The sequence below is a fragment of the Saccopteryx bilineata genome, chromosome 3 (genome assembly GCF_036850765.1).
Source record: "Saccopteryx bilineata isolate mSacBil1 chromosome 3, mSacBil1_pri_phased_curated, whole genome shotgun sequence".
Lineage (NCBI taxonomy): Eukaryota > Metazoa > Chordata > Mammalia > Chiroptera > Emballonuridae > Saccopteryx > Saccopteryx bilineata.
Genome location: NC_089492.1, coordinates 33,138,664 through 34,273,938, shown reverse-complemented (window position 1 = coordinate 34,273,938; position 1,135,275 = coordinate 33,138,664). Strand labels below are relative to the sequence as shown.

Sequence of the window (1,135,275 nt, the reverse complement as noted above, 5' to 3'; positions counted from 1 at the left end):
GCAAGTCTTATTCTGCTAGTTTTTAGGTTCTTTTAATATGAGCCTTTAGTAATTATTTATGGAATAAAGAGCAAGCAAAGAAACAAGACGTAGAAGAAAGAAGATGAACTGTGGACTCAGACACCGGGGTTTGAGTTCTGGATCAACTGCTTGCCTTTTCTGTGACTCAGCCATGTTCCTTACTTTTTACGAGCCTTGAATTTTATGAGTTTTTTTTTATTATGTATATAATTGTGTAACCACTACCATAATAAAGATCTGAAATTAAAAAAAAAATTTCCATCGATCTGAGAGATAGAGAGGAAGGGTAAAAGAGAGCAAAGCATCATGGTTGTTCTATTTAGTTGAGTGCTCATTGATTGCTTCTCATACCCAGGGATGGGACCTGTGTTCTCGGTGCACCAGGAAGATGTTTTATCCACTAAGCCATGTGGCTAGGGCCAACACCTGAGCATTTTAATCACCCCCAAATTTTCCTCAGATCCTTTAGTCAATTCCTTCCCTCCACACCTGGCCCATGGAAACCAACGATCAGTTTTCCATTGTTATAATTTTGCTGTTTCTAGAATTTCACACATGTGGAACTATACAGTATTATGGTCTGTATTGTCCACTTTTTTCATTGTGCATAATGCTTTTGAAATTCATCCGTGTTGTTGCTAAAATTAAGAATTCAATCTTTTTTATTGCTAACTAGTCTTCTGTTTTATGGGTATTCTATAATATATGTGTCTATTCACCAGTTGTGGACACTTAGGTTGGTTCCAGATTTTGGCTATTACGAACGAAGCTATTGTGAGCATCTGTGTATGAGTCTTTGGGCAGACGTATGTTTATATTTCTCTTGGGTAAATACCTGAAAGTGAAAGTGCTGGACATATGGCAAGTATATGTTTAACTTTATAAAAACCTTCAATCTGTTTTCCAAAAAAGGCTGTACCATTGTACATTCTCACCAGCAATACAAGAGAGTTTCTTCACATTGCCAACATTTGGTATTATAGTATGTGTCTTTAAAAATTGTATCCATTCAAATGAGTTTGTAGTGGTCATTTATTGTAGTTTTAGTTTTCTTTTTTTTCTGATAACAGTTTTTATGTCTTTAGTGGCCATTCATTTACCTTCTTTAGTGTAGAATCTGTTGAAATATATATTTTGCCCATTAAGAAATTGAGTTTTTTGTTTTCGTAATACCGAGTGGTAAGAGTTCTTTATATATTCTGGATATGGATGGTTATTGGGTATGGGATTTAAAAATATTTTCTCTCATTCTGTGGCTTATTGTTTAATTTTTTAATAATGTCTTTTGAAGAATCAAAGTTATTAATTTAATGAAGTCTAACTTATTAATTTTTTCTTTGGAGTTCATCCTTCTTCTGTCCTATTTTAAAAATGTTTCCCCAACCCAAGTCACTAAGATTTTTTTCCTGTGTTTTTTTCTAAAAGTTTTATAGATTTAGCTCTTACCTTTAGGTTTATGATCCATTCAGAGTTAATTTTCATATATGGTGTAACATAAGCGTCAAGATTCATTTTCTTACACATGGATAATCAACTGTTCTGGCACCATCTGTCGAAAAGAGTAGTCTTTCCTCCACTGAATTGCCTTGCTTCAGTGCCAAAACCAATTGGCCATATTTGTAAGACTGTTTCTGAACTTGTTAGTGTGTTCCATTGATCTATATGCCTATGTTTATATCAATATCACTCTCTCTTGATAGCTGTAGCTTTATATCAAGTCTTGAAATTGAAGTATAATTTGTAATTGTTGTTATTCCTTTTCAAAATTGCTTTGCATATTCTACAGCCTTTCCATTTCCATGTACATCCTAGAACCAGCTTGTCAATTTCTACAAAAAGCCCCTTAGGATTTTTATTGGAATCGTGTTGAACCTATATATCAATTTAGAGAGAACTGACATCTTAACAATACTGAGTCTTCTGATCCATGAACATGGCATATCTATTCTTCTTTAGTTTCTATCAGTAATGTTTTATAACTTTCAGTGTACATGTCCTGCGCATATTTTGTAGAATTTACATTAGAGAATTTAATATTTTAATGTTTATTGTAAATAATATTTTTATCATTTCAACTTATGATTATATTTAAAATACAAGTGATTTTTCCATATCAACTTTGTATTTTGCGATCTTGCTAAATTACTTGTTAACTGGTAGCTATTTTCTAGATTCCTTAGAAATTTTATATCAACAATACGTCTTCTTTGAATAAAGACAGCTTTCCTTTTTCGTTTCCAATCTGTATACCATTTCTGTTTCTTGCCTTATTGCACTGACTAGCACCTCCAATACAAGGTTGGTTTAATAGCAATGGTGAAAAACCATCCTTGACTTGTTTCCAATCTTAGGCATGCAGTCTTTCACCATTAAATGTGATTGGCTGTGGTTCTTTTATAGATGCTCATTATTAGTTGAGAAAATTTCTATCCCTACTTTTTTTTAAATCATGAATTGTTGTCAAATATTTTCAAAGGATTTTAGTTCACTTGTTGATATGATCCTGTGGCCTTAAAAATACTTTTTATCTGTTAATATGGTGAATTACATTTTTTTTTTGCATGTTTAAACCAGTTTTTTCATTCTTGGAATAAACTGTACTTGATTATGGATTTGATATTGCTGGATTTGCTTTGTTAAGTATTTTGGCATCTGTGTTCATGAGAGATACTAGTCTGTACTTTATGCAGGTTGTCTTTGGTTTGATATCAGCTCTGTCTCCTCACTCATGAAGCCCATTGGGCTCTATCTGAAATGGCCTTCCTGGCACCATGGCCTGCAGGCTGTCTCAAGGCAATAAGTTGGGACAATTGAGGTGCTCACTATATTAGTTTTCTTTCTCACAGGGATCCCTGTCCTTCATTGCCGGATGAAGGCTGTTGTTTCATATATTTCTGTCTGCTTTTAGAGTTGTTTCAAATGAGAGGGTAAATCCAATCTGTTACTCCATCTTGGCCAAAAGTGAAGTACTCTGATGACTTTTAAGATTTTCTTTTTATAACTGGTTTCAGCAATTCAATTTTTATGTGTGATTTTCTTTATATTTCTCTACTTTGGATTTGTGAGATTTTGGGATCTGTGGACTTACAGTTTTCAGCAAATTTATAACATTTTTTTAGTTATATTTCTTTAGATGTTTTTTCTATTTCTACTTCCATATTGGTTCTCTAGGGCTGCCATAACAAATACTAGAGACTTGATTGGCTTAAACAATAGAAATTTATTTTCTCACAGTTCTAGATTCTAAAAGTCTGAGATCAAAGTCTCAGCAGTGTTGGCCTATAAATAGCCGTCTCTTTTTTCCCTGTGTCTTCATGTGATTTGCCCTCTGTGTGTGTCTGGGTCCAAATTTCCTTTTCTTCTGTACGGACCCCAGTTATATTAGATTATGGCCCACTCTAATCACCCCATTTTAATTTATTACCTCTTTAAAGACTTTATCTCCAAATAACAGTCACATTCTAAGGTAGGGAGATTAGGACTTGAACATATGAATTTTCAAGAATATAATTCAGTTCATAACACGCTCTCTTTCCTCTCTACTTTAATTACATGTTCCGTATTTCCCCATATATAAGACGCTTGTATGTTTAAGACACACCTTAATTTTGGGGTCCAGAATTTGAAAAAAAAATGTACTACATACAGTTTTTAAACTCAAGTTTTATTCATCATGAAATTCATACAACTCCTTATCACTGTCAAAATTCCCATACACTAGCTTGTCCTCATCTATGTCTGATGACAAATCACTATCTTCAACAATGAGCGCAAAAACAAGCACAAAAAAGTGGGAAATGCAAGTAAAACAATCTATAACCACTGTATAAGACGCACCCAATTTTTAGACCCCAAGTTTTTTTTAAAAAGGTGCATCTTATACATGGGGAAATATAGTACATTATGTCACTTTATATTGCTATATATATTATGAACACTCTGTTCTTACATACTTTTCTCAGTTTATATCTTCTTTTTCTCTCATTATCATTATCATGTTCACATTTCATTCTAACTTCGTAAAAATATGGATTACATTTATAATAGTTTACGTATCTATAATTATATAGGCGAATTCAATTCTACTACCTGTGTCATTTCTGTCTGTTTCATTTGATTGTTTTTTTTCTCTCCTGGTGATTAATTGTATTTTCCTCTTTCTTTCCAAGCCTGGTAATTTTGTATTAAATGCTAGACACTATGAATTTTTACATTTGTTAGATGCTGGATGTTGTAAACTATTCTTTAAATATTGTTGAGACTTGTTTTGGGATGCATTTGTTACCTGGGAACAGGTTGCTCCTTTCAGTGTTTGGTTTTTTGTTGTTGTTTTTTGTTTTTTGTATTTTTCTGAAGCTGGAAACAGGGCGGGACAGTCAGACAGACTCCCGCATGCGCCCGACCGGGATCCACCTGGCACGCCCACCAGGGGCGACGCTCTGCCCACCAGGGGGCGATGCTCTGCCGACCAGAGCCACTCTAGCGCCTGGGGCAGAGGCCAAGGAGCCATCCCCAGCGCCCGGGCCATCTTTGCTCCAATGGAGCCTTGGCTGTGGGAGGGGAAGAGAGAGACAGAGAGGAAGGAGGGGGGGTGGAGAAGCAAATGGGCGCTTCTCCTATGTGCCCTGGCCGGGAATCAAACCCGGGTTCACCGCACACCAAGCCGACGCTCTACCGCTGAGCCAACTGGCCAGGGCTCAGTGTTTGGTTTTAAGCTGTGTTAGGAAAGAGTGTTCAGAACGGTCTTTAATCTAGGGCTTACTTGGCTCCACTGTGAAACAAAACCCTCTGATTACTACCCAGTGTTCCATGTATCAGGAGGCTTTCTACTCAGGCCAGTGTACACGAACTATTCTAGTCACCTTAGGAACTCTTTGAATTATTCCACCTGCCTTTTCCCAGTGACTCTTTCCCCATCATCAGTGATTTCCTTACATACACGTGAAGATCAGTACAACACATCCAAAGATGCAAGGGAATCCCTCTGCAGAACTCTGAAGTATTGTCTTTTCTCTACCTCTCTCTGCGTGTGTGTCTTCTCTGGTATTATCCCTGAGAATTACAGCCATTTTTGCCTCCCTGTGCTCTGAATACACTCTTCAACTCAGCGAGACCACTAGGCTGTGTTCGGAGATCCCTTCTCTACAAACTGTTTCTGGATCCTGAGCAGGACCACTCATGGACTCGTCTCATCTGTTCTCCTATCAGTGATCACTGGCCTGCATTTACTACTGTTCAAAGTCTTAAAAACATTGTTTTGTCAATTCTGTCAGTTGTTTAAGGCAGAACAATAAATTGGGCTGAAAGCAGAAATCCTCATATTTTTAAAATTTGTATCAAGCTTGGTAATGTGCTGGGTAATAGCAACTAGCTTCTTTTTTCTGTTTTCTTTTCTTTTTTTTTTTTCTTTCAGGGACAGAGAGAGAGTCAGAGAGAAGGATAGACAGGGACAGACAGGAATGGAGAGAGATGAGAAGCATCAATTGTGCATCAGTTTTTTGTTACAACACCTTAGTTGTTCATTGATTGCTTTCTCATATGTGCCTTGATCGCGGGCTTTCAGCGGACCAAGTAACCCCTTGCTCGAGCCAGCAACCCTGGGTCCAAGCTGGTGAGCTTTTTGCTTAAGCCAGATGAGCCCGTGCTCAAGCTAGCGACCTTGGGGTCTCGAACCAGGGTCCTCTGCATCCCAGTCCGATTCTCTATCCACTGCGCCACTGCCTGGTCAGGCTCCTTTTTTTTTTTTTTTAACATTTCTATTTTATTTTATTAAATTTATTGGGGTAACATTGATTACTAACATATAAATTTCCATTGTACTTTATAATACAATATCTGTATACTCTATTATATGCTTACCACCCAAAGTCTAGTTGCCTTCTGTCACCTAGCAATTAGCTTCTTTAATCCTGCACATTTTTAAACAGTACAGGAACAACCGAGCCATGTGAAATGGAACAGGAAATGTGTCTGGATGGAGAACTTCATTCAGATGCATCTACTGAGCACCTACTGATGTCAGTTGCTGTTTTAAAGCAACACTTTTGCCAACAACAGCGACTTCAGAGCTGTCAGCATCCTTCCTCCTGAGATACTGCTTAGAGCCCCTTTTCTGAGCAGTTGGGATTTGATGATGAAGGAGAACACTTCTCCATGAGATTTACCAGGAATGACACTTTGTCAGTGTAACTTTCTTCTATCAGCTACCTCAATAAAATGTCTCTTCTACATATCTAATTATACCTGACCCCAGATATAAAAAAGTCCTAACCAGTTTCTGTGGCAGTTGTGGTCCATGCTGCCATAATTTGGTGCTTGTGTTTCAAGCCCCTGCGTTCTTCTCCCGTCCAGAGTGCCTAGTGTGTCTGCGTGATCCCAGCGTACAGTGGGCGACGCTGCTAAGCTCTCTTGCTTACTGTGGGGATTATTTTAGTACCTATTTCACAGGACTGTTGGGAGGAGTCAGTGACTTTGTATGTGGAAGGAACTATGGACTATGCCTGGCAGGCAGTGAGCCCTTGATTTGTGTTTGCTACAGTTACTGTGATTGTTGTTATTGGTGCATTGTTTTTTGTTATTTAATTATTTTCATATTACCCAGTGAGAGCAGGCTGCACTGTAGAAGGTCTTTATTTTCACTAGACTGTGAGCTCCTTGAGGGCAGTATTTATTTAATTTATCATGGTCTGGCTAGTGTCCCAGTCCATGAGAGCACCATGGCGAAACAGTTAAGGGCAGGACTCAGCAAACTTTTTTTCTGTAAAGGACCCAATAGTAAACATTTTAAGCTTTATGAGACATACAGCCTCTCCCCCTGTAAGCACCAAAACAGCTATAGAAAAATTGTATTTACAAAAAACAGGAGGTGGAACAAATTGTGCCATGGGCCATAGTGTGACAACCTGGGGTTCAAGGTGCTGCTCTGGAGCCAGATTTCCTGGATTCAAATCCCAGCTGTGTCACTAACCTTGTGACTTTGAGTTCTTCATTTCTATAATTCAAGTGCTTCATCTTTGAATTGGGGGTGAAATGAAATAAAGTACATAAAGCAATTAGAACTTTGCCTAGTATGTAGATAACAGTGTGAACATATTACTGAAATGCCTGACAGGTTGTAGGCGCTCAACAAACGTTGCCTAAATGGTCAACAAACCCTCTCTTTCCACTTAAACCTTTCTCATCCTTCAAGATGAAACTCAAGTCCTCTTCCTCTGGGAATCCCAGCTCAGGCCATGACTTCCTTTGCCTCATTATGACAGTATGACAATTCACTTGGCATCACACTCTAGGTGGCTTTCGGTTCTCCAGAGCACGTTCACCGTCTAACTTGTCACCACCTTATTTTCCATGTTTATCTTGTTTGTTGATTGTCTGTCTCAGAAGAATGTATGGTTCTTCATTATTTCTCCAGCACACAAGACAGTGCCTGACACACAGCAGGTCCTCGATATATTGCTTATTGAATGAATGAATGAATGAATCCTTTGTATTGTTATACCATGCTGTTTTTATCATTTAACACTTCTTCATTATGTTCTATCTTCCAAACCAAAGCTAAGTTTCCTGTAGATTCCTCCCTGATCATCAATTAAGGATTATAATGAAGATTAAATTAAATTACATGTGAAAGTGTCCAACCCAGAGTTTGGTGTATATAGTTGCTCAATAGATTCCATTTATTTCTTTGCCAATTCATACTTCTCTTTGTTCACTTAATAAATGTTCACTTGCTAGGCACCATGGAAGGAACTGAGAGCAAGGCTCTCAAACAGATATGACATCTAAGACACCAGCTGAGGTGTATCATCAGTGGAGCTACATAAAACTGCCATATTTTAAACTCTCAAGTTCTGCAGAAAAGTGGTGGTATTTTTGCCACAGCCCACATCAAAGTCCAGATGGAGTGAGGGAAGGATGAAAATGGGGCCCCATAACCCCCAGGAACTCTTAAGATTTCATCTCCTAAGTAGTATGTTCCATCTGTTTCTGCAACTTCCTTAGCAACATAACAAGTAAATCCTTAAATAGTAACTGCCAGCAATCCTTCAGTGTTTTTGTACATCTTATTAGATGTGATGACCAAGAAGCCCTTTATAAACTTTGCCACTATTTGAGTTGTCCGTTGGGTTGTTCTTCTAGGCCTGTAGGCCCTTCCAATCTGTCTTTAAGGGAAGGTCTATACTTGGTCATAATGAGTTAACACTAAAAAATCTTGCTATGCACACCCATTGTTTCTGCTAGCCCAATATGTTGTGCCCCCTCTTGAGTAGCAGCACCCTGATTTTCCCTGGGCCCCCTGTCAGTCTCAGACTATATGCTTAAGGGGAAAATAGTGCTTGGATAATTATTTATTTAGGGAATCATTCTGAAGAAACATGTCTCTTTAAGAAAGAAGTAAAAATAATGTTTGTTCTTGTAACTTTGATCTTGAACGGTTGTTATAAAATGCAGAGAAAATGCTGTGTTACATGTGGTTTGATCTGAAGTCTGCTGGTTGGACCTGGGGAGAAGATGAGTGTGTTCAGACATCAAACAGATTTCTTGTCTCAGATGCTATTTTTTCAAGTCAAATCCTTTTGTTTTTCTTTTATTATTATTTTGAATATGACTCAAGTTTCAGTCACCACCAGAAAGCTCAGTGCTGTTATTCAAACCCCCCAGTAGCTAAAAACACAACCTTAGAAAATGGAAAATGTGTGTTCTGACATTGCCAACCATTGTGGAGAGACGTCAGCAAGCTGAAACAGGAGCCTTGTCTCGCACGGCTTGGTTCTTAGGCTCTGTCATCCAGGTTGCCAGTTTATGTGAAGGCCAGATATGATAACCATGTGTATTTTCAGCTTTTTCAGTCCTGATTTCAAAAATGTCTCTTTGTCCCAAACCATAATTTGGTTGACTAGCGGTTTTATTTTGGGATTGATATCTAAAATCACTGTAAGACTAGAGTGCTTGGTTTCATCACCTGAATTCCTCAACACCCAAACTCTTGACCCTCCTACCCCTCCTCGCCTCCTCTTCCCTAGGTCCCATTGTTCTTTCTGCTTCCCAACTGTGAGTCCTTGATTTTTCAGCCTTTCCTTTGTCAAGCTGCTGACCTTCTTCTATCTGATGACCATGGTAGTGTTATGCTTTTTCTTAATCCTCTTGGGTTCCTTTTAAAACATTATCTCAGTGTATTTTTAACCACACAATGATACACACAGCCCTGGAGGTGCCAGAAGTCCCTGTTCCCTTCTCCACAGCCACTGGCTGTTCAGGAGCATGAAACCTCAGCTCAAATTGAGACCATTTTAAGGCGTCCCTTTCCCATTTTCTTATTAGTGCCGCCCTTGACCTGGGACAGGCAGACAACTGTGACCGTTACTCTCCGGTGGCAAAAGAAAGACAAGCTTCCTTCCAAGTCTCAGGGGTTATGGATGCCTTCTTGAGGAAGTGAGGAGGGCGACATCAGAACTCAGGAAAGTGAGGTTAAGCTCAACTTTAGGCCCGTTAGTCTTTTGTTTTCCATCTCTTGTCTATTGTTTTAACGTAAATTTTTTCATCCTTAAAGAAATAATAAATAATCTAGACTTTGATTTAGAATGCAGATAATAAGTTCCTTAATGCACTACTCATATGCAAGGCACTGCATTTTTATCCTCACAGAATTTACACTGAACACTTTGTGCTCTGTGACTCTCATATGTAATAAACAACCATTTGGAATGCATTTACTGAGCACCTGCTATTTGCCAAACACTGAGCTAGATTCTGAGGCTGCCACAGGGAGTAAGAAAAGATGAATCTCCACAGACAGACATTGAAACATGGAGGAGAACTCAGTGTGACTGGCAGATGGCCTGTTGTTCCCCAATTTCCCTTCTTCCTTCTTAATAATAGAGCATTCTCAGCACCTTTGGGTGCCTGGGGCATATAGTAATAGAGAGGCTGGAATTCTGAGAGATGCTGAAGAAAGAGTAAGGACAGTGACAGGTGGTGGGGCTGGGGGTAGTTTAAACAGCAGAGAAGGAAACTTTGCAGCCATAACATGTGACCCAGACTTCAGATCTACAGGTCGTGCCCTTCAGTCCCGTTCCATAAATGTTGATACAAATTTATTTTGCAATCCTAAATTTTATGCTTATGACTATGTGGCAAGCTTGTTTGGTCAAGTGGTCATGAGAATGACTCACAGAGTTTGTTCCAGAATCAAATGCCGTCCAGCTGGGTCATCAAGGCCTGAGGCTATGGCAGACTTATTATCAGCTTTGAAATAAATAAACTGGAGCTGCAAAGGAATGCAAATTCTAGGAGACCTCCTAAAACCGCTACCTTCCAATGTTCCCTGTACTGAAAAAAATTTTGTTTCCAATACTTAAAGGCTTCCTGTAAAATAGGTTGTAATAGTTATTTTAGGGTCTGCATATTCTGATATCAGATCCAGGGGCTTTCTGTTCAATCCGAATCTCTTCTGGCTTTAATATCTTCCTTTAGATCAGTGGTGGTCAACCTGGTCCCTACCACCCACTAGTGGGCGTTCCAGCTTTCATGGTGGGCGGTAGTGGAGCAACCAAAGTATAAATAAAAAGATAGATTTAACTATAGTAAGTTGTTTTATAAAGATTTATTCTGCCAAACTTAGCGAAAATCCGACATAAAGTACTTGGTAAGTAATTATTATTATATGCTTTAACTTGCTGTAACTCTGCTTTATAAATTTTATAAAGTAAAGTTGATTAGTCAAAGCCCTTTCTTTGTAAGGAAATTGTTTTATCTTTGTAAGGAAATTGTTTTATTCATCTCTTAAAACTATTCTTGGCCCTGGCCGGTTGGCTCAGTGGTAGAGCGTCAGCCTGGCGTGCAGGAGTCCCAGGTTCGATTCCCGGCCAGAGCACACAGGAGAAGCGCCCATCTGCTTCTCCACCCCTCCCCTTTTCCTTCCTCTCTGTCTCTCTCTTCCCCTCCCGCAGCCAAGGCTCCACTGGAGCAAAGTTTCCCCAGGTGCTGAGGATGGCTCTGTGGCCTCTGCCTCAGGCGCTAGAATGGCTCTGATTATGGCAGAGCTACACCCCAAGATGGGCAGAGAATCACCCCCTGGTGGGCATGCCGGGTGGATCCCAGCCGGGCACATGTGGGAGTCTGTCTGACTGCCTCCCCATTTCCAACTTCGGAAAAATACAAAAAAACAAAACAAAACAAAAAACTATTCTTAGGACACATACAAAGCTGCACGCACAATATGCTCAGCAGTACGTACAAAGCCATAGGGATTTTGCAAATAATTTCGGACATTTAGCTACTTACAGGTTCATAGTTCCCTGTGGTACTTTAACTTTTATTAGTCATACTATGGAAAGCTTCCATTCCTTTCAATGATTGGGAAATGAGGTTTCTGGTGAATTGTTCCTTTAGGTTAAGTAAAAGTTAGCAAAGCAGCATCAATAACGATCAATGTTCAGATAAACCTACAGCAAAGTGTACTTAAGCCTACAGCCACCCAAGACACTCTTGAATCTTTCTTTGATGATTCAGGAGGTCTTCTCAGTTTAGTACTTGGCAGTTTGTTACTCAGGGCATTGCTAGACTACTGACTATCCATACTGGAAAGAGTATCTCAATTGATATTCCCAGTTGAGCTTCCTAGAATTTAGCATCCTGGGTAAACGGAAGTTTATTTTAAAACACATCAGTTGCCTGACCTGTGGATAAAGCATCAACCTGGAAACGCTGAGGCTGCCAGTTCAAAACCCTGGGCTTCCTGGTCAAGGCACATATGGGAGTTGATGCTTCCTGCTCCTCCCCCCTTTTCTCTCTCTTCTTCTTTCTTCTCTCTCTCTCTCTCTCCCCCCTCTCTATAATGAATAAATAAAATCTTAAAAAAATAAAATAAAATAAAATAAAAACACATCAGTAAATGTGTTGATGTATAAATGGCTACATTTTGAACGGGTTAAATGCTAACTGGTAAGAGATAATTTGGCCCTAAAATAGATGAACTGATACAGATAATCAGATCTAGTTCCTTTATGCTTTTTCCAGAATAGGAAGCAACAAGAAAAGGCAGCAAGCAAATGCAGCCAGTTAGCCATCCAACCTCTAATCCACCTTCTTCATTCTAAGGAAATTTTAACTACAGAGGTCATGAACTCAGCTAATAAGCAACCTGGCTACTTACTTTTTTTTTCTGGCTTCAGAAGATGTTTAATGTGAACACGATTCTGACAATATGGCTGGGATCTTCAGGTGGTACCTCCCTGCATGGCCTACATTCTCATATTCTTTCTCCTTTGTTGCATGTCTGTTCTGATTGGCTGGGCTCAGGCAATATCCCCAGGAGAAAACTGGAGTTCCCTTACTAGAAGAAAAGAGAGTGGATGCTGGGTGGCTGGAAACAGAGCTGTTCCTTATAGCCTATCACCTGCACTGTCTCTCTACTTCTTTCTGACCCAAACCAGCTGTGGATTTGGTATTATATTTCCTTTTAAGTTTTTGATAGAACTTACTGATGAAGCACCTGGGCCAGGAGGCTTTTTTTGTAAAAAGGTTTTAATGACAAATTCAATTTCTCTAGTGGATGTAGGGCTATTTAAGTTATCTATTTCTTCCTGAGTGAGTCTCTGTTCTTTGAGGAATTTGTTCATTTCCTCTGAGTTATTGAATTTACTGACAAAGTTGTTCATATTATTCCAATATTATCCTTTTAATATTTGTGGAACCTGTAGCAATGTCCCCGCTCCCATTTCTGATATTGGTAATTTGTGTCTTTCTGCTTTTTTTTTCTGATCAGTTTAGCTAGATATTTATCAGTTTTGTTGATCTTCTTAAAGCTTTTGGTTTCATTAATTTTTTTTAAATTATTTTCCTGGGTTTATTTTTCTTTAATTGATTTCTACTCTTATCTTATTATTTTCCTCTCTTTACTTTCAGTTTCACTTTGTCTTCTTTTCCTACTTCCTTGGAAGTAGGAAAAGAAATGGAAGCCAATGCCATTAATTTTGAGGCCCTTTTTCTCCCCTGATATAAGTATTTGATACTATAAGATTTCTCCCATGTGTTTGTTTGTTTTTTAGCAAAATCCCACAAATTTTGCTTTTATTTTCATGAAATTCAACATACCTTCTATTTTGCTTTTTGACTTCTTTACTCTTGCGTTAGTCGGAGTGTGTTATCTATTTTCCCCATCTTTGAGATTTCAGAGAGCTTTCTGTTACCGATTTCTGATTTAATGTCTTCATGTTCAGAAACATACTTTGTATAACTTGAATCATTTTATATTTAGTTAGTCTTATTCTATTGCTGAGAATATGATCTATTCTGAAAAATGTTCTGTATGAGCCTGAAAAGAACATGTATTCTGCTGTTGTTAGGTGTTCTATAAATGTCAGGTCAAGTTTGTTAATAATGTTGTGCACATCTTCTGTATCAGCATTGCTTTTCTGGCTACTTGTTCTTTCATTTATTGAGAAAGCAGTATTGAAAGCTCTGACTGAAATTGTGGGTTTGTCTATTAGTCCTTGCAGTTCAACCAGCTCTGTGTATTTTAAGTCTTTGTTGTTGGATACATAAATATTTAGGATGCTTATGTCTGCTGGATGAACTGACACTTTATCAATAAGAAATTACTTCAGTCTGACCTGTGGTGGTGCAATAGATAAAGCATTGAACTGGAATGCTGAGGTCGGTGGTTCGAAACCCTGGGCTTGCCTGGTAAAGTACGTATGGGAGTTGATGCTTCCTGCTCCTCCTCTCCTTCTCTCTCTCTCCCTCTCCTTTCTCTAAAATGAATAAATAAAGTCTTAAAAAAAACCCAGAACCCTGGTAATATTCTTTGCTCTGATATATATCTTGTTTGCTATTAATATAACTACTCAAATTTTATTTTGATTAGTATTAGAATGATATAGCTTTCCCATCCTTTTACTTTTTACCTATTTGTGTCTTTATATTTCAGATGTATTTATTAAAGGTAACAAATAGTTGGGTCTTGCTTTGTAATACAATTTGATAGTCTCTGCATTTTAATTAGAATATTTAGACCTTGGTCGGTTGGCTCAGTGGTAGAGTGTTGGCTTGGCATGTGGATGTCCCGGGTTTAATTCCTAGTCAGGGCACACAGGTGAAGTAACCATCTGCTTCTCCACACTTACCCCAACCTCCTTCTCTCTCTCTCTCTCTCTCTCTCTCTCTCTCTCTTCCTCTCCTGCAGCGATGGCTCATTGAGCACACCAGCTTCACATGCTGAGGATGGCTCCATGGACTCTTGGCCTCAGGCGCTAAAAATAGCTCTGTTGCAAGCATAGCCCCAGATGGGCAGAGCATCAGCCCCAGATGAGGTTGCCGGCTGAATCTCAGTAAGGGCACATGTGGGAGTCTGTCTCTTTATCTCCCCTTCTCTCACTTGGAAAAGAAGGGGGAAAAAGAAAGGAAAAAAGAAAGAATATTTAGACCACTTACATGTAATGAGTATTGTTGTACTTTGTTTAAATCTACCATCTTTCGGCCTAGCGTGCAGAGGACCCGGGTTCAATTCCCGATTCCCGGCCAGGGCACACAGGAGAAGCGCCCATTTGCTTCTCCACCCCTCTGCCGCACTTTCCTCTCTGTCTCTCTCTTCCCCTCCCGCAGCCAAGGCTCCATTGGAGCAAAGATGGCCCGGGCGCTGGGGATGGCTCTGTGGCCTCTGCCTCAGGCGCTAGAGTGGCTCTGGTCGCAACATGGCGACACCCAGGATGGGCAGAGCATCACCCCATGGTGGGCGTGCCGGGTGGATCCCGGTCGGGCGCATGCGGGAGTCTGTCTAACTGTCTCTCCCTGTTTCCAGCTTCAGAAAAACGGGAAAAAAAAATCTAGCATCTTATTGTTTTCTAGTTTATCTATATATTTTCTTTCCCTTTTTCTCTTTTTCTGCCTTTGTTTTGATTAACTGAATATTTTTAATGATTTAATTTTTGTCCTTCATTGGCTTATTAACTATAATTCTTTGACTTTCTTTTAATGCTTTTTAAATTTTTTACTAACTTTAATTTATTGCATTAACATGGATTCAAGTGTCCCACTCAATATTAACTCCCTCAACCCCACACCCTTGTTCCCCATTATACCCCCTTTACCTCCCTCCCCCTAACTCCCTCCCCCCTTCCATTTGGGATTTGCTGTCCTGTTATCTGTATCTCTGTGTTATGTATATGTAATTTCACTAATCCCTTCACCTTCTCTCATTCTGTCGCCTCATCCCCCTTTCCTCTGACAGCTGTCCCTCTGCTCCCTGTGACCCCACCTCTGCCTCTATTTCGTTCCTCAGTTCACTTTGTTCTTTAGATTCCACATATGAGTGAGATCATATGATATTTGTTTTTCTCTGCCTGGCTTATTTCACTTAGCATAATAATCTCCAGGTCTATCCATGCTGTTGCAAAAGGTAAAAGTTCCTTCCTTTTCACAGCTGCATAGTATTCCACTGTATATATATGTGCCACAGCTTTTTAATCCACTCATCCACTGACGGATCTTTGGGCTGTTTCCAGATCTTGGCTATTGTAAACAATGCTGCAATAAACGTGGGGATGCATATCTTCTTTTGGGTCAGTGATTTGGTATTCTTAAGATAACTCTTTGACTTTTAGTTAGTGATTGTTTTAAGGTTTATATGATACATTTTAATTTATCACAGTTTACTTTCCACTGATAATATACCATTTCACTTATATAGGGCACAAACCTGATAATAACATATTTCCATTTTCCTCTCAGACCTTTGTGCATCTAGCACAAACTGGGCAAGTGATTTTTTTATTATTATTATTAAGTGAGAGGCAGGGAAGCAGAGAGACTCCCACATGTGCCCCAACAGGGATCCATCCAGCAAGCTCCCTACTGGTGGATGCTCTGCCTATCTGGGGCCACTGCTCAGTTGCTTGGCACCTGAGCTATTTTGGTGCTTGAAGCAAGGCCATGGAGCCATCCTCAGTCCCAGGGCCAACTTGGTCAAACCATTTGAGCCATGGCTGTAGAAGAGAAAGAGAGAGCTAGAGAGAGAGAGAGAGACAGAGAAGGGGGGGTGGAGAAGTAGATGGTTGCTTCTCCTGTGTACCGTAACTGAGATTTGAACCCCAGACTTCCACATGCTAGGCCAACACTCTACTGCTGAACCAACTTGTCAGGGCCAGGCAAGTAATTCTTCATTTTAATTTATTATTCTAATAATATTATTTTAAATATAGTAATAGCTAGCATATATTGAGTACTTTGTGCAGGCCAGGCACTAGGGTAAGCACTTACCATGTATTAGCCGATTCTCATTTAGGAACTTGTTTCATTCAAGTAATCTCCGAGTGGCATTTCCTCTCTTACAAAACCACTTGACACCAACAAGATGGCTGAACACTGGCTCTGTGCCCAGCACGGCTCATACTGCCTGCAATAGCGTGCATTAATTCATTTAACCTTAGTAATAACCCTTCTAGGAAGTTGGAGGCAATTTAGGCAGCTCACTCAAAATGGGGATTTGTCCCTTGCAGTCTAACTCTAGGATCCACCTTTTATTTATTTTTTGGTGAGAGAAAGAGTGAGAGAGGGACATACAGACTGGGACAGACAAAAAGGAAGGGAGAGAGATGAGAAGCATCAAGTTGTTGTGGCACTTTAATTGTTCATTGACTACTTTCTCTTATGCGCCTTAATGGTGGGGGGGGACTCCAGCTGAGCCAGTGACCCCTTGCTCAAGCAAGCGACATTGAGCTCAAGCCAGCGACCTTTGGGCTTAAGCTGGTGACCTCAGAGTTTCAAACTCGGGTCCTCAATGTCCGAGGTCGATGCTCTATCCACTGCTCCACTATATGGTTAGGCTAGAATCCACTTTTAAACTGGTACATTATTAATAGAGACTACATTGACATTAAATTAATAATTACAATACTTTGAGAAGGACTCACTATGGGCCAGAATATCAGATAAATAAAGATAACTAGGAAGAGGTATCTCTGCTCCTGGAATGAAACCTTTTTCCTTTGGAGACCCACATACTAGTCCTCCGCTTGGAGGCTTGCTTGCTCTGACCGCTCAGAGAGGCCATGCATTCAGATCGCTTTAGACATCTGTTTCTTCAGAGAAAAGTGTTAGATTCTCTTTAAAAAATAAAATGTGTGTTTGTAACAACATAATTTTATTGCACTTAATTTTAACCCTTTGATAAGTTATTCAGTGAAAATCATTGTCCGTGAGCCATAACATTAAAATAAAAGAACACGAAAAACCATTTTACCATATGAGTTCTGCTTTAACTTTTAGTTTCTTACAGGAGATTTATGCTTTGAAATCGTATTTCTCTTTTGACAGTTCTAGAGGAAATATGCTGGATGAGTGTGTATTTAGTTAACAGAATGATTTTTCCTTGAATAAAAGGAAACTAAATCAACACATACTAAATTACTTGTGCTCTGCACCATATATTTGCGATTTATTTTTCAGAATTTTACTCTATGGTGGGTATTTTTATTCCCATTTTACAGATGAGGAAACTGAGGTTCAGATTTCCAGTTAACCCATGGGAGAGGTGGGTTGTCAAACCATGTCTCACGTTAGCACACACCATGCTTTTGCTAGCTCTGTATATCATCAGATAATGAATACATTATTATTTCTCTCTACAATTCTTATGTGTTAACAGTAAAGCCTGGAGTAAAATTTAAAAACCTTTAAAAAGATAATCTTGGGGTTTCTTATTTTAAGTGGAAGTATATTTTTGGAAAACTCAAGAAAGGAAATGTAATCCGAAGTTGTTGCTTGTCTGAGTAAAATTGAGAAATATTATAGTTATTTTGGATTGGAACACAAACTGTCGTAAACCGTACTTAGTTTAAAGGTGGGTAGCTAATACACAGTCTGTACCATTTTATGCACAAATTGTGCTGTGGTGATTTGGTCAGCAGATGGCGACATTGTATCATAAGGGACAGCCAATTTACTCACAGAAGTAAATGGTGATTTTATTCTCATACCAAATGTTGTTTCTTAAAATAAAATAGTGGGTTACAATTTTATCCCCTAAATCTTGTCTCCTCACATGAACAAATCAGCACATATTTTAGGCAGCTTCCTTGAGTACTTAGACATGGGGTTGCTCTACCAGGAAACGTCACTGAGGGATGGTATCAGCATGGTCTTGCATTATAGACACTGGGCTCTGAGGGCGCCTTGGCTCCTGAAAACAGGTGCTAGTCACAGGGTTTACAGTTATCTAATGGAAGGGTAGGTTCTGCAAGTGACCATGGGTACTACACCAACTTCTCATTTCTTTAGAGATCCCCACACTAATAATTTCAACTATTAAGATCCCGTTCAAAAAATGAAGCAAAGTGGGGTGGAAGGTGGAAGGCATTCACACCAATTTTGCTCTTATTTTAGACATAATTCTAATCTGGGTATTTAATTTACTTGTATATAGCATATTAGAAAAATAGCTATTTGGAAGAAGGAAAAATTATTAAAGGCAGGTACAAAGATGGATTCAAGTTCAAAAAGCAGAGTAGTAAGACTGGGAACAGAAAGATGGAAAGAACAGAAAACGTCAAGGCCTGAGACTACAAAAAGCCCCATGGACGTCACCGCCACTGGCCTCATCCTCATTAAAAAGAAGGCCTCCGAGTCATCCATCTGAGTGCAAGTTGGGTTTGCAATGCTTGAGTTCACACGGCAACTACGTGTGTAATGTGACAGAGATGAGATCTGTATCAAAATGGTTTGCTATACTCTCGTTTCTCTTCAGATCACATAAATCTTTCACCTTTTACTAAAAAAAAAAAAAAAAAAAAAAAATGGTTTGCTGCCCAAGAGTTTCAGTGAGAGGCACTGTGAGTTCTGTGCTCAGGAGGCAGACAACCCTGGGCTTTAATCCTAGCTGAGATGTGTTTTAGGAGGCTCAGCAGGTGACTCAAACTGCCTAAGCCTCAGTTTACTCGTGTATAAAATGGGGAATAACAGGGTTTAGGTGACCATGCAGAGTCCTTAGCTCAAGCCAGACATGTGTCAATCTTTGTCATCAATTTTTATTCCAGGTTAACCGACGTGTAAATGTGTGGTCATGATCGTCACCATTGTTGGGATCCCTAGGACCACAGCTACACCTTGGGTTTCTCCCTTTTTGGGACAAGTGTCAGGCTGGCCCCCACATCTGGGTCCAGACACTGTTCTCTGTGCTTGCTGCAAAGCGTGGCAGGTGCCCCCCTCATCTCTATAGTTGGGGATCTGTGGTCATATAACTGCATGGGCCCCTGCATCCCTAGTTACTCTGCTCCCACCTTTTGCCTGGACACTGCCAAGCTGTCCCACCACGAGGTCCTCACTGAGACCCCACACCACAGCTGGCCCACACCTCAGCTACCACAGAGGCTCAGCACAGCCAGTGTTGCAAGATCGAGCCTGGCCTCGCGGACATCACTGACCTCAGGATGGGTCCTTCCAATCCTGGGTGTCCCTGAAAGCCTGTCCCTTTCTCTGTGTGAAATCCTCATTCCCTGTACCACCCCTCTCTGTTTTACCCAGGAAAAGTCTTTTTATTTATTTATTTATATTTTTTATTTTTTGGAAAGTCTTTTTAGCACCTGGTGGCTTTGATGACAGCTCAGGCTTTCACATTGGTCTGCAAAGTAGAACCCTGGGAGTGTCTCGTTCCTAGACATACTTTGTATTCATTTTTTTTTTTTTTTGTATTTTTCCGAAGCTGGAAACAGGGAGGCAGTCAGACAGACTCCCGCATGCGCCCAACCAGGATCCACCCAGCATGCCCACCAGGGGCGTTGCTCTGCCTATCTGAGGCATTGCTCTGTTGCAACCAGAGCCATTCTAGCGCCTGAGGCAGAGGCCATGGAGCCGTCCTCAGTGCCCGGGCCCACTTTGCTCCAATGGAGCCTTGGCTGTGGGAGGGGAAGAGAGAGATAGAGAGGAAGGAGAGGGGGAGGGGTGGAGAAGCAGATGGGTGCTTCTTCTGTGTGCCCTGGCCAGGAATCAAACCCGGGATTCCTGCATGCCAGGCTGACACTCTACCACTGAGCCAACCGGCCAGGGCTGTATTCATTTCTTGTGGCTGCTATGACAAACTTGGTGGCCTAAAGTAACAGAAATTTCTTTTGTCATTGTCCTGGAGGTCAGAAAGCCAAAGTCAATGTGTGAGCAATGCTCTGGTCCCTCTGAAGGGTCTGGTGGAGAATCCTTCCTCACCTCTTCCAGCTCCTGAGCTCCAGGCTTCCTTGGCTTGAGTGTGCACCTCTCCATCGTCTGCCTCCGCCTCTGCCCCCACCTCTACCCCATCTCCACATGGCCTTCTCCTCTTCTGTGTCTTCATTTTATCCTCTTCTGTCTCTTGTAAGGAAAGTTGTCATTGGAGTTAGGGCAGGGGTCGGGAACCTTTTTGGCTGAGAGAGCCATGAACACCACATATTTTAAAATGTAATTCTGTGAGATCCATACAACAACCTGTGTACATCACGCATTATCCAATAAAATTTGTTGTTGTCCCGGAGGACAGCTGTGATTGGCTCCAGCCACCCACAGCCATGAACATGAGAGGTAGAAAATGAATGGATTGTAATGCATGAGAATGTTTTATATTTTTAACGTTATTATTTTTTTTATTAAAGATTTGTCTGCAAGCCAGATGCAGCCATCAAAAGAGCCACACGTGGCTCACGAGCCATAGGTTCCCAATGCCTGAGTTAGGGCCTACCGCAGAAATCCAGGATGATCTCATCTTGAGATCCTTAATTACATCTGCAAAGACCCTTTTTCCAAATCAGGTCACATTTACAGGTAGCAAGGCATGGACATGTCTTCTGGGGGCCACAGCTCAACCCGCTACGCCCTTCATACTTTGATGACCACTGAAGGTGGAGGGAGAACAAGGGAGGATTGTTCTAAGTTTCTGGTTTTGAACGATTTTCCCAGGCTCTTATACTAACCCATTCACACCCTTGCTCTACCCTACCTCCCTTTGTCTTGTAAATCCTAGGGCTCTCCACCAATCCAGGCCATTTTCAGCCGGTTTGCACTGGTTTGTCAGAAGCAATACCTAATTTTTGTCGAGTTTGGTGAACTGGTTGTTAAAATGGCACTTGTAATCAGGGTTCTCTCTAAGGTGGGTGCCTGGGCAGCTGCCCGATGTGGAAATCACAGATTGACATCCCTTACTCTTTTTTAATGTTCACTGAGCAACAGCGAGTTCTAAGTGTCCATAGTAATGTTCATTCCATCCATACGTAAAGGAATGGGATCCTACTCCTACGGTGAAAAGATGGTTAAGCATAAATCACACAGCCGATGATGCTCGGATAAAAGCAAAGAAAATTGCAAGTGAGGACACCAATCAAAAAGCAATATAAAAATATCTTAAATGACAGTTTTATTGGTTTTCTTATTTTTGGTCAGGTATTATTTAATATTTTTAATTAATATTTTAAAAATCTTTCTTATAACAATCTAGTTTTGCGTACCTCTTTTATTGTTCTTATTTAAGTATTAAATGCATGAAATAATAAGCTACCTTTTGGTATATCATTTTTTTTATACTTAAAACAGTCATTAGGGCAGAGAACTGGGGGTTAAATTATTTGAATCCCACCACTGGTAAGAACTAACTGGAAAGATCTTGAGCATCTTAAGATCTGCTGGCCTCGTGCCACACAGTTTTCTCAAAACAGGACCCTGTGAGTTCTGCTGGAAGAGCTCCCGGCCCATCTCAATGCTCTTACTTAACCCTGCGAGCCCGGGCTGAGGCCTTGGTGCACTTGCTGGCGTGTTGGTGTCCCACTGCGAGCAGCAGCCTCTGCACGCTCTGTGTATTAATGGCCCACCAGGTTCAGTCTTAGCGGAAGTCCCTTAGCACCTAAAGTGCATCGATCACACACACACACACAGACACACACACACTCCAACTCAATGCCTCACAGTGAGAGGGGCACCGTCCACCCCCACTGGTGTCCTGAGAAGATTATACCAGAACTGGACTTTGGGAAATTGGCTTCTATTTTCCTATGGATTTTTAGTATTTTAGTGATATTCTACATTTCCTCTCTCATTACTTTCTCATAATTTAAATGCTTCTGCACATCTCTATGTTGTGACTTGCAGATATTAAAATCAACATGCAAAAGTCGTGCAGGGGGAGGGACAGTTCTTCCTCTGGCAGGGCCATCCTGCACGTTGCAGGACGTCTCTCAGCCCCGCTCCCTAGAAAGCCCACAGTGCCTCCTCATCAATGACAACCGAGAGCCCCTCTAAAGCATAGAATGAGACAGGTGCACAGGAGCATGGCCTGGGAGCTAATGCCCTTCCCTCAGAGGGGGGCAGAGTGAGCCAGCCTGTGGGAGCTGTCTGCCAAGGCTCGTAGATGTTCCTCTGAGTTTTTTCTAAACTCCATTTCTAAGAGTACTCTCTACCATTAAAATAACTAAAGATCTTGATTTTCTCTTTTTTCTTCTTTTTCCAAGTGAGAGGAGGGAAGGTAGAGAAACAGACTCCTGTATGCGTCCTGACTGGGATCCACCTGGCAACACTATCTGGTGCCAATGCTCTGCCCATCTGGGGCCATGCTCACAACTGAGCTATTTTAGTGCCTGAGGCAGAGGCGCCACAGAGCCATCCTCAGTGCCCTGGCCAATGCACTCAAATCCATGGTTGTGGGAGTGGAAGAGAGAGAGAGAGATAAATGGAGAAGTATATGGTGGCTTCCCCTGTGTGTCCTGACCAGGAATCGAACCTGGGATATCCACATGCCAGGGTGATGCTCTACCACTGAGCCAATCTAGGATGCTCTGGTGTCAAATTTTTTTTTGACAGAGATAGAGAGAGGGACAGACAGACAGACAGGAAGGAAGAGAGATGAAAAGCATCAACTCTTCGTTGTGGCATCTTAGTTGTTTGTTGATTGCTTGTTCATTGATTACTTTCTAATATGTGCCTTGACTGGGGGATTACAGCAGAGTGAGTGACCCCTTGCTCAAGCCAGGGACCTTGGGCTCAAGCCAGCGACCTTGAGATTCAAGCCAGTGACCATGGGGTCATGTCAATGATCCCCGACTCAAGCCAGCTACCCTTCGCTCAAGCTGGCGACCCCTCGCTCAAGCCGGTGAGCCCATGCTCAAGCTGGCAACCTTAGGGTTTCAAACCTGGGTCCTCCCTGTCCCAGCCCAAAGCTCTATCCACTGTGCCACCGCCTGGTCAGGCCGTCTGATGTAGATCTTGATGCCTGTTAGTTGTTTACACTGATACACTGATGTGTGCTAAGTAGAGTTCAGGTTTCAATTTTACTAAAATTAAATAATTTAAAGAACTTCTTTTATATTTATATGTGAAAATTTATCTACTTGCAAATGATTGCATCTGCCAAGCCCACATACAAAGCCACCCTTCAGGTCTTTCAAACCACTGGTAGCTTCTGGGAGAGTCCAATAAGAATCAACAGATCTTTTGCCCAGAGTGGAAGCTGCTGGCTCCTCTTTCCAGCTCCATAAAGGAAAGGTATCCAGTGGGGACCTTTAGTGATGTCCCAGGTTTGCTTATTGTGCTTTCCAATGTGCAAGTAACTTCACATCTGCATCGCTAATGACTATATTTTCTTGGAATTTGGAAGAGCCCTTAGAATTTTTACTTTTTGGAGAAGGATCGTCAGGCCACCAGCAACCAGATGCTCCCAAACTCGCCACTAGGAGTTTGCTTTCCCCTGGCCCTGCTTGGCCAGCAGGTGACTCCAGGAAGTTGGACCGGGAGGAGGAGACAGCGTTCTTTCCCGCCGGTAAATATTGACTTGTGGTTTTGTTTCATGGCAGCTGAGCCCTTTCTCAGCTGAGCCTCTTCTCGTCCTGGCCCTGCCACGCTCTGGACTCCTATTCCATTCTGTACACTGTCCCCACCATTCTATCATCACATTTCCCATAATATGCTGGAAGTAAGCATAAGTAACTCTGTGTTGTTCACTCAGGCCCTCCTGGATTGTCTTTCCCCTGCTTCTCAGTTTGGTAAAAGCTTCCTCCTGCGTCCAGGCCTCAAAGGAGCTTTGCTGGCTCAGCCTGGGGCATGCTCTCTCCCACGCAGCAGCTCCTCAGCACCTCCTGGCCCGGGCAGTCTTGCTCTGGGAGTCCTGTTAGCAGGCTCCTGGGCTCCTCTGGTGTTCTCTGAATCTGGGCAAATATTCCTCTAAAACCCTTTGTCTGTGTGACAATAGTCCCTATGCTATTGGCAAGGCTATGACCTTCTGAAAGGCAGGACCGTGTTTTTGTTAAATGGCTTGTTTTCCAGCCCTGATTCTTAGCAGGTTAACTAACATAGATAACACTGGGGAACAATTTTTTTTTTCCATTTTCTGTTGCATGAGGTTTTAGAACTGTTTCTATATATTTCTGCATCACTGATTCCAAATTTGAAATCTGTTTTTTTTTGGTGCATGCTCTAGTTTTTATGAAATTTTAATTTCTTGTTACAGTTAATGGCATGCTTTGGCTTTTAAATGGGAGTTAAAGGGCAACGACTCTTGGATTGAACATAACCACAAGGCAATTAATGTTTTACAAACACCACTTTTACATAATTGTAGTTGTTTTTAAATGTAAAAATTATCATCTGATAAAAACACCCTCTTATTTTGTTTTAAGATTGAATCATGGCTTCTTCGAGTAGGCATAAATGTAAGAATAGTTCTGACATCTTCTGTTATATATGTGGCTGTTACACACTTCAACGTCAAAGGCACAATATTTCATCATTTGTGACACGTGCATATATTGCCTATTTTCAATTTCCCCTTGGCGATCAAGACAAGAATTGGGCTCCTCATATTGTGCGTCATAATTGTGAGGAAATGCTTCGTGACTGGACAAAAGAAAAATGTAAAGGAATGCCTTTTGGTATTCCCATGATTTGGTGTGAACCTAAGGACCACAACAGTGACTGTTATTTCTGTCTGACCCATACAAAGGGCATCGTCAAGAAAAAACGGCATATAATTGCATATCCTAATATTCCTTCAGCAATATGACATATCTCACACTCAGACACTCCCAGTTCCAGTTTTCAATGGTTTTATTTCTTCTAAGGATGAAGAAAGTGAACATGGTGATCAAATGTATTTTGATAAGATGCATGAGGAAATGGTTGTAGAATCTGAAGGGTCTTCTTCTGATGCCAAGCAGTCATTAACCCCTCAGTAGGTTAGCCAGCCTGAATTGAATGACTTAGTAAGAATGACATAAAAATTTCCCTCAACTTTCTGAAGTATGAGGAGCATAACTGGATCATTTGTGTGGATCTTAAAATGGTCAATTTCCTGCTAGGACAACAGAGAGGTTTCACGAAGTATCCTTGCTTTCTGTGTTTGTGGAACAGCTGAGTTTGGGAGAAACACTAGACACAGAAGGAGTGGCCGAAACATGAAGCTCTGGAAGTAGGGATGCAAAATATTGTGAACGAACCTGTAGTTAATTGAGACAGGATCATTTTCCCCCCACTTCACATCAAACTTGGCTTAATGAAGCAGTTTGTTCAGGCTTTGAATAGAGAAAGTGAATGCTTTCAACATACTATTTCTGCTTTTTCTGCCTTGTCTTTCAAGAAGATAAAAGCAGGTGTATTCGATGGACCTCAACTTCAAACCCTCATATGTGATGAAGAATTTGCCAGGAAGATAAATAAGGAGGAGAAAGCAGCATGGCAGTTTTTTGTGGCAGTTACAAAGAACTTCCTTGGCAACAAAAAAGCAGAAAACTATGAACTTCTGGTTCAAAGGATGCTGTTGGCTTTCCATGACATTGGATGTAACATAAGCATTAAGATTCACTTCCTGAACAGTCACCTTGATAAGTTTCCTGAAAATCTTGGAGCTGTTAGTGATGAGCAGAACTACTGCTGGAGCATCAAACAAGATTGTCCTCAACAAGTACACAAACACAAGAGCTACAAACGCAAATTTTTGCCTGAATAGAATTTAAATAAGTTTTGCTCAAATTTTATGATCAAAATAAGTGTTTTAATATGTTCTATTTCAAAATTGCAGACAAATTCTGATGTAATTATATCCTTTAGTGTATTAGTGTATTTACTGCATTATATAAATTATTATATTTTCACAAAGATGATGCCCAAGAAGACATTCTACTTCATTATGTTAAACTAAATGTTAAAAATTTTACAATAAGATGAAAACCTAAAATCTTGAATTGCAAAAAAACTGTAGCTTACAGAGAAAAACTAATATCGGATTTGATATCAGCACACTTGAATTAGGTAAGAACAAGTGTTTTTGTGGATGCAACAAAAAATTTGTTCCCCAGTGTAATATGTGTTCAGCTAAATTGATGGAATTCATTAGAATTTCAAAGCTGAAGGAAAGATCATCTACTTCAGATCAACTACTCCAGAAATTATCATATGTCCTGAGAGGCAATATGGCTTGACTAAGCTCACCAGCAAGTTGTAGAAACAAGATTAAACCAAGTTCAGTGAAAAAAAAAATGGTTTCAGAACACTTACATTTTACTTAGCTCTCTGCACAGCATCAAAAAAAAAGCAAGACCACTTTTTTTTCCATAGGAAACTTACACCACAACCCATTAAAATCTAAAATTATATTATAGCTGACCCTCAACAAAAATTTACTGAATGAATAAATGAATAGGTTAATAAATGAAAGAGTGGCCTATCTCTATTCTCTAAACGCTTTGATGTAAAATATACAGACATACAAAAAATGCAAAAACTATAAGCATACAACACAGAATTCTCACAAAGTGAACACTCATTTAACTACCACTAATGTCAAGAAATAGAATTATACTAGTACCCAAAAACCCGCTCATGCTTTCCCTCAATTAATGCTTATTCCCATTCTCTAAAAGTAACCACTTTCCTGACTTAATCATAAATTTGCTTTGCTTGTTTTGGATCTTTATGTACATCAGGGGTCCCCAAACTATGGCCCGCGGGCCACATGCGGCCCCCTGAGGCCATTTATCTGGCCCCCGCCGCACTTCTGGAAGGGCACCTCTTTCATTGGTGGTCAGTGAGAGGAGCATAGTTCCCATTGAAATATTGGTCAGTTTGTTGATTTAAATTTACTTGTTCTTTATTTTAAATATTGTATTTGTTCCCGTTTTGTTTTTTTACTTTAAAATAAGATATGTGCAGTGTGCATAGGAATTTGTTCATAGTTTTTTTATAGTCCGGCCCTCCAACGGTCTGAGGGACAGTGAACTGGCCCCCTGTGTAAAAAGTTTGGGGACCCCTGATGTACATAGAGAACACAGTATAATTGCTTTGTGTCTGGCTTCTTGAGACTTGTTTGGAGGTTCTAGCAGGGGAGCGCAGCTACTCGTATACCCTTGACCGAAGAATGGTCCTCTCTTCTAGCGGGGAAGGTCGTCCTCCTCCACCGAGTGCGCAGCTTCGGGAGGAACGCACATGGAGCAGTGAGGGAGGAAGGGGACACCCGCCTAGCCAGCCAGATCAGCCGAATCAACCCTGGCGATCAATGGGGTGACAGATGTCACAGCCAGATCGCCCTCACATCCATGTCTGGCTTCTTTTGCTTAACATTATGTTTGGAAAACTCAAGTATGTTATGGTATATTAGCTGTGGTTTGTCCATTTTCATTGCTGTATAGAATTGTATTGTATGATTAAACTGGTTTATCTATTCTTCTACTGCTAACTATCTGGATTCTTCCTGTTGGGGCTATTGTGATAACACTACCTATGAACATTCTGGTTCACACTGAACACACATTTTCCTCTACAATATTCATGGGATAGATCTGGTATCTCATAAGGTATGTATATGTTTAATGTTAGTGGATAATGTTTATGCTCATCAAAACTGTGTGAGCATTCCCCTTGGTTCACAGTTTCTCTTAACATTTGGTATTATCAGTCTTTTTAATTTCAATCACTTAAATGGGTGTGTTGTGGTAATCATTGTACTTTAATTGTATTTGCCTTACAAATGAATGAGCTGACCATTTAAATTTTTCCCTTTCTTCTTCTTCTTCTTCTTCTTCTTCTTCTTTCTCTTCCTCTTCCTCCTCCTCCTCCCCCTCCCCTTCTCCTCTTCAAAGTTCTTGTTAAACTTCTTTATTTTTTTATTAGGTTGGGTTTTTTTTTATTGATTTAGAACAACTATATATATATTCTGGATACTCTTTGTTGTTTATATGTGTTTTATCCTCTGCAATTTGGTGGCCTGCCCTTTGTATTCTCTTATGCAATTTTCTTGTTTTCCTTTTAGTGAGAGGAGGGGAGGCAGAGACAGACTCCCACATGTGCCCCGACCGGGATCCACCCGGCAAGCTCACTAGGGGATGATGCTCTGCCCCTCTGGGACATTGCTCTGCTGCAACTGGAGCCATTTTTTAGTGCCTGAGGTGGAGGCCATGGAGCCATCCTCAGTGCCCAAGGCCAAATTGCTGTAATTGAGCCATGGCTGTGGAAGGAGAGGAGAAGAGAGAGAGAGAAAGAGTGAGAGAGAAATGAGAGGGGGAGAGGTGGAGAAGCAAATGGGCATTTCTCCTGTGGGCCCTGACCTGGAAGCAAACCTAGGATATCCACATGCCGGCCTGATGCTCTACCACTGAGCCAACTTGCCAGGGCCCTCTTATGCTGTCTTTAAAACAAATAATGGAAAATTTAAATATTTACAAAAATAGAGGAAACCCATGTACTCATTGCTCAGTTTCAAATCAAACCAATTTCTTTTTTATGTATGCTTTAACACATTTCTTTATCCTCTCCTGCATCTGCACCTCTGCACTGGCAGAACATTTTGTAGCAAATTCCAGATATCATATTCTTTCATATGTGTTTTAGTGTGCACCAAAGAGAGGTAAGGACTTTTAAAAAAAAATATAACAACAATATCATTATCCAACCTAAAAGTATTAACAAAAATTTCATAGTTTCATAAATATCAGTTTGTTTCTAAATTTATTTAATCACTGTTTTTCCCCCATACATGATTATTTTGTTCGAGAGTAAACATAGTGTTTCCATTTCCCCTCTGTATGCACATTATTTCTTTTTCTTTCCTTATTGCACTGGCAACTATTCCAGTACAAAGTTAAATAGAAGTGGGGAATGCGAGTGACCTTGAGTATTCCATTTTATCTTCACTATTGGATTTTTTAAAAGTGGTTGCTTTAGACTTTATAATATATATATATATTTATTTTAAAAATTTAGGACTTTATTTATTCATTTTAGAGAGGAAAGAGAAAGAGAGAGAGAGAGAGGGAGGGAGGGAGAGAAAAGGAGGGAGGAGCAGGAAGCATCAACTCCCATATGTACCTTGACCCCAGAATTCCAGGTCGATGCTTTATCCACTGCACCATCACAGGTCAGGCACAATATACATATTTTTTTAAAAGGTTTTATCATAAAGTTTAATTATGGTTCAGAAAAAAATTGAGTGAATAACTTTCACTGAAAAAAAAAATATTGACTGTGCAGATAGCAGTTATTAGAAAAAGAGGGGAGGTAAGCTAACTTACCCTATTTTCTATTCTGAAAATTACAAAAAGTCCCATTTCCAGTCTATTATAGAGATGCCTGTGCCCAAAATGGCTGAGAATAAGTACTACAAGAAATGCAAAGCTGTAAAGCTAGGCCATGCCATAGGCTCTAAGAGAAGGTCTCGGAAATACCCAAAGTGGTGACAGGAAACATTTGGCTGGAATTTGGAGTTCTTTTCAGTCATCTTTGTCTTTTGCTCCATGTTTAAGGATGCACATGAATTCATTGTAATTGCAATTTCCCTTTTTGTAAATAAGTGCTTCTCTGTACAGCTCATCTCCTTCCTCTTTGTAAACTGATCTCCTACTGTTGTCAACAGCTCTCTCAGGTAATCTTCCTGAAAGGTGCCTGTTGCTTCTTCATGAAAACAGGCAAAAGCATTTATGATGATATCTTCTGGATTTGTGCCATTTAACTTTTCACCAAACATCGTGAAGAATCTGTGAAATTTATGAGACCTGGCACTTCATTCATCATGGCATCTAGATACTCGTTGGTTGGATTTTTCCCCTAGGAGGCAAGCATATTGTGTAACTTTTCCTTGTCATTGAAACCATCTCTGTTCTGATCAATCATGTTGAAGACCTCTTTAAAATCCTAAATCTGTGACTAGTCAAACATAGCAAACACACTGGATGTTGCATGCTGAGGGACTTTCTTGATGATTTTGGTCTTTGCCTTTTTGCTTGACATGGTGGTGGTTAGATCCCTGCACAGCCACAGGAATCCAACTTCTTCAGTGACCCTTCTTGCTGCTCTTGCTGCCACTATCTCCACCTTCCTACAACCAGAGCCACTAAAATCCTACAATGCACATCTTGAACTTTACTTTCTGTGCTTCAGTTTGGATAGCTTCTATTATTATGTCTTCAAGTTCAGTATTTTTTTTTTTGGTAATATCTAATCTGCTATTAATCCCATTTAATAAAATTTTCATTTTAGACATTCTATGTTTTAAATCTCCTGAATTTTATTTTGTAAAATTCTTTCATTTCAAAATTTTATAAAATTTTGTATATCTTTCATTTCTCTCATTATATGCCTTTACTTTCTTTATCATTGAGCATATATAAATATTTGTTTTAATATCCTTTTCTACTAAATTCATCAACTCTGTCATTTCTTGGTCTGTTTCTATTCATTGATTTTTCTCCTGATTATGGGTTATGTTTTCCTGCTTCTTTATAAGTCTACTAATTTTTATGAAATGGTAGACATTGTGAATCATGTTGTTGATAGTTTTTTTTGTAAACCTTTAAAGAGTGTTGAACTTTGTTATGGTGGTAACTTTAATTAGATTGGATCTGTTTGATCCTTTAGTGTATTATTTTTGAGGTCTCTTAGAGTAGGTTTAGAATAGTCTTTGCTGTGGTGGTTTGAAATTCTTGGTAAAGGACATGTGTTTTGTAAGAGAAGTCTGATGAAGTGTGTACATGAGAAGAGGAAAAATGTGGAAGAAAAAAAGCTTTATATTTTAGTGCATTTGATAACACTTTATTTCTGCATTTTGTATAAGGGTCTTTTTGCAATGATTATGTTAGCAATCCTAGGTAAGTTTGTATTTATTAACCTAGTTAGTAAGTATACAAATGTTTATTATTCCTTAAATGGTTCATATTTTTTTCATACTCTCCTGATGCATGATACTTTTCACACACACACAAAATAAAAAGAGAGAAAGGGAAACAAAGAGAGTTAAGAATACTCTTAGAGACTGAGACTCTCTTTTCTATAAAGTTAATGAGGCTGGTCTTTTAAATGGAAAATTGATTTGATTTTTGGATGCAGCTAAAAGTAATTTATTAATGAGACTGATTGATGACTTTGCTGGAAAATGCCACTGCATTTCACACATAAAATCATTAGTGTGACTGATTTTTATCATATTGTTTATAAGTAGTATTAAAGAAACTAAGTAAATGATTCAATAATACTTCTGAACACATAAACATTATGAGATTGTTTAGACTCTTGTGAGTTGTTTCTTTTGCTCAGATTAGTGATTTTGAAGAGTATTGTCCTGATATGATTGTTAAGAAATTGAGCAAACTGGCCCTGGCCTGTTGGTGCAGTGGTAGAATGTCGGCCCGGCTTGCGGATGTCCTAGGTTCAATTCCCGGTCAAGGCTCACAGGGAAAGCAATCATCTGCTTCTCCACCCTTTCCCCTCACTCATATCTCTATCTCTCTCTTCCCCTCCTGCAGCCAGGGCTCCCCTGGAGTGAGTTAGCCTGGGTGCTGAAGATGGTACCATGGCCTCACCTCAGGCACTGGGATGGCTCCAGTTGCAATGCAGCAGCAGCCCAGATGGACAGAGCATCCATTCCTTGTAGGCTTGCCAGGTGGATTCTGGTTGGGGTGTATGTGGGAGTCTGCCTCTCTGCCTCCCTGCTTCTCGCTTAGAAAAAAAAAAATTAGGCAAAGCACTTTAAAGTCATTTCTCCTTACAATCTTTGAACACTGCAAGAATAATAAAGATTTATTTCAAAATTTATAAAAATAAATTTTCTGAGCTGACCTGTGGTGATGCAGCAGATAAAGTGTCAACCTGGGATGCTGATGTCAGTGGTTCAAAACCCCAGGCTTGCCTGGTTAAGGCACATACCAGAAGCAATTACTACAAGTTGATGCTTCCTGCTCCTCCCTGCTTTCTTTCTCTATCCCCTCTTTAAAATAAATAAATAAATAAATAAATAAATAAAATGTTTTAAAAATATTTTTCATAAAAATTAATTTTCATAATTTTAACTATTTCATATTGTTCCTCCAAGCAATTTAGAGAAAATTAATTCACTATTCAAAGCAGCATAAATGCATTTTTTACTGATGAAAAAGATATTTACTATTTTGTCATAATTTACATGGAAAACATGAATGTATGATGTACAGGGTTTCCTAAATCTATACCATACTCCACTCATAGATCTGAGGTAAGGTTTGAAGATAAAGTTCTCTATCTCTAACTAATCAATATTTTTTTCTTTGCTCTTCTTAACATTCGGTAGGATTCAGGGCTTTATTTTCTTTTCTGTGACAATTTAATCATTCTTGCTTGTTAATTTAGATTAAAATGGACAAGCCAGTTCCCATCCTGTCTGAATTCAAATGTAATTTCCAGCACATTTAACCTTCAAATCATGCTCTGGGTAATGACCTCAGCAATGATAGCACAGTGGGCAGAATTGCCTGTTAATGGCATTCATGGACAATGCTTCCCATGATGCTGGTTTCTTATTTTCTCTGCAGAAGACAGGAGTCATTAAGGTTATAAAAGAAGGCACCACAGCCCAAGAGACATGCCATTTGTCTCAGGTACTTTCCCACTTTGCCAAGTCAGCAGTGGGTCTGGTTCACTTCCCTGCTCACCAGAAAGAGAAGGTATGCAACTCCAGCACCGTGACCATCTAATTCCCAAACCTAAATCCAGACATGTCCTGGAGCCAGCTCCTGCCCGCTAGCTGTACTGATTCTGCACACCTCTTCCCAATTCCGTTGTTTGTGACCTCACGCCGACAGCTTGAAATCGACCATCGTGGGTTTCTTTACACTAAGGGAATTAGCAAATATATACAAAGCTTTTTTCAGAGAGCATGTTGCTAAATATTTACCAGCACACCACTGGCGAAAGCCCGGAGAACTGAGACCAGAGAACTGTTAGGAGATGAGGGTGGCTGGCCTCCAGAAGGCTGGGCTGGCTTCCCTTTAGTTATGACTTAGCTGGTCACATGGTAGGAAAAAACTCAACACAGGGGTCGAATTGGCAGGACAGGTGTAGAGAGCACAAACCAGCAGGTTGGCTGACCCTTACAGACTAAGGATGAACTGGATTTGTGAAATATTCCTTTCATTTTCCACCCAACTGTTTTGATAGAAGGGAAGCGCTTTGCAGGCCTGGCTTGTGAGAACTGAAGAGATCCCAGCAGGCATCCCACAGGGAAAACAGGTCGTTTTTCTAAATGAAACCATAGGCTTCCTTTTAATATCAGTAACTATTTTTGGTTCTTCTGTTTCTAAACATCAATAATAATATAAATCAAATAAAAAACTAAATTTTACTTTAAAAAGTAAGGCCCTGGCCGGTTGGCTCAGTGGTAGAGCGTCGGCCTGGCGTGCAGAAGTCCTGGGTTTGATTCCCGGCTAGGGCACACAGGAGAAGCGCCCATCTGCTTCTCCACCCCTCCCCCTCTCCTTCCTCTCTGTTTCTCTCTTCCCCTCCCGCAGCCGAGGTTCCATTGGAGCAAAGATGGCCCCGGTGCTGGGGATGGCTCCTTGGCCTCTGCCCCAGGCGCTAGAGTGGCTCTGGTCGCAACAGAGCAACGCCCCGGAGGGGCAGAGCATCGCCCTCGGTGGGCAGAGCGTCGCCCCCTGGTGGGCGTGCCGGGTGGATCCCGGTCGGGCGCATGCGGGAGTCTGTCTGACTGTCTCTCCCCGTTTCCAGCTTCAAAAAAATACAAAAAAAAAAAAAAAAGTAAAATAAAACCTTAATCAGAATATAGAAAAAGAAAGGTCACATTTTTTTTTTATGTCTTTATTGTGTTGTGGAGCTCTGTCCTTAATTTTCCATTTGACTTTTATGTGTTTATATATCCTAGTGGAATGTGTAAATGGAAACCATTATGCATGATTCAAGCACTGTCATCCTTGGTGAATTTGGATAGATGGAACATCTGTTGCTTAAAGGTAAATGGTGCAAAATCCAGGCTAAATATGTGTTGGATAATCTGTCCTTGCCATCATTGTCTCCACTGATCTGAAGTCTGTGTGCTGCTTCCATTCCAGCTGACACTATCCAACTGAGCAGAGAGGGTGATGGATTGAGTCGATTTAGCAAAATGACACAGATAAAGTAATACCAGAAATGTGTTGTTTTAAATATCTTTGTCATTAAAAAAAATAAAATAATTTTTCTTTTTAAGACTAATAACTGGGTTCTCAGCTACTTAAATTATCATATTTTTAAAATCTACAATTTATATTTCTGGTCACATCAATTTTATTCCCATTTAAAATTGTGAATACTAAAAAGAAAGTCAAATAAAAAATCTCACTTCAGAAATGTCTGGAGATTCTTTTTTATTTCTTGGTGAATATATTGTATATCAGGGGTAGTTAACCTTTTATACCTACCACCCACTTTTGTATCTCTGTTAGTAGTAAAATTTTCTAACCACCCACCGCTTCCACAGTAATGGTGATTTATAAAGTAGGGAAGTAACTTTACTTTATAAAATGTATAAAGCAGAGTTACAGCAAGTTAAAGCATATAATAATAATTACTTACCAAGTACTTTATATCGGATTTTCACTGTTTGGCAGAATAAATATAAAACAACTTACTATAGTTAAATCTATCTTTTTATTTATACTTTGGTTGCTCTGCTACCACCCATCATGAAAGCTGGAATGCCCACTAGTGGGCAGTAGGGACCAGGTTGACTATCGCTGCTGTATATGGAGAAAAGTCTGGGCTGACAGCTATAAGAAGTGTGAAAAATAGGGAGCATTTAATGACACTTGTTCTAGATGTTTTTTTACCCTTCATTAGACAACTGCCATCTTTGCAGACTACAGCTAATATTGCTCTCTGGAGAAGAAAGTTTTTAATCCTAGAGTTTATTAAATACTGAACACCTTGTTGAGAAAAGGTCAAGAATGAAAATGTCAACTCTAAAATGTCAAGATAATTCTGGAGTTCTCACTGCAAAATTAATTTGCTCTTCTCATAAGGCATTTTGATGGAAGCAAAACCACCATGAACGGCCTGGAAAAAGGCAGTGACCTAGGTGCCACGCTGAGGAAGTGTGTCTTCATCAAACTACAAGGTTCCTCCAGTTCCTGGCTGGACACAGACAAGACTTTGTTGATGATGAAACAAGAAGAAATGGGTAGAATCTATGGTTGAGAAGCGTCAAGAGGAGAGCAATACTCTTGGAAAGGCTCTGAGCTCAAGAGGGCCGTGGCTAGTCACGACTGTTTCATCATAAACCAAGATAATGCAATCCAATGTAATGCCAGCCCCACCCACTGGGAAGAAGGGGTCCTTGGGCCTCTGGGGGCTTGGAATCCGGGGAGGGTCACACAATGATAGGACTTTAGATCCCAAAGTCCATAGTCTGCCTTAATAGACTAAATCTCAAAGCTTTTGCTAAATTGATACTGATCACTGACTCACTCCAGAAAATATAGCCATATCATTGGTTTCAGATCTATTTTTTTTATAAAACTGCTGAAAATAGCACTCAAGTCAATGGATAAATCTTTTTTAATTTTTAATATTTATTTGAAAGAGAGAGAAAGGGGAAGAGAGAGAGGCAGAAACACCAATCTGTTCCTGTATGTGCCCTGATCGGGGATCAAACCAGCACCCTTTGCATACCAGGATGATGCTCTAACCAAGCAAGCTCCCTGGCCAGGGATGGATAAATCTACATCAAATTTTTAAGATCATTTGATGCAAGTATTTCAAAACCAACCTGGGGAGGGTAAATGCCAACATTACCAAGATTGAGACTATATTGAGTTCACGGCCTTGCCCAGCTAGCTGTATGATCCTGGACATGTCATTCAAATCTCTGACTTGGATCTCATGTGAAATAGAGACAGCTAAACCTATTCTATATATTTTTTGTATGTCAAATTAAATGAAATAATCAATTCTAAATACTTAGATATCCGGCCTGAGACATATTTTGATTCTTTCCCACTCTTATTCCATGCCCCCATCTCCCTGACTAGATATACATGTTGTCCTAAAGAGGATTTAAAAAGGGATGCTTTATACACATTGTTTACTTCCTTCCCTTCCTAACACTAGATTCTTTGTTTACCTCTCTATCTTGGATTTCCTTTTTGGGGAGAATAAGAAATGTTATTAAAGTGATGTCCAATTGGTTAAACCTTCCTTGCAACCAAAGACATTCCAACTGCTACATCTGTATCCTTTTAATCCATGAAGAATTTCGATTGGGATCAAGTCCAAGCAACTACCAGGGGTGGTTCCAGGTGTTTTCCTTAGAGAATGAATCAGAGGCACTCCATGAACTAATGCAATGATTCTCCACTGTGGCTGGACATCATCATCCCCAGGAAACTGCTACAAAAACTGATATGCATAAGAATCTGCAGCCTTTAAAAATTTCACACCATTTGACTTGGAAACTCCATCTCTAGGCATCACTCTAGTCTAAGAAAACAGAGATGTGGACAAAGATGTATGTCCAAAGCATCTCATGTATTTGTTTAAAGCATCAACCCAGGACAATGAAAGGAATGGAGAATGGTTAAATTAAACATGATTTATCCACAAACAATTGCAGATTCATTAAAAATTACACCTATGCTTGGTGGTAGAAATCAGGATGCCATTACCCTTAGGGTAGGTACAGCTTAAAGGGGGGCACATGGAGGGCATAAGGGAGACTAACATGGCACTGGTAGTACTTAATTTCTTCACCTGGGTGCTGGTTATCCAAGTGTGCTCACTTCGTAAAAATTCTTCAAACTGTATTCTTTTGCTATATGCACTTTAAATTATGGTAAAATACATATAACATAAAATGGACCATCTTAACCATTTTTAAGTGAGCTCTAGTTCAGTAATATTAAGTACATTTCCATTATTATGTAACCAACCTCCAGAACTCTTTTCATCGTGCATAACTGAAACCCTGTACTCATTAAACAGCAACTCCGCCTTTATCCTTCCCCTTGGCCCCTAGCAACCACCATTCTAGTTTCTCTCTCTATGGATGTGACTGCTATAGATACCTCACATAAGCAGAATTATTAACAGTATTTGTCATTTTTTGGCAGGCTTATTTCAATTAGTATTGTGTTTTTAAGTTTCATCCATGTGTAGCTTATGTCAGAATTTCTTTTTTTTTTTTCTTTTAAGACTAAATAATATTCCACTGTATGGATATACCACATTTTGTTTATCTGTTTCTTCATCAGGGGACACTTGGGTTACTTCTACATTTTGGCTGTTGGAAATAATGCTGCTATGAACATAGGTGTGTAAATGTCATTTTGAGACCCTGCTTTAAATTCTTTTACTTACTTCTTATTCCCAAAGTGGAATTACTGGAGATATGTGTAGTTTTTATACACATGTTATACTTCAATTAAAATTTTAACTTAAAAATTACTGATGTAGGCCCTGGCCTATTGGCTCAGCAATAGAGCGTTGGCAGGAGTGTGCATGTCCCAGGTTCGATTTCTGGTCAGGGCACACAGAAGTAGTGACCATCTGCTTCTCCACCCCTTCCCCTCTTCCTTCTCTCTCTATCTCTCTCTTCTTTTCCCACAGCCATAGCTTGGTTGGAGCAAGTTGGCCCTGGGTGCTGAGGATGGCTCCATGGCCTTACCTCAGGTGCTGAAGTGGCTCAGTTGCTGAGCAATGAAGCAACAGCCCAGATAGGTAGAGCATTGCACCATAAGGGGCTTGCTGGGTAGATCCCGGTTGGAGCACATGCAGGAGTCTGTCTCTCTGCCTCCCCGCTTCTTGCTTAAGAAAAAATATATAGAGATATACTGATGGGGTTTTTTTGTTGTTGTTTTTTTCTGAAGCTGGAAACGGGGAGAGACAGTCAGACAGACTCCCGCATACGCCCGACCGGGATCCACCTGGCACGCCCACCAGGGGCGATGCTCTGCCCCTTTGGGGCGTCGCTCTGCCGTGACCAGAGCCACTCTAGTGCCTGGGGCAGAGGTCAAGGAGCTATCCCCAGCGCCCGGGCCACTTTGCTTCAATGGAGCCTTGGCTGCAGGAGGGGAAAAGAGAGACAGAGAGGAAGGGGGGGGTGGAGAAGCAAATGGGCGCTTCTCCTATGTGCCCTGGCAGGGAATCGAACCCGGGTCCCCCGCACGCCAGGCCGATGCTCTACCGCTGAGCCAACCGGGCAGGGCCTATACTGATGGTTTTAGCAGTAGGGGTTCTAGTTAAATGCTTTGGCATCAGAATTTGTTAACTTTCCTTGGAGTATTCTAACATGCAGCCAAGGTCGAGAACCCCTGACCTAAGAGATGCACGTAGTGCACGCTTACAAGCAGCCTGCTGAGAGGGTGCAGAAGTAGACATAGGGGGCTAGTGCATCCATTCCTCACACCAGCCTTTACTGTCCCTTTACTCTTTGAACTTAGGATTATTCTTATCACATTGTGACCTGAACCAAGATGGTATGTCAGTCAATGTTGTGCTTCCCATCAATTACAGGTAGAAGAGACAGCACACCTGGGCCCTTGTTTCTGCCCTGCCTGATGAGTGGTCAAGGCTGGTCTTTCTACCCATGGAACATACAAGTGGGTGCCTTCATGATGGGACTAAAGGAATAGCTAGGAGGGCCTCTCACCACACACACACACACACACACACACACACACACACACACACCCCATTTCTCCTAGCAGTCAAGGCTGGTCTTTCTACCCATGGAACATACAAGTGGGTGCCTTCATGATGGGACTCAAGGAATAGCTAGGAGGGCCTCTCACCACACACACACACACACACACACACACACACACACACACATTTCTCCCAGCAGTGAAGAGCTGGCAACTTCCTTTCTCTGTGGCCAGGGCTGGCCTTAGACAACTTCCTCCAGCTTTCCTGTCATAGGACAGATCTCATGTGTCACTTGATCTGGCTGCCAGTAAGGAAGTTGGGAGCAGCACATATATTCACACATTCACACAAAGGCAACATGCTCAGGTATTCATTCCCCAAAGTCTTCACTTCCTTTTTTGTATGATTAAAGTCTTGCCAATAAGCATGTAACTGTTTCAAAAATCAACTGGTCTTGGAAAGTTATATGTGAACTCTTAGCCATTTAAACCATATTGCAAATTAGTTCAAATAGATGCTCTTCAATAATAAAGCTGTGATGTCAGGACCTGGTGACATTTGGGGCTGGCTAAGTCTTTTATGTGTGGAGCTGTTCTGTGCTTCGTAGGATGTTTAGCAACATCTCTGACCTCTACTCATAGGAGATGCCAGTAGCATTCCAATCCCTAGTTGGAATCACTAAAAATATCTCCAGACAGTGACAAATGTTCCCTTGGTTGCAACCCCCACCCGCATCTAAGAACCACTGTACTGAAAGAGTGAGAATTTTGATGAGAGAGGGAGAAAAAAAATTTGCAACATAGGAAGATTTAGAGGAGACCAAGCCTGGGTAAGATTGTTGGGGGTCCAGGGTGCTGATGATACCCTCTGATTTATGATCCAGTTGTGTCTCGGCCCCAGAAAACCCCTCACCTCTCTGGGGCGAGGGACAGTTGCACCAGGGGAAACAGGAGGGCACCGAAGACAAAGGCCATCTTGTGCCTTTGTATGAAATAGTGCCTTGTGCCTACATGGAACCTGTGTGTCCTCTGTCACCCTAATGATCTCCTCTTCACTCCCTCACTGCCTCCACAGTGTGGAATGTTGTAAAGTGCCTGACCTGTGGTGGCAGTGGATAGAGCCTCCACCTGGGAAGGCTGAGGTTGCAGGTTCAAAGCCCCGGCTTGCCTGGTCAAGGCACATCTGGAAGTTGATGCCTCCTGTTCCTTCCCTCTTCTCTCTCTCTCTCTCTAAAAATGAATAAATAAAATCTAAAGAAGAAAAATGTTGTAAAGTTAGGATCTACTACAGGAACCATTCAGCTCCACTTCCTCCCCCTGAAAAATATTTCCAGCTTTTCATGGTGAGGAAGCTACCTACCTCTTGTGAATGCCATACACAGGGTTCGTTCATCGACACACCATCGTGTCATTCATTCATCACACGTGAGACCCTAATACACATTCCTCAAATTCCGTAGTTGCCATCTGCCCCAATTCTAAAAGACCCTGCATTGCTAAAATGGGGGCATTTTAAAGTATACGCACGAACAGAAGGCTGTGTGTGAAGCGCTGCTGGCGGAGGGCGGGCCCCTGCCTTCCGACCGAACGGGCGCCTCTGCAAGCCATTCTCCCAGGTACTTTTCCCCCCTCGGGGCGAGAATCTCAAACGCTGCTCTCCAAGACCATCTCGAACTGACAGGGTGTGTTTTATGCCTTTTTTTCTTTCGTTTTGTTATCCCCACCTGAGGCTTCTGCGTTATTCGGTCTATAGGACCCTGAGCCCTCGGTGTGGGGAGGACGCAGCGCACACTGTCCCGCAGGCGGGAGCCGCGCACCTGCGGTGCCGACCCGCCCACGCGCCCCCAGCCCAGCCCTGACCCGAGCCCCGAGGCCCGAGGCCCGAGGCCCGAGACCGAGCCCCGAGCCCCGAGGCCCGAGGCCCGAGACCGAGCCCCGAGCCCCGAGCCCCGAGACCGAGCCCCGAGACCGAGCCCCGAGACCGAGCCCCGAGACCCATGCCCGAGGCCCGAGGCCCGAGGCCCGAGACCGAGCCCCGAGCCCCGAGCCCCGAGACCGAGCCCCGAGCCCCGTGCCCGAGGCCCGAGGCCCGAGGCCCGAGACCGAGCCCCGAGCCCCGAGCCCCGAGACCGAGCCCCGAGACCCGAGCCCCGAGACCGAGCCCCGAGACCGAGCCCCGAGACCCATGCCCGAGGCCCGAGGCCCGAGGCCCGAGACCGAGCCCCGAGCCCCGAGCCCCGAGACCGAGCCCCGAGCCCCGTGCCCGAGGCCCGAGGCCCGAGGCCCGAGGCCCGAGACCGAGGCCCGAGGCCCGAGCCCCGAGGCCCGAGGCCCGAGCCCCGAGACCGAGCCCCGAGCCCCGAGGCCCGAGACCGAGACCCGAGCCCCGAGCCCCGAGCCCCGAGCCCCGAGGCCCGAGCCCCGAGGCCCGAGGCCCGAGACCGAGACCCGAGCCCCGAGCCCCGAGACCCGAGACCGAGCCCCGAGGCCCGAGCCCCGAGGCCCGAGGCCCGAGGCCATTTTGCAATGAAAGACGCTGAGTAAACAAAGCCTGCGCCCCGGGGGACTGGCTGACTGAAAGGAGGATGTGTGCAGGCTTTCCGTGCGCCTCGGCCCACAGCTTTACCCGCTGTACAAACCGATTTAGAACACTAAAGCCCAACTGTTTGTTCAGGGCCTTTATTGACTCAGTTCCCGCCTCTGAGGCAGGTGGCCTCGGCCTTCACTCGGTCATTGTTCTGGCTCGGACCTCCTCGGTGACACTGTGGCCTCCCTGTTGAGAATTTCCTTTATTTTGTTTCTGGTCCTTGAAAAATCAGGCAATCAGCTCACACTCGCAGGTGTAGAGTTGCAGTTTTTAAGAGGCATAATTCACTCCAGTCAGAATTTTCAGCTGTCTGATTGGGTTTGTTGTGCAATAAGGACTTTTCTGCTTTCCTCTTGGAAAGAAAAGGGCTGATTTCCCCTGTGAGGTGACTGCAAGGAGTGTTGTCACTGTTTTGGTATATTAACTCTTTTTGGATCTGGGGCCTCACTTGTCAATGGCTTCCAAAGTGCCCTAATGTGTAATTAAGATGGACCAGAAGCTTCTGCAAACTCCCCAGAGCACCAGGCTTCACTTATGAGAACTGTTGATGTGACCCAAAGTGGTAACCTGGAAGAAAGAAACGGGGTTATTTTATTCATTGTTCATTGGGGGGAAAAATCGTATCATTTATTGAGCATATTCTTTGTTCAAAGTACTTGTGCTTAGTGGTGTTTTGATTAGGCATTGGCTCCTTTGATCTTCACCATAAAATTTTGTGCTGGGTATGAGTGCCCTATTTTATCAGACAAGGAAGCAGCCTGCCCACGGTCCCGAGGCAGAGCAGGAAGTTGAGCCCAAGTCTGTTTGACTCCAAAGCCTGCATTAGTTCCCCTCCAGCACCTGACCGCTTCTTCACTCCAGGATAAGAGAAAGGAAAAACCCACTAGACGCCGGTAGGGGGCAGCACTCACATGCAGTGGTCTGGGGAGTGAGGCCTGGGTGGCACCAGTGTGTTTGCTCCGCTACCGCCTGTGCGAGTCCACTTGGCCACTTCTCTGAGTTGCGCAGAGCGGGCGTCCTCGTTTCTGCGTGGGGGCTGCCCTTGGACAATGTGCTCCAGCTTTCTCGTCAGAGGTCAGAACTCATGTGTCACTTGATCTGGCTGCCAGTAAAGGAAGTTGGGAGCAGCATATATACTGACACATTCACACACAAGCAACATGCACAAACACGTTCGCCTGTGTCACTCATAACGCACACACGCCCAGGTACTCAGACACACCCACACACACTCAGACATTCACATGTATGCATGTTTGCATGCACACACATATCTGTGTATATGCATGCACACCCATGCATTCACACACAGGTTTAAGCACACACATCCTCCCACACATAGTATACATTCATATTCACAAAAAACACATCCACCCTCAATACATTCACTCACACATTTATTCACACTTTCACTTACACACACTCACAAATGCACATATACAGACAAACCTACATCATTCCCATACACACAAAGGTACTCACACAGTAACAACTTCTCCACTTACATAAATTCATACCCACACACTCACATGCATTCACACATACTCACACAAACATTGTTTGGATGCACTCACACACTCTGCATACACAGGTGTCCACATTCTCATGCCCTGTATACCCCTCACTTCCTGCATAGAAGCTGAGTACACAGTGTGGTGCAAGGTCAGGAGGCTGATGACCAATATAATAAACTGCCAGGGGGCTTGTGTAATAAGGGGTTTTGTAACTCAAAAACCACATGAAATGACTGCAGAGCTTAAAGCAAGGACACTGGCTTTGTTCTCAGGAAATTCGGTCTCCGTTCTAACTTTAATTGCCCCAGTCTTTATGAGTCAGGTTTTTGGCCCCAGGTCCTTTGCTCACACACTGTGACCTTGGGCAAGTAGCTTCACTTCTCTTTGCCTCCATTTCCTCATCTGAAAAGTGGGGATAATAATAGGACTTGCCTTGTAGAGTTATGAGTGCTAAACAGGTTAATACATGTGCAGCTCATGGACCAGGGCAGAGCACGTATGTGTTGCACAGCAGTGGGCTAACAATGGCTTGGGTTTGCTCTCTATTATTAACTAGTGAGAATGGTATTAAAGGCAGAAATCAATTGCAGAATCTGATATGGAATTGAGGTCCATGGAGAGATTTACCAAGTTTTAGGGACTTTATGCTTTAGTGGTTGCAATTTATTTTTATTTTTTTAATTTAGAAATTAAATATAATAGCAGCATGACATTGATCAATAAGAATACATAGGTTTCAAATAAACATGTCTGTAGCATTTAAACTGTTGAGTGCATTGTGTACCCATCAGCCAAACTCAAATCATTATCTGTCACTGTTTATTTGTTTCTCCTACCCCCTACCCCGACCCCCTAACCATTTCACTTTTATCTATGTCCCTAAGTCTCAGTTTTAAATCTCATCTACATATGAAATCATATAGTTCTTAGCTTTTTCTGATTTACTTATTTCACTCAGTATAATGTTCTCAAGGTACATATATGTTGTCGTAAATAGCACTATGCCATCATTTCTTATGGCTGAGTAGTATTCCATTTTATACACACACACACACACACACACACACACACACACACACACCATATCGTCTTTTCAATCCTGCAATTTATAAGCCCTTACACTTGAAAAATCTTCAGGGCAGGCCTTTTCCCTTTCCGTTTCAGAGTGTCTTGATGCCCTTACACTAATGAGTGATAAACTTAGCTGGGTCAATGGGCAGCATCTTAGACTGCTGGAAAGGTCAAATTTGCAGCTTACTGTCCCTCTTCCCATTTAGTTAAATTAATCGTCACCTTGAGAAAATTTTACTTGGAGAAGGAGCCATACAATACATAAGAATTTTGTTTTTGGGAGCTGATTACTTATAAGCAGGTAAAGTGTAAGAATTAGCATATTTAATCTGTGATTCTAAGACATGTCCTCTTAAAAATTAGGGAAGAAAAAAAATTATGGAAGAAAGTGAAATTACTCTAATTAAGAGTATTTAGACCAAAGACACACTATTTTGTTCTATCTCTTTCCTTTGGTCAGATCTAGGCTCATTTTTCAAAACTTTCAAGCCTTCATTGTCCCAGTCACGCCCCTTTCTCCATTAGCTCCTCGAGCCCCCTGGCAGTTCATTGCTTTGGCAGTGACTCTGGGTGGCACCCTCTCCTCCCTACTCTTCTCTGTGAAGTCCACATCTAGTCATGGGATTCAACCAGTTCGCACCAGTTTGGCAGAACCAATACCTAATTTTTGGTTGAGTTCGGCGAATCAGTTATAATGGCACTTGCTTGCAGGGTTCTCTCTAAGGTGGGAGCCTGGGCAGCTGCCCAATGTGGAAATCACAAGTTTACATTCCTTACTCTTTTTTTAACTTTCATCTGCGCAACAGTGTGTTCTAAGCACCCGTAGTAATGTTCATTCCGTCCATAAGTGAAAAAAAATTGCAAGTGAGGATGCCAATCAAGAAGCAATATGGAAATATCTTAAATAAGAGTTTTATTGTTTTTTGTCAGGTATTATTTATTATTTTTTATTAATATCTTAAAACTCTTCTAACAATCTAGTTTTATGTACCTCTTTTATTGTTCTTATTTAAATACTAAATGCTTGAAATAATAAACTACCTTTCGGTGTATTTTTTTTTATACTTAAAATGGTCATTAGGGCAGAGAACCAGTTGTTAAATTATGTGAATCCTACCTCTGTCCATATCTAGCTCTGCCTTTCGTTCCGAAAGTCCCCACAGGGAACTAGAAGCTATTCCTGTCCTTCCCATCCCACCTCCCACCTCTGAATTAGACCAATGCTTTATCAGAAGGACACTGTTTGCCTTAAAATTCCAACTATTTTATCCGAGTGCTCATCTCATCAAAGGAATGACCAGAAAGAGGCTATTTTACAGTCTCTGAGATCACAAGTTCCTCTCTCTCCTCCCACCACAAATATGAATAGATTTCCCAATCAGTTTTCCTTTGTAATTTGTATTGTGTTGAAGTTTGCACCCAGGTTTACAAAATAATTCCTATCTATGCCTAGAGAGTAATTGGAATGAAATCTACTCAACACTAATAATAGTTAAGTGGGGAAGTGGCATCAGGGGGGATTATATTTAATATATTGATTTTTGCTTTGTACTGATCAGTATCGATTGATTCAAAAATGAACACGCATCATTTTGTAAGAAATAAAATTATTTTTAAGAGAAATTTAAAAAAATACACAGCAATATGCCCATACTTTTAAAAGATGCTTTGAAATGCACTGCTTTTTTCCTGCATTCATTTCCAAATCCCTCTCTCAGCTGACCAGCTAAGCAGCCTGTCTCCCTGAGCTCTGTTCAAGGAAGGTGTTTTGTTTTGTTTTTTTGTTGTTGTTGTTGTTGTTTGTATTTTTCTGAAGCTGGAAACGGGGAGAGACAGTCAGACAGACTCCCGCATGCGCCAGACCGGGATCCACCCGGCATGCCCACCAGGGGGCGATGCTATGCCCACCAGGGGGCGATGCTCTGCCCCTCCGGACGCTGCTCTGCCGCGACCAGAGCCACTCTAGCGCCTGGGGCAGAGGCCAAGGAGCCATCCCCAGCGCCAGGGCCATCTTTGCTCCAATGGAGCCTTGGCTGCGGGAGGGGAAGAGAGAGACAGAGAGGAAGGAGGGGGGTGAGTGGAGAAGCAAATGGGCGCTTCTCCTATGTGCCCTGGCCGGGAATCGAACCCGGGTACCCTGCACGCCAGGCCGACGCTCTAACGCTGAGCCAACCGGCCAGGGCCTCAAGGAAGGTTTTGAGGTGAAAAAAAAGTTGTTCTGGATAAGAAGCTAACACTTTCCTTCATTTGGCAGAGTTATCTCAACTTATAAAGCTTTAGTAAATTACACCTTATGGTGTACTTTTTCAGGCCTTTTTTTTTCTTTTGGTCAAATTTCTCTAAAGAAAACCAGAATGGCCAGTTGGGGAAAGAGTGTTCAGGGGTTACCATGTTCCGGCTCTCCCAGCATTGTGGAAGAGAGAGGGGCCCTTCTGTAAATAAATGCTAGTTTCCCTTTGGTGAGCTTCCTCAGCCACACTTTGGATACACATCCTTGGGCTTTATTTCAACCCTTAGCTGAAGTCTAGCTTCTATTCAGACTTATGTGTGTGAAAGTCATCTAATGTTGCATGTTATTGTTGATCATTTATTTCCTTTGCTGTATAGTATTTTATTGTGTGAACATACTACAATTTATCCATTCTAAAGCGGATGGTCGTTACAAAGTTTACAGTTTTGAGCTATTATGATTGGTGTGACTATGAACATTCTAGTACATGTCATTGGTAAACTTATATTTGTATCTCTGTGGGTTTGTGTGTAGGAGTGAAATAGGATATGCAAATATTCAGCTTTACCACAGTTGTTCAAAGTGGTTGTGCAATTTACATTCCAACCAGCCATGGTTGGAAATTTCAATCATTATTTTCTTTTAAAGATTTGTGATGGATGATAAAATATTCTTGGAAAGAAATAGTTGCCCGAACCAACAAATGATAAATATGAGCCATCTAAGAAATCAAAAGCACCATTCATTTGCACAATAAATTTTAGACTAAAACATCCCTGTGAAATAGATGGAGATATGTCTTGTACCATTTCCTCCCGAAGTTGAGGAAATACGACAGAAGCAACGGAAATGCCTTTTCTAAGAGCCCTACTAAGTCCCACATCTCCCACTCTAGCCCCACTGCCCAGTTTGATTTTAGATCCAACTGTCTTCTCGTAAATTTGTTACAGGAATGTCACGCTCATGCTAGCATTTCTACTGTTACATTACATGCTTCAAATAACAAAGTCTAATGCCATGAACTGTCATAGCATTTCTGGGTGATCACTTAGCAAAAAGGGGCATATTCATAAACTCTCAGGCCAGACTTCGAAGGTATTCTGACAGTTTTAAACGAAAAGAAGCCTGTCTAGGCTTCCTCCTACTTGCCCATTGGACTCACCTGGGCAGCTTTTCAAAATGCAAAGTTCCATCCCCACTATAGAGCAAGTGAACTCAGTCTCTCAGAATATGGACTGGGGAATTTGTATTTTATGAAATTCTCAAGTGACTCTGACTTGAATGGAGACCCATTGGAATCACTGTTGCCCACAAATAGTTTTTAAAAATGATAGCTATCTAATGTAAATAGAGTAGCAAAATCCTGAAAGTAAAAAGAAAAATTAGTAAAAACCCAGACCTTTTTTCATCCTTCAAATATTATCTCAAAGGACAATGTTTTGCCAAATAAATCACAGATGAGACAATTCAGTTGAAGATGGTTCTGATTCCAAGGTAATAATAATTATAAGTAAATAATTACTTGAAACTTAATAGTTTCTTGAATGGTGTCACAAATATTCTTTCACTCAATCACTCACAAATTCTTTAAGGTAAAAAGAATAATCCTCAGTTTACAGAATAGAATGCTGAGGTTTGGAGGTTAAGTGACTCTTCTAATGACATACATGCATGAAGTGGTAAAGCTAAGATACAAACCGAAGTTTCCTGCCTGACCTGTGGTGGCGCAGTGGACAAGCCAAAGTTTCCTGGTTCCCATTTTTTACATTTTATTTATTTATTTATTTATTTATTTATGCATTTTAGAGAGGGGAGAAAGAGAAAGAGAGCAGGGGAGAGAGAGAGAGAGAGAGAGAGAGAGAGAGAGAGAGAAGGGGGAAGGAGCAGGAAGCATCAACTCCCATATGTGCCTTGACCAGGCAAGCCCAGGGCTTTGAGTTGGCGATTTCAGTGTTTCAGGTCGACGCTTTATCCACTGTGCCACCACAGGTTAGGTTAAATTTTATTTATTGAGTTTAGAGAGAGAAAGACATAGGAAAATATTGGTCTGTTTCTGTATGTGCTGTGACTGGGGATAGAACTGACAACCTTTGCGCATAGGGATGATGCTCTAACCAACCAAGCCAACCAGCCAGGGTCTGATTCTAAATTTGAGTATTTCTGCTTAACTACCCCCAATGTTCCAGCAGTCAGAAAAGTACCTGAAGGCCAACAGGAGTAAATTGTCTCAACAACTCGGAATGAGTTTGTGCGTCTGACTGGACTTTCTTCCGTTCTCCTTCCGTTTCTCTCTTCCTTCAATATGCTTTATCATTATTATTATTGATTTTTTTTTTAAGAGAGAGAGAGGGCTGGGGTTGTGGTAGAAGCGGGAAGCATCAACTTACAGTAGCTGCTTTCTCATATGTGCCTTGACCAGGCAAGCCCCAGGTTTCCAACCGGTGACCTCAGCCTTCCAGGTTGATGCTTTATCTACTGTGCCACCGCAGGTCAGACTTTCAACATGCTTTTTAATTTAAAAAATTGGAACCAGTGAACTTCAGTTTGTATCTTAGCTCTACCACTTCATGCATGTATGTCTTTAGAAGAGTCACTTAACCTCCAAACCTCAGCATCCTCTTCTGTAAAAAAAAAACATGCTTTTAATGCCTTACATGTAACAGGTAATCTGCCTAATGATAGGAAACCAGAGACTGGAAAAGAAGTCTCTAGTCCTGACCAGATGGTTCAGCTGGTTAGAGCAGTGGTCAGCAAACTCATTAGTCAACAGAGCCAAATATCAACAGCACAACGATTGAAATTTCTTTTGAGAGCCAAATTTTTTAAACTTAAACTATATAGGTAGGTACAATGTTATTAACTTAATTAGGGTACTCCTAAGCTGGCCTTTGCTAAAAACGTCCTCAGTCTGATTGAGGTACGTTCGCTGAGGTCGACCCCTTCCAACTCTCCCACCACACTCGTCTTGTATACTTGTTTCGTCTATCTCCTTTTATTCATCCTCTCTATTTGTCCAAACCATCTCAACATGCCTTTCTCAGTCCTCGACACTACATCTTCTTTCACTCCACAATGCTCCCTAAAATTAACTTAATAAACTTTACTTAAAGTTTTAAGTCTTAAACTATAGGTACATTGAATAAAACTTGATATCATACTTAATAACGATATTATTTATTGATAAAATTAAATTTTAAGGTATCCATAAAATTAAATCATGACAATGACTGACAAACACTAATGTGAACAATGGCCTTGCATCTCCTTGGAAAGCTTGGGTAAGTCAGGTTTGGATGTTGTTGTTTTTAATTTTAGGCATGATTCCAGGTTCTCATCAATAAGACTACTTCTACATTTACTCTTGATAAGGTTCATGCTTGAAAATGATTGTTCGCATGAATATGTAGACCCGAATAAGGAAGGAACAGCAAACGCTAGTGTTTTCGGCTGATTATATGAGTCAGGAATACTATTCCAGGTGCTAAAAATCAACATATCTTTCTTCTCAGGTCTTTCAAAGCAGACCAATTGTGCTGCGAACTAAGTTCACATTTGTTTGTCTCCAATATTTCTATATCAGCACAAAGACGTTCAAATTTCGAGCTCCACAATTGTTTTTTAAATCCAGCAATTGCATTTCAAAGTTGTCAATGTCAATATTAAAGGGAGAAAAACTTAATTCTGTTATAGTAGCATTAAGAGGTTTTTTAACAAAGGCTAACATCGCTTTGCTGTTTCTGAATTCCTGAAACCTATTGAGAAAAGATGCCCTCACATTTAAAAGTGTTGTTTTGAGCCTGACCAGGTGGTGGTGCTGTGGATAGAGCATTGGACTGGGATGTTGAAGGACCCAGGTTCGAGACCCCGAGGTCACCAGCTTGAGCGCGGGCTCATCTGGCTTGAGCAAAAACTCACCAGCTTGGACCCAGGGTCGCTGGCTCCGGCAAGGGGTTACTCGGTCTGCTGAAGGCCCGCAGTCAAGGCACATATGAGAAAGCAATCAATGAACAACTAAGAAGTCGCAACACGCAACGAAAAACTAATGATTGATGCTTCTCATCTGTCTCCATTCCTGTTTGTCTGTCCCTGTCTATCCCTCTGACTCTCTGTAAAAATAAAAATAAAATAAAATTATAAAAAAAAAGTGTTGTTTTGAAATAGCAAATGTCAATATCAGAATTATTTTCTTGGTAATGTTTCAACAGGCTTGGAAAGTGAATCAAAGTTTCTCTTTCAAAATCTTGAGCAAGCCTGACCTGTGGTGGCGCAGTGGATAAAGCGTCGATTTGGAAATGCTGAGGTTGCTGGTTCGAAATCCTGGGCTTGCCTGGTCAAGGCACATATGGGAGTTGATGCTTCCAGTTCCTCCCCCCCCTTCTCTCTCTCTGTCTCTCCTCTCTCTTTCTCTCTCTCTCTCTCTCTGTCTCTCCCTCTCCTCTCTAAAATGAATAAATTTTAAAATAATCTTGAGCAAAACGAGATAATTTGTTTTCAAATGAAGTAACTTCTAACATGGAAAAAATTGTGTTTCCTTTCCCCTGTAGTTTACGATTAAGCTGATTTAGATGAGATGGAACATCTACCATGAAAGAAAATATTTGGATCAACTGATTGTTCGTTAGTTCTAGATAGTGAACACCCTTCTCAAAGAGAAATGCTTTAATTTCTGTTAATAAGGAAGCAAAAACGTTTCAAAATGTTTCCTCTTGATAACCAACATACCTTGTTTTGCAGATTTGCGTACTCACTCTCCATTTCAACTAAAAATTCTTTAAATTGGCTATGATTAAGAGCTTTAGCTATAATGGAGTTGATAATCTTAATCACCAATTCCATAACTTTGTAATGGAATTGTCTGCACACAAAGCACTTCTTGATGAATGATGCAATGGTAAGTAAGTATTTCATGATTAATTTTTTCTTTCAAAATAGCAACAAACCCATTTCTTACGCCGGTCAGACTTTTCGCCGCATCTGTTGAAATTGAGACAATTTTATCGAGTGTAATATAATGTTTTTCAATGCACTCAATTACAGCATTTGCTATATCCTCTCCACGTGTTTGACCTTTGAGTGGCAATAATCCTAAAAGTTTTTCTTTAGGACCTGTAGATGAAATAAATCATACAAAAAGTAAAACTTGCACTGTGTCATTTATGTCACAAGACTCATCAACTGCTATTGATAAAGCTGAAACCAATTTAAGATCTTCGACTTGCTGGTTGGTTATATTCGTAGACATTTTGAGTGTTCAATCTTTCACTGTTTTAGCAGACAATGGTAACTTTAATTTTTTTTAGAATATCTGCTTTGTTCTCGCCTGACCAGGTGGTGGCGCAGTGGATAGAGCGTCAGACTGGGATGCAGAGGACCCAGGTTCGAGACCCTGAGGTCGCCAGCTTGAGCGTGGGCTCATCTGGTTTGAGCAAAAGCTCACCAGCTTGGACTCAAGGTCACTAGCTCGAGCAAGGGGTTACTCGGTCTACTGAGGGCCCGCGGTCAAGGCACATATGAGAAAGCAATCAATGAACAACTAAGGTCTCGCAACAAAAAACTGATGATTGATGCTTCTCATCTCTCTCCATTCCTATTTGTCTGTCCCTGTCTGTCCCTCTCTCTGACTCTCTCTCTGTCCCTTAAAAAAAATAAAAATAAAAAAATAAAATATCTGCTTTGTTCTTAAAATCCTGAAATAGCTCTTCGGATGCATTTATAAAACAACTTTTTATGTATTCGCCATCTGTATATGGTTTTCCTCTCTTAGCAATCTCTTGACTAACCACAAAACTTGTAATATTAACATTGTTGGAAGATTGCATCCAGTAATTAAATACAGAACTTGATTTTTCTTGACTTTTCCGAAGTTCCTCAACTGCTTTCGTCCTTGCATCACCGACAGGTTATTTAGCACCAAATGACACGTGTTTAGTTGTAGAGTGTCTCTCCAAATTTGATTTATTGTTATGCACCAATTTTTCCTGACAAATAAGACAGATCAGAGGGCCATTTAAGTTTTGAATAAACGCGAAAGTCTTGGTCCAATCATCTTTAAATTCACGGTTTTCATCTTTCGTTTTTCTTTGCTTCTTTGTATTATTATTTTATAATAATAAAGCCACCAACACAAAATAATTACAATTCTTAAATTAATGACAAAAATACCTGTAGGATTTGCAGCTGGTTGGAAAAATACAGGTAACTTTATGCTTCCAGTAGGTACTTTTGTCACCTGGCGTGTGATTTGCAGACGTGACTAGCACTAACCACTGCACATAAGACTGCTGACTGACTCACTCAACTCGTGCATGAATCGCACCCGCCTCCCCCGCGCTGCGTATCCCTGGCCGCCTGAGCCTTCTCCCATCACCCAACCCCCCCCCCCACACCCACGCACGTACCTGCGGGCCGCACGTGGAATTTTGTGGAAGAGCCATACTCAAGGGGCCAAAGAGCCACATGTGGGTCCCGAGCCGTGGTTTGCCGACCACTGGGTTAGAGCAATGTCCTGAAGTGCAGAGCATTGTCCCGAAGTGCAGAGGGTCAGCTAGGTCAAAATGTGAAGAGGTAATTACACCATGACCACCCACCCCATTGGGCATGTGGATTCATACTCTCTTTACGCAGATAAAAAGTCCAAACTCTTAAAGGTAAGGAGAACTTGCTTTGATGTACTCTCACTTCAAAGGGAGATTGTTTTATTTTGAAACAATCCCAATGCCTCCAGTATCCTCCTAGCACTCCTTTCAAAATGTGTCTTCAGATCTCTCATCTATATTCCATAACACGTGTTTACTCTTTCCTAAATTGAGAAGCATGCCATCTTTTTAAGGTTCATTTATCTATTCTTTAAAGAATACCAATGTTCAAAAGTGGCGTGGAGGCCTGAAATAAGTATAGGGAGGGGCTCAGGGACCCCACTCCTGGGCTGGTGCATAGAAAAAACCACTTCCGACACCCCAGGAAACAGCTTTGTTTATACTCAGCAACTGGGCTACACAGAGTGAGGGTAGGTGGTATGTGTGCTCATGTGTGTGTGGCAGAGGTTGGTAGCAGACAGAACATACTAGTTCATTAGTGACAATAAAATACCCACTTTGTTTTCAACCATCTAAGAATTATTCAACAATAATAAAGAACGGTCAGGTGGCCACTGAGTACTAGCAGCTTCTTTAAGCACAAAGCCCACAGTGGTGAAGGAGACAGATGTGTTCCCATGCCCCCACCCCCTCTCCAAGTAAACGAGTGAAGATCAATTACGTAAACGCTTCTGGGAGAGTAAATGGGAGTACTGCTCTTAAACCTGATGCTTTATTTACATCATTGCCTAATTGGACATTTCTGAAGCACTGCATACTTCAGAACTGATGGCCCATTTATTAGACACTGTTCTCCCTTGGTTCCTGTGCCTCTGTTCTTCCAAATTATCATTTTTCTGACTGCTTGAGCTCCTTCTTGTCTTAGTTGCATCTCCTCTGGATATCTATGGCATCTTCTTCCCTGCTCTCTACTCCAGGGTCTACAACTTTTTTTTTTTTTCTTTTTTTTTTTTTTTAAAGATTTTATTTATTCATTATAGAGAGGGGAGAGAGAGAGAGAGAAAGGGGGAGGAGCTGGAAGCATCAACTCCCACATGTGCCTTGACCAGGCAAGCCCAGGGTTTCGAACCAGCGACCTCAGCGTTTCCAGGTCGACGCCCCATCCACTGCGCCACCACAGGTCAGGCCAGGGTCTACAACTTTTAATCTGGTCCCATCTTTTACTTCCCCAATGGAGTTTATGTTCTGTTTTTTTTCCTTTCCAACTCTAAATTACAATAGTGACAATTGTGTAGGTTTTATACATATTTTAGGAAAAATCCCATCCTTTATCTGAGTCAACAAACACTCACTGGGAGCCTTCTGTGTGACAGGCATGGTGCCTGGTACCAACCCCAGCAATATGTACCAACCCCAGCAATATGTACCAACCCCAGCAATATGTACTGAGGCAGGTGCAAGATAACACAGCCAGATATGACAGGCTCAGTCTGCTTAGCCTTGGTCTGGTTCTTTCTATCTGTTGCAAGGTGGTTCCCTAGGAGATAAAATTAGTGTGCAGGAAGTTTATAAAGAATACTTAAAAAAAATTTTTTTTATTATTGATTTTAGAGAGAGAAAGAGAGAGAGAGAGATCAATTTGTTGTTCCACTTATTCATGCATTCATTTGTTGTTTTCTATATGTGCCCTGACCAGGGATCGAACTCACAACCTTGGCTTATTGGGATGCTATGCTAGCCAACTGAGTTACCTGGCAGGGATATAAAGACTGCTTTTGGGACCAGGACCCATAGAAGGGAAGAGGAGGATGCAGGATTAGGCACAGTGAGAATTCAAGTGGCATGCAGTCTCAAAGGAAGCTTTAGAGTTCTGAACATGGGATGACTTTCCAGAAGTGTCTGCTTATGAAGTAAGGCTGACAGTGGAAGGTTGTCTACTGGCTGCACACAAGCAGCACAGTGGGGAGCCCTTCAGTCATGAACAGGGATCTGGGTGGTGCATCTCAGCATCCACCGCATCATCCCACATTGCTAAGATCTGCTGGAGGTGACTGACTTGTCTTGTTGCTTTGAGCCTTAGCATAAAGGGCAAAAAACTCACAGAGAAAGAGGACTGGGTTTTGAGGCCAGAACCACGGCCTTTAGGATGGCAGAGCAGGAAGAGGCTGGAATGGGTCTGATTAAATTCCATCAGATAAATAAGCAAAGGCCAAGGTCAAGTCAAGGTGGGTAACCCTACATCCTGCCTCAGGTCTTCCTCAGATGCTGTCCCTTCTGCCTGAAATGTTCTTCACTCAATTGTCAAGCCTCTGTTTATATGTGACAACCTCTATCTTGTCTTCTTGAGTCCAATCTAAAATACTGAACTTTGCCTGACCTGTGGTGGCGCAGTGGATAAAGCATCCACCTGGAATGCTGAGGTCTCCAGTTCTAAACCCTGGGCTTGCCTGGTCAAGGCACATATGGGAGTTGATGCTTCCTGCTCCTCCCTCTTCTTTCTCTCTCTAAAATGAATAAATAAAAATCTTTAAAAAAGAAAATAAAGATGTTAAAATAAATAAATAAACAAAATAAATAAAATCCTAAACTTTGCCTTTTTCATATCTGTCTCTCTATGGCTTGTCAGGGGACTCTTTATTAACATTCCCCTCCCCATTTTTCCATAAGCTTCATGAAGGCAGATTTTTTTTTTACTCTGGTATCCCCCATGTCTAATGGCATGCTGAACACATAGTAGGTGACCAAGAAACATTCTTAAATGATTAAAATTACAATAGAAGCTATATCTGGATTCTTTGGTTGTAAGCAACAGAAACTAACACTGACATGATTAAGCAGAAAAGGGAGTGGGGAGTTATAGAAAGAATGTGGGGGAGCCCCAGGGTCACAGAGAACAAGGGGGAAAACAGGCAATGCCCAGCATCTCTGGAGGGGGTCCCAAGGCAGGCGCTGCTGGACAAAGCAACCGCTTGCATTCTCTGCAGTTCATCTCCAGAGTCAATTTCCATAGGGAGAGGCGGCGTCTCAGGGGTCTAGCCTGGGTCACATGCTGTCCCCTTGACTGGAAGAGAACAGGGATGGTAACAATCCCGCCAGAGTATATCCAAAAGGAAATTGGGTGTGGATGAAGAAAAAGAACTCACTGGTGTCATTCTGCGTGTTGCAGCTGCACCTGCTGCCACCATAAGGGGCGTTGCAGGGGAAGTCCAGTGAGCGTTCTTAAACACAGACCTCGTCACGACCTGTATCTGCTCCAATGGCTTGTAGGGCGATGCTTAAATTTCGAAGTGTGACTATTTGGGCTTTCCATATCTGCTCCCACCTGCCTCTCTGGCACCATCTCAGGCCACTCTTCCCCATGCCTCTGAGGGAGACACATCAGGTTGCTAATCTCACTGTTCTACAGATGTACAACCTGTTGCCTTATCTATCCTCCAGGCTTTGATTTTGCAAATCCTCTCACTTGAATGACCCTCACTCTCACCTGGGTTTGGTAAAACCTCTCTTCTACAAAGCTGTTAGTCCGCCTCCTCCATACACAGCTGGAAACAATAGCTCTTTCTGTCTGCTTTATTTAAACTGTTATAGTAGCACTCAGCAAACTGGCAGTTACTTGCATGCAAATCTGATTTTCCTAATTGAATCTAAGCTACTCTAAGGCCAGGTTTGCAGCTTCAGATCCCCCACGCCACCAGGGCACCAAAAATACTGTTCTGCTTTCAGTGAGTAATGGATAATAAGTTCTTTTTTTTTTTTTTTTTTTTTTTTTTTTTTTTTAATAAGTTCTTTTAAAACTATCTTTCTCCCTCATTGTTACCAGATCTTTCCAGGAAGAACAAACTAGAGAGAAATTGCTTTTTCCTGAGAATTCACTTTAATGTAAGGCTCTCTAAGAAGAGGCTCTGATATAACCAGAAGAGTATGGAGCATCAAGGAATCTTAGAAATAAATGTTCCCAGTACAAAGCTAATATTCCACGAGGAAAGGAAGTGTCTGGTGCCAGAATCCTGGGTGGTTTCCAGGATGCTCTCCCCCTGGAAAGAAAAGTTTTAAAAAAGAGAAGCTTTTAATACACTTCTTTAAAACACAAATTCAAATAGGCCTGACCTGTGGTGGCGCAGTGGGATAAAGCGTCGACCTGGAACACTGAGGTCGCCGGTTCGAAACCTTGGGCTTGCCTGGTCAAGGCACATATGGGAGTTGATGCTTCCTGCTCCTCCCCCTTCTCTCTCTCTCTGTCTCTCTCTCTCACTCCTCTCTCTCTCTAAAAAAACAAAAATTAATAAATAAAATATTTTAAAAAACCACAAATTCAAATATAATCAATACATAGATTCAATTCCTCAAAAGGAGCTCACAGCCTTCATTTTATACTGCTGCTGTTTCTTAGCCGGCTGTCATTCTTTGCTTTGACAACTGCGATTGCAATATTCTTCATGCTCTTCTAAGAAACTGATGTTGTCTAGGGAATAACTAAGAGTTTATTGGCCCCAAAGAGGGACTGGGCTCTTAAAGAACAATCAGGTGCTTTGCTTTGAGTTGTTGGTGCTGATCTCAACAATTTCCACCGAAAGAAAAGGAAGCGGCAGTCCCCGCAGCCAGCCCTGCTTTGCCCCAAACAGCCATCGCTGAGTAATAAATCCCAGTTTGTAGAAACCTGGTTGATTACTTAGCGCTCACCACGTGCCAGGCACCTTGAGCTGAGCCCGATATTTGCGTGTCTCATTTAATCCTCCCAGGGCCTAGGAGATAAGAAGGACTTTTATGACTTGCATTTGCAAATGAGATTTAGCGCAGTTGAGGAACTGGCCCAGGTCGCCTGATGGCTCAGCTGTGAGCAAGGCTGGAACCCAGGCCTGAATAACGGAAGCCGAAAGCCAGTGCCCTGACGCTGCTCCCTGCCCACCTGGCTGCACGTTAGGGTCGTGGGAAAGTGCAGAATAAATCAGACAAGCAAAGAACAACAACAATAACAACAAAACAAAATACAATCCGTAGTATGTTACACGGTTATAGGGCTCTAGAGAATAAGAAAGCAGAGAAGAGGGACAGAGCACTGTGTGGAAAATGGGTAGGTCGTAATTTTAAATACTGTCAGGAAAATAGGGAAATGATCAGTGAGATAAGGTATCGGCAAAGATCTGGGGGGAAAGAAATGAGGGCTCCTGGGGATATTCTGGACCAGAGATGTCCAGACCTGTCACAGAGCAATCGGCCAACGTGGCCAGACTGACTGCGGTGGGGGCGGAAAGTGTAGCAGAGGATGAGGCCAGACAGTCACGTGGGACCCTGTAAACCACTGTAGGAATTTCTCCCCTTACAGTAGGGAACTACTGGGCAAATTGCTCCTATTCAACATTTTACAAATGTTTAAGACGTCTTATATTTGAAAGTAGAATTGGTTTAAACTGCATTAAAATATATGTCAAAGTTGGTACGCCCAAGTAAGCATGTGGGACCAGAATCTAGACAACTAGGGAAGACTTAGAGAAAGGAGCTAGGGTCCAGCTGGGACTCCAGGAGGCCACCCAACTGCCACAGACTCTCCCCCCTTTAAAACAGGAAAGGGCTACTCAGAAAATCCAAGCTCCCCCACTTACAAAAATAATGGTACTTGGGTTTGTAAGCATTTTCTTTCCACTTCTCCCCTTTATGAGAAATCAGCAGTTTTTTGTATCTATTGCTTAGATTCTGCTTTGCAACCTGCATAGTTTCTTTGCTTTGTATTCTGTTCTCTTGACCATTGTATAGATGGTACCTGTTTAACCAGCCACAGTACCTTGCTGATCTCGGCTTGGTCTCCTTGTCCTCACCCCACCTCCAGTCAGACCACTGTTTCAGGTTTTGAAACAGTGCATCCCACTGCATCCTCCTTTCACACCTCCATATTACCCATGACCTGTCTTGGTCCCTGTGTTAGACAGTTGGATTGGTGGCCCCCGATAACCACATCTCAAAACAGTCACAGCATGTGAAGCCTCTCCTACATTGACCCTGGGCTGGGCCATGAGACTTGCTTAGGCCAATAGGACAATAGCAAATATGAAGTAGAGAGAGGCTCCATTAGTGCTGACACATTCTGGAAGGTATCTGCCATACTATAAACTTACTAGGACCGGACTACCAATCAAGAGAGACCCTGATGGAGGAGGTGCCACTGTGGCTACCAGTCCAAGCCACGCTCCCAGGAAAATGCAGCTGTGGGACTTCAGCTGTAGTAGATGAAACAGAAAAGCTACTCATAGCTGAGCTTGTTCAGACTCATGAAAAAATAATAAATACTGCATTTGCTTTAAGCCACTGTTTTGTGGTGTTTTGCTACACAGCAATAGTTAACAAAGACGATCCCCATCTCATCTGGTCCAAAACCTGTTAGTCCTAGGTCATTCCCACTTCTACCGCAGCCTCAGTTTCTGTATGTCTAACATAGGGGTCCCCAAACTATGACCCGCGGGCTGCATGCAGCCCCCCGAGGCCATTTATCTGGTCCCTGCTGCACTTCCAGAAGGGTCACCTCTTTCATTGGTGGTCAGTGAGAGGAGCACAGGATGCGGATACATCCTGGAGTACTATATGTGGCAGTGCCGCAAAGCGCGGCATTGCTCACGTACAGTACTACTTCCTGTGAGGGGGGACGTACGCGTCATGGCTCCGGAAGCACGTCATATCACTTGTTAAGGCTGGCAGTGACAAATATGGAACCGGACATTGACCATCTCATTAGCCAAAAGCAGGCCCATAGTTCCCATTGAAATACTGGTCAGTTTGTTGATTTAAATTTACTTGTTTTTTATTTTAAATATTGTATTTGTTCCCATTTTGTTTTTTTACTTTAAAATAAGATATGTGCAGTGTGCATAGGAATTTGTTCATAGTTTTGTTGTTTTTTTTTAGTCTGGCCTTCCAATTGTTTGAGGGATAGTGAACTGGCCCCTTGCGTAAAAAGTTTGGGGACCCCTGGTCTAACACTTTCACTAAGACCTACTGACTCAGTCGCACCCGAACCTGGGTGCTATGGGCATCTGGTTTAGAACAATTTTGCAGGTGGGCTGAGCAGTAGACAGATTGGAGAAAACTGGTACCATCTATACAATGGTCAAGGGTATATACAGTTACTCATTATTACTCTATTGCATTATGGCTTCTGTGCCACTCTCCTCATTCATTCCCAGGCCTCAACACAAGCTGTCATTCTACTGAGTCATTTTTTAAAAACGAATCTGCATCTCAGCCTGGGAGCACAGACCTCAAGGTTTCCTTTCACAAATGCACTCCTTGAAGTGTTGCCTTTTGTCTTGCTTTCATCCTCTTTATATCTTTCAGGGTGAGAGATTATTGGCAGCTTTATTTTTTATTATTTTTTAAAGGTTCGCTGTTTTAAAACAATACTTAAAACTTTTTTAAATGTAGTTCGGAAATACTTGAGAAAAACTAATATTTTACTTTTCAGTAAGAGAGTGGCAGCCTCATTTTTAAAGGGCTACTTATAAACTCAGGCTAATAGATCTATTTAGTGGTGCACTACAGGGCTCCAGAGTTTTGGAGGAGTGGCCTCTGTTTGAAAGCTGGTCACACTGTGCCCTGAATGATGGATCACTGAGATAGCCACTATCTGATGGGAGAGGCTCTAAGTTCTAGGCTATGAGCAACACAGGTGCAGGTGTGATTGGTCAAACCCACCCCTATGTTCTCAGCCTTAGGCACAGTGCCTGGCACAAAGGTGTGCTTAATAAACAAACGTGAGTGAATGGATTATTGTGAGGAATTTAGATAATGTTCAATTTCCTATAGGAAACCATACATTTTTAAAAGTTTTTTAAAAACAATGTAATAATGAAGCTCCTGCTCCACATGTGGTAATGAGCTCAGTACTCTGCTTCCATTGCTCTGTCAAGTCCTGGTGCAATATGTGAACAAATGAACGCTCCAGAGAGCGGGCCAGCCCGTGAGGAATGGCTTCTGTGCCTGGTTGTTATGCATGTCATTTAAAATTTGAAAGTAAAAGTGAAATTTTGAAAGCAAAAAAGATTTATTAAAACACAATTTTCTGATTTAAAGTAATAGGTTTGCTGTAGATGTTTCAGAAAATACAGATCAATAAAAGTGAACAAAATAAAAACTACCTCTAAAAACAATAAAAACAAATTATTGTCTATCCTAATTACATATAACAAAAGTGAGGCAATGCTTTCCAGTCTGGTTTATTTTCTCACCAATATATCATGCATAACTTTTCATTTGGTTAAATAGGCTCCCATGTATCATTTTTATGGTTGAATTGTATTACTCCACTCTATTTAGTGTGGGTACTAAGCTTTTTGGCTAATTCTCTAATTTGGAAGTTTACAACATTTTTTTGCTATTATAAATAATGCTATAATAAACATACTTGTAAAGAAATCTTTGCATATGTACATAATTATTTCTTAAGGCCAAATTCCAAGAAATGGCTTCCCTCAGTTAAGTGGTGTGCGTTTAAGTCTTTGATACATATTGTAAAATTTCCCTCCAGAAAAATATTGTACCTATTTCTATTCTCCTACACATTCTTCATCACTTTATCATTATTATTGTTTTTATCATTGTGTGTTTGACACATGAAAATAATAGCTCATATTTGAAAATTCTCTGATTATATATTTTCTTTTTAGTACTATTGTGTTTTCTTAATTTTATTTTACATTTAACTTTTCTGCTTTTAATACATCTTTCCTTATAATTTTTGGGGAGTTCAGTTTCTCATACTTTTCCAATTACTCAAAATGGATGCTGAGAGTACTGATATTTAACCTTTCCCTTTCCCTTTCCCTTTTTCTTTTACTTATTTTTATTTTTTATTAAGTGAGAGGTGGGGAGGCAGGCAGACAGGCTCCCACATGCTCCCCAACTGGGATCTACCTGGCAACTCCCTACAGGGCAATGCTCTACCCATCTGAGGCTGCTGCCCCGTTGCTTGGCCACCGAAGCTATTTTAGTGCCTGAAGTGAGGCCATAGAGCCACCCTCAGTGCCCGAGGCAACTTGCTCAAACCATTCAAGCCAGGGCTGCAGGATGGGAAGAGTGAGAGAGAGAGAGAGAAGGGGGAGCAGTAGAGAAAGTAGATGGTCACGTTTCCTGTGTGCCCTGACCAGGAATCAAACCCAAGACATCCACATGCCAGGCCAACGCTCTACCACTCCCAGCCAGGGCTACTCTTTTTCTAATATGTGTGTTTAAAGCTATCTTTTGTTCTTTAAGCATGGTGTTAATTGTATCTCAGAAAAACTTTAGCATGTATTCCTTTTTTACCATTCAAAATATTTCCTAATTTCCATTGAGATTTCTTCTTTAAGCCACAGTTATTCAGATATATATTTAATATTTCCAGACATATAGAGGATTTCTAATTAACTTTTAAAAAATGATTTCTAGCCTAATTCTACTTTAGTCAAAGAACAAATTTGTTACAACTTCCATCCTATAACATTGTTTCTGTTTCATGTGTGCTTAAAAAGAGCACCTATCTGCAGTTGTTGGGTGTAATGTTCTATATATGTCAGTTAGATTAAATGTATTAGTCATCTTATTCAAGTGTTTTTCCTCCTTCTTCTATCAGATACCTAGAAAAATGTGTTAATATCTTTCTGCCATAATGATTGTGACTCCTTCTGTTTTGGTGTTTCTCATAATGTGGCTACTGCCCAGTGATAGGCTGCAAAGTGCTACCTGTCCAATAATGCATATGTAGAAAATTGAAATAAGCACTTAGTGACATTTTTTGTGTGTGCCAGAGACAGAGAGACAGAGAGAGGAACAGATAGGGACAGATAGACAGGAAGGGAGAGATGAGAAGCATTATCATTGCAGTACCTTAGTTGTTCGTTGATTGCTTTCTCATATGTGCCTTGACCAGCAGAGCAAGAGACCCCTTGCTCAAGCCAGTGACTTTAGGCTCAAACCAGCGACCATGGGGTCATGTCTATGATCCCACGCTCAAGCCAGTGATCCTGCGCTCAAGCTGGATGAGCCCGTGTTCAAGCCAGCGACCTCAGGGTTTGAACCTGGGTCCTTTGTGTCCCAGTGTGACACTCTATCCACTGTGCCACTTCTGGTCAGACAGCACTTAGTAACTTATAGCAATTTGATACTCTACAGCATCCATGCATGTGACTTGCATTTTATGTTTTTTAGATTTTTTTTTTTTTTTTTTTACAGAGCCAGAGAGAGGGATAGACAGGAACAGAGAGATGAGAAGCATCAATCATCAGTTTGATTTGAAAATCAGTTTTTCATTGCGCATTGCGACACCTTAGTTGTTCATTGATTGCTTTCTCATATGTGCCTTGACCGCGGGCCTTCAGCAGACCGAGAGTAACCCCTTGCTTGAGCCAGAGGCTAGTGAGCTTTTTGCTCAAACCAGATGAGCCCGCGCTCAAGCTGGCAACCTCGGAGTCTCGAACCTGGGTTCTTCCGCATCCCAGTCCGACGCTCTATCCACTGCGCCACCGCCTGGTCAGGCTAGATATTTTTTTAATTCATTTTTAGAGAGGAGAGAGAGAGAGAGGAAGAGAGAGAGACAGAGAGAGAGAGAGAGAGAGAGAGGAGAGAGAGACAGAAAGAGAGAAGAGGGGAGGAGCTGGAAGCATCAACTCCCATATGTGCCTTGACCAGGCAAGCCCAGGGTTTCAAACCGGTGACCTCAACATTTCCAGGTCGATGCTTTATCCACTGCGCCACCACAGGTCAGGCCCATTTTATGTTTTTTAAATGTATTATTCTGTTAACCCTTTTTATTGTGGCAAAAAGTCACCAAAACCAGGCAAAGAACATGAAAAAACAGTAAAGGGGTTTAAAGGGATCTGGAGGAGAATTGACAGGGTCTGCTACAATATGTATGTCTAATTTTTTTTTTTGTATGTCTATTTTTGGTGTGTATACATTTGTCAGTAAAATTTTTTATCAAGTGTGCTCATTATTTCTTCTGGAAATCTGCCAAGCCTACTCAGAGTAGCTTCTATTACTCTCCCCAGGGTATACCCTAGGTTATGTTGATCAATCCAATTTCCTACTCCTTAGTTTGGGTGTTATTTACAAGGTATTATAAACCCTACACTACTGTACTCATCTGTAACTCTATAGTTTAGTACAACCCTGAACCTAGAAGTGTTCCCACAATCTTTGAAATATTCAGTACTTGACAAAAGATAGTCAAGTACTGACATTGGTAATAATAGGGGACCATCCAGAGGTGGAGGCCAATAGCTGAAGTAACAGAGGAAATAATGGAACCCTGAGAGACAGACACTTGGTCATCAAGCTGACAGGTGAGGTGATGTTATGAGGCAAGAGAGATGGAAGCAGGGGTTACACAAGTTCTGCAATACACATCACACACAGAAACAGAAACATACAACAAACAAATCCACAAGACCCCAACGAAAGCAACCCAGAGGGTGATAGGGCTGCTTTGGGCCTATGCTGTAATCACCTTGAAATTTAGACATGTTTGGGGGACCCACAAGAAGACTCTCATTAAAAGACTAAGGAGTAAGGAGTCTTGTTGGAAAGCATTCATCTGAAGAGATAAGAAAGTGCGGCTCCTCCAGTTCAGAAAGGAATTTTATATACAGCACATCTGTCATAAAGTTGGTTCTTCAGCTACGGATCCAACCTAAGTTCAAAGAGAAGAAGACTGTGGATAAAATGAAATGACCTCTTCTCACAAAAAGTGAAATGTGACAGGCCCTGGCCGGTTGGCTCAGTGGTAGAGCATCGGCCTGGCATGCAGGAGTCCCGGGTTTGATTCCTGGCCAGGGCACACAGGAGAAGCGCCCATCTGCTTCTCCACCCCTCCCCTTCTCCTTCCTCTCTGTCTCTCTCTTCCCCTCCCACAGCCAAGGCTCCACTGGAGCAAAGTTTGCCCAGGCGCTGAGGATGGCTCTATGACCTCTGCCTCAGGTGCTAGAATGGCTCTGATTGCAGCAGAGCGACGCCCCAAGATGGGCAGAGCTCTGCCCCCTGGTGGGCATGCTGGGTGGATCCCGGTCGGGCGCATGAGGGAGTCTGTCTGATTGCCTCCCGGTTTCCAGGTTCGGAAAAATACAAAAAAAAAAAAAAAAAAAAGTGAAATGTGACAATGGGAGCACCTGGCAGCTCTTCACAGGGACCCTTTTAATTTTTATTATTATTTTTTTAGCAAGAAAGAGGCAGGGACAGGCAGACAGGAAGGGAGAGAGATGAGAAACATCAACTCATTGTTGTGGCACCTTAGTGGTTCATTGATTGCTTTCTCATATGTGCCTTGACCAGGAGGCTCCAGCTGAGCCAGTAACCCCTTGCCCAAGCCAGCAACCTTGGGCTTTAAACCAGTAACCTTTGGGTTCAAGCCAGAAACTATGGGGTCATGTCTATGATCCCACGCTCAAGCCAATGACCTTGCACTCAAGCTGGATGAGCCTGTAACTCAAGTGGAAGCTTCAGGGTTTTGAACCTGGGTCCTCAGCATCCCAGGTCAATGCTCTATTCACTGCACCACTGCCTGGTTAGGCTGCACAGGGACACCTATAATGAGCAAAGGTAAAGAACATATCAGAGCAGATAGGCCTGAACGCACCTATCTGCAGTAGGCACGGCCTCAAATCAGAACAAGGTTCTGGTGTGTTGTGACTTCCGTGGCATCAGTAAGAAGTAGGTGTCAGGGTCTCCACGAATAGAAGAAGAGGTGGCAGCAGCAATGGGAGACTTCATGAGGCTTTGGGAATATTAGAGACTGGGGTACATAAATTTCTTCTACAGGAAGCCGGGGCTGGAGCAAGAAGGAAGGAAGAAGGTATGTGTTGTATAGCCTGTGTCTATGAACAAAAGTGAGACACCTCCTAGAAACAGCTGGGAATGGTAGAGAAGACTAAAAGGAGAGCAGGCAGGAGGGTCCTGTGTTGGTTTAGGTGGTCCAAGAAGTAGATATTACATCAGGATTAGATGTGCAAGAGGAAAATTAAGAGCAATGCCTGTGAAGGAAAGAAGAAGGAATCAGAGAAGAAAGGGATGTCTGACCTTTGTGAAGGAGAAGTAAGTAGGAAGCATCTCAGACTTCAGCCCAGTTCACAGACAGTTTCAGACAGGCAGATGGGGAGTCCTTGAGCCAACATCCTCTAGTGGAGGAATCCCATATCCTGCCGTGCTCAGCAACTGCATCATGCGCAGGCATTGGCTGGGAGCAGTGCATGGGAAATATGGAGGTGATACACACATGACCAGATCTAGAGCAGCAGCCATCAGAGCATCAGACAGTCACTCTCCCATGCCAAGAGATCCAAGCACTCATCTTGGTGGCCACCATGTCTCTTACTAGCAATGAGGCCGGAACAGAAAATATACAGCTCACAAAAATTAGGAGTCAGGGAACGTGCAGATACTCCAGTACTTTCAGCCTTTTGTATAGTGCATTTTCACCAATGAAATAAAAGTTGATTTTGCATTCATTTATATATAATCAAACAACTTTCTTTGACTTGTCGTTTGTTTAATAAAAATATTTCTGATATTCTTGTTTAATAAAAAAGTCAAATGCTTCTTTTTTATCACTTTATATTCATTTTGAAATATCCCCTAATTTTTGTGAGCAGTATATCATTTGCTATACTCTGTGAGGCCATCTTTTTAACCCCAGGTCTGTGTTATCTATATAAAGAAACCTAGGTTGCAAATGGTTAGAAATTTAAAACTCTTTGGAATTTAAAGAGTTGTATGCTTAGTTGTCTGAGCTACTTTATCCAGAACTGTGTCTTATTCCCTCATAAAGCCTGTTAACTAAGGAGTATCTATAGAAGATAAATTTTGAAAACATGATAGAGTTGCTGGAATTACCAGCAACTTGTGCAGAGATGGTCAGTAGGTCAGAATGAGATTCTCTAGACTCATAATATCGAGGGGTAATCAACTGCTCACATTTCTCTAAATGTACATAGAGTTGACGAGGGTGATAAAGAGAGGACATGTGAAGGAGCCCAAGCAAAAGAGGGGAAACAACCAGCACCCCTACTCCAGCTGCTCAGCTGTCTAAGAATTAGAAAAATGGCTTTGCAATGCCTGAGATTCCAGAATATTGCTGAGGGGAAGCGCTTTAAGGAACTGAAAACCTAAGCCCATGTGCATTCACAATGATGCCATTTGTCAGAACTGCCAGTTCAAGAATAATTTGTTCAACTGGTGTTTCAGCCCCATCAGGTTGAGCTTGTTTATCAACTCACACCTTGGAGTTACCCCTGGAAAGTGCAAGAGGTAAATGCAGGACAGGGAAAAGGAAGTGCCTAAGTGGTGGCAACTCACTGAACTTGTTAGACAGCCAAGAATATAAATAGCTCGCTTGTCTTCTAAATTTTTGTAAGAATTTATTCGGGCCAAACTGATGACATTGCCAGGAAGCAAGATCTGAAATGCTCCCTAAATAGCATCGTTATTAAAAAGTTGAGATAATTTGGTGCCTGACAGATCACTAGCTATGATTGGGGGTGAACTTCTTTGGTCTTTTGAGGGTGACAGCAGAGATATTGTCCTGTTCGTCTCACAACGGTACCTACTGGGGCCTCTGTGAAAGCCGGACTGCTGGACAACATGCACAACGGGTCTAATTTAAATATTGAAAATATCTGAGGAAATTCTAAAGCAGCTGTTTACTTCTGTGGTTGTGCTAGCTTCAGATCGTCAGACTTCTGTTGGTGTTGCAAGGCTCTCTGACCCAGAAGACAGCTTCAAGGGCACCGCCCAGCATCTTCATCTGCTAGCTCTTGAGGAGTCTGGAGCCCACCTCGCTCACCAGGTCCCTCTCATACAAGGTGTTGAACCAGAAGCGGGGTCATCTAGAAGTACAGAGGTGGTTGAAACTTTTTTCAAACACATGACCCCAATCTACAGAAGTGAAGCAGCTCTGATGGAAGAGATGATGGACAGAGGACTGAGAATTGAGTGTGGACAGCAGGTGGCCTGTGCCCATCCTCTTTCTCTGTCCCTACTGAAGTCCCTGAGACCCCTCTTCAGGGACTGATTGAGTACTGCTGTGGCAAAGGAAATCAATGTATGCAGAGTTGATGATTAGTGACATCTATTCGGCCCTAGGATTGCATGTGTGACACCTGACTACAGGATGCCACACCACATGTGATCAGAGTTATCTATGAATGTAGATGGACTTTTCTCAAAGGTAACAGGCTGACCTGGACAGAACATAGCTTTGGATTCAGGAGACCTGGGTTCTAGTTCTAACTTTAACACTTACTAGCTTTCATTTTGGCAAATAACTTCTCCCCAAGTCTAGGTTTTTCTGGCCTTTAAAATGGGGAAATAACATCTCCCTCAAAGAACTGCAGGGAAGATGAAGTGACATACTCATGTGGTGTTGGCCAAGACAGGACAGTTCCGCTCACACAAACATAACTGAGAGCTCGTGTCTGGTTTTCTGACACCTTTTCAAACTTGATTCCCAACATTCCCTCAGGGCTTCTGTTTTGGCCACTCACTTTGTACAAACCATTGCAGCCCCATATCAGCATTCCTTGGGAAATGTCCTGATATTCACCTCTTGACTCAAGCTACCATGACCAAAGGTGAAAGGTGTCTGGGCATTCCTCAGATTGGCCTAACAGGATTCTGGCTGCTATAGAAGGGGCTAGTAGGTGGGCCTCAAGCCCTAAGACCCGCTTGGTTTGTGACCTCGCTTAGAGTCAATCTTCTTATTGGGATTTGTGTAGTGGGTCTTACCTAAGTTGAAAGAACATACAATGACTTTACCCTCCATGCCATAAAACCTCCTGCCAGTCAGAGATTCAGGCAATCCACTTTCTCCCCCTCCCCCTCAGAAAAGCACCTGTTCTGACCACAAACTACTGGTTAAATCTTCAAGTCTGCAGAAGATGGCATGCACAGAGAAGACCAAAAATTAGCCAGGACCCAATGGTAAGAAGACAGATTGGGTTCACCCCCAATCAGTCCTGGCTACAGGGAACATGCAGAGAAGACACCGAGGAGAATGCCCTCCAGCCATGGACATGGAAAGCAGTAACGGATGTAAGGAGGAAAGAACAGTGGCCTGAGAATCAGGAAGCCTGGGCTCCTGTCTCGGCTCAGCCAGAATTCATACTTCTTGATACCCTCATTCAAAAAAAAAAGGGTTGTATGAAGAGATCCTGTGGACCCCATAGATTCATAGGAAAGAACCCATGACCATAGGGCTTAAGTTACATGTGTTATTTATTCTTTAGTGGTTCACCTACATGGGCAGGTGGAAAAGCAGAAGGAAAGCCAAGCCTTCCAATCTGGTTTATTTGAGAGAAGAAGCCCTCAGTTCTTAGAAATTGAGTGGAAGCAATGCCTTGGCCTTATCACAATTTATGCTCAACGATACACTACTGATATCTACAACACATGTTCTTGTCATTCCTAATCTCGGCAGAGAGACTGCCTTCTGTTCATTGTGAAGAAGTTAGCAGAAGTGAAAGGGCGTGAGTAGCGAGTAATAGGGAAAGCAGGTTTGTCAAGCCCCATCACCGTAGACGCCCAGTAATTTAATCTGGGGAATATCAGATAAGCAAACAAATCTGTTAATGGTAGGAAATAGAGTCCAGCTCTGCCAACGAAGAAGAGAGATTGGGCCAGATATTAAATAGCCCGTTCCTCTCCAGAGACCATCACTTCTCTCTTCTTGCTGATAGAGAGGATGAGATGACGTTTACATTTTACCTTGAACATGAAACAGTATTGTAGCTGCATGTTTCAAATGTTGAGGAGCCTGACAGGAAACAAGAATAACAAAATTTGGCAGAAAGAAGGTGGGAAAACAAGAAGCAAGAATCCCAGTGATTCTGAAGGAGAGAATCAAAGGAGACAGAACAGATGTTGCCATCTGGTCTTAGTTCCGAGGTCTTCTGGGTCAGTGGGGACACTGACTGGGACTATCTCCACCTTCGTCCTTGAGTCTGCATCATGTCCCCATAACTGAGGGGAGGAATTTCATGACAACCCAAACTCATTACCACCATTTGATCAAGTAATTTATGTAAAAGTTCTTTATACTGTGTGTGCCAAGTATGCGTCTTATAATAGGTTTCTTGTGTTTCAACCTGTCTTGCAAATATTTTTTGGCAATTAGGGAACCACTGAATAATAATAATAATAATAATAATAATAATAAATAATGGCACTTAAGTGTAACAAACTCTCCCAAGCACGTTAGACACATTTTCTCAGTAAATCCACACAACAGCCCCTTGAGATAGTACAACTATTATTACTATAGCCTGACCTGTGGTGGCGCAGTGGATAAAGCATCGACCTGGAAATGCTGAGGTCGCCAGTTCGAAACCCTGGGCTTGCCTGGTCAAGGCACATATGGGAGTTGATGCTTCCTGCTCCTCCCCCCCTTCCTCTCTCTCTTTCTCTCTCACTCTAACTCTCTCTCCTCTCTGAAAAAAAATGAATAAATAAATAAATTAAATTAAAAAAATTAAAAAAATTATTATTACTATATTTTTTAAAAAATTATTGATTTAAGCAAGGGGGAGAGATAGAAACATTGATCTGTTCCTGTGTGTGCCCTGACCAGGGATCAAACCAGCAACCCCTGCACTTCAGGATGATGCTCTAACCAACCGAGCTAGCTATCCAGCCAGGGTTGGCATTACTATTTTATAGGTAAGAAAACTGAAGATCAAAGAATTGACAAAATTTACTCGTGCTTGCATGGCTATTACATTGTGAAGTTGGCACTCCAACCCGGAATTGTTTACCCCCAAATCCATTTCTTAGTTAATATGCTATACAAATACAGCCAACAGCAAGCAGGAGGCGTTTAATGGAGTCTCACTGATGCTCAGATCTCCCAAGAACTTCTCCTTGATAATTTCATCTAAATACAGCAGCCCACAAGAAGTCACTATATTATCATCCTTTTAAAAATTATTGTTATTATTATAGAAGAGGACAGTGAGGCTTGAGAAGTTCAGTAACTTGCCCAAGAAATTCAAGAGGTAGGTTTGGGAAGCAACCATGGGCAGTCTGCCTGTCAAACTCATGCCATTAACCGCTGAATGAAACGTGAGTTAAACCCGTCTGACTCACTGACCCAGAGCTATACGTACTACGTGTTGTCAATAATCTGAATTTCCAGGGTAAATCCTAGCTGTTCGTCAAGTTCAAGTTTATATTTTAATTGCCCAGGGCCCTTCCCACAGGAGTAACGTTTGGACCTGGTTGATCGTTAGCAGTTTGGCCTTTTGGGTAGCTTCGCCTTCCCTACTCATGCCTGGGCTTGAAATCTTTATTACTCAGCTTAGTATTTCCCAGGCAAAGACAGTCCTCCCTGTGTGAACTGAAGGATGATGAGTTTACCCCCTTCTGCTCCACGGAACTTTGTCTAAACTCTCCTGAAATGGACATGTGACCAACTCCACACTTATTTTGTTCCTATTTACCATCCTGCCAGGATGTGAGCCCTGCCACTATGGGCCAAGCTCTCAGAGCAATGTTGGCTATTCTGAGCCAAGCTTCTGTGTCATAAGAGCTTTAAGGTTTTCTAACAGCAGATCTGCATTTGATTGAAAATTCTAATTTGTTCCAGGGTTCCTCCCCCTAGTCCCAGCATTCCCTCATCCCTTCCAGACCTCCTACACTTTGAAAAGGCCCACTAAAGCGTTTCTAATGTCCACCTCCATTTCTTGCAGTTTGGGACACAAGTTTCCTGGAATCTTATCAGTATGAAGAATCTCAAGCCATTTCTGATATAATCTGCCCACTTCCCAAATCCTCATCAATCCCTTGCAATGGGAACACTGTTTAAGAAAGGATCACTTCCTACAAATGAATACAGGGGACTCCAAAGCTTTCATAATTTCTTTGTCCTTATCTCTTGCATAACACATTATCCTTTGCCACTTACAGGAGAAATTCTTTTTGTATCCTTAATCTGTGGTTTATTGTTAATAGTTTTTGTACCTTGAATGTTTCAAAATGGCTACTTGCATCTTTCTATAACTATGTTTTGTCTTTTGACCCAGAACTTGGCTAAGTTTTAACTTGCTCATCTGTCAAGAAGTTGGACTAGATCAGGGCCAGTAACCTTTTTATGTAAAGGGCCAGATAGCAGGTATTTTAGGCTTGCAAGCCATACGTTCTCCATGGCAACTACACAACTCTTTTGAATTGTAATTCAAAAAGCAGTAGGTTCCAATAAAACTTTCCTTATGGACACTAAAATTTTAATTTCATATAACTTGGGCTTTCATGAAATACTATTTTTTTTACAAAATATAAAATTGTAAAAATCCATTCCTAGCTTGCAGGGTGTATAAAGCCAGGCAGTGGGCCAGATTTGGCCCCTGGTCTAGATGATTCTAAATTTCTTTCTTATTCTAAGCATCATAATATTTCAGAACTAAGGGGGTTCTTAGAAGTCATTAGTTCTGGGCACCCTGTGTGCCACTGAAAGAGAAAGCCCATAAAGGCAACCCCTACTCACCCATTTGGGGTGAGTGGCAGTTCAGGACCATAGTGTGGCTTGTTGGCTACCAGTCTGAGTCACCGATCCCTGAGCCCCACCTCCAGCTCGTAAACACATAGACTGAGTTCTATTTATTAGCAGAACGAGATCATTTTAAAGAGTTACAGGTTGGGGATCTTTCTTTACTCTTGTCTGGAATAGCATTTTATATATTTGTATTTAAATAAAAACGTGATCATAAACACTTTATTTGAATGAACTACTCACTTCTATAAAACACTAAAGAATTTGTGTGATGTATATGTTTTTTGTTGTTTTTATGATTAGGGCAAATTAGACAATAGCTTATATCAACTCAGAGCAATGTATAGATCCCCAAAATTTGTGACACTTGAGCTACAAAAAATGAATAGATTAAATTTATCTAACAAAGTTTTTTAGGGGAATTAGATTAATGTACTAAATAGCAGAATAATCATATATATATACACACACACACACAATTTTGTTTCCTTCTCTCGCAGACTGATAAAATTAGCACAAATAAAACTAGTCTAGATGAGCTAGATATGAAACATGCCCTCTCTACTCTCCAAGGAGCCCTACAAAGTATGAATGACCAAAGACTTGTTTTTGTAACAAGACTAAACCAGTCACAGTGCAGCCAACTTAAAATATAAGGCATTATTTTAAAACCTATCAGTTCCTGTCCAAATAGATTGAATAGGCAATAAGATAGATCATTGCAAAAGCCTGCGTTTTTCCCTTTTATCTGCTAAAAATGGGTGAGGTGTTTTGGAAAGAGGTGTGTGTATGTGTGTGCGTGTGCATGTTGGGGTGAGAACTGGGTATCTGCTTTAAAAAAAATCAGCGCTCTCTCTTTCCTTTTTGGTGACTAGGAAGGTGGGAAACAGAAGTTGAGATAAAAAGAAATTTTATTTTTTAAAAAAGCAGCCCATTAAAACAAGTTTTCGGAACGTAGTGGAGGGGAGAAGAGGTGGCTCAGAAAGAGAAGACTGTTCCAATAATCACCATCTGGAACTTGGTTTATACTTTCTGAATCTTCCCACTATTTCTGCAGTTTCTTAACTTCCAGAAGATTCTCTGACATAGCAGCCAACTTTGACAAGTGTTGTCTAGTGATCCAGGGAGAGACATTATTGCAGAGAGAGATGAGAGAAACCTCAAGTAGCTTTTCACATGGTCCATATCTTAGCATAGTTACCTTGTGAATTGCAGGCTCACCCACCTTTCTGAACCCCTTGCTTGAGCCTGTCTGCACTCACACCTGGGAAGAAACTGGGAGTCCTAGCAGAAGCAGCCCCAAATGATCCATACTCCAGTCTCTGCCTTCCAGACATGAAGCTGACATAACTAGTCTGACCTTAGTGATTCAAGGATTCAGCAAGATGAACTAATGCTCCTAGCCAAGAGGTTGGGGTCCACCCTGACATGGGAACCTGATCTTGCCGGTGCTAAACCATCTCTCCCTGTTCCCCATAACTTTGGGGAACTCAAGGCTTCATGTTACAAAAGAAAAGGATCCCAACTTTATACTTTGCAGAACAGAAAATAAATGGCTTAGCTTTTCCTTTAAGGTAAAGAAGCCCTTGGCCTTGGCTTATCATTTCTAATGTGATCATCAACCTTCCTTGTTCCCTTAACACACACAACCCCCAGTCAGCACCAGGAAGGGAGAGTCTGGGCGTCTCGCGTCCGCTCAGAGAAGTCCTGGACTTTCTCACGTTCTGCTCACCTGGCTCCATTCTTGGCCCTAATTTCTTAGTGTTGTCTTCCTTTTCTTATCCATTTCTAAATCTTTATTCATGTTTGTTTATTTATTTACTATTCATTCTTGCCACCAATGCTGGGTGACATCAGGTGCAGGGACTGTGCTAATGCTGGCAGAGAATAAGATTAAGGAGGTCCCTGTGCACTTGAGACTTCAAGTTGAGCAATGAACCAGACAGCCAAGAGATAATTAATTACCTAAGTACTCACTTCCTTGTGATGTGGTGAGTGCTGTGAAGGGTATTGCCTCACCAAATATTTACAGAGAACCTACTAGTGTCAGGCTGAGGGCACAATGGTCACCATAAAGAGACCCCTTCCAACCTATTTTTGTGGAAACAGACCATTAATCAAGCTATCACTCTCATGAATGCTACAGTTACAGTCTGAGTATGTAACAGGTGAGTCCTGGGAGACAAGAGTGGCTTCTGGGAGGAAGTGGCATTGAAGCAGAAACCTGCAGGGTGACTAACGTTGGCTTCTCTGCATGTACCCAGCCAAGCGTGTGACCCCTGGGAAACCCCCGTGACGTGATTTCTGCAGCTGCCTCCTGCCTGTCTCTGGACTTGCTGGGGCACCCCTCAGACTAATCCAAACCTCGGCCTACTACACCAGGGGTTCAGCCCATGTGCCTAGTGCCCAGTCCCTGACAGTGAGTCCCTGACACGTGGAACACCCAACTGCTTCGGCCTTGCTTCCCACCTGCCACAGGCCCTGCACGTGGTAGTCACTCACTCTCATTACTATTTAGTACAAAGTAAGTCACTTCTGTTTCTTTGATAACTAACTTTGGTCCTGTGTGGGTAAGGGTCTCCCCTCACATTATTCTTGAATTCCTCTGTTCTCTGGGGAGAATGTGTTGCTAAACATGCTTCTATCTGCCTTAGCTAATTACTATCCACACTAGGTTATTAGCAAATTTATATTTTCACCTCTGGGAGGGGTGTCTCATTTCTTTCATGAACTTAAACCCATGGCAGCCCATCCTTCCTGCCCTCTGTTTGTACAGACTGGGAGATTAAGCTGGAGGAACCCGAACGGCTTGGTGGATTTCTAACCACAGGGAGCTCAGGAGTGAGCGGCGCACAGAAGCGCGGCTGTTGACCAGGCCCAAGCCTGAGTCACACTGCTCATCCCCTCGTCACCACTTTTTATTTTTCAGTTCTCACTTGCCTGAAGCATTGTCCGGGCTTGTGAGCTAAGAAATGTTCTGAGCCCAGGAACATAAAGTACCTTTTCCAGGTCTTCTCCCAGGGGTCTCTGAACAAGCCAGTGAGTGACCTCACTGGAAAGATGAATCACAGGACAGATGTGAGCTAACCTTCCAAGGGGCTGAGGGGTGTCTTCATTAAGGTAATTTGAAGGTACTTAACAAAGATGAAGTTCAGGGTCAGTGCACCATTCGGTCCCTAATAAAACTTTTGGAGCTCTCAGGAGAGTTGTTGAAGAAAGGCAAGGTGCTGGAGAGAACAGCCCAGGGGGCAGGGAGGGGGCGGGAGGGCAGTGACCTGTGCTCGTCAGGAGGGTATAACCCCACCTTCTCGTCCATTTCACAGCTATTTTAGGACAGTATTTCTGCAATGGGAACAGGCTGCAGGATCTGGCTGTGCTCGACTGGTCACCCAGTTCTCCTCTTAGGCTTTATTGAAGGACTGTAATGTGTGTCCCTAGACAGAGGTGGGCGTCCCCTTTGATGGGAACAGCCACTTCCTCCAACAGCCTTCTCAGGGCCCAGTTCTAGAACTGACTCCTCTTCAGGCATGTGATCAGCGATGACTCAAGGGGCTTGCAGAAACTACTTTCATTGCTCAGTTTTGAGTTTTAGGAAGAGGAATTGTTTTAAATTGTCTAAATAATATAGCCATGTTTTAGAAATAAAATAGAGAACATTAGAAGAAAACACAGATAATCCTATTAACCGGGCACATTACTACTGTTACCACTTTGGTGTATTTTCTTCCCTCTTTTTAAATGCATTTTTTTGCAGTGTCTAATAATGTGCATTAAAATTAATGTCTTATGTTGCTTTATGTTTCTATCTAGTCTTTATAATTGATTTCACTGGCTAGATACTATTCATTGAAAAAATAAGTCATATTTATCTTGTTTCTTATGACTTGACATTCTCTTCCATCCAGTTTTCCCACTAGTGGAATGGAACTGGGAAGAAGGATTCTGTACAAGATCCAGGGTTCAGTCCTAGAGGACAGCCTGAGTCATACAGCAGAGAAGCTTTCTGCCCAAGGCTGGCCTGGATGCCTCCTGGGGAATCTTGACTGAGTAACTTCACATCGGTCAGGCAGTGCTTCAATAATAGGTAAAACTCTGTCCTGGACCCTGGGTTTGCAAAGTCACCTGTCTCATTTCTCATCTTCACAAACATTTGCTTCCTGCTCTCTCCACTTCACTGAACACATGGTAGGTGGAAGGTAGTCACTCCTTAGCTCCTGAGTTCAAATCACCATTCATTGATTTTTTTTTTTTTTTTTTTTTTTTTTTTTTTTTTTTTTTTAGAGAGAGGGGAGAAAGAGAGAGAGAGAGAGAAAGGGGAGGAGCAGGAAGCATCAACTCCCATATGTGCCTTGACCAGGCAAGCCCAGGGTTTCGACCGGCAACCTCAGTGTTCCAGGTCGACGCTTTATCCCACTGCGCCACCACAGGTCAGGCCTCAAATCACCATTCAAAAGACATTCCCAGACTGACTTGGACCTCTGTCTCTTAATCCCTCCCTATCCCAAGTTCTAGAGCGAGGGAATCGGCCCATCTAGGGCTGATGTGTCCTTCCCCTCTTCCATAAAGTATGGACAGAGCGGTCAAGTCACCTAGGACCCTACTCTATTGCTATTATGGGTGATGTGTCCCTGTCCTTATCCAAGGCAATTGTGTCCTGTGTCCTACTCCTTTCTGCTTCTCAAAGACATGATTTCTGTGACTATCCCCTCCATCTAATTTCCCCCATCACTCGTGTCATTTTGCTCATCAGCAAACAAACATGTTCTAGTATCTTTCAACTTAAAACAGATAACAACCTCCCTTAGCCCTAGTCTTTCTCCATTTAGTTCCCAGTGCCCCTACCCTCATTAACTGATAACATTATCAAAGGAATTAGCTCTATTGCTATCTTCATTTCCTCACCTTCCATTGTCTTCTAAGTCCCTTAATTTGGATTTGAATTCTTTCAGTTCCACTAAAATTGCTCTGGTTAAAGTCGCCAAGACCTCCATCACGACATATCTCTCTCCTCCTCCAAGTCAGCTTTTCAGAAATTTACCCTTCAGTTGACCACTCCTGCCTCGGACTGAGAATAGCAGACTCCCCCCGCGGGACCAAAGAACTCACTCCTCCAGTTTTCAGACACATTGGATGGCTGACGGCTCAAGGCTCAGTCTGTCTCAGAGAATTGCTCTCAGATGTGCAAACCTTGACCAGACTTGTGCCTGAGTAGCCCATACCCAAGGACTGGTTGAGGTGAGGGTGTAAAATCCAGTCCCTGCTGCCTCAATCTAGAGCAACCCTAAGAGACCATCCCAGCTCCAGGGCTCCCAGATGGACTGAATAGGCTGAGGCTTCCATTGCAACAGCATTATATTTGAATTTCCTCTGTTCAATTCTGCTTTCTTGATTTCCTTAAGGAACTTTGCCCAAGATGCCCCAAATCTCCATCTCAGAATTTGTTTCCGGGACACCTGACCTAGAATAACAAAGTCTCTTGGTTTTCCTCTTACCTCGTGTTCTGCCATATGGGTTTCTTACAAGTTTATTCCTGTATTTCTTCATACTTAATTCCCCATCCCTCAGCAACTTTAAAATACCTCTTTTTCTCTCTTCTCCTCATTTTTTCTGCTCTCTCTTTAGCTTTCTTCTTTTCTCTGTTTGTATCATCTGGTTGTTACAATGGTGCCAATTAGAGATCTGATCCAAGTGGTCATACACGAACAGTGTTCCTTATAAAGAATGCCCTGGCTGAATAGCTTGTTTGATTAGCGCATCGTCCCAAGCATAGGGGCTGTCAGTTTGATTCTCTGGTCAGGGCACAAACAGGAACAGCTTGATGTTCCCCTCTCTCTCCCTCTCTAAAGGAAAGAAAGAAAGAAAGAAAGAAAGGAAGAAAGAAAGAAAGAAAGAAAAGAAAGAAAGAAAGAGAGAGAGAGAGAGAGAGAAGGAAGGAAGAAGGAAGGAAGGAAGGAAGGAAGGAAGGAAGGAAGGAAGGAAGGAAGGAAGGAAGGAAGGAAGGAAGGAAGGAAGGAAAGGAGAAAGACTAAAATCTTTTTTTAAAAAAGAAGAGACATAATCATGATACCCAATGGCTATATTCAAGTATTCTGAAATCTAAGAGAGAGATAAATTGCAAGGTGATTTTATCCACTGGCTAATTGAAATGAACGCAGCATTATTTACTGTTCCATAATTGATTAAGCAACTAATATTTGCCCATGAGCACAAAGCTGAAGGCTTGGCACATGAACCAAGCCAGTGATGGTGAAATTTATGTGCTTATCTGTTATTTTGTTGTGAGTACATTTCATTCTTTCTCTTAATTAAGCTGTAAAAGAAAAAAAAGAAAAGAATCAAAAGTTTGGATATGCAAGAGCTAGCTAACTTTCCAGTGGAGAAGTAGAACACTTTTTCACAAAGAGCTTCATAAGCTGAGACAGCGAGAGGAGTGGTTCCCTACGGCATTATGGTCAATGAGATCATCGAGAAAATCAGAAAATATCTGTCACATGATGTAGTGTTCACATCCTTTAGCACAGTGAAAGTACACACCACCAATGTCGACCTCTTAGTTTTGACAAATGTACCACGGTTATATATACAACATTAACATTAGCAGAAGCTGAGTTAGGAACATAGGAAACTCTCTTGCTAGCTCTGCAACTTTTCTCTAAATCTGCAATTAAAAGTTTAAATAATACACAATGTAATATGTAACACCAATCTGATTAGTGAACTGTTGTGACGCTGAAATTGGGTGTTTGGTGACTCCAGCCATTCAGAGTACCACCTTGAATATTGAAACCAGGGAGAAGGTCTTTGACAGCGGGACGCTCTCACGAAGCCTAGGAAGGGCGGAGTCACCACCGGGCCACTCACGGCAGTGAGCGATGTTCAGTATCACCGCTATGCACGAGGGTACTGAAGACTGGAAGCTGTGGAAATACAGCGTGCAGCCAGCAGTGCTAGAAGAAAAATCCAACACTGCACAGCTGGTTGGGGACATTTGGTGTAGAGGCAACCAGACCACATTCTTCATGGAGCGTGACTGAAATATAATGCATTTCAATGAAGGGCATTCATGATGTCCTTGGATGAAAAAGGAATGTTGATGTCATTTTTGGTTTAGACAACAAATACTTCTTAGAAGTTCCAACTCATCTTTGCTTTCCCACCCTCCTCTTTCCCCTGGTGGAAATGTGGAGAAGGAAGAGGTTGGGCTTTGGGACTAACATCCTATGACATCTCACCGTGGGCAAATTCCTTCATCTTTTTTAGTTTTATTTTCTTCATCTTTAAAATGAGAATAATTTAAGCATCCTGCAAAAATTGCAGTAAAGACTATTTATTAGAATCTTTAAAAAACATTTAGCAAATGCTTGTCACTCAGTGGGTACAAAGGGTTCGGGAGGTAGGCACATCTGACTGAGATTTAGACTCCTGCTGCGCGGATCACCTCTCCATTCTGTCTCTGAGCACAAGATGGACTGATATGGGTCAGGTCAACACATTTCTTAAGACCCAGTGATTCCTGTGAAGTTTATGAAATGAAGAGCAGAGGTTAGAAGCTCTGGCCTCTTTGTGGTCTTGTCTTGACTTTTGTCATCTTTCTCTGCATTTATTCTTCCTGAAGTTTCATGGAGCTGGCAGAGTAGGAGGCTCTGGGCTGCAATGGCCCTTGGCTCCAGGATGTGGGTGGTGCTTAGGCCAGCTCTGTGTTCAGCCTTAAGGAGAAGCACTCTTTCTGTAGATAGACTTTTCTTTGGGTTAATCATTTCTGAACTAATCTTTCACCGTAAGAATAATAAGATTCAAAGGGCTATAATCATGGGACAAGGAAGTCATTAGCCTGGCTTTTAACCAAGGCCAATTGGCTCGCCCATTCTGTGGAAGAGAGTCCCCTCTGCTCCATGTGGTCCGGCCTTACTCATCAGGGCCAAAGGCTTCAGGTGGTCACTGGGGACCATCATCTGAGACAGGATCTCATCAGCAAAGCTCCCTCAGAACCTTCAGTGGAGGGTTCTCTCACACTTAACATGATCCCTCGAATCCCTCAAAGCCACAAGCATTAACCTGACTCCCAAGAGGGGCGACCTTTTGCCTGCTCTTGCTTTTAGGACCAGCCCATTTCCCTGGTCCAGGTGGACCCCTGGTTTATTAGTGCTCCCATGCCATCCTCTACACCTTGCCACAAAGGACCTAATCCCAGTCTCTTGTTTTATGTCTATGTCAAATGATCTGGCAAGAGATGTATATACCCTATACCTTGGAAAGATATCTAATCTAAATGGCTCAATAGACAAGGATTGGTATTCATAGAAGAAAATGTCAGATACCATGAACTCACGCATGCAGAGATCTTATGGATGCAGACATAAATGAGCATGCAGTAGCCAAGCATATTCCCCGGCTGGCCTTGAACAAGTTGACAATTTAGGAAACAAAGCTGCTCAAGTTTGGCCTATTTCTCTCGAAAGAACCATCTCTTCCCACCTTTCACTTTGCTCTCCATTTCCTGAGTGCCCACTCTAATGTCCCCCCCTTTCTGACCTCCTTCTGGAATTTAGAACAGAGATCAGTCACATCCCAACATACCTAAAACGAATTCTCAATTGCCAGGTTCTCGTTTCTGATCACAGAAGTACAACATCTTTTCAGGTCTAAACATCTGATAATATTATAAGTCATAAGTTTTTGTTCACAGCCAGTATTCTGGTTTGAACTACTTATAAAAAAGAGGACAACATCCTGAAAAACAACCATGAAATTATAAGTCTTATCTCCTCTGGAAATGCTGACATTCAGCTCATCCCCTTTTTTCTGGAGGTGAGGACAGGTTTTCCATTGTTTCCCTCCCCCTGTCAGGTCTATCCTAGTCAGTTCCCACAGGCATCTTTTCTTAGGTTAGTGGCTTCCTTGCCCCAGCTCCTTTCATTGGCTCCTTTGCTATTAGGTTCACCTCCATAGTATGACCCTTACCTCCCCTCCTCTCTGAGCACAGCCGTTGAAACCTTTGCTCCCCGGAGATTCTCTTGTCAACACCCTCTCCCGTTGATCAGTAGATGCCATCATGACAAGACTGGAATCGGTGGCTAAACAGGCTTGTTTTTCACTCTCTCTTAGGGGCAAGTGTAAATACTGATGCTGGAAGATGGAAACTCTGCTTCAGCCAAGCAGTGGACAACTGTAAGCACATGTTGGAAGGGTGAACCCAGAGAAAGGTTTTAGAACATCAAGCCCCACGTCTATAAAATGAATCTGTGGGAGAGCCTACCTAGAAACGTGAAGAAAGCTGGACCTGCACACTCATTTTCACTATTTGGACAGAGAACCCCACACATGTACTATTGCTTGAAACAGATGAATGGGTTATTACTGCAGATTTAATAGATCCTAAGTGTTTATTTGTTTGAATTAAATGTGGACCAAGAAATGAGGACCAGGCCTTTCCAGCCCACTTACTGTATTTTTTGCTCCATAAGATGCATCTCCCCCCAAAAAAAGTGGAGGGGAAATGCCTGTGCGTCTTATGGAGCAAAAAATACTCTATTTTATTAAATGTTTTAAGACACCATTTGGTTCAGAATATTTTTTTTTCTTAATTTTTCCTTAAAACCCTAGGTGTGTCTTATGGTCAGGTGTGTCTTATAGAGCAAAAAATATGGTAATTACCACATACAGACTGCTGCTAGTGGCAAAAAAGAAAATGTCGCATATCGTGAAAATTCACACGTGGATATCTTGTGGACACAGACATAAATGAGCATCAGGCTGGCCTGGAGAAAGGCTTAGACACGTACAGAGACCCGCTGGGGTAACACAGCATCGAGTGGGACTCTCTGAATCCCTTCCCATTTTCATCTTATTCCCCAATCTTCAGATCCGCGGATGGCAGAATAAATGCAAGGGTCAGATGTCTCTCCTTTCACTCCTCCAGGAAGTCCCGAGACTGAACCAGCAAGGGTCTGAGAAGCGAAATGTGAAGACCAGTGATTTAGAGGTAATTTTAATATCATCACTGTATGCAGTGGTTCAGAGGTTGTTTTGTCCTTTGGCTACAATTGTGGGTACATACATGGATCCTTTTAAGATGGTCTCTAACTAAGCACCTTTACCTCAAAAGAAAGCCAACCTCATTGTGAGAAAATAGAATTTCCTTTTTGCAATCAACTTTATGATGCAGTTTTCCGGAACATGATGTGGTGAGAAGCAGGGACTCCTTGTAATGGTATTTGGTTAAGGCATCATTGAACTAGAACTAGAAGAAATATTTACACTTGACTGGTTGGTAAGAGCTAAAGAATAAGAAATCAATGTATTTATCTTTCAACAAACTTCTATAAAGTAGCTATCTTGTGCGAGGCACCTCTAGGTACTGGAGACTCAGTTGAGAACTAGACAGAGTCCATGGCCCTCTGACCTAACATTTTAAGGGCCAGGCAGATAGAAAACACATTCACAGGTAAATAGACTGTTTATTTTTAGATAGTATTATAAGCTATAAAAAAATAATCAAATCTATGTCATAGAGAATGACTGGAGAGTCATCAAATAGCCTAAACTTATTCACTATTTATTTGTCCAGAAAATTAATCAAGTTAATTTTCATATCTCAAGCTTGAACAGTAAAATTTCACGTCAGAATGTTCAGAAGAGCTGAAAGATTAAATTATATCCCTTATACTCAGTTTTAAAAAAGAAAAGAGAGAAACTAGGAGGAAAAGAGGAAAAAAAGAAGGAAAGAAAGGATAAAACTATGTTCTAGAAAAATTTCTTGCAAAGTGGAGAAAATCCAGTTAAACAAAACATGTCACTCCCAAAGAATCTCAGCTAATTAAGGATCCATTGAACCATTAAAACTGTATCTTACTACTTTGACTATCTAGATTGAAAATCTAGAAAACAGCGCTAATATTATTTGTTTTTCCTAATTTTAAAAATTACCTTTTCTCTCTCTCTCTCTCTTTTTAAAAATTTTTCCATTGGTTGAATGTGGAACTCGTTGTTCCACTTAGTTGTTCCATTTAGTTGTGTACTCATTGATTGCTTCTCGTATGTACCCATGACTTCAGTGTGTCAAGACATTACTTTATGCTCTGAGTCACCTGGCCAGGGCCACCTCTCCCTTGTGTAGAGAAAAATCTTGATATGGTTTTCATAAATATTGTTTTGATTTCTAGTATATCTCATTTCATGATCTAGTTCCTTTTGGATTTACAAATGGCATCCTATTTACCCATGGTCTTTATATAAATAGAAAAAAGTCTTCAAAAGTGACATGTCTGAAAAAAAAAAAGTGACATGTTTGTAAAAGTTACAATATATTTTCAATAAAAAAGATCCAGTCGAATTCAAATTGATTCACATTATTACTCACTTTGAAAAGAGTTTAAAGCACATGCTGGACCATACTACTTGCTTTCATGTTTCTTGCTTAACTAATATAAAACAGAATCATCATTTTTAAACTGAGTCCCATTAAACTGAGTGTGGCATGGGCCTACATGATTTAGATGCAATTCCCTTCCCATCTATCCATACAGCTTTTCAAGTCAAGTCATGATTCTGAGCTTGGAGCAGAACTGAGATCTTCCAAAGCAAATTTGGAAACAAACTTTGGGATCTGTGGGGAATACCAAGTGCTTAGTCAAAGTATAGGCAATTTTGGAATGTTCCTGAGTGTGGTGGTGCCAATCTAGGCAGATACAAAATCAGAACAGTGTAACCAATCAGATCTGAACTGAAAGATGTGGTTCTAGTGGAGATGCCTGAGCCATGGTTGAGAATTGGTTTATCTTTCCTTCACCATTGGACACTCACGATATAATTGTTAACTTTTGAGTGCATACTTGGTGTCATTCATTATAGTAATTTGTTCATGCAATGACCCTGCTAAGTGTGCACCATTCCGATACTCATCTTGCCGATGTGAGTACTGAGTCTGAGTGGACTAATTTGGACAATCTCACATACTAATAACTGAAGGGATTAAGATTCCCACTGAGGCCAGTAGCTCTAGAAGCTGCATTCATAAACACTATATTATGAAGAACTCTTCTCTGGTCTCATTGCATGTGGCATTTCTTATAAGATTTTTTAAAAGAAAAAAAAAAAAAGAATGAGGTTGTTAAAACAACCCTCCCTCCACACCAGGTTTGAAGGTTTGAAGACCACCCACTTAGAGTAATCAGAACACCTCTACCTCACGCCTTTATACTTTACATAGAGGAGTAAATGGTAATCTCCACAGAGAGCTACACCTTTGTCTTGGGGAAAGGGTGTAGAGCCTTCTCACCAAGTCCAGACAGCTGGGATAATAATAACAAGGGGGAGACAATAGCAATAATTAATAACAACCCCCATCAATTATTGAGTGCTTGCTATGTGCTAGATATATTACATGGATTATCCCAATTGATTCTTCCCTGAATATTTTGAGGTCAGTGCTGTCGTTTTTCTGGTAATTTTTTAAAATTTTTATTTTATTTTAATTTATTTGGTTTACTTAGATTCTAGTGTCCCCTCGAATACCTCCCCCTCCCCTGTGTTCCCCACTACATTCCCCATGCCCTCCTCCCTACAACGCCCTCCCCTGGTTTTGCTTTTCTGTTCTCATCCCATCCTATCATCCCCTTTCCCTTTGTCCACTTTCCCTCTGGAAACTTTGATCTCATCTATTCTGTTCCTCAGTTCATATTGTTCATCGGATTCCTCAGATGAGTGAGATCATATGGTAGTTTTCTTTCTGCCTGGCTTATATCACTTAACATAATAGTTTCCAGGTCCATCCATGTTGTCACAAAAAAGTAAGATTTCCTTCTTTTTTATGGCCCCATAGTATTCCATTGTGTATATGTACCACAGGTTTTTAATTCACTAGTCCACTGACAGACACTTGGGCTGCATTTTAAGAGGAAGAAACTAAAACTTAAGCTATGTGACTTGCCCAAGGCCATGCAGGACTCCTGAATGACAAACATTTGAACCTTCATCTATTCAGTTGCATAGCCTGAGTCCTTAACTGCTAAACTCTAAGCAGCCCAAGGTCGAACCAAACTGAATTTCATGAGGAGTTGGGGTCAGGTCAACTGCCTGAGTCAGAAATGGAAAGATATGAGATTGCTAAGAAGAAAGTGGAGTGCAGCAGTTTAGAATGTATTCATTGATCCATTGATTGATTCATTCTACTATCCAGCAACTATTTCTTGCGTGCTCACTATTTGTTAAACTAAGCCAGTTCCACTCCTGGGCTCTTTAATGCGTTCAGCAAACATTTACTGAGGGCTTCATCCTGGGCAGATAAAGATAAGTCAGTCCCTATCCCAAGAAGCTCCAGCCTAGCAGAAAAGTTGTGTTGACAAATCTCTAACTAAAGAATCACTAACCCAAACAAACAAAGCAAACCCCACCAACCCGGAGGCTTCCTTTCTGAATAGCTGCCTTCCCACTACAGAGCCAGGTGGGAGAGCCAGGTGGGAGAGCCAGCGCACCTCTGCCGGGTGTGCAGAAAACTGGTTCCAGAGCTCCTGCTGTTGGTGTTTGCTGGAGAGACAGCATATGCAGGTCTGTGGGAGACAGCCCTTTTCGTTCACTTATCAGTTTGGGGCATCCAAAGGTGAACCAGATCTGGGTTAGAGGAAGGCGTGCAGATGAAAACAGCTGTGCACAGGGAATCGACAAAAATAGGGAGGGGAGTGGAAAGATGATGGGTGTGTGTGGATAGGCTTTGGGGTGAGACCAAACCCCTGACAGGGCAGCCTTCTAAAGGACTCTCTGAGGGCGCTAGCTGAAGGCAGGGAATGGTTGGGAGACTTTGAGGACATTGCTATTTAACACACACTTTTAAATTGCCTGCCTTATATTTGATTGCAATCTAACCCTTTCCCCCTCAAACCTACAGCAGAAGTCTGATGATACGCTGGTGCTACATGGGGAAGAGAACAGAGATGCTGTGAGGATGGGGAGGCAGCAAGGAGCCTGGATGCAGACCAGTGGCAGGACCTGCAGCCCCCAGGTAGGCTTGGAAGCCTGGAGAAGGAAACTCATAGACAGACGGGGTGCAGTGAGGGTCAGGAACCTGGCCAGAGCTGGCAGGGCCGACTCAGCCCCAAAGCAGAGGCTCTTGGAAAGTCTACTGGGTGAGAGCAGCCCTACGGGCTGACACCTGGGGGCAGGGGATGCAAGATGAGTTGTGAAATAAGGACCTTAATTACTACCATACTGTAAGAGCTGAGAGAAGGATTTCAAGGGTGCTCTAGAGCGGTGGTCCCCAACCCCTGGGCCGCAGACCAGTACCGATCCGTGGGCCATTTGGTACTGGTCTGCATAGAAAGAATAAATAACTTACATTATTTCCATTTTATTTATATTTAAGTCTGAACGATGTTTTATTTTTTTAAAAATGACCAGATTCCCTCTGTTACATCTGTCTAAGACTCATTCTTGACGCTTGTCTGGTCACGTGATACATTTATCCATCCCACCCTAAAGGCTGGTCCGTGAAAATATTTTCTGACATTAAACCGGTCCGTGGCCCAAAAAAAGGTTGGGGACCACTGCTCTAGAGCACAAAGTATATAAGGGGAGGGGAGTTTGGCATGGGAAGGGACGTCAACAGTCAAGGGTCCTAGATGAGATCATGCCTATGGGCCTTGAAGGATGCATAAGAGCAGCCCAAAACAAAGGTGGCAAAATGCAAGAGAACAAAACTCCTGAACAAGGAACAGCCAGATCTGTGGGAGGAGCCAGAAGGGGCTCAGCGCTGCTGATTCCAGACAGGGGTGGGTGGGTGAGAGGTGGGGGGAGCAGGCAGAGGAGGCCCTGCTAGGAGGATTGGGTGCATCCTGCCTGGGGGTTTGCTTATCCATCTACAGGCCCGTGCTTCCTGAAGTGGGCCATGATGGCATTTTCATAGGGCCTGCTGAAATGAGAAAAATATGGATATCTGTCTAATAGTAAGAACATTTTTTTTCCTGAAGTTATATTCTTTCTTACTGTTTAGTTACAATGAACTTTCTGTTATGAAATTCAAATCTTAATGCAGCGAACCAGCACCACTAGTAATTCCAGGTCCTGAGTGGGAAGGGCGCAGAATTAAGAAAATAGACTTAGAGAAAAAGGATGGGCTCCGGAGGCCTCTGCAATGCTGCTGGCAAGATAAGAGGGTGCTCAACACCCACTTCCTTCTTTATTTATAGGGCAAAGTAAGGCCACTAGCAAATCAAAGAGATCTCTGATCACATTTCCAAGGCAACCCAAGAATTCTACCAAGTGCAGAAAAACCCCACCATACATAACATCTTAACTTCACAAAACAAAGGATAAAAAGAAACTGCCTCCAGTCGTTCTGAGGGACATGGGGGGTAGGACAAGTATAAACAGTCCAGCACCATAGCAAAATACACTGGATCTTAGCCAAGAGGCCGAGAAGGGTACCATAGCAAAATAGCCGTTAGCAACTTCACAGAACAAGTGAGGTGAGAGGTTAGTCCACCGGTCAGCTTACTGCCAGTTCCCCACACCTCTGTCCCCCAAAAATCTAAACTGCTGTGCCTGACCAGGCGGTGTCGCAGTGGATAGAGCGTTGAACTGGGATGCCGAGGACCCAGGTTCAAGACCCCGAGGTGCCAGCTTGAACGTGGGCTCATCTGGTTTGAGCAAAAGCTCACTAACTTGGACCCAAGGTCGCTGGCTTGAGCAAGGGGTTACTCAGTCTGCTGAAGACCCACGGTCAAGGCACATATGAGAAAGCAATCAATGAACAACTATGTGTCACAATGCACAATGAAAAACTAATGATTGATGCTTCTCATCTCTCTCCATTCCTGTCCGTCTGTCCCTGTCTATCCCTCTCTCTGACTCTCTCTCTCTGTCTCTGTTTAAAAAAAAAAAATCTAAACTGCAAAAACCCTGTTGGCTTTCAGGCCCCAACACTTGAACATAGACGAAAGCTTTCCAAAAAATAAGAAGGTATTTTAAATAATTTAATTTGTCCCTGGCTGGTTGGCTCAGTGGCTAGAGTGTCAGCCCAGCATGTAGACGTCCAGGGTTTGATCTCCAGTCAGGGCACACAAGATAAGTGACCATCTGCTTCTCTTCCCCTCCTCCTCCCCCTTCTCTCTCTCTTCTCCTCCCACAGCCAGTGGCTTGATTGGTTTGAACATTGGCCCTGGGTGCTGAGGATAGCTCAGTTGATCTGAGCATTGGCCCCAGATGGGGGTTGCCAGGTGGATCCCACTCTGGGCACATGCGGAAGTCTATCTTTCAATCTCTCATCCTCTCACTTAAAAAAACAAATATTAAATTTATACATCACAGGCTTTATCAGACATGTAGTCTGAACGTGTTTTTTAAAAAGCCTAAGTGGGATTATCTTTCCTCCCAAATTCAGACTCTGCATGTTAACCTGGTATCGTCTAGGTTGATGTGCTAGTTAACCTGGCTTTATTGCAAAAATTAGAGGGGGGAATTATAAATGAATAAATAAGCACATGGGTGGGGATGAGGAAGGACCCCTCTTCTGGAGCCCTGGTATTACTTGGCAGGCACTGTGCTGGGCACTGGAAATAGACGTTCTCGTTTAACTTGCATAGGTGTGGAGGGCAGCCCCGAGGAGCAGAGAGACTTCACGGCTTCTCTTCTGTCGCATGGTCAGTAAAGCAGGAGAGATGGGATTTGAACCCAAATCTGGTTCTAGAGCCCCTGGAAAGGCCAGCGTGTATTTCTGATTTCCCCTCTGCCCTTTGCCCAGGTCCCGTTAGGCAAGTCCTGAATCCTGAGGGAAACTGTGCTTTGGGCTCTCGTGCCTGGATTTGAGAGGTGACCCGGCAGGAATCCTCTCCCCATCAGAGTATTCTACTGCACTTGAGGAAAGAGGAGGAGAGGGAGAGCGAGAAGAAAGTCAACAAAAGCCAATACTTTTACCCCCTGATAGCTCTGAGGAAAGAAGGCAATGCTTAGCCAGTCAGGACACTTTGTCACCAGGCCAGAAGACAGGGCAGAGGTGACCAGTCCGGGAAGGTGACCTGCTAACAGAGGTTATTCCAAGAATTGGGAGGGACCCCAGGCAGCAATGGGGAGGCTCTGCCACATCTCAGCCTTGTAATCCTGCTGCTGTCACTCACGTGGCAAAGAGTGGGGGAGGGGAGGAGCTTTCAGAAGGGTTGAAATAAAGCATGTGGCCAGCATTTAGGAAAATATTGAAAACCTGAAGTTCAATATGAGAGAATCTATTGCTTTATTCATTCACTCATTTCTTTAATAAATAGTTTTTAAGTTTTTAAATAATATTCTTGTTTTAAGTTATATTGATTTGAGAGAGATTCGAGAGGAAGGGAGACAGGGACGAGAGAGATAAGCATCAACTCGTAGTTGCTTCTCTTTAGTTGTTCATTGATTGCTTCTCCTCTTTAATAAATATTTTTTGAGTGTCTATTTTGCGATTGGTGCTGAGGCCACTAGTGGCAAATAAAACAGACACAAGCTTTGCCTTCATAAAGTTTATAACCTGGGGAAGGGGGCATAGGTAATAGACAAACCCAAATAATAAAACTATGATCTAAAATCATTGCTCTGTGGGATGGTTGGATTTCTGGGAGTTGTCCATGGAAATCACAATCTTTGAGAGGCTGTGGGGTGGGGGGTGAGGTACCCTGCAAGGCTTGCTGGAAAAGACAGCTTCCACGGAACCAACTTGCACTTCCTGAGCAATACAGGTGACAGTCTGTGCTAAGAGATACCGCCCTGGAGGAAACAGAAAGTGGCATGAGAAGGCAGTATTGGGACCTGAAGGAGGCAGCTTAGGATAGATGGAGTTGGCTAAAGGCAAGTTCTCTTCTCTTCTCATGCTGCTGTTGGCAGATGTGGGGGGAGGAGGAATGTTCACGAATATTAAGGTGGTAGCTGGCTGGATGTTCAAGAATATTTACTCCTGCCTGACCTGTGGTGGCACAGTGGATAAAGCATCAGCATAAAATGCTGAAGTTGCTGGTTTGAAACCAGGGGCTTGCAAGGTCAAGGCACATATGAGAATCAACTACAAGTTGATGCTTCCTGCTCCCTTCCCCCCACCTTTCTCTCTTTTTTTTCCCCTCTCTCTCTCTAAAATCAGTAAATAAAATATTTTTTAAAAACTTAAAAATTAAAAAAGGAAGCCTGACCAGGCGGTGGCGCAGTGGATAGAGCGTCGGCCTGGGATGCAGAGGACCCAGGTTCGAGGCCCCGAGGTTGCCAGCTTGAGCGCAGGCTCATCTGGTTTGAGCAAAAAGCCCACTGCTTGAGCCCAAGGTCGCTGGCTCCAGCAAGGGGTTACTTGGTCTGCTGAAGGCCCACGGTCAAGGCACATATGAGAAAGCAATCAATGAACAACGAAGGTGTTGCAACGTGCAATGAAAAACTAATGATTGATGCTTCTCATCTCTCTCCGTTCCTGTCTGTCTGTCCCTGTCTATCCCTCTCTCTGACTCACTCTGTAAAAAATAAATAAATAAAATTTAAAAAAAAATTAAAAAAGGAAAACGAAAGGATATTCACTCCTCCTCCACCTCCATGGTAAAAGCGTATTTCCCCGTGCCTTGACTTTGGGCTCAGCGGTGTGCCTTTGGTTGATGGGTTGCTAACAGCTGTAATGCAAGCCCAGACAGTTGGGATTGCCCGCCTGCCCCTCGGCCACGGTCATGAAAAGAGCTGTCCCGTGAACAGCTGCAACCCTTCTACCTGAGCCCAAAGGGAGCACAAAGACCAAACACAACTGCAAGAGAAGCTCAGGCCAGCTGAGGCTGGGCTCAGTGCTTTCTCCACTGACCCACCGTAGACACAGAGTCGTGGGCATGAGGAAAAAAGCCTGCTGTTGTAAACCATGAGTTTTGGGGTGATTTGTTACATAACATCATGTAACAATTGTTCACTGATACAACCAGTAAAAGTGCTGAGAGGTGGTTGGGAGAATTAGCCCCTTCTGTTCAAGCCACCTGAAAACAATCTAAGTGAAAATAATCAGTATACTATGCAGATGTGGCATCAAATAACACCCCTTAGGGATTGTTCCCATAGAAATTCTGGAGCCACCCCTGTTGAGAATACCTTCTGCCTCTGAAGACAGGTATTACTGCCCGGTATGGCCATCCTCCATGGCACAGGTGACTCTCCTCATGCTAGTCTTGGCCTCCTGGTGGCTCTGACCTTGAGGGTTAAGGGCAGAAGCTCTCATTTCCACTGTGCCATGATGTGTTTGAATCCCTGTGCGAGTGTAAACCAGGGCAAGGCAAGTCCTTACCCAGTGTCACCTGAAGTCTCTCAACTGACAGCTCTGTGGAAAGAGAAGGGTGGAGCACGTGGGCCATGGATCCAGCAGCCCCAGGGTGGCATTTGGCATGGAGGGAGAGGAAAGAGGAGTCCTGTGGAGGCTTTTAGTCCAAAGGGGCTGTCACCTCCTGCAAGAGTGGACAAAGTACTGGAATTTCTCAGGGCTTCTCTACCTCTACTACTATAAAGATGGGACACAGTGGTCGGCAGACTCTCTCCCTGGAGCCTTAGGGATCTGCAGAAGCGTAGTGGGGACAGTCACAGGGTAGGGAGGCTGATGGGGGTCCAAGTCCACCTCCAACCAACAGAGCCCAAGGTTTATAACAACAGTTCAGCTGAAAAGAATCTATGATTCTTTCCATATGATTTAAGAATTCTGTTAAGTAAGTGGCAAGAAAAGTTTTTACAAGGACTTTAAAGAGAGAGTGAGTGGGTTTTCTCTCATGTAACAGAAGTCTGAAGTTTAGGCTCAGGATGGTTGTTCCACAATATCAGCTATGATCCTGGCTTCCTCTCTTACTGCTCTACCATTCTTAGCGCGGCTATTGGCTTCCACCCTCACAGGTGCTAAATATTTACTGAGCACCTATCTATATGTGCAACAATACCCACATACATAAAAACTCAGAGACCTGCAGGAATTTCTCCAGGCACTTTGTCCATGGAGCCTTCCACAGGCAGAGTTAGTAATTCCCACATCTGGTGCCCATTTTACTTCATTTATAAATGTCAGGTGTTGTGCTTACCACATTCTATCATATGTCATCTTTCTATGTCTTGCACAGATCGGGGCTCTTGACAGTGGGCACCGTGTATTACTTTTCTTCTGTCCTGGTGTCTAATCTAGTACTTAGCCTCCAGCAGGAGCATGGTACTCATGGAGGGGGTGGGTAGATGGATGAGTCACAGTATCATTCTGTTCTCACTACCCATAGTCCATCTCTAACCAGTGAGAATTAGATTGTTTGGTCACGTTTGTTTCCCCAGGTGGATGAGAGAGGAGAAATAGGACACAGCTGATGACCTACATACAGACCTGGAACGCCAGGTGAAGGCTGAGCTGGGGGTGGGTTAGGGAATCCTCGACATATGTGTGCGAGTTACATTTAGAGGGTAGAATAAGATCACAGAGTAGGCCAATGCAGGAAAGAATGACGGAGGGGACTCTAGGGAACACCCGTATATAAGAAGTGGGCAGGAAAAGAGGAGGTAGCCAAGGAGACTGAGGAGTGAAGAGATGGGAAGGGAACGGAGTTGGGAGAGAGCTACAGAAGGAAGCCACGGTAGCAATGTCCAAAGCTCAGTGGTCAGCAGGTGTGTATGCTCAGCCCAGTCCCTCTTTTGGCCAGCCTCTAGGCCAGCAGTTCTCAACCTGTGGGTCGCAATCCCGCTGCTCTAGGATGAGTTGTAGGGCAGCCGCTGAATTTGAGCCCTAATCCTTGTTCTCAATACCCTCTGAAAGAAGTGCATTTCCAAAAAGTTCAGAGGAACCTATTCCCCGTCCCCTGCCCCATCAAACCATCACAACTATACCTCCTCCACCATGAGGTAGTTTCATCTGTAGCAACAGCCACTTACAACTAAAATAGGTATTTAAGGAAAGGAAGCAGTGCTTGCTGCAGAGGTTGTGTGGCTGCAGGTCAGAGCCTCGGTTTGCCTATGGGTAATAATGCCAAAGTCAAGCCATGTGTCAGGGGAGCCGATCATCATCGGAGTCAGATCTCCAGGCTGAGGTACAAGTATAGCAGTGTTTCCCGAAGCACATGCCAAGATCCCCTAGTTATAGGGAGATGATGAGAAAAACAACAAAAGAATCTGTGGTTAAATAAAAACCAGGAGATCCAGAATCAGCAGAGACTGGAAGACAGAAGAATCAAGAATAAGAGAAGATCCAGAGTTCAGCACCAGAGCGGGAGCAGCGTGACGCCCAGTGGTGTGAGAACTGGATAGAGACACAGAGGCGAAGTGCTAAGAGGACACTGAGGCCTGACCAGGTGGTGGCGCAGTGGATAGAGCGTCGGACTGGGATGCGGAAGACCCAGGTTCAAGACCCCAAGGTTGCCAGCTTGAGCGAGGGCTCATCTGGTTTGAGCAAAAGCTCACCAGCTTGAACTCAAGGTCGCTGGCTCGAGCAAGGGGTTACTCGGTCTGCTGAAGGCCCACGGTCAAGGCGCATATGAGAAGGCAATCAATGAACAACTAAGGTGTCGCAATGAGCAACGAAAAACTGATGATTGATGCTTCTCATCTCTCCATTCCTGTCTGTCTGTCTGTCCCTGTCTATCCCTCTCTCTCTGTCTCTGTAAAAAAAAAAAAAGAGGACACTGAGGAAGGGGCGCTGACTCAACAGCGACACCAAGGACATGTGCCCAGCATGCGGTGGCCATTGCTGTAGATTTAGACTTAGATAAGATTGAAAGAGGATTTAAGCTGGTCTTAGAAGGAAGGCAGATAGGGAGGTGGGTAGGTGGGTCATTTGGGGCAGAGGAAATGTCTGAACTACGGACTGGAGGGTAGGGTTAGCTCTGCCAGCCGTGGTTGGCGAGGGGTGGGGGCAGTGCACTTTACTTTGTGCACTCTCAGCATCTCCCCAGGGAAGGAAGAGCTACATTCAGCTTCGTGCTGTTTCAGGGCACAGTCCTGGGATGAAACAGGACCCACTGCCCTCATCAATGCCAGCTTTTGACTGAGAGTGGGCCGAGCCTGGGCCAGGCAGCCCAAATTCCCGCCTGGACAAAGCAGACGCCCAAACCCTCCTGGCCTGGGCACCTGCGTGGGGCCTGCTCGGCAGAGCTCAGCGTCTCCATTACTCTGAGCTGCAGGCTCCCAGGCAGGGCCCCGCTGCTTTGTGTGTGCTCCTTTGAGCCAGGAGGACAGTGGTGCTGGTATCTCCCCTCCTGGCCAAGACACGCGCTTTGTTCTGCAGGACAGGCCACTGTTGTGCACGCTCTGTCACCCATCCGGAGGTCTTCCTCTCAGTCCACACTCCAGGCCAACTGAGTGGGACATGCTGGGTCCTTGGTTTGGGTCTGGAGAGCTCCTGGGTGGGAGGGAGTGCAGAAAAAGAAGTACAGGCCGAGAGTGTCAATGGAGAGTGCCAACACCCAGCACTGAGCCTTCTGAAAAGATGTCAGACTCAAAATGTAACATAAAACAAAATAATAAGTCAGGGAGACTTCCTGAGCCGCAGTCTTGGCTCTATCATCTACCTGCTGGTCAGATCAGGACGTGTGCCTGAACCCTGTCTCTTCTCCTGTTAAACAGAGATGATCACATCTAGTCTAAGTGCAGTTGTAAGGCTTCATTGAAATGAGTATAAAGCATTTAGCATAATGCCGGGTACCTCGTTGACTGCTTTAAAAAATGTTAGCCCTTCAGTGTGAAAACCACTGCCCTACCTGTCAAGGTTATCCCCTTTTATATCAAACCAGTGGGCACATACCTTTATAGCCTTTGCTACAGTAATCCTCTTCCCAGGAATTCACCTTAAGAAATTATACAATGTGCCCTGGCCAGAGAGCTCAGTTGGTTAGAGCATCTTCCCAATCAATACACAGAGGTTGTAGGTTTGATCCCTGGTCAGGGCACTTACAGGAATATATCAATGTTTTTGTCTATCTGTCTTTCTCATTCTCCCCCTTCCTCTCTCTCTCAAATCAATAAGTTAAAAAAATAATAATAATAAAAGAAATTATACAACCAAGAGAAACAAGAGATATAAGCATAAGGATGTTCTTTGCAAAGTGAGTAACAAAAGAAAGAAAAAGACTGGAATAATCTTTTGTGGTGTTAAAAGTGATAAAGTACATTTATTATTTTTTTTTTAATTAAAAATTTTTTTATTATTTATTTTAATTTTAGAGAGGTGGGGGAAGAGAGAGAGAGAGAGAGAGAAAGGCAGGGGGAAGAGCAGGAAGCATCAACTCCCATATGTGCCTTGACCAGGTAAGCCCAGGGTTTTGAACCGGCGACCTCAGCATTCCAGGTCGACACTTCATCCACTGCACCACCACAGGTCAGGCTGAAGTGTATTTATTATTAAACATCCATTTTAATGACTCTTCTGCACCATTGAAAATTGTTACACCCTAGTTGGATGGCTTGGTTGGTTAGACTCAGCATTGTCCCAGTGCACAAAGGTTCCAGGTTCAATCCCTGATCAGGGCACATATAAGAACAGATTGATGTTTCTCTCTCTCTTTTTCTCTCTGTCTCCTTTCCACCCTCTCTAAAATCTGTAAATATTTTTTAATTGTTACAATGACTTGTCAGAAGAATTTTTAAAAAGGGCAAAATTGGAGAATTTTACACCTGATTTCAAGACTTATGATTAGGCTACAGAATCAAAACAGTATGGTATTAGCATAAAGATAGACATGAGTGAATGGAAATTGAGAGCCTCCAAATAAACTGTTACAGTTATGATCAATTGATTTTTGACAAAGGGTTCAAGGCAATATAATGGGGAAAGGATAGTCTTTTAAAAAAATGATGGTAGGACAATGGATATCTATGTTAAAACAAAAACAACTTAGGCCTGACCTGTGGTGGTGCAGTGACTAAAGCATTGACCTGGAATGTTGAGGTCGCCAGTTTGAAACCCTGGGCTTCTGTGGTCAAGGCACATATGGGAATTGATGCTTCCTGCTCCTCCCCTCCTTCTTTTCCTCTCTCTTTCTCTCCCTCCCCCACTAAAATGAATTTTAAAAAGTATTTTTACATAGGCCTATACATAAGAACTAAAACTAAAAAAATTTAGGATACAGTGAGGAGAAAATCTTTGTGACTTTCAATAATGCAGATTTTTAGGTACGATACCAAGAGCATGATGTGAAAAGAAAAAACATTGATAGTTAGACTTCATTAAATGAAAAACTTTTCTTCTTAAAAATAAAAATATTGGCCTGACCTGTGGTGGCGCAGTGGGATAAAGCGTCGACCTGGAACACTGAGGTCGCCGGTTCGAAACCTTGGGCTTGCCTGGTCAAGGCACATATGGGAGTTGATGCTTCCTGCTCCTCCCCCTTCTCTCTCTCTCTGTCTCTCTCTCTCACTCCTCTCTCTCTAAAAAAATCAATAAATAAAATAAAAAAATAAATAAAAATAAAAATATTAAGACACCTGACCAGGCGGTGGCGCAGTGGATAGCGCGTGGGACTGAGATGCCGAGGACCAGGTTCGAGACCCCGAGGTCACCAGCTTGAGCACAGGCTCATCTGATTTTTTTTTAATTTCTTAATTTTTTAATTTTAATTTTAATTTTTTTTTACAGAGACAGAGAGTCAGAGAGAGGGATAGATAGGGACAGACAGACAGGAACAGAGAGAGATGAGAAGCATCAATCATCAGTTTTTCGTTGTGACACCTTAGTTGTTCATTGATTGCTTTCTCATATGTGCCTTGACCGTGGGGCTACAGCAGACCGAGTAACCCCTTGCTCGAGCCAGTGACCTTGGGTCCAAGTTTGTGAGCTTTGCTCAAACTAGATGAGCCCTCGCTCAAGCTGGCAACCTCAAGGTCTTGAACCTGGGTCCTCTGCATCCCAGTCCGATGCTCTATCCACTGTGCCACCACCTGGTCAGGCCAGGCTCATCTGATTTGAGCAAGGGTCACCTGCTTGGACCCAAGGTCGCTGGCTTGAGCAAGGGGTTACTCAGTCTGCTGTAGTCCCATAGTCAAGGCACATATGAGAAAGCAGTCAATGAACAACTAAGGTATCGCAACAAAAAACTGATGATTGATGCTTCTCATCTCTCTCTGTTCCTGTCTGTCTGTCTCTATCTATCTTTGTCTCTGACTCTCTCTCTGTCTCTGTAAAAAAATAAAATAAAATAAAATAATTAAGACAATGAAAAGTCATGGACTGGGAGAAAATATTTTCAAAATATGAATCTAACAAAGGACATAAATCCAGAATTTACAAAAATCTCTTACAACTCAGTAACAAGTCAAACAAACTGATTTAAAAACAGGCGAAAAGATTTGAATAGTCATTTCACCAAAGAAGATATATAAAAGACTAATAATATACATGAAAATCACATTCCACATCATTAGTTATTAGGAAAATGTCTATTAAAACCAATAAAATACCACATCCCTCCCACTTTAAACACTATAATAAAAAAGAAAGACAATAACAAGTGTTGGACCAGATGTGGAGATATTGGAATCTACATACATTGCTGTATGTAGGAAAGGAATGTAGAATGATGCAGCCACTTTGGAACAGTTTGGTAGTTTTCTTTAAAAAGTAAAATACCAAGTTACTATATGACTAAGCAATTTCACTCTTAGTTATCTGCAAGAAAAGTGAAAACATGTCTATACAAAGACTTTTGTTCATAGCAGCAGTATTCAAAACAGCCAAAAATTGGAAGCAATACAAAAGTCCATCACCTGGTGAGTGGATAAACAAAATATGGTATATCTTCTATACAATAGGATATCATTCAGCAATACAAAGATGCAAGACACTAATATACCCTACAATGTGGATAGGCCTCGAAAACAAGTTAGTAATTGAAATAAACCAGATACGACTTTACATTAAAATTCTAGGAAATACAAATCCAGAACAGAGAGCAGCTCTGTGGTTTTCTGGGGCAGGGATGAAACCGGAAACTACCAATGGACACAAGGGAATTTCATGAGCGAAGGAGAGGTTCGAAAACTGGATGTTAGCTATGGTTGCACAACTCTATAAATTTACTAAAAACTCTAGAATCATACACTAAAATGGATAGACTTTATGGCATGTAAATTATACAACAACAGAATACTTTAAAAATTGTTATGAAGATTCTGTAAGCAACATGAACAAATGATATGACATGTTAAGTTAAAACAAACAAACAAAAAGCTAATCCAAAAGACATAAGTATTTAAAATACGAAGTACGCAAATAATTACAACCAAGGATGAGTCAAAATAAAGATGAAGAAACTACAGAGTAACAGAAGTTATATTAGTAAAATGGGGAATTCCTTTCTGTCTTTTAACAAAATATGCTTAAATCATTTTTTTTGTTGTTGTTGTTCTATAAAAAAGATAAAAAGCAGAGACAGACTGCCTCATGTTTGGTCGTTGAGCTTTGCAGGGGGTGGAGGAGAAGATAATAATACCTCCTAGTTTCCAGCTCTTTCCCTCTGCATTGCTAGAGAGCTTCACCGATATTAATTAGCTCATTAATACTCAATAATCCATGAAATAAGCAGAGAATAATGTTACCTTCCTCAGCATGCTTCTTCCAGTTCATTGAAAGACATAATGTTTTTGAATTTATAATAAGGGCTTGACGTGAAGTCTATTAATATCATATTTTTATATATTCCAAATCCCCACATAGAACACACCAGAATAAATGGATTACATTTTAACCACCTTCTCAGAATTAGGTTATTTCTCCCCCATGGCTATTGTCCTCTTATCCCAGGGGTCTGGAACCTTTTTGGCTGAGAGAGCCATGAACACCACATATTTTAAAATGTAATTCTGTGAGAGCCATACCGACTTGTGTACGTTACGCATTATCCAATAAAAATTTGGTGTTGTCCCAGAGGACAGCTGTGATTGGCTCTAGCCACCTGCAACCATGAACATGAGCGGTAGTAAATGAATGGATTGTAATACATGAGAATGTTTTATATTTTTAATGTTATTATTATTTTTATTAAAGATTTGTCTGCGAGCCAGATGCAGCCATCAAAAGAGCCACATCTGGCTCATGAGCCATAGGTTCCCGACCCCTGTCTTATCCATTCTGAGCTAAAGCTGAGGTGTCATATTACCTTAGCTCCCAAACAAAATACACAGGCCTGCTAAATACTTCTGGTGGGCCAAAATGTGCTATCTTTAAGTGATCTGGACAGTAGAAATGAATTTCCAGGTACCAGATTACCCAGCTGACCTATATAACATCTCTCTCACCTGGTTTTGGTTAGGACTGACTTTTCTCTTCATCACAAACAAGCGAGATCCCATGTTACAGAACAAATATTTCTTACATAACAAATCCTGAAGAACATCCTTGTTACACAAAAATTCTACCGTATGTGACCTTCCTTGAGCTTTTTAGAATTGATATCCTTTATAACCTTTTCCCTTTTTCCCCTTTACTTCTCTTTCAATACCTCCCCCCACCACATAGTAAGGCATTCTGTCTCCTGTGCTCTAATGGGTACAGACCTATGTGTTTGTTCTTATCAGCCTGTATCATAAAGTATATTTGCCCATGTGCTTGTCTCCCTCTATTAGATCGTGAATTCATTGAAAGAAAAGTTACGGCATAGTCACCCTTGAATCTCAGCACATGGTGATGTTGGTAGGGGAATAATGACTCAGTTAATCTGCGAGGGCTGCTGTGACAAATACCACAGACTGTGTGGCTTAAGCAACAGAAATTTATTTTCTCACAGTTCTGGAGGTAAAAATCCAAGATCAAGGTGTCATCAGGGTTGGTTTCTTCTGAGGCCTTTCTCTTTGGCTTGTAGATGGCCCACTTTTCCTTCTGTCTTCACATGGTTTCCCTCTGTGCCTCAATCTCCTCTTTCTATAAAGACGTCAGTCATATTGGGCCTGGGCTCACCTATACAACTTCATTTTACCTTAATTACCTCTTTAAAGGCTCTATCTTCAAATACAGTCTAGATCTGAAATACTGGGGGTTAGGACTTCAACATATGAATTTGGGGGGAGGACACAATTCAGCCTATAACAATGGTGATGAAGAAGATGATAACATCTACCTTTTACTGAGTGCTTTCTACATTTGGGCACTTGAGTTTCTACCGAATATCTTTTTTAATCTTAAATAACCCTATAGGCCCTGGCCGGTTGGCTCAGTGGTAGAGAGTCGGCCTGGCTTTCAGGAGTCCTGGGTTCAATTCCCGGCCAGGGCACACAGGAGAAGCGCCCATCTGCTCCTCCATCCCTCCCCCTCTCCTTCCTCTCTGTCTCTCTCTTCCCTTCCCGCAGCCGAGGCTCCATTGGAGCAAAGATGGCTCGGGCGCTGAGGATGGCTCTGTGGCCTCTGCCTCAGGCGCTGGAATGGCTCTGGATGCAGCAGAGCGACACCCCAGATGGGCAGAGCATCGCCCCCTGGTGGGCATGCCAAGTGGATCCCGGTCGGGCGCATGCGGGAGTCTATCTGACTGCCTCTCCGTTTCTAGCTTTGGAAAAATGCAAAAATAAAAATAAAAAATAACCCTATAATTATGATCAATATATTGTCATTTCTGGTTTATAGATAAAGGAACCAAGATTTAGAGCTAATGTGTAGTGGAGATGAGATTCAATCCCAAGTTATTTTGCCTTCTTGAATTATACTCTTAATCATCATGTTTCACTACCTGGCACATAATAATAGGTGTATAGTGCATGTTTGAAGTAAAAGTGACCAAGTAAATAAATGAAGTAATGAATAACATAGACATGTGACATTTAGATTAAGTTGTACCATGGATTATATCATAATTCCAAAATTTAACAAAAATTACACTTGTAAAAATGTAATAGCTGATTGGCCTAAAAAATAACTTAATTCTTGTCTTCTATTGCCAGATTTTTGAAGTCATTCTATCAAATTTAAAGTCTAGCACTTCTTTTGTTTAAAACATAAAAGTTGAAATTATACAATCAAAGAATTTCAGAGCTGGAGAAGTTTCAGAAATCATCCAGTTCAAACTCCGTCTTTTACAAACAAAGGCTCAGTGAGGTTTGCTGACTTGCCATTACTTAGTTAGACTGATAACCCATTATTAATTATGTCTTATTGTTCTTATTACTTATTATCACTGAGCTCGTAAGTATAGAGTAATCAAATAAGTTTCTCCTTTTCCCAAAAACCATTTCCGAGGAGTTGAGGTGTCAGAAGGGGTTAAGTCAGCAATCCTTCAAAGCCACCTTCCAACTTCCTTTTTCTTACGTGCCAGCTGCTGGGCCCTACCATACAGTCTTGAAAAACTGCAGATCCTTAGAGACAGAAAGGAAATCAGAGCCTATTTAGTCCAACTTCCGTAGATGAGGAAGTAAAGTTGTAGGGAATGAAGTGATGAACCCAGGATGAGTCAAGCCAATTAATGAGAGTGTTAGAACTGATTGCCCCCATCCATTGGTGAATTGGGCAGTTTTAGTCACACCTAGCATTCTTCGTGGCTGGGTAGTATTTCCCAAACTGTGGTCTGGACACCACTGAAGGTTACACAAAATGTTTTTAGCTATTTTTTTTTAGCCAATTCTTTTTTCCTTTAATATTTACATATTTATTTAAATTGATATTAGAGAAAAACTTATAGCCCATAAAAGCTATAAGTTCACAGCTAAAACTGATTTGGAAAGGACAAATTTTACTCAGAAATACTCTACTTGGGTAAAACCAACTACCACAAAAAAGTGACTTGTTTAAATGGAAAAAAAAATCAGTAAATAATATTATAGACCTTATGATACTATGGCAAAAATCATGACGCAGTACACAAGTTGTTGAAGTGTGGGACATGCTGAACTAGAATAATTCTCTCCTTTTAATAGATGCATTAGGATTGGCGTGCTGGATAAAGATGAAATCAGCTCATGAGTAGGACAAAAATGTTTTTATTTATAGTTCAGGCATCTGGCCTTACCCTATCTTACAAGCAAGTATTAGGACAAGTTATGGGATCTCATCTACTGTATGTTCAACTGGTCATGGGATTTTAGTGGTTCAGGGTTGCCAACAAGCAGGACCCCCCACCCCACCCCTTTTAGATAAATATTATAAATACATCATGAGAACAGAAGTTGTTTTGAACTATTTTTGATACCCTCACATGTTTGACACTGAGATGATAAACTAGAAAAGATCCTGCCGCAAATGTTCCAATGGTAATTAGTCACTTATCAGATCCTGGTCTTTTATCTGGAAATTGGCAGATTGGACAGCAACCAGTCTATACTTGTCCTATACAGCTGCTGTTCTGACATGTTTACTGTGAACAAATACACTCTGTTTTTATAGGGTGAATAACATCCTGAAAGGGCAACTTGGGTTTCTCATTGCCCAATCTCAGCTGCTCCCATGTATCCTTAGCCTTTAAGTAACTCCTTTCTTTAAAATGTCTCATTAAGTCCTCCAAGTTTGCAGAGCTGAGTAATGAGTTGAGGTAAGGCTTTTTGTAGAGCTTTCCTGTGGTAATTTTTGCTGTTCGCAAAGTTCCTACCTTAAAGATTTGTATCTGAAACATTTGTAATCAACAAGCAGAGGCTTAACCCTACCCTCACCATCCTCTTGCCCTTAAAGGAGGATCAAGCATTAATCCTCAGATTAGTCACGTATGGGCCCAAAACTCTGGGCCCAGAATCCTCTTCTTAGCCCAGTCCCTGGAGCCCCATGGGTAATCCATTAAACCTCCCACTCCTGCAGAGAGACTTTGGTAATATTTTCTTGGAGATGTGTTGTCAAAGAAAGGAGCATCCCAAAGCAAATTGGAAAGATGAAAGTCCAACCCTGGGGTTGGATCTCACAGACATGTGAATGGTACATGAGCCTGCAACAAATTACAGGGCAATCCCTAGGTTGGCTTTCAAAATGCCCCAGGAAACATTATGTCCAAAGGCTCTTCTAGAATTTCCCCTCTCCCTTGTGTTAAATATAGTTTAGGACACTTAGGTAGTGATAGAAATATATTCTCCCTTTTATTTCCTGAACTGCCCTTTAGTCAGAGGCCATGAGACCACTGTAGGTAAGAACTTACAAGTGTTTAAACTCAATACATGTTGACAGTTAGAGTCTTACAAGGTCAGCACACAAGCCTCGGAGGGAAATTGCGTGCCTTGTTCATAGCTGGCACTCAACACAGTCGCCGGGGCTGAGCCCTCACCCAGCCCAGCGCTCTCATTCTACCTGATTCTCTGTATTCTTCCTCTAGGTTCATTCTACAAGTTCTGGCCCAAAGTGGAAGCAGCAGTTTTTGTCTGGTTTCTGATCTTAGCTGTCTTTCCTCTCACTACAGTTCCCATCTGACCTCTCTTTTCCCTACCCAGCTTTCTTGTTCAACTCCCTTCATTTCGTATTGTCATCTTCTTCCCACTCCATGGCCTGGGGTTCTCCTTCTACCTCTCATTCAAACGAGAACCAGAGCCTTTCAATTGAAACACTTCGGTCTTAGCTCAAGAATTCTACACAACCTATTTGAAGACTCAGTTGCTTCAAGTCAACATCCACCATAGAAGGGATATTTCCATGTTCTCATAGCGTTTCTTCAAGAGCAGACTGCAGCTTCAGAAATCTGGGTTTGAGATACAATCCTTGGAGATCCTCTTTTTAAAGTTCTTTTTTTTCTTAAGATTTTATTTATTGATTTCTAGAGAGAGCAGAGAGAAAGGGGGGAGGAAGGAAACAACTCATAGTTGTTTCTCATACGTATCTTGACCAGGTAAGCCCGGTGCCTCTAACCGACAACCTCAGCATTCCAGGTCGACGCTTTATCCACTGAGCCACCACAGGTCAGGAGAGATTCTCTTTTAAAACTAGAAGAACATGGTAGGAAATATATCTTGAAAGGGATGTTTAATGTATAAGAATGCATCTTATATTTTTTTATCATCACAGTTAGATGCTTTTTGTCAGATATCTTTAACATTTTCTGAACAGTTCACATCTCCTGCTGAGTGGGCAGCAGACCCAGTAAACCTGTCTAATTGCATCTCATGAGGACATGAATCTCAAAAATGGTCCTTTCATCCCTAGTGTGTGACAGCCTGGTTCAACAGCTAAGCCAGTCCAATTCTTTTCTGGAGTTTTAGGAAAAGATGCCCAAAGAAAAATGAGTTCTGGTGGCTGGACCTGAGAGATCATGCAGATTTGGGGATGGCATGGTCATTGTGGCCCAGGTGTAGACAAAACAGCAGAGATATCCATCTGGCAAAGAAGAAGACAGAAGAGGCAACAATCAGAGACAGACTTCGCTGTGAGGAGGAGAGTTGGGAATGTGAGAAGAGCATATCCCAAAGCTGCTGTGATTCCTGCCTTTTCAGAGGCTGTATTCCTTGGCTCTTCCAGGGACCTCTTTCATAAGTGTCCTTTCAGAAAACCCCATTATCTCTAGAACAGCTTGAGTGAGTCTCATTCTGACTAAGGCAAAACTGTGGTAGAAGCTCTGAGAGAGCTGGACCTTATGAATGCTAACCTGGGTGACCACCAGAGTTCTCCTTAAGGGCAGCTTGGTTAGTGACCCCCTCCTCAGTGTTGGCTTGGACATTATTCCAGGGGATGTACCCAAGCATGTTCAGTCCTTGTACCAAGACTCTGGCCTCTGTCATTTTGCTTTAAAAGAGCTACACATCCTTATAGACAATGCTAAATCACTCTAACACAGACTCTCAGACTCTCAGTGTAGGAAAGAAACAAGGCATTACATCTAACCACTCAGCTCATGATTGCATTACTTCTAGATATTGCTGGCCAATGATTTCCCAATCCTGACTTACTTTCAGTAACAAAAAATTATAATAAAATCATAGCTACCACTTACTAAGCACTTACTATATGGTGCTAGGCATTATGTTAGCTGCCTTGCATACATTATCTTTCTTAATTTCTCTTAAAACAGAAAATCACTGTTTTAGAGGAGAAAAAGAAGAGAACCAGTACTCACTGAGCACCTACTATATGTCTTTCTCTTTACAGATACTGTCTTATATTCTAAACTTACTGGAATTTTTTTAAATGAAGAAAGCAGGGCTCAAAGAGGTCACATTGTTTCCCACGATCACAGTCATGCATCTAGTTAATGGTTGTGTCAGTTAGACTTTTTGCTCACCTTAGAAAAACATTCTTATTAACTTAAAAAAAATAGAGCTTATTGGGAAGACATAAGTAGTTCACAGAATTGAGAGAATGTTGAAGATAAGAAAAAGGATAGCAATAATTCTGTTCTTCAAGGTTAAGATACATTGTAAGAAACTTAGGTTGGAGATGTACTCTTTGATGATTCTCTTTAAAGATTGGAATCAAATGGTGAAAAAATATAGCATGAAGGGCATGTTTAATATATAAGAACATTTCTTGTACTTTGGCCTCCTCACAGGTAAGAAGCTTTTTCCTATTTTTTTTTGTTTGTTTGTTTTTTGTTTTTTGACTGAGACAGAGAGAGTCACAGAGAGGGACAGATAGAGACAGACAGACAGGAAGGGAGAGAGATGAGAAGCATCAATTCTTTGTTGCGGTATCTTAGTTGTTCATTGATTGCTTATTCATTGATTGCTTTCTCATATGTGCCTTGACCGAGGGGCTACAGCAGAATGAGTGACCCCTTGCTCAAGCTGGTGACCTTGGGCTTCAATCCAGCAACCTTTGGGCTCAAGCCAGCGACCATTGGGGTCATGTCTATGATCCCACACTCAAGCCAGTGACCCTGCGTTCAAGCTGGTGAGCCTCTGATCAAGCCGGATGAGCCCGTGCTGAAGCTGGCGACCTTGGGGTTTTGAACCTGGGTCTTTTGCATCCCAATTCGATACTCTCTCCACTCTCCACTGTGCCACCACCTAGTCAGGCTCTCTAATGTTTTTTGACATTACTCCTACTGTAGGAAGTTCAAGATCCAGGAACAAAAGCCAATATTCAAGTAGGTCAGGACTCTGCTCAGGGACAAATCAACCAACTCCAGCCATTTTCCTACCCTCATGTTATTCAGCTCAGGATAGAGTGTCCTGAGAAAAAGAATCTGACTGGAACAACTGGGTCACATACTCAACTCTTGGCCAGGAGTGGACCAGTACAACTTGACTGACTGTCCCACCAAGATGGCTCTCAATGGGAAAGTGATATTTCCCTTAGCGGAAAGCAGTCTGTGGCTTTCAGAATAAAAGGGAATGGACTCTGGAAAGCAAAAACAAAAAATGTTTCTCACATGGGAACTGGCATCCAAAATCCTTTCCATTGTTTTCCTGTTTGAGTGAAACAAACTTGTCTTTATATACAGTAAAAATTTGTTTCCCTCTGTCCTAGCTGGGTAGTTAAGTTAACTAGACCATCATCCCAGTACATCAAGGTTACAGGTTTGATCCCTGGTCAGGGTATATACAAGAATCAACCCAAGAATGCATGGATAAGTGGAACAACTTTCTCTCTTTCTCTCTCTCTCTTCCTTCCTCTCTCCCTGGAAAAAAAAAATTCTAACCTGACCAGTGGTGGTACAGCGGATAGAGTGCCAACCTGGAATGCTAAGGTCCGAGGTTCAAAACCCCAAGCAAAGGGTCACTGGCTCGATTTGAGCCCCCTGGTCAAGGCATGTATGAAAAGCAATCAATGAACAACTAAGGTGCCACAACTATGAGTTGATGCTTCTCATTTCTCTCCCTTCCTGTCTTTCTCTTTCTCTCTCTAAAAAAAAAAAAAAAAATCAATAAATGAAAATGTTTTTAAAATCTGTTTCCTTTCAACTTCCTCTTACTGGTCCTAGTTTTCCAACTAGAAGACTATTTTTTTTTGAATAGGTATAGAAATATTTCTGGCTCCTTAAACTCTTCCTCACGTGACATGGTTTGAGTTTCTCCCCACTTTGGTTATTCTCCTTAAAACCTGCTTCTGATTATTTATTTTCCCACTTAAAGCATGATGACCACAGGAACCCAAGGTAATACTTCTGATATGCTTTTTTCAAAGCACAGGAGAGCAGAATATCTCAGAATCACAAAACCTTAAAGACCAAATGGTCATTCATTTCCACCTCCGTCTGATGCAGGCTCTTAGTGCCCGATAGGTCTAATTCTACTTCTTAGCTTTGCCATTTGTTAGCTGTGCGACCTCAGCAAAATTGTGTCTTCTCTGTGAGCAGGCTTTCTTTCCTGTTACCTGCAGTCATAACTCACATTTAAAGCCACAGTAATTCTTTTTGTTGTTCTTAAGTTATTTATTTATTTATATTTTTCCTTAAGTGAGAAGAGGGAAGGCAGAAGGACAGACTCTCTTAGGCGCCCTGACCAGGATCCACCTGGCAAGCCTCCTATGGGTTGATGTTCTGTCCATCTGGGGCTGTTGCTCCTTGGTTTAGCAACCAAGCTATTTTAGTGCCTGAGGCAAGCCATAGAGCCATCCTTAGTGCCCAGGGCCAACTTGCTCTAACCAAGCCATGACTGTGGGAGGGGAAGAGAGAGATAGAGAGAGGGAAAAGGAGGAGGGGTGGAGAAGCAAATGGTCGCTTCTCTTGTGTGCCCTAACTGGAAATCGAACCTGGGACATCCACATGCTAGCCTAACGCTCTACCACTGAGCTAACCTGCCAGGGTTATATTTTTAATTATAAGATTACAATGTTTTGATTATGCATAATGGACACAGTAATTATTAAATGAGATAATGCATGTAAAGTGTTTGGCATAGTGTCTAGCCTGTACATAAAAGGTCCTCTGTATATTTACTACTATTATCATTTATTATTATTACTCTACCCCAAGTAAGTGGCCGTTCAGCCTTTCCATGGCTGCTAAATATGGGTCATTGCCAGAGAAGCCATGTCTGTCCTTCAGAGTTTGCACAAAGGCACACAAGACACAGATTGGTTAAAGAACACAAGGTTCAGGATTTACAATCACTAACAAAAAAACATATAGTCAGTTGGGAAATAAAAATGACCTTGTAGGGATATGTGTAATGCTACAAGGAAGGAAACTGCTTTCAGGGGCTTCTTTTTGGGTAGGTAAAGTGCAAACTAATTTTTTTTTTTTTTTGTATTTTTTCCGAAGCTGAAAATGGGGAGAGACAGTCAGACAGACTCCCGCATGCGCCTGACCAGGATCCACCTGGCACGCCCACCAGGGGGTGACGCTCTGCCCACCAGGAGGCGATGCTCTGCCCCTCCGGGGCGTCGCTCTGTCGCGACCAGAGCCACTCTAGCGCCTGGAGCAGAGGCCAAGGAGCCATCCCCAGCACCCGGGCCATCTTTGCTCTAATGGAGCCTCGCTGCGGGAGGGGAAGAGAGAGACAGAGAGGAAGGAGAGGGGGAGGGGTGGAGAAGCAGATGGGCGCTTCTCTTGTGTGCCCTGGCCAGGAATCAAACCAGGGACCCCTACACTTCAGGCCGACGCTCTACCACTGAGCCAACCGGCCAGAGCTGCAAACTAATTTTGCGAGGGTTTTTTTTCAGTATTCTCAAAAAGCAGTCATTATGTCAGAACAGGTAAAGGTCAACATTTAATTATGAAGAGATAAAAATCAACACACAAATATTTCTTATTTATAAGACACCTAGTAATCAAAGCAGCTTCTCACACCTTTCATATCTCTGCTCACAGGACTTACAAATTTGAGTTTACTGTCCCACAGTTATTGGGCACATAAAACAAAGCAGGCCTGGAGTAAACATGAGTATATACCCTAGATAATGGCCACTGTCCTTTGCCACACTCAGACACTGCTAGTGAGGGTTTCTCAGCACAGCAAGGAAGTGGCAGAGGTGAAGGTTGTGGTCTCTGCAAAACGCTGGTGTCAGAGACCCTGGCAGCTTTTAAAGTGTGTGCACCACTGAGAGGCCATCCAGAGTAGTGATTTTCTACCTTTTTTATCCCATGGCTCACATAAATAAATCACTAAAATTCTGCAGGACAACAAAAAATATACCATATTTTTTGCCAATGGGACCAAAATATAGGTGTAATTTTGATTCATGCACACTAAATGGCTATTGTTGAGTTGGCTGTTGTCATTTTTTTTGTTTGACAATCTAAAGAAAAAGAGGTCAGTGCCCTGACTAAATAGTCAGGTACTGCATGTTTTAAAAGTCTTGCAGCATACCACTTGAAAATTGCTGATCTGGCAGATAATTGAGAGTGCAGGTGTAGGAGTCAGAAACAATGATTAGACTCTGTGAAGTCTAATTTGTCCATAAAAGACCAACTCTAAGAGTTCACCAGGGTCTTGTGAACCCCAGGAACTATGCCTGTCTCAGAACAGAAGTTCCAAACTGAATGAATGAATGAACTGCCTGGGTTTGGAGCCTAGCTCTGTCACTTAACAACAGTATGATCCAGTGGTGGGATTCAAATAATTTAACAACCGGTTCTCTGCCCTAATGAACATTTTAAGTAAAAAAAAAAAAAAAAAAAAAAAAATTCCGAAAGGTAGTTTATTGTTTCTTGCATTTAATATTTAAATAAGAACAGTACACAAAACTAGATTATATTATAAGAAAGAGTTTTAAAATATTAATGAAAAAATAATAAATAATACCCGACAAAAAAACAATAAAACTGTTAAGATATTTCCATATTGCTTCTTGATTGGTGTCCTCACTTGCAATTTTCTTTGCTTTTATCCAATCATCATCAGCTGTGTGATTTATCCATAACCATGTTTTCACTGTAGGAGTAGGATCCCATTCCTTTACCTATAGACAGAATAAACACTACTACGGGCACTTAGAATACGCTGTTGCACAGATGAACATTTAAAAAGAGTAAGGAATGTAAATTTGTGATTTCTGTATTGGGCAGCTACTCAGGGACCCACCTTAGATAGAACCTGGATTACAATGCCATTTTAACAATTGGTTTACCAAACTCAACCAAAACTTACATATTGGTTCTGTCAAACCAGTGCAAACCAGCTGAATCCCACTACCAGTATTTTAGGTAAGTTCTGGAACTTCTCTGTGTCTCAATCCCCTTGTTGTTAAAATGGAGATCATGATCGATTATTCTTGTCTTGAGATTGTTGTGGGGATTCAATGAGAAAATGTTGACCTTTGGCACAGGACATAGCTCATAGTAAGGGTTCAGTAACTGTAAATTGTTATTCTGACTTTTCATTATTACTGATTTTTTATCAGTTCTAGTAAGTAACCAGTCAAAATAATCTTCATTATTACTGATTTTTTTTTATCAGTTCTAGCAAGTAACCAGTCAAAATAATATTGCACAAATGCCTAAAGAGTTAAATTGCCACGTTAGCAGCTGTTTTACCACCAGCAATAGTCCACAATGAGACAGCTAAGTTTTTGTTTGCTTGTTTGCTTCTGCCAATTGAATTTTAAGATCCTCTCCTTCACTATAATTAACTCTTTGAACTGGTAAGTTGCTTTCAGTGTAATCACCAGCTGCCAGTTCTCCCCTGCCTCTCCTACTTCACCACCGACAGCTCGCTGACTTGTACCCTGGGACTGTCTCCTGGGGCCTCAGAGTTTTGAGAACACACAGAAGAACGGGAAGCACCTATCATTTATTTGGAAGTGACTTACGTAATTTCTGCAATGAAGAGAGACACTGCGAAAGAGATTTTATTTTTTAGAAAACTAACTTGTACATTTTTGAAAAATTAACTACTTGAAATATTTCAAAGAGTTTTGAGTTTGTTTTAACAAAATGTTCCTTATAACTTTGTAATTTTCAGGTCCCAATCTCCCTGGCTTGATTCTCTCCCTACTCATCAATGATAAATATGACACACAGAAATTGAAAGGCTCTTACCAAAAACCCCTTTGAACGAAAAGGAAATCATGTCATGTATGCAGGTCTATGTAGACTTTCCATTATATTGTACATTATATATAATATTATCTTCATTTCCTTCTATTATTTTAAATGTAAATTGCTTTCTATTGAGGGGAAAATTACCCCAGAAATTTGCTTTTCTGGGTGTCTCCTGCAGTTATGCTCAGAAAAATAGCAAACATCTCTAGACTGTCTCAAGCCAGACCGCATCCTTCAAGGAGCCTATCTTTTGCTCTCAATAATAATAATAGTATGACCTCTTTAAAAAGAAAAAGAAACAGAAGTCGGGGAGGGGGAAGCGACTCTTCACTTCTATTATCTTTGGCATTTTGTACCGGTCTGGGGTTTCTCAGGTCTTGAGACACGGAGCACATGTTCATTTTAGACATTAAAAGGAAAAACATTTCTGAATACCTTTTCAGTTTCTTCCTTGAGCTGTCTAGAGGGAACTATTTATTTTTCTTCTTTACCTTGCAAATAGCTAATGGCTTCCAGCCAGGGCTCAACCCAACCCTTTTGTGCCCTGCAGTCATCGCTGCGTCTTTAAAAGAAAACCGATTCTCTGGAATGCTGTGCGTGCAGATGCCTGTCGGACTCAGCAGGCCCCACCTGCCGAGCAGGTAAACCAGATCCTTCGTGCGGGCCTCTGCAGCCACATTCCAGCCAGGCAAGCTCCTACTCTCTAATTGTTACCTGTCAAACAGGTCAACCAGGCACTTGGGTCTGGTCCAAACACGCGCATGTTCCCACGAAACCCTAAACCTGCCAACCTTTGACCTTTCCATAGTTCCTGAGGTCTCTTGATTATTTTAACCAAGGTTGATTTAAATCCGAATGATGACTTTTTAATGGGCACAGGGGTTCTTTTTCTCTCTTATCACGGACAGTAAAGCTGATCGTGCGCTGTTTGGGGTTTCTGAGCTAGCACACCACGGTGAGTCAAGATAACCGGAAGGCCTAAATTGGGGTAGCCAGAGCTGCTGCAGTGAAATCCACCGGCATAAATCACTCATGGAAATCACGGGCTGTCTGCCCTGACCAACTGGAGAATGAATTCCCTGGGGGGGATAAAACAGAGGTGACTCACAGGTGAAAATCCCCCCCTCTCCTTGCAGGCATGAGCTGGCAGTGGAGACTGTAGTCTATGGAACTCAGCCCCAAACCTGTTATAGGTAAGACCTTGAGCAAGTCACATAAACCGTTTGGGCCTCCGCTTCCCTGCTTTGGTAAAGAGCAGAAAGGAGGCTCCTCCCTGCAGCCCGAGTCCCTGGTGAACACGCAGCACGGCAGCCTCCTATGCCTGCCTGAGAACCAGCAGATGAAATACTACTTCCACCATGCCTCTCCTGGCCCCACTCTCCTACCTCACTGAGGATGAGAAATGGAGGCTTGTGGGGTGGGTCCTGGCCACAATGGAAGATGACTGCCCCATTGACCTATCGCCATGGTTGTGAAGCGTTCCCACCAGCCCCTTGGCCTGGCTCGGAAGCTGAACAGGCCTCCTGAGCCACGATTAAGAACTTCAATACCAAACACATCTCCCTGAATATCAGAGAGGGACCGGGCCGCCCTGTGCCTCTATGCCGAAACCCTCAACATTCAGATCAGTGAAGTGGAGCCCAAACGCTATGCAGAGGGGGAGGCCCTCTGTGCGGTGAAGCAGGATCGCGCTCGGATGGGATCGCAGGGGAGCTGAGGTGGCGCCAGGAGCTGGGGGAGGACAGGCACACAGTGCTGGGCTCAGCCAGGAACACGGGGCAGAGCCAGCGCCCCGTCGGGAGGAGGAGGGCCTGGCTGCCAAGGCCAGTGGTGGTGGCCTGAGCAAGGTCGGTGAAACCACAGAGCACTGACGTCGAGGGCGGCTCTGCGCCTTCGGACTCGGCCTCCGGAGCCTGCACGAGCTCCTCTCCCTGCCTGGCCGCCCGCCCCGTCCTCACCTCTTGAGGATTCACAATAAACTTTACCCAGTGGGGAAAAAACAGAGAAAGAGAGAGCGAGAAGAAAGGGGGTGGCACTGGTCGTAAGGGTCTCTGTCAGCATCCCTCCATATTCTTTCCTGTCACTAAGCCTTTCCAAGCGGGGGTCCTGTCGCTGGAGTGCTGCTGCTCCTTCACCCTAGTGATCTGGGGCTGCTGGGAGCACCCTGGGTCAGCCGCGGGCCTGCTGTGATTCTGTTACCAGGTCTAGGGACTTCCTGAAGTCCAGAAAGCCCTGGGCTTCCCCTGTTGGGACCCCTGGTTAGGATACAGGATATCCATGTTGGCCTTCGTTTTCCCTCCATACTTCCTGTAGTGAGTTCTTACTTCTTAACTGGGAGTGGTGAATATTTAAATTGTTCTGGTAGCGCGGACTGTCCTTTTTATTCCACTGATAATGAATTCAGAATCAAAACTCTAGGCTCGCTGGATCTGAGTATTTCACTTTACAGGCAGAGGACCTGAGGCCCAGAGACGGGGCCTGCGGTGCCAGATGCCCCTCAATGCAGCGGGTTCCTCAGTTAAGGGACTGCGGGAGTTGGTGAACATCGTGGGCTAGCAAAATCATTGCCGGACAAGTGTCACCAGACGGTGCTTCAAGACTGTTCAAATGACAGAATTACAAAAATTCAGGCAGAGAACAGGAGCTCCCCAGCAGGTTTCCGCGGGTGGGCGGGGCTGTCGGGCCAGTTTGTTCCGGGCGGGGGGAGGGGGGGCGGCGTCTCCGTTGGCCGGACAGGTTCTTCACCGCGTGCAGTGCAGGAACTGGCACTTCCTGCTTGTTCATCCAGCTCAGACTTGTCCACCAGTGCCAAACAGGCCAGGCTGGCTCCCCAGAAACACTTTCCCCTGGTCTGGGATGGTGGAGTTGGGCAGTCTGCAGGCCTGCTGGCAACCTTCTCACCGGCGGCTCACTTTAGGGGGAGCAAAGTCTGGAGTGCATGGGTTTAAGGAGCGGAGCCACCCAGAAGTCAGCCTGGCTGTCGTCTGGGCTGCCACGATCCCCCATAAAGGGACAATAGGTACTGACAGGGCCTTTGGCAGTTAAACTGGATGAATGAGCACCTTTTCCTCTCTGAAGATCGCTGGGGACATGTAGACCACTGGGTGGTTGCTTTAAAATAAGTATTAAACGGTATTTACACAACATTCCTGATTAGCATTATTTTCCCATTACCAAACACAAAACTTCCCAAAATACTACATTGTTAACTATCAGTTTCTATCCACCCCCTAAGGTTCTACTTTTCATGTTTTCCCCCTGGTTACATCAGCCTTCTGAGCCTGACTTCCTTATCTGCACAATGGTAACAATTGCCCTAGTTCCCTGATAGTCTCACTGTGTGGAATAAAAGATAAATTTCTCTGCCTGGTATGGGACCTTGCACATAATATGCATTTCATGTCAGCTATTTTTGTTGCTGTTGTTGGTATAAAACTTATTAGTGACCCAGGTGTCCCTGTTTCAGAATGGTATTCCTGATGGTCTGAAAGTAACTTGAGAATAACCTGGCGTTCTCTACTTGTTCTCGACACTGTGAAGGGGACCGCAGTCTCCTCACACACCACAGTAGTTCTCTGTGCACGCACCGTCTTAGCTTCTAGGCTCCTCCCCTGCCCCTCCCACTTCTCACTGCCATCACTTGCCGTTTGTTGGTAAAGGATCAGGGCTTTTAAACAAACTTTAGTGTCAAAGACTCCAAAGCATGATTAGAAAAAGCACTCTGAGGGAGAGGATGGTTTTGGCTTATGGCTTGGGCCCTTCCCTACCATGGCTCTCCTCTTCTCCTCCGTTGGCTCAGCTCAAATGACTGCATGGCAGCAGCTATGTTGGGTGAAGTTCCCTCTCCCACCCTTTTTGTTAGGCTACTGCACTGATTACAAAGCAGGCTTTTAGAGAAAGGGGAAGAGTCTACTCACCAGGTAATCACCTCACAAATCCTCAAGTGCTGACAGCTCTTTTTTTAAACTCCTGACTTTTCTAAAACAAGAATGGCCCTGGGCTACCCCAAGCACATTCCAAGGGATAGCGCTACTGCCCCCGGCCCCAGGCAAAACGCAACTTGGCCTCTGGGGTGGATGAGGATGGATAGGTCCAGGGAAGTCTGAAGGACATTTGACTCAGCGGTTGATAAGTAAATCAGACAAGGTCCTGCAAGGAACTGGTTGTTGAATCCATGCTGAAGGAACCCACTACATCCAATGAAATGCAAAATCCCATCAATTCTGTTCACATCCATTGATTGCTCCCTGCTTTGTCTCCCATTTAGAGCACCAAGATTTTGCATTTGAATTAATAAAACAGCTTCCTAACCAGTCCTTCTAAGAATGGTTTATGTGGTTTTTGATGGCCTCACTCCTGGACACAACCCCCTCTGCCCCAGGGCACACTGCACTTGCTGTTCCCTCTGCAAGAGCACCCTTCTGGCCTAACCCCTATTCAGCCTTCAGTTCTGCTTAGACAAAACCGTCCACAGGACAGTCTATACCAAAACTGGATTGAAACCCCCTCCTAGACTCTAAGGCTTCCAGGCATCCCCAAACTACGGCCCGTGGGCCACTTGCAGCCACCTGAGGCCATTTATCCAGCCCCCTGCCGCACTTCCGGAAGGGCACCTCTTTCATTGGTGGTCAGTGAGAGAAGCACTGTATGTGGCGGCCTTCCAATGGTCTGAGGGACAGTAAACTGGCCTCCTGTGTAAAAAGTTTGGGGACCCCTGCAGCAGCATGATGGCAGGAACAGCTTCCATCTTAGTCAAGACTAGGCCTAATGCAGTGCCTGACCCATCAGAGCTATTCAACATGTTTTCTCATTTAATCTGGCCTGACCTGTGGTGGCGCAGTGGATAAAGCATCAACTTGGAAATGCTGAGGTTGCTGGTTCAAAACCCTGGGCTTGCCTGGTCAAGGCACATATGGGAGTTGATGCTTCCTGCTCCTCCCCCTTCTCTTTCTCTCTCTCTCTCTCCCCTCTCTATAATGAATAAATAAATAAAAATTGAAAAAAAAATCTGTATAAGCATCCTCCGAGCGCAGTTGGGACCAAGCCCACATGACAGGTGAAGAAACTAAAGTTTAGAGGCATGAAATAACTTGCCCAAGGTCACACAATTAGGATAGGGGCAAAGTCTATGTTTAATCCAGGCTTACAGGATTGAAGCCTGTGCTTTCAACTGCTACAAGATGTTTCCAAAAGAATACTTAATTCACTCCTCAAGTTCAAACTCAAGCAAACGTGTTACCTTTCAGAAAAAGGTATGCTGGTCCCTTGGGAGCAGTTTCTGTTTGAGTCACACTAGCTTGGCCATTTTTATGCCTATAAGTATTTAAAAGACATTTTTAAGGCTGCTTTCTGAGAAACTTTTTATAATGATTTAAAAAGAAGTTTGGAAGCAGGTGCACAGTTTGCTTTTAGTTTAGATGTTAGCCGTCGGAAAGCTTTACGAGAGAATGAAGTCTGGAGAGATGGTTCTCTGAGTGCAGAAATGTATGGAGTGGCCAGAGTGGCCTTAGAGAAGAGGCTACCCTGAAACTAGGAGATGGAGCCCAAGGAAGGGTGACAAATGGGAGAGCTCTGGATGGTGTATAGGGACCATGAGAATGCTAATCTCCTACCCTCCCATGGACCACTGGCACTCCTGATCTCAGAGCATAGTGACTACATTTGTTTTTTTGTTTTTTTTTTTACAGAGACAGAGATAGACAGGGACAGACAGACAGAAACGGAGAGAGATGAGAAGCATCAATCATTCGTTTTTTGTTGTGCATTGCGACTTCTTAGTTGTTCATTGATTGCTTTCTCATATGTGCCTTGACCGCGGGCCTTCAGCAGACCGAGTAACCCCTTGCTGGAGCCAGCGACTTTGGGCCCAAGCTGGTGAGCTTTTTTGCTCAAGCCAGATGAGCCCGCGCTCAAGCTGGCGACCTCGGGGTCTCGAACCCGGGTCCTTCTGCATCCCAGTCCGATGCTCTATCCACTGCGCCACCACCTGGTCAGGCTAGTGACTACATTTGATGCAGAAGAAACAAGACTATCCTAGGACCGGCAGTGGTTGCACATAGAAGAGTATGCTGGAATATGAGGTGTTTTAACCAGCTGGGAAAGGACACAGGAAAGAGTATGAGCCAAGGGCTTTCAAAAGTCTCACCCAGCTATTCCTGTCCTGAGAAAACTTCAGGATTAAATGTCGAGTTAGTGCTGAGAAGGACATGAGGACATCGGCTGATCTGGCCTCCTGCCCTTGAAGAGAAAGAGTCAACGAGATTTAACCAAGGTTAGTGTAAGACCAGTGGCCGCCGCCGTGGCCATGCAGGTGCAGGTTCTCACTGGATTCTGGCAGACAGTAAAGGAACTGTGTAGCCAGAAAATGATGGGCCATTCTGTTTATTAAAGTCTCCTAATAGCGGAAGAGCAAACAGGCAGGGAAGACCGCTTCCCTTTCTCTCAGGGCTTCCAAGCCCCGACTCATTCTCCAGACTCTCCCGGACTCATAGGCCCCTACAAAACAGCACTCCCCCTTTCTCTGCCCTCTCCAGCCAAAACCGCTAGGGGAAAAACCCCTTTTCCAGCAAAAGCTAGCAAACAACAGCTCCTCTCAAGCAGGAAGGCAATCCCCAATTTGCAATCTGCTGCCCTGAGGGCAAACACCCGCAGCCTTTCATAGATTATACACACCATGGTGCTGCCCCAATACAAGCAATACAAGCTAGCAAACTTAAAAAGCATTTATTTACCCAACAGTTAGAAATAAGAATAAACAGAAGCAGACAATTAAGACCCTAAGAAGAGAAAAGGGACTTCACATCCAGTGGCTTTTGTTCCTTGCCATCCCACCTTCTCTTTGCCCCAATGGCCCTTGCCTGCCAGACCTCTGGTTTCTGCTAAAGAGAGGACGAATTTAAGATCTGAGAAAATGATTAAGATCACTGATTAGAAACTTACAGAATGTAGTGGGTGGGATTTACTTTTTAAAATGACACGAGAAAGGCCTCATCAGTGGTGGTGCAGTGGAAAGAGCATGGACCTGAGACGCAGAGGTCCCTGGTTTGAAACTCCAAGGTCGCCTGCTTGAGCACAGTCTTGTGGGCTTGAACAAAGGGCTCGCAAGCTTGAGCCCAAAGGTCACTGGCTTGAAGCCCAAGGTTGCTGGCTTGAGCAAGCGGTTGTTTACTTTACTTGAGCCCCGCACTCCCCCGTCAAGGCATGTATGATAAATGAACAATGCACAACTAAAATGAAGCAACTACCAGTTGATGCTTCTCATTCACTCTCTCTCTCTCCCTCTCTCTCTCTAAAAAAAAGAAAAGAAATCTGACCTGTTGGGCAGATAAAATATAATATATTATGCTCACTTTGTTAAAGATGGCGCTGCCCACATGGAAGCCCATCACCCAGGTGATATTAATGTGTATTGGGGGTGGGCTGTGGGCAGGCAAGATGCTTGTAGCCTGGGGCTTGGTTTTAGGACTAAGCCTTTCCCACCCTTTTTTTTTTTTTTTAATTTATTTATTTTTTAGAGAGGAGAGGGAGAGGCAGAGAGAGAGACAGAGAGAGAGAGGAGAGACAGAGAGAGAGAGGGGGGAGGAGCTGGAAGCATCAACTCCCATATGTGCCTTGACCAGGCAAGCCCAGGGTTTTGAACCGGCGACCTCAGCATTTCCAGGTCGATGCTTTATCCACTGCACCACCACAGGTCAGGCCTTTCCCACCCTTTTTGATGTGGGGTGGTGCAATCCCATCATGCCTCAGATAAGTGACTTTGTATTAGAGACTTCCCTATTTTGTATATTGGATTAAAGGTTTTGGTTTCTACACTATAAAAGTGGGGCAGACCTGGAATTTGCTCTCGGTTCCTGAGATTAGCATTAGAGAGCAGAGAGCAGAGAAAGGCCACGTGGAGGAGGCCAGGAGAAGCAGCCAAGATGGCTGAGTGCTGAAGGAGTAGCCAGTTTGTGCAGAGTTTGTGTAGAGAGAAGGAGATGGAGAACAGAGGTGAATAAGGCTGGTGAGCTAGAAACCTTTGATTCTAGGAAACTTGGATAAGTCAGTAGCTTTGTGAGCACTGAATGAGTGGGTTTTGGAGCCCAGTATGTGTATTTCTTGCCCACCTGGTACAAGCTAGGATTAAAGCTGATGGCCCACCAGTTTTTGGCTCCATTGTTTCATTACTGTCTGTCCGAATCTAATGTGAACCTGCATGGGCCAGGCGACTGTGATGGTGGCCGTGGCTACTGGCTTTAAAATGATATAAGAGAGGAACACTTTTCTTAAACTAGCCATCGTAAGTCCTTTCTGAGACAAATTAAAGACAAAATAATGAAAAGAAATAAAATTAAATATGGAAATATAGAACTAAAATCCACCCGAGTCATCAGTAGCACGCAGTGGGTCAGCTAAAGAAAACAATCATGTCAGAAAAGAAAACATTGTTCAGAAATAGCAATGATAAACTGCAGAGAGCAGCATCTGCTTCAGGAGGTGTAAGACTGTGCAGGCCAATCCCCAGTGGGAAGTATTTCTCCTGTTTAGGGAAGCAATACGTTTAAACTTGAATGTCAGAAAACTACGTGAATCAATTAGCGGCTGACTGAAGCCATTGAAATGCATCCAACTTCCTATCTATAAAAGGTAATAATGTTTCATAATAATGTATGATGATAATCTGCAATGGTATGTGATCACTAGGAGGCTGAAAAATTAGTGTCAAAGGAGAGAGGGGTTTTTTTTTTGTTGTTGTTGGTTTTACATATCTACATACACGTATTCACACACACACATAAAAGGACTTGTGCTACTCAATTACTTCAGCAAGAAGTTTCTCCATGGAAAAAGTAATGGGACTAATGATTGCACTGCGTCCAAAGCAAATCAACCCTGACTCTGACGGGAGCTTTGCAGAGAAAAGAATGACACCAAGGAATAACTGGCCAAAACTGTCTACAGAAAAATGCCAGCCTAACTTCTCTGGAGAAGAGGGGAGGAAAAAGTTACTCTGCTCAGGTTTTCTTAAAATATTTATAAACTATATTAAGAAAGTACTATTCTTATGCTAGCAAAGTTTCAAAGGGACTTTGCAAATTCATACAAAAAGAAACATTCTACCAGTCTATTATGTCCTTGAACATGCTCAGAGTTTCTGAAATAAAAAGGAAATAGAAGACACTACCACTTCTTTCCAATTTTAATCTAATTGGGCAGACTAAACAAATGCATCTTAAGTGGGTCAGCAATGTGTTGGTGAAGGAGGTTAGTGTGGTTTAGTTGCCTGGAACACAAGGAGTCAAGAGCAGAATGCTATTAGACTGGCCAGAAAATAGTTTGAATCTTGGGTGCTCAGCCTCATGGCTCCCAGCTGAGGTGTTTGAGAGTGAGGTTAATGATTGCCCGGTGGGTTTCTTAAGCGCCTTGGATGTGCTTGGGTGCTTGTTAGGCCAGAGGCTCTCAACCTTGGCTGCCCGTTAGAGACAGGTGGGGAGATGTAAACAGTCCCAGTGCTGGGCCCGGCTCCGGAGATTCTGTGTAAGCAGCCCCTGGTGAGGCCCAGGCATCAGTATTTTTCCAGAGCTCCCAAGCCTATGCTAATGTGCATCCCGGATGAGAACCATTGCTTTGTGTTTGCTTTTCTTTCCTTTTTTTCCTAATTGCAAATATTGCGTTTTCTTTCACCAAACATTAATTTTGTTATTAACAGAGAGCACCAACAATAAGCATAATTTATTTATTCATTTGATTGTGCAATCAAAACGTCTGGCAGGCCACTTTGTGTGTTTATTGTAGGCATCACATAATTCTAGGGCAGTGATTTTCAACCTTTTTCATCTCATGGTACACATAAACTAATTACTAAAATTCTGTAACACGCCAAACAATATATTTCTTGCCAGTCAGACAAAAAAATGGGTATAACTTTGACTCATTCACACTGGATGGCTATTGTTGCGTTGGCTGTTGTAATTTTTTTTATTTGACAATCTAAGGGAAAAGAGGTTAGCGCCCCTGACTAAATGGTAAAGCATTGCATGTTTTAAAATTTTTTGTGACATGCCACTTAAAAATCATTGTTAGGGGATGTATCCACAGTGCAGTGCAGCCTATGCACCTGGGACCTGTTTAATTAATCGGCGCACACCCTGCCCAATTGTACAAAGCAGTCTGTTCGAGTGTCCCCTGTGTGCCAACCACTGGGCTAAGTGCCTTGGCTACGTTGGTGAACACAATGACATGATCACTGCCCTGGTGGGATGTCCAGCCACCAGGAAAGCTGACACCCTTGTGACTTCCAGGCAGTGTGGTGGAAGGGGTGCTCTAGGAGTTCAGATCAGAGCCCCTTGCCCATTCTAGGGGTCAGGGACAAGCTTGCTGAAGCAATTGAAATTTGAACCAAAACCAAAAGATAAGTAGTTCTCTTGTGAAAGAAAAATAGTGTGGTCCACCCAGTGGGAACAGCCCCGAGAGGACAGAGACTTTACCGCGCCCAGAACAAAGGTGCTAAGAGAAACTCAGAGGGCATTAGTGTAACGGGTAGGGGGGAGATGTGAGGACCTCAGAGAATGCAAGGCCTGGTTACAAAGGGTCTGTGGGCCATGTTAAGAAGGCTGGACTTTATCACCTTGGCAATGGGGAAAGAAAAAATCCAACCTGAGACTTAGAAAGAACGTCTGGCGACAAGCAGAGCTGGGGCAGCAGGGAGCCAGGAGGGTGCTTGGAAAACGGGTTGTGGGCTGTTGAGCAGAGCAGGGTGGTAGATGGTGACAAGTTGGATGAAGGAAGAAGAGACATGGACACATGTGAAGGGGTCTGGGAGAGTGCCTGAGGGAGAGAGTGGATGCTACACAGAGGTGGTTCCACTCAGCGAGGTAAGACGTGAAGACGAGCAGAAGGTGGGGGGGCCGGGCGGGTGGAGGGGCCGATGATGACTTTCTTTGAACATGTTGGTTTGGGGGGGTCTTACAGGTTGAGTTTCTAGGAAGTAGTCTCTGAAACACAGTTTAGTGAGCAGAATATTACTTAAAGTGTGCTCTTAAAAGTAACACTTGAAGAAAGGAAGGGGAAGGATTCAGAAGTGGGCAGAGGGGGAGGGGGAGCTGTTTACAGGCCTAATACTGACCTTGGCTATGGCTGATAGGACTTCTGAAAGATGGCCACACCAACTTGTATTCCATCCTACATGTTTTCTTCAGTGTGACGTTCATGTTCTTTCATGGAGAGGCGGGCTCTATACTCCCTACTCTTGAACTTGGGTGCACTTTTGTAACTGCTTGGTCAGAGTGATGCTGCATGACCTGGGATGGGTCTAGGTCATAAAAGGCAATGTGGTTTCTGTTTGGTTTTCTCTCTTGGCATACACATGTCGGGAGCCCTCAGTCAACAAGTAAGAAGTCTGGCTGCCTGACTAGGCAGTGGCGCACTGGATACAGCACCGGACTGGGATACAGAGGACCCAGGTTCAAAACCTCGAGGTCACTGGCTTGAGTGTGGGCTCATCCAGCTTGAGCATGGGGCACTGGCTTGAGTGTAGGATCATAGACATGACCCCGTGGTTGCTGGCTTGAGCCCAAGGTTGCTGGCTTGAGCAATGGGTCTCTTGCTCTGTTGGAGCCCTCCAGTCAAGGCACATATGAGAAAGCAATCAATGAACAACTAAGGTGCCTCAACAAAGAATTGATGCTTTTCATATCTCTCCCTTCCTTCCTGTCTGTCCATATCTGTCCCTCTCTCTCTGTTTTTCTTGCTAAAAAAAAAAAAAAAAAAAAAAAAAGAAGTCTAGCAATCCTGAAGCTTCCAGGCTGCCGAGAGCACACGGAAAGACCATGTTCCAACCCCAGCAATGTGAGTGTTCCCAGTCCAGGTGCCAGACACGGGAGCAAGTGAACAAGCTTTTAAATGCATCCAGCCCCAAACTCCCAAGAAATCCCCGCAGACACTGGAGCAGAGATGAACTGTCCCCCTGCCCCTTCTTCCACCTGGAGCCCAGCCCAGACTGCAGATCCGTGAGCAAAATAATGTTATTGTTGTTTTAAGCCATTGCATTTTGGGGTAGTTTGTTAGGCAGTATCAGGTAATTAGCACATCAGCCCATCCCCTGGGGAGCTCTAGAGCTAGAAGGGCCTTTCAGACTGTTCCAAGCCGGCCTGCAGTGGCCAAGCCTCTATATTCCCACGCCGGTCAGTGATTGGACATGAACAGCCCGGAGAAGTGACATGACCTTGGAGGAGGGGTTCTCTCCAGCAGAGGCAGTGCTGGTGACAGGCCGAAGGCTAGACGTGGACAGAGCTCCCTGCAGCTGGGGCAGAAAGGCCTTCCTGGAGGGAGGTCTGGTGGCACACTGCTGTGACTGCTGCCGCCAGGGAAACATCAAGCCAAAAACAGTCTGGAGCTTGGAAGGGCGTAGTATGGGGATTAGCCTGCAGCGTAGAATGTTTCATCCTGTGGTCTGAGAACAGAGAATGACCCGCCCTGAACCATGTGAATGCAGCCCACTTCCCTAACCTGACGAATCAGTACCCACGCTCCCTCGGGTCATCCACCTGCCCACTAAGACCGAGAAGATTCTGGATGCAGATGGTATAGAAGCCAGGGGGCGTAGATACACCATAGAGAATGAGTTGAGAACATGGAACATCTCTGTTTTGGAAGAAGAGGCTGCAGAGCAGAGGGGGTAGGAGTGGGAACACAAGTGCTTTCCAATGGGAGTGCACACTAGTAGCGAATGTAGATTGAGTCCAAGTAGGGTGAGAACGCTGGAGTGCCCACTGGATTGGCAACAAGGAGGTTATTGTTGGCTCTAGTGAGGAAGTCAAAGTGACTGTTAATTACATGGCACAGCCCTGATGATATTTATCATGGCTTCTTGGCTGGGATTCCTGGGGCAGAGGGAGAGACTAGAATGAAGAGGGAGGACAGGTTGGAGGTTGTTTTGGGATGGGCCCTCTGCTCAGAGCAGAAATAAAGGGACTGACCAAGCAAAGGCAACACAAAGTAAGATAGGAGAAACTACATGAGTGAGAAGCTAAAAGGAAAAGAAGCAGCCTATTGTGCTTTATACAACCCAAGCAAGGCAACCGATGGAGGCTCTCACTTAAATAATCACTCACTTTAATAGTTGACAGAACAAATGTGTTTGGAATTAAAAGGTGTGGCTTTGGTTCCCAGCACCACAAAGTTGCATCTCCTTGGAAAGCCATTTAACTTTTCTAAGCATCTATTTCCTTATCTGGAAAATGGAGATAATACTGCCTGACTTGCAACTTTGCTGCAAGGACTGTAGCTCATTTATTCACCCAGTGAGCATTTACTACTCATTGCCATATGCCAAACATGATGCTAAATACAGGCGATGATACCACAACAGCACAGACTTGGCCCACAGGGAGAGCTTGTCCTTTAGTGAGAGACAGACCCATTAAATAGATTATGACAATAATGACATTGCTACTATTGTGGTAAGTGCTAAAAAGGAGCAGAAAGACAAAGTGTGGTAGATGCCAAATGGTACCTGGAACATAGTAGGGGCTAAAGAAATGGTATTTATAGCCATGTCCAACACTGGGTTTTTTTTTTTATATTTTTATTTATTTATTCATTTTAGAGAAGAGAGACAGAGAGAGAGAAGGGAGGAGGAGCAGGAAGCATCAACTCCCATATGTGCCTTGACCAGGCAAACACAGGGTTTTGAACTGGCGACCTCAGCGTTCCAGGTCAACGCTTGATCCACTGCGCCACCACAGGTCAGGCCCAACATTGGTTTTAATAAGATATTTAACAGGACCATGTTCAGCAAAATTGTGAAAAGAGATATTCTATACTCAGTATCCAAAGAACCCCTCCCCCTGCTGTTTTCTGCTCCTGAGGAACTGTGGTAGTGTGTGTTTTTCTTATCAAAATTAACACTCAGGTTCTGGCTGCTTGGCTCAATGGTAGAACATCAGCCTGGTGTGTGGAAGTACCGGGTTCAATTCTGGTCAGTGCACACAGGAGAAGTGACCATCTGCTTCTCCACCTCTCCCCCTCCTCCTTCTCTCTCTCTCTCTCTTCTCCCTTCCAACAGCCATGGCTTGAATGGCTCAAGCAATTTGGCCCCAGGCACTGAGGATGGCTCCATGGCCTCACCTCAGGTGCTGAAATAGCTCAGTTGCCTAACAATGGAGCAGCAGCCCCAGATGGGCAGAACATCACCCTGTAGTGGGCTTGCCAGATGGATCCCAGTCAGGGTACATGTGGGAGTCTGTTTCTCTGCCTTCCCGCCTCTCACTTAATAAAAAAAAAAAAATTAACACTCAATCAGCACCATGAAACACTTCCAAGAACAGTGAACAGATTCGTGGGGATAGAGGCCAGGGATTCTGGGCCATCAAAATCCCTCGTGGAAAAAAAAAATCCCTCATGGAAATGGCTTCCTCTGTCACTCACAACATATACTTCACCCTAGAAATTCTTACACATAAAACAAACTTTTAAAAAAATTTTCTCCTCATGAAGTTTATTTATTAGAAATAGCACATGTGGGCCCTGGCCAGTTGGCTCAGTGAATAGAGCATCAGTTCAGCGTGCAGAAATCCTGGGTTTGATCCCTGGTCAGGGCACACAGGAGAAGCGACCATCTGCTTCTCTTCCCCTCCCTCTCCTCCTTCTCTCTTCCCCTATCACAGCAAGTGGCTCAGTTGGTTCCAGTGTTGGCCCTGGGTGCTGAGAATAGCTTGAATAGGCCCCAGATGGGAGTCACCAGGTGGATCAGTCAAGGTGCATGTGAGAGTCTGTCTCTCTATCTCCCCTCCTCTTGAAGAAAGAAAGAAAGAAAGAAAGAAAGAAAGAAAGAAAGAGCAGAGAAAGAAAGAAAGAAAGAAAGAAAGAAAGAAAGAAAGAAAAGAAAGAAAGAAAGAAAGAAAGAGAAAGAAAGAAAGAAAGAGAAGAAATAGCACCTGTGGACACAGAGGACAGTGCGGTGAGTGCCGGGAGGGGGGGGGGAGGAAGGTGGAGGGGATAAATGGTGATGGACAAGCTCTTGACTTGGGGTGGTGGTGGTGAATGCACAACACAGTGTACAGAACTGGGCACCCAAAACCTGTATAATTATGTTAACTAAAGTCACCCAAATAAATTCCATTTAAAGAAAGAAATAGCACAAAGGTGTTTTCTTGCGATGGTATCTGCATAGTATATTGGCACCTCTTTTTAACAAAAAAAAAATTTGGAGCAACATTGACACAAAGCTGACTCATTTGGCAGCAAAGTTTGCCAATGTGAGTTGGGAGTGAGTAGGAGAGGGCTTTTACAACTTATCAGTTAAACAAATCACGGATAGCAACCCCCGCTGGGATGCCGTGTTCATCCCAAGCATGGGATTTGATACTCCCCACAACTCTGTGACATAGTGACTCCAGCGAGGGGCTCCTGCCTCTCGCCCACTGTCACCCACTCAGCACACCAATCCCACCTTCAGCAGTTGGAAGCAGGGGCAGTGTGAACAGGCTCAAAGGGGAGCTGAAGACAGCAGGACAGCTCAATGAGCCTGGGTCTGGGAAAACGCGGATTGGGCCTGGGCCCAGAAAGAAACTAGGGCAGGTTAGTACAGCTACCGCAGCTTTGCCAGAAGTGCACTGTGCCGGTGAGAGGGGGCGGACTTTGAGGACGGCGTGTGTGTGTGTGTGTGTGTGTGTGTGTGTGTGTGTGTGTGTGAGAGAGAGAGAGAGAGAGAGAGAGAGAAAGTACACGTGCATATGAACACGCTGAGTGTTGTGTGAGCTGGTGTATCAATTCATAGGAGAACAAGTGTGTAAGAAAGCGTCTGTGTGTCTGAACGTGTGTGTAACTATGGGTGTGAAACGTGGGTAGTGGTCTGAGAGTGCGTGTGATGTGATGTTTGTGTGTGCATGCACGTTTGTATGTGAGAGAGACTGTGCACATATGAAGAGTCCACCTGGTGATGCTCAGAGATAAAGGTGCTGTAGCTGCCCTGGGTTACTCGGAAGCACAGCGCTCCTGATGGGCTAGGACACTACAATCGCTTCTCGTTTGGGGTTAGGGGGATCTGAAGGAACACAGTCCCAGGGCTACCTAGCCACAAATCCCCCGGAGTGAAATTCCTATACACCAGCAGGTATCATTTAGAGCCTTTCTCAATTAGCAATCATAACACCTGAAGCTTTGAACAGTTGTATGTTTATCTTTCTCTTCAAGTTCACTCTTCTGGCTCTCTAACCAGCCAAGTTCAAACAACCTTCTGTCTGGCAGCCATGAAGACAGCCCCTCAGCCCCCACCAAAGGCAGACAGAGGACGGAGCCAGTTTCCAGCATCTCTGTGTGTGTTCTGTTGCCTTTTTATTTAATTGTGCTTTATAAATGTGCCTACTTCATCAAAGATTTGTGGCGACTTACAACATGAAAAACACACAACCAATGGAAGTGCTTCAAAAAACACAAAAACCCAGATTCAAACCCTAGCCACAGGCAGAGAGAGATGCTGCAGTGAGTGTGTGCCTGTGTTCTCTTAGGGTAAGAGATTTTAATTATTGTGCTCTTTGTTTAAATTCTCCACACCCCGCTTTCCCTATAAATAAGAAATGGAAATAACGATAGCAACCACCTCCCAGGATCCAGAGCAGTAAGATGATATATACACAGAGCTTGGCACTCAGGAAGCAATTGGTTCAGTTGTGGTCTTGTCATTTTCACTGCCACTGTGGGATTTCAGATACACCCGCAGTGCATCTCTTTTTGGTTGTGTGCGCAGACCTAGGTGGGATTTTTCCTGATCTTTGCCCAATGTGAAGAGAGGCAGAGCAAACGAATTCTTGGACGCCACGGCCTGCTCTGTGCGTGGCAGCGAGACTGTCCAGGCTGCACAAGAGACCGCGGGAATTGGGATTTTTTTAAACTTTCTTTTTTCGTTTTGGTTTTGGTTGTAAGGTGTGCTGGACACTTGCATGAACTGGTTTGGTTTGCGGGCTCTGTGATCACCAGGCGTGGAGCTGAGCCGAGCCACGGTGAAACCCTGTGCTCAGCTGCAAGTCAGGCCGCAGTGAGACTATTCCAGGGGACCAGTGCTGGAAGACCCATGGGTCTTCTTCAAGGTCGGCTTCCGCCCTACTGATCTCTGAGAGACCGCCGTGCTTTGCAGTGACCCTTTTCAGAGAATGTTGGCAGTCTGTTTCATGGGCAGAGCCTACTGCACAAACACCTCCTAGGCACACAGTCACCACATCCATTCTTTGCTCATGTCTTCAGTGGGTGAATGAGAGAGGATCTGTGGTCTGCTCTAATATAACTGAATGCCCAGGAGAGGTTCCCACTGAGCCCACCCACCTCTCAGCTTCCCCTTGGCATTGCCTCAGTTTCCCAGCTTCCTGAGGCAAGCACCATCTGGACAGGATGTGTGTGGGAGTTACTTCAAGTGCCAGCAATCTAATCCTGCCCAGCCTACGTTTTCCAAGTGCATGTCTCCCCTTCTCTCCCTCCAGCCAGCAAGATGAGTTCAAGGGCTGTGTGGTTCAGTATTTATCTCTGCATCCCCAGCCCCATCTCTTACTCCAGGCCGACTTGGGTGCCGGGCACTTAGTAGGTGCTCCATAAATATTGGTTGAATCAGCACGTGAGTATAAAAGCAAGTAAGCAAAGGAATGAGGTATTTCACAAAGGAAAATGTTAAGGTAGAAATAAACCCTAAAAGCTGTTGGGTTGAGCACCCATACCTAACGTCAGGGAGAGAGGGGCCGCGGCTGCCCTGCAAGGTGGTGAGCCTCAGCAGTGGGACTAGAGTCCAGGTGTCCCGCTTTGGCTGTGACCTTGTGCTGCTCCTCATTCCCGCTCTCAGTCTGCCTCTTTTATTCTTCCCGGAGACAGACTCCAGGGGTCTGTCTGGGTATCTGTAAGCCTCATCTCTCACTGAAGTCACTAGTTTATTAACTAGAGTACAACTTAGCCTGGCTTCACAATGAAACCAAATCAATTCATACTGCTTGAGTGCCACTATGTCGACAGTCAGGTGAGAGTGAGGGAAGGCAGTAAGAATTGGAGAGAGAAGTGTGCAGCTCATCTGCCTAATTCATGGTCATTCTGGCACCCCAGTTCACGTTTATAACACTGTCCTGAGAAGGTGGCAGGCATGCCTGTGGGCTTCCAGCTAGGAGAGATAAGGAAGGGGGAGTCTCTACTGGCTCAGGAGAAAACACCTTTTTCCCTTTGGCAGGAGGGAAAGGAGAATGTTAAGTAAATAATGAGTCCAAAACTACAGCCTGTTCATGTATGAGAAGTCCAAGAATGATTAAACCTGACTGGGGCTCCAGGATACACAGAAATTTAACAGTGCAAATCCCCAGTGCACTTTCTGTCTGTCTGACACAAACACACCCACACACAGACACATGCACACATGTGTGTGCGCGCACACACACAATGTGCACATCTGCTACCTTGTAACTGGCCTATAAGAAAGGCAGTTTGGTCTGATGCAAAGGTAACACGGGGTACAGTCTAAAGACTTGACCATTATCCTATTCATTCACTGTGACCCGGGGTACATCAGTTAAGTGCTCTAGGCTTCTTTCTACTTGTACATTAAAAAAGTGTGATACTAATACTATTAGTTATCTACTTCACAGAAATGCTGTCATTACAATCATGCTTCATGGATACAGATAATCTTTAGAAGTGAAACTACTGTATTCTTCACATAGTCCCAGTAGTCTTCAAAAGCTGACTATAGACTTCAATACTCCACAGAATATTACAAGGAAATAGAATACCTGAACAACACCATAAACCTAATAGACCTAATGGACATTTATCTATAAAACACTCCATCTAGCCTGACCTGTGGTGGCGCAGTGGATAAAGCGTCAACCTGGAAACACAGAGGTTGCCGGTTCAAAACCCGGGGCTTGCCTGGTCAAGGCACATATGGGAGTTGATGCTTGCTGCTCCTCCCCCTTCTCTCTCTCTCTCTCTCTCTCTCTCTCTCTCCTCTCTGTAATGAATAAATAAAATCTTTTAAAAAAATAAAAAAAAAAGACTAATGATTGATGCTTCTCATCTCTCTGCGTTCCTGTCTGTCCCTATAAAAAAAAACAAAACAAAAAACAACACTCCATCTAACAAGAAGAGAAACATTATCTTCAACGCATGTAGAACATTTTTCAAGATAAACTACATGCTAGGCCACTACTATGGACTGAGTTGTGCTCCCTTTTATATGTTGAATCCCTAATCCACAGTGTGACTGTATTTACAGTAAAAATAATGAAGGTTAAATGAGATCATAAGGGGTGGCCCTACCTGAGAGGATGTGTCCTTATAAAAGAAGCGCCTGGGCTTGCTTTATCCCTCCCTCTGTCACATGAGAAAAAGTGAGACGGCAGCCTTCTGAAAGCCAGGACCGGGGCTTTCACCAAAACTGAATGGGCCAGGACCAGGGCTCTCACCAAAACTGAATGGGCCAGGACCAGGGCTCTCACCAAAACTGAATGGGCCAGGACCAGGGCTCTCACCAAAACTGAATGGGCCAGGACCAGGGCTCTCACCAAAACTGAATGGGCCAGGACCAGGGCTCTCACCAAAACTGAATGGGCCAGCGCCTTGATCTTGTACTTCCCAAACTCCGGATCTGGGAGAAAATAAATTTCTGTTGTTTCAGCCACCCAGTCTGTGATATTTTGTTATGACAACCAAAACCAAACAAATAAAAAAAAAAAAAACTAATATAGACCTAAAACAAACTTCAACAAATTTAAAAGGATACAAATAATACAAAGTATGTCCTCTGACAACAATGGAATAAAATTAGAAATTGATAGCAGGAAAAATTTTGGAAACTCAGAAATACTTGGAAATAAACAACACAGTTCTAGATAACCAATGGCTTAAAGAAGAAGTAAAAAAGGAAATAAAAATCTACTTTGAGGTGAATTAAAATGAATGCACAATATATCGAAATGTATGAAATTCAGCTAAAGCAATGCTTATAGGGAAATTTATAGCTATGGATGCTTACACTTAGAAGGGTAACAATCTGACCTTCCATCTTAAGACACTGGAAAAAGAACAAACCAAACCTAAAGCAAGCTGGAGGAAGGACATAGTAAAGATCAGAGTGAATGAAATAGAGACTAGAAACACCATAGAGAAAATCAATGAAGTAAAAAGCTAGTTCTTTGAGCCCTGGCCAGATGGCTCGGTTGGTTGGAGCCTCATCCTCAAGCTCAGAGGTTGCTGGTTGGGTCCCTGGTGAGGACACATGCGAGAACAGATTGATGTTCCTGTCTCTGTCTGTCTGTCTCTCCCCCTCTCCCTTCCTCTCTTGCTAAAAATCAATACATAAATTTTTTTAAAAAGCAGCTAGTTCTTTGAAAAGATCAAGAAAAGTAAACAAACGTTTAGCTAGGTTAATCAAAGGCCACCCATAAACAGACTTCACTGTGGATAGAGCCCTCAGACCACTACTCATCCTTTGCAACAGCCAAAGAGGCTAAAGGTTTAAGAGCTGATGGTGTGGCCAAAGCAGAAGCAAGACTAGAAAGAAAGTGTCCTGACCCCTGCCTAGGACTTTGGAGACTCAAACCCCTCATCTAGCTTCTAGCACCAATCAAATACTTGCATGTCAACTCAAATTTGAAAGACAATAGGAAAAGCCAGTGGAGAGAATTTTGCCATGATATAAACTGATAAATCCTTGGCTATATCAAATCATTGCCTCCTACTTCGTCTTCTGTATGGATCAAAAAGTATCCTATTTTGCCCTGGCCGGATAGCTCAGTTGGTTAGAGCATTGGCCTGAAGTGTAGAGCTTGCCGGTTCAATCCCTGGTCAGGGCACATATAGGAATAGACCGATGTTCCTGTTCCACTCTCTCTCCCTTCCTCTCTGGCTCAAATCAATTAAAAAAAAAGTGTCCTCTTTTGTCTCATTTGAAGTAGGAATTACTTCCTCAAGCATTGGACCTATTTTTTCTGGTTGCTCAAGAACAACCCAAGGCTATAATACATGTGGCAGGAGAGAATTTAAGTCATGCTTCTATAAACAGCTGTTCTCTTTCAGGGTCATGGTGAAACTTTTAGGATTATAATCCTGGACAAAAATAAGTTAGGCAGTGGCAGCGCCAGGGTATGCACTGTATTAAAGCATATGACATAGTGTGGGGAACCCGAATCGCCAGACCACTCACTGTGCCTCTCATAGTACTACAGACGCACTGAGTGTGTGGCTGCGCTGGGCTGGCCCCACTGGGAACACTTGCTGCTCTTCTGGTATTACTTCTAAGGACACAATCAAAATCTAAGAACAGTGGGAGACCTTAAGTTCTTCTTTCTCCTGAGCAAGCAGGGTATGAAAGCTCCTCTTATCTCATGTGGGGGCATGACCGCTCTCAAACATCTTGATTTTTCCCTTTTAAAAGTAATGTTTTCTTATAGGGTTCCAGCAACACACATGCCTTCACAATGTTAGTTGAGCTTTTTTGTCCTTTTAAAAAAAAATTTTTTTTAAAGATTTTATTTATTCATTATAGAGAGGGGGGGGGAGAGAGAGAGAGAGAGAGAGAGAGAAGGGGGAGGAGCAAGAAGCATCAACTCCCATATGTGCCTTGACCAGGGAAGCCCAGGGTTTTGAACTGGCAACCTCAGCGTTTCCAGGTTGACGCTTTATCCACTGCGCCACCACAGGTCAGGCCTATTTTTTAATTTTTAAAAAATTTTTTTTAAAGATTTTATTTATTCATTATAGAGAGGGAGGGGAGAGAGAGAGAGAGAGAGAGTTTTTTGTCCTTGATATGAATTTTATTCAGCTAATGTGACAGCAGAACCTGAAGGCATGAAGGAATTTTTCAATTCTGATTCGACAAGCTTGGTCAGAGGAAGAAGTCTTGGAGTCATAATAATAACCAAAGGTAACATTTGTTGAGTTCTTGGCTATAGCCAAGTAGTATTCAAAGCACTTTATACAAATTAACTCATTTAATTTGCTCAGCAGTTCTATGATGCAGGTGATAATATTGACTACATTTTACAGATAAGAAAACTGAGACAGAGAACTTAAGTAATTGACCCAATGTCACAAGAAGCTCAGGTCCATTAAATTTGTGTTCTTAAGCATACATGCCACATAACCAGCCCCTTGAGGGACTCAGCTTTAAGATTAGACTCTACCGGTCCTGCTCTCTCTCTCTCTTCTTTTTTTCCTTTCTCTATCTGTCTCTCCATCTATCTTATCTATCTATATATCTATCTACCTACCTACCTACCTACCTACCTATCTATTTATCTATTCAGCATTTTTCAAATTCCTATTTACGTTCTCTAACTGTACTGTAATACTCTTTAGGAATGTGAGTATTTTCCTTTTTTCCAAGTGAGAGGAGGGAAGATAGAGATACAGACTCCTACCTGCTCCAACAGGGATCCATCCAGGAGCCCATCTGGGACCAATGCTCTACCCATCTGGAGCCATGCTCTCAACCAAGCTATTTTTAGCACCTGAGGCGGAGGCTCCATAGAGTTATCCTCAGTGCCCAGGCTGATGCACTTGAATGAATTGAGCCATGGTTGCAGGAGGAGAAGAGAGAGAGAAGGGGGAGGGATGGAGAAGCAGATGGTCACTTCTTCTGTGAATTGAACTCGGGACATCTAGACTCCACTCTACCACTGGGCCAACCAGCCAGGAAAATTTGAATAATTTGAACAAATTAAGAATCATTATATTAGAAAGTCAGAACTTGGAGGGACCTTTGAAATTGTATAAACTAAGACTTTATTTAGAATTGAGGAAACAGGTCGATAGTATTCATAGCATTAATGAGAGAATTCGTTACATAAGGCAAAATCACTTAGCTCTAGTCTCAGTAGTCAAAGTCTACCAAATAACAAATCTGTTTTATAGATCCTTCTAAATTAATTAATTCTAGATCTTTCTGAGAAAAAAGAGAGCATTGACCAAGCATTTGAGACCCTGACTGCTCATCCAAATCACCTGAAGTCATTTTAAAAAATACTTAATGCCTAGCTCCATTGAATCAGTATTTTTGGCATAACTTGGACAACTGTGTGTTTTTCAATCACCCTTAGGAGAATCCCATGCATAGTAAAGGTTAAAAGCCATTTGTTTAGCTAATATTTGATATATCCCTGCTGCTTGGCCAAACCAACACTTTATTTAATTAAAGACTCAACTGGTGATGGTGGAACAACTTGTCATTCCATAGGTGGACCTTCCAAACCAGGTTTAGACATATTAGAAAAGCAAAATCAGTGTGGCTGTTGGTGTCTCGAATTCTTTTTGTGAATTAAGAACCACCTTCATAGCATGCAACCACTTCCAGGTATTCCTTAAGCCTGACATTGAGTTTAAGAAGATGAGTGGGCTGGAGTTGGCTTGTGTTGGTTTAATTTAGAAAGGCAAAGGCACCAGTAGACCAACCTGAGGTCTGCACATATCTCTACCTTGATTTTACCTCCCCCCAGCAGCAAAGGCCTGCAGGTCCTAGGCCAACCAGCCATCTTCAGAACTAAAATCAGGCTACAACCTAAAGATATTTAGTTCTTTGAAAAAAGAGGTAAAGTTTTGGCCAAATGAATGGCAGGCAGTCTCCCAACAGATATAATCAGCCCACTAACCCAGAGGGCAAATGCTAATGCTTCAGAGCAGAGGAATGAAGTGGGGAGGAAATAGAATGCCATCTCCCATTCCTGCCCCCCACACCCTATTGCACTAAATAAACAAACAGCCATTTGAATCACTTTGCTTCTCCTATTTTATGCTTCAGAATGATAAAAACCATTCCTATAGTGTTTTCAGGGCTCGAGTTATAAACTGCATTTTGTCAGTTGGAATAAGGCAATTTAAATGAGTCAAATTTTTTAAAAAGCCTGAGATCAAACAGAAGTGTAGGAAAGTGGGGGGTGTGGTTAAATGGTCCATTTAAGATGTTTGCCTTGGGTCTGATGAGAGGGAAAGTGGGCCGTGCACAGCCGCTGCGAAGGGCTCTTGCAGCTTTCCGCAGCACCGGACCGTCAGGAGCAGCACAGCGCTGAGCACCAGTCCCTGAAAGACTCATGGAAGCATGTCGAAATCCTGTGAATCCTCTAAGGCAGAGTTAGCCTGAAGATGTGAGTTAATGAAAGCTCTTTGATGAGCAGGCACGAACAATGACTAAAGCATCAGGGCCAAAGAAAATGGAAAAAATAGCTGACATTGTTTCTTCTGTTTTTAAATGAAGAGCCAGGTGTGTACGAAGAATGTTAAATGTCTCCGCGAGTTGTTCTTGTGAGCAGCTTGGTCCTGTTGAGAGAGGATGTCAATAAAATGATCCCAGCAACACACTACTGATCTTGCCTTTGGCTTCTAAAACCTGTGAATTTCTATGAATCGTCCTCTTTTTTTTTTTTTTTTTTTTTTTTAACATTACATAGCATGCAGGAAGGTTGAGCTGCAACACAACCATTCTCCGCCACCCCCCTCCCCCACCCTCCTTGTCCTTCCTTTTAAGTTTTGGCCCATGAACTAATGACAAAGGAAGCACCAGGAGGGAGGGCTTTCCACTCCAAGGTCCTTTGGTGCCCAGCATGGGCTGGAGTCAGGGAAGGAGGAGGGCTCAACCCCCATCTCAGACAGGGCGTCTGGAACGGGAGCCTCGGCTCTTCTCTACGGTGCAAAGCCCTCGTGATGAGCCTGATCATAAGGAGAGATAGGAATAGCGCTAGCCAAGGTTGCTTAACCTCTCTTTATTTTTGATTTGCATATTCACTGACAAAGATCCTCATTGTTAGGAAGCAGTCCGAAGCCTTTTTATATGCATTTAAGCAAAGTGAATTTGCTTTCTATAATCCCTAGGAAGAGAGAGAAGAATCACTATTTATTAAATTCTTACTGTGTGCCAGGTCCCTTACAAACATCCGTATTTTAAATCCTCTAACTACATAGTGTGGTCAACATTATTAGTTCCTTTTTATATAATGAAGGAAACTAAGGCTGAGAGAAGGGAGGTGACCTTCCCAAGTTCACACAGTAAACCGTGGGGGCCTCCAGGATCCTCTCGTGTTCCGTGCACGAGGCAGTCGCCTTCGCTGGCAGTTTTTTCTCATGGCTCATCATTATCTTCCTCCAGTTTTCTTGCCTCCTGGCCTGAAGGGTGGTTTTTACCAAGCACAGCACCTCCGCCCCCCACCCCCGCCAGTTGCCTTTTCCTAGTAACAGGGCGATTACCCCTGACTGCGTTTTTTACTAAGGGCTTTGAGAATATCTGGACAATTGCAACCTGAAAACATTTTATGACCAGAAGGATAAACAAAGACTATCTTTTGATATTTCAATATTGTGTTTCCATAGCCATTCTTAAGTTCCTCTGGATATATGATGACATTTCTGTTTCATCCTGAATTGTAAGGGTTAAAAGCTTGGGCTCTGGAGTAAAAAAGAGAATTTATAATGCACTGTATAGCCTTGTGTAAGTGACTTCAGTTTGTAAAATGATGATAATCAGGGGCAGTTGTGAGCAGTGCACAGACTAACGCAAGGTGAGAGCTTAGTGTGGTGGCTGTTACACAGAAGCCTCGGGAGATGATTCTCCTCATCCTTACTGCACTCCTCCTCTTCGTTATTATGTCCCCTGGAAACGGGGACAGAACATGTGTGTAGGATTCTACACGGTGGGGCAGAGGGAGGTTTTCAGTTGTTTCTATGAAAAATAGTACAATAATTAATAAAAACGAATAGAAGACTAAACTCTGTGTTTCATGCACGTACAACTGAAAGCCTCCCTTGGCCCCACCCTGTAGGTCTGCCCAGACAGCACAGCCTGCCTGCCAGGCCTCAGCCATCAGCAGGTCCCCAGCGGCTGGTGGGGAGCTGAGCGGGCGACTGTGGTGACACATCTGGGGGAAGTCCTCTTGTCTTTGCTCTGAATTTCTCTGGTCACATGACTAAGAATTGGGGGTGGAAGTTGGAAGACTGTGGGGAACAGAGCAGAGAGGGTTGCCAAGATCGGAGCTTGTCTGAAACACAACTATATGAACACAAAGTTAATAACATGGGCTTTGAATTTTAATCAAATATGCTCGAGTTTGCCTCTCTTGGTTATGAGCTGTTCATCTTCTCTGAGTCTCAGTCTCTCTGTTCAAATGTTTACTGAGTTGCTACCATATGCCAGGCACCTGTTGGTCACTTTTCATATATATTTTGTATTATATAAGAAGGCTTACCATCACAAGCACTCTGTAAGCTATGATTATTTTAATCTATTTAAGCCATTGCTTCATATCTACTGGTTTAGTAAATAGCTTTTGAGCTGTCTACTGTGCAGGGAATAGAGATATGATTGTGAGCAAGGCAAGCCTGCTCCTTGCTTTCATGTGGTTTGTATCTGGTGGTGGTGGTGGTGGGGGGGGTTGAGGTGGGGGCAGGTTATCAGGCCTAGCTAGCACACAGTGTGTCTTCAGTAAATATCCCTTCCTCCTCCTTTTCCCTAATTCACCCCATTGTGCTCCAACACAGTTCAACTAGTCAGACGGAATCTCATAAATTTCACTTTTTTTTTTTTTTTTTTTTTTTTTTACTGAAAATGGTTGAAGAGAAGCAACTGCATAGGGTGCAGAGTAACACAGGAGGGAGAAGGCCTGCCTTGATTTAAAGCAGTGCTAATGGCAACAACATCCCAGTGGGAACTTGGGTCAGACCATTTTTCTTGACTTCCTAGGAAGCCAATTCCATCCCTTGCTCTGTTAAACCTGGTTCTAAAACCAAGGCATCGAAACAGACTGTTGAATGCTCACTGAGGTAGAAAACCAGGGCCCAACAGCACTGTCCCACATGGGGGGCCAAAAGGTGGGAGCAGGGAATGTCAGGGTAAGAGCAGAGGAAGGCGGGCTGGCAGGTTGCTACCTGGACAGATGGACTAATGCCACCAGCCTCTGCCCGGGGCAGGGGGATGCCACCAGCTTCTCCCTTTTCCTGAAGCCCGTCCAACTAAGAGGCAAGAACCCAAGAGAAAAAAAAAATAGTATCATTTTGAACCCAGGCAAAGCACTGTCAAGGCTGATGCCTGGAAATGGAGCCCAAATGTACAGCTCCTTCAGCAAAAATTGGGCAGCGCAAAGAATTCAACTCTACTAACCGCTAAAGGCCTCCAAACGATTGGATTACTCTATCTTGTCAATAGCTCCTCTCAAGGACAGTTATCTATCATTATCAAGGTGCTGCCTTGCCCCTTTAGTTAGGATGATAATGTCCAATGTAAATAAAGCCTTCTTTGCTTATTTCCATTGTATACAATGAAAAGCCTTTTCCCCCCCTTTCCCCCTCTCCCCCTAGGGTTCTTTGGACTGAATTGACTCTGGTTCTTGAAGTGTGGAAAAAGTAAACAAGGTTTTGTTTGGATTCTACCCTTCAGTTTCTCTGAACTAAAAGTGCCAGAACGTTAGCCCAATGAAAATAATTGTCTTGGGGTATGATAATACATAGTTTCAGAAAATGTTTTGTTGCTGTTGTTGTTTTTTTTTTAATCCAGAGGGCTTTATTATAAAAGAGATGGGGGAGAGGGTATGTTTGGCCTGTTTCCAATTGCTTTGTATTTCCACAGAAACGTAAACAATCTAAGAATTCATGTTAAAATTTAGCTAAATGGGTATCCAGGCTATTAAAAACAAGATACCAATTGGTAGATTAAATATTTCACAGAATTACATCAACTTCTGACACAAAAACTTAAAGTAATCATTATAATATTTCTGAAAGAAATATGAGATATAACAAATATCAGGGACTTAAAAACACACATGCATAAAGAAATAAAAAACATCTAAATAAGCAGCCTTGGTCTTTGTGGCCCTTAGTAATCTGCATGGAGGAGTGTACTTAGTGAGAGCTGACTTATCAGTAAGGCCTCCAGTTGATAGTAGGCTATTAGAAATTAAGTTTTAGGGGAGTCAAAAACTATATGTGGATTTTTGACTACATGGGGATCAGTGCCCCTAACTTGGCATTGTTCAAGGGTCAACTGTGTTTACAAATTTGGATACCAGTTTTTGTATTAAGATCACTACTCCCAAGAGACTTACAGTATTAGGTATTCCAATATTGGTATATTGCACTGTGGTTGCTACATAGAACCTATTACCACCATGGATTAAGACTTGAAGCAAGTCTGACATTACATTCTTTTTTTTTTTTTTTTTAAGATTTTATTTATTCATTGTAGAGAGGGGAGAGAGAGAGAGAGAGAGAGAGAGAGAGAGAGAGAGAAGGGGGGAGGAGCAGAAAGCATCAACTCCCATATGTGCCTTGACCAGGCAAGCCCAGGGTTTTGAACCGGCAACCTCAGCGTTTCCAAGTTGACGCTTTATCCACTGCGCCACCACAGGTCAGGCGACATTACATTCTTCTTCACAAGGACACTGTCAGAACCACCCTTCATGAAATTTACCAGCGTAGGCTCACACTGCACAGAACATAAAACCAAATTGTTTCTTGTCACAGTTCCCATGTCTAAGAATTTTTTGGTTCCATCTAAATTTTCATTAACATTATTCATTAATAGAGCTAATTAGCGGGTATTGTTCATACGTGTGTTCTCATCAATAGAACACACCGATGATGATTCTAGAGTGAGTGACTTAACTGATTTGAAAATTTGGGAAGCTAAACTGGACATGTTGTTTGGCTTCTTGCCATCTTTCACTGTCTTGAACAACTCCCATTTGTAGGAAGCATGAGTTTTCTTTTTTAAAAAATAACATATGTTAAAGACATTCTGTCTCATTCTCTTTTTAAATTTTGATTTTTTTTTTCAATTTTTTACTTTATTGACTTGAGAGATAGGGAGGGAGAGAGAAACATCAATTTGTTGTTCCACTTTATTTATGCATTTATTGGTTGAATCTTATATGTGCCTGACTGGGGATCGAATCCCTAACCTTGGTGTATTGAGAGAACACTCTAACCAACTGAGCTACCCAGTCAAGGCTAGAAGTATGAGTTTTCCTTTGCTCTTCCATTGCGCCAGCTTGCAGGCCTAGAACATTAGTGGGGAATGGAGCTCTAGAGTTCAGGCTGCCGGTCCAGTTTGGTTCTCCCATTACATCATGAGCTCAAGTGTGCCTCTCTTAGTTGGAAAGATGACATTATGGCCTCCATATTTAATTTTTATTTTGTGTCTCATCATGTTTAGAACCAAAGTGGGAACACAGAGTGCAATTTATCAGAGGCCACTTTGGAGACTTTAACTGTTCCTCTAATTTTTCCAGTTTTGTCTTGCGCATACTGAGTTCCAGTGTTTCTGGAACTTCTCTAACTGTTGGTTAGAGAAGATATATTGTGTGACATTCAATAGATACTTTTATAAACCCACCATCTAGAAATGGTTTAAATGTCCTAATATCAAATTCATAACTGCATTTTGCAGCAACTTCATTGACTTGATTCACATGTGTAAACAAAATCTTGAGATGTTTATATTCTTTTTCAGTTTTTTATAATAATTATTAATTTATGTTCTTTAGATATAGTCATTCTTTACATAATAAACATGGCAATATGTATTCTTTACTTTAATAGAAGTGGATAGAGCATTGGCCTGGCATGTGGACAACTGGGTTCGATCCCCAGTCAGGGCACACATGAGAAGCAACCACCTGCTTCTCTTTCCCTCCCTCTTCCCCTTCTCTCCCTCTTCCTTTCCCATAGCCAGTGGCTCAATTGGTTCTAGCGCTGGCAGTAGGCACTGAGGATAGGTCAGTTGGTCTGAGCATGGGCCCCAGATGGTGTTGCCAGGTGGATCCCCATCAGGACACATGAGGGAGTCTATCTCCCCTCATCCCACTTAAAAAGAGAGAGAGAGAGAGAGAGTAGACTCTTAAGATTTTCTTAAAATAGGTGGTCCTCAGTCTAAATGTTTTTTTCCTCCATTTATGATAAATGCCTAAAAGAAGAACAATGTTAGAAAAACAGAAGAGTTATTAAAATGGCAGCTGACACAAGGCCAAAAGATTGCAGGGTGTGGCAGAAACTGAGCAGACAGGAAGTATCTATCTTCACTGAGGGCCCTATTGCCATGTTAGCCTGAGGTTACCAGTCATCTGATCTTATTTAAAAATAAGCTGCAATCAGATTTTTATGTACAATTTCACTTAAAAATTTTTTTTCACTTAAAAAATAATCACTGAGCATATCAACAAAATACATTCTTTGGCAGAATCCTTCCTAAGGACTGCCAGTTCACTTGTTATTAGAGACAACAGCAGAGCTTGGAAGGTGGTTGGGCGTAGATGGCTACCTATATCATGAATTCTGTTGGGGGAGGGTTAGGGCTCCACTTAGGGACAGACTGTCTTCCTTTCAAAGGGCTGAGAAGCCTGAAGCAGGGAACAGAGGGGGTGGGGACAGTGGACTGATCCTGGCTAAGGATCTATTTTGCGTTTCGCCTGGGGCAACCCAGACAGCTTGTGACTCACTGGAGCTTTCTCCCAGATTCCAAGCAGGCGAATTCCACTCTCAGACTTTTTCTTTCTTTCCCTTTGACATTTTTCCTCCTCCTAACCTACCCATTTGTAATGCCTTTTTTTTTTTTTTTTTAAACCACAGACATTTAGCTTTGGGTTCTGTAGATTGATGGATATTTGGTAAATTTCTATCTACTGGGAGACATAACTGAACAGATAAAACAGAGACCCAATTAATTAAAGTAGAAAGGCAAAATGTCGGCAATAAACTAGAGCCACCAGGAAAAACAAAAGAGGATTTCATTTATTGTGGAGAAAATAGAATCATTAGAGTCCAAAATGAAAACTGCTTTTTTACAAGAGACATACTGAACACTTGAAGCTCTCCTGTATAACCGATTTGACATTCTGAGAGAAGACATACATGTTACACCATATCCTCACACATCAGTATTACTTTCACAAGCCTTTTGTCTTACGATGCATTAAAAAACACATTTTTGTTTGCTTTTGGGTACATTTTTATCTTCATTGATTATTTGGATGCCCACTTTTTGGAAATGCTTATTCAAATATATTGATCCATTTTCCTTTGGATTGTCTCTTTCATAGGCATTTGTACAATTTCTGTCTCTGTCTCTCTTTCTCTCTGCCTCCTTCTTTCTTTCCTTCTCTCTCAGTCTTTCCTTTCTTGTTTATTTTTGTTTTAAAAATATACTCTGGATATAAACCCTTTACCATTTATACATGTTGAAAAATGTTTTCTCCAGTGTGTAGATTTCTTTTTACTTTTTTTCCCCCAAGATTTTATTTGTTGATTTTAGAGAGGAGGGAGAGACAGAGAAAGGAGTGAGGAGCAGGAAGCATCAAGTCATCAACTCGTAGTAGTTGCTTCTCATATGTGTCTTGATAGGGCAAGCCCAGGGCCTCAAACCAGAGACCTTGGCATTCTGAGTTGATGCTCTAGCTGCTGCGCCACCACTGGACAGGCTCTTTTTATTCTTTTAACCATGTAGAAGTTTTAATGTAGACCAATTTATGGATAGTGCTTTTTTGTTCTGTTTAAGAAAAGTTTGTCTATTTCAAGGTCATGAAGGTATTTTTCTATATTATCTTCTGGAAGGTTTATTGCTTTACTTTTAACATTTATTATTACAATCTACCTGGAATTAACTTGTTTTGTGTGAGGTAGGGGTCAAGTTTTTTCCTTTCTTCCTTCCTTAATGATAGCTTATTGGTCCAGAGTCATTTATTAAAAAGATTGTCCTGTCCCTACAACATTGCATATAGCTTTGTCATAAATAAACATGTGTGGGCATATTTTGTCCATCAGTTTTTTTTTAAATATCTTTATTCATTTTAGAGAGGGGAGAGAAAGAGAGAGGGAGAGAAAGAGAGAGAGAGAAGAGGGGAGGAGCAGGAAGCATCAACTTCCATATGTTCCTTGACCAGGCAGATCTGGGTCACGAACTGGTAACCTGAGTGTTCCAGATCTATGCTCCATCCACTGTGCCACCACAGGTCAGGCCCATCAGTTTTCCAAGTTTTTGCTTTTAAGTGTTGAAAAATACCCATATATAATTGGTAGCCTCCATGATGGCTCAGTGATTGCTTCCTGATATTTGTACACTGGTAAAGTTCCCTCCCACATTACACCAAGGTTGGTTTGCATGACCAATAGAATACAGCAGAGGGATGGTATGTCACTTTCAAAATTAGGTTATAAAAGATGCTGAGATGCCTGGCCAGTGGTGGCACAGTGAATAGAACATCGATCTGGGATGCTGAGGACCCAGGTTCGAAATCCTGAGGTCGCTGGTTTGAGCACAGGATCATCCACATGATCCCAGGGTCATTGGCTTGAGCCCAGAGGTCATTGGCTTGAAGCCCAAGGTCACTGGCTTGAGCACGAAGGTTGCTGGCTTGAAGCCCAAGGTCTCTGGCTTGAGCCCAAGGTCACTGGCTTGAGCAAGGGGTCACTGGCTCAGCTTGAGCTCTCACCAAGGCATGTATGAGAAGCAATTAATGAACAACTAAAGTGACCCAACTATGAGTTGAGGCTTCTCATTTCTCTCCCTTCCTGCCCTTCTCTCTCTTTATCTCTCTCACGGGGGGAGGGGAAGGAGATGCTGAGGCTTCTGTTTTGCATTCTCTCTCTCCCTCTCCTCTTCTTCTTCTCTTTGTCACTAAGTTCTAGGGGATGCCAGGTATCATTTCTTGAGGCTATTCAGACAAGCCTATGGAGAGACTTATGTGGCAAGTAATTGAGCCCTCCATCCAACAGTGTGTGGAACAACCACATGCATGAACTGGAAAGAGATCCTTTAGCCACAGATGACCACGCCCCAGCTGATGCCTTGACCATAACCTCATGAAAGACCCTGAGCCAGAACCATCCAGCAGAGCTACTCCTAGATTCCTGACTTTCAGAAATCATGTGAGATAATAAATATTTGTTGTTTTAAGCTGCTAAATTTTGGGATCATTTGTTATACAGCAATAAATAACTAATATATCATTGTTTTATTTTAAAATGCTTATGTATTCAAAAATACAAACAGAACTAAAATTCTTACTTTTTATAAGTCACTTCTATTGAGATGTCAAAAGCACTTTTAAAATATAGGATTTCCTAACAATCATTGCTTTACATGTCATAAAATTGCAGGCAGCTCTAACTTTGAGCATACTATCATCTTAGAAAATATGTGGCAGCAACAGAGAGATGAGAAAAAAGATTAAATCTGAGATTCCAGGATTATTTCTGTGAGTCCTTCCTTCTGGACAATTTATGATTCTGGTGGAAGTCTAGAATCCTAGTGTTCTTCCAAATCCTAAGAATAAAAAGCAATCTCCTTTCTTCTTTCTTCATTCCTACCATCAGTCCTAAGGTATTTAAGTTAAGCGGCTTTAAATACTAGCCAGAAAATGCATTGAATATCTAAGATACAATGTCCAGAGCAGCTTACCGGGTACACAGAATTGAGGAAGGGTAGTGTTAAGAAGTAGCACTGAGAAAAGCAAGTTAATATTCTTTCACTCTTTGCCCATAGAGCTGGGATTACAGTACATGATTCTTCCTGGACCGGCCTCATTATCCCCAATTTTGTGTACTCATTCCATGTCTGTCTCTGGGCCTAAGCACAAACCTCCCCTGATAAATCTTTTGTTTCTGGGAACAAGGCATTGGGGCATCTGTTTTCTTATTCAGTTTTCAGTTTCTGCTCTTTAGCTTTCTTAGTTTGGGCATCACCTGATCTTTTGGAAAAGGAATTCTTTATTGCAAACCTGGACCTCAGGAATTTCATCCTGAGCTTAGTCCTCAGTAACTTCTAAGAAAGAGTTGTATAATTTTGCTTAAATATCATATTTTCATTTGATTTCCCCACCACACACACACACACACACACACACACACACACACGCACATGCATGCACACACTCTCCCAAAGCTCTCACCTATTTGAGGGCTAATGAAGGATGGAGACCCCGTGTTCCTCATTCTGCTTCTTAAAGCATTTATAAAGGCCTCCATACCTACCTCCACCTACCTACTCCCTTCCCTTCAGCCTAAAGGCTACACAAATATAGAAGTTAAGTTCTGGATTTTGATGCTTTTTTTTTTATTTTTTTATTTATTCATTTTTAGAGAGGGGAGAGAGGAGAGAGAGAGAGAGGGAGAGAGAGAGAGAGAAGGGAGGAGGAGCTGGAAGCATCAACTCCCATATGTGCCTTGACCAGGCAAGCCCAGGGTTTTGAACCAGCAACCTCAGTGTTTCCAGGTTGACGCCTTATCCACTGAGCCACCACAGGTCAGGCTGGATTTTGATGCTTTTAAAGAAACCTTTGAATATAAAAAATTAAACACAGGAAGTAGAGAAAACAGTTACAATGAATCCTCATACACTATTTGCACAAATTTGATAATTATGAAAGATTTTGCTATATTTGCTTCATCTATACCTTTTCCCCCTTTTGTTGAATTATTTTAAAGCAAATTTTAGATGTCATATCATTGCACCTCCACCTATTTCCAGGTACATTTGTTAAAACTGTGAACATTTTCATATATAACTACCATGCTGTTATCACATCCAACAAAATCAAGAGTAGATTTTTGGTACCACTTAATATCCAGCCCATAATCAATTTTCCTCAATTGTCTCAAAAATTTCTTTTCACAGTTAGTTGTCTAAATCAAGATCTTAAACAAGTCCACAAATTATATTTGGTTGGTTGTCTTTTTTTTGTTTTTAAGATTTTATTTGTTGATTTTTAGAGAGAAGATAGAAAGGTGGGGGGAGGAATGGGAAGCATCAACTTGTAATAGTTGCCTCTCATATGTGCCTTGACGAGGCAAGCCCAGGGTTTTCAACTGGTGACCTCAGCATTCCAGGTCAATGCTTTATCCACCGCACCACCACAGATCAGTCAGTTGTTTGTCTTTTAACTCTATTTCAGTGTAGATTTCTTCTCTCCCTCATAGCACTTTTATTTTTTCATGTGATTGACTTTCTGCAGTAAATAAATCTGTTTCCTAGACGCATCTCAACAATCTAGATTTGTTTGTTCGGCTGCTTGGAGTGTCACTCAGTTTGTTTCCCTGTCTTCTTTATTTCTGGAGTCTTGATTAGATTCAGCTTTATTTTGTAGGCAATAACACCTCACAGGTGATGCCATAGACTTTGTTTTGCCTCAGAAGGGCCACAGCATCTGGTTGTTCTACTTTTTTGGGGGGTGGGGGCATTTATTTATTTATGTATTTATTTTGTATTTTTCTGAAGTGAGAAGCAGGGAAGCAGAGAGACAGACTGCCACATGCGCCCGACTGGGATCCACCCGGCAAGCCCACTAGGGGATGATACTCTGCCCATCTGGGGTGTTGTTCCATTGCAACTGGAGCCATTCTAGCACCTGAGGCAGAAGCGATGGAGCCATCCTCAGTGCCTGGGCCAACTTTGCTCCAATGGAGCCTTGGCTGTGGGAGGGGAAGAGAGAGATAAAGAGAAAGGAGAGGGGGAAGGGTGGAGAAGCAGATGGGTGCTTCTCCTGTGTGCCCTAATCAAGAATCGAACCTGGGACATCCACACGGAGGGCCGATTCTCTACCACTGAGCCAACTGGCCAGGGCCAATGGCTGTTCTACTTTTAGTGATGCTACAACTGATCAATGGGTTTAGGTAGTGAACACCTGATAGTAATTCTAAAGCTTCCTGTTAACTGTTCATCATATTAGTTTCATCCGTTGATGATCCCCAGTGAGTTCTGAAGAGGAATCTCTATTATAGCAACAATTTACCAGCAATAATTTATTATATTTCTTTGCCTGAACCCCCGGGAGATATGCTTCCATTCATAGCTGTATTTCCAACACCAAGACAAGTGCTTCTGAAACCTTGAAGTGCATATAAATCTTGTTAATATTTAGAGTTAATCCAGGAGGACTGAGATTTTGTATTTTTTTTCTTTTAAGTGAGAGAAGGGGAGCTAGTGAGACAGACTCCAGCATGTACACCAACCGGAATCCACCCAGCAACCCTCATCTAGGACCAATACTCGAATCAACCAAGATATTTTTAGTGCCTAAAGCTGACACTTGGAGGAACTGAGCTATTCTCAGTGCCTGGGGCTAACATTCAAACCAATCAAGCCACTGGCTATGGAAGGGGAAGAGGGAGAGAAGGGGGAAGGAGGGAGAGAAAAGCAGATGGTCATTTCTCATGTGTGCCCTGACTGGGGATTGAACCCGAGATGTCCATATATGGGGCCAATGCTCTATCCACTGAACCAAACAGCCAGGGTGAGAATTTTTATTTCTAATATGCTCCCAGGTTATTTCATTATTACTGTGTTTGGCTATACTTCATGTAGCAAGGCCCCAGTGTATCTTTAACATCTAACATTCCACAGGAACCAGAAGGACCTATAGGCTACTAAGAAATTCTTCAAGAAAGTTTCTAATGACTTATGCCACTTGGCCCTAAGAATCAAGGAGGAAGATATCTGAATTGGGCAACACTATAGGGTTCTCTTCCCTGAAAATTTTCCCTCTTCTAAACTGGAAAACGACTACTTGGGGACCAGTCATAGCCTCAGAAGCCCTCCTTCATATGGCTTCTGCCTCCATTGCCCAAGCCCATGACAATCCCCTTCGAGATTGGCTAGAATGCTGCACCCTCATCCTCCCCTCATGCACATTTCTGCTTGAAGCTCTGCAACTGGAGATGGAAGAAGTATAGTGAAAAATGTACTAGATTCTTGTTGTTTCTAAAACCTATTATCCTGATAAGGGCATAAACCAATATCTGCCACAGAGACCTGCCTAGTATCTTTGGAGTACTGTAGGAAAGGTCAGTGCTTTCTGCCAGAACCAATAGGAATTATTGAGACCACATGGTGCAGGGGAGGCAGAGCACTATACCAAGACCAGGGTAGAAAATACAATAAAATAATCTCCATCAGTGAATGCCACAGATAATTATCGTAGATAGTTTGTGTCTGAATCTCAATGTCCCAACTGGCTTTTACTTATTCATATCTCTTGGCTTGATAAGCCAGATTCATGGCCCAGTTTTAATATCTGCTTTTGGCCCACTTAACCTTAAGGTACCTCCAAGTACCTTTTCTGGCATTTTTGATCCACCTCCCAATCTTCATACATAGTTTATGGCTCTGCTTATATTTGTGATTTGGAAGGTCTCCTACCTTGAACAAGGACAGTTCACTCCAGTTGGTAGCCCTGCATACCCTACATCAGGCCACATGCAACTCAGGTCTCATTATGCAGAAGACCAGTGGGAATGATTTCAGGCCACTGGAGTTAGATTGAAAAACATATCAATTAGTAGATTAGGTTACCTTATATGTACTGAGAAATTGCTGAAGGTTTTCAAACAGGGTAAGGACAGTTACATGATGTTATGTTATTTGAATATGTTTTTCCAGGTTGAGACACTTTTAAGAGTATACTGAGGCATTAACAATGAGCCTGCTTCATTAAAAGTCTCAGAGAGAACATTCTGTTCTGCTATAGCCTCAGCCATGGTCTCTGGGTTCTCATTCTGGCATTTTCCCTTGGGTAACTATTTATAGTTCCTTTAGATCATCAAAGCAACAATAAACTCCCCAAATAGGGAGAGATGCTCTGATGATCAATGGGGTACATGAAAAGCATTTTTATGAGAATAAAAATGAAGAGGCTGGTATTAATATAATGTCCCATAATCACCTCATTCTCTCCATTTACTCAATGTGGTTTTTTTCTTCAAGTCCTTGCCCAAAGTTTTTTTCTTCTGCAGAGCCATTCCTGACTAAATCTACAACATTTTGATGGAAAAACTTCTTCACATTCAAGGCTAGGAGATGACACTGTACAGACTTTGAAATAAGACAAATCAAGATTTGAATCTCAGATCTGCTATTTATATTATCTCCCAAAAGAGGTTGAATTTATCACCTGTTGATTTTTTTATCCAAATATCAGTCTCCCACTACTTTTTTTTTAGATTTTCTTTTTTTAAAAATTTATTTATTTTTTTTATTTTTATTTATTCATTTTAGAGAGGAGGGAGGGAGGGAGGGAGGGAGGGAGGGAGGGAGGGAGAGAGAGAGAGAGAGAGAGAGAGAGAAAGGGGGGAGGAGCAGAAAGCATCAACTCCCATATGTGCCTTGACCAGACAAGTGCAGGGTTTTGAACCGGCAACCTCAGTGTTCCCAGGTTGATGCTTTATCCACTGTGCCATCAGAGGTCAGGCTTTTTTAGATTTTATTTATTCATTTTAGAGAGAAACAGAGAGAGAGAGAGAGAGAGAGAGAGAGAGAGAGAGAGAGAGAGAGAAGGGAAGGAGGAGTAGAAAGCATCAACTCCCATATGTGCCTTGACCAGGCAAGCCCAGGGTTTCAAACCAGCAACCTCAGCATTCCAGGTTGATGCTTTTATCCATTGAGCCACCACAGGTCAGGCTACCACTACTTTCTTGTTATAATAACCCTGATTTATTCACATATCAAGTGGAGATTCCTTAATTTTATAAAAAGTGGATCCCACTCCTGACCCATACTGGTCATGTGACACAGTTCTGGCCAATATGATATTAAGAAGTCTGATGGGGGCTCCTGGGAAAGTTTTTCATTTCTGAGGTGAGTTCTTTGTCTACCTTATTTTTACTTTTAAACTTGGTTGTGTAAGGACATGATACTTTTTATTGTGAGAGACAGACAAGTGCAAAGACAATGACCTAGAATGGAGCTTCTAACTTCCTACCCCTGTTCCAGTCCCCACACTTCCTAGAGAAATTAACCAGTCTTGGGTAAAGTCCCTACTGGCTAGCTGCTCTTTGGCTTGCTGCTGAAGGCATTCTTTTGGTCTTTATTAAAAATTTTGTTTATTAATTTATAGAGAGAGGAAGGGAGAAAGAGAGTGAGAGATAAGAACATTGATCTGTTTTTGTATGTGCCTGATCGAGGATTAAACCAGTAACCTCTGCACAATAGGGCGACACTCCAACCAACCAAGCTATCTAGCCAGGGCTGAAAGCATTCTTAACTGCTATAACTACCTGTTTCATATAGTATTATTAAAACTTAAATGAGGGACCCAGTTGGACACATGGAATCTGGAGGTGCTCCTTTAATTATTATAGAATTTATTTACTCAACATTGTTGATGAAAGTGCTCAATTTGATGATGTCGCGAAGTTCCTCAACTTATAGAATGGGAAGGATGCTCACGATTCAGAGAATTTGTTGTTTATTTAAAAAGTATTTACCAAATGCTGAGTACAGTGTTAAGTGCTAGGGATACTTAGTCAATAATAGGCATCATCTCCACCTTTCTAGAGCTAAGAGAAGGGGATGGTCAATGATTAAACACCACATAAAAAAAATGTAAAATTACAAGTGTGATAAATATTTTTAAGAAGAAGAGAATGGTACTATGTAAATAAATAATGGAGAAATGTATCTTACCAATATACTCATCCCTGACCTGGGAGAGCCCAAGAGGCTTCCCCAAAGATGATTGAGCAGATTGATCTGAGGGCATATTAGGAACTAGTTAGAGAAGGATGAAAAAGAGCAAGAGTTTTCCCTGGCCCGATAACTCAGTCGGTTAGAGCACGGTACTGATACACAGAGGCTGCTGGTTCAATCCCCGGTCAGGGCACATACAGAAACGGATGTTTCTGTGTGTCTCTCTCCCTTCTTCTCTCTCTAAAATCAATAAATAAAAATAAAAAACAACAACAAGAGTTTTAGGAAGACAGAAGAATAAATGCAAAGACTCTAGACAGGAGGGAACATAATAATGTTTGTAATTTGTACTTTTAATTTATGAATTAATTTTATTTTGATTAAAATTATGTGTGTGTATATATAAACTGCATCTGTGTATAAAACTATATACATAAATTATTTTATTTATTTTTTTGAGAGGCAACAAGCATTCAGTGAGATAAATAAGAATAGCTTGAGGAATCATTAATTCAGGCAAAAGCCCAAATAATGTTTCTGTTAGAAGACAAAGGCAATGGATATTTATGATAAGGGGAAGGGGAACAGTGACATCAATAGAAGAACGGCGTTTTTATTGGAGCATATAACAAAGCATAGTAATGTTAATTCTCAGCAATGCTTTTAATTTTTAGTCCAGTAGCCATGTGTTTGGTAGTCATAGTATCTGATTTCTTGTTATCTTTGCAAACAGTTTTTTGGAAAACAAGATTGTTTAGGCTATTTTGCCCTGTTTCTAACATTCCAAGGTTTTCTTTAATTGAATGCATTGGGGTAGTATTGGTTACTAAAATTATATGTTTCGGGGGTACAATTCTATAATAGATCTGTATATCGTATTGAGTGTTCAGCAGCCCAAGTCAAGTTTACTCTCATCACCATTTATCCTTCGTTTATCCTTTTCCACCTCCCTTAACCCTCCTTTCCCTCTGGAAATCATCTTTTTCATCCAGCCCTCCTCCTCTCTGAGAGATGTCAGTCTGTTCCATGTATTTGTGTCTGTTTCTTTTCTTTCTTTCTTTTTAAATGTTTTATTTTATTTTTTTTTGTTTTTGTTTTTGTTTTTTTTAGAGAGAGAGAGAGAGAAAAAGAAAGGGGGGAGGAGAAGTGGGAAGCATCAACTCATAGTAGTTACTTCCTGTATGTGCCTTGACTGGGCAAGTCTAGGGTTTCGAACTAGAGACCTCAGCATTCCAGGTTGAAGCTCTATCCACTGCACCATCACAGGTCAGGCCATGTCTGTTTCTATTTCATCTGTAAGTTTATTTTGTTCACTAGATTCCACATATAAGTGAGATCGTATGATATTTGTTTTTCTCCGACAGGCTTATTTTACTTAGCATAATACTCTCCAGGTCCATCTATGCTGCTGCAAAAGGTGAGATTTTCTTTTTTTTGATGACCAAGTAGTATTCCATTGTGTATATGTACCACAGCTTTTCTACCTACTCATCCACTGATGGCACTTGGGCTGCTTCCAATCTTGGCTACTGTTAATAATGCTGTAATAAATAGAGGGGTGCAAATATTCTTCTGAATCAGTGTCTTAGCTTTTTTGGATATATTCCCAGAATTGGAATATATTGGGCCATAATGCAGTTCCATTTTTAATTTTTTTGAGGTAACTCCATACAGCTTTCCATAGTGGCTGTACCAAAATGCATTCACACCAACAGTGCCCAAGGTTTTCCTTTTCTTCACATCCTCACTAACACTTGTTGATTTATTGATGATAGCTTTTTTGACAAGTGTGAAGTGATATCTCATTGTGATTTTAATTTGTATTTCCCTGATGATTAGTGGCATTGAGCATCCTTTCGTATGTCTGTTGGCCATATATATGTCCTCTGTGGAGAAGTGTCTATTCAGGTCTTTTGCCCATTTTTTATTGGATTTTTTTGGGTGGGGAAGTGTTAAGTTTTATAAATTTTTTTAAATATAAATTTTGGGTATTAACCCCTTATTAGATATATCATTGGCAAATATGTTCTCTCATCCAGTAGGTTGTTTTTTCATTTTGTTGATGGTTTCCTTTGCTGTGTAAAAACATTTTAGTTTGACGTAGTTTTGTTTATTTTTTCTTTTGTTTCCCTTGCCTGAAGATATATATATATAAAAAATATTGCTATGAGAACTAGTATCTGAGATTTTACTGACTGTTCTGTTCTAAGATCTTTATGTTTTGTGACTTACATTTAAGTCTTTAAGTTTTTTATTCATTTTGAGTTTATTTTTGTGTATGGTATAAGCTGGTGGTCTAGTTTCTTTCTTTCTTTTATTTTTTACATGTATTTATTCAATTTTCTCAACATCATTTATTGTATGTTCTTGCCTCCTTTGTCAATTATTGACAAAAAAAGGTGTGAATTTACGTCTGGGCTCTCTGTTCTGTTCCATTGATCTACATCTCTGTTTTTTATGCCAGTACCATGCTGTTTTGATTACTATTGCCTTGTAGTATAGTTTGAAATCAAGGTAGTATGATTCCTCCAACTTGTTCTTTTTTCTCAAAATTGTTGTGGTATTTGGGGTCTTTTGTGGGTCCACTTAACTTTTTGGAATATTTGTTCTAGTTCTGTGAATCTATGCCATTGGTATCTTGATAGAAATTGTATTGAATCTATAGGTTGCTTTGCGCAATATAGACATTTTAATGATGTTAATTCTTCCTATTTATGAACATTGTATACATTTACACTTATTTGTATCTTCTTCAATTTCTTTCTATAGTTTATATATATAATTTTCTAAGTACAGGTCTTTTACATTCTTGGTTAAACTTATTCCTAGGTATTTTATTTTTATTTTTTATACAATTGTAAATGGGATTGTTTTCTCAGGTTTTCTTTCTGAAAATTAATTATTGGTGTATAGAAATGCAACTGATTTCTGAATATTTATTTTGTATTTCCTACTTTATTAAATTCATTTATCAGTTCTAGCAGTATTTTGGTAGAATCTTTAGAATTCTCTATATACAGTATCATATCATCTGCAAATAATGACAGTTTTACTTCTTCCTTTCCTATTTGAATGCTTTATATTTCTTCTTCTTGTCTGATTGCTATGACTAGGACTTGTAGTACTATGTAGAATAAGAGTGGAGAAAGTAGACATCCCTGTCTTGTTCCTGATCTTAAGGGGATATGCTTTTAGTTTTTGCCTATTGAGTATAATGTTGGCTGTGGGTTTGTCTTATGTGGCCTTTCTTGTGTTAGTTATATTCTCTTCACACTTTGCTGAGAGGTTTTTTATTTTTTTTTATTTTTATTTTTCTGAAGCTGGAAACGGGGAAAGACATTCAGACAGACTTCCGCATGCGCCCGACCGGGATCCACCCGGCATGCCCACGAGGGGGCAACGCTCTGCCCACCAGGGGGCGATGCTCTGCCCCTCCGGGGCGTCGCTCTGCCGCGACCAGAGCCACTCTAGCGCCTGGGGCAGAGGCCAAGGAGCCATCCCCAGCGCCCGGGCCATCTTTGCTCCAATGGAGCCTTGGCTGCGGGAGGAGAAGAGAGAGACAGAGAGGAAGGAGGGTGGGGGTGGAGAAGCAAATGGGTGCTTCTCCTATGTGCCCTGGCCGGGAATTGAACCCGGGTCCCCCGCACGCCAGGCCGACGCTCTACCACTGAGCCAAGCGGCCAGGGCCAAGAGGCAACACTTTTTTGTTTACTTACTGGACAATAAAAAAAAATTCTAGCATTTACTTTTTCAAATATCTAAACAGTATTATGATTGCTTAAGCCAGAACACATATCCAATTTTTTCTTTTTTGCCTGTCTCTACGTTACGTTTTGGAAAAGCTAGATATCCAATTTTCCCAGCCACCCCACCCCTACAGATAGTGTACCTCTGTGACTGAGATCTAGTCAATGAGTTGAAGGCTTATAATGTCAGTGCTGGCGTTGCTTTTCTAATAAACGGTATAGTTGAGACTAGCACCATTCTTTCCCACTTCATGCTGCCTTAAATCTAGATGTGGTGGCTAAAGTTGGAGGGATCATCTTGTGCCCACATGAAAAAGGCCAAGAGAATCTTAGAGATGCCACAACTCAAGCTGCTAACTTTCCAAACCATTTTTTTTTTTTAATCTTTTTTTTTTTTTTTTTTTTTTTTTTTTTACAGAGGCAGAGATAGACAGGGACAGACAGACAGGAATGGAGAGAGATGAGAAGCATCAATCATCAGTTTCTCGTTGCGTGTTGCGACTTCTTAGTTGTTCATTGATTGCTTTCTCACATGTGCCTTGACCGTGGGCCTTCAGCAGACCGAGTAACCCCCTGCTGGAGCCAGCGACCTTGGGTCCAAGCTGGTGAGCTCTTTGCTCAAGCCAGATGAGTCTGCGCTCAAGCTGGCGACCTCGGGGTCTCGAACCTGGGTCCTTCCGCATCCCAGTCCGACGCTCTATTCACTGCGCCACCACCTGGTCAGGCCAAACCATTTTTTTTTTAATTAGAAAAACAAAATTCTATTTTTCTAAACTACTGTTAATCTCTCTTGAGGTTACTAGAAGCCCAAAGCATTCCTAGCTCATGTTTATGTTGTTAATTCTTTTTTTTTTTTTTTTTATTCATTTTAGAGAGGAGAGGGAGAGAGAGAGAATGGGGGGAGGAGCTAGAAGCATCAACTCCCATATGTGCCTTGACCAGGCAAGCCCAGGGTTTCGAACCGGCGACCTCAGCATTTCCAGGTCGACGCTTTATCCACTCCACTGCGCCACCACAGGTCAGGCCTATGTTGTTAATTCTTGATCTCTAACTATTGACTTTTTGTTGATAATTTAACTCTTTCACAACCTTTTACTGCCTCCACATCCACACAATACCATCTTCCTCCTTCTACCTTCCCAACTGAGTTTTATCACCAATTTTAGTAAATTAACATTCAGTAATTCCATTATTATTATTATCATATGACTATTATTCACTATTGAGTCATGTATATACTAAAGTTAATATGCTTATATTGCCATTCTTGTACAATATTTCCCCTCTGGAGCTACTGAATACTACATATTTGTTGATTTTTCTGTATCTGTTGCTAATACTTTCCATACTCTCAAATGATTTCTCAATATAATTTTTCACAATGTTAAATAGTTGGATTCTACTGCCCAGTCCCCAACCAGAGATCTCTACTGAAAGGAAGTTTAGTTGTTCTCTAAGCCTGCCACGAAGCCATCATTCTGACTTCCCTTGAACTTTCTCATTTGTTGACTAACTTGTTTTCTGAGTCTTAAGACCATCCCTTTTTGGGTTATTTTGTTCTTCTATGTCTTAATGGAGTACATTTTCCAGTATCTTTCAGAGACAGGGTATAGGCAATTTTTGAAACTTTGCATTTCTAAAATTTAATTTTATTCTTTTTTTTTCCTTTGGTGACAGAGACAGAGAGAGGGGCAGATAGAGACAGACAGACAGGAAGGGAGAGAGATGAGAAGCATCAGTTCTTTGTTGCGGCACCTTAGTTGTTCATTGATCGCTTTTTCATATGTGTCTTGACTAGGGGGCTACAGCAGACCGAGTGACCTCTTGCTCAAGCCATCAGCCTTGAGCTCAAGCTGGTGAGCCTTGCTTAAACCAGATGAGCCCATGCCCAAGCTGGCGACCTCAAGTTTTTGATCCTGGGTCCTCCATGTCCCAGTCCGATGCTCTACCCACTGCGCCACTGCCTGGTCAGGCTGAAATTGAATTTTATTTTACTATATAGTACTTCATTGATACTCTGTCTAGGCACAGAATTCTGTATTGAAAGACATTGTTTTCTTACATCTTCTGCTTGCCGTGTTGTTGAGAAAGCTAATACATTCTAATTCTTGATCTTTTCGGTCTGAACTATTTCAATTTGCTCATTTGATTTTATTTTTACTCTCAGGAAAGGTCAGCCCATAAATTTAATGATAATTGCTTCAATTTATGTCATTTTATAATGACCTGTCTGTGCTGAGTACCGGGTGGGTCTACCAATTAGAAGACTTGTAATACTTTCTTTCTCTCTCTTTTTTAAATTTATGTGTTTAGAGAGACAGAGAGAGGAAGGGGAAGAGAGGAGAGGGAAGGGGAGAGAGAGAGAGAGAGAGAGAGAGAGAGAGAGAGGCATTCATTTGTTGTTCTACTTAGTTGTGCATTCATTGGTTCCTTCCCATATGTGCCCTGACTGGTGATTGAATCTACAACCTTGGTGTTTTGGGATGACACTCTAACCAACTGAGCTGATGGCCTATCTACTACACCACTGCCTGGTCACACTCTATTTCAGTTTTTGTATTTTAATGTCTCCAAGTTCTTTTTGATTCTCTCATGGTTGTTTTATTGCTTTTAAATAGTATGATGTTCTTATTTAATAGATGCAGTTTCTCCTCATATACTAATTATATAGCCTTTGTTCTATCTCTGCGTTATTTTCCTCAAAATCACTCTTTGTTACACTTTTGTTCTGGTCTTTGTATTTCACTTTGTATGCTTTCTCAAATGTTTGGTGATCTTTGACCTTGCATTTATATTTAAGAGTGTGGCATACAAAGCTTATTAGAAGCTGTTTGTGTGAGGGTGGGACTCGTCATCTACTGCACTGTATTGAAAGGAAATGTGGCAGAAAATAGGACCTCTCTCTCCCTCTTTTTCCTTTCCCCTTTTCTCTTTCTTTCTTTCCCTCTTTCCCCCTTTCTCCTTTTCTCACTCTCTCTCTCTCTTTGATTGGGGAACACTCACATATTGGTATGTATAGATCTTTTCTCTAGGAGTTTATAATTTGTTCAAAGAAAGATCCTCTGATCTCCCATTTTGGGGGAGACGCTGAGTGATGGTGGTGTAAGCTTGGCTCTTGGCTCACCAAACTGGGTGGAGAAAGGTGGGAGACGGTACTCAAAGGTTAGCATATGGCCTTTCACTTACTCTCCTTGCTGTAGGTCCACTACCTCACTTCTGATGGTCCCTTGATGTACCTCCGTCTGAATTCTCCCTGGCTCAACTTGTCTAGAATACAGTTTCCTGCCAGCATGGAGGAGAAATGGTATTATGAAATGAACTGCATTTCCCCTAAATTCATATGTTGAAGTCCTAACATCCAGAATCTCAGAAAGTTACTGTATTTGGAAATAGGATTTTAAAGAGGCAATTAATATAAAATGAGGTCCTATGGGTGGCCTCTAAATCCACAGGACTAGTGTCCTTATTAAAAGAGAAAATTAGGACACAGACACAGATGCCCATGCACACAGTAAAATTACCTTGTGAGAGCAGAGTAAGAAGATAAGCCACCTACAAGCCAGGGGAGAGGCTTCAAAAAAATAAACTCTGCCAAAACCTTGATTTTGGATTTCTACCCTCCAGAACTGTGAGAAAATAAATTTTGGTTGTTTGATCCACATAGTCTGTGGTGTTCCATTATGGCAGCCCTAGCAAACTCAAGCCAGATGGAAGCGTGATATGCTGGGTGAAGGAGGTAACCTAGGGGTCTAATAGCTTTGAATCAAGACTTTGGATCAATCCCTCCGGTTTCAGCCCTACTACTCACTCCCAGCTTTCCTCACAACTGGAAACTTAATTTTCTATAGCTTTATGAGGTTTTCCAGGCTAAATAATCTTGATCCTCTGAGTCTATTGATGTTCACAATCATCTTTCTCAACTGGGCTAAATAGGTTCTTACTCTTTTAGTCACTTTGTGCTATTCAAATATTGTTGTCATTTTCTTTCTTTTTTTTTTTTTTTTTTTGTATTTTTCTGAAGTTGGAAACAGGGAGGCAGTCAGACTCCCGCATGTGCCCGACCAGGATCCACCTGGCATGCCCACCAGGGGGCGATGCTCTGCTCATCTGGGGCGTTGCTCTACTGCAACCAGAGCCATTTTAGCGCCTGAGGCAGAGGCCATGGAGCCATCCTCAGCGCCCAGGCCAACTTTGCTCCAATGGAGCCTTGGCTGTGGGAGGGGAAGAGAGAGACAGAGAGGAAGGGGAGGGGGAGGGGTGGAGAAGCAGATGGGCACTTCTCCTGTGTGCCCTGGCTGGGAATCGAACCCGAAACTCCTGCACATCAGGCCGACGCTCTACCACTGAGCCAACCGGCCAGGACCAATGTTGTCCTTTGCAACCTTCTCATCCCCTCTCTTATTTTTCTGTCATGGGAAAGGATAAAGGGGGAAAAAAAAGAACTCATAGATACAGACAGCAGCATGGTGATCAGCAGAGGAGAATGGGGTTAGGGGGAAGAGGATATAGGAGACTAAATGGCAATGGTAGGAGACTAGACTCGGGGTGGTGGACACACAGTACAATATACAGATGCTGTATTATAGAATTATACACCTGAAACCTATATAATTTTATTAATCAATGTCACTCCAATAAATTCAATGAGAAAAATATGCACCTCCAAAAAAAAAAAAAAAAAGGGGGAAATAGAAATAAAGACGTGTATTCAATACACCATGTTTTTACAGGACCATGCTTTGTACTGAAGAGTTACCAATGGCCAGCCCAAACAACAAAAACGTGTTATCCTAAAGGAAGTATGCAAACATCAGCTAGCTGCTGGCTAAATTTCACAATGTTAGTTCAAGAGCATTAATGAAACCTGTAAGTGTTCATGCAAATACTCATATCCATGCCACCACGAAAACAGAAGTGGCTTCAAACTGCAAGGGAACTGCTATTTAATGCTTAGTTGGTGAGTTATAAATCTCTATTTGATTTCAAATGCAGGCATTCAGGTACATTTCATTCTTCCCAAAGTTTCTTCTTATGGACAATAACTGACCAAGAAACTTAAGTGTTTCTACAGTGCAAAACAACCCAGGAAATACCACTTATCATTGGCTCCACAGTAAATTCAGTGACAGACCCGTGTCATCGTGGCCCCGCGTATGGTAACACCTAGTGGGCGAACAGACGGCAGGCGGATTCATTTGACTAGATCTTTAAAACCCTTTAAAACTCAGTATTTCTGTCAGGTGCCACAGAAGTGACACTTTCTCCCCCAAGCCTCACTCTAGAGACTTGCCATTATGACAATTTAGCATCAATACTCTACGTTTTACTTTAGGAAAATGGGAGTAGCCATCATAATAGATGCTTAAGACTATCACTAAAATAAAAAGAGAATTAAACAATACTATTTTCCCCCTGGAAATTTAACTAAAACTTTAATTTCATAAATGAAATAATTTAGTGCAAAAACTACTCTAATCACTAGTTTTTTATGTGAAAATTTGCTTTGTTGCTGCCATCTAAATGACAAACTAAGCTGTGCTGAAATGACTAAGTCTATCATGAGTACTGAAGCAGGTTCCAGGTTGTTGTTTTTTACAGAGACAGAGAGAGAGTCAGAGAGAGGGAAAGATAAGGACAGACAGACAGGAACAGAGAGAGATGAGAAGCATCAATCATCAGTTTTTCATTGCGACCTTAGTTCATTGATTGCTTTCTCATATGCGCCTTGACTGTGGGGCTACAGCAGACTGAGTAAGCCCTTGCTCAAGCCAGCGACCTTGGGTCCAAGCTGGTGAGCCTTGCTCAAATCAGATGAGCCTATGTTCAAGCTGGTGAGCCTTGCTCAAACCAGATGAGTCTATGCTCAAGACCTCGGGGTCTCGAACCTGGGTCCTTCACATCCCAGTCTGAAGCTCTATCCACTGCACCACTGCCTGGTCAGGCTTTTTTTTTTAAATGTACTAACTGCTTCATTTAAGGATAATGGTCAACAATTATATGAACAATCATTAGATTAGAAATAAAATAATTGAGAGGTAAAATCTACTCTTACCTCATGGTTATTAAAAGTTGTTGGAAAACTCTGAATCCAGCAGAGTGGCTTTCAGTGGCTAAGGATGTTATATTTCCTCCTGTCAAGATAATGTGCCTGAATGTTTCAAACTTTCATCTGTATCAGAACCACCTAGAGAGCTTGTTAGAAATACAGACTCCTGCCCACTTTCTTGAGTTTCTCCTTCAGTAGGTCTGGGTTGATGAATATGCATTTCTAACAAGCTCCCAGATGATTTGATGTTGATGGTGCACTGCTGTACTTAAGTATTTATGGATAAAGATGTTTGAAGAGAGAAGTACTCTATCATAATGGGTGTGGCAGAAATATTCACATCATTTACTATTCTTTTACCAAAAGAATCAGAACATCTGGGCAACAAAGGTAATTTTATGTCTGACAATTTAAAATCGCCCATGAGAAACTTCTTCATTAACTAATCTAATCAATATAGCAATAGCCAGTCAGAGGGTACTAAATGATCTAATCAAAGTTGGGGCAATTTGATCAAAGCTTCTAGATAGCTTTGTAACGGCTTCATATTGAAGATGATAGATAGAGCCCTGGCTGGGTAGCTCAGTTGGGTAAAGCGTTGTCCGGATACACCAAGGTTGTGGGTTCAATCTCTGGTCAGGGCACATACAAGAAGCAACCAACGAACGCATAAAATGAGTGGAACAACAAAATTGATGTTTCTGTTTCTTCCTTTCCCTTTCTTTCTTTCTCTCTTTGAGATCAATAAATAAAATTTGAAAAAAAGGTGGCAGACTGATCCACACTTGTTTATCTTCATTTTCTCCTAAAAAGAATACTAAAGAAAGACAGAAGGATAAGTCCACGGGGACAAAGAGGATAGAGAAAGAGTCATCTACAAAAGATGTATTTCAACATAATTCTGAAAGAGGGGGCTGATGGAAGAGTGGAAACTGATTTAATGGAAGAGTGAAGCTACACTCTAATGTAGTGGTCAGTACAGTTCAATTATCCTATAAGACCCAGAGTCGCCTGGGTCTTGGAGATGCCATAGATCCTTGGTCAGCAAACTGCGGCTTGTGATCTACATGCGGGAGCTACCTCGATAAGGAATGTACATACCTATATAGTTTAAGTTAAAAAAAATTGGCTCTCAAAAGAAATTTGAATAGTGTACTGTTGATATTTGGCTCTGTTGACTAATGAGTTTGCCGACCACTGCCATAGATCATCAGAGGGAGATGCTGATGAGAGGCCCCCGATCCCAAAAGTGAAGGAGAGATGAGACGCAGGGGCCATTTGGAGTTATTAAGATCCTCGGGTCCCCTATCCCACTCCTTGCAGCCAGATGATTACAATTCCAGCAGGAGAAACAGGAGAGAGGCTTGTTCACCAGGCAGAAATAAGAGCAGGAGTAATGTACCTACAAGAAAAAAAAAAAAAGAACATTGTGAAAGACTGCATACTAAGTAGTGATTCATCCAGACCCCTTTCTCTCAACTGCTTCCAGAATATTGGCAGCCAGGTGAATGTTCCCTCAGGCAAGAGAATGCAAATATTTCTTCTGAGAAACTGAAGAGCTCTCCCCCCCCCCCCCCCCCCCCCCCGCCAAACCTCTCATTTCTGAAATTTGGGTGCTTTTCCTATGGAAGAACCAGCTTTCACCAGATCACTATACATCAAACCTACCTGTGAACAAGCAGCTCACATATGAACAGCTGCATATAGGTGTCCCTCTCACCCCCTATAAGTAGTCTCTGGTGGGTTTTATGACTTTTTTCTTAAGTATGAATAGTCAGAGGTTTGCAGGCATTTGAGGAAAGCCTCCAATATGATAGGATAAAACAAATAAATGAGAAAAAAAGGGAGAAGAAAACCCTATAGTAACTGTCTTCAAAAGACAGAAAAAATTATTGCAACTATCACATAATCATAGAATTCTATATTTAAAAATAACATAAAACATGAAAAGAGCTGTTAGAATAGCTGAGATAAAAACTTCAGTAAAAAAATAAAGAATTATTTCCCCAAATAGAATGAAAGGTGAAGAGATGTCCAAAGGAAAGGAGAAAAAAAATCATTCTAGAGGTTTCAATATTCAACTAGGAGTTTCACATACACACAAAAATGAGTGGACAATAACCAAGGATTTACTATGTCTGGGTACTATTCTAAGTGGCTGAAATATGTCAGTGAAAAAATTACTATTATTATTCCTATTATAATATATAAATAAATAAATATTATATTATAGATGAGGAAACTGAAGCACAGCAAGAATAAATGACCTGCCCAAGGTCATGTAGCACGGCATATTTGAACTTAGGTAAATCTTTGCCATTGAGTACCTAGCACATAATTATGAGATTTCAGAATATTAGAGGTAAAGGGATTATTCTAAAAGTTTCCAGGAAGAAAAATTACAGGTCACAAAAAGATGAAATAAGGGTGGCACTGAAATTCTCAACAGCAACATTGGATGTTAGAAGATAAGAGAGCAATTTTTATAAACTTATGAATGGAAAATTTCAACCTAAATTCTCATCTCCTTTGGGACAGGAGAACAGAAGACTAGGAGGGATGTTGTCAGGCAGGAAAATGGAATTGATTATTTGATAATTTGGAAAAAAATTTGATAACTATTTGATAAATATGTCATGGGAAACAAACAAACAAACAAACCTAGGGTGGGTGCATAACAAAGTAAATACATAAAATATTTTATAAGAAAACAACCAAAGTACACAAGTTGGCTCTGCTGACTGATCCGCAGTCACCAACTACTTACTACACCTACATGTGAAAGAGCGATGTTGGAAGAATGGCAGTGTGAAAGAGCTAAATCCTTATCTTAGGCAACAGATGTCAAAGTATAACATCTAAACGGATAAAGCAAGAGATAGCAGCATTAATTATTTAGAAATGGGGGGCAAATGACAAAAGAGACATCTAGAAGTGGAATGTGGTTGCCTCTATAAAGATTAAGAAGATAGAGGAGAGGTGGGTAATGTATATAATTACACCTTTCCCAATTCGGGTTGTTTCCAACCAGATGAAACAGAACCACACACAAACACACAAAAAATCAGTTTCATCCTGAATTGTTTCCGTAGCAACCATATTAAGCTGGAAGGACAAAGCACCTTTGTAGTCGCTCCTTCTATTGAATTACAATGTAAATGTTGATGTCTGCCTGGAAACGTCAAACGACAACAGGTTTACGGAACGGACTTAGTGGTTGTTTGCAGCTCTGGAATGCCAGGCTGCAGAGTTGAGATGGAAGAGGTGAGCCTGGGCCACTTGAGTGTCTATTCAACCAAATCTCACCCACTAAAACCACGCCACTACCTATCCGCCCAACTCATAAAAGGGTGCTCACCTCTTTGAAAGTCTGTATCTACTTGGTATCTTTTACACATCAGGGAACGAAAAGTGTTTGTTGTGGGTAAGAATGTTAAAAATGAAATTACACAACAAACCCGGCAGTCGTTGTGTTTTCCCCTCCTTTGAGCACAAAGTAAACTTCAGTCCCGTACTGACAGTGTCAAACAGGCCTCTTAATGTGGGTATTAAAATCCCTGTGACTGTGCTGCGCATTTGATTCCGGTTGGCCTGGGATACCTGAGTTCAGCTCTCCTTAGTCCTTCCGTTCGACCCACAATCCCTAGTGGTTACAGGTGTTGGGTGGTTTTTTTTTCCTGGTTCCTTCTCTCCCCCAAGTCCCCCATCCCTCCGCCCCAATCCCGGCCGGCCAACGAACGGGAAGAAGGAAAACAGCGTGAAGTCGACTGCAAGCACTGACCCTCAGCTCCCACGGGTTGCCACAGCGCTGCAAACGTGCCGCCGCTCCACGCAGGTAAACTTCGTTGTGAGTTACCTGCACTTGGAGAAGGGCCTTACCTGAGCGCGCCTCTGCCAATGGCAGCTCACCTGAGGGAGCCCCACAGCCAATCACCGCGCAGCTCGTCCCTCGGGCTTGTATCCTTTAGTGAAAGAATTCAGCTCCTTGCGAGAAAGTTACCTGTGGCCGACCAAGTCCGCCACTTTCTGCTCTGTGACTGCCCATTGCCACGACCCAGGAGGACTCCGCGCCGCCCGGCCGCCTCCGAGCTCGGGCCCCATGTGAGGGGCCCCTCCTTATCCCACCTTTCCGGCTAGGTGAGGGCGCGAGCGGGCGAGCGAGCGAGAGTGGTGAGGGGGGACGGAAAAGCAGAATTACCTGTAGCTCTTGTTCTGCCATCTCGGGCGCTCTCACACACCTTCACCTGCACAGACTTGAAAGTCCAGTTTCACCAGAGGCTGAGGCTCCAGGAAAAGGGGAGCGAGTTCATTGGATCAAACATGTCACAAGAGTCGGACAAGTAAGTGGATCACACGCGCCGGCTGCTGCTACTACCACTTTGGGCTGATGGCAACTGGTTTGTTATGTTTTTGCTTTTTTTTTTTTTTTTTTTTTTAAGTTGCTATTGTTGGTATTTTTTTTTTCTTACTTTTTTCTTTTTCTTTTTGGTGTATCCAGACTTTTTTTCAGATTATGTTTCTACCCTGGTTAAGGGAGAAACTCTACAATACGTGAATGTTTAATACCCCCGTTGGGCCTTGATAGGAAAAGTAGGTTTTCCTCATTCTTTCCTCCCTTGCGGAGGAGCTCGACTCCCGTCTCCCAGGACGACTACTTGGATGTGGACAGTGGTTTGGATAGATGAGGGCGGGAGGCCTGTTGTTCCCCTCTCTTTTCGTCTGTCCCACCGCGTCAGGCTTCTAGGGCCATTTGGAAATTCAGCTGAGTTCCTTCGATTTGCCCAAAGGGCCTGCTGGAAAAGCGGGTCTTGGCGGCTTTTGTGTGAGCGCAACAAAGAGCCTTTATACTGAAGCAGAAACGGCCATCTTCCCGCACTTGGGCAGCAGGGTGTGCGTGTGCGCGCCCCCGACGGGAGCCCCGGCGCGGAGGCGCCCAGGGGGTCGGGCAGTCGGGCGCCGCCCCCCACCCCCTGCCCGCTCCCTTTCCGTCCCCCCTGCTGCCCTCTGCATTGTTTGGCGACTTCACGAAGGTGCGCGAGGAAAGGCCCTTCGGAAAAAGAGGGAAACTGATTTGAGAAACCAAGTTTGCAATCTCGGCGGGACCTAAAGGGTCGCCTGTAACTTGTCGCGCCCCCCACGTCCGGACGCTTTGTGTGCACCCCCCCTGCCCCTGCGACCCTGCCGCGACCCTGCGGGCCCCGGTGCGCGAGGCTGCAGGCCGCCACCTCGGGCGTGGCTAGCGGGGCTGCGCGTGTCGCGCCAGGCCTTCTCCCCGCTTCTCCGATGGAGACTGGGGGCCCCGGCCGCGGGGCCGACTTCCCGCGCCTGGAAGGGCGAGCCGGGAATCGCGTCCTTTCCGTCGGGACGGGACTTCCAGACTCGCCGGCGGTCGGCGGCCTGCGCGGCCTGAGCCGCGGGTCGCCGGGTCCACTCGCGTCCAGACGGCCTCCCAGCAGGCCTGGCCCCTGCCTTCGGGCCGGCTTTGTGCTAGCAGGGGGAGGTGGGGCCGAGGGCGGGAGCAGGGGGGAGCCGGAGGTGGGTCCCGCGGCCTTTCTTGGGATTCGATGGCGACACTCCCTTCCCCCTCTTTTGAGGCGCGTCCTGAGCTGGGAACTGGCCGCGAGTCCTAGTGGAAGTGCGTAGTGGCCACCTTTTTGCTTTCCCCGGTAACTTTACCTTCGTGGTGTGGCTACCCCAAGGAGACCTTACTAAGGGTGCCTCCTTCAGGGAAAGGGCAGGGCGCGCCAACCCTTGAAGTGGCCCGGAACCATTCCCAAATTGAGGGATTCTGAAGGGGCAGAGGCAATGCCCTGAGGCCCTGCCCAGGAGCGGAGGGGAGGGGCCGACCTCAGAGTAAAGCCATTGGTGGCGTGGGCAAAAGCCTAACAACGCATTCTTTCATACTTTAAAAAAATCGACCAGATATTAATACCGCTTCATCTACCAACGAAAAGTTAACCGAGTACTACACACCGGAGGGGAAGAACTAAGGTTGCAAACAGGAAGGGGGTAGGAGTAGGGGTAGAGATAGGAAGGTGTGTGTGATTGTCTGGATACACCCCTTCCCCCCCCCCCCCCCCGCCATGCCCACCCCAAATTCTCTCTGTGGCTTTTAAGAAATCTCCTCTCGGATTTTGCAAACTTCAGTAGCCCAAAGCCGAAATGACAGCAGAGTTTTTTTGGTTTGTTTTGATCTGGGTGTCAAAAAATGGTTACTAATCTAGGGAATATCAAATAAAGACTTACTATAATTCCTTAATTAAATCATGCAGTTAGCATTTGGTTGCACCGCTTAGTTCTGTGATACAACAGGACTCGAACGAATTAAGATTGAAAGTGCGTGGGTTTTATTTTCACCTGTTATACTTAGCACAAGAAGGAAGAAGGACAGTTTATTTAGTATTGAATCAAGTTCTAAATACGATACTAGCAATCTGGTTTCGCTACAATGCATTACCTAAATTTTTTATGGGTAATAACTATCTAGAATTGCATATACACACATTTAATGAAAGCGTTTTATCTATTCATGGTTTCCAATACTTTTGTATCCTTGGAAAAGCAGTCGGAACAGTAGGCTGCGAAGAGCAGCCCCGTGGGTCCCCACTTGTCTCACTGCTCAGACTCTTGAGAAACGCTGGAAATTAATGAGTTTTGGGTGATTATTTTGCAAATTCTAGCCTAATTGTCTTAATATTCTAATAGAGGACTAGCAGGCAAGGGTCCAAGTTTTATGTACCTGAAGCTTATGCAATTGTGTATGTTAGATGGGGTGGAGGTGTGGGCTTCTAAGAAAAAAAAAAAAAATAACGTGAGCAGTTGGTGGGGCTTTCTGCCCCTCAAGCGAGGGGGTCCGGAAGTTTGAGCCTTGTCAGTTTCCTGGTAAACCGCCTGGGACTTTCTGAAACTAACCTGAAGGAATACACACAGGATATTTTTCCATAAAACTTTCAAAGTATAGGTCATCTTTTGGAGAGCATACGAAGGTTATTTCAGTTAGCAAGTCTAGACTGAAGTAGTAGCATCATGTTTTTTTGGCTTTTTTTTTTACACCGTTGTGGGCTTTTCAGATTGAAATGTTTGGCAGTGTTGACGCTATCGCTAATTAAAGCAAAGCATTTTTTTAGGGCAGTTTGTAGATATTTTAAAATTTTCTGTTCCCCCTTCTTAAGTGTTATAAAGATTTATGACCTTTGTCAAAAAGCAAGTGTATTTAAGCAAGGCAATGATTGATTTAGAATCTATTATTTAACTACCATATATATATATATATAATATATGTTTAGAGAGAGAGAGAGAGAAAGAGAGAGTGTGTGTGTGTGTGTTTTACCTGATATCCACAGGTATTTTTCATTACATAAATGTGTTTCCTCATTACCTATTTGCAACACATTCATATAGGCATTATAGGAGAATAAAAAGATGTGTAAGATGGGCTGTATTCCACTCTAGTGGAAGATGAGACATGAACAAGCATAATTAAAAAAATTTTTTAAGTTTTAAATTATAGTTGACATATTATATAAGTTTCAGGTGTACAACATTAGATATTTATGTAACTTACAGTGTGATTAACCCAGTAAGTCTAGTACCCACCTGGCACCATACATAGTTATTACAGTATTATTGACTATATTCCCTATGCTGTATTTTATATCCCCATGACTATTTTTGTGGCAATTTGTACATCTTAATCCTTTATGCTTTTTGCCCATTCCCCCAACACCTTCCCATCTGGCAACCATCAGACTCTGTATCTATGAGTCTGTTTGTTTTGTTTATTTATATTGGCTTTTTAGATTCCACATGTAAGTGAAATCATATTATATTTGTCTTTCTCTGACTTATTTCACTTACTTAGCATAATACCCTCTAGGTTCATCCATGTTGTTGCAAATGGCAGGATTTCATTCTTTCTTTATGACTGAGTAATATTCCATTGTAAATATGTACCACATCTTCTTTATCCATTCCTCTATCAATGGACACTTAAGTTGCTTCCATATCTTGGCTATTGTAAATAATGCTGCAGTAAACTTAGGGGTACATATGTCTTTTCAAATTAGTGGTTTGGATTTCTTTGGATAAATGACCAGAAATGAAATTGCTGGGTCATATTGTTCGTTAATTAATTAATTAATTTTCTTTTAAAATTTTATTTATTTATTTTTTACAGAGACAGAGAGTGAGTCAGAGAGAGGGATAGACAGGGACAGACAGGAACGAAGAGAGATGAGAAACATCAATCATTAGTTTTTCATTGCGTGTAGCAACACCTTAGCTGTTCATTGATTGCTCTCTCATATGTGCCTTGACCGTGGGCCTCCAGCAGACCGAGCAACCCCTTGCTGGAGCCAGCGACATTGGGTTCAAGCTGGTGGGCTCTTGCTCAAACCAGATGAGCCAACGCTCAAGCTGGTGACCTCGGGGTCTCAAACCTGGGTCCTCTGCATCCCAGTCCGACGCTCTATCCACTGTGCCATTAACACCTGGTCAGGCTGTTCATTAATTTATTGATGGTAGCCATTCTGACTGGTATGAGGTGATATCTCATTGTGGTTTTAATTTTCATTTTTCTGATGATTAGTGATGTTGACCTGAATAGACATAGTATTAATTAAGGCAATACATAGTAAGTTACTAAAAGAAAATACAATATTGTATTTATAAGGTTATGGTATATCAATTCCCCTTCTCCTTACCCACCCCACTTTATTTTTAGTCATTCTGTATGCTTTATCTTAAGGAGTGTGGCCATTATTCTAGAAAGGAAGCAGAGAATGCCCAAAGTTGTAGGTATCTGATGTGAATAACCTTTTAAGTAATGGGATGAAACATTTTAATTAAACTTTTACTCTTTAGTTTTATAAATGCATATGTTCCCATTTGGCTATAAAAAATAACTTTTAAGTTCTCAAATATTTATAATTAATCATATCTTTTTAAAGTTACTAAATATACATACTCATTTATTCAACAGATAGGTCTGAGTGGCACTATATCCCATGCATTGGTCCTGGCATTGAGATTCACTAGTGAATAGAACAAAAGTCCCCACCCTCATGCTGCTTACATTCTTATTGGCGGAAATCACCTAGGGGAAACATTCTAGTTGGAAAAATTAATCAAGAAGTAAATAATAATAAATTAGATAGTGATAAGTACTATGAAGGAAAGCAGAGCAGGTCAAGAATAATGGGGAGCAATTTTATATAAAGTGGTATGGGATGGCCTTCCTGATGAGAAGACCTTTGAGCAGCAACCTGAAGACGTGAGGGGTAAAGCACTGAAGATACCTGGGATAAGAGTATTTCTTACAGATTGATGGAAGAGCAAATGCAGAGGCTCTGGACTGGGAGAGTGCTTGGCATATTCTAGGATCAGAAAGGAACCCAGTATGGGTGAAGCAGAGATGTAGAGAGATAATGGTCCCAGTTAAGTAAACTAACAATCAATTCTGTACTTATTAGTATACTAGAAATACAGACAAAATTATACTTATAAATGTTCCTGGTCATCAAGAGGTAAGTAAATAATTAGCTAATATGTCGGTCTTGTCTTCCTTGGAGTATCACTAGTTTAATGATTAGGGTCTAGTGTTCTCTCCCCTACAATGGATTAAATTCTGCATGCTCCTTAATTTAAGGATGAATATATGAACACATTCTAGAAAAGCCCTGGAATCAGAACCGAAGAAGCGGGACCAAGTACAGATGGTGTTTGCTCTGCCAATCCCGATTCCCTAAAACTCTCGATTTAACCTGTCACTCTTCGAGGACTATCTCATTCCTTTACATTAGCCTCCTGCAAAATAAGGCTTGCTTTCCTTCGTTCCTCTTGACCTCATTCAATTTCTGCAAACTTCTATCTATCAGAAAACACAGACTTGTTCATTGTTTGAAAGTGAGACATTGTAAACAGCATGCTTTGGTTAGTTTCACATCATCAGTAAAGTAAACTAATATACAGGCAGTTAATCTACCTGAAAAATAAGAAAATGCTAGAGAACTCCATGAAAATCTGGATTGATTTTTTAAACTTGAAGATAATTATGTATGTGCTTAGTAGTGGAACCCCCTCCCCATAGGAATCATTTATGACTGCTTCCCAAATTCATCTGATTACAACAATATCACCCAAGACAGCTGGTAAAACTACAGATACTGAGGCGCCATGCCAGAACTGTGGGGTCAGGTTCTCCATGGAGGAGCCAGGGCATCTACATTTAAACAATATCCCGGGAAATGATTTCATGATTGGGTTAGTTAGCCAAATAATGCCATGAGTACTTAACATTACTTTACATAATAAATTTAATTTATATGCATCTTCTCAGGTGCATATCAGTGTGTAACATGTATCAGGTGCATATCAGTGTGTAAGTGAAATGAAACCTGTGGCTTTTATGTGTATTATGATGCTTCTGGATGAGTGGCTTCTGATATAATAACTTGGGTTTATGAATCTTAGGCCTTTTCTCAATGTCATTTGCCTTCATTGCTTGCTGAACTGTCCCTTCTGGAAGAATGGGGTCATTTTGACAGGTCAGTATTTCCAGAGCCGCTAAGACTTGTTTTGGGTGATGTCACCCATGTTGTCCTGCCAGGCATATAGCTAAGGGTCAAGCTCAGATTTTAGGCTTGTTCCCACTCACCAGAGAGCTGGGTTGGAGTTAAAAGGCCAGTAGGCCAGTGTTGTCTTTCTGTAGTTTTCCAGTAGAACCCAAAACTAGTGTTCATTTTTCTGGGGCAGTCATATCATTGAATTAAAATTCTGCTTTGTAGCACAAAGATAACAAGGGTCGATCTGATGTTGGTCCCTGTTGAAATGATTTAATGAGATGATGGTTGCAGTTTCATTTCTAGGGCTAATGGTAGCTTTAAGTATTACCCCAATAAGATGGTACTTGCCTTCTGTTGGCCTGTAATTAGGTCCTCTTTTAAACTGCCTGTGGAGATCAAGCCACTCGAGTGGGCCCTGTGCCATCTGATTTGAGGAGGATTAAAAGGAAGTGCTGGAGCAGCTGGGGCAGACATATCTAGCAATTTCTACTAGATTCTGAAAAGTCAAAAGGAGAACCTAAACAAGTAGCCAGCTAAACCAGACACACAAAGAACCAGTTAAACAATAACAATAGCTGATAACCCCAAGAAATACTTGCTTGAATCTTAGAGATGATTTAAACAAAAAATTTATTTTGATGTTGGGTAATTAAATCGTTTTTAAAAGTCTTAGATAATTCAAACAAATGCTTCAGTTCCTCTTTGTGACTCTCTTATAACTAGACATACATCTGGTTAAAAAATGAACAATTTGGTTAAATAGTATTTTCAATGTCTAAATTATTCCCTAGTCTAACCAAAATTTTTTTCTTCCCTCTCTTTCTTTCTTGCTTCCATTCCTTGGTCTGTCTCCTGATGCCACTTTCCTGATTTTTTCTGCTCTCATATTATGTACTTAGTGGGGATTGACACGTGCACATCTGTGCATCGAGATACGTGAGTCTGATTTTAGGTGTTATTGTAGTCAGTGAACATTGCTGCGTTCTCTTAGCGTTTACAGTATCACAACCCATCCTTATTACCTGAGCCAAGAATGAAGATGATGGCAGCAGATGATGTCGCACCATTCTAGTTCAAGTCAATGAAGTTTCACCTTGGGAAGCGTTTATTTTTAAGTTCTTTTTAATATAAGGAAAGCCTCATCCTAAATTAATTACAGTTCTCACTCATGATACTTGGCACTCACTTTGGGGTGTGGACACTCTCTTGCTTTTCAAAAGGTATTTAAGGATTCCTGTTCAATTATTCAAAAGTAGGTCTAAGCTGAAATAGAGTAGTGACTGGTTTGGCAGACTTGTCCAGGAAAAATTCCTTAGCGAGCAGCAACAGGCTGAATAGGAATTTTTGCTTTGGCTCAGGATGAGTGGGTTGCTTAGTAACAATAGCATGCACCTAAGAGTCCCTCAGACAGCCTCACAGGTCTTCAAATTTAGGTACCCCAAATTCAGATACTACTCTCCCCTCTATCTGTAGAGCAGCAATTTCCAACCCATGTACGGCAAAAGGTACATTAGTGTGCTGCAGGAATTCTTAAAACATGCAATACCTGACTATTAGTCAGGGGCACTGACCTTTTCCCTTTTTGATTATCAAATACAAAAACTGACAATAGCCAACACAACAATAGTCATCTGGTGTGAATGAATCAAAATTATACCTATTTTTTGAGGGGGGGGTCAGATAGACAAAATAAATTTTTTTTTGATGTGCTCCAGAATTTTAGTAATTAGTTTAGATGTGCGATGAGATGAAAAATGTTGAAAATTGCTGCTCTAGAGATAGCCCAGCTCTGTGATTCCGATAGATTGCTTGATTGATTCATCCGTCCATCCATCCTTCTATCCATCCTTCCATTCATCCTTCCATCGAACTTTCCATCCGTCCTTCCATTCATCCTTCCATCCATCCGTCCGTCCGTCCATCCATCACCAGGAGATTGCATTTTATGATGTACGTCTTTTAATGGTAAATGATAGGAAGGACTGCACTATAAATGGGTTAAATGGGATAGAAGCAAGAAAGTACCGCTTTGGGAATCTACCTGTTCTCTTCCCCTCCATTTTATTGGTAAGAGGGTTAAGAAGTGGTTTAGTTTACATGTTTTGGTGACTGACAGAATTAAAGTGATATTATCTCTAAAAGCAGTACATTTTGATTAGTCATATACAATACGAACCAAGTACACATTTTTAGAGTTGTATGAGAAATACTAGAAAAGCTGGTAAATTTCAGAGGATTTCATTGTACATTTTTACAATAAGTTGGGCTATGGTGATGCACGTTTGAGTGGGCTTCCAGGGGAAAGCAGTGGCTTGTTTTACTTTGTAATAAACTTTGTGGGGAACCCTTTTAAAGAGCGCTGGCTTCATTTCACTTCTAAGGGAATGCTTCCTTTACAAGTGTGAATGAGACACCTTCCAAAGCAGAAAAAGAAAGCAGATTCTCCTACTGCTTCTCTTTATTTTGGCTCCTGCCTGTCATCTGAATGCTAAACGAACACATATAGCTAACCCACCAGGGCCAGAGTCTTGTTTTTTAAGGCCCCTGAGTTTAGATTGGGAGTTTAGAAAAGGCGAAGGTTGAAGTGAAGAATGGAGAAGGGAGAGGAAGAGAGGCAGCAGGAAGAAACTGCTGTAGCTGCTGTTGAGTGGCCAGCATTTCCTCAGTAGGAGAGTGAATCACTGCTCATGCTGGGTTTGGGTGGGGTGACACGACTATTTGTCCTCCTGGGGAATTGATTTTAACTTGAAGCCTAGAACCCTAGATCTAGGACACAAGCCTTAGAAATCAGAGAGCATGTAAGTAAACAAGTGTAGGATTTGAAGCTAGAGGTCTGGCTTGAGAAAAGTACTTTAGACTCTTTCTTCTGTGTTGCATGTTGGAGTTGTAAGAATGAGTTAAAAATCTGAAGTTTTGATTAATTTGAAAATAAAAGATGCTGTCTTTTTTGTGAGGTGATTGAAAACAGGGAGGCATTGCCTTTTTCCTTCTTAAAATATGAACACAAGCATATGAAAACCCCGCTTAAGATTCTGATCACATTATGGTTAGTGTGGAGCCTCCTTCTCACACTCACCCCAAATCACTGTTTTTGTTTCTCAGTTCAGTGAGCCCCATAAAATAACTGCTTTCTGCACTTCTTGGATCTCCCTTTTCAAAGAAGCAAGAAACAAAGGTAGCTTTTTCCTGTATTGCCAATAAGATAATTAACATAAGATGAGAATATTCTTCATTGTTTTTCATCTGTAAAATGAAGTTGAACTACATGATCTCTGAGGAGAATCACCTGCTCCAACATTCTGTGGGCCTGATGTTCTCCCTCCAGAGGGGTGGGTGCAGCGTGAGTGGGGGCTCACACGAGTGTTGGATGTTAGCAAGGTAGGGGGTACAGGGGACAGTGGGACCTGTTTCTGCCCCTCTGCGCCCCCACCCCTTTACCAAAACAAAAGGTGGTCTAAGATGACAAGAAACAGACTTCTGGTAGGTGGGAAGGTCTCAGAGGGCCACGTAGGATTCAGAAGGGCAGCTAGGTGGTAAAATCAAGGGTTTACCTAAGGATCCCTGCATGGCCTCAGTGGGTTGGTAGATAAAAGGTAATGAAACCCTGACCTGTGGTGGCTCAGTGGGATAAAGCATCGACCTGGAACACTAAGGTTGCCGGTTCGAAACCCTGCACTTCTCTGGTCAAGGCACATGTGGGAGTTGATGCTTCCTGTTCCTCCCCCTTCTCTCTCTTTCTCTTTCTCACTCCTCTCTCTCTAAAAGTCAATAAATAAAATATTAAAAAAAAAGGTAATGAAAGTCAGATAAAAAAGCCTGGCAGGTACTCTGAGAACTCGAGAGAGAGAGAGAGAGAGAGAGAGAGAGAGAGAGCGCGCGCCCAGGAAGTGGCCCACTCCAGGCAGTCTCGCAGAATGAGAGGGAGGCAGTACCAGAACGGATGCAACACTGAATGAAATTTAAGTCAGAAACCTTAGGCGAATGGGACATCTTGACTTCTGCCGCCTTCATCCCCCTCCTCCTCCTGTTGCCCTCCCCTATTCCTCCTCCTTGCCCCACCCTCCTCCTGTCCGTTTCCCTTTCCCCTTTTCTTCTCCCTCTTCTCCTCCTCTTAATAAAACATAATTTAGGGACACCCACTATCAGACAATAGTGCCAAGTGCCAAGGCAGTAGTTTAGTAAGTTCAGAAAAGGTGTTAATATAAGGATAATTGCATCTGCAGTTTCACTTCAGTTATAAGGTAATATGTTAGTTCACATCAGAGCACACAACAGTCATTTATTTATAAGGTCAGGAATAAAATTCTCTGAATTTGATTTTCTCTGCAGTATCAGGAAAGAAAAGAAAAAGACTGGAGCCGCTGGGAGGGTCTCATGCTGGAGGACCTTCGATAGGTTATAAAACCCCGTAAGTTCATTTATGCTTCCTCCGCAAAGCACGATTTTTTATCTACTTCGGAGTCTTGGTTTCTACTTTGAGAAATACGTACATCTTACTTATTTTTGAAAAACATTAAAAAGGAAAAAGGCCTCAGTAGAAATATGATTAAATATCACAAGTAGACATTTCAGAAAAGCTATTTCATAAACATATGAAATAATATTTAGCTTTATTAATAATCCAAGACATACAGATTATAGAGCAGGGAAGTCCCAAATTTCCCTGCCCAATTGGCCAGAATTAACAAAACTGGGTTTGGAGAAAATACATTTCTAGAAGGATTATAAGTTATTATAAACTTTGTGGAAAGCAGTTTAGCAAAACCAGTTGAAATGGGCCAACTTGTCGACAACCTGAATTTCAGTTTTAGAGACATTTTAAGGAAATAGTCAAGGATATTAATTGTAGCATTAATTTTTTTAAAGGGAAAAATCAGTCAAACGATCAGTGCCCAGCTTATTATAAAGCATTATGGAAAAAGTGACAGAGGTTTACAATGTTTTGCATTAGAATGTTTATAGGCACAAGAAGTAAAGAATAAGAATAATAAAACCACGAAAGGTTGAAAGTAGTTTGCTCTATGTAGAGAAATTATCAGTGCTTTTGTCTGTTGTCTTCTATATTTCCTAGTTTGCTGAAGTGAACTTATACTGCTTTTGTGATTAAGGGAGAAAACTTTAAAGCTTATTTTTTAAAGTAGTCATTGGGTCCTGGATGCATGTAAGAATAACACACTCATACCCTAAATAAAATGCAGAAGCCCGCTTGCTTGTTTGCTTGCTTGCTTGCTTGCTTGCTTCAGGGGGGATTTATCGGATGCCCGCAGCGGTGCCTGCTGCCCTCTGATCCGGGCACCCTGCACTCCCCTGCTGCAGAGCCTTCTGCACTCTGCCTCACCCACCTATACATTAGTTGGGTTTGTATCTCAACAACCCCATCTTTTGGGATTTGCCCAATTATCCAGTCCAACTATTTTTCAAAGTAGCACAAAATAGGTATAGTAGTTTCCAACCTTTGTATAACTTGAAGCTGGGAAATGACTAAGGAGAGAAACTGTTTCTTCTACTGGGCAGGCTGCATGTGGCTGCCTAGTTTCCCTTGGAGAAGATTCTTTGTAGGCGAGGCTGCCTTGCATACCATCCCAGACACCACCTGAATCTTCTGGGAGAGACTCGGTGGTGGTCCAAGTTGCATTTAATCTTTTGGAAGCATAAGGAGAGCCTGAAATATGACTTACTATAAAAACAAAACGTAGTTGTAAGCAAAGTTGAGTTTTTATTATTTTTTTTAACAACAATTAATTTTTTTCCCATAACATAGACTTGCTTTTCCCCAGAGGGCCAAGCGTGTGAGTCACCTGCCTGCTTCTACAAGCTGGTACATAGACCATGCCAGACTCAGGCTGGAGTCAGTTAGTTAAGCTGTGTGAGATTGCATCACTGGATTTCCTGCAGGCTGTCTTTAATGGAGGCTTTGTCGCAAATGTGAAATCATTTGCTTATCAGCACATCCAAGGAGCATCCACAACAAGGAACTAAAAGTACATGATGTGACTTTGAGGGAGAAAATGGCCTCACAGGATCCTGAAAGTTGCCAAATTATGTCGGGGGAAAAAAAATTAAAAGGGAGGTTTCAAAAAAAAAAAAGAAATGAACTTCGTAAATGTGAGCAAACTAAAGCAATGTGTGGCTGTGGGAATCAACTGTTTGTGAATCGGGAACTCAGGTCTGCCTCTAGGTTGTGGACTCAAAAGTGAAATCTGCGATTGTCTGATTGCCTGTCGCTTTCTCCCCAACACTCAGCCGGCAACCCCTCCCCTGTACTTTACTTCTCATTGTGCAGGAATTCACCGGATCTCAAATACTGTATCTTACGTTTTCAAAAATCGTTATCTTCTTTGGATGTTGAAAGTATCAATAAAGGCACACATCCTTATAGGGCTGGCAAAGGGATGTGAAGAAAGGGGTTACATTTTGTCTTTTTATCCTGCATGTACCTTCAGTTAGTAAACAACCCGAAAGGTATGGTTTGCGTTCTATTCAGCCACACAAAACAACACATTTGCTTTTGGAGTTTGCTCTCAAGTTTTGGGACACAATTCATTGACCTCTTCTGGTATCCTGAAGCTGCAATTAACTGGGGTAGTTGTTCTAGCATTTCTCTTCTCTTTCCTCGTTTAAAAGATCCACGTGCTTTTTGTCTTCCCGATTCTTCCTAAACAATGAAATACCTATGTCAGGGGTCCCCAAATTTTTTACACAGGGGGCCAGTTCACTGTCCCTCAGACCGTTGGGGGGCCGGACTATAAAAAAAACTATGAACAAATCCCTATGCACACTGCACATATCTAATTTTGAAGTAAAAAAACAAAACGGGAACAAATACAATATTTAAAATAAAGAACAACAACAAATTTAAATCAACAAACTGACCAGTATTTCAATGGGAACTATGCTCCTCTCACTGACCACCAATGAAAGAGGTGCCCCTTCCGGAAGTGCAGCAGGGGCCGGATAAATGGCCTCAGGGGGCTGCATGCACAGGCCGTAGTTTGGGGACCTGTGACCTATGTGGTTGATACTGGGATAATATTTAATTAAGAGTTGCTAAGTTTTCTCCTGCAGCACACCACACTTGGCCAGGTGAACCAAACTGAATATGCTACTCAGAGCTTTCAGGACTAACCGTATTTTGTTGTTGTACCAAATATTTCTGGGATATGGAAGAAATTAAAAATGTTTTTAGTTTTTTATTGTATTGAGTGTTTGATGGATTATTTTATAAATCACTGTTTTGAAGTTTTAAGGAATTCATACTGCTCTCAGTGCTATGTGCAGGCTGAGTTTATTGTAACCGTTTTGTCATACAGTTTTACATTTGGATGTTTTTGTTTTTAAGCACCCGTTTCTTGGGAGGGTATTTTTTATACCTGATCATGACGATAATACATGAGGAAAAAATGGAAACTAGAGAAAAGTATGTAGAAGAAAAATCACTTATAATTCTATTACTCTAATATTTGTATATTTTTATGTAGTTTCTAATTGTGCATACATGTCAATGTGGTTATAAAAGAGTATACAAATTATGATTCCCGCATGTTTACATTATTCAGGCCTTTCTGCATTTCCACTTAATATTGTTAGCATTTTACTAGTTTCTTAAATATTATTCTACATAGCATAATGATAAAATCTGCCATCTCCTATATTTTATATTTGCTTTTTTTATTTATTATAAATCATGCTTATGCATAAGTCTTTGTATCTCTGATATTACTTCAGAATAGATTTCTGGAGGTACAAGAACAAAAGCAAATATCTTTAGGTTCTTGCATCAAAATTTGAAAATGACTTCCAGAAAGATTGTAAAAATTTGTTTTCTCCTAACAGTGTTTGAAAGTGTCTTTCGTCTACCATGTCACCAGGAAGGAGAGTTATAATTATTGTCAATTTGAAAAGTAAACGTCTGTATTTTTGTTTTATTTTTCAGTTTGATAATTAATGAGGTTAAACATTTTCTCTGATGTTTATTGGTCATTTACTTTTTTTTTTTTACTGAAGATCTCTCTCTTGCCACAGCTACTATATACATATGGTTGTATTATTGTGTCCTGGATGAAGGGACCTTGGGTCTGAGCTCAGCTATACTTCCCTCTGGCCTCTGCCCAGAGAAAAGGGCACCTTCCAACATTTGTACAAATGCACCATATGGGAGAGCAATGGCTTATTTTTATTTTTCACTCAAATATAAAAATTGGAATGCTGATATTTTTATGATTGATTTGTGAGAGCTCTTTACCCACCTACAATTATTATTCCTTTTGTCAAAATTCTGGCTATCATTTCCCCAACTTCTTATCATTTGATTTTATGATTAAAAAAATACTCTTACATGTGTAAATATTTTCCTTGTTTTCAAATGTGGAAAGTTTGAGATTGACCTTTAAGAACTTAACTCATTATACCTTTTCCTTTATTTTAGCCTTGTTTTAAGGTCATTTTAAAAGACCTCTTGAAAGGTAATTATTTCATACCTAATTGTAAAGACATTAGGAAATACAATTATCCTAAAGCTACCACTCAGAGGTGTTAACACTGCTAACGATGGTAACACTTTGACATCTATGTTTTTACTCTTTTCTATGCAATTATGTACAAATATACTATGTATGTAGAGATGAGATAGTAATTTATATACTGTTTAGTAACTTTTAAGTTATTATTAATTATAGTTTTTCATGGTGATACATATTTTTAATGGCCCTATAGTTTTACATTGAATAAAAATATTCAAATTAATTTAACCAGTCCCTCTTATTGTATATTTGGATTTTTTTCTCAGTTTTTTATTTTTAGAATTAATATTTGGCCTGACCAGGCAGTGGTGCAATGGATAGAGTGTCAGACTGGGATGTGGAGGACTCAGGTTTGAGACCCCAAGGTCACCAGCTTGAGCACGGGCTCATCTGGTTTGAGCAAGGCTCACCAGCTTGAGCCCAAGGTCGCTGGCTTGAGCAAGGGGTCACTCCGTCTGCTGTAGCCACCCCCCTCCCGTCATGGCACATATGAGAAATCAATGAACAACTAAGAAGCCGTAACGAAGAATTGATGTTTCTAATCTCTCTCCCTTCCTGTCTGTCTGTCCCTGTCTGTCCCTCTCTCTGACTCTGTCTGTCTCTGCCACACACACACACACAAAAGAATTAATATTTGAACGATTATTCTCATGACTCAATCTTCACACATTTTTTAGTTATTTGAGTTGATTTCATTGAATACATACTCCTGATCTAAATGTGTGTTCTTTTGAAAAACATTGGGTCCATATTTCCAAGTTGCCATCCAGACTCATTCTCACCAGCAATGTGTCTGTTGGGGAAGGATTCCATGTTCCTTCCCCAACAGTGTATATTATCCTATTTTTAGTCTGCCAATTTGATAGGGTAAAAACGCTAACTTAGGCCCTGGCTGGTTGGCTCAGTGGTAGAGCGTTGGCCTGGCGTGCAGGAGTCCCAGGTTCGATTCCCGGCCAGGGCACACAGGAGAAGCACCCATCTGCTTCTCCACCCCTCCCCTCTCTTTCCTTTCTGTCTCTCTCTTCCCCTCCCGCAGCCGAGGCTCCATTGGAGCAAAGTTTGCCCAGGTGCTGAGGATGGCTCTGTGGCCTCTGCCTCAGGTGCTAGAATGGCTCTGATTGGGGCAGAGTGACGCCCCAAGATGGGCAGAGCATCACCCCCTGGTGGGTGTGCTGAGTGGATCCCGGTCAGGCGCATGCGGGAGTCTGTCTGACTGCCTCCCCATTTCTGGCTTTGGAAAAATACAAACAAAACAAAACAAACAAACAAAACAAAACAAACAAAAAAACCCACTAACTTATTTTGACTTGCATTTCTTTCCATGAACTCAAATTATATATATTTATGTTTTGTTTTGTTTTTAATATACCGAGTATTTCAATATCTTAAAAGCTCTTCTGGGGATTTGGTAGAAAGTTCAGCATCAGTAAAAAGAGTTTATTAGCAGAAGTTCTAGCCATGGTCTTCCTCTCAGTAAAAGTCATTGGGTTTGGGAACTCTCCTTAATTTGTAGCCCCCACCTTTTGCCCGTGAAAGCAATGACCCAGGTGTGCACTCAAGTTCCCTAATCAAAGACCATAAGTTCAGGGAACTTATTCAAGGGATAGAAAACCCATATCTCAATGATATTGAGTTCAGGATGAATACCTTCAAACAACAACACATGAGCAGTCACCACACAAATATTCCACTTGATTTAGTGTGTGCTTCCAGGGAGAGGACTGGGCACCATGCCCAGCACCGAGACCACAAAGATGAAACAGACTACTACTTTAAGGTCTGAGAACCTTAAACAATATAATTAGAAAAAAACACACATAATTTAGGAAAAAATGCACATTTACTTTTCATTCTTGAGGTAATTAGTTGTGAGAAAATTGGAGGCAGGCAGGTCTAAAAGAAGACAAACTAGTGCAAGTCTTCACATTTCCTGCTTCATTTTGATTTGAAAAGACCGGCTGCTACTTTCTGTTCCTCAGGTTTGGTCGGGCTTTCCCCCATTCACTTCATTCATGCGTTCATTTTGGTCTGTTAGCAGTTAGGAAACACTTTGGCTGTTTATCTCGGTAGTAGGGCAATTTTAAATGGAGCCACTTTTTAAAGATAAATCTCTAGGACTGAAATTAAACTTCCTTCTCCCTCAAAGAGTAAGTTTTCTGAATAAGTTTTTTGTGTTTTGTGTGTGTGTGTGTGTGTGTGTTTGTGACAGAGAGAGAGAGATAGAGACAGAGAGAGGGGCAGATAGAGACAGACAGAAAGGGAGAGAGATGAGAAGCATCAATTCTTCCTTGCAGCATCTTAGTTCATTGATTGCTTTCTCATATGTGCCTTGACACGAGGGCTACAGCAGACTGAGTGACCCCTTGCTCAAGCCAGCGACCTTGGGTGCAAGCTGGTGAGCCTTGCTCAAACCAGATGAGCCCGCTCGCACTCAAGCTTGTGACCTTGGGGTTTGGAACCTGGGTCCTCTGCATCCCAATCCAGCACTCTATCTGCTGCACCACCACCTGGACGAGTTTTATTACACACAGAGGGGAAGGGGCTCAGTCTTTCTGGGCTGCTGCCTTCCTCATGGCTGCAAGGACATTGCTCAGTTCCTCTCTTTTCCTCTTGGCACTGATGTGTGTTCACACCCTTTTCTTAATGAATTTCAGGACCCTCTTGTTCTTAGGGACCTTGAGCAGCTCCATGGCACACAGCTCATAGGCGGCAGGCAAAGCCACACAGCTCTCTGATCACGTTCCCCAGGAACTTGGTGTATGCTTGGGGAGGTGCCTGCGGTGGCGGCTGTGCCTAACGTGCTCACATTCATGGTCACCTTGTGGTCCTTGTTGAGGTCCAGGACATGGGGTAGCACAGAGCCATGGCTGCTGCCCCTCAATGGCTGCCGCGGCAGAAGTGTAATTAAACTTATTACAAAGCTTTTCTGGAGCTGTGAGTTAAATAAAACACATTTGTGTTCTGTCATATGCATGTCGCTTATAGCGTTAATGCTAACATCTGTGGAAACCAACAATTTATGGAAGTAATTTGGTACTTTTCTAAACTGAGATACAACAGGAAAACATCTAGGACAATTAAGAATTTATTTTTAAAGTGTTGATGGCATTAGAGCCAGATGCATTAATCAGGAACTCATTATCTGGTCTATGAATGATCAAAACTGTTTTCTTCAGTTTTTCTTTTACAGTTAACCTTTGGGATATATGTATTTTTTTCTCCCTACAGATCTAACAGAGAGGGCATGAAAAAAAGTTCAGCTTAATTAGTTTGGCTACTGATTAAGGGGAAAAAAGAATTTAATTCCAGCAGAAGGTTGAACTCGTTATTTTAAATACATTCTTTAATTATCTAGGATTTCATGTGAGGCATGTACCATTTGGAAGTCTACCATTTGGAAAGTACAAATAATGGCCTTCCCCCATGAAACCTGTGAAGCACTATGCCAATGAAGAGTAGCCTCTAAGTGGTCATATTGCATATTTTTCTCTTTCTTTCAACCTAACTCTATATGTTTTTTTTCCCTAAATATTTTAATGGCTGCAGAGCATTACGTGCTATGGATTTACTATCACTGACTTACATCTAGGTTACATGTTGGTTGTTGCCATAGTTTTCACTGTCATAGAATCATACTTTCATAAAAAGCCTCAGACATAGAACCTTTCAAGATTTTTAGATCATTTCCTAGAATGAATTTCTACAAATGGAGTTTACTGGATTAAAATTATTAAATTTAATACAAATATTAAAAAAATATATTACACAATAATTATAAATTTAGGGAGAAAAAAAGATAAATGCCCCTTTTATAATTCTGTCCTACCACTGGCCCCACAATTCTGACACTGTTGGATAACCTTCTAGATGTGTTTCTAGGCATTATATCATATACAAATTTTTATATATTTGAGAATTTTAAATTTTTTTACTATTTTATGTAAAGGAGTGATTTTATACACATTGTTTAATGATTTGATTGGTTCATGTCAATAATACAGAATTGCCTTTCTCTCTGTGTGTGTGTGTGTTTGTGCAATATTCCATGATATGAATGGCTAAAGGATAAATTTGTAGAAGTAGAACTTTTGGGGCAAAGGCTATGTATATTGAACTCTTAGATCATTCTCTAAAATGCTCCTTTAATTTATATTGCAATAATGCTCGAGTATGTTCATTTCTGCCTACCTCAAGCAGTGGATCTCATCAATCTGGAAAAGTTTTGCTAACATAAAGAACGGTATCTTATTATTTTCTTAATTTATATTTGTTTAATTCTTTTTTTTTTTTTTTTTTTTCATTTTTTCATTTTTTCATTTTTCTGAAGCTGGAAACGGGGAGAGACAGTCAGACAGACTCCCGCATGCGCCCGACCGGGATCCACCCGGCACGCCCACCAGGGGCGATGCTCTGCCCACCAGGGGGCGATGCTCTGCCCATCCTGGGCGTCGCCATATTGCGACCAGAGCCACTCTAGCGCCTGAGGCAGAGGCCACAGAGCCATCCCCAGCGCCCGGGCCATCTCTGCTCCAATGGAGCCTTGGCTGCGGGAGGGGGAGAGACAGAGAGGAAAGCGCGGCGGAGGGGTGGAGAAGCAAATGGGCGCTTCTCCTGTGTGCCCTGGCCGGGAATTGAACCCCGGTCCTCCGCACGCTAGGCCGATGCTCTACCGCTGAGCCAACCGGCCAGGGCTGTTTAATTCTTTTAATTAATTTAAAAGCCATTTGTATTTTTACTCCTGTGAACTGTTTGTTAATGTTCTTTGCCTATTTTTCCATTTTGTTGTTGATCTTTTAATTTTTTAAAACAGCCTTATTGAGGTATAATTGATATACAAAGAATTGCACATATTCAATGTGTACAATTCAATTAGTTTGGATATATGCAAACACTTGTGATGTCATCCAACACCTCCAGAGTTTCCTTGTGTCCCTGCATGTGTGTCTTTGTGTGTGTGTTAAGAACACATAATATGAGATTTACTTTCTCAACAAATTTTGAAGTACATAATAGCTTATTGTTAACTAAAGGCACTATGTTGTACAGCAGATCTCTAGATTTTATTCATCTAGGATAACTGAAATTTAAAACCTATTGCATAACAACTCCCCATACCCCCTCTCTCCAGCTGCTGGTAACCATTATTATATTTTTTCCTCTCTGAGTTTGTCTGCTTTACTTTAGTTAGTTTGTATAAGTGGAATCTTGTAGTATTGGTCTTTCTGTGTCTGGCTTATTTCACTTAGCACAATATCTTCCAGGTTCATCCATGTTGTCAAAATAGCAGAATTTCCTTCTTTTTAAAGATTGTTTAATATTCTATTGTATGCATATATCACATTTTAAAATCTTTTCATCTGTCAGTTGATACTGGGGTTATTTCCATATCTCGGCTATTGTGAATAGTGCTGCAAAGAACCTGTCAGTGCAGATCTTTTTAAGATCCTGGTTGCAATTCTTCTGGATATGGACCCAGCAGTGTAATTGCTGGTTCATGGTCTTTTCTTGATGAAGTTTAAGAGCTATGCTTGTACTGAGAGATTAACCCATTTTCTACCAGTTTGTCATTTGTCTTGACTATGTTGTGTTTTGCTCTGTGGAGATTAAAATTTTTAAGTAGCCAGATTTATGTTTTCGTAAATGGCTTCTAGGTTTTATGGCTTGCTTAGGAACTGTTTCTCTGTTCTGAAGTTACAAACAAACAATCTCCCCTTCCCCCAACACTAACTTCTTCCAAATTTTATTCCATCATTTTATGACTTATGATTTCACTTTTCCATTGAAATCTTTGATCTACCTGGAATTTACTTGAAGACATGAGATAGGATTCTTGCTTTTCTTTACTCTTTATTCTGTTCTATTCATTTACCTATTTATGCTTCAAAAGCAACTGTCCATTTACCTATTTAGTTCACTTTATAAAATGTTTTAATATCTGAAAGTCCTTGCCATCTCATTACTCTTCTTTTAAAAAACGTTTCTGGTTATTTTTGCGTTTTTAAAATGTAAACTTTAGAATCAGCTTCTGAAAAAGAACATCTTTATTTAGGAGCAGGGAGGAAATTCTGATTTAAAGGTGGGGAGGAAGGGGGTGAATATGTCAAATTTATGGGTAACTTTGGTATAGCATATCTTAGTAATATTGTATTTTTCTATTTAAGAACAATATGTTTTGCTCCATTTATTTAAATTTTTTCTGATGTTCCTCAGTATCATTAAAACTTTTTATTTATATAGATCGTGAACTTTCAAAGTTTTTAAAAAAAGTTTGTTTACTCAAAAGTATGTTATTTTTTTGGTACTGTTTTAAATAGGATCTTTATATTTATATATATATATATATGTTTCAGCTGGTTGTTTTATATAGGAAAGCTATTGATTTTTAATGTTATTTTGTATCCAGCAACCTTACCTTATTGTCTTTTATTTGTAGTATTTCAATCAATTATCTTCGGTATCAGTCATGCTATCATGTTGTATGCAAATGATATTTATTCATCTCTTCCAATTTTATAGCTTTTTTTCATTCTCATCTCTAAATGTATCACCTTATCACTATAAGAACAATGTGAGCTAATGCTAATAGGTGTGAGAGTGGAAATGTCCTAAGGGTTTCAGCATTAAATGTGCTCTGGACTTTGAAGGCTCTTTATTATATATAACCTTCTATCTGACCACCAACTAGATTCCTCTATTCTAATATCTACCTATGAATCCATCTCTCTTTCCTCTCTTTTTTTTTTCTGAATTTTAAGTTATCCACTAAGTAATTATGTTATCTATAAATAATAATTTTTCTCCTTTCCAGTATTTAGATTTCTTAAATTTTTCTCTTTTATTACATTGCTCAAAATGTCAAGTACAATGAACAGTGGGATGACAGAGGAGGCTCTGTCAACAAAGTGGTTTTAATTTCTCACTGTTAAGCATGATGGTACTGTAGGGTCTTGGCTATCAAGAATAATTTTCATATTTTTTTTCCTTGTGATTCTCTTAATGTATGTTAGCCACAAATAAATTTCCTATTTTTTTTAGCAGTCTTGTATTCCTGGGATAAGTCTTATGTGTCATGATGTAAAACTTATTTTGAGGATTTTATATCTATATTCATCTTAGTCCCACTGCTTACTAGTGATGTGACCTTGGGTAAGTTATTTAGTCTCTCTGTGCCTTTGTGTCTTCTCTATAAACAGATGAACAGTAAGAGCTGTTGCCTCCCAACAATGGGGTGAGGTATGTAACCTTTACAATAATCCGTGGTACATGGTAATTTTCAATAAATGTTAGCTATCATTATTATTGTCATCATAGCTATACTTTTATTGTAAATAGTATTATTACTGGTCTCTTGTTTCCTGGGTCGTGTGTATGTCTGTAAGTGTACATGGGTGAATGCTATCTTTGTTATATTTTGATATCTATGTTATGCTAGGTGATTAGAATGAGTTGGGAAACTTTTCATGTTTTATTATGTTCTGAAATAATTCAAACAATGTTGAAATGATCTATTTCTCGATGGTTGCTAGGGCCTAGTGAAGGTCCTTGATTAACCTTTTAATTTCTTTCACCCTTCGTCTTTTCAGGGTTTCTAGTAGAGGCCAAGTTTTTTTTTTTTTTTTTTTTTTACAGAGACAGACAGAGGAATAGACAGGGACAGACAGACAGACAGGAAAGGAGAGTTGAGAAGCATCAATCATTAGTTTTTCATTGCGCATTGTGACACCTTAGTTGTTCATTGATTGTTTTCTCATATGTGCCTTGACCGTGGGCCTTCAGCAGACCGAGTAACCCCCTTGCTCGAGCCAGCGACCTTGGGTCCAAGCTGGTGAGCTTTTGCTCAAACCAGATGAGCCCTCACTCAAGCTGGTGACCTCAGGGACTTGAACCAGGGTCCTCGGCATCCCAGTCTAACGCTCTATCCACTGCGTCACCGCCTGGTCAGGCGAGGCCAAGTTTTAGCATTATATTTTCTAGGAAATCATCACTTTGAGATCTCCTTTGTATCAGTGGATCTGGCATCTCACCATTTCTTCATAAGATTTTATTTTTCCTACCACCACCTTCATTCCCTTAAGCTCCACCCTTACACACACACACACACACACACACACACACACACACACACACACACACACCTCACCCTGCTTTTATGGATATTTGACTTACAAAACTGGGGTCACAGTAGAGTAGACTTTTGCAGCGATTCCTGTGGATACAGCTGGGACCAATATTTAAAAATGAGATTTTGTCTTAGTTTATATAAAATATATATTTGAACCCTTCAAAAAGCAGTCACCAAGATGAGAATAAACAAGAAAGATTTTATTAAGGGAATTCCTGGGTGAGTGAGTGAAGGGAGGGTGCTGGGTGCTGGGTTGGGTGAGGCTGCCAGGCCCCGGGGCCAGTCTGACCCGAGTGCAGGAGGGAGGAAGGGGAGATGGGTGAACCCTCTTGCAGGCCCAGCAGGCCAAGGAAGATTCCTCAGAGCCTTGGGAGGCCTCTGCTTGTACATCCAGAGGCATGCTATCCGGGCCTTGGCATCGCGGCTGAGTTCGGTCATTGGCTGGGGCAGTCTGGGAGGCGTGGCCTCAGTGGCAGCTGGGCCCTTATCAGCTCTCTCCCTGCTGCTGGACAGGGCAGGGCACACTCCAGTGAGGGCCACAAAGTAACAGCTTTCTTACAACGGAGCTTCCTACCAGTGGAAAGAATAGCTTTGTAAGGTAGTGACTTTTCCAGACTAGAGACATGTAGGTAGAAGGATGTTGGGTGCAGGGTCGGGGCTGTGGGTTACCTTTGAGGAGAGTCTCACCCTTCGAGCACCATTTCTGTCCTCTTCTCCCTCATCCCCAATCCTTCCTTTATTCTCCCTCTTCTCTCCTTCCTCTACTCCCTACTCCTCCCCCCTCATCCTTCTCATCCTCCTTCCTTTCTTTCCCTTTCTTCTCTCCTTCTCTCTGTCTTTCCCTGTCTCTCTCTTTCTCTTTGTCTCTCTCTTTCTGCCTCTCCACACACACCCGTGCACACATTATGGTTGGGATGTGTTAATCATTTTTCCTACTTTATGAACTTTGTTTACAAGTAAAAATCTCTTTATTGAAATTAAACAACTCAGTACTCCCTCTCCCCTGAGACCACCATTCTTCTCTCTCCTCTCCCAGTGTCCCGACTCTTCATTAAGTTCATGAATCTCCTGGCTTACTTAGGTCAAGGTTTTAGTTCTGGTTACAATAGAGTTAGGAAAATACCGCTGAAAGGAGGTCAGGAAGCCTCGATCTCTTCTACCTTTTCTGCTTTTGCAGTCCTTTGGAGTCACTGTTGAACACAAGGCATTTTGTTTGTTCCTTACTAAATTTTCAGGTTTTATGAGAGCCAGTTAAGTGTTCTGGGTCACCTACCTATCCCCACCCCAGGCATGTCTATAGGCTAGAGCCATGATAGCGAACCTTTTTGTAATATAAAAACCGCCCACTTTTGCAGTGCTGGTCAACCTGGTCCCTCCCGCCCACCAGTGGGCGTTCCAGTTTCATGGTGGGCGGTGGTGGAGCAACTAAACAGCGCTGCTCTTGCCAGCTGACTGGCATTGAGACCACTTTTGTTTGCTAGAGATGGCTTAGTAATATTGAACTTCAAAATAATGTGAATGTTAACAGCTAATTTGGATATAGTGCTTATCGTGCCGCAGGTACTAGTTTAAGCATTTTACATGTATTAACTCAATTATTTCTCAAATCAAGCCTCTGACGGTTGATTAGAAAATGGGAGCAGAGAAAGTTTAATTAATTCGCCCAGTGTCCCAGAGTGAACAGGCAGCAGGGCTGGAGTTGGAGCTCCTGTGGTCTGCCCCTCCGTCTGGATTTGGTCATCATGCTGCCTTGCCCGCGGAAAGGGAACAGTAGGGTCCCGATCTCAGGAGAGTCCTGCGCCCACTTGCCTACTTTCTCTCACCATAAACTCAGTAGTTTATTAAAACTGGCAGTCATGGGCTGCTGCCCGTGGGCTGTAGACATATTGCATATGACCCACAGAGCATTTTAACATAAGTTTTTTTATTTTTATCACAGAAATGTATTAGTTAAAATATCAAAGATACTAAAAAGTATCATGGAAAATAGCAGTTTCCTGAGACTGGCTTTAATCCCTGGATTTTAACTGACTTCTCTCCTTGACTTTTTGGCCTCTTTCCATTATTACTTACCTCCATACATCTCAATAATTAACACTGCTATTTTCTTTCTTTCTTTCTTTCTTTCTTTCTTTCTTTCTTTCTCCTTCCTTTACTTCATTTTTTCTTCCTTCCTTCCTTCCTTCCTTCCTTCCTTCCTTCCTTCCTTCCTTCCTTCCTTTTCCCTTCCTTCCTTCTTTCCTTCCTTCCCTTTTCCCTTCCTTCCTTCCTTCCCTTTTTCCTTCCTTCCTTCCTTCCTTCCTTCCTTCCTTCCTTCCTTCCTTCCTTCCTTCCTTCCTTCCCTTCCCTTCCCTTCCCTTCCCTTCCCTTCCCTTCCCTTCCCTTCCCTTCCCTCCCCTTCCCTTTTCTTTTTTTTTTCTTAATGAGAGAAAGAGAGACAGGAAGGGAGAGAGATGAGAAGCATCAACTCATAGTTTCATCACTTTAGTTGTTCATTGATTGCTTCTCATATATACCTTGGTGGTGGGTGCTCAAGCCCAGGCAATGACTCCTTGCTCAAACCAGTGACCTTGGGGTTCAAGATGATGACCTCATGCTCAAGCTGGTGAGCCTGTGTTCAAGTTAGCTACCTGGGGATTTCAAATCTGAGACTTCAGTATCCCGGTCACAGCTCTATCCAATGCACTGCCACTGGTCAGGCTAAATACTGCCATTTCTTGATCTATCCATTCTAGGCATTATCTATTGACTTCCAAACAGGAAGATAAAGTTTTTCTTTTTTTGCAAACCAAATAATAAATAATGGCCTGACCAGGTGGTGGCACAGTGGATCATTAGCCTGGGATGCTGAGGACTCAGGTTTGAAACCCTGAGGTTACTGGCTTGAGCATGGGCTCATCTGGTTTGAGTGTGGGCTCACTAGATTGAATATGGGATCATAGACATGATCCCATGGTCACTGGCTTGAGCACAAAGGTCTGGCTTGAAGCCCAAGGTCACTGACTTGAGCCCAAGGTTGACAGCTTGATCAAGGGTCACTGGCTTGGCTGGTGATAAAGCAATCACTGAATAACTAGGGTCCTGCAGCTATGAGTTGATGCTTTTTATCTCTTTCCCTTCCTGTTTGTCTCTCTCCCTCCCTCTCACTCTCTCTCTCTCCCCCTCTTTGCAAAAAAAAAAAAATAGTGTTATTAGTTCTGGTGTCTCTGAAGTACACACACACAAAACCATATCAAGCAGGTTCAGGTCCAGGGGCCAAGCCAATCCTGGCCATAGGCTTGAACGGGACCAGCCCATGGGTTCAGCTCTTAGAGCCTGGCTAGGAGGCTGCCTACTTCAGTTTGATGATGAGATGAGAGATGAGGAGTCAAAGTCAGAGGTCTAGATCACTCAGTTTTGGAGCTCTGGCTAAGGCAGCCAGAGGTCAAGGTTCAGATGTAGAAGCCAAAGCCACTCATTTCTGTGGTCTAGCAGAGAAGGCCAGAGGCGGGGGTTTGAGTTAATGGAACTCTGGGCTCCAGAGGGCACAGGGCTGCTCAGTATGTTTGCTGCGTCAGGGCAGACAGGTGTTCCGCCCCTCAGTAGGGGCGGGCCACACCCCTGGAGTCCCAGTGGGCGTCCCACTATCAGTACCATTGCTGTCGAAGTAAGGAATGTCCTGAGCTGCTCTGGGAGCCAGGTGTTGGTGTTGGTATCTAGACTCAGTCTGAGGTCTAGGGCTGCCTGAGATTCGGGGATGCCTCCTTTGGGGCTCCCTGAGGCTGGCTCCTCCAGGGTTCTCCCAGCCCCTTCTGACCCATTCTCCCAGCCCCTTCTGACCCATTCCACTAGCCCCTTCTGGCTCCACCTCTCACTGGAACCCTCAGAACTGAGGCAACCAGAGCCAGGGGACCTTGAGGGCCCAGTATCCTTGGTGGGGGCAGTGAAGTGCGGGGCAGCCCTCTGGAGAGCCGAAAAAGTGTGGCCACTGCAGCAGAGATAGGGATACCTGTCACCAGAGCTGCTTCAGGCAGCCCGTGGGCCCTAGCCAGGGCCTGGTGGGAGGGACTGGTTGCCACCTCCACTGAGTTCTCAGGCCTGGGTGAGCCAAGTTTGGGTGGCCTGCTAGTCACCGCCTCTGCACAGTCTCAGTGGTCCAGGGTCCTGCCGCTAGTGCAGCCCTCAGCACAGTTCTGGTGAGGCTGGGAGAGATGGTGCTCAGGCTGCAGGGCCACCTCACACAGCCCTGGGGAGGCTGCCCGCAGGCCGTGCACACGGGACCCCCTACCTCCACCGCCCAGCTGAGGTGGTGCCTTTGAGCACCATATCCTGGCCTTGTCCAGGCGTTGTCCAGTGCTGCCTCCAAGTAGCTTCCGGAGAAAGCAAAATGCATAGGAACTAAGGGTTTTGAGTCCTTGCTTATCTTAAAATGTATTTTTTTTCTACCATCACACTTCATTGATGGTTTGGTTAGATACAGAATTCTAACTTGAATATAACCTTTCTTCAGAATTTCAAAGGCCCTGCTTCTGTTGCTTCTAGATTCCACACAGGCTGATCCTTTGTATGTGACTTTCCCCCTCCTCTCTGGAAGCTTTCAAAGTTATCTCCATCTCTCCTTGGTTTTCTGCAATTTTATAATAATATTGCTTAGTCATCCCTTCCTCCCCCCTCCCCCCTTTGTACTAAGTTCTACATGGGCTGTTTACTCAGGCCATCCTGTTCTGGGGAATTTTCTAACATTATTTCTGTAGTAATCACTTCCCATTAACTTATTTCTTCTCTCATTACAGAATTCATATTCTCATGTTGAACCACTTTGATTGATTCTCTAATTTTCCTGTTTTCCCTCCTATTGTCTGTCTTCTGGTCTTTTATTTCTTTTTTCTAGAACTATCCTCACCTCTTTATCAGCCAATCTTTTCATAGAATTTTTATCATTTTGATCATACTTTTTATAATTTACAATATTCTAGCTCTAGCACACACTCTCTCTCCCTCTCCAGCCTCCTCTTTTTTTTTTTTTAAAGGTTTTTTTTTTTTTTAAATATATTTTTTTATTTTTTTATTTATTCATTTTAGAGAGGAGAGGGAGAGAGAGAGAGAGAGAGAGAGGGAGAGAGAGAGAAGGGGGGAGGAGCTGGAAGCATCAACTCCCATATGTGCCTTGACCAGGCAAGCCCAGGGTTTTGAACCGGCGACCTCAGCATTTCCAGGTCGACGCTTTATCCACTGCGCCACCACAGGTCAGGCACCAGCCTCCTCTTTTTACTATGCAATGCAGTAACTTTCTTTTTGCAAATATTACTTTTTTTCTCTGTTCTCGGCATTGTCTCTGTTACCATGTTTGTGATTTCAGTGTAGTTTGTTTTGATCGTCATGAGCCTTGCCTCTCCATTGGGCTGTTCAGTAGCTCAATATATTCAATAGCCAAAGGTAACAGCTATTCCCTTAGTAGCTGACTGGGAGCTCTGTGTGGGGGGACAGGGAGGGCAGCCAGGGGTGGGCTGTGGATGCGCTCACAGCTCTGAATTGTTATCAAGCTGTGAGCCTTTTCTCTGGGGCCAATGACTGTCTCCTGAGAAAGACCCTCTGGTTATAAGTACCACGATGGCATTTTAGAAATTTGTGGGGAAGGGGACACTCATGGTTTTTATGTTGTCCTTTCCCACAATCCTTGTATTTTCTTTTTTTAAAATAATAATAATTTTCTTTTTCTTTGTTTTTTTTTTTTAATTTAATTTTTACTTATTGATTTTAGTGAGAGAGGGGGAGAGAGAGAGAGAAAGATAGGGAGGAACATCAATCTGTTTCCATATGTGCCCTGACCAGGGATTGAATGGCAACCCCTGCACTTCGGGAGGATGCTCTAACCACCGAGCTAACTGGCCAGGGCTCAGTCGTTCTATTTTCAGTCAAGGGCTCTACCTTCTTCTTCTACTATGCTTGATGTTCCCGAACCACTGGCCTTTGGGGTTCAATATTAGCAGAGGTTTAACCTTCCCTCCATGCTAGGATGTGGGAGAGGTAGAGGCCTGAGGATCTGGGCAGGAAAAGAGATCTGGAGGAGGGGATATTTATACTTGATGTACTTTTAACCCATCCTGTTTTCAGCCATTCCACACATTCCAAGATTTCTAATGCTTCCAATTCCTCAGACTTTAATATTCTGTATACTGTTTGACTTTCTTCTTAGATATACCCACTTTATCATGCTCCACTCTGCTGAGGAAGTTGCCACTCTTCAAATTTCTATCTCCCCTATTTAATTGATACATCTGATATAGACTCTTTCCTCTTTTCTCAATCCTTTGACCTCTTTATCAATTTAATGGGGTTTTTGATAATGTGGTAAGCCTGCCATCTGTAATCAGAAGTCTCATGGTTCTAGAACTTTGAATAGTGTTCTCTTTTTGTTGGTGTTCTACATCGGAAACATTTATATTATCTCCATGTTTGTTCTTCTTTTTGTGCCCCTGATTATTTATTATCTGATGACTCTAGTTTCTGTCTCCCTTCTGCATTCACTGTGACCATCTCAAGCCTTTCCTCCGTCATTCATTCTGTTCTCAGTTCCCTTGGAATTATTTGCTCTATGTGCTATTCTTTTGGTTTCCTCTTTTCTTAGCTCTGCATTTTCCCTTTTTTCCTAATCCTGTTTGCCATCAACTTTGCGCTTTTGTTTTATTGAATTCATATTCTTATTATCTTTTATAGTATAAAGCAATATCTGGGAATTATTTTTTCAGGGAGGAGTTAAGTCTGTTTTCTTATGCGTGCTCTGTTCTTTCATTATTTTTTCTGATTTTCTGTAGTATTTTTTTCCCTATTGCTATGCCATTTTTTTTTTTTTACTTGTCCGTGCTTGACATGTTATTTTCAAACCTTCTTTTGTTCTGATATAGTCAAAATGAATTATTTCTTTACTGTCTTTCTGACATCTGAGATGTGTTTGCATGGCTTTTCTAGGCCAGCTTAGAGCCGGGGCATTTGAAGACGTGACAGGGTAGAAAGGCTCAGTGTGGCCTTGTGAAGCCTGTGAGTGACTTAGCTAAATGTTGTGTGTTGAGTTCACTCCACAGATGCAGGAAGGCATCCTCTCCCTGTGTGTGGGGGGGAGTGCCTTTGGGTTTTAGGCCTGTCTCCTACTTGACTGTCAAGTCCTGGGGCCTCAGTTCCTGCTGGAGACAGTCGTGTTGGTTGGTCACACCTCTCATTTCCACCCTGACACCTGTTAGTCACTCGGGTGAAAGGAAAGGGTACCTGAGAGTGACGGTGCCACTGGAACAGTCTGCAGTGGGGTGTTGGCATGGACCTTCATCTGAAGCTGTCAGTTGTCTTCTTTCTGTGCCTTCCCCACTTTCCCCTCATTTGAAGGGTCTTTCTGCATTTATCTACACCTCTGTTCTCAGTCCTGCGAAGTTCTGCTTCACTGCTGAGGTTATTTAGTACTAGCTCCTTCTTCCGCTCAGCCTCACCCCTCTGGCTGGACCAGAGCCACCCAGGATGACAAAGAGAGCAAGGAAAGTGTCCAGACAGCCTCCCCAATAACCCTATGTTACAAAAGCTTACTGGGACAAAGGCCTATGCTGAGTGTCACTCCATTGGCCTTTTTTTTGTTGTTAAAGAAATCAGTCTGCTCACTGAATTTGATTGAATTCTGCAGGACACTTTTATTGGAACATATTGTAACCTATGTTGGGAAGTTGAATTTTTAAAAATGCTGGCTTTGCTCAGAGACAAAGCAGACCAGATGAGGTGTACCCAGAGAGTGAAATAATATAAAGTACAACACTGACATATGTCTTTTCTTTAGACTTCCAAGTATGTTTGAAGTGGTCTGATACAAGCATCACGAACATTGTAATTAAGCAGCTGCAATTCCTGGAAAGCTTTATGTCTCTTGTAACCGTCCCTGTCTTTTGAACACGTTTAGCGCAAGTTTGGCTAGCATCCGCTTGATGTGACTGAGGCTGGGAAATAGAACAGCACACTCTCATGCAGTGGTGGTACCGGGGAGAAGAGGCAAGGCAACTCCTCTTCACCAACAACTTGCTTATTCACCCTGACCCTGTCATAGGGCCAGCAGGAGAGTTGATGTATCTGCGGAGTCTTAGACATTCTAGATCTTCCAGGCTCCAAATGGTCCTTTGTATTCATAACACAGACTCATCCCCTGTGATTCTATGCTTCATCCACAGCAGGGGTAGTCAACCTTTTTATACCTACTGCCCACTTTTGTATCTCTGTTAGTAGTAAAATTTTCTAACCACCCACTGGTCCACAGTAATGGTGATTTATAAAGTAGGGAAGTTAGTTTTACTTTATAAAATTTATAAAGCAGAGTTACAGCAAGTTAAAGCATATAATATTAATTACTTACCGAGTACTTTATGTGGATTTTCACTAAGTTTGGCAGAATAATTCTTTATAAAACAACTTTTTTTTTCTCTCTTTTTTTTTTTTTTGTATTTTTTTTCTGAAGCTGGAAACGGGGAGAGACAGACAGACTCCCGCATGCCCCAACCGGGATCCACCCGGCATGCCCACCAGGGGTGATGCTCTGCCCACCAGGGGGCGATGCTCTGCCCCTCCGGGGCGTCGCTCTGCCGCGACCAGAGCCACTCTAGCGCCTGGGGCAGCGGCCAAGGAGCCATCCCCAGCGCCCGGGCCATCTTTGCTCCAATGGAGCCTCGGCTGCGGGAGGGGAAGAGAGAGACAGAGAGGAAGGGGGGGGTGGAGAAGCAAATGGGCGCTTCTCCTATGTGCCCTGGCCGGGAATCGAACCCGGGTTCCCCGCACGCCAAACCGACGCTCTACCGCTGAGCCAACCGGCCAGGGCATAAAACAACTTACTATAGTTAAATCTATCTTTTTATTTATACTTTGGTTGCTCTGCTACCGCCCACCATGAAAGCTGGAACGCCCACTAGTGGGTGGTAGGGACCAGGTTGACTACTACTGGTCCACAGTATAGCAGGCCCTTTCTGATCTCTCCTGCATGTGTTCCCCCAAGGTGGAGACATGACACACTTTTACCTGTGTGTGACTTTCCCATTATAAAACCATTAATATGGGCAAAGGGACCAACTGCTAGGGCACTCAGGAGTGGTCCTACCTGAAATCTCCTTTTCACTTGGTGGAGCTCCACCGGAGTTTTGGTCTCTCCTTTTGGGTTTGGTCTTAAAGCCTGACCATTCTGCAGGCTCGTGGTCCTTATCTTAGATTATTTCTGCCAGTGCCTTCCTGCTAGTCACTGATACAATATGTTGTCTTTCCATGTGCTAATCAATGTCCCTTCAGTACAGAACGAGTCACTCTTACCCAATAAGAACGATCTCTACATGGTTGAAGTCATTCTGCATTTCTTCTCCTCTTCTTTCTCATACTAGAAAGACCCCAAATTCATGTTATCTCTGCTAACGTTTGATGGTGGAATGATTTATCTCCAAGGGTTTTCTCAAGCTGTTATTCACTTGTCTTTTTTTTTTTTTTTCTATATTGGGGGATTTTACTGAGAATCTTCCATAATTTGCTGATTTAATTATGTTTCCTGTACTTTTTTGGGTAAAGCACTTTGGTACCAGAACCTCCTGTTTCTGTCCTTTGGCACCGTATGTTGGACTGTTTGACATGTGGAATGCACCCTTCACTGTGTAGTTGATAACTTTTTAAGATACACACATGCCACTTTTCATTTATTTTTTGTTAGGTCTTGTGGGAGAGAGAGTTTGCAATACAGCCACATTCTGATGTATTTAACCTGAAATCCCTATACATTTTTAATGTTTAAAATTACAAAGTTATCTGTTTTTTCATAGATTCTTCCATTGTTTTTATGCTTAACAAAGTCTTTCCAAATTCAAGAGGAGATTAAAGACTCATGTACATATTCTTCTAGTGTGTGTGTGTGTGTGTGTGTGTGTGTGTGTGATTGAATAATAAACTTAACTAAAACACTGTCTGGAATTTATTGTAATGGTTTCAAGTGAGAGTCTAATTTAAATAAATAAGCACACAAATGAAATAAAACTCCTTAACTGTTTGCCCCAGCATTTATTGGAAGAGAATTTCTTCTTTTTTTAATGCATTAGGTATATTATGAATTTTTTTCAATTATAGTTTATGTTCATTATTATTTTGCATTAGTTTCAGGTGTACACCATAGTGGTTGGACAATCATATACTTCACAAAGTGTTCCCCCTATTATTTTCAGTACCCAACTTGCACCATACATAGTCATTACAATATTATTGACTATATTCCCAATGCTGTACTTGACATCCCCATGATTATTCTGTAACTACCAATCCCTACTTCTCACCTAGTCCCCAACCCTTCCCCTCTCTGGCAACCATCAATCTGTTTGGAAGAGAAGTTCTTTAAGAGGAAGGAAGTTCCTTCCTTCTTCCCTCCATCCTCCTTTCCTCTTTAAAATATTTTTTTACATGCGTACAAACTTATACCCACACATAACTTACTGTATTTTTTGCTCCATAAGATGCATCTGACCATAAGACACACCTAAGGTTTTAAGGAGGAAAATAAGAAAAAAAATATTCTGAACCAAATAGTGTGTTAAAATATTTAATGAAATACTATGTATTTTTCACTCCATAAGACGCACAGGCATTTTCCCCTCCACTTTTTTTTTGGGGGGGATTATGTCTTATGGAGCCAAAAATACGGTATATAAATTCATAAATGTGACCATATTATACACAGTGTGTTTTTTGTGCCTTTCTCCCTTTCCTTTTTTTTCTTGCTTCTTCTCTCTACACTACTTTCCTTCATCTGCATCACATACACATACCCAAACCTAAGTATTATGTGGACAGATATATGTATATATATAAATACATGTGTATATTCATATATTGATACAAACATACAATTTTAAAATTAATTTAATTCAAGCCAGATCTAAGTCCAGAAGTATATGACTTTGAGTGTTTTTGATTATTATCTAGAGGAGGAAAAATAAGTAATTGGTTTTTATTTTCTTCATAGTATTCTCAGAAGCCCATCAAATTCTACTAAGGCAAACTAGAGTTAACTGGTTTTTATTATTTCCAGCATTATTTGTTTTAGGTTAAGTTTATTGTATAGTAAAGCCCATTTATTTGCCCTATTTTGCTTTATAGAGAGACATCTTGTTTAATCAACGTGTTTAATGTGGATTTTGTATAGGTTTTCCTACTACTTCCTTCTGTAACCTTTTTTGAGTCTCTAATCTATTGATTAAAGATGGAAATAGATTCTAATATTTTTACTATTGAATATTTCTGTTAGTTTTGGAGAATATAGACTAATTCACATGCTATATGAAATTATAAATTGACTAAGACATAATACCTACTTGCAGTAAAAATTAAGACTTTGAATAGTAAAAGTTAAGACTTGTACTGAAACAAAGAATAAGTATAAAATATTGAATGCCTTGAGATTTTTTTTAAAAAAGCATATATACTCTTAAGGGAGACCTCATGAAAAATGATTTTTTTTTTCATTAGGTAGAAGGTAGAAAATAATCCTTTTTTTCCTGGACCATTTCAGTAGCCTCTTTCTTAGTCTTCCAGTATCTTTCTTTTGAAAATCTATTCACTGCAGCCAGGGTGATCTTTTTAATTTTATTCATTTTAGAGAGGAGAGAGAGAGAGAGAGAAGAGAGAGAGACAGGGGAGAGGAGCTGGAAGCATCAACTCCCATATGTGCCTTGACCAGGCAAGCCCAGGGTTTCAAACCAGCGACCTCAGCATTTCCAGGTTGACGCTTTATCCACTGCGCCACCACAGGTCAGGCCAGGGTGATCTTTTTTTTTTTTTTTTTTACAGAGGCAGAGATAGACAGGGACAGACAGACAGGAACAGAGAGAGATGAGAAGCATCAATCATCAGTTTCTCGTTGCGCGTTGCGACTTCTTTAGTTGTTCATTGATTGCTTTCTCACATGTGCCTTGACCGTGGGCCTTCAGCAAACCGAGTAACCCCTTGCTGGAGCCAGCGACCTTGGGTCCAAGCTGGCGAGCTCTTTGCTCAAGCCAGATGAGCCCGCGCGCGACCTCGGAGTCTCGAACCTGGGTACTTCCGCATCCCAGTCCGACGCTCTATCCACTGCGCCACCGCCTGGTCAGGCCAGAGTGATCTTTTAAAATACATATTGATCAAGTTTTTCTGTTGCTAAGGACCCTGCATACCTACCTCATGCCTCTGCCTGTCTCATAAGTTTCATCAGACCATGTTCTCTTATCTTCTTCCAACATTATGGTCTGACTACACTGTCCTTCATTTAGTTCCTTGATTTGGAGAAGGTGCATCTGGCCTCAGGGAGCTCGCACATGCTGTTCATGCCATGTTCTCTTTCACTTCCTGTTTTCTTTCTTTCCCATCTGACTAAATATTCCTCCTCAAGTCTAAGTTTAAGTATCACTTCCCCAGTAATCCACTCCCTCAATCTAAAGTAGATCTGTATTAAGCTGGGTTCTCAGAGATAAAGACTCCAAAATGGGATTAAGCATGCAGAATTTTATTAGGAGAACTCATTTTTACTTGTTGTAATTGCTGATATGTAAGGTCTTATTTTTATCATGTTATATCATCATCTTTATTTTTGTTTATTTTTGTTTTATTGGTAATATTTCTTTTTTTATTATTTTTCTCTAGTGATTTTCTGGAATTGTGGTTGTCAAACTGGTCATTCTTAAATTCCTTTTAGGGACTTTCTTTTTAAAGACCCTAAAAATATTATATTTGTGTAGGATATATATTTATATTTTTACCAAATTAGAAAATAAAGATCAGTAATTAAAAATATTTATAATTCAATTAAAATAATAATTATATACCTATTGCATATTAACATCACATTCAAAAATGAAAAATAATTAAAAATATAAAACCAGGCCCTGGCCGGTTGGCTCAGCGGTAGAGCGTCGGCCTGGCGTGCGGGGGACCCCGGTTCGATTCCCGGCCAGGGCACATAGGAGAAGCGCCCATTTGCTTCTCCACCTCTCCCCCCTCCTTCCTCTCTATCTCTCTCTTCCCCTCCCGCAGCCGAGGCTCCATTGGAGCAAAGATGGCCCGGGCGCTGGGGATAGCTCCTTGGCCTCTGCCCCAGGCGCTAGAGTGGCTCTGGTCGCAGCAGAGCGACGCCCGGAGGGGCAGAGCATCGCCCCCTGGTGGGCAGAGCATCGCCCCTGGTGGGCGTGCCGGGTGGATCCCGGTCGGGCGCATGCGGGAGTCTGTCTGTCTTTCCCCGTTTCCAGCTTCAGAAAAATACAAAAAAAAAAAAAAGAAAAGAAAAGAAAAAAAAATAAAACCAAAAAAACTTAGAGAGAAGGGTGGTATTGCTTTACATTTTTGCAGCTCTTTTTAATGTCTGACTTAATAGATGACTGCTGGATGTTCACATGAGCTTCATTCAGCCTGTTGCAAAAGACAAACATTTTCAGTCTCTTCAGATAATTATAGTCTTGGATACTGCATGTAAATCCAACAAGTGATAGTTCCTTAAAAGTTAGTTTTAATGTGGAAACAAATCATACAGTGAACTTTCTGTACCCTGTTACATTCAATCCGTAGGTCTGTCTTAGACTTTGAATGAAACTTCTGCCTGTCCATTTGGAATATTGATTGACTGAGTCATTCAAGTCTTCCAAATGTTAACATGTTTTATGATACATTGGCAAAAAATTATATCCATTAATATCTCTGTTAATCTCATCAGAAAAGCTATATTAGGAAGTTGTCAATGCAAGTTTTAAAATATTCTAATTTTTTCTTGAAAACCTATTATTATTGGCAACAAACACAGTCAGTTGTTTTCCTTGTAGTGAAAAACTCACACTTGGTTTATACAGTATTTGAGAAAGTGTTGATCGACAATGCTGGTCTGAAAACAGCTTGTTGGTTTGTCTTCCTTTCATGCAATAATGGAATTCTGTGAAAAAAGCAGAGAGTTCAGTTTTAACTCAAACAATTGCACAAGAGCTTTTCCTTCAGGCAATCACTGTATTTCAGTCTGTACTGGATGTGCTTTAAAGGTACTGCGATTTAAACATAATTTCAGTCAATATCAGGAATTAATCATTATTACTCTTTTTTCATGCAAAGCAAAATCTTCAGTACATATTTTAAATAACTACTCTCTTACAAGCTTTAAGATATTTCATTCTAGTTTGGTGTTATCTTTAAGAATTGTTTCTTAGTGGTATAAATTTTATTTTCATTATCAGAAATTAGTTACAGTCAATTTAATATTTTACTGGTTTATTTGATACTCTGATTGCTGTATCACTTTTCTTTTTTACTCACGAATGTCTTTTCTCACTTTGAATTGAAGAATAATTCTTTTCAAAGAATAGTGGAATAGTTTTTGAATCCTTTCATGATCAAACATGTCTTTATTTTGCCATCACACTAGTTGATCTTTTGCTGTGTTCAGAATTCCATGTCCAAATGTCTTTTCTCATCCTACAGCGTTTAATGACGCAGATGAGAAGTTTACTGACTGACTTGTTTTGTTGAAAGTTACTTAGTTCTTTTTCAAGTTTTTTTTTTGAGGGGGAAGCATTTTCTATTTAATCTTTAACAGTAATTTTGCAGAATATGACCCAATGTATTTCTTTTTATTATTCTTTTCAGAATTTTGGAACCTTTTGTCTCAGGACAAGTTTCTCTTCAGCAGAGAACATTTTCTTCTATCATTTCTTTGATTATTATTTTTCTTTCATTTATTTTATGATTTTCTTCTGTAACTCTTGTTGAACATTATTCTTCTGAATCTATTCTTGCATGCTTTTTAACTTTTTCTCTTAATTTTTCTCTGAAAACTGGGAAAATTCCTTGTTTAGATCTCCCAGAGCATTACACTTTTTTTATCTTTTTAATTCAGACCTCAAACAAAACTATGTTTATTTCAGAAATTATGTATCTTCTATTGTGATTTCATTTTCATAGTAACATGAACTTGCTTTGTAGATACAGTCCGTATCTTCTTTTTAACATTATTTTCTTCATCAATAAGTGGTTTTGATATTCTCAGTTTCTCTTTCATTCTTGTCAGGTTTCATTAAGTATCTGGTGATTTTTAGTTCTTCTATTAAAAGTGAAAAGTTTGAGCTCCTTTCAGAGCTGGCAGGGTTTGTTAGCAGAGTGGAGCTCACTCAGAGTGAGCTGTTCTCTTAAGTGAAGGAGTGGCCACAGGAGCTGAGGGTTCCTGGAAGATTCCTTTGTGTATGTACAAGTCAGGTCCAAAGGGTTTGGACACAATGGAGGGTTTCCCTGTTGTTTTAAGCTGAATTTCTTTCTTGACTTCCATTTGACAGTTTAAAGTTACTCTAGGCATTTTACCAAGTTATTTCTCTCTCTAGTCCTAGGGCCCCCGAAGGCCGACTCATTCTGTATTTCAGAAGTGATGGCTCTAGCTAGTTCCTTTGGGTGTATTCTACCAAAGGAACAGTGTATGGCTGGCATGGTCAGAGACCCTGAAGGCTCTTGAGTTAAGAGTTTTCCAGGCTCAGTGGGAATCCTGGTGCTCACTTAGGCTTTAACCTCTCCTGGCTTTGGTTTCTCCTCCATTCCAATCTCTTCTGCACTTTATCATTTAGAATTGGAACAGTTTCTCTTTCCACATTGGCTATACACATTATTACTTCTCTCAATTTAGGGAAATCTTTCAGATCTGAGATGATTTTGAAATGGAAGTCTGTCCCGCAGCCTTTTAAGAGACTTTGTGTTTTCTCTTTTTCTGCTAGAGATTTGAACACAATAAGTTCCTCTAAAGGACAGATTCTCTTTTTAATTTTTAAAACTGATTAGCTTTAAAAATGATTCTTTCCTTTAAAAATTGTATTTTTGGTCAGTATCTAAATATAATGTTTCTAATATTTTATAGTTATTTAATTTACATTTTCATTATGTCAATTATAGAACATTTTCCCAAAGGACATCTGGAAAAGATGGCCTCTAGCTTTGTCAAGCTAAAGATGAGTAATGAGGAGTTGCTATCCTTCACCCCTCATGACTTATTTGTGTTGCCTGAGATATATCAGATACCTGCAGAATGTTTCAATACCTTGGAATTCTACAGATAATCTAAACATATTGTCTTTGTCTTCAAGGAGTTGATAGAATTCCCATTTGCACATTTCCCCTAGAGCTCTGAATTTGGAAATCCTCTCATTTACCTGTATGTAAGAAATTCCTTGTTACATTGGTCTTTTGTATCCAGTCTGTTTTTAGTTCCCTCTTTTCTTTTCAAGTAACTTTTTTCTGATTATGAAAATGGAGCACAGTTAAGAATTGGCAACAGAGAGGGATGCTTAAGAGCTCTGGTATGCAGTCCTGGTCTAAGCTGAGGGCTACGTGACCCTGGGCAAGTAGTTTAGCACTTGCCGCTCAATGGCCTCATCTGTGTAAAGGGCATGTTTGCCATACCTGACTTTAAGGCTATTATAACCATGTTGGGGGCTTAAAACATTACCTGGCACATGGTAGGTGCTCAATAAGAGTATTTGACTTTTATTGAAGACTATTTGAAAAGTAGAAAGAAGCCAATAAAAATTCACCCATAATAACTGTAAATATTTAAAATTTAGATTTATAACACACTCTCCCCCATTTTAGTTATTCCATAGATTGTGAACTTTATAAATTCTTTACATTTTAAAAATTATTTTCTTGTCCTCTTTTACTTTCCACTGTGGTATCTTTCTCTTTATGGTTGATTCTACTACTTGATAATGTGCCTTTTCTGCTGCTTCTTAATTATATTTCTCATCCTCTCTATCTCCTTTCTGGGTTACTTAATCAATTGGCTAAGATCATGCTTAGGGTACTAGCAAAGCTGGGGCAACAGTGAGAGAGAGAGAGAGGGAGGGAGGGAGGGAAAGAACATATGCCATAGATATGTTCAGTCAGTGGTTCAGCATATTTTGTTATTAGTATATCTAAAAATGGAACTATCTTAATTTCTATATGAGTAAGTTTTGGGTTACAGTTGATAATTTTTAAAAACGACTTTTATGTGGTGCAGGGTATTATAACGTTTCCACTGAATTAATTGAATGCTCTCTCAAATATAACAATCTTCAACATGAAGATTATCAGTATCATCTCATGTTTGTGGATTCACTTTATTTCCCTTGAATTATTAAATCCCATGGATTATTTCAGTGGCAAAAGGTTAGTCATCAAAGGCAATTGCTCAGTGTAGAAAGTTGCTAATAAATTTCAACCCTTGTTCTAACATGGAAAGTATCTGTTATTATCTCTTGTGATTTGCCTCTAGCAAGCACCAAAAGGGGGGCTATTACTAAAGATAGCCAGCAGGGAAATGACTGTCATCATTGGCATTTAAATTGTGACATTAACTGGCTAGGATGATTGGTTCCTTAGTTTCCGTTTGAAAGTCTTATTCCGTTAATGGAGAAAATGCCAAGATTCCAAAAGAAAGAATAATTGTCACTTCTTAAAACTTTGCTCTTAAATTTAATTTCTGAACACAGTGGTTTCTGCTGGGGAGCTGAAGTGATTATATGTCAGCAATCAGCTACAGTAGATGAGCCTCAAGCATTTGAAGTGGATGAAGACTAAACACCAAGTGCTGAACGTTCAGAGCATAAGATAAGCTATTCTATTGATCTGAGATATTAGTTGTGAAATAAATTAGACTTATTTTTCCTTGTTAAAAAAAAGATATTCTATTTAGAGAACAGAATTTGTACCATATCAAAATAAGGGCTGTGTGTGTGTGTGTGTGTATGTGTGTGTGTAAGAGAGAGAACAGGATGTGGGGGAGAAAGGGAGAAATTGAGGTAGAAGGCATATCATGAAATCCCTCTGAGAATTATATAAAAGCTTCACTTCTCAAAGAGAGGAAATTGGCTTGTCCTGGGTAGAAAAAAAAACATACCACTTTTACCCCTAACTCACGTCACTGTTGGGAATAAGGACAACAGGTGAGAAAAAGAGTTGTGAATATTAGACCTTTGTCGGCTGGATTTCGGTCTCCGCCTTGCTTTCCTCTGTTCTGCATGTAAATTGGATTGGTTTCCAAGTACTCACATTTAAGGAGAATAGAAAAATGAAATATCATTTGTTTAATTTGAAGGCAATAATTAGGACATGAAGGAAAGTTTAAATAGAATCAATGATTATTAAATTCATAATTATGTTTTCTAAAATTAAGGCAACTTGCTTTTGAATAGCACTTTATAGCTCACAACCAACTTTACAAGTATGCTATGAATTGATTTTATTGAAACATGAAAAATATAGCTCCCCCATTCCCTTCATAGTACTTGAAACCCCAATTTATGCTTCAGTTATTCCGTGAAAATCTGTTCACTCATTCAACAAATGCTAACCGAGTACCACACATGTGGCAGGCACAGTTCAAAGTGGGATGTGGCCATGAACGAAACAGAGAACCTCAGTTCTTGTGGAGAGTACATTCTCACGAGGGTAGACAAACAGTGAACTCCAAACATAATAAATAAGAAAGCTACACTGAATGTTAGAAGATAGTGACTGCTAGGAAAGAAAGAAAGATTAAATAGCTGGATAATGGGGATTGAAAGTTCTAGAGGTACTGTAAATTTTAGGGTGGGTGGAGGCAGGTCACTACATTAAATAGTGTGGTCAGGCTAAATCTCAATGTGGTAGGATTTGACTTGGAGGAAATAGGAGTCTGCCATGGTATTTGTGGGGACAACATTCCAAGAAGATGAAACAGCTGGAGACAAGACCCTAAGATAGCGATGTGGTAATATCAGTGTCACAGTATCAGAATGAGTAATGAGGAAAATATTGGGAGAGGAAGTTAGAGAAGTAAGGGCGATGAGATCCTCTAGGGCAGCGATTTTCAACCTTTTTTGAGCCGTGGCACATTTTTTACATTTACAAAATCCTGGGGCACACCACCTACCAAAATGACACAAAATGACACTCTAACACAGCACATATTATACATATAGTTAATAATATAGTTTCTAAATGTATTTATACTCACTTAGTGTGAAACCTGGGCCTGTTTCGATGAACACAAAAGGGATATCCTGGCAGGAATGGTAGAAAGACACACACGAAGCTCTTCCTCAACAGTTCTCAGTCTCTCTCTGTTTTTAGTTTTTATCGCAGTCAAGCTTGAGAAGCTCAGCTCACATAGATATGTGGTTGAAAACGGGAGCAATGTCAAAATAGCTTTGTTGGCCAGAATGGGGAACTCCTTGGCAACAGATAACCAAAAACTGTCCAAAGGAAGATCAGCAAACTTTAGCTTTAAAGTTAGATAACATTGTGATGCATTGTATATCACCCTCTGTGGGGGGCCTCTTTTAAAAAGAAAAAGGTCAAATATCTATATACACCATCAGGATAGACATAACCAGCTGAGGCTGAGGCTTCATCTAGTGGTGGCAACATTTACCTCCAGTCCTGACCAGGATTAGAAATCGGGACCATGGGGAGGAGTAGCAGCTTCAACTACTCGCCGGGGCCACACAATGACAAGTGCCCGGCAGCCCGAGTGGGGACCTTCCTGGGTGTGGATGAGAGGTGGCCTACTATTGGTTCATCGTTAGTGGGCGGGATGAATCCTAGAAGGTGATTGGTCAGTGAGTGTTCCCTGTGCCTCCACTCTTCCTGTCGCTGGTAGCTAGAGGGATTGTGAGGGGAATGTTTATGTTCGGATGGAGGCAGCTGGTGGCGGGCCGGATAAATAGCCTCCGCGGGCCGTAGTTTGGGGACCCATGTTTAATTTCCCCACCACACACCTGACCATGTCTCATGGCACACTGGTTGAAAAACACTGCTCTAGGGCCTGTTAGACCTTTGGAAGGACCTTGACTTATGTTTTAATGGAATTTCTCTAGAATCAGATGCTGCATTGTTGAAAATAGACTAGAGGGAAGGGGGGTAATGGTAAAAGCAGAAAAACTTATTAGGAGACTACTGCTTTGTAACATCTCAAGACTCAGCAGCAAAAACAGCAAATATATATTATGTCACAGTTTCTGATAGTCAGGAACCTCAGAGCAGGTTAGCTGATTGGTTCTGGCTCAGGGTCTCTCATAAGATTGTAGTGAAGTTCTTATCATATGGGGCTCTGACTGATTAAGGCTCTGGAGAGTCTATTGAGCTAACTCATGTGGTTGTTGGCAGTCCTCCATATTCAGACCTCAGGTGCTCATCAGCTGTTGGTCAGGGCTTCAGTTTCTCCCCATACTGTGTTAGTTTGCTTTCCCTGGAGAGAACTAGATATAGAGAAAAATTGAGGTTGACCAACGTGGAAGCTGCAGATTTTATTATCTAATTCTGGAGGTGCATACTGTCACTTTTGCCATATGCCAGTGGTCGGCAAACTCATTAGTCAAGAGCCAAATATCAACAGTTCAACGACTGAAATTTCTTTTGAGAGCCAAATTTTTTAAACTTAAACTATATAGGTAGGTACACTGTTATTAACTTAATTAGGGTACTCCTAAACTGGCCTTTGACAGCACGCGGTATTTTGTGGAAGAGCCACACTCAAGGGGCCAAAGAGCCTCATGTGGCTCACGAGCGTGATTTGCTGACCAGGGCCATATGTTATTGGTCATATAAAGTAATTCTGGAATGATATGGGAGGGAAAACTTTAGGAAGTAAGTATTATTGAGGGTCTCTAAGGACAGAACTGAAATATATTCAACTCCAAAACCATCTTCCCCTAGTTTAAGACCCCCCAAACAAATAAAGAAAACAAAAACTAAAAGCCAATGCCCTCCCGAGAGTTATGAAAGAAATGGATGATGAGAGAGAAATGAATGGAAAGTGATAATTTGTGTGAATCATTCACTCTCCTCATTTTTGTCTTGAAGTTCCAAGTGAAACGGGTTTATATCTGGGTTTGTTGACTATTGCTACACACACTATATTTTTAGGAGGTAAAGACGTTATGTATTAAGTTTCCTATGCTTCTCTCCAGCAAAGCATTCCCGCACTCCACTCTCCTTCGTGCTTAGGGAGCGGGGGACAGTAGGTTGTCGCTGACAGTGATCTGGGAGCCCTTCCTGGCTGGTTGGTTGTGATCTCAGTCACATGACTGCCCCACCTCTTTCACAGCTAATGCAGATGACTCATCTCTCAACTGTTCTCCCAACATCCACAAAACCCTAGTGGTGGATTAAAGAAAACAAATGAGAAAAATAAAAGTTATATGTGTTATCTATAACACAGCCCTAGCCCTGCTGTGAATGCTAAGGTGTTAATTTAGAAAATTTGTGGTTGCTCTTTACATTTCTGTATTTGAGGCTACCCAGAAAGCTACACAAAAGATATTTAAAAAGTTGTTCATAGCAGAGTTAGACCAGTGATGAAGTCAGCTACATAAATTGTTCCAATCTGTGGTAAAAGCGGCGGTATGAAAGTCCTTTTTTTTTTTTTAACAGGTCTACATTTTTGCTCACTGTTCTAGAGAGATTACTCTGTTGTTATAAAACCAAGCTTTATTCAATAGTTCTTTGTACCAGAGAGATTATAATCTGTGAAGAAAAAATACCAAAGCCATGCAGTTCGAGGGAAGAGCGTGCTTTTTTGCCCATCATAAAATATTAGACATGATGACTAAAGTCGTGCTTTCCCAGAATATTTCTTTCCATTGAGCATGTAAGGATTAATCAACCATTTCATCATAGGGGAAAGGCTGATGAATCTAGGTTTATGAGGGAACATTTGTACTGGGAACTGATGAAATCAGCAATCCGGGAAGCTTAGCAGGAGGGAGGGAGTAGGGACTTAAGAAGGAAGACTCAAGGAAACATCTCTCCAGTAAATCAGGACACTATTTAGTGTAGATCAAGAGTTGGCTCTTATCCTTCAGCCTGGCACTTCCTGCTAAGCTTTTGGAAATTAGCCAGTGTTGTAATTAACATTTCCCACCCCCAGCAATATGTGCTTTTTTAGTCAAGAAACAGAAAAAAAGTCCTCATCTTTTTCAACAGTGAGGTAATTGCAAATAACATGAAGCTCTTCATTGCTTCCTGTAGGACTGAGCGTTTTTGGAAAGTATACAGGAAGCCTGGGCCTTTACGGGTAGTGATTTGGGTTAAGAACCATCTATTTCACCATTTAAGTAAGGATGGTGGACCAGGCGTTCAGAGTGGCCCCATCTAAACACCCGCGGCAGGGAAGCTGGTGGCGCTGCCACAGCATGGGCCGGCCACCTCCGCCTTTGTGAGGCTCCCCAGCGGCCTTACTTCTTTCACTTGGTAGACTTGTAGGAGTCCACCAACAGTTCTGTCTCTAAATCCAACCTTCCCCTATACTATTAATAGTTTTTGCAACATGAAAATGCTATTATTTTACCGTTAGATCAAAGCATGTAAATTTCTCTAGCTGAGTTTCCAAAATAAATACAACCTTGCCACCTTTGTAAGAAAACTCTATTATTCTGCATTACCAAAATATTCTTCACCTTAAGAAATATTTCCCACATCTGCCCATTTCAGCGCTGACCAGCACATTGCCACTTATCCTTCAGATCTTTGTAGAAACTTCAGTTCCTCCTTGATCCTCTGATTAGGTTAGTCACCTCTGTCATATGCTCTCATAACACTGTCTCTTTCCGTTTTTCACATTCACCCCTCCTGTGATACTATCTCTGCCTCACTGGACCGCAAGCTCCAGGCGGTACCTGTCTCATTTGCCACTGGGTTTATAATGAGCGTGATGTCTGGTATCTATTGGGTTTTTAATGAATACTTGTGGAATATTGATAAATGATGACCTCATTTTCCCTTTAATTAATGATTATCATTAGTACTTTAAATTATAATCAATTTTATCAGAACTTGGTATACCCACAGACTTTACAGGAACATAAAACTGTGCAGTGATAATAATACCTGTTATTTGCACAGCACATGCAGTTTACAAAACCCTATTTTACCCATTATTTTATTTGATTCTCACAATCACATGTGAGGTAAGTAGGGGGGGCATTGCTATTCTTCCTTGAGACGCTTAGCGACTGAAGCTCAGTTTTCAGGTTTTCACACTGTAAGTAGCGAGCAAGGACTCGTTTTAAGGGTCTGTGCTACTCCTGTGTCACCGTACTGCCTACTGGTTAGTGACCCCTTCCACCAGGGTTTTTCTCATTTACTTCCGGAAACTTGATTATATCTTTTAATCCAATTCTTTTGCAATTGGCTTAATATCCTCTCGTTTATCCCAAAGAATTTCTACCACCACTGGCATAAATTGTTCAAGTCAGGGGCCAAGAGACCATTCAACCTAGAATTCCAACCTGCTAATTGTGAATTTCTTAGTCCCACAACCCCCAAATATATCTTAGCAATGCCAGTGTGTCAGTATTGTTTTCTGACCTTACACCAGTGCATGGCACCATGCCAGCATGTGTAAGACCCCCAACACACTGTTGTGGGTTCACACCAGTTCTCCATCACAAAGTGAGCTGAGAGACCATTTACCTTTGGAGGTCCTGTAGGAATGTCAACAAAAAGGGACCTCTTTTAGAACTGAATGACCATCAAAGGCCCTTGGTGGTTGCATTTCCATTGATTAGTATAGGTCAGGGGTCGGGAACCTTTTTGGCTGAGAGAGCCATGAACGCCACATATTTTAAAATATAATTCCGTGAGAGCCATAAAATGACCCATGTATGTTACACATTATCCAATAAAAATTTGGTGTTGTCCCGGAGGACAGCTGTGATTGGCTCCAGCCACCCGCAACCATGAACATGAGCAATAGGAAATGAATGGATTGTAATACATGAGAATGTTTTATATTTTTAAACGTTATTATTTTTTTTTATTAAAGATTTGTCTGCAAGCCAGATGCAGCCATCAAAAGAGCCACATCTGGCTCACGAGCCATAGGATCTCAAACCCTGGTATAGGTGTTGCCTTTACCAGCCCTGTCACTTTACCTGTGATAGTACTGTGGTGGGACGTAGATGTTACTGAAATACAATGTCTCAATTGTTTCATTTTGTTTCCATTTCAATGAACAAATGAAAGAGGGCCAGGAGTTGAGTGCCAATGCCTCTCTTGGCTCCTTTACTTGACAACTGGGGTCCTGACCAGGGAGCTGCTGAGGACTGTCATGGTCTGGGGATATTTGAGTCATTATCACATCCTCTTTAAGGAATTGCCTTGCTTCTCAGCTGCTGCTTTACCCAACTCTGACTTGATTAGGGTCCATAAATGATTATTGCTGCCCGTTTCTATGAATTCTCTCCTGAAATCTCTACTGAAAATTCTCTAGATACACTCCTCCCTCTCCATGATGATTATTGTGAACTGTAGCTTCTGTGTGATTTGGTAGGACCCTGTGGCAACACCATTTCATTACTTTGTTTCTTATTCTTATTATGCAGCATATCTGCAATTCTTGTCTGCAAAGTCGCTTATAATGCTTTTTTCAAATTAGGAGATTTGGATTAGCCTCTAATTTTCTTGCAATTTCAAATGTAGATTAAATTAGATAAGACAATTTTAATGATCACTAACATATTACTACATTTATGTATTGCACATATTTCTAAATCAGAGAGTTAAATGAAACCTGCTTCTTCACAGGGTTTCATTCTAGTTTTCATTAATAAAAAATAAATAAAATGATTTGTGTCCTAGAATGATTGGCTATGGAAAAGAAAACCAAGTGTGAAGGGGACCAACTTACACTACTTATACAATCTTTTAAAGACCATTATTACTTCTCGTAGACAGTGAAAAAATAAATCAAGGCTTTATCAATGCAATGTGACAGTCACTTCAGCTTTAATCTTCCTTCCTTTCCCCTCCATTCTTGGGGAAGTACAAATTACGCATATAATTTGTATATTATTAGTAGGAAAAGAAATATTTCTCTGATAATGAATTTCACATTTCTCTTGCTTTTACAGTAATAAACGACTGGTGGCCTTAGTGCCCATGCCCAGTGACCCTCCGTTCAATACCCGAAGAGCCTACACTAGTGAGGATGAAGCCTGGAAGTCATACTTGGAGAATCCCCTCACAGCGGCCACCAAGGCGATGATGAGCATTAATGGTGATGAGGATAGCGCTGCTGCCCTCGGCCTGCTGTATGACTACTACAAGGTACACCCTGCAGCCCCGCCCCCCTCCTCTCCCTGCAGCCCCGCCTCCCTCCTCTCCCTGCCCCTGGGCCTCCCCTCAGTGTGGGAAGAAGGGACAGAATCTCTATCCCAGGACAGGAAACGAATAGTACTTCCCTACTCCTATGGAATTCAGCTTCTTCTTATTCTCATTGCCCCTCTGATTTTCCACTGGGGAAACACAACTTCCCATCCACCAGAGCAAGCTTTCATTTGGGATAATTACTTCTGTGATATCTGTTCACATGCATACATATTATTTACATATAATTCCTACCTCGTGTCATATTGCAAATACTTTCACTTCATGATTTTTATTTTTAGTGACTAAAGAATATTGCATTGTGTAGTTGAAACCATAATTTAGTGATTGCTCAGTTGTTGGGCATTTAAACTGCTTTTAGATTTTCATTTTATAAAAAAAATATTCAGGGTTTTTAGACTTTGCAGTTTTATAAGGAATATTTCAGATAATGCTTTTGGAGTAGACTTTTGTAGCAATTCCAACACCTAATTTTGTTACAACCCTAACTGTCTCCATTTGTTTTGATGAGTACTAAATATTTTGAAAAACCCTTAAAATAAAATAAATGTAGCCCTCCCTGGCCATTTGGCTCAGTGGTACAGTATCAGCCCAGCGTGTAAATGTCCTGGGTTCGATTTCGGGTCAGGGCACACAGGAGAAGCGCCCATCTGCTTCTCCACCCTTCCCCCTCTCACCTCTCTCTCTCTCTTTCTCACACTCTCTCTCTTCTCCTCCCCTCCTGCAGCCATGGCTCAATTAGAGTGAGTTGTCCCAGGTGCTAAGGATGACTCCATGGCCTCCATGTCAGGTGCTAAAAAAATGGCTCTGGTTGCAACGGAGCAATGACCTCTGATGGGCAGAGTATCGCCCCCTAGTGGCCTTGCTAGGTGGATCCTGGTTGGAACTCAGCAGGAGTTTGTCTCTGTCTCCCCTCCTCTCACTGAATTAAAAAAAAAAAGTAACAATACTCTTATATTATAAAAATAGCTGTCCTAAAAAAAAATAGCTGTCCTATAGTACCTTCAAAGTTAGGAATATTTCAAGAAATCACACAGCAAACAATGGTCTGTCTCAATTATAAAGGACTATATATATATCTGGTATGACCTGCTCCCTTAGAACTGATGAAGTATAAAAAAATCAACAAATATTTACTGAGTAAGAAAATGTATTGCCTGCTTTCATCATCAACACCATTGGCTAATGCTAGGAATTTGCTCAAAGGTGAGACAGGTGGTATTTATTTTGCTGGTTGGGTACAGTGAACTTTTTGTTTTAGAATAAGAGCTGAGGCCCCACATCCTCCTCTCCATCAGCCATGGAAAATAATCTAAGAGGAACAATTTCCTTTGAGTAATTTTCGGTCTTGGCTTCCTATCTCCTTCCTGCTTACTACTTCCTGGATCCTCTCAGCTGTCTCCAGTCTTGCAAGTTGTGTCGTTCCCTGTTTCTCTCTCAAACCAGAGTTTTCATGCTTTCCAAAGATCTCCTACCACCACCAACTCTGGGATGGCCTGCAGGCCTGCTGTTCTGCCAAAGTTTCCTGCAATTACTCATTCCTCTTCCAGCTTCTTCCCGTTCTCCCATTGAAATACCCAGGAAGGCTCCCTCTGTGGGGAGACAAATGAAAGCCAAGCCCAAGTGGCCTTATCTAAGATGAAAAACAAGGTCTGAGTAACTCATAGGTCAGACCATCCAGGGTATGTTAAATGAAAATATTATTAAATCAAATAAATGCATCTTTTATTATCAGAAGGTGCTGGAGAAATATACGAAGGCTATTCTGTTGGTATTCTCACCAGTCTACGCTGATATTTCCCCCTACCAGGAAAGTGGAGTTGGCAGATTTTGACAGCCCTCTTGTGAAGGTGTAAAACTCCCAACATGGCTCCTGACAGCAAGAAGGGACTTTACCTCTGGGGAACATAGGCTCTAGATGAAAGGGCATGCTAGGGCCTAACTCCATCTCATGGAGGTAGGGCAGTTTTCTCCTGTGAACAGGCAGCACCTGAAAAAACAATGAGCCTGAAAAATAAAGATGGTTTCATGATAGGTTTGTCTTTCTCCTTTTCTTTGTCTTCAGTTGTTTTAGACGTTTAACTCTTTTTTGACTGAGGAGCTCATCTGAAAAATATAAGGATGAATTTTACATGTTTTGGAGTAAAAATTTCAAAATTTATTGAGGATGGTAAAAAAAAACAACCCATAGAACTTATCAGTTAGACCGCTTTGTGTACTAGGAAGGCCATTTCTTGAAGGTTCAGCTTTATTGGATGTGTGTGTTAATGCATAATGTTCAGAAATGGCCTCATTCTTAAACAGAATTCACAAGCAGTTTTCCTTTATGATAAAAAATAGTTAAAACTGGATAGATTTATCGATTTTTAAAATCTAGAAACACATCATTAAAGTGACCCTGATTTAATCACTTGGGTCATTACAAATTCTTTTTGGAACTTTAACTATATTAAAATAAAATGTTAGTTAATAGTTTAATAAGGCTTGGAGGAAATATATTAAGATATGTTTTGAAGAAATATATTGTTCTATTTTTAAAATATATTTTATTTCATCAATGTGAAGTGCTTATAATTTCATATATTTTATTGGATGATATTTGTTTTGAATTAATGAAAAAGACAAACATATGCCAAAACAAAAATCATTAGTAGTTTATGAAAGCAGTGTATTTTATTTCCCAGATAATAAAGTATTAGTAAATATGGCACCTGGCTTACCTCTCTTCTTGTACATTTTTAATGTTTAAAGGAGTTAAAATATTACCTTTTGTAAATATTTTGAGATGCAGAGTAGGGTCTTTACATAACATACAACTCAATTTGTAGCCACATCTATAACTATCTGGTGAATTACTATTTTCCAGGATTCATTTATTAATTTAGGATACAAAATATTTAAATAAAACCTTTTCTGAGACTTTGTAGTTTAGTATAGTTACATGGTTTCTTTTATTTCATACAAACATTACTATATTTTTACTTGAAACATTTTAAATATTAAAGAATTACTCTTGTTTTCAAAACTGTGTCTAAATGATCATTTTTAGGTCTTAGCCCTGTGGATGTTCAAAGCTTAGTATATATGCTGGAGTCAAAGTTATAACAAAGTTAAATCTACACTGAAGATAGACCTTCTTTTTGTAGTAAAATAAAATGTCAATGAAAAAAGAGTCTATTTTTTGAGGATAAACTTTGGGAAGTCATTGTAACAATTCTTGCCACGTTAATACCTCTTTGGAATGCTATCTGATTCTTGCTGTAATATACACACCACTTTTTCTTACTCCTCAGGTTGGAGTACGTTATCCATTAGGGGACATACAGTAAGGGGCTTTGTCAGAGAGGAATGTGTGTGACACACAACAGGCTCTCAAGAAATGCTGGTCTCTGTCCTTTGAAACTGGCAAAGGCATATAATAGTTTATCACTTTATACATTTCAAAGTCTTTTTTTTAAAAAACATACTTAATTCACCTCCCCTTCCTTTTGGTATAAAATTATGTGGTGGTCACAGCTGGAGCCTGGATCCTCTGCACAGAAACACTGGTGAGGGTCTTTGCAGGATGGTCAGACCTGGTGAACACAGTCTCTTTCCAGAGCTTGGGGGCGCAATAGCTGTAGGACTTAGAGGTGGTTTTGGCAAAGTTTCTCAGGTGGCAGTGCAGCCCCTGGTCGAAGTGTAACAGTCATCAGTACACGCCATCAGCAGCAGCTTCTTGGGCACAGGGGCTGAGAGAGGCCAGTGCTCCTAGGGCAGGGATGAAGCATACCAGCACAGCACTGTAGTGGACAGTCACCTTGCAAGAAACAGTGTGGGCTGGCTGATCTTGTTCCCCCAATAACCTCGCCGCACAGGGACAATGAATGGGTGAGCAAGCCCAGGGGTTTGAACCAGCAACCTCAGCATTCCAGGTCGATGCTTTATCCAGTGTGCCTCCACAGGTCAGGCTAATCCCAGTGTATTTTATATTTTATAGTTCAGGCAACTAAGTGGGATTTACTCAAGGTCACAGATCAATTCTGTGTATTTCCTAATGTCTGGTGCATTGAACTGTATTAGTCTGCTCATTACAGATTGCCTCAACTATGTGGTTTAAGGAAGTCTGGAAGTTTGAGATCTGGTGCTAGTAAGGTTGGTTTCTGGTGAGATCTCTCTTTCTTCCTTGCTTGCAGATAGCCTTCTTCTTGCTGTGTCCTGACACGGCCTTTCTCTCTGTGTACTCCTGATGTCTTTTCCTTTTCTTATAAGGACATCAGTCCTACTGGATTAGAGCCCTATCCTTATGACTGTATTTAACGTTAATTATCTCCTTAAAGGTCCCTGTTTCCAAATATAGTCACATTGGAGTTAGGGCTTCAACTTATGAACTTTAGGGGCACAAAATTCAGTTTATAATATTGTTCACCAGTAAAAAATTCCTTTTTTTGAACCTGTTTGATAATGGGTTCAAATTTTAAAAATATACACTTGAAACTATGATATCTGTTATAAAAATAACTAAATTGTTAGAGTCTTTCATAATTTAGGGTAGGGGTCGGGAACCTATGGCTCGCGAGCCAGATGTGGCTCTTTTGATGGCTGCCTCTGGCTCGCAGACAAATCTTTAATAAAAAAAAATGTTAAAAATATAAAACGTTCTCATGTATTACAATCTATTCATTTCCTACCACTCATATTCATGGTTGTAGGTGGCTGGAGCCAATCACAGCTATCTTTCAAAACAACACCAAATTTTTATTGGATAATGCGTAACGTACATGGGTCATTGTATTGCTCACACAGAATTACATTTTAAAATATGTGATGTTCATGGCTCTCTCAGCCAAAAAGGTTCCTGACCCCTGATTTAGGGGCTTAAATATTACAGTTTTCTATCCAGTTCAAGCTACTTGCCAATAGGAGCTCTAAAGTCAAATGTGACCTTTTGATGAATTTTGGGCATGACAGAGAAGCAGATTCCATTAGTTAGTTATTTTAAAAAGTACTACTTTATATTTGTAAAATATTTTACTTTATTTAAATTATTAAATTATTAAAATATTTTACTTTATTTTCCCCCAATGAAGCTGGTATTTCATAGTTATCTGATTCCAGCCCTATGAAAATATGTTTCTCTGGCCAAACATCTTCTATTTATTCTGTTGACCTGGGACTCCTAGAAACCAGTTTGTTGGTTTGGTTTTTTTGTTTGTTCCTATGGTCTTCAATTCATCCATCCATCCATCCATCCACCCACCCACCCATCCATTCATTGATGTATCCATCCCATATTTACCAATTAGTTGTGGCCTCTCAGCGATGGTAATAGACATTTTGGGGCTGGACTAGATATCCAAAGGCAATTGGTACCCAGGTCGATATCTCTGAGAGATTGTAGTCTAGGACCGACACTGTCCTATACACCCATACCACAGTGTGTGGCAGTACGTGCTGCATAGGGATGTGCTCCAGGGGCTCTGAGGAGAGGGCGACACCTTCCCAGAGAGTTTAGGTTTTCCGGAGGAAGCAATGCCTCCTCTGTGGGACTTGGAGGAGGGTCTGTCAGTGGACAGATGAAGAGAAAGCATTTTGGGCTAAGGGAGCAGGAGATGAGAAAACATGAGGTATAAAACCCCAGGATGCACTCAATGCAATCCAAGGAATCAGCCTTGTTGAACAGTGGTGGTGATGGTGATGGGGGGTCTGAAGGGGATGGACAGTAAAAACTGATCTGAAAGACAAGTAGATCCCTCTGGAAGAGCTAGTCTGGTGGACCAGGCTTTATTCTCTCAAAAAGGTGTCCAGGACTAGGTGCATATGGCCTTGCTTTTTGCTAGACGAATGAATGAATGAATGACCTAATAAATATTCATAAACTATTGAGGTTTTTTTAAAAAAAATATAGCCTTTCATTTAAGTTTATACAAAAATTCAGGAAAGCTAAAAGAAGAAAGTGAAATGCAATTTTTTTTAATCATACTATTCGGCATCTTTTCCTCCAATACTGAAGAATTTTGAACGTAGGCCTGGTAGATTAAAAAAATGTTTTGCACACATTATAGATGCAGCAGCAGGAAGTTGGGTTATGGGCAAACAATCCAGGGAGCAGTCCACTGCAGGAGTCCAGATAAAAGCAAGGAGACTTGAAGTAAACCTGGTGATGCCCTGGGGTTCCCTAGGCCAGCACTTGTGAAGTTCTCCCTAAGTCAGCCACCAAAATAAACACTAAATAGAGACAAAGCATTATGTTCAGGAAATCATTAAGTATTTGTTTGACTAAAAGCCAGCAACGGTGTGTGTATATAAATGTGTGTGTGAGAGAGAGGTGGTGGGGGAACCCCATAACTGGGAGCGACATGTGTACGATGATTCCTGAATTAACCAAGGTGGGGAGTACAGAAGAAAGCTTTGGGGAGAAAGATACTTGTAAGTTGAGTTTGATGTGTTTGTAGAATGTCCAGATAGGGATGGGGGTGTTTGATAAAAATGGTAATGTGGGTCCTGATTCAAGAGAGAGGCCTGAGTTCAGAGGTCCTGGATTCTCTGTGGAGGACAGTCTTTGGGAGGCTAAAGGTATATACATGGTTTAAAGTGGCCCAGATGAGAGCAGACACAAAGTTAATAACTGTTTCCTACACTGTAGACAGTCTGCTCGGAACTCTTGTGCTGGCTGGTTCACTCAGTGACTAGAGCATCGACCCAGCAGACGGGTGTTCCAGGTTTGATCCCTCGTCAGGGCACATATGAGAAGTGACCATCTGCTTCTCTCCCCTCCTTCTCCCACTCTCTCTCTCTTCCTCTCCCACAGCCAATGGCTCATTTGTTTTTATTTTTAAAATTATTTTTATTCATTTATTCATTTTAGAGGAGACAGAGAGAGAGAGAGAGAGAAGGGGAAGGGGGAGGAGCAAGAAGCATCAACTCCCATATGTGCCTTGACCGGGCAAGCCCAGGGATTTGAACCTGCGACCTCAGCATTCCAGGTTGACACCTGACCCACTGCGCCACCACAGGTCAGGCAGCCAATGGCTCATTTAGTCCTAGCCTTGGCCTCCGGCACTGAGGATAACTCAGTTGATGCGAGCATCGGCCCCAGACAGGGGTTGCCTAGTAAATCCCAGTCCGGGCGCATGTGGAAGTATGTCTCTCTATCTCCCCTCCTCTCACTTAAAAGAAAAAGAACTCTCATCAGTGCATTTTGTCAATAGCAACATTCACTTCCACAAGCCTTTGGGAGTTGCTAATATGTTTTAGAGTTTAAAGTCCCTATTTCTTCTACTCCTTGGGGCCTGCCTTTTCTAGGCTATTCTGATTGACTCATTCATTCTTTCAACAAGTATTTTGTGAGGGCCTGCTACATTCTCGGCACTTGGGACAAAACCATGCAGAACCTGAATGCTCATGGAGATTGTAGTCTAATCTCAGATACGGATATTTAGATTGGACTTGAAGTCCACAAATTAGCCTGGAGAAGGCATGGGCAGGGTGGGCAGGGGTGGGGGGGGGGTGCCCAGCAGAGTCTTGCAGACCTGGCTGTGAGAGGAGCGTTGCACGGCCAGAGATGCAGTGTGGCTGTGCACGCGGCGGGGACGGGGGCAGGTGCAGTGTGGCAGTGCACGCGGCGGGGACGGGGGCAGGTGCAGTGTGGCTGTGCACGCGGCGGGGACAGGGGCAGGTGCAGTGTGGCAGTGCACGCGGCGGGGACGGGGGCAGGTGCAGTGTGGCCGTGCACGCGGCGGGGACGGGGGCAGGTGCAGTGTGGCCGTGCACGCGGCGGGGACGGGGGCAGGTGCAGTGTGGCTGTGCACGCGGCAGGGATGGGGGCAGCCCAGGGTGAGGGGGAAACTTTCTGGATGCCACGTTCCTGAGAGTAATGGGTAGGAAGCATGGAAGAGTAATGTGCGAGTGTAATAGAACCAGCCTTGCCGTTTTAAGGTCACTCTGGGTCTTCTTAGTGGATCTGGAATGGCTTTGCAGGGACTAGATGAAGGGACCAGTGGAAAGGCAGCAGTCCAGGCAGAGATGTTGGAGGCTGAACCAGGAGGCAGGCATTCAGAAAGAAGTGTATGGGTTTGAGTCACATGAGACTTAATGTAATGTCTTTAAGGCTCATTCTTATTATAGCGTGTATCAGAATTTCACATTCAAGGCTGAATAATATTCCATTGTGTGTGTCTATCCTATTCTGTTTATCCAGTCATCTGTAGATGGACATTTTGGTTGTTTTCACCTTTTAGCTATTGAGAATAGTGCTGTTGTGAACATGGGTGTGCTGGGTATTGAGATGTTATGCGTATATGTCATCTTCAGTAGGTGAGAGGGGCAATGTTTTATCCATTTCATTTCTATCTAGCACTTGGCGATGCCCAGAACATTGTAGACCCTCCATATTGACATGTGAGTGAAGGACTTAAATTGGTTTATTTTATTTTATTTAACAAACACATAGAAAGTACCATAAAATCTAAATGGGTTTTAAAAATGAACTCATTTAAGTTTACTAAAAACCCTGAGGTATAAAACTACCATTAAGCCTGTTCTTAGAAAAGGAAAGTGAGGCAGAGTTAATTAGTGGTAGAGCTGGAGATTCGAACCCGGACAATCCAGTCTAGGTCTTGACTCTTCGCTACCCTGCTGTGCTGTGTCCCTAGCTCAGCGGGCCGGGCCTGCATATATATTCAGGTAAGTGGAAACCGTAAGAATTGCTAGGGGAATTCAGAAGAGAAATGCTTCTTCTACAGGCTCTTTTATGTCAACACAGTGAAGACTGCATTTCTGAAGCAGAGGAGTTTGGCTAGAAGGAAGATCTAAATATCTAGCGAGAGCAAAACAAAACGAAAAACCCCAAATTATCCAACCAACCAAATAAATCCAAACTTGCTGTTTACCAGTTTGAAAACCGTGGCAGAGCTGTGCAAACAGTCTGAGCCACAGCAGGGTGATCAGATGATGGTCAGTAACAGTGCTGGGGGAGGGGCCAGTCCTTCAGGCTGTGTGTTGGCATTGTGCCTGTGAAGTGTATTAACAGAAAAACTGTGGCAGTAAAATCTCTGAACTACGCAGAGAGCTGCAGGCCCTCATCACAGTCGAGGGCCAGTCCCTGCTGCTTAGCAGGATGCTTGTTGTAACTCCAAGGTGTTTTCTATCTTCTCTAGGGCACAGATGTCTGGGTCCAGCCTTCATTTATCGTGTTCCTTTCTCTCATCTCCTCCCAAGGTGGGGAGGGCTCGGGGGCTGCTCCGGCCAGGGCAGGCGCCCCTGTCAGCAGGTGTCAGCAGGTGCACAGCAGAGTCATGATTGTGGTGGCCGTCCATGTGGCGTCACCCTTTGTGTTTGGTCCGTGGACATTGCACCTACTTAACCTTTAACCATCTCCTGGCTATAGCAAATCTGCCACCTTCTTCTGGAGAACGTTCCATTTCAGGGTTTTTTTTTTGCTTATGCTGATGCCTAGCTCTGCACATGGTCACAGTGGCATCTGTGTAAGTCTCACTGATGGTTGCTGATGTTTCCAGGTTCCTCGAGACAAGAGGCTGCTGTCTGTAAGCAAAGCAAGTGACAGCCAAGAAGATCAGGACAAAAGGTATGGTGTTATGTAAAGGAATATACCTGGTTTCCAAAATAATTCCTGTTCTCTCTATGTATTTTTAAACAACAGTATTAAACTATAATTTTTATCCTTGAGAGGAGGTGGGGTTAAGAAGCATAGCCTCCTCAATCTGTCTTTTGGAGTTGGGACCAAAACAGGATCTTTCAGTAGGGAGAGAAAGTTGCATTTTTTGGGTATGCATCCAAAGGGTCACCAGAAGGCTCTTAATATACCTACACCAGCAGGCTGATAATCCTCATAGTTAATGGTGAGATAGGGCTTTTTTTTTGGGGGGGGGTATTTTTCTGAAGTTAGAAGAGGGGAGGCAGGCCCCCGCATGCGCCTGACCTGAATCCACCCGGCATGCCCACCAGGGGGCGACGCTTTGCCCATCTGGGGCGTTGCTCCATTACGGCCATCCTCAGCACTGGTGCCAACTTTGCTCCAATGGAGCGTTGGCTGCGGGAGGGGAAGAGAGAGATTAGAGAGGAAGGGTGGAGAAGCAGATGGGTGCTTCTCTTGTGTGCCCTGACCAGGAATGGAACCTCGGACTTCCACACGCAGGGCCAACGCTCCACCGCTGAGCCAACTGGCCAGGGCCAGAGAGGATAGGACATTTTGAGCTTGCTTTTGCTAAGGATAAGCAAGAAGCAGGGCTGTCTCAGCCAGAGAGGCAGCGCTAGGTAGCAGTGGACACTGTCAGGGTGCAGGGGAAGGAAAAATGTTAGGAGATCATTATGTAACACTCCCTTCCTGCAACCTTGAAATTAGAACCAATTGAAAAGCATGACACTGACAGATAGAAATTAAAAAGGAAAAAAAAAAAACAGTTTTATTTCAGATAAAGGCAATTAGGAATGTGATTTTGAATCCACAATTTGTAACAACATTTCAGTCTTGCCTTAGATAATGCATACCCATCTAGTCCCTGGCAGTACTTCAGGCCTCCCTGAAGGGACAGACCACTTGTGGTGTGTCAGGAGTGACTGGGTGGCCCTTCTATTTGGCCACGATGATCCGGACATACAGAAGAAACAGGAAGGGACTGAGCCACCGTGCTCAGCTACTTCTTCCAAACTCGACAGGTACATTCCTCCCCTGCAGAGGGATGGAGATGCCACACCTTTTTTCTATTGAAGTTTTTTTTTGCAATGGAACTATGAAGCCAGGAGAAATGAAATCTTCTGCTATCTCATGTGTCAGAAGCTTACCTGGCCTTGATAGGAACTGCTTGTGACATTATGATCTTATTATGTGACTGGCAGTGGTGGCCACTGATCCACCAGCAGCCCTAGGCTGTGCATCACCTCCTAGGTACACCCCAGCTGAAGATTAAGGCTAGCTGCATCTGATTTGCAGTTCCACAGGGATTTTCTGATGCGCCACATTGCCCTGGGCCCTGGCCCTAGTTGGTAGTAATGGTGACAGAGAGAAAGAGACTGACACTCTTTAGCTCCTGTAATTTTTCCTCCATCGAATCACTAGTTGTTAAACTAAGTCTGTGCTGTCTGCTAAATCCTGTGCCTACAGTCATACAGGGATTAGGGAGAAAATTAGTCCAAGATGTGTACTCTCTCTGCATCCTAACAGACAAAAGAAACCACGTTTTATTAAAGCATCTCTTAAAACACCATTAAGGAGTGACAGTCGCTCATTGTATTTTAATGGTTATTTTTTGTGATTTCAATGGAGTGCCTTTAAAAAAAGCTGGCAGGGAGGTATAGACAAAACCACCTTGTATAGACTAATTATGACTTAGTAGACTCTGGTTGAATGTAATTTGAAAGGATATCATTTGATCTGTGGTACATTTATTAATTAAGGTGCCATGTGCTAACATGATATCATTACAACTGCTTTTATACAGAAGTTGCTTCTTTGAAAAATAGAATTTCAATGACATAATCCAAAAATGTTTTTAAAAATATATTCAACGTACAATTCTTTGCATTGTATTTTTTTCTCATATTATAGTATTTGGTTCAATTTTGAATTATATTGCAGGTAAGTCAGTATCTCACAATAATTCTTACTTTGTTCTAATCATCCATATCTTTTGGATGTCTCTCTGCAGTTGCCCAGCGTCAGCTCTAAGGCCTGTACTGCTCTCTACAGGGGCCTAGTTACACATTACAGGACAGCACTGAGTCGATTATTTCCTCGTCATATAATAACAATTCAATTAGGTTTTTACAACTATATAGTTTGTTTTTAAGAACACCAAAAATCTTTCAACTTAGGTTTCTAGTTTAGAATTCAGGCATACATGAATTAGAGAATTAAGGAATTTGGACTAAAGTAGATGCTTAACTGTAAAGGAGTTAGTTAACTTGGAATACTGGCAAAGCCATTAAAGCTGTTAGTTCAAAGCCTAGAGGAGTGGAAACTGGGTAATTGCTTTGTTAGCTAATAAATGTAGACCAACACTTCTATACCCAACTTGCAGAACATTATTCACAAGTACTAATGGTTAACTTTTCACAAAAGGGTCTGGAGTAAAATGAGTTGCAGAAATTCTGGGTTACAGTTAGTTACAGGTGAAGGAACATCTGAGGGCCTTTACTATGTTCATGATGTTTGTGACCCACCAGGGTGGTCTTGTTATGGCAATGTGTTTTTCTTTCTTTCTTTTTTTTTTTTAATACTGATTTTATCATGGACTCTTTTTCTTTGAGGAACATCTATTAACATTCCATGCAAACGTTCTAAATAATGGGGTTTAGGAAATGCTGATATAAATGGGTGGTCTGGGTTTTGGCATCCTCCCGCTAACTGGATTCAGATTAAACGTCATTTCTAAATTTTCACTGTGTCCTGTACACAGATTCACTGATTGATTTGGCCGCGAAAGCAGGTTATTACTTAAAGCCAGAAATTCTGTAGACTTGCGATTTTATTCTTTAAAGGATTATTTTCTAGAATGAGTCCTGCAGATCCGTGACAGACTCAGAGGAGTGTAGGTGCTTTTCCGTGGGCTTTGTTCGTGTGAGAGCCGCGCTTTCCTCAAGCTTCACTTTGAAGTTTTATCTGAAAAATCAAAGCTGAATTACCAGGTCCTTCCTGAGAGTTAGGCAAGCTCAGAAGCTAATAGACTTCCTTCAGAGAAGCCAGGAGAGCTCAGTTTTTGGAAGAACCAATTTTATTAGAGTATTTCTCTTCATGAGAGATGCCAGTTAGCCCTAGAGAGAACACGCCAGTTGAGAGAAGGAGATGTTGGAGACAGGGCTCCAGGCAAGACATGTACTTTCTCTCTCTGTCAAGCTATCTCTCTCCATATTGAGTTATCTGTAGTAAGAGATGGCCCCAAATTTTATTGACCACAGGGTCTTTGCTAGTAAAATCATTTGCTGTCAACAATAATCTTAAATGAACAAAGCTCTCTTTGCTTCTCTGTCTCCCAGAATTCTTTAGTGTAAATGGAGATATTTCATCCTAGCCTGGCAAGAATTAATTTTCTAAATCCTCTCCTTTCTCTTTGTACCAGCCGGGAGGTCTGGGATCTGAGAGATCTTGTTTTACATAAGCCCAGTTATACCACTTCCTTAAGCCCCAAAAGTAATTCAGTGCGAAGGCTATCGGTGAGCTCAGGTTATTTCTTAATGTAGTGGAAATATTTTATTTTTTAAAATGAAAGTTTAATTTATTGTGTTGACATGGTTTCAAGTGTCCCACTCAATATAACACCCTCTACACATCACACCATGTCACAGTCTCTTTCCACCCTTGACTCACCCCCTTCGTCCCGTCCCCCTCCTACTTCTGCCCCTCCTCCCTGTGGCTGTCCGACCCCGTTGTCTGATTCTATGTGTTATGTGTGTGTGTGTGTGTGTGTGTGTGTGTGTATATATATATAATTTGACTAATCTCTTCACCTTCTTTAATGCCTTCCCCTCTTGTTCCCCCTTCCCTCTGTTATCCCTTCTTACTCTTCCCACAATTTCTAAATTTTAGCTTAGCCCACAATAAAGTGAAAACTATCTTTCCTACCCCCCTCTAATTACCATGCTGGTTCTCCTCCTGCCTTTTTTTAAAAAAGCTATTTATGTGTGAAATACAACATCAGCAATAGTTCAAATTCTATAGAAATGTTTACCTGAAACCTCTCTACTCTTATTGATCAATATCACCCCTTTAAATTTAATTTCCTAAAAACAAAATTTTTTTAAAAAAACAGCTTTTTAAAAATATTTCCCTTTGAAAGTTTCCAAACATAGAAAGAAGTAGAGGGAACAGTAGGGTGACCCTCCATGACCATCCCACGCTCCAGGTTCAGCAGTGACAACATTTTGTTATACCTGCTTCATCTCTACCTTTTCTTTTTCCTTCCTTTTCTTTTTTATTTAATTGCAATAGGATTTAAAATAAATCCCTGACATCATGTCATTTTACCTTTAACTACTTCTGGTTTATAGCTCTAAAAAAAAAAACACCCCAAAACTCCAGGACATTTTACTACATAATCTCGAAATCTTGAGCACACCTAACTAAATCAACACATTTCCTTAATATCACCAAACTCCCAGTCCCTATTCCATTGCCTCAAAAATCCCATTGGTTCATAAATGCCATTCTGGTTTGTTCAGATCCAGATCCAAACAAGATCTGCTCATCATATTTGACTGTATGTCTTTAAAATCTCTGTCAGTCTAGAACAAGCCTGCACCACCGTCCCTTTCCCATGCCTCTGACTTACTGGAAAAACCACGTCAGTCAGGTGTGCAGCGCTCTGGCTTGTCTGATTGCTTCTTCTGATGCTAAGTCTTTCTTCCTGCTCCTCTGTTTCTTGAGAGCTGGAAGTTAGATATAAAGCCTTGCTTAGATTCAAAGTCAATTTTATTTGATTTCTTTTTGTAATAGCACTTTCAGGATGGGACTGATTGCATGATACCATGAGGTACACATGTAGTTGTTCTACTTCTAGTGATGCAAAGATCCACTGCACCCCACTGTAAACTTCACCACCAGCCTCTCCTCTGATTATTACACATTCACGTCTACTTATTATTATTCTGCATCAGTTATTTATTTATTTTTTAGAGTTGCAAACGGGTGATTTTTCTAATTCTATCATATTGCGGGGTGGGTTTAAACACACAGAAACTGTCTTGGCACCGGTGAAGCCCAGAGTAATTTGAGTGGAGGAGAAAACCGAGTGCAGGTCCTAAAGACTGTCCCAGTGAACCTTTCCCTAAATCAAGACCACCTGGAGAATTCCAAACGGGAACAGTACGGCGCCAACGTCCCCGAGAGCCCTGCGGTCGTGCCCGTGTCAGGAATCACGGTGGTGAAAGCCGAAGATTTCACACCCGTCTTCATGGCCCCGCCCGTGCACTATCCCCGGGGAGATGGCGAGGAGCAGCGCGTGGTTATCTTTGAACAGACTCAGTACGGCGTGCCCGCCATGGCCAGCCACGGCACCTACCTCAAGGATGACCAGCGCAGCACCCCGGACAGCACTTACAGCGAGAGCTTCAAAGACGGAACCACTGAGGTGAGTCCCTGCTCTTTCTTCAGTAGCAAGAACTTAAATCCAGAACCCCCAGCTTACATTTTTTTCCCCTCTATTTACCTTTTAAGTGAGATAAATGAATTAAACTGTGAGTTTACAGTTACTTTTTAAAATGAGTTTGTATTGTTCATTGTAAGCAGGCTTTTAATAAACCGTTGGTCCAGGTGTGCGGAGGAATATTTTTTTTGACTCTTAGATACAGATTCCTTTGTTTTAGTTTTAACCTTAAAATCGCGTATTGAATACGCAAGAAAGAGTTTGTATTTTTGATAATCAAGCGCGTGTATGTGTACTTTGTACCTTAGAGAGACGACATATTCTTCCCATGTGCCATCGAGTTCACAGAAACAATGCTCTTTGCTTGCTTGTGTGTTTTAAAGTCACATAGTTTAAGGGCACAGTTTGAAATGGTTGGTCTTGTATACAGTTGTGTAACCAGCCTCAGACTCAGTAAAACAGCCCCTTCATCCTAGAAGTTTTCTTTGTTTCCCTTGCATGCGAAGCCCTCTCGTCTCCCCTGCTCTCGACAAGCATGAATCTGCCTTCTGTCACTATAGTTTTGCTTGTTCTAAAATTTTATACAGATGGATAATAGAGTATATAGTCTTCTATGTTGTCTTATTTCACTTAGCATAATCTTTTTGAGATTCACCTATGTTATTGCTTGTGTTAACAGTTTTTAAAAACTGCTAATTACCATGCTGGTATTTCATGATAAGTATACATCATAATTTATGATATTTATCATCAATCGCTGAGATAATTGTGGATCATCTCTTTAGTTTTTGACCCAGAATATACAATGTGTTTATTTTTTATTGGTTCAGATCAGCTTCTTCAATATTTAGATGCAATGCTCTGCATTTGAGATGATGGTCGTTTGTCTTCCCATTTTTTTTGGTCCACCTGGGCCAATAAAAGACAATGGCAAAGGGGGCAGATGTGTGGTTTCTTAACTTCCTAACGAGAGCGAGTGTGGTGGCAACATGCCGAACGTGTGAATCTTGCTGCCCACGTAGTTGCCATAGGGACAAAATGCCATTAACCTGTGGTTGAGATTGTACCCCTACATAATAATATTTAAAAATAATAAACATTTAAGTAGCGCTCTGTACTGGGAATCTTTCTAAGTGGTATATACCCATTTAATCTCACAAAAACCCTATGAGGTTGGTACTATTATTGTCATCTCTATTTGTCAGATGAGGAAACCAAGGCACGGAGAGTGTCAGTGTGCCCATGGTCATTCTGCGGTAGGTGGGAGAGAGAGGACTCCTCACAGGCTATCTCCTCCCGAACATATGGCCTTAACCTGGCCTTTATACTCCCAGAGAAAGTGTACGGAACCTTCTCATCTCAGCAGTTCCATTGCTTAAGAAAATGACTCAACCATGCATTTTATTTTTTAAATCTAAGTGCTTTATTTTTATCTTTGTAGTTATTTTTTATCCTTCACATGAAGAGAAGAGGAACGAAGGGACTAGCTCCCAGCAGTGTTGGTAGGAAGTCAGGGTGGACAGGTGCACTAGCAGCTCTCATTCCCCGCTCAAGCCTTTCCTGAGCGCCTGCTGTGTATGCCAGGAAATCCGAATGCGCGGAGTGAGACTTGATAAATTCCCTGTTCTAAAGAGGCCATCTTATTTCTTGGGTTCTGGTAGCTTTACAATCAAACTTTTAATATTTTTACAATGAAAAACATTGTTTTAAAGTTAGTATCCTTAGCTTCCTATGCTGTATTGCTTAAAATAATCAGCAGATTTTTTATTTATTTTTTTAAATTTAATTTATTTTTTAACTGAGCAAGGAATCTTGTAGGGTCTTTGGTAGTATTGATATTTGATTTTCCCTCAAGCCATCAGGGGTGTTTCCTTAGAAAAAGCAAATCACTCTACATGGGAATATGAAGTACATGCCTTTTCACTAAAGTTTTGCCACTAATGTTTTTCTTACATGGTGTAGAAATATTCCATTAGTCACAAAAGAGTCCGTGGACGTGGTCCAATGTCAACGGAACCATCATGCTATTTGGGGGATGTGTTATCAGTTCTGTTTGTGCTGTAGATAAGGAGGCTTGTGAAAGGAAGCTATTGTATTTGGGGTTTTATTTAGAGGTGCATTAAAAAGTAACCAGAAACTAAATATGAAGATTATTCCCACTGAATCTGGGATATTTGGAATATTTCAGCTGCTCTCCTAGTCTTGGAAATCAGTGTTTCCATTGCATATTTCAATCTGATGTTAATTAAATGGAATGCTCCATTATGATCTTTAGCCGTGGCATTGCCAACAAGTTATTATTAGGTAAGCTCAGTAACTTCACCAAGTAAATTTTACTAAGGAAAATTTGTCTAAAGTCTAGTACTTCTCTTTTGGAATGTTATTAAAATGTTTAGGGCACTTGTTGAATTAAAAGGTTTTATTTGCTATTAGAGATAGATTCATTTTTGTGTGTGTGGGGGTGCCTGTGAGTGTGGTGGTATCAGGAAAGGGGTAGTTTGGTCCAAATGATTAAGAAACATATAGATGAACTACATCAAATCACAGTAAGGTATGGTGATGTTGGCTGTCTGCCTGCCTTGGGCATCCTAAAAATTATATCAAAAGGTTTCCAAACAATTGTAAAAACTTGGTAACTGTAATCAGAATAGTCCAAGCATTTTGGTCTAATTCTTCGTAATGAATCATTTAGGGCCATGTGACCTATCAATGTGATCAGAGCTCAAAAAGGATTGTGGAATTTTTCAAGTGTGGACTTTACATTTAATTTTTTAATATTATAAAGATAATGTAACAGAATTAAGAAAAACATTTTAAACTTGAAAACAGTAATTCTGTGTCTAACACATAGCAACTATTTTTTCATGGTTCTTATTCACACTCACTCATAGTTATTGGAGTAAGATTCTTTATTTCAGTCAGCACATAAGACAGTCTCTCTGAGTTGCACCTTCTCACATCACCTGTGAGAATAGAATCACAGAGTTTATAAGTCCAATACATTTTAGTGGGCTCCTCAGGCTGCAAAGTTCTATGGCGTGGACAATAAATTTATTCAAGGCCATGTTTATTAATACTGTTTCACCATGTGTTGTTACAGGTTACTGCATATTTCTTCAAAGCAGACTTTGGAAATGTATCTTCTTTATCGCTAAAATACTTCCTAATGCCTTTTTCATCATGCTGCCCTTCTACTCCAAAATTTCCTAATTCTTAACTATACTAAGTATAAAACCTTTTCATAAATCAGCCCTGTCTAATAGAGCTTTCTGTGACAATGGAAATTTTCTTTTATGCTATCCCATATGGTAGTCACTAGCTGCATGTATCAATTTAGTATTTAAAATGTGGCTGGTTGACTGAGGAAGTAAATGGTTTAATTTTATTCAATTCTAATCAACTTGAGCACATTTGAGTAGTGGCTACTCTATTGGGCCGTGCAAACCCAGATTTTCAAGTCCTCCCTTCACAATCAGGGAAGATCTGTGTACTTGACCCCATGTCCGTACCACATCTGTACCCATCATGGGATTCGTCTTGAATCATGGCAGTTCTCTCTCACCTGGATTACCTTCCTTCAGTGTCTTCAGTTAATCCAGGTTCTCTTTGCTATTCAAGGGTCAGAGCAAACTTGACAATCTCCATGAAATCTTTCTGTCATTGGTGATCTTTTCTTACTGGCAATTTCCATTCTGTGCTTTTCCACCTCCATGAATGAATGAAAAATTCAACATAGACTTTCATATATAGTTATTTGCTATATTTTTGTTTCTTTTGTTGTTGTTTTTCATGTTAATTTACACATCTCCATCAATTTTTATCTCTTAGAGAACAGGACATTGTCTTTTAGTTTTTCTATATTTCTCCTGGCACCAAGAAGATGGTGAAGCCCCAGAAAATTCCCATTGAATGCTTTAATGATTGATTAATTATAAAAGAAACAAATCTGAATCCTTGGTTCTATGTCTTGATTATTGAACAAGTCAAAAGGCATTTGTGCAATGTTCCTGGGATGCATCTGGGAAAACTTTGAAGGGCAATCTTCTTTGATCCAAGGAATCTATAAGATTGAGTTAAAATAAAGATCATAAGTATATACATATAAATTATGATATAAGGGTACACTAAATTCTAGAGATGGTGATTAGGGATTGTGAACAAAGTTTGAAAAATGGCTGTGAGTATCCCTTTCCTGAGAAGGAAACCCTTAAACAACTGGTCAAAGAATGGAAGTTTATAGCAAAGAAATGAGAAATAGAAAAGTTATTTCTTAAAAAGAAACATTTGAAAAAAGGTCACAGTGGAGGACCAGGCATTGCGAGGTCAACAAAGTGCTTTTATATCAATATTCTATTTATTTTAGTATTGAGAGGGCATTTATGAATCTGTTTTTGAAAAATTTCTAAAATGTAGCAAATGGCATAGTACTTGCACTAAATATACAACAAATGAATGTTTCTGAACCCAAGCTTCTTTACATGTAATATTATGACTTAGAGTTTTCCCTAAAACTTCCTTTTACAATATTGTGATAATGAATATCTTAGAGAAAGGCACTGAATATGGTCAGGCTGGTACTGTGTGGTAGAATCTAATACACATATATAATGCTTATTATGTACTAAGCACTGTTCTTACTGTACTTTATTCATACATTTAATCCTTATAATCACTATAAGTAGGCATTTTACAGTTGGAGAAAATATGGCACTTGCCTTAGTTTACACAGATAGGCAAAAGAGCTAAAACTTCACCCTAGAGAGTCTTGCTCTAGAAACTATGCTTCAAACCACGCTACTATAATGCTTGCACTGTAATATGTGTCCTCTCTGTAAGTAGTATTCCCCTAACTCAGAATCTGTGACTTTTGGATAAGAATGAGAGATAATAGACAATGGAAGAGATGTTTTATATGTTTGAGGAAACAGTTCCCGACACCTGCGAACACTTTAAGTAAACCCGTGAATAATACAGAGTATAAATTGCATTTTGTTGAGTGTAGTTCTCATTGTGCAAGTGAAGTGTGAGTTCTGTGCACAAATGGTAACTATTTTCACTGTAGTTGAAAATAAAATACCAAAAAATATGTAATTTTCTTTTCTAAAGTGAGGATAAAACAGTTTGGATACATTTATCTTTATTTATTTATAATAATGACTCACTTCTTTGTTTTAATTTCTATAACTTTGAAATTTTGTAGAAGTTTCGGAGTGCTTCGGTTGGGGCTGAGGAATACATGTATGACCAGACATCAAGGTAGGTTACCAGGAGATGCCCCTGGAAACTGATGAATTGATGTACCCCCAAGTTATACTTTTAAACCTTTAAATGTACCCCCAAGTTATACTTTTAAACCTTTTTTCTTTGTATACTTTTATTGAACAATCTGATTTTCTTTGTGTTCAATTCTTTTCTGTATACAAGTGACTTCTAAATTACTATTCAAACCTTGACCAATTTTCTGAGGCCTCTATCCTGCCTTTGTCCTTGTTGACTAGACATCCTTTCTTGGGTGTTCCTCTGAACTCGTGTGCCTCCAAGCCAACGTGTGCATAATAGAGCTCATACTCTTTCTTTTTCTCTCCTCTCCTCCCTTATCTACTTCTTTTACATCTGGCCTTCTGCTTTTATTTCCTGTTGTGGCTAATGATGTCACCATCTTCCCCACCGCCACTCTAGAAATTTAGGGGGCTGCCCGCCTTCCTGCTGCACTTTCACAGCACCTGCCAAGTGCTGAATGTGGTGTTCTACCTGTCCTGTCCCTTCCAACATACTCTTGTTCATTTTCTCCTGACCTATTGCAATAGAACTGATCTCCCTCTCCACATTCTCTTTTCCCCTTCCATTCCACTTTGCACTGATCTACCAGCCAGGTCACATTCCAGTGCTTTCCATGTGCCAATGTGATGGGGATTAGGAATAAGACATAACCTCTCCTTACAAAAGGTCCGTCGACTTTTGGAGGAGACAAAATTGGTGATAGTCAGATTTGCAATACATTCACTAAATGATGAGTCTTGCTACAGAGATGCATAAACAGGAAACTGAGAGGACCTACACAGTATGTGGGGAAGTGTGTAGGTGGGAGGCAAAGCTTCATATAAAGTGGAATTAGAGCAGGGTCTTGAAGGATTACAAGCAGGAGTTTTCCAGGAAAAAAAGGAGAATTTAGAACATTTTAGGGTAAAGGACCAGATAGATATTCAGAGACCTTGATTATGATCATGCCTAAAGACAGGAGAGAATGGCAAGAAATGAATTTATCTCTTACATTTATGAAACACTAGTGATTTTACCATTTCGGGTAAGAGTTAGACACAAATTCCTTACAAAGGTGGTCAGGACACTCTGTGAGCCAGTTATTTCTTGCTTCTTTGCTTTTATATATATTGTCCTCTTCTAGTTTCCGTTTCTACTTAAATCCTCCTGGTCCTTCAGGGTCTTGCTCCAATCTCAGGCTCCCAGTCATCTTTTCCAGATGATCCTCGTCAGAATTTGGTGGAGTGGGGAGGGGAGAGGAAGGAATGCTAGAGTTCCACATCACCTGTTAGTATATAGAAACACATATGTAATTTAAATGCTATAAATCCAATTCACTGTATAATCAGCTGTCAGGTCAGTGAGAAGAACACTGAAGCAATGACCTACTAGTCCTTGACCTGATTTCTCTTTCTGTTGCTGCCATTGTTTGGTGGGGTGAGTGTTTCTCAGACTCTCAGCTGTGGAATCTGGAAGGTGGCTCTTCTCCTCTGTTATGAATAGGCTTGGGGGACACAAATCTCTTTAAATTATGTTCAAAACTGTTTATGTTCATATTTGCTTTTTTCTGGGAATAGGTTACACCAGCTTTCTTCATTTTTTTCCCCAGCAATCTGTGCCCTAGACAAGTTGCAAGCTACTGGTCTAAGTGATTCTTAATATCCTGTCCAGGGCTCAAATTTTATGATTCAATGACTATATTGAAATTGCTTTTTCCAGGCAAAATGACAGGGTAATTGATTCTGTCTTGAATGATTTATTTCCCACCTTGTTCTAAGGTACAATATTCTGGAATTTGTTTAGTTTATTATGTAAAAGGAATATAGTTTGTCCTTCAGATTTTTTTCACATTATAAAAGTTTAAAAACATTAAACATTGCAAAAGTAAACATAGAAAGCAAGAATCCCCCATAATCTTGTAAGTAGGCCATTTCTACGAGCTTAGAAACAGGTAGACTCAACGAGGAGCTTCTGTTTACCCGGAAAATACACAAAGTGTCTGTTATTAGTTCATCACTGTGTGCTATCTTGCTATGTAGCAGAGATAAATATTTCTGAATGGGCATGTTAAAAGATTATGATTTGCCCTGGCCAGTTGACTCAGTGGTAGAGCATTGGCCCAGCATGTGGAAGTCCCAGGTTCGATTCCCAGCCAGGGTACACTGAAGAAGCGCCCATCTGCTTCTCCACCCTTCCCCCTCTCCTTTCTCTCTGTCTCTCTCTTCCCCTCCCACAGCCAAGGCTCCATTGGAGCAAAGTTGGCCTGGCGCTGAGAATGGTTCATGGCCTCCACCTCATGCGCTAGAATGGCTCCAATTGCAGCGGAGCAACGCCCCAGATGGGCAGAGCATCACCTCCTGTTGGGCTTGTGGGGTGGATCCTGATTGGGGGCGTGCAGGAGTCTGTCTCTCTGCCTCCCCTCTTCTCACTTAGGAAAAAAAAAAGAGAAAAAGATTATGATTCATACCTGCTGCTTGTTTTAAACAACTAATTTTTTTTTTCAAAGTCGGGAACATGTTTTTGTTTTTTTTAAGTTAAAGAATATTTTAAAAAATATTTGAGAAATCTCTTAGAGCAAGAATTTGCAAACTTTTTTCTGTAGTGGATGATATAGTAAATATTTTCGATTTGGCATGTTATGCTGTCACAGCTATGCAATTCTGCTATGCGGTGAGAAAGCAGCCATAGACATTCAGTAAATGAATGAACATGGCTGTGTTCCAATAAAACTTTCTTGACAACAACAGAATGTGAGCTGGATTTGGCCCATGGACCACTGTTTGCACACCCCTGATTTAGAGCAGCAACACTGTCATGAGATCTTTTGCAGGCTTAACAAACAAAACACAAAAAATCAAAAATACTCTGTTCTGGAACTAGATTTTTAGTAATAAATGTCTTCAGTTTGGGGTTTTCACATTTTGAAGTTTTTAAAAGTGGAATATATTTGCAATATCTAGGTTAGACAAAAAAAGGTGAAATATTTATACATGAACTAAACAAAAGCATTCACACATTGGTTTGTTGCTAGTATCAAAGTGGCAAACTCTATAATTATTAAGCTTCAGGCCTTGCTTATTGCCCACTAAGACCTAGCAGACATTCTCCAGCACAGCCTTGCATAATTGTCTTGGTGCATCATGGACTTTCTTTCCTTCTAAACCATCTGGTTTATGAGCCACTATCAGGAATGTTGTATACACTGGAATAGCAGTGACCTTTGGTCTGGTCTCATCTCTTTTGCCATATGCTGTGTTTTGTCTCTGAAATAGAGTAAATATTGGTTAATATTCATACAGAATGATATCAATATGAAATTGATCAGGAAGGCGGTAATGTCCAAGTGAGTGAACCTGACCACTGTTTGTTTTCTGTTCACAGTGGCACGTTTCAGTACACCTTGGAAGCCACCAAATCTCTCCGTCAGAAGCAGGGGGAGGGCCCCATGACCTACCTCAACAAGGGACAGTTTTATGCCATAACGCTCAGTGAGACTGGAGACAACAAATGCTTCCGACACCCAATCAGCAAAGTCAGGGTATGGGCCGCATTTCTTCAGTGAATCACAGAGGGATCAGATGAATACAATTGCTACCTCACAGCCTTATGGGAAGGGCATGAAAACAATTCCAAAATAAATAATTCTAGAACAAATGTCAGAGAGTTGGGGCAAGAGAACTTATTGGCTTGCAGTTTATCATTTTAATCAGTAACCAATAAACCCCAGGGAAGGGACGTGGTTGGAACATGCTTTCTGACTGTATCCAAGGGATTTTTCTGGCTTCATTCATTGCCTGTGTGCTACCTAGCTGTTGTTGTTTTCAGTCAGTCGGTTTTTTTCAAGTAGATGGCAGAGAGACAGAACATATTCCTACATATTTGCTGCTGCTTTCTTCTGTAAAGGAGGAGACTATTTGCCTGTGTCCCTGGACCCCTTGCAACTTTGTCTAAAAGCCACCTGCAGCCACTTGCTTACTCAGGAGCCAAGGGATGAGGCATGATATGATCCTACTAGGAGTGACTTGGAGGCATTTTCACATTCATTAGCGTTAGTCCTACTTGTGGGAAATGAAAATGCCCTGGAAGCCTGCCAACTTCTGGCATTCTCACTACTGCCAAGAAGGGAGGGAACTGGTAATCCCCCTCTATTGAAAAGGAAAGTCATAGCAGAGCTCTGAAAAGAGGTTGAAGGACTTCCTTGCCGTGTTATAAAATGATCTATGGTGGTGTGTGCGTGGTGCCCACTGCGCCTTATTTCATGCACAGCTACTTCCTCCTATGCTCTTCAGCACACTAGGAGGAATGCTGTGGTGTGTGCCTACTGCACAGGACAGCCCCGGTTTGCCCCCACCCCAGATTCCCATCCAAGGTAACAAATGAGGTAGAAGAGAAAGAACAGTCTCCAGGCACCTGCTGGCTGGCTGGCTGGCCTGTCTCTAGCTTTCCGCAGAATCACTGCAGTGGTGGTCTCTGATCACCTGGGTTTTCTGGCTTTGTGTCAGTGGGAAAGACAAGGAAGGGTTGTTGCTCATTTCTCCATCCAGCAGGCCTTCCTTCAAGGCTGTCCCAGTACCAGATCAGAGTTCAGGAGGCAGAGCAGTTGAGAGTGAGGGGAAGGTGTGGAGCCAATGCCTCACCCGAGGCTGAGCACGTTGCCAGTAGAAAGGTCTTGGTTGTGCTGTGCGCCCGCCAAGGGAGTTGGTACGTTCTCACCCTGTGGACAAGGCTATCATGGAGGGTAACAACAACAACAAGAACTGCAGAATAACAACCGACATTTATTGAGTATATCTTCTATGTGCCCAGCACAATGTTAAATATATACAGTAATTAATCTGAAACTAACAACAACTCTGTGAAATAGGCACTCACTATTATTTTTAAATTGCAATGAAGAAACTTGGCCTTGTAGAAGTGAGTAATTAGCCAAGGTTACATAGCTAAAATGTGAGGAAACCAGGATACAGCTCAGACAGTTAGACTCCAGAACCTATTCTCTTAACCACTAAGGTGCACTGTGTTGAGTGGCGCAGAGGACTGATTTCATCTAAATGTGTAACTCACATACACCTTCTTAACATCATTATTATTACCCAGGAAGGATGAAGGTTAGTAGCCTAAGGCCATGACAATTGTTTGGAATATAGGTGCTTTTCTAAGAACTCTACTTTATTTTAATCATGAGAATAACTTGATATGGAAGTTTTATTTCCTTCTGTTCCATTTTGGCTAAAATTAAGAGCACTCTTTCTCTTAAGCTCTTGGCTCAAACTCCCCGGTAGAGTAGGATTGCAGCCCTCGGAGCGGACGCCCCTTACCCTGGGCTCGGCGAGAGCAGGCAGTCTTGAGGATAGAAGGAGGCATTTGGAAGCTGTGTCGCTGATTTCCGAGCACAGTGTTCCATTCTAAGTTGAAGCCCACAGACTTCGTAATAGCAGTTACAAACTTCCTTTTTCTGTATCACTGAATAAATAGATTTCCATACCAAGAATATGCCATTACTTATGCTAATTTATTCATTTGCTAGGAAAAAAAATGTCTTAGGTGTTTTTTGTATTTTAGAATGGACAGAAGTAAACAACAGCAAACTTTTACATGTAAATGGAGAAGTTTGAAGAAGTGGGAGGGAGAAAAAGGAAGAGCTGGCTGAGCTCATAGGGTCTACCAGCACAGTGGTGCCTTTCTTCTTACCTCCATGCCTTTGAAGAGCACACTGTTTGTGATTTCAAATAAACAGATAAATATTTCTAAACCAGTTTTTTTTTTTAAATAAACATCTGTTTTCTTGTGTAACAAGTGTTTGCACGTACATTGGGAATAAGCCAGAGTTTGAATTGACTGCACAGGCACAAGCATGTGTTTAGTATCTACCATTTGTCAGGCACGAGGGCCCCTGTGGCGAGTGACACACTGTTCCTGTCCTCGTTGAGTTTGAAGTCAATAGGGAGGCATTGCCATTGACTGAATAATTGTAAATAATTAAGTAAATAACTGCAAATGTGTAAAATGCTACAAAGGAGAAATTATAAAGGAATGTAAGTCAATGAAATATTCTTCTGGAAAAGTAGGAAAATGTCTAAGAAATATTTTGGATATGAAGTGAGAAGGGAAGAGCCACATCCCTGACAATGGAATTAAAGTGTTCTTTGGATCTGTTTGTTTGTTGTTGATACCTTCTTCATTGTCTAAATGACAGTGAATTAACACATAGTTAGCATAATGAAGCTGTTTATAATGTAGAACCAAAAGGATTTTTTTTATTCTTATTAGTTTCTTAAGCTCATTTTAAAGTATGTCACATTATATTGAAATAAATAACATTGTTGACCTTGTATCTTTTGGTTCATGAAATATCCATGGCTTACACTATCTTTATCAACATGAACTCATCTTTGAGTCCTCCCATGACTTTAGTATTTTTCTCATTAATCCAGTATTCCAGACTGAGGCACTTAATTAGGCCAGACATAGATATTTGCTCCTTTACAATTGATGTCAGATTCTGTGTTTACGGAAACAAAATTTCAAAAATGTGCTCTTTCTCAGTACAAGAAAAAAAAAAAAACGTTTGGTATTCCTACTCACCTCACAAAATATTCAGTTTGCTGGTAATTGGTTAATCTGGTTGTTGATGACTCACAGTAAAAATTATGTACGATTCTTGTTTTCTAAGTGCTGTTCTCATTTCTGATCATCACTTAAGTAAGCTCATTTTAAAACAAAACAAACCATATAACCGAGCTTGTCTGGGTTTTTGTAAAGCCAGAAAAGCAACACGACAGAAAGACAGCTCTGGTAGAACTCCCAGAATTGGAGACCGTGCCCAGCACTGAGCACTGAACAGCTCCTCTCCTCTCCTCTCCTCTCCGCAGAGCGTGGTGATGGTGGTCTTCAGTGAAGACAAAAACCGCGATGAGCAGCTGAAGTACTGGAAGTACTGGCACTCTCGGCAGCACACGGCCAAGCAGAGGGTCCTCGACATCGGTAAGCTGACCTGGACTTCCCAGAATGGTCTTTGCTAAACTGACAAGTTTGTCGAAATGCAAAGGAGGGCTCAGCACAGAAGTCATAGCTAGGACCCACTTAGCTCTTGTGTTGTGCCAGGCACTAGAGTAGTTCCTACGTTAGTACACCGAGTGCAAATCAGGCTGAGAAATCAAAATTGGGCTGAGTACAAAGCACTTTTTGTTCTATGAAAGTCAACTGTGTCCCATCAATAATAGTAACATATTTAGATTTTGCAAGGGTGATGTCAGTTTCTAAAAAATGTATTTCCATGCCTTTCTGTGTTTGAGCCTAACGGGCAGTCAAGCAGGCCAGAAGAACTCTGATCGCTCTGTGATATGAATGACCAGACTTGTTTGGCTCTAAGGTACTTGTGAAGGTCATGTGACTGGAGAGTGAGTTTTAGTTCTCTAATTCTCCATCCAGTGTTCCTTCATTTCAACACACGTCCAGTGCAAACAGTCCTATGAGCTTAGGGGAAGGAAACCTTTGAGAGTCCTTCTCTGACAGTAAAGTAGTGAATCTGCCAAGTACATTTCCTGGAGTCTGTAGACTCCTTAATATAACATCTGTTTTCTAGAGACCTGCAGTCCACTCAACAGGATGCAGGACCCACTCAGGAAAGCAGAGCCAGGCCAAGTGGTGCCATGGAGGGAATTTGTTGCAGAGGTTGGAAGAGACAAAGTATCATGAGATAATACAGAGATGAGCAACTGTGGGGATCTGCTACTATTACCTGTAGGGCTGGAAAATCAAAGGGAGGTGGTGGTGGCAGTATTGAGGGAGCCCCCAGAAAGAGCTGTGACCATGGTGGGGGCTGCTTCAGCAGGAGCTGTGACCATAGAGGGACCAATATTCCAAATGGAGGTGGAACCACAGAGGAACTGCTGCCAGAGACTCCTCTCAGTGCCAAGGGCAGGGAGAAGGAGTGCCCTGGCTTCTCCCTGCCTCCTAATCTCCCACAAGTGCTTCCCATTGGCCAAATTTACCCAGAAGCCACTGGGCACATGACCCTAACAAATGCAGTTTGCAGGAATCAACCTCTGAGACACAGAGCAAAGCAGGGGAAGTTGGGCATTGGATCTTAAAGTTTCTAGAAATTACTTCGAATCACAGACAGTAGTATATGTGTTTCTAAGTGATTTTTAATATTTTACCTGCTATTTACATAAGTAATAAGTAACTCCCTATTTATAGACATTATTACCCCATTTTCTAGACCAAGAGGCTGCAGTTCCAGAGAGTGCAAGTGAAGGTTTCCATTATGTTGAATATCAGAAAGTATTACGGAGCCATTAGAAGGATGTTTGCTTTGATTTCTGACACACTGCAATAATAGATTTTTCAGAACTTCTATTTACCCTTGCTAGAACCCCTTGACCAATGGCAGAGAGGTTAGTAACTAGGTTAGGATTAGAGATTCACTGTAGAACATATTGAAACTAATTACTGGTTTATCCTGCAAAATGTTTATACCACTCATTACCTCACTCCACACACTCCACACACTCCACACACTCCACATATGCTCAAGTGCATACACCCACAAACATATACTTTATATTAACTAGTCCAACATCATTATCTAAATAAACAAAGAAACTGAGCCTACAGAGTCTCACTGACCCACCATCCCAAGTGACTTGTCCCCATTAATTAGTGCAAGAGCCAAGAACAGGACGTACTCTGAACCTCCAGGACGGACTGATTAGGACAAGGGTTTGGAGATTCTTGCCTTAACCTGCTTTGTAGCCAATCTGCATAGAGCAGAGAAACTATTTTATTTTATTTGAAAAGTTAGTCTTATAATTATTACCCAAGAATAGAGGAGCAATTAAATAGAAATGTGAACTAGGTCCAAATAAGGCAAATAATAAAAGTATTCTACTGGCATACCTGTTGGATCAACTTTGATATATTTTTTTTTTCTTTTCCATTTTTCTGAAGCTGGAAACAGGGAGAGACAGTCAGACAGACTCCCGCATGCGCCCGACCGGGATCCACCCGGCACGCCCACCAGGGGGCGATGCTCTGCTCATCCTGGGCGTCGCCATGTTGCGACCAGAGCCACTCTAGCGCCTGAGGCAGAGGCCACAGAGCCATCCCCAGCGCCCGGGCCATCTTTGCTCCAATGGAGCCTTGGCTGCGGGAGGGGAAGAGAGAGACAGAGAGGAAAGCGCGGCGGAGGGGTGGAGAAGCAAATGGACGCTTCTCCTGTGTGCCCTGGCCGGGAATCGAACCCGGGTCCTCCGCACGCTAGGCCGACGCTCTACCGCTGAGCCAACCGGCCAGGGCCTCAACTTTGATATTATGAGGGTTACTTTCCGTAGACCAGCATGATTTCTCACCTCTGATAGGACTTGAAATCTTCTCCCTCTTCTTTACCACCTGCCGCCTGCCCTCAGCCTTTGCTCTCATGTAATCCTGTACACACGCACATGCGCATCTACATCTGTGACTTTTACCAAATAGCTTCGTAGCCATTGGGGCTCCTTGCTTGGAACCTGAGATCAAGGCATTAAGTCAGCCCTTCAGTTTCAAATGGAACATTGATTTCTTGACCACAATCTTTTCCCCTATCCTCAACCTAACATTTACTCAGACAGGATGAGAAAATATGCAAAAATATCATATAATTCATTATCTACTAACTTTAAAAAAAATTAAACAATGTGTCCCTCTGCCAGTGGGTGGAGAAACACCGTTTCTAAGATACAGGGGTTGATGCTGCAGTGGCGGACACACCTGGGCGCGTGCCAGCGGGGGGCGGGGACTCTGGAGTGCGGCGCTGAGAACTTGGTGAGGCTGTACCCGGGCTCCGCCGGGCCGGTCAGCAGTGCCCGCAGAGGGTGATGAGAGGCCAAAGAGCACGTGTGTTATACATTTGCCAGTTTGGGTTTAGTCCCTTCTAGTAACCCCAAGGAAGAATCCAAAATTATTTAATGTATTCCTTTTACTTAACCTCCATGAAACTGGAGGTTCAAGTCGGGTCTCCAAAGCCAGAGTTCCCGGATCTCCACCAGCCACTGTGGTCAGCAGAGCTGCCTGTGCGAGGGAGGCCCAGGGCCCAGAGAAGGACGTCTCTCCTCAGAGCAAGTGGAGCTTTGACTCCCAGGTACCCTGTGTCCTGAGCAAGGTTCCCAGAAGGTTGTTTCTGCATCACACCAAGCACATCCCTTCTTAGAGAGCTGCCTGCACCTTATATGTCTGGTTCCCTCACTTCCTATAGGCCTTTGCTTGTTGTCACCTTAGCGGAGAGACCTTCCCTCTCACCTTACCTAACTGTCACACCCTCATCACTACTGTTTTCCCTTACCTTTATTTTTCTGCAGAGTGCTTTCTGCCAGACATGTTACTTATGTATATATGTTTCTATTTATTATCGTTTCCCCATCCTACTGGAAGGTCAGCCCGAGGGCGGACACCTGTCTGTTTTATTCCCTGCTGTAGCCCTAGTGCTCAGCACAGGGCCTGAGACGTCGTGAGCATTTGATGAGTATTTCCTGAATGGTTGAGTGAGTGAATGAGTAAATGAATGAAGAAGCGTGTGGCTGGCTACACGGACGGAAGGCAGGCCTCTGAGGAGTGAACTGTTTCTCAACGACAGCTCCCAGGTGCTCATTTCCTTCTAGGTTCCCGACTCTTTCCATATATCATGCATAAACATTTTGTCCTTCATCCTCCAAACAACTCATTTTGTTGTGAGAACCGAGATGGCGAGGGGTTAAGAATTTTACCCAAGGTCACGCACTTGGCAGATGGTGTAGGTGAAATAGAAACGCGAGAATGCTGAACTGTGCATCCCTTATTATTTTATTATCCTACGTCCTTACTCCACTGTATATTGTCTTTGCCTTTCAACCCCTAGATAGTTCTTTGCCCCCACCAGCCACTGATTACATGTGGAGTGACTGAAGACGTTCATTTGTTGAGCTCGCCCTGGCATCCGCTTCTCCCCTCTGTATCTTCCTCTCCGGACATGGAGAACGTCTTGCAGTCTGGGTTCTGACATTTCCGAAAGCCATTTCAGATATGTGATTCTTGTATATATATTTGGCCATGCACTACTGTTTTTTGGGAGTGGGGGTTGGGAAGAAACCTTAGCAACTAGCTCTCACTTGATATGATAAACAAATCCTGGTCCCATTGGATTCTGCTGCTTTTCAAAGCATACAAGCAGAGTTCTCCAGGTCTTAACAAGTTCTTTCTTGTGACCTTGTTGAATAACAACAGTTATTCCAGGTCGTAAATAAGTTTGCATTCCTGCGCCAGTGATCCCTCTGGAATGGATAACTTCTTAGACTCTCCAGTCCTTTGCTTGGCTCTGAGTCTGAAAGCACCTCTCTCATGGGACCTGGAGTTAGTGTTGGTCCCATATTGGGGAGCGACAGCTTGCAGAAATTCCACATGCATTCGGCAGACATGCCAAACCCTTTGTTAAGGACTGGTGACTCAGAGACAATTAAGGCAGAGCCCCTGTCCTTGAACTGCTCCTGTAGGAAGATGAATGGCTAAGATGTTCTAGGGTGAGTGGCAGTCTGGAAGAGTGTTCCAGAGGAGATGTTTGTGAGATGTCTCTGAAAGGATAAGATTGCATGAGTTCAAAAAAGCCAAGAAAAAAAGCACATGCATATGTGCAGGAACCAAAATAGAAAAACCCAAATGAGGCCGGCAAGTTATTTGATAAGGTCTGAGACACAGCACTGATGGAAAAGGTGGAAACTCTTATACGTGCTAGTGATTCAACCAATACAGAGAGTGGGGTGAAGGAAGGGAGTCTGCGTAACTGGGGTTGAGACAATGAGAGAGAAGGCCTTGGTAGTTGAGGAAAGGCTTGCTTTTTAAAGGGGAGTCTTCGGGCAGCAGGGGTATGAAGCATGAATGCAGTTTGCTGGTCTCAAGCTCCAGAAGGAGGCTTTCCGGTCTCCAGAGGAGACTGAGTCCGCCAGGGTATCTAGGGGCTTCAGGTGTTAGAAAGCCTTTGGTTCTTGCCACCTGTGCCTGATGGCAAACCTCAGAGCTGCAGGTAGAATCTGGAGGAGACGCTATTTCACTTCTCTGCAAACACCCAAAGTGGGTTTTTACATCACCACAACAGATGTGGAATGTAATTAAGCTCTGAGTTTCTTGCCCTCTGTGCCTTTGATACTCTCTTGGCTCCACAAAAATCCTGTTTTGCAGTTTTGATGGTGAGATGTTGAAGTCTGTGTGTGTGTTTCTACTTTTTTTATGTTGAAGTGTAACATGCATACTTTGCTCTTAAGCGAACCCATGGTTTTCTATTGTTGAACGGAGTAGATTTTAGGGATCCAGGAATACGTATGAGAAAGATAATAAAAGTTGTATCCACATGTTGTCATTCATCCAAGAAGGTGTGTTCCATTTGAACATCAGTCCTCCCAGAACTCTGGTAAGAACAGGTGGAGGGGAACATGCAGTTATAATAGGCAAAGTAGAATATTTTGATGAATGGACATTCCTCTTTAATGAGTTGCAGTACTTGATTTCAGGAACTTTGCTAATCATTGAGGATTTTTAGCAGGACACTAACGAGATGATATCTGTATTTCAGAGGCAGTTCTGGACCAGCATGGAAGGGTGGGATGAATCAGGCAATAGGGAGACCAGTTATAGCAGAAGAAAGGCTAATGCCCAGAGGAGTAAATTATAAAGGGAAATACAAAGGCCACCCAGCAACAGAGATAAATTGTAGAAGTGATAGACCTTCCATGATGCCTAGTTATGGGAATAAAGGAAAAGAAAGGGATCACAGAGGAAAATCATGGTTTTGTAACTGGATGGGTACCCTGCCCTGAGGCAAGGGGGTCAGGAAGGGTGGTGTAGGCAGGCAGTGGAGGCCGGCCAGGTGCTGAGCTCAGCTGGGGCCACAGTGATTTCTGTCTACACGTAAAGCAGGCAGCATTTCCCTGGGACTCATTTGCATAGTGATGTGATCCAGCTTAGCACAGTGTGAGCCATTTAAATATATATATATATTTTAAGGGAGATAGTGCAGGAGACTCCTACATGCACTTCAACTGGGATACCCCCAGCAACCCCATCTTGGTCTGATGCTTGAGTACCTAGCTATTTTGAGTGCCTAAGGCTGATGTGCTCAGACCAACTGACCTATCCTCAGAGCCCAGGGTCACACTGGAACCATTCGAGCTACTGGCGGTAGGAGGGGAAGAAGGAGAGAAGAGGGAGAGGGAAGGGAAGAGAAACAGACAGTTGCTTCTCCTGTGTGCCCTGACCAGGAATCAAGCCTGGGATGTCCATATGCTGGGCTGACACACTCTATCCGCTGAGCCACTGGCCAGGGCTTAAAAAATATTTGAAATGAAGCAGGTCACAAATCAAGTCTATTCAGACAGTGGACAATTCCAAAACCACTTTCTGGGGAAGGCACATTTTTCTATTTGTTCCCTTCCTAGCAGGGAAGGAAAATTAGACGTTCAACAACTAATGTCAACTTTATTAGGAGAGCCAGACAGCCAGAAGCTATGACAGATAAACAGAGGTACATTTGCATAGACTTTCTCGCTCCTGAACACAATTAAGAATTACTTTACTCCTTTACAGAGCAGATGTTCTAAAAGAGGGAACATTTTAGGGGCTACATTATGGGTGGTCTGGATTGTAATGTAATCAGAATGCCACAAGTGCATACAAAGAAACATCATTACTTGACAGTCACATTCACTGTGGCCATTATTGATATAATTTTGTAGCTAATTGTGAAATCAACCATTTGCTCTTTATTCCATCTCTGTCTTTACTTTGGGTTCACAGTAATCTTTCCCTGTAGGGGATTATAATACATCAGAATGTATTAGTTACATTGTTAATATTAATCCTGTAGTTCTCCACAGTAATTAGCAGGCAATTATAGTACACCTTTGGCCATTAACATGTGATTATAAGATTTTCATTTATGCCCTCTGACAGATCTAATTCTTAAGTGTCAGTTTTTAAATTGTGCTCTGTTGATAGCAGTTTTATATTCAGGTAAAGCTTTCCATGAAAACTTAAATTCCAACTATATCAAAACATTTCTTCAAGTTTAGCTCTAGTTTTCTTGGAGGATTCAAAGAGAACCCTGTCAGAAGACTCAAACACGGAACGTCGCTGACCACTGTGAATGATTCAGTTTGGCTGATCTGTCTAGGGGTAAAAGTTCTCTTGGTCTGGAGTCCTACTTCACTTTTGAATACAAATTGTGATTAAATTAGTTTATATTCTTTCCACCTTTGGGTTTTCCCAAGACGACTGGCTTTGGCTGTCCCCTACCAGCATACGTCCTGCAGCGTATTTCCAAACCTGGGCTGGCTGCTTAGAGCTGTGCAGAAAGGTGGGCAGGTGGAGACTGGGGAAGGGGCTCGGGGAAGCAGCTGCCATGCTCCGGAAGGTCAGGCAGCCAAGTAATTCGCATGAATTCTTGGCCCAAACTGGCCTAGGAGATGAGGGGCCCCTGCAATTTACCTGTCTCTTCACCGGGGTCTCCCACCCTGCTCTCAGTTCTGTTCTCTGAGGGCACTCTTCCCCCAGGATTTGACAAACCTGCTTTCTCCCTGCAGTGGGGTAAGTAAGGGTCGTCTACCTTATTTTACAAATAACTCAAGAAATGGGATTTTTATTTTTGATGTTTTCCTAGAGGGTTTTCACACTTTCAAATAGAAATGAAAAGTAAATTTGAATCAAAACAAAACAAAACGCCTGACCAGGCGGTGGCGTAGTGGATAGAGCGTCAGACTGGGATGCAGAGGACCAGAGTTCAAGACCCCGAGGTCGCCAGCTTGAGTGCGGGCTCATCTGGTTTGAGCAAAAGCCCACCAGCTTGAACCCAAGGTCGCTGGCTCCAGCAAGGGGCTACTCAGTCTGCTGAAGACCCGCAGTCAAGGCGCATATGAGAAAGCAATCAATGAACAACTAGGGTGTTGCAACGTGCAATGAAAAACTAATGATCGATGCTTCTCATCTCTCTCTGTTCCTGTCTGTCCCTGTCTATCCCTCTCTCTGACTCACTCTCTATCTCTGTAAAAACAAAACAAAACAAAACAAAACCCCTTGAGAGCCCCCCTAGTTAAAAATAAACAACAGCAACAACAAAGCCCTCGGGGCTGGTGAGAGTCCAGGGAGCGGGAGGGCTCAGTCACACCAGAGACCGGAGCCCTGCTTCCTCCGCAGGAGGAAGGGGTGGGGCGTACAGCGGCCCTGTGCGGCCGGGTCCTGCTGTCTGTCCATGGCTCTGTCCGTGCGAGCTCACACAGCGTGTGGCACCCTCTGTTTCACAGACAAGTGCTTGTAGCCACAGTTCCTGAAAATTCCTTTTCCTCTTCAACTTTGGTTGAAAACATTTATGTGATAAAAGTATGGTAGGCTATTAAAGTTATATATTTAAAAAAATAAAATGCAAGTATTCTTTCAAGTTTACTCTTAGATCAGGCAAAATATATTAATTTTCAATAACGTTTAAGCTGTCCTTGGTTTTCAGGAATTACCTGCATGTTTCTGTGTGAGTCCTAGCAGCTCATTTTATTGGGGACAACAGCTTAGGGGAGAATCACTTCCTCCTCAGCACATGTGACTAGGACGATCTGGGAGTCCTAGAAGAAGGGTCCAGACAGCGCCCCAGTCCACAAACTGCCCACACGGCTGGGTCCTGATCTTTGCTGACTCCCTTTCAAGTTCTTGCTGGGTCTTCCTCTTCCCTTCCACTCTATCTTTCTTAAGAGAACAGCCCACTTCCTACACCACACTTTAAACTATTACTCATGTCTTAATCCAGGTAGCCTATTTTTTTTATAAAGATTTTATTTATTCATTATAGAGAGGGGAGAGAGAGAGAGAGAGAGAGAGAGAGAGAGAAGGGGGAGGAGCAGAAAGCATCAACTCCCATATGTGCCTTGACCAGGCAAGCCCAGGGTTTTTTTTTTTGAACCAGCAACCTCAGCATTTCCAGGTTGACGCTTTATCCACTGCAGCACCACACACAGGTCAGGCCCAGGTAGCCTATTTTTTATTACAGTTTCTGAAGGTCTATCTTTGCCCCTCACCAGATTGTCTAATTATTTCCAACCTCTCCTTTGTTCCTTCTCTGAGGCTCTCCTTGCCTAGAATAGCCATCCGTCTCCCTACTTTACCTGGTAGACAGTTTACCCCTTCATAACTCATTCCCCTGTCCCCACTTGGGTGAGTTCTTCCTGATCTTTCCAGGCAGAGGCGGCTGCTCCCTCCACAGGTTCTGGTTCATAGCTAGACAATAGCCCTTCGCCATGTTCTGTGTGGCTTATCAGTTTACTTTCTATCACACCAGCTGCTGAGCTTCCTGAATAGAGAGAGGATGTTTTTAACCTTTGTATTCTCAGCACCTGGATCAGAGCCTGGTGCAGAATAGATGCTCAACAAGAGGCGCCCGGTTGATGGGCATCACCGTGTGTAGTTTTGTGGATGGAGGTAACACCATGCTAAGCAGGCACGTGTCTAGCCAACTGGGAAAGCACGCTGGGATCATGCTTTCTCCTCTTCCATTCTGAAAGAATAAATTTTGGTCATAGTTTTCTAGATGCCAGGGTGCTAAATGTGTACTTGGTACATTAATTTCTTATATTTTAAAATATTATTTTATTATCCTATAGCCTTTTTGATGAAACTCGCTTAACAACTCTTAAGACCTAATTGCTAACATAGAAATATTATATACACATTAATAAACTAGGGGAAATTACTCCTTTTTATTATAACTAGAAATTATTATTGTTTCTCTGAAGCAAATCATAGGAAATTATTTATATTTAAAAGCAAATTATTAAAAAAAAAAGAAAAGAAAGTAGCTAGATTTGGGAATTAAATATCACAGTGAATGTGGTCCTTTGCCCTGTTTCTCCACTGCTCCTGGGAAGTGTTTTTATCTGGTTTTAGGACATTATTGTTTAATAAACGTTTCCAGTAAAGGGTTTCCTTTCAGGGGACGATTTTGAAGGGCTGGATAGTTCAACAAAAGGAATGTTACAGCGAGAATGGTGGAAGACCCCTGTGAGAATGTTTTAATGAAAGAGTGAAATGGTCCCATAAAGAGATACTGGTTTAGATTATGAGCTTTCAAAATTTACACACACACACACACACACACACACACACACCCTAAAGCAGGGGTCGGGAACCTATGGCTCACGAGTCAGATGTGGCTCTTTTGATGGCTGCATTTGGCTCGCAGACAAATCTTTAATAAAAAAAATAATAACATTAAAAATATAAAACATTCTCATGTATTATAATCCATTCATTTCCTACCACTCATGTTCATGGTTGTGGGTGGCTGGAGCCAATCACAGCTGTCCTCCGGGACAACAACAAATTTTTATTGGATAATGCTTAATGTACATGGGTCGTTGTATGGCTCTCACGGAATTACATTTTAAAATATGTGGTGTTCATGGCTCTCTCAGCCAAAAAGGTTCCTGACCCCTGCCCTAAAGCGACTTCATAGATCCACCGCATTTAGTACTGTAAAATTTTTTATTCTTGTCTTCACATTTACTGGGCACCACATTGCTTTCCCCCTGACAGTGGGACTTTCCTTCATCTTATCTATATAAGATCATATTTCTATCTCAAACGTAGAATCTGTGCTTTTATTTGATGTCATGTGTTTTGCTTGAGGCCTAGTTATTTTCTTTCTTCAGAGATGCATTTAATGAAACAACAGATAGCCTGATGGTCTCACATTTTTTAGTCTTAACTTTTGGTTAGCTTAAACATTACAAAAAGCCCCTGGAAGTACAGTCTGACAGTTTGGGGAAGACTCCTCTATTGCCTGAACAAAGCGCCAGCACCGGGGTTCTCGGCGTCCCCCGGGGTTCTCTGCCTCCCCCGGGGTTCTCGGCGTCCCCCGGGGTTCTCGGCGTCCCCGGCGTTCTCGGCGTCCCCCGGGGTTCTCGGCGTCCCCCGGGGTTCTCGGCGTCCCCGGCGTTCTCGGCGTCCCCCGGCCTTCACTGGGAGCCTCCCGCTGGTCGTGCCTTTCAGCAGAAACAAATTCACGTCTTCGCAGTACCCCCACGTGTTAAAATAGGCAAATCTGAAGTTTTTCTTTTTTGTTTACACAACCTCAAACTTGCCAAGAGAAAGTTTTTATCCAAAATTAAATTAAGCTCTTTGAGGTATAGAAGCCAAAATAAGATGAAGCTAATCTGAAAAAAAAAAGTTCTTTGAACAGGCTCCAGGAATGTGGAGTCGCCACTAGTATTTCTGCTCTTGAAAAGCCAAGTAGTGAAAGAACTGAGTGCAAAATGGACGGGCGTCTCATCACCGTCCAGCGACCCTGTGACGATGGGGCTGGCATGACCTCGCTTCCGCAGATCAGGGAGGAAAGCAGCTTAGAGGGGTTCTGTGGCTTCCCGGGGGTGGCTGCTGAGCACCGCCACAGTCCCCAGATCACAAAGGAAAATAGTGACAGCAGCAACAAGGACAAAGTTATCTTCTTGATGAAATATATCTAAGAGAAGTAGAATTTCAATTTTGAAATAATATCAACATCCTCTGATAATGGATGGAAAATAAACAGGAATAAGCACATGAGTAACTCAAATAGCAGTTATTGCAAAAGTCACTCATAGGACGAACTAGAATAGCCAATGCAGTGTCCTGGTCCCATCATGCACATAGCAGACTGACTCCTATGTCTGTTAACCAGCTCGAAATGTGTGATGGGGTGGCCGAGATAACTAGGGAGGTTGGAAATGGAGGTTCCTCTGAATGGAACTTGAGCAGCTGAAGGGATGGGGTCTGTGGTTCAAATTTAGTGAAAGGTAATCCATGCGGGCATTTACAGTTCTTGTCATGTGTCTGTATCCTCACCACCAGCAACCTAAAAGCCATTTCTTTTGTCTGAAGCTGTTCAGGCTGAAACTCAGAAGTGCAGTTATATGTGTTTTAAAGTTATTTCTGACACTAATGGCTCTTAGGCACTAGAGTTGGTCTTTGAGAGACTATTGAGTGTCTTATCACAGAATGGTAATTGTCATGACTCTTACTACTTAATAAAGTACCATCATTTGAGAAAGAATTCAATTTTCTTTTATAAATTAGTGTTGGTTAAACTGGGGAATATTACAGTTTCTGGAAATGTCATTTGGAGTGGAAGGACGTTGGAGACTGTTGTGCTAGAGGGAGAGAGACCTGTTAGTAGGCCTGGGGTGAGGACAGCTGATTAGCCACTTTGGGCAGTAACTTCTATTCCTGTGTGCCTATAACTGCTTGTTCCCACACCTACCCCTAAAATTTTAGTATATTAAATAATAAGGCACAGAATGGAAAACAAATAAAACATGACTAGGTCAAGCAGTGTACAAGAACAAATTATTTACCAAAGCACTAACTATGTCTGCATTCATTCAGTAAACAGGCTTGCCCTGGCTGGGTAGCTGAGTTGGTTAGAGCATTGGCCCAATACAATTGCAGGTTCAATCCCTGGTCAGGACACATTAGAGTCAACCAATGAATGCACAGATAAGCTGAACAACAAATCGATGTTTCCCTCTCTAAAATCACTAAATAAATAAATAAATAGAAAAACCTTTTAAAAATTATTAAAAAGAAAGGAGACAGTACCAGGGATGAGTTTTAAAGAAACAAAATAGTGAGAATGAAGTTAAATCTTAGTGAGTAACAGAGGAATGAAAAGAGGTTCATTTTAAGCCCATCCAAATTGATTGAATTCAGAGCTAGAAGCCATGGTACATATATAGGTGCATAAGCATCTGTGCTGATGTGTCTGTATATAGGATATGACCTCTGGTACTTAAGAATCAAGTTTACAGGTCAGGATCAGCATTCTTAAAATGAAACCAAATAGAATAAAAATACTAACATACATGGAACACAGCACTGGGTGACGATGTAAAATGCCTGCTTTACTCTAAAATTACGGGTAATGCTACTGAAAGCTGTAACACTGTCTCATACAATTTCTTCTCTAGAAACAGGAAAGTGAGTCAAACCCAAATAAAATACTAGTTTTAGCCTATAGGAAAAATTCCAAGAAAGGTTCCATCTTAAGTATCTGTGAGGATATCATAAGAAACCATGGAGAGTAAATAGTAATATTATTAATTCCTGCTTTAATATCAAAGAGTCCCTCTTCTTTTCCAGCCACATTCTATGAGTCACAAATGATGCCTTCATCATTTCAGACATCATTGTTCTGAATTAGGCGTGGAAAAGTGCTCATTTGTAAGGTGGTATATCACAGAAATCAAAGGGCTCTGGCTTCTTAAGTTGGCCCCTTAAAACTAAGTGACTGTTAGGGAGGGAAGGTGCTTAACACCTTCCCTGTTTCCTATTTCACAAAGTAGGAATAATTTAAAAAGCTACCGATCAGAATTGTCCAAGGCAATGTTTGTGAAGTATATACATTTAGCATATACTCAGCTCCTAAAAAACTGGTGCTGTTGCTCAGGGGCCAGGACCAGATGACGGAAATACATTTAATACAAACCTCTAAAACTCAGGTCAAGTGTCAACACACTTAAGGAAACCCACTTTACCTCTGACTTGGGAGAAAAGCATGATAAAAGAAATAACTCATTAGAGTTCTTGTGAGTAGTCATTCAGGTTTTAAGGAGTTGCTTTTTTTTTTTATTTTGAAAAACAGAAAAAAAGTCTCAGAACCTACTTGGACTAAGGTTTATTTATTCTAGCTATTTCAAGTCAGAGCGAATCCTTCTAAAAGGACCCTCAGCTATTTCCTGAGTTTGAGCTGATCCTATGTGACCTTCACAGACAGAGGGGAGCAGATGTTTGAGGTCAGGTGGGATGGGCGAAGTAAGGACCGGTGTTCCGGTCACCCCCAAGATACTAACAGGCTCTCTTATCTTAGATATCGTCTCTTTTATGTAGATGAGGAAATACAGGTTCAGAGAGGTTCTGTAACTTACTGAAGGTCAGAGGGCTTGCTGGGAGGAGAACAGAAATTAAATTTAGGTCTGTGTGTCCCCATCACCAGTGTCCTTTCTTCCTGTGCCTTGGGCACTGGCCTAGAAACGGAATCCTTGTATATCCTGTTCTCAAACATGTAAACTACCCTGAGTTCTTGGCTCGGACGAAGAAGCTTTGTAGGCTGCAGAACGTGCACACTGAATTGGCAATGGTGCCCTGAGCTGTTTGCAGCATTCCAGGTTCATTACTTCACTAGTCCAGACAGCATCCACGCCTTTCAGAAGAGAAGCAATTTTTATATTAATTATACCACTCCTTTTAATCTCCAACAATATATACAAAAATAATTAAAAGAGGCAGCTATAATTTACCAAGCATGTGAAACTTAATTAAGGGGAAAGAATTAAAAATTCCTTTGACAACATTCCAGAATCACACACATATACCACTGATCATATGCAAAAAATAAAAAATGAAAAAGATAACAAAATGATTTACCATCATGCTGCCCATAACAGTTAAAATAGAATCCAATCCCATCATTTCTGGGTAGAATGTAACTTGCCATAAAAATACACGAGAGCATTGCACATTCACCCACGCTCAGCAGCTGCCTGTGAAACACTGTATCCTCACCCCTACCTCCCTTGGTTTTTCCGAAGACCTAACTCTTTCAGTCTTGGTGGTGTCTGCAGGATATTGAGATGCTTTCTCTGCTTGTCTCCCGTGCGGCACCCAACTCAGTTTTCTTTGTCAAGGGATTTGTAATCACCCAAGAATATCTAGTCTCTGCCTCATCGAACTCTGCTCAGCACTTCCCTACCAGCTAGTTGCCAAGTAGGATGTGCTGTGATTATTCCCTACAAGATGTTAGTATCTGGTGACAACTTCATGTTTTATTTGCAAAATAAATATAGGCAGCGGTTAAAAGTTTGGCCTTTGGACCAAACAGACCTGGATTCAAATCACACATTGGCCTGTCACCAGTGACGTGATTTTCTACAAGCAGCAACTTCTTTGTGAGGAGGATGCTAATACTTACCTCACAGAATGGTTGTGACAATGCCCGGAACCAGAGGAATGAGTATTTTAGAATGGGATCGCAGTCTTGAGAGCAAGCAGACTTCTGTAGCAGGTGGTACGCAAGTCTCACCATATAGGTAAATGCCTGATCTTCCTATATATGATGTTTGTGTCTACCCAAGAGGGAAAATCTTTAAGGAGAAGGGCAAGCTGTCATACAGACTTCACTGATGGTTTGTGTAGGATCTCAATGACAGACATAGTGCTTTCTAAGACCATATGTGGAGTGAAGCAAATGAAACCAAAGGATTCAGTCATTTTAATTTGCTGTAGAACAGTGCTACCCAAAGTGTGGTCTGGATGATAGACTGGCAACATCATTCCCACCTGGGAACTTGTTAGAAAGGCAAAGTCTTTGCCACATCCCAAAAGTAGTGAATCTTTGGGGATGGGCCCAAACAACTGCATTTTACTAAAGCCCTACAGGTGATTCTGATGCACCCCAACGTTTGAGAAGCACTGTTATAGAACATAAGGTACAGGAATCAAGACTCATTCTGTCTCTTTGGGGGCATCCTATCAGGCTCTGAGAATGTCCGTGGCTGTGCATTCCCCACTCCACACTCTGGCATTCCAAGGACACACACAACCAGAGAGAGGACCCTGCAAAGTTTAGCTCTGTCACTGGCAACATGACTTAACAACGAAATCCACTTTATTTTTATTTAATTAGACTCCCATTTCTTCTTCTCATGGCTTTATTCTTCTTGATGCTTCATGCTAGTCACGCGCTCTAGGATTTTTCCTTTGTATGCAAATTACTAAGATGAATAAGAATGGCCTTTTAATTCAAATTTAATTAGTGTACATTTGTTTTTAGAGATCCATTTCAGCCAGTTATAATTTTGTTCCATCATGCTGGGTTTTAGAAACATCCTAGCTATCTTCCTATTTATATCCCCGCCCTCCCCAAGTAGATATTAATATTATATAGATATTTACAAACCAGAGTACAAATCATGTAGCTTCAATGTTGTCTCATCCTTTTTTTTTAGGGAAAACAAGTCCATTTAAAATGTAATGTGTTTACAATTTTGTGCTTTGTAATTCATTTAAAGTGGGGTGGTTATTTTTCAGCTAACGTGGCTATCATGCAAGAAAAAGTCACTCACTAAAATCACTTCACTACCGGTCATAGGAGGACATCCCCGATGGAGGGGATTGAGTGGTGACCCTCAAAAATGCGATGCTCGTGTTCTAACTTCCAGAACCTGGACACACGACCTTATTTGGGAAAGAAGGTCTTTACAGGTGTAGTTAAGGATCTTAAGCTGAGATTATCCAGACTAAGGTAGACTCTAAATTCCATGACAAGTCCTGAGAAGAGAAGGGAGAAATAGATGCAGAGACACAGGAGAGACGGCATGTGAACACAGGGGCAGCATTAGTGATGCATCTTCAAGCCAGGGGACACCACGGGCTGCCAGCAGACTCCTGAAGCCAGGGGAGAAGCGTGGAACAGTTACTTTTCAGAGCCTCCGGAAGGAACTAACCCTGCCAACACGTGATTCGGAACATCTGGCCTCCAGAATTGCAAGAGAATATATATAGTTCCGTTACTTTAAGCCTCCGAATGTGTGGTGATTTGTTATTGGCAACTCTGGGTAACTAAGCTAATTGTACCAGCTCATTACAATACCTTTTACTGGTTGCAGCTGTCAGCATTTACAAAATTTGGGTTTGAGAAACTTTTCTGAGGAACTAAGTTAAGGAAGGCTTAACATCATGTAGCTGAATTTCTATTTTTATATCACAGGTCATAAATCCTTAAGCAAATACTTATCAAAGGATGGTTTTCAGAACAGAAGATACATCCATTAGCGTTTTATTGACTGAACAAATACACATGTGGACAAAGCACCATCAGTATACTTAAGGTGTTCAGTCTTCGAGAAAACTTTGGCGGTCACCAAGTGGTAGTGAGCTACTTGACCATTTGTAGGTGAATGGTTTAGAGACTCACGACAGGATAGAGATGAACGGGCATTTCTTGTAATTGCGTAATTACAGGAGTGTGTGGCATCAGTCTCTTCATTATATTTTTTTGTTTAGAGGGCCTAGTAATCCATTCATTCATGCATTTACTCACTCATTCTACTAACTTACAGGGTTTATCGGTATGATGGTGAACTTTGAGAGAGCAGCAATATTTAAGATAAGTTTCTTGCCCTCAAATAGCATCTATAGTTAATGGGAAATGCTGGTGAGAAGTAAACAAATAAATAAACTATTGCTACATGCAATGAAGGAAATCAATGAGCTAATGTAACTACCCAGTGTGAAGTAGCTTTATCTGTCTTTTTGTGTTATGTGTTTGGCATGAAAGAGCAGATAAAACAGTCTGTTGTTTATTTAAATAAGAAGGCAAATAATGTGTTTGTTGTTCATTTATTTATCTACTTATTTACATTCTGTCTCCTTCTGAACAAAAGATCCAGGAGATCAGGGACCCAGTCTTATTTCATGCTGTTTCTTGAGCATAAAACATGTCTTGAGACAGTTGCTTGGCACAAAGCGAGCACACAGTAAATACTTGTTTAATATATTTTTGATTAAGTGAATATGACAGAAACTGATGAGACTGCAAGATTAGGAGGCCCAGAAAGCATTTTATTTGTATTTGTATTGCATTTGTTTTTAAAAAACCTTTTCTTTTCTGAACTAATATACTTTTTAAAAATTTTATTGAATTTATTTGGGTGATATTGGTTAATAAAATTAAATAGATTTCATGGGTGCAATTCTATATTACATCATCTATTTTATTCTATATTATATTATGTTTATTGCATTGTGTGTTTACCACCTCAAGTCAAATCTTTCATCACCATTTATCCCCATCTGTCCTTTTCTACCTTCCCCCACCCTCTTTCTCTCTGGTGAGCACCATACTGTTGTCTGTTTAGGAGTTTTCTTTATTTACTTAATCATTTCCTCTTTTGTACCTAGCCTCCCACCCTTTCCCCTGAATAGTTGTCAATCTATTCTTCATATCTATGAGTCTGTTTCTATTTTGTTCATTAGATTCTACATATTAGTGAGATTATATGGTATTTGTCTTTCTCTAACTGGCTTATTTCACTTAGCATAGTACTTTCATGGTCCATCTATGCTGTTGCAAAAGGTAAGATTTCCTTCTTTTTTATAGCAGAGTAGTATTCCATGTGTAAATGTACCAGCACTTTTTTATCCACTTATCTACTGATGGGTACTTAGTTGCTTCCAAATCTTGGCTATTGTAAATAACATTGCAATAAACATAGGGGTGCATATATTCCTTTGAACTACTGTTTGGGCTTCTTTTGATATATTCCCAGACATGGAATTTTTGGGTCAAAAGGCAGTTCCATTTTTAATTTTTTGATGTAACTCCATACTGCTTTCCACAGTGGCTGCACCCATCTAAATTCCCACCAACAGTAAAGAAAACATTCTTTTCTCCACATCCTCACCAGCACTTGTTTGTTAATTTCTTGATCTCATTGTGATTTTAATTTGTATTTCTCTGATGATTAGAAACATTGAGCATCTTTTCATTGTCTATTGGCCATCTGTATGCCCAACAAATATATTTATTAAGGTGAGTAAATTTTTAGGTGCAGAAGCTATGAAAAGAAGAATACCTTATAATGTAGCAACATATGAGATATAGGATAAGCGGAACATATGAGATATAGGATAAGCGGAACATATGAGATATAGGATAAGCGTTTAACCAAACTATTTTGGTTTGTCTTTATTTCTAGAGATGAGATTTGCTTTTTAAATTTATGATTGAGCTTTTTCTTAAAAATGCTTATTAAAAACTTGAAAACAAATTTGCATGACTATCTTTTAAAACGAATAGCTATGAAGAATTAGGGAACTTAATTTCTTTAAATTTAGTGGTTTACTTATCTCTAAACTTTTAGTAGATTGGCTGACTGCTGAATGCACAAATTTGTATTTTTTTTTTCTAGGATTTTTTTTTTAATTACTTTATTTATTTATTCATTTTAGAGGAGAGAGAGAGAGAGAGAGAGAGAGAGAGAGAGAAGGGGGGAGGAGCAGGAAGCTTCAACTCCCATATGTGCCTTGACCGGGCAAGCCCAGGGTTTTGAACCGGCGACCTCAGCATTCCAGGTCGATGCTTTATCCACTGCGCCACCACAGGTCAGGCTACAAATTTGTATTTAAAATCACCCCCAATACAGTCATATAGCCTTGCTTAGATTTGTAGAATATAGTTTTCCTTTTGCTTATCTCTTAGCTTTATTTATTTAGTTTAAAATCAATAAGAAAATTTGAATAACTTAAGAGAAAAATGATCCAAAGGCGGAACAGGAAGCTATTAGATAAATGAATAAATATAAAAACAAAAGAAAGCCCTGCCCAGTTGGCTCAGCAGTAGAGTGTTGGCCCAGCGTGTGGATGTCCCGTGTGGATGTTCCAGGTTCAATTCCTGGTCAGGGCACACAGGAGAAGCACCCATCTTCTTCTTCACCTCTCCCCCTCTTGCTTCTATCCCCCCATTTCTTCTCCTTTTCTCCTGCATCCAGGGCTCCATTAAGAGAGTTGGCCCTGGACGCTGAGGATGGCTCCATGATCTCCACTTCAGGGCTAAAAAAAAAAGTGGCTTCGGTTACAACAGAGTAATGGCCCCAGATGGGCAGAGCGTTGCACCCTAGTGGGCTTGCTGGATGGATCCTGGTTGGGGCGCATGCGGGAGTCTGTCTCTGCCTCCCCTCCTCTTACTAAAAGAAAAAATATTGTAAACAAAAGAATAAGAATATAAGGAAACACAAAGAGCCAGAAAATCAGAGTTTTACCTCCTTAGCAATCAAGGAATAGCAAATTAAAATACATTAGCTAAAGTATGATTGTCTAACCACTATGCTGTACACCTGAAACTAATGCAAACTAATATTAAATGTAAGCTGTAATTGAAAAAATTTTTAATTAAAAATATAATAATAAGTTAGCATGTTTTGCATACTGATTTGGGAAGAAACAGGAACTCATACACTGTTATTATGAATATAAGCTGTTTGGTTTCAACCTTTCTAGGAACAGTTTGACAACTTAAAAATATATTTGCTTATGATCTATAAATTTTACTTCTAAAATTATATTTTAATGAAAAGATGAAGTAAATGGAAATATTTAGCCATAACAATAATGAAGTGATATTTAAGGTAGGTAAGTATTGGACATCATTTAAGTGACCAGCAAGAGCAAAATAAAATTAATGAACTTTATTTTAATTGAATATAATATATTTGGCCATCAAAAGTATTTTACCCAAGTTTATTTATTGACAAGAAAAGATGCTGAAGATGTATTATGGGGGAAAAAGGCAAATTAAAAACATTATTACAATATTGTGTAAAAATATTTACACATTTTGAGAAAGGGAGAGAGACTGAGATAGAAAAAATGAGTTACATACAGATGTGTTTTTAATGATTGTGGCTCAGTAGAGTGTGGGTGCTTTTAAATATTTTTCATTTTTGTTCACGGCCTTTCTTGTGGTGAACATACAAGATTTTATAGTAAAGTGTGTTTGCTTTATTTAAAATGTAAAGATCCGGCCTGGCCAGTTGACTCAGTGGATAGAGCATTGACCCGGCGTGTGGACATCCTGGGTTCGATCCCCGGTCAGGGTACACATGAGAAGTGCTCATCTGCTTCTCTCCCCCTCCCTTCCCCCTTTCTCTCTCTCTCTTCCTCTCCGGCAGTGGCTCTGTTGGTTTGAGCTTTGGCCTGGGCACTGAGGATAGCTCCATTGATTCGAGCATTGGCCCCAGGCAGTGGTTGCTGGGGTGGATTCCAATCGGGGCAGAGTCTGTTTCCCCTCCTTTCCCCTTACTTAAAAAAAAAAAAAAAGTAAAGATACATAGTTTTGTTTCAAGATTGCCCCTTGGGAAACCAATAAAAACATGGACAAAGGGCATGAACAGACAGTTTATATAAGGAAACACTGGTTGGTTATCCTGACAGTGAAGAGATGCTTGCACTCATACCTGATAGAAGAAATGCAAATATAACATCATTAGGGCACCACTTTGTACCCATAAGATTGCCCCCAGAATTTGGTGAGAAAGAGGGGAAATAGAATTCTATTCTATTCTATTCTATTCTATTCTATTCTATTCTATTCTATTCTATTCTATTCTATTTCCGGACTTCATCAGAGTCTGGACAGAGGCGAGCTATTCTAGAGAGTGAGTCAGAGGGCAAATCTAAGTAGGTTTCCTTGTGATTAACCATCAATCAGGGCCCAGTAATGAGGAGTTTTATTAAAAAACAAAATCAAACTGGCTTTGTTCTGTTACGGATTATTTTTAGCTGGTTATTTTTATGGACTTTATTATTATTATTTGTATTATGGATAGAAAAAGCAAACAGGGTACTACTCTCAACCTAACTCACAAAACAGATTGAGTTGTACTAATAAGAGAAAGTAATTAACGTTTTGGTAAAGGATGACATAAACTTAGATTTTGTGACAAATGATTACATATGTGAATTTTAAGGAATCAGACTGCAAAATTTTAAAGCATTAACATAGAGAACTTGTTAGAAATTCAAGAAGCCACCAGCCCTGGAGTGGTATGACAACTTTATAGAACACAGGATGAGGAAACAACCATTTGACCAGAAACATAACAGATTTTGTAGACAAAGAACACTTGACACATCCTGGAAGTCAGTTGTAGTAACTAACTCCTATCCTAACTCAGAAGGGGAAATGTAAAGAGATTTCTATGAACAAACAGACCTCTCCAATATTATTATACCGTGATCCCTCATCTGTCACAGGGGTCAGGTTCCACCCCCCCCCCCAGGTGAAAATCTGCAAAGTAGCGACCTTATATTTATTTCATTATTTATATATATTTAAGGCTTTATAAGCCCTCCCAACACTCTTTTAAACTTTTCTCACACTGTTATTAACCTTTCCCACACTTATAAACACTCCCTGTGCTCTTAAAACACCTTCTACACTTCTTAAAGCTATGTAATTTTAACAACATATAAAATTCTATGTGAGTACTCACCAGTCAATGTACAACTTGAATGATGAAGATGATGATGATTTAATATTCTCTTAATATGTTTTAATTAATATTTTTATGTTTTTAATTTTTTAGGCTAGAAAATGCCTATTGTACTGCAAAAATAATTAAAATAATAACTATATAGAAATACTCATATACCACAAAATCCCACAATACAGTGAAAAATCTGTGATAAAATATTATATATATATACAATTTAAAAATTCGCAGTACAGTGAGACCACGGAAAGTGAACTGTGATGTGGCAAGGGACGACTGTAATTGCTCCTTCCTCTGACCCCACTGTGGTATGTGGGGTATAACTCACGGAGTAGTGCAGGGGTCCCCAAACTACGGCCCGTGGGCCACATGCGGCCCCCTGAGGCCATTTATTCGGCCCCCGCCGCACTTCCGGAAGGGGCACCTCTTTCATTGGTGCTCAGAGAGAGGAGCACATTGACCATCTCATTAGCCAAAAGCAGGCCCATAGTTCCCATTGAAATACTGGTCAGTTTGTTGATTTAAATTTACTTGTTCTTTATTTTAAATATTGTATTAGTTCCCGTTTTTTTTTTTTACTTTAAAATAAGATATGTGCAGTGTGCATAGGGATTTGTTTATAGTTTTTTTTTATAGTCCGGCCCTCCAACGGTCTGAGGGGCAGTGAACTGGCCCCCTGTGTAAAAAGTTTGAGGACCCCTGGAGTAGTGTATGGGGCCTAATGGTGAAGGATGTGGTAGGTCATGGGGAAAGATTGAGCCTTATAAAAAGTTTTATTTTAGAAAAGTAATTATGAAGGCTTAGAGAGAAAGAACATCTGTGATTAGGTGATCAATATGTGACTAACCCAGGCCTCAATGATAAGCAGATGGGTTTTATCATGATGCCAGCCAAGAAGGACATGACCAATGTTAATTTAGTGCCCAAGGAACAGAATGACAGTGAGACATCATGTCTAAGGAGACCAAGAGTAGGGGAGGAAACACAGGTGGTAAGCATAAGCTAGACTCCTCGGGAAGTAGTGAGCACTAAGACTAGGATGTCATGTTCAGCTGCAGACCAGCTGAGGCAATGACAGTGGACACAGTGAGGAACGAGATTTTTTATCACAGGTCTGTTTATGGTACCAGAGAGCTGGAAACCAGCCAAGGGCCCCATCTCCAAGGAGAGGGAATAGATTGTGGTTGGGTCCCCAGGGAAATTCTATGCAGCTGCAGTGAGAAATAGGTGTGTAGTTAGGTCTGAGAAGGTACAGAGCTAGGTTTGCCAGATATACAGGGCAACCAGTGAAATTTTTGATAAAGAACAAATACTTTTTCAGGATTAGTATCTCCCAAATACTTGCTAAATCTGACAACCCTACCCATAGCACAATTCAGCTTGTGAAAATGAAAGCTATGTATGCAGGCAAATCCGTACAACTAATAAGAACACATAGCAGACACATTACTAGCGATTGTATTTGTGGGGGTGGGAAACGGGGATAAAAAGCAATGAATATATACTACATAAATAAAATAATAGACAGATGGTGATCGTGAGATGAGTATGATTATCTTAACTTTCTGTGCTCAAGCCCCAAAAGAAGTAAAAGCAAACAAACAAATGGAAAGTTTCCCAGGGCTCTCCTGGAACCTCTTCACCCGAGTCCTGATGACACCGCCCGGCTGATAAACAGAGTGTTCTGTTCTACAGAGCAACCCCCGTGGAAAACTCTGGCACTTCTAGCAAACAGAAGGGGCAGGAAAGTGGGTAGGACAGGGAATGGCTAGGTGACAAGGGACTCAGGAAGAAAAGAATAATTTTATAAACCTAGTAAAAAAAAAAAAAGAAACTAACAAACGAGTCAGTTAGGAACACTGAGTCACCGAGATTTAGTCTTTTAATAGAGTAACGTGTTTACTTGTCACCGAGCAGCTTATTCTTAAAACCATTTTCTTTTTTAACGTTCCAGCGGATTACAAGGAGAGCTTTAATACAATTGGAAACATTGAAGAGATCGCATATAATGCTGTTTCCTTCACCTGGGACGTGAACGAGGAGGCCAAAGTGAGTGGAAAAGCAGCACTGATTCATTGTGTAGACCTATTCAGTAATGTGTCCTTTCTTGCAGGTGATTTTATCTTATTAAAGCCTTTATAGGTAGGAAAAGATTTGTTAACTTGAGCCAGAACAAAAGGAAATGAACCTATTATCTTTCTCTAAAAGTCACACACATTCAGTTCTGTGCAACTAAATTGCCTTTTTTTGGGGGGGGGGGGTAGAGGAGAAACCCACTTGGGCCTGTTCCTCTGTGGCCTCCCAAGCCTCCAGGCTCCGTTTTAGCCCTCGGTGCTGGCAAAGGCAAAGACCGGGCCAGAAACCTTTTATACCAGTGCCGACTTCCCCAAACCTCTCTCACTGCAGCCTCCTTCAGAGGGAGGACGGTGCTCGGAGCTAATGTTTTCATAGGTAGGTGACTGGGAATGTCTCCCGACCCCAGGACTCCTTCCCAGTGTAACCTGGTTGAGGGAGGGGGCAGGAAGCAGGGCTGCTCCAAACTTCACTCTCTTGGTAATGCCCACCTCTGTGACCGCGAGCCAGATTTTTTTCTTGTTGACAGCGTTTTTCCCCCTCTGTCTCTCTGGAGCCAGTACGGTTAAAAAGGGCAGCAGTAAAATCTCCAGCAAGCTGATAGATATCATGGGTGAAAAAGTGAGGCTCGCTGATACTCGAATTTGCTTTCTAGCCATGAGTCTCTGAGTTTATGAAAATTCCAGACTTTCCTGCTCTGCACTCCCTTCTTCTGTGATGCGTGGTTTCTGATTCTTGATCCTTATTTTGTACTAAAGACTCTCTTTAGTTCCAGATGAAACCCAAGTTTGTTTTGTGCTTCATCGAGGTGGGCGTTACCGAACTTTGTCTCCAAACTAATGAAAAGGTCAATGGAAACAACACCCTTCAATGCTTTATTGCCTACAAGCTGGGGGAAGGCTGGGTGAGAAGGGAGATTGGGTGCCCGTTTGTGGCCAGGACTTAGAGAAGAAGATGAATTGCTAGGTGTCTCATTTCATTCATGTAGAAAACAATGTAAATGAAATTGGCTTTAGGCCCCAGAAAGGTGACTTAAATGGGCAAGCAGCAACAGAGTGAGTGCCAGAGCAACCTGGAGAATGTTCTGGCTCAGCCCTCTGAGGGAAGGGAGGAGCCCGCAGCAGGTGGGAGGTCCCATACAGAACTATAGGGGAGTGTGTCTGAGGCTGCTGGGCTTGGAGTCACTAGCGGGTCATCAGGCCTCACTAGTCCCCTTACCCAAAACAGAATAAAACAAGGCAGACCCTTCCAAATAATTGCTATACCAAGTATGGTGCTGGGGGTGTGACGGGTGAAGATCCAGTGCTGGCCAGAGGAGACCAATAGCCATAGAGCGGGTGTGAGGAGTGAGAGGCAGACTGCCACCCAGTTAGCAGGATCCTGCAATTGGAAGTGCCTTGTAAACGTAAACAAGCTGTACATGTGAGCTGTAATGGTAGCCCTAGGTATCATTGTCACGCAATCTGTGAAAATGAGTGCCTGTGGCTGAATGCCTTAAGGGTTCTGTGTCAAGAGGAACCTCTAAAGAAAATGTCAAGGCCCTGGCAGGTGGCTCAGTTGGTAAAGGTTAGCTGTGTTGGTGAAGAGCCTTGTCCCGAAACAACAAGGTTGTGGGTTTGATTCCTAGGTAGGGCACACACAGGAAGCAACCAATGAATATAGGACTGAGTGGAACAACAAATTAATACTTCCCTCCCCCCTTCCTCTCTCTCTCTTCCTCTCTCTGTCTCTTAAAAAAAAAAAAGAAAATTCAAGTCCTGGCCAGATAGCTCATTTGGTTGGAGCATTGTTCAGGAGCATGGAGCACAGAGGTTGCCAGTTTGATTCCCGGGTCAGGGCACATACGGCAGCAGCTCGCTGTTCCTGTCTCTCTCTCCCTGCCTCCCCCCACCCCCTAAAGAAAGAAACAAAAAATAAAGGAGGAAGAAGAAAAGAAAATTAAAATTAAAAAAAAAGAAAATGCCCAAATTGGAAGAGATAACGTGAAAGATAGAGGCGCTGCAATGCCACAGCGAGGTAGTGAATTTGGGTTACGTTGACCTTTCTTTCAGCCTGGTTCAAGATAATTCCACTCCTTACCCAGAGGTAGAATTTCACTTTTCTTGTTTAAATGTGTTTGTGCATGTGTGTTGTGCCAAGGTGACAAATTTAAGCTCACCTATGCTTTGACAAATGGCAATGTTTGCTTCCTGTAGCAAAATTTGTGTGTTTCTTTAATATATATTTTTAGTTACTATTGCTTGATTGTTGCAATTGTATGAGTTAACTAATAAGTGATAAAAAGTAGTTACAAATAATTTTCCCCAAACTCCTGGAAGGGCTTTTAAAGAAAATCATAAAAGTTAAATTCATTGCATTTAGTGAGGCCAAGAAGATTTTTTTTCAACCCAACGAGCCTAAGGTATATCTTTAAAGTATTATTGATTTTATAATAAGCAAACTGCAAAGAAACAAAATCATGTGATTGAGAGGAACATTTTTAACAAAGCAAGAAACAAAAGGCGTTTCTTACAGTGGAATTGCTTGTGGTTTTCATATTTTGGATTCTCAGGAGCAGCTGAATTCGCTTTCAAGTTCCTTTTGGGAATATCCACACAGAAATTTTTTGTAGGCCTCAGGGCTGGGGCCCCATTCAATTTCATGTGAGGCTTGGATTTATGTGATGAGAGGACACAAATTTGTGACCTACAGCCTTCATATGGTCCACAGAATGTAAATGTCTATGTATCGTGTATTTATGCACTTTTATTTCAGATTTTTTATTTTTTCACCCACATTTAATAATCAAGAGATTATTATTATTTTAACCTAGATTTCTAGATTTTTTTTTTAGCTAGTTAAAGAATCTGGCAACCATGAGCCCAAGTGTTTGTAAGGCCACGAGTGGTCCTTGTGAGGTATTGACTATATTCTCTTTAATGCTTTCCTTACCCTTTGCCATTCTGGAACTTTCTCTGCCTGGCCCTGGTGGACACTTGAGTTTCCATGCCCCAGTCACACCCCCTCAGACAGCTGACTGTGCAGTTCCCATCTTCACTGGCCTTCAGTGTTGGGGAACGTACTGAAACAATGGAGGCTGGCATTGTGTCACTGAGAGACATGGGGCCAGGATCCCCGCCAGCATTCTCTGGTTCCTGTGGCCAGGGCTTTGGCTGCAGGCCAGACTCTGACTTGGGTTGGCACTGTTAAAGAGAGTAGCTGTGCTCTGGCCGGGTAGCTCAGCTGGTTAGAGCACCGTCCCGAAGCACAGAGGTTGCCGGTTTGATTCCCGGCCAGGGCACAGACAGAAACAGATTGATGTTCCTGTCTCTCTTTCTCTGTCCCTTCCTCTCTTACTAAAAATCAGTAAATAAACATTTAAAGAGAGAGAGAGAGAGAGGCTGTGACATACTCTTGATTGACCATAATGGTAGTAAATCTTGATCTTTGAAGATGTTTAAAAAAACACCAGAAATCACTTGGGTCCAGATGTAAATGCAGATCAACAAGTTGGCCAATACCACTTTAGGGTTAAAAATGAGATTTCTTTTCTACCAGACCAGCTTTGAAAAAGGCGGTATCAGAAGAGACCCCACAAATAAAACCTGAGCCTGGCAGCTGCATTTGAGAAACCGCATGCCTTCCCAAGATGACTGTGTTAATGAGCAGTTTTTATTTGGATATTTAAGTTTTGGCAAATTTATTACAGAAACAAGCAACAGTTCAGTATCTGGTCTTCTCACTACGTATGTATAATCAGGAACTAATGATAGGGTGCTAGCTCTTTTCAGAGCACATCCCTATTTTTTGTTGTTGCTGACCTACCTCTTCCTTCTACCCCTCGTTTAGCATGAACAGAAGAACAGAAAAATGTGAAATTCTAATCATTTAGTTTAGTTGTAGGAAAAAGCTTGACTTGGGAAGGCGCTGAAACTATTAATTAAAATGAGGTCTGGGAATTAACTCCTGATTTCTAGTATCAGTTGCAGCATGATTGTGGCAGAACTGTTACTGAGTTCCTCCACCCAGAACCGGTTTTGCTGGTTGTGCGCAGTGTCTTTCTGCACAATAACACGGGCAGCAGAAAAAGTCTCCGCAGGACATTCCCCCCCCTCCAGGTCGGTGCAGTCTGGATGCTCATTAATATGCACAGGTATTCCTAGGTCCCTGGGAATGACTCCAGTGACGTCTAGGTGGGTAAGATTGTGAGTCCTTGTCCATCCTGTCACAGCTTGGAAATTGATGGGGGCTGAGGCAGCTGGTGATACAGAAGAAACAGCTTTGAAATGGGGTTCAGTCACCCAGGCACTAGTCTTGGCACTGGAATAGCTGGCTTTGTGTCTTCCCCTTCTGAGCTTTACTTTCCTCAGCTGTAAGGGGAGCAGGGATTATTAAAATGAATTATTAAAGTCAACAGATTATTAAGGTCCCATCCATATGATTCTAACAGGAGGACTGCTGTGCTATATTTTTTCACATGACTCCCATTTACAAGGTTATTTCAATTTTTCTTTCTTCCTTTAGCCAAAGATTGGTGCCTACAAAGTAGATTTATTGGTTGCTAATCCCAAGATAAGGTATTCCCACATAAGACCCTACTGAGTTATTGAAGAGTATTGAGTTCAGATTCCTGGCACAGAGTGCTGTCTTTCTCTCACAAATGACATCACCCCCCAGAGCAGGAGCACAGCAAACCCTGACTAGAGGCTCCCCTTTCTCCCATATTTCTAAGGAGATCTTAAAACTCAGCCCTTTCCAGTTCACAGTGATTTCTATTATTATTATTATTATTATTATTATTGTTATTAACTGAGAGGCAGGGAGGCAGAGAGACAGGCCTGGATCTACCCAGCAAGCCCAGTAGGTGGTGATGCTCTGCCCATCTGTGGCACTGCTCTGTTGCTTGGCAACTGAGCTGTTTTGGTGCCTGAGGCAAGGCCATTGTGCCATCTTCAGCACCCGGGGCCAACTTGCTCGAATGGGCCATGGCTGTGGAAGAGGGAGAGGTGGAGATGGTCACTTTTCCTGGGTGCCCTGACTGGGAACCGAACCCAGGATTTCCACACATTGGGCTCTACTGCGGAGCCAACCAGCCAGGGCCCACAATGATTTCAAGATTAAACCAACCTCAGTGTGCTATGCAGGCCCCTCTTGTGTGACCACAGAAAATTACTTGCACATTATGATGGTCCTCAGTGCTTTGAGGAACAAGATTTTTTGTGTGTGCTTTTTCACGGGAACACTATACCAATTTCCCCATTTCTATGGTTCACTCATCTCATGGTTTACAAACTACCCAAGATGAAGGAGACTTCTTTCTATGAATCCTTTCTTAATCCTTGTGCAGCCAAGCCTTTTGAGATGGCTTTGAAGGCAGTGAAAATGTGCCTCCTCCCTTACTACCTAAACCATCCAGCAAGCAAAGAAATCTACTGCGAGCCCATTTCTGTCTCTAAGATTCTTTAAAATATCTAGTATAATTCAGTAATGTGAAATGTTTTCCCCCCTGGGTTATCTTTCCTGTCTTCTAGCCTAGCACCTCTACCTGCAGAGGTAGAGTCATTCCCCTCCAGGCGAGGCTTACTGCCCCTACTAACATCTGTGTTGAGTGGCTAGAGGGGCTTTGGGAATTGGCTAGTCCAGCCTTCCGCTTTACAAGATCAGTGGTGAATGTTCTTCCTGCATCCGGGGACTTGGGAGGAACTTTCAGATAGGAAGTTGTTGCAACTTTAGAAAGTGCCAAGGACACAGATGAGGCATATATTCCCCCCCCCCATTCCTGTTAACACATTTTTGTGGTGAGACTGGGGTGGGTAAGACTGAGACCTGGTTGGGGTGGGCTGGAGAGCACAGGGGCTAAGAGATTTTATCAATCATTTTTTGTGCATCTTACATTCTGATTCCACTAAGAATCAACTTTCTACATACCAGGCACTGAAGAATTCGGCAAGTGCAAAGGTGGGTTTTGAACCCACGTCTGTCTGAGTCCAGAGTCCATACTCTAAACCAGTGGTTCTCAACCTTTCTAATGCCGTGACCCTGCAATTCAGTTCCTCATGTTGCGGTGACCCCAAACCAAAAAATAATTTTGGTGGCTACTTCATAACTGTAATTTTGCTACAGTTATGATTCGGAATGTAAATACCTGATATGCATTATGTATTTTCTGATGGCTTTAGACGACCCCGCCTGGGTCTCAACTCACAGGTTGAGAACCGCTGCTCTAAACCATCCCAATAGAGGGAAATCTGCAAATTTATTTTTTTAGGCCAAAGCATGCTATGATTTTATTTCTCAAAGAAATCTATAGGGCACAACATATGTAGTTCCAGAAAGAAATAAAACATGAATAGCTCCATTTTCTTGAGCAAAGTGGTTCAATCGTCACCCTGGTTGTGCCACCCTCAGTCTTCCCCCGTCTCCACCAAGATGGCCTTGCCGGCCCAACTCTTCTAGCACGCCGGTCTCTCCCGAGCCATGTCTTTGATTGTCCTACTACATTACCTGTTGATATCGTACATGTTATTGACCAAAGTGGATTTGGGAGTGAGGACCATTAGGATTCCTTGCCATCTTCAACTGAGCCTGTTTGCAGATATGTAACATCTGAGCCCCAGCAGGAGGGATGGGAACGTGGAAGTGCCAAGATGAGTCAGCTGCTGAGCAGGGATAGAAAAGTGGAAGCTGGGAGTAAAAATAATTCTCTCTTCTGTATTTTTAAATTCCTTGAAAGGAAGAGAATAAAGCTGTTGTCATGAGGCAGCACTGCCCCATGGCTGCCCCGTACACAGGGCGTTTGATGCGGCTCCTGCTCCGCGTTGTGAGACATAACCGAGGCTATCGTGTAGGATTGCTTACTTTTTCCATATGAAGTCCAGATTTCTTTCTTTTCTCACTTATGGGTCAACCCTTTCTCTTTCCAGTGCTGTCTTTTCAAGGGACAACCAGTGTCCAGCAAGTCAGACGAGCTTTTTGCTCCGTCAGCTGCTAGTGAATAGAAAAAACAGCTTCTCGGTCCTCATTACTTCCGTTTTCGTTACTCAGAAGACAGGATGGGGCAAATGGCAGTGCTTTTTAATTATTTATTTATTTTTAGAGGGAAGGGAGGGAAGGGAAAAAGATGAGAAGCATCAACTTGTCGTTGCGTCACTTTAGTTGTCCACTGATTGCTTGTCATATGTGCCTTGACTGGGGGGCTCCAGCAGAGCCATAGACCCCTTTCTCATGCCAGTGACCTTGGGCTCAAGCCAGCTATTTTGAGATCATGCTGATGACCCCTCATTCAAGCCAGTGACATTGGGTTTTTTGGGATTTTTTTTTAGATTTTTATTTATTCGTTTTAGAGAGGGGAAAGAGAGGGAGAGAGAAGGGGGTGGGCAAGAACTATCAACTCCCATATATGCCTTGACCAGGCAAGCCCAGGATTTCGAACCAGCCACTTCAGTGTTCCAGGTCGACACTTTATCCATTGTGCCTCCACAGGTCAGGCCTCAGGGTTTTGATTATATCCTATGAAAGCTAGTAAATTGGAGAGAATATAGGTGTTCTAACTTCCTTTTACATTGCAAATTATTCAGTCTCTTTGGGTGGAAAATAAGGTTATCAAAAGGCTGACTTGATTGATAGTCAATACCAAATCATGGCAAATCCATTAAATGGTCCAAAATTTATTATTTCGCGCTCTCCTTCCCTTTCTTTCTCTTTCAATAGTACCTTTTGGCCTAAAATATGTAATCAGTTTTTATTGGGCTCCCACTGTGTGTCAAGCACAAGGCCTTAAAAAATTATAGTTCTGTAGCCTTGACAATCATGCCTTCCAAGGGGGTGTTTCCAAAGGGGCTGTGCTGTCTTTCCGCCAAACTCCAGTGCTGAAAACCAGGGAGAAGAGAGGATATGTAAATATTGATTTGCGGGGTGAAAAGAGAAGCCAAAGAGCTAGCCAAAGGAAACCGTACTCCTGATGCCCAACCCCCCCCCCCCCCGGGGGGTTCTACTTTTGCTTACAGGACAATCTAGGATGAAAAGGGGTTGGTAGATATTACCGATTTAAAAAGAGGCACGTCCCACTGTTTTTGCTGAAGTGGGGCCAGTTTTAAACAGGTCATTTTAGGAAGGTTAGAAAATGTTACTGGGCATCCTCCGTGGTCTCAAAAGTAAAGAAAAGGTTGGGGGAGGCTCCTGGGAGGGGTCTTAAAAGGTCGAGATACACACTGTGAAGCAGGACAAATGGCATTTTTATGTGTTTGCTGGGCGTGGTGTGGGTGATGGAAGCTTTAAAAGGGAAAGGTAAACATTTGCTGGAGTCTGTGGTATTGAACTTAAACAAAGCCGTGCCTTTGTTCCAGTTTTATAAGGTAATGGGTGGCGGGAGAAGCTATCGAGTCGGCCTTAATTCATATATGGAAGGAATAATCTTTGCAAGGCATCTTACTGAACATATCAATAGCTCGATCTTTTGTTAGAATGTAGAGTATCCATGGTTTCTGACCTGAGTCCTGCTTAGGGCTCTGGAGCTTACATGCATGAACTGTTGTGTGTGTGCAGAGAATTAGATTGCAGACTTGGATTTCAGAGACTGTTGGTGTGTGTGTGTATATTAGTGTGCACCATGGTTAATATTTGTTTAGTGATTACTAAATGAATAGAAAAACACCAGGCAGCCTGCCAGGTACTTTTTTATACGTTATGCAGTATTCATATTTTTAAGTGAATATAATTTTTCATGGAACTACTAAAGAATGTGAAGCTCAAAGAGGTTAGAAAGCTGGCCTCGGGTTGGCAGCTAATGCCTAATAGAGGTGGGGTTCCCACCGGGGCTGTCTGAAGCGTGTGCCCTTTCCACACTGCCTGTTGTATTGGGAGGATCTATTAGAAACTTCTCCTACGTTATCACTGGCGAAAGGGCAGTCATTCCTTTGGAGCTTTGTGCCTGCTGCATATTATGCTCTAGGCTGGGCAGTGGGAATTCATGGACAGATTGGCCAAGCAGAGCAGCTACTGTCAGAACATTTTGGCGAGGTGGGGAAATGACACATCACTCTAAATAACTGCAATATGACGTAGAAAGTGACAGTGACTCTAACGAATGTAGACTTAAAGTGCTGGGAGAGTTCTGGAGAGAGAAACTCTATTAAAAAAATTTCCTCAACTTTAAAAACAATTTTCAAATGAAGATTGAAAGGCTAGTACCATTAACACCACATACTCGTCTCTTAGGTTGACTCATTAATATTTTCCCAAATGATTTGTTTGATCCTCTCTCTCTCTCTCTCTCTCTCTCTCTCTCTCTCTCTCTCTCTCTCTCGCGCGCGCACACACACACACACACACACACACACACACACACACACACACTCATACTTCTAAATGCTTCAGCATGTAGAGAGGTCATCTCTCTGCGGGGCCAGGGAGGATGCGAGGGAGGATGGGGCACACAGGCATGTCTGAGTGTCAGGGGAACTGAGGCGTGTGGAAGTTGGGGAAGAGGAGCCTGCCCGGTGGAAGAACAGGCACTCAGAGGTGCAGAGAGTGGAAAACATGAGAGCCAGGGGATCAGGAGAGCAGAAGAAGAGTTAGAGCTGTTTGTAAAGAGGGGCTGATAGAGGTCACGAGGATGGATGAGATGCTATGGAGAGAGAGAGCTGGAAAGTGGGCAAAAGAGGGTCAAGAGTGGGACTTTAGACCCACTCCACGTAGGGAATGTGGAGGAAGAGGAACCAGAGAATAAAGAGGTCGCCAGGAAAGGAGAGTATAAAAGAACGCAGGAGGGAGAGAAAGAGGAGGAACGAAGCTACAGCCTGGCCTCCACGTGTAGCATCGGCCTCCACCTGGAATTTGTTAGACATGCAAAGACTTGGACCTCCCACCTTAAATCTACTGAATTGGAAACTCTGGGGATGGGGCCCTGAAATCCATATTTTAACAAGACCTTCTAGATGCATACTGAATTTGAGAACCCTTACTTATAAAGATGTTAGTGAGAAGGCTGACCTTGAAGAAAGCAATTTCAGAGGAATAGTGAAGACAAAAGTCAGATTCAAAATTGTGACACGGCCTGTGCGCTGGCACAGAGTTTGTATGTGCATGTGTGTGCAAAGGCTGTGTAAAAAGACATGAATTGCATTGTTGTTTATAAGATGAAATAGTATATGAAATATATAGATATATACAATATATATGAAAAAACTGGAAAAACCTAATGTTAAATTGTTACTCCATATTTCATGACTCTTTAAAAAAGAAAAAAGAAAGCTAGCTTCAAAATTTATATTCTAAGCAAGATGCAGAATTGTGCGTTCACTCTCCTACAAAAGAGAAAAGGAAAAAAAAAAGAAAAGAAAAGAAGAGAAAAAAAAGAGAAAAGGATTTGTATTTCATAGCCTACTTCTAGAAGAATACAGAAGAAACTGAAAGATACTCAGGAAACTGTAGGTGGATTGGGGAACAGTACAGGGCGGGGTGTGTTTTCAGTTTATCCTTTTGTGCCTTTTGAATTTTGCAACATATTCAGATATTACAAACTCGAAACAAGTTTTAGGTATTAAACAAGAACAGAAAAGGTTTTAAATAACGAATGATCAGAAAGTTGAGTGAGAGACTCTTGCAGTCCATGCTTAAATTATTCCCCTCTGGGAGCTCATTATGTGTGAGACAGCCCCACCCATCGTTACACAGTGTCCAAATTCTTTCTCTGGAGATGCTCTTTCCTACGATCTGTTCAGGTGACAGCAGAGTGGCCGAATCCCACAATCTGAGGAGCAATTAACATCCTGCCTGAGACATTTCTCCCTTGCCTGAGCTCTCCTCTTCTGAAAGTGTTGGGCAGAGATACATTTTATGTTTGCACCTTAAATATTTGTTTGCACAAATTAATGTGAATCATAACTAATCTGTGTTTGAATTCTTTTGGAGACAGCATCACAAAATGCCTCAGGAGAGAATCCAGGAGGGAAGCTATTGTAGTGGGCCCATAGCCAGGATGGCTTGAACTGGGGGACTAGGGGACACAGAATGCCAGCTTTGCAGGAGCAGTTGAGGAGGTAAGAGGCATGGGGCTTTGTTGACTGTACCATGGAGGTACAGAAGACCTTGGGGTCTGAGATTAGGACCAGCTGCATGACTAGGTATTTGAGAAGACATAGACTATGCATGATAGTAAATGCCCTTCAACTTTCATGGCACTTGACAGTTTAAAACATCATCTCATTTTAAAGTGTCACAGTCCCAAGGTGAGGATTGTTATAGCTACTTAAAAGATGAGGCAAATGAAGGCCTGAATGGCCAAGTAGCTAGTCCAAGGCCACAGTGCCAGGGTTTGCACCAGTACACACACATCTTTTCTGTTCCTCTTGTACGATGTTTTCGTGCTGTGCTTTCCTCTCATTTCCCCTCCAGCTTCAGAGCAAACTGCTTTTCCTTTTACAAAACTTCACTGGTGAGTTGACTTCGTTTAACCCCTGCCCTGAGGCTCTCAGCTCCCACAACTCCTCCTCTTTTCAGCCTCTTATGTTCGTTGCAGCCTCTCCTGTTGGGTGAACGCCTCCTCTACTGGGCCTGCTGCCTCCGCCCATGCCCCTGTCCATCCCTCCCTCCTCTCCCCCACTGCCCAGCTGAGATGCTTCCTCTCAGTCTTCACGTCCGGTCTCCCTCGTCCCAGAAATCTAGTTTCCATTTTCCCCTCCATGGGTCTGGCCTCGGAAAGTGGGCACAGACCCTTTTGACTTCTGAACTGGGTGGCCTCTTCTCAGCCCTCGCTCTCCTTGTCCTTTCTGGAACTTGGATATCAGATACTGTGGCCAGAGTTTTCTGCCTGCCCTGGGCCTCAGTGATACACACTTGACCTCGTCAAATGTTCGTTCTTTGACAGCAATGATACAAGCATCTTGGTTGGCCTCCTCCCTCACCAGCCTCCTCTTCAGGCTCCTTCACCTGCCCACACAGACCCGTGCTTCTGTTGGGCTGTTTCTCTCTTGCAGCGCAGGACTCCTGCAGGCAGGCTTCCTTGGCTGATTGTTGAGCTTTCTCCCTTTCATCACGTTCTTACAGCACGTATAGTCTGGGATATTCAACTCAGTGTCTAATTATATACATTATACAACAGTGAAAACTGTTATATTTCCCCCCCCCCTTTTTAAGGGCAGGGCCCTACCATAGACTTCTACATCTCCCAGAGCATCTCTTTATATACAGTATCTTCCATACCATGGACACACACACACACACACACACACACACACACACAGTTGGTGTTCAATTGATGTTTATTAATATACAGACAGGTAACATTTTTCAATATAAATCTGGTCTATATTATCTTGACAAGTTCAGCTAATCAGAGCAATCTTAACTCTTAAGAGGTTTTGCCTGTGAAAGCAAGAGCATAGATAAAGAGGGAAATGTGTATTTAGAAAAGTAATTTTATCTTAACTCATTGGACAAATATTTGTCGAGTATCTGCCATGGCCCTGGCACCGGGACTAGAGTGGGGTCAGGCAGACAAGGGCCGTCTTCTGCTGGGTTTACAGCTTCACAGAGCAGACAGATAATTAAGCACTAAACAGATAAACAACAGAACAAATGCAAATGTTACATACTATGAAGAAAATGGAAAGGAGCAGTGTGACAGAGAGCCACTGGTCGTGGCTGAGGCGGAAGGAGGAGCAGAAGACAGCTCTCGATGGGGCGGTCAGGGCAGAGCTGACACAGGACTGAACTCTGAGTGAGAAGGAGGAGCTGGCAGTGTGACGATCTGCGGGGACAGCCCTGGAGGTGGGGGGCAGAGCAAATAGCAAAGGCTCTCAACTGGGAACACGCTTCATATGTTCTGGAAATGGAAAAAAATGAGCACTAAAAACCATATAGAAAACTGTAGTAGAATATGTTTGTAAAGCAAACCTGTCTGTGTGTGTATGCAGATGTACCCAAAGGGTCTGTGGAGACAATAAGGAAATACACTATCAGGTTTTAAATTATTCCCTCAAAGTGCTATACATAGGGTGCTATGAAATCTAGGAGTTTCTTAGATCCTCAACAAAATAGTAAGCTCTGAAGGCACAGAATCTAATCCCTCCTGTCATTCTTGTTCCCCATCTCCTAGCGTAACGTCAGAGCCGTGATAAATATTTGAGAAATGAATTCATGAAGAGATGAGTGAATGCCCAAGACAGATTCCACATGTGAATATTGTCTACTTTTAGTCTATCTTTCTGCCCTATTTGGCATTGCATCTGCACCCAAATACAATCCTATAAAATGAAAGAAAAAGTTGAAATGTAAGAAAGCTATCTTTAAGGTCTTTGATAATTCTAAGAACCCAGAAGAAAACAGAGTAGGAAAATTGGAAAAAGCATACATGTATTTATATATTGTCTGTGTTTTAGAGTAAAAAATGCTAATTTTATGACCCCGTAATTTGGAGGCTAATGCACAAGCCATTTCTTGGAAGAGTCTCAACCTCAAAAAATAATCAGTTTTCATAGTCTTTAATCAAAAAGATTTGCTTGAAAATGCAAAATATAATTGTTTAAAGAGGAAAAATAAATACTTTCCATCAAATTATGGACATTATGATTTTTTAAATTTCAAATTGCTTTGTAAATCAAAGATGACCCTATTTGTTTTAATGACAAGTGCTCAGAAAAATCTTGGGAATTTATAATCAATCTAGTCTAGCAATTATTAAAGCCCATTATTGATCTTTGTTTATTTTAATAAAATCATAGTGCATAACTGAGAGGTATTGTAACCTGGGTAAAGTCACTTGCCTTTGGAACTACAAAATAGAAACTGTAATTCATACATAAAAACAATTTTATTTTATTTATTTATTTATTTTAATTTTTAAATTAATTTTACTAGGGTGACAATAAATCAGGGTACATATGTTCAAAGAAAACATGTCCAGGTTATCTTGTTGATCAATTATGTTGGAAATAATTTTACTTTAAAATGTCAATTGTCATAAAACTGCCTCTATTTCTGGAAAGGTCTTGATACATTTCAAAACAATCTATCTGACTCAATCTTTGAACCAATGAAAACATTAAATTCATATCTATTATCTGCCTAGTACACCTATTTTAATAAATATTTTTCTAAAAAAATAAGTTATATACTGTCAGAATTATAGGAAAACAACTGAAGTTTTAAAAATATTGTATGAACATATATGACATTCACAACTCGTGGGTAAAAGACCAATTTTTTATGGCATTTATATGCTCTTTACATAATCAGTGCTCCTACGGAAGTTAAAAAGAACTTTCTGTGCTTGACATTTGGATGAACGTTTGGTGGGAGAAAGCATACCTTTCCCTACATTTCTGTAATACACATTACCAACAGTGCTTTGTAGATAAACTTCTAAGAAATTTGATCTCACATTTGCTGGCTGTGCCTGGAGCTCTGGGACATGGTTGGGTTTGCAAGATGAAACAAATTCATCCTTATCAGTTCCCAAGCCAGGGTTTTAGTTAATGTGCTTCTGTGCCTTTCCAACCCCACCCCCTTCCCCAACAGCAGTTAAAGTTCAACCATTTGGGTTTTGAGTGCACCACAGCGAGACTATGATACCATCGGGTACTGCCACTGGGCTTGGCTATTGGGTCAGGCAGCCAGGCAAGAGGAAAGCAGTGCCAACGTTACTATCTATCCCTGTCTCTCAGGATAACTCTGGGAGGCCCACGCCACATAGCAAAGAAAGCCAATTCGTGTGTTGTTGACTTGTTATAAAATCAGGATGCCATGAATCAAACACCATGGGGCCTTCTACTAAGCACCTTTCTCTATTAAGAGGAGCTAATCTAAGTGTCTCCTGGTAAAGTCTAGCATTTTAGCTCATTTGACCTTTAAAGACCTTCTCTATTGGGTGGCTGATTGTTACACTCCTCCAAGGAGGATTTAGTCTATTTATTGTAATATATTGCCAGTAAGCGTCTGTTATTTCAGTGGATCTTTCCTACTGAAGTGGCCTTTGTAAATATAGGCCATTTCATCAGCCCAGCTGTCTTAGTTGAGAGTTGGAGCTGACGAGGCCGCAATTAATACTGTTTCCTGCCTGTTGAGTGTATGCCCGCTGTGAGTGATGTATGGATAAATCGGTGAGCCAAGCATGAATCTTAATAGCTTAGGAAATATTCATCAGAACATTTTTCTCCTCTGGTTTCTGCAGCGCAAGGCATGCTTTATGAGGGAGTTGAGGCCCCTGTCGATTACAGCACCAACTGGAAGGTTTGTGTATAAAATTCGTGGCCAAGTTCTACACAGAGGCAGTATGGTAGCCAATGAGATTTATCCAAGGCACGATTATGGCTAATTGACGAAATCGGGCGCGTTCAGGGTGGTATGGCCGTAGACAGATTATGGCTAATTGAAATACGTGGCCAAAAATTTGGACAACGGCATTGCTCACCAGAATAATCATTTGATTTGCTGACATAAAGTTATGTTTACATATTGTGGCCAAGATGACCCCATTATCAGCAGTAACAATAAAAGAAGTCAAGTGTTCCTAGGAAAGTATCCTTTTATTTTTTGAGCTAAAGATCAGCGTTTAATAAAACTATGCTAATCTTTAGCGCACCGTCATGATGTCTCTCTCTCTCCATCAGGCCTCAGGACTTATCTGATTGCCTGGGTCATTATTAGTGCATTTGTGCTAGTACTTTGCACAGTCTCAGGGACGTCGTAGGTCTTTAAAAATAGTTTTGTTCTCTGCCACGAATGATGTTCTCTGCCATTAGGGAATCTCCAAAAGCTGTAGACAGACATTTCCATCTACTTTCACCTGGATTATTCAGTAGGAGAATCGGGTGTAGCATGCAGACCCCGTCTCAGTAGTAGTCTTTTTTAGCTCAGGTCCCCTGAATCACTTGACCCTTGCATTTTTAACCACTGTTTTTCTCTAGCATTCCTAAATAATATACAAGCACTTGTGGAATCCCTGGTCTTATTCCAGTGTCTGTATGGGTTTTGTGTTTCACTCGTAACCTCCAAGTTCAGTGTTCTGTTCTGCGTTCTCATTGCCTCCGTACGCATCTCTCTTTGGTGTGCTGCGACCGCCCTGTGTTGGTCATTGCTGGATTACCCACCTGTCTTCCTTTTGGGCTGTTAGCTCCGTGAGGCAGGGTGCTGGATTTCTTCTCTATTCACAGTGTCTAATGTTGTGTTTGACCCACTGTGGGTGTGTGTTGTCGTTTGTAGGATGAATGGATAAGTGAACCAATAACAGGAATGAATGAATGAATGAACGAATGAATGAGTGAATGAATGAATGAATGAATGAAATGAATGTATCTGTGGTTAGGTCGTTGTTAGGCACTTGTTTTCAGACATTGGCTGTAAAAGTGGGAACCCTGGCACAAGGCACAAGGTTGTTGTAATTAGCATGTCATTAAGACCGTCACCTGCCCTTGACTGCTATTGAATTGTGGTGCCTTGCTAATGTGTTTTTTTATTAACTAAGGAACTCAGAAACAAAATGAAAAATGATCTTTATGTAGACATAGCACTAAAAATTAGATATCTGGTTGTATAAATTACCAAGTCTGTAGGCATTGAGCTTGAAATTAATTAGATCAGGCCTGGTAGTTAAATAAAAAATTTTGAATGGCTTTTAAAATGCAGCTCCTGGATAAAACATGATAAAACATGTGTCAGGTAATACAATCGATAAAATGACTTTCAGAATACATAAATGTATACGATACATAAATTTATAATTTTAAAACAATGAGTGATTTAAAGTTTTATGTTAAGTAAAAATCATACATACAGTATTAAATGAAAATATAATATAGTACACCTGGTTACCCAGAGGCAACTCTTAATATTTATATAGTTACACATACCTAGGTGCTGTGCTCATACCTCAATTCTATGTAAATCAACTTTAAATGGTTTATATTAACATCTACTCACTATGTAAAATGAGGCTAAATTTAGTCATTTATACTCCTCCTTCTATTGTTCCCAATATTTTATAATAAAATTATTATTTTTAGTTCTGTTGCTCAGTGCTATATGCTTTAATAATTTACTTGAGTTTCCTTTTTTTTGGATTCATGTAATTTCTGTTGTGTCTCTGAATGCCCCATGTTGTAAGCTGAGGATGTTGGTGTCTTAACTACATTTCTCTCCTTCTGTTTACTGTCTTACCTTCTCTAGCTCCACTTTTACTTCTTCACTTCTTCTATGACAGTATTTACATCCTGATTTAAAAGGAAAATTGAAAACTGGAGACAATAAGGGACATGCCTGAGGCCTCTTAGCTGGTTAATGTTAGAACTGATGCTAAAAGTTAGGGCTTTATCTTTCAATCTGGTGGGTTTTCTACAGATAAACTCATCAATTCACTCATCAAATATTTATTAACTGCCTGTTCTCTGCCATGCACTACATTGGGTACCAGTAATACAAAAGTAATAAGAAATGGTCTCAAATCTTATACTTAATAGTCAAGTAGGAAAGACACATATGTAAACAAACATAATACTATGTTTCAGTATGCTCAAGGATGGTGTTGTCTAGTTTAAGTTTGGGGGTTTATTTTTTATCTCACAGGTCAAAGATTAGAAAAATTAATGTAACCATTAGAAGTCACAGCTTTAACATGTTAAGGAAATAGTATTTTACCCAGCTAACCTAGGCAAGTTTGAAAAATAAGATTTTGCCAATATACTCTAAGGAAAGTGCTTTTAATGGTCTGTTCTAGATTAAAATGAAAGCAAAAAATTTTATATATTTGTAAATTATGTAATTTATCATGTTTTATATGCTCAACATGTTCTTATGTCAGTTTCCAAATAGTCTTCAGTTATCCTGATAGGTTAGTTTAGTATTTTGATTTTCAGTGTAAGGCTTATACATTTTTATGGTGACTTACAAATTCTTTTTCTTTCTCCCTCCCTTAGATTTTCATCACTGTGAATTGCCTGAGTACAGATTTCTCCTCCCAAAAAGGGGTGAAAGGACTTCCTTTGATGATTCAGATTGATACATACAGTTATAATAATCGTAGTAATAAACCCATTCATAGAGCTTATTGCCAGATCAAGGTCTTCTGTGACAAAGTGAGTAAAGATGACAGTTTGTCATAAAGGTATCTTTGTTATTAGATATTACTTTTAATGACATTTCCTTCTTGTCACTTTCTCTGTCTAGTGGTGTCAAAATAATCACCTTATCAATCACAATGGGAGTGATAATCTTTCATTCTCAATTCCTATTAAATCTGGGAAGTCATCAGTCAACTGTTATTTCTTTTTCAGTCAATCATTTTTTAAATGTTTATTTCTTAAAGTTGATTTTAGAGAGAGGAAAGGAGAGAGAGGGAGAGACAGGAATATCAATCTGCCCTGACTGGGGGTCAAACCTGCAACCTCTGCTTCAGGACGATGCTCTAGCCAACTGAGCTCTCCGGCCAGGGCTAGTCAATCATTTTTACCACTAACTTAATGTCTAATTGATACTGTACTGTGTTGAGTCTAATTCACTTAGATAACTGAAGTAACAGATAGATAGTTTTTACTGGGCAGAGGTCCTACTCCAGAATATATCAGTGTAACCCTTGTTATTCTGTGGGTTAAATGGGGTCTCATTTAGAGGTTTTGGGAATGGAAATGGCCCATAGAAAATAAGTGCATTAGTAAACATGCACTCAGGAGGAGGTACAATTTTTAAATCTCCCTGAATCCCACCATAATATACAAAGCAATTAGAATAACTAATATTAAAATCCCATGATTATGTGCTGATTGTGTACCCCGAATATGAGTGGGGTTTAGCATCAATATTTTAAGACTTGTGTGTTATCAGCATCTTTAGGGAAAGTAAAGGGGTCACTTAATTATCAAAGAATAGGACACCTACAGAATTTATTTAAGGTACTCACTGGAGAATGAAGTGGGCCACTTGAGGTCTACGATGCCATTAAAATGTCTGAAAGTTCTGCTTTTATAGTGATTGAGTATAGAGAGAAGTGGGCTTCTGTGAACAGGAGGCAGAGATAGTCATAAGAAGAGAGAAGAAAACACATGACTAGGACTGCACTGGGTTTATGGACATGCAGCATAGAAGCAAATATCTACAACCTAATGGCAGATATCTAAATAGTCTAATAGCCTTTCAGGTCATGATGGTTCCAGTTATTGCCAATCATCCAGCTATCGGAGCCGCAAAACACTCTCAGAGTCAGTTAGGTAGCCTCCATGGTACAGAGGACTGTTAAGTCAGTAGATGCAGCTGTGTAAATGAGAGAACGGTGGGTCAGCAAGCATAGTAATTTGCCCAGAGTCACACAGTGAAGAACCAGGGGAGCTGGATGCAAATACAGGTCTGATGCTAAACTGCTGTGAATTAATAAATACCTTTATACATAAAATATCAAAATGACAACTGACGATTCAAAACCTCAACAAATAGCCAAGGTAGACTTTTAAAACAAATCAAAAGAATCCATTTATATCTTTAATTCAGCACATTAAACGTTAAGAAAACATTTTAAATATGTCCAGCATGGACTTTTAAAAGTACAACTGGGAGAGTATTTAAATAATGTGAATTCTCTTACTTTATTCCATATATTACTTTAAGGGAGATTGTGGAGTCCTCCTCCATGAATCTCCATTTTGGAAGTGAGGAGTAAAATTAGAGGCAGAGAGAAAGGAGAGAAGGGTGGGACAAAAGCACTAGGCAATCCACTTACCTGCATTTCCATAGTTAGAATTAAAAGTGGGAAAAGGAGTGCTTAAAGAATACTTGTATCATTATTTTTTTCTGCGGTATTGAGGTAATAAACACAAAATCAAAGCAAAACTGTAGAATGAATAGGGAGTGTTGTACGATTGTTCATGAATGCCATAGGATAAGGACTATCAGAAACAGGATGAATAAAATGATTGATTATACCTTTGTTTGAAAATATTTATATTTAAAAACATATATCCTGTTAAAGGAAGAGAGTGAAAAAGAGGATTGTGTAGGTTTATTTAAAGCATTTACTTCCAAAAGTCAAAAAAGGGTGACTTTTGCTTAATTCCTTCACCTTTTTCACCCAGATTCCAAACCCCAATCTCCTCTGACAGCTGTCAATCTGTTTTCCATATCTATGATTCTGTTATAATTTGTTTGTTGTTTTATTTTGTTCATTAGGTTCCACATATAAGTGAAATCATATGATACTTGTCTTTCTCTGCCTGGGTTATTTCATTTAGCACAGTGGTAGTCGACCTGGTCTCTACCACCCACTAGTGGGCATTCCAGCCTTCATGGTGGGCAGTAGCAGAGCAAACAAAGTATAAATATAAATAAAAAGATAGATTTAACTTTAGTAAGTTGTTTTATAAAGATTTATTCTGCCAAACTTAGCAAAAATCTGACATAAAGACCTTGGTAAGTAATTATTATTATATGCTTTAACTTGCTGTAACTCTGCTTTATAAATTTTATAAAGTAAAGTTACTTCCCTACTTTATAAATCACCATTACTGTGGAAACGGTGGGTGGTTAGAAAATTTTACTACTAACAGAGATACAAAAGTGGGCGGTAGGTATAAAAAGGTTGATTACTCCTGATAGCATAATAATCTCCAGGTCCATCAATGCTGTCACAAAAGATAAGATTTCCTTCTTTTTGTTGGCTGAGTAGTATTCCATTGTCAGTGTACCACAGCTTTTTTTATCCATCCATCTACTGATGGGCAGTTGAACCTGTATAATTTTATTAACCAATGTCACCCCAATAAATTCAATACAATTTTTTAAAATGTTAATCTGTAGCAAGGGAAGAAATGTCTTAAAGAACAACTTATTTATGTGTGCATGTGTATGAAAACTAAACAGAATTATATCAGAATCTTATTCACAAACACTTTACCAATCAGAAAATAGGTGGCATTTACTATAGCTCTTATTTTTATTTTATTTTTTTATAGAGCCAGAGAGAGCGAGCCAGAGAGAGGGATAGACAGGGACAGACAGACAGGAACAGAGAGATGAGAAGCATCAACCATTAGTTTTTCGTTGCGCATTGCGACACCTTAGTTGTTCATTGATTGCTTTCTCATATGTGCCTTGACCGCAGGCCTTCAGCAGACGGAGTAGCCCCTTGCTCAAGCCAGCGACCTTGGGTCCAAGCTGGTGAGCTTTTGTTCAAACTAGATGAGGCCACGCTCAAGCTGGCGACCTTGGGGTCTCAAACCTGGGTCCTCTGCATCCCAGTCTGATGCTCTATCCATTGCCCCACCACCTGGTCAGGCATATAGCTCTTATTTTAAATATCAGTCTAATATGTATCAGTGCTAACTAGAAGAAAACGATTGGAGAATGTTGGGAAATGTTGGCATTGTTTCCAAGTTGCTAGTGAAGTAGAGCTCCTAGTGGGTAGTTTTTAGTTTACATATCCTGATACTGAGGGTCAAAAAATTTTGGAAGAAAGGGTAAAACCTCATGGGCTAGCCAGGTGTATTATCCTTAACCACTATTAATTTTTCTAATAAGCTAGATACAATATCTTTTGCTGTAATTTGTCATCATATTTACAACTCTAATTTTAAAAACCAGGCAAAACTCATTCCTAGAAGGTTAAAAAGAATTAAGAGAGATTTTATTTTAAAATTGTGAGTTTCCAAGTCACAGTCTAGAGTCTTAAATAAAATTCTATACTTATTTGAAGTTCTCTGCTTTGATTTCTAATTAATATACCTGTGAGATTGCAGATGACAATAAAGCCTTGTCTAACTTTTTTTCATATGATCCTTCTATTGAAATACATATATTTATGCATTAAAAATTAAGGATCTGTGTGTGTGTGTGTGTGTGTGTGTATATATATATATATACCTATAATTAATACCTATGTCTAAATATTTATATCTGTATTTAATTATTTTCATTATCTTTTATAAAAAACAAGAATTGAATAAATACAGCCAGTGAGACGATTAAAAAGCTACTACAAAGGTTGAAAGAAATGTGTCACATTCAATTCAAACTACAATAAGTAGAAGATTCACTATATAAAAAGATCTAAAATATGGTATCAATAACTTAAAGAATGGAGCAGAGAATAAAAATGAAGTCCTTATAGGATATATTTGAATTTAAATGCCTTTCAGCTTAAAATAGATGGTCTGAATAGCTATTATCAACAAATAAGTGCTGGCAAAGGTGTGAAGAAAAGGGAACCCCTGTGCACTGTTAGTGGGATTGTAAATTGAGATAACCACTACAGAAAACAGTATGGAGTCTCCTCAAAATATTAAAAGTAGAGATGCTGTACAATCCAGAAATTCCACTTCTGGGTATTTATACAAAGAAAACAAAAACACTAATTTGAAAAGATATGTGCATCCCTATGTTAATTGCATCATTACGAGCCATAGCCAAGATATGGAAGAAACCTAGATGTCCAACAGTAGAGGACATGATGAACAAGATGTGGTACGTATTGGGGGAGGTGCAAAAGTAAGTTTACAGTTGTTCGTATGGAAAATATGATAATTAAGAAATAATAATACAAGAATAAACTCTGTTTCATGTACTCACAATTGTAAACCTACTTTCTTCCCATCCTATATACAATGGACTATTACTTGGCTATAAAAAAAAATGAAATCTTAATATTTGTGACATTGTGGACAGACCTAAAGAATATTATGCTACATCTAATAAGTTAGAGAAAGACAAATACTGTATGATCTCATATGAGGAATCTAAAGAAAAATAAAACAGGCCCTGACTAGGTGGCTCTGTGGATAGAGCGTCGTTCCAGTGCACAAAGGTCACAGGTTCAATCCCCAGTGGGGGCACCTATGAGAAGCAATTAATGAGTGTACTACTAAATAGAACAACTAAGTGGAGCAGAGACATCTCTCCATTTCCCTCTCTCTCTCTCTCTCTTCTCAAACCAATGGATTCATAAATTAATAAATAAACAAACAAAATAAGTAAAACAAACTAGAAAGAGACGCATAGAGAGTGAGCTGATGGTTCCTAAGGGGTGGGGGGGAGGTAGGAGGGTGGAAATAAAGAAACACAAGAATTGTATTAATGCAAGCAGTAACTATATATTTTGCAAAACTTGGTAAATAAAGCCACATTCTTTATTTTTTTCTGATAGATTTTTTTCTCTCTTTTTTAGTTTTTGTTTGGAAAGAAAAATTTTTCCCCTCATTTTTAATTCTTGTTTGGAATAAACTTAGAGGCATTGACTGTTAAAGATTTGAAAATCTAAATATACTCTTTAAACCACCTTCTTGGTTCCTTGGCTAACTTTAAATAGATTAATGCACATTAAAAAAATAAATTAAAAAAAACCAATATAAGTGTCAAATAAAAGCCAATGATAGATAGCCATTACCTCCTGAGAGGTGGCAAAAGTGATCACAATGTAATCAGGAGATGTTTTAGGCATACTTTTTAAATTTAATACTCCATGGTGAACACTTAGGTGAGGGAAATGATTTTCAAATGATAAATTTGGTATGTGTACCAAATTATGCTGTACTGGAAAAACTAGACTTTACACTTTAATAAGAGTGGAAAAAGAATGTTTTCTAGAAGTTTTAGGTTCCAACTAATCAAAGGAAGGAAAGGAATTCTTGGAAGGACATTTTAATTTTTTTTTAATTTATTTACTTTTTTAGATTTTTTTTAATTTATTCATTTTTATTAGAGAGAGAGGGGAGAGAGAGAGAGAGAGAGGGAGAGATAGAGAGAGAACAGGGGGAGGAGCAGGAAGCATCAACTCCCATATGTGCCTTGACCAGGCAAGCTCAGGGTTTTGAATCGGCGACCTCAGCATTCCAGGTCGACGCTTTATCCACTGCGCCACCACAGGTCAGGCTTGGAAGGACATTTTAAGGAAGCTTTCTTCAAATCTAAACTGAATGTATCAAAGCTTCCTAGAGTCATTGTGGAGTCAAAGATTATTTCAGAGACGAGTTGTGGCTCTCCCGAGAGTGTTTGGACACTGTCAGAATTGTTTTGTCATGCTGGTAGCTGGTCATTCTGGGCAGAAAATTTTTTGTATAGACCAGGTGCCAGAGTAAGCTCTATGGAGATCTGCTCTGTTTTATGTTAATCCTTTATGTTAATGTCTTTAAATAATTAGTGGGTGACTTTATTTCCTAAAAATTTACATTGAACATGTATAAATCTTGAAACAGGTTAGTTCAAGACCTTTTCCTCATAGAAATAGTACAAAATAAATCACTAATTTAGAAATAAAATTGCTTAAACTTTGGAGTGTGTCTTGGGTGAGTGGAAATGTATACTGGTAAAGTTTCACATTTCAATTTATATTAACCATACAGAGCTCCAAATGCATAAAAAATGCTATATATGGACACTACAAAAAATGAATAATGGAGCCTTGTCTTACATTTCACACCCATTGAACATTGCATTTTTTATTTCGTTGAGCAAGCACCATCTCCAAGACTGTATGAACATATGAAAACAAAATGCAAAACCATACTATGTACAGATTGACTTTACATCCTGTCTAGTTTTCTTATGCCCTCCATCATTTCCATTACTGTAATGATTATAAAAAGAAGTTCAATCACAATGAACAAAGGAAAAGTTTTATAAAGGGAATTCACACTCAAATTGAGTGCCCTCTCCATGCCTAGGAATATGGTAACAGGCCAAGGCTTCATATTAGGACATTTATTATAATCACTAAAGTTATTTAATTGGCTTCACTGGGATAGGAAACTGGGTTGGTCTTTCTGTATGGATTCAAAATTGAAGTTGTGTAAAAGTCAAGATACCAAAAAAAGGGAGAAATCTGGGAAAAGTGGGATCACTCAGTCTTTAGAACTGAGCCCAACCTACCATATGTCTTATACCCTTGTATAAGACATGCCCTTTTCTGAAAAACTTGGGGTCTAAACACTGGATGCGTCTTTTACAGTGGTTCTGGCATTTCAAATGCCATAGATCAGTGGTCCCCAACCTTTTTTGGGCCATGGACTGGTTTAATGTCAGAAAATATTTTCATGGACCGGCCTTTAGGGTGGGACAGATAAATGTATCATGTGACTGAGACAAGCATCAAGAGTGAGTCTTAGACAGATGTAACAGAGGGAATCTGGTCATTTTTAAAAAATAAAATGTTGTTCAGACTTAAATATAAATAAAACAGAAATAATGTAAGTTATTTATTCTTTCTCTGCGGACCAGTACCAAATGGCCCACGGACCGGTACCGGTCCGCAGCCCGGGGGTTGGGGACCACTGCCATAGATGGAATTGAGGACGAGGCAGTATATAAAGACAGTGATTAGTCATCAGACACAGATGAGAACAAGCTAATGGATGGGAGTTTTGACAGTGATGAGGAGTTGTATGAATTTTATGATGAATAAAACTTGAGTTCAATAACTTTATGTAAAATATTTTTTTCCCAAATTTCGGGCCCCAAAATTAAGGCGTGTCTTATACACGAGAGCATCTTAGACATGGGGAAATATGGTAATTGGAGGGAGGGAAATGAGACTGCCCGCTCTCCTCTCCTCTTGTTTCGTCTCTTACTCTGTGATTTGTGAGCAGCAGTATTGTTGTGGGCTCTGATAGTGTGCCTGGCATTGTCTGCATTTGTTTTTCCCTGTCAGGGAGCAGAAAGAAAAATCCGAGATGAAGAGAGGAAGCAGAATAGGAAGAAGGGGAAAGGCCAGGCCTCCCAAACCCAGTGCAACAACTGTGAGTGCCACTGAGAAGGGATGGGCTCCACTGGGTCCACTAGGGAGCTGGTGGAAAGAAGCGGATTACGGGTAAAACTACAGACATGCAACGGATTGCTTGCTTTTCCCAAGCAGTGGGGACAGAGTAAATTGTCCCTGTGAAAAGCAAACAGAATCAATGATCATAGAGTGTTTACGCTAGGGGGGGACTCTGTCATATCATAGAGACCAGCACTTTCCTTCTACAGACCAAAAATCTAGGACACAGAGTGGGGATGAGGGACTGGGTGAAAAGGTGAAGGGATTAAACAAACAAAAACACCTCATAGACACAAACAATAGTATATAGTTTACCAAAGAGAAGGGGGTTGAGGGAGGTTGAAGAGGGTACAGGGATGATAAATGGTGATGGAAGGAGCCTTGACTTTGGTGGTGAACACACAATACATTGTACAGATGATGTGTTATATATTATAGAATTGTACACTGGAAACTGATATAATTTTATTAACCAAAGTCACCCCAATAAATTCAATAAAATTTTAAAATAAAATCTGGGACACAGAGAGGGGCAGGAGGGTGTAAGGGGACTGCGCTCTGCCTCAGGAGTGCTCCCTGAAGTCCCAGCTCTTTCTGTTGGTTTGACAGTGGGAAGGGGGGGGGGTCCTAAAGTGTATTCACAAGTATGGCATTTGGAAGGCTTCATAGGAGAAAATCATGCTAAGACTAGCATGACTAGTCTAGCTAAGACTAGAGCTTACATTTGAGAGTTCTTGGTTATGCATAACCCATTTGTTTTGGGGGTTTTGATTATGTCCAGCCTCTGATGGAAAGTTGGCAGCGATTCCTTTACAAAAGAAGAGTGACATCACCTACTTCAAAACGATGCCTGATCTGCACTCCCAGCCGGTCCTCTTCATACCCGATGTCCACTTTGCAAACCTGCAGAGGACAGGACAGGTATGAGCTACCTGCAAACATCTACCTGCCATCCATCCATGGGGCTGGTACAGTGGTGGGATTCAAATAATTTAACAACTGGTTCTCTGCCCTAATGACCATTTTAAGTATAAAAAAAGATATATCAAAAATGTAGTTTATTATTTCATGCATTTAATACTTAAATAAGAACAATAAAAGAGGTACACAAAACTAGATTATGTTATAAGAGTTTAAAAATATTAATGAAAAAATATTAAATAGTACCTGATAAAAAAACAATAAAACTGTTCTTGAAGATATTTTCCATATTGCTTCTTGATTGGCATCCTCACTTGCAATTTTTTTCACTTATGGACAAACTGAACATTACTATGGACATTTAGAATATGCTGTTGTGCAGATGAACCTTAAAAAAGAGTAAAGAATGTCAATTTGTGATTTCTACATTGGGCGGCTGCCCAGGCTCCTCCTACCTTAAAACCCTGATTACAAGTGCCTTTTTAACAAGCGGTTCGCCAAACTCAACAAAAAATTAGGTATTGGTTCTGCCGAATTGGTGCCAACTGGCTGAATCCTACACTGGATTGGTAGAGCCTTAAGACAGAATCCCTCAAACAGTTGTTGACCTTAAAAATAAAACTGACACTATTTAACAGTCAGTCATTCCCTCCTAAAAATGGATTTTTATACAAAGAAATGTCTCAATAGAGTAAACCAACTTGCTAAGAGGAAGAAGAGAATTAGCTGATGGTAGTGAAGTGTTGACAAAGTAATGGAAGAGGAAGAAAGGTAGAAGTCTGGTGATGACCTGTAAGAAGTGTTAGTGTCCTCCTGTGTTATTAACCTGATGCAATAGAGCTCCACCTAATGGTGGGAAATTGAACTGTGCCTGTAATTTCATCAAGTTACACAAGAAGAAAAATTCTGGAAACTCTATCAACAATTTTTTTTCCTCAGTAAATTAACACTTTCAATGAACTAGCTAAATAATTTTATATCAGAAGAAAAGTGACATTGTAGACAAACTTTTTAAAAAACAATTCCTGTCTTCTCAGTCTATCTATACATGAAACAAAAGAGCTAATATCAAAATAACATAAATGTCTAATAATTAACTCATTATGGTAGCTCAAGTTGATGAAATATTATGTGACCACTAAACTTATGGTAATGGAAACTATGAAGCAAAATGAGAACTAGTTACACTAATGTTTAGTGAAACCTGTTCTATACAGTGATTCCAAATGTAGACCTGAACTTAAAAGGAACAGGGCAATTACAACTCTTGAAGAGAGGGTTATGATATATGGATTGTTTCTTCTTCCTAAAATTCTTTAGAATTCTTTATTTTATGTGATAAATTGAATATGTGTGAAAAAAAGAGAAAATAATAATTACCTCCCTAGTATTTACCAGAATTGTTTTTCATTAAACCAACTTTGAGGAAAGTTCTGTTTTGAGAAACGGGGACACACTGATGCGCTCCCGTGTTTCCTCCACTCTAGGTCTTAGAGACTCGTTGACATTGACCTTAGTCTCGGAGGAGAAGTCATTATTGGTGTCACTTTCTCTTTTTGAAAATATTTGGTCCCTTAGTGTTGTTTTTGATATGCCTGAGACAAAGCAGCTATCCACTACATGGTAACAGAACACCCATAGCCTTTTCTTAGATCATATGCCACTAAGCAATAATTTAAAATTTCCACCTTGTCTTATTTGTTTGATAGGAACAAAGACACAAAAGGGAAAGGAGGAATGTTATGCTTTAGCGAGATATGAGGGAGGGCCGGCACCAAATTTTATTTTACTTTTTAATTCCCAAGAACAGTGTGGCAATTTACATATTTATAGTCTTTGCTGCTTGGGATTTTATGGAGCTAGATTTGGACACCTTCCAGAAGAGAAGATAATTGAGTTAAATTGTTGTTATTTATTGTCATGATGCTGGTTTCAGCTCCATGTCAAAGCTGACAACCTAACCTATTTTCTAGGCAACATTTCTCTGAAATAGAAAAAGCTATAAATAATTCTTAAGAGAAGAAGTGACCCATGGCTCCCAATGACAGTTCTCTGGCCTCACGGGCCACCTCTGTGTCCTGAGCCAGGCTCCTAACCTACGGCTGAAACCAAACGAAAGTGGGGCTTTTTACAGTTTGTTGGTTTCAGCAATTGCAAACAGTGTCCCCCATGCCGCAGGTGCAGTTAAGTCCTGCTCTTTGGGGTCCACCCTGCAGAGCCTTCAGGCTTTCCCTGTGCCCTTGGAGTCAGAGTTAAGGGGACATAGAGGGAGCCTGTCTGAGCTCTGGGCAACCTCATGGTGCCCTGCTACAGTGCATGAATATTCTGTGGCTGGTCACCTTGCTTGGCCAAGGAAAGGGTGCCTACTCTGGCTAGTTGGGACTTGAAGGGCAGGCAGCCTTTTCTTAGAAGAGCTTGAGATGGGTCCAGAAACAGCAGGGAAGACAGCAGTGCCACAGGGTTCGAAGTACACATGGGGCAGGAGTTGGCAGATGTTGACAAGAAAAACAAGAGCCAGCAGTGGCAGGTGAAAGGATGGGCCAGTTTTACAAGGGGGTTCGGGGGGGGAGTGATATTGTGCAGCTCAGTAAGCACTGCAGGCGTGAGCCTTGATAGAACCAGCTGCATCGCAGCTCTGCCCAGCTGCAGGGTGAGTAGCCCGAGTGACACTTAAAGACACATCAGCCATGGTACAGCAATTCTAGTCACCCAAGTACATACCCTGGAGAGTGAAGATTTTCACTGTCAGCCCACATGGACCCTGGTCCCCTGTGACCTCACTGACTTATAAACATGTAGACTGGAATATTTACCAGATGATTATCAGAAACTAATGTGAGAGAGTGAACCCACTGTGTAAGCACTATGGAGATCTCCAGTCTCCCTCTCCTTACATGAAGGTGCTGATATTCACTGCATCAAGTGAGAAGGGAGCTTGGGAGAAGTTGTGGGATGCAAGGCATCACCTTTCTGGATATAATGTATAATCTGCAGGTCTCAGCTGTGGGATGCAAGGCATCACCTCTCTGGATATAATGTATACTCTGCAGGTCTCAGCTGTGGGATGCAAGGCATCACCTCGCTGGATATAATGTATACTCTGCAGGTCTCAGCTGTGGGATGCAAGGCATCACCTCGCTGGATATAATGTATACTCTGCAGGTCTCAGCTGTGGGATGCAAGGCATCACCTCGCTGGATATAATGTATACTCTGCAGGTCTCAGCTGTGGGATGCAAGGCATCACCTCGCTGGATATGATGTATATCTGCAGGTCTCAGCTGTGGGGTGCAAGGCATCACCTCGCTGGATATAATGTATACTCTGCAGGTCTCAGCTGTGGGATGCAAGGCATCACCTCTCTGGATATAATGTATACTCTGCAGGTCTTAGCTGTGGGATGCAAGGCATCACCTCTCTGGATAATGTATACTCTGCAGGTCGCAGCCTCCTTAAAGTACCAGAGCCCAAGGAGGACACCGTTCCTCCCTCACACCCTCAGCAATGGTCTCCCAGCTGTGGTTTGTGAGCACTCTTCCTCTAAATCACAGAAGTTCTTGGTCAGAATTCAGTTTCCAAAGTTCCATTCCAGGTGGTTTGAATTAAACTCTCAAAAGGAGGTTCCAGATATTTGTATTTATAACAAGATCTCCAGATATTTTTTTATGCACTCTAAAGTTTGAGAAACACTCTAAACATTAAATTAGTGCAGTATGTCCTACAATGAATAAAGGAAACAGTGGGTCGTTATGAGAGAGGAGAAAGGCAATGCCAGGATGGGGATGAGCACAGTGTGGTGGAGGCCATGCGGGAGGGCCAGAAAACAGTCAGGAGATGGGAGACGGCTGCCGTCTTCGAGTCACCAGCTAACTTTGCAAAGAGCTTTCAGTCACCCTGCCATGTAGCTGCAGGGCGGGTGCATTATGCCACATTTAAAGAATCCAGCATAACACAGGGCAACATCAGGAAGTTTTTTACCAAAAATCCAGTTGTGTGGCCAGTGCTGTGGCCCAGGCTCCCTCACCTACGAGGGTCACTCCATATGGATCTAGATGGACAGTAGCATTTCCAGTACATTACAAGGACAGATTCTCCAGTGCCACACTGAAACTTGGGATGGGGGAGGAAACAACTTCATTCTTTTGCTTAAGAAGAAAAAACACATGCAATAAATACACCAATAGACATAAAAAAGATTTGTAAGAGGGATAAGTTCCTCATGGAAATCTGAGCTAATGAGTAGATGACTCATCTGAAGAGCTCCAGGTATCCAGCTCTGTTACATAACTAAGACCGGGCTTGGCAAGGTCCCAGGAACTGCCAAGAGCCCTTGAGAAAGTTTGAAGGGAGTGTGCCCATCCAGGGACAACTGTTGCTCTCCCCGGCAACTGGAGCAAGGACAGCGACGAAGTGTACTAGGATGAGGGGCAACTTTTGCAGTTAATATGTGAGTGTCCGATACTAACTTGAGTATTGTTCTTCACCCAAACAAAAATGCGTGCAGATACAGCTCCGGAAAGGTCTACGGCTAATTTTTATAAATAATTGAGTCAAGAGAACCTACATATAGAGCAAATCCCTTCTGGAGTTTCCCTGTTGCTTCATAAAATAATAAGGATGCTATGCTTCATAATAGCTTTAATTTTGATTCTACTTACTGCCATGCTGACACCCAAAGGAGTCTTTTTTTTTGAGGATCTTTCTCTGGCCAGAAATACCTTCAAGAACTAAATGACCCTTCCCAGCTTGAAGATAGTTGACTCCTACATCTCTGTGGTTAGGGATGCTGGGGAACTCAGGCCCCGCTGAGGAATACACAGGGGCCTGAGGTCTGTCACTGCCACTCTGCCATACTGCCACACTGCCACGGGACCCTCTTGCTCCTTTCCCATCACCCAACCACAGTATCCAGAGTCAGCTCACCTGCAGACCATAGGGGATTGCTTCCTCACAGGGCCCTGCCCTAGAGCCCTGCCAAACAACACTTTTTAGATCCTGCTAAAATACTTCCTTATTATCAAAAGCAAGATTTGGTTTAAGGAAATAGGTAATCTGATCAGACTAACTTGAGCTGGAAATAATCAGATTTCCAATTTTATTTCATTAAAGTATAAGAATTAACCCTGTGGAGAATACGAAGTTAAATTGTATTTCCTTAGACACACACATACACAGCATCATTAATCAAATTTGTCTTTTTTATGAGACAGTGGTGTGCCTTAGGAAAGTCTGTGCATCACATAACATATTTCCATCTCTGTCTCTGACCTACAATAAGCCTATTGTTTTATTCCACAGGTGTATTACAACACGGATGATGAACGAGAAGGGTAAGACACTCAGTTCTTTCCTTCAAACACCCAAAGTCAGTCCATGTCCGTAGAAATGACTCTTCACACAGTGGGTAACTGGGGGAGGGATGGGACCTTCCTTTCGTCAACAGACTCAGAGCTGAGAGGTGTGTGATTCTGAGTACTGAGAGAAAGGCTGGGGGAATACCATTTCCTTCCAAATCTCACTTTCCCCTTCTTCCTCCCATCTGTCTGAATAACTAGCTATTTTTCTAAATGACACATGTCTTCAGTTCCATCTTCTTACCAGTAATCCAGTTACTGAAATAAATTTTTTTGGCCCCAACACGAGGTCAAGCTGAGCTTGTGCCAAAGAGACAGCCTACCTGTTTTCAGTATTACCTGGGCCACCTGCACTACTTCCTGAAGCCCTCACTCTGGGAAGCGAGCCGGGGTGGGGGTGGGGCTAGTGGTGAGGCTGCTTTGAGTGGGAGCTGGGAAGGCTGGGAATCCTTAGGACTGTAGGTTAGGGTCACTGAAAGTGCCCAACGTGTTGCACGTCATGATTCTGCCTACAGCTTTCCACCAACTCATTTTATAGACTCCTAGAATTTTAGAGCCAACAGAGAAGCTTCAAGGCCATTTAGCTGACCCTCCCTTGTAGGCAATGTAACATCTTATCCCTCGCCCTTGAGAAGCCAGCTTCCACTTGAATATTCCTAGTGATGGAAACAGTCTGAGTATTCTCACTGTATGTGAGGAAGATCATTACTGTTGGGTGATTCCAGTCCTCAGGAAGTTAGTCTGTTGAATTGATGTCTAGCTACTTTTGACTTCTACTCATTGGCTCTAGTTCTTCATGTGACCCAAATGCTCTTTTTCTCTTAAAACAATTTACAACTATGTTCATTTTTCAGTATCTACATTACATTACTTATATGTACCCAAGATCTTGGCTTGCGTTATATATATATAACTAAAAACTTCTAGATCACTTTTTGTCAACTTGCGGTCAAACCAGGGCTTCCCTATTCTTATATAATTAATATACTTACTTCTCAGACGTTCCTAGGTGATATAAGTATAGCCGATTTGCTGAGCTCATCGCCAAAGCAGAAGGGGACAAACTACAGCCCGAGGACCAAATTAGGCACAACACTTGTTTTTCTGTTGTTCACAAACATTTTTAAATGGTTGAAGACACCCTGAATAATATTGTATAACATGTGAAACTTATGTGACATCCAAGTGTTTATGCATAAAATGTAATCGAAGCACAGCCACATGAATTCCTTTATGTCTTGTCTGTGGCTGCACCGGGGCGACCACAGCTGAGTTCCATGGTCGCAGCAGAGACCATATAGCCCAGGAATCCTGGACGCTTACTACCCTGCCTGTTACAGAAAAATCTGCCGCCTTCTGTCCTAAAGGACAGAATCCCAAAGGAGTCAGATACTTCCCCTGCTGGTTAGAAGCAGAACCTTGTATGGCATCTGATCTCTAACCTCTGAGTTCTACATGTTCTAAGTACTTAATGAGATTGTTCTTTTTTATCTGAGCACATGGATAATACATTTCCAGAGGCTGGGATGAACAGCAATGATTAGCACTATCAGTCCTAATCGGTTATTCACATATTTTACAAGGGACAGTGTGGTGCCATGGAAAGAACTTGACTCTGAGCTTAGGAAGCCCATGTTCTGTTGCCAGGCTGCGGCTCCTGGGCCGGCTCCCTGACCGCTGAGCGTTGGTTTCCTCACTTGCCCACTGAGGACTGTGTATAGACGATGATCTCTGAGATCCCATTGGCTCTAACATTCCATTACCCTCCTTCTTGAAAGCTTGTATTATGTGTGAGAAGTGCCCGAGGCTGAAATGCTGCTTCAGGTGCAGACCTCACTTAATGTACCTCAGCCTCAGTCCTTCCGTGCAAAGTGGCAACGTTTAGGTGACTTAAGAATTACCCTCTGGGCCCTGGCCGGTTGGCTCAGCGGTAGAGCATCGGCCTGGCGTGCGGGGGACCTGGGTTCGATTCCCGGCCAGGGCACATAGGAGAAGCACCCATTTGCTTCTCCACCCCCACCCCCCCTTCCTCTCTGTCTCTCTCTTCCCCTCCTGCAGCCAAGGCTCCATTGGAGCAAAGATGGCCCGGGCGCTGGAGATGGCTCCTTGGCCTCTGCCCCAGGCGCTAGAGTGGCTCTGGTCGAGGCAGAGCGACGCCCCGGAGGGGCAGAGCATCGCCCCCTGGTGGGCAGAACGTCGCCCCTGGTGGGCGTGCCGGGTGGATCCTGGTCTGGTGCATGCGGGAGTCTGTCTGACTGTCTCTCCCCGTTTCCAGCTTCAGAAAAAAAAATACAAAAAAAAAAAAAAAAAAAAAAATTACCCTCTGTTATAATCTTAAGGCCCAAGGCCCAAGTCTCTCTACTTTTATACATATTCTATTTAGAGGTCAGTTGAGCAATATGGATGGCCTTAGAGCCTCAGTGTTAATGTATAGTAGGCACTTGGCTCTTGTTATATGTAAAAGGAATAGCATTCGCTGCATACCATGGCTAGCCACTGTACTGAGTGCTTTATATGCATAATCACATTGAATTCTCCCAGAATTCCCATGGGAAAGATGCTATAATTATCTCTATTTTTACAATGATGAAATTGAAACTTCAGAAGATTAAAAAACTTGGTCTAAGTCACACAGCTGGCAAGTGATAGAGGCAGGATTTGAACCTGGGTCTAGCTGCGTTCCTCATTACCTGCTTTTAGCCATTGTTCTGCTCTATTACCTAATCCTTTTCATTCTTGATTTGTGGCTGCCAAAGAGGTATCAAAAGACAGGCCTTCATTGTGACAACTTCCTGGCCATGACAAAGGCACACCCTTGACTCATCCGTTGGAGTATAAGACCCAAACTGTGACAGCCCAGATGAGTGTGCCCAGCCCCGAGGAGTGCCACCTTCACTGGCATTTGCACATCCTCCATCAGGACTGTCTCTGACCAGTTCTTTCTCTCCCTGACAAAAAATCACATTAGTATTAAAGCATCTATAGTTGTTTATTTTTTAAAAAACTTCATTCATTTTAGAGAGGAGAGAGAGAGAGAGAGAGAGAGGGAGAGAGGAGGGGAGGAGCAGGAAGCATCAACTCCCATATGTGCCTTGACCAGGCAAGCTTAGGGTTTCGAACCAGCGACCTCAGAGTTCCAGGTCAACACTTTATCCACTGAGCCACCAGCACCACCACAGGCCAGGCAGTATTAAAGCATCTAAATGAGATTTTGAGAGCATCATTCACACAACCACTAGCTGCAGGAGATAGCCTGCTGTGGCACACCAGAGTCCTTCTCCCTGCAATGCCAAAGCTACGTGGTGGGCAGACAAACACTTGTTCACAGGTAGGAGAGCTTCTTACCTGACGTGCCTGCAAACCTGCATGCAGTTAGAGAGTCCCTGGAGAAAACTGACGGGAGGTGGGATGGGAGCATCATCAGCCAACGGCCTAGACTGAACAAAAAGAGGAAAACAGAAAGAGAAACGCCTGGCCGTTCTTGTCTAATGACAAAGTACTTGGGGTGACATCTGGTGCTGAATTTGGGGATCAGTGGACCTGTGAAAGTTTGTTTTGTAGGTATGGGAGACAACAGTTAGATACAGAGGGTTTTGGTCACCAGTTGTCAGCAGCAGGCTGCTTGCTGTGCTTTGGAATCGCCTGGGCAGTTAAACGGTACTCATGTACAGGCGCCACACCTCAGAATTTTATTTAATCGGTGTGAAGTACAGCTCAGGCATGGGGACTTTAAACAGTCCCTGTGTGAGTCTAATGCTTAGCGGTGTTCGAGAACCCTTGCTCTGGAGCTAGTCAGCCATTATTTGAATCTGGCCTTGATCTTACAAGCTCTGTGACTTAATAAAATAACCTTATGGACCCTCAATTTCCTCATCTAAAAGTAGCAAATAATAGCACTACCTGCAAGAGTTATTATAAGCATTAATATGTAAAATGTTCCGTCTGATACATGGAAGGTACTTTATTAAAAATCATAGCCATTTTTTATTAAGATTCCTTTTCAAGCCCCAAATAAATGATACTTGGGAACTGGAGGAGAGGAAGATGAAGGAGAATGAAAAGAACAAGCCAGACAGAAAGAATCTTCCGCAGAGTGTGAGCCCTTAACCAGGGACACAGAAATGGTTCCTATAAGGAAGAGAGAAGGGCTCTAAACTGCCTGAAAAAACAATGTAAATTGATATGCAAATGTCATACACTGTGAGAAATTCTATTTCCGTTATTTCTGGGGCCTTGCTCTCCATCTACATCTGACCTCTAGTTCCTGATCCTCTGTCCACAGGGTGCCCCTGTTCCAACCTGTGGTGTGGTCCCTTTAAGCAGAGCGGCTCTGTGGTGTCTGTACTGTGTCTGGGGCATGGGGATCCTTGGTGAGCTTGGGACTCTCTGTGTCTGGAGGACAGGTGATTCCCTCCAAAATCCTGCCATTGCCGCGGGATGTTGCTTGGAACACTCAGACTCTGGTCCTCTCCAAGAATTTTTCTTACCCCCTTGCTTCTTCCCAAAGGCACACCACCATCTATCTCCCCTGAGGCCACCTTGTATGACTTCCTCAAAGGCTGAGGCTGTAGGGAAACAAAAGCCAGAAGGAGGCAAAGTTGGGAAGGACAACCCTGTAGATTGGTTCCATCCCAGCTCAGAGTCAGCGCCACAAAGTGACTACACTCATCAGGCTCTGGGTGACTCCACCAGAAGTCCCTGCCTTTCCTCTTGCAACAGGGAAGGTCCTGTAGATGCTGCCAGACCAAACCACGCACTTGGTTTCCGTGTTGCTGAGCAAAACAGTCCTGGATGTTTGTGTTTTGGGGAAGCCAACACTTGGGCTAGAATTCAGTAACCCTTTGGGGAAGTTAGAGATTATTAACCCATCACCAGTGAGTTCATTGAATCAACCTGATGCTAAGCCTAAAAAGTCCTCACCCTGTGTTCATAGCACAAAACAAAATCCTTTTAGAATTCTGCACTTTCTCTCTTATTAAAGGAAGAATTTTCCAGAGAACCAAGAACCAAGCCCCCACCCCCCACCCCTCATTCAGGGATGCTAAATGAATCATGAAATGTGAGGTTGTAGGGTATGGTAAACCATGTTTCACCATTTATACATGAATATCATGACTATAAATAAACTCCTCCAGTTTTCCAAGGAGAAGATGAAAACAAAAAAGAAAGCTCTTGGACCAACTAAAATAGGTAAATATTTATGGATATAGCCAAAAATATCAATGATCTACTGATACTTGCTTTGTTAATTTAATTCCACATACATTTAAAGAATAACATCTTATGACTTAATAATGTTTGCCATTTTATGAAACACTTTTATTTATTTAGATTCTTCACAATTCATCTTTGACATCAGTGTCTTTCTCGTCACTCGAGTTACTTTTTGTTATCTCACACTGTTTATTAGGACAGCTCTTCATTACCATCAAAGCTGAGATACAGCACTTTTTAAATCCATATACTGTATATGAAACTGTCCTCTGAAATTTTATCCCAACCCACAAATACTGATTCTCATAACATTAGAAATAGTTACATAAGTGATGGCCATGAGGTTGCCTCCCGTTTTAAAATTGTGTTTTTAATTAAACTTTTCATTTTGAGGTAATTGTAGATTCACATGTAAAAAGCCCACCTCTTTTGGATTGGCATATGTTTATCACTTACTATTCAATATTGCATTAAAAAAACCACCCATTAATGCTCAAGTCTATTCCAGAAATGCAAGGAAAGTTTTTAAAAATTTAAGAAAATGGCCCTGTCAGGTTGGCTCACCGGTGGAGCATCAGCCCAGCATGTGGAAGTCCCAGGTTCGATTACTGGTCAAGGTACACAGGAGAAGCGCCCATCTGCTTCTCCACCATTGCCCCTCTCCTTTCTCTCTATCTCTCTCTTCCCCTCCTGCAGCCAAGGCTCCATTGGAGCAAAGTTGGCTCAGGTGCTGAAGACAGCTCCATGGCCTCCACCTCGGGCACTAGAATGGCTCTGGCTGAAACAGAGCAATGCCCCAGATGGGCAGAGCATCAGCCCCTGGTGGGCATGCCAGGTGGATCCCGGTCAGTCACATGCAGGAGTCTGACAGCTTCCCTGCTTCTAACTTTGAAAAAAATAAAAATAAAAAAATAAGAAAATGTAAATCACTTTTACCATCTCTTATAGTCAGATTTTTCTTATTTATTACATTAATACCAGTTATTCTTGTTTGCATTTTAGTTTGCCATTTTGCAAATTGGAAAATAGAAGCTGAAGACATTTTAATGGTGTTAATTCTTCCTATCCACGAGCACAGTATATGCTTCCACTTATTTGTGTTTTCTGCAGTTTTTTTCTTGAATGTCATAATTTTCTGAGTACAGGTTGTTTACCTCCTTAATTAACCTTATTCTAGGGGTTTTTTGTTGTTGTTGTTTTTTAGGCAATAAGAAATGGGATTGTTTTCTTAGTTTCCCTTTCTGATAGTTCATTACTATGTATAAAAATGCAGCTGATTTCTGAATTTTATTTTGTGTACTTTTATTTTACTGAATTCCTTAATCAGTTAAAGTAGTTTTTGCTACTTGACTGAATTCTGTTATTAGTTCTAACAGTTGTTTGTTGGAATCTTTAGGGTTCTCCATGAACAGTATCATGTCATCTGCAAATAACGAAAGTTTTCATTCTTCCTTTTCAATTTGGGTGCCTTTTATTTCTTCTTCTTGTCTGATTGCTGTGGCTAGGATTTCCAGTACTATGTTGAATAAGAGTGATGATAGCATATATCTCTGTCTTGTTCCTGTACTTAAGGGAAACGCTTTTAGTTTTCCCCCATTGAATATAATGTTAACTGTGGGTTTGTCATATATGACTTTTATTATGTTGAGGTATGGTTCCTTTGTTCCCACTTTGCTGAGAGTTTTTATCATAAATGAGTACTTGATTTTGTCAAATGCTTTTTCTATATCTATTGATATGATCATGATTTTTGTCTTTCATTTTGTTTATGTGGTGTATCACGTTAATTGATTTGTGAATATTGTACCAACTTTGCATCCTAAGAATATATCCAGTTTGATCATGGTATATACTCTTTATAATGTATTGCTGAATTAGGTTTGGTAAAATTTTGTTGAGTATTTTTGCATCTATGTTCATCAGAGGTACTAGCCTATAATTTTCTTTCTTTGTAGTGTTTATATCTCTGGTTTTGGAATTAGGGTAATAATGCTGGCCTTGTAAAATGAGCTTGGAAGTCTTTCCTCCTCTTGAATTTTCTGGACTAGTTTGAGAAGGATAGATGTTCTTCTTTGAATGTTTGTTAAAATTCAGCTGTGAAACCATCCAGTCCAGGACTTTTGTTTGCTGGGAGTTTTTTGATTACTTCTTTAATATCGTTAGTTGTATTCAGCCTATTCAGATTTTGTTTCTTCTTGATTCAGTTTTGGAAGATTGTGTGTTTCTAGGAAGATATCCATTTCTTCCAGATTGTCCAATTTGTTGGCATATAGTTGTTTTGTAATATTTTCTTACATTCTTTTGTATCTATTGTGTCAGTTACTTCTCTTTTATTTCTGGTTTTATTTATTTGGGTCCTCTCTCTTTTTGTCTTGATAAGTCATGTTAAAGGTTTGTCAATCTTGTTTATCTTTTTAAAGAACTAGCTCTTGATTTCATTGATTTAAAAAAAAATTTTTTAGACTATTTATTTCCACTCTCATCTTTATTATTTCCTTTCTTCTACTCACTTTAAGCTTTGTTGCTCTTCTTCTAGTTCAGGGGTCCCCAGAATTTTTATACAGGGGGCCAGTTTACTGTCCCTCAGACTGTTGGAGAGCCACCACATACAGTACTCCAGGAGCACAGGATGCATCCGCTCTCACTGACCACCAATGAAAGAGGTGCCCCTTCCGGAAGTGCGGCGGGGGCCAGATAAATGGCTTCAGGGGGCCGCATGTGGCCTGCAGGCCGTAGTTTGGGGACCCCTGTTTCCTCTAGGAATAAAGTTTGATCATTTATTTGAGACTTTTCTTGTTTCTTGAGGTAGACCTATAATGCTATGAATTTTCCTCTCAGGACTGCTTTTGCTGTGTTCCATAGATTTTGAGTTGTATTTTTATTTTCATTTGTCTCAAGTTATTTTGACTTCTTCCTTGATCTCATTGTTAACCCAGGCATTGTTTAGTAACATATTATTTAGCCTCTGTGAGTCTGTGTATCTTTCATATTTTTTTGTAATTGATTCCTAGTTTCATATCATGGCAGTCAGAGAAGATCTTGATATGATTTCAATCTTCTTAAATTTATTGAAACTTGTTTTGTGTCCTAACATGTGGTCTATCCTAGCAAATGTTCCATGTGCACTTGAAAAGAATGTATATTTCTTTGGGGTATAATGCTCTGAAAATATCAATTAAATCCATCCATCTAGTGTGTCATTTAAGGCTGATGTTGTCTTGTTGATTTTTTTGCCTGAAAGATCTATCCATTGATGTCAGTGGGGTGTTAAAATTCCCTACTATGACTGCATTACTGTCTATCTTTCCCTTTATGTCCACCACGATTTGCTTTATATATTTAGATGCTCCTATGTTGGGTGCATAAATGTTTACAAAGGTTATATTCTCTTATTGGAATGATCCCTTTATCAGTATGTAATCTCCTTCTTTGTCTTTTTTATAGACATTGTTTTAAAAATCGATTCTGTCTGTATAAGTATTGCTACCACAGCTTTTTTTAGTTTCCATTTGCATGAAATTTTTTTTTTCTTCCTTTGCTTTTAGTCTTTGTGTATCTTTCATTCTGAGGTGCGTCTCTTATAGACAGCATATATATGGGTCTTGCTTTCTTATCCATTTAGCAATTTAATGTCTTTTGTTTAGAGCATGTAATCCATTCATATTTAAAGAGATTATTCATAGGTATGTTTTTATTGCCACTTTATACTTTTTATAACTTTCTCTTTTTTTCTTTCTTCTTCTCAAAGAAGTTTTTTTAAAACATTTCTTGTAATATTGGCTTGGTGGTAATAAATTCCTTTAGCTTTCTCTTGCCCAGGAAGTTCTTTATTTCTCCTTCACCAGGATCTGGCGCCTGCCAAGATCTCCCTTTGAGTGTTCCACTTGTGGAGCTAATTGGATTATGCTTTAATATGATCTGAATCCCACCACCAGGTTGTGTGGGTTCTGGGTCCTCTTGGGATGAACTTTGGTGCAGTGTAATATCAGGCATTGCCTGTGAACAGTCCTGGGCTACCTTTTTATAGGTACAAAGCAATTCACAGTTTGTAGTTGTCTCTGCTGGCCCTGGGTATGCATTGATGGGGCTGAGTTGTGCACCAAGGCTGATTTCCACGAGCACCAAGCCTGGGGGCTAGTCAGCAAAAGGCCCAAAGCACCCCAGTAACTGCCTCTGCTTGCTGGCTGTCTGTTATATTCAGTAACTGAAAGAGCCTCTGACAGTATGTGACTTGTATGAGGCAGGTTCTTAGTGAGTCACCAGGTAGGAGTGAGTAGTTTTCACCAAGTTGATACAGATTCAAATTTGGTACCAGTGCTGGGACTGAGGCCATTTAGCAAAACCTCAGGGTACCTGCCCCCAGACAGGTGCCCTCAGACCTATGTGGTAGGTCTCAGTGAGTCATCAGGGGGAGGCCAGCAGAATTCATTAGGACTAACCAGACCAAGATTTGGCCGTGTGAAGGGAGAGCTCTGCACAGGAACAGTAGTGCCAGTTGGGCATGTGAGGGGACAATGGCTGCGGACCTAGAGCCACACAACCCAGTCTCTCCCCCCTTGAGAGTCTTCCAAGAGAATCTGCACTGAGGGCCCAAGGTGGCCACAGCCAGCTGACTTTTCAGGGTGAGCTCAACAGGTCGGGGCCACCAGGAGTTGGGAGAGTAGGGCTAGTGAGTCTCCCATGGGGGACACTGGGGAGTGGAAGGAGTAGCCCTGCCCCAGAGCACACCACTAAGTCTCTGACATCCCCTGAATTTGCCCTCCAGTTGGATGTGAGCTCAGCAGGACAGGGTGACTGGGCATCAGAAGGGTGGGGCTAGTTCATTCCTCTAGGCTGATGCCTTATGGAGGGGAGTACTCCACCTATAAAGATGGCATCTGTGGGCAGTGTGGGAGAGGGACTCTGCAAAGGGACCTGAGTGGCTGTCCCTTCAGCTTTCTCCCCAGAGCCATACAACCCACTTTGTCTTTACATGACTCTAGTCTGCCCCACCCACCCTCTGCTAGAGTCTCGGGCAGGAGTCCCCAAACTTTTTACACAGGGGGCCAGTTCACTGTCCCTCAGACCATTGGAGGGCCAGACTATAAAAAAAACTATGAACAAATCCCTATGCACACTGCACATATCTTATTTTAAAGTAAAAAAACAAAATGGGAACAAATACAATATTTAAAATAAAGAACAAGTAAATTTAAATCAACAAACTAACCAGTATTTCAATGGGAACTATGCTCCTCTCACTGACCACCAATGAAAGAGGTGCCCCTTCCGGAAGTGTGGTGGGGGCTGGATAAATGGCCTCGGGGGTCGCATGCGGCCCGTGGGCCGTAGTTTGGGGACCCCTGGTCTCGGGTAAGTGGCTCCGAATGATATTTTGTGCACTAGCCTTTTAAGAGGGTACCTGGGTTTCTAGCAGACTCCTGCCTCTCCCTGGAGGATAGAATCCCCACTGTTTTTCCCGGCCAGATGTTATGTGAGCTCCTCTTCCCAGTTCTAGTGCTCTTGGCTAGGGAGCCCGGCATGGAGTTGAGACCCCACTCTCCTTAGAGGGGCATTTTCAGCAGAGATATCGCTCTATCTGCTCAGCTGCAGCAGGTAGGTGTGGGTGCAGCCCTTTTCGCATCTCCTCCTTGCCTGCAGTCTCAATGTGGCTTCTTCTGTAAACCCTTTGTTATACGACTTCTGTTCAGCTAGCCTAGAGTTGGTTATTCAGGTTGATCTAAAAGTTAGTTATAATTCTAGTTTGGATCTGAGAGGAGGTGAGTGTAACTTCCAGCTGCTCTGCCACTAACTTGCAAAATGATTAAAATCATTTTGGGATGATGGGTTCTTCCCAAAAGAGTAATTTTTGTTGTAAATAAATTAATTGAGACCACTTTATTTAGGGAACACATGGTAATTAGCCTATGTAGGCCATAAACAGAGTTGTGAGAGGTAATCTATGTCTCCATGGTGCTTGCAGTGTCTTTCTGCACTTTATTTTGGCAACTCCTCACTAGGCACCAATGCTGGGTACAGTTCAGCCTACTAGGTAGGGTGCAGCATTGCCTTTCCCAGCTATGGCCAGAGACCCAGGTTTCAAACCTGAACATCTTCCCATTTTTTTTCTGGGGAAACTTAGCAGTCCTTTATTTCTACTACAAGCATTTGCTTCCCTTGAGATTGTACCTCAAGGTAATGGCTCCATGTGCTGCTAGACCTGGAGTCCTGACATCTCATCACACATGGGCTCGTGGGATGGAGACTGATATCAGAGAAAGCACCTTGTCCTTATTCTCTAGTCCTTTTGTAGTACAATCAAGTGTAATTGACAGGCATCAGGAGACCTGAAATTCATGCTTTTTTCATCTATCAGACGGAGCAATCATATCTGCCCCTCCCTTCTTGCCTTGTTTTGAAAATAAATGTAACAGTTGAATTCAGACTAGACAAATTTATTGACTCCCTACTGGGTTTATAGATTTGAAAGTGTGAAAAAGCATTTTTGCACTCCCAAGAGAAAAGTGGTTTATCCAAGATGTTATTTTAATGGCAAAGTTTGTCACAGCTCAGAACGGAGTGCTATCAAAAGTCAACAGACTTTTGGAAAAATACAAATAAATCTTGCTTGGCAAGGAAAGGAAAATCACTGGTTTAGAAACCCTCACACAGCATGTGAGAGTGGTATTTCACAGGCTGGTGGTATTCCAGGCTCTTTACCCACTATTACCCTACTGCCCACTGACAGCTGTGTAAATGATTCTTCATCTTCTCCTGAGGTCATGGTCATCCAGTTCCAAGACATGACAGAATAACACGACCTACTTGTATAATAAGGCAGTGAGGGGAACACGGAGGGAAGAGTGCCCTAAAAACTTTTTACTACCTTCACCTGGGACTTGGATTTGAGTTTTTCTTCTAGCTATTTTCATAGTTTACTTACTAGGAAATAAAATAAGGGAATGCTGACTCTTAATATCATTTCTTATACCCTGACTCATCATCTCAGATCTTGAGTACCTTTAACATGAAGTTGTCCTTCAAAGCTGGGTTCTCTGAACAGCCTTTTTCACTTATTAGCTGCATTACCCTGAGTGAGACAGTTAACACACTAAGCCTCAGTTTGATCGTCACTGAAATGGGGTAAGGTTGGTGCTTGCCTTGGCTGGCTCATGGAGTCCACAACACTCAGCATCAGTGGCTTCTCTTCAAAGATGGTTTATTTTTCCAGTTTGCAGTTCTCCTGAATAGTCTTCCCCTTCCTTAGAGTGCCTAGAAAGAATAGGAACTTTGGTAGGAAATGCACAACCCTCAGAACGAGCCCAGTTAGGAACAAGCAGGGCCACCACATCGTGGGCTCCCAGGAAGACAGACTGAAACCCTCTCCCGGGGAGGAAGAGCGGGCAGCCGAGGTCTGGCTCTCTAGGGAACTTCCACCACTGCAGTCTCATCTGCTCCAACCAGATGGAGCCGTAGAACAGCAGGAAGTCAGGCCAGCCTCACAACTGAGAACCAGCGAGGCAGGCCTGCACCTTTCCAGCTACCCTCTGTGCTCTAGGGGGCTGGCAAGGCAGTGCAGGACCCAGGTCCTAGCCAGTTTGGAGGGGGCTTGTGTAACTTGGAGACCGCGCAGACGCCAGGGCCAACTCCTGCTCTTCTGAGCAGGAAGGGGGTTTGGTGCAGGACAGAGTGAGAGAAACCCAGAGGTCTCACCTTTGCAGCTCCATCTTCAACAATGGGAAGTATGTCTTTGGTCCATGCCCTAAAGGTAGTGTTTTGTGTGTTCTGCCGTAAAAAGGATGACTTGGGACCTGCAAGGAGAAAGAAGGAGGTTGGGGAGTGGATCTGCGATGGAGAACTAGGGATGGCATAAACAAAGGGAAGAGATGGGGACTGATGCATGTCCGAGCCTTTGTTCTAGTGCCAGGTCTGCTTTGCTTAATGCTTTCTGCTCATCTTTTCTACAGCAGTGTCCTTGTTAAACGGATGTTCAGGCCCATGGAAGAGGAGTTTGGTCCAACACCTTCCAAGCAGATGAAAGAAGAAGGGATGAAGCGAGGTATCTCTCCTGTTGGGGCCCTGCACTGGCATTGCTGACATAACCCATCCTCCCATCATGAGTGCGAGGGGGCGTTTGATCAGAAGAATAACCAGCCCAGCCCTCACCCCTGTGGTTCAGGGCTGGCTAGGGGAGTTTTATTGACCCAGGAAGTTCACAGTCTTCTCCTTTGCTTTAAACCTTGTCTTTTAAAACACTGTAAACAAATGTCGATTCTTTCTGGGCACTGGTTCTTTCCTTCACTTTGGGAGAAATGCAGTGAACGTACTGACTCATCCAGCAGTGATATACAAGGTTAGCACGAAACCCTTGCCGTGTATGTGACAATAAAACCTAAGCACCAGCAATGAGAAATTGTTCAATAGATGCTCACGATTAATCTCAGACAAATAAAGGAACCTGTTTTTTGAGATGTCACAATTTACTCATTTTTTTCTCAGCCAAGAGTCTCATTCTACTTTGCCAAAAAAGTGAGAAACAAAGCATGAGCATGTCCATGTCTTTCTTGCTCAGTAGTTGATGCTGTTCATGACTCTGTCCTTCCTCAGAATAAGGAAAGTGTGGGGTAGCAGTTTCCCCCATATCTTGCTATAGCTAACACCAAAGGTTTCCAGAAACATTCAACTTATGCAGTTTAGAACTTTTACTGTTTTTTTTGTTATTTAGAAACTAAATTTAACAGGGTGACATTGATCAATAAGACTACCTAGGTTTCAGATAAACATTTCTATAGCATTTGAATTTTTGTTTGTGCTGTCTGCCCATCACTCAAAGTCAAGTCACTCTCCTTCACTGCATACTTGTTCCTCTTTACTCCCCTCTCCCATCCCCTCCCTCACAACCCCCTTCGCCCTGCTAACCACTTCACTTTTATCTATGTCCGTGAGTCTCGGTTTTATATCCCACTTATGTGTGAAATTATATAGTTCTTAGCTTTTTCTGATTTATTTATTTCACTCAGTATAATGTTCTCAGGGTCCATCCATGTTATTGTAAATGGCCCTATGCCATCATTTGTTATGGCTGAGTAGTATTCCATTGTATATATGTACCACATCTTCTCTATCCAATCCTCTATTGAAGGACACTTTGTTCCCATGTCTTTGTCACTGTGAATAATGCTGTGACAAACATGGGGATGCATGTGTCTTTAAGTACCAATGTTTTAGAGTTTTGGGCATATATACCAGTAGAGGGATTGCTGGGTCATATAGTAATTTTTATTCTTAATTTTTTGAGGAACCACCATATGCTTCCTTCCATAATGGTTGTACTAATTTGCTTTCCACCAGCAGTAAATGAGGGTTCCTTTTTCTCCACAGCCTCTCCAACACTTGTTATTACCTGTCTTGTTGTTAATAGCTAATCTAACATGTGTGAGGTGAGCAAATAGTTTTTATTTGCATTTCTCTAAGAGCTAGTGAAGATGAGCATTTTTTCATATACCCGCTGGCCATTTTTATGTCCTCTTGGGAGAAGTGTCTGTTCAGGGCCTCTCCCCATTTTTAAATTGGATCGTTTGCTTGTTTGTTGCTAAGCTTTGTGAGTTCTTTATATATTTTGGATATTCACCCCTTATTGGACCTGTTGTTTGCAAATGTCATCAGTACTGGACTTTTAATGAGTCATATCATATTACTCTGATAAATGTATTCACCATGCACACAGGCTTGAGTTTTTTGTTATTGAGAAATTTTAATTATATTCTCCTATTTGTTGAAATGAGATTGATATAATGATCAAGAGCGTGTCCTCTGCAGAGTTGTATGACCTTGGAAAAGTCGTCTGCTCCTTAAGAGTCCTCATCTGTAAACTGAGGGTGAAAAGAGTTCCCACTTCGAAGAGTCTCTGTGAGGACTAATGAGTGAATGTATATGGAACACTAAACTCAAGTGCCTGATACATAGTGAGCACTTGTGTTCACTAGTATAGCTATCAGCTTAATGATCAGGCCTTGCTCTGCTTAAGATATATCATGATAATTGTGAATAAGTGATTAATATTGCAGAAGGGAAAGATCACACATGGATAGTGTTAGTTACATTACAACATTTAAACCTTTAGAAGATTTTCTGACTTCACGGGCTCAATGTCAAATATATACTTGAGTGCATTTTGAGCTCCCTTCTTGCCTGCCTGCCTCTTGTATATCATGCTTTGGAATGAGGGCAGAGCGAGTTGGAAATCAAAGAATCACACAGGCAAAATTAATTGTAGCTGGCACCCATATTTAGTACATGCTGGCTAGTCCAAAGGTTGTGTTTCTTGATGATTTTGGGTTTGTGAAGTCAGGGCAGAAACTGCCAAGAGGAATCGTATTGGGCTACAAAAGCCATTATCTGGCCTTTGCAACATGTAAATCATAGGGACACGTGAGGGCGCTGCAACCAGCAGCATTGGAGGGGATGTTCCCCCAGGGGGAGCCGAGGAGCTCTCCTTCGGAAGAGGACCGTGTGTTCCTGAGCCCTTGCTGGGGCTCCCGTCTGCGCTGGACCTTGATAAGCAGCAGGAATCAGCGTCAGTGAAGGTCCTTTTGTTGGGTTGTTAAAAGTTCCCCAGGAGAGAAAATGAGCATAATTATCACTGATGCCATTATTTGAGACTTTCTAGCCTCTTCTCCAGGGTGGCTTTGTTTGAAGTCACTTGGGTCTATCTTTGCATAAGGTCTGGGGTGAGTGACGGCAAAGATGCACAGTGACAAAAGCCGCCTCCCTGGGCCTCCCTGGGTGCCCTGTGGGGGTGTGCTGTGAGTCCAGCCTGCCTGCGTGTGGCTGCCACAGCCAGCGGGAGAACTAGTGGCCCTGCCCTTCAAGGGGGGGTCCCCACAGTCTGTCAGCTTACGACCATGCCACCTTTAACCCTTTCTGAAGCCATATTATTTCAAAAACAATCTTAAAAGAAGATTGTAAATCCAGTAGAAGTGGAACTGGCTTTAATAGAACATGGTTTGGGGTTTCCTCAGGATCAGACTTCTGGAAAGTACATACATTCTTCTGCTGGGAGCAGAATGTTCATCTGTCGCTGGTGAGAGGTTTTACTGTTTTTCTGTCTGTTTGTTTTGTTTTATTTATTTATTTTTACTTTATTTTTTCTCCTCTAGTAGCAATTGAGGTTGTGTGGTCTGTTTCTCCTTGTACTGCTAACATTAAGTCCTCTTGTAATGCCATTAGGTCGCTAGATGATTTTATCTAAAGTGGAGGCTATAAAATATTCCTTCCCAAGGACTAAATTTGGAAATCTTTGGTGACACATCAGTCTATTTATTTAATTGGTATTTTGTTTTTAATACCGTGTAAAGAAAAGAGACTGCAGCACTTAGGGCATTTTGTTTTGTTTTGTTTTGTTTTTATCGTACACAAGCCGAGTATCTGCTGGCCGCAGAGAGGAGGCTCGGACACAAGCCGAGTGTCTGCTGGCCGCAGAGAGGATGCTCGGACACAAGCCGAGTGTCTGCTGGCCGCAGAGAGGAGGCTCGGACACAAGCCGAGTGTCTGCTGGCCGCAGAGAGGATGCTCGGACACAAGCCGAGTGTCTGCTGGCCGCAGAGAGGATGCTCGGACACAAGCCGAGTGTCTGCTGGCCGCAGAGAGGAGGCTCGGACACAAGCCGAGTGTCTGCGGGCCGCAGAGAGGATGCTCGGACACAAGCCGAGTGTCTGCTGGCCGCAGAGAGGATGCTCGGACACAAGCCGAGTGTCTGCGGGCCGCAGAGAGGATGCTCGGACACAAGCCGAGTGTCTGCTGGCCGCAGAGAGGATGCTCGGACACAAGCCGAGTGTCTGCTGGCCGCAGAGAGGATGCTCGGACACAAGCCGAGTGTCTGCTGGCCGCAGAGAGGAGGCTCGGACACAAGCCGAGTGTCTGCTGGCCGCAGAGAGGAGGCTCGGACACAAGCCGAGTGTCTGCTGGCCGCAGAGAGGAGGCTCGGACACAAGCCGAGTGTCTGCTGGCCGCAGAGAGGAAGCTCGGGCAGAACCCGTGCACCCACGTCGCTGTGGCCTTGATGAAGCAGCAGCTTTAGTGAAGTCCTTGGGGGTCCAAGGTGGGGGGGAGATGTGGGAGTTTGGGTTAGAGCTGGTTCCGTTTCCTGGCTCCAGCTTCGTTCCTTCGGGTGGCTGGGTGGCTGGCAGCTGCAGCTCAGCCCTATCTGACGGTTGTCAGGGCCCAGGCCCAGCAGGCCTGTTGGACCTGTGCGTGTTTCTGCACTAGCCAGGTGCAAGCGGCTTAGCCTGGGCCCTCTTCCTTCTCGCTGGAGGAAAAACCAGAAGCCATGTCACTGGGAGTGAGGAAGGACAGTCAGCTCGCTGGGAGGCAGGGTCGCATCTGAATGGAGGTTCCCAGTTCTTTTGGGGGGCTAAGCCCCGTGCCGTTGCTGGTAAGAACCTGTATGCAGTGGTGGAGTGTCGTCAGCTCAGTAATGATACCTGAGGCCCCATCATCTCACTTTCTGTGCTTTGTCAGATTCAGTGTTTGTGACAGAGAAGCAACCAGAAAGCTGCACCCATGTCACTGAGACACTAGAACCGCGACTGTTGCTCCATAACAGCCTGTAGTGTTTGAGGAATGGGTGTTTGCTGTGCGCCCAGCACTGCGCTAAGCATCCCACGTGGAGCTTATTGCATTTCACCCTCCCAGCAACCTTATGAGGTAGAGATGATCATTATCTCTGTTTTACAGAGAAAACCAAAGCTTGGAGAATTTAAGTGACCAGGGCCCCACAGTAGGGTGAACAGGTCAAAGCCAGACCCGTTGTATCAGCTTGCTTTTGAAATGCATGCCTCCTTCCCGGGCCTTTGCACATGTCGCTCTGTCTGCTGGAGGTGGTGCTCCCTGCCCTCCTCTCCTGCCCTCCTTCTCTCCTGCCCTCCCTTGCCTGTGTTGGTGCTCCTACACCCTTCATAACTTAGACCTCTTCGTCAAGGTCACCTCTGGGAGCGCCCTCCTTTCCCCTTGAAAAGCTCAGGCCATTGTAAGCACTTTCTCCTTTTTCCTTCATCGCTCTTGTGACTGTCCAGTTGTCTGCTTACTGGAGCAATGTCTGCCTTTCTAAGTGGACTGTGACCCTACGTGCAGGCTGAGTCTTCACTCACTGCTGCAGCCTCTGCTCCTAGCACGCAGCCTGGGGCTGAGGGGCCCGGGTGGGAGTTCAGTAATGTTTGTTGAATGATCAAATAGATAAATAAAAGACAGAGATCACAGAAAGAGATGTCCTAAAGAGATCGTGTAGCCACTTGAGAAATTCAAATGTGCACCGTATGTGAAAGCACCTTACGGCCTGGTAGGTGTCCTCACCCAGGTATCAGTCCGTGCCATCGCATTGCTCCTTAGCAGTCCCTAGCCACAGGCGTCTGTGGAAGTGCCTCATCACCCTTGCAGGGTGTCGTTGGGGTCAGTGGTCCGAGCACATTAGTAGATCATTTTAGTGTCCAGCACCTGTGCAACAGGAAGCAGTCCCCTGTGGCATGGGCAGGGGTCGCGGGCCCTGGGTCACCGCTCTCCCTGCCTTGTCTTGCAGTGCTGCTGTACGTGCGGAAGGAGACCGACGACGTGTTTGACGCTCTGATGTTGAAGTCTCCCACAGTGAAGGGCCTGATGGAAGCGGTAAGCAGGGACCCCTTTCCAGGAAACTGGCCTGTGTTCTCCTCAGCGGAATCCATTTATTAAAATACTACAGCCTTTGAGATGGTTTGGGAGTGAGCTTTACACAAAAGAAAGAGAGGAGATTTACTGAGACGCTGATTTCCACACGGTCTGGGCTTATTAGCATCTGAAGGAGAAGGAAACTTTGGAAGACTGCCCACTCGCTGGCAGTTTAAGGCTAATCAGGAAGATGCCGTAGCGGAGGGTGAAACTGAGTTTCTCTTTTTTTTAACTCTGAGTTTCCATTTGTCTCTCATAACCAAAGTAGATATGTTTAACTTCCAAATATGCACAGAACAAAAACAATTAGTATCTTACTAGCTGTAATAGTGTAACCCAAAATAATAATATGACCTCTTTTGGTTAAGAAAAAAAACATTACAGAATTTTGAAGTAAGATTTTAAGTTCCTTTCCTCTCATCCCCAGTTTAGCCTAGCGTTACCCTACTTGGCTCAGGAGAAGTCAATTTATATTTTAGCCACTTATTATTTATCTAAATATGACTTTAAAATGACTTTCCTTTGACTATGACTTCTAACTCCCTCTCACCTTTTTTTTTTTTTTTCCCTTGTACAATTGTGTTATAGAAGATTCGGGTATTTTATAGTGATCGAGACACCAGGACTGCCAAGGAACAGCCCAAAATCATTTGTTGGTCAGAAAAATAGCTACATTGGAAATGGCATTTTGGGTTAGGGAGCAAAATGTTAAAATGTATAAGTGCCTTGACATGGAATCATACAATGAGTGGTGGTTTGTGGCTGCTTTATTTCAGCCACATTTCAGCGTGGCGTTGAGGTTCATCCATGTTGTAGTATAAACAGCACTTCATTCTTTTTCATGGTTGAATCATATTCCGTGTATGAATAGACTACAGTTTGGTTTTCCAGTCATCCTTGATAGGCATTGGGTTTTTTTCCCACCGTCTGGCTATTGTGAATAGTACTGCTGTAAATATTCATGTACGAGGGTTTGAACACTTGTTTTCAGTTCTTTTGGGGTATATACCAAAGAGTGGGATTGCTAGCCAGACCAAAAAGGTCACATATTAAATGATTCAATTTATAGAAAATATCAAGAATAGGCAAATCCATCAAAATAGAGAGCAGATTAGTGGTTGCCAGGAGCTGAGTGAATGGGGTAATAAGGAGCAACTGCTTAGTGAGTTTCCTTTCGGGGTGATGCAATGTTCTGGAACTAGGGAGTCCTGATGGTTGCACGAAGTTATGAATGTACTAAGTGCCACTGAACTGTGCACTTTAAAATGGTAAATTAAAAAAAGGCAAATTGTACATATAATATGTTAAAAAAATTATTTACTGTTCATCTGAAATCTCTTCAAATGCAGGAGGATGTCACCAATGCAGAATTTCACACCAGCCCCTGTGGTTGGCATTGTTAGCAGGTCCTTAGGCATTTCTGAGCAGGGACGGCCCTCTCAGAAACACGGCCGGAGGCCTTGGTAATCTTTTCTATTCTACAGGACTCTGCAATGGAATGAAATGAACTGCTACTGAATCTGCTTTGCCCAAAGGAAAAAGTAAATAGAAACAAACACAACAAAAATATCATCTGTAACTCTCCAAATGAATCGGAATTTTAAAAATGACCCTAAAATTGCTAGAGGTAAACTCATGAGCTAGAGAAGCCTCTAAAATATTCAGATGTGTCTGGGGTCCCTTGGACAAATTACATAACCCCAACCCGGTTTTTAAGATCATATTGCTGAAAGTGACTTACCTAGGATAGTGGTAAAAATATGAAAGTTAACTGAGCAGTTGTATTAACAGCATATTCCCAGACTTCAACTCCATATCTGATTCTACTAAATTTGGAGATAGAATGGTGGTGGTGGATCAAGAATCTATATTTTTAACAAACTCCTCAGGTATTCTGAGATCAGTCAGCTATGAAAACCACTGATCTCAACCAATTCTGAACTGATTCAGTAAGCTATGATTTATTACCCCTTTTCCCCGATGTCTTCCCTTCCATTCCTCAACATCTGGCCAGTCCTACAAATGTTCTGTGGCCACGGTCTTGCTGGACCACACCCAGCCTGCCGCAAGTAACCTCTGCTGATGCTCCCCGCACAGCAGAGTTGGTCTTTTGATCCCTCTTAGGGGGGCTCATCACATCCCCCTTGCTCTGTGTAGCTGGGGTGAGGTGGGAGAAACTCATAGTGTCTGTTGACTTGTCAGCCATGGACAGATTCGGATGCCCAGGCTGGTTCTGGTCAGATTTATTAGGGCAATTCTGACTTCATTTCTCTTTTACTAAACCTGGAAAGAAAAAGTTTTATTCAAGCACCAGCACAAGCTGTCTCCTTGCTTCCTAAGTTGTGCAAATGGGAAAGCTCCTTTGGGACCCCTCAGGCAATGTGATCTGGCGGTGGACTCCTAAGAACACCGCCTTCAGCCCCTGCAGTTTGGAGGCAGCCATGAAGGACAGCAGGCTCCATTTAAGGCAAGACTTGGCACTCTGTGCACTGAGAAGGCAGACGATTGAAGAAAACTGGACCCTGCTCACTGTACTTGTACCCTAAGTTTATTTGGGGGCCCTGGTGGAATAAGAAAGGATTCTCTCTAAAGTCTGGGTTCCCTGAGGACAAGCACCTCACTAGCCTGTGACATTTTACCATCCTGATATAACACACAGGTAGAGAGACAATGTGGCCTAGTGGTCAGTGTACGGAATTAGGGCTCAAAAAACATGTGTTCACTTCCTGACTGTGCTTCTTACGAGGTGAGCAAGTTTCTTAAGCTTCTTCATCCTGAAAATGGGAAGGGGAATAGCCCCTGCCTCACAGTGTTGTTGCAGGGTTGAACTGAGACACTTACAGATGTAGGACTCTCCGCCTGAATCCTTGATGCCTGAGAAAGGTCAGCTTCTGTGGCTAAACCACTGTTTTGAGGAGAAATCAGAGCTAGAAAGGTCACAGAGGCAGCATTTCCTTTTCCCCTCAGATTTTGGATTGCTCAATCAGCAGACATTGTCCAAAGGATGGAAGGTTATTTTCGCTCATGACTGCCTTACGTCATTTGCCACTAATCCGGCCCTTCCGAGGCGGTGCGGAGCCATGGAAACAGCGTGGGTAACGGGGTCTGCCGCTCTGGGATTGGGTGGCGAGTTCCCCTCCTGAGCCCAGAAAAGGAAACAGCTCCCGGGAAGTGTTCTTCGTGCTCCACAGTCAAGGCCCTACGTTAAAACAAAGCCTCGCTCTTATTAATAATTTTAAAATGAAACCATCACATGTGGGGTTTTATATTTTTTAACAACTAAAAGCTACGTTTTAAAAAATCTTTAACTTTTAAGGAAATCTATTTAATCAAGGGATATTATACTTGACCTCAAACTATCGTGTTGAACCCATCACTGGTTAAGAATGACTTCCTGTAAAAACACAACCCCCCACCTCATTGTGGACCCCGCATGCACTGTGGGCCTAGGGTATTGCTTCTCTAAGTGGGAGATTGCCCTGGTGTCTCCTGGGATACGTCTCAGCAGTGCTACCCCAGGTCCTACTCCTGACCTTCAGAATCCTGTTCTCCCGGGGTAGGCCCAGGAATCAGCACTGGTGACAAGCTACCTGGTTGATCCTGAAGTACACAAAAGTTTGGGTGCCACTACCTGGTGTGTGCCCTGGCTGGGTCTGATTCTGCCCTAAGGCCCTATGTGCAGTCACTCAGAATGGGAATAATCGCCCTCATTATGCTCTTTTGGGGCCAAAGCTGCTGCAAAAGTTTTGAGCAGATAAGTCGTCCTATCAGCCGCTTCATGTGCCCTGCTCCTATAGGTTGGAGATTGGCCTGGGTCTAGGCTACGTCCTTCATCTTTCGTCAATGATATGGGAAGACCAAATATGTTCTCTGCTGAGGAAGGTACTTGTAGTCTTCCAGGGCTAGCAGATCTCACAACTCTAGCATAAAGTTGTGCCTGTGTAAAGTATGTGTGTGTGTCTTGCAGGGTTTTTGAAAAATAGGAACACCTGCTTCATATCAATATCCACACTATTCTTTTCCCTTTCTTGAACTAGTTATTGAGAGGTTGGCTGTGCCTTGACTTCCTCATCTGTAAAATGGAATCTTTGAGAGAACTGATGATCTTTAAAAAAGTTTTAAAGAGATGGAGAAGAAGAAAGAGAGAGAGAGAAAGAGAAATATCGATTTGTTGTTACAGTTATTTATACATTCATTGGTTGATTTTTGTCAGTGCCCTGACCAGGGGTCAAACCCACAACCTTGTCCTGTTGGGTTGATGCTCTAACCAACTGAACATCCAGCCAATGCCAGTACATTTTGGATTGCTTCCCAATGGAGAATCATCTCTTATTTCTCCTGCAAAACTCCAAATTCCCTGTTCTAAGTTTGGGATTATTTAGATGGAAAAGAAAATCTGTACTAGAAGATAAAAAGCCAAAAAAAAAAGCTTTGCATTTTTTTCTCTTTAAAAAAAAATCATTATTAGCAATTGGTGATGAAATGTTGATTTGCCATGGAGACAGAATAGAATTGGATTGCCTTCCTTCAGATGCAGACAGAGGTCTGAGTCAGAAAGGGCCACATCAGGCAGATTGGTTGTGCAGTTTGTAGATGGTGACAGTGTTCCTGCAGCCTACGCAGATTTCCTTTTGTCTTCATTTCAGGTCAGTTAATAAGATGGAGTCGTTTCGTTATCTAAAAATGGAGTTGTTTTGTACTCTGCAGACATTATATTCTCTTTAAGATAATATTACTGAGTTAGCCTTAATTAGAGAAGTCTCCTGTAAGACCAAGGTCAGAAGTCCCACCGTAAGCATACATTGTAGCAGCATGTAAAAGAAAAAAGATGGGAAACTTGATTGACTTGGGCTCCAATCATGACTCTGTACCTTCCTTGCAAAATGAGGGACGTGCTTACCTTGAAGAATAAAAGATTTTATTTATAATACACTTAACTTCTCATTGTCTTAGAACTCTTGACCACAACAAAGAAGAGTGGAATTATTGTTTATGCCAAACTCGGTCATTTTTCTATAGGACAGGCTACATAGTTCTTATTTACCAGGCTGCCATTTCACAAGCCAGAAAGTCATTTTCCATCAGAGCTAGACATTGGATAGAAAAAGAAAATAGTTCTGTCAGCCAGATGTTACTGAACACTCCCAAATTTGGTGTCATTTGGATTAACTAGAATGTTTTTCTTTTAACCAGCATGTTTGGTTTTATCAGTCAAGCCATCCATGTAATTGTAATGATTCACTTTGACTTCTTTATTCTTATAATTAAGTTCTAAATTTGATTATGCTTAAGGATTTGGTGATGATGATGGTGGCAGTGGAAGTGACATGAGTTTTTAAGTTTATTTTCTTTTTTAGGGGGTACATTTCTAAGTGTGTTTATCTAGTAATTCTACAAATGTGTTTTTGGTTTGCACTTTGAATTTATTTATTTATTTATTTATTTGAGAGAGAGAGAGAGAGACAGACAGACAGACAGACAAGAAGAAAGAGAGATGAGAAGCATCAACTCATAGTTGAAATATTTTAGTTGTTCATTGATTGCTTCTCATACGTGCCTTGACCCGGGGTAGGGCTCCAACTGAGCCAGTGACCTTGGGCCCAAGCCAGCAACCTTGGGCTTCAAGCCAGCGACTTTTGGGCTCAAGCCAGCAACCATGAGGTCATGTTTATGGTCCCACACTCAAGCTAGTGACCCCATGCTCAAGTTGGTGAGCCCACACTCAAGCTGGCGACCTTGGGGTTTTGAACTTGGGTCCTCAGCATCCCCAGTCAATGTTCTAGTCACTGTACCACCTTCTGGTTAGGCTGAAATTATTATTTCTTTTTCTTTCTTTCTTTCTTTCTTTCTTTCTTTCTTTCTTTCTTTCTTTCTTTCTCTTTCTTTTCCTCTCTCTCTCTCTCTCTCTCTCTCTCTTTCTTTCTGTCTGTCTTCCTGTGAGAGGAGGGGAAATAGAGACAAACTCCCACATGCACCCCAACTGGGATCTACCTGACAAACCCATCTGGGGCCATGCTTGAGTACCAAGCTATTTTTAGTGACTGAGACTGATACGCTCCAGAAGAGCTGTCCTTAGCTCCCAGGGCTGAGCTCAAACCAATTGAGCCACTGGCTGTGGGAGGGGAAGAGAAAGAGAAGGAAGAGAGGGAAAGAGGGCAAAGTAGATAGTTGCTTCTTTTCTGTGCCCTGATGGGGAATCAAACCTGGGACATCCATGTACCAGACCAATGCTCTATCCACTGAGCAACCAGCCAGGGCCAAAATTGTCTAATTGATCTTTTCAAACATTATTGGTTTGCTGTATAGACCACCAATTTTTTTAGTTCATTTGCTGAACTTTACCATTTTTTTAGTTACATTTTTAGATCAGAACTTTACATGTGTGCTGTACAGCAGTCTTCACGGGTATTTTTTTACGATCTCCATAAGCGCTCTTTTATGTTCTGCTGTGATGGGTGCCTCCAACATGAGTCTATTCACAGGCCTGCCTTGGATGTGCTGTTTTATAGACTGGGCTCCTTTCAGCTCAGGTGTGGCTATGGGCCATCCAATAGTGGTGGAGCAGCAGTGAGGGCAGGCAGGCTGCTTGTTTCTCAATTTTCTTTTGCTTTCTCAGCCCTTGGCCCACCTGTTCTGCTCCTTCTGGGCATATTATGGGGTGAGGAGTTCTTCCTGTGCTGTGAGAGGGATAAACGGGTACTGTTGGCTCTGTGCTAGACCTTGTGCCCACCAGGCCACCGTACCTCAGAGTCTTTGCATTTGTTGTTCCTTCTTTCAGGAGTGCTCTTCCCTACATCTACAAGCTCACTCTCTCCCTTCTGTCAGGCCTCTGCCTGTACGTCCATTTTTCAGATGGGCCTTCCCACATGACCTACACGGATAGAATTTTTGTTATTCCCTTATCCTGCTCTGTTTTACTTAGCAGCATCTGTCAACACCTGTCATAGTTAGCATTTGATAAGTGTTTGTTTCTCATTGCTCCCCCCAAATGTAAGTTCATGAACAGAGGGACTTTGCTCTCTTGATTTCTGTGTATTCTCAGGTCCTTGAGCATAAATGCACTGAACTGAGCATCTCGGTGCCACCATGCTGAGTGTTGTGGGTGGCACGATTTCACATGTACTGTTCATTCAATTCTCGCAATATCCCTGTGATTTTGGCATGGTAAATATAACCATTTACAGCTGTGGAGACTGAGGCCAAGAGAGGAGCTGCACAGAGTGGTGGAGCTCTTCCCAGGATCCAAAGTTATCCTTCCTTGGCCCTGAAGCTTTTCAGCCTTTCTTTTCTCTTCCTTCCTTCCTTCCTTCCTTCCTTCCTTCCTTCCTTCCTTCCTTCCTTCCTTCCTTCCTTCCTTCCCTCCCTCCCTCCCTCCCTCCCTCCCTCCCTCCCTCCCTTTCTCCCTCCTTCCTTCCTTCCTTCCTTCCTTCCTTCCTTCCTTCCTTCCTTCCTTCCTTCCTTCCTTCCTTCTTTCCTTCCTTTCGGTTTTATTTTTATTCATTTGGGGGGGGGGGTAGAGAGAGAGAGAGAGAGAAGGGGGAAGGAGCAGGAAGCATCAACTCCCATATGTGCCTTGACCTGGCACGGTTCCAACGGCAACCTCAGCATTTCAGGTCGAGGCTTGATCCACTGCGCCACCACGGGTCAGGCCCTCTTCAGCCTCCTCTCCAAGCCCCTGCTAGACTACCTGGTAGTCCCAGTCCAAACATCACTGCCCTTGCTGGGTAAGCCCCACCATCCACTGGGCTCAGACAAGGCAGGTGGATTGAGTTTGGGAGGGAAACGACAGGAAAGGCATTTAAGGTAGATCTCTCCAGAATCCATCTCTAAACTAGTATTACTTTACATTTATAAAAATGAATCATAATCATTTTGAAAATAAAATTAGTAAGAAATTGCACAAAGTAAAAAGTAAAAGAATCTCTTTATTTCTGTGCATTTTTCCAGGGTAGCCACTCGAATTGGTGGGTCCTTGAAATATTTTCTATATATTTACATATATATATTTTTTAAATACAAATTAGATCACACTATATATTGAATGTTTTACAACTTGTTTTCCCTTTGGTATGTCATTTTTTTCATATAGTCATCTCACATTTCTTTTAACAACCTAACAACTGCATGTTTATCAACTGAAAATATCAAGACGTGCCTCGCAGATGTTTGTGCACACAGTTTCTGTATTATGAACAGTGATTCTTTGAAGAGCTTTGCGTACTTGTGAGTGAGTGTATTTCTGTAGCCCAGACAACTCGTTGCGGAATATGTGGGTCAAAGGATATATGCATTTTTAATATCAACAACTTATGCCAAATTTCCCTCCAGGAAGGTGGAACGTGAGGGCTGCTGTTTCTCATACTCTGATACTGTATTATCAGTTTTTTAGTTTCTGTTAGTCTGATAAATTAAAAGTAGTATCTTGTTACTTTAATTTGAACTTGTAAATTATGTGTGAGGTGGTGCATTTTTTCATATGCCTATTGTCCTATTGTCTTTTTATGCAAATTACTTCATATTGTTTTTCTCCGTTCCCTCTTGAATTGTTAGGTGTTTTTGTTTCTGTTTTTGTTTTGATTTGCAGACGTTCTGTCTAACTTAAGGCAGTTAATTCCATGTCTGTGCTGCAAAAATGTTTCCTAGTGTGTTATTTGACCTCAGCTTTGTACAGTGGTTTTTGCTATACTGGTACTTTGAATTCTATGTTGTTTTTATCAACCTTTGATCTTTTTTCTTCAGGTTTCCTAACTTGCTCGGAAAGACCTTCCTTACTTGAAGATGCTATCTATACAAAACTTGATGCATGGATTTCTTCTTGTATGGTTTCATCTTTCACATGTAAATCTTTGACCTGATTTATTTTGATGTAGGAGAGGAGAAGGGATCCAGCTTAACTTGTTGACATGTTTCTATATGGCTACCTACGAATCCACAACATGATAAGGGGCCATCTTTTTCTGACCTGAAATAACACCTTCATCATAGATTAAGTTCCCATGTGAATCTATTGCTGAATGACTTAAAGTTTGTCCAAAGGGAGAGCCTTGCAAATGAGGCATTTGGAGAGACTGACGCATGAGCGAAGGTCACTGGCTCCCAGGACGGTCTCCCAGGGAATGAAGTTGGAACTTTCTCGCCTGCGTCTGCTTGGACTCCCCTTCTGTGCTCATCTGCCTTTCTGTTGTTGGTGTTACAGATATCTGAGAAATATGGGCTGCCTGTGGAGAAGATAGCAAAGCTCTACAAGAAAAGCAAAAAAGGGTAAGAAAGAGATTGAACTTAAATGAACTTTGCAATCAGATAAATCAACCAAGTGCCTTAAGGAAAAAAGATGGTGCCTCTCTTTGGTTAGTTCTGTTGTCCACCTCTGGTAAAATTGTGTGGCCTCCTTTCAAGTGAGCACCTTGCAAGTGCAGCGCATTTCCGGGACCTGCCATGAGAGAGGGAGGGAGGGTGGTCGCGCACTGTCGCAATGTCAGCTGAGCCGCCCTATCCCACTGACAGCATCAGTGGGTAGAAGAGAGGGGTCTAGCAGTGGGGAGAGAGGCGAAGTCACCATTCTGTAGGGCGTGGTTTATAGGGAATTCGTGCTGCTCTTGGGGTTGGCTTCAGGGCTGCCCAGTTGGAGCAAAAAGGATGAATTCTTCCAAGGTAATAGTTAACCAAATGATCTAAATGATCATTGGGCCTGCTTGTTCTCAGTGTTATGAGCAACAGCTCTCACTGATTGGGGGTTCGGAAGGTTCTGGGTGCCCTGCTGTGTGCTCTCCGTGCATTGCTCTGTTATTCCTCACCACTCTATGAGGTAGATTCTTATCCCCAATTTACTGATGAGGAAAGTGCGCCGGATGGAGATTAAACATCTTCCCCAAGGCCTCACATTCTGCAGGTGGAATACAAATTCTAGCCCGTCTGTGGCCCCACCCCTTAGCTCCTCAGCCTGCTCTCCACCACCTCCAGCCCCACCCTCAGCTCCTCAGCCTGCTCTCCACCACCTCCAGCCCCACCCTCAGCTCCTCAGCCTGCTCTCCACCACCTCCAGCCCCACCCTTAGCTCCTCAGCCCGCTCTCCACCACCTCCAGCCCCACCCTCAGCTCCTCAGCCCGCTCTCCACCACCTCCAGCCCCACCCTCAGCTCCTCAGCCTGCTCTCCACCACCTCCAGCCCCACCCTCAGCTCCTCAGCCCGCTCTCCACCACCTCCAGCCCCACCCTCAGCTCCTCAGCCTGCTCTCCACCACCTCCAGCCCCACCCTCAGCTCCTCAGCCCGCTCTCCACCACCTCCAGCCCCACCCTCAGCTCCTCAGCCCGCTCTCCACCACCTCCAGCCCCACCCTCAGCTCCTCAGCCCGCTCTCCACCACCTCCAGCCCCACCCTCAGCTCCTCAGCTCCTCAGCCTGCTCTCCACCACCTCCAGCCCCACCCTCAGCTCCTCAGCTCCTCAGCCTGCTCTCCACCACCTCCAGCCCCACCCTCAGCTCCTCAGCCTGCTCTCCACCACCTCCAGCCCCACCCTCAGCTCCTCAGCCCGCTCTCCACCACCTCCAGCCCCACCCTCAGCTCCTCAGCTCATCAGCCTGCTCTCCACCACCTCCAGCCCCACCCTCAGCTCCTCAGCCTGCTCTCCACCACCTCCAGCCCCACCCTCAGCTCCTCAGCTCCTCAGCCTGCTCTCCACCACCTCCAGCCCCACCCTCAGCTCCTCAGCCCGCTCTCCACCACCTCCAGCCCCACCCTCAGCTCCTCAGCCCGCTCTCCACCACCTCCAGCCCCACCCTCAGCTCCTCAGCTCCTCAGCCTGCTCTCCACCACCTCCAGCCCCACCCTCAGCTCCTCAGCTCCTCAGCCTGCTCTCCACCACCTCCAGCCCCACCCTCAGCTCCTCAGCCTGCTCTCCACCACCTCCAGCCCCACCCTCAGCTCCTCAGCCCGCTCTCCACCACCTCCAGCCCCACCCTCAGCTCCTCAGCCCGCTCTCCACCACCTCCAGCCCCACCCTCAGCTCCTCAGCCCGCTCTCCACCACCTCCAGCCCCACCCTCAGCTCCTCAGCCTGCTCTCCACCACCTCCAGCCCCACCCTCAGCTCCTCAGCCTGCTCTCCACCACCTCCAGCCCCACCCTCAGCTCCTCAGCCTGCTCTCCACCACCTCCAGCCCCACCCTCAGCTCCTCAGCTCCTCAGCCTGCTCTCCACCACCTCCAGCCCCACCCTCAGCTCCTCAGCCCGCTCTCCACCACCTCCAGCCCCACCCTCAGCTCCTCAGCCTGCTCTCCACCACCTCCAGCCCCACCCTCAGCTCCTCAGCCTGCTCTCCACCACCTCCAGCTCCACCCTCAGCTCCTCAGCCCGCTCTCCACCACCTCCAGCCCCACCCTCAGCTCCTCAGCCCGCTCTCCACCACCTCCAGCCCCACCCTCAGCTCCTCAGCCCGCTCTCCACCACCTCCAGCCCCACCCTCAGCTCCTCAGCCCGCTCTCCACCACCTCCAGCCCCACCCTCAGCTCCTCAGCCTGCTCTCCACCACCTCCAGCCCCACCCTCAGCTCCTCAGCCTGCTCTCCACCACCTCCAGCCCCACCCTCAGCTCCTCAGCCTGCTCTCCACCACCTCCAGCCCCACCCTCAGCTCCTCAGCCCGCTCTCCACCACCTCCAGCCCCACCCTCAGCTCCTCAGCCCGCTCTCCACCACCTCCAGCCCCACCCTCAGCTCCTCAGCTCCTCAGCCTGCTCTCCACCACCTCCAGCCCCACCCTCAGCTCCTCAGCTCCTCAGCCTGCTCTCCACCACCTCCAGCCCCACCCTCAGCTCCTCAGCCCGCTCTCCACCACCTCCAGCCCCACCCTCAGCTCCTCAGCCCGCTCTCCACCACCTCCAGCCCCACCCTCAGCTCCTCAGCTCATCAGCCTGCTCTCCACCACCTCCAGCCCCACCCTCAGCTCCTCAGCCTGCTCTCCACCACCTCCAGCCCCACCCTCAGCTCCTCAGCTCCTCAGCCTGCTCTCCACCACCTCCAGCCCCACCCTCAGCTCCTCAGCCCGCTCTCCACCACCTCCAGCCCCACCCTCAGCTCCTCAGCCCGCTCTCCACCACCTCCAGCCCCACCCTCAGCTCCTCAGCTCCTCAGCCTGCTCTCCACCACCTCCAGCCCCACCCTCAGCTCCTCAGCTCCTCAGCCTGCTCTCCACCACCTCCAGCCCCACCCTCAGCTCCTCAGCCCGCTCTCCACCACCTCCAGCCCCACCCTCAGCTCCTCAGCCCGCTCTCCACCACCTCCAGCCCCACCCTCAGCTCCTCAGCCCGCTCTCCACCACCTCCAGCCCCACCCTCCGCTCCTCAGCCCGCTCTCCACCACCTCCAGCCCCACCCTCAGCTCCTCAGCCTGCTCTCCACCACCTCCAGCCCCACCCTCAGCTCCTCAGCCTGCTCTCCACCACCTCCAGCCCCACCCTCAGCTCCTCAGCCCGCTCTCCACCACCTCCAGCCCCACCCTCAGCTCCTCAGCTCCTCAGCCTGCTCTCCACCACCTCCAGCCCCACCCTCAGCTCCTCAGCCCGCTCTCCACCACCTCCAGCCCCACCCTCAGCTCCTCAGCCCGCTCTCCACCACCTCCAGCCCCACCCTCAGCTCCTCAGCCTGCTCTCCACCACCTCCAGCTCCACCCTCAGCTCCTCAGCCCGCTCTCCACCACCTCCAGCCCCACCCTCAGCTCCTCAGCCCGCTCTCCACCACCTCCAGCCCCACCCTCAGCTCCTCAGCCCGCTCTCCACCACCTCCAGCCCCACCCTCAGCTCCTCAGCCCGCTCTCCACCACCTCCAGCCCCACCCTCAGCTCCTCAGCCCGCTCTCCACCACCTCCAGCCCCACCCTCAGCTCCTCAGCCCGCTCTCCACCACCTCCAGCCCCACCCTCAGCTCCTCAGCCCGCTCTCCACCACCTCCAGCCCCACCCTCAGCTCCTCAGCCTGCTCTCCACCACCTCCAGCCCCACCCTCAGCTCCTCAGCCCGCTCTCCACCACCTCCAGCCCCACCTCCAGCGGCTCCTCTGAGGCTGTCGGAGTAGAGGCTGCAGGAGCTGAGCCTGGTGCCAGGGGCTCTCCATTAGGTCAGCTTCTAGGGGTGTTTTCCTATAAAAAGCAGAAAATGGGTCTTTAAATTTTTTCCCTGAGCCTCTTTCATAAAGAAAATAGATATTCTGGGTAGCTCAGGCTTTCTCAGTGATGGGGTATCTTGGTTGATAAGGAGTTAAGCAAGAAACCCTCGAGTCCCTGTTGGAAAGCTCACTAAAATGCAGTTTGCAGTTCTTTCCAAGGTCAGTGCCATAGTAGGGGTTTGTTCCCTGGTTGTGAGATGAACAGTGTCCTGAGGTCTGGCTGCTGAGCAGAAAACCCCGGTGCCGGTGTCCATGCCGGTGATGATAACATTGCACTTTCTTTTTTTGACTTTTTTTTTTCAGACAGAGGGACAGATAGGGACAGACAGACAGGAAGGGAGAGAGATGAGAAGTATCAACTCCTTGCTGTGGCACCCCAGCTGCCCATTGATTGCTTTCTCATATGTGCCTTGACCAGGGGCCACAGCAGACCGAGTGACCCATTGCTCGAGCCAGCGACCCCAGGCCCAAGCCGGCAAGCCTTGCTCAAACCTGATGAGCCTGCACTCAAGCTGGTGACCTCGGGGTATTGAACCTGGGTCTTCCGCATCCCAGTCTGATGCTGTATTTACTGCGCCACTGCCTGGTCAGGCAACATTGCACTTTAATTGAACACTGCCTCAGGTCCTGGGCTCATGCTTTAATCCTAACAACAAGCCTTTAAAGCAGGGTTATTATTCTTATTTTTGCAGAAGAATAAACTGAAGCTCTGAAAGTCTAAACAACTTGCCTGATGACACATAGCTGTAAAATGATAGTTTTTTATTCTCAAAGTAAGATCTGTTTAACTTGGATGGATGGAATTGGCTCATGGACTGCTAAATCCTGAACAGATCCTGACAGCTGTTGACTTTCCTAAAAGTAAATCCATGGGTGATAGTTACTCAAGGAGTAGGTTACATGTAATAAAGAATGAGAGTTTCAGAGTGAGACAAAGCTACTTTCAAAACCCAACTCACCCATGAACTAGCTGAATGAACTTGGGGAATGGTTTCACCACATGAGCTCAGTTTTCTCGTTTGTGAAATGGCACTGATCACACCTACCTGCAAGTTTGCAGTGGGGGTGAAGTTCAAGGTCTCTAAAACATTGGAACAGATGATGTGTTCAATGGAGGGTAGCTACAGTTCTGGTTTATTTTACTATTCTTCCTAAGTATGGAATACTTTTTATTTCTTTTTCTTTTTTTCGTGACAGAGACAGACAGAGACAGGAAGGGAGAGAGAGAGGAGCATCAACTCATAGTTGCATCACCTTAGTGATTGCTTCTCATAAGTGCCTAGACCAGGAGGTTCAAAGCGAACCAGTGGTCTTGCTCAAGCCAGCGACCTTGGGGTCATGTCAGTGATCCCATGCTCAAGCCAGCGACCCTGTGCTCCAGCCCAATGAGCCCACACGTAAGCCGGTGACCTCGGGTTTCCAACCTGGATCCTCAGTGTTCCAGGTTGATGCTCTAGCCACTGCATCACCACTGGTCAGGCCGAAATACATTTTTAAAATGCATTTTCAAGAGACGATATGGTTTAATAAAAATAGTTAGGGTACCTAACTGTTTAGGTCCTGGCTCTGTCAATATGTCAACAACCAAGTCTATGAGTTCAGGCTCTGTTAACTCCTCTGGGCCTCAGTTTACCCACCTACATAGCAAGATGGTTGGGTTGGATAATCTCTGAAGTCCTGTTTAATAAGGAATCATGAATCATGAGGTTAGTTCTGAGAAATGTAGGCTCTTCTTTCCTCAAACTGGTTTTTGGGGAAAGACAATATAATGAGAGTCTTCTTTCACCGCCTTGTGTCCTTGCTCCTTGACCCGCCCGGGCCTCCCTTGCAAAGGAATCACAGAAGGAACCCCCGGCCTGGGATCTGCCCTTGCCCTGAGCACATTGTTCATGGTGTCTCTGTTTCTCACCCCCCACCCCTTTCCTGGCAGCATCTTAGTGAACATGGACGACAATATCATTGAGCACTACTCAAACGAGGACACCTTCATCCTCAACATGGAGAGCATGGTGGAAGGCTTCAAGATCACACTCATGGAAATCTGAGCCCCGGTCTCAGCTCGCCCTTGGCAGGAGCCCTTGCGCGCTCCTCCCCAGGAGAGGAGGAGGCCCGGCCCCAGAACCCGCAGGCCCACCTCCCCATCTCACGACTGCTGTTACAGGACTGCTGGGCGGGGGCCAGGCACACAGCCCCACCGCTTGTCGGGCTGCTGTGGAGCTGAGGCCCAGCCCCGCGGCCAGGGGCCTTGCATCTGTCAGACCTTTATTTATTGTCCACCCTTTTCTGGAGCCCAGGGCCAGGCCTGCCAGGACTCTGCAGGTCACTCTGGCTCCAGAGGATGCCATCCAGAGCCCACAAAGGGCACCGCCAATCCATTCATCTCGAAGGGCCTGAGAAGGTCTTGTCCCGTTGGTCTTACGACTCTGCTTCTTCCAAGTGGCTGGACAGAACGAACCACTTCTGGGAGTAGGAGCCAGAGGTGGAGAGAAAGGTGGACATCCCCTTACTGGCCAACCCTTCAGGCTGATCTGGGAAGGGCCATCTTGCTAGATACCTCCAGGGATCCCCAGCAAGTGGCCAGCAGGCCTTTGTACAGGAAGAATTCAGCTATCGTGTAATTAGTAAGTGACACGGAAGGCATGCCTGACTCTCATGTACATAGTGTTTATAATATTGCAATAATATATTTTACCTGTGGTATGTGGGCATGTTTACTGCCGCTGGCCTGGGGAGGCGCATACCTGGAGACTCTGCTTTCTATAAGGGGTTTCTGCCTCTGCTGTTCAGGAGACGTGCTGGGCTAGGGAAGTAGCCTTCGGGTGTGAGTGACTATGGTGGGTGCCACGAACGATGCTCCAATGGACACAGCCAGGAACTCGATCCTGTCCACAGAGGGAGCCCTGTCCTCTCTCCATGCGCATGGCCTGCCCAGGAGCCACCACCTTTATTTTATTGGGATGTGCCTGTCTCCCTCTGGACTGTCTTGTGGGGAAGGTCAGACTGTCCGAGGCCCCAGCTCCTCTAGCTTTGCTATTGACGCTGCCTGAGCTTTCTGGAGAGACTGCCGGGGGCTTGCCACCAGGGCCCTGTTGCTGGGGCCCATTGCAGAACTCCTTGGCCACAGGAAGATTCTGGCCACTGAGCAGTGACTCGCAATTTACAAGCACATCCTTCATCTCAGGCGGCCCCTTAAAAGCCTGACTGCAGTTCTGAGAGCGATGCCAACAGCTCAGGTCTGAGTGGGCAGGCCGGCATGACCTCTTGGGCCTCGGTGCCGGAGAGGAAGGGACCAGCTGCCTCTGCTCCTGGCTGCTGGATTGGGAGGGGTGGAGGGAGAGGAGGAGGGGGGAGGGAGGGAGGCAGGGAATGGGCCCCCAGAGCCCCGGCTCTTCTGAAACCAGCCTCCAGAGGAGAAGTCCATCTCCCGCTACAGGCCCTGAGAGAGGAAGAGGAGAAAACACACTGCCCTGAACAGTCACAGACTCATGAACCGTCTGGGCTGCTGTTCTCTTTGAGGGGACAGGTAGGTGGTCCAGGGGGTCTGCATTCACCTGGTGGGTGGAAGCACTAACTTTTTGGTAGCAGACACATCCCCACCCTCGGTCCTGGATCTGGGACAGGTTTTAGGTAGGGGCCCAGATTTGTTTGTAAAGCACTTTGATGTCTTACCTGGGGGCCCTCTCCAAGGGCCCCCTGCTGTCCCACACCGTCTTCCCTGGGCTCACGGCAGGTTGGAAGAGCTGCTTCTAGCCCAGCTGTCTCTCTTTGAGGCCACAGGATTTGAATGGAATGGAGGGCAGGTGCCATGCCTAGGAAGGCCTCTGGGTGGTGGTAGGGGGCACCTTTCCGTGTGTCTTCTGGACAGCTTGCCCCTCCCTGTGGTGCCAAAGGTTTGCATCCTATTCAGCTCTGCTCCTATCTGCCCCCTTCTCCTCCTCCACTCTGCGACGGCCAAGCCCTGGACTAGCAGCTGGGGGGACCTCCTGGGTACTGATGGGGCTCTGTTCTAAGATGGATACATTCAGTGTTGGAAATACCTGACGTACTATGCACTTCCCAGGCTCCGTGCCTTAGGCGTGGTTTCAAACATGATCGGCAGGCAGATTAATTGGACTGAGGCATAGGACTTCAGGTTAGGAAAAAGATGAAAAAAATTGGCAATCTGACATAGGTTACCTACCCTTCTCTCTAGACTCTGTAAAAAATGTCTGCTGGTCCTGCCCCAGGCAGAGGATAAAGCAGAAACGCTGTTGCATTTGTCCCAGGTCCCTGAGCAGTCATTGTGGTGACCACTGCCAGAACAAAGAACATGAGGTCAGTGCCACCAAAGTGCCATCAGAGTGCCACCTCCCATCTGATCTGTTCCCCATGTTTACTGTGTCCGCTCTGTATTCTTGCAGTGCCCATGGCTTAGCTATGATGTGTTCTTCACAATGGAAGTTAGCAGAGTTCTGATGAGGAAAATTTCCTGAGAAAAAACACTCCAGAGAGATAGGAAAATTTACCTCCTCTTCTTTTTTTTGTCCCTTAACTTAATCACACTCAAATAAATAAGCTTTCTTTAAAAAAATCCATGTAAAATGAGGGACATATGAAACAAGTGTTTTCGTGTTTTGTTTTGTTTAAATATATACCCAAATTGCTTAGACTTTACGGGTGTCCGGAAATTGGGACCAACAGAAAAATACAATAAAATGTCACCTTGGAACTGGATCCTAAAAGACAAAGGCATGTCCCATGCACGACATAAACTTAGGAAGCATGAAATGAATCAAACATTTATTTTCCTTCTTATTTAAAATCATGAAATGCAACAAAAACAGAGGGTTTGTGCCAAATTCTATGAACAGCCCTTTCTTAAAGACAAGCGAGGGAGATTGGTAGATGGACAACTTGCTCTTGTGTTAAAAAACAAAAAAGGCAAATGTAACTTAATAGTTTTGTAAATGATGGGAAAGGGGGAATCTATAAACTATAAATACAGTTATTTTATTTTTTGTACATTTTTAAGAAGAAAAAAATAAATATTCATAAAGTAAGAGTAAATAACAGTGTCTGGTACTTTTCGTGAGGTGAGCATTGGGGTACTTTGCCTGCCTGGAAAGAAACTTCTGTGTGAGCTGGGAGGATTCTAGCTCCCTTTGGACTCCTGTGGGTCCTGGCCGTCAGCAAAGCAGGCACTTCCTCTGGTCTCCTTGGGTCCCGCCCTGAGGTTAAGTGAGCAGAGGGCTGAAGAAAGCCAGAGGCCTTCAGTGTGAGCCCGCCAGGGTGGTTACTGCTGCCTAGTTCTCAGCGCAGCGTGTAGGTTCTGTGTCCACCTGACCTGCCTTACTCCCTGCTCACTCACCCCGCAGGAATCAGCACAGAGCTTTCCGGATCCTTAGTTCATCTGCACCAACCTCTGTAGAGAGCCCCAAACCACGTGGCCGAAACTTCAAATTCATCACGACAGTCTCTTGCCTGGAAACCCACAGGCTTGCTAGTACCTGCCAGCTGAAATGTGAATGCCTCAGTTCACTATCCTGGTGTTTACTGGTGTTTCCTCTGTGAACACCCACGCTGAGCCACCCATGCTCCTTCAGCTGTCATTCATGACGATCTGCGAGCCTCTCTGTGCCAAGCTAGTGGCAATTCTGCGTTCCTCCACATCTCACCTTCTCTAGCCATGTCCACAGCTTTCAAATCTGTGCTAAAAAGTTGCCTTTAGAAAGCCTTCTCTGACTTCCAGCCCATGGCATCCTCAGCAGTCTCTGTGTCTGGACCCGTGAGCAGGGAAGAGGTGGTTCAGCAAAGTGTGTACTGAGGTTTCTAGAGAGCTCATGGGACTAGAAATGGGCCCCAAGGCCTTTTTGCCATGGTCCATGTTTCACGGTCTAAGAAGGGGGTCTGAATCCATTTCGCACTGGCCAACGTCCCTCCTGCTGTGGATGCAGCTGGTCTCTGCATCTCCCGAGGCGGTCCCTCCCTGGCCCATGGCAGTCCTTGTCCTGCTGGTCGGTGATGTGCTCCCCATGTATGCTACCACCTTTCCCATCCCCCTCTGCTGGGACTGTGGTTGGATAGGCAAAGATGACCACTTATCAAGGCCACCAGTCCTACCTCTTACCTTCCACTCTACCAATTCAGTTCAGTTACTATGGACCAGGTGCTGTGCCCTCTGCTGGGGACAGAGGGGCAGAAGTACAAAGTGCTTACAGCCTGGCATCAACACACATGAATCGGGGTTTACCATGAGGGAGTTAGGGCGCAGTCACCCCCTCAGACAAAGGTACGAAACCCCTCTTACCCTAGCCTGCCACAGTATGATGAGAGATCACCAAATGTGAGCCTCACTCTGGGAAGGCTGCCAACTCCACTCTTTGAGCCCAATGTTTCTGAGGGTCAGTAGCAGTGGGGAAGGGGATGGTCACTTGTCATTGGTCCAGGTCCTCCAAGAAGCAGAAGCCAAGATGGGATTACAGATTCAGGTGACTTACTAGGGGGATTTATATGAAGGATAGAGAGGAAATGAGCAGGGAAAGACAGGAAGCTGGGGCCGGAGCCTCAGACCACCTCCGCCAGGCCAGTGGGGGGCCCTGAGCAGAGGTCACAGGTGGGATGAGTTCCCTCTGGAAGAATGGCCAAGTTCCAATAACTCCACATGTGCCGTCATTGACTGGGAGTAGTCTGGGAAGAACGCAGCCTCAGAGTGAACACAGGTGGCTCTGAAAGTTGCAGCTGGAACCTGTCAATCAGCTGTGCTTCCAGAAGCAGGTTTTTGTAACAGAAGATTTGAATGGGCATCCCTGTAGTCATCACAGCCAACTCCTGAAAAAGTCTCTAAGAGATGCACTGGGGCTCTACTTCACACGTGAACATTCCCTGAGTGGATTCTCTGATCTGCCCCCTTGGTGTGATACACCCTTTTCCTGTGGGGTCCTCCAGCCTCGCACTGCCCTGAGCTCTGCTAAATGGGTGCATGGGTGTTTTGGAAACACAGTGAGGGGCCTCTGATCATCCAGAAGCAGCAAAAGAGAGGAAGGGGATATTGAAAAGTCACTAAAGGCAAATGTCACCCACTTGTTCCTTGGGTAGCAAACAGCCCTTTCATGCAGCACTCAAGAAAGACCTTGATTTCTGCTCTGCCATTGGACATGAGTGTAAGCTACTTAATCATTCTGAAGCTGTACAGAACTTACCAGGTCAGCTGTCAGCTTGGTCTCCTTTTCCTTTGCTAATAATTCCCATCCCCTCTCCCACCCCCTACACACACACACACACACACACACACACACACACACAACTCCAAGACTGCAGTGCTTGGTACTGTGTTGGGACAGCATTGAACACTCAATGTGAGCCCAGTAAAGTAATTCATTGGCAGTATTGGAAAGGGGCATTGTAAGAGCATCTCTCTGTCTATATGCATGTGACATACTAATGGCACAGCTATGAGTATTTCATGGGGTTGGCAAGCTGTGCTGTCCAGAATTTTGAAGTAGCTTCACCATCCTTTCTAGAGAAATGCCATCCATTTCCTGGAATAGTATGGAGAAAAGAAGTCATGAAATAAACCTCCTTGAGGCCTTGGCTTCTCTCTGACCTGTTCTAGGAGTTAACTCCACACCCTGGAATGTTCTCAGTGTGACCGTTGTTTGCAACCCCAGGATGTTGGGGATCAGGCCTGGCACAGTAATACCCAGTGCAGCAAGTGCCCGGGACCTACCTGAGTCCTGACACATGGCCAACATTCAAGTATAGAGAAACTGGTCTGAAATGAATGCGCCATTGATTATACCCTTGGCCTGGACATCTTTTCACTCTGTGACAATCTTTGTATTTTAGGTGCATTTGACTGATGCTCTGCTGCTTTGGGAAATACAGGGCTCAGTATTCTTCTCTTGTTTTTTCAGCCACCTTAAAAAACAATTTCAGGAGAATTTCAGGAGAGTGCTGAGCCTCTCCTGACAGAGACAGGAGTGGCAGCGGGAAGCATCTCGATTTCTTCCAAAGAGCGTTCTTGTGCTCTCCTCCATCTTGACTAAGAGAATACTCTGTCTCCTCCTTAACCGATATGTACTCTCCATGCCTGAACGAGGCTGTACAGGGATCCAGTTGGGTTGGGCCTTGAAAATAGGAGCTTCAGGCTTGGAAATCTGTGGGAAATTGCCAGGTACGCCTCCAATAGGTGTGGGACTATAGATTCTTAATTAGGTTGGCTCCTAACCACCTTCTCAGCATCACTGCCATGAATCATGTGCTGTTATTCATGCTCAGTACTGGCGGGTATCAAGGCCATTGCTGGTCCATAAAGAGAAACTGTATAAAATGGGAAAAGACTCCACTCCAGGCCAACTCAACTCCTACATGAGGTCTAACTGGACCATGAGGCATCTACTATTGCTGCCACTCAGGGCCAATGACAGCAACAAAAAACACAGTTCATCTGACTGGCTTTGAGGGTGTGGGCTCTGCATTGTGTCATCTTTTCTACTGACTCTTCTCCAAATTAAGAGGGAAAAGAAGAATATTAATTTCCCCTGAAGTGGAGGTTGCCTTGGCTCCTCCTTCCAGCGCACCCGAGGTTAGAGCTAGAGTTTGCAGCTCCAGCTGTAGGAAGGAGAGGGGTAAGAAGGAAATGGAGACCATGAGGTAGGGAAGCAAGGAAACCCAGGATGCTTTCGGATGGGGCTCGAGGCTCAGCAGCCTCTCCTGGCCCCTCTTTCACAAACCTTGGCTCCTTGTGTCTTTCGAGGGCGGAGACCACGCCCAGGAGGGGCCTGAATTGGCACTTGGACCATCACACAGACAGCCTTGGCTGGAGCAGCAGTTCAGGCATGGAAACTTCATGTCCCAGATAATCATAACACACTCCACATGCTTGACCGCCACGACACAAAGTCAACCAATACAGGGTCCGCTCCATATGACAGGATTTGTGAGTATGTATATTATTAAATCCACTTGTGGCAAGTGCCACCTAAGTGGCACATAAACAAGTGGGACAGCACCCTCGGCTCCCCTTCCCCACCCTAAACAGTCAACCAGTCTGCACCATCCTTCAATTTATAAGCCACTTTATTCCAGTCCCTTGAACATTACAGTCTGGCTTGATTTCAAACAGAGCAGAGGTCACGTTCAGAGATCCTTCAATGCCACAATGACAATGAACAGCCCAGCACGGAGTGACATAAAACTTTAGGCATCCAGCCTTCTGGGTGCTTCAGAGTCCCTTGGCCAAAAATGAGTGCACTGGATTAGACATACAAAGGCCTTCCCGGGAAGGAGAAGAAGAAAAACAACCCTCGAGAAAATACAGACAGGGTCAATGGCAGGCCAGGGTGCGAGCTATTTCCGTTATGCGCCGGGGGCTTCAGCGTTCATTAGCCATGCGTTTGGCTCCTGTTTTCTTTCCTAAACAGCGGGAGACCCTCTTCCCTGCTCTTTACTCCAGCTCTAGGTTCTAGGAAATGAAGTGAGTCTGGCTCAACAAGATATCATGACCAAGGGCGGAGCCCAGGTGGGTTTTCCCAAACATGAACTCACCCTACCATCTAAGGAAAACTAAAAGGAGAAATGAGGTCTTCAATCAAGATGGGGGCGGGGAGTGAGGTGTGCCTCCTGAATATTATCGATAGAGGTGCTGGGTCCCCTTGCCCGCTCTGTCCTCCATGTCTTAGGTTAACTCCTTATTTTTCAAAACTAGATCTTACCACTGGGCCATGGGGAAATTTGGCAAGTCTCAGTATAAAACCATTATGAGAAATGGATGCTCAGAGGGGGATTAAAATTATTTTATCAAATTTAGGTCTCAAAATTTCATTCTGTAAAATTGGTTCATTTTGGTCAACCACGCAAATTTGGATTTTTGCTACCCGTTAAAATGGATTCAAGTCAAACACAAGAATCTGGAGGTGAGACTGGGCTCAGCATCATCTTCCAGATGGTTATGATGTCTGTCTTTCTGTCTGCAGGAAGTAGCATGGCAGCAGACAGACCCCCTGGGGACCTCTCTGCCTTTTGGGGGGGCAGGTTCTCTCCATCGACACCCTGGGTGTTCGGGTTTCCCCATACCTACCGCTCACTGAAATATGACTCCCCTATGACCAGCAACACTTATTCTTAGTTTTCAGTTCCAGTTAGTATGTATGAGGTCACCAGATCAAACAGCAACCCAAATTTTTGCAGTCACTTCTGGAAATAGAAATTTGCATTCAAAAAACACAGTGATGAAAAACACCTTTGGAGTCCCCCCGCCACCACCACCACCACCACCACCACTGGGCCTTGGAGTCACAGACATACTTGCCCACACCTTCTTCATGATGTCAGATGACTGTCCACCTCTGACTCTCCGTAGGGCCAGCCGGGGCATGGAAAGTCATCTTTCTAGATGTGGCTCCCTAACCATTCATATGGATTAAACTATTGGAAAATCCTAAGAATTTATACTCTTTATTTCCCCCAGTCTACAGAATACTGATCTGCTCAGAAAAGCACCACAGCCCCAATGTAACACTACAATGAGCCCCTGGGCTGGTGGGCGGACCACTGCCTCACATCCCTCAGAGTATTAACCTTCCGGTGCTCCAACTGACTTGTCTCACTTAGACCTGCCCTGCTTCTAAAATCCAAGCACTGCTTCTCTGAAAAAACCCCCAAAACACCTCAAAATGAAGTTTGGGGCCCTAGCCATGATTACTTTGTACTTTTCTGGAATATATAAAATATACCTGTTGAATGGTGCATTTGTGCAAAGACAGATATGACTTTAAAACAAGACATAGACATTCATTATAGTTGGCTTACTTCACAATAAGCTACCAGAAACAGTTTTCTGTAATAAGATTGGATTAGTGCTCACTAAACATGCATTTCATTTAAACAAGGCAAAACACTTAATTTGGTCTGCAATACCCAATATTTTATATATACAACATTTTTTTTTAATCACAAGAGGCAACAAGATGGGTCTGGTCTTGGGATATAAGTTACCATTTGTGATTAATTTCCAAGGACACTCATCTCAGCTCAACTAGTGTAAACCTGTGAAAAAATAGCTGAGCCATCTTTTTCTCTCCACTATTAATTTATCTTGAAATGTTCACAGCTTAGAAACTACAGCCTGCTGGGGAGGGGTGGGATCGGCCTGCCGGGGGCGTTCCCCAGGGCCCTTCAATAGCCCGGCCCCAGAAGGTCCTTCATTCTCAAGTTGGGAATCCCTCATCTGGTGCAGTCAGCCCCCTCGGGCATGTGTGACAACAGACCCGGGTCTTCGGTTTTAGAACACAGACATTAGAATCAAGAGAAAATAATAATAATAATAATAACGATTAAAAGTCGTCAGAACAACGAACACCACAAAGTCTGTGCACGACGGCACTGCCCATGCTCTCACAAGCGCACTGGGGCTCGGGTATCCCCACGAAGCGTTCACGACAAAAGAAGCTGAAGGCGTCACTGAGGAAGGTGCATCTGACCGCAGGGGGAACAGCATCACCGTCAATATTGTTTGGCAAAAAAAAAAAAAAAAAAAAAAATTAAAAAGGAAAATCAAAAGGGGACACAAGCAACTCTACATGGGCTGCAGGCTCAGAACTGCCCGGCGCTGCTGGGGTCGCACTGCAGGAGGCGCACTATGGACGGGTCGCTCTTCGCCCCTCGGATGAACTCTTCCAGGGAAAGTTTCCCTACAAACAAGAGGAAAGAGCACGGGTGAATGGCGCAGGTGGCAGCTGGTAAACTTATACCCTCCGCCCTGCATCTTGGAGACAGTGATGGGCCCCCTTGTCCCTGCGGTCCCACACCTGCTGCGAGACCCACACTCAGTCTGGTCTTCCAGATGGGAGACGCACGCACGAGGCACGCTCTTATTCACTACTGCAAAGCCAGCACCTTGCAGGGCAGGCTTCTTCCTGAGAGCTCACCGTGTGCCTGCCCTGGCCGGATACTGGGTGGCCCTGCCGTGACCCCTGTCCTCCTGGTTTTTTCCAGCTTCAGGCTCCCGGAGGGGCTCACTCAGTATTTGTGGAAGGAATGGCCCGCAAGCCTTTATGAGACCAAGTGGACTCTCTGGGTTCCGAGGCTGTTCCCACAATGTCGCTAGGAGCCCTGGGCTCTAGATGCAAGAGTCACCCCTCTGCAAATGGGCAGGCAGGCTGCACTGACCTCTGAGGGAGGGCCCCTTTTGGACTGCACGTGAGGACAGCTGCACCGCCATCCGAGGTGAGGAAAATGAAGGGGCACACGCACAAGGAAGAGGACTGTCCCTGTTCCCTTCCATCAATCAGGGCACTTTGCTCCACCCTGACAGGCTGGAGGAGGAAGACTCAGCCGCCTGGGATCAAACTCCTACCCTGTGTCCCTGGTAGAAGGTCCCTCTGTCAGCTTGTTGAAGGGAAGCAAAGCTTCTCCCCCATTCCTGGTGCTTCCAGAGGGGCCCCTCCTGCTCAGCTTTGCTCTGTTCTCTCTGCCCTCCCAGCACTGGTGTCAGGCCGCCTGCCCGCCGCTGCTCTGGGCCTGGGCCCCGCCCCCCCCTCCCCCGCTGCTCTGGGCCTGCCCCCCCCCCTCTGGGCCTGGGCCCCGCTCCCCCGGAGCTGCCCCGCCCCCGGAACTGCCCCACCCCACAGAGCTGCATCAGTCGCTGAAGCACAGTCCTCTGGCCTCTATTATTGCACTTTATTTCTCAACTAATTCCAATTCTAAGCAGGAGGGGTGCCATCTATTGCAGCCCTCACCTTCCACCCCAACAGAATATGTCTTCCCCATAGCCACCGCCCCCTCCCCCAGATCCTGGTTCTTGGTTAACCAAATTCACCTTACCTACATGGAGGAAAAAGATGAGACTTTATCTATTTCCCCTCTGAGCCTTGTGTCCTGGCCATGTTTTGTGAGCTATGCCAGGCTCCAGCAGTGGCAGAAACGGTGACAACTTCCTCAGGGTAGAAGGTTGGCGCGAGGGAGAAGAGATGGGAGTGGTCCGTTGACCACTTTAGGATCCCAAAGGGCAGCTCTGGGGCCACAAGTAGGAAATGATAGAACCAAGCCTGCATTCAAGGTACACGTCCAGCTCTCTGGTCATCTACCTGTTGCTTCAGAGGCGTCAACCAGCTAATCTGCCTGCAGGCCCAGACTTTTCTCATTAAGTCCGTGGCCAGGTGTTAGGTGCAAAGAGCTTCTACCAAGAAGAATCTAATGTCAGGCGACTACAGATGAGGTCTCTGTTCCCGGCAGGAGTCAGATTCGGCCTTGGGGTCCAGAAGCAAAGCTCTGAGCTGTAGTACCAAGTCTTCTGGTGCTCTGTGATCCCACAGTGAGCCCCCCCCCCCCCCAGTGGGGACCTTAACTTCCCATCTGCAGGCAACACACAGTGAGGATTTTATCCTGTCTGGGTCTCCTCCCCTCCTTGAGCCCTATTCTAAAGAGGTGGCTGGGCCCAGGTCAGGATACGCATCTACCTGTCCCTCTCGGAGCATGGGCAAAATGTTCAGTTTAACATTTTGAAATTCTTGATAGCAAGTTCACTATCAAAATTATCCCGTGGTTTTTTAGTTTCTGCTAAACAATGAAGCTATTTGCTGTGAATCCAGTGCCTTAGGGAAATGAGATGTCCTAGGATGCAAAGGCAGCTTCGTGGAGGAAACGAAGCAGATTGTCTGCACCCCGCAAAACCCAGGTTCCCAGAGGATGTGGGTCAGAGAGAGGCTCGCTTTACTGCACAGCCTTCTCTCAGTCTGTCCATTGGCTCAGCACAGACAAGAGTTGCAGAGGACGCCCTGCAGAACAGGTGAGCAGAACAGCAAGGGCTACAGTGGACTTGGGCTCACTAAGACCCGGGCTCTGGGCTCAGCACTGTAAACCCAGGTACCACCTCTAGATAGGGTTCAGATTTGGCAAAGAAAATACAAGATGCCCAGTTACTTTGAATTTCAAATAATGACAAGCAGGGTTTTTTAAAAAATATATAAATATGTTTCAAATATTGCTTAGGGCATACTTGTGGAAAAAATCAATCATTGTTTATCCAAAATTCAAAGTTGGTGGGGCCTCCTGTATTTTACACTGTGACCCAACATCTAAAATCTATTCTGGAGTTTGAAATCCAATCTTCCTTTTCACTTTGGTTTGCTTTGCATCTGCTTGTTGGGTTTCAATTGAGAGGGGCTCCCTCAGGGTGGAACCTGCTGGCCACCTCTCCCCTTCCACCCTCACCCACTCAACAACCGTGGGACACCACTTTGCTTCAGGAAACCCAACACAGAGCATGTGCTGGAGAGCTTACTAACCACCTGGCCAGCTGAATTGAATGCTATGGGGGTCTGGGTGGCATGATGCCAAGCCCCTCCACACTTTCTGATTAGCTGACCTGTGGGATCCAGCCTGCTGTGACCTGGGCCTGTCTCCACCCTGGTCCTCATTGTCCTACACCACCAAGGAGCAGGCAGGATGAGCCACTTTTACAAAGAAAGGGCCATGAGCCAGGTCCTTGTGGCCATTATCTTGTCCTCAAGTGGCATTTCCCTGTCTGGATGCCCCAGCCCCTCCAGCAGCCCCCGCTCTGAACAAAGCAAAGCAGCCTCAGCTTCCTACCATCTCTGTTGGTGTCCATCTGGCGGAAGATCTTTTCTGTCCTTTTCTCTGGGGTTGACTCATCTTCAGGCATTTTCATTACGGAGGAAACCATCTTATAGATTGCCTGGGAATAGAACAACACAGTGGGAAGATACAAACGTAGTCTGGACTGGCACACCATAGCCCCATCATTGAGCCTCCCAACACACGAGTGAAGAGAAGGGATTGTCCCCCCTCCACACAGGGAGCAGGCCTGTCCCTGCTGGTGTGCTATGAAAAATGGATGCACAGTCGCTGATGGAGAAGGCAGGCCTGCAGAGCTCACTCCAGCGCTGGGAACCTTCAGGAGTGCCAACTGGCAGGAAGACCCGCCGGACTCCTGTGTGTCCAATTTTAATGTGCATATGAATTTCCCTGGGAATCTGGTAAAAATGCAGAATCGTGTTGGTTGAGGGGGGGTGGAGCCTGAGATTCTGCATTTCTCACCAGCTCCTGGGTGATATCGAGGCCGCTGTTCTGAGGACCCCACTGCCAGGAGAAGGCTGCTGATGACATTACTCATGCCAGAGGGTCAGGTTGGTGTCTGTTGTGGTCTTTAGTTAGGTCCCTCAAAATGACAAACACCTGACAGTCTGCAAGTGTGAGCCCTGTCTTGTCCCAGGCAGACATCACCAGCTGTCCCATGCTCTTCCTCTTTATGTGGCAATCGTCTCACATTCCTTCTCAATAAGCTCCCAAATAGACCCCCAAAATGAAAACAATCTGCTATGCAAGCTTTGGATTAAATAATTACACAGTCTTAGGCTTGAGATAAACCGGGAACCTCTAAAATCTGATGAGCAAGAGAGAGTCTTACTGAAAGTTTTGTAAACAGTACTGAAACTATGTCTCCATGTTTTGTGACTTCCCCCCACCCAGGGTACTCGGTAGGGGCCTCCATTGTCAGATGCAGTTTTTATATGAGAAGAATAAAAAGTTGTTTTTATCCCCAGATCATGACTTTGCTAGTCAGAGTCACCTTGGGAAATTTAGCTTCAGAAAGGAGGTTTAGAAAAAGTACATTTGCTCTGGCTGGTGGCTCAGTGGATGTAGTGTTGGCCTGGCATATGGACGTCCTGGGTTTGATTCCCGGTCAGGACACACAGGAGAAGTGACCATCTGCTTCTCCTCCACTCTTCCCCTTCTCTCTCTCTTCCCCTCTCACAGCCAGTGGCTTGATTGGTTCAAGCGTGGCCCTGGGTGCTGAGGACAGCTTGGTGGGAGTGCATCAGCCTCAGGCATTAAAAATGTCTCAGTACTTGACCATCAGCCCCAGGTGGGATTGCCAGGTGGGTCCTGATGGGGGTGCATGTGGCAGTCTGCCTCACTATCTCCCCTCCTCTCACCTAAAAAAAATGAAAAGTAGATTTTTGCCAGAGGATGGGCACAAAGATCTGGAAAGTTCTGAAATTCTAGGTGCAGTGAAATAAGCGGGAAGGAGGAAAGAAAAGGAGGCAGCTGAGGTCAGGTAGCCTCCAGATGGGAAATGTGGAAGCAAAATTCATGATACAGGCTGAAGTAATCTGCTTTACAGTCTTTAGAATCAATCTGCCTCAAGTCCCTGAATGTTCTGGAGAAAGGGGGATAAATATTCTAGTCCAGGGGTAAAATAAGAATGAAAAAAGGACTTACCCAGTGTGTTGACCTGAGACTTCCTGAGTCTGTCTTGAACCCACCCAACACCCTCACTGCACTCCAGAGCAGCCTCCATAGTCATTTTATCTGGGGGGAAGGTCAAGCTCACAGCTGTGGCCTCCTCTGGGATTATGGGTGCCATTTGAATAAACTTGGCCACAGTCAGCTTTCCCAAGAAACGCTCACTGAAGCGGGCTCTGGAGGCAAGAAGCGAGCCCTGTCCTCTTTCTGGACCCCTACTTGCTGTCCCCTCCAGCCCAGGTCTACGCAGCGCCTATGCTGGGGTTAGAGTGCCACATGCCACACCACTGGGGACACCTGGTTCCTTGGGGGAAAGTAAAAAAGACTATAAATCTAGAGCTATTTTTACAAATGGGAAAAAAGATGCTGAGATTACACGGGCCAGGTATATATTTAGTAACAGGAGTAGAAAGCAGAAGTCTTTCCACACCAGCAATGTGTTGAGGTCCAACACTTTTCCCTTCCCTTTCTTTTCTCCTATGTGGAAGTTTTTCTCTAACTATTGAGTCAGTTTATAGGGACTCAATGGCACCAACTGATGAACATACACACACACATCTCACAGGAATTTCAAACTTATATAATCTAGATGTTTTGTGAATTCACAAGCCCAAGAATCTTAAGAAAATAACAAAAATAGTATCTAGATATCAGTATCGCACCAGATTGTGTAAGCTGTAGAGCCAGTTGCAGAGCTGATATGAGAGGAACACCAATGGGCAAACCGTAACTTCACATTTTGCCAAAAGTCCTAAAGATACTGTGTTACGCATCCCCAACTTCTGGGGTTGCATTGTTCCATCCCTGAGTCTGTTCTGGCTTCAGTAAGGTCATCTCACATGGTACTTCTAGGTGCCACTTGCTTTGTGCCTATAACTGGCCAAAGGAGGCCTCTCCCAAATCAGATGCTTTGCAAAGGTTGTTGAGAGCTTGACAACCTGTCCAACACACACCTTGGTTTCTTGGACCACAGTTTTGTTTATACTCTTTTGTCATCTGAGTGTTCCCCTGCCCTTCTCCCCTCTCCTTGAAATCCTATCCATGTACTATGGGCTGATTAAACTGTTACCCTCCTCCAGGAAGCCTTCCATGGTCTTCTTTCCTTTTACTGCTATGTGTCATCTTCCTTCCTCTCAAATGGCTCCATCTAAACCTCTCCTGGACTGTTTCATTCCACCTATCCTGAAGTGTAGTTAACCAGATCATGCTTCTTTTAGATGTGAGGGTGGCAGTTGGATCTTCATTTACTCCATCCCCCCATCCTCAGTCATTCATCCACTCACTCCATCATTCACCAAATGTTTATTGATCAACTATTATATATAACCTGGCCTTTTTTTGTTTTTCTTTTACAGAGACAAAGAGAGAGTCAGAGAGAGGGATAGATAGGGACAAACAGACAGGAATGGAAAGAGATGAGAAGCATCAATTATTAGATTTTGCTGCGACACCTTAGTTGTTCATTGGTTCCTTTCTCATATGTGCCTTGACCATGGGGCTATAGCTGACCGAGTAACCCCTTGCTTGAGCCAGCGAACCTTGGGCTCAAGCTGGTGAGCTTTTATGCTCAAACCAGATGAGCCCACGTTCAAGCTGGTGACCTCGGGGTCTTGAACCTGGGTCTCAGCATCCCAGTCCGATGCTCTATTCACTGCACCACTGCCTGGTCAGGCATAACTTGGCCTTCTTATCTACCCTGTCTTTGCTGTAATGTGTTTACTGTTAAATAAAGCAGACCAACATTATTAAAATAATTACAGAAATGAATGTAAGACCTCTGTTGAGAGCAGTGCTACAAGGGGCGGTGTGTGGTTTTATGAGATCATTTGTAGGGAAACTGGGCCTTGTGGGGAGTTTGGGCAGGCATCTTGGGGAGTGGTGGCCAAGCAGATGTGGAGAGAACACAGAGCTCAGTGAGGGGCGGGCGGAGGAGACATGCATATAGACACCTGAGGAGGAGGAGGAGGGGTAAGAAGGCCGAAAGTGCACACAGGGGCATGAGTTGGGGTTCCAGAGCAGGTAGAGACAGACCAATGGGGCCTCACAGACAACAGAGAGGCAGCTGTATTTCTCCAATGAATAACAAAAAGATGGAACTATTAATAAATTTGAATTTTATATGTACACCTAATTCCCAAATCCACCTCTATTCTCTTATTTGCAGGCAATGCTGTTGAGAGAATTAAAAAAAATGATTATTTATAATTTAACAATTATTTATTGGGTGCCTGTAAAGCCAGGAGCCACGGCCAGGGCCACTATCAAAGCCGCCCAGCCCATGCAGGTTCGCATTGGATTCGGACAGTCGGTAAAGAAACAACGGAGCCACATACTGGTGGGCCATAGTCTTTAATCCTAGCTTGCACCCGGCAGGCAAGTAAAAACACACACTGGGCTCCAAAACCCAATCACATTCAGTGCTCACAAAGCCACTGACTTATCCAAGTTTCCTAGAATCAAAGGTTTCTAGCTCACCAGTTTTATTCTCCTCAGTCCCCCATCTCCTTCCTTATCCCAGATACAAACTCTGCACAAACTGGCATCTCACTCAGCACTCCACCATCTTGGCTGCTTCTCCTGGCCTCCTCCACGTGGCCTCCTGCCGCTGCTGGCTCTACTCTCTCTGCTCTCTCATGCTAACCTCAGGAACCAAGAGCACAAACTCTGTTATGCCCCCATTTTATATTGTAGCTTCAATCCAATATACAAAACCTCTAATCCAATATACAAAATAGGGATGTCTCTAGTAGAGTCACTTCTCTGAGGCATGATTGGATTGTACTACCCTACATCAAAAAAGGGTGGGAAAGGCTTAATCCCAAAACCAAGCCCCAGGCTACAAGGATTCTCAACACACATTAATATCACCTGGGCAACGGCCTCTTCATGGGCAGCGTCATATTTAACAAAGTGAGCATAATATACTCTATCTGCCCAACAGTGCCTACTATGTGCTAGGTGATGGGGATTAAGTTATCAACAAGACTGATACACTCTTTCTTATTTTATATTGTGCCAATCCTCTGGCTCAGGGCTTAGGAGGCACCCTATTGAAGACCAAAAGCTCTCATTTCTTACGAGCACCATTTAGACAGGTATAGAGATTCTAGTAATGCCCTGATTGCTGTTATGAAAGTCCTCATAAAATTATCATTATGGGATTCTGATGGGAAGTCAATTGAGTAATGATTCAGAGATTATTTTCTCAAACTCTTGGTTGAACAAATGAAAGACCAAGGAAACAAATGAGTTTGTATTAGAAAATGAGGCTCTCACAGTCGACTGAGTCTCAAAGAATTTTAGTCTTTAGCTATTAGGTGAAAAGAGTGGGGTCCAGACAGAGAAATAAGGAGAGATTGATACAAGAAAAAACAAAAACACAAAGCCAGCTAGGATGCCTTTATATTATATATGAGTGTATTTCCAAATGGGACTTCCAGAAGGGAGCAAGAGGCTATTGTCCACGTGCATCGTGGGCCAAGGAGGAAGTGAGTGCTCCTCTGGAGGCTCACATTTACCAATGGCTCTCAGAGCACTCCAACTAGATGTTTTGTTCTGTTTTTAAAATGTGCATCAACTCACAGATAGAAATTACACAAAACCAGGCCAATGACGTGGGTGACTAGAGCACTGAGCAAAGAGCTGAGGTGAGGAGTCCCAGTGGTCCCAGGAGTGAGTAAGTGGAAGACAGCCCGGCGGAATCACACTTAGGGAATTGTCTGTCCCTTTGCTCTCTTCCCACGGCATCCACAACCCTGAGCTGATTGCATTAGAGCGTCAAAATCTAGGACTCCACGGGGCACAGGGAGGGAAAAGACACCACTCCAGACAGCAATCTGAAACAAATCATGTCTTTTATTAGCTCCAATTCCACCCCCACCCCAATTTAATGGGATTAAACCACCCAGAGGTCTGGCTACTTCCCTACTTTATTTTTAGCAACCTCAATAAGAGGCCCAGCAGGGACATCCTGTTTTTAATTAAACTTGAAGAACCTTATTCTGTCTCTGGGTAAATGCTGAGCTCTGGGACACCAGGAGCCCAGCTCCAAGAACCCAGTCTGGGCTCTGCCCTTTGCCAGCCCTGTGGCCACAGGTCTTGCCAGCTCCCTCATGGCTTATATAGTTTTCTTTTTCCCTCTTGGAATGTTGAAAAGGAAGGACTCACATCCTAACCCATAAAATTTATTGGGGAGCAGGCACCACTCCAAGAGTTAAAGCTCAAATCTCTCTCTGAAGGAAACCAGACCTGCTCTTCTCATAAGATGTAGGGTCTTCTAACAGGAAGGACATCCAAGACCCCATGACCACAAACCAGAGGCAAAAGGAGTCAGGCAGTTCAGGGTTGTTTTCAGATTACAGGTAAAGCTTAGCACACTGCCGAGAAAGCTGTTCCATTCCAGGAAAGGAAGATGGAGGAGGCCATGAGGATCCTTCTTCTTGTAAAAGCTTTTAAAATCGGGTAGATACCTACGTATCTGGAATAGTGTAAGTACTTTCTTATTTAGAGCTAGAAGAATATGCTAAATAAGTAACTTTCCTAATATTCTACCAAAGTGCATTAGGCACATTCACGCATGGAGGGAAGATAAGGAGAAAATACAGGCCCCACCCCTTTTCAACCAAAGCAGCTCCATGCCCTTGTAGAAAACAAAACAAAACAAAACACTTTGTTATTTTGTAAACAGTCCTATTATCCAGCCTGTAATCGAGTAAAGACAGTTTTGGCACCTGTCCACCGTCTACCTCCATATCCAAGTGGTCACCAGACCTATTAAATCTGCCTCCTAGGTATTTTCTTAAATCTATTATTCCCCCTGCCGCTGTCTTATTTCAAGTCAGTGATGGTACCCATCAGTTTTAGAAATGGGCCATTCACATTTGTTTAAGCTTATGTAAAGTGTTAGGCAAAAGCAGCTTTAAACAGCCCTTCCCAAAGAACCCTTTTACTGTCTTGAGCAGACATTCTGGAGTTGTTGTTATAGGCCTTCACATTTTGGGGGAGGGAGGGGCAATAATAAGTTTGTTTTTGAAACATTGACCTTGAGGGGCCAGCGCAACATCTTATGATGTCCATTAACAATTGTACATCGTAGAGGTGAAGATTTAGAAGTTATCTATTTCTTCATTAATATAAAACAGGGCCGATAAGGCTGTTGTGAGGATGAAATAAGATCACCCATGTGTCTAGGTTGACTAGCATCCTGCAAAAATTCATGTCCACCCAGAGCCTGCGGATGTGAAATTACTTGGAAACTGGGTCTTTGAAGATGTAACCAAGTTACAATGAGATCACACTAGATTAAGACAGTCCCCAGTCAATCCAATGGTGTTCTCAAACAAGAAAATGTGGACATGCACACAGAGAAAATGTCACACGATGATGAGGGCAGAGATCGCAGAATGTACCCACAGCAAAAAACTGCCAAGGGTTGCCAGACACCACCAGCAGTGAAAAAAGAGTCACTTAACAGATATCCCTCAGGGGTCTCCAGAAGGAACCAACCTTTCCCACACTTGATTTCGGATTTCGGGCCTCCAGAACTGTGACAGAATAGATTTCTGTTGTTCTAGGCCACCTAGTTTATATATAGTAATTTGTTATGACAACCTTAGGAAACTAATACAGGGTGGAAAGGACTTACAACTAAGCCTAACCCATGGTGAGAAGATGAGACTTCCAGAGGGAATGAAAAGAGAAAGTGTTTGGCGGAGCTCTGTTTGGGAATATCCATGTTTAGGGAGCAGGAAGAAGAACAGGAGTCCAAAGAGGAGAAGGGAGGGAACAGCCAGGGGTGTCGTTTGGGTCATAGAAATCACTCATGTCGCCAGATCGCAGACACAGTGCTAAGAGTTAAACTCTTAAACTACAATGTGGCTTGTTATGATAAGAGCAATCCCCAATGAAGAAAAGGGAAAACCAAACACTAACAAGCAAGAACTAAGGTTAGTTCTAAGAGAAAGCCACGAGTGTGAGCAATGGCTTTTCAGAGTTTCCTCCAGGAAGGGAATCTGAGTTGCATTCCAGAGTAACATCTATGGTCCACGTTCAGGATCGAGAATTAGGCAAGGGTTTGGAGTTGAATTCCCAAGGTCCATAACAAGATGGACTCCTTCAAAGCTCCCCCCACCTCCATTTTTGTTTCGAATCAGAAGAGCACAGTGTTTTATGCACCCAAAGATTACATTAAAAGTGACATACAGGGGGTCCTTGGGTTACAATATAATTCTGTTCCTACGACAGTGACGTAACCTGAATTTTGGTGTAAGTCACAACATACCGTAGCCTAACACAACATTTTTAACAGTCCAAAATGGCGTAGGTAAGTGAACTCCCTCACTCATATGCCGTGTTACTGCGTACTCTCCCGCCGTGCACAACCAAACAACCAACAAACCAAACTAGCCCGCCCACATAGTCAGTAAATACGATGCTAATGGTGTAAGCCGAAACACTCCTGTCTCAATTTTTTAAAAGTTTTTATGGGCATTCGTGTCGTAAACTCGAAACGTCGTATGTCAAGACTGTCATAACCCAAGGACCCCTTATACTTTCTATGATGTCAATTTAGAAAGATCATTTGGGGGGAAAATTCAAGTGCCACTCAGAAAGTGGTTCCAAAAAGGACGTACAGAAGTCCCTCTGGTCCTTACTTCGGTTCTCTGTGGCACAAATATTCACAAGTCTGGTTGCCTGCGATGGTCACAGTTGGTGCTCTTGTGACCAGGTAGGATTAATCTGTGAGTATGTGTGGTACTCCTGGAGGGCAAACCTTCGCGTGGCCACCACCGTGGCCTCCCTTCCCCTCATCCAGTTGCTGTGTATGCCTCATTCATTACATGAGTAAATAAAAAAAAAAAAATGTTTTCCCCATGCTGCTAAAAGAAACAAAAATGAAATCTTTCCTTCAGGGTTCATTCATACAAAAGGCGTGAAAAGGTAAACAAAAGGTGTTCTGAACTTCACTGTCTTCATCAAAACTGCCATTAATCTGATTACAACTGGGAGGGAGTCTGACTCCAAGGAAACAGTTATTTGAACACTGAGTTTTGTCAAAGCAATCATTATCATCTATGTAATAAATATGCTAATTAAAATTACTCCAATCTGCTCTTTCAAGTAAATTCCCTGAGAACTGCTATGGGCAGAGGTAGATTAAGGTCAGTTGAGGCCCCGGGAACAGAAGAAAATATTGGGCCCCTTGAACTTGTTGTCTTTAGGAAAAAGTGTAAATAAAGGTGGGGTTTTGCAGGGTCCTTCAGAAGTCGGGGCCCAGGGTGCATGCCCGGTACACCCGCCATTAAATCTACCTCTGGCTATGGGTCAGACTATATATATACTATGTCAGACAACATATTGCTTTCAGAAAGCCTCTGACTTGGACTTGTGAACAAATCCAAACAGGCCACCCCCAAACAGTCCCAATTCATGAAGTGCACCTGTGGGCTCAAGTCCACAGTTCAGATCTGGGAAGTTCCTGGTGCTAACCACATTCTTTCTCAGAAGGGTGAGCTTTCTTTTATGAGTCCTGTGAACATCAGGGCAGCCCGTAAGCTTTAACTTATTCCCAGACAGGCTGGGGTTTAGCAGCAAAGACAACAGGTACAGAAGGCCGGGAGCCCCTAAAGTCATCCATACAAGAACTTTCTCTGAGTTCTACCAATAGAGGATTTAGTCGGGCCATTTTGCCTTTTTTTTTGGTGAACATACACTCCACAAGAAAGTAAATTTAACTTAAAACTTAATGGGCCTGACCAGGCGGTGGCACAGTGGATAGAGCGTCATTCTGGGATGCAGAAGGCCCAGGTTCGAGACCCCGAGGTCACCAGCTTGAGCATGGACTCATCTGATTTGAGCAAAAGTTCACCAGCTTGGACCAAAGGTCGCTGGCTTGAGCAAGGGGTTACTCGATCTGCTGAAGGCCCGCAGTCAAGGCACATATGAGAAAGCAATCAATGAACAACTAAAGTATTGCAACAAAAAACTGATGATTAATGCTTCTCATCTCTCTCCATTTCTGTCTGTCTGTTTCTATCTATCCCTCTCTCTGACACTCTTTCTGTCTCTGTAAAAAATAACAACAACAACAAAAAAAACTTAATGGAAGATTCTCTCTATTGCCTTGATTTTTCAATGAGAAATAACTTCTTTTTATTTTGCAGAAAACATCCTGTCCCAGCTCTGGAAACTTCTAGAATAATAGCAGCCAACATTTATTGAGTGATACCTCATGACAAGCTGTTCTAAGTACTTGTAATAACTTTTCAACTCTTACAGTGACCCGTGAGGCAGGTGCTCTAATTAATTTCAGCTCACAAATCACAAAAACAATGTGCAGGAAGGTCAAGTAACTTGTCCACGGAAGAGAAAGAAAGGGAGACTGAAAAAGGAGGGACGTGAGGTGATATTGATCAAGACACCAAATGTCACTTCCAATTCTAAAGGTGATTATTCCTATTCAATGGCAGTTCTGTCATTAAAAAATTTCTTTCAAGGGTCTCCATTACTTTCTGAGAACAGAAGGAGGGAGTAGTTTAACTCTCCACTCTTCCTCCATTCTCTCCCTGGGAATGCTGCAGGCCCATTGATGGATCCCTAAGTTCCATGTTCCCTCACATCCAAGATCCCAGAGAGCATCCAAGCATCCCTGGCCCAACTGGCAATGCCTTTCATGTGCTCCTGGGCCCTTCCTCAGACACCCTGCTCTGTGATGGGTGTGGGTATGCAGACCTGCCCCTCCCTGGGCTGAAGGACAGGGACCTGTGTAGGGCAGAAAGGAGTCTCCTCCCTCCTGCAGCGGTGGGCTGACCCCGGCTCCCACCCAGAGGAGAGGATCTGCTGTAACGTGGGGAAAGGTCAGAGCTGTTATCTGGCTGAAGACTCCTGAGAGGTGGTTTTGATGCAATAATAAATATTGGGCCTAAATCATGTTCTTAAATTTGTCACCTAACAAACAAACAAACAAACACATGAATGTAAAATGTTTGTTTCAGACTCTAAAAATAAATGTGCATATGATTCTGCTTGTTCATCCAGATGCTCAAAGAGCACAAAATCATTTTTTAAAAAAGAAACATAACTGCATTTTGGCAGATGTGGACGACTGAATAATAGTCCTCTCAAAATGTGTACATCCTAATCCCTGGGACCTATGAATATACTTACACAGTAAAAGGGACTGCTTTGCTGATGTGATTAAGGATCTTGAGATGTGGAGATTATTTTGCATTATCATGGTTGTCTCAGTATAATACAAGGGTCTTTATGAGTGGAAGAAGTAGAATGATTTACCTCTAGGAATGGCAGCATGAGGACTCAGTCAGTACACTGTGGCTTTAAAGATGGATGAAAAGGTCCACAAGCCAAGGAATATTTCTGAAACCAGAAACAGCAAAGAGACGGGCCTTTTCCTAAACCCTCCAGAAGGAACACCCTGTAGACACCTTGATTTTAGCCCACTGAAATTGATTTCAGACCTCTGATCTTGAGAACTGAAAGATAATAACTTCCTGTTATTTTATTTTTCTGTGACAGAGAAAGAGAGAGAGAGGGATAGATAGGAACAGACAGAAAAGGAGATGAGAAGCATCAATCCTTCATTGCAGCTCCTTAGTTGTTCATTGATTGCTTTCTCATATGTGCCTTGACCGGGGAACTACAGCAGAGTGAGTGACCCCTTGCTCAAGCCAGCGACCTTGGGCTTCAAGCCAGCAACCATGATGAGGTCATGTCTATGATTCCACACTCAAGCCAGCGACCTTGAGCTTCAAGCCAGCGACCATGAGGTCATGTCTATGATTCCACACTCAAGCCAGTGGCCCCACACTCAAGCTGATGAGCCCACATTCAAGCTGGCAATCTTGAGGTTTTGAACCTGTGTCCTCTGCATCCCAGTCTGATGCTCTATCCACTGCACCACCGCCTGGTCAGGCTAACTTCCTGTTGTTTTAAGTGACTAAGTTTATGGTAATTTGTTACAGTGTCAAGTGGAAAGGACTATAGTGTGTTTCAGCATTACAGACTCCACATCAGCGTCCTCCCTACCAATGCTTGGAAGTACAAGGGATTCCAACTTATTGCCATGAACAACATTTTGTAGATGCCGAAGCTGAACTACAGGAAGCAACTACAAAAAAGAAAAACTAGCAAATGGGTGGAGTCCTACATTCCATCCCTTGTCAAGACTAATTACGAACTTGTTTGGACCCCAATCTTCACCTTAACCTGTTATTAGTGTTTGTAGATGAACATTATGAATTAGCATTTAATAAATCATTTGAATTTATGAGCCTTGGAGTGACAGAAGCTCAGCCAAGAATTTATATGTTGACACTTGTAATCAAGCTGTAGGTTTCAATCACTTTAATAAATCAATCCTTAATTTGTGAGTGATTCAGTTGGCCCACAGCTTGCCTCCATCTTATCACTTCTAATAGACAGTTAGGCAGCTGCGTAGCAGAACCTTAGGGGTAGTGACTCCTCCAAAGTAAATGTAGCATCTGCAAATGTAGGTTCTCCTAAATGGTGCAAACTAGCTAAAACCAGAAAAAGGGAAAGGAAGAGAGAGAGAGAATCCCCACAAAGACTCACAGCTTCCTGAGACAGCAACAAGGTCTGGAGTGTGGGCTTTTGAAGGGTGGGGGCGGGTTGGCAGGGTGGGAATAGAGTAAGAAGTTCTGAAGTTCTGAACTACCCTACAGCAAATTCCAATTCATCCAGAATCACTGAAAACCAAGGGTTAGTTAGCATAAGGTGAGACAGAATACTTGAATTGTCAGTTTGCAAAGTTGCAGAATAGAATAGAATAGCCCTTAATGGGAAAATGATTCTTTTTTTTTTTCTTTCTTTCTTCTTCTTTTTTTAAGTGAGAGGAGGGGAGATAGAGAGACAGACTTCTGCATGCACCCTGACTGGGATCTACCTGGTAACCCCTGTCTGGGGCTGATGCTCAAGTCAACTGAGCTATTCTCAGCACCTGAGAATGACACTTGGACCAATCAAGCCACTGGCTGCAAACCGGGAAGAGAGAGAAAGGGAGCGGAAGAGAAACAGATGGTTGCTTCTCCTATGTGCCCTGACTGGGAACCAAGCCCAGGATGTCTGCATGCCAGGTTGATGCTCTATCCACTAAGCCAACTAGCCAGGGCCAGGAAAATGATTCTAAATTTTTTTTAAAATTATTTTATTTATTCATTTTAGAGAGAGGAGAGAGAGAGAAAGGGGAAGGCGGGAAGCATCAATTCGTAGTTGTTTCTTGTATGTGCCCTGACCAGGCAAGCCCAGGGCTTCGAACTAGCAACCTCAGTGTTCCAGGCTGATGCTTTACCCACTGCACCACCCCAGGTCAGGCGTAAATTTAATTAAATCTTATTGGCGATTTGCAAGTCACCTCAGGATGATGCAATATTTTCTCTCTACCATCATGAATATTAATCATCAGGGTGGAGTACTGTAGAAAACATGTTAGAAAATTTAAGCTTTCCATTTGCAGGCTTCTTAAAAACTCTGAGTACATCAGTGTTTATTAAAGAATATGTGTTCTTCCAGTTATGGCCTGGAAACTTACTGTGGGCCTGTGAGTGGACTGAGCTACTACAGAAAAGAAAATGCCTTGATAGGCTGAACGCTCCTTCAATTTTATGATCACTCTTTACATTCCGTATTGAACATGGAGGAAGTCAGCAAGGGTTCAGCAAATGCTTACCAGCACCTCCTGCCCATTCTCTGCAATATTCCCAGTCTCCCCGGCAAGCTGGACAGCACAGGGCGAGTCTATCTCCCTCCCTGCACTGCTGGTTCCCAGCGCCATCTGCAGTGCAGGTGCTGCCCTCCACTGTGGAGCAAATGTGTGTGTGCGTTGAATTCTACCAGCCCACATGGTCTGGAGGGTCCTCCCGGCTCGGGGCGGGGGTGGGGGGCGGGGTCAACATCTTCATCAATCCTGGCCACCAAACCACTGACTAGGGACATGCAGAACTGTGCAAAAATGCTAAACAAAAGGTGACACGGTGTCTGTGTCTTTTTCTTAGGTTCCCAGTCAGGAAGCAGTTCTCTCTGTAAGGAGAGTGTCCTAGGCTCTCTCACTGCGATGAGGCAGAGGGGGCAGGGGCACATGGGGTGGGACACAGCTCTCCTGATCAAAAGGAAAGACAATATAAAGCTATTGAAATGACTCACCCTTTAAACTTCAATTTTTGTTTAATTAGCAAAGATTAAGAAAAATTAGAAGAGTGCAACAATTTGGGGCACTTTCCCTCACTTCAGGACAACATTTGGAAAAACAATTTGGCAGAAGGTATCAAGGGCTGTAGAAATAAATGCTCATTCCCTTTGGCCCAGTAATTGCACTTCTGGGAATTTATTCTAAGGGAATAATCCTAAATATAGAAAAGATTTCATGCACAAGAATTATTTGTTACTTTATTTTTAAGTTACAATATTATGTGTAATAATGAAAACTGGAAACAACCTAAATACCCAACAATAAGAGAAATTTAAGTCAATTATAGGCATGACTATTCTGTAGCCTTTAAAATATCTTGATTAAAAGGTTTTATAATAAGGGAAATTAAGTCAATTATAGTGCAAGTGAAAAGGGCAAGATACAAAATTTCATATGCATTATGACATTGACTTTTTAAAATGCATAGAAATAAGACTAGGAGTGTATACTAGAAAACTATTAGCAGTGATTCTCTTTGGGGGTAGAGTGAAATTAGAGAATTTTTCTCTTTTTCTTTTATATTTTTCTGTACTGCCCATACTTTTACAGTAGACATTATATTATTATCATACATTTATCCCTGGAAGAAGGGAGACATCGTTTATTTTTGTCTAAGATGCCTGTCTCTGAGTGGTTAATTGAACACAATTGATTCAGACAGCTACTGCTTGGGGTGCAGGAAAGCCCCTGGTGGCCCAGGCAGAAAGGAGGGGACCAGCTGCAGACCTTGAAGAGTTTCCTAACACAGACAGGTCAGGCGGATTCCTGCTTCTGCGTCCCTGCAGTGTGTGCGGCTGTCACTCTAACTGCCTGTGTGGGTTCAGTCCCACTGGCTCAGGAGCAGACCCCGGGCTGCGCTCACAAGGTTCATAACAAGTCAGTCCTGTGGCTCACTTGCAGGCTCTAGCACTAGATTCTGTGAGCAGGTCTCCTCGGCTTCTTGAAAGCAAGTGCCAGCCCTCCACCCTCACCCTCCTCCTCCTCAGCCGCTGAAGCCTTTGTCTCCTCGTGTAACATCTGCCTCCTTCCCTCCCAGACCTTTCTCCCGCCTCCACCACCTCGCCCCCATTATCCCAGGGGCTGCAGTTCTACCTCTGAATCCAGATGTCCTGGCATGAGTGCTGGCCCTGTGAGGTGCCCTCCAGGAAGCTTAATGCCCACTCTCTTGGACCTGCTGTCTGCTGCCAGATGCTTCCTTACTGGGCCCATTCACCTGCCAAGACGGTGAGCAACGGCCGGCCCTCCCCGGTGCCGCCGGCCCAGCTGGTCCTCTGCCTGCCTGCGGCTGAGGCTCCCCTGATCCCCTCCGTGCCTCGATCTCCTTAGGTTTGTCTCTGGGTCCCCCCCACTGCTGGTCAAGTTGTCACTGCATGACCATAGCTTCTTATATTCCTTTCTCACTTTTCCTTTGGGGTCCCACAAGGAAAATGCGGCCCGGACCAGGGTCCCATCTCCTGTTCTGTTCAGGAAATTTACTCTGGGTGAATGACTTGAAATAATAAAATGAATTGTTCCCTATTGAAATGATTAGAGGCCTCAATTCTCTGTATCTCAGGCGAGACAGAACCTAGACTAAATATCCCTCCCTTTACTCAAGAATCTAATAAAGTCGTAAATGAATGATGGCAATGATGATGAGCTTGGCTGATGGTTGGTACTGTTGTAGGCATTGAACATGGAGAGTCACATCCAATCTTAAAATAACCCCACAATATGGGTGGACACTGTTGGCAGTTTCATTTTATAGATGAGGACACCGAAGCTTACTTAGGTGAATGAGGTCCAAGTCACAAAGGTAGTGACAAGAAATGAACTCAGGTCACAGTTGACCATTAAATACCATTGCAGGAGATAACAACCTCAAAAGCAGGTCATTTCAGTGAGTGGATGGAGATGCCACAGTGAGCATGACCAGCAGAAGACTGCATGTGTGTGTCTATAGGGTGGGGTTACCACAAAACCCCACGTGACTTATTCCAGGCAAGAATGGGGGCCCAGAGTTGCTAGACCTCCTGAGTTTTCAAGAGATCTGCAATTTTTATGTGCAGTCTCCCTGTTTGGTAATGTGGGTTCAACATTCTCCAAAATACTGGGTGGGCCAAATCAGTGTCCAGGAGGGCCACCGGTTTGCAACCTTTGCACTAAACGATACTGTGTACCTTCCAGTTCTTACTTGGGACTCATGCTCTTCTCTTTGGCAAGGGCTAAGGCTACGTACCTGCACAATCTCTAGCATTTCTGCCTTGCTGATGTAACCGTTTCCATCAAGGTCATACATACTGAAGGCCCATTTCAGCTTCTGCTCCAGCTTGCCCCTCGATGTCACACTCAGGGCTATGATGAATTCTCTAAAATCTATGGTCCCATCTCCGTTGGCATCGAAGGTGCGGAAGACGTGCTCTGCGAATTTGGAAGCATCCCCGTAAGGGAAAAAGTTCCCGTAAATTTTCTTAAACTCTTCCATTGACAAATGTCCACTGGGGCAGTCTCTCAGGAAGCCTTTATACCATTCCTGGATCTCATGCTCGGTGAAGTCCGTGCTTTCCAGCAAGTCCTGCATGACCTCCGGGCGCAGCTTGCTGTTCTGTTTTCCCATCCTGGCAGCAGGAATTCAGCTGCAGAGAGAAAAAGCGTATACATAGTTTTAGACTTGTTCTCTAGAGGCACATTTAATAATCTGTGATTGTTCCTTTGGGAAAAAAGAAATAAACTCTATTTTAGTCTAATAACATTGTCTACGTTCTCCAACACTGTAGTTAGCCAAACAAATACCACTGAGCGGAAACTGCTATTTCTTTTCTACAGCGCCAACCTGAAGCGAGAGGTGCATAATGAAAGAGAAAGGAGAGACAGACAGAGTGGTTGGCTACTTAGTCCTGCCTTATCTATTTGCGAGAGGGTATGCCTGGCTTTAAGAAGACAGGTTCTAACACTCAGTTGAAGTATGAGAAGAGAGAATTAAAGGAGAGGAAGAGAGAAAGCAAAAGAAATCATCTAACATATTTCATTGCTAGAATATTTACAAGGAAAGGGTTGCTTGGGTACCTTCTAAATATTATAAACACAGACATGAGTAAGAAAATAGAAACAATGCCATTCAAGCTACCAAACTAGGTCAGTTATTTAAATTCACAAAGTCAAGTCACTGTCAACATAAGTTTTAGATGAAAAAGATGACACTTCTTCATAAGTTGTTTACATTTTATGATTGTTGCTTATAGAATGAACCACATTACCCTTTGTAAAATACAAATTACTTTATATTTTCTTATCCTAACAATAGCACACATTCATAGTAAGATGGCAAAACAACACAGCGATGCATAAAGAAAAAGGTCCACATCATTTCACATCTTTGTACTTAAGAGATCACCAGTCCTGGTGTTTAGGTATGTGTCCTTCCAGACTTTTTGAATGCATTTACATTTTAAAAAAACAAGAATATATATATCTTATATCTTTTACGTACATATTTTAAATGTACCATAATATGAAGAATAAGGCAACTTTTATTAGATGGGAAAATAGCAGTATTTGGGGAAAATAGAAGTATTTACCATGAATTATTGATGGGAAAACATCAGTAAATACTATGAATAGCTACTCAACATTCATTGAACAACATATAACAGACATGTTTCTGGCACTGTGGATGCAAAGTTGGAGGAGTCATGCTACCTGATAAACTGTACTACAAAGCCATTGTAATCAAAACAGCATGCTACTGGTATAAAAGAAAATATATACATAAATAAAACAGAATAGAGAGCCCAGCAATAAAACCATGCCTATATGGTCAACTAATATTTGACAAAAGAGGTAAGAATATAAAATGGAGTAAAGACAGTCTATTTAATAAACGGTGCTGGAAAAATTGAACAGATATATGAAAAAAGTAAAACTAGACCACCTTCTTAAACCATATACAAGAATAAACTCAAAATGGATTAAAGAAAAATAAAGACTCAAAGCTACAGAACTCATGGAATAAAAGATAGGCAGTAAAATCACAGGCATATCTCGTAACAATATATTTTCTGATATATCCTCAAGCAAGGGGAAAAAAAAGAAAAATAAACAATTAGGACTACATCAAACTAAAAAGGTTTGCATAGCAAAGGAAACCATCAATGAAACAAAAAGACAACCTATTGAATGGGAGAAGATATTTGCCACTGTGCAAAATAGTATGGAGGTTCCTCAAAAAATTAAAAATGGAAATGCCTTGTGACTCAGCAATTCCACTTCTGGGTCCATGTGAAAAACTCCAAAACTCTACTTCAAAAGAATATATTCCCCCATGTTCATTACAGTGCTATTTACAGGCCAAGGCATGGAAGCAACCCAAGTGCCCTTCAATAGCAAATGTATAAAAAATGGAGGTACATGTACACAATGGAATATTAGCAGTAAAAAAGAATGAAACCTTACCATTTGTGACAGCATGGAGGACCTAGAGAGCATTATGTTAAGTGAAATTGTCAGAGAAAGACAATTACCATAAGATTTCACTGATGTATGGAATCTAAAGAACAAAACAAATGAACAAAATAATTTAAACATTCACAAACATACAGAATAGATGGATGAGTGCCAGAGGGGCAGGGGTGGGGGACTGAGTGAAAAGGGTGAAAGGTTTAAGAAGTATAGATTGGTAGTTACAAAAATGTCGCAAGGATAAAAAGTACAACATTGGGAATGCAGTCAATAATATTGCGATAACTATGTATGGTGCCAGGTGGGTACTGAAAATATCAGAGAGGGAACACTTTGTAAAGTATATGACTGTCTAATCACTATGCTGTACACCTGAAAGCAATACAGAATAATCCTGAAAGTAAACTGTAACTGAAAAATAAAAATTAAACAAACAAACAAAAGCTATTTGGTAGTTAAGACTTGGTCTTGGGATCCCTTCTTCCTGCTCAGGTATATTGAGACATAATTATGTAAGTTTCAGGTACATAACATAATGACTCAATATATGTGTATATACTGTGAAATGATCATCACAATAGGTTTAGTTAATATCTATCACCACACATAGCTACAAATATTTTTTTCTTGTGATGAGAACTTTTAAGCTCTACTCTCTTATCAACTTTCAAATATATGATACAGTATTGTTAACTATAGTCACCATGCAGTACATCATATCCCCAGAACTTATTCATCTTATAACTGAAAATTGTACCTTTTGACCATCTTCATCCATTTCCCCAACCTCTTACCCTTAGGGTCTTTTATATCAAATTGCCTGTACACTTATCTGTTGTTCCCACTAAAAATAAATTCCTACAAGACAGTATTTGCAACTCACACTGCTCAAACTTCTTCCATAATCTCCACAATTCAAGGAAATGATAGCAGTCCTCATTGATTGTCAAGGTGACAGATTTTGTTTCTGGAGTTCTGCACAGGAGGGGAACCTGGCCCTATTCCCACTCCCAGGCCGGCTTCTCTGAGGGGCAGGGGATGAGAACCCCCTTTCTATTAGCAGGACCGACAGCTGCAGGAAGGAGCTTCCTTTCGGAGGTCCCTCTTAATGTGGAAGCAGGAAAACATCCTATTATGCCGGAGCCAAATTCAACTACGACGCCAGATACAGCACAAATAGAATTTATAAATTGAACTTTCCAATAGCTTTCACTCCCCTCCTTGTTCTTTTTTTTTTCTAAAGGAACAAAAGCAAAGTTAAAGGAGCTGGATTTATTAGAATTTTGAAACCGTCATTTACTCGCTAAGTTGGCAATTTGCCTGGGGCAAGAATTCAGAAACATGAGGTAATATAATACATGGGTTTCCAGAGCTCTGAAACATTAACTGGAATTTACAAGTAATTTTGAGTTTTCCTTTTGGGGAGTTCTTTGGAATACAGCTCTTTGGTGTGGTGCTCAATCAAATCGACATTATTATACTTTTTATTACACTTTGGTTCTGTGCAAAATCACTGTGTACTTGGCCTGGGGGGTGGGGCAGAATGCCATTTCAATATTTAAATCCACTCTTTTAAAGAACGATTTATTTTCCTAAATATATAAAACATTGTTTCTTCAAAACTAAACTTAAGCTCCTTTCCCAGTGTTTAAAAAGCACTTCACATTTATCAGTTGTTTTTGCATTTGAAACAAATGGCCTCAACATTTTGGCTAAGTCTCCTATGAGACTGATCTCTGTGCTGCTGGTTTTTGGTAAACAATAATGAAAACACATTTACAAACTCATTAGCACAGAAAGGCCATGACACAAACAAGGCACAAGAGCATGCAATAAGTTATCTGAGAAGCAGGTGTTTGCGATTTAGCCCAGAATTTGTTTCGGTAGATAACTACAAATACTTGACTACATAGGATGTCTGAACTTGGAAAACCATCTGGACTTGGTTAGACTGTATGACAAAAATCTCAGGGGACATGTGATAGTTTCATTCCTTGGAGGAGGAGAAGAAAGGCATGCCTGACAATCAATACCTTTTGCTTTTTGAAAGACAGAAATTTCTGCCTGAGTTGAAGATGGTGAAAAATAACACCAGAGAAATGCCACATTAATTAGCAGTCAAGAAAAAGTAGTCTAGAGACAAAAGTTGCACCTCAGGTAAAATCTTTTCATTACTCCATTCAGTCATTAAAACACTTATTATGTGCCAGCAGATCATAATGGGGAAAATCTCAGGTCATTGAATAAAAATGCTTAGCTCCAAAGCCTGGCTCTGTTGTTACCTAGCTCTTGGGTAATTCGCCTAACTTCTAGGTTTGCCTCAGTTTTCTCATCTTTAAAATGAGTTTGGCAGTATGAGTCCACATCTCATCGATCTGATGTGAGAATTAAATGAGACAGTCATATATGTGACACTCCGGCACATCTTATCCTTGACAGCCCCTCATATGTTATTCTAGCGAACCTTTCTAGCAACCCTGAGGGAGAGGCAGGAAGGCCTTCTCTATTTTATAAGCAAAGAAATGGAAACTCAGAGGGGTGAAGCTACTTTTACCAAGTCACACAGCTATCGAAGGATAGTAAGCTTGGGTTGTATTTGTCTGTCCTCTGGTTTCACCACTACGCCTGACTAGCTCCACGGACAAAGGACATGTAAAAATGAAGACAACAGTCCCATAAAAAGTCAGAAAGAAGTGATGAGAAGAAAGGAGACAGCTTCCTACTGGAACGCTACTCCACACATATGTGCTACATGTCCACTGGGAGTGAGACAGCTCTAGGCACTGGGGGTTCAGCAGGAAACCAACAGGCAAATAATCCCTGTTCCCACGGAGTTGACAGTCTCGTGCAGGAGTCACACCAGAGGCAGCTGTTAGACGGAGGTGTGCCATGGGGCAAAGTTAAGAAGGAAGGGGTTACCACGGTGGGATATTAGGGGCCGAAACTTTAAATAAGAAGCCAAGGAAGGCCCCACTAAGAAAGTAACATTCGAAAAAGACCAAAGTGAAGGTGGTAGCCATGGAGATATCTGGGAAAAGACTTCCAGGCAGGGAAAATTGCCAACGAGCAGGGTCTAGAGGAGGACATGCTTAGCATGCTCACAGGGGTGTCCGGGGTGGGAGCAGGGGAGAGGGAGGGTAAGATCGGAGGAGTAGTGATGACAGCCAGATGATGTGGGGCCCGGACGTGACCGGGAGGACTTTGGCTTTCACTCTGAGATGAAAGTTCTTGCACGACTTTAGCAGAGAGGTGACAGCAGTGATTTATACTCCGCCAGGATCACCGGCTGTGGTGCTGAGAGGGAGCTGAAGTAGGGTGGGGCAGAAGTGTGGAGACCAGTCAGGCGGCCACTGCAGTGATCCAGGCAGGAGATGAGGGTCGCTGGAGCTGGTGGTGGCGGCAGAGGAGCTGACAACCGGTCGGATCCTGCACAGAGCTTTCAGGAGTCAGCAGGACTGGATGACGATTTGGATGTAGGATGTGGAAAGATAGCGGCCCCGCATAACTCCAAGGCGTTGGCCTTAGCAACTGTCAGGATGAAGCGGAAATTGGCTGAAATGGGAAAAGGCAGGAGAAGCAGGGCTGGCGGGTGAGGCGGGGCCCTGGATATCAGCACCGAGTTGTGCACCGGTCGATTCTGAGATGCCCATTGTACATCCCATTGGCGAGGTCAAGCAGGTGGCTGGTTGGAGGACGTCCGGGGGACAATATGAATTGGGGTGGTCATCAGTTTACAGATAGTATTTATAGCCAGAGATTGGATGAGAGCACCAAGAAAGCGAAGGTGGATAAAGAAAAGGGGATAAGGACTGAGCCTCCGCACTCTGACACTCACACTCTGAGAGAGGAGAGGGAACCGGGGAAGGAGAATGAGGACTGGCCTGCGAGGGGAGCGCAGCACAGAGGCCGGCACTCAGGTGCCCCTTCACCCTGTGCCGGTCCTGCGCCCTCTGCCCGCTCAGGGGGCGCAGCGAAGTGCCCGGAGCAGTGGAGCGGTGAGCGCAGCTCTGGGCTTTCGCTCTGACGCTTGCTCTCCCGGTCCCAGCCTGTCCGACTCGGGACCGGGCACCGGCTTTGCCCCAGCTGCTCCCTGAAAACCCAGGGCTCATCTGGCAGTCCTTCCACTTTGGTTCCATCAGCGTGTGCTGCTGATTCTGTCTCCAAAATTGGGTCTCAAATGCATCTACTTCGGACCGTGTCCATGGTCACCGCCTCAGACCCAGCTACGGCCATCCCTTTCCTGGACACCCCCCACGCCCTCCTCAGCGGACTCTCGCTCTTCACCCTCGTCCTCTTCTGTCCTCCTCTCCCACCGCAGCCCACCCATCTTCCCCTCAGCCCCCAGGAGTGACCTCTGAAAAACACCAAACAGACCATGTCACTCTGCTTATAGCTCTATGCTGACTCCTTAGCATGCTTCAAATAAAACGCAGACGCCTTCCTTCAGCCCACAGGCTTGGTTTGAGCAGGCCCCGGCCATCTCTGACTTCTCTCCTGGTCCCCTGCACCCAGGAAGCCTGGCCTCCTGCGTAGTCCATCTTTTATCTACTAAAGGCCTTTGCTTCAGAACCTTGAAGAGTACTTTTAAACAGCAAATAACTTCACCTTTTAGTATCTATATATAACGTATATTATATGTAACATATCCTGTATATTAATTTTGCTGAATCTGTACTGCCTTTCCTTAAGCCCAATGCACATCTATTCTGTTAACTTCAGCGTTCCAATATTCAGTAGTTTACTCTGACAGGGGTAATGTGGACTTTTCCAGCTTATTCTGGGTCACATCCAGTCCCTCTAAAAATAAATCTGGGGTTAATATTGACCACAGATGAAACAGGAAAATATACAAGCGGAGAAGACATGAAACCACCAACAAAGAACCATGACCAGGGAATCTAAAATATGAAAGTAACTTTTTATTTAAAAAGAACAAAAAAAGGCATAGCTCCTAAAAATGATGCCCCAGGGAAAGGCGATGGTGACCAGTCTTCCAGAATGCACGTGCGCCTGTGCATTTGTCCCTGTGGAGAGAGAGCTCTGCAGTATTTCATTTCTGCAAATCCTCATAAGGTTCTAAAACTCCGAGAGTTAACTCCTCAGAGCCCAGAGTTAGATTTCCCGGGGAAAAGTCAGCATATCACCGTGATATGCTGGTTAGCCTTAGAGAGAAATTCTCAATGCAAACTGCACTGAGGTCTCCTGAAATGGAATTTGCAAGATGCCAGCAGCTAAAATCAAGCTCAGCCACAACAAAGAGCACAGAACCCACAGCGGTTTCAGAGAGAAATCAGGGCAGTCAGAAACGGTCGCCTGCTTGGGACATGTAACTTTGTCCTCTAATTTTCTTCACCAATGGAATGTCTATGAAAAAACATAACTAGAAAAAGGTTCCTAAACTGTAAGGAAGGAAATGATAAACGTTATGAATGAATGAGAGCAAGTAATCATTTATAGTGACTTGGCCAACAGGTAATTTAGCCATCTGAATTTTATAGGTGGTTAAAATCCAGCAACTTCATTTCTAGGTCAGTTGTTTTTGATTCTCACTGAAAAAAAAAAAAAAAAAGACAAAATAAAAGCCTGAAGAGCACATTGCTCCAGAAATTCCTCTTCAGTGAAACTTGCCACTTAGTGGGGGATTGAAAGGGGACCATATATATAAACTGACATCTTTATATATTATTAATTAGGAAATAACAAAATAAAATAAGAAAATTAGGAAATAAAATGCAGTGGTATATAAGGGGAAAAAGTAAAATATTAAAGAGGGACAAATGAAGTTGTATAACAATCCTTAACTTAGCTTAATCTTGACCAAAGCCTCTGGTCAGATCAGTTGGTGTAAGGAAACCAGACCTCAAGTGGCTCACAAAACGGCTTTGCTGGAATTGTAGCAAGTTTGTCACAAAGTCACTGAGTGTGGAGGCCTTCTTCCCTATGAGGATGGGCAGACCTGCATCTCCTGATTGAGGGGACACACCTGTGCCTCTGGGCCACATACCTGGCTCTCGTGCACCTGCCAAGAGGTGACAGAGTTTGAGATGAGAACTGGTACAAGATACATGATGAGCAGGAGGCTCAGGAGAAACAAGTCTGCCCCTCCCCCTGCCTCTGCAACGCTGAGAGAAGGCCCAGGAGATCCAGCTGCTCTCACCTGAACTGCCTGGGCCCAGCCAGCTGCAGAGCCTGCATTGCAGACTGCAGGGGGCCTGGTCTTGGGCTCTTTTCCAAGTCTCATTTTTCATAAAAATAGAGTACAACCACATAACTGCTAATAAAACATATACTTCTGTTAAGAATTTGAAAAGATCATTATCTAGCAATAATCCTTTGCTCCTGGCCTTGAAATGGTAATATTATAGTTGGATTTGTTGATTACCAAAGCAATACAACATCAATATTAAAAAATATATAATAAAGGAACGTGGGAATTAGAACATAAACACCCTTGCTCTGATCCAATAGCAGCCCACCGAAGATAACCGCTATTAATAGTTTTCTCTGTATATGTCCTCTCAGACATTTAAATATATATATATATATAAAATCTGTTCACTCTAATCATAAATGGGATCATATGTACTATTCTGCGATCTTCATTTCACTTAAAATATATTGTAGATATTCTTTCAAGTTATACATATAGATGCATCTCATCCTTTTATTATATATTATTCTTTAATTTTTAAAAATTGAATTTATTGGGGTGACACTGGTTAACATAGTTTTACATGTGTCTGGTGCCCAATTCTACAATACATCTCTGTACACCAAATTTTGTGTTCAATCCCCCCAAGTCAAGTCTCTGTCCATCATCACTTACCATTCCTATACCCTCCTCCACACACACACCCCGGCAGTCACCACGCTGTGGTTGGTCCCTGTCCATAAATTTTTTCTTTTTACTTTTTTGTTCTTTTTTGCTCAATCCTTCTACCCCCTTACCCAACCCATCTCCATGACAGTTGTCAGCCTCCTCTCCTTATGTACGAGTCTGCATTTATTTTGCTTGTTAGTTTATTTTGTTCATTAGATTCCACATATGAGTGAAATCATATGGTATTTCTCTTTCTCTGCCTGGCTTATGTCACTTAGCATAAAGCTCTCCAGGTCCATCCATGCTGTCACAAAGAGTAAGATTTCCTTATTTTTTTATGGCCGAATAGTACTCCATTGTGTAAATGTACCACAGCTTTTTTATCCATTCATCCACTGATGGGCACTTGGGCCGCTTCCAAATCTTGGCTATTGTAAATGAGGCTGCAATAAACATAGTGGTGTGTGTGTGTGTGTGTGTGTGTGTGTGTGTTTTTAATTAGTGTTTTGGGTTTTTTTGGATAAATTCCTAGAAGTGGAATTGCTGGGTCATAAGATAGTTTCATTTCTAACGTTTTGAGGACACTCTGCACTGTTTTCCACAGTGGCTACCACCTGTCTGCATCCCCACCAACAGAGCACAAGGGTTCCCTTTTCTCCACACCCTCACCCACACTTGTTATTTGTTGATTTATTGATGACAGCCATTCTAACTTACAAAATTTTCATTGATTCAACAGACAGTATTGCACACTGAGCTTGTGCCAAGCACTGCATTAGGTGGAGAGCTGGTAATGTGAAGCTTACAGCCCTTTGGTATTCCATTGCATGACATTTATTTAATTAATCTCTCTTGATGGACATTTAGGTTGACTCCAATCTTCTTTTATTCCCTTGGCATTTACTTTAGTTCCCAGATTCTCGGGGGAGTTTTTATTGCAAAGAGATTCCTGATATCGTCTCCAGCCGCTCCCTACAAGCCGTTTTCCTCTACAGCCTTTACATCATAACCGTGGGTTTTCAAGTTTGCATACCAGTGAAGATTACAATTGAATTGGAATGAAAATTGGATTTGGAATTCCACTCCATCCCCTCTGGCCTGCCTGTGTTATGGGTGCAATTTTGTCATTTGCTACTTCCCGCCCAGGAGGGCACATCCACCTTGCCCTTTAAAAAGTGCACTAGTGTCACCATGTAAATGCCCTTCTCTCTTCTCAGCCTGAATAGATATCTTACCCAAAGAACACCCTAAATCCTTAATTATTTGATCACCCGCTTTTGACTTTTCATGCTCACCCCTTTCCCTGCTGCCTCAGGTCTAACTCTCCACCACTCCTCTGACAGTGCCAGCAACTGGAGGCGAGTTTAGATTTCGTGCTTACAGTTCTCAAGCAAACACACAGGGCCGGACCAAATGCCCACCTTGCAGACCTGCAGAGACTACAAAGCTGCCCAAAGAGAGATATCCCTGGAGCGCCTCAAGTCAAGGGTTTCAGATGAAGTGCACATGTCCCCTCACTGTCAGGCCCCGGGCCCTCAGACCACTGCATCAGAGCTGCTATCTGCTTGTCAGGTCCTTGGGACAGATGGCAGCTGCAGGGAGGAACCGGGTGCAGAGCCCAGGGGCCCTCAACAGTCCCCCAGGGCTGCCACAGGCTAAGACCCTGCCTAAGTTGGCTGACTCCTATGGAAATCCAATCACAGCAAATGTCTGCTTAGCTAAAGCTACTAAATATTCTCTTATTTAAAAGGCAGAAATTGTTACTTTAGGTTTTGGGGTTTTTTTTTGTATTTTTCTGAAGCTGGAAACGGGGAGAGACAGTCAGACAGACTCCCTCATGCGCCCGACCGGGATCCACCCGGCACGCCCACCAGGGGCGATGCTCTGCCCCTCCGGGGCGTCGCTTTGCCACGACCAGAGCCACTCTAGCGCCTGGGGTTAGAGGCCAAGGAGCCATCCCCAGTGCCCGGGCCATCTTTGCTCTAATGGAGCCTTGGCTGCAGGAGGGGAAGAGAGAGACAGAGAGGAAGGGGGGGGGGTGGAGAAGCAAATGGGCACTTCTCCTATGTGCCCTGGCCGGGAATCGAACCCGGGTCCCCTGCACGCCAGGCCGACACTCTACCGCTGAGCCAACTGGCCAGGGCTGTTACTTTAGGTTTTGATAAAACCGTAAAGCAAAGCAGTGAGCTGTCACAGACTGAGAAGGGTAAAGAGATCCACTGTGGGGACCTAGGCCTCACTACTTAACTAGAGGTACATGAACAGCTCAAATTCCCATTTTCAGACACCATCTGGGGGTCATACATGCATTTAGTGAATTAATACAAGCCCCTCCATGGAGTCTAAGAATAGTTCATAATTTTTTAAAATTTTATTCGTCAAACATGTGTTTAGCATCTACTGTTTCCAGGCTTAGAATGAATATTTTTATAAAAATAGTATCCTATGCGGGCTAGGGAAAGAAAAGAAATCTGGGATTCTAGTTGCAGCTCAGAGCATTCCCACTAATGTTTTATATTCTTAATTTCACTGTAGAGATGGGAGCGGGATATTATATCCTGGTTTTATCCCAAGGATGGAGCACTTAGAAAAGCGGACAGTCAGACAGATTCCTATCACTGTGGTCACAGCAGAGCAGGATCAGCACCACCCTCCTGCACTCTCAAGCCAGCCGTGCCTTTGGCTCAGTCACTTTTGGTGTTTGAATGACCGCTTCTGTGGGAATGTACTGCGCCTTGATCACTCCCTATCCTGGCTAACACGGCTGAAATATTAATGTTTGTCCATCAACACGCGTACATGTAAGGATCCATTAATTGGTTAACAAGAAGAGACTATAAAGGAATTTCTTTTAACCTCTTGCACCTTCTATGTCCTCCAGGAAATTGTGTGGAAAGCGAATTGTACTTGGTAGCGGAGGAACTAAATTGAAGTTCTAATTATAGCACCGTGTTATGTGACCTTAGGAATGCCATTTGACCTCATACTTAGTCCCGTGCTCCTACAGTAGAATAGGCATAACAACACCTCTCTCATAGGGCTATTTGAAGGATTAAATGAGAAAAAGGAATCCCAATGAATGGGGAAAGTTCAATGTTGTTTCTGGCCTCTGGCAGGTGCTCAATAACATAACTATTCATCTGAATAAGATAAGGGGTCAGTTTAGTGGGCTGTTTATCAGATATGCCCTCTAGATCTGGGAGCACTTTACCTCTTGCTTTAATGGAGAATTCGAAAGAACAGAGCAAGAGAGTACAAAAAGAAGGAAAGGGAAGGAAAGAAGGAAGGAAGGAAGGGAGGGAGGGAGGGAGGGAGGGAGGGAGGGAGGGAAGGAGGAAGGAAGGAAAGAGGGAAGGGAAGGGAAGGGAAGAAGGAAGAAAGGAATGTAGAAAAAAGAAAGAAAGAAAGGAAGGAAGAAAGGAAGGAAGGAAGAAAGAAAGAAACAAGAAAGAAAGAAAGAAAGAAAGAAAGAAAGAAAGAAAGAAAGAAAGAAAGAAAGAAAGAAAGAAAGAGAGGAAAGCAAGCCAAAGAGCCACCGTCAGCTCCCAGCCTCCCTGCCCCCCTGGGATCTCTTGCCAGATGTGAACGCATATGTGTCTGCACCCAGAGAGGTCTCCTGCCAGACTCCTGGCTGAGTGTTTCCCCTGCATGGAAGTCATTATTCTGACCTGAAATTGAGCAAATCAGTTTCATTACAGAAGCAGCTGGTGGAAAGCAGGACAGTGTTTCTTCTCTAGTTTTCTCTCCTGAGGATGGGCTGGTGGACAGGGGACTACATGGGTGTTGGGCAGAATCGGAACAGGCTCACAAACGCCCCTTGGCCAGTCAGCCATCCAGCCTTGGGAAGGAGGAATTGTAACCCATTCCCAGGGTCTGGCAGGACAAGAATGGTATATTCAGAACAAACTGGATACCACCAACAGACAAAGGATATCAACAATTGACTGAATCAATTTTTCCTAGCCTGGGGAAGAAATGATTCTTAGTTGTTTGTTTTGTTTTTAAATCAGCTTTTCACGAAAAGGTCAGAGGTGTAAAAGGAATAAACTTTTTGAAAAAGAAAAACAAAACTCCATTTATCAGTAGGGAAAAAAACAACAACAAATACAACCATAGGAAAATCCTTGTCTCTCAAGTTTATTTCCAATTACTGCCACCATTCCTTAGTCAAGGCCTTAATTATCTCCTAGCAGAACCCAGAAATATTACTGGGTCTCCATGTTTAAGACTCCGTATCTGATCATATCATGTTATTGCTCAGAGATATTCCATGTTCCCTACGATAGCAGATTAAAAGCTAAACTTCATTGCCTGGTAGTCAAGGCCCTGCAAGGTCACTGCCCAACCTCATAGAAATCACTGGACTCTCACCTGAACTTGCACAAGCAATTTCACTGTTATCCTACTCCTCTCAATGGTCCAGTGAATGGCACTCATGCAAGAAACATAGAACCCTTTGTAAACAGTGAAGTGTTTCCCAACAGTCAGTATTATAATTCTGGCTTTCTCCTTCTCTACCTGCTGAAATCTCACTTGCTGTTCAGGTGGAGGCTGTTACTTCCTGCACTCAGCTGTCCCCTTTCCGGTAAGCATTCCTCTGCAGTTCTGTTGCTGCTTTTCTCTACAGCTCTGAGAAAGATGCTGCCACGTGGTACGTGTTCAACAAATAATGGCTCCCTTCTATTGAGCCTGTTTCCTATTGGCCACAGAGGGTGATACATTGCTTGTGTCAATTTTAACAATTCCATGAATCAGATGACAGCTAGAACAATTATATGCGTTAGTGTTAGTTGGCAACTGTTCGGTTGGTAGTAACCAGGGTTACTGTCTACGGCAGTGGTTCTCAACCTTTCTAATGCCGTGACCCCGCAATACAGTTCCTCATGTTGCGGTGACCCCAAACCAAAAAATAATTTTGATGGCTACTTCATAACTGTAATTTTGCTACAGTTATGATTCGGAATGTAAATACCTGATATGCATTATGTATTTTCCGATGGCTTTAGGCGACCCCGCCAGGATCGCAACCCATAGGTTGAGAACTGCTGGTCTACGGACTTCTGCCAATGAGTTTTCCTTCTACTAAGATACCTGGGGAATTGAGATTTTCTACTTCTTTTACTTATTTTATTGTTTTTTGGCCAAGAGTAAAACTTTATCAGAAATGGTATTAGAATTGGTTTTCTTCTTACATTGTTTTCCCTTGGAAATTTTTTGATGGTGGTATAGTCACAATTAGCTGGTTAAGGAAAAGAAAAACTCCCCCAGAGTATAGAAACAACCATGATTTGAGACTGATCTATTTCCACAGGAGAGGTGATAGAGCACATTGGTTAAGGTCATGGGTGTTGAAATCAGGGGTCCTGGGATCCAATCCTGGCTCCAAGACAGGATTGTCTTTTAGTTGTATGACCCCTAAAAATTTAAGCTTCTCCATGCATCAGTTTCCTCACCTGATAAAAGTGAGGTTTCTGTGCGGATCATGTGAGATAACGCAGCAGAGGCTGACAGAGTGAGCTCTCAGCAACATCTGTGGCATTGTCATCATCAACTGTCCCTCTGACTGTATGTCCTGTTTTCTTCAGTTCTTTTCTTCTGCTTCAGCTTCCCAGGTTTTCTTTCTCAAACTCTTTCCTTAGGGCCTTGCACGTGCTGTTCCCTCTGCCTCCCATGTCTCTGTGCACGCGTGTCCTCACGGCTCAGATCCTCCCCCCTGCACCCCCTATCCTCACGGCTCAGATCCTCCCCCCTGCACCCCCTATCCTCACGGCTCAGATCCTCCCCCCTGCACCCTGTATCCTCATGGCTCAGATCCTCCCCCCTGCACCCCCTATCCTCATGGCTCAGATCCTCCCCCCTGCACCCCCATATCCTCATGGCTCAGATCCTCCCCCCTGCACCCCCATATCCTCATGGCTCAGATCCTCCCCCCTGCACCCCCATATCCTCATGGCTCAGATCCTCCCCCCTGCACCCCCTATCCTCATGGCTCAGATCATCCCCCCTGCACCCCCTATCCTCATGGCTCAGATCCTCCCCACCCCACACCCCATATCCTCACAGCTCAGATCCTCCCCCCTGCACCCCCTATCCTTATGGCTCAGACCCTCCCCCCTGCACCCCCATATCCTCATGGCTCAGATCCTCCCCCCTGCACCCCCTATCCTCACGGCTCAGATCCTCCCCCCTGCACCCCCATATCCTCATGGCTCAGATCCTCCCCCCTGCACCCCCTATCCTCATGGCTCAGATCCTCCCCCTGTACCCCCTGTCCTCATGGCTCAGATCCTCCCCCCTGCACCCCCTATCCTCATGGCTCAGATCCTCCCCCTGTACCCCCTGTCCTCATGGCTCAGATCCTCCCCCCTGCACCCCCTATCCTCATGGCTCAGATCCTCCCCCCTGCACCCCCATATCCTCATGGCTCAGATCCTCCCCCCTGCACCCCCATATCCTCACAGCTCAGATCCTCCCCACCCCACCCCCTATCCTCACGGCTCAGATCTTCCCCATGCACCCCTTATCCTCACGGCTCAGATCCTCCCCCCTGTACCCCCTATCCTCACGGCTCAGATCCTCCCCCCTGCACCCCCTATCCTCACAGCTCAGATCCTCCCCACCCCACCCCCTATCCTCACGGCTCAGATCCTCCCCATGCACCCCCTATCCTCATGGCTCAGATCCTCCTCCTGCACCCCCTATCCTCACGGCTCAGATTATCCCCCCTCTACCCCCTATCCTCACGGCTCAGGTCCTCCCCCCTGTACCCCCTATCCTCACGGCTCAGATCCTCCCCCTGCACCCCTTATCCTCACGGCTCAGATCATCCCCCCTGTACCCCCTATCCTCACAGCTCAGATCCTCCCCACCCCACCCCATATCCTCATGCCTCAGATCCTCCCCACCCCACCCCCTATCCTCACGGCTCAGATCCTCCCCCTGCACCCCCATATCCTCACGGCTCAGATCCTCCCCCCTGCACCCCCATATCCTCATGGCTCAGATCCTCCCCCCTGCACCCCCTATCCTCATGGCTCAGATCCTCCTCCTGCACCCCCTATCCTCATGGCTCAGATCCTCCCCCCTGCACCCCCTATCCTCACAGCTCAGATCCTCCCCCCTGCACCCCCATATCCTCATGGCTCAGATCCTCCCCCCTGCACCCCCTATCCTCATGGCTCAGATTCTCCCCCTGTACCCCCTGTCCTCATGGCTCAGATCCTCCCCCCTGCACCCCCATATCCTCATGGCTCAGATCCTCCCCCCTGCACCCCCATATCCTCATGGCTCAGATCCTCCCCCTGCACCCCCTGTCCTCACAGCTCAGATCCTCCCCCCTGCACCCCCTATCCTCATGGCTCAGATCCTCCCCACCCCACCCCCTATCCTCACGGCTCAGATCCTCCCCCCTGTACCCCCTATCCTCATGGCTCAGATCCTCCCCACCCCACCCCCTATCCTCATGGCTCAGATCCTCCCCCCTGCACCCCCTGTCCTCACAGCTCAGATCCTCCCCCTATACCCCCTATCCTCATGGCTCAGATGCTCCCCCCTACACCCCCTGTCCTCACAGCTCAGATCCTCCCCCCTATACCCTCATATCCTCATAGCTCAGATCCTCCACACCCCACACCCTGTATCCTCAGGGCTCACTCCTCACCTCCTTCAAATCTACTCCAACGTTACCTTCTCCATGGCTCCCCTCTTTATCCCCAGTAAAAACTGTAGCTTCCAATCTTCCTTCTTTACTTTATTTAGTGTGTTAACACTTACAACTTCTAATATACTACCAACTTTGTTTATTGTCCATCTTCTTCCACTAAAATAGAGGTTCCTTGAGGTCACAGATTGTGGCCCTTTTTGCTCATTGTTCTAACCTCAGTGCCTAGAATAAGGCCTTACACATAACAGTTGCTTAATAAAAATCTGTTGATTGAATGAATGCATTATTTAGTTCAGTCCCAGTTCTCATTTAACCTGTTTTCCCTTTGCTCCTAATTTTATCATGCAGATTATAAAAGTTTTAAATAAAACAGAAGGCATTACATTTGGAATCATGTGCAGCTTTTCTTTAAACCCACCCATCCTTACCAATAACATTTACAGAACTCCAAGTAGACACCAGGCACCGTACCAGCCGCCCAATGTCACACATTGAAAGAAAGCACAGGCTCTTGCCTGAGTTTACAGGGCTTCCACATGTTATTTCAGCAGAACCTTAACATATGGTGGGCACAAAAAGGAGCAAGATTAATTACTCCTCTATTATAGAAATCGCGGCCCTGGCCGGTTGGCTCAGCGGTAGAGCGTCGGCCTAGCGTGCGGAGGACCCGGGTTCGATTCCTGGCCAGGGCACACAGGAGAAGCGCCCATTTGCTTCTCCACCCCTCCGCCGCACTTTCCTCTCTGTCTCTCTCTTCCCCTCCCGCAGCCAAGGCTCCATTGGAGCAAAGATGGCCCGGGCGCTGGGGATGGCTCTGTGGCCTCTGCCCCAGGCGCTAGAGTGGCTCTGGTCGCAACATGGCGACGCCCAGGATGGGCAGAGCATCCCCCCCTGGTGGGCAGAGCGTCGCCCCTGGTGGGCGTGCCGGGTGGATCCCGGTCGGGCGCATGCGGGAGTCTGTCTGACTGTCTCTCCCTGTTTCCAGCTTCAGAAAAATGAAAAAAAAAAAAAAAAAAAAGAAATCGCGGGTGAAGATTAAAGGGTTTTATGGCTGACAAGTTTTAAAGGGTTTTATGGAAGATTACATGGCTGACAAGTTTTAAAGGTGGAAGTAAAACACAGACCTTCACAGTCGGTCCACTCAGCATGACACCTTAGAGTAGAACACAGAGCAGAAGCTCAGAGAGGGTGTCGCCAAGTGTCTGAACAAGTGTGTCTGCGAGCTTGCGGAAAAGATTTCCTGTCTAGCTATTACACTGTGGTTACTATACTGCTTCTACTTCTTGTTAAGAGGAAAGAAAATGGCCCTGGCCAGTGGCACAGTGGAGAGAGTGCCGCCCCGAAGCTCTGAGGTTGCTGAGTCGAGCTCAGGGTCGCCAGCCCCCCAAGGGCACCGGCTGGATCCCAAGGGTGCTGGTTCAGCCCCTGAGGTTGCCTGTTCATCTGTTCATATCCTGGTCAGGGCAATCAATGGCAAAACTAAGTTAAATGAGTGATACTTCTCTCTCTCTTTCAAAAAAAAAAAAAAAAAAAGGAAAGAGACAGAAAAGAAAATGGAGTTTAATCTGAAGAGAGGGGAGGTAAAAATAGACCCACAGAATGTAGTAAGTCCAAATGAAGGACCCCACCATCTCTGAAAATGATGGGGCACAGCTCTGTGGACAGGTTTTATGTTCAGCTAGGCTAGCCACCTCTTCTTCTAGACCAGTGGGAGTCAACCTGGTCCCTACCGCCCACTGGTGGGTGTTCCAGCTTTCCTGGTGGGTGGTAGTGGAGCAACCAAAGTATAAATAAAAAGATAGATTTAACTATACTAAGTTGTTTTATAAAGACTTATTCTACCAAACTTAGTGAAAATCTGACATAAAGTACTTGGTAAGTAATTATTATTATATGCTTTAACTTGCTGTATCTCTGCTTTATAAATTTTATAAAGTAAAGTTACTTCCCTACTTTATAAATCACCATTACTGTGGAACCAGTGGGTGGTTAGAAAATTTTACTATTAACAGAGATACAAAAGTGGGCTGTAGGTATAAAAAGATTGACTACCCCTGGCCTAGACTGTGTGTGCCTGGGTGGGTTTACCCACCTGTCATCCTGCACATGTCCCAACCCCTTCCCAGCGGCAACCAGCTAACATTTTTCCTACTCCTCTCAAATTCTAACAGGAGTGGTTCATTTCTATTGAGCTACCTTATTTTCTCCAGTTCTTACATTACAACAAACACTGTAAAAAAATATATAAAAATACTGTAGAATCAGTGTAAAAATGTCAGTATTCCCCAAATATTCTAAAGTTGTTTGAAAATGCTTGTAGCATTTTCCTGGCATGTCACTACCTGGTTGGGGTTAGCTGGGCCAATATCAGGTAGAACCTGTGCCCTGGTGATGTGGCAAGGACACGCAGAGGGGACGTCCTATACTCCGTGTCCCTGCGCACACACACAGGAACCCGCTTTAGGGTACCCACACAGCTGAACCACAAAATGCACCCACTTCATTAGATAAAATGAAAATTAGATTCTGCCTTTTCCTGAATAATGTGACTGCTGGCCCTTGTTATTTAACCTTGTAATACCAAGGGCTCATTAGTACGCATACCTTACTACATACCTCACAGTGGTCCCCAACCCCCGGGCCATGGACCAGTACTGGTCCGGAGGCCATTTGGTACTGGTCTGCAGAGAAAGAACAAATAACTTACATTATTTCTGTTTTATTTATATTTAAGTCTGAACGATGTTTTATTTTTTAAAAATGACCAGATTTCCTCTGTTACATCCATCTAAGGCTCACTCTTGACGCTTGTCTCGGTCACATGATACATTTATCCGTCGCACCCTAAAGGCTGGTCTGTGAAAATATTTTCTGACATTAAACCAGTCCGTGGCCCCAAAAAAGGTTGGGGACCACTGCCTTAGCAGGTATGGGGCCAGCAAAGGCAGTCACGGGGTGGAGCTGCAAAGATGAACTAAGGAGAGAACATTTCAGGCTGTGCATTTGTGCTGTGACTCTAGTAAACACCTTCAGTCTCTGAAACAGGCATACAGTGTGTACTCGGAAGAATCAATCCAGTCATCCTACAAATGGCTGGAACTGACAGCAGAAATCTGTCTCACTGATGACAGTCCCAAAGATTCAAATATATGTACTCCTACGTTAAAACTTGAACTTTATGGCTGGAGTTGGAACAAAAATGATTTCAGTAAAAAAAAAATAAATAAATAATGAAAATCTAAAACGTATCCAAATAATTTCATTGAGAAAGAAAACAAAAAAGGAGTATTGTTTTAGATGTAACTATTCTATTTGAATGATGGTGAAGACAAATTTGCCAGTACTTTTGTTTCCCTTCATTAATGAATTATGATCTGCAACAATATGTGAAGTAATTCAGAACACTATTCCAGGCCCCTGAGTCAATCATGTGTTTTCTTAAGAGCAGCCTTTTCCATTATTAGAAAATTATGCAAAATTAGAATTTGATTATATTCACACAGAAAGTGATAACACAGGAACACAGAAGCATAGTAAAAGCACTTGAATCAAAACACTTTGATAATCAAAACTGAGTAGGATCCATAGAAGTCAAAATTAAAAATTTGAAATCTGAATTATAATACTGGCATGCATATATACTGATAGTTTAAATCATTTCTCCTGTTTAGATTATAAAGACTTCACCTGTACATTAAAAAAATATTTTAATTGCTTTAATTTATCCCTAGTAGATCAAATAATAATTGAAAAGTTAGAATAAACATTATACCTAGAGTGAAATTGTGAACGAGGCACTATAATACACAGGAGAAGCTTGGAGTAATATCTTTATTCAAGGAGATCCCACATCCTTTTGAACTATTTCACAAGAATTTCCTGAGGGTGGGTTTTGTGCCTAGGACTGTGCAAGATATCCCAATGGATTCATGGAATTATATATGAATTCTCCAGGGGAGAATTCCTGGTCAGCAGGTGATGCAGAAAGATTATTGTTTCACACGAAGGGCATGGCCCCTCTACTCAAGGAGCATAATCTAGGTAAGGAAATGACATTGCATGTGAAACAATAAAGGTAAGAGTTCTTTCCACTATGAGATTTGGTGAAGGAGTAGTTAGAATGAATGGGTTTTGCCTATAATCCAACCTATTTAAAAAGGTAAAGGTAGCTTTCTGGCCACAGGGGAACAAGGCAGTGCACACAGGGGAGTCCAAAGAGATAGGGATGCTTTTCTCTTGAACCTTCTCTACCCCTCATTCCTCAAACACCTCAAACAACACTGAGCTGTGAGTGGTGCTTTAATTCAGAGGCTGTTTTCATTAATCATAGACGCCAGAAGAAATAGGATGACAATAAACCAATCTCTTTGTGGATTTATAAGAATATCATATGAGATTCGAATTATAAAAACGCCCTGAGGATGAAGCTTGCAATAAAGCTATGGATATATCATCTCACAACCACGTTGTGGGGGAATCTGCTCCTCTCTGCTTGGGTGGGAACTGAAAATGAGCTAAAGATCCCCCTGCTACTTGGAGTAACAACAGTACGTGGAAAAGCATGCCTCAGACCAAGGTGCTGAATGGAAAATCGCAGAGGTGGCTGGGAGTGCATGTCCTCACTGAACCCCTGAGAGAAGGTGGAAAAACACTGAAATGTAAAAAGCACATTGACTTGGAAGAAGTATCCCATGTGGCTTTCAAAGAGAATACAATCTGTGGGTGTTGGAATCAGAGGCCAATCAAGGCTCAGTCCCTGGGCCATCACTCACTTCCTTCTCCCCTTTCTCTCTTCCACAGCTCACACCGCCCTTGGCATTCGGGATCCTCAGATTCTCCCCAAGGACTCCAGCCTAGCCCCCATGCCTCCATCCAACCTTCTCTCTCAAGTCTTCATTCCGCCCATGTTCACCTGTGGGAGGCAGGGGAGCCCAGTGACTGGGAGCTCATTCCTTGTGGATGGGCCTAGATTGGAAGCCCAGCTCAGCCTTGCCAGCTGAAGAGCCCTCAATAACACCTCTTCCCAAAGCAACAACAACTAAAAAAATGTAACTTCTTAAAACATTTTAGATATTTCTATTTCCAAAGAGAATCATGACTTTCCATTGGGTGGTTTTCATAGTCAAAGAACTAGTCCCACAGTAGTAGAGAGGTCTCCATTCTTAGCAAGGCAGATAGAGCTTGCAGAACTTTTTTTTTTTTAAGCTGCCCTCTATCAAAATTTTAAAATCTTATGATTGGAGGTTCAGGCTGGGTAGGGATCCTGTCTTCACTGTCAAGGGAAAGCCTAGTCAGGAAATAACCTGTGGGAATTTCTACTGGCCACGTGTTCCCACTGCAGTATCAGGACACGGCAGTGTACCCTGGCCTTGTATACCTCTTGGCACACGCAGAAGGTGACACTGTCTATGCAGCACCCTGGGGTAGGTGGATGAGGGTGCCGAGGGTCCTAGGAGGCCTGCCTGGTCCTGTCATCCGTGAGCCCAAGGATCGATACCATGCCATTCATAACTTACTCAGGGGCCCTACACCTGGACTGAGAAAGCCTGAATTAAACGACCGAAATAAAATTTAGTAATTGTAGAAAAGAGAAAATCTTACCACTTTGTGATGAATGCCCCACCACTGATTCAGAATAATTAACTGCTTTGCTTCTGATTATACCCACTTGACCATTTTAGCTGCGTGTCTCTCGAGGTGTGAAGTGCACATCAACCCGCACCCGTGATTCTCACTCACCACGCTGGAGCGAACAGTGGTTTCAATTATGCAGATAAGCTTCGAGGTGTAGTCGCCAGAATTTAGAGTAAGAAATCAGTCATTTAGAGCAAGTCATTTCATTTGGAGTAAGAAAATCAGTCAACCGAACCTGCCGTGGTCACCTTGTGAGCACAAAAACATTAGGATGAGGTGACACCGAGGGTGTGAGAAAGGACAGAGAGAAAAACCCTTGGTGACATTACGGAGCCACCAGCTGGGCTGCTCCCCGTACTTTTACTCATGTGAGGTGATGAGTCTCTCCCCGGGTAAGCTGGGGCAGGACGTCTGGGGACTCGCATCTGGAGGCAGAATGTTTTCTTTTCATCTCACAGTCTTACTGATGTCGTCTCAAATTTTCTCTCAACATAGGAAATCAGATATACCGAAACCAGGGGACACAGACAGCAGTCTAACCCTGTGGCCCGGCTAGCGTTAATTAGAATCTTTTCTCGACAGCACTCAGTGAAAACAGTTCTTTGGAGGGGAAAGATTTTTTTCTTGTGTTTGTCGTACACGTGCCCCCTTTCTGTTTTGCTACGAAAGAGGGGTTTAATCGTGTAAGAGTTTCTTTCCCGCAGAGGAATGCCACACCTGCCACCAGAGGCACAGCTGCAGACCAGTGGCAGTGGAAGTGGGGGAACGATGTAATTAGAAAGCGGTATCACAATGCAGTCAGTGAGTAGGTGCTGCGATGTGCATCTGATGTCTTCTCCTCCACCCCATCGTAACTCGGGCACATGCTGACTCTAAGCCAACAATGCTGGGTGTATTCCCGTGCAAGAAATTGATTTGGGGAAGGCAAAGAAACCGGAGAGAAAGGTTGCCAGAGGCCTTTGGGGAAAGGTTTTCCTTGCGAATGGAACACAGGAAAAGAAGCGGCCCCTTCCGCAGTTCGCTGCGATGGCCGAAGCTGCCGTGGTCATCTTGTGACCACAAAAACATTAGGATAAAGTGACACCGAGGGTGTGAGAAACGACAGATAGAAAAACCCTTGGTGACATTACTGAGCCACCAGCTGGGCTGCTCCCTGTACTTTCAGTTATGTGAGGTAATAAATCTCCCCCAGGGAAGCTGGAGCAGGAGGTCTGGGGACTCGCATCTGGAAGCATCTCAGTTGGGACACGCGGAGTCCACCTCCATTACCCTCCCTGCAGATCACTTCCTCCTTACGTCTATTTTCCCACATCCCTTTGCAGGCTGAGTATGGGGGGAATGATTACACACTAATAACTGTATGAGAAAAACTGATTTGAACGAACTGCCACCATCAGCTCAGACCCTCCTCATCCAATGACCTGAGACACATCCATTTCAGAAAATACCCCAAAGGCTTGGGTTTCAGCCCAGAGTGTAAAGGAGGTCTGGCCAACTTCCCTTTTTTGTATCCTATGGCTTAAAAAGAAATGAAGAAATGTCAAAACAGACTCACAAAAATTGTGATTTACTCTAAGTATTTATGTTTAGCAAATTTAAGCTTTTATAATACATGTAAAAATTTAATACACTACAATTATAATATTTGCAAGAGAACTACAGGATTTATAAAGAACACTAAGTCATAGTGCACCACACAAGCTGTGGTCCAGGGGCCTAATTAAAGGGTCATGATGAACATCCCATCCATCAGTTTCATTAGTGTAACTCTGTGAGTTGATGTATACACCTAAGAGGAAATAATAACAAATGTCTGATGTATGGTCCTTTGGGTATATGAGGACCAGGTCATAAAAACAAAAACCTTTCCTCACCTGCCTCCTCTCCAGCCCATGGTGGGCTCTGGTTGGTTGCTGTGATTTTTGGTTACTTACCACATTCCTAGAGAGCATTCCCTATGCACCAGTGCTTTACACACACTAACTCATCTAATCCTCATAACAATCCTCTGAGGAGGCCCTACCACCATCTTCACTTTACAGGTGAAGAAACGAAAGCATACAGAAGTTAAGTGAATGATTCAAGGTCACACAGCTAAGCAGTGGTAGAGCCAGGATTAAAATGCAGGGCCAGACTTCCAGAACTCACGTTTTTCACCAGCATGTTACATAGTCTCTGTGCTGATACAACCATAGAACCAAGTGAACCTGGAGGACAGGACCAGGTGAGGGCCTCTCAAGGCCAGAGAGTGTGTGAAATTTGTAGGTGCCACAGTCCAATCACCGTGTAACCGGTGTGTCTCTCCGACTCCACTCACCCGCAGCGAGTGCCTGCATGCTTTCTGCATGCGAGGTGTCCAGGGTCTGGTGCAGCCACACTCGCTCAGCTATGCGGTTGGGTTAGCCTCTGTGCGCTTTTATAATCCCTTTAGAAAAACTTTCTAAAGCCACGGCTTCGTTCTCTCACATTTATTTCTAACCAGGCGTGGACTGTTGATTAGAAAGAAGCCCTTAAAGTAATTACAATATTCTGAAATTAAGGTCACTTTTCTTTTTCTTTCAAAACAATTTTCCTATTATACTCACTTTAGTTGTTTCTACATTCAGCCTCATAAAGGGCTCTGCAGAAAGGACCGTCTTCGTGCCCAGGAGTGGTTCACAAAAGAAGCAAAACACAACGATTGAAACTGACCTGTCACAGAATTCCCATTCTACCCGCTGAACAGAATTACAAAGAGGACAGACAAGGGCAAATGTTCTGAGGCCTTGTGGAACGTTCTCTGGGACCAAGTCGGACAAAAAGAATATCACGGAGTAACTGTTAACTCACAGACTGTGCTGTCCAATGTGGCCTGGATCTAAATCCTGCTCCCTCACCCCGGTGTGTGGCAGGGAATGCATGCACACTCTCAGAGCCTCAGCACTGTCGCCTGCCAGACAGGGTGGGTAGTATGTGGCATAGATGGTTGTTACAAAGAAATGTACGTAAAACGCCTGCCTGTTCACATGCCGAGGAAGGAGGAGACTGGCTCTTCCCTCTGCCTCTACTCCGATCACTCCCCAAGAAGCTGCGATGTCACTGGGTGACTTTCTTGACTCACATGCCAAAAGCAAAGATTATACTTTGTTAAAGTCTGCTACATCCCCTCTGCTTCCTGCTTTTACCTGGCTCCAGAGATAGGCAGACATCTCGGCACTTTCTCCCTCATCCCTTCTGCTTACACATATATTAGTGACTCTGCCCTGCCTGGCCTAGCAGCTAAATGCTGGGAACACGGAGATTCGGGTTGAGAGGGTATAAAGGTGGCCTCACCTGGGCCAGGAGCCCAGGGATTGGAGGAACAGGATTTGGATATTTCGGGTCTTCTGTTACAATATCCACTAGCACTACCTCATGAAATAAAACGGTAGCCAGTAGACACCACAGAAGCCTCCCTCTTCTAAACAAAGGCTATATTCAGTCCTCCTCTGAGTGGCTTCAGTGCTAATGACAGGGACACTTCCACTCTCCAGTTTAAAATTCCCTTCCTGCCCGAGCAACCTGACAGCACTAGGTGGTGCTTTCTGTCAGGTCCTCAGAGCCCTGCCCACCCAGGAGGGGATGGGGCTCGTAAGCCACCCCAACCTCAGCTTCGCCAGGCTACTCTGCCACTGCTGCGGGCTGCCTCTCTGGGGAGCTGTTTGCAGTTGGCCCTGGGAATTATGAAGTGTAACAAGGGCTCCACTTGATGACATCCTTCCACACAGCAAGCTCTCTTTTTCATCAGGGAAGTCAGACATTTTTAGGGTGATAACATCTAGGTTTCTTTTTTTCATCAGAAATAGATCCAAATGCAGTAATGACCAGTGTCATCGCATGTTTTCATGCTCTATTGAAAGCCATACAGAGCCAAAACAGTGCAAATGTCCTCCAACAGTTTAATGGGTGTGGGGATGCTATTCAATCTTTTTTTTTTTTTTTTTTCATTTTTCCAAAGCTAGAAAGAGGGAGGCAGTCAGACAGACTCCCGCATGAGCCCGACCGGGATCCACCTGGCAGGCCCACCAGGGGGCGATGCTTTGCCCCTCTGGGGCATTGCTCTGTTGCTTCCAGAGCCATTCTAGCGCCTGGGGCAGAGGCCACAGAGCCATCCCCAGCGCCCCGGCCATCTTTGCTTCAATGGAGTCTCGCTGCGGGAGGGGGAGAGAGAGACAGAGAGGAAGGAAAGGGGGAGGGGTGGAGAAGCAAATGGGTGCCTCTCCTGTGTGCCCTGGCCGGGAATCGAACCTAGGACTCCTGCACGCCAGGCCGACGCTCTACCGCTGAGCCAACCGGCCAGGGCCTCAATCTTTAAAAAGAATGAAATTCTGACACATGGATGAACCTTGAAGACATTATGTTAAATGAAATAAGCCAGACATAAAAGGATAAATATAGCATGATTTTGCTTTCATCAGGTACCTAGAATAGGCAAATTCACAGACAGATAGTAGGACAGAGGTTACCAGGGCTGGGAAAAGGAGGTGAATGAGGGGTGTGTGCTTACTTGGTGTAGAGTTTCTGTTTGGGGTGATGAGTAATGACAATAGTTACGTAACATTCTGAATGTACTTAATGCTACTGAATTGAGCATGTAAAAATGGTTAATGGTGTATTTGTTGTTATGTATATTTTACCATAATTAAAAGAGAGAGAGAGAGAGAGAGAAAGGCCCACCCAGCAGTCCTGGGATAACTTCCCCATGAAAGGGGAGGGTTTCTGAATTCCACTGGGCTTCCCTGCTTCCACATATCACTGGGGCAGAGCTGTTCCGAGTGACTGAGAAAAGATCAAAGCCAAAGGAAACAAGGCTCTTCCCAAGACCAGCGAAGAGCACTTACTAAAGCAGTCCCACTGACAAAATAATGGACTGCATGATTGTTTCTGCTCATTCAGGGGAACAGCAGGCCCGGGGCTGGGAGGGGCAGGCAGCACTGTTGTTAAAGGCTGCTCAGCCCTGGGGCCAGATGGCAACCACACAAGCCTGTTGTGGTCTCCGGCACATGATTTATGATCATAGATAATATTTATTTCCAAATTCAAACTCTGAATACTTCAGACATTTTGGGGAAAAAAAATGATTTCCCCCAAACAATGACATTTTTTAGCTACTGTATAAGATTTAATTCCTTCCATTCAGCTCGTAAAATAGAAAAAACTTTGATCTTATTGTGCCATTATAAACAAATTTCCTCCTAAATGTTTGCTAGAATATGTTAATTTCCAGGGTCTTCTAAATAATCCTGGCTAAGAATACAATAAATGTTTTTTTTTAATGTATTTATAATTCTTTTATCCATGAATAAAAAAGTAACTGCAGACTGTAATTCAATGGAGTTTAATAGGAACAGCATGATTTACACCTAGTTCTTTATTCCTAATAAGGACTGTAAAAAATAACTAAAAATTCTGGGGATTGTAGTCATGGAGACACCACTACGTCTAAAGTGTAAAATATAATTTGTTGAAGAATGTCTGATAAGACAGAATGGAAACTAACAAAGACAAGCAAACAATCAAAATCTTTAAATTCTAGTTTTTCCTCTTTCAATATGGATTATTTCATAACAACTTAGTGCCTGGAAGCAACCACAATAAAAAGTGGTTTGCAAATGTGGCAAGCTTAAATAGAAGCTTCAGCCTAAATAAAACATGGGGAAAAGACCCACTTCTTTTTAACCAACTACAGTGTTTTGACTACATTCCAACTTAGATGGATCCCGAGGCAGGAAAAGGGAGCTACACAATAAATAATGAATAAAAAAGATGTGGCGCCTCCTCTGCGAGAGTAAGCAATCTCGTGATTAGAAGAGGTGAGCTACGAATGTGAACTTAGTGGGGAATTTTAAATAGTCTAGTCATAACGTTAAAAATTAAAAAGAAACAGGCAGGGCCCTGGCCGGTTGCTCAGTGGTAGAGTGTTGGAAGTCCCAGGTTCGATTCCCGGCCAGAGCACACAGGAGAAGCGCCCATCCGCTTCTCCACCCCTCCCCCTCTCCTTCCTCTCTGTCTCTCTCTTCCCCTCCTGCAGCCAAGGCTCCATTGGAGCAAAGTAGGCCCAGGCACTGAGGATGGCTCCATGGTCTCAACCTCTGGTGCTAGAATGGCTCCGTTGGAAAGGGAGCAACGCTCAGATGGGCAGAGAGCATCGCCCCCTGGTGGTCATGCTGGTTGGATCCCGGTTGGGCGCATGCAGAAGTCTGACTGCCTCCCTGCTTCTAACTTCGGAAAAATAAAAAAATAAAAAATAAATAAATAAAAAGAAACAGGCAGAATGAATAACCAAAATGCATCTAAAACATTGTCATTTCAACATATAATCAATTTTAAAATTATTACTAAAATATTTTAAATTTTACTTTCTGTCTTTCTTTTCTTTCTTTCTTTTTTTTTGTTCTCAATCTTTGACAGTCAAGGTGTCTTTTTTTTTACTTACAGCACACCTCAGTTTGGGCCAGCCACATTTCAGGTGTTCAATAGCCACATGTAGCCAATGCTACTGTATCGGACCAAGAAAACCATAGGGGGCATAGAAAATATTCAAATAGCTCAAAAGTAAGACTGTCCCTTATCAGGTTATAAAAGAGGCACAATAAAATATCTGGGGCATCTTCAAAGAGGTGGCTGCATCTGAATTGAGCCTTGAGAGTCTTTAAGTTAGGACATGGTATACTCAGACTCAGACAAGAGCTAATTGGAGGCTGAAGAGAAGATCAGATGGTTGGGACAGAGATAAAAGGACTTAGGAGTCCTGAGATGTTGAGCAAAGTCCAGGGTGAATTTAAGAGATATTTCAGTGGTAGAATCAGGAGACCTAGTGACTGGCTAGCGATAGAGACTGTAGGAGGCATCTTAGGTGGGTCCCCAGCAACCTTCCTCTTTGCTTCCCTATTAACAGAAACCTGATTTTGTTCAGTTGTTCTGTGTTCTCTGCAATGCCTCGGTGTTGGGAAGAAGAAAGGATTTCTACCTCAGGAAGGTGGATCTTAATTAACATCAACCAATTACAGTAGCTTTCTTTTGTCATTGACTGGCTTAGGTAGAAATGTGCAATTCAACTTTGGCCAATTAGATTTACTGGTTAGTGTACAAGGGTGTGTGTGTGGGGGGGTGGATTCTGAGAAGGGCTTCTTAGATATTAAGAAAAGGTAAAAAAAAAAAAAGAAAAAAAAAGAAAGAAAAAAATAGTCTCTGCCTTGGAGTGGTGTGGTGAGTATGTAATGTCTAGAATTATCACAGCCAATGTCATCCTGAGGTGAGTCAACTAACATCTGAGGATGGCAGTGGAAGTATGAACTCTTGGCATCATTAAACCGCAGAAATAACCAACCCTGGAAACATTTCACCTCTGGACTTTTTCTTTTGTGAGGGAATGCATGTGTGGATTATTTAAGATACCTGTGGTTATCTCTTATACGCAGGCTATCTCTTATTTCCATCTTAACAGGAAAAGGGAAGAATCTAGACAATGCTACAACCATTGGTAATAGCCACAACATCTTTCCTTTGTTCAGCATGTTAGAGAACATGTGAAGCTTTTTTTTTTTTTTTTTTTTTTTTCATTTTTCTGAAGCTGGAAACAGGGAGAGACAGTCAGACAGACTCCCGCATGCGCCCAACCAGGATCCACCCAGCACGCCCACCATGGGGCGATGCTCTGCCCATGAGGAGGCGATGCTCTGCCCATCCTGGGCGTCGCCATGTTGCGACCAGAGCCACTCTAGCGCCTGAGGCAGAGGCCACAGAGCCATCCCCAGCGCCCGGGCCATCTTTGCTCCAATGGAGCCTTGGCTGCGGGAGGGGAAGAGAGAGACAGAGAGGAAAGCGTGGCGGAGAAGTGGAGAAGCAAATGGGCGCTTCTCCTGTGTGCCCTGGCCGGGAATCGAACCCGGGTCCTCCATACGCTAGGCCGACGCTCTACCGCTGAGCCAACCGGCCAGGGCCATGTGAAGCTTTTACCCAATGTCCTCATGGACTCCTAGCAGCCCAGGTAGGTGTTCACACAGACACCATTGTCTGCTTTTGCCTGCAGTGTCCCTCTCTCCCATTCTCCTTTGTATTCCCAGCAACTAGTACAGTGCCTAGAGTAATGATTGCTATCATTTCTGAAGCATTTTCTATATGTAAGAAACTGCTCAATGTTTTATATACAAAATCTCACTTTATTTCCTCATTTACAATAGCTTAAAACAGCTCTATGATTTGGGTTTTATTATCACCATTTAACAAATGAGAAAACCGAAGCTCAAAGGGGTTAAGTAAGTTCAAGGTCAAAGTTAGTGACAACTTGAGCCAAATATGTCTGTAAAGGTTATGTTCTTTACCACCGTGGTAGAATGGCACAGAGCAAGTCCATATGTTTACTGAATGAATGTATGAATCAATTCAATAAATAAATGAATGCTCTAAGAGATGAAGTACCTTGCCTAAGGCCATCCAACTAAAGACAGACTCATGATTGGATACAGGTCTTCTAACCCCAAGACTACTGCCCTTCTTACCACATCCTATAATATGTTCAAATTTGCCACAGCAATCAGACAAGAAGAAGAAATAAAAGGCATCCAAATTGGAAAAGAAGTAAAACTATCATTATTTGCAGATGATATGATATTGTATATAGAAAATCCTAAAGTCTCAGTCAAAAAACTACTGGACCTGATAAATAAATTCAGCAAGGTGGCAGGATATAAAATTAATACTCAGAAATCAGAAGCATTTTTATACACCAACAATGAACTGTCAGGAAGAGAAATTAAGGAAACAATCCCCTTCACTATTTCAACCAAAAAAACAAAGTACCTAGGAGTAAATTTAACCAAGGAGACTAAAGACTTATACTCAGAAAATTATAAAACATTGATAAAAGAAATCAAGGAAGATACAAACAAGTAGAAGCATATACCGTGCTCATGGTTAAGAAGAATAAACATCATTAAAATGTCTATATTACCCAAAGCAGTTTATAAATTCAATGCAATACTAATTAAAATACCAATGACATACTTCAAAGATATAGATCACATATTCCAAAAATTTATATAGAACCAAAAAAGAGCACGAATAGCCTCAGCAATCTTGAAAAGAAAGAATAAAGTGGGAGGTATCACACTTCTGGATATCAAGTTATACTACAAGGCTATTGTACTCAAAACAGCCTGGTACTGGCATAAGAACAGGCATATAGATCAATGGAACAGAACAGAGAACCCAGAAATAAACCCACACCTTTATGGACAACTGATATTTGACAAAGGAGGTAAGAGCATACATTGGAGTAAAGACAGCCTCTTTAACAAATGGTGTTGGGAAAATTGGACATCTACCTACAAAAAAATGAAACTAGACCACCAACTTACACCGGTCACAAAAATAAACTCAAAATGGATAAAAGACTTAAATGTAAGCCGTGAAACCATAAGCATCTTAGAAGAAAACATAGACAGTAAGCTCTCTGACATCTCTTGCAGCAATATATTTGCTGATTTGTCTCCACGGGCAAGTGAAATAGAAGACAGGATAAACAAGTGAGACTATATCAAACTAAAAAGCTTTTGCACAGCTAAAGACAGTAAGAACAGAATAAAATGACAAGCCACACAATGGGAGAACATATTCAACAATACGTCTGATAAGGGGTTAATAACCAAAATTTATAAAGAACTTATAAAACTCAACACCAGGAAGATAAACAATCCAATCAAAAAATGGGCAAAAGAAATGAATAGATACTTCTTCTACAGATGGCCAATAGGCATATGAAAAAATGCTCAACATCACTAATCATTAGAGAAATGCAAATTAAAACCACAATGAGATATCACCTCACACCAGTCAGAATGGCGCTCATCAACAAAACAACACAGAATAAGTGCTGGCGAGGATGTGGAGAAAAGGGAACCCTCCTGCACTGCTGGTGGGAATGCAGACTGGTGCAGCCTCTGTGGAAAATAGTATGGAGATTCCTCAAAAAATTAAAAATCGAACTGCCTTTTGACCCAGCTATCCCACTGTTAGGAATATACCCCAAGAACACCATCGCACTGTTTCAAAAGGAGAAATGCACCCCCATGCTTATGGCAGCATTATTTACAATAGCAAAGATCTGGAAACAGCCCAAGTGTCCATCAGTGGACGAGTGGATTAAAAAGCGGTGGTACACATATACTATGGAATACTATGGGGCCACGAAAAAGAAGGAAATCTTACCATTTGCGACAACATGGATGGACCTGGAAACTATTATGTTAAGTGAAATAAGCCAGGCAGAGAAAGAAAAATATCATAAAACCTCACTCATTTGAGGAATCCAAGGAATAATGAGAACTGAGGAATGGAATTGAGACAGTGGAGGGATCAAAGGGACCAGAGGAAAAGAGGACAGTGGGAAAGGGGATGATAGGATGGGATAAACCTGAAGGGAAGTGGGGAGGGCGCTGTAGGGAGGGGGCAAGGGAGATGTTGAGAGGAATACGGGGGCGGGGGGATGCATTTAGGGCAACACTAGAATCTATGTAAACACAATAAATTAAAATCAATAAAAATTGTCCCGATTTGCTGAGGTCTAATTGACAATCCTTAGCTGACATTTATTTGGCACTTGGTTAGACACCACCTTGAACGGTTCCCGGCAATTTCTTTGTTTACGAGTCTTTTCTGTACAACCAGATTGTCCATTCCTTGAGGTGGCACAGCTTCTTTGTAGGTTGTACAATCAGAATAATGTATTTTTTCAGAGTTAAGAGCTTGATTTTTAAATACAGTATTTTCAAAATATGGCTCCCTCATGGTTAGGATGACCATTACTCCTGGTGTGCCTACAAATGGTCCTGGTCTACAGCTGTTGCCCTGGTTTTATTATCAGTGAAATAATATTAATACTCTTTAAAGTATTTCTGTTTGAATAATAATAGATATGGTCACCTCTTGATATGGTAAGCAAGGAAGAGGTCAGTTTGGCTGTTCAACTATGCCCTCTCAACCATGCCCAGCATGGCTGCTTTGGATAAAGATAGTTCCAACAGCCACCAGGGTTCATACCCAACACCGGGACATAGAGAGCTTTCATGCACAGGGCCTACCACACCTCACCATTTCTGGTCACCATTCAGCCCATATTCTCCTTGGTCTCAATCTTCTCTGTAGCACGGGTTTCCCTTCCAGCAGCCTCTTCCCAGCCTGTCTCACATCCTAAGGCTTACCTGTCTCACATCCTAAGGTTTTGAAAAGCCAGAGAAATACATTGTAATATTGCTGTAACTATTTAGTTGTTGCTCTTGGCTAAAATCATTTTAGACTAAAGATCAACACCCTTTGTAAACAGCAAAAGAGGACAAAGCAAACAAACCTTTGTGGCTAACCATTTACCTTTTGGCCTCTGCGTTATATGCAGATATGTGTATGTCTTGGGAACATGGGCCACAATGTAAACCAGAGTATTCTTTCACCAGCAAAAACATAAAGTGTTGGCAACACGAGATTCCCAACAAGGTGATACCAATGCGAGCTCAGCTTGAATTACTTTGGGTTCTGGAATTAAGACTGATGTGAAGAGCTCTCTCTCAAGAATAAGAAAGATAATGTCTAGACATATTTACATATGGAGGTGTCTTAGCATAGGAAACCTACCAGAGATTACATTTTTATTTACTCCCTTTTTAGATTAAGACAAATGGCAAAAATCCAATCAGAAGTATCCTGATTTATGAGTATAAATGTAAGGATAGTGGCTCTATTGTGTATAGGGGAACATATTTTAAAATCCTTTATTCTGAGGTTCTAACAGAGAAGTTGGTCCATTGTTTGGGAGAAGGACCTTGGGGAAAAGATTCCATGACAAGGCAGATGCTTAAGAGGCCTTGACTCAGCACAACTGGGTCTCCCTTATGTCCCGAGAAGTGGCTATATAGGTGAATCCTCTTGGTTGGGACATCCCCTTGGCCTATGTGATCAGCAGGACCAGCTAGGATTCCTTGCAGCAATGGACAAGCAATGACTGTCAAACTGTAGAAGGTCAGTGTGCAATGTCATCACTGGGTGACAGAAGCAAGTACAGGTAGACCAATGACACCTTAGCAATCTAGGCGAGGCATGTGGAAGTCAAGGGCCATTTTAAAACTGAATAAGCCCTGAAGATTGCTAAACAATTAAAGGGGAGGATCAGATTGAGGGAGATGTATGGGAGTTCTGACGATTTAACTAAAATATAGAAGGAAAGCAACGTTACTTCTATCCTAGTTTATGGAATAGTTCTTACTAGTTAAAGCGCATCTGATATAAGAATCTGGGTAAGTGAGATTATCATGGTAAGAATCTGGCTCAAACACACACTATAACATAGTGTGTTTTCTTTCATGATTATTAAATTTATTCTATTAGAGTCTACTATGCCATAGGTAAGCTATTGACTTGTTATTAATCCCAGGCAATTAATGATGTCACAGTACCCATGGCCATCTTTCCAATAAGGGTGTGGTTGATAACTTCCAGAGGATAACACCATCAAAGACATAATGGCTGCCTTCCCAGTCTCATATATCTCTGTCTTTTAAAAAGGTTTTATTGGCACTTGCCCTCACCTGAGACTGCCCTCACCTTTCTCTTCTGCTCTTCTTCCCCACAGGCGTGCATCTCCTAAACTCTAAGGGTCCTCACAAGACTTGCAACCAGGGGCACAGTGGGCAGCGGCAGCTTGTCCCAGGCTAACCCCCTGACTGTTTTCCCAAGGCCTCCGTTCCCCTGACTCACCAGTAAGTTGACAGCAGCCCCGCCCAGGCTCATTTCTTATAACACTTCTAGAGAGCTAAGCAGCCCCGCCTAGGCTCTCCTGGTGCTTCTTCTATCCTAAGCCCTTCCTTGTTTCACTGTCTCAGGCTTTAATGAATGTATTCTCTCAAAAAAAGAAAAGATTTTATTATTCCTTCATGAACATCTTTCCAATAAGCACAAACCATCCCACGCTGTAATCTTTTTTCCTCTCCTTGTTTCCTCCTGCGCTCCATGTCAATATTTACACATCACCACTCACTCCCACTGTTTACCTACAACGGCCTTCAGATCTCGTCCTCGACGTCTCATCAAATAACCTCACATTTTCCATTATTTAATATCGTCTCTCATAACATTTCCATTTTGACAGGAAATCAGCTTTCCAAAGTCAACTGATATTTCTCTTTTAAAAAGAAAATTCGTTGAACACTCACGGTGCCATGGTGAACCATGAGAAGGTTGGCCAAAGCCGTTAGTTAATTTCTCCCTGTTCACTCAATTTTCATTCTCTCTCTGGAAGCTAATACAGAGCGCGACCGGCCCCAGAGGGCTGTGGACCAGCGAGCCCCTGGGATTTCTCCCCCAGAGTCAGTGGAGACGGAACAAGGGAAGCGGCTGCCCTTCTCTCTTTTCTGGCTCCGGTGAAGTACCTTGGATTCCAGTGGTGCAAAGGATCACATTTTCCCACAAAACTACACTGCTCACAAAAATTAGGGGATATTTCAAAAGTGAATATGAAGTGATAAAATATCCCCTAATTTTTGTGAGCAGTATATTTTTCACTTGTCCTTCTTCATCAACCCTGCTTCCAGAGAGTCACCAGTTCTGATCAATTTTATCTCAGACAAACATACCGTTTTTCCCTCTCTCTAGCCCTTGCCCACACCCTGTCATCATGTGTCCATAGCAAAAATGCTCAGACAACAGGCCTTCAACAAATACTGACGGAGTGAAAGTGAACCTAACTCCTCGCTCACTCTGGTGTACCCGTGTTCTGAGCAGTCTCCTCTCCAGACAGCGCCACACACAGCTATGTGAACGGTTATTTTTTAAAACCTCACATCTCTCTGTGCCATATTCTTGCTGATAAACACCACTAACACCCCACTGTCTTCAATATCAAGTCTAATCTCTGTCTGACATTACAAACTGCCTCTCAATCTGGCCCTGTCTGTCTTTTCTAAAGCTCATGACCCTCTTTCCACTTACTCCTGTCCTGACCACAGTGAGGGGCAGGCTCTTCTTAAACAGCCATGAGCTCTTGTCTCTTTATAGGTGTCGCCCGCTGAGGCTTCAGCCCTTACTCCTCCTCCACACACTGCCCAGACTTTTACCAAATAATGCCTGGATCAACTGCTTACTCATCAGCAACAAATGATCATTCACTGAGCACGTTCTAGGCATCAAACCCTGCCTTCAGCGCTTCATATACCATTCCAGTAACTCTTCTCATCCCAATAATAACAATGAAACTTAGGTATTAATTTATTCACCTCACTCTTTACCCAGCAGAATGGCAGACCCAGATTTAACCCATACATCTGCCAGGGAAGACCAGGTGCTCTAACCTACCATGTAATCCACATCCTAGCCCACACCCACCACGTGTCTCTAGCATGTATCTTTACTGTAGTGCTCACTGCATTACAAGAAAGCTGCTGTTGACAGATAAAAATTCCTTGGAGGGATTATCGACAACTTAATAGTAAGGCTTGTTCTCATAAATCTGAGTATCTCTAGTACTCAGCATAGCACTGGCACACAGAATATGCTTTTTTTGGTAATTGAATTTTAACCATTTGAGTAGTGAGTTCTTTTCATGTTCACTGACCCCCAGGAGTGAGGTTTTTTTTTTTTTCAAAAAATGAAATTAGTTTCAGTTACTGTTTTATTACCTTAAAATCATGTTTGTTTGATAACCAGTTTATGGAAACAAGAAGAACATACATTTGCTTTTTTTTAATGTTACCTTACACATTTTTATTTTATTTATTTATTATTTATTTATTATTTTTATTCATTTTTATTTCTATAAAGATTTTTTTTCGTATTTTAAATATACAGTTTAATGATTTTTTTTTTTTACCTTACACATTTTTAAAATGTGTACTCTGGATGGTCAGGAGGCATGAGGACATACATGAACGTTCATACTACTCAAAGGGTTAATTTATACATTCAATAATTAGAAAACACTCGATCCAAATGAATCGGACATTTGGGCCACATGTAGATCTCAGAGCCCTTTTAACTAGAAGAACAAATCCAGGGACTCAACTGGATAATGAGGAAGCTGGATCTCCGATTCCATGTCCAACTTACTTCATCAATTACTATTTATAACTCACCTGTAGAAACCGGGCAATTGTGCTATTCGTGGCAACCATCTGCAATTCAGCCAGCCAAGCACACAAGCAGATGCCTCCCACATTTTCAATAACAGCATTGCTTAATCTGAAATGCTTTTGGAAGACAAAGAAGCATTCATAAAATGAAACAGTAGTGAATGTTGATAATGAGGAAGTTTTACAACAAAGTGTCTTGCTGATTTATACAGTGCTTCCATGCCAATGGCTGGAAGAGTTTTTTTTACAAAGATTCTCTCTCCTAAGCTTAGGCAACATGCCAGAAAGGCTGTCAGAGTCTTTAAGACAAGGAAACTGAGGGAGAGAGGAGGGGGAGAGGAGAAAAGGGGAGGGGAGACGGGGAGGGGAGGAAAGGGGAGGCAAGGGGAAGGGGAAGAGTGACTTCCCTTTAATTCCCTGGTACATGGGGAAAATTGCAAGAGTAAAATTAAAAAAAGACATGTTTTTGGTTTTGTTTTTGTTTTCTGGAAGGAACTCTAATCTGAATTCCGGGTAGGTCCTGAGGATGTCCTAAGGGACCTGCCTACTCTCAGGCCAGGAGATCAATGTTTCCTGTCCTCTTATTTCAATTCAGCCACAGAACAGAGTTCTGGAGAATAAAGAGCAGAGCTAGACATTAACCCCCAAATCAGATGAAAAAAATCTCATCAAAGTTTCAGGTTATCAGACCAATGTTTAAGAGCTCGAGTCACTATAAGAAGAATGGGAAAATGCTCAGCTGTCCCCAAATCTTGCTTGGGAGAAATATCTGATGCTCAGGATGTATCCTCAGTCAGGCACACTGGGCGAGGCGCTGGCCTGGTCCCTGATCAAACAGTGCCCGATTCTTACTCTCCTTAGTGATTCAAGAAAAAGCAACCAACCAGTCCTGCATTCTGACATGGTGTTTCGAAGGCCGACCCAGATCTTAAAGGGTTGGTCAAGATGGTGGTCAATAAACAAGCTGATCTCATCCCATTAGCCTAGTTCTGACATGACTCTCCAAGAGCTACTGACTGCTAGCGGACAGGTCAGGCCTGGTTAGAGAACATCTCATCCATTCCTCCCGGCGGAACACCTCATATGCCGACAATCTGTCCTGTCAAGAACACAGCACCTGGGCTTGGCTGGCCTGGCCAGCAACAGACTTTATTTTTACAATGCTTATCACTGCGCCTTTACCTCCAGCCCAGTGGGCTCTGGAGCAGCTGGAAACAGGAGCCAGCCGGGGCCTAGCTGAGCAGCCAGCTACTCTGAGCCTCCCACACTGGGCGCACAGGACTGGCCCAAGGCCGTCCGGCTAAATAGTCTGGGAAGGACAGATGACAATGTGAGGGGGAAGGGAACTCCGTTCACCCTAAAGCAAATGCAAATGGACAACTGGATTGGGGTAGCTGAGCTTCCAGGAGGGCGCCTGGCTGTCTTCATCAGATTCGGCAAATTCCTTGCTAATTCAGGTAAACGAACCAAGGCCAGTGTGCATTAGTGAAATTCCAAAACCACCCCACATAGGCTGTTGCTTTCAGGTTTATAGAGCAACTCGACTTTGTTTACCCTGAAGTTTCAAACTGAGGAGCTGTTGTGCCCTCCTGCTACTGAATCCGTATCTAATTTGGCATAAGCAGCCATCATTTAAATTCAACAGTTCATGATGTTAAGTTCTGCAAAGGTTTGCTCTCATGAATATGACAAACATCCCTTATCCTCTTGTTTACCATATTTATTGACCCAGCTTGGCCTTCCTTCAAAGTCATCATAGAGATAAACCCAGGGCCGCTTGAGGCCAAATGGTCATAAACTGCCAGTTAGCAGAGTGCAAGCGGACGAGGTTTTTCCTTTATGGAGGGAAGCCTTGTGTTCTGTCCCGTTCTCATGGGAGCTGTGAAAAGTTTGAACAGATGTTCCGATCCAGGGGAGGAAAGCTTTACTGCTGCTCTATTTGCTTCCTCCAGCAGGACCCATTTTCATTTCCTTATGGACCAGAGAGAATTCTAGCAGTCTAACTGCTACCTGGGGGAAGGGAAGTCTAGGATCCTGGTTCTCGAGAAGCAAGATGAATTAAGAAAGGAATGCAGTATGTATGCCATGGAACCACACTAATCTCTGGCTTTTGTTTTTATTTTATTTTTTTAACCTCTGGCTTTTAGTTCCCAAAATTAGGTCTGCAAATTTGCTGAAGTGGCTTAATCTCTGGGTGCCTTAATGAAGACGTTGATCAGCTTAGTCTGAGTCTATCTGTTGCATCTGTTTTGCTACAGGCAACCTCTGAGGTTAGCACGGAGGGGTGGGTATGTATACGAGAACCCGTCCATGATCATGTTGTCCTTTGACATTTATTTTCCTGAAGTATTTACCCTGGGATTGAATAGAGTTTGTTTGGGGCATTATAATAAAAACTGTCCACAAAATCTCTAGGATAAAAGTACATTAATCGAATCACCAACCAACAAGTATTTATTGACCACTCACCCTGTGCAAGGTGTTGAGAAGGTGAGATGCAGCCTTGCCCTTTAAGACCTATTTAGTTGGAGCAACATAAATATTTATAGATGTGGCCGAACCGGACTTTTATTTGTCTTCTACAGTCAAACACTCCTTCCTTTCAGGAACAATATTTCCCAAGCCGGGCACGTGGCTACCCTACACACTAGGTTTCCTGTCTTAAGTATGGTCATGTGACTAAGTTCTATCCAATGGGATATGAGTCCAAGTGAGATATGCAACCACTGGGACATATCCTTAAAAGGAAATCACTTGTTCACATTTCCTCCTTCCTCTCCCCAGGGCCCAGAATGTACACGTGGGAGTGTGAGCCAACTTCTACCATCATGAGAACGGCACAGTGGAGGATGGAGGAGCAACACTGTGGAAAGACTTGGGCCCCAGAAGACGTTAGGGGATCGCCCCCTTTCCCTTGATTGTCTATTAGCTGGGGAGAGGGAGAGCCAGAGAGAAAGAGAGAGATCTCTTTTACTTTACTTAAGCCACTGTTATTTAGTTTCTGTTAAAGCAGCTGAATTAATATGTGACTAATACATACACATTTTCCTATTAGACAAGGAGTTTCTGGAAGCTTCTTTATTACTTCCAACCCATCACCAAACCCACCCATATTGTGATCACCTCATATTTGTGGCTGATTATACAAAGATATAGTTAATAAAAATCCCTTCTACTCTTACAAAATGATTTAATACCATTATAAGTGTTATAAGAAGATAAAAGCATCGACTTATAAGGAAAGCAGCATAGTGAGACTTGGCTTGGCTTCTAAAGAGCTTTAAAGAAGGAAGGGGAACATAACATTGATCCATCAGTTTCTGAAAAGCGAAAATATTTCAAAATAAGGGGATTTTATCAAATGACTAAAAGATAAGATCAAGAGAATAAACTTTTTCCTATGATCAAGCACAACTATGTAAATTAACACTGATCTACATACACTGCTATGTGGATATGGTCTATTTTTAATTTAGAAAAAAAAGAAAAAGAAGGAAAATTGACGCCCAACAAGAGCACTGCAGAAATGTACCTAACATCCACACTTCTTGCCTGTGACTGTTAAGTACTGCTTTAGAATAATTTTGCTCTTACTGTGTCACCTTGGCAAATTGCTTGATGGCTGTAAGCCTCAGTTTTCTCATCTCTATAATGGCAATTTATCCAACAAACATTTATTGCTTGTATACTACATATCAGGCACTGTCCTAAGCATTCTACCCAAGGCAGACCGAAAAATGACAATCAGAATAAATAAGGGAATCATCTGGTATATAAAAGGTGAGAAGTACTTATGAATAAAATGAAAGCAAAGGGAGGCAGGAGTACTAATGGCAGCAATCAGTTTAAATTTAAGTTGTGCACAATAGGTCTTCATGAGCAATGATATGGCTCACATTAGGGCAGTGGCAATGGAAGTAGCCAGCTATGGGTGAATTCTGGATAAGTTTTGAAAGTAATCAGGATTATCTTTTTCTTTTTTAAAAGATTTTATTAATTTTAGAGAGAAGAGAGAGAGGGGAAAGATGGGGGGAGAGGAACGGGAAGCATCAACTTGCTTCTTGTATGTGCCTTGACCGGGCAAGCTCAGGGTCTTGAACCGGTGACCTCAGCATTCCTGGTCAACGCTTTATCCACTGCACCACCACAGGTCAGGCAGGACTGTCTGACAGGTTGTACATGACATGGAAGAGGAAGAAATGAGTTAAAGATAACTTCAAGGTCTTTGGCTTCAGCCAAACTGGAAGAATCAGTTTTCAACCACTCACAGGGGAAGGGATAGGTAGAGTAACTTGTCCAAAAGATCAGGAGTCCAATTTTTAGACATGATTTGTGAGATTGATAGTTTTCTATGTCAGTTTGACTGAGTCACAGGGTGCCCAGCTACTTGGACAAAGATTATTCTAAGAACTCTGGGTTTTTGGATGAAATTAACATCTGAATTGGTAGAGCAGGTAAAGCAGGTTGTCCAATCTGATGTACGTGGGCCTCATACAATCAGTTGAAGGCCTGAATACAACAAAAAGGCTGACTTTTCCCCAAATAAAAGAGAATTCTTTCTGCTTGACCATCTTCAAACTGGAGCACTGGCTTTTTTTTTCCTGCCTTTAGATTCAAACTGAAACATCAACTCTTCTTGGGTCTGGGGCCTCTCGGTCTTTAGACAAGAACTAGACCATCAGTTCTCCTGGTTCTCAGGCCTTTGGATTTTGACTGGAACAAAACATCAGCTTTCCTGGGTCTCCAGTTTGCTGATTCACCCTGTGGATCTTGGGACTTGTCTGTATCCGTAATCTTTATAAGAAATTTATACAAACATATGTACATACATGCATACATCCTATTGGTTCTGTCTGGCAAACCCTGGCTAACTTATGGTGCTTGAGATGCCTATTAGATACTCAGGTGGAGAGTCCAGCAGGCTCTTGGATGTGAGTCTGGAATTTGGGACTTAGTTTAGGGCTGGTAACATATATTTGGGAATCACTGGAAGAGATGGTATTTAAGCCAGAAGACTGGGTAAGATCATTGTGGGAATAAATATTGATAGTAAAGAGGAACTGTCACCAAGTCCTGGGTCCTTGAAATATCTAAAGATCAGGGACTTAAGCCACAGAGACTGAGCAGGAGCAGCCACAGAGATAGGAGGACATCAAGGAAGTGTGTTGTCCTGACACCAAGGGGAAATCACATCAAGGAAGAGGCAGTAATCTATTCCATCAAATGCTGCTGATCAGTTGCAGTTAGTTACTGCCATTGGTAAATGTCATTATATTCAGCAATGCAGTAGCCACTGGTAAACTTGACAAAAAAATGTAGCATTGGAGAGGTGAGGCCAAAGCTCACTGGAGAGGGTTTAGGAGTAAGGTGAGGAGGGCAGGTGGAGACAGTGAGTATGAACTCTCTTTGGAAGAGCTTCATTTAAGAGGGGTGCAAGAACAAAGAACAGCAGTCGGCATGGAAGGGGCGGGGTCAAAGAAAGAATTAAAATTTCTTTTTCTTCTTAAAGATTTTATTTATTGATTTTAGAGAGAAGAAAGAGGAAGATAGAAAGAAAGAAGGATGAAGGAGGGGGAAGCATCAACTCTTAGTCTGGTATGCACGGGCAAGCCGGGGTTTTGAAACGGTGACCTCAGCATAACAGGTCAGTGCTTTATCTGCTGTGCCACCACAGGTCAGGCAAAAGAAGGATTTCTTTTTAAATAGGAGAGCTAACAGCATGTTAATCACATCATCATCTGCCATTTATGGAGCGCCTCACTGCGGTGCTAAGTGCTTTGCATGTGACAACCCATTTAATCCTCCAAATGGTTTTGCAATGTAGATATTAATACCTCTGTTTTTCATGCAAGGAAGCAGATGTTAAGAGAAATTGAGAAGCTTTACAAAACCACTATCAGTAAGTGGCTGTGCCAGAACTGAAACTCAGGTAGTTATAAGTTGATAGCAGGGACTCTTAACTACCACAGTATGTTCCTTGCCTCTATAACAGAGCCAGCTACTCAGAGAACATGCCGCTCGCAGGGAGGGCAGACCCGCGAAGGCACTGGGGAATGTGAACTGTCAGGGTTCTCACCACAGCATGCAGGAAGCTCCTCACCGTGCAGAGCAGTGAGCAAAGGAATTTGTGTCCTTCTGTAGTATAATACGACATGCTACACATACTTCTGTACTTCTGTACACAGCATTCCATGAAAACAGCACTTACATCACATCCAGGGAGAAAAACAAACAGTAGTGTGCAAAATACTGTTTTCAGCTTTGGCAGGTTAGTGGAGAGAAGTCCTGCCCTTTCTTACCTATTACACTGGTGTGGATTCAAAAAGTTTCATCATTTGCCGTTCCTGCAGTTGCTACGTGAGACTGACGGAGGCACTGTTCTGAAAGTGGGCTGTGGTGGGAAGAGGCTCCCTGCTCTCCTTGGCAATGGGAGCTTCTTGTGTCTCTGGGTATTGTCAAACCCCAATGGGCACAAAAATCCAATATACCAAGATTAAATCAGGCAGCAATATTACAGATTCCTTTTTAAAAATACACTTTTTTTTCCCCCTAGTGAAAAGTAATTTGCTCCTGGAATCTTTGTTTATTCAGAATACATTTGATTATAAAGCTGAATGGAAATTCTCTGCAGTGAAGAAATAGGGATGTATATGTGAGGGAGGGGTGGGGAAGAGGAGAGAAGGTGTCTTCCAAACCCAGCATTACTATGTCAGATGATGACCCTGTCACCTCAGCAGGGGGTACAGTAAAGAGAGCAGGTGAGGAATTTAAGGAAACTCCCTTAGTTAATAACAGGGTGTGCTGGAAACAACCATTTCAGTGAGTGCCAGACTGAGGTCATTTTAAACAATAGCCCAAAGATAATTTGCTTAGTATACAGACCTCTACTACAATGTACTCGCTCTTCCCCTCTGCAATGGAGCATTAACCTCATTTACTGTTCAGTCCTTACAGAGCACGCACTAGTCATGAAAGTCCTTTCAATTCGCACACAAAGAATCCTACTGAAGGTCCCATGCACACATCTCCTTCACAGTGGTGAACACAGATAATGCTTTCAGAAAATGCTATTTAAGTGCCCTCCAACCCCCCATTCCAAACACACTTTTTTTCAGTTGTTCTTAACTTTTAGGGAAAGTTTCTTTTGGGACAAAATAACCCATGTTTGGTGCATTCACAAAGGCGTACTTTAAATATTTTCAGACATCCGTCCATCATCTCTGGGCTATGACTTAGGAAAACACTAGAAGCCTAGTCACCATGAAAAAAAATCAACAGTAAATTCCATTTTAAATTGGAAATAATTGGACTTCATTTATAATCTTAACATTTTTTAAATTATAGAAATAATACATATTTGTTGAAAATAAATTCAACCAATACAGAATAACATAAAGGATAACATGAAAAATATCTTATAATCCCATTCCTCAAAGAGTTTTAATTAACAATTTTCTGACTATCCTTCCAGATTTTTCTTTACATGTAATACATATATATTAGAGATCCCTAACATGAACTTCTTGAAGTTGTGTGTGAAAGTTTGTGTGCATGCCTGTGTATGCATTTTAAAGGAAAAGGGACCCTAACATTCATCAGTTTTCAAAAAAGTTTGAAAATATATACTACTTTATATGTAACAACATATAAAATAGAAAATATATTACTATATATACATTCTTATTTAGTTTACAAAAATATAATCATAATCTACATAGAATTCTAAAATTCACTTTTTTTCCATTTATGGACAATTTTTCCATTTTAGAAGTAATTATTGTCCCTAATTTTATTTTATCATCATTTGCTCTTTGTCCCTTGAATGCCAGAATCTGGAGCCTGGGGACAGAATGGCCTGGACTGGATTTAAAAGTTCTGTGCATTTGGCAAGTTATTCAATCTTTACAAGTCTAGTTTGTCATTGTAAAAGCAATGAGAATTATAATAAAATTATTGCAGGGAATAAATAATAAAATATATATTTAGGGACACATTCAACAATAGGCAGAAGGTGAATATTTAATAAACATTAGTGCTTTTGTAGGTAGAATGTACTTGGTCCAAAATTATATATATAACATCTGGAGAAGGTTTTAAAAATCAGGATTTAGAATTACAATAAAGTGGATTATTGAGAATAAAGCCAAAGCCACACTCTGGGATAAAATAGTATTATCTATTATTTAAGAGTAAGTCAGCAAGCAAATGGTAATTTGTATAGCTTTAAATGTCACAAAGAATCAGGTGTCTGCTCTTACCAGCATGGCTAAGGGAATGGCCATGGACCGACCTGGTCAGCATTACTCTCCGCGGCTGTGATATTGGAATGATCACAAACGATACTATCCCATTGCTGGGGCTGGCCTTCCCTTTCTGGGGCTTGTTACTCAGCTTTCAGACTTTGCATGTGCAATTGCTGCCAGTTCAATGTAAGTGCAGAATTCCATTTCTTTTGCATGATGCTGGTGGTCTGCCTCATTTATTAACACACAGAGATGGCTTTGGTTTTTAGCTAAACATGCAGCTCTGTCCACTTCCATACCCTCTGCTTTGCTGTGTCCATGCTTTACCTCTGGCATACTGGGCAGCCCAGAGCCAGGGCAGGCCCGGTGCAAGGCCCTGCCATGGCCACCACTCACTGGGTAACAACTAAATTCCAGGCATGTGCTAAGCCCTTTGCATGTTTTATTTTTCTAATCTCACAGCAATTCTGGAAGATATCATCTCTGTTTTGCAGATACAGAACTTGAGGTTTAATTCAAATAAGGAAGCTGTGCAACATTACACACTTAGTAAGGGACAGATTGGGTATTTGAGTCCTTGAAGCTTATGAATGCTGCTTCTACAGCTTTTGCTTCTGTGTAGTGAGCTATGTGTTACACTTGCAAGCCTTTGGTGGAAAAGCAGAAAACAGCAATTTAGTGCCCATTGGAAGTTTCCGTTGGACAGAGCAGGCCTTCTTCCCATAGGGGATCTTTCTGTAGCGTGGCACTTTCAAATTTAGAGTCCACATCTGCAGATCAGAGCAATAATTATAATTAACTCCTTCAACTTGGCCATAAAACCAGTGAGAAAACTGATCAGAAACAGTAAATGAAGTTATCTGTGGTCATCAGAATAATAGGACACAAAGACATTCACATCCATACCCCTGAAACATATAAGTTGAACATGTCACCTTATATGACAAATGAAACTTTGCATATAGAACTGAGAATCTTGAGACAGAATGTTCTCTTGAACTATCCAGGTGGGTCCAACGCTATCACAAGGGTGCTTATAAGAGCGAGGCAGAGCACTGGAGTCAGAGGGCAAGATGTGACAAAAGAAGAAGAGGTCGGGGTAATGCAGGGCCCTTTGGGGTAAGGAGATGCACCCCCCGCCCCAGCATCTCCAGAAGGAACTCTGCCCCATTGGCCCATGTTAAGGTCTGACCTTCAAAACTGTAGAGCATAAATGTGTTGTTTCAGGCACTAAATCTGTGGCAATATGTCATAGCAGCCATCGGGAACAAAAATAATGTCTATGTCCCAAGAATCTTATAACAGCATTATTCATATTAAACTTGAAGTCCTTAGCCAATTTATTTAAATTCCTAAGATTAATGTTTCTTGGTATTTCAAACAGTCCATTAGTGGTGTTCTCATTGACCTGGTTCTCCCAGAAAATGATTTCAATTTACCTGTGAACCTTTAAGTGAACATTGCACCGAGGAGTACTCTACTTCCAAAACTTAAGACAGAATGGTCATTTTCCTTTCTTTTGGGAACTAATGTAGCCATACTACCATCTACTTGACACACATTTCGCATGGGCCCAGGGTTTTACAAATCTGAAACAGGCATGATAGGAGGTGAATGCAAATTCTTTTTTTTTTTTTCTGAGACACTTGTGAACATTTCAAACACCCACTGAACACCCCCCAATAGCAACTTTCATCAGCTCCATTGTAGGAAAGTTCAAAACTCTTCCTAATTTTTATTCTAATAAATGATTTGGAGAAAAGCGTGCCTCTATTTACGTATATAAATTTAGAAGCACTGTAAAATCTCAAACAAAATTAGCCACCGGGGGAAACAAAATCAGATAACCTAATCAACCCGAACCGAGCCGCTTCCATTCACAGGACTCTGGTTAATGCCGGCAGCGAATTGAAGGGGAGCAGACAGGCGCTGATGGAAGACCCAGCAGCTCAGGACTAGAATTCAAACAGCAGGAGAAAAGATCCTTAGCGGATTGCCAAGGCTTTTGTTGTTCTTGTTACCGAGAATGAGGAAGGGTCTTACAGTTGGAAGGTTCCTAACTTTATCATTGTTACTTGAATAAACCAGAAACATTGGATCCCAGAAATGCATGTTTTGTGGCCATACATTTCAGAGAAAAAGCTTTGGGAAATCTGCTGTGTCCCCGTGTCCAGCTCTCCGATGGGATGCTGCAGTCACCCATCTTCCTAGGCAGATGCTAGACTGCTTTGGAATAGCCAAGGAGCATCAGCTGGTTCTCTTGTATTATTCATTTCTCCAATCAGGAGCTCCAAACAGTTGAACATGCCAGGTATTCGAGACTAAAACTACCTTGAAAAAAATCTCATCTGGAGCTGGCATTATAATCATGAGCCAATGGTATTGTAATTATATTTTTTTATACATTTTCCCTGTAACCTACAATCTCTTTAATAAACAGGCTGCTTCTTGCTTTCTGATAGTAACAATTTACATAGAAAAAAATGCTTTAAAATGTCAGATTTTTTTTATGCAAATGCAGTTTTGCTTTCCCGCAAAGAAGTAGGCTGGCAAATATATAGTTGCTATTTCTTTACCAGGAGAGAATAAAGTTAGAGTGCGTGATTTGTCTTTGTGGGCCAGCTGTCCCCTGGACAACAGGGACTCTTGACCCACTTGGCAAATGGCATGAACTTCCAAGTTTCTTTTTCTCCCCTAGAGTCAGTCACAGCCCAGATTTCCCTAAAGTCATGATTTCAAATAATTTTATTTTCAACACAGTGATTTGTTTAATCTAACGCTAAATGTGACTTAATCCTTATACTGGTTGAAGGCTCTTCATATGCTTTAAAAATAGATAAAATCTTTAGAGTATGTTATAATTCAGGGTTAAGAAAATATGGTCACCGAACATTTATGCATTATCAAGTGTAACTAATAAGGTTTAGGTTTAATCCCCCAAATCAAATGTACTTTATGATGCAGAGTTCAGACAAATGAGCTCTCTTACTTAGTCACTGCAGCTGTGGATCTGAGCTAATTTCCAATTCCTCCTCACCAGAATTGCTGCTTCTCTTTCTACTTTCCCCATCTATAAAATAAAAATATAAAGTGAACTGCAGCAGGGTGGGTACAGATGGATGGACCCCATAGGCAATACCAAGCCTGGGCTGCCATGCCAGGCAGTGCTTTGGTTAAGCTGTGTCTGAGTGTCCCGCTGCAGAGCCTCAGCAGGGACCAGGCTGGCATCACAGTTCCTCCAAAGCAGCAAGTTCAGGGTAGGGAGGTGGTGAGGTGGGCGAAAACTCTCACTAAAAGGCATCATTCCACGAATAAAATAACACTGAAGCATAGAGGAAAGGTGTTACTTATTTGAGAAACTGCTTAAAATCAACACGACTCACAATAAAAAAGTCAAAGAAAATTGTCCATTCTTTTTTTTTTTTGTATTTTTCTGAAGCTGGAAACGGGGAGAGACAGACAGACTCCCGCATGCGCCCGACCGGGATCCACCTGGCACGCCCACCAGGGGGCGACGCTCTGCCCACCAGGGGGGGGGGATGCTCTGCCCCTCCGAAGAGCCACTCCAGCGCCTGGGGCAGAGACCAAGGAGCCATCCCCAGCGCCTGGGCCATCTTTGCTCCAATGGAGCCTTGGCTGAGGGAGGGGAAGAGAGAGACAGAGAGGAAGGAGGGGGGGGGTGGAGAAGCAAATGGGCGCTTCTCCTATGTGCCCTGGCCGGGAATCGAACCCGGGTTCCCCACACGCCAGGCCGACGCTCTACCGCTGAGCCAACCGGCCAGGGCCGTCCATTCTTTTTCCATCTCCTCTCCCTCCTCCATTGAAACCTGCACAGTCTGTGATTATAAAACACACATGGGGGCAGCCTTTACTGCCGTATGCCTAGATTTTCAGAAAGGCTCAGACTAGATACTAACAGGTCTAGCAGAACGTCAAGAGATGGGTCTAATATTTTAAGGGAATCATTAAGATTATATATAATATTATTGGGGAGTTTAATTTGTGCAAACCACTTCCATGGCTGTTGTGAAGTAAGATGGGCAGGATTATTATGAGGCCACTTCGGATAGGTGCAAAAGAAAGACACTAAGTTAGGACCATAATAGACATTTCCAATTCTTAATCCTATACAAAATAAATACAGGAAACACTTTCTCCAAAAAGGGTGGGTCAGTTGGGTAGTTCACACCCAAGGCGCTATCTATGGCAGCAACTGGTGTTTGACATGAACTAGATTATTTCATTCATTCATTCATTGAATGAATAATCATTCTACAAACAGGTACTATTTGAATCCCAACTATGAGCCACTGAGAAAGAGAACAAGATAGGCATGGCCCTATCTTCATACAGTTTACAGCCTCATCCATGACTGTACCTCAGCAGTAGGGACCTAAGAATGAGGTCATGGCACTCATAGGGTTCTACACACCCCTGAGAAATAAGAAAGGGGCCTTGAGGCAAAAGCTTCAGAGCTTAAGATGACAAATGAGCTATAGGAGTTGGGGATTCTTTCCAAGAATGAAAGGGTTCCATGGACGAATTAGTTTGGAAAGCACGTATCACATATCCTCCTTTTAGACATTCACAAGAAAATTAAAAGCACTAAAAAGTCCTCCAACAGAGAAACACATTAAACTGCACTCATCCAGCAAACAAATATGTCTGCCATGGAACAACATTCCATAAAACCAGCCTTCTGTGGGTCCCACAAAGTCTTAGTTAGGGCAGAGTCAGAGGGCTCTGATTTAGAAAGTGTGTTTTCCTAGCAGCATGCACACTTGTCAGAATGCCTACTAATATACTGACGTCTGGGACCTCCTAGGCATAAGCCATTCTCAAAGGAGGCAGAGAAGAAAGCAGCCCTGCTTGTTCCAGGCAGTGAGCTCCGAAAGGCTGTTCCTGAAACCACTTCCTTCCGCCTTGAGCACCTCTCCTGGTTTCTGGGCCACGGATTTTCTTGGGACGTGGTTTTATAACCTCTGACTTTGGTAGTTCTCTGTGCTTTTTGATCCAAGTCTTGTCACAATCTCATTTGGCTTCCTGGTGCCTGTTCTCATTTCTTGGTCCAAAGTCACATAACCTGACCCTGGGTCCCATAGCTTTATCTTACAACTCTGAGGTCAAGGGACTCCCTTGTAAGGTTTTACCCACTCTTGCTTCCACATCAACATATGGCTGACCACCTTCTATCCAGTGTCTATTACCTTATGAGAATTAGTTACCGTGGAGGTAACTAAGGGTTCATTCCCATTTTAATCAAGAGAATTTACCAGTGACCCAGTGACCCTAGAAAGGCCAGAGTACACTGATGTATTATATCACAAGTTATCTTGTTTCAGGTCCCAACAAGAGAGGAGGCTGTTGCCATTTTTACCTGTTTTCCAAATTAGAAAACTGATCATATAAGTAGTAACTTGCCCGAGGTCACAACGCTTAAGTGATAGCGCCTGTCTGACCTCAGAGTAAAAGCTGCTCTGAACCAATAAGCCTCCCATGAGTCCCCCCCTCCCTTACCTCTTCACTTTCTGAAACCCCTGCCCAGGAGCCTGGCACTTCTACATGGTCACGATCCTGGGGCAGCTCCGGTTCCCACCACCCTCCCCTTCACCCATCTGGTTAACACATTATACTCTAGGTTTGTTCTTCTCTCCCTGTCCTTTCATCAGAGTGATGCATTTCTGATGCGTTTCTGCTGGGGTTATCTGGTAAACCACTCTGTGCTAATGTTTCCTTTCTGGTCACAAAATGCTTTAACCAGGGTAAATGAGTATGTCTCACTGACTCCATATGCAGAGGTTCTAATGGTAGGATGGTGAAGACCTGTCAGGGAGACTATTTGGAGCTTCAGCAACCCATAAACCCTGGACTATTTTGTCTGGGCCTGCATTTTCAACCCTTCCTGCATGTGAGTACCATGGAAGTATTATTATTATTATTAAACAAAAACCCATGGCCCTACTGTACCCCAAACTCAATGACTCAGAATGCCTGGGAAAGGGACCCCATGACTGGTATGCTATTAAAGTGCTGTAGGCAATTTTTACACGAGACTAGAGATGAATCTCATTTCCTACACATAAGGCTAGCTGTGCAAATGAAACCACCTTTTCTAAATTTTGGTCTTTGTACATTCCAAGGAGACTTGTAAATTGTGCCCAACGTGAGTACTCAGAGGAGGAAAGAGGTTTAATAGTCCTGGACCTGACTCTGATTACCACACACTCTTGGGCCAGAGGCAGCTTCTTTGGGGCTTGGTTTTCTCAGCCAGTAATGTGGGATTAATATAACTGACCTCAAAGGTGTGTAAAGGGAAATGACTAATCCAGATGGCCATGGGGTACTACTTAGCAAAGTTAAAATGTTTCCACAACAAGCAAGAGGATTGGAGTGGTTTGATTCTGAAATATTGTTATGAAAGCCCCAATAATTATCAATAATGAACAGAGTAGAATGTGATAAAGCAGACAGCATAGATTCACTAACTGCCAATAAATAGCTGCTATTCTTTCTTCCCATTAATATCTTTCCTCTGGATAGTAATTTGGGAAAATAAATCAAAAGAATAAAAAAACAGCATCTTGAAGATTCTTTGGCACACTCCCACAGAGCTAATGTCATCTTATTAACAAACTATTTCCTGGAAACAGGTGCGCCCTGACTTAAAAGAAAGGGGGGGGGACGCGCAATGAAAAAAATAACCAAAGTGTTCTTTCATTTTACAAGCCTCCTTGAGATAGACACTTCCCTTGTGCATAGTTCATTAACTTACTACCCTTGAGAAGAAAACAATCAATCCAAAATAGAGATTTAAGTCTGAAATGATCACATTAACCAGTGGGAAAATGTGATTTGATTTACAAAGTTCTTACAGTAACTCGATATTTGAAGTGAGGGTTGCCCCCATGAAGCTAAAAAGAACGCTAAGAGAAAGAGACATACTTAGGTTGCAAGGTACAATTTTCAGCCCCTGCTGTCACCCCCTCCTGTCACATGTGACAGAGACCATGGGCACCAAGTCAGGGAGGAGGACTCACAGCTATGGACATGAGGAGGTCTCTCCGTGGTGTGTCAGTTCTGCTAGCCAGTTCTCTCTTCTTCAAATCCCATGTGGACTGCACCTGGGTTAGCCTCCTTTGAATTAGAACCATTTCACACTCACTCCCAACATATCTATTATAAGCTGAGTGTGGCACTAAGCTTTCTAAAAAAGATGACAATAATAAGGCATGCCTTGTGCCCTCTACACTTGTCAATTTATGGTGACCAGATATCCAAATTTGACAGCCTGGATCTATTGGAAACTGTCCATAAATAGGACTAGGGGTAGGACAGCCAGATGAAATAGCGGAAGCCCAGTTAAATTAAATTTGAATTTCAGATAAACTATCAACAATGTTTTAGCATATGTCCCAAATACTTCCCAAGACACACACTAAAAAAAACAAAAACAAACAAACAACACCCCCCCCCAAAAAAAAACAACCATGTTTCTCTGAAATTCAAATTTAACTGCATATCTTGTTTTTCTGTTTGCAAAATTTGACAACCCACTTAAGGGGAACTGTAGGTTCTAGTGTGCGTTGTGAATTAGCCCCAGCCTTAGGTCATTCCTCACAAACAGGAAGCCTGGAGTGGTTTTTCAGTTGTTGGAATGACCTCGCTGATGACTTCCTATTTGCATTTGATCTCTTTATGACCAATGGCATATATCCACACCCGGAGTTTTTAGAGGTGCTAGGTGGTCATGTTGGCTCGAAGAGGCCTATCATAACTCTGTAACTTACTGACCCCTAAAAGCGGGATTTGCCTTTGAGGCTTAAAGCAGTGCCTGTACAGGAGAGTGCTCTGTGAAAGGTGAGGCACAGAACTCGCCTCCTCCTGTTATGTGCTTGCTGACTAGCCACGGGCTTGGCTGGAATCCCTGGTGCCGGGCAATCTGCCCATCGCAGGAGATCCGTGCAGAGTAAGAAGGTTAAGAGGTGCAGATGGCTCTCGAGGATTAGTTGATGTGAATTAAGAATCACCTTGGAAGTTTTATGATGAGGCAGGTCCCAGCCCCAGCACTGATATCCGAATTTGATTCGGCTTCCAAAGTTCTGAATTCATCTCAGGAGCCTGTACCTTTGAACCGCGCTGCTCTGCTCTGACTCCCGTGGATGGGGGTTGGCATGTAGGCCTCGCACCTCTTCTCTTCGGCTCTGGGGAAGATTCTAACCAAGGGCCTTAGGGGCCTTTTCGGGTGGATTCCCCTCTCCCCCAACCCAGCAGCTCAGATTTAGCTGGACTTTGAATAATAAGAGGACTGTAGCTTCTCTTCCTGTGTCACCTTTGTGAAGTCATTTCTCTCATGTCCCCAGCCCTGACTACAATATGGGCTGCCAAAAATGTGTCCCTTTTGCTAGTCACTTAATACTGCTAGCGTTCCAGACCTTGTTTTACGACTGGTATGACCTGGCATTTCACTGATGGTTGTCAGGTCAGCTCCCAATTCATACACCTGGGAATGCCTTGCTTTGTACTGTCCCACATCTGGCGTGCATGCTGAGGGGCCACACAAACTCACTCTCAAAGCAATCTCAGTTCGATGCTGAGAAGTTGGGGGTGTGATGGACGTGCCTTTGAGTCAGAGACTCCGCAGTGGCAGGTGACGAGCAAACCCACAGGGAATGGCATATACCCCAGACAGTCCTGTCTTACCGACAGATAAAAAAAAAAAAAAACCCTACTGAGATGTCTTTAGTGACATGCTAAACCCTGACATGAATGATCTCCAAAGGCGAGAGATAGATAATGCGTGGAGTCCGCGATGGGACTGCGAGTGGCTGGAACGGCCAGGGTAAACGGCCCGTGATGAAAAGCGGATCCCTGCCCTCAGCGGGCCCCTGAACTCTAGCAACTGGGCTCCTGAACTGCAGTTCCCGGAAAGGCAAAACCGATCGCTCCTTGAATGTTTCATTTTTTCACCCGTCTGACAAATACTTATTAAGCACCTGCCACATCTTGAAATTGGAGACTCATTTTAATTAACCAGAAATCAAAGTCTTACTTTCTTCTGATAATAGTGTTTTTTTTTTTGTATTTTTTATTAAGTTACCAAAAAATAGGAGGCAAGGCATTCAGACCTCCAGGGAAGACTTTTTTCAGGTGGTAACTGGAGTCAGAGGCATTTGGCAAGGAGGTTTTGCCGGCAGCCATGCGAGCTGAGCGGCAGGCTGTCACAGAGGGGCTGGTGCCTCTCCAATTTCCAGCAGGCTACAGGAGCCCGAGGAGGACTAGAAGGCTCCAGTCTAAGCTGTACGTGGTTTTGTACTGTACCTGTGAAGCAAGAGCTCAATATAAGCAATGACACTTAATACAGGTGCAAGCAGACCCTTTAATATAACTTGCAAAGAATACTGGTGCCGGTTTTAAGTTATGATTATATAAACCATGAAGGAGCCTTCAGTGACACCTATAGAATGGAGGCGCCATCATTTCTGTTAAAATATAACAGCTCTTATTAGATCTGCACTCACTGAACAAAGATGTTCCATGGCAAAGATCAAAGAACCCATAATCAGACTGTCACTTTGCACACAGTACAAATTAAAGATTGTATCTGAATGAACCAATACTCTGCAGCCCTCTAGAAACAACTTCCACCAATCCCCCCAAAAGCTATGCCTCTGTTTGTTTTTGAACTTTTGCTGATATTATTCCTTCTGTCTGAAACACCCTTCCCCAAAAGCTTCTGACTAACAAGGAAATTGGTGGTCTCATTTTCAGCAAGGAAGGACAACACACTTGTTTCCAAGGTCAACATCTAACTTGTTCATCCCCTTGTTCATTCATTCATTCAGTTACTCACTCAGCCTGAATTAGGCGCTCAGTACATGCCAGTCCCTGTGGAGTGCACCAAGAATGCAGACATTGAACAAGGTACTTCGTTTACCTTTGGAGAGCTTCAAGTTTAGTAGAGAGGACATACAGGAAATTACAGAACTCTGTGGATAGCATTATCATTGGAGTTTGTATTGTACAGGAGAAGTACTAGAGAAATTGTATTGTACTAGAGAAGTTAGGAAGGCTTCCTAGAGGAGGTGGTGCGTGAGGATGAGGCAGTACCTGTCGGAGGCAGATATTTTGTTTCTGATGATAGAATTGGCTCATGTGACCCATCTTCTTTCACTTTGCTCTCTTTGTATAAATGACCCACATTAATCATATTGCTATACAAGGTTGGGAGTGCCGTCTGGGCCATGCAGAAAAAAAGAGATGGCCTCACATGGGGAATAAGACAAGTGCCATGGCCTCATGCCAATCATGCAGTGACACATGGGGACCTTTCCAAATATTAATACAACTCCACTTGAAGAAGGAAGACTATTACCTCTAAAAATTCTACCTAAGTAGCAGAAAATATATGTGAAAAGGAATAATCTAAAAATTGGAAAAAGTTATCATCAGTAGACAAAAATTTCTAGAAAATGGCTAACAGATACAGTTGGATTGAGCCAATAAAAACCACCACATAAAACATATTTCAAAGAGAGCTGATGAAGAGGTGAGAGCCATTCTCGCCAACAGAACCTTGAAGAATTTACATCCGAAGTCACAAGGAGAAAGAGCAGTCAGGGTAATTAACAAGAGGGTCCTGCAGAATGCTTTCTTCCCAACTCTTTCCACCCACTCCAAGCTCTGCACAAAGGGTCAAACACCGGTGTAGCTCACCCCCCAAAATAGAGTCTTCCTGACTTTGGCAGTTAGGGCAGTCATAGGCTTGCTTGTCTGCTTCTTCCTTTCAAATGTGCCTCTCATGAGCCCAATGTCCAGCCCTGTCATTCACGAGGAGCATGCCAGAAAACATTCCCAAATACACAGCCAATGAAATCCCACCAACAACCTCCACTAGTCAAATCAACCCAGCCCCTCATTTACAAATATGACTGGGACAAAGTCACCAGTTATTTAAGAAAAACCGAGAACATAAAAAAGAAGGATCTAGAAGAACAGAACAACAGATGTCAAAGGAAATAGAATTGAACAGGACTTAGAATATAAGCATTTTTTAAAAGTACTATTATTGTTTTTAGGGAGATTTGAGAAAATATTGCATTCAAACAATAGCATGCTATTATGAAAAAGGGGCTATAAGAAAACAAGCAAAGTATTTTATAAAAATTAAAGAAAAAAATTAAAAGATCTTCAGTAGAAAGACTTAAAACATTGACATGAAAATAAATAAATTTGAGATCTGGAATACAAATTTGAAGAAACTCTCTGAATGTATATAAAAGGAAAAAGAGAAAATATGAGGGAAAGTTAAGAACATAGAAAAGAGATCCAAGAGATCTAATATTTCTTAGACCTAAAAGACATGCAATATTCCTTCACCTGTAACCGTTATTGGAAGAGAAACAAAGAAGATAGAAAAGAACATCTTAAAGAAATAATAGGACAGTTTCCTGAGTTGAATAAATCTTGAGTCTTTAGATTAAAATGCCTGAAGTCATAAAAAAAATAAAATAAAAACAAAAAAATAAAGATATGTCTGGTTACTCCCTTGTGAAATTTAGGCTCTTCAAGTACAAAGAGAAAATTTTAAAAGCTTACAGCAGTGGGAAAAAGCTACTTATAAGGGAATCAAAATCAAAATGGCAGCAGACTTCATATCTGTTTTTCAGATTGTTCAAAGACAATGGAATAAAGCCTGTAAAATCATGATAGAAAGTGATATTGAATCTATTTTTCAATTATGAGAACAAAATGATGATCTACCAAGACTTAGCCTTTCTTCTGCCATTTTGAAAAACAAGTAAAAAAATATACCCTAGAAAAACTGAAAATGAATCCAAGAAACAGGTAGATCTGGAAACAATAGAAATAATCTAGTTGTGAGGAAAGAAATCCTTGAGGAACAGCCTATATTTAGTCTGAATTAGAACATCTTCAACAAGCAAAGTGTTATCATAAGCAAACTGGATACTTAAGAATCAAAATTTGGATGTGAGGGTGATCTGGCTGCGACATCTGTCACCCCATTGATCGCCAGGGTTGATTCAACTGATCTGGCTGGCTAGGCAGGTGTCCCCTTCCACCCTCACCTCTCCATGTGCTCCCTCCCAAAGCTGTGTGCTCGGTCAAAGAGGACGACCTTCCCCAATAGAGGAGAGGACCATTCTTTGGTCAAGGGTATATGAGTAGCTGCGCTCCCCTGCTAGAACCTCCAAACAAGTCTCAAGAATTGAGAAGTAAACTGTGACATGCCAAATATGCACTGAAGTTTTAAGTTTCTACAAGTAAATTAGAGGAGAGAGAGATTATTAAAAACCCTAGAAAGTTAACTATATACATAAAGGGCAATCATGGCATAAATATGAAGCAAACTAAAATATAGTATATTTTAACACAACGGAATATAAAAAAAACACTGGTGTCTGAAGCAAGTAAAGGTAAATATCTATGATCAAGGTCAATAAACATGGTGAAGGCCTGACTAGTGGTGGCACAGTGGATAGAGCAATGACTTGGGATGTTGAGGACCCAGTTTGGGAATCCCTAGGTCATTGGATTGAGCACAAGCTCATCCAACTTGAGCACAGGCTCACTAGCTTGAATGCGGGGATGGGGTCGCTGGCTTGAGTGTGAGATCATAGATATGACTCCAGGATTGCTGGCCTGAGCCCAAACGTTGCTGGCTTGAAGCCAAAGGTTGCTGGCTTGAGCTCAAGGTCACTGGCTTGAGTCAAGACATGAATGACAAGCAATCATTGAACAAATAAAGTGCTGCAACTATGAGTTGATGCTTCTCATCTCTCTCCCTTCCTATCTCTCCCTCCTTCTCTCTCTCTCTCTGCAAAAATTATATAAAAATAAATAAGTAAATATGGCGAGTCCTCTAAACTCTCTGTGAGCACTAGGTCTCTGCAGAAAGCACCTGTGGCCTTGGCCAGTTAGCTCAGTGGGTTAAGAGCATTGTCCCAAAGGTATTTTTTGTTTTATTATCTATGTTTTTTTTCTGATCTTTAAGAGATAACTAACTTAACTTTACTAACTGAAAATATACACCATTAAGGAACATTTAGTTCTTTTTAAAAAATGTTGATCCCCAATTTCTTAATGTCTGATTTATTTTCAATTTTTAATTGGTAATTCAATTTTGTTAGAAACAGTAATTCTGCTTTAAAGAAATTTATTTGAAGTTCAAATTCTCAGTTTAATTTCAGAGTTCCTTTTCTTTTGTTGAAGTAAAGTAAAATAAAATGTAATGCTGCTTAATTTAAAAATATTAATAGTGGTTATTTTAGTCAGTAGAACATTAAGAATAATGTTTATTTTCTTCTTTATATTCTTTTGTATTTCCCAAATGTTCTATCATAAACATATATTGATTGTAATATTTAAGTTACTTAAAGTTAGTATTAATAGAAGACTAACATAAGATTATTTGACTACATTACTAGGACCAGAATTTCTCAGGTGCGATGGAATTTTTTTTTTTTTTTTTTTTTGAAAAGCTAGGTGATGAGCTGAGTGATTATATAAAAACTATATTGAATATGGTTTAAGCAGGTTTCAACCCATCATCTCTGTTGTATGTCTGAAATCTCTCTATCATGAAACTTTTCATAAACTCTGCCCACTCGTGTAAACCTAAAAACTTCCAGTTATCTTGGGACTTTTTAACAGGGGCTTTATTAATTAAAGAGCTTATACAAGAGAAAGAGGAAAGGTAGCTTTATTTTAAATTTCCTTGAAATGGCCCTGTTTTAAGAAAGTATAATGATGCTTACCAGAACCTGAGGTTGGGGGGAGAATGGGGAGTTAGTGTTAAATGGATACAGGAGTCCAGTTTGTAAAGGTGAAGAAGTTTTGTAGATGTATGTATGGTAGCTGTTGGGCAGATAAAATATATTATGCTCACTTTGTTAAAGATGGCGCTGCCCACATGGAAGCCTGTCGTCCAGGTGATATTAATGTGTGTTGGGGGTGGGCTGTGGGCAGGCAGGATCCTTGTAGCCTGGAGCTTGGTTTTAGCACTAAGCCTTTTCCACCCTTTTTGATGTGGGGTGGTGCAATCCCATCATGCCTCAGATAAGTGACTTTGTGTTAGAGACTTCCCTATTTTGTATATTGGATTAAAGGTTTTGATTTCTACACTATAAAATGGGGGCAGAACGGAAGCTTGCTCTCTTGGTTCCTGAGATTAACATTAGAGGAGAGAGCAGAGAGGAGAACAGAGAGAGGCCACATGGAGGAGACCAGGAGAAGCAGCCAAGATGGTGGAGTGTTGAGTGAGAAGCCAGTGTGTGCAGTTTGTGCAGGGAGAAGGAAGGAGATGGGAAACAGAGGTCAGTAAGTCTGGTGAGCTAGAAACCTTTGATTCTAGGAAACTCGGATAAGTCAGTAGCTTTGTGAGCACTGAATGAGTGGGTTTTGGAGCCCAGTGTGTGTTTTTACTTGCCCGCCGGGTGCGAGCTAGGATTAAAGATGATGGCCCATCAGTTTTTAGCTCCATTGTTTCTTTACCAACTGTCCGAATCCAATGCGAACCTGCATGGGCCAGGTGGCTGTGATGGTGGCCCTGGCTACTGGCCCTACTGGCTTCACAGAAGCCATGGCTGCACAACGATGTCAATGTACCTAATGCCACTAAATTGTATGCTTCAAAATGCTTAAAAGAGTTAATTTGATGTTATGCACATTTTACCACAATAAAAAAAGTCCCTGTTTCTTAAATCTAAACATGATTGAGCATGATTTCAGGAAGACGTTTTCCTTTTATTCAGTATCGCAAAATCAGTAGATTTTGTCAACCTATAAAATTATAGAGTTTTGTGCCTTTTACAAGACACTATGTGACTTTAGTAAAGTAACTCTCCTAGTGAGGGCGCTGATGGAACAGTTTCGGGCCCATCAGCCAGTTCACGGCACTAATCCCTCAGCCATTTTGAGGTCTAGTGGAGGAAGAGGTTTTTTTAGAAGAGCAATGAATTCGGCTTTTAAAGTTGGAATGTGCCAATATATTTGGAGGTGAGCATAGCAGATTTTAGTGCCAGGTGTTTTTACAAAGTGGAATTTGGACCAGAGGTTATATCTTTCTTAAATGGCTTCTATTTTGTGAAAACATCTTCTGGATATACCAGAAAAATAATCTCATGAAAACTATAAGTAACATTTTTTTAAGTCTCTATTCAAGCTATTAAGAAAACCGCCAAGAAAGTGAATGGTTTCCTTTAACAGCCCCTGCAGTTGGCCTTGTAGCAGATCTCAGAGCTCACCGGGGGTTCCATTCAGCCCTAAATGTCCGGGAGGCAACAAGAGCATCAAGATGGGTGATGGCTCCAGAAACAGAAATTCGTTTCCAAACATACACAGTTGTCATCAGTAGTGCTGAGTGATGTTCTAGAAGCGTAAAGCACACCTTTTACCCTCCATCAGAGACTGACATAACTGACTCTCTACTCAACTGGTTTACAGTTTTCACGTGATTGAAAATTTAAAAACAATATAGCACACATTCAATTCCTGTGAGGTGTTGGAGCCCAGGGACAGTACTAACCTGTATGCTGCTGTGTTGAAGTTATCACTGATGTTAATGTGTGACCTTAGACCTATACTAGAATGATTAACAAACTGTATTTTTGTTAGATACATAGGCATAGATTTTCTATTATTCTTTATACTGCACATATATATTAAGACACTGTTTGCACGTACAATTCACAATATTTTTCTTAAGAATGGGGTGCTGATTAAAACACCCTGATAGTTGTCAAACAAGTATAATGATCATCAGTTTTCAAAGACCACAGGTATAATGAAATATACTTACAATTAAAACTTCACTGAACATAATCTTTCACTGATGACTTAAACAAAAGGTTTGTTAGAATAATGGTACAAATATCCCAGTGGTTTCAGTATGAATATCAGTTACTATTATATAATCATTATAGGATAGTTCTATAGAAAATGTAATGAAGCTCTGGCTGGGTTGCTTATTGGTTAGAACATTGTCCCACTACGCCAAGGTTGAGGGTCTGTTCCCCAGTAAGGGCACATCCAAGAATCGACCAATGAATGCATAAATAAGTGGAACAAATTGATCTTTCTTTCTCTCTCTCTTCCTTCCTCTCTCCAAAAAAATTTAATAGATTAAAAATAGAATTTATAATTTACAAAAAATTAAAAGAAAAAAATGTTATAAAGGCTTGATTTTTTCTGGTTGGTTCGGGTTTTAGATGAATGACATTTTTACTGAATAACACATTATATTGTATGTTTAAAACTATGAAATTACGTCGTTCTGCCTGTAGATATCACTCAGCTACAATGAAAAGGGCCCATCACAAAGAATTTGGGGCATAAAAGAATTTACATTTTTTTAATTTAAAGTTAGAACTTTCTATGAGAAAACTGGAGGAAAAGAAAACACTTAACAAATATTTGGATTTTAAAAATAAGTTGTTTAAAGCAAAAGGAAACAGAGTAATTAAAGTATTATACCATTGTTTGATACATGCATTACTCACTTGCTCCCTACCTTTTACAAGCTTCCTGTTGTCCATCAGACAAGTCCAGTTTATCTTATATTGACCAATTCTAGATTCTCCATTGACCCACCTTGGGAATTGTAAGTTTTTGTTTTCCCATTCAATTTCTTCTTTAAAAAAAAAATTATTGCCCTGGCCAGTTTGCTCAGCAGTAGAGCGTTGGCCCGGCATGTGGAAGTTCCAGGTTTGATTCCTGGCCAGGACACACAGGAGAAGCACCCATCTGCTTCTCCACCCCTCCCCCTCTCCTTCCTCTCGGTCTCTTTCTTTCCCTCCCGCAGCCAAGGCTCCATTGGAGCAAAGTTGGCCCAGGCGCTGAGGACAGCTCCATGGCCTACACCTCAGGTGCTAGAATGAGGCTCTGGTTGCAATGGAATAGATGGTCTGGTGGGCATGCCGAGTGGATCTCAGTTGGGCACATGCGGGAGTCTGTCTCTCTGCCTCCCCACTTCTCACTTCAGAAAAATACAAAATATGTATAGATATATTTATTGATACAGAGAGAGGATGGTTGGGAAATGAGAAGTAGTTGCTTCACTTTAGTTGTTCATTGGTTGCTTGTCGCATGTGCCTTGACCCGGCAAGCCCAGAGTTTCAAACCAGCAACCTCAGCATTCCAGGTTAGTGCTCTGCTATTTCACTACAGGCCAGGCCCCATCCAGTTTCTTGAGCCCAGACAGGGTGCCTTATTTCTGTTGCCAGGATATACTTGTTTCTTACTCGTGGACAATTCTTTTACTTCTTTCTGTAAGTCATGTCAAATGTTCTACATCACTCACTTCTCTACAGTTGCCTCAGTGCCACATATCTTTCTGTAGTTAATCTATTTATAAATCACTTACCAGAGATTGAATCAGTAGGTCCTCTATGTCCAGTATAGCACTAGGCACCAGGAGAGATTGCAACCAACAGAGAAGACATAGCTGTGGACCCCAGCTGCATATGTTGTCCAGCCTCCCCAGCTAGACTGTAACCTTTTCCAGACTGGCTGGACTTACATTAGCCTTGTAGCATCCTACTTAGCTGGAACATCTTGGAGGAGGAGGGTCATGTGCTGGCCATTAAAAGGTTTGGATGATTGGAACACATCTGTCTGGTGTCCAGGGTAAGCCAATAAGAGACAACTGGAGGAACCTTACCAGTCCTTGGACGTGAAAGAAATCTTTTCATAGATGCTTAATTCCAGGGCTCACTATATGGAGTTAATAAACATTGAAAGAATATATGAATGAGCAAACAAACCAATTAACCTTCTAAGGGAAGGTGGAAAGGGGTGACATGAGGAGGGGGTGACATTTAAGTAAGTGAGAAGAAAGTCAGGGGTATTGAATTCTCTGCAGTAGAAGAGAGGCCTCTTTGAGTGAGGGCCCAAGGACAACATTTCAGAGTCTTCCAAGTGCCAAGTTTGACCAATATTTGGAACCACAAGCCAGTTGGACAGCTGCCATTTTGGCAGCTTTGTCAATAGGAAAAAGACTGCTGAAAGAGCTAAATCTTACCTGACCAAGAGGAATTCCCTAGATTTACTATAAATAATTAGAGAGAGACAGACAGAGAGAAAAGGGTTAGAAACATTGAAAATGGGACAAAAGAAAACATCAAGGAGACTGCAGAATCTAACAATAGAAAACGAGGCAGCAGTTAGACAGAGTATATGTGAGAAAGGAAAACAAAGGAACATAAGGAAGACTAAGCAATGACCAAGGGAAATGGCACAGTACTGCCATCCACACTGGACTGTCCTGCAGAGAGGGTTCCGGCCGGCAGGAGGCAACAAGGGAGATTTTACTAAAATCTACAGGCCAGTTTCAATGTAGCGCAATCTCCTGGAACCAGCAACAGCATCGGTATGTAAGACACCATTCCAAATTTATAAACAGACGTGTACCTATAGGTTGTTTATAATTTGATTGGTAGCTGAAATATATTTTCCTTTAGAAGTTATTTATGTCAAATCATAAAAACTTCTTTGATCTATATATACCTGAAGTTTATTCCTCTATACAAGTATTTCAGTCATCTCTAATTACCTCTAGTTATATGTTCTAGTTATTCTGGTTGCCTAAGAAATAACTCCAAAACTTATGGACTTAAAACAACAACAAACAATTTTTATTTTGTCATGAATTTGCAATTTAGGGCAGGCTGGGTAGAGATGGCTTATCTCTGGTCTATTCGGCATCAGGAGGGGTAAGGGGATCTAATGGCTGGGCCTCCTCTGAAGCAATGCCCACTCACATGCCTGGCAGTTGATGCTGGCTGTTGGCTAAGACTTTAACTAGAAGTGTTGGATTTAACACCAACATACGGCCTTTCTACATGGTCTGAGCTTTCTCACAATATGGCAGCTGATTTCCAAGAGCAAGTGTCATGTGTAAGAGAAACAAAAAATAGCTAAAAGAAAAAAGAAATTGTATTCTTTCTATGATCCAGCCTTGGAAGTCACCTAGCATTATTTCCACTATGTCTATCTGTTGGACCAATCACAGCTCATGAGGGTTGGGGGGAGGACAATAGACTCCATCTTTTGATGGAGAGAGTATCAAGATTCTAGAAGAGCATGTGGAAGTAGATATAATTGTATGGTCATTTTTGTAGCATACAATCTGTCACAACATATAACATTACTTCTAGGAAAAATACAATCTAGTCCATCTTAAAAGGCAATATAACAAATGAATTATATTATCAGGAGTCGAGGACCAAACACTTAGAGCCCCGTTATATACCATGTGACTCTGGGTAATTTGTTTAAGCTCTCTGTGCTTCAGTTTCCTCATTTACAAAAATAGATGTTGTGAGGGAAAAAAGTTATTTTGAAAAGAGCTTGTAAGACTACGTGTTAGTTGTTATCATAACACCGGGGGTATACCTCCTCCAGCTTGGGCAGTCGTACTTCATAGTTCCTTCGATCACACTGGCCAGCACAGCCGAAAGGGAAAGCCTGGCCTTGGCTGTTGATACACATAGGTCTCTGGGCAGGTTCCCGACACAGCTTGCCTGTAAGTTCCATGATGGTGGGGACTGTGTCTGTCTTGTTCACCAAAGTACTCCTGGTGTCTACTCCAAAGCCTGGCACACAGTAGGTGCTCAAAACTTGTTGAACATATGGAAGACTGACTGGCTTTTTTTTTAAGCAATAGGTGATAATACTTTATTTATTTTTATTGATTGATTTTAGAGAGAGGGAGGGAGGAAAGAGAGAAAGAGAGAGAGAGGGAAAAACATCAATTTGTTGTCCCACTTTTTTTATACATTTGTTGATTGATTCTTGTATGTGCTCTAATCAGGGATCGAACCTGCAACCTTGGCATATAAGGATGATGCTCTAACCAACTGATCTACCTAGCTGGGGCAAGACTTGAATGCTCAAATTGAAGTCCAGGCAAACGAAAGTCAGAAGTCAAGAGAGTATCTTGGGCTTTTTATGCCAGTGGCATAGGCCAGTGGTTTTTAACCTTTTTATACTTGAGAACCAGTGACTCTCTGGCTGGAAATGGATACATGCAATGGATAAAGTTTTATCTTACCATACTAGGCAGTACAACGCAGCACAAGCTGGTGTTTGATTTCCAAACCCCATATGTACGATGCATTTACTGCTACATAAGTTTGTCCGAATGCTTTTTATCTATTGCACATGGTTTGTAAATGCTTTGCATGGTGCAAAATGTTACTCAAAGGAGCCTACAAGTTCCAAAGATATCTAAGACAGCCTCAATAGTATTTTCATCAATAAAACAGGCTGATAAGTGGCAATTACCCTGAGCAGAAGTGAATTCTACTAAGGTAATTGGGTCTGTAATCTTCATACAACATCAGTGTGGTTAACTCATATACAGAGCAGCCCAAAATTTCTGGAGGACTGGCACCAGTCCACAGGCAAGCAATTAAAAACACTGGCATAGGCCACTCAAGGATCCCATGAGGGAAGAACCCAAAATGCCTATTCGAAGACTTTGAGTGCAGTACCAATTAAATGCTTGCAGATTGAGTGATGCTACCTCACGCTGCACCTGATCCATGGTAAGATGTGGAAGGCGTAGGATGGGATAACTTGTACGATGCTATTATTTTATCTCCCAAGATGTTGTAAATATGGTTGTCACAAAATTGGTCGTGCTTTTAGATGTATGAATCACACAAAAGTCTGTGGGAGTCAGCTGAGCAGACAGCCAAGTATTCTAACACTCTTGACATTTACCTCTAATGAATCTAAGGTTTAGATTCATTAAAGAAAATATAGAATCATCCTTTAAAAAACTCATCTTTCATAAAAGCAATATGCTGCTTCTGGTTTTCCTGCAGTCATTGGGACAGAATTCAGAAAATACGGACAACCCTTCCATTAGGGCAAGCAGCAGCTGGAATAGTTTTCAGATTAGAGATTTTTTTCTCGCAAGTCAAATATAGAAGTTTAATGTTAGCTGAGTATACTGTGTTTTACATTAGTGTAAACTAAATTTTAAAAGGATACTGTGTCTCTAATTAAAGGCATTTATAGATAGATGTCCAAATAACTAAAGTTCACTGCAGAGAGAAAAAAGAACACACTGTCTTTAGTTTGGAGAATGTGGCTCCACTGAATTTAAATATTTACCATATAATTTGTATATCAGAGTCTTAATGAGCACTAAGTTTTATGGCATCGCTTCTGGAAACCGTAAAAAAAATGCCATATTTTGGAATGCTAATTCTAGTTGGATTTCCACCACAGGATACCACTTAAATAACAGTTGATTTGATGAAAAATAATGGCACATTCTTTTCTGAACTTAAACTTTCAAACACCTGCCATCAAAGAAGCAAACAGTACAGCCTAGGGTCAGAGATTTTAGACTTTTTCCAAGTTTCCTCATCAAAGTCCCCAAAGCAGGTGTTCTTTCCTAGTCCAAAGAATAAGAAAGGTTTGAGAAAATCCTTTTACGTAATTTCCCAGAGAACACATGAAGAAAAATCTCTAAGCTTCCATTTCAAATGTTAGGGATTTGGATTGACTCTAAATAACAGCTTGTACAAAACGTCACAGCTCCAATTCTCTCACGCTGAGAAAGGATGGCTTTGGACACTCTGAACGCAGGCTAGAAAGACAATGCTATGAGAAGTCAGTCAACCAGCTGCAAAGTTACCTGGTTAGTTGAAGAGAAAAATTCGGCATTCTCTTCTGCAAATTCAGTGTGGCATGGAGAATGAGACGATTACTTACATGCATCCCACTAAACAATAATATTAATACCTCCTGTATTGTTCTTAAATATCCAATTAAGTCCAGAGTAAGATTCTGCATTCAAATTCCTTGAAAAGTGTCTCCATTCCCCACTTCAGTTTAAATGTGTTTTGTCCTGGGGACTTCTGGCAGATAAACCTGCAAGCTCTATCCTGACTTACTGGCATTAACATTTTTATTTATCAGTTCTCACATGTGTTTTACACTCAGCTTGGAAGTTACATAAGTTCTTTAATGCTGTATACAAAGTGCCTTCTAGAGTATTCCCTCAACTATGATCTCATATAACATCGTGCATTCTTCATCTAAGTACTACTTGCTTATTTTCTCTGAGTGGATAAAGGTCCCTTTGTAAATAGCTATCGACTTGCTTCTATGGTCCATGGTTTTAACTTGCATAACTTGCATTAATGCTATGAATTTTTTCTCTTAACCCCTATCTAACCAGGTGAGGGTTGCTCAGCCCAGGTCACAGAAGACTCCTTATGGATTTCAAGGAGGAAAATAAAAGAAAATGACAGGTTGGTAGCTATATGGATATCTCATCCCTTTCCATTAGAAAATTCTGGGGAATTCACACGATCCAAGAATAAAATCAGCTGTGGTGGAACTGAATTGGGAACGGTGGTGTGCATTCTGATTAATGTTGGCCCGTAACATTTTGGTATCACTGGTTCACATACCGTTAAACTCAAGGGTAGATAGAATTCAGGGGGAGCAGGAACTTGGATTGAAAAAAATCTGTGTCTTTAGTTTCACTAACCTCACACTGAAACTGAGTCTTTCTTTTTATTAAAATGTAGTCCACAAACCACAGTACCTGTGATTTTGTTGCCAAGAAAAATGGTTGATATCCTCATATCACATTATAGTCATTTTAGATATCTTGAAATATCTTTTACCTTCATCACTGTACCGAATTATGGTAGGTATATACCTGCTGCTAGTTTGTATTATTTAATAACGAATTATTAACAAAGCACTTACCACAATTTTTGAAAAATTAGTTAATGTATTTCAATAAAAGATGGTTTTCTTTGTAATCTTGCATACTTTATCTTATGCATTTAAAAAACAACATTCTGAGAAGAGTCTATAGGCTTTACCAGGCCGCCAAAGAGGTCTATGGCACCAAAAAGGTTAAAAATTCATGCAATTATACACAAAACATTTAATACTGCAACAGCCAGGTTTCTAGAGTAAATCATTCCTTGCTAATATCTTTTGAAGCTGAAACGAACTTGACCTTGAAACCAACACAGTCTCATTGTTGTAAATAGGTGATTCTGATGAGAGTCATTTCCCCCTCCGTTTGCCATAAGAAAAGACCTGTAGATTCTAAAACATCTCTGCTATCATGGCACAGGATGTTTTCTTCTAATGATAAACTTTATCATTGCCATTTTGCCATCAACACTAAATTGTTCTCTTCTGTTTTATACTGCTGAAATCCAGTTTATTTTATAAGGGCATTGAATACATTCATTTTATAACCTTAATTTAAAACATTACAGAAAAAGCATTAAGAAAGCTAGTTGGAAAATATAATGATAATATCTTATTTTGAGTAAAAAAAATAACATCCAAGTACTCCATCAAAGACAGTGCTTTTAAATAATAGTGTCACTGGTTCTATTCATGCTCATTTGAAATGTTGCAAATCAATTAACATACTTGTATGGGTATTAAGAATATGACCTCTGAGTTATAATTATAAAATAAATTAAATGACGAGATGAAGTCTCAGTAGATACACCTTGACTATAAGCATATTAGACTTTTTGGAAAATCCTCTATGGCGATTCTGACCAAAAATAGACAAATCTAATGCCAGCAGGTTAGATGAATATTCCATCATTGAAAACCATTGAGAAATGATTGATGTACTCACAATTATTCACTTATCTCTGAAGCTAAACACTGTTCAAAATGCTCATCTCCAGAGTAAAATAAATGAGATCAGAATTCAGAAATTAATAAAGAACATCAAAAATAAGCACAATATATTCTTGCTGCAAATTGAGGTATAATTCACTTCCTATAAAATATATTTTTTCATCCACATGGTTAAACCATTATTTTCCAATCATCTAACTAGTAGGTATATTACATGTGCTGCTCTTCAATTTGATTTTTTTTTTCCCCTGCCAAATTTGTAAGATTTAGAAAGCTGGTTATACATCTAGGTTTGATTAACTTGAATACCAGAGGTTTTCTATGAATTATAGGTGACAAAATGATCCAACTTATATATATAATGATAGAAAAGTCAAAATTCTAAACTTAGGAAGAAAATTAACTACAATAAGACAAATAAAACCAATTTGCATTTTATAGTGTTATAGAAATAAAGAAATGAAAGGCCTTATCAATCAGTCATCAAATTATTCAATCAGGATCTGGAGCAAATTTTTAGTGAAGATTTATATCTGTGTTTGAATTAAAACACTAGATCCCCCAATGATAATTTAGTTTTAGGGCTACTGTTTCCTTCTAAAGGAATGCTATCAATTTTTAAATCTAAAAATAGCTTATATGACTTGTTAGTGAAGACAATCTAATGTTATTCTCTTCACAGATGATTTTTCAGAGGAAGATACTGAAAATGTACACTTTTGCACTAACAAGCAAAAAGCAACCGCACGCACACATGTAAGACTGTAAGACGTTCCACCCCAGCTTCCTTGGCATAGTCCAGATTATTTTCCTAAACAGGAAGCTGTTGACAGCTCTGCCTGGTATTTTCAGGATGCCCTATTTACATGAAAACCCCAACTTTTGTTTTAAAGTATAATGTTCTTCCCGCGGTGCCTAGTGTTGCTAATAATGAAGGCTGCAAACATGATAGAAACCAAATCCAAACTATTCTAGGATGATTCAGAATAGGGGAGCAATTGTAAAAAAAAAAAAAAAAAAAAAAGCCAAGTTAGCAACCTATTGCAAGGCTATGCTGGAGTCTTTAAACCCAAAGCAATGCTAACAGGAGGATTCCTAGAATTCAATGGGGAATATTTGGCTCAAGCTGCAAAATCCGTATCTCCAAATAATGCCTTGCTAGCAAGTATTGAGCAAGAAAAGCGATTACATTTTAACTTACTTCACACGAACATTAATCTGAATTCAACCAAATCCCAGAGACTCTGCACAAAATTAGCAACTAGAAGCTGCTTCACATTCCCCCCCTGGTACAACAATAATTGCTCAGGAAGACAAACTTGTGGGAGGCAAGAGAGAGGGGAAAACCACAACGATCTATAAAATATCTAGCGATCTGTGTATAAAGGCAACTAATTACCTCACACGGAAGAAGTGCAAGATCTAACAGTCCATGCTCCGCAGCCCCTGGGCGGCAGCAGCGGCGGCAGTGGCGGCAGCGTCCGGAGCAGCAGCAGCAGCAGCAGCAGCAGCGGAGGCGGCGGCAGCATCCACCAGATTCTCACAGGCCTGTGACTGTGTGGACTCAGCCACAGTCCTGCCTCCAGCTGACGTCAAAGTCCCTGTCACATGGCCAGATGAAAGCCAAGAGAGCATTGGTTGTCGTAGCAACCAGAGAACAGCTCTGAAATTATTTCAATAGGTCATCTGTCACTGTGGTGTGTATGTATGTGTGAGTGTGTGTGTGTGTACACACTCACACACACACACACACTGTAACCATCACGGACAGCTCCCTCAATCTCTGAAGTGGTGACACAAGACAACTTTCCTCTTTAAAACTTTGGTGTCTGTTCTCTACCGTTATTTGCAAGAAAATGCATGCCACTCTGAAGTTCCCATTGGTCTCGCTCTCACCAGCATGAAGCATGTGTCTGTAGCAAACAGAAGGAAAGAAACTGGAAAATTCTGGGAGTCGTTTTCGGAGCTAATTAAATCTATTTGTAAGCAAATGGATAAAAACAGAAGCTCAAGGGGAGTTGGAAGAAAAGATATTTTAAAAACTATATAAGAATCCAATCAATGTACTGAGTCATGGCAGTGATGGAAAGAAAAACAAGAAACATAGGGGTGGTGGCCCAGAGTCAGATGAGGAAATCTAACAATCCTGACACCATACAGGATGGGGAAGTCAAGTGAGACAAATTCAGAATGCCTGCATCGTAAAATGTCTATGCAAGAGTGATGGCCAAGAGAGTTTCAAACCAGTGCTACTTTAAAACACCCCTGAGAATACATTTATAACTCTTTTGGACCTTTGCTCTGGGGTTACCATACAGGTGCCAAATGCTGTCTTCAACGCTCTCGTCCGTACCCCTCTGGGGCTCAGTGTGGTGTGAATGGGTAAGTGTCCCGCCAATGCCAAGTTCAGTGAAGCCTTGAGCAGCAGAATAAAATAACCGTGCCGTGCGCTTTCCAATTCAGCGTCAGCAGGACCGCCTAGCTTACTGCTACCATCACACGTGGGCTCATTTCCTGGTTCGTGCTCCCTCTGTGTCATAGCAAGCCAATTAAACTAAATGAAATAAAATCCACAGGAGGGTGCTCTGAAAAATACATTTAAAAAACGTATCCTCCTTCAAAGGGCAGAGGGGAGAAAAGGCAGGGAGAAGAGATGGCTTTTAAAGGTACTTAGAAGTACCTTTCCATGCTAGTGTTATTAGGATTTACGTTCTGGCTTCTCTCTTTTTTTAAAGAGTAGCTCTGGGGTGTTACAAAATATAAATGGAAACTAAGTCAGCTGGGCAAATTATATTTTTGTCACTTTAAAAGAATACAATTTCTTCAGCATCAGAAATGGCTTCTTGAACAATAAGACTAATGTCCAGACTGTTTGGTCATGGAATCTTCCTATTCATCTTCTTGCTTTACTTCTGTCCCAGCTCCCAGGGAGAAAAGCTATATTTTATTTGAAAAGTTATTTTCCCGATGTTACTAGCTGTAGCACTGCTAAAATAAAACCAAATTGTAATGTTCCCCCTTTCATTTCAGATTAATGATAGCAAGAAATTTACCTGCATAGAGACAACTGGCTCATTGAATCCAACATCTATCTAAATGGGTCAGGATGTATAACCAGGGGCAGATTTTAGTAACAGTTGCAATTCACAAATTTGCAATTTGTTCCAGTAGAGCTCTGGTTTTCTGTTCCAAAATGCACATTCTACTAATGAGGGGAATGGCAGGGGGAGATAGAATGCATCTCCTCCTAGCCTTTCAGGGCCCCATTCTCCGAGCACCTGCTTTGTTATCTCTCTGGCTCTGCATCTGTGGCTGTCTATTCCTCTTCCTGCAGACCCAGCATTTGAGAGTAAATCTGCAGTACCACTCTTTGCCAATAGGTGATGTCCTCTGAAACCAGAAGCTCTCAGTTCTAAAAATCCCTGAAATTCATGGCTTTAATTAGTTTGAAATTCAGCAAAAATGAGCACTTTTTATTGTATTTTCTATTATTTTTAAGACTAAGTATATCTTACTGTAAAACTCATTATAAGTTCAATACTCAATGGACTGACTTTCCATATGTAAAGTGGATGCATGTAATCTGTTTTTTCTATAGTAAGGCTCCAACCTATCCTCACTTATTTTCCTTTGCAGACTGCCTAGGATTAGAGACCCCTCCTACAGCCAAGGAAGCTGCCAGTCGCCTGCATGGTTGAAATCGTGATGATGATGTCTCTAGAGCTCAAATTTCTATCAATTTGGCTCATTAATCCAAACGTAGTTTGAAAATATCACAGGAAATACACACGAGGGCCTTTCCAATTACAGCCCACAACATTCAAGGAAAATGTGTCATTTCATTTTTTAAATGACAACTCACTTTTTTTTTACGTGACAGTGATTCACTGAATTTAAAAATACTCATTCAAAAATACTTCTGCACTAGAGTTTTAACTTGCTGCGTGAATGTCAAGGCTGCATTTTATTAGTCTGACCACCTTGCCAGAAATAACTTGCCACTAAACCAGTCTGACTTGGGTTCACACACCTGATGTGGTTAAGGTCGTGAGCAGATGACTATAATCAGCCTTTTATTTGATGTTCCTAGATAGAAATGTTTCTGTCTCCCCGCCCAAACATGAGTGGGAAGGTACTTGGTTCAAATCTCATCTGGGCAAGCTACTTGAGTCTTCTGAGCTACAGTGCCTACATCCTAAGGTTCTTGTGAGGATTATATAGTCAATGTATTCTAAAATTCTCACACCTTTCCACGGGGCAAGATGGCTCAACATGCACGTCATTTCTTGCTTATCTGATTGACTCTGATAAGTCTTAAAAGACCTTTAGGGAAAGGATGGGGTGTCCTATTCATCTCTACAACTCTACACTTAGTACATATCCAGGAGCATAATAAGTGCTCAATAAATGTTGAATGACTCAACTACTGGAAAATAAATGCTGAGCAATGGAAAGAAATGGTTCTTTTGTCTTCCCACGAACAGAGAATAGAATGCCTCAACACCCTCCCCTCACACCAAAGTGCAAAGGAAGAAAAAAAATGTTGTTTTTTTATTTTCCATCAATGAATGGGTCCAAATCAGTTTACCAAGTAAATGAAACTAATCTCTACTAAATCATAAATACTTGAGTGTAGTAAGTTATGTGTTGATATATTTTATGGCGATTGCTGTTGATGTTGGATGATCTTTCACATTAATGGGGCATTGTTCTAACTACTGTAGATATATTAAATCATTTACTGTAATAACCCTCCGAGGCAGGTACTAATCTTTTTACATTTCACAACTGAAGAAACGTAAGCATAGAAAGATTAAGTAATTTGCTCACCTTGTACCTACAAAGCCAAAATTTGTACCCAGTAAACATGACTTCATACATTTTTGGAAATAATTTACATTGGAAATATTTTTAGAAAGAATTAAATTATTTCTTATGTTTATTTTATACTTGGGGTTGTTTTTATTTTTAATTTCTTATGAAGAGGAAAAAGTCACCTTATTTTTTCTGCACCTGGGAACTGTAATGATCTTAATCTAGCTTAGGTCTAAGGAGTAATATGGCAAGAAAAACCTAATCAGGATGATTCGAATCAAGGGAAATGAGCAAAAGTAAATAGTGAAAATATTCTGAATAAAGCCATGCTCAAATGATTATTTCTTAACTGAAGCAAATATTTGGATTGCACAGGCTTGGGTAACTCTTGTTTCCCATTATGATATAGTTGCATGGTTCAAACCAACACTCTCACTGAGATCACAGTAATAGCTGGAGTTTTAAAAAGTGGCTGGCAAGCATTAAAGAGCAGCAAAGGCAGAAACATCTTTATGTGTCAAGATCTCAGATGAAACAAAAATATATTGATGTTAGCCCAATATTCTTCACATTATCTCTGCTGTCTCTTCAAATTATTGGATGATTCTTAAGTGGTGTGGGGCTTTTGGCATTTTCAGAGACTGGAGAGACAAAAATTGGAGTACAAATATGCAAAAGCATCCAGGATTTTTTTTAGGGATAAAAATTCTGATTTTTTTTAAAAAGGAATCACAGAGAAAAAGTGGCCTTAAAATTCTGAACAGTTTTCCCTTGGAGTATTTGCCAGTTCCTTACAGTGTCATACAAGAGAAAGAAGTAAAACATAAAGATACATCAAAGAGGATAAAAACATAAAAGGAAAGTTTAGCAGTCTTATAGTCCTCAGGAGACAAAAATCGGAGTATAGGGTTCTTCAAGGAGTTTGAGCTGGTAAACACCCAAGCTTCTCATTACTAAAAGGCAATGCCTTGAAAGTAATGGAAAAGAAGAAATAGATGCATCCTCAAAAACTAGTTTCCATCCTAGAGTTATTATGATACCTACATGGATTGAGGTAATTTGTCCTTATTCTAACTATACTCAAGAGAAAATTAACCCTCTCTAAAAGAATGTGATGACATCCTGAGCCCTTATAATTTTTTGTACACCACTTTCAATTCAACCCCAAATCATTAATCATTGCAGAAGATTAATCATGCCCAGTCTGACTGCGCAAAATCTAAGAGGAAAAAATAGTCAATAGGTGATTCATTTCCTATAAGTATCAGACAGGGAATAACTATAATCAATATGTTCAAGGGAAGAGATGGCAAGATGGACCGTTCCACGTGTAAAAAATAAAATCTATGAAAAGGAACACTAAAATTAAAGAACTGAAAAATACAACTGAAATTAAAAGCACAATAGATGGGTTGAAGAACAGAGAAGAAATAGCAAAAGAGAAAATCAGTGAAACGAAGGATAGACCAGCAGACAATACCTAGACTGAAGTGGAAGGAAAAAGGGAAAAATACAGAAAAGAATGTAAGACATTTGGGACATGATGAAAAAGCTAACATGCATTTGGGAAAGAAGGAGGGAATAAAGAGATAAGACAAAAGCCATATTTGCAGAGAACTGGCTAAGAAATTTTCAAAACTTACAAAAGATACAAAAAAACAAAGAAAAAATAAATAAGAAGCCCTACTGACCCCAAATAGGGGAACTACAAAGAAGATCACTCACAGACACATTATGACCAACCTGTTGAAAACTGAAGACAAAGACAAAATCTTAAAGTAGCAAGAGAAAAGGTCATATTAACTTTAAAAGAGCAATGAGACCTGACCTGTGGTGGTGCAGTGGATAAAGCGTTGAACCTGGAAATGCTGAGGTCGCCGGTTCGAAACCCTGCTTGCCTGGTCAAGGCACATATGGGAGTTGATGCTTCCAGCTCCTCCCCACCTTCTCTCTCTGTCTCTCTCTCCTCTCTCTCTCCCTCTCTGTCTCTCTCTCTCTCCCTTTCTCCTCTCAAAAATGAATAAAAAAATCTAAAATAAAAATAAAAATAAAAGAGCAATAACTTTTTAACAATAAAAAATTCAATTAGAAAATCAGCAAAATACTGGAAGAGATAATTCTTCTCAAAATATATACAAATGATAAACAGCACACAAAAAGATTTTCAAAAATCATCAGCTAAATATAAATTAAAATCATAATGAGATATTACTACATACTTATCAAAATGACTTAAATAAAAAATAGTGACAATTCCAAATGCTGGCAAGGATGCAGAGAAACAACCACTCATTACTAGAGGGAATGTAAAATGATACAGCCACTATGAAACAAAGTTTGACAATTTTTTAAAAACTTCTACAATTTTTTTTTTTCAAGTTGAGAGGAGGGGAGATAGAGAGGCAGACTGCATGCTTTCTGACCAGGATCCACCTGTCTGGGACCGATGCTCTGCCAATCTGGGGCCATGCTCGCAACTGAGATATTTTTAGCACCTGAGTCAGAGGCTCCATGGAGCCATCCTCAGAGCCCAGGACAGATGTGCTCAAACCAACTGAGCCATGGCTGCGGGAGGGGAAGAGAAAGAGAGAGAGAAAGGGGAAGGGGAAGGGTAAAGAAGCAGATGGGCGCTTCTCCTGTGTGTCCTGGCCGGGAATCAAAACCTGGAACTTCTACACACCAGGCCGATGTTCTACTGCTGAACCAACCGGCCAGGGAAATTTTTTTTTTTAAAGAAGAAACTGAATGGGAAAACAAAAACTTACAATTTCTAAGGTGGGTCAATGGAGGATCTAGAATTGGTCAATATAAGATAAGCTGGATTTTTCTGATGGATAACAGGAAGCTTGTAAAAGGTAGGGAGCAAGTGAGTAATGCATGTATCATTACATGTCAGGGCCTGCAAACTACAATTCTTTATTGCATTCAAGAAACACTTGAAAATAGGGGCACAGAAAGGTTAAAAGTAAAAAGATGGGAAGTCATGAACAAACTACCGATAGCTGGTATAATGATATTACTGTCAAGAAATAGATTTGATAGTAAGATAAGCAAAAACAAAACAAAAACAAAACAAACAAAAACTACTAGAGATACAGAAGACTTCTGAATTCAGTTTTCTAAATATGCATGTACCTAATAAAATATCATCATGACAAATAGAAAAAAATCACATCATAGTATTGATTTAATATATCTTTCTCAGCAACTTAAAGAACAAAAGAAAGTAGAGATACAGAATATTTTAATGACAAAGTTAACCAACCTGATTTAATCACCATATAAAGAATGATGATGTAAATAATTACAAAATACACATTGTTTTTTAAAATGTATTTAACAAGACAAACTATGTGGTGGGCCATAGGAATGTCTCAACACATTAGAAATAATTGAAGTCACAAGTACACTCTTTGTACAGTGTAGAACAAAGCTAGAAATCAGTATTTAAAGGACAAATAGAGCTTAACCAGGCGGTGGCGCAGTGAATAGAGCATTGGACTGGAATGCAGAGGACCCAGGTTAAAAATCCTGTGGTCGCCGGCTTGAGTGTAGAATCATAGACATGACCCCATGGTGGCTGGCTTGAGCCCAAGGTCGCTGATTTGAGCAAGGGGTCACTCACTCAGCTGTAGCCTCCCAGTCAAGGCACATATGAGAAAGCAATCAATGAACAACAAAGGTGCCGCAATGAAGAATTGCTGCTTCTCATCTTTCTCCCTTCCTGTCTGTCCATCTGTCTGTCTGTCTGTCTCTCTCTCTCTCTCTCTTTTTCTCTCTCTGTCACAAACACACATACATTAAGAAAAATAGAAAAATCCCTAAATGGAAACTAAGCAATGCACTTCTAAATAATGTATGGATTTAAAAGATTTACATTGCAATTTAGAAATATTTGAACTGAACAACAAAAAAACAATGTATCAAAATTTATATGCTCTAAAGCACTATTTAATGAGAATGCACATATATGTTAAAAAAATACAAACAGCAAGCAAACAGTGAGGTTCTACTTCTGGCATGGCGCTTTGAGGAGCCCCTGGACCTGGTCCCCAGTGAAACAAGCATAATTGATGAAAAATATTGTAAGATATGGCTTAAAGTCTCAGGAAATCATTCTTAAGAAATATAGCTAACAAAGAAACATTTACTCAAAAAGAAAATGCTAAAACTTGATAAGAACACTGATAGTATGTGGCACCTGAATCTTGATCCACTCCCTCCCCAACTCCCAGCTCAGTTCACAGACACTTTATTCCAGAAAGTTTTGACCGGTAACAGTGGGCTCCTTCTCCCTTCAGCCCTCAATCAAGGGTTACAGTATCTCACTGGGAAAGGCAAGCCATCAGCCTCTCTCCAGCTCTGCTGTTAAATTCCTCGCGAGAACAGCCCCCAGGAAAAAGAGAGAAAGTTATATTTTATGTAAGGCACAATTACTATACATCAAATCTATTTCTCTGTTAAAATTTCCACCATCAAAAAATCAGGACTGTTGTACAAGTGAGCTACCACCTATTATTAAGTAAGCGTTATAGAATTTCATGAAATTCCCAAGAACCCCTATCGTAGATAATACAATGCACTGAATTCAAAAGCATTGCAGAAGAAACAGTAGGGCAGCTCCTCAGATCTCTGAGTAATTAAATTAGTAGCCTTTAATATTGCCTAATATTCATTCAAAGGCTCTTTAAAGTCTTTCTGGGCACCAAGGAGTCACATGCACTGAAGATAAAGAAAAAAGGAGAAAAGGGACAACAAAGTCACTCAAGGAATTAAAATGGCCTCTCTTTTCACCCCACCAGCCTTTTCATAGATTGAATGAGAGGAATGAATCCTTTTCTTAAAGGGAAGTTCTCACATGAAACTAAGGATATTGTTTTGTAGGAAAATGGTCCGTGAATCACCCCTTTATATTTAATCTCCCATACAAAAGGAAAGCTACAAAATGTCACTTTTTTTATCAGCAACATCCAGTATAATTAGAGTAAATTCTGTAATAGAATCTTTGTCTTTGCCTTTTTGTAAAAGATTGTTTTAGAACCATAACTCTTTCTGCTGTGAGACTGCTACTGTTACATATGTATAAACCTAATTTTACCATATAAACCTAATTTTACCAATCATCAAGGATTCTACCCCTTCCTACTGCCAAGGGATAACAAAATAGGCCTGAAAAGCTTGAAGAGTCTGGATGCTTTCCCTGTGCCTGTATCAAAAGCACAACTCATACAAACAAGCACAGAAGATCAATCCCGAAGTTCATCTCCAGCATGAAGTCATACTCTTTGTTGAGTTTTTGTATGAAATGTTGACATCAAGGACTCTTGCTGTGTTATAATGTAAACAATATAAACTTCGGAGTTAGGTACACTATGATTTATATGTGGGCTTCCCAAATATGTTCATCTCTGTGACTTTGGGCCATTTATTTCACCTTTCTGAGCCTTGATTTTATTACCTGTGAAATGAACTGCTAATAACTACATTGCAGGGTGATTTAAAGAGAGATGTTCCATTTAGCAGTGCAAATGGTACAGTTAAAGAGAACTAAGCTCATAATTAGGAAAAATAATTCAGAAATTTGCTAACTAGGTTCCAGTTTACCCTAAATTTATGTTTTTTAAAAAATGAATTTATTTGAATATGATTTTCTATTTCATTGAATTCCTTAGCAAGCACATTATAATTATTCTTACTATCAGAGCTATAAATTTATATTTTCATTGCCTATCTTGCCATTTAATAGTAGTTAGAACCACAGCTTATGGTTATATTTAGCCTGTTAAATAATTTATTCTTTTGAAAAGAAGAGAATAGAACATTAGTTTACTAATATGTTGGTATTGGTTTCTCTTCTAAAAAATCCATCCCTGGCCAGTTGGCTCAGTGGTAGAGCATTGGCCTGGCATGCAGGAGTCCCGGGTTCGATTCCCAGCCAGGGCACACAGGAGAAGCGCCCATCTGCTTCTCCACCCCTCCCCCTCTCCCTCCTCTCTGTCTCTCTCTTTCCCTCCCATAGCCGGGGCTCCATTGGAGCAAGGTTGGCCTGGGCGCCGAGGATGGCTCTGCGGCCTCTGCCTCAGGCACTAGAATGGCTCTGGTCGCAACAGAGCGTCGCCCCAGATGGGCAGAGCATCGCCCCCTGGTGGGCGGGCTGGGTGGATCCCGGTCGGGTGCATGCGGGAGTCTGTCTGACTGCCTCCCCTTTTCCAGCTTCAGAAAAATACAAAAAAAAAAAAAATCCATCCCTAAAATAGTACACACACTATATATTCTAAGAACTACAAATGCCCAATAATTTTTAAGGCACACCCTTTGCCACAATAACTTTTCTACAGATTTATATAAAACATATGTTCTAACACTGTCAAAAATGTGCATCTTGCTTTAATAAAAATCAACTGTCTATAAATCTTACTGTAGCAAAAAAATTAATTAGGACATTTAAAGCACAATTACTTCCTGTGGTGAATTTAAAATGCAATTTAATTATGAAAATAATGATTTATTACAGCTTTTCAGAAAGACATTTGACTAAAGGAGACAGCCATACCCCTGACTGTTGTTCTAATAGACTACTGATTCCAGTTATTGTGTTCGGGTAATGTGATAGACAGAATAATGCTTTCCTTCCCACCACCCCCTCCCCCTGAAATGCTTCTGTTCTAATCTCAGGAAACTGTGAATGTGTTTATTTTATATGTCAAAGGTGAATTAAGGTCACCAATCCGTTGATCTTAAAGTAGGGAGTTTATTCTGGATTATCTGTTGAGCCCAATGTAATCACAAGAGTTCTTAAAAGTGGAAGAGTGTAGGCTTCACGCCAAGATAGTGGCATAGGTAAATGGTATTTGTATCCTCCCACAACCACATCAAAATTACAACAAAGCCTGACCTGTGGTGGCGCAGTGGATAAAGCATCGACCTGGAAATGCTGAGGTCGCCAGTTCGAAACCCTGGGCTTGCCTGGGCAAGGCACATATGGGAGTTGATGCTTCCAGCTCCCCCTCCTTCTCTCTCTGTCTCTCCTCTCTCTCTCTCTCTCTCTCTCTCTCTCTCTCTCTGTCTCTTCCTCTCCTCTCTAAAATGAATAAATAAATTTAAAAAAATTAAAAAAAAAGAATTAAAAAAAATTACAACAAAACTACAGAATAACTATCATTCAGAACTGCCTGAAATCTAACTGAATGGAAGTCCTACATCTAGGGATTTAAAGAAGAAGCCACAATGAGACTGGTAGGAAGGGTAAGGATGCAGAACAGGTTGGTCCCACACCCACGTGGTGGATAAAAATTAGGAATAGTATCTTGGCTGTGGATATCTCCCCTGAAGAACAAGGAATCCCACCCACCCCTCAGCCCAGGCCCACTACTCCTGGCTATAAAATTCAGCAGGGATTGTGGCTGAGTGAGACAAAGGTTTGCTAGAGTCCCAGACAGTTCCTTTTAATGGGCCTGTGCACAGACTTACTCATACTCACACACCCTGAGCTCCAGGACTGGAGCAGCAGTTTGAAGGAACCAGAGACATAGGAGGGACAAACTGAATGGTCCATCATCAGGATGAGAGTTGGGTGGAGGCAACTACTTGTCAAACAAAGTGCTAGCAGAAGCCACTGTTCCTTTCTTGAGACACCATGCCTGCAAAGAGCCAGCAGGCAAGCACCATATCTCAGCCTTTATCAACCTGGCTACCCATATACCCCTGCCCTGGTGATTTTCTGAAACCCCTACCCCACCTGAGATCTCATTCCACCCAAACTGTGGGCTCACACAAGCTGTTTTCAGTGGCTTTTCTATACAGATGGCCTGTCTTGGATCTTGCTCCAGACTTTCCTAAAATCTCTCAGACAAGCAGCATCTGGCCTCAGCATGCCCTGTACCACTCTCTAAGTGGCCCCAGGCCCAACACTAGCAGAAGTCAACCTGGATTAACAGCTTGGCCTCATCTTGGCACCTTTAAGCCCAGCACAAGTAGCAGCCATCTGCAGATTGCTTTGTAGCTCGTGTGAGGTTATCCCAGATAGAACACAGGTAGCAGTTTTACCTTGCTCTGTACCTCTCACTAGGCCCCAGAGGCAGTGCACCCAGTGGATAGCTTTAGACCACATCAAAGCACCACCTAACCACCTCCATAAATGACACAGTCAGGGGGTGTACTCAGTGGGCACCAGAGCCTCACTAAAGAAAGCCCTGCTCTGTGGTGTTGGCTCCTGCACAACTGATCCTCCACAGTGGTCAGTGGTTGCAGCCAATCCTTGCAGCTGATCAGCCTGGGAGTAAATCCCTCTTGTTGACATGACAACAACAATCAAGGATTGACTCCAACAAAAGAGTATACAAAGCCCATATGGAGGTGGAGGTTGGCACACTTGGAGTGCCCAGCTTGGGTTATCGGGGAGGCTGTATCATTGGACCCTAGAGAACACCTACTATATAAAACCAGTTTACCAAGAGCAGGAGACATAGCAACTCTACCTAATATATAGAAACAAACAGAGAGAGGCAGCCAAAATGAGGACACAAAGAAACATATTCCAAATGAAAGAACAAAACAAATCTCTAGAAAAAGAACCAAATGAAATGGAGACAAGCAATCTACTAGATGAGGCAGAATTCAAAAACACTTGTCATAAGGATGCTCAATGAACTTAGAACTTCAACAGCATAAAATGGACACGGAAACCATAAAAAAAACAAAAACAGAAATGAAGGATATACTAACTAAAATCAGAATAATTTACAGAGAATCAACAGTAGAATAGAAGACACTAAAAATCAAACTAACAATTTGGAATATAAGGAAGCAAAGTAAACAAACAAACAAAAAATCAGAACAGCAAAAAGAAAAAAGAACCTCCCAAAATGAGAATAGTGTAAGGAGCCTCTTGGGGGAACTTTATGCATACCAACATTTGCATCATGGAGTTGATAGAAGAAGAGAAAGAGCAAGAAATTGAAAACCTATTTGAAAAAAATGACAGAAAGCTTCCCTAACCTGGCAAAGGGAATAGTCATAGACATCCAGGAAGCACAGAGAGTCCCAAACAAGATGAACCCAAAGAGGCCCACACCAAGACACATCCCAATTAAAATCAAACGGTTAAAGACAAAGAGAATATTAAAAACGGCAAGAGAAAAGCAATTAGTTACCCACTGGGGAGCTCCCATAAAACTATCAGTTGATTTGTCAACAGAAATTTTGCAGGCCAGAAGGGAGTGGCAAGAAATATTCAAAGTGATGGAAAGGAAGGACCTACAACCAAGATTATTCTACTTAGCAAAGCTATCATATCAAATCAAAGTTCATATAAAGAGCTTCTCCAAAAGAAAAAGCTAAAGAAGTTCATCACCATCAAACCAGTATTACTTGAAATGTTAAAGGGTCTTCCTTAAGAAGAATAAAAGATTAAAAATAACAATAAAATGACAATAAATACAATCTATCTAAAATTGAATCTAAGAAACATAATAAGTCAATTAGCAGAACAATAACAGATTTATAGATAGGGAGAACATTTTGACAGTTGCCAGATGGGAGGGGTTTTGGGGGATGGATGAAAGGTGAAGGGATTAAGAAGTACAGACTGATTATTACAGAACAGTCATGGGGATGTGAAGTACAGCATAGAGAATATAGTCAATAATACTCTAATAACTATGTATGATGCCAGCTAGGTACAAGATTTATTGGGATGATCATTTAGTTATGTAATATCTAATCAATGGGGATACACCTGAAATTAACATAATATTTTATGTCAACTGTAATTGAAACAGAAAAATTATTTAAATCAATATTTTTTTAAAAGATGGCAGCATATAAAGGTTTTAGCTCAATGTTTCTGACTTTGAAAATGGAGAAAAGGGCCATGAGTCAAGGATGTAGGCAGCTTTGAGAAGCCAAAAAGGGCAAGGATGTTTATGTCCCCTTAAAATGTATATATTGGGAACCTAACCCCTAATTTGATGGTATTAGAAGGTGGGGCCTCTGAGAGGTCAGTGGGTGGAGCCTTCATGAATGGGATTAGTGCCCTTATAAAAGAGGCCCAAGAGAGCTTACTTGCCCCTTCTACCACGTGAGGATACAATGAGAAGTCTTCAGACTGGGAGAGGACACTCATTCCCCTGTGCTGGCACTCTGATCTTGGAATCCAGCCTCCAGAATTGTGAGAAATAAATTTCTGCTGTTTATAAGTCACATAGTTTGTGGTATTTTTATTATAGCAGCTTGAATGGACTAATATGGAAGTGGGTCCTTTCCTAGAGCCTACAGAAGGAAAAACAGCTCTGGCTATTCCTGGAGTATAGCTTAGTGACCCATTCAGATTTCTGACCTCCAGAACTCTTAGATGATGAGTGTGTTGTTTTAAGCCACTGAGATTGAGATAATTTGTTACAGCAGCTTTAGGGAACTAATACAGGCAACAAATGTGTGTTGTGTTTGTCTTCTTAGCAAAATTTTAAAGGAAATACAGATGAATCCAGCCTCAAGAAGCTAGCAGGGAAGAGTAGGGGAGAAAGCAAATATCCTACAGCAAAGTGTGACAGAGCCTCAGGGGAGAAGTAGCCCTCCCAGCTGGAAGCAAACCCACCACTGGTAAACCTGCTACAGTGCCTTCCCAGCAGGCTTCCCAGAAGGCAAAGCGTTGCCCTAATTGATCTTTGGAAGTTCTGTCAAGTCTTCTAATTCTGGAATTTCTCTCTACAAAAAGACTTCAATTGCAATAAAAATATTTTCAGGAATTGGCATGATTATGGCTCAGGTCAGAGAATATGCTAAACAGCAAGCAAGCAAGAAGCCAAGGGGCCACACTGCTCTCTTGCTATCATCTACAATTAAGATCTGAGCCAGCACCGTGGGAAAGGGTATGCTCTCAGACTGGTTGGAATGAGATGGTTCATATCCAGAAGTACGCTAGGGGTCTATCCAGTCAAACCTGCCTGGAGGCTATTTTAATTTCCTGTAATCTTATCTGTGGAAATTCACAACATCTTTTACATTGGGATCAACCAAAGAGCTAAAATGTAATTTCTCTCTGATGAGGCAGTGTGACCACTCCTCATACCAATAACTTCTCTTTTTGCCTAGCCAGATTGAGTGGGTTTTCCATCATTTAAAAGCAAAAATGAGGTCTAAAACAAACTCAATCAACACACCTTTGTGCTTCACTAAATTAGTGTCATTGATTCCTCAGAACTGAAAAAAGACCTTGGAGATTATCAACCATCCATTCACCCATTCATTCATTTAGTCACTAAAAAAATCTTCAACGAGTACTTTCTGTGTGTGCCGGGCTGTGTGCTAGGTTGGGAGGCACAACAGTGGAAAAGAAACACTTAGACCTTGGCCTTGTGGAGTTCACAGTTATTGAAGAATTATACCATTTAGTAAATAATGGATGACATAGAAGGAGCACTAGCTGGTGCCAGCCCAGGAGGACCTAACTCAGTCTGGGGTTTCATAGAAAAGTTCCCTGGAGACATGATCCTTAAGAGAAGAAGAAAGAGGAGTGAGCTGGCCGGGAAGGTAGGAGATGTGTTGAGCGGAGAGGAGTAGCAGCATGGCGTGTGAGAGGAACTGAAAAAGAGGCCAGAATGGCAGAACCCTAAGAAGTGGCACATGATGCAGAAAGCAACTGTGGGGCAGCTTTAGGAGGGTTTCGTAAACCAGTGTAGTGAGGTAACTGAGCCACTTGCTCAAGAACATACGGCTAGTAGGTGGCAGGTTGGACCTTAGCTCATCTGAGCTCTAATATAAAGGCCAATTAACATTTTTAAAATGATGTTCTTTTTTTATTCTAAAGGTAAAGCATGCTGATTATAGAGCGAACCTATCTTCTTTGGCACAAAGACCACTATGCAAATGGCCCCAGGTGTACAGTATGCACCTTGCATGGTGTGTAGCATCACGGGATCACCCTCAGCAAATCCATTTCCCCAGACATTAGACATCCTTAGAATGCTTTTAATTATAGGATTTGTCCAGATGGAGCCATAGAATAGAAAACTCTGAGGATTAGGGCTCATGGAAAATCTGTCCATTACACAAAGTACCCCACACCCTTCCTTCCCCACATGTCAGCTGCTTGCCCGTTTTAACCACATAAAATTGTACACTTGAAAACCATCTAGTGATTATACTCAGAAAAGTATCTCTGAAAAATTAGAGCTGTCCATCCCCTGGTTTCTTTCTGGCTTGGTTTTCAGGAAGTTTCTAACCACTTTAAAATCAGAAGATGGTGTTTTTATCACTCAACCACAGAAGCCATTTAGGATGTCCCTGCCTCTCTCCACACTGTTGGCAGATTAAAACCCTTGGTCAAACCTAACCTGAGCATGTCTGATAAGGACACATGTGCCAGAGGAGAAGCCCCTGTTTTTCCTGGGAAGGTTCTCTGCAAGGCTAACAGGACCAACATTTCCCTTCTAGTTAATCTGTGGCAAGCAGACAAGCCCTCGGACTCCTGGGAGCAGATAAAGTGCTGATCAAATTGGCAGATAGGCCTGACCTGTGGTGGCGCAGTGGATAAAGCGTCGACCTGGAAATGCTGAGGTCGCCGGTTCGAAACCCTGGGCTTGCCTGGTCAAGGCACATATGGGAGTTGATGCTTCCAGCTCCTCCCCCCTATCTCTCTCTCCTCTCTGTCTCTCTCTGTCTCTCTCTCTCTCCTCTCTAAAATGAATAAATAAATAAAGAATTAAAAAAATGAACAAATTGGCAGATAGTTTTTCAGAGTTCATGCCTTAGAATTTGTTGTTTCCAGATTGTCATTTTCCTGCCACCCACATGAAAAGAAAGTCTCTTTTGACTGTCCTTGCGGTTCCCAAGCCTAATAATAATCACGGTTTCAGCCTCTTTCCTTGAGTTTCTGACAGCATCAATAGTGCAGGTGCACAGAAATAAAATGTAGCTACACTGGTTTTTGCTTCTTTAGCCAATCTGCTACCGAGAGAGAGAGAGAGAGAGAGAGAGAGAGAGAGAGAGAGAGGGAGAGAGAGAGAGACTCTGAAGTGATAGAAAGATGCATTTTACTGTCCAGCTGCCAAGAGAGCATTGCCAACAATGAGGATTTCAGAATAATAAGCCTAAAGAGAGGAGGTTCAGAGCATCCCATTCACAGCGCAGGCAGCCTGAAAGGCGCATTGTTCTGGACAGGTCAGGTGGAAGACCCTTCCCATGAATGCAGCATTCTGAGGAACTGCTAAGCCTACCATTTTTTCAAACACCCCCTGACACCAGAAATTTCAAACATGATTTGGTTCTCAGGGAGCAATACTATAGCTTCACAGGTGTGAGATAATGAGGCATCTAAGCAGAGCAGCTTCTCCAAAAACAGCTGCAGAAAAGATAAAACTACAATTGGTCCATTTAAAATCTGTGTGGTGGACTCCCCTGTTTAACGTTGGCATTCTGAGAGTTGTGGCAGGGTTGCAGAATCCGGCTTTGCAGCTGCTAGAAAGGGGATGGGTTCTGCTATGAGGACTTTGCCCTGGGAGCCTGCTGAATTTAAAATTTAAGAATATATTCTTAAAATGTCAACATATGAAACATTATAAACAGGCCCCAAAATAAAATATGCACCCATTCTCTTATCCTGCCTAATAACTTTCCCTTATTTTTTTTCTCATGCCCTTTTCCAAATTTTTATTTGAAAGAAAAAAACATAGTTCCAATAATATTTGTATGATTCTTTTTTTGTGTGACAGAGACAGAGAGAGGGATGGATAGGGACAGACAGACAGAAAGGGAGAGAGATGAAAAGCATCAATTTTTTGTTGCGGCACCTTAGTTGTTCATTGATTGCTTTCTTATATGTGCCTTGACCGTGGGGGCTACAGCAGACCGAGTGACCCCTTGTTCAAGCCAGTGACCTTGGGCTCAAGCTGGTGAGCCTTACTCAAACCAGATGAGCCCACACTCAATCCAGTGACCTCGGAGTCTTGAACCTGGGTCCTCCATATCCCAGTCCGACGCTCTATCCACTGCACCACCGCCTGGTCAGGCTACTATAATTCTTTTTGGGTTTATTTTGCACTTGACACTGGGCTGACTGCTTTGTGTGAATTATATCATTTGGTCTTCACAGTACCCCATGAGGTAAATACCATTGCTGCAGACATGAGAAAGCTAGGGTTTTAGAAGAGGGACCATCAGTTGTCTGAGACGCCTGACTTAATTTGTAAAGTTAGATACTTCATGCGAGAGCTGCCATCCAATCAGAAGCCAAAGATTTTTAAAATAAAAGGTTTTCCTTTTCTTTCCCCACTAAGTGTGGGCTAATAAATACCTTCAATAAGCCTTTAAAGCCTCCATATTTGTCCTCTTCAGTTGTTACATAAATTTCAATGAACTGCTATGCCTGATCTCTTCAACCATGCTCTGATTGCTATAGGCTTCAGGAACTAGCAACATAAAAATATCTTCACACAGTTACCTTTTATTTTTCTTTAAGTTGCTTCCTTGGGGAAAAGGCTAATGGGAGTGATTGGTAAATCATAAGTAGGAACACTGTTGTGCCTGTTGATATTACTTCTCTTCAGACTTTTAAATGAATGGTAACTTTTTTTTATTGCCACTAGCAAGAATTGAATGTACTATTTTTCCATGGGCATGTCAGCACTGCATCAGATATATATGTGTATATACATATTTATAATAATAGCAACCATATGTATTATTTATTTATTGTTCTTAGTTTAATTGAGTGCCAAATAACAACCTGTCATCATTTGGATTTTTATTTCTTGACCTACTGGAGAGGTTGAATGTTTATTCATGTATTTGTCTACCACTTGTATTTACTTGCTGGTAAATTATATTTAGGACCTCTGCTCCTTTATTCATTAAGATCTAGATTTCAATCCTCCCCAGATACAGCTTTGCATGAGTCCCAAACTGGTATCTTTCTCTCCCCATTTCCCATTCTACACAGTGAGATGACGATGATATCAACTCTATATTAATCTCCATCTAAATCCTCTTCCCATCCCATGGATTTGCCAGGAAAGTTTGTGGTTGTGCCAAGCCATTTTTGACACTTGTTACTCATGCACATATGCATATATTCTTTACAGGGTGTTGGATCTTAAAGAAGAAATGACGTCATTGGCAGTTACAACTGTTCTAATGCTTCCTACGAGTCACGCCTGGTGAGATGAGAGACACAGCATCCTTTTCATCAAGTGATGAAGAGAGGAGAACCCACATCCCAACTGGAAACACACCACAGTGAGGGGAGAGGCTGAATGACTCGGATGACGTCCCATGAGAATTTCAGGAAAATGGGGCTGAGACCCTATCACCACATAAACCTGGATGAAACAGTGTCACAAGTCACCCCTCCTCTTAACTAACTGACATAGAATAATCTATTTTATAACTATAAGGATAAATATTTTGATTTTTTTATTATTATTATTAAGTGGGACTTAAGTATGAAGCTGAGTGGGTTGTCAGGAAGACAACAGTCACCTTCCACCCTCCACCTGCTGACCTCAGGAACTCGACACAGATCACTGTAATCTTGCTTTAATGAAAATAAAAGGTGTTTCTGAGATACTAAGAATTTAGGGATTACTTAGCTTTAACCTTTTAAACCACCAATGATGCCTATTTTGGTCACTCTGTATTCACAGCATTGAGCAGTACCTGGCACATTGTAAGTGCTCAAGATGGACTTGTTCAACGAATGAATGAATGAATGAATGAGTGAATAAATGAATTTATTTTTAGGGTAAAACTCCCCAAAAGGGAGAGAGATAGATGTATGATATGAATTTAGAGAACTAACTCAAGTATGGTTTCTTCAATTTGATCTAGAGTGTGAGAATGTGAAAAACAAAGGAAAACCAGTGATTATCAATTTAGAATATTTCTGAAAACTGATATCCAGTTTCTACAGTTTTTACCAAAGTAATATGTTCCCTGGTAAAGAAGAGATCTCTGCTAAAAAATGAGATGGGCTCTGAAGGCAGTCTGGCTACGTCATGACACATGAAAAGGCTAACACCAAATTAGCTTTTCTAAGTTAACTTTTCCAAGTTAAACCAAAGCTATAAATGTCAAGATATGCTAACCTTTGACCCTTGACCCTCAATTTCTCCAAAACAATACACTTGAAAATATGCAGCCAATATTTGAATTATCTGCCTTGGCACCAGCCTTCTAGGGCTTTTATAGCAGGAAATGGAAAACTGCCAGCATTTGGGAAAGCAACAGGGGAGCAAGACCAAATGAGGACAGTTTTATCATCAAGTACATAAGCAGCTCATGGTAAGTAAATCTGCACATGGAATTTCAAAGAATAGCTCTGCAGAGGAAGCGACTCTTCTGAATACCATGTGCGCAGGTACGTGCACACACACAAACGCAGGACTGGATTTATCTACTAGCATAGACAGCATGTTTGTGTTCCCTCAAAATTCATATGTTGAAATTCTAACCCCCAAAGTGTTGGGAATAGGAAGTGGGGCCTTTGGGAATAAATTGGTCATGAGGACAGAACCTTCATGAATGAGATTAGAACCCTCACAAAAGAAGCCCTAGAGACCTCCCTCACCCCTTCCACCATGTGAGGGCACAGAAAGAGTAGGGCCATCTATGAAGCAGGAAGAGGGCCCTCACCAGTCTCTGAATATGCCAGCGCTTGACCTTGGACTTGCCAAGCTCCAGACAATGAGAAGTAAACTCCTGTTGTTTATATACTCCCTGTAGGATATTATGTTGTGGCAGCCCACACAAATTAAGACACCTACATTTGCATTTGAAAACTCAGATCATTTCAAATTCAACCAGTTGCTTTCCCCCCCAGATAGCTTCTAGATACCTAACACATAAAAGAGGTAAATCTTGTTTGTAAGTATATGATTTCTCATTAAAAGATCTTTTTAAACTACTTGATGCATTGTTTATTGAGTCCTGATCAAATTGATTTTTCCTTGTTAACTAGTAAAAGTGATACACTGTAAATGAATATTTATTAAGCACTTAGCATATTCTAGCTACAGTGCCAAGTACTTTATCTACATTAACCAATGTATACTTACAATGACCCTTGAGGGACAGGTATTATCTTCATTTTATGGATTAGATTACAGAAAAATTAATAAGTTTCCCAGGGCCACACAGCCAGTCAGGAGTGAAAACAGACTTGGAGCGAAGTTGTCTCTGAAGATCATGGTTCCTGTGCTCCAGTCCTGTGTGACCCATGAAGGATGCAGGGCCTTCCAACAATGGCAGTTCAATAGCCACACATTTCTTGAGCCTTTCCTAAGAGCTAGCCCTCTGCCACGCCCTATGTGGGGGCCAGATATGAACAGGACCCCCACTGCAGTCCTCCAGGTGCTCACAAGCTACTGGAAGAAGATGACAGAAGCAAATGAATACTATAAAAGACATACTGAAACCTGTACTCTAAGAAGATTCAAGCAAAGCACTCCGGAAGTTTAAGACAGCGTCTCTATCTGCTCGAGTACCTGTTGTTTCTTTGAGCTCAGAGTAGCATCACCGTGGGAAAAATACCCTGGCAACCTATCCAGGAATCTTATTCTTTCCATATCCAGTTATCTCCTGGGCTGCCAGTAAAAAAAAGTGCAATTTTTTTCAGGAAATAAAGCCGCGGCGTGTTGGCTGGAAAGTGGTATGCGGAGCTCTTGTTGCTGCTCCGGAAATGAGGAGCCATGGGGCCTTTCCTGAGACACCGCTTTCAGGGGAAATGAAAGTGTCCCCTGCCTCATAAAGTTGCTGTATTAAATGAAAAATACCCATATATCACCTGGCATCTTTTGTAAAAGCATAAATCCATGTCAGTTGACTTCCTCCAAAACTTTCTAAAGTAACAAATTACAAAAGATAAACTAGAGAATGTGTTATTTGATTTTTTTTTCATAGTTCACCCTTAAATGTCAAATAAATGAAAGCTACTTAAAATTTAAAACATTTTGGAAAATGAAGAGAAAGTCACGTGAACACTGACTCGCTCATGAGGCCGGAGAGGGGGCGTGTGATACGTGGCTTTGTTCCGGGGCAGGGTCATCCGGAACCCGTTTCACCTCTGCGTGGAGAGAAGTGGGTGGTCATTTGCCTGTGTGCTCTCAATCCCCTTCCTTCACTTTCATGCTCGGCTCCATTTTGCAGGGTCTGGACCCTGCAAGCTGCCTTCTCCAGAACCTGCCAACTGACTTCCGATTAGATCCCAGCCCAGGGAGACCCTGGTGTGCATCTGGAAGGTGAACGGAGGAGAGAAGCCTTTGTTCTTCCTCTCTCTGCTTCCATCTGCCGTCCAGCAATGACAGTCACTTCTGGCAGTGGCGGCAGCAAGGTGGCTCTGGGCTCCAGTGGCCTCTGCAGTTCCAGCAGTGGCATCAGGAGGTGCAGAGCAGATGCAGACCCCCACAGTCCCAGTGAGCACACACCACTCACGGGGCATCCCTCCCGCACTGCGGTTCTCCCAGGAGCAGAAGAAGCTTCAGAGTTCGGTCTCCCACTTATCCCACACTCCCTTTCTGTTTCTCCAGCCCCTACTTTTAGATTTAGTCCCCTGTTTTAAACCTCCTTTGTTTCACATACTTAACATGTTTTCTGTTTTCCTAATTAAACATGCACTGATATATAAAAAATAAAATTAGTGAGAAGTCCCTTTCTGATGGCCAGAATCATATTCAACCAAAACAAAGCCCATAAAATGCAGACTGATTGCTTTTACAAGCCTTTTGAGGATATAAAACTGTCCTTGGCTATTTTGCACTTATGTAGAGTTCAAAAGTTTTCTGATGACAAATGGAGTCTCCTCACAGAGTGCCAGAATCGTTTTTTGGCAAGTAGTTACAGTTTTAGGAAATTAAAAATACAGTCATCATGTAGAATGTGAATTTTCTCTCTTGCCATTAGCAAAGCCATGAAATTTTCCATTTAATCAAAAGAGGAAACAAAGAAAGATCTTAGACCTGGTTAAAGAACTAGGTTTTGGAACCCCTGTTTAAAAGGCTACAATTCTAAGAGGCACACACATGAATGACAAGGATCATTCAATGTTTTTCCTTCTAGTCTGTTTCATCTATAAGGTCTCCCCACTGGGGAACATCACTCCAACCAATATCCTGATTTTGGCCTGCCTGAGAATGTCACAGCGCTCTTTAGGACAAAGGTATTAAAACAATAATTTTGGCCAATTCTGGCAAGACTTTGAGCAAATAAAAATGAAAAGACCATCCTTATCCAGACTTCTTAAAGTCAACAGGAAGGGGGACAAGCTTTTCTAGAAAGAGGGAAGGAGCCAATTGGAAGTTTAGAGGTCTGACGGGTTCTTGAAGTACTAGAAAATTCAAGATTGTTCTCAGAATGTGCTGTTCTTCACCCGGGGTTTAATATCACAATGCAGAAAAGCCCCAGAGAGAAGCTATAAAATTCTCTGAGTATTGTGGAAGATGACATCCCACCGGCTGTTCCGGGGAAGGAATTATGCAGCAAAAAAGGACATTCTGGAAAGATCCTTCAATTTGCTTTCCAAAGTCCTAGGAAGAAAATTAAATGTAGCTGCTTATTATTGATCTGCATGGGGGCAGTTTGCCCTGTAAATTTTCATTTCCTTTGATTGACTGTCAAAATGAAACAAATGTAAATCCTACAATTATCTTGAACAAAATGTCATTTAATTGTCAGGACATTTCTATATCCAGTCGATTGTTTCTTTGTTCTGATCTCAAAGGATAAGGGAAGAGAAAAAAAAAAACCTTTCTGTAAGTAGAGCATGGAACCTATGCTGTATTCTAACTGTCATCTTGGCCCATTCCCAGCCTCTATGTAGAAGCTGGACTATGTTATTATCGCTGGCAGTATTTGTTACCGCTTAGTGCCAACCTCCCTCTCTCTGTATTGAGTCTTCTCGGTTTCCACTGGCCTTTTGTACCATGGTCCTGATGGGGCCCAAAGCTGTCTCCATAAACAGAACATTATTAATGCTGTCCTCACACGGTGACAACAGCTTCCACATCACAAATAAGCCACCACTGTGGCATGCAAATATGCACAGACGCCACTTTCCCTGAATAATTCGCTGTAGATCTACCTTCTTACTTTAGGTCAAGTCTTACAATTTAATTTTTTTTTGGCTGAACCACTGCTCCTACCACCTCATTAAATGTGGTTCTCTCCTTGTGAATTTTGTTAACTCAACAATAAGACCAGATGAAAAGGGCAGAGAACAGAGTGACTACTATTTGCCCAGCAGTGTGGAATTCTTTTATATTAATTCTCACTGAATCCTGACATCAGTGCTGTGAGTCAAAGTATTATCTCATCCTCTAGGTGGTAAAGCCAAAGGGAATCAAACTGGCCCAGGTGGGAAAAGTAGAATGAGATGAGCCTGAGATCTGAACCCACATCTGTTTGACTTGAACATCTGCACGTTTTCTGAGTGTGCCACATCACTGTGACCATCATCACAAACAAATAATAAATCGCAGGATAGTGAAGAGGAATCTGGATGTTCTGATCTACTACAGTCGTTACACAGCGGACTTTGTTTCAGAGACATGACAGGGAATTTCTTCCATGAGGCAACTACACAGGCATCATTTCTTCCCTTCTCCTTTCTTTACGAAGCATCCTAGTGTGGATGCGCCCACGACTGACCCGGTCTGTGGAACTTTTTAGTCATGTCCTCTCCTGCAGGGCTTCCTCCAGGCCTCAAGGTCCCCACTGCCTTCCCAATGGCAAGCTTAAGACCTGCATGCACCTGTTGCCATCCTTTGAGCAGAAGGCTAGGTCTCTCTATTAAACCAGCACGTCGTAAAGGTGTCCCTCCACCTCCAGTGTGCACAGCACAGTGTGCCAGGGACCACTGCTTAGCGGGCTTGTCCTTGAGGATCTATCAGTGTAGCTCATCCACACTGAGGGCTTCAGGAAGTGTGAGAAAACTTCTAAGGACAGAGGTTGGCAGCCTCAAATGAAGGGCGGTCTGGTCGGATCTGGGCCACTTTAGAATGTGGATAAATGGAGACTAATACATTCCTTAGGATATATGTTTCTACCACGCCTGCAACAGCTCAAGAAAGAGGCTAAGTGTCAATGTGAACGAGACCCAAATCATGCTACAGCCTCTGAGCTAATTCAGATTCCCAGGAGCCTCTAGGACTAAGTGATAGGATATCCTGCAATAGGATAACGTGCCACGTCATTTATTTTTGTTCTGCCCTCTGCACTTTTCGACCTCTGTTAAAAGATGGACTCTGAGTTTCCTTGACTCTTGTTGGGTTCTCTTGACTTAGAGCATGGATCTGAAAAGTTTTTCTGTACAGGGCCAGACAGTAATTATTTAAGACTTTGCAGGTCACACTATCTCTGTTACAAGTATTTCACTCAACTGTTATGGCAAAACAAACAAAAACAGCCCAGCCTTAGACAATAAATAAATAAATGGGCATAGCTCTGTTACAATAAACCTTATTTAAAACATCAACAACAACAAAACAGGAGGCAGGCTGAATTTGGTATCCAGTCATAGTTTTCTGATTCCTGACTTAAAAGATTTAGCTGTCAAAGCTAGAGGATGTTAACTGAAAATTGTCTTCTTTGTGGGTTTTTTTTCTAGAAATTAAAGTCCATTCAAGATGCTCAGAGAAGGAAAGAAAGTTGAGGGCCTTTAGAAGGCAGAGAAAAGCACTGAGTTACAGCAATAAAATATTCCCAAGATTCAGGGGTTTCCATAAGTAGCTAGGACCAGTCCCCCAGCACCCAAAATAAATGGAGAGATGTCAGGATCCCAGAGAGAAATGCCTTCATGGTCCACCTAACAAAGCTGGACCCTGGGAAGTAGGGTGTTCATCTTTGGTAATAAGTTTTATGTCTAAATGAGGCACAAGGGCTAAGAACAACTTTAGGAGACTGTAGGGCCTTCAGTAATGAGCATCTCAGCTAAGACCACTTCACCAGCCCATGTTTTGCTCTGCAAAAGTCTTCTAGGATCCCTTAATTCCCGGGTTGGAGGGGTATGAGTTATCAGGATGAAGAAAGCTCAAGTATAACTGATATTGAAGTCATATTTAATTAGATTTTTTTCATCAAATGTAGTATAAAATCATCTGCTATATACACAGTAGAGCAAATTACTTCAGGTAGAAGCTTGGCTTTTTATTTTTATTGAATTTACTGGGCTTATATTGGTTAATGAAATTATATAGGTTTCAAGTGCACAATTCTAAAATATATCATCTGTATATTGTATTATGTGTCCACCATCTGAAGTCTAGTCTCCTTTAATCACAATTTAGCTCCCATTTACCCTCTTCAGCCTGCCTCTACCTTCCTTTCCCTCTGGTAATTACCATACTGTTTGTTGTCTGTGTCTATAAGTTGTTTTTTTTTCTTATTCTCTTCACCTATTTCACCCAGTTCTTCAGCACTCTCCCCTCTGACGGCTGTCAGTCTGTCCTCTGTATCTATGAGTCTGTTTCTAATTTTATTTTGTTCATTAGATTCCACATACAATGAAATCATATGGCATTTGTCTTTCTCTGACTAGTTTATACCAATCTTAGCACAATAATCTCCAGGTTCATCCATGCTGTTGTGAAAGGTAAGATTGTCTTTTCTTTCTCCCTCCCCTGCCTTCCCCTCCCCTCTTTCTTTCTTACTTGCCGCAAACCAGCCAACTCATAATTTGCAGATCTCAAGGGGGAACATTGTGAGATTAGGAAATAAACATAGAGAGAAAAAGAATGGGATTGGGAGGCCTCCTGTAGGCTGACGGCATATAAGAACTGAGGAATCAACCCCAGCCAGCTTTATTATATAGTGCAGAGAACAAAACCATTTGTAAAACAAGGAAGTTTCTGATACAAAGTCACATATCTAAGGTATAAATGGGAACCGTCTTAAGAGTGCACCACCACCTACCATGCAACAGCCAAGGGTGTGGAGAAGAGCTTAGTCTTACGCTAAGCCTTAGACTGTAAGAGCTTTGTCAGCTTACAGCCTGTCTCCCACTCTCCCTCCCACTCTCCCTCCCACTCTCCCTCCCTCCCTTCCTTCCTTCCTTCCTTCTCTCCCTCTCTTTCTCTCTTTCTTTCCCTTTCTTTCTTTCTTTCTTTCTTTCTTTCTTTCTTTCTTTCTTTCTTTCTCTCTCTCTCTTCTTTCTTTCTTTCTTTCTTTCTTTCTTTCTTTCTTTCTTTCTTTCTTTCTTTCTTTCTTTCTTTCTTTCTCAGCCAAGTAGCATTCCATTGTGTAAATGCTTTTAATTCTTTCAGGAAAATAAAAAAGTGCCTATGTGTGTAGGTGTTTTGAAATCTTTGGATAGATCAAATTTTAACCCTAAGGTAAATAAAATCATAAAGCAAGGTGACTCAGTAATATAGTATACATTTTTAAAAGATTTTATTTATTCATTTGAGAGAGAGGAGAGAGAGAGAGAAAGAGAGAAGGGAGAAACAAGGGGGGAGGAGCAGGAAGCATCAACTCCCATATGTGCCTTGACCAGGTAAGCCCAGGGTTTTGAACCAGCAACCTAAGCTTTCCATTGACATTTTATCTACTGTGCCACCACAGGTCAGACATTCAGTGTACTTTTGTTTCAGCAACTGGTGACTATTTAAAAAATGCCAATGAGCAAATGAACTTATTCACATCCTAACTGAAAAGTGTCTTGGTTTAATAATTGAGCAGATATCAGGATACTTAATACCAAAGGGTGCTATAATCAATCACCCTGCCTCAGCTTTAAAATTGCACTTGCACATTGATTCATTGCTGAAATATTCAGAGAGAAATTTAGTTCCACATTAGTGTATTAATTTCCTGTGGCTGTTTTAATAATATTACCACAGACATGGTGGTTGAAGACAACAAAAATTAATTCTCTTACAGTTCTAGAGGCTAGAAGGCTGAAATAAGTATTATTAGGCCAAAAGTAAGGTGTTGGTGGGGCTATGTTCTAAAGCTCCAGGGGAGATTCTACTTGCCTCGTCCAGCTCCTGGTGGCTGTCAGCATTCTATGACTTAATAGCTCCATTACTAAAATTCCTGCCTGTGTCACAATGCCCTCTCCTCTTCTATCTGTGTCAAATTTCCCTCTGACTTTTTCTTATAAGGACACTTGTGATTGCATTTAGAATCTATCAGATGGTCCAGGATAATATCCCCATCTTGAGATACTTAACTTAATAACATCTGCAAAGACCCTTTTCCATATACAGTGATATTTATAAGTTCCACAGATGAGCACTTGACATTTTTAGAAGCCATTATTCAATTTACTGTAATTATTCAAACTAAGTTCCTGAACAAATAGTATTCAAGATGATGGTTTCTGCCTTGTTTCTGTAATTATGTAAAACTGACACACACATTCCCAAAGGCTAGAGACTTCTCTAAGATATAGATAGACACATATCCATAAATCATCACCACACTGAACCACTTCAAGGATCCATGTTGCATTCTGTGTGGCAAAGGCATGTCCTGGAATTGTGCAACGCAGTGGTTCCAAGTATTACATCAGATTGAAACAGTTTTGTGTCATCCAAACACCCAGGGCCATACTGGGAAAGGAAAGATTTCCTTAAAATCAGCCTCTGTAACTAAGAAGAATATACTTCCCTAACCACCCTCTTCCTCATAACAACCCACTTCAAACACTTATTTTCCTTAAATTTCTAAATATTACTTTTTTTTTACTTTTAACTGCTTCTTATCCACAACTTGAGACAATAAGCTCTATATATCCCTTGAAATAAGTGTAGTTCATTTTCCAAAAATGAGATATTTCATGATTTTGTGAGTGAGGCATTATGGTAGGTGTTGGGAATACACTCTGCAGGTGGGGAGACTTAAAAAAAAAGTAGATAATTTCAATATAACATAGTGATTGATAACTGAACCAGTTCTCACCACACCCACTGTGGTCCAAGCCACCTTGGATAACTCTCACCTTGATGACTCCAACGTCTCCTAACAGGTCTTCCCTTCCGCACTTGCCCCATGATATGGACTGCGTATCTGTGCCCCCCTCCACCAAGTCGATTTGTGGAAACCTATCTTCTAATGTGATGGTATTAGAGGTGGAGGCTTTGGGAGGTAAGTAGGATTAGATGCGGTCATGAGGGTGGGGCCCCCGTAATGGGAGCAGTGCCCCTCTAGGAGTCTAGGGAGAGCTTGGTTCTCTCTGCTCTCTGCCATGCTAGGACACAACGTGCAGTAGGCAGTCTGTGACGTGGAAAAGGGTACTCACCAGACTTCGACCATGCTGGCAACCCGAACTCAGATTTCCAGCCTCCAGAACTGTGAGAAATAAATTGTTGTTTGTAAGTCACCCAGCTTACGGCACTTTGTTATAGTGGCCTGAACAGAGCAAGACACCACAATCAGTCCAATTCTAGCATAGCCAAACAACCCTGTAGAAACAGAAGTCAGACTAAGTCATGTCCTCTGCTCAGAAAGCTCCAGGGACTTCCCATCTCACTTGGGCTAAAAGCCAGCACCTTCGCAAGGCCCTCGGGCTCTGCGGTCTCCCGGTGCCCCATCCCCCCAGGACCTTCGCAAGGCCCTCGGGCTCTGCGGTCTCCTGGTGCCCCATCCCCCCAGCACCTTCGCAAGGCCCTCGGGCTCTGCGGTCTCCTGGTGCCCCGTCCCGCCAGCACCTTCGCAAGGCCCTCGGGCTCTGCGGTCTCCTGGTGCCCCGTCCCCCCAGCACCTTCGCAAGGCCCTCGGGCTCTGCGGTCTCCTGGTGCCCCGCCCCGCCTGCTCCCCATCTCCACCGCTTCCTCTTCCCGCCACCCATTCAGCTCCAACTAAAACCCAAGCACATTCGATTCCCGGCCAGGGCACACAGGAGAAGCGCCCATTTGCTTCTCCACCCCCACCCCCTCCTTCCTCTCTGTCTCTCTCTTCCCCTCCCGCAGCCAAGGCTCCATTGGAGCAAAGATGGCCCGGGCGCTGGGGATGGCTCTGTGGCCTCTGCCCCAGGCGCTAGAGTGGCTCTGGTCGCGGCAGAGCATCGCCCCCTGGTGGGCAGAGCGTCAGCCCCTGGTGGGCGTGCCGGGTGGATCCCGGTCGGGCGCATGCGGGAGTCTGTCTGACTGTCTCTCCCTGTTTCCAAGCTTCAGAAAAATGAAAACAAACAAACAAACAAACAAAAAAACAAACAAAAAAAACCCCCCAAGCACAATCCTTCCTCAGGGCCTTTGTCCCTACTGTCTCCTCTGCTCAGAAAACTCTTGCTTTACTTAAATACCATATTCTCGACGATGCTTACTCTGAATATTTAATTTAAAATGGCAATGTATTCCTTGGCAGAATCTAATTTTCTTTTCTCCTTTATTTTTCCCCACCACATTTATCACCATCTAACTTATTATAGATAGCATTCATTTTTTTAAATGATCTGTTTCCCTTCCTTAGAATTAAGTTTAACAAAAACTGGGATTACTGATGGCTTTGTTCGCTGTCTGTATTTTATACCACCATCTAGAACACTGATATGTAGTAAGTGAGCAATACTCATTTGTTGGATGGATAGATGGATGGATGGATGGATGGATGGATGGATGGATGGATGGATAGGTGGATGGGTGGATGGATGGGTGGATGGATGGATGGATGGATGGATGGATAGGTGGATGGGTGGGTGGATGATGGATGGATGGATGGATGGATGGATGGATGGACAGGTGGATGAGTGAGAGGGGTAGATGGATGGATGTTCACACAGGGTAGTATAGGAGTGCAGAGAGGACGAGGGCTCTCGACTTAGCCTGACATGATGGGCTTTGGGAAGGCAAACAGCTCTCTATTCATCTGCTCACATCCCTTATGAGTCATTTGCACAATGAATATATTTCCTCCCCACCATCATTCTTTATGACAGTTTTACAATGTTAAATTTTTTTCTCCAAAAAACTCTTTTCTAGGTAGCATAATTGCCATCGCAGAAAAGATTAGCATATTTGGGTCTCATCTTTTCACAAAAGAAAAATGAGTAATTCATCTTATGTTCAAAATTCCTTTAATATTTTGACAGGAAAAACTTACAGGAAACTTCTATGTATTAAAAAAGGTTTTCAGTCTACCCATCTTGTTATACAGTGTTATAAAGACTCTATTATATTTTAAAGGTCTTGTTTTTTAAAGTTAACCCAGAGGAATGACATCCTGTAACATTTTGTGGTCCTCTGGCACTAGCTCCTTTGTTATAAAAGCTCTCCGGTGTCTGATGTGGGGAATGACTTTCCTCTGGCCCCATCTCTGCCTCAGTGGTCATATTTATCTAGGTGATCCAGAAGACTTTTTTTTTTTTTTTTTTTCATTTTTCTGAAGCTGGAAACAGGGAGAGACAGTCAGACAGACTCCCGCATGCGCCCGACCGGGATCCACCCGGCACGCCCACCATGGGGCGACGCTCTGCCCACCAGGGGGCGATGCTCTGCCCACCAGGGGGCGATGCTCTGCCCCTCTGGGGCGTCGCCATGTTGCGACCAGAGCCACTCTAGCGCCTGAGGCAGAGGCCACAGAGCCATCCCCAGCGCCCGGGCCATCTTTGCTCCAATGGAGCCTTAGCTGCGGGAGGGGAAGAGAGAGACAGAGAGGAAAGCGCGGCGGAGGGGTGGAGAAGCAAATGGGCGCTTCTCTTGTGTGCCCTGGCCGGGAATCGAACCCGGGTCCTCCGCACGCTAGGCTGACGCTCTACCGCTGAGCCAACCGGCCAAGGCAAGACTTTTTTTTTTAATTAAAGAAGTAATTTAATGGTTGAAGATATATTATTTTCTGTACATTTTCCGAGATGTGGTGCATGCATGTGCACACACACAAATTTAAAGTAGCTCTTTATGTTCTGAATTATTGAAACAGACTTTAGCAAAAACTCGAACCTGAAACATATGGACAACATAGAACTAAACAGCAAACATTCTACACTTCCACATCTGTTCTAATCCTTGCTTCTTCAGACATTCAGCAATATTTTCTATTTCTATTTTGCATTACTCTTCCAACAGTATTACCTAACAAAGAAAGGCATTTGGTTTGTCACTGCCTATTTTTAGGTATTATTTCAACTCTTTTTAACAGCTTCAGGAAGAACAAATATTGACCTAGTCATAAGTGGGGTTTTTTTCCTTAGAAATCTGAAAAGAAGTTTTTAAACATCTATCAGTAAATCAGCAAAATTTTAAAGTACCATTGAGAATTGCATGCCTTTAACCACCACTACTGGGGGTGGAGGAGCTTCAGAGATTCCCGTTTATGTACTCAATAAAGTATTTAGTTTTCAAATAAATTGCTAACCACGATCGCTTCCTAATGTCCTTGAGCTTATCTTACAAGGTATAATGGATACTTGGGTTACGTTCACCATCAAGGATAGTGAAAATAATTCACATTTCAAATCATCTTCTTGGAAAGATTTCGGCAACTTGATCACTTGGATGGGCTCGTGTTTTCAGTATCCTATTATCTCATTGTCTGACAATGAGCACATACCAGGAATAACAGAAATGCTGCCTCTGCTGTTTTCTGGGTTTGCCCTATGCTCGCACCATTAGGATGACCCCCATTCATGGTTTCTTTGCAACAATCATTTTAAGTTGCTTGTCCACTCTGTCAGAAGAAAGAAGACAATGGACTCTATAAAGTCACTTCACTAGACTGCGGAAAGGGCAGCATGAAAATATGCGCTGAGAGTGAACAAGCAAGCTGCAGGCGGGGTGGGGGTCACTGTGACCCTCTGATGGAGGAGTCCCTCTACTCCCAGGAGAGTTACCTGGGCGTTGTGATGCAGCCGTCTGATGCACAAACTCAATGTGTCTGGCTCAGTCAACATTTCCAATATTGCTAAAACTTAATTTCTTTCTTATTTTTAGAAAAAAAAAATGAATACTTAGTTTCTTTTTGGAAGCGATGGATTTTCTTGTGCACCCTCCAGGGCATACTGGGCTGTACATTTTAGGGGCCACTGACCCAATGGAAGGCATACTAGCCTCAGAGGAAAACTCCTCATAGGATTGCCATAGAACCAAATGAGAATGGTGTATTCTCTGAAAAGCCCCATCAATTAAGAAGTAATTATTACTTATCTTAACCTAAGTCTGTGCATATACCCACTCACAAATTCATCTGCAGGTCTGTGGCAAATCAGAAGTGTCGTGACCTGACAGATGAAACCTATCAAAGAATATTTGAAATGCTAAGAAGATCGTTGCCTCTGTCTCCTTATCCATTTTCACACACATATATTTTCCTTTGAGAGAAACTGGGATACACTGGACAAAATTATTTACCCCTTAAAGGTTGCTTGTTTTGTGGGCTTGCACTGCCTCTCCCATGAACCTTGACAGCCAGTCACCTCCTGAGGGTGCTCTGCCTATGCCTCCAGCATCTTCTGCCCTGAAAGTCTCAGCACAGCTGCCATGTACCTTCTCTGACCTCATCTAGAATCTTCTAGGTCTAGATGGCCAGTCGTAGATCCTGGTGCGCTCTGCTCTCATCATTTCAAGCTGAACCAACAAGAACCGGAGTCCCTGTCAGGAAGCACACATTCCTTGTGACCCTAGAGGCATGGAGACTGCATCTGCTGCTCGCGTTCTCACGAAGCAGCTGTGATTCGCACAGCTGTTCTTCTCTTAGTAACAAAGGAAACATCCTCCTTTATGTTTTGCCAGTGCAGACAAGCCATCCTGGGCAAACCCCATCTACCTCTGGTTTTGCCTGGACTGTGTCCTGAGTGTGTCTTTCCATAGGAAGAGAGGAGAGTGAGAAAAGAGCCCACACTGGATGGCTCCTACGCATGTGACTTCTGTGGGCTGGCCTGCACTGTAGGGTACATGACTTCTCATCACGCGTCCAGCCCTCAGCAACAAAGGAGCAAATCCTCCTTTCTCCGCCTCCTCCAGAGGAATAGACACTCTTCTCCCTTTCACCTTCTCTCCCTCTCTCCAGGCCCTGAAACCCCTGGGACCTCCTGTTTCGGGCTCTGACAGCCGGACCTTGTGCCTGAGGCAGAGACTTCAGACCTATGCACACGACAGGGCACTTTAACTTTTTCCTCTACTGACAGAAATACATGGTATTTTACTCTTTCCATCTCGGCTTCTAAAATAAACGTTTTCATCGCTTCCTGGCACATAGCAAGGTTTGACAGTCAGAAATGATTTCTTCTTTATAAACAGTAAAATGTCAGAATCTATACATGGGCGACCAATTCTACTGAATTTATAGTTCTATTTAAGGTGCAAATAAAGTCCAACAGAGCCCCAGAGAACTACCCTGCCTCAGGCAGTAATTGCATCAAACCCAAAATATGAGAAATAGGTTATGTTTATTGTTTTAAACAAACACCTGGTTTCATCTACTCATTAATAGACATGTTTGGGGTTAATGAGGATGTTTCCTCATATAAACAGTGAAAACTCCAACATAAATAGTGTGGGTTCTGACCCCAGCTTCCTGGGAGAGTAAACAGCCCTGCCCCTGCCACCCCTGAGAAATGGCTCGCAGCCAGAGGTCTGAATAAATGGTGATTCATCCTTTACCAGCCAGGTCCGAAACGGCCATGTCAGCCTGTGTCTGACCCCCAGGGTTAGTCTCTCAGTTATTTTTAGAAAAGTGCCCGCTATGGAAGCGGCCCTTGAACATCTTCTTACTTTGCGGTCATGGTCAAGTACGGTCAGAAACAGGTATCACAGAGTCTCCAGCCACCTCATGAGCTTGCAGCTGGAGAGACCATGAGGTCGAGGCAGCTTGCCTATAAGATGCAGTCCTTCTTCCTGAGCGGTGGCTTCCCTCTGCGAATCTGCCTGGGCCTCAGTTTCCTCCGATGTCAGATGGAGGAGTCGGACTAGTCAAGTGCATCTCAAATTTTAATGTGCACACAAATCACAGGGAGACCCTGTGAAGCTGCAGGTGCTGACGCGGGAGGCTGGGCTGAGACCTAACGCTCTGTGTTTCTAGAAGCTCTCGGGTGACCCCAGGGCTGCGGGTCTACCCACGGACCCACTTCGAGTAGCAAGGAGCGTGACGACTTCTAAAGAAATGTTTAGTGTTGCAGTTTTTTTCCTGTTCGAAATGATGCAAAAAAGGTTATGCAACAGATGTCGCAACATAAAACAGAAAAGCTGAATATCTAAAGATTGAAGATTCCTAACCCAGGCCATCACGCGGGCCACACCGCTTTGTCCGGGACTGTTAATAGTTCAGTGTAACAAAGCACACAGGACCGCAGGCGTCGACACGTGTCTTTACTGTCTTTCCCATGAACAATAAAGATGAAATTTCTTTTTAAATGCTATTGGCTCAGGACGATTCAACAATTAATCCCAGCTCAGATATCTTAAGGCCAAAGTTTAATTCCAAGAACTGCTATCCAAACTGGGGGAAAAATAAAGTGTTTAAGATTGGTGATTATTCTCATTTAAAATAAAAACCTGTAATTTTCAGAGAGTTAGCAGAAGAGGAAAACAGCGGTCTGGGTGGATCTGGCATGGTAAGGTGGGTGCCCCTCCTTCCCTGGTGGGTGAGAGTCTGCCTTCTGCTACTTGTGAGAATTTTTAGAGATGCAACCACCTGGGACAGGTGATCACTGTTGTGTAATAACCTCCGGGAAGTAAGTTAAGTTCATTCTTCTCTCCACAGCTGGCAAGAAAGGGACCTAATTGTGAGTGTCTTATGGGGATTACGGAAATCGAGGAGTGGGACCAGGGCCCATGTTCAGAACTGGCTGGGGGTGGGGGGATAAAGGGAGTAAAAAAATATGTTCAACGTGCACTAGTCGGTGTGCTTAATTCACAGCTTGCTCCCCAGCTCCCAGCCTGATGTGTAAAGAGGTGCCAGGGCTTCCCTGTCCTCACCCAGACACCCCAGGAATGGCTGTAAGCTCAGCACACCCAGGACCCAAGTTCTGCTGGAAACATCTCTTCCCCTAGAGACTGGCCTTGTCCCTCCCTCGGTGCACACACCAGGTGTGGCGAGGCCACCTGCCAGGCCTTCTGTTTCCCTGAGTCCTCAGGCCTTTCTTCATCCCAGTTAGCACTCCATGCTAGAACTCTGCTCGGGGACTACCCTGCTCAGTCCAATGGCCCAGCCATTTTAACGGACTCCCTGCTCCTCTGTGCTAGCGGACGAATCTAAAAAGGAATCCAAACTGAAGGGCAGCATATGTAACAGTATTATTACTCCTAGGAGGAACATGTTAACATTTGAATATTGAGGCAATGCCTTACCCCCAAATAGTGACTCAGGTGATACAACACAATGAACAAGTATTAGAAACATGATGGGAGAATGAACCAAAGGTACTTTATCCACCTGTCCTACCTGCAAGGCTAGGCGGGCAGCAGCCCAAGCTTTGGCCAAGTTTAAATTGTACCGAGGTTTCTGAGACAGTGCTACTTTCCAGCGTGACCGGGTTTATCACAGCGGACTGGAGAGGACGAGAGGTGCCGACTTCCGGTTAAGGCTCCGGGTGAAGCCTCCGGCAGCCTGAGTCCTGGGCCCGCCTCTGCAACTCACCAGCTGTGTGGTTGGAACAAGTCATCTCACTTCTTTGTACCTGGTCCTCATCTGTAAAGGGAGAGGCTGAACTGAGTCAAAAGTTTCTAAAGATTTTGTTCATGTCGTTCTTTTTGAAGGAAACCCTTTCTTGAACAGAAATTTTATGCAAAAGCCAGTTTGCAAAACAGATCAAAGTAGTATGTTTCGTTAGTTAGGTACCACCAGGTATGGTAGCAAATACACCTCAAATTTTTATAGCTGAATCATCCAACACAGTAACTACTGCCTGGCTTCCTATCCCACGCTCCTGTGCCTGTGGCGCTGAGATTCCCAGGCAGCAGTTCTCCACCAGGCGTCATTTTGTCCACCCTCTTACCCAAACCAGGGACATGTGGCGATGTCTGGAGACGTGTTCGGCTGCCACAGCGGGGGTGGGGGAGGTGCTACTGGCACCGAGTGAGTAGAGCCAGGGATGCTGCCGAACAGCCCACAATGCACAGGGCTGGCTCTCACAAGCAAGACTGACTCAGCCCCAAATGCTAATAGTTCTGAGCTCAGGAAACCATAGTCCACATCCTTAAATTGTGTATCTGCAGCCAAGAAAGAGAGCAAGAGCACTGAGGAGCAGGGCCAGGAGGCTCTGACCGGCCAGGGCTGAAACAAGTGCACACCATTGCTACTCGTGCCTCCCGAGCCGGAACTTGGCTGTGTGGGGTGCCCAATTCTATGTTGTGTGCATGTGCGTGAGTGCGTGTGTGTGGCAGTGGGGGTGAGGGGAGGGAGAGTGAAGGATATGGTCTCTGTCTGAGTAGCTACTTCCCAGAAACAAATCTATGCTACATAAGGTGGGCACAAGGAGCTGGTGGACAGCCATCTGTCCCCAGGTTCTCCTCAGCTGAACAATGCAGCCACAAAATGAGAAATTACGTACCTAGAGTGCCTAAGTAGTGCCGAGGCAGAATTGTGTAGGGCCTTGCTTCCTAAAGTGTGGCAGCACCTGGGAGTCTACAAAGGACCCCCACCCCCATCACTCAGAAAAAGCATGGTGACAACCAGTCCGCTCTACTTCTGGGGGTCAGGGTCACACTGACGCTCAGAGGGGCTGGTGGGAAGACATCGTCTTCCGTGCGGCCACATTCCCACAGAAGCGAGGGCGGCCGGGCCACGGAGGGCTCTCTTTTCGATTTGAAGAGCAGCAATGAATGCTACTGTAGGGGACACAGTCACATACAATGAGGGATGAAGAAAGACACGCCTGATTTAAACTATTTTCCTTCTGGCCCAACACACAGCCATCATTCTCCTCAGTTACTATCACTGATCAGATAGTGGCCCAGTTTCAAGGACATGGGTATTTAGAAACACAAATGAAAAGATATACAAATTGTGATAGGTTTTCAGAAGAAAGCTCAATAAAATAAGCCAAAATATCTAAACCTAGACCTAATTCTTCCCTGGTAAGCAGATTACTGACCCTTCCTCGGCCTTGTCACATCATTGGCAAAATGTAGAAATTGTCTAGGAGCAGCAGCTTGCGAACTGTGACCAGGGAACCCCTTAAAAACTCGAACGGGCCCTGGCTGGATAGCTCAGTTGGTTAGAGCCCTGGTCGGCAAACTGCAGCTCATGAGCCACATACGGTCTTTGGCCTCTTGAGTGTGGCTCTTCCACAAAAGACCACCTGCGGGTGCTACCTCGATAAGGAACGTACCTACCTATATAGTTTAAGTTTAAAAAATTTGGCTCTCAAAAGAAATTTCAATCGTTGTACTGTTGATATTTGGCTCTGTTGACTAATGAGTTTACTGACCACTGGGTTAGAGCATCATCCCAAAGTGCAGAGGTTGCTGGCTCGATTTCAGATCAGGGCACATACAGAAACACATCTATGTTCCCTTCTCTCTCTCTCTCTCTCTCTCTCTCTCTCTCTTCCCTATTCCTCTCTCACTAAAATAAATAAATAAAAATTAAAAAAAATAAGACTCAAATGGAGCTTGTCAATAGAAACTATTCCCCATATCTAACGATTTCCATCCATGTGACAATACATATCGGTAAAAAATTGTCTAAACAAAGGATTTATGGCTAAACAATGCTGAAAAAACCCTGATAGATCATCACTCATTGCCAACCTAACATTCTGTGATTAGTCCACATGACTAGAACAGTCTCAGTAAAAACCTCTGTTCACCCCACAATCAGTTTTCACCTCTAAATGTTAAATTACCATTAAAAAGACAAAAATGAGGTTGGTCTGATCCTTTAATTCTCTGCATGTGTTTGTCAGTAAGCCTTTAACACTTAAAGTTAGTCTCATTCATGTTGAGGAATAGACAAAGAAACCCCTCATAGCCTGAAGAGAATTTCAGTAGATTCTAAATAATTATTAGTTGAATTGAATTTTTATGTAACAAATGTAGGTAACTCTGATCTCAAAAATCTATAATAAATTTGACTTCGGTGTGACCGCTGAACGGTTGTTCTCAAGCCCAGCACCCGCTGTTATCAACCACAATGCTTCGGGAGGGTTAGGGGCTCCTTCCTGTACCAAGACCTGGGGAAACTCCCCATTGCCAATCACTCCTCTGGAAAAAGCTTTCAGAACACCCCAACACAACAATACTCTTGTTTCCTATCAGGAACCCAGATCTACTTCCATTCACAGTTGGTGTACCCCTATGACCTTGAGTCTGCATGCCCTGGGTCCTTGGGCGATGCCATTTCTGAGCTGTAAACTCACTGGTATCAAATCAGAGCCCCTCAGTATCTAGCATGGTTCTTTCTTTACAGACCATAAATACCCAATACATAACTAAACATCAGTGTAAGACACATGACAAAGACCAGTAAGTGTAAATCAACAATTTAATTCTATTATTTACTAACATTTGGATATCTACGTAGTTCATTCATATTTTGCTGTATAAAAAATGTGTTTCTAGAAACTCTCCAAGTAGGAGATTTTGCTCTACCTTCCAGTGACAGCTTCTGCTTTCCACTTTTTTTCACTTCAACTCAATCATTGTCACTGGGGATGCCTTGATGACTGCCCCCTCCCTTTATCAGCAAGCATGTCCATTCTCCACAGACAAACCACTGAGATTACAAATGTAAATCTTGTTACACTTAGAATAGCTAAGTCCAGAGAGATCCCTGTGGAACCTCATTAAAACCCTGACCCCATCACCAGAGCAGTATAGCTGGCCCTTGTCTGGGTTACAGTGGTCTCTCCAACCAGGATAGCAAGGTCACAGGAGTGTCATATGACAAGGCAGAGGGCATGTTTGATGGCTGTGGAGGTCTTAACATTGAAACACATTGCTCTATTACAATTATGTTTGTTGCTCTGTCTCTCTTCCCTAAACATGAGACTGCAAAGTGAGAATCACATCTCTTGTTCACTCTTAGGTGCCCAGGTCCTTTGCACACTGCCTAGCACATGGCATTTGTTGAATGACTGGATGAATAAAAGGGAAACAAAGTCATTTTGGTGGGCCATTATTAATACAAATGTAGCCATTTTTGTTGTGACAATACTTAATTCTCAGAGGAGGTAAATATAACAATATAGATCAAGCTCATGTAGCCCTATACAGTCATTGAGTATTTAAACTTTCCTCCCTGAAAATTTATACTTTTCAGAAATAGGAATATTGCCAGAGAATTTCACATTTAGGGAAAGATCAGTGTGTTTTAGAAGTCTGGTAAACCCAGTCAACCTGCATTCATGTATTGAAACCAAAATCTAACAGACTAACACTTGGGGCTTCATTGGAAAGTCAACAAATAGACAAATGCTTTGTTCTGCCGATACGTGTGCTTTACCTAAAGAGTGTTGATTGACACCATTATTTCAAAGCACTTTCATAGGTTGTGCGACACTGTTAATATCAGAGGTCAATGTAATAACCAATGTTCCCAACAAGATCCCTTAGTCATGAAGCAAAGCAGAAATATACTTAAAACACTTTTAACCTAAAGAAACAGTTCAGCATGTCTAGGGTGATGTTTTAGCTACCAGTTCAGCATGCTTATTGGGAAACAACTCTTTCATCCATGCTGGTAGAGATGGAGCACCACAGTAATAACACCAACCTGATGCAGCGTGCCTTTACTGAGCCCCAGCCAGGTATCAGAAACCATCTGGGCACTAGTGATGTTGACATGAGTAAGATGTGGTCCCTGCCTTTCAAGAGCTCACATTCAACACTGAGGAACACTGTATGTTGAACAACTAGAATCCCTGCCAGACATGCGGTGACTAGTGTGGAGGAGGTACTGTCAGCATGCAGGCGAGAGGGTGCGATTAACTCTGTTTGGGGAGGGCTGGAGGGGGCTTCTCAGAATAAGTAGGGTTTATACACTGACATATCACCTCACACCTATCAGAATGGCCATCATCAAAAAAGACAAGAGGTAACAAATACTGGTGAGGATGCGGAGGAAAGGAGACCCTGTGCACTGCTGGAACTGGTACAGCTACTGTGGAAATGGTATGGAGGAGGCTTAAAAAGTTAAAAATAGCACTACCATATGATACAGCCATTCCACTTCTGGGATAATATCCAAAAGAAATGACAACTCTAGCTCGAAAAAATATATGGACCCCTGTGTTCATAGCAGCATTATTTATAATGGCCAGAACATGGGGGAGGGGGTACCTAAGCGTCCATCGACAATGATTGGATGAAAAGGTGTGGTGTAAATATACAATGGACTATTATTTGGCCATAGAGAATGAGGCAAGGCTGCCATTTGTGACAACATGGGTAAAACTTGAAGGCACTGTGTTAAGTTAAATAAGTCAGACAAATACAAGTACTGTAAGATCTCACTTAATATATAGAATCTAAAAAACCCAAAACCCAACTCATAGAGTAAAATATCAGATTTATGGTTGCTGGAGTCAGGGGTGGGGAAAATGAAGGAAGATGGTCAAAAGGTTCACACTGGCCCTGGCCGGTTGGCTCAGCAGTAGAGTATTGGCCCCGACATGTGGAAGTCCTGGGTTTGATTCCTGGCCAAGGCACACAGGAGAAGCGCCCATCTGCTTCTCCACCCTTCCTCCTCTCCTTTCTCTCTCTCTCTTCCCCTCCTGCAGCCAAGGCTCCACTGGAGCAAAGTTGGCCTGTGCACTGAGGTTGGCTCCATGGCCTGCACTTCAGGTGCTAGAATGGCTCCAGTTGCAATGGAGCAACAGCCCAGATGGGCAGAGCATCGCCCCCTGGTGGGCATGCCGAGTAGATCCCGGTTGGGCACATGTGGGAGTCTGTCTCTCTGCCTCCCTGCTTCTCACTTCAGAAAAATACAAAAAAATAAAATAAAAAGTTCATACTTGCAGTTATAAGTAAGTACTGGGATGTCATGTACACTATGAGAACTATAAGTAACACTGATGAACGTTGTTAAGAGAATAAATCCTAAGAGTTCTCACTACAAAGAAAAAAAATTTTTTTTTTGCTTTATTTCTTATTGTATCTATATGAGATAATGTATGCCAACTAAACTCATTGTGGTAATTATTTCACAATATATGTAAGTCAAAAATTGTGTTGTACACAAACTTTTAAGTGATATATATCAATTGTCTCAATAAAACTGCGATAAAAGAGAGGGTTTAAACTGGGTTCTGGTAGAGGTCCCAAGTGGTAAGGGAGGAGAAAGACTCTAGACCTTTGGAACATCAAAAACTAAAAAACAGAAGAAAAGAAAAAGCCATGTGTCCCATTGGAACTGTCACAAGCCCTGTGGAGCAGCTGGTGGGCTGAGCATGAGGTTGTGCTGGGCAGGAGGTTGGCACAATTGGTCCAAGGAAGAGGTTATAGTATATTCTAAAAAGCCAGAAAGATCAGCCTTTAGTGATGACACCAGAGGGGCTTTCCATGAGAAAAATGGCTGATGGCTCTGGCAAAAGGTGACTCGGGTCTTTGTTCTCCCCTCCCCAACCAAACAGCCATCAGCATCCCACAGCTGCCTCAAAAAGACTTAAAATAAAATAAAACATGTTTGCCCCGCAACATAAATTCCAAACAAGTCCCTAGCCTTGTTGTATTAGTGCTGCCCTCACGTATGCAGAAATTCCAGAGCAGCCCCCGAGGGCTTCCGTATTTCAGCAAGATGGGGAGAAAATGTGTCTAGAAAAGTCACACCTAGGAGATAGCTTGCCTTCCTTACTTCAGTCGTGGCACCAAACCAAAGGTAGCTGGGGGTGGTGAGGGGCGCTGAGGTCACTGGAAGAAAGCTGTCTGAGCAGTCTGTCTTGGATTCCGTCTCAGAGGACAGCGATCTCATCAATTAGCTCCAGGCTCCCTGTGGCACAAGCTGTACACTCTGGCAGTAAAATAACTGGGAAACATTTGTGTCACCCAGGCAGCACTAAATTATACGAACAGGACATCTTCCACAGCTACAAATAGTAAGGACCCTAGAGCCGAATAGAAATAAGTCTGTCCAATAAGGGAATGAAGTGCTCTTAAAGGTGTAAAACATTATTCATCATCCACAGGCAACTCAATAGAAAAACACAGCTTAAGCACATCTTCAAATTGAATGGCTATCCTATGAAGATGCTATGCCAGTAATAAATTGGAGACTGAATGAAAGACGATGGCCCTGGTTTCTAGACACTGGTTAAAGAAGTGAATGGAAAACAATGTATGTGAATGCACAGAAGCAAATTTAAGTGAATACAACAGTGATGAATTTTTAAAAAAATGAAGTCTGCGGCAAACCCCTTGTGAGTTGATTAAGAAATGTTTAAGCAAAAGTGCTGCCTGGTAGAACTGCAAATTATAGCGAATGGTACCGATATATTTTACAATTTAACCTAACTACATGCTTTCTGTTATATCCAAAGCTGATACATCATGATATATATAAGAGTAGGCACATAATCACTTTTAACAAAACTAGACACAATGAAACTCTTAGACAATTCGGCCAAAGTCTTCTATGTTACCTATTTTATTTTTATTTGAGAGGAGACTGTGATCTTGCAAACAGCAGCCATAAAGCAAACAGGACAAAGGAAATTGCAGGTCATGGCGTTGTTTCCTTTTTTTTTTTTTCTAATCTAGCTACCATTGTAGAAACAAATGTGATTATCATTCACACATATAAGCTTATATTTAAGTGACATTTGCAAAGTTTGAAAACGAGGTATTATTCAAACCATAAATACATTTCATTATGCCATTTATTACTTAAGGTAAAATGTGAAGATGAGTGGATAATTAAAAACATAATCACAGATTATAATGTTTAAAGAGCTATCTTAGAATTATAATTTAAATATATACCAATAATACATCCAGACAAGATTACAGTTGCCCGCTGAATAATGTGGCGGTTAGCGGCACCAACACAGCACAGTAAAAAATTCAGTATATCTTTTGACCCCTCGAAATGTAACTATAGTCATCCCATGCTATCTGTCCATGACTGGAGCCTCACAGATGCCCAAATCTGTAAATGCTCCAATCCCTTATATAAAATGACAGAACAATACATATAGTCAGCTTCTGCATCATGAATTCTCAACTGCTGATCAAAAATACTGTTTTCCACCCATGGTCGGTTGAATCCCAGATATGAAACCCAGGGATATGAAATATTGACTGTAAATTTATTTTTAAATCCACATATAAGTAAACCAATGCACTTCAAACCTGTGTCATTCAAGGGTCAAGTGTATTAATATCTTTAAATATTCGAAGGCCTTACTTCTACACGGTGACAAAAGCGTTCTATACTCAGAGTAAATCTAGTGGCTAGAGTGGCAGGGCACCATATTTTTATATATTATTGCTATTTATGCATCAGATTGCCATCTCATAGGATCTAAATAGGCACATTTAAACATATTTTTCTTTTCTAATTTTAGTCAGCACCAATCTTCCTGACTCACTTTGGTCTCTGACATACAGCTGTGGACTGAGGGCGGGCTGGCTAAGTCCCCCGGCCAGCTTCCGTCGCTCAGGGATACAGTAGCCTGCTCTGCTGGACTTACAGGGAGGAGGTACACATGCAAGTTCGTCCACAACAGGTACTGCTTGCTGACCAGCCAACAGCCACGCGCCTTCTGTCCTTCTAACTCAAGGTTCATCAGACTCGACACTACCACTATTTGGGCTGTGTATTTCTTTCCTGGGGGCTGTCCTGTGCATTGTAGGGTGTAGAGCAGCATCTTTGGTCTCTGCCATTAAATACCACTAGCAACTCCCTTCTTCCAGGTGTGACAACCAAAATATCTTTGGACATTACTTTTGGATACTGCAGGCTGATGGGGTCCTTGTGATTTAGATTTTTGGGGAACAGAGGTGTGTCGGACTGGCAGTAAGCTGATAGGGTCCTTGCTGCCCATCCCCCCACCTCACTTGCCTAAGGTGCTAAAGGCTAAGCTCTTTCCCACAACCTCTGACAGTTTAAGTTGGTAAAGGCAATTTACCTTCCCCACACTTCCATGTTAGCTGTGATGCTGGGTTGTTCCTGCTAGTCCCATCTCCAGTGTCCCTCGGAGAAGCTGGAGGCAGTTTTCTTTTCCCCTTTGTTTTGTGAAGTTAAGATGTTATGTATGGTGGAGGGTTTTTTTGGGCTCTGCAGAGAATTCTTATTTTGTCTTGGAAATGTGACTTTGTATCTGAGCTCTCTTTGATTTGCAAATGATTTTGCTTTACACTATAAAAATAAAGCTTTTGGGAGTACAGGTGCTTTTGGTAGGTCATCAGCCATCATAAGACCTCCTGATTCCATCCTTTTTCCTTTTTTTCCTTTTTTTTTCTTTTTTACAGAGACAGAGAGAGAGAGAGAGTCAGAAAGAGGGATAGACAGGGACAGACAGACAGGAATGGAGAGATGAGAAGCATCAATCATCTTGTTGCGCATTGCAATACCTTAGTTGTTCATTGATTGCTTTCTCATAAGTGCCTTGACTGCGGGCCTTCTCATAAGTGCCTTGACTGCAGGCCTTCAGCAGACCGAGTAATCCCTTGTTTGAGCCAGCGACCTTGAGCTCAAGCTGGTGAGCTTTTTTTTTTGCTCAAGCCAGATGAGCCCACGCTCACGCTGGCGACCTCGGGGTCTCAAACCTGGATCTTCTGCATCCCAGTCCAACGCTTTACCCACTGCGCCACTGCCTGGTCAGGCCATCCTTTTTCTTTATGTGTTTATTTTCTAATCCTCCACCGTTCCCACCAGAGACCTCCAGATTATTTGCCATGCTGGTTCACAACACATTACCCAATACTCCTTGAATTGAGAGCAGGGGGCAAAATCAACCCTGGATACTAAGCATGTTTCTTACAGAAACTCTGCTATGGTCTTGCCCCATCACCCTGGAGCACCTGGGAGCTGCGAGGGAGGCAGCTGCCAGTCTCAGACAAAGAGGATCGATCTTGACTGGTCTAGACCAGTTGTGGTGGTCCCATTCCCCTTCTCAGCTACTGCTGTACACAGGGGCAACACATACATGCACTTTGGATGTAATATATGTAATATATATCACAAATAAAGGAATATAAATAATGGGGGAAGAAGAGAGAAGCATAGTTTGCTAGGGCTGCCATAACAAAGCAGCACAGACTAAGTGACTTAAACAACAGAAATTATTTTCTCAGAGCTCTGGAGGCTAGGAGTTCAAGATAAGGTTGTCATCAGGGCTGATTTCTTCAGGTCTTTCTTTAGCTTGTAGATTGGTTATCTCTCTGTCTCCATGGGGTCTTTCCTCTGTACATCTCTGTGTCCAAATTTCCTCTTCATTTAAGGACAACAGTCATATTGGATTAGGACCCACCTTAATGACTTCATTTTAATTTCTTCCTTAAAGACCTGTCACATTCTGACATAATAGTAGAGGTTAGAACTTCAACATATGGATGGGGGAGGGGCAGAATTCAGCCTATAACAAGGAAAAAAGAAGAAGGAAAAAGGGAGGCAGATAAAAAGAAAAAAAAAGTGAAGACCATGTGCCATTTGGGAGTAATTTCCTCCACTAACAATTATTAAAATAGGACTTTATTTTTATCACTAACACTAAGTCTGAGTACAGGCGGTTTGCTAACATTGGTTCAGCTGGGAAAAAAGTCATCAGAAACCAAGCTCTTTCACTATTTCTACTCTGCCACCTTTGAAATTTCACCCTAATGCCAGTTGCCTCATGGAAACAAGATGGCTGTTGCAGACCTGGCATTACATCTGCTTTCAGGACAGGAAGACAAATAGGCTGTCCCAACGATATATAGAAGCAAAATCAGTCCCTAGCAGGCCCCTAGCATAAAAAGGAAAATTATCTGTAATTTTTATTAATTACTATATGCAAAAAACCCACAAGATTTTCATATAAAATCCTCCCCAGGGCGCTCCCCTAGCCTCCTGATTAGTTATTGTATTATCCAAAGTTTACTTTAGTGTTTAAACAACTTCTCATCATTTGGCATAAACATATAGAATGTATTTAACGATAGCTTTTTGATGAGGAATTGTAAGTGCCCAACAATTGCATATCTTCAGCATGTAATGTAGTACTTGACACATAGTTTCTTACTAAATATTTATTGAATGAATCAAACCAGTTCAGATCATTTTGGGAAGTACAGTAATGTCTACTCAACAAGACATCATTAGAATTTCTTTGTTGCAAGAACTTAATAGAAATGAAAATTCTCAGTCCTTACCCCAGACATACAGAGTCAGAGGTAGGTAGAGTAGGTAATCTGTGTTTCAAACACCCTACATGGGTGTCAATGCATGCTAAAGTTTCTGAACACACACACACACACCCCAAACAATCTCTGTCCTTCATAATTTTATGGCATGATTATATTATTTCCTGCAATTTTTCTTCTGTGTTACATTGATCACCTGAAGACAATATTCTAAGGTTTTTATTTAATTCCTTAAATGTTAAATCACAAAATATTAGAAATGTAAAGAAAAGTATTAAATAAAAGTAAAACATTAAAATGTAAAGAAAAGTATAGAGAAAAATACAAAACATCCATGTACACACTCTTAGGATTTACCAAATGTTAATTTAACATTTGCCACGGTAGCTTGTACATATTTTTTAAGTTGCCAGGCCCAGCACCGTTCTCTTCCATCCTTCCAACTCTCTCTGACAGCTCGTCTCTGTTTCTCAGCATCCTGACCTTTTCCTGGGCTTCCTAAATCTCCAGGCTAAGAGACCGCAAGCATGTGATGGAAGTGTATACTCTCAGTGGTGTTCCTCCTGGGTCCTAGTTAATAGCAATTTTCATCATCTGAAGGTTATTACCCCTTCGCTTAGATTATGATGATCTGAGCTAAAATTGCTCTATGTTCAGACACCCATGAGGGAGATTGAGAGTGAACTGAATTGTCAATATCACGTGCTTCTCATCCAGAATGCAACTTTAAATTCTTTCCCTCTTCTCAAGTTCAAAAACAATGTTCTTTCACATAAAACCCACCGCAGACAGAAAAAAGAATGCAGCCAATCCAGCTAACGGCAAGGATGCTGGGGAGTAGGGATTCTAATTCTGACAACATCGTGCGGTGTGCTTTTCTTTTTGCATCTTTTATTCCATATAACAGAGGAAATCGAATACTACCTGATTCTTAATTAGAATCAGGTTTTTTAAAGTATTTCCACTGTATAGTATTTCCAAAGTATAGTAGTATTGGATACTACTATTTGATGACATCCTTATCGACTGTCCTATTGCCCACTGTGTCCCTCGCACCTAGAACAGTACTTGGTATATCAGAGGCCCCAACTAAAAATTTGTTAAAGAAATGGAGGGCAGCCCGACCTGTGGTGGAACAGTGGATAGAGCATCGATCTGGAATGCTGAGGTCACTTGTTTGAAACCCGAGTTTGCTGGCTCAAGCATGGGGTCGCCAGCTTGATCCAGCTTGAGCATGAGGTCATCAGGTTAGCCCCAAGGTTTCCAGCTTGGGCTGATGAGCTGAAGGTCATCCCCAGTCAAGGCTCATATGATAAGAAATCAATGTACAACTAAGTGGAATGATGAGTTGATGCTTTTCTCTCATTCTCACTCTCTTTCCTCTCTCTTTCTCCCCATTCCTTTCTCTCTCTCTCTTTCTAAAAAAAAATGAAAGAAGAAAGAAAAGAAATGTAATGAAGGACAGAAGGATGCCTAAGGTGGCAGGTCCAGAGTTTCCAGGAAGCCAGGGCTGGGGTCGCTGTTTCATTGGAAGGGAGCCATTAGAGCAGTGCTTCTCGAAGGAGCTGGCTCGCAAACTATTTGTGTCTTTCTTACACTAATTTCTTCTTTAAGAAAGTTTTAGTGGCCCTGGCTGGATAGCCCAATTTGTTAGAGCATCATCCTGACATACTGTGGCTGTGGGTTCAATCCCCGGTCAGGGCACATGTGAGAATCAACTAGAGACAGCATGAATGTGTGGAGCAATGGATCGATGTTTCTCTGTCCTTGAATCTCTCCCTTCTTCTCTTTTTAAAAATCAATCAATCAACCAATCCATTGATTAATTAAATAAATAAAGTCTTAGTATGAAATAAGAGTCTGCTGAACTAAATAATGAGCTTAGTAAAAAATTTGATTTACATTCTAGTTCAAGTTCTTTATCTCATTGCTGACCAGAAGCAAAGAACTCTAAGACTGGCTCCACCTGTGGGCACACGTTGGGGGGACCTGGCCCACAGCACCTAACTCAGAGCTGGGTGTGCTCTCTGAGCAATTGTTTTACTTAATTTTGGATTATCTGGAGGAGATGTGAATGGATATTATGGGATTGCTAAAACCTCCTCCTTAAAAGCCACCTTTCAGTGGCCCCACTGAAGGTTAAGAATTGTCCATTTCACCTGACCAGGCGGTAGCGCAGTGGATACAGTGTCAGACTGGGATGCGAAAGGACCCAGGTTTGAGACCCCGGGGGTTGCCAGCTTGAGCGTGGGCTCATCTGGCTTGAGCAAAAAGCTCACTAGCATGGACTCAAGGTCACTGGCTCGAGCAGGGGTTATTCGGTCTGCTGAAGGCCCAAGTCATGGCACATATGAGAAAGCAATCAATGAACAACTATGGTGTTGCAGCGAAAAACTGATGATTGATGCTTCTCATCTCTCTCCATTCCTGTCTGTCTGTTTCTATCTATCCCTCTATCTGACTCTCTCTCTGTCCCTGTAAAAAATAAAAAATTAAAATAAAAAAAAGAATTGTCTATTTCAAGTAATCTTTAATTACAACATCCTGCAGTAGTAATATTTGCTGTTTTGTTACTGCGCAAGACAGAAGACCTTCCAGGAATGGGAAGGGAAGGAGCCTTTGGCATGTGTTGGCGTGCTGAGGCTGCCTGGCTGGTTCTCTCACGCAGGTTTTCCTTCAAGTTCCTCTGTGCCCAGCAACATCATTGCCTGGGTTGTTCTGGCACTATTGGGGTAAACTTCATTTGTGTTACACAGATTTTCTAGTGTGTAGCTTGGCCACTAACCCATCCCTGTCTACTCTGGTGATGTCAGGACAAGAAGAGCCTGAGAGGCTAGGGCTCTCTGTGTGGTCATTATAGGCCAGTGGTCCTCAAACGTTAGCATGTATCAGAATCCCGGGTAGGGTACTTAAAACACTGATTTCTAACTCCACCTACTATGATTCAGTAGATCTGGTGTAAGGCCTGAGAGTTTGCATTTCTAACAAGTTCCCAGGTGACACTGATGCAGATGGTCTGGGGACCACACTTTGTAGACCACTCTTAACGGTACTCAACACAGTCCCTGTTTGGGGCAGGGACACCTCCCATTCCATCCATAGGCAGTAGTTTTGCATATTTACCATGATAGAGACCTTAGGCTGCTTACCAAATATCCACTATCTCTTTTTTATTCCCCAGCTGAAGAGTAACAACATATCCAGCTTTAAGAACGTTGCATTGTTTAGACTCCTTTCTACTACAGGTGTGTCCATATGACACAGTTTTACCAATGTAAGTGGAATCATTGGGTGGCACATCTGGGAAAGCCCTTGAAAGGGAGTTGGCCGGCTGACCATTGCTTTGTTGGTGTCTTCCACCAACAGGTGTGTCTACTACAAATCACCCAGTCTTCTTCCCTTTCTTCTTTCTTAGGATATGGGCATGATGCTAAAAAGGTTCAGCCATCTGGGGACCACAGGTGAGAAGTAAAGGCTAGCAATGTTTAAATGGACAAAGGTACCTGGATCCCTGAAAACATGGGACATTCCTTACAGCTCAGGACTACCCATCTCTAGATCTCTAATTATGTGAGCAAGGGGAAACTGCTAATTTATTTAAACCATTGTTTTGGGATTTGTGTTATTTGGAGCCAATGAAATGCTCCTCCCCCCTTTTTTTGTATTTTTCTGAAGTGAGAAGCAGGGAGGCAGAGAGACAGACTCTTACATGTGCTCGACCAGTATCCACCCGGTCAGCCTACTAGTGGGCAATGCTCTGCCCATCTGGGGCATTGCTCTGTTGCAACCGGAACCATTCTAGTGCCTGAGGCAGAGGCCACAGAGCCATCCTCAGTGCCCAGGCCAACTTTGCTCCAATGGAGCCCTGGCTGCGGGAGGGGAAGAGAGAGACAAAGAGGAAGGAGAGGAGGGAGGGGTGAAGAAGCAGATGGTGCTTCTGTGTGCCCTGACCAGGAATCAAACCCGGGACTTCTACACACCAGGCCGATGCTCTACCACTAAGCCAGTTGGCCCGGGACGAGCCAATGAAATTCTTAACTAACATACCTACCATATTAAAAACCAGTGCTACATGTGGAAATGAAAACATAAGACATGTTTCCTGCCTTCAGGGAGCTTCTGGTAGAGCTATAAAGGCAGGAAATAGACACTGCTCCCGGGGAATGTGGGACCCAAAGGCATGAAGGTTAACAGACACCAGAACACCTTGCAGGCTTTCTGAGAAACTGCTTTACAAAGATTTAAATCAGGGAGTAGAGGGTGCGGTGAGGTATTCTTTTTGGTTTTAAAGATATTTTTTTAATTATTAAATTTAATGCAGTGACATTGATAAATCAGGGTACATATGTTGAAAGAAAACATCTCCAGATTATTTTGACATTTGATTATGCTGCATACCCCTCACCCAAAGTCAAATTGTCTTCTGCCACCTTCTATCTGGTTTTCATTGTGCCCCTCCCCTCCCCCCACCCCCCTCTCTCCTTTCTTGCCCCATCCCCCCCACCCCCCCACCTTGTTACCATCACATTCTTGTCCGTGTCTCTGAGTCTTATTTTTATGTCCCATCTATGTATGGATTCATATAGTTCTTAATTTTTTTCTGATTTACTTATTTCACTAAAAAAAAAAAAACTTTAGGGATCTTGAGATAAGAGAGCTTAACTTCAGGCATTTGAGCTCCTGAGAAACAGTGATTCTACATGAAAAGGGAGTGTTGGGAAATGTTCAGGTCTGTCAAAGGGATGGGAAGAGGCTCAAAATATTTTTGTCAATTATCCATAATGTCACTCTGTAAAAGGTCTTTATTTCCCTCCCCATTTCCAGATAGAGAACCAAAAAAGACATCAAGGTAAAATTCACAAAGAGCTTGGTGATGGTAGCAATTTGCTGCATTAGCATAAGAACGGCAGCCTCCTGCATTCTAAACTCAGCCAACGCAGCCACTAGGATGGAAAGAGTCATTCATTCCATAAACTTGGCAAGGACAGAATTCTAATCGAGCAGAGACAAGCCAGTGCCAACTTTTATCTTCGCCATGCTGACTGACACGGAACTTGAAAAGAAGAGGGACAACAAAGGACAGGCTCTGAGCAAGGCAACCTGGCGCATTCACTTGAAAGACAGCGACCCTGTCACGTGGCTTCCAACTGCTCACATCATTCAGGAGGTATTGCCACATTTAATGAAACTAATACAAAATTTAAGTTTTTCAGATGATATTAATTCGAAATACTTTCTATGTCTGATTAGCCATACTCTAGCCACACCTAAAGGCCTCCGGACTGAGCACATCCACAGTCCAGCTCTGGAGGGTGTTACTCAGAGAGACCCAGTAATACCCTTTGGACTTCATGTCCCTGAAGTGGCCGTAGGCTTCAACAGAGCCGAAGGAGTATCACAGATCCTGCATCAGCTCTCTGCCACACAAAGGAAGACTCTCGCTCTATGTGGAGTCCTGTCTGGTGTCCACACACACAGCTAGGACACAGCAGCTGTGTAAATGAACCTAACATAGAACAGGTTGTTTTCCAATAGATATTGCCTTCTGTGAGTAAAGGATGAGAAAGAAGTAGTACAAATATGTGCAGTGCCTGTGTGGAAAAATGAGAGCGACAGCCTTGTTCCAAAGGACTTGTGTTGGGTTAATGTGTTCCCTAAACACAAGGCTACTTGCAGAAGAAAAGGAATAAGCAAATCTATGGGTTATTAGAGGGCTTTTGGATGTTTTGAAAAAAACAACAACGGCCCTGGCCAGTTGGCTCAGCGGTAGAGCGTCGGCCTGGCGTGCGGGGGACCCGGGTTCAATTCCCGGCCAGGGCACATAGGAGAAGTGCTCATTTGCTTCTCCACCCCCCACCCCCTCCTTCCTCTCTGTCTCTCTCTTCCCCTCCCGCAGCCAAGGCTCCATTGGAGCAAAGATGGCCCGGGCACTGGGGATGGCTCCTTGGCCTCTGCTCCAGGCGCTAGAGTGGCTCTGGTCGTGGCAGAACGACACCCCGGAGGGGCAGAGCATCGCCCCCTGGTGGGCAGAGCGTCGCCCCTGGAGGGCGTGCTGGGTGGATCCCGGTCAGGCGCATGCGGGAGTCTGTCTGACTGTCTCTCCCCGTTTCCAGCTTCAGAAAAATACAAAAAAAAAAAAAAATAACCAGCATATTGAGCCATTATAAGATACGAGATAAAATGTCAGAATGCTGAGAACAACTTTAACATACTCTCATTATGTAGCCTTATACCTTCAACTATGTATGAAGCAGAGGGCAGAAGACATGCTCTTCTTTTTCTTTCTTTTGTGAAATTTATTGGGGTGACATTGGGTAATAAAATTATATAGGTTTCAAATGTACATTTCTATGACACACGATCTGTATATTGCATTGTGTGCCCACCACCCAAAGTCAAATCATTTCTGTCACCATATATACTGCTCACAAAAATTAGGGGATATTTTATTGCTTCATATATTTGACCTTATTGGTATCAGTTTAGTAACCACCATACTGTTGTCTGTGTCAACGAGTTTTAGTTTTATATCCTACCTATGAGTGCAATCATATGGTTCTTAGCTTTTCTGACTGACTTATTTCATTTAGCACAATATTCTCAGGGTCTATCTATGTTGTTAAAATGGCAATATTTCATCCTTTCTTATGGCTGAGTAGTATATGTACTACGTCTTGTCTATTCAATCATCTATTGAAGGACACTTTGGCTGTTTCTATCTCTTGACCATCATGAATAATGCTGCAATGAGCATAAGGGTGCATATATCTTTGCAAATAAATGTTTTCAAATTTTCCAGGTAGATACCCAGAAGAGCAGTTCCTGGGTTACATGGTAACTCTATTCTTAATTTTTTTTTTTTTAGTAACTTCCATACTGCTTTCTATAGTGTCTGCACCAGTTTACATTCCCACCAGCAGTGAATGAGGGGTCCTTTTTCTCCATCCTCTCCCACATGTATTACTTGTTTGTTGGTAACAGCCAATCTAACAGTTATGAGGCAGTAGTTAATTTACATTTACATTTCCCTAATAGCTAGTGAATTTAAGCATCTTTTTATATATCTATTGGCCATTTGTATGTTTTCTGGGAGAAGTGTCTGTTCAGGTCCTCTGCCCAATTTTATTTGGTGTTGAGTTGTATGAGTTCTTTATATATTTTGGATATTAACCCCTTGTCAGAGCTATTATTTGCAAATGTCTTCTCCTATTTGGTAGGTTGTCTTTTGCTTTGTTGTTGGTTTATTTTGCTGTGCAGGTGCTTTTTAGTTTGATGTAGTCCCATTCATTTATTTTTGCCTTTACTTCTCTTGCCTTTGGGGTCAAATTCCTAAAATCTTCTCTAGGACCAACATCCATGTTTTCTTTTTTGTAATTTATTGTTTCAGATATTATATTTAGGTCTTTGATTCCTTTTGAATAAATTTTGTACATAGGGACAAACTAGAGTCATTTCATTACTTTGCATGTGGTTTTCCAATTTTCCCAGCACTATTTATCGAACAGGATTTTTTTCCTCCACTGTATGATTTTGGATCCTTTGTCAAAAATTATTTGACCATACACATGTGGTTTTATTTCTGGGCTCTCAATTCTGTTCCATTGGTCTGTGTGTCTTTTTTTTTCCTGTCGATATCATGCTGTTTTGATTATTGTTGCTCTGTAGGATAATTTAAAGTCAGGTAGTATGATAGCTCTTGCTTTGTTCTTTTTTCCCTCAAGATTGCTTTGACTATTCAGGGTCTTTTGTGGTTCTATACAACTGTAATAATGTTTTATTTCTTTTAAAAAATGTCATTGGGATTTTGATGGGGATTGCATAAAATTTGTATATTATTTTGGGTAATATGGACATTAACTATGTTGATTTTTACAATTCATAAACATGGATTATTTTTCCACTTTATTTTGTCTTTTTGATCTCTTTTAATAATGTTTTGTAGTTTTCGGTATATAGGCCCTTCACATCCTTTGTTAAGTTTATTCCTAGGTATTGTATTCTTCTTGTTGTGACTGCAAAAATATTTTTTTTCATTTCTTTTTCTGAAATTTCATTGTTAATATATAGGAATGCAGTTAATTTGTTATATATTGTTTTCGTAACCTGCAGCTTCACTATATTTGTTTACTGTTTCTAATAGTTTCTTTATGGAGTCTTTAGGGTTTTTTATAGGCTATATAAAGAATCATGTCATCTGGAAAAAGTGACAGTTTTAATTCTTCATTCCCAATTTGGATGCCTTTTATTTCTTTTTCTTGACTGATTGCTCTGGCTAGGACTTTCAGTACTATGTTGAATAAGAGTGATAAGAGAAGACGCAATACTTCCTAACACATTTTATGAGGCCGACATAACCCTAATATCAAAACCTGGCAAGGATAACACAATAACAATGAAAACTATAAACCAGTATCTCTGATGAATATAGATGCAAAAATCTTAAACAAAATACTAGTAAATCACATATAACAATATATCTATTTAAAAAATACATCCCCATCAAGTGGGGCTCATTCCAGAGGCACAACATATGTAAATTGATCCATGTAATACACCACATTAACAAAGAATGAAAATTGTATCTTATTAACAGACACAGAAAAGATATTTGATAAGATGCAACATACATTCATGATTAAAATATTTAACATGGCCCTGGCCGGTTGGCTCAGCGGTAGGGCGTTGGCCTGGCGTGTGGGGGGCTCGGGTTCGGTTCCCGGCCAGGGCACATAGGAGAGGCGCCCATTTGCTTCTCCACCCCCCCCTCCTTCCTCTCTGTCTCTCTCTTCCCCTCCTGCAGCCAAGGCTCCATTGGAGTGGGGATGGCCCGGGCGCTGGGGATGGCTCCTTGGCCTTTGCCCCAGGCGCTGGAGTGGCTCTGGTCACGGCGGAGCGACCCCCCCAAGGGGCAGAGCATCGCCCCCTGGTGGGCGGAGCATTGCCCCTGGTGGGCATGCCGGGTGGATCCCGGTCGGGTGCATGTGGGAGTCTGTCTGACTGTCTCTCCCTGTTTCCAGCTTTGGAAAAATACTAAATAAATAAATAAATAAATAAATAAATAAATAAAATATTTAACAAAATGTGTAAAAAGGAAAGTATCTCTGCCTAATATGATCCATCTATGACAAACCCTCAGCTAAGATCATACTCAATGGTGAAAAACTGAAAGCATTTCCTTTAAGGTCAGGAATAAGAACATATGCTCTTCTGATTTTCTTTTTAAAGTTAGGCATTTGAAAGTTAGATAAATCTATAATACAGTATTATGATACCTTCAGCGAAAGTAGTAGCAACAGTAATCAGTCCAGTTACAAGGTTAGAAGTCACTTAATGAGAAAGGCTAGACCAACAGTTCTTCAAGTGTGCCCAGAAGGGTGTTAATAAGATTTACCTGAGAGAGGAAAAGTTCCACAGTAAATTGCACTTGAAAAATATTACATTAAAATGTTTTTTTAACTTCAAGTCAATTCAAAGCTTGATATATGCTTGAACATGCATAGCAAATCTCAGAGTGAGAGATAAGCATTTCCCAAATTTATTTGATCACAAAACCCTTTTGTTCCTAGAAAATCTGGTGGGATTAGTGTTTCTTGGCTCACATTTAGGGAAATGCTGAACTAGATTTAAAAAAAAAAAAATCTGTGAACTGCTATAAAGAAAAGGAATGAAGAAGAAAGAGAGCAAAGAAATGACAAAATGCAAAAAATAGGTGCTTTGAAGTTGCAGGCATGTTATGGAATCATTATCCAAGCCAAGGCATAAAGAGAGAGAAAAGTGTTTGTCATTCTAATTTATCTTTTTTAAAAAAATTGTAGGTGTGATTGAAAACACCCACAGGTCTACTCTAGCTCTCTCTTCTGTCCCATTTACCATATTTCCCCATGTATAAGACACACCTTAATTTTGGGACCCAAAATTTGAAAAAAAGTATTACATAAAGTTATTGAACTCAAGTTTGACAGTGATACAACTCCTCATCACTGTCAAAACTCCCATCCATTAGTTGTCCACATCTGTGTCTGATGATGAATCACTGCCTTCAACAATGAGTGCAAAAGCAAGTGCAAAAAAAGCGGGAAATGAAGTAAAAAAGTCTATAGCCACTGTATAAGACACACCCAGTTTTTAGACCCTAAATTTTTCAAAAAAGGGTATGTCTTATACATGGGGAAATATGGTACTTTTGAAAATAAAAATAATACACTAAAAATAAGGTTTTGAATAATCAAGCTCTGTCTTAGATTTACCCTTGAGAATTGACTGGACCCACTCACACCCCTTCACATGGGCAAACTGCAAACCACCATTAGTAATCCCAGGAATAAGGGACCTCATGGACCAGCAGTAGCACATCGGACTCCAGGAGTCACTCGGGATCTCCTGGGTGCTTTGAGCACTATGCTAAGTATTCAGTCCATTGTCTCATGGAACTTGACAGCCACTCTGTGGGGCTGCAGCAGTGGTTTCATGATATGGGTACGGAAGTGTAGATTCAGCAGACATTAAGTACCCCTTGAGTTCTTCCTCTAACACTACATCATATTATATCCCTTTCATTTCCTTACTCTCCTAAGTCCTTCTGTGCCCAGCTCTAAACTTCTGTCCTCTGTGATGCCCTTCATCTTCCAGGTGGGCTTGTATTGACCTCGGGACCTTTCCTTTCACTACCGGATGCAAGCGTGGCTTATCTTATGATCCAGCTCGCTCTGTTGAACCAACCCTTAACATCGGTCACCTGGCTAGAACCTTCTTCAGAACAATGGGCATTTGGGATGCCACGTAGAGGGAGTGACTCCCTTCCTCCCATTCAGTCTTCGTCATTGGGACAGATAAACCATTAGACATAACTTATCAGAAACCCAGTTACAGGGAAAACTGAAGAAATGAGGTGTTTAGGAGATCAAAGAACACATTTCGGAGCTCGCCCTTGCTGATTGGAGCTGTGCCCGTACATGCAGCAGCTGGAATGGAGGGCACAGGCTCACAGCTTGGAGGGTCAAACGGGAAATTTAACTGGACACTGTGGTCTGGCTTGAGAGAGCTGGGGCAAACCAGAGCGTGTGCACCTTGTCCAAACAGCGGACTGCTCCCAGCTTTTGCTGCTCAGTTAGGAATGCAGACCCAATAATGCCTGGTACCTCCATTTTCAAAAAGTCAGAAAAATCCAAGTTTCTATGTAAATTTTATGAAATTTTGGTTTGTGAATGGGCCCTGTGAAATATATTTGTGGGTTGCTTTCCATCCTCTGATCTAAACTATGAATTAGGAAAGTCAGTCAGTTGCTTGAGGCCGTATAGCACAGCAGTGAAGAACACGACCCTCAGAGCCATGTTGTCTGTGTCCAGATCCTGGACCCGTCACTCCCTCACTGTCCTGCAAACTTTCTGTGCCTCAGTTTTCTCATCTGTAAAATGAAGATAACATTAGTACCCACTGATAGGGTGTGTGACCATTAAGCAATTAGCATTCGTAAAGTCCTTTCAATAGTATCAGGTATGTAGTTAAGTGTTAAATAGTGTTTACTTTAGAAATCCTAAAATACATAGCCCAAGAAAACCTGCCCAGGCCAGCCTTACACCTCTAAATTTCCTGGATGCAGATATATTAAAAATTGTCACTTGGACTTTAGCTTATCAGGATGGAAAGGTATTTTTAATAAAAGATTTCACAAAAAATAGGTTGGTAAAAATGAGCAAACTTTGGAATGCCGTTTTTGTTGACAAAGCTTTTAAAAGACAGAGGGATGTCAATATCCCAGCACTAAAATCAGATCGTTTTACATGGAAAGGAGATCTGAGATGCTTAGAAAATATTTCTTTCTGCTCTAAAGATCTGGGTAGTTTTGCAAAAAGAAAGAAAGAAAATGGTTGTTTCTATACACAGGAAAACAAATGTTTAATTTTTCGGTTTGGACTGAACTAAGCTGGTCTGCAGGTTTTTGACGGGAGCACAGCAAAATGTTTGAAGCAAACCTAGACGTTTGTGCTTGTTCTTTGCTAACAGGCAGAACAGGAGCCTCCAGTTGTGGGAGGGAAGCTGAACAGAGTCCTCTCTTCTCAGAGACAATTAACTTCCATCTGTTTAAACCTTCCCAGGGGACCCTGACATCCCACTTAACCTCTTTTCCACCAACCCAGTGTGATGTTATGGAAACCAAACCCATTGGAAACACAAGCCCTTACACATCAAAAGTCACAGGAGAGGCTTGGGTGACCTACAGGTCAGCACAGGAGACACAAAGAAGCAACAACGGACTTTTAGGAACAACTGTTGTTTCTAGGATTCTAAGTCAGAGGCTTAACATCAGCCTTGGCCGTTGGCTGAAGAGCCAGCTTGAGCCCACAGGATGAAGGATATAAAGTACATCAACCCCCACCCCCAAATCCTGTAATTCTACATGCTGTTTAGTCAGAGAGATGAAAGCATTCCCTGTGCCTACGGTCTGTGCGAGTGGTTTGCAGCCAGGTAGCAGGCACTGCTGGGGGCCCCTCCACAGGTCTGGATGTGGAGTGTGCACCAGACGCTGGTGATGAGCGCTGGTGCCTGTGGACAAGCAGCCTCTTTTAAACAGATCAAACGATTCTCGTGATGGTAAGACTGTAGACTCCCTACTTCCAATATGGTTTCAAATAATTTGGTTACAAGCAACCTAGGATCCAGAACAGTGTTTTGGGGGAGAGTTGAAATTCTGAAGGGTGCGAGACAGGAAGCTCCTACTGTCACTCTTCCCATGCCACTCACTGCCCCTCCCCCATGTCCTGCATTTCAGTATGCTATTTTCTGATATCCCTGCTCTCTTTAGTAAGTCTTTTCTTATTCTTTTAAAAAATTATTTTATTGAATTTATTGGGATGATACTGGTTTGCAAAATCACATGGGTTTCAAGCACACAACTCAACATTCTTGAGGCTTCGTTTCTTTTAGCATAAAACTAGCAATTGATCAACAGTTTACTGATGCTCGAACGCAGGGCTAGCATAGCTATTATCCTAGAGTATAGCATGTTTTGATAAAATACCTATGGCTTTTATTTTAATTTTATAAGATACAAATTAAGACTGGGTGCCTGAATCACTCTTCCAGGAATTTAGAACATTCATTCATTCACCTTATACCTACCCGCAGCAAGCACTATTAGTACTGGGGATACTGAGATCAATATTGCAACCACTGAGTGGTACAAGTGGAAGATTGGCATGGGCCCCACAGCCAAACAGGGAGAGCAGGACTGGGTTAAGCACTGGTGGCCACAATGCCTTGGAAGCAGGTGTCAGAGCCTCTGAATGAGGTTGCTGGGGATGACAGGGAGTGGTCAGATATGACACTTAGAGACGGTGCTCTAGCTAAGCATGAAGGACAAGTAAGTGTCAGACAAAGTCAGAGGGACTGGCACCCTAATAGAGAGAAGGGCAGTTGCAAAGAGATGGAGAAGATGTGCACACGGCTTGTTGCAAGATCGTCTGGTTACTGGGTCCAGCTGGAGTGTGTGGAAAAGTGAGGAACAATGAAGCTGGACAAGGAAGCCTTCCTGCATCAGCGTCAGCACAGGCATGGTCACGGCAAGAGAACCGAGTTGTTGTAAAGGAGATGGGAGCCACACCAGCACTGCCTCTCGCTGGAGTCAGTGAGAGGGTGGATGAGCCGAGACCCAGAAAGCAGGCTGATACAGCTGTTAAGGAATTTTATTATGATGTAAGTGAAACATGATAAGGATCAGAATGAAGGCAGCAGTAATGGCAGTGAAATAAAGAGATGGCTGGAGGAGATATTCAGAGGGAATGAGTAACAGTGACACTGGGCTAAGTGACTGATGATACGTATGTTGCAAGTGAAAGAGAAATTTACCAGTAGATGATCTTAGCTACCTGGCTTGGTAAGGTGGCAGAAACTTCTATTTGTTCTCAAACCCATATGTGGTTCTCTTCTAGGCACATAGGAGGATAATATTTCATCCCTTTGTGCTTGGGTAGAACCACGTGACTAGGTCTAGCCAATGGACCATGAGCAGAAGTGATGTGTCATTTTTAAACTAATCATTTGATTGCTAATATGAGAGCTTCCAGCTCTATCTTTCCTTGGAAGCACATGCTGATAAGAAGGTCTCTGGGAAGCTGAGCCAACACATGAATGAGCTACCCTGGAGAATCAATTATACCCATAATGGATTTCATATGGGCAAGAAATACATTTTCACTATGTTAAGTCACTGAGATTTGGGTTCTTTGCTGTTGTTTTTTTAATAGCAGCAAAATATAGTCTATCCTGACAGATATGGTCAGCTGTAATTAGATAAATAGATACACTCAAGCGATGGATTCTCTTTTATTTTCTTTTTATTTTTTAGTACAAAATGTTTATTTCCTGGTATTTCACTTCTTAGATCATATTTGTTTCAAGTTTTCACTTGTATGTGTAGCTCATAAGACAACATCCTCTTATGAATCTATAGATAAGTTCAGCTCATTCCTGTTCTCACTGCAGAAAATCTCAGCCACTCCTGACTCCTTCTGGTTACATCACAAATGGACCATCCACTTCAATGCCCTCACACTTTTATCCTTAAGTTTTGTTCTTTATCTCAAAGCTCTCTCCCAGGGAGCCTTTCTTGTCTATGTGAGGAAAAGGGAAAGATCAAGTAACTTTCAAAGTGCTAATATCCTTCATCTTTCCAATTTGTCTATTTCACCAGGAGAGAAATTTATACAATAATGGGGCTTGCTTCCATAAAGCATAATTTTAACACACTGTTAGGTGTATCTTTATTTTTTTATCAGCTTTATTGAGGTATAATGACAAATAAAATTATAATATTTTTAAAGTATGCAATATGATGATTTTATATATATTGTGAAAGGATTCTCATCATCAAGTTAATTAACACATCCATCACCTCATATTTGTGTGTGTGTGTGTGTGTGTGTGTGTGTGTGTGTATGTAAACATTTGAGTTCTACTTTCCTGGCAAATTTTACTACTACTGTGCAGGATTAGCAATCATAGTCACCATATTATACATGATTAGCTCCTATGACCTTATTCATTTTATAGCTAAAAGTCTGTACATTTATTGTTTGTTTCTTTTTCTTTTCTTTTCTTTTTTTTAGATGCCACATATAAGTGATACTGTATAGTATTTACCTTTCTCTATCTGGCTTTTTTTATTCCATGTTAGGATTTCTTTTCTATTTCTGTGAAAACCATTGGAATTATGATAGGGATTGCATTAGCTAATATAGATATTTTAACTATATTGATTCTCCTAATTCATGAATATAGAATATCATCCCATCTATAGTTTCACTGATCCATGTATTATAGTTTTCAATGTACAAAAATTTTACTTCCTGGGTTAAGTTTATTCCTAAGTATTTTATTCTTTTTGAAGCTATTGCAAATTGGCTTGTTTTCTTAATTTCTCTTTTCAATAGTTGGTTGTTAGTGTATAGAAACTAATTTTTGTATATTAATTTTATATCAGCAAATTTACTGAATTTATTTGTCATTTATTTTTATATAATTTATTATTGTAATTTATTATTAGGGTTTTCTATATATAATATCATGTCATCTGCAAACAGAGACAAGTTTATTTTTTTCTTCCCAATTTGGATGAGTTTCATTTCTTTTTCCTGATTGATTACTCTGGCTAGAACTTTTGGTATTGTATTGAATAGAAGTGGTAAGAGTAGGCATCATTGTCTTGTTCCTGATTATAGAGATAAAGCTTTCAGTGTTTCACCACTGAGTATGATGCTGTACATGGGCTTGTTACACATGGCCTTTATTATGTTGAGTACATTCCCCCTGTACCCACTTTATTGAGAGTTGTTATCATAACAGGATGTTGAATTTTGTCAAATGCTTTTTCTGCATTTATTGTGATGGTCATCTAATTTTTATTCACCATTTTGTTAATGTGCTAGAACCTAGCACACTATTGATTTGCATATGTTGAACCATCCTTGCATTCCAGGAATAAATTCCATGTGATTGTAGTGTATGATCCTTTTACTGTACTGTTGGATTTAGTGTGCTAATATTTTATTGAGGATTTTTATATCTATATTTATCAGAGACATTTACCTACAATTTTTTTTCTAATAGTGTCCTTATCTGGCTTTGGTATCAGGGTAATGCTGGCCTTATAAAATGAGTTTCGAAGTGTTTCCTCCTCTTCTATTTTCTAGAAGACTTTGAAAAGAATTGGTATTGTCATTCTTCAAATATTTGGTGAAATTTCCAGTGAAGCTATCTGGTCCTGATTAAATCAATGTTAGTAACTGTTCTGTTCATATTTTCTTCCAGATTCAGTCACAGTAGGTTGTATATTTTTAGAAGTTTATCTATTTCTGCTGGGTTATTTAATTTGCTGGTTCATGGTACTTTCTTATGATCTTTCTTTAGAATTTCTGTATTTTCAGTTGTAATGCCTCTTCTTTTATCTTTGATTTTATTTGAGCATTTTCACTTTTTTCTTAGTCTAGCTAAAGATTTGTCAATTCTTATCTTTTCAAAAAATCTTGCTCTTAGTTTCATTGATCTTTTCTATTATCTTTTTAGTCTCTAATTTATTTCTACTCTCATCTTATTTTATTTCTTCTACTAACTTTCGACACTGTTTCTTTTTTATTTTCTTGAGGGGTAAAGTTGTTTGAGATCTTCTTTCTTTCTTTCTTTCTTTCTTTCTTTCTTTCTTTCTTTCTTTTTTGAAAGAGACAGAGAGCAGGACAGATAGTGACAGACAGGGAGAGAGATGAGAAGCATCAATTCTTTGTTGCAGCACCTTAGTTGTTCATTGATTGCTTTCTCATATGTGCCTTGACCGGGGTGGGGGGCTACAGCAGACCGAGTGACCCCTTGCTCAAGCCAGTGACCTTGGGCTCAAGCTGGTGAGCCTTGCTCAAACCAGATGAACCCACACTCAAGCTGGCGACCTCAGGGTTTTGAACCTGGGTCCTCCGTGTCCCAGTTCAATGCTCTATCCACCGTGCCACCACCTGGTCAGGTCTTTCCTGTTTATTAATGCAACCATTTATTATTATAAAGCTTCCCTCTTAGAACTCCTTTTGCAATATCCCATAAATTTGGGTATGATCACATCTTAATTCCCAGAATCAATGAATATGTTGGTTACATGGCAAAGAAGCATTACAGTAACATAGGGAATTAAAGTTGCTAATTAGCTGACCTTAAAACAGGAGATTATTTTGAGTTATCTGAGTGGGTCCAATGTAATCACCAAAGTCCTTAAAAGCAGAAGAGGGAGTCAGAGTAAAAATTGGGAAAGGAGATGTGATGATAGGAGCAAGGTCAGAGAGTGGGCGATATAAGAAAGAATCATTACTGTTGACTTTGGAGGTGGTGGAAAGGAACCATGAGACACAGAATGTGAGCAACCTCTAGAAGTGGAAAAGCAAGGAAATGGGCTCTCCCCTAGAGCCTCCCAAGGGAATCAACCCTTTCTACACCTTGATTTTAGTCCAGTGAGACCTACTTTAGACTTCTGACCTCCAGAACTATAAGGTAATAAAATTATATAAATATAAGTCATTAAGTTTGTAGTAATTTGTTAACAGCAGCAAAAGAAACTAATACAGAAGGTTTTGCTCCTCTTGGCTGGAGTTAGTTAGTTGGGTTAAGGGGCCAATACTGGGATATCCCTGCCCCCAGGAGAAGTTCACTGGGAAGTGAATGAAGCTCTATAAACTCTTGCTGGCCTCTGGGTCACTGGGTTTTCAGGCCCCACTGGGATAGTTTTACTGTAGTTCTCACTGTCAGAGCACAAATATACAGATGCTAAAAGCAGGGTTGAACAAATGTATAGAAGGCGCAAAGCTAACAAAAAATTCATAAACTCAAAGACAGCCTGAACAAACCAAAATAAGGATTTTAAGAACACACATGTGATATTAAAAAAAGAAGAAAAAAACTAACCAAGGTACAATATATGTGCCCTACTTCACAAAAAGTAAACACATGAAAATTTCAATCTAAATGAACAAATACATGAAATGGTAATGAATCATGACACAATTGTGTGTTGAATACCTGCCATAAACCCAACCTTAGATTCCCACTGTGTTCTCATACATTTAATTGCGTTTCCCACATATATGATTCTATTTGAGACTGTCTGGCTTCATGAGATAGGACAGGAGATGACAAAATTAGTGTTCACCTAATGTGGGTGCTTCTTCCACAGCAAGTTAGTTGTCAAGGCTGCATGTGTACCCAGGTCTTGGCTTTATGTCCAGGCATTATTTATTTTTTTACTATAGGATGCTGTGGTAGATAGAAGATATAATCTTTGTCTTTAAAGACTTTATAATCAACTTATTATCTCATAATTATATAACTGTCATTACAAAAAAGAAATCCTCAAGTTTGCAAAAGATTCATCACCAGGCTGCTCTGAAAAAGTAAACAGACTATTACACTTCCTGATAACACCTAGTAATCATTTATAAGTTTCTAACTACCACTTTGGACAAAAAATAGAAGTTACTATAAAGTCAAACAGAAACAAAGATGATGTTTTCTAGATGTTATCATGTAAGTTAAACTATATTATAATGAAAGTATAATGTAAGTTAATGAATAGAATTATAAAAATGTTTTGGGGGCACAGCTGTTCAAAAACACATTCACTATACAAATTAAACATATCTTGCCTGACCAGGTTGTGGTGCAGCAAATAGAGCATTGGCCTAGGATGCAGAGGACCCACGTTCAAAACCCTGAAGTCACCGGCCTGAGCATGGGCTCACCAACTTGAGTGTGGGGTCGCTGGCTTGCGCGTGGGATTATAGACATGACCCGATGGTCGCTGGCTTGAGCCCAAAGGTTGCGAGCTTGAGCAAGGGGTCACTTGCTCTGCAGTAGCCCCCCAGTCAAGGCACATATGAGAAAGCCATCAATGAACAACTAAGGAGCTGCAAGGAAGAATTGATGCTTCTCATCTCTCCCTTCCTGTCTGTCTGTCCCTACCTGTTTCTCTCTCTTGTTAAATAAATAAATAAAGCATATCTATAAGTAATTATAAAGTATAGTGTATCTATAAAGTATATATACATTAATTATAAATTAAAATGTATCTACACAGTAATTAATTATGACATTCTCTGAGACTTGGTGGATTCCTCTAACCAAATGATCCCTTTGAGACCACAGACCAGCAGTTCTCAACCTGTGGGTCGTGACCTGGGCCAAAAGCCTCGAATTCAGAAGCTGGTTTCAAGTCAATAACGTTTTCTTCATTATGACCCATGAAGTCTTTCTTAGGTTTGATCTTTCTAAGTCTTGGACAAAAGTTTGAAAATGTTTAGCATGTGCTTTACTTTACTATGCTTTCTCTAAAAGTAATTATTCAAATTCTAAGCAAATATTAATTAGCGGCTCATTTCTAATAGCAAAATAAAAAAGGAACACATTTTGATTAAGATTTTTTAAAATACCCGAGTATAGCTTTGCATATTTCTTATTAATTTGATTGCTGTCACTTGGTATTTAATCGAACACTAGTTTGTTTGTTTTTTTCCTAACAGGAACAAATAGAAAACTCAAAGTATTTTGAGAAGCGTTAACATCTGGTCACACATCTTGCTCCTGGCTCCCTGAACTAATGTCATGTGACTGACTAAAAGAAAACTTTTTCTAGCTTTCTCTGGCAGTTTATACTTTTTAAAAAGGAATTAAGAACAATAGATGTTGATTAAGCATTTGCTATTTCCCAAGTCCTCTGCTACAAACTTTCCCATGATAGTTCATTCAATCTTCACAACAACCTGAGGAGGCAGGAGCTCCTGTTCTCACACGTGGGTGAGAGAGTGAAGGACCGGGAAGAAAAGTCCCCCAGTCCTCACAGCTGCTCAGCGCTTGTGCTGAGGTCAAATCCAAGCTGGCTGGCCCTGGGGGCTGCTTCTCCACCCACCCATGCTTGCCTCCTCAGAACTACCCCAGCTCCCCACACTCCACCCGCTCCACAGCCTTCTACAGCCTTCCTTCAGGCTCTGAGCTGTGGCATGGGAGAGTGGAGTCTATACAATACATTGCTCATGACGACTTTCTCTCACCTCTGAGGTTTTCTTTGACTAACCAGGTCTATCCACTCAACCTGGATAGTGATTCTGTAACTGCAGGCCTGAGGTTCCTTTCTGTGTGTCAGCTTGGCTTCTGCCAAAGACATGCTTTCAATTTTTAAAAAGATTGGGTCTCTTTCTCTCTTTTTGGAATGTCTTTAAAATCATGTTTCTCACTTTAAAAACAAACAAAAAACAACAATAACAACAAACAACAACCAGGCTTTCTCTATCATCTGCTTTTTCTCACCAGCCAGGAGGATTTAGGTTAGCACTCCTGTCTGCTGTTGTTCTGAAAATAACAAGGGGTCTGCAAATGTAGGGATGATGTCTCGAGAAGACAGCTTCCCTTTCCTCCAGGGAAAATTCAATTCCTTATCATTCCACATATATTAATATGTCAGGTAGCCAGTAAGTGCTTTACAAAGCACAAAAGAGGTGACACTAAGGTGCACCAAGACAGAGAACTGAACTACATCGATCAGCAATCAGAACACTGCCTTATAATCAGATCACATACTGTTGAAAGCGTCTTCACATGTTATGCAATCTAAAATAATCTCAATCAAGCTTATACAATACATGAATCGAGTCTATTTCCTGCCATATGGTGGTTCTGGAAAGAGTTTCAAAACCGTCCTGCTTCAAATCACCTGTGAAGGCAACTCTAAGTTTCAGTCTCTTCCTAAGGAGCCAACCTTTTCAGTGAGTGAAAAGGCATCTCCTCACTGTTTACGAATATCAACAGCCACAAAGAAATGAAGACTACAACCCAGAGGAACTGCTGTGCCTGTGAGGGTACTGGGGCGACAGCACTGAGTAGGGTCAGGGGGATTGATTGTGAATACCTGCAGGAAAAAGTGGATTCAAATGCTGATGGAGAAAAGGGGGGTAGCCAGGTGAGAGGAGTGAGCTAGGCATTTGAAGGTAACAAGAAACAGCACCTATATAAAGATTTGACAAGAAAAGCTATACTGTGTGTGACTTGATAGGATTGTTCTAATTTCCTAGAAGGATAAAGAATACTTGCAATCTTTATCTACCTTGAATGTAAGACTCAAAGTAGAATTATTAATTGGTTAATCACCGAGATTGCTAAGAGCTACGTAATTCAACCCCTCCCATCAGCAGGTGGGACTCAAGAACTTAAAAATGAGAAAACAGAGGTTTCTAGTTTCTCCCTGATCATTGACAGGCCTGCATGCATGTACATCTAAGATTGTTCTTGATTTTCCAGAATAAGAGAGATTGCAAATAATAAAAACTCACTTGTTAATTATTTCATTTTAACTAATAAAATTTTGTCATTGTTGCCAATCAAATGTATACCCAAGAATCAACTAAAGAAAATAGTTTTGATTTCCTTTCTGTTGGGAAAACAGCTGTGTTAGGCTTGCTCGCTTGTACTTTGCCTGATTAGTGCATGAGCACATGGCAGGATCATGTGTGTATAGCCTATACCAGTGGTCCCCAACCCCCGGGCCGCAGACCAGTACCGGTCCATGGGCCATTTGGTACCGGTCCATAGAGAAAGAATAAATAACTTATATTATTTCCATTTTATTTATATTTAAGTCTGAACGATGTTTTATTTTTTAAAAATGACCAGATTCCCTCTGTTATATCCGTCTAAGACTCACTCTTGACACTTGTCTTGGTCACATGATACATTTATCTGTCCCACCCTAAAGGCCAATCCGTGAAAATATTTTCTGACATTAAACCTGTCCGTGGCCTAAAAAAGGTTGGAGACCACTGGCCTATATGGTATAGGCTACAGGTGCTTGCCCTCATGGTGGATTATGGATTGCCCGCCCGCCACTGCAAGGGGCCATTTTGCTGTTTGTTCACTTGCTGTCGTGAGAAGCAGTTTTCCCTGCCTGTTTGCTTGTTCACGGGCAAGAATCTATTAAACAGGAATGGCCTGGCCTGACCTGTGGTGGCGCAGTGGATAAAGCTTTGACCTGGAATGTTGAGGTTGCTGGTTAGAAACCCTGGGTTTGCCTGGTCAAGACACATATGGGAGTTGATGATTCTTGCTCCTCTCCCCTTCTCTCTCTCTTCTCTCTTAAAAAAATCAATAAAAATCAATAAATAAAATCTTAAAAATATATATAAGTAAATAAGTAAGTAAATAAGTAAACGGGAATGGCCCAATGCTTTCCCGCTCCGCAGTTCCTCTGTCTGCCCGAATCCATGGCCTTGGCCATGGGCATTACATACTCCTATTGCCCTTGTTTGGGCTTGTGATGTGGAAGTCCAATCCTTTTCCTCTGACCTGTGTGTTTATGTGAGCACTCCTGGGGGTTGAGGGTTACATTACAAGCTTCTCTCCTCCCTTCTTCACTGAAATCGCAGAGAAGCAGTGTTTTCTTGAATCGGTGCTTTGGGGATGGGAACTAGGCATGTGCAGCCTCATTCCTTCCACCTCTTTAGTTTTTCTCTTGGGGGTATAAACTGCCTGCAGGAAGCATGGACTCTTGTGTGCTCTCAGCATATGCTTAGAAAAGTAGGCTCTGTCCATGTAGACTAGGGGTCTCTCTCCATAATGCTGGTGGTTGAGGCTAGGCAGGTTCTCACTGAATTCAGGAAGATGGTAGAGGAACTGGAGAGCAGGAAAGTGTAGGGCCATGCCCGTTTATTGGAGGCTCGCAAAGATAGGAGAGTGAATAAACAAAGGAGAATCTGCTTTTGGCAGTGAAGGGCAAGGGAGCAGGGAAAACCATACCCCACCGTGGCGGGAGAGCAATCTGGGAGAATCGCGGTGGAGGGAAAGCACCGGCAGCCTTACAGAGACCACACAGACATGGCGCTTCCATACGCCCATGCACCCATCAGGCAAAGTGCTTGCAGCTGGTAAACCCGCAAGCAAGCCTAACACAGCTGTTTTCCCCACACTCTCTCTCTGTCTCCTTCCGCTCTTTCTGATGGTGGTAAATGGGTGTGTGTGATATTTCTCACATTAAGTGTGATTTTGCTGGTCATCATCTCCAGGATGGTAGATGTACTGAATTCCAGTGACACAAAAATCAAGATTTTCCCCAGCTACCCTCAATGGCTTGGTGTCATTGAGTTTCTGCTATGGTATTTGGCAATACTAAAGACTTGCTTTGGGGAATATTCTTGTGTCTGGAACATAGAGAAGCTTAATAATTATTTGTTGGGTGACTAAAGGATGTAATTTCTTAGAAATAGCTGAAGTAATTTTGAACTTTGTCTTTGATTTCTTTGCATTTAACATATAAGGTCAAGAGCTTTTGATTTTGGTCCTGAATTCTATTAGACTTTAACTTGGGGTTTTAATTGATAGACTTTACTTTCTCTGTGTGAAATTTATAATGAGAAAAAGATGACACCAAATTGAAGGCATCTCCCTATTGTTGGCATTTCATTAATATTTATCTTAATATTGTCATTTAATCTCCCTGCTAAATTTCTGATGAGCCTATTAGAAATGTAGCATGATTAGGAATGAACTTTTAGCTTTCATCAATTTAGTTAGTACTATCTCTGAACTTAGCATTGGCATTCATTGTTCACGTAATGCTGGTGGCTGAGGCCAGGCAGGTCCACGTTGGATTAGGGCAGACGGTAGAGAAACTGCGGAGCTTGAAAGCATGGGGCCACTACCATTTAATAGCGTCTCACAATGGCAGGCAGGCAAATAAATAACAAAAGTGAAAGAGCTAATAAAAAAGGAAAATCTGCTATTTGCAGTAAGGGCAAGGAAAACCAGGCTTCACTGTGGTGGGAGAGCGAGCTGGAAGAACTGCTGCCCAGGGGAAGCAGCCATGGCCTTATATAGGCTATGCACTTGTGCCTCTGCCACGGGCTCATGCACTAATCAAGTCAAGTGCCTGCGGCTGGTAAACCTGTGAGCAAGCCTAACACAGCTGCTCCACATTCACTCATTCAATATACTGTCATCTATTCTTAGGGATTCTGTGCTTACCCCTTTAGACCAGCTGCAATTTGGAGGACTGAATGATTTCCATGTCTTTTTTCTTTTTACTTGCATAATGTTTAAAATAATATAAAAGCAGATTTTTAGTTTTACTTAAAAAATAAGAAGTATCAATACAGCGCCCCTTCCCCTGGGACTATATCTACTGCCTCCTTTTGAAGGAGCAGGCGACGTGAATTTTCCCACAGTGCACCTCAAAGGATTCGATTATGTCCGGCTGTTGGAGGCAATATTTCTTGTAGATATGAGCTACTGGCTTCTGCTCTGAGTCTCTAGCTTCTGTCCTTCTTTTGGCTGCTCTCCTCCTCATGGATCAAGGAGTCCAAGAGCCAAAGGCACAAGCCCATATTGAGCTTGCACTGACATTTTTCTAAACCTCAACTATGTCCCAAGATTGTGAAATTTCCTGTCCGATTACATAATTCCAGTCACTTTCAGGACCTGTGTGAGCCCTTATCTGGGTTGAACCACCCAAGGGAAGACATGCAGTGTTACTGCTATTCCTGAGGGGGGGTGTGTGTGTGTGAGTGCGTGCGCGCGCACATAGGATGGGAGGAGGAGGGGAGAGGGTGGAAGGGGAGAGAATGGAGCTTGAACTAGAGAGTTCACATATATTGTTGGCCTCCAAAGATGTCCACATCCTAGACCCCAGTACCATGTCACCTTACATTGTAAAGGAGTCTTTGCAGATATGATGAAGTTGAGGATTTTAGGATGGAAAGATTATCCTAGATTATCTGGGTGAGCCCAATGTAATCACAAGAGCTTTATAACAGGCATGCAGGAAGATCAGAGTCAGTAGTAGGAAGTGTGATGATGGAAGTAAGAGTTTGCAATAATGAGAGAATGGGGCCATGAGCCAAGGAATACTAGCAGCCTCTAGAAGCTAAAAAAGGCAAGGGAATGAATGGGCATATTTTAAGGCACTAAGTTTGAGACGATCCGTTACAGCAGCTACAGGAAACGAATGCAACTTGCTTGCACTGGAGGCCCTGTCAGGAGGAGCCAGGGATGGGAAGGTAAGAGAAGGTGAGGGGCTTCAGGGCAGGGCTTCCACCTACATACTTGTTTTGGGCAGCCTCAAATATTAATTCATAACAATATAGGTTCAAAAGATACTGTTTTAATGAAAGATTTAAACCAAAGTCTACACATATATGTGTAGATCAAAAAGCCAGATATCGTTACTACACCAATATTTAAGAAATCCATCCACTTAAGTATTAGTTACAGAATGATTCAGGAGTGGTCCACAAAGATGATTTCATCAAATCATGGTAAACCAGATGTAAGGAAGAACAACATTTTACTGGAACTTCACGGTAAACCAGATGTAAGGAAGAACAACATTTTACTGGAACTTCACGGTAAACCAGATGTAAGGAAGAACAACATTTTACTGGGACTTGATTTCATGCATTCCTTTGACAAACTTCAAACCAAATTTTCCTGTATCAAATTTCTTAAATATTTACTTGTGTCTTATGTTCCCAGGAAACAGACATCATAATACACTATTCTATAATCCAGAAATTGAGGAAATTAAAAACAGAAAATACACCAGGCTGTAGGTAGGAGCACACTGCTAATCCACCAGGATAAGGGAGGGCCAATCAGACATTTTGGTATTTTCAACTCAGCCTCTACTGACCCCCTTCAATTCGTATACTTAGAAAAACAAATTCTCCATCAGAAACCTGATTGGTTCAGTGGTTTGGATCTATAGAACAATGAGATCTTTCCAACTAGAAAAAAGTGCTAAAACTGAGCATGTTGGAGGACAGGCAGAAGAAATACCTAGTAAGAAAATATTTTCTCACATTTTCTATTTTATCTAAGGGGATTTCCTTAAATTTTGACTTGGTTGTATAAATACTTACCACAAGTACTGCATTTCCTCATTTATAAAACGCACCTTTTTCCAAGATATTTGAGATCTAAAAACTGGGTGCGTCTTATACAGTGGTTGTAGATTTTCTACTTGCATTTTGCGCTTGTTTTTGAACTCATTGTTGAAGACAGTGATTTGTCATCAGATACAGATGAGGACAAGCTAACGGGTGGGAGTTTTGACTGTGATGAGGAGTTGTATGAATTTTATGATGAATAAAACTTGAGTTCAATAACTTTATGTAATACATTTTTTTTAATTTTGGGCCCCAAAATTAAGGTGCGTCTTATACATGGGAGCTTCTTATACATGGGGAAATATGGTACTTCGTTCGCATAAAGTTCATATGAAACAACTAGAATCAAATGACATGAAAGAATCTGTGTTTTCTTTTTCTTTCTTTCTTATTTTTTTTTCTGGTTCAATGATCTAAGTTGTAGCTTTACTTTGAATCATTGCCGGAAGCAGCTAAGGGCAGCGAGCAGAGCAGTCAGAGGCACGCGGACTCAGCGGTCTGCACCAAGCGGTGAACGCTCTTCTGGAAGAGGCCGTCTCACCGTGGCTGCTGCTGAGAGTCAGGACTCTACACAGAGGTTTGACTTGGTCAAAGCCTTGACATAGTCTTGAAAATTCTGAAAAGTCAAGATATATGAAAAGTGGTCTGTCTGTTTGTCTCTCTCTCTCTTTCTCTTTGGAGAGGGAAGACCTGGAGAAATAAGATTTTTTTTGCCCACGGATCTGCCTCTAAAGAGAGCCAGGATAAAATGGAGAAGAGAAAATAAGTAGGGAAAGAGGTAAGGGGATCTTCAAGAAATAATCTCGGATGAAAAAAATAAAAAAAGAAAGAAAATGTTTTCATAAGTTATCTATCTGAAGAACATCTGGCAGAAATTGACCTGAAAATGTAATTTCAAACGAGTGTTCTCTTAAATCTGGAAAGAGACCAAAACCTTATTATAAATATCCTAGTTGAGGTTTTGGAAGAACAGTAGATGAGACTGCATTTCATGTGCTTTGAGTGCAATTTAATTCTTGGGTTTTTCCTGAACTCGTCTCAGGAAAGGATAATCAATAGCATTCTTGATGCACCTTGACCAACAGATTCTTCTCTTTGGGCTGAATTTGTTCTCTTGGATGTATGGACCACACCCAGTCTTCTCACAACCTCCCAGTTCCTGTCCTCCTTTGGAAAGAATAGAAATCCTATCAGCACTCCCTCTTAGAGAGCACTATATTTAAACAGAAAAATCTGGAAAAATACAAAACAACATGGAAAATGTCCCCGATGGGCCTTTGTGCAGCTGACTTGGCTCCTAATCTCCCCTTATCCCAAGCACAATGCGATAGTATTAGGACTCATCAGCTTCTACAGAATTTCAGCACAATATATGCTGGACCCATCTGCAGGCACTTACTTCAGCTCTGTGCCAGGGGACGTGTTCCTGAATAGAGATATTTTAATCCTCTGGAATTCAGTTATTTTTTAAATGTATTCTTTAAATATGACTGACCCTTGCACGTGTGTGGGTTTGACTCAGTCAGATCTGTGTTATGATAAAGGCTAAAGCCGCTTGTTTTCTTTATGAAGTGTGAAAGGATGCTAGAGAAAATCTGAACTCTTTTCTATCTCTGTCTGGTAGTATAAAATCCATCTTTCATGCCAAGGCCATATGTCATGGAGAGGCTAACCTGTTTAAAGCATGACTTATTAGCAGGAAATTTATTGGCAAATACCATCCTTTTGACTCTTCAAGCTGACCCTCAGGTATACCCACCGTGAATGAAAGTTCAAAAGTCAAAAAGGAGAGAATGAATACCTCTGTGATGTCTCTGACCTTTCATTTAGTGCTGTTTCTTTGAGCAACTGTATCTCCCTCCAATATTTCCCCCTAACACTCCCTTGTTTTCCTGCTAATTTTTCTTACTTCAGTTAACTGCTTTTTCTTTCCAGCCCTTTCCTCTGCCATTGACTCTTAATTTTTTATTTTTTGTTTATTTATTTAACAGAGACAGAAAGAGAGTCAGAGAGAGGGATAGGTAGGGACAGACAGACAGGAACGGAGAGATGAGAAGCATCAATCATTAGTTTTTTCGTTGTGACACCTTAGTTGTTCACTGATTGCTTTCTCATATGTGCCTTGACCGCAGGCCTTCAGCAGACCAAGTAACCCCTTGCTTGAGCCAGCGACCTTGGGACCAAGCTGGTGAGCTTTGCTCAAACCAGATGAGCCCGCACTCAAGCTGGCGACCTTGGGGTCTCAAACCTGGGTCCTTCCACATCCCAGTCTGATGCTCTATCCACTGCACCACCACCTGGTCAGGCGACTCTTAATTTTTAAGCCAGTTCCTTTCCTCTCCCTTTGGGCTTCCCCACAAAGGAAGGCTTAGACTCGTCTGTATTTCTTTCCAAACCAAACTAAAGTGAACAATCCCCAATGTCTTAGGATGGAATATCCAATATTTCAATATTTTCATTGAGAGGAATGGCTTTTTTTTTCTCCCCAAACTCAAAGATCCTTGGGTGGAGGACACAGATGGCAGTGACATTCGCAGGGCTCTGCCCATCATTGGCACAGATGTGTTTCTCAAAGCATGGAGGGCACACAGGTGTTACGGAGACAGTTTTAGGTAGTGCATAGTTATGTTGGACTTGGCTTGTGTATTTATTGGAATGTGCATTAGAAAAAATATAGCAGGCATATCAAATCTGTAATTTCACAGTTATTACTGCTTTAAGTGAAAATATAAAGAAAGAGTGGTTTAGAGAAAGATATTGAGTAAAAAATAGTATAGATAGAATGTGGATATGGTAAAAATCATGAAGATTTGGCAGTTAGACTAAAGCTTGGGAAACACCATTTGATGAAAATGACTTAGAACTAGGAAAAATGGGACATGATGTCAGCTTCTGGCCATACTTCTTCCTTCTTGCAAAGCCTCGCGTTTAGGACTGAGGGTGGGAATGCAGCTGTTACCCAGGCTGGGATTCACAATTTCACACCGGGGACCAAAATACGTAGAAATCCTTCTGAATGGGTAAATCAATTTCATCTCCTGCTTTAACCAAAGATAACAACATTACCATTGAATCCACAATTAGAAGCACTCTGGTATAACCCAGTTTACGGGGTATAAAGCATCTAATTTGGGTTCGTCATGTTTTCTCATGATTAGACCGGGATTAGGAATTTGGGAAAGAAAACCACCCATGTGAATAGCTCTTCTCATTACCTTGTGTTAAGGAATAGATGCTATCAATATGACTTATCAGTAGTGACATTAACATTGATTCCTTGTTTAGGGTAGTATCTATGATGCTGATCAACTAAAAATATCCTCTCCTTTTTCCCATACTCTATTTGTTACACATATGTGAGCCAACTTATACCCAAAGAAAATTGAGCTTTATCTCCTGGATGAAGAATTATCAAAGAATGATGACATATGTTAAAACTACATATTTGGGCAGTAATTAGTAATTATTTGGTGAGAGATACTTTGCAACTATGCAAATATCTTTTTTCTCCTTAAAGGTTGTCCACTAATCTTAGGATTCCCCAGCGCATCTCTCATAGGTGGCGATTATCACTAGGATGCTCTAATGATGGTATTCTGTTGTCCTTTTCTTTAACATTTATAGTTTGCAATCTTGTATAAGAAAGATTTGCTCCTTCTTTCATCTTAAAACTATTTTTTAGTGCTTTTAAACTTTCTAGCACTGCAAGATGCTCCAAATTCTTCTTGTAATGTTCATACCTCAGCTCTAAAATCAGTCATTCCTCCATGGGGCCCTTGTTTCTTTGATAGAAGAACGGCATTTAGAAACAAAGATGCTGAAGCTGGGTGTGTTCATTGATGCCTGGTGTCATTGCTTCTAGGTACTCTGAATGTATAGATGTATGTATGTATATATGTGTGTAAATGTATGTATATAAATGCATGCAAGCACATACATATATTAATTTCAGTATCTATTTATCTGCATGTATATAAAAGTATGTCCATATTTCCCCATGTATAAGACACACTCTTCTGCAAAAAGTTTGGGATCTAAAAACTGGGTGCATTGTATACAGTGGTGGTAGATATTTTTACTTGCATTTCCTGCTTTTTCGCACTTATTTTTGCACTCGTTGTTGAAGACAGTGATTCATCATCAGACACAGATGAGGACAAGCTAATGGATGGGAGTTTTGACAGTGATGAGGAATTGTATGAATTTTATGATAAATAAAACTTGAGTTTAAAAACTTTATGTAACACTTTTTTTTCAAATTTTGGTTCCCAAAATTAAGATGCATCTTATATGGGAAACTATGGTATATGTACATATATGTGTGTAAATGAATGTGTATATGTGATATATATACAAACACATAATATATGTATCTGTGTATATATGTATACATATACATATATGTATATCTATGTGTGCAAGTATAAACATAAAATTATACCAATATCCTCAGACCTGCTTTTAATCTACTGGCCTAAAATTGACAGCCAATATTATCTTAAAGGCTCCACCTTGCATTTAAAAATCCTAGATCAGTAAGTTATGCATTGATGTCCAAAAAGATATGTTGAAGTCCCAACACCCAGTACCTCTGAATGGTCTTATTGGAAATACAGTATTTAAAGATGTAATAGTTGAGACGAGGTCACACTGGAGTGGGGTGGAGCCTTAAACCAGTGTGACTACTGTCCTTCAAAGAGGAAGACAGAAAAGTAGGACGGCCCTGGGAGGCGGAAGTAGAGATTGGAGTTATGCTGCCACAAACCAAAGAACAGTGGGGCCACCAGAAGCTGGAAGTGACGAGGATTCTTCCCTAGAGGCTTCAGAGGGACCATGGCCCCATCAACACCTTGACTGCATCATTCTGGGCTCCAGGACTGTGAAAGAATAGTGTTCTGTTGTTTTAAGGCACCCAGTTTGTGATGCTTTGTTACAGCAGCCCTAGGAAATGAATGCAGCACTTGTATATTCAAAACCATTTTCTACTCTGTCTATATCTGGTAATACACAAATAATCCTCTTTTTATCAAAGGCTACCTCAGTTATATCACACCTAGACTTCTGTCCTTGGTAGCAAAGATGATCACGTATTTCCTATACAGGGGTCCTCGGGCTACAACAGTCTTGACATGTGACGTTTTGAGTTTATGACACTCACTCCCATTAAAACTTTAAAAAATTGAGGCATGAGTGTTCCGGCTTATGCCATTGATACTGTTTCGGCTTTAGCATTGTACTTTTTTTTTTACACTGATTTTTTGTCATTTTTTTCTGTTACTACAGTACAGTGTACACTACAGTATATTTATGTCCTTTTCTTTTTTCTGCAGCTTAGTTGTGTTTTTATGTTCTAGATTATGATTTTACAACTGTGTTAAGATAGGTAAGTGACTTAGGCTAGGATGTGTTTCGATTTCCACCTAAATTCCGGTTACGTCACTGTCCTAGGAACGGAACTGTGTGGTAACCCAAGGGCCCCTAGTGCATCCCTCCCACCAGGTACAGTGCCAGGCTCACTAAGCGTTTACTGGCTTGAATACCCACAAGCTTCCTTTGTCAATTGATGAGACTAGACAAGAGAATCTCCTTTCTAAGGTTTTTTTTTTTTTTTTTGCTTCTAGCTCTGCTGGGTGAAGTCCCCTCTCCTTCCCTCCCCTCCCTTCTCCCCTGTCTTTCCTCCTTTCTCTCAAACCCCACTCTCCCTCCAATCAATATTCACGGGACACATATCCTGTGCATAGCATAGTTCTAGACGCTAGAGAATTAGCAGTGAATAAAAGACACAATAAATCCTTGGTATTTTGGAGGCTTACATCCTAATGGGGAAGAAAAATCTAGAATCTGAAATTGCATATCACCAGTGTCTAAATGACAAGTAAGTGGTGGTCTAGGATGATAGAATGCACTTTGGGAATGGTTCCCGTGGGTTATTTGGCCAGTTATGGCTTTGTGGCTTCCTTCTCAACAGTCAGAGGCCCCAGCTGTACTTCTCTTATCAAATATTTAAATTCCTCTCCCCTTTCTAAGAGGAAGAATGAAGGGAGGAGGGGAGTAAAGGGAGAAAACAAATGAGCAAGAGAGAGAAAGTAGAGAGGAAGGAATGGGAATAATGACTCTCCTACAGCATATTTAAAACCCAAGTCTTCCTGAGCTATGCCAGGGTAACCACCTTGCCTATGTTAATAGTTTTATGACTATTACATCATTAAGTAGACAGCATAACAATGGCTAGCCAGAAATGAGAGTGTTATATGCCAGGAAGTGGTCTAGACACTCACCACCTTGATCCCATTTTCTCCTCACCACAATTCTATGAGACAAGTACGGTTGTTTTTCATTTCACAGGTGAGAAGCTGGATGCTCACAGAGGTAAAGTAATTTGCTCCAAGTCCCACAATTAGTGAATAGCAGAGTCAGACACAGATGTTCATGGTTTAGACCACAAAGTCCTGGCCCTTCCCCTTGTTTTCAGGGAATCTCTTTCACCAAAAGGAGGCACTAGCTGGCTGGTGCTACCCAGCCTATTAGAACCTTCAGACAGGATTTCCTTCCACAACAATAGACCTTCTTGCTGATTGTGTCCCTTTTATCACTTCATTGTGAGTACTTCTTCTCTATCCCCCACCCCAGTGCTCTGTATCCCTGGTTACTAGGGTAACAGATATTTGAGTGACATTTACTGGATTTCCAACTGTCACAGACTCTATCATTCCCAGCACCTCTCAGCCTTTTAATTCTTTCCTCATTATTTAAGCCAGCATGGAGAAATTTTCCAAAACATCCAATTAGCAAGTGCACAGAAGAGACTGGGTCCATAATTAATTAGTGACCTAGGTCACAACAAAGCAAAAGCAAAGCCAAGGATGTAAAAAGTACTGAAAGCTGACCTTGCAGGAGGAAAATGCACACATCTTCCTCAGGAGAGACAAAGAACCCAACAATCCACTCACAAATCCAAACCCCCAAAGCTCTTCCACATGCCTTGGGATTGAAGAGATGTCAATCACTGGGTGATGATCCCAAGCGGAACATCTCCCCCTGCGGGATGAATGGCTGCCTTTGTTCTCATGGTGAACTGGTTCTTTCCCCGTTGTTTTCATGTGGGGAAGGTTGGCCTCTCTTTCCTTCCACAATTGTTCAAACCTCTTTAGAGACAGTCTTTCCCGCAAGATGGCCCCAACCCCTGGGGTTTCTTGATTTTCATTAAAGCAGAAGTCAAGTTAGAACAGCAGGATTTAAGAGACCACTCTGGATGACTGTGGAGACAGAAAGAGGGAAGATAGAAGAATGCCAGGATTCTAAGATGTACAGCCAGTTACTATTCCAGTTTGGAGAAGACAGGAGGGCTTGAGTAGAAGTCTATCCAGATCAAATTCACCCCCAGCATCAACTTGTTCTCCATGACACATGGTGAAGTGTAGATGACAGGAGAGCGCTGTCACTGTTCTTACTGAAAGTGTTACCTTTGCATTATGAAGAAATGGAAATTACATTCACTTGTGGTTATTATGGACTCTAGTCACTGCCTAAAATACCAGAGCCAGCAAAACAAGGAGTCTGAAAAGTATTACAGCAAGTTCCCACATCTCACAGGGGTGACATAACCACCATCACATACTTGCCAGTAGTTGACAATTAGAACCCTTATATAGAAGATTAAAATTGAAGAAATTTTTTACTACTTTTCCTTACCTACAGCCTAATTTCCTTTTGATTCTAGGTTGGACTAATGGTAGCTTTCAGGGCTGATCTCTGTACTTAAGGGAGTATATCTAAACCACCCACCCCACCACAGTCTAAGCCCTGCTTATTACCATGGTGACAGGTATAAGTAATGTCAGATAAAAAAGAAAGGAAAATGAAGATACCTCCCAAGACATTTATAAGACATACTAGTTGCTGCTGCTGCTCAAGAAAGCAAATTCTATGATGCATGTTGCTAAGCAATGTTGCATTTGCAGTCCTTAATAACTCCATTAGTAACACAGGATGGAACAGACCACATTTTGAGAATGATGAGATGCTCTGCCCTACTTCTGTGAATAATCAGCCTCAGCCACCAACACAAAGCAGAAGTGATTATCCTTTGTCTCCTGGCTGGGACGCATGTGAGAACTCAGTGGTCAATGTCGGTGGGAAGTCGGGGGGCTCTCTGTTAACCCGTGCCTCCTGGTGCCCTCGAGACTTAAAAAATACATGAATTAATAAATAAGCACACGTTCTTTCCATGAAAGGTCTCCTCTTCATTCCTGTCATTGTTTATGTAGCAAGGGCTACATAAAATTGTAAATTTTAAATACACTTCAAAATTTGGAGAAAAATGATTCTACAAACGTTTATCCTTCTAATTCAAAGATAATACTGGTTTTGGGGAAACTGTGTGAGGGTGACTGACCCTGCAGGCCTGTCCCAGATCCTGTACTGATGACAACAACACTTCGGTTTATAGATACAGAAAATTGCTCAGATGTAGCTGTCAGCTAATGGCTTCTTGCCTCTTTTTCCCAGCTTTACCTGGTTCCCCAAAATTCCCAGTTACCCAGAATTCCCAGTAGTCAGTGTCCCCCAGTTATTCAGCATCTCCCAGCTACTAAGTATTAGGCAGAAATAATCTGCAAACCATACAACCTTGTCTGCAGGATTCTACCAATGGAATTCTGGAACTTTTCATCTCTTAAGACAAGCAATACTGCTTAAAAGACATTACTACATAAAAGTAGGAGCATAGGGTCTGCATGGCCTCAGACTCTTTAGGGTGAATCTCAACAACACAATTTCCCACTAAAGTGACGTTGAGCAAACTGATGTTTTCGTGCCTCTGCATCTCACCTCCTAGCACAATGGTTAAATAAGTTGATTGATTATGTGAAGTGCTTAGAACAGTGCCTCCTTCTGGCACCTTCTGGCTCAGGGGCGAGCTACATAAGTATGCACAAGGGGCTTCAGCTACACCCCTTACCCCCCCCCCCGTTAAAATAAGCATAGACCACAGTTTGTAAAGGTAAAAACGCTGACACCAGATTGCATCCATAGGCTCTGTATTCACTGTTTTTATATTTCAGAGGAAGCCACTGATCTAATGAAGCTAGAAATAGCCAAATTTCAAATTCCTATAACATCAAACTGTTACTAAGTATGGTTCTGGTCATATGCCATATGTTTCCCAGAAATAACAAATGTTCCATGGAAAAGTAAGTGGCTAATAAGGGTGGGAAAAACATATATAGTCAACGTCTTGTTTTTCTTGGCTGTTAACTTTAATATAATAAAATATTCAGTGAAAAAAAAATATGAACATTCAGCTGCAGCTACTTCCACATTTCAGAAAGACTTGAACCACTGCAAGTTAGAATTCTACGTTCAAATAGCATTGTCACGTACTTTCTTTTGAAATGTTAAATTTTGAAAATTGTTCCTCAGGTCTCAGGTGTTTTTCCCTGTGAAATTACAGTGGTGGATGTTAAACTAACTCCATGTGATTCACATTTTGAGAAACACAATTTTAGATGGCTCGTGTCAATGTATCCCCTTGGGTTGCATTTAAAAAAGCCATTTTGGTTTTAAAAATAGCTTCTTTGTGTGGGTTGCTTTTTTTCCTACTAGGATCACATTTCTCTGAGACAATTCCTTAATATTGCTATTGAACAGGCTATATGTTTTAGATTTTTTAAATCTCTCTTTATTTTACTTAAATATGATTTAAGTGGGTTTTTTGCAACTATCTAGTGAAAGAAAATTAAATTACTGATCAAATGATCTTCATTTTTAAAGGCCACACAAGCACTAGGAGCCTGAAGATATGTTTTATTTCAGCACATTCTGAACTAAAGATCATGTATTTTAAAAATTAGTCAGATATTCTCCTTCATTCCTATCTTCTGATGCAGATAAAGCATGATAATCCCATAGGTACTTAAAAGTGATCAAGATCTGATCCAAGCCACTTGGAGACAGGTGCTGTTACCTGTGGTGTGATACAACTACACGTAATAAGTGTGCTTACAATGCGACAGGCAAAGCCAGGTGCAAGAATGATAATGATGAGAAAAGCAGACCTAGGTCCTGTCCTGATGGAGTTTATAATCTAGACTAGTACTGATTAAAGTGTGGTCTGTGGACCAGTAATACTTCAAAAACTGTTTATCAGACTGCCACAGGACAAGCATAGATATTTCAAGTACTGTAAATGTTTAGACACTTTTACAGTAGTTGGGCATTGCAGCAACATGCAGTATGTGATTGAGTGGAATGTGTGATCAAGTGCATTTATCTCACCTCACTGAATGATCACCAAATTTGCATAATGAAGTTCACATGGTAGGCTCTAAGTACCGGTCATGGTCAGGAAGACACATACTGGCCTGTGACGGGTTGGAAATTTTAAAAAAGTCTTCTCCTTCTAATAGATAGTTTGAGAAGCACTAGTCAAATGTATTATAGGAAAGGAGGTAGGGGCAGGAGAGAGAGAAAGAGAATTCAATTTCAACTGAGAAAATCTGAGGAAGTTTCATGATGAAACGATCATTTTTCTCTTAATGTTAGGATTCAATTTTAATATACATTAGCAACTGCTTTGAAGAAAGTCCAACAAAAGAAAGGCTTAACCTATTGATTAATAGAATTGGAAGGGACTTGATTTTCCTTTGTTTCTTCTGTTTCCCAAGGATTGAATGAGTAATCAAAGGAAGAGAGAAAAAACAAAGACCAAGATTAAGAGGGAAAACCAAAGGTGAAGATAAATCAAATTTCAGCTCAACTCCTGGCTTAGTGAGCATGGGCCATATTCTTTTTTAAGTGAAATTTATTGAGGTGACATTGGTTAACACAATTATTCAGGTTTCAAGTGTATTATTCTATAAGACATCATCTGTAGATCGCATTGTGTGTTCATCAGCCAAAGGCAAGTCTCCTTCATCACTATTTATCCCCCTCTTTTCCTCTCCTACCAATCACCACACTACTGTCTGTGTCAATGAGGTTTTTTCTTTGCTTCTTTCCTCACCTTCTCACCCAGCTCCCCAACATCCCTCCCCTCTGACAGCTATCAGCCTGTTCTCTGTATCTATGAGTCTGTTTCTATGTTGTGTTAGTTTACCTTTTTTTTGTTGTTGTTAGATTCCACTAGTAAGTGAAATCGTATGGTACATGTCTTTCTCTGACTGGATTTCTTCATTTCTCATAATACTCTCAGGTCCATCCATGCTGTCACAAAAAGTAAGATCTTCTTCTTTTTTATGACTGAGTAGTATTTCACTGTGTAAATGTGCCACAGCTTTTTTTTTTTTATCCATTCATCTACCGATGGGCACCTGGGCCACTTCCAAATCTTGGCTCTTGTGAGTAATGCTGCAACGAACAGAGGAGTGCATATATTCTGAATACACACTAAAAGGGGAACGACACACGGAAGAAATGATTCTTAAGTAAGGATTATTATTTAAGGGGTAGAGACAACAGCTTGAGAAAAGGTGCAAAGGCAGAAACAAGAACGGATGCCCTGGGCCTCTAGGTCGCTGAAGCTGGACTGTGATGGAGGCACAGGGCAAATGGAAGTAAAGGAGATAAATTCGAGAAGATCAACGACAGCCAGTTAGTAGAGGGCTTCTAACGCCATGGAAAAGAATTAGAACTTTATTTTTGAGACAACTGGAAGTTTTAAAATATTTCTGAATGTGATAGTGACATGAAAGAAAGCTCTATTTTACAAAATATTGGTCTCACTAGCATATCGGTCTCTATATGCAACACTTTGAGGCAGGAGGCCTTTAGGTGGAGTAAATAATAATAGTAAAAAGGCATTTTTAAAAATGGTCATTTTAATGGTGTCATAGATTAGTCATATGTCTACGTAAGCTTAGCCATCTTAAGTTGCCGCAGGCACCAGAGCATAGAAAAATAGCACTCTAGAAGAGCTAATCCTGTGTGATTAAAGCGATTTGGAAATGTCATTTCTTAGTTTAACAATGGCAAGGAGAACACACATTCTTCCTTTCTGAAAAAGAAACTCTGATTAAACCACAGATATTAAAGAACATGAAACTAATATACTATCATAAAAACTAACACTGAAATGTCAAGTACCATCACCAAAGGACACAAGAGGCACTTGATTCTCTCTGTTGTTGTCAGCTTTCTATAAAAACCAGACTGGAACTCAACTGAATGTACCTCACTGTAAGTTCCTGTGTGTCACTAGAGACTATTAATTCAGTCAGACTCAGAGTGTTTCGCAGCATTAAGATTCCCATAAATGTACCTTTAAAATAAATAGTTAAGCCACTAAATTTTGAGGGTAAAGTTTTATAAGGTTTTAACAAATAAACAAAGGCTCTCAAAGAATAAGCCCTCTCATCCACAGGGAGGAATAAATAAATGAGTTACCATGTTAGGATTTCACACATTTGGCTGAGTAAAAACCTAAAGATTTAGTCTTCTAATTCTGGTTTTATAATTTTTAAATTGTGATGTAAGAACTATAGAATTATAAAGACACTATCCTGTTAAACTGAAAGCTAAGCATTTGAAATTGGCCATGTTTGCCATACTACAACTACAATACAGTACAAAGCTAAGACAGGATTGTGAGCCACTCACTGCCTATGACACAGTAAAGCAGTGGTTCTCAACTTCCAGTGCCTCTGCCCCTCCTGGGGACATTTGGCAAGTTTACAGATGGATGTGGGGATACCGCTGGCTGCAGACTGTCACTAAACATTCTCCACTGCATAGGACAACCCCTCACAACACAGTGATCCGGCGCAATGTGCCATCAGTGTTACAGCAGAGAGACTGTGCCAAAGAATCACACGAGCCACACTCCCATCATTCCCCTCGGCATGGATGAAAATTACTTCGATTCACGCAATCTGAAAATCAGAAACAAGGGAAGTTTCTGAAGATTAAAATAGCTAATTATTATGCCTCCTCTTGATACAATGAAATACCCCCTGATTTTTGCAAACAAGGCCTGAAGATGACCTTCACAGAAGCCCTGGTTTAATTCTCTCAATGGTAATGCTTTATATACAGATATGCGAACATTGCCACCAGGACATCTTCAAGCAGATCTTCAGAAAAGACAAGCATGACTGAAAACTCAAACAAGGTTCCGGAGATGCATCATTTTCTGAATTGTAAGTCACTGACGATTTTAAGATGCACCATCAATTCAATCACAGCTTCTGGGAATGTGGCAAAGAAATATGTCCACTTTAATGTGTACATTGATTGTAAAATGTGAACCTTTTTAGAGATAGTGAACAGGCAAAAGCTATAAAGTACATTAAGTGTATAAGAGGATATCCTAAACTCTTTTCATAAAAAGAAATAGAAAGACTGAAATACTGTCCCTTAGAGCCTTCTCCGTGTTAATCTCAGTTATTTTCACTTGTTTTTACACTGTCCCCTCCACCTGCTGCGAGCACTCCAGGTAGACATTGCACAATGCAGGGTGGGTGGCAGTGCCACCACTAGGTTCTCAGAAAGGGAAACAACGACTACAAATCTCACAGGTTCCCTCTATTTCCCTCCCTTGGAATCTCTCCAAAGTCTCCGTGAGTGGGGCACGTGAAGGAGACCTGTGCTGAGCGTGGTCCTGGCACTGCTAGAGAATAGAACTATTTGTATGCTGGAGCATGTAACAAGGAAACAAACCCACGTAGGTGCAATGCAATATTTAAAATCATTTTTAAAATTTCATCTAAAAACCACTTATTCATAAACAAAAACTTACTGTAAAACCTATTTGCTTTTTGGCATTTATATGCTTGTTCCACTGGAAGTTAAGGTCCATGTCAACAGGGAGTTTGTCTTCTGTTTAAATGAGTGAGTGGATGAACAAATGAATGAATAAAATGATCTCCCAAACAGCAGAGGCATTATATATACAATTGCAGATGCCTTTTATTTTCACACTAACGACAGGAGGCAACAGGACTCACTTCATGTTATTAACTGCACATGTTCATTCATTGATTCTCCACTGAGTCTCTCACGATCAGCCCCTGCCTCCTTTCCGGCTTTCCCTCACATCATGCCCATTGCTCTCCAGCAACCCTCGCCTCGGCTCATTCAGTTCCCAGCAAGTCCCATGCTCTCTTCTATCTCAGAGCCTCTGATCAGGGCTCTCTTGCCGCCTCTCAGGCCTTCAGATTTCTCCCAAAAGGCTTCCCTGATCATCACTTACACAAGGTGCAGTGCCTGTGTTTAATATACTGCTCACAAAAATTAGGGGGTGTTTTATAGCTTCATATTCATTTTGAAATATCCCCTAATTTTTGTGAGCAGTTTAGTTTCATAGTGTCTTGTGCTTGGTTTGATTTGGTTTTCATCATAGTACTTAGATCATTTGTAAAATATATTTGTGCAATTATTTGATTAATGTCTCTCCCCACCCCTTACCACTCAACTGTAGGCGGTAGCCATGCCTGCCTTGTTTCCCATTAATATCCCATCACGTGGCACAGTGCCTGTCAGATAGCAAGCACCCAACAGATATTTATTGAGGGAATAAATGAACTGTGTCTCTAGGGGCACAATCTGTTACCAAATATATGAGGCCATGTTATACTGTATCATTCTTCCTTGGGCTCAAATTAGGGGCTTAATCAATATATTTTTTATTAATTGACATCCTCATTTATCTGTTGCAGACAACATTCTCTGATATCTACATTAATACTAAAAGAACTTGTTGCAAAATTGCTGAGAAATCAACTGCTTTCTATTCTTTTTTCTATATAGTAATTTTAAAAAAAGAGCTGTTGCTTTTTTCCCCTACTTAATTTATGAGCTGTTTTGGCATTAAGAATGTAATCGAGTAGAAAATAGTGGTCAGAAAATCACTTATTTGGATGATGAGCATTTGTTTCTACATCTGTATTTGAAAACATCTGGAAACATATTTTAATTATCCTCTAGATATTTGGTGTCTTGTGCTCTCAGCCTCTGAGATCATCTCTAGTCATGACTGTCCCTGAATGAAAGATACTCTGTTGACAAAACAGGCATTTTTCATAGAGGGGAATTTATGGGACATTGCAAATAAACAGTAGCGAAGTTCGAGACTAAGAGGATTAAAATAGTTTTTTTTTTTTTTTTTAACGAGGAGGAGAAAGAAAAATGTTTTTAATGCAGAGAACTGTAGAAAAATATAACTAAAGAGTATAATGCAACTAAGAAGCTAGTCACGTGGGAAGCCTTGGGGAGGAGTGTGGAATTCTTGTGGACCTAAGCAAGGTGATTCTAGCCTAAGGGAGTTAAAGAGAGACACCTAGACAACTGGAAATCAGAAATAACTGTAAGCCTGAAATTTGTTTATATACTTCACTTTAAAATCGTTTCTTTACATAGATCTTCCATATCTATTATTATCAGGGTCTCTGTTGCTAGGCAATTTTTATTTGAGTGTGTGGAACTCCTAAATAAAATTCCAGAAACCCCAGGAAATTAGAGCAGTAGTTGATAACTTAGCCCATCATATTGGAAATCCCCAGGTAGGAAGTTTAGCCTTTATTAAAGAGGTCACACTTGGCCCCGACTGGGTGGCTCAGTGAACAGAGGTCGTCCCCATGTGCCGAGGTCTCAGGTTCCTCCATCCCTGGTCAAGGCAACCAATGAGTGCACCACAAAACGGAACAACTGCGTGGAACAACGAGTTGATGCTTCTCTCTCTCTCTCTCTCTCTCTTTCTCTCCTTTATCTCTCTTTCTCAAATCAATGGGGGAAAAAATTACCAAAAGAAAACCAGGTTACTCTCATCCCTCCTTTCACAAGCCAATAGTAGTCTAACGGGGAGTGGCTCATTCACTGACTCTCAGCTTTCTGTCAATTACTCATCCACATTGTCCTCCTTTGGGCCTGGCCTATGCTGCAAATCTGCAGCCTGAAGTCCTGCAGCTCCTCCTTGTTCCACCTAAACCAGAGACAAAGTAGAGCTGATCTGAGGCTCACCTGAGAAGGGAATCTCCAGTGAGGAACGCCCTGTGTCTGAGATCACAGACACAGAAGAAAGACCTGGATGCTTGTGGAGGAGCAGAAGCCGATAGCAGACACACCGATTCCCTACACCTACATGTCAGACGAAAAGGTTCTTATGTTGAATTCTACTCATGCTTTACTGCCTTTGGGCATTTTCTTATGATTCCTCACTTTGTTGTTATAAAGACCCATGGAACTAATGCAAGGGCTGCTATCATATTTAGGGTTGTGACACCTGTAAATAGTTCAACCAGAGTATTCCAGGAAGAACGGCCCCTTGGGCTGCCTGACCCCTACCAACTTAAATGCATGATTCTATCTTGGCCTCCAGGAGAAATGCATTTGGGGGTGAGATTTAATTCTCAATGTCATAAGGAGAAAAATGTTTTAGATTTTGCTTAGCACACCTTCAAAGATTTATTTACTGTTTTATAGATCTTATTAAGAGGACTGACTGATCAAATTTGAAATAAAGACTTTTCACTTTCGCTTTCTTATGACATTCAGATGAGCCAGGCTGCTCATCGAATACTCAATAAACCAGAGAGACTCGATGGGGATAAAGGAAGTGGGATGAGTTCAGTACATTTACCTTTCATTTTATGTCAACTGATCTCCCTCCCCACACGATCAGTAAAATACAAAATAAGGTTTGGTGCTTGCCCGCGTGTATCTTCTCTTTGTCCTTTGTTTCTCATATAAAACTATTTAGCCCAGTAAATATCAGATTAATAGCCACAAAAAAGTATTTCCGGGACCTAAGCCACATTACCTCGCTTGCAAACCTTGGCTGGCTCTCATCTGGGGCCATGGGCCTATTTTGAAAAATATCCACAGAATTCATATACCAGATTTCCCTTTCTGAAAAGCCAGTTTCCTACAGATTCAATGAGAAGGCTTTTAAGACCAACATCATCACATTAAGAAAGTAATAATGGTCCTGTCTTAACAGGAAATCCACTATTGTGGTTGCTGCTGTCCTAATTATACTATAGTAGAATTACAGAAGAAGCTTTTCCGAATTAGAAAACATCCCATCTACGTGCTGCACGATACCCTTTTAGATTTTCCATTCCAGATGAGTAGACTTGGAAAGTAAGGAGGAACGCGCACATACTGCCTCTTTTTCCAGGAAGCCAGGCAGGTTTTTACTTCATTATCAACAATCCTGTTTTGTTTTTAAAGTTAATTTCTTACACTTGAATAAGGTTTCTATTTAATCAGAGTCGCCATAGAAGAGAACAGAATGATTTTAAAAAATCAGAATGGGTACAAAGTTTTCTATTCAGGAACATACATAGATCAAGAGTTAAAAATGGAAATGGACCCAGCACCTCATGACCAAGCTTTAATGACAGATATAAGCTAGCATTGTCTATTTACAAAGACCAAAATATATAAACACTGAAAACCTAACTAGGATGCAATAATTTTGCATTCTGAATCATAGTTTACACAGTTTAAAACTCAGGCATTGAGAGGAGTTAGAAAGTAACTCACAATCTGCAGTCACGCAGTGCCTCGGGCCCGAGTCTTCCACAGGACCACGCAGTTGTCACCACCAGCTCTCCTATGGCCCTGCAACCGAGATCATTGTGATTAATGAATATTTTACTTGAAGATTTGACAGCTCAGTAAAGCAGTTTATGTAAGCCTGTTACTTTTAATTCTTCTGTAGTTGCCTGTGCAAACAGGAAACAGGAAGCACACCTACAAGAACACTGACATATTTCATATTTCAGCCTAATTGGTCTTTGTGGCTCGAAGTACTCAGGGGTGAGCCTCGTATCAGAGGACGTGATAGGTGCAGTCCCCGAAAGATCAGCACTCACGTCCTGGCATTTCATCATCTAAAATCCTTTAGACAGATGCTATGTAGACAATTTATTATGGAAAGAAACAGGCATTTTTAGTAACATTCAGACCTTATGGACTTAATCCTGGAAGGACTATAAACTTTAGAATAAATTTATGAATATATATACATATCCATATGTATATATATTATATACATATGTATGATATATACACATAGCTCTATAATACAGGCAGTTCCAGGTTACAAATGAGATAGGCTCTGTAGGTTTGAACTTGTTTAAGTATTTATATATACAGAAGGTAAAAAATAAATACTATGTTAAGAGAAACATCTGTCTAATTGCATGTAGTCTGTAAATGTACCTGTTTCAACTTATATACAAATACAACTTCAGAACAAACCTATAGAATCTATCTCATTCATAATTTGGGTACTGCTTATATACTAAGTAATATATTACTTAAAGTATATATATTATTAAAAATAATGATTAATATATATATATATAAATTTTCCTGAAATAATTACAGAAACTATCATTCAGGAATCTTTTAACTATAAATAGCTCAAATGCACTTATACAAATAGATAAAAAAACAAGAAAATATTTTAGTTCATTAAACTGTGGCAGGAAAGAACTCAGATGTAGAGCTGGTTTTGGGAAACCAGAGGTCCACCATAGTATTTGATTCTTTGCAAGTCTCTTGGCACAAGTGTTCTCTGCAAGTTGACCTGAACTTCCAGCTGCATCCTCTCATGGTACAAAAATAATAGCTGCAGCAGTTGAAGACCACACACCCATCTTCCAAGAGGACAGTGTGAGCATGCTGGCTGTCCCTATTCTGATCAAGGTCAGTCAAATTGCCCATTGCTGAACCAGTCACCATGCTTTGCTAAACAGATTTATATGTACTGGATGTGAGGGTGGGATGATTTCAAAGAAAAATCACATGGAAAGACATTCAAGAGACTGTAAGGAAGGAAAAAGGGGAAAAGAATACTGGGGAGAAAATCAACAAATGTCAACAACCATGTTCAGCAATAACCTGAATCTGAAGATTGGTGTTTGAGGGTCCAGACCCATGAACACACCAGCTCTGAGGTTATTTGAAGATGTCTGAAAGAGAATGAGCTGATGTTCAAGAGATATTGATTACCCAGGGCTTTACATAAGTCAGACTTCCCATTAACATTAGATTTGCTGTCAGAGGAAGTAGTTTAGAATATTTCCACGTTGTTTATGAAACATTTTGTTATCTACTACATCACTGAAGATCTATTTACAACAGTTCCTTTTACCCAGTACAGCAGTCTGGCTATCAAGAAAAAATTACGAGGTATATCAAAAGGCAAAAAAAAAACCCCACAAACCCTGTAATTTAAAGAGACAGAGCAAGCATCAGAACCATACATGGCAGGGAAGTTGGAATGAAAAGACAACAGGACTCTCATGAAGGCTGGACTAATTTACTGAGCCAAAAAGTCAAGGAGGAGTCAGAGCCAACAATCAATTCAAGAGAGATTAAGAATTTAGTTGTGAAAAGCAAAATGTTAAGACTTGAAGAAAATACAAAACATCCTTCTGACCTCCAAATGGGAAAGGAAGTCTTGAAACACCCAGAAGTGTTAATAATAATAAAAAAAAGGATTGAGAATGTTTATCAAATGAACAATAAAGAAAACAAAAAAACAAGCCAATATCTGAGACAAGTTTGCAACACGTAAAATCAACAAAAGACCAATATTCAGAGTATATAAAGAAATATTACAAATCAGTAAGAAAAAGACAAACACAATAGAAAAATGAGCCACAGATCTGACACATTGTCACAGAGAAGAAAAATACAAATGATGAATGAACATTTGAAAAGATAACCTCATTTGTAATCAAGAAAGCACAAATTAAACTGATGGTGGGAGTATAAATTGATATAAACACTTGGAGACAATTTAACCTTATCTTATGAATCTTGCCAAGTTAAATTTTCATATATCCTGCAATTGAGCTAATCTACTAGAGAAACTCCTGGATATTTGCACTGGGAGATATGCACAAAGTGTTTATAGCAGCTTTATACAGCAAAAAGGTATGTTCAACACAAATGCCCATCAACAGGACTGCAAATAAATATTCATACAATAAAATACTAGGCAACAGGAGAAATCAAGAAATCATAGTGCATGCAACAACTTAGGTGAGACTTAAAAACATAATGACATAGGTGAATTACAAAAACGAGACTCATGGACATAGATAAGAGTGCCTGGTTCACAGGAAAAGAAAAGGGTGAGAGGGTGGGGGAAGGGTGTAAAGAGGGACATATTATAAGGTGACAGAAAATGATCTGACTTTGGGTGATGGGTATACAATATAATGAACTCTTCAAATATTATAGAAACGTTTACCCGAAACCTATATACTCTTGTGGACCAATGTCACCCTGTTAAATTTAATTTTCTAAATAAATTAAAAAGAAAAAAGAAACATAACAAATGCAGAAAAGCAATAATCAGGTAATTACATACAAATGATATTTTTTTAAATAAACAAAGCTCAAGAACAGCAAAACCTAAGATTTTTTTATTGTTTCAGTAAACCCACACATAATACTTTTTTTTTTTTACAGTTCTATAATCGTTTTATCACATATGAAGATTCAGGTAGCCACCATGGTAATCAAGAAACAGAACTGTTCCTCACCACACGAAACTCCTTCCTACTGCCATCTTATAGTCACAGCCATCCCTGGAAACCACTAAACTGCTAAACTGTTCTCCATCTATATAATTTTGTCATTTCTAGAATGTTAATCAATTGAACCATACAGTATGTGACCTTTTGATACTGGTGTGCTTTTTTTTTTTTTTTTTTTTACTCAGCATAATGCTCTTGAGATCCATTGAAGTTGTTGTGTCCATCAATAGCTGTTTCCTTTTATTGCTAAATAGTATTCCATGGTTTGAATGTACTACAATTTGTTTGACCACTCATTATAGGACAGTTTAGTTGTTTAGGGCTATAAAAAATAAAGTTTCTAGGAGAAATTGCATACAGGTTTTTATGTGGTTTTAAGTTTTTTTTCCCTCTGGGATAAATCACAGGAGAGGGATTGCTAGATCAGATGATAAATTTATGTTTAGTTTTTAAGAAACTGCCCAACTCTTTTCCAGAATGGCTATGCCATTTTAACCATCAATGTGTAAGAGGTTCAGTTTTTCAGCATCATTGTCAGCATATGGTATTATAGCAATTTTTTATTTTAGCTGTTCTAATGGGTGTGGAGACATAGCTCATCATGGTCCTCATTTGCATTTCCCTAACAGCTAGTGGTGTTAAATATTCTTTCATGTGCTTATTTGCCATCTATATATCCTTTTCAGTAGAACAGCGTCTCTTTGTATTTTTGTTTGTTTACTCTCTAATAGAACTGCTTCTTTTTTAACTGTAGAGTTTTGAGTTCTTTACACAGTGTAGATAGATATGAGTCCTCTGCCGAGTATGTGTTTTGCAAATATTCTCTATCAGTCTATAGCTTCTCTTTTCATCCTGTTCACAGAGCAAACATTTTTAATTTGGATAAAGTCCCATTTAGTTTTTTAGAGCTCATGCTTTTGATGTCATGCTTTAAGAACTTTTCATGCAGCCATAGATCCTGAACATTTTCTCTTATATTTTCTACTAAAAGTTTTATAGTTTTATGACATATTTAAATCTACAACAATTTTGAGTTGTATAAGGTGTTTTTTGTTTGTTTGTTTTGCATATGGATACATAATTAATTACTCCAATACCATTTGTTGGGAAAAAAAAGTCTTTCCCCCATTGAAATGCTTTTATATAATTGTCAAAAATCAGTTGGCTGTATTACATGTGACTATTTCCAGGTTCTCTATTTTGTTCCATTGATCTGTGTGTCTATCCATCTGCTAATTCCACACAGCCTTGATTACTATAGATTACAGTCTTGATTATTATAGCTAACAGTCTTGAAATCAGGTAGAGTAATTCCTCCCACTTTGCTGTTCTTTTTCAAAATTGTGTTAGGTATTATAGTTTCTTTCCCTTTTTCATATAAATTTTTAGAATAATTTTGTTTATATCTACAAAACTTTTTTCTGGAATTTGTATAATAACTACATTAAATCTGAAAATAAATTTGGGGAGATTAATGTCTTCTTTACTATGTTGAATCTTTCAATTTATGAACATATACTGCTCAAAAATATAAGAGAATATTTCAAAATGAATATGAAGTGATAAAAAAAGAGAAGCATTTGATTTTTTTTTATTAAACAGGAACATCAGAAAAGCAAACGACAAGTCAACAAAGGTTGTTTGATTATGCAAATGAGATGCAAAACCAACTTTGATTTCATTGGTGAAAGTGCACTATACAAAAGGCTGAAAGTACTGGAGTATCTGCATGCCCTGATCCCCTAATTTTTTTGAGCAGCGTAGTATTTCTCTCCATTTATTTAGATCTTTTTTGATGCCTTTTATAGGTGTTTTATAATTTTCAACATACAAATCTTATACATGTTTTGTTAAATTTACATAGAAGTATTTCATCTTTTTGAGCAATTACAGTGATATTGTATATTTAATTTCATAACTCAGGTATACGTTGCTAGTATATAGAAAGAAATAGGAAATTTTAAAAATAAATTCCATTCAATTTTTTTAGTAGACCATTATGACATCTGCAAAGAACAGTTTTATCTCTTCCTTTCTGATCTGGGTGGCTTCTATATTCTTTTCTTACTTAACTGCACTATGTAGAATTTCCAGTACTATGCTGAACATAAGCGGTGAGAGAGGACATCTTTGCCTTGCCCCTGATCTTATGGGAAAAAGATTCAGTCTTTCAGTATTAAGTTGCTGATAGATGTAGGTGTTTGGTAGATTTTTTTTTTGAGAGATAGAGAGATAGGAAGGGAAAGAAATGAGAAGCATCATCTTGTAGTTGCGTCACTTTTTAGTTGTTCATTGATTGCATCTCATACATGCCTTGACTGAGGGACTTGAAGCTGAGCCAGTGACCCCTTGCTCAAGCCAGTAACCTTGTACTAAAACCAGGAACCTTGGACTGCAAGCCAGCAACCTTTGGGCTCAATCTAGCAACCCTGGGATCATGTCAATGATTCCATGCTCAAGCTGGTAATCCCACGCTCAAGCTGGTGATCTGGTGCTCAAGCCAGATGAGCCAGCATTGAAGCCAGCTACCTCAGGGTTTCAGACTTGGGTTCTCAGTGTCCCAGGTTGACATTCTATCCACTGTACCACCATAAGTTAGGCTGTAGATATTCCTTATCACTTTTAGAAAATTCCTCTCTATTCCTATTTTTCCAGTTTTTTTAAATTTTTTATCATGTATGGGTGTTGAGTTTTGTCAAATGATTTTTCTGCTTCAGTTAGTGCAACTGCAATTTTTTTGGACTGTTTATATCATGGATTATACTAATCGCTTGGCGTACTGAATGAGCCTTGCATCCCTAGAATAAAACCCATCTTGTTTTGGTATATAATTATTTTTATATATTTCTAACTGCTGTTTGATAATATTTTGTTAAGGAATTTTTCATCTTTCTTCATGAGGGTCATTAGTCTCTATTTTTCTAACATTATACTTTTTTTTTTCTAGTTTTGGTGTCAGACTAATTTTATGAAATGAACTGGGAAGTGTTCCTGCCTCTTCTATTTCCTGTAAGAGATTTATAGGATTTTTTATTATTATTATTCAGTGAGAGGAAGGGAGGCAGAGAGACAGATTCCCTGCATGTCCCCTGACTGGGATCCACCCAGCAAGCCCACTAGGGGGCAATGCTTTGCCCATCTGGGGCCTTGCTCTTTTGCTCAGCAACCAAGCTCTTCTTAGTACCTGAGGCAGAGGCCATGAAGCCATCCTCAGTGCCCAGGCTAACTCACACCAATTGAGCCATGACTGCAGGAAGGGAAGGGAGAGATAGAAAGAGAGAGAGAGAGAGCAGGAGGGGGAGGGGTGAAAAAGCAGATGGGCACTTCTGTGTTCCCTGACCAGGAATTGAACCCAGGATATCCACATGCTGGGCAGATGCTCTAGCACTGAGAAATGTATAGGATTAAGTTAATTCTTTAAATATTTGGTAGAATTTCCCAGTGAAATTCTCTGGGTCTGCAGTTTTCTGTTTGGAGATTTTCTAAATTACTAATTCAATTTCCTTAGTTATAAGGCTACTCAAATTCTCTATATTGTATGAGCTGTGGTAGTCTGTGCTTTTGAAAAATTGTTCATTTCATGTAAGTTGTAAACTTTGTTTTGTAAAGTTGTTTATAAGTATTCCCTCATTATTCTTTTGATGTCAATCAGCCTGTAGTGATGTCACTTTTCTTTTCTTTTCTTTTCTTTTCTTTTCTTTTCTTTTCTTTTCTTTTCTTTTCTTTTTGTGAGAGGAGGGGAGATGACAGACAGACTCTTGCATGTGCCCTGACAGGGATCCATTTGCAACCCCATCTGGGGCTGAATCAAACAAGCTATTTTCATTTCATTTTATTTATTTATTTTTTTAAGTAAGAGGTGGGGAGGCAGGGAGGCAGAGAGACAGACTCCTGCATGCACCTCGGCGGGATCCACCAGGCAAGCCCCCTACAGAGCAATGTTCCACCCATTTGAGGCTGCTGCTCTGTTGTTCAGCAACCGAGCTACTCAGCACCTGAGGCAAGGCCATGGAGCCATCTTCAGCGCTGGGGCCAATTTTCTAGAACCATTTGAGACATGGCTGCAGGAGGGAAAAGAGAGAGTGAGAGTTAGAGAGAGAGGTGGAGGGGAAGTGGTGGAGAAGCAGATGGTTTCTTCTCCTGTGTGCCCTGACTGGGAATCGAACCCAGGACTTCCACACACTAGCCCATGTTCTACCGCAGAACCAACTGGCTAGGGCCAACTGAGCTATTTTTAGCACCTGAGGCCATCATTCAGAGCTATCCTCAGTGTCCGCAGAATGCTTGAACCAGTCGAGCCACTGGCTTCGAGGAGGGAATAAAGAGAGAAGGGGGAGAGGGAGGAGAAGAGAAGCAGTTGGTTGCTTCTCATGTGTGCACTGACCAGGGATCAGACCTAAGACGGCCACACACCGGCGACACTCTATCCACTGAGCACCTGGCCAGGGCTATATTTTTTATTCCAGATATTGGTAATTTCTCTCTCTCTCTCTCTCTCTCTCTCTCTCTATTTAGTCAGTTTGCTGCAGGTTTATTAATTATTAATCTTTTCAAAGAATAGATCTTTTGTTTGATCCATTTTCTCTATTGCTTTTCTCTTTTCAATTTTATTGATCTCTGCTCTTTATTATATCCTTCCTTCTACTTGCTTTGGGTTTATTTTGCTCTTTTTCTCTAGTTTCTTGAAACACTAGTTTCTGGAGAGGAGAGTTTAGATTATTGATATGAGACTTTTCCTCTTTTCTAAGTATTTAGTGCTATACATTTTTCTCTCAGTTTTGATTCTCTTAACTTTGTTGAGGTTTGGTTTATCTTGGCATATATTTTGTGGTGCTTGAAAAGAATTTCTTCTCTGTTGTTGTTGGGTGGATTTTATAAATGTAAATGAAATCTGGTTGATTAATAGTGTTATTGTGTTCTTCCCTGTACTTGTTGGTTTTCTGTGTAGTTGTTCGATTAGTTGTTGAGAGAGTATATTTAAGTTTCTAATTCTAATTGTGTATTTGTCTATTCCCTCAGTTTTTGTTCCACACATATTCCTCTGTTGCTTGGTACATATTTAGGATTTGCCTGCAAAATATGTATATTTGCTATATCATTTTGGCAGCTTGACCCTTTTTATCATTATGTAATGTTTCTCTATGGCCCTGGTCATTTTTTTTTTTTTTTTTTTTTTTTGCTCTAAGGTCTTCTTTATCTGACTTTAATATAGCCAGTCCTGCTTACTTTTAATTAATGTTTACCGAGTATATCTTTTTTCATCTTTTTACCCTCCTATATTTTTATATTTTAAGGTAGTTTTTTTTTTTTGTAGATAGCATGTGGTTGGATCATTTTTTTAATCCATTATGTCAATCTCTGTCTTACATTTTGGGTATTTAGACCATTTACACTTAATAAAATTATTGATATATCTGGGCTAAAACCTGATGTTTCACTTTTTGTTTCCTGTTTGTTCTCTATTTTCTCTTTATTTTCATTTTCTAACCTTATTGTGAATACTTGACCAGTTTTTAGATTTCCACTTTTATTTATCCAGTGTTTTTTACTATACCTCTTTGTATAGTTCTTTTATACGTTTTCTTTCCATATTACATTAAATATACATAACTTACAAGAGTATATTATTGTTGATATTATACCAGTTAAAGTAAAATACTTCCTTTACTTTATATCTCTTTACCTCATTTATAAAATAATTTTCTTAAATATTTTCTCTACATCGATTGACAGTGACATCAGACAGTGTTATACTTTTTGTTTCAGTCATCATACATAATTTAGAAAACGTAGGAAAAGGAAATTTTATTACATGTATTCCCATTTTTACTCTTTGTAGTATTCTTTCTTCCTCTTGATATTCTAAGTTTCCATCTTTTATCACTACTTTAGAGAACTTTCTTTAGATATTTCTTTAACATAAGTCTGCTGGTGACAAATTTCTAGGTTTACTTTCAGCTCAGAATGTCCTTCCTTCCTCCCTCCCTCCCTCCCTCCCTCCCTCCCTCCCTCCCTCCCTCCTTCCTTCCTTCCTTCCTTCCTTCCTTCCTTCCTTCCTTCCTTCCTTCCTTCCTTCCTTCCTTTTTTTCTTGAAGGATATTTTCACAGGATTTACACTTCTAGGTTGATAGTTCTTTTTTTTTTTCATATTTAAAAAAAATATTCTGCCACTTCCTCTGACCTCTATGGTTTCTGATGAAAAATCTACTTTTATTCTAATTGTTTTCCCCGGATAGATAAGGTCTCATTCCTCTCTGGCTGCTTTTAAGATCTTTTCTTTGGCTTTATTTTTGGGAAGTGTCTGTTATGTGTCTTAGTGTGGATTTCTTTGGGTTAATCCTGTTTGGGTTTTCACTCAACTTCTTGACATTATATGTCTGTGTCTTCTGTCAAATTTGAAAAATTTCCAGTCATTGTTTCTTCAAATATTTTTTCAGCCTTGTCCTCTCCCTTGCCTTCCAAGATGTTGATGATACACATGCTAGACATGTTTTACATCCCCACAGGTCCCTGAGGCCCTGTCCTTTTTATTTTTTTCCCATTTTCAGTGTTTTCTCTATTGTTTGGATGGGGTCATTTTCATTATTTTCTCTGCAAGTTCACTGATTCCTTTCTCTGTTCTTTCCATTCTACTGTTGAGCCCATTCATTGATAATTTTAATGTATTGATATTTCCCCATGTATAAGACACACCTTTCTTTGAAAAATTTGGGGTCCAAAAACTGGATGTGTCTTATATAGTGGTTGTAGATTTTTTTTACTTGCATTTCCCACATTTTTGCACTTGTACGAATTTTATGCTGAATAAAACTTGAGTTCAATAACTTTATGTAATACTTTTTTTTTAAATTTCAGGCCCCAAAATTAAGGTGTATCTCATACATGGGAGCATCTTATACATGGGGAAATATGGTACTTCATTTATTATATTTTTCAGTATCTAAGAAACTGAAAAGGTAATAAAATTGAAAAAAAAACCCCACAAAGATCAAGCCAAAACTTTTCTTTTTTCAGCTGCAAGAGGAAACTGTTTTGCTTCCATATATATATATATATATATATATATATATATATATATATATATACACATATACACATTAAGACACATGCAAGGGGCCCAATGGCCATGCAGATCACTATGACTCACACTTGGACTGGCCTTGCTGTCATTCAGCAGCCCTTGGTTTGAACATGTCCTGAGAGTTTCTCTGCAGAGCAGTGTGACTATTCTGAGCATGACTGTCCCCAGGAGAGGACCGGCAGTTGAGGCAGGAACAAGCATTGTTTCAACAGAAAGCCATAATTTACTACAGTGCTATAGAGCTTTCCTCCTCTGGTCTTCTCAACCCCGCCCACCTCATGCTACTTTAGCCCTTCGGCTCACTCAGATCCCGAACCTTGCATAGATTTTTATTCTTTCTCTCCTCTGGTTCCTGCTTCCTCTGGCTTTCTATTTGCCTGGCTCCAAACCATTTTCCCTGTATTATGATATCGGTGCATGTGTGAATTCTCAAACCCAGCACCTTGACCAGGACCCTTGACCTAACTAACCACCACTTAGACATTTTAAAGGGTTTACTTCCACCAACACTTCTGTTGCCCTCCCAAGTTAATGGGATAGAGATCTTCCTCCTCTTCCAGCTGGGGTTAGGAGGAGACTGATTTTAAGGGCCCATAGTCTCCTCTCTCTAGATGTTTGTATGAGGCCCCAGCTGCTTGTTCTACATGTTTCTTGCATCCCAAACCCAGCACACAGAGACATGAAGGGAAATGGGTGGTGGTGGGGGGACAAATTAACACAGAAAAGCTTGATAAACACTAATAGCAAATACTAAAAATATCTAAGCAGAAGCAGCCCACTGTTAGGAATTGCATTTGTGTCTTTGTGTGGGGGAGAAGAGCAGGGAGGGGGGTCCTGTGGAGAGGGGGCTGGAGGTGATGGTGACGCTCTCTGGAGGTAGAGGCACAAGAGCTTCCCCAGGCCCCGGCAACATCCACTGCTCCTGACATCACTCTCTTTCTCAGCTTTCTCTGCCTTCAGCAAGTTGGCAAATGGCTCCCTCCCTGTGCTGCAGATGAGAGGAAGCAGCTAAGAGACTGCAGGCAGCTTTGCTTCTCAACCTCATCCTTTCCCTCTGCAGAACAGCCTGGCCTTCTTGTGATGTAAGCTCCCAGAAAGCCGAGGGTGGCTGGGATCAGTGCGTGTCACCTGTACCTCTGTGCGTTCCTGGTGTGCTGTATGTGACAAGGCATAGCCATCAATACCGCACGACCCAGTCTGCATGGCACAGACAGGAACTCACAAACGAGGCATTCCACACGTCTCCCAAGGTGCCATCTGCTGGGCCCTCCTGCTGTCCCCCTGCTAGGACTCGCATCGTGGATACATGACCCTGATTTCTTCAGGACCGGAGTCTCTCGGTTTAACAAAATGGAGCAATGCAATTCTGTTCAATTCTGTTTCTGTCTTTTTCTCTTCTCTAGTGAGCAAATTTAATTATGTTATGAATCGATACAGATCACTAGGGCTGAAGGAAGATGCAACGCGAGGGAGCTAACCAGTTCCCACATGGATGAATGATAGGCACGGTCCTGTCCTGTGCAGCCAGCAAAGGGAATACTTTGAGGCCGAGTCTCCTCCTGCTGCTCTCCTAATCCCTCCTCCATAAATGCACTCTCAATATCATGGTCAGACAGGGAAAAGGAATAAAAGCCTGCTTTGCTCTTCCCTACTCTGAAAACCTCCACATCTTTATCATCTCCCCCTCTTCCCTTCATTACTTGGAGGAAGAGGAAGCATCCTCAGGTAAAGGTTAATGCTTCTATTTATGTCCATGCTCCCTTCCACATCACCCACGGCTCACTCCATGCCTGTCCTCGCCGCTCCTCTCGCACCTGCAGGATGCCACTTCGTTAGGCTCTTCCCTGAAGCTGAAAAACAGGCTCGGTCTCTCTAATCCCACAAACCTGCCTTTCTTGTTTCCCTTTACCTTCCCACCTCTCTCCTCCTCATCTCCATCATGCTTTCTAAAAGAAGGGTCTGCACTGATTATTTCCATCTCCTCTACTTTATTTACTCCTTAACCCATTGCACCCTGACTTCTATCTGTCTTCTCCAAGGTCCCTAACAGTTCCCAGGTTGCCCAATGCCGTGACCTTGACCCTTCTGCTCAGCCCTTTGATTCCACGATGCTATAATATTCTGCTTTGCTGCGACCTAGCTCACTTTTCCAGGCTCTTCCAGCATCTCCTCTTCTTCTGACCATTGCATAATGATGGGCAATCTCCACCACCTAGGGTTGCCCACATCTAGCAAATAAAAATACAGAATTCCCAGTTGCATTTGAATTTCAGATCAACAATGAATTTTTTTTTTTAGTGTATTTATGTCCTAAATATTGCATGGCACATTCTTAGTCTCAACACAATTCTTTGTGGATCTAAAATCACTTCTAACTGAGCAATCTGTCTTTTCTCTGGCAAGGCTAATACACTTGTTTCTTCAACACGCATCTCCTCTAACTTTCTCCCGTAGGAAAATGGCTGGAGATTAGATGCTTCCCTGAAACGAGTCTTTGGTGTGGACTTGGGAACGCCAAGTCCTGTGGGGGCAGCACGCTGCCCTGGCAAGCACTGATAAGATTGTTTAAAGGGAGCAGCTGATCCCTACAGCCGTTTTCTGCATACCTGAAAGGTATCAGTTAATCATCCTTCTCTGTACCTGAATCTATGCTTTGCAATTTAACCCATGCTCTGCTAATTTGCCTGATGATTACAGAAATGAATAAATACAATGAGGCTGCGGAGATCTGGGCTATCAGTCTTAGAGGCTGGGAGTCCCCTGTACCCATCTTTTCTCTACGTTGTGTTCTGCAGCACCTTCCTTTCGTGTGTACCCATTGCCGAGCTGGTCTCAGCATTCTCCCTTTTTGATGTTTTATATGCCCACAGCTTCAATAATAATTACATTTTCTCAGGTAATTCCTAAATTTTTATTTCTAGCACCAATTTCTCTTTCTCTCTCTCTCTCTCCTATTTCTCTATTTTCTCTTGGGTATTTTATAGAATCTTCAATTCATTTTATATAAAACTGATCTTACTATTTCTGACCCTCAAGCCTACTTCTCTACCTGGCTTCTCTATTTCTGTTAATATCTTCTCCAGCCTCTCAATCACCTCAACTCCAAGTCCAGGAGCCCTTATTAATCAAGTGGCTGAATCTTGATTGATTTTACCCTCACTGTCCCTTTCAGATGTCTCTCTCTCCATATCCATGGAATCTGCTAAATTGAGGCCCATGTCATCCTTGTAGGACTACAAACCACACCAGGCTATTGAAATTGCCTTCACATTAGTCTTCCTACCTCTACTCTCATCCCCATCCCCCCCCCCCCACACACACACGCACTCTTAATTTACATCCTAATTAAAGTACAAGTATGAAGATGCCACTTCCTTGATCACGAAGTTTCCTACTGGCTCCTGGTAAAAGTTCAAGCAACCTAGCCAACATTCAGGGCTTCCCATGAGTTGACCTTTCTCTTATCTCTCTGTGGTCTCCTCTACGCACCCGAACCTCAAGGCGCAGCAGAGCGCCATGTCCTGGGCTTCCCCATGTCTGTCTGCTCACACTCAAGAGTCACAAGTAGACTACTCTGAGGGCAACTCTTGCGGGGTCTACACAAATACTCCTCAAATGCTTTCTGAGTTAGTGAAGTCAGTTCTAAATTATCCACAATAACAAGATAAAATAATTAAATCCACAAACTATTTATGTAATAATGCAAATGACTGCATTTTCCCTCAAACCCATTGTTTGCTTTCTGTCAGTTATGGGCCACGTCCAAGCTCTCAGAAGCAGGTCCTATTCTGTGACATCAAGTCACAACTGAACCCTGATAGGACTCCCAGGGGCACAGACAGACATAGAGTCCAACCACACTCAGCTGCCTCTCATGATTTACTTTCTGAACTCTGACTGCTTCCCCATTTCTCCCACTTCTTACACATGGAAGGTTATAATAGTCTCCGTAAATGCCCTTACATGCTGTTACGTAAGTCTGCAAATAGCTGTATATTCTAAACTGCTGCCAACCCCACGTGCTGATCCAAAAACATCTGAGTGCTGTGGTAATCTAAATCAGGGGTCTGCATCAGGCCAGAGAGCAAATAGTTTTGGATTTTCAGAACGTCGGTTCTCTGCTGCAAATACTCAGTTCTGGCACTGTGTCACAAAAGATGACATAAAAACAAACAAGTGGGCCTGCATGCCAAGAAAACGTTACCTACATACATAGGCAGCTGGCCTGAGGTTCACAGTTTGCCAACTCCCAATCTAAATCAAGGGTCTGATGAACCATTTACTAGTGTTTTCTTTCCAAACTATTATAGTCACTTCACTGGAAAGAACATCTGAATTTCATTTGATACACTTTCCTTTTTCATAAATTATACTTAAGCCAAACTCGGGACCCCAGAGTGAATGAGGAGAAATGAGCAGTGGGGACTGAAGCCCTCCACACTTTCCTTTCCTCCCAGCCCAGTGGACATCACTCCAAGGTGGGGACAGGATGGCTGATTTGTCTTTTTTTTTTTTTATTTCAGTGAGAGGATGGGAGGCAGAGACAGACTCCTGCATGTGCCCTGACAGAGATCCACCTGGCAAGCCCACTAGGGGGTGATGCTCTGCCCATCTGGGGCCCTTGCTCCATTGCAACCAGAGCCATTTTTAGCACTTGAGGCAGAGCCCATGGAGCCATCCTCAGCACCTGGGCCAACTCACCTTAATTAATCCTTGGCTGCAGGAGAGGGGGAGAAGAGAGAGCGAGAGAGAGAGAGAAAAGCAAGAGGGAAGGGGTGGAGAAGCAGATAGGTGCTTCTCTGTATACCCTGGCCAGGCAGAAATTGAACCCCGGATGTCCACACACTGAGCTGATGCTCTACCACTGAGCTGATGTTACCACTGAGCCAACCAGCCAGGGCCGGTTGATTTGTTCTTTTTCCTCGGGCTCCAGCGTGGCTCTGCTCAGCACTGTTACTGATCCTACATTTATTGAAAATGTTGATATTTTGTTCATCATGGACTTTTTGCATTAATTTTGATGTTTAAAAAATATTGAATTAAATGTTATTTATTTCAATTATGGAATTGCAATGTACCCCCTATGACTTTGTGCCAAAGAGAGTACCTTGCTCTCCTCTCTCCCCACCCTTAGAACCAGCCCCTGTTCCCCTTCGCATTACAGCATCCATCCTCATTTCAGGGAGGGTGTACATCTATTTAGTGGTGCCTTTGCACAGGCCATTGCTCTTGGCTGCCGTGATACCATCTCAGTTATTGGATTTGCCTCAGACACGGGTAGATTTGAAGCATGTAGAAACTCTTGCACCAGACTGTCTAGAGTCACTTTCTTTTCCTTTCTTTTTTCTTTCTTCCTTTCTTTCTTTCTTTTCTTTCTTTCTCTCTCTCTTTTCTTCCTCCCTCCCTCCCTTCCTTCTTTCCTTCCTTCCTTCCTCCCTCCCTTCCTTCTTTCTTTCCTTTCTTCTTTCTTTCTCTCACTTTCTCTGTCCCTCCCTCCCTCCTTCCCTTCCTTCTTTTTTTTTGATATGCAAGTTCTACTTTTAATGATTTTTTTTAGCTTACTGCAGGATTTCAACAAAAAACTGTTTGATAAGAATGTGCCATGCAATATTTAGCACATACTTAGACTAAAAAAAAATCACTTGAGAAGTCAGGTCTGGAATTATATCTCTGTAATGAGATGACAGCAGGTACTTTCAAGTATTTAACATACTTGGATGTGCAAAGTTTCACGGCTGGCCACAAGTTCATAATCACAACATGCCTCTTTCGCTGGGGAGATGCCCTGCCATGCAGGGATCCCACAGGGCAGCATGGGTGCCCCTCCTTCCAAACCGAGCGGCCCAAAGGCCCCCCTGGCTACCTTAGCCACACAAGAATAGAGAACACCCCAGGCGGAGTGTGAGAGTACAACCTTGTAAACAGCAGGCAGCAAGGTGTAAACAAAAATGGAGAGAAAACATGCAGCTTTTTTAAAGTCACTGCTTTGGAGAAGGTCCATAAGGTGGGAACACGTTCGTTCCCTGAATACCTTGAACAACAGAAGCTCGGAGAAGTGTGGAATCACGAGCCAGGTGGTGGCGGAGATTTGCAATGATCTGTTCCAATCTGCCAGCTCACCCTTTCTGGCAACAGGCTTGATTTTACAGACTTCTCTTCCAGTGTTATATGGTTGTTTATTGTTCTTAAAAATGTATTGTTTGCTTGTTTATTTTTCCTTTCATATACCATAACCAATATTTTCAAGGCTGTTGTAGCATTCCTAAGTCACATCTTTCTTCTGTGATGCCACAAACAAAACTGCTCCAGGGAACCACAAACCACAATATTTCCATCTTTCATTGGGCTGAATCATATTCTTACATGCAGAGAAAACATGTTCACTACTTGTACCGAGTGTTCATAAAGCTTTTATATGATCACATGTGCTGTTAGAAGATATAGTGCTTCTATCCTTGCAATCATTCTACCAATAACGAAGCTCTGAGCATGTACCCTCAGCAGTGGCCTGGGGGTAACAGGAATGAGCTGTCAGAGCCTGGCTCCAAATCCGCACAGTCCAAGTGGAAGAGAGAGACCTGGAAATAGTTATGAGAAGGGGTGAGGTGTGAGCATGCGCACCCCAGCTGGCTGCTTCCACACCAAAGATGTCTCTGCGGGCCACCTGATCCGGGGGGCGGGGACCTGGGACTCAGCCAGCGCAGATGCTGGACAGCACTCACGTTCTCCTGTGAAGTGAGGAGGTCCTTTTCTAGCAAGATCTCCTGCATCCTTCCCCATCTCCATCATTGCCCTGCCCTGTGTACCTGTTCTCAGCCTCAGCCTCCAAACTGCCTTGTTTGAACTTATAATCTTTCCTAGCTTTACCTGTTATTAATGGCACCCATGTCATCTCTATTTACTGTGTGCCAAGAGTGGCCCATACATTAGCTCACTGGATTTGTATAACATCCTTAGGATGGGCTCTGTTATCCAGGTGGTATAGATGAAGAAAAGGAGCCTCAGATCATTTTAGAAATTTGTGCAGTGCCACACAGCTGATAAGTAGGAAAACTCAGGATTGGCTCTCTGGAAGGGTGATAAGAAAGGTTCTTAAACAAGGACATAGTGACATTTATGACAACATGGATGGACCTTGAGAACATTATGCTGAGTGAAATAGTAAATCAGAAAAAGCTAAGAACTCTATGATTTCAGACATAGTTGGGATATAAAACTGAGACTTATGGACATGGATGAAAAAAATGAAGTGGTTACCAGGGGGAGGGAACTTGGGGGAGCGGGAAGGGAATGTGGGTGGGGGGAGGGACTTAAGTGAATGGGGAGGAGGGAGGGAGGGAAGGGGAAGGGTATAAAGAGGGACCAATGCAAGGTGATGAAAAATGATTTGACTTTGGGTGATGGGTATACAACATAATCAGCAGTTCAAATGCTATAGAAATGTTCACCTGAAATCTATGTACTCTTCTTGATCAATGTCACCCTGTTAAAGTTAATTTTCTAAATAAAATTTAAAAAAAGATGAATATCAGGAATGAATAGCCAAGAAAAAAAACAATAAGAGTTACGAAGATTTCATGTACCTTAAAAATTAAGATAGTCTAAAAATTCAGTAAGGTAAGTACTTTGCTCCTGGAGGAATAATAGACAGAAAAGTCAATGTGGCAAAATAAAGTGATCAGCTGAGCTTCTCAAAAAAATAAATAAATAAAAAGTTCTTTTTTTTTTTTTTTTTTTTGTATTTTTCTGAAGCTGAAAACGGGGAGAGACAGTCAGAGACTCCCGCATGCACCCGACCGGGACCCACCCAGCACACCCACGAGGGGGCGATGCTCTGCCCACCAGGGGGCGATGCTCTGCCCCTCTGGGGCATCGCTCTGTTGCAACCAGAGCCACTCTAGCGCCTGGGGCAGAGGCCAAGGAGCCATATCCAGCGCCCGGGCCATCTTTGCTCCAATGGAGCCTCGGCTGCGGGAGAGGAAGAGAGAGACAGAGAGGAAGGAGAGGGGGAGGGGTGGAGAAGCAGATGGGTGCCTCTCCTGTGTGCCCTGGCCGGGAATCGAACCCGGGACTTCTGCACGCCAGGCCGACGCTCCACCACTGAGCCAATCGGCCAGGGCCAATAAAAGGTTCTTAAACGCTATATTAGTCTGCTTCTGTAGACACAGGTAGTCCAACACCCCTGTTAGGTTACTCACATTCTAAGAACAGAGATCAACATTTGCCTTTTTAAAAATAATCGCAGGCAGGGCTTACCTGTGAGCGGCAGAGGAGGCATCTACCTGTGTGGTGTAATTTCAGGGAGGCAGGATGAGGATTAAAAATATCTCCACTCTTGCTTCTCACATGCTTGGAATTTCAGCACTGGAGGTGCATCCCTTTGGGCATCAAGACTCTCTGGCCTTCAGGGTTGCTCCACTACCACACCATTGCCCTAGGAGGGGCATACTCAGCGGAGACCTCACCGAGGGTCAAGGCCTTAGGGAATGAGTCCCGGGAGGGAGGTCTGAAAAGGAGCCTGGGAGCTCTGGGAACAGGCAGGTGTTCCTAAAAGGATGATGGGAGGTTCTGAAAACAGGAGTGGATGTTTCTGTTTGGCTGACCTCCCCTCGGTGGCCCCCAGCTCTGGACAAGACAAATGGGAGATACACAATTCTCATGGTTTGAGAAAACACTGTTTCGATCAGCTGTAAGAGTTGGAAGCATGGAGGATCGTGAGCATTGTGAAGGAAGCCTAAAAGACAAAAAGACAGAATCTATGCCCTCAAAGAGCTTACAGTGTCTTTAGAGAAAAAGATACCAATAGCAAACAATGAGTGAATAAGATAACACCTGAATGACCAAGCATGAAACGTGTGCAGTGAAAAACTCAAAAAAGGAGAGCTCAGTGTGGGAGAAGGGAGGGTGTGTCGGCTTCACTGGGGACGCAGGGCCCCAAGACCAGGACCAAGTAAAGACAGCTACCGCAGCACTCCCCACAAGGACATCTCCCTCACAAGGAAATCCAACCTGGATTTCATCACCATGATGCAGAATAATGCCAGCAGGATCTAGAAACAAATTCATATAATAAACAAATCCAAGATTTCAGTAACTGCTAACAGTACCAGATTTATATATTGATACTAAGACGTGTGACAAATAAATCTGATCAAACCATTAGACAAATCTAATGCTCTCAATTATTTCTGTGGGAAAGAGATCTGATGACTACCATGAGCCAACAACCTTAGAAAATTCTAAGACTTTCCACTGGGTTCAGCTCTGATAAAGAATTGCTTTATCCTGTGACCTTCCAACCAAAGACAAATCTGTTCGTCTGGGCTTTCACTTAATGCTCCCTTCACAAGCAGGAAAGGTTACTTCTATTTACTCTAACTTATTTTGTATTTCTTAAAAAGATCCCTTTATTTAATTCTTACAAAGAAAACAACTGCAAAGAAAAAAGGAAGGAAGGAAGCAAGCTTTGACCTTTATTTGCTAAATGAAGTTATTTTACCAGCAGGTGATTATGTTCTCACCATTCTGAATAGCCACCCTTTGTACCTGTTGGCATACGGGGAACCAGTGACTACGGCCTAAGGCTGAGTCGTGAGTAAGCAGAAGAAAGAAAAATATATATATATACAGGAGGAGACCTGAAAAAGAGGTGAAGAGTGAGGAAAGAGGATCCACAAGAAATCCTTCCTCTGAATAATTCTTTTTTTTTCTTTTTTTCTTTTGTGAGAGACAGAGAGAGGGACAGATAGGGACAGACAGACAGGAACGGAGAGAGATGAGAAGCATCAATCATCAGTTTTTTGTTGCGACACCTTAGTTGTTCATTGATTGCTTTCTCATATGTGCCTTGACCCGGGGGCTACAGCAGAGCAAGTGACCCCTTGCTCAAGCCAGCAACCTTGGGCTCAAGCCAGTGACCATGGGGTCATGTCTATGATTCCATGCTCAAGCCAGGGACACCGCGCTCAAACCAGTGACCTCGGGGTTGCGAACCCAGGTCCTCCGCACTCCAATCTGATGCTCTATCCACTGTGCCACCACTTGGTCAGGCTGAATAACTCTTAATTGCATTACTGCAGCATATCCACTGCTCACAAAAAAATTAGGGGATATTTTATCACTTCATATTCATTATTGAAGTATCCCCTAATTTTTGTGAGCAGTATATTTCCTTTTCATATCAGCTGGGCTGCTAATGAGCTACAGCTCCATAAGTCACCTGTTTCCTTCAAGGTGACTGCATATCTGAGACATAAATGGCAAAACTCTGTGGTTCAGCCTGCTAATAGGTTTGTAGTGACCTCCACGGAGACACACAGACACAGTGATCACATCCTCTAAACCCACGACTAGGCACAGACCCCTTCTACCAAAGGGCGCTTGGGATTTCTTTCCCGCTGCACACAGCAGCTTGGTTAATGCAGTTCCACCTCAGTGTTAGGATTTCTGGGACTTCCGGTGTTCTAAGAAACAATCAAAATAAATTTTTTTGAATTCATTAAAATCTGGGGAGTGATTACAATACTGGAGCAAAATGACAATACCAGTATATCTGTATTTAATATTTTAAAAGACAAGGATTCAGAATCCATAAAAAGAAATTGGTAAAAATTAATACTTTATACATTTAAAACATACAAATTTATCAGCATCATGTAAAGTGCAAGAACGACAACCTAAGTATTATCATTCTATTAATAATTATTAGTAAACAGAATTTTTAAAACAAGTAAATATTAAAAAACTAAACAATCTCAAAATGAAAAAAAAATAAGTCAGGAAAAGTTAAAAATGAGAACATTTTATCTGAATTTTTATAAAGAAGTTTCTTAAAGTGCATAAACATTAGTGCCATTGTGTTGAGAACACAGTTTTGTTTTTGTTCTTGTTTTGTGCAAACTTTCTCACTGCTAAAAAAAAAAAAGGCCTAGTCAAGAAAGTGGTGATGTATTTTTCTCTGACTTTACCTTCAAATAATCAAAACTCTCATTTGATTACTTTGAGGAGTATTTTAAGTATAATTTTGTGTTGGGAGAAGGGCAAGAGAGAGGGTCAGGGATGAAATCTATTTACCTGGAACCTTCGTTTGTTTGAAAGTAAGCGTGTCCATTCGTCCTCCTCTTTAGTTTGCTCATATACTGTAGAGAGCCCAATGCCTAGTTGCCTTTATCTGTCTCAAAACTCTCCTGTTACAGTAGACACACTCTAAGGTGATCCCCAGTCAGTCACACCCTTGTCTAATCCCCTCCCCTTGAGAGCAGGCACAACCCTGACTCTTTCTAGCCATTAGAATACAGCACCACCAAAAGATTAGGTCACAGTATGTAAGACTCCACCTTGGCAGGCTGGAGTAAACGATTCTCCCGCTGGCCTGAAGCTGCCACGTTGTGACAGGGTCTGTGAGAAGCAAGTGGCCACATGGCAAGAAATGTGAACAGTACCTAGGAGATAAGAGCACCCCAGGTGACAGCCAGCAAGAAAACAAGGGACCTTAGTTCTACAACTTCAGGCCACAAACCTTAATTTCACCAACAACCACATGCGCTTGGAAGAAAAAAACCCCAAGCTTTAAAAAAGAGCATATCCCAGCCCAAATCTAATTACACCTTTGTGAGACCCTAAGTAGAGGGTCCAGCTAAGCCTCACCCAGATTCCTTATCCATAGAAACCATAGGATAATAATGACATGTTGTTTCAAGCCACTCAATTTGTGGTCATTTGTTATCCTGCATTATATAATAAGTAATGCACATATCATCACCCACTTTGAACTCCAATAACAATTATTCTTTTTTTTTTTAATAATTTTATTTCTTTTAATGGGGTGACATCAATAAATCAGGATACATATATTCAAAGATAACAAGTCCAGGTTATCTTGTCGTTCAATTATGTTGCATACCCATCACCCAAAGTCAGATTGTCCTCTGTCACCTTCTATCCAGTTTTCTTTGTGCCCCTCCCCCTCCCCCTTTTCCTCTCCCTCTCCCCCCTCCCCCGTAACCACCACACTCTTATCAATGTCTCTTAGTCTCACTTTTCTGTCCCACCTACGTATGAAATAATGCAGTTCCTGTTTTTTTCTGATTTACTTATTTCACTTCGTATCATGTTATCAAGATCCCACCATTTTGCTGTAAATGTTCCGATGTCATCATTTCTTATGGCTGAGTAGTATTCCATAGTGTATATGTGCCACATCTTCTTTATCCAGTCACCTATTGATGGGCTTTTTGGTTGTTTCCATGTCCTGGCCACTGTGAACAATGCTGCAATGAACATGAGGCTGCATGTGTCTTTACGTATCAATGTTTCTGAGTTTTTGAGGTATATACCCAGTAGAGGGATTGCTGGGTCATAAGGTAGCTCTATTTTCAGTTTTTTGAGGAACCACCATACTTTCTTCCATAATGGTTGTACTACTTTACATTCCCACCAACAGTGTATGAGGGTTCCTTTTTCTCCACAGCCTCTCCAACATTTGCTATTACCTGTCTTGTTAATAATAACTAATCTAACAGGTGTGAGGTGGTATCTCATTGCAGTTTTGATTTGCATTTCTCTAATAACTAAAGAAGATGAGCATCTTTTCATATATCTGTTGGCCATTTGTATTTCTTCCTGGGAGAAGTGTCTGTTCATGTCCTCTTCCCATTTTTTTTATTGGATTGTTTGTTTGTTTATTGTTGAGTTTTATGAGTTCTTTGTATATTTCGGATTAGGCCCTTATCTGAGCTGTTGTTTGAAAATATCATTTCCCATTTAGTTGGCTGTTTATTTTGTTATCAGTTTCTCTAGCTGAGCAAAAACTTCTTAGTCTGATGTAGTCCCATTCATTAATTTTTGCCTTCACTTCTCTTGCCTTTGGAGTCAAATTCATAAAATGCTCTTTAAAACCCAGGTCCATGAGTTTAGTACCTATGTCTTCTTCTATGTACTTAATTGTTTCAGGTCTTATGTTTAGATCTTTGATCCATTTTGAGTTAATTTTAGTACAGGGGGACAAACTGTAGTCCAGTTTCATTCTTTTTGTTTGTTTGTTTTTCTGAAGCTGGAAACGGGGAGAGACAGTCAGACAGACTCCCACATGCGCCCGACCGGGATCCACCCGGCACGCCCACCAGGGGAGATGCTCTGCCCACCAGGGGGTGATGCTCTGCCCATCCTGGGTGTCCCTATGTTGCGACCAGAACCACTCTAGTGCCTGAGGCCACAGAGCCATCCCCAGCACCCGGGCCATCTTTGCTCCAATGAAGCCTTAGCTGTGGGAGGGGAAGAGAGAGACAGAGAGGAAGGAGGGGGGGAAGGGTGGAGAAGCAGATGGGCGCCTCTCCTGTGTGCCCTGGCCAGGAATCGAACCCGGGACTTCTGCCGCCAGGCCTACGCTCTACCACTGAGCAAACCGGCCAGGGCCAGATTCATTCTTTTGTATGTGGCTTTCCAGTTTTCCCAGCACCATTTATTGAAGAGGATTTCTTTTCTCCATTGTGTGTTGTTGGCCCCTTTATCAAAAATTATTTGACTATATATATGTGGTTTTATTTCTGGGTTTTCTATTCTGTTCCATTGGTCTGAGTGTCTATTTTTCTGCCAATACCATGCTGTTTTGATTGTCGTGGCCCTATAATATAGTTTGAAGTCAGGTATTGTAATGCCCCCAGCTTCATTCTTTTTCTTTAGGATTGCTTTGGCTATTCAGGGTTTTTTATAGTTCCATATAAATCTGATGATTTTTTGCTCCCTTTCTTTAAAAAATGTCATCGGATTTTTTTTTTTTTTCTGAAGCTGGAAATGGGGAGAGACAGTCAGACAGACTCCCGCATGTGCCCGACCGGGATCCACCGGGCATGCCCACCAGGGGGCGATGCTCTGCCCACCAGGGGGCGATGCTCTGCCCCTCCAGGGTGTCGCTCTGCCATGACCAGAGCCACTCTAGCGCCTGGGGCAGAGGCCAAGGAGCCATCCCCAGCGCCCAGCCATCTTTGCTCCAATGGAGCCTTGGCTGCGGGAAGGGGAAGAGAGAGACAGAGAGGAAGGAGAGGGGAAGGGGTGGAGAAGCAGATGGGCGCTTCTCCTGTGTGCCCTGGCCGGGAATCGAACCCAGGACTTCTGCATGCCAGGCCGACGCTCTACCACTGAGCCAACCGGCCAGGGCCAGGAATTTTGATGGGAATTGCAAACAATTATTCTTACAAAAAAAGTTTTGTGTTGCTAGTTCTTATATTCTTCTTCCTTTTGAGGACTGCAGAAATATAGCAGAAGGCTTTAGAGATTTTGGCTGAAGGTCAAATCAAAACTTTAATGCAGAATTCTCCATGTACGAGTCTCAAAACATAAATGAGTTCAACAATTTTCAAAATACTGTTATTTCATAGGTGCTTGAAAATTAGAAGTATGCCTGCAAACCAGCTTTTTTAAATGTGTGTACTTCATTGTTTTTTTAAATAAACTTTTGCTTTTCAAACAGTTTTAAATTAATTTAATTTATTTATTCATATTTTAGAGAGGAGAGAGAGTAAAAGAGAGAGAGAGAGAAAGAGAAAGGGGGAGGTGCAGGAACCATCAACTCCCACATGTGCCTTGACCAGAGAAGTGCAGGGTTTCGAACTGGCAACCTCAGTGTTCCAGGTCGATGATTTATCCACTGCACCACCACAGATCAGGCAAAAGTTTTAGATTTACAGAATTATTGTGCACAGAGTTCCTATAATACTCCATACCTAGTTTTCTCTATTAATAATACCATGCATTAGTATAGTACATTTTTCATAATTAATGAACTTATGTTGATACATCATTATCAACCAAACTCTTTATTTATATTTCCTTGTTTTTTACCTAATGTCTTTTTTTCTGTTTCAGGATCTTATCCAGAATATCACATAACATTTAGTTATCATGTTACCTTAAGCTTCTCTTGGTTGTAACATTTTCAGATTTCTTTTGTTTGTTTGTTTGTTTGTTTGCGAAAGAGAGACAGAGAGAGGGACAGATAGGGATAGACAGAAGGGAGAGGGATGAGAAGCATCAAGTCTTTATTGTGGCACCTTAGTTGTTCATTGATTGCTTTCTCATATGTTCCTTGACTGGGGAGTTACAGCAGAGAGTGACCCCTTGCTCAAGCCAGCGACCCTGGGCTTAAGCCGGTAATCATGAGATCATGTCTATGATCCCACACTCAAGCCATGACATGGGCTCAAGCTGGTGAGCCTGCGCTCAAGCCAGTGACCTCGGGGTTTCATACCTGGGTCCTCTGCATCCCAGCCTGCTGCTCTAACCTCTGCGCCACCACCTGGTCAGGCAAACTTTTTTTTTGTTTTCTGTGACCTTGACAGTTTTGAGGACTACTGGCCAGGTGTGATGTGTAAGATGTCCCTCTATGGATTATGTCTCATGTTTCTCTCATGAGTAGATTGGGACTGTGTGTTTTGGAGGGAAAAACTACAGAGACAAATTGCTATTCCCATATTACAGGAAGTATACCCACTATCACTATGCTGGAGCACTGTTGATGTTGACCTTGGTCACCTGGTTTGAGGTAGTACAGTGTGTTCATAAAGTCATGGTGCACTTTTGACCGGTCACAGGAAAGCAACAAAAGACGATAGAAATGTGAAATCTGCACCAAATAAAAGGAAAGCTCTCCCAGTTTCATACCTATTCAGTGCAGTTCAATGTGAGCTCACGCACAGATTTTTTAGGGCTCCTTAGGTAGCTATCCCGAATAGCCTCTACAGACTCATCACTGACTGATGGCCTACCAGAATGGGGTTTCTCCACCAAACTGCCGGTTTCCTTCAACTGCTTATCCCACCAAGTAATGTTATTCCTATGTGGTGGCGCTTCGTTATAAACATGCCGATATTCACGTTGCACTATGGTCACGAATTCAAATTTAGCGAGCCACAGAACACACTGAACTTTCCTCTGTACCGTCCACATCTCGACTGGCATGGCCGTGGGCTGCTCCGCTGTATATTTGGTGTCACATCATCATCTGTACATGCGCACATGCTGCCACATCATCCTACAGAAACTGGGAGGGTTTTCCTTTTATTTGGTGCAGATTTCACATTTCTATTGTCTTTTGTTGCTTTCCTGTGACCGATCAAAAGTGCACCATGACTTTACGGACACACTGTATTTGTCAGGTTTCCTATTGTAAGGAAACCCTCTCTTTCAATCCTGTACTCTTGGGATGAAAGGGGGCCCTATGTGCAGGCCCCCCTTAGAAATGCCTAAAAAGCAGAGTATTCCACATACATTATTTGGAATTCTGCATGGGAGACTTCTGTAGTCTCTTCAAATATGTATTTAATTATTTACTTTTATCAGTGCAGATATTTATTTTAGACTTTGGGTTATATCCCAGCACTAATTTAATTTATTTTATTTTACTTATTCATTTTAGAGAGGAGAGAGAGACAGGGGGAGGAGCTGGAAGCATCAACTCCCATATGTGCCTTGACCAGGCAAGCCCAGGGTTTCGAACCGGCGACCTCAGCATTTCCAGGTCGACGCTTTATCCACTGCGCCACCACAGGTCAGGCCCCCAGCACTAATTTATTTACTTCTGGCTGAGCTGTTCCAGCCTCAGGCACTGGGAGCACTCGCAGTCGGCTCCTATGGCCTTTGACTCACATTGGTCCCACTCTCCACTGTGAGGTTTGCTTTTTGTTTTTCCTTTTAGCACTCCCTTACTTTCGGGCACTATAGAATGTTTCAGGCTTATTTTGCTTCTTTCTTGCCACAGTCTTAAATCAGCAATTTCTCCAAAGAGCTCTGGTTCCTTTTATTAAGAAATAGTAATTAGAAGCCAAGAGGGGTGGTAGGTGTGTTTATTGCTACTGGAGTGTCATTGCTTCCAGGCTGAACCAGTTTTTCAATCTTTTACCATGGTTACCTTGGAAGTCCCTGTTTGCTTAATTTATTTTAATTTATTCAACAATTATTTTTATAGACATTATTATGTGCCAGGCATTAATTAGAGCATTTTGAGACTATTTTTGATTCATTTAATCCATGTAATAGCCTCATTACAAGAAGATAGGTGGTATTATTAGCCCAATTTTATGGACAGAAAAACAGGTTTGGACATCTTCCCAAAATCATGCAGCTACTAAGTAGAAGAGCCAGAAATCGATTCCAAGCATTTCCAGATTCGTGGCAGTAACCATTGAACCACATTGCCTCGCGGTGGTGAGGACCTCACAGAGCATGAAATTGATGAATTAATTACCCCACCTATTTATTCTCTAACAAATGTCTATTACGTGCTCAGTAGGTGCCGCCAAACTCTTTGCTAGATGTTAATTGGTGCTTAATGCTATTTAAGACACATCTTGGGCTGTGGCCCAATCGAAAATAACGAAAGAGCAGTTGTGGTGCGCCTGTTGCGAGGACTCTGGAGGCTGCGAAGCTGGTGGACACACGACAGATGATTACTAGAGTTAGTGGGGTGATCACATTGCATAAAACAGAAAAATGTTGAATCACTATACTGTACTCCTGAAACTAATATATATAAGCAGTATAAGATTGTAAGCCAATTATACTTAAATAAAAAATAAATTAACAAAATTAAAAATAAAAACCGTTCTACTCACTGGCTGCCAATATACTTTATTATGCTGCAGGTAATATTTAAGGGGGATAGGCAGTGCCTTATTTATTGCATTTCTATCCATTATCCCTTCCACAGATTTTAAAGAGGGGTTTTAATATCTTTTCCTATCTATAAAACTTCCATTCCTTATGCTACTGTTCACTGACAAAATAGTTGAATGACATTTTCTCGTGTGAAAATCACTGGAAAAAAAAAACCCACCTGCAATCTCCATTTACAGCTGATTGAAACAAAAATTAAAATGTACACTTATTTTTGACTGTCATGAGTGGGTCGTTCTGAAAGACCAAAGTTGAGATGGATCTAAAAGAAAACAGGCAAAACAACCCTGCTGAATGCACAATAGACGGCTTAACAGACAGTTTGTAAGGTCGTTGTCCCCACCTACTGTAGTGACAGGGCGCCACTTCTCATGACTTGGCTTTAGTTGTCAATGACACCTTCAGGAAAGGGAGTGCAGGTGGGGTGCAGAAGGGGCTCTGCAGAAAGGGCTCCCCTAGAAAAATAAGGAAGACTTTTTTATGTATTTATAAAACTCATTTATCATACTTATTGATTTCTTATTGGTATTTATAAACCCCTTGGAATAGGCTACAGATCCAAGGGAAGGAGCAGTCAAGAACGTGAGCCTTCACTCGTCAGTTCAAAGCAAGCACCAAAAGAGCCGCCTTCAGGATGTCCCAAAGCGTAGGGACATTCCAAAAGGAATTAGCAGACAGTGCCTTAATGCAACAGTGGAAAGTCGCAATAACATAGGTCAACGAATGGAAATAGTGTACTGGTTTGATGCAAAGGTCAGAGGAAAGAGACGATCAGAGGGGCTGGCCTGTGAGGAGCCTCGCTCAGCATGTCTGACTGAGGCTTCCAGGAAAGGCTGTGATCCTTTCAATTGCATCATCAATGGACACGAGGGGGGATGGTCTCTTCAGAGTTTGTTTCTGACATTTATAACCTCTCTTAGAGAACAGTGCACTTTGGTACCTCTGGGAGCACCAGTCTAGACAATCTAACTAGACTATCAGCAGGGTCAAAGCCCTTTTGGAAAACCTGTTAAAAAAAATACAGTCTCAACTTATATCATTGAATTCTTAAATAGTAGAGTGTCCCTCTTATTAGAAATAAAATACCAAAAAGAATGTAATTGTCTGAGTTTCTAAATATCCTCCTTTTTTTATTAACAAAAATCAATTGTAATAATTCAAAGAAAAGGTGTTCCAACTGACATGTTAGAAAAAAAACCAAATACCAATTCCTGTGTATTTGATGATGTACCAATCATTGCAAAATGCATCTCAGTCAATATACCAAGGATTCATATTCTGCTCAGCATTTAACAGAGGATTAAATATAGGTAAAGCAGAACTAGGAGCTTTACCAAAACTTAACAGATTTGTCCCTTTGAACATAGACTTAGAGGCAATTTATTTCAGTGATAAGAACCTCAGGCAAGTTATCTAACTTTTGGATGTTTCACAAATCATAGTTATTATGTTATTTTTGGTTACAGCAATATAAGAATTCTAATCTGAGACATGTTCCTATTTTTTCTTACTCATAATAATATAGATATTTAGAAGAGATTTTAGCATAGTAAAATGTAATCTTTCCAAGCATAATGTTTTTAGCTGAAAAAAATCTGTGAAATGATTTGTATATATCTTCCTTTATCTTATAGTTACTTTGTTGACAAACATATTACAAATTGAAAAGTGATATTTTAGGGGTTTTCATTATTAGTATATGGAGTCAAGCCAATGCGAATTCAAATTGTTTTACATTTTATAGTATACTGTCTGTAGTGAACTTTGTTTCAGACTTTCAGATTTAATTGAAAAGGAAAAACAAGCAAACAGGTGCTTGGTTAAAATGGCAAGTTGAATAAATGGGCAATTCTTAGAGCTGATCTGATACAGGATCCCAAAGGCTTTCTCTTGGATCTGAGTGGACAGGCCATTGAAGACCAGGCTTGTGAGATGGCATCTAAGTCAGCTGGGTGAGACGGGGAAAGAGGACATCACACGTGGGTATTAAAGCTCTGTCTGTCCTCTATGCCACTGGACAAGTGTCATTGATCTGCTCACAGAAGTGCATTGAAACACAACCTATCTTACCTATTTTTTCTCAGAGATTGATACTAAAATGATGGAGGTGGGGTGGGAGGGGCACAGACATGTAGGAATGCAAGTATAAATAATCAACAGGTATATTTTGTTGTTTATACAAGGATGGGAAAAAGTAGGTTTACAGTTTGAGTACATGAAACACAGAGTTTATTCTTGCGTTGTTATTTATTCATAAATATTGTATTATTTAGTTGTACAATTGTAAACCTACTTTTGCCCATCCCATATAATAGCTGCTTACATCGAAACTTATGTTCATAAGAGAAATTTTGTAGGTCCTGTATGTATCTTGACAATTTTAATAACCATTTTCAGATGAGATAAAGTAGAAAGAACACAGGAGTGAAAGTGAGGATGGTGGGTCTAACCTGAGCACCGCCATTAGGTAACAGTGGCTGACTCCGGAGCAGACACTTGCCCTCATGCAGTCTCTACACACAGGAAGGGCGGGGGGTCACCAAAATCCCCTTCTGACCTCGATTTCAAGCTGATCTTTACTTTTCCATGATAACCTCTATCAGGAAGTTTATGATATTTCAACAAATAAATAAATACATCTGGCCAAATTTGCCTTTTCAGAAGCCTAAAGTAAATCCTCTTTTAATAGGGACAGTGCTTCAAATAGTTACTATAAATTATTTTGGTTTGCATAGATGCATTTTAAGGTTTATAAAATGAAAATCTGAAAAAGATTGGATAAAATTTGCTTTGAAAAGTTTTAAATGTTATATGAAAATACTGTATAGTTACAATACCATTCAAGCAGGGGTTCTAACTATCCTATTGATCAGCCATGTCATCCAGTCATGTTAATAATTAATGAAATGGTTTCTGGTCTCATGTTGGTATCTATTATTTTACCCTAAACATGTCACTTTCACTGAGCTGTATATTCTTACTAGTACTTGTAACTAGAGCTCTATAGTTCTTTACATTTCATTTTAATTAGATTTAAATTAATAAGTCTAACAATGTGAATTTTAGAATGCAACCCTAACTTTTCTCAGGAAGTGGAAACAGATCATCTGAAAAAAATATATATACCATGCTCCAAAACACAAACTAGAAACAGATGATATTCATCCTCTCAGGGGCATTTAGCATAAGCTAAATATATTCACAACACAGCTGACCGTTTATAAACACAGCTACCCCCGCAGCCAGAGAGCTGTGTTGAGGGCAGCCGTTCATTGCTGTGAAGTGAAAAGTCATGAATGAAGCTAGAGTGGAGGCTATGTCTGAACATCGTTCAATCAACGCTGCTCTGGTTCACACAACTAATTAACAAAAATAATTAAAAGCATTCCATTGTCTTGTTTTCAACTTTTAGACTCTACTTCAATGAGGATTTACCTAGTTCTGTCCATGTTAGTAAATATGGGCAGTAAGTATGGAGGGAGCAGATTTAATAGGATTCCAGCTTCGCTTAAGAAACCATTGCTATTGCCCCTGATACTCAGCACACACTCACTTGGGCTCGGTGTTGTCCTGAGCTTCCTTCAGAAGCTATGATTCATTCTGTTGCCATGATTCTGTGACTCAGGCTGTGAGGAATTGATATTTTTCTCATCTCTTTCCCAGAGCTGATCTTAAATGCAGAAAGCGTGTTATGACAAAATAAAAACAGTAATACAAGAAACCAGCTTGATTGCAGAGAAGAGAAACTGACTAATAGGAATTTTTAAAAATGTCTTATTTAGCCAACTGGTCAGTTAACAACATTAACAGAGAATCGACAAGGGCAGAGCCCACGTGGAATCCTCCCCTCTGCCCAGGCCACTTGCAATATTCCACTTGGGAGAATGACTGACTGGCTCAGAAGCAGACAAACACAGTTATCCAATAGCCATACTATAAGGGATGTGTTTATCCATTTATTCAACAAACATTTATTCAGCATCCATGATGCAAGGGGGAGAACTAGAAATAAACGACATCATTAACCTTTAAGGCGCCCACTCCTGGAGGGGGGAAGGAAGTCAACTAGTCATTTATGACAGACAAATAAACAAAAAAAGTAATCAAATGTAAACAGTTGACTCAAGGGATATAATATACAGCATAGGGAATAAAGTCAGTAATACCTTACTAACTATGTATGGTGACAAATAGTTACTAGACTTATTGTGGTAATCACTTTGTAAGGTATATAAATGCTGAAACATTATATTATACATCTGAAGCTAATATTAGATTGTTTCAATTGTAGTAAAAAAGAATTTTTTAAAGAATGTGAACAGAATAATAGACTCATGTAAACATGAATACCCAATCTGAGCAATATGCTCACACATTCCTGTTTTGGCTTTTCCTTGTGTTACAGTTTTCTTTATTAGCACTTGGTCATTAGAACAATTGCCACTTGATATCATATATTTATTTGCTTAATAATAATGAATACCTCGGACAATGAATACCACTAGGATAAAGAACAGTTCATGGTTTGGGACATAAATTCAAGTGACACAATAAAGTTATATTACTCAGGAATATTAACCCTAAAGGGCTATTAGGTCAATGGTTTCAGGACATAACACTTTGAGCTAGTACGAGTGTACATACGTGCAGGTGTATACACACACACACACATACACATGTAAGGGTACGCACGCAGGTGTACGTACGCGCAGGTGTACGTACGCGCAGGTCTGTCTCCTCCAATAGGAAGTAAGTGCTTAAAGACATGGGGTTTCTTCGGTTCACTGAGGTAAACCAGCCCTCAGAACAGAACATTACAACTAGTAACTACTCAATAAATATTTGTTTACTAACTGAATGTATGAGTCAATAAATATTATAGAAGTCATTCAAAACACAGAAAGATTATCTGGAAAGATGAGAGGAAACGATATTGGGTTATTACAAAAGGCAATTAAATTTTGACAAAGAAGAAGTTGAAATTTGGTCAAGAATAATTTCTCAGCAGGTCCTCAGGAGTCGTGTAAGGTCTGTAGAGTACAGGTTAGTCTTGTCTGCTTGGCATCTTGCCTTTGTGGAAGTGTCCCTATGCTCCATGTGGCTTGGGTGGGGCAGCCAAACCCAAACACCTGCTCACCTGACCACAGGGGAGGGCCCAAACACAAGCGGGGCCAGCTGACCTGCTCCTGGACCTTGAACCCCAAGTCACTGTGCTATCATTAGTGGTGACCCTCAGAGGATGGTTCCCATGTTCTTGCTTCTGACACCACACTGTCCTGGTCTTCATCTTCCCCAAGTCCTGTCTCCACTCAGTTCTTTAAACTATTAATATCCTTCCAATAAACACTTTTTCTGACTCCAGTTGGCTCAGTTTATTTCTGTTAATTACATCCAAAGCTCTCTGTGACCACAGGGGCTGATTAAAAGATGAATGTGGTGTGGAAGGACCCACAATAAAGAAATTTTATTGAACACTAACCAACCATATGCAGGTACTGAGCTAAGTTCTACATGAGAGTTATCTAATTTAATCATTAGAACCATCTCTGTGAGTACCTATTCACATCAAGGCTTACAAAAGGTGAACAACACGTCCAACGCCCCTCTCTAGCCAGTGGCAGGGCCATCATTTGGCTCCAGAGACCAAAATCTTAACAACTTCTCTCCACTGTCCTCCTGGAAACAAAAGTGTGTGATAACCGGAAATAACTGGCGTTGTGACAGGGTCAGGGAGGTTGGGGTGAGGGGTTAGGTGGGGGTTGGGTCTCCAGGAAACGGGAGAATTAAGGGTAGCAGCACTAGTTTCCATGGTCACAATCCAGGGCTGCTCCTCCCCCCTTCCAAATTGTCTTACGAGTTTTTTGTCTTTTCTATACCACACAAGGAAATTAGATCTGTCAACTGCTAAAACCAACCCCCCAACCAGGTGGTTCCAAACCCTCTCTTCACATAGCAGACACTGGCCCTGCTCTGCCCCCCCCCCCCGGCTTCCTCTCTTCTTCTCATGATTGCTGGTTTTCCATCGTCACCCACCAGGTAGGAGGTCCCAGTCATTGGTCTTCACCCTGCCCTCCTCTGCCACTCATCCAAACGCTCTCTCCCACCTCATTTTACCTTTTCCCCAATTTATTTATCATCAGGCATTCAGAAAATGTGTGAGGACCTGAATGTGCCAGTCTCCGTGCGGACACAAGGAGTGCCCGGCAGATCAGACCAGCCACGCCCCTGCCCTCGGGGAGCGGCCGATCTGGAGGGGGAAGCGGTGGAACGGGCGGTGAACACAGGCGTGGATGTAACAAGTCACACTGTTGTGTGAGGGCAGAGAAGGGTCTCTATGAGGGGAAAGACTCTGAGAAAGCAGCTTCTAAGCTGAGAAGTGAAAAGTGAGAAGGAGCCAATCTGGCCAAGCATCTGAGGTGAAGAGTGTAAGCAGAGGGAACAGCAGTGCGAAAAGGCAGGGAGATGTCAGCAGAGGGGAGCAGTACCAAACCGACTGCGGGGGCGGGCCCGGTGGGAGTCTGTTTTATTCTGAGTGCACTATTCTCCTGTTACTCCCATAAGAAAATGTTAAAGAAAATGAACTTTATAAAAACAAGAAGGAAAATATTTTAAGGCATATTTTTCTGTCTGTTTCATGCTGAAGCACTCACAAGGTTGGAAATCTGTCAGGGATGCAATTTGAATGACAAGCCAGTAACAGACTAAAAAAAAAAAAAAAAAATGACCTTTCAAAAAGCCTCACACAGCATCTGTTTTAGTGAATTCTTAACAAAGACCAATTTTAAAATGAACAATCTCTCCAAGATCTTATGAGGTGGAGATTATGACCCTCATTATATGCCTGAGGGAAATGAAGCTCAGAGATCCAATAGCTAAGCAGAGGAAGAACTAGGATTTATGACCCAGCTAGTCTGACTCCAAAATTTTGTCCTGACCTTTAGGTACACTCTCCCCGAAGCCATCAATTTAATAAAATACCATCTTGTTTGATCAACAATACTGAAGAATGATGTATGCCATAAAAAGTCAGCCTCCTAGACCAGTGGTCCACAACCTTTTTTGGGCCACGGACTGGTTTAATGTCAGAAAATATTTTCATGGACCGGCCTTTAGGGTGGGACGGATAAATGCACAAAATAAAATTATGCAACCGGCATAAAAACTGCGATATTTTTAAATATAATTGTCAAACTTACGAGACAAGTGTCAAGAGTGAGTCTTAGACGGATGTAACAGAGGGAATCTGGTCATTTTTAAAAAACAAAATATTGTTCAGACTTAAATATAAATAAAACGAAAATAATGTAAGTTATTTATTCTTTCTCTGCAGACCATGGTACCGGTCCATGGCCCAGAGGTTGGGGACCACTGTCCTAGACCACAGAGACCTTTGAAAAATTAAAACTTATCATATATACCCCTTTGGATGAGAATTTTTCAAATTTCCTGCCCTTTGTTTACCAATGTAGTGTTAACCATTCTGCACACCAGTGACTCCATGAGGCTGCCTTCAGGCACTTAGCATGCAAACACCCGTCTGCTCCTCTATGAAATGGACCCTGGTTCAGCACACTGGGTAATTTTTTTATTTTATTTTTTTTATTTTTCTGTGTTTTTTTCTACTCCTATCTCTTTATTTAATTCCAAGACTTTATTTCTTACAATTTTCAGTGTGGTTGCCTCTTGAAACTTTCCCCTAAACATTAGCATATTAGTTATTATTGACTTGGGATGAAAAAACCCGACAGTTTAGTGTTAGCATTCTTAGTATAAGAAGAATAAAGAGAAGCTAAGCAAGAAATATTAAATGCAAAGACAGAGCTGTGGGAAATGCGTCCTGGGAGACTGGCTTGAAAAGGCAGGAGTACAGGCTGTCCTTACAGGAGGATAGGGGATGATTTGGAATGGTGAGTAGAAGTAGGAGACAGTCATGATCCAGAAGGTCCTTCCAAGTTGGCAGATCAGAACTCAGAACACACTTTTGTATGGGAATAGCCTCTAACATGGCGGTTGGGTTGTCAACCATTCTATAAAATTTTATGTAATCCATTATAGACATGAAATGTTTTCTCCCTGATTATATTAGAAAGTGAAGTAGGGAGAAGGATTCATAAATTCATGTAAATATTGTAAAGCCCTCACCCCTAAAGGAAGAAGAGGAGGAGAAAGAGGAGGGGAAAAGAGGAAGAAAAAGAAAGAAAGAAGAAAGGAGGAAGGGAGGGAGGGAGGGAGGGAGGGAGGGAGGGAGGGAGGGAGGGAGGGAGGGAGGGAGGGAGGAAAGGTTATTTCTTTGGGGATGGGACAGCAGATCTAGGTTTGTGGTGTTTGAACTTATAACAATTATAGGCTCATTTCCAAAAAGTATAAAATATAATACAGAATTAAATATGATGTGAATATTTTTAGAATGAGAAAATTAATTATAGACATTCAAAAATTTAATTGTTTAGCATAATAGCATTTTACTGACTAGCAGAAACATGTATGTTTATGTGGAAATGACCTTAAATAACATAAATCTACCTTATGAAACCCACACAAAAATGTATCCCCAACCCATTTCCCCTTTACACTGATCCCAAGATCCCTCCAACTGCTCTACCGCCTCACCATATGAGGGTAAACTCAGCGCAGGGGAAAGAAACAGTGCTCTTAACCAATTATGGTCAAAAGCTCTTTCTTTTGAAAATCTTACAAAAATGGATGGCCATGTGCTATGGTTGCCTTAAGCTTCCGAGCTCACAGTGGGCTTGGCCCTGTGTGTCCCCGCCTCCAAGTCTGTCCTGTCCCCATGATCAGAGTCCTCTTCCTCCAACATCACCCCACACAGGAAGCAGAGAGGTTCCATGCTCCTAGTTTAATAAGTCAGAGAACTTGGGTCTCTGACTCGGACCCACCAAAATGTGTTGCCTCTCACGGGGAACAGGGAACGCGGGAAAGCTGTGCAGGGGGCGAGTAGCAACATCTTCCCCACTGGAGTCTCAGAATATCTCCTCCAGACAGCGATCAAAATAGCCGAGTGCAAACCATCCTTCAGTCCTTCATCAGCACACAGTGTGTGCGTGTGTGTGCTTGGAGGGGGGGGGGGGCGTTCCCTCTGCAGCCAGCACAGTAAGTACCTTGGCCATGACTCAGCTTTTACCATTCCAGAGAAACGCTGACATTGCAGATCTGGTAGCCCATATTTGTTTCTTATTGCAAAGCGTGTATATCTTCTTCGGATAGTGGGGGATTACCAGTGACTTTAACTTCTGAACTAGAAGCTCTTTATCAGTGTCACATAATCGGGAGGAAAAGGCTGTGTCCCCAGCACTGCTGTTTCTGGTGGCTGAGCCTGAGGCCAGCCTGAACCATTCCACCAACTTTATAGGCTTTGGGGTCAGCCGGCCCATGGCAGATTAAATATCAATTATCGCTATTTCAAAGATCAGTGGACAAGCAAATGTTCGCTCCAAGGTGAAAAGGCCATTTGCTGCCAAACAGTCGTTTGGACTTTACACAAGACTTTCCAGGCTGGTGACCTAGAGCAGCTCACTCCTCTCTGGTCTGGATAAGACATTGAGACTCTCTCAGAGGATGAGGCCAGGCATCTGTTCCAAGGCTGGCGGCCACATCAGCAGCCCATCGACCACCCTGAACTGAGAAGTGTGCATCTGAAGTCAGAACTCTGCCAGACAATTCCCAAGGAAGTGAGGGGGCCCAGGAAGAAATCTGAACAAGGGACACAAGGTAAACCCACGCTTGCCTTCATGTCATGATCTGTGAAACTGTCACAGACATTATTTAGCAAGAAATACGCATATCTGTGACTTAATCTAGTAACAGATGCCTTAAGTGACAAATAATAACCTTCTCTTCTTCTTTTTTGCTTTCTTTCTTCTTCTTTGGGAGGGGTGTGTCTTTTTCATTTTCCTTTCAGTACAAGCACTACAGTGCTCTCCTTCGTGGGGACCAGGGACGTCTCAGTCACTGTGCAAGCACTTGACATACAGCATCTCTTCCACTTCACCTTACGGTCCTAAAAATTAGAAATCATTGTTCTTCTTTCACAGAAAGGGAAACAGAGGCTTGGGGAGGTGACAGCTGTATTAATGGGGTGTAACCCCGCACCTGTTTAACGCAAAGCTCAGGTCTGTCCCATCAGTAGCACTTGGCATCTTTCTCTTGATATAGAGATGGCCACCACAGGGTCCTCACTACACACTGTGTCGCTTGAGGAGAGATTTTTCCAGAACTCTTGCCTCTGTCACCCGGCATCACATCCTGCCTGCCCTGGTTCCATGTAATCTGCCTGAGGGAACAGTCCAGATGGCCCAGTCTCGACCACGCTCCACCAGCACCGTGCTGGGGAGGGCAGGCCCGTGCACAGGTCCCTGTGCAGCCAGGACATCAGATGCCTTGCTCATTACTTTGACTTCTTGTACTAAAAGGGGAGTGCAGGGGAGGAGAAGAGGAGTACAGACTCCTCTAGGCCTGACAGTGCCCTGCAGGGTGCCCATGCCGTCTCCCACTTTCTGCCCCAGGTCCCCCCACTGCGGCAGGGCCCTGTGGTCTGCAGGCACAGCCGGGAAGTAGAGGAGAAAGCCCAGGATGGTGCTCAGCCAGAGCAGAGTGGGAGCTGACAGTAAAATGCCCTGTCACCCTCCAGGCACTGCGCTGGGAGACATTCTACAGTAAACATGTCCCCAGTTGCTTACTCAAATCCCTGCCTCAAAATATGCTGCTGGGGACAAGCCAAACAAAGATATCTCCCAGTGATCCTTTTCTTTTCCTTCCCTTTGCTCGTTAGCAGACATTCTGTCTCAGTGTACGTGTTTTATGTGGCTGTCATGTTTCTCAAATGAAGGACTTTCTTCCCATTTTTAAATTATCCAGTTATTTCCCTTAACCATGCTCCCTCTAGAGAAACAGATGCATGAGAAAAAAGAAAGCTATAAATAACTCTCCCTTCCTTTGTTCAGAGCCCTGCAGTCCAGTCTCAAAGCCCCCATTAACAGAACTCACCAGAGCTACTGACACTGACACCCCTTGCTTTGTTAAGGCAAGGAGCAGACACTGAACATACTATAATAAACTGAAACTTGAATGATGATACTCTACCAGTTAAGTAGTTAAGGAATAGTAATTTGCTGTCAGATATTTAGGCATATCCCAGGCAGTTCATGTAAGTGATTCTACGGTTTATTACTTTTACACAAAAAACAATCTAGAATTTTTCCCTTGGCATTATTAGTTTCCTATTACCTAGAAATAGCATTAATAGCAACAATTTTCTTCCACCACATACACACACACACACACACACACACACACACACACCTTGACCTTCACACCTGTTAAAAATCAAAGATTCTGGATTTCTTTCCACTACAAGTCTTGTATCTCTACCCTAATTCAGGACTACTATTGTAGGCTGACTAATGGCCCCTCTAATATGGCCAAGCCCTAATGCGCAGAACCTCTCAGTGTTACCTAATATGGCAAAAGAGACATTGCCAATATGATTAAATTAAAGATTTTGAGATGGAGAGATGAACCCAGATTACCATGTGGGCCCAATGTAATCATAAAGGTCCTTATGAGAGGGAGGCAGGAGGGTCAGAGTTAAGGGAGAAGGTAGTGGAAGCAGAGATTGGAGTGATGAGCTAGGAGTCCGGGAATGCAGGCGACCTCTCAAAGCTGAAAATAGCAAGGAAATGGATTCTCCCCTCAGAGCCTCCAGAAGGAACCAGCCCTGTGGACACTCTGACTTTGGCCCACTGGAACTGGCTTTAGATGCCTGATCCCCAGAACTATACGAGAATAAATCTGTGTTGTTGTAAGTCTCTAAGTTTATGGGTTTTTTGCTATAACAGCTGTAGGGAACTGACACAACCACCTTCTCATCCTGCCACTTCTTCTCTACCCTGACCTCGCCAGCACCCACCTTGCTCCCCTCCTCCAAATGATACACTACCTCTAAATGCAGGATGTGCGCTTAGCTCCCTCCTCGTCAATGGTGAATGTCATCTCCTCTCTGTTGGAGACATCTAGGCAACAGACACTCTGTACCATGCGGACAAGAAATGCTTGCATGCCAGGGGTAGGGCGTGCAGAAACAATCGGGTTGGAACAGTAGGAGGGGCTACAGAGAAGGATTTAGGAGTCATCAATCAGCACATAGGAGATGGCTGAACTCAAACCACAGCGACATTACCTAAATGTATGCTAGTGACTTTGATAGAACCAGCAAATGATAGAACTAGCAGAGATCCATAAATGGTTAGCAAAACAAGTTGTGATTCTCTAGAGTATAATTTAATTTTTTTTTCTTGAATTGAAATACAATCTCAGCTAGATGATGAAGAGGATTATGTCTCCTTCAGAGAAAGGCAAGTCTTAAAGAAAGCTCTTCAGTCCTGTATTAGGAACAAGGATAAAAAAATAGTCATAGTTCCTACTCTTAAGGAGGTCACAGATCATTTCGTCATAATGTAATGCATGGTACAATAACGGTGTCAACAAGTGTACCCTTGAGGCATGGTGGGGGGACAGTTGATGGAACCTAAAGACGGAAGACAGCCTTGCTGGAGGGAGTAATAACTAGAATGAGTTTTGAAAGATGAGGAGCAGAGGGAGAGAAAGGGGGGTATTCAAGGTAGGGGAAATAGCACAGTCATGGGAGTGCTGAAATGAATATGATGGACGAGTTCCCGTGGAAGCTTGTGCCGGGTGAGAAGAAGAAAGGCGCAAGCGCAGACTCCTGGAGAGGAGTCCAAGAGCAGCCCCACAAATCATTCTGAAAAGAAGAGAGGAGCTGAAGGGAAGCCTGAAAAAAAAATGGCACTGGGGTATCCACGAGGGCAGAGCGCTTCGGGAAGGAGGGAGTTGAAAAAGATAAGCACCGAAAGGGGCGAGAGCAAGTCATGAGTGGATTTTCTCCGAGCGGTTTTATTAGATTATAAAAGTAAAACCCAGATTGCGAAGGGCTGAGAAGTAAATGGAAGTAAAGAAGTGCAGGCAGCATGTTGAGGCCGCACCGAGAAGGGAACGAGAACCATGCCTACGTGTCAGGTTTTTTAAACTCCGGAGACAAAAATAGGCTTTACAAGCTGCCGCGAAAGAAAAGAGAGAAGATTTAAACACGCTGTGAGAAGATAAGAATCATCTTGGACCGTCCTCCTCAGACTGAGGCAGAGCTAAAGCAAGGGGAAATTCACCACAAGAACAGTGGGGCAAGGCCCTGGCCGGTTGGCTCAGCGGTAGAGCGTCGGCCTGGCGTGCGGGGGGACCCGGGTTCGATTCCTGGCCAGGGCACACAGGAGAAGCGCCCATTTGCTTCTCCACCCCTCCCCCCTTCCTCTCTGTCTCTCTCTTCCCGTCCCGCAGCGAGGCTCCATTGGAGCAAAGATGGCCCGGGCTCTGGGGATGGCTCCTTGGCCTCTGCCCCAGGCTTTGGAGTGGCTCTGGTCGCGGCAGAGCGACGCCCCGGAGGGGCAGAGCGTCGCCCCTGGTGGGCGTGCCGGGTGGATCCCGGTTGGGCGCATGCGGGAGTCTGTCTGACTGTCTCCCCGTTTCCAGCTTCAGAAAAATACAAAAATACAAAAAAAAAAAAAAAAAAAAAAAAAAAAAAAAGAACAACAGTGGGGCAAGCTGGCTGGGAAGAAGGGAAAAAAATTTAAGTAAGAGACTATATATAAGAAATTTGTCGTAGAAGTCTTAGATTAAAGATCCCAAGAAGAATAAAGGCAATCTGGAAGCAGATGAACTAGTGAGAATAGTTAAAGAACTAGTGGGAATAAAGAAGCTTAAAACAAAGGAGCGACTACTACCTCAAAGAGACAACAGTAATAAGAAGTAGACAAAGTGTTGTGAAAGCTACAAGGTAAAAAAATAGAAATAGGTAAAGAATTTCAGACAAATAAGATATAATGATGACACAGGAGAAAGCGCAATATTCTCAAAATAATTTGGTCATCCCCAAATTTAGCCAGCATTCCCAGAGCACTGACCTAGGGGGACAGGATTCCATTGATTTAATAGCATAACTTAATTTCAAGAAACAAAAATTTAAGTTGAAGTATGACAGTTAGATGCTCTTCTCATGAAACCAAGCAGCCAAATAAGAGTATGATGAATCTAGTATAAAAGTAAAGAGTTTAAAGTCCACTGTAGAAAACACGTGATTAAAATGTTAAAGGAATATAAAAAACCGGAAGGGAACGATTGTGGTGAGTGTGGCACCTAATGTTCTTAAAATACCCGGGAGGATGAGAACTGAGAACTGATCATCGGAGTTAGCAGCACGAATGTCACTGGTGACCTTGGTTTTGGTGGAGTAGTGAGAATGGAATTCTGGGTTGAGTAGTTCAAAGAGAAACATGGGGGAGGCACCTCTTTTTCCATAAAGGGGAACAGAGAAATTGGGCTATAGCTTGTAGAATCACGACTCTCTCATGATCCAAGGAAGAGCAGGAAATTGATGAAGCAGGAGTAATTAGAAAGTCAGTTACAGAAGCCCAGTCTTGAGCAGGAAAGAATACGGGATGCAGGGCCCGTGGGAATGCAGGCTTTAATTAGTTGCAGGGACAGTTCATCTCAGCTAACAAGAAGGAAGGAAGCACGTATAGGTCCAGAGGCAGGTAGGTGACCAGATTTTGTAATAGGAACCTGTAGGTATATTCTTCTGATTGTTTGCCCCATCTCAGTGAGGGAAGCAGGATCTTCAGTTGAGAGTGCAGAGAGGGATGTTTTGAGGTTTGAGAAAGAAAGAGGAAAGGGGTAAAAAAAATTCAGGGGAGTAAGAGAGTGAAATGACTAGGGTGACCGGTAGGGTTCCCAGATGGCATCTCCTGCTTAAGGTTTGCGGTCATGATCTTCATTCAGTAAATCACTCCGCTGGCTGCATGGTTTCTTCCAGCCAGACTCAGTCTATCTTCAGTTTAATCAGGGTTGGAGTTTGTTGGGTGAAATACATGAAGAAATACGCAAAGTAAGGATTACTAGAGCCTGACTTGTGGTGGTGCAGTGGATAAAGTGTTGACCTGGAACACTGAGGTCACTGGTTCAAGACATCGGGCTTACCTGGTCAAGGTACACATGGGAGTTGATGCTTCCTGCTCCTCCCCCACCTTCTCTTTCTCACTCTCTCCTCTCTAAAATGAATAAATTAAATGAAAAGAAAGGATTACTAGAATAGACAATGGATGGAGGTGAGGAAATAGTGGGCATTTCCTCAAGCTGAAAGTTGAAGTCAATGGATCAGAAGTCCTAGTTGGCAAAAATGTGGCAATGGGGTTCTAAGGGGCTTAATTTAGAAATATAGGAAGTAACAGCCAGAAAGTAGAGTGCTACAAACAGAATTATAGCAGCTACATTGTTCTTAGTAAGGACAAAGTCACAAGTACAGGTTCTTAATCTTGCCTAAATTTTAGAATTGCTTGGAGACCAAAAACAAAAACAAAAAAGCAAATGAAACAAAACAATACTTAGATTTTCCTCAAAGCAAATTGAATCAAAATCTCTTAGGTGAGGCCTGGACATTGTCTGTTTCTTTGTTAACTGGTTTCCCAGGAGATTCTATTATGCAGCCAAGGTTGATGACCACTGGTCTAGGGTATATTTACCTTAAAAAAATCTTCCATAGGCCCTGGCCAGTGTGCTCAGTGGTTAGAGCATTGGTCCCGCATATGGACATCCCAGGTTACATCCCTGGTCAGGACACACAAAAGAAGCTACAATCTGCTTCTCTCCCCATCCCTCTCTCCTTTCTCTCCCTCTTCCCCTCCCACAGTCAGTGGCTCAATTGGTTCAAGTTTCTCCCTTGGGTCTGTGGATAGTTCAGTTGATCTGAGCACATCAGCCTCAGGTACTAAAAATAGCTCAGTTGATTCAAGCATCAGCCCTAAAAGGTGATGCTGAGTGGATCCTGGTCAAGGCACATGTGGGAGTCTATCTCTCCTCACTTAAAAAAAAAAGAGAGAGAGAGAGATCTTCTATGATATAGGGTTTATGAATCAGAGTAGCACATGGTCAACTAAAACTCCACATCTTTTCCATACACCCTGCTGCTGAACCTTGTCTCTATTTATGTGGTCCTTGTATCCTGCCTGGGAAACAGAATTTATGAATCTAAAGTTAGGTATATTAATAGTTCCCTCATCATCTTTTAATCTAATTAACTCAGATTTTAGCTTATTGATATAAATTTTGTTTTAACATATTGGCTACATCTTCTAACATCTTAACAAGCCTTCAATGTCTTTCTGTAAATTATTGAACTATTAAATGAATGTAACCAAAGTGAATTCTGTGACATTCTAATAGAGACTTCTATTCAAGGATCCAGTACTCTCTGAGTCACCTTTGTAACTGGCCAAGAATTTTTTTGTTTTTATTCATCCCACAAATATTTAATGTTTGCCAACTATGGGCTAGGTCCTGTATCAGTTCATGGGGTTGCAGATGTGATCGAGATAGGCATGGTTCCTGCCCTCATGGAACTATGGAACTATGGAACTATGGAACTATGGCAAGTAAGATTCTCTTACTTTCTTTTGTGTGTGTGTGTGTGTGTGTGTGTGTGTGTGCGTGCGCGCGCGCATATTTTTCTGAAGTGAGAAGTGGGAAAGCAAAAAGACAGACTCCTTCATGTGCCCGACCGGGATCCACCTGGCATTTCCACTAGGGGGCGATGCTCTGCCCATCTGGGCTGTTGCTCCGTTGCAACTGGAGCCATTCTGGCACCTGAGGTGGAGCCATCCTCAGCGCCTGGGCCAACTTTGCTCTAATGAAGCCTTAGCTGTGGGAGGGGAAGAGAGAAACAGAAAGGAGAGGGGGAAGGGTGGAGGAGCAGATGGGCACTTCTCTTGTGTGCCCTGGCCAGGAATCTAACCCACAACTTCCACACACCAGGGCCGATGCTGTACTGCTGAACCAAACGGCCAGGGCGGAACTTACTTTCTTGTGAGAGGACAAATAAGTAACAAATAAATCAGAAAAATAAGTAGATATGTGGTAAGTGTGATAAAGGAAAACAAGCAAGTGTTGTGATAGCAAATGTTGGGAAAGAAAAAAGGAAATATGGTTTTCCAAGCCATGCAGTAGCCCCAGATTTTCAGTTTTCCAGAAGGACATTAGGAAAGACTTCAAAGAAAAGTTTCTGAAATCCATAGACCCAAGTCTAATGCCTCTGCCTGCTCTAACCACGATATGGCATGACTTGTTATTTATAAATCCCTACTGCTTCTCTGTAATTCTTTCTAAAATGCTCATAAACATTCTGCTTAACAATCCATCCCAGAATTTATTGAACTCAATGAGCAGTTGTTTCAAGAATCCATCATTTTCCTGTTTGAATATCAGAAAAATTAGCCCATCAGACTTCGAGCAGTAATGATAAATTTGTACTATTTATTTTGTATTATTTATAGTCATATATTCTAGCATATATATTTTTGTATATAAATACAAAATAATGTTATTTTGCATAATGTGCATATATAAATAATCCAAATATTACAATGTATGAATATATATATGTATTTGAAGGCCCATAGTAAATACTCTGATACCACATTTAACCTTTATAATATACTTCTGAGGTATATGTGCTTATCTGCCCTGAGAACTACGAAAGCTATAGCTCAGAGGGGTTAACTCCTCCATGGTTTACATAGTGCTTCAGTCAAGTCATGAGATTGGAACCCAGACAGATGACTCAGAGCCAGAGGTCTTAACAATTATATTCCACAGCACCCAGTAACAGTCCTGCCGTAACTTCCAGCTTATACATATTTAGATAACGTTGTGAAGAAAAGATCAAAATTGGAGCATCAGGATAGGCAGACAAATAGCATGACCCAACTCAGTGTTGTGATTTCTAAACAAATCTTAGTAATGCTGAACAAGCAAAGAAATAATGGTAAAAATTTGCAAGTGGCAATAAAAGCATACTAGTAATTGAATCCCTGGAAATGTCTTAATAATGGCCAGTGGCCTATGGTGTCTCCTCAAGCCTGAAGCTGAGTTCTGGCATATGGCCCCACAGATCCCTGATAATTACTGTGATCACCAGTTTCTGTTTGGCTTTGCCATAGGGATGAGTCACCCCCTAGTAGTCAGTACTGAAAGGTAAATAATTAACTCTTGCCTTGTCCCTATTGATGCCATTATTAAAAACCTTATCAAACTGGTTTCTCTCAGTTGCTTGGGTCTGATCAGGATTCCCAGGTAGAGACAGAAGCATATTTTCACCATTAAAGAAGGTAAGCTTTATCTCTGTACCTTGACACTAGAAGACAATTCTTCTCTTATAACTGAGTGCCAGGTCATCGACGGGTTGTCAATAAATGTTCAATGAATTAGCAAAGAGATAGGAAACAGGAGTGCAGTTTGGTGATGGTGGACAGCACTTTACCTGGATCGAATGTCCCATTTTTCCATGTTAGAGACTCAGGGGTCCAGATTAATTGAAAGGACAGCACATTCTAATTAATGAGATGTCTGAAAGACAGACTCGTTTTAACGAGACACGCCTTTGCAAATCACACAGAAACTAATTGCACACGAACCAGCGGCAAGCATTACTAAACAGATTGTCTCCTCAACCCTTCAATGATTTAGATAATGATTGTTGTTAATTAATTCCTTCTCTTTATTTGCAAATAGGACTTCTAAAAGCTCTAAGTAGATTAACTTCTCCTTATCATCATCCTGGTTGACAGAAAAAAAATAAATAAATAAACTTCAGCTCAACCCCATAGAAACAGCTACAAATTCTGATTGAATTAATGAGGTTTGTAATCATTGAATTTAGTGTACATATCAATATATAACATTAGCAAACCTGCCAGGGAGAAACTGACACTGTGGACTACCTATCATTTGTGAGGTACTTTCTATTTGATAAAGTCATTTCATTCGCACAATGTGACAGCTGTTATTATACCCATTTTACTGATACTCAAACAGATTCAGAGAAGTAAAACAATGGCGTTATGATCAGACAGCTAGTTAGTGGCAGCGGCCAATATGATCATAGGTCAGTCTTACTTTAAAACCCATGGGTGCTTTCCTCATATTGTAAGGAAGAAAATAAAAAAAAAAGACCTGATTCTATGGGATGTGACTCAGTGCTTAAGAGGGACTTTCGGGAGAGTGGCGGTCAGTATGTCTTTATTGCCTTTATTTTTTTGTCATTAAATATTCCTTTTAAGAGTGTACTTGTGCTCTTTGAACACTTACCCACAGCTTGAGCCCAGTAGATTTTGTTCCATTTAAAATTTTGAGAGGAGGCGTACAGAAGAATGTTTGGACTTGGCGTGTTGAAATGAATTTCAAATACTTTTAGAAAATTAATTACTAAGGCAGATATCCAGGGGAAAATAGTTGCCTTGGGTAGCAATGGGAAGGAATTGGGTTAGATATCAAGGAGAACTTTCCAACAAGTCAAGATAAACACTAAAATGAACCAAGGAAATTCAGTGGCATGCTTCATGAAGATATATAACAATCAGTAACCCATCATCTGTCAGAGGACATGCATGTGGAAGAAAAAGGATGGCCCATTTTAAACGGCCCCAACATGTCCCCATCCAGAATTGTTCTGTATTCTTTTCATTTTTTCCATTGATTTGAGAGAGAGAGAGAAAGAGGTGAAGGGAGGGGGCGGGGGAGGAAGGGAGTGAGAAAGAGAAGCATCAACTTGTTGTTTCATTTATTTATTTATTTGTTCCCTTTAGTTGTGTGATCATTGCTTGCTTCTTGTACGTGCCCTGAACAGAGGTCAAACCTGCAACATCTGGCATGCCTTTTTGACGCTTTATGCACTGAGCCACCCAGCCAGGGCCTGTTCTGTATTCCTTTATGTGAAGTCTGTCAGGTGCAGCCACAGGAGAAGACATAGGAGAACTTCAGGAAAACAAGTTTCTTAGACTCACGGGTCCTTGAAATAGGAGACATGTCACATCGGGTGATGCAGACCCACACGGGAAAGCCTAAGTCTATGTAAGGTCAGGAGGCAGCAAGCTGGAGCGAGGCAAAGGTCTAGGCCAGAGCTTTTACTGAGGTCTTTGTTACAAAGGCAAGGCCAGACAGAATAAACAGTTTTAAGACTGGCTAGTTTAGATAATTCCTTCAGTCTGGGCTTTGGGTTATAGGGGTGGTCTCCAGTTGCCTGGTGTGGGCCCTGGAATGATTTAGGATGGGGTGGGAGTGCAGTGTTGGCTTGACGTGAATATGCCAGATGGAGGAGGCGTGGCTCTGAATTGGTGAGTTTCCTTGTTGAGGGCATGCTTCCCTGAGCCCTCTACTATGTCTAAGAATTGACTGGCCCAGGGAGCAACAGTCTCTCCCCAGACAGAAAGGTTTTTAAGATGTCAAGACATCATAACATATAGAAAATAAAAAATATAAACCATGCACAAATATACTAAAAAGCACGAGATATTTAAATCTGGATGAGCCCCAGCCTCTGTTTAAACTTCAATAGGACAGCCTTTTGCTCGCACTGAGCCTGTGCAAACAGCGGTCGGCACAGCTGGTTTGGGGGATCTCAGAAGGCAAACACGGTAAGTATAATGATCACAGCTCTTAAGCCAACAGACGATCCAAAACCCAAATGAGACAAGCGCTAGGTTTGGACAAAAGATATTATAAAGCATCACAACATATTGGTTTAGCTGCACAGAAACGAATGGGCCAGCAGCGGAATAGAAGACCCTGGACAAAGCTGAATCTTCTTTAGGTTAAAGGCACATCACACACAGCAGCCAAATCCACCATTGCTATGGAGAACACATTGAAATACGTCAGAGGTTTCTAAACAGAATCCACCACCAAAACTTTAAACTATTTTAGGATAAAATTAAGGACATTTTTTAAGAAGAGGGAAAATACCTACTTTTTACCAACAAACAAAGCCAACATATTTCAGATTTTAATCTTGTCTGAAATAAATATAAAGAAATTCCATTTGATAAATTTCCCTCTGTAGTCTGTTATAACACATTTTAAACCTCAAAAGTGATTATGTTCTTTGTAATCAGAAATCTAACATATTGTGCATTCATTTACCATCTACATAAACTAAGATGATGATGATGATGATTCCGATATATAACATGAACTTATGAACCAGATGGCAAATATCTGTGCATCTTTCCAACTAATCCGACAAACAAGAGCTCACATCAGACACTTGTCATGTGTATGCACCTACAGAGATGTTTACGAGGGGGTTGGGATGACAGGTTGACATGGGATGTTCACTGAAAGTACCATCTCAGCCTCAACTACAGCAATTCCTGAAGTAAACCACGGTGTGATGTCATTCTGTTACATTCATTATTATATCGCCAGCACAGGCCAAACAATTTCAAGTTAGAAAAAGATATATTTCTTTTAGTACAAGGAAAAGAAAAACAGAAAGTGATACATTGTTATTTTCTTTTTCTTTGATCTCCCAAACATCTCAATTCATATTGAAGAGGGAATTTAGTTAGCCATCACCTGAATGAGTCACCTTTGGGATATGCCTGCCTTCACAACATACACTTCATGGTGGTAGAATCCCAATTTGAGTCAAGAGTATGAAGCCTACATTTGACACCAAGCAAATTTTTTACAAACAAGGGAGTGAAAAGGAGAGGGCTCAAGTCTCATTTAACATCATTCATTTCAAACACTATGTGGCTTACCGAAAGAATAAGAAAAGCCCCACTTTCAGCCCCAGAATGCAGGTTCTCACTTTTACTTGGTAACCCACATGAGCTGAAAAGGAGAGGCAGATGCACCCAAAGCAGAAGTCTTAACCCGTCAGCTGCTGGCCTTGTGCTGGGCAAAAAATTTCACAGACAAGTTATCAACATCAATCTTGAGGCAAAAAAGAAAAAAAAAAAAAAAAAAAAAAAAAAAGATCTTCCCAAGCTATGGCAATTTGTCATTTTAACCAATCTCAAACATTCATGTAATACCCACTGTTGCTTGTAAGAACCTCACACTCCAATATGAAAGACATAGTTCAAATAATGACAGTCTGAAAAACGCTATTAGAGGTGTGATCTACATACTACAAGAACACGAAGGACAGACGACCTCTCCCTGGCATATTAAAGAATAATAAGAAAAATGCAATATAATGACTCCTGCCATCATTTACTGAGAACTGACTCCTGGTCAGGCATGATTCCAACACCTTACGTGTTTTACCTCTCTTAATCCTTACAACTCATTGAGAAAAAATAATAAACCACAACACTCATTGAAGGCTACTGTGTGTGAGAGGCATTGTTCCAGGGGCTTTTTAGTTAGTGAACTCATTTAATCTTCACAACAAAGCAGTACAGATACCATTGCCTCCATTTTGCAGATGGAGAACCAAGGCACTGAGAGGTTTATTAATTTTCTCAAGGCTACAAAGCTAGTAATGGTTGAGCCAGCATGCAAGACCAGGCAATCTGGCTCTGCGACCTACATGTTAAACCACTGTAACATGTAGCCCTACCCATTTACCATCTCATAGTCACAAATAAAGAAATTAAGGCCCAGCTGGTGAGAGGCTGGACTAGATATAGTGTGAGTGATCTGACGGCAGAGCTGTTCTCCTCACCACTGGCTCATGGGCGGGGGCACGTGAGCAGACACTGGAAAGATGAGAATTTCACAAGATGGAGGTGAAAGGAAAGGGTGTTCTCGGGGGATACAGAAGAGTGTATGCAGAGAACCAAGTATCATAGAGTCTGATGCTGAGAAATGATCTGGAAGGGTTGCCTGCTGCTTCCCTTCTTGAAGGGCCCCAGAGAGACTGCACAGCAGGGAGAAAGGAGCACTCAAAGATCACAGTGTCCTAGCCACCGATCAAGGCTGCCACCTTGGAACTTGACCAACAACAGGTTGCTGTCATTTCTTTGTAAATTCAACTTTCAACATAATCCAAATGCCAAAAAAACACTCATTTCCTATTTGCAGGAGGTTCTGCAGAGCTGATTATGACTAAACAGCACCATGCCCTCTTCCTTTTATCAGGAGCCTCACTGACAGAGTCATTTACTTTTTATGAAGACAAATAAATATGGTTATTCTGATTAGAAGCAGAACATCACCAGCTCGTGAACCAGACTCTGAACACAACATCTAGAGCATGACAGCTGTCCCAGCTAATCCCAGGGCAAGGGAGGAAGCTGCAGACGCATCACACAAGAGGAGACACCAATGCTAGGCATATCTGAAGAATCCAGTTGACAGACGCAACTTGTCCTATGTTAGTAGACTCTCACAGTGGACATTAGCTAGTCCCTCCTAGCACCTCAACATTGATATCATCCTCCTGGGGGTAGAAGTGGGGATAATAATGTACTGGACATGCACAGTGGGTATCCAATACTAGAGGGTGACATCATCAGATTGTCTCTGTAAGAGTTGAAATGCAGGACATATAAGGGAAAACAAAGAGTAGAGTTGCAAAGAAGCAGAAAGAGAAATCAAGTCAACTAAAGTCAAGGACAGCAGGTGCCTTGATCGATGGGCTGGAGTTGGGCACAATGAAGCTGCACAAGCAGGCTCTCTCTATTTAAAGAGAGAGTCACCTACGAACAATAATGGCACATGACAGCTTTCACCACCCCCAGGTCCAACCCCACCTTCTGTGCCCCAGGAGGCTGACTCTACAGAGTGTAGCACCTGAGAGACCTTCTGCTCTGGCTTCCCATTTGGCTGTGCCAACCGGAGATTCAGCAGGAGTTCAAAGAGTGGGAGGAGAAAGAGTGGGGGGTATTTCTCCCCTTTTCCCACCCTGCTGTGCATCATGCTTCCAATAGTGACAGTGTCCCTTTCCACACACACTCCTGCGATGGCCCTTTCCACACCTCCACTTGTCACTAGGCTCCAGCTTTTTCACCTGCAGCCCCAAAAGTGTTAACAACTTCTCACTCTTGCTGGCCCACAAATGTTGCAGAACCCCTTTGGTGCCCCTGCTTTTGCCCACATCTCTATAAACAATCCTTTCATTACATTATCTTTCAGACCCCACCTTGGAGCCTTTCTTTCAGTTGGGGCTCTATTTTGTGTGGAAGAACACAAAATGGAGAGCAACCGACACACAAATGAGTGGAACGACTGCTGGACGACCCAACAATGGCCGTGTTCCACATGGGTCTGCTGCTCTTCCTCACTCCTCTGTTACAATAACTCTTTCTACCTGAGGTAACCTGAGCAGGACCCTCTGAAGAAATTTGTGGGAGAGGTCATGGAGTTACCTACATGCTTTCCTCATTGTGTTCACTCAACCAGTGGTTTTTTACACAGCATTTATCGAGCCCCTACTATGTGCCAGACATCATGCTAGGCTCTGGGGACCAAGTGACAAACAGAATAAACACAGTCTTTTCTCATGGACCTTACAATGGTTGGAGGCAAGAGGAGAGAGAAGTTAAAGTAGGGAATAGCAGACTGCAAACAATCACGCAAATAAGCTTGTAATTATAAAGCATGACAAATGAAAATTGGAAGGAGCTAAAAAATATATAAAATAGTAGGTAGTCTCATTTAGAACATCAACTCTGTTTAACAACTTATGCTGCTATCAGCCAAGCCATCTATTTTATGAATGAAGAGATGGATAAAAAGGAAATTAGACCCCAGGGAACATGAAGAAGAATATGAGATAAGCGTGTTTAGGTAGAAATGCTTGGACTAATACCATGAAGCCATGTAACCCACAACAATGCATCTTCTGCTATTGAAAACAGACAAGTTTTGATAAGTATATTATGTGGAGAAAATGGTTTATGATGGCCAAGTATAGGCCAGACACTGTCCTTAATCCCTGTTTCCAAAGTTCCCTGTCTCTAAAGAATCTCTCTCTGAGGAGGCAAGGATTTTCGTGTTTTAAGAGGTGTGAAACTCATTTCCCTTATTCTGAGGGCATAAAGCCAGAAACACCCTTCGAACCCCTCCCAGTTCATCCACTATTGTCTCCTCATCATCTCATGACTTTTCTAAGGGTTCAAATGGCACATCAGAATTCTGGAAATACAAAAATAGGTGAAAAGTCTTCCTCTTACTTTCTTTTATTTCCCAATACTTTGCATAACTGATAGAAGAAAATATATCTCTAGTGTGCCTTCTTACATGATAATACATTAGAGACAAAGAGCATTGAATTTTGGGAGGTCTTATTTTGGGAATGGGATAGTTTACAACCTTTGATGTTTTTATACAATATTTATTTAATATTCAATGAATAATTGTTGAGTTCCTATTATGTGCCAGACATTTGCTAGTCTCTAGTAATGAGCTAGACTTACATGGTCCTTGATCTTAGGGATTTTTAGCATACCAAGAAAAACAAACAATTGCAGTTAATCATAGTTAAGTGTCACAAAGGACATTTAAAAGGCATTTAATAAAGACTAGAAAAGTCGAGGAAGGCTGCCTGGAGAGAGTTCTTAGTTTAAGTTAATACCTAGAGGATGAATAGGAACTGAGAGATAGGTATAGTAGGAGAGGGACTGAGATAGTTCTAGGCAAAAGCAATAGCTTCGTGTGCAAAGGCACTGAGGTGAGTGAGAGGTATGTAGATGGCTGTGGGAATGGATGTAAGAAAAAGAGAGGTGGGAGTTGAGGCTGAAGCTATAGGATTTGGCCAGGCCACTATCAGCCTTGGAAGCCAAGTTAAGGATATTGTTCTTTTTAAGGTCATTAAGAGTCCCTTGAAGAGTTCTAGGCAAGAAAATACATAATTTGGTTTATGTTTTGGAAAGGTCATATTGGGAAGATTGCAAGGCTGGAGGCAGGGAGACTGTTTAGGGAAGGTGTTGCAGTAATCTAGATGAGAGATTATGCTGGCCTGAATAGGGTACTGACCCAACATATTATACAAAGGCATAGATATCATTGTATTATCTAGGTGGCTGGGCTGGCAGGACTCAGTGACAGACTTGATATTCATGAAGAGGGAATAAGGAGATTCAAGAATAATGCAATACCTTTCAGATGCCACCCAGGTGAGGGGTGCTGCCAGACTGAAAAGGAGCAGTTTTACTGGTTGAGAAGGAAAAATCATGAGAAAAAATTTAGGTATAAAGAGTTGGAGGTAATTTCAAGGTATCCATATGAAGACACTTTGTCAGCAGTTAAGTAAACCCCTTTGGGCACCAAGAGAGAGATCTGGTGGGACACAGGGACTGAAGTCTTTAGCATATGGAGGGTAACTAAAGCCATGAAGACATCGTGGTTTTCAGAGAAAGGGCAGGAAGTGAGATGAGAATAAAGCCTGAAGAACATCCATGACCACCAGACGAAGGACAGCCCAGCAAGATGGCTAGAGAGAATGGAGGTGCGCTGGAGGCCGTCCCACACCCCGGAGCAGGACAGCCCTGACCCTGCAGACTCTGGAGTTGGGAGTGGGGGGTGACAGGGGGTGTCCTGGCCCCACCACTAAATGCCATAACCATAAGCAACTTAAGTTTTCTCACCTTAGTTTCTCTCATTTCAAGAAAGTGATAATAATATCTATAGAACCCGCTTTATAGAGTTGTTCTAAGGATTAGAGGATTTAACACACACAAAGTACTTGGAACAAAGCCTGTCACTTTCCAGTGCCCATTGGGTGTTAATGATCATTAATTGTACTTTACCATGAACATCTTGCCGAGTTCGTTCAGCTTGCCAGAACTAATGTGCTCCAATGGAAGGTTTATAGAAACGGATTTCTTACTATCTACCCACCTTCTATAAACTACTTATATTCATAACTGTCCCCAAATAACACTTCAGTTTGAATAGAACTTTTATTAAGCAAAGTTTTCTTTCATTTCCCTAACAATTCTGTGAGTAAGGAGACTTTCATTTCTTATCCAAAAGAGCAAGAAAATCACTCAGGGGATACAGAATGTAAGAAGAAGAATCAGGATTTGAGTTCAAGATTCAAGGTTCACTAGTTATCACAGGTCAGTCTCCTTTCTTCCCTGCTTAGAAATATGTATGTTTGTAGGTCCCTGTCCAGATAGCCCTCCAAGATGTTTCCATTCAGTTTTGAGATGGTGTTCACTTGAGATAACCCTCCTGCTACTGTAGCTTTATGTACCCAGTGCAGCCAGAGGTCAAATGGTCCGGAAGTAAATGTTACTCTGCTGCAGAACTCTTCCTCATTCTTCACATCCGTCAGAGGTCAGAGGGTAAATGTAATGGTCAACCAACATTCGGAAAACACAAAAGACTTAATCAAACTATGAGTTATAAATGATCCCCCCCTCCCCATTATTTCTAATGAACTAATAGAAAAAAAAATGACTCAAATCAAAACTATATTCAGGACAATGAAGAGGTAGATAAGATCTTAAAATGCATTTGTATTTTTGGACACCACTTCAAGTCAGAGAGGGTTATTCTGCAGCTGACACTGTGTTCCAACAACCAGCCAGACTGAGACATGAGTCACACCACCCTGTCAGGCACTTCATCAGAGTTTCTCCACTTAGTTGTCTCCGGGCAACAAGGGGCTCTGAGCAGCACGTAATTAAAGCCAGAGCTGAAGAGGGAAAGAAGGCTAATCATTAAGGTGTCAAGAGAGAGCCAGGTGGGAATGATGATGGATGGGAAACACGCATTTAGCCTTACTCTCTCCCCAAATCCTACGGAAATGACAGTAAAAGGATTTTATTACAGACATAAATAAATATACAAGAACAAAGAAAATGTGAAAAGAGAAAACAGCAATGAAATTTTGGAAGGCGGGAAGCAGATGGGCAAGTGGTAACTGACTCAACAAGCCTGAAAATGTGAATCCTAAGGCGTGAGGAGGAAAGGCAAGAAGCAACTAGATTTACATTGCATAACTCCCAAACGGCTGCAGGACTGGCAGGACCAGGTGTCTCTAGTACAAGTTGATGTTGGGGCTAAAAGCAAGAGGACTAACTGAAAACCTTTTTAAGATTTCCAGATCCCCAGCCCCCACCCCAGATGTCCTTGCTGTGGCGCAGGGTAGCGATGGTGGATTGCGCTGCCTTCTCAGTTCTTCCCTCTCCCTTTGGGTTAGTAGTTGCTACCACTAGGCACAGAATATGTATCCCCACCTCCCTGGTATTGGGTTAGGCTGACGGAATGTGGGCGAAGCAGCAGTGAACGAGTTCTGAGCCTGGGCCTTGAAAGACATTGTGTGTTTCCACTTGTCACTGCTACAGTTCTGACAAGGCCCCTGAGCCTGCTGGTCCAAGAAGAATGAGACACAAGGAACAAACCTGACCTTAGACCGCAGTGTGAATCCAAGCCAGCCAAGCCCAGATGACCTGCAGTCACACGAGCCAGACACAAGTGCTTGCTGCTGTGTGTAGTACAGCACCATCATTCTGTTGTTATCTGTACCACAGCATAGCTGGCTGAGATGTCGTTTGGCTTGTACTAATGGGATCTGCTGTAGTGAAATTAAGGTATAGAGCATCGGCTTTGGGAACAGGTCACAGGTGGTAGTTCATACATTCTTTATATATTGCAATATATGTATTTTGAGAGGCTAAAATGATGAGGGAAATATTAGAGGAATTGAAAAAATGTTGGATGCCCCATGTTCTGTAATGGCAAATCGTTTGGAATAATTGTCACCTACTTGGAAGATAGAAAACACACCTTGAGCAAGGCAGGCTTTGGGCAGTATGTTCACAGAGGCAACAGAAGTGTCCCCAGCAATCCTAGGCCAAAGCACACCGGGGCAGATAGGCAAGAATTCAGAGGAGAGTCTGTGCTCTGTGGATGTGTGAGAGGTGGCACGTGTGCTCTGTGAACGCGTGGGCCGTGGGCAAGGTGGAGGAGGGTGTGGGGGTAAGTGGTGATGGACGGAGCCTTGGGGTGGTGAACATACAACACAGGGCACAAATGATGTGTTGCACAATTGTGCACCTGAAGCCTGTATGATTTTGTTAATCAGTGTCATCCCAATACATTCAATTCAATAGAAGAGGGCGGGAGACTGAGCACAGACCCCGAACTCCCGCCCCTTCGGCTGGGACTTCAATGATGTTTTCCATTGGGAGGCATCTGATTTTAGAAAGGCTCCGGTGCCTGCCAGTGGGCGTGACCAAAGCCACTAGAACTGGAGCCTCCAGAACATTTTATTTGTGCCATATCTTAACAGTCCTCCTAGTGTCTGGGACACAGCAGGTGCTTCTTGAACAAACAAATAAATGATCTTAGACAAGTCACTTAACCCCCTGACTTCCGTTTCCTTGGTTTCTCCTAACGGTGAGTTTCCACGATGGGTGTTTGTTCTAATTCTCAGGTTATTAGAAGGCCTGGGGACTTCTGGGGTCTGTTTGCTCAGCTTTAGACCGTCCCTCAGGCATCGGGAAGAAGCAGCAGTCAGTCCCCCGGTTGTCCTGAAGTCAGGGCACCACAGCCACACTTGACCACACAAGAGAGAAGAGGATAGTTCAGTTTATATCTTGTTAAAAGACCTTTACTCTATTTAATCTACAAGAAAAAAAATTTTTTTTAAATATCATTTCAGCAAAAAATGAGTAGACTGTTAGATCTGAGTACTTCTTAGCACCCTTGAGAGATGCCGGGCAGGAGGCAGGTGGAACGGGCCACTGCGTCCATCTGGGAGAAAGCTCCAAGAGCTCTGGGTGTGTCCAGGCAAAGACACAAATGTAAGTTGCACCGAACGGTTCACACCTTCCTATGCTCACCTCTCGTGCTGCACATGCTCGCCTCACACCAGAGCAGCTGACGATCAACCAGGCTTACACATGGTCTCTGTTTTGCAAGCTGCGGCATCTCTTTCTGACTCCAGCATCGGAGCCCCCCTGCCCCTGCCCATCTCTGGTCACAATGTCAGAGCACACTTGTCATCAGTGGGCTCTCGACAGGACCTTTTCATCAGCTCCAAAAGCATGAGAAGGCAGGGCCGACACTGAGAGATTTTCCTGGGGCTAATTTTGTCCAGAGTGCTTAGGGAACAAAGAGATTGCCACCTTGTCAAATCAAGAGACTAACTCTCCACATGGGCTCTCTACTTGCCAGCCCGGCATCGTGTCGGACAGAACTGGCTGTCAGGAGGCAGCGGCAAAGGGCTTCCTTTTAGAGATCACACCTTCTCTTTCCCAACTGCCCTCCGACTTCCTCCTCTCCTTCACCTCCACTGATTTGGAGGCGTTTGGATGGCTGCACATCCTGCATCTCTCTAGCCAGCCAGATTTCATTCAAGAACCCTTCGGTGCTAGCCCAGGACACCGATCTCTCACTAGCGAAGGGAAGAACACAGAGGTTTTTCTAATCTGGGGAAGATGTGGGGCAATAGCTGCTCCTCTGTAACCCGCTTCATCTGTCACCAGATGAAGAACAGCCATTGCTGACAGTGATACAGTTCTTGATCTGAGAGTATCTGACTGCTGGATCTTTTCTCAACTTAAAAGCTATCATAGAAAGCACAAGGTTGCCACGACCCTCTGAAGTTTTATGACAGAAATGAAGGGTCAGCCAATGGCTATTAGGACCCTGCCCAATCCAGCCATCTCTGTCAGCATCTCTTTGTCTCCAATCTGGAAAGACACTCAGAGTCAGCAAAAATCTACCTTGCAATAAATAAATGGTTTGTAAAACGAAGGTGTCAGTGCAGTGACCATTCCGCCCTCCTCAACAGGAAATCTTGCTGTTTTGAAATGAAAAAATCAGAAACCTCATGGAGATTCTGCAAGAAAAACAGCATAAAAGAACCGCCATGTAGAGAAATAGGGTGTGGCCCAGAGTCTTGCTCATGACAGGCACTAGATAAGTGCGTCCTGTGTTCATGGGAGAGAACAGGAGTCCCTCGAGTTGTGGTGCTGTTTGTGAAATGACCGGATTTTCAAGGGCACAGCCATTTTGTCCTGTGGCATTCTGACCATATTACCTTTTGTTTGGATGCAGAGGGCCTTGGAATAATCACACTTGGAGGATCATTTGTTAAGTACTTGCCTTGTGTCTGCGTTGCTGGTCAAAGACCTTCCATGGCTCCCAACTACCAATGGATTTAGGTAGTGGCTATTCAAGGATGTTCATAATCTAACTCCACTGTTGCTTGGGTGCCTATCTCCTTCTAGACCCCTTCTCCCTCATGCTCAGAGTCACATCAAGGGGCGGGTCAGCCAAACATCCAGTCCATAAAAGATATATAACAAAAATAATGCAAACAAATGCAAGCAAAATCTCCATTCTCAGTATAAAGCCCATGACATTCACCAAGACGGGATACAGAGAGGCTGGAGCTCTCAGAGCTTGCAGGAAAGGGCTCAGAGGCCCAGAGGGATGATCTTGGAAGGCAGGGAAGGGAAAGGCTGAATGTGGGAAGGGAAAAACAGGGAGAGGTAACCCAGCCGCTGCAAGGTGAAAGAGCAAGGCTCGAGAGAACAGCCCAATCATGTCAAACAATAGGATTAAACTTATCTTCCTTCTCCTCTTTGAAATGGTAAATAACAATGATACCAGGTGATACTATAGCACATAATTATGTACCAGGCAGAGTTATAAGTGATTTATCTATATAAATTTGTTCAACTTGCACATAAACCTAAGAGGTAGATACTATTATTACTGCCATTTTACTTAGGAAGACATAGGTACAGGTGGGTTGAGTAGCTTGTTCAGGGTCAAACAACGAGTAAGTGATGAGGCTAGGTCCCGCTCTAGACTTCATGTTGATCACCAACCTGATCTGCCCTTTCTGTTCACTCTACATTGCCTACACGTTGCTACAGATTATGGATATGGGAATTTGTTTTGGAGAACATCAGAAAACAAGAGAATGAGTCAGCTGGCATATGGACTAACACACAAAGAAAGGGATAAAATATTGTTATTAATAAGAAATCAATTCATGCCTTCACTCACTAAATATATATATACTGGAAAAATATCTTCTCTAATCTCATCAACTTGAATACATGGAATATGTACAGCCTTTTGTATTTTTATCATACCACAATAAAATGATTAAAATACACACACACACACACACACACACACACACACACACACACACCAAAGAATGAAGTAAGAATGGGCTACCTGAACTGACCAGATTGAGAAAACTGTGACTTTCAGTTCAGTGTCATACATCATACATCACAACCAATGAGCATCATGTCTATCTGCTTTTCAGATATTTGAATTGATTGACCTAGATAAGAGAATTTCATATTTTTTATTTGAAACTTAGTTTCACATAGTCAATAATACAAAGCAACTTTCTTAAAGTAAGATATATTTTTTGAAAAAAATCTTGTATTTTTCTATAATTGTTTTCCCATTTGATATTGTGTACAGTTGTCTGAAATTCTCATGTCAAACTTTATGATAACCATAAATAAAGAGATTAGCCACTTTTGGAGCTAAAAAGGAAGAGAAAGAAAAGTTATCTACACAATATTTTTGAAAGGAAACCTAAAAATAGAACTACCATCTGATCCAGCAATCCCTCTTCTGGGTATATACTCAAAGGAAATGAAGTCAGTACCTGGAAGAAATATCTGTGCTCCTGTATTCATGGCAACATTATTCATAACAGCTGAGAGATGGAAATAACCTAAATGTCCATCAACAGAGGAACAGATTTTAAAATGGAGTATTATTTAGCCTTAAAAAACTTATTTGCAACAACACAATTGAACCTTGAGGACATTATGCCAAGTGAAATAAGCCAGTCACAGAAAGAAAAAAAACCTGCCTGCTTTCATTTGTACGTGGAGAATCTTAAAGTCAAATATATTGGAAGAGAAAGGACAGTAGTGGTTTCCAGGGTCAGGAGTTGAGGGAAATGAAAAGATATTGGTCCAAGGAAACAAAGCTGTGGTTATATAAGATGAATTAATCTAGAGATCTAATGTACAGCATACCTATAATTAATAACACTCTACTGATACTGGAAATTTGCTAATGGAGTAGATTTCAGGTACATTCATCACACACACAACAAGTGGTAAGTATATGAAGAGATGATATGTCAATCAACTTGGCTATTATAGTCATTACACTAAGTATATCAAATAGTCATGTTGTAGATTTTAAGTATATAAAATTTTGGGTTTTTTTTTTTAATGGGCCTGCCCAGAGCAGCCATATGTTTTTGGGCTGCTGCTAATGGTGCTTCTAACCATTCCCTGAAAACACAAACTACATTTCCCCACCCTAGGCCTTCCTTTCCTCCTTTCCCACCCTGCCCTTTCCTGTCCTTCTCCACATCCGCCTGTCAAAACCCTCTCATTCTCCCAGCTCACTAAGATGCCACTGTGGGCACAGAATGGCCACCTCCAGGCATGTACTATTTCGACCAGGCCTCATTTTATAAGTGTTTATAAACTCACCTTGCTCTTTTCTTTAGAATAAACAGAGCTTTCTCCTACTGTGTAATAAAGAATTTGGATCTGTGGCTGGTTCTTAAGAGGGAACCTCTCAAAGTTTAGAATGCCCCAAGTGACAGAAGTGTCTTTGTTACTCTTGATGGCTCCTCAGTCAACATGAGTTTATACTAATGAGGTGACTAGTGTGGGGGAGGGCAGATGGTTTTAGGATGGGCCATTCGGGAGAAACCAACAGTGTAGTTAGAGTGTTGGGACTTAGACCCATGCGATATTAACCTGACTTCTAGAGAAGGGAGAGAGGCTGAATGTAGAATTCAATTGCATGGCCAATAACTCAATCACTTGTGCCCACAGAATGAAACCCCAATAAGAACTCTGAACACCAAAGCTTGATTGAGGTTTCTGGTTGGTGATACACATTTATATGCTGAGAAGGTGATAGGACAAAGAAGCTTTGTTTTGGGGACCCCCTCAGACCTTACCCTACACATTCCTTCACTTAGCTGGCCCTGCCTTGTGTCCTTTCTAATAAAACTGTGAACATAAGCATAGCACTTTTGTGAGCCCTATGAGTGATTCTAGTGAATTATGGAACCTAAGGGGTAGCGGAAAACCCTGAATTTGTAGCCAGTTGATCAAAAGTGCAGGTGGCTTGGGAACCCGAGGACTTATGGCTATTGTTTGAAGTGAGAGGAGTCTTGTAGAGAACTGAGCCCTTAACCTGGTAGCTACTGTCAGAATTACATTGCAACTCCCAATGGGCTCTGTACACACAGGGTGAGAAAGACAAATACAGACTCCGGCCTTCACGGGGCTCAAAGTCCAACCAAGATGTGGACAAACTTTGTTTGAAGTGAATTAGAGAGTGTTACAGGGTCATGACAGAAGGTGCCTCTGGTACCTCAGGACATCAGGAGTAGGTCTGTTTCTTACTCATTCATATTTTGTAGCAATTAGGATGATCAGATTAATGTTACAGGTGCTCAATAAATTACTTCTGATTAAAGTCAACGGAATAAAACAACACTCTGTTTAAGCTAGAACATTTTCTCCCTTGAAAATTCCTAGGTGAGTGACTCCCTCTCCATCTGCCCAAGTAAGTCACATCTCATAGTTATAAAAACTTTCAGTAAAACATAAAGCAGTACTTTAGAAACTAAATAATTTTTAATATAGTTTCAGCTCAATGAAATATGATAATGCGAGCAGGAGGGGCAAGTGGCCAAGCAAATACAGAAGTAGCATAATCAAAACTCCATGCTTTAAAACATAATTGATTTTTAAAATAGTTCTAGGAGATATTGAGACAATTAACAAAATTTTTATTTAGAATGTGATTAGATAAGAGTCCTGTATAAATGTTAAATTTCCTAGTTCTGAGCATTGTAATATAGTTATGAAGAGAAAGTGCTTGATCTTAGAAAATACACACTCAAGTATTTAAGGTTAATGAGATGTGATGTCTCCAACTTACTGTCAAATACGGTACTTCAGAGAAAAATATACACAAACACCCTCCTCACAGAGAGAGAGAGAGAGAGAGAGAGAGAGAGAGAGAGAGAAAATGATAAAGAAAATGTCATAAGCCAAAATGTAAACATGCAGAATCTAGGTAAAGGAATTAGAATTATTTGTATTATACCTGAAATTTTCAGTAACTTAAAAATTATATTAAATTTAAAAGTGCCTCCAAATCCCCACCATTGATATCATGAATAAATCATAACTGTTGATGGAGCATCACCTACCCTCAAAGAGGCCCTTTTCGGCGGTGCTGTGTCTGAATCATGGTTTTCCTATCTTCTGCAACCAAAACACAGGAAAATCTCAGGCTGTTTGCATGCCAAGCATGGAAAGGTAATGTGTTTTAGAATGTGAGTCAAATGACTATGTTTAAATGAACCAACTCAAACCAGTTTTCAAAGAGTTTATCTAAACACAGCTGGTAGAAGGAGATGTTTTAATCAGAGTGAAACTGTCCAAGGCACAAAAATTATTAACTCCCAATTGTCCTTAATCTTCAACTGCTGCAGGAAAGGCAATTATTTTGAAATTGTATCACAATACAAGCACATGTATGTATACACTCCATACATATGTTGTGGGGAGGGAAATATATATATATATGAAGAGAGAGAGAGAGAAGAACATCTACAGATTATAAAACAGTGCTTACATGGATGACAGTCAAGAAACAATATGGACAATCAGCTACACTCTAGTCCCCTACTTGATCTCACAGGACTGAGCAAGAAAAATGATGGAAAGAACGTACTTTATAAGGCTGAAAATCTTTTTACCTAACTTATATCATCCTGCCCAGCAGGAAGGATATAATCATGTAACAAATACACTTCACTTTCATTCTCAGAATATATGTTACCCAAAATTTGTTGTAGAGCTTAATAAAATATAGAAATACCAACTAGAGAAAAGTTAAATTCAGAACAAGCCATATTTAATGAAAATATATGTGTTACCCCACCCCACCCCAAAGACACAAATGAAAACAGGAAAGGTTTCTTCTTTAATGGATCTCAGAGATAAACCACAGACATTATGATGGTTAATTCACTGGGATTTCTGAAAGTAATTTGGATTCTTGTATTATTGAAAGAGATCTGGCCCTGGCCAGTTGGCTGGGTGGTTGAGTGTCAGCCTGACTTGTGGATATCCTGGGTTCAATTCCCAGTCAGGGCACACAGGAGAAATGCCCATCTGCTTCTCCACCCCTCTCCCTCTCACTTCTCTCTCTCTCTCTCTCTCTCTCTCTCTCTATCTCTCTTTCTCTCTCTCTCTCTCTCTCTCTTCACCTCCTGCTGCCATGGCTCAGTTGGAGCCAATTGGCCTCAGGCGCTGAAGATGGCTCCATGGCCTCAGCCTCAGGCGCTAAGGAGTTCAGTTGCTGAGCAATGGAACAACACCCAAGATAGGCAGAGCATCACCCACTAGTGGGCTTGCCCAGTGGGTCCTGGTCAGGGCGCATGCAGGAGTCTGTCTCTGTCTCCCCTCTTCTCACTGAATAAAAAGAGAGAGAGAGAGAGAGAGAGAGAGATCTAGTTTTTGTATATTTTAAATTCTAGCCAAAAAAAGAAAAAAGTTTAAAAATGAGCAACGCAATTGAATATAGACACTTTATTTAGACACAGTAATGTTAGCATAATAAGAGAGTTAAAAAAAGAAAAGTGAAAATAATTATTAAATAGATGGGTGGTCAAAAAAAAAGTGGTTTTTTTAAAGCACAAAGCCTTCATCTCAAGCCAAACAGAGATGAAGATAAATAAGAACTTGCCCTTCGTGGCCAAGGAGCATAATACCCAGGAAACCAAATGAAATCTGTAGTTAATATGAACTTAGTTTAGCATCCTGATGCCAAATGAAATATTAAAGCAAGTTCCCTATTTATAGGGCTTTGTATCTTGGTGGTTGCATAATGCATCAAGATGTATCTTGGCAAACACACTGGCAGCCTGGCGGATATTTGTTTTCTTACCAAAAATAGTTGGAGTCTCCTACATTGTGGAATGGACATAAAGCTTGAGGAATTTCTACTCAAAGACAGAGTCAGAAAGAACAGTCAGGAGCTCAAAAGTAGGGCCCTGACTCCTTGTCTGGCTATATACAAAGACCTGCTCGAACACAGTGATGGAAATCAAAAGATTAGGCAGCACTTTGTCTATGGCATGTGAGATACATTCTACAGATCTCCTGAGAAAAGCTGAAAAACTAGGGGATGGGTGGGGAGAGCTCTACAGCTGAGACTTTACCCGGCTGTTGAAATGGAGACCCCAGGTTGAAATGTAGCCGGTTAGGGCACCCCGCAGCAGAGCCCCCCCCCACTTGGAAGCTGGTAAATTCCTTTACCATCACCCCAAAGATGTGCATTTCTGCACCAAAAACTCTTTTCTCCTTGTCATGGAACATCAGCATTGCCCAAACCATCTTAACTCTGTGTCAGGTTACCTCTAAACTCCAGCAGTATGATCCTACCTGGAGCATCTTTTCCATCGCTGCGCCTCGGTCCCCTCATCTATAACATGAGAGAGTTGGACCCCGTGATCACCGAGGTCCTTTCTAGTTCTGAAAATGGAACTACAATTTTTGAGCAAATTCTGGATTCAAAACCAGAGAAATTAGTGTTTGGCCTCCCAAAGTCTTGGCTCTCGGTGCTGGCAATCCAGATGTTTTTATCTGGCCAAATCTAATAATTATGTCTAGTTAGCCAAAGATAGACCGACAGCCTCCCCAACAGCTCTTGGGAAGTCTATAAACCCGTCACCGTAATCGCTAAAGGCTTGTGAGGATTTGCTTTTAGAGCATAACTGGTCATACAAACTGGAGCTTAGTTATGACACCACCACACATAGGGAGCAGCCCAGCCCAGCACACACTGGGACCTTCTTGGAGTTCATTTAAGGAAGCGGTATAACTAAAGACTGAGGAGGATAAATTATACAGATGTTTTATCAGTTTAAGGAATAATAAGAATATTAGCTAATGTTTCTGACAGTTTACCATATGCTAGGACCTATTCTAGAATCTTTACTTGACTATCTCACTAAATCTCATCTCGAGCCTGTAAAATGAATTATTATCCCCTATTGCTCAAACAGATGAAGAAAACTGGCAGAGAGAACAAATAATTCACCCAAGGGCGATCAGAGCTAGAATTCCAGCCATGGCAAGCTGACTTCAGAGCCAGCACACTTCAAACAGGTTTCATTTTAATAAATACAGTGGGAGAGCACATGAGGGACACCAGGCCCTTGACCTTCTAGCCTGTTTTTATTTAATTCTTTTCACTTTTTATTTGGGAGCCATTCCAAACATAGAGCAATGTAAAAAAAAACAGTACATGCAAACAGTTTGAAAGTTTCTGGCATTCTGTGTAACCGCCTCCACAAAGACTTCAGCGTATTCCTGCTGTGACCACAACACAGCCACCAAGATCAGGACAGTAACATCAAAGCGTTACTATCATCTCTTCCTCAGACCCCGTCTAGGATCACCCACTCGTCCCACTAACGTCTTTTCCAGCAAAAGGAGCCAATCCAGAATCACGTGCTAAATTTACTTGTTTGCAACGGCTTCTAGATCATCCCTTGACTTTCATGACCTTGGCGTTTTTTGAAGATTGCAAGCTAGTTATTTTAAAGAATCGCTCTTGATTTGAGGTTCATCTGATGTATCCCCGTGATTAGATTTGGGTTTGGCATCTTTGGCAGGAATATCACAGAAGGGTTCTTCTCACTGCACTCAGCAGGTGACACAGAATTTTGATTTGTTCTATTACTGGTGCTGTTCACTGGAGAAACCTGGCAGACCAGTTGTACTTACCACCAGCGTATTTTCCCTACATCATTTATAAGTATTGCATAGGTAGGTACTGTGAGACTGTAAATATCCCACTCCTCAAAGAACTTTCAAGTTATTTATTTATATTAATGAAGTCTCATAGATTCATGTTTTATTCATTAGGTTACAGTGTCATTGTTTTTTAATGCTCAAAGTCTGATATCCCCGATCTAGCCGGGGCGGGGGGGGGGGGACCATTCAAGCTGGCTTCTGTGTTCATCATGATTCTTCGAGTATCTTCTCACTTTTTTACTTCTTACTTTTTGGCGCAACATGATGGTCCATATTCATCTTGTACTTTCCTTTGTCTTGCTTTCCCAGCAGTTCTCCAAGGTTCCCTGGTTTCTTTCAGTGGAAAACAGTATTTAGAAACCAATATCTGGACACTAGCTGTACTCATAGCTATTGCTCACTGCTACTGTTGCCCTCCCATCCCCAGCACAGACATCCTCTTCACCCCTGTCTGGCTTCGATACCTCATGACTGTGCAGACATCCTCCTTACCTCACTGGGATTCCAGCATCCTGCCTGAGCTACCTGAGCATCCCTCCTCCATTCCCACAGTGCCCACACCCAAGCACACTTGTTCAGCCCTGTCTAACGGCTTTTGGACTGGATTGGTCAGGAAGGACAGAGAAAGATGACTTTAGGCTGCCTTTAGATCACCTTGTTTGCTAATTCTTTCAGGTACACAGAAAGGAGCACTAAAGAGCTCACACAATATTAATTTCTATTTTCTGTACATTTTCCTTTAGATGCACCATTGCCCACCATACCGTTCTGCTGCATTAGCCTGGCACGGGTTCGAAAGATAATGGCCAGACAACAAAACTCATTGAAGTAGTTGATAAAAGACTTTTAAAAATCAGAATCAGCGTACCTTTACTATTTTGAAAGCAGAACACAACAACACACACTGCTCCCGACTCATTTTCTGGGGCGGAGGGTAGGGTGGGGGAATATTAGCTCAAATATTTAAAGTAAAAAAAAAAAGTATATACTTTTTGCTAGTATAACTGTTTTATATTGTGTGAATGGAGGGGGTGGGGAAGAAAAGAGCACAGCTTCAGATCTGGAATATTTGATTCAGAGCTGAGGCCACTTATGCCATTCAATAGCTGAGTGACCTTGGGAAAGTCACAGGACCTCTGCGTACCTAGGCTTCTTATTTGTAAAATGAGAAAGTGATACACAAGGAATAGTAATAATCGTAAACTGGATCATTTCACTTCCCTGCTTTTAAAACCCTCCAAAGACTTTCCACATTTCCAAACTTTTTACCTTGCCCTTGAAAATCCTTGATGGCTCTTATCTTATTTTGTTCATTTTTACCCTCACCAGTATAGTCTGAGTACCCTGATTTGATTTCTAGTTTTTTAATATTACAAGCTTCTTCCCATTTGGAGGCTTTGCACTTGCTATTCTATCTTTTATTATTATTATTATTATTATTATTTTATTTTTCTTAAGTAAGAAGTGGGGAGGCATAAAGACAGACTCCCATAAGTGCCCCAACCAGGAGCCACCCAGCAAGTCCCCTACGGGACTATGCTCTGCCCATCTGGAGCTGTCGCTCCTTTGCTCAGCAACTGAGCTATTTTAGAACCTGAAGCAAGGCCATGGAGCCATCTTCAGTGCCCGGGGCCAAGTTGCTCCAATCAAGCCAGGACTGAGGGAGAGTAAGAGAAAGATAGAGGAAGGAAAGGGGGAGTGGAGAAGCAGATGGTCCTTTCTCCTGTGTGCCCTGACTGGGAACCGAACTCGGGACATCCTCATGCTGAGCCAACATTCTACTGCTGAGCAAACCAGCCAGGGTCTATTCTCTCTATCTTAAACACTCTTCTTGTCACTCAGGTTGCAGTCCAAATGCCATCTCCTCAATTTAAAGCCACCTATTTCTGCCTCAGTCACCCTTCATTGTACTGGCCTTTTTTTATTTTGATCACAGTACTACTCATCACTATCTGAAGTCATCACTATCTGAAATAAATCACATTTGTTGGTTAGTTTAGTCACTGCCTATTGTTCCCGCTAGAACATAAAAATATGAGTACAGTTGTTCTGGTTGTATTCCTAGCACCTAGGAGAATAACTGGTACATAGTAGAGGAGTGATAAGTATGCATGGCAAAAGTGAATGGATAGTAGTTTTCATATGATTTTATGAGTATTAAATGGGAAAATAAAAGTAAAATGTTTATTGCAGTACCTGGTACATTGTAAATCACCAATCTGTGGTATAATAAAAAAGTATCACATGTGATAAAAATATCAAGACATCTGAGTTCTAGTCTAGGCTCTTTCTCCAGCTAGCAGGGTAATTTGGGGCAAGTCATATGTTCTGAGGAGAGACCTGAGACTTAGTTTCGTGTCTATAAATCCCACAGGGTGGGTTAAAGCATCCTTGGGGTTTCTTCCAGGATTTAAGTTCAATGGTTTTGCATATCTCACGGTCAAAGTTTCCAGTAATGGTAATTTTTAGTTGGTAAAAACTGAATACTGTTGCCTTAACAGCATCTCAAAAAGGGTAACTGTGGTATTGCTTAACTATTCCAGTTTCCATTTGCTAACTATACTTTGTAGTCAAGTTTACAAAGGGGTTTCCAGGCAACTTTGCAGAGTTCTTGCATTTTCCATTGCGCCTCAACTCTTCCCCTTTCCTTATTATCCAGACACAAAACAGGCTGGCTTTAGCTTAACAGTCATCTGGCCTGGGCCATAGTAAAATATTTATCAAAACAAACCTAGAAAAATTTTAGAAGGAGCAGAATAGGTTGGTGTTTCACTGAGACATTCTTAGTAGAGTTTCTGGACCCTGGATAAAAATCTACTCTACTATCCTGGATCTATCAGTTCATCTCCAAAGAGAGAGGTCCTAGAAACAAGATTAAAGTTGAGAACCAAATGAAATGGGCTCACTTATTTTATTTCCAAGCAAAAATTCAGAAGCCTCCATTATCCAGACAAAAGCCCACTACACTCTCTTTCCTCAGTGACACTGAACTCAGTGGCTTAGCAGTCATCCACTCCTGAAAAATAATTCCTGGGCAACAGCTTAAAAACAAAGCACTGTGTCTCACAGTCTCATAGCTGTGTCACAGCAGAGCCTGCCAAACTCAAGTTGGCAGCCTGCATTCATCTTTTTACCTTGATAGTCCAAGAGAACATATGATCTACCTACAAAATAAATAAACACAAAAGAAGAAGGATAAACATCTCTTTCCACTGGCTTGATTGCTCCAGTGAAGCCAATGTGGCTGCTGGTCTGTTTGGTAACTTGCTTCAATCAAGTCAAAACTTTTAGTGCTTCCCGCAGTCTGCTTCCCTGGTTAGTACCTGGAAAATCTCCTTCCATTTAATTAACTTATTCAGTTTCCCCAGCAGTCCAGACATGAAAAAAATAGCTCTTTGTCATCCTTGCAAAATGTCACCCAGAGAAAGGACCTCTCTGATATAACACTTCTATTGTATAATAACATTCTCATCCTCACCCTTTTCTCCTGAAACAGGCCATAAAAATCGCGGGTTGAAGTCTTGCTAATCAAGGTCCCCAGATCATCAGCAATGGCATCACTTTCAAGCCTGCTAGAAACACGAAATCTCAGATACTTTCCCAAATCTACTTACTGAATCAGAGTGCATTTACAGGATCCCCGGGTAACTGACAGGCACACTGAGGTCTGAGAAGCATTAAGTTAGAATAATGCCTTTGAGATATTTGTTTTACATGAAATAAACTTACTCCCAATAAGTTCTTATTCATTTAAGGAGAATGGATTATTAGGCTTGTTTATCACAGAGCAATAACTGATCATTAACCCAATGGAGTCTTTTTGTGATATTATTTTGGTCTAAAATTTTATTTATTTTTTTATTTAATAAAATTTCTTATAATCCTGGAGATAGTTAATAAAGCCAGATGTATTCAGCAATAACCAGTAGTGTGCTAGTAATTGGCTTTCTGGAGGGAAAAAGCCCTGATTTATACAGTTTGTCAATTTCCATGGTGTAAATACTTCTTCATGATCAATTTCAAGCTACCAATGATTTTTAAAATGTCATACAAAGTTCCAGAAACTTTAACAATTAGCTGTTACAAGTTGTTATAGACTACTTCAACACGTCACTGAAAGCCCCTCAGAAATGAAACCTCTTCCCAAGTCACATCCACACCTCACTCAAATGAGTAAAAAATGAAGTAACATGAGTAGACTTTGTAAACATATTTTTTATTAGGCTCTGTTCCAAAACTTAAGAAGATTCCCTCTTAATTACTGAGCACATGGCTCTAAACTTCTTTTCCTTTTTTAAAAAAAACTCCCTCTCTTTCCTCATACCCAATTTATCTCACTTCATTGTCTAGATCTTTTTTATGTGCACCATATTCCCCACATCTGTTTCCACAACCCATCAGTTCATGAGGCCCTATTGCGGAATAATGTTACTCCAGTTGTCGTTGGCATCTAACTTCCAACAACGAGCGACGAGACTGCCACAGGATAAAACTGAGAGTGCAAACGGCAGATGGAATGATGAACAGAATGTGAGTGAAGATAACATCTTTGAGTTGCTGGATTAACCTTCCCTGAACTCGCTCTTCTTATGGACTTTTCATTTTATGAGCTAATCAATATTCAGATCTAATACCTGCAACTTAAAGCAAACCCAACAGCAGTCTAGAAGGAAAGTTTTTCGACGGAACAACAAGCCACATCACTGTGAAACCCAACAAGTTAACTAACGGTTCCTACCTTCCCTATGTCCTAGGAAGGGAGAAATATTTGTAAAGGTATTTAGATCAACTAAAAAGTTGATCATTATGCTTCAATCTATTACAAATCTCACCTGACTCTAACTTGACCACTAAAAATATAGTATTAGTTAAGGTAAGACCAGTTGCTGTAACCAGTTTCAATAACTTAATCCAACTGAAGCTGATTTCCTTCTCCCAAAGATCCAAAAGCACAGTTGTCAGTGATGACTCAGGGTTTCAGGATCTCTCCATTTTGTGGCTCCACCAGCCTCAATGCAGGGCTTCCCAAGCTACCATGGAAGAGATTGTAAAGGATCTGGGGAAAGTGTGGTCATGGGTCAGGTCTAGAAGTGCTGCATATCACTTCTGCTTGCACGTCACTGGCCACAACCCAGTGAGATGTCACACCCGACTAAAAGCACAGGCCTGAGAAACATATTTAGCTGTGTGACCTACTATGAGACCAGGACACAAGCTTGGTGAGCAGTCAGTCAACTTCTGCCCCAAATTCCATTTGAATACATCAGAACATGTGCCTAAATGTCTAAACATTTACAGAATTGCAAATTAGTCATAAGAATATTCAAGGACTTACCCAACTGTGAAAGGGGAAAAGTGGAGTCCCACAGGAATATAGGTATGGCAACACACTCTTTATAGTTCATAAAAATAGAAAGCATTTTGGCATGAAATGGGAAATGCTTGAAAAAGAGTGCTTCCAGAAGGCTTCCTGAAGAGTGTATTAGGAAAACTCATCTCCTCTAAAGTATAAAGAAAAGCCATAGTGGGTAAGAAATAAAAACACATTTTTAGAAAAGGTTTTCTGTTGCTTAAATTATCTGTAAAGAACAGCCATGCTGTGCTGTTGTTCTCATATCATTATTAATATTTATTCATTATTTAATAAAGTAAAATAGATCATAAATGACAAATTAATAGATTTGACTATGAAGAAATTAAAGCTTTAATACAGTAACAGTATAAAAATTAGAAAAATGTTTACAGTGATCCCAGCAAAGAGCTAATATCCCTAAACTATAAAGAATCTTTGCAAATGATGAAATAATGAAAAGATAAATACTCTGATGGGAGAAAGCAAGTGGTTTCATTAGACAATTTACAAAGTTTACATTATCAGTACACTATGATAGTTTGACTCAACAGCAAACAAAGGAAAAAGAGTTGCCCATTGTTTACTGATCAAGTTGGTAAACCTGTTTTTAAAAGTTAGTATCCTCATTGACAAGACTGTGCCAAGCCAAGCATTCTCATCTAGAACTGTTTGAAATAGTTATGAAGAAGCTTGAAATTGCTTTCTGATCCAGAAGTTTCATATTTGGGAGTCTACCTTAAAGACCTAATCAGAGAAGGTCACAGGAATTCCTATGCAAAGATGTTCATCACAGCATTAATTTTAAGGGTAAAAATGAAAACATCTAATGTGTCTAAAAGTTAAGTAAATGATGGTGCATTTATATAAGAGAATACAATATAGTCATAAAAGTCACTATTTAATAACATGAAATAATGTTATGTGAGAATACACAATAAAAAACAAAATAATATATCCCACTCGGTCTTGTTTATGGATTGACTATATGTGTGTTGACTGGTACATGACAACACATCTCGGCTAACAAGTAGTTAGAATGCCTGATGAAGAGAAGTGAAGCAGAAGTTTCAAAACAGCCGCTGGAAATTTCTGGAATGAACTAAACTCTTACTATTTCTACTTTGTATCTATCTGTTGGTGATCACATATTAGTTACTATGATATGAATTTAAAATCTTAAAACTTTACAATTGGCCAATGGACCATGTAATAAACCACAACAGAGGCTGCTGAGGAAGTGTGTTGAATCCCCATTTCTATAAGAGGAGAGGGGCCACTACAATTGAGGAATTCAACGAAGTTTACTAGGGAACACCTAAGTGCTTCTTCACCACATTTTGGTGCGAAGACAATAAGACTCCAGGTTCACTTACTCTTTCTTCCTGGGGAACCCCTTGTCTGGATGAAATAAGAATCCTAGGGTCTCCTGTTCAATCCAAGCAGTCAAATGTGGTTACTATCCCTTTGCAAAAAGAGGCAGAAAGCTGGATCAGTCGGTTGAAGTGACCCAGTTACTGTCACCGTAGACAATCCATAGTGACACTGCTAAGAGCAGAATCTAGCACTCCAGCACCAGTGCCTGCCAACGAGTAGGTGACCCAGAATCCAAGGGCCTAAGGGTTAATCAATGCCCATCAGAGTCATGGAAACTGAGGCTCAGCTCACAGGCAGCCAATGAGACAGCCGAGGACGAGGATTCTTTCCAGCCTCACTGTCCTGGACGCTCCACTCCAAAGCAGACCTGTATTCCCATCCCCAACATTAGAGTCGTTTATTGATAGAACTCTTATAACTTACACACGCACACACACAGGCCAGACTCCAGTTTAACCAGAGGAGTTCTAGCATCAGAACCTCCCTTGCGACACTTCTGGAGCAGGACAGGATCCAGATCACTAGCCAGGAGGACAAGTTCGAGCCTAAAAAAGAAGAGAATAGGGAGCACTGCCCTCCCAGAGGTGTGTGCAAGTCTGCCCCTCACTCTGCCCAGGAACCCTTCAGCTCTGGCTGAGAATGACTATTGGAGAGCTTAAGACACACCTCTATCCACCCAGGAGCTCCCGTTTACTCCAAGCCTCAAACTCTCAGGTTATATTCTCAGGATAGTGGGTAGGTGTTTGTTTTATATCTACACAACAGAGGGGAACTACTCAAGTGGATCTTTCCAGAACAAAGATGTTTTCTTTCCAGGTGGGGAAATCACATAATGGAAACAGAAATGACCAATAATTTTAAAGGATAGTTTGTCTTGCTTAAAAGAAAAAGAATAGTTGATTAAAGTTCCAATTCACCAGGCTTCCTTGTAGCCTAGAGCAACTTTGCTGTATCCAACATGATCGATACCTAATTGTTGTGACAAATAGCTTTTTCCATCTAGGATTAAATCATGGTAAACAGAAGTCATTTCTTCAGTGGTTTAGACAAAGGCACTGTCTAGAATGCTTTGCTGTTGTAGCTCAGTCTTTTTATCTATAGGTCATCATGCTAACGGCCGAGCAGAACGGTGTGAAGACCGCATGGCATAATATATGCCCTGTGCATTACACACATGGTATAGTATATACGTACACGTTAATTTTACACAAGGACAGTGTTCAGTTTCCTTCCCCATCCTCCTATGCCCAAACTCTCCACACCCTTTATATGTAAAACAGACAATAAGCAAAAATAAAAAACAAAATCTAGTCCAAGTGGCATGTACTTATGTGCTTTCAACATTGTGCTCTTCAAACTCTACCACGGTTTCCCCCCCTCCAAATGAAACCTCAGCAAAATCCCAAAATCTAAACAGAAAGAAGTGATGAGTATTTTCCTGAAGCAGCTTGCTTGAAGCTGCACTGCCTGTTAGCAAAATGTAATCTAAGCCTCTCTGAGGACCCCAGGAGGCTTGGGAATACAGTCCTGGGAGAGCTGCGATTGGTTTCTACTGTGTGCACAGGACAAAAAGCAGGTTGGAGCTTCCACTGGTTCAGTCATTTAAACCTTCTTGAAGTTTGGCAACGTGGGCTTCCTCTGCATGTGAAAAAAACACGCCGGGCGAAGCTGAAGATACCACCTGTCTCCCTTCTTTCTGGTGACACACAGAACCGTTTGTTCCTTGTTCTCAGCTCAAAGCTAAAGATATTTTTAATTATAAAGAAATAATGAGGTGCCATCCAAATGAAAAGGTGTCTCCATTTTCATCTAAACCAAGTGCTGTAGGCCCGTTCTCACATTATGAGGAGAAATTTGCCTGGTGGATGTACTGCCCAGAATGGACGGAGAAGTCTGGGTGGCATCTCATTCAAGATGGCATTCTCCTGTCTCTAAGCAGTCTCCAACTCCCCCACACTTAGTTATAAGGATAATGACACTATGTTACCCAACATAACTTTAACTTTTCAAAGCCCTTCAACATTTATTTCCTCAGACTACAAGACATAGGTTGGGGGAAGGTATAAATTACATTAATTATCATCTCTTCTAACATGACATAAGTAGAAGCTGGTCTCCTGCCTCCTAGGTGGGCCCACGGGCCATGAGACACCGGTGGCTTCCACCTAGTGAAACGGGCAAACCTCAGGACTTTTGAATTTCCTCCAATATAAAGCTTTCCCTTGCTAATTGCTACCAGGCAGCTGATGACAATTCATACCTTTTGTGATACATCTAGAATTCACCAAGCCCTTGACTGAATCACATTAAATTGCTACTATTTGGTTGGTTATGACTTATAAAAATAACAATTTCATAAGATTCATCCAAATATAATACTTTAAAACTTGCAACCTTCACTAGAATAAAGAGGTCCAAACTCTCAGATTTATTTCAGGTCTGGGAAATGTAAAAAGCAGAAAAAAACACCTAATTACATGTGTGTGTTTATAAGTAATAAAGCATAAACCATTTGGCTTAGCCACTTAGGTAAAATTCCCACAGTGCTCTCAGAATAATAACAATAAATAAATAAATAAATAAATAAATAAATAAATAAATAAAAAGAAAGAAATTCTAAACATTAAGTAACTTGCCTCTAGCTTGACTCTCATTAGTTTCATTTTTCCGATCAATGGTTGACCTCTGAAGGTAATTTAGCTAACACAAGCCAGTTCCAAACCCAGGTCTCTGCTTATTTCAGCCTACACTGCAGATACTTAGAATGCAAATAGTAGCAACCTCCTGTATGCCTTTTATTTCTTATTCTTAACAAGGAAATTACAGAGGTTTGTTCATTTACTTGAACTTCTGCTGATTTCTACTTTTCCTTCTAAATTCTTTCAGCCATGCACATCCTTTATTTGCATTATGCATTGCACTGTGACAGTGCTGTACTAACAAAATCTTTTCATGCAAATTTCCCACCACGTTCCTGCCTACTCCCTCCTAAAGGGTAGATGTCTATCATTCATAAAGACTAAGCAGTTTGTTTAGCTTTTGTAGCCCCAATCAATAAAGCTCTATTTGCCCCCAAATACAATAGTTTACAAGCTTTATGGGATAACCCTATTCTAGCATTATGTTACTCTATTTAGTGGGTTAAGTTTCAGAGCTCAAACTTAACATATGGTGTAACAAAAACTAGGCTGTGGTTAAGGAGGCATATTGCAGAATTCTACTCCTACTGCTGTTATACTAAAATTGATTCTTTTAATTCAGAAAAAAACCACACACTCACTCAGTTGGGTCAACTGTGCCTATTACAATGTTGTTTAAATCTCTCTTCCACTGAGGTCATTTCTCTGAAAGTTTCTAAAGATATAAAGCATAATCAGTATCTATCAACTTAACTGTCTTCAACTTAACCTCTACTGTCTTTGCAACATCACCCCTTCCTTCAGAATACGAAGGTTAAGTGACGGTCCAAAGTGGAACTGGGTTCACAGTGGGCATCAATAAAAGTCTTGTCATCATTGTTTGTGCCTTAGTAAGAAATGTCTTAATAAAAGATGGAGACCACAAAAGGACTGCCCTGGACTCCTTACACTACTTTCTCCACTTGGCTGCCCACTGGACCCCAATTATGCTCCCTCTTCCCTCATCTTATAACTCCCATGTATGAGAACACTGAAAAAGTCATGAGAAAGTGTGTAATGGATCAGAAGACAGCCACGGCATCTTCTGCAGCTGGGAGAGGGGCTCTCAGACTGGTCTTGGTGGGAAGAGAACTGGTCTCACATGGGCTTTTTGTGCGTTCTCATAAAATCTCCCTCAGGAATCAGTGGAACCACTAGCAGCGTGTGAGTAGGAGACTAATGCTGAGAAGGATGAAAACCAATGTGCAGATGAAAACATCTGCCTCTGGAAAGCACTGGCAACACATAAAAGAAAATGCCAGGAACCTAGAAAATCTAGTGCTTCCAGTGATACGTCAGCAGGCCTGCTGGGGGCAGGTGAGGAGGAAGCCCTGGGTCACATGCAGCCTGGTCACTCACAGCTGCCCCACCACACACAAGTCCATTCACCTCAGGTTCCTTCTCTAAATTTGGGACACAAATCTCTACTTCGAAATGTTGTGGGGGTTAAATGAGATTATCTATGTACAGACCCAGTAAAGTCTGAGTAAATATCTTTTCCCTTTTCTCCCCTTTTTATTCTTAGGATGGCCTTCATGAGAATAACAAGGAACAGAACCCACTTTGAGAGAACCCAGGTAATTAATATTAAGAAAAGTCTTAAAAGAAGAGCAAGTCTTCACTCCACAATGACCACTGCTTCCTCAGCACAATTCAGCTGCCCTGAACCAGGTCACACTGAAAGACGATGACCCCCAAATCCCCAAGAACTGTGTAGAACACACTGGATCTGGGCTGACGATCAACTGACAGCAAGCAGTTGTCTAACTAACGAAGTTAGTTCCTTTGCAGAGGGAAGAAACAGTAATTATAACCTCAAGAGCAACTGGGTGAGCTAGAGCAAATCAGAGAGCCTAAGGCCCTGGCTGGGTAGTTCAGTTGGTTAGAACATCGTCCCAGTATGCCGAGGGTGTGGGTCTGATTTCTGGTCAGGGCACATACAAGAATCAACCAGTGATGGCATGAATGGGCAGAACAACTCTCTCTCTCTCTCTCTCTTCTTTCCCCCTTTCCTCTCTCTCTAAAAGTCAATAAATAAATAAATAAAATTTAAAGAACCCTACAGTGCTCTGTGAAAGAAATTAATGGGGATCAATGGGAGAGGTGTACTTAGAGATGCCCCATAGCAGGAGAGGCGTGAAGAGGAGAAGGACAGTGATGTGTACAGGCAGGAAGCTGGGCCAGCACCTTGACCGGGAATGCAGGAAGCAAAACTGGCAGACAGAAAATTTCCATTTCGGGTATCTGACCAAAGGACTTTTTTTTTAATAGACTTTATTTTCTTTAGAACAATTTTAGATTTATGGAAAAATCAAGCAGATAGAAAAGAGAGTTGCATGCATTGCACCCCCTCCCCATAGAGTTTCCTCTGCTACTGATATCTTATATTTGTATGGTACGTTTGTTTTCATTCATGAACTAGTATTGATGCATTGTTATTAACTAAAGCCCATAGTTTATTCACATCTTCTTTGTTTTTACCTAGTGTCCTTTTTCTGTCCCAGGCACCACATTACATTTAGTTGTTACATCTTTTTTTTTTTTGGCTCCTCTTAGCTGAGAGCATTTCTCAGACTTTCCTGGTGTTTGATGATCCTGAGAGTTGTTTTTTTGGGGGGGTTTTTTTTGTTTGTTTTTTTTGATCCTGAGAGTTTTTGAGGAGTACTGGACAGGTACACTGCAAGGTAGCCCTCTGTTAGGAATTATCTCATGTTTTTCTCATGTATACATACTATCAGTGTTTTTATGACCATTGATGTTGACCTTGACCACCTGGCTGAAGTAGTGTTTGTCGGGTTTCTCCACTGGAAAAGTATTCTGTCCTCCCTGGAAGGAAGTCACTATGTGCAGCCCACAGAGTGGAACGGGCAGTTATGCTCCACAGGAGAATTTGCAACAACAAAACTAATATTTAATCCTACGTTGTCTATGTGCTACTATTCCCCGACTGGTATCTCTGAATAGTTAAGAAAAGTCTGCTGCACACAAATACCAGGTTTGAGAATTAGTTGGGGGAAACCAAGAAGAAGGGGCTGGTAGGGGCACGGGGGTCCACACAGGGCAGAGAGGAGAAGAGGCACAGTGGGCCCACATATGAGCCCAAGAGCTCAGGTACAACTGGAAGTCAGAGCAAGAATGAGCCATGAGACCATAGCCTTTGGGAGTTCAAGACAACTTTATGTGCATTTCAAAGAATAAGGTGACACAGGTCAAAACCAAGTTACAAATATACCCACACTTCAAATATTTATTTAACAGCTACTAAGAGACAGGCACAGCTTAGGTGCAAGGAGCTGGGGAAAGACTGGACAAGAAGGAAGTTCTTCCTCTTCTCTGAAGAACAGCAGGGAAATTTAATGCCACCAGCTGGATAATCCTTCTATTCTTGTACTTGCTCAGTTCTTTCCTTAGTTTATTATCTTCATAGTACCCCAGGGTCACCCAGGAGCTATGCCAAGCAGTGGCCGGAAGCAAGAACTTGAGTCCTTCTGGGCCTAATAATTTTTCCCACAACCCAATCCAAACAATTTTAAGTGTATTCTTTAATATTATCAATCATCATTTTATCAATTTTCCATACAGTATAAATAAATGTGTTTGGGAAGACCTTTCTGCTTTTATCAATTTTGATATACAAACTATGAAAAACAGTGTGTGCTTGCTTTACAAATTTACCTTCAAGGTGAGTAAGTCCCTAATCCATGCCTCACCTCCAGCAATGACAGTATTGCCCCCAATCTTCTTCTGCATAGAAATTCTGCAGCCACCACATGTGACATGGTAGGCAATATATTATTATGGCTTTTTGACAAATAAGAAAATAGAAAAAACAGAAATGATGAATGATTGTAACAACCCTGAGTCTGCCTGCTGAATCATACCACTCTCCATTTTTAAATATTTAATAGGCTAATGCATGCATGGGCAGCTCTGGACATACAAGCTGATGAAGGCAGAAATGCAATGGCATTTACTGCAAATTCTTTGTGTTGAAAACAGGAGTGGGAGTTAAAACAACTAAGGACATGCTGCCAAAGCGTATCTGCCATTCTGGAAATCACACATGCACTTAGGGCAGACAGGTTCTTGGGCACACCCCATTAGCTGCAGCACAAAGGACAGGAAATGGAAGAATCGCACCTCTGGCCATAAGTCAGTGTTAATATTTTAAAATAAAACAAAATATGCATCTTTGTAAGCTACCAATACAGATTCCACACATGCTGGATCAATGCAGTTGACACACACACAGCACCACAGAACTCTTGAACAAGAGGGGATCAGGTCATCTCAAACAAGGGTTTTCAAATGCATGTTAAAAAGAGCTCTATGTTCAAATGAAATATTATAAAGATACATTTATTATTGTAGTTGAGGGGATTTGCCCAGTGACCTCCTTAGCTCTGAAGAGGATCAGATAAACAGTGTTTGAAAACCACTTCTTTGATCCAATTTCCTTACTTTAGAAAACTATTTAAAAATACACACATTTAGATGAAATTGTGTGAACTGAATTGTGTGTGTGTGTGCGCGCGCGCATGGACTCATGTGTTTCAACCCTGGGCATATTTCTTTATGTTCTAAAAGTTTGTAATATCTGCTAAAGCTTCTGAAGCTTGAGCCTGCACAGGAATCACCTATTAAAACACAGATTTCTGAACCTCACCCCAGAGATGCTGATTCAGAAAGTCAGGGTGTGGTCATTCATTTCCATTTCTAACCAGCTCCCAGAGGCGGCGGCAGCGGCGGTGGTGGTGGTGGTGGTTGGGGACCTCCCCTTGAGCATCTGCACTACCAGATAGAGCCTTGCACTGATAGAAAGTGAGGGCACCAAAAATCTCTCTGACAAGGCTCTCATGCCCAATGCATCTAGGTGCTTACAAATACTCGCTGAACAAATGATCAGTTAGTGAGAGCACTAGGACCTGAGGTTCACTGCTGCCACTGAGCAGCTCCACGACTTTGGAGACAGCACTTCTCTTCATTGGCACACTGCCCAGGTTGACCTTCCAAGCCCCCCACATACATACCCTCATTTTATTATGGAATTTTCACACTTTCCAGGATTTCTGTGTCTTCTGCTGGGTTCTCTGAAGATGCAAGCTGTGTGTGTCTTCTATCTTCTTCTACCTTCCACCTTCTCTTTGTCCCTTACCTTCAACCTGCCTCACCTTGCTCTGAGCCATGCTGACCTTTATGGACTAAAGGAACGGGCTCCCTTTTCCCTGACTTCTGGTTGGGTCATACCCACAGGAGGCCCTGGCAGGAGGTTAGGAGGTGGCAGAGAGTGAGGGTACTGTTTGCACTCCCCCACCTTCCGCATGGCGAAGATGCTATTGGCTGCCTGGGCTCCTACCAAAGGGCACAGCTCCTTACAGCCCCCCTCTGTGGTTCCGGTGACTCTCCAGCCTCTGACCTATCACGACAAGAGGGAATAAAGGCTTCCAGCTATGGCTGGCCCTGGGGTACTCTCCTCTCCCTTAATACTTTCTATAAGCCATACCCTCACTTTCCTAAGTCATCTTTTTGTTAGTCTCTTCAAATTGCCTAGCAATTTAAGGCGGCTTCCACTTCCTGCTGGGACCCTGACAAGTACACAGGCATGTCTCGTTAACTGTTCTCATGAGAGACCAGGGCTTGGAAACCCACCCCACCAATGACTTACTCTCCCTATGCCACTTCCAGTTTAATAAAACTATCTACCCCTTCTCTGTCTCGCACAAGAATGAGAAGATAAATAACCTATTAGGAATCAGGTCATACTTCCAGAAATGTTCATATCCAGCTCTGGTGTAGCATCTGATATATGCCATGGCTTGAAAATTCAAAACTGTCTACAAGATAAATCTCTCACATGTACTTTTTTATACTTTATTTGCAGTTTATTTGATTGTTTGAAAGTATTGAGGAGGCTGGTTTTTTCATTAGCAGGGTGTTTGTCATTCAATAAATTACTGGACAACATAAACTGAGCTCCAATAATGTGCTAGGCTCTGGACCAGGCTCAGAGTACACGAAGGAGGAAGATATTAAAAAACTAATTTAAAAATTTATTCATAAATTTCTACTGTGATAAGTGCTATGCAGGTCCAACACCAATGCTAATAAGAGTACACAAAACAAAGGGGCAGGATGAGGGGGCAGTGGGATTGGGGGTGGGGCAGTGGGATTGGGGGTGTGGCAGTGGGATTGGGGGTGGGGCAGTGGGATTGGGGTGTGACAGTGGGATTGGGGGTGGGGCAGTGGGATTGGGGGTGGGGCAGTGGGATTGCGGTTGGGGCAGTGGGATTGGGGTGTGGCAGTGGGATTGGGGGTGTGGCAGTGGGATTGGGGGTGTGGCAGTGGGATTGCGGTTGGGGCAGTGGGATTGGGGGTGTGGCAGTGGGATTGGGGGTGGGGCAGTGGGATTGCGGTTGGGCAGTGGGATTGGGGTGTGGCAGTGGGATTGGGGTTGGGGCAGTGGGATTGGGGGTGGGGCAGTGGGATTGTGGTTGGGGCAGTGGGATTGGGGTGGGGCAGTGGGATTGGGGGTGTGGCAGTGGGACTGGGGGTGTGGCAGTGGGACTGGGGTTGGGGCAGTGGGATTGGGGTGTGGCAGTGGGAATGGGTGTGGCAGTGGGATTGGGGGTGGGGCAGTGGGATTGGGGGTAGGGCAGTGGGATTGGGGGTGGGGCAGTGGGAATGTGGTTGGGGCAGTGGGATTGGGGTATGGCAGTGGGATTGGGGTTGGGGCAGTGGGATTGGGGGTGGGGCAGTGGGATTGGGGTGTGGCAGTGGGATTGGGGTTGGGGCAGTGGGATTGGGGGTGTGGCAGTGGGATTGGGGTGTGGCAGTGGGATTGGGGGTGTGGCAGTGGGATTGCAGTTGGGGCAGTGGGATTGGGGTTGGGGCAGTGGGATTGGGGGTGGGGCAGTGGGATTGGGGTGGGGCAGTGGGATTGGGGGTGGGGCAGTGGGATTTGGGTGTGGCAGTGGGATTGGGGTGTGGCAGTGGGATTGGGGTTGGGGCAGTGGGATTGGGGGTGGGGCAGTGGGATTGGGGGTGGGGCAGTGCTGAGAAGTTGGGGGAGAGCAACCTGACCTTGAAGAGATAGTAGTGAGTTTACATGGACATTCTTCACCTCACTGTAGTCTTTTCTGAATCTCTTCCTAATGGAAATTTAAATTTAAGGAAAAAACAGAGACACACAGAAATATAAGTTCTTTGGAAAAGTTGAGGGAGGGAATTAGATCATGAAGAGAAACAACTATTTGCCCAGCCTGAGACATTACTCAGAAATGGTTAATGTGGAAAAAAAGAAAAATATTGTGATTGTTACACTCGTTTTCAAACCAGGAAAGCAAGTCTCCATTTTCTATTTTTGTCCTAAACTATTGTTATTCAATATTCACACTCTACTATGTTTGGATACTTCTGCTGAAAAATAAAAGGTATTTTAAGAGAATTAGGAGATTTTTCCTTCCCTTTAGGATATTTTTGTTGAAATTGTTGTTAAGTTTCCCAAAGAGTCATTCTAAGCACTCAAATTGCTTAAAAGGCATTAAAAATTGAACTAATTTTCAAATGAACTGAATTTTTTGAGCAACAAGTTTGGTGCTACTTAGGGAATTTCTGGGTAACCCCTTAGACATTGAGCTTTGTTAACTACTGCAAACAGATACCCACTAATGGCAGCGGCAGGTGAGCTCCCGGGCAACCCCCTGAGCCCCCAGCAGTCACCCTGCCTGAAGGGGCTCCTCTCCCAGGCAGCCCTGACTCCCGCCACAGAGGAAACCCCTCTTCCTGTCACACAGCAGCCCTCTCAGTGCGACACACAGCATTTCCATCCTAGGTCAGCATAGGACATTGGGGCATATTACTGACTTCCATGCTATTTATGGAAAGTCCTAGTACTTAAGATGTTTTCAATTATTTAAATACAGGCTATGAAAGCTCTAAGCAAGCCATGGTAAATAGAGCAGGAAATGAGAGCACAGGGGCTTCCTCTTTCCTCTTCCTCCTGTCTCCACTCTATCCCCGCCGAGCCCCGCATCTTCTCTCTGTAGCTGTTTGTTATAGGAGCTGTGTGGCCCACACACACAGTCACCAGTGGCCCAGGTAAGTGCATACACATGCCTGTCAGACCCCCATGGGCTGATTTTTTGGCTTCAGAAAATATGACTACTGTACTCATATATATCCCAACATGTTTATCTCTTTTTTCCCCCTTTGTTAATTTAAACAGATCCTACTATTCTTTGGGCAAGCAAGTGGAGATAAAGAACACATGTATTAACCAAGATCAAAGAATTTCTAAAGGCTCCATCCATGCTCCCAACTATTGTCACCATCCTTATCTCATCACCAACGTTTATTAAGAGTCAGGTCTTCGAGGATGTGGAGAAAAGAGAACCCTTGTGCATTGTTGGTGGGAATTCAGATTGATGCAGCCACGGTGGAAAGCAGTATAGAGTTATCTCAAAAAATTAAAAATGGAACTGTCCTATGACCCAGCAATTCCATTTCTGGGAAAATATCTGAAAAAATTCGAAACACTAACTCAAAAGAATATCTGCACACCTGTGTTTATTGCAGGGTTATTTACAATAGCCAAGATATGGAAGCAGCCCCAGTTCCCATCAGTAGATGAGTGAATAAAATAGCTGTGATATGCCTGACCTGCGGTGGCACAGTGGGTAAAAGCGTCAACCTGGAACACTGAGGTCGCTGGTTTGAAACCCCGGGCTTCCCTGGTCAAGGCACATATGGGAGTTGATGCTTTCTGCTCCTCCCTCCCTTCTCTCTCTGTCTGTCTGTCTCCTCTCTCTAAAATGAATAAATAAAATCTTTAAAAAAAATAGATAAATATTTTTTAAAAAATTAAAAATCAGGCCCTAACCGGTTGGCTCAGCGGTAGAGCGTCTGCCTGGCGTGTGGGGGACCCGGGTTCGATTCCCAGCCAGGGCACATGGGAGAAGCGCCCATTTGCTTCTCCACCCCCCTCTTCCTCTCTGTCTCTCTCTTCCCCTCCTGCAGCCAAGGCTCCATTGGAGCAAAGATGGCCCAGGCGCTGGGGATGGCTCCTTGGCCTCTGCCCCAGGCGTTAGAGTGGCTCTGGTCACGGCAGAGTGATGCCCCGGAGGGGCAGAGCATCGCCCCCTGGTGGGCAGAGCGTCGCCCCATGGTGGGCGTGCCAGGTGGATCCCGGTCAGGCACATGCGGGAGTCTGTCTGACTGTCTCTCCCCGTTTCCAGCTTCAGAAAAATACAAAAAAAAAAAAATCATAATAACATATTAAAATAGCTGTGATACATTTACACAATGGAATACTACTCAGCCTTAAGAAAAGAGGAAATCTTTGTGACAGCATGGATGGACCTGGAGGAACGTGCTAAGTGAGATGAGCCAGTCAGAGAAAGACAACTCACTTACATACGGAACCCAATGAACAAAATAAACTAACAAAACAGAAACAGACTCACAGATACAGGGAATAGACTGACAGCTGTCAGAGGGGAGGGGGTTGGGGGACTGTCTGAAAAAGGTAAAGAAATTAATTTAAAAAAAAGAACTCATACACACAGACAACAGCGTGGTGATTACCAGAGGGAAAGGGGGCTGGGGGGAAGCAGAAGGGAGATAAATGGTGATGGGAGGAAACTGGACTTGGGTGGTGAACACACAGTATAATATACAGATGATGTACTATAGATTGTACTCATGAAACCTACATAATTTTATTAACCAATGTCACCCCAATAAATTCCATTTTAAAAAGTCAGGTCTGTCCTAAGTGCTTTGTGCCAGTTGTGTTTCATTTAGTCTTTTCATGCATTCCATAAGGGGAATACTAATTTCTCCCCATTTGCCACTGAGGAAGCCAAAGCCTTAGAATATTAAGTTACCTGGGTCCGGTCACCCAGGTAATAAATGGAAGACCCGGGATGTTAGCCCCAGCCTGCTCGATTCCACAACTCAGTCTCTATATGACAATGATATCTGTTCAAACAGAACTTAACCCTTCAACTGAAGCATATATGGAGTGGGGGTGGGGGGAGCTGAAGCATTGGTTTTATAGTAGTCTCTAATAAACATTCATTATCGTGAGTTCCGAGAGGGCTGGCATACTGCTTGTATTATTTACCATGGTACCCCAGAAGTTAGCATAAGACTTGGTACATAATAGGTGTTCAACGGATGCCTGTTGAAGAAGGGAGGAACAGAGAGAGGGATGGAGGGAGGTAGGGAGGGAGGAAGTGAGGGAGGGAAGAAGGAAGGAAGGAAGGAAGGAAGGAAGGAAGGAAGGAAGGAAGGAAGGGAGGGAGGGAGGGAGGGAGGGAGGGAGGGAGGGAGGGAGGGAGGGAGGGAGGGAGGGAGGAAGTGTCAACTTAAAAAAAGCCTCCAGCCCTGGCCGGTTGGTTCAGTGGTAGAGCGTTGCCCTGGCGTGCAGGAGTCCCGGGTTTGATTCCTGCCCAGGGCACACAGGAGAAGCGCCCATCTGCTTCTCCACCCCTCCCTCTCTCCTTTCTCTCTGTCTCTCTCTTCCCCTTCTGGAGCCAAGGCTCCATTGGAGCAAAGATGGCCCAGGTACTGAGGATGGCTCTGTGGCCTCTGCCTCAGGTGCTGGAATGGCTCTGGATGCAGCAGAGCAACTCCCCAGATGGGCAGAGCATCACCCCCTGGTGGGCATGCTGGGTGGATCCCGGTTGGTCGGGCGCATGCGGGAGTCTATCTGACTGCCTCCCCATTTCCAGCTTTGGAAAAATGCAAAGAAAAAAAAAGCCTCCAAACCTGTAAGAATATTTTTTAGTTTATTTGAGCCAAACTGCCTTGCTGGGAAGCAAAGTCACAACAAATTGAGAAAGTGCTCCAGAAAATGGCAGTTTACCACTTATTTTATACATCAGAATCAAAGGGGAAGATGTAGGGGGTCACAGGAAATTGACTGGTGATCAATTAGGGAGGTGGGAGAAGGCAAAGTGGGGAAATCTCTGGGATTGGATAAAAGTGAAACGTATATGTTGTTGAAATGTTTACATAGGCAGGAACAGGGCAGTTAATGGTTCACCTAATAATGAGGGGTCTACTGGCTTCCGCTCTGGTGGGATGTCTGGCCTGATGGAGAAGGAAGATGACCCTCACATTCCAAAGCCATGTTATCAGGTGCATTATCATAGATATAAAAGACAGCAGTCAGGCTTGAGTAAAAGCAAACATTGACCTTGGTTTAGAGAAAATTCTTCCTTAGGACATGACTACCCACCGTGAACTGCATTCAGTTAGAAAGGTTTGATTTAGACCATCCTGTGTTTACTTTAGTTACCTGAATTTGCAAGCCACTGTGCAGGCCCTCCCTGGGCCTGTCAGACTCAGTCCATGGCCACAGCTTGATTTACTAAGAAAAAAAAAATTCTTAGTAAAGAAGGAGAGGGGGGGGGGAGAGGGAGAAAGGGAGAAAGAGAAGGGGGAAGGAGGGAGGGGGGAGAGAGGGAGGGAGAGAGAGAAGGGGGGAAGGAGGGAGGAAGGAGGGAAGGAGGGAGGGAGGGAGGAAAGAAAGAAGGAGTAAGGCTTTCAAAAGAAAACAGTGTGTTAAAGCAGCAGATAGAAATGTGTAGCTGTTTGAAGCTTAACTACGGATATGAATTCTGTGGCCCCTTAAGAAATAAGGAGGCAGTTGTTCGGTTGTTCAGGGAGATAAAGGAGTAATGAAAAAGACTGGGAGCAAACATTTGTTATATGGTAAAAAAAGGGTACTCAGATCAATCTGTTCAGGACACATGTACATGGACAAAACACTCAAAAAGCAAAACCCCAGGGCAGACTAATGCAGTGGGAAGTTTTTTATTCCAGAAGGTTCCAGCAGTGGGGGGGGGGGGCAGATGACCAAGGGAGGCAACCATAGGGACTGTTGAGTGACAAAGAGGGCATCTTTCAGATAGCACTCATTCTAAAATTTTTTCTCTTTTTGCTAAAACCCAACAAAGCCCAAGTATAGAGAAGACTATATTTTATACCAGGAATGGTGTAACATCACTGGATTCAGCCAGTTTGCTTCGGTTCAGCAGAACTGATACCTAATTTTCTGTTGAGTTCAGTGAACCAGTTGTTAAAGTGGCACTTGTAATCAGGGTTCTCTCTAAGGTTGGCGTCTGAGCAGCTGCCCAATGTGGAAATCACAAATTTACATTCCTTACTCTTTTTTAACGTTCATCTGCGCAACAGTATTTTTATTCTAAGCACCCATAGTAATGTTCACTCTGTCCATAGGTGAAAAAATTGCAAGTGAGGATGCCAATCAAGAAGCAATATGGAAAAAGAACATGAATAGCCTCAGCAATCCTGAAAAAGAAGAATAAAGTGGAGGTATCACACTTCCTGATATCAAGTTATACTACAAGGCCATTGTACTCAAAACAGCTTGGTACTGGCATAAGAACAGGCATATAGATCAATGGAACAGAACAGGGAACCTAGAAATAAACCCACACCTTTGTGGACAACTGATATTTGACAAAGGAGGTAAGAGCATACAATGGAGTAAAGACAGCCTCTTCAAAAAATGGTGTTGGGAAAATAGGACAGCTACCTGCAAAAAAATGAAATTAGACCACCAACTTACACCATTCACAAAAAATAAACTCAAAATGGATAAAGGACTTAAATATAAATCGTGAAACCATAAGCATCCTAGAAGAAAACATAGGCTGTAAGCTCACCGACATCTCTCGGAGCAATATATTTGCCGATTTATCTCCACAAGCAAGTGAAATAAAAGACAGGATAAACAAATGGGACTATATCAAACTAAAAAGCTTTTGCACAGCTAAAGACAATATGAACAGATTAAAAAGACAAACCACACAATGGGAGAACATATTTGACATTACATCTGATAAGGGATTAATAACCAAAATTTATAAAGAACTTGTAAAACTCAACACCAGGAAGACAACAATCCAATCAAAAAATGGGCACAAGAAATGAATAGACACTTCTCCAAAGAGGACATACAGATGGCCAATAGACAAATGAAAAAATGTTCAACATCACTAATCATTAGAGAAATGCAAATTAAAACCACGAGATACCACCTCACACCAGTCAGAATGGTGCTCATTAACAAAACAACACACGATAGGTGCTGGTGAGGATGTGGAGAAAGGGGAACTCTCCTGCACTGCTGGTGGGAATGCAGACTGGTGCAGCCACTGTGGAAAACAATATGAAGATTCCTCAAAAAATTAGAAATGGAACTGCCCTTTGACCCAGCTATCCCACTTATAGGAATATATCCCAAGGACATCATATCACTGACTGAAAAAAAGAAATGCACCCCCATGTTTATGGCAGCATTGTTCACAATAGCGAAGATCTGGAAACAGCCCAAGTGTCCGTCAGAGGACGAGTGGATTAAAAAGCAGTGGTACATATATACAATGGAATACTATAGGGCCATGAAAAAGAAGGAAATATTACCTTTTGCAACGATATGGATGGACCCGGAAACTATTATGTTGAGTGAAATAAGCCAGGCAGAGAAAGAAAAATATCATATGACCTCACACATTTGAGGAATTCAAGGAACAGTGAGAACTGAGGAATGGAATTGAGACAGAGGAGGGATCAAAGGGACCAGAGGAAAAGAGGACAGAGGGAAAGGGGATAACAGGATGGGATAAACCTGAAGGGAAGCGGGGAGGACGCTGTAGGGAGGGGGGCAAGGGAGATGTTGAGGGGAATAGGGGGAGGGGGGATACATTTGGGGTGACCCTAGAATCTATGTAAACACAATTAATAAAAAATATAGCAACAAGAAAAAAAAGAAGCAATATGGAAATATCTTAAATAACAATTTTTATTGTTTTTGTCAGGTATTATTTCATATTTTTTCATTAATATTTTTTAATAATTTTATTTTTAATCATTAATATTTTAAAACTCTTATAACAGGCCTGACCTATGGTGGCGCAGTGGATAAAGCATTGACCTGGAATACTGAGGTTGCCAGTTCAAAACCCTGGGCTTGTCTGGTCAAGGCACATATATGAGAGTTGATGCTTCCTGCTCCTCCCCCCTTCTCTCTCTCTTCTCTAAAATGAATAAAGTTTTAAAATTTTTTTAAAAAACCTCTTATAACATAATCTAGTTTTATGTACCTCTTTTATTGTTCTTATATAAGTATTAAATGAATGAAATAATAAACTACCTTTCAGTTTATCTTTTTTTATACTTAAAATAGTCATTAGGACAGAGAACTGGTTGTTAAATTATTTGAATCCCACCCATTCGTTCCATAAATGTTCACTGCGTGTCTACCATGTGCTGGATGCTAGGGACAGAGTAATGAACAAAGACAATGTTTCTACTCTCATGCAGCTTACAGTAAATCAGCAAGTCAGCATGAGAAATATCAGGAAGTGAGAAGTGCAAGGCAGAGAGTTAGCACAGGGCGCTGGAGGCTCTCATGGCCCTTACAGCAAATCAGCAACTGAATATGAGAAATATCAGAATGGGCTAGGGCTCTGCAGAGAAGCCATGCTACCAACTTGAAAATGACACAGAATGAAAACAAGTCATTCTGAGTTCTCGGCTAAGCCAAAAGCTACGATCTATACTTCCTCCCTGGCATGATAGAGCGTCTCTTTCAGAATGCTGTGATAAGTGTGCTGGGCTGGGTTATTACAGCTCAAATCATTATGAGACAGAGCGAGCTCGGCTATAGAAAGAAATGAATGAAACTCAATCTATCTAGTGCCGAAGATGGATTCTGCAGTTCTTGGTCATCTATCTTTCTGGGAACTAACCTATTTTCCCCAGACAGTCTAAATGCCACAGAAGACTCTGTTAACTTCAAGAAGTAGTAAAAATTGGCAATTCAGCCAGCATATAGCCTGTGGGTTACATCAGGGCCTGAGGGCCCTCACACTCAGGACAGGGTGGCACTGATTTGATCAAAAGTTTGGCAGCTGTGAGGAGCGAGACCCAGCACGAGGCTGAGGCCAGAGCAGGGGGAGCCTGGCAGTTCCACGTGCACTCAGGCAGTGGCCTCGCTTTCCCACCAAAGCAAAGACAGCACAACCCAAACCCCTCCGCTCCCTGCTCCTCCCCGCCGAGAACCTCGGCCTGGCTTAGCCAAATCCACTCCCAGGAATAGGGAAGGTAGAGACCGTTAGATGCTGCATCAGACTTGCCCGGTGTCTTCTGATGAAGGGGACATTTTACAGAGAGGGACATGTGTATGTCACAGCTGCTGGGTAAACCAGGAGCCTGCATTTGTTCTGTGGACATTCAAGGCTGCTGAAGGTTTTAAACAGTAAAGTGATCAAAGCCATGTTTTACAAGAGAAAGATGTATTGGTGGAGGAAGGGCTGTGAGATGTGTAAAGAAAAATAACCAGAACGGAAATGATGAAAAATGCATCTGGCCTTGGCCAGTTGGCTCAGTGGTAGAGTGTCAGCCCGATGTGTAGATGTCCCAAGTTTGATTCCCAGTCAGGGCACACAGGAGAAGGGACCATCTGATTCTCTTTCCCTCCCCTTCCCCATTCTGTCTCTCTTTCTCTCTCTCTCCCTCTCCCACAACCATGGCTCTATCGGTTTGAGCACATCCACCCCAGGTCCTGAGGATGGCTTCGTGGAGCCTTCACCTCAGGTGCTAAAAATAGCTTGGTTTCAAGCATGGCCCCAGATGGGCAAAGCATTGGCAGGGTTGCCAGGTAAATTCTGGTAGGGGCACATGCAGGAGTCTGTTTTTCTATCTCCCCTCTTCTCACTTGGCAAAGAAGAAAAAAAAATGAATCTGGAAATGATGAAACATAAGAAACTGCTGAAAGAAGTGGGAAAAAAAAAGACCTGGGGGAATAAATAAAATAGTCCTCTTCAGATACTTCCAGGGCTCACATAGGGAAGAACAGTTCAGATTTCTCTGCAAGGAAAGAATGCGAATGGGAGCTAAAGGGGTGCCATGGGGAAAGTATATAGATTTCACCTGAAGACCAAACAGAAGAACTTTCTAATGACTAATGCTGAGCGAAAATAGAGCAGATCCCTTGTGAAGGCTGTGACTCACCCGTGGTATTCAAGTACAGTCCAGGTTTCGTGACCATGAAGAAGCCTGTTCATTTTAAGCTGTTATTTCCTGATTTCCTCCTGTAGTGCCCAAGGCCCTGCTCAGTCTAGCCAAGTCCTTATGCTTCTGAAAAACCCAACTCAAGTTCCATCTCCAAGTCCCTCCAGGCCTTTCCATAACCACCTCTCCCTTTTCTGAAGGAAGCACTTTGTTACCTATAGCATCTCTCTGAGAGACAACCATGCAAAGCTCTGTGGCATTATTCTGAACACTTATTTCTTGTATATCAATTACTTTTCAAAGATATTAATCTCTGCAATCAGACAATAGCTTCTTAAAGTCAATCACTTCTTATATCTCTTAAAACTAGCCCTGCGCATTGCACATAACAAATGCCTAGCCTGTTGGTCTATTACCAAGACCCCCAAGTGCCTACTCTGTAACAAACTGTCAATCACAGTATATATTTCTTGTGTACATTCATACAAGAAACCTTGTGGGTTCTTGCAGATGTCTAATTGTGATTATTTTATTCCCTGATTATACTCAGTTATATTTTAGTTTTATTGAGCTAAATATTTCTTCCAATTAAAATAGTATTTTATTTTTAGAAGATGGGGAAAAACAAAACATTTATTTAAAACATTATTAGTATTTTTAATGTTTCTCTTTAGATTTTATTCATTTTTAAAGAAAGAGAGAGAAGGGGGGAAGGAGCAGGAGGCATCAACTCCCTTATGTTCCTTTTTTTTTTTTTTTTTTTGACAGAGACAAAGAGAGAGTTAGAGAGAGGGATAGATAGGGACAGACAGACAGGAAGGGAGAGAGATGAGAAGCATCAATTTTTTGTTGTGGCACTTTAGTTGTTCACTGATTGCTTTCTCATATGTGCCTTGACTGTGTGGCTACAGCAGACCAAGTAACCCCTTACTCAAGCCAGCGACCTTGGACCCAAGTTGGTGAGCTTTGCTCAAACCAGATGAGCCCACGCTCAATCTGGTGACCTCGGAGTCTTGAACCTGGGTCCTCTCCATTCCAGTTCAATGCTCTATCTACTGCACTACCGCCTGGTCAGGACTCCGATATGTGCTTCGACCAGGCAAGCCTAGGGTTTCGAACCAGTGACCTTAGCATTCCAGGTTGATGCTTTATCTACTGCGCCACCACAGGTCAGGCCAAAACATTTTTAATCTTTCTTTCCATCACAAAATAAAAGGAATGGTTCAGCATCAGAAAATGTCATCCAGAAAACCAACCATTTATGAAAGGATTAATATTTCCCATGGTTGAATTAAACAAGTGTAATTAATAGTACTGATTTATTCTCTCACACAGTGGTTGCCTTTGCAAATATTTTAATTCAAGAGCAATGACAAGGTGCTTTGCAAACGGAGTGACCATAAGAACTTCTCAGCCCCTTTAGGTTCTCACATGGTTACACTTGCAGAACACGGTTCCTTCAGGGATCAAAACCTATTTATGCAGACATATATTTTTCTAAACACAGCTTTTGATGTATATGTATTCCTAGTATACATCCTTATTTTTTGGAGAGGAAGCTGACTTCATTTTAAAGCCCAGGAACCTGGAATTGCCCAAAGGCACTGCTTTTGAATAGGCATCATGAGTTCGCCATATACCAAGTTCTTTTGGCACTTTGACATTGAGGCAGATTGAATGGGAAATGACAGACCCACTTTCCAGGCTGAAAGCTACTGTGCATGTGGTTATGCTTCTTACAAAAGGCTGTAGCCTTGAAAATCCATACGATTTCAGCCCTGACCAGTTGGCTCAGTAGTAGAGCGTCAGCCCGGCATGTAGAAGTCCTGGGTTTGATTCCCAGCCAGGGCACACAGGAGAAGCACCCATCTGCTTCTCCACCCTTCCCCCTATCCTTTCTCTCTATCTCTCTCTTCCCCTCCCACAGCCAAGGTTCCATTAGGGCAAAGTTGACCCAGGCTCTGAGGATGGCTCCATGGCCTCTGCCTGAAGCGTTAGAATGGCTCTGATTGCAGGGGAGCAACGCCCCAGATGGGCAGAGGCAGAGCATCGTCTCCTGGTGGGCATACCAGGTGGATCCTGGTCGGGCGCATGCGGGAGTCTGTCTCTCTGCCCCCCCCCAACTTCTCACTATGGAAAGATACAAGAAAAAAAAAAGAAAGAAAAAGAAAATCCCTATGGTTTCTTATAGATGAAAGAAGTTCCGCATACTGTTTCCATGAAACATATTTCTCATGGCATCACATAAATTCGCTTACAGCTGAAACTGTGAAGGGCTCAAGAGACACAGGCTCTCCCTGTCTATCTTGGGCTGGGCTGCTTCCTCACTGAAACGCAGCCTCCATGACCCCACTGGCTCTGCAGAGTATAGGCGATTTCATTTGTAAAGGAGAAATAAACCATGATGTAAACAGTTCGAAACCCATAAATATGCAGACTGTACCAGGTGCGTATCCTTCTGAGATGGAGGTTGAACACTTCTCAGACTGTTGTCCCTTCTGAGCACATCTGTCACAGACGTGCACCTGCCTCTGAGGTTCTCCGTCTGCCCCCAGGAACGGAGGGGCTCTGCTGTCTGACTGGTGGGCAGGTCTGCCCCTCATCCTCATCCCTGGCTGTCTCAGGAGCTCTGATCGAGTGTTATTTCCTGGTACAGAATCACCTTTTCTTTAAGAAAAAGATCAGTTCCAACTGCCTCTGCTATCTGACCTCAGAAATCTATCCCCACACTATGGTTTGGAGAAATCCAGAGACATGAAGTTTCAAATTCCCTCTGTTCAGAGCTAACAAAATTAGGGTGGGAGTGGTTTATGCAATCTGGGCTTCTGCTCTTATCCTATTAGAGAGAAATTTGTTAAATTCAACATGCAACTAGACCCACCCAATGAGCTTGTCTTTGTGAAAACACAACTCACAAACTAAAATCAAAACTAACAAACTAAAATCAAAACTGTAGGGTTGTGTTTCTCTGCTGTGAGTTATTTTCCATTGGCCCCTTCCAATCCACCCTTCTCTGTACTCCCAAACACTAAACTGTATGTAACAATGGGTTTCTTGCCCTCTGTCTGGGTTTTGGTTAGGGTCTGCCAATGGAAGGCGCGGCGAGGTGATGAGAAGGAAAGAGAAGAGAGGATGGAGAAATAAAGCCTTAAAGCACAGAATCCATCCACTAGCCTCGCCTACAGGCAAGTCTGGTTCCCTGTGCCCCTTCAGGTCCAGGGATGTGAAGGGTCCTCCACAGTGTTTTCATTGTCCTTTATTGTTTTCCCTTAACCATGACCAAATTTTTGTAAACAGGTCACTCCATAAACTCTCCTGAGTGTGCCTTCTATTTCTTGCCTGGACTTGGCAACATTATTCTAATCTAACATCCTCCAGAAATGCCTCCATCTGAGGCTTCTACCAACTAGGAGCACCTACGGAACCAGATGAGGGGAAAGAACCCAACTAGTTATGCAACGTTTATAAGAATGACTCATTCCTAATTCCTTGGACGGTTTTCCTCTGTGTCTAATTCTTTAACCTTTCTAAAGATTTTAATGTGAAAAATCTGTGCTTAATTTAAACATTATAGACCACAATCCCAGGTTCTGCATCCAACAGATTCTGCTTCCAAAACCAATGGTATAGGCGTAGGCTTCTTCTGGGATGTGGTTTCATGACATAATTTTAATAAATATCAATATAACAATATATAGCATTATGCCATCAGGCAGTATTATTTATAGAAAAAGTGGCCTAAGCCTTTAAGAATAAGAGCAAAAACCTTCTCTATAGAACATCTGATAAATGTTGAAGCTCTTAAGTGAAAGGAGTTTGGAATTTACCTCAGACATCATTCAGCTATTTCTTAATGACTCAGAAAAACCTCTCAGAAACCTGGGAGATCAGCAAGCACTGAAGCATGTTCTTTCCATCAGTGGAAAGGGCTTAGAGGACTCTCCAAATAGTATCCTCTCTCCCTTGTATTTGAAATTAAAGACAAGCCAGAAGCTATCAAGTATAAACTCAGCCATGCAGAACCTGTCTGAAGAAAACAGAGTGCAGTAATATTTTCTTGATTAAGTTTCCATAAGAGGAAGGTTAAAGGAGTGCTGAGAAACCAACAGTTGACTTTCAAATCACAGAGAAGGTAGTGTATGATCAACTCCGTGACTCTAAGACACATCTACCTGAGGAGTTTCTGCCATCATCTCAGATCATGCCTTTGCAACTCAGCTTCTCATCTCTGCTGGGAGCCCAGGCATTCCACACAATTTGGGGCCAGAACACCTTGTAGAGATCCCAGCTCTCTGGGTAACCTGTGACAGCAGACACCAGAGTCAGAGACATGGGTTTTATGAAACTATGTAGCTGAAGGGCCTATCCAGAAATTATCTACCTTTATTAGACAATAAAATACCTCTAAAGCAGTGGTTTTCAACCACCAATCCTCAGACAAATCCACCAGAAATTTCATGTCAGTCTGTGAAAGAATGAACCAATCTGATGTTGTATGAAGATACAAACCCAAGGATCTTAGTTTAATTCACTTATGCTCAGGGTAATTTCTATCTTAGTAGTATCCAAAATAATTCTCCCACTTTCACTGGTTCCCAAGAGTAAAAAGGTTGAAAACCACTGCTCTAAAGAAGGTCTGTCCTTTGCTGAGAACTGTCATTTCAACACTAGCTTCAAAGATAAAGGGCATTATCTAAAAACATGTTTCCATTTCTGACCTAGATGGATTCTATCATCAGCTATCCTGCCCTTAAAAAATAATCAAGGAGACTAATTGGACAACAGCAAAAAAACAGTCTGGTGTGGCAGTGATGATATTAACTCTTGCTTCTCCATCCAGACAGAAGTTCTGGACTGGCAGCTTGGGAGGTTGGGTTCATCCGCTTTAGGTGGGGCAAGTTCACTCCCTTTTGTCATCGTCCTCCACACCCTGCTTCACTCATCTACACATGCCCCTGTCCTAGATGATGTCCTCAGTTCACTCCTGTGAACATTTAAAGATATAATTAAAGAGAGGGAAAGATGAACTGGAAGGGGAAGGGAGAATCCTTTGGATGCTACGGTGGTTTTAAAACACATTGGCAAATTCTGTGACATTTCCCCCATCTAGAGACAGAGTTGAATTCCCCTCCTCTCGAATGTGGGAGGATTTAAGGGACATCCACATGCGGTGGAAGCTATCCTGGTGACTTGCAAATTTAGGTCAAAAGAGAGACGCAGCTTCTGGCTGGCTTGTTTGCTTGTTCCTTCTCTCTCCCTCTTTCTTTTTCTCATTCAAGATGTTCAATTTGGGGACTCAGCCATCATGCAACATGGAAGCCAAGCAGCCAAAGAGAGAACCATGTGAAGAGGAACCAGGGTCCGTCACCCAACATTTTAGTGACTCCCCCACCCGGACTCCCCACTAACAGCAGGAACCGACTTGCTAGCCACAGGTGTGCACCCTCTTGGAAGTGGATCCTCCGGTGCCCAGTTGACCTGCCCCAGCTGGTGTCACCTGCAGCAGAGATGAGACTTCCCACCCAGCCCAGCTCAGACTGAAGAGTCATGAGGCAAATAAATGATTGTTGTGTTGAGCCCCTGAGTTTGGGGGTGATTTGTTATGCAGCAATAGATAACCAGGCACAGAAACTTTTACCATAATTCCAGTATGGTATTAAGCATATGTTTGTCCAGTGAGAGCACAGAGAAAGAGGAATGAGGCAGATAGAAAAATCGGAAAAGGAAAGGTGAATGTTGATGCTGGGATTAGAGAGCCCAACATGCCAGCTCCCAGCCCTTCCCTTTTAAATCCCTTCAATATTTCTTTTTTCCCCAGTTGCTTATATTTGCTGGCAAGGTTATGTACAGTCAACCCTTCTTCCTAGAAGGCCATCAGATCAAATCCTAAAAACATTCAATAACATTCAAGGGGTGAGGGTGGAGGCTCTGAAGACTTAGAAGCTGCAGACTCTCCTGCGCTCCCTGCCGCACCAAGTTCCCGACACTCACCCATCGGCATCTCACGCTCATGTTCAAAATGGAATGGTCACGCCCTTCTACTTACTGTATTAAATTTTATTTTCTTTGTTCCCCTTTCACTGTACCATGGTTTGGTCTTGTATATCGAAGTATATTTCCCAACCTGCCCTAGAAATCCCCACTTCTACACTTTGATTCATGCCAACCCATAGTGCTTTGTCTTTTTTATCTGTCCACTGTCTTTCAAAGCCATATTCAAGCCTGATCTCTATTGAATGAATGAATGAATGAATAAATAAATAAACAAACTTCCCTGGGCACTGCGGCTGACAGCAAGCCTGCTGTCCTTTGAACGCACAGTGCTCACAGTCTGCAGTGTGCAGCTGACGTTGACGCAGATCTGCCCATTCTCCACCCTCACTTCCAGTCCTTCAGGTGCAGGCCCCCATCTGCTACATCCTGACATTCCTGCCTCGGCTCTCCAAACACACCCGGGGCCCCACTCAGTGTCTTGAATATTTTATAGGCTAAATTACTACTTATTGGATTAGTTAAATAAACAAAATAATATAGCAAATAGCTTACAAAGTTTATTCTAGTAGTATTTTCATTTTAAGTACTCCCTAATCTCGAGCAATGAATCTTTAATTGGACAATTCTGAGCCCGAGCCAACCAGCTGGAATTAGTAAGTATTGGGCGGAGTGGGGGACACTCCAAACAGGGGAGTGGCTGCCTATGCCTTATTAGACATTCCCAGGGATCCCTTGAATCCCACCATCACAGAATGGACAGGATCTTAAAGATTATCTAGTACAGGAATTTACTGAGTGTTTATTACATAAATATATGAAGAAAGGTATAGAAGTTGTTTAGTGTAAACCTTCGTTTTGTAGATGAAGATAGTAAGATCAGGGAGGATAATTAATGAGCCCAAAACAGCTGATTATCAGTAGAAATGACCTGAGCCCTTTTCCAGCATTCTTTCACAACAAAACAACTGGAAGACTGTCGCCATTTCTCAATAAGCACTCCTCTTTGAAGAGCGGACTATAGGCAATGTTTCAAACTGAACATGTGAATAATGTTTTTAAAGTAAATTTATACTGTGAAGAGTGACCTAATTGCTAGATGTTTTCTTCTCAGGCAAAACAAACAAACAACAATCCTTTGTTTTCCTGAGACTGAGAAAGATGTGCTCATGTATCTAACTTGCAAGCAATTTTCCAAAGGCGAAGGGGATTCTTATCTGAGCACCACATCATACACTGTCTCTGGGCTGAAAACAATGCACCAGACCAGATAATTGGCATATCTGAAAGAAAATGTTCAAAGATGAAAGCCAATGCAGTAAAAACAGACCCAGAACATAGGGAAGATGTATGCATCTATTTGAGAAATTGATATAAAGTAATTTAAATTACCAACCCTTTTCTTTAAGGAACTCAGCAGCTGCTCCTTGTCAGTATACTAGCAAACCTTTTTTTACTTGAGTTATGTTCCAGATTCTAAAATGGATTATATTTTTCCACTGACCTTGTCAAAACAGGCCTATCTCATAACAAGAAGTAATAAAAACAACTCCATGGCAGGTAGACTGACACAGATAGTAGCACAAAGTTCCCAAGAGATTTTAAAAAATTAACTCATAAAAAATGAATACTTTGTTTCAAGTTCCTGCTCTATATTTTGATAAAATAGGAAAAAGCATACATCTCTATATCTATGCAGCTAAGATACAGATGTATAAATAATAAATATCAAATATGTTAAAATGGAAGTTTAATAAGTATAGTATGGCAGTTAAGAACCCCAGACCAACTAGTTCAAATCCCAGCTCTGCCACTTATGCTGTGACACTGAGAAAGTTAGATAAAATATTTTCTAGGCCCTGGCCAGTTGGCTCAGTGGTAGAGCGTCAGCTTGGTGTGCAGAAGGCCCAGGTTCGATTCCCGGCCAGGGCACACAGGAGAAGCGCCCATCTGCTTCTCCACCCCTCCCCCTCTCCTTCCTCTCTGTCTCTCTCTTCCCCTCCCGCAGCTGAGGCTCCATTGGAGCAAAGATGGTCCTGGCGCTGGGGATGGCTCCATGGCCTCTGCCCCAGGCTCTAGAGTGGCTCTGGTCCCCGGATGGGCAGAGCATCGCCCCCTGGTGGGCATGCCGGGTGGATCCCAGGTTGGGCGCATGCAGGAGTCTGTCTGACTGCCTCCCCATTTCCAGCTTCAGGAAAGAAAAAAAAAAATTATATATATATATTATATATATATATATATAATATATATATGTATATATATATAAAATATATATATATATTTTTTTTCTAGCTCAATGTCTTCATCTCAAACATGGAATTGACAATATTAGTTCATTATTAAGGTTGTTATGAGGATTCAGTGACAATACATGTAAGGTACATAGAGCAGTGCCTGGCCTGTAGTAAACTCTTATAAATGTTAGCTGTTATTATTATCTGTGACGATTACAAAATTACGACTATGTGACTGCATGGTCTTTCCCTATCTCCACCTGCTTCTAAAGAGGGGATGTTCTTGCTTGTCAGGTTAGCTCCAGGGTTTTCTCTTGTGTGGGATTTGAGCCTTCTGAGGGTGAGAACATCCAACAGGAAACATTCAGACTATATTTCTCAGGGGAGGGTCTACGCAACAAGAGTTATATGTAGGGTGTGTGGGCTTTGGGGAACATGGCTGAATGTATGAGCTAGACAGAATGTGTCAGCTGCCAGTGAACAGAGAAGCTATTAGAAATGAGAGAGCAACACGAAGAGAGGACAGGCTTCCAGAAACTGCAATGTGTAACAATAGAAAAGCAACATGAAGAGAGGACAGGCTTCCAGAAACTGCAATGTGTAACAATAGAAAAGCAACATGAAGAGAGGATAGGCTTCCAGAAACTGCAATGTGTAACAATAGAAAAGCAGGAAACGGTAGTTTTAAAAACTTCCATTTAATGTTCTTTGAAAGATACAATAAAGACCAGAATTAACATTTCATAATTGCTTTTGATTGTTGGACATAACTTCCTTGAATGTGATGTTGTACTGAGACTGAGCCTCATGGGAACCTAGATTTTACATGAATTTCATAGCAAGTTACATAGAGAGAACGACTTGGAGTACGTGTTTTCAGATTTATAACAAGAAGAAATTATCAGAGAGTGGCAAATGTCATTGAGCAGGGCACACAGCTTTCAAAAGAAACTAAAATATATTCCCTAGATAGACGCACTACAGCCTTTTAAAAAATATTCTCACAATAGATATCCAGTGTAGGGAAAGCAGCTGTGTTAGGCTTGCTCACTTGCACTTAGCATGATGAGTGCATGAGCACGTGGCAGAGCCACGTGTGTGTAGCCTGTGTAAGGCTACCGGTGCCTGCCCTCAGGATGGTGTTTGGTGGATTGCTAGCCCGCCACTGCAAGGGGCCATTTTGCTGTTCATTCACCTGCTGCCATGAGAAGCGGTTTCCCCTGCCAGTTTGCTCATCCGCCTTTGAAAGAATCTATCAAATGGGAATGGGAATGGCCCCACGCTTTCCGGCTCCACAGTTCCTCTACCGTCTGTCCAAATCCAATGTGGACCTGCCTGGCCTTGGCCACCAGCATTACATCCAGAGACATGAAAAAGTTCATTCCCGTTGTTATGGTATTAATTTATACTAAAGGGGAAAAAAACAAGATGTGCATGAAACATAATCTATAACTGTAAAGATAATAGAAGCAACCACGGAATAAAGCACGTTGATTTAATAGAATGAAATGACTTTGTTTAAAACAATGATGCTGATAGTGACAGTCGAAGACTTGGAAGTAGCACGGCGAACACACACTATGATGTGCAGAGATGTGTTGTAAAATTGGGCACCTGAAACCTGTATAAGAATGTTAACCAGTGTCACCCCAAGAAGTTCAATTTAAAAATGATAATGTTGAAATCTAAGGACAATTCTAGGATAGAATATTAAGTCATAAATGCCCAGAATACTGACACTGATTCTAAAACCATCTATATCCAGCTTTAAATGGCACAGAAAACATCACTGCCCTCGAACAGTGGGCTCTGGTTCTGCTTGCTGATGCTTTTCTGCCAGCTCCTTCATTGTCCTCAGATGAAGTGACTTTAGGTGATTAACCCTCAACCAACTGACTGGTATCTGCAGCAGGCTGCCCACCCAGTTTAAAGAGAGCTGGGCCTGGCCTTTCTCGTTCTCCTTAACTCTAGTACAGAAATACCAACAAAAGCATTTGCACTTACTCTTCTGGATTCTAAGCTTGATAAATTTCCCATTCTCTGACAATTGGATTCCGAGGGTTAATAAAGCCTTTCACAACACATTTCTTTAAATACCAGTCCCAGCATGTCTGGAACAATAGGGAAAATACCAGGAACAGTGCTTTTGTTGAGAGCCTGTGTGATCGTCTGTAAAATTAGATCTGGCTTTTTATATAAGAAAGAAGACTTGGTTCCTATTCTACTCAAAGTCTTCCAAAAAATTGAAGAAGAAGCAATACTTCCAAACACATTTTATGAGGCCAACATAACCCTCATACCAAAACCTGGCAAGGATGGCACAAAGAAAGAAAACTACAGACCAATATCTCTAATGAATACAGATGCTAAAATACTAAACAAAATACTGGCAAACCGAATACAACAACATATTAAAAAAATAATACATCATGATCAAGTGGGATTCATCCCAGAATCTCAAGGATGGTTCAACATACGCAAAACGGTTAACGTAATACACCATATCAACAAAACAAAGAACAAAAACCACATGATCTTATCAATAGATGCAGAAAAGGCTTTTGATAAAATACAACACAATTTTATGTTTAAGACTCTCAACAAAATGGGTATAGAAGGAAAATATCTCAACATGATAAAGGCCATATATGATAAACCATCAGCCAACATCCTATTAAACAGCATAAAACTGAGGACTTTCTACCTTAAATCAGGAACAAGACAGGGTTGTCCACTCTCTCCACTCTTATTCAACGTGGTGCTAGAAGTTCTGGCCAGAGCAATCAGACAAGACAAAGAAATAAAAGGCATCCATATCGGAAAAGAAGAAGTAAAGCTATCACTTTTTGCTGATGATATGATCCTATACATCGAAAACCCGAAGGACTCCACAAAAAGATTATTAGAAACAATAAACCAATACAGTAAGGTCGCAGGATACAAAATTAACATACAAAAGTCCATAGCCTTTCTATATGCCAACAATGAAATATTAGAAAACGAACTCAAAAAAATAATCCCCTTCACGATTGCAACAAAAAAAATAAAATACCTAGGAATAAACATAACAAAGAACGTAAAGGACCTATATAATGAAAATTACAAAGCATTGTTAAGGGAAATCGAAAAAGATACAATGAGATGGAAAAATATTCCTTGTTCTTGGATAGGAAGAATAAATATAATCAAAATGGCCATATTACCCAAAGCAATATACAAATTTAATGCAATTCCCATCAAAATCCCTATGAGATTTTTTAAAGAAATGGAACAGAAAATCATCAGATTTATATGGAACTATAAAAAACCCCGAATAGCCAAAACAATCCTAAGGAAAAAGAATGAAGCTGGGGGCATTACAATACCTGACTTTAAACTATATTATAGGGCCACGATAATTAAAACAGCATGGTATTGGCAGAAAAATAGACACTCAGACCAATGGAACAGAATAGAAAGCCCAGAAATAAAACCACATATATATGGTCAAATAATCTTTGATAAAGGGGCCAACAACACACAATGGAGAAAAGAAAGCCTCTTCAACAAATGGTGTTGGGAAAACTGGAAAGCCACATGCAAAAGAATGAAACTCGACTACAGCCTGTCCCCGTGTACTAAAATTAATTCAAAATGGATCAAAGACCTAAATATAAGACCTGAAACAATAAAGTACATAGAAGAAGACATAGGTACTAAAATCATGGACCTGGGTTTTAAAGAACATTTTATGAACTTGACTCCAATGGCAAGAGAAGTGAAGGCAAAGATAAATGAATGGGACTACATCAGAATTAAAAGTTTTTGCTCAGCAAGAGAAACTGATATCAAAATAAACAGACAGCCAACTATATGGGAACTGATATTTTCAAACGACAGCTCAGATAAGGGCCTAATATCCAAAATTTACAAAGAACTCATAAAACTCAACAACAAACAAACAAGCAATCCAATAAAAAAATGGGAAGAGGACATGAACAGACACTTCTCCCAGGAAGAGATACAAATGGCCAACAGATATATGAAAAGATGCTCAGCTTCATTAGTTATTAGAGAAATGCAAATCAAAACTACAATGAGATACCACCTCACCCCTGTTAGATTAGCTATTATCAACAAGACGGGTAATAGCAAATGTTGGAGAGGCTGTGGAGAAAAAGGAACCCTCATTCACTGTTGGTGGGACTGTAAAGTAGTACAACCATTATGGAGGAAAGTATGGTGGTTCCTCAAAAAACTGCAAATAGAACTACCTTATGACCCAGCAATCCCTCTACTGGGTATATACCCCAAAACCTCAGAAACATTGATACATGAAGACACATGTAGCCCCATGTTCATTGCAGCACTGTTCACAGTGGCCAAGACATGGAAACAACCAAAAAGCCCTTCAATAGAAGACTGGATAAAGAAGATGTGGCACATATACACTATGGAATACTACTCAGCCATAAGAAATGATGACATCAGATCATTTACAGCAAAATGGTGGGATCTTGATAACATTATAAGGAGTGAAATAAGCAAATCAGAAAAAAACAAGAACTACATGATTCCATACATTGGTGGAACATAAAAATGAGACTAAGAGACATGGACAAGAGTGTGGTGGTTACCAAGGGTGGGGGGGGAGGGAGGACATGGGAGGGAGGGAGGGAGAGTTAGGGGGAGGGGGAGGGGCACAGAGAACTAGATAGAGGGTGACGGAGGACAATCTGACTTTGGGCGAGGGGTTTGCAACATAATTTGATGACAAAATAACCTAGACATGTTTTCTTTGAATATATGTACCCTGATTTATTAATGTCATCCCATTACCATTAATAAAAATTTATTAAAAAAAAAAAAGAAACTTGCTGAAGAGGATAGAAACCTAACACCATTCATTCATTCACTCACTCATTCCACAGTGAGTACCAACTATGTGCCAGACACCATTTTGGGTTCAGATTACAATAACCCCAACTTGCAAAAGATAAACAAAACAGGTAATTCTCATAAAATATGATGAGTGCCTTGCCAGAGAAAGTGTGGGGAGACTGAGGCACAGCTAACCCAGCTTTGAGGAAGTCAGAGAACAAGACAAAACATTCTCCTTCAATTCAATCTTAATGAATGCAAATCAATCATGTAGAAAGAAACAAAGAAATAGGCCTGATTCACACTCTATATTCTTTTTTATAAGCCATAATATTTCATACTGTCATGGCATTGGGCGAGTGACATTTTCCTAAACAAAGCTTCCAACTACTTTTTAATAAGAGACACCATAAAAGTAATTTGTGGAGCAAACTCCCCTCAGCAACTAGAGAATGAACTAGCATTCTCTGAATGACCACTTGTGGGCCAGGCCCTCATACCATCGACTGCTAATCTGACCATTTTGATTTTCTCTGTCCTAGATGAAAATATTCTCTTTCTGCATCTTAGTTTGGTTTTAATTTAGCTCTGCGAATGACGGTAGTAGGAAGTGATTTATTTTGGTTTTAAGTAGAAAGGAAGACATATTTTGTTATTTTTTTTAAGGGTGGCAGAGGGCACACTGAATCATCTTCTTTTCCTTGGCATTGTATAGACAACACACTATTTTTATAGAAAGATTCATCTTCTCTAATTCTGATGGCGTCTTGAGTGGCCTCCTTGTGACAAGTCGGACAAAGCACACATTGACACAGGCTTGTTGCGACTGCTACGCACTGCCAGGTGCCCCTCACCTCTCATGGGAAAACCAGTGCTACTTCTCCCATGAGGCTGACATCCTTACAGCTTTATACAAGCTGGGGATTTAAGAAGAAAGAAAGTCGACGCTAATCTATTTCCATTGTAGTCCCACTAACCTTCCCATCTCCTTTTAGTCTCTCCAATAAAATGTTGTGAGAAAATAATTTTGAAACAGGCAGAGATTTGCCATCATTATCTACTTGAAATAAATAGGACTAACTCACGTACCTGAGTTTTCCCTGCAGGCAAGTGGGAGCCAAGGAAATTCATAGAGAGGGCCCAGAAGGGCAGAGATTTGGAGAGGGTCAAGGTGGGGTGGTAAATGGTGATGGAAGGAGATTTGACTTGGGGCACACACACAGTACAGTACAGATGAGTTGTATAGACTTGACACAATACAATATAAGATGTTGTATTATAGAATTATATACCTGAAACCTATGTGATTTTATTAACCAATGCCACACCAATAAATGCAATTAAAAAAATTTTAAAGGGCAGAGGTTTTGATAGCAACAGCGCAAGACAGGGTCAAGGATATAAGGAAAAAAAGAGTTCAACAAACCAATAAATACAAAGAGGATAGAGAAAGAGGGAGATGCAGGTGGAGAGAAGGAAAAAAACAGAGACTTAACAGAACAAATCTGGAAATTTTTATAGGGCGTCCGTGGACAAGGCGGGAGCCATGGGAGGCCCAGAACCATTTGGGGAGGCATGGCCAAGACAATCAAAGCCCTTGCGATGTTCCTCCTGACCACTCACTGCCCGCCACCCAGGCCGGAAGGGGTCTCTTGAAGAGGCAGCCCCCTTGAAAATCCTCCAGAAAGTGTCTCAGTGGCCTTGCCGTGCCACTTGTCAACAACCCCAGCACGGTTAGTTCTGGCACTGAAGCCCTGCTCCTTAGGTCGAGCGCCTGACCCAGCTGGCTGCACGTACGAACCATGTTGGGCGAAAAGTAAACAACTGATACACCATGTGGAGACACTCTCACACTATGGAAGTCCTGTGGAAACTGAAGCCATTTGAGCAAAGGGCACAGGCCGGTGGCCTGTCTTGATGGAGGGGCAGATGGAAATGCTAGTATTATTCAAATGTCCAATGAGCTTGCTCTCCTTCTCTTTCAGTCTCTCCACTCCACTCTCCCTCCCCCCGTCACTTCCTCCTTCCCTCCCTCAACCCTGATCACATGTAGTTGAATATGCTAAGGAAAGGTGTGTGAGTTTTCCCAAAGTCAGGTGAATTAATGAATTTTTCTAAGCTAAAATTATATGTATTATTTATAAAGACTGAAAAGATAAACTGTTTTAAAAATATTAAATACATAAAGACAACCAATGTATTACAGGTTGATAAAGAACATCAAACTGCCAGGTGCTCAGTGGATAAAGTGTCATCCTGGTGTGCCACTAAGTTGTGGGTTCGATCCCCGGTCAGGGCACGTACGAGAAGCAATCAATGAGTGCACAACTAAGTGGAACAATGAATTGATATCTCTCTCTCTCTTTAAAAAAGAACATCAAACTATCAAGTTTTCCCTCCGTTTGGGGACTGATAGGAAAGAGGGTGACCATGCTGCTCCATACCATGATAATAACAATGTCTGACAACCTAGCCTCGCCACTAAGCAGCTGGCTAAACTCGGGCAAGGTAATTAACATCTGCATGTAATTCATAAAGTGGGGTTGATAATGGCTTGTTTTGAGGGTTAAGGAGTGCTCACAGCAGTTCCTGGCCCAGGACCATTGCAATGCATGACTCTGTGATGACGTTCCCATGGTTGTCTAGGTGGAAGTTTCCCCCCCGGGAACTATACGGTCACAGCCCATGCCCAGGCCTGGCACAGAGCAAATGCTCACTCAATATTTGCTATTCTCATCATTTATTGATTCTTTACTCTGCACTGAGTGATGTGCCAAATCATTTTTCAAGAATTTCTTGCTTAATCATCAGAATAACTCTGTGAGCTAGATATTGTTATTATTCCCATTTTACAAAAGAAGAAATTGAAGTGCAGAAAGTTTAAATAACTTGCCTAAGGCTGAAGAATCAGGATTCAGACTCTGGTGACCTAACTACTGCTCCCACTGGCCACACAACCCACCACTGCTCCTGGCGAGGACACACTCGGGGCTGAAGGGACCAGGTCATTCTTAGGTTAACTTGTTAATACAATTAAACCACAAACACGACCTACAAGGGAAAAAGATAAGAAGTCACTCCATTCATTTTCAGAGTGAGCAGTCCAGGGCAACTTAGCTGCTGCCACTGCTTTCTCCCCTCTGCTCTGAAGAACCAGAATGCCACACCCCAATTAACAAAGGTCATCGCTTGCCCTAACAAGGGCACCCATCATTAGGTAGATAAGCAAACCACTAGGCTGGTAATAGAAAGATCAACACAAATATCTGTTAATTGGCTGACGAACACTTATCCTAGCAAACCTCGTAGCTTCATTGCCCAAGGGGATCAGAATTTGGGGACTCAGTCTTTGGAACTATCTCTTACTGTCCAAGGAATAACCCTGGGTGAGGATACTACGTTAAACTAGTAAATCCTAATGTTTGCACAAAGGGTGGGTCTGAACAGAATGGAGGTGGCTGAAAAGCTCTGACCAGTCTTAGACCCAACACTGCCCTTCCCTCTCACGGCTACTAGCTCTTCTGGCCTTAGACTCCCTGCTGTGTTTGGATGCTCTGCTCTTTTTATAGAATACTTGAGGCTGTAGGGCAGAACCGCTCTGGAAGCCGATAAACTGGGTTGAAATCATAGCTCCACAACCTCCCTTTGTGGCTTGTAAAAATCCTATGAGTCCTCCACACCCCACCTTCCTCATCTCTATATACAGTGTGTCCGTAAAGTCATGGTGCACTTTTGATCGGTCACAGGAAAGCAACAAAAGATGATAGAAATGTGAAATCTGCACCAAATAAAAGGAAAAACCCTCCCAGTTTCTGTAGCATGATGTGGCAGCATGTGCGCATGCACAGATGATGACATAACACCGTGTATACAGCGAAGCAGCCCATGGCCATGCCAGTCGAGATGTGGACACTACAGAGGAAAGTTCAGTGTGTTCTGTGGCTCGCTAAATTCGAATCCATGGCCAAAGTGCAATGTGAATATCGGAGCGTTTATAACGAAGCGCCACCACATAGGAGTAACATTACTTGGTGGGATAAGCAGTTGAAGGAAACCGGCAGTTTGGTGGAGAAACCCCGTTCTGGTAGGCCATCAGTCAGTGATGAGTCTGTAGAGGCTATTTGGGATAGCTACCTAAGGAGCCCTAAAAAATCTGTGCGTGAGCCCACATCGAACTGCACTGAATAGGTATGAAACTGGGAGAGTTTTCCTTTTATTTGGTGCAGATTTCACATTTCTATCATCTTTTGTTGCTTTCCTGTGACTGGTCAAAAGTGCACCATGACTTTATGGACACACTGTATATATATGATAGTTGGAATATAAATACAGTACTGTCCCCTTATCCAATGGGGATATGTTCCAAGACCCCCCAGTGGATGTCTGAAACCGCAGATATTACCAAATCTTACTACACATACATACCTTTGATAAAGTTTAAAAGAGATTAAGAACAATAACTAATAATAAAATAGAACAATTATAACAATATACGGTAACGCAATTACACATTTCAGGGGATCCTTTGCTTAACTCTTTTATAGGCTCAGCACTCTCTGGTGAAACACATTGGAACCACATTCTCTGTCCCTGTCTTCCACCCAGGAATCAGTTGCCATTTCCATCATTTTATTATTATTTTTATTATTAATTTTAGAGAAAGAGGAAGAGGGAAAGAGAGAGAGAGAAACATCTATTTGTTGTTCCACTTATTTGTGCATTTATTGGTTGATTATTCTATGTTTCCTGACCAGGGACCCAACCAGCAACCTTGGTGTTATCAGGGTGACATTCTAACCAACTGAACTACCTGACCAGGAACCCTTCCATCATTGCTAAGCACTTATCATAAACTGTAGTCATAACTTTTGCAGCTTAAAATGAAAATTAAAACTAATGTGTATTTCTTTTTCTTTCTTCACAATTTCACAGATAAATGAGTCATTCCTCCCGTAGATCTTAGCAACATCAGCATACAATTTTTTTTCCTTATTAAGTTGAGAACTTTCACCTTTTCACTTAAAGGAAGCACTTTACAGCTTCTCTCTGGCATACTGGAATTGCCAGCATTACTGCCCTCGTGCTGTGGAGCCACCATTAAGTAAAAGAAGGGTGACCTGAACACAAGCACTCCAATACCAAGACAGTCGATCTAATAACCCAGATGGTTACCAAGTGACTAATGGGTGGGGGCGTGCACAGCCTGGAGATGCTGGGCGGAGGGATGGTTTACATCCTAGATAGGACAGTGCAGGATTTCATCACACTACTCAGAACAGCATGCAACTTTAAACTTACAGAGAATTGTTTATTTCTGAAATTTTCCATTTAATATTTTTGGACCATAATTGACTGCAAACAAAGAAAGCAAAACTGTAGTCCCTACCTCATAGGGTGGATATAAAGATTAAATACATGCCTGTTCCCAGAACTCTATAAATAGAAGCTTTTATTCAGGATTCTGTATTTTTTGAAAGTGGTGATTTTATTTCATCTTTAACTTACAAACAAGCATTATGCTTTTCAAAGCAATCACCTTAAGAATATTTCTAGGCAGCAGTTTTTCCCCCTAAATCTTCCTTTGTTTAACACATTTCTAGAACTTCTCCTTTGGAATGGTCTCCAGCATGAGTGATGACCAACCTCTTTCCTTTAGGGATGCATTATAGCCCAGATGGCCATGCAGAGCCCAGTGCAGCACTAAGGAGAGGAGTATCCTTTTGGTCAAAAGTGAGGGGCAACTGTGAAGTCCCGATCTGGTCCCAGCACATGTCCAGCTCCATCACCTTCCGCCACGTTCCATCCTGCACACTCGGAGTTCCTCAAACCTCACCATCCCCGATGAGCAGAGCTGTTCCTGCTCCCAGGGCTCTGCGAGGGCTACTCCTGAATGCAGTGGCACAGCCTCTTCTCCCTAATCTGACTGAACCACCCTCCTGTGAGCTTCTCCTCTGCTAATGAGGCGCCACAGCACAGCGGTTAGAACAGACACATGAGGACCCCACAACAAGGAAGAGTTTAAGAGCAGCAGACAGGTGGTGATGGGAGGCCAGGCTGGGAAACCAGGCTGCCTCTACAACATGGTCACACAATCTGTGATCTTAGATGACTTACTTCACGTCCCCATGGCTCAGTTTCCTCAGTGATGAAATAGGATAAAGAGAAGTAGCTACTTCAAAGGTCTAGTTTGGAGATTACATAAAGCACCTAGAACAGTACTTAGCAAATATGTGTTTAATAAAGTCATAGGTCTACATTGCTTAGCTGGGTAACCTTAAGTAGTGTTTTTAACCTCTGTGCATTTCAATTTCTTGACTCTAAAATGAGGTTAAGAAAAATAACACCAACTTCATATGATTGTTGGGGTTAAATAAAATAATATAACTTGCCTAGTACATAACTGTTAGGTTTAGGCTTAGGGCTCCTTTAAACTCAGAGTCCCTCTAAAACTCAAATGCCCCTCACCCAACTCCCACTAGGGCAACTTCTTCAGTAAGCATCTCCCTCACCCAACCTTCCTCTCTCTTTAAGCAACTTTCCCACCCTGGGAAGGTTCTGAGAAATGTCCTTAGGACAAGGCCATAATGAGGGACCTGCGGGTTGAGAAAGGGAGACAGCCTATAACCAAGGCCACAAACCAGGATATGCTCATCTGGGCATGTCTAGTTGCAGGCAACCCGGTGCCAGCACAGGCTTGCAGTAACCCCGATATCTACTGCTCTCTCCCGCAGCTCAGGGCTGACACTCTGTGCTGGTCTCAGCCTGCTTGCATGCAGGAACATTTTTTTTTTTTTTTTGTATTTTTCTGAAGCTGGAAACGGGGAGAGATAGTCAGACTCCCGCATGCGCCTGACCGGGATCCACCCAGCACGCCCACCAGGGGCCACGCTCTGCCCACCAGGGGGCGATGCTCTGCCCCTCCAGGGCGTCGCTCTGTTGCAACCAGCGCTACTCTAGCGCCTAGGGCAGAGGCCAAGGAGCCATCCCCAGCGCCCGGGCCATCTTTGCTCCAATGGAGCCTCGGCTGCGGGAGGGGAAGAGAGAGACAGAGAGGAAGGAGGGGGTGGGGGTGGAGAAGCAAATGGGCGCTTCTCCTATGTGCCCTGGCCGGGAATCGAACCCAGGTCCCCCGCACGCCAGGCAGACGCTCTACCGTTGAGCCAACCGGCCAGGGCGCAGGAACTTTTAAAATAAACTTTCCTTTTGGAACTTACTAGCCTTGTGTTTTTGGTTCGGCCTGTGGTTTCTGCCTTTCACTAATGTACATAGAGCTTTGTATACGGTAGGATTTCAACAAAATGGTAGTTTGAAAAGTTGTTTCTTCTAATCTCTATAACGCATATTTCTACTATGGAACTTATCAAATTACACTATAATAGTCTAGATTGGGAACTCCTTGAGGTCAGGAACTTTGACATTATTCTTCTGATAAAAGAAAAAACAGTTCAGATGGCAGCTAGGATGGGGTCAGGGGACTGAAAATTGAACCAGAAACCACAACTTACAAAACTGTATCATGACCCACAAAAATAGAAAAATTGTACCAAATCATGACATATAAGACAAACTAAGTTCAGATTGTTTACACAAGCTCATTCAGACTTATAATGTTTAAAATAAGATCACAAACCAATTAATCTAACAATGATCCAACACCAAGTCACATGGTATCCTAATGATAAGACCACTGATGGTTTCATCATCTTCCTTCTTGATAAATTATGACCAATCTCTAGCCAAGACCATCCAATGACTAACTCCAGTCTTGAAAACTTTATAGATATTCTTTACTTACTCCCACCTGTTGAAACGCTCTACAACTTTCCTTGGTAGTGCTCTCCCTTAGTTCAGAAAGTTAATAAACCTAAGTTTGTTTGACTATGGCACATCCCTGGTATCTTTTTTTTTTTCAGTGAGAGGAAGGGAGGCAGAGACAGACTCCAGCATGCACCCCGATTGGGATCCACCCAGCAAGCTGACCAGAGGACGATGCTCTACTCATCTAGGGCATTGCTCTGTTGCAACCGGAGCCATTTTTTAGCACTTGAGGTGAAGGCCATGGAGCCATCCTCAGTGCTCGGGCCATCTTGCTCTAATCAAACCATGGCTGCAAGAAGAGAGGACAAAAAAGAAAGAGAAGTGAGAGATAGAAGTTAAAGGGGGAGGGGTGGAGAAGCAGATGGGTGCTTCTCCTATGTCCCTTGACCAGGAATCAAACCCGGGACATCCATAGACCAGGCCAATGCTCTTCCACTAAGCCAACTGGCCAAGGTCCCTGGTAGTCTTTAATGGGCTTAAACACATCTTAGTAATTCAAGGAACTGGTACAGCACCTGATACAAAGTAGGCATTCTTTAAATTGTGTCTGAACAAAAGAATGGATTAGAGAGACTCTTGCTTTGGTAACATACGGGTTCTAAAGAGAATTTTAAAGAAGGAGTTTCAAAAATATTAGGGGCATCCCTGGCTGGTTGTATCTACTTAGAGTAACTATCAGCAACTTATTGATTCTAGCTACCCAAAGAGATGACTTTCTCTTCATAAAGACATGAGTGACAGATTGTTTTTCTTTAGCTTTGCTCAAAATTCCAATTAAACTCATTTATGCTACAAGAGTCAAAGAGCCTTGAACTCAAAACCAGTCAACCACTAGAACAGGGGTCCCCAAACTACGGCCCGCGGGCCGCATGCAGCCCCCTGAGGCCATTTATCCGGCCCCCACCGCACTTCCGGAAGGGGCACCTCTTTCATTGGTGGTTGGTGAGAGGAGCATAGTTCCCATTGAAATACTAGTCAGTTTGTTGATTTAAATTTACTTGTTCTTTATTTTAAATATTGTATTTGTTCTCATTTTGTTTTTTTACTTTAAAATATGTGCAGTGTGCATAGGGATTTGTTCATAGTTTTTTTATAGTCTGGCCCTCCAACGGTCTGAGGGACAGTGAACTGGCCCCCTGTGTAAAAAGTTTGGGGACCCCTGCACTAGAATGAACAGTTTACGACCAATTTTTGACCTTTTTACTTAACATTTTTCATTATATAAAGAGATCAGCCAATATGGCTGAAGACCAAACCAAGCCAGACATTTTTCTAAGCAGGGGAAAAAAGAAACACAGTCAAGATTAATAACGGTGTAAACTAACTAACAGATGTAAATAAATAAACAGGTCATATTTTTAAAGAGCATGATTTTATTTCATTTTTTCGGGAGTGCTTTAGATAAAAGGAGCTTTTGCCCATCGATCCGTCATAAATATAGAGAGTGGGCTTAAATAGGGCAAAAACACCACAGTGAAAAGGAGACTGACACGCTTCAACTGCATCATACTTAAGGATTGGATGTCAAGTATTTCAGAGAGAAAGGGTCCACCAGGAAAAAGAAAATTGAATGTGAATTTCTCTCCCAAAGAATGCAGTCATTTTGTCGCTTGCTAAAAACTCCTGGCTAAAGAAAACGTTTGCAGACCCCTCGAAATTGCTATTGCCAGTCAGTCTATTTTCAGCTTCCCATCTCTGAGCCTCCCAGCAAAAATTTTAAATGATCCTGGACTCAGGTTTGGCTAAAACTGACAGAAGCATTTAAGATTGTTTTTGTTATTTTGCTTTTCAAATAATTTGCAACTGGGGATATGAACTAGAGTGAATGTTTCCCTTCTACCACTAGGTTATCTGGGTCTATTTTCATTAAATAATTCATGCACAAATAATCAATGAACAACTGGAAATGATGACTTAGTAATTACATTCAGCTTCAACAGAAACAACCCATTTAGAAAATAAGAGCATGAACATTGTGATGGCCATTTTTAACTCTGCAAATGCCAACTGGGGCAGCCAATAACACAAGCTATGCTAGTCCCCTTCCCTCAGGGACCCCTGAGGTCAGACCCAGGCTTTGCTATTATGTTGAAGGTGAATACCTTTCTCATGATACAGTGAGAATAAAAAAACTCAAGACGATGAGGTCTTTATGCACTAAAACTTCAGAACAGGCTAAGGCAGTAGTAAGTTTTTAAAACAATAAAACCAGCCCTATAAAAAATGGATTTTCTTATTAATTTAATGCATCTATTTCGCATTTCCTCCAAACCTAATGTCACAAGTAATCATTTGGGGAGCTTAACAGCAATGAACCATTTACTGATTATTCCCCGTTGAAAATATTCCACCTCTCCCGACCCCATGTCATCCATACACTCTGTCCCTCTGGCTTTTTGTTGATTTTGACTAATGAGGGCCCCCAGCCTAATATTGGGGGGTGGGAGAGAGCAATGGGGTGTTGTTTTCCCTACTGTCTCTCTGTTTTGCCCCAGAGTTGAAAACAGTTGTCTCTTCACAGCTCTGGCTTCTGTCAGGTGGCCCTTCCTCCACGATCACAACCCTCACTGGACTCTACCATGTGCTCCTCTTGTCCCTTCGGCCTGGGGATGGCAATGGCTTCCACGTGCTGCTAGACCTGCATACTGGACCACCCCCTGTTTGTTCCTGTAACCCTGCTCACAGGTGCAGCAACAGTCCCCTCGTTAAACTCTCTTCATTCAAACCTTCAGGGATCAATGCTTTTTCCTGCCGAGATCCCAAAGCAACCACTTTGCAAAATAAATATAGAGTGCTTGTTCCTGGCTCAGGGTGGTGAGCAAGCATAAAAGACCAGTATGAAAAACATGCTTCCAGCAAGCTTTCTGTTTTGGCAAACAACATATTTAATGTCAAACTTAATATCAAAAACAGCAAAATGCGGTTCATATTCCTCCTTTCTAACATCTACTTCTTTTTTGAAAGGAGAAAATAACACGCTCTCATTTCTCCCTCGCCATCAGATATAAATATATATATCTCCTTGGATAAAGCCCAGGAAAGCCCCAGTTTTTTCTTCTATTTTTAAATTATTTTGTATTTTTTAATTATAGTTGACATACATTATTATGTTTCAGGTATACACCCCAGTGATTAGACATTACATAACTTACTAAGTGATCATCCTGATGAATCTCCCACCCATCTGGCACCAAATATAACTGTTAGAATATTATTGACTATATTCCCTATGCTGTACTTTACAACCCCATAACTGTTCTGTAACTGCCAACTCGTACTTCTTTTTTTTTTTTTTTTTTAATAAATTTTTATTAATGGTAATGGGATGACATTAATAAATCAGGGTACATATATTCAAAGAAAACATGTCTAGGTTATTTTGTCATCAAATTATTTTGCAAACCCCTCGCCCAAAGTCAGATTGTCCTCCGTCACCCTCTATCTAGTTCTCTGTGCCCCTCCCCCTCCCCCTAACTCTCTCCCTCCCTCCCTCCCATGTCCTCCCTCCCCCCCCACCCTTGGTAACCACCACACTCTTGTCCATGTCTCTTAGTCTCATTTTTATGTTCCACCAATGTATGGAATCATGTAGTTCTTGTTTTTTTCTGATTTACTTATTTCACTCCTTATAATGTTATCAAGATCTCACCATTTTGCTGTAAATGATCTGATGTCATCATTTCTTATGGCTGAGTAGTATTCCATAGTGTATATGTGCCACATCTTCTTTATCCAGTCTTCTATTGAAGGGCTTTTTGGTTGTTTCCATGTCTTGGCCACTGTGAACAGTGCTGCAATGAACATGGGGCTACATGTGTCTTCACGTATCAGTGTTTCTGAGGTTTTGGGGTATATACCCAGGAGAGGGATTGCTGGGTCATAAGGTAGTTCTGTTTGCAGTTTTTTGAGGAACCACCATACTTTCCTCCATAATGGTTGTACTACTTTACAGTCCCACCAACAGTGAATGAGGGTTCCTTTTTCTCCACAGCCTCTCCAACATTTGCTATTACCCGTCTTGTTGATAATAGCTAATCTAACAGGAGTGAGGTGGTATCTCATTGTAGTTTTGATTTGCATTTCTCTAATAACTAATGAAGCTGAGCATCTTTTCATATATCTGTTGGCCATTTGTATCTCTTCCTGGGAGAAGTGTCTGTTCATGTCCTCTTCCCATTTTTTTATTGGATTGTTTGTTTGTTGTTGAGTTTTATGAGTTCTTTGTAAATTTTGGATATTAGGCCCTTATCTGAGCTGTCGTTTGAAAATATCAGTTCCCATATAGTTGGCTGTCTGTTTATTTTGATACCAGTTTCTCTTGCTGAGCAAAAACTTTTAATTCTGATGTAGTCCCATTCATTTATCTTTGCCTTCACTTCTCTTGCCATTGGAGTCAAGTTCATAAAATGTTCTTTAAAACCCAGGTCCATGAGTTTAGTACCTATGTCTTCTTCTATGTACTTTATTGTTTCAGATCTTATATTTAGGTCTTTGGTCCATTTTGAATTAATTTTAGTATACACGGGGACAGGCTGTAGTCGAGTTTCATTCTTTTGCATGTGGCTTTCCAGTTTTCCCAACACCATTTGTTGAAGAGGCTTTCTTTTCTCCATTGTGTGTTGTTGGCCCCTTTATCAAAGATTATTTGACCATATATATGTGGTTTTATTTCTGGGCTTTCTATTCTGTTCCATTGGTCTGAGTGTCTATTTTTCTGCCAATACCATGCTGTTTTGATTATCGTGGCCCTATAATATAGTTTAAAGTCAGGTATTGTAATGCCCCCAGCTTCATTCTTTTTCCTTAGGATTGTTTTGGCTATTCGGGGTTTTTTATAGTTCCATATAAATCTGATGATTTTCTGTTCCATTTCTTTAAAAAATCTCATAGGGATTTTGATGGGAATTGCATTAAATTTGTATATTGCTTTGGGTAATATGGCCATTTTGATTATATTTATTCTTCCTATCCAAGAACAAGGAATATTTTTCCATCTCATTGTATCTTTTTCGATTTCCCTTAACAATGCTTTGTAATTTTCATTATATAGGTCCTTTACGTTCTTTGTTATGTTTATTCCTAGGTATTTTATTTTTTTTGTTGCAATCGTGAAGGGGATTATTTTTTTGAGTTCGTTTTCTAATATTTCATTGTTGACATATAGAAAGGCTATGGACTTTTGTATGTTAATTTTGTATCCTGCGACCTTACTGTATTGGTTTATTGTTTCTAATAATCTTTTTGTGGAGTCCTTCGGGTTTTCGATGTATAGGATCATATCATCAGCAAAAAGTGATAGCTTTACTTCTTCTTTTCCGATATGGATGCCTTTTATTTCTTTGTCTTGTCTGATTGCTCTGGCTAGAACCTCTAGTACCACATTAAATAAGAGTGGAGAGAGTGGACAACCCTGTCTTGTTCCTGATTTAAGGTAGAAAGTCCTCAGTTTTATGCTGTTTAATAGGATGTTGGCTGATGGTTTATCATATATGGCCTTTATCATGTTGAGATATTTTCCTTCTATACCCATTTTGTTGAGAGTCTTAAACATAAAATTGTGTTGTATTTTATCAAAAGCCTTTTCTGCATCTATTGATAAGATCATGTGGTTTTTGTTCTTTGTTTTGTTGATATGGTGTATTACGTTAACCGTTTTGCGTATGTTGAACCATCCTTGAGATTCTGGGATGAATCCCACTTGATCATGATGTATTATTTTTTTAATATGTTGTTGTATTCGGTTTGCCAGTATTTTGTTTAGTATTTTAGCATCTGTATTCATTAGAGATATTGGTCTGTAGTTTTCTTTCTTTGTGCCATCCTTGCCAGGTTTTGGTATGAGGGTTATGTTGGCCTCATAAAATGTGTTTGGAAGTATTGCTTCTTCTTCAATTTTTTGGAAGACTTTGAGTAGAATAGGAACCAAGTCTTCTTTGAATGTTTGATAGAATTCACTAGTATAACCGTCTGGGCCTGGACTTTTATTTTTGGGGAGGTTTTTAATAGTTTTTTCTATTTCCTCCCTGCTGATTGGTCTGTTTAGGCTTTCTGCTTCTTCATGACTCAGTCTAGAAAGCTTGTATTGTTCTAGGAATTTATCCATTTCTTCTAGATTGTTGTATTTGGTGGCATATAATTTTTCATAGTATTCTACAATAATTCTTTGTATATCTATGATGTCTGTGGTGATCTCTCCTCTTTCATTTTGGATTTTATTTATTTGAGTCCTGTGTCTTTTTTCCTTGGTGAGTCTTGCCAAGGGTTTTTCAATTTTGTTGATCTTTTCAAAGAACCAGCTCCTTGTTTTATTGATTTTTTCTATAGTTTTTCTGTTCTCTATTTCATTTATTTCTGCTCTGATTTTTATTATCTCCTTTCTTCGGCTGGTTTTGGGTTGTCTTTGTTCTTCTTTTTCTAGTTCCTTAAGGTGTGAAGTTAAGTGGTTTACTTCGGCTCTCTCTTGTTTGTTCATATAGGCCTGAAGTGATATGAACTTTCCTCTTATTACTGCTTTTGCTGCATCCCAGAGATTCTGATATGTCGTATTTTCATTTTCATTTGTCTGTATATATCTTTTGATCTCTGCGCTTATTTCTTCTTTGACCCATTCATTTTTTAGAAGTATGTTGTTTAGTTTCCACATTTTTGTGGGTTTTTCCCCCTCTTTTTTGCAGTTGAATTCTAGTTTCAAGGCTTTATGATCAGAAAATATGCTTGGTCCAATTTCAATTTTTCTAAATTTGCTGATATTGTCTTTGTGGCCCAACATATGGTCAATTCTTGAGAATGTTCCATGTACACTAGAGAAAAATGTATACTCTGTCGCTTTGGGATGAAGTGTCCTGTAGATGTCTATCATATCCAGGTGTTCTAGTATTTCATTTAAGGCCACTATATCTTTATTGATTCTCTGTTTGGATGACCGATCTAGAGCCGTCAGCGGTGTATTGAGGTCTCTAAGTATGATTGTATTTTTGTTAGTTTTTGTTTTAAGGTCAATAAGTAGCTGTCTTATATATTTTGGTGCTCCTTGGTTTGGTGCATATATATTAAGGAGTGTTATGTCTTCTTGATTCAACTTCCCCTTAATCATTATGAAATGACCATTTTTGTCTCTGAGTACTTTTTCTGTCTTGTAGTCAGCATTATTAGATATGAGTATTGCTACACCTGCTTTTTTTGGGGTGTTGTTTGCTTGGAGTATTGTTTTCCAGCCTTTCACTTTGAATTTGTTTTTATCCTTGTTGCTTAGATGTGTTTCTTGTAGGCAGCATATAGTTGGATTTTCTTTTTTAATCCATTCTGCTACTCTGTGTCTTTTTATTGGTAAGTTTAATCCATTTACATTTAGCGTAATTATTGACACTTGTGGGTTCCCTACTGCCATTTTATAAATTGCTTTCTGTTAGTTTTGTATCTAGTTTGATTCTTCTCTTTTGTTTTTCTATCATTTGTTTTTGTTTGTTTGTGTTCCATACTTCTTTCCTCTGTTGCTACCTTTTTTAAGTCAAGTGTTTTTGTGGTGGTTTTTTTAAGGGTGGTTACCATTAAGTAATGAAAAGGGTTACCTACCATATTCATTGTAGTACCCTATCTTATAAGTATTTCTGCACTTCATCATCCTTTGCTACTGTTAATCTCCATCTTCTCCCCCCTTTTTTTCCTTTGTTGTCACCGTTTAAGTTTAGTTTTATTGTGTTCTTGGTGGAGCTGTTACTTGTGGTGTTGTTTTCTTTTGTTCTTTGAATCTGGTTGGAAAACCCCCCTTAGTATTTCCTGGAGTGGGGGCTTTCTGTTGATAAATTCTCTCATCTTTTCTGTATTTGTGAATGTTTTTATATCTCCTTCATACTTGAAGGATAGCTTTGATGGGTATAGTATTCTTGGCTGAAAGTTCCTCTCTTTCAGGGCTTTAAATATTGGGGTCCACTCTCTTCTAGCTTGTAGAGTTTCTGCTGAGAAATCTGATGATAATCTAATAGGCCTTCCTTTATATGTTGTACTCTTCTTTTCCCTGGCTGCCTTGAGAATTTTTTCTTTGTCATTGGTTTGTGTCATCTTTATTATGATGTGCCTTGGAGTGGGTTTGTTGGGGTTAAGAAAACTTGGTGTTCTGTTTGCTTCTTGAATTTGAGGCTTTAGTTCCTTCCACAGGCTTGGGAAGTTCTCGTCTATTATTTGTTTGAGTATATTCTCCATTCCATTTTCTTTCTCTTCTCCCTCTGATATACCTATTATTCTTATGTTATTCTTTCTGATGGAGTCAGACAATTTCTGTAGGGCTTTCTCATTTTTTATTATTTTTGAGTCTCTTTCTTCTTCTCTCTGTTGTGCCTCAAGTTGTTTGTCTTCTATTTCACTAATCCTATCTTCAATCTGGGCTATTCTGTTAGCTAAGCTTGTTACCTCGTTTTTCAGCTTGTGAATTGAGTTTTTCATATCTGTTTGATTTGTTTTTATAGTTTCAATTTCCTTGGTAATATATTCTTTGTGTTCATTGAGTTGTTTTCTGATCTCCCTATATTGCCTTTCTGTGTTTTCTTGTATATCTCTGAGTATTTTTAAGATTTCTATTTTAAATTCTCTGTCATTTAGCTCCAAGGCTTCCAATATGATAAGTCTTTTCTCCATAGATTTTTCCACATCTATTTGTGTTACCTCTCTTTCTTTTGTATCCATAATATTCGATTTCCTCTTTCTTATCGGCATCTGAGGGTGGTCTTATTGATAGCACTAATTAGAATTAATAAAGAGTAAAAAGAAAAAAAAAAAAGGGTAAAACACCCCACAAAAAAAAACAGTAATAATTTATTATTTCCCCCTTTTTTTCTCTCTTCTCTTTCCCTCCTCTCCCCTCCTCAGGGAAATATCATGCCTATAATGGAGGGCCTGATTTGGGGTGAAGAGTTCAAGGGCCAAAAAAAAGGGAGTAGGGACCTACTAAATGCAAAAAAAAAAAAAAGGAAGAAAATCTTAGACAAGCATAAGATGATTTGCTTGTAAGTGATGGTCAACTAAGAGATATAATGAGAGGGATAAGAGGGAATCAGAAAAAAGGACCAAAAAAGAATAATAAAGAAGAAAAAATAAAAATAATAAGTAAAAATCTGTTGTATTAAGTGGAGCGAAGACTAAATACAATAGAGACCTTGGGTTGGGAGGACCCAAAATGCCACAAAAATAAACAAACAAGAGAAAAAAAATAAAAACAAAAGCAAAAAAGAGAAATAAAGCCAAAAAAAAGCCTTGAGTCCCAAATTAACTAATTTGTTCGTGATTGAGGATTATATGGGAAAGTAAAATGAGAAAAGAAAAAACGAATAGAAAGGAAAAAATAAGAAAAAGAGAAAAACGAAGGAAGAAATAAAATAGGAGGAGAAAAAAGCAAAATAAAGCAAGACAAAAAAAAAAAAAAAAAAGAGGAGAGAGTGAGAGTTAAGTGTTTTGGAGTATAACCTTAAAGGAGGGTGAGGATGAAGAAGAAAAATAAAATGCAACACTCATGGGTAGTGTAGTTCAAGAAAGGGGAAGCATAAGATGGGCAGAGAATAGAAGGACCGAGGTGGAGGAAATAAAGGCAAAAAGATAGAAGAAACAAACAACAACAACAAAAAAAAAATTAGTGGATCAAGTTGTAAAGTCTGTGGGTTTTTCTTGATTTTGAGAGGTTAACTTCTTCCTTTTTCTTTTCTCTCCCTCTTCCTGGTTGGTGACTCTGTACCCCAGGCTCTGTCCCTGTGTCACTCTTAGGTAGGGATTTGCAGTTGATGGGATTCTATGGCAATGTCATATAATTGGCTTTAGTCTTGCTGGAAGTAAAGGCTTGTTGGCGTTTGCAGGGTCCAACGATGAGAGAGTTTGCTTTCCTGGATTCTCTCTCCTAGTCCCCCCTTTCTGAATTAGCAGCCTGGTGATCCAGCTATAAGGCTACAACTGCTTCTGCCTGGGGAGTAAGAGGCTCAAAGAGCTGGGAAATCCCCACTCTATCCCCACTCAGTGCAAGGCTTTGGGAAAGGCTCTGAGAGTCAGGGCCTCCAGTGTAATCAGGCGGGGGTGGGAGTCAATTGTTGTCAAGGTGACTGTTCAGCGCCTATCATTTAGTTGGACCTCTCAACCCAGGCTTTCCACGCTTTGTAGCCTGTTTTTGCAGGGAAGAAGAGGCACTAGTCTCTGCTTACGACTAGTGTAGTATAGACCTTATTATCTGCCAAGTCCTTCTTGTTAGCGTTTATCTCTGAATATGGAGGCTCTATCAATCAGAAGTTGCCCCCGCCCCTTTAGCGAGAGGCACTAAAAAATATCACGCCTCTTGTCTTGGATTGCTGAACTGAGAGAGATCTTATCAATTAGAACCGAGGGTGCGCAGATTTTATGGGTTAAGCTAATTTCAGTGATTGGGTCGCAGCTGTGCTTCCGAAGGTATTTTAGGCTGCCTGCGCGCGCCCCTCCCCCAACGCTTGATTGTTAGCTTGAATGGCTGGGTGAGGTGCCCCGCCCACGGAGAGAATCTCCCAAGCCTCTCCCGCTCGCCCCGCCACTGGCGGCTGGACCGCACCAGGCGCAGGATAATGGAGCCCCCTGGGTGTGCGGGCCAGCAGGGCGCCCTGGGCGCGTGGAATGCCCAAGGCACGCGCGCGAATGGGGCGCTCCGGGCACCGGTGGCCAGCGACCCCCACTCGCAGTGTGCGGGCCGCTGGGAACGTCAGCGGTGCTCAACCGGACCGGGCGCGCGCGGTGGCGGTTCGCAGTGGCTGCTCGCGGCGGCTCGCGGTGGCGGCTTGCGTCGGCCGCTCGCGGTGGCTCGCGGTTCCCAAGTATATGGGCTGACTCACCACAGGCGCACTTCCTTGCGGTTTGAAAGAACGTCCCTGTGGTCGATTCCTCCACACCCTCGTCTCTCAGATTCAAGTGATAACAGTCCTTTTGCTATCAGTTTGTGTGGAACTCCGGAATGCTCCAAGGATAAATTTTTCTGTTTCTAGTTGATAAATTTGTTGTGATTTAGGGGAGAGCTGTCGGATGTGCTGCTCACGGCGCCATTTCCGTGACGTCACTCCCAACTTGTACTTCTTAATCCTGCCACCCGAACACCCCTCCTATATAGCACCTGTCAAAATGTTCTCTGAATCTATTACTCTGTTTCTGTTCTGTTTTTTCATTTATTTTGTTTTTTAGATTCAATTGTTGATAGATATGTATTTATTGCCACTTTTTCATATTTTAAATCTTTTTTTTTCTTCTTAAAGAAGACTTTTAACATTTCATATAATACAGGTTTGGCGGTGATTAATTCATTTAGTTTTTATCGTCTGGGAAGCTCTTTCTTTGTCTTTCAACTCTAAATGATAGTTTTGCTGGATGGAGTAAACTCGGTTGTAGGTCCTTGCTTTTTCATCACTTTGAATATTTCTTGCTAATCCCCTCTGGCCTGCAAAGTTCCTGTAGAGAAATCAGCTGACCTCTTATGGGAGCTCCCTTGTAACTGCTTTTCTCTATCTGCTTTTAAGATCCTCCCTTTGTCTTTGATTTCTTGCATTTTAATTATGGGGTGTCTTGGTGTGGACCTCTTTGAGTTCATCTTGTTTGGGACTCTATGCTTCCTGACCTCGAATCTCTATTTCCTTCACCACGTTAGGGATGTTATCTGTCATTTTTTCAAATAGGTGTTCAATTTCTTGCTCTCTCTTCTCCTTCCAACACTCCCATGATGCGAATGTTGGTACTCAAAGCTGTCCCAGAGGCCCCTTACACTGTCCTCATTTTTTTAGATTCTTTTCCTCTTTTTGCTGTTCTGATTGAGTGTTTGAGTGTTTTTTGCCTCCTTATATTCCAAACCACTAGTCTGATTCTTGGTTTCATCCACTCTACTGTTGATTCCCTATAAATTCTTCTCATTTCAGCTAGTGTAGCCTTCATTTCTGACTAGTCTTTTTTCATGCTATTGGAGTTCTCATTAAGTTCATTGAGCATCTTTTACAACCAGTGTTTTGAACTCTGCATCTGGTAGCTTGCTTGTCTCTATTTTGTTTAGCTCTTTTTCTGGTGTTTTTGTTGTTCTTTCATTTTGAACATGTTTGCTTTCCTTTCCATTTTTACGGCCTCCCTGTGTTTATTTCTATATATTAGCTAGAGCTGCTATGCTACATCTCCAAGACTTGCTGGAATGGCCTAATGTAGTAGGTGTCCAGGAGGGTCAAATGTACCGCTTCCCCAATCACCTAAGCTGGGGACTCAAGGTGCATCCCCTCACTCATGTGCTCTGTGTACACCCTCCTCTTGTAGTTGAGCTTTGATTGTTGTTGGCATGACAATGAAAGGGATTTATCCCCAGGCCAGTCAGCTGCAAGGACTGGCTATGACCACTGACCACTGACTTTAACCACCAGATAGGATCAGCTGTGCAGGGGGCCACCTCACAGAGCACGACTTACCTCAGCAGTGCTCTGGTGCCCACTGAATCTGCCCCTTGAGTGTATCACTTGTAGACGTGGTTGGTTGATGATGCTTCGACAAGGTCTGAAGCTGTCTACCAAGTGCACTGGCCTCCCTGGAGATGCAGGCCAAAGTTAGCCACCACTTGTGTTCTGCCCAGGGCCACCCAGCATGAGCTACTAAGCAATTTGTAGATGGTTTCTACTTATGCTGGGCTTGGAGATACCCAGGAGAAGCCAATCTGTGAACACCAGCTGCCGCTAGTGCTAGGCCTGAGGCTACTTAGCAAGAGGTACATGCTGGTTGTTTGAGAGATTTTAGGAAAATCTAAAGCATGAGCCAAGCAGGCCATTCCTATGAAAAAGCCACTGGAAACAGCTTGGGATGGGGTCTTGGAAAATCTCCGGGTGGGGCAAACTGTGTGAGCCTAGTGATGGACTCTCAGGTACGGCACCCATCTGCTGGCTTTGTGTGGGGAGAGCTCATCAAAGGAGCAATAGCATCTACTAGTAGTTTTTTCTGGGAGAAAACTGTGCCCTTGTTCTCATCCTGATGCTGGGTGTGGGGAAAACAGCTGTGCTAGGCTTGCTCGCTCGTTTACCGGCTGCAAGCACTTTGCCTGGTTAGCGCGTGAGCACGTGACAGTGCCATGTATGTCCAGTTTATGTAAGGCTACGGGTGCTTGCACTCTGGGCAGATGGCAGATTGCCTGCCTACCACTGTGAGGGATTATTTTTGCTGTTTGTTTACTTGCTGCTGTGAAAAGAGGTTTTCCCCTGCCTGTTTGCTCATCTGCCATTGTGAGACTTTATTGAATGGTAATGGCCCAATGCTGTCCAGCTCCACAGTTTCTCTACCATCTGCCTGAATCCAATGTGGACCTGCCTGGCCTCGGCCACCAGCATTACACTGGGCAACTCAATTTTTTCCCATAGGTCTCTGGTGTGTTTCAAGCTACTGCCTCCACACTGGAGCTCAGAGGGAGTGAGTCCAAATAACTGTGTGAAAACCCTTTAAGAGGAACTGACTAGGACTCCAGCAGCCCCCTGTCTCCCTCAGCCACATCCCCTCTGGTTTTTACAGTCAGAAATCTGGTAATTTCCTGGCTCTGGAACTCAGGGCTGTGAGCCAGGCGTGGGACTGACTGCTCACTCCTCAGGGGGGACATACACAGCGGAGACATTCCTCCCAATTTTTATCCGGCACACATGGGTGTAGGACCAGCCCATCCCACAACTCTGCCCCTCCTACCACTCTCCACGTGGTTTCTTTAAATCCCTAATTGCAAGACTTCTGTTCGGGTAAATGTCAGGTGTTTCTGCATGGTGGTTGTTCTTAGGTGAGTTGTAATTTTGATGTGAAAAGCCCAGTCCTAAAGATTAGCGATTCTCCATAAGTCACATGGATGCTTGAGAAAGATGAGCTTTTTACCACTCTTATTCTTTTGCAATTACGAAAAGAAACATTTTCTAAATTTTTTTCTTTGACACCAAGAATTTAATTCACTATACTGCAGAAAAGTATAAAGATATCTATTATCTTTCAAAAACTAGAGTCAGGTAACAAAACAAATTTAAAAAGCACTGCACTGGCCTGACCTGTGGTGGCGCAGTGGATAAAGCGTCGACCTGGAAATGCTGAGGTTGCCGGTTCGAAACCCTGGGCTTGCCTGGTCAAGGCATATATGGGAGTTGATGCTTCCTGCTCCTCCCCCCTGTCTCTCTCTCTCTCTTTCTCTCTCTCTCCCTCTCTCTCCTCTCTAAAATGAATAAATAAAATAAAAATTAAAAAGAAAAGCTACAAAAAAAAAGCACTGCACCTGGCTGATTGGCTCAGTGGATAGAGAGTTGGCACAGCATGCGGATGAGGGTTCCATTTCAGGTCAGGGCACACATGAGAAGGGACCATCTGCTTCTCTTCCCCTCCCTCTCCCCCTTCTCTCCCTCTTCCCCTCTCATAGCCAGTGGCTCAATTGGTTCGAGCATCAGCCCCGGGTGCTTTGGATAGCTCCGTTGATTCAAGCATCGGCCCCAGACAGGGGTTGCTGGGTGAATCTTAGTCAGGGTGCACATGGGAGTCTCTATCTCCTGTCCTCTCACTTTGAAAAAATAAAAGCACTGCTTTATCCAAATTCTACAAAGTGATATATGACACTCTTAAAATCCGTTATCATTCTAAGACTATATCTCAGATGGTACTCTTTTTTTTTCTTCAATCTGGATATTTATTTATTTAGCTGGAAACTACAGTTCTTTTTATACCATTAACCCATCAAAAGGCATTTGTTGAATTTGCAACAAGTTGACAAACTGAACAGTTTCCAAGGCTAAATGTAATGTTTATATTGGATTCACCCATTTCTTTTTTATTAATCTATGGGTCCCTAATAACATAGTAGCTATGAATTAATAAGCAGAGCACACATTTTAACCCAGGTACAATGAACTAACCGGGCTGTCTCTCCTGCATTTTGCTTTGATATGATGCTGGTTATTTTCACCTCAATCCCTGTCTAAATTTACTCTCCAGATCCACTGTCCACTCTTTGCTCCCTTCTCTGTGCTCAGAAACTGTCATCCATTTCCTGCCCTCTGCCTTCTTGTGGAGTTCCACCAATGGGAGGCACCAGCAGGAGACTCGGGGAAGAAGAGATAAAGACCCGAGTCTGCCTTCCCCCATGTCCTTAGCACTTTGGGAGTCTTGTCATTCTAGCAGTGGCTGTACCTCCGACTACACAGCCCTGACTGCTGCTCCGCCTGGCTGACTCCTGCTCTTCCAGCCTTGCCCCAAAGACAGTGTGAGCTTTTCACTGCTGAAAACTCCTGGTTGCCTTAAGAGTCCTTATTTGTTCTTTTCTAAATTCTCTCTAGACTCCTCTAGAGTGTGTCTTCTGTTTCTTGCTGGGTCCTTGACTGATAGAAGCATGACATGGGATGAATGCACAAGGTGCCATTCAGGCAAGAGAAGGTCCTCCAGAACATGTTTCTTAGCCTATGACAGGTGTGCCCAGGGCTCTGTCCCTACCTTTGGAAGAGGAATGAGTATAGCATTCTACTGTCTGAGAACCACCTGGGGATATTCAAGGAAAGACTAAGAAAGTCATAGATCCAAGGAGACTAAGGAATCACGATGACAAAATGTAATATGATATCCTGGATTAAGCAGGAAAAGAACATTAAGCCAAAAACCGAAATTCAAATGAAGTATGTAGCTTAGTATTATGCACTGATATTAATTTACTAACTTTGAAAAGCATTCTGGTTATGTACAAAGCTAACATTAGAGAAAGAAATATTGGAACTTCCTATACTATCTTGGCAACTTTTTTGTAAGTATAAAATTATTCTAAAATAAAATGTTTATTAAAAAGAAGCAGAGTCTTAGACCCTGCATAAGACCTCTCTGAATCAGAATGTCATCATTAAGTGGATACTTAGGCAGATGGTTTGAGAACTGAACCTTGAAAATCCCTGAAGGACTTGGAAACTATGTATTAGTTCTGGTTGAGATGAGGATGAAAACAATTATTTATTGATGCTAAATTATAGCATATTTACTTGACTATTTAAAGAAATAAGCCAATTGAAGCTTTGTCAAAGTTTACTTTCTATTCCAGTTAATTAGAATGACCATCCACTGACCAGACCAGTCACTATATTTAGTTTCTTGCATAAAAACACCTGAAGAGGTACAGGTAGCTATAGAACCAAACAAAAGTAGAGTTCTTCCACTTCCTCCTCCTTCTGAAACCAAGGTGAGTTTCCAAGAGGGCAGGGCCAACCAAACAGACTGGATAGTGATTTTCCTCCTCTTTTCCATGGTGGGGTATTCTGTCTCTGTCAGTGGAATTTAATTCCCAGAGGGAGGAGCTCTATATTCCATCTCTTCTGCATTTTTCTACAGCTCAGTTTGGTGTTCTTCACCCATTACTTGGGTGGATGAAAACCTTCACTCCACACTATGTGCATATTTTTGCCTATTTATTTTATTTTAGATATAATTCTTATAACATTTTCTATGCCAATGGAATGCAGAAGAAGAGGGTATGTAAATGTGTTGGCATTAGTGTTACTTGTTTATTAACAAAAATGTTAATTGAGCACCTACTATGTGCCAGGTAGTATTCTAGGCCCTGGGGCTATAGTAATAAATAAAATAATCTCCACCTTCAAGAAGCTTTAAGTCAAATCAGAAGAAACAGACAATTTTTTTTTTTTTTTGTATTTTTCTGAAGCTGGAAACGGGGAGAGACAGTCAGACAGACTCCCGCATGCGCCCGACCGGGATCCACCCGGCATGCCCACCAGGGGCAACACTCTGCTCACCAGGGGGTGATGCTCTGCCCCTCCGGGGCATCACTCTGCCACGACCAGAGCCACTCTAGCGCCTGGGGCAGAGGCCAAGGAGCCATCCCCAGCGCCCGGGCCATCTCTGCTCCAATGGAGCCTTGGCTGCGGGAGGGGAAGAGAAAGACAGAGAGGAAGGAGGGGGGTGGGGGTGGAGAAGCAAATGGGTGCTTCTCCTATGTGCCCTGGCCGGGAATTGAACCCAGGTCCCCCGCACGCCAGGCCGACGCTCTACCGCTGAGCCAACCGGCCAGGGCCAGAAACAGACAATTAAGCAGCTAAGTACCAAGCAATCTATAGATTCTCCTCCCTTACCATCCTCACACTTTGCCCATTATGACAGGCAACTCGAGTCTTAGTTAGGAACAGGAAGAGTAGCTTCTAATTCCAGGCCTGCCTCCTGATAAGAACTGTTATAAAGGAGGCATAATCTTTCTGACCCTCAATCCCCTCATTAAAAAAATGAAAATTAAAAAAATAAAACTTGTCTCTTGGCCTTAAGGCAATTGTTACAACAGTAGATGAGAAGTGCTTTGAACATTACAAAGTGTTATACAGGTTGGGGCAAAAGTAGGTTTACAGTTGTTTGTATGGAAGAGAATAAATAATAATCCAAGAATAAACTGTTTTGCATACTCACAACTGTAAACCTACTTTTGCCACACCCTGTATGCATGTCAAGCACTAGAAATTGATGACTTAAATAGTCCCTGCCTACTAACTCTAAAGCTAAAAGTTAGTGGTTCAGTGGCTTTGCCATTAAGCAGAAATTTCAGACAATAAGGCTTTATAAAAAGCAATCCTTTAAAGATCTAAGCTCTGTTGCTTTGGAGTTAACAATTGATGAGAATTAGATTAACATCAAAGAACTGGGGAGACGTTGCATATGAGAAGAAAGCAGGCCTGCCATTTTATTCATGGCAGACCCATTTTTGCTTCTCTCTCTCTCTCTCTCTCTCTCTTTGAATACAGAAGAGCTCAGTTACTTCAACTCTTCCGTGAAAAGCAAAGCCAATTTCTTGGCTAGAGCCATTCCCATTTCTGTTTTACTCCAAAAGAAGCTCCCAGATCAGAGATGAAAGGAAAGCTGCTACAAATCAGCGCTGGAGCCTGTGAACCTGTGAGCAGTTTTCAGTGAGTATCTTATAAAAGATACTGCTTGAGAGAAGTGTTGAAAATCACATTTACTCTTTCAGATAAATGTAGTGTCTATTCTCAGCTTCTAAGGTAGAAAATGTTCTATCAGAGCAGTTTACCCTATTTCTGTCTGGAGATGTCGATGAGCTTCTAAGGGCTCTCTTTGGATACCATGGCAACCGCATGATTTTGGTCAAGCTGTTGTGTCTGGGACTCAGCTTAAGGAACTTTGAGATGTTACCTAAGAAAATACACATTAGTGACACTGCTGATGTGTTTGAACTGAGCGTACACAACACATTCACTTCAGGTGCACAAAAGCTTATAAGCCTCTATTGTGTCCGAGCAGTGGGTCAGAACTTGAATAACCAAGACCATCGAAGACACCATTGCAAAGAACTCACAGTGGGTGTGGTGCCCAAGCAGCAGCAAGTTAATTACAAAATATTCAAGAATACATAGAAATGATATTGTAAAGTTTTAGCTTTTATTCCAAAATTAAGATTTTATTAACTAGTTTTGCTGTGACTTCAACTGTGGAAGGCCTTTTATGAAGGTTTTTTTTTTTAGGTCTATATAAACATAAGGAAACGCTGAATGTTGAGCAGAACAAAAGTAGTAGGATCAGAAAGCAGTTTAACCTGCTCATTTGGGCCTTCAAATGCACTTAGCCTGAAAAATCGCGAAGAGTGAAAGGGAAACAGTTGGTCGGGGAAGGAACAGTACTTCGGTTTTACTGGTAAACCTGAACCACATAGAATGTGGACTCTCAGTCTCCCCAGACTGTCTCCCTAGGCTCTCTCCCTAGAGATAATAATCTCCCTTCACCTGAAAGTAATGAACAAATATCAAATGGTGGAGACTTCCTTTCCACCATAGTGTGTGTGTGTGTACGTATATGTGTGTGTGCGTGCATGTGCACATGTGTGCATACATGCATGCACACGCATGTGTGTTGACACCACCAGATTGTACCAGGAATCACTTTGGAGCTCATCATATACCAATGAACACCTCAATTATTTGTCTCTACATGAGTGATATTTGATCACTGACCCCCGAATGATCTTCACAAAGCCCACCATGAGCTGAATTTCTTCAGAAAATATATTAGGAAGCCTGTGCTAAGCCAAAGGAGGAAATGTCATGCCCAGCTCCTTTTTACCCTTTGGTGGAAGAGAGAAGACAGGCCTGCAGGAAACGTCTATCTAGAACATCGTTCTATAGTTGTCGCCTCTTACCCACGCTCCAATTCTTAATTGACCTCATGGAGATCTCCCAACTTTGGCCCCCACCTACCCACTGTGTCCAGTAAGCACTCTCTCCATTTTCAGGATTCCCACGCATGCACGCACGCACGCACGCACGCACGCACACGCACATGCCTTGGTCTCCCTTCTTTCTGTGCTCAATCCGAGACATTTATAGCCTCTCCATATAACTCTCAATATCTTTGTTCTCTTGTCTTTTGAACCCTAGATAATCCTGCATTCTGCATTCTCTGCTCCAACACTGAACACTCCTGGAGAAAAACCACATAAAGACATGGATGCCTGCGTGGGACCAGGAAGAAGGGACCACTGGAGAATGTTGATTTCCTAATTCCAATGTAAGTCCCTTGAGGACTGGAATTTTGCTTTGTTAAGCATAAAGGGCACCCCAGCAGGCTCAACAAATCCTTTTAGCAATTAATTAGTACCAGAAACAAGAAGTTAGAAAAGAAAGATCCATAGTCATTGAACAAATGAAACTTTCACACATTATTTATATGCAAATCATCACAGCTCTTCTAAATAAACCATTTAATAAAGTAATCTTATAAAGAAGTGCCCCTTAAAAAATAGCTAGCAAAAGTTATTCTGTGAACTTCAGAGCTGTAAAGTTCTTCAAACTTATTTAATAATTCGGAATATGTTATAACTTAACATCATTCTTCCTGTTCATTCAAGCAGCGTTGTAAGATCTCATTTACTATACTGTGAGTATATGGCAAACCACCTCTAAAACATCATGAAACAGAGTCAGCTTCAGGTCATAGCTGTATTTCTCCCAAGGGAAAATGAAAGGGTCTCTCCATGTAGCAAGAAAGGCAAATAGCAAAGGAATCCTGAAACATCTAATTCCAGAGAGAAGAAAACATCCTGTAAGGGCAATGGCCACTGTGAGGTGTCAAGTTTCACTGGGACGTTGTTGCCTGACCAGGGACCCTGACAGGGTCTTGGGGAGCTGGAGCCCACACTGGAAATGTAGAATGCTCTTGCTCATGCCAGTCCAGATCAGACTCAGAGCTAAGTGGGAGCTACAGCTCAGGCTGCGATCCTCATACCAACATGGCAGAACAAACTCAAATGCCACCTGAGTCTCCTACAAATGTCAGATAATAATATCTGACAAAAGGCTGATTGGACAGTACATGATGTCATTTCCTCTAATTGAGGAACACTGAGAAAACCTAAATAGCCACAAATCACTTTCAGCAAAGCAATCAGCAGTGACAATTAGCTGTCAACTCAATCCTGAGATGAGCCTTGGAGGGAGCAGGGCTGGTTGTTACCAGTTTCCAAATCACTGTGACAGCGGGAGTCAAGGATGACCAGCTGAGAAGGGAAGCCCAAGCCCACTGCATCCCAATAGCACCAAACCCCCTACAGTGAAGAGAGCTGCAGCCGTTTATTTGTTTGTTTGTTTGTTTGTTTGTTTCCATGAAGAAATGTAGGGGGACCCTGTGAAGAATCCTGCAACAGCTTCCAAAGCAGCTGGAAGTCTACTGACAGCAGCCCATGCTATTTACTCTCCCTAGTCACCCTTCTTTCCCACCTGGAACATAGTGCTGCCCACTTGTTTAAAATCTACAGCCCTGGCCAGTTTGTTCAGTGGTAGAGAGCCAGCCTGGCATGTGGATGTACTGGGTTTGATTCCTGGTAAGGACAAACAAGAAAAGTGCCCACCTGCTTCTCCACCCTTCCCACTCTTGCTTCTCTCTCTCTCTTTCTCTCCCTCTTTCTCTCTTTCTCTCTTCCCCTTCTGCAGCCATGGCTCCTTTGGAGCGAGTTGGCCCCAGGCACTGAGGATGGCTCCTTGGGCTCTGCCTCAGCTGTTAAGAAGAACTCAGTGGCTGAGCAACACAGCAATACCCCAAATGGGTAGAGCATTGCCCCCTAGTGGGCTTGCTGGGTGGATCCTGCAAGAGTCTATCTGCCTCCCCTCCTCTCATTGAATTAAAAAATTAAAAATGGCATGGTGTTGGGGCCAACTTGGACTTGGTGAACATGTTAAGGACACTACTCTTTTATGGATTCTTGCTGTATTGGCCAAGAGTTTGCTTAAAGGTTTTAATCACTGTAAAAAAAAAAAAAGACAGACTGGATAAAGAAGATGTGGCACATATACAACATGGTATACTATACAGCCATAAGAAATGATGACATCGGATCACTTACAACAAAATGGTGGGATCTTGATAACATTATACGGAATGAAATAAGTAAATCAGAAAAAAAAAAACAAGAACTGCAGGATTCCATACATTGGTGGGACATAAAAACGAGATTAAGAGACATGGACAAGAGTGTGGTGGTTACGGGGGGTGGGGGGAGGGAAGAAGGGAGAGGGGGAGGGGGAGGGGCACAAAGAAAACTAGATAGAAGGTGACGGAAGACAATCTGACTTTGGGTGATGGGTATGCAACAGAATTGAATGACAAGATAACCTGGACATGTTTTCTTTGAATATATGTACCCTGATTTATTGATGTCACCCCATTAAAATTAATAAAAATTTATTTAAAAAATTACAAAATTTAATAAATAATATAAAATCTAGAAGCAGTTCGCTTCCGTTTCCTCTTTGAGGGCTTCAGAGCTTCAGCACATGTGAATTCTCCCTTGCCTCAACTCCCAGAACAGATGACCGTCTATACTACAAGGTCATTAACAGCAAGAGTTGTGAAAAATACACTAAGAAACAAACATAACACAATTGTCACAATATATAATAATATAAAATAAGATTGTTGTATGTGTGCATGTGACACACGTGTGTATAACAATTATTGGGAGGAGCATAATTCCCTCCTTCACAACATTCCTTCCTGAGCACATGAAACAAAACTTGTTTCTCTTCTTAAAACTATTGGAAGGTGATTTCTACCCTCCCCATCAGCGCTTCACTCCTCCTCATTCTTCATGGGGGTGGGGGGGGTAACTTCACGAATTATTTAGACCACGTAAGGGACTGTGCACAAAGGTAGGTCTGGGAACCCTCTGTACTCTCTATTTCTGGCTTCAGCAGTATATATTTTTCTTTTCCATGAATGAAGGTTTCAGCAATAAATATATAATAATAGAAGGCCTGATTACAGCTGATCCTGTCCATAGTCTGAGCTCATTCTCTACTTCGGGATCACTGGGAATAAAGCTGATGCTTGGCTGCCTGTCTGGTGTCTGCACTCAGTTCTCCATCCAGTGCAAGCCCAGCCCTGATTTCTTCTGCAACAGCAATATGCTCAACTCAGAAATACATTTCCCAGCCTCTTCTGTGGCTAATGGTGGCCATTAAGATTGAGGCAGAATTCCCTGGCCCCAGACAACCAGGACAACTCTTTACCTTGACTGACTCAGGTGAGAGACATGACTTTGTGCCCTTCTCTGTCTACCTGCTTGGAACACAAGCATGAAGTTCCCAGGTTGAACAAGATATGTTAAAACAATGTAATGATATTGCCAGAACTCGGTTTTATGGCTTTCACTAAGGGGAGTGGTTGAGTGAGAATCAAATACTTGGACACAAAAGCAAAAGGAAAGACAAAAAGAAAGCAGGCAGGCTCTGTAATCCAGCAGTCATGGCCAGCACTTTTTATGGTATCAAAAGAAAGAGGGAAAGTTAAGAATTGAGAGAAATCTGCCCTGGCTGGGTTGCTCTGTCAGTTAGAGCATCGTCTGAAATCACAGAGGTTGCCAGTTTGATCCCCGGTCAGGGCTCACAGAGGAACAGATCGATGTTCCTGTCTCTCTCTCCCTCTCTCCTTCTCTCCCTTCTTCTCCCTAAAATCAATTTTTAAAAACCATTAAAATAAAATAATAATAATAAAAAGAATTGGGAGAAAAGTAAAATTAGCCTTAATAGAAAGTTGAGAAAAAACAGAAAACTATAATAGAATTCTGGCAGGAAGTCTCATCATTGCCTCACAAGATACTTAAAGTTGGTAAGATTCCAAAGCAAAGGAGCTCTTGGCACGAACCTTGACAGAGGAATGGGTACCCTTTGAGCTAGGTTTTGAAGCATCAATAAAAGTTTCTTGCAGGAGCCTCCTGCTTGAACTGAAAACTAGTGAAAAGGAAGACAAAACTGCCCCTAGCCAGCCACTTCAAGGTCTAAGAAATTCCTTTATAAGAGGAAGCAATGGAAAGAATACAGCTTAAGGTTTCTGAGTGCTGAGAACACAGAAATCAAAAAAGAATTTAAAAATAAGAAGCCTTAAATATGCACATCAATAAAAATTGTTCAATTACATTCAATAATGTAACTAACAATGCATGTAAATGCTTTAATTTTGTGCACTATATTCTGGTTCATTCTTAAAGTAAGGTTGATTACCTTTACCGTCTTTTGACTTTAAAGGATTTTAATCTCATTATTAAAAGCACAGTTGGCTAAAAAGAATAAAGACAGAGTGATGATGTGAAACACCACTTCTCAAAGATGCAAGTGCAGAAGACTGCCTTTGGGACCTTGTTACAATGCAGATGCTGATTCATTGGGTCTGTTGGTGGGACCTGAGATTTTGCATTTCTAACAAGCTCTCAGGTGAAGCTGTGGCCACGGGTCCCCTGATCACTTTTGCAGTGGCAAAAATGGAGATGTTAAATATACACAAGCTGAAAGCTAAAGAGCGTTGGCCTGGCATGTGATGTCCCGGGTTCTATTCCCAGTCAGGGCACATAGGAGAAGTGCCCATCTGCTTCTCCACCCTTTCCTCTTTCGCTTAGGTGCTAAGAAGAGCTCAGTTGCTGAGAGTAAAGCCAGGGGCCGCCACCATCGTGGCCATGCAGGTGCAGGTTCCCATTAGATTCAAGCAGATGGTAAAGAAACAGTGGAGCCAAAAACTAGTGGGCCATTCCTTTATTTAAGACTCGTACAGGTTGACAAGCAAACACACGGGGCTCCCAAAGCCGCTGACACATCCTCCGGTTCCACAACCAGGGAATCTCTTCCAGTTTTTCCTAGAATCAAAGGCCACATCAGTCTCAGCAGAGCTCACAAAAGCCCTTCGCCCCTCACCTCTGGTCCCCTATCTGCCAACATGGCTTCTTAGTCTGCAAAACTGGCTTCTCTCACTTTCCCTGCCATCTTGGCTTTTTTCTGCTTCTCCTCAGCAGTCTGCCTTCTCTCTACACTCACTCTGCAAAAACTGGCTTCTTTCTCTTTCCCTTTCTCTTTATCTTTTCAAAACTTTTTGTCATAGCCTGACCTGTGGTGGCGCAGTGGATAAAGCGTCGACCTGGAAATGCTGAGGTCACCGGTTCGAAACCCTGGGCTTGCCTGGTCAAGGCACATATGGGAGTTGATGCTTCCAGCTCCTCCCCACCTTCTCTCTCTGTCTCTCTCTCTCCTCTCTCTCTCCCTCTCTGTCTCTCTCTCTCTCCTTTCTCTCTCTCCTCTCTAAAAAATGAATAAATAAAAAAAATTAGGTCAGAGTAATGGTGGGGTAGGAAGCGATACTGATAAATCTCCCCCAAAACTCAACAAGATCTTCAACCAGAAACAGAAAAACCTATACTTGGAGCCTCCAGATGCTTCGCAATACACCCAAAGGTATGGTTGAGTGAAAAATTGGCTAAATATATAACCAAACCCCGAAGGAAATAGGGAGTAAGAAATGCTCCGCCTTCCTCACTAACCTAAACAGGGCGGCTTTCTCTGGTAACTGTGAATATAGAAACTGAGGCGGGCAAAGGGGGTGAATAGATCCAGGCCGCGGCACAAACGGCTGAACCAGGCTGTGGCACGAAGATCCAAGCCGAGGAAAAACTGATCCTGGGGCAACCCAGGCAATACAGCTAACACTCGTGCCAAACCCAAACAAAGAAAGACAAGCAGAGCGGCCATTTTACCCGGTCTCCTGGTCGGCGTGCGCGCAGTTAGTGGGCGAGAGATTTCTTCCTAGGCTCCGGGAGTGGGTGCCCGTGTTGCCCCACGGAGAGGCAGGGTCAGAGGTCTTTCTGTGGGCCGAGGGCAGAGTCTCTGGGAAGCCCCAGTGTCCTGGGAAAGCCACGCATGGGAGGGAGTGAGAACTAATTCCAACGGTGGAGATTTTCCGTGCTGATGGGGGTTTCACTCAGAGGGAAACGCGGCCGGCCTCATATCCTGGTCTGCATGCGCAGACAGTGAATGAGAGATTCCTCCGAGTGCCTGGGCAGTGCGCGCCTGTGTTATCGCACAGAGGGGCAGAGTCAGGGGCTTTTGTGTGGGCCAAAGCGGAATCTTGGGCCGCCCCAGCGCCTTGCAAAAGCCGCACACGGGGACGGAGCGAGACTCAATTCCAACGCTGCAACTTTTCCCTGCGGTTGGGGGTTTCACTCAGAGCGTGAGACTGCTGGCCAGATATCCTGGTCGCAGACAGTGAGTGAGAGTTTCCTCCAAGCGTCCCGGAAGTGGGCGCCTGCCTGTGTTACCAGACAGAGTGGCAGAACCAGAGGTCTTTGAGTGGGCAGAAACCCCGCCTGATTATGCTAGCAGCTCTGACTGACTGAGCCTTACCCAGAGCCCTGTGCTGAGTGGAAATAGAGTGGGGAGTTGCCAGCTCTTTGAGCCTCTTACTATCCAGGCAGAGGCAGCAGCAACCACATAGCTGGATTATCAGGCTACTAATTGAGGAAGGAAAGACTAGGAGAAAGGCTCCAGGAACACGGACTCTCTCACTGTTGGAGCCTATAAATGCTAATGAGCCTCGACTGCCAATGAGACTAAAGCACAATACATGACATTGCCATAGAGACTTGTCAACTGCAAACCTCTACCTGAGCGTGCCAAAGGGGCAGAACCCGGGGTACAGAGTCACCGACCAGGAAGAGGGAGAGAAAAGAAAAAGCAAGAAGATAACCTCTCAAAATCAAGAATAATCTGCAGACTTTATAACCTATCCCATTTTATTATATTTGTTCGTTTGTTTCTCTTATCTTCATTCTTGATACTTTTTTTCCTCCTCCAATTTGGCCGATTAACTCTCTGCCGGTCTTACTCTCTCCTCTCCTTGAACTACACTACCCATAAGTGTTACATCTCCCATTATCTTTTCTTTTCTCTTCCTTTCTCTCTATGAGGGTTGCACTCCAAAACCCTTAACTCTCTCTCTCTCTCTCTCTCTCCTTTCTTTTTTCTTCTTTTAGTGGTTCCCTCTTTTTTTCTCTCTCTCTCTTTCTTTTCTCCCTCTATATTAGTTTCTTCCTTTCTCCTTTACATCTCCTCTCATTCAAACCTCAATAACAAACAAATTATCTTATCTGGGACTCAAACTTATGTTTGTGGCATTTTGGGGGGTTTTTACTTCACCTTTTTAACTCACTAGCAGTGCTCCCATCCCTGGCTCTCCATATTATCTAGTTCTTGTTCCACTAAATACAATAGTAATTTTTTAATTTGTCCCCCCATTTTTCCGTTTTCCTCTTATTCCTCTTATCATAACTCTTAGACAACCAACACCTAAAAGCAAATCATTTTATTCTTCACCCAAATTTTTTCCTTATTTGCTTTTTGTGGGTCCATACGCTCTTTTTTTTTCTTTTTTTTTTTTGCCCCTTTATTACTTTTCCCCAATTCAGGCCCTCCATCACAGGCATTGTTTGTTATAATTCACAGTTCACCACAAGATTTTCTCAAGAAAGAGGGGAGAGGAGAGGAAAAAAGGAGGGGGGAAATAATTTCCTTTTTTTAAAAATTTTTATTTTATTTTATTTTTCTTTCATTATTAATTTTTTTTAAAAAAACAACTCTTTTCGATTTTTTATTTTTTTATTATTTTTTTATTTTTTTAACTTTTTATTCTTTATTAAATCTCATTAATACTATCAACAAAACCACCCTCAGATGCCATTAAGGAAGAGAAAATCGAATATCATGGATACAAAAGAAAGAGAGGTAACACAGCTAGATGAGGAAAAATCTATGGAGAAAAAATTTAATATATTGGAAACCTTGGAGCTAAATGACAGAGAATTCAAGATAGAAATCCTAAAAATCCTCCGAGATATACAAGAAAACACAGAAAGGCAATTTAGGGAGCTCAGAAAACAACTCAATAAACACAAAGAATATATGTCCAAGGAAATTGAAACTATAAAAACAAATCAAACAGAGATGAAAAACTCAATTCACGAGCTGAAAAACGAAGTAACAAGCTTAGCTAATAGAACAGGTCAGATAGAAGAGAGGATTAGTGAAATAGAAGACAAGCAACTTGAGGCACAACAGAGAGAAGAAGAAAGAGACTCAAAAATTTAAAAAAATGAGATACCCCTACAAGAATTATCTGACTCAATCAAAAAGAATAACATAAGAATAATAGGTATATCAGAGGGAGAAGAGAGAGAAAATGGAATGGAGAACATACTCAAACAAATAATAGATGAGAACTTCCCAAGCCTGTGGAAAGAACTAAAGCCTCAAGTTCAAGAAGCAAACAGAACTCCGAGTTTTCTTAACCCCAACAAACCTACTCCAAGGCATATCATAATGAAATTGACACAAACCAACAGCAAAGAAAAAATTCTCAAGGCAGCCAGGGACAAGAAGAATACAACATATAAAGGAAGGCCCATTAGATTATCATCAGATTTCTCAGCAGAAACTCTACAAGCTAGAAGAGAGTGGACCCCAATATTTAAAGTCCTGAAAGAGAGGAACTTTCAGCCATGAATACTATACCCATCAAAGCTATCCTTCAAATATGAAGGAGAAATAAAAACATTCACAGATACAGAAAAGATGAGGGAATTTATCATCAGAAAACCCCCACTCCAGGAATTACTAAAGGGGGTTCTCCAATCAGATACAAAGAACAAAAAAAAACAGAGCCACAAGTAAAAGCTCCAAGAAGAACACAATAAAACCAAATTTAAACTGTGACAACAACAAGAAGAAAGAGGGGGAGAAGATGGAGATTAACAGTAGCAAAGGACGATGGAGTGCAAAAGTACTCACAAAATAGTTCGCTACAATGAACAGGGTAGGGACCCTTTTCATTACTCAAAGGTAACCACCATTGAAAAAACCATCACAGAAGCACATGAGATAAAAAAGATAGCAACAGAGGAAAGATGTATGGAATACAACCAAATAAAAACAAAAGATAGAAAAACGAAAGAGAAGGATCAAACAAGACACAAAACTAACAGAAAGCAAGATATAAAATGGCAATAGGGAACTCACAAGTGTCAATAATTACACTAAATGTAAACGGATTAAACTCACCAATAAAAAGGCACAGAGTCGCAGAATGGATTAAAAAAGAAAATCCAACTGTATGCTGCCTACAGGAAACTCATCTAAGTAACAAGGATAAAAACAAATTCAAAGTGAAAGGCTGGAAAACAATACTCCAAGCAAATAACATCCAAAAAAAAGCAGATGTAGCAATACTCATATCGGATAATGCTGACTACAAGACAGGAAAAGTACTCAGAGACAAAAATGGCCATTTTATAATGGCTAAGGGGACACTGAATCAAGAAGACATAACAATTATTAATATATATGCACCAAACCAAGGAGCACCAAAATATATAAGACAGCTACTTATTGATCTTAAAACAAAAACTGACAAAAATACAATCATACTTGGAGACCTCAATACACCGCTGACGGCTCTAGATCGGTCATCCAAACAGAGAATCAACAAAGACATAGTGGCCTTAAACAAAACACTAGAGCACCTGGATATGATAGACATCTACAGGACATTTCATCCCAAAGTGACTGAGTATACATTTTTCTCCAGTGTACATGGATCATTCTCAAGAATTGACCATATGTTGGGCCACAAAAACAACATCAGCAAATTCAGAAAAATTGAAGTTGTACCAAGCATATTTTCTGATCATAAAGCCTTGAAACTAGAATTCAACTGCAAAAAAGAGGAAAAAAATCCCACAAAAATGTGGAAACTAAACAACATACTTTTAAAAAATGAATGGGTCAAAGAAGAAATAAGTGCAGAGATCAAAAGATATATACAGACTAATGAAAATGACAATACGACATATCAGAATCTATGGGATGCAGCAAAAGCAGTGATAAGAGGGAAGTTCATATCGCTTCAGGCATATATGAACAAACAAGAGAGAGCCCAAGTGACCCACTTAACTTCCCACCTTAAGGAACTAGAAAAAGAAGAACAAAGACAACCCAAAACCAGCTGAAGAAAGGAGATAATAAAAATCAGAGCAGAAATAAATGAATTAGAGAACAGAAAAACTATAGAAAAAATTAATAGAACAAGGAGCTGGTTCTTTGAAAAGATCAACAAAATTGACAAACCCTTGGCAAGACTTACCAAGGAAAAAAGAGAAAGAACTCATATAAACAAAATCCAAAATGAAAGAGGAGAAATCACCACGGACACCATAGATATACAAAGAATTATTGTAGAATACTATGAAAAACTTTATGCCACTAAATTCAACAACCTAGAAGAAATGGATAAATTCCTAGGAAAATACAACCTTCCTAGACTGAGTCAAGAAGAAGCAGAAAGCCTAAATAGACCTATCACTAGAGAAGAAATAGAAAAAACCATTAAAAACCTCCCCAAAAATAAAAGTCCAGGCCCTGACGGCTATACCAGCGAATTTTATCAAACATTCAAAGAAGACTTGGTTCCTATTCTACTGAAAGTCCTCCAAAAAATTGAAGAAGAAGCAATACTTCCAAACACATTTTATGAGGCCAACATAACCCTCATACCAAAACCAGGCAAGGATGGCACAAAAAAAGAAAACTACAGACCAATATCTCTAATGAATACAGATGCTAAAATACTAAACAAAATACTAGCAAATCGAATACAACAACATATTAAAAAAATAATACATCATGATCAAGTGGGATTCATCCCAGAATCTCAAGGATGGTTCAACATACGTAAAACGGTTAACGTAATACACCATATCAACAAAACAAAGAACAAAAACCACATGATATTATCAATAGATGCAGAAAAGGCTTTCGATAAAATACAACACAATTTTATGTTTAAGACTCTCAACAAAATGGGTATAGAAGGAAAATATTTCAACATGATAAAGGCCATATATGATAAACCACCAGCTAACATCATATTAAATGGCACTAAACTGAAGGCTTTCCCCCTTAAATCAGGAACAAGACAGGGTTGTCCACTCTCTCCACTCTTATTTAATGTGGTACTAGAGGTTCTAGCCAGAGCAATCAGACAAGACAAAGAAATAAAAGGCATCCATATCGGAAAAGAAGAAGTAAAGGTATCACTTTTTGCAGATGATATGATCCTATACATCGAAAACCCCAAAGAATCCACAAAAAGACTACTAGAAACAATAAGCCAATACAGTAAGGTCGCAGGATACAAAATTAACATACAGAAGTCAATAGCCTTTCTATATGCCAACAATGAAACAACTGAGAAGGAACTCAAAAGAATAATCCCCTTCACGATTGCAACAAAAAAAATAAAATATTTAGGAATAAACATAACAAAGAATGTAAAGGACTTATATAATGAAAACTATAAACCATTGTTAAGGGAAATCGAAAAAGATATAATGAGATGGAAGAATATACCTTGTTCTTGGCTAGGAAGAATAAATATAATCAAAATGGCTATATTACCCAAAGCAATATACAAATTTAATGCAATTCCCATCAAACTTCCAATGACGTTTTTTAAAGAAATAGAGCAAAAAATCATCAGATTTATATGGAACTATAAAAAGCCCCGAATAGCCAAAGTAATCCTAAAGAAAAAGAATGAAGCTGGGGGCATTACAATACCTGACTTCAAACTCTATTATAGGGCCACGATAATCAAAACAGCATGGTATTGGCAGAAAAATAGACACTCAGACCAATGGAACAGAATAGAAAGTCCAGAAATAAAACCACATATAAATAGTCAAATAATTTTTGATAAAGGGGCCAACAACACACAATGGAGAAAAGAAAGCCTCTTCAATAAATGGTGCTGGGAAAACTGGAAAGCCACATGCAAAAGAATGAAACTGGACTACAGTCTCTCCCTCTGTACAAAAATTAACTCAAAATGGATCAAAGATCTAAACATAAGACCTGAAACAATTAAGTACGTAGAAGAAGACATAGGTACTCAATTCATGGACCTGGGTTTTAAAGAGCATTTTATGAATTTGACTCCAAAGGCAAGAGAAGTGAAGGCAAAAATTAATGAATGGGACTACATCAGACTAAGAAGTTTTTGCTCAGCAAGAGAAACTGATAACAAAATAAACAGAAAGCCAACTAAATGGGAAATGATATTTTCAAACAACAGCTCAGATAAGGGCCTAATATCCAAAATATACAAAGAACTCATAAAACTCAACAACAAACAAACAAACAATCCAATAAAAAAAATGGGAAGAGGATATGAACAGACACTTCTCCCAGGAAGAAATACAAATGGCCAACAGATATATGAAAAGATGCTCATCTTCTTTAGCTATTAGAGAAATGCAAATCAAAACGGCAATGAGATACCACCTCACACCTGTTTGATTAGCTGTCATTAGCAAGACAGGTAATAGCAAATGTTGGAGAGGCTGTGGAGAAAAAGGAACCCTCATACACTGTTGGTGGGAATGTAAAGTAGTACAACCATTATGGAAGAAAGTATGGTGGTTCCTCAAAAAACTGAAAATAGAACTACCTTATGACCCAGCAATCCCTCTACTGGGTATATATCCCAAAAACTCAGAAACATTGATACGTAAAGACACATGCAGCCCCATGTTTATTGCAGCATTGTTCACAGTGGCCAGGACATGGAAACAACCAAAAAGCCCATCAATAGATGACTGGATAAAGAAGATGTGGCACATATACACTATGGAATACTACTCAGCCATAAGAAATGATGACATCGGAACATTTACAGCAAAATGGTGGGATCTTGATAACATGATACGAAGCGAAATAAGTAAATCAGAAAAAAACAGGAACTGTATTATTCCATACGTAGGTGGGACATAATAGTGAAACTAAGAGACATTGATAAGAGTGTGGTGGTTATGGGGGGGAGGAGGGAATGGGTGAGGGAAAGGGGGTGGGGAGGGGCACAAAGAAAACAAGATAGAAGGTGACAGAGGACAATCTGACTTTGGGTGGTGGGTATGCAACATAATTGAACGACAAGATAACCTGGACTTGTTATCTTTGAATATATGTATCCTGATTTATTGATGTCACCCCATTAAAAAAATAAAATTATTAAAAAAAAATAAAAAATAAAAAAAAAATAAAAAAAATAAAAATAAACTTTTTGTCATTAAGACCCCTTCCAGCAAACATTAGCAAAACAATAGCCCTTCCCAAGCAGGAAGGTAATTAGCAATTTCATAGACACATACCTGGTGCTGCCCAGCACCTTTTTTAACAATGAAAGTGAGCAAAGTCAAAAAAACACAAATTTTATAAACTCATATGCCCAACACTGAGCAATGAAGCAATGCTCCAGATGGACAGAGCATCACCCCCTATTGTGCTTGCCAGGTGGATCCCAGTTGGGGCACAGGTGGGAGTCTGTCTCTGCCTTCCTTCCTCTCACTGAATAAAAATAAATAAATAAATAAATAAATAAATAAATAAATAAATAAATAATGATAATAACCCCCTCCCCCCAATGATATGTCTGGAACCATGACGATGTGCTTCTTGCCCTGTAGTCATCTGGAGTTCTTTAGGATGTTTTATTTTACACCCCTTTTCTGAGAAGCTGCAACCCTCCGGAGTGCCTGCTATGCTATATCTTTCTTGTCTTCTTTCATTGGTATCCCTTTCTCAGCTCCTCCTCCTGGCAATTAAGTCAGGGAGAGGTGGTCTTCCTCTTTCCTTTACCCTAGACCCCAGATTCAAGCTATTCTATTTGTTATTTTGGCCACTGCAGGCAGGCATTTCCTGAGAAGAAGAAAAAAAAAAAAACAGAAATGCCAAGTATAGCCAATGCAAGAGAAGAAAATTTAAACCCTCTCAGTTCACCCACTAAGTTTTAGGTTGTGGTTTTACCTTTGTTTGGTTCAGCTTTTCATCTATTTCTGACTAGCATTTTTATTTGCAACTAAAATTTTCTCCTAAGAAGCTGCAACACAGTTCTGTATTGTGAAAGATGACATGAGCGGAGCCATATTAAAATGGGGCAGAGTAGCCATTTCAGAGGAAAGCCCGAACCGTCTTGTTTTCTTTATCTTCTGAACTGGACCAAAGCACCAACATTCCAATAAATCTGTAAGAATGAGAATATCCTATTTGTCAGTATCAACTGTAAGGCAACTGTAGCTATTGCTGATGACCGAATTGCTAGCCAATCAATGAAGTATAAAGCTAGCCTTTTGCTTGATCAAATCTCAAGCCAATCTATGAGTATGAATCTAACCTTATCTCACCTAAGCACCAATGAACTCTTTTAAATACAGTTCACCTCATCTTCCTCTTTTCTTTTCTCCCCAAAACTCCCAAGTCCTTCTCCTGCAGCAGGATGGGGGGGGGGGGATTATTCCAATTTCTTCCTGAATTTGTACTTCCCGATTTGTAATTCCTTTGAATGCAAATAAATATTTTCTGTTCAATTATTGCCTCCTCGATTTTTAGGTGAACGCCATCCATGTAAACTATAAAAACCCACAGAGAATATCACCTTCATCCTAATACTGAGAAAGGCTGCATAATCAACAAAATCATAACTTGTATTGAGCCCCTCAGAAAGCTACAGTTACAAGACAACTGGTAAACTAATTTACAGGATGACATGGTCCTCCGAGGAGAACCAGGTGACAAACTGTCACCTTTACTGAGCACAGTAAGAAGAGGTGGCCACCATAAAAGCAAGTAAGAAGGAAATAGTTGAAATTTTAATGAATTCTTAAAGGGCCAGTGTGGGCAAGCATGGAAGCTCCCAAGCTTTTCTTCCATGTGTGTCCAAGAGGTGCTGTGAGAAGAACAACAAGCAGGGTCAGGGACTAAAGAGTATTCCTCCTAGTGGGGACTGGCAAGAAATAATCCACTCCCAGAATATTGTTTCATATTAAGCAAAAGCTTTAAACCACAGGGAAAGGAGCAGTAAACCTTGCCACTCGCAAGGTCCAAGCAAAGACCTGCTGATTCTTGGGAAGGGTAGAAACAATAGCTATCTGCCCTGTTGGAAGGACAAGAAGTTCTTAGGCCCAGAATCCTGCAATGACACAAAGAAGAGCTCTACTACCTCTGAGGGAAACACTTCTCCACCCAAGACACTCACAGATACAAGGCAGAGATCAGCTGCTGTGAAGAGCAGAAACATGGACAAAGCCCAATTCCAAGGCCAAGACCCACAAGGCCTGCCCAAGACTCAGGCTGGACCCGGAGAACTGAGCACACCACCACCACTGCCACAGCTTTGCACTGAGCAGTGAAGAGGAGTGGCTTACTTCTAGGAATGGAACACAGATATGGCAAGAGATCCTCTTATAGAATAGGCATGAAAGGTCAGCTGAGAGCTGTGGATGGAGTTTGGACAATGAGAAAAACTTTATGGCCAATCAGGCCATACTATGCACCTATGCATATGGTAACTACAGGTCACCACTGAGTGTAGGGGCTGAAGGCAACTACAGTAAGGAGGGACCCAACTCCACCCAAACTCACTACTGTTAATTTGTTACCTGCCAGCAAGATAGACTCAACCCCTCTCATATCAACAGCTTTGCAAAAGTGTGCCCATTTCTAGGTAGCAATGTTATTTATTTTATTATGTATCTATGGCTCTTCTACTAGCAATATCCAACATTCAATCAAAATTATTAGACATAAAAAATATAAACAAGGAACAACCTGTTGTTAAGATAAAGAAACCAACAGAACTAGACAGAGAGATTACCCAGATATTGAAACAATCAGAGACTTTAAAATAGCTATGATTAAAATGTAAAAGGCTCACATGGAAAGAAAGAATTAAATTTAGTAAAAAATGAAGAATTTCAGTAAAGACATGGAAACTATAAGAAAGAATTAACAGAAATTCTAGATATAAAAATGCAATATCAGAAACAAATAATTTCTTTCATAGGCTGATGAAGAGACAATCTATATCAGCAAACTTAAAGATAGGCCTATAGAAATTATCCAAAGATAAATTATCAAGTATCCAAGAGCTGTAGAATGATATCAAACAGTCTGACATGCATGTAATTATAGTATGAGAAGGAGGAGAGGGAGAGAAAGGTGCCAAGGTAATTAAATGGCAGAAAGGCTAGTTTGTTCAACATATGCTGCTGGAAAATTTGGACACCCATATAAAAAATGGAACCTTGACCCTGACCTCACATCAGTTACAAAAATTACCTCAAAATATATAACTAAATGTAAATCTTAAAGCCATAACATATTTAGAAAAAAATTAAGAACATCTTTGCATTCTTGGTTTTAGCAAGGATTTCTGAGGACACAAAACTTCTATCCATAAAAGAAAAAAAAAACGATAAATTGAACTTCATGAAAATTTAAAAATTCTGCTCTTTGAATGATACTTTTTAGACTATGAGAAACACAAGCTGCACAGGGAAAAGCTATTTGCAAAGCATACATTTGAGAAAGAGTTTTTATCCAGAATATATTCTGTGATAGCTCAATAGAAAGACGATAATTTTTTAAATGGATGGATGATTTGAATAGATATTATACCAAAAAAAGACATACAGATGGCAAAGAAGCAAAAATTGTTTAACATCATTAATCATTAGAAAAATGGCAATTAAAGCTGAAATGACATAATACTACAGACCAACTCAAATTGCTAAAATTACAGAGACTGATCATGCCAAGGGTAGTGAGGCTGTGGAGCAGCTCAAATTCCATATACTGCTAATTGGGATGCAAAATGGCACCGTCACTTTGGGGACATTCGGGGCACTTTTTAAAAATAATCTTAAAAATATACGTACTTGCTACACTTACTATATGACCCAATAATTCTGCTCTTAGTAATTTACCCAAGAAAATGAAACATACATTCATACAAATACCTATTAATTTTATTTTTGAATAGCCCCAAACTGTAAATAACCCAAATGCTCATCAATTGGTGAAAGGAAAAGCAAATGATATATCCTCACAATGGAATTCTACTCAGTAATAAAAAAAGAAGGAACTACTCAAAAACTTCACATGAAAAAAGTCTGAAACAAAAGGCTACAGACTATATGACTCCATTTGTATATTCTGGAACATGAAAAAATTTGAAGACAGAAATCTAATCAGTGGTTGTCAAGGTTTAGAGGCTGGAGTAGATTTGCTACAAAGGGGTACTCCCCCAGGTGTTAGACATGGTCTGCATCTTGATGGGGTGGCAGTTACATGACTGCATACATTTGGCAAAACTTATCAAAACTACAAATTTCAAGAAAGTAAAATTTACTGAGTCTTAGTTACACCTCAGTAAGCCTAAACAAAATAAAACAAATGAACAAATAGTGCTATGGCAACAAGAGAGTGATTGGTCAAGTGTATATCCACATGGGAAAAAATCAATCTTAACCCTCTACCTCACATCATACACAATAAAATCAATTCCAGGTGTATTGTAGATCAAAATGTAACAGTAAAATAATATAGCTTTCAGGAGAAAACATAAAACTTCTTTGTGATCTTGAAATAAGGCCAAGTTTTCTTAAATAGGATACCATAGTGCTAAACCAAAAAAGAAAAACTAGATAATTTACACTATTTTAAAGGAATTTATGTTCATAAAAACAGAATGAAAGAGTAAACCACAGGATAGAAAGATATATATATATATATATATATATATGTGTGTGTGTGTGTGTGTGTGTGTATATATATATCCTACAAGGCCTCAGATTCAAAATACATATTATTTGAAAATGCGTATAACTCATTGAGAAAGACAATTCAATAAGACAGCCTAATATCTTTTTCCAAAAGTTTTAAACATACACTTTATATTTTTTTAAGGCTTAAAAGGGCTTTTCACAAAATAAGATATGCAAATTGTCAATTAACATCATATGAAAAATTACCTGACTTTATTAGTCTACAGGAAATACGAATTAAAACTACAATATGATACTGCTGCACACCTACCGTTAGAGCTAACATGAAAAATCAAACAAACAAAAACAGAAAAGCCTTGTATTGGGAAAGATATGGAGAAATCAGAACCCTCATACATTCCTGGTTGGCATGGAAAATTTTAAATTAAAACAACCATTTTGGAAAACTGTTTGAAAGTATCTGCTAAAGCTGGACATATATACCTATCACACTGCCCAGAAATTCCCCTCCAACATACATACCCAACAGAAATATGTCTATACAACTAAAATGTAAAATCTGCCAAACTAACTCAAGGAGAGATACACTGTTCACCAAAATTAGAGGATATTTCCAAAAGAATATGAAACTATAAAATATCCCCCAATTTTTGTGAGCAGTGTAGAAAACCTAAATAAATCAGAAATTAAATTAGTCAGAAAAAAAAAATCTTCCTTCAAAAAAACACCAGGCTCAAACTGTTTTACTTTCATCCACTCTACATTTAAGCAGCAAGTAATCCCAGTATTTTGAAAACCATCCTTGACAAGGAAAATACCAGAAAGAAAAATTTTATACAATTTCAGGACTAAAAGTTAGCAAACTAAGTCTAGCTAAGTGTTGAAAAGATGCATCATGACCAAATAGATTTTTATTTCAGCAAATGAAAGGCAGTTTAACATTAGAAAATCAAGGAATGTAAACTACCATAGACAGATAAAGGATAAAAATCATTTGATCTTATCAAGATATTAGAAAGCATTCAATAAAATTAATATCAGGTGAACTAATTTACTCTAGCAAACTAGAAATAGAAGAGAAATGTCTTAATCTGATATAGACTAGTTATTATTAAAGTACCCTCATCAAACAATGATATAATTTGCCCACCATTAAATATTTAGATTCTCTTCTTTGTTTTGTTTGGCTATTATAATTTTAGCTGTGATTAACATTTTTGCACACGTTGATCAAGGTGCCTAACCTTTCTGTGACTCAATTTTCTCATGTATAAAATGGAAATAAAATGGTACATACCTCCTAGGGCTATTGCAAGGATTAAATAAGATGTTGAGTTTAGGTTTTAGCGAGGCTTGGGAGTAAAGCAGTGTTTATAAATCTGAGGAAAAATTTTTCTGTATTTACCTGATAGTAGATCTCTCACAACACTTGAAGGCTCAAGTTAGAAGAAGTCACTCTGTCAAAAATAAAGAAAGTTATTGTCTTAGGTAATCAGAAACTAAGGACATCATATCGGAAGAATGCGATCAGAGATGGGGACTAGTAATTCCCTTGCATCATTTGATATCTTCTGCCTGTCCCAGCTTCCATCCCTCCAATCCAGTGGGAATAATGACTGCCATGCTCCCTTCGTCTGCACTTGCTCTACAGCACAGTGGCCGGAGTGGTAATTCTAAAATATAAGCATGAACATGACTCATCATATGCCTCCTGAAACCCTTTCTACAACGTCCTCTTATCCTCGAGAGAAAGACCAAACCTTGCTACGACTTCTAAGCCTTCATCACCTGATGTACACCAACTTCTCTGCACCACGTCTGTGTCCGGCTACCCAGGACCTCAGCTCATCACTCCACGCCCCCTCCCCGCTTTCATGCACACTGCTCCTTCTGCTGGGACGGACAACCTTCCCCCTCTCCCACTCACCTCCACCTGACCAACTCCTATTTGTCCTTCCATTTTCCTCTCGAGTGTCACTTCCTCACTGAGGCTGTCTGCTCCCTTGTCCACCTTAAGACCCCCTGTTAACAGAAGTCTGCACAACTTCTGTCACATCATACATGCAATAGACCTTGTCCTCCCTGTGAGCCCAGGCATTGTGTCGGTTTTGTTCACAACTGTATCCTCATACCTAGCCCAGCACTGGTCTCACAGTGGATGCCTAATAAATATTTACAGAGTAAAATAATTAGTAAACTAATTCTCCAGTCCTTCACTCTTCAACTCATCTTTTGATTTATACTAATAATTTAATAGGCTTCCTACTTGACTACCATATGTCAATGACTGTCAGATTCACTTATTGTAAGAGACAATGCTGTTTTATGTAACAAGAAGAAACAAAATAATGGCTGCAAATTAAACTGTCATACACCACTAAGATTTAGAATCTTTATTTTACATTAATTGAAATAATGTTAGTAGACTTATCTAGTCATGGGTTTTATTACATTCGTTAAAAAGAAAAATAGGGGGAAAATGGCTAGGTATTTCTGTCTTTGGTTTATGTATCACATTCAGACCCACTCTTCTGAATCACTTTTGACACAGGGTTCAATTACTATGTTTTTCTATACAATATTGTCCACTATGCCACCAAGAATTTTAGTGACGCAACATTACTTAGATCTCAAGTCTCTTAGAAGAGAAACTCGAGTAAAACACTTGAGCACACTTCTAAGCTTCTGATACCTTTCCATTAGTCTTGGTGTTGGCAAGAAAATCTTACTAATAGGTGTCAAAAGGAGATTTCAGTCAAAACTTAGGACTCACATTCCCTCCTCAGAGGGTCATCAAATGGATCTCTGACTGAAACAATAAGGGATCTCAGTTGTCTTGCTGCCGACCTCCCTATATAAACTATCAAGTTCATACATGCATAGGCAATACAACTACAGCACAACTACACCAGACCAATTACAGTAAAAGATGCTTTTGCTGGTACCATATATCTGGTATCAGAGTACTAAAATGTGAAAACAGAAGAGTGCTCGACCCAGAAGAGGCAGCATCTCTGGTGTAGGAGAGGAGCTCAGGGCGGGGACCCTGGAGGCTGTCCCTCCAGCTCTCTACCCAGAGCCACAGGGCCCAGTGTCTCCTCACATGACTCTTATTCACTCCACTCTCTCTTCAGCAGAACCCAGGAAATCAGTCATGGCGGGGAGCTCCACATGACAAGGAACTTGTGCACAACCTATGGGAGCTGAGGATAGATTCTCCTCCACAACAAAATGAAACTGAAGCCCTCATTGCTCTAACCACAAGGGATTGAATGATGTAATAACGTGAATGAACTTGGAAGTTGAACTTTCCCCAGTCAAGACCTCCTATAACACTGCAGCCCCGGCCCACACCTTCATTGCAAATTCATAAGACTTTGAGCAGAAGATTTAGCTAAATCATGCCCAGATACTTAATCCACAAAAACTATATAATAAAAAATGTGTGTTGGTGCCTGACCAGGCGGTGGTGCAGTGGATAGAGTGTCGAACTGGGATGCGGAGGACTCAGGTTCAAGACCCTGAGGTCACCAGCTTGAGCGCGGATTCATCTGGCTTGAGCAAAAAGCTCACCAGCTTGAACCCAAGGTCACTGGCTTGAGCAAGGGATTACTCGGTCTGCTGTAGCCCCATGGTCAGGGCATATATGAGAAAGCAATTAATGAACAACTAAGGTATCGCAACGAAAAACTGGTGATTGATGCTCCTCATCTCTCTCCATTCCTGTCTGTCTTGTCCCTATCTATCCCTCTCTCTGACTCTCTCTCTATCCCTGTAAAAAAAAAATATCTGTGTCAAGCCCTGGCCAGTTGGCTCAGGAGTAGAGCATTAGCCCAGCATGTGGAAGTCCTGGGTTTGATTCCCAGTCAGGGCACAGAGGAGAAATGATTATCTGCTTCTCCACACTTCTTCCTCCCTCTTCTCTCTCTCTTTCTTTTCCTCTCTCTCTTCCCCTCCTCCAGCCATGGCTCGATTGGCTCAAAAAAGTTGGCCCTGGGCCCTGAGGATAGCTCCATGGCCTTGCCTCAGGCTCTAAAAATAGCTCAGTTGCCAAGCAATGGAACAATGGCCCCAGGTGGGCAGAGCATCACCAGTAGGGGGCTTGCTGGCTTCTGGGCACATGCAGGAGTCTGTCTCTCTGCCTCCCCATCTCTCACTTAAAAAAAAAAAACAAATGTGGCCCTGGCCGGTTGTCTCAGTGGTGAGCATCAGCCTGGCATGTGGACATGCCAGGTTCGATTCCCAATCAAGGCACACAGGAAAAGCACCCATCTGCTTCTCCAACCTTCCCCCTATTTTTTTTTCTCTGTCTCTTCCCCTCCCACAGCCAAGGCTCCATTGGAACAAAGTTGGCCCAGGCACTGAGGATGGCTCCATGACCTCTGCCTCAGGCGCTAGAATGGCTCCGATTGCAGCAGAGCAATGCCTCAGAGGGGCAGAGCATCGCCCCCTGATGGGCATGCCGGGTGGATCCCAGTCAGGAGCATGCGGGAGTCTGTCTGACTGCCTCCCCGCTTCAAACTTCAAACACACACACACACACACACACACACACACAAAAATGCGTGCCGTTTAAGGACTAACTTAGTAATAATATTATTTTGAAACAATAAATAACTATTACAGGGAGTGAGAAACTAGTCAATTAGAGTTGTAAGAGCTATGTCTAAAATAAGTCAATAATGCACCTGAGGACTTCACACATGAGAAAAGTGCATGGGCTTTATGATGTCTATTCTATACTTTAAGATTCTTTTCTGTTTTCTTTTCTGCTCTCAGTTGTGTCCCTAACCATTGCCCCAGGAAATAACCCAGTTGAGACAGTATTAATATATACTTCCCTCTACCAGGCTAAGCAGAACCTATTTGTATGTAACAGGCAGTTTCTGTAAAAGCATCATATGAAAGACATCACAGAGCAACCATTGTCCAAAAATGTCTCTACAAGCGGCTTGTTACAGTATTTGAAATGCTTCCATTACAGAGTCATTCTTCTGGAAATAAAGCTATGTATCTGTAGAGCTATTCTCTGAAAATGAAACTATCCCAATGAAGAGTACCATATTATATCATTATATTCTATTGATATTTTACTGATTTAATTTATCATATAGTCCTTGTCCTAGTAAAGCCCTGAGGAAATGATCACAGAGCAAGAAATTTTTCATTTGTAACTGAATGAATGAACAGGTAGATGATGATAGATAGATAGATAGATAGATAGATAGATAGATAGATAGATAGATAGATAGATAGATATTGATAGATAGATAGATAGCATTTTTATAGTACTTTACAATTTCTAAAGAACCTTCATAAAATAACTTATTTAATAAATATTAGATATAAATCTAGGATAATACTTACCTATAAATTTTGCTCAACAAATGTTCATTTATTCTTTTCCTTATAATCCTAAAACACATTTGGTTCCCACTTTTTTTTAATGCTGAGACTAAGTATTAGAGAATAAGTAACTTGGCAAAGATCACAAATCTCATTAAATAACAGAGTTGAAACTTATACCAAGGGCAAACCATGAACTCTGTGCTCTCTCCACTTTTGCCTCTAGTGTTTCAGAAGGACTACTAAATCATCAACTGGAATATGAAAGTCTAAATAACATTCTCTATTGCTCTTCAAAGGTTTTTTGGGGGGTGGGCTTTGTTTGTTTGTTTGTTTGTTTTAGTGAGAGAGACAAAGACAGAAACAGAGAGAAGGACAGATAGGAAAAGACAGACAGGAAGGGAGAGAGATGAGAAGCATCAATTCTTTGTTGTGGCACCTCAGTTGTTCATTGATTGCTTTCTTGTATGTGCCTTGCCAGGGGCAGGGGGCTGCAGCTGAGTGAGTGAACCCTTGCTCAAGCCATCAACCTTAGGCTTAAGCCAGCGACCATGGGGTCATGTCTATGATCCCACACTCAAGCCAGCAACCCTGCGCTCAAACTGGTGAACCCACGCTCAAGCTGATGAAATCTGGCTCTGCATCCCAGGCCAATACTCTATCCACTGTGCCACTCCCTGGTCAGACGGGTTTTTGGGGGGGGGATTATTTTTTGTTTTTGTATTTTAATTTCTGTGACACTTAAGAAATGCATTGGGTGTTTATTGGTATTAAGCAGAGCTCTAAAAGAATTTCCAACCCTATTCTCAGGTCTGCTACTCACCAGCCAGATGACCTTAAAAATTTCACTCCACCTCTCTGATCTGCAGAATCTCATGTCTAAAATGAAGGTGATGATAGTCTAACATTGCCTCAAAGAGTCATTAACAAAAAATGAGGTAATGAATCTGGCAAACCTTTGAAAAATGAGACTATAGTATTTTATAAAGATAAATAATTACTTTAATTATAATAATTATCAATCACATATCAATAATTGTACTACCATAATTAACCCAGTTTCGAATCTCATGTCAACTAAAAGATTTGATATATAATAGTTCCAATATTGTATGTGCTTGAATGTTACTTGTAAGGAACAATAGGTACTGCTATTAAAAGGAAGTTAAAACAAAAATAAATAATGGGCGCTTCTCCTGTGTGCTCTGGCCAGGAATCGAACCCGGGAATCCTGCACACCAGGCCAATGACTCCGACGGGTCTACCATATCATGCTTTTTACTTAAAAAAAAAAAAAAATTTACATTTCTTTTGAAAGCTGATGAACAGGAGACACCAAATCTACCTTCTTTATTAGATCTAGCTAATAATACTGTTCTGTCTTTTTTCCAAATAGCTCCAGATATATGGAAAAGATTTATATAGGCGGATGGGGATCCTCAAACCCCTCAGCGAGATCTTCTGAGAATGGCTTTTAAGATACCTAGAGGCAGAAAAAGCCCAATAGAGATCAGGGGGAACTACCAGCTTTTAGGATACACCCTTAAAGGCTCCAGCACCCCAAAGGGGTCTCATAGGATGCCATCTGGGTCCTGCTTCAATAGTGGAAAGAAGGTCATTGAGCTAAAGCCTGCCAGGCTTACACGCCTCTGCTGTGAGGAAACAGGGACACTGGAAGGTGGGCTTCCCCCTCGCTCCTCTAAGGGAGGGTTCAGTCTCTTCCAGGCCTGCTCCAGCCACCTATGACCTAACCTTGCCCAGAATGCTGGGGTTAGCCACTGAAGGCTGAAGGTGCCCAGGGCTGTCAGCCCCATCTACGACACTGTGGATGAGCCTAGGGTATTTCTTCCAAGAAGCAGGTAAACTGATCTCATTTGCACAAGGGCCACTTAACTATGTTTTGCCTGAATAGTCAGGTTCTTTATTCTTCCCTCAAAGATCTCTGTTGTGGGTGTTGATAGTCCTATTTTCTGCTGCTTTGCTTAATATATAGTGTTTCCTTTATTCCTCCTACCTCAATGCCCCACTCATATTTCAGGCTTGGACCTACTCCTAATTTAGAGCTCTCTTTCCTCCTTTTGCCAACTTGTATTATGAATTTACCTTTGCCACCCAGCTTAGTGTATCCCAAGGTTCTCTTTACCAGGCCACAGTCACAGAGCTCCAGGGAAAAGCAACCTGGTCTCAACTCTCCAGGCAGAGGAGAACAGAAGCTCCATATCCACGCATGCTGCAAATGGCTTTTTCCAGTCTACCTGAATCATTACCAGCTAGAAGCAGCGGTCATTGGGACTTGGACATGAGCTGCAAAGTATAGAATGGTGACAACAATTCCAGTGCCATACGGACTTTTCCTGTGGGGAACTTTCCTGGACTCCTGCTCCCTGTGACAGCTCCTAACAGACTGAACTGTGGTTGGGTTGCATTTTTCAGGGATTTGGCATGGTGAGGGGGCCACCTTGGACTTGGGGAACATGTTAAGGACACTACTCATTTATGGATTCTTGCTGTATTGGCCAAGAGTTTGCTTAAAGGCTTTTAATCACTGTAAAAAAAAATAGAGGACTAGATGAAGAAGATGGGGCACATATACACCATGGTATATTATTCAGCTAGGAAAAATGGTGACATTGGATCACTTATAGCGGAATGGTGGAGTCTTGGTAGCATTGTGCGGAGTGAAATAAGTGAATCAGAAAAAAACAGGAACTGCAGGATTCCATACATTAGTGGGACATAAAAGCGAGACTGAGAGGCATGAACAGGAGTGTGGTGGCTATGGGGGGTGGGGGGAGGGAAGGAGGGAGAGGGGGAGGGGAGGGGGAGGGGTACAGAGAGAACTGGATGGAGGGTGGCAGAGGACGATCTCTCTTTGGGTGATGGGTATGCAACATAACTAAATGACAAGATAACCTGGAAATGTTTTCTTTGAATGTATGTACCCTGATTTATTGATGTCACCCTATTAAAATAAAAATTTATTTATATAAAAAAAATTAAAAAAAATAAATAAATAAATAATAATAAAATAGAATGTGAGAAAAATAAAGCACGTTTTATAGCAATGAAATAAAGACTATTCGGTAAACTTAGGAAAGTTAATAAAAGGAAGAAGGTAAATTCATTCTCTGCCTCTCTCACATGCACACGCTCATGCATTTACACGTAGTCAGAAGCAGATGTGTGCACAGGCACTTGCTGGGAAAGGGTGGGGGGTAAATTCAGCTCACACTCCTCTGGCCAAACCCTGGCACCAAGTGCTTCCACGCTGAAGGAAGGCATTTCCTGACGTTCCCGTAGCCCATGCCCCTGTGTACACAGTTCTCCCCGAGAAGAATCCCAAGTACTCCTGTGACCTATTAAAATACGTTTTGTGTGTGTGTGTGTGTGTGTGTGTGTTTAAAAAATAACACAAAATCTGCCTTCTTAACAAACTTCTAAGTGTATAAACAGTGGTGTTAACTACTGATCCAGGTGGTACAGCAGATCTCTAGGACTTAGTCCACCCTGCAGAACTGAAACTTCATACCCATTCAATAGCAACTCCCGTCTGTCCCCTCCTCCCGGCCCTGGTGACCATTCTCTGCTTCTCTGAGTTTGACTACTTTAGATGCCTCATGTAAGTGGAATCATGCATATGGGCTTATGTCACTGAGCATAATATCCTCAAGGTTCATCCACACTGTTGCATATAACAGGATTACCTTTTTTTTGAGAAACAGAGAGAAAAAGAGAGAGAAAGAGACAAACAGGGACAAACAACAGGAAAGGAGAGAGATGAGAAGCATCAACTCATAATTGTAGCACCTTAGTTGTTCATTGATTGCTTTTCATACGTGCCTTGACCGAGAGGCTCCAACCAAGCCAGTGACCCCTTGCTCAAGCCAGCGACCTTGGGCTTCAAGCAAGCAACCATGGGGTCATGTCTCTGACCCTTCACTCAAGCTGGTGAGCCCGCACTCAAACCAGCAACCTCGGGGTTTCAAACCTGGGTCCTCAGCATTCCAGGTGGACTCTATCCACTGTGCCACTGCCTGGTCAGGCCGGGTTATCATCTTCCTTTTTTAAGACTGAAAAATATTCCATGCTATGTACATACCACATAAAACCAGTTTTAAGGACCCATTTTTCAAATAAATGCAAGTTTTTTAGAAACATGTCATCACCTCAGAGCAGAGCGGACCTGGTCCCAGAGGCGTCCTCATCCCCAGGCAAGCATTCCAGGGCCACAGGGCTCAGTCTGTGGCTACTCAACCCTGGCTGGGAAAAGGAGGAAAGTGGCACCACTGGAAAAACCAGTGAGCTGTTCTGTGCCTCGGTTTCCTCATCTACGAAATGGTCATTTTGGATTAGACAATGGATCAGTTCAAGGTCCCTGCAGGAAAGAGAGTACGTATGTACTTAAATGAGAGCTTTTGTGAAGGGGATTATTACAAAGCATGGACCAGCTTTAAGGGAACCACCAAAACGATGGGGTAGTGGGTGCCTCTCATTGGTCAAATTCAAACTGAAGGCAGAGGGCAGATCAGCCTGTTTCTGTGGCCTGTGGAGACTATCTCCCAGGACCCAGGGCAGTGCAGAGGAGGAGGCAGAAAGGATCCTGAAGGACAAAGAATACACACACAGATCTTCTCTGAGTACCACGGAGCTCTAAGATTCCATGACCATTCTGGTACAAAATTAAGCTTCGCTACAGCAAGAAAAAGAGCTATTTATTCCAAAGATTTGAGGAAAATCCACCGGACACAGTTTCTCATCATTCTGTGAGCTTAGCTCAGACAGTGAAATGCATTTGCTGCTCATGGAGACAGCTCAGACTGAGAATATCACACTACACAGTTCCTGTTTTCCTTTCACCGAGCTCGCACAAATGTAGTGTGATTCAGTTTTGAGCCTGAAATTGATGTTTCTCCTTTCTCACCTTACCCCCCCCCCGAAACCCCCTCCTTCTCCGGAAGGAGGACCCTGCAGTGTCCACAGCCTCACGGATAAAGTGTTCCAGAAGGATCAGAGAAAAGGCTTATTGGCTTTTAAACCCAAGCACTTCTCAGAGCCTCAGAGCACAGACAAGCCAACAAGGCAGAGCTTTATCCTCCCTGCTGCCCCACACCAGGCCCGCAAGACAACTTAGTGTTGGGGCAAAGGACGGAGAGGAAGCTAGAACTGAATAGACATGTGGTTCCTGAGAAAGGACTCCCAAATCCTTCCCCAGCAAGCTGACACAGTAAGTGATAAGGACCACAGAAATTATTTTCTTCTCCTCACTCACAGGTCATTTTCAAATCTCCCATATTTCCCTGGACTGGGCCATGCTCCAAGGACCACCTCGTCCACTGCACACCAGCCTCCAGGGACAGTGTGGCCCTACAGGGGCTCAGGAGTCACAGGGGAGCTCAGTCCGGGGACAGAGGTGTGAGATTTTTAATCTCCAGAGTCAAGGATTCTTTTGAAAGTTTCACTTTGATAAATGGTTGTGTCTAAGGAAGTTCCTAGGATGACCCACTCTAAAGACCCAGGCAACGTGCTGACCAGTTTCTAGCATCCGTTCTTCCCAGAATTTAGAGGTGGTGCCGTGTTCCAAAGCACATGGGGTTTGGCTGCAACTGTTACACAGACATCCAGCTAGGTAGCACTGGCCATTAGAGAGTTGTCACACTGTGCTGTGAAAGCTCTCTGAGAACAGAGGGGTCACACTGCCTTAGAACAAAAAAACCAGTCTGGAAGAAAAACAAAAATAAGTTTTCTGAGTAAAACATGTCATTTCTTCTTTCAAAGGAGGATACGTTATTTCCAAAAGGCTTTAGAAAGTGAAGGAAGACCCTTTAACTTCTGACAAATAATAAACTGGAAGGAGGAAGGAGGCTCCCCTTCAGCCCATTCTGAAGGAGGGGTCTAACTGGGCCGGAAGGTTCGGTGATTAGCTGGATGACCTTGACCAAATCAAAAAAATGTCAGGGGTTTGGATTCAGATAATCATCAAGGTCCCTTCTGACTCTAAAAATATGACTGCCAAGCCAGGAAAGGATGTGCAATTTAAAAAATGAAGCAAAGAAGGAAGAGCTGCCATTATCAGCCAACAGGGCTGTGGTCTGACAACAGAAGAGACGTGCTCTGTGGATCCTGTCGTCCTGGTGCCTTGATGCGGTACAGCTGCGGTCCCACCTGGAGTGACACCACACATATGGGCTGCGCCATGCATCTCAGAACATCCACCATAATAGGAATTCTAATGGCCCCTCTGTGACATATGGGCTGCTCCTGACACGGCCAGTTCAGTTCGCTACAAACTCAGCTCTAGATGAAAATATTACAACTGGATGATTTGTCAAGTGCTAAGTCTAATCCTGGTTGCTCTTTTTCCAGAGTCCTTGAAGAGAAGAATGCCAGATGTTATGCTTGTATATTTAATGGGAAACTGAATGGGAAGAACAAAATGCACCAAGCCTCGTTGTAATATTTAACTGTTTTTGAAAACCCACCATCTAAACATATCAGAAAAAACATATTTTCAGAACTGTGACAAAGTCAAATATCTCTCAAACACACACAAAAAATAAGCCTGTTATGAATAATTCAGAATAAAGCAATCTGTCAGTTGTAAAAGGCAAGTACTCCTTTATGAGTAGTTTGAATGCTTCCAACTCTCTCAATAAATACCATGTTAACATATCAAAACTATTCAGAGGGAATTTCATTAACTAATCGCTTAGGTAACAGCAGGCTAGATCTCTCACAAGTACTTAGCACTGATCAGGTACTATCCTGTTCCTAAAACTGCGACCTTCTCTTGCTAGCCCCTCCCACTTATCATACAAGCCAGGAACCTGAACATCACTGAATAGCCGTCCTCTTCTCCTCTCACCAATAACCGAATCCTAGAGAATGTGCCGAACAAGCACACTTGTCTCCTATTCTTCATCCTACCACCACTGCCTTAGACCAAGCCTCATCCTCTACCTACTGGCAAAGTCTTCCAGCCTTGCCATTTTAAAATGACCTTGCCGTTTTGAATTCATTCATCCATCCTTGAGATGTATCTTTCTCAAATACACATCTGATATGCCATTTCCCTGCTCATACCCAGTCCTAAATGGCTCCCTGTTACTTATAGAAAGAACTCAAAATTCAACATGACGTCCTCCCTCACACCTCATGTGCCAGCCTTGTCTAATCACTTCCAGTTTTCCATCAATTGTGATATTCAGGTCTCCATGTCTTCACCAACCAAACCTTCCACACGCCCCTCCAAAAGAGTCCATGTAACAATTCTGGTTTGGGTTTTCTTCAGGATGAAAACTCGTTCTCCGGGACCTGGATGGTTTGTCCCTGTCTCTCCCTTCACATGTCAGCTCCCTCCTCCCCATTGCTCAGCTCTGGCTGTGCCAGCTCCCTGCACACTCGGTCCGCTTCCCTCCTCAGCGCAGTCATGTCAACATCAAATGACAATGTGAACCTGCTATGCTTATTTATTTATGGGCAAGTTCTAGCTAGAGTGATGTCAAGTGACAAATACACTGCTTACAAGTACCAGGTCCCCTCACTGTGCCCGACGGACCTATCCCCAGCATCTAGCATAGCACCTAATCATTGTAGGTGTACAACAAATGTTTAAATAAATGAACAAAGATAAATAACAAAATAAATGATTCTTATTTTCAAAGAATTTACTAGATAAACAGCAAGCCCTAGCAGGATAGCTCAGTTGGGTAAAGCATCATCCCAAAGTGCAGAGGTTACCGGTTTGATCCTCAGTCAGGGCACGTACAGGAACGGATTGATGTTCCTGTCTCTCTCTCTTTCTCTCTCTCTCCCTAGCTATCTCCCTTCTCCTCTCAGTAAAATCAATAAATTTAAAAAAAAAATTTTAAGTAAATAAATAAGTAAATAGCAGACACATCAAAAGTTTGAAATTATTATAGGCAACTCATATTAGGCTGCACAAAATAAAATCACTGCTTTGGGGAGACAATTTCATATGGTTTAATCTAATATTCGTGTGCAGTAGTGTATGCACATACATCTTTTCATTGTGCTAATTTATTATTTTTATCCATTTGTACAAGATAAGTTCTAGTACAAATAATAGGTGTGTGTGTATGTTCTGGTTTGTCTGACACCATTTTTGAGTTAAGCCTATTGCTCTAGAAATTATTTTACTACTATATCCCTATTTGCTATAAATAGTTAATTATCATAAATGTCCTAAAATTGGATCATAAAATTCTGTGATATGCTAAAATCCTCTAATATATTCTCAGGCTTGAGATTATAGCTATAAGAAAGTTTTCTCTATGAACATTAATATTTTCTCCTTTGAAGGCAAAGGATATGTATAATCATAATAAATATTGGCTTCCCAAGGGGTCTCATCTTGGAGGAATGTCACATTTAGAGAAACAAAGTCCAAAAATAACTAATAAAGAAGCATAATATCTACTGGTTCTTAAAGAATACTAAAGAGAATCCAATACACAACTCACAGCAATACTTCTTTGTTGGGCAGATAAAATATATTATGTTCACTTTGTTAAAGATGGCGCTGCCCACATGAAAACTGTCGCCCAGGTGATATTAATGTGTGTTGGGGGCAGGCTGTGGGCAGGCAGAATCCCTGTAGCCTGGGGCTTGGTTTTGGGATTAAGCCTTTCCTACCCTTTTTGATGTGGGGTGGTACAATCCCATCATGCCTCAGATAAGTGACTTTGTATTAGAGACTTCCCTATTTTGTATATTGGATTAAAGGTTTGGATTTCTACACTATAAAATAGGGGCAGAATGGGAGCTTACTCTCTTGGTTCCTGAGATTATCATTAGAGGAGAGAGCAGAGAGGAGAGCAGAAAGAGGCCATGTGGCCAGGAGAGGCAGCCAAGATGGCGGAGTGTCGAGTGAGAAGCCAGTTAGTGCAGAGTTTATGCAGGGAGAAGGAAGGAGATGGGGAACAGAGGTGAATAAGGCTGGTGAGCTAGAAACCTTTGATTCTAGGAAACTCGGATAAGTCAGTAGCTTTGTGAGCACTGAATGTGAGTGGGTTTTGGAGCCCAGTGTGTGTTTTTACTTGCCTGCCAGGTGCAAGCTAGAATTATATAAATATAATGGCCCATCAGTTATTGGCTCCTGTTTCTTTACTGTCTGTCCGAATCCAATGCGAACCTGCATGGGCCGGGCTGCTGTGATGGTGGCCCTGCCTACTGGCCATACATTCTTCAAAGCACCTTCCACTCCTCCGCACGGCCACCTCACAGAGTTCCTCAGTGGGCTGGGCCAGAGGGAGGGACCCTGGCCTGTCTACAGCTCCACCACCAACTTCCCAAGCACACAACTCTCCATTAAACCAGCTTGTTAACCTATCTCCAGATTCTTTCTCATCAAATTATAAAAAGCAGGGAACACATTTGGCAAAGATGGAACTTTCTTTAGAGAAGAGGAGAAGAAGAAGAAGCTGAATGGAAAAAGGCAAAATTCTTTGATGGGGTAATGGGGAAGAATGTCAAACATTGCGTGCCAATAATGTGTTGCACACACAGACACACACAGACACACAGATACACAGATACACTCACACATACCCAAAACAGGCAGAGAGACTGTGCAAGATTACAAGAGATGGAATAGGCATACTGGACCAAATGGATTCTGGATCTAAAAACTGAGGATATTTGAATATGAACTATATATTAGATGAGTTTGTAGAATTACTGTTAATTGTATTGGATGTAATGATAACATTGTGTTTATGTAGAAGACTGCCCCTATTCTTAGAAGTATTTAGTGGTAAAGTATCATCATGTCCTCAACCTATATTCAAGTGGTTCAGAAAAATAAATGTGAACATTTATTCATAAATCTTACTTAAATACAAACTCAATCCAATGTGTATATATGTATATGGAGTGAACACGAGGAAGCACATGTAGCAAAATGAAGGAACTATGAATTATTCTGTCCACTTTTTTAGTGGGTTAATTTTAAAAATAAAGAGGAATGAACAATAAACAATAAATAAATAGAGTCTCCTTCATATGTGTACTAAATATTCCACACAATGCCCTCACATTTTCCTTTGAAGCTTTAACTGGCTGACCCGAGGGTGTGGAAACAATGCCAACAGCCCTTCACGCTGGGAGGGATTGTTTATTAAACCCTCAGGGAATCAACTTTCTAATGGGAAAGTAATAGCTTCAAGCAGAGCCATTAGGAGGACTAACGCTGGGAAGAATCAAAACTAATCTCTTTAGCATTTCCTTATGGCCTCAGCAAAGTGGTCCCTGACCCCAGGCCTTATTGTGAATGTCTTTGCCCACCATATGAGTATGCTGCAGCCTTAACCTTCCAGTCCATATTCCAAGGGTGATCACTTAATTCATTATTCAAAATAAGATACTTTTGAATAAAAGGGGGTGCTAAGTAGACAGGGTGCTAGGACAAAAGTGTAAACTAGGATTGTCTCAGGAACATCTGGATATATGGTCACCCTATTTATCCCCCATGAGTGGGTGTATTAGACAAATGCAGAAATTATAGCAACAATAATCATTAACCATACAACAAAACAGTACAAAGCAACTGCCATAAGCCAATTGTTTGGGAGCTCCAAGGAGGGATAAAGTGATTCCTGTGGAGGAATCATGAAGAAATTCACAGAGGAGGGGTAATTTCAAATTGGTCTTAAAATAATAATGGGATTTCTGCAGGGAGATACGGGAGGGAAGGTTGCTCCCAATAGAAGGAATTGTGAGAGCCAAAGCCGAAGTAGGAAAGCACGGGATACTTCAGGGAAATGGAAGCAACATACCTATTACAGTGATCTGAAGGGCTGCCCTTCAGGAAAACACAGAGACAAACCTGGAGGGCTCATTGGAACGACAGTGAGAAGCGCAGACTCAGCCTAACAAGCAACAGAACCACTGAGGATTCGGGGAAGGACAGTGATAAGACTGTGGAATAGCAATCAGGCTAAAGACATAGGCTACAAATCCAAAATAACTTTTACAGAAGTCTTCTACAACAAGAACACCCATAAATATAAACCACATCAGCCAGCCTGCAGACGTGAATGATAAAAACCAAGAGAAAACCATTATGAACATTGATGTCGCAAGTTTCTCAAACCTATCTTTATTCTCTCCAGTGGGTGGTTCTGTTTTAAGTGCTGGGTCAAGTGTTACTACTTCTGTCAATTTTTCACCATAAACATTTTCACTGGAGCTCTATTGCTAGAAAGTGGCTGTCACAAAACAGAAATGATAGAATTAAATGTTCAGAACTGTCCAAGCTCAAGAAGATAAAAACGGAAAAACCAGCCTTTGAAGGTCAAGGAAAAGCAAGTTAGCAAAAGGGAAGGGATGAGATAAATTTCCTTTTTTTTTTTTTTTTTTTTCTTTTCATTTTTCTGAAGCTGGAAACAGGGAGAGACAGTCAGACAGACTCCCGCATGCGCCCGACCGGGATCCACCCGGCACGCCCACCAGGGGCGATGCTCTGCCCACCAGGGGGCGATGCTCTGCCCATCCTGGGCGTCGCCATGTCGTGACCAGAGCCACTCCAGCGCCTGAGGTAGAGGCCACAGAGCCATCCCCAGCGCCGGGGCCATCCCTGCTCCAATGGAGCCTTGGCTGCGGGAGGGGAAGAGAGAGACAGAGAGGAAAGCGCGGCGGAGGGGTGGAGAAGCAAATGGGCGCTTCTCCTGTGTGCCCTGGCCAGGAATCGAACCCGGGTCCTCCGCACGCTAGGCCGACGCTCTACTGCTGAGCCAACCGGCCAGGGCAATAAATTTCCTTTGAAGATAGGAAATTACATTTTGAAGGCTCAGCTCATGTTAATTCAAGTCTTTCTACCCCCCCCCCTCACACACACACACACACAAAAGCCCGAGGCACTCTCACATTTAATAAAGTTAATTATATTTTTCACAAAGCTTAATTTACAGACTTTTAATGGATTACACAGAGGATTTTAGGCGGGAAATTGAAAAGAAAACATTTCAACTCTTTTCAATTTTATCCCATATACTTGACTAGATAAGAGCACAAGCCTTACAGAACAATGTCAGAATGTCATTCTAGAAAAAACTATTAATATCAGTTCTTCCCGGAAAAGGTGGATAACACTGGCAAAGCAGCTCGCTTACAGAGGAAAATGGTGAAGCAGGAAGCCAGTGCTCTGGTCTCTAAATACAAAGCCAGGAATATTTGTAAACAGAAAGCACATATTCCCTTTGTGCAGAGGGTGTGTCCTGCTTTTCAAAACATCGTCCCTGGTCAGTTAAGGCCATAAATGAATGGGAGAAAAGGCTGATCTAGAAAAGTCGTTCTTGAGTTTTTGGTCCATGGATTTTTATATCTACAAAGGACATCCAGGAAAAATAAACAGGAGCTAACTTTAAGAAGTTTGAGCTTTCAAAAAAGATCATTGCAATTAAATGGAACCCATCAAATATGTTTAAGTCCACAGGTCATGCATGTATTCACACCTTTGAAAAATGAAAGGGAACCAATTCATTATTTTGAAACCTGGTAAATAAAGGAGAAAAATCAAATATTTATCTGTCTCTCCTATATGAACTGTATCATTGGATGACCAAAAAGTGAATGAGGGGAAGCAGTTTTTTATAAAAAAGTATTCCACCTGATAAATTTAAAAAAATAAGTCTAAATTAAAATATCACCATTTTATCAACCCTAATAAATAAATCTAAGCACTGAGCACCAACAATTAACATTACAGAAAGAGGTACAGACAAATTGTGCTTCCTGATAGAAGAACACTCGTCTAGTATTACCAGAGGAGTTGTATCTGAGTCTGATCACACCTCTAAATCCAGCTACCACATGCAGGGAGTACAGAAGACAGAGGAATATAGTGACATGTCTCATAAGTAAGTAACTAGCAAAACCCATGGAGTTTATGTATGACTGAATGTTCTTCTTTTATTGGTCTGGCAAAATCTTCTTTAACTTCACCACTGGATATAGACTCACCAAGGCAAGCCTGGCTACCCCCCTTACTAAGTGCTCACCCTCCAATAGCAGGAGCCAATAATGAGCCCCAGTGGACAAGCTAGCTATCTGAGGGGGTTGATGGGTTTAGTACATTGGTTTTCTTTCATCATGGAGGGGCAAAGATCTGTCCTCACTGAAATAGATTCTGGTTATGGGTTTGCCACCATTCACAAACTTAGGCAATGCCTTATTTATCATCATAGTACCCCTCACAACATTTTTTCTGACCAAGGCATTAATTTCTCAACAACAAAAACTGCATTTCATGGCTTATGATCATGAAATTCTCTGGTCCAGCCATATACTTTGTCATCCAGAAGCGGCTGGTGACAGATAGTGGCATCACCTACTGAAGAAAGTCACTGACTGGGATATAAGACCTTAAAAGTTTCTAGCACTATGGTACAGGATGTAGTATATGCTTTGAATGAACAATCCACACAGAGCGCTATTTTTCCCATAACTAGACTACATGGGACTGGGAACCAAGGGTTAAAGTTGAAGGGTCCGCTATTACTATTACACCTAACAATCTAATCACAAAAATTTTGTATCCTGTCCCTGAGATTTGAGTTTCGGATTGTTTAGAGTTATTAGTTCCCAAGGAAAAATACTTTCATTGTAGGCACATAAAGGGTTCCCCTGGACCAAAATTTGAGACTAACCTTTGGTTATTTCAGACTCCTTGTGTCATTGAACCGATATGCACAAAGAAAAGTTTTACTGTACATACTAAAGTGACAGACACTAGTTATTAACATGAAATAAGATCACTGCTGAACAGTGGAGGTAGGAAGGAGGATGTTTGTCAGCCAGGGGCTTCTCTGAGCTTCCATTACTTCCATGTTCAGTGGTAAAGTTACCAGAGGATTTTACCAGACCAATAAAGGGGTATGAGCTAGGACAGACTCTTCAGGAATGAATATTTGTGTCAAACACAAGAAAAGTATCTTTACAAAGCAAAGGGCTAGTTAAGGGAAAGAAACATGGAAGTGGATAAGGGAAGAAAATCTTTAACAGAAGAAGATCTATATATATATACTATATGTATATTTATATTATAGCTACAGCTATAGCTAAGTATAGAAATAGAGATAGATATTGAGGAGATAGATATAGACAGAGATCAGTTATGGCCTTGTGATCAGTTACAGAAATGAGGACTGTAACAACTATGTGTGATTTTCTTCCTTGTTTTTTATGTACATATCTGTATATAGAAATTATTTCCCCCCTTTTCCTTTCCCTTATACGTCATATAAAGAGTGTTTCTTGATAGTTAACTTTACAATTTAGTCTTCTGGGTTATAAAATAAATAGGATTATGACTAACCTATAAACAGAATTAATATTAACCAAATATAGATGCATTGACTGATGGAACTTTTTCTCCTGTGTCTATGTGTTTTGGGTTTTTTGTTTTGTTTGTTTAATCCCTTCGCTTTTTCACCCAGTCCCCTAAACATCTCCCCACTGACATACAGCTCTCAGTCTGTTCTCCATATCTATGAGTCTGTTTCTATTTTGCTTATTGGTTTATTTTGTTCATTTGATTCCACATATAAGTAAGATCATATGTTACTTATCTTTCTCTGATTGGGTTATTCCACTTAGCACAATACTCTCCAGGTCCATCCATGCTGTTGCAAAGGGTACGATTTCCTTCTTTTTTATGGATGAGTAGTATTTCATTGTGTAAATGTACCACAGCTTTTTTATCCACTCATCTACTGTTGGGCACTTGGGCTGTTTCCAGGTCTTGAGTGTTGTAAATAACACTGCAATGAACACAGCAGTGCATATATTCTTTCAAATTGGTGTTTCGGGTTTCTTTGGTTATATTTCCAGAAGTGGAATCACTGAGTCATAAGGCAGTTCCATTTTTTAATTTTTTGAGGGAACTACATACTGCTTTCCACAATGGCTGCACCAGTCAACATTTCCACCACCAGTGCACGATGGTTCGCGTCTTTGCCGACACTTCTTGTTTGTTGATTTATTGATGATTGCCATTCTGACAAGTGTGAGGTGACATCTCATTATGGTTTTAATTTGTATTTCCCTGATGATTAGTGACATTAAGCATCTTTTCATATGTCTATTGGCTATCTGTACATCCTCTTTTGAGAAGTGTCTACTCGGGTCCTTTGCTAACTTTTTAATTGGATTATTTGTTTTTTTTGGTGCTGAGTTTTATAGGTTCTTTATAAATTTTGGATATTAACGCCTTAGACTGATGAAAGTTTATATCTCCTTTATCGGGAAAATGGTGAGAACACCTTCATTCATGAGGGGATAGTTGATTATAATGTTTTTGTTGTTTTATCAAGTTGCTCTGTGGGTAGAAAGCTGTGTATGGATGCTGAAGAGACAAAAGGGTGGGCCCTAATAGTGCCCATTCTCACTCAATTCCACACTCACTCTTCTAAGTAGCTTCCTCTGACCACACACCCCATTTCTCAGACTAACTCTCCCACTGCCTCCCTATTGGATTCTACCAATTAGGGCATTAGCAGGAGATTGGAAGACAAAAAGAATGGAGAAGCTTTTTTTTTTATCTCTGGTAGTGACCGTAGTGGCAGCGGCAGTGACATCATGACTGGCTGATGTGGGCTGTGGCTCATGCTCAGGCACCTTGGTTTTAATAGCAGACGTGGGCTGTGAGCCAACTAAAAGCGGGGGTTGTCTTATATTAATGTGCCCGGCCTAGGGGGGAACTCAGGGTACACACATGGCTGCAAAATAAAATTTACCATCTTATCTATTTATAAAGTATATAGTTCAGTAGTGTTAAATATATTCACATTATTGTTAAACAGATTTCCAGAACTTTCTCTTCTTGCAAGCCTGAAATGCTATACCTTTAAATAACAACTCCCATTTCATCCACTTCCCCGCTCCTAGTAACTATCATTCTACTTTGTTTCTAGAATTTGACAACTTCAGATAAGTAAGCACATGATTTTTTTTAAATTTTACATAATGGTAGAATAGAAGGTCAGAGTTGAAAAAATGTCTGAGGAATCATCTAGCCCAGGCTCTTGTCCACTGCATGAGTCCCACCTTTTTCCTGTTATGTTCAGTTTTTGATCACCTGATCTCTGCTGGAAGAATCCCAATGACTTCTTCACAAGGTGAGGCATGCAACAGGTAGACACATCTTGTGTTTTTTAAAAAAAATTTTTTTTTAAATTTCACTCTTCCTCACATTAATCTAAAATGTTAAAAACTTCTACCCATTGATCCTGGTCTATTTCCAGAATAGAACACATTCCTTCATCTTCCAACATTTTCATGTGTTGTGCTATTTTAAAAACAAGTTTTTATCACATGTGGTTTAGCCTGCCACGAGACAGCAAGATTTGCATGAAGAAAATCAGGAACACAAATTAAGAACATCAACTGCTCTTGATATTCAACACTCAGCAACAGCATAGCAAGTAGCCAGAAGTCCCCATAACCGAGGGAAAGCCAGCAGAACTCGAGAACTCATTAAAACAGTGCAGCTTCGCTTGCTCCGGAGGCCTGTTGCACATCCAGGCCTTTAAAAATAAATATTCCACCACATGTTCACAAGCTTACTGACAGTTCCATACTAGGTGACTACTTAGCTCTTTAATAAACCAAAAGATTCTCTCCAACGTAGTCACAATATTTACCACAGAGATGATTGCCGCTAATGAAATTTCATTTGCAAAAGCCTGTTGATTTGCAATGATTCCTGAAGTTACAGAGGCAGGAGGAGATAATCTTTTTCTTACAGTGTTTCTAGCAGCATTCACGGCAACCCTTTCTCCAAATTATTGCATGAAGTTACTTATACTGTTGCTACAGAAACATAGCCAAAAACAATAATAAAGCATTTGAAGAACACAGAGACTCTGACAAAACCTCTTTAATGGAAGATCAGAGGCTGGAGGAGCCATGCAGGAGAACTCAGCTCTGTGAGGCCGCTGCCCCTGTTGCATGTGACGTTTGCCTTGAGCATCTGTCTTTATCATCTTCCACTGTGCCACCGCCTGGTCATATCTTTATCATCTTCTTTATCGTTGTTAAACGTGCTCAATGCGTTTTTGATATAAAAGAAGCAATGTCATTTTAAAAGAGAAATGTAAAAATAAGTAAAAACCTAGAAGCAATAATTTATAAACAATAATTGTCATTTGCAAGTAAACATATGGGAAAATATCTGTCTGTCTTGTAATCAAAGAAATGCAAATCCAAACAGCATAGTACTTCTGTCTCAACAAGTGAGGATACAAGGAAACGTACTCTCAGCACTGTAGGCAGACATGTACATTAGTACAACCTTCCAGAAGGTGAGTTTGCCAATAAATAACAGAAACCTCAAAGATATTTATATATTTGGTCCAGAAACATTATTTCCTGGAATATAGACTAAAGAAATGATGAAAAAAAATGAGCACACAAAAAAAGTGTGGACCATCAGTGGGATATAAAACTGAGACCCACAGACATAGATAAAAGTGAAGTGGTTACTGGGGGGGGGGGGAGGGGGACATAGGAGAAGAGGTGGGGGGAGGTGTAAAGAGGGACAAATATATGGTGACAGAAAATGACTTGACTTTGAGTGATGGGCACACAATGCAATCAACAGTTCAAATGCTATAGAAATGTTTACCTGAAACCTATGTACTCTTATTGATCAATGTCACCCTGTTAAATTCCATTTTCTAAATAAAATTTTTTTTAAAAAGTATATACATAATTTATAGTAACAAAAGACTGAAAACATCCAAATAGCAAGCAAGTGATAAAATAAATAAATTATGGCTCAACCAGAAGATAGAATTCTATGCAACCATAAAAAAATAAAAAATTAAAACAAAATAACCATTATATAGTACTTACCCAGTGGCAAGCTCTATTCTAAGCAATTTATACATGTACCCATTTTTTAATAGAGAAAACTAAGTCATAGAAGTAATTTGCTCAAGAAATACTTTTTTTACTTTCTTTTTTAACCTTTTTTCTATTTTTCCAACTTTATCTTCTGCAGAGATTAATATCATCCAAATATAGATGCATTGACTGATGGAACTTTTTCTCTTATGTCTTTGTGTTTTGGGTTTTTTGTTTTGTTTAATCCTTTCATTTTTTTTTACATTTATAATTACATTTATTACATTTATAATTAAAATATATGCATACAAGAATGCTCTGCTGCGTCATGTAAGCATTCCTGATAGGCCACTGCCCTTAGCCTTGAACTTGAGAGGACCCAATTTTTCACATATGGGACCAACTGAATGTGCTTCACCTCAGTTTCCTCCCTGTGGACCATAAGCTACAGCTGTTGTTGTTTTTAAATCTTCATGAAAACAAAAGAGCAAAGGATCCTGACCTGAATGGATAGCACTTTGTAAATAAAAACTTCAATAAAAGGTTATCATTTCAACATCTGAAGTTTCAAAGAACTCAACCTGTGTCCAAATAGTGTCTTTATTCCCTGCCTTTATCCTCAGGTCATCTGAGTGTGCAGATATTTAAGTTCACAAACAAAATCCACAGGCTGGTGTGGATAGTGCTGCCTCTGGTGAGACCTTATGCCCCATGCCAGCCTTTGCCATTCTGCCCTGGGGCTCCACCTCTGTAATTCCCGACTGAATCAATCCTGAGATTTCAATTGCCCCCAGGAAAAAGAAAAATGAGATGTGACAGAAATGAAAAGGAGCACCTACCCACACAGACTGCCCACACCATGCAGAAAGAACGCAATCGCCTAGGGCTCAGCCGGACAGAGGCGATAACTGTGTTCTCTCAGAGAACCATCCCTGCTCAGATAAGAAACGGTACTCATGTGTGGGACTTGCAGTCTATAGGAAGCAGGGAGAGCCTAGGAGCCTCCAGAGGGGGCTGCATCAACTGTCATCAGGATCAAGTCCAGGAGCTGCCTGGGCAATTTTCACCTCTGCCATCCAGTGGCCTTGATTATCGTTCCCCAGCAGCAAAGCCCCGAGAAGCTCTGCGGAGAGTGGCTCCGGATTCTGCAGCATTAGCCAGAATAGCACATAACTACATTCTGGTGGCCTGTCTACACTGCTCGCAAAGATTAGGGGATATTTCAAAGTGAATATGAAGCAATAAAAAAAAAGAAGCTTTTGATTTTATTTTATTAAACAAGAATATCGGAAAAGCAAACGGTAAGTCAAAGAAAGTTGTTTGATTATGCAAATGAGATGCTGAACCGACTTTTATTTCATTGGTGAAAATGCACTATATAAAAGGCTGAAAGTACTGGAGTATCTGCACGTTCCCTGATCCCCTAATTTTTGTGAGCAGTGTATATTCATTAGTAACCCATTCCACAACTTTCTCACAATTCATGTTAGCATTGTTGCTGAGACTCCCATGGGCTCAAAAATCACAGTGACTGTAGTGGGCAAAATCTAAGATGATGCCCAAAATTCCCACCCTCAAGTATACCAGCCTTGTATAATACCCTCCCCTTTGAGTGTGAGTGGAACCTGTGAATATGATGGGATGTCACTCACTCCATTAGGTTATAGTGAGATAGTCACTCCATCCTGGCCAAGTTTTAGAGAGTTGGACAATCAGATGGACACACACTCCCATCGGCACAGAAGAAAGCAAACATCTGTCCTGGAAGCAGGAAAAACCTGAAGGAATTTCAAACTGTCTTTGGGAGCCACTTGGCAGGGAACTAGAGATGACCCCTAGGAGCTAAGAGTGATCTGGGCCGATGTTAGTGTGAAAATAGACTTCGGTCCTACAACCTCAAGGAAATTAATCCTGCCAACAACTGGTGAGCTGGGAAGAAGACTCAGAACCCCAGATTAGATCACATCCCCTGCCACCACTTTGACTTTGGCCTGGGGAGACCCTGACCAGAGTACCCAGCCAAACACTGCTGGACTCCTGACTCCAGGATAATAAATGAGTGTTGTTTGAAGCACAAGCCCCTGTGGTAATTTGTTACACAACAATAGAAAACTATGGAAACCGCCCAAGTGTCCATCAGAGGACAAGTGGATTAAAAAGCTTTGGTACATATATACTATGGAATACTACTCAGCCATAAGAAATGATGACATCGGATCATTTACAATAACATGGATGGACTTTGATAACATTATACGGAGTAAAATAAGTAAATCAGAAAAAACTAAGAACTATATGAATCCATACGTAGATGGGACATAAAAATGAGACTCAGAGACATGGACAAGAATGTGATGGTAGGCCCTGGCCGGTTGGCTCAGTGGTAGAGCATCGGCTTGGCGTGTGGAAGTCCCGGGTTCGATTCCCAGCCATAGCACATAGGAGAGGCGCCCATCTGCTTCTCCACCCCTCCCCCTCTCCTTCCTCTCTGTCTCTCTCTTCCCCTCCCGCAGCGAGGCTCCATTGGAGCAAAGATGGCCCGGGCGCTGGGGGGTGGCTCCTTGGCCTCTGCCCCAGGCACTAGAGTGGCTCTGGTCATGGCAGAGCGACACCCCGGAGGGGCAGAGCATCGCCCCTGGTGGGCGTGCCGGGTGGATCCCGGTTGGGCGCATGAGGGAGTCTCTCTCTCCCCGTTTCCAGCTTCAGAAAAAAAAAAAAAAAAAAAAATGTGATGGTAACAGGGGGATGGGTTGGGGAAGGGGTGAAGAAGGAGAGAGAGGGGGTGGGGGAGGGGAGGGGCACAAAGAAAACCAAATAGAAGGTGACAGAAGACAATTTGACTTTGGGTGAGAGGTATGCAACATAATCAAATGTCAAAATAATCTGTTTTCTCTGAACATATGTACCCTGATTTATCAATGTCACTACATTAAAATTAATAAAAATAAGATTAAAAGAAACAATAGAAAACTAATAAAATGACCACGCTGGTGGCATTATCAGAACACATGACTTGCTCCTTCTTGCACTTCCATGGTCTTCAGAAGGAACTCCTGTCCATAACGTTCATCGTTAAGGGACCTAATGGAGAGCAATAACTGATCTTTGTATAATATTTAAAGTTTATCTTTCAAATTCAATCTCATTTGAATTTTACATCGTTCATCTCAGCAAGTCCAGGCAGGTGATTAGGAAAAGATCCAGGAGCCAGGCTGCCTGGTTCGATTCCTTCTCCTGCCAAGTACTCACTAGATGAGCTCAGGCCAGTTCCTTGACCTCTTTGTGTCTCAGTCTCCTCACCAATAAAACAGGGATGTGATAATCCCTACCTCCTAGGGATTTGTGAGGATTAGCATGTGAATTGTGACACAAAGGAACCGCTGAGCTAAAGCCAGCCCGGTTTGTGAGGATTAAATGACTTTACATAAAGTCTAGTTCCTAGTAAGCACTGGGTAGGTTTTTATTGTTATCATTGAGAGTATCTAAACACACTAAGAAAGCAAAGTTAGCTTTGCTCCCTTCCCACTGTATCATGCTGCAAGAATTGCAGCTTAAGGTTTTAACAGGCCCTGCAACAGGGAGCTTGTGCATTATCCTAAAGAAAGGAAATCTGCAATGGGGAAGGAAGTGGCTCCACTCTCTAGCCGTTGTCTTGAGAAGAATGAGAGAAATACAGGCAAGACTGAATGAGCTTTCTGCACACCCCAGGAAAGTCCACAGATCTAGGGGTGAGCAGGACTATGATGGCTTCCTTCAGTGGCCTTGTAAATAGAACCCTGGTTCCAATAGAATTCTGACTGGAGATCAGAACACAGCACAGATGGGTTCCTGCCACTATAATTGCACTCACATGCCTGAGTAATCCACAGTCCGGAGTGCAGATGGGCTACCCATGGTTTGACACCATGTTGATCAGCTCCAACAGGTGTTCCTTCCAGGTACCCTTGGCAATGTAAAGCCATTAAAAGCATCTCTCCTAAATCCTTCTGATCGGTTGCAGTGAGCAAGGGAGGGTTAGAAATGTCCCTTGAGGTGCTCCCAGATCCATACATAACAAGAATAGTGGTCTTGTCACTGGGACTGCTCAAGGTGAGCTGCCTGGTGTCCCTTCATAACAGAGACAGACTCATAAAAAGAGCACCCCACCAAGCCAGATGGAATGTTTCGTGTGTCAGGGCTGCTGTGGTCCAATGGTGGTGTTTTGGTTCTTGGGCATGGCTGGGGTTATGCCCAGTAGAAGTACAAGAGGTAGGTAGAGGTATAGTTTCCGAGTGTAGTGATTTGTCCCATTAAAATAACATTGACCAAGGGCCTACTTAGTCATCCTTTCCCTGTTTCACTAATTTTTCAGTTTAAGTTTTAAAGAGCTGCTATTGGTAGGGGAAAAAGATGTGTGCCTCTATTTACCTGTTTTGTTTGTTTATTTTGGTGTAATAATGCCTCTTTTTTGTCTCCAGCCCACACATGTGCGGCCTTTGTGCCACACAGAGACACATGCCCACTGTCCCCTTTCTTTTAGGTATTTTTCCATCACTCCTTCCCAACAACAAATCAATCATTGAAAAAAAAAATGAAAAATTATAATTAAAGCTACTTTACCATGTCTTCCAATTACCCAAAGGCATATTGGTTTGTTTAGGAGAGTTTGCCTTAATTCACACCAGAAGATGTCCTACGAGACCTGAGAGAAGGAAGTATAGCTCCAATGCCTGCAAGGTGTGTGCAGTCAGCATTCAGGACTGTCATCTAAGTTAAAACAAACAATAGCCTGACCAGGCACTGGTGCAGTGAATATAGCATCGGCCCGGAACACTGAGGACCCAGGTTCAAAGCCCCGGGGTCATCAGCTTGAGCGCAGTCTCACCAGCTTGAGTTCAGGGTCACTGGCTTGAGTGTGGAATCATAGACATGACCCCCTGGTCACTGGCTTGAGCCCAAAGGTCGCTGACTTGAGCCCAAGGTTGCTAGCTTAAGCAAAGGGTCACTGGCTCTGGTATAGGTCCCTAGTTAAGGCACATATAAGAAAGCAATCAATGAACAACTAAGGTGCCACAACAAAGAATTGATGTTTCTCATCTCTCTCCCTTCCTGTCCCTATCTATTTGCCCCTGTCTATCTCTTTCTCTAAAAACAAAACAAAAACAAAAACAAAAACAAAAAACAAAAAAAAAACCCACAAGCATAGATGGCATGTTTTGGATGGCATGTTTTGTAAAATGTCATGCAGACCTACAAAAACAGCAAAATGAATCCTAACCATGGGCCCTGTATGTCCTGGAACCACTAGGATCATGACCCTTGATCCTGAGGCTCTTTCAAAAGCCAATTTAATAGAGAGCATGCAGAATCACCACCACCCCCCACCCACCCACCCCCACCCCCCACACCACCCACCACCCTATGCCCAGTCCGGGGCAAAAAGAGCTCAAAGAGAAAGTCAAAGTCACTTGAACTTTCTGAAAATTGCCTGCCTAGCTGATCTGCAAGCTCAGAATTCTCCAAAGGAAGGCTGAAATAACCTACCAGTCTAAACACAAAAGGCTGCAATCGAGAGGAAATGCTTCAGTCGCTGGCACCCCATTCCCCTTGATATTTTGATTAAAGAAAAAATGTTTCCTCTTTCTAATAAAAAAAACCAATCACCTACTATAGGTGGTTTTCCAACCCGTTGACAGCAAGCTCCACTAACCAGGGCATTATTATTGGGTGGAAGCTTTGTAGGGTGGCTTCTCCCTGGGAGGAATTCCCTGCTCCAATCCCTCAAGAGCACATTTTGCTCCAGCCAAGCTTGCTCCAGCCAAGCTTGCTCCAGACCTAAGGGTACACGCAGTCCTCAAAGAGTTTGTCTATTTATTACATGTATTACAGGATGTCAAAATGGAAACTTTCTCTCAGTTTACAAATAACAGACCCCAAAGCAGAATTTCAAAGTTAGTGTCCAAAGTTAATTTCAGAGTTAGTTAGGAGACTCAGGTGGCACACCTCTAGTAAGAATAGCAAAGTCAGAGATGAGAGAAGAGCAACTGAGGAAAGACTGTGTGAGGAGGACGCCGGAGAGCCCACCGTGTGACTCCTGCATCACGGAGGTCCCAGCGGACTGAAATCCCACAGGGCGGGAGGCAGACCTGAGTGGGCACAGGATTGAAGGCCAGGCGGCTGCGTGGGACTCAGGCTGGGCTGCACTCCCAGGGCTCATCAGCACAAAGGACGATTGCATGTTTCCCATGATGAAATAGAGCCCCTCACAAGAGAGCTGGTGTGAGGTCATTCTAGATCCTGTCTTCTAGGGTCTTCTAGATGCTTTATGAGACCTCAGTCATTGAAAGCTGAAAGTGACTAACAGACTCTTGGGGACAAAGAAGGAATAAATGAGGAGTCCGAGGAGAGAGAGTATGTCACCAGCATTACAAGAACTTCAGGTAAAAGGTTCTCCTGATTAGGGTGGCAAGTGGGGGCGTGAGGGCGGGTGGAGGTCAGCAAGCAGCTGTTTCCCATCTTTATTACAGACAGAAAATGGGGAAAAAGGAAAAGTATAAGCTGTATGGGTTGTACTAAGTCAGCCTGGAGTCAGAAAGAAGGTTGGCGGAGAACATTTCGTAACTATTCATTTTCTTTGCTTCCTTCTGCCTGCCTAAAGTAAAGGCCAAGCCAGAGAGAAGACATCTGGTAGCTACGCCTAAGCTCTAGAACTCGTCACCTCGCTATTGGGAAGAAAAATAATCCAAACATTTGTTCCAAGACTCTGGTTTGCTTCATGCGACTGAAATGAAAATGTTACCAGACTCTCTGAGCACCCCAACACTTGGAATTTCTACATATTTTCACCTACTTGCAGCCAGTTGTGACCTTTCTTTTAAGCAGAACACGTTAACCAACATATAGAAAATTGCTACATAAGTTATTTAAAAATAATTCTTTTCCTAGAATTTAAGTGTGTTCAGTTAAGTCTGATAAAACACTAGAAGAGACAGAGGAGTTCGAGAAAATAGCTGGAGAAGCTATAAAGTTATTTACAACTTCAACTAATGAATAAACCAATTAAAAATAGCTAATCCATGCTAGAGAATCTGAGGATGCACAGAAATGGGTCCAGGAAGGGAGTAATATTTGGGAAACTGCCCCTCTGGCTGAGGAAGAGGCAGCATGACTTCCACGGGCCGGCCCGGGGCAGGAAGGGGCCATACTTCATCCCACAGATGGACTCAGCAGGGGGAAGAGTGATTGATGGGTGGTGTGACCCTATTGAGTGGATGTTCCTATCAATTAGAAAGCACATTCCTGGCCAATCAGAAGGGACTTCGAAAGGTGTCCCAACACTTGAATGGATCAAATTTAAGGATTCCTTCGACATTGATGAAGGATCTTCAGCATCGTGGTTAATAGCATTGTTCTGGAGCAGGTGTGCACGGGCTTAATCCCAGCAATGCCAATTAGTAGCTTTGTGAGCCTGAGCAAGTTCCTCTCTGGGCTTTAGTTTTGACACCAGAAGGCTAATAGGACCTGCTAGGTAGGGTTCTGTGAGATGCGGGTTTAATGTACGAGTACATGCTGCGTGCTTAGAAAGGCTCTTGGCACAAAGTAAATGAATTTAAGTTCACGGACCCCTCAGTAGACAGCAGCTCTACAAAAAAGAATGAAGGAAACAGAGGAGAAATTTTAAGCTCAGAGGTTATCAACTGTTCAACATCACACTCGGCTCTAGTGCTCTATTTCTAAACTCAGGGCTCTCTACCCTAGCACACTGCAGCCCGAAAACCAAGGCGCCCGTAACTCAGACGGATCAAGGTTAGTTTGACCTTCTTCTCCTCCTTGGGACTGCACTGATGGCAGGGTCACTGAGTAACTCTCAAAATGTTGAGAACTGCCTTGTTCAAAGGGGTCTTAAAGTGTTACCTGGTGATTCTAGTCCACTGACCCCGGAGGCGGAGTCTTGTTGGTTCAACTCTCAGCTCAACTTCGTCAACAACCCTGTGACCTTGAGAACGGCACTTTTATCAATAAAATTAGAAAATCCTTACATTCTCTTCTTACATGCTATTCTTTATTACGTTACTGAACTACAGTAGTCCCCCCTTATCCGTGTGAAATACTTTCCAAAATCCCAAGGGGCTGCCTGAAACCACGGAGAGTACCAAGCCCTATATGTACTATGCTTTTTCTTATACACGCATACTTATGATAAAGTCTAATTTATAATTTAAGCACAGTAAAAGATTAGCAATAATAAAATAGAACAATGATAGCAATATACTGTAATGAAAATTATGTGAGGTGGTCTCTCTCTCTCTCTCAACATACCTTATTGTACTATACTTGCATTTTCACTTGGACATATCCAAACTGCCAGCATCAGCAGTAGAGCATCGGCCTGGCATGCGGGGGAACCGGGTTCGATTCCCGGCCAGGGCACATAGGAGAAGCGCCCATTTGCTTCTCCACCCCCCCCCCTCCTTCCTCTCTGTCTCTCTCTTCCCCTCCCGCAGCCAAGGCTCCATTGGAGCAAAGATGGCCCGGGCGCTGGGGATGGCTCCTTGGCCTCTGCCCCAGGCGCTAGAGTGGCTCTGGTCGCTGCAGAGCGATGCCCCGGAGGGGCAGAGCATTACCCCCTGGTGGGCAGAGCATCGCCCCTGGGGGGCGTGCCCGGTGGATCCCAGTCGGGCGCATGCGGGAGTCTGTCTGACTGTTTCTCCCCGTTTCCAGCTTCAGAAAAATACAAAAAAAAAAAAAAAAAATCAAAAAAAAAAAAAATCAAACTGCCAGCATCACTGCTCTTGTGCTTTGGGCCCATAATTGAGTAAAATAACGGTGACCTGAACCCAGGCACTGTGATACCACAACAGTCTGACCACTGAGACTGCAGCCGAGTGACTAATGAACAGGTAGGCAGCTTGGGCAGCATGGAGACACTGAACAAAAGGATGTCATGTGTCAGTGGGACACACCAGGATGACATAAGATTTTATCACGATACTCAGAACGGTACACAACTTAGAACTCGGAAATTGTTTATTTCTGGAATTTCTCATTTAATATTTTAGGACTGCAGTAGGTCACAGAGAGTGGAAAGTGAAACAGAGGATAAGAAGGGACTACTGCATTTTAGCCGTTCTTGTCATCATCATCACCAACAACAGGGTTCAACTCTCCAATTGATATTTGAATCTGCTCTACACCACTGACTTTTAAACACTTCTGACCATAGCCCTTAAAGGGAAAAGAATTCATTTTGACTCCAGATGCCCATACTTGTGTATTGGAAGCAAACATTTTATAACTCAATATTTTCCCTTAATACAAGCAACATGCTCTGGTATTTTCCATTCTATTTTATTCCATTTCAATTTTTAAATGCTGGTCATGACCACTAAACTGATTCTATAATCATGAATCAGTTTAAACAGTTGTTTAAACACCCATGTTTTAAACAATGCTGAATTGCACTGTTTCTGCCACAACCATTTCTATGAGCTCACAGATATTGGGTACAATTCACCAATGTTCACTGAGCCTATAACATGCTAAGCTTTGTGCTAGAAATGGAATGTTTACATAACTATCAAATTCTATAGTGCATTCTTCCAAATAATTTAGCATGTATGATAAAATTATTCCTGATACCTTGTAAATAAGCACTGCTGTTATTAATTTTGCCTTTACAGGTGATAGTTGACTTTAGACTTTGTCCACTAAATACTTTAAAATAATCCAGCATTGGGCTGTTTCCTAATGCTGCACCAAGTATCCATAAATTCCACTTTACCAACTGAGAACGATGTAAGATAAATCCTCTTAAAACCTCCAGGACCTTCTAAAACACATAAACTCAGCCTGTAACTGAGATCGTGTCAGTCTCTGTTTTGCTGTATCTGGCCTCTCCACAGCAGCTTCAACTTCTCTGTCAGAATCATGGCCTCTCTTCCCTGTTCTCAGGCAACCTCTACAAACTAGACGAGCCATTGTAATGCGTTCTGCTGCCCCATCGGTTTTACCAGGTAAATAAACATCCAATCTTCTGGCCAGATATTATCATCATTATTATTATTTTATAGCTTTATTCTAATTTATTTCATGATGAATATTTTTTAATGTGATAGAGCTCCTATCTGATGCAGTATTAAATCATTAATTAGCTAAGATTTAAAAGATGACTCCTGGTTTATGAGTTTATATGCCAATGAGTACCCTCCACAGAAACGCCGTCCAGTAGAACTTTCTTCAGTTTTATATCTGCGCTGTCCCATGTGGTAGCCACTAGCCACCTGTGGTATTGAGTCCTTGACGTGTGGCTAATGCAACTGAAGACCTGAATTTTTACTTTTATTTTAATTAACTTAAACTTAGAGTCACATATGGCTGGCAGCTACTGTATAAATGCAAATCTAGAGCATTTATCATACAACATGCTGATAATCCTGAATGATCCTGATGATTAAAAAAATGATAATAAAAGGTGCCATTTATTGAACATTTTACAGGGCCAGGCATTAGCCTAAGCCCTTTTACACACATTGTGTAATTTACTTTTCTTGGTAAGTACTATCATTATTCTTCCCATTTTTCAGTTGAAGAAACTGAGGTCACACAGCCAAAAAGCCCTGGAACTGAGGTTCAAATCCAGCGCTGTCCCCAAAGCACAGGGCAGGACACCCCCCACCCACCCCCCCGCAACAACAGGCACCCGCAGCTGCATGTGTGTCCGTTTCTAATTTCAATGAACAGGAAAAGGAGAATAAATGACTTCTTATTTATCCCTTTAAAAAATCTCCTCACTTAGTGCCCAAGACTGGCCTCTGAAGGAAAGAAAAATCTCTGACTGAGGACTCTTCAAATTCTAAAAATAAATGTCTCTGTGATTTAAAGAAAAGGTTTGAGGTCAAGAGGTAAACTGGAATTCAAATTGCATTTATGGTTGGGAGAATCTCTGCCCATTTGAAGATATGATGCTGTTTCTACATTTACTTAAGATTTATTCCCACCTGCTACTGAGGGGTTTGAGGGCGTTTAGAGATTAAGACATTCACGGGTCATAAAGAGCAAAAATCGCTTGGCAAAACTTAATAGGATTTTAATTAATAAAAAACTTTTAAACATCCAATTTCTGAGATAGAGAATTGATTAAAGCTTTTAAGCTAAGGCAGAATAATAATGATAATAAAACTAATTAATAAAAATATGGGGGCATTAGGCCATACTGTTGTTCTCTGTTTGTTTATTTTCCTCAACAAAGAAATCAATCAAGTTGGTGTGCAGATTTCACAAAAAACACAGGTTGCTCAAGAAATTTCCAGCTCTCCTCCCCCGTAAAAGCAGACAATATTGCAGCAAAAAATAACTCAGTGAAGGCAATTCTCTAAGGGGAGAAGTGTCCTGCCATCCAGCACTAACAGACGTGGTTTCCCCGCCTGGCCCCTACTCGTGGCTGCCTCTTTCCTTGTGGCTGCTCAACATTCAGAGGCTGGACTGAGGCGGTTAGTGGCCCCTCCATGACCAGAACAGGGACTGAGGGGGTTAGTGGCCACTCCACGACCAGAACAGGGACTGAGGGGGTTAGTGGCCACTCCACGACCAGAACAGGGACCAAGGCAGTTAGTGGCCACTCCACGACCAGAACAGACACTGAGGCAGTTAGTGGCCACTCCATGACCAGAACAGGGACTGAGGGGGTTAGTGGCCACTCCATGACCAGAACAGGGACTGAGGCAGTTAGTGGCCACTTCACGACCAGAACAGGGACTGAGGCAGTTAGTGGCCACTCCATGACCAGAACAGACACTGAGGTGGTTAGTGGTTCCTCCACGACCAGAAGAGAAGAGCAGATACGAAAAGTGACCAATTCGCTCTATGAGCATGCTCTCTCATTCCAATGTGGGAAATCTTCATATGTGGAGAACCATGTGTAGCCATTTACTTGCAACTGAGCTGAATTTGTGTGTGCGCACGTGCATGTGTATGGGCACGTGTGCATTCGTGTGTGTGTGTGTGTGTGTATCAGGGGTTTCATTACATTTTTTTAAAACTTGTTTGTGGGTTTTGTCTTTTTTTGTACTTTCTCCTCCCTCTCTGGAGAAGAGAAATAATCACAAAAATGCGCACACACAGACCTTTACTACTTTGAGACAGCAACTTTCATGGGGACCTTCGAGGAAGCGACGCTCTGTCCTTATCAAGTCAGAGAGTTCAAGGACTTGGTTGCTTGTTAGCCTTCAGCACACAGTGCCTCAGATCCACTCTTTCTGGTGGTGGAGAAAGAGAATAAAGGAGTAAAACACCCTTGACTGTCTTAATGTGCCTCCAATTCTATAGGCAGATAAAAGGAAAATTTTATCCTTAATTTGTATACTTATAACACGTCAAGGTGCTTTATATACCTTAATTTAATCTTCACAGATCAATGGAAGGTATGATCCTTATCTCCATTTTAAAGATGGAAAACATTGCAGTAAATAGCCCAAGATTCCACAGCCCACATGTGTCAAAGCTAGAATCAAGATCAAGATTACCTACCCCAAATCTCATGATCAAGTCACTAGGCTGTGAGTCCTCCACAGGAGGACCCATGCCTGTATTGAGTAGCTGTGCACCTGGCCTAGAACAAAGTAGCATTCAACAAATATTAGCTGACTGGCTGAGTGTTCTTTACCCACAGCCCTCTTTGGTTACACTACAACTGTGCTCTAAATTAGAAAACTTGAAAGGAATAGAAATAAAAAAATCTTTCCAATTTTGCCAAAATATCACTCCCTTCCTCAGAACACTTACAAAACCTCAACAGTCATCTTCTGTTCTAAGCAGAAGGGGATTTATCAATCTGCTCCAGTCATTCTTCCATCCCGTTCGTATCCATTCAGCGCAACAAATGTACAGCACATTATGAGCAACAGTGGAAACAGGCATTCTAAAAACTCTGTCTCATTGTTATGTAAGAGTAGGTGAGTTACTGTTCTTTCATAAGTGGGGTTGGGAGTTTCAAAAATGAGTGAATCTTAACAAGAAGGGAAATAGAAGAAGACCTAATTGTTGCCATTACCCCATTTTTTGGTTAATAAACTTCATTTCTTAGAACAGTTTTTGGTTCACTGAAAAATTGAGCAGAAAGTACAATGTCCCAATGCACCCCCCCCACACACACAGTCTCCCCTACTATTACCAACTAATAGTGTGGTACATTTGCTACCATTGATAAGCCAATACTGAGTAATTAATTTTAAAGCTCATAGTTTCCATTAGGGTTTTCTCTCTGTGTTGTACATTCTAAGGATTTAAACAAATGCATAACGACATGGATCTACCATTACAGTACCATGCAGAACAGTCTCACTGTTCTGAAAATCTCCTGTGCTCTGCCTATCCGTCCCTCCCTCTCCTCTAACACCTGTCTCTATAGTTTGGCCCTTTCCAGAACGTCATATAGTTGGAATATAGTAGCCTTTTTCAGATTGGCTTCTTTCCATTTAGCAACATGCATTTAGGGCTCCTGTGTATTTTTGTGGCTTGATAGCTCATTTCTTTTTATCACAGAATAATATCCAGGTGTATACATGTACACTGTCAGTCCATTCACCTATTTAAGGATATCTTGGTAGCTTCTATGTTTGGGTAATTATAAATAAAGCTGCTATAAATATTCATTTGCAAGTTTGTGGGTGAACACATGTTTTCAATTTATTTTGGTAAATATCAAGAAATGTGATTGCTGGATTATATGATAAGAATATATTTAGTTTTGTAAGGAACTGCCAAACTGTCTTCCAAAGTGGCTGTACCATTTTGCGTTCCCACCAGCAAGGAACAAGAATTCCTGTTGCTCCACATTCTTGCCAGCATTTGGTGGTATCAGTGCTTTGGATTTTAATAGTGTAATGGTACCTAGTTGTTTTCACTCGCAATCCATAATGACATGTGAGCATATTTTCATATGCTCATTTGCCATCTGTATGGCGAAGTGTCTGTTAGATCTGTTGCCCATTTTTAAATTGTTTGTTTCCTTATTGCTGAGAGTTTTAAGCACATATGCTAGTATTTTTGTTGTTGTTTTAAAAACCCCAAGCCTTCTCTATTCTATAATTCTCTTCTTCCTTTTGTTAACAGGGTACCTTAAGTCAACTGCTGCTGCTTTTCCAGTGCTGTTGAGCTCTACATTGACATCTGGGCTAACACTTCCATTCAACAGCACTGCCGTCCCAAGGGCAATAGGCAAAGGACCACTGGAAGAAATATGGATCCATCTCAACAAAGCCCCGAACAGTCTCGGCCCACAACCAAGACACCAAAATGCAAAAATCCAATACCATGTGTGCCATTAGGAAGAAAAACTACAGTGTGTCAGGTGAACACAGTGTTCCATTATTTCAATATTTTTAAACCTGAGAATGCTGGAAGGTATCATTTCTCTAGGGCTTTCACTCCAAACAATGAAGACTTTTGTTAAAAAAAAAATTCCACAAAAATTTCAGTAAAGTAGGTCTTCAAATGGGTAGAAAATGAACATTTTCTAAACTGCAACTTGCCAGATAATTATATCCACCAGAACTTTTTCAGCTAGAAAGAAATTACATATGAGGCTCTGGGTTTTTATCAGTGGCGGGATAAACAGAAGAAGCTCTCAGAAGCACTTTATGAAGTTATATAAAGAATCATTTTTAAGCATTTCATGGTTGGCAGCTTAAGATTATTTATTTCTTTATTTAGAAAGAGGTTTCTGAGTTCTTCTGACTTGATAACATGTACCACAGGCCTCAGTAATTACAGCAGATAAATCCTGGTGAGGCGATTGAGAAGATTACACCTTAAGGATATCAGAAAGGAAAAAGGAAACACTCCCACTGAGCTATGCCCTTTTTTATCTAATGCAATTGGGCCTAAAAAATTACAGACCTCTACTCACAGCCTCCCTCTTGACGGCCTAAGGGGCGGGCCCACCTGCCACGACACCTTTTGGTAGCAACTTTGAAAGCATCACCCTTCTCTCACACACTTTGCTGTCCACTGTCCGCAAGAGTTTCCGCTGGCATCGCTTTGGAAGGGAAGGGAGACTGGAAGTGGTTAAATCCACACGTAACCCAGGAACTTCATTTTATCTAAAGGCTGCTGTCTCTGCCCTCGCCCGCTAACTGGTTCCCAAATGGGCAAAGCCGGGTCTCACCGAATGGATTATCGCATTTGAAACTGAACAGGTGTGGGCAAACTCTTCCTGCAGTGGGACAGGTGGTTCACATTTCAGGCTTTGGGGGTCATGAGTCTCTGCAACAACCACTCGGCTCTGCAGCGGCAGGGTAAAAGTCACCGCAGACAAGACACAAAGGAATCGGCGTGGCTGTGTTTGCAACCAAACCTGATCTAGGAGCACTGAAACTTGAAGTTCATACAATGTTCACATGTATGACATACTACCTTTTTGATATTCCAGCCATTTAAAAATATATAAAATCCATTCTTAGCTTGAGGATTATACAAAAAACAAGCATGAGGCCATATTTAGACATAATATAAACGGGAGTCCGACCCTTCTATTAGAATGATCTGTGGAAGTGTATAAGGAGACAGGTTTCTAACTCACAAACATAAAGAATTATATGCCTAGGAAATTTTTGGTATATATCTTTTAAAAGTTATCATATGTGTTATAAACTCATTTTGTACATGCTATGAAATGCAAAAACAATGAAAGAATTTTAATTTCTTTAAAATCTAACATAATATATACATCCTCTCAAAAGCTGGGAAATGTTAAAATATTAAATATTTAAATGCTAATATTAAATATGAATATAACATTTTAAATACTAAACACTGAGATATTTAAAAATATTATCTCTATTCTTCACAGCTAGTAAAAGAGTCATGCTAATAGGACTTAAAGTTCTGACCAGATCAATCAAGCTACAAAAAGAAATTAGAAGCCCTTGCCCAGTAAAACTGTCACTGCTTTCAGATGTTATGATTCCATATATAGGAAACCCTAAGGACTCCACAAAAATACTGTTAAAACTAATTTTAAAAAATCACTAAATCGCAGGATACAAAAATCAACATATTAAAGCCTGTTGCATTTCTAAATGCTAAAAACAAAATATTAGAACGAGAAATGAAGAAAACAATTCCATTTACAATCACAACAAAAAGAATAAAATTCATAGGAATAACCTTAAAAGAGATGAAGGACCTATATACTGAAAACTCTAAGACATTATTGAAAGAAATTAAAGACAACATAAATAATTGAAAGATATTGTATGCTTATGGATTGGAAGAATTAACATTGTTAAAATGACCATATTACTTAAAGCAATGTATAGACTTAATACAATTCTTATCAAAATCCCAATTGCATTTTTACAGAAAGATAGGACAAAAATATCTTCAAATTTTATGGAACCACAAATGACCCTGAATAGACAAAGTAATCCTCAGAAGAAAAGAACAAAGCTGGAGATACCACACTCCCTGATTTCAAACTATACCACAAAGCTACTGTAACCAAAATAGTATGATATTGGCAGAAAAATAGATCAATGGAATAGAATTGAGATTCCAGAGATAAACCCACACATATATGGGCAGTTAACTTTCTACAAAGGAGCCAAAAACATACAATGGAGAAGAGAATGCCTCTTTAATAAATGATGTAGGGAAAACTGAAAAGCCATATGCAAAGGAATGAAACTAGACTACTGATACCAAATCCAAAAAAATAACTCACAGTGGATAAAAGACTTGAATATAAGACCTGAAACAATGAGATATATATAGAAGAAAACATAGGCACTAAACTTATGGACCTTGGTCTCAAAGGAGGTCTTTGTGAACTTGACCCCAAAGACAAGAGAAGTAAAAGCAAGAATAAATAAGTGAAACTACAACAAATTAAAAGGTTTCTATACTGCAAAAGAAACCATCATCAAAACAAAAATCCAATCAATCAAATGGGAGAGGATACATATTTGCAAACATTACCTCTAATTAGGGGTTAATATCCAGAATATATAAAGAACTCATACAACGCATACAACTCAACAACACAATCCAATTTTTCAAAAATGGAAAGAACACCTGAACAGACTCTTTTCCAAAAAAGACATACAGATAGATAGCCCACAAGATATGTGAAAAAACACTCAACATTAGTAGCCACAATGAGATATCACCTTATACCCATTAGGTGGCTATTATCAATAAAAAAGAAATAAGTGTTGAAGAGAATGTGGAGGAAGAGGAAAGCCTTATACATGGCTGGTGGGAATGAAATTGATATAGCCACTATGGAAAACAGTATGGAGATTCTTAAAAATTTTAAGAATAGAGCTACCATATGACCAACCCAGCAATCCTGAGTCAGAACTCTAAGTCTGCCTCCTTACTAGCTGCAAGACCTTGAGGAAGTCACCTGGCTTCTTTGAGTGCCAGCTTTGAGATCTGTGAAATGGGGATAATATAAACGTCCCTCAAAAAAGATTTTCTACCAATCCAAAGAGACAGAATTCATTATAGAGTTTGCACACCTACATCTCACTATCAATAAGTGCACTAAATATATTTTTGAAAAAAGGAAAGGATGAGTGAATAATTAAACGATCCCAGAGCCTCTATGTGGGACTGGTTGGTTGTTGTGAGATCAGGCTTTTCTAAGGACTAGAAGCTTCCATTTGACCACAGATTCCTGGTCCGAAGGAAAACACCAAGGAGCTATGGCTCCATTGCCTTCCCTCCTTATCATACCGAAGAGCTGTTTCCTTGTCCCACCCTGTTGGTGCGACTTAAACACTCTTTAAAGAAAGAAGACTAATATTATACACCTACTATGTGCCAGGCACTTGGCGAAGGGTTAGGTAAACCTCAGTCAATGAGACTGATGTGACTCTCATAGAATAATACTTTGTTTCCTAAGCATTAGGTGAAGATGGACTCATGTTATTAACTATTCATGCTTAGAAACAATATCAAGGACTATTGTGGAGCCATCATTTCAAGGGCTTGTTTTATTTTTCACACACAAATTCTGAATTTGTGGAGAAGAAAATAGTGTAATATTAATCTTCACCAAGGACTCTGACAACTGTCCTTCAAAGACTCCCTACCACACTGAGAATGAAGTGAACTCTTGGTATGACCTACAAAGCTCCTTGTAATCTACCTTGTTTATTCCTTTGGCCTCACTCATGGTACAGACACACCAGAAAGTGATTCTTCTATCCCTCCTTGCTCCCTCTTGTCACTGGGCCTTTGCACATGCTTTTCCTGAATGTTCTCCCTCCTATTTGGCTAGTTTCTACTTTCATGCCCTAACTACTCCTGGTTCTTAAGTTTCTTATTCCAGTTATCAATATTGAGATTGCTGAGGACTACTCTGTGGTAGGCAGTATGCCAAGTTCTTTTTACCCATTAACCCATTGACTTCTCGCAACAAGCTTAGGAGGTGGCACGTGGCTATCATGGGGTTGGCAGAGATCAAACTCATAGAGAGCTACGTCATTCACAGGCAGAAGATACAAGTCTGGTGAGGGAAAGAACATATCACTTAACTGTATGAGATGGTTTGGTTTGCAAAGCAGGGGTCTCAGCAACGTGTCACATGACCACCAAGGGCCCATGAAGCCACCCTCCTGCACTGGATACCACCAGACAAGAATAATGAGCCCATCTGGTCCCTTCGGTTTCTCTACCTGGGGCTTTCTTAAAAGAGGTCCTTGTACTTTTGTGACAGTTCTCACTATTCCCTGATCTAGTGCAAACTAAATCAACACCATCAGAGTACATATATTCTGTCTTGAAAATATTTACCAGTGGGAGCTGAGCCTGATAAGTACATTTCAGAGCAACCTCACATACCGAGTCAAAGGCCAATCTCAGGTGTCCTTGAGATTTGACCATCTAGGGAACCAGCATTCATGATGGCCCCTGCTGACCCCTATCTCCTAGTATTCATAGTTTTGTGTCATTTTTTCTCATGTTAGTCCAGGGTTGTTTGCCATTTGTTCCTGTGACCAATAAGATGTGACAGAGGAGATATGTGTCCCTCCAGAGATTAGATTACAAAGGACTATAGCTTCTCTCTAAAGTTGTCTCCTCTGAGACCCCTCATTCTGGAGGAAGCCCTATCATGAGCAGCCCTCCAGAGGGGCTCCTTGGGTAGGGAACTGAGGCCTCCTGTCACTAGTGAGTGAGTGAACTTGAAAGTGGACCCTCCAGCCCCAGCCAAGAGCCCACCTACAACCTCATGAAAGAGCCTGAGTCAGAGGCACTCAGCCAAGCCATTCTAGGATTCACTGCCCTCAGAAACTGTGTGAGATAGAAAAGGCACACTGTATTAAGCATCTAGCTCTTGTTGTAATTGGTTATGCAGTCATAAATAATGAAAGATATCATCCTGTGCAGAACAAGACTTCATACCCCAGTGTACATTATTACTGGACCCATTTTACAGATAATGATACTGAGGTACAAAAAGGTTAAGTGACTTTCCTCGGGGCTATTCAACTAAGAAGGGGTAAAACCAGAATTTGAACATAACTGTGCCTGAGTCCAGAGCCACTGACTTTTAACCACCACAGTATATACAGTTTTCACTTCCTCCTTACCATATCCAAGTCTCTAGGATTGGAGCATTGTTTATGTGCCAGATACTATGATAGAGAGTACTCACATCACATTTTAATTTTCTGCTTAAGAGTCATTCTTCCTCACACTAGACTCTAAATTCCTGCAGGGCAAGAACCTGTCTATGTTCATTCACCCATTTGACAAATGTTTATTGAGAGCCTCTATTGTACCGGGCACTGGGAATACAATGGCAAACATAAATAGATGAGACTCTATCCTTGGACAGCCTACAGATTAGTAAGACAGGCATCCATCAAATAAATATCAAATTGCAACTGCAAAGCACTGCACACACAGGGAGGCTGGGAAGCACCTGACTTAGCCAGGAAAGGCAAAGAAGACATCCTGAGACGTAGTCACTTAGGATGAGCTGGAGTGGTCACTGCAGCAGTCATCCAGGGCAGGGGGAACAGAAACCCTCCAGGAAAGGAAGGTGCACATCCCAAGTTCTCGAGAGGAAGAAAGAGAGTCGTGTTTGCCAGCTGAGAGGAGGCCAATGGAGAGAGCACAGAAGCCCAGGGAGAAGAGCCTGGGGGGAGAAGAGACTGGCAGAAGTAGAAGGGGTCAACCACGCATTGTCCCCATGCAGACCGTGTTCAGGAGCTTAACTAGCACCTAGAAGCAATGGAGCAGTGGCAAGGGGTGCAGCTGCAAGGGTGACCAGGTCACACTTGTAATTTGAAGAGGTCACCCCAGCTGCAGTGTGAGGGATAGCTTGGAGGAAAGCTGAAGTGAAGATGGGGAGATCATTAGGAGGCAGTTGCAATAGCCAGCTGAGAAGTGATGAAAGCTTGTTCCAGTGTGCCCCCCAAAGGCTTGCATCATGCATGCATAGAGTCAACCCTCTGTAAGAGTTAACTGAAGTGAAATATTTGCTGAAATGAATAAATGGTACCTGCTAGGATAGGTCAACAGAAAGAACAACACAGCCCTGGCTGGTTGGCTCAGCAGTAGAGCATCTGCCCGGCGTGTGTAAGTCCAGGTTTGATTCCCAACCAGGGCACACAGGAGAAGCGCCCATCTGCTTCTCCACCCTTCCCCCATCCTTTCTGTCTCTCTATTCCCCCCCACAGCCAAGGCTCCATCCGAGCAAAGTTGGCCTGAGCGATGAGGATTGCTCCATGGCCTCCACCTCAGGTGCTAGAATGGCTTCGATTGCAGCAGAGCAACGCCCCAGATGGGCTGAGCATTGCCCCCTGGTGGGCATGTCAGGTGGATCCCGGTCAGGCACATGCAGGAGTCTGTCTGTCTGACTCCCTCCTGCTTCTCACTTCAGAAAAACACAAAAAATAAAAATAAAAGAGAGAGAAAGAGAGAGAGAGAGAAAGAACAGCACATAAGAATTCCGAGGCCCTAGCCAGTTGACTCAGTGGTAGAGTGTGGGCCCAGTGTGTAGATATCCTGGGTTCGATTCCCAGTCAGAGCACACAGGAGAAATGACCATCTGCTTCTCCACCCCTCCTTATCTCTCTCCCCCACCCCTCTCTCTATTCTCCTCCATAGCCATGACTTGATTGATTGGAGTGAGTTGGCCCCAAGCACTGAGGATGGCTCCCTTTCCTTTACTTCAGGTGCTAAAAATAGCTCAGTTGCTCAATGCAGCAATGCCCCAGATGGGCAGAACATCGCCCCTTAGGGGGCCAGCCACTACGGTGGATCCCAGTGGGGGCACATACAGAAGTCTGTCTCTCTGTCTCCCCTGCTCTCACTTAATTAAAAAAAAAAAAAAAAGAGCTCTGAGACCTTCACTCTCCCAGAGGGTCAGAGGAATCTCCCAGCCTCCAAAAGGAAGGAACAACATGGTTCAAAATACAATGTCATATGTCAATATTATTTAAAAAATAAAAATAAAAAACACTGGTGAATGGAAAGGCCTCATTAGGCTTCCTGGTACAGCATGTCAGCCCTGGTATATCCATTTCCCCTTCCAAAACTTATTATAGGTTAGCCCTCCTTGTTTCACTTAAAATGAGAAGCGAGTAAGGACCATCTGACATGAGGCATAGCCTGGGCAATACATAAGCCACTCCGGGATGTAATGGCTGCCACTAAGTCAAGACCTGAGAGAGACCCTTTTTTGTTTAAGATGAAACAAAACATGAAACTGGAGCTAGGTAACTCTAGAGTTTACAGAACTTTGTGACTAACTTACAAGGTTTATTTAAACCACAGCAAAATGAGAAAATAAGAATAAGCTTATGAAGCTTTAATTTTATGTTTTTCCTTTTCACATGTACATCACACAATTATACATCTGAAAAAAATTCATTTATAAATTTCTACTACATTTAAATGATCTTCAGTGAGTCTTTACTTCTAAAAGATCCCTTGTCTGCTAAGCAGGATAAAGGGCATTGAGTTTGGAAGCATCAAGGAGGTTGGATTAAGCAGCCCCAGTTTGGAAAAAAAAAAAGGAAAGAGTGAGAGATGGAAAGATCTGGAAGGGGAGGAAGGGATGGTGGAAGGGATGAGAAGAGATCCTGTCACTGTTAAGCTAAAATTGGAGACTTAGGTGAAATATCTAATGGGAATTTCTTTTGGGTGGGAAATGAAAACCTGTAGGGTATGTAATATAACTTTTGACCCTATCCCCCAAGTGCGTTAGGAAATCTTTAATAAAATCTCAGTGGATTCTGTGGAGGGAATGCAAAGAAATGCTAAATCTAGCTTCCTGGGTGGCGTGAGGCCAGACAGGCTGCCGATGCCGAGAACAGCAGCGGTGTGGATTATTCTTGGCAGAAAGAAGCAGCGAATTATCTGATTGCTAGCTGGTGGCCCAGCATGCTCTGCCTCCTCCTCTCCACAGACAGTATGGTGCTCCAATCTCCTCCCCTCCCCTGCCTGTGGGGTGGCCCCATCCCATTCTAGCACTGCCTAAGGCTGACACAGGGAAAGAATCTGCACCCACTTAACCTCACCATTCGGGCCCGATAAAAGCTAGATTAAAGAATGTGGCTCTAGATGTGAGGTTAACTGCAAATATATTTTCTTTTTTGGTGGGGGCGGGAATTTTTTCATCTCTCTGGCTCCGATGGCTCTTTCTTAATTAGTTCTAAACTCAAGCAGGAAAGAAGTATTATTAATAGAATCCCTCAACTTCTGACCTCAACATCTGTGAGTATAGTGAAGAAGGTTTACAAGAATATACAATTAGATATTTAATAGACATTATCTCTGTGTAACTGACTATATTATATGGTTTTCCTGTTAAAAACATGTATCGCTAAAGTTTTCAAACTCCAGTTATAAAAAGTAACTGTTTCATTGTACATTGTCGCTTGTGTTAATAAGGCAGTTTAAATTCAAGTGAGGACGCTTCCCACCCCAGGCTCTTACTATGACCCATAAGCTTCTCCATACCCTGATCTAGTATACTTCCCAGTTGAGGGTAAAATTACTTCCTTTGACTCTACACCCTCTAACTTATTTATCAGATCCATCTAATAATCATTGTCTGTCTTCTCTCTTACCACTTCCCAGTAACAAAATATTAAGGGGAAAATATTTTTTAATGATGATAATCTAATTACAGTCAGGGTAGTTTGCAGCATGGAACATTTGGTGAGGATTGGATCAGAAAAGAGTGTGCGGTTTATGGACAATTTAAAATATATTATTGTTTATGATAAGCAGTCAATAAATATATATTATCTAATGACCATTTGAAAATGCGTTCTAAAATAGACTAAGGAAGATGATTCCCCAGCTAAGGGATTTAAATGTTAGGGACTTTAAGATAGCCAGCAAGGTGTCCTTTAATGATATGCCATCTTTAACTGGGAAAGTGGCTAAAAGGAGGAGGACTTGGCTCAAACAATGTTGTTAGGGAGGAAGGTGAGCGGGCTTTACTGCTATTCCGGTATCAGGGAATACTGTGTCTCCCCTGGTTGTGAGGCTCAGGCACTGTGAATATAAAGTGTTTAATTACAGCAATGCAATGCTAGTTTTTACTGAAGAGCATATCTGTGGTACCAAAACTCCTGTGACTCACAGTGGCATACCCAATAAATCTCTGGATCAGTGAGTGAGCAAGAGAAGTTAAGAAAAACTAGAAAAAGATGAAATGGAATTCTCTACCCACCTACACCTGTCCCTGTGGCCAACATTCATTTTATCTCCTACAAAAGAGAGGAACGACATTTCTAAAGTAATCAATTGAATTAACTCGGGCCACTACAATTTTTAGAACGTGAGCCTCCGCTGAAGTAGGACTGTTCTGTTGTGCCATGCATACGTCTCCATTTCTCAACAGCGTTTTCTGCCTCACTCCTGGCCATGGCGCGACTACACTGGGCTTCCTTGTGATTTCTGAAACGGTCTCCGTGCTCTCAGGCACCCATGCTCTCCCTGTGCTAGGCAGAGTAATGACCCCTGAAGATTCCCTAACCCTCAGGACATATGACTGTTACTTCCCTTGGCAAAGGGACTTTGCAGATGTAATAAGGTTAATGACCTTGAGATAGGTAGATTATCCTAGATTTCTCAGGCACATCCAACCTGATCACGTGAGTCCAGACAACCATATAGGCACCACGCAAAAACGGTACCATCCACCATTGCTGGCTTTGAAGATTGAGGAAGGAAGCACTACCCAAGGAATGCTGGCAGCCTCTTTTAGCTGAAAAAGATACAGAAATACATTGCTCCCTAGAGCCTCCAGAGAGAAATGCACCCTGCCGACACCTTGAATTCAGCCCAGTGGGACCCAAGTCAATCTTCTGATCTACTGAATAATAAGTAAATTTGTAGTTTAAACTACCAAGTTTGTAGTAATTTGTTACAGTAAATACAGTCAGATATGCATTTCCTCTACCTAGAACTTTCTTCTCTATCTTGACTCCTTAGTAAATGTTTTATTCCTTTAGGACTCTGCTCAAATTTCACCTTCTCCATGAAGACTTCCCAAGGGCCACCCTCCTGTCAGTTTCTGTGGGTCAGCCCATCCTCTTTGCTCCCAAATCTCTTTATATTTATGGCAATTTAACATATTGTGATTACTGTTAGATACAAAAATCATCGTCTTCCCACACACTACCATCCTTGACATCAGAAACCAGACCTTCTCATCAAGGCACAGGGGCCGGTACATAACACACACCCGTACTCCATAGGATGAGAGACAGAGTGGCAGAAAGACAGATTTAAAAACTGAAGTCACAGGTTTGAGTTCTAAAATAAGTCAGGGAAAACATAAAAGAACTCAAGCTATAAAAAATGTAAAACTATTAGTAAAATATTTGAATGTGACCTAAACACCCATTTTTCTAAGTTTACAATATGCCATGAATCACTGCTTTGTTAGTGTGATACTTGGGGGAGGAAATAAATGAGTGTTTAGTGATCTCTTTAAAATTACCATCCTGCTGAACTTGTTAACTATTGGGTGGGAAGAAAACATTCTCATTTTCACAATGAGCTTCGGACTCTCCCGTTGTAATCCATTCCAGTTCTGGGTGACATATTTGGGGTCCCTGGTGCCTTCTAGATCTCTTTAAGACTGTGGTTCTTCAACTTAGGTCCCTGGAGGGCTTGTTAGAACAACTTTTCAGATACTTGCAAAGTATCTGATTAAGTAGGTCTGGAGTAGGGCCTTGAGGTTGCGTTTCTAGCACGTTCCCAGGAATATGGAAGATGTTAGTCAGAGAACACACCCAGACTGTGGTTCTCAGCACTTCTGGCTTCTGCACAGTCAGTCTAAGGAGACCTCACTTGGGAGACCAGGAACTGGCCAGCACCCATTGGCCCAGGCCCCGAGGAAACAATGATTTCCCTCCTCCCTTGCCCCAAGCACATAGAAGTCTTTCTTATGAAACCAGACCCTCAATTCAGCTTCACTTTCCTCAGCACCTAATCCTCTCTGACTGACATTGTGACACCTCTCCCTTGACTGAAACCCAGAGCCTGATGGGTAAAACAAACCAGCCACCGCATCCAGACCCTAGGAAGCGCCACGCTGCCAGAGCTGGGAAATCCAGCAGCTTCGAAAGCAGATCCAACAAGATCACATTACAATTGGGCACCTGAGTCCTGTGGACTTTGGGCTTAACTCAACCAGCAAGAAAACCATTGACTTCTTAACATGGAAATAAAACACTGTCTCTACATAGGTGAAACTTTTCCAGAATTATACCTAAAACTTCCCTCTCAATTCTGCATGGCTGGAAGTACTCTGTACATCTGGATTCAAAGCAGTATTACCCGTCTTTGCACATTCCAGACCATTTAGCTTGACTTCGCTCCTTCAGAATCAGGATGGCGAGACTCCTCCCCTTACAACACATGCCTTCCATCCATTCCCTCCTCACTTCCCCCCAGAAGAAAACTCTGTGAGATAAAGCAGAGGCTCTGAGAATGAACAAGGAACACCATCCCAAAAATTATGGTGGGTCAAATTTAGCCATAGTATAACCATCTTCAGAATGGACAGAGGTGGAAGCCACACTTTCTCTCTGAGAACTACAGACTCTACTTACCAATGGGACCCCATGGTGAACAGGTAAAAATCTTTTATGGCTCTTTTTTTTCTTTTTTTTTTTTTTTTTTTGTATTTTGTGAGAAGCGGGGAGGCAGAGAGACAGACTGCTGCGTGCACCCGACCAGGATCCACTTGCGTGCCCACTAGGGAGTGATGCTCTGCCCATCTGGGGCGTTGCTCCATTGTAACCAGAACCATTCTAGCACCTGAGGCGGAGGTCCATAGAGCCATCTTCAGTGCCCCAGGGCCAAATTTGCTCCAATGGAGCCTTGGCTGTGGGAGGGGAAGAGAGAGATAAAGAGAAAGGAGAGGGGGAGGGTGGAGAAGCAGATGGGCACTTCTCCTGTGTGCCCTGACTGGGAATAGAACCTGGGACTTCTACCACTGAGCCAATCGGCCAGGGCCTTTCATGGCTCTTGATGGACATCCAAGTACTTGATGGCTGTGTCAGTAGGGTTACCTCACTCCTCCCATCCCAGATCCCTGAGGTTTTTGAAGCCTAGAATAAAAGGGAACTGGACATCAAAGCAAAAAATTCCAAACTTCACTGTATTCCAAAGTACAGTGAATTACTTTTCAAACATCCCACTACTGGCTATTTCTGATCCAGCACTAATCCGGACAAGCAAGCCAGACTTCCTCTGAGTTGAACAGAAACGGGCCTTACAGCTTTAAGGCCTTGGAGAACTGACTATTTACAGCTGTGTTTTCAGTTCTGCTCTCCATGAAACAAGAAATGTGAATTTTTGCCACTAATTCCCCATAGTCCTAAATTCATAAAACTGAACTTTTTAGGCATTTGAATAATATTTTTAAATGTATTCAACATTGCATTCAAATTCCTTTCCCAGGGTGCTGTTTTCATTCCAGACCAGCCGCCGCAGAGCCCGCAGCCGGCAGCGTTCAGACAGGCAGAAATACAGGCGCGCGCAGCCGCTCGCTCTGGTGAAGTTTCACGTACGCAGGGAGACTATTTTTAGTTATGGAACCCAGTCAAAACTTCACATAAAGCAAAATCGAGCAAGAGCAGAATTGGTAGACAAAGTGATGAGGTTCTTAGTTTTTTTCTCTATTTTTATATTCTTCTCTAGACATTTCTAGACATGAGTCAAGAGAAGTAAATGCCTTCACGAAGGCAGTTTTAATGATAATGATGGCAACATCAGTAGTCAAGTTACTTCCCAACATTTCTGTTCAACATAAAATCCATTTGTAGACAAGGTCACATCTATCCAGATAACTAGCACTCTCCAAACATGTCAGAGCAGGCTATTTGTTTTTTGGAAAAAGGGGGAAAAGTATTCGTCAGATACATAAAGTGTCAAGCAAAAACTGATATGCTCCTTAAGGGCTAAGCCTTGGTCTGTCCTGTTGATTGCTGCAGCTGCAGCAGCTAAAGTAATAACAGGCACATAGCAATTGCTCACTAAAATACAGGTTTACACATTCAATCGTATGGTTAATGAACCAATGTGTTAATTTATATCAGTGAGCTATTGCCACAATGATGCCATGTGGCAAACAACCACAGGATCTCAGCATCAGACAAAAAGCTTTTTTTCTCGCCCATACAGTCTGTTGGTTGGCTAGAGTTCAGGATATCTAGGTTGGACTCTCTCTGGACAACCTCACCTGAGCCTGGTCGTCTCTCAGGGAAGGGAGGAATGCAAGTGGCCAAGCCAAACCACGATCTCTTTTCAAGGCTCTGCTCTGGTGCGGTGAATATCCCACTGGCAAAACTCAAGTCACATGGCCACACCCAGCATCCCTGGGGACAGGGGAACACACTCCTGTGGAAGCCGGTGAGGAGGGAGGCAGTGTCTCCCACACACCAGCATTTCTAAAACTTACATAAGAGTAGTTTCCTTTTAACAAAAAATCATCAGATTTATATGGAACTATAAAAAATCCCGAATAGCCAAAACAATCCTAAGGAAAAAGAATGAAGCTGGGGGCATTACAATACCTGACTTTAAACTATATTATAGGGCCACGATAATCAAAACAGCATGGTATTGGCAAAAAAATAGACACTCAGACCAATGGAACAGAATAGAAAGCCCAGAAATAAAACCACATATATATGGTCAAATAATCTTTGATAAAGGGGCCAACAACACACAATGGAGAAAAGAAAGCCTCTTCAACAAATGGTGTTGGGAAAACTGGAAAGCCACATGCAAAAGAATGAAACTCGACTACAGCCTGTCCCCGTGTACTAAAATTAATTCAAAATGGATCAAAGACCTAAATATAAGACCTGAAACAATAAAGTACATAGAAGAAGACATAGGTACTAAAATCATGGACCTGGGTTTTAAAGAACATTTTATGAACTTGACTCCAATGGCAAGAGAAGTGAAGGCAAAGATAAATGAATGGGACTACATCAGAATTAAAAGTTTTTGCTCAGCAAGAGAAACTGATATCAAAATAAACAGACAGCCAACTATATGGGAACTGATATTTTCAAACGACAGCTCAGATAAGGGCCTAATATCCAAAATTTACAAAGAACTCATAAAACTCAACAACAAACAAACAAACAATCCAATAAAAAAATGGGAAGAGGACATGAACAGACACTTCTCCCAGGAAGAGATACAAATGGCCAACAGATATATGAAAAGATGCTCAGCTTCATTAGTTATTAGAGAAATGCAAATCAAAACTACAATGAGATACCACCTCACTCCTGTTAGATTAGCTATTATCAACAAGACGGGTAATAGCAAATGTTGGAGAGGCTGTGGAGAAAAAGGAACCCTCATTCACTGTTGGTGGGACTGTAAAGTAGTACAACCATTATGGAGGAAAGTATGGTGGTTCCTCAAAAAACTGCAAATAGAACTACCTTATGACCCAGCAATCCCTCTACTGGGTATATACCCCAAAACCTCAGAAACATTGATACGTGAAGACACATGTAGCCCCATGTTCATTGCAGCACTGTTCACAGTGGCCAAGACATGGAAACAACCAAAAAGCCCTTCAATAGAAGACTGGATAAAGAAGATGTGGCACATATACACTATGGAATACTACTCAGCCATAAGAAATGATGACATCAGATCATTTACAGCAAAATGGTGGGATCTTGATAACATTATAAGGAGTGAAATAAGCAAATCAGAAAAAAACAAGAACTACATGATTCCATACATTGGTGGAACATAAAAATGAGACTAAGAGACATGGACAAGAGTGTGGTGGTTACCAAGGGTGGGGGGGGGAGGGAGGACATGGGAGGGAGGGAGGGAGAGAGTTAGGGGGAGGGGGAGGGGCACAGAGAACTAGATAGAGGGTGACGGAGGACAATCTGACTTTGGGCGAGGGGTTTGCAACATAATTTGATGACAAAATAACCTAGACATGTTTTCTTTGAATATATGTACCCTGATTTATTAATGTCATCCCATTACCATTAATAAAAATTTATTAAAAAAAAAAAAAGGAGTGTGCATGGTAAAACAAAACAAAACAAAACAAACAAACAAACAACAAAAAAGAGTAGTTTCCTTTTAAAGAAAAGGAAATTCCTGAAGGACTTCTGGGGTTGACCAAAGTTATCTTTTATTATAATTCACTTAGCTATAGAAATACAAGACGACTTATAGGCATCTTGTGCTGGTAGTGTCCTACACTATAAAAACAGAAGTACAAATTAAACTCAGACAAAACTGCAAAGCCAATAAAGCAAAGTATCACTAGGGCCACGTAAAGGATTACGTATTTTCGCTGACCCGGATTGTTGCTCTCGGTGTGACCGTGGCGCTGACCGCTGCGGCCGCGTTTCCCCTCCGTTTATCGTGCCTTCGCCTCCACCTGCTACGCAAAGACCCCATTTCTCAAACATTTTTCCTGTCTCCAAAAAACAGCACTCTGGTATCATTTAGTCTGCATCTGATGCAAAGGCATTGTTTTTATATCAAGTCTGCTTTGACATTTTTCTCAGTAGACAGTGACAATTAATGAATTTCCACTCAGTACCGTTGCTTCAGAAAACCAAAATGAATGAAGAGACATCAATGCTGTGCTATCGCATGTTTTCAGATGACCCACAATAGGAACTCAGAGGGACGTATTTTTAAGATCATTATTTAAACCAGGGGTCTCAAACTCAACTCAGCATGTGGGCCGCAGAGCAAGATCACAGCCGTTTGGCGGGCCGCACTAGGTCTACAAAAGGCAACTGTTACGCAACACTTTTCTTGAACTTCGTGGATTAGTCTGCGGGCCGCACAAAATTGTTCGGCGGGCCTCAGGGCCGCGAGTTTGAGACCCCTGATTTAAACGAAACTTCAAAGTTTGAGAAGCACTGGGCTAGCCCACCCTCTCCAGTGTGTGGCCTCCGGACCATCATCCCTTACAAAGACTCTGAGAGCAGCCCCGCCTTCTGGGATCGGCAGCTCCTCCTGCCGCCTCCTTGTTGCTCACTCACAGTTGCTAACACGCCCACTACAACCCCACGCCATGCCTGAAAAGCTCAAAAGTACTCTTGATAGACTATCTAAAACTAAAGAGGCCAGAAAGAGTAGGAAGCAAGAGGCCTGAGCAATACAACATGTCGCTGGCGGGGGTGGACACCTGGCGGTGGCCGCCCTGCCAGCACCCACTGGGACTCCCCACCTCAGCTGCCCCAGGCTCAGCAGCCTTCCGGTGAGGGGTGGGAAGAATGGCCTCGCCGACTTGTTCTTCTAGGAATTTAAATCTCCAGGGGAACCATGTCAGGATGGAAAATGGCTGTTACAATTCATCCTGAGGTTAGCCCTGAAAAGACATCCCTTAGTCCCCAGGATTCAGAATCCCAGAACTGCCTGGTTTCCTTCCTGGGCCCAGGTTACATACAATTCATGCCCTTCCTTCACCTCTGAGAGCTACCCCACCGCCATCAGTGGATATCTTTTCGGTTTAAATAGCCAGGGTTGGTTTCTGTAGCCCCACTGATAAATATTCCAACGTGAATTTCTAAACATAAACAATCTCAAACAAGGCAATGATTACATGAACAAATGCAACTGTGTTTGCCTTTAGATTCCCAAAACAGAAGTGATCTCATCCTCAAATGCTGTTTATGCTGTGTACTCAGCTGCTGCAGCCCAGAGTTAACCCTTCATCTTCCATCCTCCAGCTCCAGAGCTCTGGGAATCCCCCACCGAAGACGCAGAGCACTGACCAAGGTCACTCCGCCACACTGCCAGGGGCTGGGGCAAGGGTCACTGGATGCCCATGCAAGACAGGTTTATACTCCTCCACCCATGCCCAGGCCCTTCCATCGGGTGAGACTGGGGCAAGGAGGGCTTAGGGAGAACCAGCAGAGGGCTCTTGACCCCTCCATGGCACAACCAGGGGGCAAGTCTTCCAAGTACCAACAATACCTGCTGAATGACTTTAGATTCTTTCAGTCTTTGTACAAACGTTGTTCCTCCCCTACCTGGCACATTTGCCCAGCCCTTTCTACTTCTACAACTGATGCAGATGAGAAACAAAGAGCATTTCACAGACAGAAAGTACCTCGAGGATAGGGACTAAATCTTATCAATCTCTAAAACCTCGGGGTCAAGCCCAGTACTTGTACGCAGTGTCTGCTCAATGAACCTGTTCATCGTGCTGGATGACTGAGTCAGTGACTCGGTCAATCCGAGAACACACACAGGCACTTCTGGAACACCATCATTGTCGTTGTAATAACAGCAAACACTGATGTGGCACCTACTCTGTGCCAGGCACTGTTCTAAGACTCTGCAAGTATTAACATTCAATCCTCATAACAGCCCTGAAGGTAGTGACTGCCATCATCCTAATTTTACAAACGAGGAAACAGTAGACAGATGTCAAGTAACTGGCCCAAGGTCATCCAGGTAGTAAGTGGCCGGGTAGGGATGCAAACCCGGGCAGTCTGGACCCAGAGTCCCTGCTCAAAGCCACTGCACTGTATTGCCTCTCACAGGACAAGAATATGCCAGACCAAGTCCACCGCCACGCCTGGGGGGTAGAGATCCTGCCTTAATCCCCCACGACACCTGACCTAGCAGGTGCCGAGCCTGGCTTAAGAAGGACACGCATGATTCACTCTGGTTCCTCCAGCACCTGCCCCAAAGGGACTTGAGAAACAGTGGAGGAAAGAAACAGCGATATGTGTATATTTCAAACATATTGTATCCTGAATTCCTCAGGTGCCTACCCTGTATCTACCCATTAATTACCGCAGCTCTTAGCCGCATCCACTGGGAGACACTTAATGAAATGTAATACACATTAAGCCAAAGCTGAAGTTGCTCTTGGAACAACTGATTTTTGGGTGACATGAAAATGTTTATTATTTCGATTTTATGTCTAGAAACAGACAAAAGGAAGAAGAAATACACTCTCCTGTGAGGTGATGATGACGATGATTCTGAGAAAAGGTTTTTCACAAATTATAGATAAAGATGGGAATTGAAACAGAAATAGCAACATCACTTACTATCCTGAAGAGGGGAGCTAAACAATTAAAGGAAAAGCTAAATCAAAAGCACTCGATACACATAATAGCTAGATACATTTAAGACATTAATCCTAGGTTATTTCAATTTAGCAAAGTCGGCCCTTAAGAGCAAAATAAAAGGTAAAGATAGAGTTTTTGAAATGTTAATGTTTCCTAGAAATAAAATATCAAAATTTAAAACAATTCTAAAGATCTTATTTCTTTATCCCCTACTTGAAACACCAGAAGGAGCCTTACTTTACTGTTCATGAAATTCAGTTCAACAACTTTTGAGTTTTTTTATTCAATGAAAGGAAGAGAGGCAGAGAGACAGACTCCCATACGCGCCCCTATTGGGATCCACCCAGCAAGCCCACTAGGGATTGATATTCTGCCCATCTGGGGTGGTGCTCCATTGCTCACAAACTGAGCTCTTCTTAGCGCCTGAGGTGGAGGCCATAGAGCCATCCTCAGCACCCAGGGCCAACTTGCTCCAATTGAGCCATGGCTGCAGGAAAAGAAGAGAGAGAGAGAGAGAAAAGCAAGAGGGAGAAGGGTAGAGAAGCAGATGGATACTTCTCCTGTGTGCCCTGACTGGGAATCAAACCCGGGATGTCCACACACCAGGCCAATGTTTTACCACTGAGCCAACCAGCCAGGCCAACTTATGAATTTTATCTCTCAGTTGTACTTCCCAGTAAAGGGTCAAACACCTGCACAGCTGCTCAAAGCCAGGTGTGGATTGGAAGGCAGGGGATACACACGTACATATGTAAATGCCTCAGCCAACAAATCATGCCTATATCAGTGATTTTCAACCTTTTTCATCTCAGGGCACACATAAACTAATACAGTACCCCTGACTGTATTAGTTTAGTCAGGTATTGCATGTTTTAAAAATTCTTGCAGCACATTGATTGAAAGTCACTGGTCTATAGCAACTACACTGAGCGTCTGCTGTACTGATGGTATGAAATGCACAAATTTCACACAGCTCACAAAAACACAAACTCTCCATTATGGAAGTCTGAGCCAGTGTGCGAAGTTCAGTGCTCCCAGCAGGAAGTGCCCCTACAAAGTGCACCCCCAAGTGGCCCCTTAACAGAAGTCCACGTGTTATCTTTGTTCCTGTGTGTGCTCTCATCTGCTCATGTATTCGCTCATTTAGCTATGATTTATGGGGGCCCAGGCCTGCTCCATTTGAGATGTCATCTGTGGATCCAGCCTATGAAAAAAGCATATACTCAACAACTCCTTCTTACCCCAGCACACAGTCAAGAAACCCCCACATCGCTGGCAAAATGCAAAAGCTAAAAAGCAGGTGGGACTCTGAGGTCTGAAGGGAGGGGGAAGAAAAGAAACAGTTGGAGAGATGCTCTCCGGACCCAAAATAGAAACACTGAGAGTCTGCAGCAGATCTTAATCTGCTAATCTGGAAAGTCACATTGTTTTGTCCTGATGGGAACAAGTGAGACACTTTCTTCATCTCCGTGCATTTACTTCCACTGCCCCCCACACGGGCCCCACCTCCTGACGAATCCCATCTGCGGCTGCCTGTTACCTCTGGACATGAGGGGGCAGGGATGGAGTGACAGTGGGCCGGGTGAGGTTGTGAACAGCTCCAAGGATCACTCACGCCCCTGCCCCAGCCACTGGCAGATCTCTAAGGAATGGCAGCTTCAGACCTTTGGGAGGTTATTCCTCCATTTTCAAATGCATAAATATAAAATTTAGGCTCTTGTGTCATCAAATGGGGAACAACGAGGGCAAGGGCCTTGAGCCTTTGGGACGCAGCTTTTTGCCACATCACGTGTCTCCCCCCCCCTCCCAGACCTTGTCTGTAATTTTAAAATCCCCCGGGGCTATAGAAGTTAATTAGGGAGCACCAATATTATAAATATCACCACTGCTATCCCTCAAAAATAAAAATCCAGGACATTTCCACCCACCACATTACTCAGTTTTTAATAATTTTATAGCTACATACAATTTTATAATTACACATGACTCTCAATTATTCACAGGAAGACAAGTATGTCTTTAGAAAGCTCACCAGGATTCTTTTAAACTATTAGTTTCACCTTCCTGGACCCAACACACGATTGCTACCAAGTAGTAAAATGAGTCTTTTCTTCACACTCCCTTTCCCCTGATGAGGAGGCCAGTAAATACTGAAATGATCAAAATTCAGGCAGACCAGGAAAGTCGAAAAAGAAACATCACAAGTCACATGTCCCAGAATTATCACAAGGACATTAAACCAGAAAGAATTCTTGTCCCAAGAAGACTGACTAACTCCCTTCTCACTCAATCTTCCTAAAATGTATTTTATGCGTTGGGTTCTGGTTTCCTAGAACCTTATTTATTTGTTATGAAGGTGAGTTTACACTCTTTGCCTAAGGTGAGAGAGAAGGTTTGCATCTCTAACACTGCCTTGCAGTTAAGTAGGGCTTTGTTCAGTAGTTCTAGAATCTTTATGGAACCCCTACTCTGTGAGTGGATGGTGCTGGCCTGCCACACCCCAGGCAAAGCAGATTCTGCCTAAATGAGGTTTGGGGCACAGCCTGGGAGGTAGCCATTAATTACACAAATAACTATTTAGTTACCATTGTGATATAATTTTGAAAGAACACAGCGTGGGTTAGGGAGGAGAGGGAAAATCAGCAGTGAGGCAGGTGTGTGCCCTCAAGTGAGTGCCTGGCCATGGGGTATGTCTGAAAAGGAAACTTCCACCTAACCCTCGCTCTCTGAAAAAGCAACATGAACTTTGCACCCAGAGTCATCTGTGCAAGATGCACAAGTTCATATTAAATTAAAACAGTGGGGAAAAGTCTTCAACCAAAACACATTTCACAGAATCTTTCTGGGCACAGCCCAAATTATGAAGGAGGCATTAGCCCGATGCTTGTCTTTGATGGTGTCCTTCCATAACATGGGTCAGCACCTAGTGTCACCACGCCCCTGACATCGTCCAAGCTCTACCCCTCCCCATCTATCACTAGATACCTATGCCCAAGCTCATTTCTACTAATCCCAGCAGAAACAATAACTAACAACATAGTTGTTGGGTTATAAAGGCCTGGTTCTTTGAATTACTTGCATTTTAAAGAAGAATTTCATACTACTGAAAGAAATCTTTCAGATTCTAGAAATCAAAATGAAAAAAAGTTGTTTGCTTGACCCATCAAAGGCTGTCTTAGATAGAGAGCCCCCAACCTGTTGCTCATGAAGAGAAATGGGTCCACCCCATGACTTCTCCATCTCATATGTGCAAACCCTGACTAGTCCCCTTATTTCTATTGGTGTTTAGTTCAAGCACACTGGCCTCTGGAGCACCTAATGTCACAGGCAAATATATGAAGGCCTTTTCAAAACAAAGACTGATTCTAAATCTGGAGCCCATGTCAGGGTAGAAAATGCAGATCAGACATCATTGAAAAAAAATGTTACTCAAACATTTAACTCTGCTATTGCTTTTTCTCATCCTTTGACTATGTACTTTTAAGTGATAAAGGATCAGTCTTGTCCTACACATACACACACACACACACACACACACACACACACACTCACACTCCTGTTCTTATATGACCTTGATATAATTTCCTTTTTTTTTTTTTTTTTTGTATTTTTCTGAAGCTGGAAAGGGGGAGAGACAGTCAGACAGACTCCCGCATGCGCCCGACCGGGATCCACCCGGCACGCCCACCAGGGGGCGATGCTCTGCCCACCAGGGGGCGATGCTCTGCCCCTCCGGGGGCGTCGCTCTGTTGCAACCAGAGCCACTCTAGCGCCTGGGGCAGAGGCCAAGGAGCCATCCCCAGTGCCCGGGCCATCTTTGCTTCAATGGAACCTCGCTGCAGGAGGGGAAGAGAGAGACAGAGAGGAAGGAGAGGGGGAGGGGTGGAGAAGCAGATGGGTGCTTCTCCTGTGTGCCCTGGCCGGGAATCGAACCCAGGACTTCTGCACGCCAGGCCAACGCTCTACCACTGAGCCAACCTGCCAGGGCCCATAATTTCCTTTAAACAAAGACTGTCCAGGAAGATAATCTGGTAAACTACCACTAAGAGTTATCTTTCTAAATGGCAACTGCCTCCTGATACCATGAAACACTGGTATTTTTGAATGGTGAAACACTGGAAACCAGATTCAAAAGTCAAACATACACTGTTTTCAGCAGCTGCAGCCCCCCCTTTTCTCATCAGTGCACATATGAGAAAGCAATCAATAAACAACTAAGGTGCTGCAATTCAGTTGATGCTTCCTCTCATCTCTCTCTCTCTCTCTCTCTCTCTCTCTCTCTAGAAAACAAACAAACAAAAACCCACTTTAAAAAAAAAAGTTGTTTTTCATTAACACACCTCCCAATCCTGTAGCAGGAAACATCAGCCCAGATAAGGAGCAGAATTGCAGAATATAGACCCGAACTGAATCCCAGTTAGCACCCAGACTTCCCCTTTCACACTACACGGGGGCCTGTCTTTCCCCCTAGCTTAACCAGACTATTTCCATCTGGCTTCACAATGCCAGAACCGCTTCCATCACATGCTCGACATTTGCTCCGTTCTGCTGAGCTGCATTTGCATTCCCAGTCCTCTGTCTTTATCAGTCTTGTTCTACACAATTGGCTTTATCTTCTGGTGCTTCCACCACAAACCCACATGAAAACCGATTTTGTGTTCTTCCATGATCCAAAGTCCAAACTGTTTAAAGGAGGGAAAGACAACATTTCATGCTTTTATATGCCAGGTGCACCCCATAAAAGTGTATCAGGTTCACCGAGAGGCTGGACCCTGGCAGACAGGTGCCCGACAGAGAGGGACCAGGCAGCTCTCACGCCCAGTTTCAACCCTGCCTGGCTGCCCACTGCCCCCAGACCCCTTGTTTCTACTGCCATCAGATAGACCCCTATTCTTTCTTCTCTCTTTTATTCCCACTCTCATTCACTCAGGTGCTTACAGTTACAATCTGTCATCTGTTAAAGACTCCTAACTCTACAATCCGACCAGACCCCCATTCCAAGAGCCCAATCCATACCTCCAGATGTCTACTTGATATCTCCATTTGGATATCTCACAACAACACATACAGAGTGTAGCAAAAATAGGTTTACGGTTGTGAGTACAAGACACACAGTTTATTCTTGTATTATTATTTATTAATTGTATTCTTTTCCATACAAACAACTGTAAACCTACTTTGCCCCTCCCTGTCTTTATAACATCCAAGACTGAGGCGTCCCCTTCCCTCACAAAGCCTGTGTCTCCTTCAGTTGTTTGTTAATGGCCTCACTGACTACCCAGAAACCTGGAGTCAAACTGGACGCTTCTCTCTTCTACTCCTACTTATGCAAAATCAATCCCCAATTTACATCATTCTTCTTCTGAAATTGCTTTAACATCAGTCCATTTCTCTTCATCTCCACTGCCAACACTTATTCGATCGAGGCCAAAATTATTCAACACTAGCTGCACCTCAGGTTCCCAGGGCTCCGAGGTCAAAGTCCAAAACCATTTACCTAAGTTTGTACTGCCCCGTCCTCTGCTAGCTTCACCATCCTCTGCCCCAGGCTTCCTTCAGGTCCTAGAATGCACCCATTTTTCTTTCCATCTCAGGCTTCACACATGAGGCTCCTGCTGCGCTGATCTCTCTGTCTGGCCGTTCTCCCGACTGGTCACCCCTCCCCGTGTCTAGGTCTCAGCTCCCTGCCTTCTCCACACACATCAGGCAAGGTTCTCATACCGCACTGCCATTACGACTGCATTCATCTTTCCTAGCACTTGTTATAATAAATATAATTAGCTGTATAATTATTTGCTTATTGTTTGTTTCCCCTACCAGGTAGTAACTTTCAAAGGGAAAGAGACTGTGTCTGTTGGAACCTGACAGATAATTGAAGAATGAATGAATATACAATTTCTTTATCGCTCACACTCTGTAGGATCCTCTCCCGGCTTACCCTCGGGTCCTGGCCCAGCCTGATGCTTATGCCGGCAGCAGTCCACCCTCAGCACTCTATTAGGAATAAATGTGAACAGACCCTTCGGAAATCTTTACTAAACTAATCCAGAACCACTCACCACCCCACATACTCCCAGATCATGAGCCTGCTCCCTCACTGAGATGCCTACCTACTGAAAAGCAAGTAATCCATGTGCACAAAGTCCTAACTCACAATATCACCTGGTAACCAGATGGCGTTGAATACTTTTAATGCATTACCCACACCATTTAGCTTATTATCTACAAAGATACTAAACAAAAGGGGCAAGTGGCTTGTTCAACATCTTAGAGTTAGTGATGGAGCTGGGCCTGGAGCCCAGTTTCCTAGACTCTCTTCCCAGGCAGGGCACCCTCCATCTGGGTGAGTCAGCGCTGTGCTGAGGCCCAAGGGACAGAAGTACCTAGAAACACCCGACAGAGTGGAGGACCGTGGTCACACGCATTGCCACAACTCAAATTTTAGAGGCAGGTAGAGAAGGGACCTTAGGGAGAGAAAACACGGTAAAAAAAAAAATTCTTTCCCATGCTGCCATCCACTTCTCCCTGTCCTTCAACACCAAGTTCAAATGTACTGGTAATTAATCCTCTGAAGACTCCCAAGGCTAACTGTGCTGCCTCCTTCCGCAAACAGACATTGCCCAGATACCAGGCACTGCACCTGGCCCTGAGGAAACAGAGACAGTAAGACACCTGGCCCTCTCACAGCCCTGGGGTCCCCTAGTGCTGAGCTAATTCTACTCCTGCACAAATCGTACTGAGAATGAATACCTGTTTCTCAACTCACTTACCTGAGCAGGCTTCAAGGGTAGGGACTTCTTCATCTCTGCCCCCCAAAATGCCTCCTTCCCATTCCAAGTTAGAGGGGGCATCACAAAAGGAAAGAAGTGGAGGAGGAGAGGAAACAGTCAAAAAGCAAATTGCATAGCTTCACATCCAACCAAAGGGCTCGGGACACTGACCGCTAGCTGTCTCCACAGTAGGTGTGACTATGTGCACAGGGATTTTCAAACAGGTTGTCCCAGCTCCCCACTCCCTGGTAGGTTTTCTGAGGAAAGGAGCTGGATCTGATCTGATTGCTGGAACTAAGTTTATCTCGTTTGCTCAGACAGCACCACATTCCATGTACTTTGCATAATTTAATGAAATTCTAACCCATACATTAGGAATGAGTTACTAGCATAATATGCATCCAGGTGATATGAATTACAGCAGGAAGCCCACAAGGCCACAAAAATTAGCTGTTGAACTAAACCAGGCAGGCTGCTTTGCATATTAACATTTAATCTCTGATTTCCAGGCTCCAGAACTGCAAGGCAGTAAATTTCTATTGTTTGAAGCCACCCAGTGCACGGAACTTTGTTTTTTCAGCTTAAACAACTAGTTGCTACCCATCGCCTCCTCTTTCTCTTTTCTGCTCTGTGACGTTGGAACTGCAAAACGGATATCACTTACTCCCTTGTCAGCTGGCTGCCTGGAAGGTTCTGCCAACACAAAGCACTGGAGAAAGCCTGGAAGGTGAGAGGACAGAGTGGGACTTCCAGTTTCCAGTTTCTGTCAGCATCACACCAAGAGCAGCACCAGCCTGGCTTCGGTCCCAGCTTCACTGTACACCCCCGACACCATCCACTCGTTCCTCCTTTGATACGCTGCCAGCTGAACCACACCTGCCTGGCGGCCACCTGCCAGCTGCTACATCCCTCCCCAGCCTGGCTGCACGCACTCACCTCAGGCCAGCCCATCGTGCCAGGCCCCTCCCCAGGGCTCCTGGTTTCTCTTACTCTCCCTCTTCCCTGCTGCTTTCTGCAGCTTCTACCTTGTGGTGACTTCCATGTTTCAGTTTTGCTTGTTCAGATTTCCAACACAAGTGGAAATCTCCTGTTTGCAATCCCTACCATGGTTTTGGGTTTTCTAACTGGATCCTAAATGATTTAGTTTACAATGTCCAGGAAGAGACAAATATATAAAAATTCAAAAATATAAGCAAGTCAAGATTCACAACAAATAGTGTTGGCAATGGGTACAGGTAAGTAAACACCCTCAATTTGATGTTGATAAGAATATAGATATAATTCAGATTTTCTGCAGGAAAGTTTGGCAAAATGAGTCAAAAGATAAAATATGTACAGTTTGAGTCATAAAATTCCACTCCCAGAAATGTGCCCTAAGGAACTAATCAAATAATACTCAAAACTTATGTACAAGGATGTCCATTGCAAGTAGCTATTAAAATAATGTAGCTATATATTCTTGACACAGAAATATACCCATATCACAGGTTGTTAAAAGACAAAAGCAGATTTACAAACAGCAGCTATAGCATGAAAAAAATGTTTGGGAAACAAAATTATTTTATAGCAAATCATTACAGAGAGTAATTATTTCTGAGTTGTAGGAATTCAGATTATTGGGCAAAGTACCAGTTGCTTAGTACAAAGAGAAGTGTTCTATTAATAATGGCTACAAAAATATTTATAGGGCCTTGGACAGTTGGTCAGTGGATAGAGCATTGGCTCTGTGTATGGACATCCTGGGTTTGATCTCCAGTCAGGGCACACAGGATAGGCAATCATCTGCTTCCCTTCCCCTCCCTCTCCCCCTTCTTTTCTTCTTCCCCTCCTGTAGCCAGTGGCTCAATTGGTTAGATCATTGGCCCCTGGCACTGAGAATGGCTCAGTTGGTTCCAGCGTGTCAGCCTCAGATGCTTTAAATAGTTCCATTGATTGGAGGAACATCAACCCCAGATGAGGGTTGCAAGGTGGATCCTGGTCGGGGCACATGCAGGAGTCAAATTCACTATCTCCTCTCCTCTCACTTAAAAAAAAAATATTTAAAGAACCCTGTTCTGATGTCATTTTGTTAATGTTTAAGAGAACCAAATGTATAAAATAGTTTAAAAAATCGGACATTTGAAAGAAAGTAATCATCCTATATCTATATTATTTAATCCAAATTTACAAGGACATGCATTTTGGTTTTATCTTTTCTAGTATTTCTGTCACTTTTTTTTTTCAGGGTGATCATATTTATTCAATAGTGAAAGCATAATTAGCTCATTGATATGCTAGTTCTTCATCAATGTGTGAGCCTAAAGTAGTAGAAACTGTCAACTAAAAAGTAGGAGAGGACCAGAGAGCAGTCCCTGTAGCCTTCAGTCAAAACCACCTTAAATACTTTACCCATCTACTGCTTAGACAACCCGAATTTGCAAAGAAACAAGGAAACAATGGAATTACCTCCTTAGAAACAAACTCATCATGCAGTGGAAGAAGCATCCTCTTCCAACCACATGGACAATGGAATTATTAAAAGAGAAATGAGTACTGTAACTAAAATGCAAAAATGGGTATCAAATTCCAGTTGATGCTTCCCTCCTGCCCTGGGTACCATCTGCAGCTCTCAGTCCCATGAATCTTCAGAACAGGCAAGAGCAGCTGCTTTCTGGGAAAAGACCACTCACATGAGCCCTCATCCTCATTCCTTAATACAATCTCACTCACAGGATCCTAGTGCATACTAGAAATCTAAAAATAACAGTGCCCATTGGAATTTAAAAGCTCAAAACTGAACATTTCCCAGGCTTCACTCTAGTGATATTGAAAATGCAGATTTTTTTTTCTATACCCAGAGAAGCTTGGGGAATTGAAACTAAAGGCAGTGAGGTCCAGGGATCCATCTGCTCCATGCTATTGTAAGGAGAAGCAGTCAATGCTATTTTGGAAGTCTCAAAATGCTCAGCAAGAGTCTTATGAAAGAACACAATTAACACTAACATAAGATCGGAGAAGCATCCAGGAACTGGGAACAACAAACCAGGCAGAACGACCCAGAAAGTCTACAAGGCACCTGTAGCAACCTTTGCCAATCAGTACATATCAACTCACAAAAATGAGTTTTAACCAGCAGCCTTTATCCTGGCAGTGGTTCACTGATCATACAGAAGAGTACATGACAGCTTCAATTTCATCCCTTTCCCGATCAACACTGACACAGTCAGCCGGAATTCTCTTAATATCTCCCATGTTTAAAGCACCATGAAAGAGCTTCACCTCCGTCTGGTGGGGAGGAAAGAAATGTACAGAAATTGTGTAATAAGACAAGAATAGGAAAGAAAAGGGATAAATATTAGAAAGGAAGTAGTAAAATTTTATTAGCCGATGACATCATTATGTATCTACAAAATCCAGAGGAATTCATCTATAAGCAATTAAAACAAACACATGAATTAAGAAGAAACACAAGATACAAAATGTACAAAAATCAGCTGTATTTCTATAGACTAAAAATCAACAATCAGAAATACACATTTTAAAAATACCATTTACAATGTCATAAAAAATCAGATGCTTAGGAATAAATTCAACGAAAGATGTGCAAGAACCCCTACACTGAAGACATTGCTGATCCAATAAAAGAAGGCCTAAATAAACAGAAAGACACACCATGTGCATGGATTGTTAAAACATCAGTTCACCCAAACTGACCTATAGATTAAACAAAGTCCTGGTCAAAATCCCAGCAGGCATTTTTTAAATAGAAATTGATAAGCTTACTCTGAGAATTATATGGAAATTCAAAGGGCCTAAAATTGCCAAGGCAATTTTAAAAAAGAAAAACAAAGTTAGAGGACTTAAACTTCCAGTAATTAAGATAATGGGTAAAACACTTAAATAGGCACTTTATGAGATAAGATATCCAAATAAACCAACAATTTTCAACTGGTGGGCTACGGCCGGCACACTGATGTGCCGCAAGAATTTTAAAGCATGCAAAAGCTGACTATGTAGTCAGGGGCACTGACCTCTTTTCCCTTTGTCAGATAATATTGTCAAGTTAAAAAATGGCAACAGCCTGACCTGTGGTGGCGCAGTGGGATAAAGCGTCGACCTGGAACACTGAGGTTGCCGGTTCGAAACCTTGGGCTTGCCCGGTCAAGGCACATATGGGAGTTGATGCTTCCTGCTCCTCCCTCCCCTTCTCTCTCTCTCTCTCCTCTCTCTCTAAAAATTAATAAATAAAAATAAAAAATAAAAAAAATAAAAAAAATAAAAAAAAATAAAAAATGGCAACAGCCAACACAACAATAGCCATCAGTGTTAATCAATCAAAATTATACCTATGTTTTTGTCAGTTTGGTAAAAAAAATAATAATAATAACATTTTTTGGTGTGCTATAGAATTTTAATTAGTTTATGTGTGCCATGAGATGAAAAAGGTTGAAAATCATTGAGATAGACAGTAAGACTATGACAGTGTGCTCAGCATCATTATTCATCCTGGAACTGAGACCACATGTCTCATTAAAATCACAATGAGATAGTACTATGCGTAAAATAGAATGAAAAAGATGTATACCCTCAGATGATGGCAAGGATATAGATAAACTCTAACATATTTCTGGTGAGAATATAAAATGGAATAACCCTTTGGAAAACTTGTGGTTTCTATTAATGTTCAACCTATGCCTACTCTATGTCCCAGAAACCCATTTCTAGATATATGTGTTACCGTAGGCAGTCAGGAAGCACCCAAGGGTCTCCACCACTGACCCAGATGGCACAGGGGGAGGTTCTTACACTGAGTGTGCCAAAAGCTAGAAATATGAATGGGCAGGGCCCCAGTACTCCAAAAGCTAGCAAGATAATTGGATAGGGAAAAAAAGCCTTCCTCACTATTCACTATCCCTATAAGAACCATAGGCTTGAGCAGAAACACAAGAGGTCATTGAAACAGGAGTCCACCACTGTCCCAGGTCATAACACCTGAATAAACCTCTTTCCTTTTGCACTATTATCTTTCACAGTTTTGCTTTTGTTGTGAGGATGAGCAGCCGAACCTGCATTTGCACTGTTCGATTATATACGTGCAAGAGAAAGAAGGATTTGTTCAAGAATGTTTTAACATCTTTATTCAAAATTGTGAAATACTGAAAACAACCCAAGTATCCACCAACAGGAAAATGTATAAACAAATGATATGTATTTATACAATAGAATTCTATACAGCCATTTTTTAAAAAGAACTATTGATAGACACAATAGCATAAATGAAACTCAAAAGCATTAATGTTTAACAAAAGTAGCCAGATACAAAAGAGTATCTTTGATGCTATTTATTTGAAGTTCAAGGACATGAAAACTAATCTATGGTGATAAAAATCAGAACAGTCATTATCTTTGGTAGCTGGCAGTGGTTGTTTACTGGGAAAAAGCATAAGGGAAACTTCTGGAGTGATGGAAATGTTCTGTGTCTTGATCTGAGTGGTTGTTGTACAGGAATATGCATATGTAAAAATTCATCAAGTTGTACAATTGAAACGTTTGCATTTATTATATGCAAATGATATCTCAACATAAAATAAAGTACTGTACAGAAATAACCAGATGGTAGGAGGAGAAAAGTTCCAGAAAAGAAATGTGCATATAAAGAGCTACCGGATGGTGAAATGTCTATCTGTGGTAGTGAGGGACAGGGAGGGGGCTGGGGTCAGTAAAAGTGTTATGTGTTAAATGACCCTTACAAGAGAAAAAAGTTTGAATCTAAGGAAGTGTAGGGTGAAGGTGAGAGACGGATGAAAATGTTGCAGGAGAGAAAACATTACACACTGCTATGGTCTGAGTGTTTATGTTCCCCCAAAATTTATACGCTGAAATCCTAACCCCAAAGTAAGTACTGGGAAGTGAGGTCTTCAGAAGGTTCTTAGGTATGAGAGTGGAGCCTATGAACAAGATTAGTGCCCTTATAAAGTACACCAGAGAGCTAGATTGCCCCCTCCATCATGTGAAGGCACGATGAGAAGACGCCATCTATGAAGAAGTAGGCCCTCATCAGACACTGAATCTACTGGTGCCATAATATTTTTTTTCATTTATCTGAAAGAGAGAGAGAGGAAGGGAGAGAGAAAGAGAGAGCAGGGTGTTAAGGGGGGTGGGGGAGAGAAAGCATCAACTCATTCTACTTAGTTCTTCCATTTAGTTGTACACTCATTGGTGCCAGATCAAACCCGCAACTTCAGTGAACAGAGACCACGCTCTATGTGGAGCCATAATCTTGTACTTCCAGCTTCCAGAATTTTGTTTACCACAAAATGTTTGCTGTTTCCAAGCCATCCAGTTTACAGCATTTTTGTTATAGCAGCCCAAACATATGACATTAAGACACACGTTAAATAATGAGAATCTACACTGAGGTAGATAAAATAGGAACAGAAGATATGAAGAATATTATAGAGCCATAGTATACCTGATTAGCAAATCCATAAAATACAGCACCAGAGCTCAGGAGAGAGGCCAGAGCTGAAGACCTCTCTGAGTCATTCTCAGAGAGTAACGTGCAATTGGTTAATAAATATTTGTTCGATGGATGGATAGACAGATGAAGGACAGACAGATAAAGGTAGGTAGGTTGAGTCATATTGTCAAAAGAAATATATCAGGTGTAATCACATAAAATTTCTGGTATTTGATCATTTTCAACCTTCTAAGAATTGCAGTATCTTATCGTTTGCTCTAATATGTAAAAATAAAATAAGGGTCAAGGGCAGCTCTTGGAACAGTCCTTTATTTAAGGAGAGGAAGAAGAAAGGCCAAAGAAAGAGCAGATGGGAAAGAGCAAAACAACAACAACAACAATAATAATAATAACGGGCTCTGTGCGTTTCGGAAAATGTATTGCTTTAATTAAAAATTATCTAATTAAAAACTCTTACCTAAGGACATAAGCTGACAATTTACAGAAGATATACAAAGCCAAATGCATGTAAGAAATATTCAGCATCACAACAACCAGAGAAATAATCATTAAAACCAGGGAATATTATTTCAAAGATTTTCTGGCAAGGGCTTACAAAAACATTTTTACAGATTTCTTTCAAAAATATAAATTCATATAGACTTTCTAAAAAGCAATTTATTAGTATGTATAAAATTCTTTAAATTTTTCATATCTTGTGACTCAATAATTTCATTTTTAGAAAGCTATTATGTGCATGGTAATAAAGAATTCACAGAGATATATGTGGAAAGATGTTCACCACAACTTTATTTATAATATAAAATATATTAAAAACCTAAATGTCCAATAATAGGAAATTTTTAAATATTATACAGGTATTTTTAAAAATCACCCTTGTACAAGAATATTTAATAATATAGAAGAAAATTCGCCATATATTTAATCTTTAAAATAACATTTTGAAGTTATGCCCTTTTTACTGTAGAGGAAATGGAAGTTTTATATATGTGCATGTGTGTGTGTGTGTGTGTGTGTGTGTGTGTGTGTGTGTGTGTGTGTGAATGCAAAGAACATCTGAAGAAATACACCAAAATCCCTGACATTGTAAGATTATAGTAAATTTTTTCAAATCTTTATGTTTTTATCTTTGTTTTTATCAACAGCCTGTATTACTCAAATAAACATTATTTTGCTTCATTATTGTTGTTCTCAAATTGTCAGGCAGCAAAGGGTGGGTGTACGCCCTGTGTACATCTCTTTAAAGAAATACACAGAGTTGGGGTGACCATACCTCTGAAGAAGATAAAACCTCAGGACCGTTAATGAGGGTCCAGGGGCCTTTTTCAAACTCTAGGAAGGGTTCCCTAATAGTGTGCCTACAGGTCATTTGTTTGTGTAATTTTGCATAAATAAGCAATTGTTGAAATACAACAGCAGTTGGTTCAAACTGCCCTCTTTATCACATTAGGTGGCATCCGAGTTGCCCTCAACATATTCGGGATCCAGATAATAGGAAGTTGAGCGGGAATTCATTTAGTCTGAGGCGTCACAGGACATGTTACTGAGGTTTGTGGTCCTTTCCAAAACCGTTAAGTTGCTGCTGCCTGTCCCGGAGTGGAAAAGGCTTCCAGGAATGTTCCTGCCGCCCACTGGTGTTGACTCACCCACTGTGATTCAACGAAGGGACAAGGCCAGAGGCTGTGAACAGGTGGTAAGTGCCCAGCACTGGAAGTGTGTGGGCACTGGAGGAGAAATAAATTTTGAAGTGTACGGAGCGAGAAATTAATCTATGGAAAATATCTTCCAAATCACCAGTGGTGTAGCGAAGGTTCAGTCCACACTGACATCTGCCCTCATGTCTCAGGATCACGAACCACAGAGGAACTGAGGCAGGGGATAAGTTAAGCACAACACAGTGGAGGAAACGGTACCAGGAGGACACCTATCAGTGGCTGCTTCTCTAGTGTCAATCCACATATGTGGACAAATTTCTGTTCTAATCTGAGAATGTGTCTTTAACTTTTACTTCAGAAGTTCCTGACCTTGGTGTAACAACTGACTCTGAACTCCTAATAGTCTGACCTCACTTCCTATGTGTCACATTTTCTTCCTCTGAGATCTTAATCTTTGTACCCAAAGCCAGCCTGGACATCTATAACCACCCTCACTGGTCTCTGTGCCTCAGGAACTGGGCTTCGCAGCCTTCAACCCTGACTGAACTTGTATCAGCAACTGTCACACGGGTTCCTCAGGAAATCCTCAACCCCTTCCTGTGGGCACACTGACTTCCACAGACATACTTATTATTTTAGTGTATACAGATTTATACCTACCTCTTTCTACAAAGGACTTGAAGACACTTCTAAAAATATATGCAATTAACTTGAATATTTTGATTTTCTAAAATCAGTGATGGGTGTATCAGTTATGGTTACATTTTGCTGTCATCCTCTCACTAGTCCATCATTCGTATTGCAGCTTTCTTCCCAGGTAACAGTGCGGTCGCTGCAGCTGTCTACGCCGCAGTTACATTCCAGGCAAAGGGGAGACGCTGCACCAAGACTCCTTACCTCTTTTTTGTCAGAACTAAGTCCCACGGCCACCTTTTGCTGTAAAGTAGCCTGAGAAATTGAGTTTGTAAGTGGGCCCCTTGCTGCCCTAATGAAATCGGGATTCTGTTACTAAGAAAGAAGGCGGCACACAGCAAATAAGAAACTAACAGCGTAGATTAGCTATTATCAACAAGACGGGTAATAGCAAATGTTGGAGAGGCTGTGGAGAAAAAGGAACCCTCATTCACTGTTGGTGGGACTGTAAAGTAGTACAACCATTATGGAGGAAAGTATGGTGGTTCCTCAAAAAACTGCAAATAGAACTACCTTATGACCCAGCAATCCCTCTACTGGGTATATACCCCAAAACCTCAGAAACATTGATACGTGAAGACACATGTAGCCCCATGTTCATTGCAGCACTGTTCACAGTGGCCAAGACATGGAAACAACCAAAAAGCCCTTCAATAGAAGACTGGATAAAGAAGATGTGGCACATATACACTATGGAATACTACTCAGCTATAAGAAATGATGACATCAGATCATTTACAGCAAAATGGTGGGATCTTGATAACATTATAAGGAGTGAAATAAGTAAATCAGAAAAAAACAAGAACTACATGATTCCATACATTGGTGGAACATAAAAATGAGACTAAGAGACATGGACAAGAGTGTGGTGGTTACCAAGGGTGGGGGGAGGGAGGACATGGGAGGGAGGGAGGGAGAGAGTTAGGGGGAGGGGGAGGGGCACAGAGAACTAGATGGAGGGCGACGGAGGACAATCTGACTTTGGGCGAGGGGTTTGCAACATAATTTGATGACAAAATAACCTAGACATGTTTTCTTTGAATATATGTACCCTGATTTATTAATGTCATCCCATTACCATTAATAAAAATTTATTAAAAAAAAAAAAAAAAAAAAAGAAACTAACAGCGAGAGCCAAATCGAGGAAAGTCAACCATGTAGATGTCTGAATGGTCCAAAAGTGTTTCATTGTCTGTCTATAAATATTTATATATGTTTATATAACACTATATGATTATGTGACCTGCTAAAAAATTAAGTGTAAGAACCTAGATAATCACTTACAGAACATCGCAGGGTTCTCCTTTTCTCCTTTATGTTTCTCCCTTCTGAAAATGTCAATAATAGAATCTTTGGCTCATGAAATGTTCTTACATTTTGACTCATAATTAGGACTGCCAGATTTAGCAAACAAAAGACCCAGTGAAATTTGAATTTCAAATAAAAATGAACATTTTTTAGTATAATTTGTACCAAATAACACATGGGATGTACTTACACTAAAAAATACTTATGGTTTATCTGAAATTCAAATTTAACAGGGTGTGCTACATTTTATACGGCAGCCCTGCCCATATTACTGCCCTGGGGCTTTATCCTAAAGAAATAACACAGAAGAAATGAAAAGAGCCTCAAGGAAGAGAACAGTAAATAAACAATGATCATTCCAATTCATGGAATAGTCTACAGAAAAATAAAACTATTACACTACAAAAATTATAGAAGAATATGCAAGTTTTGTATATAATTAAAACTCTAAAAATAGTCATAAGTAAATTTTTTTGAAAACTTGTAAGAGGTCTAAGTAGGCGGTGGTGCAGTGGATGCTGGGATGCTGAAGACCTTAAATTTAAAAACCTGAGGTCATCAGCTTGAGTGTGGGCTTACTAGCTTGAGAGCGGGGTTGCCAGCTTAGTGTGGGATCATAGACATGACCCCATGGTCTCTGGCTTGAAGCCCAAGGTCACTGGCTTAAGCCCACAGTCACTGGTTCAGCTGGAGCCTCCCCACCTCCCACCCCCACACCCTCGTCAGGGCACGTATGAGGAAGCAATCAATAAACAACTAAGGAGCTGCAACAAAGAATTGATGCTTCTCATCTCTCCCCCCGCCCTTGTCTGTCTCTCTCTCTCTTGCTAAAAAATAAAAATTTAAAAAAAGGAATAGGAAAGAAAATAGTTTTAATTAGGAAAGATTTGAGAGGGTGAGCTATCATTAGTCACCAAGTTCAGCTAAGTGTCCATAGAGGTTTGCAGATGAAAAATTAGTGTCATCTCCAAGAAGGTGCTGAACCACCTGTGCCTTCAAGATCATCACTTTGCTGAACCTAACAAAATACCTCCCTAAAAATGAGACCAAGAGGTTGGGAGCAGAGAAATGAAATAAGATTTTAGCAGTCATGTAACTTTTGCCACATTTCAAGGGCATTAAACTCAATAGTCTGAGCGAGAAAGGTCAACTCTATTATCCACAGTTGATATGTGAGAAATAGAAGCTCAAAATTACTTGCGCTATCTTCTCACCTTTATCTTCTAACCTTTCTATTTTTTTTTTCACATGAAATATTTAATTTTCAAGATCTCTTGCTCTCCCTCATTCTTATTATTATCACTTTGCCAGGGAGAATACATCCTCTCACAGCAAGAAGAATCGAGGGAATGAACACAGAATAACCTTGTGTTCATCTAAGAGGCTTCTGGATTGAGTGAATAGTCTCTGTATCTCTAACACTGGTAAACCAGTTAACACACAATGAATTCCTTGCCTTCTTTTTCAAGGATATGCACTATGAGCTGTTCTTCTAACAGTAATGATGGTGGATTTGTAGGGTCACCTGCACTCTTCACCCTGCTGTGCCTCTGGCCCAGCCACAGCTCACATCTGCACAGCAGCCAGCTGGCCAGGAGGGAGAATTCAGTCTGAGGACAGGGAATGGAGTGAAGCAATGTTAAACCAGCTTCCCCAAAGACCCCCTTCCCTTAGAGACCCAATTTGAAATCACATGGAGTCTCTTAATCAACGTCTGCTCACAACGTTTCCAAACTTAAGTAATGCTCTCTATTCCTTCCCCATCTCTCCCTGAGGGGAACTTTTCATCTAGACTGCTTGAGTAAAAGATTTATTCTGACAGAACATGTATGAGATTGAGAGGATCGTCCCACCACTGACTGAAGAAGAGTTAAATATGATGGCGGCCTCACCCTACAGTCCCTCGACAGGGTACAAAATATTCAGAGTTGTGGTTATTGGATTGTGTCCATGAATGAGGACATAGGAAGGAATTTTTATGCAGCAGGGCCAAGTAAAGAAAGAAGACAGAAAGGCATGAAGAAATCCAGATACGGGTGGAACCAAGGACCTTGAAGATCTTTTAGGAAATAAAAAATCAGAACCAGTAAAAAGTCCATAAAAATGAAACAAATAAGAAGAAACCTATGTTAAAAGAGGGAGAGTGAAGAGTTATATCCTTAAGAGTCTGTCAACAAAATTTCAGGTATATTTAGGCAGGTATTAGACTTTCTAACCTGTCCTTTTCTCTTACGAAATCTGATGAAATTATGATCACAAAACTCAATGGACAGAAAGCCTCATACCCCATTCACCGATTGGGCCAGGGGTACCTAGGAAACTTGATGGAGACCTACACCTTGGTGGACCCAGATTTCAGTTGAATTCAATGTCTCTGAAATTTGACTTTTTCCTCAGTCTTCTTTGCTGGTTTCCCTCCGCTAGATATCAGAGTGTCTGGGGATTAATCCTGGGCCTCCTCTGCCCTAGAAACACAATCTCTCTAGGTGATCTTAGCTAAAGCCTGATTAGAATTAGTTCCCAGGCCTTGGCCGGTTGGCTCAGTGGAGAGAGTCAGCATGGCATATAGACGTCCTGGGTTTGATTACCAATCAGGGCACACAAGAGAAGTGACCATTTGCTTCCCTTTCCCTCCCTCTCTCCTTCTCTCTCTCTTTCCCTCCTGCAGCCAGTGGCTCAACTGGTTCAAGCATCAGTCCTGGGCACTAAAAATAGCTCGGTTAATTTGAGCATTGTCCCCAGACAGGGGTTACTTGGGGGATGCCAGTCAGGACTCATGCAGGAGTCTGTCTCACTATCTCCTTTCCTTTCACTTAAAAAAAAAGAAAAGAAAAATAATTAGCTACCAAATTCTAATTGCCAGTCCTGACCTGTCTCATGTTCCAGATTCAAATATCCAAGAAGTCCCTTGCAATCCCCATTTGGGGTATCTAGGAGGCATCTCAGAATGTAATATTTCCAAAACTCTTCCTTCCTCAGGCTTACCATGTCAAAAAATGTCAACTCCATACAACTAGATCCTCTAGAAAAAAAGCCTAGTCATCAACCTTGATTTATCTCTTCCTCAATACCTCATATCCAACTCACCTATAAACCCTGCCATAGCCCTACATGGCCACTTCTCACCAGCTCCGCTGCCACCGCCCAAATCCAAACCACCATCCTTTTTCATAGGGATTATTGCAGGAGTCTCCTCCTGGTCTCCTTGCCTCCATGCTTGCCCCTTTGTTTCTATTTTTAACATAGTCATGAGAATGATCTTTTAAAAATGTGAATCGATTTTCTAACTTTCTAACTTAAGATTCTTCCAATGGCTTTCCATTTCACTTAGAAAAAGCCCAAGTCCCTCAATGAGTAGCCCCACTCCTCACCTTTCAGACCTCATCTCCCACCACTCACCCTCATTCATTATGTTTCAGCCACAATGGCTTCTTGCTGTTCCTTCAACCCATCACTATTCCTGGCATTGCTGTTTCTAGATCTCTACCTTGCTAGCTCATCATTTAGGTCCATTCAAATGTTTCTTTGGCCACTTTTTAAAAAGTGACACTGCCTGACCAGTGGTGAAGCAGTGGATAGAGCGTCAACCCAGGACACTGAGGTCCCCAGTTTGAAACTCCTAGATCACCAGCTAGAACATGGGGTTGCTGGCTTGAGTATAGGATCATCAACATGATCCCAAGGTCGCTGGCATGAGCCCAAGGTCACTTGGTTGGCTGGAGCCCCCTGGTCAAAGCACGTATAAGAAGCAATCAATGAACAACTAAAGTGAAGCAACTATGAGTTGATGCTTCTGATCACTCTTCTCTCTCAAAACAAAAAAACAAAAAAAAACCCCAAAATAGTGACACAATACCTCCCATTTTTATCACACTCTATCCATCATATTACTTTATTTTACTTGTTCATCAATATCTGAAAGTATATCGCTCATTTATTCACACAGTAGACACATATTACTACTTGTTAAATGAATGCATATGAATTTTATAATCTATAAACAGTCACTGGTGAATTCTAAACTGCACAGGTTATAAACATTCAAAGCTGGAGGCCATACCTAGTGGAGGAAGCTGAGAAGACAGAAGCAAAGGTAAAAGAAGCCAGACCGTTCCTGAGGACTAGAGACCATGGCTTTAGTTTCTAGTCATTTTTGCCACAACTCCCATGGAGCCTGGCTGCACACCAGTACCTGTGTATCCCTCCCTCCTTCCCCTGAACTAGCTTCAGTAAGCTTGTTTCATGCATGCAAATGGCACTCAACAGGAGCTTCGAGCAGTGGCTGAAAAACTACCAGCTGCCTATTATGTGTTCCTTCTCCAACCCTAACAAATCTAAACCATCCTGAGGACTTGAGCAGGATGAAGAGGGCTCTGCACAACCACGGTATTTCTCCATTTTACAGGGAGAGAAACTGAGACACAGAGGTGTGTGTGTCTTTCTCATAACAGCCAATCCCAAGGAAACTTAGAATTTGAAGATAGAAGGATAATTCTTCCTTATATAAAGCATGATCTCTGTACATAGTACATGGATCCATAGTACATGGTTCCATAGTACATGGAACCCAATTTTTTGGAAGCATGGCATGATAACCTTACTTTCTAAAAAAAAAAAAAAAAAAAGGGAGAATATAAACAACTCTGCCTCCCAGAACCCAATTTTTATTAAATATGGCTTTGGCGTTTCAACTGTGCGTGTCTTTAAAAGGTTATGGGCGTAACGGCAATGAGCCCTATCTATAGCAACAGCTGCTGCTGTTTTAATAGTCTTGTTCTCACACACCTCCCACAGCTGATCACTTGACAGCTTTAAATGAGTATTAACTGTAATGCATAATTAATAAATTGGATTACTTTCCCTTTGAACATCTGAACATAAAGGCAATCTGCCAGCATTTAAGAAAATTCCATCATGCCACAAGGTGTTAAATCATATTTAAGGAAATTCAGACACAAGATTACGGCAAACTTGCCTAAATATTGCAAAGCACATCCACATCCAGCAAAGTGCCACAGCAGTGAAGCAGAGCCCCCGGGTCTTCTGCCTCCGGTTATTCGTGCCTAGTCACGTGCAAGGAGAGACCAGATAGAAACACAGCCATTTCATTGCACTTCCCAGGTCTTTTTAATACAAATAGACCCCCCTGCTGTCACCCACCTTCTTTTAAAAAATTCAGCCAGTAGATATAATTCATCTCTCTCCCAAGGACTTCACATGAAAGGTCAATGGCATCACGTGCTGTCAGCAGGCAGAGGTGTTTGCTATGTTGACTTTTCACTTAAGAGTTCCATTATTCAGAACAATCCCAAGCAAAAACATTTATTTAAAAGACCCCCAATTGACCTTTATCACCTAATACGAAGCTCATCTTGACATACTAAGCTTTCATTTCAAGACTGGCCTGCAGAATTATTCAGAAACAATATACTCTGTCACACCATGTTCTTTCAAATAGCACAAATATAGGGGGGAGTGAGAAAAATGTTTCACTGAGGATTTTAAGGTTTGGCTCTGGATTATATTATTATTCTGCTCCTGTCAGAGCTGGTCATGGAACTCCAGGGAACCCCAACCCAGCTGGATTAAGGTGTTCTCATCAGAGGCTGGGTAGGGAGGGAGAATTTAGCAGGCACTCTCATTAATCAAAGGGAAAGCTTGTGCTCTAGGGAACCCCTAGGGTCACAATATTCTGTGACCACTCCACATGGTGGGCGTAAAGGGCTTGGGGCTCCCACAGAAACTGCAATGCAAGGAGACATCAGAACTGGCATGTGTCATACCTGATCAGTGGTTCTCAAGTAATATACCACCAGCGGGCTCCGAAGGGCTCCAGCTGGTCCCAGTTTCCAGCCTACTCATTGGGCATGAAGGCAAACCTTCAAAGAGCATGCAAGGGCCTAACGGTTTGAAGCAGGAACAAGTTTAATGCTAAAAAAGATTTGGACAAAAATTTTTCTGTATTTTTCTGTATTTCTTGATTTTTCCCTCTGAAGTTTGAATCTTATACCACCTGCATCACAATCATCTGTGGCCTTTGTTAAAAACTTATATTCAAAGGCATCTCTTCTTATCTTCTGAATCCAAATATTGGGGGGGGGCAGGGCCCTACTACCTGTATTTTATGCATGCTCCCCAAGTTTGAGAACCACTCCCTTAAAAACAGAAGGGATAGAGTTGGCCCAGCATATGGATATCCTGAATTAGATTCCTGGTCAAGGCACACAGAAGAAGCCACCATCTGTTTCTCTCCACATTCCTTCTCCCCTTTCTCCCCCTCTTCCCATTCCACAGCCAGTGGTTGCATTGGTTCGAGTGTGGCCCTGGGTGCTCCTGATGGCTCCATTGGAGCTTGACAGCCTCAGATGCTAAAAATAGCTTGATACTCAAGCATCAGCCCTAGATGGGGTTGCTAGGTAGATCCTGGTCAGGGTATATACAGGAGTCTGCCTTGCTATCTACCCTCCACTCACCTAAAAAAAAGCAATAAAGAGGTTCTTTTACAACACATTCCCTTGTCCCATATTGTCAAGAAAAAAGAGATACCAGTTACCACAATATCAATAAATCACACAAATACAGTATGACCAGCCTACAACTAGGTCTGCTTAGAATTCAAATTCATTAGCACATTATTATTGAGATCAAAAATCTCTAAAGAGACATTTGGTTTCCATTGTCTCAAAAAAGACACTTTTATATAGAAAATTGTTCTTTATCATTGTTGCTGTCACACTGATTAAAAAAACAGGTCTATTCTATGGCACAAATAGTCCTAGGACTTCAAAATATTTTAGACCACTTATGCCTGTTATTAACTTAACGTTCAGTAGCTTTAAATAATGGAAAATTTTCCACACATGCACACTCACTCTCCGCTTCCAAATCAGCACTCCTTTTCAATTAATTCTCCCATTGTTTCACTCATCCAGCCTGCTAAAGTACTGTGCACATACCTTAAGCCAAATATCATTCTAATATTTAAAGGTGTTTCTTTTAAAAACTATTAAAAACAATAAGCCAATACAGTAAAGTCGCAAGATACAAAATCAATATACAAAAGTCTACTGCTTTTCTATATGCCAACAATGAAACTTTGAAAAATGAACTCAAAAAAACAATTTCTTTTACAATTGCAACAAAAAAGTAAAGTACCTAGGAATAAACTTAACAAAGAATGTGAATGACATATATACTGAAAACTATAAAACATTATTGAAAAAAATTGAAAAAGACACAATGAAATAAATTGGAAGAATCAACATAGTTAAAAATGGCCATTTTACCCAAAGCAATATACAAATATACAAATTTAATGCAATCCTCATCAAAATCCCAATGTCGTTTTTTAAAGAAATAGAAAAAAAAATTACCAGGTTTGTATGGACCATAAAAAACCCCAAATAGCCAAAGCAATCTTGAGGAAAAAGAATGAAGCCAGAGCTATTATACTATCTGACTTCAAATTATACTACAGAACCACAATAACCAAGACAGCATCATATTGGCAAGAAAACAGGCATACAGACCAATGGAACAGAATTGAGAGCCCAGAAATAAAACCACATATATATGGACAAATCATCTTCAACAAAAGAGCCAAAAACACACAATGAAGAAAAGAAAGCCTCTTCAATACATGTTGCTGGGAAAATTGGAAAACCACAAGCAAAAGAATGAAACTTGACTACAGTTTGTCCCCCTGCACAAAAATTAATTCAAAATGGATCAAAGACCTAAATATAAGACCTGAAACTATAAATTGCATAGAGGAAAACATAGGTACCAAGCTCATAAATTTGGCCATAGAGAACAATGTATGGATTTGACCCCAAAGGCAAGGGAAGTAAAGGCAAAAATAAATAAATGGGACTATATTAAACTAAAGAACAGCAAAAGAAACTGACAACAAAACAAATAGGCAGCCCACTAAATGGGAGATGATATTCACAAACAACAGCTCTGATAAGGGGTTAACATCCAAAATATATAAAGAACTCACAAGGCTCAGCAAAAAACAAGCAAACAATTTAATTTAAAAATTGGGAGAGGACCTGAACAGACAATTCTCCCAAGAGGACATACAAATGACCAACAGGTATATGAAAAGGTACTTTTCTTCACTAGGTACTCAAGAAATGCAAATCAAAACTACAATGAGATATCACCTCATACACAGTTAGATTGGCTATTATCAACAAGACAGATAACAATTGTTGGAGAGGCTGCAGAGATAAAGGAACCCTCATTCACTGCTGGTGGGAATGCAAATTAGTACAACTATTATGGAAGAAAATATGGTGGTTCCTCAAAAAATTAAGAATAGAACTACCTTATGACCCAGCAATCCCTCTACTGGGTATCTACTCAAAAAACTCAAAAAACATTGGTATATAAAGACACATGCACCTCCATGTTTATCATAGAATTATTCACAGTGGCCAAGACATGGAAACAATCAAAGTGTCCCTCAATACAAGATTGGATAAAGAAGATTTGTTACATATACACAATGGAATACTACTCAGCCATAAGAAATTATGACATAGTGACATTTACAACAACATGGATGGACCTTGAGAACATTATACTGGATGAAACAAGTAAATCAGAAAAAGCTAAGAACTGTATGATTTCACACATAGGTGGGATATAAAACTAAGACTTATGGACACAGATAAAAGTGAAGTGGTTACCAGGTTATTGTGGGGGAGGAGGAAAGGAACTTGAGTGAATGTGGGGGAAAGGCTATAAAGAGGGACAAATACAAGGTGACGGAAAATGATTTGACTTTGGGAGATGGGTATACAACATAATCATCAGTTCAAATGCTATAGAAATGTTCACCTGAAACCTATGTATTCATCTTAATCAATGTCACTCTGTTAATTTTCTAAATAAAAATAATAAAAATAATAAAGAAATAAAAATATAAAAAAAGAAGTAAAGATTCTTATAAACTGAATGATTATGTCTCCATCAAAATTCATAGATTGAAGCCCTAAACACAATGTGACGGTATTTCGATGTGGGGCCTTTGGGTGGTAATTAAGCTTAGACAGGGTCATGAGGGTGGAGACCCTATGATGGGATTAGTCCCCTTACAAGAAAAGGAAAACAGAGAAATCTCCCTCCACAGGCATGCACCATGCATGCAAGGACAAAAGGACGTAGTGCACAGCAAAATGGTGGCCCTCTCAAACCAGGAAGTGGGTTCTCATTAGGAACCAAATCTGTTGGCACCTTGATTGGACTTCCAGCCTCCAGGCTGTGAAAAATAAACGTCTGCTGTTTTAGTAACCCAGTCTATGGCATTTTGTTACATTCCTTTGCCTTATAACAATCACATGATGAAGGGAGCAGAGTTGAGTGCTGTATTTAAACTGCCTTCCTATATTTGGCTTTATAACCCAAGACTCCCCACTCTCCCCTTGAGGACGTTCACTAATGCTGCCATAGCCAAGTTAGCTGCTTGTTTTCTACGCATAAGAGTGCAAAAAGGAATAAAAAGGTGTCAGCTTTTGACCTAAGACACCTTCTCTTGGTGCTTATTATTTTCAAATAATAATACTTTAGATGGACAGTTACTTGAGAAACACAGCTCTCTTTGGAGATATGATTAATACCTGATCTCCCTGTCCCTACCAGAACTGATATGAAATAAAAGGCCTCTTCAAATGGCAGCTTCTCCCCAAATTCCTCTCTAACTGAAATAGTAGAAGTAGGATATATATCTCCCTGCAACTCCCATTCCAAATAGTCTGAATATGCAAACTTCATAAAGCCCCACACAAAAAATTTAACCCTATGGGTTATTCAATATTTGATTGTTCAATATTTAACACTTCCTCATTCTCTTCTAGGGTTTTTATATTTCTTTATGTTGGGAGCATAGGTAAAGAAATCACCAACTTTAAAAAAAAATGGGAGGGGTCTTCAAGGTAGCAAGTGTTTGAATAGAAGCCTATTTAGTTCTAAAGATTCTTCCAGGCAATAGAAACTGAGTGCTCCCTCCCAGCAGGGAGCATTTGTAATGGTGGTACAAATTCATGTTAGCATTCAGCATGCCTTCAAAGGCTGGCTGAGGTTGGTCCTACCATGGTTCTGATTCAATTCATTCTCCAGTCCCTGGGTGAACAATGCAATAGAAAACTCAGAACATAAACAAGAATCACTACTGAGATGTGAACATCTTCTCCTCCTACTTCTAAAAGGGCAAAAGAAAAGTCAACATATTGCACTCCTTGTATTTATCAAAAATTACTGTGGAACAAAACAATCAGAAAAGAGACATACAATCTGAGTTTCTCCCCACCAAAGCGTTCATAATTCTGCCCTTAAATGGCAACTGGTCCCAAAACTTTGACTCTGATATTATCTAATTAAATCCGTAAACCCAAGCTAAGAACATACTTTTGTTCGATTGAGATGATCCATGAACTGCAGACCTGTATTTCAAACATGCTCAGCATGATTTGGGCTTATCTTTGGTAATAAACCATTCTGGAAGCTCTTATAAGCCTTCCCGTAAAGAGTCAGAGCATGATGGCTGAAGTCATGAATACGCAAGGTACAGTGTCTCTGTGGATGGGGACAGCCACCCTTCCCTGTGCACCAGCTGAGATTTCAACTGAGTGATCAGTGGTAAGGCTAAAGGGTTCCTTTTTTTTACCTTGTTTTTTTTTATTTTTTATTTTTGTTTTATTTGGGTTTTTTAAGTGAGAGGAAAGGAGATAGTGAGACAGATGAGACAGACTCCCACATGTGCCCCCACTGGGATTCACTTGGCAACCTTCGTCTGGGACCAATTCTCAAATCAACCAAGCTATGCTCAGTGCCCGGGCCAACATTCAAACCAGGGACCAATTCTCAAATCAACCAAGCTATCCTCAGTGCCCGGGCCAACATTCAAACCAGGGACCAATTCTCAAATCAACCAAGCTATCCTCAGTGCCCGGGCCAACATTCAAACCAGTCAAGCCACTGGCTTCAACATGGGATGAGGGAGAGAAGAGGGAGAGAGAGGGGAAGAGAAGCAGGTGGTCACTTCTCCTGTGTGCCATGACTGGGTATTGAACCTGGGATATCCATACATTGAGCCAACACTCTATTCACTGAGCCAGCCAGCCAGGGCCTACCTTGTTTGTTAAATCAAACTACAAACTAACAGCTGTGTATTGTTTTAAAAAGTAAAATTACACTGTAAAGCTAATAAGAAAAAAGAGCAGCCTGTTACCTGCTCCCCTCCCCACCTTCCATTCTTATTCCCCACAACTTTTCTAGCTATTTCTTATCATCATAACCTCTGTCTTATTTCCTTTTTCCATTTTGACATTATCTACTACTTCTTACTATCAAATATTAGAATTTAGCTATTTATATTACTCCCTCCCATTTCCCTACCCCACTGTCACCTCTATATAGTAAAATCACTATTTTGAATAAAGCAGTATATTCTTTACATATTACTATGAACCCAAACTGCCTTAGTTCAAATCTGGCCTCAATAAGTACCGTCTATGTGACTTCATGCATCACTTTTCATATTTTTTAAATGTCAGTAGTATTCACACTTACTTCATGAGGTTGCAGTGAGGGTGAAATGAATAATTATATGCAAACACAAGAGTCCAGGCACAAAATGCTCTCTAAATGCACAGTCAGAATAGATTTCCTTTCTTCCTCATCTTCTTCCCTTTGTTTTTGCCTCATTTTTCATTTACTGAATTTCCTACATAACTTTCAATAGTGTCTCCAGAAAATTTCCACAAAACTAAAATTTCTCTCATCGCAGATACTACATTACACCATTTTTGTCTGCTTTCCTAAAAGACAGCCTTCTTGGAGTGCTCCATCCTCCTGTTAGAACTGCCCAAACTCTGTGGGCCAGATGTACACTGTAAATGAAGTATTTCCTTTTCTTTATTGTTGGGTTCTTGACCTGATCCTGTACTCGATATCTTCCTCCCTCCTCCATTGTGGTAAATCCTATCTCCTAGAATATTCCTAAGACAAGGCCCATAGAAGGTAAATTCCTTCAGTCATGTAACTTGAAAATGCCTTTATTCTACCTTAATATTTGCCTGAAGTTCAGCAGAATATAGATTATAAAGGAGGTTTCTGTTTGAAATGGTGGAAAAGATATGGAATTAGTGGTTATTATTGCACAACTTTTTGAATAAAGAAATTGAATGAATTTATGATAAATGAATTTTATATATCTCAATTTTTTAAATGTGTGACAAAAAATAGGTACATAAAAGAAAGAGAGAAAGAAAGAAAGAAAGAAAGAAAGAAAAAAAGGAAGAAAGAAAGAGAGAGAGAGAAAGAAAGAAAAAAAGGAAGAAAGAGAGAGAAAGAAAGAAAGAAAGAAAGAAAGAAAAAAAGGAAGAAAGAAAGAGAGAGAGAGAAAGAAAGAAAGAAAGAAAGAAAGAAAGAAAGAAAGAAAGAAAGAAAGATTTTTAAGTGGGAATAATATTCCCCAAAAATGTTTAGGGCAACACTCCATCATCTTCTAGCATCTAGTGTTTCTATTGAAAAGTCTAGTGTCCCTCTGATAACTGATTTTTTTTCCCTCTGGTAGCTCATAAGATTTTTCTTCATTCCTGGTCTAAAATTTTATGATGATATGCATCTCTTGTACTGGGAACTCAGCAAGCCTTTAATCTGGAAACCCTTTGAGAACATTTTCTTGTAAATTTTCTCTTGTGATTTCCTTCCTTCCATGCTTTTTAGAATCCCTATTAGTTGAATGTCAACCTATTAAACTTTCCTTTACTGTTGTTTTTCTCTCCTATTTTCCTATCTTTTGGTCTTTCTGTTCTACTTTCTAAGAGTTCTTCAGCTTCACTTTCCACCCTTTATTTTTATTTGTATTCTCATATTTTTAAGAATATTTTATTTATTCATTTTAGAGAGGAGAGAGAGAGAGAGAGAGAGAGAGAAGAGGAGAGAAACAGAAAGCATCAACTCCCATATATGCCTTGACCAGGCAAGCCCAGGTCAAGTATCCTCAGCATTCCAGGTCAATGCTCTTTCCGCTGTGCCACTACAGGCCAGGCTTGTACTCTCATATTTTTAATTTCCAATAAATTCCTTTGTTTTCCCAATATCTCTTTGTTGTTAATAGCATACTGTTCTAGTGTAAGGAGTGCAATAACACCTCTTATCTCTTTAGAGATATTATAATCGTTATTTTAATGTTTTCTTCTGCTGCTTGTATTCTTTATTTTTCTTCTAAATTTCTCTTTTTCCTTCTTTTTAATCACTATTTTTCATGAAGAGACTCTCCTCAATTATCTGGTAAGACTTGGTTCTCTGTTTCTGTTTAAGAATCTAAAAAAAATGGGAGTTCTGTGAGAGTGGGTGGAACTCACTGTGGGTGATCAGCAGGGACCTGTTGTGTGGTTGGGGGATTTAAAAGTGTAAGTATCTTTATCTTTCCTAGTCAACTTCCATTTCCAGCAGTGGCTGTGCATGTACATATCTGTATTGGTTGAGGAGGCAGGGAGTCTAGTGCCAGATTTTACCCAACTCAGAGCTTCTAAACCTCAGCACTACTGACAGGTTGAGCCAGATAATTCTCTTTTGTGGGGTCTGTCTCGTATATTGTGGAATATTTAGCAGAATCTCTGGCATCTACTCACTAGATGCCAGTAGCAAACTGCTGCCAAGTTGTGACAACAAAAAATGTCTCTAATCATTGCCAAATATCTGTTGACTTGGCTTACAGTCTGGGAAATCCCCAGTTTACTCTGTATAGACAGTAAACTATCTATGCAAAAGAGAGGAAGGTTCTTGCCTACAGTCACGAGTGGAAGGAGTGGATTCTTTTTAAACTAATCCTCCCATCAGTTCCATGTTAAGAGGTATCTAGCACCACCAATATCTGAGCCTTTCCGGGGTTTTGTGGCACAAACCAGCTTGGTTTCCACTTATCCGTCTGCTTTCCACATCTAAAAATTTTTTTGGCATGTCTTACACACAATCATTCCTTTTCCTTATTCTCTTTATTCTGGTGGGTTAATGTTATTTAATCAGTTTTCTGACACTTTCATGGTGTTAAGGATGAGGGAGAGTCAAGAATAAATATTGCATTTGGGCCTCATATATAACCTCAATTCTTTAATTCTCAAATTGTGGCAAATCAAGAAAGCTAATAAAATTCATAGAGGCAAGGACAACATCACCAAACCATATCTCATTGAATATACAAGAGCACACAGTTCTTTGATGCATATTTTATTTAAAACCTCAGAGTTTAGGGTTAGAAAAATGCATGAAATTACAAATACTATACTAAGACCTACCAGCATCAAAATCTCACCCCAGCCCAGATCTGGTGAGGCCTGGGGTTTTTTAAGATTAAACAAACCTCAAGAACTGAACCCTGTTACTACCAATAAATCTAGTGTAACTTTCTCTTCTATATTAAAGTGAAAATGAAATTCTGTATCTCAGAAAGACACATTTGGATCATCATCAGTCCTCAAAAGTCAAGTGGCTCTAAGAACTACATCTGTCCTCCTGAATCCATATACCTCTCCCCACACCCACAATTACCATCATCCTGGACCAATCATCTCTTGCCTGGAATCCTATCTGGTCTGTCTGCCACTATTGAATTCAGTCCAGTCCATCCTTTATCAGAGAAATCCTTTCAAAGAGCAAAAATGATCATTTCACATGCCCTTGAACCCCACCCTTACCTTAAAACTCAGTGGCTCCCATTGCTTCTGGGAAGAAGATTGGGATCCTTAACACAATTAACACATCCCCACATGGCTAGTCCCTGCCCACCTCTATTGTCTCATTTCTAAATTTGCTTCATCTTGCTCCTTGTGAAGCAAGGAGTCTACACTAGCCTTTCTCCCATTCTCCTCCCACCACTGGCCTTCATCTGTACCATTCCTTCCTTCTGGAATGCCTGGAATTTCTAGAATGCTATTTATCTACACATCCTCTTCAACTAAGTATTTCCCATTCATTCATCAAATTTTGACTCATCTATGCAGCGCAGTCAGGAGCTTTTCTTAACTCTATGACTAACAGACTCTCTTTATTGTACCTAAGACACATCATTCCTTGTCATCACAGCAGGAATTCTTTATATCCACCACTGGGCTGTAATTAAGAGAGAAGGAACTGGGCCTGTATTATTCATGGCTCTATGTTCAGAGCTTCACATCTTGCCACACATTTAGAAGATACAACTTACTATTTGTATAAATGAGTAACTTCCTTAAATTCCCATGAATTAGAGAACTATCCTAGGTGTTCTAGAAAGACCTACTCTTTAGTACTTTAAGAGTGACTCTTTTCGATGTCATTGACAATTTTGGTTGGATTATAGGAAATACATTTTCATCATGAAGGGGGTGATTAAATGAGTTCAAGAAGCTGAGACAGAGATTTCTAGCTGCTAACATATCCTTTTTCTCCTATTTATATTACCAGGTAGCAAAGTGTTCAATTAATCTCCCCAGGCTTCTTTACAGATCATATATCTTGTGAGATTTAAAAAACAAAACAAAAGCAAACAGAAGGCTGGGCTTTGAACAAGATCCTTAAGAGGGTTGACTCAGCTGAGAAAAAAAGTTATAGACTTTGCCTCGCTCTTCTTTTTTTTATGGCTGAATAACTCCATTATATGTATATAACATATTCCTTACTTGTTCATCTGTTGACAAGATAGTTGTTTCCACGTCATGACTACTGTAAATAATACATCAATGAACAAAGAACTACAGATATCTCTTTTTCTCCTTCAGATATATAGGATCACTGGATCATATGATAGTTCTATTTTTAATTTTTTGAGAAACCTCTATACTGTTTTCCATAATGACTATAACAATTTACATTCCTACCATAGTGCACAAGGGTTCCCTTTTCTCTAAATCTTCACCAATACTTATTATGTCTTGTCTTTTTTATGATAATCATGTTAGCAGGTCTGAGGTGTTAATTTATTATGTTCTTAATGTGCATCTCCCTGATGATCAGTGATGTTGAACATCTTTTCATGTGGCTATCTGTACGTCTTCTTTGGAAAAATATCTATTTAGGTTCTTTGCCCATTTTTTAATCAGATTATTTGGGATTTTTTTGCTATTGAGTTGTATGAGTTCCTTATATATTTTGGATATTTTTCCTCGCATGTAAGGCTATATTGAGAACAGAACTGTGCAGTAAGGGTAAAACAGAAAACTAAAAGAGTTCTGTGTCTCAAGAACCAAAACACAGCCACACCTCCCTTGGACTGACTACCTCTAGATATTCTTTGTAAGAAAAAAAATTAATGTTTTATGCTATTTAGTCATGGAAGTCAGCTCTGTTCCCAGTAGCCAAACACAACTCCTAACTGATGTGACAGTTAATGCAAAAAAACATATCCTGCCTGTAAGTACCTTACAAATTCCCAAGGATAAAATAGATGAGCCCACTGTTACAGGGGATCATCAGGATTAACTAACTCCAACAAAACTCCAAGGCAGTTGTTTCTAAGTGAGCCAGGATATTTGATCATAAAATTTCCAGCAATGGACATTCCACTACCCTTTATGATTTTAAAAAAATGCATTTTCTGAAGCAGTTCCAAAATTATCAATCACACCCATAAAGAGTCACTCTTAAAATACAAAACTAGGGTAATGCTCAGATTGGCTAATAATCTCAACATTAGTCATATAGTTATTACTTTTAAATACTATAAAGGTGACAAAAAAATTTGCAAATCCATTTACATGAAGTCAGCTCTGTTTAAAAGGGAAGTGAGAGAAAACATTAGTTGAACGCTTTGTCTGTGCCAGGCACCATGCCAGATGTTCTATGTAAATCATCTGTGACCCTCACAGCAGCTCAGTATGTTAGAGAGTGCACTCATTTTATAAAACAGAAAACTTTAGATCAGAAAAGGTAAGTGACTTGCCCAGGGCTTCAAATAAGTAGTGAGGTTGTGATTTAAACACATCGGCCTCGCCCTCCTGTACTATTTCCACTACCTCATTCTGCCTTGTGATACTATGATTTTATAAGAAGAAATAACATGTTTGTTCTTTGTACTAGTTCCTAGCACAGAACTCCTAAAACCCTTCTAAGTTCTTAAGTGATAAAAGCAATAAAGTGTCTTTTGTTATGTTAATGATGTGACTTTTGGAACCCATATGTCACCTATAAAAGGGGGCTAGTTCAGAGAACCAACCATGTGATTAGAGGGTTAGAACTTTCGGTTCTACTGCAGACCTCTGAGAAGGTGAGAGAGGGGCTGGAAGTTGAGTTCAATAGCTAATGGTCAATGATTCATTCAAGCACACTTATAAACGAAAGAGGCTTCAAAAGAAACCCAAAATGATGGGGTTCACAGAGAGCTTTGGGTTGGTGAGCATGTGAAAATTTGAGGATAGTGGTATGCCTGGAGAAGGCGTGGAAGTTTGGAGCCCCTTCCCACATACCTTGGTTGTTAGTGAATTATATCCTTTTATAATAAACAGGTAATCTAGCCAGTAAAATATTTCTCTGGGTTCTGTGAGCATCTCTAGCAAATTGATGAAACTCAAGGATGAGGTGTTGAAAATCTCTGATCGATAGCCCATCAGTCAAAAACACAGACGACAATCTACCAGTGATTGTCATCTAAAGTAAGGAGAGGACAACCTTTTAGGATGGAGTACTTAACCTATAGGATTAGACTCTATCTCCGGTAATTACTTGGTGATGTCAGAAAATAGACACATTGGAGTTTGTGTCAGGACTGAAGTCTAAGTTTATTTAATTTATTAATTATTTTATTTATTTTTATTATTATTGTTTATTATTGTTATCTTGAGTATATGGTTAACTTTACTAAAATCCTCTTAATGAGCAAATACTTTTCTTCACAGGATTTATCTGTAAGAAGTTCTTTTGGATTGAATTGTATGCCCCCAAAAGACTTGAAGATATGAAGTCCTAGCCCCCAGTACCTGTGCATGTGACTTTATTTGGAAATAGGACCTTTGTAGATATAATCAAGTTAAGATCAGGTCATATTGGACTAGGAAAAGCCTTCACTTAATGACTGATATCCTTAGGAGAAGAAAAACCGGACACTGAGACAGAGTAGAGAACATCAGATACAGATGGAAAATGAGATTGGAATGATGTGCCCGAAAGCCAAGAATGAGAAGGACTGCCAGCAACCTTTAGAACCTGGGAAGAGACAAGGAAAGATTCTTTCTTGGAGCCTCCAGAGGAAGCACAATCCTGCTGACAGCTGGATTTTAGACTTTTTAACTCCAGAATGATAAAAGAATAAAATTCTGTTGTTTTAGGTGGTTCGTCTAGTTCATGGTGATTTGTTATGGTAGTTCTAGAAAACGAATACAGAAGTTAACCTTGACTTAGGACTCTTTTAACCTTAGCAAGAACATATGTTTGCTTGAGTGTAAAGTTATGCTCCTGTCATGTGTTGTGAGGGTGGTGTGCTGGTCATATGGAGATGAAAATACATCCAATTTTTCCTCCTGTCCAGTCCAGGAAGGCCCTGGAAAGAATGAGAGTGATGGAGGGTGGCAGATGGAGCAAGGAAAGCAGAACTGAGTGTGGTGGGTGGCTTGGGTTTTGGAACCAAGCCGGGCCAGTGAGAAGTGAACAAATACCATACTCATGACGGCAATGCAGGAGGAGCCCTCATGACCAGAGCGGAAGACCCGAAGAACCTTATTTTTTCCACTCACCCAAGGGGGTCATGAAAGCTAAACCAAATCTGTTTAGATTTTGAGCATCTATTAAGTTTGGACCAGCTAAAGCCTACTGAATAGCAACTGGCTCTAATTTAATTCTTTAATTCTATTTTCTTGAGAGTAGAAAACGTGCCTACTTATTGCACCCCCAAATATCTAGAGCCTAAAAGAGTGGGTACTTGGCAAATATTTGCTATTTCTATGGAAATAAATTATTTACACATCCAAGGCTACCCTTTCTCCAGGGTGATTTTAGGGAAAAGGCAGACCACACATAAAGATTACTTTTGTAGTGACTTCTGAGAAATACAATCACAGCCCTGGAAACATGGGCACTGAAGGAAGTCACGGATGTGCAGGGATCTAAAATGACTGACAATTCTCAGATCACTAAGTTATAGCTTTAGATTACCAAAGTCATAGCTTACCTAAGCCCCATAGTCTGAAATATTACAAATGGTAAGACTGAGAGGTAGGAACCAAAAAGGAAGTAGAGCAGGAGTAAGAAAATGGAGAATGGTTTAAAAAAAAAAAGTTCATCCAATGCATCTAACAGTCACACCACACTTGATTGTCTGAGTAGTTTCCATCTATTTTTTCATTCATTCATCTGCACAATAAGCTTGTGATCCAGTAGTCTTAGTCACAACCAGGGGCTTAGACACAAAGTTCTAACCCCAAGGGTGCTTAAGTGCAAGATAATTTTATTACTTCTTACTGCTGTGTTTGTGCTCTCTGTGGCTCTCATCACAAGATGTTTATTCTTGATCCTTTATTCATGATAAGATTGACACACAGATGTTATCTTTTTTTTTGTATTTTTCTGAAGCTGGAAACGGGGAGGCAGTCAGACAGACTCCCGCATGTGCCTGACCGGAATCCACCCGGCACACTCACCAGGGGGCGATGCTCTGCCCATCCGGGGCGTCCCTCTGTGGCAACCAGAGCCACTCCAGTGCCTGGGGCAGAGGCCAAGGAGCCATCCCCAGGGCCCGGGTCATCTTTTGCTCCAATGGAGCCTCAGCTGCCGGAGGGAAAGATAGAAACAGAGAGGAAGGAGAGGGGGAGGGGTGGAGAAGCAGATGGGAGCCTCTCCTGTGTGCTCTGGCTGGGAATCAAACCCGAGACTTCTGCACGCCAGGCCGACGCTCTACCACTGAGCCAACCAGCCAGGGCCTCAGATGTTATCTTATTGGAAGTCAAGTGGGTCATGAAAGCCAAGTTCGGTAGTTCTGGATGCCTGCATGAGGCTGGATGTAGTATATTAGTTAGCACCCACTCCCTGGCAATAATAAATAACCTCTTTGTAACGTACCTCCTTATTCTGGATGCCCATCAACTTATCCTATCATTTTTACAATTGAAAATTAGTCCGCCTGCTCCCTGACCCAAAAGCATCTGTCTAATAACTGGAAAAAACAGAGTCTGCAGCTCTGACCAGTACATAAATTATTATTTCCAATTTTGAAATTATGGCATAATAAAGTTTCATCCCATCTCATTCTCTCTTCTTTCCCCTTGACAGCAGGTCTATATTCAAATACAGAAATATGAGCTGATGATTAAGCCATTCTTTTAAATTAAAAAATGTGTCCATACACATTAGTATTGCCATGTTATCTTAAAACTGTAAGCATATTGAAAATAATAAAAAAAATAACTACAGCAGGAATTCAGTAATTCAGATGAAGGCTTTGCTGCATTTGTTTAAAAGTCTACATTGAAAACACCTTGAAAGAAATGCAATCATAAAGCTTTTAAGAAAACACTAAAACTGGAGCAATTTCTGTAAGTACTTGAAAACAATTTGTTTTCTTAGAGTTTCATGTTCTCTGTGCAGTTAGTTGAACTCTTGATTTCAAAAAGTTATGTCCATATTGTATTAGTCTAAAATGCTAAATAAATACCAGCAATGCATTTATTTATTGCTGTGTCTACACAAGTAATCAAAATTTCAAGTAGACATCAAAATTTTGTTCACATGATAATAAAATGGAATAACCATATGGCTATGTCAGTTAAGGCCATTTAGCTTGATATTGTCATTAACAGCAACAACAACAACAAAAAATCAGAAAGAACAACCAGTAAAATAGAAGAGCAAGAACTTATTTTGACTTTTTCACTTATCACTCAGTATTTTTTTTAAATCACATTTTTCCTAATTTAATGCAACCTAAAAATTCAGAAATAAAAGCCTAAATTATTCTAATATTCCCCATTATCAACACCTACCAGAAAAAGATCTCATTAGCATACACAGCAAACCAAAGCAAGACCAACAAGCTTTATTCAGATCAACAAAACCAAATACATTGCAGATTTCTTTCTCAAATAAGAGCTTTTTATAACTAAATTCAAGATCGAATTAATCACAAATTGTTACTTCCAGATATTTTTGCTTGTTTGTTTAAAAACACATAACACAGTTTATTTACTGAAAACTGGTGAGTGTGGGTGGGGCATGGCAGAAGTATTTGGGACTTGGGGGGAGGGCGGGGCTTGGAAGGAGAGGAGGGGTTTGGAGGGGAGGGGACGGGCTTGGAGGGGAGGAGCCGGGGCCCACAGCATGGCTCCGAAGCAGATCTGGGCTAAGAACAGCCAGCCAGAGGTCCTAACCTTTAGAAGTAGGAGGTTTTTGGTAACTTACAATCTGCTCTTCTCAAGGCTACTTGAGGCTCAAGAGTCCTGTGATTCTGGAGGCCTGACTAGCAAGGAGGGGCTTGTCCCTGCACGCCCAGGGAGGCCCTGCCCCAATAGCAGCAAGCACTCTTGGGGACAGACCATCAAAGCATCTTGGTATCACAAAGCACCTGGCCAGCAAGCAGCCTTCATCCAGGGGCCACAGCTCCAGGCTGGCCTCCAAGATGGGAACATCCAAGGTGAAGAAAGATTCAGAAACTCTGAAGTCTCACTCCCTTGGTTTCATCATCTAAGGTAAGAAACACCAGCAGCAAAGACCAGGTGAAAGATGGAGTTTCTTCTTGGTTTGATGTTTATCAAATGGTTTAACCCTCCCCCCAATAAAAAGCAAAAACAAGATAAAAGCAGCCCAGAGCTGTCATGCATCTTGATGATTCCAGCTCAGAGGGTAGGCTCCATTGTCAAGAGAGCCCCATTCTCTTACCTACATCAGATGTAATTCTTGGTGAAGAGTTCAAAGGGCGCCCTGAGAGTTGGCACATAGGGTGGATGCTGAGTATCAGGCCAGGTAATGGGTGGAGCCAGGGACCCCCCCCCCCAGAGGGGCAGGTGCAGCACAGTGGACTTCACCCAGCAACAAAGGTCTAGAAGCCAACCAGCTCTCACTCTTGGGCCTTTGCCACCAGGGGGTTGTAGAAGTCCTGATGATGGTGTGGGCCCTCCAACAGATGGGGACCAGAGTCAGGACTCCTGAGATGACAAGGATGATCCCAGAGGTGAGTCCTTGTCCTCCACATGGGTGGTGCCCTTGCCCCCACCACGGTAGAGCACCAGACCCACCCGAGCGATGAGGAGGGCGTTGACACAGAGGGCCCGGGCACCTGCTGGTTCTGGGGCAGCTCCAGCACTGAGTCATACACCCTGCAGTGCATCTGGCCCGTGCTCTGTGCCATGCAGGACATCCACAGCCCCTCCCATATCACCTGGGCCACCACAGAGCTGTTGCCAATAAAGGTGGTCACCTTCCACAGGGGCAGGGCACAGGACACCGGGGCATTCTCCCAGCCAGGCAGCGTCAGGACAGTCCCCAGGATTTGCAGACTAGCAGGGGCCACGACGAGGACGAGGCTGAAAGGCACCTCACTGAGAGAGAAGGCATCCGCAGAGCGTTGTAAGAGCTGTGAGTCTGGATTTTTTATTAATGTTATATTAAGTTCTGAAAATCCCGTGGTAACTTAGTTTTTACAATTTTAAAGACTTTAAGTCATTTTCATGAGCTGTCTGGAAGAAGGTTTTTCAATGCTTCCCAAAGAAGTTCATTAAGCTGAAGGCCAGTCCTGGAGTGCTTTGGCTTTTGGGAGATCAGGGAAAGAAAGCAAAGCCTCCTCACAAGAGCATAGCTAGGAAACTGTAAAGAAACTTGCAGAAAACAAAGTGCTTCTCAAGGCACTCAGACATATATTTGTACACCTGGGTTCACAGCAGCATTGTTTGCAAGAGCCAAAAGATAGAAGCAACCCCCTTGTCTACTGACAAATGAGTGCATAAACAAAATACAGTGGGCTATGATTCAGTCTTAAAAGAAAAAAAAAATTAAGACACATGCTATAGTACGGATGACCCTTGAAGATATTATGCTAAGTGAAATAAGCCAGTCATAAAAGGACAAATATTGTATGACTCCATTTACACAAGGTACCAACAATAGTCCAATTCACAGAGACAGAAAGTATAATGGAGATTGCCAGGGTCGGGGGAAAGTGGGAAGGAGAAGTTGTTTAATGAGTACAGTTTCAATTGGCTAAAATGGCTAAAATGGTAAAGTGTATGTTTTGTATATTTTACCGCCAAAAAAAAGAAAAGAAAAGAAAAATGTGAATGCTTATAAGGGCAGGCGAGTGTGTGGGTGAGTGAAGCAGGTGGTGTGACAGGAGGAAGGACAGAGACTCCAGTGCGGGTGTGTGCATGTGTCCACCCTGAAAAGGACAGACATTGCTGCTGTGTGGCAGCTAGACACAGCCCCTCGATACTATGATTTATGTTTTTTCAGGAGAAACCTGAAATCCACAGTTTTGTGAGATGTCGTCTATTTTCAAGTTGACATCAAATATTTAAAGTTTGAAAAACACTATAGGTCAAATAGAGCATGTCTGAGGCCTTTAGCCTACACCTTTTCATTTAGACTATAAAATAACTGCCTTCTCTCCGTGCAAAGGCTGCAGGCCCTGGGGACCAAGCCAGGGACTGAGCACATCAGCTTGTGCAGGGGAATTATTTCCAGCCCGTGTGGCCAGGCCACACATTCACGAAGAACGTATAGACACAGAGTATATCACAAACATAACCTCATGCTAGGAAGCAACAAGCAAGTGGAAACGGGGTGGTTTGTATATGTGTTCAGTTTGGCTCTGTGTATCTAAAATGAGAACCTTTAGAATTCATGCACATCTAAGAAGAATAAGCTATCCATTCATTGGCCAGTTTAACAGATTCCCACATTAGACTCGGACAAGAAATGAATGCTCCATTGAAGAAAGGGTGAACTAAAGATGTGAGCAACATTTATCCAAATCACATGAAGGACAACTTAACAGCATTAACATCCCCAACTCCTAAAAATGGGGCTAAGAGAGCCTGAATATTAAGACAAAATCAATGTTTTAATTTTCTAAATATGTAATTTATTATACATATAATTTTTAATAATATATAATTTCAAAATAACAAAACATCACAGAATAAACTAACATGAGTCCTTTTTAGATAAGTGCAACCCTAGAACACACTAATAGCCCTTAAAACACCTCCTCTGATCTTCAAAATAACCAATTTTAATTTGTTTGTACTATTATTATTATCATTATGTAGATGGAGCAAACTATGTCTTTAGTATAAGAATACAGTTTGAATTAATTGGTTTCTAGGCAAATAGTCAATCCAACTTAACAAGTGTTTATTAAGCACCTTTTATATGTTTGATATTGTGACAGGCACAGTGGGTAATACATAAGAATTGTGCCCATCCACTTTCCCCACCATTATACTCCACCCAAACAGCCTAGTTTACGTTCAAATGGGGCAACAAGGAAAGCAAACATGAAACAATTGGAGGGCAAGAGAGGGCAAAATCCACCTCATAGCTCCCCTTGGAGTCCACTTGATAGAAACACTTTTTTGCCATAACATCCTCAACCTTTGTTGGGAGTCATCTCATTGGAGCGTGCATGTTAGGGTCAGAGAGACAATGCCAAGAGGGCATTCAGCCATCGTCTGACTCCGGTAAGTAAAGATTTTATCTTCATTGCACAGATAAGGCATCTGAGACCCAGTGAAGGGACTTGTCCAAAGGCACATAATAAGTGGGAGAAGGGACCAGACCCCTATTTCTGGGTATGATTCCTCCTGACCCAGTTTACTGCCCATTGCATCACCAGCAGCGAGCACTCTTCATTCATTTAAGAAGTATTTAAGGGTCATCATCCTTCAGTGTGCAATTCTGCCCAAACCCACCAGATGTTTGCAGCTCAGTTGGTCACATTGTGAAAGTTTAAAGGCAAGAGAAAGGGAGAAGAGAGAAAGAAGTGGGCGTGTTCTCCATTTCCAGCTGGGCTTCACAGTGCCTACACCTCCGAGGGCTCACCACAGGCCCAAGGCCTGGGCTTCAGCTCTGCACATTCAGGAACTGGATTTGATCAGTTCCAGCAGCGGTGATGAGACTCTGGGGGACTGACTCACGCCAACCAAATGCTCAAGACACTGATTGATAAACCAGAAGGCCAATGTACTCGTGTACAATGAAAAACATATTTGTAGGCGGGCCAGGATATGCTTCTAGTTTGCTGTGAAACCTATTTTGGGAAACCTCCTGCAAGAGGAGACCCCTTAAAAAAATGCAAACTCAGAGAAATGGAGCCTTGGTGAACTGGGCTCTGGACAACAACACAACTGCCCACAAAATGCAGACCAGTCTTTCCTCTGTTGTTCACACGTGTCTCCAGCCTACAAGAAGACCACTTCTCTTCTCCTCAAATCCGCCCTACCCCATTCTCTGCCAGTTAAAATAATAATAACTAAGTAATGTTAGTAATTTATGGAATGCTTTCTATGGGCTAAGCTTAACTCTAATAGTTGCACATGCATTATTTCATTTAATCTCCACAATATTGTGAGATAGATACTGTCATTATTCTTCCTTTAAAAAATATAAGCTCAGCGTCGCCCCTGGTGGGCGTGCTGGGTGGATCCCGGTCCGGCGCATGCGGGAGTCTGTCTGACTGTCTCTCCCCGTTTCCAGCTTCAGAAAAATACAAAAAATATATATACATAAGCTCAAAAGAGTAAACTTGTTCATAGTCACACAACTAGCAAGCCACCACTGGGGTTCAAATTAAGAAAGTCAGACCTCAAAAACCCAGGCTCTTAACCATTACGCTACCCTGCCTACAAAGCACTCCAACTCCCCAGATGCCCATTTCACGTGATACCACCTCTGATGAAGCATTTAATGACCCCATGACCACATGTGTTCATGTCTTCTTTCAGGCCTCATTGCTATTCTAGCTGTTGCTGCATGTATAACTCCCATCGCTACCTCCCTATTCAGGATTTAAGGCAAATCTATCCCTGTGAGTCTGCTCAGATGGCCATAACAATACCACAGGGTGGGTAGCTTAAACAACAGGTGCTGTATGTAGTTCCTCACAGTTCTGGAGTTTGGAAGTCCAGGATCGGAATCCAACAGAGTAGGTTTCTGATGACGCACTGATTCTGGCTTGCAAGCAGTCACCTTTTGCTGTGCCCTCATATGGCGTATTCTCTGTGCATGCACCGAGATCTCTGGTGTATCTTCCTTTTCTTAAAATGACAACAGTCCTATTGGATTAGAAAGCCATCCTTATTTATGACCTCAGTTAACCTTGATTACCTTCTTAAAGTCCCCATTTCCAAATACAGGCACATTGGGGGTTAGGGCTTCATTATATGAATTGGGGCATAGGGACACAATTCAGTCCATGGCATCATATAGTAATGAATTATACTATAAAGCAAGCCATGTTACTGAAAGTCCCAGTGAATGTCTTTAAGGATTTCATTGAAAACTAATAATACTCATTTCCCAGTTGTATCAGGGGCTCATCCATCCTTGAAGGGGACAGAGGGACAGGGTCAGGGTTTGGCAGAGGTCCAGCTGGCTCCTATCACACAACACTGATGAGGAAAATCCTCCCATCAGATGCCTGGCTCCCAAGGCAGTGCTTTGAAGCAGTGAGGGGAGCTGGCTCTGGGGACAGACTTCGGTTTTAGTTACTGACAAGGCTGTGTAAGTTTAGGCAAGTGGGTTACTATCTCTGAACACAAGATGCCCGACCTTTCCTTTCTAGATGAGTCCCTTGCTTCGATGCTGGGAAAGGAGGAAGCTGAGACTGATGAAGCAACCAAGAGCAATTAAGAGGTGGGTGGTGAGAAGTAACTGTATATCTGTTAGTGAAAAGAAATAAATCTCCCACATGGCGTCAGGCCTGGGGTCCTTCTTGGGGTCATTCAGATTACTCTCAGTAAGGAACAGCCCTATTGCTAAGGTAGCCACTGTTTTAAAATAACAAGGTACCCAAAGGTAAGACAAGATCTCTTTCTTGGACATGTGTAGTCATTTGTCCTATCTTGTGGTCAAACGGTATTTCTTTTTAATATTCCTCTTTTGTTTCAGAAATTCCCTACCCATGCGTCACTCCTTCCCATGATGGAGGTCAGGAATTCGCCTCCCCAGCCTACCTTACAGCTCGAGTGTAGGCATGTGACTTGGGCTCTACCAATCAGCAGCATCCACGGAAAAAAAATATTAGAGGAGAATAAGGTAAAGAAAGAGGGACCGTGTAGAACTCACTGTGGTGGGGGTGGGAGGAGCACAGCAGAGACCCTCGGTTTGTGGAGGCAACAGAGAGGGGATCCCGCCAGAAAGGACCCCCTCACTGGTGTGAGCAGAGGGACCTGTCCCGCCAGAGCCGCCAGTGCTGTAATTTGTGTAGTGTTCTCGGCTGCATGGCCCCCAAGTCTGACTCTGATCCTCCCAGGAATTCTGTAAACTCCTTAATATCCTTTTAAAACCTCCCTTTGTAGTTGAACTAGCCAGAGTGTTTGTTCACTGCTGCTTGCGATTGAGAACCTCAAACCATCATGAAACCAAATAACAGCTTCACATTAAGTGAAAAACAAGAGAGCAGAAACATATTTTGGCCTATGAGGGGGGGCTTTTTTAATCCCATAGATACAAAATTGTAAATAAGTGAAAGAAATTGAGGCAAAGTGTCTGCAAAACTCTGATAGGAAAATAAGTTGTTCCAAAAGATATCTGGTACCATTGCAATAGGGGCAGTCAGCAAAGAAATGTGGCATCCATTAGCACAAAGGCGTGTGCGCGCGCGCACACACATACACACACACACATACATACATACACACACACATACACACACACACACATACATACACACACACACACACACACACACACACATACACACACGATTTGAGGTTGCATCGATTCAGCCTGTACCTGAAAGCTTGTTTAACCTCCCCTGGCCTTGAAATTGCTGATTTATGAGATAGTTAAAAATCAAACAATTACTTTCTAGTGTATTAAGATCATTGATATATAAATAGGATAATTTAATCATTACCTAGATAAACTGGGTATTAAATCCTAGGCACTGTTAAAAGATTACACAAAACCTTTATATAATTTACCAAAGTCATTTCAATGTCAAAACATTTTAGACTTTAAATAGAGAGTACCTAATGAGAGCCCTTCGAGTCTTATCCTCATACTTGATCAAAAATTGAAGACAAGGCCCTGGCCGGTTGGCTCAGCCGTAGAGCGTCGGCCTGGCGTGCGGGGGACCCAGGTTCGATTCCCGGCCAGGGCACATAGGAGAAGCGCCCATTTGCTTCTCCACCCCTCCCCTCCTTCCTCTCTGTCTCTCTCTTCCCCTCCTGCAGCCAAGGCTCCATTGGAGCAAAGATGGCCCGGGCGCTGGGGATGGCTCCTTGGCCTCTGCCCCAGGCACTAGAGTGGCTCTGGTCGCGACAGAGCGATGCCCCGGAGGGGCAGAGCATCGCCCCCTGGTGGGCAGAGCATCGCCCCTGGTGGGCGTGCCGGGTGGATCCTGGTCGGGCGCATGAGGGAGTCTGTCTGACTGTCTCTCCCTGTTTCCAGCTTCAGAAAAATACAAAAAAAAAAAAAAAATTGAAGACAAAACCATCCTGTAATTGGCTTTCTTAAAAAGATGCAATTTTTAATAACAACTTTGTTTGGTTTAATAGCATTATCTTTCAGGATTAATGACCTAAAAACATAGGAAATCTAGATCTTTCCAAACACTTTATATTTCTTAGATCAGGCATCCCCAAACTATGGCCTGCAGGCCGCATGCAGCCCCCTGAGGCCATTTATCCGGCCCCCCCACTGCACTTCCGGAAGGGGCACCTCTTTCATTGGTGGTCAGTGAGAGGAGCACTGTATGTGGCAGCCCTCCAACAGTCTGAGGGACAGTGAACTGGCCCTCTGTGTAAAAAGTTTGGGGATCCCTGTCAGATTTAGATCTTTGAATTTGTCATATATATATAAGATAAAGTCAGGGATCCAGACTGCTTGCCCTGAGCTCTAAAACCTTGATTATAGATGTCCATTTATTTATAATATGCCCATATGTTCTGAAAATGTTCCATGGTACACATGGGCTATTTTTGCCAGGACAGCATCTGTTCCCATTTCTTTGGATACTAGCATCCCAGTTGTCAATGGAGACCATACTCCTCCATACCCAGTACATGTGTTTTAAATGAGGGGAGTGGCAGTGACCCCAACCTGATCAATTAGCCTGGATGGTCAGCACATTTGGTCGAGAGATTGGTGTGTAACCAAACCAGGGCAATGAGATTCCAACATGGAAATTTTGATGGAGCTCCAGGGAAAGAGAAGTTCTCCATTAAGGTAGCTCACCTAGCAAAGAAGCCTGGAGCTTCCAGTGGTGTTTGATATCATGAAGGGAGGGCCTGCCTGAGGATGAAACCAACCGGAAGAATGCAGAGCCAAGAGATGGCAAGGGACAGATTTTAATGATACTGTTTGAGACCTGGATCCAATCAAGCCTTTATAGTTACAGGAACTAACTGGTTAGATTTTTTTCTAAGCCCATTTGAATTAGGTTTCTATCATTTGCAACCTCAAGAGTCTTACAGATTCTTCTGAGATTTCATAATGATAGAAAAAGTGTTAGTTTTTAAGTTTAAAAGTATTAAAGTATAAAATGAACTTGGACAAAAGATGTTAAATTGCTGCTGTGAAGAACTTACCGTTCCAGCATGCTCTGCCTTATTCACAACCCCCCGCTTGGGAAAATGGTGTTGGAGAGGTCTGTGCACAAAGAGACACCAACAGACCTGGGTTGAACAGCCAACTTAAAGGCTGCGTGCCTGGCTCGATGGGCTGGATTAATGGGAGTTTGAACCAGGAAATACTGAGGTCTCAGACAACAGCCATATGGGTTGGCCATGTGTAAAGTGAAGCAATAGAATAAGATCGGAGAGAAAAAGAGAGAGGCCAATGGAGCAGAAACCACATGACCTCTGAGAAAGATAGTGATTCCATTCCCAATTTTCGAAATCTTTGTTTTGGCCACCACTAGACCTAGCTGTACTTTATTTCCAGCCTTTAAAGGGGGAAAAACTGATTTTGCTAAATCCTCTCAAGGAACAAAGCAGTACAGTGGATAAAGGGCATGGTTCCCGGGCCTACCTGCAGGCGAGTCCTGACTCCTGCTGACTACCCACACACCATAGATGACATTCTCTAAACCACTTCTCCTCTGTAGAATGGGGATAATAAGTCTCCCTCCCAGGACAGAGGAGAAGAGCCCATGAGATAATATACTCAGAACAGTTCAATGATAATAGATCATTGTTACAACGAGCTCATGTACTAGGATTAGTTTGAGTGATGTCCTAGTACTTGACCACTGAGACAGCCCAAACTAAAAAAGTAACAATTTATTAAATTGCTAACATATATATATATATGAAATTCTCAATGTGTGGATATATACATATATACAAGGTATATATGAAATTCTCAATGTGTAGATATCAGTACAATGTAAAACCCTTTTTAATGGGAAAACTCAAGCCATGAGTGGTACACAGAAGTGCTGATCTGGTGGCACAGGAAAGAGACATGCTGTTCCCGTCCTCATTCTGTATTTCTTGGGTCTTGGCCCTGTTTTTCTTGGGTCTCTCACTGACCCATCAAGACTAGTTAATTCCATATAGTGGGGCTGATATGCCAAATTCCAAGGCTTCTCTCTTTGTCTCCAACCACTTGTAGCTTAGCTGCTCTTCAGTGGCTTCTACAGCTCTTGTATTTCTGCAGTTTCTTGTTCTCATACAGCAGGTGCAGTGTGTGTGCAGGGCATGTGCCCTGCAGAAGATACCGCTGCTGTAGAGCGGGAGAGTGTCTGTAGACTGTCCTGGCTTTCAGCATGAAGGAAACGGCTAAGCCAAATCCAGAAGGCTTCTCTCATTACTTAAACCACTGTCCTGTAATTACAGTACTTCCCGTTCTGAATAGGTCTATCCCTTCTGAGGTTGGGAAAAAAAATTCACCTAGAGGTTGGGGGTTTTATCCTTTAACTATTTGTCCCTTCTGTGAAAATTACACAACTGTACAGACTTTGTCCATTTTCTAATAAATATAATTTATTCTGAACTACTAATCTATGCTTTCCAGCCTTTAAAAGAAAAAACAAACAAACCTGTTTTGGCTAAAGATGATCTAAATCACCTTTCAAAGATCTTTTTTATTTAAAAATATTCTATTTCCACATTAAAAAATATTCACAGATCTATACTTCATATGTGTTCTGCAAAATGTAGTGAGAAGAAGCATACAGGAGTCCTGAGAAAGGAACAGAAGTTTGGTTTCTGAAGGAAAGAAATAAGGGCCTTTCACAAAGACCCTAGTGAATCTGCTTTTGCATTTTTACTAAAAGGCCATAATTAAAGAATTAAATCTATATTCCGAAGGTCTTTCTCTCTCCATTTTTTTTTTTTTTTTTTTTGGTAGAATCAGGACGTGAGGTTTTTTAGTACAGCTGCTACTCTAAACACCAGGGAACTGATGTATTCTGACATCTGCAGCAGGGGCTGGGGGAACAGAGCTGGACAATCGGACGCATGCACTCCAGTGTTTCAAACAAGACCAGATAACCATAAGTGGATTCAGCCACTTTTTCACTCTAGTCAGTCCCTTGACGTACATGCTAATCACATTTTAAGTTCTTCCTAACCTGGAATATTAAGAATCTAGAACGTAGTCTCCCTGAACAGTGTTCTAAGCACTGACTGTGTCACCCTAAAAGAGCCATTCTAAACCCAGTTCTTGAGAAATCACGAAGTTTGTCCTGTGGGTCCGGCACAATCCAGATACAACTTGTGACTTTCCTTTATGGAAATGAATTCAGAGTTCCAAATAAGACATAGCATCTTGGTGCTTCTGACCCGACAGGACTGTTACTAGTGCCAAAACATCAGTGGTGGCCAAAGCCTGCCCTCCTTCCCCTCACCCCACCCATGCTGTCCAATTAAGGGAACCAAGAGGGGAAAGGGTAGGAGTAGGAAGGGTCCTTCCTGTCCTTCCTTCTAGTCCTGACGTGGCCACCAGCAGAAGACAAAAATCAGGGACTTGAGGCCAGCAGGGCGGACCCCAGGGTCGCGGAGTACAGGATGGGGGAGGGAAGAATTCTCTGAGGCTTCAGCTGGCCGGTTCCCCCAGCTCAGCTGGAGATTGCCTGTGCTCTTAGCTTTCATTTCCACTGCTGGTTGCTAAGAGCTATACATAATGCAAAAGTAAATAGTTACACAGCAAAACAAAACACACACTAATCAGCCAAGAAAAAACAACCCTCAAAGTTTCTAAGTTTATTTTTAGATCCTGGTTGACCAAATGAGTAACTTAAATGCCCCAAGGAAAAGAAGCCGAAGCCAAAAAGTGTATTTAGAAACAGGAGACATTGATACTATAGATCTCCAAGCTCATGTTGGCTTATAAAATATACATCAGTCAAGTCCTCAGGTATTTTCAGCACCTCACAGGAGTGCTTTGAATAGGATACAGCATCCAATGCACTCGACTCCTAGGACTTGCTCACTGGAAAACATTACCCCCTCTCCTCGAGCTTCAAAACAGTGGCGTGAGTACAACACAAAATGTTGATAGCCTTTACTGAAGGGCTCAACTTAATAAAAGCCACTAAAACCAAGTTAAGGGAATAAGCATAAGGCAATCAAGGAAAGAAAAGAATGTTTTATTCACCTTATCTTGCCCATGGCATCTGGCATGGTGCCTCAGACAGAGCAGACATAATAAATGTTTGTTAAAAAATAATAATAATAATGGTCCTGATAAAGCTCTCATCATCATCCAAAAGCTTACTTATCATTATGACCTTTTTGAGATTCCCAACATGGTGAGCAAACTAGCCAGCCAAATCTGACATTTCAAGATAAATTTATCACTATAAAAGGGAATCAGTAGGAGATTTCTTGCTGTAACTTAATTGCAGGTAAATATGCAATCTTTCTTTCTTAGAAAAAAAACCTTTCTTATCGTAACACCTCTTGTTTATAGTTGGGGAGAAATGCATAAATCACATAAGTTACTTGCCTATGGAATATATTTTTTTTTATAATTTTTAAATTATTTATCTTTTTTTATTTTTACAGAGACAGAGAGAGAGTCAGAGAGAGGACAGACAGACAGGAACGGAAAGAGATGAGAAGCATCAATCATTAGTTTTTCATTGTAACACCTCAGTTGTTCATTGATTGCTCTCCCATATATGCCTTGACCGTGGGGCTACAGCAGACTGAGTAACCCCCTGCTCAAGCCAGCGACTTTGGGTCCAAGCTGGTGGGCTTTGCTCAAACCAGATGAGCCCAAGCTCAAGCTGGTGACCTTGGGGTCTTGAACCGGGGCCCTCCACATCCCAATCCGACACTCTATCCACTGCGCCACCACCTGGTCAGGTGCCTATGGAATATATATTTTTTTAAGTACTATTCAATAAAGGGTGATGAGACAATTGATTAGTTAGAGAAGAAAAAAAAATCAGTTCAGATACTCATTTCCTCTTTACTCCACACCAAAATATAGTTGGATTAAATAATAATATGGTTTTTTAAGTTCAGAATTTTTTTCAAAGCCAGTAGAAAACAGAGCTGAGTATTTATCAAATCCTGTGAAAGAAGAGAGCAGACTTTCCTGTCAGTGGAAGAAATTATAGTGGAACATTTGCCCACTTAACAATCTAAACTTATGTCAATGGGCAAGCTATAACTGGGGAAATAACTGTAACAAATGTGACCAAAGATATTTTGTTATTAAAGACCTTATGCCCATGATCTCTCTCTCTCTCTCTCTCTCTCTCTCTCTTTCTCTTTTTCTCTCTATATATGTAATTTATATTATATATATAAATTTATAAATATATATAAATTAATGTAAGTGAGAGAAGGGGAGATAGCAAGACAGACTCCTACATGCTCCCCGACCGGGATCCACCTAGCAATCCTCGTCTGGGGCTGATGTTCTGCCCATCTGGGGCTCTGTGCACAATTGAGCTATATTTAGCACCTGAGGCAGAGGCTCCACGGAGCCATCCTCAGCACCCAGGGTCAACACGCTCAAGTTAATCAAACCATGGCTGCAGGAGGAGAAGAGAGAGAGAGAAAGGGGAGGGGAGGAGAAGCAGATGGCTACTTCTCCTGTGTGCCCTGACCAGGAATCAAACCAGGGACTTCCACACACCGGGCTGACACTCAGCCTCTGAGCCAATCAGCCAGGACTCCATGATTTATATTTTAAGTGAAAAACAAAGCAAGCTTGACATTTAAAATGAACCTCCTTTGTATCTTTAAAAAGATGTATATTTGTATGCACAAACAAGAAGGCGGATGAGGACTCATCTGGGCCTTTCATACTGGCTACCTGGCAGGCACGGCAGTAGAGGCAGACCAGAAAAGGTTTTCCTTTCTGTACATTTAGCCTGAAGTGTAATTCAGAAAAACAAAATGAAAAATTTTTATTTCAACTGATGAGAAAAATGGCTAAGGGCAAAGAATATATAACAGAAAGTTAGGAAAAGAAGAAAAGCAACTAGTATACACTATGAAAAAGAAATGTTCAGCCTCACTAGCAAACAAAGAAATATAAATGAAAATGAAGTATTTTCGGTTACTAAATTAGTAAAAGTGGTGCTCGCTTCGGCAGCACATACACCAAATTAGTAAAAGTCTCATAAAGTGATGATATCCAAGACAAAGGAAGAGAAGATGAAAACAACACAACTGCACAACGTGAAATATATCTAGGATATAATCTTATCTAGAGTAAAAGTTATTGTACAAAAATTATAATAGCCAAAAATTATTTAAAATTTTGACAAAATGACCAATAATGGAAGAGCTAAGTAAAAGGAAGAAACTCCAATCAATGGGCTATCATATGCTCAACTAAGCATTGTCTACAAAGAATATATAATACACAGTAAAATTCTTATAAAAGTGAAAACTTCTTTTTCTTTTACTTTCAGTATTTCACTTTTGACACTAATGTAAAGCTTTTTTTCCACACTGTCCAATTCTACAATTCTCTGGACACCAAGTGGGTATGTCTTATAACTCAATTTTGACTAATGCAGACCCCAGTTTAAGTGCTCAGTCCCACAAGGCTGCCTCCCACTTCAAACACCAGTTTCAGGTTCAGTAATTTATTAAAACAGCTCACAGAACCCAGGAAAACAGTTTACTTGCTAGATTACCAGTTTACAGTGGCCTTCCACTCATTATCCATGGCTGATAGTACCAAAAATATACTATATTTTTTCTATACATACATACCTACCATAAAGTTTAAAAACAAGGCAAAGTAAGAAATTAACAATAACTAATAATAAAACAGAATAATCATAATAACATACTATAATAAAAGTTTTACGAACGTGGTCTCTCCCTCAAAACATCTTACTGTACTCACCCTTCCTGTGCGATGTGAGATTGCCCACTGCCTACACGATGAGAGGCGTTTGCAGTTTGAGGTGTGACAGCAAAGCTAACACAAAATTATTTTCCCCCTCCTTCACAATTTCACAGATATATAATAAGATTCGTGCTTACCATAGATCTTAGCAACCTCAACATACAATTTTTTTTCCATTCCTTACTAAGTGGGGAACTTTCACCTTTCACTTAAAGGAAGTACTCCATGGCCTCTCTTTGGTATATCCAAATTGCCAGCATCACGACTCTTGGGCTTGGGGCCATAGTTAAGTAAAATAAAGATTGCTTGAACAGGAGCACTGGGATTCCACGACAGTCTAATAATTGAAATGGTTACTAAGTGATGGGCAAGGCGCATATACGGCATGCAGACACTGGACAAATGGATGACTCCACGTCCTCAGCGGGACTGAGTGAGAATCGGGAGATTTCATCATGCTACTCAGAATGGGGCACAATTTAAAGTATTAATATATGAATTGTTTATTTTTGGAATTTTCTATTTAATATTTTAGGACCACTGTTGACCATGGGTAACTGAAAACAGTGGAAAGCAAAATAGTGGATAAGGGGTACTACTCTAGTCTAAAAGGATAAAACTCAGGATCAGCCAAGTGGAAGAGATGCATAGGGCAAGGTATGAGGGAAAGGGCGTGGAGCATCTATGGTCTTTCTGAGCATATTCATCAACCTCCCAGCACCTTGATATAGTCAGCCACCTGGAAGCTCTCCAAACACCATTGTTTAAAATTTTTATGGAGGTTTCACTATGTAGACGTGACTGATTGACTCACTGGCGGCTGGTGATTGATTCCAATCTCCAGCTCCTCTCCCTCTTTGGAGGTCTGGGGCAGGGAAGAGGCAGGGAGGGTACCTAAAAGTTCCAACCCTCAAATCACACAGCTGGTTCCTCCGGCAACCAAACTTCACCAAATGTCACCTCATTAGCGTAAATACAGATACAGTTAAAAGGGGTTTATTACGAGTAACAAAAGATGTTCTTCTTATCCCTATCACTCAGAAATGTCAAGGGTTTTAGGAGCTCTATGCTAGTGACTGGAGACAAGATTAAATATATAATATATTTATTCTTGTATCAAAATATCACTGTTTGGGGCACATGGCTATATGAAAAAATAATTTTAAAATTATATATAAACAGCGTGACCAGGCGGTAGCGCAGTAGATAGAGCGTCCGACTGGGGTGCAGAAGGAACCAGGTTTGAGACACCGAGGTCGCCAGCTTGAGCGCGGGCTCATCTGGCTTGAGCAAAAAGCTCACCAGCTTGGACCCAAGGTCGCTGGCTCGAGCAAGGGGTTACTCGGTCTGCTGCAAGCCCACGGTCAAGGCACATATGAGAAAGCAATCAATGAACAACTAAGGTGTCGTAACAAAAAACTGATAATTGATGCTTCTCATCTCTCTGCGTTCCTGTTTGTCTGTCCCTATCTATCCCTCTCTCTGACTCTCTCTCTCTGTCTCTGTAAAAAAATTTAAAAATTAAAAAAAATTATATATAAACATGATTGTGAAGGTAAGAAAAAAATCTCTATAAAAATAATGAAATGTTTCAAATATTGACTCTGGTTGCCTCTAAATATTTGAATTATAAGTGACTTTTTATAATTTTCTATATTGTACAGTTTTTATTTCATGATAATGGTGGGGTGAATATATGGAGGAAACAACGCCCAAGATCTGGGGAACATATTCTTTAAATAACTGGATTAGAAAAACACACGGCACGGTCTTCCTGTTGCTTTCCCAGCAAACTTCAGAGGCCAGAAATGACTTATGATTCTCACTGCTTTCCTCAGTGTCACATGGAAACGGCCATCATTTCTTCCAAAGACTTAGTTGGTGAGAACTCAGCATCACAAACTTCCCATTTCTCAATCTTCCCTTCCAACAAGTCACAGAGCAAAATCCATCAAAGAGCTCTTACTTTAAATGTCCTAGTAGAAATTTGAGATCACATGTCTAAAGAAACTTATATGTACGTGCAGGCGCGCCAACGTCTAACCGTCTGCTTCCTCCGCCTTCCTCCATCTTTAAGGGCAGCGAGACAAGCTCCAGGACAATGATGCAGCAATCTGCCTTATTTATCAACTGATAAATTCAAATAATAAATGATTAATCTATTTATCAAAATATGGCAACAATGCAAAAGAGTGAGAACTGAAGGAATGCTGGAAGGATGACAGCCCGATATTAAACAATTTTAAATAACAGCAGAGAAAAGTCCATCTCCTCTCTCAAACTTGCCATATAATCTAAGTTTATCATCTCAGATTCTTACCTGCAGTTTTCTGGGCCCTACCTTAATACTAAATTAGGTTACATATTTCTCCTTCAAGTGCATACAATGGTCGGATAAATGCACAAAATCCCTTACCCTTACATAACACTACAGAGATATGTGCCACACATATCTTTACATAAAACTTTACAAAAATCCTCTCATAAAAATAGTGAAAGAGGCCCTGGCCGGTTGGCTCAGTGGTAGCGTGTCGGCCTGGTGTGCAGAAGTCCCGGGTTCGATTCCCAGCCAGGGCACACAGGAGAAGCGCCCATCTGCTTCTTCACCCCTCCCCCTCTCCTTCCTCTCTGTCTCTCTCTTCCCCTCCCGCAGCCAAGGCTCCATTGGAGCAAAGATGGCCCGGGTGCTGGGGATGGCTCCATGGCCTCTGCCTCAGGCACTGGACTGGCTCTGGTCACAACAGAGCGATGCCCCAGATGGGCAGAGCATCGCCCCCTGGTGGGCGTTCTGGGTGGATCCCAGGTCGGGTGCATGCGGGCGTCTGTCTGACTGCCTCCCCATTTCCAGCTTCAAAAAAATACAAGAAAAAAAAATAGTGAAAGAAAATATCCCATATATTAACCCTGACTGCCTTTGAATTATGGGTGATAACACTATTAATTATGTTCCTAAAAATGTGGGGGTCAATAGAGATTTTTAAGTTTAATACTACTATGCATACACCCAAGGGTATTCACTATTGAAAAACATTCCCTGAAATGTTTATAAAATTTTTAAAGAAATGTTTTTTTGTTGTTTTTTTTTTTTTCTGAAGCTGGAAACAGGGAGAGACAGTCAGACAGACTCCCGCATGCGCCCGACCGGGATCCACCCGGCACGCCCACCAGGGGGCGACGTTCTGCCCACCAGGGGCGATGCTCTGCCCATCCTGGGCGTCGCCATGTTGCGACCCTCCTGGGTGTCGCCATGTTGCGACCAGAGCCACTCTAGCGCCTGGGGCAGAGGCCACAGAGCCATCCCCAGCGCCCGGGCCATCTTTGCTCCAATGGAGCCTTGGCTGCGGGAGGGGAAGAGAGAGACAGAGAGGAAGGCGCGGCAGAGGGGTGGAGAAGCAAATGGGCGCTTCTCCTATGTGCCCTGGCCGGGAATCGAACCCGGGTCCTCCGCACGCTAGGCCGACACTTTACCGCTGAGCCAACTGGCCAGGGCCTAAAGAAATGTTTTTAAGAAAATAATGGTCCTCGGCCCCAACCAGTGGGCTCAGTGGTAGAGCATCGATCAGGCATGTGGATGTCCTGGGTTCAATACCGGTCAAGGTACACAGGACAAGCACCCATCTGCTTCTCTACCCCTCCCTCTCTCATTTCCCCCCCCCCCTCTCTCTTCCCCTCCTGCAGCCATGGCTTCATTTGAGCAAGTTGGCCCCAGGCACTGAGGAGCTTGGTTGCTGAGCAACAGAGCAAAGCCCTAGAAGGGCAGAGCATAGCCCCCTAGTGGGCTTGCCAGGTGGATCCCGGCTGGGTTGCATGCGGGAGTCTGTCCATTTGCCTCCCCTCCTCTCACTGAATAAAAAATTAAAAACTTTTAAAAATAAAATAAAATAATGATCCCCTAATTTATCTCTTTAGTAAATTCAAGTACAGTTGTTTTCATATCTTGTATGGAATTATAGTCTGAAACATGATGCACTTGTACCTTTGATATTAAAGAACAGCCACAACAGCAACATGCCTTCTATACGCAAGACGTTGTACCTCATGCTGACACGTGTTTGCCCACTTAACCTTCTCAACCTTCACAACAACCCCACGAAGCAGGTATGATTTATTGCCCAATTGTCACCTTAAGATACAAGCTCCTGGAAATTGCACAGCTAATAAGTCGCATTCTTTTTTTCTTATAGCAAAATAACCTTTGCCTACGTTTCACTTGGACAACCTGTAAGTAAAACAACTATTATTAACTAACCAAACAGACTATCACTATAGATGTAGTCATTCTGAATGAAGTAGGAACTGAATTACTATGTGAATTTTAAAAAAGTTAACCAAGTCCCCAAATTAGAACTAGAGGAAGGAAGTTATACATGACCTTTCAACAATAGAAACCGAGAAAAATAAACCAATTAAATGGTCTGGTGAGGAAGAAGAAAGGTATAGAAGGGCCTAAAAATAGTTTCCATCTTATCTTTGCTTTAGTAATAGCAGATTAGGATGCATTCTCTTGAATATGTCACCTAGGCAACCAGAAATATGTACAAAGATGTTCAGAAAAATATACGTATATAAATCTATTTTTGCCACTTTTTGAACATAAATGACCACTACTGCAAAGACAATAACCAGTATACTACAGAGGATGGGGGAAGGTAGGTAGAGAAGAAAGTTTTATAAGTAGGTGCCCAGAGTAAAGTAGGGTGAGAAGGTATAAAAGCAGGTCTTTCTCTGTATAAGAAGCCCTGACTCATTGCCTCAAAATCAAGCCCCTATCCTATTAAGAAAGTTAAACATATTTTTATATGTTCTTCAAATCTCATGTTTTTATTTTATACACCAAAGGCAAACTAATACAAAAGAGGTTAGCCTGGCAAATTTTTAAATATATTTGGACAAATATATTTGTCTTAAGTCCCACATAATTAGGGGGACCACACGTCCCTGTTAACCTAGGACAGTCCCTATCTGTGCCTCTTGTTCAGGTGTAATTATTTAAAAAACGCTCCTCTTTCACTACGCAAGTGTACCCATGTGAACAATAAATTATACGGTCACCTTATATTTAGCCGAGGCATATTTCTTTACTCCTTAAAAGTGCTAGCTACTAGGTTGCAAACTCAGATTAGTACCCCCAAAACTTATAAGATAGAATCCTTAATCTCCAGAACAGTACGGTCTAGTTGAGAAGATAGAAATAACATCCCGACCACAGCGAAATAGTGAAAAACTGATAATCATTGGTGTAGCCTAGGCTGCAAAGACCTGAGTTCAGATCAGAGACAATGTAGGCCGTGTCTCCCCTCAACTGGGATGCTCCAGAGAACTGATGGTAAAAGCAGCTATGCTCTTTGAGCGCCTGCTGTATACCAGTCACTGTGCTAAGTGCGATGCCCACGTGATCTCACTTCGGGCTCAAAACAGCCCTAGAAGCAGAGAACTATCATTATCCTCATTTTACAGATGAGATGACTCTCCCAAAGTTATACCAGAGAAGCCAAACGCCTGACTTCCAAGCACATGTCCTCTACCACATTTAGTCCTACTGAGGAGGCTTATTGAAGAGGCTATTGAGAAGCCAGTGACAAAGAGTTGAGGGAAGCAATGAAATATCATCATACAGGACTAAGGCAGCAGGAAGTCATTACATCCCCAGGCCTGAGTGCACCAGGGGAGGGAGTGGCTACCGGAGCCCAAGGAGGGCAGCTGTAAGGAGAGGATGTCTGGCAGGAACTGTGACCTTTGCACAGAGATGAAGCCAGCCTGCCACATGCAACCCAGCAGGAGGGAAGGAGAAAGTAAACACCCTCCCTTCCTCCCCGCCCACTCTCCCCACCTGTGGTCCAATTATACCAGAAATCAGAAGACAAAGAGGGCCACTGATGCCGCCGGTAGAGACCAGTCCCTCAGAGCACAGAGCCAGGTAGATAAAGGAAGAAAGAGGACATGGGGGAGCCGACCAGAGATGTCCAGCTGCTTGCTGCGTCCTTGCCCCTACAGAAGAGTGTGCTCCAACTGCGGCAGAGTAAGCTGTCCTGGTTACTCCTTGGAGGTCAGGAAGGTAAGAAAGAAGATGCCATACTCAGCACAAATGCAAGGCCAGGGCCAGCTCATGGGCAAGTGACCTGTGCGGTTACACAAGGCCCCATGCTCTGAAGGGCACCACACTCGGTCTAATGCTCTGCTGACACCATCTAGAAATTACCGTAATCGTTTTTTTTAACAAGAACTTCACATTTTCTTTTTGCGCTGGGGCTCACAAATTATGCAGCTGGTCTTGTAGGCAAACCATTTTCTTCAGCTGGTGAGACTGATTCTGTAAGCATCACAGCATTCCAGGTATATCACTCAAAGCCGACAGATCAGAGTTAATATTAACCAGAGTGACAATGATGCAGCAGAATATACAACATAATAAAGTCGAGGGACATTTTACCTTTTTTTTCCTTCCTCTTTCTTCTTTGAAGTCAAGTTGCAAAGTGGCTGAGAAACCAAAATTAGCTGTCCCCTGGAGAGAAAAACACCTTAATTACAACTGCCTTTCCCCTGTACAGAGAATGGATTTGGGCTCTCACCCAATTAATGTAATCAATGCAGACAACCAAAGAGAATAATTTATACCGTAGGGTGGATTTACTTGATGTACCCATTTGATGGGCTATAGCCATCAAATTAGCCAGGTAATTGTCAAAGGTAGCGTTGGCCTTGCCTCATGTGCCCCATATACATAGGCCCCAGACTGGGACTCAGTATTGAAAGCACACATATAAAAGGCTTCTGATGGGCCAGTAACATTTATGAACTGTATTTCTAGGCCAATGCCTTCTGAAAGCCCAGAAACTTAAGCTTTGCTTTCCCGAAAGTTTCCAACACCTAGCCTTTATTTGAGTAATTCCAGTCTTAATAGAAGCTGGGAGTGCCCCAGGAGAGGAGCCCAAACCAGGCCAGCGGCTGCCCTTTCTCACGTCCATTTCCTCCAAAAGCCACTGGGCAAAGCAAAGCACAAAAAGCTTCCAGCCTAGGCAGGGATCACACTGGTTTTTGACAGCCTTTGTCACTCGCCCCTTCATTTCAGAAACAAAGGATGGTAAATTATAAGTGTTTTGTTTGCTTTGTAGTTTAAAGTTAGAATAAAATTTCAATAGCGCAAATCAAAAGCATTTACAAAACTTCTACTGTGTCAAGAAACCTAGAATCTGGGTGGGGAATCAAGTCTAGGGGCATCGTGACCGAATCAGAGGATCAGGGCAGCAGTGTACAATTATGAGCCCTGTAGTAGGGTGAATGGTAACTCCTCTCCAAAAAAGATATGTCGGCCCTGGCCGGTTGGCTCAGTGGTAGAGCGTCGGCCTGGCGTGTAGAAGTCCCGGGTTCGATTCCCAGCCAGGGCACACAGGAGAAGTGCCCATTTGCTTCTCCACCCCTCCCCCTCTCCTTCCTCTCTGTCTCTCTCTTCCCCTCCTGCAGCGAGGCTCCATTGGAGCAAAGATGGCCCGGGCGCTGGGGATGGCTCCTTGGCCTCTGCCCCAGGCGCTAGAGTGGCTCTGGTCACGGCAGAGCAATGCCCCGGAGGGGCAGAGCATCGCCCCCTGGTGGGCAGAGCGTCGCCCCCTGGTGGGCATGCCGGGTGGATCCCAGTTGGGCGCATGCGGGAGTCGGTCTGACTGTCTCTCCCCGTTTCCAGCTTCAGAAAAATACAAAAAAATATATATATATATATGTCTACTGTACATCCTAAACCCCAGAACAAGTGAATATGACCTTATTTGGAAAAAGGGCCTTTGCAGGTATAATTAGGATTGTGAAATAAGATCAACCTGGACTATCCAGGTGGGCCCTATAGCCAATGACTAGATATACAGAGCAAAGGGGGCCATGTGACCACGAAGGCAGAGAGGAGGGATGTAGCCTCGAGCTGAGAAATGCCAAAGCCACCAGGAGCTGGAAGAGGCAAGCGAAGAACTCTCCCCAGAGCCTGTGCAGGAAGCTTTGCCCTGCCGATACCTTGACTGCAGACATTCAGCCTCCAGATCAGTGAGAAAATTAATTTCTGTTCTTTTAAGCCACCAATTTGTTGTCATCTGTTCCAGTGGTCACAGGAAACAAATACAAGCACTCAGCCACATCTCTCACCCAAGGCCTCAATTTCACAGCCTCTTAGAACGGAAAATATGAGGCCCGTGGAAGCAGCACAATCTGTTTGCACAGTGGGCCTCGTTCTGGCCCCAGAGGAGGGCTTTTACCCAGTGCTGTACTCCATGCATTTGGACACCATAATAACCGAGCTCCCACTGAGCTCTTTCTAGCTAGAGAGCCCCTCAGCCATGCCGCAAGGGAGGCGGGCACCCTCCCCGGCCCTGGACCACCCTCCCCGGCCCTGGACACAGCCTCTGCATGCCCTCCACCCAGGACAGGAGAGGGAACTACCCAGTGGTGGGATTCAAATAATTTAACAACTGGTTCTCTGCCTGAATGACTGTTTTAAGTATAAAAAAAAAGACACGTATACCAAAAGTTAGTTTATTTTTTCATGCATTTAATACTTAAATAAGAATAAAAGAAGTACACAAAACTAGATTAAGTTAAAACAAAGAGTTTTAAAATATTAATGAAAAAATATTAAATAATACCTGACAAAAAGCAATAAAACTGTTATTGAAGATATTTTCATATTGCTTCTTCATTGGCATCATCACTTGCAATTTTTTTTTACCTATAGACGGAATGAACATTACTACAGGCGCTCAGAATTTGCTGTTGTGCAGATGAAGGTTAAAAAAGAGTCAGAATGTCAATTTGTGATTTCCACATTGGGCAGCTGCCCAGGCGCCCACCTTAGAGAGAACCCTGATTACAAGTGCCATTTTAACAACCAGTTTGCCAAACTTGACAAACAATTAGGTACCAGTTCTACTGAACTGGTGCGAACCGGTGGAGTCCCACCATTGGAACTACTGTCTCTCTTGTTCTAAACGTTTTTCTTCCACCACAGCCCGAGGTCTCATTAGTGTTTAAGCAGCCACGGTACACTGGCAACTCCTTTGGAACATTCAACTGAAAGTAAAACAAAACAAACCTCTCTCTTTTTCACATGTTTATCAAGGACATACTGTCACCCCCATCAATTATATAGAAAATAGTTTTTATCTAAACGTATTCAAACAGGTATGAAAACATACCTCTGAAATACCTGGTATTTAGAAAAAAAAGAAAATTCTGAGAGTCACTTATACATTTTGACAACCAAACTAAGTTTATACTAATCAGATTATTCCCAAAGAATCAAAACGTAGTTTTGGGAGAAACATAACATTTCAGATCCAACTAAATATGCAGAAAAATAAAATGTTCCTGGGTTCAACTCCCAGCTCCACAGCTTACTAGCTACTGACCTTGGGTAGGTCATATAAGCTCTTGATGCTTCAGCTCCCCTATGTGTAAAATAAACATAATCACAATGCCCCTTCGTGCCGGATTCTCTCTGCTGGCCCCTTCAGGCCCACCCCCGTCCTCCTCCACTGGGCTCTGGGACCTGAGGGGCTGCTTTCTTTCTGGGTAGTCCCTACACCTACAAGCTTTCTTGCCCTCTGACTTCTGGTTGGTTTGGCCAATTGGGAGGCAGCAACAGAAAATCAGGGGTGGGACAAAAGAGTGGTTGGAGACTCATTCACCTGGGGCCTCCCAGCCAGCACACAGTGTGGCAGTAGCTGTATTCTCCCACTAAAGAGTAATTCCAGAAACTGCTGTCCAACGTCGCGGTTTCAGGGTTGAGGTAGTGGAGGCTTGAGTGTGTTCCTAGCCACTCTTAGTGATTTCCCTTAACCTTGCCCACATCTTTGTGAATGCTGTCATCATTGAGTTTTTTTCACTTAAACCCTTTGAGTGTGTCATCTGCCTCCTTAGGGAACCCTGCAAAAGGTTTATCAAAATTGATTGAATTAGTACTTAGTATTTAGAACACTGCCTTGTTCAGATAAAGGGCATAATAGCATTTGCCATCATTGTTACTATTAGCAGCAGCTGTCAACTTGGTCTGAAGCATCCTTGGCCATGAGATAGCTCAGTGCCATATGTACTTCACGTCCCAAGTCCAGTACCATTTAGTGTGGTGATAAAAAAATATATATGTATATATCCTCAGTTGTATAGGTGTGAAGAAAACTGTTAGGTTCTCTTTCATCTGGATAATTAAAATAACCCCCTAACTCCTCTTGTGACTTCCTTCTCTCCCTTTTCTCTCTAATGCCAGGGTCTTTCTGGCCATGCCATTGCCACACTCAACAAATATTCTAGTTACACCTTGCTGAATGAAATTCGAACTCTACCACTATCCCTCACTGTTCAATCCCAATAAAATGTATTAAACATTTCACATCCACTAGGATGGCTATTATTTTAAAAACTGAGAATAGCAAGTGTTGGGAAAGATGTGGGAAAATTGGAATCCTTGTCTTATACTGATGGGCATGTAAAACGGTGCAGCTGCTGTAGAAAGCAGAATGGCAGTTCCTCAAAAACTTAAACATAAAATTAGCGTATGCTACAACAATTCTACTTCTGGGTATATTCCCAAAAGAACTGAAGGCAGAGACTCAGACAGATACTTGTCCATCCATGTCCGTAACAGTATTACTCACAATAGCCAAAAGGTGGCAATAACTCACGTGCCCATCTACAAACGAATACATTTTTTAAATGGGGGATGTACATACAACGGAATGTTTTTTCATCTTTATAAAGGCAGGAAATTCCGGTACCTGCTGCAATATGAGCAAACCACGAAGACAGTATGCTGAGTGAAAGAAGCCAGTCCCAAAAGGACGCATCTTGTTATGATTTTATTTATGTAATGTAACTAAAGAAGGCAAGTTCATAGAAACAGAAAGTAGAATGAACAGCGGTTGCCAGGATGGCAGAGGAGATGGATACTTTTTGTATAATGGATATGGAGTTTCGGTTTTGAAAGATGAAAACATTCTGGAGATGGATGGGGACATTTGCACAACCATGTGAATGTACTTACTGTACTTAATGTCACAATTAAATGGTATGATTAAAAATTTTTATGTTATGTATGTTTAGCCATAATAAAAACAAATAATGTATTCAAGAAATACTTACTGCTTGACTCTCGCACAAAGCACTGCACTGGGGATACGTCGGTAAACAAACTAGAAGGTCATTGTCCCCACGAGGATGCTCTGTTCCTGCACTTCCCCTCACCTTGCCCTCGTGCCAGTCAACCTGTTCCCCAATTATGCCCTCACTTTGGAATATAAATGCCTTAAAGATAGGGGACTAGATCCTATTCATCCTATATCCCTAGAGTTTAAGATGATGGTAAGCACAAAGAAACTGCTCACAAATACTGAATAAGCAAGTAAAACTCCAGCCAAATAAATCTATGTCTTCTTTTTTCCTCATATGTTCTAGCCAGTCAGTACTTAACATTCCTTGAAGTAAGTCTGCTGTATTTTCTGAAATAGAATAGAGCTCCATGCTTAACTCACTTTAAAAATTACTCTGTTCACAAATAATTCTATTAAATCATAGCTCCACTGTTTGCTGGTGTCCTTGGGCAAGCTAATGAGTACTCCTAAGCCCATTTCCCTCATCTATGAAATAGGGATGCTAGTTGTATTATGGTGGAGGCCTGCTGTTTTGCGATCCAAAATCCATTAGCCCATCTCCTGGTGACAGCTCAAGGAAGAAACCTGAGACCAAGCCTGAGACCTAGCCACCTGTGGAACCCCAGCCACAGTAAGAGGCCGAGGACCCAAACCAAGCCAGTGAGCCACAGCCAATCATGGTGAGCAATACTGGCTAGAGAGGCTCCCACTTTCTGGCTGGATTTAAAACCCAGATTACATAAAGTCTGGAGCTCTTACAGCCATCCTGTAATATAATGAGTCCTATAAATGGTGACCACTCCAGAAAGCAAACCAAGAAATAGAGAGCGAGCAATCAAGTTCTGGTGAGGACGCTTGAGCCATCAAGTGTCTTCCTCTGGACGAGGGAGTTATCAGAGCCAAAATAATGTTTCTTTTACCACTTAAAATAGTTTGACAATTACAACAGAACTGAGTCCTAATTAAAATAAATTATCTCCTGAATAAAAATATTACAAAGATTAGATGAGATTCTCATGTACATACCGATTGTACACTCAATAAATGCAAGTTACTAATGTTAATTATATTATGGTGATAGTTTATTGTGGTGGTAGAAATTTCCTGGCCTCTCTAGGGATCAGTTGCAATGCATGTGCTCTGTCCTGAAATCCTGCCTCTCTGATGCGCTCTGTCATGGTGATAGAGACAGAGGGACAGTGAGGACAAAGCTTATCTGCCACCACCTCCTAATCCCACACCCTGACAGACATCACTGATTGACCACAGCATTCATTCATCCCTGCTGAGCCCGGGCCCAGCCACGTCCACGCAGCTCTCCAGACAGCACTGCACTGAATCAGAGGCGGCACGCAAAATGAAACCAGTTGTCTCAGCTCCGGAACAGCAGTTGGCAAAGTCTTCCTATAAAGAGCTAGGTAAGATTTTAGGCATGGTCTCTATCTCATATTCGTGTTTTGATTTGTTTACGGCCCTTTAAAAATGGAAAAGGCATTTTTGCTCTCTGGGCTATACAACCCCTGCTCTGGAGCCTTGAACCAGACTCAGAGGCTTTCCCAGAGCACCAGGCACCATCCTATCTCCCTCTGCAGGGTTCCTGGGAGCCAAATAACGGGGCACTTGGAAATGCTGCCTCAGCCAGAGGTGTACCCACTGAACACACTGGATTGCCCAAAAAAGTAACAGAGGAACTTTGATGATGGGAGAGTTCCTGTTCTCATTATACCCAGGGCAATCCCAGGGCGAGCTGAAATCCACACTCTGGGGAAGCCACAACCCAAGGAAGAGCACAAAGCCCATGTGTATGGTGACCTTCAGCTCTGCCTCCAAAACCAAATCCACTGAGCCAACTCACCTCATGGAGCCGGAGCTCCATCCTCCACAACCAAATCGGACATGTCCAACCTTTTTATGAGGGAACTAAGGGAAGAGTTCAGATCACTACATTTCCCCATTGTCAGTTTGACTCCTTACACTTAAAATCAAACAAACAAAAAAACCCTCTGAAATGATCTAAGATAGTATGTCACATTTCTTTTGACCAACTTTTGATTTCTTAATATTGCCCGAAGTTTTTTATTGTGGAGTAGTATATGCAAAGATGGGTATGATCCTCCACTCTGCCATTCTCCGTGTTTGCTCCTGACTTTAGGGAAAAGCACTGTACTTTGCCTGACTAAAGTTCATTTATTCATTCAACAAACACTTGCCAACACTCACAATCCATCCTCAAGGCACTTGCAGGTAGGGTCCTTGTAACCTCGACATACGGAAATACAACATCTGAAAATGATACTATTTTATGCATAAACTAGCATTTTATACATCTGATGGTATTCCTTTCACTGCAGTGGATCCAGATTCCCATGCAGATGATGATGGAGAGGGGTGTGAGAGGTGTGTGGAGGATAACGTGCCAGCATAAGGCAGGGGCAGCTCAGTCAGCGTGGGGAGGGGCTGCCAAGAGCTCTGCTCTACAACAGTGCCACTGCTGCTGCATAAGGAAGAATACATAGCAGCGACCAAGCAAGGACAGGCAGGAGGACAGCAGGCGCTGAGGCTCAGTGGCTTGGCCTGAGGCTACAGTGGGGAGGCATGGGAGATGAGGCTTGTGACCAAACAGGGTAGGGTCATAAAATTCCCTGGAGTCCAAACTCTGTCCTGAAAGCCACAGAAAACCTCTGAAGGAAGTTAATTTAATCAGAATGACAGGCTTAGATTTTTACGAGTGTTCTAGTTGCAGTTTAGAGAATAGACTGGAGCAAGAGTGTCCTGATTTGGAGCCAGGAGCCCGATGTGAAGGAATTGGAGCAATTTAGGCAAGAAGTTAGGAGGTCATGAACATCCACTGGTGACACCAACAACAGAAATACTAAGAGCTCACATTTGTGCAGCACTTGCTAATGACAAAGCACTGAAGTACTTTCTGTGCACTAACTCATTTTAGCTTGACAACAAGCCTGAGATAGGTTTGGTTCTGTTATCAACCTCATGCCATAGGTCAGGAAACAGAGAGGTACAGTAAGGAGCCCAAGGCCGGGAAGCCATTCAAGCTCCACTCTTAGCTCAGATCCAGCAGTCTGGCTGCACAGCCCGTTCCTAAGAGCAGTATCCACGACTGGTCACTGAGTGGTTGAAATGAGGCAGACTCCAGGGCAACTTCCAGTGGTCTGTAGTGGGTACCTGAACATTTGGGGTTTAGCTTCTTGAGCCTCTCCCTCTGGAGAAAGCCCCTCTCCAAGTCTGCACTTAGCCTTCAATGGTGTCCCCTATCCACCCATACTCCCACCTTCATACCACCACCCCTTCTCCTTTGCAATTCTTTCCTCCTGCATTTAACCTTAAAACACAGGCATCTTTCATTTGAAGTGAAAAGCCTAGCCCTGGCAGGTTGGCTCAGTGGTAGAGCGTTGGCCTGGCATGCAGGAGTCCTGGGTTCAATTCCCGGCCAGGGCACACAGGAGAAGTGCCCATCTGCTTCTCCACCCCCTCCCCCTCTCCTTCCTCTCTGTCTCTCTCTTCTCCTCCCGCAGCCAAGGCTCCATTGGAGCAAAGTTGGCCCGGGCGTTGAGGATGAGGATGGCTCCATGGCCTCTGCCTCAGGTGCTAGAATGGCTCTGGTTGCAACAGAGCGACTCCCCAGATGGGCAGAGCATCGCCCCCTGGTGGGCATGCCGGGTGGATCCCGGTGGGGTGCATGCGGAAGTCTGACTGCCTCCCCGTTTCCAACTTCACACAAAAAAGAAAACCCTCACAAGCATTACCCATTAAATCTGAGGAAGCACAGCAAAGAAACCTGTTCTCGGTAAGATAGCTATTTAAGTCTGGTATTTTCAAATCAGATAGAGCTGGGAAAACTTTGAGCAAGCTTGTGTGGTTTCCTTCTCTGCGAGGGAGATCTTGGCAACCCGACTTGTGTTTTTGACACTAGTTTTTCCTCGAACAGAACGTGTATCACCATTCGAGGCCAGCGTTTAACACACTTGGCCAGCCTCACACAGACCCGCAGGAAGAAAGTGGCCCGTGGGGTGTAGATATTTAGACAGCCGAGTGGCTTTCTTTCTCAGGGCATGAAAGTTAAAGCGAGCATCTGCAGCAAGAAACTTGTGTATTTCCTGCGGACAGGGAGACCTCCTGCCCCTCCCGGGCTGATACAACCCACTTTGCACATCCTGCTTCTCTGAAGCTAAAAATAAATCGGTATGCACTGAAAAATACTCAAACACATCTCCCCAGCACACCCCTTCCCGAGTCCCCGAGGCCAAGAGACACAAATCTTTCAGGTCCTGAGTCCAAAATATAGACCTCTTCCTCCTCTGTGTTCAACTAGCGCCTTTCGGCCTCTCCCAATGCCCCCTTCCCAGGCCTCCGCCCCGCGCACATGCTTTCCGTGGCCTCTCAGGGCCGACTCTGCAGGGCCGGGAACCAGCGAGCGCCCTCGACCTCGACCTCGACCCCAACCCCCGCCCTGGAGGGATGCTCCAGAGGTCCCCGGGCCACCAGGCGCACGAACGCCCCCTTCCGACCCAGCGCGCCCCCATCCGGCCGCCCCTCGCGCCTCTGCGCGTCCCTCGGCAAAGTTGCTGTCTCTCCTGTTCTGCTGCCCACCCTCAGGGGCTTTGGTTTTGTTTTCTTTTCCCTCAGAGGCATTGACAAGGCGAACTGGATCAGGGAAGGACTGTGGGGACAGGTCCCCAGGACTGCGCGCTCATCGTGCCCACCCATGCGCTCGCTGCGCCCCAAGTGCACGCGTCCCCACTGCAGCCGCTCCCGGCGCCAACGCCCTCCGCACACCCACCCCGGCTGCAACTCCGATTCCTCTCTGGCTCCAGAGAAGCGGAGGGCAGGCGCTGCGACTCACCGCCTCGGCTGCTCCCGGCGTCTCTGTCGCCGCGGGCGAGGCGGCGGCGGCAGCGGCGGCGGCGGCGGCGGCAGTGCCTGCCCTCCGCCCGCCCCCCCTGGACAGCTCCGCTGCCTGCCGCGCCCCCCTCCCCAGCCTCGCTCACCGCCTCCCTCCTCGCGGCCGCCCACCCGCCCCAACCCCCGACTGCGGCCCCACAGTCAGCCTCTGCTGGGGGGCAGGGGGGTCAAGTTGAATCGCGGGGTTTGCAGGTGCGGTGGATGCCCCCCCCCCTGCCCGCGCCAAGTCCAGGCCCACTACCCAGGTTTCTGGCCAGGCAGCGCTGGCACTTTCCAAGGGGTGCCATGTATTTGCCCGTTCGGGTCGTGGGAGGTCAGATTCAACCCACAGTACCTTCTTCTAGGCTTTGATTTGGGGGGGTGGGAGACGGGGGGGGGGCGGTAGAGGCGGCTGGAGTCCCTGCTGGTTGCAGTGAAATTCGAGAGGAAGGACATGCTCACAAGGTGTGAGGGTGCTGCTCTTGCCTAACAAGTGTTTTTCTCTATTCAAAGCCTTCTGTGAATTGTCTAGGGATAGCTTAACAAAAACTTGGGAGGAGGACATCTAAGGGGAGCCCCGTTAACCCCCATCACCACCTCGTTCGTGGTCCACACCAGAATGTCACCCGAAGGCGAAGTAAATGTCTTATTGATTCAGTCAACCAATATTTATTGAGTGGCTGCCAGCACATGCTTTTGTCTTGCTGTGTTGCCACCCATGACCTGTCAAAAAGCCACTGTAACACATTTCTGTATTTGTCAACTCCAGCGACATTTCCAGAGCCTGTAGCAGGTCTCAACAGCAACTTAGATTCACTGATTTAAAAATTGCTGGTTAAATATAGCAGGCTCCATGTAAAGCTCCGTAGAGTCACCATGACCTGTCCATGTTTGTTATAATGATTACAAAATCATTTAATATGACTCTTACTAGAAATGACAGTTACATTTAGGTCCAAACAGCTGTCACCTCTCATTTGAAAATCAAGTAAAGGGTTGACCTGACCAAAGCCATCCTCTCAGTTCTTTTCAGTTTCCATATCATTTACTCCTTCTGGCAGGACTTGAAAAATAAAGCTGGCCCTGGGCGATAGAGTGTCCACCAAGAGAATGGAAGTCCCTGGTTCGATTCCTGTTCAGGGCACACGGGAGAAGCACCCATTTGCTTCTCTACCCTTCCCCCTCTCCTTTCTCCCTATCTCTCTCTTCCCCTCCCCCCGCCAAGGCTCCATTGGAGCAAAGTTGGCCCCAGGCGCTGAGAATGGCTCCATGGCCTCCACCTCAGGCACTAGAATGGCTCCAGTTGCAACAGAACAACAGCCCAGAAGGGCAGAGCATCGCCCCCTGGTGGGCATGCCGGGTGGAGCCTGTTCAGGAACATGCGGGAATCTGTCTGCCTTCTTGCTTCTCACTTCAGAACAATACAAAAAAAAAGAAAAACAAAGTTGTCTGAGAGGCCAGGAAACCATTATTGGACACTAAAATATGGTATGGATTCCATATCTACACACTGGAATTACCAGGGACCGGTTTTTTGTTTTGTTTTTTAATGCTAGGCCTGGGCCTCAACCCCAGAGGTTCAAATTTAACTGGTCAGGGGTGCCACCTTGCCTGGGGGTTTTCCTTGAGCCCCAGGAGACTGTGATGTACAGCCAGGGTTGGGACTACCCAGGAAAGCTGGGACTAGCCAATCATCAAACGGAACCTAAGGCAATGGATGCAAAAGGAGGAAGTTCTGTGTGGTAAAAGTCTGAGCAGATATTGCCAACTCAAATGTCCCTAAGGGATTAAGAAGCAGTAACAAAGAAGTGATTTAAGCTAGGCGCACAGGGGCAAGCTGGTAAAGGCTTTGTGCCATACAGAGGGCAGCCTCATTTTTCTACATGGCAAATGTGGGCCCGGTGTGGCCATCAAGCTAGGTAGTTTTGTTTATTTTTTGGTTTTAGTTTTTCATTTTCCTTTTTTTTTTTTTTTTCAGAGAAGCTAGAAGTCCCCATTTAATGTGAACTATTTTCATTTTAAAATGTTGGTAATTAATTTTAAAAATCTTTTAAATGTTCCATAGGCAAGGAAGAAGACTTGTGGGCCACAATAGGTCCTCGGGTCAGTAGTTGGTCAGCGGTGCTCTGGGCAGTGTAGACTCTCCGTGTGCCCTACAGACACTGCGGGAAGAACCCTGCGGCTCAGAGGCAGGGGCGGGAAGGTGGCAGTGGTTGGGGGCAGTCATGTCTCTGAGTGATTTAAAAGTCCACTTTATTTTTAAATTTTGCTTTAATGATCTCTGCTATTTAAAATAAAAGTTTTATTAAGACATAATTTATATAGTGTCAAATTCATTCAGAGTATACAACTTAATGTTTTTAGCATATTCACAGAGTTGTGCAACTATAACCACCATTAATTTTAGAACTGATGTTTATTACTCCTAAAAGAAATGCTATTCCTGTTCGCACTCGTTCCCTCCTTTCTCCCAACCCCCGGCCTTTAGCGTCCACTGACCTGCTTTCTATGTCTGTAGATTTGCCTATTCTGGACATTTCATAAAATGAAGTCTTCATACCATATGAAGTCACTTGTGACTGGTTTCTTTAACTTAGCATAACACTTTCAATGTTCATTCATGTCATCAGTTCTTTATTTCTTTTTATAAACAAATACTATCTCATGACAGGGATATATCATTTATCCATTTATCAATTGATAGACATTCGGATTGTTTTCATTTTTTGGCTGTGATGAATAATGTTGTACAAACCCTCATGTGTAGGTGTCTATGTGGACGTATTTTTTCGTTCTTCTTGGGTGTGGAATTATATCTAGGAGTGGAATTGCTGGGTCACATGGCAACTCTATGTTTATCATTTTGAGGGTGGTTTTCCAAAGGCACTGTACCATTTTACATTCTCACCAGCAGTGTGTAAAGGGTTCCAGTTTCTCTACATTCTCACCAACACTGTTTTTTGCCTTTTTTTTTTTTTTTTAGTTATACCTTTCTAATGTGAAGCAGTATCTCATTGTGGTTTTGATTGGCATATTCCGGGTGGCTAAGTATGTTGATCATTTTTCATGTGTTTACTGTATTTTCCCATGTGTAAGACATTCCCATGTATAAAATGCATCTTAATTTGGGGGCCCAAAATTTGAAAAAAAATGTATTACATAAAGTTATTGAACTCAAGTTTTATTCATCATAAAATTCATACAACTCTTCATCACTGTCAAAACTCTCATCCATTAGCTTGTCCTCATCTGTGTCTGATGACAGATCACAGTCTTCAACAATGAGTGCAAAAACAAGCACAAGAAAGCAGGAAATGCAAGTAAAAAAAAAAAAATCTACAACCAGTGTGTAAGATGCACCCAGTTTTTAGACCCCAAATTTTTTTTAAAAGGGTATGTCTTATACATGGGGAAATATAGTATCTTCTTAAGAAAATGTCTTTATATCCTTGGTCCATTTTTTAACTGGGTTATTTGTCTTTTCATTAGACTTTTTATTACTCAGGTGAAAGAGTTCTTTAAATAGTCTGAATATAGTTCCTTATCAGATACATAATTTGCAAATATGTCCACCCATTCTGTGGATTGTCTTTTCATTTTCTTGGCGGTATCTCTTGAAGAACAAAAGTTTCCATTTTAATGAAGCATCAATTATCTATGTGTTCTCTTGTTGTCTGTAATTTTAGTGTTCTACCTAAAAAGCTTTGCCTGATTCAAGGTCACAAAGATTTGTGCCTGAATATTGGGCCCTACTCTCCATGCCCCTTCGCTGTGTGATGGCAGAAACAGGGATACTGACACGCTGCCCTTAGGCTTGTGGTCGGAGTCTCCAGTCACACAGGTCTGTTTTTCTGGGACAGTTCTCTCACCACAGCATTTGGTCAACTTTGGGCCCTGAATTTCACGTTTTAGTCAAGAAAACAATTGAGTATACATTTAGGACTAACAAGACCAACAAGAGCGTGTATTTATTCATCCACTCCACAAATATTTCCTGGAAACTGTTCTGGGTTCTCAGGATGCAGCACTAAACAAGACAGACAAGATCCATGCTCTGGTGAGACTTCCAGCTCAGTGGAGGTGCAGGAGGCGAGAGCAAGATACATGGCAAATGAGCTCTGTATCAAAAATTCACCTAGAGCAGCACGCAGGGACAACTGGGGAAGGATCCGGGCAGAGGAGACATGTGCAAAGGCTCTAATTAGGAGGGGAATCACATAGTTTATTCTGGAGGCACAAAGAAATCTAATGTGGTTGGCGTGTAGTGGGAGTCGGTGGCTAAACTCCCTAAAAAGTAGCGTCCAAGCCAAAGGTTAGGTGCTAAGACTTTATAGGGAAGTGAAACCCCAGGCAAGAAAAACTGAAAGAAGAGAGGGGTTAGTCAGGAAAAGAGGTAGCGCAACTCTAAGGAAGTGTGATACCAGCTGCTTCTTGTCACCAGAATCTGCAGGAAGCATCGGGGGTTTATATGAGGCAGAATGGAGGCCTCAGTTGAAGAAGGATCCAAGAGAAAGGAGCTGATTTCTGGTCTTCAGGTACGCAGTGTAGTACTCCCAAAGCTCCAAACATCTGTGGAGGTGAGAGGAAAGAGTTCTGGTGAGGTGGGAAGAGAAAAGTCTCTTTGCAAGCTCCTTACTCCCATCGGTCAGTGTTCACTCATCAGGATATGAGTGGTCTCCAAGTAGGTATCTGGGAAGTGCTAGGGAAGTCCCAAGGTGAAAGACAAAAGGCATATGGTGGGCGATGAGGCACCATTGGGCTGTACCCAAAAGCAACATGAAAGACTGGGAGCAGCAGTCACAGCGAGTGCCTCAGTGACACAAGTGGCAGCAACCTGACTCCATGACCACAGTAACAGTACAAACATTGCTAGATTTTTCTAGTAAATTGGTGCTTTGTCATCAGCACAGTGGACAAGTGGGAGAGTGAAATGTGGCCAGAGAATGGCAGGGCCAGACCATGAGCTGCTTTGCAAGTCAGGATAAAGAACATGAAATCTATTCTATAATAGTTTAGAATTTATTCTAAGAACAACACAAGGTCATGAAAGGCTCTTTATAAATTTATGTACAATAAAATTCACTTTTTAAAGGAACAGCTCTGCATATTTTGATAAATGCATAGTTGTGTAACCATCACCACCATCAAGATCTGAACCACTGCCATCACTCCAAAAATGTTGCTATCCCTTGTAGCCATGCCCTCCCCTTAAGCCCTAACCCTGGCAACCACGGACACATTCTTTGCCTGTATAGTTTTATTTTATCTTTTCAAGAATGTCCTATCAGTGGAATCATATAGTATGCAGCCTTTCAAGCCTGGCTTCTTTCACTTTCATCTGTGTTATTGAGTGCATCACTGGTTTATTCCTTTTTATTGTATGAATGTACTGCAGGTTGTTTATCCATTCACTAGTTGAAGGAAATTTAGGTTATTTCCGGTTTGGGGCAATTATGAATAGAGCTACTGTAAATATTGGCCTACAGGATTTTGTGTGAATACTGTTACCATTTCATTTGGGTAAATACATAAGACTGGGTTCCACAGTGAATGTGTATTTACCAATATAAGAAACTGCCATTATGTTGTACACCTGAAACTAATACAATGTTTTATGTCAATTATACTTCAATAAAAAATAAATAATAAAAAAATAGACTGCCAAACTGCTTTGAATTTGCATTCCTAAGAGTACCATGTGAACATTCCAATTGTTCTGTATCCATTACAGGACTTGATATTGCTATGTTTTTGTTGTTTTGTTTTGTTTTGTTTTTAATCACTTTAAATAGTGGATAATGGTTTTAATTTGCATTTCTGTAATAATTAATAATAACCATCTTTTCATGTTTTTATTTGGCACTTATTTAATTTCATGGAAATGTCTTTCTAAAACATTTTCTATGGTCTGACCTGTGGTGACACAGTGGATAAAGTATTGACCTGGAATGCTGAGCTCACCTATTCAAAACCCTGGACTTGCTCGGTCAAGGTACATATGAGAGTTGATGCTTCCTGCTCCTCCCTTCCTTCTCTCTCTCCTCTCTAAAATGAATAAATCTTTAAAAAAATTTAAAAAATAAAATATTTTGTATTTCTTAATTGGTTCATTTACATGCTTATTAATGAGTTTAAGTGTCTTATGTGTATGCTGGATACAAACCCGTTGTCAGTTATGTGACTTGCAACTATTTTTATCCCAATATGTGCTGTGTCTTTTCATTCTATTACCATGGCCCTTCACAAAGTAAATGTTTTACTTTTGATGAAATCTAATTTATAAATATTTTATGTGTCATCTTTCTGGTGTTATATTTCTTTACCTAATCCCATGTCAAAAAGGTTTTCTCTTAAAAGTTTTACAATTTTATATTTATAGTTAGGTCTACACTCTATTTTCAGTTAAGTTTTGCATAAGGTCAAGGTTCATCTTTTTTTTTATGGATATCCAGTTATTCCAACACCATTTATTAAAAACTATTTTTTCTCTATTTAATCATCTTATAATTAGTTAACCCTATTTATGTGAATTTATTTCTAGACTCACCATTCTGCTCCAATGATCTATGCATCTATCATTACCACTCTTACTTCTTATAGATTTTAAATGAGTCTTGAAATCAAGTGGTACAAGTTCTCCAATTTTTTTTTTCAAAATTGTCTTGGCTACTCTAATTCCTTTGCCTTTCCACATACACTTTAAAATATTTTGTCAATTATCTACAAGATTCCTGTTGATATTATAATTGCATTGACTCTATAGACCAATTTGAGGATAATTAGCAGCTTAACAATACTCAGTTTTATAATTCATGAAACATGATAAATGTGTCCATGTAAGTCTTTTTTGATTTCTTTTATCAATGTTTTGTAGTTTTGAACATGAAGATTTTACATATTTTTGTTAGTTTTATAACTTTGTATTTCTTTTCCTGTGTACCTTAAATATGTACATTTCCATTTCCAATTGTTTATGACTTATACATGAAATATGATTGACTTTTGTATATTAATCATGTATCCTGTAGCCTTAATAAACTCAATACTAGAAACTTTTTTGTAGATTCTTTGGACTTTTCTATGAAGACAGTCATAGCATTGGTGAATAGGGAGAGTTATATTGTATTTCTTCTTTTGCCTTTTCTTTCTTTTCCTTGTCTTATTGCTTTTAATAGAACTTCCAGTTCTATGTTGAATGGAAGTAGCAAGAGCAGACATCCTTGTCTAATTACCAACCTTAGGAGAAAAATATGTAGTCTGATTAGAAGGATATTTGGGGTTGTCTCTCTTGGAGGGAGTAAGGGGTGTACCCTCTGTATTTTAAAATAGTATTTTTTAAAAGTACCGCAACAAACATTCCACAGATGATTCCAATGTCCGGATAGATTTGGAGACCACCAGTCTATAGGATTTCTTTGCTCCCTTATGGTGCTTAAATTCTGTGAGACAAGCGCCTCTACTCAATAAATATTTACTCATGTTTTCTTTATGCCAGGCACAGTTTTAGGCCCTCTATACAGAAATTAAAGTTTGGTATGTGCCCTCACTAAGCTTAAGGTCTAGCAGGGGAGAATCACACATAAGCCTATGTTATGATGCAGTGTAAATGCCTAATGGAAGCAGGTACTTGCTTTACTTGCTCTTAATTTCCTAGATGCTTGAAGAAGGAATGAGCATTTGCCTACTGAGTTCTAACTGAAGCCACTGTGCCTTAGAGCCTCACAGCCACCTAAAGCCAACCTTGTCTGGATTTTGCACAACAGCGGAGTCTTTTTCTTGCTTATGGAGCCTCAGAATTTGTGGACCCCCTTTGAGATAATTTGAGCCCATCATCTTAATTAGGACTTTTTCATTTCTCCTTAGATCTCTTTTGTTCCTCTTCACCTTACAAGCTCTCTAAAAGGGTCTTATTTCTTTTAAATGTCTCTTTTTTCATCTCTAATTAGCGATGATCTTAGCTTCACACCCTACATCTAAATCATGTTTTCTCCTCCTACATGTAAGCTAATAATATATGTTCATTTAATTATAGCTCATGCCCACTAACTAAGGATAAATTGACATACCCCACGAAAATAACAACATCACTGGGGTGAGGGAAACTTGTGCTAAAATGGGTTTTTCACTGCTGCTGCCAACACTTCATTGCCAAAGTACATACATGGAGAAGTAGACCAATAACTTTTAAGTGGTAGCTGAATGATCAGTTATTTTCTAAATGTTTTTTATTAATAATAATTTTCTAAAATTAATCATTTTTATCAACTAATACATTTGACAATAATAATTTTGTTTAATCTGAAAAGGTTTCATAGAAGACAAATGGTAGATCATCCCAAAGTTTGAAGACAACAGTACGAGAAAAAAATGATGCAATTGAGAAAGCTCTGTCCATTAACTTTTGTTTTTCTCATGGTTAGGAAAAGACTTATTTTTCACTATTAATAGTCACATACTTCAACCCAGTCATTTATTGGGAAGCCTCTTCTGTGGCAGTTACAAAGATATATAAACTAGTTCCCCTACTCAGGAAGCTGTTTAATAGAGGAAAGAGACACATAAACAGACGGTGACATTGCAATGCAGGGTGTGCCATGGTCAGAGAACAGTCTTTTGTGGAAGTTCAGAGGAGGGGTCTCTAATCCAGACCAATGTAAGCAAGCATATTCAAAATCTAAAATAAAAGTAGCTAACATTCATTGAGCGCTTGCCCTATGCTGAGCACTCCTTTAAGCACATGGCACAAATGTAGCACATTTAATTTCACCAAAGTCCCTGAAAAAAAGTACAACTATTACCCCATTGTCAAGTGAGGTTTTTTTAAAAAGACTAATGACTTGCCCAAGGCCACACAGCCCTGAAGACGCTGAGCAGGAACCCAGAATAAGGTCATTACACAGAAAGATGGCCCCTCAGAGATGTCTCATTCTAGTCCCAAAACCTATGAATAGGTTACCCTACCTGGCAAAGAAGAATTAAACTGACAGATAGAATTAAGATTGCTGATCTATTGGCTTCAAATAAGGAGATTATTTTAGATTATCCAGGTGGGCCAATTTAACCACAGGGATTCTTAAAAGCAAAAGACGGAGGCTGAAGAAGAGACAGAAGGCGATGTTAACCACAGAATATGGAAACGGGCAGCACAGGGGACTTGAAGATGGAGGAAGGGGTCCCAAAGGTAAGGAATGTGGGTGGCCTCTAGGAGCTGGAAAAGAAAGGAAAGCCACTTTTCCTCTGGGAAGGCACCCGGTGTCAGCCCAGCGAGACCCACGTCAGGCTTCTAAACTCCAGAAGGGAAGACAGTAAGTCTGTGTGGTTTAAGCCACCAAGTCTGTGGCGACTGGTCACAGCAGCCACAGGAAACTCACACACAGGCCCAGGTCTTTCTCAATGCAGAGCCCAGGGCCTTGACCCCAGACTCCTCTTCTTGAGTTTTAACATAGAAATTATAGGCCAGTATTTTTTGCATGTATAACTTGGAACACGTGGCCTTGGCTCCCTTAGCTTATTTACTGTAAAAGGCAGCGCCAGCTCTCCAACCTTCCTGTGTCTCCTTTAAGGGAGGAAGAAAATAGCCTGTCTCCCTGCCTATTCAGGTGTCTCTGCCTGGCCTGGAACTCCCCAAAAATTAGTGACGAGGATACAAGAGACCATGTCTGCTGGTCCACTTGTTACCATGGAGCCAAGGAGCACCGGGGAGTCTCTCCCATCTGCCAAGATGACGTGTGGGTGAAGGGATCTTACCCTGAATGCGCCAAAAGCTGGAAAGATGAATGGATAGGACCCCACCACACCAAAAGCTAGCAAGATAACAGGATGGGTGGGAGCCCTCCCTTTGCTGTAAGAACTATGGGCTTGAGCAGGAAGAGGGGATGGTCTTTGAGATGGGAGTTCACCATTTTCCCAGGTCACAGCACCTGAATAAACTTTTTTCCTTTTATACCAGCTCTCGTCTCAAAAATTTGGCTTTGGTGAGACTAAGAGACATTGATAAGAGTGTGATGGTTACGGGGGGGAGGGAGGAGAGGGAGAGGGACGGGGGGGGGAGGGGCACAAAGAAAACTAGATAGAAGGTGACAGAGGACAATCTGACTTTGGGTGATGGGTATGCCACATAATTGAACGACAAGATAACCTGGACATGTTATCTTTGAATATATGTATCCTGATTTATTGATGTTGCCCCATTAAAAAAATAAAATTATTAAAAAAAAAACTGGCTTTGGTTGCAGCAGGCAACTGAACCCACTTGTTAGGTTACACACTGTCAGCTGCAGAGCTGCACAGACACGGAGAGCAAGTGGAAAAGGAGGCTCTCTCCCGCCCACTTCGCAGGTCCCGGAGGCTGCTCATTCATCATCCTCACAGTTTATCTCGACACATCCTCTAGGTCTCTTGTCATGGAGCACCCACAGTGAAGTGCGATTAACGAGGAAGACCCCTCTAACGCAGTGGTCCCCAACCTTTTTTGGGCCATGGACCGGTTTAATGTCAGAAAATATTTTCACGGACCGGCCTTTAGGGTGGGATGAATAAATGTATCACGTGACCAAGACAAGCATCAAGAGTGAGTCTTAGGTGGATATAACAGAGGGAATCTGGTCATTTTTTATTTGTTTATTTTTCTTTTTTTTTTTTTTTTTAATAAATTTTTATTAATGGTAATGGGATGACATTAATAAATCAGGGTACATATATTCAAAGAAAACATGTCTAGGTTATTTTGTCATCAAATTATGTTGCAAACCCCTCGCCCCAAAGTCAGATTGTCCTCCGTCACCCTCTATCTAGTTCTCTGTGCCCCTCCCCCTCCCCCTAATTCTCTCCCCTCCCTCCCTCCCATGTCCTCCCTCCCCCCCCCCCACCCCTGGTAACCACCACACTCTTGTCCATGTCTCTTAGTCTCATTTTTATGTTCCACCCAATGTATGGAATCATGTAGTTCTTGTTTTTTTCTGATTTGCTTATTTCACTCCTTATAATGTTATCAAGATCCCACCATTTTGCTGTAAATGATCTGATGTCATCATTTCTTATGGCTGAGTAGTATTCCATGGTGTATATGTGCACATCTTCTTTATCCAGTCTTCTATTGAAGGGCTTTTTGGTTGTTTCCATGTCTTGGCCACTGTGAACAGTGCTGCAATGAACATGGGGCTAACATGTGTCTTCACGTATCAATGTTTCTGAGGTTTTGGGGTATATACCCAGTAGAGGGTTGCTGGGTCATAAGGTAGTTCTATTTACAGTTTTTTTGAGGAACCACCATACTTTCCTCCATAATGGTTGTACTACTTTACAGTCCCACCAACAGTGAATGAGGGTTCCTTTTCTCCACAGCCTCTCCAACATTTGCTATACCCGTCTTGTTGATAATAGCTAATCTAACAGGAGTTGAGGTGGTATCTCATTGTAGTTTTGATTTGCACTTTCTCTAATAACTAATGAAGCTGAGCATCTTTTCATATATCTGTTGGCCATTTGTATCTCTTCCTGGGAGAAGTGTCTGTTCATGTCCTCTTCCCATTTTTTTATTGGATTGTTTGTTTGTTGTTGAGTTTTATGAGTTCTTTGTAAATTTTGGATATTAGGCCCTTATCTGAGCTGTCGTTTGAAAATATCAGTTCCCATATAGTAGGCTGTCTGTTTATTTTGATATCAGTTTCTCTTGCTGAGCAAAAACTTTTAATTCTGATGTAGTCCCAATTCATTTATCTTTGCCTTCACTTCTCTTGCCATTGGAGTCAAGTTCATAAAATGTTCTTTAAAACCCAGGTCCATGATTTTAGTACCTATGTCTTCTTCTATGTACTTTATTGTTTCAGGTCTTATATTTAGGTCTTTGATCCATTTTGAATTAATTTTAGTACACGGGGACAGGCTGTAGTCGAGTTTCATTCTTTTGCATGTGGCTTTCCAGTTTTCCCCTACACCATTTGTTGAGAGGCTTTCTTTTCTCCATTGTGTGTGTTGGCCCCTTTATCAAAGATTATTTGACCACTATATATGTGGTTTTATTTCTGGGCTTTCTATTCTGTTCCATTGGTCTGAGTGTCTATTTTTTTGCCAATACCATGCTGTTTTGATTATCGTGGCCCTATAATATAGTTTTAAAGTCAGGTATTGTAATGCCCCCAGCTTCATTCTTTTTCCTTACGATTGTTTTGGCTATTCGGGGTTTTTTATAGTTCCATATAAATCTGATGATTTTTTGTTCCATTTCTTTAAAAAATCTCATAGGGATTTTGATGGGAATTGCATTAAATTTGTATATTGCTTTGGGTAATATGGCCATTTTGATTATATTTATTCTTCCTATCCAAGAACAAGGAATATTTTTCCATCTCATTGTATCTTTTTCAATTTCCCTTAACAATGCTTTGTAATTTTCATTATATAGGTCCTTTATGTTCTTTGTTATGTTTATTCCTAGGTATTTTATTTTTTTTGTTGCAATCGTGAAGGGGATTATTTTTTTGAGTTCGTTTTCTAATATTTCATTGTTGGCATATAGAAAGGCTATGGACTTTTGTATGTTAATTTTGTATCCTGCGACCTTACTGTATTGGTTTATTGTTTCTAATAATCTTTTTGTGGAGTCCTTTGGGTTTTCGATGTATAGGATCATATCATCAGCAAAAAGTGATAGCTTTACTTCTTCTTTTCCGATATGGATGCCTTTTATTTCTTTGTCTTGTCTGATTGCTCTGGCCAGAACTTCTAGCACCACGTTGAATAAGAGTGGAGAGAGTGGACAACCCTGTCTTGTTCCTGATTTAAGGTAGAAAGTCCTCAGTTTTATGCCGTTTAATAGGATGTTGGCTGATGATTTATCATATATGGCCTTTATCATGTTGAGATATTTTCCTTCTATACCCATTTTGTTGAGAGTCTTAAACATAAAATTGTGTTGTATTTTATCAAAAGCCTTTTCTGCATCTATTGATAAGATCATGTGGTTTTTGTTCTTGTTTTGTTGATATGGTGTATTATGTTAACCGTTTTGCGTATGTTGAACCATCCTTGAGATTCTGGGATGAATCCCACTTGATCATGATGTATTATTTTTTTAATATGTTGTTGTATTCGGTTTGCCAGTATTTTGTTTAGTATTTTAGCATCTGTATTCATTAGAGATATTGGTCTGTAGTTTTCTTTCTTTGTGCCATCCTTGCCAGGTTTTGGTATGAGGGTTATGTTGGCCTCATAAAATGTGTTTGGAAGTATTGCTTCTTCTTCAATTTTTTGGAAGACTTTGAGTAGAATAGGAACCAAGTCTTCTTTGAATGTTTGATAGAATTCACTAGTATAACCGTCTGGGCCTGGACTTTTATTTTTGGGGAGATTTTTAATAGTTTTTTCTATTTCCTCCCTGCTGATTGGTCTGTTTAGGCTTTCTGCTTCTTCATGACTCAGTCTAGGAAGCTTGTATTGTTCTAGGAATTTATCCATTTCTTCTAGATTGTTGTATTTGGTGGCATATAATTTTTCATAGTATTCTACAATAATTCTTTGTATATCTATGATGTCTGTGGTGATCTCTCCTCTTTCATTTGGATTTTATTTATTTGAGTCCTGTGTCTTTTTTCCTTGGTGAGTCTTGCCAAGGGTTTGTCAATTTTGTTGATCTTTTCAAAGAACCAGCTCCTTGTTTTATTGATTTTTCTATAGTTTTTCTGTTCTCTATTTCATTTATTTCTGCTCTGATTTTTATTATCTCCTTTCTTCGGCTGGTTTTGGGTTGTCTTTGTTCTTCTTTTTCTAGTTCCTTAAGGTGTGAAGTTAAGTGGTTTACTTCGGCTCTCTCTTGTTTGTTCATATAGGCCTGAAGTGATATGAACTTTCCTCTTATTACTGCTTTTGCTGCATCCCAGAGATTCTGATATGTCGTATTTTCATTTTCATTTGTCTGTATATATCTTTTGATTTCTGCGCTTATTTCTTCTTTGACCCATTCATTTTTTAGAAGTATGTTGTTTAGTTTCCACATTTTTGTGGGTTTTTCCCCCTCTTTATTGCAGTTGAATTCTAGTTTCAAGGCTTTATGATCAGAAAATATGCTTGGTACAATTTCAATTTTTCTAAATTTGTTGATATTGTCTTTGTGGCCCAACATATGGTCAATTCTTGAGAATGTTCCATGTACACTAGAGAAAAATGTATACTCTGTCGCTTTGGGATGAAGTGTCCTGTAGATGTCTATCATATCCAGGTGTTCTAGTATTTCGTTTAAGGCCACTATATCTTTATTGATTCTCTGTTTGGATGACCGATCTAGAGCCATCAGCGGTGTATTGAGGTCTCCAAGTATGATTGTATTTTTGTTAGTTTTTGTTTTAAGGTCAATAAGTAGCTGTCTTATATATTTTGGTGCTCCTTGGTTTGGTGCATATATATTAAGGAGTGTTATGTCTCTTGATTCAACTTCCCCTTAATCATTATGAAATGACCATTTTTGTCTCTGAGTACTTTTTCTGTCTTGTAGTCAGCATTATTAGATATGAGTATTGCTAGGCCTGCTTTTTTTTGGGTGTTGTTTGCTTGGAGTATTGTTTTCCAGCCTTTCACTTTGAATTTGTTTTTATCCTTGTTGCTTAGATGTGTTTCTTGTAGGCAGCATATAGTTGGATTTTCTTTTTTAATCCATTCTGCTACTCTGTGTCTTTTTATTGGTAAGTTTAATCCATTTACATTTAGTGTAATTATTGACACTTGTGGGTTCCCTACTGCCATTTTATAAATTGCTTTCTGTTAGTTTTGTATCTAGTTTGATTCTTCTCTTTTGTTTTTCTATCATTTGTTTTTTGTTTGTTTGTGTTCCATACTTCTTTCATCTGTTGCTACCTTTTTTAAGTCAAGTGTTTTTGTGGTGGTTTTTTTAAGGGTGGTTACCATTAAGTAATGAAAAGGGTACCTACCATATTCATTGTAGTACCCTATCTTATAAGTATTTCTGCACTTCATCATCCTTTGCTACTGTTAATCTCCATCTTCTCCCCCCTTTTTTTCCTTTGTTGTCACCGTTTAAGTTTGGTTTTATTGTGTTCTTGGTGGAGCTGTTACTTGTGGTGTTGTTTTCTTTTGTTCTTTGAATCTGGTTGGAAAACCCCCCTTAGTATTTCCTGGAGTGGGGGCTTTCTGTTGATAAATTCTCTCATCTTTTCTGTATTTGTGAATGTTTTTATATCTCCTTCATACTTGAAGGATAGCTTTGATGGGTATAGTATTCTTGGCTGAAAGTTCCTCTCTTTCAGGGCTTTAAATATTGGGGTCCACTCTCTTCTAGCTTGTAGAGTTTCTGCTGAGAAATCTGATGATAATCTAATAGGCCTTCCTTTATATGTTGTACTCTTCTTTTCCCTGGCTGCCTTGAGAATTTTTTCTTTGTCATTGGTTTGTGTCATCTTTATTATGATGTGCCTTGGAGTGGGTTTGTTGGGGTTAAGAAAACTTGGTGTTCTGTTTGCTTCTTGAATTTGAGGCTTTAGTTCCTTCTACAGGCTTGGGAAGTTCTCGTCTATTATTTGTTTGAGTATATTCTCCATTCCATTTTCTTTCTCTTCTCCCTCTGATATACCTATTATTCTTATGTTATTCTTTCTGATGGAGTCAGACAATTTCTGTAGGGCTTTCTCATTTTTTATTATTTTTGAGTCTCTTTCTTCTTCTCTCTGTTGTGCCTCAAGTTGTTTGTCTTCTATTTCACTAATCCTATCTTCAATCTGGGCTATTCTGTTAGCTAAGCTTGTTACCTCGTTTTTCAGCTCGTGAATTGAGTTTTTCATATCTGTTTGATTTGTTTTTATAGTTTCAATTTCCTTGGTAATATATTCTTTGTGTTCATTGAGTTGTTTTCTGATCTCCCTATATTGCCTTTCTGTGTTTTCTTGTATATCTCTGAGTATTTTTAAGATTTCTATTTTAAATTCTCTGTCATTTAGCTCCAAGGCTTCCAATATGTTAAGTCTTTTCTCCATAGATTTTTCCACGTCTATTTGTGTTACCTCTCTTTCTTTTGTATCCATAATATTCGATTTCCTCTTTCTTATGGGCATCTGAGGGTGGTCTTATTGATAGCACGCAGGCGCACTCCCTCGCGGCTTGAATGAGCGTCGCTGCGGTAGCTTCCTCCACACCCTCGTCTCTCAGATTCAAGTGATAACAGTCCTTTTGCTTTCAGTTTGTGTGGAACTCCGGAATGCTCCGAGGATAAATTTTTCTGTTTCTAGTTGATAAATTTGTTGTGATTTAGGGGAGAGCTGTCGGACGCGCTTCTCACGGCGCCATTTCCGTGACATCACTCCTCTGGTCATTTTTTAAAAATAAAACATCGTTCAGACTTAAATATAAATAAAACGGAAATAATGTAAGTTGTTTATTCTTTCTCTGTGGACTGGTACCAAATGGCCCATGGACCAGTACCGGTCTGCGGCCTGGTGGTGGGGACCACTGCTCTAATGGGCAGCCAAAGGTGACCAGCACCAACCTTGGGGTCATAGTGATATGCTGGAGCTTTGAGAGCTAATTGTTACATGCTCGGGTGTTTTGTGATCCACTGAAAGTATTTACACACCAGAAGTAGATAAATGCTACAAATCAAAATCTCTCACCCTCCGCTTCCTGCTCTGCAGCTGGCTTCTTGGGCCACCACTGGGCCACTCTGGCTTTACGTCATTTGAGATGTAAACAGCATTTAAGACTTTACGTCAATTTCCTTGCTATTGAAAGCCAGCACCCCAGATGAGCCTGCCATTCAGTGTGCTGGCCATGAGAACAGAAAAGAAAGGACAGTCGACCAACAAGAAAAATATAACTTCCGAGCTCAAGTACCGACTCTTTAGCAATTCCTTAACTCCTCAAGACGGCAAGAGTTCTGTTACCAAATACCGATATCATGACAGACATAAAATTCTACCAGGTTACATTGTAGTGCAGAAACTCTCGCTAGGTTTGGAGGAAAGAGAGGATATTTGGTTAAAATCAGAAAAGTCTTCATGAAGGAATTAGTTGGGCCTCTATCTCTTATTTTACTAATAATCACTGGAGTACCTCCTACGTGCAGACCCTGGGCCAGGTTCTGTGGGGACACAAAGATGAATCTGAATGTGGACCCTCTTCTATAAGAGCTGGCAACTTCAAGGGGACCCTGGCCATCTGAGCTGTCAGTTGTGCCAGGCTTATTTTCCTTGGTCCCTGCTGCTATCTGCCACCTTTAGTTTTACTGTTTCTTGGCACCCCAATGGGACACGTTCCTTGGCTTCTCTTCTCTGTTCCACAGACTCTGGACTGTTCATCCCAAGTCCAAGTGTGCTCTCCCGCGGCCCTCCCATGTTCCTCCTCTTCCTACGGCTCCAGCCCCTCGCACTGGCCTTCTTCACTGTGCCCTAATGGAGCCCCACACACATATGCACACAGAGGGCCAGGCGCCCTTATCACATCATCCAACTTATTCCTTCCATGGCAGTTATCATAATATGCACTCAGGCCATTTATTCATTCACTTTCTCACTGTCTGTTCTGCCGCTACCACCTGCCAGTAAAAAAGCTCTCAGGAAGGGAGGGACCTTGGTTGTCTCATTCACCACTCTATTACTGATACCTACCGCTATGCCTGTGCATTCAGCAATAAATGTTTAATTAAGTAATAAAAATATAAACTAAGCGCAACTCTTGGACCTCAGAGGAAGAAGTGGTTACATCCAACCAGAAAGGGTAGGAAAATTTTTATAAAAGAAGTGGGTTTTGAGCTGACCCTTAAAGGACGGGCAGGATTTGGGAGGCGGGAGGTGCAGAGTGAGTAGCAGCAGGCAGGAGTGAGGGCAGAAGCAGGAAGCAGCAGAGGAAGCCATAACAAGATTGCCCCCAAAAGACGGGACAGGTAGCCACTGCCATCAGTTCAACTATCCTCTCAGAACCTGTGATTTTTGAAAAGAGAAATGTTTGTAATTTTTCTTTTCTGAAGGCAGTGATTTCCATATCGAGCTATGCAATCCTCTTCCCATACAGCTTAGCGGTGGCGTGGAGGGGGGAGTGGTTATTTGGACTTACCTCCTCTACCTCTTTCACCTCCCAGCCCTCCAGAGAAACTCTACGCTCATCTATTTTACCTGTTTGTGCTTTTAAGTAAGATTTGATTTGGGAAAAAGATCCCATCTGTCTTTTTTTTTTTTTTTTTTTGGTCTTTTCTTTATGAGAAAAGATTTCTTAATGTATCTTCAGGTTTTGTGTTTAAAAAATACACAATTCTCTTTTTCTCCTTCTTAAGTAAAATTTACTTTCAGGGATTTGGATACCTATATCATATGTAGATTTTTCACTGTAAAGACTCATTCTTTTAAGAAGATAATACTTTGAAATATAGATTCCTTTTCTTTCCTATAGATTCTATGAGCCATACATAGATATATTTACAAAGTATGTTTATGATTATGTTGAAAGACAAGACTATATCGTAGACATGCTTAAAGGAATAGAAATAGAGAAAAATGTATGCAAATATCTAGGTAGAAAAAATGGCCTTCTGGGTACTAGGACAGTGTGCTGAACTTTCAGAGTGAATTGAAATAAATGGAGTAACCAAAATATTCTGGATTGCATTCAAAAGAGAATTATTAAAATTCAAAGTGCACTCTTCAACTCTGACATTTTTATATTCCATTCTGCCTCTGATGTCCTGCTAGTTATTTTTTCCAAGTCAAAATGGGAATCAATGATTCTCATCCTGTGATTCAAATACCAATGTCTTCATAGATCACATCTTATATTTCCATTTAAAAAACATCCTTACACAAACCCTATCTGACATAGATCAAGAAACATTTCATGGCCCTGGCCGGTTGGCTCAGCGGTAGAGCGTCGGCCTGGCATGCGGGGGACCCAGGTTCGATTCCCGGACAGGGCACACAGGAGAAGCGCCCATCTGCTTCTCCACCACCCCCCTCCTTCCTCTCTGTCTCTCTCTTCCCCTCCCGCAGCCAAGGCTCCATTGGAGCGGGGATGGCTCCTTGGCCTCTGCCCCAGGCGCTAGAGTGGCTCTGGTCGCGGCAGAGCGACGCCCCGGAGGGGCAGAGCATCGCCCCCTGGTGGGCAGAGCATCGCCCCTGGTGGGCGTGCCGGGTGGATCCCGGTCGGGCGCATGCAGGAGTCTGTCTGACTGTCTCTCCCCGTTTCCAGCTTCAGAAAAATACAAAAAAAAAAAAAAAAAGAAAGAAACATTTCATTTTATCTTGACTGGTATTAAGAACTTTTACATCCAAAAAGATTCAGGAATACTGCTATTGATTAATCGTTACCTGGTATTAGATATTGCATCCAGCTACTGCAAATTCAGGGTACTAAAATTGTATGACAATAAGTCTTATCCATCTAGGAGCCTATTTGTTTCAAGAACTTCTGATAAATAAAATAATTTGGAGTTCATTCACAATGGGATTTGGTCAATATTTTTCATATCTTGGTGAAAAGTTATGGAAGGAAAACTGGTAATCTGACATAGAGATACAAATTTAGGATTAAAGATAGATCATGCTATTTCCAGGATTCTCTTGTCCAGTCAATCTACACATCTCTACTGCTGGTGCTGCCATTCATATCAGAATGCCTTTGTTTTTGGTTCTAGAATGCTAAGACATGCCACAGTGGATTCCAGCCCATCAAATTTATACACACCACCCAGAGCAGCTGGTTTAACAGATTGGCGGAGTGGCCTGCTGAAGACTCAATGACAGCCCCAGCTGGGAGATGACACTCTGAATGAATAAGGCAAGATGCAGTTGTGTTTCAAGTCAATGACCATGATAAAGCAATGTTACTTCAATAAGCAGAATACAGGTCCAGGAAACAAGAAGTGGAAATAGGAGTAGCTTCGTGTGTGTGTGTGTGTGTGTGTGTGTGTGTGTGTATGTGTATTTTTCCAAAGTTAGAAGTGGGGAGGAAGTCAGACAGACTCTCGCATGTGCCCAACCGGAATCCACCTGGCATGCTCACCAGGGGGTGATGCTTTGCCCATTTGGGGCATTGCTCCGCTGCAATTGGAGCCATTCTAGTGCCTGAGGCAGAGGCCATGGAGCCATCCTTAGCGCCCGGGCCAACTTTGCTCCAATGGAGCCTTGGCTGTGGGAGGGAAGAGAGAAATAGAGAGGAAGGAGAGGGGGAAGGGTAGAGAAGCAGATGGGCGCTTCTCCTGTGTGCCCTGGCCGGAAATTAAACCTGGGACTTCCACATGCCAGGTTGATGCTCTACCACTGAGCCAACCGGCCAGGGCCTGGGAATAGCTTCTATCACCTAAGAATCCATTTACAAAATTTTTGCCTCCCTTCCCTGTATCTTTGAACTCTGCTGGTTTTGAGGTTTTGGCTCTTAAGAGAGAAAATGTTTCCACCAGAAGGCATTAAAGTCCCATTGAATTAGAAGTAGAGATGTTACCTGGCCATTCTGGGTGCCTTGTACTCCTGAAATAATAGGCAAAGAATAGGATTACACTTCTGGCTGGCATGATTTATTCCAACTACCACAGGTAAACGGGTTGCTGCAACACAGTGGGGGCCAGGAGAATTACATCTGGTACCCAAGGAGTGCTTTGAGGTGCTTCTTAATACTCCCATATCTAAGAGTAAAAGTTAATGAAAATTTACCAAAAAATAAAATCAGGGCTACTAAAGATGCAGACCCTTCCAAAGTGATGGTTTGAGTCAACCTATCAGGTAAAAAACAACAACAAACAAACAAAAACAACTCTGACCAGCTAAAACTATGGCTGAGGACAAAGAAAATGTAGAACAGTAATGGAAATAGTCTTCTTGTGACCATTTATAAGTATGAGGGCTCTAACAATGAGGCATATTTCCTTCCGTGCTTGTATGTGTATTGTGTGTGTTGTGTATATGTATAGATATAGACATATAGTATATATGTGTATATGTATGTGTGTATAGATAATACTAATACAATATCTTCTATGATCTTTACTGTATATATATTTATAATTCCCTCTGTTCTTCTCCTTTCTCTTGATATTGTATACAAGAATTGATGATGGTGATTATCTTCACAATTCACCTTCAGGTTATAAACTTAGATGGCACTGTGGCTAAATTTGAGAAGTAATTAACATACTACAAAACTATCTACCATAATTGTCTCATAAAATTATCTTCAATGACTTTTGAAACTTTTTATTTCTCAGTTTTGGGGATGAGGTGAAGGACTGTTCTGAGTTGTACAAAAATTAGTTTCATTTTGTTAGGCAGAAGCACAAAGAAGTTTTTGTCATTGTATGTCATTGTAAACATGTAGAAAGGTAGTTATGAATGCTGAGAAGCCAAAGGGATGAACTGTGTCAGTTAGTAAACTACTGGCTCCAAATTTCAACCTATTCTTTATACTCTACTGCTGGAGACTTCAACACTCCTGTAATTAATAGAACAAACAAGAAGGCAGAAGTTCATCAAAGATTTAGAGATCTTAAATAATACTACTGACTTGACCTAATTGACACTTCTAGAACACTCCACCCAACAACAGCAGAACACACATTCTTTTTAAGTATATATGAAATATTAACCATGGTATTCCATATTCTTTTTTTATATAAATAAATTTTTATTTTAATGGGGTGACATCAATAAATCAGGATACATATATTCAAAGAAAATATGTCCAGGTTATCTTGTCATTCAATTCTGTTGCATACCCATCACCCAAAGTCAGATTGTCCTTCGTCACTTTCTATCTAGTTTTCTTTGTGCCCCTCCCCCTCCACCTCCCCTCTCCCTCCTTGCCTCCCCCTGCCCCCCATAACCACCACATGTCTCTTAGTCTCATTTTTATGTTCCACCAATGTATAGAATCCTGCAGTTCTTGTTTTTTTCTGATTTACCTATTTCATTCTGTATAATGTTATCAAGATCCCACCATTTTGTTGTAAGTGATCTGATGTCATCATTTCTTATGGCTGAATAGTATACCATCGTGTATATGTGCCACATCTTCTTTATCCGGTCTTTTTTTTTTTTTTACAGTGATTAAAGCCTTTAAGCAAACTCTTGGCCAATACAGCAAGAATCCATAAAAAAGTAGTGTCCTTAACATGTTCACCAAGTCCAAGTTGGCCCCAACACCATGCCAAATCTCTGAAAACTGCAACCCAACCCCAGTTCAGTCTGTTAGGAGCTGTCACAAGGAGCAGGAGTCCAGGAAAAGTCCACATCCAAGAAAAGTCCACATGGCACTGGAATTGTCACAATTCTATACTTTGCAGCTCACATCCAAGTCCCAATGACCGCTGCTTCTAGCTGGTAATGATTCAGGTAGACTGGAAAAGCCATCTGCAGCATATGTGGAGATGGAGCTTCTGTTCTCCTCTGCCTGGAGAGATGAGACCAGGTTGCTTTTCCCTGGAGCTCTGTGACTGTGGCTTGGTGAAGAGAACCTTGGAATACACTAAGCTGGGTAGCAAAGGTAGATTCATAATAGAAGTTGGCAAAAGGTGGAAAGAGAGCTCTAAATTAGGAGTAGGTCCCAGCCTGAAATATGAGTGGGGCATTGAGGTAGGAGGAATAGAGGAAACACTATATATTAAACAAAGCAGCAGAAAATAGGACTACCAACACCCACAACAGAGATCTTCGAGGGAAGAATAAAAAACCTGACTATTCAGGCAAGACATAGTTAAGTGGCCCTTGTGCAAATGAGATCAGTTTACCTGCTTCTTGGAAGAAATACCCTAGGCTCATCCACAGTGTCGTAGATGGGGCTGACAGCCCTGGACACCTTCAGCCTTCAGTGGCAAACCCCAGCATTCTGGGCAAGGTTAGGTCATAGGTGGCTGGAGCAGGGCTGGAAGAGACTGAACTCTCCCTTAGAGGAGCGAGGGGGAAGCCTACCTTCCAGTGTCCCTGTTTCCTCACGGCAGAGGCATGTAAGTCTGGCAGGCTTTAGCTCAATGACCTTGCTTTCCACTATTGAAGCAGGACCCAGATGGCATCCTATGAGACCCCTTTGGGGCATTGGAGCCTTTAAGGGCGTATCCTAAAAGCTGATAGTTCCCCTGATCTCTATTGGGCTTTTCTGTCTCTTGGTATCTTAAAAGCCATGCTCAGAAGATCTTGCTGAGGGGTTTGAGGATCCTCATCCACCTATATAAATCTTTTCCATATATCTGGAGCTATTTGGAAAAAGACAAAACAGTGTTATTAGCTGGATCAAATAAAAGAAGGTAGTAGTTTGCAGGAGAAAAAGATTTGGTGTCTCCTGTTCATCAGCATTCAAAAGAAACTTAAAAATGTTTTAAGTAAAAAGCATGATATGGTAGACCCATAGGAGTTCCAGGATATGACTCCCCTCTTTTAAATTTTTTTAAATAGACCTTAAAATATTTGCTGGGTACACTTTAATAATACCTTGACTTTAAAGATTGTAAGAATGACAAAATACAGTAAATGCTTTTGCTCCATATGCAGGAGCATTGTCAGTTTAACCAGTTTAGGAAATCCAATAATAGAACAATGCATACAGACAATGAGCTATAACATGCTTAGCAGCCTCTCCTGTTCTGACAGAGGTTACTACAAATCCAGAATATGTATCCACTGTAACGTGGACATAGGACTGTTTGCCAAATGAAGGTATATGAGTAACATCCATTTGCCAAAGTTGTCCTGGTAGGGGTCCTTGAGGGTTAACTCCAAATCAAGGGGCAGATTGTAGAATAGGACCCCTTGGACAGGATTTCCCAATCTGCTGTGCCGCTTCCCGAGAAAGTTGAAACTGTTTATACAGGGCTGCAGCGTTCTGGTGATGAATAGAATGAGACTGAATTGCTCGATCTGTCATGGTTGCTCCAAATAATTTTCTTTTGGGTAGCGTGATCAACAAGGGCATTCCTAGGCCCTGGCTGGTTAGCTCAGTGGTAGAGCGTCGGCCTGGTGTGCAGGAGTCCTGGGTTTGATTCCCAGCCAGGGCACACAGGAGAAGTGCCCATCTGCTTCTCCACCCCTCCCCCTCTCCTTCCTCTCTGTCTCTCTCTTCCCTCCCCGCAGCCAAGGCTCCATTGGAGCAAAGTTGGCCCGGGCACTGAGGATGGCTCTGAGGCCTTTGCCTCAGGTGCTAGAATGGCTCTGGTTGCAACAGAGCAACACCCCAGATGGGCAGAGCATCGCCCCCTGGTAGGCGTACCGGGTGGATCCCGGCCGGGTGCATGCGGGAGTCTGTCTGACTGCCTCCCAGTTTCCAACTTCAGAAAAATACAAAAAAAAAAAAAAAAAAAAAAAAAGAAAGGGCATTCCCTTGTGCTAAAGCTCCAGGGAGCATGGAGTGAGCTCGAGTATGTCCTATAAAACATGGAGCTCTATGTTGACATACAAGTCTTTGAAGAAGGAGGAACTGCTTGAATAGTTCATCAGCATTTGTCCCTAAGACAGCAGTCTTTATAGTGAAAACACCATAAGTATTGATAACTATGGTGTCTGTATATAGATTAAAGGGGGAATATGGTAAATGCTAAAAAGCCATGATAATGGCATATAATTCTAGACTGTGAGCTGATTTTAAATTGACAGTTTCAGTATAAAGTTGTCCATTGATTTGCAAGAGCGATTTGCCATTTAGTGGAGGTTTCCCAGAGCCATTGTTGTTGATACTTTGAAAAAAGGAACAAAAATAATTTTAAGGCTCAAAACCTATAAGCTGTAAGGGTCGCCTATGCCCCTTGATAATCCAGGAGGCAACAAGATCAAAATATGGAAGTGTATTCCATGAGCTATTAGATGGTTCAATGTGCCCAGGTTGTAGCTGCTCTTGTACCAATTGAGCTGCTGCCCCAAGTTTCTCCTGAGAAAGGGGCCATTGGTCTACCCATACAGGATTATCTGATTTCCAAGTAATTGGGTCTGCACAATGCATTATTGAGGTAGCAGGAGCTACCAAGGCCCCTATGCTCAATTTTGATATCCTAGTCCACACCTTCTGGTATTGGGTGCCACTTCTATGGGGGTGAGAATTCCTCGCTGTTCTTTCCCTAGTCCCTTGGTGGGCAAAAATCCCCTATCAAGCATCACCATTAGGACTGACAAGCAATGCTCCCATATTTTTCAAAACATCTCTACCCCACAAATTAACTGGCCATCCAGGGAGCACATAAGGCTTAAAAAATCCAGAATGACTTTCTTAATCTTCCCAATGTAGAAAACTAGAACTTTGTTGAGGGGATTTACTCTGCTCTATACCTTGTAATTCTGTGGCTGCTGCATGAGTGGGCCAGGAAGGAGGCCAATGTAGCTTAGCAATAACAGATACATCAGCTCCAGTATCTAAAAGTCCTTTAAATTTATGCCCATGTATTGTTAGTTCCATTTCAGGGAGTTCCTGTTCCTGACCTTTTTTTTTTTTTAAATCCAATTGGCAAAATCAGAGGAGCCAAATCACCAATTTTCTTGGGCCCCCTTTTGCAGGATGTGGCCTGAGAAGCAGAATTAACATCCTTATACTATTCTTCTAACTGCCTGAATTAGCTGTGAGACACATTCTTCTTTTTTTTTTTTTTTTTTTTTTTGATTAATTTTGATGGGGTGACATTGATAAAATTGTCTTCCGTCACCTTCTAACTGGTTTTCTTTGTGCCCCTCCCCTCCCCCAATCCCTTCCCTCTCATCCCCCCCACCCTGTAACCCCAACACTGTTGTCCATGTCTCTGAGTCTCCTTTTTATGTCCTACCTATGTATGGAATCATATAGTTCTTAGTTTTTTCTGATTTACTTATTTCGCTCAGTATAATGTTATCAAGGTCCATCCATGTTGTTGTAAAAGATCCGATGTCATCATTTCTTATGGCTGAGTAGTATTCCATAGTATGTATATATACCAAAGCTTTTTAATCCACTCGTCCTCTGATGGACACTTGGGCTGTTTCCAGATCTTTGCTATTGTGAACAATGCTGCCATAAATATGGGGGTGCATTTCTTCTTTTCAAACAGTGCTATGGTGTTCTTGGGGTATATTCCTAACAGTGGTATAGCTGGGTAAAAAGGCAGTTCGATTTTTAATTTTTTGAGGAATCTCCATACTGTTTTCCACAGTGGCTGCACTAGTCTGCATTCCCACCAGCAGTGCAGGAGGGTTCCCTTTTCTCCACATCCTCGCCAGCACTTAGTCTGTGTTGTTTTATTGATTAGCACCATTCTGATTGGTGTGAGGTAATATCTCATTGTGGTTTTAATTTGCATGTCTCTAATCATTAGTGATGTTGAGCATTTTTTCATATGCCTATTGGCCATCTGTGTGTCCTCTTTGGAGAAGTATCTATTCATTTCTTTTGCCCATTTTTGGATTGGATTGTTTGTCTTCCTGGTATTAAGTTTTACAAGTTCTTTATAAATTTTGGTTATTAAGCCCTTATCAGACGCATTGTCAAATATGTTCTCCTATTGTGTAGTTTGTCTTTTTATTCTGTTCTTATTGTCTTTAGCTGTGCAGAAGCTTTTTAGTTTGATAAAGTCCCATTTGTTTATCCTGTCTTTTATTTCACTTGCCTGTGGAGACAAATTGGCAAATATATTGCTGCAAGAGATGTCAGAGAGCTTACTGCCTATGCTTTCCTCTAAGATACTTATGGTTTTACGGCTTACATTTAAGTCTTTTATCCATTTTGAGTTTATTTTTGTGAATGGTGTAAGTTGGTGGTCTAGTTTCATTTTTTTGCAGGTAGCTGTCCAATTTTCCCAACACCATTTGTTGAAGAGGCTGTCTTTACTCCAATGTATGCTCTTACCTCCTTTGTCAAATATCAGTTGTCCATAAAAGTGTAGGTTTATTTCTGGGTTCTCAGTTCTGTTCCTGGTAGTCCATATTCTTGGGCATAAAACAAACTTTAGCAACTTTAAAATAATTGAAATTATACAAAGTATGTTCTCTGACCATAAGAGAATTAAACTAGAACTCAATAGCATAAACATATCTGGGAAAATACATGAAAAATCCCTGGGTATTTGTAAATTAAGTCCCCAAATATTTGGAAATTAAATAACATATTTCTGAATTATCTGTTGGTTAAAGAAGAAAATCAAGGAAATTTAAAACTATTTTGAAAGAGGGATGTTAGTATCTCTGATTATAATTATGGATTTGTCTATTTGTCCTTACAGTTCTCTCATTTTTTTGCTGCATTTATCTGGAAGCTCTGTTATTAGGTGCATAAACATTTAGAATGTTTATGTCATCTTAACTGATCAGTTTATCATGATAAAATAATTCTCATTACTGTATCTACTTTGTCTAATATTAATGTAGCCTCTCCAGTTTTCTTTAATTAGTATTATCACGGTATATATTTTTCTCATCTTTTTACTTTTAACCTATTTGACTCTTTATATTTAAAGTTATACAGAGATATAGTTGAATTTTGCCTTTTTATCTTCTACCTTTCGATTAGAGTGTTTAGACCATTTACATTTAATGTCATTACCTATATGCTTGGGTTTAAATTTATCATTTTGTTATCTTTTTATTGCTTGTGACCACTATTCTTTTTTTCTGTATTTTTGTTTGAGTATTTTTCATGATTAATTTTTTCTCCTTTGTTGGCTCATTCGCTATACCTCCTTTTGTGTATCATTTATTTTTATGATTGCTTTAGTAATTTTACTGAATGCTTTAATAGTGGCTTAAGTGATTATTTTACTGATTGATTTTAGTGATGTTTATCACAGTAATAATATATCTTCAAGTAATAATAATAATATATGCTCAAGTAATAATATACCACTCATATATTATAATTATACTTTACATACAGTACAGAAGATTACAACAATATATGACTATTTTCCATTTTGTGCTCCTATTTTTATATATTCTATTTCTACATGTGTTAATACCTCACAATCCAATTCTATTATTTTTGTTTTAAACAGTCAATTATAGTTTCATATACTTAAAAATTAAGAAAAATGTATTTTATATTTATATCCATATGTTTTTAATTTTTAATGCTCTATTCATTTAGATCTCTATTTCTATTTGGTATTATTTGCTTTCTATCTGAAGGATTTCTGTTAATATTTCTGGTAGTGACAATCTGCTGTTAATAAATTCTTTCAAATTTTGTATGTATTAAAAAGTTTTTATTTCACTTTCATTTTTCACTTTAAAACTGTTGTTTTATATATTTTTGCCTGTTTTTTTAGATGATTAAGGCAAGAGAATAACTCCAGTCTCTCTTTTTCAACTATGGCCAGAAGTGGAAGTCTGGATTACCACTATAAACTGAAAAAAAATTGCATATGGTAAAAAATTCATAGTATACAAAAGAGTATATGTTGAAAAATAAGTCTTCTCTATACCACATACTACTAGTGGTCTCAAATTACCAACCCCCTTTTTCAGATTCAGTGACATCACTTTTTTATAAATGTTTCAGAAATATCCTATCCATCTGTTAGCATATATGTGAGAGAGTACTTTGCAAAGGATTCTGTAGTCCCTGCCTTGTTATGTTTACTAGCATATCTAAACGATCATTCTACATTAACATATAGAGTTCTACTTCCTTATTTTTTCATAGCTGCAGAATCTTTCATTATATGAATGTAACATGGCTTATTTAATCAATTCTTCTTGATTAGTGGGTATTTAGGTGAATTGTCAGCCCTCTGTTATTATAAGAAATGTTATAGGCCTTAGCCAATTGGCTCAGTGGTAGAGTGTCAGTTCGTTGTGTGGATATCCGGGGTTCAATTCCTGGTCAGGGAACACAAGAGATGCAACCATCTGCTTCTCTCCCTTCCTCACTCCCCTCCTCTTTCTCTCTCTCTGTGTTTCTTCCCCTTCTGCATCCATAGCTCGTTTGGTTTGAGTGCATTGGCCCTGGGCACTGAGGATGACTCTGTGGAACCTCTGCCTCAGGCACAAAAAATAGCTTGGTTGTAAGAATGGCCCCAGATGGGCAGGGCATTGGCCCCAGATGGGGGTTGCCGAGTAGAGCCCTGTTGGGGCACGTGCAGGTGTCTGTCTCTCTATCTCCCCCTTTTTCACTTGGAAAAGAAGAAAAAAAATAAATAAATAAATAAATAAATGTTATAATGAATATTTTTGCACATGCATCTTTGGGCACATATATGACAATACTTGTGGAATAAATTATAGAATTAGAATTACTAGCTCAAGGGATTATGCATTTTTAAATGAGATAGACATAAATTGCACTCAAAATATACCATTTATATGCCTGACAATAGTGCCATTCAAGAAAGAAGTGTTTAGTTTCAATGTTGCAGGAAATAGGAAGCAGGAATGTTGAAGTTCTGAGTAATGACAGAATGAACTCAGTGATTTTACAAAGCTAAGAAAGAAGGAAGGAAACAAATAAAGACAGAAAATAATTTTAGGTTGTATAATTTAAGTACAGTGGCCTGACCTGTGGTGTCACATTGGATAAAGCATCAGCCTGGAACACTGAGGTCACCAGTTCGAAACCTTGGGCTTGCCTACTCAAGGCACATATGGGAGTTGATGTTTCCTGTTCCTCCCCCTTCTCTCTCTCTCTCTCTCAAAAAATGAATAAATAAAAAAATCTGAAAAAAATTTTAATGATTTAAGTAAGGTTATATATATGATAAAAAAGTTTGAAACTTAACTAAGTTTTCTTACTACATATATGACAACTATGCATCATTATACTTTTGTCCAAACCCATAGAATGTACAATAAAATTCACCAAAGAGTGAACTTTAAGGTAAAATATGGACTTTGAGTGATTATGATGTATCCATGTAGGTTCATCCCTGGTTAAAAACATACCATTCTGGTAAGTGATGTTGGTAATGGGAGAGGCTTTGTATGTATGGGGCAAAGAGTATATGGCCAAATTCTATATCTCTCTCTTATTTTTGTTGTAAGCCTAAAGCTTCTTTAAAAAAAGTAAAGTCTTGTCCTGGCCAGTTATCTACATTGGTTAGAACATAGTCTCAATACACCAAGGTTGAGGGTTTGATCCCCAGTCAGGACACATACAAGAATCAACCAATGAATGCATAAGTAAGTGGAACAACAAATCAATGTTTCTCTCTCTTCTTCTTCTCTTTCTAAAATCAATAAATTTAAACAAAATTTTTAAGTAAAGGAAAACTGAATTTTTTATATATATAATATCAATACCACACACACACATACATATAAAGTATGTACCATGGGGCAAATATTTGTAAAATGTATATTTAATGGCTTGTATCTAGAACAAATAAAGTATTACATTTCAATAACAAGAAATTCCAATAAAAAATTTAGACAAAAGAATTAGGCACTTCACCAAAGAAAATATATGGCAAATGAGTACATGATAAGATACTCAATATCATTAGTTATTAGAGAAAAACAAACCAAAACCACACATAAGATACAACATTTAAATTGCTCAAATTGAAAGGGTTGAACATACCAAATGTTGACAAGGATATAGAGGAACTGGAACTCTCATTCATTGCTGGCAGTACTATAAATGACACAACCTCTTTGGAAAACAGTTTGATATGATTTCTTAAAATGTTAAACATAAATCTAGTATAGAACACAGAGAGTCACAGGCCAAACCTCACACACTGCAGGGACTACACAAGAGCTGAATTTATCCTACAGACCAATGTATCCTCAGAACCTAGCACAGTGCCTGATATATGGTGAGCAGTTAACAAATATTCATCAAATGAATACTTGTATCAGCAGCTCTAGAGAAAAAGTGAGGTGGCATTTAGGGGATGGCATAAATCAGTGGATATGACCATGGTCGTAGATGAGAAACTTTTGAGGGAACATGTCAAGTGAAAATATGTGAACCAGACTGGAATCTGGGGGACACGAACCCTGAAAGGGTGATACTGAAACAGCCCCACCAGGGAGGTAGGCTTACAATCAGCAGAGAAGAGTTCAACGGATGCTGAGGAAGAGAGAGGTTTGAAAAGAAAGAGACAGTCAGGAGCTTCACATGCTAAAGAGACATCAAACAAGGTGAGGTCCAAGAAGAGCTCATTTGTTCAGGGACTTCCCAGTGGAGCAGTTAGGGAAGAAGTTGGATTGTATTATATCAAGAATTAAATAAGAGATGAGAAAATAATGAAGAGTGGGTGTGGACTAAACTTTGGAGGATGTTAGCAGCAAAGTGAAGAGGATACAGAAGTTGAAAAACTAAGGCACTAACCTTTGCCAAGAGTCTCCTACAGGCTAAGAGCTTTGCTAGGTTCTGTATGCACATTATTTTATTGCTTCCTCATAAGCATCCTTGTCGAGCATTATTGTCCCCACTTTATAGATAGAGAAAATGAGGCTTAGAAAGAGTAAGAAACCTGCTAAAAGTCACACAACTAGTACACTAGGGCACTAACCTGATGAGAAAGCAACATAGGCACTACAGGAGACAATTTATTCTGGGCACTCAGAATACACCTCCACCCTTCTTCTGGTAACAATTTTCAAATTGCTATGGGGAAATTGCACTGCTATGCATTCATCCCATCCCCTCCACATGGCCCAGGCTTCAATCAACACAGTGCATATCTCTGGCATTGTCCTTTGTTATCATTTTGGGGTAAGGAATGCAGGAATTGGCATGAATGGGGAAATTACCCAAGTCCTTTAAAATCTAAGGCATGTCGACTCAATCCCGGGATTTTCCTCTGAACTCTCGGGAAAGCAGGCTCTCTCTTTGGGAGGGGAGGGGGACTAGGGTTTAGAAGCAGCTCTGGGCTCGGCAGTCATCTTGCCCCTATAAGGAGAGAGCCTCACAGAGAATGAAACCAACCCAGTAGAGTCAGAGCTATGAGATGGGATGAAACCAGGTCTTAGGGACATTGTCTGAGCCACTGAATCTGCTGCTCCTGTGGCTAGATTAACCCTAGCCCTTCAACAAGCCTCATTAATTCTCCAGTTCAGTCAGTTAGGGTTGAGTTTCTTGTTCGACCTCCACTTCTACATGATATAAGACGGTCTGTCTCTCTGGATAGGGATGACCCGAACAAGTTTGAAATTGAAAGGGGACCAAATGAATAGAAAATTTCTAGAAGATAATAACCTTAGAAAAGTGAGTAAATATAGACTGCTTTATCTTACATATTTATTTAGCTGAGGTAATAAATATTGTCTTATATTTTATTCTTGTTACATGTACATCCCTATTACCATCCAAAGAGATTGTTTCTAACCCAAAGTGAGAACCCAATAATCCCAAGAACGATTATGCACCATGTGTCACTCCTGAAGGCAAAACTCCTTCCTGAACATCTTTTTGATTCCTAGAAACCTCACACCCCATTTCCCATGTGGCTAGCTCCCTTAGCCTTCGAGCGTTAGCTCCTTGCTGTCAAACTCTAGGAGGGCGCCCCCTTATTTTTCTCTTCAACCCTCACCAACCCCAAACTAAATTAGGGGGGGCCTCTCTTTGATGTCCAGTAGAGTCTCCTGCATATGGGACTCACAGCCCCTTTAACAACCATCACGTAGTCTTTGATGGCCAGAACCACCAGGCGGGCACCTCCCGACTCAGCTGAGCCCCGTTAAACGGTGAGGGAGGCACAGTAAATGCAGCAAGTGGGAATTGGGAAGAAACGAGGTAACTGCTGCCCCCTCAGAAGCCCTGTCTTCAGCTCCACCTGTGCTGAGGAGAGAGTCTGTCATTTTCTGTTCTGAAATAATGAAAAGCATCAGAAAAGAATCACTTTTTCTTAATGACTAGGGCCTGCTTTTATTAACAGCTTTTTAGGTCTGGCTACACTTATGCAGCTTTGAGGCTACAGGAAAAATAAATTGCACTTAATATACATGAAGTTAGAGGCTTAGGAAGACATGCAGTCATCTGACTGCCCGCAGTATTGTAGAAGGAGAGAAACAGGCACGTACGTGCAATTATTTTACTTCTAAGCTCCCATTTAATTAAGGGGGGAAAAAACTGATAACATTTCTGAGTTCCTACTTTTTCTTGGCATGCTGCTGAAAATCAGAACTGACCAGAGAGGGGAGGGGCGTGTGCGTTTCTTTGTCTATGGGCTGCTCTTTGAACAAATCCGCAGACATTGTCACTGGACTAAAGAGTTATGGCCCAAAATGCAAGACGCCATGGCAGGACAAGAAGATGGAACACAGGCAAAATCTTTCCCTGGACCTTAAAAGTGAGCTTTTATGTTGTCCATTTAAAATATATATATTTTTAGCTCCCTCCAGCAGGTCAGAATGAAACCTAGGAGCAAACCACCAAATCCCCAATCAGTCAAGTTTCTTTCAAATTGAGTCTTTCCTCAATCTGCCAATATTAACATTTACTGCCATTAGCATAAAGTTTGAGAAGCAGGAGGTGGGGGTGGGGGAAATGTGAAAATATGTGGAACTGACTGTGAATTATCAAAACTGAGTCATAGTTCTATTTTTTATGCTAAAGGAGACTCAGAAATGGTTCATTGAGATGGACCCTCAAAACCAAGATAAACTCTGAGTACCATCTCCCTCAGCCCAGGTCTCTAGAGAGATCACCCTGAGGCGAGAATTAAGGTACCAGTGTATCTTTGAGAGGTGCAAGCCAGGAGAAGATGAGGGTGAGGAACAAACAGAAGTGAGACAAGGAAAGATAGAAAGCAATGCTAGGTGAGTCATTATTGTGCGGGCTAGCCCTTTACAGTGAGTCACAAAAAGATGTAGCCAATCATTCAGCAGGTTCATTTGGGGCTATGGGACTTTTTTAGAAACGCTGCACAGAGGAACTGTACCTCAGCAAGGTCCATGGAAGGAAGAGCGGAAATGGAATGTATCTGCCCAGCTCACTCCCACCTCCCGTTTCTTGTTACTTAAAGTCTACCCCATGGAGAGCTATTTTCCTACACTGCCAGGCTGTCTCCTAGCCCCTGGTGGCACTGGGAAAACCAGACTCCACACCTGCAAGATGGCATTCCATCCAGGTCTGGAAATGAAAAGAGTGACTAGCTGCTGGCCCTGGCCAGTTGGCTCAGTAGTAAAGCATCAGCCCAGTGTATGTATGTCCTGGGTTTGATTCTGGTCAGGGCACAGAAGAGAAGCAACCATCTGCTTCTCCATCCCTCATTCTCCCCCTTCTTTCTCTCTCTCTTTCTCTCTCTCTCTCTCTCTCTCTCTCTCTCTCTCTCTCTCTTTCCCTCTCCCACAGCCATGGCTTGATCAATTTGAGCACACTGGCCCCAGGCACTGAGGATGGCTCCATGTAAGCCCTGCCTCAGGTGCTAAAAATAGCTTGGTTACGAGCATGGGCAGAGCATTGACCCCAGATGGGGTTTGCTGGGTAGATCCAGATCAGGGCACATGCAGGAGTCTGTTTCTTTCTCTACCCTCTTCTCACTTGAAAAAGAAGAAAAAATAAATAAAATAAAATAGAATAAATTAAAAAAGTGACTGGGTACAGATGAGTTCTGTGGGAGGGAGGGCATCCTTGAAGGCCTGGGACTTCAACTTGGGGATCCCTGCAAAGACTCTCACTACTTCTTTTTTTCTTTAATTTTTTTAAAAAATTTTATTTATTAACTTGAGAGAAAGCAGGAAGGAGAGAGGGAGTGAGATCACACTTTAGTTGTTCATTTATTGCTTCTCATATGTGTTTTGACCAGCTAAGCTGGGGTTTCAAACTGGCCACATCAGCATTCCAGGTTGATACTCTATCCACTGGGACACCACAAGTCAGGTTTACTAATTCTCATTGAGATGTGCGCTTGTCAAGGCTGCACAAGGGGCAGTACAAGTTGGAAAGCATGCTAAAGAAATATCAAATAAATAAATAATATAGAAAAACACATTAGAAATTTAGCATTCAGTTAGGCTTTGTGGAAGCGGCACACAAGTTTATAACTCAGTCCTGGACCTTAGAATTTCCAGGGCAGAGTACCTAAGAAAAGGGAGTTGTACAGAGGAGGGGCCTCAAAGCGTGCAGACAGAGTCACCACACCTCCGTGGCCTTGGGTTAATGTATCTGTTATCTATTGCTGCTAAACCCCAAAATTTAGCCGCTTAAATCAATACACATCTTGCAGTTTCTGTGGCTCAGAAAACCATTACTGTGCCTTCAGGACTTTCACAAGGCTGCATCAACCAGGGATGGCGGTCTCAACTGGGGAGGATCCTTTTCCAAATTTACTTACCTGGTTGTTGGTAAGATTCAGTCCTTTGAGAGCACTTTATGAATCTGACCCCAAAGGCAAGGGAAGTGAAGGCAAAGATAAATGAATGGAACCACATCAGACTAAGAAGCTTTTGCACTGCAAGAGAAAATGACAACAAAACAGCCAACTAAATGGGAGATGATATTTTTAAACAACAGCTCAGATAAGGGCCTAATATCTAAAATATACGAAGAACTTAAAAAACTCAACAACAACCAAACAATCCAATAAAAAAATGGGAAGAAGACATGAACAAACACTTCTCCCAGGAAGAAATACAAATGGCCAATAGATATATGAAAAGATGCTCATCTTCATTAGCTATTAGAGAAATGCAAATCAAAACTACAATGAGATACCACCTCACACCTGTTAGATTAGCTATTATCAACAAGATAGGTAATAACAAGTGTTGGAGAGGCTGTGGAGAAAAAGGAACCCTCATCCACTGTTGGTGGGAATGTAAACTAGTACAACCATTATAGAAGAAAGTATGGTGGTTCCTCAAAAAATTTAAAATAGAACTACCATATGACCCAGCAATCCCTTGACAGAGTATATACCCACCAAACTCAAAAACACTGGTACGTAAAGACACATGCAGCCCCATGTTCATTGCAGCATTGTTCACAGTGGCCAAGACATGGAAACAATCAAAAAGCCCTTCAATAGATGACTGGATAAAGAAGATGTGGTACATATTTACTATGGAATACTACTCAGCCATAAGAAATGATGACATCGGATCATTTACAACAACATGGATGGACCTTGATAACATTATACTGAGCGAAATAAGTAAATCAGAAAAAACTAAGAACTATATGATTCCATACATAGGTGGGACATAAAAATGAGACTCAGGGACATGGACAAGAGTGTGGTGGTTATGGGGGGGGGGGAGAGGGAAGGGTTGGGGGGAGGGGAGGGACACAAAGAAAACCAGATTGAAAGTGATGGAAGACAATTTGACTTTGGGTGATGGGTATGCAACATAATCAAATGTCAAAATAACCTGGAGATGTTTTCTCTGAACCTATTTATCCTGATTGATCAATGTCACCCCATTAAAAATAATAATAAAAGAAAGATTAAAATAATAAATAAAATAAAAACTAAAAACAAAAAAAAGATTCAGTCCTTTGAGTGCTGTTGGACCAAGGTCTTATTCAGTTGGCTGAATGATATGAGGTTGGCCTGAGGTTACCCTCAGTTCCTTGTCACATGGGCCTCTCCAATATGGCAACTTGCTCAACAAAGTCAGCAAGTCTGTTAGCAAGACAGAAATCATGACATGTTGTAACCTAATCACAAAAGGACATGCCATTACTTTTGCTGTATTCTATTGGGTAGAAGCAAGTCACAAGATCTAGCCCTCAATCCAGGGGAGAGGTTTATATAAGGGTATGAAAAATAGGACATGGGGGACCATTGAGGGCCATCTCAGAAGTTGGCCTACCATTAGTTGGACTGCACACGTGCAAGACAAGATCTACAAGGCCCTTTAGAGATTGAATATTATGGGACTGACAGCCAGGGACACTCTAATGGAGAGACCTCTCTCTGACAGCGAGTAAAGCCCCAAAATTTAGAAATTAAACAATATAGTTGTAAATAGTCCATGGAAAACACACACACACACACACAAAAAAAAAATTAGAAAATATTTTAAATAGAATAATAATGAAAATACAACATATTGTATTTTCCCATAATGAAAAGGAAAGTTATAACCTCAAATGTTTATATGAAAGAATTATTATTTCTTTTTTTTTTTTTTTTAATAAATTTTTATTAATGGTAATGGGATGACATTAATAAATCAGGGTACATGTATTCAAAGAAAACATGTCTAGGTTATTTTGTCATCAAATTATGTTGCAAACCCCTCGCCCAAAGTCAGATTGTCCTCCGTCACCCTCTATCTAGTTCTCCGTGCCCCTCCCCCTCCCCTAACTCTCTCCCTCCCTTCCTCCCATGTCCTCCCTCCCCCCCCACCCTTGGTAACCACCACACTCTTGTCCATGACTCTTAGTCTCATTTTTATGTTCCACCAATGTATGGAATCATGTAGTTCTTGTTTTTTTCTGATTTGCTTATTTCACTCCTTATAATGTTATCAAGATCCCACCATTTTGCTGTAAATGATCTGATGTCATCATTTCTTATGGCTGAGTAGTATTCCATAGTGTATATGTGCCACATCTTCTTTATCCAGTCTTCTATTGAAGGGCTTCTTGGTTGTTTCCATGTCTTGGCCACTGTGAACAGTGCTGCAATGAACATGGGGCTACATGTGTCTTCACGTATCAATGTTTCTGAGGTTTTGGGGTATATACCCAGTAGAGGGATTGCTGGGTCATAAGGTAGTTCTATTTGCAGTTTTTTGAGGAACCACCATACTTTCCTCCATAATGGTTGTACTACTTTACAGTCCCACCAACAGTGAATGAGGGTTCCTTTTTCTCCACAGCCTCTCCAACATTTGCTATTACCCGTCTTGTTGATAATAGCTAATCTAACAGGAGTGAGGTGGTATCTCATTGTAGTTTTGATTTGCATTTCTCTAATAACTAATGAAGCTGAGCATCTTTTCATATATCTGTTGGCCATTTGTATCTCTTCCTGGGAGAAGTGTCTGTTCATGTCCTCTTCCCATTTTTTTATTGGATTGTTTGTTTGTTTGTTGTTGAGTTTTATGAGTTCTTTGTAAATTTTGGATATTAGGCCCTTATCTGAGCTGTCGTTTGAAAATATCAGTTCCCATATAGTTGGCTGTCTGTTTATTTTGATATCAGTTTCTCTTGCTGAGCAAAAACTTTTAATTCTGATGTAGTCCCATTCATTTATCTTTGCCTTCACTTCTCTTGCCATTGGAGTCAAGTTCATAAAATGTTCTTTAAAACCCAGGTCCATGATTTTAGTACCTATGTCTTCTTCTATGTACTTTATTGTTTCAGGTCTTATATTTAGGTCTTTGATCCATTTTGAATTAATTTTAGTACACGAGGACAGGCTGTAGTCGAGTTTCATTCTTTTGCATGTGGCTTTCCAGTTTTCCCAACACCATTTGTTGAAGAGGCTTTCTTTTCTCCATTGTGTGTTGTTGGCCCCTTTATCAAAGATTATTTGACCATATATATGTGGTTTTATTTCTGGGCTTTCTATTCTGTTCCATTGGTCTGAGTGTCTATTTTTTTGCCAATACCATGCTGTTTTGATTATCGTGGCCCTATAATATAGTTTAAAGTCAGGTATTGTAATGCCCCCAGCTTCATTCTTTTTCCTTAGGATTGTTTTGGCTATTTGGGGTTTTTTATAGTTCCATATAAATCTGATGATTTTTTGTTCCATTTCTTTAAAAAATCTCATAGGGATTTTGATGGGAATTGCATTAAATTTGTATATTGCTTTGGGTAATATGGCCATTTTGATTATATTTATTCTTCCTATCCAAGAACAAGGAATATTTTTCCATCTCATTGTATCTTTTTCGATTTCCCTTAACAATGCTTTGTAATTTTCATTATATAGGTCCTTTATGTTCTTTGTTATGTTTATTCCTAGGTATTTTATTTTTTTTGTTGCAATCGTGAAGGGGATTATTTTTTTGAGTTCGTTTTCTAATATTTCATTGTTGGCATATAGAAAGGCTATGGACTTTTGTATGTTAATTTTGTATCCTGCGACCTTACTGTATTGGTTTATTGTTTCTAATAATCTTTTTGTGGAGTCCTTTGGGTTTTCGATGTATAGGATCATATCATCAGCAAAAAGTGATAGCTTTACTTCTTCTTTTCCGATATGGATGCCTTTTATTTCTTTGTCTTGTCTGATTGCTCTGGCCAGAACTTCTAGCACCACGTTGAATAAGAGTGGAGAGAGTGGACAACCCTGTCTTGTTCCTGATTTAAGGTAGAAAGTCCTCAGTTTTATGCCGTTTAATAGGATGTTGGCTGATGGTTTATCATATATGGCCTTTATCATGTTGAGATATTTTCCTTCTATACCCATTTTGTTGAGAGTCTTAAACATAAAATTGTGTTGTATTTTATCAAAAGCCTTTTCTGCATCTATTGATAAGATCATGTGGTTTTTGTTCTTTGTTTTGTTGATATGGTGTATTACGTTAACCGTTTTGCGTATGTTGAACCATCCTTGAGATTCTGGGATGAATCCCACTTGATCATGATGTATTATTTTTTTAATATGTTGTTGTATTCGGTTTGCCAGTATTTTGTTTAGTATTTTAGCATCTGTATTCATTAGAGATATTGGTCTGTAGTTTTCTTTCTTTGTGCCATCCTTGCCAGGTTTTGGTATGAGGGTTATGTTGGCCTCATAAAATGTGTTTGGAAGTATTGCTTCTTCTTCAATTTTTTGGAAGACTTTGAGTAGAATAGGAACCAAGTCTTCTTTGAATGTTTGATAGAATTCACTAGTATAACCGTCTGGGCCTGGACTTTTATTTTTGGGGAGATTTTTAATAGTTTTTTCTATTTCCTCCCTGCTGATTGGTCTGTTTAGGCTTTCTGCTTCTTCATGACTCAGTCTAGGAAGGTTGTATTGTTCTAGGAATTTATCCATTTCTTCTAGATTGTTGTATTTGGTGGCATATAATTTTTCATAGTATTCTACAATAATTCTTTGTATTTCTATGATGTCTGTGGTGATCTCTCCTCTTTATATGAAAGAATTAAAAAGGTTTAAAATCAATGGCATAACTTGAAACCTAAAGGATAGAAAAAGGTAGGCAATTAAACTTAGCATAAGTAGGAAGATGAACATAATAAAGGTACAACAGAAATCAATGAAATAGAAAAACAGACTACAGAAAATTAATAAAGCCAAACATTGATTCTTTGATGAGATCATAATCAATAAACCACTAGCAATCGAATAGAAAATAGAAAAAAATGTGAATTACCGGTATCAGAATTGAAAGAGGAGATATCACTACAGAAAACATAACATTAAGCCTAACCAGGGGTGGTGCAGTGGATAAAGCATCGGACTGAGATGCGGAGGACCCAGGTTCAAAACCCCAAGGCTGCCTGCTTGAGCCCAAGGTCACTGGCGTGAGCAAGGGGTCACTTGGTCTGCTGTAGCCCCCTGGCCAAGGCACATATGAGAAAGTAGTCAATGAACAACTGAGGTGCCACAACAAAGAATTGATGTTTCTCATCTCTTTCCCCTCCTGTCTGCCTGTCTGTCTGTCCCTATCTGTCCCTCTCTCTGTCTCTGTCACACACACAGAAAACATGATGTTAAAAACACACTAGGAAATAATATCAATAACTTAATGCCAATATCAAAAACACATAAAATGGAAAAATTTCTTGAAAATCCCAGTCTATCAAGTCACGGGATTGGTACATGACAGAAGCCTCCTTGATGCCTGTTTGACACAAGAAAGTAAACAGGGACGGGAAAGTCACAAGAAATGCTAAAGGAAGCTCTTCCAAATATAAGGAAATGAAGCCATATGGTAACTCATCTACAGGAAAGAATGAGAACACCAGAAATGGCTGCAACTATGATAATAATATATATTCTCTTCTTTTCTCTTAATTTATGTGTAAGTCATTGGACTATTTAAAGCAAAAATTATAACACAGTAATGCTAGGTTTGTAATGTACGTAGCTATCATATGATTCCATTTATAAGAAATGTATAGAATAATCAAACTCATAAAGACAAAAAGTAGCTACGTGGCTGTCAGGGGCTGGGGAGAGGGGAACAGAGAGCGTCTCCTAATGGGTGTGGGGGTTTCCTTTTAAAGTGATGAAAATGCTCTGGAATTAGAGAGTGGTGGGGGCACAACTTTTAAAATATAATTTTTTTTAAATATAATTTTTAAAAACCACTAAATTGCATAATTTAAAAGGGTGAATATTACAGTATGTGAATTGTATATCAAAAATGTGTATAGATATAATATATATGATAAAAATAGCAAAGAGAATGAAAGAAATGCAACTATACTACTACAAAGTTTCTACAACTTTTCAAAGTCTGAAAATATAGTGATAAATTAAGATGCATAGTGTAATCTGTGCAGCAACCAAATAATAATAATAATAATAATAATAATAAGTAAAAGGAGCTATGGTTCAAAAGCCAAAGCAAAAGGCTCTGCTTCCAATTAGGATGGAATAAGAACAGACCTTAACCTTCCTTGGTCAAAAAAATGAAACAACTATTTTCAGACATTGGACAACAGGTAGTACCGCGGAGCTCTCTACTTACCCGAGCTTTTAGCCTGGAAGCAATTTTGTGGTCACAGGTACAGACAAGGGGAGTCAAACAGAGCCTGGGGACCTCACTGAAATGAAGATATAAAGGTAAGAGTTTGGGGAGATCAAGGCAGCTGAAAATTGTGGGCCAAAGATCTGAACTGGAAGGAGTTATGCAGACAAGATCCAAATATTCATGAGTCTGCTTGACTCTACAATGAGTGTTAAGTTAGACAGGTCTAGAGTGAAATTTCACAAGATGGGGCAAAAAAAAAAAAAAATCAAAAAGTTGTAAATAAAATGTCCAAGAGTTCACATGGTGGAAACACAAGAGCTCTGACCAGCTAGGGTAGAGGATTCTCAGTGACCACCCAGGGAATTCCCAGACTCAGAAAATATGATCTCAGCTACTACAGAATCTTGCTTATTAAGTAAACCCTACACAGATAGAAAATACTTAATATTGATACAAATAGTTTCCTCCTTAGGAAACTAGATTTTTCATCTTTTCTAATATATAAAAACTCCCATACATTGCTGCAGGGACTGCAGAATGGTACAGCCATGTTGGAAGACAGCTTGACGTGTGTTTGGGGGTTTTTGTTGTTGTTGTTGTTATTGTTTTGTTTTACAAAACTAAGCATACCTTTATCTTACTTGGTATTTAACCAAAAGAACTGAAAACATATCCATATAAAAACTTGTATATTGATGTTTGTAGCAGCTTCATTCATAATTTCCCAAATTTGGAATCAACCTAGATGTTCTTCAGTAACTGAATGGATAAATAAACTTTGGTATGTCCAAACAATGGAATATTAATCAGCACTAAAAAGAAGTGAGCTATCAAGCCATGAAAACACATGAAAGAAACTTAAATGCATATTACTAAGTGAAAGAGAACAATCTGAAAAGGCTACATGCTCTATGATTCCGATCACATGACATTCTGGAACGACAAACTATGGAAACAGTGAAAAGATTGGTGTTGCCGGGTTAACAGGAGGAAGGATGAATAGGCAGAACACAGGGGATTTGGGACAATGACAATGCTTTGTACAGTACATACATGTCATTATACATTTATCCAAACCCCTAGAATGTCCAACACCAAGAGAGAAACCAAAGGCAAACTATGGACCTTGGGTACTAGGATGTGTTGATACAGGTTCACCATTGTAACAAATGTACCACTCTGGTGGGGAATACTGATAATGGGAGAGGCTGTGCACGTGTGGGGGCAAGAAGTACATGAGAAATCTTCGTATGTTCATTCAGTTTTGCTGTGAACCTAACACTATTCTAAAAAACAAGATCTATTTTTAAAAACCTCACATATATTTTGATATAACAATTGTATTAAAATTTTATCTCATAGATATATCTCTCCATGTAGACAAATGAAAATTTTCAAGGAATTTTATTATAGTATTTTTATAGCAAGAGCCTAGAAACATTCTTAATAGTCATCAATATAAGTCTGGTTAAGTAATTTATGGTATTTCCATACAATAGAATATAAAGCAGTCATTTAAAAGAATAAGGCATTAATATACAAATTTAATGCAATTCCCATCAAACTTCCAATGACGTTTTTTAAAGAAATAGAGCAAAAAATCATCAGATTTATATGGAACTATAAAAAACCCCGAATAGCCAAAGCTATCCTAAAGAAAAAGAATGAAGCTGGGGGCATAACAATACCTGACTTCAAACTCTATTATAGGGCCACGACAATCAAAACAGCATGGTATTGGCAGAAAAATAGACACTCAGACCAATGGAACAGAATAGAAAGTCCAGAAATAAAACCACATATATATAGTCAAATAATTTTTGATAAAGGGGCCAACAACACACAATGGAGAAAAGAAAGCCTCTTCAATAAATGGTGCTGGGAAAACTGGAAAGCCACATGCAAAAGAATGAAACTGGACTACAGTTTGTCCCCCTGTACAAAAATTAACTCAAAATGGATCAAAGATCTAAACATAAGACCTGAAACAATTAAGTACATAGAAGAAGACATAGGTACTCAACTCATGGACCTGGGTTTTAAAGAGCATTTTATGAATTTGACTCCAATGGCAAGAGAAGTGAAGGCAAAAATTAATGAATGGGACTACATCAGACTAAGAAGTTTTTGCTCAGCAAGAGAAACTGATAACAAAATAAACAGAAAGCCAACTAAATGGGAAATGATATTTTCAAACAACAGCTCAGATAAGGGCCTAATATCCAAAATATACAAAGAACTCATAAAACTCAACAACAAACAAACAAACAATCCAATAAAAAAATGGGAAGAGGATATGAATAGACACTTCTCCCAGGAAGAAATACAAATGGCCAACAGATATATGAAAAGATGCTCATCTTCTTTAGCTATTAGAGAAATGCAAATCAAAACGGCAATGAGATACCACCTCACACCTGTTCAATTAGCTGTTATTAGCAAGTCAGGTAATAGCAAATGTTGGAGAGGCTGTGGAGAAAAAGGAACCCTCATACACTGTTGGTGGGAATGTAAAGTAGTACAACCATTATGGAAGAAAGTATGGTGGTTCCTCAAAAAACTGCAAATAGAACTACCTTATGACCCAGCAATCCCTCTACTGGGTATATATCCCCAAAACTCAGAAACATTGATACGTAAAGACACATGCAGCCCCATGTTTATTGCAGCATTGTTCACAGTGGCCAGGACATGGAAACAACCAAAAAGCCCATCAATAGATGACTGGATAAAGAAGATGTGGCACATATACACTATGGAATACTACTCAGCCATAAGAAATGATGACATCGGAACATTTACAGCAAAATGGTGGGATCTTGATAACATGATACGAAGCGAAATAAGTAAATCAGAAAAAACCAGGAACTGTATTATTCCATACGTAGGTGGGACATAATACTGAAACTAAGAGACATTGACAAGAGTGTGGTGGTTACAGGGGGGAGGGGGGAATGGGAGAGGGATAGGGGGTGGGGAGGGGCACAAAGAAAACAAGATAGAAGGTGACAGAGGACAATCTGACTTTGGGTGGTGGGTATGCAACATAATTGAACGACAAGATAACCTGGACTTGTTATCTTTGAATATATGTATCCTGATTTATTGATGTCACCCCATTAAAAAAATAAAATTATAAAAAAAAAAAAAAAAAAGAATAAGGCATTATGGAAAATAGTATGGCAGCTCCTCAAAAATTAAACATAGAATTTTGTGGTTCAGCAATTCCATTTCTGGGTATATACCCAGAAGATTTGAAGCAGGAACTCAAATCAATACTTGTATACTTATATTCATGGGAGTATTATTAAAAAATGAAAGCAGCCATTGTCCCTGGCCAGAAGAATGAATAATCAAAATGTGATATGTACGTACTACAGTGGAGGATACAGTATTCGGCATTTAAAAGGATGGAAATAATCATACATGCTATAATACAGATGAACCTTGAAATATGCTAAGTGAAATAAGTCAGCCACCAAAGGACAAATACTACAGTGTGTCCATAAAGTGATGGTGCACTTTTGACTGGTCACAGGAAAGCAACAAAAGATGATAGAAATGTGAAGTCTGCACCAAATAAAAGGAAAACTCTCCCAGTTTCATACCTATTCAGTGCAGTTCGATGTGGGCTCACACACAGATTTTTTAGGGCTCCTTAGGTAGCTATGCCGTATAGCCTCTTCAGACTCATCACTGACTGATGGCCTACCAGAATGGGGTTTCTCCACCAAACTGCCGGTTTCCTTCAACTGCTTATTCCACCGAGTAATGTTATTCCACATCTCGACTGGCATGGCCGTGGGCTGCTCCGCTGTATACACAGTGTTACGTCATCATCTACGCATGCGCACATGCTGCCACATCATCCTACAGAAACTGGGAGGGTTTTCCTTTTATTTGGTGCAGATTTCACATTTCTATCGTCTTTTGTTGCTTTCCTGTAACTGGTCAAAAGTGCACCATGACTTTACGGACACACTGTATATAATCCAATTACATGAGATACATAGAGTAGTCAAATTCTCAGAAACAGAAAGCAGAATGGTGACAGCCAGGGGTTGCTAGGAGGGGAAAGGAGAGTCAGTGTTTAATGGGTATGGAGGTTTAGTTTGGGAAGATGAGAAAGTCTGGCGATGGATAATGGTGACAGTTGCACAACAACATGAATGTACTTAATGCCACTGAAATGTACACTTATAAATGGTTTAAATGGTAAAGTTTGTTATGTATATTTTGTCACACACACAAAAAAAATACTACCACAAATTAAAATCATTTGATGATGCAACAAAAATAAATAAAAGCTTAGTTTCAGAAACAGAAAATAAAAGTCATTTCTGTATTACTGGTGTGGAACAGTGATGAATATTTTAAATGAAAAATAAATGAGGGCAGAACAATGTGGAATATGACAACTATTAATAAAAAGAAAAGAATATCGTTGCATGTGTATGTGTCATAAATACAAGCTATTTGTAAGTGCAGGATATAAACACACATGCGCGCACACGGCTGCATAGACAGAGACCCTGTGAAAGGACTTACCGGCAGCGGAAAGAGCCACGTCTCTGCAGTGCGGAACTGCGGCTGGCAGTTGGGGTTTCAGGAAAGTCACTTTTAAATACACATCCTTTCGCCTGACCAGGCAGTGGCACAGTGGATAGAGCATCAGACTGGGACCCAGAGGACCCAGGTTCAAAACCCTGAGGTTGCCAGCTTGAGTGTGGGCTCATCTGGCTTTAGAGCAGGCTCACCAGCGTGGGGACACTGGCTTAAGAATGGGATCATAGACATGACCCCATGGTCGCTGGCTGGAGCCCAAAAAGTCGCTGACTTGAGCCCAAGGTTGCTGGCTTGAGCAAGGGGTCACTAGGTCTGCTGTAGCCCCTCTGGTCAAGGCACATATGAGAAAGCAATCAGTGAACAACTAAGGAGCTGCAAGGAAGAACTGATGCTTCTCCTCTCTCTCCTTTCCTGCCTATCTGTCTCTATCTGTCCCTCTCTCTGTCCCTCTCTCTGTCTGTCACAAATATACATATCCTTTCTAGTCCTTTGTAATTTGAACCATGTGTGTGTGCTAACCATTCAAACATTTTAAAACTCTGTTTTTAATAAGAATTTGTGCACTGCCTTTGCAGGGTGCACAGGATTTGGTAAGGCAGAAAAGAAAGATATCATCCCAGCTGCTGATGAAATAAATTATATGAAAAGACAGAAACGGGAACGCCCACGTTGTTTCTGGAACAAGGCAAATAGATCATATAGGCCCCCTGAGGCTGACTTTGGGCAGGCAGAATGGGATGTTCCCACAGGTAGGACAATTGATTGGGACCAGACCGCGGGAAGCTGGTGGATTGGTCTTTAGCCAGGAGGCAGAGCAGAACCATGGGAAAGATTCTGGCAGGGAAATGACAAGATAAAAGGAAAGGGCTTTGGGGGAAGATAAATCAAGCTGCAGTGTGGGTTTAACCTCCAGGGTATGAGTGGGCAGCTGCCTGAGACTTGACAGGTCAAGAATAGCAGAAAATAACCAGGGAGGACAGATAACAGGAAACAACAAGGACAGCACAGCCATGCCGATGAGACCTGAGGCGGGAGCCCGGAGCTAGGGGAGGGCGGGAGAACAGAGGCAGGCAGAGCGGTCGGTCCATGGTCCACGGTCCACACTCCACGGGGAAGGAGGGTAGGATATCTCATCCAAGTCACATGGCCATCCATGGTCCACGGTCCACACTCCACGGGGAAGGAGGGTAGGATATCTCATCCAAGTCACATGGCCATCCATGGTCCACGGTCCACACTCCACGGGGAAGGAGGGCATGATATCTCATCCAAGTCACCTGGCCATGCCTCAGATACACCTAAAAACTTTTCAAAAAATATGGATTTCTGGTTCCCATGCTAAATCTTCCTAAATTACAAGTGGAGGGGTAGGAGAGGCAATAGAAATATAGATTTTACAGCATCGCCACCACTAGCCCCCGCGTTCAGACTACCATCATCTCCTACCTGAAATACGCAGGGACGTTCCGGTTTCTCACCGTCATTCTTGTCCCTTCTCTCATAATCTGTGCTCTTCTATAGAATAGCCAGACTGATCCTTTAAAAACCAAAGTCAGATCTTGTCACTCATCCACTCAAAACTCCAGTGCCTTCCTATCTTATCCAGTGTAGGATCTTAAAGCCCTTCAATGGCCTATAGGTCCCTGATAATCTGTGTCCAGCCTCCCATTCCTGTCCTGATCTCCTAAGTCTCCTTCCACCCCAACTTTCATCCTCAATCAATGGCCTTATTGCTGTTTCTTAAAGAAGGAAAAAACAAACAAACAAAAAAAAAACAACACCATGCCCCTACCTCAGAGCCTTTGCACCTGCTATTCCTTCTGCAGGAAGGCACTTGTCCAGATGTCCATTTGCCTTCCTCTCTCACTCCTACGGCCTCTGCTCACATGCCCCCTTATCAGAGAGGTCTTCTCTGACCCCGTCTGAAATAACACATCCCAGCCCTCTCACCTCTGTGACCCTACTCTGCTTTATTCTTCTTCATAGCACTTGCGACCATCTGACATATTATATTATATGTTTGTGTGTTTATCACTTATCTCCCCACACTCCCATGTAACCCTCACATGAGCCAACACTTTGTTCATTGCTATATCCTTATATCTAGAGTTCTGGTTAGTAGTAGTACATGTTAGAGACATAATAAATATTTTTAAGTGAACAAAATTGTGTATGAGTTCCCCCAAGTGAGTCATATGCAGCCAGCCTGGTGAGCAACTACTGGTGTAGCTAATATGAAGTAAATTCTCAAATATTACAATGAGGATTTGGCACGATGTTTTTCTCAACTAGCCTCACTTTAATCGACATATAGGGAACAGATATTACACAAGTCTATTCTTTGAAAACTATGCTTCCTGTTAGCTTGGGGTAGCACACTAGCTGCGGGCACATCAGGTAGCAGAACCTCTGTTCATCCTGTTTCCTGTTGGGTCCTCCAAGTCAGCAACGTCCCCCGGCCTCATCTGGATGGGGATGAGACCACTTCCCGCAGCCCCTGAGAAGGGAGGTGTGCCAGTCCGTCACCCGCACCACAGAAAGCTAAGGAATTCAGAGCTTGCTAAATGCTATTCTCTTTGGTCGTAATTTTTTTTATATTTGCTTTTAATTTTTTAATTTGGTAGTCTTAGAACTTAAATGACATAGCAGCAGCAACACAACCAAGAATAGAACATGCTGCCTGACCAGGTGGTGGTGCAGTGGATAGAGTGTCAGACTGGGATGCAGAGGACCCAGGTTCGAAACCCCAAAGTTGCCAGCTTGAGTGCGGGCTCATCTGGTTTGAGCAAAGCTCACCAGCTTGGACCCAAGGTCGCTGGCTCGAGCAAGGTTACTCCGTCTGCTGAAGGCCCGCACTCAAGGCACATATGAGAAAGCAATCAATGAACAACTAAAGTGTCGCAACAAAAAACTAATGATTGATGCTTCTCATCTCTCTCCATTCCTGTCTGTCTGTCCCTAACTATCCCTCTCTCTGACTCTCTGTCTCGTAAAAAACAAACAAACCCGGGGCTTGCCTGGTCAAGGCACATGAGAGAAGCAACTACTATGAGTCAATGCTTCCTGCTTCTCCTCTCCTCTTTCTCTCCTCTCTCAAAAAAAAAGAAAAAGAAAAAAAGAAAGAAAAAACATGCTGACGGAACAAAGGGAAAACTAGATAAATAATACTTTCTATGTAAGTAGAGCCTTATCTTTGACAAAAGGCTTCCACATACCTTATCCCACCTTGAACCTCTCAACACCCTGTGATAAAGACAGTGCCAGCATCAAAGCCCCCATTTTGCAGTAAGGAAATTGGGGCTCATGAAAGTTGGTTCTTTCTTATTTAAAAAAAAAAAAAGCACTTCTTAATAAGCACTTTTTCAAAGGAGATACTCAGATGGCAAATAAGCACATGAAAAGATGCTCCCATCTTATGTCATCAAGAAAATGTAAACTAAAACAACAATGAGCTATCACTACACACCTATTAAAATGGTCAAAGTCCAGAACACTGACATCAAACATTGGCTAAGATATGGAGCAATAGGAAATCTCATTCACCGCTAGTAGAAATACAAATTAATGCTGCCACTTTGGAAAACAGTTACATGCGATACAGCAAATACACTCCTTGATATTTATCCAGAGGTGTTCAAAACTTATCTCCACACAAAATCCTGCATTCGAATGATAATAACAGTTTTATTCATAATTGCCAAAACTTGGAAAAATGAAGCTGTCTTTCAGTAGGTAAATGGATACAGACTCAGCAGGACAGCCAATGGAATACTACTCAGCACTAAAAGGAAATAAGCTATCAAGCCATGAAAAACAAAACAAAACAAAACATGAAAGAACTTTAAATGCATACTACTAAGTGAAAAAAGTCAATGTGATAAGCTACATACTATATGATTCCAATAATATAACATTCTGGAAAAAAGGCAAAAATATGGAAAGAGTAACAAGATCAGTGTTGCCAAGAGCTGGGGGTGGAGGTGGGGGGACAGATGAATGGGCAGAGCACACAGGGTCTTTAGGGCAGTGAAACTATTCTGTACGACTCTATAAAGCTGGATATATGTAACCCACAGAATGTACATCACCAAGAGTGAACCCTAATTTAGGTGACTATGATGTGTCAGTGTAGGTTTGTCAATTGCAATAACTGTGCCACTCTGTGAGGGGTGTGGCATTGGGGGGAAGGGGCTGTAATTGTGTAGGGTCAGGGCTATATGGAAACTCGCTCTACCTCTTCCTTAACTTTACTATTAACCTAAACCTATTTTAAAAACCTCCACTAATTTCAAATTACTTCCACTACAAAAATTAAACTCCATACCATCACATTACGTGCCCTTCACGAACAAATCCTAACCTCCAGGCTCATTCTTGTAGCTTTACTCCACTCAACCTACGTTACATACTCCCATAGTGTCCCTAAACTTTGCTGTGTTTCTTTATATAATATTCCCACTGCATGAGATACTCTGACCTGTCTTTTCCATCTGGTAGACTTGTACTCACCTGTACTAGTAAGGATAGGTTAGGTTCTGCTAAGAAATAAACAATAAACTCTCACTGACATAAAACTAAAAGTTTATTTTTCTCTTACTCTACACGCCCGTCATGAGTCAGCTTGGGGTCTTACTCTGATTCCTCCTTACTCCGGAACCCAGGGGTATACAGCAGTTCCCATTTGGAGTGTTGTAGGGCACTGGGGCAGAAAAGAAAGAAACAGAAAGACAGAGGAAGGAGAATGGGAGGGAGCGAGGGAAGGAGGGAGATGGGGGGAAGAAGGGAGGAAGAAAGGAAGGGAGGAAGAAAGGAAGGGATGATGAATTTTGCATTGATTTTTAAAGCTTCTATTTAGAAATAACACATAGCAATTCCAATCACTTTCATTGGCTAAAGCAAGTTATATGCTTGGGTTCAGGTGTGGAGTCAGCATATAGTTGAATTTAATTAGATCTAGGATACACCAGGACAGGGTGATGGAGGAAGAGAGCCATGGAAGGAACGTTTTAAATGCTGGGCCTTGATGTCTCGGCTGGATAAGAAGTGCGGTCATGATGGGGTGATAGTGGAGGGTCAATGAGTTGGAGATCTTTAAAAGATTGAAGAGGAAAGGTTTCTGGAGGAATTCCGCATTTATTGGGAATAGGATATGTAAATAGGTATTTGGGAGACAAAATTATTCAACCTCCAACTACTATTTACTATTTTTCTTATTTATTGATTTTTATTTTCCCCCAACTAGTCTATAAGCTCCATGAAAACAGGAACTTTGTCTTTTCCACCATTATATCAACAATGGCTAGAACAGAAGCCAACACAGAGTAGATGCTCCCTAAAAAGCTGAAAATGAATGAACGGATTAATGCATGCATGAGCAGTGGGTGTTTTCTACTTTCACAGTATTCCTGAGAAAAGCTAATAAATGACCTCGTGACCTTGGCATGATACATAGCTTCCAAAGATGGTACCTGTACTTTCTTCCCTCCTGTAAGCCCGTGCCTTTCTTCCAGTGAGAAGTGGAGTTTATTTTCCCTACCTTTGAATCCAGGCACACCCTAGGACTGTGCTGATCAATAAGATGCAGCAGAAATACATTCTGGGACTTTTCAGCCCAGAGCTTCAGCCCTGACCAGTTGGTTCAGTAGATAGAGTGTCGGCCTGGCATGCGGACATCTTGGGTTCGATCCCTGGTCAGGGCACACAGGAAAAGTGACCAACCACTTCTCTTCCCCTCCCTCTATTCCTTCTCTATCTCTTCCCCTCCTGCAGTCAGTATCTTAGTTGGTCCAAGAGTCAGCCCCAGGCACTGAGGATAGCTCAGTTGATTTGAGCATCCACCCCAGATGGGGGCTGCCAGGTGGATCCCAGTCAGGGGACATTGTGAGAGTCTGTCTCTCTATTTCCCCTCCTCTCACTTAAAAAGTAAATAAATAAGTAAAAGACTAGAAGCTTCTATTTCCTTCCTTTTAGAACTCAGTTGCCATGCTACAGAAACAAGCCACCTGGTGAAGGACAGCAGGACCTGACAGCGCCAGCTGAGCTCCCAGCCGAGAGCTGGCACCAACTGCCAGTCATCTGAATGAGCCATCGTGGACATCCTAGCCCAGCCTCACCCCTATAGCCAGAAAAACACCACATGGAACAAAAAAACCTCCGACCTAAGACAAACCAACAAAATCACAAAAAAAGTAGCACAATGGTGGTTGTCATAAGCCACTAAATTTAGGGGTGATTTATCCACGGCGATAAATAACTGAAGCAGAAACGCAGCCAGTCCAGCTATGCTGCTATAAGGAAAACCTGTAAGAACTGGATGTGAGAGCGGAAGGTGGATGGGGGCCTGAGGACCCTCAGAAAGAAGCGTGAGAAGGCCGGCGGTGCAGTGAGGCAAAGGGGACACAATCTATAAACCAGGAGACATTGTACTAATACTGTTGCCTGTCATGACATCGCAAACAGAAAGGGTGTCCATGAATTTGTGGATCCGGTAAGAAGATTTCAGGTAAATAAAATTGACAAACTTCTTTTAGCATTGTACGCTATCATAAAATATAAGAAGAGAATGAACTTAATAAAGAACTGTTTGAGGAGAATTTAGAGGAAATACAAAGGGTCAGGCAAGTCTTCAAGGCAGCAAAATGTTCTCAACATCAGAAGTGGCCTGAAGACGAGGGTCAAATCGAGGGTACTTCTGGGAAAACACAGCTTCGATACCAAATTCAGATCAAAGGTAAAAATTATTATTTTTTGTAAAAACCTTCAAAAGATTTAAGTTGGGCCTGACTGGGTGGTGGCACAGTGGATAGAGCGTCGGACTGGGATGCAGAGAACCCAGGTTCGAGGCCCCGAGGTCACCAGCTTGTGCGAGGGCTCATTTGGTTTGAGCAAAAGCTCACCAGCTTGAGCCCATGGTCGCTGGCTTGAGCAAGGGGTTACTCGGTCTGCTGAAGGCCCGCGGTCAAGACATGTATGAGAAGGCAATCAATGAACAACTAAGGTGTTGCAATGCACAACAAAAAACTAATGATTGATGCTTCTCATCTCTCCATTCTTGTCTGTCTGTCCCTGTCTATCCCTCTCTCTGACTCTCTCTCTGTCTCTGTAAAAAAAAAAAAAAAAAAAAAGGTTTAAGTTGGTGCCTTCGAGACACTTAAGCCAGACAAAAATACTTCTAAAACTCTTAAAGGCATGACAGTAGCCCCCCCCCCAACAATAGAGTTTCTAAGGCTATTAACAATGTTATCCCACAGCACCTTAAAGCAGCTTTGATGCCATTGCATACCTAGTAAACTAGCATAAAATAAACAAGAAGGTTAACCGTCCAGTGTGAATTTGGTCTCAGGGAAGCCTATTGTTGAGAATGCTGTAAAATTGTTTCAGTCTCTCTAGAAAGCAGTCTAGGAATAGGTAACAAAAGGTTCATGTCTTTTTTTCAAGCAATCTATCTTTAGAGCTATTGACCTAAGGTAATGGCCCCCCAAAAAGATAATTTTAAAAGCTATTGGTCTAAACAATCCTTCACAGTCACATTATTTATAATAAGAAACTGGAAATGACTCAAATGTCTAAATATAGAGTTACAGATGAGCAGATTGTATCACACGTACATGACGGGCTGCTCTGTAAGCACTGAAGAGACAAGTTTATGGGTTGTGTGGACTCAAGGTTATGTTGACTTGAAATATTATTAATAAGAGAGCAAAGTACTTTTGGTAAGTGCAAAGCTATTTCAACTTCATAGATATAAATACTGTCTATATCTATTTTTAATAAAATAAAGAAAATGTACATGTAACAATTTATTGTTGAGTACGTTTTTAAATTATAGTGCTTAATACCTTAGTTTGAAAGAGTGAAGTGGCTACTTTGGGAATTACTAGAAATAAAAAAGTAAAAAGAAATTAGAACATATATACTTATGTGTATGGGACACGATTATTAATTAAGGAACATTCACAGGGACCTCCTTGGTACTCAGCCCTGAGTTAGACACAGCAAATAGAACAAAGGCCAAGTAATATATGGTCCCTGGGCTCAGAAAACATTCAAGAAACAGAAAGGACACAACAGATTATAACTAAGATAAATTTTTTTTTGTTTAAGTCTTTAGAACAGACTAACGAGTTTTTTTTGTTTTTGTTTTTCAATATTCTAAGTTTTACAAACTCTTGCTAGAGTTGTGAGCATTTGGCAAATAGAATCAGGCTTTAGATAATTTTGTGAAACTGTTGATTTTGAACTATAATTGTTTTTGTTTTAAAATGTTCTTTTAAAACGCTTGAACACTGGGGGAAAGAATGAAGAAAGTTAAAAAGCACATCAATCTTATTCCTGAGAAATAATCATTGTTAACACGTGTAAACAGCATTTTAGCCCAGTTCATTTAGTCAGGATTCAACCAGAGAAGCAGAACCAGTAGGAGATGCATTTTCATAGGTTCAGTTAAAGGAACCAGAGCACACAGCTGTGGGGCTGACTTACAGGATGGAACCCTGGGACATGAGCAAAGCAGCTGCACGCAGATGGAATTCCTTCTTCCTCAGGGAAATCTCAGCTCTGCCATTCAATAGAATCAGGCCCACCCAACTTATCTAAGAAAATCTCAGCCCTGGCCAGTTTTCTCAGTGGATAGATCACTGGCCTGGAGTGTGAACATCCAGGGATCGATCCCTGGTCAGAGCACAAGGAGAAGCAATTCCCCTCTTCCTGCTCCTCCCCCTTCTCTCTCTCTTCTCCTCCCACAGCCAGTGGCTCAATTGGTTCCAGCATCAATGCTGGGCCCTGAGAATAGCTTGGTTAATTCGAGCATTGGCCCCAGACAGAGGTTGCAGGTCCCAGTCAGGAAACATGCAGGAGTCTGTCTCTCCATCTCCCCTCTTCTCACTTAAAAAAGAAAGAAAATAAAATCTCCCTTTCGTAAAGCCAACTGATCTTGATTTTAATTATAACCTAAAAATTACCGTCACAACAATACCTAGGTTAGTGTTTGATTAAATAATTGAAGTTTAGCCTACTTAACTTGACATGTCAAAAAGACCATCACAGTCTACCACTTGGCAACTTGGCAACCATACACATCTCCCTAAATCATGTTTAATCTCCAAATAAAGGCGATAACAACTCATACATCCACTTAACATGATACAACTATCTTGTGTACAACGGAAATCTTGCTAACTCTTTTCCAGAAGAGGAAGAAAATTCTTTAGGTATTGTTCACTCTTCTCCTTTGATGTTCTGTAAATTAATTACTATAATATAAAGTTAACTTTTACTAATACATCTTACCTTAATGATAAGGAGATAAGAGGAAGGAGAAAACAAAAATGTTTACTTGCTATATATACGTATATATTCATTAAAAATAAGGAGGAAATAATACTCATAACAATTGGTCTTTATTTCTGCAATCGGTAACTTGGTAATAGGATTTAAAACTGCATTCCTCTATTTCCCATTCCATATTCTCTTTGACCCCAACAAGCATCTCAGCTGGTCATCGTTTTTAACCAAGTTTTCATTCATAAAGAGCCTGGGGCACTAGCAGTCTAGCCTAAATTGGGTTGTTGTAGTTTTCCATTGACCTTAATCACAGAGCACGGTAATAAAAAGAGACATCCTTAAAGGATCTCCTATATTCCAGACATATTCTTCCTCACCTCCATTGTGTGATGGATACCCAATTTCTCCTTGGTGATCAGGATTAATTACCCTATCAGGTACAGTTACTCTCTTTTCCTGATGATTTGGAGGCATAAGGACTCCAAAGTGAAAAGGTGACAGTCTCAACTTCCAGGTCAATGGAACCATTGTGGTGTCTCCTGGTAGATGTTGTCCTTGCTTTGGAACTTAGATCTCTAAACAAGCAAAGCCTAAGGACATAGGGATGAGAGGCAAAAATTTTGCTAGTGGATCACCAGTCACTCCCATTTCTACCCTTTGATTCCTAGACTCACGAATCCTGGCTCTAGGAGAAATAGCCCCATATATTGGACACTGATAAAGAGCGTCTACAGAAACCTGGAGGACATTCCCCAGCCCTGAAAGATGTTGCTATCCAGCTTGTGCTGCAATTGAGTCTTCTGAGGGCCTTTCACTATTCAGGATAATGGGTATCAGCAGAAAATGGTAACAGTCACCGAAGGCAAGGTAGACACACTTACCATGATGGACAAAGAACTTTTCAGAATAGTCTGACTTACAGAGACTAGTTGATCATGCGGTCTCATTTAGCAGATTAGTAGTTGTTAGAGGTTGAGAGGTCTGGAGCGTGACCACTAATGAGTTCAGGGTCTCTTCTGAGGGATCAACAAAAATGTTTCTCTAATTAAACAGTGGAAGTGATTGCAAAACAACCTACTAAACATTCCTAAACTGTGCACTTTAATAGGATGAATTATATGGCACGAAATTATAGGTAATTAAACAAATAAATAATTTACAATGTCTTTACTTTTAGAATTAAAAGATGTATTTAATATAGGCTCATTGTAGAAAATTAGAAAGTACAAATAACACAAAAAAGAAAATGAAATCACTTGAAAAAAACAATGATGAAGAATGGGACACAATTTCACTTTCAAGGAACTTATATTTTAGTATTTAACATTTTAATATACAAGCTAAAAGCAACATGATATGAAAAGTGCTATTAAAACTATGACCTGCAGCCCTGGTTGATTGGCCTAGTGGTAGAGCATTAGCCAGACATGAGGAAGCCCCAGTTTTCAATTCCCAGTCAGGGCACACAGGAGAAGCGACCATCTGCTTCTCCTCCCCTCCTCCTCCCCCTTCTCTTTCTTTCTCTCTTTTCTCTTCCCACAGCCATAGCTTGATTGATTCAAGCATGTTGGCCCTGGGTGCTAAGGATGGCTCTGTGGAGCCCCTGCCTCAGGTGCTAAAAATAGCTCAGTTGCCAAGCATGGCCTCAGACTGTGGTTGCCAGGTGGATTTGGGTCAGGGCACATGCATGTGGGAGTCTGTCTCTCTATCTTCCCTCCTCTAACTTAAATAAAACAAACAAACTCTGATCTGCATACTTCAAGGATTAGATATTTCTGGATGGTCTTTCCCAAGATGTGCACAGAGGGAATAAACTGCCTGCCAGCCACCCCACCCCACAGCCATCCATTATAATCAATAGAGAAGATTCCAACAGTGGTACTGTCTCAGGAAAACAAGCAGCTCCACCCTTCCCTTTCTGGCAAAGGCCTATGCTTTAGGCTGGCTCTTGAGGTCATTGCTGAACTGTAGGTGATCAGGCACAAGACTAAGGCAAGAAATAGCAACGAAGCTAACTCTAGTCAGAGGACTTTGCTAAGAACTCTTTACCTTTTGTTATTTTTGTTAGTTTACCATATGGTCCTCAGCAATCCTCATTACTCATGCTTGTGGCTCTTCTCCACGCTCTTTAGCCTCTGGGGGAAGGCCAAAAAACAGAGGGTGCAGCTTGACAGAGCCCCTCCACCTTCCCAGGTTCACAGCCCATCGTGCCCCACCCAGCAGCTCTTCTGGTTGAAGGTACTTTAGGGAAGCCTGTGGAGCATCTATGATTCTCCAAGAAATCTGACAGCTTTCATGGGGGCAGGGGGCACATCCAATGTCCCGCTAGGGGGTCACTTTAGAAATTATTCTGAAGTCTTTCTTTCCAAAGAAGCTAAGACAGGATTACCTGTGATCACTTCTCTCTGCTCTCTCTCGGCGCCCTCCTCTTACTTTCTTCAGCCAGCTAGTGACCGGCCGTCTCCGCAGCGACCAGGAGGTCTACCTGAGGGAGGCAGCCTGGAAACCAAATGGAGACAGCCTATATAATCACTTCTTGTGCATTTTCTTTTTCTTTTCTTTTTTTTAAGATTTTATTTATTCGTTTTAGAGAGGAGAGAGAGAGAAAGAAATAGGGAGGAGCAGGAAGCATCAGCTCCCATATGTACCTTGACCAGGCAAGCCCAGGGTTTCGAACCAGCGACCTCAGTGTTCTAGATCAATATTTTATCCACTGCACCACCACAGGTCAGGCCATCAATTGTGCATTTTCAGTTGAGGATGCTAGGCTCACAATTTTGGGGGTTTTTTTTGATCCATCCAGCTTTCACTTTTAACATACAATAGCAGATCCCTTCCCCTGTCCCTTTAAACAGTATTTTGGTTCTGATGGGTCAGCTAAATACAAGAATTAACTGGTTCTGCATCATGAGAAACTACATTACAGAATCTCAACTAAGTACTATTTGGTAGAAAAAAGAAAAGGAGAGAGAATAAGTGTGGCAATGCTGTGGGAAGGGATAGGAAGGGACCAAACCTTCAGGTTTAAACGGCCCTATTTCCTACTGTTCACTTCCCACTCATCGCTTTAAATATCTATTCTTTTGTGTTTCTGCATCCTTGTAATCAGTTCCTGTCAGTAGGAATTGCACTGTGAATTCACACATTAAATTCCTTAGTTCTATGACGAGGGGAGCTCACAGAACCTAAAAGATCAGCCTGCATACGGTCTAAGAGCAGAGATGGGGGAGGATGGGAAGTAGAAGCCCATGGGGCAGTTCTCCCAGAGAAAGGGGAAGCTGACAACTTAGCACCACGGAAGGCCCCAAAGAGGGTTGAGTGCTCAATGTCCTGAATTAAGTTAGCAGGTGGGGTCCTTTGTTGGGGTCTCAAGTGCACACTGGTGCCTTGGAATTAATGAGACATATGTTCAGGGTCAAGGTAGGGGCAGCAGAATCAGTCCTGATAGGGCTGGTTTGCTTCAGAAGCCCCTGGGCAAGGCTTTTAAACACACCAAGTAGTTTTGGAATGGGTCTTGCTGGACGTGAAAGACAGAGGAGACAGTTGGAACTGCTGCAGCCACCTGTGACCACATGGGGTCAGGGTCACTAGCTGGCTGGAGAAAGTAAGAGGAGGGCGCTGAGAGAGAGCAGAGAGAAGAGATTACAGGTAATCATTTCTTAGCTTCTTTAGAGAGAAAGACTTCAGAATAATTTCTAAAGTGACCCCCTAGTGGGACAGTGGATGTACACACACACCCTCCCGCCCACAAAAGCTGTCTGATTTCTTGGAGAATCATAGATGCTCCACAGGCTTCCCAGAAGGAGAGAAAGAGGTTTAAAAAGCTCCCTGGGTGAGCTATCTGCCCTTATCCACAACCCAGCCATTTCTCTGGCTCAGCATGAAAAGTCACAGGAAGCTCTCCTTCCCTTCCCACCCCAGATGCCACTTTCCTGGATGAGCCACTTACGACAGTAAGCACAACTCAGACCTCTTTAGGACGAGGGAATGTAGTGGCCCACTTAAGTGTGTCTTCAGGTGCAGCTTGATCTAGGACTCAAAGTATGTTGCCCGGACATGATTCCCATTCTCTCCATTTCTCTGTCTCCACTGCCTTTGGTTTAGCCCCAGCCTCTGACCCCATGCGGTCACAGGTGGCTGCAGCAGTTCCAACTGCCTCCTCTGTCTTTCACGTCCAACAGAAGAGAGGAAGAGTCACTTTCTCAGGATTTCCGGTGATTGTGTCATTGGCTTCATTCCCGAAAGAATTACTGTGGCCAAGAAAATGTGATACGCTGATTAGCCAATGAAGGCCACCTCTGGACCTGGGGTTTTTTTTTGTTTGTTTGTTTGTTTGTTTTAATTTTTTATTTTATTTATTCATTTTAGAGAGGAGACAGAGAGGGACAGAGAGAGACAGAGAGAGAGGAGCTGGAAGCATCAACTCCCATATGTGCCTTGACCAGGCAAGCCCAGGGTTTCAAACCAGCGACCTCAGCATTTCCAGGTCGATGCTTTATCCACTGTGCTACCACAGGTCAGGCTGGACCTGGGTTTTGATGTCAATCCCATTCACACTACAGAGCTGGGAATGGAAAAGGTAATTTCCCCCAAAGGAAATTTGGAACTTTTTATCAGCAGGACAGATGGATGTGGGCATTAACCCACTGGTGGCCACTCTACTCTTTGTGGGCAGGTAACCAAAGCAAGCATCTGAGGAGTCACTCTGAGCGTTGCTGGGTTGACGTCATCTGGTCCTTTTGCATAACATGCCATTCCTCAAACACATCACTCTAAAGCACACAGAAAACAAATGTCCAGGAGTCCAGGAAACTTGTCCCTGACCTCAAGCAGCCTACAATTTAGTCAACAAACTTATGTTTTCACTTTAGGAAAAGAAAGAAAGAGAAGAAGCTGATCCATCTAACTGGATAGTCTCTCTCTTGGAATTCAACTCTTACTGACCCAGTGAAGTTCTTAAAGGAAGAATTCTTTTCCTTTTTTTTTTAAGTGGTTCATTTTATTCAACCAGTATTTAAAATCATGTATTGAAATTTTCCTTCTGAGATTGCCACTGTGTTAAAATTGCGTGAGCCAGCCCCACAGACCCGGATGCTGCAGTCAGATGCACTAGTGACAAGTGGAACAAGCAGCAGGTTAGGAGGCCGGAGACCTGACTTCCATCCAATTCTCAGTCATTTCTAGTGATGGGACGCCAGGTAAGCAGTTTTGTTCCCTAAATAGCAAAGGACTTTTTAAACTTTACAACAACTTGGAAATCAAGGGACTATCAATCCTCTTAAGTAACTAGCCTTTTCCAGCTTACATTTAAAAAGCTGATCTCCACCCCACCCTCCCAAAAAAGGGGAGCTTCTGCCTTCAGGAAAATAAAGGTAGTCATCAATGAAGAGCTATTGTGCCCCCACCGGGTACAGTCCCAGTGCTGGGCTCTGGGAATAGAAGACACAAAGGGCCGCGCTCCTGTTCTGGATGAGCTCCCCTGCTAGGGGGACAGGTGGGTAAAGAAATCAACAATTACAGTGCACTGCACCCCACTTTATACCTGAGATACACATGGGCCGCTGTTTGAATTGAAAGGCTGCGCATGAGTGTTGATGGTTGCACAAGGCAGAAAGGACAGGGGTCTGGGATAGGGGAGCGCTTCAAGCAGAGGGAGGAGCCCATGCCGAGGATGTTGAAGCACAGTGCACATGTCCCAAGTTCTGCTTGCCTCTCCTCACCTGCCCGGCTTCTCCGTGTCTGGGCTGGCCTCTTCACAGTGTTTCTGAGACTCCCTTGCCTTCCAGCTTCGAACTGGCTTCAGCCAAGTGGCCACCCCAGGTGGAGAATGGAGGGAATTTTGAGACAAAGTTTAGCTAATTATCCCCCCAGCTCCCTCCCTGACGGTCAGTGGGGTACCCACAGCCCCAGCTCCCAAGGATGACCCATCTCTCTCGAGGTCCTGGGAACAGCCCTCTTACTTACATTGCCCCTTCAGGTCTAGAGGTGGTAATGACCTTCCATTCTTGTTTCCCTTAACTCTGCCCACACCTCTGTAAACAGTCTGCTAAACTCTTCAGTGAACCCTCTAGTGTTCTGTGCAGATTAGGCGAGAACTGCAGGGCTGGAGCTAGGCAGTTATGTCTGCATGTGGTGAAGGGACGAGGACAGAAAGCTGGCAGGAACCGAATCCTTGGGGGACTTGGATTCTCTGTAAGGAGCGAGTGTAGATTTTATCTTGAAGCTAATGGGAAGCCATTTCCTAAATCATTAGGTTATATTTTTAAAACGTCATTTGTCATCATTATGAATAATATATGCAGTATGCATAATTCAAAAGCTCTACTTGCATGCTACTAGGCCTTAGTAGAAATGAAGTGTCTCATTTAGTAGAGATGGAGCATGGAACAGTAAATGACCATGCAGTTAAAGCTTCCCATCATGACATAGGTTCTGGCAAAGATGAGTGACCCATCATAAGGTGGAAGCGCTACAACCAGGGTCAGGTTCCAGCAGGGCCAGAGGGTAAGAGTATGCAGAAGAAGAAGCAGAAAGCCCAGAATCCTCTATTTCCATTCATACTATGGCACCACAGGGGAGAGGTAGGGCTGATTACCAGCTGAAAGAGGGAGAAAATAGGCTGATCTTTGTTCAGGGATGAGTTGGCTTGTGGCATGGACTGATTTTGCTCCCCTCAAAAGCATTTGCTGAAGCCCTAACTCCCAGTGTGATGATATTTAGAAATGAGATCTTTGGAGCATAATTTGATTTAGATGAGATCATAAGGGTAGGGTCCCCATCATGGGATCAGTGCCTTTATAAGAAGAGACACCAGACAGCTTGCTTCCTCTCTGCTCTCTGTCTCTCCACCACGTGAGAGGACACCGCGAGAAGTAGCTCTCTGCAAGCCTGGGAGACAGCATTCATCAGAACCTGACCATACTGGCAAACTGGCCTCAAACTTCAAGCCTCCAAAACCACAATAAATTCCCGTTGCTCAAGCCACCAGTTGATGGTATTTGCTATGGCAGCCCAAGCAGACTAGCGCAGCGTGGCCTGTTGGTGTGAGTCCACAGCTGACTGCGACATCACTTAGCCATGGCTCTGAAAGACAGGAAATCCTCCTGGTGGGCAGAGCACCAGGCAGTGCCCCAAGTCACCCCCTGGATGTGGAAAAGATGACATGAGGTAGAATACACAGGGACTCATAGGAGTAGCAACAGCTTGGCTGGTTGATCAGGAAACTGGGAAGAGGAAGGTTGGAATGTCAGGGTCAAAAAGATCTTAGAAAAAGACATGGATTAATTAATGGTATTGGGAAAAAATATCAATGAATCCCCTGCTAACACCTGACAGAGATCATCCACAGTGAAAGAGGGGCTAGACAACCAAGGAGACAGAATGATGGGTCGCCATCAACGGCCTCTCCCTCGCCCGTTTCACTGCGGCTCACTGGGCTCGTGAATGGCAGCCACAGGGGCCAGGCTGCAGGTTCCGCCCAGCACGTGGGCTTCTGCTCACCAAAGCTGACCTCACTGCTGCCACTGCCAATGGCCCACAAGCCAGCAGCACCGCTAAACTCCTGGATGTGACACCATCTCTCATAGAAACTGACTATCTTTAACCCCAAAAGAAGCAGCAATTTATTTCAACTGAGATCAGCGCATAATTTGGATAGAAGTTTACCTTTCCTTTCCTCAGGGCCCAGTTCCAGAATCACGAGCCAGGGCCTTCCAGAGTGTCTGACCTCCTACATGGAACACCACAAACACGGCCGCAGAAGGAGGGCCTCACACTCCAGGCAAGAAGGTGGAGCGATGAGAACATGGCCCTGGCAGTCGTCGGCCCTGTCACACTGCACACCACTAGAAGCCATCAGCCTGATAGCAGCACAGTGGTCTCTTAAAGATGTCCGAGGTGCCAGTTCAGAGATGATAAACTGAAAAGACTGGGTGCCATCTAAATCAAATGACCATTGCACGGACCTATGTCCCAATTGGAAGAACACGTAAGTTCAGGAGAACAAGGGATTTTCACTCATCAAAATACAAGGTCAACAAGAATCTTGTGAAAGCTGGTCCAAGGTAGGACAAGCATGCTATAAGAAGTTAGTCGATCTGAATGGTGCAAAGGTGGGCTGCAAGGGTCCACCCAGATCTCCTCTTTGGAGCTAATGCTTTCATTCCCCTGGCTGTTAACATCAGCTGCCGACAACTCCCATTCGGCCACAGAACTTTGCCTTGCGCAAGGCTATATCCTTTCCCAGAGGGCAGTCCACAGCCACCGCTGGTTGATGCGGGGTCACAAAGGCCAGACTTCTTTACTTCCATGTGTGTTGTCACTATAAAGGGCTCTCCTACCTCTAGGGTTCCTCAAAGAAAGAGCTGAAGCCTCAGTTGCTACCACATTGTTTGATAGCTTCTCACTTTAACCAATTCTGCCTTCCTCGTGTCTTTACAAGTAAATGTGCCAGTACCTCTCCCACAAAACATCCTTTTGCATACAACTCTCTATCTCAGTATGTTTCCAAGGGAGCACAATATAAAATCTAAAACTTCCATTCATTCTAGCAAAATAAACACAATGGAAAAGAAAGCAAGGAATTACTTTAATGTTAGGTTAGTATTGGGTGCAATTACACTTTCATTTTGAATTTAAACAACTTAATTGTTTTTTAAAGGCAAACACACACAGCAACTGGAATTCTCACAGCTACCACCTCCACCAGTTCCTCCACGGTGTGTTAGGCACCCACACGTGTTGTTCAAGCCAACCAACTGACCAACTTAGGGTATTTTGTTGTGGCAGCCTATGTAAACTAACATAGAGACCCAAGAAACTAGTCTGAAGGGCTCTCAGGAATTCCTCACAGGGAAAACAGGGCTTAGTTCTAGCCAAAAGGAGAAAAAAGAAGGTTGGGTATTTTATAATCCACATGGATTTTATTTATATAAATTCACAGTCTACTGTTTATCACCACTAGAAATTTATTGTGTGGCTGCCTCTTTCCTAAAGGTCTTTGCAGGGGTAAATGAGAGTGGATATGAGTATCACTCATGTTAGGTTAAGTTATATACATTGTGGTAAGAAATGGCTCTAAGCACCTGACATACAACAGAGATGTGTTCCTTCTTTATTCTACCTGTCCAGTGAGGGTCAGCTGTTGCTCTGGTCCATTTAATTTCAGTTGGGGACTCAGGCTAGTGGAGAAGTCACAGTGTGACACTGAACAACACATGCTGGCTCTTATAGCACCTGCTCAGAAGTGACCCACATTGTGTTGGCCAAAGCAAGTCACCTGGCCACTTCTGAGTTCGCCTGGGCAGGGATGGATAATATTCCCATAAACAGAGACACCACAGAGAGAAGAACTAAAAGTATGGGAAACAGTCTACCACAATGAGGTGATTTCTTTTGCTCTTAAAAAGTGGTTCATAGACTCAGAAATTTAACCAAAGTGGGTCTGTAACTGTAATATTCTTTGCATTTTATATCCATGGTACTTGAAGATTAACAAAACAATCCAAATATTTTGGATGTGTGGAAGACATATTATGATCTTTCTCATTAAAGGACATTCTTTTATTGTTTTAGCACGTGATAAACATATTTCTATTTCTAATCATCAGAATATTAGAATCTTGAAATCTAAAATGTAAGAGGATGTTAGGTATACATACTTTTCCTATATTCTTGTAACATCTCTATAATTCATAAATACATGCAAGGAGGGAGGAAAAGAGAGGAAGGCAAGGGAGAGAGGAAGGAAAAAGGAGGGAGAGACATAAATACAGAGAGATGGAGAAGGAGACAGAAACCTAGTTAGAAATTTAGCACCATGTCTAACACCGGAAGGTCCTATTGTAATATGACTTGCTAGTCCTATAAGGAAACACCATGGACAGTTCCCACGGTGGGCCTCTGCTGCACAGAAAGTGGCCATAGATTTCTAATTGTTGAGAGGTATAGAGTTCTGTAATAAACAATAGGTTTTATTATTTCTCTAAGTAAGAAGACCATTTGAGTCATGGTGAATTACCCACAGGTAATTCAAAAATACTTGGGAAAAAACAGAGTATCTTTCTATTTTGTCTAACCTTATGCTATACACCCGAAAGTAATACAAAATAATACTGAATGTAAACTGTAATTGAAAAATGAATTTAAAAAAAAAAAAAAACAGAGTATCTCCAAGTCATAAGCATCTTGGCAGAGTTACAAACAGCTCTGTATCTTGAGTTGTCAGAGACATGCCTGGAAGGTGATACTGACCAGGCAAAGGAAAATAAAAAGGTCTTTGTCAGTGATCCTGTCTTGGCTGTGTCCCTGGAACGAAGATGTGAAATTCAACCCTGTAAGCAGCTCAAAAACTAATCCAAGCTTGTGGAGTTGCATGACTTGTTCTAACAAAGTTAGTGGTCTTTGGAGTCAAGCATACCTGAGTCTGAATCCTATCTGTGCCATTCACCAGCCATGTGACCTTGAGCCACCTAAGCTCTCAGAGCCTTGGCTTCCTCATCTGTAAATGGTGGTAATGTTAGCACTTACTTGTATGGTTTCAGTGAAGATTAAGTGAGATCATATTCCTGGAACATGGTAAGCCCTTAATAAGGCACAGCTATTACCATCAATCGGCATCATACTCAGCTTCATCTTCTTCTTCATGTTGAGCCAATCTATAGAAAAAATCAGGGACGTACAAATGCAGCTCAATCATGAACCATTCCACAGGCGGGGGAGGTAAGGTTTTGTTTTCACAAATATATTCATGTTGTAATTACTCATGCTAGATTTCTGATTTTAAAACATTGTGATAAATTGCATTAATTAACTGACTAATGACTGAATGTTTTATTTTAAAAGGTTTAGAAAAATTTGGATATTACAATCCTAATTGTTTTTCTCATTAAATTTAGCATCAACCACAGCACCACAAAAATGAGTGTCTCCATAACTGAACTACTTCCTTCTCATTAAGAAGTCTCTGAAATTTGTGATTTCATGAACTGAAATGATGTCTTTGTTCTTATTCAGAAAGAAAAGCATCTGCTCTCTAATAGTAATGTTGTAGAAAAATTACCACCAAAATCAGTCATTTTGTAATTCTTACTTGGATAAATTTGCAAAACTTTATAACTTGGTAGGGTTTCCTCAAGAGAAAAGATAAATTTAAATCCATCAAAAATTGTTGGCTTCTAAAGTTAATTGCTAACAAGCTATGTTATTTGCATAATGACCCCAAAGTGCATGAGTAGTGATGCTGGCAATTTGTATATGCCAAAGGGAAGCCAGAAAGTGCTTCCTTTAACTGAAAAAGAAGGAAAAAACATAGTATACACTTGACCCTCAAACAATGCTGGGTTAGGGATACCAAATCCCTGAGCAATAAAAAATTCAGGTATAATTACAGCAGGCCCCTTGCATATATAGATTCCCAACCATGGAGTTGATTCTTGAACAATGTGAGTTTAAACTTCATGAGTCAGTTGAAAAATATCTGTGGCCCTGGCCAATTGGCTCAGTAGATAGAGTCTTGGCCTGGAGTATGAACATCTTGGGTTTGATCCGCGGTCAGCGCACACAAGAGAAGCAATCATCTGCTTCTCTCCCCCTCCCTCTCTCCCTTCTCTCTCTCTTCCCCTCCCACAGCCACTGGCTCAGTTGATTCCAGCGTCAGCCCCAGGGGCTGAGGATAGCTCAGCTGATCCAAGTGCATCAGCCTCAGGTGCTAAAAGTAGCTGGGCTAATTCAACCATTGGGCCCTAGACAGGGTTTCCAGGTGGATCACAGTCTGGGCACATGCAGGAGTTTGTCTCACTATCTCCCCTCCTCTCACTAAAAAAACACAAACAAATAAAAAAGCCATCTGCATATAAGTGGACCCATGCAGTTCAAACCCATGTTGTTTAAGGGTCAACTGTATATAATGTTCTGTACTAGCTATGATTTCAGGCATCCAGTGGGGGTCTTGGAATGTATACTCCATAGGCAAGGGGAGGAAACTATACTGGGAGGGGGAGCCTCTCAACCCAGAATTTTATGCCCAACAAAAATATCTTTCAACAATAGATATAAAGTAAAAACATTTTTTCAGGTAAAACCTGTCTGAATACTAGAGATTCAAAAAGACATAAAAAAAGGCTCTGGCTGGTATAAGCCCAGTCAGTTAAGAGCCTCATCCAGAAACAACAAAGCTGCGGGTCCGATCCCCAGTCAGGGCACACACGGGAAGCAACCAAAGAAAGCACAACTGAGTAGAACAACAAATGCTTCTCTTGTCTTTATGCTCTCTCTCACTTCTTCTCTCTGTCTCTCAAAAAATAAAAATTAAGCCCTGGCCAGATGCTCAGTTGGCTGGAGCGTGGTCCCGGAGAACAGAGGTTGCCAGTTCTCTTCCTCAGTCAGGGCACTCAGGGCACACACACGAGCAGCTCTCCCTGACTCTCTCAAATAAATAAATATTAAATAAATAAAAAACAATGCTTGCCCTCAAAAATATCAGGGAGCCTAATCAGAAAGATATACTGGTAATAAGAACTTTACAATAATGGTGTAAGTGGTAGGAAAGATAACGAGTTTGATTTGAATGACCTGTGGGTCTTGTAGGGTATCTAGTGAGCAGATAGAAATATGCATCTGGAGTTTGGGCAAGAGAAAGAAGATCTGGGAGTCACTGACATGTGATGAGCAGTTAACATCATAGAAACACATGAAATCACTCCGCAGGCTCTGGTCAGGTCATTCAGTTGGTTAGAACATTGTCCCAATACACCAAGGTTGCTGGTTTGATCCCAGGTCAGGGCACATACAAGAATCAATCAATGAATGCATGGGTAAATGAAATAGCAAATCAGTGTTTCTCTCTCTCTCTCTCTCTCTCTCTCTCTCTTTCTCTTCCTCTCTAAAATCAATACATTAAAAATGTTTTTAAAGAAAAAAAAAATCACTCTTCAAAAGCATGTAGTGACAGAAGAGACAGAATGGGAGAACACAAATGCTAGAAAATACAATAAGGAAAGTTGTGCTGGGCTTTATTTTCACTTGCTTGGTCCATGAGCCAAGAAGTAGAAGGGGAGAAGCAGATGAAAGGGAAGGGAAGAACAAGTGTTGGCTGCCTCTCAGTAAGGCCAGGCGTTGTTCTCAGCACTTTACCTACATTATCTCGTGTCATCCTCCCAGCAACCCTGCCAGGCACCTGCTTTTACCCTACATGACAAATGAGGAAAGGAGGCCCAGAGGTTAAACAATAACCTCAATGTCACATAGTAGGTGGTAGAGCTGGGATCCCAAGCCAGATGTGCAGTTCAAACCATCTCTTCTCCCCACTCTCCAGCGCTACTTCCAAAGAAAGTAGGAGAGAAGCACCACTGTACCCATAGCCACTCAGCCTCCAATCGCAGTGGAATCTAAAACCTAAAGGGGCAGCAGATATCCCGAGTTATTTAAAACTACTGGTCAATCCTGTGGTGGTGCAGTGGATAAAGCGTCAACCTGGAAATGCTGAGGTTGCCGGTTCGAAACCCTGGGCTTGCCTGGTCAAGGCACATATGGGAGTTGATGCTTCCAGCTCCTCCCCCCTTCTCTCTCTCTGTTTCTCTCTCTCCCTCTCTCTCTCCTCTCTAAAAATGAATAAATAAAATTAAAAAAAAAAAAAAGAAGCAGCTACTACAAGTTGAAAAAAAATAAAAATAAAACTACTGGTCAGCTACTTGATGGAGGGTTTCTGGCAGCGACTCCCCATGAGGGGCAGGCACTCAGCATGAGTGTGTCCCATCCAGACCCTGCCTCTACATTTGGTCTCCTTCTAAATGGCCATGCTGGTCTTAAGGTCAAACTTTCTCATTCAATGTAACCTGGTACATATCTACAGGAAGTACAAGTAATCTGACCCTAGGAGGATAGGCTTATTCATAGAATTTTAAAAAATAATATAAACATTCGTTTAATCATACACATAATTTCTATCAGTCATAGAAAGCAGAATTTGACTCTAAAACACTGGTTCTGGACATCCAGAAAAGAAAGTTTATAAAGGGAAACAGTAAAATATAATAAATTAAGGGTCTGTTTGGTGAAAGGAGGGACGGTCTTCTTAACAATGCTCCGTCCTAGGGGTATTTTTTCCTGCCGCAGATGACAGCATCAGTGTGCTGAGAGCGTAGGACTAAAGAATAAACAGCACTCTGTCTTGGGGTTTGGTCTTGTTTTAACCATTATACAAGGGAAGAGAGAGAACTGGCGTTTCACACACCAGACACTAGAACGTGATTCTTAGGGCATTAGAACAGTGAACTTAGCTTTTGTCAGGAACAGAGATTAAAACTCAAAAAGATTTATTTTAAGTTCAGTTATATTTGAATTGACTAACAAATATAGTTTATGAACCGTTATTACTTCTTGTACTGGTCATGTTTTGTGACTTCTCATAATTATCTAAAACATACTCTATGGTTGTTGAGGGAAACAAACACATGGTAAGTTTACATACCAGACAGGAGAAAATAGATTCTTGTGATAAAATAATTCGACATCCAGACAGTTTTTAATATGCCCCTTCACACTGAACAGCAAAAAGCGTTACCATCTAAAACAGGCCAAGTTTATTTGAGACCCTTTCTCAATCTGATTAAAGAGTAAATATTTAGTTCTTGAAGATCAAAAATATATTAAATCCCTTGGCTTTTATTCAGCAAATAGAAAAGAAAATAATTACAAGTGGTGTTGTAATAAATGGTTCAAGTGTTTCCTCCAGAGATTCCCAATTAAAAGTTATTTTCTCCTTTAAGGAAGACTTGTATTTTTGTTTCCTATTTTTCTTCTTCAAAAAGAGAACTTGAGGCTTTTGCTCAGTAGAGCAGTGTCAGTAAACCCTGTGCTTAAAAACTCCGACAATCATATCAAAATTATAACTAAACTACAGAACCACCTAAAAATCCATCTGAACAGAAATCCTGTAACTAAGCATATAAAGAAGAAGCCACATGGAGACCGGTCGGTGGAGCGGATATGCAGAACGGCTGGCCCCACACCCACATGTGGCAGTTAAAAATTGGGATAACATTTCTGCTTTGGAGGTCCCCCTTGAGTAGCCAGGGGCCCCAGCCCCGTTCCATGCCCCCAGCCCAGAGTTCCCATGCCAGGAAGAGAAGTCTCCATGACTTCGAGCTGTAAAAACCAGACAGGATTGGGGCTGAGGTGGAGGCTGCTAGAGCCCAAGGCAATGTTCTTAAGGCCCACATACAGACTTACCCAGACTTACGGCAGCTCAAAAGGTTCCAGGGACATGAGGGGAGGAACTGAATTGTCCAGCAAGAACAGCTTTCTCCCGACAGAAGAGCTGGCGAAGGTCACGTTTCCTCTGCTGTAGCCCCCTCCTCCCAGAACCAGCAGGTGGGAACCATATCTGAGTCTCCATTAACCTGGCTTACATGGTTAGTCTTACCCTACGGGTTTCCTGAGACCTCACCCCACCTAACTTGCCTGGTACACCCAAGCCATTTTCAGTAGCTTTTCGTACTAACAGCATGTCTTGGCTTATGCTGCAGACTTTCCTAAAATCTCTAAAATAAGTAGCATCTGGCCGTGGTGTGCCCTGTACCTCTTGCTAAGTGGCCCCAGGCCTGGTACTTGTGGCAGCTGGCCTTGGTTCACAGGGTGGCCTCTCCTGGGCACCGCCAAGCCCAGCACAAGTAACGGTCATCCACAGATCACTTTTTAGTCCATGCCTGGAGGCCCTGAACAAAACTCAGGCAGCAGCTAACCTTGGTCTGCACCTCTCAAGAAGCCCCAGAGCCAGCACACTCAATAGACAATTTCTGACCACGTTAAAACATGACTCAATCAGGCCCTGGCCGGTTGGCTCAGTGGTAGAGCGTTGGCCTGGCGTGCAGGAGTCTCGGATTCGATTCCCGGCCAGGGCACACAGGAGAAGCGCCCATTTGCTTCTCCACTCCTCCCCCTCTCCTTCCTCTCTTTCTCTCTCTTCCCCTCCTGCAGCCAAGGCTCCATTGGAGCAAAGTTGGCCCAGGCACTGAGGATGGCTCCATGGCCTCTGCCTCAGGCACTAGAATGGCTCTGGTTGCGACAGAGCAATGCCCCAGATGGCAGAGCATCACCACCTGGTGGGCATGCCGGGTGGATCCCGGTTGGGTGCATGTGGGAGTCTGTCTGACTGCCTCCCCGTTTCCAACTTCAGAAAAATACAAAAAAAAAATTTTTTTTTTAAATGACTCAACCAGTTCCACAAGCAACACAATCAAAGGGCAGGCTCAGTGGCCACCAGAGCCTGCTCAAGCAAATCGTGCTTTGTGGGGTTGGTTCCTGCCCAGCAGATCCTCCGTAATAGTTGTTGCCAGTTGAAACTGATACTGTGGAGGGATAAAGCCTTCCCATTGATGGACCAACAGCAATCAAGGCTCAACTACAATAGAAAGTGTACAGAGTGCACACCAGGGCAAGGGGGGTCACCCAAATAAGGTGACCGGGGAGGCTATGCCACTGGGCTCTACAAAACACTTACTACATAAGGCCACCTCACCAAGACCAGGAGACAAGGCAGCTCTACCTAATATATAGATGCAAACACAGAGAGGCAGCCAAACTAGGGAGACAAAGAAACATTTCCCAAATCAAAGAACAGAACAAAGCTCCAAAAAAGTAACTGAACAAATAGAGACAAGACATCTACCAGATGCCAAGTTCAATTATAAAGATGCTCAATGATCTCTGTGAGAATTTCACAAAGAGATAGGAAACACAAATATGGAGATAGAAAACATATAAAAGAAACAGTCAGAAATGAGGAGTATGGTAACTGAAATGAAGAAAACATTATAGGAAATTAACAATAAAGCAGATGTAGCAGAGGATCACATCAGCAATTTGGATATAAAAACGCAGAACACACCCAATCAAAACAACAAAAAGAAAAAAGAATCCAAAAAATGGAGGATAGTTTAAGGCAGGGGTCTCAAACTCGCGGCCCACGGGCCGCATGCGGCCCGCCGAACAATTTTGTGCGGCCCGCAGACTAATCCACGAAGTTCAAAATATTTTGGATAAAATTAAGTAAGCCTAGGGGCCTACTTGTATTTTTCATTTCTCTAGCATCCTAGCTAGATATTAGCTGGTCGTTTTGTGACACTGAGTAAACTGCATGTACGATTGTGCTTGTTGTACTGATTTTTTTTTTTGTTTTCAACTGCAGTGAGAAAAGTGTTGCATAACAGTTGCCTTTTGTAGACCTAGTGCGGCCCGCCTAACGGCTGTGATCTTGCTCTGCGGCCCACATGCTGAGTTGAGTTTGAGACCCCTGGTTTAAGGAGACTCTGGGACAAGTTCAAGCATACCAACATCTTCATCATGGGGGTGGCAAAAGGAGGAATGAGCAAGGAATTAAAAATCGATGTGATGAACAGACACTTCTCCCAGGAAGAGATACAAATGGCCAACAGATATATGAAAAGATGCTCAGCTTCATTAGTTATTAGAGAAATGCAAATCAAAACTACAATGAGATACCACCTCACCCCTGTTAGATTAGCTATTATCAACAAGACGGGTAATAGCAAATGTTGGAGAGGCTGTGGAGAAAAAGGAACCCTCATTCACTGTTGGTGGGACTGTAAAGTAGTACAACCATTATGGAGGAAAGTATGGTGGTTCCTCAAAAAACTGCAAATAGAACTACCTTATGACCCAGCAATCCCTCTACTGGGTATATACCCCAAAACCTCAGAAACATTGATACGTGAAGACACATGTAGCCCCATGTTCATTGCAGCACTGTTCACAGTGGCCAAGACATGGAAACAACCAAAAAGCCCTTCAATAGAAGACTGGATAAAGAAGATGTGGCACATATACACTATGGAATACTACTCAGCCATAAGAAATGATGACATCAGATCATTTACAGCAAAATGGTGGGATCTTGATAACATTATAAGGAGTGAAATAAGCAAATCAGAAAAAAACAAGAACTACATGATTCCATACATTGGTGGAACATAAAAATGAGACTAAGAGACATGGACAAGAGTGTGGTGGTTACCAGGGGTGGGGAGAGGGAGGACATGGGAGGGAGGGAGGGAGAGAGTTAGGGGGAGGGGGAGGGGCACAGAGAACTAGATAGAGGGTGGAGGACAATCTGACTTTGGGCGAGGGGTATGCAACATAATTTAATGACAAAATAACCTAGACATGTTTTCTTTGAATATATGTACCCTGATTTATTAATGTCATCCCATTACCATTAATAAAAATTTATTTTAAAAAAAAATCGATGTGAAAAGATAATGACAGAACTTTCCTAACCCAGTGAAGACACAAGCTCAAGAAGTGCAGAGAGTCCTAAGCAAGACGAACCCAAAGCCACACCAAGACACATCACAGTTAAAATGCAAACGCTTAAAAACAAAAAGAGAACCTTAAAAGCAGCAAGAGAAAAGCAATTAGTTACCTATCAGGGAGCTCCCATTAGACTGTCAACTGATTCCTCAACAGAAACTGTGCAGGCCAGAAGAGAGTGGCAAGCAATATTCAAAGTGATAAAAAGTGAGGACCTACAACCAAGATTACTCTATCCAGCAAAGCTATCATTTAGTATGGAAAGACAGATAAAGAGCTTTCTGGACCAAGAAAAAAGCTAAAGGAGTTCATTACCACCAAATCATTATTAAAAGAACTGTTAACAGGTCTTCTTTAAGTAGAAGGAAAAAAAAAAGATTTAAAAATATTAATAATAAAACAACAATAAATATTTATCTATCAACAATTACTTTGAATGCAAATAAATTAAATGCTTCAATAAAAAGCATATTGTGGCTGAATGGATAACAAAATAAGACCCTTACATATGCTGTCTACAAGAGACTCACTTCAGATTGAAAGACACATAGAAACTGAAAGTAAAGAGATGGAAAAAGATATTTCATAAAAGTGGGGGGGAGGGGGAGCAGGGGGAGCAATTTAGCAATACTTACACCAGACAACATAAACTTTAAAACAAAAGGTAAATGAATGGACAAGGGAGGGCCCAGTAATTCTACTTATAGGTATTTTGCCAAAGAAACCCAAAACATAAAATCAAAAGACATACACATCGATATGTTCATTGCAGCATTATTTAAAATAGTCAAGATATGGAAGCAATTTTAGTTATTGCCGATAGATGAATGGATAAAGAAGAAATGGTGTATATATACAATGGGAACTGACTCAGCTATAACACAGAATGAAATCTTGCCATCTGCAACAACATGGACGGACCTTAAAGGTATTGTGCTGAGTGAAATAAGCCAGACAGAGAAAGATAAATGCCAGATGATTTCACTTATATGTGGAATCTAAAAAACAAAATAAATGAACAAGCAGAACAGAACAGACTCATAGATAGAGAGAAAATTGCGACAGTTGCCAGAGAGGAAGGAGGTTGGGGGTCTGGGTGAAAAAGGGGAAGCAATTAAGAAGTACACAGTGTTTGTTACAAAATAGTCACAGGATGTAAAGTACAGCATAGGGAATACAGTCAATAATACTGTAATAACTATGTAAGGTGTCAAATGGGTGCTAGATTTATTGGGGTGATCCTGCCATAAGTTATATAAATGTGTAATTACTGAACTGTATTCCTGAAACTAATATAATATTGTATGTCAACTGTAATTGAAAAATGAAAAATTACTTTAAAAAAAAAAAAGAAAACTTGTATTGTTCTGTTTTCAGAGAAGATAAACATACCAACAGACTGATGATGGAGAAAGGCACTCAGAATAAACTTGGGAATATGACCAGAAGGGTAGGAACAAGAATTCAGATTCCTAGTCAGTAGGTCTGCGTGTGATCTAAGATTCTGCATGAGCAGCAAGCTCGCAGGTGGTGTCTACAGTGCTGGTCTGAGGACCACACTCAGAATAACAAGGATGGAAGCAGAGAGAGGCCAAAGCTGGTTAGGAGACTAGGTTTAACTGAGTAGGACAGCAGAGCCCGCAGAGTCAGACCAGACGAGATCGGGCATGTTCAGGGTGGTATGGCCGTAGACATCCCGCAGAGTCAAGAAAGTAAGAGGGACCAGAAAGAACTAGGAAGCCAGTGCAGACACTAACCCCACAGCGTTGTGGCCAAGGCCGGCTCTGCTAGAGCACAGCATCCCTACGAGTGTCCCTACAGATGCTGACCCCTTCATCTTCAAGTGGTTGGGGCCCCCAGCCCCTGCAGCCTCCACTGAGGCTCCAAATCAAGCCAGTTTTTCACGGTGGGAAACAAAAATATCATTTTCTTGGTGTGCCAGGATGGGGAAAGGGTTGGGGAACAGTGCTTTAGAGGTCTAGAGCAGGGGTCTCAAACTCGCGGCCCGCGGGCCGCATGCGGCCCACTGAACAATTTTGTGCGGCCCGCAGACTGATCCACGAAGTTCAAAATATTTTGGATAAAATTAAGTAAGCCTAGGGGCCGACTTGTATTTTTCATTTCTCTAGCATCCTAGCTAGATATTAGCTTAGTTAACAGCAGTTGTGATGCGAACTACAGTTTCTGGTCGTTTTGTGACACTGAGTAAACTGCATGTACGATTGTGCTTGTTGTACTGATTTTTTTTTGTTTTCAACTGCAGTGAGAAAAGTGTTGTATAACAGTTGCCTTTTGTAGACCTAGTGCGGCCCGCCTAACGGCTGTGATCTTGCTCTGCGGCCCACATGCTGAGTTGAGTTTGAGACCCCTGGTCTAGAGGCTAAAGATTTGGCTTCGGTAAATAAGTGCCTAAGACACATTCTCCAGAGGCCACACAGAGGGCAAAACATGGAAGAAAATGCAAGCAGAAACAAGCCCGGCATGGGAGAGCCCAAAGGTCGCAAAAGGCAGGCCAAACGCACTGTCACATGGGACTGAGGATACTCAGGAGCCTGAGAGGTAAAGATCCATGTGAAATTCTAGCAGTGAACACAGGCCAGGACCAGAGCACAGGATTCCAAAAACGGGGCCAGATTTGAGATTTGAGGTTAGCCACTCATGGCTCGAAGAGTTTCCCAATATTTTAAAAAGGAATTGGAATTTAAGCAAGAACACTCCTGCAGGGTATGTTATATTCAGAATTGACATGCATGTGAATGCCTTATTTTTAGAAGACTGTGTATCATTCACCCATAGTTATGTTTGTGTTCTCAGCTAACTACTTTTGTTGTTTTCAAAAATAGAAGCATTAAAAAATGTCTTCAGCCTGACCTGTGGTGGCGCAGTGGATAAGGTATCAACCTGGAATGCTGAGGTCGCTGGTTCAAAGCCCCAGGCTTGCCACGTCAAGGCACATATGAGAAGCAACTACGAATTGATGCTTCCCATTCCTTCCCCCTTTGCCTTTCTCTCACTCTCTTTCTCTCTCTGTCTCTCCACTTGCTCTGAAATAAACAAATAAAATCTTTTAAAAAAATGTCTTCAGATATTGTAAACCAGTCCTGGGTCGTGAGCCCTGGGCAAACCCAACCAACTACCTGGTCTTTAGCTTGATGTTTTATGTAAGGAATCCCCTTAGTTAGGTTAGTCAGACACCCAGAACTCACAGTGATCTCACTGTGTGGCAGCCAGAAACATAACTGTGCAGTTAAGTTCTCCTCTCAGACCTTTCCCTTTCTGTGCTCATACCTTTCGGAGATTCAGCATGGGATTCTCCGAGACACCAACGCCACGAAGGGCAGGCACCTTCTGGTCCAGTCTATGATTACATGATTTGTTCCATCAATTCGGTAATTGTACCATAGCTTTAAACCAAATGTTAAATACAACAAGTTAAAAAATACCCTGTGAATGAGAGACGCATACCCTAAAGGCATCTGGCTAGGAGATGATAGTGAATTCTTAAAATTACATTTTTAAATATTTTATTTAACATTTTAAGACATATCATTCAGACTCCCTGCTAGCGACAGAACCATGCCCCAAAAGTGTCTCTCTTCTAGGGGGTCTGAACTTCAGCAGGCAAGGCCTCTGAAGATGCCCTCTGTGCTCACAACCCCATGGCCAACCTACTTAGGGGAAACCGAATTCACAGAGCAAAATTACCAGCTATTCTTAATTGCCAGGAGTATGTACAGGGAGGAGGGCAGTTTCTATGGCTACTGAAGTCCTGACCACACCATGGGAAAATGGGCTGGCAAACCTAAAGGCAAAGTCCTCGTGTTCTTGCCTTGAAGGGCTCTAGTAAACTTGGTGTCCCAGCACAGATGTCCCAGCTCAGTCTAGATTGAAAGCTGGAATCTGGCTCCTTGAAGAATTTATGGTCTGAGAACTTACGAGGGGGCTTATTTGCTGCTACCAGTCTCAAAGGTGGCAAAAGTTTCACATGGCTGCCAGGTGAAGAGCTGTCCTTTTTAAGCAGAAACGTCTCATCCAAGGGCACCTGCAACTCCCCATAGAGTTGCATTTTGATTAGAATGAGCTCAGTCAGGAAAAGATCCTTAATCACATGGATTAGGCAGAGAAGCAGGTGCCATTGCTTTGCTCTGAGGGTTGGAGGAAGAAAATGTGTTAAAGTTGCCCAACAACGAACCATTACCAGTGGTGGGAACTTCAGTGCAATGTTCCCATGAGCTTGTAAGACAAGATTAAATGTTCAAGAAGCTGCATCTCCAAGATTTCAGGGCTCAGAACCAAAACTGGGGTGTTATGGGAGGTGATAGACAAAAAAGGAAGCCATCTAGAAATCTGTTATGAAATTGAGGGGACAAGTATCTGCCTCAGCTGGGGCAAGAGCCAGAATGCACGGAGGAAAAAAAAAAAAAAGAATGCACGGAGGGGTGGGAAGAGGAAGGAGAAAGCAGGGCTGCAGAGTGAGCCATGTGGAGCCCAAGGAATACCCAGAGGACTGGGTAGGCGACATAAGGCAGGAGCCCAGCAGGCAGCCCTTGCCAATATACCTCGTTAAGCGGGGGTTGGCATTCTATGTCTGATTGCTGTGCTGTTAACATTTCTTGCTATTTTAGCTAATATTCCAACATCCTCTGACAGGAATATATTGTATTACTGGTTTTATTCCTTTTCCATAGTCCAGTAGTTCCCAAGCTTTCACATGCATCAGCATCACCTAGAGGGTTTATTAAAGCATAGATGAATGAGCCCCAACCTAGGGTTTCTGACTCAGCCAGAGAATTTGCCTTCTCACAATTTCCCAAGTGATGATGCTGCTAGTCTGGGTACCACACTTCAAGCACTGCTGATATAGTCCATCCTACCCTCAAATAGGTAAAAAAGAAGATGGGAGGAAGCTGGAGAAAGAAAGAGGAGAGGGGCCCTAAAGAGGCCATGTGTGACAGTGTGGGTAGGCAGGAAACTGATAATACTGTGGTTTTAGTAGCCATGGAAAACTTAAGAATTTTTTTTAAGTTTGTATCCACTGATTGATGCAATAAATTTCACAGAACTTACTGCAATGATTTGAAAGCAAACATCTCTGAGAGAAAAATAATTCTCCTCCAGGTTATCAGTTGTAGTGCTGGTGGCTGAGGCCAGGCAGGTTCATACTGGATTCCGACAGATGGTAGAAAAAATGTGGAGGTGGAAAGCATAGGATCATTACAGTTTAATAAAGTCTTAAAACGGCAGGTGAGCAAATAGGCAGGGGGAAACCTCTTCTCACAGCAGCAAGCAAACAAACAACAAAAATGGCCCTTCACAGTGGTGGGCAGGCAATCCACAATCTGCCATCTGCAATCCTCCCTGAGTGCAAGCACCCATAACCTTGCATAGTCTATACATACGTGGCACTGCCACGTGCTCATGCACTAATCAAGCAATGTGCTTGCAGCCAGTAAATCAGCAAGCAAGCCTAACACAGCGTTTTCTCCACATCAGTCATTAACACTTTACTCTGAACAAGTTTTTAAATGCATATCTATATGGAAATTGTCATCTGAAAAAAAGATAGTTTTATTTCTTCCTTTCCAATTTGGAAGACTTTACTTTCTCTTGTCTTACTGCTCTGGCTAGGACTTACAGCTCTAAGTTGAATAGCAATGACAAGAATGGGCACCCTGGTCTTGTTTCTGAGCTTGGAGAAAACTTTTTACTGAGTTTGAGGTTAGCAGTGGGGAAATTCATATCTGAGAAAGTTCAGCAGGTGAGGAGAGGCAGAAAGACATGACGGGTGAGATGGCTTGCAATTTATTCATTTACCTTCATGTTGCTCATGGCCAGCCTGAGGCTGAAATTTTTTAAATTCTAGTTACCAAACAAAACTCAGGGTTAAGACTAATGACCTAGGTCTAGTTCTGATAACTGCTCTACCTTGCAACAGCTGTGGGATGTTAGATAAGGTTATTGACTTTTCTGGACTTTGGTCTTCTTCACTATAAAATAAGCCTGCCAAAATAATGTTGGAGTAAATGGCAGTATGAGAGATACTCCCAATCTCTCTCCTTAAAATTTCAACAAATTGAAGAACTATAACACAGCGAAGGAACCCCAGCTGGGCTCTCAGACATGCCTGAAAGATCCATGCACCAAATGGACTAAAGGCAGGACAGGGTAAAAAGGGGGATTGAAGATAAAATGCATTTGCTGTGGGGTTTGGAGAGAAGAAGAGACAAACCTGGAGTGACTGGGTTTTGTTTTTTGTTTTTTTTCTCTCTGCTGGACTACCTGGAGGAAGAAAGCTTGGGCTCTCTGGATTTTGTCTGAGGGGTATGGAGAGGGAAACTTGGAGTGACTAGGTCTCCTTCTACTGGGAGGATTGGTAAGATAGAGGGGCAGAAGGAGAGAGAAACCAAAGTGGCCAGAGTGTGGGGTCACAGCCAGTGTTCCTGCAGTCTGCCTGTACTCAGCAGAGACAGAGAAAGCTAAAATGCAGTCCCCAGCCTCCCAGATCTTACTTCCTTTACCTCGCAGTACAGAGAGTGGCAAAGACAAACCCTACAGTTAGCTCTCCAGAGCTACTCTCTCCCCTAAAGAACAGAGGTGCTCCATGTCCGGTCCCCAGGTCTGTTGAGACATGGGAAGGAGTGCCTGGAAGCCTGAGAATACCACTGTTAGAGCCGTAAAGCAGGAAAGCCAAAGTCATAAAGCCCTCACAACATACTCCACCCACCAATGTGACTGTGGCCCTGCCTACATCATTGCAACAGCAACATCTCAGCAGACCACCCAGGAACTTCACGGAGCTAAAAGTTGTAATACAGCAACACCTACTGGAAGAAGCCTCTCAAAACCAAAATTTATTTTTCCTCTTCTCCCTTTTTCCTTTTTCTTGTTTTCATTTTTGAGTTTCATTTATTTTTAATTTTTATATTTTTATTCTTATTTTTTGTGGGTGTTTTGTTTTATATTTTTTTTCTTTGCTTTTGATCTTTTTTCCTGTGGTTTTTTTTTTACTTGTTATATTTTTTTAAATATTTATAGTATTTTAAAAAAAATTTTAAATTTTTTAGTTTTTTTTTTGTTAGGGTTCTTAACAATACCCCTCTTAAATACCATCAAGAAAGAAGAAATCAAATACTGTGGCTACAGAAGACACGGATATATTTTACAAAGAAAATAAAAATCTCCAGGAAAAAATCTCAATCACATGAAAGCCTCAGAGTTAAATGATAGAAAATCAAAAAATTGAAGTTCTGAAAATATTTAACAAAATGCAACAATACACCAATAGGCAACTTAACTTAATGAGTTCAGAAAACAAATTAATGAACAAAACAAATACCTCACCAAGGAGATTGAAACTTTAAAAACAGAGATGAACAACTCAATACATAAATTGAAGTCTGAGGTAGCAAGTTTAGCTAACAGAACAAGCCTGATAGAGGAAAGAATCAGTGACATTGAAGACAGGCAACTAGAGATGCTACAGAGAGAAAAAGAGAGAGACTTACTAATTAAAAAAACTGACAGAGCTCTACAAGAATTGTTTGACTCCATCAGAAAAAGCAATATAAGAATAATGGGCATATCAGAAGAAGAAAAGAAGGAGAAGGGAATGAAGAGCCTATTCAAACAAATAATTGATGAGAATTTCCCAAACCTATAGAAAGAATTAGAGCCTCAAATGCAAGAAGCAAACAGAATGCCAAGTTACCGCACCCCAAACAGACCTACTCCAAGGTACATTGTAATAAAATTGTCAAAAATCAATGACAGGGCCACTTAACTATGTTTTGCCTGAATAGTCAGGTTTTTTATTCTTCCCTCAAAGATCTCTGTTGTTGGTGTCGATAGTCCTATTTTCTGCTGCTTTGCTTAATATATAGTGTTTCCTTTATCCCTCCTACCTCAATGCCCCACTCATATTTCAGGCTGGGACCTACTCCTAATTTAGAGCTCTCTTTCCTCCTTTTGCCAACTTGTATTATGAATTTACCTTTGCCACCCAGCTTAGTGTATCCCAAGGTTCTCTTTACCTTGCCACAGTCACAGAGCTCCAGGGAAAAGCAACCTGGTCTCAACTCTCCAGGCAGAGGAGAACAGAAGCTCCATATCCACGCATGCTACAAATGGCTTTTTCCAGTCTACCTGAATCATTACCAGCTAGAAGCAGCGGTCATTGGGACTTGGACATGAGCTGCAAAGTATAGAATGGTGACAACAATTCCAGTGCCATGCGGACTTTTCCTGTGGGGAACTTTCCTGGACTCCTGCTCCCTGTGACAGCTCCTAACAGACTAAACTGTGATTGGGTTGCATTTTTCAGGGATTTGGCATGGTGATGGGGCCAACTTGGACTTGGTGAACATGTTAAGGACACTACTCTTTTATGGATTCTTGCTGTATTGGCCAAGAGTTGGCTTAAAGGCTTTTAATCACTGTAAAAAAATAGAGGACTGGAAGAAGAAGATGGGGCACATATACACCATGGTATACTATTCAGCTAGGAGAAATGATGACATCGGATCACTTACAGTGGAATGGTGGAGTCTTGGTAGCATTGTGCAGGGTGAAATAAGCGAATCAGAAAAAAACAGGAACTGCAGGATTCCATACATTGATGGGACATAAAAGCGAGACTAAGAGGCATGGACAGGAGTGTGGTGGTTATGGGGGGTGGGGGGAGGGAAGGAGGGAGAGGGGGAGGGGGAGGGGTACAGAGAGAACTGGATGGAGGGTGGCGGAGGACGATCTCTCTTTGGGTGATGGGTATGCAACAGAACTAAATGACAAGATAACCTGGAAATGTTTTCTTTGAATGTATGTACCCTGATTTATTGATGTCACCCTATTAAAATAAAAATTTATTTATAAAAAAAAATCAATGACAAAGAAAGAATCCTCAAGGCAGCTAGGGAAAATAAAACCATAACATATAAAGGAAAACCCATTAACTTATAATCAGACTTTGCAGACTTCTCAGCAAAAACTCTACAAGCCAGAAGAGAGTGGACCCAAACATTGAAAGCACTGAAGGAGAGGAATTAACAGCCAAGAATACTATATCCATCAAAGTTATCCTTCAAATATGAAGGAGAAATAAAAACTTTTACAGACATACAAAAACTGAGGGAATTTATCATCAGAAAACATCCACTGCAAGAAATACTCAAGGGGGTTATTCGACCAGACACAAAAAACAAAACAAATTAAAACAATCAAAACTACAGGTAAAAGCTCCAACAAGGTCACAATAAGCAAAGATAATCTGTGACAACGATGACATAAAATATCTGCTGTAAGAAAGGAGGATGGAGTGCAGAAGCATTCATATGACAAAGGATGCTTGTACATATGAACATTCTTTTCTTACCCTAATGGTAACTACCCATGAAAAAGCCACTACTGAAACACACAGCTTAAAAAAAAAGGAAACAGAGGAAAGAAGTATGGAATACCACCAAACAAAAACAAATGACAGAGAATAAAAAAAGAGAAGAACCAAACAAAACACAAAGCTACCAGAAAACAAAACATAAAATGGCTGTAGGAAATCCTCAATTTTCAATAATTACCCTAAATGTAAATGGACTAAACTCACCAATAAAGAGGCCAAAAGTAGCTGATCAAAAAGCAAAACCCGGCCCTGGCTGGTTGGCTCAGCGGTAGAGCGTTGGCCTGGCGTACGGGGGACCCAGGTTCGATTCCCGGCCAGGGCACATAGGAGAAGCGCCCATTCGCTTCTCCACCCCCCCCTCCTTCCTCTCTGTCTCTCTCTTCCCCTCCCGTAGCCAGGGCTCCATTGGAGCAAAGATGGCCTGGGCACTGGGGATGGCTCCTTGGCCTCTGCCCCAGGCGCTAGAGTGGCTCTGGTCGCGGCACAGAGACGCCCCTGAGGGGCAGAGCATCACCCCCTGGTGGGCAGAGCGTCACCCCTGGTGGGCGTGCCGGGTGGATCCCGGTCGGGGCATATGCGGGAGTCTGTCTGACTGTCTCTCCCCATTTCCAGCTTCAGAAAAATACAAAAAAAAAAAAAAAAAAGCAAAACCCAACCATATGCTGCTTTCAAGAGACACATCTAAGCTTCAAGGACAAAAGTAGATGCAAAATGAAAGGTTGGAAAATGATTCTCCAAGCCAATAATATCCAAAGAAAAGTAGGGGTAGCCATACTCATATCTGACAATGCTGACTTCAAGACAACAAAGGTAAATAGAAACAAAGATGGACATTTCATAATGATAAAGGACATTGTATCAAGAAGACATAACACTTCTTAATATATACGCACAGAACCAGGGAGCACCAAAATATATGACATCTACTAACTGATCTAAAAATAGAAGCAGACAAATACACAATCATACTTGTAGATTTCAACATACCATTGATGGCTTTAGATAGATCATCCAAACAAAAATCAAAAAAGAAATATCAGCCTTAAACGACACTGAACCAAATGGACATTATAGAACATTTTATCCCAAAATGTCAGTTATACATTCTTCTCCAGTGTGCATGGAACATTCTTAAGGATAGACCATATGTTGGGCCACAAAGCTAACATCAACAAATTCCGGAAGATTGAAATTATACCAAGCATATTTTCTGACCATAAGGCTTTGAAATTAAAATTTAACTGTAAAAAGGAAGTAAAGAAACACACAAAAATGTGGAAATTAAACAACATACTTCTAAAAAATGACTGAGTCAAAGAATAAATAAAAACAGAGATCAAAGGGCATATACAGACAAATGAAAATGACAACACAACATATCAAAATTTCTGGGATGCAGAAAAAGCAGTAATAAAAAGGAAGTTTATATCATTATAGGTTTATATCAAGAAACAAGAGCGATCCCTAGTAAATAACCTAACATCACACCTTAAGGAACTAGAAAAAGAAGAACAAAGGCAAACCAAAGTCAGTAGAAAAAAAGGAAATAGTAAAAATTAGAGCAGAACTAAATAAAATAGAGAATAAAAAAAACTATAAAAAATTAATATAACAAAGAACTGGTTCTTTGAAAAGATCAATAAAATTGACAAACCACTGGCTAGACTCACTAAGGAAAAAAAGAGGAAGGACTCATATAAACAAAATCCTAAATGAAAGAGGGAAAATTACCACAGACATCATAGACATACAAAAGATCATAGTAGAATATTATGAAAGATTATATGCCACCAAATTCCACAACCTAGAGGATATGGATAAATTCCTAGAACTATACAATCTTCCTAGACTGAGCCATGAAGAAGCAGAAAACCTAAATAGACCTATAAGCAAGGAAGAAATAGAAACAACTATCAAAAACCTCCCAAAGGGGGGATGTAATCAGGGCGACACTAGAATCTATGTAAACACAATAAATTAAATTTATAAAACAAAACAAAACAAAAAAACAGACTTAAATAGTCAAGCATTCTAAAGTTATATAAAAAAAAGCCCTCCCCAAAAACAAAAGTCCAGGACCAGATGGTTACACTAATGAGTTCTACCAAACATTAAAAGTAGATTTGATACCTATCTTTCTTAAAGTCTTCCAAAAAATGGAAGAAGAAGCAATACTCCCCAACACATTTTATGAGGCCAACATAACCCTCATACCAAAACCTGGGAAAGACAACACAAAAAAAAGAAAACTACAGACCAATATCTAATGAATACATATGCAAAAATCCTAAACAGAATTCTAGCAAATTGAATACAACAACACATTAAAAATAATAATACATCACAATCCAGGAGCACAAGGATGGTTCAACATACAGAAATACAAAAATCGATCAATGTATACACCACATCAACAAAACAAAGAACAAAAATCATATGATCTTGCCTGACCAGGTGGTGGCTCAGTGGATAGAGCCTCTGACTGGGATGTGGAAGGACCCAAGTTCGAGACCCCAAGGTCGCCAGCCTGAACGCGGACTCATCTGGTTTGGGCAAAGCTCACCAGCTTGAGCCCAAAGTCGCTGGCTCCAGCAAGGGGTTACTGGGTCTGCTGAAGGCCCGCGGTCAAGGCACATATGAGAAAGCAATCAATGAACAACTAAGGAGTCGCAACACGCAACGAAAAACTAATGATTGATGCTTCTCATCTCTCCGTTCCTGTCTGTCTGTCCCTGTCTATCCCTCTCTCTGACTCTCTCTCTGTCTCTGTAAAAAAAAAAAAAATTATATGATCTTATCAATAGATGCAGAAAATGCATTCAATAAGATACGATATCCCTTTATGTTTAAAACACTCAATATAATAGGAATAGAAGGAAAGTACCTCAACATAAAAGCCATATATGACAAACCATTAGCTAATATTATACTAAATGATGAAAAAATAAAGGCTTTTCTTCTAAAATTAGGAATGAGACAAGGCTGCCCATTCTCTCCACTCTTATTCAACATAGTTCTGTAAGTTTTAGCCAGAGCAATCAGGCAAGGGGAAAAAATAAAAGGTATTCATATCGGAAAAGAAGTAAAGGTATCACTTTTTGCAAATGACATGATCCTGCACATAGAAAACCCCAAAGACTCCACAAAAAAAAACTATTAGAAACAATAAACCAATCCAGTAAAGTCACAGGATACAAAATCAATATACAAAAGTCTACTGCTTTTCTATATGCCAACAATGAAACTTTAGAAAATGAACTAAAAAAAAAAATTCCTTTTACAATTGCAGCAAAAAAATGAAGTACCTAAGAATAAACTTAACAAAGGATCTGAAGGACTTACATACTGAAAACTACAAAACATTACTGAAAGAAATTGAAATAGATACAATGAAATGAAAAAATATTCCATGTTCATGGATTGGAATAATCGACATAGTTAAAATGGCCATTTTACCCAAAGCAATATACAAATTTAATGCAATCCCCATCAAAATACCTATGTCATTTTTTAAAGAAGTAAAATGAAAAATTACCAGGTTTGAATGAAACTATAAAGAAACCCCAAATAGCCAAAAGAGGAAAAAGATGAGACTGGAGGTATCATATTACTTGACTTCAAATTATACCATAGAGCCACGATAGTCAAAACAGTATGATATTGGCAGAAAAACAGACATACAGACCAATGGAACAAAATCTAGAGCCCAGAAATCAAACCACAGACATATGGACAAATCATCTTTGACAAAGAGCCAAAAACATACAACGGAGAAAAGAAAGTCTCTTCATTAAATGGTTCTGGGAAATTGGAAAACCACATGTAAAAGAATAAAACTTGACTACAATTTCTCCCCCTTCTCAAAAATTAATTCAAAATGGATCAAAGACCTAAATATAAGATCTGAAACAATAAATTACATAGAAGAAAACATAGATACTAAGCTCATGGACCTTGGCTATAGAGAACAATTTATGAATTTGACCCCAAAGGCAAGGGAAGTAAAGGGAAAAAAAAAATGAATGGGAATATATCAAGCTAAAAAAAATTCTGCAGAGCAAAAAAAACAAAACCCAAAAACTGAAAACAGAACAAATAGGCAGCTAACTAAATGGGAGATGATATTCACAACAGCTCTAATAAGGGGTTAACATCCAAAATATATAAAGAACTCACAAAGCTCAGCAACAAACAAGCAAACAATCCAATTAAAAATGGGGAGAGGACCTGTACAGCCACTTCTCCCAAGAGGACATACAAATGTCCAACAGGTATATGAAAAGATATTTATCTTTACTAGCTATTTGTGAAATGCAAATCAAAACTGCACTGAGATATCACCTCACAGCTGTCAGATTCGCTATTATCAATAAGACAGGTAATAGCAAATGTTGGAGAGACTGTGAAGGAAAAGGAACCCTCATTCACTGCCGGTGGGAATGTAAACTGGTACAGCCATTATGGAAGAAAATATGGTGGTTCCTCAAAAAATTAAGAATAGAATTACCATATGACCCAGCAATCCCTCTACTGGGTATCTACCCCAAAAACTCAAAAACATTGGTACATAAAGACACATGCACCTCCATGTTCGTCGCAGAATTATTTACAGTGGCCAAGACATGGAAACAACCAAAGTGTCCCTTGATAGAGGATTGGATAAAGAAGATGTGGTACATATATATACAATGGATTACTGCTCAGCCATCAGAAGCGATGACATAGTGACCTTTATGACAACATGGATGGACCTTGAGAACATTATACTGAGTGAAACAAGTAAATCAGAAAGAGCGAAGAACTGTATGATTTCACATATAGGTGGGATATAAAACTGAGACTTATGAACCTAGATAAAAGTAAAGTGGTTACCAGGGAGAAAGGGAATGTGGTGGGGGGGGAACTTGAGTGAATGGGGGGGAGGGTGTAAAGAGGGACAAATAAAAGGTGATGGAAAATGATTTGACTTTGAGTGATGGGTATACAACATAATCAACAGTTCAAATGCTATAGAGATGTTCACCTGAAACCTATGTACTCTTATTGATCAATGTCACCCTGTTAAAGTTAATTTTCTAAATAAAATTTTAAAAATAACTGAAAAAATAAAAAAAAAAATAAACTAAGCCTGCCAATGGTTCCCAGTTATTCTGAGAGTAGCACAGCTTTAAGGGGGCCTGGCCTAACCACAGGAGAATCAACTATCACTTTAAACGATTTAACAGTTAAAACCCACCAGGGCCAGCTCAGCCACAACTTGGACTTGACCCCCTCTTCTCTCTCCCAGCAGTCTTCCCTTTCTACACATAGCTCAGGTTCCTCATATATTACTGCAGTGAACTATTATACTACAACTTCTTTACATTCCCATTTTATAGATAGGAAAACTGAGGTTCAGAAGGGTTTAAGCCACTCACCCAAGTCACATGGCTAACACATGACACAGCCAAGATTTTTCTTGTCTTGTATTTCTTGTCTGTCTTATATTTCATCTTTCTACTTTACAACTTTCTGGGACTCCCCACCCAATACTCAGATTTTCTCTACCTCACACACGGGGAACCTTGGTCCATGCCAGTGCCCCTGCAACACGTCCACTGAGTTTCCCCCCCCCCTCCCCCCCCCCCTCCCCTTAGTTGTCGAACTCTAAACCAGGAAGGGGGCATTCTTCACTTGCCTGCCCCTTCCCACCCTGGCCACTCGGTGTGATCACACACTCCCACAGTCTCTCACTGGGCTGTTTGTGAAAGGCCTGGGCTACAGGGTGTAATAAGCCCTGTAATTTATTCCTGTCACAGGAAAGTTGAATGTTAACTAAATCACAACAGGAAGCCAGCCATTTGGGAGTAATGCAATCAAACATGTCACTCAGTCCAAACATACCTGCTGAAGAAAAAATAGTTCCAGCTGTCTTTGAATCTGAAGGAATCACTGAGTTTTTTGTACTCCAGGCATGAGCACTTCGTGTACTATTTTCAGGACAAAAGTTCTGGTTTTAACATTAAGTATTTCTAACTTGGTCTCAACTAAAAGGCAGTAGGAAAGAGACTCCACCCACTCTGACCCTGACTCAGGAAGGAAGGGTGCTGGGTCAGGCTTGATATGAGACACAGGCAGGGCGGCCCAATAGCAGAACTCAGGAATGCCTTCTCCTGGGAGCTTGCTCCATGGTGGCGGGGGGGGGGGGGGCACTCAGGGAGCAGGAGGGTGAAACCATGAGGAAGGCAGCTGACTGCTCAGGGCTACAGTGTGTCCTCTGCCAAACCCTGGAAAAGCCAGACTGAATCAGGACTGAGTGGGAAGGAACGTTTGTGAAGGATGCCAGGATTGCTGAGAGAGGGACCTGGGTGTCCAACAATTTTAAGTGGTTTAGAAATAACATAATCAGAGCGGAGTATCAAAACCACCCTGTGATTAAGGAATGCAGGATGAGGGGGGAAGGGGTATTCATCTCATTTTGAATTGTTGAAAAACAAATAAGAAGAAGAGGCTGTTTCAATTAAGAGGCACTTGTTGTAAGTAATAGAAGCCTTGAGTAAGAATGGCTTAGGTAATCTTCGTATTTAATCATCTCATGGAACAGAAAATGGGAGGTAGGACGTTCCAACGCTGATCCAGCCATGTAATAGTAGCTTCGAGACCCGGGCATTTTTTTCATTTTACCTCTTTCATCATCAGTGTCTTGTTTTATTCTTTCTCATGCCCGTTGCCTCAAGATCACAAGATGGCTGCCACTGTTCCAAGATTACATCCTCACACAATTGTTTGAAAGCAGGGCACAGAGGAGTATTCCTGGAAGAGATTTTCTTTTCACTAGGCTTACTCTTAGCAGAAAGGGAAACGTGTTTTTCCATGAGGCTCCAACAGGCTTTTCTTTATGTCTCATTAGCTACACAGAGCCACTTAGCACTTCTAGCCACAGGGACTCTGAGGAAGCCAGTGAGTGGCTTCCTCCCACATCTATCATTAGAAGTGGGCAAGGCTTGGGAATGTCTTTGGAGTAGACAGCTAAGAGTATCTGCCACAGAGAAAAACAGAAGTGTGGCCAAAAGTAAGAATTAAATTTTAAAAAGTATCCCCTAAGTCCAAAGAAAAGGTTTTAGAAGGTATCTACAGTTTTAGTAAAAAGAAAGTTTTGCACAAACAAACATCTCTTATATAAAAGAAAAATAAAAACCAGGCTTGGCTGCATATTTTATTTCCACATAGAGTTAAAAATAAATAGTGGGAAAACTTCAGAATTCTGACCCAGTTTATCCCAGAGGAAAACCATGAATGTGCATAAAATTGTATATGTATATATAAGTGTGTATGCGGGTGTTATCCCTGGTGTTTATAACGGAAGGAAGTTGTAATAATCAAGCACACTCACTTCGTGCTGCTCTGCAAGGCACCAAAGTCAATTACAAGTTGGCCTGGGAAGGAGTGTTACCCTTGGTGTGGTCTGTGTTCCAACGTGGGCGGGGCTCTGGGAACCCACTTCTTCCAGGTCTGTTTCCACCCTTGTTCCACCTGCGAGGGTTTGTGTAATCATCTACCTGCTACGTTCAGAATCTCTGCCCCATTTTATCACTTGGCTCAAACCCAACAAATCTACCTTCTCCTTGCCCCGGGGTCAATTCTCTCCTAGGAGACCCCTTGCAAAGAAACTTCAGATGAGCTATGACATAGTTTTCCCAATACACCCAGCCATGCCTGGATCCCAGTGTTAGGGTCTAGGCCAGCGATGGGCAATCTTGAGCGTGGTGTGTCAAAATTCACCCAAAACCCGAGCATAACTCGGGTGGTGTGTCACTTTGAGAAAAAACCCATAATTTTGAAATATTTATAGTTTAAATAACAAAAATGTATAATTGTAATATATAACTGTATTTAATAAACCAAAAACTAATTATTTAACTTACCTGCTTAGTGACTTCTTTGTTCATCTGTCAGTCGGTTTCTTTTGTTGGTCTTGATATTATTTAACTTCTGTGGGGTGCCGTGAACTAAGATAAGTGAGGGGGAGGGGAATTCTTTAACTAACCTACCTATTAGTGACTTTTTTGTTGCTGAATTTTATTGGCTAAATCTTCAATTGAAGGTTGGTATTTTGTACACAGAATAAGGTCTCACAAAAGTACATAGAGGGAAAAATTGTGAGTAAAGCCATTGCTATATTTTTCAGGGTGCTAAAAGTGTCTGGTAATTGGTTCCAGGCACTCCAAATTTCCTGTTCGTAGTGGCACTCCTTTTGATTCTCCAAGCGGCACCTTTCCAGATTCTCAAGCTTTGACCTCAAGTCGACAAACACCTGAGCCCAGATGCTGTCTTGAAATTCTGCTAGTTGCATCTTATGTAAATTAAGATGGCTGCCGCTATTTCTAATGGCGGGAAACAGCACAGCCCCTTGCTTCTCCCAGCCTCCCCCTCTCTTATCTCAGTAATGATGGTCAATTAGAAATCCTCAACACCCCAGAACAGTAGATTGGATGATGGTTGCTGTGGTTATGTGGTTGCTGGTAATGGCGATCACAGGGCCCCCAGAGATGAGTCCCCCACGGCATTCCACTGCTCCCTGCTCCGCCGGCAGGAAGTGAGGTCAAAGATCCACTAACAGCCTAACCAGAAGACCCAGAACTAGACACTCTGTGCTGGAGTTCTGTTGTTTTGGCCTACAGACCTCCGGTACAGAGTGTCTACGCTACAGCAAATGTTTTATCCTTGGCTACTGCACCTGGCCGTACAGGAACCGAGGATGAAATGTCCTTTTCAGCATGAGGCCTCATACTTCTCTGGTATGCGGCCACATGTCATCGAAAATGGCTACACATGTCAGTGCTGACACGTGTGTCATAGGTTCGCCATCACGGGTCTAGGCTCAAACCCAGATCCCTACTGCAAATGATAACCCGTCTGCATCCCCTGGTGCAAGGAGGGGCTTGACAGGCAGAGGAGCAGCAAGTCTGCACCTTCAAGCTCTCAATCTAGGCAAGGGAACAGCAGGATGAGATCCCCTGAGACCTATCTTTGCTAATTGCAGAGCAATTATTCAGTATCAAGACCTGTGATTTGTTTATTAGCTTTAAAAGGGAACGTTCATGATAACAACAAAGGATGTTAAACTTGTGCATATAACAAAGGTGAACTGAATTTCACTTGCTCTTTTTTTTGGGGGGGGGTTAATGTTTTTCTTTAATATTCCAGTTTTTTTTTTGTTTGTTTGTTTGTGTTTCTTTTGTATTTTTCTGAAGCTGGAAACAGGGAGAGACAGTCAGACAGACTCCCGCATGCGCCCGACCAGGATCCACCCGGCATGCCCACCAGGGGTGATGCTCTGCCCACCAGGGGGTGATGCTCTGGCCCTCCGTGGTGTCGCTCTGCCGCAACCAGAGCCACTCTAGCGCCTGGGGCAGAGGCCAAGGAGCCATCCCCAGCGCCCGGGGCCATCTTTGCTCCAATGGAGCCTTGGCTGCAGGAGGGGAAGAGAGAGACAGAGAGGAAGGAGGGGGGGTGGAGAAGCAAATGGGCGCTTCTCCTATGTGCCCTGGCCGGGAATCGAACCTGGGTCCCCCGCACGCCAGGCCGACGCTCTACCGCTGAGCCAACCGGCCAGGACCTCACTTGCTCTTAATACTGTAGGCAGAGTAAACTATCCTATTTGTTAAGGAAACACAAGAATATATTTCCCAGCCAACTAATATGCTGAGTATACTAAGACGATTTAGAAATTTATGCAAAAAATGTGAACAACCAGTCTGTAAGGTGGAAATGAAATGTATACAATGAAATTGTTAATGGAGACATAGCAAGAAATCCATAGCTCAACCTCAGAGGACTATTGATTATAAGGTCCCTCTAAACTAATAGGCAGGTTCCAGGAGGAGAGTTGGATTTTAGAGCTGGATAGGCTTTGAGATAATAGCTTCAATTATTGAGCACCGGGTGCTATTTTAAGTGTTTTACATAACACAACACAGGAAGGCCATACTGTCCTTCCTCCCAGTGTCACAGATAATAACTTACTAAAGTCATCCAGCCAGTAAGTGGTAGAATCAAGATTTGAATGCAAGTAGATTGGCTCTAAAAACCCTCTGCTCCTCCACACAATAGTAGCATCCCACACCCTGAGGTGGTTTCTATGGGTTGCAAGCAAGTTAACTAGCTACCATAGATATCACCCTCCAAGACAGAGGTAGATGGGAGCTTCAGGTGTCTAGAGTCAAAGGAACTCACGTGACCCATTCTGGAACAACAGAAAAGAGCTAGTCTATTCCCCTCCATCTTCAGATCCTCTCAGAATGGACCAGAGGGTGTCATCTGTCTGTCATTTCTGACTGTGCCCTCTGCACCATCCCCTCCCCACTAAGCAAATACTAACATCACATGTGACTCTGCGACTAGTCCAGGCCTTCCGATGCCCCACAAAGAGGCATGGTGTTTCCTAACTGCCCAACATCCACTTATGAAAAGAAGCTGTTCCTCTCTGGGTTGGTACTGAAACTCAGGGCTTCCCCTGTGGCACTGTGCCCGAGACTTTCATCTCCACGCAGTCAGCCTGCCCTGGATTCCCCAAGGGCTCCTGCAGGGAGCTGGCTCTTTCTAAAGGGTCAGTGCTGAGCACGAATTTCTTCAATGTGCCCGGAGGCCTTGCTCAGGCTAAGCGGCCCAAACTCACCTGAAAACAGAATCTTCCTTCTTGTACAACCTACCTCCTCAGTTCCTGCAATGAGGAGCAGCCTGAGCTGACACATCAGCGGCTCAAGGGCACCACCATGTGGACGTCAGGAGAAGAACCCTCCAGCAAAACATTTCCTAGAAGAGCGCCCTGAGCAGGTACCAACCACAAGAAGCCCAAGGTTGGGAACAGGGGCCCAGTGGAGCAGCCAGGCCATGGTTCTGGGCTGAGGAGCACCGTGTGGCACAGTGTCGCCACCCCGCCCCAGCCACTTCTGCTTCACCAAGCCCCAGGGAAGGCCGTGGCCACAGCAGCCTCCTTTGACTTTCTCCAGCTCCAGCAGGGACCCACGGGGGCCGGCAACTCTGAGCTCTCCACTGGGATCAGCTGGCAAGATGCTAAAACTATTCTTCCCTTTCGGAGAATTAGATGAAACTAGCTTTGCTGAATTCGTCCGTTAGCCCCGCCCACCAAATCCCCCACTGCGGCCAGGACAGAGCGGAGATCCGCCTTCAGCTCCACCGCCTTCTCCTCTGGAGCCCGCGCTGCTCAGCCAGCTCTCAGCACAGCCCCCGGCCCTGCAACTCTCCGAAGTGAGATGGGGCCTGGGACTCGGTGCCCGTCAGAGATGCAGCAGTGCCTTTACCTTGGGACTCTGGGGAGAGCATGAGCTTGGCTATCAAGCAGAAAAGGGCCAAAATTCTGGCTCTATCTGTCCCCCTTTAAGCAAGGAGTAAACAAGGAGTAGACCCCTCTGTACATCACCTCAAAAGTGGAGGAAACATTTTCTTGGTTTATTGTGTGTCTATCCCGCTATGCTCCCTGAAGCAGACATGATGTCTTTTCATGATTTGGTCTCCAGCACCCAACGCAGTGCCTGGCACTTAGGATACACTCAACCAAATAATTGTGGAAGGAAGGGGAAAATTCCTTCCCGACAGGATTGTGAAGAGCCTTAAATGAAATGACATATGTAACGCACATGGGTCTCATGTGCTCTGTAAATGAGTTTCTGGCTGTCAGCTTATTCTGATTACATGACACAAGACTCCTGATACGACTAATTATGACTGATTCATTCGTTCACTGAGGAAATACTTACTGAGCAACTACCATGTGTCTCGGGACAATGCAAATGTGAAGAGCACTGGGCTCACATGAAAGTGGCTCAGTTATCATTTTACTACCTTGTGGGCCCTGTATAAAGCGTAGAGATCTGTGAGCACACAGAGGAATGGGCCTTCCCAAAGGACAGTTAGGGATTAGCCAGTAAAGAAGGCAGGAGCAGGGGGGAGGGGGAGGGGGAGTCTGGAAGGGAAAGAAACTTTCTCTGTCAAATCCTATGGTCCATTGACGAAGCTGAGTCCCTGGAGACGGGCAGGTGACAACTTGTGTCACACACAGGAGATATGTTTAGAACAGGTGTTTACCTGCCTATTTTCTCAAGAAATGTAAAGGCTGACTGTACCCAGATGTTGCCTTCAGCAAATTAGACTGCCTCTGAGAACTGTGTGAAGACAGTGCAAGTCCTCTGAGATTTTAGGCTCCAAACTTAGAGACCCAGACGTCCAGATGGCAGTAACTGGAAGCAAGTGCTGCCTTGTGGTAGGGAATCTAAACACGCGAGGCCCGCTGTATTACCCTGAGTTCTGGGAAGGGCTTGGGAAGTTCCAACCTGGGCAGCTTTTGACATTTTAGAGCAGGGGTAACCTTTTTATACCTACCGCCCACTTTTGTATCTCTGTTAGTAGTAACATTTTCTAACCGCCCACCGGTTCCACAGTAATGGTGATTTATAAAGTAGGGAAGTAACTTTACTTTATAAAATTTATAAAGCAGAGTTACAGCAAGTTAAAGCATATAATAATAATGACTTACCAAGTACTTTATGTCGGATTTTCGCTAAGTTTGGCAGAATAAATATTTATAAAACTTACTATAGTTAAATCTTTTTTTTTTTTTTTTTTCCGAAGCTGGATATGGGGAGGCATTCAGACAGACTCCCGCATGCGCCCGACTGGGATCCACCCGGCATGCCCACCAGGGGGCGATGCTCTGCCCCTCTGGGGCGTCACTCTGTTGCATCCAGAGCCATCCTAGCGCCTGAGGCAGAAGTCACAGAGCCATCCTCAGCGCCTGGGCCATCTTTGCTCCAATGGAGCCTCGGCTGCGGGAGGGGAAGAGAAAGACAGAGAGGAAGGAGAGAGGGAAGGGTGGAGAAGCAGATGGGTGCTTCTCCTGTGTGCCCTGGCCAGGAATCAAACCCGGGACTCCTGCACACCAGGCCGAAGCTCTACCACTGAGCCAAAAAATCTATCTTTTTATTTATGCTTTGGTTGCTCCGCTACCGCCCACCATGAAAGCTGGAATGCCCACTAGGGTGCGGTAGGGGCCGGGTTGACTCCCACTACTTTAGAGGGTAGAGATATGGTTTAAGGTCTCCCAAGTTTGTTATATGCAATCACTGTCAGGATATGTCATTCTAAGTTCCACCTATACTACCACTTTACCTAATACTTTAAAATAAATTACTTTTTACTTAAATATTTTTGAAGATTTATTTTCCATATATGGTTAGCAAATAAGTATCAATTGCCCTTGCAGTTCTGATGTCTTCAAACGTTATTGCTACGCCAGACAGGCCCCTGCAGACAAGCCCTCTCAACCCCTCTCATGATGTGGTGCTCAGTCACAATTCCCAGCAAGCTCTGGGGCAGAACCTCAACCAAGATGGACAAATGAAGCTCTAAATTGGAAAGGGAGTTAGAGTCAAGGCAATCATATCCCACCAAAAGTCTTTTTTAATATCACCAGCAGCAGGAATAAAAATGGGGGTGTACTCAGTGAAAACATGTGGTGTTTAAAGACATGATACCTGAGTGGGAGTCCTGCCTCTAGTTTTTTTTAGTTGTATGGCCTTCGGCAAGGAACTTGTCTGAGCTTTCGGTCTTTTCATTAAAAGTGTGACATAGCAATTTCTCCTAAAATTAGTGAACTAATGGGATAATTGAAATGACATGATTGCAAAAATCACCTTATAAACTGTGAAGTATGTACAAATGTCTATTAGTGTATTTTTCGCTCCATAAGATGCACCTTTTCCCCCCAGAAGTAGAGAGGGAAATGCTCGTGCGTCTTACAGAGTAAAAAATATGATATTTTATTAAATATTTTAACAAACCATTTGGTTCAGAATATTTTTTTCTTATTTTCCCCTTAAAACCCTTGATGTGTCTTATGGTCAGGTGCGTCTTATGGAGCAAAAAATATGGTATTTTACTGGGAATTAAATTTTCAAGATGCAGTGAAGCCCACACTCTTACTCTCAGAACTTGAGCACCATCATCAGTGATGAGGGAATAACAAGCACACTCTCCTTGACTATTACACAACCGTCCTCGCTGCCGGCGAGGTGCAAACACGCTACCCTGGAGACATGAACACAGAGCAGATGTGGACGTGGGAGTTGGCACAGGGTGCAGAAAGCCCAGGTGCATAAGTCACCCAGAAACGTTACATAAAACAAGGACAGCTACTTTTCCACTGCAGGAGGACCACATAGGCCGTGGGCACCACCTTCGTTTATTTGTAACAGTCCTGCTCTTCTGAGACCCACACGTCCGCTCTGTCTCCCACTTCCACTCTTCACCTGGTCCTCCAGACAGTCCTCCTCTTCCTGAAACCACCTGTCTCGCAGGGCCCACATGGGTGCAAACTCTGGGCTCTCAGCTCTTTCACTGATACACGCATAAACACCCTAGTTCTATCCTTATTTCTTATTTTTTTGTTTTTGTTTGTTTCCAAGAACCAGTCTCTGTTTTAAGTAGGGTTCTTTAAGTTGTGAATCGAGAAACCTAACTTAAACTATCTAGGCACAAAGTAGGCATTTATTGCCTTGATCATGAAAGGTTGCAAAGAATGAAATACAGTTAGGCCTCGGGGGAGGTAGACCAGGACTCTCTCTCTCCCTTTGCCATTAGAATTAAAGCAATCCTCTTCTCTAATTTCAACTAGAAACCCCTAGCTAAGGTCCTGGCCCTGCCTGGATCACATGCCTAAACCTAAGCCAAGACAAGATGGCGTTTGTACTGTGTTGGCAGCCCTGCAAGAACCACATGGCTGGAGTGGGAGGAGCAGCTCCCAGAATTAAGTGGCTGTTATTCCCAGAAGGGAGGGAAAAATAGACATTCTCCTTAATCACTTTCTGATTAATGTCTCTACAGAACAGAAACCATGCATAGAAATTTGTATCTTGAATTCTATTGCCAACCTTTAAGGCTCTAGATTTGACTCTCCTGTATTGTCAATATCTTGGCTGTCCACAGTCCACAAAGAAAAAGCAAATGATAAAGGCACCTCTTTGAGGAATGAGTGTAGAAGCAGAGTAGAGACAGTGTGAAAAAGCAATTGTGGAGAACAGAGATCGAGTATACCGGGAAACTGTAGTAGGACTGCAAGTAATTGCTGAGGGAGGTGCTATAAACTGATTGTGTCCACCACAATTCACGTTAAAACCCAATCCTCACCCTGGCTGGAAAGCTCAGCTGGTTAGAGCATTGTCCCAAAGTGCCAAGGTTGCCAGCTCAATCTCCAGTCAGATCACATACAGGAACAGAGTCCTGTCTCTCTCTCTCTCGCTCGCTCCCTTCCTCTCTAAAATCAATAAAAGAAACATTAAAAAAAAAGGCCCTGGCCAGTTGGCTCAGTGGTAGAGCATCAGCCCAATGTGTGGGAGTCCCAGGTTTGATTCTGGTCAGTGCACACAGGAGAAGCAACCATCTGCTTCTCCACTACTCCCCCTTTCCCTTCTCTCTCTCTCTCTCTCTCTCTCCCCCCCCATCCCGCAGCCATGGCTCATTCAAGCAAGTTGGCCCTGAGCACTGAGGATGGCTTCATGGCCTCGCCTCGGGGGCTAAAATACCTCAGTGGCTGAGCAATGGAACAGTGGCCCAGATGGGCAGAGCATTGCTCCCTAGGGGTCTTGCTGAGTGGATCCTGGTCACTGCACTTGCAGAAGTCTGTCTCTCTTCCTCCCCCCCCCCCCCACTTAATAATAATAAAGAAAAGAAAGAAAGAAAGAGAAAAGAAAAAGAAAACAACCTAATCCCCAATGTGATGGATTTAGAGGTGGAGCCTTTGAGAGGTGACTGGGTCATGGAGGCAGAGCCCTCATGAACGGGGATAGCACTCTTATGAAAAAGACCTCAGGGAGCTCTCTTGCCCCTTCTTCCATGTGAGGACACAGCAAGTCCACGAACCAGGAAGTGGTGCTCACCAGTGAAATCTGTCAGCACCTTAATCTTGGACTTCCAAGTCTATAGAACTGTAAGAAATCAGTCTTGTTTAAGCCACCTAGTTTTTGTTATAACAGCCTGAATGGACTGAGACAGCAGGTAATCATGAATTTACAGTAGATTCAATTTGTCTTGTATGCCTTGTGTGACTTTTTCTTCAGCAATATTTGGCTGCTGGGATGCAAATAGAAAATATATGTGTCTTGATTAGGGTAGCCCCTGCATTTTATAAAAGAAACACTCTTTCTCAAAAAGGACATACACAAATGATTTAGCAATAATACAGTTTATTTCAACATACTAAACCAAATTTTTTAAAAACTTATTTCTTTGAGAAAAAAATTCTATATATGCAGGGTTGTTTTCATTGACCATAATGTATTTAGCAAAAAAAATTTAGTTACACCACACCTCATAAAGCTCTCTGCACAGAGTAGATACCAAATAACTGTGCTAAATGACCAGACATTTATAAAAAAATCAAAACATAGTTGTAAAACAGAGTCAAATGCATAGTTAAGAATCTTGTGAACTTAGAAAAAGACTGAGTTGTTATATTTTTTTCTTCTTCTTTTTCCAGGTTGAGAGGAGGTGAGATAAAGAGACAGACTCCCGCATGCGCGCTGACCAGGGTCCACCTGGCAACCCGTTTCTGGGGCCAGCACTCTGCCCATCTGGGGCCATGCTTGCAACAGAGCTACTTATAGCACTTGAGGTGTAGGCTCCACGGAGCAATCCTCAGCACCTGGGCCAATGCGCTCTAACCAACCAAGCCATGGCTACAAGGAGGGGAAGAGAGAGAGAGAGAGAGAGAGAGAGAGAATGAGGGAAGGGTCAAGAAGCAGATGGTTGCTTCTCCTGTGTACCCTGACTGAATATCGAACCCAGGACATCAACACGCCAGGCCGACGCTCTATCACTGAGTCAACTGGCCAGGGCCAAGTTGTTATATTTTTATCTGAATAAAAAGAATCATTCTCCAGCCTTCCATTTCCAGCCTTATTTTTCTTTAACAAAATTAAGCCTAAAATGTGAAAGTTTAAATTCTTTCTTGCTAAAGCCTCAGGAATATGAGATTCTCCTTCTAACCTGTAGCTGTCTAAAAAGGAGCAGACCACTTAAAACAGAGATATACAGATTTCACTTCTGTACCAATAATGCAGATCCCACTGGGGATGAGTTTTTAAGTTGGCGACCAATTCACTCAACTTAGTCGAAAAACCTCAGACCTGATTAGAGAACTAAACTGGCTCTCATAAAGCCCATCAGCAGCTTTATACTGAAAATCAGTTGGTGACATTTAGCCCTCAGCTCAATCTGCACAAATGTAATTTGGGAATTTTATGACAGTGATGTTAGCATATTTAAATGTGAAATGCAAAATTATGATAATTTATTTTTAAATATGCAAACTGCGATCTTTCTCAATAATCTTTTTTAATGAACAAATGAAAAACAAAATAATAAAAGCAGAACATTTTGAATGTTCCAAAATGAGACAAGTGCAAAAATTTCATATATAAAGACATGACTGAGGTAAATTTATGCTGTAATTATAACTGTTTATTATTATATATAACAGCCCTGTCTGAAGCACTGGATCAAATCCTGTCTTCCCAAATCCTTCCAAGGCATGATTCTACATACCACATTAAAACATTTTCAATAAATGCAATCTAGCATAGAACTACCAGTTTTGATATTCCTAAATAAACTTAACTTTAACTACTAGAGCAATGATTTAAATCCACGTACTGTTAAAAAATTGTAAACACACTCTGAATATTTTTCTTTACTTGTGAGATAATACTAAAAAGTTCCACAATTTCTTGATTCCTTAAAAACTAAGAACCAGCCCAGTCCAGTTGGCTCAGTGGTAGAGCATCAGCCTGGCATGTGGATGCCCCGGGTTCCATTCCCCATCAGGGCACACAGGAGAAGCACTCATCTGCTTCTCCACCTCTCCTCTTCCCTCTTCTCTCTCTCTCTCTTCCTCTCTCGCAGCCACAGCTCTTCAGGTGCATCAACCACGGGCTCTGAGAATGGCTCTGTGGAGCCTCCACCTCACATGCTAAAAATAGCTCAGTTGCAAGTATGGATGCAGATGGGCAGAGCATCAGTCTTAGGGGTTGCCAGGTGGATCCCCATTGGGGTGCATGCAGGAGTCTGTCTCTCTCAATTGGAAAAGAAGAAAAGGAAGAAAGAAAAGAAAGAAAGAAAGAAGAAAGAGAGAGAGAGAAAAAGAAAGAAGGGAAGAAAGAGAGAGAGAGAAAAAGAAAGAAGGGAAGAAAGAGAGAGAGAGATAAAGAAAGTAAAAACTAAGAACCAAAATACTCAACATAATAAATAAATATGTAACCTGGAGGCATGGAAAAGGATCGAGTAATGACTATAATACACCAGTGTATTAAAAATCCAGTATTTTGGAATTAAAATTTCTTCATCTCAATACAGTTAGGTTTACTGCTATAAATAAGCTTCATAATAAGGCACCTGTCATTACCTATGAGAAAATTTTGGAATCAAAACAAGGAAATACGAACTGTAAGTATGAACTATTTAATTTCAATGTCATTACAGATATTATCAATTTTAAATGTTAAGTATTTATATGGCAGTAGATAAATATCTTTGAACATATCACCTGAATATAGATTAAATATTTGATACTTTAGATAGATTAATGTACATGATACCTTAATTAACATATATGACACTTAGTGGGGAAACAGGCAAAATCAAATCAAGATGGTTGACCAAGGACTAAATACAAGGAATATAATAATAACCTTTAAAAAAAGTTACATTGTAGGGATAGTGACTGCGAACAGATCTTGGCCAAGTAATTTAATTTCTCTGAGCCTCACTCTCTTTATTGGTAAATTTCAAACTAGCTGCTCTGTCAACTCCACAGGCTGTTGCACAATCAGATGAGGCAGTGCAAAGACACACAAACTATGAAGCCCCGAACAGATAAATGCTCTTACTGAGCCAAATAGCTCAAGTTTCTGATATTCTCTCTAGCAAATAAGGTTATTTCCTTATAAGCCATTTCTTTCTGTAGCCACTTGAAAATTCCGTTTTAATCAATTAGAAAGCTGTGGCACAAATGAAGCAAAAATTATACAAAGAGAAAAATCTCTAAATTTGAGCTTCCAGAATTTTATAAGGTAGTATGCTTTGAGCGGGGTACGCTACTGCTTGACACTTCCTTACAACAAGAAGGGAGACTTCCCAGAGACCCTGGCTCCTGGCCTTTCCTCAGTCTCCTCTGCAGAGATCTCTGTCCCTCACCATCTGCTATCATGTGGTATGGAAGTGTTCCATTAAAAGAAACTACAGCTCAACAGCATAAAAGAATTAGAAGAGTATCAAAGAAACACAGCTGAGCCCAATCACAGTACATTACTCAGCTTGGCACAAATCCGAAATGGTTTCATTACCCCCACCAGGTCCTCCCTGGCTTAGTCCACAAGTCCTTCTTCTATGTATAAAATGGTTCTAGGCCAGCTTCTCCTAACCCATGTTCTGAGGACCACAGTCAGGTTAGATGTTAACACATAAAGAACAGATCTGCGTTAAGTTTGGGATATGCAGGGGGCAAGAAGATCACATACTGTGAATTTCTCCGTCTTCAATGCACTGACAGTCATAAAGAGGAATAGACAGACAGCATTTCCCAAATTCATTTGACCACAGAATCCCTTTTCCCCACAAAACATCTAGAGGGGCTGATAGCTCTTAGAATACTCTTTGGGGAATGCTGTTCTAGCTAATTCGCCTGGTTTTAAACATCCAGGGTTACATCTGGCAAAAGCTACCCTTCTTAAAATTTGAAGGAGCAGAATCATGATAACCTCCTGATTCTATTCCATAAGTATTCTGCCCAAAATAACAAAACTGCACTTCCTTTACTACATACTGAGAAATTTTAAAAAGTTATTTTCAAATTAATGAGAATTATAATGTTTAGGAAATCTTTATATCCTTCCTCAAATGTTAAAAATACAAAGATAGAAATCTCTGTAGTTTTTAGGATCTAGAATCACATTAAGATGGGAGCATTTTATCACAATATCACTGCAGTTAACTCCACTAAGCAGTGCTAATAGCAGTGGTGGTGGTGGTACTGCCTGAGCACCTATTTTGTACCTTAATCCTTGTGTCCCCTCTATGAATTTAGGGCCTACCAATACATTCATTTTAAAGATAAGTACACAGAAGTTGAGCAAGATTAACTGACTTGTCACACAAAATAGTAAGGACAGAATCTCAAACTGATCTGCTACTTCAGCTCAAGCTCTTAATCACTACATAATGCCATCTTCTGTTTTAGTACAAAACCAAAAGCATTTAGGTCAGACTTTGGCTGTTAAACTGGAAAGTCAGAGTGTATTCATGTAAGTCCAAATTGACTGGTATTTGATTTTGGATTTCCTTTTGACCAAACTCCTATTCCCTAAAGGAGATACTTTAAGTTGTTGGGGTTTTTGTTCTGTTTTTAAGCAGAGAAAAAGAGACCGGCATTTACCAATGATAGGTTTAGATGCGGGGAGGGTCTTAAAAATCTGCATCCAAGGTGAAGACATTATCTGTGGTTTCCGCCATCACAGCAAAACGCTGATACTCTGAAACTCGTTTCTCAAAGAAATTTGTTTTCCCTTCTAAAGAAATGTTTTCCATAAAATCAAAGGGGTTTTCTGCCTGAAAAACCTGGGGGAAAAAAATAAAGAAATGTTACATTCTGAAGAAGCCAAATTATATCCCACAAGAAAAGCAATAGGTAACACAGAGCTCAGGTCTCCCAAAAGCTGTCTAGTCACCTATAGCAGTCACCCAACCTTTTTGGGGCCACAGACCGGTTTAATGTCAGAAAATATTTTCACGGACCAGCCTTTAGGGTGCAACGGATAAATGCACAAAATATATAAAATTATGCGACCGGCGTAAAAACTGTGGTATTTTTAAATATAATTGTCAAACTTATGAGACAAGCGTCAAGGGTGAGTCTTAGACGGATGTAACAGAGGGAATCTGGTCATTTTTAAAAAATAAAACATCGTTCAGACTTAAATATAAATAAAATGGAAATAATGTAAGTTATTTATTCTTTCTCTGCAGACCGGTACCAAATGGCCCCCGGACCAGTACCGGTCTGCGGCTCGGGAGTTGGGGACCACTGACCTACAGGATCTCACTCTTCCCTAAGGTCGTGGAGACGCTCAAGGCTGATGTGTGTTCAGATGACTAAGATAACCTGTAACATCCTTACTAGCATTTCTGGTATTCTAAGAAGTAGAAAAGAGGAGAAAAAAGATTATTTCAAGAAATAAAGGTTTAACAGCAACCAACTAAAATGTTTTTACAGTTTGAGAAATTTAATAACTGTGAATATACTAAAAACCACTGAATTGTGCATTTATTAATAGGTGAATTGCATTTATATATTTATATATCTACATGTTTGTGTTTCTTTATTTGTTTAATTCAAATAAAATCTCCTCTCCTGATATGGTTGCATGGTAGAATTCTGTGAAATTTTCCTGTCAGAAATCCTATTAGGAGGGAGGGGCTATTTGAGCTATCACACAGCAGGATAAGTGGAAAGAGCACTGGACTATAGTCCTAGATTCACTGGATTTTAAAATGGGCAACCATCCAAAAAATCTGATCCAAATCATTTGTGGCATAAACAAAGTAGTAACTAAGACCAAGCTAAATTAAGTGGCTTGTTTTTGACACTCTGAAGCACTCAAATATTGACTAATCCTACACTAAAAGAGAAGTTGAAAACATTATCAATGTGGCTCCTAATTAGAATTCTGTATAAATAACTACTTGCTCATTTAAATAATCTCTTATTTCACCAAAAACTATCAATATAAAAATAGTTTTTCTTATAGCTCCTTGAGTTCAAAGTTTAATTCATGTATTTTAAATCATCTTGTTTTCTCAATATATACATTCAGGGCGATAAATTTTCCTATGAAGCTCTGTTTGGTTGGATTCTACAAGTTTTGATGTAATCTTATTGTCATTTAATTGATATTTTTTGTTAGTTTATTCTTTCATTTTTAATCTCATTTTAAAGAATATCTTTTCAATTTCTAAGGAGATGGAACTTTTTGGCAATCTTTTATTGTAAATTTCTAATTTTAATGCATTAAAATCAGAGAGGTTTTTATCATTTTTATTGGGGGAATTCATTGAGATATGTTGGAGGCCATAAAAAAATGATGTTTCACACTGTGTTTAGATTTTCTTCTGTAGGAGGCATGTTTTATACAGGGTAGGGCAAAAGTAGGCTTACAGATGTGAGTATGCCAAAAACATTTTACTCTTGTATTATTGTTTATTAATTATTGTATTATTTTCTTTATGAACAACTGTAAACCTACTTTTGCCCCACCCTGTATACCTACAGTTAGCAAGTTCTCAAAGGTAAACTAGATCCAGGGGTCCACAGTTTTCCAATAAGCAGGAAAACATGGATGGGTGTGAGGATATGGTGGTGGGATAAAGGATAGCAAGTTCGCTTTAAGGTTTAAGTTAAGCAAATTAATTTTCCTATAGCAAACATACTGGTATAACTTAGGAACAAAATATATATCTTAATACATAGTTTATAAATTTAAGAGATCATATTAGTACAATTATAATCTTGATTTCTCTCATTAATTATTGATAAATATAGTCTCTTGCAACTAAAATAAAAAAATCTTATAAAAATCCTTTCTCTCGCCTGACCAGGCGGTGGCACAGTGGATAGAGCATCAAACTAGGATGCGGAGAACCCAGGTTCAAGACCCTGAGGTCACCAGTTTGAGCGCAGGCTCATCTGGTTTGAGCAAAGCTCACCAACTTGGACCCAAGGTTGCTGGCTTGAGCAAGGGGTTACTTGGTCTGCTGAAGGACCACAGTCAAGGCACATATGAGAAAGCAATCAATGAACAACTAAGGTGTCGCAACAAAAAACTAATGATTGATGCTTCTCATCTCTCTCCATTCCTGTCTGTCCCTATCTATCCCTCTCTCTCTGACTCTCTGTCTCTGTAAAAAAAAACACAACTTTTCTCTCATCTGACTCTTTACGGTATTTCTGTGGTTACCAGAAAATAAATGCATTACCAAGAAAGGTAACACCCTAGAATTATACATTTCATCAGGCTTCTAAATAAATACAATTTAAACTTAGATTTCCATGCTAAAAATCAAAACCTGTAATTTTTAATTACCATAGTGTAGTACATAGTAAAGTTCTGTGAATGTTTGTTCCATTGATGTTGAATACAATATGACCATTTAGTATGCATTCACTGTATGTCTGGCACTATTTTAAGTGCTTTAAGTATGGAATTCATCAACAATCTTTTCTAGTGAGTATTATTATTATTATTATTATTATTATCTCCATTTAACTGATAGGAAACTGAGATAGAGGTTAGGAAACTTGCCTACGGTCACACAGCTAGAAAGTGGTGGAACTAGGATTCAAACCCATATAGTCGGGCTGCAGCTTCCCTCTGCTGTCAAACAAAAAGCACACCTCTTTATGAAACTCAGGCACATTATCTCTGATAAACAAAATGACAGAAATAACTTTGTTTTATGGCTGTACTGTTTTTCATTTCATTTATTTATTTATGACAGAAATAAGCTAGAGATAACTGAGCTCAGTTAAGTTACGACAGTTAATGTCTTCATAATAACTTTCTTATTTAAAAGCATCAACCCAAAAATTACAACAAAGACACACGGAGATTTATATGAGGGTAAAACACATGTATATATATTAAATACAATTACTTTAAAAGTAATCCTCTTTTTAAAGATAGCAGTACAAAATAATTTATTGAGTTATTGGTTCCTTATTAGCTTCCTGCTTCTGTGGTGAATTCCATTTTAAGTTTCAAGGCAGGGGTTGGGGGTGGCGGGAAGGAAGGGGATAAAGAGGGACAAATATATGGTGATGGAAAATGATCTGACTTTGGGTGATGGATATACATCATAACCAACAGTTCAAATACTATAGAAACGTTCACTTGAAACCTATGTACTCTTATTGATCATTGTCACCCTATTAAATTTAATTTTCTAAATAATTTTTTTTTAAGTTTTCAAGGATTTTGCAAAGCCAATTTGTTCATGCAAAACAAGGCTCTGTCATGGACATTTTAAAAGTAAGCTAGTATGTTACAAATGCCCTAATTAGAAATATAATATTTTAGTGGCCTTACTTGACAATAACATTTTAGCTTAGTAGTAATACATTTTAAAACAGCTTACTTTTGAGAATCCAAGTTCCACAAATAATCTGTCAGCCACAAATTCAATATACTGTTTCATCAAAACACAATTCATTCCAATGAGGCCAACTGGCAAGGCTTCTGTTAAAAACTCCTGAGATAAAAACAAAAACAGAATACAGTACAAAGACAGAATAAGAAATAAGTATGTGTTTTCCACATAAAAAGAGGGTTTTAGATTTATTAATCCTTTAAGTCATTAATCTTATCCAAGGCAAGTACACTAGGTTAAATTCTTTCACCATGGCAAACAATGACCATTTGTTTTAAAACGTTTGGGGTATTTTCCGTTCATATTATCTCACATTCTCAAATAGGCAACATAAATGGGAATAAATTATTAAATTACTGGTATTTTTTAAAGTAGCACATGTAGAACCTGAATTCATATGCCTTCTCAATAGAAAAAAGGAGATACTTTGTTATGAAATATCTAGAAAAAGAGTCATCAGAGACAATCATTGTGGGGAATATGATTATGGAAGAATGTTACAAAAGAGAGAAAACAATGAACAGAGAAAATGAGAAAGAAATAGGATTGGATCAGAAGGTTGGGAGATCAACTTAACTCCAACTATATTAAAAGACAGTGGTCAAGTGTTAATAGAGGAAAAATACAAACATCAACCATCTGGATTTAGTTCTTAAAATGATTAAAGATACCAAAATGTATTTTATGCCTTTTCCCTCCTCCCAATATAAAAAGTACAGTTGTTAAACTATACAATATTAAATTTCTTTATTTGTTTTACTTTTAAACTAGTTCTTTCAAATTATAAAACTGCATCCTAAGTGGAGCATCCAGATCTTTCTAGTCATAGATCATTACATGCTATAAATAAAGTTTTACTATTCACTAATTCATTTATTTATTCATTCTAAAAGCATGCTTCAAGCTAGATATACCTCCCTAGGTTTTTGAGAATACAAAACAAACAAGAAACTATCACTGCCCTCCAGTAGCTAACAACCTAAAAATATAAAACTAAAATAATTAAAATAGTTTGTTAGGGCATAAAATTTGACAGATCAATGAGACAGAAAAAACAGACTTTATATACATAAAACTTTAATATATAATACTTACTTATAAACCAAATTATAAACTGATGTAATAATTGTAATACATTATCTATTGGTTCTGCCAGATTGACCATATAAAATTGCTGATACTTATTTTGACCTACAAAATGGCCGTTTCATATGAATCAACCAGGAATATAATGGTAAAAACTTCAGAGAGAGATGTATAATCACACAAGCTTCCCGGCTTACCTGCTCAATTTCAACAGCATCAACAATGATCTCCCTGACCCTTTTTTCTGAAGGCTTATTTACTAAGTATTGAAATATCAGGCAAGCGAAGTCACAGTGAAGCCCCTAAAACAGAATAAAAATACCAATGACAAAAAATGTCTAATCAGCTATTTTCACACAGTGAGTTTCAGGCATCCTATAGAGTAAATTCTAGGAATGCAACACATAAGCCCTGGAAGAGAGAAGAAGGATTGAGAGGGCTGCAAACTTCATTCCTTCAAATCTCATTAAAATACTATAACCTATAACGAAAATTTTTCAGTGCCAGCAAATCTTAGTTCATCAACAAGAAAGAATGAACAACAGAAATCTACAACCAAAAGCATTTTGGAAAGGAAAATGAAACAAGAAGAGCCCAAGTAAAAGTTTATTCATTTTTCGGTTGGCTCAGCGGTAGAGCGTCGGCCTAGCATACGGAGGACCCGGGTTCGATTCCCGGCCAGGGCACACAGGAGAAGCGCCCATTTGCTTCTCCACCCCTCCGCCGCGCTTTCCTCTCTGTCTCTCTCTTTCCCTCCCGCAGCCAGTCTGTCTGACTGTCTCTCCCTGTTTCCAGCTTCAGAAAAATGCAAAAAAAAAAAAAAGTTTATTCATTTTTAATGTCTAAAAAAGTTAAGAAATGATTGAAAAATAAGTATTTAAAGAACAGATGAAACTCAGAGATTTCAAAAAGACATTTATATTAAATAAGAATGGCTCAAGATAGAAAGGAATTCAGTGCAATGAAAATGGAAACTGAAGAATTAAGCACTCTATTTGAAGCTGTATGAAGCAGAGATGACACTGCAAATAGTGCAACCAAAGAAGAAAAAGAAAATTTGTAAAATGCCTTGAGAACAAAACGTTTATACAAATATAAAAAATGGTATAGAATCTTAAATATATAGTTGAAGAACAGAGTAAAAAGATTCAAACTACAATAATTTAACCCACAATAAACACAGAACAGATGGTATAAAGCTGAAAACAACAGAAGAAATTTCAAAAAATTCAAAACAAAAAAGAGAAACAGGCCAGATATAGAAAGTTGCCTTTCCAAGTAAAATTAGCAGAGACTGACACTAAGGCAGAGTTAATTAACATTTCTAAACTACAAAGAAAACGAAACAATTTTGTAAACCCTCAAGGAATGAGGAAGAGGAAGACACATGAACTTTAAAGGATTACAAATCAGAGTTAGCTTAGGTTTTTCTAAATAAATCAACAAGTACTAAAAACTAATATCAAAGGTTGCATTCCAAAGATTATTTACCTAGGTAAATTGTCATTCCTAGAAGAAACCACCATCAGAAAAAAACCTCTTTGAACAGCTTATCTTAGAAAATTTGCTAGTGAAACATTTTCCCCAGACTTGACTCCAGAGGATACTTCAAATTACCAGACTAAATTTCAAATAAATTTAAATGGTGTTAAAGGAAGTGTTGATTAGAACTGGAAACTAGCTACCTATTACAGAGATGAGTAAATCAAATGTTGTCACTAGTATTGCTAAATCAAGAAATGAATCAAGTTAATTTTGAGGTTTAAAGAAATTCCACCCCAAATCCTAATGAGACTGTTTTTTAATTAAAAAACTTATCTGCATGACCAGGTGGTGGCACAGTGGATAGAGCGTTGAACTGGGACACGGAGAACCCAGGTTCAAAACCCCGAGGTGGCCAGCTTGAGTATAGGCTCATCTGGTTTGAGCAAGGCTCACCAGCTTGAGCCCAAGGTGACTGGCTTGAGCAAGGGGTCACTCGGTCTGCTGCAGGCCCCCGGTCAAGGCACATATGAGAAAGCAATCACTGAACAACTAAGGTGCCACAACAAAGAATTGATACTTCTCATCTCTCTCCTTCCTGTCTGTCCTTATCTGTCCCTCTATCTCTCTCTGGTCTCTGTCAAAAATAAAAAAAATAAAAAAACAAAGATCTAAGACTAGAACTTATTATTTCAACTACTAAAGAATATAAGGTGATACAAATGTTAATTATGGCTACAATGACAATCATATCACAATATACAAATGTATCAACACACATTTTAAATTTACACAATATTATATATCAAATATATTTCAATTTTACAAACTTAATTTGGAAAAATCAGCAGAATCTTATCAGAAAACTTTTAATAGGAAAATTATAAGATTTATCCTATTAATTAGCAAACTGAAATACTATGATTAAAATAGTTTATTATGGCATAAAATTTGACAGATAGGTTAATGAAAAAGAAAAAAGTGCCCTGAAACAAATTTTAGAATACTTAAAACTTTAATATATAATGACATTACAGAAGGATGGATTACTTAGCAAAGAAAATTTAAAAACTTCCCAAGAGTGTACAGAATAAAATAAAACAAAATTCTAACTTATCCTATACTATACTATATCTATGCTAAGCTTAATACTTATACTAAATAAGTTCCAATCACATTAAAAAGTTAAATGTTAAAAAGCCCAGAAAAAAATTTGTGATTAACACATCTCTGGAAGTAAATCAATAAATTTCAGGCTTTTATAATAAAAGAACAAACAAAATAAAAAAACAAAGGACTGGGAAAATATTTGTAATAAATATATATAATGAAATCTGGCCCTGGCCTGTTGGCTCAGTGGTAGAGCATCGGCCCAGCATGTGGATGTCTCAGATTTGATTCCTGGCCAGGGTACACAGGAGAAGTGACCATCTGCTTGTCTACCCTTCCTCCTCTCCCTTCTGTCTCTCTCTTCCCCTCCTGCAGCCAAGGCTCCAATGGAGTTAGTTGGCCTGGGCACTGAGGATGACACCATGACCTGGCCTCAGGCACTAAAATGGCTCGGTTGCAATGGAGCAATGGCCCTAGAGGGGTAGAGCATCGTCCCCTAGTGGGATTGCCAAGTGGATTCCAGTCGAGCGCATGCGAGAGTCTGTCTCTCTGCCTCCCTGCTTCTCACTTAAGAAAAAGCAATAATAATAATAATAAAATCCATATTTTATATTATACTCATGCAATAAATATTTTTTAAAATTAAAAATTATTTATTGAAAGAGCCCAGTCACTATGCATTGAGAATATATACCAACAGAAATAAAGATAAGAATAAGTAAATACAGAAAAAAAGACACAGCCCTGGCCAGCTGGCTCAGTGGTAGAGCATCAGCCCAGTGTGCAGATGTTCCAGGTTCAATTCTCGGCCAAGGCACACAGCAGAAGCAATCATCTACTTCTCTACCCTTCCCCCTCTCATTTCTCTCTATCTCTCTCTTCTCCTCCCAGAGCCAAGGCTCCATTGTTGTAAAGTTGGCCCGGACACTGAGGATGGCTCCATGGCCTCCGCCTCAGGCTCTAGAATGGCTCTGGTTGCAGTGGAGCAATGCCTCAGATGGGCAGAGCATTGCCCCTTAGTGGGCTTGCTGGGTGGATCCCAGTAGGGAGCACGTGGGAGTCTGTCTCTCTGCCTCCCTGCTTTTCACTTCATAAAAATACAAAAATAAAATAAATAAAATAAAATATAAGTGGCTAATATCATTATTTTAAAAATGTTTAATCTAAGTAGTAATCAAACAAATGCAAATAAAACCAATAATGAAATACCATTACCCCTATCAAACCTGTCAAATATTTAACACATAAATCCAAATTCTGGTAAGAGTCTGCAAGAAAAGGCATGTTCATATATTGTTAAGTAGGAGTGAAAATTGCTATAAAATTTCTGAGAAGAAATCTACAAACAAGTATGAATGGCCTTTTAAAATGTTCATACTTTATAATCTAGTAATTCTATTTCTAGAGAATCTGTTTTGGAAAATAATATGAATTTGGGACAAAGTTTATGTACAAAGATATAATTTTTTTTAAATTTTTATTTATTGATTAGGAAGAGAGGGAGAGACAGAAACATCTATTCCTGTGTGTGCCCTGACCAGAGATCGAACCTGCAAACTTGGCATCTCAGGACGATGCTCTAACCAACTCAGCTATCCAGCCAGGGCCAAAGATATGAATTTTGCATTATAGCAAAGCAAATATAAACAAAAAAACCCGGAAGAAACCTAAATTTCTAATTATACAATAGTCCAACAATGACACTATTCATTAGAATATTATATATCTAACAAAACTATTTATGAAAAATGTTTTAATGTCAAAAATGCTCATAATATTCTAAGTGAAAAAATAATAGCTTTACAAAACTACTAAAAAAACAACATCTCAAGTTGTAAAATATGATGTCTGTATATATCTACATAGATTTAAACACAGAAAACTATCTAGAAAGAAATACAATGAAATACCAAAAGTGGTTAGCTCTGTGTGCCAAGATTGAGTGATTTTATTCTCTTAATTCTATATAATAATCACATCTGACATTTATGATAAAAAATTATTAGAAATTCAAAGACATGAAATAAAAAATAATTATCTAAAGCAGTTTATGGCACCTAAAAAGTACTTTCTCACATACTGTTTAACTGTATTTTAACAAAACCCTGTTACAGTTTATAGTTGAAGATCATGAGGCTCAAAGAAGTTATGTAATTTATCACGGTCACTTAGAGGTCATAAACTGAGGAGCCAGGATTAGTGTAGTCAATAGATGTGAACTGAATTGCTATAATGGGCTTAATAGCGAGAACAGAAAGATCAAGGACAAGGTTTCTACACTCAAGGAGTTTAGAGTCCAGCAGAGGAGAAAGAAAAGAAATGCAACATATGTCATGAACTATAAGATACAAGTTCTGGTTTCAAAGAGATACATAGAGAAAAAGTGGTCAATTTTACCTAATTGGGTCAGGAAAGTTTTGAGTTGCAACTTGTAGGAAGGTAATCAACAAACAAAAATAATTGGTAGGAAAGAGACAAGATTTAGTTACTGTTTGGGTGTGTGTGAAAAAGAAATAATCTAAAACGACTCTTAGGCTTCAAATTTAAATGATTGGATGGAAGTTAGCAAACCTCTATGAGATAGGGAAAACAGAAGGAAGAATAAATCTTGGGAGAAGGAGGACGAGTTTGACTTTGGCTTCCAGGAGAAACTATCTAATGTGCACTCGAATACACAGGAAAGAATATATGGGCTGTAGATAAAGTTTTAGTTGGTGTGAGTATCTGGATGGTAGCTGATTCCATGGGGAAAAGTAAGACCAGGCGGTCCTGTACAGTGAGAAAGGCCATGATGGGAACGAAAAGTGCAATAAATATTTAAGGATGAGCAGAGGAGACTGAGGAGAAACAGTAAGAGGCAAGAAGAAAGCACAGTGTTTTAAAAGCCAATGAAAAAATTACTTCTTGCCTGGCCAGGCAGTGGCGCAGTGGATAGAGCGTGGAACTGGGATGTAGAGGACCCAGGTTCGAGACCCCAAGGTCACCAGCTTGAGCGCGGACTCATCTGGTTTGAGCAAAATCCCACCAGCTTGAACCCAAGGTCGCTGGCTCCAGCAACGGGTCACTCGGTCTGCTGAAGGCCCGCGGTCAAGGCACATATGAAAAAGCAATCAATGAACAACTAAGGTGTTGCAACGCGCAATGAAAAACTAATGATTGATGCTTCTCATCTCTCCCCGTTCCTGTCTGTCTGTCCCTGTCTATCCCTCTCTCTGACTCACTCTCTGTCTCTGTAAAAAATAAATTAAAAAAAAAAAAGAAATTACTTCTTATTTATTTATAATTACCAGTATCCTTGTGTCACCACAAGCATTTCCCAGGGGAAAGAAAAATAAATGAACACCAAATATGAATGAATACAAATATAACTAGAAAAATACTTTATTACTTACTTCATCTCTACTGATGAGTTCATTGGAAAAGGTGAGTCCAGGCATAAGACCTCTTTTCTTTAACCAGAATATAGCAGCAAAAGATCCCGAGAAAAAAATTCCTTCTACAGCAGCAAAGGCCACCACCCTTTCCCCTAGGAGACAAAAAAAGAGTTTCATTTTCTGAAATATCATATATATATTGCAGACCTTTTTTGAGAGAGAGAGAGACAGAGACAGAGAGACAGGATGGTAAAGAGATGAGAAGCATCAATTCATAGTTGCAGCACTTTAGTTGTTCATTGATTGCTTTCTCATATGTGCCTTGACCATGGGGATTCAGGCAAGCCAGCAAACCCTTGCTCAAACCAGTGACCTGTGCTCACTGGTGGGCTTCAACCCAGCAACCATAGAGTTATGTCTATGATCCCATGCTCAAGCTGGCAACTTGCACTGAAGCTGAATGAGCCCACGCTCAAGCCAGCAATCTTGGGGTTTTGAACATGGGTCCTCTGAGTTCCAGGTTGACACTCTATCCACTGCACCACCACCTGGTCAGGCTATACTGCAGACATTTTTAAGCTATTCACACACACACACACACACACACACACACACACACACACACACACACACCTTTATATATTTTTATAACAATTCCACAACTATTTTGCCAAGAAACAAAATCAACAAATTAATGCAATTGCCAAGGGTCTTCAGAGGAGAAAATCTGCTACCTCTACCTCTACCTATTAGAGCAGAAAGGTATGTCTACTTCAAATCCTATTTCACACACTAAACTCCTACAGGTCTTAGTATGTAGACAAAGAAAAGCCTTTCATACTATAAAACAGAGAGAGAGAGAGAGAGAGAGAGAGAGAGAGAGAGAGAGATGTATCTATATAGCACACACGCCTGTGAGTACATTAAGTAAGTGTGTGTGTCAGAGTGGAGAGTAGAAGGTAGCTTGTATGACAAATGTCTCCCTTTGTGGTTGGGGAAAGAGATATCACTAAGGTTTATATTTTTAGAAACCTAAGGTATCTTAAAGATCAGCTGTAAACATTTCAAAAGTCACTGCCCTATATCTGCAATTAAAGAAAAAACAGATAAATCCAGCTGGAAATTATAAATATATCTATCAGATAAAATGTCCCATCACATAGGAAAAATACTGTCTTCTGTTAAACATATGAAGCCCGATTTCAAAGGTTACTTACTCACTGTGAAGTAAGGACTTTGCAGAAGCCTGTCTCCTAAAATGTCTATAGTGGCACTATATTGGCAAGCACTGTATCTAGGGGTTATAGATCTAACCCAAAATAACATCATTCTCAAGCCCCTTATGCCACTGCACTGCATGCTTGGGAGGAATATTTATGTATATGTCTATCTAGGGAGAAAAGTTTGATCTACAAGACTGTGAAATAAGCACAGCTAATTTCAATTTAGTTCAAGCTAAGTACTTGAACCACTGTTTCATAGATGATATCATAGCTTGTATCCTAGTACTTGTTTTGTAACCAAAAACACAATAGCAGGCACTTAATAAATGTGTCCTGACCTGAATCAACAAAGTATATAAGCACTAAATGATAAAAGACATTATAGAATCTACTAAAACTTGATGCAGAAATTGAATCAATACTTATAACTTCCGAAACAAAGGTAATTATATTTAATTTCATAAAGAAAGATAACTAAGGCCCTGACTGGTTGGCTCAGTGTTAGAGCGTTGGCCTGGTGTGTGGAAGTCCCAGGTTTGATTCCCTGTTAGGGCACACAGGAGAAGTGCCGATCTGCTTCTCTACCCCTCCCCCTCTTGCTTTTCTCTCTCTCTCTCTCTCTCTCTCTCTCTCTCTCTCTCCCTCTTCTCCTCCCCTCCTGCAGCCAAGCTCGATTAGAGCAAGTTGGCCCTGGGTACTGAGAATAGCTCCATGGCTTCCACCTCAGTTGCTAAAAGATGACTCCAGTTACAATGAAGCACGGGCCCTATATGGGCAGAGCATCGCCCCTGAGGAGGCTTGCCAAGTGGATCCCAGTTGGGGGCACATGTGGGAGTCTGTCTCTGCCTCCCCTCCTCTCACTAAAATAAAATAAAACTTAATGAGAGAGTTCCACGAGAATTGTCTAACTTCATCAGAAAGAACGATATAAGAATAATGGGTATATCAGAAGAAGAGGAGACACAGAAGGGAATGGAGAGCCTATTCAAACAAATAACTAATGAGAACTTCCCAAGTCTATGGAAAGAGGTAGATCCTCGAATCCAAGAAGCAAACAGAATGCCTAGTTACCTCAGCCCAAACAGGCCTTCTCCAAGGCACACTGTAATAAAATTGTCAAAAATCAATGACAAAGAAAGCATCTTCAAGGAAGCTAGGGAGGAGAAGAACATGACATATCAAGGAAAGCCTATCAGGTTATCATCAGACTTCTCAGCCAGAAGAGAGGCTTTACAAGCCAGAAGAGAGTGGAGCCAAATATTCAAAGTACTGAAAGAGAGGAATTACGAGCCAAGTACACTATATCTATCAAAGTTATCCTTCAAATATGAAGAATAAATAAAAACTTTTCCAGACTTACAGAGCTGAGGGAATTTATCCCCAGAAAATCCCGACTGTAGGAAATACTCAAGGGGGTTATTCTACCAGAAACAAAGAACAAAACAACACAAAACTATAAGTAAAAGCTCCAACAAGATTACAATAGAAACAAGGATAATCTGTGACAACAAAAACATAAAAGAGGAGAGAATAAAGATCTGAAGTAGCAAAAGAGGATGAAGTGCACAAGCACTCATAAGACAAAGGACTCTTGTATATATGAAAAAATTGTTTTCTTTTTTCTTTTTTTTAGTGAAAGGAGAGGAGGCAGAGACTGACTCCCGCATGCACCCCAACTGAGATCCACCCAGTAAGTCCACTAGGGGACGATAATCTGCCCATCTGGGGCCCTTGCTTTGTTGTATCCAGAGCCATTTTTTAGCACCTGAGGTGGAGGCCATGGAGCCATCCTCAGCGTCCAGGGCCAACTTACTCTAATCAAGCCTTGGTTGCCAGAGAGAGGAGAAGAGAGAGAGAAAAGTGAGGGGGGGAGTGGTGGAGAAGCAGATGGGCACTTCTCCTGTGTACCCTGACTGGAAATCGAACCCAGGACATCCACACAACAGGCCGACGCTCTACCACTGAACAAACTGGCCAGGGCTGAAAATTTTTTTCTTAATAGCCTAATGGTAACCACCCACGAAAAAAACCAATACTGAAACACAAAGTTTAACAAAAGAGGAAATTGAGGAAAGAAATATGGAATACCACCAAATAAAAACTGATAGAAACACAAAGGAAAATAACCCAAAGAGACTCAGAGTTACCAGAAAACAAAACATAAAATAACTATAGGAAATTCTCAAGCATCAATAATTACCCTAAATGTATGGACTGAACTCACCAATAAAGAGGCCCAGAGTAGCAGATTGGATCAAAAAGCAAAACACAACCATATGCTGCCTTCAGGGAACACACCTAAGCTAGGACAAAAGTAGACTCAAAGTGAAAGGTTGAAAAACAATTCTCCAAGCAAATAATATCCAAAGAAAAGCAGGTATAGCCATAATAATAGCTGAAAATGCTGACTTCAAGACAACAAAGGTAACCAGAGACAGAGATGGATTTCATAATTACAAAGGAGACACAATATCAAGAAGACATCACACTTAATATATATGCACCAAACCAGGGAGCACCACAATATATGATACCTACTAACAGAACAAAAAAGAGAAACAGACAAAATAATCATACTTAGAGATCTTAACACACCATTGACAGCTTTAGATAGATTATCCAAACAGAAAATCAATAAAGAAATATTGGCCTGGCCTATGGTGGTGCAGTAGATGCACCACCTGCATCAACCTGGAATGCTGAGGTTGCTAGTTCAAAACCCTGGGCTTGCCTGGTCAAGGCACATAAAACAAGCAATTAATGAACACCTAAAGCAAAGCAACTATCAATTGATACTTCTCATTTCCCACCCCCTCTCCTTTCTGTAAAATCAATAAATAAAATCTCACCTGACCAGGTGGTGGCGCAGTGGATAGAGTGTTGAACTGGTATGCAGAGGACCCAGGTTTGAAACCCCAAGGTCATCGGCTTAAGCACAGGCTCATCTGGCTTGAGTGCAAGCTCACCAGCTTGAGCACAAGGTAGCTAACTTGAGTGTGGGATCATAGACATTACCCTCTGGTCGCTGGCTTGAAGTCCAAAGTCAATGGCTTGAGCAAGGGGTCAATCTGCTCTAGTATAGCCCCCTAATTAAGGCACATATGAGAAAGCAATCAATGTATAACTAAGGTGCTGCAACAAAGAATTGATGCTTCTCATCTCTCTTCCTTCCTGTCTGTCTGTCCCTATCTTCTGTCCCTCTCTCTGTCTCTCTCTGTCTCTGTCACACACAAAAAAAATCTCAAAAAAAAAGAAAGAAAGAAAAAGGAAGGAAGGAAGGAAGGGAGGGAGGGAGGGAGAAAAAAAGGTTGGCCTTAAATGACACACTTGACCAAATGGACATAATAGACATTTACAGAACATTTCATCCCAGTATATCAGATTATACATTCTTTTCCAGTGTGCATGGAACATTCTCAAGCATAGAATATGTTGGGCCAGAAAACTAACCTCAACAAATTCAAAAAGATTGAAATTATACCAAGCACATTCTCTAACCATAAGGCTCAAAAATTAGCATTCAACTGCAAAAAGGAAGTAAAGAAAAATGTAGAAATTAAATGACATAATTCTAAAACAGGATTGGGTCAAAGAAGAAATAAAAGCAGAGAGCAAAAGATATATACAGACAAATGAGAATGACAACACAACATATCAAAACTTCTGGGATACAGTGAAGCAGTAATAAGAGGGAAGTTTATATCATTATAGGATTACATCAAGAAACAAGAGAGATCCCAAGTAAAGAACCTAACATCACATCTAAAACACTAGAAAAAGAAGAGCAAAGGCAACCCAAAGTCAGAAAAAAATAGTAAAAATTAGAGCAGAATTAAATGAAATAGAGGACAAAATACCTACAAAAAATAAAATAATGCAACAAAGAGCTGGTTCTTTGAAAAGATCAATAAAATTGACAAACCCCTGACGAGACTCACTAAGGAACAACAACAACAAAATGACTCATATGAACAAAATCCAAAATGAAAGAGGAAAAATTACCATAGACATCATAGATATACAAAGGATCATATTAGAATACATACTATGAATGATTATATGCCACTAAATTCAACAATCTACAAATGGATAAGTTCCTAGAACAGTGGTTGGCAAACAGAGCCAAATATCAACAGTACAACTATTGATATTAAAATTTCTTTTGAGAGCCAAATTTTTTAAACTTAAACTATATAGGTAGGTACATTGTTATTAACTTAATTAGGGTACTCCTAAGCTGGCCTTTGTGGAAGAGCCACACTCAAGGGGCCAAAGAGCCACATGTGGCTTGCGAGCTGCCGTTTGCCAACCACTATCCTAGAACTATACAATCTTCCTAGCCTGATTCACAAAGAAGTGAAAAATAAATAGACCTAGAAGCAGGAATGAAATAGAAACAACTATCAAAAACCTCCCCAAAAATATAAGTCCAGGACCAGATGGCTACACTGGTGAATTCACCATACATTCAAAAAAGATTTGGTACCTATCCTTCTCAAAGTCTTCCAAAAACAAAAGAAGAAGCAATACTCCCTAACTCATTTTATGAGGCTGACCCTGATACCAAAACCTGGCAAGGATAATTCAAAAAAGAAAAATTACTAATTATCTCTAATGAATACAGAAGCAAAAATCTGAAACTAAATACTACCGAATCAAATATATCATGAGCAAGTAGGATTCATTCCAGGAGTAAGAATGGTTCAACATATGCAAATCAATTAATATAATATACCACAACAACAAAACAAAGGGCAAAATTCATATGATCTTATCAATAGATGCAGAGCCTGACCTGTGGTGGCACAGTGGATAAAGAGTCAACCTGCAAATACTGAAGTTGCCAGTTCAAAACCCTGGGCTTGCCTGGTCAAGGCACATATGGGAGTTGATGCTTCCTGCTCCTCCCCCCTTCTATCTCTCTCTCTCTCCCCTCTCTATAATGAATAAATAAAATCTTAAAAAAAAATAGATGCAGAAAAGGTATTCAATAAGATACAACATCCATTTATGTTTAAAACACTCAATAAAATGGGTATAGAAGGAAAATACTTCAACATAATCTAAGGCCATATATGACAAACCATCAGCTAATATACTAAATGGTGAAAAAATGAAAGCTTTTCCTCTAAAATCAGGAACAGGACAAGACTGTCCACTCTCTCTACTCTTATTCAACATAGTTCTGGAAGTTTTAGCCAGAGCAATTAGTCAAAAGAAAAAAATAAAAGGCATTCATACTGGGAAAGAAGAAGATGACATGATCCTGTATATAGAATACCTCAAAGACTCTACCGAAAATCTATTAGAAACAATAAACAAATACAGTAAAGTTGCAGGATACAAAATCAACATACAAGAATCTCCTGCTTTCCCATATGCCAACAACAAAACTTCAGAAACTAAATTTTTAAAAATTCCTTTTACAATTGCAACGATGAAAAATACCTATGAATAAACTTAAGGATGTGAAGGAGTTATATATTGAAAACTACAAAGCATTACTGAAAGAAATTGAAAAAGACAAAATGAAATAAAAAAATATTCCATGTTCATGGATTGGAAAAATCAACACAATTAAAATGTCCATATTACCCAAAGCAGTATACAAATTCAATGCAATCCCCATTAAAATCCCAAAGTCATTTTTAAAAGAAATAGAACAAAGAATCATCAGATTTGTATGGAACCATAAGACCCAAAATAGCCAAAACACTTCTGAGAAAAAAAAGAATGGAGACAGAGGTATCACACTACCTGACTTCAAATTATACTACAGAGCCACAATAATCAAAACAACAAGGTATTGGCAGAAAAACAGACATACAGACCAATGGAACAAAATCAAGAGCCCAGAGATAAAACTACATATAGATGGACAAATGATCTTTGACAAAGGAGCCAAAACCATACACTGGAGAAAAGAAAGGCTCTTCAAAAAATGATGCTGGGGCGCAGTGGATAGACTGTCAAACTGGGACACGGAGGACCCAGGTTTGAGACCCCGAGTTCGCCAGCTTGAACGTGGGCTCATCAGGTTTAAGCAAGGCTCACCAGCTTGAGCCCAAGGTCGCTGGCTCAAGCAAGGGGTTACTCGGTCTGCTGTAGCCCCTGATCAAAGCACATATGAGAAATCAATCAATGAACAACAAAGGAACTGCAATGAAGAATTGATGTTTCTCGTCTCTCTCCCTTCCTGTCTGTCTGTCCCTCTCTCTGACTCTCTCTCTGTCTCTGCCACCAAAAATAAATAAAAATAAAAATAAAAAAATAAAAAAAATGATGCTGGGGAAATTGGAAAGCCACATGCAAAAGAATAAAACTTGACTATACCTTGTTCCCATGCACAAAAATTAATTGAAAATGGATCAAAGACCTAAATATAAGAACTGAAACAATAAATTACCTAGAAGAAAACATAGGTACTAAACTTATAGACCTTGGCCACAGAGAAAATTTTATGAATTTGACCACAAAGGCAAGGGAAGTAAAGGCAATCATAAATGAATGGGAATATATCAAACTAAAAAGCTTCTGCACAGCAAAAGAAACCAACAACAAAACAAAAAGGCATCCAACCAAATGGGAGATGATATTCACAAACAACAGCTCTCATAAGGGGTTAATATCCATAATATATAAAGAACTCAAAAAGCTCAGCAACAAACAAGCAAGCAATCCAATTAAAAAAAGATGGAGGCCTGGCCTGTGGTGGCGCGGTAGGTGGAGCCTTGACCTGGAATGCTGAGGTGGCAACATCAAAACCCTGGACTTGCCTGGTCAGGGTACATGTGGGAGTTGATGCTTCCTGCTCCTCCTTCCCTTCTCTCCCTCTCTCTCTCTCTTTCCTCTCTAAAATAGATAAACAAAATCTTTAAAAAATAAATAAAATAAAAAATGAGGATCTGAATAGACATTTCTCCCATTAAGACATACAAACAACATATAGATATATGAAAAGATGCTCATCTTCACTAGCTTTTTGAGAAATGCAAATCAAAATTACAATGAGATATCCTCACACCTGTTAGATTGGCTGTTATCAACAAGACAGGTAATAACATGTGTTGGAGAGGCTGTGGAGAAAAAAGGAACCCTCATTCACTGTTGGTGGGGATGTAATCTGGTACAGCCATTATGGAAGACAATATGATGGTTCCTCAAAAAATTATAAATTACCATATGACCCAGCAATTCCTCTACTGAGTATCTACCCAAAAAACTTGAAAACATCTGTACACAAAGACACATTCATTCCCATGTTCATTGCAGCATTTTTCACAGTGGCCAAGACATGGAAAAACCAGTGTCCCTCGATAGAGTATTTGATAAAGAAGATGTGGTACATATATACAATGGAATGTTACTCAGCCATAAGAAATGATGACATATTGCCATTTACGACAACATGGATAGACCTTGAGAATATTATACTGAGTGAAATAAGTAAATCAGAAAAAGCGAAGAACTATATTTCACAGATAGGTGGAATATAAAACTGAGACTCATAGACATAGATAAAAGTGAAGCAGTTTCTAGGTGAAGGGGAGTGGGGGGGAATGGGGAATAAAGAGGGACAAATATACAGTGACAGAAAATGATTTGACTTTGGGTGATGGGCACTCAACAAAATTAACAGTTCAACTGCTATAGAGATGTTTATCTGAAACCTATGTACTCTTATTGATCAATGTCACCCCATTACATTTAATTTCTATATTAAAAAAATAGAAGATATAGACCCAATGATCTTAGTTAAATTCACTCATGCTCAGGGTGATTTCTACCTTAGCAATCCCTAAAATAATTACCCTATTTTCACCTCTCTCCAAGTGTAAAAAGGTTGAAAACCACTGATATAGATTACTATACTTTCATTTTACTACTAAGATAATGAATAGTTATAGTTGATACTTTTTCATTGACATAGAGATGATGTCATATGGACATTTATCTATAAGGAAACAAGACTGTAATATATTTTTTTAAGTGAGAGTAGGGGAGATACAGAGACAGACTCCAAATACATCCTGACTGGGATTCACCCAGCAACTTCTATCTGGGAGGATGCTCTGCCCATCTGGGGCACTGGCAACCAAGCTATTTTTAGCACCTGAGGCAGAGGCTCAACAGAGCCATCCTCAGTGACTGGGGCCAACGTGCTCAAACCAATCAAGCCATGGCTGCGGGAGAAGAGAGAGAGAGAGAAAGAAAGAAAGAAAGGGATGGGGGGAAGAAGCAGATGTTTGCCTCTCCTGTGTGCCCTGACCAGGAATTAAACCTAGGATTTCCACATGCCAGATCGATGCTCTACTGCTGAGCCAACCAGCCAGGGCTGAAAGACTGTAATCTAATGTGAACATTGTGAATAAGAGGAAGAGTGTTATTTTAACTATTCTGTGCATTCATGTGAATGCTAAAAAATGAAAATCAGAACAGATATAGTTATAGAAAGCTCTTCTTTTTTGGAAAATATTAAAGGATTATAAGGGGTAAATTTTACAAATTTTCATGAACAGATGTATACTAAAAAGAGATTTCCATCCCTGGCTGGTTGGCTCAGTGGACAGAGCATCAGCCCAGCAAGCAGACGTCCCAGGTTCGATCCCTGATCAGGGCACACAGGAGAAGCAACCATCTGTTTCTCTTCCCCTGCCTCTCTCCCTTCTCTCTCTCTTCCCCTCTCACAGTCAGTGGGCTTGACTGGTCTGAGTGTCAGCCTCAGGCACTGAGGATAGCTCAGTTGATTCAGCATCTGCCCAGATGGGGGTTGCTGGATGGATCCTAGTTAGGATGTATGCAGAAGTCTGTCTCTCTATCTCTCCCTCCTCTCACTTAAAAAAAAAAAAGAGATTTCCAAAACATTTCTTGTAAAAACTACAATGAATGTGGAGGCCTCATGATTTGTTTTAGAGATGGGAAAGTAGAATATACAGTGTGTCTGTAAAGTCATGGTGCACTTTTGACCGGTCACAGGAAAGCAACAAAAGACGATAGAAATGTGAAATCTGCACCAAATAAAAGGAAAACCCTCCCAGTTTCTGTAGGATAATGTGGCAGCATGTGCGCATGCGCAGATGATGACATAACACCGTGTATACAACGGAGCAGCCCACGGCCATGCCAGTCGAGATGTGGACGGTACAGAGGAAGGTTCAGTGTGTTCTGTGGCTCGCTAAATTCGAATCCGTGGCCTGACCAGGTGGTGGCGCAGTGGATAGAGTGTTGGACTGGGATGCCAAGGACCCAGGTTCGAGACCCTGAGGTCGCCAGCTTGAGCGTAGGCTCATCTGGTTTGAGCAAGGGGTTACTCGGCCTTCTGCAGCCCCACGGTCAAGGCACATATGAGAAAGCAATCAATGAACAATTAAGGTGTGGCAACGATAAGCTGATGATTGATGTTTCTCATCTCCCTCTCTGTTCCTGTCTGTCTGTCTCTGTCTATCCCTCTTTCTGACTCTCTCTCTGTCTCTGTAAAAAAAAAAAAATCTTTAAATTTGAATCCGTGACCAAAGTGCAACGTGAATATCGGCGCGTTTATAACGAAGCGCCACCACATAGGAATAACATTACTCGGTGGGATAAGCAGTTGAAGGAAACCAGCAGTTTGGTGGAGAAACCCCGTTCTGGTAGGCCATCAGTCAGTGACGAGTCTGTAGAGGCTATACGGGATAGCTACCTAAGGAGCCCTAAAAAATCTGTGCATGAGCCCACATCGAACTGCACTGAATAGGTATGAAACTGGGAGAGTTTTCCTTTTATTTGGTGCAGATTTCACATTTCTATTGTCTTTTGTTGCTTTCCTGTGACTGATCAAAAGTGCACCATGACTTTACGGACACACAGTATTGTAAAGATAGAGCTGATTTCTATGATGCAATGCATTAAGTCCGCATAACTACATGTTTTTTTGATGTTTGAAATAAAATTTCATTACATATATTAAGGTTGAATCTACATATTTAATGTTTTAAAGGTCTTTTTTTTTTAAGCAAAGGAGAAAGGCGGGGGGGGGCAGACAGGGATAGACAGACAGGAAGGGAAAAACATAAGAAGTATCAACTCATAGTTGTAGCACCTTAGTTGTTCATTGATTGCTTTCCCCCATGTGTCTGGACTGGACTGGCCAGTGACCCCTTGCTCAAGCCAGCAACCTTGGGCTTCAAGTCACTACCTTTGGCCTCAAGCCAATGACCATGGGGTCATGTCTATGATCCCACACTCAAGCCTGCAACCCCACGCTCAAGCTGGTGAGCCCCTGCTCAAGCTGGCGACCTCTGGGTTCAAACTTGGGTTCTGAGAGTCCCAGTCTGACACTCTATCCACTGTACCACCGCCTGGTCAGGCTGTTTTTAAGTTCTTTAAATATATTTAGCCCTGGCCGGTTGGCTCAGTGGTAGAGCGTCGGCCTGGCATGCAGAAGTCCCGGGTTTGATTCCCAGCCAGGGCACACAGGAGAAGCGCCCATCTGCTTCTCCACCCCTCCCCCTCTGCTTCCTCTCTGTCTCTCTCTTCCCCTCCCGCAGCCGAGGCTCCATTGGAGCAAAGATGGCCCGGGCGCTGGGGATGGCTCCTCGGCCTCTGCCTCAGGCGCTAGAGTGGCTCTGGTCGCAACAGAGCGACGCCCCGGAGGGGCAGAGCATCACCCCCTGGTGGGTAGAGCGTCACCCCTGGTGGGCGTGCCGGGTGGATCCCGGTTGGGCGCATGCGGGAATCTGTTTGACTGTCTCTCCCCGTTTCCGGCTTCAGAAAAGTACAGAAAAAAAAAAAAAAAGATATTTAAATTTTTTAATTAAGCAGTATATCATAATTTTTAAAAAAATAAGCAGAGCCTGACCTGTGGTGGCGCAGTGGATAAAGCTTCGACCTGGAAATGCTGAGGTCGCCAGTTCGAAACCCTGGGCTTGCCTGGTCAAGGCACATATGGGAGTTGATGCTTCCTGCTCCTCCCCCCTTCTCTCTCTCTGTCTCTCCTCTCTCTCCCTCTCTGTCTCTCTCTCCTCTCTAAAAATAAATAAATAAAATAAAATAAATAATAATAAAAAAAAATAAGCAGATAAATTAAGGATTTTTAGGTTTACAGGAATTGAATTTCCTTATAATGTAACTTTCAAACAAGCTAACGTTTTTATATTAGAAAAGGATTAGAAGTGTCTGAATTTGAGGAAAGAACAGTTGTTCTACTGGGTCCTACCAGGTGCAGAAGTCATCAAGGTCACCTAAAGTACTAGCAAAGCCCCAAGCCAGATGAAAAAGCTGCCTTCATCAACCTAAAGGCACTAACGGTGCAGGTGGCTCAAGTAGTTCACAAAACTGCACTTCCCCAGCTGGTTAACGGAAAGTACAGGTGTTTGGTGAAGCGCGACATCATTTTCATGTTGTTGTCTTTTAGCTCCTCTCCCAAACAGGGAGCTGCCAATGTGTTCTTCACTTTTTCCTTTTCCCACCTCCTATTCCACTCCCCTGCACCAGGTTAGACCATGTTCTTCCCTTAGAGACCCCGACTCAGAACCCTAAACAGAGCTTGCCTTGAGAGTAGCAATATGGAACATTTAAAAGGAGCCCCCAATGTCATATGGTGACTGCCACCCTCTCTATCTTCTCTACTTCTAGGTTGCCTTCTTTGGTAGTGTCATGAAATACATGCCTTCTATGACCCTGTTCTTCACTTTCCATCAGTACCTATCCATCCTAATATTTTCAGTGCATACTGAACATGTTGGAATATCTCTTCTTTTTCCTCTAAAGCCAGTATTTCTCAAAATGTGCCTCTCAAACCACTTGTGAGAAAATCAACTAGGTATAAAATGCAGACTCCTCGGTCTCACCTGGACCTCCTACATCACTCTTGTGAGGACCAGGATTCTTCTGCAGGGTTTTTCTACAAATTCTTGGGTGATGTTTATGCACATTGAGAATCACTCCTTTTCTCAGTCTCAAAATGAACTGATAGCAACATAAACATACCTGTTTCTTCCCTGATATACTATAAACTTGCCATACCTTACACTTCATCACTGGTTCTCAAGGTGTGGTCCCAGGGTCCCTGGAAATTCACAGATCGATGAGGTCTGTGGGGTCGGAACTATTTTCATAATAGTATTAAGGCACTATTGATTTTCTTACTACCATTCTCTCATGAGTGTACAGTGTGTTATCGGACACTATACGGCATTTCCATAATAATCTGAAAAGCCTGGTACAATACTCCTCCCTTTTCTAACTACATATCCTAATGAGGGTAGATTTTCTTTGTATAATTCAACTAAAACAACATTATGCAACAAATTGAATACATAAGTAGATATAATTCAGCTCAGACATTAAAAAGATTTGCAAAAATTAAAAACTATACTATTCTTCTCACTAAATTATTTTCAGAAAATATATGGATTTTTTTTTCATAAATATATGTTAAAATCTAACAGGTTGCTCTCATGTAAAAATGCATTATTAGATATGTTTAAAGTTTCTTGGTTTTAATTTCTAATATGGAAATATCAATAGCCCATGTCAGAGTACTCAATATATATATAAAAAAAAATTTTTTTTTTGAGAGAAAGAGAGGCAGACAGGAACACTAAACTGCTCCTGTATGTGCCCTGACCAGGGAATTAAACCCAGCAACCTCCACACTCTGGGACAAGCTCCAAGCAACCAAGCCATCTGATCAGGGCTTAATTTTTATTGAGACAGAAAGAGGAAAGAAGAGAGAGGGAAGGGAGAAGGGAAGTATTTGTTGTTCCACTCAGTCATACATTCCCTGGTTGCTTCTTGTGTGTGCTCTGACCAGGGATTAAACCCGCAACCTTGTTATTTTCAAACAACGCTCTTTTTTTGTGTGTGTGTGTGACAGAGAGAGAGAGAGAGAGAATCAGAGAGAGGGACAGATAGGAACAGACAGACAGGAAGGGAGAGAGATGAGAAGCATCAATTCTTCATTGCGGCATCTTAGTTGTTCACTGATTGCTTTCTCATATGTGCCTTGACCAGGGGGCTAACGCACAGCCAGTGACCCCTTGCTCAAGCCAGAGACCTTGGGCTTAAGCCAGTGATCTTGGGCTTCAAGCCAGTGACCTTTCAGCTCAAGTTATTGACCATGGGGTCACTTCTATTATCCCACGCTCAACCTAGCGACCCACGCTCAAGCTGTGAGCCTGTGCTCAAGCCTGATGAGCCCACACTTAAGCCGGTGACCTTGGGGTTTCAAACCTGGGTTCTCTGCATCCCAGTCTGACTCTCTATCCACTGTGCCACCGCCTGGTCAGGCCGGGACAACGCTCTTAATTGACAGAGCTAACCTGCCAGGGCTGAGTCCTCAACCATTTTTAAGAGTACAAAGGAGTCCTGAAACCAAAACTACTGTGACCTGCTTGCCCACATTTTGAATACAACCACCAATTATGAAGTAGATAAGAAGGAGACAGTACTTAGAGCTATTTAAATAAATTACCTGAATATTTTAATTAAAAGTTTTAAAAAGATTTACTGAACAACTACTATGTATAAGATACAATATTAATTACTTCCTTAAAAACTTTATTGGATCTCAATTCATCCAGAGGGTGAAAAATAAGCCTGTTTTTGAAAACTGTTCCTTACTCTACTTGAGTGCACTAATCTCTAAAACTACCTCTTTGTTCCCTGAAAAAATATAAACTGACTCACTTTAAATTTCTAAAAGAAACATTCCGGAAAGCAGTTATAAACTGAGGATTGCTTTAAGACTCTTGTCAGATTCTATGTGACTTACTTATTTACCTGTATTATATACATCTTAAGGTTAAGACATCTTAACCTTTCAGCTTGCAATTTATTAAACAGAATATAGTTTTAGATTGTTTTAATCCTGGTTTCTAGTTTATTATTAGAAAGAATGATTGTTGAGACTTTTTTTTTTTTTGTATTTTTCTGAAGGAGGAAACAGGGAGAGACAGTCAGACAAGACTCCGGCATGCGCCCGACCGGGATCCACCCGGCACACCCACCAGGGGCGACGCTCTGCCCACCAGGGGGCGATGCTCTGGCCCTTCGGGGCGTCGCTCTGCCGCGACCAGAGCCACTCTAGCGCCTGGGGCAGAGGCCAAGGAGCCATCACCAGCGCCCGGGCCATCTTTGCTCCAATGGAGCCTTGGCTGCGGGAGGGGAAGAGAGAGACAGAGAGGAAGGGGGGGGGGGGTGGAGAAGCAAATGGGCGCCTCTCCTATGTGCCCTGGCCAGGAATCGAACCCAGGTCCCCTGCACTCCAGGCCGACGCTCTACTGCTGAGCCAACAGGCCAGGGCACTTGTTGAGACTTTGAGATAGTCACACCAGGTAAAATAGTGTTATTTTTTATCAAGTAAATGGTATTACTTACCAAGGCAAATTTGATATATATAAATTAAAGCTACATACCAAAAGTAGATTTTCTATCTGCTATCCATCGCAAGGCCCAATCTGCTTTCTTCTTCACATATGGCATTGTTTCTATTGCATTAAATAAAAATTCTCTGTAAAAACAAAAGAATTAATGACAAAGTTATTCACTTATTTTTCTTAAACAGAATAAATTTTCACTGGCTAATCAGAGATAATACTTGCAACTCTATGGTCTATTATCAAATCTATAATTTCTCTGTATTTTTGCCTGTTCATAAAATATAGACATTGAAGTAAAACTCAAATTAGTGGTTTGGATCTGGTCTAAAACAAATTGACCAAATTCAAATATTTAATTGCTAAACAGAATGTGCTCCACAGATGGACAGGTTCTATACAAGCTCTTTTTTTTTTTTTCTTAAACTGAACACATTTTTGTGCAATAGAAAACATTATACTCCTAAACTACTATATTTGACTAATATTACCCTAACATTTAGTTTTGGAGTAAATTCTGCTCTTAACATAACTAAGCAGTAGGATAAGCCTTTGTAAATAAAATCCCAGCAGCGATACCTTTTCTTGGGATCTCTGATGTAAGTGTCTATTAGCAAACTGTACATCTCTGAGTGAACATTCTCGATGAGAATTTGAAAGCCATAGAAACAGCGAGCTTCTGGAACCTGTACCTCCTGACTAAATCGCTCCACCTATGAAAATAAGGGAAACAAATATATCCAATTCTGTGGGCTCTCATTAAACAATGTAAATTAGAATCTGGACATCAAAATTACCACTTAAAAATTGCCTGTCATGCCACAACAGGTCAGAAAGACCTTATGGATTATAAACACTACTGTTTATTCAGCAACCCTCCACAATAAATTAGTTGCAAAATGTATTCTTAAGCAATTAAATGAATTGACCTATTAGATGGAGATACTGACTATAGGACCAAATAAATTGTAGAACACCTACCAAAAATGATCATTTCCCTTGGTAGAATTGACCTTGAGTCATTTTGTTTTTCCTACAATAAATAGATCTATCTACTGAAGCTCCTTCCAGTTCATGATGAAAGTCCATATCTTCCTATTCTCTTTAACAAGAAAGCATGCCTGCTGGCAAACCATAATACAAGTTTAAAAATGGGGAGCCAGAACTTAGAGCTCTATCACAGAGCTCCAGAAAGGGTATTAAGGTGCAGGTTCTTTATTAGCATTCATATCTAAAGGTAAACATCAAACTCATGTTTATGCATTTTAAGTAGTTTTGATTGGTACAGTATGCTTGATTTAATGATATTTTGCTGGTCAAATAACAAATCTATCCTTTCCTCTGATACTTCATCAGAAAAACATTAAGAAAGAAGCTTCAGCTAGTTCATTTTCTAGACATAATTTTTAAGGTTCAGTCTAATTACTTTACTGCCATTATCATCATTTAACTGCTGAATGGAAACAAAAGTAAAATAAAACAAAAGTCTTACCAAATTTTCATTTACAATCCCATCACTGGCTGCAAAGAAGGCTAAGATGTGAGAGATAAAATACTTCTCATCTGATTTAAGCTTGTTCCAGTGAGGAAGATCCTTTGATAAGTCAACCTAAAATAAAAACATTTTCAAAATTTTAACTTGAAGCTCAGTTCTTCTTAAAACATTTGGTGCCCGACCTGTGGTGGCACAGTGGATGAACTTCTGCCTGGAAGGTTGAGGTCACTGATTCAAAACCTGGGCTTGCTTGGTCAAGGCACGCATGAGAAGCAACTACAAGTTGATGCTTCTTGCTCCTCCCCTAACCCCTTTCTCTCTCTTTCTCTCCTCTCTTTAAAAAAATCAATAAATTAAATTTTTAAAAAATGTTTGGAGGGGCAAGGGAGAAGTTGAGGGGAATACGGGGGAGTGGGGATGCATTCAGGGCAACACTAGAATCTATGTAAACATAATAAATTAAAATCAATTTAAAAAATGTTTGGAAAACTAACTTCCACTTTAAAGTTAAAGAGAGACATCTCATTAGAGTAAAATGTTTAAAAAGGAAAAACAGTTAACACTGCTATAGACTGAATGTATTATCCACTCCCTCCCAATTCCTGTTGAAAACTAATTTCCGAGGCGCTGGTGTTTGGAGGCGGAGCCTTTGGGGTGATTAGATCATTAGTGTACAGCCCTCAGGAATGGGATTAGTGCCCTTATAAAACAGGCCCAGAGAGCCCCACTGCCCTTTCTGTGGGGTGAGGACACAGCACGAAGACAGCTGTCTATAAACCAGGAGCAAGCTGTCACCAAATAGCAAATCTGCTGGCACCTTGATCTTAAAATTCCCGGCCTCCAGAACTATGAGAAATAAATTCCTGCTGTTGACAAGCCATCTAGTCCATGGTAATATTATAGCAGCCTGAACCAAGACAATTACAAAGGAACACAATCAAATAAAAACATTATAAAGAAATTTATCTTGTGGTTAATTGAGAAGCTGGAAGGATGTATTTTCAAAATATTAAAACTAATATAATCTAGTTTCACCACAAAAATAGAATTTGTGTTGAGATGCAGGTGTTAGCCAAGGATATGATGATAATCATTTTTTGCACTATATTTATAAAACTATAAAATCAGCCTGACCAGGTGGTGGCACAGTGGATAGAGCATCAGACTGGGATGCGGAGGACCCAGGTTTGAGGACCCAGGTTTGAGACCTCGGGTTGCCAGCTTGAGCGTGGGCTCATCTGGTTTGAGCAAAGCTCATCAGCTTGGACCCAAGGTCGCTAGCTCGAGCAAGGGATTACTCAGTCTGCTGTAGCCCCACGGTCAAGGCATATAATTAACAACTAAGGTGTTGCAACGAAAAACTAGTGATTGATGCTTCTTATATTTCTCTGTTCCTGTCTGTCTGTCCCTATCTATCCCTCTCTCTGACTCTCTTTCTGTCTCTGTAAAAAAACAAAAAAAACAAAAAACTATAAAATCAATAAATTGTATACTTTAAACTTACAACAATGTTACATATCAATTATAATTATCAGTAAAGCTGGGGAAGAAAATCATAATCTAGTGGAACTGGAACAAATGAAGAAAGGGGCAGAGGCAGGAGAGAGACTAGAAATGAGTCAGGAAGAAACTGAGGCAAATAAACTGACTTACAGCAGCCATTGCTTTAACATTTCACATAATGTATAACAAATTACATAACACTATAGTATAGATGAATAATTAGGCACCTATTAAGCAGTTATGCTGCTGCTTTACTGCAAGCTAATCTACTTCCATATGCAGAAATAATCCCAGTCAGGTAACAAATCTGAGTTTTAAAGCAATTTATAGGCATGACTTCCCCTGAGAATAAGAATGTTTTTGAAAATGTTTATTAGAACTACTTCTTAAAATTAATAGAGAGATGCACTCTAGAGTTTGGTAGAATCTAAAATTCAAAAATAGTCTTTAAATGTACCCTATGGATACCATTTTGTCTCAGGAAGATTTTTTTTTTTTCAGAGACAGAGAGAGAGATAAACAGGGTCAGACAGACAGGAACGGAGAGATGAGAAGCATCAATCATTAGTTTTTCTTTCGTTGCACACTGCAACACCTTAGCTGTTCACTGATTGCTTTCTCATATGTGCCTTGACCGCCGGCCTTCAGCAGACTGAGAAACCCCTTGCTGGAGCCAGCGACCTTGGGTCCAAGCTGGTGAGCCTTTGCTCAAACCAGATGAGCCTGCGCTCAAGTTGGCGACCTCAGGATCTCGAACCTGGGTCTTCGGCATCCCAGTCCGACGCTCCATCCACTGCGCCACTGCATGGTTAGGCTCAGGAAGATCTTTTAAGTACGTTTCACAGTAATCTCATAAACATTTGAAATATGTAATTTTCCTTTGTTCCTCTTTTATTTATGCTACAAAATCTCTTTGGCCATTCCAAAAAGGACTCATTCATCCTTTTAAACATTTGTGTTCTTTCCTAAAATCCTTTTCCTCATTACTGTATTCTTTCAATATTTACTGAGCAGCTACTATTCCTGAATTCAAGGGGTTCACCCCTTGGGGTATTCTATTCAGGAATGAGAAGTGGCTCTTGTTAGGTATTTCTATTTACTTGCAGCAAGTAAAGGAGGCAGGGGGTTCACATTCAAAGCTCTGACTCCAAAAAGGGAGGTTTAGCCATTGCTTACATACACTATTTGGTTGGTTACACATGATTTCTTCTTTGCAGTTGGCTACACTTGTCCTGTTGGTTCCTGTCAAGTTTATCCTCTTCTACAGCTGCATCTGCAAAATACTGTGCTACACCTTACATTTAGCAAGAATAGCATTTAGTAAAAACTGCCCAGACTTGAGACCCTTGTCCTATCTAAAACTCCTACATGCCAGTGTGCTAAATAAGCATCTGGAGACACAACTGGACAAGAAGGGGGAAAATATTTTTACAGATGTTTTAAAATATGCAAGCTCAAAATCATTCCTATATTATGTAGAGTTCAACTGAGGTTTAACTAAACGACATTGTCCTGGTTTTTACATATTATATTCCTGATATTAGATTTTAATATTACAATATGCTTCTCTTACATAATAAACTTATCTCTTCAAACACTCAGCTTCCAAAAGGTCCTATAAATTTTATTTATACTACATTGGTCATTGTTCACCCTCACCGTAAACCTTTCTGTCCAGCTTTATCCTATTTGAGTAAATTCTCCAATTTACCAGCTAAATATTGATTCCAAACTTCTAGTTATCATAATGCCCTGGGTAGCTTTTAAAAACATAAAAGCAAATCCCAGAACTTTGTCTTTTGAATCAAGGTTTCTGATGACTAGCCATATTTAGGAATAAAGCTAAACCACTGATAAAACAATAAAGCTTAAAGTTGATTAAGTCATAACTTACATAATTTTTAAAATGAAAATCATGTGGAACTAAATGTGTTTGACTTCACTTCAAAATATGTATTTGAATCTTCCCATAAGATGCCTACAAAATACATACCAACCTCTAATCATGTACAGTTTTTCAAATTAGTATTTCTTAGTAACAATATGTTACATTTGTTAAAAGATACATATAATTTTCAAATGAATTTCAAGACACAGGATGAATGAAAAAGCCACCTATATACTCCCTTTGTTCTCTCAATTATATCTAACAAAATTTTTCTACAAACCACATACAGTTAGTGACAGTCAGGTGTGCCAAGCACTATGACCCAATTTGAAAATGCTGGGGTTTTGTTTTGTTTTTGCTCTATATGTTGAATAGAACAAAGATGTTAACAATAACAAAGTTAAGTGAGTGGGTAAAATTCATAACAGATCTGGCTTCAAAAATTGGTGCTTCTGATTTCTAGTGTAAATTTCCCCCATTCTGTATAAAAATAATAGCTTACATTTATTTGGTGCTAAGTGCCAAGAAACATTCTAAATAAGGCATCAATCTCATTACTAAGATTTAGCTCATTAATCCTCATAACAACCCAATGAATCAGGTACTACTAGCTCAATATACCAGTGAGGATTCACAGAGAGGTTAAGCAACTTCTCCAGTTCCACAGCTAGTAAGTGGCAGAACCAGGGCTTGTGCCTAGGCAATCTGGCTCCAGAGCCTGCATTCTGAACAGCATGCATTTACATGCACATATAAATACACACACATATACACAGAGAGCAAGAGTGCTATGCAAGTATCATCCATCATATTCGAAGATGAAGATGATGGCTATTTGTGTGTTCAATTAGACTACAGAGCAATCTCTTGCATGACCAAATGTCCTTACCAAACCAGCAAGTATTTTCTAATTTGTTGTGTTCAACTCACTTCCTAGGTGAAAAATGCCACAGTAACAGAAAGCATTCTACAGCTGTCCTGTCTGCTGGAGCAGCTGTGCCAGGTTTGATGTGGCTGAAGGCAAGGGCCAGACTGGGAAGAGCGCTGTGCACTGCTCGGCGGTAAGATTCTTCATATGACAGCTTCTGGAGGATCAGGTAAGTCCTCAATTGAGAGCAGTGTCCCCACGACTTTCATTTTCAACTTATGGCTATAGCTGCAATTTTACTCATTGTGACCATAAGCAAAGACTAGTTTCATTTGGTCACAGCAACCCAAGTCTGTTTAAAAAATAGAAAATGTGGCCCTGGCCGGTTGGCTCAGTGGTAGAGCGTCGGCCTGGCGCGCAGAAGTCCCGGGTTCGATTCCTGGCCAGGGCACACAGGAGAAGCGCCCATCTGCTTCTCCACCCCTCCCCCTCTCCTTCCCCTCTGTCTCTCTCTTCCCCTCCCGCAGCCGAGGCTCTATTGGAGCAAAGATGGCCTGGGCACTGGGGATGGCTCTATGGCCTCTGCCTCAGGCGCTAGAGTGGCTTTGGTCACAACAGAGTGACGCCCCGGATGGGCAGAGTGTCGCCCCCTGGTGGGCATGCCAGGTGGATCCCAGTCGGGCGCATGCGGGAGTCTGTCTGACTGCCTCCCGGTTTCCAACTTAGGAAAAATACAAAAAAAAAAAAAAAGAAATAGAAAATGTCAGCCTTGGCCAGTTGGCTCAGTGGTAGAGCATCAGCCTGGCGTGCGGGAGTCCCGAGTTCGATTCCCAGCCAGGGCACACAGGAGAAGCGCCCATCTGCTTCTCCACCCCTCCCCCTCTCCTTCCTCTCTGTCTCTCTCTTCCCCTCCCGCAGCCGAGGCTCCATTGGAGCAAAGTTGGCCTGGGCGCTGAGGATGGCTCTGTGGCCTCTGCCTCAGGTGCTGGAATGGTTCTGATTGTGGCAGAGCAATGCCCCAAGATGGGCAGAGCATCGCCCCCGGTGGGCATGCCGGGTGGATCCCAGTCGGGCGCATGCGGGAGTCTGTCTGACTGCCTCCCGGTTTCCAACATAGGAAAAATACAAAAAAAAAAAGAAAATGTCCTAAAACATATTGGAAGTAAAAATCTGGCTGACCGGGATGGCATATTTGCAGTAGGTAACATGCTTATAGACATTAATCTAAATACTAAACATTGGCAAACACTGTATTTAATCTCAGTAATTTCAAACATTATCTTATATAAGTGATCTTAGTAAATGTATTTTACAATATAAATTTCTCAATGTACTTTAACAGAAGATGTGTACCCTGCACCACAGAACATGATTGCTGATGAAAGGGATGCAACTTACCTCTTCCGCTGTCCAGAAGGACGCCTGTGCCTTTTTATACATTTTCCAGATATCGGGGTACTGGATTGGAAAGATGACAAATCGGCGAGAACTCTTTCTTAGGAGTGGTTCTTCACCTGACTTGGCTTCATTTTCGCTGGTATCCGAAGATAACCTCTTTGAAAATTAAAATGCAAACGTCCATTTTGTATAGACATTTCCTCCTCATTCATATCTAAACACACATCTTGGAGAGTTAGGGAAATAGCATAGGTTTGGGAGTCGAGGTTTGGGTTGAAGGCTTACTGTCATCTGGTAGCTGGTTAATAGTGTTTGGTTGGTTAGTTGTGTGGTTGCTTGACTTATCTGAGTCTTGGTTTCCACATCAGTAAAATAATACCTACCTCATAAGTGACCATGAAATAATTTTGATTATTAAAAGCGCTTTATACAGAACCTGGCACATAATAAACACTGAACAAAGTTACTGTCATCAATGCTAATTGAGAATAAGCACAAAACTAGACCAATAAATGTCACAATGGGAAAATTTCTAAATTTGTGAACAAGAAGGCCCTTTTGTTCCTCTCTCAGAGATAGAATGCTGGCACAAATAAGCTACTGTTAAGGCTTTTTTTTTTTAGTTTAATGTTTCTTTTCTAATCCTAACCAAAATATAATAATACTTATCTGAAAACTCTGTACCAACAGATTGTTTGTCTGAACTGACCATACACCAATTTGTTATCGCTATTTACATGTTAACATTATTGCACATGGTGTGTGTCATTGTGAGCTGTCTCAAAGCTTGTGGAATCAAGAAACAGATACCTACACGTAACATACTGGTTGGAAATATCATGGCACTCTTACAGGGGACAGTGCCATATATTTTTTTTAAATAGTCAGCAAGAAAATCAGAAGAGTTGTGTGTGCATGAGAATGAGTATATATAGAGCATATACAAATAGACCAAAATTTATAAATCAAGATTATAGGGATACATTTCAATTTTGATCTCCTAACTCAAACTGTCCCTCTTCTGTGCCAGGCCTGTCCATCGTGTTCCTGCATCCTTACCACAGCCTCCACCAATCCTCATGCCTCTCCGAATCAAGTATGCTAAAGCAGATCAGGCTAAGAGGCAAGGCCAGACAACAGAACGGCCCACAATCAAAGCCTGAGGCCACACAAACACTGGTGGGATTTACACATTTCATACATGCCACCATTGTAGCACAGACTATCTTATTTGGTCGCTACTTATTTTGAAGATATAAGCCTCCCCAGCTAGAGCATTTAAGCCCCAGAGTATAGAAACTAGTTTTCATTTATTGTGATGTTCCTGGAGTATTGTCAAACATAAGCATTAGCTAAGCAAGTGAATGGGCTAATTTCTCCTTATCCTAGGCTTAGATTACTGGATATTGGTAGAACTTTCTAATTTAACACAAGGCCACAAGAAATCAGTGAAATAATCTAATGATCACTTAAATCAAGCCTTCTCTGAGTGCCCCCCCATCACCCTAAAGGACTAGATTAGGTTCCTAACATAGCACATCACTCACTGCCATTTAATTCCCTGTTATTTGTCTATAGGCTCCTCTAGACTATGCTTTTTGAGAATAAAAACCAACTTTACTTTTGTGGAATCCCCCAGAGCCTAGCACAGTAGTACCTGACACTTAGTTGATGTTCATTCCAGAAACATTTGAGCAAGTTTTTAAAAGGGAAGTGGTCAAGATTTTGTGTGTATGTGTATTGCCATGGAGAACATACAATCTCAAAAGAACCATAAGATACTGACACACTGCAGTTCCAGGCTCCAGAACAGGAGGTATGCATGAGAGCGGGCCTTCTGGGTCTGGCACTGAGGCTCATGAGCCAACACCACATGGATGCTTTAATATACATTATTCTAGTTAATCTGTAGAATAATTCTGACACATAGAATACTATTTCCACTTTACAGATGGGAAAACTAAATCTTGAAGGATATAAATAGCATACCTAGGATCCTACAACTAGTAAATGGCAGAAATAAGATTAGAACTGAGATATGTCTGAATCAAAGCCTTGTCTTAAAGTATACCTCTGTATGCACAGATATCAGCTAGAGTAGGGCCAGCTCACACCTAAAATTCAGAATTCAAAATGGTGGAATGAACTAAGCCTAAGAGGGTATACATACATAACTATCTTCTGCTAAGCAAAATTCCTTCAACAAATGGTAGCGATGTGACCAATGAAGGACAAAACCACCAAATTTGAATCTAGTAAAGAAAAATAATTTCTTTGTAAATAAAGTTGAAAGAACCAATGTGATTTGAAGCTTGTTAAAAAAAGAAAGGGGCCCTGGCCGGTTGGCTCAGCGATAATCAGCCCAGCATGTGGAAGTCCCAGGTTTGACTCCTGGCCAGGGCACACAGGAGAAGCACCCATCTGCTTCTCCACCCTCCCCCTCTCCTTTCTCTCTATATCTCTCTTCCCCTCCCGTAGCCAAAGCTCCATTGGAGCAAAGTTGGCCTGGGCACTGAGGATGGCTCCATGGCCTCCACCTCAGGCACTACAATGGTTCTGGTTGCAGTGGAGCAATGCCCCAGATGGGCAGAGCATCACCCCCTGGTGGGCATGCCGGGTGGATCCCAGTCAGGCACATGTGAGAATTTGTCTCTCCCCAATTCTCACTTTGGAAAAATGGAAAAAAAAAAAAAAAAAAAAAGAAAGAAAGGAATGGAGGGAAGGAGAGAAGGAGGGAGGGAGGGAAGAAGGGAGGGGCGGAGGGAGGGAGGGAGGGAGGGAGGGAGGGAGGGAGGGAGGTGTAGGGCCAGTAGTTGCGGCCACCATCACAGCCGCCTGGCCTGTGCAGGTTCGCATTTGATCCAGACAGAGACAGTAATGAAACAACAGAGCCAAGAACTGGTGGGCCATTTTCCTTTATTCTAGACTCATACTGGCCAACGAGTAAAAATCAACACACGGGCACCAAAATCCATTCTTTCCTTTTTTCTCTCTCTAAAATAAATTTTAAAAATTTAAGAGGCTAAAAAATTTGTGGGCCAAACATTTTCAAATATCTGGGGGGTCTGAGGGGGGGCTCATATTCTAATTTTCTTCACTTGTTCCCAACCTCCAAGTGCTGCAAATTTGAAAATCATTCCAATGGATAACCATGAAAAGTTCCTGAGTAGCAATTAACATGAATAGGGACGGCATTAGGAGGATTAATTGGATATCCATGAAATAGAAAAAAAAAACCCCATAGATTTTGGTAGTGACTATGGTGTCAAGTTCAGAGGCAGAAATGACAACCTGAGGTAAGACACAGCACTCAGCATGGAAAACCTGCTTGAACAGGACTTTGCCAGTCTGAGAAGTTGGGCATTTTTTGGTGGGAATTGAGACCCCTTTGGGAGTTCTTATTTGGAGGGGGTGACACAGAGGCACTGGTTTAATACTGAATTAACTTGGCAGTGGTGAACTGGATCGGAGAGCAGGTAAGACTGGTCCTAGAGAGACAAGCTGTTGTAGCTGCACAGGTGCAAAGTGATGAGAATCTGAAATAAAGTTTTGCAGCGGCATTCCTTAGCAACATTCCACCGTCTCTTCCAGAACAGTGCCTCCAGTTTCTACCCGCTTCAATTTCTGGTCCACTGTCTCTTCCAGAACAGTGCCTCCAGTTTCTACCCGCCTCAATTTCTGGTCCACTGTCTCTTCCAGAACAGTGCCTCCAGTTTCTACCCGCCTCAATTCCTGGTCCACCGTCTCTTCCAGAACAGTGCCTCCGGTATCTACCCGCCTCAATTCCTGGTCCACCGTCTCTTCCAGAACAGTGCCTCCCGTTTCTACCCGCCTCAATTTCTGGTCCACCGTCTCTTCCAGAACAGTGCCTCCAGTTTCTACCCGCCTCAATTCCTGGTCCACCGTCTCTTCCAGAACAGTGCCTCCAGTTTCTACCTGCCTCAATTTCTGGTCCACCGTCTCTTCCAGAACAGTGCCTCCAGTTTCTACCCGCCTCAATTTCTGGTCCACTGTCTCTTCCAGAACAGTGCCTCCAGTTTCTACCTGCCTCAATTTCTGGTCCACTGTCTCTTCCAGAACAGTGCCTCCAGTTTCTACCTGCCTCAATTTCTGGTCAGCAGATCCTCAGAGGTGCCTTCATGCTAGGGCACCCATCTAAGTCAAGATTACTCACCAAGCCCTGACCTAAGATGGCATTCTACAAGGCCCCTCCCTTCCATCTACCCGAATTCCACCTCTTTTGTTTGCCTTCACCTCTCTTCTACTCCTCAGGTGGAGTAGAATATTTGGATGCTGTCATAGTCATACACTATTTGTAGTTTTCACTTTCACTTTCATTCTTCTGTTACCACCAAATCTGACAAAATAGATGGAATATTGGCCAGGAGCAAGAACTTGGTTTTAAATCTAGCTCTACTACTGAGAGGTGTGGTCCTGGCCATGTCACTTAATCTTTTCTGGCCTGAACTTTCTTACTTTGAAAACAGAGACTATCAATTAAATTAACAATAGTTAACTTTCAGAAATTAATGAAAGCTATGAACCCCTTTCTTAGGAGATTCATGTGTACACATACAAAATCTTCAAACTTCGGGAGACTCGTCAACCCCCTTCAAAGCTCATCTATAAACCCTCTAAGGCATTTTTCTTAAAATATGTGCACCAGGATGGCCTGAAGTGCTTGTTAAAAGTGCAGTCCCAGACCCAGCCCAAAAGATTTTGATGCACTATCAAAATTGAACACTGGGTGTAGGACCAGTAATTTACATTTTTTACAGAGTACTCCAGGTGATTCTGATGCCCATCAAATCTAGAGAAACAAAGTACTTAAGGCATCCTTACATCTCAAATGTAAAACCTACAGAACAGATGCTCACTAAAATTCATTCTAGACCTAGAACTCGACTTCTGTCTTTGCGGGTGTGTCACTAAATGAGGATAACAAATAAAAATTAACTTCCAGGTCTTTAGCCTGAATGACTGCTGGTGCCATTAGCACCAAAGGAAAAACCTGAGTTGTCTCATTCACGTGGGGAAGTTGGTACAAAATGCATTTGTTTCAAAACAGGAAGAAAAAGTTTAAAGAATATTTACAATTGTTAATTAGTTACTAAATATTTATAAAATCAAAATAAAATAAAATCCCAAATCTGGAATCTACAACTTTCTGAAGAAATGTAAGGCTAAGCATAATTCTCTGCCTGGGAGCTGAAACTCTATTAAATCAAAGAAACCACACACAGTAACAAATGGTTCGAGCAAAACAAATGGTTTAGAAGTACAGGTATTTGCAAAATAACAAGTATGAAAATTATAGAGTAACAATTTGAACTACCATACGACACTACAGTCTAATAAATCTCGGTTTCCTTACTGTTATTATGTACTTTAGTTAATATAGTCGTAGAGAGGATGAACATGTTAATTTAGGTGTATGTATATAGTATCTACATCTTCTGAAGTACTTTGCATAAAGCATTTTTACTTAATGCTCTGTGAGAGGATTATCACTTCTGTATAAATAAAGTCACATTCCAAAAGTTCACAATTAGTTAAGTACCAGGTCTGAGCAAAACTGGCCTCCTGAACTGGTTATTTTGATGTTATGGACACCTCGGATGGCCCGTCTACCTGTCATCTCCAGCCCATCGACTCGTGTCCATTTCCACAGACGACCTCCAATTCCCTTTAACCATCCCAGAGATGGCATGCCTTTCTCCAGGAGACCCACTAGCCCTAGCTCCTTGCCTCGGTTTCCCCGGCCAGGGTCCAGAAAAGGGAAAGACGGGAGGAGAGTGAAGGAGGGGGTGCACGTCGCCCGACCTGAAGCGTCGGAGCGCTGCCCTTGACTGGCCCGGTGCAGAGCAGCGGAGCAGAAACCCGGCTCCCCTCTCGCCGCTTCCCGAGGACGGCCTCCTGGGCGTTTGAGAAGACGAAACCAGGCTGCGCGAGGGCGCCAGGCCCAGGCTGCACAGGGTTTCCGACAGCAGCGCGTCAAATTTCCCACAGCGGTCCTGCACCTTGCAGTCTAGAGGCCAGGGTGACTGTGGGACGGGAGAAAAGCGGCAGCTACACTCACCTCCTCCAGCTCGGGCCTGGCCGCTTCCGGCCCGTCGGGGTCGCCCATCGCGCAGACTCCGCCAGAGTTACTGGAGCTGAGGCAACCGGGCACTCCAGGCCACTTCCAACAAGCACTGGACCCAGGTTGCCCGTTAGGCTGCTGAGTCCGCCCGCCCCCGGCTGCAGAGACCCCGCCCACACCGGGAGGCCCCGCCTCCCCCCGCCGCCGCGGCCCCGCCTCCCCCCGCCGCCGCGGCCCCGCCTCCCGCCTGCCCATACTCTGCCTGCGCAGGCCTGGTCCTTCCCTCCCGGCCTCAGGGACCCGCCTTCCCCATCTGGCCCCGCCCCACGCTCCTGCTCCGGCCCCGCCTCCCCGGCCTGGCCGAGGAGCCTGTCCAGGGCCCGCCTCGCCTCGCTCCCCTGCCTGTGGCCTGAGCTGCTCCGCCTGTGGCTCTCGACCCCGCCTTCCTTGGCGACTTCGGGCTCTACTATCCTGGTACCGGCGGTGCCCTCGGTGCAGGGTCACCTCTCCAGGTTGCGATTCCCCAGCAGCCCTCGCCGTGCCTCAGGAACACGGTATGTCGCGCGAACTCGGCCTGTCCCCAGACTGCCAGGTGCCGGTGGGACCACACACGCGGGAGGAGGTAATAAGGAGGAAGCGCTGTCCGTTGTCTGAGTGGTGGTGGGGGACGGAGGGGAGCCACACTCTTGGTGGGGGGAAACCCGCACCGTTAACAAATAAACAAAGAGGAAAAGCTGCCTTGTTTTGCATTTAAGCGCCCCAAAAGAAGCGGTCCGGGGAGGAGTGTGCGCGTGCTTGGGGGGGGGGGGGGAGGGCTTGAGATGGGGGGGGGTGCTTTGAGAGCTCCGAAACTGCTTCACAAGCTGAAGCTTGATTTTAGTCGTGTTGATGGAACTCTTATCAAGTGGCAAGCGCCAAGCTACAGACCGTATGTGAATTAAGTCACTTACCTCTCAGGACATCTCCGTTGAGGCAGCCACAGAACTGTCCCGCGCGTTGCAGATGAAGCAACTCAATCTTAGGTTAAATAAGATTATCCACCTAGATTAGAAAGTAGTCGACCGCGCGGTCTCCCTGCCAAGTTTGCTCTTTTCAAGGCCGAGAGTTAAAGTCGTGGAGACAGGAGATCCTCCCCTGTAAAGAGCAGTAGGCAGGTGGCTACTGATGGTCACAACAATATGGTTAAATTACTAATACCTGTCTCTCAGGGGAACTAGCTAAAGAAAACTACGACAGAAAGAAAAAATAGTTTGATCTACAGAAATAAAAATGAGGTGAAAGAGATTTGTCTAGGTAGCTTGAAGCTGAAATCTTAAGCTTTGAAGAGCATGCACCTGTTTTGCGGATAGCTGTGTGAAGTGGGGTATTCAGCTTTGAAAATGACTGAAAGCTCTTTCTAAAACCTGCCCCAGGGTGGGGCTGGGGATGAGAGTTATCCATTTTGAGGCCCCTACTAGGGGTCAAGTGCAGAGTAAAACTTTTTTTTTTTTTTTTTTTTACAGAGACAGAGAGAGAGTCAGAGAGAGGGATAGACAGGGACAGACAGACAGGAACGGAGAAATGAGAAGCATCAATCATCAGTTTTTCATTGCGACACCTTAGTTGTTTATTGATTGCTTTCTCATATGCGCCTGACTGCAGGCCTTCAGCAGACGGAGTAACCCCTCGCTTGAGCCAGGGACCTTGGGTCCAAGTTGGTGAGCTTTTTGCTCAAACCAGATGAGCCCGCACTCAAGCTGGCGACCTCAGGGTCTCAAACCTGGGTGTTCGGCATCCCAGTCCGATGCTCTATCCACTGTGCCACCGCCTGGTCAGGCCAGAGTAAAACTTTTTTACATGTATTAACTTTAAATAATAAATTCTATGAGAAAACTGAGTTTTAAAGAAGTTAGGTCATTTACCATAGGCCACATGGCAAATAAGAGCAAAAATTCTATCATTTAATGGAAATCATCAAACAATATGTCCACCATGTCAGATAGCACATACAGTATTGAAGGTACAAAAATGAATGAGCTTAGTGAAAAAGAATGTGGATCCTAGGATACCCATATCATGAGCACGAATTCTAGCTCCCTTGTTATTACCTTGGACAAGTTACTTAGCCTCTCTGAGACTTTCCTCATTTGTAGGATAAGAACAAGAATAACTCTTTCCTCATAAGATTGTTGTATAGATTTAATAATATATTACTTGTAAAGCACTTATTGGGATAGGAAATTAGTATGATAGCTTCCAAGTACACTATTAATCAGGCCATCATAGAGGCTATGGAACAGAAAGGCTCAGATCAAATTGAGTTGCTTGAATCTCATGGGTTATTAAGTAATCTAAAATACACATCAAGGGAAAAGCAATTGGGGTAGCTAACACACTTAAGATGTGTGTGGGGAGGGGAGGGAGTGGAAAGACCGTATTAGCCAAATCTTAATGTTACCCAACGTTCATATATCCTGTCTTTACTGCATCAGCCTTCCTGGCTGGTGTAGTTGTGAAGACCACAGCTGAGGATGAGCAAGTGGTCTCGGCAGACAGAAGGTAGAACAACACGCAATTGTTCTTTTGGAGAGATGCCGGAGAAGGTAGGCCTGGTCACAGCTGTAACTCACCATGAATAAACCTGCTGAGGAGCTGTGAGTGTTACCTGCATTTCTTGGGAAGAGGACATGTGGGACCAGACTGGATGTCACCGATTTGTCAATCTGGAAGTGATTTAATTCTCACCTATGAATATTTAAGATTTACTTGGTCCTTCCAGACATTTCTTTTTAATTTTTTCTATTTTAACTTTTTTTAAAATTTATTCATTTTAGAGAGGAGAGAGAGAGAGAGAAAGGGGGGAGGAGCAGGAAGCATCAACTCCCACATGTGCCTTGTCTAGACAAGTGCAGGGTTTTGAACAGGTGACCTCAGCATTCCCAGGTCAATGCTTTATCCACTGTGCCACCACAGGTCAGGCTTTCCAGCCCTTTCTGTCTGTGATATTCTGTTTGTTCCATTATTTTTATCTCTGTTCAACACTGATTTGTTCCATTTATTTTATCTTTAACATGCCTCACAAAATAATAACTTATTTACTATTTATACTTATCATATCATCTTATATGTAACACACCATCTTATGAATTTCCTTTTGTCTTACAAGCTATTTGCTCCCATATTTATTTTATTCCCATTTTTATTCTCACTTTTATGACAGAATTGAGTAATCTTATATAGCAAAAACACATTACATTGCTTAAAACAGTGCTTAGTACATAGTAGGCAGTATGTATTAGTTTCCTCAAGGTGTTTAAAATTAATATGAAGAACAAATGTAAAAAATTAAATGTGTAATTGGAAGGTCTTTGGGAGTAAGACGATTTTATACCTTCATATAGTTTTTGTGGCATGTTATATTTTCTAAAAGTAACCACAACAATACAGGGGTAGGTAAAAATAGGTTTACAGTAATGAGTATGTGAAACACAGTTTATTCTTGTATTATTATTTATTAACTATTATATTATTTGTTATTATTATTGACCTACTTTTGCCCACCCCTGTATTTCTGGTCCCACATACTGTTTCAAAACTTTGATACTCCTCCCATCAAAAGGTAGAATCTAGCTTCCCTTCTGCTGTGGTCTGTATGTTTATGTCCCACAAAATTCCTACGTTGAAAAAGTAACAGAGCGTCAGCCTAGCGTGCGGGAGGACCCAGGTTCGATTCCCGGCCAGGGCACACAGGAGAAGCGCCCATTTGCTTCTCCACCCCTCCGCCGCGCTTTCCTCTCTGTCTCTCTCTTCCCCTCCCGCAGCCAAGGCTCCATTGGAGCAAAGATGGCCCGGGCGGTGGGGATGGCTCTGTGGCCTCTGCCCCAGGCGCTAGAGTGGCTCTGGTCGCAACATGGCGACGCCCAGGATGGGCAGAGCGTCGCCCCCTGGTGGGCGTGCCGGGTGGATCCCGGTCGGGCGCATGCAGGAGTCTGTCTGACTGTCTCTCCCTGTTTCCAGCTTCAGAAAAATGAAAAAGAAAAAGAAAAAAAAAAAAGAAAAAGTAACGCCCAAGGTGATATTAGGAGATGTGGCCTTTGGGAGGTGATTAGGTCATGAAGAGTGGAGTATTCATGAATCGGTTTAATGCCCTTACATTGAATTGTTTATTTGCTATTGAATTGGGTGAGTTCTTTTTTTTTGTTTGTTTTTTAATTGATTTTAGTGAGAGAGGAAGGGAGAGAGAGACAGGAACATCAAGCTGTTCCTATACGTGCCCTGGCCAGAGATCAAACTGGCAATCTTTGCACTTCAAGACGATGCTCTGAGTATCTGACCAGAGCTGGGTGAGTTCTTTACACGTTTTGGAAATTGACCCCTTATCAAGTATATGATTTGCCATTCACTAGGTTGCCTTTCCATTTTGCTGAGAGATTGCTTTGAAATCTGTAAATGGTTTTAAGAAATAGGATGAGCCTGACTAGGCGGTGACGCAATGGATAGAGCGTCGGACTGGGATGCGGAGGACCCAGGTTTGAGACCCCGAGGTTGCCAGCTTGAGTGTGGGTTCATCTGGTTTGAGCAAAGCTCACCAGCTTGGACCCAAGGTCGCTGGTTTGAGCAAGGGGTCATTCCGTCTGCTGTAACCCCCCAGTCAGGGCATATACGAGAGGGCAATCAATGAACAACTAAGGTGCCACAATGAAAAATTGATGCTTCTCATCTCTCTCACTTCCTGTCTATCTGTCCCTATCTGTCCTTCTCTCTAACATTCTCCCTCTCTCTGTCAAAATAGAAATAGGATAATACAATGGACATTGATGGGGTTAAAACAAAGCTTTTTAATACAGAACTACCTCAAGTTGAGCAGGTCAAAGAGACTCCTTTTGGGTCCCCAACAATAAAGGGTCCCCCAAAAATATACTTTGTCTACTCCTGTTTCAAGAAATTTTAAAAGTTGGAAGGCAGCAATGATTATGAGAAACCTTACCAGCAATCACTTGAGATAGTGATTAGGCATGTTAATCAAGTTAAAGATTGACAAAAGGTCAATAGTATGTAAAGAAGTAGTGTCTCCTTTACCTGGATGTTAGGGGAATAAATATCATGTTTTGCTGGGGAACACTTCCTGTGTGTACATGCAGACCCAGAGAAAAACCCCAAGACTTAAAATCTACCTCTATAAGTAGAAGGAAAAGAAACAGGTTGGCCACTCCATTTTATTAAGGGAGTTATACCAGGCATGTCTTGGATGTCTGCAAGACAAAATGGATCCCCACACCTGCTTGGCAGGTGACAGAGAATTATATAGGGCAAATAGTAGAGGCAGAGAGACTAGTCACAGCTACTCATACACGAATGCTACCAGGTATAGGGATTTACTTTATATGTTTTACCAGGTCAGGACAACAGCTTGTTCCAGTAACCAGCACATAGTGGGAGGCAGGATAGGGGTGCTGATTTATGTCAGAATGAACACCAATTACAATCAGACATCTATAGAGATGGGGTACATTAAGCAATCTCCACCTTCTGACCCAGGTCCAGCTTGCGGGTCTGGCATCAGTCACATCATGGAACAGTCTCTCCTCCATACTTCTCCTACCTAGTATTATAAAATCAAAACCTGTTGATGAAGTCTTAATAGAGGCTATAGTTAGGAACATAAGAGTTAATGGAATTACAATAAGTTGGTATGAGAACTGATATGGTTGAATGGCTTTATGTGAAGTACTTGTGTCTCTTTTTACCTGATTGTATTTGGGGCATGGACATTGTCCTACCTAGTACTGTAAAACAGAAAGTACTGTATTTCCCCATGTAAAAGAGGCACCATTTTCTGAAAAGTTTGGAGTCTAAAAACTGGGTGCATCATATACAGTGATTGTAAAATTTTTTACTTGCATTTCCTGCTTTTTTGCAGTTGTTTTTGCACTCATTGTTGACCGTGATTCATCATCAGACAAGCTAATGGATGAGTGTTTTGACAGTAATGAGTTGTAGGAATTTTATGATAAATAAAACTTGGAGTTCAATAACTTTATGTAATGCATTTTTTTTTTCAAATTTTGGGCCCTGAAATTAAGGTGCGTCTTATACATGGGAGCATCTTATACATGGGGAAATAGAGTATGTAAATATATACTTCAAGCAGTGTTAATTGGACATACTAAATGGAGATCGGTAAGATTGCAGAGCCCCCAACAGTATAGAAGCAAGTGGAGTGCTGGTAAGGATAAATTCTGTGTGGTAGCCCTACGGAGAGCATAGGCTGGGGTTATGGCAAGGAGACAGAACTACTGGGACTTTGGACAAGAGAACTTCCATTTGAAGGGCAGTTAATACCTTGACATTATTTATTGAAGCTACTCCTATGACTGAAGGATGTAACATGATTTTGAAACCTGAAATACGTATCTTGGCTGATATCTAAGAAACACTCTGATGGGGATGGCAGTGTCCCAAAACATTCCATAATAAAGTGGAAATGGTTCATACAGGACCATGCTGCCTGGCAAATGCAAAGAGAAGACACAAGCAGGGAGCCTCTTTTCCTCTAGGGCTGACTCTGAAATTATGAGAAGCTACCGGATTCTGTAGTCACTTGTACAGTGTCCTATAAACAGTGCTGAGCTGATTGATGAAGAGCTACTAGGTTTGTGGACAGCAGTTCCAAGGTGAATAAACAACCTCCTATTTGAGTAGGCTTACCACTCTGATCCAAGATGGTAAAAACAAATCAGCCTGGAGTGCTGGATTTGAAATGCAGCTGTTTTCCCAGCAGTGATGGAAGAATTGGACTATGGTAAAAGCCTTTGTGTTTTGATTTGTACTGACTCAGGCATGGGCAGTGGCCAATGGGATGTCTTGGGGCACAGCCCTATAGAAATTTGAGGGGATACCTTAAAGGACATGTCAGTGCCCATCAGAACTCCCTTGAAGGTTTGGAAAGCGACTGCAATCAACAAGCTGATATCCCCATGTGCTGTCCCTTTATTTTGTTTATTTTTTATTTTTTTGTATTTTTCTGAAGCTGGAAACGGGGAGAGACAGTCAGACTCCCACATGCGCCTGACCGGAATCCACCTGGCACGCCCACCAGGGGCGATGCTCTGCTCACCAGGGGGCGATGCTCTGCCCCTCCGGGCGTCGCTCTGCCGGGACCAGAGCCACTCTAGCGCCTGGGGCAGAGGCCAAGGAGCCATCCCCAGTGCCCAGGCCATCTTTGCTCCAATGGAGCCTTGGCTGCGGGAGGGGAAGAGAGAGACAGAGAGGAAGGGGGGGGGGGAAGCAAATGGGCGCTTCTCCTATGTGCCCTGGCCAGGAATCGAACCCAGGTCCCCTGCAGGCCAGGCTGACGCTCTACCGCTGAGCCAACCGGCCAGGGCCGTGCTCTCCCTTTAGATGGCGACCTGGGTCCATGAAATGAATGATATGAGGGCACTGTGGCAATACAGATATGGGCTAAATCTAAACGTATCCCTCTTGTAACGTCTAAGGCACAAAAATGCCAATAAGAGCTGTTCTGTCTGCCAGCAAGGGAGACATATTGCAGATGGCCATGTAACAGATTCCGCGGTAGAAAGGCCCTGAACATAGCTGGCAAGTCAGACTGATGCTGGTAACCCAGGGGTACTACAAATGGGGTTAACAGGAATAGACACTGACTCTGGATGTGAATTTGCTTGCCAAGAGGTAGATGCAAATACTTGAGTACTGTATTATGAAAAAAATCCAAAAAACAACCAGAATAGAAGATATTGCACCAATTTGAATGAAATTAATGGGTCGTTTCTTCAGACCAAGGAGCAAACATACTTTATAGCCCGTAAGGCCCAACAATGGCCAGAGAGTCTCTCCTCCGTGGTTAATTTGATAGAGAACTAGAATGGGCAGTCAAAACGGGTTTGTTAATGTGCTCACTCCACATGAGTATGAATGAGGCTAAAGGAGTCTCCCTACTGGGTAGGTTTTTATGTTGGATCTGCTGAAGAGAAGATGGGGAAGATGCTGTTATTCTTTCTTCTCCACATCAATTCAACTTTTTATTCTTCTACTTGATGCAGTGGTCATAGGACAGTGGCTGCTGCAACTATAAGAGCTAGAGGCAGGGATGATTCCTAAGCCAGAAACTGTGCTTTTAAACTTTGTGTTCCAAAAGGTCTGATGGGGTAGGATGTCCCTTAACCCCGTCTGCCAAGTTGAGGCTAACAGTGAATTCAGCTATATTGCCTGGTGGCAAAAATTGCCCACTAGTTCTGCACCTGTGTAACCTTACCTTATCTGAGGAAGTAGGAGGGACTTGCTAGACTAGTATTTCTGTCTGCAGTGTAGACAAGCACAGTGGTAGAACCTAATATCCCTTCCAAAGGTAGAAAGGTTTGGGTATAAATGGGGAGAAGAAAAAATATATAGTAATAAACTTAAATTTTTTTCTTAAAATAAGAGGCTCAGAGCAAGAGATGATATAGTTCCTTTGCTCGATTATACCAGATGCAGGGTAAAGCCATATATTGCTGATACCTCTCCTGCTTTTGAAACCTGACACAATCCGCCCTGGCCGATTGGCTCAGTGGTAGAGCATTGGCCCAGCATGTGGATGTCCCAGGTCCAATTCTCGGTCTGGGCACACAGGAGAAAGAACCATCTGCTTCTCCACCTCTGGCTTTTCTCTCTCTCTTCTTCTGCAGCTGTGGTCAACTGGAGTGAGTTGGCTCTGAACACTGAGGATGGCTCCATGGCCTCCACCTCAGGCGCTAAGAGCTCAGTTGCTGAGCAATGGAGCAACACCCCAGATGGACAAAACATCATCCCCTAGTGGGCTTGCCAGGTGGATCGCGGCCGGGGTGCATGTGGGAGTCTCTCTCTGCCTCCCCTCCCTTCACTGAATAAAAACAAAAAACAAACAAAAAAAAACCTGACACAATCCAGTGGAAGCCTGTAAACCTGAGTGGCCTTGCCCTAGGAGACATTTTCATGATACGATGATGGACTGGGCAGTTATTGAATGGGAGTCTAGTAATGTGCCATTATCTTTTGACTTTTATGATTGTTTTGCTGTAAGGTATTCATGTTCAGACCAGGGGTTAGACTGTGATATTGTTATTTATAATAAATACATATTTGGTCTTTGTCTGTTTCTGGCACAGAGCTTCTAAAAGCCTTGGATTTTCCTGAGTAATAAAAACAATAAAGATATCTTTTGTTGTTAATGAGGTGACTTTCGGTGTGCACCCAAGGATGGTGGCTGGTTGCCAAGGACACAAAGTGACAAGAGGGTTGGAACTTTAAGGTTCCCATACCAGGGAGGGAAGAGGGGCTACAGGTTGAATCAATGACCAGTGGCCAATGACTTCATCAGTAATGCTTATGTAATGACGCCTCCATAAAAACCCAAAAACAGTTTGGAGAGCTTCCAGGTTGGTGAACACATGGAGATTCAGGTGGAATGGCATACTTGAAGAAAACATGGAAACTCCTCCTTCTTTCCCTATGCATCTCTCTCATCTAGCTGTTCTTGAGTTATATCCTTTTATAATAAACTAGTGACCTAATAAGTAAAATGTTTCTCTGAATCCTGTGAGCTGCTCTAGAAAACTAATCAACCCCAAGGGAGAAGTCATAGAAACCATTGGCGTATAGCCAGTCAGATGTACAGGTAACGGCCCTGGCTGGTTGGCTCAGTGGTAGAGCGTCGGCCTGGCGTGCAGGAGTCCCGGGTTCGATTCCCAGCCAGGGCACATAGGAGAAGCGCCCATATGCTTCTCCCCCCCTCACCCCCCTCCTTCCTCTCTGTCTCTCTCTTCCTCTCCCGCAGCCAGCCGAGGCTCCATTGGAGCAAAAGATGGCCCCGGGCGCTGGGGATGGCTCCTTGGCCTCTGCCCCAGGCTCTAGAGTGGCTTTGGTCGTGACAGCGCGACGCCCCGGAGGGGCAGAGCATCGCCGCCTGGTGGGCGTGCCGGTGGATCCCGGTCGGGCGCATGCCGGAGTCTGTCTGACTGCCTCCCCGTTTCCAGCTTTAGAAAAAAAAAAAAAAAAAAAAAGATGTACAGGTAACAACCTGGGCTTGCAGTTGGCATCTGGAGGATAGTCTTGTGGGGCTAAGAACTTTATCTGTTGAAACTGATACTGTTTCCATGAATTAAGTTGAATTGTAGGACACCCAGCTGGTATCACAGCATTGATTGATGGTGTGGAGGCACACTTCCCCACACCAGATATTGGAACTGGGTGATCAGAACTTCCAGTGACCAACTCACTTGCTTACAAATTATACTTTCCACAAAATAGAATAGCCCAATTTAGGAATGCAAGGTCCAGAATTCCTGGAGATGTACCTCACTTCACACTTATTAGCTGCATAACCCAAAGCAAGTTATTTAACCTGTATCTATTGTGTAACCTTGAACAATTTATTTAACCTGTGTCTGAGGATGGCAATAGGCTTTAATCTCCTAGGATAAAATGAAATATATGTAAAACACTAACAAAGTGCCTGGCACATAATAAGTACTAACAAAAGTTAGTAATTAAGAAAAACTTCATGTGACAATAGTAACAATCCAGTATATTTTAAGAGATAATGTAAGATACTTTCCTTAAATTTAATCTAAGGTACCTTGACATGAATAAAGTAAAAATAAGTTTAGAGAAGAATCTTTATGTTTGTGCCTACCTACTTGGGTTAATGTAAACACTGACACTATTTTCAATCACTGTTCACTGTTCAGTTTATTGAAGGCACTTTTTTTTCCCCCCCAAAGTTAGAAGCCAGAAGGCAGTCAGACTCCCTTACGCACCTGACCGGAAACCACCCAGCATGCCCACCAGGGGGCGATGCTCCATTGCTGCCGGAGCTATTTTAGGGCCTGAGGTGGAGGCCATGGAGCCATCCTCAGTGCCGGGGCCAATGGAGCCTTGACTGCAGGAAGGGAAGAGAGAGAGAGAGAGAGGAAGCAGAGGGAGAGGGGTGGAGAAACAGATGGTCGTTTCTCCTGTGTACCCTGGCCAGTAATCGAACCCAGGACTTCCACATGCCGGGCCGATGCTCTTCTGCTGAACCAACCAGCCAGGGCCTATTGAAGGCACTTCTAACCAGCCCTTTATCAGGAGGAAGAACCTAATTCAGGACGAGGTGATTACTAGAAACACTTTTCCATAGATTATAAGTAGGAAAGATTTGGCTCTTGGGAGCTTACAAACAGGGGAATTTTTATTTATAAATAAAAAGTAACAAACACTCTGTCTGGGTAGTGTTGCAGAACCACCTGGAATGCTGTTTAAGAGTAAAGATTTCTGTCCCTCACTTTAGAATCTTATACCTACAGTCATACGTGAACAACTGCCTCAAGGGAGGAAAGCTCAGTTTGAATTTAGACCTAGAAATTGCGGATTACGTTTAAAGACATGAAACTAGTATCTTTAAGAGAGAAACGTTTAGGGACAAATACTAAGTGAAAAGCCCTCTCAAGTCTGCCGCAGAAAGCCATTATGCTGGAGTCTGGATATTCAGACGATTTAGGGAAAAAAGAAAAGTAACAGACTTTGAAAACCCTCAGTAAAGTTCATTCTTGGTCTTCCCTTCCTGAATTTATTTTAAATTCTATTAGATTTAATCACTAAACAAGACCAAAAGAGAACTTTATTTTACATTACTTTATTTTACATTTAGAACCATTTTATGCTTTACTTAAAAAAAAGAAAAACTCACTCTGTTTTTAATATTCCTAAAAGCATTTTAAGCAAAATCTTGATTTAGGAAGACTTAAGACATTTAGCATTATTTTAAGTATTATCATTCTCTCAGTAATTATTAAAAATAAGTTCACAATTAGGGTTTCAAATGTCCTAATCATTATCTAGTTTGTTCTCATTTTATATTTTATCAATCCCAGAATGTGCATACAGAAGTTAAGATGATATATAAATTTTATCTATTTCAGACATATCAATGATCATGACCTCTTTATCTAACTACTATTTCATTTACTCAGAAATAGCATTAAAATATAAAAACCAATGTCTTTGTGAAATAACCTTTGGTTAATTTACACACTCTAACATAGCATGTTGTTTAAGTTTTGTGTAATACAATGAGTTTCACTATCATTTTAGGTTTTAATATTTATTACATCAGCAGGGCTGAGAATATTATGTGGTTCAGTCTTCTGAAGGAAGTTTTAATCTAATAAAAGTGTAGTGCCTTTGAACACGAAGAATATCCTGAAGGCCAGGAGTCCTATGAAGGAACTGAAAGGTGGGAGATTCCATAGAATTTCTCTCCTCATTTTCAGTATGTAAAGTGGCTAGTTTAATTCACTTTATTGAAGACTTCATAAAGAAAACAATGTTCCTTATTATGCCATTGAATACATCTACTAAAACCACAGGAATTTAGAGATATTGGTTCTAGGCTACATAATTAATGGGTCATCAAAAAAGAACCTGTCTCTTGGTTATTAAGTGTAAATGAGGTAACTTCCTATGCTAAGTAAGGGTCCCGTTTGCTTCCCCCATGTGTAAAAAGAAAAGGTGGCCTGGCCAGTGCCATTCAGGATTCTCTGCTAACTGTAAAATGTGGACTGATTTTCTTGTTTCTTATATATAGTCCATATGTATATAAACTTTCAGTTCTCTAAATCAAAAATTTTTATGCACATAACCGTGTCAGTGTATTGCCCTTAGTTTAAAAATGTACAACTATATAAATAAAAACTATTGTTTCTTCAATATTACTTGACATTTCTTCTGTAATTTCTTTATTTAAAAAAGTAAATGTAACAAGATACTTAAAAAAGGCTAGATACAAAAGTAGTTAAGCTGCTCACGAACATTTAAAATTTTCCAAAATGTATCTTCAATAATCATGATCTTATAAAACATTTTACAGTTATCAGAAAGTGCCCAGGCTGAGTTTACATAACTGAAAATACCTTAGTACAAATGTCTAGTTAGAACTGAAGTGCAGTAACCTTCTGACTGACTGCTCATTGAAATAGGGATACAAAGAAAAAAGTTGATTGTGATCAAGTATTGTGCATTGGCCCCATCATATGTACAAAAAGTGCCCTCATTCAAAAGAACAATTACATGCAAAATATTAGTGATATCATTTAATATCCTAGAGCTCAATGCAGCCAAAATAAACCGCAATAAGTGGTTTTTATAGGTAAAAGTGATTTTATCTCTAAGATCTGAATGTCCAGAACTTTTTTACAAGTTCCATATACATGATACACAATTGCAGCCAACCACAAATTAAACACCATAAAAAAGTTAAAATGAAAACACAGAACATACTTAATTTTTTATTTTGAAATTCCCTATTCCCTCTATACAAGAACCTTTGCTGAAACACTTTCCACAAAGGCAGCAGTGAATTTTCAGAACATTTTACATTTTTCCCCTCAGCAAAAAGATAAATCACAGTGTAAATTATGTTGTTCTGCTGTCATCTTTGGCTGGGGTTAGACCCAAAAGTTGTTGACTAGCAAACATTACAGTCAATGTTGCTAGTGCTCCTCAGGTCTTTATACTACAAACTCAGCAAGGAATGTTTGCATTTAATCTCTTTAAGGTACCTCCAGGGGGTGTGACAGCATTGACTTCCATAAACTTTTATAGACAAATGGAAAAAAATCTACAAAATTAGCTAGAATATTACACAGCAGTACACACTTTTTATAGTCTACACAAAACCAAAATTCTTGGTCTTAATGGCGAGTAGCAATTTCTGTTTGAGAATCTGTTTAGAGGAATACAGTGGGACGTAAAGCCGGGAAATGCAAGTGTTTGCAGTAGGAAGATGTTGGTCATCTGGTGGTCTTATTGTGATTGAGGGCATAGGCTGAAATCCTTCTTCACTGGCTGGTAATGATGGGCTTGATGTCCAAAAGTAAACCTAAACAGGAATATAATAGTTGTAATTTGGGCTTTTAACAGATTAGCATTCAATCCTTAATTCTGGCACTATACACAGAGCCCCGTTCCTGTATTAAAACTTACAAAAAGTTATTCTTCTGACTAGGTTTTAAATTTATTTCTTGAACTGAAAGGAAAAGTTCAGGGTTAAAGGAAAAAAGTGTCAGATATATAGAAAAGTGGCTATATTTCAGGCACTCAGTTTCTCATCTGTTACAAAAGGATGTTGGACTAAATGTTCTCGAAGGGCCTTTCCAGTGGCTAAATTGTATGGAATATCTTTTTTCCCATGGAATATCTCTTAATGGAAAAATGCACAAAGCCTCCCCTCCAAAAAAGGTTCAAAATTCAAAGGTAATAAAAAAAAAGATATTTTGCATTTTATCTACTAGCAAACCAACCCAGTATTTTCAGTGCTATATTGTGATACAGAATTACTTTATAACAGTAATTAACAGGAACATCTACCATACATCAAAATCCTTGCAACAAACCATATTAACATTGAGTTTTACTACACATCTATAATACTTTGTGTGACATAAGATAAATGTTAACTTCTACTTTACTTAAATATGATAACAAAGGATATGTTTTCCTATAATACTTATTTTTATTAATACATACCATTCCTCACTGGTGTGTGTGTCACACACACACACACACACACACATATACATACATACCATACCTTCAGTGATAATAAAACAGTGCCTATTTCTTAAGGTAAAGCTTTTCAAATCTAATGCATTTACATTGCACCAGCTAAACAGACAAATATATCCAATATCCCAGAGTGACTAGGAAACCTAAATGAACTAATTTGTCATTTCCTGAAGCATAGTTTTATGAGAAGTCCAGTAACTCTACAAAGCCTATAATTTGCAGGAATTAATAATTCAAGGTAGTACAGTTGGGGAGACCCTGTTATATTCTTATAACCGTCAGCACTTCCCCTCTGACACATCAGGATAAAGCTAGAGGAGAAGGAAAAGACACCTTGATGTACTGCATAAGCCCTAAGAATTTTTATATAGGCGTTTAAATAGTGAGGCTTGCAAGTAAAAGCTGTTGATAGGAAATACTGAGGTCCTTATATGTATAGAAATTGTATGTGTCTCTCTCTCTCAAGACTGAAGAGTTAGCATATTTGTCTTCCAGGAAAAGAAGAAATTGCAATGAGATTTAATTTGACTAACTGGACAGAGGGTGTATTGGTTTAAAAACAGCAGAAAATCAAAACTAGGAAATAGATAATATATACCCTAGAATATACCAGATAGCCAATCATTTCTATTTCTGTTTCTGGTAAATCTTACGGAACTAATATGTTGCCTGTTACAGAGAAACGAAGTCCCCAAATCTAAAGATTAACTACAAGTGGTATATATCTCTAACAAGCTATTGAGGCACTCCTGAAAGCAACAAAGACAGTTATGGTATTAGCACTGGTAGAGATGTTAGGGTCCACAAGTAAAAGTCAAATTATATGGAATCAATTATATAGAATTTACCTAGGGAACAATCTAAGTGGAAATCACTAGGATGGCTAAGTCAAGAACAGAAGCTGATGACAGCTATGACTGCTGAACTGAAATACTGGTGAAGAAATAATGGAAGGATTGGGCAGAGGGTGTGTACATATAAAGATTAAGCAGTCTAGCCTGACCTGTGGTGGTGCAGTGGATAAAGCGTCGACCTGGAAATGCTGAGGTCGCTAGTTTGAAACCCTGGGCTTGCCTGGTCAAGGCACATATGGGAGTTGATGCTTCCAGCTCCTCCCCCTTCTCTCTCTCCTCTCTCTCCCTCTCTGTCTCTCTCTCTCCCCCCCATCTCTCCTCTCTAAAAAAATGAATAAATAAAATAAAAAATTTAAAAACATGTTTAAAAAAAAAAAAAAGATTAAGCAGTCTAAAAGCAGGACCCTCTCCCCAAGTAAGTTATTCCCTGCCCAAGTAACCATTTCCCTCTCTCAAATAAAATTAGGGTATATATCTATTATTTTTTTTTTCATTTTTCTGAAGCTGGAAACAGGGAGAGACAGTCAGACAGACTCCCGCATGCGCCCGACCGGGATCCACCCGGCACACCCACCAGGGGCGACACTCTGCCCACCAGGGGGCGATGCTCTGCCCATCCTGGGCGTCGCCATGTTGCGACCAGAGCCACTCCAGCGCCTGAGGCAGAGGCCACAGAGCCATCCCCAGCGCCCGGGCCATCTTTGCTCCAATGGAGCCTTGGCTGCGGGAGGGGAAGAGAGAGAGAGGAAAGCGCGGCGGAGGGGTGGAGAAGCAAATGGGCGCTTCTCCTGTGTGACCTGGCCGGGAATCGAACCCGGGTCCTCCGCACGCTAGGCTGACGCTCTACCGCTGAGCCAACCGGCCAGGGCCTAGGGTATATATCTAGAAATGGAATCACTTTTATATGTATATCCATGAGCAGTCTAGTCTACACTACTGGGAACTAAGGTTGGTTCAGCAGGGGAAATGTCCCTCGAATTTCTACAAGAAAGTCTAGTGGAGACCTCCCTTTATTCCAGAGTAACGGACAGGTTGATTTGGCTATCGATATTCTTGGACATAGATTCCACTGGCTTTAGGATAGACTTTACTATGATCAAAGTTAATATTATTTAATTTATGCTTCTAAATTAATAAGCAATGAGGGTGAAAAGGATAGGTTTAACATCCATATATCACAATTAAGATACTCTAGTGTACAGATAGCAATCAAGATGCTATACTTTTCAGAAGTTTTGCGAAGGCTTGCTACTGGCCACAAGGATGAAGGATGTATAAAAGGAGCAGCCAACATATGTAAGCACTATCTGGAAAAAAGCCATTACCCAACAACAAGCTAGTATGATCTTCTGGAACTAACAATGTCATATGAATAGCTAAGATAGCCTGACTGGTGGTGGTGCAGTGGATAGAACATTGACCTGGGACACCGAGGTCCCAGGTTTGAAACCCTGAGGTTGCTGGCTTGAGCATGGGATCATTGACTGGGTCAGCTAGAGCCCCCCAGTCAAGGCACAAATGAGAAGCAATCGATGAACAACTAAAATGAAGCAACTATGAGTCAATGCTTCTCATCTCTCTCCCTTCCTGTCTTACTTAAAAAAAAAAAAAAAAAAAAGCTAAGATGTATTTATTTCAGTTTACTTACAGCTTTATTAATACTTAAAGTGTTCTGTTGTAGAGCAGAAAAACAAAATTACCTGTTATTTTTAACCTTCTGTAATTTCTTTAGCTAAAATTAACCATTACAAACTTAAAATGAAAGGCTATCATACACAGTATTTTAAAGTTTCATATTTTCTTCTACAAATTCTGTGAGCTTAACTTACAAGATCTTGTCGTTCTGTCATGCTCATCTTCTCTACTATTGACCAGAACCAACGCTTGAATTGCAAGAGCTTCTCAGCATTTTCTCCTAAGAATGAAGAATATAAATTCAATATATTATATCAATAGTTATATTTTAATGCATTTCTACTCTAAATATATATTTAATATACATAATTATATATAAATATAAATATAATTAAAATGTTATTTATGTCTAATTCCTAATACAGGAAGTCAGGACAATTTGCATCATGTAAAACCTCTATAGTTTTTTATTAGTCAACCATGACTCAAGATGACCAAGATAAGAAAAAGGAACCACCAGTCTCAAAATTGATAATCACATGACTTTAATCCCATCTGTAAGTCACAATTCTGCTCATGATCTGAAGTCACAATTCTGCTCATGATCTGAAGCCAGTGCTTCTCCAATTTTAATGAGTTTACAAATCACTTGGGGATCTAAAATGCAGATTCTTATCACTAGGTCTAGGGGGAAGAGAGAGGAAAGGGACCAGAAATTCTGCATTGCTAGAAAGCTTCAATGATGCTTCTGATCTGAGGATCATACATGGAATATCTTTGGATACATTCTTTCCCCTTCTAGGTTTCTAACTTGTAAATGAGACACATTCTTATCTAAGAAGTATTGAAAACTATATTTAAAAGTAGCATAAAAACTGTTATACAATGACCTATACTGTCAAGCATGAAGGAGAAACAAAATTAATCCAACTTTAACTTACTATAATTTGCTGAAACTATTTGTAAAGTATGAAAAATAAAGGGGGAAAAATGGTACCTTCAATGCATGCAATAATCCTGGACTATAGGTATAATCCTCACATAATGAAGTTCATAGTTTCCAGTGTTTTATTGTGTAGTCACAGCTAAAAAGTCTATTCCTAGACTACAGGACTTTGAAAAGAATGAGTTGCAGAATATCAAGCACTGAAGGTAAATGTTATTCTAGGAGGATTATCACTACTTCTCTTTATCCTTACTAGATTCTTCATGTGTTTGTGTGCTGCTATGTCTTTGGGTCTAGTTCTACAAAGCAAACATCACGTAGTCAAATTCTTTAATTAGAGAGTTTAAGAGACATAAATCAGGGAAGTTCAATGAAATAGTTTACATGGATTGTTTTTTCTTAATATACAAAATCCTTTTCATCCAGTTGCTCACCACAAGGAATTTTTACTTTTTTACAAACCATATAGTCTTTAAAAATCTAGAAAATTAAGCAATAAAAAACCTAATGCTAAGCCATAATCACATATTTTAAAAAATAATGTAAAAACACCTTTTAAGCACTTAAGTGATAAAGTATTTCCAAAGCCCGGTAAACATGTCTAAAAACTAGAAATTCAGAAAATGCTGACTAACCAATCTATGTAGCTTATTCCTTAAATAAACATTTCAAAAATTTCATACCTGATTCATCATTGAAAGAGGTAAAACTGATCAGCATTTGCACATTAACTTCACCACAGCCATTTACCAAAAGCCTAAAATCTTCTGCTGTTAAATCTTCTAACGAGTTTTTTGGAAGCACATCCAGTAGACCTTTCCTCATTGCCTAAAGAATTTCAAAAGTTATCCTTTTATTACTATCAGTACTTTTTCATGTAGCATTTATTGTTAAAGCCCAATATCTAATTTTAGCAGCCAATTTCTCTAAAAATACTATTTTTCATCTTAAAACATAAAGAAAAACTTTAAGTTCTCTTTTTAATTTTTTTTTTTTTTTTTTGTATTTTTCTGAAGCTGGAAACGGAGAGACAGACTCCCGCATGCACCCAACCAGGATTCACCGGCACGCCCACCAGGGGTGACGCTCTGCCCACCAGGGGGCGATGCTCTGCCCCTCCGGGGGGTCGCTCTGTTGCGACCAGAGCCACTCTAGTGCCTGGGGCAGAGGCCAAGGAGCCAGCCCCAGCGCCCGGGTCATCTTTGCTCCAATGGAGCCTCGGCTGCGGGAGGGGAAGAGAGAGACAGAGAGGAAGGAGAGGGGGAGGGGTGGAGAAGCAGATGGGCGCTTCTCCTGTGTGCCCTGGCTGGGAATCGAACCCGGGACTTCTGCACGCCAGGCCGACACCCTACCACTGAGCCAACTGGCCAGGGCCTCTTTTTAATTTCTTAATAATAGATTCAAAAACAGAGGCAAAGAGGGGGAAGAGGCATTATGAACAGGCTTCATTTCAAACGTGAAGTAGTATTACATACCAGCCATTAACTAATAGTTTTTTAAACCTTGTTAGTAACAACCAGGATAGTCATTAATAATTAAGAATAGTTTCAATCTGTGAAATGTGCTATTCTGTCAACATCCTAGGATAGATTTGGTAATGACAAAACAAACTTCCCCAACAAAACCCCAAATCTAGAAGCTTATTGAGAAATCATCATGTGCCAACTGTATTAAATTTATTTAATCCTATCCTCATTTTGCAGGAGGGAACCAAGGCACAAAGGACTTTAGTCGTTTGCTAATGTCACACAGCTTGAGGGTGCTGCACCCTGATTTGAACCTTGACAGTACGATTCCAGATCCTGCACAGTTATTCCCAGCCTAAGGATCAGAAACACTTGATACTACCAATCCTAAATTTACATAAACAAACATATCCTAGAAGGGCCTGACTGGCCCTGGCTGGCATCTGGGAATGTGGTTTCTGCAATATTCCCTATATTACTAACCGATGTGGCTGTTTTGAATGTCTGGAGCAATGAACAACTGCTATACAGCTTGCCTAGATTGTGCAAACAATGTGATTTACAACAAACACGTGCTTTCCTCTGGGAGTCTGATTTTTCAGTAATCATGACAGGTTGTGCAGGCAGGAATATGCTTACGGGACTGGCCTCCACTTAACCCTAGGCTGACTGTTAAGCAGGCTTCCCTAAGCAGAAACACTGTACATGTGTTGCTGTAATTCCCTGCTGGAGGAAGAAGTGTGATCACTGAGAACTTTGGAAGCCTGCACCTGGATGCCTCCATACACTGCCTAATGTAATTTTTCCCCTTGCTGAGAGGCCTTTTGCTATAATAAACTATAACTATGAGCACAACTGCTTCTGAGTCCTAGGAGTCCATCTCGTAGGTCAGCAAAAGAATGGGTGGTCATCGGAGCCCAAAATAGTAGTCATTTCAATCCCACAAACATCCTTTCCAAACTTTACCCATCAAATTAACTTTCTGATAATTACATGGTTTTCCCAAGTAGTTCCATCTACAAGAATGTGAATAATAGGCCTGGATTCAGGTGTAATTTACATTGTGAATAAATTCACTTTGGTTTAATATATTTTTATTTTTTTATTTTATTTATTCATTTTAGAGAGGAAAGAAAGAGGAGAGAGAGACAGGGGGGAGGAGCTGGAAGCATCAACTCCCATATGTGCCTTGACCAGGCAAGCCCAGGGTTTTGAACCGGCGACCTCAGCATTTCCAGATCGACGCTTTATCCACTGCACCACCACAGGTCAGGCAAATTCACTTTGGTTTAAAAATGTTGACCTTTTATAGGCAAGCTGAATATACACTGAGCTAGTTTACCACACAGGAAGACACATACAACCTCCTTAGATCAAGTACAGTAACACTTTTTAGAAACACTTACGTGTAATGGCTGTTCTGCTACTACCAACATTCTGTGCTCTGCGTATTTCCGCACATACTCATACACATTCTGGGGAGTCACTGGTATATTTACACCATTAGGAATAAGTTCAACCTGTGAAAAAGTTAGCAGTGCCATTTAAAAGAAGTTTTTTCAAAGCAAAAAGTTAACAGCTTCTAAAACAATATCCCAAATTTTTAATCTAAAAACAGTTCTGTGTCTGACAAGTATCTAAGAGATACAAACATTTTAGGGGTAAATAAGTACAAAAAGCTTCTGCCTCTCAATCTCTCTCAGTCTCTCCCTATCTCTGTTAATCTCCTGCATCTTTTCTGTGTATGTATGTCTCTTTCTTGGCTCCTATCTAAATTGTTTCTGTATAAAACAAGCAAAACACACCAAATTCTCTTGCCAGAACCAAAAAACTACGTAATTGCTTTACCTGTCCTCCACCTTCTTCTTTACACAGGTCAATTGCAAATGCCAAATCCATTGCTGAGAAAACAGCATCAGCATCTGAACTTTGAGAAGCAAGGATAAGTTGCCGCAAACTCTCATACATCACAGGGTCAAAAAAAGCAAAATCATGCCAATTGACCTAAGAAAGTAATTATATGAAAATTATGAAAGAAACGTCTTTAATGGATTCATTAGTAAATTAAAATCTATGATAAAGAATAATTTGAAAATATACTGATGAAGAATAATCTTCCACTAAATATGTAATAACTAATATAAGGAGGTAAAATTTAATAAATCTTTGGTTCAGATGAAACATTTAATTTTTAAGGTATGAAAAGTGTAGCATTTTGAAAAAATGTTGTGAAGCCACAGTGTACTTTTAAGTTCCAAAATAATGGATTTGCAAACACCAGCACTATTAAACAATGATTATGCTGAACAACTGGTCCTAAACTAAATATGAATTCTATTTACTCTTGACAATAATTATAAAATATGGTACATTAATTCCAGAAGATAAATCTGATGCTCAAAGGAATGCAGTAACTTGCTGAAGATCATGTCACTGGATTAAACTTGAGTCTATTTGATTCAATGATTTTTTCCATAAACTTTGTTAAAGGCTAAACTTTAACTCCAGTTCTTCTTTGCACAAGAACATTTTAGCTAAAATACTTTTAAGAATTAAACAGGGTCAGATGGAATGTTGCTGTATTGATAGGAAACAACAGTGGGTGTGATTAAAGAAAATGCTTGAAAATTATTTACAATAGATATAATGCTTTAAAATTTAATATTAGATGCCATGAACAGTATGGTAGTATAATTATTTTGTAAAAGAAAATTTTTGCAATTTTAAGAGCAGTTCGGTTCATTAAAATCACTTACTTTTCTACCAAGCAACACTTTAATCACATGTCTATTCAATGTGATAGGACATAGTTCATTCTGTAACAGACATAGTCCAAGAATTCTAAAAATACAAACAGGGAAATATTTAAATTAAAAAATAATTCTAGAACATGTATAATCCCTCACATACATATAAAATATATAGTACTTTGAGAAATTTTCTATAGCTTCATTTCTAATCAGTATGAATCAGAGTATATACACATTTTAAAATAATGTATGTTACAAAGTCTTTTTAACTGAAATTTTTTTAAAATTCAAATATAAGATGTGAGGTGTTTTACCTGCCAATGTTTCTGAAACAATTCAACCTTGCTTCTGTGTTTTTGCCAGGTCTTGGGGTGTAAAATCCTCTTTTTCCAGGTTGGTAAAACAAAGGGGCATTGTCATCACCATCATCTGTATCATCTAGATCCATATCTACTACACTTCTACTAGAACCATGACGTTTTCGGTTTTCCTAATAACAAAAGTTATCAAATTTTAAGTCCCAAGATTAATTTTAAAAACAAAACATATGAACTGAAGTCACTCAAACTGAAGTCAGGTAGGTAGGGCAACATTCATATTTAAATGTATGTGTGTGACATACTGAAAGTAAACTTTTATTTTTATTTTTAGTTTAGTGTGTTGACATGGTTTCAAGTGTCCAAATTCAACATAACAACCTCAACACCCCCTCCCCCACATCGTGCCATATGTGGAATCTAATGAACACAGTATACTGAGGACTAACAAAATAGAAACAGAGGCAGGGTCACAGGGAACAGATGGACAGCTGTCAGAGGGACAGGGGAGGAGGGGACCAGATCAAAGAAACTGAAGGGATTATCCAAATTATAGACATAACACAAAGATACAGATAAAGTATCTATCTTATCTGTAGTAAGCCCCAGGAGAAGGGGATAGGATCAAAGAAACTGAAGGGATTAACCAATTTATATATACATAACACAAAGATACAGATAAAGTATCTACCTTATCTGTAGCAAGTCCCAGAGGGAAAGGGGGGGCAGGAGGGAGGGCAAAGGGGGTAAAATGGGAATGGTAAACTTTTTAATTCATCCGTTCAGAACTGTGATATACAAAGCTTATGTATGTTAAGTCTTTTAACTTCTTGTTCATCTAAGTAAAATCACTTAATAAAACTCTGGTAGCTTCTTTCACTTTAATTCCTTAAAGATATTTTCATTGGATATAGAATTCTGGATTGATGATTTTTAAAGCACTTTAAGAATAATGTTCCATTATCTTCTGACCTTCACAATTTTTGATGAGTAAAATAAGTTTTTCAAATGTTTACCTCTTTGTAGGGCACTGTTCTTTGGCTGCTTCATTTCACAAAAGCATTTGATTATAATGTGTCTGAACATAGTTTTTTTCATTTATCCTGTTAAGTTCACTGACCTTCTTGAATCTATAAATGTGTTTTATGTCATATTTGGGAAGCTTTAGCTATTATTTCCTCAAATATTTTTTCTGTAGCAAGCTCTTTTCTTTTCTGAATATTCCAATGACATGACTGTCTGATAGTAAATGGTCCTTGAAATATTTGTTTGAAATCTGTTTTTCAGAATGGATCATTTCTAGCTCTTTTAAAACTGAGTGACACTTTCCTTTGTCATCTTCATTATGCTATTGACCTACCCAGTGAATTTTTTTCTTTCAGACATTATATTTATAATTCTAAGTTTTTCCTTTCATTTTCTTAGGTTTCTATTTCTCTGCTTAGAACCTCTATCTTGTCATTTCTTAGTGTTTACCTTTACCTCATAGAACATGAAATATAAAGGCTTTGATAATTCCAACAAGTGGGTAATTTTAGTTAGCATCTATTGGTTCTTTCCCTGGGAGACTGGTCAGTGTATCCTGGACTTTGAATGTTAAGTTGTGAAAGTCAGGGTCTTGTTAAAATGGTATGAAGAATGTTGACATTTTGGCTCTAGTAGGCAATCAACCCAGAAGGCTTCAGACTCAGAAGGTGTCACCTTCTGTGTGCAGTGGTTCCAATATCAATTCAGTTTCCAAAGCCCTTTATTACACCGTTCAGGGCCTGCCCTGCATATTCACTATTTGTAGTGTGGGACTTGGACGGTGGTTTACTGTAGGTTAGTTCTCAAAGCCTTTGCTCTACTTTCCAGCTAAGATGAAGTAACAATGATCAACTTTACTCTCCCCTCCTTAAAACACTGCCATTCCAACATTTTTCAAGTTTTGATATCTCTCTCTAGTCTTAATGCAGAGAATAATACAATCTGTATGCTTCTGTTTACTTTTCATGATCCTCAGGCAGTTAGTTCCATTTTGTATTATGTCCAGAGTTTTCAGTTGTAAGCAGTGAAAGAGATAAAATTAGATTCGATTTGCTCCACCTTGGCTGACAATGAGGTTCTCAGGTAGTTTAAAATGAAATGCACCATGCACTAAAAAGCCTTCCTTACTGCTATACCATGTCACATTTTGTCTCCATCTTTGGCACTCACTGCTTCTTTGAGGAATGTGCTCTAGAATTACATATTGCCTTTCCTCTGCTATTAATTCATGGTATCTCTAATTTAAAGCTTAACTCAGGCTGTGCTCCAGTGAGTGGGGTTACACTGAACCCTAATTAAGACAATCTTTTTTTTTTTTTTAAATAAGTGGGGAGAGAGAAGAGAGGGAGGAGCAGGAAGCATCAACTCCCATATGTGCCTTGACTGGGCCTCAACCGGCAACCTCAGCATTCCAGGTCGACGCTTTATCCACTGCGCCACCACAAGTCAAGCAAATTAAGACAATCTTATTACTCGATTCCATACATGACACCTTTGTTTCTTTCCCTACTGTTATCAAGCGTTTTATTTAGAAACATAGTTTCTTCATAAATGTCTTTTCTTCCCTTCTGTAATTCAAATTCCAAGTGTTTATTATTAGCACATGTACAAAATATCCCTTACCTGTACCTTTTCTGAGGAGTCTAATAATCCAAGATCCAGGATACTATCAGCTCCGTTTTCCCTAAAATCAAACAAAAAATGTCTTTCACATTCTAGATAACTGAAACTTCTAGAATTTAGTGTAGAGAAAACATGTGAAGTTAAACTTATAAGAATTTATAATTTTAAGTTTTGAAGTAAACAAATATCCAGAACAGTTATAGTCTAATCATACACACAAAAAGCAATAGATGCTCGTGTATAACTGATGATAATGAACTAAAGGCTAAGACAAAATAAATGTGGTCTTCAAAGGGATTCTGAAACTTAAGCTCCAGGGAGCACTGTAAACAGAAAAATGTTCAGAAAACAATCACAACAGGAATCAATTTTTTTTTTTAAAGCAAGAGAGGGACAGACAGGAAAGGAAAGAGATGAGAAGCATCAACTCATCATTGCGTCTAGTTGTTCATTGATTGTTTTCTCATATGTACCTTGACTGGGGGGCTCCACCTGAGCCAGTGACCCCTTGCTCAAGCCAGTGACCATGGGGTCATATCTATGATCCCAAGCTCAAGCTGGATGAGCACATGCTCAAGCCCGCAACCTCTGGGTCCTCAGCATCCCAGGTCAACACTATCCACTGTGCCACCACTTGGTCAGGTGGAATCTAGTTTTTTAGTGTATTATTCTAGGATACTAATACCTTCACTGTTAAACCAGGTAAAGAAATCAATCAATATTTTATGTTACTGGCAATCCAGTAACTAAATTAGCAAACCTTACATATATTTACAAAACTCAATTTTTTCTATCATAGGCTAAGCTGTATCACATGCTGATACCTCTAGAGACACAGAAAAGGAATAAAGATATAGCACACAAAGTCTAGGGATGAAAAGTAGTAATAGCAAAGAAAACAAATTTCTAGCAATAGTCTTTGGCTTACACTATTCAGTCTCTGAAACCGGGAAAGTAGCTATTTAGTTTCAGTGCTTAACCTACCCCTACCTTTCTACTTCTAGAATTATATCTAAGTTCCTCATTCAAAATCATGACTAGGAAAAAAAGAGATTTCCATCTAAAATAAGACCTCAAAGAGCCTAAAACTGGGTATTAGAGTAGCATCAGGATAGAAGGCATAGAATAAGTATGACATATCTTCCTAACGTCTCAATGGAAAAGGGTAAGTTAACTGTTAGATATTTAAATTTTTTATATTAAAACAAATATATTACACAATGGAAAGCAAAAACTTGCATGAATTAAGATAAATCAGGAGGCCTAAAAGAAACTTCATGCTTATGGCAAGAACTCAGGGATTATACCCCAGTTCCTTGAGGTATTTGGTTTCTGCCATGAGGGGTACTCTATGGAGTATTTGAGATACACGTCTTATAGTTTCTAAATATCAAGTATGCTAAGAGACTGCTAAAACTCTACCTTTCTAATACATTTGAAACTCAGCTGTCTCAATCATGGATTTTAACCCATTTAAAAAGCCATTTCAAGTCCTGTGCTTTGTAGAATAAATTCTAAGATATGGTGGCAACTATATCCTAATAATAAAGTAGCTGATGTTTAAACTGAAATACTTTCCCAATTGTACACATTACCGTCCATGTGCAATAATAAGTTCCATGGCCTCATCCACTCTTGCTCTCAAAGAATCTTCACTTGCTAGAAGCAGCAGCAGCTGAGCTGGAGATAATTCCAACAACATGCCAGTGATTTTACTTGCAAAAGCCTGTAAATGATGAATAAATGTTAATTGCCCCTATTCTCTGAAACCTCTTGTCTAAATCAGCAATCTTACCCCCCCCAAAATATGAGAATACAAGAAACTTAGAAAACAATTCAAAAATTTCTGAACCAGTATGGTATTTTATTAAACTAGAAGCTTAATTATAGAGAACTCTGGTAAGGAAGGAATAGTCCATGCACTAGCACAGTCTTGTTAAAGCTAGTTTAATATCTAAAAGGCTAGCCTTTTTGTAACGCTTTTGATATTCATGAGTAAACATGCAAATACTCTATTTACTATCAGAGAGCCAGAAACATTCTTTCATTTAGGGTAGAAAAAAGAAAGAGGGAGGGAAGAAATGAAGAGGAAGGAAAAGAGATCAAGATGCTTATATTTAAGGCTCAGGCTTTACTAAAAGAAATTGGGTTTCTCTGTTTTATTTTTCTTTTGCTATAACATGTACATATAGTTATGTATAAAGACAAAAAACACAACTAGTTTGTTTCATATTATGAAAGAGACATCTGACAGAACATTCAAAAAATCCTTGCCATTCTTATTGGCACTAAAGTACAATATTTATAATGTGTTCTAGCTACAGGTTGGTAACAGATAAAAAGTTTGCTTTAAAATGTAATGATAACTTGTGCAAATGAGGGTACAAATAAATACAACATACAACGCACAGAGAATTCTTTAGCACACAGGAACTTATTAGATAGAATGCCAAGGTAGCATAATTAGGAAGTAACAAATTTCAAGCTATATAATATATAGTTACCCTCCAGCAACCATCTTCCCTCCCAAGCTTCCTTCTTACTACAGTCCTCAAACCACATGATTTTTCAGGAGCTGACAATTTTTTAAAATACCAGCTTTAATTCAAAAATAAAAATGGCACACAGCCAGTTGGGTGACAACTAAGTGCAGTGTACATACTGGTTGCATTGCTTGTACACGTGGATAGAGCCTTTCTCCAAGCGCCTGACGATGTGCTGGCAGAGGATCAGGATCATCACTAGGGTTCCCTTCAGAGGCTGGTCTGAAGGGTCTAGTGTCAATGGAAAGCTGTCTTCTAAAGTCTCTGAAAGAAGAACAAGGTATTATGACTTCATTTCCTTTGTCTGCAAAATGAAAATATCAGCACAACTGGTGATGAAGTTGAAAACCAAAGCATATAGATTGCTGAAGTTCTGGGACAGGAAGGTAGTGGAATGCCTAAAGAAAGGGTGGCTGGGCAATAAAGATGATCTTGATTTTGTCACTTGAAAATATATAAATTCACAATGCATAGTAAAATTTGATTCTAAGGAGTAGGACGCTAAAACACCAGAATCAAGAACCCACCCATAATTTCTGAAAGTAAAATGCCATTCACCCTAAAAGGAGAATTAAAAGGTTTAAATGAAATAATTGCCACAATTATAATTTTAAAACAAACTTAAGAATGTGATGAATAAAAGTTTTAAAAATTAAATAAAAATTTATCTATAAAAAAGTTTTAAAAATAACTTGAGAATAAATAAAAAGCAAATATTTCAACTGCCCTTGAGTTTTTAAACCAGAACATTTTAATATCAGTTGGTTAGACTATTTGAATTATGTATATATACAAATATTAACTTTAATTTTCTAAAAAAAGTTTATAATAGATTCTTTTATTTACAGGCTTACCTTCAATTCACCCAAATTCAATAAAAGATACAAAAGGATCTCACCTATCCCGATCTCTCCGAGAACCTGCTCGTAAGCCGCTACTTCTCCTCATTTCCCTTTCTCTTTCCCTCTCCCGATCCCGCTCTCCTCTGTTCCTTAATCTCTGCATTAAACCTGAAAGAAAATATAAAATACACTTTGTTTAGATGAATGTCAATTCAGCCTCTTTAAAATCAACGTGAGGGCATGACCAAACATACTTAAGACATTACAGCTTTAGGTCATCTTTCTTACCATCTGTGTTAGTGCCTTTCTCATTCCCCCTAGGGTTTTGAGGGTTGGGGTGATTGTGCTGAATGTATCTAGCATGTAGTAGATGTTCCTTAGTATTTGTTTAATGAATTTTCCCCTTGTCATGTCAAAGCTGTGAAATAATATGTAGCAACTGGGGCTATTTTAAGTTTCACGATAAATCATGCTGAGATTTCTTACAGGATTAGAACCATATTTGAATATCTTCTCTAATATTAATATTTGTTTTTAAGCATTGCAGGCCACCCAGAACATTAGCTATTATTATTAAAACTATAAACATAAATAAGTTAGAGTATGGGTCCCTAAGAATATGCAGAAAGTTATTTCTGAATTGTTATGATTCTTCAGGTTTCCTAATTTATAGTTACCAATTTCTTATTACTAAAGACTACAGAGTCAAATGGTAAAACTAATGATGAAAGGCTGGGGTATGCTCCCATCTTTCCAGCCTCAATCCTTTCCAGAGCTCCTTCAGCCTCTATGGTGGCAGTTTACAGAACCCCAATAAAATATATCTATAGCCTAGGTAAAATACAAGATTTTTTTAGTAACTCCCTCTCCCTCAATTACTATATCCATTCACCTATAATATTGACACATTGTTGTGCCCCTACTTTACCTGAATCTCCAATTATCACCTACCTTAAGGCTCTTATAACTTGCAGACTTCTTAATTTTCTAACTGTAATCTTAAAAATTAGGAAAGAGTTCTAATCACAAAATGCTGGTTCCCCGAGGAGGTAAAGAGCTTGCACTAAAGCAGCAAATTAATAGAAATCTTACTACCAAAAAACATATAAAACACTATACTAAACAATGAGGGTAGTGACACAGTCAGCCAATTTATATTTGGTTGCAGGCTTCATTATCTCATTGGGAACCAGCAGCAACTCTACAAATCATACTCTCTCTAGCACTGCTGTAGAAAACAGTGTTTTCTTCTCAGGTATCTGTACCACCTAAATAGAGGGCGGGGGAAATACTTCAGTCTGCTCACTGAACTTTTATATCACCATGTATCTTACCACCTCCCACCCCCCAACCTATAACAACTGAGAGGAGAAACTCAAACATAACATTAAGGAAGACAAATGTGGCAGAAGAGCAAACTGCTGAACTGTCGATCAGAGTAGTTTAAGCAAGATTAAATCATTAATCTAGAATAAAAGTATATAAAAATGTAAATGTACATTGAAGTTCTCCCACAATAAATACATATGCACATGATTATCATTGTTTCAATCAAACAAGGAAAGATTTTTATGATGCTTGTTATCTGTCAAGTACTTACTTGTATGAGTGCCTTTGTTGGCATTTTGGATACAATCTAGATTTGGCAATTTTTCATTTGACAAAAATGCTTGTGCAATGGCTGTATAAAAACTTCGTGCTACACCACTGCCCTCTCCTGGCTCATCCTTAAATGTGACTTTTACTCTGTGTACAGCCATTGGTGTAGTAGCACATCTTCGACCAAAGTGATTATTAAGCTGCCTCATGGTCTGCTGAATAAGAAGATCCCGATCCCGATCAACCTGTTAAAAACATATCAGAAAGAAAGAAATTCAGTGTTGGAAACCAACAGAAATTTTCTATATAAGATCTATTTTTAGCTTTTTCTTGACAATTTAAATATGTAACTACAAAGTAATCTGGGTTCTCAGAAATTTATGCATTCCAAATAAACAACATTCTAAAGTATGTAAGAATGTTTTGTGTTAAATCAGGATAATGGAATTTAATTCAATACTAAAACTTTCTTAAAAGATTTCCTAGGAATAGCAATTCATTCAATTTTGGAATGCACTAGAATAAACTACAAGTGGACAGAAATGTAAATTAATTTTAATAGCAAATACTAGAACATGGAATATTCCTTTGGTGACAGAACACCATACGGAAAGTAACAGAAAAATGGCGAACTGGGAGACATTTTTGTACTTTCTAGTACAAAGATACACATTCATGAGTAGTATGCATGTCACCTAAAGATAAAGTGCTTCTCAAAATAAACAAACAAAAAAACCCAAAAGAACTAAGAAAAGAACTTAAGTAGAAAAAAACAGACAAGAGCTTTCTTTTTGGCAGGGAATAAGGTATTTCAACAAAGCTTATAGAAAAAAAAATATCCTTAATATCCTTAAATATATAGAACAATATTTAACTTTGCTCATAAGAGAATGCACATTTAAACTATACTATGATGCCATTTTTTAATCTATCAGATTGGTAAAAATTTGAAAACTGCTGGCAAGACTATGGAGAATCAGGTATTCTCATATTAATGTTGAAAGTGTAAAAATATACAATCATTATGCAGAGGTATTTGCCAATATTTGGCAAAATTATGTATGCACGTGTCCTTTGACACAGGTTCCGTGTCTAGGAATCTATCTCAAAGACACACTAGCCCAGAATAGAAGCACACATGAGGCTATTCATCACCACTATTATAACAGCAAGACTGGAAACAAACCCAAATGTCTACCAATAGGAGAACAGCGGAAAAAACCGATACAACCATAAAATGCAGTGCACTAAGACAAAGCTGCTGTAAAAGGAAGCAGAATATCTCTGTATACGGTTAAGACTTTCTCTCTTTATTGGGAACAGAAAGATGGAGTAAAATGTATAGCACACTCAGGGTAGGGAGTGGAGGAGAGAGAAGTAATGAATACACACAGACAATTATATTGGTTTAAAGGGGGGAGAGAAATAAACTGATAAAAAACTTGAAGGGTGGGGGACATCGAAAAGAGACAGAAATTGAAATGGAAACTAGATCTCTGAACAAATACATGTTCTTTGTAGAGTTTACCATGCAACACTAGATATTTTATATTACTTAGGAAAAATATTTTTTTAAAAAGAAAAAGCAATCCCTAAAACCTGAAAGCAAAATGAAAGAAAAGGCCCTATTTATAGAAATGGTAGCAAAACCATGTAAAGATAAATTAATTCAAGTAATTTTAAAACAAAGTAATTTGACCATAAATCTCCAACTAGTTGTGCTCTAAGAACAACAACAAAAAAAAAATTGCAAAAAAATCTTAAGCTATCTTCAATATTATTTTGTGGTAGTGTTAACATTGTGATTCTAAGACTGCTGTGTGTACGCTATAGGATAAAAGCAAATGAGTAATTTTATTAGTGTTTGGGAATTCGGATATTTAGTTTGAAAAAAAGGAGATAAAAACTAAAAGGTGAAGCCTGAGCAGGTGGTGGCACAGTAGATACAGCATCAGACTGGGATGCAGAGGACCCAGGTTCAAAACCCTGAGGTCTCCGGCTTGAGTGCAGGGTCACTGGCTTGAGCAAGGGGTCACTTGCTCTACTGTAGCCCCCATTCAAGAGACACATGAGAAATCAATGAACAACTAAGGAGACTAAGGAGTCATAATGAAGAACTGATGCTTCTCATCTCTCTCCCTTCCTCTCTGTCCCTATCTGTCCCTCTATTTCTGTCACAAAAAAAGAAAAAGACTAAAAGGTGAAAATAAAACAAGCTTGTGCTGCTTAATCTTGAGTTTAAAAGGGATGAACTCATGATGTAACTTTCTTCTCTTTTTGTTTGTTAAGGAACATTTCCTAGCTATCTCCACTAAAAAGGCCTAGATCTCATATGGAATCTAACAGCACAATAAACTTAGGAACATAACAAATACAGGCAGGGTCACAGGGAACAGAAGGACAGCTGTCAGAGGGAAGGGGGAGAGGGAAAGGGATCAAAGAAAACGAAGGGATTAGCCTAATTATATGTACATAATTCATAGATACAGATAACAGGGCATCAATTCCCAGAGGGGAAGGGGGATGGAGGTGGGGGGAAGAGGGTGAAATGAGAATGGAAAGAGACTTTGCATGGGACATGGGGGGGTACAGTGGGGGGGGTAGTAGATATTATATTGAGTGGGACACTTGAAACCATGTCAACACAATAAATTTAAAGTAAAAATTTAAAAGACATTTAGGACAATAAAAGAAAAAAGACCTAAAACAATGACCAATCCAGGAGGCAATGAGCAACCCTAGAGCCCAAATTATAATCTCAAAATACAATTTCCTACTAAAATGAACAAGGGCTTAATGAAATGGCTGACTTAAGTAAGGTCTATGACAGGAAATATACAATGAGAGAAATACTAAAAGGAAGTTATCAAAGACAATGGAGTCATGTCAAAAAAACTCAGGAGCCGCCCTGGCCAGTTGGCTCAGTGGTAGAGCGTCGGCCTGGCGCGCAGGAGTCCCGGGTTTGATTCCCGGCCAGGGCACACAGGAGAAGCACCCATCTGCTTCTCCACCCCTCCCCCTCTCCTTCCTCTCTGTCTCTCTCTTCCCCTCCCGCAGCCAAGGTTCCATTGGAGCAAAAGATGGCCCGGGCGCTGGGGATGGCTCCTTGGCCTTTGCCCCAGGCGCTAGAGTGGCTCTGGTCGCGACAGAACGACGCCCCCTGGTGGGCGTGCCGGGTGGATCCCGGTCGGGCTCATGCGGGAGTCTGTCTGACTGCCTCCCTGTTTCCAGCTTCGGAAAAATACAAAAAAATACAAAAAACAAAAACAAAAAAAACCCCATCAGGAGCCAAAAAGGAACCACACTCCCATTAGCCAGAGAAAGACAATTTGAACATCAGTTGGAATAATACCCTCAATGAAAGCACACCAAAAACATTTAAATTCATGTGTTCATGATACTTAAAAAAGAAAAAAGCAACTCATTGATCATCACTAGAGGATGCTAGGAAATCTTACTGCCAGAGATGGCCACTATTCTAAATGTGGTAGTTATCATCTATTTTCTTTAAACTTTGAATTTATACAGCACATAGCCCTAAGCATGATTGTTAATTTTTGTTTTTAAACTTTATATAAATGACATACTATCTATATATAGTATAAGAAAATCTAAATACCTTTACCTCTAGTGATAAATCTCTTGACTGCTGATTTCTCAGTTTTTCCATTTCTCTACGGAACTTTGATTCTTTTACCTCAAAACCACCCAATTCGGTTAGGATCTTAAAAAAAATGCACGACAGAATTATTTTCTGAAATACATTCTTACAGACAAAATAGAATTTCAAGTGCTCAAAATACATACCGATCCAGGTTCTGCTCCAACATCTTCCATGAATACCCTGCCGAACAGTTCCAGTGAAAGGCGCCAACGTCCCAGCAGCATATCGTGGGAAATAACCATTCCCATGAAGCTACACTGTGGCCTGTAAGAAGTTTATGGGGAGAAGGGGACATAATTTAGCCAATTCTAAAAATTGCCTGACTTTTGGCCAATGACAGTAATTTACTTGGTCTTTTAATAGTCTGAGGTTTTAGGTCCTTCAAACCACATCTTCTCTATTGGGGAATTTTCTTTCTATAAGCTTCTCATTCCTCACAGAACCATCTCATTTTTACTCCATTTTCCCCTCTGTCCTTTATGTAGGATACTTACCCAGGCTGCCTCCTATCTCCATCTTTAACTTTACCTCCTTTCCTCCTCTCCTTCAAGTACAATGTCCATCTCCTCTGCCTAGTACGGTTCCCAGACCCCTCTCCAGTTCAAACTTGCACAATGGACCTGAATTACCACTGTGTTAAATATACTCATTCCAGTGATACTCAACTCAAACTCAAAATGGTGAAACTGAGGACCTCCTTCAGGATAATGACATTGGCTCCTGACTTCTTTCAGTAGTATCATCTACTTCTCTACTGCACTGATGTGAAACATTGTAATTCTTCTGTGCCCTATTCCTCCAGACTAATCAAGTCCTTTATGAGTTTCTCTTCCTTTCCATACTAGAAGGCAATGTCCTATTTCAGCCCCCTTTTCATTTTACCACTAGCCAGAATAACAGCTTTCTAACTTGTCTCTCTACCTCTAATTTTTCTCTTTATCAAACTAACTGCTTCTATATATCCTAACCATTTCAGCTTAATCCGTACTGTTTCTAGAAAGCTTGGGCCACTCAGTCCACAATTCTTCCTTGCCTTTTACAGTTGTTATGACTATCTGTGTACATGAAGTGTATATATATATAGTTTCATAAACTAGCTAAATTCCTTCTAAGCAAAAATATTATCTGACATTATATAAGCAAAAAACATAGAATTACTCTACAAATCATTTGATTAGCCATACTGAGCCAGTGTATGCTGGCAAATTTTTATCGGGAAAGCAAAGAACCTACCTCTTGCAAGAAATTACCACCTGTGGACTTGGCAAAGGAGCCCATGCAAGTGTGAGAGCCACAAATCTAGAAACTTCCTTCTAGTTATTCACATCTTCGCCCTTAGCTGAGCTGCTGGTAACAAGTCTATAATTGGCTATTTGACATTGATATATATACTTTAATTCAGTACTAAACATTAAAAAGTCTCAGAATTTTTTCAATAAAGTGAGGAGAAAAGCATAATGCTAATCAATGACAATATATCACCAAAACCCCTAAAATCCAGAAAACTGAAACTTAATATTTAAATATCTGCTTATAACCTATGAAAATACAAAATAATACATTTAACTCTATTATTTACATACAAATGAAATAAAATTTCTAAATTGAAATTCCTATAGCAATTATTTAATAGCCCAAAAAGTAATACAATAGAACAACTGTCTTCACTTAGCAAATACCTGAACGAAGTAAGCGGTGGCCCCTCGCTCTCAGTCAGTCCTATTTCTGCCAGCAGACTACTTTTCAGCTGTGCAGCAAGATCGTGAGCAGATGGCCCAGGTTTTGAACTCTCGGCTTCTTCTGGCACCACATTCTGTTCTTCCCCCTCCTTTTTTTGCCGATTTTGCATGTTCATTACATTTTTCAAATTGGCAGCATAAGACATTTTAGTTGGAAGAACCTATGAATTTTTACATTTAAAAGTTACACATTGAAAGAACTAACTAGATTTCGTTTTCAACTTACTAATACTCCATAGAAATCATACTAAAGTGATGTAATTCCAGTTTGGCACTTTAGCTACAAAGATGCAGCCTGTTTCCTATCTGACTCCCCTCAGTAACCACAAATTCCAGTGCATTTACCAGAGCAGTTTCCAAGATTTCTAAAGGAATCTTTGTATTATCTGTGGGTTCTTGAGTCTCTTATGTATTTTCAATCTTTTCCTTTCTCATTTAGACAATAAAAAATTCTATTTAACTAAATTTTTTCTATGCCTGCTCTTAAACATGTTATTACCTTTTTATTGGAGAAACAATACGGTATTATTTTAAGCTCTCAAATCAGACTTTTATCTAAGATCTAGAGCTTTCACTTAACTAGCTGTATAACAATAGATATTCCCACATGGAATTTATGTAAACTCTCCAAGCCCCAATTTATTACCCATAAAAGCAAGATAACAATGTTTTCTACCCAACATGGTTATAAAGACTGAGACAGTGCCCAGGAAACAGAATTACTCAACAAATTATTATTACCTTATTCACATTCTAGACTCAAAAAGAAAAGTTTCAAGCTAATATTATACATGTTCAATGCATTAAAAAGTATATTTGCATGTACATATCAATTTCCAAAAGCATTACAACAATCAACTCTGTGAAACAGGGAGAACACATAACGAAACTACTACTTTACAGAAGTAACCTGCCAAGTTAGTCTCAAAGCAGGCTAATGAAACAGTTGGAAATCCTTTTACTGTCATAAAACAGGAATTTCTGATACTTCTATTATTTGGGGAAATACAATATTCTGAAGTAACACATTTCCAATAATCTGGATGCTGGGACAAGTGCTCACTCACAAATATTGTATCACAAAGATTTTTACCCTCTTACCTCAAGGCAATTTCTATCCATTGTAACCTCCATTAAGCATTTCCCACTACTGGCAGATGAAGAATAAAGACCCTGACTTGGACGGCCAAAAAGATCCTCCTTTCTAGCATTTGGCTGGAATTTTAACAGAAATATTTTAGTTACATTGAACACTTGAAAAAAATAAAATCAATTAAAAATAAACCTTAAGACCAGTTCATTTAAATCACCTGCAACAGATGTGGCTGATCAGCCAAGGGGATGGCTTCAGCAAGAGGCACTTCAAACGGATTGGGGGGTATACACCCAAGGAACGTCATGGAATCTGAACGTCGAAAAAATGGATGGTTTTGGCCAGTTTCTGCAGGAAGAGAGTCATCATCCTTATCATTCAATGCAGCACCTAAACATAAAGAGATAAAATGTTTGGTTTTTAGAAAAATTCTTTAATTATTGGGGAAGGGTAAAAGAATCTTAATCTGCTCAATCCAAAATTCCCATTACCTCTTTGTGAATTTTCATGCCACTCAAAAAACAAGTCAATAGTCCAAAATTTTGATAATATTTTTGATAATAATTTAAGTGATAATTAAAAATATTAGCAATTTAAAAGGGTTATGAGAGTAAATTTTATGTTGTATATATTTTAAATAACAATATAAAGTTGCCATTAAATATTAGCAGTAACAAATATTGCTCCATTTTGTTTTAGATGGAAGTTTCCCATACCCTCTTCTCTCTCTCTGGGGATTCAGACCTGAATACAAGGTAGATTCCTGAGCATACTAAGAACCTGGCTCACATATGGCTTCAAAAAAGAAGAGATGGTCAGGAGCTGAAATTTAAGCATTTGCTTACTTATAAGTTCTGTTCCTGTACAAGAAGATAAACAGAGAAATCTGTGGGCACTCATGAATCATGATAGGAAGTCAGCACACCAACTCCCCTTAATGGAATTAAACTTCGAGCAATGTTTAAAGTATGTTGTGAAAACAGTTGTTAAGAGATGGCTGGGTTCTCAAAAATTAGTAGTTAGGTCAGCTGTCTTTCTCTGTGCTGAATAAAGGTGCTAGCTGATAATTAGTATCAAAATCTTATAATTATTATCAAGAGTCAATGGCCCTAGCCAGTTGGCTCAGTAGATAGAGCATTGGCCTAACGTGTAGAGGTCCTAGGTTTGATGCCTGGTCAGGGCATACATGGGAAGCAACCATCTGCTTCTCTTCCCCTCCACCTCCCCCTACTCTCTCTTCCTTGCTTGCAGCCAGTGGCTTGACTGGTCCAAGTACTGGCCCCAGGGTCTGAGGAATGCTTGGTTGGTCCAAGTGTTGGCCTCAGGCACTAAAAATAGCTCAGTATTAGAACACTGGCCCCAGAGAGGGGTTGCTGGATGGATATGGTTGTATGCATGTGGGAATCTCTCTCCCCTCCTCTCACTATCTGACCTCAATTTAAAAAAATTTTATTTCTATTTGAAATAGCTGATAACTACAAATAAACTGCAGAAGATCCCAAATCTCTTGAGTTTGGAATATGGTCTCTCTTTTTATTGTGTTAACTGTTATAGATTTTGATATTTGGAAGTTAAAACTGGTAATTTTTTTTTTTGCATTTTTCTGAAGCTGGAATCGGGGAGAGACAGTCAGACAGACTCCCGCATGCGCCCGACCGGGATCCACCAGGCACAACCACCAGGGGGTGATGCTCTGCCCACCAGGGGGCGATGCTCTGCCCCTCCGGGGCGTCGCTCTGTAGCGACCAGAGCCACTCTAGTGCCTGGGGCAGAGGCCAAGAAGCCATCCCCAGTGCCCGGGCCATCCTTGCTCCAATGGAGCCTTGCTGCGGGAGGGGAAGAGAGAGACAGAGAGGAAGGAGAGGGGGAGGGGTGGAGAAGCAGATGGGCGCTTCTCCTGTGTGCCCTGGCCGGGAATCGAACCCAGGACCCCTGAACGCCTGGCTGACACTCTACCACTGAGCCAACTGGCCAGGGCTTCTGCTAAGATTTTAATATAATGCCTACACACTTTACTTAAGAGTAAAGGTAAACATAAAACTAGGAGAAATGCACAGGAGAAATATGAAAATCATGCACAAAAATTTTTGAAAAATTTGTAACATTTTAAAAATCATCCTTATGAAGCAAATAATGCAAGAATGTGTAAGGGAAAGTGGACAGAAAAGGCAAGAAATGGGACATAGAGAAGAAAAGAGAAATTCCCACCCAGACAGAAAATAATGAAGTTAAAAAGCTTGAAGGGGAACTACTGAGGCAGCCATTTCTTGAAGTAGATTAGCAGATTTTCTGTACACTAACTTTGATTGGTGTCATCATCATTTTCATGTTCTGAATCTTCATTATCAATACCCAGTTCCAAGAGTTCTCGTGTCCTTTAAAGAGACAAATGAGTTGTTTTACATGAAATATTTGTGTAATATAAATAGAAGCAAAGATTATGGGAACTATAAGCAAAAAACCCCTCAACCCCCCCTCCCCCCAGAAACACTTGAAAAGGTCTGTTAAGTATCTAACCGATTTTGAACACTGTAACAAAGTTTCAGACTCTGGGAATGGTAGGCTAGCCAGCCAAAGTACTACGACTACAAAACAGACTTAAACAGAAGTAAAAAGCTAATCACACCAAGAAAGAGTGATAGGAAATCAGCACAGCAACTCAGAGGTCACACGAAGTCTAATAAAAAACATGATCAACCAGGCCAAACTATCTCAAACATAAAGCTTAACTGGATTCTTCGGGTTCCTGCTTTGAGTGAGGAGTAGCTACAGTGAAAGATTGGATAACTGAAGCCCATTTTCCCACAGGAAATGTTCCTGCACTATTTCTCTTTCACAGTGCTGTTCTCCTTACTCCAAAAATTGGACAATGTACTAATGAAGACCACACTGAGCAAGTAAGAATTTCTTAAACCAACCTCATGGCAAGTATGGATACCTTTTGCGTTCCAGTTGAGGTGTATCCAATGTTGTCTGCTGGTTCATTGCTTTAATCCAATATATAAGGGCTTGAAAAACATATGCTACATGCTTCAGTGAGCAAACATCCAAAACTGGAAGGACATCAGAATGCTCATCATTATGAGACCGCATTAGAGACAGAGCATAATTTAGGAAGTCCCCTCGAGCCGACATCATTCCTTGGCGGGCACTAAGCAATGTGGCACGTCTGAAGGAATAAAAAGAAATGAAATTGTTTACAAAAATAAGTAAATAAGTAAATAAAAACCCCAAATGAGTGGCCCTGACCAGTGGCTCAGTGGATAGAGCATCAGCCTGGTGTACAGACATCTGGGTTCAATTCCCAGTCAGGGCACACAGGAGAAGCAGCCACCTGCTTCTCTCCCCTGCCTACTCTGCCTCCCACAGCCAGTAGCTCGACTGGCTCAAGCATGGACCTGGGCACTGAGGATAGCTCAGTTGGTCTAAGTGCGTCAGCCTCAAGCACTAAAACTAGCTCAGTACTTGAGCATCGGCCCAAGACGGTACTGCCAGGTGAATCAGGTAGGGGCACATGTGGGAGTCTCATTACCACCCCTCCTCTCACTTATAGAAGATATAATAATAAAAATAAACACAAATGAGAGGCCACTAAAATAAATATACAAAATTAGGAACTGAGACTATCCACAAATAAAAACTCATTAATCTTATGGCTCAGGCGTTAGAAATGTAACCACTGTATATTTCGTAAAGAAAAGGAATTCCAATATCCTTTGGAATGGCAGAAGGAATGCCTTCCCTAAAGACAATGGTTCTCAAACTTTAGCTTTCATCAAAATCACCTGGAGGGCTTGTTGCAACAGATAGCTGGTCCCACCCCAAGTTTCAGTAGACCTGGGGTAGGGCCCCCAAATTTGCATTTCTAACAAGCTCTCAGGTGTTAGTGATGCTGTTTTCTTGGGGACATTTTTGACACTGAAAGCACAAACAACAAAAGAAAACAGAGATAGCACTGGGCCTTCAAAGGATACCAACAAGAAAAGGAAAACAACTCACAGGATAGGACAAAATTTCTACAGTTAACTACTTGATAAGGAACTTGTATCCAGAGTATAAAAAGAATTCACACAATTCAATGACATGCAAATTTAAAAAAGGGTAAAGGATCTAAATAGACATTTCTCCAAAGAAGACATATGTACAAATGGCCAGTAACACATGAAAAGATGCTCAACAGCATTAGCCATTAGGGAAATGTAAATCAAAACCACAATGACCCCTTCCCAGGTGGCTCAACTGGTAACAGCGTCGTACCGGTGCGCAGAGGTTGCCAGTTCAATCCCTGGTCAGGGAACATACGAGAAGCAACCAATGAGTGTATAATTAAATAAAACAACTTCTCTCTCTCTCTACCCACTAGGATGGCTATTATCAAAAAGAAAAATAACAAGTGTTAGCACAGATGTGGAGAAACTGGAACCCTCCATGTGCTCGTACTGGGAATATAAAATGGTGCAGCCACTTTACAAATCACTCTGGCAGTTCCTCAAAAGTTAAACAAGAGTTACTGTGATCCAGCAATTCCACAACCAGGTATATACCTAAACTAATTGAAAATACATGTCTATGCAAAACCTGTACACAAGCGTTTGTTGTGGCATTGTTCATAACAATCAAAAGGTGGCTAAAAACATATTTTGGCCGTAATAGCCAAACAATACCCAAGTGTCTGTAAATGTATGGATGGGTAAACAAAATGTGGCATATCCACACAAGGGAATAACTACTACTAGGAAATAATGTACTAATACATGCTAAGCGTGAATGAATCTTAAAACCATTATGCTAAGTAAAAGAAGCCAGACACAAAAGACCACATAATATATGATTCCATTCATGTGGAATGTCCAAACCAGGGAAACCTATAGAAACAGTAGATCAGTGGTTGCTTAGGGCTGGAAGGTAGGGGAAATGGGGAGTGCCTGCTAATAAGAATGGGGTTTCTTGTGGAGATAAAGTATTCCAAAATTAATGTTGATAGTTGCGCACAGCTCTGAATACAATCAAAACTATGGAACTATATACTTTAAACGGGTGAATTATATGGTATGTAAATTACATTTCAATAAAGCTGTTATATTTGCATGAGAGTGAGAGAGAAAGGGAGAACCCTGTCAGCAATGAGTATCATCAGAACTCTGTGCTTCAGGGCAGATCAGCCTAATGAAAACAAGGCTTGTGCCTGTTTGTGGAGCAGGCTTCCTAGGGCAGGAAAGCTGATGCCTCCAAAATCTTATCTCTGGTCCAGATCTCTCAGCCAACCATTCACTTTTGCATATTAAGACATTTCCATCAAATTCCCTCCCAGTTCTCAAGTTCAAAAGCAAATATGTATGTCCATTCCACTCTTCCACATTTTTCTCTTTATTTTCCTATTAGTTATTCTGAATCAAAGTCTAAATGTATAACAGTAAATTCTTTCTCATTTTGCTTTATCCCTCAATAGGCCCTAAATTCTGTTTATATGATTTCAAAGCTTCTCGCTCCTCCTTCCTGATCTTTACTGTCCCACTTTAGTAACTATTATCTCTCTTGCAGACTCCCAACTACAGTCTTGTTCAGTTTCCTAAGCAATCTCGTAGACCAGGGGTCTCAAACTCGTGGCCCGCCAAACAATTTTGTGCGGCCCGCAGACTAATCCACGAAGTTCAAAATATTTTGGATAAAATTAAGTAAGCCTAGGGGCCTACTTGTATTTTTCATTTCTCTAGCAACCTAGCTAGATATTAGCTTAGTTAACAGCAGTTGTGATGCGAACTACAGTTTCTGGTCGTTTTGTGACACTGAGTAAACTGCATGTACAATTGTGCTTGTTGTACTGATTTTTTTTTGTTTTCAACTGCAGTGAGAAAAGTATTGCGTAACAGTTGCCTTTTGTAGACCTAGTGCGGCCCGCAGAATGGCTGTGATCTTGCTCTGCGGCCCACATGCTGAGTTGAGTTTGAGACCCCTGGTCTAGACCCTTGTCTTTCCCTCCTTTATGATCCACCCAAAGAAGCAAGGTTGTTTAGCCTGAGCCAAAGCTAGAACCAAATCCTGTGATCTTAGGTACAGGTACTTTCACTGTATGGCACTGCCTCCGCTTTAGTGATAGATGTTTGATCCAATTCCTAGACCTGAAAAAGGTCATTTTATAATTGAATGAAGGAAGAAGGAGGAGGGAGGGGGGAGGAGGGGGGAGGAGAAAGAAGAAGAAAGAAGAAAAAGAAAGAAGAGGAGAAGGAGAAGAAGGAGAAGGAGACGGAAGAAGAAGGAGGAGAAGGAGAAAGAAGAAGAAGAAGGAGAAGGAGAAGAAGGAGAAGAGAAGGAGGAAGAAGAAGGAGAAGGGAAGAAGGAGAAGGAGGAAGAAGGAAAAGGAGGAGAAGGAGGAGGAGAAGAAGGAGAAGGAGGAGAAGGAGGAGAAGGAGGAGAAGGAGAAGGAGAAGAAGAAGAAGGAGATTCAGCAAGCTGGAGAAGGTAGGAAAATATGTTTAGAAAACCAAAGAGCAGCTTTGGCAACTACACAAAACTTCTCCTGAGTACAAAGTGCATTCATATTCAGCATGGTCAAAATAAGCCTTTCATGAATATATGCCTTTCAAAAGGGAAGGAGGAGGGGCAGGGAGCCTGGGGTTAGTAAGACAAGGATGTTGATCACTCCCCTTCAAAAACGGTGATTGCAATTACTATCAGATTCCTGTCATACAAATGAAGTTTTAAAAAATAGCCTGGATTATAACTAATTTGTTTTGCTTCAGTTACACAATTTTAAAAGAAGTAATGCAAGGCTCTTACTTCCTCCTTTACAACAGAGGTCTTATGTAAAAAACCTTCTAGAATACAAGGGTTCTGTCTAAACATACAAGCATAATTGAAGACTTTCATACCGTCTGCCTTCAAGGGTTCGTAAACTAGCCTCTTCTCGAGCAGTCATCCTCTCTCTTCGCGCTGAGTTCTGAGAAGCGTGAAGAGGATGGTTTGGATGTCCCGGGTCCCCAGCAGACGCTAATGCAGAACCATAACGTAATTGAGCCTCAGTAGAATCCATAATACTGACCATCCAGTTCCAAGTGGGAATAAGCTTTTCTTCTACATAGTTCTATGAAGACCAAACTAAAATAGTTAAAAACTGTGAAAACCAAACTAAAACAGTTAAAACTACCCCCAAAAAGTTAAATTTGATATACAGCAGGTCCTTGAATAATGTTTCATTGATGTGATGCCATAGAAACTTAACTCTTGTTTATAACTATCAGCCTATGGTTTCATTTTGCTCAAAGACATAGAACCTATTGATGAAGTGAGGACTTACTATAGCATTTTTGTACATTTAAATATCTGTAACATTTAATGCCCCTTATATTGGAATTCTCATAATTCACAGCCAAATTATATATCTGAATGAGTGACTTTTCCGTGGCTTCATACCTGTAAGTTTACTGCATCCTGGTAAGTCAATTTCACAGCTGCTGGAATCTGCGAGTATACTAGGTGATTATACTTAGGAATAAGGCCCATCAAGTCTGAAATCTGTCTGATGACAATGCTGTAAGCCCTGGCTAAACTGCTTGCAGATGTTAAGTAGCTGCTGGCATTGCTAGCTTCCAACGCAGCTGCTGCAGCTGCAGCACTCGTGCTGATGGTACCACTCCGGCGTAAGTTTGAAGGATCGATATAAATCAAACCTGCTGAACTCGCTGTAATGGAAAATGGATAAGCACAATAAGCTAATGTCAGTTGCTAACTGTGTTTCTCAAGCACTGTATCTATTTATATAAGAAAGCTAAAAGATCAATTGCATTTCAAATATGCAATTTTTCAAGCCACACTAATTTAGAAAGGGGAACGATGAGGGAGATAAGAATTACTACAATGTTGTTAAACAGAGGCAATTCTGCCACTGCCCCCACAAAAGGGGAACATTTGCAACGTATGCAAACATTTTGGTTGTCACACCAGGGTGAGAGGTTACTAAGGAATGACCTCTAGTGAGTGGGTAGACATCACAGATGATGCTAAACATCCTACAGTGCACAACTGCAAATAAACAATTTAGCCCAAAGTAGCACTGTCACAGAGATCGAGGAACCCTGCTCTAATATAAGCTTAACTAATTTTTATATTTGACCTCAGCAAAATAATAGAAAATTATTATGAAACTTGTTCTCTAGATCAGGGGTCCCCAAACTTTTTACACAGGGGGCCAGTTCACTGTCCCTCAGACCGTTGGAGGGCCAGACTATAAAAAAAAACCTGAATAAATCCCTATGCACACTGCACATATCTTATTTTAAAGTAAAAAAACAAACAAAATGGGAACAAATACAATATTTAAAATAAAGACCAAGTAAATTTAAATAAACAAACTGACCAGTATTTCAATAGGAACTAGGCTCCTCTCACTGACCACCAATGAAAGAGGTGCCCCTTCCGGAAGTGCGGCAGGGGCTGGATAGATGGCCTCAGGGGGTCATAGTTTGGGGACCCCTGCTCTAGATGTGGCCCATGGGTCATAGTTTGGGGACCCCTGCTCTAGATGAACATCATAACTTTACAAAAATACCTATTAAAAGCACTCAGGAAACCAAGTTTTCAGACTTGCCTGCTGGTGTGGATGTGCTGGAAGGGGCTGTGCTGGCTGCCCGCTGATGCTGGGTGTTTCGAACAGCCCACTGCATGGAGCGGGGAGCTTGGGCAGCACCATTGGCATGGGAGCTATTCGTGGTTCTCTCTAAAGGCTCATCAAGCATAAAGGTCTCTTGTTCTATGTCGTCACTCTGACTGCTGCTGCTGTCAGAATCACTTGAGTCATTTGACTGTGAATCATCTTCAGAAAAGAAGGCAGGAACACTGCTTGCACCTACATTTTTAATTTTTAAAACCGAAACCATTTTGAGTTTGTTGATATTTGAAACTACAGCACACACACACCCCCGCCCCCATTCAGGAAAGTATATATATTAAACAGAGTGTCAGGCTGTATTCAACAATCCACAAAACACATCATTAAAAACATTTAATTAGAAAAGAACTCTTTTAAATGAACTTTAAAATTAATCCATTATTTAAAATAACAAAAGCAAAAGTCATTAAAACAATACCCTTTTTACTAACATCTATAGTTAGGAAACAGGATGAAGTTATAAAAAGGTTTAGTCACCCTTGTATATAGCATACAAAATACAGTTTAACCAATTCATGCTAAATACACAAACAGCCTTATGTTCATAAGGAAGTTGCTAGGGAATGGTAGCATACCTGCTTCTGAACCAGCCGTCGCTGCAGTGACGACACTTCTGCGCCCACTTGCGTTATCTTGGTTGCTATGATTACTTTCACTGTCACTTTCTGTTTCAGCTGCTGCTAACAAATCCAGCTCCATGTCACTCCCTAGTAAATAGATTTAAATAAGACGAAAAAAGTAGTACAAACTCACTGTGGATCCAGACTGGGTCTCCTAAGCCAGAAAAGCATAAGGGAGGGAACTTAAGAAAGTGAGAGGGGGAAGAAAGGACAGAGAGAAAGGATAACTACACGAGCGTAAGCATAATGCCTGCTTAGCAGGAAAAGAATGCCTACATAAATGCTGGTACCCGGGGGATCATTACGCAGCAATTCAAAATCTGTCCCACAGAGCTTTATGTCAAGTGTTGAGCAGGAGGACTTAAGCTAGCAAGGAGAGCTCTGGGCTAGGTCCTTGCTTCATTCTCATCTGTTTTACATACTGGGCTTCCAAAAGGGGAAGGAAGTTAAAAATGTCTGTTCTTCATAGTTCATGGTATATACACACATCAAAACATACAAAATGGTAAATTTTAAATGTCTGTTATACCACAATAAAACTGATTCCAAAAAAGTCTATCCTATGGCTACTGATAAACATTCTTATGTAGCAAAGAGGCAAAATTATTATTTTAAGTAAAAAAGAAAGTCACAAAAACTTCATATACAATATGTAAAAGATATGCATGAGAATGGGCAGCACCGGGCAGGACTGAAGTAAAACACAAACTGTTAGCATATGGGTGGTGTTATGCATCATCTGTTTCCTTCTGTCTCATTCCCAAATTTTCATAACATGGTTATGATTATTTTAGTTTCTAAAAAATTAAAATGACTTAAACTGAAAGGTCAAGAGGGAGAACAGGATAAATCATTTTGTACATTTAAATAATATTTATACTTATATATATATATGCTTGTTTATGTAATGTATGTGTACCTCCAGATATACATGTATGTATGTACAGCATGGGCAAAAGTAAGTTTACAGTTGTGAGTAGACAAAGTTTATTTAAGTATTATTATTAATTACTGCATTATTTCCCATATAAACAACTGTTCATATATATATATATGTAGAACCTCCTAAAATTTGAAACAGATGTTACAGAATCCCTTGGCATTTCACTTTACATCCAATGGGGTTTTTATCTCTCTTTAAGGTACATGATTTACTCGTACTGAATAATTTCTCCAATAACCTGCATACCGTCTTCATCGTGCTCATCGTGCTGTCCCTCAGCCTCAGCATTTTCTTCCCCATGTTCTTCCTGTTCATCATGATGATCTTCTTCTCCAGCCACACCCTCCACCACCTCAACCTAAATCCAGAATCTTATTTGTAAACAATTAAAGTATATAATAAACACACTTCTCACCAATGTCCCTCTATGGCAATTAGTAAATAAAACACAAGGATCCCTTAATACAGGGAACTGGACTCTTCATTTTGCTAGTGACAATTTGCTATCAAAAATTATGCTGACCTATCTCAAAGTTTATAACTCCTGTCCATACACAGAACCTCAAAATTAGAAGTATAACAATTGTGTGGAGAAGTTTTTTTAAAACTTCTGCAATGATAAAATTTACCTAAAAAATACACAGTATTCTAATTCAAATACATTGCACAAAACTACTAAAACTGTTTTTAACATTGAGAATATCTTTTCTATTAATCCTTAAGTAAAAACAAGTTTATGTTTCCAATTTCCGACTACCCATTGAGTCAGGTACTATTAAAATACTTTTAGGATGTATAACCACAAATGAGAACCTATAACCAAAATCCAGAAGCTGGCAACAATTGCATTTAATAAAGTATCTAATGATTACTTTCCCCTCCTTCCCTCCCAAATAAAAGCCTCTCATCTACCACAGTTAAAACTACCTCTTCCACATCTGCTGAAACAATGTCATCCTGTTCCTCGTCTCTGCCTCGAACAGGCTGTGACTGGCTGATGCGCCTCTGCTGTGGGTTCCGGATGATGTAGGATGACTGAGACTGACTGGAGCTGTGGGAAATCCAGAGGTCAGGAGTGCACTGCTGCCGCACCTGACTATACAGTGTAGCGCCATGTGATTTACTTGCTAGCATTCTATTTTAAATCTAACCTAAAAATTCTTGGAAACTAGTAATAATTAATTTAGTCTCTCAAAAAACATAAACCCCAAAGAAATTATTTTATCATAAAGAATTAGCTTATAAATCTCAGAATTTTATTTTATTTTAAATATTTTATTTATTGATTTTAGAGGGAGGAGAGAAAAAGAGAAAGGTGGGAGGGAGGAGCAGGAACCATCAACTCATAGTAATTGCTTCTTGCATGTGCCTTGACCAGGCAAGCCCAGGGTCTGGAACCAGCAACCTCAGCATTCCAAGTCAACGCCTTATCCACTGCACCACCACACGTCAGGCTGTTTTTATTTTTAGTAAGTCATTTCAAATCTGTGTTAATACACATACTTTTCATGAGTCTTTCCACTGAAATATTCTAAAGGGAACGTTTTCCCTTTTCCATTGCTTTTTAAAACCAGCAGTCCACAACTTCCAAAGGCTCCAACAGCAGCATTCATCCAGTAATGAAAATGTGCTTACTATAAAAAATCTACGGCCCTGGCCGGTTGGCTCAGTGGTAGAGCGTCGGCCTGGCGTGCGGGGGACCCGGGTTCGATTCCCAACCAGGGCACATAGGAGAAGTGCCCATTTGCTTCTCCAACCCCCCCCCTCCTTCCTCTCTGTCTCTCTCTTCCCCTCCCACAGCCAAGGCTCCATTGGAGCAAAGATGGCCCGGGCGCTGGGGTTGGCTCCTTGGCCTCTGCCCCAGGCGCTAGAGTGGCTCTGGTCGCAGCAGAGCGACGCCCTGGAGGGGCAGAGCATCGCCCCATGGTGGGCAGAGCGTCGCCCCCTGGTAGGCGTGCCGGGTGGATCCCGGTCGGGCGCATGCGGGAGTCTGTCTGACTGTCTCTCCCCGTTTCCAGCTTCAGAAAAATACAAAAAAAAAAAAAAATCTACTGTTTATGTAGACCTGACATTACCTACCTTGCATCAGCTTATTACCTTTGACTTGCCGGGTGTGTATGTGGAAAAACACATCAATTCAAAAGTGTGATGTTAAAACAGAATCATAAAGAAAAGTGGGGTAGCAAAATACTCTTACTTCTCTAAAAATCAGACTGAGAAATAGCCAGGAAAAGACATATGTCTTCGTTATATTAAAAAATATAAAATAAAATGGAGAACCAGAGAGTGCAGCTTAAAATGCAGGTGGTTGCTAAACTACACTGTGACCTAACTATTACCCTTTATCTACAGATTTTAAAAGAAGTTAAAAGACCCTTAAGTGGCCCTGGCCAGTGGCTCAGTGGATAGAGCGTTGACCCAGTGTATGGATGTGCCAGGTTCAATTCCCAGAGCACACAGAGAAATGACCATCTGCTTCTCCCTTGCTCCTTCTCCTCCTTCTCTCTCTCTTCCCCTCCCACAGCCAGTGGCTCAACTGGTTCAAAGGTGGCCCCGGGCACTCAGGATGCTCAATTGGTCCACCAAGTGTCAAGTCTCAAGTGCTAAAAATACCTTGGTACTCAAGCACTGGCCCCAAATGGGGTTGCCAGGTGAATCCCAGTCAGAGTACATGTGGAAGTCTGTCTCACTATCTCCCCTCCTCTCACACACACAAAAAAGACCTTTTAAGTGTTTACACTGTTAGTGTTCTTTCCTTACCTTAGCTGCTCTGAGAAACAATATCAAACCAGTTACACATGAAAAGTCGTCAACTGAGGCCTGACCAGGCGGTAGCGCAGTAGATAGAGCCTCGGACTGGGATGTGGAGGACCCAGGTTTGAGACCCCAAGGTCGCCAGCTTGAGAGCGGGCTCATCTGGATTGAGCAAAACTCACCAGCTTGGACCCAAGGTCACTGGCTCCAGCAAGGGGTTACTTGGTCTGCTGAAGGCCCACGGTAAAGGCACATATGAGAAATAAATCAATGAACAACTAAGGTATCACAATGAAAAACTGATGATTGATACTTCTCATTTCTCTCTGTTCCTGTCTGTCTATCCCTATCTATCCCTCTCTCTGACTCTCTCTGTTTCTGTAATAAAAATAAAAGAAAGAAAGAAAAGTTGTCAACTGAGACAATTTGCCTTCAAATAAATATGTCTCTTAGGCTATAAAGGTTTAAAGGGGCCATAGTGTTCACAGAAGACAGTCTGGGGTCTAAGCAAAAGTAGAAGTTACATCATAAAAATCCTCTCTTCTATCCCTTTCAAATACATAAAATCATGAAAGGGCAACAAACTTCACGAGATTTGCCCTATATCAGCCATGGCTGGGTGAAGACAGAAAAAAAAACCCCATCTTTTCAAAGACTTGCTAACTACAAGGGTGTGCTCATGAGTTTGGAGCTGCAATCTGCACTACGAGGGAGGGTGTGCTTCGGGGTTGGTTAATACAATGCCTCAACACTATCAGTATGTACCCAGCAGCAATTTCTCTCTCTATTCTGCCATCCAATACTCTGCCTAGGGAGAAGGAAAATAACTGTCTATATTTCTAAATATATCTAAACTTCAGTAGCTGTGAAACCTGTTACCTAACTTCTATGAACCTAAGTTTCCCCACTTTTAAAGTTAGATTGATAGTGGTACTACCAGTTGTTGGGAAAAATAAAACAGGCAATGCATCTATAATGCTTAGCAAAATTCTTACTTCACAATAAAATTTCAACAACAGTTATTGTATGCGGCATAGAGACACACTAGACACAGATTAATAAGAACATAAGAGTTTTAAAGAGGTGGGCAATAGAAAAAGCAAAACTACTAAACTTAAGAATTTATACTCAATGGAGTGATAAACACCATCTACCACCCAACACAAGAGATATCCCAGTATCTGGTCAAGTGTTTATGTTTTCTTTAAGACATGCCTATAACACTGGTTAGAATACACTCTATGCAAAGGAGTGATTGTACTGTATTATAATGAAGGGCTTCTATATTATAGCAACAATAGTAGACAACATTAGCACTGTTATCTGTTGATTATCAAATGAGATCTCCTTCTAGAAAGACATGAGAGATCGGCCCAAGAACACACCAAAGGTAATGAAGTAAAGAGGAGAGCTAAAGAGTGCCCAACACTTTAACAAAGAAACCTCAGAAGCAGGGCAAGATGATAAAATCTTAAAAATTAGTAGGAACAGGCTCATGGACACACTTTAGAGAAGAGATACTCTCAAAATCTGCTAAACGCACAAAAAAAAAATATGTCTAAAACAAAACCAAGGGAAAGGTACAAAGACTTCATAAGGTAACACCACTTGAGTAACTGGGTGTTCCTCACAGGGTATAAGAATCAGGAGCTTCACAGGAGTCCAAGAAGATTTCACTAGCAGAACCTCTGGACAATAGGGGATATCTGGCAAGTCTGAAAATATATAGCTTGATTTATAATAATTTTCAGCAAATCCTGCAAGTACATCAGTGACAAGGCTACCATGTAAGAGCTTTAACAGACAAACCTGGATTTAGATTCCAAGGTACCCAATGAAACCTGACAACAGAGGAAAAGTTGGAAAACATACCCTGGTATATGAAGGAATAAGAATAGTGAGAGCAGACATTCAACATCAACCTAGATGAAACTCAGGGGTTAAGATTTGGGAACTGTCCAAATACTAAAGCAGGCCATCCTTATTAAAACAGTGATGTTCAGAAAAAAGGAAGAACAACCTGGAATGCTGAGGTCACCAGTTCGAAACCTGGGCTTGCCTGGTCAAGGCATATACAACAAGGAACCAATGAACAACTAAAGTGAAGCAACTATGAGGTGATACTTATTGTTCCTCTCCCCTGGCCCTGTAAAGTCAATAAATAAAATCTTTAAAAGAAAAAAAAAAGAGGGGGAATAAAGATCTTTAAGTCTTAAAACTCCTTATTAAAATGTTATCATACAGGCCTGACCTGTGGTGGTGCAGTGGATAAAGCGTTAACCTGGAAATGCTGAGGTTGCCGGTTCAAAGCCCTGGGCTTGCCTGGTCAAGGCACATATGGGAGTTGATGCTTCCAGCTCCTCTCCCCCCCCCTCTCCTCTCTATAATGAATAAAATCTTTAAAAAAAAAAAAATGTTATCATACATACACACAGTAATAAAATCAGACTCGAGAAAACCAAATAAAATAATTGTTTGCTAAAGATCTCTAGAGCCTTGCAACTAACTCAGAAGTGTGGCCCCTAAACCAGTAGCTTTGGCATTATCTGACAGTTTCTAAGAAATACAGACTCTCAGGCTCCACCCAGACCTCCAGAACCAGCCTCTGCCATTTTAATAAGTGATTTGCATGCATATTAAAGAGAACCACTGTGCTAAATAAAAGACACTAGAATGTTTCATGTTTAGCTTTAGGTTCTAAACATTCTGACTCAATAAGCTCACAGTCTAGTTAGGATAACTATCAAATAAATGGAAAAGATGAACGAGATTTAAGAATAAAGAACCTTGTCACTAGAAACTTCTTATTACGGCGTTGTTTTAGTCCTCTCCTAGTTAATATGGCTGTTGTAGAGAATATTTTAAAATTCTATCATTCTGATTGTTGTTTAGGTTACACATAAGCTTCCCCCTAGCCCAAGCCTTTGGACATAACTAATATCTTCTCATTCTCCAATTTGGCCTTCCAGCAGGCTATTAATTAAAGGTAAGAAGAAACAGTAATGTCTACAGAAGTCTTAAGTGAGCTTTCTTTTTTTTAATTAAGTAAGCTTTCTTATCAGGTTCTTTTATTGGCATAATAAAAACTGTGCCTTTGCAAGCCCAAGCAAAACCCAAAACTATATGTCTATTAGACATGGACATACATGTAAATATAATTTTTAAAGTGCATTCACAGGTTAAAAAGTAAAATCTTTACCATTTATCATATAAATAATCATGTACACTACCTGAATGCTTATGCAAAGGTTTTAGTTAAGCCAAACATGTCATTTCCAGAGAAAATTAAATCAGAATCTTTTACCAGATAGAAGTTTACCTGCTGGACTGATCAGATGACGGTCGTGGTGGTAGTGGTTCCACTGAAAATAATTCTTCACTGCCTTGCATGGCATCTATGCTGGTACTAGCCAGAGTAAAAGGTGCTGTTGGGCGAGCAATTCCCATTCTGACAGGAACAATCAGCGACTCTGCTACATTGCACAATTCTTCCACAGCATAAGGTAGCAGTGCCTGGAATACACGCTTGCATTTTCCAATTGGCTGTGGAATAAAGTTGCTATAGAGCAAAAAGAAAAATACAGGAATCTTTTATGAATCCTTTCATATACATGATGTTATTATTTTTATAAAAACGTAGTGAAAAATAATATAAAAGTCAAAAGCAAAAAGGATGTCTTACTTCTTCTTTTTGGATGAAGCCATTTCCACACTAAGAATGACAAAAACTCTTGCCACTGAACGCAAAAACCTCATTGTCACAGCAATTGCTTCTTCCCGACGTCCAGGTGTGTATTTGTTTTGGAGTTCTTTCACAAGTGTACCTAGCAGAGTATCTAGAAGCTTTAAAAATATTATACCACTCTTTAACATTAAGACATCTCAAAAGATGTTTATATATTCATAAAGTAAAAAGTTCTAACACATTTTCAATGTTAATTTTTCATAATAAAAGTCTCCAAATAAATTTAACCAAAATATTTACAAAGTAAGTGATTAATTTATGCCACATGCCTATCACTGTGCTTGACCTATAGGTATCAAATGTCTGATTTCTTGTTTTCAGTCTCACAGTCCTCTGTGTATCAATTAATATTTAGAAGAACTGCGCCAAATATGTCAAGTCACAGGAAGAATATATTCCACTTGTTACAGGGTACTTACTGAAGCAGCAAAGTAGATTCAACTGTTTATATTAATAAGTTCATAACCCTGTCCCCATCACTTAACCATTATTAACACTTTCTGGTCTTCTTTCTCTGCATGGTCTATCATATAGATATTAACTACAGAGAATACCAAATTTCATGTTATTTTCTGTTTTTGAAAATGTTACTTAAGATAAGCCTTACTTTTAAATTACTACATTTTACCTGGCCGGTTGGCTCAGCGGTAGAGCGTCGGCCTAGCGTGCGGAGGACCCGGGTTCGATTCCCGGCCAGGGCACACAGGAGAAGTGCCCATTTGCTTCTCCACCCCTCCAACCGCACTTTCCTCTCTGTCTCTCTCTCTTCCCCTCCCGCAGCCAAGGCTCTATTGGAGCAAAGATGGCCCGGGCGCTGGGGATGGATGGCTCTGTGGCCTCTGCCCCGGGCGCTAGAGTGGCTCTGGTCGCAACATGGCGACGCCCAGGATGGGCAGAGCATCGCCCCCTGGTGGGCAGAGCGTCGCCCCTGGTGGGCGTGCCGGGTGGATCCCGGTCGGGCGCATGCGGGAGTCTGTCTGACTGTCTCTCCCTGTTTCCAGCTTCAGAAAAATAAATAAATAAATAAATTACTACATTTTATTAGTTATAACTGATATAACTAATTTGATTCATTAGTCCACTATTATTGGATCCATAAAGTATTTCCATTTTTAATTTTCTATTATTCTGTGATGACTTTTTTTCTCATACATTATTTCCTTATGACATGTTCTGAGGGTAGTATTTGTACAGCTCTCGACACTGCTAAGTTAAGTACCAAGTGCAATGCCACCCCGCCGGGTATGTTCTTTTTACCATCATCTCAACAGCACTGGGTTCTGTGGTTCATATTCTTTTCTAATTTCACCAAAAAGGGTGTACTTTAAAAAGTTTGCACCAAGTTACTGTTAATTTTGAACACTGCTCCATACATTTTTTTATACTGTTGTACTTTTAACATATTTTAGGAATTTATTTAGAATGAAAGGAGCTACTGCTGTTAACTGATACATTTAAATCACTCCATAAATTCCATCCCCCTGTACTGCTTAATTAGAGCTTAGGATGTGTTTAGGAATTTGGACTAATGACTATTATGGGAAGCTAAGTGAGAAAAGCACCCTTTTCATGTGCTTGTAAGTAAACATTCAAAGGCCTCACTCACCAAGATATCTGCTGTGCACTTGACTATAAGGCAGTGAGTGAAACAGTCCAGCCGAATCGTGCCACTTTGCTGGTTGAGGTACACTTGCTCTTCGGGCAGCAGATGGCCTATCCTACTGCTGGCGCTGAGGCTTGATGGGGAAGGAGAGACAGAACGTACTGTAATCACCCACACTAACATGGGAATACATAAATCTAAAAAAAGAACTTAATGACTACATACGGGTCTTTATTCTCCTGTGACCCAAACATAATCATAGATTTCAAAGCATTCCAGTCCTGCAGAACACGCTCCAGTGCAAGCTGGGCAAATCTGGGGGGCTCCAAATCATGATCAGGCATATCTGAATCTAAAAAAAAAGAAATAATAGGTAAGACAAAAATAAACATTTGCTTTTCATATGTGTCATAATAGTAAAATTTACTCACCTTCAGGATTGGCTGTCTTCCGGTTACGATCTTCCCTGATTCGAGGAGGTCTGTACTGGCAATGCTCCACTGTCTGCCTTGCAACTGTTTGCACTAAAAAGAGTAAGAGGTGCTCTCCCCTGCAAAGCAGAACACTGTTGTGAGGGGGTGTGTACTGTGCTTTTTCAACCTAATTTATGTCCTAAAAACCCCACTTGCCTGCTGTTTGGCAGAGTGACTAGATTAGTAGCAGTGAGCAGGCGATAAAGTAGATCAAGACGAGCAGATTTCTGTCCAGCAATTAGAGTTTTACATTTACATTTCTCCCAACAATCACAATAGGCTGTCGGTGACGTCCGTTTGAGTCTAGAAAGATTTCATACACAAGTACAAAAACTCAAAAATTTTAAAAAGACAAAAGGTCAATACTGAAATTATGGAGGCATAACTCATTAAAACCAAATAGAACCCATTGACTTTTAAACCCATTTGACTTTTAAATGTAAACCTCAACTGTTAAAATATACATAACAAGAAGGATTACTTAGTGGTACAAAGTCTATAAAGCAACACAAACCTCTCATGAGAAAAGGAATCTTATAAATGACTCAGGTATAGCCACTTGCTCTGGAATGTCTTCCCTATTTGCCCACAGCCCCAATTCAATTTAAGTGATCTTTCTATTTGCTTCTAATGAACCCCAATACCCTTATGGACAGATATTTCTTGCTTGTGTCCTCTGACAGAACTGTCAAACCCTGTGAGGACAGGGACTATCCACCTAGCTTCTAGGGCAAACAGTGCACTTAGTAAGCAATCAATGAGTACAGATTACCACGTTTAGATGTTTAAAATAAGAAAAACAAACAGCCAAAACCTTTTTTAAAAATCCTACGCATCAATACAGTATCTGTAAAAATTTTCCACTTGTTCTACATAATTACTCATTTTAAAGCAGAATAAATGGTTTTCACAAACCAATTTTCTCTATAGCATCTACACATCTGTATCAGTTACAGCTGATGTCCCTACAAGATTCTGGGGCACTGCAAATGTTAGTGCTGGTTATTTCACTGCTTCTTAGATCTGAAAACTAACAAACTAGCCATGGTAACTACTGCTGAATTTAAAGATTATTACATTTAGTTCAAGATGTAAATGAGGCACAAGGCCAAACACTCACAATGATGCCTTTAATGTGATTTCCTGCCACTAAACCCTGCTAAGGGGACCTATGACGTTGGCTGGAGAATACAAAAACATCCTGTAGCTTTATCTCAAAAGCTTAAAGTCTCAATGTATGACCACACATATTCCTTTGCACATTACTTTTATTTAAAGAGCAAACAAACATTTATTTCAAAGTACACTTTAAATCAAGAACCACATTTTAATGTATAAATTGGTTTTAAAGAGGGAAAGTTGATAAAACCTCACGCTTTCTGAATTATAAAACAAAACATGACTTTGTATATAAATTATTTTAATGCAGCAATATGAATTTAAGTAGTTTATAATATTTAAAGTAAACTAGACTGTACTCACTTGCAATCATGACCTTTATGACAAACCCTTGCACATTCTGTACAACAACAGAGTGACTCCAGCAAGCCACAAGTTCGACACTCAAAAATGTCCTAAAATTAAAAAGATATACTTAAAAATATTTATCTATTGCTCATCATAATAATTATATCCAGTATTTCCTAAAACAATTCAATCCAAAATTAATGTGTTCTGGAAAGAGTCATAGATGGGTGCAGTGAATATACATTTTATATTAGACAAGTGCAAATCAAATATTACCAGGAGGGCAAAATTAATTTATATCACCCCCCCAAAAAAAGAATTAATAGTTATAAAATCTTTATCAAGAGTTGTGGATCAGATTATACTACCCAGGGAGGAGTTCTCCTTTTTATGATATCCCATAACTAAGTTTAGAATCAACTCCTCTGCCTCATTTATTTAGGAGTAAAATAAAAATTTTCTTTGGAGAACTTTATAATTCAAAGTAATAGGAAATATTAGGCTTGTAATTCTAGTGATGGTCAAAGGGAAAAACAGAAAACTTGAAGAAAGCAGAAATAGGAAAATGTAAAATAACTTACCTGGTTAATGTGCTCTGCTCCAGTCCATGTGAAACTGCAGGTGTCATTACAACATAAGACATATAATGGAGAGTCATCAGGATTGGTACCTGATGGGCAAACCATTCCCATAAACACATCTTCCTCTTTTTCACTTGAAGATACTTCAGCTAAAAAGATTAAAGGACTTAATCAGACCCATCCACAACTTTCCTCAAATGGAAAAACTCTAACATTTATGCAATATAAACCAGAAAATACTAAATACTAATAAAAAATTGACAAAGTCAACAGGCAAGCAAATCCAGTTATTTCTGGTGCAAAGTAAAGCAAGTGTAATTATATCATAACCACATGGAGGACAATGCAAATGGACAACACATCAGCCACCTGAGTCCTGAGCTCAGGGTTATGCAGTTAGGATTCCAGTCCTAGCTTTATTTAATAAAGCAGAGACAATCACATCAGCTATTTATAGCCAATATTTTAAAGAGGATAACTACTTTAATCTTTCAAAGGATAGATGACAGGAACTAATATTACTTAATGCTTTCTACTAAGCAGGAATTCCAAGTCAGAAGGAAGAACAATAAGATATATGGCCTATAATTTCTGAAAATTTAAGAAATTTATACCAGCTGCTTTTTGATGGAAAGTTAGAAAATATAACACACTTGAAAAATGTATAAAAATGGATTTTATACACATACAAACATAAAATAATTATCTTGATAGTTTCTAATCAACTGTTCCATTTCTATATACAGACCTCAGGTTTGAATAATTATGGTGTTATGTGTACAGAACAGAATCTATTCAAATTAAAAAAATAAGCAACTCATTTAGGAGTTGAAATAAATCACCTTTTGCAATCTTCTGGGCTGTTTCTAAGATGGTAATTGCAGCAGGATAAGCTCGGCCACTTACAGCTGACATAAATGGAGTCATCCCTCTTGCATCCCTAAAATGAGAAAAATTGTACATAAAAATATAAATTATCAATTACTTTCCCTTAGTGATTATAAAAGAAATACATGTTAATGATGAAACAACAAGCTAGTTATGTTTTGTTAAATCACATCCCACCAAAGAAAATCACTGGTGTTATTTTCTGGTCTCATATTATCTCATTTAAGAAAGAAGGCAACCTCTGTGGAATCCTTGTCTCTCTGAACCACTTTTTTTCCTTTCTTAGCCTTTAGTGACACTGTAGACCAGCAAGAGCTCTGAAACTTAGTATTTTTTAAATGTGGGGACAGGAATATGCTCTATCTCATATGATTATCACGAGAATTAAATAAATTATTACTTAAAAAGCTTTTAGCATCCCTGGCCGGTTGGCTCAGTGGCAGCGTGTTGGCTTGGTGTGTAGACATCCTGGGTTCAATTCCTGGTCAAGGCACACAGAAGTACTCATCTGTGGTCGTCACCCCCCCCCCCAAATCTCTCTTTCTCTCTTCCCATCCCATAGCCATGACTCCAATGGTACAAGCAAAGGTGGCCCCAGGCCCTGAGGATGACTCCATGGCCTTGCCTCAGGTGCACTGGCCCAGTATGGCAGAGCACTGCCTGGTAGAAGGCTAGGAGGGTGGATTCTCAGTCGGGCACATGTGGGAGTCTGACTCTCTGCCTCCCCACCTCTCACTTAATTAAAAAAAAAAAGTTACTACAAGAAGTAGAGTCTGGCATGAATAATGGCTCATTTTTATAAAAATGTTTATTGTTATGAGTTTATAAGAAAAAATAATCATGCTGAAAGCAGGAATATAATCTACTAATGGTTAATGAGCATTTACCACAGAATACTTTTTTATTTATTTATTCATTTTTAGAGAGGAGAGAGAGAGGAGAGAGAGAAAGGGAAGGGGGGAGGAGCTAGAAGCATCAACTCCCATATGTGCCTTGACCAGGCAAGCCCAAGGTTTCGAACCGGCGACCTCAGCATTTCCAGGTCGACGCTTTATCCACTGCGCCACCACAGGTCAGGCACTACCACAGAATACTTATTAAAACACTGTATAATCTCATGATGGTGCATTCTGCAGCCAAAAAGATTTACAAATAAACCATGAGACTCATCCATGCAGTTTTAAAATTGATTCCAGGCCTCATCCTAGACCTATTGAGTCATACTTCTAGAGTGGAGCTTGGGAAATAATCTGTATAGTTCTTAAAGTTCTCCAGGTGACAGTGATAAAACTAATTTATGGATTTACATTTAAGAATAATGAAACACTGTGATCTTTTAACATATATACACTTAGGTCAAGCTAACATAAAGTCACTTTATAGTCATTTAATGTACATTATACTTTATGGAGAAGGCATCTTTCACTGAAGAGAGCACCATAAGAGAGAATACAATGCTGGATTCTGATAAATTATTTTAAATTCACATAAAATAACTTGTCATGCATTGCAAGAAGATCAACCTAATTTAAAAGGAGTGAAGCTGAATCTTCTTATCAAAAGTATATTAATTTGACTTTGGGTGATGGGTACACAATGCAATCAACAGTTCAAAGCTATTGAGATGTTCACCCAAAATCTATGTACTCTTTATTGATCAATGTGACCCCATTAAACTTAATTTCTAAATAAAAAAGCATATTAAGCCCTGGCCGGATGGCACAGTGGATAAAGCAGTGACCTGGGACGCCAGACAATACAGGTGTGACCCCCAGTCAGGGCACGTATGAAAAGCAATCAGCAATCAATACGTACACAGCTAAATGAACAACTAAGTAAAACAATGAGTTGATGCCTCTCTTTCTCTTTCTCTCTCTCTCCCACACATCAAAAATTTAAATATCAATATTAAACTTCTTACTTGGCAGAGAGGAGTTCTCGTAGATAGGGCTGCAGAACAACACTGTCACATAACAATTTTAATATAAAATGAGCATTGGCCTTTCTATCCTTCGATTCTACTACAGATGGCTCTGTGGAAGGACCTGAAATTGAGCAGATCCATTTGGTAACAAAACAAGAGTAAACAAAACAGAGTGAAAGACTATTCTGGAATAATATACCAAGTATCTATTAAATAAAACCACCAGAAAAATACTCTAGTATTAGTAATAAGTTACTAATTTTAAAAAATCTAAACACATTAACACTATTTACAAATCTCAACTAATGAAATGTATATACAAACCACAATTTCACTGACATATGGAAGATAATTAAGAGAATTGAATGCTTTTCAAGCTAAAAGTCTCCTTGAGATAAAATGTGGATCTATAAAACTTATTTCCAAAGTATATTCTCTTATCTTCCAAATGCCTAAGCAAATAAAGTAGTACAGATTCTCACCTGGAATGGTGGAGGTGCTGGGTCCTTGACTGGTGCCAGTGGCTGCTGTGGTAAGAGATCCCACAGCAGGGGCCAGGATAAAATCAATGTCACCATCTTTCAGTAAACAGAACAGCAGGAGGTATATCATTATAGGCAACATATCCCTAACATGTTCTCTTAACTGGCCTTAAAGCTCTTCTGTGCAAGCCAAACATACCTGACAGAGGTTTGAGTTTAAACTTCTTTTCCTAACTATAAAAGGAGGAATCCATTGGGAAATTTCTTGACTTATCTTGATGTATTATAGGTGACTTCTTACCAGTATGGAAATATTTCAATAAAAGAGGTATACCTGACAGGAGTTTCTAGAATTTTTTATTTTAAATTACAAAGCCCTTAAACTAATCTTTATAATATATATATATTAGTCTACTTTTAAATATTTCAGATTTCTCAATATCCCATTAAAATACTCAATTTCTTTTCTTTCATAACCTTATCTTTTGTGTAAAACTAAATAAAATAACTGATCTTACCAGGATCCATTGCAGGAGGGTCAGGAACCCAACTAGGGGGTGCTATGGGGGGTGACACTGGATCCTGATGGTCACTGGATGAAGCTCCAGCTTCATGTCTACCCAAACCAGCGGCTCTCAACGAACGTCTCATCATTTCCCGTAATCTCAAACTAGAAGAATATGGACAAAATCAAAACTTACTACCGTGACTAAATAAAAAGGTGCACAGAACTTCTCATCTGAGATCAAAGTCTGTTCTAAAAGCAAATACTGCAGGCAAGGGCAGTGAAGTACAAATGCCAATTCTGGAATCACAGAGTAAGTCAGTGAGGGACAGAAATAAAACTGGGGGCTCCTAGTACCCAGTTCAGCATTAAATCCACTATATTAAGCCCCCACACAAACTTAAGCACAGGGAACAAAAGTTGAGGTGAAGTAAGTTTAGAAAATAATCTTTCATACAGTAAAGACGAATGAACTAAATATTAAAACAAAAAATTTTTCTGTCCCGTTTATAATCAGTAAGAATTAAGTTTAATAATAGACATCAGCACACAGACTGATTAGCACAAAACTAGCGTAGACTGATTTAGTCCACTAATCCCTTTTCTGATCTCAAAAGCAACTGAACTAGTATTGACAGAGCATGTAGTTTGATTAAATCAAAGACCAATTTAGATTTATTTTTTATACCAAAAAAATGTATTTTTTTCCAACATACAACTTGCATCCCAAGGAAATTAATGAACGAAACTGGAGCTTGTAAAAATGTGTTGTTAGATTAATGTCTGGGCATGATCTTTTTTGCTCCTGCTATAAAAATAAAAAAAATACTGCACAGATGTGCACATCACTAAAAAGAAATAATCATAAACACAAACCTCATTAGGGGAACTGGTAACTACCTACCTATACAAAAATCTGTACTTCTAAATAAAAGCTTACAAAGGCTACAAAACTAAAACAAAATAGCGATTAAGAGACAGCACATGAGGCAAATCCCTTCAACTCGGACATAATTTTAGAGCTTCTAAATGAGTAAAAAATAAAAAATAAATTTTAAGGGCCGGGCAACACATAAAGGATTTCATCCTCCCTTGCAGATTTAATCCCAAAGACATGATCTTCCTGATTTGAAAGACCTAACACCTTACCATGAGCATTATTACTATGTCTACAAGTAATTTAGAAAGATTTTAATTAATGTTTGAATCTCTAATTATAAGTAATTAATCCTAGAGTAAATGTGTTTTTCCATAGGAATACATTTTCGATTTTATAAGGAAATTTCTAGTTAAAGCATTTCTTTTAGATGCTACTTTCAAGAACATGTCTATTTTACAGGCTTTGCATGATGATGCACCTTTGGGAACAGAAACATTCTTTGGAAGACTTTACAGTAAGTTTTAGTGTCTCAAATAGTATCTTAGTTATTGTAATAGTCACTATTTTAAAATACCTCTAGTTGATTCTTTTATGGTTTCAATGTCTCTTCTCTCCCAATTTAGAAATCTGAGTTTAAGAGTTTTAAAATATGGATGGGAGCAGGTCAGAGTGATTATTTCAGTTGAAGTCACGTTCCTGTCCAAAGACATCACCCACAGAGAAGGCAGGCTCCTTACCAGTAACATCACACACCAGGGTGACTGTGCACACGGTGTGTGATACTCCTACACAATTTCAACTAAGCTCAACATAGACATAGTATCCTAATGTGTCTTACTCAAAACAGAGAGAGAAAGAGAGAGAGAAAATCAGCAATAATTGGGAGGCACTGCAAATAACCTGTTAATAAATGCTTGTTTTGGGCTTTCCAAGAAGGCTATCCCAAGGTCACAAACTCAATGCCTACTGGGCCCAGAAGATAAAATCAGCTGAGGACAGGGCAGTCAGGGGTAAGAAATAAGGGTGATTGCAAACTAGAGGTACACATGCTCATCTAAAGGCATTCAAATTTTAAAGAAAAAAAATTTAACATTGCATAGGCCAAACAAAACATATGTGGGCTATTCTCCAAGTCCTATCTTAGATTAAGAATAAGTGAAGATAAATAGAGACCACAGTCTCATCTTGAACTTGCAAACTCCCAACTTTGTTGTTGTGATGTAGTCAATTCAATACTAAGTGAGGGGACCATTCCTTGTCATTAAAAAAGTTGTCCTTAACCTCTTTTCTTCATTAGGTCTTGGGAACATTTTTAAGTACAGTGCCCAGCTCCTCATATAGATGCTTTAAAAACAAAAACTAAAAACAAAAAAAAGAAAATTATTCTTCAAGATGTTGTACACAATTCATGAAGATTCACCTGTATCCTCAGTGGCTGAGGACAATACTGAGGAGATACCACCTTGGCTGCTAAGATTCAGAGTTTTGACATTTCTTCGTATAGGCTTGCCTGGAAGTCATCGTATTTTCTGACAATATGGAAGAATTCAAGGATGATGTAATTTCCTCTTTGTAAGCACGTTATATCCATGCTACAGAAGCCTTAGAATCCAGTCATGTTCAAACATACCACTGTGACAAAAAAGCGAAGGTCATGTGTCTTCCAGATTAACAATCTCTAGAGTACATACACCTGCAATCAGATGCATCAACAAGCTTTCCACTAAATCTGCCCTTTGTACTCAGGAACTATTGAGTCACATAACAAAACTTCTGAGTCAAATCATCATCTGAAGGTTAACAGTACTCCAGTCAACATTGAAACTGCATCAGTTTTGAGCTTACAGCTCATGAATCCCAGCCTGCATACTCATCAAGGGGCATCGCCTAGAAAATCCATTGTAGGCTAGAGGAGGGTTTCACTTCAATGAAGCAGAGTCTGTGGACTTCCTACTGCCCGGCGTGGATAATAAGACTCCTGTGCTTTCATCTGTTCAATCGGCAGCCCTGAGTTTGAAATGGTTAAGAGCACTGCAGTGAAATCTTCGGCAAATGCCTCAAAGGAGCTTACTCTGCAAATTATTTCTGTGAGCAACACATCACCCACTCTTGAAGCTCCTTTTAGTCTTTGCCTTCAAAATAATCCTTAAATGAAAAAAAGATGGCAGCACTGGCATTGGACCAACCATATCAGAGTCCAACTTGATTTGCACCTGTATTTTCCCTGAGGAAATGAAATACCTGAAATAATTCAGACACTAATTTATTCATGAAGAATTTAAGTTGTTCTCCATTTTAGACCAAATACTTTGTCTACTTAATGTAATCCTAAATAAATAAACTGATCATCATTTTCATTTTTGTATCATCTACATAATGTTTTTATGCTATTTGAAATTATAATTTGGTCACCCAAAAAATAGTTTCTGATAAATCTCATTTCAGGATGTTTTTGAACCTGGGAAGCTATCAAGTTGGTATCAATTTTAAAAGAATCATTTTTAAAGGGAAAGTTAAATATGGAACAGAAAATAAGCAAAGAGACTTCATTTTGAGTAGACTTTATAACTATATCACATTAGCACAGTGAGCAGTGCTTCCTTTAATGATCTGTCAAGCACCCAATAATTTTGGCTGTCATGTCTAATATAAATGTGCTTTTTCTTCAGAAAAACAACTATATCCTAAATTCTTTAGCTTTGTCACCTATTCACAATGTGCTTTATGCTTTGTCCATCCCAAAACTCACAAAGCCTGAAATTTCTATCAGACATTCATAATATACACCACCTGCCTTTTGTTTCTTCCCAGATTAATTTCCCAGAGAAGTTGACCTAAATAAGCAATCTGAAAATAAAAGATTGAGGTTCTTTCAATTACTGTTATTAGTTGTTCTCCAACTTAAGAAAATAACTTCCTAGGAAACAAAAATGATAAATTTAAAACACATTCACAGAATCAAGTTTGAACTATTTGTCTAAATTATCTCAAAATTTTTAAGCATCCTAGATCCTATTCTACACTTACATTCTAAGTAGATATTATATTTTTCCCAGGGTGCTACTGGGGGGAATAAAAACAAAAGAAATGGACCCACCAATTCATGCAGATGATAGGTAAGAGATATATTTATTTCTGTACTTGGGTTATGTTTCTGCCAATTAAACATTCCTGGTAAAAATCACATTACCTTCGGCTACTTGATGATCCAGCCCGATTACCCGGGCCATTACTTGAAACAACTGATATTGCATTTGCAATGGCCTCAACAGCAGAAAGCCTTTCAGCAAATGTGTTTCTTTCAGAGCGCTCTGCTTCTGAAACACAAGAGAAATATTAGGATCAACTTAAACTTCAAAAATAACTAAGAGATTAAGTATGTACAGGTCATTAAATGCTAACTGCCTTGTATTTTAGTGCTCTAATTCATATACTAGAGATAATACCTTAAAATTTTCTCCCTAGAGTAATAAATACTTAAGATAGATTGAACTATGACCTTTAATATAGGAATTATTTCTTCATTCTGCTTTACTTTTCAATCCCTAAAGGTGAAAAATAATAGCCTGACCAGGGGGTGGCACACAGTGGAGAGAACATCCGACTGGGACGCAGAGGACCCAGGTTCAAAACCCCAAGGTCACCGGCTTGAGCGTGGGCTCATCAGGCTTGAGCATGGGATCATAAACATGACCCCAAGGTCGCTGGCCTGAGCAAGGGGTCACTCGCTCTGCTGTAGCCCCCCAGTCAAGGCACATATGAAAAAGCAATCACTGAACAAGTAAGGAACTTCAACAAAGAACTGATGCTTCTCATCTCTCCCTTCCTGTCTGTCTATCCCTATCTGTCCCTCTCTCTGACTCTGACACACACACACACACACACACACACACACACACACACATACAATAGTTACTCACAAGCAGAATGAAATACAGAATTCACTACCAAGGAAGATAAAAACCCACAAGTCAGTACCTCAACCTTAGTTTATATACTCATTCAAACCACTATTCAAAATACGGTTCCTAAAGAGTCAATGGCAGAATTCAAAATAAGGAAAAAACAATATAAATTACACATTTGCATTTTAGGTTTTCAGTTTCCCCCTTCATTCAGTAACTTAAAAATTGAAGGCAAAAATACTTATTTACTCTTCCAAAAAAAACTAACAACTCATTCAGTTATTTCCCCCTCTGTATTCTAAAAATTGGGATAAAGGTTGTCTTAATATAACTTGCCTTCATTTGCTAAATAATTCTCATGGTAAAAAGTCACCTGCAGTTATAAAAATCAATAAAGCTCTGTATTACACATACAGGTTGTGTATATATCACAGAAAATAGAACCCTAGGCAACAAAAACACATTGATAAAATTTGTTTTGCTTACATCACACAGTCATCCTAATAACAGGACAGGAATTTTTACCTTCTGAGAATGTCAAAAATCCTAGATTTTACAAAACAGAGAAGAAGTACTATAAATTCTTTACAGTGATTTTTTTAATAGTTGTTATATTTTCAAAATTGCCTAAAATTCTCCTTTAAACACTTTGATATAGTTTTTAATCTTACCCTCCTCTTCTTTGGTTTCCTTATTGCTGGTTGGAAAGCAAACTGATACACAAGCATGCAAAATATTTCGATTTCCATCACATCTGTGGCTGATGAATGTCTGTAGCATCTGTAGATTCTGCTCTAAAACCACTGCTTGCTCAAGATTCAGAAGATATTGTCGGCAGGCTTCATAGTCACAGCGTAGAATGTGCTGCATTAAGGTTTGTTTCTGTAATCAGGAAAATTAGGGGAAAAACTTCAATAAACCTAAATAATATTACACGTCAAAAATTTCTCATGGCCAACAAAAGATTAGAATCAGCTCTGCAAATAAGTAAAGACAGTTTTAGGTAACCTGGCAAAAGGAGCTGTTTAAGGGCACCCTTTAAATAGAGTACACAATTGACAGGAATGGGAAAAGGTGGGTAAATTTTCTCTAAAGAACCGATGAGTAGTTTTAACTTTTGCAACAAACTCAACTCTGTGGCTACAGTGGGAAAGCAGTCATATACAAGGCACAACTGAATGGTAGCAGCTGGATTTGGCCTACAGGCCATATTTTGTATATATAACTATCAAATTAGAACCCTAGTTATTACTGAGTGTATCATATACCGCACCTAATGTGTTACTAGCAAAAAAGTTTATTTTGTCACTTATTCTTACAGTAAAATGCAGGAAGAATTCACTTACCCGAGTAAGCAAAGGGTATACATTTTATTCAAGCCTACTCACACCCTTTTCTTAAAGGTTATATCACACTGTGGTACATGAAAACCAAACCTTCAACTCTTCTGAAGTCATGACTCACGCAATTCCCAAAAGTGACAAAAATATCCTTCATTGTCAAAGACATGGTAATACCGATAAAGTATTAAAACATACCATTAATAAGCTGAGAAACAGCATGCTACAGACTGAATACTTGTGTATCCTCAAAATTCAAATGCTGAAACCTAATCCCCAATGTGACGGTGTTTGGAGGCTGGACCTTTGGGAAGTGATTAGATTATCCAGTAGAGCTCTCATGAATGAGATTAATGCACTTTAAAAAGGCTGAAGAAACAGAGTTCTCCCCTTCCACCATGTGAGGGTAAGCAGGCCTCACCAGACACCAAATCTGCCCAAGCCTTGATCTTGGACTTCCAACCTCCAGAAATGTGGGAAATAAATTTCTGTTGTCTATAAGCTACTCAGTCTGAACAGACTAAGCCACAGCATGAAAATAACAAAGAATGGACTTCTTTCAGAATGTAAGACTATAGTTATAGGATATTACATGGAATGAATATAAAGCATTAGTTCTGGAAAACAAGTAATATTGTTCATTTTAACTAGAATTAGAAACTGCCAGAAGAAAGCAGGTGAGAAAAGAATATGTGGAAATACAAAGGGAAGAGGGAAGAAAGATGCATTTGAACAACTTCCACCTCCTCCCAAACTGCTTCAATAGCCCGTCCCTTCCCCCAGCTCACAGGAAGGAGGAGAATGTGGAATGGTGAGGGGTACAAGAAAATACAACGAACTATTTTCATTATCTGCCACTTGTGAGATAGGTCATTTTGATTGTGGAACTAAAACTAAGACCCTGAGGTGACCCTATAAATTATAATCTCTATCCAGTTCAAGAATATGAGGTGAGCCACATAAGACTGACCTTACCAAAGACTGGCAACATATATGCATTAATCAGTATGTTGAGAAAACATGTAAAAGTCTATCCAAAGAACAAGAAGCACAGTACTTTTAAAAGAAACAAAAATCAAAATATTCTGCTGCACACAGCTGTGACACAGAATGTTTCAAGCAATTAGCCAATCATTTGGTTGGAAGCAGCTACTCTACAGGGAAATTCCATCTCCAACCTGCAATACTATACATACACGGGCTCTCACACTGAGAGTATTAATACCACACTCAATGTGTTACAAGCAAAAAAATTTATTTTGTATCACTGTATGTTGTATTCATCACTTATTCTTATAGTAAAATTCATGGAGAGTTCACTAAAAATAATTCTTGCATGTCTACTATGAACCAAGTCCTAGTCACTGAGGTACAAAGATAAATGATACACTTTAACCCTACCCATGGAATTAAGGACACATTTTATATTTCCCTTTGGGATGCTGACAAAGTAAGTATACAGGTCATAGAATCAAATGCCTACAACAGCATTTTAAGTAATAAGAATGAGTGGAGGAGGCTGAATGCAAAAAAGATAGTACAAACTGTATAATAAATAAATGGCAACAACATTCCGTCACAGAGCAGTAAATTTTAAGTGGCAAGAATGGCAATGAATTAGACACCAAGACAGTACTCATTCTAGTTTTCAGTCTTTTATGCAGGTTCTTTGTTATCATCTTAGCATTTAAATACTGGGACTGGCCCTGTCCAGGTTGAGTTCAGTTAGAGTATCGTCCCAATTTGCCAAGGTTGCAGGTTCGATCCCTGGTCAGGGTACATACCAGAAGTCAAGCAACACGTGCATGGATGGGTGGAACAACAAATCAATGTTCCTCCCTCTCTGTCTCTCTCTAAAATCAATCAATACAAATTTTTAAAATAAATAAATAAATGCTGGGACTATCTCTTGGCTGAGTCCTTAGACCTTTACTCTTCTCCATAAGCTTCATAATATTATATTATTCATTAGAATTCCTTTAACTATCACTGGCAACTCCTAAGTATATTTCTTCAGGTTGTCCTTTCTCTCCTGGTCTTCAGACTTACACATCTAAGTCTATGCATCATCTCCTCTTCGATATCTGACAGGCATCTTAAATCTAACACATCAAAAAACAAACACCTTTCCTACAGTCTTCATCTCTAAAAATGGCAATTTAATTCTTCAAGTACCTTTTGTCCTCTTGCTACCTCTATTTGACATCCTATATTTAGCCATAAGCACATTTTGTTGGCTCTACCTTAAAACATAAATCCAGAATCCAATCACTTCTCACTCAGAACTGTACCTCCTGGACCAAACCAACTCCACCTTCCACCTAGATTACTTTAATAGACTCCTATCTGGTCTCCCTGCTTCTACCCTGTCCCCTAGTACTCTTAGCATGTAAGCAATGATCATCCCTAAGTCACATCAGGTCAATTTCTGCTCAGATTGCTCCAATTACTTCCAATGGTGTTATCTCCACATCTAACAAATACCTCAACGGCAGCATGTTTAAAATTAAACTCATCCTCTCCCCTTATTCCATTTGTTCCTCCTTCTGTTTCCTCTCCACATCAACCACACCCAAATCATAGGCTTCTCAAATCCTTCCTTTCATTTACTGTTGGCATCCAGTCATTATACTTTATAGCTTCTGTTTCCTTAATATCTCTCAAATCTACCCCCTCTTTCTCATTTCCAAGAGTTCAAGCTTACTTCATTTCTTACCCAGATAATTGTATTAGCCTTTTTATCTGGCCTCTCAACTTCTGTTCTCCATCTGCTGCTCTCTTCCTTGGGAAAGGCCAGCTTACATTCCTTCTCCTAGCTTCCAGGGGAACTCTCACACCCCTTAGGTTAGCACACAAGACACCCTAGTGCCTTCCTCCAGACTTATCAGTACCACTCACTGATCTTTATGAGCCCACTCCTGGTGCTATCAAAAGAACATACTTGTTCCCCCAATCCCTGATAACACCTCCCACCTTCATCTCACATCTAGGAGACCACTATCTGATTATTCAGAGCTCGTACAAGCATCACCTTCTAAGAGAAGCTTTCTCCACAGTCAGTCTGATTTTCATATTTCCCCATTGTGCATGCTTTCTCAAAACACTTAAAATACATGTAATCACTGATTTACTCATCTCTCTTCTCCTAATAGACTAGCTCCTGTAGGGAAGGGAAGATGAACAATCTACTCAAGACTGTTTCCCTGGCCACTAGCAGAGTCTTATGAGTTCAAATACCAAGTAGTTTCAAGTCACATTACCTCTACAGCCATGATGATAATAGCAGCTTTCTTTTTGATTGTTGAATTGGCAGGAAGATTTATTAAAGAATGTACACCCATTCCAAGACTACTGATAGGTGGAAGATCAAGCCAATCTGGATCCCTTATCCCTCCCATGCAATCTTTGGCCATTGGGTAGATAGTACCATTTCCATCTCGAAGAATAATAGGCGACTCCTATAACAGAGAAAAAATACTAAAATTTGTTACCAATAAAAATGTATTATCTGATTTTTACAATAGGTACATCTGTTTTTTAAATTATACTAGTAATAGATATGCTAGTAATAATGATCTAATAAGAAATCTAGTATTCAAATGAGCTGAACATTCTAAATTTTCCAATTGTTTAACAAACAAATTAGAGTCAGACTCTAAGCTCCACAAAAAATAACAATGTTGTCATGTCACTTTTCAAAAGCAAAAATAAGCCTCTGTACCTGTCCAGCAGTGAAAATGGCTACATTTCTCTCATTCTGACCAAGGAAAGCAATGCTGCTTGTAGGGAAATTATTTTCCTGTTCTGCTTTTCCTGTAGCAAGATCAAAGATACAGTACCGTACCCAATTTCCAGTCTTCAAAACAGCATGCACACCTTCAGAAACATATAAATATAAAAGAAAAGTGTTACATGTCTTTAATCTCTTCCAAATTTTGACCTCTCTGGCTACATTTGTAAATCAATTCCAACAAGACACACTTTATTCCATTACAATATACACAGGGAAAAACAGCTGTCAAGTGCCCCAAACCACTTCATTCTGTTCATTTACTGCCCACGTGTTAAGGGAATACTGATGATGCCATTTGAAAAATCTACAGAATCTTTACCTTTGGAATCTACATTCACTGCTAATATTTCTGTTTTTTCAGGTATACAAAGCTTTTTAGGACTCCTTTGGAAACAATCAGGAACTTTTGGTGTTCCACCAGTTTTGACAACCTAAATGAAACAAAAGGAACTTATTCTAAAATTCTGTAACATCCTCAAAAATCTGTAACATGGAGTCAGTCCCCATATTCACCCGCTCAGGGAGTCCTCCACACTTACCTGCAGTTCATCAATTCTAAGTAACCGACAGTCCTGCAGGAGAGAGGAAGGGTCCGCATCAGAGCCCGAGCTGCTCTGACAGTTCGTGTTACTGGACGTCCCTGGAAACTTGACAGCAACATAGGCACCATCCACTTTTAAAACCTAAAAATACAGGTAAATATGCTAAGTATTAATAATTTATATGAAATCAATATGCAAATGATATTCATTAAATCAATATAACATTGAGGCATCTAATTCCTTATGAGTATGTTTCTTCAATAATCATCACGCTATAAAATTAACCTGAACAGACTCAACAAAGTTTTGTTGTTGTTATTATTTAAGGCTTTTTTTCTGAAGAAAAATTAACCCACATAGCCAGTAATTAGTCTGTGGATATTTAGCAACCAAATAAAAAAGTTAAGTATAATCCACAAAATCCTTCTTTAATAGTTTAGTGCCCCGTAATGCAAAAGAACTTCTGCAATGATGCTAATGTCTTTACCTGCATTATCCAACAGGACAGCCATTAGCAGCTACTAAGCACTTGAAATGGAGCTTCTGTTGACTGAGGAGCTCGTTTTAGTGTTATTTAATTTTACTGAAATTAATTAGCCACATATACAGCTAGAGGCTACCATATCAGAAAAACAGGTGTATAGTGTAATGCACAGGAAGACAAGTATAGGATTTGAAACCAGAATACTGAGTCCCATCTCTACTACATACTGCTTTTGATTTTGAGACAGTGAGATCTTAGGAGAAGAAAGCTGTCCACAAACTACAGTTCTACTCTGAGACAAATGGAATAGAGTATGAAAAAGGTCTTTGTAAATTGCAGAGCACGGTGTATCTACTATTTCCTTTAAGTACAAATGAAAGATCATAATATTTCAGAAGTTAATGAGTAATCAGGAAAAACTTTACTTTGCAGATATTCACTTTGGTTTTAAGTCTATGTGGAGAGAAGTGAAATTAATGGCATTCCAGCTGGTAGATTCTACTAACTTGGTTTCCTAGAAGACATTCTCCAGGAAGAACAAAAGACAAAGTAAAACATGACTCGGAATAGTAAGATTTTAAAATGTTATGGAAGATGATCTCCATTAGAACTGTTTAATAGTTTCAAAGAATAAAGCATATCAAAAAGTAATATACTGGCCTGACCAGGCGGTGGCACAGTGGGTAAAGCATCGGACTGGGATGCAGAAGACCCAGGTTCAAGACCCCAAGGTCGCCAGCTTGAGTGCAGGCTCATCTGGTTTGAGCGAAAGCTCACCAGCTTGAGCCCAAGGTCGCTGGCTTAAGCAAGGAGTTACTCGGTCTGCTGGAGGCCCGTGGTCAAGGCACATATGAGAAAGCAATCAATGAACAACTAAGGTGTTGCAATGCGCAACGAAAACTAATGATTGATGCTTCTCATCTCTCCGTTCCTGTCTGGCTGTCCCTGTCTATCCCTCTCTCTAACTCTCTCTCTGTCTCTGTAAAAGAAAAAAAGAAAAAATAAAAAAATAAATAAAAATAAAGTAATATACCTCCTAAAATACCTCTTTTGCAACTTTTCTGCAAATCTAAAATTATTCCAAAATAACATAGTTTTAAAAAGCATCATAGTAAAAACGCTAAAGGAAAACCATAGTATGTGGATTTCTGAGTTCAATTTCTGGTCAGGGCACACAGGGGAAGTGACCATCAGCTTCTCCACATACCACCACCCCCCTGTCTCTCCCTTCTCTCTCTTTCTTTTTCTCCCACAGCCATGACTCAATTGATTCAAGCAGTGGCCCCAGTGCTGAAGAGGCTCCCTGGAACCTCCTGACTCAGGTGCTAAAAATAGCTCAGTTGCCAAGCAACAGCCCAAGATGGGCAGAGCATCAGCCTGTAGGAGGCTTGCTAGGTGGATCCTGGTAGGGGTTCATGCGGGAGTCTGTCCTTCTGTCTCCCTTCTGGCAACTTAAATAAATAAATAAATAACAAAGGAAAAACATAATAACTATCTGTTTATCTGTCACACATACGAGGAGACACCTGCATCAGTTTAAGAGATGGGACTTAAAGAGATCACTGAAGGTGAGAAATAAAGGAGCTTTGAAGAAAGAATGATGAACACTCACCAACCATAAATTCTTGGATAACCAATACCATTTAAATTCTATTAGTAATTAATTCTCAGATATTCTGAACCCACCTTGCCAACAGGAACATTCTTAACATCTTCCACAAAAACGACTTCCCGAAGAGACCATTGCTCTTCATTCACTTTTTCCTCCTCTTTTGGGGCAGGGGTGGACCGTCGTCGTTCTTAGACAACAACAAAATGGTAAGTACCAAAAAGAAAATGTAAAAGAGACTTTATAGATTTCATCTAAATATATGAAAAAAAGATCATTTGTAAAGGGATACATAATTTAAATATATAAATTAAAATTTCACGAACTACTGCCTTCTAAATTGAGGTCTTATGATCAACTTCCACTTCTAATGAATTCATAGTGAAAAACAGCCTTATTAGTTAAATGTCTAACAATATTAACACTACTACAACCAAGTGCAAGGAAGAATTGCAAAGCATTTTGGACCCTCAAAATTAGGGCTACCTGCACAAGGTTTTTAAAAAGAAAGATGTGTTGGGCTGTTCTTAAAACTATCGCATAGCTATTAAAGTTTAACTTTCAATTTCAACTGCAAAGCAACTATACTGTAAAATACATTTATGGTGAGGTGTTTAAAAAAAACAACTCTTAAAATCTCAAGTGCAACAGTAAGTCTAGGTTTATAAATTCTACAAATTCTAAGCAAAAGTTGTGACTGAGCCATAGCCAGTTTACAGTAACATTCTCAAAAAGCTGGGAAGATATCATGGTAGTGGAGTTATTTAATGCTATTACTGCAATGAGTTTCACATATTGTAAAAAATTATAATGCTCAAAGACAAGAGAAATAGTCAGCACTGTAAACAATATTTCTTCATTTAAATAAAGCCACACATGCACCAAAAAAATCAAACCAGCAGAAACACAATTTATATAAAAAAATATTACAAATGGTAGGAGTTGCCTCAAATCAGAAAGCAACTGGCCAGCGTGCACCACACATAAAACTTACTATACGGCATCGATGCACTGCTGGCGATCGAGGAGGCATCGCTGCAGGTGGACGCTGGAGATGGTGGAGGGCCCATTTCCGTTTTCACGGGTTCCTGCTTACTTTCAGGTCTGAGATTAGAAATAGAATTCTCTTTATAATTAGGAAAATGGTTATTAGAAACTTGTCAAATGGTTTATTTTTAAGACTTAAAGTTTATTCTTATATAAGGGAATAAAATACACTGATCACAAAAATTAGGGGATCAGGGAACATGAGATACTCCAGTACTTTCAGCCTTTTGTATGGTGCATTTTCACCAATAAAATAAAAGTTCGTTTTGCATCTTATTTGCATAATCAAATAACTTTCTTTGATTTGTCATTTGCTTTTCTGATGTTCTTGTTTAATTAAAAAAATCAAGTGCTTCTTTTTTTAGTTTCATATTCATTTTGAAATATCCCCTAATTTTTGTGAGCAGTATATTAAAAACTTGTACAAAATGGTATACTGTATTTCCACATGTATAAGACGCTCCCATGTATAAGACGCACCTTAATTTCGGGGCCCAAAATTTGAAAAATAAGTGTGTTACAGAAAGTCATTGAACTCAAGTTTTATTCATCATAAAATTCATACAACTCCTCATCACTATTAAAACTCCCATCCATTAGCTTGTCCTCATCTGTGCCTGATGACAAATCATGGTCTTCAACAATGAGTGCAAAAACAAGCGCGAAAAAGTGGGAAATGCAAGTAAAAAAAATCTATAACCACTGTATAAGACACACCCAGTTTTTAGGCCCCAGATGGGGGGGGGGTGCGTCTTATACATGGGGTAATTTTAGGACTTATGGTACTGAAAAAAGATACACAATGCATACTTTAAATTTTTAGTCTTGTTTTAAAATAGGAAAGAAAAATATACCATATAAAGTTATCAACAACTTGGAACAACTCTTTATTCAGATAAGCCTTATCAAGGAATAACAATGAAAGCTACACTCAATTTATCAACATAGCTTTATCATAAGCCTCTTGAGCAAATAAGTTTCACATTTCAGAGAACACTTACTTGGACATAGCAATTTAACTGAAAAAAAAAAAGGTAATAAAGGCAAATTAAAAAGTCCACTAGAGTTCACTAATTTCTTGGAGTTCAAAGAAGAAACTCCACTCACAATGGTTTACCAAAATATATTCTTGACCAATTGGTGGTGAACTATCACATGCTGTAACTAAAATGAAAAATTATAGGAGTAATGAACTACCCTTCTTCATTTAGTTATTTCATTAATCATAATTAAGATAACTATACAATATTCGACGGCTGCTAAAAACAAACATTTTAATTTATTTATTAATGGGCAGATGTCAATTTTTGGCCTAAAAAAATCACTATTACTCAGAAATTGTTGTATATAGATCATCCTGGTATATATTATCATCAGGGCCATCATCTTAACCTAACCCTCATCTCCTTACTCCACGCCTGGAACTTCATCTGAGTTTAGAAACGGTCCTCAGAAAACCAGTATTATTTTCACTAGCATCTTAGCAAAGTGCTCTGTGTAAGAACACATGAACAGTTAGTTGCTCGTGAAAACCTCGTAACAGTGGAAGCAAGCTGATTCTCACTAATCCACTAGCAGGCCTTTACAGTGAATGTATTTCAATGAGTTACAAAGAAGTCAATTTGAATTGAAAATGATTATTTTTTTTTAAAAAAATGTTTATTTTATTGATTTTAGAGAGACTACGGGAGAGAGAGAGCAGGAGATAGAAACATCTGTTCCTGTATGTGTCCTGACCAGGGATTGAATCAGCCACCTCTAAACCAGGCGTCCCCAAACTGTGGCCCCCTGAGGCCATTTATCCGCCCCCACCGCACTGCCGGAAGGGGCACCTCTTTCATTGGTGGTCAGTGAGAGGAGCACTGTATGTGGCGGCTCTCCAACGGTCTGAGGGACAGTGAACTGGCCCCCTGTGTAAAAAGTTTGGGGATCCCTGCTCTAAACCAACTGAGTTATCCAGCCAGGGCAAAATTATTTTCTTCTTTATTTTTTTTCTTTAAAGCAAGAGGAGGGGAGATACAGAGACAGACTCCAGCATGAGCACCGACCAGGATCTACCCAGCAACCTCCCCCCAGTCTGGGGCCAATGCTCTGCCCATCTGGGGCCACAGGCAACCAAGTACTTTTTAGTGCCTGAGGTAGAGGCTTGTTGGGGTCATCCTCAGTGCCCAGGGCAGATGTGCTCAAATCAATCAAGCCATAGCAGCAGGAAAGGAAGAAAGAGATAGAAATAGAAATAGAGATAGAGAAAGAAATAGAGACAGAGATAGAGATAGAGACAGAGACAGCGAAAGAGGAGGGGCAAAGGGTGGAGAAGCAGACGGTCACCTTTCCTATGTGCCCTGACTGGGAATCAAACCCAGGACTTCCACATTATCAGGTTGATGCTCTATCTCTGAGTCAACCAGTCAGGGCCTGATTAACTTAACATTTAATTTCACTTAGTTGTTTCAATAAATTGAATAATATAGATGACAAATTTCAAAGATCTTGAAAAAACTTCGTATGTACAAGATTCAAAAAGCATATTCTATTGTAATCTCATTTAAACTATTAATACACACCAAAAATATTTCAAATGTTCTTTACAAAGTTTTGTAAAATATTAAAATGTAATACTTTTATTTTTAGGGTTAAAAATAATCAATGTAATTAAGAAGTCAATAAACCTGTTTTTTCAAAACAAGACCAAGCACTAAAACAACACACACAAAAACTTTATGAAGCATAAATTATAATAGCTTTGACTTATTCAAGATTCTTTAACTTATTTAATGATAATCCCTGAGTTTCAGAATTTCAATTTGCATTTTTAACATTAAGAGGAATAGCAGCAATAGAGGTAGTAAATTCACAATCATTATATTTATTTGAGCAAACTAAAAAATTTTAGAACTTTAAAAAAACCTACATGTATAGTAAAATCCCAATCATTTCTTTTTAGTGTGTGTATATGTGTGTATACACACACACACATATATTCAGAAAAAAGTACAAGAAAATATTTTAAAATGTTATTTCTGGAACGCGACATTAGTCTTTCATGTTTCTATTCACATATTTTTATAGGATTAAAAGAAATTATTTTAAAACTTTTATTAAAGTTTTTTTTTTATTATTCATTTTTAGAGAGGAGAGAGAGAGACCGAGAGAGAGGAGAGAAAGAGAGAGAGAAGGGGGAGGAGCCGGAAGCATCAACTCCCATATGTGCCTTGACCAGGCAAGCCCAGGGTTTCGAACCAGCGACCTCAGCATTTCCAGGTCGATGCTTTATCCACTGCGCCACCACAGGTCAGGCTATTAAAGTTTTTAAGTTCATATACCAAGTAACCAAATTCTAATTCATATGAATATTTTTAAAGATGAGATGTTTCTAACAATACAAGTGTTAAGCTCTGTGTACTTGGCTCCCAAACCATAAGCAGGCCCCAGAATGTGGGCTATACACAATTCAGTAGTATTTCTGGTTCTTTTTTTTTTTTAATTTATTTATTTATTTTTATTTTTTACAGAGACAGTGAGTGAGTCAGAGAGAGGGATAGACAGGAATGGAAAGAGATGAGAAGCATCAATCACCAGCTTTTCATTGCACATTGCAATACCTTAGTTGTTCATTGACTGCTCTCTCACATGTGCCCTGACCACTGGCCTTCAGCAGACCGAGTAACCCCTTGCTGGAGCCAGCGACATTGGGTTCAAGCTGGTGGGCTTTTGCTCAAACCAGATGAGCCTGCGCTCAAGCTGGCGACCTCGGGGTCTCGAACCTGAGTCCTCTGCATCCCAGTCCGATGCTCCATCCGCTGCGCCACCGCCTGGTCAGGCTCTGGTTCTTTTTTTGTTTTGTTTTTTGTTTTTATTTTTAAGTAAGAGGCAGGGAGGCAGAGAGACCCCCGCATGAGCCCCAAGTGGGATCCACCCACAAGCCCTCTACCGAGGCAATGATCTGCCTATCTGGGGCTACTGCTCTGTTGCTTGGCAACTGAGCTACATATTTTAAGCACCTGAGGCAAGGCCATGGACCCATCTTCAGTGCCCAGGAACAACTTTGCTCCAACCATTTGAGCCATGGCTGTGGGAGGGGGAAGAGAGGGGGAGAAAAGGAGAGAGAGAAAGAGAGAAAAAGAAGGAGAAGAGGTGGAAAAGTAGATGGTCACTTCTCCTGTGTGCTCTGACTGGGAATCAAACCTGAGACTTCCATACACTGGGCAATGCTCTACTACAACCGACCAGGTCCTATTTCTGTTCACATATATTTCTAACCTATAAGTTTATAAATCCCTATGCAGAATTTTCCTCCCCAGCACAGTGACCTGAAAAACCAAATATCAAGATGCAAGCAAGATGGTAGTTAGAAACCAAGGTGATCAAAGACGGAAAGGGGGAGGAGGCTGACCTACCATAGTAGGCTGAATACATTATTACTGCTATACAACACCTGCAAAAAACACTCTCCAACAACCAAAGACAACAAGAGAAACACCCACTTTTATTCTGGCCATTAAACGTCAAAAACAATTATAATATGCAAATATTAATCAAAGAGCAAACACTATATTTTACCAATTCCTTCCCAAACTCCTGAGAACCTTAACAAGACCCCATCCTCTTAGCACTTTTCTGTGTCACCATACCTGAGTGTCCCTTGCTCAGCACTCTCATGGAGAGCACAAACTAGAAAGCGGTATAAAACCAGGATTAGTTAGGGTGTAGTACTTACTTAGCTTCAGTAGTTTTGCTAGCTTTGTCCATGCTTTTCAAGCTCTCAGGAGATCTAAGTTGAAATCTGCAGCTATCGTTCATATTCCAAACTGACTCCATTAAGACACCCACTTTAGGAATCCCAGCACTAATTGAAAATGCAACTGCTCCAGCATGATAAAGAGGGTTATTTCTCAAGCATACCTGGCAAACAAAAGGAAAATCACCATCAGGATGACAAACTAGAAGAGTAATTTCAAAAATGTATAAAAATACAATATATAAAAAGTACACTGCTTCCTTGCTTTTACAAATATAATCTTACACAATCAAGAGGCAATAAAGCATTAACTTAAAGGTCTCCATTAAAAAAAAATATTCTCCAAAGTAAGAAACAGGAATAATTTCAGCACATTTGCTAAAAATTAACTTTAAAATTTCAAGCAGCAAATACTCTGCCGTTCTGCCGTAATGACATAATAAACAGCAGAGTAGAAACAAACAAGGTCATTAGAAAACTGAAATGTGAACAAAACAATTACACATTTTGTCTGTTTTTTATAATTTGAAATATTTTCTTCCTTAATTCATGACACTATATAAGCTCTAGCACTTCATTCATATCTATTAATTTTTTTCCCCTAAAGAGAGGGATAAGGAAGGGGAGGAGAGTGAGAAGTGAGAAGCATCAACTTGTAGCTGCTTTAAGTTATTCACTGATTGCTTCTCGTGCCTTGATGGGGTGGGGTACTCAAGCAGAGTACCCCTTGCTCAAGCCAGCGACCTTTGGGCTCAAGCCAGAGACCTCAGCATTCCAGGTCGACACTATATCCACTGCGCCTCCACAGGTCAGACATATCTATGATGTTTACTTTCCCCAGCAGACTTGTTTTTTCCAGGCCAAAAGCTTCCTTGGATAATATAAGTTTTCTCTTAAATTAAAAGAGTATGTAGGCCCTGGCTGGTTGGCTCAGTGGTAGAGCGTCGGCCTGGCGTACGGAGGTCCCGGGTTCGATTCCCGGCCAGGGCACACAGGAGAGGCGCCCATCTGCTTCTCCACCCTTCCCCCTCTCTTTCCTCTCTGTCTCTCTCTTCCCCTCCTGCAGCAAGGCTCCATTGGAGCAAAGATGGCCCGGGCGCTGGGGATGGCTCCTTGGCCTCTGCCCCAGGTGCTAGAGTGGCTCTGGTCGCAACAGAGCGACGCCCCGGAGGGGCAGAGCATCGCCCCCTGGTGGGCGTGCCGGGTGGATCCTGGTCGGGCGCATGCAGGAGTCTGTCTGACTGTCTCTCCCCGTTTCCAGCTTCAGAAAAATACAAAAAAAAAAAAAAAAAAAAGAATATCATCTTAAAAAAAAAAAAAAAAAAGAGTATGTAGACATTAGTGTTAGCAGTTAACTAAATTCAGGAGTGAACAATCTATATATTCTCACTGCCACGGAATACCCTGAAACCAATACCCTACAAGGCAGCCCTGTCAAGCACACTAACAATAGTTCCAAGAGATATGAACATTTCTGGAAATCACTTTTGATTTCTCTAATAGCCCAATCTTACTGAAACTCTGTTCAGTCGTCCAATAATTAATGATTATGTTGTGGTTGACAGTGGCATATATGAAGCATGTTTTCTGGTGATTTAGAATTAAAGTAACACAGAAGAAGGTATACATTTGAGAAGTATGAGAACTGGAAATATTGGCAAGTTATATCAAAGAATAGTTGCATATAACTAAATGTAGTTCTATAACCTCTAACAAATATTTCCTAAAAGCTAACTTCTTGAATAAGGTTATGTCTTGCTTTGATGTGACATAAAGGAAAGTTTAATCCACACATTTTCAGAAAAATCTGGTGGAAAGCATAAAGCCTAAAAGAGGACCAATAAGAAAGAAGACTATAACTGAAAGAGAAATATGGCAACCCATAACAGAAGTTAGTTAATAATGCCTAGTAAAAATAAATGCACCTTATGGACAAGGAGGTGTGTACTCAGGGTCCAGCATATAACAAGATATACATTGAAAATACAGGCATACCTCAAAGATATTGTGGGTTCTGTTCTATACCACCACAATAAAGCTAGTATCACAATAAAGTGAGTCACACTAACTTTGGGGTTTCCCAGCACATATAAAAGTTGTTTAACACAATAATACATATTGTGGTCTAGTGAGTGTGCAGTAGCATTGCTTTTTTTTTCTTTATTCATTTTATTGTATTGTATTTATTTATTTTTTTCTACAGAGACAGAAAGAGTCAGAGAGGGGGATAGACAGGGACAGCCAGAAATGGAGAGATGAGAAGCATCAATCATTAGTTTTTCATTTCGCACTGCAACACCTTAATTGTTCATTGATTGCTTTCTCATATGTGCCTTGACCGCAAGTCTTCAGCAGACTGAGTAACCCCTTGCTCGAGCCAGCGACCTTGGGCTCAAGCTGGTGAGCTTTTGCTCAAACCAGACGAGCCCTCACTCAAGCTGGCAACCTCGGGGTCTCGAACCTGGGTCTTCTGCATCCCAGTCTAACGCTCTATCCACTGTGCCACCGCCCGGTCAGGCTCTTTATTCATTTTAGAGGAGAGAGAGAGAGAGAGAGAGAGAGAGAGAGAGAGAGAGAAAGGGAGGAGGAACAAGAAGTATCAACTCCCATATGTGCCTTGACCAGGTAAGTGCAGGGTTTTGAACCAGCAACCTCAACGTTCCAGGTTGACGCTTTATCCACTGCACCACCACAAATCAGGTGCAATAGCATTGTTTCTAAAAAAAAGTATATACATTAATATATGTAACATTTTATTTAATAATTAATAATTATTTATTTAATAATTAATAATTATTAAATAAAATATACATTTTATTATAATATAATAATCCTTTACTGCTAAAATGCTAATCATCATGTGATCCCATAGGAAAAATGGTGCTGACAGACTTGCTTGATGCAGAGTTGCCACAAACCTTCAATTGTAAAAACAGTATCTGCAAAGTACAAGAAAACAAGGTATGCCTGTACATTTCTCTCAACAATTATGATCTTCAACTCTAGATGTAACAGAAAACTCCAAATGATCACCAATTCTTTCTGATATTAACACATGGATGTTCTCCTTATTCTGTGGTTGTGACTGTCTTAAACTTCCAGAATTGTATAGCTTCAAAACAAAACCTTAGGTCTACACCAAGTATTTTAGTATTTCAGCAATTTAGTGCCAAGCTAAATTAGCTTTTCTTCAGTATGTCTTTAAAGTATTTGTTCTGCCTGCCTGTCTATACTAGTGTCATCCTACATGGTAATAAGGCCATTGCTAGCACATCCTCTCTTATGTGAGTCCAGTGAACAAAGATCTCTGAGAACATCAGAAAGCAGTATTTGAACTAACCAGGAAAAGGGGCGTTCCAAGAGAGATCTGTCCAAAGCAACTGCCATACAATAATACGCTGAACAATAATATTCAAAATAGTGGAAAATTGCTGAAAACTTCCTTGTTGGAAGGCCAACAAAGGAATCAGAACAAGACAATGATGAGTTAAGACAAAAAATAGCCACAAATAAAAAAAACTGCTCCATTTAAACTGGGCTTTGGAGAAAAGGAACAGGTAAAATAATTTTTTAAAACAGAAAATATAGTAACATTGTGTAGTGAAGAGAAAAAAAATAAAATGAAAGTGCAAGATGAGGAAATGAGCACATTATGTAAGAAAAACCACCATTTGTCTAAGAGCTGGGGATTAAAAAGTCCTTAAACATTCATTGCAGCACTTGCTATAATGACTACAAACATCAAGTTTATCCTGAAGATAAACTTCTATGAGAGTCTATTGAATTAGACATGTAACAATAGCCCTCAAACTTTTGGTATCTGAACACTTTTTCTCTATTAAACTACTGAGAACCTAAAAATCTTTGTTCATGTGGCTCATATCTAGTTGGTTTTTAATATTAGTAAATAAAACTGAGAAATTTAAAAATATTCATTTAACAGTAATAAGTCCCATGTTAATATAAACAATTTTCATGAATAACTACATTTTTAAAAAATCAGCGAGAAAAGTGGCATTATTTGTATTTCTGCAGCTCTTTTAGTATCTGATTGAATAGAACACAGCTCGATTCACACGTCTGCCTCTGCACTCAATGTGTTGTGATGATACTGAGTAAACAATGAAGACAAGTCAGCCTCCCACAGGTTCCTAGCTGGAGAAAGACGGACTCTGCGGATTCCTGGAAAGGGCTGAGAAGCCAGCAGGAGGATCAGAAAAATCACCTTCCATTAGACACCTAAAGGAACCTAAACCATTGAGTCAAAAAACAGAAACTGGTGGAAATATGGATAATTTGACGAAGACTTCCGCCCCATGCTGATAATGTTCCCAGAGAGTAGCATGTTTTAAATAGCTTGGTCTTAATTAAGAATCACCTGGAATGTGCATTAAACACAATGATGCATGGGCCCCACCCCCAGACAGAGTGAAGGAACGTTCTGAGTAAGAGGCTCCCGACTCTGCTTGTAAGTACCCCGTGATTCCTAAAGCCAGACAAATCTGGCAACCCTGCCTCAGAGGGAACCTCCTGACAGCGAGGCAGACGCTGTACGTTACTCACTACTGAATAAAGAGCCATGTGCCCCATACATGCTACTGGAACCTGGTCCTGTAAATGACATTCATTTGTAAAGTTACTTATAGCAGAATTACCTCCAGGGAAAGAAAATGATTTTGAAGAGAAACAATGTCCCTTAGGACAGGCTTAATTCTAATCACATACCTGGGTACCAACAGTGATATTCGGCATCGAAGAAATACCAGCACTAGATTTGGGCTTTTTATTTTTTGCTCTAGCTTTCTCTAACATTTTTTTTCTTTGACTAAAAGGGACTACACCCCTGAAAAGAAAAAGCATAAATTGGTCAAATAAGCAGCAAAAAAAAAAAAATTAAAGAAATCTGAAATTACACATTATTTAAGCATTTCTGGTATATTCCTTCTCTAATATTTTTTGCTTCAGAATATTAACATGTTCAACTTATCCTTAATTTTAAGTTGATAATAGGTTTAACTGGATCCATTTTCATTAAGCCTTTAGAATTAAAGTTTACAAGAATTCATCACCTGATATTTTGTTCCAATAATTGTATTTCATCAGATTTCCCTATATATTTATATTATTTCTGCCAATGCAAATCTACTGATGTCTCAAAACACAACAGAGAATACATTTACACTGTCTTTCTAATAGTAAGGCACAGAATATTCATAAAATGAAATACTTTAATAACCCTTAAAATTACATTTTAAGTACTACTGTTGAATGAAAAAGCACCCTATAACCTATGCTTTCAGTATGTAAAAGCAAGATGCTCATTTATGCACAAGAAAGAAAGATCAAAATGCCCCCAAATGTTAATAGTAGTTAGGGGTATAGGATTATAGATGACTTCTGTTTCTGCTTTATAATTTTATAAAATTTCATAATTATAGTCACTAACTATGTATTTTTATAAGCTTTCCTTTTAAGGTATTTTTAATGTTCCTTTGCTCAGTGAAATTTCCCTCTCTACAGAGCATATCCTTCTGCTGACCTTCTCATGTTGGTATTCCTCTACTCAAAGCGCCTGCTTATGCACACAAAGCATTTACCGAGTCCCCCTCCCTGTGATACTCACCACCAATATAAATTGTTTTCTAGCTGGGCGCAGGTATAAAGGGCACAGCAATGTAAAGAAACTATCCTTTCACCTTGAAGTTCTGAGTAAGTCTGTGCAGTGTGCTCTAATTTAGAAGCCACAGAACTTAAAGTTTCATCCACCCATGTAGCAACCTAGAGATCAAAATATTAAAAGTTTAAATGAAAACACGTAATCTTTTCAAAAGAATTGTGGTCAAAATCCACTATGAACTAGAATTCTAAAATGTTTTGAGCTAAATGCTACAAAAAAATGAGTAATTCAGGAAAGGTTTTTAATAAGACTAGATAGTAAAATACTTTCCTCACACACATAAATCAAAATAGCAGTTACTGAAATGAATGTCTGATGCCTTGTAAGGCATTAATCAAAAGTAAACATCTGCTCCGACCATTTTTATAAGAATTTAATGACTCTTTTAAAGCCATACTGACAATGTGAAGTATAACATTCATACTTTTGCAATCTATAATGGAATCTCAAGTTACAATGCTTTTCCTATCTTTCAGCACTTACCTTGAATATTTTTTCCTTCTCTTAAAAGAAAGAAAATGGAAAAGGGAAAAGAAAACCAAAAATTTAAGCATAAAATATTCGATCAATGCAAAGTGTTTCATACCTTGTTATTTTCTGTAGCCACAGTTGCTCTTATGCTATTTGCAGACAGGAGGACTATCTTTTCATTGGTTAGCCCCAGAAACGTTGCTCGTGGATGATGTAATGAAGGATTCTTTGAAAGCGTAAGAAAAATGATCACCATTGTGTATGTTGATATGCAGACCCAGACAACGCAAGATTAATATAACATACCTGTGCATTTCTGTAAGGCTCAGATTCACTCCACTTCCACTGATAAAGTTCTCCTTTACTGCTAACAGCCAAAAGCTCAGAATATAAAGCCCCAATACAGATGAATTTTGTCCCATCCTATAAATAAAAATACAATGTATCATCACTACATACAATCTGGATTATGTGAACACATAAACCACAGCTATGAAAAATGTTTATTTTAGCACAGTCTGCAAGGCCCTCTGTCGTGACCCAGCTGCCTCCCTCCAGTCACACTGTCCTTCTTCCTGCTCCTGGATTATGTCCACCAGGATCCCACCATGTCCTTGTTCCCTTGTTTCTTATGTGACTTATTCCCTCTCCTCAGTCAGGCCTGTTCACATGAGACCTTCTCTGACCACATTATGTACAAAACCACCACATGCGTATTTTATCACCTTACTCTTTTTAATTCATAGCACATTTGACATATTATATTAACTCGTTTATAGCCTCTCTCAATGGATATAAGCTTTGTCTTGTTCATCACTGTATCCCCAATTCTTACAACAGTGAACACAGTAGGTGAAGCAGGGAAAGCCAAGTGTCAAAACAGAAGTTTCCCTCCCTGTAAGCTCTTCCAAGCTCCTAAAACAAATGTCTGTGTTGGTTTTTAAGGTAAAAATTCATTTAGTTTTAAGGCAATGCACATGCAATGATTTAGAATGCAATTAAAGTACACAAAGCTTGGATAATAAATGTAAATAAACAATTCAATGATAATTTTTCAAATATAAGACCAATATAATCAGAGTCATGACTGTAATTGTGCTAAAAACAGATTTTAGCTCATACTTTTTGCTACTGTCCATGCACTTCTCTCTTTGGAATTCTGGCTCCACGGTATGCTAAACTAATGGAGTCTTTATGGTTTTCTGTCATATTGCAATCCTATTTGGTCACATGGGCCACAGTGCCCAGCTAAAGCCTGTGAAGTCTGGCAAGATTTTAAATGTAATAAAAGGTTATACTTTAAAGTTGTACAAAAAGAATAATAGTTTTAATCTATTTTACCAGTACCCGTCAACCTGAATCTCAGCCTCTATGTTAGCAGTTCCCCTCTTCCCCTCCCCGTGGGTATCTGAAACCCCTGCCTGCCCTTCCCTCTGGCTGCTCACCAGCCTCCACCTTCCCCACACTTCCTTCTCAATCCCCTGGTTCAAAGGATTGAATCACAGCAAGTGAGTCCAAAACTCAGACGCAACGTTGACTCAGTATATGACTTGAAGTAACTTAGGTAATTTCTCTGAACCTATTTCTTTACCTCTAAAACTGGTATAGTAACAACATATAAGGAGATGGGAAGGGTAAAAGCCAAACAAAGTAACATAAAGTGCACAGCACAGAGCCCAGCACAAGTAAGTGATCAAATCAATTCAATCATCATCACTCTGCCCCCCGCTTCATCTCCTACTCACCCAGAAAGCACAATCTTCCGGCATATTCATACTTCTAGATTTATTTAAATGAAAAAATACCCTACCTCAGAAAAAGAAGTGTCCTTCTCTCCTACTTAAAGATAACCCCTGACACTAACACACACTGGATACAACCCTCTCTTGTATCCCAACCACCATCCAAGCTAACCTCTCCTTCAACCCTACTCACAGTAAAGTGAACTATCACTTGGCTGAATCACTTACCAGCTTTATTCAATAACTGTAATTGCACTTAAAACAGTCATATCAATGTGCTATGCATTCAATCAATCCAGCTTCTCTTTAAACTTCAATTCAAACCATTTGACTCTGTAACCATCAATCAGTTCTGGAACCTCTTTTCTCCCTTGTTTATAGGTTACTACCCTCTGTTGGTATTCCTCCGATCTTTGTGACTATTTCCTCCACTGCCTTGCACCACCATGCACTCCCTGCCCCAGATTCTGTCCTTGTCTTTTTACTCAAATTATATTCTCCCCTCAGCCTAAGTGACTGCATCCACTAGGGCACCATGCTTTTAACTGTGTAAATCTCCTCTCTACAGGAAAACCTGCAAGAACTCTCTACCTGCATGTCTTAAACTCCCATAACATTGTCAAAACAAATTCATCATCTCCTCTAAACCAGCCTGTCACCTGTAGTCCCCACCCACCAGTCACTGTGTAAGAGAGACACATGGGAACCTGGGTACTCTCAACTCCTCCTTTTCTCTCCACAGTCTAGAGACTAGTGAACCAGTGGTGCACTTGTCTCAGATCCCTCTCTAATTCTTCCCTTCCTCTGACCCCACTGTCACTGCTTTGGTTGAGAGCCTCACGGTTCCTTTCTATTACAAATCTACCAATCTCTTTCCTCAATACCAATAATGTTCGGCCTCTTGAAACCAAACCAAACAAAACCCCACCAACCTCATGTGATCCCGCTAAGAGCTTCACTTCTGGTGAGTGCAGAACAGCCTCTTACCTCTTCAGCAAGCTGTCTAGGTCAGAGTGTAGTCCTGGTCCATCTTGCTCTTCTACTCCCTACCACACAGCAGCAGTTCTAAATTCCCATTGCTCCCCAAACACATGGGGACCTTTCATGACTCTAGGCCCATGCTTGACATGTTTGGAATACCTTTATATCTGGGTGAACTCCCACTTAAAAATGCTGCTTGAATGTCATCCTCTCTATGAGTCTTTGCCAAATCTATGAGGTTGTATTAGTCATTCCCCACTCTGAGCTCCTAAGCATTGTATTCTCACTGTCAGTCTATCACTGATCACACTGTAAATGTATTACAAGGTATGTGAGTGCTTGTCTTCCCTGCTGAATTTCCTGTGGGAGGGCCCCTACCATATTACCTCTATATTCCCAAAGGCCAGCCTGGCACATGGCACATGGCGAGAGCCCATTGATAACTGAATGAACAAATGAATCTACATTTCAACTTCTTCAGGTGAATATCTTGCCAGCAGTACGATCCTGAACAAACCATCCCGATAACAAAAACATGATGCATAAGGTCCTCTTAGAACTGACTTGTCTATACCCTTCAAAAGCGAGCCAACACTCCCCAGGGTACTGAAATTCTGAAGGGGTCAAATGAACCCTAACGGCCTTGGAAACCCACTATGGCAAATGTGGATGGACGGCACAACCACCAGCCAAAGACAAACAACAGAAAAATCACCTACTGCTTCTTGTCTGCTTTAGATTTGTATGTAGAGAAATACAAAACCACCAAAGACACAAAAAACCCAGTATTTTTAGCTCGCTCATTTCACAATGTCATAGAAAACAATGCTTTCATTGTTTTTAATGAAAGACTACCAGCTGCTTCTGAACAAGTCCGAGGCCTGCTTCAACCCAACTCGAAAGTTGCTTCCTGAAAGATCAGTAGTTTATCTCTAACAAAAATAAAATCATTAGAGGTTAAATCTAATTAGTAAATTTGCAACTGTCTGAATAACAGTAAATGGGTCATCAATCAAATTAGAAACTTCCCCAAAGGGAGAGAAAAACTTAAAAATATAATGGAAATTAGCTTGTGGCCAAAGGTTAAAAATAAGTCACCCAGCCCAGCAACATGAACTCCTACTACTTACATCATCTACATTCAGTAATTATTATTTTGAAAAGATTAGTCTTTCTATTCCTAAATTTCTTCCCACAAAACTTGGTTTCCATCTTATTTACTTTTGTAAATTTGCCTACTATCAGCAAACAATAGTTTTCCCATTAAGTACCAGCTCCAACAACAATGTACTATATGTTATGGTTCAAGTAAATGGACAACTACTAGTTACACTGCAATTTGGTCAGCTGTACTTATACACTATTTCTCCTTGCCTACTTTTCCATATTATCCTTGTGCCTGCTGTCTTCTCCTTTTTAAGACCATTTCTCCTTTATCTCTTATTTCATTATTAAATTACACACCTAGCTGACTCTGAACAGATCTTCTTGGAAACTTCCCAGTGTCAATTAAAAACAACAACAAAGTCCTCTCCCACCCAATCCCCACATCTGGAACCCTGCAGGGGAAGCAGTAGGACCAACAAGTTTGATCAACTGGTTCCAACAATGAGGCTGTTCCAAACAGCTAAGGAGCCAAACGTCATGGAACTATTTCCTCTCAAAAGCATTCAAAGAAACTGAGAAAAATAACACGCACTCTGTCATTCAAAAGGCTAGCAGGATTAAATCTTATTTCCCTCAGACTATATGAAAATACTCAGAAAAGGGATATAGCTGTAAATTAACAGTGCAGACTTGCTGAATCAGTTCTTTTTCTTCATCACCCACCATACACCTCTCATCGAGCTCTTTGAGAGCTTACTGAAAAGAATGCATGCATTCTTTAAATGGAAACGGGATTGTTTTGGGATAGGGCACAAAGTGACATTTTTATGTTCAGCTCTAGCAGATTTACTTCACGTGGGTTTCTGTGTTGTTTTTCTCCTTCCTCTCCCTTCAACACTTATATTCAACTCTTATCTTTGCATTCTACTTTCTTTTATTTTTATTTATTTATTTATTTACTCTGCAAGAGAGACAGACAAGTAGGGAGAGAGATAGAAGCATCAAGTCTTCATTGAGGCACCTTAGTTGTTCACTGGTTGCTTTTTCATATGTGCCTTGACCAGGGAGAGGGAAGGGCTCCAGCCAAGCCAGTAATCCCTTTGCTCAAGCCAGCGACCTTGGGCTCAAGCCAGCGACCTTGGGCTCAAGCCAGCGACCTTAGGCTCAAACCAGCAACCTTGGCTCAAGTCAGCAACCTTGGGTCAGGCCAGCAACCTTGGGCTCAAACCAACAACCTTTGGGCTCAAGCCTGCAACCATGGGGTCATGTCTATGATCCCACGGTCAAGCTGGATGAGCCCACACTCAAGCTGGCAACTCTAAGGTTTTGAACTTGGGTCCTCTGTATCCCAAGCTGACTCTCTATCCAGTGCCCCACTGCCTGGTCAGGGGCATTCCACTTTTAACAGTCTTTATTACTACTATGATTGCATTTTTCCCATTAGAAATGTCACTTTGGATTCTTGTTGAAAATAAGTTGGTATAATATATAATTACAATTTACATATTCACATATATAGTTACAATGAACACATTCAGCAACACAAAGCTAAATTTCTAGTCTGAGAAAAGTAAATTGTGAAAAAAATTAGAAGTGAAAATGAAGCCATGTTAGATAATCACCTAACTGAAAGATTTCATCTTCTTATAAAAGTAACTGAATTAATCAAAGCTCCTTCCAGAAATGTCGAGTACAATAAGCAAAGAGAGGGAAAGACAGGAATGGGTGAGAGAGAAATGGAGGAGGGGGGAAGAGAGGGCTAATTGAGAGGGAGAGCTAAATGGGGTAAAGGGGAGACAGCACAATAAGAAAGTTGATATATTTGGTAATACTATTCAGAAACCAGTATAAACTTGGCTAGTTTATACATCACGAACCTGAACTTAAAGGCACAGATTTAAACAGTCCCTCCACTTCTTAACTTTGGTACATAGAGACTGCCTTTTAATTTCCTATTATGGTAAATTATTATTGTAATAAAATGTTTCCATTACTTGAACCTAGTCTAGTCAGAAAAGGGGCATGGTCTGTCTGTATCTCTTTCAGTTTAGGCCCTATTCTCTACTCGCAGAGACCTGGCACACAAAACTACGGCCACATAGACTACTTGGAGTATCGAAACCCACTGGGTTCTCTCACCTTCTATGACCTACAGCAGCTTCCTGTTCTCTCTGTGGAACAGGGCCCTGCAAGAACCTGCTCTTAGCACTTTACATATACTAATTCATTTAGTGCTCATGACAACACACAAGGCAAAATCCATTACTATCCTCATCTTATAGATGGAAAACCAAAGGTTACAGAATTTGACCAAGGCCACATAGCCAGTAAGTGGCAGAACCATAATATAAAAATGACAGCAGTCTGGCTCCAGGGCCCACCCTCAGCAATTACTCTGTAGCCTCCTGCGACTCCCCCAAAGCTTCTTCTAATTCTAATTACTGTACCTACTTGAAAATATTAACATTTTTCTGCCTTCCTACAAAATTCTCACCGTAACACCTAAGTAAAAAGCCTAGCACAAAAATACACATTTAATCAAAGCTACTAAATTAACACTGATTTAATTACCTACACACCTGTCTTCATGGAGCTTTCAACTTCCTATGCTTTTATACCAGTTTTGACATTTTCAAGGAATAATTCACAGAAATACTTAAAAGTTTGTTTATCTGAAATATTTTCCATTTAAGATTACATTGCAAAGCCTTAAAGAAAAGAGAACATTTCACCATTAAAAGGGGGTTTACTAGCCTACATAACGGTAGAATTTTGAAGAAGTGATTGTTCCTCTGCATGAGTAGTGAGAAAGTCGATACTAATCCAGATCATATACCAATGGAATTGCACGGTAACCAAAGCTAGAATGAAAAAACTATGGGTATTAACCAGATTTACAATCTAAAAATATTAGGTTAGGTCATTTCCAAAATGAAGCTGGGAAGCATATTTTTAGAGAGACAGAGAGACTACTCTGACGGAGAACATGCTGACATCTCCCTGAACTCCCCACCTGCCTCCCCATCCCCTGTGGAGCCTTCCCCCAAATCTTCTGCTCCTCAGGAATCACTGCCCTATTTTGGAGGCCCGCCTATTTTGAAGGACCTATATGGCCCTGCATATTCTGTTCCTTTACATGGTATTTATCTTAGGTCCCTGTAAGACATTTTTGCATATTGTCCTAAAGTTACTTGAAGACAAGTTCTTTTTACCCTTTACTGACTCTACACTCTCTTTCTGAATGTAGCAGCCGTGGAAATTTGCTGATAACTGACGATGTTTAATAGTTTAATTAAATTAGGCTTAAGCTATTTTCTTTCCCTACATTAAATTTTTTGATGTTTAAACCTCAATCATTAACGAATAAAAAGGGGTTCTTTTTCAATGACAATATTTTAAATTGGGTATTTAATAGGAAAAAAAGGTACAGCATGGATACACTATTTCACATACTTCTATTCCTCCCTCAGTCAATGTCCAAATAAACCAAGGTCTTGTGCAGTGTCAAGATTTCATGATGCACTCAATAACTATCTCTGAAAACAATTTGTACCTAAAAATGTGCCTCAAAGTCAAGGCAAACACACTGGCTAAATCTAGCAGTGGGTGGTAGGTACACTGGCCAAGGGAAAAGCTTGCTAAACTTGTACTTATCAAAACCCTTTCAATAATCAAAATCAATAGATACAGAAGCCTAGACTAATATATATGTGATATCACTATTAAAATAAGATTTGAGTCTTCTGTGACTGCCTGCCAATAGGGCAGGCACAGCCCTAACATGATCCAGGCAAGAGAAACAGGAAACGTACTAAACAAACAAAAAAAAGCCCAGTTGTTTAAGTCACCTTCTACCATATAAAATGAAAGTAAACTTTGGAAATTTCTAGTTTTATGAAAATAAGTAAAAGAATTCCATTCAGGGAAAATCTGTCAGCTGCCAAAGAAACCAGAATAACCTTTTGCTTACAAAGAGGCTGATTAAAATTCATGTTCCTTCTTGCATTCAAGTTCTCTACATGAGCTGAATGTAGAGGAAAATAATGAAACTACGTCAAGATTCACAATAGCTATAAAAAAATAAGCAAATTCAGAAAGTTAGATATTTTCTTTTACTGTCCCAAATTCAAAGAAAGGAAAAAAATCCTATGATAATCTTATCTGTTAAGAGATTAACCTTAAAGTTTTTATCTATTTACCTTACTTCTACTTAGGAAAATTTCCTGCCCAACTGATTCCAGAAATAAGAAGAAAGAAGCACTCCCAAAAAGAGGTAAGGAACATATGGCTTCCTAAAAGGCCCTCTGAAGATCAATTACCCTTCACTTAAGACACTGAAACCTATACACCATCAACAGGATGCATCAACTCTGTTTCATTTGTGGCAGTGATGAATTCTTAAAGATTAAAATCATCTGAACTGGATGCTTTCCAGGAATCAGTCATTGGACTTCTCAGGATGCAGAGCAGAATGCCCGTTCCTGGTCAGCCTGTTTTGTCTCCCACAGCATTCATAGCAAAGAGCCTGTCAGAATTCACTGCCATACAAAGGGATAGTTAACTAATCAAAGAAACACAGATCCCTAATCCTGCCCTGACATGCATGCTTGTGTCTAAATGACTACAACCTTGCACTGGGGTCCTTGAAACTGGGGTCCATGGGACATTACAAAACAAATCCTGTTACTGGTCTGATCATCACCAGAAAAGAAGTCCTAAAACAGAATGCTGATGTATTATCTGGAACTACTATTCCAATCTCTGAGTTACTTCACCAAGTAGAAGAAAATAGCACCCCTGAAACACATCTAAACAGGACTCATGTAGTGCCAAATAAATTGGTTCTGCTTATATTTTAAACAAAACAAAAATGTCACTTTATGTCGCTGTTTTGTTTTTTTTTATTTACAGTAGTACAAAACTCTGAAATATAACAGAAACCTTTCTTTGAGGGGTAGGGGGTTGCAGGTAATCTACTTAAATAAAAAGGGTGGGGATTTTTTCCAAATACCTTATCAGGCCACCACTGCAAGTCTTCTCCTAGAGATACTGGACTCTGAACAGGTGTATTCTTCTTATCCAAGTTTGGCTCTCCTTCCTTGCTGGTAGAGCCCCTCTCATTATCAAATGAGGCTCCATCAAGCCACCTTCGTTCACGTAAACGTAAAACGGATTCACGTTCACGCAACAGCTCAGAGTCTCTCTCTAAGGGAAGAAGGAGAACTGGTATGCAATTGGGTCACACCAGTGGGATAAAAGTAAGCCACTCTCTAGTAAAGACCCTTCGGGATGCAACTAACAGCAGTTTATCTACTCACAAAAATTTAATGTATTTCTAATAAGTCTGACATGCAACATTCAAAACATTAACTCTTTCAAGTAAATATATAATAAACTTGTATTTAGAACTATGAAATTCCAACTACATGTGTTTAAAGCAGAATTACTTTATTTTAAACTAAACTCTGATTTTTTTAAATGGAGTTTAAATTTTTTGGCTTTCATTAAAAATGCTTATCATAATTTTTTTTATCTTTTAGAAAATGTGCATAAATTAGAATTCCAACACATTAGATACATATGTAAACCAAAAGTGTTTCTCAGAATGTCTTGTATTAGTTAAAAATAAATAAAAACCCTACAGGAAAAAACTTGAAGTGGTTAAACTACTAACATTAACCATAAAACTTTTGATAACCCAAGCCCTTGTTTAGAGTAATTTTATAAGCTGCATATTTTTTTGTGTAAGTCATATTTTAAAATTTTTGAGAAGCCAGACTTTTTTTCCATTTAAAAATATTTTTAAAAAATACTTCCCCTGCAACTGGCTACAAATTCTCTAAAGCCAGTTTTCTGCAGTTCACTTATACATTACTTTTAAAAATAAGTAATCAAAATGAACTTTCCAAGGTTTTGATATACAAGAATTAAAAACACTATTAAGTTAAGCTATATAAAACTGCCATCAGTGGAGGTATCAGCAAGTACCAGCAATTTCATATGGTTCAAACTAAAAGTAATGCCTACTTCATAGAATGACCTAAGGAAAAGCAAAAGGGAAAAATTTACCAGGAGTTATTTGTGTTAGATACTAAACACTTGAAATTGCAATACTTGATGCATTTAAGGCAGTAAAATATACACTTATTTAAATTTTTAAGCTATTACATAGTAGGTTCAGTGTATTATAAGATCACAGGTTTGTTTTAAAACTTTTTAAGTACTAGGTATCTGCAACAAGATCTTAATATAACATGGTATCTTTTTCAGTTTAGTGAAGATCAGCAAATAATATAGCTGGTTGTTACTGAATAAGCAGTTTTACATTCTGAAAAGTAAAAACATTGACTTGATAAAATTAAAATGCAAACTATACCAACATAGACAGAGAAAGTCTTATACTTGTATGATTTCAAAATCTTCTTTCTGGCCCTGGCTGGTTGGCTCAGCGGTAGAGCGTCGGCCTAGCGTGCGGAGGACCGGGGTTCAATTCCCGGCCAGGGCACACAGGAGAAGCGCCCATTTGCTTCTCCACCCCTCCACCGCGCTTTCCTCTCTGTCTCTCTCTTCCCCTCCCGCAGCCAAGGCTCCATTGGAGCAAAGATGGCCCGGGCGCTGGGGATGGCTCTGTGGCCTCTGCCTCAGGCGCTAGAGTGGCTCTGGTCGCAACATGGCGACGCCCAGGATGGGCAGAGCATCGCCCCCTGGTGGGCAGAGTGTCACCCCTGGTGGGCGTGCCGGGTGGATCCCGGTCGGGCGCATGCAGGAGTCTGTCTGACTGTCTCTCCCTGTTTCCAGCTTCAGAAAAATGGGGAAAAAAAAAAAAAAATCTTCTTTCTAACCTCTACTATATCTTCTAAAATAGCATTTTAATAAGCTAAACATTTCTGTATATTTATTATTAGCCAATCCCATTATAATAAGGTTTTTTCACTCTTCCACTTAACCAGGATTTAAAATTAATAGAATAATCACTTTATTTTAATCAAATAAACTAGAGATCTGTTTTCTGAATGCTGCATGTCACTATAAAGTAGAATTCTGCTTTTAGTTTAAAATCTATAATCCTATTTAAAAATAGTTAGGTAAGTCACAAACCTTAATGATATTCCACAATGTAAATAAAGACCATATCTAAAGATTTTGTGGCTCTTTGAAATCAAAATAACTAGTTTTAACGTCAAAGCATACAAAAGCACTAATAAGTAATTAACGACTTCATCTACTGTAATATTAAAAGGTCAAATATGGTAAATTTTACCACTCTCTCTCCATTCAGCCAGCCAATGACCACAAAAAAATAAATGCAAAATTACCTCGAGATGAGCCTAGCCTGGAAAGTGATGAACGACGAAATGAAGGGTACCCAAAATAGCTAATGTCTTCAGAAAACATGGCATCCGCATCAATAATGACACTTGGGTGGGCAGAATGAATATCAGCGTCAAGAAGAGACATAAGATCCTCTACAAAGAGAAACAAAAATAAAGCATAAATAGAGAAAACATCTGCAGACTACTGAAAGACTTCTACAAATTAAAACAGATTAAAATCAGGAATGACTGACATTGCCTGAAGGGGAAAAAAGCAGTAACCACCTAGGAAATAAAGTGCACATTCTTAAAGATTTGAAGGAGCATCAAATGCATGTCTACTGCTTCTGCTAACTATTAAATCAGGGGTCTCAAACTCGCGGCCCGCCGAACAATTTTGTGCAGCCCGCAGACTAATCCACGAAGTTCAAAATATTTTGGATAAAATTAAGTAAGCCCGTGGATTAGTCTGCGGGCTGCACAAAATTGTTCTGCGGGCCGCATGCGGCCCGCGGGCCGCAAGTTTGAGACCCCTGTATTAAATAATCATAGGAAAATAAGATCTCTATGTAAGATACTTGTGACATCACAGAAAATAATAAGTCAAAATTTAAATACAGTTCAGTTAAGACACATTCAGTAATAAGGGCATCAAAAACCAACATCCCAGAGTCATCTGTCAGCCAGTGAGAAAGCCATGCAAAGATATCCATTTGTTTATTGGGGACCAAACACATATACACAGAGCAAAGGCATTTCCCCATCTTCCCTTAAAAAGAATTTTATAATAAAAAAAACACTCCAGTGAGCTTTGGCTGGTTAGCTCAGTTGGCTAGAGAGTTGTCCCCAAACACCAAGGTTGCAGGTTTGATCCCCAATCAGGACATATATAAGAAGCAACCAATGAACATACAACTAAGTAGAACAACAAATGAACATTTTCTTCTCTCTCCCTTCCTCTCTCTCTCTCTAAAATCAATTTAACAAATAATAAATAAAACACTACAGTGAGAAATACCTACCATCTAGAAATTAGTCAGAATATTCATTGTACTTTAAAATTTCATTCCCCAGTTTAAAAAATCTCTCTCCCTCCAGAGATGAGTAAATCATGATGGTGATCCACCAACCTCCAGGCAAGTAAGATTCACTGGCTGTATCATCCCCATCATCTCCATCTTCATCATCCCGGCTAAGTAAATTATTTACAGCAAGGTTTACATCAAGATTTGTTCGCTGAAGTTCCCGAATAATAACACTTCTGGATTTGCCTTGTAAAACGACTTGAGCCTGAAATAAAAAAAAAAGGGGGGGGGGGTACTATTCTAACTCTATTTTGATTAAATTCTCTATTGAAGTTACCTTCCTGGCCCTGGCAATTTTGCTGTGGCAGAGCATCAGCCCAGCGTGTAGATGTCCCAGGTTCCATTCCCAGTCAGAGCACAAAGGAGAAGCAACCATCTGCTTCTCCCCCTCTCCCATTCCTGCTTTCTCTCTCTCTCTCTCTCTCTCTCTCTCGCACTCTCTTTTCCCTTCCTGCAGACATAGTTTGATTGGTTTGAGTGTATTGGCCCCAGGTGTTGAGGATGGCTCCATGGAGCCTCCACCTCAGGCTTTAAAAATAGCTCATTTCAGAGCATGGCCCCAGATGGGCAGAGTATCGGCCCAAGATGGGGGTTGCCAGATGGATCCTGGTCAGGGCACATGTGGAAGTCTATCTCTCTTTCTCACTTGGAAAAGAAGAAGGAAAAAAAATAAGAGAGAAAAAGAGAAAGGAAGGAAGGAAGGAAAGAGGGAGGGGAGCGGAGGGGAGGGGAGGGGAGGGGAGGGGAGGGGAGGGGAGGGGAGGGGAGGGGAGGGGAGGGGAGGAGGGGAAGGAAGGAAAGGAGGGGAAGGAGGGGAAGGAGGGGAAGGAGGGGAAGGAGGGGAAGGAAGGGAAGGAAGGGAAGGAAGGGAAGGAAGGGAAGGAAGGGAAGGAAGGGAAGGAAGGGAAGGAAGGGAAGGAAGGGAAGGAAGGGAAGGAAGGGAAGGAAGGGAAGGAAGGGAAGGAAGGGAAGGAAGGGAAGGAAGGGAAGGAAGGGAAGGAAGGGAAGGAAGGGAAGGAAGGGAAGGAAGGGAAGGAAGGGAAGGAAGGGAAGGAAGGGAAGGAAGGAAGGACATCCTCCTCGGATCAGTAGAGAAAAGCATGTTTCACAATTCATGATATGAGTCATGACTACAGCCCTATATTCAGTTAAACCTCACTGTGTCCTGCTGTCTTACACTAAGTGTTCCACAAGGTCCATACCTGTGAAATCAGCTCCTCTGGGATTACAGATGCTGGAATAACTGGCTGTGGTTGACTGCCCAAAAGCCCAGACCCTCGATCCCGTCCTGTTCGAATCACTCGAGTCTGTCGACGGGAATCTCGAGCTCCAGCTGACGATCTACCAGAGGATCCTCCTCCACTTCCACCTACTCCAGAACTCCAGCGACTTCTAAATATTGGAGAATTTATAGGATTATCATTTTATATAATCATTTTGAAAATATCACTTCAGATCTCACTTTCATTTTCTTAAGCTAAAATAAAGGTATTTATCCAATTGATATATATATATTGCTCACAAAAATTAGAGGATGTTTCAAAATGAATTATGAAGCGCTAAAATATCCCCTAATTTTTGTGAGCAGTGTATATAGTAATATTTTGACAGAACACAGTAACAGAACTGAGTTTTAAACATTTTTAATGTTTATGTATAAAATCAGTTTTTAGAAAGATAAATATCACAACTTTGTATCTTTTTTTTTTTTAAAAAGATCCGCATACCAAGTATGTCACAACTCTAAAATGAGTTATAGCAGTGGTGGTCCCCAAACCCTGGGCCGCAGACCAGTACCGGTCCATGGGCCATTTGGTACCGGTCCGCAGAGAAAGAATAAATAACTTAAATATAAATAAAACAGAAATAATGTAAGTCTGAATGATGCTTTATTTTTTAAAAATGACCAGATTCCCTCTGTTACATCCGTCTAAGACTCACTCTTGACACTTGTCTCGGTCACGTGATACATTTATCCGTCCCACCCTAAAAGCCAGTACATGAAATTATTTTCTGACATTAAACCGGTCCGTGGCCCAAAAAAGGTTGGGGACCACTGAGTTATAGTATATATCTCACCTCTGCTTGAAAGACCCAGCAGACATAACTACTAGCACTCTGTTACACAAAAAGTAAAATTCAGAGTTTAGGACTCAAAGTGCTTTGCATGGAATAAAATATTCATTTGCAAAGATAACATCTTGTTCATTAATATTTAGCACTATTAACTAACTTGACCAGGGGTAAGCTATTCTATAAAACATTCATTAATTTTTTTATTAAGTATAAGAAACAACTTAGAAAGGGTATATGACATCTACATCTTCACTTATTGCCCCAAACAGGAGAATTAAGAATCTTCAATCAAAATTAAATAAGCTAGATAACCATAAATAATTACTTTTCTGCATTCACTCAGATCTTAGGAAATGGCCACAAAACTCACATTAGCCTTTATATTACAACAGTGCCAGTCCTTTTTAAAATGAATGTAATACTTAGAGATCATTCATTCTAGAGAGAAGGACTTTACTCCCATCTCCTCTGCATTACATTCACCCAAGGCTGAATTATACTTGATTTTCCAAGGCTTTCATTTTTCCTCTTAAAAATGTGTGACTACATTAACCAGTAACAATTTCTCAAATCAATATACAACTTCTTGGTCTCTCTGCTCAGTTAATTGGAAAATCCAATCTCTGTCTACACAAAAAAAACTTTTAAATTAACAGTTTCCCCAGTAAAATGGGGAGGTACATTCCTGAAAACTTGATGTCATCCTTTTTGAAGGCTTTCTATACTTGTCAATGCAGTCTATCAATTTATGCTTATGCAATGTCTGTAGCTATAGCCCAAGAACTGCCCAAGATAATTTTAGAGTAAACAATATTGTGCTCACTGGTGTTGAACCAGTGTATACAGAGCATCAACCTAGGACACTGAGGTCCCAGGTTTGAAACCCCAAGGTCACTGGATTGAGTGAGGGCTCATCCAGCTTCACAGGATAACTAGCTTGAGCATGGGATCATCCACATGAGCCCATGATCAGTAATGTAAGCCCAAAAGGATTCTCTCTTAAAGCCCAAAGTCGCTGACTTGAGCAAGGGGTCACTGGCTCCACTTGAGCCCGCTCACCCCACCCCCAGGTCAAGTTACGTATGTAAAACAATCCATGAACAACAAAAGTTGATGCTTCTCATCTCTCTCCTTTCCCCCTCTAAAAACAAAAACCAATATTGTATGCATTCTCAGAACTGCAGTATGAAACAGCACTTAATTTTAGCTATGTAACACATTTTATAGATGAAATGATAACCAATCTTAGACCAAAAGAAAAACAAAGGGACATTAAAAGTACATTACATTTAACAAATAAATTTTTTAATTCCATTTATAGTAGCATCAATAAGAATATTTAGGAATAAACTTCACCAAAGAGGTAAAAACTACCAAACAGTTGGAAAGAAAATAAAGACACAAACAGAAACACATTCTGTGTTCACAGATTGTAAAACTTAATATTGTTAAAATATCAATAATATCAAAACAGTCCCCAGATTCACCACAATCCTTATCAAAATCCCAATGACATTTTATACAAAAATAGAAATATTAATCATAAAGTCATACAGGATCTCAAAAGACCCAAAATAGCCAATGAAATTTCAAAAAATAAGATAAAAAAACAGAATCAGATGACTCACACTTCATGAGTTGAAAATATTATTACAAAACTACTATAATTAAAACAGCATGGTACTGGCATAATGACAAATACAAAGAATTCAATGGAATACAGAGCCCAGAAGTAAACTCTCATGTATGTGGTCAAATAAATTATCTTCAACTAGGATGCCAAAACCACTCAATGGGGAAAGGACAGTGCCTTCAACAAATGATGCTGGGAAAACTGGACATCCACATGTAAAAGAATAAAATGGGACCCTTGTCTTATACCACATACAAAAATTAGTTTAAAATAGATTAAAGACATAAGCATAAGACCTAAAAACTATAAAGTGCCTAGAAGAAAACATTTTAAAAACCCTTCATGACAGTCAACTTGGCAATGATTCCTTAGCTATAACACCAAAACCACAGGCAATAATAAAAGTAAGAATAGACAAAACAACATCAAACCTAAAAACTTCTTTGCCTCAAAGGACATAATCCAGAGAGTGAAAAGATAATGTACAGACTGGGAGAAAATATTTGCAAATTATGTATCTGCTATGGGATTAATATCAAAAATATTTAAAGAGTTCCTAACACCTGACAACAACAAAATCCAACACACCGATTTAAAAATGGGCATAGGATGTGAACAGACATTTCTCCAAAGATAACACAAAAATTACCATTCATATGAAAAAATGTTCATCACTGCCTGTGGTGGTGCAGTGGATAGAGCGTCAACCTGGAAGGCTGAAGTCGCCAATTGGAAACCCTGGGCTTGCCTGGTCAAGATACACATAAGAAGCAATGAGTGTACAACTAAAGTGAAGCAACTTCTCTCACCCCACCCCATGAAATCAATCAACAAAGAAATGTAAATCAAAACTACCATACGCAACCAATCATCTTATATCATTAGAATGATTACTAAAAAAAAAAAAAAAAATTACATGTGTTGACAAATACATGAAAAGTTGGAACCCTTACACAAAAGACCCAAAATAGCCAATGAAATTTCTATTTCACACTGTTGGTAGCATTGTAAATGGTGCAATGCTATGGAAAATAGTATGGCGGTTCCTCAAAAATTAAAAAACAACTATCATATGACCCAGCTTTCCAATTCTGGAGACACATCCAAAAGAATTAAAAGCAGAGTCTTAAAGAGATATCTGCACACCCATGCTCATAGGAGCACTGTTCACAATAGCCAAGTGATGGATGCAACCGAAATGTCCATCAAAGATGCATGAAGAAACAAAATATGGTAGAAAACAAACACTGTAATATTATTCGGCCTTTAGAAAGAAGGAAATCCTGTCACACGCTACAACATGGATGAACTACAAAGACATTATACTAAAAAAGCCAGCCACAAAAAAACAAATATTGGATGACTTCAGTCATATGAAGTATCTAGAACAGTCAAATTCACAGAAACAGAAAGTAGAATGGTGGGTGCCAGGGGCCAGGCAGAGGCAGTACAGGGGACCTGTAACAGGTATAAAGTTTCAGTTTTGCAGGAGGAGGGGGTGGGGGAGAGAAGGGGCACAAAGAAAACCAGATAGAAGGTGACAGAAGACTATATGACTTTGGGTGATGGGTGTGCAACATAATCAAATGTCAAAATACCTGGAGATGTTTTCTCTGAACCTATGTACCCTAGTTGATTAATGTCACCCCATTAAAATTAAAAAAAAAAAAAGAAAAAGATATTTAACATAAGAAAAATTCAGATTTGCATCTTTTCTAAGGACAAAAAGGAAGGGAGGGGCACAGAGGTTTGCATTTGGCAACAATTCCCCTAAAGTAATAATCTGCTGATCAGCTACTTCCTCTTAAACAGGCATCCACTTTAGTATGTCAGAGCCCCACTACCTAACATCTTACCAACCTAGTCAACTTCAACTAGTTACAATTACAATGACCTGCTTGGCTTCTATATTACACATCCTGTACTAATGATTAGCTCAGATTAAATTTCAAAAGGAATGCAATAGCCCAAGCCAATGAAAGCAGTTTATACCTATTGTTTATTATGTCCAATAAACAACAGAAAAAAGATACTTTAAATACTAATATCTCCATTTTAAACTTACTACTGCATACAAATACACTCTCCCAAGTACACTTGACATTCTTACCTTTAACCTGGTTTGAAATGAGTTTAACAAAAATATCTAGATTTTTGAAGTATCTCCTAGGATAAATATGAGTAATTATGAAAAGAAAACAGCAGCAGCGAGAAATCTTTAGCACACAAACCTGCCAATTAGTAAAAATATTGAAAGGAAAAATGTTAAAAGTCCCATATATTTTGATTGCTATGCATTCTTAAAAATGATCAGTCAAAATAAATTATCAATTCTCAACTATCCACCATTAATGGAAAGAAAAACAGTACCAATTACCCCAAACCTTACCACATATGCCGCTCTCAAATACAGAGACCACTCACTCCTTGCCTCATAACACCTCTCTGAATCCAAAGGGAACAAACCAGGACTCTGCAGGTGCAGGGTGGGGACCAGTCTGTGGGGACAGTCTCTGCCATATTTGACTGCTTTTTATAAATTTGTGGGCCAAAATCCCCTTTGAAGACTCAAGATATAGCTAGCTGTCTTAGGTTCTCCAGTACATATTATAAATTGTAAACTTCTTCAAAGTTTATTGTAATCAACACAGAAAGAAAATATAAAACCACTATACAACTCAAGGAAAAAATTTATTGTAAAATAAAATATTTTTAATCTATATTAATTTGTTGATTTACAAGCTAATTTGATTAAAATTTCACCATCATCAAAAAGAAGAATTTTCATAGACGTCAAGAGAAACAATCAGCCTTTAAGTGTGTATACTTTGTAGACATCTACACCACCAAATGATGTAAACAATGACCAGCACTGACTTGTTAGTGTGTATACTTTGTAGACATCTACACCACCAAATGAGGTAAACAATGACCAGCACTGACTTGTTAGTGTGTATACTTTGTAGACATCTATACCACCAAATGAGGTAAACAATGACCAGCACTGACTTGTTAGTGTGTATACTTTGTAGACATCTACACCACCAAATGAGGTAAACAATGACCAGCACTGACTTGTTAGTGTATATACTTTGTAGACATCTACACCACCAAATGAGGTAAACAATGACCAGCACTGACTTGTTAGTGTGTATACTTTGTAGACATCTACACCACCAAATGAGGTAAACAATGACCAGCACTGACTTGTTAGTGTGTATACTTTGTAGACATCTACACCACCAAATGAGGTAAACAATGACCAGCACTGACTTGTTAGTGGGCACTATGACATTTTTCATATTGTAATTTATGAACCCGATGCAAAAGAAAGTTTACAGAGTCTGTTCTGGAATATGGGGGGGGGGGGGGGGGGGCAGGGAGGAAAAAGAAATACGTATAGGCCAAAGATGGGTAAGAGGGACTCAAAAATTATTGACTGTTTCTGCACTTCAGAGGCTTAAAATTAGCCCTAATTTTCTTTTGAGTAGGTCTATAACAGTTTAATTCAAGCTCAAATGTACTATATTTGTTGCATATTTTATTAGCCAAGTAATTAAATTCCACTGCTCTGTTTGAGTCATTCTGTCACACAGTCTATTATAATTAGTTATACCCCAAGTTTCATTTATCAAAAGGATTTAAATCTAGCACAATTTGAGTAACACAATAAATAATAGGAATGGATTATGAACTATAAAATAAAACAAATATCCATGAGACCATAATGATAGAAATAACCAAATGAAAACAGACTAAAATAAAATAAAGGAGAAATGCGTGGGGAAGGAAAGTTCTTCCTTACAGTGAATTCCAATAATAAGTGTAAAAAAAAGGGTGAATTTCTTTTTAATCAGTATTTGTCCAACATCACAGAAATAGTTATGGCAAAAAATCATCAATAAACTAAAATCCAGCATAAAAGCCAAATTCCCAGCAAGTTAATTTTGTGGATACCAGGAATCTAGTTCTAAACTTCATAGGAAGAAGAGAAAGACAAAGAACAGGCAACACAATATTAAAGAACAAAGTTGAAGGACTCGGTGCTACCCAACTTCAATACTTATTACGAAGGTACAGTAATCAAGACAGTACGCTACTTGTAAAAAAATAGACCAAAAAAAAAAAAAAACCAACAGAGTAGAATAGATCCCATAAATATAGTCAACTGATCTTTAGCAAAAAACAGTACAGTATAGCAAAGATAGTCTCTTAAGAAATAGTGCTGGAACAACTCGACATTCAAATGCAAATAAATAAATAAACAAATAAATCTGTAAACACACTTCACACCTTTTACAAACTTTAACTCAAAATAGATCATAGACCTAAAAGTAAATTACAAAACTATAAAATTCCTAGAAGATTACACAGAAGAAAATCTAGATGACCATGGGTTTGGCAATGACTTATTAGATATGATACCAGACACAATCAAAGAAATAATTGATAAATGGACATTAACATGAAAAATTTCTGCTCCATAAAAAACACCGTCAGGAGAATGAAAAGACAAGCCACAGACTGAGAGAAAATATTTGCAAAAGATAAATCTGATAAAGGAGTTTTATCCAAAATACACAAAAAACTCTTAAAACAGTAAAAAAACAATTTGGTTACAAAATGGACCAAAGACCTTAACAGACACCTCCCCAAAGTACATATGATCACATAAAAAGATGCTCTACATCATATAACATCAAGGAAATGCAAATTAAAACAAGATACCAGTACACACCTATTAGAATGGCCCAAATCCAGAACACTGACAACACCAAATGCTCATGAGGATGTGGAAAAACAGGGACTCTCAACCCATTGCTAGTGGGAATACAAATGATATAGCTACTGTGGAAAAGTTTGCTGAGCTCTTACAAAAGTAAATATATTCAACATACAATCTAGTAATTTTGGTCCTTGGTATTTATTCAAAGGAGTTGAAAACTTAGGCCCACACAAAAACACACACACATATTAGTAGTTTTTCATAATTGCAACAACTTGGAAGCAACCAAAATGTCCTTCAGCAGATGAATGGATAAACTGTGTTATATCCAGAAAATAAATTGTCATCAAGACAAAAAAGAAATGAGCTCTCAAGACATGGGAAGGAACTTGAAACATATATTACTAAATGAAAGAGCCAATCTGGAAAGGTTACATAGTATATGATTCCAACTATGTTACATTCTGGAAAAGACAAACTATGGAACAGTGAAAAGTTCAGTGGTTGCACAGGGGTTAATGGTGGGAAGGTATGATAAATAGGCAGAGCACAAAGGATTTTAGGGCAGCAAAGAAACTATTCTATATACTATATAATGGATACTATATTATAAATGTGTCCAAACCCATAGAATGCTAGACGCTGGCTGATGATATATCCATATAGGTTCATCAATTATACCAAACGGATCACTCTGGTGGGCGGGGCGGTGCTGGTAATGAAAGAGTCTATACATGAGTAGGGAACAAGGAATATATGGAAAATTTCTGTACCTTCCCTCTTATTTATGCTGTGAATCTAAAAACTGCTCTAAAAAAGAATAAAAACTTTTAAAAATGCATCACCTTGGTTTAATCATGTAAAAATAACATACAAATACTTAAACAATCCATAAAATAATCAGCCATTTTTCAAACTCATCAGGGTCTGGAAAGATAAAGAGTGAGAAACCCTTCTAGATTAGAGGAAACTACAGAAGCATAGCAACTAAATGCAATATGGGATCATGAATTGAATCCTAGACCAAAGACAGGGTTATCAGTGGGACAAATGGTGAAATTTGAATAATGTAGATTAATGCACTGAAAAGTGTTAATTTCCTGGTTTTGACAATAGTACTATGGTTATGTAAAATATTAGCATTTGGAGAGACTGGGTTAGCTTTCTCAACTTTTTAAACATCAAATTATTTCAAAATGAAAAGTTAAATTTAAAAATAAGAGTACAGGAGCCTGACCAGTGGTATTGCAGGGGATAGAGCACCAACCTGGGATGCAGAGTACCCAGGTTTGAAACCCTGAGGTCGTTGGCTAGAACGTGGGCTCACCAGCTTGAGCAAGGGCTTAGCAGCTTGAGCACAGGATCATCCACACGATCCAAAGGCTGCTGATGGCCTGAAGCCCAAGGTTGCTTACTTGAACAAAGGGTCATTGGCTCAACTTGAGCCCCCTAGTCAAGGCACATGAGAAGCAATCAAAAAACAAACACAAAAACAAAACAAAAAGTAAACACCTAAAGTGAAGCAACTAGAAGTTTATGCTTCTCATCTCTCCCCGCTCCTGCATTCTTGTCTTTCTTAAAAAAAAAAAAAAATAGAGTAAAGGATTAGAAATAAATGCTACCATATAAACAGATTAACTATAAACCAGAAAAAAATAGTAAATAGTTTATTAGGCTTTGAGGGCTAAATAGTCTTTGTTGCAACTATTTTCTCTGCCATCCCAGCACAAAAGCAGTCACAAACAATAAATAAAATATCAAGCATGGCTGTTTCAATAAAAGCAGGAGGGGCCAGATTTAGCCTATGCCAACCCTTCAACTAAAAAAGGGAATTTTGCCCTGGCCGTTTGGCTCAGTGGTAGAGCGTCAGCCTGGCGTGCAGGAGTCCCAGGTTCAATTCCCGGCCAGGGCACATAGGAGAGGCGCCCATCTGCTTCTCCACCCCTCCCCCTCTCCTTCCTCTCTGTCCCTCTCTTCCCCTCCCGCAGCCGAGGCTCCACTGGAGCAAAAGATGGCCCGGGCGCTGGGGATGGCTCCTTGGCCTCTGCCCCAGGTGCTAGAGTGGCTCTGGTCCCCGGATGGGCAGAGCATCGCCCCCTGGTGGGCGTGCCGGGTGGATCCCGGTCGGGCGCATGCGGGAGTCTGTCTGACTGCTTCCCCGTTTCCAGCTTCAGGAAAAAAAAAAAAAAGGGAATTTTTATCTTTAAAGAAGGTATAGTTTGGCATAAAATGATACATAAAAGCTACTCTTTCATAAATAAATATAATCCAACATTTTTCAGGTTTTTCAAATGAAATAAAAATTTCATTTGTTACTACATATCATTTTCAGAATTCTTTATCATACCTGGTTCTTATGTTAGTTGTGTACATAATATTAAAAGAAGATATATAATATTTTAATAAAGACCAGAGAGGAATGTTTCCTATTACTACTGCTAGAGCAGAAGGAGCTAAAGGATTCACTCGGCTATGTATATAAGATGAACTTAATAAAAAAAAAAAAAGTATGTTCTGATTTCTTCACTGATCCACCTAGCCCCACCTCTCTCCCTTCTACTCAGGCTTTCCTGAGTAGAACAATTTCCCTGAGACACAACAATATTGAAACTGGGCCAATTATTAAAATGGCCTCTAAATGTTCAAGGGTAAAGAAGAGTTGCATGTTTTTCACTTTAAATCAAAAGCTAGAAGTGATTAAGCTCTAGTGAGGAAGGTATGTTGAAAGCCAAGATGAACTGAAAGTCTCTTCCACCAAGCAATTAGCTAAATTGGGAATGCAAAAGAAAAGTTCTTGAAGGTAATAAAGTAAAAGTGCTATTGCAGTGAACAGGGTAGAATCATAAGAAAGTGAAAAACCCTTAATGCTAAACGTGGAGTTGAGTGTTAGTGGTCTGAATAGAGCATCAAAGTAGCCACAACATTCCCGTAAGCAAAAGCTAATCCAGAGCAAGGCCATAACTCCCTTCAATTCTATGAAGGCTGAGAAGTGAGGAAGCTGCGAAAGGAAACGTAAGAAGCCTGCAGAGATGGTTCACGAAGTTTAAGGAAAAAAGCCAACTCCATAACATAAAAGTGCAAGTGAAGGAGCAAGTGCTGGTGTAGATGCCACAGTTATCCAGAAGATTATTTTAAACTAATTAATGAAGGTCGCCACCCTAAACAACAGATTTTCAATGTGGACATAGCAGCCTTCCTTATATTGGAAGATGCCAACTAGAACTTTCATAGCTAAAAGAAGTAAATGCTTGACTTCAAAGGACAGGCTGACTCACTTATTAACTCTCTTATTAGAGGCTAATGCAGCTGGTGACTTTAAGTTAAAGCAAATGTTCATTTACCATTCCAAAAGCCTACAGCCATTAAGAATTATGTTAAATCTATTCTGCCTGTGCTTCAAAATGGAATGACAAAGCATGGATGATAGAACATCTGTTTATAACATGCCTTTTTTACTGAATATTTTAAGCCTACTGTTGAAACCTAATGCTCAGAAAATAAGATTCCTTTCAAAATATTACTGGTTCATTACCAATGCACCTGGTCACCCAAGCGTTCTGATGGAGATGTATAAGATTAATGTTGTTTTTGTGCCTACTAACACAACTTCCATTCTGCAGCCTATGGATCAAGGGGTAATTTCAACCTTCAGGTCTTGTTATTTAAGAAGGCCTTGTTATATAAGCCTTACTCCATAAGGCTATAGTTGTTATACTGATTCCTCCTAGTGGATCTGGGAAAGAATTCACCATCCTAGATGCTATTAGAAACAATTGTGATTCATGTGATGTGAAGAGGTCAAAATATCAACATTAACGGGAATTTGGAATGTGATTCCAACTCTCACTGAGGGTTGAAGGATTCATGACTTTAGTGGAGGAACTAACTGCAGATGTAGTGGAAACAGCAAGAGAACTAGAATTAGAAGTGGAGCCTGAAGACTCCATGAAAACTACTGAAATAAGAAAACTTGAGACTTTTACATAAACTAGTTGATAGAGAAGCATCAAGGTTTGAGAAAATTGATTCCAATTCTGAAAGAAGTTCTACTGTGGATAAAATGCTATCAAAGAGCATCACATGGTCCTGGCTGGTTGACTCAGTGGTAGAGCACCAGCCTGGCATGTGGATGTCCTGGGTTTGATTCCAGTCAGGGCACACAGGAGAAGCACCCATCTGCTTCTCCACCTCTCCCCTTCTCACTTCCCTAGTGCCTCTTCCACTGCCCCCCCCCCCCCAGCCATGGCTTGATTGGTTTGAGCAGATCAGCCCCAGGTGCTGAGGATAGCCTCCACCTCTGGTGCTAAAAATAGCTCAGTTGCAAGCATGGCCCCAGACAGGGGTTGCCAGGTAGATCCTGGTCAGGGAGCACTCAGGAATCTATCTATCTCCCCTACTCTCACTTGGAAAAGAAGGAATCACATGCTGCAGAGAAATCATTCATGAAAGGAGTCAATCAATGTGGCAAAATTCAGTGAAATTAACACATTCACCCCAACCTCCAGCAACCAGCACCCTAATCAGTCAGCAGCCATCAACAAGGCAAGACCCTCCACCAGTAAAAAGATGATGACTTCCTGAAGGCTCAGATGATGGTTAGCATTTTTTAGCAAGTATTTTTAATTAATTGTTCTTTCAGACATAATGTTATTGCAATTAACAGACTAAAAATAATGTAAACAGAACTATTATATCCATTGGGAAACCAATAAATTTATGTGACTCGCTTTATTGCAGTATTTGCTTTACAGCAAGGGTCTGGAACCAAACCAACAATTTACTCTGAGTTATATAGTACCTATGCAAATATACTGCTCACAAAAATTAGGGGATATTTTATCGCTTCACATTAATTTTGAAATATCCCCTAACTTTTGTGAGCAGTGTATAAAATGATTATATTGTACACATGAAGTTATATGTCACTTATACCTCAATTTTTTTTAAAAAAAAGGCAAAAATAACTTTATAAAAGGCTTTAAGGTTTAGTTACATGAATTTCACACCTCTCTAAATTAATTCAGAAACAACTATCAGATTTGGATACCAGAAAGAAAAAGAACCTTGTTTTTTTTTAACCCAAGAATGAGTCACAAAACCAAAGACAGTATCACTGAAATTGTTAAATGACATAAATGACATTAGAAATACATGTTAACATTTTAAATTTTTAAGAACCTGGGTTAATTGTAATTAGCCTGTATGATCATGTTAATTATGGTGGCTCTTCATGAGCACCATGAGCTCCTGTCCAGTGTTCAGGAGAGTTTCCTCCTTCCTTCACTAGATAATACTGAAGACAAGCACTCAGGGTGAGAGTACTCAGAGCACTGGCCCAGACCAATGGCTGCCATCATCTGGCCACAACTTACCCCAGGGTGTTGCCTGCCAGCCTGCCCAGAGTCTCGGAACCTGAGAGAAACCATGGGGAGTCACTTGTCCGACCCGGCCTCGAGGTCCTCCCTGCCCCTGAGTTGCTGTTCAACTTTGACCTGGGAAATAACATAACATAGAACAATCACAGAATAGTCCCCAACTGCCTTAGGAACAAGCCTGGATTTCCAGGTCTTGCTACTCTGGGGCTTCCTGTAGTAAGATCCCAACCCAAGTATTCTCTGATTAATCCTACTAAAATGAATACTTCACATCAAAGGGCGAGTCTAACAACTTGTAACCTCATAACAATCTAGAGTTCTCTACTGGTTGAAACTATGTTCAAGGTTTAACTACAGACGAATTATTCTTTAGATTTCTTAAAGTAATCATGCTTTCCTTAGAAGTAAATTGAAATTCATCACACATTGTCTAGCAATTAGTTTTATATGCCATCATTTTTAAAGACCAAAATTTTCAAACTCAGTTACTTGATTTGAAACATTAAAAAGAAAAAAACAAAGAAAGAAACGTGGTCTAACAAGTTAATTTCAATCAAAAAGCAAATCTGACTTGGGACTTACCAAATACATATCATTCTCCTGGTAACCTATTTCTGTGAAGTGATCAGGATTCTGTTGTCACTTTTAATGATAATATTTTTAGCTATAAATCACTGCTTGCATATAAATTAAAATCAAACTACAAAGTAACCATTTTACTCTACTTTAAGTGTCTTATTTTCTACAATGCTTTTTTTTTTTTTTTAACTTGAGAGTGATCAATATCAAAATACAGGTTTAAAATAATACCTTTTATGTCAGGGGTCGGGAACCATTTTGGCTGAGCCATGTACACCACTTATTTTAAAATGTAATTCCATGAGAGCCATACAACAACCCGTGTATGTTACTTATTATCCAATAAAAATTTGGAGTTGTCCCAGAGGACAGCTGTGATTGGCTCCAGCCACCCGCAACCATGAACATGAGCGGGTAGGAAATGAATAGATTGTAATACATGAGAATGTTTTATATTTTTAACATTTTTTTTTATTAAAGATTTGTCTGAAAGCCAGACGCAGCCATTAAAAGAGCCACATCTGGCTTGCGAGCCATAGGTTCCCGACCCCTGCTTTATGTACTAAATATTAAATAGAAAGGACATATCTTACCCATCATTATTATCAGGTTTACCCAATTCCAATCTGTCTGGCTGTACTGAGAAACCGATCCTGCAAACTCTACCATCCTAAAAGCAATAAATGAATAAATGAATGAAAGAAATTTCCAAAGTAAAAATGTGTGTTAAAATTTGAATTTTTTAAAGACAACAAATAAAGCTCCCATCCAGAAAGTGCTCACTCCTAAGCTGGGGAAATATGTTTTACACACATTACCAAGAAACCAGTAAAAATAATTTTAAATATCTCAATTTAATAGAATCAGAGTAAGGAAATGACTGGGTATCAGGAACTTCTCCATTCGGTTACTAATTAGTTTCAAGCTCTAGTAAATCATTTAAGCTTCTTCTGAGCCAGAGAATTTACACAATAGGGAACTGGAACTGGGTAATCTCTAAAATAACTCTTAGCAAGAAAACTGCTCTTTTCCATGGTTAAAAAGAAAGAACCCTGATGATGCAGTTGTATTGTAACTGTGTATCTTAGAGTAAACAACAATGTACCTCAAGAAGAAAGGCAGCATGATTTGGTCCCACCACACACTGTTTAATAGTAGCCTGTTCCAATACATTCAAAGGGGGATGGCTGGTTTAAAAAAAAAAAAAGTAAGTAAAATTACTTTGTCAATGGTAAATACATTGCAGAGTTGTTTTCTTATTTTATTCAATTAATAAAAGGGAAGAAAGCTGACAAAACCTGTTTTAAACATTTAATATTTACATATTTTAAAGTAATAGCTGAAGAATAATTTTACCCTCATAGTCATTATAGCTCCTTGGTATGCCAAATTTTTAAAAGAACCCAACCCGTAACAAGTTCATAGTTAGATTAAAATATTTCTAACAGATGCTGCCTAAATGAGTTCTTTTTCCTTATAAACATCCTTTTCAGAAAGTTTTCAATATCTTACAACTCTTACCTGTTTAAATTATATTTGTTCAGTTTCTCCGAAACTTCCCGTAACCTTTAAAAATGAAACATGAATAAACCAAATGTACAGATCCTTTGTAAACAAAACAATGCTATTTTGATAAGAACTTACACCATTATTTCGGTGACTTCTAACAGTAGCATACATAATATTTACTATGGTAAGAATGTTTTTATATTTTCTTTGATTTTTGTTCCCCCACACCCACACATAAAATCACAAGGCGACTCTGCAATTTCCTTCCATCACCATCCCATTAGCAACATCAATAATAATAATAATAATAATAACCCCATTTTATACACAAGGAGACTAAAGCTTCTATACCAGGGGTCGGGAGCCTTTTTGGCTGAGAGAGCCATGAACGCCATTTTTTTTTTTTTTTCATTTTTCTGAAGCTAGAAACAGGGAGAGACAGACAGACTCCCGCATGCGCCCGACCGGGATCCACCCGGCTCTGCCCACCAGGGGGCGATGCTCTGCCCCTCCGGGGCGTCGCCATGTTGCGACCAGAGCCGCTCTAGCGCCTGAGGCAGAGGCCACAGAGCCATCCCCAGCGCCCGGCCATCTTTGCTCCAATGGAGCCTTAGCTGCAGGAGGGGAAGAGAGAGAGAGGAAAGTGCGGCGGAGGGGTGGAGAAGCAAATAGGCGCTTCTCCTGTGGGCCCTGGCCGGGAATCGAACCCAGGTCCTCCGCACGCTAGGCCGACGCTCTACCGCTGAGCCAACCGGCCAGGGCAACACCACATATTTTAAAATGTAATTCCATGAGAGCCATACAACGACCCGTGTACGTTATGCATTATCCAATAAAAATTTGGTGTTGTCCCAGAGGACAGCTGTGATTGGCTCCAGCCACTCACAACCATGACATGAGCAGTAGGAAATGAATGGATTGTAATACATGAGAATGTTTTATATTTTTAACGTTATTATTTCTTTTATTACAGATGTCTGTGAGCCAGATGCAGCCATCAAAAGAGCCACATCTGGCTCGCGAGCCATAGGTTCCCAAACCCTGTCTATACTTTATATAACAAAATGTGACAGTAGACCTGGTATATGAATCAACACCCAATAGAAAACCCAATTTTTAAATACTTTGCTATATATGTCAAGAGATTCTTTTTTGTTTGTTTGTTTGTTTGTTTTGTATTTTTCTGAAGCTGGAAACGGGGAGAGACAGTCAGACAGACTCCCGCATGCGCCCGACCGGGATCCACCCGGCACGCCCACCAGGGGGCGATGCTCTGCCCCTCCGGGGCGTCACTCTGTTGTGACCAGAGCCACTCTAGCGCCTGGGGCAGAGGCGAAGGAGCCATCCCTGGCGCCCGGGCCATCTTTGCTCCAATGGAGCCTTGCTGCAGGAGGGGAAGAGAGAGACAGAGAGGGAGGAGAGGGGGAGGGGTGGAAAAGCAGATGGGCGCTTCTCCTGTGTGCCCTGGCCGGGAATCGAACCCGGGACTTCTGCACGCCAGGCCGACGCTCTACCACTGAGCCAACCGGCCAGGACTGTCAAGAGATTCTTGAATGTAAATGTATATCATGAAATAAAAATATATGGGAAGCACAAATCTATTAAGAATTTAATACAATGAAGCAGAAAAAGCCCAGAAGCCTTAAGGCGTAGTCTCAAATTCTTAAAAGGCCTTATAACACAAAACTGCACAAATTAAAACCTCCATGTCTATATGTATAAAACAAGGATAACCCCTCCCATTTTTAAGTGTATTAAATATTCCTAGAAAAATCTCAGAGCTGCATTTTAAAATATTAACTCATATTACCTATTATGATTTTGCTGTTCCTCTCAAAGAAAGTTTTGAACATAAAATAACGTAACACCCATTTAAACATTTGTCAAACTAAGGAATTTTATAAAGATATAATCAAATATAAAGATTTTAAGAGTTTAATTCTATGAAGTCACTAAAACAACTGCCTACTCTTTCCAAACTTTGTCCGAAATAAATCTGTTAAAAGGAAACTTTCAATTTTAGAAAGTCATGGGGAAAAATTAGAACAGTAAATCAACATGAAAATCCATAAACTATGCTCTCTAAAAAGTGGCAAAAATACTTGAAATCAAATTTCAATCATTTGTACTAACAGATAAAAGTAGAATACATGATCAAAAATCACACCTTACAGTCAGTTTTAGGACCGAAAAGCTGCCATGAATCACACAATATACTGGCAAATACTCTATTTCAGTAAGAGATTCTAGTAACAGCCAGTTGACCCTCAACTTCACTTTAGCCTGTACTTCTCTGTTCAATGCTGAGGAGCGTCTTTCAAACACTAAAATATGTCCAGTCACTGTCCAAAACGGAATCATACTCCTAAACCTTTCCCAAAAAGTAGGTACTCACTGATGACTATTCTCGCTCCCAAAGGATAGCACGATCACATGTGACACTGGCCCCCCAAAAAACACATTTTTCCCCTTTTTGCAGTGTGGTGTTACATTTACACTGCTCACAAAAATCAGGGGATCAGGGACCGTGCAGATACTCCAGTACTCTCAGCCTTTTGTACAGTGCATATACACCGATGAAATAAAAGTTGGTTTTGCATCTCATTTGCTTAATAGAACAATTTTCTTTGACTTGTTGTTTGCTTTTTTGATGTTATTTAATAATAAAAAAAATCAAATGCTTTTTTTTAATCACTTCATATTAATTTTGAAAAATCCCCTAGTTTTAGTGAGGAGTGTATTTTCATTAAAAAAAATGTGTTTTCATTGGTCCTGAAATTTCACTGATCCTTTTTCACCAAACTCATTTCCTCATTTTTACAAGGCACACACCTGAGACAAAACCCTAAGAGTCATCATGCTCTGTGGAACTAACTCATGGGCTCTGAGAGAAGGCTGACTAAAAATCGGGGAGAAAAACTGGAAGGCTTGAAACTGCCCAGCTCCCTTCTGAGCAGTCACAGCCTTCAGAAGTCCCCAAGCAGAGGGAGGGGCACCCACTGGCCTTGGGCCGCATTTACTCGAAGTAATACAAAACTTCTCACCCAACTAGGGCCACAGTATGAGAAAGGCCTAAGAAAGGTTTTACATCCCAGAAACCACATAGTAGTGACACTTTCAGAAGGTACTTATTCACTGGCTTACAACTTAACCCATTCATTTCCATTTATTTTTTCTTAGCTCACCACCATCTTTAGAGTTTTCACAAAGTATACAGTATTGGGGGGGATAAATTTGTCTAAAGCTTTTCTGAGCTAGTAAATAACTAAAATTAAGAATGAATGCTCCTTTCATGGTTCCAAATATCATGCTAAGTAGATAATATTTATAAAACTAAAATAGGCTTTGAAGATATCAAAATGCTAGAAAATATTTAATAACAAAAGAACTCAGCAAATTTCAGAATTATAAGAGGACACAGGAAATGGTTACTGCCATCAAATAAATTTTCTAATCTTAAAAATCATGGCAGACTCCTAACCACATCTGAAATGTACACCCACTTGTACTGGAAATAATACCCACTGGATAGCAAGTAATCTGGGGATTTCTCCCAGCTCATCTGTTATTAAACAGCTGCTTTAAACCCAGCAGGTCTCAAATTCTCACCTATGTGAAAAAAGATTGTCATCTCTGGTTCTTTTCAGTCCTAAAATTCTTATGAATGTGTGAAAGCAAATGTCTCAGGAGAGGACATATAAGCAATGTTTTTATGGAAATAGCACTTATTATTGTCATACTGAATTTCATCTTACCTATCTGAAACTTCCATACATAAATTGATTTTACATGAACACTTATTTAGTATGTTTCCTCAAATATTAAATTTTTTACTTTTCTTATATTCAATCCCAAAATTCATATAAAATGTATCATCCTTCCAAATCTCAAAACAGCTATGACTAAATTGGCCACCTACATATTAATTCACATGAATCCCAGCTAATAGTGACAAAGAAACCTTCAAGCAAAAAAAAGAAATAAACTATAAATGTGTATTTAGTTCCCTTTTGCATTTCCTCAGCAGACATGCAAATCACAGAATCACTGCAAGCCAAGCTTCTATCACTTAAATTTACTAAATCCTGACTGTCTCTACAAAATTATGAGGCCCTCATTGACTTTGTTTTTTATTCTTAATTTTTATTTAGATTTTTAGAGAGAGAAAGACAGAAAGCAGGAGAGAGAAACAGTGATTTGTTCCACTTGTTTATACAGGATGGACCCCACAACTTTGGTATATCGGGACAATGCTCTACTGAACTACCAACCAGGGTGAGGCCCTCATTTACTTCGAAAGGCCTTCCTCCAAAAGCTACAATGCTTAAAGTTATTAACTATATTTCCTCTCACAGCAATATTGACAAAAGTTTTCCCCATTTTTAAAATAAAAGGAAAAACACCCTACAGCTCAGCAAATTCCATTTCAGAATAAATATTTACAGGTGGTTGTGACAGAAAACAATTTTAAGAGTACCGTATAACATCATGAAATAACCTCATAATTCAGTATTTAATCTCATTCAGGAACACCGGAGAGCCTCGGTGAGATGCCTGTAATACTCACCTTCCTGCCAACTCGGACACAATGCCATGGGTCACCTCCAGACACCATCCAGGCCAGAATGAGCATTATTATTACCTGGGGTGTTTCTTTTTAATGAATAGTTCTAATGTTTGTATCTTCACACAAGACTGTCAAAGAAAAAAACCTCTCACTATTCATAATAGAAAGACATTTTAATATTGCCCTAGATGAAGGCCACCATCAAAATGCAGGGGTGTCCTGCTCTTTGATTTAACTACTAAAAACTACCCCTACCCCTTTAGGCTGAAAAAAATGACGTATTCAATATTCTAATTCAATAACCTATTTTATTCCTTTAAATTTAGACATTTTACAGATCTAGAGACTGGATTTTTTTTCTAAAGCACTAAGGTAAAGTAACAGCAAACTGATATTAGTAGAGAAGCAGGAAATCAATATAACCTAGCATTTCATTGCTACCCTTGAAATCTCCTACAATGTTTCCACATTTAATATTACAATTTCAAAGACAATTAATTCATCTCCTCACTGGTACTACTCAACTGGCAACAGCGCTCTTCAGTTTATACTCCTCCGCCTGTCCCTCCCTGCCACATGACGCACTTGCATGTTCAGACACACATACCCCTAAGTACTGAAGATGTATTTCTAGCTGAATTTCTAAAACTAAAAAAAGGTATTTCTAGATCCTTAAAAGGCTTCAATCTTCTAAGAAAGATATTCCTGATAACCCACCTTCTACAAGAAAATTGCTTTCATTTACCTGCAATTGTAAAAACAAAGTACATATTTCATGTTTATCAGCAATAAAATCACCCTCATCGTGGAAAGTGGCATAATCTGCCATGTATGTTTCCTCCAATCCCCTAGTTATTTCAGCCCCAACTCAAACCCGATCTCCTCCCTAGACTTTTCCTGGTAGCCCTCATTCTCTCCCTACAGAAGTCTACAGCGTCTTCCTCCAATAGGGCCTTCATGGTCTACTAAAATGTAACACACATTTTAGTCATTTGTGTTTCTGTCTGAACTAGCTTCACAGACTCCAAAGACAGGATAAAATTTACCAAGTCTTTTCCTACTCTACCCCTTCAATAGATATAGTTCTAATAGTGGGAAATGGTGCAATAATACTTGTATACAATCCATTTCAGAGGCAGAATTAGTTTCTGATCATCTCAACAAAATTAACTCCCCAGGTTTTCCATATAATTTTATTTTGGAGTAATGGCTTAGTAACTCATATAAAGAACAACAGCCAACAGTCAGTAAAGATTACATACACTAAATCATAGACTTCTGCAGAAAATGTCTTAAAGCTCGTGTCATCCATGTTAAAGAAGGCACTTATTGCCAAAATCAAATGCAGTACATTAAAAATCTCTGCCCAGATATTGTCTTGTAGAAAAAGACACACTGTAGAAATATTTATTACATTTCTCTAAAAGCAAACCCTCGAAATCTTAAAGCCTAAAACTCAAGAAGCAAGAAAATTGCACTTTTTTGGAGGGGAAGGGGGACTACTATATACTAGACAGTTGGTAAGGCCAAGAGTCAAATCCATATGTAACCAGAGAACATGTTCTTTTCCACTACCTCATCACCTACCTTCCTAACTATATGCAGAAAGTAAGTCCTTGTCTTTCACACATCGTTTATTCTACACAACTATTGCACCATATTATACACACTGCTACCTCTGAAATGCTTCTCTGCTGCCAACTGTTCACATTATCACCGATATCAATAAATTCAAGCTGTGACATAGTGGTCCCACCTGCCAGCCACAGTAACTGGAGGAAAAATTTGTGCTTCCTTCCAGCAAAGCTAGCAAAGCTGAGACGGTCATTACGTGTGCCAGCATCGGCTAGCTTCTTCAATCCAATCCAACAGGCATCCAACCCGAAATTCCTTTTCACACAGTCCTGAGGAAGCTAATGGCAAAGCACCTACGGCATGCTCACAGGGGAGCTCCTTTAGGTGGCCTTAGGATCTAAGGTGGAGGGGTCAACTCAGTCTTCTCCTCGGGCTGCACTGTGAATTTGTTTTTGTGTGAAGGGCTCCATCCTACCTACCCACTCCGTGTTGTGACTTCAGTATTAGGAGCTACCTTTATCCACAGGGCTGAGGATGGCAGAGAAGAGTCTGGAAGGATCGAGGTTGCCTTGGCCCAAGCAAGAAGCACCAGAACATTAAGGATGATTCTCTTCATCTCTTTATGACTCTCTCACTATATGTCTGAAACTGGACTTCAGGATATTCAATTTCAGATATATTTTTTGAAAGCCATTTTGTACTGTGTTGGGCAAATGAGTTTGTAAAAGTTGTATTTTTTTGAGTTTGCTCACTTTTATAAAAAATGGTGCTGGGCAGCCACATGTGTACTTGCCCTCTGAGCAGGGCTGTTGACTGCAATTTGCAGATTGCATTCCTGCTTGGGAGGGGCCATTGTTTTGCAGCTGTTTGCAGAGAAGAGAAGAAAGAGTGCAGATGCAAAGTGCTGAGAGGCTTTGGAAGTCCTACTGAGGCTTGTTGGGGGCCTTTGATTCTAGGAGGAACCGGAGAAGATTCTCCTGGTTGTGGAACAGGAGAATACATCAGGGCTTTGGGAGCCTGAAGGAAAGGGAAGTGTTTTCCCTGCCTGTTTGCTTGTCACCCCGTGCAAGACTTTAATAAACGGAATGGCCCACCATTTTTTGACTCCACTGTTTCTTTACTGTCTGCCCGAATCCAACGAGAACCTATTTGGCCATGATAGTGGCGGCCATTGGCCCTACATACTGCATGTACCTGAATTTAATTCTTATTATAGGTCTCCAACTTTGGGACTTCATCATACAGTAAATGGCAGTGGGGATGGGTGATAATGAGAGAATACAGCTATACTGACAACTCACACCTAGAAAAAAAATTACTATGCCCCATTTTCATACCAAAAATGTAAGAAGGCAATAATCTTAGAATATAAATTAACCAAATTTAGTTACATTAAAAACTCCCTATTTTTTCCTTAATTTTTCTCATATCATAGCTGACCAGAGAAAACTTTCAAATTTAACAATAATAAAGTAAGGAGTAAGATTAATGGCCAAAACAGGAACTAACTATCTTACCATAAATAAAAGATTTTAGGCTTCAAGAAAGCAAAGGCCCTAAGTTTATTTCTTGTATCATGCCTTGGAGGGAATTCTTTAAAAGTAAATCAGGCCTGACCATGCGGTGGCGCAGTGGATAGAGCGTAGGACTGGGATGCAGAGGACCCAGGTTCAAGACCCCGAGGTCGCCAGCTTGAGCGTAAGCTCATCTGGTTTGAGCAAAAGTTCATTGGCTTGGACCCAAGGTCGCTGGTTCGAACAAGGGGGTCTACTGTAGTTCCACAGTCAAGGCACATATGAGAAAGCAATCAATGAACAACTAAGGTGTCGCAACGAAAAACTGATGATTGATGCTTCTCATCTCTCTCCATTCCTGTCTGTCCCCCTGTCTGTCCCTGTCTATCCCTCTCTCTGACTCTCTCTCTGTAAAAAAAAAAAAATCAGAATCTCTGGCTGCCTATTTTTCACCTCCCCAAATATTCTTTAAGTCTTCTCAACAGTCTCCATTCCCAACTGTTCACATCATACTTTAATGATTCTCAAACTTTTTGATCTCACGATCACTTTACTCTTAAAAATTATTGAAGACCCCAAAAAGCTTTTGTGTGGGTTATATCCACTAATATTTATAACATTAAAATAAAAGCCGAGAAAATTTTTGAGTACTTATTTTAGTAACAAACACATTAGATATTGACATAAATTACCTTATGAAAGATAACCACTTTCTGAAAAATATTTGTGATGGGGGACTGTTTTACATTTTTGAGGGCCTCTTTATTATCAGGCCTAATATAACATAGATTGTCAGATCTGCTTCTGCATTCATTATGCCACATAGCACAGTTTTGGTTGAAGTATGTGAAGAAAAGCTGGCCCTTTATAGATAAGTTGTTACAGAAAACAGAATATTGTAGATACTCTTCTCTGATATTACACCAAAACTCAACAAGTGAGTTTCTTAAAGACTAGGAGTACTGTGGAATCTAAAACCTGTCAATAAACTTTTAAAAAATCTTTTGCCCACGCATGAGTCTATATCAGCATGAATTGGTCATTTAGGAAATACTGGTTTACTGACTTATGCAGGTCTTCGAAACCACATCTGCTCAAGTCACTATCAATTTACAGTGTCAAACTCATAGTGATGGATACAAATTTCCCAAAATTCTAATTTTTGCTTGAAAGCTCAATTTTATCATTGGCAACAACAAATAGCTTCAGCTGTTTTCCTGGAACAAGCTCACTTTCTTCACATTCAAGGAAATGTCTGTCAAATACCCAAGTATGAACAACCATAGCTTGTCAGTCACTCCTTCCAATAAAAATGATATTCCATGAAGAAAATAGATAGTTCAACTTGCAACTAAAACAACTGAAAGCGTGTTTCCTTAACGAAACCGATGGTCTTCTCATTTTGTAACACTGAATATTAAAATGACATGCACTCAAAGGTTAAGATTTATTCATTTTTTTTTTTTTTTTTTAGAGAGGAGAGACAGAGAGAGAGGAGGGGGGAAGAGCTGGAAGCGTCAACTCCCATATGTGCCTTGACCAGGCAAGCCCAGGGTTTCGAACGGGTGACCTCAGCATTTCCAGGTCGACACTTTATCCACTGCGCCACCACAGGTCAGGCAAGGTTAAGATTTAATAAAATTAATCATTTCACTGCTTCAGCAAAGACCCCCATAAGTGAAACTGGCATTTTCCCCTTTCAGGTGCAAAAAATGTGAAGAATACAGTAATTTTCAGTATACACTGATTGGTGCCAATACATTGTGCTAAGAAGCTGTTCTTTTCTCCACCAATGCTTTTGAACAATAGCACAAATGTCAAAATAGTGAAAAGGACAAATAAATCTCAGTATTATTGTGAAGACAGTTTTGACCTCAGAGCCCATGAAAGGGTCTTAAGGGTCCCCCAGGGTCCACAGACCACACTCTGAGACTGCTGCAATTTAAAATATCAGTGCCATTCAAGTCACCATTACTAGATGTTGAAGAAAATAATTGTTTTCTTACTAAAACAGCCACAAAGGTCAACTAAAATAACCTCTTAGCTATGTACCTTTAAAATGCTTTCTAAATAAAGGATATTCTTTGACACTACATCAAAACCAAACAAGTGAGTTTCTTAAAAGTTGGTTGCAATGTAGAATCTGGAACCCAATCAATGAACTTTTTATGCTGTTATACTAAAATCCACTGGTCTGTCTTGCACTGTGAATATATCATTTAGCCATGCATGAATCTGTTTATATATGAAAGGACACAGAAAAGTACTACAAAGCATATTAAAATTTCTGGCCCTGGCCGGTTGACTCAATGGTCGAGCGTCACCCAGCATGTGGCTATCCCAGGTTTGATTCCAAGTCAGGGCACACAGGAGAAGGAACCATCTGCTTCCCTACCTCTCCCCCTCCCCCTCCCTCTCTTCCCCTCCTGCAGCCATTGCTCGATTGGTTTGAATGCATCGCCTGATGGCTCCATGGAGCCTCTGCCTCAGGTGCTAAAAATAGCTCGGTTGGGATCGTGGCCTAAGATGAGCAGAGAGCACTGGCCCCAGATGCAGGTTGCCAGGTGGATGGATCCCAGTCAGGGTGCATGTGGGAGTCTGTCTCTCTATCTCCCCTCCTCTCACTTGGAAAAGAAGGGAAAAAACATTTTTTAATACTGCCTCCCCTGATAATACTAAACTCCCATGAGGTACTAAGTGTCTTAGCATGAGGTAAGGTGTCTAGCATTCACCTGCCAGTGACTTTCAATAGGGGAGAAGGAGGCAGTAGGGGTAAGGATATAAAAGATCTTCTTTCTTTAAGATTTAAATGCAAAGACTGCAAACAATTACTAAAAGGAGGTGGGGACACTATGGAAACATACAAATAAATTTAACAAACTGCCAGCCTACACATGGATCCATAATATTAAATCAAATGTATTTTAAATTGACAAGGTTTTTTTTGTTCATTTGTTTGTTTTTACAGAAACAGAGAGAGAGAGCTAGAGAGAGGGATAGACAGGGACAGAAGAAAGAAAGGAACGGAGAAAGATGAGAAGCATCCATCATGTTTTTCATTGCGACACCTTAGTTGTTCATTGATTGCTTTCTCATATGTGCCTTGACTGCAGGCCTTCAGCAGACCAAGTAAGCCCTTGCTCGAGCCAGCGACCTTGGGTCCAAGCTGGTGAGCTTTGCTCAAACCAGATGAGCCCACGCTCAAGCTGGCAGCCTCGGGGTCTCGAACCTGGGTTCTCTGCATCCCAGTCCGACGCTCTATCCACTGTGCCACCGCCTGGTCAGGCTATTTTGACAAGCTTTTTATAGATTCTTGGCTAACTTTTAAATCAAAATATTTCACACAGAATTTCAGATTTCTAGCTTTCCCTGTAAAATGAGTTTAGATTCCCCTGTGGTGCCTAGAAGTGTCCTTATCTACCTAGCACCTGTAGACACCTAGGTTTGATACCATCGACACAGAAGGATTATAACTGCTCACATGTCCCCGAAAAAGAGCATTTTCCTGGTGAAGAATAATCTGATCACAGTCTTATAATTCAAATCTCAGCCTCTACATTACTCCCTAATTTACCTTTGCTCAGCTATATATCCTAGCTATATTTTATTTCTTTAAATTTGACTTGACAATTTCTAACTGCTGCCTGACTTTTCTTACTTTTTGCCTAGCCAAAGAAAACTGCCAAGTAGCAAACATCTGACTTTACTCTTAAAGATCCCAATTCACACAAATGACAGCTTTTGTGGAGGAAAAATTCATCTGTCAGCTCTGTGAATAACTATTATAGGTAGGACTTAGACATACTTTATGCTCATGAAAATGACAGTTTATATAATGTGTTCACTTTACTCTAAACAACTGATACAAGACATTAGCCTTCAAGATGCACTCAAGACCAAAAAGAAAAGAAGCTTCTAAATAAACACTATACATTCATAAAATAACAATTTTGTAAGTGGGCAATTTTTTTAACTTTTCCTCATGAAATGGTTTCAGTTTAAACCGTTAAAAGATTTCTATAAGCCAGACCTATGATGGCGCAGAGGCTAAGACTTCAACCTAGAATGCTAGGTCTACGGTTAGACTGGGCTTGCCGGGTCAAGACACATACTCCTCCCGCCCCCTGCCTTTCTTTTTTTGTTTTGTTTTGTTGTTGTTGTTTTTATTTTTATTTTATTTATTCATTTTAGAGAGGAGAGAGAGAGGGAGAGAGAGATACAGAGAGAGAGAGAGAGAGAGAGAGAGAGGAGAAAGACACAGGGGGAGGAGCTGGGAGCATCAACTCCCATATGTGCCTTGACTAGGCAAGCCCAGAGTTTCGAACCGGCAACCTCAGCATTTCCAGGTTGTCGCTTTATCCACTGCACCACCACAGGTCAGGCCCCCTGCCTTTCTTTTTCTCTCTCCCTCTCCTCTCTCTAAAATCAATAAAATCTTTAAAAAAAAAAAAAAAACAACCTAAGATAACAAAATTCATGCTATAGAATACTATGATCGAAAAAGAAATGACATTATTCTTATAATTTTCCTCTACTTGGAAAATTTTTCTGGTTAGGAATTCCTATATAGTGTCATTAATAACATTTTAATAAAATAGATATCAAAATTCCAAACTACTGTGCCATTTGAAAGATAAACACATCTCAGAGAAACTAACCATGTTATTTTCAGCTCAAACAGAGTAAGGGAAATACATAAGCCAAATGGACAAGAAGGAATTTGGTAGGAAAAGTTCATTCTTCTGAGAATTTCATAAGCCTTTCTGTGTTATCAGTTTCACATTCTTAATGTGAGACTATAAATGCATACAAGAATAAACTGCTAACAGATAGGATGAGAAGACTTCTTTAGAGCTCCCATTCAAAAAGTTCAGCAGCAGCCCAAATTTCAAGAGAAAATTCTTGGTTTTCTTCACCCTTAGGCCACATCCACATTCTGAGTATCTGCAACATCACTCATTAAAAGTCCCTGCCATGGCTCTGGCTGGTTGGCTCAGCGGTAGAGCTTCAGCCCTACATGTGGCAGTCCCGGGTTCAATTCTGAGTCAGGGCACACATGAGAAGCAACCATCTGCTTCTCTACTCTTCCCACTTCTCTTTCTCTCTCCCTCTCCCTCTCCAGCAGCCATGGCTCCGTTTCAGCAAGTTGGCCTCAGGTGCTGAGGATGACTCCACAGCCTTGCTTTAGGGGCTAAAATAGCTAGGTTGCTAAGCAACAGAGCAAGTCCCAGATAGACAAAGCATCACCCCAGAGAGGGCTGGCCCAGAGGACCCCAGTCAGGGTGCATGAAAGCGTCTGTCTCTCTGCCTCCCCGCCTTCCACTTAATAAAAAATAAAGTATCTGCCAAATGCAAATAATGTATTTAAATCATTACAAACCCAATTTTAACTCTACATACAAATCAAATGCCTCATGAGGTAACTGATACACTTCATAGAATAACAGTGCCATTTGGCAAATTCTTCAGTCCTTAAGATAGAACTGCAAACTGATATAAAATGCCTGTAATGAAATCTGATTTTTCCACAGAAACAAGACAATTAGAGGGTTATATTACTGACCAAGGACCTTGATGCCATCAGATTTAGCAGAGCTTCTTTAAAATCTGGAGCTACTGGGATTCCTTCTTGTTGCCCTTTCAACATAAAGGTGAAATAAGTTTTACTGCCTTACAAATGGTCGTTTTGCATTCCTGAGCTCCCTTTCCGTGGGCCCCAGGAACACCTGCAGTCCTGTGAAGGGCAGCAGTGGAGGGGAAAGAATGAGCTGTGGTGTCAGGCAAACAAACCTGGGTTCGACTGCTTCCCTACCATTCCCTGGCTCTGTAACCTTGAGCAAGGCTTACTTGAACTTCCCAGAGCCTGGAAGGTTGCTTGGTCTGTTAAATAGAGTAAAAGCACTTGTCTAGTAGTGCTGCTATAAGGATTAAAGGCAATTCTGTAATGTGCCTTGGTAAGGGCCAAGCATTTAAATTCTCAAAAAATGGCAGCCATTATCATTATTACTAAACTGTATTTTTCATCCTTGGAAAGCTTGGAAAGTATATGTATTGCTGCTTCAAATCTGCCAAGTCTGGCTTACACTAGTTGCCAAACTAAATAGGGCCCAATTTGAATCTTGAGATCTGGTAGGAACTTGAGGATGCAGGGAATGACAGCTAAGTCTGGGAATTCTTGGAACTAGAAATCTGTAGACACACTATAATTCTTTGTTTCTTGTGCATGGGTTATTTATTTCACAAAGAATGAAAGATTCCTTCTCTTCTGGCCCCTACCTCTCTAATCTCATCTCTCACTCTTCTGAGGGCTCTATACTCCAAACATCACTAGACTCTCATTAAAGCCTTACTTAAATTATATACCCAAAATACTCTATTTTTTTTTTTGTACATGTCTATTCCCTCAGCCTGGAATAACCATATCCTCACTGCCTTCTACATATCTAACTGCTAGTCCCTCAAGGCTGGGCTGAAAAAACTGTGAGAAACCTTAACTCACCTTTCACTCTAGGCTGAACTAGGCATTTCTGAGTCCCAATTATACCTTGGCATATTTCATTCACTGTACTTCTTATACTGTAACTATTTGCTTGATGAAATATCTGTCTTTCACTACCAGAGAATGTCTATGCAGGCAATAACCATGTTTTCCTAATTTCTTAATCCCCCACACCTGACACCCAGTAAATCCTTAGTAGCTGTCTGCCAATAGTGGGATAGCTAAACAAATAAATGAGCATTCATACACTGCCTCAGAATGGTGGATTTACAACTTTCTATTCTTTCCAAAGTAACCTAAGAGTTTTATATGTTCTTCTGTGTGACCAATATTACAAGACTAGTTTTTTTTAAACACACCAAAGAAATATTGTCCTACAAAATAACCCACCTGGGGGCTATACCCTAGTTCAAATGGTCTGCAATGCTGTGAGAAATTTTTGAAATACTTTATTTGAGAATTATTCCAAGAGTTTACCAGACAGACAAGAAAATCACACAGTCCTTTACAGTCCTGGGAGACACCCCCAGTCTCTGAGGGAGAGAGAACGGTCTCCATTCTCTCTCCCTCCCTCCCACCTCTCTCCTCTGTGATGTAATCTGGGCTGGTGTTAAGGAAATGTGCTAAAGGGACTAAAGGGAGATGGAAGCAAAGAGAGGAAAGGAGAGCTCATCAGGAAGCAATATTACAGCTACAAGTCTATGTGCAGCCTGCCTTTTTAAGGGCCCGAAATTGATATGACAAACCTAACTGGCTAAATGACTTCAAATGCAATCTAGAGAAAGTCTAATCATGGGACATCTTCTACTGACAAATAATGCAGTAAAACAGTCTACCATTTAACACTGTACCAAAATAGAAAGAACTGGATATAAACACCTATATTAATTTTTCATTTGTTTGGGTTTGTTTACTGTTGTTGTCCAGTCATCAGCGTTGTAGCCATGAAAGGGCAGGATCAGTGCTAACCTGGTCAGAACTAGAAAACCGAAAGCAGCCTGGGGCATTGAGCCCCAGTCCCACCATTAAAAGACGGAATATGACCTTGAGCGGGTCATTTAACATTCCTTGCTCTCATGTTTTCACCTCCTGGCCAAAACGGTTGTTACCATATCTGCTTCAGAGTTGTTTTAAGAACTGGAAAAATTTTCACATACAAAATAGTATGTACCATTTAAAATAATAGTGCCATAAATTTGTCTAATCATGACTATCTCTAGGAAACAATCTAAAAAACATATTTCCAGGCCCCACCCAACCTACTGTATCATAAATCTACAAATACAGGCTCAGTAATTTGTATTCTGGTTAAAAAATTATGACACACGCATAAAATACCTCTGGAAAGAGTGACATTAGTTCCCTCTGAGGAAAGAAAGTAGGCAAGCAGGGAACAAAATAGGGAAGGGTCCTGGCTGGTTGCCTCAATGGTAGAGCATTGGCCAGCGTGTGGAAGTCCCAGGATCGACTCCCAGCCAGGGCACATGGGAGAAGTGCCCATCTGCTTCTCCACACTTCTTCCTCTTTCTATCTCTCTCTTCCCCTCCCACAGCCAAGGCTCCATTGAAGCAAAGTTGGCCCCAGGGCTGAGGATGGCTCCATGGCCTCTGCCTCAGGCGCTAGAATGGCTCTGGTAGCAACAGAGCAATGTCCCAGATAGGCAGAGCATCGCCCCCTGGTGGGCATGCCAGGTGGATCCCGGTCCGGCGCATGTGTGAGTCTGTCCCTCTGCCTCCCCACTTCTCACTTCAGAAAAATACAACAACAACAAAAAAATTAGTGAGGGAAACTTTTCCTGTGTGCCTATGTATACTTTTTAAATTTTAAAACATGTAAATGTATTATCAGCTCAAAATTTAAAATAATTATCTTCATTTCCCAGTCAGGGCACACAGGAGAAGCAATCATCTCCTTCTCCACCCCACCCAGTTCCCCTTCTGCAACCATGGGTTGAATGATTGGAGCAAAATTGGCCCTAGGCACTGAAGATGGCTCCATGGCCTCAGCCTCAAGCACTAAAGTAGCTTAGTTGCCAAGCAACAGAGCTCAGACCCAGCCAGGCAGAGTATAGCCTGGTAGGGGCTTGCTGGGTGGATCCTCGTGCGTTTGCAGGAGTCTTTATCTGCCTCCCTGCCTCTCACTTAATAAAAAGTAAAAATAAATAAATAAAAATAAAAATCATTTCTAAGCACCCAACATGACTCTGATGATCAACTAGGTATGCAAAGCACTTCTCTGAAATTACCACAGGTACACATAAGGATTGCTAAAAATAATCATAAGATGAATAGTTCATTTAGGGACATATTAATAACCCTACTGTTTCAAGTTTTATTAATGCTGCTCAGAATAGCACCCCCCCTTAGAAATTCACAATTCATAATCCCCCATTAAAGACTCTGATAAATCCTACAGTAAAGAAAGCTCTTTAACTATACTTAATCTTATGTTCCCCAAATTTAAGTTGGACATGGAATTCTGTCTGGGAAGATCTCAGGGAACCGGAAGACAGTGGTTTGAGATCCTGGCTACCGAGGCAGAGACCATGTCCTACTTATCCCTCTGCTCCAGAACCCAGGAGAGTGCCTGGCCCAGAGAAAGTCTCTCCAAAACCTAGAGCTCAAGAGTGACAAACTACCTTTTTCCTGTCTTTCCTCTTTATCTAAATAAAAAGTATTTTCCAATTTCCTTACTGTTTAATCAACTTAAAGGATAAAAAGTTAAACAGCATAAACAATCCCATTCTGCCTAAAATTACATTGTTAAAAAATACTAACTAGGCCCTGGCCAGTTGGCTCAGTGGTAAAGCGTCGGCCTGGCGTGCAGGAGTCCCAGGTTCGATTCCCGGCCAGGACACACAGGAGAAGCGCTCCATCACTAATCCTCTCAACTCTTCCTCTTGTAACACATTGACTCAACAGGCAGGCTCCATTACAGAGTAACATTTCTGACTGAGAGGCTCTCATTCCAACTCAGTCTACACCCACTCTCTCTGTCTCCCAACCACTTAAAACAAACAAAAAACCTTAATGTTTTAAATAGTGTGTGAACATGACAGAGAGCTAACCCCAGGAGACATTATGAAGATCTGCCTATCTACGCCTGTCTGCCAATCACCAATTATTGGCAGTAACTACTAGTTTTCTCCATGTTTTTCTTAATGCCTGAAAATCACTTACTAATTAGAGATACTATGTTCTTAATCTTGCATCACCACACACTAACAAGTTTATTGGCTTAACCTCTTTTCATAATTAACTTCAACTTCCTGAAAGAGGGAGATGGTGGAGTAGTGAGGTAGGCCCTAACACTACACTGATCTAGCCTGGTGCTCTCAGTAATTGCCACCATCTCAGACCTGTCCTGGTAATAATCACTAGGTTAAAATAGGAATGCTTGCCCTGGCCCGTTGGCTAAGTTGTAGAGAGCATCAGCCAGGCATGTGGAAGTTCTGTGTGGAAGTCGTGGGTATGATTCTCAGTCATGGTATACAGGAAAAATGACCATCTGCTTCTCCACCTCTTCTCCTCTCCCTTCTCTCTTTCTCTCTCTCCCTCCGCCTCCTGTAGCTATGGCTCAACTGGTTCAAGCGAGTTGGACCCAGGTGCTGAGGATGGCTCTGCAGCCTGAGGTGCTAAAAATAGCTCTGTTGCCCAAGCAATGGCCACAGATAGGCAGAGCCTAGCACCCAGTAGGGAACTTGCCAGGTGGATCCCCGTTGGGGTGCATGTGGGAATCTGTCTCCCCTCCTCGCACTTAATATAGCAATGCTTTGCAAAACTCAGTCGCCATCATCATAGCTACAACATACAGGGTAGCCCTCCTGTTTACCACAAAAAATAAGTGGCATCTGTACAATGCTTTATTGTTTAGAGAGCAAAACAGTTTAAAAACTTAAAATGAAGCCAGCCTACAAGAGAGCATTGATAATTCTTGTCAATTTCCACTAGGATCCTACAGTTGCTTGAAGCAGACTAAATTTTCTATTCTTCCTTCTCCCATCACTGAGTACCCCACCAAGCCTGATGTGAAGAGTCAGTGAAAAAGCCCTTCCATAGGTTTGAGTGGTCCTATTTCTTCCACTTTCTCTCCTTTCTGTCTAAAGTTGAAAAAAGTGGATAAAACTCAAAACAAAGAGAAGGATTAAAATGTATAAGACATCAATTAACAAGTGTTCATTTAATATTATATACAGGTATGCAAACCAGCAGGATAGATTAGTTTGAGTAGAAATGGCACAATGAGTTCACTCTAAGAAAACCTCTCCTAGTTTAAACACACAGTTATAAAAGACAACTGTAAAACAAGAGAAAAGAAAAAGACAAAGCTAAGATCAAATATAAGATAAACATCTCCACAGAAGGGAAATGAACCTAAAAATGTTCCTAAGTGAGAGACTGGGTACCAGAACCAGGTTCATCCTGGAAGCTAGGGTAGGCTCCCAGTTTTGTTAGAAAACACTGATGAGAATTTTAAGACTAACCACCAAAAAAAACAGAAATACAATCTATGGTTTCCAAATCAAAAGAAAGAAAGAAAAGAATGCAGAAAATCAGAGCTCTAACAAAAAAAATAGTAAAAAAATCAGAAAATATGAAATTTAGATAGTAGAAATAAATCTGCTTATTCAAATGTTCATATTTCATATTAAAAGTAAAAATTTATCAGAGTGAAGGGAAAGAAAGTTCTAACAGGAGTAAAGAGACACTACAGAACAATGGAAGGAATAATACACCAGAAGAACATTTAACACACATGAATTTGAACGCTGCTAATACCATAACCTCAAAAATATACTTAATAGAAACTGATCACTTGAGAAAAATGTCAACTCCAATGAGAAATTTAATACACTTCTATCAGAAACTGAAAGTTCAAACATACAAAATGTTAGTAAAGATAAAAACTTTGAAGAGGAATATTAACAAGCTTGATCTAACAAATATGCAGAGACCTGTCCCCAAACCAGGGCGTTCACTAACACCCCTCTTGAAAGCTATAAAGCATGTTATCTCTGACTACTGGATTTAACAGATTAACAAAATATTCTTCAAATTTTAAGGACAACCATAATGTTGCCAATTTTTCACTTTGCCAAGAACAACCAAACACTATTATTACCAATATTTCATAAAAAGAAACTTAAAATTTTTTAAAGTAGAAAAGACAATCTAAAATAAAAAATTTCTCACTAACTACAAACTGTGAAAACTGCACCAGCGCAGGCCCTGGTCGGTTTGCTCAGTGTTAAGAGCATCAGCCTGGCATTTGGATGTTCCGGGTTTGATTCCCAGTCAGGGCACACAGGAGAAGCAACCATCTGCTTCTCACCTCCTGCCTCTTCCCCTTCTCTCTCTCATCCCCTCCAGCAGCCATGGCTCAACTGATTCAATCAAGTGCACTGGCCACAGGCACTAAGAAGGACACTGAGGATGGTTCCATGAAGCCTCTGCCCAGGTGCTTAGCATGGCCCCAGATGGGCAGAGCATCGGCCCCAGACATGGGGGTTGCTGGGTGGATCCCGGTTAGGGTGCATGCAGGAATCTATTTCCCATCCTCTTACTTGGAAAAGAAGAAAAAAAGAAAAAGAAACTGGCGCCAGCACAGAATTGTACTTAATTCAGCATTTCCAAACTTTTTTGATCTCAGGGAAACAAACATTTTTTTTTATTCCTATGGAGTCCTTGATAAAATAGTATCCTTATTTTCCATTTGAGAAAACAGAAGACCATAGAGGTTAAGTGGCTGAACAGTAATTACTCAATTAAGAAGCAGGAGAGAGAGTGCAAGGCAAGACCTTCCCAGGTCCTGCCACCACAGCACACCTGCCAAAGGTCCAGTCAATCAGCAAATACTCCCCGAATGCAAGCACTAAGTATTACAGGAAGTAAACTGCACTGTACAATACCCTGCGGAGAGGAGGAGACTAACAGACCACCTAGGGGTCGCTACACACTTAAGGTTACAGCCCCTAGCGAGCAGTAGCTATGAAGACAGGACAGTGTGCACTATTACCACATGGGAAGCCTGAGGAAAAAAGTAAAATTGAGAAACACTGAGTCGATCCACACATCTTAAGTACGGTAGTTCACAATCTACTTGTAAAAACAAAACATCTACAAAAACAAATAAAAAATAAAATAGTAAATCAGATACCAAGCAAAAATTACTACGCAAAGGCAGAACTCATTCTGATTAGCAGCTTCAGTAAGGACCAGGGCTGCAGCAGAGTCAGGATTCAGAAACGGGCCTTGACAGGTGCTGGAATTCTGTTTCAGTAAAAGGGGTGTATTCGAGTAAAAATATTTATGATGATTTATCTGTTAAACCAAAAAATACTCAGCTCTTTTCTAACTAAAAGTTAAAATTCTCCAAAACACTTGAGGAAGCCAAGAAGATAATTCTAAAATTTAAATTATTTTATTTTTCTTACAAGTCATCTAAACAGTGGATAATGCTAGAGCAGCCTAAATCAAAATACACGAAAAACAGAGACAAACTATAGACCACTTTCCAGTAATCAAATAATTATTATTTTTTGTTATCAAAAAAAGGAAAGAGTAGTGTAAACAGACAGCAGATAAAAGGGACACAGATCCAACCCTTCCACTTCGCTACCTGATGTGGACAAGAAATCATACAAAATGAAGGTTGTACAGAAGAACTTTCATGCTCTGAACAAAACCTTAATGAAAAAACAAAGTAAAAGGAAACCTTTCTTCTGGCCCCCCACCAGATGTAGAAGAAAATAAGGAGGAAAACTTTTCTAAAAGGTAATATAAAGCACAAACCCTGAATATAGTAAATTTTGATGAATAATGTCTCATGCATGAAGACCAATGAAGGCCACCTAAAATTAAAATGTAAGTCAGTCTTGAATACATTTTGAAAAGTTGTTAAACCTGCACTCTGTGGGATGCTCATTTTCAGAAGGAAAATGGGGAGTTACTATGAAGCCTTATAGCAAGCTTCAAGCCTCTTCTATGAGCCAAAAGGGTCCTGACCAAAAACCACAGATATAAGAGCAGAGATTAAAGAAAAAGTATACCAACTAAAGAGAGAATCACATCAAAATTACTCTGGGTGCTACAGACTGAATTGCCCCCTCCTCCATTCATAGATTGTGATGTTGTTTGAAGAGGGACCCGATCTTTAGGGAGGTAATTAGGTTTATAATGACACTGGAGCCTTTATATATAATAAGAGACCGGAAAGGACTTGCTTTCTCTTTCTCTGCTCCTGGCCAGGTGAGGCCACAAGAAGCCAGTCATCTGCAAGCCAAGAAGGAGGTCTTCACCAGAGCCTGGCCATTAGAGCACTCTGATCTCAGACTTTCAGCCTCCAGAGCTGCGAGGAACAGGCTTGTCGTTTAAGCTATCTCGTTTATGGTATTTTGTTACAGCAGCTGGAGCAGACACTGGGTATGGAGAACTAGTGTATTTAGAGTAAACAATCATCATTTCCTAGCACAGGACTTCTCATTAAACGTGTTTATCTTCACTACCTCCTGCAACCCCACTAAAAGGACAACTGAATTTTCAAGTTATAAGGACAAAGAAGAGAAGGCTACAGCATTCGAGCACATGATGCCAAAATTTTGGAAACTGGAAAGCAGAGAAGTGGCAAATAATAGACAAGGGAAAACTGAAGCCTAAAATCTGCAGGAGGGGAGCCAAAACTGAACAGACCCATTCCCACGGTCTGAAGGCACCAGGTAGCTCTAAAGTCTGGGGGTAACGCCAAACAGAAAGACCAGACCATTGGAAGTTTGCAAAGGCGCAGTTAAGATTCCCATCCCGTAGGCAGGAGATGCCCCTCCCAGACTGACTGAACTGTTCCCTATTTATGGAAATTTCTCCCAAATAAAAGCCTGGGATACCTAGTGGGCAGGGATGGGCACACTGTAAGGCAGGGGTCCCCAAACTACGGCCCGCGGGCCACATGCGGCCCCCTGAGGCTATTTATCCGGCCCCCGCTGCACTTCTGGAAGGGGCACCTGTTTCATTGGTGGTCAGTGAGAGGAGCATAGTTCCCATTGAAATACTGGTCAGTTTGTTGATTTAAATTTACTTGTTCTTTATTTTAAATATTGTATTTGTTCCCGTTTTGTTTTTTTTTACTTTAAAATAAGATATGTGCAGTGTGCATAGGGATTTGTTCATAGTTTTTTTTTTTATAGTACGGCCCTCCAACAGTCTGAGGGACAGTGAACTGGCCCCCTGTGTAAAAAGTTTGGGGACCCCTGCTGTAAGGTATGAAAGCCATTCACCGAAATGAGAAGTCTACCAGCCCCAAACCAGAATGCCTGCAGCCACGCTTCCTTCCAGGATCTCCCTCTCTGGGGAAACTGGCCCAACAGTTGAAAAAGAAATGTTCAATGTAACATAAAATGTCAAAGCAATGGAAAATAAGAGGGAAAAAAATGAATAATTCAGAGTAGCAATGGAGGTATCAAACATCTAAATACCAGGAGTTCCAAAAGGAGAGAGAGAAAATGAACAGGAAAAAAAGTATTGAAGAAATAATATACAAAGTTTCCTGGAACTGAATGATACAAAAGCTTCCAGAATAAAGGGACCTAGCAAGTGACTGGGGCCCAGTATACACAGAATGAGAAAAGGCCCTGCCACAAAGGCACAACAGGAAATTTCTCATCAGCATCAGGGATTGAGGGAAGACCCTAAGACTTCTGGGGTTGGGGGAGGTCAAGCAGAAAGGATCAGGAGTGAAAATGACACTTAAGTCCTCAAAAGAAATACTAGAAGCTATCATTTTGAGGAAAAATTACTCCCAATCAGAAATTACAATCCTAAACCATTAACAATGCATAAGACAAAAAAATAAATTTGCTTTCATCTAAATAAAGTAACAAAATGGTACTCCAATAACAAAGTAGAAACAAGATTTTAAAACAATCAAAACTAGATCTAAAATTCTTTAAAATGTTACTAAAACAGTTAACTAACAAAAAAGAGGACCACCCTCCTGTCTCTCTCCATAAAGCACATAGATTCACTTGTCCAACCAATGTCAGAGAAATGACTGTGGTCTTATGTAAAAGTGATAGAAAAGTAAAAGTACTATTTGTGTTTAAAATGTGTACGTGCAACTTTAAACACCTTTAAATATTGTGAACATACTATACATCCACAAAGCTAGGAGCTTGGTAAGGGGGAAGAGCAAGAACAGAATAGAGGCCAAAATCAAACAAAACCAAAGACACCCTGGGAGCAAAAACCTCTTTAAAAATCTTAAGGAACTCCTTGCAGGCTATTCCTGAAATCACTAAGTCTAAAGCACCTTGACTCTACAGCTTTAAACTCTCTTACCAGTTCCTCAAAGTACTGCCTTGACCAGAGTCCATCCACAAAGTAAACAAGCCAGAAAAACTCTAACCACAACTATCAAGACTTCTTAAAAGCCTGATCATTAAACTAAATCAAGAGTTTTGATCTGAAATACTCTAGGAAAGGGTTGGTTGTTGAGCCCCTCAACACCTCCAAGAAATAATTTAAACTACACTGCTCACAAAAATTAGGGGATGAGGGAATGTGCAGATACTCCAGTACTTTTCAGCCTTTTGTATAGTGCATTTTCACCAATGAAATAAAAGTTGGTTTTGCATCTCATTTGCATAATCAAACAACTTTCTTTGACTTGTCATTTGCTTTTCTGTTCTTGTTTAATTAAAAAAATCAAATGTTTTTTATCACTTCATATTCATCTTGAAATATCCCCTAATTTTTGTGAGCAATATATAAATTCACTTTTTTTTTTTTTTTTTTTTTTTTTTTTTTTTTTTTTGTATTTTTCTGAAGCTGGAAACGGGGCGAGACAGTCAGACAGACTCCCGCATGCGCCCGACCGGGATCCACCGGGCACGCCCACCAGGGGGGACGCTCTGCCCCTCCGGGGTGTCGCTCTGCCGCGACCAGAGCCACTCTAGCACCTGGGGCAGAGGCCAAGGAGCCATCCCCAGCGCCCGGGCCATCTTTGCTCCAATGGAGCCTTGGCTGCGGGAGGGGAAGAGAGAGACAGAGAGGAAGGAGGGGGGGGTGGAGAAGCAAATGGGCGCTTCTCCTGTGTGCCCTAGCCGGGAATCGAACCCGGGTCCCCCGCACGCCAGGCCAACGCTCTACCGCTGAGCCAACCAGCCAGGGCTATAAATTCACTCTTATTGTAGAAAAGTTTCCTTACATATTTGAACCAACAGAATTTTATAGTACATAATATGTTTAATAGAGAGCCTCATACAAAATATTGGCTGTTCCTGCTGCTACAGTCATTACCACTACAGACTGGATGAAAGCAAGTAAACTGCTAAATGAAAACTAGTGAAAAAAATCTGAAATAAAACTCACAACTAACACATAATACCAATTAGATGTAACTGAAGTTCATGGATAAAACTGCATTTTTTTTTTACTTTTGACTTTTTATTAATGTTAATGGGGTGAAATCAATAAATAAGGGTACATATATTCAAAGAAAACATGTCCAGGTTATCTTGTCATTCAATTATGTTGCATGCCCATCACACAAAGTCAGATTGTCCTCCGTCACCTTCTATCTAGTTTTCTTTGTGCCCCCTCCCCCTCCCCCATCCCCTCTCCCTCCTTCCCTCCCCCCCAACCCCGGTAACCACCACACTCTTGTCCATGTCTCTTAGTCTCAAAACTGCACTTCTTAGGTCATATATACTGTAAAAACAATGTGAGGCCATGCCATTTATTAAAATCCTGATTATCTCACCTTCTTCAAATTACATTTAGAATTACCTCTATCTACCCAAGGTACATATCAACTACCTACAGAAAGCATAATTAAGGTACTACAAAATCAAATACATGATATCAATCTTGTCTAATACTTTCATGGTTCCCAAATCTCCTTCTGAATGATAATACTATTAGTTTGTCATATTTTTTAATGGTTGTGGTGGTTTTAGAAAAATAAATCTATAAATTCTTTGACACTCCTCCCATCAAGAGGTGGAGTCTAATTATTCCCCCTTGAATGGGCCTATGACTTGCTTGAGAAAAGAATGAAACAAAGTGACTCTGTAATGACTTCTAAGGCTACGTCATAAAAAAGCATTATAGCCTGACTCTCTTTCTTAGGACACACGTCTTTGAAACTCTGAGTTGACACATAGGAAGTCTGGCTACTTGGAAGCCTGCATTCTGCAGAGGCACACGCACAGAGGAAGAGATGCCCAAGGAACCAGACTGAGTCAGATGACTCAAGCTACCATCTGACTGCGACTACAGAAGCAACCTAAAGTAAGAAGTGCACTAGCTGAGTAGTGTCAAACAATAATGATTGTTTCACATTAATTTTAGAGTGGCTTATTACACAGCAATAAAAAAAAACAGAATGATCAAAGAAAAACCTCAACATTTTCTTTGGTCCTAGTTCTAGTGGTATTTGAATAAAGCTTCATTCATGCTTCACACTGATACATATGTTCCTTACTAGTTTCCTTGAACTGTGCCAAGTTTAAAAACCAAAACTTTTTATTACCTAAACCTGTGGACTTCTATAAATATTTATTTCAAGTATCTTATTTACAAATCTATGTAATCTTAGATTCACCTGAATAGTAAAAATCTTGCTTAAAGTAAAAGCCAATCTTTATGTAAACATAAACAAAAAACCCCACACTTCTCTATGCCCTAGTAACTAATAGAGCACTGACAGGCCCACTGTCCTGTCAGTCACCCAGGTAACACATGCTGATAGAATGCTTGGATTTACTCATCCCTGCAGTCAGGAGACTGCATAAGGAAACAAAAGCTGACAAGGCCAAAACCTTCGCAAGCCACAGATCTCTTATTAAAACGGTCTTCAAACGTAACTAAGGTTAACAAGTGCACAGGTTGGCCTATCGCTTGCACATCTTCTCTCGTCAAGCTGTTGCTGATCATAGGTGTGATCTGAAAATAAATATAATCCAGCACAAAATAAGTGCAAAATGAAACTGCAAATCTTGCAAAAGACCCAAGATTTCATGAGGTCTACAAAAAGAAACATTGGAAAATCTGTCAAAACACACACACACCACTGACAAATGAAAATTCTCTACTAAGAACAGCGATACAGCTCATGAAAATTTAAAACAAAGACACCACTGTACTTTGAAAAAATTATTTTAATATTCCAATAATTAAGTGTGGCCCTTAGAAAACTTGCAAATATTTTGGTGAAAATAACTCCATTTCAAAATTCAAATTAAGCTAAATGACTGAATTCTGGTTTGAAAAACCCAGCTATTATATACAGAGATTTTGAGGACAAGTGGAGAAAAGTGAGTATATGACTGGCTATTGGATAATATTAAGGAACTGTTGTTAATTTTCTAAGATGTGATAACAGAATGCTGGTTGAATAGGAGGTCCGTATTCTTAGAGATGCAACCACATGTTAAATTTAATTAATTTAAATATTTCAAGATAAAGCAATATGACTACTACTTCCAAACAGCTCAACAAAATTATTTATCTACAAAGGAATACTTTGAAAATTTGAAAAAATCTTAATTACTGAATCTAGAAGTTGGATAACCAAATATTCATTGTTCATTTTTCTCAATTTTGCCATCTACCTGAATATGCTTACAATAGAATGCTGGAGGGAAAAAGAAAATCAGTTGGTTAAAGCACCATACCGATACACCAAGGTTGCAGGTTCAATCCGTCAGGGCACATACAAGAATCAACCAATGAGTACATAAATAAGTGGAACAACAAATTGATGTTTCTTTCTTTCGCTCCTTTCCTCTCTCTAAAAATCAATAATAAATAGAAGAGACATAAGACCTCCCCCCAAAAAAATAATCAAGTGAAGTTTCACTGTTATATCTTTCAATGTGATAAGATTAGTACATGCCTCCCCCCCCAAAAAAAAAAATCCATACACTTATTTTATTCCTTATTCTAAAGACTGGAATATAGTTGTTAGAATTTTTTTTTTTTTTTTTTTTTGCATTTTTCTGAAGCTGGAAACAGGGAGAGACAGTCAGACAGACTCCTGCATGCGCCCGACCGGGATCCACCCGGCACGCCCACCATGGGGCGATGCTCTGCCCACCAGGGGGCGATGCTCTGCCCATCCTGGGTGTCGCCATGTTGCGACCAGAGCCACTCTAGCGGCTGAGGCAGAGGCCACAGAGCCATCCCCAGCGCCCGGGCCATCTTTGCTCCAATGGAGCCTTGGCTGCGGGAGGGGAAGAGAGAGACAGAGAGGAAGGAGGGGGAGGGGTGGAGAAGCAAATGGGCGCTTCTCCTGTGTGCCCTGGCCGGGAATCGAACCCAGGTCCCCCGCATGCTAGGCCGACGCTCTACCGCTGAGCCAACCGGCCAGGGCTGAATTTTTATTAAAATAAGTGACTTTATTTTGCTTATTTTTGAAATTCAAATTAATTTAATAAAAAGATGTACTAAGCTCTGGGTGGGTAGCTCAGTTGGTTAGAGCATTGTCTGGATACACCAAGGTTGTGGGTTTGATCCCCAGTCAGGGCACATACAAGAACCAACCAGTGAATACATGAATAAGTGGAACAACAAGCTAATGTTTCTCTCTCTCTAAAATAATTTTTTTTGAAAAAAATGATGTACTAACATACATTAGGTATGCAAAGACCACCATGAGCCTGTCTTCAAAGAGGTCACCTCTCAGCTGTCATACTGGTACTCACAAGCTCAAACGGAAGGAAGGGTAGATTTAAAGATGGCCCTGCAGGACAATGACTATATCTAAACTATTTAGTGATATTGTAAAGAACAGTTACTTCAATGGGCTTTCCCATTATTTCTAACTTATAACATTTTAACAAGATTACATTTCAAATAGAAGTAACCTGTGGAAGTTAAACACCACATATTTTAAAAGAAGTGTTTCATAATTATTAACACATAAAAAGTACATCACTAGAATTACACAAGGGCAGGAATTTTTGCCCCTAAGTAGCCCAAACCAAGCCCTCAACAAGTGTGTTGACTAACAATGAATGAATAAAAGAACCTTAAGTCAAATTTTTAAAAAATGCTTTCTCAAAATGTTTATTTATAATACGTTAGATTGCTTCTCAGCCTTTTGGTTAAGAGCAAGTATATAATGTTAGAAAGAAAATTCTAGTCAATTCACTAGGGCTTTTTACCACAATGCTTTTTTGTTTTTTGTCTTTTTAAGTGAGAGCAGAAGAGATAGAGACAGACTACTTACTGCATGTGCCCCGATGGGGATCCACCCAGCAACCCTATCTGAGGCCAATGCCCAAATCAGCAGAGCTATTCTCAGTCCCTGAGGCCAAAGCTTGGTCCAACCAAGATATCCTCAGCACCCAGGGACAATGCTCGAACCAACTGAATCATTGGCTGTGAGAGGGAAAAGAGAGGAGGAGGAAAAAGAGGGGGAGAGAGAAGGAGATGGCTGCTTCTCACATGTGCCCTGACAGGGATTAAACACAGGACGTCCATACACTGGCAACCAGCCAGGGCACCACAATGTTTTTTTGTTTTTGTTTTGTTTTGTTTTTTACAGAGACAGAGAGGGAGTCCTGCCCTTGTGTAATTCTAGTGACGGACACTAGATAGGGACGGATAGACAGGAAGGGAGAGAGACGAGAAGCATTAATTTTTTGTTGTGGCACTAGTTGTTCATTGATTGCTTTCTCATATGTGCCTTGAGCATGGGGCTACAGCAAACCAAGTGACCCCTGCTCAAGCCAACGACCTTGGGCTCAAGCTGGTGAGCCTTGCTCAAACCAGATGAACCTGCACTCAAGTTGGTGAGCTCAGGGTCTCGAACCTGGGTCCTCCACATCCCAGTCCAACACTCTATCCACTGCGCCACCACCTGGTCAGGCCACCACATGTTTTTTACAAGCTGTCTTCTCCCTGGGTGAACTCTGAATGTAAAATATAAATGAAAAATTCTGGTCCAAAATCCAAAAGACTTTTATTACATACCATTCCTTTGCAGCAGGCCTGTGAACAAATATTCTGCAAGTTCAAGTCAGAAATTATGTCCATATCTGATCCTAATGGGCTTTGTTCAATATCAAAACTCAAAATATATTTTTAAGTGATAAATCTAAAATAAGAAAATAAATCTATTTGTAGAATCATCCCTCAATTAGTTTTATGCAAAGAATTATATTTCCCTTAAGACTTTCCTAGAGAAAAATAATTTTAATGAAATTAAATCAGTATCTTTCATTTGATGCTTTTCATGTTCTTATTTTAGGTGGATATCTAACTAAACCAAAACACTTTCCTATGAAGTCATTCTTTTTCAATTATTAAAAATAATACAGCCTGGCCTGTGGTTGCACAGTGGATAGAGCACTGACTAGAATGCTGAGGTCACTGGTTCAAAATCCTAAGCTTGTCCGGTCAAGGTACATGCAACAATCCATTAACAATTAAGTGAAGCAACTATAAGTTGATACTTCTCGTTCTCCTCACCTCTCTCACTCTATAAAATCAGTAAGCAAAATCTTAAAAAAAAATACGTGTTCATATAGAAATATATAAAATACTAACACATATGAAAAGACGTCAAAAGTAATCATTCATAAAGTTGTCATTTTCTTTCAGCGCTTCATGAAACTTTTGTCTCTTAAGACTTTTATCTGGGTGATACTGCCTCATCTGCAGAATTTGCAGTGTTTTCCCCAATGGCAATGAGGCATTTGATCCAAACCATCCATTCAAGCTTGGTCGTCCTTATTAACAATAGCAAGCACCCACAACCTGGCGGGACAGATGTGAAGGATGCTATTATATCATATATGTTGTCATTAAATCACGCAGCTGGCCTTACTAACTGGAATGGAATTCACACCCTTTACTGAACTGGTTCAGTTACTCTACATCTAAGCCATTGAATTAACCAGTCACAGCTAATATGTGACCTAACACATCAGATTTATTTTATCACAGTAATACAAAGCTCACTACAAAAAACTATTAATAGGATATCTTTTTCTAAAACATAAATAAAACTGTTCAAATGTTTTGCAACCCTATGTACTCATTACTCTAAGCATTCCGGGCTTCAGGTCTTCAAATGTGCTGTCCTCTCTCAATTTAGGGTCTTCACACATCCTGTTCCTTCCATGTAGAAAGCTCTTCCAGTCCTCAACACTCTGCCCTGCATCACACAACAAACCTAACTAGCCCCTCAGTCTCCCTGCTTTTCAGAATCCTGATCCTCCCTTTAAACATTTCTTCTTCCAGTAAGCTTTTTTTCCTCCTCTGTCTCTAGTAATGAATCTGAAACTTCCTCTTTCACTGCTCTCATCATAGTGCCCTATACTTTCCCATAGACTGAGCTCTGCCACCATACACCAAGACTAGCTCCGATCTGTAGCAGAAGCCCCTCAAAATTTACTGCATTAAATAAGGTATTACTTTATTGGCATATATATATATATACACACACACATGCACAGTGTGTACTCATACTAATATTTAATTGCATTTATGTATATGTGTATATCCGAAAAACAAGTAATTTCCCAAAGCCATTACAAAAAGAAAAGAAAAAGCAATAAAGCTGTTAATACAGTTTAGTCTTTGCCACTGAAATAATCATTTTGGGCATTTCAGCCTCAATTTTCTCAGCTGTAAAATACAAAAATCCTACTTTTTGTTAAAATTCTGAATATCTCAATTATTCCCTACTCAGCAATCAAGGTCAAGCAGACTTCAAGTCTATTTAAGTCAGACGGTAGTATCAATTATTACAGCCCAACATAAAGAATGATAATAGTTCAATTCCCATTGAGTACTTGCCTGCACCAAGACCTCCTAAACAGCCTTCTGAGAGAAAACAGTCTCCAGTCTCCACACACCAGAAATCAAAGGTGAGCAAACACTCACACCCCCAGGAGGTGAAACCTAGTCAATGTGACTTTGCTTTATCACACATTATTTCAAATGAGCTTTTGTTACATTCAGCCTTCCCCAATTAAATTTATATGGAAAGTATAATTAAAAGATAATACAAATATACTAAACTCATCCATGTCAAATACATCAGCCCTAGCAGTTTAAAATTTTTTAAAAAAACAGAATAGCTGGGTAGTTTTTAAGAGAGCCCCTCCAATTAAACAGGTGAAGTTTAGAATATCCATGATTCTAAATACCCATTAGAAAACATGCAAAAGAGTAGAAAAGCAGGTCTGAGGCAGGAAACAAAAATCAAATCTTAAAATGGCAAAGCTGACCAATATATATCAACTGTAACTCATCAAACAAGTATCTAAAGCAGGGGTCGGGAACCTACGGCTCTTTTGATGGCTCCATCTGGCTCGCAGACAATCTTTAATAAAAAAAAAAAATGTTAAAAATATAAAACATTCTCATGTATTACAATCCACTCATTTCCTACCGCTCACGTTCATGGTTGCGGGTGGCTGGAGCCAATCACAGCTGTCCAAAAATTTTGGACAACACCAAATTTTTATTAGATAATGTGTAAGGTACATGGGTCGTTGTATGGCTCTCACAGAATTAATTTTAAAATATGTGGCGTTCATGCCTCTCTCAGCCAAAAAGGTTCCCGACCCGTAATCTAAAGGCCCCCAAGTAACAACAGAGTCAATGCTGAAATGAACTTTCAGACATCAAATATACCCCCCTCATCTTATAAACGAGTCAACTTAAGATTCACTGCAGGTTATGACTTGTTCAAGATCCCACAACTGGTTAACACATAGATCAAGCCTCAACTCCAACACATAGACCAAGCCTCAACTCCAACACATAGACCAAGCCTCAACTCCAACACATAGACCAAGCCTCAACTCCAACACATAGACCAAGCCTCAACTCCAAATCCAGTGTCTTTCCGCTTCTCAGAGCTTGCTCCCCATCAGGACCTGTCTGTAGTACACAAAACCTCTGGATACACAGTAACACTCCCCAATTCTGTAAGAATTTTAATACTTGATAATAAATATCAGTATCATAAAACAAACCTGAAGATAAAAATGTATTACGAAAGTTAAAAGATTAAGCAAGTACATCTAAATTCAGAAATGTATTTTTGATTACTTCATCTCAGCTTGAGGTCTTAAAGCTAGTATAAAATTCTAAATCCATTAAACAGTTCTATCACATGACTATCTATCATCATAATCTTCAAATTTATTGGCAGTACACCAGATGAATTTAAGTATTTTAAACATAAATAATAACAGTGAAAGAGTCAGAGGACACTTGGTCTCATTTTTAAGTGTGTCTGTGCTATTACACCGTTCTCCCGGGAGTATTCAAGGTGACCACAGGATCAAGTCCCAAACTGTATACAAGTGACAGAAAGGAGCAGACTCCCCACATAAACTCTTCAAGTATCCCCTCTCCCCTTCTGGCCAACTCCCAGTATAATCTAAGCATAAAGATGAAGCAAACTGTTTTCACATCTGATGGGCCAATTATCTTCTTGTCTTCTTATCCCTGGATAGTATCTCTTGCAAATAAAAAACAAAGAACAAAAAAACACTGACTACATATAAACTGTTCTCACACAGCTCAAGACTTCTGGACTCTCATTATGGAAGAAAATGAACCAGTCCCCACAATGAAACCTTGTCTTCAAAGCCCTTCATAAGCACCAGGTTTAATCCTCAGATCCTTCTTCCCTGTGACTTATACTATCTATTCACACTTAATTCTTTATTTACGGTATATGTCTGTCTCCCTATTAAACTAAAAGCTCCATGAAGCAGGGGTCATCATCTTTGTATCCCAATGTATATAATTTAGTTGGCAAAGTACTCATTGATTTGATCAAAAGAGTAAAATTTAGTTTCCCTATTTCACTTTTTCCATTCATCAACAAAAGAAAAGCCATGAACCACCACAGACAGTTCTTTCTCCCCCGAGCCATCTGACAATACAAAAACCCTTTTCTCAACCACAATCCTAAAACACAGAAAACGGAGCAGGAAAAACCTAAAGGATTTGGCCCAGTGCTCTCATTTTACAAATGAGAGTCACATGGTTACTCATGGTCACATGGCAGTTATTAGTGTCAGCTAGAAAAAGAACAAATCTCTGACCTCTGCTTTCCTCCCATTTATATTCTATTCATCATCATATCAAAGACAGACTGACTAGTATATAATCAATTTAAAATCAACTAAGAATACCAAGTTTTCTATAAATCTGTCTTCTCATCTGTTATCTTAGCAGAGAAATAATTTTCAAAAATGCATATGAGGAAAATGTTCCTTTTCATCTCCAGTATTTTGACAAGGATGTAAAAAGTACTTGGCAAATCAAGATGTTACCATTGGGGGAAGCTGGGTTATGGGTACAGGGAACCTCTCTATATTAGTTTTGCAACTTCTTGTCAATCTAGAATTGTTTTAAAGTAAAAAAAAATCTTCTTAAATAATAAAACACCGCAAGGCACACCTGCCTACTGCCATTCCCTAGGCCAGTGGTTCTCAAAGTGTGCACCCTAGATTTCCAGGTGTGCCCTATGGTATTGCAGAGAAGTATGTGTCTGTTGGGGATCAAAATCCAACAGAGTTTTTGGAGTTTAGATTTTGGGGGGACAGACGGGTGGGGAACTGGCTGTAAACTGACAGTCTGCTCAACCCTGACCTCACTTGCCTGATTAGGTTGCAAAAGGCTGTTAAGCTGTGGTGCTGGATTGTTTACACTGCCCCCCATGTTCCCTGGAAAGACTGGAGGCAAGTTTCTTCTATCTTTTGTTTGGTGTAAAGTTAAGATGATATGTATGGTGGGGGTTTTGGATTGATGATTAAACATAAGGAATTGTCAAATGAAGCCTTTTGGATTTCTATAAAAGAAGAATATGTGGCAATATTGAAAAAAGCTTTGAACATTTTACTACAATTTTCAACATCCTATTTATGTGAATTAGGATTTTCTACCCTCAACACAAGAGTAAAAAGAGGAATTCTTCAATGTATTGACAAGGAAATGAGAGTTTGTCTTTCAATTACATGCCCAAACATTGAAATCACTAGGACACATCAGGCTCATGTTTCTCATAAATACAAGAATGAAAAAACTTAATATATTCACACCGGGACCTGCTGAATTTACTAAATCTTACTAAGAATGTATCTATATATATATATAAAGATAACTTTTTTGTCATTTTTAAATTTTTAACCCTTTTTACGAATTCTAAAACACATAACTCAAAAAATGTAACATTAAAACGTTTTTTAATGTCAGAATTTAATTGTTGTATTTTTTTGCTTAATTACAATAAAAGCACACTTGGACTTTATAATTTTTTCTTTAATATTTGACTTAATTACTCTAACATATTTCTCAGAAATTTGTATGTAGTGCGCCTGCTGCAGCACCCCCGGCCGTCTGGCACCCCCAGCCCAGCACCCTCGGCCGTCTGGCACCCCCAGCCCAGCACCCCTGGCCGTCTGGCACCCCCAGCCCAGCACCCCTGGCCGTGTGGCACCCCCAGCCCAGCACCCCTGGCCGTCTGGCACCCCCAGCCCAGCACCCCTGGCCGTCTGGCACCCCCAGCCCAGCACCCCTGGCCGTCTGGCACCCCCAGCCCAGCACCCCTGGCCGTGTGGCACCCCCAGCCCAGCACCCCTGGCCGTGTGGCACCCCCAGCCCAGCACCCCTGGCCGTGTGGCACCCCCAGCCCAGCACCCCTGGCCGTCTGGCACCCCCAGCCCAGCACCCCTGGCCGTCTGGCACCCCCAGCCCAGCACCCCTGGCCGTCTGGCACCCCCAGCCCAGCACCCCTGGCCGTCTGGCACCCCCAGCCCAGCACCCCTGGCCGTCTGGCACCCCCAGCCCAGCACCCCTGGCCGTCTGGCACCCCCGGCAGTGCAGCATCCCGGCCCAGCACCCCTGGCCGTGCAGCACCCTGGCCTAGCACAATGTCTGAGAAGCCCGCAAGCATTTACTGACCAAGGAAAATTAATCTAACACCGTTCTCAAACTCTGTGCAGGCATCACAGAGCAAATATTGACACAGGCCAAACTCTCCCCCCAGGCTTTCTGTTTGCTACTGGTCGGTGGATCAGCTGCACTTCCTCAAGCAGGCTGTAGCATGTGAGCACTGCCATCTGTTTCTAACAAGCTAGCCTCCCAGTGTCCTAGAGCTCTGGGGAGGACCTAATATTCATGTAACTTAACTCAAAATTTTTAAATGTCATTTGTAGAAACAAAAAAGCAAAAAAAAAAAAAAAAAAAAAAAAAGATTACTCTAAAAAAAATTACTCTAGCCTCAAAGTGCAGAAAAATGTCCTGTTCTCAGACAGCTAGAGAACCAATAGTCTGAGGGGAAATGGATGGTTGGGGGCAGTGAGGAACTGGCAGCCTGACCCTATTTGCTGTCATCAATTCGTTTTTAAAAAGGAAACAGGTAAGAGCCTTTTATACAGCAGTCCTCCAGCTGTTGAGCTCCTGGCAATGGCGGTCCATTTAGACACTACGAAAAACTCTTAACCAGGAAAAGCCACCATAATAAATGGTTTTTTACAATTTGATTAGGTTATGTTACTCTTAAACTTCAACATTATTGCCAGAAAGACTCTGCATTCAAGGGGGGCATGGGTTGGATATATCATACCCAAAAAAAAATGCTATCACCCCTCCAGAATGTCCTAGAATCTACCAAAGAAAGATTAAATCTTTGTGTCAACTGAAGAGACTTTTACATTTCCAAACAGTCTTCTGAGGGGTCCAGAGGCTTTGGAGAAGGCAAAAGACCACCTGCCATCAAGTCCCAGCCACTCAATAATCCTGTGAAACCAGAAACATTCTGGGATGTTCTGGGCTGGCTGCTAACAGCATACTGATTCCTGCCCTCTGGATGTGGGTATTGTATGCATTTTTCAGTAGCTTTCTGCTCTCAGAAGTGGCAGAAAGATGAGCAGCTGCCAACAGAAGCAGGCCACGTGTCATCTCTGACTTACAGACCACAGGCTGCCAACCTCCCCTCCAGAAGACACCCATCCCAGGTTCTGCATCTCTCAGCAGTGACAGAAACCTAACAGGGAAGCAGAAGGAACAGGTGGCAGTAAAGTGTACTCATCCTTGCTAGCAACGGCAAGAGGCAAAGAAAAAGTACTTCCTATACCTCCCCAAAGAATCACCACAGAAACAAAAGGTCACACTGTCCAGAGCATGTAAGTAGTCCCACTCCTTCATTACTCTCTATAGAGATCACATCTGGTAAGCAGAAAAATGCAATCACTTAGGGAAAACATCAAGGGGTTTCTAGGAGAGGAAGAGTTCAGTTTAAACACCACTGGAAATCTAAGCATACCAGGTACGAATATTTAAATTAGATTTGCATGCAATTTAAGAAAAATCACTTGATTGATGTTTCCTTTAAAGACAAAGCAGGGTTTCCATATGAGGATGATAACAGAGAGCCATGATTGCACTAGTTCTTTGGACAGGAAATAAAGCCACCCCATCAACACAAGAAATCAGGTGATGAACTGCACATTAAAATAACCCTACCATATTGTCTCTGATTTGACTTTCTCATCAAATTAATTAAACTTCATAATCTCAAAATTGGCTTTTTCTTAAGGCTAACAAAACCCATCATTCTCCACGTCTCACATGGTAGCAAGCAGGCTGTCACACAAATACTTTTGGGGTGATGAAAATGTTCTGTATCTTACTTGTGGTGGTGGGCACACAAATTCTGTATACACTTGACAAAATTCATCAAACTGTACATTTAAATCAGTGAATTTTATTGTATGTAAATTATACTTCAATAAAACAAGAGTAGAGAAGTTGAAAACACTTTAAGGTGAATGATTCCATCAGAAATTAAACATTACTTTTGCTATGTAAGTAAGATAAACTGTCTTAAAGACATGAATACACATGAAAGAACACTGATTTCTAAAGCTTTATTTAATAAGCCAACAAAAATGAGAATGTCACAAAACAGTTATCTAAGAATTTGTCATATTTCTCATTTTAAAGAGTTGATTACCACTAATTCTATCCAGAAATTATTACAAAATATGACCTCATTAGAGAATAATTTCTACTAGCCAAGTTCAATTTACCAGTAGTCTTACTTCTATATATTAACTTAGAAGAATGTTGCAAACTTTTCACATGGCAATCTTATTCCTCAATGTGTTCCACAGAAAATTACTTAATTTCAAAATTCCACCTTACTATCCGCACATATTCATTACAAGTGATTGCTGATAAAAATGTTATCACATTGGAGGTTAAGAAGTAACAATATCAAGCTGCAGGGAACCTTAGGATTTCCAGTGTGATGCTGCCCCTTCCTAAGTCTACAATCCAAACTTTCTCTTATTCTTAAGAATGTCAAATTTTGTAACACATTAGGAACTAATTAGTTTATCAGGTAGAATTACCAATCAATTATAAGTATTTATGTAGCAGTAGGGAAATCTAAAGAAACTGCATTTTTTTTAAGCCTTCATCTTTGTGATACATCTTGAAAGTATACTGATTCAATTATCTAATGGAAAGCAATAAATAAGGAAAAGGCTTGAAACCAGACTGGCCCTAAGATGGTAACTGTTGAGACTGGGTAATGTACGTGTGTATTCATTATACTCTTCTACTTTTGTATTTGCTTAAAATTTTCCATAATAAAAAGTTTAAAAATAATTTTCAGAGAAAAACTTAAAAATCAATTATAAAAACAAATAACAATTCATAATCACAGTGATTCATTTGTTCAAAATGCCAAGATGTCAGAATGACAAAAACAAACTACAGAGTTTGTTTTCACTGAAGTAGGCAGGATAAAAATGGGGGAAAGAAGGAAGACTTAAGTCCATCCTGCTGCAGCATAACACTGCTCCCTTCAATATACCCTATGAGATCTATGAAAGCGTGATTTGACAGTCAGTCTCCAGTAATTACTTTCCTTTAGAGGCTATTCCCTAAGTAACCTGTTAAGGAACAATCCTGACCTTTCTTAGAGTTCGTCCCATTATTTCCAGTTGTACCCTATGTCCCGTGGTTTCTTAACACGTGCCTGCTCACTAAGCCTTCAACATAGTCACTCATTTCTTGATTTGAAAAATTGATCTCCCCTTCTTTGCTTTGATTTTCAATATTTTGTTTGGCTATTTCATACTTTGTCTTTAATCTTACCTTCCTTAATCAACATCATTTAATCATTTTAGTTACGCTCACCTATACTTTCCCACAACAGCTGCTCCATATTATTAGTGCTAGTAACAATCTCAATAATCAAACAGTGAGATTTCCCACTGGTTTGGTGATGTGATTGATGCTCTATCTCACACAGACTAATACTTGTGTTTTTTGGTGTACCACACTGAAATTTTAGGCTGTTTTCAACTACCCACCAGAACCTTTGTTCAGCTCCATGAAATCCCTGGTACATTTTCTGGCTCCTATGGAAAGGGCAAGGATATGCTTGAGTCTTAAAACTCAACAGTTCCAAATAAAAATAAGGAACACTTACATGTCATGACCTGTGTGTAAAAAAACAAAACAAAAAACAAAACAACAAAGCCACTTTCTCTGTCAATGCAGTTCAGAATTTTCAGTGTTGAGGGCGCTGTTGTACAGCTGCACTGTCCCGTGTGGTGGCCACCAGTTCCACCTGGCTACAGGAAACTCGACCTGCGGCTACTGTTACTGAAGAACTGACTTTTTCATTTTATTTCATATTAAGTAATTTCAATTTAAATAGTCACATTTTGAGACTGACATACTTGCTTGAATTTTTCTTCATAAAGATCATTTCCATTTAGTTTTATATTTATACACATTAAAAATAATCTGGGACAGTTTCTCAATCAACACTCTGACATTTGGACAGGATATTATTCATTGGGGGATGGGAGGGCTGGTCTGAGCACTGTAGGATGTTCAGCAGCATGTATGGGTAGAGGCCAGTAGTAATGTCCCAGCTGTGACCATCAAAAAATGTCTCCATGCCTGACCAGTGGTGGCGCAGTGGACTGACCCAGAACCCACAGGGGTTCTGGGTTCAAAACCCCTGGGTCACCAGCTTGAGAACAGGCTCATCAGTTTGAGAGTAGGGTTGCCTGCTGGAGCGCAAAATCATCAACATGATCCCAAAGTTGCTGGTTTGAGTGCAAAGGTCGCTGGCTTGAAACCACTCCCTACTCCCCCACCCCCCACTCCCGTCAAGGCACTTATGAGAAGCAATCAATGAACAACTAAAGTGCAGCAACTATGATAAGTCAATGCTTCTCATCTCTCAATTAATTAATTAATTAAATAGGAGGGGGGAAAAATCTTCAAACACTGTCAAATATCCCCTGGAAGGCAAAATCCCACCCTTAGCTGAAAACCAGTGATCTAAGATTAAGTCTGGTTTCTGCACTAAGTGCTAAACCAAAATTGTTCAGGACAATTTTGGTAGCGGTCCTGTTTTTCCATTTGGAAACCAGACTACACTTAAAAGCAATTAAAAGTAACCATCTCTTCATAACATTTTCCGCAGAATCTACATTATATTCTTGCTTTCCCATCATCTAAACTGTTCCTCACTGACCTTGAGATAGGTATTCTGCCTGATTTAAGAGATTGAGGTGTGGGGGTTGGAAGGAAGACAGGGAGTGAGGTTCTAAGTGGTTAAATGACTCGCCTACCACAAAATAGTTAACAACAGGACTAAGACAAACCCAGATTTAGGAATTCCAATTTTCAAACTCCTACCTATATCATCTTACCCTGTAGTCTTACAGCATTTAAAAGGGGAAGCTCCTTAGAGAAAAAACCTTTAGATATGACAATCTCAGCCAAGGCTGTTTATGACTGCACATGTGACAATGTCAAAAAGCAAAGCTCACAGGAAAATTACACATATAGAAAAAACAATGAGAACTGATTTGTATTTTTTTAATTGATTATAGAAAGAGAGAGGAAGAGGGTAAGGGAGATACAGAGACACATCTGTTTGTTCTTCCAACCATTTATGCATTCATTGGTTGATTCTTGTATGTGCCCTGACCAGGGATTCAAACCTGCAACCTTAGGGTAATCAAGACAAAGTTCCAATCAACTGAGGTACCCAGCCAGGGTATTGTTAACAACCTGCAATCCAAAGCATAATTCAGGGCAGTGTCAAGTCAAGCCATACCCACATCACCTTAAAAAGACCTCTCCTCCCCTAACCTAGTTCTAGGAAAGGGTTGAGAGGGTCAGCACCCTAACAAAAGGCAGAAAGTCAGCTTGAAGCCCTGGAGGGAGCCGACACGAAGAGGAAATCAAAACTCTAAGACAGGCCTGACCAGGCGGTGGCGCAGTGGATAGAGCGTCGTACTGGGATGCGGAAGGACTCAGGCCCGAGCTCACCAGCTTGAGCGCGGGCTCATCTGGTTTGAGCAAAAGCTCACCAGCTTGGACCCAAGGTCGCTGGCTCCAGCAAGGGGTTACTTAGTCTGCTGAAGGCCCACGGTCAAGGCACATATGAGAAAGCAATCAACGAATAACTAAGGTGTCGCAACGCACAACGAAAAACTGATGATTGATGCTTCTCATCTCTCTCCGTTCCTGTCTGTCTGTCCCTGTCTATCCCTCTCTCTGACTCTGTCTCTGTAAAAAAAAATAAATAAATAAAATTTAAAAAATAAAATAAAAAAACTCTGGCTGCTCAAAGCAAAAAGGTCACGGAATACAGGCCATGTGGAGTGGCAAAAGCCCTGGATGGTGGGGGGAAAAATTAAAAGACCCATCATGTGTACCTCATCTGTCAGTAGCTCACTGCTTGCCTGAGTAAATTCTGTACATCTCTAGGTCTGTTTTTTCAACTCAACAGTGAAAAGACTGGTACCTGGCTTCTTGGGCACTTTCCAGCTCTTCCCTCAACCTCAACAGGCAGAACCATGTTCTTGGTATTTTCTATTTCGCTGAGACAATGTTTTAAGCAGCAACATAAAACTAACTCAAGAAATTCACTAGGAAGAAAATCAAAAGGTCACAAAAGTATCTGGGGCATGGAATGGTTTCAGTTCAATACAATGAATATTTGCAAAAGGCCAGCCACTCAGCACCAGGGTCCTTGTAATCAATCAGGGAAACCACAACCAACCAGCATTTCAGGCTCTCTGAATTCCTCTTCTCTGCTCTAGTCATTCCCACCTATATTCATCATATTCATCAGCTGCATTCATTATTGGTCTCCAGGACCAATAACTAAAGACTAATATACAAAAATATACAAAGACTACCCCGGAATTAGCAACTCGGAAGACACAAGGAAAAAAAATTGCTGAAGACACAACAAAAAAAAATATACCTTTTTTTAATGCTGAGTACGCTTTACATGTTTGAGACATCACACGATTACACTGAACAAAATATTTGATTTTTAACTGGATGTGACTATTTAAAAAACATACTTGAAGAAAATACTGGTATTTTGAGTCCCCTAAGTTTTCTTTAACTGAGCAATTTACTTGCAGCACCACATTGCCTGTCTAATCTTACTTTCTATGTAAAGAATAAAGTATACCCACCTTCACCCAAACCATCAGTTATCACTTCATTTGTGGCTATCAAAGGCATATTTCTCATATAAAAATCAAGCTATAGTAGCTCACTCTTTTCTATTACCAAAACTTACTAAACCTTGGTTTTTGTCTGAAGATGAAAATATTCCAGGCATCTTGTTCTAGATGTTAAGATTCCAGAAAACCAGTATCTTTTCAAACAGATTTTTCTAATGCCATGTAGCAATAGGTTGATCAGCTCCTTCCTTCCAGTGGGCAGACACAGACAGAACAGCTCCACCACAAGTTAACTACTAAACTTCAAAACTTGGGGTGCAGGGCTATTGCATATGCTAGCTTCACAAATCGCAACAAACCAGACATTTTTTACTGCTACTAGATACAACTTTAGGCCCCAAAAATTTTACCTACAGGACTTTACTATTTTTTTCAAAATAATCTGCACGCTTGATGTAGAGGATATGATCTGAATTAAATCCACTTGTCTTTAATTTCATGTAATGAAAATTTAAAATGATTTAAATATTCTTAATATGACACTACAGGAATCAGTAACAAAGCTGATTACTTGTTTACAATACAAATGAAAAAAGAAAAGGCAGCTTTTAAAAAGCTGTATTATTTGTCAATTTCTCAGACTAAGCGGTAAAGCAAAAGTAATGCTCAAAATTGAAGCAAATTGCCCAACACCACTGCAAAATAGGTTTTGGCATGCAAGGTCCTTGAGTAAACTAGTCAGGATTCTTGGAATATCTAAAGTAAGACACTGAAAACAAGCCCTACTTCTCTCCTCCCTGGTGCAATTTTCTAAGTTACAAGACGTTAAGCTCCATACAATACTAATTTGAGTTCTATGAATGACAGCAGAGCTATCCTCACTATTAGCCTAATTTGAAAATTTACCAAAATAAATCTGTTGGAAGTCTTTAAAAAAATCTTCATCGCTAATGAAATAAAATCAGAGTTAAGGATTCCATTAACAAAACCTTAAATGATTTAAAACTTCTCAGTATTTACAGTAACTATTTGATAACTCCAAATGGTCAATATTTTCAGAAAGTATTCCAAAAGTTTCAAAACACGTTAAACTACAGCTACAGTAAAGATTAGAGGAACCGGAATCCTACACCAGAAACTAAGCCGCCTGCTTCGGATTGAAAAACTGTCCCACCTGAGACGGTTTAGCTCCTCGGAGAGGAGGCCAGTACCTTACAAGCAAGTTAGGCCTCTTCCTCCCTCCGGGAAGCACATGACAAACAGGGCGTCATGCAACTTGTCACCTGGTCAGCAAAAATTCTATCTAACTTCAAAACTTGGATTCATACGGTCTCCTACCCTCAAATGAAAGAGCAGCAAAAGCATTGGGGAGAAGGTGGCTTAAAATGCCCCACTTTGTGACCCCGTAAACATTTAGCCCATCATCAGATCCGAGTCCTAGATTCTAAGCCTTGTTTAATGGAGGCCTCCCTCAACTTCCTCGGTCTCTGTTTTGCAACAGTGAAGGAACTTTTCCTGCTTTATCTCAGTTCCCTGAGAACATGCAGCCCTGCAATTTAATATCCTAAACTGGCAGGGAAGAGGAATGAGAGGGACCCACAGCCAAGACACCTTTCTTACGAAAGACAAAAAATATATATATCATCATCCCTCCTCCGCCCATAGCAAACCCATCCCAGAAATTTACAGCGCGTTAAGAAAAGCAGCATTGCGAACTGCAAACGTAAGAGTTTTTCTTTGACTCTACGCACGGTTTTCAGCTGTCAAATTACAACTCAGGGAAACACTATCATTAGAATAAAAAAGGAAACAAAAAAGCCCGCAACCACCGCGGACAGAGCAGGAGCGGCCAACACTGTTTCACCAAGAGAGCAAAGGGAATCCAATCCACTTCCTCACCCCCGCCTGAATTCATCCCAACCCCGAGCAGGCAAAGCCCACTGCAGGGGCTCAAATTTAATAATAATAATAATAATAATGGCGCTTCCTCCCCGCCCCCCACAGCGATCTGCCGGGAATCAGCGTCCCGTCCCTGTCCCCGTCCCCTCCCCCGTGAAGTCCTGGCTTAGCAGGTCCAGATCACCTCTGGGACACAACTCCCAGAGACCCGGGAGAACCCAGCCTACCCCGGGGCCCCTCCGCCCCGCTTTTCTTCCCTCTCTTTTTACCTCCACCATCCCCCATCCGCATTGTCTGTCTCAATTCAACTTTGACTAATATGGATTCCTTCGGCCTGGGCCCGGCGGTAATTACAACCCGTCCCCCCTCCCGGGAGCCAGATTACCCCCCCCCCCCATCTCCGCCGAGTTCAACGCGGCTCCTCGGGAAGGGGTGGGGGTGGTATGCAGCGCGCCTTCCCACCTACACTGCGCTGCCCCCGCTGCCCCGACCCCCGGGAGCAGAAGTTTGCCCCGGAAAGGCCTAGCCCGGGGCAATGAGAACGCCAACGCGCCCCCCCCCCGCCGCCGCCGCCGCCGCCTCCCCTCCAGCCGGCGCGGCGCGTAAACACTGCCGCCCGCCCCGGCGTGGCCCCGTGGGGGAGGGCAGGGCGGGGAGACGCCCCTCCCCCCGTCCGCCAGCCCCATTACCTGTCATTGAGCTGGTCCTCGGTGCCCGGCAGCGGGTGAACCACGAAATGGATGGACGTCATGGTGCTTCCTTCTCGTCCTCCTCCCGAGGACGGCCCCCTCCCGCTCTCGCCCGCCCCCCCCAACCCACTTCCCCTCCCCAAATCCCACTGCCGCCGCCGCCGCCGCCTCCCAGTCCCCAAATAGAGGGAAGCGAATGCGCAGGGGCCGCCGCTCCCTGCCGGGTGTGTGTCCGCCGCCCGGCAGTCCGGCGGAGCGGGCTGGAGGACAAATCTACACGCCACCCGCTCCCCGGGCGACAGCGCGCAGGACTGCGAGGCCGGCGGCCGGGGCTCGGGGCGCGCCCCCGCCGCCAGCGGCAGCTGGCCGTCCGGAGAGGGGGCGACTGGGAAGGGAGGTGTGGGGCGGGCTTGCGGAGACGGTGTGGTCCCGGCGGCGGACAGGGTCCGGACTGGGAGGGTGGGGAGGGGAATGAGCCCGCACCGCGCGTCACTGGCGAGAAGCCGCCGCCAGCACCGCCGCCGCCATCTTCACTTCTGCCCCAGTTTCTCGGTCTCGCAGGCTCCGCTCCCGAGCGGCGGGGGAGGGGCGAACGGAGGGAGGAGGAGAAGGAGGGAGGAGACCGGCTGGCGGGTGTGGGGGGGATCCGGCTGTGAGGGGCGGAGCTCCGGGAAACGGGCGATAAAGCCCTTTGGATTGGGCGGCTCAACGTTGTCGGGCCACGGTGCTGTAAGGCGCGCGCGGATTGGTCCGTTCGGCCTCGAGCCCAGCCCCCGGTGGGGGGTAGGATAGCTCGCGAGTGTGTGTCCCGGAGAGCACGTGTTAGGGGATGAGAAGGCGGTGGGGTGAGTCTGCCGGGGCGGGGAGGCCGTCCGGTGAGAGCGCGTGTGTCCCTCCGGGAGGTAGTAAGATAGAGGAACTCCTGCGTTGTCACTTTTTGACATACCTGGCGCTGCCCTAATTATTTGTGGGCCGTAGGAATTTTTTTTTTTGTTTTCGTTTCTAGTCCTTTCTCGGCATTTACATTGAAAGTGGGAATGTAAAATCAGTTAAGGGCTAGGAATTGGCACCGCCTTTAATTGGAGAAATTATGTAAGAACCTTTCCATAAGGTCCTATTGTAGGATCATAGAGCTGACTTGGAGCAACTACTTTTATCCCTAGTCTCCTCAATTTCTGCAACACCACCATCGTACTCCCGCACAAAGAAAAAATGTGGAAATTTCCACTAATATCCTGATTTAAGTGGTTCATGATTTTTTTTTACGATTTTTAAGTGATAGATGGTCTATCTATTCTACAAAGGCGCTCTTCAACTTATCAGCGGAATCATAACGGCAAACTGGTGAATGAATTTAGTAGTTGCTTATTTCTAGGGAGCCAGTTCCTACCTTTCTTTTAGAGGCTTCTATGGCCCCATCAAAAAACCAAGTACCTCTCTCAAGGCAGAAGTAAAACTATGAAGCCACTTTTTCATTCTGTGGATGTGAAAAGTTCCTAATGTTAAATGATACGTTTCATATATTAATGCATTACATACACACTTGCTTAGAACGTTTTTTTTTATCAAAATATATTAAAAACTTTTAAGTCAGTATAGAGTAGTATCCCTTGAGACAGTAGCACACTTTTGTATAATAGATCACCCGCTACAAAATTGGCCCAGAGTAGTATTGACTAAAAGTGATTTAAAGGCTAGTATTTATTAGAATTCCATATGAGCCATGGGGAAGCAGGGTGAACCAATGGATATTGCTAGGTTTAGACCCAGACAGACCTGGATTCATGTTCTGTTGCTGTTACTTAACTATGTGACATTGATTAAATTAACCTATCTGTCCTGGCCAGGTTGCTCAGTTGTTTAGAGCAGTGGTCCCCAACCTTTTTGGGCCACGGACGGGTTTAATGTCAGAAAATATTTTCACGGATCAGCCTTTAGAGTGGGATGGATAAATGCACAAAATAAAATTATGCGGCCGGCATAAAAACTGGTATTTTTAAATAGTTGAATTTACGAGACAAGCATCAAGAGTGAGTCTTAGACGGATGTAACAGAGGGAATCTGGTCATTTTTAAAAAATAAAACATCGTTCAGACTTAAATATAAATAAAATGGAAATAATGTAAGTTATTTATTCTTTCTCTGAGGACCAGTACCAAATGGCCCACGGACCAGTACCGGTCTGCGGCCCGGGGGTTGGAGACCACTGGTTTAGAGCATTGTCCCTATATGTTAAGGTTGCCCGGGTAGAGCACACATACAGGAATCAACCAATGCATGCATAAGTGGAACAATAAATTGATGTTTCTTTCTCTCTCTAAAATCAATAATCAATATTTTTTTAAATTACTTAACCTATTATAGTGTCTTTTTTTCTAATTTATAAAATATTTCCGGTAATAATAGATCTACGTAGAGTTGTGGTGAGGTCTGAGTAAGATAACTTATATCAAGCACCAAGGGCACCTTCTGACACTTAGGAAGCTCTGCAAATGGGAGCTTTTATTATTCTAGTGCTTGCTATATCCCACTTTATACACTTATGTCTTTTAATATTTAACCCAGTGCCTGACCTGTGGTGGCACAGGGGATAAAGCGTCGACCTGGAAATGCTGAGGTCGCCGGTTCGAAACCCTGGGCTTGCCTGGTCAAGGCACATATGGGAGTTGGTGCTTCCAGCTCCTCCCCCTTCTCTCCCTCTCTAAAAATTAATAAATAAAAAAAAGAAGGTTGTCAATCTTTTAAAAAAAAAAAAAAAATATTTAACCCACACTGTGGGGTATATAATATATGATATAATCCCTATTATATATGAGGACCCTGAGCTTCAAACACATTAGGTAACTACTAAAGCTGAGAATGAAACCCAGGTCATCTAATTTTGATTCCATTGCTCTTTCTACAGCTGCCATCTAGTTAATTTAGAAGGAACAGAAAATTCAAAGGCAATAGGAAAAAATGTGATATGATAAATGCAGTAAGAGTGCTATGGAAGTTAAAGAAGGATGTGGTTCCAGTCAATATTAAGAAACCTGACCAGGCGGTGGTGCAGTGGACGCAGAGGACCCAGGTTCAAAACCCCAAGGTCACTGGCTTGAACATGGGCTCATCTGTCTTGAGCACTGGGTCGTTGGTTTGAGCATGAGATCATAGACATGACCCCATGGTCGCTGGCTGGAGTACGGTGTCACTCTGCTGGAGCCCCCTAGTCAAGGTACATATGAGAAAGCAATCAATGAACAACTAAGGAGCTGCAACGAAAAATTGATGCTTCTCATCTTTCTCCCTTCTTGTCTGTCCCTATCTGTCCCTCTCTCTGACTCTCTCACTGTAACAAAACAAAACAAAAAGAAAATTAAAGAAAGTCATTTAAGCTGAGCTTTGAAGAATATTCTGGGCAAGTAGAATATCTAGCTTAACCTTAATCATTTTAGATTTGCCCCTGAACAAACTCCACCCCATACCCAGACTTTGCCTCCTGACTCTTTCTTCCAAATCTGCCTTTCTTCATCCTCGTGCTTCTGCCCTGCTTCCAACTTGATTTACCCACTCCCAGTTTCCTAGAACTGAGACTTTCTAGCCTGGCTGAGGCCCATTGCCTCACTCTAGGCAGCCCGTTCAAACTCTCCAGTTAGGCTTTGACTGACAACCAGCTTAACATAACCTTTTTTGTTGTTCCAAATGTTGAGGAGAAGTTTAGTCTCCCAGGGCCCTAACACTTTGATGGGTCACACTTAGAAGAGAGAAAAATGAGAATAAAGGCATGGAGTTGCGCAAGCCTGTTGCATGGACAAGAGAGGAGGGAATACAAGTAGGGAATGGAGATAAGTAGGGTTCAACCAGAAACATTTTGAAGAATCAAAATGTAATACAAGCCTAGAAAAGTGAGAGAGGGAATTTTTTCCCAATAATTGGAACTTTTCCTCCCTTTGAAGACTAGAAATGTTGGCAAAATATTTCTTTAAATCTGCTTAAAGGAAAAAGTTAAAATAATGATGAATTACCAAACTAGGATCCAAGGGATGAATCAGACCCAAGGAAGCAAGTCTTGTGTTTGGAGCCACTTTTTCCTCTGGGATGAATGCCAATTCCAGAAAGACAGAGTAGAAGCCAAGAGGCTGAGCAGTTCTGACAAGCACTCAGGGCTAAAACAACAGGGACTGATGTCCAAGGTCCCCCAGTGCAGGAGTGAGTGCTAATGAGCGCCTCATACTTGCGTTGAATCCTGGAGGGCTATGCCTCTGAAATAGGTCATGTCTTATTTTTGGTTTCCCCAAAAGCAGACTTTACGACAAGAATTTAGCTAAAAATAGTTTATTTAGGAAGTGATTGCAGGAAGCACTATGGGAATGAAGAAATTAGACAGGGAAGGAGAAATAATAATAGTAAAAGATGAGCTGGTGAATGTTTTACCATTGTGGGCAACTGGAATTCAGTCCGACTGGGGACCATCTGAAGGACTGTGTGGGACACACCTCAGAATTATCCCATTGAGCACAGAGGAAGTTGGGGGTATTTATCCACCTGCTCCATCCCTCAGTAGTTGAGGAGTGATCCTGGGTTGTTAACTCTCTGACATTTCAAGCTTTCTGTACTGTGAGCAAAGCACACTACCAAAGAATAGCCTCAATAATGAAAGAAAAAGACATTCCAAAAAGAGAGAAAGAAAAAAAATGTGAGAAATTTTTAGCAGTCAACCCACAGTAGAAGGTATTCTTCAAGTAAAAGGAAAATGATTACCTAATGTAACCCAAAGAGGCCTAGAAGAATAAAGAAAAATGAAAATAGCAAATATGTAGATATATAATTGCTGACTGAATAAAACAATGGACCTAAAAATTCAAAACACTGATGACAACACCAAATGCACAGCAATAAATAGTTTGGTGGCTTCTTAACAAAATTAAACATACTTTTAACCCATGACCTAGCAATCACACTCTTTGGTATTTATCTAAAGAATTTAAAAACTTAAGTCCATGCAAAAACCTGCACATAGATGTTTATAAGCAGTTTTATTCATGATTGTCAAAACTTGGTAGCAACCAATATGTTCTGCAGTAGGTGAATGTATAAATAAACAATGGGACATCCAGACAGTGGAAAATTATTCAGCACTAAAAACCCTACGTTATCAAGCGTGAAAAGATATGGAGGAACTTGAAAGGCATATTGCTAAATGAAGTAAACCAATCTGAAAGGTTATATGATCTGATTTCAACTATATGATACTCTGGAAAAGGTAAAACTATGGAGACAGTAAAAAGTTCAGTGTTTTCCAGAGGTTAATGAAGAGAGAAGGGTGAATAAGCAGAGCACAGAGGATTTTTAGGGCAGTAAAACTACTTTGTATGACACTGTAATGATGAATATATGTCATTATATATTTGTCCCTAATGTAAACTATGGACTCAGTGATGATGTTTCAATGTATGTTCATCAGTTTTAACAAGTGGACCGCTTTGGTGAGGGATGTTGATAATGGTTAAGGCTATGCATGTGTGGAGACAGGAATATATGGGAAATTGCTGTACCTTATCAATTTTGCTGTGAATCTGAAACTACTCTAAAATATAAAGTCTACTTTTTAAAATTTAACCAAGTAATAGCAAAACATTCAAAAAGATAGTAGCTTTTAAACAAGCTCAGTGATTTGATATTTGGAAATCAGCAAATGTAATTCACCATATTAACATAATAAAAGAAAATCATTAAATCACTTCAGTAGGGTAAGAAAAGGATGTTACAAAATTTTATAATCATTCATGAAGAAAATCTTAGCAAGCAATGAATAGGAAACTCCTTTAATTTGAAAAGGTTTTTCTAAAAACCTTATGAGAAACATCTTTTATAAAGACAAACTGTTAAAAACTTTACCTCTAGGATTGGAAATAAAAATATCTGTTTTTACTGTTACCTTTCAACATAGCAGTAGGATCCCAGCTAGTGCAATAAGACAAGAAAAAACTTCAAGTACAAGGGTTAATTTTCCCAAGGTAGTTGCCAAAGTTAACAGAGGGACAAATTGTGGTAATCAATGGTTGAAACCACTTCCAGGACCACCTGGAAGCCATGGTGGCTGGGCAGTTACTGCTGGACTGAAAAATGGTGGTCATGTACTATGAAGCCGTTAACATTTCCAGCAACTCCTACAACATTAAGTGGAGGTACAAGGCCTTGGTCTTCTTCCATAAGTACATGGACATCAACTCATCCCATGGTCCCTATCACTTCTGGATCTTCAAGCACATCCTCAGACAGACTATGTAATGTATGCTGCCCTACAAGACCATGGCTCGCTCACTTTAGAGCACCTTAGGTGTGTGACAGGAAAAGCAGATGATCAGTTTTGCTCAGATTTCTGTGTCTGAAGCCCACACATAACTCTGTTTATCTGAAGTACCTGATTTATGAGGTTGGCCGGAAGTACCAGGTAGTGACAGCTATCCTGGAGAAGAAGAGGTAGGATGAGGCCAAGAATCACTACAGGAAGAAATAGTTCAAACAAGCCAAGAAAAACATAGGGAAGAAAACCAACAAATAAACAGAGGTGCTCAAGACCCTTAGACTCCAAATTTAAACCCAATAAAAACCATTTATACCTCAATATACAGTGTGTCCGTAAAGTCATGGTGCACTTTTGACCGGTCACAGGAAAGCAACAAAAGACGATAGAAATGTGAAATCTGCACCAAATAAAAGGAAACCCTCCCAGTTTCTGTAGGATGATGAGGCAGCATGTGCACGTGCGCAGATGATGACGTAACACCGTGTATACAGTGGAGCAGCCCACGACCATGCCAGTCGAGATGTGGACGGTACAGAGAAAAGTTCAGTGTGTTCTGTGGCTCGCTAAATTTGAATCCATGACCAAAGTGCAACGTGAATATCAGTGCGCTTATAACGAAGTGCCACCACATAGGAATAACATTACTCCGTGGGATAAGCAGTTGAAGGAAACCGGCAGTTTGGTGGAGAAACCCTGTTCTGGTAGGCCATCAGTCAGTGACGAATCTGTAGAGCAGGGGTCCCCAAACTTTTTACACAGGGGGCCAGTTCACTGTCCCTCAGACCGTTGGGGGGCCGAACTATAAAAAAAACTATGAGCAAATCCCTATGCACACTGCACATATCTTATTTTAAAGTAAAAAAACAAAATGGGAACAAGTACAATATTTAAAATAAAGAACAAGTAAATTTAAATCAACAAACTGGCCAGTATTTCAATGGGAACTATGGGTCTGCTTTTGGCTAATGAGATGGTCAATGTCCGGTTCCATATTTGTCACTGCTAGCTGTAACAAGTGATATGACTGCGCTTCCAGAGCCGTGACACGTGCATCCTGTGTCACCAGAAGTAGTATTGTACGAAAGTGACGCTGCGCTTTGCGGTGCCGCCACATACAGTACTCCAGGACCACCAATGAAAGAGGTGCCCCTTCCGGATGTGCGGTGGGGGCCAGATAAATGGCCTCAGGGGGCCGCATGTGGGCTGTAGTTTGGGGACCCCTGCTGTAGAGGCTATACGGATAGCTACCTAAGGAGCCCTAAAAAAATCTATGCGTGAGCCCACATTGAACTGCACTGAATAGGTATGAAACTGGGATAGTTTTCCTTTTATTTGGTGCATATTTCACATTTCTATCATCTTTTGTTGCTTTCCTGTGACCAGTCAGAAGTGCACCATGACTTTATGGACACACTGTACACACACACACACATACACATATATACATATGTTTTATAAAGGAAGATATAAAACATAATTTCAACAGGATATATATATATATATATTTTTTTTTTATCTTTCTGAAGCTAGAAACGGGGAGAGAGAGACAGATTCCCACATGCGCCCGACCGGGATCCACCCGGCACGCCCACCAGGGGCGACGCTCTGCCCACCAGGGGGCGATGCTCTGCCCCTCCGGGGCGTCACTCTGCTGTGACCAGAGCCACTCTAGCACCTGGGGCAGAGGCCAAGGAGCCATCCCCAGTGCCTGGGCCATCTTTGCTCCAATGGAGCCTTGGCTGCGGAAGGGGAAGAGAGAGACAGAGAGGAAGGAGGGGGGGTGGAGAAGCAAATGGGCGCTTCTCCTATGTGCCCTGGCTGGGAATCGAACCCGGGTCCCCTGCACGCCAGGCCGACGCTCTACCACTGAGCCAACCGGCCAGGGCCAGGACATATTTTAATATATAAAAATTATAATTAAGAAACAACTTTAGAGTGACGTCAGAGAAATGGCACCATGAGGGGTGCTCCTGAAACCTCTCTCTGAAATTTCAACAAATTCAACAAGTAGAGACAGAAAAAACAATCACAGGAGCATCTGAAATACACATACATCAAACAAAGGTACAATTGGGCAAAAAGGTGGCTGAATATATAATCCACTCTGAAGGAAATAAGACAGAGAATGGAGTATTCTGCTTTCCTCACTAACCTGAGCAAGGGCTGCTTTCACTTGGAACTGAGAGGAAGGGAGGGCTAGGGGCATGGAAAAAGCTGGACTAGGGCGGAGATGTTCAAGCCGAGGAGAGAGTGTGCCTGCAGCTCAGCCCACATGGAGCTAATGCCAGCAGCACACCCGGCAGAGGTGGGCAAGCAGTTGCCTTGTTTAGTCCCAGTCTCCCAGTCCACAAGCATGGGCAGTATGCGAGTGGATCCACCTGACACTTTGGGCATGGGCGCCCGCATTCCCGGATGGAGGGGCTGGGTTGGTGACTGTCAGTAGTGGCTCTCTGCATGGGCTGTGACCAGAGTCTCTGTATAATCCCAGTGCCCCAAACGGCAGCATGCAGGAAGCGTGTGGAGAGCCAGCTTCCCTATGGGCACAGCACCTCCACCAGCCATAGAGGTGAACAAAGCACATTCCTGGGAAAAAGAATTGTGGAAGTGGTGGGAGGAAGAGCGTGCAGACAGCCTCTGGAGAGCAGACTCGTGGAATACTAAAAGGAGCCTAATCCACAGCTGCTCACTGCCTGGCGGGTTTATGCTGGTGGCTCTGGCTGACAAAGCCTTCTTTCCCAGGCCTGTGATTTAAGTGGAGCCAGCGGAGGGACTTGATAGTTCTCAGGGCCTCTTGCTCTGCAGGTAGTGGCTGGGGCAACTTCCAGTCAGCCAATACAGGTTAGAAAGTACAGTCCCATGGGGCAGACCTCAGAGAACATTGCAGAAATTGGGCAGGGTAGGCTGTAGGCTTCCCAACAAGGGAGAAGCCTGTGGAGAGCAGACCCTTGGAGCGCTGAGGCAAATTTAACTAGAACCAGAAATCAGCTCACTCCCCTGCCTGCTTGAGCTGGTGTCTCTGGTTGACAAAGCTTTCATACACAGAGCTGTGCTTTGAATGAACTTGGAGGAGGGACTTGGCAGCTTTTAGAACCTCTTGCTCTGCAGGCAGTGACTGGGGCATTGCATCTTCCTACCAGCTGATACAGGTTGCAAAGTTCAAAAAGCCTGAGGAGAGTAGACCTGCAGAGCTAGGGCATACAAGACATGCCCAGAGGCTCATAGAAAGACACCTGAAAAGCAGTCGGCTCCCAGCCCTGCCTGATTATCCTGGCGGCTCTGGCTGGCAAAGCCTTACCCAGAACCCTGCCTTAATCAGGGATAGAGGGGGTATTTGGCAGCTCTTAGAGCCTCCTGCTGTCCAGACAGTGGCTGGGGAAACTTCACAGCTGGATCCCCAGGCTGCTGGTTCAGGAAGGAGAGATTTAGAAAGAGGCTCAGGGAAAACAAACTCTCCCATTGTTGGAGCCTTCAAATGCTGACAAGCCCCGCCTACCAACGGGACCGAGGCCTAGTTTATGTCATCACCATAGCGACACATCAACTGCAAATCTCTACTTAAGAGTGCCACAGGGGCAGAACCTGGGGTACAGCGCCACTGGCCAAAAAGAGAGAGAAGAAAGAAAAAGGAAGAAGATAACCTCTCAAAACCAGGAAAAATCTACAGTCTTTATAACTTTTTCCATTTTTTTCTTGTATTTTTTTTTCTTCCATCTTGGTCATTTTATCCTCTTTTTGTTTTATTCTTTTCTTTTCATTTTGAACTTTATTACCCATAGGTGTTACATTTTCCATTCTTTTTTTTTCTATAAGTGTTACATTCCAAAAAACAACTCAATTCTCTCTCTCTCTCTCTCTCTCTCTCTCTCTCTCTTTGTTTCTTTTTTTCTTTTTCACTTTTTCTCTCATTTGAATCTCACCGACAAACAAATTATTTTATTTTGGATTCAAATTTTTTCTTTGTGGTATTTTGTGTGCTTTTTACTTCACTTTTTATCTCTTTAGCATTTCCCCCAACTCCAGCTCTCCATTCTATGTATTTTTTGTTCCACTTAATACAATAGAATTTTCATTTTTCACTGTATTTTTTTCTTTTTTCTCTTTTTTCTTCTCTTTCACTATTTCTCTCATTCGACCATCATTTACAAACAAATTATTTTATTCTTGATCCAGATTTTTTCCTTGTGGCATTTTGTGGATTCTTGTCTTGGTTTTTGCCTCTTTGTCACTTCCCCCCAACTCAAGCCCTTCGTTCTATGTATTTTTGTTTCACTTAGCACATTAGAATTTTCAGTTTTCACTGTATTTTCTCAAAATTATTTTTCTTTTTTTTTATCAACTCTTCTTAGTGTTATTAACAATACCACTCTCAAATGCCACTAAGGAAAAAGAAATAGAATATCATGGATTCAAGAGACAGAAATGTAGCTCAGATAGATGAGGAAAAATCTACAGAAGAAAGTTTCAATAGCTTGGAAACCTTGGAGTTAAATGACAGAGAATTTAAAATTGAAGTCCTAAAAATACTCAGGGATATACACGAAAGCACAGAAAGGCAACTTGGGGAGCTCATAAAACAATTCAATGAACAGAAAGAATACATCACCAAGGAAATTGAAACTATGAAAATGAATCAAACAGAGATGAAAAACTCAATACATGAACTGAAAGACGAGATAACAAGCTTAGCCAATAGAATAGGCCAGATAGAGAGGAGAATTAGTGACATAGAAGACAGGTAACTGGAAGCACTACAGAAACAAGAGGAGAGAGACTCACAAATTAAAAAAAAAAAAAAGAGAAAGCCCTACAGGAATTGTCTGACTCCATCAGAAAGAGCAACATAAGAATAATGGGTATATCAGAAGGAGAAGAGAGAGAAAATGGAGAACATATTCAAACAAATAATAGACGAGAACTTTCCAAGCCTGTGGAAAGAACTAAAGCCTTGAATTCAAGAAGCAGACAGAACACCAAGTTATCTTAACCCTAAAAAACGTACTCCAAGACACATCATAATGAAATTGGCACAAACCAATGACAAAGAAAAAATTCTCAAGGCAGCCAGGGAAAAGAAGAATACAACATATAAAGGAAGGCCATTAGATTATTTACAGATTTCTCAACAGGAACTCTACAAGCTAGAAGAGAGTGGACCCCAATATTTAAAGTTCTGAGAGAGAGGAACTTCCAGCCAAGAAAACTATACCCATCAAAGCTATTCTTCAAATACAAAGGAGAAATAAAAACATTCACAGATACAGAAAAGATGAGGGAAATTATCACTGGAAAACCCCTCACTCAGGAAATACTAAAGGGGGTTTTCCAACCAGATACAGAGAACAAAACAAAACAAAACTACAAGTAAAAGTTCCATCAAGATCACAATAAAAACAAGATTAATTTGTGACAACAAAAACAAAAAAAGAGGAGAGGACAAAGATTAACAGTAGCAAAGGAGGATGGTGTGCAGAAGCACTCATGAGCTAATGTACTACAATGAACATCATATGTATCCTCCCCATTACCTAATGGTAACCACCCTGAAAAAACCACCACCGAAACATATGGCTTGAAAAAAGAAGTAACAGGAAAGAAGTATGGATTACAACCAAAAAAATCCCCAAATAATAGGAAAAAAAAGAGAAGAACCAAACAAGATACAAAACTATCAGAAAGCAACATATAAAATGGCAATAGGAAACCTTCAAGTGTCAATAATTACACTAAATGTAAATAGATTGAACTGACCAATAAAAAGACACAGTAGCAGAATGAATTAAAAAAGAAAATCCAACTGTATGCTGCCTACAAGAAACACATCTAAGCAACAAGGATAAAAACAAATTCTAAGTGAAAGGTTGGAAAACAATACTTCAAGCAAATAACATCCAAAAAAAGCAGGTGTAGCAATACTCATATCTAACAATGCTGACCACAAGATGGCAAAGGTAATCAGACAAAAACGGTCATTTCATAATAATAAAGGAGACATTGAACCAAGAAGACATAACACTTCTTAATATATATGCACCAAACCAAGGAGCACCAAAATATGTAAGACACTACTGACTGACCTAAAAACAAAAACCGACAAAAATACAATCATACTTGGAGACTTCAATACACCGTTGACAGCTTTAAATCGTTCATCCAAACAGAAAATTAATAAAGAAATATTAGCCTTTAATGAAACACTAGAACAATTGGATATGATAGACATTTACAGGACATTTTATCCCAAAGTGCCAGAGTATACATTCTTCTCTAGTGTACATGGAACATTCTCAAAAATCGACCATATGTTGGGCCACAAAAATAATATCAACAAATTCAGAAAGATTGAAATTATACCAACCATATTTTCTGACCATAAAGCCTTGAAACTGCAAAAAAGAGGTAAACAACCCACAAAAATGTGGAAACTAAACAACATACTTCTAAAAAATGAGTGGGTCAAAGGAGAAATAAAAGCAGAGATCAAAAGATACATAAAGACAAACAAAAATAACAATACAACATATCAGAATCTCTGGATGCAGCAAAAGCAGTAATAAGAGGGAAGTTCATATCTCTACAGGCCTATATGAACAAACAAGAGAGAGCTCAAGTAAACCACTTAACTTTACATCTTAAGGAACTAGAAAAAGAAGAACAAAGACAACCCAAAACTAGCAGGAGAAAGGAAATAATAAAAATCAGAGCAGAAATAAACAAAATAACAGAAAAAATATAGAAAAAAATTAATAAAACAAGGAGCTGGTTTTTTGATAAAATCGACAAAATTGGCAAACCTTTGGCAAAACTCACTAAGGAAAAAAGAGAAAGGACTCATATAAACAAAGTCCAAAGTGAAAGAGGAGAAATCACCACAGATAGCATAGATATACAAAGAATTATTGTAGAATACTATGAGAAACTCTATGCCACCAAATTTAACAATCTAGAAGAAACAGGTAAATTCCTAGAACAATACAATCTTCCTAGACTGAGTCATGAAGAAACAGAAAGCTTAAACAGACCTATAAGCAGGGAGGAAATAGAAACAACTATCAAAAACCTCCCCAAAAATAAAAGTTCAGGGCCAGACAGCTATACTAGTGAATTCTATCAAACATTCAAAGAAGACTTGGTTTCTTTTCTACTGAAAGTTTTCCAAAAAATTGAAGAAGAAGCAATACTACCAAACACATTTTATGAGGCCAACATAACCCTCATACCAAAACCTGGCAAGGACAACACAAAAAAAGAAAACTACAGACCAATATCTCTAATGAATACAGATGCTAAAATACTAAACAAAATACTAGCAAATCGAATACAACAACACATTAAAAAAATAATTTATCATGATCAAGTGGGATTCATCCCAGAATCACAAGGATGGTTCAACATATGTAAAATGGTTAACGTAATACACCGTATCAACAAAACAAAGAACAAAAACCATATGATCTTAACAATAGAAGCAGAAAAGGCATTCGATAAAATACATCATTTTATGTTTAAAACACCCAACAAAATGGGGATAGAAGGAAAATATCTCAACATAATAAAGGCCATTTATGATAAACCATCAGCTAACATCATATTAAATGGCATAAAACTGAGGACTTTTCTCCTAAAATCAGAAACAAGACAAGGTTGTCCACTCTTTTCACTCTTATTCAACAAGTGCTGGAAGTTCTAACCAGAGCAGTCAGACAAGAGAAAGAAATAAAAGGCATTCACATTGGGAAAGAAGTAAAGATTTCACTTTTTGCAGATTATATGATCCTATACATCAAAAACCCCAAAGACTCCACAAAAAGACTACTAGAAACAACAATCCAATACAGTAAATCGCAGGATACAAAATTAATATATAATACAAAAGTCCATTGCCTTCCTATATGCCAACAATGAAACATCAGAAAATGAGCTAAAAAAAAAAATAACCCCTTTCATGGTTGCAGCAACAACAACAAAAATAACTAGGAATAAACATAACAAAGAATGTAAAGGATCTATATAATGAAAACTATAAAGCATTGTTAAGGGAAATCGAAAACAATATAATGAAATGGAAAAATATTTCTTGTTTGTGGATAGGAAGAATAAATATAGTCAAAATGACTATATTACCCAAAGCGATATACAAATTTAATGCAATTCCCATCAAAATTCCAATGTCATTTTTTAAAGAAATGGAACAAAAAATCATCAGGTTTACATGGAACTATAAAAAACCCCGAATAGCCAAAGCAATCCTAAGGAAAAAGAACGAAGCTGGGGGTATTACAATACCTGACTTCAAATTATATTATAGAGCCACGATAATCAAAACAGCATGATATTGGCAGAAAAATAGACACTCAGACCAATGGAACAGAATAGAAAGCCCAGAAATAAAACCACATGTATATGGGCAAATCATCTTTGATAAAGGGGCCAACAACACACAATAGAGTAAAGAAAGCCTCTTCAACAAATGATGCTGGGAAAACTGGAAAGCCACATGCAAAAGAATGAAACTCGACTACAGTTTGTCCCCTTGTACTAAAATTAATTCAAAATGGATCAAAGACCTAAATATAAGACCTGAAACAATAAATTACATAGAAGAAAACATAGGTACTAAACTCATGGACCTTGGTTATAAAGAGCACTTTATGAATTTGACTCCAAAGGCAAGGGAAGTGAAGGCAAAGATAAATGAATGGGACCACATCAGTCTAAGGAGCTTTTACACAGCAAGAGAAACTGACAACAAAATAAACAGACAGCCAACTAAATGGGAGTTGATATTTTCAAACAACAGCACACATAAGGGCCTAATATCCAAAATATACAAAGAACTCATAAAACTCAACAACAAACAAACAAACAATCCAATAAAAAAATGGAAAGAGGACATGAATAGACACTTCTCCCAGGTGAATAACTTTTCTCCTCAAAAAGTTAAAAATAGAACTACCATATAACCCAGCAATTCCTCTACTGGGTATATACCTCCCAAACTCGAAAACACTGGTACGTAAAGACACATGCAACCCCATGTTCATTGCAGCATTGTTCACAGTGGCCAAGACATGGAAACAACCAAAAAGCCCTCAATAGATGATTAGATAAAGAAGATGTGGTACATATATACTATGGAATACTACTCAGCCATAAGAAATGATGACATCGGATCATTTACAACAACATGGATGGACCTTGATAACATTATACTGAGTGAAATAAGTAAATCAGAAAAAACAAAGAACTATATGATTCCATACATAGGTGGGACATAAAAATGAGACTCAGGAACATGGACAAGAGTGTGGTGGTTACGGGGTGGGGAGGGGAAGAGAGGGAGGGGCTGGAGGGAGGGGAGGGACACAAAGAAAACCAGATAGAAGGTGACGGAAGACTATATGACTTTGTGTGATGGGTATGCAACATAATCAAATGTCAAAATAACCTGTAGATATTTTCTCTAAATCTATGTACCCTGATTGATCAATGTCACCCCATTAAAATTAATTTTAAAAAAAGAAGCAACTTTAGCAAAATAGTAGAAATAAGTATAATGTCCAACAAAATCAATTGTTTTTATATAATAAAATAGAAAAATTTTAAATGTAAAAATTGTAAGATGTCTAATATCTAAGAACAAATTTAATAAAGTATGTTGGAAACTTCTACACAGAGGACTTTAGAACATCTTGAGAGAAATCAAAGATGGTCTGAATAAGTGGAGGAATATACCATGTTCATGGGCTAGTATGCCCAATACTGTGAAGTTGTCTAGTCCCCTAAAATGATCTATAGGTTTAGTGAAATCTTAATCAAAATTTCAACACTTCTCCTTCACTCCAGTGACAATGAGATAGAATAATGATCTCAGACACAGACCAAAGGTTAATGAATAATACAAAGACTAAGACAACATAGGCACTTCAGGGCAGTTTGGAAAAGAAAGTGCCATAAATTGTGCTGGGATGATTGTACATAATTATTTTTTTAAAGTTAACCTTAACCCCTAACCACATCATACACAAAGATCCTGGTGGATTATAGGTCTAAATGTAAAAGGCAAATAATAAAATCTCTAAGAATATATTATTGAAAGATATTTATATATTAGAATAGGGGAGAACTTCCTTAACTGGGTATAAAAGCTCTAATTATAAAAAGGATCATTATGTTGGAGTATATTATAAATAGGAATTTCTGTTCATCAAAAAGACTACAATAAGCGTTTGAAAAAACAAAGTACTGAATGGAAGAAGATATTTGCAATACACATTAATGACAAAGGGCTCATATCCAGAATGTATTTTTAAATTCTTAGAAATTATACATAAAGGAAAAAGAAAGAACAACATTTAAAAAAATGAACAAAAGACTAGAATAGCCACTCCACCAAAGAAATACACAAGTGACTAACAAACATATGAAAAGGTTCTCAACCTCATTCTCATCAGGGAAAAGCAAATTAAAGTGCCAATGAGATGCTACTGCACACCTTCCAGGATGGCTATAATCAAACAGACTGGCAATTAAAAGTATTGGTGATAGTGTGAAATAAGAACTTTTTATTTTTCCTTTTATTTAATTTTTTTTAGGTGAGACGAAGAGAGATAGTAAGGCAGACTCCCACATGTTCCCCCAACCAGGATCCACCTGGCAACCCTGTCTGGGGCCAATGCATGAGTACCAAGCTATTTTTAATGCCTGAGGCTGATGCACTCCAACAGAGCTATCCTCGGTACCTGGGGCTATGCTCGAACCAGTCGAGCCACTGGCTGTGCAAAGGGAAAAGGGAGAGAAGGGTGAGAGGAAGGGGGGAGAAGCAGATGGTTGCTTCTCCTATATGCCCTGCCTTGGGATATCCATATACTGTGCTGATGTTCTATCCACTTAGCCACCAGCCAGGGCCAAGAACTTTTTTTTTTACAGCCAGTGAGAGCTTAAACTGATACAATAATCTTGGAAAACAGTTTTTCACTTTCTACTGAAGTGAAACATACATATGTCCAAAAATTCAACTCCAAGGTATATACCAAATAGATGTGCATAAATACACCAAGGGACAAGGAAAAGTAAATTTATAGGAGCGCTATTTGTAAAAGCCCCAAACTGTAAACAATTCAAATGACCATCAAAAATAGAATATCATGGTATGTTCATACAAAGTAATACCATACAGCAATAATGAGCTACAGCTACTTGAAAAACCTAAGTGAATCTCAATAATAATAATAATAATAATAATAATAATAATGTTGAGTGAAAGAAGCCAGAGATGGTACAATTCTATTGATAGGAGCTTCAAAAACTGGCAAAGTGAGATGTATTGTTGGGGATACATGTTTAGATAGTAAAACTAAGAAAAGCAAAACTAGGAGCTGCCTTAGAGGGTATAGGTGCTTCATGGGGGAAAAAAGGGGTATTTTAAAATTTTTTATATTTATACATTTTGGAGAAACAGAAGAAGGGATAGAGACAGAGAGACAGAAACATCAATCTGTTCCTGTATGTGCCCTGACCAGGGATTGAACCCACAACCTTTGTATGTCAGGATGATGCTCCAACCAATGGAGCTATCTGGCCAGGGCAGGAAGGAGTATCAATTTAAAAGTAGCACAAAGAGATCTTCTGGATACTGTCAGTGTCCTATTTCCTGGTATGGGTGTTGGTTATAGGATGTTCATTCTTTAATAATCCATTTATCTATGCATTTTTACTTTGTGTATTTTTCTATATGTATGCTAAATTTCACTATAGAAAAAGATTTTTTAAAGAAATGTGGCTCTACCTCACACCAACTAGATCCTTCAAAATGAATCATAGGCTTAAATGTAAAAGCTAAAGGTTCAAAACTTAGAAGATAAGAGCAAATCTTTGTGACCTAATATGAGCTTTAATTGTTCAGCTTCAGATATTTTCTTGCATTTTCTAGGCTGCACTCTTTGATAGAGTAGTCAGTAGTAAAACATTCTGCCTTCTCTTTTAGCATTACTACTTCACAAACCAGTGCTTTAGCCATTCTTACTCATCTTCTTTCATAAACTTTAGCTCATCCTCAGCTTCCTCTTTCCCCTTTGCCCATTTCTAAATTGGAATATTTGTTTCTTTATTGTTGAGTTGTAAGGTTTTCAAATATATTCCAGATGCTAGTAGTCTCATATCAGATATATATCTTGTAAATATTATATTCCATTCCATGGGTTGCCTTTCTCCTTTCTTGATCTTGTCCTTTGAAACACATAAGTGTTAAATTTTCATGAAGTCCAATTATGTTTTTTAGTTGTGTGCTTGTGTATCTAATAAACTTTGTGACCTAATATTAGAAGAAAGACTATCAGAGAACATTGAGATGTCTTAACTGAAGTCAAGCCTCCAGACCCAGATGATGCAATACTGCCAAATAAAATTTTTTAAATCTTGGGGAGGCCCTGGTCGGTGGCTCAGTGGATGAATTGTTGACCTGAGTATGCATGTCCCAGGTTCAATTCTCAGTCAGGGCACACAGGAGAAGCAACTATCTGCTTCTCTCCCTCTTCTCCTCTCACAACCAGTGACTCAATTGGTTCAAACATGGCCCCAGTCGCTGAGGATAGCTCAGTTGATCTGAGCACAACATCCTCATGCACTAAAAATAGCTCAGTACTTGAGTATCAGCCCCAAATGATGTTGCTGGGTAGATCCTGGTGGAGGCACATAAAGGAGTTTGTCTCTCTATCTCTGCTCCTCTCACCTAAAAACAAAATCTTGGGGGAAAAAATGGGCAAAGGATTTAAATGACATTTCTCCAAAAATATATACAAAGGGCCAAATAAACACATGAAAAGATACTCAACATCATTCGTAATTAGAGAAATGCAAATCATACCTACAACGAGATATTACTTATCTACTAGGATGGTGAAAATAAAAAAGACAATAACAAAAGTTGGAGAGGATGTGGAGATTGAAACCCTCATACATTGTTGATGCAATTGTAAAATGGAGCAGCCATTTTTGAAAACAGTTTGATAGTTTTTAACAATTCTTCAAAAAGTCAAACATAGCCCCTGACCTGTAGTGGCACAATGGATAAAGCATCAGCCTGGAAAGCTGTGCTTGCAGATTCAAAACTCCAGGCTTGCCTGGTCAAGGCACATATGGGAGTTGATGCTTCCTACTTCTCTCCCTCTCCCTCCTTTCTCTCTCTCTCTCTTTCTCTCTCCCTCTCCCATCTTTAAAATGAATAAATAAAATCTAAAAAAAAAATTAAAAGTCAAACATAGCGTTACAATAAGACCACTCGTAGACACACCACCAAGAAAATTGAAAACTTTCGTCCACACAAAAACTTGTACACAAATGTTCATAGTAGCATTATTAATAATAGAGAAATAGTGCAACTAACCCAAATGTCTATCAGCCAATAAATGGACAAATTAAATGTGGTATAGCCATCAATGGAATACTCTTGGTTGTAAAGAAGAATGAAGTACTAATTAATACATGCTACAGCATAAATAAACCTTAAAACATTATGATATGTGAACAAAGCCAGTCATAAAAGGCCAAATGTTGTGTGTTTCCATTTATATGGTCTGCGCAGAATTAGCAAATCCACTAAGACAAAGCAGATAGGTAGTTGCCGGGGGCTGGGCGGAAGAGGAAATGGGCAGTGACTGCTAATGGGCATGAAGTGTTTTTGGGCTGAGTGATGAAAATGTTACTGAATTAGTGATGATGGTTGCACAGCTCTGTGAATACACTACAAACCACTAGATTATAACTGTAAAATGCTTAATTTTATGATTTTCTAATTATATCTTAATAACTTTGTTATTCAAAAGAGGAAATATAAGTGGTTGTATGACATTATACTTCCGCTAGCAGTACAGTGAGTTCAGGTTGATATATACAATTTTTTATTAACTAAGCAAGTTTCTATCTTCTCATTGCATTTTTTAAAAATTGCATCAATAACTCTTCATCCAAAGAATGAGTTATTGAGTGACGACTATATGTCTAGCACTAAGTATTGCAGATAGTTGCAATGAGACAGGCAAGATTTCTGTCCTCATGGGGCTTATCATCTAGTGGAGAGGGATGAGAAAATGGAGTTACAGATACGTTAACAAAAGGTAAGTCATGTGCCCCAAATCACACAGTTATTACCTAGAGGAATCATTACAGAAAGCAAGATCAAGTTCGATAGGACCCTAGTGGTCATTAAACCCGAAGTCCTCATTTCACAGAAGTATCTGAGGCTAAGAGAGGTTAAACTGCCCAGTGACGCATGGCTTGTAACACACTCTCACAAATATACTAGCATCTCGAGCATGGGAGCCCCAGGGAAACCTAGAAACTCTCAAGGTCAATCCATGTAAGATCTCTTTCAGCTTAAGAAACCCCTAAGAAGTGAAAAAGTCCTCCAACATACAGTTGACAGCTATTCATTGCTTTTCGCCCCGTGCTAGGCATTGTATCATGTCCTGGGAATCTGGCAGTGAGCACGACAGATGCAGTCCTTTCTCCATGACTTCCTGGAGTCTGGCAGCTCCCAGCTGCAGGTTGACAACTACTTCAGTGGCTACCTAAGAGTTATCTTGGGAGATGAAGGTATTTACAGATAACTGCCCCCACCCGCTGTGATTCCATTGGTCTGGAGTGAGCCTTGGAATCTGTATTTTTAATGCTTCCCTAAGACGACTTTGCTAAGCAGCCAGGTTTGGGAACCACTCACCTAGTGTACCCACAACTTGGCTTTTAGAGCTGAGATAAGCAAGATTCAGAAAGACGCACCCAACCCCACAATTAGATAAAATCTGTTTAATGGTTTAATGCCCAAACCTAGTAATAGCTGTGTGTGTGTGTGAGTGTGTGTGCGTGCGTGCGCATGTGTGTGCTCACGTGCACACGTGCTGAAACCCTAGACAGAATCAGGAAGGCAAAGCATTTATTCAAAATCAATAAACAAATACTGGGCACCTACTGTGTGCAGTATGCTAGCTTGCTAGGAGTGAAGGATACAGTAAAGATAAGACTGTATCTTTCTTATTTTCATGGTGCTTATATTTGGTGCATGTAAGGGTATGAATAGGGAGAAAGCCAAGAAAGGAAGAAACAAGATATTTTTAACTCTCACAAATGGGAAGAATACAAAATAAGAGCTAGTGCACACCAAATCAGTGGAAGAGAATCCATTAGGTTGAACCATGTAAAATTGTCGATGTTTGACTTTTTTTTTAGAATCTGTTGTGTATTTATTTATTTATTTATTTATTTATTTATTTATTTCTTGCAGGAGAGACAGAGAGAGGGACAGATAGAGACAGACAGACAGGAAGGGAGAGAGATGAGAAATATCAATTCTTCATTGCGATTCCTTAGTTGTTCATTGATTGATTTCTCATATGTGCCTTGACCGGGGGGCTATAGCAGACCGAGTGACCCCTTGCTCAAGCCAGCGATCTTGGGCTTAAGCTGGTGAGCCTTGCTCAAACCAGATGAGCCCGTGCTCAAGCTGGCAACCTCGAGGTCTCTAACCTGGGTCCTCCACATCCCAGTCTAACGCTCAATCCACTGAGCCACCACCTGGTCAGGCTGTTTGACCATTTTTGATCTACAGAAACAACAATTCAATGTGGTTCAACTTTATAAATAGGAGTTAGAGAGAAGTTGAGTCCTTTCTCCCCGAGACAAAAAGGGAAAGCGGCCTCACAAGATGGGGATGATTTGAACAGGAGAATGACAGAAAAAAAGCCTAGAGAAAGGGTTTTCTTAGAGCAGAGTCTCTGCAGAGAAATTGTGGAAGCTAGCCAGAAGGGCCATTCTCTGCAGAAATGTATGGAACAACATGTAAAAGCCTCGCAGCCACAGAAGTGAAATGCGCAATCACTATTTTTATTTATTTTTTTGTATTTTTCCGAAATTGGAAACCGGGAGGAAGTCAGACAGACTCCTGCATGCACCCGACCGGGATCCACCCGGCATGCCCACCAAGGGGCGATGCTCTGCCCATCTTGGGGAGTCGCTCAGCCGCAATAAGAGCCATTCTAGCGCCTGAGGCAGAGGCCACAGAGCCAACCTCAGTGCCCGGGAAAACTGCTCCAATGGAGCCTTGGCTGTGGGAGGGGAAGAGAGAAACAGAGAGGAAGGAGAGGGGGAGGGGTGGAGAAGCAGATGGGCGCTTCTCCTGTGTGTCCTGACCGGGAATCAAACCTGGGACTTCTGCACACCAGGCCAATGCTCTACCACTGAGCCAACCAGCCAGGGCCACAATCACTATTATTAACAAAGTTATTTATACTTTGATTAAAGATACTGCCAATACAAACTGCGAATAATAAAAAACTCAAATACACACTTCCACACAAAGATTCATGCTATTGAATCTTACACATTTTTGCAAATACCCTTTCAAAAGCTGCCCTTTCTGAGTCCTTGATCCAAATAGCACTTTCTCTATACTGTTATCTGTTATCTCCATGTCAGGTGACATTCTTTCTCCCCCGAACTTCCACCACTCACCCTCCATCTACTACAGCATACTGCAGGAATTTCCTCAGGGCACTTCCTTGCAGAAGGGACTGTGTCGTGTCAACCCTGGTTTTCTGCTAGGGGGTAACTGTCAGCACACTAGACCAATAGATAAAAAAATGAATGAATGAATGGTGACTACCTCCAAATTTTGTTTTGTATTTGAGGTTATATAAGGCTCTAATAAATTTTCGCAAGTAACTGATTTAGGGATTAAAGTACAGTTTAGTGCTGGGGTGAGCTACCTGCCAAAGTAAGGTCCCTGTCCCATGAGCACCTTTAAACTCTATCTCACAAAGGTAAACCTTTCAATGTTAGGGGTCAGCCCATGTTTGCTCAACATGACTAAACTCTATAACAGTGTCTGTCCCCCAGGCTGTCTTGGAAGGGGAGTCGGACTGAGTGCAAAATCAGGTCACAGCAGCTCTGGCCTGCCCCACTGCTCTGTCTCCCCGCCCTCTGACCCCAGCAGATCCTCCTCCTGGCCACCCGCAAGTTCCATTTTGTGTGGAAATGCTGCAGGTGCTTGCCCCATTTCCCACAGTTGCCTTGTGTCTACTTGGACATCATTAGGTTTCGTCTCATCTGTCTTCTCTGTAGAGGACATAGTCCTTCAGCTTTTGCTTGTAGGCTCAGATTTCCAGCCACTGAAGTTGCCACCAGGGCTCCATATTGGATACCCTTTGCCATGTCTATAGGATTTAGGAGCTGGTTGTTCTAGTTTATGAATTTTTCAAGCCTCTTGCTTATTTTTTTTTCTTTGCTTCTGCTATTCAAGTGTGAGGAAATTTTATTGCTCAGTAGCATCTCCCTCAGTGTCTAGGAAGAATACTAACACTAATATTTATTTAGTGCTTTGCAGTCTACAAAATAGCGTTACATATACAAACTTATCTTAGCTTCGTAACAGTCCTGCAGAGTAGATTTCATGATTCTCTTTCTCCTGCTCAGCAATGATAAACGACTTGTCTGAAATCACACATCCAGAAAGTACAATAATTGGGTCTTGAACCCAGCTTCCAATTCTGTCCAGGGTTGTTACTGTTAACCCCATCAGAGAATGCTAATATCCTATGGGAAGAGTTGGATGGGGAGGGGTTTCCTGATACTATGATTAGGAGTAATCCACGGATTTAATTCTGTCGCCTTCATTGGCCCAAACACTCCATTTTGGTAGCAAGGCTGTGGCATTCACCCTTGAGTGGTCCACAGCTTTGACAACCATATAGCCTTGGCCCCAAAAGGATACACTTTTTGAGAAGTGTATATTTTCAATTTTATTGTCACTTCTGGGGGTAATAGTGTCTCTCCCATTGAATTCTGTCCACTGAATCACAAGGTTTGAATCACCTAAAGAAACTAACAAAAATCAATGTCTACTTGTGCTTTACAACCTTCAGAGTATTCCATAACCCTCTGGGCTCCATGTGGGAGGAAAGTAACAATATTAAGACCTCCACCTTACAGATGAGAAGGATAAGGCTCCGAGTGCAACTCTGAGCAACTTTGCGAGGTCACACTATAGGAGGCTTAGAAGGGGAAAGTCTTTTCTGACTCCAAATCTTATGCTCTTTCCAGAAAGACTGGTTATGAACAATATCTATCTGTAATGATAATAATTAATATGTGTATAGTGCTTTAAAGTTTTACCAGGCATTTTCACATATAGTTCATTTAATCTTCAACAATGCCTGCAGGTTGATACTGTTATTAATTATCCCAATAGTACTTTTAAATTTTTAGCCATATTATCATTGTACTCTTTCACCTTGGATTAGTAAGTGCAACTCTCAAAAACATTTATTTATTCATTGAAAAGATACTGTTGAGCACCAATGCATAAGATGCTGTACTTGTTGCTGTGGTCAGACCCTATGTTTTCTGCACTCCTCCTCTCTTGGTACATTGTTACCAGAATTGGGACATAGTATTTGTGATGAGCTGAGAAATGACAGAGGCAGATAGACCAACCTAGTATTTTGCAATCAGAAATGGAGAGACTTCCCTGGCCACTTAACTCAGTGGTAGAGTGTCAACCCGACGTGTGGAAGTCCTGGGTTCAATTCCTAGTCAGGGCACACAGAAGAGGCAACCATCTGCTTCTCTCATCTTCCCCACTCCCTCCCTTCCCTCTCTCTCTTTCTTTCTCTCTCTCTCTCTTCCTTTCCCACAGCCATGGCTCGATTGGTTCGAGCACGTTGGCCCAGGCACTGAGGATGGCTCCATCAAGCCTCTGTTTCAGGTGCTAAAAATAGCTCAGTTGCAAGCATTGGCCCCAGATGGGCAAAGCATAGGCCCCCAGATGGGGGTTGCGAGGTGGACCCTAGTCGGGGTGCATGCAGGAGTCTGTCTCTCTATCTCCCCTCCTTTCACTTAAAAAAAAAGAAAAAGAAATGGGGTGACTAGTTTTACAGAAGGGAAGTGACCCACCACAGGGCAGAGAGAGCAGGCTTATAAATTGTATCAGTTGCTTCAATTAGTGGCTCTTTCCACAGACTACAAAATAGATCTTATATGTGCAGCCTAAAAGGGAACATTAGCCTAGCCTTGGTGTATGAGCTCTGTCCACACACAAAGATACCAATCATTATGAGTAATGTCCTCGTGAAATGCTGAGAATAATATTACAGGTCATGGTTATTGAATTGTCAAGTGATTAAAGGTTGGCTCTGGAGCCCTCCCTTGTCCCTGTTCAAGTGCCCGAGGCCCCATGCAGAGGAAAATCAGTAGTGCATTATTTCAGCGACTGAGAGGAAAAGGAAAAGCCATGCACTGTCTTTTCTTCACTTCTTCCTTCTCCTCGTTTTCTCTCTTTTCTCTCTAGTTACCCAATGAAGAAAGGTCAGTGATTAAACAGAGACGCAGACTAAATTGGAAAGGGTGTATTAGACCTAGGTGGCCCGAGGAGATTGGATTCCACTGAGGAAACAACAAGGTTAATGGAGTTCTCAAGTTGCCGTGATATTTTAATCCATATGAGGGCAACTCACCACTGATCTGATTGTTCAGTGCCACTCTGATTGCCACCAAGGAGCTGAACAATTTGCCAGGTGATATGGCTTGATTTTTGTCACCTTTCCATGAGAAGTGCAGCTGCGAGGAGCAAATGGGGAATAAGAAAAGCATTTACAACCCCTGAAGACAAGCTTCAAAACCAGTGCCTTGGCCCTTGCCAGGTAGCTCAGCCGGTTAGAGCATCATCCTGTTCCGATATGCCAAGGTTGTGGGTTCGATCCCTGGTCAGGGCACATACAAGAATCAACCAGTGAGTGCGTAAATAAGTGGAACACAAAATTATGTTTCTCTCTTTCTCTCTCCCATCCCCTCTCTCTAAAATAAATAAATAATAAAATAATAAAATAAAAACTAGTGCCTTTCCAACAATCATTTAGGTACACTATATTTTGACATGAAGAAGCAGCATGAAAGCAAGACTGTGAACAGTGAAGAGAAGGCAGCTCTGTGCTTGCTTCGTACCCACATTATCCCACGTGCCCTCCTCCAAACAATGTGCTGGCCTTCTGTGCTGGGCAGCCTGCCTCTCTGGTCGGCCCCCACAGCACTCTCCCGCTCGCTCCTGCTCCCGGAGGTCGGCAGCCCCTGCTGACTGCGCCAGGGGGCTCCCTTGCCCTCTGCCCACACCCTCCAGATCCCTTTCTCCTGGGCCAAGGTTTCTCAGGGCTTGCTGACTGAAGGCCACAGCTGTCTCCTACGGCTGTGGCTCTCCCCAGGTTCCAGTCACCATTCCTTCTCCTTTTCCCTCTTCAAGGGGCATTAAACTGGAGGTTGTTCACCTTCCCCCCACCGCCCCGCCATGCTTTACTCACTCTTTATTTTTCCAAATAGCCCCTTCATTAAATTTTATTCAGTTGTCTCTTTTGAGAGCACCATCGACTTTCAGGCAGGCCCCTAACGATTATAACCATCTCAATCTCGCTTCTCCTACAGTAGTTTCAACCTGTCTGTGCCCACTTCCCACCGCCCTTCACTGAGACGCTCCCTCCTTTCCCTCCTTCTTCCCTCCGTTCGTTCATCACGCTATAAATTCAAAGTCTCTCATCTTTTTCTTTGCCAGTTTCTTTAGTGCTCATCTGGGTTCGTTTTAATTAAGCTACGTAAAAATAACACACCCTAAGGTACTGCTTCTTGACCTTAAAAATTTCCCATCCTCTCCCCACCCCGTAAAAAAAAAAGTCCCACTAACCAACAGGCTTGTCAGACTGGTGCTCTTGGTCTCTCTCCCTCTCTTGTTTTTCTCTGAGAAGTACTTTAATTTAGGGACAAAAGCTGTGCTAAAGTTCAGGAAAGAAGGGAGCCCTGGCAGGGCAGCACATTGGGGACTCCAGTGAGAAATGGGCAAGGTTGGGCAGGAGACCCCGTGCCGCTGCAGGTCCTGGCTGCCAAGGTACAGCTGTGCCTGTGTGCGCGTGTGTGTCGGGGGTGGGGGTTGCTGAGTTCAACCTCAAAGGACCTGGAATTTGTTGACGAGGCACTGCATGGCCACAAGTTGATTTTTAAGGTGGCTGATTTCTCTCTGCAGCACCGGACATGGAGGGCAGTCCTGTGCTGCTTTTTCTATGATGGTGGATGGAGAAGTGGCCCCTGGTCACTTGAGAGTGAGGGCACTCTGGGCCGACACCTTCCTGGGCCATGGCCAAAAGCTGTGAATGTCTGGAAACTGAAAGGGTCTTGATCTTGGGGTCTCTACTGTTGTATGCTCCAAAATGCATGGATAGGCGAGATGGGCCTGGCCTGTTTGCTGGAAGTCGACCCGTTAGGGTTGGCTCTTTATTTGGGTTGGTATCTTCTGGGCCACCAGGGCAGACGCCCTTGCCTCATTCACCACTGGTTTCCACCTAGAGTTGTGCTTGGGCTCTTTGGGCCTTGGAGGGACCGGACTATGTCTCAGCAATCCCACACGCTGGAGAGCAAGAGACTGGAGGGAAAGCTGCTGGTGCCGTCAGACCTCCCGAGATACAGGCCTGGCATTTTCTCCCCAGGACAACTTTTGAGACACTGCCAGCTAGAGATTTGTCCTTCTGAGGCACCTTCTTCTTAGGTGTAGCCCAAGGCAGGTTACTGGGCCTGTCCACTCTCTTCCCACTGACCATGTTTGGCATTTTCTTAGCTGATGATTACTGGGACAAGAGATATCCAATTCTCCAGCAAAATTCCCTTTGCGTGGTTACAGCTAATGTGCCAGGAACTGAGGACAGGAAAGCGTCCGGCTCAGCAAGGACGCCCTGGCTGGACATGTCTCCAGTATCATTCAAGCCATTGGACTTGACTTAACTTCCTTCTTTGAGGAAAATGCCCACTCGCAGGAGCTGTGTCCCAGGGAGCTCATCTGATGACAGGTCAGAGGGCTCCAAGTCTGAGGGTGGCGGGTCGGGTGAAGTCAGCGCCTCATCATCGTTGGGGGAGATCATGTCTGAATGGATCCTGGCAGCTGGGGTTGGGGGTTAGAAGCTCTCTTTTACAGTAAATTTGATTCAAAATAAATGTAAAACAAATCAAAGCAACTTTGTGGACTAGGCATTTTATTATGCCCAACAAAAGGTGTTTTCTTGCCTGACCAGGCGGTGGCGCAGTGGATAGAGCGTCGGACTGGGATGCAGAGGACCCGGGTTTGAGACCCCGAGCTCGCTGGCTTGAGAGCGGGCTCATCTGGTTTGAGCAAAAAAGCCCGCCAGCTTGAACCCAAGGTCGCTGGCTCCAGAAAGGGGTCACTCGGTCTGCTGAAGGCCCACAGTCAAGGCGCATATGAGAAAGCAATCAATGAACAACTAAGGTGTTGCAATGCGCAATGAAAAACTAATAATTGATGCTTCTCATCTCTCTCCATTCCTGTCTGTCTGACTCACTCTCTGTCTCTGTAAAAAAATAAATAAAAAATCTTAAAAAAAAAAAAAGGTGTTTTCTTCCTAACTCCTGGGAATCTCTAAAATGTGAATGAGATTTATCCTTAATAGGAGTAATTTCAATTAAATTCTTTTTAATTCTAAATTAACCTGCAAAAATTAGAATAAAGGAAGAAGACTTGGGGTCTTGTCCCTGGAATCTATTCCCTGGGGAGACTTCCTGTGCTGGCTCTACAATTACCTGTAGTTTGAATGGAAGATTTCATCCAGATTGGGAGTGGGATTTAGTGTGTAAGAAGGATGCCAAACCAAGTTTGGAGCTCCTTCTATATTCTAGATCAGGGGTCCCCTGAGGCCATTTATCCAGCCCCCACCGCACTTCTGGAAGGGGCACCTCTTTCATTGGTGGTCAGTGAGAGGAGCACATTGACCATCTCATTAGCCAAAAGCAGGCCCATAGTTCCCATTGAAATACTGGTCAGTTTGTTGATTTAAATTTACTTGTTCTTTATTTTAAATATTGTATTTGTTTCCATTTCATTCTTTTTACTTTAAAATAAGATATGTGCAGTGTGCACGGGGATTTGTTCATAGTTTTTTTTATAGTCCGACCCTCCAACGGTCTGAGGGACAGTGAACTGGCCCCCTGTGTAAAAAGTTTGGGGACCCCTGTTCTAGATGCAGAAGTCTTTGGTCTGAAAAGATTCAATGGAGAAAGAAAACAGAGGAACTGCGTGGGCTTCCATTTCCAAAACTACTGGAGGTTAGAGAATATAAAACCCGTCCCTCCACAAACTCAACAAATGTCCTTTTAGAGGTGTAACTGAACTCCTGAGAAAGCAAGAAAAATCCAAAGGCCCAAATGAAAGATGGAAGTGAAATAGAGAGTAGAGCCATGGTTGCTGCTACCACAGCTTGCTGAGAGTATCTGCTCCAGCTAGGTAATCAGGGCACTTGGGATTTCATGGCCACCAGGGGACAGTAGAGGAGGAGAAAGTTGGAACTGAGAGCCCTGCCTGGAGCTACAACCCTTGAAGGGTTAGGTCCTTGGGGAAGGTAAAAACTAGAAAATATCCACCCATTAGTGTGGGGAGACCACAAGGCAGTATGTCTGTTTCAGCCCAGCTCTTAGGTGAGGATAAAAGAATCAGAGCTGATCATTTCTCCCCATGGCTTACCCCCACGTGATATTGTGGCTTCAGTGTATTCTACTGTGATTTGCAAAGCTTCAAGCGCTTAATAGGTGCTCAGTTAATATTAATTACCCTCCTTTGGTAATCTAGAGATGGCCTGAAGCTGCTTCCAGACAGTGTATGAGTTTTATTTGACTCAGAGGGTTTTTAAAAATTGATTTTCTGAATTAAATATCAAGAGATGTTACATAAAATCCAAATAAGATTTTTTTTTTTTTGAAGATCTCATCATGCACATTCTCACTTGTCAACAGCTGCTCCTCCAGATGTGATGCCCTCTTCTAGTTGGTTCCTGTCTCTACTCACACAGGGCCACCCTCATTTTCTATGTCCTTTGCCTGGTCCCTGTAGGCGTTTGACTTTGACACTGCTCTCATCATTTATTTCCTGTTCTGGCTTATGGCCTCTTAAGAATTCCTCAACAACTCAGTATTTATGGTAAAACATTCTGATTTAAGTGCACAGAAGTCATGAAATATCAAAAACTAAAATCCCCTAATAAAAACAAAGCAAAAAACCAAAAAAACCCACTAAAATCCCCTACTACAGGTCACATTTAATTTTTCAACTAGTTGCCAACTGTTTTCAATTATCCTACATTTTCTTTCTAGGTAGTCCTCCCTCTGTTTCCTATTAGTAAAAAATTCCCTCCTGATCACATTCTGCTTCAAACTGCATAAAATCACAGGACAGCCTCTAAAATTATCATTGTCTCAACATCCTTCATCTTCAGTAACTTCAATAACCCTAAAACATAATGTGCTAAGGGAACTAACTTTTCTATCTTTTGGTTACTGTTTGCTTGAAGCATGAAGCAGAGTTCTTCCTAGGCTTTTGGGTTCTGATGCATTTCAGAAAGCTAGTTAGTGGTTAGTTTTTAATGTCCTATCACCATTATAATTGTAATTTTTTTTCATACAATTATCTACTTACAATAGGTTTCATGAAAAGAGATAAAAAAAGACATGTGACTAGTGTCTAATTTTATACTGCTGACCTCTTTGCTTTGTTTTAGTCCAAGTTTGGCAGACTTTGTAGAACAAAATGAAGCCTCGCCCTAAAACTTTTAACACAAATAGTCAAAATCCACAAATTTCTTTGCTGTGCCAGGACTCTCCACACTCATGTGCTCATGCAACTGAGCTGTGGGAAAGAATATACACGACTTTCTCTAAAAGGGATTCAGAAGTCATTAAAATCAACTTCTCACCAATGATTAGAGAAGAGTATCTCAAGAAGAAAACCTCAAAAGCACAGGGAAAATTTCCGTGACCCTCTGTAGGGTATAAAACAGTACTTAAAGAGCCGTTGATGTAATTTGAACTTACTTTTAAGGAGGCAGTATACCTACAATCCAGAAAACGGGGTTTTCTGAGTGATTAAAAATTTCAGACCTTTTCCTACTGTCTCTCAAAATTCTTATTTTGTGCTTTCATAATTTTTCATTTTTACCTTCTTCAACTTTCCCTTGTCTTTTCTTTTCTCAACTTTCTTCCCATGAAAAAGCAGCCTGGTCCTCTCAGACCTTCTGGTTCCTTCTTATTGTTTAACAGTACCATACAAAACAGTGCATTGGTTATTCACTGAAATGTGGAGAGAAATGTGTTGCTGTGTTTTAAAATACAAATCTAGGTAACTACTTGCAATTGATATATCTTTAACCTATTCATAAAATTGCATATAATTTTGTCAGGCAACATGGCCATTAAAAAATGAAAATAGGCCTGACCTGTGGTGGTGCAGTGAATAAAGCATCAACCTGGAATGCTGAGGTCACCAGTTCGAAACCCTGGGCTTGCCTGGTCAAGGCACATACAGGAGTTGATGCTTCCTGCTCCTCCCCCCTTCTCTCTCTCACTCCCTCTTTCTCTCTCTCCTCTCTCTAAAAATGAATAAACGAAAGTTTTGAAAAAAGAAAATAGAAGAGCTCTAAAACACAGCTGGTAGCGGGCACTCTATTGTTATTTTGGCAAGCTCTCTGGTTTGTCACTGGACTTCCCACTCCCTGTTACTTCCTCCAGGTTTCAGTACTCTCTTTCTCATTCAGATTTAGCTGGCAGCCCCCAAGGCAGTAAAAACTTGAACTGCTGAAGCCAGGAATGTGTCATCTCAGCAGTACCGGAGCCTCTGTGCAGTAGGGAGACGGCTGCAGGTCCTACCCGACTTGGAAAATGAAAATTCATGGTATCCAATGAAACTGTCTCACATTTACTACCCAGATAGTTGCAGAGGGAGAACCACAGACAGTTCAGCCCAGAAAGCAAGACTCCCAGCCTCACCTCACCCCCAAGATACCAAGCACCCTTCTGCAGAGGGCTTGCAGAGAAAGACAGCACTGCACAAACCCAGGATAGCCAGTAAAGACGGCAGCGCAGGACTTTAGGAAAGCAGTTCATGATTTACTACTTTACAGCAGAAGCTCTCTTATCAGCGGCAACCAGGACTAATAATTTGTCTACTAATCAAAAAACTTGCTAGGAGCACAGAATCCTTTTTAAAATGACATAGATACCTTATATAGTTTATTTTTTATTTTATTTTTATCTTATTTTTATTAATTTTAATGCAGTGACATTGATAAATCAGGGTACATATGTTCGAGAAAACATCTCCAGATTATTTTGACCTTTGATTATGCTACATACCCCTCACCCAAAGTCAAATTGTCTTCTGTCACCTTCTATCTGGTTTTCTTTGTGCCCTTCCCCTACCCCTACCCCCTCCCTCTCCTTCCTCGCCCCTTCCCCACCCCTTCACCCCACTCCCTGTTACCATCACATTCTTGTCCATGTCTCTGAGTCTCATTTTTATGTCCCATCTATGCATGGGTTCATATAGTTCTTAGTTTTTTCTGATTTACTTATTTCACTCCTTATAATGTTATCAAGGTCCATCCATGTTATTGTAAATGATCTGATGTCATCATTTCTTATGGCTGAGTAGTATTCCATAGTATATATGTACCAAAGCTTTTTAATCCACTCATCCTCTGATGGACACTTGGGCTGTTTCCAGATCTTCGCTATTGTGAACAATGCTGCCATAAACATGGGGGTGCATTTTTCCTTCTGGGACCGTTCTATGGTGTTCTTGGGGTATATTCCTAAAAGTGGGATGGCTGGGTCAAAAGGCAGTTCTATTTTCAATTTTTTGAGGAATCTCCATACTGTTTTCCACAGAGGCTGCACCAGTCTGCATTCCCACCATATATACTGTATTTTAACTTAAAACATATAAACACCAGCCTTCAAATGTAGAACTAAGTTATCTTCTTTTAGTATGGATCAATGGGATTCGGAATAGTCTTTCCTTTCATGCATAAGCCGTGCCCATTATGCATTGTCTTCAACTCCAGTTTAGGTGCCATTTAAGTAGAGAAATAATATAAGGGCATATTTGAAGGAAATGGAATGTATTTCCTGCAAGATTTTCACAATCTTCTTTCCAGTCTTTTATAATTGTGTTCACATCATAAATTTAGGCTCCAAGAGTGTATTAGTTTCCCATGTGACAAATTACCACAACCTTCACTGGTCAAAACAATACCCATTTCCTATCTCGTTGGTCTATAGGTCAGAACATCAGTGAGCTCTGCTATGGTCCCACAAGGCCATAAGAGCTCCATTCCTTACCGGAGGCTCTTAAGGAAGAATCACTTCCACGATCATTTGAGTTGTTGACAGAATTTAGTTCTGTGAGGATGTAGGACTGAGATCTCTGTTTCCCGGTGGGCCAAGGTCATTATCACCTTCTAAAGGCTGCCCACATTCCCTGGCTCTTGGCATTCTTTCTCAATTCTCAAAGCCAGCAATGGTGAAATGTGTTCTTACACTGTTTTCTAATCTTTCTGATTTCCATTATTCCTCATCTCATCTGTCTCTCCTATTTTTCGGGGCTTGTATGATTACTAAGGACCTATCCAGGATAATCTCCCTTATTTTAAGGTCCGATGATTAATAATCTTAATTTCATCTGCAAAGTCCTTACAAAACAGTACCTAGGTTAGTGTTTGAGTAGCCAGGAGATAAGACTCTTAAGGAAGGTAATATCTCATTATGATTTTAATTTGCATTGTTCTGATGATTAGTGACATTGAGCATCTTTTCATATGTCTATTGGCCATCTATATGGCATCTTTGAATAAGTGTTGATTCTGGTCCTTTGCCCATTTTTAATTGGATTGTTTGTGTGTATGTTTTTGGTGTTAAGTTGTATATATTCTCTATAAATTTTGGATATTAACCCCTTATCAGATTTATCATTGAGGAATATGTTCTATTCAGTGGGTTATCTTTTCATTTTGTTAATGGTTTCCTTTGCTGTGCAGAAACTTTTTAGTTTGATATAGTCCCATTTATTTTTTCTTTTTTGTTTCCCTTGCCTGAGGAGATATATCAGAAAAAATATTGCTACGAAAACTGTTGGAGATTTTACTGCCTATGTTTCCATCTAGGATTTTTATGGTTTTGAGTCTGTTAACTCTTTAATCCATTTGGAGTTTATTCTTGTGTAAGAAAGTGGTCTAGTTCCATTTTTTTGCATCTCTCTGTCCAATTTTCCCAACACTATTTATTAACTAGACTATCTTTGCCCCTTTGTTATGTTCTTGCCTCCTTTGTCAAATATTAATGGACCATAAAGGCATTAGCTTATTTCTGGGCTCTCTATTCTGTCCTATTAATCTATATCTCTGTTTTTATGCCAATACCATGCTGTTTTGTTTACTGTGGCCACGTAGTATAGTTTGTTCGTATTTCTCAAGATTGCTGAGGCCATTCAGGATCTTTTGTGGTTCTATATACATTTTTTTTTGTATTTTTCTGAAGCTAGAAACAGGGAGAGACAGTCAGACAGACTCCCACATGCGCCCGACTGGGATCCACCCAGCATGCCCACCAGGGGGCGACGCTCTGCCCATCAGGGGGCGATGCTCTGCCCCTCCAAGGCGTCGCTCTGTTGTGACCAGAGCCACTCTAGCACCTGGGACAGAGGCCAAGGAGCCGTCCCCAGCGCCCAGGCCATCTTTGCTCCAATGGAGCCTCTGCTGCGGGAGGGGAAGAGAGAGACAGAGAGGAAGGAGAGGGGGAGGGGTGGAGAAGCAGATGGGTGCCTCTCCTGTGTGCCCTGGCCGGGAATCGAACCTGGGACTTCTGCACGCCAGGCTGATGCTCTACCACTGAGCCAACTGGCCAGGGCCTCTATATACATTTTTGGAATATTTGTTCTAGTTTCTATGGAATACACCATTGGTATCTTGATAGAAATTGTGTTGATTTTATAGATTGCTTTAGGTAGTATGGACATTTTAATTATGTTAATTCTCCCTATTTATGAACACTGTATACGCTTCCACTTATTTGGATCTTCTTCAATTTATTTCTTCAATGTCTTATAATTTTCTGAGTACATGTCTTTTATATTCTTGGTTAAATTTATTCCTAGATATTTTATAGTTTTTGATGCAGTTGTAAATTGGATTATTTTCTTAGTTTCATTATTGGTGTATAAAAGTGCAACTGATTTCTGGATATTCGTTTTGTATCCTGCTACTTTACTGAATTTATCTGTTCTAGTAGTTTTCTGGTGGAATCTTTAGGGTTCTCTATAGTTTTATGTCATTTGCAAATAATGACAGTTTTACTTCTTTTTTCCAATTTGGATGTTTTTTATTTCTTCTTCTTGTCTGATTACTATGGATAGGACTTCCAGTACTATGTTGAATAAGAGTGGTGAAAGCAGACATCCTATCTTGTTCCTGATCTTAAGGAACATACTTTTAGTTTTTATCCATTGAGTATGATATTGGCTATGGGTTTAGCATCTATGGCCTTTATTATATTGAGGTATATTACCTCTATTCCCACTTTGCTGAGAAATTTTTGAAGATTTTATTTATTGATTTTAGAGAGAAGAGAGAGAGAGAGAGAGAAAGGGAAGAGGAGCGGGAAGCATCAACTTGCAGTAGTTGCTTATCATATGTGCCTTGATTGGGCAAGTCCAGAGCATTCCAGATTGACACTCCATCCACTGTGCCACCACAGGCCAGGCCAGAGTTTTTATCACAATGCTTTCTCTACATCTATTGATATTATCATGTGATTTTTAGCCTTCCTTTTGTCTATGTGGTGTATCACATTTATTGACTTGTGGATATTGTACCAACCTTGCAACTTGGTGTATGATCTTTTTAGTATATGTGCTGCCAATGTGAGCATGGTATATGATCTTCTTAATGTATTGCTGAATCTGGTTTCCAATATTTTGTTGAGAATTTTTGCATCTATGTTCATCAGGGATATTGGCTTATAATTTTCTTTTTTTGTAGTAGCTTTGTCTGGTTTTGGAATTAAGATAATGCTGGCTGCATAAAGTGACCTTGGAAGTCTTTCCTCCTCCTGAATGTTTTGGAAAAGTTTGAGAAGGATAGCTATTAGGTCTTCTTTGAATGTCTAGTAAAATTTTCCTGTGAAACTATCTGGACCAGGACTTTTGCTTGTTAAGAGTTTTTGATAACTGCTTCAGTTTCACTAGTTGTAATTTGTTTGTTCAGATTCTCTGATTCCCACAGATTCAGTTTTAGAAGACTGTATGTTTCCAGGAACATATCCATTTCATCCAGATTTTCCAATTTGTTGGCATATAATTGTATTTCTGTGGAGTTTTTACTTCTTCTATTTCTGGTTTTATTTATTTGGGTCCTATCTCTCTCTCTCTCTTTTCTGGTTAGTTGGTTTAAAGATTTGTCAGTTTTGTTTATCTTTTCAAAGAACAAGCTCTTCCTGACTGGGTGGTGGTGCAGTGGATAGAGCGTCAGACTGGGATCGGAAGACCCAGGTTCGAGACCCCAAGGTCGCCAGCTTGAGCGATGGCTCATCTGGTTTGAGCAAAAGCTCACCAGCTTGAGCCCAGGGTCGCTGGCTCGAGCAAGGGGTTACTTGGTCTGCTGAAGGCCCACGGTTAAGGCACGTATGAGAAAGCAATCAATGAACAATTAAGGTGTTGCAGTGTGCAACAAAAAACTAATGATTGATGCTTCTCATCTCTCCGTCCCTATCTATTCCTCTCTCTGTCTCTGTAAAAAAAAAAAAAAAAAAAAAAAGAAAAGAAAAAAGAAAAAGAACAAGCTCTTGGTTTGCCTGATCTTTTGTATTGTTTTTTTCAGACTCTATTTTGTTTATTTCTGCTCTTATCTTTATTTTTTTTTCTTCTACTCACTTTGTGATTGTTTGTTGATCTTTTTCTAGCTCTTTCAAGTGTAAAATTGCCTGACCAATTGGTGGCACAGTGGATAGAACATTGATCTGGAATGCTGAGGACCCAGGATCAAAACCCCAAGGTTGCCAGCTAGAGCATGGGATCATAAACATGACTCCATAGTTGCTGGTTTGAGCCCAAGGTCACTGGCTTGAGCAAGGAGCTCCCAGATCAAGGAACATATGAGAAAGCAATCAATGAATAACTAAGGTTTCGCAACTATGAGTTGATTCTTATTATGTCTCTCCCTTCCTGTCTGTCTGTCCCTGTCTGTCTGTCTATCTCTCTTGCTAAAAATAAATAAATAAAAATGTAAAGTTAAATGGTTTATTTGATATATGGTGACAGAAAATGAGTTGATTTGGGGTGATGGGCACATAACACAACCAACAATTCAAATGCCATGGAGATGTTCACCTGGAATCTATTAACTCTTATTGATCAATGTCACCCCAATAAATTTAATTTCTAAATAAAAAAATAATTTTTTTATTTGTGATTTTTCTTGTTTTTTGAGACAGTCCTATAATGCTATGAATTTCCCTCTTAGGACTGCTTTTGCTGTGTCCCAAAGATTTTGGGTTATTGTGTTCTTGTTTTCATTTGTCTCAAGGTATCTTTTTATTTCTTCCTTGATCTCATTGTTAACCCATACATTTTTTAGTAACATGCTATTTAGCTTCCACATTTTTGTGTATTTTTTAGTTTTTTTCTTGTGATTCATTTCTATTTTTACAGCATTATGGTCAGAGGAGATGCTTTATATGATTTCAATTTTCTTAAATTTATTAAAACTTGTTTTGTGTCCTAATATGTTTTATCCTAGAAAATATTCCAGTATACTTAAAAAGAATGTATATACAGCTCCTTTGGGGTGAAATGTTCTGATGATATCAATTAAATCCATCTAATCTAGTGTGTCATTTAAGGCCACCATTTTCTTGTTGGTTTTCTGTCTGGAAAATCTATACATTAATGTTATTGGGGTGTTAAACCCCCTACTATGTATTACTTTTAATCTCTTCCTTTATGGCCATCAAGATTTGCTTTATCTATTCAGATACTCCTATGTTGGGTGCATAAATGTTTATAAAGGTTATATCCTCTTGCCGGATTGTTTATTAGGGTTATATCCTCTTATCATTATGTAGTGCCCTTCTTTGTCTCTTACTGTGGCATTTGTTTTATTTTTTATTATTATTATTTTCTTAAGTGAGAAGTAGGGAGGCAGATAAATAGACCCCCATATGCACTCCAACTGGGATTCATCTGGAAAGCCCCTTACCAGGCAATACTCTACCCATCTGGGACTGTTGCTCCATTGCTCAGCAACTGAGCTATTTTAGCACCTGAGGCAAGGCCATGAAGCCATTTTCAGTGCCCAGGGCCAACTTGCTTGAACTGAGTCATGGCTCTGGAAGAAGGTTAGAGAGAGAGAAGGGGGAGGTATGGAGAAGCAGATGGTTACTTCTCCTGTGTGTCTAACCAAGAATTAAACCCAGGACATCCACACACCTGGCCAATGCTTACCACTGAGCCAATCGGGAAGAGCCTAGTATTTGTTTTAAGTCTATTTTTTTCAGCTGTAAGCATTGCTACTCCAGCTTTTTAAAAATTTCCATTTGCACGAAATATCTTTTTTCATTCTTTTACTTTTAGTCTGTGTGTATCTTTCATTTTGACATGGGTCTCTTGCAGACAGCATATATATGGATCTTTTTTCCTTATTCATTCAGCTACTGTGTTTTTTTTTATTGTAGTATTTAAGCCATTTATATTTAAAGTGATTATTGAAAGGTACATATTATTACCATTTTATTCTTTTGTTTCTCTTTTTAAATTTCTTCTTCTTAAAGAAGGCCTTTTAACATTTCTTGTAATACTGGTTTGGTGGCGACAAACTTGTTTAGCTTTTTTTTGTTGGGGAGGCTTGTTATTTCTCCTTCAATTTTAAATGATAGCAGCTCTGACCAGATATCTCAATTGGTTAGAGCATTGTATCAAAGTGCAGAGGTTACCAGTTCAATCCTTAGGGCACATACAGAAACAGATTGATGTTCCTGTCTCTGTCTCTCTCTCTCTTCTTCTCTCTCTAAAATTAATAAAATAAAATAAACATTAAAAAAATGAGACCCTGGCTGGTTGGCTTGGTGGCAAAACATTGACCACCCAGCATGTGCATGTCCTGGGTTTGATTCCCAGTCTGTACACATAGGAGAGGTGACCATTTGCTTCTTCCCCACTCCCCCTTCCCCTTCTTTTTATCTCTCTCCCCCTCCTTCAGCCATGGCTCAATTGGCCCCAGGTATGAGGATGGCTCCTTGGAGCCTCCATCTCAAGCACTAAAAATAGCTGAGTTGTGAGCATGGCCCCAGATTTTTCTACAGATTTCTCCTGTTGTTTCAATAGGGGCATGATTTTTTTTTTTTGTCTCTTCATTTTGGATGCCTATTTGTGTTTCTGGGTGGATCCCAGCTGGGGCACATGTGGAAGTCTGTCTCTCTACCTCTCCTCCTCTCACTTGGAAAAGAAGAGAAATAAAAGATAGCTTTGTTGGATAAAGTAGTCTTGGTTGTAGGTCCTTGCTTTTTCTCACTTTGAATATTTCATCCAATCCCTTCTAGCCTAAAATGTGTCTCTTGAGAAATCAGTTGACAATCTTATAGGAGCTCCCTTGTAGTCACAACTAACTGCTTTTCTCTTGCTGTTTTTAAGATTCTTTCTTTGTCTTTAAACTTTTCTATTTTAATATAATGTGTCTTTTTGTGGGCCTTTTTAGCTCATTTTGTTGGGGACTTTCTGTGCTTCCTGGACTTGTGTATCTTTTTCCTTTACCATGTTAGAAAAGTTTTAAGTCATTATTTCTTCCAATAGTTTCTAGATCCTTTGCTTGCTCTCTTTACCTTCTGGTATCCCTATGATGTGTATGTTGGTTTGCTTCACGTTGTCCCGAAGAACACTTAAACTGTCCTCATTCTTTATAATTTCATTTTTGTTGTTGCTCTGATTGGGTGTGCTCTGTTACCTTGTCTTCTAAATTACTGATTTAGTCCTCTCCTTCATTCAACCTACTGTTTATTTCTTCTATTGTATTCTTCATTTCAGATATTATATTTTTCATTTCTGACTGGTTCGTTTTGTGCTTTCTATTTCCTTTCTTATGTTGTAGTTCTCACTAAGTTCCTTGTAGTTCTCAGCATGTTCCTTGAGCATCCTTATAATCATTTTTTTGAACTCTATATATGGTAAATTGCTTGTCTCCACTTAATTTAGCTCTTTTTCTACAGATTTCTCCTATTGTTTCACTAGGGGCATGACTTTATTTTTTGTCTCCTCATTTTGGATGCCTATCTGTGTGTTTCTTTTCTAACTATTAAGCAGATCTGCTATGACAGCCAGTGTTGGTATGGTGGCCTTATGTAGAAGGTGTCCTGTGGGACCTTATGGCACAGTCTTCTTGACCACCTGTACTGGATGCTCTAGGAATGACCTTGTGTGGGTTATGTTGGTCTTCCTGTTATAATTGAGTCTTGATTGCTATTGGCCCTTTAATGTGTAGGGTCAACCCTCAGGCTGGTT

The 1,135,275-nt window shown here is 41.3% G+C and overlaps 4 protein-coding genes, 2 long non-coding RNA genes, 1 other non-coding gene and 4 pseudogenes across 22 annotated transcripts; 2 read left to right on the top strand and 9 right to left on the bottom strand.

Annotated features, from left to right (window-relative positions):
- Positions 1 to 29,642: 29,642 nt before the first annotated feature.
- LOC136328493 (myosin regulatory light polypeptide 9 pseudogene) lies at positions 29,643 to 30,234 on the bottom strand (annotated as a pseudogene).
- Positions 30,235 to 112,206: 81,972 nt separating this feature from the next.
- Positions 112,207 to 113,006, top strand: LOC136329751 (N-alpha-acetyltransferase 10 pseudogene; annotated as a pseudogene).
- A 47,572-nt stretch (positions 113,007 to 160,578) lies between these two features.
- LOC136329558 (uncharacterized) lies at positions 160,579 to 164,223 on the bottom strand. Its single transcript, XR_010730223.1, has 2 exons — positions 164,092 to 164,223; positions 160,579 to 161,614 (listed from the first exon to the last, which is right to left on the bottom strand). It is a non-coding gene; the product is annotated as an uncharacterized lncRNA (long non-coding RNA).
- On the top strand, positions 164,150 to 331,356 carry GRHL2 (grainyhead like transcription factor 2). 3 transcript variants are annotated; one of them, XM_066265933.1, is made up of 16 exons: positions 164,150 to 164,349; positions 212,303 to 212,498; positions 222,056 to 222,123; positions 227,227 to 227,620; positions 232,836 to 232,891; positions 236,276 to 236,432; positions 239,767 to 239,878; positions 263,912 to 264,006; positions 281,919 to 282,077; positions 289,625 to 289,712; positions 290,514 to 290,653; positions 295,951 to 295,982; positions 309,167 to 309,258; positions 314,773 to 314,858; positions 324,094 to 324,158; positions 329,980 to 331,356. In XM_066265933.1, exons 2-16 carry the CDS (start codon positions 212,331 to 212,333, stop codon positions 330,092 to 330,094), a joined length of 1,827 nt encoding a protein of 608 aa, XP_066122030.1. In that variant the 5' UTR covers positions 164,150 to 164,349; positions 212,303 to 212,330; the 3' UTR covers positions 330,095 to 331,356. The 3 variants fall into 3 exon arrangements, with proteins under 3 accessions (XP_066122030.1, XP_066122029.1, XP_066122031.1); XM_066265932.1 differs by having other exon boundaries at positions 164,150 to 164,552; XM_066265934.1 differs by lacking the exon at positions 164,150 to 164,349 and adding an exon at positions 164,535 to 164,609.
- LOC136328492 (large ribosomal subunit protein eL36-like) lies at positions 181,837 to 182,158 on the bottom strand (annotated as a pseudogene).
- LOC136329560 (uncharacterized) lies at positions 231,217 to 235,324 on the bottom strand. Its single transcript, XR_010730224.1, has 3 exons — positions 235,249 to 235,324; positions 233,966 to 234,179; positions 231,217 to 231,695 (listed from the first exon to the last, which is right to left on the bottom strand). It is a non-coding gene; the product is annotated as an uncharacterized lncRNA (long non-coding RNA).
- A 5,732-nt stretch (positions 331,357 to 337,088) lies between the features above and the next one.
- NCALD (neurocalcin delta) lies at positions 337,089 to 793,337 on the bottom strand. Of its 8 annotated transcripts, none has more exons than XM_066265925.1 (6): positions 793,307 to 793,337; positions 670,622 to 670,673; positions 519,485 to 519,562; positions 358,736 to 359,132; positions 342,618 to 342,723; positions 337,089 to 339,718 (listed from the first exon to the last, which is right to left on the bottom strand). In XM_066265925.1, exons 4-6 carry the CDS (start codon positions 359,111 to 359,113, stop codon positions 339,621 to 339,623), a joined length of 582 nt encoding a protein of 193 aa, XP_066122022.1. In that variant the 5' UTR covers positions 359,114 to 359,132; positions 519,485 to 519,562; positions 670,622 to 670,673; positions 793,307 to 793,337; the 3' UTR covers positions 337,089 to 339,620. The 8 variants fall into 8 exon arrangements, with proteins under 8 accessions (XP_066122022.1, XP_066122023.1, XP_066122024.1 ...); XM_066265926.1 differs by lacking the exon at positions 793,307 to 793,337 and adding an exon at positions 793,244 to 793,305; XM_066265927.1 differs by lacking the exon at positions 793,307 to 793,337 and adding an exon at positions 783,753 to 783,770.
- Positions 381,696 to 381,828, bottom strand: LOC136332366 (small nucleolar RNA SNORA41). Its single transcript, XR_010730637.1, has one exon. It is a non-coding gene; the product is annotated as a small nucleolar RNA SNORA41 (small nucleolar RNA).
- On the bottom strand, positions 763,723 to 768,037 carry LOC136329750 (claudin-6-like; annotated as a pseudogene).
- Positions 793,338 to 892,552: 99,215 nt separating the features above from the next.
- RRM2B (ribonucleotide reductase regulatory TP53 inducible subunit M2B) lies at positions 892,553 to 936,580 on the bottom strand. Of its 3 annotated transcripts, XM_066265916.1 has the most exons (10): positions 936,434 to 936,580; positions 930,355 to 930,510; positions 924,695 to 924,811; positions 923,782 to 923,915; positions 923,242 to 923,336; positions 907,641 to 907,774; positions 901,854 to 901,958; positions 900,559 to 900,672; positions 896,804 to 896,985; positions 892,553 to 893,051 (listed from the first exon to the last, which is right to left on the bottom strand). In XM_066265916.1, exons 1-9 carry the CDS (start codon positions 936,479 to 936,481, stop codon positions 896,833 to 896,835), a joined length of 1,056 nt encoding a protein of 351 aa, XP_066122013.1. In that variant the 5' UTR covers positions 936,482 to 936,580; the 3' UTR covers positions 892,553 to 893,051; positions 896,804 to 896,832. The 3 variants fall into 3 exon arrangements, with proteins under 3 accessions (XP_066122013.1, XP_066122012.1, XP_066122014.1); XM_066265915.1 differs by lacking the exon at positions 892,553 to 893,051 and having other exon boundaries at positions 894,816 to 896,985; XM_066265917.1 differs by lacking the exons at positions 892,553 to 893,051; positions 936,434 to 936,580 and adding an exon at positions 936,178 to 936,390 and having other exon boundaries at positions 894,816 to 896,985.
- Positions 936,581 to 948,388: 11,808 nt separating this feature from the next.
- UBR5 (ubiquitin protein ligase E3 component n-recognin 5) lies at positions 948,389 to 1,095,184 on the bottom strand. Of its 5 annotated transcripts, none has more exons than XM_066265918.1 (59): positions 1,094,591 to 1,095,184; positions 1,050,370 to 1,050,414; positions 1,049,954 to 1,050,035; positions 1,049,442 to 1,049,518; positions 1,048,267 to 1,048,386; positions 1,035,662 to 1,035,851; positions 1,034,505 to 1,034,664; positions 1,033,378 to 1,033,527; positions 1,031,073 to 1,031,284; positions 1,022,538 to 1,022,654; positions 1,022,347 to 1,022,457; positions 1,021,707 to 1,021,861; positions 1,020,809 to 1,020,926; positions 1,016,063 to 1,016,247; positions 1,011,293 to 1,011,402; positions 1,010,376 to 1,010,488; positions 1,008,203 to 1,008,346; positions 1,007,983 to 1,008,094; positions 1,007,592 to 1,007,746; positions 1,007,131 to 1,007,328; positions 1,003,202 to 1,003,412; positions 1,001,816 to 1,001,942; positions 997,759 to 997,910; positions 997,241 to 997,336; positions 996,756 to 996,879; positions 994,789 to 994,886; positions 993,947 to 994,095; positions 993,381 to 993,472; positions 992,055 to 992,201; positions 991,857 to 991,975; positions 991,651 to 991,777; positions 991,429 to 991,558; positions 989,760 to 989,920; positions 989,397 to 989,636; positions 984,251 to 984,374; positions 983,570 to 983,681; positions 982,336 to 982,467; positions 981,676 to 981,937; positions 980,506 to 980,770; positions 979,965 to 980,176; positions 976,034 to 976,264; positions 975,397 to 975,470; positions 973,313 to 973,485; positions 973,104 to 973,217; positions 971,943 to 972,163; positions 970,407 to 970,527; positions 970,219 to 970,323; positions 966,601 to 966,844; positions 965,057 to 965,168; positions 964,278 to 964,422; positions 963,211 to 963,341; positions 961,616 to 961,676; positions 958,964 to 959,139; positions 958,656 to 958,740; positions 957,748 to 957,903; positions 957,306 to 957,419; positions 955,117 to 955,261; positions 953,682 to 953,767; positions 948,389 to 950,312 (listed from the first exon to the last, which is right to left on the bottom strand). In XM_066265918.1, exons 1-59 carry the CDS (start codon positions 1,094,650 to 1,094,652, stop codon positions 950,100 to 950,102), a joined length of 8,403 nt encoding a protein of 2,800 aa, XP_066122015.1. In that variant the 5' UTR covers positions 1,094,653 to 1,095,184; the 3' UTR covers positions 948,389 to 950,099. The 5 variants fall into 5 exon arrangements, with proteins under 5 accessions (XP_066122015.1, XP_066122017.1, XP_066122019.1 ...); XM_066265920.1 differs by having other exon boundaries at positions 961,622 to 961,676; XM_066265922.1 differs by having other exon boundaries at positions 1,031,073 to 1,031,266.
- Positions 1,095,185 to 1,135,275: the final 40,091 nt, after the last annotated feature.

Excerpts from the sequence above, each read along its gene's own strand:
- GRHL2 (XM_066265932.1), top strand. The coding sequence starts at position 164,533 with ATGTCACAAGAGTCGGACAA. Across the intron at positions 264,007-281,918 it reads ACGTGAACGAGGAGGCCAAA|ATTTTCATCACTGTGAATTG; the intron begins GTGAGTGGAAAA and ends TCCCTCCCTTAG. Across the intron at positions 309,259-314,772 it reads AGAAGAAGGGATGAAGCGAG|TGCTGCTGTACGTGCGGAAG; the intron begins GTATCTCTCCTG and ends CTTGTCTTGCAG.
- NCALD (XM_066265925.1), bottom strand. The coding sequence starts at position 359,113 with ATGGGAAAACAGAACAGCAAGCTGCGCCCGGAGGTCATGCAGGACTTG. Across the intron at positions 342,724-358,735 it reads AAATGCTAGAGATTGTGCAG|GCAATCTATAAGATGGTTTC; the intron begins GTACGTAGCCTT and ends TTCTATTCCCAG. Across the intron at positions 339,719-342,617 it reads GATGGACACCAACAGAGATG|GGAAACTTTCCCTGGAAGAG; the intron begins GTAGGAAGCTGA and ends TCTTGTTTGTAG.
- RRM2B (XM_066265916.1), bottom strand. The coding sequence starts at position 936,481 with ATGGGCGACCCCGACGGGCCGGAAGCGGCCAGGCCCGAGCTGGAGGAG. Across the intron at positions 930,511-936,433 it reads CCAGGCCCGAGCTGGAGGAG|AGGTTATCTTCGGATACCAG; the intron begins GTGAGTGTAGCT and ends TAATTTTCAAAG. Across the intron at positions 900,673-901,853 it reads ATGCTGTTGAAATTGAGCAG|GAGTTTTTAACAGAAGCCTT; the intron begins GTAAGCCGGGAA and ends TTTTTATCTCAG.
- UBR5 (XM_066265918.1), bottom strand. The coding sequence starts at position 1,094,652 with ATGACGTCCATCCATTTCGTGGTTCACCCGCTGCCGGGCACCGAGGAC. Across the intron at positions 1,007,747-1,007,982 it reads AGTGAATGTAGATTCCAAAG|GTGTGCATGCTGTTTTGAAG; the intron begins GTAAAGATTCTG and ends ATGTTTCTGAAG. Across the intron at positions 964,423-965,056 it reads TCTCGGAGAGATCGGGATAG|AGACTTTAGAAGACAGCTTT; the intron begins GTGAGATCCTTT and ends TTCTTCTTTCAG.